Source organism: Hyla sarda, chromosome 1 (genome assembly GCF_029499605.1).
Source record: "Hyla sarda isolate aHylSar1 chromosome 1, aHylSar1.hap1, whole genome shotgun sequence".
Classification (NCBI taxonomy): domain Eukaryota; kingdom Metazoa; phylum Chordata; class Amphibia; order Anura; family Hylidae; genus Hyla; species Hyla sarda.
In genome coordinates this window covers 543,510,983-544,598,851 of record NC_079189.1, presented here as the reverse complement: position 1 = coordinate 544,598,851, position 1,087,869 = coordinate 543,510,983, and the positions used below count along the sequence as shown (strand labels likewise).

The following is a 1,087,869-nucleotide window of genomic DNA, read 5'->3' as shown; positions in this document are numbered from 1 at the left end:
GACAAGCTCGAAACGCATCGGCGTGCTGTTTTTTTTAACGCACTTGTTAGGTTTTTGTTTCTTTTTTCCTTGTTTTAATATGATTTATTAAAAGCTATGTTTTAATTGCTATTCTTCTGTGAGCTGAACCCCCCATTTCTTCCTATTTGCTGTACACCAGAAACGGCTCGCACTGTCCATGCTCCAGCCATCTCTGCAGTGCCGCACCACAGCAGCAGGCCCTTCATTCCATGTCCATACTGGGTGGTGAGCTGAGCTCCATTTTTCTATTTGAGATTTATCAAAACCTGTCCAGAGATAAAGTTGCTGAGTTGCCCATAGCAACCAATCAGATCGCTTCTTTCATTTATGAAAAGGCCTCTGAAAAATGAAAGAAGTGATCTGATTGGTTGCTATGGGCAACTCAGCAACTTTTCCTCTGGACAGGTTTTGATAAATCTCCCCCAATATGCCTGGCAAAGAGCCAGATCCAGGTTTGAAATGCATTGTATATTAAAGGAGACCTGTAGTGCTCTGAACTTCATCCCCTATCTGAAGTATAGGGGATAAGTTCTAGATCATGGGGGGTCCGAGCGCTGGGGCTCCCCGCGATCTCCTGTACGGGGCCGCGGCAATGTACAGGAAAGGGGGCGTTCTGTCCCCACATGACGCGGCAGTCGGCACGCCCCTACATGAATCGCATGACGGCTGCCGCCTCATTTGGGGACGGAACGCCCCCTTTCCTGTATATTTCAGTGGCCCCGTACAGGAGATCGCGAGGGGCCCCAGTGCTCGGATCCCCCGCGATCTAAAACATATTCCCTATCCTCCGGGTAGGGGATAAAGTTCCGAGCACTACAGGTCTCCTTTAAATTGAGAGAAGCGCTGCCAAACACAGATTTTCTGGTTGCTCTACATTCACCCTTTTAGCAGTATTTTCCATATCTGTGGCACCTCCAGCTGCTGCAAAATGACAACTCTCATCAGCTGACTGAAGGCTGTCAGGTCATGATGGGAGTTGTAGTTTTGCAACAGCTGGAGAGCCACAGGTTGTAAATGGCAGAAGAAGAACACCCCCCACTGGACACTGATATCATGTACAAATGCAATCCTTATCATGATAAAACTCTGCAATACATCTTGAACCGGGTCCAGGTTATATTGGGGGGAGCCCCTAAACGGGTAGATTTTCTAGTTGCTATATTCAGACAACTCTTTATTGCAGTGTTTTCCTTACCTGTATCTGTGTATACAACAAGTTGAATATGCCTGATGAAGAACTTGGTCCAAGTACATGATATCCGTGTCCATTGGCGGCGCTTCTTCCAATGGACACTGATATAATGTACAAATGCAATCCTTTCTATTTGGAAATAGCTATTTAACACTTTCAACATGATCTTGGATCGAAACGCGATGCATAGTTATATTGGCCAAACACAGCGATTTTCGGGTTGCTATGTTCAGACAACTCATTACAGCAGCTTTTCCCTTACATGTGACTCTCCACCTGTTGCAAAATTACAACACCCAACAAGGCATCATGGGGGTTTTGTAGTTTTACAACAGCTGTAGAACCATAGATTGTATATGCCGGACGAAGTGCCTGATCTAGGTTTGAGATGTATTGCATAGTTCTATCTTAATAAAAAGGACTGTGTTTGTATATGATGTCAACGTCCATTGGGAGAAGCACCGCCAAACATGTTTATTTTCTGGTTGTAATAGTCTGATGTTGCAGATTCACCGGATCAAGAATAAGATAGGACGAGAAGGCTGCTGACCCACACTAAGTGGGTCTATACGCTCATGGAGGGGTTAGAGAAACATTTTGCAGTGAGTGTTATATATATATTTACCCCCACTGGTACAGTCTACACAAGGGGTGCACCCCTGCTTTTTTTCTCTTATATACTTTTCCATTTACATAGAGTTGGTCCACCCTTTGCAGTTACAACAGTTCCACTCTTCCGGGAAGACTTTTTTTTTTTTACAAGATTTAGCGGTGTCTGTTGTAGTTTTTGCCTATTTATTCAAAAGAGCATTTGTGAGGTCAGATACCAATGTAAAAGAAGAGGGCCCCACTCACAACCTCTATTCTAGTTCGTTCCAAAAGTGTTGGATGGGGTTGGGGTCAAGGCTCTGCAGGACTGGTGCAAGGATTTATGCCACCCTAGGCAAACGCTAATTTTGACGCCTCCTTGACTCCTTCCATTGATACGCCCCTTACTTCTAGGGTGACACACTGCAACAAACCCCCTCCTCATGGTATCTCCTTACTACTGGGGTAACACACTGTAACAAACCCCCTCTTCATGTATTCACTTTACTACTGGGGTGACAGCTTAGCAGCTGTCAGGACCTGGAGAAATAACTTTCTGGCAGAGGGCAGAATGGCACCCCTATCAAGAGGGCGCTCTAGGCAGCTGACAATTTTCCCTATAGGTGGAGCTGGCCCTGGGGCTCTGTGCCATCAGGGGGCTCTGTGCCATCAGTCAAGTTCTTCCACACAAGACTCCCCCACCCATGCCTTTATTAGTCTTACTTAATGCACTGGGTACAGTCGTGCTGGATGAGTAAAGGACCAAACCCAAACTGTTCTCAAAGTTAAAAGCATGCAGTTGTCCAAAAATGTCTCAGTATGGTAAGGCATTAGGATGTCACTTCACTAGGACTAAGGGGCCTAGGTCGACTAAAAAACAACCCCATAGCATTACTCCTCCTCCACCAGACTTCACAGCTGGCACAATGAGTCGGGCAGGTAACATTCTACAGGTATTCGCCAAACCCAGACTCGCCCTTTAGATGGCAGATAAAGAAGCATGAATCATTTCTCTACAGAAAACATTTGCTCCAGAGTCCAGCGGCAGCGTGCTAAACACCACTCCATCCAGGGGTCAAGTCCTGGTACAAAAAGTGTGGGAACTCACCCAAGATTTCCACTCAAGGGCTAGTCCTGCTAATGGGAATGTTGTTTCTGCTGTAGAAAAAGTGCAGGAACTCAGTTCCCACATGTTCTGACTCCATCCGACGCTTGGCATTGTTTTGGTAGTACTGTATAAGGCTTGTATGCAGCTGCTCAGCTATGGAAACTCATGCCATGAAGCTCCTGACGGGACACAGTTCTTGTGTTGATTTTGATTCCAGATGGTTTGGTCTCTACAGTTAGGGCTTGTTCACATATGTCCGGTGTAAAGTTATCATTTCTCTCTGTTGCTTGCTTAAATGGACTGGAGGAAAACTGATGCTAGAACTGATCCTATTCATTTGAATGCTACTGTTCACATTCATCCGAAGTCTCGATTTGGACGCTGGATGGATGAAGACGCCAGACGGCACTGGACTGCTTTGTGTGTTACCCTGTCCAGTGTGCAGAAACAATGGACACCAGATGTTTCACAACTGATGACAACTGATGCATGTTGGCATCAGTTGTGTAGAGATTGAGGCTGAGTTCACCTATGCTGGACATATGTAAACCTAGCCTTATTGCGTCAGCAGAGCGTTGTGCACTAAACGCGTTGGTACTTGACGACCCCGCTCTGTAACTTTATGTGGCTAAGTTGTGGTTCCTAAACACTTCCTCTTTTCAATACAACCTCTCACAGATGATGGTGAAAGATCTAGGAGGCAAGTCATTTTATGAACTGTCTTGTTGCAGCCGTGTATCCTATTACAGTACCATACTAGAACTCAGTGAGCTCTTTAAGAAGACCAATTGTTTCACAAATATTTGTAAAGGCAGACTGCACTGGTAAGGGCTGAATGTTATACACTTGTGGCAATGGGACTGCGCTGAGACCCAATATTTTGCCCACAGTGTATGCTTCCTCCAATCTGTTTTGCAGTAATATACTCATGCTATGTGCCAATAAACTGCTGGCTGGCAGCACATGGAGTGCCTATTGGTCTGTAATATAGAGCCATAGGGATATGCACACAAAAAGTTTAGAACTTTACACAAGAATACATTCCTCGGAGCACTGAGTGAACAGCAGAAGAGTTCAATCACTGGGATCGATCCGTATTTCCCATGATGCACTGACACAGCGTTTCGTCCAGAGTCCTAGATCATACGTTGCCTTGCCAGGAGGCAAACCTGCTCTTCTGAAGAGAACTACATGAAAGAAGGAGAAAACTGATGCAACATGGATAAAGCTGTGCTCCACAATACTGCGCGCCTTTCTCTTTTACGTGTTGTAAAAGGGCCTGGCAATCACTGCATGAGCTGAATAGAAAAGAGCAGATGTTATTGAGCCGCTTTCACATCAGAATGCGGAGCACAGAATAAATGGAAGTGACAACCGTGACACATTCTCTTGGCATTTGCACTTTTACCTAACACACATCTTTAAGGCATATACATAATAACGATGCACACATAGATTAATATTCATGTCAATGATGTTACTATACACATGCATGCAAAACTAAACCCTGGGCATTTAGTAACTTTTTGCAATGATCATGACCCCATTACTTGTCCCATAAGTAATAGTAAAAAAAATATCTAAATATGCCTAGTGTAAACAGATCATTACATGTTGGATGATGAGTATCACATATATCCAAGGGGGAGTAATACATTTTTTTCTTTTTTTACCCAGTCTGACCAGTTTAAAGGGGGTACCGCAATCTTATATATCAATAACGCTATCACCTTGAAAGAGTACTCCGATGGAAAACATTTTTTTTAATCAACTGGTGCCAGAAATGAAACAGATTTGTAAATTACTTTTATTTAAAAATCTTAATCCTTCCAGTATTTATCAGCTGCTGTATGCTACACAGGAAGTTATTTTCTTTTTGAATTTATTTTCTGTCTGACCACAGTGCTCTCTGCTGACACCTCTGTCCATGTCAGGAAATGTCCAGAGCAGGAGCAAATCCTCATAGCAAACCTCTCCTGCTCTGGACAGTTCCTGACATGGACAGAGGTGTCAGCAGAGAGCACTGTGGTCAGACAGAAAAGAAATTCAAAAATACAAGAATTTCCTTTGTATTATACAGCCGCTAATAAGTACTGGAAGGATTAAGATTTTTTAATAGAAGTAATTTACAAATCTGTTTAACTTTCTGGAGCCAGTTGATTTAAAAGAAAAAAGTTTTCAACTGGCGTAGCCCTTTAAGTTCTCACTAGCATCAGCGCTAGCAGTGTAAGTTCTCACTAGCATCGACAGGAAGTTGTGTAGTCCATTTTTTGTCAGTGTGGTGTTGTCTTAACAGCTCCCTGACTCCTCCCTCTCTCCTGTGATGACATATCATCTTCTGCTGTTGCAGGAGACTTGGCTGGTCTTTTCTCTGAGCTCAAATCATCACCTCTCCCAAGCCCACACAACCCTGCCATATGCGCACACACAAACACACACACACATACATATATATCTGTATGTTTTCACTTCAGAATAAAAATAAAATTTACTGGGGCATTTAGGGAAGAATGAGGTGTGTTTACAGTATGCTGCCTTTTGCTGAGAAATGCCACAGATAGAGGAGCTCACAGGAAATGAATACAACAGCTGCTGGCTAACTGGCTGTGTAAGGCTGTCACACTGGTTACAAAATCCTACAAATTTTATTTTATGTGTACATTTCCGCCCATATTTGGATATTTTGTGTGCTGCTGTTTTTGTCAATTACAGACACATGCAAATTCACCTTTAAAGGTATCTTCACATGTGTTGTATACACTGCCGAGTTTATGCTGTGGTATATGCTGTTTTTATCTCTATTTCTATTGATTTATTACAGTCTTGTCTGTATTAGCTTGGTATTGGATATCATTTTTATTCATTAAAATCTCTGCTTGTTCTGGGCCTAGGAGTTCAGTGGGTGGTCCTAATCAGTAATTGCGATATCTGTTGGTCTCTGATTAGGACCACCCACTAGACTCCTAATCCCAGAATGAGCTGAATCCCAGAGATTTCAATGAATAAAATACAAGGTACTGTAATACTGACTCTTTTAATGCAAAACTATATATATCACTCTGCTCAGCTTCTCCAGCTCTACGACATGATGCATGCTACATTTATTACTAGGCCATCTCACTTTACAAGTGTCTGTGCAGAAAACCGAGAATGTGACTTGAACCATTTACTTATCACAGGATCAATGTGCAGATTGTATGCAACCTAGGATAGTAAACTATTTTTTTTAATAACATTTAGTTTATTTTTTTTCTTTTCTATTTTTTTATGTCATTATCTATATTTTAACACTAAAATCCTAAAAATCTTGTTTTCAAACCAAACACTGAGCCTCACAACAGGCTGACCCTTTTATGTTTTGTAGAGATAACTTCTTAGTTATGATCTTATGAACACAGACAGGATAAGGTAACACCTCTATTATAAAGCTGTAGTCATATATCACAGGGTATAACATTGACAGCAGATGGTGCTTATAGATCACATCTTTTTCCTTCCTGCACAATGACCTCTGCACAGGTCACAGAGCATGCCCACAACACTTTCCTATATGATTTAAAGCTAAGTATCGGCATGTATTTGTGGGAGGGGCAACTGTCCCTACTTATCCCCTTAAGGACAATGGACTTAAATGTACGTTTTGATGCAATCAGTAGCCAGAGACCCGCCGGTAATGGCGGACATCAGCGATTGCGCTCATGTCCTCCATTAACCCCTCAGATGCTGTGATCAATACAGATCACAGCATCTGTGGCAGTGCAGGTGTTCTGTTGGATGATCAGATTGCCTGCGTGGCAACACGTTATATATGATAAAATCTTCTTCCTCACCATCCCTGGGAGACGTTCCTTCCTGCAGGTATGGTGAGGATATGAAGTTAGAAAGTGTCCCCCGCCAGCCCTGTAAGTAGTCCCCTGGGCAGGGAGCTATACTCACCTAGTCCCACTGCTCAGGCTTTATTCACGCCCAGGGCCGCCATCAGGGGGGGTACAACCCATACTCCTGTAAGGGGCCCGGAGCTTCAGGAGGCCCGGCCGGCCCTGTCCTTTTTTTTTTTTTTCAAGCTTGTCAGTGAGTAACTGTCACTCACTGACCGCTGGGGGCTCGCCACTGTACATTGCTTGCTGACTGTCACATGCTGGACCGGCCCTACCAGGGAACCTGGTGCAGATATGACGGGGCAACCAGTATTGCCCCATCACTAAACTGCTACTTACATCTGCCTGTGGGGATTTGCTGGCGGAGGTGCGTGTGTGCCATGACATCACTTATAGCGCGCACCTCTACCAGGAAGTCCTTGCAGGCAGATGTAAGTAGCGCAGGCCGTGCGAGAGTATGAGTAAGAGTGTGAGTGAGTCAGTGTGTGTTGGGGGGTGCTACCTAAAGTGGGGAAACTATGCTACGCTACCTATTGTGGGGAATCTATGCTATGCTACCTACAAGCCGTGTAAGGGGCCCCACAATTTCTGATGGCAGCCCTGTTCACGCCACCTCATCGTGAATCTATACATTTTATTTGCTCTGAAAATCCTTTTTTATTTTTCACAGATACAATTTGAGATATATGGGTGTCCATGTGTGACTATATACTTTCTTAGTGAAGTAATTCTAAACACTTCACACTGTAGAGTTTTCATTGGGTTCATGATGATAACATCACTCATTTTCATCAATAAGCTAAACCAAATTCATCTATTTTGTACCATTTATAGTATGGGCCCCATCAGGCACTAGGGTCCAGGTGTCAGTGCTTCCTCTAAACCCCTTATAGTTCAACGTAGTAGAAAAATGTTCTGCCTATTTGCATTTTTCATTACGGATGAGTGAATCGAATCTGACGAATACAAATTCGCTTAGCAACGAATGCGAATATCGCTACATTTCGATTGCACTAATCGCTTCATTAAACTCCATTTAGTGCAGTCCAGGCTCCAGGGCATCTAAGATGGTGGCTTCACACGTCAGTACATGGGGCAAGGAACGCTGGCAAGGCTGGTAGGCGAGATGAACCTGAATCACATGCAGCATGCAGTCTATCAGCAGCCAGCCACCCCTGTGATGTCATAGCCCTATATAATCAGCAGCCAACTTGCAGCCAGTCACATCAGTGTTCTATTGCAGAGAGAGGGACAGAGAGCAGTGTGTGTTGCACAGAAAAGCATTTTTACAGCAGCAATTCCCCTCAAACCCAAATCCAGCCTAGAAGCACTGATAGGTAAGGGAGAGAGATTGAGAGAGTACAATTGTGGGTGTATTACTGCAGCGATTCACCTCAAGCCCAAATCCAGCCTAGAAGCACTGATAGGGAAGGGAGAGAGATTGAGAGAGAAAGTGCAATTTTGGGTGTAGTACGCAGCACTGGTGTGTACAACAACTGAAAAGATAATAGTAGCCAGCTAGTTAGGCTGCTTTCACACTATAAAAATACTTCCGTTATGAACACCCGTTATAAAACGCTTGGAAATCGGCAGTTATACGGCCAGTACAAAATCACTAATGGCCGTTAGAAAATCCCATTATTGTCTATGGGATTTTTCTAATAGCCGTTTTAACCCGATATCATTAACAGATGTTATTTTGTGACGGGCAAATGAACGGAAGAAATAATGCATGCGCTAATTCTCCCGTTACTATCGCCTGTCACAAAATAACGGCTGTTATGAATAACAGGCGATAACGGGTTAAAACGGCTATTAGAAAATCCCATAGACTATAATGGGATTTTCTAATGGCCGTTAGTGATTTTGTATCAGCCGTATAACGGCCGATTTCCAGGCTTTTTATAATGGGCGTTCATAACGGAGTATTTTTATAGTGTGAAAGCAGCGTAAGGGTGAGCAGAGCTCTAAAAGCCACAATCACCTGCTATTAGTGCCTAATGCTGGTTAAGTACTGGAGCGTATTGTCCTCTATTAAGTGTAACCTGTGCGTAATTAGGTGGTGTACCATTTTGTTCCTGTTAAAGTCTTAAGGGCCTAGTTACTGTGAAAAGCCAGCCATAAGTACACACCTGCTGCTGTTATAGACAAATACTGTTTTAAGCATAGTGGAGCGCATTGTAGTCCCCTCATAAATGCATACTACGTACGTACATCTAAGTGGTGTACTATTTTGTTCCTGTTATAGTCCTAAGGGCCAAGTTACTGTGAAAGACCAGCCAAAAGTACACACCTGCTGCTATGAATGCCTAATACTGGTTGAATAGCGGAGTGTATTGTCCTCTATTAAGTGTGACCTGTGCGTACATAGGTGGTGTACCATTTTGTTCCTGGTAAAGTCTTAAGGGACTAGTTACTGTGAAAGGCCAGCCCAAAGTACACACCTGCTGCTGCTATAGACAAATATTGTTTTAACCCCTTAAGGACCAAGCCCATTTTAACCCTAAGGACCAGGCCAATTTCATTTTAGCATTTTCGTTTTTTCCTCCTCGCCTTCTAAAATCCATAACTCCTTTTTATTTCCATCTACAGACCCATATAAGGGCTTGTTTTTTGCATGACAAATTGTACTTTGTAAGAAAACCTAAAATTTTACCATAAAATGTACGGCGAACCCCCCAAAGAAAAATTTAGGGAGGAAATTTCAATGAAAACCACAATTTTGCACATTTTTGAGGGTTTTGTTTTCACACTATACACGTTATGGTAAAAATGACATGTGTTCTTTATTCTGTGAGTCAATACAATTAAAATGATACCCATGGCTAGATACTTTTATATTTTTGTACCGCTTAAAAAAAATCTAAAGCTTTTTGTACAAAATCAGTAATCTAAAATGGCCCATTTTGACCACCTATAACTTTTTCATTTTTCCCTATGTAGGGCGGTATGAGGGCTCATTTTTTGCGCCGTCATCTGTAATTTTTATCGATACCTAATTTGCATATATAAAACTTTTAGATAATTTTTTATTCTTTTTTTTTTAAAATAAAATGTGACAAAAAATCAGCATTTTTGGAATTTTTTTATTTTTTACGTTTACGCCATTCACCGTACGGGATGATTAACATTATATTTTGATAGTACGGACATTTACGCACGTGGCAATACCAAATATGTTTATAGAAAAAATACGCTTTTTGGGGGTAAAATGGGAAAAACTGACAATTTTCATTTTTATTGGGGGAGGGGATTTTTCACTTTTTTTTACTTTTTATTTTTACATTTTTCAACTTTTATTTTGAACTTTTTATGTCCCCATAGGGGACTATCTATAGCAATTCTTTGATTGCTAATACTGTTCAGTGCTATGTATAGGACATAGCATTGATCAGTATTATCGGTGATCTTCTGCTCTGGTCTGCTCGATCTCAGACCAGAGCAGAAGACCCTGAGAGACAGCCGGAGCCAGGTGAGGGGACCTCCGGCCGCCATGCTGGATGATCGGATCGCTGCGGCAGTGCTGCGGGCGATCCGATCATCCATTCAAAGTACCGCACTGCCGCAGATGCTCTGTATTGATCACGGCATCTGTGGGGTTAATGGCAGATATCCCTATATAGGGCGGTATGAGGGCTCATTTTTTGCGCCGTCATCTGTCATTTTTATCGATACCTCATTTGCATATATAAAACTTTTAGATCATTTTTTATTCTTTTTTTTTAAATAAAATGTGACAAAAAAAGCTGCACTTTTAGGATTTATTTTTATTTTTTACGTTTACGCCATTCACCATACGGGATGATTAACATTATATTTTGATAGTACGGACTTTTAAGCACGTGGCAATACCAAATATGTTTATTAAAAAAATACGCTTTTTGGGGGTAAAATGGGAAAAACTGACAATTTTTATTTTTATTGGGGGAGGGGATTTTTCACTTTTTTTTACTTTTTATTTTTACATTTTTCAACTTTTATTTTACACTTTTTATGTCCCCATAGGGGACTATCTATAGCAATCCTTTGACTGTTAATACTGTTCAGTGCTATGTATAGGACATAGCACTGATCAGTATTATCGGTGATCTTCTGCTCTGGTCTGCTCGATCTCAGACCAGAGCAGAAGACCCTGGGAGACAGCCGGAGCCAGGTGAGGGGACCTCCAGACGCCATGCTGGATGATCGGATCGCTGCGGCAGCACTGCCGCAGATGCTCTGTATTGATCACGGCATCTGTGGGGTTAATGGCAGAAATCCGTGTGATCGTGGATGTCGGCTATTACCGGCGGGTCCCCGGAGCCTGCCGTGCATGACGCGAGCACCGTTCCAATGCTCACGGTCATACACAGGACATAAATGTACGTCCTGGTATGGGAAGTGCCGCCAAACCAGGATGTACATTTACATCCGTGGTCGTTAAGTACCGCATTGCTGCAGATGCAGTGATCTGTATTGATCACGCCATCTGAGGGGTTAATGGCAGGCATCCATGCGATCGCGGATGTCGGCTATTACCGGCTATTACCGGCGAGTCCCCGGAGCCTGCTGTGTATGACGCGAGCACCGTTCCGATGCTCGCGGTCATACACAGGACATAAATGTACGTCCTGGTGTGGGAAGTCCCGCCAAACCAAGACGTACATTTATATCCGTGGTCGTTAAGGGGTTAAGCAAAGTGGAGCACATTGTACTCCCCTTATAAATGCACACTACGTCCGTACATCTAAGTGGTGTACCATTTTGTTCCTGTTATAGTCATAAGGGCCTAGTTACTGTGAAAGGCCAGCCAAAAGTACACACCTGCTGCTGTTGTACACAAATACTGTTTTAAGCGTAGTGTAGCGCATTGTACTCCCCTCATAAATGCATACTACATACGTACATATAAGTGGTGTGCCATTTTGTTCCTGTTATAGTCCTAAGGCCCTAGTTACCGTGAAAGGCCAGCCAAAAGTACACACCTGCTGCTGTTGTACACAAATACTGTTTTAAGCGTAGTGTAGCGCATTGTACTCTCCTCATAAGTGCATACCAGGTATGTACATCTAAGTGGTGTACCATTTTGTTCCTGTTAAAGTCTTAAGGGCCTAGTTACTGTGAAAGGCCAGTCAAAAGAACACACCTGCTGCTATTCTAAACAAATACTGTTTTAAGCGTAGTGGAGCGTATTATACTCCCCTCATATACCCACTAAGTATGTCTGGCAGAGAAGTTCCAGGACATGCACAGAGGAGTGTGTCACTTCATCACTTCATCACAAGTGACATCTGACACCCCCAGTCAACAGTCGGTGGGTTCCTCAGACACAACCATCAGTTGGCACTGCCCAGGAGCAGTCCCTGTCCTCCAATAGCCTCTGTCCTATGCTGTTGCCTCTGCTGTTCCCTCCCTCATAGAAGTATCCTATGCTGTGGGTTCAGCTCCACTTTTAAGTGAGGGCGATCTACTAGAGGACAGTCAGCAGCTACTGCCCAGCCAAGAAGCGGAGAAGGTCAATGACGCGTTTCGGATTGGCATCTGAGGAAGGAGGGTTCTATCTCCAAAACGCGTCATTGGTCTTCTAACTTAATAAACATAGTGCCTGTTGGTACTTTAAATGCCACATTCACTTTGGCTATATTTATTCAACATTGGAACCTGGAACAGCGCCTAATGTATGGGTAGTTTTTGCTTCCTTTACTTGCTTCATTGAATAGGATTGGATCTTCCACCCCTGTGACCCATTGAGCTTTGCAGTTCATTCCGACCAAGGATATGCTTGTACCCCTATCTAGGGGTGATAAGTGCTGATTATCTGCCACAAGGTGAGTGGCCAACCAAAAGGCTGGTGCCATTTCACTCTACATTCTACCTTGTGTCTTGGGTAATACACAAAGTGCGGTCCCTCTCTTTTCTCTCTAATCCTAGATAAGAAGTGGAGAAGACAGATATATAAATGCAAAAAAACCAAGGACAGAGCATGTAGGACCCCTTAATAATGATAATGGGGAGGTTGTCACAGGCGATCAAGAGAAGGCGGAGCTACTGAATGGGTTCTTTAGTTCTGTATACACTATGGAAGAAGGAGCTGACATTGGCCAGGTCAGTGCTGGTAACACATCATGTAATGTACTGAACTGGCTTAATGTAGAGATGGTACAAGGTAAGTTAAGTGATATAAATGTAAGCAAATCCCCAGGACCGGATGGACTACACCCAAGAGTTCTTAGAGAGGTAAGTTCAGTAATATCTGTACCCCTGTTCATGATATTTAGAGATTCTCTGGTGTCTGGTATTGTGCCAAGGGACTGGCGCAAGGCGAATGTGGTGCCAATCTTCAAAAAGGGCTCTAGGTCTTCCCCAGGAAACTATAGACCGGTAAGTTTAACGTGCATTGTGGGTAAATTGTTTGAAGGACTTATAAGGGATTACATACAGGAATACATAGGGGATAATTGTATTATAAGTGATAGCCAGCATGGGTTTACTAAGGATAGAAGTTGTCAAACCAATCTAATTTGCTTTTATGAAGAGGTGAGTAGAAGCCTTGACAGAGGAATGGCCGTGGATATAGTGTTTCTGGATTTTGCTAAAGCGTTTGATACTGTCCCTCATAGACGTCTGACAGGTAAGTTAAGGTCTTTGGGTTTGGAAATTTTAGTTTGTAACTGGATTGAACACTGGCTCATGGATCGTACCCAGAGAGTGGTGGTCAATGATTCGTACTCTGATTGGTCCCCGGTTATTAGTGGTGTACCCCAAGGTTCAGTACTGGGACCGCTGTTGTTTAATTTATTTATCAATGATATAGAGGATGGTATTAACAGCTCTGTTTCTATCTTTGCAGATGACACCAAGCTTTGTAGCACAGTACAGTCTATAGAGGATGTGCATAAGTTACAAGATGACTTGGATAGACTAAGTGTCTGGGCATCCACTTGGCAAATGAGGTTCAATGTGGATAAATGTAAAGTTATGCATCTGGGTACTAATAACCTGCATGCATCGTATGTCTTAGGGGGGATTAAACTGGCAGAGTCACTGGTAGAGAAGGATCTGGGTGTACTTGTAGATCACAGACTACAGAATAGCATGCAATGTCAGGCTGCTGCTTCCAAAGCCGGCAGGATATTGTCATGTATCAAAAGAGGCATGGACTCAAGGGACAGGGACATAATACTCCCCCTTTATAAATCATTGGTACGGCCTTACCTGGAATATGCTGTTCAGTTTTGGGCACCTGTCCATAAAAGGGACACTGCGGAGTTGGAAAGGGTGCAGAGACGCGCGACTAAACTAATATGGGGCATGGAACATCTTAGCTATGAGGAGCGATTAAAGGAGTTACAATTGTTTAGTCTTGAGAAGAGACGTTTAAGGGGGGATATGATAAACGTATATAAGTATATTAATGGCCCATACAAAAAATATGGAGAAAAACTTTTCCAGGTTAAACCCCCCCAAAGGACGAGGGGGCACTCCCTCCGTCTGGAGAAGAAAAAGTTTAGTCTCAAGGGGCGACACGCCTTCTTTACCGTGAGGACTGTGAATTTATGGAACGATCTACCTCAGGAACTGGTCACAGCAGGAACAATTAACAGCTTTAAAACAGGATTAGATACATTCCTGGAACAAAATAAGATTAATGCTTATGAAGAAATATAAAATCTCATCCCTTCCCCAATATCGCGCCACACCCCTACCCCTTAATTCCCTGGTTGAACTTGATGGACATATGTCTTTTTTCGACCGTACTAACTATGTAACTATGTAAGACATCCCCCGCTGCCTTCGCTAGGCTGGCAACTAGTGATGAAGAGAGTGGCGTGGCAGGTGCTGTTGGGAGCATTCAGGCTACTGAAGCACACACTGTTGAGGAACCTAAGAAGAACATCAGTGACATGCAGACACAACTTGATGATGGTGAAGCCGATCGCACTTGGCAGCTTGGTGCATAAGGGGCTTCATCATCATCATCATCATCAGGAGAAGAGGGTGGCAGGTTGCCCGTGAGGCAGCAGTTGAGACAGCAAGGTGGTAGCATGGTTGTTATTCAGCGTGGTGGCAGCAGTTGGAAGTCTGGAGCCAAACGTGCCCGGGGTAGACAACCTGCTTCACAGCAGCCTACCTGCCCGGGAAGTAGTGGAACAGGGGTCCCGAGAGTTGGCAGCAGTAGCAGTCAGTCAGTGCGGACTGTTGGGGGTAAAATCAGCTACTCTGCGGTGTGGCAGTTTTTCATCAAGTATCCGGAGGATGTTAACATGGCCACATGTAATTTAAAAAAAATATCTTTAATCTTTTCAATTGTGAGGCCCTTTGGTCTCGTCAGACCGCCGCCACCTCCAGGCTGTGTCATTCTGTCACCATATGGTCTCCTCTTGCTGCTGCCACCTCCAGGCTTGGTCATTCTGCCATATTTTGGTCTCCTAATGCTGGTGCCACCTCGAGGCTGTGTCATTGTGCTGCCATGTGGTCTCTACATGCTGCTGGCACATTACATAAAAATTTTAATGTTAATCTATTTAAAATCTTCAATTTAATGCTGGCACATTGCATAAAAAATGTAAGTTATCATTTGAATTAATTTGAATAAATTAATTGTAATTAATTTTTATAAAAATGCCCCTCCAGCATACCATGTTCTTCACATGGTTTGCCTTGGCGAACGGAGTCACACAGGGGAGGAACTGCCAAAAGTAATTAATCAAGAAATCGAATGATGGCTTACTCCACAAAAACTGGCAATGGGAACCATGGTGACAACGGGAAGAACATCTTGTCTGCGCTGCTTTAAGGAAGCCTGAGCAATGCGCCTTGCATGGCACACTTGTTCAATCTGGTTGTCAAGTGGTTCCTGAAGTGTTCCCCCCATTTGCAAGACATCCTAACAATGGGAAGGAAACTTTGCATGCACTTCAGCCACTCGTACACTGCAAAGCACACCCTCCTTGAGCTGCAGCGTCAGAACGGTATCCCCCAACATAGTCTGATTTGTGATGTTGCCACATTTTGCAATTCCACCCTCCATATGTTGGACCGACTATATGAACAGAGGAAAGCATCACCCCTGTGTAACTTCAATTTCAACCAGTGGCAGCTCATATGCGACACCTGCCGTTTGCTCAGGCCCTTTGAGGAAGCCACATTATTAGTTAGTCGCCAGGATACAGGATGAACAACGTCATTCCACTGCTTCATATCCTACAACACATGTTGGAAACGATGGCTGGTCAGGGCACTGGAGACGTGGCGCCTACATCTCAAGGCCACATGAGCCCTGTGGGGGCTGAACTGGAAGAGGAGGGGAGGGGGACAGTGGAGCACAGGCAATGTTTTGCGAAATGGGTGGTTTTTATAGTCACCTGGAGGAGAGGAAGATCAGGCTGTGGAGATACAGGGTGATGAGGAAGATGAGACAGAGGACCCAGACACACTGTGGCCATGTGGTCTTCTCATGCTGCTGGCACGTTAATTAAACATTTTTATGGTAATCTATTTGAAATCTTCAATAAAAATTTTAAGAAATATCTTTAATCTTTTCGATTATGAGGCTCTATGGTCTTGTCAGACTGTTGCCACCTCCAGGCAGGGTTGTTCTGTCACTATATGGTCTCCTCTTGCTGCCGTCAATTCCAGGCTGTGTCATTCTACCACATTATGATCTCCTCATGCTGCTGCCACCTCCAGACTGTGTCCACACCATATGATCTCCTCATGCTGTTGGCACCTTAAATTAAACTTTAAAAATTTAAATTTATCTAAAATATTCCATTAAAATTTTACAAAATATCTTTAATTTTTTCTATTGTGAGGCCCTATGGTCTCGTCAGGCTGCTGACACCTCTAGGCCCTGTCATTGTGCCGCCATGTGACTCCTTGTTGTGGTCCCACCTGGGATATTAATCTTGTGAATCTAATCAAAATCTTAAATTTAAATTAAAAAAAAATCGATGTCATCTTTTTAAGACTGAGACCGTATGGTTATCAACATCATATATTACCTGTGAAATTACCGCAAGAATCCAATGAAACTGGAGGCCGGGGCTGGAACAGGTGGTAGCTTGCCTCGCGGCGGACCGCCAGATCGATGCTCACCAGAATGGGTCCTCAAAAAAGGATTTTCATTTTTTTAAAATAAATTCTAATTAAATAAAATAAAAATGACATAAAAATATCTCATTAATCTCTTCAATTCTGACGCCATATGGTCTCCCGACCCTGCTGCCACATCCAGACGCTCTGCGTCCGTGATTCTAATAGCGATGCCTGTAATCTGCATGTCATACTGAATAACTGTATTATTTCCCTAACACAGCACACTTCCTATGCGTGTTACGACAAGGCAAAGTGTTATATACCTGTTACGCCGAGCGCTCCGGGTCCCCGCTCCTCCCCGGAGCGCTCGCTTCACTCTCCCCGTGGCAGCGCTCCGGTCACGTCCTCTGACCCGGGGCGCTGCGATTCCGCTGCCAGCCGGGATGCGATTCGCGATGCGGGTAGCGCCCGCTCGCGATGCGCACCCCGGCTCCCCTACCTGACTCGCTCTCCGTCTGTTCTGTCCCGGCGCGCGCGGCCCCGCTCCCTAGGGCGCGCGCGCGCCGGGTCTCTGCGATTTAAAGGGCCACTGCGCCGCTGATTGGCGCAGTGGTCCCAATTAGTGTGTTCACCTGTGCACTTCCCTATATCACCTCACTTCCCCTGCACTCCCTTGCCGGATCTTGTTGCCTTAGTGCCAGTGAAAGCGTTCCTTGTGTGTTCCTTGCCAGTGTTTCCAGACCTTCTGCCGTTGCCCCTGACTACGATCCTTGCTGCCTGCCCCGACCTTCTGCTACGTCCGACCTTGCTTTTGCCTACTCCCTTGTACCGCGCCTATCTTCAGCAGCCAGAGAGGTGAGCCGTTGCTAGTGGATACGACCTGGTCACTACCGCCGCAGCAAGACCATCCCGCTTTGCGGCGGGCTCTGGTGAAAACCAGTAGTGGCTTAGAACCGGTCCACTAGCACGGTCCACGCCAATCCCTCTCTGGCACAGAGGATCCACTACCTGCCAGCCGGCATCGTGACAGTAGATCCGGCCATGGATCCCGCTGAAGTTCCTCTGCCAGTTGTCGCTGACCTCACCACGGTGGTCGCCCAGCAGTCACAACAGATAGCGCAACAAGGCCAACAGCTGTCTCAACTGACCGTTATGCTACAACAGTTACTACCACAGCTTCAGCAGTCATCTCCTCCGCCAGCTCCTGCACCTCCTCCGCAGCGAGTGGCCGCTCCTGGGATACGCTTATCCTTGCCGGATAAATTTGATGGGGACTCTAAGTTTTGCCGTGGCTTTCTTTCCCAATGTTCCCTGCATCTGGAGATGATGTCAGACCTGTTTCCCACTGAAAGGTCTAAGGTGGCTTTCGTAGTCAGCCTTCTGTCCGGAAAAGCCCTGTCATGGGCCACACCGCTCTGGGACCGCAATGACCCCGTCACTGCCTCTGTACACTCCTTCTTCTCGGAAATCCGAAGTGTCTTTGAGGAACCTGCCCGAGCCTCTTCTGCTGAGACTGCCCTGTTGAACCTGGTCCAGGGTAATTCTTCCGTTGGCGAGTATGCCGTACAATTCCGTACTGTTGCTTCAGAATTGTCCTGGAATAATGAGGCCCTCTGCGCGACCTTCAAAAAAGGCCTATCCAGCAACATTAAAGATGTTCTGGCCGCACGAGAAATTCCTGCTAATCTACATGAACTTATTCACCTAGCCACTCGCATTGACATGCGTTTTTCCGAAAGGCGTCAGGAACTCCGCCAAGATATGGACTCTGTTCGCACGAGGCGTTTCTTCTCCTCGGCTCCTCTCTCCTCTGGTCCCCTGCAATCTGTTCCTGTGCCTCCCGCCGTGGAGGCTATGCAGGTCGACCGGTCTCGCCTGACACCTCAAGAGAGGACACGACGCCGTATGGAGAACCTCTGCCTGTACTGTGCTAGTACCGAACACTTCCTGAGAGATTGTCCTATCCGTCCTCCCCGCCTGGAAAGACGTACGCTGACTCCGCACAAAAGTGAGACAGTCCTTGATGTCTACTCTGCTTCTCCACGTCTTACTGTGCCTGTGCGGATGTCTGCCTCTGCCTTCTCCTTCTCTACAGTGGCCTTCTTGGACTCTGGATCTGCAGGAAATTTTATTTTGGCCTCTCTCGTCAACAGGTTCAACATCCCGGTGACCAGTCTCGCCAGACCCCTCTACATCAATTGTGTAAATAATGAAAGATTGGACTGTACCATACGTTTCCGCACGGAGCCCCTTCTTATGAGCATCGGATCTCATCATGAGAGGATTGAACTTTTGGTCCTCCCCAATTGCACCTCGGAAATTCTCCTTGGACTTCCCTGGCTTCAACTTCATTCCCCTACCCTGGATTGGTCCACTGGGGAGATCAAGAGTTGGGGGTCCTCTTGTTCCAAGAACTGTCTAAAACCGGTTCCCAGTAACCCTTGCCGTAACTCTGTGGTTCCTCCAGTAACCGGTCTCCCTAAGGCCTATATGGACTTCGCGGATGTTTTCTGCAAAAAACAAGCTGAGACTCTACCTCCTCACAGGCCTTATGATTGCCCTATCGACCTCCTCCCGGGCACTACTCCACCCCGGGGCAGAATTTATCCTCTCTCTGCCCCAGAGACTCTTGCCATGTCCGAATACGTCCAGGAGAATCTAAAAAAGGGCTTTATCCGTAAATCCTCCTCTCCTGCCGGAGCCGGATTTTTCTTTGTGTCCAAAAAAGATGGCTCCCTACGTCCTTGCATTGACTACCGCGGTCTTAATAAAATCACGGTTAAGAACCGCTACCCCTTACCCCTCATCTCTGAACTCTTTGATCGCCTCCAAGGTGCCCACATCTTCACTAAATTGGACTTAAGAGGCGCCTATAACCTCATCCGCATCAGAGAGGGGGACGAGTGGAAAACGGCATTTAACACCAGAGATGGACACTTTGAGTATCTGGTCATGCCCTTTGGACTGTGCAACGCCCCTGCCGTCTTCCAAGACTTTGTCAATGAAATTTTTCGTGATCTGTTATACTCCTGTGTTGTTGTATATCTGGACGATATCCTAATTTTTTCTGCCAATCTAGAAGAACACCGCCAGCATGTCCGTATGGTTCTTCAGAGACTTCGTGACAACCAACTCTATGCCAAAATTGAGAAATGTCTGTTTGAATGCCAATCTCTTCCTTTTCTAGGATATTTGGTCTCTGGCCAGGGACTACAGATGGATCCAGACAAACTCTCTGCCGTCTTAGATTGGCCACGCCCCTCCGGACTCCGTGCTATCCAACGCTTTTTGGGGTTCGCCAATTATTACAGGCAATTTATTCCACATTTTTCTACCATTGTGGCTCCTATCGTGGCTTTAACCAAAAAAAATGCTGATCCCAAGTCCTGGCCTCCTCAAGCAGAAGACGCCTTTAAACGACTCAAGTCTGCCTTTTCTTCGGCTCCCGTCCTCTCCAGACCTGACCCTTCCAAACCCTTCCTATTGGAGGTTGATGCCTCCTCAGTGGGAGCTGGAGCTGTTCTTCTACAAAAAAATTCTTCCGGGCATGCTGTCACTTGTGGTTTTTTCTCTAGGACCTTCTCTCCAGCGGAGAGGAACTACTCCATCGGGGATCGAGAGCTTCTAGCCATTAAATTAGCACTTGAGGAATGGAGGCATCTATTGGAGGGATCAAGTTCTCCTGTTATTATCTACACCGACCACAAGAACCTCTCCTACCTCCAGTCTGCCCAACGGCTGAATCCTCGCCAGGCCCGGTGGTCTCTGTTCTTTGCCCGATTTAATTTTGAGATTCACTTTCGTCCTGCCGATAAGAACATTAGGGCCGATGCTCTCTCTCGTTCCTCGGATGCCTCTGAAGTTGAACTCTCTCCGCAACACATCATTCCACCTGACTGCCTGATCTCCTCTTCTCCTGCCTCCATCAGGCAGACTCCTCCAGGAAAGACCTTTGTTTCTCCTCGCCAACGCCTCGGAATCCTCAAATGGGGTCACTCCTCCCATCTCGCAGGTCATGCGGGTATCAAGAAATCTGTGCAACTCATCTCCCGCTTCTATTGGTGGCCGACTCTGGAGACGGATGTTGTGGACTTTGTGCGAGCCTGCACTATCTGTGCCCGGGATAAGACTCCTCGCCAGAAGCCCGCTGGTTTTCTTCATCCTCTGCCTGTCCCCGAACAGCCTTGGTCTCTGATTGGTATGGATTTTATTACTGATTTACCCCCTTCCCGTGGCAACACTGTTATTTGGGTGGTCGTTGATCGATTCTCCAAAATGGCACATTTCATCCCTCTTCCTGGTCTTCCTTCTGCGCCTCAGTTGGCTAAACAATTTTTTGTACACATTTTTCGTCTTCACGGGTTGCCTACGCAGATTGTCTCGGATAGAGGCGTCCAATTCGTGTCTAAATTCTGGAGGGCTCTCTGTAAACAACTCAAGATTAAATTAAATTTTTCTTCTGCATATCATCCCCAGTCCAATGGACAAGTAGAAAGGATTAACCAGATCTTGGGTGATTATTTGCGACATTTTGTTTCCTCCCGCCAGGATGACTGGGCAGATCTCCTCCCATGGGCCGAATTCTCGTATAACTTCAGGGTCTCTGAGTCTTCCTCCAAATCCCCATTTTTCGTGGTGTACGGCCGTCACCCTCTTCCCCCCTCCCTACTCCCTTGCCCTCTGGTCTGCCCGCTGTGGATGAAATTTCTCGTGACCTTTCCATCATATGGAGAGAGACCCAAAATTCTCTCTTACAGGCTTCATCACGCATGAAGAAGTTCGCGGATAAGAAAAGAAGAGCTCCCCCCGTTTTTTCCCCTGGAGACAAGGTATGGCTCTCCGCTAAATATGTCCGCTTCCGTGTCCCTAGCTACAAGTTGGGACCACGCTATCTTGGTCCTTTCAAAATTTTGTGTCAAATTAATCCTGTCTCTTATAAACTTCTTCTTCCTCCCTCTCTTCGTATCCCTAATGCCTTTCACGTCTCTCTTCTCAAACCACTCATCCTCAACCGTTTTTCTCCCAAATCTGTTCCTCCCACTCCTGTTTCCGGCTCCTCGGACATCTTCTCGGTCAAAGAAATTTTAGCTGCCAAAAAGGTCAGAGGGAAAAATTTTTTTTTAGTGGACTGGGAGGGTTGTGGTCCTGAAGAGAGATCCTGGGAACCTGAGGACAACATCCTAGACAAAAGTCTGCTCCTCAGGTTCTCAGGCTCTAAGAAGAGGGGGAGACCCAAGGGGGGGGGTACTGTTACGCCGAGCGCTCCGGGTCCCCGCTCCTCCCCGGAGCGCTCGCTTCACTCTCCCCGTGGCAGCGCTCCGGTCACGTCCTCTGACCCGGGGCGCTGCGATTCCGCTGCCAGCCGGGATGCGATTCGCGATGCGGGTAGCGCCCGCTCGCGATGCGCACCCCGGCTCCCCTACCTGACTCGCTCTCCGTCTGTTCTGTCCCGGCGCGCGCGGCCCCGCTCCATAGGGCGCGCGCGCGCCGGGTCTCTGCGATTTAAAGGGCCACTGCGCCGCTGATTGGCGCAGTGGTCCCAATTAGTGTGTTCACCTGTGCACTTCCCTATATCACCTCACTTCCCCTGCACTCCCTTGCCGGATCTTGTTGCCTTAGTGCCAGTGAAAGCGTTCCTTGTGTGTTCCTTGCCAGTGTTTCCAGACCTTCTGCCGTTGCCCCTGACTACGATCCTTGCTGCCTGCCCCGACCTTCTGCTACGTCCGACCTTGCTTTTGCCTACTCCCTTGTACCGCGCCTATCTTCAGCAGCCAGAGAGGTGAGCCGTTGCTAGTGGATACGACCTGGTCACTACCGCCGCAGCAAGACCATCCCGCTTTGCGGCGGGCTCTGGTGAAAACCAGTAGTGGCTTAGAACCGGTCCACTAGCACGGTCCACGCCAATCCCTCTCTGGCACAGAGGATCCACTACCTGCCAGCCGGCATCGTGACAATACCCCTGTCGAGGCTCTCTGTTGGCCAGAAATAGCCGTTTTTAATAGTGATTTGCCGCAAATAAATTGATACCGGAAAAAATTTGGGGGGGAAATTCGGCCAATCGGCTGAATCAAATTTTTCAAAAATTCGCTCATCTCTATTCTTCATCTGTAATATGCCAAGTTTTGTCTGCAAACAACCAAAAATATAAACATATTAACATTTTACCTATCATCGTATCATGATTACAAGGGTGAAAAATGAAGCCCAATAATCCAATCTGATATAATGCAATACTTGTTGCCCGGCTGACTGATCATGCCATTCTCCAACAGGCAGGCTCACCTTTCACATACCATACTTTGTTTCCAGGCAACAATGGACTCCCTGGGGGCTGGCGAGAAAAAGAAAATAAGATTATATACAAATTTGTGTGGCACAGGAAGAAAGGAAGACTAATGAATATTTTAATGAATGTGCTGCCTTCCCTTCTGTTTTTCTTACTTTAAAAGACACAGTTGAAATTATTTCATTAGAAGGTTTCATGATCATTAAAAAGTTATTACATTTCTGTGTTTTATTCCTCACTTCTAATTAAAAAAACATCGGCTGCATAATAAATAAATAGAAAAAGTATTGTTTTCACATTTTGTTCAGTTATGGAAATGTATTTCATAACATGCACATTGTAAATTCTCTATCGTGTTATCTTCTGATCATTATAGATAGAGGAATGCCTGATATAGTCATCATTCAAAAGAGATAGAGCTAGATCATTGATACTATAGGTCAGTGATCTCCAAGTTGTGGCTCTCTAGCGCTTGTAAGACTACAGCATGGTGGAGGTTGTAGTTTTGCAACTGCACTGGAGCCAAAGCTGTCATATATTGCCTTAGGCAAAAGTCATCACGGCAGAGTGGAGCGCGTAGGACTAATACAATAGTAATGGAAGGGCTACACGTCATCTGGTTGCAGATGACTTCACAAGAAATGCAGAGGTTCTCGCCTGTCAGATTTTACACAATGGGCACAAATACTACCACAGACAGTAGTGATACGGAAGGTTATCATAGATTTAATCAGAGACTATCAAATGATAATGGAATATCATCTCTATTTAAACATAGCATTTATTAGGGAAACATTATATTCAAGATCCTCTAGCACATCTATATGCAAACTTAGAAACCAATAAATTAGTACAAGTTAGTAAAAGTACTGAGGTCAGTAGTTAAAACAAAGAAGAAGGTATGTGGAGACAAAAAAATAAGGCCAAAATCACCACAACCATGGCTTGAGTACACTTTAGTAGAAAACTCCTGCTATGAAACACCATTGACAATATATATCTCATACGTCCCAACGCGTTTCCCCGTTGTATGATAGCTCAGAATATACGGGTTCATCAGAGGATCCAGACAGTAAGATTAACTGGCATCGTTAGTAAGGTATGGCTGCATGATATTTTACCATATACCACTTAAACAAGATAAATAGTTAGATCCAAATATGGACCACCCACTCAGATCCTGTGATGGTGAAGCATCGACACACTGAGATGTTGGAGGAATCCCAAGATCAGAAGTCTCCTCTCTTTCTGGCAGCTGCTCTACACCCCTTCTTCATTGTTGTATCTAATGAGCTAGTAACTTTTATTGTTTGTTGGTTTCCAATTTGGCACATAGATGTGCTTGAGGACCTTTATTTTAATACATACTAAATTTTAAATAGTCAATGTTCACAAAGTCACAACCTTGCTAGAGAGAAATTGAGGTTGTGTCATTGTCACTTTATACTACAAGATTCACAATCTAAATGTTATTCCATTGTGTTGCCCATGTCTAGTTACCATACAACATTCACTACCCTGGCCATATGAAGTTCTGTAGTATAAAGACATGAATATTATGGGAAAGACATTGGGTAAAATTTTTCAATGTGTGTTTAGCTCATCTTTAACCAGGATCAAGTTATGAGTACATGCAACTGTGATAAATTTGGCACACGTGCACATGTATGGGATTTCTCCCTCTGTGAAGTTGATGTAAGCAAGTTTTGTAAGTGAAAAGATTGCTAGTATTGGTTTGCAACCTTTGGAGCCCTCTGTCACAAAATTTGCGACATTTGGAGAAAAGTCACAAATTATAAATTCACGACCACTGCAAAGTCTAAGGACAAAATCGTTCAAATAAGCAAATTTGGCAAAAATCACTACTAGATGAAAAGTTACAAAACCAAGGAAGCGCCAAATTTACACCTTTTTTTTTGCTTGAAAAAGTCTCCCATTGTCTTTCATCCATTACGGGAAAAACATTGGCAAGTTCACCAAGTCTTATCATCATTTCTTTAAAGAGAATAGTGTAATATGCTGAGAGTTCCCTTATTATTATTATTATTGCTGTTACTTTTATTATTACTTGTTTTTTTTATTTTCTACCTTGTTTCATGTGTTGTGTATGTTAAGCCACTGTAATGTTAGAAGACTAGTGTACTTGTGCTCTGGTATTTTCAACAACTACCTAGAAACTTCTAGTATTTGTTTTACAGGACACTGCGGTCTAGAGCTCATGTCGCAGGGATTGGTAGCCATGATGCCGGAGGTCTTGGCTGGCTAATGTTTCTACTTGGCCTTGGCTGGGGTTTCTGACTCAGAAGGAGGCTTGGTTAGACTCCTTACCCACGTGCTACACACCTGTTGAATGTCACCTCAAAGTCCCTTGTATTGCAAATTATTGCCAATCGCCAAAATGAAGGGGGAGAAGCGATTGGCTATGTGCTTCTCTCCTCATTTTGCTTGTGATAGCACAGGACAGGATCTAAAGACTTTTTAGAGTCCTGTGCAGCGACAAGCGAGATGGGGATGGAAACGCTTAATGAAGCACTTCTTCTGCCTTGTTCTAGCGACATGTTAAAAGTTTATTTTAAAGTGACAGGGACAGTTTCAGGAGGAAATTTTTTATGCCATATGTTTGAGAAGATCGCATGAATTAAGTCCAACCTGTGTAGACTTCTGTGGCCAGAACTCTCTACGCTGGCATAGAGATATACAAATCTTGAGCACCTTGTAAATGTGTAGTCTATGGTTTATAGCGAGGCTTGGGATGTAGTAGAGGGGACACATTTGCTGTCAACCCCCTTCTATAAACAGATAGAGAGAGATACACTATATATACACATGCCCTCCACATGTGAAAATGATTATTTATGGCAACAATCAGTGCAAGATTAAGTTGTGTTTGGTCTGCACCACGTAATGGGCCAGAATACTAAGCCTGGCTCTATTAGGGTACGTTGGGGTATTTTTATTTTTTTGGCCTTTAATGGCCATTATAGGGATGGGTCCCATTGATTATAATAGGGTCTATTGTTTAAGAGGAGTATAGCAGGAGAAAAAGACGGATGGTGTACTGCCGGGACATAATGGCAGTGTGAAAGTAGCCTTAGTATTACATTGTCCAGCAATGCTTGTAGTATCACTCCCACCTTTGCACTAGTATCATCCTATGTTCCTGTGGTGCACTGCTGCGGTGAATGGCGGGACCATGGGTGTTACGGTGAGAGTGGTGGGATCAGATGTTATTAACCCCGGGGGTCGGATGGTATTAACCCCTATGTGTTCGTGATGCCAGTGTGGTTTTCAGGTTCTGGAACACCACATGCCCGGATTCTCTGCTATCCCATGGGCTAGTAGTGAATAAAGAGTCCACAACCAGTTAGGGGGAAACGGAGGCTTTACTGAGTAGAAGACAGGTGTAATTATCTTCACAGCTAAGGCCAGAATTCCCAGAGAGGTGACCAGTACCCAGAGGACCTCGCAGCTTGCTGGACCAATACTTGTAATAAACTTGACTTTGACTTGTAACTAGACTTGACTTGACATGTGCAGGACTTGACTAGTTGTGGTGACAGCAGACATAGACTTGTAGACTTACTGGAGAGTTTGTGGTACTCCAGATGCTGAACACTTGTCTCTAAGGCCTTGGTGCTTGCTGCCTCAGCAAAGACTTTGATGTTACTCTCAGAAGAGTCTGAGGAAAAAGCTTTAATTAAAGATGGCCACCCCTTCATATAGTGGGGGCTGGACTAAAGCCCATTGGTCAAGCTGTGGGTCATAGGTTAAAGCTGGTGCTGTCTGGGAGTTTATGTTACAACAAATCATATAACTGCATAACATAACATGTGACAGGATTACTCACAGGTTCTTGAGACCTCCAAAGGTCCTTGTTACGCCGAGCGCTCCGGGTCCCTGCTCCTCCCCGGAGCACTCGCGGCGTTATCCTCTATGCAGCGCACCGGTCAGCGGTCAGACCCGCTGACCAGGAGCGCTGCACTGACACTGCCGACGGGGATGCGATTCGCATAGCGGGACGCGCCCGCTCGCGAATCGCATCCCAAGCTACTTGCCTGTCCCGGTCCCCGGCTGTCACATTCTGGCGCACGCGGCTCCGCTCTCTAGGGCGCGCGCGGGCCAGCTCTCTAAGATTTAAAGGGCCAGTGCACCAATGATTGGTGCCTGGCCCAATTAGTCTAATTAGCTTCCACCTGCTCCACGTCCTTATAACCTCACTTCCCCTTCCCTGCTTTGCCGGATCTTGTTGCCTTGTGCCAGAGAAAGCGTTTTGTGTATGTCCCAAGCCTGTGTTCTAGACCTTCTGCTGTTGCCCCTGACTACGACCCTTGCTGCCTGCCCTGACCTTCTGCTACGTCCGACCTTGTTCTTGCCTTGTCCTTCTGTACCGCGCCTGTCTCAGCAGTCAGAGAGGTTGAGCCGTTACCGGTGGATACAACCTGGTTGCTACCGCCGCTGCAAGACCATCCCGCTTTGCGGCGGGCTCTGGTGAATACCAGTAGCAACTTAGAACCGGTCCACCGGTACGGTCCACGCCAATCCCTCTCTGACACAGAGGATCCACCTCCAGCCTGCCGAATCATAACAGTCCTGTATACTATCTAGACATAAGGATCCTGTCTATGCTCTTAAAGGTACATACACTACATTTAATAAACCAACAGGAGAACAAGGGGAGTCCCTGCAGGAGAGCCCCCAGGTCACTGAGGGACTCAACCTGACATGGCCTACAGGTAGTACAGGAACGTGTACCTGTACTGGGACATCACATTCCCAAAAAGCCATAGGAGCAGGCTGACATCCTAAGCCCTCAACCTAGTATGTCCAATATATGTTATAGGGTTTAAATCAGAGTAACATGTTGGCCACACCAAGGGCCTCATGTTTGTTTCCAGGTTTTTATCCACCATATGCCTTGCCTATTAGCATTCCCTGTTCAGACATATAGAAGGACATATATGAATACAACATGATGACTGAATCGGGTAATCAAGGGTAAGCCTGGACTTTACTGTGAAGAGCATATATCCCAAATGTTACAATGCCCAAGCATGTTACTTTGTATGTTGTGTTATTATGGCTTGTGCAACAGGATGCCCGAAATACTTCTTCCTGTGACTGCTACAAGATCCTAACCTGGTCCCCTGCTGAACTATGCAGTTGTCTTATAATGATCTAATCCTTGGTCACTTGCAGAAGTCTTTACTGACCTTTCTTTCCTACTGGACCGATGCCAGAGAGAATACACCAGGCCCTTTTTTCCTGGCCATGAGTACCATCCGCGATGGTCACCATCTCACCGTCAAGGTATGGTAGTTTTATTAGAGGTAATGAAGCAGAAGTGTAACTTAAAGTTCCTGGTTTCTTAAAGGGGTTATCCAGGAAAAAACTTTTTTTTATATATCAACTGGCTCCAGAAAGTTAAACAGATTTGTAAATTACTTCCTTAATCCTTTCAGTACTTATGAGCTGATGAAAAGTTGAGTTGTTCTTTTCTGTCTAAGTGCTCTCTGATGACTCTTGTCTCGGGAACTGCCCAGTTTGGAAGCAAATCCCCATAGCAAACCTCTTCTACTCTGTGCAGTTCCCGAGACAAGCAGAGATGTCAGCAGAGAGCACTGTTGCCAGCCATAAAACAACAACTCAACTTCAGCAGCTGATAATTATTGAAAGGATTAAGATTTTTTAATAGAAGTAATTTTCAAATCTGAAGAAAGCAGGTAGATGCCAGCGATTATGAAACTTCACCTTTATTGGAACCACGTAAAATCATCGATATGGAGAGACTTCAATAAGACAAACATTTAAAATTCCAGGAATCAGCGCCAAGCCTGACGCGTTTCAGGTCATGTGACCTTTCATCAGATGCATCTGATGAAAGGTCACATGACCTGAAACGCGTCATGCTTGGCGCTGATTCCTGGAATTTTAAATGTTTGTCTTATTGAAGTCTCTCCATGTCGATGATTTTACGTGGTTCCAATAAAGGTGAAGTTTCATAATCGCTGGCATCTACCTGCTTTCTTCGTATCCTTGGAGGATTGTATTGCCGTGCGGTGGCCGGGTGAGCTGACTATTTTTCTACTTTGCTCCATAATTTTCAAATCTGTTTAACTTTCTGGAGCCAGTTAATATATATATATATATATATATATATATATATATATATATAAAAGTTTTTTCCTGGAATACCCCTTTAAGTATAGAAGAATTAATGAAAGTTTAAAGAAGATACCCCAAAAATGTGGCATGTGTTTTAATTGTAGCGAAAATGTTACAAAAAATAAATGAAGTATTATAAAAATAGACACAGGAGAGAAAACATTGTAGACATATCTTTGGAACTTAATGCGTAACTCTAGACAGAGATCTCTATCTAATAAAAAAAATCATATGACTACTCCCATAGCATGTCATTGTTTATTCAGGTGCTTTATTTTTGGAGTATTTCAACATTCAGGGCTTGCATACATGATATGGTATCTGACGTGTTTCTATTTTTTATTCATTCAGAAGAGTTAATTAATATTAAAGTAACACAGGAGATAGCAGCAGGATTATTTATCATGGGAGCTGAAAAGCAAAGTGCTAGCACGTTCACACATTTCGGTCAAGCAGGTTTTGGTGCATGAATAAATCTTCTTAAATATATTCAATTATCAGTGGTGCAATTTCCCTTAAAAGGCTTAGTTGTAATTTTAATTTTATTCTTTAGCTTTTTACAATGCTGATGAATGTTTGCAGATCATTAAATGCATATGCATACTTCTGGATGTCATGGGCAGACATATGCAAGTGTATTGAATATGATTGTACATGTTACGGGCCATAGGGGATTTTCAATGTGAACAGAGTTTTACTGACTTTCTAGTATACTTGTCCACAGGGCCGGATCATCATTGGCGCTCATGGAGCACCTGCTCCGGGCCCCGTGTCCGCAGGGGCCCCCCGTCACATTTGGAACATCCCTGTGTCCCGAAAAATCTTTTCAGGACACAAGGATGTTACCTCTCTTTTGGCCCTGCGTTAACTTTAAAAACGCAGGGGCCACCGGGAGGTAGCGCATGCAGGGACGTCACTGACGTCCCTGCGTGCGCCCATAGGAGAAGAGCGGAGCAGTGAGGAGGACGCGCGCGCATGGTAAGTATCCAGCACCAGCACGTCGTCATGTTCCAATCTCCAGTCCCGGGACCTACTGCTATGGCCCATAGGCCATAGCAGTAGTTCGTGACCCTAGAGCAGTCATTGGAACACTGAAGTGGGGCAATAAACAGGCATACAGCCTCCAGCCATACACTGTTTATGGCTGAAGGCTGTATGTCTGTGGGGGAACTGTACTGCACCTAATGTGGGGAACTATACTACACCTAATGTGGGGGAACTATACTGCACCTAACATGGGGAACTATACTGCACCTACTGTGGGGAACTATATTGTACCTAAGGTGGGGAACTATACTGCACCTAATGTGGGGAGCTATACTGCACCTAATGTGGGGGAACTGTACTGCACCTAATGTGGGGGAACTGTACTGCACTTAATGTGGGGGAACTGTACTGGACCTAATGGGGGGGAACTATACTGCACCTAATGTGGGGAACTATACTGCACGTAATGTGAGGGACTATACTGCACCTAATGTGGGGGAACTGTACTGCACCTAATGTGGGTGGAACTATACTGCACCTAATGTTGGGAACTATACTGCACCTAATGTAGGGAACTATACTGCACCTAATGTGGGGAACTATACTGCACCTAATGTGGGGAACTATACTGCACCTAATATGGGGGAACTGTACTGCACCTAATGGGGGAACTATACTGCACCTAATGTCGGGAAACTATACTGTACCCAATGTGGGGGAACTATACTGCACCTAATGTGGGGGAACTGTACTGCACCTAATGTGGGGGGAACTGTACTGCACCTTATGTGGGGGGAACTGTGCTGCACCTAATGTGGGGGAACTGTGCTGCACCTAATGTGGGGGAACTGTACTACACCTAATGTGGGGAACTGTGCTGCTCCTAATGTGGGGGAACTGTGCTGCACCTAATGTGGGGGAACTATGCTGCACCTAATGTGGGGGAACTCTACTGCACCTAATGTGTTGGAACTGTACTGCACCTAATATGGGGGAACTGTACTGCACCTAATGTGGGGGAACTGTACTGCACCTAATGTGGGGGGAACTATACTTCACCTAATGTGGGTAACTATACTGCACCTAATTTGGGGGAACTACAACCTAATGCGGGGTAACTATACTGCCAACCTAATGTGGGAGAACTGTACTGAACCTAACGCATCATAATGAAGTGCTCCGTCTTCCAGGCAGCCTTAATATGGTCCTGCTTGTCCGATTTCGCTGCAGCTCCCTATATTTATTTGGGGCTGCTCTGCCATGGAAACTCAATATATCTCTTAGTTTCATTCTAAAACACAATGGGCCTCATTAACTGTGTTTCCCCTGAAAGTGAAAAATTAAGCCTGATATGCCAAAAACAGGGTGAAATTTTTTTAAATAAATGACTAAGATTGTAAAAATAAATCCCCAACCACATTTTGGAAAGTAAGCAGAAACTGACAGATAGGTCGGAAAAAAAGGTTAAACTGCTTTTTTATCAAAATTTAAAGGCAAAGCCAATAGTACCTGAAGCCTATGCTCTTATGGGTCCTTCATTTCTCACCAGTTACCCCAAGTGGGAGGGGTTGGATTTTTCTAGAGACAACTATGTTGTGGTCCTCCGACTAGTCTTTGTAGATGTTGCAGGTTGAACTACAAGACTTTATGCTGAGCCCTGAAAATGTAATGTCAACCTTCCAAAACTAGAATAGACATGTGGATACATGTGGCATGGGTAACATAGTGTGACAAGTGATAAACGTGTCAGGCTATGTTCACACTGCATTTATTCTATATGTGTTAAGTGTGTTCCCCAATGTATGCTTTCATGTATACCCCAGATTTATGCCACTGTAAAGCCATGGAGTAATAGACATCAGCCATTGGCTGCAATGCAAAAATGTTTCCCATCAGGTACGTCTTCTTGCAGCGGCCTACAAGTTAACAAAATGTTTGCTGCCACATACCACTCTGGCCGGGGTTAAAAAGACACAATTTTGGTCCCTGTCAGGTCAGAGGGGCCTATGGCTACTTTTTCTGTATGCATTTGGGAGCTTTCCCCGCACAATACAGTATGGACATAGGATAAGTCTCACAATTTCAATTACTCTGATCCCACACCTGGTAAAGTAGTATCCTTAGTAGCAGCCTTCCAATAAAAAAAAAAAAAGTGCTAGACCCACAATGCAACACTGCTGCTTTCTTCCTCATGTAATGTGGCAGCATGTCAGTCTTGTTTTGGCAGCACTGGCCAACCAGGCAGGAATATTTTACTTTCCTAATACTTTTCTCTCAGTGAAGATAAACCACTGCCAAAGAAGACTGGCAGCAGCTTACCCCCTTCTGCCCACTGAAAACACATACACATACATGCTTGGTTGAGCGTGCCTGTGTAATGAGGGGACGGGAGAGATAGCTGTCGGCCAAAAGAGTGTTTGGTGTATAGCCAGCTTTAGTGTGCCCGTACAATCAATGAGTGGTGTTATCAGGCCGGGGAACAGCCCTGGTACGTTTATAGCTACCAGGGAGAAGCCGGAACGCAGCACTAAGGACAAACAAAGACACTTTTATTTGCTGAGTTACTCCTTTGTTCATACACACTTAACTAGTTCATTTTGCTCTATATACTTAGATATGAGTCAATAGCACATTTCATTTCTGTTTCAGCAGTAACAATTATCTACTGTACACCTTAGGACTCGATTCACACATAGTATTATAGGCCTTATTTTTGCTGCCAGTGAAACCCGCAGTGGAACCAATGGACATAGAAAAAGATTTGGACCTGCTCCCACTTTTGGTAAAACTACTGATGAATATGAGGCTCAAAATACTGTGTGTGAATGCAGCCTGAAGCTAAACCATTGTATCTGGACTTTCATTTGACTCTTTTAGGACATTCACCATATTATCGTTCATCCCCTCCTGTTTAGTTTTGACCTAGTTTTTTAGATCATTGTCCTAAAGAAAGACCTTTCTTTCATACTTTGGTTCTACAGTTTTAGAGTAGGGTCACACAGAGCGCATCGGCAGCATATATCACAATGTGGAGGCGCTACCGGCAGTCACTGGGGCAGGTTCCCTGCTGCATCTGGGTAGCTCTGTGTGTCCGCTTATAGCGGTGGATTTCCCACTGCGCATCTACTATGAGCAGGCACTGTGTATACAGCAGGACGCTATCTGACATTATGAGCACACACACAGACCTACTGGCTGCAGCAGGGAGTTCGCTCTTGTGACTGCCGTCGGTGCATCCGCAGCGCTCTGTGTGATCCTACCCTTAAGGTGAATTTACACATACAGTATCCTGCGAATATTGGATGCACAGGATTTGAAGCTGCAGATTTCAATGTAAACTAAATGACTGAAAACAGCATCAAATATGCGCAGGATACTGTGCGTGTTAATACACCCTAAAGGCATCACTAAATTGTTACGTCTGGTCAACAATCTAATGTGTATTGCCGTAACCAAACTCTCCCTTCATGGCAGGTTTCCCAGGAAAAGCCCCCTCATGGCATGATGCTGGCACCCACATGTTGGGATGTGAAATGGGCAGCTTTAGGCCTACCACACATCCACACATATAACATGGTAATCACATACAGTGGGAAATGGGACTTGGCCATCACAGGAGGGACAATGCTGCTGGTTTTGCACCCGCAAGCTATAAGCTGTCATTTGCTTATTGTGGTTTCTATAATGTTTTTTTTCCTTTTAAGTATTTATTTAAGTTTTGCAAGTTATTGTAACAAACACCACCAACATGGCGGAAAAAATGTAAGAGGCCCAACACAAACACAGAACCAGACATCCCCGCACGCACACTTCCTGGCACCCCTCCCCCCCCCCAGCCCCAAACATAAAGGCCAAGAACGCCTCAAATCAACCTACTGAGTCATTCTAGTCGGCGAGTCAGCTGAGACATCTAGCAACCCATGGAGTCCATACCTTCTCAAATTTCTTAAGGCATTTACGACTCAGGTAGAGAGCCTGGTATAACGGAACATACTTATTTACCAAAGTTGTCCAACGAGATATCGGGGTGGGGTAGGACGTGTCTTTTCACATCATAACTACCACCTTTATGGGCACAAAACAACAGGAAGCGGATCAGCAAGTGTCTATGTGTACTAGTGATTGTTACGCCGAGCGCTCCGGGTCCCTGCTCCTCCCCGGAGCGCTCACGGCGCCTCTCTCCCTGCAGCGCCCCGGTCAGACCCGCTGACCGGGAGCGCTGCACTGACATTGCCGGCGGGGATGCGATTCGCATAGCGGGACGCGCCCGCTCGCGAATCGCATCCCAAGTCACTTACCCGTCCCGGTCCCCGGCTGTCATGTGCTGGCGTGCGCGGCTCCGCTCTCTAGGGCACGCGCGCGCCAGCTCTCTGAGACTTAAAGGGCCAGTGCACCAATGATTGATGCCTGGCCCAATTAGCTTAATTAGCTTCCACCTGCTCCCTGGCTATATCTACTCACTTCCCCTGCACTCCCTTGCCGGATCTTGTTGCCTAGTGTCAGTGAAAGCGTTTAGTGTTGTCCAAGCCTGTGTTACCTGATCTACTGCTATCCATATTGACTACGAACCTTGCCGCCTGCCCCGACCTTCTGCTACGTCTGACCTTGCCTCTGCCTAGTCCTTCTGTCCCACGCCTTCTCAGCAGTCAGCGAGGTTGAGCCGTTGCTAGTGGATACGACCTGGTTGCTACTGCCGTAGCAAGACCATCCCGCTTTGCGGCGGGCTTTTGTGAACACCAGTAGCCTCTTAGAACCGGTCCACCAGCACGGTCCACGCCAATCCCTCACTGACACAGTGGATCCACAACCTGTAAGCCGAATCGTGACAGTAGATCCGGCCATGGATCTCGCTGAGGTGCCGCTGCCAAGTCTCGCTGACCTTACCACGGTGGTCGCTCAGCAATCGCAGCAAATTGCTCAACAAGGACAGCAGCTGTCGCAATTGACCGCCACGTTACAGCAACTTCTGCCTCTGCTACAGCAGCAACCATCTCCTCCGCCAGCTCCTGCACCTCCTCCGCAGCGAGTGGCCGCTCCTAGCCTCCGCTTGTCCCTGCCGGACAAATTTGATGGGGACTCTAGACTCTGCCGTGGATTTTTGTCTCAATGTTCCCTGCATATGGAGATGTTGTCGGACTTGTTTCCTACAGAACGGTCTAAGGTGGCGTTCGTAGTGAGCCTTCTTTCAGGAAAGGCCTTGTCTTGGGCCACACCGCTCTGGGACCGCAATGATCCTGCCACAGCCACAGTCCAGTCCTTCTTCGCTGAAGTCCGTAGTGTCTTCGAGGAACCAGCCCGAGCTTCTTCTGCCGAGACTGCCCTGCTGAACCTGGTCCAGGGTAATTCTTCAGTAGGCAAGTACGCCATCCAATTTCGTACTCTTGCTTCCGAATTATCTTGGAATAACGAGGCTCTCTGCGCGACCTTTAAAAAAGGCCTATCCAGTAACATTAAGGATGTGCTGGCCGCACGAGAGATTCCTGCCAACCTGCAAGAACTTATCCATTTGGCCACCCGCATTGACATGCGTTTTTCTGAGAGACATCAGGAGCTCCGCCAGGAAAAAGACTTAGATCTCTGGGCACCTCTCCCACAGTATCCTTTGCAATCTACGCCTGGGCCTCCCGCCGAGGAGGCCATGCAAGTGGATCGGTCTCGCCTGACCCAGGAAGAGAGGAATCGCCGTAGGGAAGAAAATCTTTGTCTGTACTGTGCCAGTACCGAGCATTTCTTGGTGGATTGCCCTATTCGTCCTCCACGTCTAGGAAACGCACGCATGCACCCAGCTCACATGGGTGTGGCATCTCTTGGTTCAAAGTCTGCTTCTCCACGTCTCACGGTGCCCGTGCGGATTTCTCCTTCTGCCAACTACTCCCTCTCAGCCGTGGCCTGCTTGGACTCTGGTGCCTCTGGGAATTTTATTTTGGAGTCTTTGGTGAATAAATTCTGCATCCCGGTGACCCGTCTCGTCAAGCCGCTCTACATTTCCGCGGTCAACGAAGTTAGATTGGATTGCACCGTGCGTTACCGCACAAAACCCCTCTTAATGTGCATTGGACCCCATCACGAAATGATTGAATTTTTCGTTCTTCCCAACTGCACCTCTGAGGTCTTCCTCGGTCTGCCATGGCTCCAGCTTCATTCTCCCACCCTTGACTGGACCACCGGGGAGATCAAGAACTGGGACTCTGCTTGCCATAAGAAATGCCTCTCCCCCCCTCCCAGTCCCGTCAGGCAAGCCTCAGTGCCTCCTCCTACACCTGGTCTCCCCAAGGCTTATCAGGACTGTACCTTGCCCCCTCATGGCCCCCGTCCTGGTGACACACTGCCCCGTGCAAAGCTTCACCCTCTGCCCTCCCTCCCCATTCCCACTCCTGCTGTACTGCCTGCCTTTGAGGAAACCCTACAGTCACTCCCGGTGTCCTCGTCCCATGTGAAGCAGCTGCCGGACAAAAAAAGGGGGAGACCTAAGGGGGGGGGGGGGGTACTGTTACGCCGAGCGCTCCGGGTCCCTGCTCCTCCCTGGAGCGCTCACGGCGCCTCTCTCCCTGCAGCGCCCCGGTCAGACCCGCTGACCGGGAGCGCTGCACTGACATTGCCGGCGGGGATGCTATTCGCATAGCGGGACGCGCCCGCTCGCGAATCGCATCCCAAGTCACTTACCCGTCCCGGTCCCCGGCTGTCATGTGCTGGCGCACGCGGCTCCGCTCTCTAGGGCGCGCGCGCCAGCTCTCTGAGACTTAAAGGGCCAGTGCACCAATGATTGGTGCCTGGCCCAATTAGCTTAATTAGCTTCCACCTGCTCCCTGGCTATATCTACTCACTTCCCCTGCACTCCCTTGCCGGATCTTGTTGCCTAGTGCCAGTGAAAGCGTTTAGTGTTGTCCAAGCCTGTGTTACCTGATCTCCTGCTATCCATATTGACTACGAACCTTGCCGCCTGCCCCGACCTTCTGCTACGTCTGACCTTGCCTCTGCCTAGTCCTTCTGTCCCACGCCTTCTCAGCAGTCAGCGAGGTTGAGCCTTTGCTAGTGGATACGACCTGGTTGCTACTGCCGCAGCAAGACCATCCCGCTTTGCGGCGGGCTCTGGTGAACACCAGTAGCCTCTTAGAACCGGTCCACCAGCACGGTCCACGCCAATCCCTCGCTGACACAGTGGATCCACAACCTGTAAGCCGAATCGTGACAGAGATCCACTCATTAATGAGCCCAAACAAGCATACCTCAGGGCTAAGAATAAAAGGGAAGTCCAAATGATCAGCCAAGAACTCCATCACCTCCCTCCAAAAAACAGCGACGAAGGAACACTCCAAGACCGCATGCAGAAAGATACTAACCTCCGAGGAACATCTAAAGCACACGTCACATGGAGAAAGCCCAATACGCTTAAGCTTAGCAGGGGTGTATTACAACCTAGATTGAATCAGCATGTCTCTACTGCTAACCACAGTTGAATAATAAGATCCTTCAACCTCCTTCCACTGACCCTCCGTCAGGTCCAGGTATCCACCACCCATTTAGGAAAGGATAGGGAGGTATGGGAAGGCCCCAGTGACTGGAGAAGGATATAGGACTGATGGTTTCTATAATGTTTGCAAAAATTATTCCAATTCGAAGTCTTTGAGATGTGAAGCAGATGAAGGGACTTTATTTTGCATCTGTTGGGACTTCTGGCATGGAGTGCAGGAAATAACAGTAGCATGGTTTGGCACGCGGTTCACACTCTTCCTCTTACACCACAGAGAGTTCTCCCCTGGAAGTTGCTCCTATAATATATGATAAATGCTGCCAGAGCCTGCATTCCAGCTAAAAAGAAATCCGCAGAATCCCTCTTAGGTTTCCCCTAATAGCTGGCACAATATTATTAACCTTTGAAATTCTATTGGCCTTGGTTGTGCTTGTCGTGTAATTTTTTTTAACCATTAGGTTTATTTAGAAGCCCTGATTTCCAGGTACCATGTATCCTATAAAGGGGATTTTACCAAATTATTTGTTAAATCAAAAATTAAATCATTTGCAGAAACACGGATTCTTTTCTATTATTTTGTAGCTATAACTTATTCATAAATGAAGTTAAAGGAACTATGACAAGATGGTAGTCTGTTATTATGGAGCCGTGCACACACCACATCTGTTTACAAGAAGTTTTTACTCCTCAGTATAGAGCAGTGTTTCCCAACCAGGGTTCCTCCAGCTGTTGCAAAGCTACAACTCCCAGCATGCCCGGACAGCCAGCGGCTGTCCGGGCATGCTGGGAGTTGTAGTTTTGGAACAGCTGGAGGCACCCTGGTTGGGAAACACTGATATAGAGCATGGCCTCCTTGTTCCCCACCTAATGCAAAGTGGTCTTGGAAGTGATGGCGCGCTCAGCCAATCAATGACTGAGGCCGGACACCTCTCAGGCAAGTGATTGAGTGGTCTGTCACTGTGGAGACTAGTACATCTCTGATGGTGGGGACTGGATCGCTCTGCAGGAAAAGACAGGCCCTAGTCTGAAAATAGCAGGGCATCTAGCGGGTGGACCCCCTGCCATCAGACACTTTTTTCCCCTATCGGGTGGGTGGGGGATACCTTTTTAATAACTATGTGGTGGCCCAATTCATGAGTTGTACCCCTGTACCCTTGCTGTCCTGTGTGGCAGACTCTATTGCAATGTCCTCTGTGACCTTCCTTAATCTGTGTATCATAAATAGTTAACAAGTGCCTCATGTTATGTATGAAAATGTCTTTATAATGTTATATACCTTTAAATGTTGTTACCAAGTCTTGTAACCAGGTAAGGTGTCAGTGATCAGATGACTTGTGGGTGACCTATAGGACCCCTCCAAAGTCTCCCACATGTAAACCCTGGGAGGAGCTAGTAAATCAGTCTAATCTCTGCTGAGGAACAGTCAAGAACTGAGAGTGTCTGGTGTCCTGAGGAGACCCAAGCCCTAGTCACGCAGCCACACTTCCATCACCAAGTGCCCCATAGGTGAACGTCAAAGCCTGGTAAGCTACACAAGGGGTGAAGTCTAGTCAGTCAGTAAGAAGATGGGTGGTGCCCGACAAAGGCAACAAGATGACTACAACCGACATGCCACTGCCAAACTCCTCCAGGTGGGCGACAAAGTCCGGTTACAAAAGTTCCCGAGAACAGACAAACGGCCCTACACAGTGACCACTATACTCTATCCTAAGTCTGATGTTTACGAAGTTCAGAAGCCTGGATATGAGCCGCAAGTCGACCACCGAAATCGTATCAAGATCTGCCTAAAAGAATATCTACCAGTAGTCCCATCACCGCCTCCTCCAGATGTCAGAACTGCGAGGGAGTATGTTCCTGGCGAAAGGATCCATCCATGGATTTCCCTATGTTCTCCCCAAGTCAGCCAACATTTATCTGATTGCCTCCAGCACCCGGGCTGGTCCAGCTAACGTTAATCAGCACCCCAGCTCCTGTTCTATCTCAGTTGGCTCCAGTTTATGTACCTGCTCCCTGGGTGTCAACGATAGTTCCAACCTCTCCAGTTCATGTACCAGCAATCCCGATTCCAGCGACTCCTGATGAAGTTCCAGCTCCCATGATGGCAGTCCACACAAGGCCAACTATCTGCGTGTTATAGAGAATAAAGTACCTATGTATATAAAAGTTACCAGTCTTTAGCATATTAATGTCCAGTCATTATAGAATAACTAATTCTAATATAATTTCATGCACAGTGAGTCAGTAATGTACATAGCCTATTTTGTGTGCCTAAAATAGTCACATATTTAGTCAGGACTGTAGCCTTGATAATCAATATATTCAGTCCTCATCAGTCATCAAATGTCTAATGTCTATTGTTTCCTGTCCACTGTGCGCAGGGTTCTCTTGTTGCCAGAGGGTTCTCCTGAAAGGCGTAAGTAGCACGTAAAGTGGCAGAGCTATTGTGTACATATGTGATATTTTCATGTGTTGTGAGAAAAATTTATAGCTGCTAGTCCAATGCTGTGGGGAGAAGTAGCTTAAGCCAATGGGCCCCATTAGCACAGGCATCAGGGTAGAGAGCCTCAGGCAGCTTGATCCAACCCAACTATTGACCACCAAGCAGTTACAAGGTCAAAACCATCACAACAATAACCTTGTTCAATTCATTTTGGTTAAATACCCCAAAATACTGGGCATATGTCACGATTCGGCTGGCTGGAGGTGGATCCTCTGTGCCAGAGAGGGATTGGCGTGGACCGTGCTGGTGGACCGGTTCTAAGTTGCTACTGGTATTCACCAGAGCCCGCCGCAAAGCGGGATGGTCTTGCAGCGGCGGTAGCAACCAGGTCGTATCCACCAGCAACGGCTCAACCTCTCTGACTGCTGAAGATAGGCGCGGTACAAGGGAGTAGACAAGAGCAAGGTCGGACGTAGCAGAAGGTCAGGGCAGGCAGCAAGGATCGTAGTCAGGGGCAACGGCAGGAGGTCTGGAACACAGGCTAGGAACACACAAGGAAACGCTTTCACTGGCACAATGGCAACAAGATCCGGCGAGGGAGTGCAGGGGAAGTGAAGTATAAATAGGGAGTGCACAGGTGAACACACTAATTAAGCCAACTGCGCCAATCAGTGGCGCAGTGGCCCTTTAAATTGCAGAGACCCGTCACGCGCGCGCCCTAAGGAGCGGGGCCGCGCGCGCCGGGACAAGACCGACGGAGAGCGAGTCAGGTACGGGAGCCGGGATGCGCATCGCGAGCGGGCGCCTCCCGCATCGCGAATCGCATCCCGGCTGAGAGAGGTATTGCAGCGCACCCGGTCAGCAGGTGTTGCGAGCGCTCCGGGGAGGAGCGGGGACCCGGAGCGCTCGGCGTAACAGTACCCCCCCCCTTGGGTCTCCCCCTCTTCTTGGAGCCTGAGAACCTGAGGACAAGACTTTTGTCTAGGATGTTGTCCTCAGGTTCCCAGGATCTCTCTTCTGGACCACAGCCTTCCCAATCCACCAAGAAATTTTTTTTCCCTCTGACCGTCTTGGAGGCCAGAATCTCCTTCACGGAGAAGACGTCAGAAGAACCGGAAACAGGAGTGGGAGAAACAAGTTTGGGAGAGAAGCGGTTAATGATGAGTGGTTTAAGGAGAGAGACATGGAAGGCATTGGGAATACGAAGAGAAGGAGGAAGAAGGAGTTTGTAAGAGACAGGGTTAATCTGGCACAAGACTTTGAAAGGACCAAGATAGCGTGGTCCCAGTTTGTAACTGGGGACACGAAAGCGGACATATTTAGCGGAGAGCCATACCTTGTCTCCGGGAGCAAAAATGGGGGGAGTTCTTCTTTTCTTATCGGCAAACCTTTTCATGCGGGATGAAGCCTGTAAAAGAGAATTTTGGGTCTCTTTCCATATGGTGGAAAGATCACGAGTCACTTCATCCACAGCGGGCAAACCAGAGGGCAAGGGAGTAGGGAGGGGGGGAAGAGGGTGACGGCCGTACACCACGAAAAATGGGGACTTAGCAGAAGATTCGGAGACTCTGAAGTTGTATGAGAATTCGGCCCATGGTAGAAGATCTGCCCAGTCATCCTGGCGGGAGGAAACAAAATGCCGTAAATAGTCACCCAGGACCTGGTTAATTCTTTCTACTTGCCCATTGGATTGGGGATGATAAGAAGAAGAGAAGTTTAATTTAATCTTGAGCTGTTTACAGAGGGCCCTCCAGAATTTAGACACGAATTGGAAGCCTCTATCCGAGACGATCTGCGTGGGCAAACCGTGAAGACGAAAAATGTGTACAAAAAATTGTTTTGCCAACTGAGGCGCTGAAGGAAGACCAGGAAGAGGAATAAAATGTGCCATCTTGGAAAATCGATCAACGACCACCCAAACAACAGTGTTGCCACGGGATGGGGGTAAGTCTGTAATAAAGTCCATACCAATCAGTGACCAAGGCTGTTCGGGGACAGGCAGAGGATGAAGGAGACCAGCAGGCTTCTGGCGAGGAGTCTTATCCCGGGCACAGACAGTACAGGCCCGCACAAAATCAACAACATCCGTCTCCAGAGTCGGCCACCAATAGAAACAAGAGATGAGTTGCAAGGATTTTTTGATGCCCGCATGGCCTGCGAGGTGGGAGGAGTGTCCCCATTTGAGAATCCCGAGACGCTGGCGTGGAGAAACGAAGGTCTTCCCTGGAGGAGTTTGCCTGATGGAGGCTGGAGAAGTGGAGATCAGACAGTCAGGAGGAATGATGTGTTGCGGAGAGAGCTCTACTTCCGAGGCATCCGAGGAACGAGAGAGGGCATCGGCCCTAATGTTCTTGTCGGCAGGGCGAAAATGAATTTCAAAGTTAAAACGGGCAAAGAACAACGACCACCTGGCCTGGCGAGGGTTCAGCCGTTGGGCAGACTGGAGATAGGAGAGATTCTTGTGATCAGTGTATATGATAACTGGAAATTTTGATCCCTCCAGCAGATGCCTCCATTCCTCAAGCGCCAATTTAATGGCCAGTAGTTCTCGATCCCCGATGGAGTAGTTTCTCTCCGCCGGAGAGAAGGTCCTAGAAAAAAACCCACAAGTAACAGCATGCCCGGAAGAATTTTTTTTGTAGAAGGACAGCTCCAGCTCCCACTGAGGAGGCATCTACCTCCAATAGGAAGGGTTTAGATGGGTCAGGTCTGGAGAGCACGGGAGCAGAAGAAAAGGCAGACTTGAGATGTTTAAATGCGTCTTCCGCTTGGGGAGACCAGGACTTGGGATTGGCATTTTTCTTGGTTAAAGCCACGATAGGAGCCACAATAGTGGAAAAGTGTGGAATGAATTGTCTGTAATAATTGGCGAACCCCAAAAAACGTTGGATAGCACGGAGTCCGGAGGGGCGTGGCCAATCTAAGACGGCAGCTAGCTTATCTGGGTCCATTTGTAGTCCCTGGCCAGAGACCAAGTATCCTAGGAAAGGAAGAGATTGACATTCAAACAGACATTTCTCCATTTTGGCATAAAGTAGATTGTCTCGAAGTCTCTGAAGAACCATGCGGACATGCTGGCGGTGTTCTTCTAAGTTGGCAGAAAAAATCAGAATATCGTCCAGATAAACCACAACACAGGAATATAAGAGATCACGAAAAATGTAATTAACAAAGTCTTGGAAGACGGCAGGGGCGTTGCACAGGCCAAAGGGCATGACCAGATACTCAAAGTGTCCATCTCTGGTGTTAAATGCAGTCTTCCATTCGTCCCCCTCCCTGATGCGGATGAGATTATAAGCACCTCTTAAGTCCAGTTTGGTAAAGATGTGGGCACCTTGTAGGCGATCAGAGGTAGGGGGTAGCGGTTCTTTACCGTGATTTTATTAAGTCCGCGGTAATCAATGCAAGGACGTAGGGAGCCATCTTTTTTGGACACAAAAAAAAATCCAGCTCCGGCAGGAGAGGAGGATTTGCGGATAAACCCCTTTTTTAAATTTTCCTGGATGTACTCAGACATGGCAAGAGTCTCTGGAGCAGACAGAGGATAAATTCTGCCCCGGGGTGGAGTAGTACCCGGGAGGAGGTCAATAGGACAGTCATAAGGCCTGTGAGGAGGTAAAGTCTCAGCTTGCTTTTTGCAAAACACGTCAGCATAGTCCATATAAGCCTTAGGAAGACCGGTTACAGGGGGAACCACAGGGTCACGGCAGGGAGTACTGGGAACCGGTTTAAGACAGTCCTTGAAACAAGAAGTACCCCAGTTCTTGATTTCTCCTGTGGACCAATCAAGGGTTGGGGAATGGCGTTGAAGCCACGGTAATCCAAGAAGAATTTCGGAAGTGCAATTGGAGAGGACCAAAAATTCAATTTTTTCGTGATGAGGTCCGATGCACATTAGGAGAGGTTCCGTGCGGTAACGCACGGTACAGTCCAATCTTTCATTGTTAACAGAATTGATGTAGAGGGGTCTGGCGAGACTGGTCACCGGGATGTTGAACCTGTTGATGAGAGAGGCCAAAATAAAATTTCCTGCAGATCCGGAATCCAAGAAGGCCATAGTAGAGAAGGAGAAGGTCGAGGAAGATATCCGCACAGGCACAGTAAGGCGTGGAGAAGCAGAGTTGACATCAAGAACTGTCTCACCTTTGTGCGGAGTCAGCGTACGTCTTTCCAGGCGGGGAGGACGGATAGGACAATCCTTCAAGAAGTGTTCGGTACCGGCACAGTACAGGCACAGATTCTCCATGCGGCGTCGTGTCCTCTCTTGAGGTGTCAAGCGAGACCGGTCAACTTGCATAGCCTCCACGGCGGGAGGCACAGGAACGGATTGCAGAGGACCAGAGGAGAGAGGAGCCGGGGAGAAAAAACGCCTCGTGCGAACAAAGTCCATATCCTGGCGGAGCTCCTGACGCCTTTCGGAAAAACGCATGTCAATGCGGGTGGCCAGATGAATAAGTTCATGCAGGTTAGCAGGAATTTCTCGTGCGGCCAGCACATCTTTAATGTTGCTGGATAGGCATTTTTTAAAGGTCGCGCAGAGGGCCTCATTATTCCAGGACAATTCGGAGGCAAGAGTACGGAATTGGATGGCGTACTCGCCAACAGAAGAATTACCCTGGACCAGGTTCAGCAGGGCAGTCTCAGCAGAAGAGGCTCGGGCAGGTTCCTCAAAGACACTTCGAATCTCTGTGAAGAAGGAGTGTACAGAGGCAGTGACGGGGTCATTGCGGTCCCAGAGCGGTGTGGCCCATGACAGAGCTTTCCCAGACAGAAGGCTGACTACGAAAGCCACCTTAGACCTTTCAGTAGGAAACTGGTCCGACATCATCTCCAAGTGCAGGGAACATTGCAAAAGAAAGCCACGGCAAAACTTAGAGTCCCCATCAAATTTATCCGGCAAGGATAATCGTAGGCCGGAAGCGGCCACTCGCTGCGGAGGAGATGCAGGAGCTGGCGGAGGAGATGATTGCTGAAGCTGTGGTAGTAGCTGCTGTAGCATCACGGTCAGTTGAGACAGCTGGTGGCCTTGTTGCGCTATCTGTTGCGACTGCTGGGCGACCACCGTGGTGAGGTCGGCGACAACTGGCAGTGGGACTTCAGCGGGATCCATGGCCGGATCTACTGTCATGATTCGGCTGGCTGGAGGTGGATCCTCTGTGCCAGAGAGGGATTGGCGTGGACCGTGCTGGTGAACCGGTTCTAAGTTGCTACTGGTATTCACCAGAGCCCGCCGCAAAGCGGGATGGTCTTGCAGCGGCGGTAGCAACCAGGTCGTATCCACCAGCAACGGCTCAACCTCTCTGACTGCTGAAGATAGGCGCGGTACAAGGGAGTAGACAAGAGCAAGGTCGGACGTAGCAGAAGGTCAGGGCAGGCAGCAAGGATCGTAGTCAGGGGCAACGGCAGGAGGTCTGGAACACAGGCTAGGAACACACAAGGAAACGCTTTCACTGGCACAATGGCAACAAGATCCGGCGAGGGAGTGCAGGGGAAGTGAAGTATAAATAGGGAGTGCACAGGTGAACACACTAATTAAGCCAGCTGCGCCAATCAGTGGCGCAGTGGCCCTTTAAATTGTAGAGACCCGGCGCGCGAGCGCCCTAAGGAGCGGGGCCACGCGCGCCGGGACAAGACCGACGGAGAGCGAGTCAGGTACGGGAGCCGGGATGCGCATCGCGAGCGGGCGCCTCCCGCATCGCGAATCGCATCCCGGCTGAGAGAGGTATTGCAGCGCACCCGGTCAGCAGGTCTGACCGGGGCGCTGCAAATGCGAGGATGTTGCGAGCGCTCTGGGGAGGAGCGGGGACCCGGAGCGCTCGGCGTAACAGCATATATGGACGTTGTGTAAAATGCCACATGGACTCTTCCTCAGTTCATCTGCCGTGTGAAGGACATTGGTTAAATGTCCCAGGAACTGTTCTGTTGTCATTTCATGGTCCCCAGTGACCACTTAATATCATCCGCCCTCCAGGACGGATGTTGTTAAGAGGGGGAGTTTGTGGTGGCCCAGTACAGGATTTGTACCCCTGTACCCTTGCTGTCCTGTGTGGCGGACTCTATTGCAGTGTCCCCTGAGTCCCCCCCCTTAATCTGTGTATCATAAATGGTTAACAAGTGCCTCATGTTATGTATGAGAATGGATAGGGGATAAGTTATTTTTCACCAGACAACTCCTTCAAGCCTTTAAGGACACAGGGCATACCTGTACGCCCTGAGTCCGCTCCCTTTCTATAATGGTCATAGCGGGTCGGGCCTGGCACCTAGCAACAGCCGGGACCCGTGGCTAATAGCAAGCGGCACTGATAGCGGTGCCTCGCGCTATTAACCCTTTAGAGGCGGCATTCAAAGTTGATCGCCGCGTCTAAATTGAAACTAAACTACTCCCGGCTAGCCCAGTCGGCTGTTCGGGACCGCCGCTGTGAATTTGCGGCATCCCGAACAGCTGTAGGACACGAGGTGTCTCCTGGTGTCCGATCGCCGAATGACTTCTCAGTGCCTGAGATCCAGGCATGAGCAGTTAAGCGGCAGAATCATCGATCAATGTTATCCTGTGGGATAACAAAGATCGATGTAAAAGATCAGTGTGTGCAGTGTTATAGCCACTAGAGGGGGCTATAACACTGCAAAAAAAGTTCATAAAGACCATTTAACCCCTTCCCTAAGAAAAGTTTGAATCACCCTCCTTTTTCCCATAAAAAAAAACGAGAATAAAAAGAAACATATGTGGTATCGCCGCGTAGGAAATGTCCAAATTAAATAAAAAAAAATTGTTAATTAAACCGCACAGTCAATGGCGTACGTGCAAAGAAAATTCCAAAATAGCATATTTTTGGTCACTTTTATGTCATGGAAAAATGAATAAAAAGCAATCAAAAAGACCAATCAATACAAAAATGGTACCGCTAAAAACCTCAGATCACGGTGCAAAAAAATTAGCCCTCATACCACCCTGTATGTGAAAAAATTTGAAAGTTATAGGGGGAAGAAAATGACAATTTTAAACGTATACATTTTACTGCATGTAGTTATGATTTTTTCCAGTACGACAAAATCAAACCTATATAAGTAGGGTATCATTTTAATCGTATGGACCTACAGAATAAAGTTAAGGTGTCATTTTTACCAAAAAATGTACTGCGTAGAAACGAAAGCCCCCAAAAGTTACGAAATGGCGTTTTTTCTTCAATTTTGTCACACAGTGTTTTTTTTTTTTTTTATTTACTGATGTCATTACAAAGTAGAATTGGTGGCGCAAAAAATAAGCCATAATATGGATTTTTAGGTGCAAAATTGAAAGAGTTATGGTTTTAAAAGGTAAGGAGGAAATAACGAAAGTGCAAAAAAAATTGAAAAACACTTGGTCCTTAAGGGTTAAGAGCCACATGAACAATCCAGCAATCGTTAGTGCGGTATGAATGCATGATTTATCAAGCCCTGTAAAGGCTCAGTAAACAAGCACTGATCACAGGGATCAGCGCACTTATCCACCCCCTTCAGCCTGTGTAAAAGGACAATTAGATGTGTTGACAGGGTCATGGTGGTAACTTTGGCCTACATGGATTCTTCTAGAAAAGAGTCTGCCCTTGTCCTGCTCTGTCTAACTGGCTTATCTTTTTTGTAGATATTCTTACACAACTTGAATTATATCGGTATCAGCACAAGAGGCTATATGACCTTCAGCAGAAAGCCTAGATCTTATTACTTTAGCTGTGTGTCTGGAATTATTGTCTTGTTCAATAATGAACAATAAGTTGAAGGACCAGACACCGCAGCCTTATGGTAAGAATTTAGTGTGGAATTCCGCACGCTGAATTGCGTGTCGGAATTGCGCGGTGTGAACTCCTACCATTAGTGTGAATGGGTCATACGCTGAAATTGATCCACACAAAGAAAGAACATGTTAGTGCCTACCTTCCTAGTCAAAGGAAGGATAACATGGTAATTGTTGACCAATGGATGTGGGGGTGCTGGCTAACCCCTGTGGTCCAATACCACGCTACTGTAGCTGAGGCTGCAGAGAGTTAATTCTGGCTGCATATCCACAGGCTCATCATACTGAACCCTGTCAATCACCAAAGGGGCCCACAGTGGCCTAGTCTGATAACCATGTGGATGGTTGAGTGTGTGTTGCTTACCTGAAGAAGAGATGGCAGAAACTAGAAGGCACTATTGTAGGAGGACAAGCTGGCAGAAAAGTCAAAGATAGGGCAAAAGATATCTGATCGCGGGGGTCCCACCACTGGGGACCTACTCAATCTCCCTGCTGCACCTGGCTTCCGTTTGGAGCGTCAGGTGCAGTGCCGGAGGCTCGGGACGTCACCGTCACACCTCGCTCATGACGTCACGGCTATGCCCCCTCAATGCAAGTCTATGGGAGGGGGCGTGACATCACGAGCAGGGCATGACAGTGACGTCACGAGCCTCCACCCCGCATCGCCAGTCATCTGGCGAAGTTCGCTCCGTGCATCGGATGTCTGGGGTGCCGCAGCCAAGATCAGGGGTTCCCCAGCGGCGGGACCCCTGCGATCAGACATCTTATCCCCTATCCTATCCACCCATCCCAAGAACGATAGGAAGGAATAAATGATTGTCCACAACCAGAGATTCAGAAAACTGTAGAAAACTTTACTGCAGATTTTATGCAGAGGTAAAATAGGAACAGGACTTTACATATGTACAGTCTATGAGGATTCTGACAGTTGGTTGGGACCTTGTGAGTATAAGCTCTGGAGATTGATTACGCTGTTCCGCTGGATTTAGGGGATTGGTTTTAGGTCCAGCATTCACGCAAGCTTTAGCAGGGATTTGATTTAGTAACTCACGGTTAGTAAGTTGCGGGATTGTTAGGCTTCAGGCCCGGTTTTGCCTGGTAAGTCGCACGGATCTCCTATTTCTCGGCTAATCTGGAACCCAAGAGATGTTGCTTGTGTTACGCTGAGCGCTCCGGGTCCCCGCTCCTCCTCGGAGCGCTCGCGGCATTCACCGCTGACCGGGAGCGCTTCATTAAAGTCACTGGCGGGGATGCGACCCGCGTAGCGGGACGTGCCCGCTCGCGGTTCGCATCCCAGTCTCCTTACCTGTCCTGTCCTCCGTCGGCTCAGTCCCGGCTCCCTAGGGCGCGCGCGCACGCGCCGGCTCTATGCAATTTACAGGGCCAGTGCGCCTCTGATTGGCGCCTGGCCCAATTAGTGATTACACCTGTGCCCTCTCTATTTAAACTCACTTCCCCTTCCCAGCATTGCCGGATCTTGTTGCCCTTGTGCCAGTGAAAGCGTTCCTTGTATGTCCCAAGCCAGTGTTCCAGACCCTATGCCGTTGCCCCTTCTGCTACGTCCGACCTTGCTCTTGCCTAATCCCTTGTACCGCGCCTATCTCAGCCGTCAGTTGGGGTTGAGTCGCTATCGGGTGGAACGACCTGGGGGTTACCTGCCACTGCAAGTCCATCCCGCTTTGCGGCGGGCTCTGGTGAAAACCAGTAACCCCTTAGACTCCGTTCCCCTGATACGGCCCACGTCATCACCCCACTGACACAGAGGATCCACCACCAGTATCCTCACAGTATCCGGATCCTGACAGTAGATCCGGCCCTGGATCCCGCTGAGGTCCCGCTGCCAGTTGTCGCTGACCTTATCACGGTGGTCGCCCAGCAATCTCAACAGACATCAGCTGTCCCAACTGACTGTCATGCTGCAACAACTTCTGGCCATCAAACTAGCTCTCGAAGAATGGAGGCATCTGCTGGAAGGTTCCAAACACCCCATTGTCATCTACACAGATCACAAGATTCTCTCGTATCTCCAGTATGCCCAATGTCTGAACCCTCGCCAGGCTAGGTGGTCGTTGTTTTTTGCCCGCTTTAACTTCGAGATTCATTTTCGTCCTGCTGACAAAAACGTCAGGGCTGACGCCCTTTCACGTTCCTCTGATGCTACCGAATCTGAAGCCCCTCTACAACACATTGTACTTCCTGAGTGCCTGGTCTCCTCTGCTCCAGTTTCTATTAGACAAACTCCTCCTGGGAAGGCCTTTGTCCCTCCATGCCAGCGCCTCAAGATCCTCAAGTGGGGACACTACTCGCACCTCACTGGCCACGCTGGCGTCAAGAAGTCCATCCAACTCATTTCTCGTTTATATTGGTGGCCTACCCTGGAGGCTGATGTCGCTGATTTCATTCAGGCCTGTACAGTTTGTGCCCGGGACAAGACTCCTCGCCAGAGGCCTGCTGGACTCCTCCATCCTTTACCTGTTCCTGAGCTACCATGGTCTCAAATTGCCATGGATTTTATTACGGATCTGCCTTTATCCCATGGCAACACAGTCATCTGGGTGGTCGTTGATCGTTTCTCCAAGATGGCACATTTCATTCCACTTCCAGGTCTTCCTTCGGCGCCACAGTTGGCGAAGTTATTTTTTAGGCACATTTTTCGCCTTCACGGGCTTCCCACACATATCGTCTCGGATAGAGGCGTTCAATTTGTATCGAAATTTTGGAGAGCTCTCTGTAATCAATTAAAAATCAAATTAAATTTCTTGTCCTCCTATCATCCCCAATCCAATGGGCAAGTAGAGAGAGTTAACCAGATCCTTGGTGACTATTTGCAACATTTTGTTTCCTCTCGCCAAGACGATTGGGTCGACCTTCTACCCTGGGCCGAATTCTCGTACAATTTCAAAAACTCTGAATCCTCCGCCAAATCCCCGTTCTTTGTGGTGTACGGCCGTCACCTTCTGCTCCCCCTCCCCATTCCCACTTCTTCTGGATTGCCTGCCGTTGATGAAGTTACCCAGGACTTCTCTATCATCTGGAAGGAGACTCAAGAGTCGCTCCTACGGGCCTCATCTCGTATGAAGAAGCATGCCGATAAAAAGAGAAGAACTTCTCCTGTCTTCGCTCCTGGGGACAAAGTGTGGCTCTCTGCCAAGTATATCCGCTTCCCTGTCCCCAGCTATAAGCTGGGACCACGTTATCTTGGACCTTTTAAAATCAAGTGTCAAATCAATCCTGTCTCCTATAAACTTCTTCTTTCCCCTTCTCTCCGCATTCCTAACTCTTTTCATGTTTCTCTTCTCAAACCTCTTGTCCTTAACCGCTTCTCTCCCAAGGTTGTTGCTCCAGCTCCTGTCTCTGGCTCCTCCGATGTCTTTGCTGTTAAAGAAATCCTCGCGTCCAAAACAGTCAGGTAAAAAAAAAAAATCTTGTAGATTGGGAGAATTGTGGACCTGAAGAGAGGTCTTGGGAACCCGAGGATAACATCCTCGACAAGGAGCTCATTCACAAGTTTTCGGGTTCCAAAAAGAGGGGGAGACCCAAGAGGGGGGGGGGGGGTACTGTTACGCCGAGCGCTCCGGGTCCCCACTCCTCCCCGGAGCGCTCGCGGCGTTCACATTGTCGCAGCTCCCCAGTCAGACCCGCTCGCGGTTCGCATCCCAATCTCCTTAACCGTCCTGTCCTCCATCAGCTCAGTCCCGGCGCGCGCGGCCCAGCTCCCTAGGGCGCGCGCGCGCCGGCTCTCTGCGATTTAAAGGGCCAGTGCGCCTCTGATTGGCGCCTGGCCCAATTAGTGATTACGCCTGTGCCCTCTCTATTTAAACTCACTTCCCCTTCCCAGCATTGCTGGATCTTGTTGCCCTTGTGCCAGTGAAAGCGTTCCTTGTATGTCCCAAGCCAGTGTTCCAGACCCTATGCCGTTGCCCATGACTACGATCCTTGCTGCCTGTCCTGACCTTCTGCTACGTCCGACCTTGCTCTTGCCTAATCCCTTGTACTGCGCCTATCTCAGCCGTCAGTTGGGGTTGAGTCGCTATCGGGTGGAACGACCTGGGGGTTACCTGCCGCTGCAAGTCCATCCCGCTTTGCGGTGGGCTCTGGTGAAAACCAGTAACCCCTTAGACTCCGTTCCCCTGGTACGGCCCACGTTATCACCCCACTGACACAGAGGATCCACCACCAGTATCCCCACAGTATCCGGATCCTGACAGCTTGCTTTGCAGCTCAGGAGCAAGAGCGCAAGAGAAGAGAGAGAGGATTGGCTGGCAGCTCCCTTATATGGGCAGGGGCTGGCCTTGAGCTGATTGGTTAATCCCAACTGTCAGTCCTTTACACAAAGGATTATGGTAGAACATGTGACTACCCACGTGACCTGGAAGGTCCTTTTGCATACCATAACAGTAGAAACATTAGTCATGTGACCTAAGGTCCTGCAGACACTATATAGATCAATACATTACACTAATTATATACATGTAACACATAAAATTAAAGAACGAAGAGGTGACTAGGGGTTATCTCAGCAAGCAGGCCCCAACGGTACCAAGTAACTCTGACTTTAGGGACCCAGCACACCAGGTACAGTATGAAATACAGTACCGGGACACCACAGCTGATCAATATATCTATGGCTGAATGCACTACATTTGTCATTTACCAGAGAACTTTACAAAAAAGTGTTCTGTTAGTTTCTGTTCCAGATTTGGCATTGTACTCTGGGTTGCTATCTGGCACACAGGAAAGCAGAGGACGGTGTTAATGACATTACTAGTTAATGAAGGAAGAATGCATTGTCTTTGATTGGCCTACTATAATACTAATGAAGGCTCCTAAATAGGAAAGAAGCATCTGTTATGGTCCGGATTTACCATGGTACCAGATGGATCTTTTCTTCGAACAGGATACATAACATCTCAGGGCACAATCTCAGTCCCAGTCTTGTTTTTATCTGATTTTGTAATAGCCTAGATCCAAAAAAGAAACTCTTAGCATAGCAACCCGAGAGACAATAAATAATAGATACAGTGAGAAAGAATAATGAGTATTGTAAATAATAGTCTAAATGATGACATTGTATGGGACTAATATGCACCATGTGGAAAACTAATATCTGCCCCCAAAGAGATATTTTAGAGCTTTACAAATTTTATGAAAATTGAACTTAAAGGGGTACTCTGCTCATAGACATCTTATCCCCTATCCAAAGGTCCCACCACTGGCGACCCTCGAGATCTCCCTGCTGCACTTGGTGTTTATTTAGAACGTCGGGTGCAAGGGCTGTGCCCCGGTTGTGACATCATGGCCATGCAAGTCTATGGGAGGGGGCGTGACAGCCGTCATCACGAGCCTCCGCTCCGCATCACTGGTCATCTGGCACGGAGTGCAGTTTGCTCCATGCACTGGATGTCTGGGGTTCCGCAGCAGAGATCGCGGGGGGTCCTCAGCGGCAGGACCCCCGAGATCAGACATCTTATCCCCTATCCTTTGGATAGGGCATAAGATGTATAGGGGCGAGGTACCCTTTTAAATTTTGAGCAAAAACAAATACGGTAATATTTTTCATTTGTAGTGTGATAGCTACAGATAGCTCATTATTATGTTGGAAAACTTTATAAACATGTGGGGTTGTATGCTAATATAAAACCCCGCCCCTGTTGTGGGGTTTCTGGTTGTTTTGTCAGGACGTTCAGGGATTTCAGGTGCATCATGCTGCCAGTGGCATACTAAGGGGGGGGGGGGGGGGGGGGGGCGGAGGGGCCGGGGGAAGTTGAGGGTGCCGCTCACAAGGGGGGTGCCAGGGGTGGACTGACCCGCCGCCACCACTACTGAGGATCTGGGACTCGTCCCAGATCCCCAGCAGACAGCGGTGCCTTCTCCTGTATGGCGATACACGCACATACAGGAGAAGGCATCCCCTCTGTGTGAGTCGCATCTGAAGCTACACAGAGGAGATGTGACCTCCGCCCCCACGCAGCACGCAGTACAGGCGCCAGTGACATCACTCATCCGCGCCAGTAATGTGGAGGGGAGAAGACGCGGGCCCTGCAGCTGAGGAGATCGCTGCGTGATACATCAGGTGAGCATAATTTATTTTATTTTTTCTCAACTCTGCATACACCTATGGGGAAGGGTAGGGGGGGTTACTCTACATATACCTATGGGGAAGGGGAGGGGGGGTTACTCTACATATACCTATGGGGAAAGGGAGGGGGGGTTATTCTACATATACCTATGGGGAAAGGGAGGGGGGGTTACTCTACATATATATCTATGGGGAAGGGGAGGGGGGGTTTACTCTACATATACCTATGGGGAAGGGGAGGAGTTACTCTACATATACCTATGGGGAAGAGGGGGGTGTAGCTGCATATACCTATGGGAAAGGGGGGGTGTAACTGCATATACCTATGGGAAAGGGGGGGTGTAACTGCATATACCTATGGGAAAGGGGGGTGTAACTGCATATACCTATGGAAAAGGGGGGGTGTAACTGCATATACCTATGGGAAAGGGGGGTGTAACTGCATATACCTATGGGAAAGAGGGGGGGATGTAACTGCATATACCTATGGGAAAGGGGGGTGCAACTGTATATACCTATGGGAAAGGGGGGTTGTAATTGCATATACCTATGGGAAAGAGGGGGGTGTAACTGCATATACCTATGGGAAAGAGAGGGGGGGTGTAACTACATATACCTATGGGAATGAGGGGGGGGGGTGTAACTGCATATACCTATGGGAAAGAGGGGGGGTGTAGCTCTGCTTATACCTATGGGAAAGAGGGGAGGGTAACTCTGCCTATACCAATGGGGAAGAGGGGGGGGGGGGGGAATCTGCCTATACCTATGGGAAAAAAGGGGTTTACCTCTGCCTATACCTATGGGAAATGGGGGGAGGTTTTTTTTTAACTCTGCCTATGCCTAAGGAGAAAGGGGGGTTAACTCTGTTCCTATATCTATTGAGAAGGGGGTTTAACTCTGCTGCCTATACCTACAGGGAAGGGGGGCTACCTAACTTTATACCTGGATGCCTAACTACTTACCTACATACCCAGCTACCTAACTATGTACATACCTGGCCTTCATACATGGCTGCCTAACTACCTAGCTAGCCCCCTACCTACCTAACTTGTCACCTACCTACATATCTGGCTTCCTGATCTACCTACCTAGTTACCTATTTACCTGGCTACCTACCTACCCGCCCGTTTACTGTGCAGGACACCAAGGAGGGCTTTATTACAGTTTGTGGGCCTATAGATGGAAAGATTGTGTAGAGGAGGGGAGGGCACTGGAAAAATGCAGAGTCTGACATGTTTTTCCTGCAGATGTTAAGAGATCCACATGGTGGTCTTATCCGGACGGAGAAGAAAAGGAAAGAGGACGCTACTGATCAGAAAATACGTAATTGTGAGTCCCAAAATGTAACTGTAATCACTCATATGGTATATACATCCTGTGTACAGCTGATATGGTACATAGCCATATGGTATCTGTATATAATCACTTATACAGATCCTTTATAGTATACTGGTCTGTGTATAGTAGTTTTATTCAGTACAGTATGGCGGTATTATCCAGTTATTGTGTGGTGGTATATATTTACTCCTTGTATATCAGTATTATTAGTCATGGAAATTTACCTATGTTAAAGTGTTTCATATATATATAAATTTTAGTTTATTGTGTGTGGGATTTAGGTGGAATAGGGGCATGGCAGAAGATTGACGATCTGCAGAGCCTAGTAGGGGCCCTTGCTTTTTTTTGGTCCGTGGGCCCCGAGTGTTGTCAATCCACTCCTGGGAGGGGGTGTAATTAAGGTGGGGGGGGAGGAGAGGGGTAAATAAAGGGGGGGAAGCGAGGTGAGTGTCATTAAGGGGGGGTGTGGTGGGGGCGGGGGAGGGGGGTTGCCAAACAAAGGGTCCGCTCCGGGTGCCAAATGCTCTAGGTACGCCCCTGCATGCTGCACAATGTTGCATCAAAGTCGTAATAATGTCACACGAAGTGTACGCCCCCCAAAAAAACATAAAAACTGGTCGGATTCAGTTTGGGAGTTCACTTGGCAAATGAGGTTCAATGTGGATAAATGTAAAGTGATGCATAGGGGTGCTAAAAACTGGGAGAGTCAGTGGTAGAGAAGGATCAGGGTGTAGGTCATAGACTGCAGAACAGTATGTAATGTCAGGCAGCTTCTAAGGCCAGCAGGATATTGTCATGTATCAAAAGAGTCATGGACTCTAGGGACAGGGGATTAATATCATCATTTTTATCTAATGAGTATCTAATGAGTATGGCCCAGGGCCCCCAGCAAAGGAAATCAAGACTTATTTGCCAGACAACTTGTGAGGTTTCTTTTTCTGGAAAATGATATTCCCTAATGATATACACCCACCTTGTTTTAACAGCACGCTCATACTAGTAAAGCTTTTACAGTAAATCCCCTTATGATAATTGTAAGTCGTTTTAACACTGTCTTCTCCTACTGAAAGATTACCGATATTCTCGCTGTAAATAGAAACAATGTGACAGCATTCAAATGGGGTAGCAAAAAATTAAATATTTTTATTCCTCCATAGAAAGACAGAAATGTTTCGAATCAGTATTAGAGTCTTTATCATGATTGATAGGACTATGATACTGAGTAGAACTGTTACTGTTTTGCTGTGGAGGAATAAAGATAAGTTTTATTTTCTGCTACCTTAATGCTTTCGATTTAAAGGGCTTTATTTTGAACCAATGCATTTTAATTTGGTATGTGCATTCTATATTAAATACTAGCTGAATACTCGGCATTGGCCGGTTTTACCTTCCTAATCCTTGTTGGGGAAGAAAATCAACAAAGGAGGAAGCTTTTGACTTCATATCCCGTCCTCATATATTGTTCTCATATCCCAACCCCATATCCCGTCCCCATATCTCGACCTCATATCCCTTCTTCCTATCCCGTCCCCATATCTCAACCTCATTTCCCATCCTTATATCCCGTCCTTATATCCCGACCTCATATCCCGTTCATATGCTGTCCTCATATTCCGTCCTTATGTCCCATCCTCATATCCTGTCATTTCCATACATTTCCCATAGATTTGCATGGAACTTAAACAAACACCCCGACCCTCACAAATGGGGGTAGTTAAGGGTTAAATTAACAATCCTATATTTTTAGTGGATTTATAAGTAACATGTGACCAAGTATTATCGAAATATCTCCAGCCGTTTGGAAGTTATGCAGTAACATATTTCCCATAGACTAGTATGGGACTTTAAACAAAAACCACAACCCTGGCTAATGGGGGTGAGTAAGGGTTAAATCCCCTATCCTATGTTTGTTGTTGACATATAAGTAACATGTGTGCCAAGTTTCATGTTAATATCTTTAGCCGTTTGAACGTGATGCTGGAATATACATACACACATATATATATATATATATATATATATATATATATATATATATATATACATACATACACACATTGGGGGACATTTATGAAACATTGCTTTTGTAGTCTATTTTTTTGTACTTTTTTTTCAACTACTGTTTTGCTTACGTGCGACAAATTTATTATTCTGTCGCACGGCCTTAATAAATTTGTCGCATGTAAGCAAAAGCAGGAAAATCCCTCCACGTAAGCAAAAGCTGTGAGGTAAGCGTCGTCGTCCGCCATTGCCACAACACAACCTGTAGGAGACTCTATTCCACCAAACTCCCCCAATAAATGTGGAAAAGATATTTTGAGTTTGAAGTGAATAAAAAAGGTTCTCATATGTGTTTTTATGTCATTATTCTTTTTATTTTTAAAAATAGAAGTTTAAATTACGTTTTGACAAGCAAAGATTGGAATTAGCTTGAGTAGAAGAGATTGATTATGGCAATCAGTGTCAAAAGAAAAAAGCCCCCAAAAAATGTCACAGACATTTTAAGCATTAAAAATTAATAATGTAGTTATAACACACTTTCATAAAAAAAAAAAAAAAATAACATTAATAAAAGAGGACAATTCATTTTAGAGGATGTAAGGCATTTTCGTAAGCCAGGAATGTGCTGGAGTAAATTTAAGCAACGTTTTCCTCTATAGCGACTTTTTAGAGACAGTCGCATTTTATAAATCTCTTACTACTGCAAATCAATTTCTAAAACTTGCTTACATAAGCAAAAATCTATTTTCTTGCTTTTCTCGCTCTTAGGGATGATTGTCGCACAGAAAATTGCGTAGTCGCAGTTGCGACTTTTTTGCATCAATTATATGAAAGAAAAAACAGGTACCGTATTTTTCGCCGCATAAGACGCACTTTTTCTTCCCCAAAACTGGGGGGAGGGGGGGGGGGGGAAGTTGGGGCATCTTATTCGGCGAATACACACCTATTGCGGCGGTCCCTGCGGCAATCAACGGCCAGGACCCGATCGCGGTGATGCCCTGTATTAGCCCTTCAGACACGGCGATCAAAGCTGACCGCCGCGTCTGAAGGGAAAGTGACATTAACCTGGCTACTCAGTGGGGCTGTTCGGGACCGCCGCGGCGTCCCGAACAGCTTACAGGACCTTACCTGCCTCGGTGTCTGCTCCGGGATCCCCTGCTTGGCCGGCGCTCTCCTTCGGCGTCATCACGTCGTCGCGCACGCCGTCCCGTCATCCAATAGGAGTGGCGTGCGTAGCGACGTGATGACGGCGACAGAGAGCGTGGATCCCGGGGAAGAAGACGTCCGGAGAGTCGGGGACACCACGGGGACGCAGCGACAGTGATGGAGCGACATCCAGGGCAGCGGTGACGGGTTTGGAACGGCGGGGACACGTGAGTACTACCTCCTATCCAGTGGTCTTCAACCTGCGGACCTCCAGATGTTGCAAAACTACAACTCCCAGCATGCCGGGAGTTGTAGTTTTGCAACATCTGGAGGTCCGCAGGTTGAAGACCACTGTTGCAGGTTGAAGACCACTGTCAGCAGGTTGGAGGTCCGCAGGTTGAAGACCACTGTTGCAGGTTGAAGACCACTGTCCGCAGGTTGAAGACCACTGTTGGGTTCAGAATCTTTATTTTTTTAGATAAATTGGGTGCATCTTATACGCCGGTGCGCCTTATAGGGCGAAAAATACGGAAAATGCTTTCATAAATGTCCCCCATTGAGTTTTATATATATAGATAAAAAAATATGATAGTGATTCCTGTTGGCGCTCTTTCCTTTCATGTGGTATTCTCCCTTTGTAACTGTGTAAATAAAAGGACCCCGATTAGTATTTAGTTAATAGTTAAAGTTGATTTAGCAAAATTGTACAACTAGATCTAAGATATACAAGAGTCATGTCCCTAGGACTCTGAAGTCCTTCGTGTACTGTCATATGTTGCCCCTTATGGAGGTATTCTTCCCTTTAGAGCAATGTCTCTAGTGCAGAATCATCTCCCCAACATATGGCACCCAATGAAGCACAACATTCTTTTTTTGTCTCAGATTGTGACATATGACATTGAAGGCATACAGATCCACAGTACGCGCCCTTAGGCTTCTATTAGTACCATGGCATGGCTTCATACAGCCTGTGTATAGCTGTCATACCGTTGTATGTAGAAGGTGCAGGCACATGGCTGTGTTATGTCTCTATTTACCGTGTTTCTCTGAAAATAAGACCGGGTCTTATATTAATTTTACATATACACAAAAGTCCCCCATAGGGTACCCAGGGTATTTAATTCATAAATTCCCTTCAGGGTTAACAACCTATCCGGGACTAAGACCCCCAACTAGGGTCACCCTTTTAAAACTTCACTTTTATTTATTATTTGTTAAAATTAAACTGGAGAGACCCAGCTTTATCAAGGCATAGGACACTATGCCTTGATAAAGCTGGATAGTGTCCTATGCCTTGATAAAGCTGGGTCTCTCCAGCGAAACGTCGGGGGGATGCTAGGGAGCAACAAATTTTAATTAGCAATAATAGGAATTGGTAGATAAAATAGAGGAGGTTGTATGTTATGTGGACCATTAAGATTGGAGTCTCAGGACCCAGAATAATGGAATAAAAGAGTCCCTAACATAGAAGCCTTAGTGGAAATAGAATTAGTGGAACCAGTATTGGACCAATCCAATTCCTATATATTGTGTTTTTAAACACCTCCTTTTGTATTATTTTTGCACCACAATTTAATTTTAACAAATAATAAATAAAAGTGAAGTTTTAAAAGGGTGACCCTAGTTGGGGGTCTTAGTCCCGGATGGGTTGTTAACCCTGAAGGGAATTGGAATTTATGAATTATATTAATTTTAGTCACCAAAAACACACTAGGGCTTATTTTCAGGGTAGGGCTTATTTATTTACATGTGATGGGCGCAGCTCTGCCCTCCAACATCCCCCCCCCCCACGGTTTATCAGCCCAGCGCTGCACCCCACATCGGGGGGCTAATCGTACCGTATGTCACCCGCAAGCGCAGCTTCTCTCCCCCCCCTGCCAAATAATTATCAGCCGCTGCACTGTACTTGTAAAGTAGCTTGAGCATGAAGGGCCCACATATACACCTGAATGTTTTTTATGTAGCACACACCTCTATACTTCTGCGCCAAATAGCAGTTACGTTTTCCTGTGCCCAGGCTGCAAATATTAAAAAACAAACTTTAACTTACCTTCGTCCTCCATTCCCGCGTTGCTAAGGAACCGGCCTCATGGTCCCTCCGCTGTTCTTGCTGCGGTCCTGGGGATGGAACGTCACAGAGCCTCCAGCCTATTACCGGTCACAGCGATGCCCCGCCTCAGCCGATGATAGGCTGAGCCAACTGTGATGTAAGAAGCCGGCCGACTCCTTACATGACAATGCGCTCAGCCTATCATCGGCTGAGACGGGACATCGCTGCGGCCGGTGATAGGCTGAAGGCTCTGAGACGTCACAACACCAGGAAGCAGCAAGAGCAGCGGAGAACAGTGAGGCCGGTTCCTTAGCAACGGGGGAACGGAGGACTAAGGTAAGTTAAAGTTTGTTTTTTAATATTTGCAGCCCGGGCATTGTCTAGATCAGTGGTTTTCAACCTGCGGACCTCCAGATGTTGCAAAAGTACAACTCCCAGCATGCCCGGACAGCCAATGGCTGTCCGGGCATGCTGGGAGTTGTAGTTTTGCAACATCTGGAGGTCCGCAGATTGATGACCACTGGCCTAGGTCTTATTTTTGGGGTAGGGCTTATATTGCAGCCCACCCCGATAATCCAGCTAGGGCTTATTTTCGGGGTAGGGTGTATTCGGGGAAACACTGTAGTACTGAAAAATAAGAGGCTGACATAGAAGTGTCTCTTATGTCTATGGATTTCCATATAAAATGAGTAGAAACAAAATGATGGGATGTTGCTGTATATCTGGAGGTATTCCACCCTAGAAGCACTGCTCCATACAACACCAGAGGGCAATATGTCTCTGTACTATGTCTCTGTACTAGCTCTGTATGCATAGCATATATTTCATAAAGTAAATAATAACAGAGCCCAATGTGCCAACTGTCTATGTTAAAATGTTGTTTCCTAATAATCCTAATATGTGTTTGATCATTACGCATGGCACAATAAATACAGCGCATTGTAACATTGAGAATGGTGTCAATTCACATAGGGAGTTTAATAGCCTGCTCTGCTTAGGCTGCTGGCTTAATATGATGATATATTCATGTTGTTTATTTTTATATTGTATATTATTGCTACTCCATGTGATTTTAGTGTCCGGATAGTCAGTTATGACAAACAAAATGGATGGTCTATCTTTAGGCCATTGGGAGGGTTGCCTGTAGAAGTGGAGCTAAGGGGTTGTTGATTTCGTGTTTCTGTCCTCCCTTTCACTGTTGTAGAACCTCTGTGTGTCATTCCTTTTTACTGATGTGGTAACGGGGTGTGATGAGGGCAGATGTTGTTACCCTAAGGGCAGATGGCATTAACCCCTTGTATTCATGATTGTCACGATGCCGGCTGGCAGGTAGTGGATCCTCTGTGCCAGAGAGGGATTGGCGTGGACCGTGCTAGAGGATCGGTTCTAAGTCACTACTGGTTTTCACCAGAGCCCGCCGCAAAGCGGGATGGTCTTGCTGCGGCGGTAGTGACCAGGTCGTATCCCCTAGCAACGGCTCAACCTCTCTGGCTGCTGAAGATAGGCGCGGTACAAGGGAGTAGGCAGAAGCAAGGTCGGACGTAGCAGAAGGTCGGGGGCAGGCGGCAAGGATCGTAGTCAGGGGCAACGGCAGGAGGTCAGGAACACGGACTAGGAACAGACAAGGGAACGCTTTCACTAGGCACAAGTGCAACAAGATCCGGCAAGGGAGTGCAGGGGAAGTGAGGTGATATAGGGAAGTGCACAGGTGGGAGCCAATTAAGCTAATAGGGAAGATTGGGCCAGGCACCATCATTGGTGCACTGGCCCTTTAAATCGCAGAGACCCGGCGCGCGCGCGCCCTAGGGAGCGGGGCCGCGCGCGCCGGGACAGGACCGAGGGAGAGCGAGTCAGGTACGGGGGCCGGGGTGCGCATCGCGAGCGGGCGCTATCCGCATCGCGAATCGCATCCCGGCTGAAGGCGGGACCGCAGCGCACCCGGTCAGTGGATCTGACCGGGGCGCTGCAACAACGAAGATGAGGCGAGCGCTCCGGGGAGGAACGGGGACCCGGAGCGCTCGGCGTAACAGTACCCCCCCCCCCTTGGGTCTCCCCCTCTTCTTGGGGCCAAAGAACCTGAGGAAAAAAAACTCAATTTTTCCGTGATGAGGTCCGATGCAAATTAGGAGGGGTTCTGTGAGGAAACGTACGAGACAGTCCAATCTTTTATTGTAAAAACAATAGATGTAGAGGGGTCTGGCGAGACTGGTCACAGGAACGTAGAACCTGTTGATGAGAGAGGCCAAAAAAAATTTTCCTGCAGATCCGGAATCCAAGAAGAGCATAGTAGAGAAGGAGAAGGTAGAGGCAGATATCCGCACAGGCACAGTAAGGCGTGGAGAAGCAGAGTTGACATCAAGAACTGTGTCACCTTTGTGCGGAGTCAGCGTACGTCTTTCCAGGCGGGGAGGACGGATAGGACAATCCTTCAGGAAGTGTTCGGTACCGGCATAGTACAGGCAAAGATTCTCCATGCGGCGTCGTGTCCTCTCTTGAGGTGTCAAGCAAGACCGGTCAACTTGCATAGCCTCCGCGGCGGGAAGCACAGGAACAGATTGCAGAGGACCAGAGGAGAGAGGAGCCGGAGAGAAAAAACGCTTCGTGCGAACAAAGTCCATATCCAGGCGGAGCTCCAGACGCCATCCGGAAGAACGCATGTCAATGCGAGTGGCTAGATGAATGAGTTCATGTAGGTCAGCAGGAGTCTCTCGTGCGGCCAGAACATCTTTAATGTTGCTGGATAGGCCTTTTTTAAAGGTCGCGCAGAGAACCTCACTATTCCAGGACAACTCGTAAGCAAGAGCACGGAACTGAATGGCGTACTCGCCAACGGAAGAAACACCCTGGGCCAGGTTCAGCAGGGCAATCTCGGCTGAAGAAGCTCGGGCAGGTTCCTCAAAGACACTTCGAATTTCCGAGAAGAAGGAGTGTACAGAGGCAGTGACGGGGTCCTTGCGGTCCCAGAGCGGTGCGGCCCATGACAGGGCTTTTCCAGACAGAAGGCAGAACACGAAAGCCACCTTAGACCTTTCAGTAGGAAACTGGTCCGACATCATCTCCAAGTGCTGGGAACATTGCGAAAGAAAGCCACGGCAATACTTAGAGTCCCCATTAAATTTGTCCGGCAAGGACAGGAGGAGGCTAGGAGTGGCCACTCGCTGCGGAGGAGGTGCAGGAGCTGGCGGAGGAGAAGATTGCTGGAGAAGTTGCGACTGAAGTTGGTGCGAAATGGTGGACATTTCCGACAGCTGACGGGTTAGAAGGGCGATCTGTCGGGCTTGCTGGGCGGCCACCGTGGTGAGGTCAGCGACAACTGGCAGAGGAACTTCAGCGGGATCCATGGCCGGATCTACTGTCACGATGCCGGCTGGCAGGTAGTGGATCCTCTGTGCCAGAGAGGGATTGGCGTGGACCGTGCTAGAGGATCGGTTCTAAGTCACTACTGGTTTTCACCAGAGCCCGCCGCAAAGCGGGATGGTCTTGCTGCGGCGGTAGTGACCAGGTCGTATCCCCTAGCAACGGCTCAACCTCTCTGGCTGCTGAAGATAGGCGCGGTACAAGGGAGTAGGCAGAAGCAAGGTCGGACGTAGCAGAAGGTCGGGGGCAGGCGGCAAGGATCGTAGTCAGGGGCAACGGCAGGAGGTCAGGAACACGGACTAGGAACAGACAAGGGAACGCTTTCACTAGGCACAAGTGCAACAAGATCCGGCAAGGGAGTGCAGGGGAAGTGAGGTGATATAGGGAAGTGCACAGGTGGGAGCCAATTAAGCTAATAGGGAAGATTGGGCCAGGCACCATCATTGGTGCACTGGCCCTTTAAATCGCAGAGACCCGGCGCGCGCGCGCCCTAGGGAGCGGGGCCGCGCGCGCCGGGACAGGACCGAGGGAGAGCGAGTCAGGTACGGGGGCCGGGGTGCGCATCGCGAGCGGGCGCTATCCGCATCGCGAATCGCATCCCGGCTGAAGGCGGGACCGCAGCGCACCCGGTCAGTGGATCTGACCGGGGCGCTGCAACAACGAAGATGAGGCGAGCGCTCCGGGGAGGAACGGGGACCCGGAGCGCTCGGCGTAACAATGATGCCAGGGCGTGGTTTATCCTCAGGACCACCCGAAGGTATACCGCTAGGTCCTGGGCTAGGCACGGGGGCATTAATGACTCTCACGTCAAGTTACGAATAACGGTAGCTTTACTGAGGGTAGACAGATGACAAAGTCTATACAGTTCAGCCAGGGCCCACGGAGGTGACCAGTGACTCAGAGACCTTAAGAACTTGCTGGGACTTGTAGTAGAACTGGACAATGTAATGCAGGCCATGCTGACTTGACAGATGACAGGGACTGACTTGACCTGACTGAAGACTGACAAAGCTATGACTGTAGCTTACTTGCATTTGATGGTGGCTGCAGGACTTGACTTTGAGGCCTACAACACTCTGGACACACACACTAGGCATGACTGACCTCAGCAAAGACTTATCTCCAAAAAGGAAAGAGCAAAAGAGAGAGAGAGAGCTAGCTCCACCCAGGGCTTATATGGGGAGACTAGCAGGGAGCCAATATGTCACTCTTGGGGTCACCTGGTCACTGATACCCTCCTGGGTAACAATCACATGACATAACTCTTAAATATACAACACATTTTATAATACAATACACTGCAGAACACATGTACAAGGGGTAAACAGGTGCAAGGGGACCTGGGGACACTGAAGGAGGCTGCCTGACAGGACAGCAAGGGTATGGGGTAACATCTCCCGTACTGGGCCACCACACTGAGGTCTCCAAATCACTGGCCAGGATGTGGCTTTGTTCCATCAGATGCATAGAGAGAATGAAGGGAGGAAAGGGCATGAACAGAACAAGATGATAGACAATAGGCAATGAAAACAAATGGAGAAATGAATGCAGCGGTGCTGGCTGGAATAGTGCAGGATTTGCTGATACCATTATTTTATGCACAATTCAAGCACAAATGTAAATGCAGGAAATGTAGCACCTAGTAACAGCAAGCAAATGAAATGAAGCAGTTAAATGTTGTATCCTAGCTATATATTGGGTTCACATTAGATATCAGACCTCTGGAGCACTATGTTGTGTGGAGATAAGAGCACAGCAGGTGTACATCTGTATGAGACACATTCATCACAAGTGGCATTCTGTTAGGATTTATACCCATGGAGAGCAACCAAATGATGTCACATGTCTATTGATATCTGGATACATGTCCCTTGACAATGCCCTGAGAATCTGGGTGATGTAACATAACCATTATGTTATATCAGACACTGGAAAGTCACTGTCAAAGTCAGCAATGTATATCCATTATTGTATTAGTCTGCCCGGATGGCTGAGCAATTACTTTTCCAAGAAAGCGATATATTGTAATTTCTCTGGCCTCTATACGACATATCTGACTACTACATGACAAATCTGCCACTGCTGCTTATGGAATACATGAAGGGGAGAGTTACATATCGGGGACATAACCTTTACAAAAGAGTGACATGGTTTGTTTAGTTTGGCTCATTGTCACACATTGTATAATATTAAAGTTAGATATATATGAAATTCCATGGTTCACACGTAGCGCATCCCTAACATACTTCACCCTGCGGTCTGGCAGTGGAAAATACATTGCAGATTTTGCTATGAGCTACCCCACCGCAACCCTGTGTGTGCAGTAAGGTTTGGAGGTGAGTCTGTGTGTTATGTTGCACACACAGGGCTGCGGTGGTGTAGCAGCCCTAAGGGTACATTCGCACATCTTCATCTTCTGCGAGTTTCTCACGGCTTATATATTGTTAAAGGGTATCTGTCAGCTGCAATTCATGCTCCAAACTGCTGTCATTGTTCGATCTGTGTTTCCTTAAAATAGAAAAATCCTTTCATTCTCTGCTGTGAAAATGGTGTTCCCAAATTCCTAAAGTGCTTGTTCCCCCTCTCATCCCCTATTCCTTTGAAGGTTAAAACAAAATTTTGAACTAGCTCAAAGTGTTACTGTCAACAACTTAAATGTGGTGTCCCCAAAGGCTGACCTGTGGCTTCGGACCGCTTCAGGCAGACCTGCAGCACAGGTGCTGAGCCCACTGAGGGACTTATGGCTGTTTATTATGTCCAAGCACTTTGCCAAGATTTAATACATTTTTATAATGATTCCGTTATGTTATTTCTATATGTTTTATTTAAATGTTTTATTGTACCTTTAAGAGAGGAGCAGTGCACCCCATGTGACCCTGCCTGTCAATGGGAACCCCTAAATTCTAGTCCATGTAGTGTAGTGGGGGGAGGAGTTGCCCCAGTTCAGCGCTAGTCACTGTTGTGAGCACAAGTGTGGTAAAGGTGTATGGTGTGTAGAGAAGTTCCAAGGGAAGGCCCGGATCAAATCTATCTTATCCGTTCATTCTGCAAGGATCACCCGCACGGTGGAAGTTCATGCCCTGATGGAGAAAGCAACAAGACCTTGACAGAACCCTAGCTACCAGGATCAATCTTCATGTCTCTCAAGTCAGTATACATTTTTTGGGTGAAAGCACCACAAGTCCCAGCAAGGCAACAGGACTCCCAATGGGTTATGCTGCTTCCTCTCCACTCTGCACCAGACTGTCTGTGTAATACCATCTGCACCCTGCTCAGTATAGACAGTTATCCTTAACCTGACATCAGTGTATTCCTTTACTCCCCGTGTCTGGCCCAGGAGAAGCTGTCTCCAACCTCGGACCGTGTATAGGATAACGGTGCCCTGGCGTCACACAGTGATAAGGTATTTCTATAAACCACCCTTGGCTACCACAAAAACATTTGAAATGACATCAGTTGGTTGTTGAGACCCCCAGTGATCGCTAGAATAAGTGAGAAAAACCATTCTGCTAAATTCTTCTTTCCCATATCTCTCGTCACTGCATAGGACAGGCCCCATAAAATACTATAGAATCTCCTGCAGTGAGAAGAGAGACTGGGAAAGAAGCTGAACACTTCTTCTCACTCATTCTAACATCTCAGAATGCTCAGATGATGTGTGGGGTGTGCGGCACAAAGGATCGCTAGATCCTGAAGTTATCAGCACCATGCAAAATCTGTAAGAGCCTCTCACATCTATCAGATGTCATTTCTAATAGTGGTCTTCCTACATGAGGCAGAGGGACCTTTTGACATAGGTACGTCCTTGGATCTGAACAGGTTATCTAGTCTTCTTTATTGAATTACTATACTGTTTTTAATAAAAAAAATATGTGTGGTTATATTTATTGCTGTAATTTAAAGGTATATGATCCCACATTTTGCTCTGTCATTCAGTCACTTGGTTTTTAAAGCGAATCCATTTACTATGCCTGGCTCATTGAGCTCCTGGGATATTTTGGAGGGTTTTTTTTTTGACATGTAAGAACAGTTGCCATCTGTGTTAAAAGTTGCCAGGAGATGTGTCGAGCAAGGACAAGATGTGATATGAGATCCCTCAAGGGTATTATCTGCTTATACTTTAAAGTGTGACTCATCTGTTAAATGCTTCCTTGTAAGTGCGCTGGACCTCTGCGTATCTCCTGTGTAGTTAAGCTGAGTTCTAAGTTCTGAGTATTGATTTTACTTGTTAGAATGATGTTTCTCAGTTGTAAAGGTAATGCTTATTGGGGATGTAATACAAACCACAGGAAGCGTGTCCTCTATTGCCCATATGATATCGGACAAATGAGTGAATTCATTAGTGAAAAGCCATTAGCTGTTGGCAGCAGTGGGTGACTTCTACAGCCCTTCAGAGACCCCCTTTTGTATCGACAGGGCTGGAAGGAGAATAGAAGAATGATGAGTGATGGGAATGTAATGCATACAACACTACAAGGGGTTAAATGAGAAAGTGGTATTGTAATATATATATATATATATATATATATATATATATATATATATATACATTATGTTCATATTGCCCTGAACCACAAGTCATTGAGATGTTCCCTGGTGGCTTGTTTAAAGGTTGATCTTTTGTTTGATCAATAAAATCATTAATGATAATCATAAGACAGGATAATGATGAATTTAAAGGGCCACATGATGGATTGAGCTGTGAAAAGGCTCTGTAAACAAGCGCTGTTTATCGAGATCAGTCCAGGTTATCTTGCCCATGGGGGTCCATATTAAATGGTCACTGTCAGATACAATAACATTTGATATGTTATAAAGCATACAAAAACAATATGTTTTGCAATTGCTTTCATCAGAAAATTTTCAGAATTTCATACTGAAAAAGCAAGTAAAAAAAAAACTGGCCACAACGGGTCCCCCTGCCTCCTGGGACATATACCAGTCCTGCAGTGTCCAGTGGTCATGGACACGTCATGGACACCATGAGTGATTGACAGGGCTGCAGGCAGGTCCAGAGCTGCTGTGTTTGCTCCCGGCCCTCTGTGAGTCAGAGCAGAGTGAGTGAGGGGGAGGAGTCACCACAATGAGGAGAAGAGAGGAACACGCCCCATGCCTCTGCATGGACACAAACCTCACTGAGCAATAACTGCAAGTAAATAAAGATAATTCTGAAAGAAATATAGGTCGTAGACACATAAAGATTAGATGGACATGATCAGGATGAGGTACTGAGCAACATATAACATTTTTTTTTTTGGCGTGGGGGTACACTGACAGGTACGCTTTAACAGAGACTCTGGCTTTGCAGCGAAACAGCTGCACATGCTAGAGAGGATCAAGGGTATAGATGGGGCACTACCCTGCAAGCGAATGGCCCATTACAATATAAGAAAAGTCTCAGACCCAGGTACTTTTCTGATGTTAGTTACAGGCATGACAACAGCAAGCAGTTTTTCATCTTCCATGCACCTTGGCTGGTACCTGGGTTGTTTTAAACTGTAACCTACTTAGGTTGTTGCAGACCTCTGCTCCCAGTCGGGCACATGTTCTTGTGGCACTGACAACTACACTTGTCACACACGGCTCCCGCCACTTTAGTCTTTCTAGTCACCTTCTCAGGCCCCTCTCATAGGCAGTCAGGGCATCCAGTGCTCCAGTCTCTCTGGGCTCTCCAGGTCTTGTCAACACCAGGACACCTCGGCACCTCAAGTACACACCTGCGGCTAGGAATCCAGACACTCACTCAGGTGCAGCTTGAATACCCTTACTCGTTCAACCCCTGGCAGACAGAGATGGCGCAAAACTGTGACAACTCCCTCATCTATGGGTTCCCCAAACAGCTCCACAAAGGATAATCAGGCAGTCAGTGCAGGAAACCCTGCTTCACAGCCATTCTAACAAAAGTGCAAACAGTAACATATAGGTACAGTGATATTTAAAGTGCCGACTTCTCTTCACAGTCTGCAGGATTAAGTGATATGTCACAATAAATTATGTCTTTAAGGCCCCTTTCACACTACAGGTATCATCCTGCATTTTTACTGCCAATATTTAACAATAATGGATGAAAAAAATGGATGCAATAACTGGTAATAATGGATGATAACTGGTGACCATCCGTTATTTTTAATGTTTTTTTTCTTAAAAAACCTGATGTTGGTCATTCGTTATTATCCGTTATTACCAGTTACATACATTTTTGTTTTTTTTCTTCAGCTTTTGAACTCTTTTTTAACCTCTTCCTACCTGTCACAAACTTGTTTTAGTCCTCCAACTCCGCCTCCCATAACCATCCAAAGGTATAAAAGGCTTCCGTCTCTAAGAACCAGCACCAGTCTGATTGCGAGCAGGAGAAGGAGAGTGCTGTTGGTAATTTTTGCCTTTTATCATTGCGATTTTTAACCATGTTGCCTACCCATGTTCGTTACAGTCTAGCCGTCCTGGTGATGCGTGCCAGAAGAATAAGGAGAAGATGCCAAGTAGAGTAGAGATGCCGCCATCAATTCTGGATCCACCTGATTAGCCTGCATGGCTCGTAGGGTACGTAGTCAACTGTACGTCAAGCTCTGTCAGCATCCTGCGAAGTTTGTCAATTATTTGCGGATGTCGGTGGCCAGTTTTGATGAGCTTCTTCAGCGAGTAGCAGGAAGAATTCAACGCCAGGACACCCATCTCCCTCCGATATAAATGCATTGCAGAAATCCACATAGTTTGCAAAGTGGCGGCACATGGCGGTGGAGACGCATGTGCAAAGTGGCAGTACGCAGCCCAGCATTACCCAAAACACATGCCTGTTACCCTCACCCACATATATAAATGCATTACTAAATGTAGCGATAAACATTCAATAAGCCCACAATCACTACACACATGTTCCCAACCAACATGCAATAAGGTCACAATCCAACTTAAATCACAGCGATCCTTGTACCTATGTTCAATAAAACTGGATGAGATGACCATTTGGTTGGTATCGGCTTTTTTTGCTGGGAGGTGCCCGGCTTGTGTCCTTCTTTCTGCAAAAGAAATGGCAGAAAAGACCTCCCACCCCCCTTTTTCCATGTGACTTCCCGGTTGTAAAGCTGTACTGAGCATGCTCAGTACAAAAAACGAATGATAAAAAAACAGACAATAATGGATGTTTTTTGTGAACATCCGTTTCCCATAAATGTAAAATTTTAATGGCAGTTTTTCCACCGTTATTTTTGACGGACCAAAAATTAGTGCATGCACCGTCTTTTGTGTCGTCAAAAATAACAGACATTAGTAAAAACGGACATAACTGATGCAAAAGGATGGTAAAAAAATTCCATTGACATGAATGGGATTTTTTGACGGCAGTTTTCAGGACTACTTGATGGGAGTAATAACGGAGGTTCTTACAGGATGATACCTGTAGTGTCAAAGGGGCCTAAATCAGATAACTTTTTCCCAGAAAAATGCAGCTGTCGTGAAACACAGCAGTATTCCCCCTACTGTGAACATTTTACACACACATATATATATATATATATATATATATATCTCCTGTTAAGGACGCAGTGTGTACAGGTACGCCCTGAATCCCGAGTCTTTAAGGACGCAGGGTGTACCTGTACGCTCCGATCCTGTTAACGGGGTTTAAACCGTTTTTACCAGCGGAGAACGGGTTAAACCTACTACCTGCTACCGGCAGCCAGGACCCACGGCTAATGCTGGGCACTGCCAATCGAGCCGATGCCCGGCAATAACCCCTTAGACGCCGCAATCAAAGTTGATTGCGGCATCTAAAACAAACTAAAACCGTCCCGGAAGCTCAGCGGAGCTGATCGGGACTATCTCGACAAAATCAGCTTACCGAACGATGAGAGATTCCTTACCTGCCTCTGCATCGTCTGATCGGCGATCTACTGCTCCATGCCTGCTCAGCAGGCAGGAGTAGAGCGCCGAGAACACTGATCAATGCTTTGCTATGGCTTAGCATTGATCAGTATATGCATGCAGTATATGATCACTATGGGGGCTAAAAAAAAAAAAATTTGTACAAAAAATGTTAATAAAAGTTAATTAACCCCTTCCCTATTAAAAGTTTAAATCACACCCCCCCCCCTTTTTATTTTTTTTTTATAAAATAATTTAATAAAGAATAAAAAATAATCATATGTGGTATTATCGCAAGCGTAAATGTCCAAACTATTAAAATATAAGGTTATCTAAGCCGCAATGGTCGATGGCATGAGCTCTCATATAGCCCCACATATGGAAAAATAAAAAAGTTATAGGGGTCAGAAGATGCCAATTCTAAATATACTAATTTTGGTGCATGCAGATTATATATTTTTTTAAGTATTAACATAAAATAAAACCCATATAAATTGGGTATCCTTGTAACCAAAAGATCTACAGAATAAAGAGAATGTGTCATTTTAACCGAAAATTACACGGTGTAGAAACGGGAGCCCCAAAAAGTTAGAAAATGGCGTTTTTATTTTCATTCACTCCACAAAATATTTTTTTTGCCAATTCGCCACAGATTATATTATAAAATAAGTGATGTCATTACAAAGTACAATTGGTGACACAAGCCCTAGGTATAGTAGTAAATTACACAGCAATAAAATATCACATATACCAACATCCTAGCTAAACTCCAGGGCACAGGGGAGCATCCATGGCTGCATGACTTCTCTGAATGTAATGCCTGAAGAGAGAACCTCTCTGTAATATAGTATTTGATAGAACAGGCCACAATTATATTCCTCCCAGAATTATATGGAGGCACACAGAAGCACTGTTTGGAGCCCTAGCACCATAACGCCATATTATGTATCCATAAAACACAAATCCATAATACATGTTTGTACATGTGGTCTTATATGTGAATGTTATCGGCTCTTTTTATAAGCTGTAATTTTTTAGTCAGTATTCTTTAGGTTTAGATTATCTTCATGGTTATGCTTCATATTTTTCTGCTTTTAAGTTGAGCAAGTTGAGGGCAGTGTTTTTTTTGTTGTTGTTTTTTGTTTTGTTGGAGTAATGGATCCATGCCATGTTTCTATTGTGTCTGGATTGAGGTGTTGCCTATCTAAAGGGTACCTTTCATCAAAAAAACTATTGATATATTATAGATTAATGTATGCAAAATAACTTTCCAATAGCATGTTGTTAAAAATATGCTTCTTTCTCTTTAAGTTTCCACTAGGGGTCTCACTTCCAGTCCTGGCCGCAAGGCTTTTTTTTTTTTTTTCTTTTTTTTTTTTTTTTATAGATTTCAGACTCATGCTGGAGTCCTAAATCTCAGACTGCAGGTGGGACACAGACAAGCTCAGCACTGCTCCCTGTCTGTGAATTAGACAGGCAGGTGCAAGCACTGTGCTCATAGCACAGCAGAGCATACTCCTGACTCTGCCTTATTGCATGCCCTCATTCATTTTACTATCTGAGCTCTGATCTTTCTTCTCTCTGCACATGCAGTTGTAAACAGAGAGGAGAAGATTCAGAGCTGCTGGCTCTATGCTGGGCCATGCCCCTTCCTCTCTCACACTAGGATGAGCAGCCAAGAAGACAAGAAATCAAGTAGAAAAAGGGGGTTTTGAATGAAAAGAAACACAGGGATAGAATAGTGTCAGTTAGAGTCAGGGACAGATGGGGGGATTAGGAAAAGTTTAGATCATGATAGGTACTCTTTAACCCCTTAAGGACTCAAACAATTTAATTTTTACGTTTTCAGTTTTTCCTCCTCGCCTTCTAAAAATCATAACTCTTTTATATTTTCATCCACAGACTAGTATGAGGGCTTGTTTTTTGCGCGACCAGTTGTCCTTTGTAATGACATAACTCATTATATCATAAAATGTATGGCGCAACCAAAAAACACTATTTTTGTGGGGAAATTAAAAAGAAAACGCAATTTTGCTAATTTTGGAAGGTTTTGTTTTCACGCCGTACAATTTATGGTAAAAATGACATGTGTTCTTTATTCTGAGGGTCAATACGATTAAAATGATACCCATTATTACATACTTTTCTATTATTGTTGCACTTAAAAAAAATCACAAACTTTTTAACCAAATTAGTACGTTTATAATCCCTTTATTTTGATGACCTCTAACTTTTTTATTTTTCCGTATAAGCGGCGGTATGCGGGCTCATTTTTTGCGCCATGATCTGAACTTTTTTTTGATACCACATTTGCATATACAAAACTTTTAATGCATTTTTTATAATATTTTATTTAATAAAATGTATTAAAAAAGTAGCAATTTTGGACTTTTTTTTTTTCGTTCACGCCGTTCACCGTACAGGATCATTAACATTTTATTTTAATAGTTCGGACATTTACGCACGCGGAGATACCAAATATGTCTATAACATTTATTTTTTACGCTTTTTGGGGGTAAAATAGGAAAAAACGGACGTTTTACTTTTTTATTGGGGGAGGAGATTTTTCACTTTTTTTTTACTTTTACATTTTTTTACATTTTTTTTTACACTTGAATAGTCCCCATAGGGGACTATTCATAGCAATACCATGATTGCTAATACTGATCTGTTCTATAGAACAGATCAGTGTTATCGGCGATTTTCTGTTCTGGTCTGCTCGATCACAGACCAGAGCAGAAGACGCCGGGAGCCGGACGGAGGCATGTGAGGGGACCTCCGTGCGGCGTTCTGAACGATCTGATTCCCGCAGCAGCGCTGCGGGCTATCCGATCATTCATTCAAATCGCGCACTGCCGCAGATGCCGGGATCTGTATTGATCCCGGCACCTGAGGGGTTAATGGCGGACGCCCGCGAGATCGCGGGCGTCAGCCATTGCCGGCGGGTCCCTGGCTGCGATCAGCAGCCGGGATCAGCCGCGCATGACACGGGCATCGCTCCGATGCCCGCGGTTATGCACAGGACGTAAATGTACGTCCTGGTGCGTTAAGTACCACCGCACCAGGACGTACATTTACGTCCTGCGGCCTTAAGGGGTTAAGGAAATATTTACTAGCTTTCAGGTGCTGGTTATTTGTACTGCTGCCGTGTGTGCTGCCATCTGCGTGTCTTTGTCTAGTACACTCTGGGGGAGATTTATCAAAACCTGTGCAGAGGCAAAGTTGCCCAGTTGCCTATAGCAACCAATCAGATCGCTTCTTTCATTTTGCAGAGGCCTTGTTAAAAATGTAAGAAGCGATCTGTCTTCATGTGATCCAGTTTAAAGGGATGTTTTGATGGAAAGTTTTTATAGGTAATTGTGCTCAGACAGCTTTCAAATAAAAGAAAAACATACTGTATACTTACCTTTCTCACTTCCCCAACTTTGCTGTTATTAATAAGCCCAGTCCAGCTGTGCAGCACTTCTGGCAAGGGGGTTGGCACATGGAGCTGCCCACTCAGCCAATCAGTGGTTAAGACAGGACACCACTGTTGCCACTGATTGGCTGGGTAGGAAATTCCACATGTCGGCCTAGTATAAGGGCTGTTCTCTGTACAGCAGTGCCTGGGGAGCAAGGAAAGTAAGTATATATTTTTCTTCTATTCTACAGCACCCCGATGACAATTACCAAAAAGATTTCCCCCTGAACAGACCTTCATGCATTTGGTATTGGAGCGTTTCTGCTAAATTTTTTATGGATTTCTCTGCGCCTCATGTAGTCAGATGGTTTCCTTAGAGACTGTTGTCCTGCTTATGTTTTACTTCACTTTCTGTTTTATAACATTATATGAGACTAGACTACTAGACTAATTTGCTCCTGTCAACAGCCCAGGGCATGTTTTTGCACCAGAACCCTTCGGTTTCCAGTAGAGATGAGCGAATTTACAGTAAATTCGATTCATCACGAACTTCTCGGCTCGGCAGTTGATGACTTATCCTGCATAAATTAGTTCAGATTTCAGGTGCTCCGGTGGGCTGGAAAAGGTGGATACATTCCTAGGAAAGAGTCTCCTAGGACTGTATCCACCTTTTCCAGCCCACGGGAGCACCTGAAATCTGAACTCATTTATGCAGGATAAGTCATCGACTGCCGAGCCGAGAAGTTCGTGACGAATCGAATTTACTGTAAATTCGCTCATCTCTAGTTTCCAGCTATACCCCTTGTGGTATTCATCGGAAATACAGCATATAGTAAAAAAAAGCCTGATGGAAACAGTGTCTAGCACTATCTTATCCGTACAGGAGTATTGGGTAACTATATAATATGTTAAAGCTAAACACAAAGCCTATTATTGTGATGTTAAGAACTCTCTAAAATAAAGTGCTGATAAGGAAGGATAATGCAATCACCGTGTTATTGCCTGGGAAAATACCTGAGAGGTGCGGCCCTGTATTATTAACCCTGTCATCACCTCTCCAGGCTCCATTAGTCAGCGGGTGTTGTTTCTATCTCCCATAAACCACCCCTTCCTATGACTTGCCTATTACTTCATGTCAGTGTTATAAATTACATGTTTTATGTATATGACATACATCTGCATTGACTGCTAAATATATTTTAATGAACGGCACTGACTTCAGTGATCTCATAGTTTATGAGCTAATAAGTTGCACAATAGTGAGATGATCCCATTATTATAGCCGATGACTTACAGGAGGTGATCACCGGTTTGGAATGTATTGATTCTTTTTATAGCAAATAATCTACGTGATCATTATACAATCCACCTATGTGTAAAAGAGTTTTAAAGTGACAGGCAGAGTTTATTTCTTTTGAACCATAATATTCATGTAAAATTTTTTTAGTTTTGCCTGTTCTTATTATTTTTTATAGCACTATTCAACTAAAGATAAGCTAAACTTTTCTGACTACCAAATTTGGATTTTTCGGACACTTTTTTCCTCCTCACCTTTTAAAACCCATAGGCCCAGATTTATCAAACTGTGTGAGAGAAAATATAGAGTGATTTTCCCCCAGCAACCAATCACAGCTCAGGTAACTAGTTGAGGTAAAGTGAAAGCTGAGCTGTGATTGGTTCATGTGGGAAAATCTCTCTATTTTTTCTCTCACACAGCTTGATAAATCTGGGCCAAAATGTTTTTATTTTTTCACTGACAGAGTCATCTGAGGACTTTTACTTTATAGGACAAGTTGTACTTTTTATTGGCTGCTGTCATTTTACCATATAATGTATTATGTAACCAAAAACAATTGTGCAATAGTGCAATCATTTCATTTTTTCTTCACAGTACAATAGAATTGGCATGTTACCTTTATTTAATGGGTCTGTGCGATTACAATATTTGTATACTTTTTGTTTTATTACTTTTACAAAGAATTTCATTTATTTTTATGCCTACAGAGCCGTCTAGTGGCTCGTTTTTTATACAGTGATCAATAGTTTTTTTTTTTTTTTTTTAAATCTGTATTGCTTTGGCTTAGATATGGCTTTTTATGCATTTTCTCTGCTTTGTTATGTGAACACATAACAGCAGCTGAGTTTTTTTTTTCCGCGTACGCAGTTCACTTTGTGGGATCTATGGGGGAAATTCATAAAAACCTTTGCAAAGGAACAATGTAGCATTTGCCCATAGCAACCAATCAGATTGCTTCACTTATTTTTCATAGGACTTTTCAAAAACAAAAACAAAAAAAAAACTCTGATTGGTTGCTATGGGCAACTGGTAAGCTTTTCCATTGCACAGATTTTGATAAATCTTCCTATTTGTTTTAAAAGATAAGATTAAATGCAGCAATTCACAGTATGTCACATTTCTTGGAGTTTTAATCTTTATGTTATTGAATTTCTATTATTTATTTATTATCTTTTTTTTTTTTTGCTCTCGGGAAAATAAGCCGCCAGGAGTTTGTCAATCTTTTATTCCCCCCATTTCCATTCAGAACACATGAACACTCAGCCGAGCCAAGCATTCATGTGTATGAGGGGATCAGAAAAGATAGCTGTCTGCCATACAAGACGAACAGCTTTCCCATGTGTATGGCCACCATTGCACTAACTACATATAACCAGCCCTTGGTTTTTAAACATACTACATTAACATATTAAATCTTCTTCTCTTAAAAAGTTAGTGGTATAAAACTTTATGACTTGAATTAAAAAATACATTTAGCTCAAACATGGATGATACAATTCCCTATCATGGGCCGACTATGTGGCCTCAACAAAGAGTTAAGCACAGCGACAGCAGCCAACATGGCCCAACACTTTGTGTTCTGCTGTATGATGACTCTGTACAGCATCATATTCCAGACGGGAGAATACGTCTGTAATAATAATTCTGATGGAGCTGCATATACGTATATTATATAAATTCATCTATATAAAGATATTTATTTCTGTATAAAATTGGAGGTTTTTGGCACTACAGTATGTCTGCATGTGGGTGTCGTACTGCAATTCTGTTTATTGGGCATATGGAGGAGCATAAACCATGAAGAGCTAAGGGGGGAAAAGTTGAGTAGTTGGACATAGCAACCAATCAAATTGCTTCTTCTATTTTTCAGAGGCCTTTTTTTAAGAATCGATCTGATTGGTTGCTATGGGCAACTGGTCAACTTTTTCTACAACAGCTTTTTGTTGCAGTTGAGGTTATATATTTCAGCCTCTAGGTTGGGTACTTGGCGAGACCAGTTCTACGCTCCAGGTCACTACGACACGGTATGATCTGCACATAGCTATAGAGCAGACAGCGAAGCAGTAAAGATCAATTCATGTTGGAATTTTTGACTAATGAGTCTGTGGGACTGAATTACAATGACATCCGTCTAGAGGCTGACTCCTAAAAATATTCAGAAATGGATAAAGTATTGAAAAATGTTTTTTAGAAAGCTAATGTTCACTTAGCAACCAATCGCGCCGTCATCCTCATAAATATGGAGCTAGCTAAAAAGGTCACCTTCAGACACGAAGCCACGGTCAAGGACAAAGAGTCACTTTGAAACCGAGGTTCAGGTTCTGCTTGAAATATGACAGACACTTGGATTCACTAGAGAAGTTTCTTTTCCGACCATTTCAAGGATGATTCTGCTTTTTTAATTGCCTGTGTTCCTTTTCCCTGAGGTCATGGGCAGAATAATTAAGTCTGGTTCCTATGCAAAGCACAAAGCACATTGAGACTCGTGCAAGAGTAAGCAGCATCACTATCTATACCCAGGCCTGGATTCTTATATAAATTTACTAAAGTTCCTTCATACTATTAGGACATTTACAAATTTGGTGAGACATGTAAACCCTCCCCCCCCCCCCCCCCCCATGTATATTAAAGTGTAGTGATATGTGGCAGATTGCGTCCGAAATTTTACGATGTGTAAACTTAGCCTTTGACTTGGCTTACATACAGTACAGTGACCCCCCCCGACCTACGATGGCCCCGACATACGATCATTTCAACATACGATGGCCTCTGGCCATCTCATGTTGAAAGCAGCATCAACATACGATGCTTTTGTATGTCGGGGCCATCGCATAAACTGCGATCCGGCAGCGCAGACTGGTTCAGCTACCACCAGATAGCCGTTTACAGTGCCCCGTGTGGTCTGCTGACGATCACTTACCTGTCCTCGGGGCTCCGGCGAGTCCTCTTCGGGATCCCCTGCATCGTCGGCGCTCTCCTCCAACATCATCACGTGGCTGCGCACGCCGTCCCATCATCCAATAGGAGCGGCGTGTGTAGCGACGTGATGGCCGCGACGTGAGAGCGAGGATGCCGGGGAAGCAGAGGCCTTGCCGGAGCGTTGGGGACACGGCGACAGCGATGGAAGGCAACATTCAGGGCAGCAGTGACGAGCGGTGACGGTCCTGAGCGGCGGGGCCACGAGAGTATAACCTCCAATACCAGTGGTCTTCAACCTGCAAACCTCCAGATGTTGCAAAAATACAACTCCCAGCATGCCCGGACAGCCGTTGGCTGTCCGGGCATGCTGGGTGTTGTAGTTTTGCAACATCTGGAGGTCCGCAGGTTGTAGACCACTGTCCTATACTTTACATTGCACAGATCCCTCAACATACGATGGTTTCAACAAACGATGGTTCATTCGGAACGGATTACCATCGTATGTTGAGGGACCACTGTATTTCGATCAGTGTTTTAGCCAAAACTAGGGGTGGGTCCAAAAAACTGAAAATGGTGTAAATCTTTCCATTATAGTTTTAGAGTGTATTCTCCACTCCTGGTTTTGCCTAAAAATTAATGACTAAAATACAAACCAAAAGACTGTGTCTGTACCCAAAGTGTGTAGAGTGGCGTTTTTATGTGCAAATTTTTGACCGTAATTGCTTCTGAATTTTTGTGGATAATGGGCAAAAATGCATATGAAAAATAAAATACACCACTAAACATAGCCTTGTGGATCTTCTGAAACTAATCCACAACAGATTTTAAACACATTGGGGGGAATTTATTAAAGTGTGCACCTGGCTCAGATTGGCAAGAAGTGACAAACTTTTGCCAATCTGCGCCGTGCTTGCCAAGTGGGTGGGGCTTGCTGGGGAGGGGCATGGTTTTACGCAATTTATGCCTGCCTCAAATGCGCCTGGATTTTTCAAAAGGCATGCGACTGTAATAAATGTGGAACAAATTTTAATTTATCAGTATGTTTTTTGAGTGTCTAGATTATCCAAAGGAAAATCACACAAACACTGGGAGAACATACAAACTCTTTGCAAATGTTGTCCTTGGCGGGATTTGAATCTAGAACCCCAGCGCTGCAAGGCAAGCACGAACTACTGAACCGCTGTGCTGCAAAAAATTCTGCAGCAAATCTGCTACATGTGAATACTGTATACCATACATGCAGCAGGTTTGTTGCAGAAATTTATGAGACTGAGAATTATCTCCATACATCTGAATGGGATTATTTCCATAAGGCCCATTCAAACTGAATCGACTGCATATATACAGTATATTCCCTTGTAGATAATGTTTTCACATGTGCAATGTCCACATAAAAGTAGTGTCTAGTAGAGATGAGCGAATTTACAGTAAATTCGATTCGTCACGAACTTCTCGGCTCGGCAGTTGATGACTTATCCTGCATAAATGAGCTCAGCTTTCAGGTGCTCCCGTGGGCTGGAAAAGGTGGATACAGTCCTAGGAAAGAGTCTCCTAGGACTGTATCCACCTTTTCCAGCCCACCGGAGCACCTGAAAGCTGAACTAATTTATGCAGGATAAGTCATCAACTGCCGAGCCGAGAAGTTCGTGACGAATCGAATTTACTGTAAATTCGCTCATCTCTAGTGTCTACCATTTCTATTGTCAGGTCATGCCAGGCTTGTAAGAGTAGTCTTACCTAATGAAATAGTAATGTAGGCTGAGATCTCTTCCAGTATCGAACAGGAACCTAATATCCACCTATTGCTGAACAGGATCAACCAAGACATGAAATAAGATACCTGGAAGGAAACTTCTCACTGCGGGAACATCAAATCTGTAGGATCTCAGGAACCTGAAAATGTTTTTGTAACAATCATAGGCTTCATAAGCTTGAAGTTCAACCATTGCCTTAAAAATTTCTATATATAACGGCACAGAATTTGTTTTTTTACATATAACAAGTGGAAAGTGGTTTTCAGTCTAATGAGATTAGGGTAAGTTCACAAACATTTGCACCAGCACATAGGGGTTGTTTCTGGACCAAATACATGGATTTCTGCAAACCCCATTCAGACAAGGTTACAACAATTCTGCTACATATGAATATCTCCTGACACAATGTATTAATGCATTGCCCCAATGAGCCTTCTATCTAATGTGTCAATAAAAGAAGAGTTTACTGCAAATTTTAGGTCAGAGGAACACATGATAATACAGTGGTCACTCAACATACGATGGTAATCCGTTCCAAATGGACCATCGTTTGTTGAAACCATCGTATGTTGAGGGATCCGTGCAATGTAAAGTATAGGACAGTGGTCTACAACCTGCGGACCTCCAGATGTTGCAAAACTACAACACCCAGCATGCCCGGACAGCCAATGGCTGTCCGGGCATGCTGGGAGTTGTAGTTTTGCAACATCTGGAGGTCCGCAGGTTGAAGACCACTGGTATTAAAGGTTGTACTCACGCGTCCCCGCCGCTCCGGACCGTCACCGCTGCCCTGGATGTCGCCGTCCATCGCTGTCGCCACGTCCCCGGGGTGTCCCCGACGCTCCAGCAAGACCTCTGCTTCCCCAGCATCCTCGCTCTCCGTCGCCGCCATCACGTTGCTACGCGCGCCGCTCCTACTGGATGACGGGACGGCGTGATGATGTTGGAGGAGAGCGCCGACGATGCAAGGATCCCGAAGAGGACGCGCCGGAGCCCCGAGGACAGGTAAGTGATCGTCAGCGGACTACACGGGGCACCGTAAACGGCTATCCGGTGGCAGCTGAAGGAGTCTGCACTGCCGGATAGCCGTTATGCGATGGCCCCGACATACAAAAGTATGTTGATGCTGCCATGGCCTCTGAGAGGCCATCGTATCTTGAAATGATCGTTTGTCGGGGCAATCATAGGTCGGGGGGGGAGGGGGGGTCACTGTACAACCTTCTCCCCTTATATTAGGATGTTGGAAAAATAATGGCCACAGCAGCCTCTTCATTCTTTCTTAACATACAAAAGATGTTAGGTTTATTTTTATCAATATGATATCTATGAGCAATACCTAAATTCTAAGACCCCAGTCACACAGACTGGATTCTGAGATGACAAATACTAAATGTCAAAGTAACCATAGATTGCGGAAATGGCTGAAAATGGAGGTGCTCCACACATTAAGGGTAGAGTCACACATAGCGCATATGCAGCGTATTTCACATTGCGACAGCGGTAAATACTCCTGAGGAAGCCGCTGTAGCAGGTGGCGGAAAGCGTGGGGCGAGCTGCCCCCCCTGACTCTTGGTGAAGTTGTCCTTATACTCCTTTATTTAGCTGCAGTATTTAATTTGTGTTTTTTACTCATATTATTTACAGCATGTGTAGTGCGCCACATGGGTACGATGAGAGGTGGATGGGGCAGATGTTGTAGCCAAGGGGCAGATGGTGTTAACCCCTAAATGTTTGTGACGCCAGGGCGTGGATTTAAGCGAGAACCACCCGAACGGTAGCACCGCTAGTCCTAGTTAGGCAGGGCAAATAAGAGTCCAAGGCCAGGTCAGAGTCAACGGTAGCTTTACTGAGGTAGACAGATGGTGCAGTCTTTACAGCTAGTCCAGGATCCCAGAGAGGTGACCAGTAACACAGGGGACCTCGCAGCTTGCTGGGACTTGCAGTGACTTTGAAAGACTTTAGGACAGCCACGCTGACTATAATAGACTTGACTTGACTGAAGACAGTGACAGCAGATAGAGATGACTTGACTTACTGACTTGTGGCTGTAATTTAGGCTTGAGGCCTCCAGATGTGCTGGACACTGTCTCTGAGACGTCTGGACTGGACTTGACCTCAGCAGAAAGTGTGGTGGAAGAGTGTCATTGTAGTACCTCCCCCTCTTATAAAGGGGGGCTGATCAAGGAGCCCATAGGATAGCTGCGGGTCATCTGATCACCTGGTGCTCTCATGGCAACAAAACATGTGACTTTAACATGTGAAAACCATTTTCACGTGACTAACAACCATGTGACCATATCAAAGTTCCTTTACATTCAATGTACAACTAATTACATTATGGGGGTACACTGCAGGTGCGCCCTGGGGACATGCAGGGACTCAAGATGATAGGACTGTGGGATACATATCCTGTACCGGGACATCACACATGTGTATTTGTTACATTATTTGCACAGTTGTCATTGTGGTAGGTATATAGTTTTATCATTAATATTATTGTCATTGTAGTCACATTGGTCATGTACATACATAATTACTTTGGGGAATTCTTTATTATTAATCATAATAAGACACTTTGGGCCTCATTTACTAAGCTGAAACCGACCAGTTTTGTCTGGTTATTTTGTCTGAGACATGTCAGCACCAGTGTGCGCCAGTGTGCCACAGTGTGCGCCTGAAAAATCCAACAAACCCGAAAAAGGAGCGTGGTATGTCGCAAAAGGGGGCGTGGCTGGTCAAAAAGGGGCATGGTTTCACAACCCGACCGATTTACTATGGAATTCACAGAAAATCCTGTGGGTAAATGGCTGGAAATATCGACCTAGAAAAAGCTGGTCAGAAAATTTTCCTGACTTTTCCCAAAAGTAAATAGAGAGGACTCCTGCATGTCTGAAACAACTTTTCCCACTAGTAAAAACCCGAAACTCTTAGTAAATGAGCCCCTTTATATATGCATGGGATTTTAGGGTTACTATTGGTTACTGATACTTATGTAGTTTTTGCACCTTAGGTTTTGGCACTGTTTATATATATATATATATATATATATATATATATATATCTGTCTTCACCTTTGTATGCTATTGAGCATGAGTTAGGGGGTTAAGGTAGGATTACATTTCTATGCTCTGGATACTTACATGTTTTTAAGTATTTTTAACTGTGTGTGTATTCTCCCTTTTTTTGTATTTGTCAAATAAAAGTGCATTTATTACTTTATTTGCATGTGTTGGTGTGCATTATCTTATGTTTGCCAGCTTTTTTCTTTTTGTAATATTAGCGCTAAATACAGTGCACATTTTTCTATGAGCAGACTATCAGGGCTTTCTCGCCACAGCCCTGAGTGTGCAGTATAGTTTGGAGGTGGGGACAGCATGTCATGTGTGTATGCAGGGCTTGCCTCCAAACCTTACTGCACACACAGGGCTGCGGCGAGGAAACCCTGATAGTCTGCTCATAGAAAAATGCACAGCATGTTTCCTGCTGCTGGCGGATTTCTCACAGCACGAAAATCGCTGTGTATATGCAATGTGTCACCCTACCTGAGACGGATAAATAAAGAAATTCCTTTACAATTATTAAAAAGACATTGGACAACCTTTGGCTTTCCGGACATGCTGGGAGTTGTTGTTTTGCAATAGTTGAAGGCATCCTGTTAATACTAAACTAGATCTGTAATCTAGCCTTAGCTGAGGCCATCAAATGTGGCCACTGATCCCATAAATGGCTTACCATCACATTCAGCCTGGGGTGGAACAGTGTGAAAGTATACACACACACAAACACACTTAGCAGTTGTGTATATATAGCCAAACGTATTTCTGTTTCTATTCTCTTTCTTTTCAAAAAAAATAAAAATATAAGGGATTGGATACCAGCAGAGGAAGAACAGGAAATCTTTCCCAAAGTAAGGGTTTTCCTACTTCCTCTGGCAAGAGTTCGTTTTGATTTTGGCAAACAAATCTGTGGTGAAAATATTGAAATGGAGAACAAATACAGTAACATAGTAACATAGTTCATAAGGTTGAAAAAAGACTCCATCAAGTTCAACCAATAATCCTAATGAGTCTCTACTGAATTGATCCAGAGGAAGGCAAAAAACCCTCATACTAGATGTAAAGATTTCTTCCCGACTCCAAATATGGCAGTCAGAATAGATCCCTGGATCAACCTTCTGTCTATATAGATCTAGAATCCATAACCTGTAATGTTGTTATTCTCCAAAAATGCATCCAGACCCCTTTTAAATTCTTTTACCAAGTAAACCATGACCCCCCTCCTCTGGCAGAGAGTTCCATAGTTCTCACTGCTCTTACAGTAAAGAACCCCTGTCTGTGCTGGTGTAGAAACCTTCTTTCCTCTAAAGGTAGAGGATGCCCCCTTGTTATAGATACAGTCCTGGGTATAAATAGATCATGGGAGAGATCTCTGTACTGTCCCCTGATATATTTATACATAGTTATTAGGTCTCCCCTAAGCCTTCTTTTTTCTAAACTAAATAACCTTAATTCTGATAATCTTTCTGGGTACTGTAGTCCTCCCATCCCCCGTATTACTCTGGTTGCCCGTCTTTGAACCCTCTCCAGCTCCACTATATCTTTCTTGTACACTGGTGCCCAGTACTGTACACAGTATTCTATGTGTGGTCTGACTAGTGATTTGTACAGTGGTAGAATTATTTCTTTGCTGTGGGCATCTATTCCCCTATTGATGCACCCCATGATTTTATTTGCCTTGGCAGCAGCTGCAGGACACTGGTCACTACAGCTAAATTTACTGTTAAAGGAGTAGTCCAGTGGTGAACAACTTATCCCCTATCCTAAGGATAGGGGATAAGTTCCACATCGCGGGGGGTCCGACCACTGGGGCCCCCCGCTATCTCCTGGACTACCCCTTTAACTAAGACTCCCAAGTCCTTTTCCACATCAGTCATCCCAAGTGTTCTCCCATTTAGTACATAATCCCAGCCTGGATTTTTCTTCCCCATGTGCATAACCTTACGTTTATCAGTGTTGAACCTCATGTGCCACTTCTCAGCCCAAACCTCCAACCTATCCAGATCCATTTGTAATAGTGCACTGTCCTCTATTGTGTTTACCACTTAACAGAGTTTAGTATCATCTGCAAAGATTGCTATTTTACTCTTCAACCCCTCTACAAAGTCATTAATGAATATATTAAATAAGACAGGACCCAATAGTGACCCCTGTGGTACCCCACTAGTAACAGTCACCCAATCAGAATAAGTACCATTAATAACCACCCTCTTTTTCCTATCACTGAGCCAGTTACTTACCCACTTGCACATATTTTCTCCCAGTCCAATCCTTCTCATTTTATGCACCAACCTTTTATGTGGCACCGTATAAAATGCTTTTTGAAAAATCCAGATATACAACATCCAGCGATTGCCCCTGGTCCAGCCTGGAGCTCACCTCCTCATAAAAGCTGATCAGGTTAGTTTGACAGGACTGATCCGGTTAGTTTGACAGGACTGATCCCTCATAAATCCATGCTGATATGGAATCATACATTTATTTTTATCAAGATACTCCAATATAGCATCTCTTAGAAAACCCTTAAACAGTTTATATACAACAGAGGTTAAACGAACATGTCTATAATTCCTGGGGTCACCTTTTGATCCCTTTTTAAATATTGGCAACACATTTGCCATGCGCCAGTCTTTGTTACTATAGAGTCCCTGAATATTAAAAATAGGGGTCTGTCTAATACACTACTTAATTCTTTTAGAACATGGGGGTGAATGCCATCTTGACCTGGCGATTTGTCTATTTAGATTTTTTTGTAGGCGGCACTGTACTTCTACCTGGGTTAGACAAGTGACCTGTACTTCTTCCTGGGTTAGATAGGTGACTTGTACTGGGGAGTTTACCTTATCTCGCTGTATTTCATCTGGCATTTCATTTTCCTTGGTGAAAACAGTAGAGAAGAATTTGTTTAACCCCCTTAAGGACACAGGATTTTTCACTTTTTGCATTTTCGTTTTTTTCCTCTACACCTTTTAAAAATCATAACCCCTTCAATTTTCCACCTAAAAATCCATATAATGGCTTATTTTTTGCGTCACTAATTCTACTTTGCAGTGACATTAGTCATTTTACCCAAAAATCCACCGCGAAACGGAATAAAAAATAATTGTGCGACAAAATCGAAGAAGAAATTTACCTTTTGGGGGCTTCCGTTTCTACGCAGTACATATTTCGGTAAAAATGACACCTTATCATTATTCTGTAGGTCCATACGGTTAAAATGGTACCCTACTAATATAGGTTTCATTTTGTTGTACTTCTGGAAAAAATAATAACTACATGCAGGAAAATTTATACGTTTCAAAATGTCATCTTCTGACCCCTATAACTTTTTTCTTTTTCTGCATACAGGGCGGTATGAGGGCTCATTTTTTATCGGTACCATATTTGTTTTGATCAGACTTTTTGATCAATTTTTATTCATTTTTTTATAAAAAGTGGCCAAAAATATGCTTTTTTGGATTTTTGAATTTTCTTACGTGTACGCCATTGACCGTGCGGTTTAATTAATTACCGTATATACTCGAGTATAAGCCGACCCGAGTATAAGCCGAGACCCCTAATTTCAACCCAAAATCCCAGGAAAAGTTATTGACTCGAGTATAAGCCTAGGGTGGGAAATACCTCATCCCCCCTGTCATCATCCAGACCCCCGTCATTAACATCCTCATCATCATCCCCTTGTCATCATCCCACACATCCCCCCTTCATCATCCCCTTGTCATCATCCCACACATCCCCCCTTCATCATCCCCTTGTCATCATCCCACACATCCCCTTATTATCCCACACATCCCCCCTTCATCATCCCCTTGTCATCATCCCACACATCCCCTTATCCCACACATCCCCTTATCATCCCACACATCCCCTTATCCCACACATCCCCTTATCCCACACATCCCCTTATCATCCCACACATCCCCTTATCCCACACATCCCCCCTTCATCATCCCCTTGTCATCATCCCACACATCCCCCCTTCATCATCCCCTTGTCATCATCCCACACATCCCCTTATCCCACACATCCCCCCTTCATCATCCCCTTGTAATCATCCCACACACCCCCCTTCATCATCCCCACCCCCCTTCATCATCCCCACACCCCCCCCCCTTCATCATCCTCTTCTCATCATTCGCCCTCAGTGGTCTTCAACCTGCGGACCTCCGGAGGTTTCAAAACTACAACTCCCAGCAAGCCCGGGCAGCCATCGGCTGTCCGGGCTTGCTGGGAGTTGTAGTTTTGAAACCTCCGGAGGTCCGCAGGTTGAAGACCACTGCGGCCTTCAACATGCGGACCTCCAGAGGTTTCAAAACTACAACTCCCAGCAAGCCCGGGCAGCCATCGGCTGTCCGGGCTTGCTGGTAGTTGTAGTTTTGAAACCTCCGGAGGTCCGCAGGTTGAAGACCACTGCGGCCTTCAACATCATCCAGCCCCCTCTCACCCCCTTTAGTTCTGAGTACTCACCTCCGCTCGGCACTGGTCCGGTCCTGCAGGGCTGTCCGGTAAGGAGGTGGTCCGGTGAGGAGGTGGTCCGGGCTGCTATCTTCACCGGGGGCGCCTCTTCTCCGCGCTTCCGGCCCGGAATAGAGCCGTTGCCTTGACAACGACGTATCTGCGTCGTTGTCAAGGCAATGTGACTATTCTGAGGCCGGGCCCGAAGCGCTTAGAAGAGGCCTCCCCGGTGAAGATAGCAGCCCGGACCACCTCCTCACCGGACCACCTCCTTACCGGACAGTCCTGCAGCACCGGACCAGCGCCGAGCGGAGGTGAGTACTCAGAACTAAAGGGGGTGAGAGGGGGCTGGATGATGTTGAAGGCCGCAGTGGTCTTCAACCTGCGGACCTCCGGAGGTTTCAAAACTACAACTCCCAGCAAGCCCGGACAGCCGATGGCTGCCCTGGCTTGCTGGGAGTTGTAGTTTTGAAACCTCTGGAAGTCCGCAGGTTGAAGACCACTGCGGGTGGGGGAGTTCACTCGAGTATAAGCCGAGGGGGGTGTTTTCAGCACGAAAAATCGTGCTGAAAAACTCGGCTTATACTTGAGTATATACGGTATATATTTTTATAGTTCGGACATTTATGCACGCGGCGATACCACATATGTTTATTTTTATTTTTATTTACACTGTTTTATTTTTTTATGGAAAAAGGGGGGGGGGGTGATTTAAACTTTTATTAGGGAAGGGGTTAAATGATCTTTATTAACACTTTTTTAAACTTTTTTTTTTTGCAGTGTTATAGCTCCCATAGGGACCTAGAACACTGCACACACTGATCTTTTACACAGATCTTTTACACAGATCACTGGCGTGTATTAAAACGCCTGTGATCAGTGTTATCGGTGCTTGACTGCTCCTGCCTGGATCTCAGGCACAGAGCAGTCATTCGCCGATCGGACACCGAGGAGGCAGGTAAGGTCCCGGGTAAGCTGTTCCGGTGTCACCGCGGCTGTCCCGAACAGCCCGACTGAGCAGCTGGGATACTTTCACTTTCACTTCAGACGCGGCGGTCAGCTTTGATCGCCGCGTCTGAAGGGTTAATGCAGGGCATCACCGCGATCGGTGATGTCCTGTATTAGCCGTGGGTCCCGGCGTGACCCCGCGCATATCGCGGGAGCCGGGGGAGGACGTAAATATATGTCCTTCGTCGTTAAGGGGTTAACCCCTTAAGGACGCAGGACATAAATGTACGTCCTGGTGCGGTGGTACTTAACGCACCAGGACGTACATTTACGTCCTGTGCATAACCGCGGGCATCGGAGCGATGCCCGTGTCATGCGCGGCTGATCCCGGCTGCTGATCGCAGCCAGGGACCCGCCGGCAATGGCCGACGCCCGCGATCTCGTGGGCGTCCGCCATTAACCCCTCAGGTGCCGGGATCAATACAGATCCCGGCATCTGCGGCAGTGCGCGATTTGAATGAATGATCGGATCGCCCGCAGCGCTGCTGCGGGGATCCGATCATTCAGAACGCCCCACGGAGGTCCCCTCTCCTTCCTCCGTCCGGCTCCTGGTGTCTCCTGCTCTGGTCTGTGATCGAGCAGACCAGAGCAGAAGATCGCCGATAACACTGATCTGTTCTATATCCTATACATAGAACAGATCAGTATTAGCAATCATGGTATTGCTATGAATAGTCCCCTATGGGGACTATTCAAGTGTAAAAAAAAAAAATTTAAAAAATATAAAAGTCAAAAAAAAGTGAAAAATCCCCTCCCCCAATAAAAAAGTAAAACGTGCGTTTTTTCCTATTTTACCCCCAAAAAGCGTAAAAAAATTTTTTTATACACATATTTGGTATCGCCGCATGCGTAAATGTCCGAACTATTAAAATAAAATGTTAATGATCCCGTACGGTGAACGGCGTGAACGGAAAAAAAAAATCCAAAATTCCTACTTTTTTAATACATTTTATTAAAAAAAAATTATAAAAAATGTATTAAAAGTTTTTTATATGCAAATGTGGTATCAAAAAAAAGTACATATCATGGTGCAAAAAATGAGCCCCCATACCGCCGCTTATACAGAAAAATAAAAAAGTTAGAGGTCATCAAAATAAAGGGATTATAAACGTACCTATTTGGTTAAAAAGTTTGTGATTTTTTTTTAAGCGCAACAATAATATAAAAGTACGTAATAATGGGTATCATTTTAATCGTATTGACCCTCAGAATAAAGAACACACGTCATTTTTACCATAAATTGTACGGCGTGAAAACGAAACCTTCCAAAATTGGCAAAATTGCGTTTTTCGTTTTAATTTCCCCACAAAAATAGTGTTTTTTGGTTGCGCCATACATTTTATGATATAATGAGTTATGTCATTACAAAGGACAACTGGTCACGCAAAAAACAAGCCCTCATACTAGTCTGTGGATGAAAATATAAAAGAGTTATGATTTTTAGAAGGCGAGGAGGAAAAAATGAAAACGTAAAAATTTAATTGTTGAAGTCCTTAACCCCTTAAGGACATAGGGCGTATCCGTACGCCCCGTTTCCAAGTCCTTAAGGACCGAGGGCGTATGGATACGCCCTGAGCATTTCCGGCCCCCACCGCTAGCCGGAGGGGAGCCGGAGCCGGATGCCTGCTGAAATCGTTCAGCAGGCATCCCGGCATATCGCCCAGGGGGGTCATTATGTCCAGCGATCTGCGGCGGATTCCGGGTCAATCGGGTCTCCAGTGACCCGATGACCCGGAATTACTGGCTGATCGGGGCCGTCAGAGACGGCCCCGAACAGCCAGAGTCTGCAGGAGTGAGGTGGCACTGGTGCCACCTCACGATCGCCCTGATTCGTCGGCCGGATCACCGGCCGACCAATCAGGGCGCCTGCTGCAGGTGTCACTCCCGCTCCGCCCCTCTTTCAGAGGACGTGAGCGGGTGCGGGAAGACGACCCCCGGTGCTGGGGACCCCGATCCCCGGCGTCATTGTTGGGATCGGGGCCCCAGGAGCGACGGCGGCGGCGAGGGACTGACCTGTGCGGTGGCATCGTGGAGCAGCAGCAGGAGGTGAGTGACAGCCTCCTGCTGTTGCTTAGCAACAGCTCCCAGCATGCAACAAGGGCATGCTGGGAGCTGTAGTTATGCAACAGCAGGAGGCAGACCACCACAACTCCCAGCATGCCCTTATGGGCATGCTGGGACTTGTAGTTTTGCAACAGCTGGAGGCACATTCTTTCTATGGAAAAGTGTACCTTCAGCTGTTGTGTAACTACAACTCCCAGCTTGCACAATCAGCTAAAGTGCATGCTGGGAGTTGTAGTGGTGCATCTGGTGGTTGCATAACTACAACTCCCAGCATGCCCGTTGGCTGTCGGTGACTGCTGAGAGTTGTAGTTTTGCAACAGCTGAAGGCACACTGAGTTAAGTAGTAAACCAGTGTGTCTCCGGCTGTTGCATAACTACAAGACCCAGCATGCCCTTCCGCTGTCCGTACATGCTGGGAGTTGTAGCTTTTGCAACAGCTGAAGGCACACTGGTTGCAAAACACTGAGTTTGTTACCAAACTCGGTGTTTCACAACCTGTGTGTCTCCAGCTGTTGCAAAACTACAACTCCCAGCATGCACTGATAGACCGTACATGCTGGGAGTTGTAGTTTTGCAACAGCTGGATGTTTCCCCCCCCCCCAATGTGAACGTACAGGGTACACTCACATGGGCGGAGGATTACAGTAAGTATCCGGCTGCAAGTTTGAGCTGCGGCAAATTTTCTGTCGCAGCTCAAACTGCCAGCGAGAAACTACTGTGAACCCCCCGCCCGTGCGACTGTACCCGAAAAACACTACACTACACTACCACAAAATAAAATAAAAAGTAAAAAACACTACATATACACATACCCCTACACAGCCCCCCTCCCCTCCCCAATAAAAATGAAAAACGTCTGGTACGTCACTGTTTCCAAAACGGAGCCTCCAGCGGTTGCAAAACTACAACTCCCAGCATGCACTGATAGACCGTACATGCTGGGAGTTGTAGTTTTGCAACAGCTGGATGTCCCCCGTCCCCCCCCAATGTGAACGTACAGGGTACACACACATGGGCGGAGGATTACAGTAAGTATCCGGCTGCAAGTTTGAGCTGCGGCAAATTTTCTGCTGCAGCTCAAACTGCCAGCGAGAAACTACTGTGAACCCCCGCCCGTGTGACTGTACCCTAAAAACACTACACTACCACAAAATAAAATAAAAAGTAAAAAAAACACTACATATACACATACCCCTACACAGCCCCCCTCCCCAATAAAAATGAAAAACGTCTGGTACGCCACTGTTTCCAGAACGGAGCCTCCAGCTGTTGCAAAACAACTACTCCCAGTATTGCCAGATAGCCACTGACTGTCCAGGCATGCTGGGAGTTTTACAACAGCTGGAGGCACCCTGTTTGGGAATCACTGGCGTAGAATTCCCCTATGTCCACCCCTATGCAAGTCCCTAATTTAGGCCTCAAATGCGCATGGCACTCTCACTTTGGAGCCCTGTCGTATTTCAAGGCAACAGTTTAGGGTCACATATGGGGTATCGCCGTACTCGGGAGAAATTGGGCTTCAAATTTTGTGGGGTATTTTCTGCTATTACCCTTTTTAAAAATGTAAAATTTTTGGGAAAACAAGCATTTTAGGTAAAAAAAAAATTTTTTCTTTTACATATACAAAAGTCATGAAACACCTGTAGGGTATTAAGGTTCACATTACCCCTTGTTACGTTCCCCGAGGGGTCTAGTTTCCAAAATGGTATGCCATGTGTTTTTTTTTTTTGCTGTTCTGGCACCATAGGGGCTTCCTAAATGCGGCATGCCCCCAGAGCAAAATTTGCTTTCAAAAAGCCAAATGTGACTCCTTCTCTTCTGAGACCTGTAGTGCGCCAGCAGAGCAATTTTCACCCCCATATGGGGTGTTTTCTGAATCGGGAGAAATAGGGTTTCAAATTTTGGGGGGTATTTTCTGCTATTACACTTTTTAAAAATGTAAAATTTTTGGGAAACCAAGCATTTTAGGTAAAAAAATAATTATTTTTTTTACATATGCAAAAGTCGTGAAACACCTGTGGGGTATTAAGGTTCACTTTACCCCTTGTTACATTCCCTGAGGGGTCTAGTTTCCAAAATGGTATGCCATGTGTGTTTTTTTGCTGTTCTAGCACCATAGGGGCTTCCTAAAGGTGACATTCCCCCCAAAAACCATTTGACGCTCCTTCCCTTCTGAGCCCTCCACTGGGCCCGCCGAACAATTAACATAGACATATGAGGTATGTGCTTACTCGAGAGAAATTGGGTTTCAAATACAAGTAAAAATTTTCTCCTTTTTACCCCTTGCAAAAATTCAAAAATTGGGTCTACAAGAACATGCGAGTGTAAAAAAATTAAGATTTTGAATTTTCTCCTTCACTTTGCTGCTATTCCTGTGAAACACCTAAAGGGTTAATACACTTACTGAATGTCATTTTGAATACTTTGGGGGGTGTAGTTTTTATAATGGAGTCTTTTATGGGGGTATTTCTAATATGAAGACCCTTCAAATCCACTTCAAACCTGAACTGGTCCATGAAAAACAGCAAGTTTGAAAATTTTGTGAAAAATTTCAAAATTGCTGCTGAACTTTGAAGCCCTCTGGTATCTTCCAAAAGTAAAAAAACTTCAATTTTATGATGCAAACATAAAGTAGACATATTGTATATGTGAACCCAAAAAAAATATTTTGAATATCCATTTTCCTTACAAGCAGAGAGCTTCAAAGTTAGAAAAATGCTAAATTTTCATTTTTTTCATCAAATTTGGTGATTTTTCACCAAGAAAGGATGCAAGTTACCATAAAATTTTACCACTAAGTTAAAGTAGAATATGTCACGAAAAAACAATCTTGGAATCAGAATGATAACTAAAAGCATTCCAGAGTTATTAATGTTTAAAGTGACAGTGGTCAGAATTGCAAAAAACGCTCCGGTCCTTAAGGTGAAAAAGGGCTCGTCCTTAAGGGGTTAAGGCCAAAATTGGCTGAGTCCTTAAGGGGTTAATATATTAGCTTTTTCCTGATCCCCAATTATAATTTCTTCTTTATTGTTTTTTAAAGGGCCAACACTTTCATTTTTAACCTTTTTGCTATTTATATAGTTAAAGAACATTTTGGGGTTAGTTCTACTCTCTTTGGCAATAAGTCTTTCTGTCTCTATTTTTGGGGCTTTTATCAGTTTTTTACACATTTTTCATTTTTCTCTATAGCTTTTTAATGCTTCTTCACTGCTGTCCTGTTTTAGTAGTTTAAATGCTTTTTGTCGTTTTTTGCCCCCTTAACATTTTTATTCATCCATATTGGTTTTCTTTTATTTCTGACCCTTTTATTCCTATACATCTTACAGTGAGAATTTAAGATATTTTTAAAAGTCTCGCATTTAGTGTCAGTATTCTTGTTTTAGAGGACATTATCCCATTTTATATTGTTAAGGGCTTCTCTAAGTTGATCAAACTTTGCCTTCCTAAAGTTCATTGTTTTTGTGGCCCCTCAAGAGATTCCCTTACTAAAGAACAAGTTATAATGTATTATATTATGATCAATATTTCCTAGGTGTCCTTCTACTTGCACATTAGTTACTCTGTCAGGTCTGTTGGTTAATATTAAGTCCAGTAGGGTGCCCCCGCTGGTCGGGCCCTGCACCATTTGGGACAGATAATGTCAGGGACCGACCAGGGGACAGGGAGAGTGAGCCCTAAACTGACCCTAAAAAATCTCCCCCTGCTTATTTGCAAATCCATCCTAAACGGTGGATCGACAACTGGGCACCGGTCCCTCAAAACACCAGACAGGAAAAAGGATGAGTCTAAACCAGGGTTCTCAAATTCCCATTTGCGGCCTGCTGCCCCCCGTATTACCATGCCCCACCCATCCCCCCACACACATCATCGAGATTGAATTAGCAACCCCCCCGTCCTTGCCGAGATTCTATCAAAAGTCACCCCGCTAGCAACCACCAACACCGACCGCCCCCCCCCCCCCGGTCATTCCTTCCACCCAGGCCCCATAATCATCTTTCAGTTGCGATCCGGAACAGCAGGGGTTAGCGTGGCGGTGGCGTCAACGTGACGTGCTGTCTGCACTGATCTGGTGCTCCTCAGGAACGTCACAGCAAGATTGCAGCACGTGGCCTGCAGATTACCTAGCCAGCCAGGAACAGAGTTGGGTGCACCTGACTGAGCCTGATAAGCTACAGTACTGCCAGGGAGAAAATGGGGCGTTCGGGGGGGGGGGGGGGGGGTTCTAGGCTTTAGGGGCATGTTACTGATGAATGATTAGGGTGCTACTGCTGTCTGTCCACCAACACCCCCAAATCGCCCCCCAGCAGTAGTACCCCCATAATCTATCAGCTGATGCTATTATCACGGGAGGGGGAATGGGGGGTTGTTGCTGATGGCTGATGGGGGTGCTACTGCTGGCGGGGTGTTGTTGGTGAATGATGAGGGGCGCATGATGGTGGCATTATATATGAGGGGCGCATGATGGGGGCATTATATGTGAGGGGTGCATGCGGCCCTGCCTCGCCCAGCCGCTACCTCCAGTGGCCCCCAGATAATTTGCGTTTGAGACCCCTGGTCTAAACAGACTCCCGGAACAGACAGAAATATACTGGGGAGGTGTTGCTGGTGGATGATGGGGGTGTTACTGCTAGAGGGTTGTTGGTGGTGAATGAAGAGGGGCGCATGATGGTGGCATTATATGTGAGGGGCACATGATGGGGGCATTATATGTAAGGGGCACATGATGGGGGCATTATATGTGAGGGGTGCATGCAGCTCAGCCTCACCCAGCCATTACTTCCAGTGGCCCCTAGATAATTTGATTGGGAAACCCCTGGTCTAAACAGACTCCAGGAACAGACAGAAATATAGCATAATCCCCCAGAACCTCCAGTAGACACAAAGTCCCCATGGACCGGTAACAGGGATCCATCACTAAACAGGAATAATCCCATTCCCTCAGAAAACTTCCAGTAGACACAGAGTCCCCATGGATAGGTAACAGGGATGCCTAGTTACAACTCAAGAAAACAGATACAACAGGATATAATTATAGAACACTGTTCATGGGGGGCATGGCTTGGCGCTGACTGAGAATGGCCGGTCTGCTGGCCATATAACTTGCTATAACTACCTGCGGTGACCCTGCTCCTCCATGGGAAGGAACTCCTGACCGGCTAAGGCTTCCCCTGCACCTAACCGGCTGCCCCCCGCGACTACCGGAGGCATCCTGCGCTTTGTGCAGTTGCCTCTGGCCCTGGCACCTTCCTCTTCCTCCGCCATTAAGGGGCCTGCACAAGGCATGCACTTCCGTTCCAGCAGCCGTGCTGCGCGGCTACAAAGTGATCCTCCTGCTTCCTCCTTACCACCTGCGGGGACTTCGGGGACCCCCTTACCTCGGGTGCTGCCTGTCTCAGCTACCTTTGGGGACCCGGACTGGCCATCCCTACATAGTGCTGTGGCGCAGCCCCTGGGGCCTCTGCCTGCTGCTGCCCTTCGGACCGTGCGCCCTCCTCTCCAGGACCTGGCGGTGAGTGACTGCTGCAACTCTCTGGCTGCCTCTGTTGTGCCCAGCAGCCCTGCACCGTTACTCCCTTCTGTATCTGCCTCCCTCTCCTCAGGGCCTGGGCACTCCATCTTGGACCTCTCTGGTGAGGGGCCTGCCAGCTCCTCCAGTGAGCCCCCTGCTGCCGGCAGCTGGTCCCTACTGCTCGGTTTCCCACTCTCCTGGATCCTTGGCCTGGGGATTTGGGCTTCGCGCCCCGGGACAGCCTCACTGGGACGGGACAGTTTTCCCCTCTCCCTGCACAGCTGGATCCCCTGCCTACCAGCTGTACGTCTTCTAGTTCTCCTAAACCGCAGAGGCTCCGGCAGAGCACCGCCATGTCCTCGGGGGTTCCTCACCTGCCTCCTCAGGGGACGCCCTGTTCCCATCCTGGGCATGCTCCCCAGCTGCGGCTTCGGCCTCCTGGAATGCCCTTTTGGACTCTGATATTGTGGTGACCACGGGTGTTATCCGCGACCGCCACTACGCTGGGGTTAGTTACTTGGTTCTTGGGGGTATAAACTCAGGATCGGATGGTATTAACCCTTAATGTCTCGTGACGCCACTGTTGTCTTGGTAGCTCCCAGGTTACTACAGGTCCGGGGAACTCAGTCTCCCCACAGGCTAGCAAGGAAAGAATGGACTCCACACTAGGTTGCAGTTTAACGGAGGCTTTACTAGCTTGAAGACAGGTGGTACAATCTTCACAGCGCTCAACCAAAGTCTCCCAAAGGATTAACAGACAGTCACTAGAGGACCACACAGCTTGCAGGGCCTGGACTTTATATTGCATATGAGTTTGGCTTCTACGGCCGGACTAGGAATTTTAGGCCTGCGCTATATTAGGCTTGCAAAGTCTTTTGTAGTCTCGAGATTAAAGTCACTTACTGAAGTGTCGGTAGATCGTGGCTTTTCGCCGGAATTCAATGGATTCTCATTTAGAAGTCCTCTGATTAAGGCTGAAGTAAAGACTTGGTGTTATTTGGGGTAACTTCATGCTCTTTCTTATCTCTCCTCGGTGGATACCCTCTGCGGGTTATCCTACTCTGCGGATTCTCTCCATCTCTGCATCTGCACCAACTCTGTATCTACGTCAGAACACTACCACACTCTCTCTCTGCGTCAGAACACTTACTACAGGAAATGCCACCCCTTATAAGGGAAGGCTAAACTACAGCCCATTGGCAAGGCAGCTGTGGATCATTGATTTGTCTGTATCCCCTTTAGGAGTTACAATAAAGTTACATATAAATAACAGCATAACATAACATTCTGCACAAAAGTCTAGTCTAGCTCTCAGTCCTCCACTCTCATATACCCTGACTAGACATGAGGTTAGTAGGAAACATACTTAAAGCTACAGATACCCAATAACGGATTACTAAGTTATAACAGTGCAAAATATACATTAGAAATGGTTGAGTCCCTGCAGGAGAGCCTCCAGGACACTGGAGGTCTCAATCTGACAGGGCCTACAATACCTTGACATAATATACCTGTACTGGGACACCACAATATTCCCTGCTCTGGCCTCTCCCTACTTTCCTCTGCTGTGCCTGACCTAAGTCATTTGCTCTCCCAAATTCCAACTAAGGAGGACTTTAGGTCGCTTATAGCTGAAGTTAAGGATATCTGTCGGGTGGAAATCTCATCCATGCGCCAGGATCTCCAGCATGTCTCTCACCGTGTGGAGGGCTTGGAGAGGGCTCATGATGCTACCAGGGAATATGTTGCTCAGCTTCAATCTACAATTGCCTCTCAAACTGACTCTCTCAGTGATCTCCAGGCTAATGTTGAGGACCTGGATAATAGAGGGAGGCGCAAGAACATCAGGGTGCGAGGACTGCCTCAGGCTACCCGTGATGAGGATCTTTTCGTGACCTTAGAGGCTATCTTCAACCTTATCCTAGGGGAACATGCCTCTCATAAGATTTAGCTGGACAGGGCCCACCAGGCACTCCGCCCCAAATCTAATGTGGGGACTCTGCGGGATGTCATCTGTTGTGTCCATAATTTTGAAGTTAAGGAGGCTATCATGGCCGAAGTTCGATCACTGCGAAACTTTGATTATGGAAGGGCCCCCGTCCAACTCTTCCAGGACTTGTCTTGGCTGACTCTCAGGAAAAGGCGGATGCTTCGGCCCCTTCTGGGGGTCCTCTGTTCCCACAATGTACCCTACCATTGGAACTTCCCATTTGCTCTGCATGCCCGCAGGAATGGACGCTCCGCTGTGCTTCGCTCCTACTCTGATCTCCCGACCTTCTGCGCTACCCTGGAGCTGCCGATGCCGCAGCTGGTGGACTGGAACCTGTCACCCCCTCATCTACCACATGTGTGGCAACCTGTCCGGACCTGCCGGTCTGGCTCCCAGAGGAAATCGCCCCCTCCTGTCCCGGGGGCACCTCCTCAGGCTCCCCCCTGAGTTGGCTACTGGGACTGCCTGACACTCTTCGTTGGGATATCTTCTACCTGATATGGTACTGCCTTTCCATGCTGTTCTCATATTGATTTTGCATATTTTCCGTCCTGTTATGATGTTGCATTTTTTGGTCACCAATGATTTAGTTCTTTTTCAAACATCTGTGTTCTTTTGCTCTGGGTACCTTCCTTTTTAGTGGTTATTCCTTGGTAGTTTACTTCCATCTCCCCTCTCGAGACCGTAGCAATGGACTGCCCATGCTCTGGTCCATGGCTCACTCCAGTGGTCTTGGCTTCTGCATTGGCTCCTTGGTAAATGGTTCTCTCACTTGTTTGTAGTAATTTTTTGTTTGTCTTCTGTTGTCCTGTCCGCTTGTTGTCTGTTTTTCTGTCGTCCTGTGTTCCCCTTGTTCCCCCTCCTTTCTTCTCTTCTTCTGGTTCTAGGTTGCCTCTCCTTGCCTTTCTTCTTCGTGACCCGGGCTCCGCGGATGCCATTTTACCACTTCACTGGAACCCTCCTGGACTTTTCTGTGAGTATGCTCCTCATGGGCTCTTTTGTTTTCTTTACCATCCACCATGGTTAAGTGTGTCTCCCTGAATGTTAAGAGATTGAACTCCCCCTCTAAGAGACGTTTGTTACAAAGAGAGTTGGTTGAGTTGCGTGCAGACATCGTCTTCCTTCAGGAGACACAATTTGACCGCTCTGAATCGTTTCAATTTCTCAACCATCTCTTTCCTCAAACATACTCTGCTGTCTCTGATAGGAAAACGGCCGGGGTGGCTATCTTAGTTTCCAGATCCTGCCCCTTGCAAATCTCTTCCTCCTTTCTAGATCCCCAGGGGTGTTATGTAGTGGTAGAAGGGGTGCTGGGTGGGGTTCCGCTCTTGCTTTGTAATATTTATGCCCCCAACATGTCTCAAATCCCTTTCTTGCGTAGAGTGCTGGCTAGGCTTCACAAATATCCCTCTTCTGCCTGGTTATTAGGGGGGGACTTTAATCGGATCTTTTCTACTTCTCTAGATTACCATTCTCTCTCTACTGCTCCCCCTACCCCCGCCCAATTGCGCTTCGCCTCCATTTTTCGGCGGGTCATACGCGCCTCTTTGTTATACAATCTGTGGCGGATATATCACCTGACGGACCGCTCGTCTAGCTTCTATTCCCACCCTCATAAGCTGCATACACGCATAGATTACTTCTTTGGCAACCTCCCTATTGTCCGCATGTTCTCTGCCTCCTCTCTTGAACCCATCTCTTGGTCTGATCACTGCCCCATTCTCCTCTCTTTCTCTTCCTCCCCCTCCTCTCTTTGGTCCTACCACTGGCGGCTGAATGATTCCCTCCTTAAATCGCTGCCTTCCCGGGAGACGATGCAGAAGTGTCTGACCAAGTACTTTGCCACTTATGAGGGTTCGGTCTCTTCTCAGGCAGTCCTATGGGAAGTCTGTGGTACGTGGACACTATATTGCACAGCGTGACGCTCTGACTCGCTCCCGGGAACTCCGCGTGGAGATTTCTTGCCTTGAAGCTCTGTCAATCTCTGCCCCTTCTCTTCCCCTGCTACGGCACTTGGTGGCCGCTCGGGCGCAGTTGGGTGACCTGGCCTTGCATAGAGTGGAGCGGCAATTGTTTGCTAAACAAAGTTTTTATGAAAAGGGTAATAAAGCACATACTATGTTAGTGTACCAGGTGTACCGGATGCTGGATCTGAGGTGTCTGTGCTTTGCTGTTCCTCAGCAGGAGTGATGGTGTAAGAGCTAAAGACAAAAGAGGCAGATTGCAATGGCTGCCCCTCTTATAAAGGGGGCTGAGCAAGAAGCCCATAGGTCAAGCTGCAGGTCAGGTGGTCAACTGGTGCTCTCTGGGTAACATAACACCAAATGTCCAAATGTCCTTAACATAACATGTGTATCACTGCCTGACACTCTTCGTTGGGATATCTTCTACCTGATATGGTACTGCCTCTCCATGCTGTTCTCATATTGATTTTGCATATTTTCCGTCCTGTTATGATGTTGTTATGATAAAGTTCATTTATACTTTATACACATAGTACACAACATTATACTGACTATACACAGTAACACTAGCATCAATACTGGAGGGAGAAACTGCAGGAGAGCCCCTAGGACAATGAGTGACTCAACCTGACAGGGCCTTAGTACTGTACAGAATTATATCCTGTACTGGGACATTACATACCCAACTTATATATGTTTGATTTTCTTTTACTATGGAAGGGGTTAACCCCTTATGGACCCGGGGTTTTTCCGTTTTTGCATTTTCGTTTTTTCCTCCTTACCTTTAAAAAATCATAACTCTTTCAATTTTCCGCCTAAAAATCCATATGATGGCTTATTTTTTCCGCCACCAATTCTACTTTGTAATGACATAAGTCGTTTTACCCAAAAATCTACAGCAAAACGGAAAAAAAATAATTCTGAGACAAATTTGAAAAAAAGAAAACGCCATTTTGTAACTTTTGGGGGCTTTCGTTTCTACACAGTACATTTTTCGGTAAAAATGACACCTTCTCTTTATTCTGTAGGTCCAGACAATTAAAATGATACCCTACTTATACAGTAACCCCCCCGACCTACGATGGCCCCGACATATGATAAAATCGACATACGATGGCCTCTCAGAGGCCATCGCATGTCGATGTCAGCATCGACATACGATGCTTTTATATGTCGGGGCCATCGCATTAACTGCTATCCGACAGCACAAAATGCTTAAGCTGCTGTCGGATAGCAGTTTAAGCATCCCTGGCAGGTTCGCTTACCTATTCCCGCTGCTCCGGGTCCACTTCGCGATCCTCCGGTGTCTTGCGCATCTTCTCCAGGGTCCGGGCCTTGCTTTCCGGCGTCGTTATTACGTCACTAGGCACGCCGCGCCGGCGCAGCAGCGTAATAACGTCACCAGAAAGCGAGGCCCGGACCCTGCAGAAGATGCGCAAGACACCGGAGGATCGCGAAGAAGACACCGGAGCAGCAGGATAGCATCGGGAGCCCCTGGGACAGCATCGGGAGCGGTGAGGACCTGGTCCGGAGCGACAGGGACAGGTGAGTACAGCTTCCTATACTTTACATTGCACGGATCCCTCAACATACGATGGATTCGACAAATGATGGGTCGTTTGGAACGAATTACCATCGTATGTTGAGGGACCACTGTATAGGTTTGATTTTGTTGTACATCTGGAAAAAAAATCATAACTACATGCAGGAAAATTTTAACGTTTAAAATTGACATATTCTGACCCCTATAACTTTTAAATTTTTCTGCATATGGGGCTTGTATGAGGGCTCATTTTTTGCGCCGTGATCTCAAGTTTTTAGCGGTACAATTTTTGCATTGATAGGACTTATTGATCGCTTTTTATTCAATTTTTCATGATATAAAAAGTGACCAAAAATGCACTATTTTGGACTTTGGAATTTTTTTGCGTGTACGCCATTGACCGTGCGGTTTAATTAATGATATATTTTTATAATTCGGACATTTCCACACGCGGAGATACCACATATGTTTATTTTATTTACACAGTTTTTTTTTTTTATGGGAAAAGGGGGGTGATTCAATCTTTTAATAGGGGAAGTGTTAAATGATCTTTATTCACTTTTTTTCCCCACTTTTTTTTGCAGTGTTATAGATCCCATAGGGACCTATAACACTGCATACACTGATCTTCATCATTGATCACTGGTTTCTCAGAAGAAACCAGTGATCGATGATTCTTCCGCTTGACTGCTCATGTCTAGATCTCAGGCACTGAGCAGTCATTCGGCGATCGGACACCAGGAGGCAGGTAGGGATCTTTTAAGCTCTTCGGGATGCCGCGATTTCACCGCGGCGATCCCGAACAGCTCCCTGAGCTAACCGGCATGGTTTCACTCTCACTTTAGACGTGGCGTTCGACTTTGAACACTGCGTCTAAAGGGTTAATAGAGTGCTATTAGCCACAGGTTCTGGCCGTTGTTAGAGGCCGGGCCCGACCAGCTATGACGTGTGGCCACGCGGACTTATGACGTACGCGGTGGAAAACTTTTTTTTTTTTTTTCTCAATCAACTGGTGCCAGAAAGTTAAACAGATTTGTAAATTACTTCTATTAAAAATCTTAATCCTTCCAGTACTTATTAGCTGCTGAATACTACAGAGGAAATTTGTTTCTTTTGGTAACACAGTGCTCTCTGCTGACATCACTGAGCACAGTGCTCTCTGCTGATATCACTGAGCACAGTGCTCTCTGCTGACATCTCTGTCCATTTTAGGAACTGTCCAGAGCAGCATATGTTTGCTATGGGGATTTTCTCCTACTCTTGACAGTTCTTAAAATGGACAGAGATGTCAGCAGAGAGCACTGTGATCGTGATGTCAGCAGAGAGCTCGGTGTCCCAAAAAAGAAAATAATTTCCTCTGTAGTATTCAGCAGCTAATAAGTACTGGAAGGATTAGGATTTTTTTTATAGAAGTAATTTACAAATCTATAAAAACTAAAAAATAAGGTGCAGCTCACAACAGAAGGACCGAGGCAGTTAAAGCTAAGGCCGGACCCCACCGGCAACAATAATGTAAATTAATAAAAACCTATAGCTTATGCCTCTAGGACCTCACCAATGGTGCATAATGGTGTGGACAAAGATAGATGTAACAGTGTTTATTCAAAATTGCTTTTAATTCAGATATAAAATGTAATATATATATATATAAATAAAATATTAGCAAAATATCACATTACACTGGCATTAATCTAATGAAAATCTCACTGGGCCCTAGTGAGGTATCAAAAAATGTGTGAATTAATATTTGAATAAGTCCATGAATCTGCAGATAAAAAAATGTAAAAAAGAATAAAAATACCAATATAGAAATAAGTCCGTAAGAAACGTATGGATATTGTAACATAAAGTCAATGAAAAAATTAATAAAAAAGTTGATGAATGAATGATACGGAGTATCTCTCACCACTGCTTCTGGCTTGGTCTTTTGTAGTGGATGGGTCGCAGCCTCATAATCCTCATGTGCCCCAATGAGTGGAAGGGGGGCACAGATTGATAGATCTCCCTTAGCAGCCCCGTTGGCAAGGGGGCGCAAATAGATGTTGCGTATCGTGAGCTCCGATGGCAGGGGAGCAAGCGGCAATTGCAGCGCTCGGGACCTCGTTCGCTTACCGGCTTAGCACAGACGGCACAAGTCTGGCACTCCGGCAGGAGTGTCAGTCGGCTCGGGTGCGACAACGGGTCTGCTGGTGATGGTATTCCGGGAGCAATGGAAGGTCTGGGATTGGCGTCCCACGTGGAGGCAGAAGATGAGGCTAAGAGATGCAATGGATGGTAAGGTTACAGCCAGGCAGGGCGGGGTACAACAGGTTTAACTCCTCTGTTGCCGAGGTATTTGCAGATGGACGCTAATGATGACTGTGTGAATAGTGCCAGATTTCTAAACGCGTTTCGGGGTACTGGGAAACAAAGACCTCCGACCCCTTCCTCAGTAGAAATGTGTATATGATCATATACACATTTCTACTGAGGAAGGGGTCGGAGGTCTTTGTTTCCCAGTACCCCGAAACGCGTTTAGAAATCTGGCACTATTCACACAGTCATCATCAGCGTCCATCTGCAAATACCTCGGCAACAGAGGAGTTAAACCTGTTCTACCCCGCCCTGCCTGGCTGTAACCTTACCATCCATTGCATCTCTTAGCCTCATCTTCTGCCTCCACGTGGGACGCCAATCCCAGACCTTCCATTGCTCCCGGAATACCATCACCAGCAGACCCGTTGTCGCACCCGAGCCGACTGACACTCCTGCCGGAGTGCCAGACTTGTGCCGTCTGTGCTAAGCCGGTAAGCGAACGAGGTCCCGAGCGCTGCAATTGCCGCTTGCTCCCCTGCCATCGGAGCTCACAATACGCAACATCTATTTGCGCCCCCTTGCCAACGGGGCTGCTAAGGGAGATCTATCAATCTGTGCCCCCCTTCCACTCATTGGGGCACATGAGGATTATGAGGCTGCGACCCATCCACTACAACAGACCAAGCCAGAAGCAGTGGTGAGAGATACTCCGTATCATTCATTCATCAACTTTTTTATTAATTTTTTCATTGACTTTATGTTACAATATCCATACGTTTCTTATGGACTTATTTCTATATTGGTATTTTTATTCTTTTTTACATTTTTTTATCTGCAGATTCATGGACTTATTCAAATATTAATTCACATATTTTTTGATACCTCACTAGGGCCCAGTGAGATTTTCATTAGATTAATGCCAGTGTAATGTGATATTTTGCTACTATTTTATTTATGTATATATTACATTTTATATCTGAATTAAAAGCAATTTTGAATAAACGCTGTTACATCTATCTTTGTCCACACCATTATGCACCATTGGTGAGGTCCTAGAGGCATACGCTATAGGTTTTTATTAATTTAATTTACAAATCTGTTTAACTTTCTGGCACCAGTTGATTTAAAAAAAAATAATAAAATAAAGTTTTCTACCGGAGTACCCCTTTAATGTGTGTTTAAAAAAAACTTTTATTAATCTTTTATTGGTCCCTTAGGGCAGGGTTACGTGTACCCCTAGGGGTACGCCAAGGGTTATGCAGGGGTACGGCAATTCACTGACAAATACCGGCCATCCATTAGCCAGTATTTGTCAGCGCAGAGCGGGGATTGGACGCTGCAGACCAATCCCCGCTGACTTTACGTGAGCGACAGTGGCTGCTGGGCCTTATGTGTGACGTTCCTGACGTTGCACGGAGGTGCCAGCACAGCGCAGAAGGACGTCACCCATCAGTGCAGCCCTCCAACTCCCGCCAAACAGGATAGACATAGGCCTGGTAAACATGCTAAATTAAGTGTAACACTGCAGTATGGGAGGGTGTTATTGTATGTATCTCATATATTGGCCCAGGGGGATCGGAGGGGGGAATAATGGCACAAGGGGATTAAGATGAAGGGAGAGGGATAATGGCAAAACGGGATTAGGATGGAGAAGGGGATAATGGTGAAAGGGAATTAGAGGGAGGGGAGAATAATGGCACAAGGATATTAATATGGAGGGGGGGGTGATCCTTATCCCCCCTCCATCTTAATCCCCTTGTGCCATTATTCTTCCCTCCCTCTGATTCCCTTTTGCCATTATTCAATTATAATAAACGGGGATCAGAGTGAGGGGCAAAAGGGGATTGAGTATCACATTAGTATTGCATTAGAAAGGTAAGCACACGCCATTATCAAATTAAGTACTTTTATGAGTTATTTTGTTCACGGCTACCCCTCGCACGTAAATTCCGCGCAAACTTACGCGTGAGGGGTACCCGCAGACATACTTTCAACCACTGCCTTAGGGAACATTTAGGAGGAAACGTTAGATACAGATCAATGGAGTTCCAGTTGGGGCCGGCCAGAATGAGCCCGCGCCATACACTGGTTGATGTCTCCTTAGACAGCAACCGGTTAAACGGCTATCCAGCAGCTTCTGAAGCTGGATAGCCGTTTTTACCATGGCCCCGACACACAGAAGCATCGTATGTTGATGCTGCCTTCAACATACGATGGGCTCTGAGAGGCCATCGTATGTTGACAGTATCGTATGTCGGGGGAACACTGTACAATATACCATAACTGATGGATTTGCAGGGCAGTAGCAGGGAATTTGGATTCTTCTCTGTTTTCCTGCTCCGTATCTTTGAAAATATAAGGGATTCAGATAATACAGTAGAAGTTTTCTGCTGTAGATTTAGTTAGGCATCACTAATCTGAGGTCAATTGTAATACCACTGTTGTAATGGGGACTAAAACATATGTACAACTGTGCTTAGTCATAGGTCGAATGAGTTAAATGGCAATGTAATATTACCAGGCAGTATTTACATAGCAGCCTTGTGAAAGCCCAGGGCTTTATTGACAAGACCGGTGGCTATTTAAACATGTCTACAACTTTGTCATTGGTAGGTCTTTCATAGGGCACAGCGCTGGCTGCATATAGAAGACACCAAACAAAACGAATTGAAAGTTAGAAGAATAGCATTCCATCACGAGAACAATATCAGAAATAACTTCTGTGTTTCCTGTTTCCAAAGCAGCAAAAACTCATTGGGGGAGATTTATCAAAACCTGTGTAGTGGTGCAGTTGCCCATAGCAACCAATCAGATTGCTTCTTTCATTTTTAAAGCATCGTGTGAAAAATTAAAGGAGCAATCTGCACCACTCTTCATCTACACAGGTTTTGATAAATCTCCCCATCATCTGGGCATTCATATGTAAGAGTGAGGGTGAAAACTTTGGACAAATGAGCGCTTGCCCAATAGCTATATAATGTGAATAGCCAACTTACCAACGGCCCTGATTTATCAATCAGCCTGAAAACCTAATTGTCTGGTTTTTCCCACAGCGACCAATCACAGCAGTAAAGGGAAAGCTAAGCTGTGATTGGTTGCTTTGGGAAAAACCAGACGATTAGGCTGATTAGGGGACAAATATGGGCCAATTTGTCAGTTTTGCCCAGAGTGTTCTTTTAAGGACTCCCCCAGCCAGCCCTGGTCTTTACTGGTGAGGGGCAAGAACAGGTAGGTCCCTTTTCCTTTTGCAGGGGTCTCTGGCTTGGCTTAACCCCTTAAGGACGCAGCCCTTTTTCACCTTAAAGAGGTAGCCCAGTGGTTGAAAACTTATCCCCTATCCTAAGGATAGGGGATAAGTTTGAGATCGCGGGGGGTCCGACCGCTGGGGCCCCCTGCGATCTCTCTGTATGGGGGCCAGGCTCTCCGGCCAGATAGCGGGTGTCGACCTCCGCACGAAGCGGCGGCTGACACGCCCTCTTAATACATCTCTATGGCAGAGCCGGAGATTGCCGAAGGCAGCGCTGCCATAGAGTTGTATTGAGGGGGCGTGTCGGCCGCCGCTTCATGCGGAGGTCGACACTCCCCCTTCCTGGGGGCTGTCGGGGCTCCGTACCTGAGATCGCAGGGGGCCCCAGCGGTCAGACCCCCGTGATCTCAAACTTATTCCCTATCCTTAGGATAGGAGTATAAGTTGTTCACCACTGGACTACTCCTTTAAGGACTGAGCCCTTTTTCGCAATTCTGACCGTCACTTTACGAATTAATAACTCGAAAACGCTTTTACCGAATATTCTGATTCTGAGATAGTTTTTTCATGACAAATTCTTCTTTATTTTGGAGGTAAATTTTCGGCATCCTTTTTTGGTGAAAAATCCCAAAATTTCATAAAAATTTTGAAAATTTAGCATTTTTCTAACTTTGAAGCTCTCTACTTGTAAGGAAAATGGATATTCCAAATAAATTGTATTTTTATTCACAAATACAATATGTCCACTTTATGTTGGCATCATAAAATGGGCATATTTTTGCCTTTTGAAAAAATTAGAGGGCTTCAAAAGTAGAGCAGCAATTTTAAAAAATTTCATGAAAATTGCTAAATCTGAAGGGACAGATGTTACAGATCTACAACTCCCAGCATGCCTGGGCAGTCGAGGCATGCTGAGAGTTGTAGTTTGGCAACATCTGGAGGGCTACCATTTGGGCACCACTCTAACAGTGGTCTCCAAACTGTGCCCCTCCAGATGTTGCAAAACTACAACTCCCAGCATGCCCAGACAGCCTTTGGCTGTCTGGGCATGCTGGAAGTTGCAGTTTGGCCTTCCTAGTGGTTGCCACAGTAAAGATCACTTTACTTTCACTTTCATTCCCCCCACCGTAGTTTCCCTACCTGAGCCAGGATCCAGCAGTCTCCAGTGACGATCCGGGGTCCCCAGGCATCTTCTCCTCCAGGTACTGGCCTTCATCTTCTCCCCATGTTCCCCTCGACATCCAGGGGTGGGCAGAATGGGGGGTTGCCATGGTAACCCACTGCCCTGCCCTGCCATTGGTCAGAATCAGTTCTGACCAATGGCAGGGGATAGGAGGAGATCGCAGCACTGCGACCTTGCTCCTATCCCTCAGGATGATCAGGGCTGTCTCTGACAGCTCCGATCATCCCTATTTTCTGGGTGATCGGGTCACCAGAGACCCGATCGGCCCGGAATAGCAGAAAATCGCATGTCTGAATTGACATGCGATTTTCTGCGATCGCTGACATGGGGGGCATTCAGCAGGCATTCCGGTCCGGTCCCCAACCGGCTAGCCGTGGGGACCGGAATTCCCGCGGGCGTATGCATATGCCCCACGTCCTTAAAAGGTTAAATCCCTAATCATGTTTCAAGGCTCTATTCTCGGTTGAACATTGACTTACAGGGTAGCTACCTATAGGTGGCTCTAGAGCAGTGGTCTTAAACTGTTTCCCTCCAGATGTTGCAAAACTTCAACTATAAGCATGCCCAGACAGCTCATGGCTGCAGCAGCTGTCCTGGCACGCTGGGAGATGAAGTTTTGCAACATCTGGAGGGCTACAGTTTGAGACCACTGCTCTAGAGATACAATTTTCTTCCTTCTAGAGCAGTCTGGGATTGCTGGGAGTTGTAGATTAGAAACAGCTGGAGGCTCCCTGTTTGGGACACAATGTTCTAAAGGACAGCTTATTTTGATACATTTTCCCAACGCACATTACCTGTAATTTTTTCTTTGCCAGCTGGTGGTTTCCACAACCGGAAATTAAGGCATTTGGGAATAGTCCAGATAACAAAAACTTATCCCATATGCACTGGGACCCACTGGGATCTACTGCCCGGCATGCAGGCCCTCCTCATGCATAAAACAGAGGTAGACACGTATCTCTGGCTCTCACATAAAGATACATGCAGGGAGTGTGTCTACCACTGCTTCGTGCCTTGGTCAGTGGCAGATGCAGGGCGGGGGGGGGTGGTACCTCCTGTACTATAGCATGGTAGAGCGGGAGCTGTCGGCTTCCGCTCCACAATTCCCTCACCTTTCTCACACGCTGCTCCATTCTTGCAGCATGTGAGCCACGGGGACGCCATCTACTGCAGGCTGGCGCAACGTCACGTCATCGCGTCGGTGCCCGGAGATCATGTCCCCGCGGCTCACACTCAGCAAGAATGGAGCAGCGTGTGAAAAGCTGCTCGGGTGCTGTATGGTACAGGGTAATTATTAAAACTAAAAAAAGGGTGCACAGAAAAGGGCCCCTTAAAAGTGATGGGCACATAACAGGGGGGCATTATAAGTCAGAGGCACATGACAGGGGGGCATTATAAGTCAGAGGCACATGACAGGGGGGCATTATATGTGAGGGGCACATGATAGGGGGGCATTATATGTGAGTGGCACATGATAGGGGGCCCAGGATGAGGCATTATTATTATTATTTATGAGGCACAGAGTGTTTTGCATTTCAGTGGTAAAGTGTATATTATAAGGATATATTCAGAGGGTTCAGTGTGTAGTAGTATTATACTCAGAGGGTACGTTATGTGGCGGTTTTATATTAAGAGGGTACAGTGTGTTGTATTATTTTCAGAGTGTGTACAGTGTGTCAGAATTATATTCATAGGGTGTGTGCATGTATTATATTCACAGAATACAGTGTCTGGCAGTAAAATATTTCAAGGATACGGTGTTTGGCAGTATTATATTAATTATTGTTTTAATATAGAGAATCAGAATTGGCTGACATAGTGAGTAGCCATCTCGTCTTCAAGTTCTGCATAGAGAACATTTAGCTGGACCCGGCGGTATGTACATCTAAATTAGATAAGGAAAGACTATATAGAAGATGTCACCTATAGTCACTGATATCATTGTGTATTCTCCTCACTATAGAGATGTCACCTGTAGTCACTGATATCATTGTGTATTCTCCTCACTATAGAGAAGACATCACCTGTAGTCACTGATATCATTGTACATTCTCCTCACTATAGAGAAGATGTCACCTGTAGTCACTGATATCATTGTGTATTCTCCTCACTATAGAGAAGATGTCACCTATAGTCACTGATATAATTGTGTATTATCCTCACCATAGAGAAGACGTCACCTGTAGTCACTGATATCATTGTGTATTCTCCTCACCATAGAGAAGACGTCACCTGTAGTCACTGATAGCATTGTGTCCTCACTATAGAGAAGATGTCACCTGTAGTCACTGATATCATTGTGTATTCTCCTCACTATAGAGAAGACGTCACCTGACATCACCGATGATCGTGTATTCTCACTATAGAGAAGACGTCAGATGTAAACACTGATGATATTGTGTAATCTCCTCACTATAGAGATGTCACCTGTAATCACTGATGATATTGTGTATTCTCCTGACTATAAAGAAGACGTCACCTATAGTCACTGATAACATTGTGTATTCTCCTCACTATAGAGAAGACGTCACCTGTAGTCACTGATATAATTGTGTATTCTCCTCACTATAGAGAAGACGTCCCCTGTAGTCACTGAGATCATTGTGTATTCTCCTCACTATAGAGAAGACATCACCTGTAATCACTGATATCATTGTGTATTCTCCTCACTATAGAGAAGACGTCACCTGTAGTCACTGAGATCATTGTGTATTCTTACTATAGAGAAGACATCACCTGTAGTCACTGATGATATTATGCATTCTCCTCACTATAGAGAAGACGTCACCAGTAATCACTGATGATACTGTGTAATCTCCTCACTATAGAAGACGTCATGTGTAGACACTGATATCATTGTGTATTCTCCTCACTATAGACAAGACATCACCTGTTATCACTGATGATACTGTGTATTCTCCTCACTATAGAGAAGACGTCACCTGTAGTCACTGATATCATTGTGTAGTCTCCTCACTATAGAGAAGATGTCACCTGTAGTCATGGATATCATTGTGTATTCTCCTCACTATAGAGAAGACATCACTTGTAATCACTGATGATATTGTGTATTCTCCTCACTATAGAGAAGATGTCACCTGTAGTCACTGATATCATTGTGTATTCTCCTCACTATAGAGAAGATGTCACCTGTAATCACTGATGATATTGTGTATTCTCCTCACTATAGAGAAGATGTCATCTGTAATCACTGATGATATTGTGTATTCTCCTCACTATAGAGATGTCATCTGTAGTCACTGATATCATTGTGTATTCTCCTCACTATAGAGATGTCACCTGTAATCAATGATGATATTGTGTATTCTCCTCACTATAGCGATGTCACCATTAGTCACTGATATCATTGTGTATTTTCTTCACTATAGAGAAGATGTCACCTGTAGTCACTGATATCATTGTGTATTCTCTTCACTATAGAGAAGACGTCACCTGTAGTCACTATCATACTCTATTCTCACTATAGAGGAGATGTCCCCTCTAGCCACTGATATAATTATGTATTCTTCTCAATATAGAGAAGATGTCACCTGTAGTCACTGATATCATTGTGTATTCTCCTCACTATAGAGAAGATGTCACCTGTAGTCACTGATAATATTGTGTATTCTCTTTCCTATAGAGAAGTCACCTGTTGTCACTGATATGATACTGCATTTTCCTCACTATAGAGAAGATGTACCCTGTAGCCACTGATATCATTGTGTATTCTCTTCACTATAGAGAAGACGTCACCTGTAATCACAGATATCAGTGTATTCTCCTCACTATAGAGAAGATTTCACCTGTAGCCACTGATATCATTGTGTATTCTTCTCACTATAGAGATGTCACCTGTAGTCACTGATATCATTGTGTATTCTTTTCACTATAGAGAAGATGTCAACTGTAGTCACTGATATCATTGTGTATTCTCTTCACTATAGAGAAGACGTCATCTGTAGTCACTATCATATTCTATTCTCACTATAGAGGAGATGTCCCCTGTAGTCACTGATATCATTATGTATTCTCCTCAATATAGAGATGTCACCTGTAGTCACTGATATCATTGTGTATTCTCCTCACTATAGAGATGTCACCTGTAGTCACTGATAATATTGTGTATTCTCTTTACTATAGAGAAGACGTCACCTGTAGTCACTGATATCATACTGTATTTTCCTCACTATAGAGAAGATGTACCCTGTAGCCACTGATATCATTGTGTATTCTCCTCACTATAGAGAAGATGTTGACTTATGTGCCCCTAACTTTTAATGTGCCCTTTTTTAATTTTACGTGGATGCATGAAGGCTCATTTCCCTCTGCACAGGTTTTTATGAATCTCTCCCAATGTCCCTAAGCACACAGCCAAGACAACACAGGAGTGCTTTAGGGACAACTCTGTGAATGGCCTAGATTAGGCATAGGCAACCTTCAGCACTGCAGTGGTTTTGTACTACATCTCCCATGATGCTTTGTCAGCATTTTGGCTGTAAGAGCATGATGGGAGATGTAGTCCAAAACATCTGCAGTGCCGAAGGTTGTCTATGCCTGTCTGAGAGTGTCCCAGCCAGAGCCCTGACTTAAACCCAATGGAACATCTCTGGAAAGACCTGAATGTGGCTTCTACCGTCAGTCCTCAACTTCAGAGGATCTGCAGAGAAGAATGGAAGAAAATCCCAAATCCAGGTGTGTAAACCTTGTGGCCTCATCCCCAAGAAGACTGGAGGCTGTGATCACTTACAAAGGGGCTTCAACTAAGTACTAAGTAAGGGGTCTGAATATATATGAATTTTTCCTTTTCAGTAAATCTATCTTTTCTTACATTCTGTTTTCACTTTGCCATTATAAGCGCAGAATGATGGGGAAAAAATGTGAAAGAACTGAAAGGGTCTGAAGACTTTCTGATTGCATTGTATTTCTTTTCTGTTGATTTCTATAGGTTCTACATTATGGTTCTGTGCAACCGGGAACTAATACAGAACCCACTAAATTTCAAAGTGATGTTTTAAAGCAATTCTTTTTGACAAAAACCCATTATATTAGACATATTTTATGTATTATGTTATACAACATTGTCACACAAAGTGTGGCTGCTTAGACAACATAATGTTCAGAATTTGGTATAACAGAGGCTCCCATGACAACAAGAACTGTTATTGCATGAAGCCATTCTCGGGAAGCTTACTTTATGACTGTATAGAAAATGTCACGGTTCACAGCTGCACACTAAAGGTGAGAAAATCTTTACAGACTGTATCCCATTATGTGGAAAATGTAATATAATTCAGATTTAAAGTGTACCTGTCATTTCAAAAGATTTTAAAAGCCTGCATGGTTTTGTTACATTAACCGTACAGAGTGGCCCTTTTAGTGCTCTTACTGTTGTTTTTAAGCCCCAGCTATTTCTAATTTTTGCTATTTGAGGAAGCATGACTAGAGCTGAGCTGTTTGCCAGTAGTATACACACAGTTACTTCCTTTCTAAATTTCCTATCCAATCACAGCACATCCTCCACTGTGTTTTGACATAGTGCTGGTGAAAGAGCACTGAACATGCTGGGCTGATGGGTTTTGGGCTGATGGGTTACACCAATATCTCCCATCCTTTTTCAGCTCTGAGCACCCTACTGAATAATTTTTGACAAAAAAATAATTGTTGATGTATATATGTTGGCTATGTAGACTACAGTGCTGATATATCGAGAGTTGTTCACTTTCCCTTTTCTTTACCCCTTTGGTCCAGACCATCGTGGTGGTGATTTCCTACAGGCACAACTCAAGAACACATACCACAGCTATATACATACGTAAAACCTGCAATACAAACATATTAGGCTTGGGACTTTTTAAGTATTATCCTCCCATTTTCCTCACAAATGCCTCCGGCCTTCCCCCCACACACACATACAATACTTCCAGCCACTCCCACACACATACATACTATATTTCCTAGCTCCCCCCACCCCTAAATGCCCTCTTCATCCCCCCACCTACAAATGCCTCCACCCTCGCTAAATGTATCCAGCATCCCCTAAATGCCTACTCTGACTTAGACTTAAAGGAAATCTGTCACCAGTGTCACCTGCACTAACCTGTCAGTACCAGTTGACACTGATGACAATGGTACTCACTTTGTCCCGGTCTGTGGCGGGGATCACCTGTAATCTTATCCGGTATCTTTGCGCCGGGCACCAGCTTGGGGCACAGGCGGAGCTTAATGACGTAACCGCTGCTGTTCCCAGGACCCGAGACCATGCAGAAAGAAGCAGTGCCTTAAGTCATTTGCGGAGCTTAGTGACGTCACCGCTGCTGCTTTCTGCTGGGTCCAGGGCTCCGCCTGTGCCCCAAGCCGGGTGCCCCGAGCGAAGATACAGGAGAAGATTACAGGAGATCCCCGCCACGGACCGGGACAAGATGAGTACCGTTGTCATTAGTGTCACCTGTCGGTACCGACAGGTTAGTGCAGGTGAAACTGCTGACAGATTTCCTTTAAATGCCTCCAGACTCCCACTCACTCCAAACCCCTCCGCAAATGGCTCCAGAATCCTTCCACCCCCAAATGCCTCCATCTTCCTCAATCCTTTCAGCCTCCTTTGATCGCCTGTGATGCTCACCCAACCCCCCATAATGCTTCCCTCTACCAATAGTTCCATCCTCCTCCAACAACCCCAATGCCATTATCCTCCTCACCAAAATTCCTCCATCCTCCCCAGGGTCCTCTCTGACTGGAACATGTCAAACATCATGCCTTCCTTGACATGTTTCGCTGCAACAACAGCTGCGCAGCAGCCTCTTGACAACGCTGTAGTTGCAGCGAAAAATGTTGAGGAATGTAACTTTTTAAAGATATTTTGTGTTGTAGTTTCAATCTTGGATTTAATTTACTTTTATGTTGTTATAATAAAAGTTAGATTCTAAGGGGGGGAATCAAATAGGCATTTAGTGACAATGGGCCTCGGCCCAGGAGTTCTGTGTATTTGATGGTATTTGTCCCTTACCCATCCAGTTACGGTGGTTGTGGTATAGGGAAGGGAGACACCTCATGGTCAAGAATGCCTCAATGAAGAGAATCCGGATTAAAACTTTCACCTTAAAGTAAGACCAGAGGAGAGCATAGTTTGTTCCAAGAACCTCACATTCACTGCTTTGTTTTTATCCAAGTGGCGCCCCCTTACAGCGACCATCTTTTTGCCTGTGACATACGAAACTGTACCTCCATTTATTGTTGTAGATTGTTTTGACAAGTTTTGCAAATAAAGAACGGTTTTACTTTTCTCTATTTTTGTGTCTGGCTAAGTGACTGTACATTTACCATCAAGGACACCCCACTTTGAATTTTTTGTAAGGTATACCCAAGAAAGACATTACACCCCCAACACTCACTGTTCACTGTGCCAATCCACAGAGCTTGGGAAAGTTTCACTGAAAGCCGTTGTGCCCACCAACTTCATCTGTGTCTGGCTGTGGCACCACAGCCATCTCACTAGCTCTGTTCTTCTGACACTCCCTCTGGGTCACCACATCTGCCTGCAGTCATGCAAATGAGACTTTAATAGTTTACTTAAAGGGTACAAAATCCACCCTGATTGTGACAGACACATAGATGCTTAACCCCTTAAGGACTTAGCGTTTTTCTGTTTTTGCATTCTCATTTTTTCCTCATCACCTTCTAAAAATCATAACGCTGTCAATTTTGCACCTAAAAATCCATATTATGGCTTATTTTTTGCGCCACCAATTCTACATTGCAGTGACATTAGTCATTTTACCCCCAAAAAAGCCACGGCAAAACAGAAAAAAAAAATCATTGTGCAACAAAATTGAAGAAAAAAATTTCATTTTGTAGATATTGGGGGCTTCCGTTTCTACGCAGTGCATTTTTTGGTCAAAATTACACCTTATCTTTATTCTGTAGGTCCATATGGTTAAAATGGTACCCTAATTATATAGGTTGGTTTATATAGGTCGCACTTCTGAAAAAAATCGAAACTACATGCAGGAAAATTTATATGTTTAAAATTGTCATCTTCTGACCCCTATAACTTTTTTATTTTTCTGCGCTGTGTTCTGAAGTTTTTATCGGCACCATTTTTGTGTTGATGGGATTTTTTGGTCGCTTTTTATAAATTTTTTTAATGATATAAAAAGTGACCAAAAATACGCTATTTTGGACTTTGGAATTTTTTTTGCGTGTACGCCATTGACCGTGCGATTTTTAATTAATGATATAATTTTATAGTTCGGACATTTACGCATGCGGCGATACCACATGTGTTGATTTTTATTTTTATTTACAGTTTTTTTTTTCCACTTTTTTTTTGCAGTGTTATAGCTCCCATAGGGACCTATAGCACTGCACACACTGATCTCCTATGCTGATCCCTGCAAAGCCATAGCTTTGCACGGATCAGTCAGATAGGGGCTTGATTGATCAAGCCTGTAGCTCAGGCTTGGAGCAATCAATCGGCGATCAGACGCCGTGGAGTCCGGTAAGGAGACCTCCGCCTGCGTCTCAGCTGATCGGAACATCGCGATTTTATCGCGATGTCCCGATCAGCCCGACTGAGCTGCCGGGAGCCGGGAAACGTTTACTTTCGTTTTCAGACGCGGGGGTCAACTTTGATCACCGCGTCTGAAGAGTTAACAGCGTGCGGCACAACGATCGATGCTGCGCGCTGTTAGCCCAGAGTCCCGGCTATCGTTAGCAGCCGGGACCAACCCGGTGTGATGCGGGGTCACGGCGTGACCCCGTTTTTCACACCTGGATCGGGCTTAGGGCGTACAGGTACGCCCTAAGTCCTTAAGAGGTTAAAGGGGGACTCCGGTGGAAAACCATTTTTTTTTTTTTTTTTTTAAATCAAATCAACTGGTGCCAGAAAGTTAAACAGATTTGTAAATGACTTCTATTTTAAAATCTTAATCCTTCCAGTACTCATCAGCTTCTGTATGCTCCACAGGAAGATGTATTTCTTTCTGGAGTTCTTTTCAGTGTGACCACAGTGCTCTCTGCTGACACCTCTGTCTGTATAAGGAACTGTCCAGAACAGGTGAGGTTTGCTATGGGGATTTGCTTGTACTCTAGACAGTTCCTGATATGGACAGAGGTGTCAGCATAGAGCACTGTGGTCAGACAGAAAACAACTCCAGAAAGAAACTTCCTCTGTAGTATATCTGTAGTATACAGCAGCTGATAAATAATGGAAGAATTAAGATTTTAAAATAGAAGTCATTTACAAATCTGTTTAACTTTAATGCACCAGTTGAATTTAATAAAATAGTTTTCCACCGGAGTACCCCTTTAATTTAAACTATTGAGGTGCAGTCAAAAAGGAAGCAAGCAAAAAAGAAGCAAACAAGAAATTGAAAACTATTAAAAATGGATACAGACAGTATACTGGAGAATTATGGAACTTTTCAGTAGACATAGCATAACCTTTACTTTCTGCACCTAATTTCCCACCAACAATGTATGTGATGAAGCTATTTCGGGAGCTCTTAGTGGCAATGGCCAATGTCCAGCCTGAGTAGAATCATTCTAAATATGTCGTAATTGCTTGGAGTTGCCATTCTTTGCAGTTTCCTGGAGACCTAAACTTTTAATATTTTTGTTGGACTTTGAATTGAGTATTTTCTAAATGTAAAGCACAGTTTATTACCTCAGGTTAGGCAGCGGCAGCACCTAATAGCAGTTCCATTTTGTGTCTACTTCACACCTTAATTTAATGGCATCTCAATAAAGGAAATGATTACATAAGAACATTTTCCATTTTAACATCGCTGCTATAGAAGGTGCTGTAACACTTTCTTTCATGTACCGTTGAGTAGCCTGGGGGCTGGGTCGTTTTACTACTAAGTCAGTGAATATTTTAATTTCCATTCTAACACAATCTCTGAACTGAACTTATAAATCCTACTATTAAATAATCTTGGGAATAGGATTTATATGCTTGTGTCAATTTATACTTAATTCTTTTTAAAGACAGTTTGGCAATAGTGGTGGTCCTCTGGTCTGTACCATGGCAGTTTTGCCTTTTGTTTCTAATCAATAAACTGATACACATAGTTATAAACAAGCATCAACTCAAGCAAAGATCACAGTATTTTGGGCTAATTTGTAGGGTAGGGTCAGACTATGTGTGGCCCTACCCTACAAAATAGCCCAAAATACTGCAGAGTATTTCACTCTGCAAGTAATCCGCTTTGCAGTAAGAAATAAGCTGCGCAAAAGCAGACAGACATACAGGGCTTCCCCACCGCCGTGTGCACTGTGTGTGCAGCAAGGTGGGTCACAGTCACATGGGCGCGCTCAGCCCATCTCCAAACCTTACTGCACAGAGAGGGCTGTGGCCGGGAAAGCCCTGTGTGTCTGCTCATAGCAAAATGTGCAGCATACTTCCCACTGCACAACGGATTTCTCGCAGAGGGAAATACGCTGCATATGCGCTGTGTGTGACCCTACCCTGAAGCTTTAAAACTGCCGTTTTATGGATAAAAAATCATCCCAAACCAGGCTATTTGTTGATTATTGAGTTCTATTAAACCTCATGGGAAAATGGCTGGTAATGGCCCTAAAGTAATATTTTTTTTTGAATATGTTTCATATGTTTTTTGGGGCTTTTTTTTTTTATCCACAGAATGGCTTGTTTGTGAATTGCACAATAGCATTTGCTATAGCAAAAAGAAAAAACAGACAAGTAACATCCCAAAAGATTTCTAAAATAGCATTTAAAAAAATAAAAAAAAGGGTATTTTTGTTTGAAAATAATTATAAAATAAGTAAATCACCTTACAGATCACCTGCAGATTCTGTTCCAATGCTTCCTGGTTCCCTCTTAATTTGAACATATGACCACTGCAGCCAATCACTGACTCGGCGTGTCTTTTTAAAGAGGGATCAGGAAGAAGAAACCCCTGGGAAAGGAGTGGCAGGAGAGCAGTAATGTATGCTTTGGAAATCCCTTACATTCTGATTCTCAGTTTAATCAAATCTATTGCAACCCAAGGGCTCCGCACCTTCCCAAGTAGACCTTGTGTCTGGCATTATCTAATATTACGATGATCCTGGGTTGGAGGAACATAATGTAGAAAGAGGGGAGGGTATATTTTGCATCACCTATGATAAGTGATATAATATGACAAATGGTTTGAAATTTTACCTCTACTCTTTCCAACCAATATTTTTTGCACATAGTATTCATTCAGAAATCTCCTTCAGTTTTATGTCACAGCTGCCTTATGTGTCACTGAGATTATCAGCATACGACATGGCCATCACTATACTTTTCCTATGCCCTTTTGGACCAATGAAGCCAACAGCAGGCTGTATTTTGTTTTTATTTTAAATAAAAAGTCAATGCTTAATATTGGTGCTTAACTTCTTCTAGGGTGTATGATGTGTATTAGAAGACTTTGCTACTGAGAAAGGGACCTAGGAGGTCCCCTGAAACACATCTAGCCCACCCATAGACTGTCTCTACTTGTTCAGTCCCTAGAAATTTGAAACAAAGCCCACGATCCAAAGTTATCAGCGGTTTGGCTATCAAGAGCTTGAAAAGCACATCCTCAATCAATGCGAGGACGGAGAACAAACAAAAGCCAAGCCCCTCTACCTCCCAAAAGCTCAGCCACATGGATAAGACCCACCATAGTCACAGCATTTCTCCCTCTTGCTTGTACGGTCAGCCTGCAGGTTTACCTTACATACCTTAGGATCATTGCCCATACCTTTCTACAAGACTATTTCTTACAGGAACATTGTTACATTATTGTGTACCATTTCAGAAATATTTCTAATCCCACAGAATTTGGTTCTTATTTGCTTTTTTAGGATATTTTTTGTATACACACTTTTTTTTTACTTTATAGGGAACTTTAAGGTGTATATTTTATCCTATTTTCTTATTGTATGTCATCTATCAACCACAAGGGCCATATGGTATGTTCTGAAACACATACTTTCCTCATACTTCCTCTTCCTATTTTTAATTAAAAAAGAGAACCCCTTTAAAGGGGATATCCTGAGATCAAAAGTTATCACCTATTTAGAGGATAGTTGATAATAGTTGATCATGGAGGTCCCACCAACCATTGGAGGGGAGGTTTCTTATTCTAAGTAAATGAGCAGCTGCCCAGGCTCTACCATGGCTCTACTCATTCCTTTCTTTTTAAGTCCTAAGAGAGTAAACGAAGGCTGAGCATGCACACTGGCGCTCCATGTATCCAAGGGCCCTCTGTTTTGTGATTGATGGCACTCCCAACTTGATCAGATTGTCTCTTTAAAGGACAACCCCACTATTATATTGCCATATATTAGTGCATTTAGGTTGACTTGTGTCATGACACATCACGTTTCACAGACTTTGTACAGCCCCAATGGACTGGTTGACTTTAACAGATTCCCCCTCACAAAAGAAATCTGGGAAAGTTGGTCATACAGAAGACCGGAACAAGATCATTTTCAACAATAAATCTTGGTGTGATCTGAAGTCACTTATACTAATACAGACAGTATGAAAACATGTTCACATTGGTAATCAGAGAAAGATAGAAGGGTTGTCACTTAGTCTGCGTGTGCCCATAAAGCCTGCCAAAAATAGTAAATGAGTCAATAAAACCTCCTGGAAAGAATGTATACACAAAAGCGGCCTTTAGTGCGGAATTCATTTTGAACTTGGAAAAAATGTATATCACATAATGAGCTAGTGGAAAGTGACCGCAACTCTGGATTAGTCGCACATAAAGTTTGGGCTCTGAAACACCTGCAGCTCGTGTTTATGAAATATCTTGACTGGTTACATTTAGCTACAAGTGTATTTTGTGTTTAGAACTCCTACAAAGCAGATCTTACATGGATAGTCAAGATGATGTAGCTATAATAATAATAATAATAATATACCCCTGACAAGCATGGTCTCAGACCCCGCAATTTAATATACACCCTTACCATAAATCATACAAATGTAATATTACTTAAAAGAGGTTATCCAGGAAAAAAAACTTTTGTTTATATATATAGACTGGCTCCAGAAAGTTAAACAGATTTGTAAATTACTTATATTAAAAAAATCTTAATCCTTTCAGTACTTATGACCTGCTGAAGTTGAGTTGTTCTTTTCTGTCTAAGTGCTCTCTGATGACACCTGTCTCGGGAACTGTCTAGAGTAGAAGCAAATCCCCATAGCAAACCTCTTCTACTCTGTGCAGTTCCCGAGACAAGCAGAGATGTCAGCAGAGAGCACTGTTGCCAGACAGAAAAGAACAAATCAATTTCAGCAGCTGATAATTATTATAAGGATTAAGATTTTTTAATAAAAGTAATTTACAAATCTGTTTAACTTTCTGGAGCCAGTTGATATATATGAAAAGAAATGTTTTCCTGGAATCCCCCTTTAATATTTTTTCTACCCTGTCCTCTGTTATTACTCCTGGAAATGGTTAAATAAATTGACAACTGGGTTTTACCATTACCCTTGTCTCTACACACAAAGGGTCCTTTTGCATGGCCTGATCCCGCACTGTAAAGTGGTTGTGGGTCCCATAGATAGAACAGCGCCTATAGAATGTGTTAACCCATTTAGGAATTTAACTGCAATTATTGAATACATAGTCAGGATTGGATTTGAATATAAGAAAAGTCTCAGTCTATCCATTACATGTGTCCTCCATTTATGATCTGTTCCTGGCTTTGTATTCAGTAATTACAATAAAAAACCTGAACATGTGAACATACCCTTACAAGGCTTGAGCGATAAGCGGGGAGGGCTGCACGAACAATCGCTGGCTCTTTGCTGCCATCAGTCATTGGCCGCACAACCTCTATTACATGGGGAAATGTGCGACTGACCCAATGATTTTTTGAAAGGTAAAATGGCATGATCAGCCAATGAATGTTCATTGTTTGGCCAATTATTGCCCCATTTAATAGGGTTCTTAGATACTGTCAGCCTAAACAGTGTCAGATTGTGTTGGGTCACACTGTTGACAAAAATAAATAAATAAAAATATCTTGTTTATGAACGTACTTGATATCCACAGGATAGGGGATAAGTGTCTGATCGTGGGGGTCTCGGCTGTCAGACCACCCTCTCCCCCCAGCCCCCTCAATCTAGCTCTATGGCAGAGCCTGAATGCTGTATCTCTGACTCTCCCATAGAGCTACATGGAGGAGCGTGTCGGCCACCATTTCATACGGTGGTCGACAGTAATCCGCACAAGGAGGGAGATCACTCCTTGCATGGGGAGAGATGGAATGTCTGGCAGGTGATCATGGGGGTCCCAGCATTCGGACCCGTGATAAGACACTTATCCCCTATCTTGTGGATAGGGGATAAGACGTTGTGCAATGAAGTACCCCTTTAACACCGCCATTTGACATCTAATTCATAGAGCCTCCTTTTTCAATGAGTGGTTTGGTTGCTTTAAGATTATTATTATTTCATCCTCTCTGTAATGCAGATCAGTTTTCCATTTCCATAAGATGGCTTCATGGTGAGCTTTTGTGTGTGTGTATGTATATATATATATATATATATATATATATATATATATATATAGCAGCCAACCTGAAAATGCAGATCTGCAGTGTAATAAGGATGTAATTTTGCCTCTGTATTGCAGCCACAAATCTCGGCTTAAATGGTACTCCAGTGGAAAACTATTTTTTTCATATCAACTGGCTCCAGAAAGTTGAACAGATTTGTAGATTACTTCTATTTAAAAATCTTAATCCTTCCAGTACTTAGCTGTTGTATGCTCCACTGGAAGTTGAGTTGTTATTTTTAGTCTGACCACAGTGTTCTCTGCTGACACCTCTGTCCATGTCAGGAACTGTCCAGAGCAGGAGCACATCCCCATAGCAAACCTACGCTGCTCTGGACAATTCCTGACATGGACAGAGGTGTCAGCAGAGAGCACTGTGGTCAGACAGAAAAGAACAACTCAACTTCCTCTGGCACATACAGTAGCTGATAAGTACTGGAAGGATTAGGATTTGGTAATATAAGTAATTTACAAATCTGTTTCTCTCTTTTACTTTCTGGCACCAGTTGATTTGAAAAAAAAATTGTTTTCCACTGGAGTACCCCTTTAACCATGGGTCTGATGAACTGTATTGACAGATTTTAGGTCGGGTCATCACACCCATGGCAAGGACGTAATATGCATGTAAAATGTGTTCACATAACAATGGTGTAAAACACTAGTCTAGATCAGGGTTACCCAACTAGGACGCCTCCAGTTGTGGCAAAACTATAACTCCTATGCTGTGCGGGCATGCTGGGAGTTGTAGTTTTGTAACAGCTGGAGGCATCCTGGTTGGGAAACACTGATGTAAATATTCTGCATCAAGTAATATTGATAACACAGATGAGCTCACAGAAAATAGCACAATTGCCCGATTATTTAAGGACACATCAGTGATGAAATGCCTTGAGATAAGACTATGGAGGTAAATGAGTTTCAGCCACAATGGACTAAAGAAGAAAAGGAGGAAACTTAGTGACAAGTTGTCAGGAGTTCCTAATGTATTCTGTCAGCATCTGCCTTTGGAAATGACACATTAAGAAGCTGTGAAAATATTATCTCTATCCACCGATGTGACATCTAGAACAACTGCCTGCGCTGACAGAGGTCACTATCCTGCAGGAATTTTATATTGAATATTGATGGATTAGTCATCATCCCTTTCCATGTAGAAGACTCAATTTACTAAAGGTGTTTGCCCTGTTTTTGGCACATTTTTACTATTTTGTTTTAGTTTTTTGTTATGATTATTGCATTTTATGAATTTGCTACCTAGTGTTTGACATAGAAATTAAAGGGGTAGTCCAGTGGTGAAAAACTTATCCCCTATCCTAAGGATAGGGGATAAGTTTGAGATTGCGGGGGAGGGGGGGGGGGTCCGACCGCTGGGGCCCCCTGCGATCTCCCTGTACGGGGCCCTGGCTCTCCGGCCAGATAGCGGGTGTCGACCCCCGCACGAAGCGGCGGCCGACACGCCCCCTCAATACATCTCTATGGCAGAGCCGGAGATTGCCGAAGGCAGCGCTTCGGCTCTGCCATAGAGTTGTATTGAGGGGGCGTGTCGGCCGCCGCTTCGTGCGGAGGTCGACACGCCCCCTTCCCGTGGGCTATCGGGGCTCCGTACAGGAGATCGCGGGGGGGCCCCAGCGGTCGGACCCCTGCGATCTCAAACTTATCCTCTATCCTTAGGATAGGGGATAAGTTGTTAACCACTGAGTCACCACTGGACTACTCCTTTAAGGGGAAGATTTATCAAAGCCTGTCAAGAGGAAAAGTTGCTGAGTTGCCCATAGCAACCAATCAGATCGCTCCTTTCATTTTTGAAAAAGCCTCTGAAAAATGAAAGAAGTGATCTGATTGGTTGCTATGGGCAACTCAGCAACTTTTCCTCCTAACAGGCTTTGATAAATCTTCCCCTAAAAATCTAAAACGTAAGAGTTACCTTATGATTGACACATCTGTATATGGTATATATGTCTTGTTGCCAATGCAGTTAGGATTGTTCTGTATAACTTTGTGTTGGATCATCTTCATTGCTGGGGGTCCTGCAATCAGGACCACTTGCGAAATCGCTAGCTAAAAATGGTCACTGCAGGTAAAATGGAATACAACATGGCATCCATTCTAATGAATGGCCATCCATGCAAACCCAAGTTATGGAATCCCACACTGGCAGGACGGGCACCTAACGTTTTTTAAATTCGTACCATATCCACAATTCACAGATATGAATCAGAAATGTTTATTGGGAAAGTGTTCTGGCTTCGTGAAGCATCCCACAAACTCATAAGAAAACAAAGATAAATAAGGGTATATGTTTTCCACATTCAGTAGTGGAAACATTTTTAAAATCTTTCAATATTGAGGAAAAACTATTTATGTAAGATTTCCAGGGGTACTCCACCCCTGGACATCTTATCCCCAATCCCAAAGGATTGGGGGATAAGATGTCTTATCGCAGGGGGTGCGGCCAGTGGGAACCCCCACGATCTCCTGGTGGCACCTCAGCATTCTTAACATGTTTGTTTAGAACACTGGGTTCGGACAGCTGTGGTCATGATGTCATGTCACGCCCCCTCCATTTATGCCTATGGGAGTAGGTGTGACGGCCAGTCGAACCCAGTGTTCTAAACAAAAATGTTCAGAACACTGAGGTGCCGCACAGAGATCGCGGGGGTCCCAGATACTGGACCCCTCTACGATCAGACATCTTATCCCCTTTCCTTTGGGTAGGGGATAAGATGTCCAGGGGTAGGGTACTCCTTTAAGCATCAACATAAAAGCTCAGTTAGAGCGGAGTCTTTTGTTTGTCTTAGCCTGTTTGCTTCTTCTCTGGCTTTTGACAACTGAGATCATTAAAATGTACCTGTCATTTGCAAAAACTTTTTATATAATGCAGATAATAACATTGTATGTATATTTGTAATATACATTCATTAAAAAATGTGTTTATATTTTGAGGTGAAAAAATTCTGGCTGGTCTCTGCAGCTATTGCCTGTGTGTCTCTGTACAAGAATTGTGGGGAGGACACCCAGGGCTCTGTGCACTGTGGCTCTGTGACCCCCCATCCCACCCCCCGGCTCATACATTAGGATGATTGACAAGCCAGGAACCTGCACAGAGCCCTGCTTGTCCTGCCCTCACTTCCTGTATTTTGTGTCTGCTCAGAGACACACAGGCAATAACTGCAGGGACAAGACCACATTTTTTCACCCCAAAATGTACACATTTTAACCAATGTAAATATACACAGTGGAGCAAAAAAGTATTTAGTCAGCCACCAATTGTGCAAGTTCTCCCACTTAAAAAAGACGAGAGGCCTGTAATTTTCATCATAGGTATACCTCAACTATGAGAGACATAATAAGAAAAAAAATCCATTGAATCATAAGTCTGATTTTTAAAGAATACATTTTTCTCATTATGTCTCTCATAGTTGAGGTATACCTATGATGAAAATTACAAACCTCTCTTCTTTTTAAGTGGGAAAACTTGCACAATTGGTGGCTGACTAAATACTTTTTTGCCCCACTGTGTGTGTGTGTGTGAGTATGTATATGTACAGTACAGACCAAAAGTTTGGACACACCTCATTCAAAGAGTTTTCTTTATTTTCATGACTATGAAAATTGGAGACTCACACTGAAGGCATGAAAACTATGAATTAACACATGTAGAATCATAGACATAACAAAAAAGTGTGAAACAACTGAAAATATGTCATATTCTAGGACCTTCAAAGTAGCCACCTTTTGCTTTGATTACTGCTTTGCACACTCTTGGCATTCTCTTCAAGAGGTAGTCACCTGAAATGGTCTTCCAACAGTCTTGAAGGAGTTCCCAGAGATGCTTAGCACTTGTTGGCACTTTTGCCTTCATTGGGTTCAGGTCTGGTGACTGTGGAGGCCAGGTAATCTGGAGCAGGACCCCATCACTCTCCTTCTTGGTCAAATAGCCCTTACACAGCCTGGAGGTGTGTTTGGGGTCATTTTCCTGTTGAAAAATAAATGATGGTCCAACTAAACGCAAACCGTATGGAATAGCATGCCGCTGCAAGATGCTGTGGTAGCCATGCTGGTTCAGTATGCCTTCAATTTTGAATAAATCCCTAACAATGTCACCAGCAAAGCACCCCCACACCATCACACCTCCTCCTCCATGCTTCACAGTGGGAACCAGGCATGTAGAGTCCATCTGTTCACCTTTTCTGCGTCGCACAAAGACACGGTGGTTGGAACCGAAGATCTCAAATTTGGACTCATCAGACCAAAGCACAGATTTCCACTGGTCTAATGTCCATTCCTTGTGTTCTTTAGCCCAAACAAGTCTCTTCTGCTTGTTGCCTGTCCTTAGCAGTGGTTTCCTAGCAGATATTCTACCATGAAGGCCTGATTCACACAGTCTCCTCTTAACTGTTGTTCTAGAGATGTGTCTGCTGCTAGAACTGTGTGGCATTGACCTGGTCTCTAATCTGAGCTGCTGTTCACCTGCGATTTCTGAGACTGGTGACTCCGATGAACTTATCCTCCGCAGCAGAGGTGACTCTTTGTCTTCCTTTCCTGGGGCGGTCCGCATTTGAGCCAGTTTCTTTGTAGCTCTTGATGGTTTTTGTGACTGCACTTGGGGACACTTTCCACCTAGAATATGACATATTTTCAGTTGTTTCAAACTTTTTTGTTATGTCTATAATTCCACGTGTTAATTCATAGTTTTGATGCCTTTAGTGTGAATCTACAATTTTCATAGTCATGAAAATAAAAGAAAACTCTTTGAATGAGAAGGTGTGTCCAAACTTTTGGTCTGTATTGTATGCATATATATATATATATATATATATATATATATATATATATATATATACATACACACTATATACAGGTAAAGGCAATAAAACATTGACACCTGAAGAGTCCTCCTTTCCCCTGTACGTTCAGCAGAAATGAAAGCGGTGGAATTAGGGATGGGACGGGAGACAGCCCCGGCTAGTGGTTCCCTGATGGAGGAAGCCACAAGCTTTTGAAATGCGTTGGACGTACTTATGTTTCTCCTCGTGTTCCGTAAAGACGTCTCTTGAACCAACTAATTGCACTTATACGCTCCAGTGGGAAATGGAATGTTTGAGGTGCCACTGTCTCCAGTCATATACCTTATTCCACCGCTTTCATTTCTGCTGAACGTACAGAGAAAAGGAGGACCATTCAATTAATCGACATTCCGATGTAGCAGTCTCCATATAATTTTTTCCCACCTATATGCATTCACATAATTTACCATCATCATCATGTGACATCTTCACATACCATTCCATTGGCTCATATTCCTTCTATCATCATAGAACATTCCCCCCCACCCACCCCTTTTTTTTTTTTTTTTTATACACAGAAAAATATACCAAAATACTAAATTTTGCAGTGGAAATTAATGAACATGATCATTAAAGGATTAGGCTATGTTCACATCTAAAATTACCCTATACTGGGGATATATGTCAGCATACCAGCAGTTGGCTTCCTTTTTGGGTACAGTAAAATAACAGTATACAGTAGTCTTAGAAATGGGCTGTTTGTAGTCACTAGTAGACTGCTATCAAGACACTGAACTCAATGGACCATGCTCAGGTACACTGCAGTATACATTTCCAAGAATATAAGGTAGATATAAGATGTGTACATAGCCTTAAAGTAGTACACAGGCGAAAATTAAATTAGGTCCTGTGTATAGGGGATAAGTAGCTGATTACGGGGGGTCCGGCCCCTGGCCCTTCCCCTCGCTATCTCCAGGATGGGAATCTGGCACGCACTCCATTAATTTCTATTGAAGTGCCGATGATGCCCGAGTGCTGTGTTCACGAATATCTTAAAAAACAAGGGGGAAGAGCTCCTCATAGGGAAGTACTGTTAGGTACACAGCAAAATAGGTAAACAGCAGAACCCCGCAGGGTTAACACAGTCTGCTCACATGCTCAGGTTGTTTTTGCCGGACACAACCACAGTGACAGCGTAATAGGAGGTGGTGCAGGTATCCCGGAATCGGTTAGGGCCTATGCATCTGATGAAGAGGCTTTAATGCCTCAAAATGCATTATGTTTGGCTAATAAAGTTTGTTACGCTCTCAACCATATTGTTTCTGATTGGTGGATTGAGCTGTGGACCTGGCTTCTTCACACCTTCTTGGGATCTACTGCATACCGCGAGTGCTGTATTCGGGTCTTCTCGGTGCCTCCATAAAAAAGAATCGAGCGCATGCCGACTGCAGCACCCGCTCCTCACTGAGCGCTGGTTCCCATCCCGGTGATTGCAAGGGGTCTCCTTTAAAGCCAAGTCACTTGAATGGTGATATACTGCAATACCAGATTTAGCCTCATTAGAAAAGAGGGATGTTTCTATAAAGTAATGCATGTGGTTTTCTTTAACCCATAGATAACATCCACCGTACATGTCAGCCATGCTAGGGGTTTATAAAGTGAGTTATGGAGCTGAGCTTGCTTCATAGCTGGGTCTCACTGCTTAACCTGATATTGGTGAATATGACAATGCCTGGCACTGACTCTTTAGATTGTGGAGGTTTGGAGTTTATTTTTTATTTTTTTTAAAGCCATATTTCTGTGCAAAATATTTTTTATAATATTGCTTTTTATTGTGTATTATATAATTACACTCTGGAGTGAGTACAGTATTCGTTAATTTAGAAAGATTTTTGAGCCTTTTTTCCCCAATAGGGGATACCTTCCAATAGCGGACACTCCCGACCCCCCCGTTAGTGTCTGTTATTGGGAGATTCTACTTGTATTTAATTCTCTCCTATTGAGAAAAAATTGTGAAAAAAATAATAAAAGTAAATCACCCCCCCCTTTTCCCATTTTTTTTAAAATAAAATAATGTATACAAAGGTAAACATATTTGATATTGCCGTCTGCTTAAATGTCTGAACTATTAAAATGTAAAGTTAATGAAGCAGCCACTTCATATACCAGAAAAATTATCAAAAAGTCCCATCTTAACGAAAATGGTAGTAAAATAAAACAAAACTTATATTAATTGGGTATTGCTGTAATTGTTTTGACCAACAGAGTAAAGATAACATGTCATTTTAACTGTAAAATTGCAGTTATTTTTAATTTCCTTCCTACAAATACCATAATTTTGTTTTAGCTTTGTCATAGATTTTGGGGTAAAATGAGTAATATCATTACAAAGTACAATTGGTTCCACATACATCAAGCTCTCATATGGCCCTGGAGATGGAAAATTTTAAATTATGGATATTAAAAAGGGAGGAAAAAATTTAAATGCAAAAATTAAAAAATTGCTGCGTCCTTAAGTTAAATATTGAAGATTGTCCCTTTCTTTTAAGCTATTGAAATCCTTGTGCCATGTCTACATTTGTTTTAATTCTTATAATACTGAACTGGCTTTCCTAAGAGATTGACAGTTTGTTCCAGTTATCTAATAAGCTTTTGTAAGGTTATTTCATTCATCTGGAAAGAACTGAATTGATCACATTTTATTTGAATTACCTTCATTTCATTTTATTGAGCTTGGCTCTCTGGCTATATAAATCTTCAAGTGCTGGAATAATCACCATTCTAAAAGTATCGCCTGTTGTCATTCTTATAACTGGGGATAAAAGCTTATGTTCTGGTATAACGTCACAGGCAGTGCTGTAATGCTCTGGGCTGGATGTAATAGGTTATTGCACAGAAAAGAAAGACAGGCAATGGCTTCATTTAGTGGGTTCTCATCTTTGTGGCATAAATTGACTCTATTAGATATTCTACACAAATGCTTATAGGCTTTTGTCTGATGTAAAAGTTTTCTTTTTACTTAAAGCATAACTGTACTTTCAGGTGACTTTCCAGCTGTTTGCTAATTTTTAGTTGTCCCTGAGATGGTAGATGGAGAATGGTAGCAATAATGTCTCCAATCCCTCAGAAACAGCAGCAGCATGCATGATAGTATAGAGTATTACTAAGCAGGGTAAGTTTGTCTACATTTGGGTGAGATATAAAACATGTATGTCGGCCTTTTGGCTAAGATCAAGTGTAGTATCTGCTCTTATCAGTGGTTTAGTCTCTGCCATTGATGAAGGATGGATGCTGCATGGAGGAGCAGGTGTATGGGGGCGTTCCGGGGCTGGTGCCACGTAACCAGCTCAACGGCTGCTCTGATGTGACCTGTTTCCTCCGGGTCTCGCCATGAGGTAGAGGGGTGTAGAGCCGAGGTACTTCTTTGCCTCGGGGAGTGGTGACCCTGAGGTGCCGAAACTCACTGGGTGTTAACTCACTGAGTGAACGCACTGCACCATACTCTTCACCTTTGGCACTCACCCTTTGTATCCCGGCCTTCTGGCTAGGATCAGGGATGACCGGGCAGTATATCTGCACTCATCCACTTATTTTTATTATTATTATTTTTTTATGATTGTCTCTGTGCCACGTTTGTGTCTTTATTTGTACACAGGATTGTCATGATGCCGTAGCCCTTCTGGGTGTCCCTCCTGGTGGTCTAGGGGAGGTTTGTGTGGCCATTAGGTTCCTCACCTCCCTGCAACCCCTGGGCATCTTGGCTTTGATCAAGATGCCACCAGTATACGGCTCCTTGGCTGATACCTTGGCTAACGCCTGGGTTGAAGCCAGGAGCATTTTCGGCCGCTTAATAGCTTCGGCGAAAAGGGGCATCGAACCTGGATCCTTGCAGGTGCCTTTTGGCCCAGAGGTGAAGGGTAGGTTTGTTGGGGGGGCCTCTCTCCTGTCGGAGAAGGGCTTAGCGATAGACCGCATCCTTTGTGCACTTTTTTTAGTGTGACACGTTTGCACTTTATCTTGCACTTTGGGTGATAGAGAGCACTTGCCTCGGCTCTTAAAAAAAACAAACAAAAAAAAAAAAACACATATATATATATATATATATACACACACACACACACACACACACACACACACACACACACAGAGTATAATCTCCCAACAGCAGACACTAATGTGGAATAAAAAAGTGTCCATTATTGAGAGATGTCCCTTATTGGGAAAAAAGGCTCAAAAATCTTTCCAAAAGATAATTACCTATAAAACAAGATAAAAATTACAGTAGAATCTCCCAGTGCCGTTTAATCCCCCCTTGTGACCCCCCCCCCCGTATCATTTCTTCCCCCCTTTTTTACCCTGTGCCACCTTATTCCCCCGATGCCTTGTGCCAAATTATCCCCCTTACCCTCTGTGCCACATTATTTTCCCTTGATCCTCCCTGTGCCATTTTATTCCCCCTTTATTACCCTCTGTGTAAATTCATCACCCCCTCTTTATGAAGTGGCAAAGGGCACAGGGGGTGATAAAGAGGGGGTGATGAATTTACACAGAGGGTAATAAAGGGGTAATGAAATAGCACAGGGGGGATTAAAAGGAAATTATGTGGCACAGGGGGTAATAAGGGGGGATGATTTGGCACAGGGGGATAGGGGAGGAAGGGGGGGGGGGGTGAATGATGTGGCCAGAAAACGCACAGAAGCAGGAGACCACTGCTTAAACAGCGATCTTCTGCTTCTGTGCTGAGGCTTCTGCAGGGGCGTGCAGTGGGGGCTTGGGTCCCATGGGACTCTTACTGGGGTATTGGATGTACCCCCCTGATGGTAGCCCTGTGTGCAAGGTAGGGCTGGCACATAAGCCTGGTTGTCCCCTATTGGGAGTGTTTTGTCCTCTTTCGGGTGTGTCCGCATTTGCTATTGGGAGTGTCCCCTATTCTGAGAGTGCAAATACATTAAGTATTATGGGATTCTGCCGGGGAATGTCCACTATTGGGAGGTGTTTGCTAAGGGAGATTCTACTGTATATAAATTATATATATATATATATATATATATATATATATATATATATATATATATGGGAAAGGAGGCTGAAATGTAAAGAAAAAGAAATTTGATGAATGCTCAAAAAATAAAGGGAACACTAAGATAACACATCCTAGATCTGAATCGTATGAAATTCTTTCGTCTTTACATAGTTGAATGTGTTGACAACAAAATCACACAAAAATTATCAATGGAAATCAAATTTATCAACCCATGGAGGTCTGTATATGGAGTCAAACTCAAAATCAATGTGGAAAACCACACTACAGGCTGATCCAACTTTGCTGTAATGTCCGTAAAACAAGTCAAAATGAGGTTCAGTAGTGTGTGTGGCCTCCACGTGCCCATATGACCTCCCTACAATGCCTGAGCATGCTCCTGGACAGTCTGTGGTGTTGGTCCCAGATGTGCTCAATCGGATTCAGGTCTGGGGAATGGTCAGGCCAGTCCATAGCATCAATGCCTTCCTCTTGCAGGAACTGCTGACACACTACAGCCACATGAGGTCTAGCATTGTTTTGCATTAGGAGGAACCCAGGGCCAACCGCATAAGTGTATGGTCAAGGGGTTTGAGGATCTCATCTCCGTACCTCTGGCAAGCACATGGAGGGCTGTGCAGCCCCCAAAGAAATGTCACCCCACATCATTACTGACCCACCGCCAAAACGGTCATGCTGGAGGATGTTGCAGGCAGCAGAAAGTTCTCCATGGCATCTCCAGACTCTGTCACATGTGCTCGGTGCGAACCTGCTTTCGTCTGTGAAGAGCACAGGGCGCCAGTGGTGAATTTGCCAATCTTGGTGTTCTCTGGCAAATGCCAACCTTCCTGCACGGTGTTGGCCTGTAAGCACAACCCCCATCTGTGGATGTCGGGCCCTCATACACCCTCATGGAGTCTGTTTCTGACCGTTTGAGTGGACACATGCACATTTGGGGCCTGCTGGAGGTCATTTTTAAGGGCTCTGGCAGTGCTCCTCCTTGCACAAAGGCAGAGGTAGCGGTCCTGCTGCTGGATTGTTGCCCTCCTACGGCCTCCTTCATGTCTCCTGATGTACTGGCCTGTCTCCTGGTAGTTCTAGTATGCACGATAATAACCGAGTTATCTCAATATGTAAAGCGTATATACAATGCCTATACGACAGAGCTCCAGCCTCTCTGTTCAATAGTTCATGTATAGACACACATGTATAGGGCGCAACTCCAGCTGACACGCCGGCAACAGGAATTTAGGTGAGTATACACATGAATGTTATGACTCACGGTTTAGTAGAAAGTTTCTTTCAGGTTTATTCAAGTGTATTCAGGTATTTCATTGTCTCGCAGGACATCAGGTTAGCAGCATAATATGCAAGCAGCAAAGGTGGATACAAGATCCGTGCTCCCTTCAGTCATGGCCCAACGTTTCAGGGGCAAGCCCCCTTAGTCATGCGCAATGACTGCCCGGAACATGTGCGATTAAATAGAAGTCAAGCAGCTGAAAACATTAACCCTTTATAGAATTCGATATTATGCACATAAATATTTATCATTAGGGTACAGCTGTAAAGCTACTATAAAAATACATTGAAATTGCAACATTCATTCATCCCTCTCGGTGTAAGTGTGTCCAGTTCTGTTATCCAGAACGTTTCTCGCTGTAGCAAACATTTGCGGTTTAGATCTTCGTTGGTCTGAATAGGGACCTGTTCTAACACCTGCCATCTAAGTTCAGAAATTTGGTGTTCTGCCTCTTTAAAATGCCGGGCTACAGTGGTTTCTCCATATTTAGTGAGGTCGCTATCTGCTAGGTCTTGAACGGTTTTCTGTAACGTTTTTCTGATAGCTGACTTATGTTCAGTAATCCTAGTTTTTACATTTCGAGAAGTTTGACCAACATACCCTTTGCCGCACGGGCATTTTAATAAATACACGACATTGTCAGAGTTACAAGTAAAAAAGCCTTTGCTTTTAATTTTATTACCTTTACTTGGATGGGTGACATTGTCCCCTTTAATAATATTATTACAATTAGAGCACGAGAGGCAAGGGTATGTGCCACACTTCTTGGCAGCCAAAAAAGTTTGTTTATCTTTTTTCTTTTTAACGATATCACTTTTAATTAGTTGATCTCCAATAGATTTACCTTTTTTATGTACATACATGGGTGCTGTATTAAACAAATGTCCATATTTTTCATCATTTCTTAATAATCCCCAATATTTTTGAATCGTATTTTTCACTATCTTACTCCTTTTATCATATATGCCTACATATAAAATCTGTTTCTTATCCTTCTCTTTAAAAAAGTCAAACTTCTCGAAATGTAAAAACTAGGATTACTGAACATAAGTCAGCTATCAGAAAAACGTTACAGAAAACCGTTCAAGACCTAGCAGATAGCGACCTCACTAAATATGGAGAAACCACAAGTAGCCCTGCATTTTAAAGAGGCAGAACACCAAATTTTCTGAACTTAGATGGCAGGTGTTAGAACAGGTCCCTATTCAGACTAACGAAGATCTAAACCGCAAACGTTGCTACAGCGAGAAACCGTTTGGATAAACAGAACTGGACACACTTACACCAAGAGGGATGAATTGAATGTTGCAGATTTCAATGTTTTTTTTATAGTAGCTTTACAGCTGTACCCTAATGATAGATATTTATGCGCATAATATCGAATTCTATAAAGGGTTAATGTTTTCAGCTGCTTGACTTCTATTTAATCGCTCATGTTCCGGGCAGTCATTGCGCATGACTAAGGGGGCTTGCCCCTGAAACGTTGGGCCATGACTGAAGGGAGCACGGAGCTTGTATCCACCTTTGCTGCTTGCATATTATGCTGCTAACCTGATGTCCTGCGAGACAAGAAATACCTGAATACACTTGAATAAACCTGAAAGAAACTTTCTACTAAACCGTGAGTCATAACATTCATGTGTATACTCACCTAAATTCCTGTTGCCGGCGTGTCAGCTGGAGTTGCGCCCTATACATGTGTGTCTAATCCTGTCTCCTGGTAGTGCCTCCATGGTCTGGACACTACGCTGACAGACGCAGAAAACCTTCTTGCCACAGCTCGCATTGATGTGCCATCCTGGATGAACTGCACTACCTTAGTCACTTTTGCACAGCCAGCATTCAAAAGTGACCAAAACATCAGCCAGGAAGCATAGAAGAAGTGGTCTGTGGTCCCCACCTGCAGAACCACTCCTTTATTGGTGGTGTCTTGCTAATTGCCTATAATTTCCACCTGTTGTCTGTTCCATTTGCACAACAGCCTGTGAAATTGATTGACAACCAGTGTTGCTTCCGGAGTGGACAGTGTGATTTCATAGAAGTGTGATTGACCTGGAGTTACATTGTGTTGTTTGAGTGTTCCCTTTATTTTCTTGAGCAGAGTATAATATAATTTGTTCGTTGCTGTGACCAGAAGTGCCTGCTACTTTTTCTCGGAGATAAACAAAAAGCAGCCCCATGATCTGCAAGATGATACAATCTAAATAATCTCAACTAGTGACAGAAAAAGCAATACTCAAAAAAGTCCTTTTCAATGCTTTATTCCATATCATACAGCGTGGGTGAACAGGAGTCCTGCATTCCACAGAGACAAATGCACCACTCCTGTTCGCCTACACTGTATTATATGGGATAAAGCATTGAAAAGGACTTGGTAAGGGCAGCTTGCTTAGATTATATATTTTGTGTATATGCTTTTCTATTCAATTGTGCCTTTTGATTTATGCAAAGTAAGTGACATGAATATGACATATTATGGTCATTTAAACCGCACATACATGTCAAAAGTTAAGATCAGTCAGTGTCTTGGTGCTGAAATCTCCTCCAATCATTAGGTATAGGTGAATGAGGCATGTCAGGTAGTGCACGTCACTTTCCAGGTTGGTACTCAATGCCATACCCACATACAATGTCCAATACGCCTAAACATTGTTAACATCATGCAGCTTTTGGACACTGCATGTGAGTGCGGTTTCCCTCAGACAAGCACCCTCTTTGAGATGACCACCAAGACAAGAGTGGCACTTTCTGAACAGAAAAGCAGCCATGTTTTTGTAATCCTTTACAAACGTTAAAGGAGTATTTTGGTGCAGTAAAACGTATCCCCTTTTAAATGGATAGGAGATAATGATCGCAAGGTGGAGGGGGGGGGGGCATCAGACCACTGTGACCAACCCCACCCCCACCATCCCCTGCTTAGCACCCCGGCTCTTCCCAGTAATGGAGAGTGTTGACCCTCGCACAAAGCGCTGGCAAACCCTCCCTCTCCATGCATCTCTATGGGAGAGCCGGAGATACAGCATTAGGGGATCTCTGGCTCTCCCAAAAGAGATACATAGAGGGGACGTGTTGACCTCTACTTCGCACAGGGGTCGACATTCTGCGCCCCTGGGGAGAGCTGGTGTGCTGTGTAGGAGATCACGAGGGTTGTAGGGCACCACAGTACTTCTTTAACCTATTTCTTTGTAAACCCTTGCCAAGCACGGTACAAGCACCTTAAAGTGTCCCGGTGTTTTCTCAGAGCAAAGCCCCTGCATCAGACAACAAAAAAAGAAAAGAAAGAGAACAGTAAACAGGACAGTAAACAGCATCGGAGAGCAGTTTATAGTCATAGTACAACAGAATAAAGTATACAGAACAACAGAATAAAGTACACAGAACAATAAAAGGCAGTATACAGGTTCATTGTGTAAAAACATAAAAATGTACTTGGCTTCTTCCTGGTGTTCCGAGGTTTGGCACATTGTGTTATTTAGTAGGGGCACAACACGGTCACTGCCCCTGCACTTTAATGCTGAAAGAAGACACGACTAAAGTGAGAGGCAGAAGACACGACTAAAGTGAGAGGCAGAAGACACGACTAAAGTGAGAGGCAGAAGACACGACTAAAGTGAGAGGCACCTTGTTCTCAATTATGGACATTTATCAACGGGTTTAGTCAGGTTTTCTTTACTATAATTGTCGCAAAATTGTCGCAACTGCGACTACACGATTTTTCGTGCGACATTTTGACTGGAAAGCGAGAAAAGCAAGTTTTCCTAAAATTTACTATGTAGTAATAATTTTAAAATGGACTACGGGTAGTCAGGTATTTATTAACTGCGACAGTCGCAACTGCGCAAAAAAAAGTCGCAACAGCGTTAAAAATTGACTAAATTTACTCCAGCTCAAACATGGAGCAGAAAAAGCTACTACCAAAGTAAAAAAGGAAAAATTGCTTACGTGAAAGAAAATTATCAACAGGCTGAGACCAGTTGATAAATACGTCGCACATAAGCAAAAAAAAAGTAAGGAAAAAATTACTAAAAAAAAAGAATACATAAGCGAACATTGATAAATGTCCCTCAATATCTTTCTTAAAGAGGTCTATCCAATAACAGAAATCTTGTGAAGGGTCAGTATTAAATTAAGAAAAAAAATCTAATACAAATCAGTCTCTTTATAAACTGGAAAAATAACTGTCAATAACAGTAAGGCAATAGTGGATTCCCTGCTGCTTTATTGCAGGCGGCATCAGTAATTATAGAGCTGTGATGATCCATTATTTTACATCATATTTAGAAAGAATACATAGAATGTGTACCAGTGTAAAATCAGCTAATAAGTGCAAGGCAATATGGCATACAGTATGTATAAAATGTGGTATGACAGAAGTAGTGTAAAAATTACATTTAAGGCATAAAACAAAATGCACAGAAAGTCACACACCTTTAGATCTTTTAGTTAGGAACATCAGTGTTACAGTATAACAAGGGAATTACAGCAATACAAACCCTATAATAAAACCATATTACTACCATGTGACATAGGCCTGAAAAACACAGATAACTAAAAGGTGGCCATTTTGGTGGGGGGTTGGGGGAAGTCAGAAGATCCATACACTTTAGACGGTTAGCACCTTCAGACAATTTTTGACCAAAGTGGTGTTGTCCAATCAAAAAACGGCATGCGCAACATTCATTTGTAAGGGTCCAGCACTCGGGGATCTCTACTTCTCCTATAAAAATTAACGGAGCGCTCGCCGTCTACTAAGCAACTCCCCCTAAGCAAGAATATAACCAAAATAGACCAAGTAGATTATTATAAGTGAAGGACGACAAGTGCGATAAAAATGACTAATGTATGTGGATATTATTTAACTTTTTAATAACACTAACTATATAGTCATAATTCTGTACTATATCTTCATTCCTGTTTCTGATGAGTTATTTCTCAGTTCATTTATTACTCTTTACAGTGTAGAAAAATCTCTTGTTGCTTCCTGCTGCAGACAGACCTTATTATGACTTTATTTTTATTATAATAATGGCTTGCGTGACTATCCGGGGCTGCTCAGGTCACCATTACATGAATATCTGATGCTCATTATCACATCCCTATCCAGACTCCATGATTAACATATGAATGAAGAGATACAGAGGGATTAAAATGGTAATGAACCAATCAGATTCACAGCCTATTCATGGCTCAACACAGTTACTCAATAAAAGTATCAGACCAGTATCTCCCACCCTGACTCCTATTATGTATGGACATCAGGCATGATGGGAGTTGCAGTTTTGCAACAGCTGGAGAGTAACTGTTTTGGAAATGCTATATTAGAGTATGTGCAGAATTTTCTGTATGAAAAATTCCAAATGCAAAAACACCCCTGAAATCATTGATCATACGCAAATAATCGATTATACACAAGAGAAAGGCGTATCTATCATCCAAATTTCCTTTTATTAAACATGTATGCAAAGAAAAATACTTTTAAAATATTCAAAAGCCATAAAAAGTGAAAGTGCTACTACAGAGATCCACCTTTGTGACAGCAGAGATAATATGCACTTTATTATATAACACGTAAATTATTTTCTCTGTTGTCACAAAGTTAAAGATTTTCTCTGTAGTAGCACTTGCAGTTTTTGTGCCTTAATATTTTAAATGTATGTATTTTTCTTTGCATATTCGTTTAATAAAGTAAAATTTGGATCATGCCTATTTCTCGTGTATAATCTCTGTCTAAAAAATTCATTGCAGATACGCAACAGAAATTTTAAGTATACCCTTGGATTTCTGCTGTATATTTTTATGCGGAGGATTTCGCTGCGGTTTTGGATGCACAATAAGCCCCATTCAGTGGAGATTACGTTTTATATTAATAAATAAGAAAACTCTGAGTGTATGATCAACAATGCAGATCTCCCAACGCGATATAGTTTGCGCATGGATTCTGACAAATAATCGACATCGGAATCCACACAGAATCTAATAAATGTGAACAAACCTTTACATTAAAGGGGTACTCCAGTGGAAAACTATTTTTTTCATGTCAACTGACTTCATGAAAGTTATACAGATTTGTAAATTACTTCTATTAAATATTAATCCTTCCAGTACTTATCAGCTGCTGAATACTACATAGGAAGTTGACTAGTTCTTTTCTGTCTGCTGACACCTCTGTCCATGTCAGGAACTGTCCAGAGTAGGTGGATCAGGTGCAAAGCAGCTAATAAGTACTAAAAGGATTAAGATTTTTTTAATAGAAGTAATTTACAAATCTGTTTTACTTTCTGCCACCAGTTGATTTGATTTTTTTTCCCCCCGGAGTGCCCCTTTAACCTAGATGGCATTTTAGTACATCTCAGCTTTCATTGAGAATTGGAGTTGAGATGCACTAACCCACATTGGCCACTACACAATGTACAGCCCTGTCTGTGTACACTGTGTATTGCCGGCTACCACAGCTCTGGCAATCAGCTGATTGGCACCCCACCAATCAGATATTGATGCCTATTCAGATGATGGACTCTCAATGGATACGTCTCAGAAAACCCCTTTATGGACATATTCATGGCTTTTGGTTATATAAAAAAAATGAATGTGTCCTAACAAATCCATTCACAGCAACTTTCTGATGGTCTCCAGTAACAACAAAAGTGGCGTACACTGCACAGACAAGAACATCCTGCAAAATAATTGAAAAAAGAGCAAAAAATAAATAAATAAATAAAAAAAGCAACAAAGAAACATTTGTCAATGTCTGCAACAGAAATTTTTTGTGCAACGCTCTCATATGTTGCACAAATCATAGGAAAAGTTGCCAATATTCTTAGCAAAAAGAGGCTTTGCAACTTTTTTTTTTTATACCAGATGACTGAAATGGAGGCTTTAATTTATTCCCACCTATGCGTATAAGAAATACATCTTATTTTATCCTTAACTATATTTAATCAAGTGAGATCCGGCCTCTCATATAACCTTCCCCAGTTGTTCCTCTGAAGTCTGAGGTGTAACAGATCCCCCTTGGCCAGAGAGAAGAACATAACTCCGAAAAGCCCTGTCTGTCTGCCAGCCGCTCCTCGGGGACTTTAGAATGTGATATTCATACACGACCAAGACAAGACGGTTTTAACTGTGTGAACTCCAACCTAATGAAAGTAACCAAAGGGACGGGGGTCTACCAAACCAGTGATACAATCTTACTAGGTGGAGCTTTGAGAGCTTGGCATCTTAATCCCGTAAAAATTGATTTCTAGGACAAATTCTGATGCTCATGTATTTACATTGGAAAGTGGATTCCTTCCCATACAAAAACATATGGTAACCTATAAATAAAAGGCTTTACAAATGTTTACCAGGACAGTCTATTTAGCAATTGTCCCAAAATGTAATATTACATTTTGCTGTAAATATGGCCCTACACCAGTAGTCTCAAACTGTAGCCCTCCAGGTGCTGCAAAACTTAAACTCCCAGCATGCCCGGACAGCCTTCGGCTGTCCGGGCATGCTGGGAGTTGAAGTTTTGCAACATCTGAAGGGCCACAGTTTGAGACCACTGCCTTACACCTTAGAGAACTGTCATATTAAACACTGGTCTCCAACTACTCAACTTTAACTGAGGAGGAACAGAAAAAAATTCCTAATTATGATTGGAATTGGAGCAGGTGAGTATAATTTTTTTTATTTGTATGGAGGCTTGAGCCTTTACTCAAATATTTGGTGGGGCCACACGGACACCTTAAAAGGGGTACTCCGCCCTAGACATCTTATCCCCTATCCAAAGGATAGGGGATAAGATGTCTGATCGCAGGGGGTCCGGCTGCTGGGAGGGGGCGTGATGGCTGTAAACTAGCCGCCATGCTCCCTCCTATAGACATAAATGAAGGGGGCGTAGAATGACGTCATGAACACAGAAGCCCCAGGCTTCAGTGTTAAGAATGCTGCAGTGCTGGTATGGAAATCGCAGAGAGGTCCATGTGTCCGGACCCCCAGCGATCAGACACCTTATCCCCTTTCCTTTGGATAGGGGATAAGATGTCTTGGGGGGGGGGGGGGGAAGAAAGAGTACCCCTTTAAGGCTGAAGAGAAATGCAACATATCTAAACAGGATTCCAAGGACTGAGAACCTACAGTACCGTAGCAGTGTAACTTACACGCATTACAAGTTAGGTCTCTGAGAAGAGATCTCAGGAATTGTGGTTAATTGTTTAACTATCCATGTACACAGCTCTTGGGATGAGCGCTCTACAAAAGGAATTATGAGACCTGCATCTATGGGCACAAAAGTAGAGCTGCATCATCAGCCATGGTCATTTGGACCAAAAGAGAAACTAGAGTTGCTTACATACAGCACTTAAAGGGGTATTTTAGGATTTTGCACGGTACACGGAGATAATAGAAACATATTACACTGTATTTATAACTTGGCATCATGGGCTCAAAGGTTGAAGAAAAAGATCCAGGAATTGACCCATCTGAAACCACTTCATGAACTGATCAATGCAAGTCCAGTAGATGTAACCCCAGTAAGCCTCTGCCATCACATGAGGAACATGGAGGCGGCAACACATGAAATCATACATGGTAATATGTACATGGGTGCACCAAGTCCACCAGAGTGGGAACGGCTCTTTGCACAGGATCAGCAATCTGGCATGTAAAGAGGGGCCCCTGAGTTGGGATGAACATATAAAAAAAAAAAAAAAATTTGGCTAATCTCACAAACATAACTTTATGAAATTAGCACAAGCTAGGGGACAAGCTACATGTACACTAAACCCTGAACTGACTGTACATATTAAATATTTAACTTTCTGGTTTCTCAGACGTTCATTCTCCGTGATTCTTCACCTTCGGATCATATTACTGTTGGCCTGTTACTCTACAAAAGCGCTTCCACTAAAAAAAGAAATCAATCAGATTCTGATCCACCTCTATTAAGTCTTCTCAGGGGGCATTCCTCAGTCCTAAAATATTGCATTTCAAAGTACAATGTTTGCCTGATACATCTAGTGTTGCTCAGTTACATCTGCTGTAGGCAATTTAGTGTAAAGTAATAGTACAAGCTAAGGAAATAAGAACATCTCCACATCATAAACTGCCTTAAAGGGAGTCTGTTAGCTGTTTATATAGAGGATGGGATGTGCAGTGTAATGTAACTCCGATGAGGCTCATGCATCTTAAAGGGGTTATCCACCATAAGGTGATTTTAGTACGTACCTGGCAGATAGTAATGGACATGCTTAGGAAGGATCTGCGCTTGTCTTGGGGCTAAATGGTTATGTTGTGAGATTACCATAATGCTGTGGCTAGCTTTTTGTGAACTGGTATTCCCTGTTTGAGTTTTCTTCTTTTGCCCTCCCACACATCAGCCATCCCACCCATTGAAACAAATGAGCTGCATCCATTCAAAAGACCTGTGGTTTTCAATCAGGGTGCCTACAGCTGTTAAATTAGTTGCAGCTTGATCTCTCTCCCACCAAGCGATCCCTCCACCCATTGAAGCAGACAGGCTCCCTGTCATCAGATGACTAGTGAGTCAGGTCTCAGCCGCGAAAAATCGGCTGTGAAAAATCTGAGACAACAGTCATTTTGTATGCTATAAAAAATAAATATTGGGGAGAAAATCACAGAAGAATTGTGAGAAAATCGTCACACACAGGTACAGACACTATATTATGAACTACACTAACTTTACAGCCCCTGTAGCATAGTCAAATAAAAAATATTCCCAGAATACCCCTTTAATGTCTCAGGCATCATGATGGCCAGGAGGTGGACCAATTATTCAGGGGTTGTCCAGAGAATTTATCTTAAAGTGCTCAGAAGTTAAAGGGTAAGTAGATGAAAAAAAAAAAAATGTACTCACTTACTGCTAATCCCCTGTTAATGCTGTCTCCACTGTACGGAGCTTACTTCTTTCAATCCCGATACATAGGAAGTGTCAGCTAAGTTATTTACTGGCCACAGAGTTGATTTGCCTCTACCAATGGTCGGCTAATTGGGCACTTTTTATATGTATGAACAGAGAGCAGAAAATTCTGATCAGTAGGAACTGCACTGCTGGGACAGCACCAGCAGGGGATCGGAGGTAGGTGAGCAAGTTTTTTCTATTCACTCCTTGCACCCTTAGCACTCTAACATACCTTTTTAGAGTTTCTTGATACGCCCTACCATTCACGAGATATGTGGGTTCATAGTTTGACAATTCAGGGACTGGTTAGATGGGGGTAAACTTAATTTTAATAATGGGAGTGAATATTATGTGATGGGCGGGATTATATAGTCAGGTGGTGTAAATGCTTTACATTGAGGGGCGTGTATGCTTATGACACCCCCCTGACTAGAAAATAATAATAATTATTTAATTTACTGTATATAGTACCAACATATAACAGCACTTTACAATTTTGAGGGTACAAATAAGGCCAAAATTAGACATTACAATAATACACATTGATTATACAAATAAGTGGAGTGAGGGTTCTGCCCCCGAGAGCTTACAGACTATAAAATCCTGCCTATTCCTTTATATTCACTCCTACTATTAAAATTAAATGGACACTGCCACGTGCAAAAGCATTTTAAATAATGTATATTTGTAATATACAATGCTTAAAAAAATACACATATTTTTAAACGTATGTATATTACAAATATGTATATCATGATATCTACATTGTATAAAACATTTTTGCAAATGAGAGGTATGTTTTTAGTTTCCGCCCACCTAAAAATTCCTTGAATTGTCAGACAAAATATTAACCCCATTACATCTGGGTAAAAAGGAGGGCATATCAAGAAACTGTAGAAAGGTGTGGAATCGGAACACCCTAGGCTGATAGCAATATAATTTTTAGGGATTGCCCCTAAGTCCTCTTTAAGCAGGCTGCTGGGGGGACTTCCTCACTTATCATTGGGGGATTTATATAATAACTGAACATTGTGTTTAAAAACAGCCATATGTTCGTCTTACACAGTCACACATCAGTGTCATACAGTAATGAAAGAAACCTAATAGCGGCTCCAAATATGCAAATTTTTCCAATTAATGCTTTTTTTTAATTTCAGTTCTTATGTACGGGCCATTTATCATAAATTAAAAAAATACCAATTTTCATTCATGAATAAACTTGAAATTAATGAACGCCTGACAGGATTAATAGAAGGACTGATTGTTAAGGCTGTATGGAGGCAGAAACCGCCAGGTTTGGCACAGCCGCCATGAAAAAATAAAATTAATAAAAATTGCTGCACTTACCCTTACACTCCTGCAGTAAGATGGGGAAAGCAGTGAGTAGGACTCAGCCTTCTTCTAGTGATCGGTGGAGGTCTGAACAACCAGACCCCGACCAATCAAAACTTTTCACATGTCCCTATGACAGTGTTTCCCAACCAGGGTGCCTCCTGCTGTTGCAAACTACAACTCCCAGCATGCCCAGACAGCCGAAGGCTGTCTGGGCATGCTGGGAGTTGTAGTTTTGAAACAGCTGGAGGAACCCTGGTTGGGAAACCCTGCCCTATGACATATCAAAAGTTTTGTTAAATGACAGTAAGGTTTTATGGCATTTAACTAACCTTGGGGATCATGAAAGGAAAAGTAAATAGACTACTAAATAGAGTAATACAAATGTGACACCAGAACTGGTCTATATACGTCACTAGATACATTGCTTGGTGATAAGACCTGTTCAATTACTTCCATTAACTAAACCTCAAGCAATTTCCTCATACACCACGAGAACCTACATGCACTTTATATAAGCATGCCACATTTTAATAACAGTCCACAACTGACATTTCCTTTTGGGACCACAAGAGCCCATAGACGAGTGAAATAAGGATCGTCTAAGTCCAGCTGTCAAGTCATCCTTTCCTGCTGGATTGTACGGCACGCAGTGAGGCAGTGATATGTGCGAGCTTAGTTCTGTAGGATCGAAACCTCATTTGTTGTAACGTTCAGAAGTGTCAAACACAAACCATAGAGGATGTAGAAATCGTCCCTTTCATGTGCTTCAAGACACATTTGGCATTACATTGGAACACATTCCGGTGTGATTTGGCACAATGTCAAAATAGGTCATTTCCCCCAAAAATGGTTCCATGTTTTTATTCACTAGCTAAGTCTATTATAAAAACACAAATCAGAGGGTTTTACATCTATTTTATGGGCTTAGCCCTTTACTCAAGAGAAAAGCTTTTTGGTTTGGCTCACGACCCAGGAATTCTCGCAGCAAGTCCATGCCATCTACCGAACCTCCGGGTTTTAGGATAAGGTTTCTGTACTTCAATCCAACCTAGATGAGAGAAAGAAAAACATTTAATTCATTCATAAAAAGGGGTCTGTGGAAGCAGAGGGGAAAGGTGACAAAAGATGAATTGGTCTATAAGAGACTACCCCGACAAAATATGTATTAACTAGCTGAGTACCCTGTTTTTCCTTTCTTAATCTTTGTGGGGGAAGAAAAGCCCCTGACCCCATATCCCCTCCTCATATCCCAACCCCAAATACCCTCCTCATATACCAACCTCATATCCCGTCCTTATATCCCGTTCCCATATCTCGTCCCCATATCCCGACTCCATATCTAATCCTCATATCCCGTCCCCATATCTAATCCTCATATCCTGTCCTCAGGTGGGGCTGCGTTGTGGTAAAGATATTGTAAGCTGAAATTAAAAGGGGTGTGGTTTAAAGGGTGGGCGTGTCTTTGCAGGATGGGGCATGGAATGCGGGGAGGGTGTGGCTTGCCAGCTGGACTGACGCATTCACCAGGAGATGCAGAGCGGAGCTTGTGGCGTAAGGCAACAGAAGTCCTATATACTTGCATGGGACTTGAAACAAAAACACCATCCTTTACATATGGGGTAGGTTAGGGGTTAAATTAACTCTCCTCTATTTTTAATGGACATATAAGTAACATGTGATCTAGTATTATCGAAATATCTCAAGCTGTTTGAAAGTTATGCAGTAACATATATTTCCCATAGACTCGTATGGGACTTTAAATAAAAAACACGACTTTCGCAAATGGGGGGTAGTTAAGGGTTAAATTACCTATCCTATGTTTGTTGTTGACATATAAGTAACATGTGTGCCAAGTTTCATGTTAATATCTTTAGCAGTTTCAAAGTGATGCTGGAACATACACACATACATACATACACACACCTTGAGTTTTATATATACTATATATATATGTACCCGGCGTTGCCCGGTTTTCCTTCCTAATCCTTGTTTGGGAGGAAAATAAACAAAGGAGGAAGCTTTTGACATCATATTCCGTCCTCATATTGTTGTCATATCCCAACCCCACATCCCGACCTCCTATCCCGTCCTCCTATCTCGACCTCCTGTCCCGACCTCCTATCCCGTCCTCCTATGCCGACCTCCTATCTCAACCTCCCATCCTCCTTTCTCGACCTCCTATCTCAACCTCCCATCCCATCCTCCTTTCCCATCCTCATATCTTGACCTCCCATCCCGACCTCCCATCCCGACCCGTCCTCCCATCCCGACCCGTACCTCCTATCCCATCCTCCTATCCCATCCTCCAATCTCAAGCTCCTATCCCGTCCTCCAATCTCAAGCTCCTATCCCATCCTCCTTTCCAGACTTCCTATGCCGACCTCCTATCCCGACCTCCCATCCCGACCTCCCATCCCGACCTCCCATCCCGACCTCCCATCCCGACCTCCCATCCCGACCTCCCATCCCGACCTCCCATCCCGACCTCCCATCCCGACCTCCCATCCCGACCTCCCATCCCGACCTCCCATCCCGACCTCCCATCCCGACCTCCCATCCCGACCTCCCATCCCGACCTCCCATCCCGTCCTCATATCCAGACCCGTAATATGTGTACCAGGTATTGAAATAGCTCCAGCCGTACGGAAGTTATATGGGAACATACATTTCCCATTGATTTGCATGGGGCTTTAAACAAAAACCCCGACCCTCACAAATGGGGGTAGTTAAGGGTTAAATTAACTAACCTATATTTTAAGTGGACATATAAGTAACATGTGACCAAGTATTATCGAAATATCTCCAGCCGTTTGGAAGTTATGCAGTAACATATATTTCCCATTGACTTGCATGGGACTTTAAACATAAGCCCCACCCCTGGCAAATGGGGGTGAGTAAGGGTTAAATCACCTATCCTATGTTTGTTGTTGACATATAAGTAACATGTGTGCCAAGTTTCATGTTAATATCTTTAGCCATTTGAAAGTTTTTGTGGAACATACACACATACATACACACGTTGAGTTTTATATATATATATATATATATATATATATATATATATATATATATATATATATTGTGAGACAGTGACAGGCAGAGTTATTGAGGGAATGTATATTTCTCCTAGGATGCTCTCCTATGCTGCTTTAGGCAGCTTGTGGACAGATACGTGTCACCGAAATGCCTGGGTTTTGGTGAAGGAAAACCGAAGTTATGTGTGTCAGTGATACTAACTTACTGGCACATTCTAGTTGTAGTATAGCGGATCCAACCCGCTTAATCCGGGTCGGTTTTTCCTGGAGTGACCAAGTGCCGGGTGGGAGGTCACTCCCACATACCAGGTGAGGCTGATTGCAGGTTCCATAAACCTGGGTCTGCAGGCCTGTGTGTGGCTGCTGGAATGCTAAGAACCATGATGTAAGTGGCCATGTTCTACTGTTTTGTTTCACGTTCGGGGGCACCTAGTGTGTCTCTAGTATAGTTAGGGTCGTACCTTGTTTAGTCAGAGCTCAGCCGAGCAGGTGTTTATTTTGTATGTTTGGCCTGATGTTAAGGCCGTATTATTGTGTTGACACTTAAAATAAACCCAGGCACAGCCTGGACTTGGACTTTACCTACAGTGTCCCTGTCTCTACTTGTGAAGCCCAGGCTGCCAAGCGACATTTGATGCTGTCCCTCCCACAATATATATATATATATATATAGATATATACATAGCTGAGTACCCGGCGTTGCCCGGTTTTTCCTTCCTAATCCCTGTTGGGCAGGAAAATAAACAAAGGAGGAAGCTTTTGACTTCATATCCAGTCCTCATATATTCTTGTCATATCCCAACCTCTTATCCTGACCTCCTATCTCGACCTCCTTTCCCATCCTTATTTCTCGACCTCCTATCCCGACCTCCCATCCCGTCCTCATATTCCGACCAGTACTATGTGTACCAGGTATTGAAATATCTCCAGCCGTACGGAAGTTATGTGGGAACACACATTTCCCACTGATTTTCATGGGACTTTAAACAAAAATCCTGACACTCACAAATGGGGGTAGTTAAGGGTTAAATTAACTGTCCTATATTTTAATTGGACATATAAGTAACATGTGACCAAGTATTATCGAAATATCTCCAGCCGTTTGGAAGTTATGCAGTAACATATATTTCCATTGACTTGTATGGGACTTTAAACATAAACCCCGCCCCTGGCAAATGGGGGTGAGTAAGGGTTAAATCACCTATCCTATGTTTGTTGTTGACATATAAGTAACATGTGTGCCAAGTTTCATGCTAATATCTTTAGCCGTTTGGAAGTTTTTGTGGAACATTCACACATACATACACACGTTGAGTTTTATATATATATATAGGATATATATAGCAGGTAAGACCGCCCCGGGGACCACCCTACATGCAAGTGCTTGCCCAGGCTGCCAGCCCAGGAAAAATGGACAGCAATTTCAACAAATCACCGCACAAGTAGGTCTTGGATCTAAATAAGCTGGTGGTTTTATTCCCAAATAGAAAGCATTCTATTTGGGAATAAAACCACCATCTTATTTTGACCCAAGACCTACTTGTGCGGTGATTTGTTGAAATTGCTATATATATATATATGAAATTGCTATATATATATATATATATATATATATATATATATATATATATATATATATACACACATACATACACTAGCTGAGTACCCAACGTTGCCCGGTTTTTCCTTCCTAATCCTTGTTGGGGACGAAAATCAACAAAGGAGGAAGCTTTTGACTTGAAACAAAAACCTATCTTTTATATAAGTGTGTAGATAAGGGTTAATTTAACTATCATATTTTTATTTGACATATTTTACTATCATATATTTTTATTTGACATATAAGTAATATGTGTACCGGCCGAGGCGGGACATCGCTGCGGCCGGTGATCGGCTGAAGCTCCGTGTGACGTGCCGGGCTAACAGGAAGTAAGAAGAATACAGCCCGGGGACCGAACGCCTGTACCGGAGTGTACCGTAGCTCCGGGGGCTCGTTGGCAGGTAAGAGAAAGTTTATTTTCTTTTATTTTGCAGCCCGGACGGGATAAAAAAAGAAAAGTGCGCGCCGGACTACTCCTTTAAGGGTTAAATATATTTTAAGTGGACATATAAGTAACATGTGACCAAGTATTATCGGAAGTTATGCAGTAACATACATTTCCCATAGACTTGTATGGAACTTTAAACAAAAACCCTGCCCCTGGCAAATGGGTGTAAGTAGGGGTTAAATCACCTATCCTATGTTTGTTGTTGACATATAAGTAACATGTGTGCCAAGTTTCATGTTAATATCTTTAGCCGTTTGGACGTGATGCTGGAACATACATACATACACACATTGGGGGAGACTGATCAAAACCAGAGGAAAAGTTGCCGAGTTGCCCATAGCAACCAATCACATTGCTTCTTTCATTTTGCAGAGGCCTTGTTAAAAATGAAAGAAGTGATCTGATTGGTTGCTATGGGCAACTCACTAACTTTTCTCTGGACAGGTTTTGATAAATCTCCCCCATTGAGTTTTATAAATATAGATTGTACTATTCAAGACTCCATGTAAGTATTACTAAGACAACTAAGACAAGCTAAAATAGAAAAAGGGTTCTAAAGGGTTCTATAATGCACTTCTATATGCAGGGTCTGGCTATTGCAACCCCCAACAATTGATAAGCTGCAGGCAACCACACAGACTAGTATTACACAGCACTCAAATGGTCATGCCAATACTCACTGGCCAATTTATTCGGTATACCTGTTCAATGGCTTGTTAAAGGGGTACTCAGGTGGAAAACTAATTTTTTTTTAAATCTTTTTTTAGATCAACTGGTACCAGAATGTTAAACAGATTTGTAAATTACTTCTAATTAAAAAATCTTAATCCTTCTAGTACTTATTAGCTGCTAAATACTACAGAGGAAATTAATTTCTTTATGGAACACAGAGCTCTCTGCTTACATCATGAGCACAGTGCTCTCTGCTGACATCTCTGTCCATTTTAGGAACTGTCCAGAGCAGCATATGTTTGCTATGAGGATTTTCTCCTACTCTGGACAGTTCTTAAAATGGACAGAGATGTCAGCAGAGAGCACTGTGCTCGTGATTCAGCAGAGAGCTCTGTGTTCTAAAAAGAAAATAATTTCCTCTGTAGTATTCCGCAGCTAATAAGTACTGGAAGGATTAAGATTTTTTAATAGAAGTAATTTATTAATCTGTTTAACTTTCTGGCAATTACATTAAGGTGATCTAAAGTGATAGGAGGTGCTCCACCCCAAGTGCAGTTGTGCACATACATTGGAGTGGAGGTCCTGCACTTGTGGACCACAAAATGGTTTCACTCCTGTGGTAAATGTAAACAATGACATTAACTAACCCTCAACACTGATGTAAAATTGACACATTAGCCAGTATATCCTTATATGAAGGACATACCTGAGCCCGCACACCACGCCAAGGTTTCTCAAGTGGTGCGGGACCTAACACTAACCTGTCTGGCCAGATAAACAAAGCCAGGAACTGAATTACAGCAGCATTAGGTCCGACTTGCAGTCTGCTCCCGAGTTACCTCCAGTGTGGGCTAAGCACACATACAATGGGAGAGGGGAGACAGGCTACAAGCCCCACCCTGGTTGGTTCATTTATAGCCGGCCTCACAGGTGAAACCCTAATGCTACCCAATGAGATGAAAGGGTGCATTAGTATAAGTCTTAAGCAAAGACATGGCGGCTTAAAAATGCATGAACGTGGTTATAGCAGGAAACTCTCAACTCCAAGTGCAGTTGTGCACATCGCTGGGGTGGAGGTCCTGCACTTTTGATCCGTTGCTTAACTTTCTGGCACCAGTTGATATAAAAAATAAAAAAAACGTTTTCTACTAGAGTACCCCTTTAAACACAAATAGTTAACCAGCCATCCACATGACAGCAATTCAGAGCTCTAGTTGAAGTTCAAACTGAGCATCAGAATGAGGAAGAAAGGGATTAGGTGACTATGAATGTGGCATGGTTGTTGGTGACAGATGGGCTGGTCTGAGGATTTCAGAAACCTGGGCTGGTCTGAGGATTTCAGAAACCTCTGATCTACTGGGATTTCCACGGACAAGCATCTCCAGGGTTTACAGACAATGGTTCAAAGAATAGAAAATATCCGGCAGGCCAGTTGCGTTTACGAAAATGCTTTGTTGATGTCAAACGTCAGAGAATGGGCAGACTGGTTCAAGATGACAAAAAGACAACAGTAACTCAAACAACCACTCGTTACAGCCAAGGTCGGCAGAATATCATCTCTGAACACAAAATAGCAGAATTCCACACTGGGTGTCACTCCTGTCAGCTAAGAACAGGGAGCTGAGGATACAATTATCACAGGCTCACCAAAATTGGTGTTACGCCGAGCGCTCCGGGTCCCTGCTCCTCCCTGGAGCGCTTGCGGCGTTCTCCTCTCTGCAGCACCCCGGTCAGACCCGCTGACCGGGAGCACTGCACTGACACTGCCGGCGGGGATGCGATTCGCATAGCGGGACGCGCCCGCTCGCGGATCGCATCCCAATCTACTTCCCTGTCCCGGTCCCCGGCTGTCACGTCCTGGCGCGCGCGGCTCCGCTCTCTAGGGCGCGCGCGTGCGCCAGCTCTCTAAGATTTAAAGGGCCAGTGCATCGCTAATTGGTGCCTGGCCCAATCAGTGTAATTAGCTCACCTGCTCCAGGCCTATATTACCTCACTTCCCCTTCCCTGCATTGACGGATCTTGTTGCCCTTGTGCCAGTGAAAGCGTTCCTGTGTATGTCCCAAGCCAGTGTTCCAGACCCTCTGCCGTTGCCCCTGACTACGATCCTTGCTGCCTGCCCTGACCTTCTGCTACGTCTGACCTCGCCTTTGTCTAGTCCTCCTGTCCCACGCCCTTCTCAGCAGTCAGCGAGGTTGAGCCGTTACCGGTGGATACGACCTGGTTGCTACCGCCGCAGCAAGACCATCCCGCTTTGCGGCGGGCTCTGGTGAATACCAGTAGCAACTTAGAGCTGGTCCACCGGTATGGTCCACGCCAATCCCTCGCTGACACAGAGGATCCACCTCCAGCCTGCCGAATCATAACAATTGGACGATGGAAGACTGGAAGAACGTTCCCCTGTCTGATCAGTCTCGAATCCAGCTGCGACATTCAGATGGCAGGGTCCAAGTTTTGCTAGTGATGGTGTAAGGGTGTGGGGGACATTTTCTTGGCACACTTTGGGCCAACTGTGCATCATTTAAACGCAACAGCCAACCCGAGTATTGTTGGTGACCATGTTCATCCCTTCATGTCTACAGTGGACACATCTTCTAATGGCTACTTCCAGCAGGATATTGCACCATGTCACAAATCTCATATAGTCCCATACATGACAATGAGGTCACTGGACTCCAATGGCCTTCACAGTCACCAGATCTCAATAAATCTCCTTTGAGATATGGTGGAATGGGAAATTTGCATCGTGGATTTCCAGCCGACAAATCTGCAGGTGTGTAATGTCATCATGTCCATATGGAGAAATGTTTCTAGCACCTTGAAGAAAGTATGCCAAAAACCCGGTACTAGAAAGGTGTACCTAATAAAGGGGCCAGTGAGTAGTTGTCCACTCAGGCTAATTAGATGGGAAACCCTGCAAAACCATACTGCCTTTATTAAGGTAATGGCTTGGAAAGCATGGAACTGGCACATAAAATGTTTAAGCCAAATTGGATGTAAAATGTACAGTATAAGCAAGACCAATAACTGGAGGCATGCCAATGCTTGCATGATCAAAAGACTTTGGGGGAGATTTATTAAAACCTGTCCAGAGGGAAAGTTGCTGAGTTGCCCATAGCAACCAATCAGATCGCTTCTTTCATTTTGCAGAGGCCTTGTCAAAAATGAAAGAAATTAACTGATTGGTTGCTATGGGCAACTCAGCAACTTTTTCTCTGGACAGGTTTTGATAAATCTCCCCTTTTATGACTATTTTATCACAAAACTCTTTAAATTCTGCACAGGAGGCTTAGGGTCTATTCACACGTACAGTATTCTGCGCAGATTTGATGCGCAGGATTTCAAGCTGTGTTCAGTCATTCAGTTTACATTGAAATCTGCGCAGAATACTGTACGTGTGAATAGACCATTAAGATGTATTCACATGAGTAAGTTATGATGTGGAGCTAAATATGGACTCACAAATACAGCTTTGTTGGAAGTCAGATCCATTTAATGTACCTATTATGTTTTATTGTGTTCCTAGGCACCGCATGCCTTGTGCATTTTTCTAATTTGTATCTATCTACACAACATCATTTTCCCTCACACTGTGGACAACTATGGATCACATGCTGCACATACTAAGAATGCAAAATTGGTATTTTGGATTCATATTGTTGATATCTAATCTCTGGCTCTATTGATATCTGTATGGCATATATACGGACATAATATGGCCTCTGACAGAGCCTTTTACAAACCTGAATATAGAAAGATGGCTATGAGAATTGCTCTTTAGATAAACACTGGCGTATCTGTGAACACCGTAGAACTAAACTACATAAGATTGATCACGATTACAGGAGTATGTATGGAGAATAACAAATGTCTCACAAATGGGTTAACTGCAGCTGTTGGTGGCTACAAGAATATGGTTACATGGAAGCCTATAGAGGTTAAAGTCGCAAGGTAATGGGGTAAGAAAATACTGCAGATACATATGCTATTATAAAGTGCCCTAATACTAATACAATAGTACATATAAAAGTAAGTTGCTTGGCGTAAACAGTAAAGACAGCACTAGCATAAAACTGCAATTGTTCCAACAGGGTTTCCCTGCTGGCTCTCTCAATCAGAAACCGCCAAACCTACCTAATGGAAAAATAGCATTTGTACAAGTGTGGCTATACATGGGCCATGTGGGAAAGAGCCAACTACCATCTTAAAGAAAATCGCATGGACTCTAGTTGCATGTAAGGCACTGTCAATGATCACCATGGCCAGGGGTGTACATATCATAATGGCGGACCATGCGGCTGTTATGGGGTCCTTGGAGAGAGAGAGAGAGAGAGGGTCCCTCTCTCCAGGGAGCTGCATTGTGAGAAAATGTGTATGTATATATAGAAATTATTACCACCTGATCTTTCTGTCCTGGGTGACAAAATCAGAGCCCACAATAGGAGGCCCATATTGATATGCGCCCCTCTTTCTTCTGTGTTCACCATTGGCCATGGATCCTATTCCCAATAAGAAACGGATGCACCAATGTACAATCTTGAAACACCACACCCCAATTCCTGCGCAGGGACTCCATGCTGTCCACATGCACACCTGATGCTCTATATACCGACCACTCAACATTCACCATGCCAATATAAACAGATGGTTTTGTGTTGGCATGATGCCCCATGTACATACTGTCACACTCCCATTTCAATTAGATTGTAAGCTGGTATGGGAATGGACCTCTGTTTGTTTTGCTTTTGTAAATGGCTAAAGAACATGTTAGCATTATATAAATGAGGATTTTTATTATATTAAAAACATGGTTCTAGTAGTACCCACCTGACCACAGAACAGCCTGAAATCTTTGTAGATTCCACATATTCAATGTACAGATTATGTAACTAAGATTATGTAACATGTGATCAGCTACATAAACTGCAGGAAAAATGCAGAATTTCATGGGGGCCATACAGTACAGTCAGTGGTGCTGTCTCTTATGATATCCATACAACCTAACAGGGCACAGGGAGAAGGGTTAACTTGTAGGAGCCATGTAATGGCAACTTTTATGCACATAACCATTGTTTTTCATTAGGAATAACTATTCATATACATTTTGATAGATACAAGGTGCAAATTGAACAATTATATGGATTTTTTCTTCTCTCTATATATCAGAGGCTCAATACATTCTGTTTTAGTCACAGACAAGCACTTTGATGTTACTGAAGTCTCAAGTCCAGTGTCTATGAAAGGACAAAGATTCTTTGTCCTTGCTTCAAAGAGGATCTAATGATAGTAACATGATATGACTTACCTCTGGATTCATTATTCCTTTCTGTTTAAAGCAACTATAAAAGATATCCATGGAGAAGACCTCACTCCACAGGTAGCCGTAATACTGGCCATCATATCCGCCAGCCAGGTGACCAAAAGTAGCTGGCATGTTGGTACCTAAGTTACCAAGACACCAAAATAATCACTTTAACAGACATAGTAAATATATATAACAACACTTTCCTAGTCTTTATAGTCTAAGCTGCTATTTTTGCAGGGTATGCAATGGCTGACAGAATTACGTCTATAAAGTATAGGATTCCTCCCCATTATAGAGCCTGTAGCTACATGAATGTGCAGCTGCAGAAGAGGAAAGCCAGGCTTATTCACAGAAAAAGCAGCAATGGTTTATTGCTGTCTCTACAACCCTGGTGGCTGAAAACACGGAGCGCACTGAACACTGGGTAGAAAAATGCAGGAAACGGCAAAGTCTCATTCTGATTCAGTCCCAGAGATCACATGATCACCAGGTAACTGCAGGAGCGGCTGGGTCTTAGCAAACACAGTGCAGCCCTATAGTGTAGGAAGAGAGGTTATATTGCCTCTTGTTATTGGGTCTATAAATCAGTCACAGGTTTAGGAGATTAGCTCCATAGAGTCAGGCAAATACTGGCAAAACAGCAGTCAGACAGTGACAGATGTATAGTTCAAACAGGGCTTTTCCTGTCTTTATTTTTCAGCACAAACAAAAATATAGCCTTTACCTTTAGGCATAAAAAATACAAAATAAATCCTGCTTTTCAAAGCCCTAATTAACACAGTATTCCCCTACTTTACAGATGACTTGCTACCAGTCAATCACATATGACGAAGTGTTCCTTAGAGGCTGCAAACCTCGGGATTTAAACTCCCAGCAGAACTCAAGTTTCTCCTCTAAGTACACCGCTTTGTAAGCCTAGCCAAAAATCGGCCTCAGAGTCTGTGCTGACTTGAGCCAAACTGAAAATCTGGACTAGTCAGGAAGTTAATGAATGGCCCCACTACCAACCTGCCTGTTATTCCATTAAAATCCAGGCCCTTAAACAGACTTTACCTAAAGTCTCTAAGCAGCTATGTAAGTGTTCTCCAACCAGGGTGACTCCAGCTGTTGCATAACTACAACTCCCAGCGTGCCCGGACACACTGTGAGATGTAGTTTTGCAACAGATGGCAACACCCTGGTTGAAAAAACACTGGGCTATGACCTGCTAGGGATTTCATACCATTATTGTTTTCTAACTTTTAATATTTCTTACATGTCACTCAGCTTTCCTTGGATAAGATGTAAACTTTTTTGAGCCTCACCGACATAAGGGAGGAATTTAGCAGGGATATAGCCATTTCTGACCACCGTTCTTGTCTCTGTCTCACACAGGGTAAAAATAAAGTGCAAAATAATAGGGGCTAAATGGGTTTGAAGAAAAAAAAAAAAAGCCAAAATAATGTGGCAGCCATACCCTGAATACCTAAAACTATGCAAAAAATATAATCGTGTCTTTAAAAGGAAAGGGGGACTCACATTAAATATGTATTATAAGTCCAACCATATTAGTACAAAATAGAAAAAAAAATTAGAAAGAGATACTACAAAAAAGGAAAAAAGGAAAAAAACAGCAACATAAAAATTTTATGAAGATAAAATCCCATCATAAATAATGGAAAGAAACATAAATGACTGTATTTGGATGTCCAAACAATTCTGTATAACAATTGAGTTACAATTGCGTTTTACCTAAAACTCTGTGGGGAGAGATTTATCAAAACCTGTCCACAGGAAACGTTGCTGAGTTTCCTATAGCAACCAATCAGATCCCTTCTTTCATTTTTCAGAGGCCTTTTCAAAAATGAAAGAAGTGATCTGATTGGTTGCTATGGGCAACTCAGCAACTTTTCCTCTGGACAGGTTTTGATAAATCTCCCCCTGTGTTCGTATAGGCCGGACTACAAAAGTCATACAATACCTGGTGTAGCCGATATCCCCAGAATCTCCTCAGAATATTTGGCATATTCGCTGGCTGTGATCGCAGATGACTTTGTGTGCAAGGACTGGTCTAGTTTACTGAGGACAATCTGACGAAGAGTCAGAAGACCTGGCAGACACAAAAATGCACGTTAACATGAAACTTTATTAGACTATGTTCACTGGTGAACGACTGTTCTATTTGTGGTTTCATTCAGTGTTTTACTCATCACTTTTTTTTTTTTTATATATATTTTTATTAAATTTTACAACAAACATTACACTATACGATAAACAATACATTTTTAGATTAAACATTAAAGTAAAAGGTGAATAATATATCAAGCTCAAGGAAACTATGAAGTATAATATGTTATACAATAGAATAAAATAAGTAAATCTCATTAATTACTCATCACTTTTGAGGGCATAAATGGCTCAGAATGCCACATTATTAGTCAAAAATGTTGGAAACCTCAACAGAACCCCAATGTAAGTCAAAGGGAGCCATCAGGTTACTCCTATTTTTTCTCTAAATAATATCTTATTTACCACCAACAATATACAGTGATCCCTCAACTTACAATGGCCTCAACATACAATGGTTTCAACATACAATGGTCCAGAAAAGACCATTGTAAGTTGAAACCAGACTCAACATACAATGTACAGACAGTCCGGATCTGTGATACCTGTCAATGGCCGGAAGATCTGACCAATCAGAATGGGCAATTTACTGGTAAAACACCAGTATTACTGAAGCGTATGCACTGACTGATGTCTGGTGGCTCCCCCTACAGTACAGGGAGGTATTACATGTTCTGTACACTTTACCTGTACCAGGGTTAGTTGCTCCTTTGGACACCAGCTAGGGCGACTCCATGTTACTTTTTTTTTTTTTAGGACATTGCGTGTACTGTACAGGACCCCGAAGAAGCTCCTGTCCTCTACATAGACCAGTGTTTCCCAAGCAGGGTGCCCCCAGCTGTTGCAAAACTACAACTCCCAGCATGCCCGGACAGCCTTTGGCTGTCCGGGCCTGCTGGGAGTTGTAGTTTTGCTACAGCTGGAGGCTCCCTGCTTGGGAAACACTGACATAGACAGTGATTTACAGCTCCCAGCAGGTCTTTCTTACTTTTATATGTAAGGATTTGCTTTATCTATATTAGTTATCTACTTATTTTTCTTTAATTCTCACTTTCTCCTATTTTCGGATGACATTTTGGTGGCTTCAGAACCAATTACCAGGTTTCCATAGAGTTATGGTCTCAACATACAATGGTTTCAACATACAATGGTTGTCCCAGAACCAATTAATATTGTAACTTGAGGGACCACTGTATGTTTCATTTTGTTGTAGTGAACAGATCCATATACAGAGATTCTTCTTTGAGAAAGCCATGCAAAATGACACTAAATAGTGGGCTTCTATGTAGGCGGTCTGGGAGTAATAAATGGTGGACTGATAATCTGTCACCTGAAATATGGTCTGGATATGGGTGGTCTTCTCAAAGGGGTGGCTTTTTAGAGAGTTTTGGCTGTATACACACACACGTATGTAGGATATACCTGTGTTGGCCAGTCTGGATTGTATTAATTTGTCCAGCAGCTCATCTGGGATTGGACTTCCATCTGCATAATGTGACGACATTCTCTGTAGGGCCTCTTTCTCCCAAACCCAGTTCTCCAACATCTGTGATGGCACCTCGACAAAATCCGTTTCAACATTTGTCCCGCTAAATCGAGCAAACTTTGTCTGAATGTAAAGAAAAATAAATTTCACATGGTCAAACATACATAAAATAATAACATAGTCCGATGATAATATCCAATGCAGAGTCAATGCATTCCCATCTAAAAAGTGTAAGCCATTTTACTTGGTATCAGAAAAGAAATCATGCTGCAAAATATAAAATGTGTACCTGCATTTTATTGTGTATTAAAGCTGTCTAAAACTGAGAAAGGAGACTGTTTTTGGTCCCTTTATTTAGGACAAATTAAAAACACAATTGTTTTTAAATCACAAAATTAAAATGGCTACTGTTAAAGCAGTAATTTAAATTAAAGGGGTACTCCGGTGATCGTCTTTTATTTAAAATTCCCATGGGAAGGGGTAAGTAAAAAATAAAACGAAGAAAAAAAAAATAAAACTCTTGCTCCAGCAATTCCTGTGCCGATATCTGACTCTTACAGGTTTGGAGACATCACGTGGCCGCTCATCCAATCAGTGACTGCAGGAATCTCCCACAGCAGTTGCTGAGTGGCCGTGTGACATCACCTCACTAAACCCAGAAGTGCCGGGAATACGACTGCCAGTGCTGAAGGAGGGTAAAAGTAGTTTCCTTTTTTTTTTCTTCTTACCCCCTCCCCAATCATATTTTAAAGGGGTGCTCCACCACTAACAACACCAGTTATCAGGCACAGAGCAAATCTCACTCTGTGCACCAGATGACAGGGGTGTTGCAGGAGAGATCGCAGGGGTTCCCAGCGGCGGGACCCCCGCGATCAGACATCTTATCCCCTATCCTGTGGATAGGGGAGAAGATGTCTAGGGGGGAGTAGCCCTTTAAATAGATGACAGTCACCAGAGTACCTCTTTAATGTATACCACCAAATTAAAGAATCTCGCTCTGTGCACCCGATGACAGGGGTGCTGCAGGAGAGATCGCAGGGGTTCCCAGCGGCGGGACCCCCGCGATCAGACATCTTATCCCCTATCCTTTGGATAGGGGATAAGATGTCTCGGGGGGAAGTAGCCCTTTAAATAGACGACCGGAGTACCTCTTTAATGTTTACCACCAAATTAAAGCAAGGAAATAATAATAGGTTATAATTATTTACATAACAGATAGCACAAATGTAAGAATTGCATTGATCCTTAATGTAGTAATATAGCCCGGTCCTTAAAGGGAATTAGTCTTCAGAAAATGAGCTATAGTTTAAATCAAGTTTTTGAGTTAAACATATTTTATGGTTATGTTTTTGTTTTTTTTCTTTATAATTGCCCTTTTTACTATCTACACCATTATAGTGAATTCTTGCTGTTTTCATTCTGACCATTAAGCATAAGACTTCCTGTTCTGTACAGATCACTTTCCAGAAGTGACCTAATTGTACAGACAGTAGTACAGTGAAAGGTGACACTAGAGAATTTACAGAAAAAAAAGTTTTTTTAAATGTAAAATAATTTCAATGCTAGTCAGGCAAACAGTATCTGTGATGGGGGAAGAACATTATCTATGATGGGGAAGAACAATATTTTGATGGGGGAGAACATTAATAGGAATCCAATAGATAAATGTAATGTAAGGCCAATTTAAGAGATTGGGGCAGTTGAAGTCCAACATGCTAGATCATCTCCTGAGAGGCGGGAGGCCTCCATGCACATTAGATGGTCTGCCAGTCCTGTTGAAAATAATATATTTGGCCAACTCTCGAGAAGGAGCCTCTAACCCTCTAAAGAAGGAGCCTTTAATGTGGCCATTAGCATCCTCACCCCTCTTTAACTGGGCCTCCATTCTAGACAAACTATGCAAATGCTAAATCAGAGATTGGGTGTCCCTGGAGAGGGAAGGCCACTTGTCCATATGGGGACTGGAGGTGTCTCTTCTCCTTTAGGACAGGGTTTGCAATAGAGCGCATCCATCTGAGCACTCTGTTCATTCTTCAGCTCATTTTTGTAGCAATTTGGTAAAGAAAGCTCAAATCCTGTTTTTCAATTAAAATGACTAAATGACTAAAATAAAACCCTGTCTCTGATATATGTAGCACTCAGTCACAGCAAGAGAAACCTTCATTTTACCACCCTCAAGTGAGCAGAGACATGCTAAATGGCAACCATGTCTGCAACGTGTGAAATATGATTTAGTCCCAGTGACAAAATGGCACCTTTAAGAATGTGTCAGAAAAATCTGTATTCATCTCTAAATAATTAGGTTATAAGTTTATATTTTGTACACATAAAAAATCAACAACAGCAAGAAGAGCAAGGAACGGACTCTGTATAGTTAGCAGTCTGGGCTTTAACTGCATGAAAGGTGGAACTGGCAGAGTACAAGAGGATCACGTCACATCCACCGAATATTACTAACCAGATGTAATGACAGATATGCTTGGCATGATGCCCTCCATGCATTCTTAAAGGGGTACTCCACTCCTAGGCATCTTATCCCCTATCCACTGGATAGGGGATAAGCGTTTGATCGCGGGGGAGGACGTCCGCTAGGGACCTTCCTGCGATCTCCTGCCAGACACAACGGTAATGTGCATGCATGGAGCAATCTCCGCTTCATACCGCATTACTGGTGACCCCAGCCCGAAGCTGTGGCCGACACACACCCTCCATATATCTCTATGGGAGATACAGAGATAAGCATAGACATGAATTCAGTGACAACCACGGGCGATCCGAAGCCTAGCACAGCCGACGTCCTGAACATAAACGTTCAGAATGCTTCAGGTCGAAGATCACTGGGGTCCCAGAAGTCGCACCCCTGTGATCAGACATCTTATCCCTTATCCTTTGGATAGGGGAGAAGATGCCTAGGACCTGAGTACCCCTTTAAGTAATGGAACAAGTCTGTAGAGTTTATTACTATGCAAATAACCGGTTCTGTACTGATACCCTTAGTCTGACGCTAGTTTTTCCATACAGCCTGTGTGTGTATATGACCAATTTAAGTGTACGGCGCTGTGGATCTGTGTGCTATATGAATAAAGAATATATTATTAATTATTTTTATTAATAAAGGGATTTTCCAGTACCTATGACAAAATTATCAAAGTAGAGGGAAAAAAAACACAAACTGTCACATCTGGGCAGGGAAGTAGTGCACACTATTCTCGCCCACTCCCCAATTCCTGCCTACTTACGTACTTGCTTTAGGCGACGGGTCCATAACCACAGTGACAGTCTCTCCCTAGACAAGTGAGGGACGTAATAGTCAAAATAATAAGATACAATAATACAGACACAGGTCAAGATACAGTAGGGAGCAGACAGACTAACAGAAGCAAAACTAACAAACACACACACAATAAGTCAAAGTTCACTATCCGCGTCAAAACCAGGAGTTGTAAAAGTACAAAAATGCTAATACCAGAAGAAGAGTCAGAGAGCGGAGCCAAAGGGTCAAAATGCCAGATATAAACAGAAACCAGTATAAAGCTAGCTAGGTGTACAAACTGAGCTCTTTAGCAGGCAAAGACTGGGAGTAGACTGCCAGCTTATATGGAACCAGAACAGGTGCTCCAATCAAGGTCACCTGACCAGTCCAGACAGTCGGGTGTAACCCAGCAACAAAAAACAACAAAGAACTTGTCAGAACCTTTTAACTCTATAGGCTCTTATAGGTTCTGACTGAAACAAGCAAAGAAAAACATACCCCTGATTGCTCTTGGTTCAGTGCCACCATTACTCTGCACCAGTGCAAGCTTCCAGTGAGCAGTCCAGAGTGGACCTGGAGCAAGTTTTTTTTTTTTTGGTATGTGTTTTTCTATTTATTTATTCATTTATTTTAATGATGGTCATTTTCTGCACCTGTTTCACACCTATTATACATGACATGTTCAGTATGTACAATGACAACAATAATAAGCTTTTATAAATATAGACCAATGATTTTCTTAAGTTATTTCCCTTTAAAACAATCATTCTGTCCTTGCTATGGAGAAATGTTCCATCTTTAATTCATGTTAACGTCCATCGCTCATCCCAGTGAATGTCATACATTACCATTTTAAATATTCTGCTCGTGTTCTCTTTTCCAATCACCCAGCCAAGTTTACTGATATAGTAACATTGAGATGCGTCCACCGAACGGAAGAGATTTCTATGGTTTATTGATAAAGTAAGAGGAACAAATGCAGCATGGTGCGGTGATACAGAAATGACTCACTGCGCCATAATTGACTTCAGCAAGGTACAACAATTGACTTCTGCATCTCAAGTGTCAGTTTATTAGTACATCCTGTGTCAGAAGAATGAGTGTATCTGTACTCTAGAAAACAGCTTTAGAAGAATGGAGATAGGACTTCCGGATTCTACAGCCCTGTGGCCTTCGTTACATTCATCCCTCAATATAACTCACCCATAAATGAGCTGTATCAAATTGCACAGTAAATGCTGTGGGGGCCATTTACTAACCTTGAATTTTTACCTGATCAGAAGTCAAAATAAATATAAGCTTATTGCATATGTTACACTAGACAGGTTCTCAGAACCACAGTTCTTCATCTAAATAGAAGAGCACAACGTGAAAACTGTCCGGTCGGTCTTTAGTGCTTTTACTATATTTTACCACAGAAGGTGGTTGTTTTATGTATTATTATGTACCTCATCATATTGTTAGTTATAGGGCCACACCCCTGGTACCATTTATCACTAGAACAGGGGTCCTGAGCTCCTTGATCTACCTACCTTACCTACAGTAAGGAAGAGATTGAATTGAGGGGCATCATGCATGCTTTCTACTGCCCCATTTATTTCTATGGGGCCAACAGAAACAGTTGAGTGCTATACTTGGCTGTTTTTTGGTCAGCCCCATAGACACTGAACAGAGTGTCAGGCCTCAGGTCAGACCTTAGTTCTACTGCTCCTTACTGCATGGAGAAAGGAATGGGGCTCATGACCCCTGTTTTAATGATCATGTGGCCCTCCCAGTGAGCTTACATTGATCAACTCTTCTCCAAAATCAGAGCAATCTCTGTCTAGCTTCACTGGATGGCCCTATAGATTTATAATGGGGCCATCTAGTAAAGCTGGACACAGTAAGCTGGGAGCCGGAGAATGAAGCATGCTATTGCACACTTCTAGTTGCTTATTCTCATGATCCACAGGGGTCTCAGACCTTGACTGATCAAAACATTTAACGTGCCTTTCCGACATTAAAAAAGTATCTTTTGTACATAAGAAGTACATTTTAGGACTAGTGGATATGGAGCTCAGTATTAGAAAGGGGGGAGTTCTAACCAATATAATTACTTCTCATGGACTCCAAATCTATTTTATACATTTACAGTATCTATTGCTGCCAACATATTAACATGAAATGGAGTTTCCTAGTACACATCTTTATCAAATTCTATGAGACTCCCTGCTACTTCACGGATACCTCCTTTAAAGGGGTATTCCAGGATTTTTTTTATTTGACTATGCTACAGGGGCTGTAAAGTTAGTGTAGTTCATAATATAGTGTCTGTACCTGTGTGTGACGGTTTTCTCACAATTCTTCTGTGATTTTCACTCCAATATTTATTTTTATAGTGGTTCTCCACTGCCCTGCCTTCGGAGCTCCGATCGCAGCGTCCGGAAGTTTATTACTCCAAACGCTGTGTGCGGGCTTCCGTGTTCGAGGCTGCCCCCTCGTGACGTTGCGCCCCCTTCTCATAGACTTTCATTGAGGGGGCGGCCTTGAGCATGGAAGCCCGCACACAGTTTTGGAGTAATAAACTTCCGGATGCTGCGAGCGGAGCTCCGGAAGGCAGGGCAGTGGAGAACCCCTTTAACAGCATACAAAATCACATTTTGAAAATCAGATTCTGACTCACTAGTCAGCTGATGACAGGGAGCCTGTCTGCTTCAATGGGTGGAGGGATCACTTGGTGGGAGAGAGATCAATCTGCAACAGCTGTAGGCACTCTGATTGAAAACCACACTGATTTGAATGGATGCAGCTCATTTATGTTTCAATTGGTGGGGTGGCTGATGTATGGGAGGTAGGTAGATGGAATTGTGGGATTTGTAGTCAAAAAAAGAAAAGTCAAACAGGAAATACCAGTTCACAAACTGCTAGCCACAGTGTTATGGCAATCTCATAACATAGTCATTTAGCCACAATACAAGCGCAGATCCTTCCTAAGCATGTCCATTACTGTCTGCCAGGTACGTACTAAAATCACCTTATACTGGATAACCCCTTTAAGTGGGTCCCTCCGCTACAGAGTGCTGCAACACACAGAATCTGTAGGGTGAGCGACCCAGCAGCCCACTTGGTATGGGCCACATATTCCCACACAGGTATACCACCAAAGCAACAGAGGCCCCCCCACAGGTGTACCACCAAAGCAACAGAGGCCCCCCACAGGTGTACCACCAAAGCAACAGAGGCCCCCCACAGGTGTACCACCAAAGCAACAGAGGCCCCCCACAGGTGTACCACCAAAGCAACAGAGGCCCCCCACAGGTGTACCACCAAAGCAACAGAGGCCCCCCACAGGTGTACCACCAAAGCAACAGAGGCCCCCCACAGGTGTACCACCAAAGCAACAGAGGCCCCCCACAGGTGTACCACCAAAGCAACAGAGGCCCCCCACAGGTGTACCACCAAAGCAACAGAGGCCCCCCACAGGTGTACCACCAAAGCAACAGAGGCCCCCCACAGGTGTACCACCAAAGCAACAGAGGCCCCCCACAGGTGTACCACCAGAGCAACAGAGGCCCCCCACAGGTGTACCACCAGAGCAACAGAGGCCCCCCACAGGTGTACCACCAGAGCAAGAGGCCCCCCACAGGTATACCACCAGAGCAACAGAGGCCCCCCACAGGTATACCACCAGAGCAACAAAGGCCCCCCACAGGTATACCACCAGAGCAACAGAGGCCCCCCACAGGTATACCACCAAAGCAACAGAGGCCCCCCACAGATGTACCACCAGAGCAACAGAGGCCCCCCACAGGTATACCACCAGAGCAACAGAGGCCCCCCACAGGTATACCACCAGAGCAACAGAGGCCCCCCACAGGTATACCACCAGAGCAACAGAGGCCCCCCACAGGTATACCACCAGAGCAACAGAGGCCCCCCACAGGTGTACCACCAGAGCAACAGAGGCCCCCCACAGGTGTACCACCAGAGCAACAGAGGCCCCCCACAGGTATACCACCAGAGCAACAGAGGCCCCCCACAGGTATACCACCAGAGCAACAGAGGCCCCCCACAGGTATACCACCAGAGCAACAGAGGCCCCCCACAGGTGTACCACCAGAGCAACAGAGGCCCCCCACAGGTGTACCACCAGAGCAACAGAGGCCCCCCACAGGTATACCACCAGAGCAACAGAGGCCCCCCACAGGTATACCAGCAGAATTATATTGCATTTTGTAAGGCAACTCAACAATTGATGAGGGATTTTGAGGGATTTTATTAAGACTGTTGCACAGCTCTCTACCTGTTTCAGTTGATAATTCATAGGCGCTACGTAATAATATTCTAAACACAAACTTTTTTGGATTGATGAAAAAAAAACACTCTGTCCCTTTTAGTCAAGCAAGAATACTCTGGTGTGTTCCCACAGTAATGAGAACCACTCATAGCTCAAATGGTGAAATAATAGTGTTTCAGGAGCAGGAATACGCACGCATGCTCTATAGTACGAAGACAGAACAGAAAAGCTAATATGTCAAATCTGAAAGATGGTATGCAACTTTACCCACAGCGTTTTTTGTCACATATGCCATTATTTTTATTGATACCTGATACCTGTAGATAGACATCCCTTCACAGTAGCTATTTGTACCAGGAACATGACAGTGAGTTGTCCGCAATTCCCTGGCAATCTCAGTCCCCAGATCTTATACCTATATGTCTCTGGGATGAGGTAGATTGGGCTGTTCAGAGAATGGCAGGACCTCCATTCTTATCTGAAGTGATCCTGTTCTCTTGGGTCAATATTCCTGCAGAACAATTCCCACTCCTAGTGAAAACTATGCCATGACAACTTACTCCAGTTCTGGAGGTGAGTAAAATTCCCTTCCATATGATGTTGCGGCATTTGTGGAGGTGCACGGTGGACATTCGGAGAATCTGATTTTGAACCCAGTACACTAAAGTATAATAGAGTAGTTATGACAGATACCATGCAAGCTAAGCAGAAATAAGGAAGACCATAGCTGCCGGCTATCATAAGAAAAAAAAAACTAAGAACAATATTAAACTAAAACAGTGCTTCTCAAATAGTGGGGCGGGCGCAAGGCTCCGTAAAGGGGGGCTCGGACTCCGGTGTCCCACACAGCGTCGGTTGCCTAGCAACTTTACAGCTGGATCTTACTTACAGCCCTGGGTTGTCCGTGTGGCTGCCTGGGAGAGGCGCTTTGAACTCCGGCGTGGCGCGCTGCTACGTTCAGACGTGAGGTCACGTCACCGGGGTGACGTGACATCACGTCTAAGCGCAGCAGCCCACCATGTCAGAGTTCACTGTGCCACCGAACAGTGCGCCCGCCGCCCCTGCTCTCTCTCGTACAGGCCCTGCTTGTCCTCCATGTAAAGAGCCCTGCTTGTTGTCAGTGTACAGAGCCCTGCTTGTCGTCAGTGTACAGAGCCCCGCTTGTCGTCAGTGTACAGAGCCCCGCTTGTCGTTAGTGTACAGAGCCCCGCTTGTCGTCAGTGTACAGAGCCCCGCTTGTCGTCAGTGTACAGAGCCCCGCTTGTCGTCAGTGTACAGAGCCCCGCTTGTTGTCAGTGTACAGAGCCCCGCTTGTTGTCAGTGTACAGAGCCCCGCTTGTTGTCAGTGTACAGAGCCCCGCTTGTTGTCAGTGTACAGAACCCTGATTGTCCTCAGTGTACAAAGCCCTGCTTGTTGTCAGTGTACAGAGCCCTGCTTGTTGTCAGTGTACAGAGCCTCATATACGTTAGTAAGGATACAGTGTTATGCAGAGGTGTACTTATAACAATTTTATAGACAAATGATACTATTTACAGTCGCACGGGGGGCGCAAAATGTTTTCTTATTCCTAGGGGGGGCATGACAGAACATAATTGAGAAGCACTGAGCTAAAACAATCGCCATTTCACACATGGAAAAGGGGTTTTATATTATTTTATATCTTTTTACAGCAGTCTACAGATTGTTTTGGTATTATTAACCAGATGGTTCTACCCAATATGACATATAATATCATTTCTAAAAGATGACCCTCTTAGGTTCCCTTTAAAGATCTAGTACTTGGCCGGCAGAAAACCATGCAACCATTAAAGATACAGCATATAGGCACAGGATTTAGGGCTGAGACTTTCAGATTCGGATGCAAAACTCATACTACAACACTCTCATGGATTCCCTAGATGTGTGCGTTTACAAGAATCGAACTACAAGGTGGTGTCCCGATGGTACAAAACACCGGAATTTCTATACACTCATAAATTGTCGGAGTCCAACATGTGTTGGAGGTGTAAAACTCAAATAGGCACTCATGCCCATATCTGGTGGACTTGCCAGTGCTATTGAAGCGGCTGAACATTTCTTCCTCACTTCCCTCCCACCCCCTACCTACCCACCCACCCACCCCTTCTTTCCCTCTTGGTGCATTTCCTAATGCTGCATCTATATTATTTGGTGTGACTTGGTTTATGTAATGTGCATTGTTTTTCTTTTCATATACTGATGAGGGCAATTGTTTTCTGCCCATTGCTGTACGTTGTTTTTCTGAAAATCTAATAAAAACATATTTGAAAAAAAAAAAAGATACAGCATATAACAACATTTCTATGAAATTCATATTTCCGCTAACTTCCTCCTGACAGCTGTGTGGTAAGTAATAATCTAAATTAATCAAACAATGTTTAATATGACACTAAATGAGAATAAAAGCGACTAATTTTTTTATATTGGAGCTCCAAAATGTTGAAGTCATACATTGGTCCAGGTACAAAATATGGACTTAAATTGTCCACCATAAGGAGACTTTAGTACGTACCTGGCAGACAGTAATGGAAATGCTTAGGAAGGATCTTGGGGCTAAATGATTATGTTGTGAGATTACCATAACACTGTGGCTAGCTTTTTGTGAACTGGTATTTCTTGTTTGACTTTTCTTTTTTTGACTACAAATCATCCTGGATTTGAGTCTACCTTAACGCTGCTGCTCCATTTGTTTTAAATACGTGAGGTCACTTTTCTCCATCCCACACATCAGCCTCACCACCTATTGCAGTACAGCCATAATTCCCTGCAGCCCGGTGGAGAATGAACTCCCCCTGCACCCATCAGTCACTCCACCCATTGAAGCAAAGCAGGCTCCAATCGACTAGTGATGTAATGTCTCAGGCTGCATTACAACCATGGAAAACCTGAGACAACACTCATTTGTATGCTGCTAAAAATAAACATTGGGCAAAGATCGCATAAGAATTGCAAGACCAGCCATCAAACATAGGTACAGACACTATATTATGAACTACACCTACTTTACAGCCCCTGTAGCATATTCAAATAAAAATAAAAATCTAGAATACACCTTTAAGTATCGAGCCCCGCCTCTTATTCACTGAATACAGGTGTTTTATTCAGTCCCATTGCCACAGGTATCTAAAATCCAGCACAGAGCAATGCAGTCTGCCTTTACATACATTTGTTAAAAATTCTTTAACTGTAATAGGAGGACACCGCTGAAAGTTTTCAGTTTGTGGATTTTTTCCCCCCCATAAATATTCCACCACCAGCTGTAAGGAATAGTAAAGAGAATCAGAAGCGTTTAAGAACCACAAAAACTCAGCCACAGAGCTGGGTTGTCAAGTACTGATGCGCATAGTGCAAGCTGTAGAGTTTGGTGGGGGAAAGAAACAGTGGCCACTGTTGATACCAGATAAGAAATGCATTAAAGGGGTACTCCAGTGGAAAACTTATTATTTTATTTTTTTTAAATCAACTGGTGCCAGAAAGTTAATCAGATTTGTAAATTACTTCTATTAAATATTCTTAATCCTTCCAGTACTTATTAACGACTGTATACTACAGAGGAAATTATTTTCTTTTTGGATTTCTTTTCTGTCACGACCACAGTGCTCTCTGCTGACACCTCTGTCCATGTCATGAACTATCCAGAGCAGGAGAAAATCTCCATATGCTGCTCTGGCATTTCCTAAAATGGATAGAGGTGTCAGCAGAGAGCACTGTGGTGGTGACAGAAAAGAAATCCAAAAAGAAAATAATTTCCTCTGTAGTATACAACCACTAATAAGTACTGGAAGGATTAAGAATTTTTAATGGAAGTAATTTACAAATCTGATTAACTTTCTGGCACCAGGTGATTTAAAAAAAGAAAAAGTTTTCCACCGGAGTACCCCTTTAACACCTTAAGGACTGAGTCAATTCTGACCACTGTCACTTTATGCATTAATAACTGTGGGATGCTTTTACCTTTTATTCTGATTCCGATATTGTTTTTTCGTGACATATTCTACTTTAACATAGTGGTAAATTTTCGTCGTTACTTGCATCCTTTCTTAGTGAAAAATTCCAAAATTTCATGAAAATTTAGAAAATGTAGCATTTTTCTAACTTTGAAACTCTCTGCTTGTAAGGAAAATGTACATTCCAAATAAATTATATTTTGATTCACAAATACAATATGTCTACTTTATGTTTGCATCATAAACTTGACAAGTTTTTACTTTAGGAAGACATCAGAGGGCTTCAAAGTTCAGCAGCAATTTTCCACGAAAATTTCAAAATCAGAATTTTTCAGGGACCAGTTCAATTTGAAATGGATTTGAGGGGCTTTCATTATAGAAATACCCCATACATTACCTCAATATAAAAAATGAACCCCTCAAAGTATTCAAAATGACATTCAGAAAGTTTGTTAACCCTTTAGGTGTTTCACAGGAATAGCAGCAAAGTGAAGGAGAAAATTCAAAATCTTCATCTTTTACACTCACATGTTCTTGTAGAGCAATTTTTTGAATTTTTACAAGGGGTCAAATGAGAGAAATCCCCCCAAAATTTGTAACCCCATTTCTCTCAAGTAAGGAAATACCTCATATGTGGATCTAAAGTGCTCCGTGGGTGCACTAGAGATCTCAGAAGGGAAAGAGCGACAATGGGATTTTGGAGAGTGAATTTTGCTGAAATGGTTTTTCGGGGGCATGTCGCGATTAGGAAGCCCCTATGGTGTCAGAAGCCCCTTTGGAAACTACACCCCTCAAGGAACGTAAAAAGGGGTACAGTGAGCCTCAACACCCCACAGGTGTTTGACAACTTTTCGATAAAGTCGGATGTGTAAATACAAAATAAAAAAATTTCACAAAAATGCAGTTTTTCCCCCAAATGTCACATTTTTACAAGGGGTAATAGGAGAAAATGCCCCCGAAATGTATAACCCAATTTCTTCTGAGTATGGAAATACCCCATGTGTGGACGTCAAGTGCTCTGCTGGCACACTACAATGCTCAGAAGAGAAGGAGCCACATTTGGCTTTTGGAAAGCAAATTTAGCTGAAATGGTTTTTTGGGGGGCATGTTGCATTTAGGAAGCCCCTATGGTGCCAGAACAGAAAAAAAAAAAAAACCTTCGAAACTACACCCCTCGAGGAACATAACAAGGGGTACAGTGAGCATTAACACCCCACAGGTGTTTGACAACTTTTTGTTAAAGTCGGATGTGTAAATGAAAAACAAAAATATTTTTCACAAAAATGCAGATTTTCCCCAAAATTTTAAATTTTTACAAGGAGTAATAGGAGAAAACGCCTACCCAAAATTTGTAACCCCATTTTTTCTGAGTATGAAAATCCCCCATGTGTGGACGTCAAGTGCTCTGCTGGCACACTACAATGCTCAGAAGAGAAGGATCGCTATTGGGCTTTTGGAGAGAGAATTTGTTTGGAATGGAAGTCAGGGGCCATGTGTGTTTACAAAGCCCCCCGTGGTGCCAGAACAGTGGACCCCCCCACATCTGACCCCATTTTGGAAACTACACCCCTCCAGCTGTTGCAAAACTACAACTCCCAGCATGCATTGACCGACCATGCATACTGGGAGTTGTACTTTTGCAACAGCCGGAGGCACACTGGTTGGAAAACCTTCAGTTAGGTTCTGTTACCTAACTTTTCCAACCAGTGTGCTTCTAGATGTTGCAAAACTACAACTCCCAGCATGTACTGATCGCCGAAGGGCATGCTGGGAGATGTAGTTATACAACAGCTGTAGGTACGCAACTACAACTCCCAGCATGGCGAGACAGATGTTTACTGTTCATGCATGCTGGGAATTGTAATTTTGCAAGATTTAGAGACCACTGCACAGTGATCTCCAATCTGTAGCCCTCCAGCTGTTGCAAAACTACAAATTCCAGCATGCCCAAACAGCAAACTGCTGTCTGGGCATGCTGGGAGTTGTAGCTTTGCAACATCAGAGGAAAAACTTTCCTGCCATGTAGCAGAGCCGAGTCAGTGTCGGCTCACTGTTATACGGGTTCTGCTGTACACGCTATTCAATGTCGGCTCTGCTATACCGACTCTGTATCACATGTAGTGTCTGTAGTACACGTGCAAGTTTCAACTCTCCTATACATGCTGTATAGCTTCGGCTCTGCTATGCGGAAGGAAGTTGCGTCTGAGGGAGAATCATCTGAGGCAAGATGGCGTTTTGGGCGAGGGTGGATGGAGTTGTGGCTGAAGGATGAAGGCGCTTGGTGTGAGGGAGGAGGCGGGACGCAGTTTCACCTGACGGAGGATGGAGTAGCGGCTGCTGACTAACGGCGATTGGTCCGAGGGAGGAGTCGGGATGCTGTTTCACCTGACGGAGTTACGACTGACGATGTCCTAAAATGGACACCGTACAGATTGTCGTGAACTCTGGCACACATCTGATCTATCCCTGCAATTCAATACAGTAGGTAGCATCAACTGTGAATACATTCTCTATATCCACTAGCTATATTCAGACACTTCTGCAAGTACTTAAAAAGTATTTGTGTAGAGTAGATTTACAAGATGCACTTTAAACAGACTATGATAGGCTAAACAGCAGCCCTTTCTATAGACTTGGTGTGTCTGCCAATTCCTAGCTGGCAGCAGGCGCATATCAAATCAACTTTATTCAGGGCACATGATGGCAATTTTCTGTTTGCATAGAAAACAAACAGAACTGCAGGTTAAATAAAGCCATGAGGATTCAATTCCTGCGCGTTCCTCCTTTGTCACACATCTTTATTCAGCTTTTTCCATACACCATGCAAGGTCTGCCATTCGTTTTTTAGGGCTAATTTTAGACATTCAATCTAAAATAATCCAGGGGAATTAGGTGGAATATTTCCATAGCCACTTTACCAGTTGCAAAACGACATGAAGCATAACATATCCCTGTCTTCTAAAATACACGGGCATGCTTCTATAGTTCATCCAGTCTCTGGGTGACTTTTAGGACCTAAAGGGCAGTCTATCATCTTATTATGTTTTTTAGGAAAATCTTAAATGGTAGTTCAACTACTGACGTGGAATAGTCACATGTCAAAAACGTCTGGGGTTTCGCAACCGATAACTACAATGAAAGTGCAGAAGGCTTCAATACCTGAACCCTACCTATGAAAACCCAATGTCACCATGACATGCCAGTTTATTACATAACAGCCTTACTTTTAAATATACATTTTGGTTGGAATAAGTAAAATTTATGTTCTAGGAGGGGGAAACTTAAATTTTTTTAATTCATTTTAGCACAAGGCCGCAACATCACAAAAAATAAGTGAAAGGATTTGAAGACTTTCCAAATGCACTGTACGCCATTGACCGTGCGGTTAAATTAATTATATATTTTTATAAAACGGACATTTCTGCACGCGGCGATACCACATATGTTTATTTTTATTAACACAGTTTTTTTTATGGGAAAACTTATTAGGGAAGGGTTAAATGATCTTTATTAAAGGGGTATTCCAGGATTTTTTTTATTTGACTATGCTACAGGGGCTGTATAGTTAGTGTAGTTCATAATATAGTGTTTGTACCTGTGTGTGACGGTTTTCTCCCAATTCTTCTGTGATTTTCACTCCAATATTTATTTTTACCAGCATACAAAATGACTGTTGTCTCAGATTTTCCCAGCTTGCAATGAGGCCGAGACCTGACTCACTAGTCAGCTGATGACAGGGAGCCTGTCTGCTTCAATGGGTGGAGGGATCAATCTGCATCTAATGCAACAGCTGTAGGCACCCTGATTGTAAACCACACTGATTCAAATGGATGCAGCTCATTTATGTTTCAATGGGTGGGGTGGCTGATGTGTGGGAGGGAGGAAGATGGAATTGTGGGATTTGTAGTCAAAAAAAGAAAAGTCAAACAGGAAATACTAGTTCAAACAGTGAAGACAGACGCAAATCCTTCCTAAGCATGTCCATTACTGTCTGCCAGGTACGTACTAAAATCACCTTATGCTGGATAACCCCTTTAACTTTTGTTTTTGCAATGTTATAGCTCCCATAGGGGGCTATAACATTGCACACACTGATCTTTTACATTGATCAATTGTTTCTCATAGGAAACCATTGATCGATGATTCTGCTGCTTGACTGCCCATGCCTGGATCTCAGGCACCGAGCAGTCATTCGGTGATCGGACACCAGGAGGCAGATAAGGGGACCCTCCTCGTATCCTACAGCTGTTTGGGATGCTGCAATTTCACCGCGGCGGTCCCAAACAGCCCCCTGAGCTAACCGGCATTAGTTTAGTTTCACTTAAGATGCAGCGATCAACTTTGAATGCCGCATCTAAAGGTTTAATACCGCGCAGCACTCGCTATGATGCTGTGGCCCCGCGTTATAGAATGGGAGCGGACTCAGGACGTACAGGTACGCCCTGAGTCCTTAAGGGGTTAAAAATGCCTCATTATTAAATTCTAAATTACCAGATTACTGGTCAATGCTCAGGATTTATTTTTACATCTCGACAGTTCTTTCTAGTACTGAAATAAAAGACTTTTAGTTTTTTTAGGGCTAATTTTAGACATTCAATCTAAAATAATCCAGGGGAATTAGGTGGAATATTTCCATAGCCACTTTACCAGTTGCAAAACGACATGAAGCATAACATATCCCTGTCCTCTAACCCTTTAGTTCAGGGGGCATTCGCCAGCATAACAAAAGCCCAGCTTAGTCCAGCCCATATCTTCTTTCTTTCTTTCCACCCACAGGACCACCAGTTTGACTGACAGCCACTAGAAAATGGGAACATGGGCTGGACTTACATGAACTCTTGAAGTGCTAGGCAACTTGGCTTGGCTTTCGAGCCTTGTTTACATATAACAAAAAGGTTTGGAAAGGACTATAGAGATTTAAAAAAAAATAAAAAAGGTTTGCCAGCCCTATCTAGTCATGTGCTTATTAACACCTCCTATTTTCCTGATGACAGGTCTGCATTAAGTGCTGGGGTATCGGGCAGATGGGTACTGATTTTATTTTTTATTTTTTTTACCAGCCCAACCAATTTTAAGCTAACTAAATAACTAAAACACCAGTTAATCCCTTTAATGATAAAACCCAGAGAAGGCATATTCATAGTACAATGCAAACATGGAAAGAACTGCCAGTAAGCATTTAATCGTTACCACATTTATTAAACAAATCTATTCCTGTAAAGAGTGTCTGTGCGCCCAGGTTTCTGTCACAACGTGTCTGCTGAAATAATCACTGGGAAGTGCATTAGGAAAAAGATTATAGTTACATGAGCAAAAAATCCTTCAGGATCTGCAACATTATAAAAAATGTTTAAAAAACTTTTACCGGTAAATTCTGGGACCTGTTTGAATGAGCAATAGGTAAACAAATGACAAAAGTGTAAAAGACATGATCGGGCAGGATACTTGGTGTACCTTATTCCAGGCCTACAACATGTATTCAGCCTATTCATCAAAGTGGAGCACAACATGCTTCCGTTCTAGGTTAATGCCTAAAAACTTTTTCAATAAGGAATCTTCCTAAGGCTGGTTTCGTGTGACTATAGTACATGCACATTTTTGCGTCCCTATTATAAAAGCAGCCTGATGCATTAGACCTGCTGTTAGGCTGGAGTAAAATGTGTATGCAATACGCTCCTCTGTGAAGAGCCTAAGAGATAGGAGGGGCATGCCCAACCAAACACTGCTTGTAATTTAAAAAAAACACACTTTATTTATGGAGAATAAAAGTGATGAAGGTATGAGGGGAAAGGCTTTGGTAGAGTTTGCACACTCTCATACAAATCTATCAAATACATAGTAGTAACCAGGTTGGTGTGCCATGTTTGCCAGAGAACAGACGTTCTGCTCAATTATCCTCTCTCTTGCTAACTCAAAGGGATTGGCAAATGGGGTAACCCTATTATATCAATCCCATCAATATGAGTAGAGATCACAAATTCTATATGTTGCTACTTGTGTGAAGCTTTCAACCAATGACGTGCGAAATGCCTAGTGGTCTAAGAGAAAGCGTTTATGGGAAAAAAGTTGGTGGTCTAGGACAAAGAAGGTCACAGTGGGCACAAGCCTGGTGAGCTAGGGTAGTAAATCATGTTAATGGTCAAATAAGCCATAACAGGAGGTGAGCAGCACACTGTCTGCCACTGACTTTTGGTTGTATGATGCATGGATAAAATACAAAATAAAGTGCACCAGTGGCCCAAATGAAGTCCGAGCCCCAAATCTATAATGAGGGAAGTACACACCCTGTGAAAAGATGCTCAGGTTCTCCTATGGAGGGTGCACCCATGGAGTTTCCATAATGGATTTGAAACAAAGCCAACAATATCTGACTTATCTGTAAGTATTAAGGGGTTAATTATAAGTATTTTATTAACCATTTAGGAATTACAGACATTTTTACATAGTCCCTTAACTTTCACAGGTGTGTAAATTATTCGACAAACTAACATAATTACAAAATAGAAGGATCCACAGAATTTGCAGTCAATGTTGGTGGGAAGTCTATAACTCATGGACATAACAAATGCCGGGATTTATTGCGAAGCCTGTACTTCTGTTGCATTCTGATGCTGCTTGTTAGTAAGTCTTTGTCCTTGTTGTTTTATCTTCAGTAAATGAAGAGCATGGTCAGTCAGATTAAGGTATAATTGAAGAATGTTCTATTTCTTCGCTTAAAAAAGTCTTGGGTTGCTTTTGTGGCATGTTTTGGGTCATTGTCCACCTGCACTGTGAAGCACAATCCTATCATTTTATGCAGCATTTGACTGAATCTGAGCAGGAAGTATAGCTGTATAATTCACAGTCAAATTCTCAATAAAAAACAGTGATGCAATTCTACTGGCAGACATATAGGCCCAAGCCATAACTCTTCCTCCATGATGTATGACACATGTAATGGTATAAGTCAGATCATGAGCCCTTCCTCTTCTTCATATTGCTTTCTTCCCATCATTCTAGCACAAGTAATTCTTGGTTTCATCTTTACATCTTGTTCAGAACAGTTTTTTTCTCTGTTTATTAACAATATTTTCTAGCAAAGTAGTCACTGGTGTCTCTGTTCTCAATTCTTCCCAGTCCCCTGCATTTTGAGATCAAACCTCTGTCTCTTGATAGCAGAACTTTGACAATTATATGACGACCTCCTTTAGTGTGTTCTAGATGGCTAGATGTTGTGAAGATGTTAGAATTCTCCAGTCTAGTTGTCTTTTGTGCTCGCTGTCATGGTCCATGTGGGAACCAACGACAGAATATATGGTAGGTGGAGGTCCTTGAAGAATAATTACAAGGAACTAGGTGCCAAGCTGAAGGGAAGGACCTCTAAGGTTGTGTTCTCTTGAATACTATGGAATAATCGCAGGAAAGACAGCGGGAGCTTAGGGAGTTAAATGCACGGCTTCAGTCGTGGTGTAAGGGGGAAGGGTTTGGGTTTTTACAGCACTGGGCTGACTTTTCATTGGGGTACAAACTCTATTCTACGGATAATTTGCACCTGAATGGAAGGGGGTCCGCTGTGCTGGGGGAGAGAATCCTGAAAGGGGTGGCAGAGTATTTAAACTAGGTGAGTGGGGGGAGGATAATAAAGCAAAGAAAGCAGACAGTGGGATGGATAGGTTAGAGAGGGGTCAGGACATAATGGTGGGTGGAGAGGAGTCCTGTGGGGGGAGGTTAAGAGCAGTGGATAAGGAGATCCATGGGTTACAAACCAGCTGTAAAAATAAATGTAGCCCGAAAAAGTGTAACCCCAATAATTCAAAAAAATCCATTAGCCTCAATAACTACAATAAGACCCATTAGCTCAAAAAATACCATTAGCCCCAATAACAAATAATAACGTTAGACCCAATAACTCAAAAAATCCCATTAGCCCCAATAACTTAAATAGTACAATTAGCCCTTATAACTCAAATAATAACATTAACCCCAATAACTCAGAAAATCCCATTAGTGAGACTATATGTGTAAAACTTAATGGAAATGTAAAGTGTATGTTCACAAATGCCAGAAGCCTAGAAAATAAAATTGGGGAGCTTGAGGCCTTGATACTGGAGGAACATATTGATATAGTTGGGGTCACTGAGACATGGCTGGACTCCTCGCATGACTGGGCTGTTAATCTGCAGGGGTTTACATTGTTTCGCAAGGACAGAACGAACAGAAAAGGTGGTGGAGTCTGTCTGTATGTTAGAAGTGGTATGAAAGTCGATGCCATAGTGTGTGATGATTCTGAGGATGTGGAATCACTGTGGGTAGAATTACAAAAGGAGGGAAATACTGAAAAAATAATATTTGGTGTAATCTACAGACCCCCTAATATCACTGAGGAGATAGAAGGTCGGCTGCATAAACAAATAGAGAGGGCCGCCCGGGCAGGTACAGTGGTAATAATGGGAGATTTTAACTATCCAGATATAGATTGGGGCCGGGGGCTGGCTAAAACTACAAAGGGGAGAAAATTTCTAAATTTATTGCAGGATAATTTTATGGGCCAGTTTGTGGAGGACCCAACAAGAAGTGATGCCTTGTTGGATCTGATCATTTCCAACAACGCAGAGCTGGTTGATAATGTAACTGTGCGGGAAAACCTTGGTAATAGCGACCACAATATAGTTACTTTTGACTTAAAATGTAGAAAACAAAGACAGACGGGGAAGGCAAAAACATATAACTTTAAAAAGGCAAACTTCCCTGGGCTGAGAGCTGCACTACAGGACATAGCCTGGGGGAGGTGTTCTCAAATACTGATACAGAAGGTAAATGGGACATCTTTAAATCAACTCTAAATAACTATACAGCTAAATATATACCAAAGGGGAACAAATATAAAAGATTAAAACTAAATCCTACATGGCTGACAAATGATGTTAAAAGAGCAATAAACAACAACAAAAAAATGGATAGAGCATGTAGGACCCCTCAATAATGATAATGGGGAGGTTGTCACGGGCGATCAAGAGAAGGCGGAGCTACTGAATGGGTTCTTTAGTTCTGTATATACTATGGAAGAAGGAGGAGCTGACATTGGACAGGTCAGTGCTGGTAACACATCATGTAATGTACTGAACTGGCTTAATGTAGAAATGGTACAAGGTAAGTTAAGTAATATAAATGTAAGCAAATCTCCAGGACCGGATGGACTACACCCAAGAGATCTTGGAGAACTAAGTTCAGTAATATCTGTACCCTTGTTCATGATATTTAGAGATTCTCTGGTGTCTGGTATTGTGCCAAGGGACTGGCGCAAGGCGAATGTGGTGCCAATCTTCAAAAAGGGCTCTAGGTCTTCGCCAGGCAATTATAGACCGGTAAGTTTAACGTGCATTGTAAGTAAATTGTTTGAAGGACTTATAAGGGATTACATACAGGAATACATAGGGGATAATAGTATTATAAGTGATAGCCAGCATGGGTTTACTAAGGATAGAAGTGGTCAAACCAATCTAATTTGCTTCTATGAAGAGGTGAGTAGAAGCCTTGACAGAGGAATGGCTGTGGATATAGTGTTTCTGGATTTTGCTAAAGAATTTGATACTGTCCCTCATAGTAGTCTGACAGGTAAGTTAAGGTCTTTGGGCTTGGAAACTTTAGTTTGTAACTGGATTGAACACTGGCTCATGGATCGCTCATGGATCGTACCCAGAGAGTGGTGGTCAATGATTCGTACTCTGATTGGTCCCCGGTAATTAGTGGTGTACCCCAAGGTTCTGTACTGGGCCCGCTGTTGTTTAATTTATTTATCAATGATATAGAGGATGGCATTAACAGCTCTGTTTCTATCTTTGCAGATGACACCAAGCTTTGTAGCACGGTACAGTCTATAGAGGATGTGTATAGGTTACAAGATGACTTGGATAGACTAAGTGTCTGGGCATTCACTTGGCAAATGAGGTTCAATGTGGATAAATGTAAAGTTATGCATCTGGGTACTAATAACCTGCATGCGTCGTATGTCTTAGGTGGGATTAAACTGTCAGAGTCACTGGTAGAGAAGGATCTGGGTGTACTTGTGGATCACAGACTACAGAATAGCATGCAATGTCAGGCTGCTGCTTCCAAAGCCGGCAGGATATTGTCATGTATCAAAAGAGGCATGGACTCAAGGGACAGGGACATAATACTCCCCCTTTATAAAGCATTGGTACGGCCTCACCTGGAATATGCTGTTCAGTTTTGGTCGCCTGTCCATAAAAGGGACACTGCGGAGTTGGAAAGGGTGCAGAGACGTGTGACTAAACTAATATGGGGCATGGAACATCTTAGCTATGAGGAGCGATTAAAGGAGTTACAATTGTTTAGTCTTGAGAAGAGACGTTTAAGGGGGATATGATAAACGTATATAAATATATTAATGGCCCATACAAAAAATATGGAGAAAAACTGTTCCAGGTTAAACCCCCCAAAAGGACGAGGGGGCACTCCCTCCGTCTGGAGAAGAAAAGGTTTAGTCTAAAGGGGCGACACGCCTTCTTTACCATAAGAAATGTGAATTTATGGAACAGTTTACCTAAGAAACTGGTCACGGCAGGAACAATTAATAGCTTTAAAACAGGGTTAGATACATTCCTGGAACAAAATAACATTAATGCTTATGCAGAATTATAAAACAACATCCCTTCCCCTTATCCCCTTCCCTTCAATTCCCTGGTTGAACTTGAAGGTCGTATGTCTTTTTTCAACCATACTAAGTATGTAACTGGTGCCAGAAAGTTAAACAGATTTGTAAATCACTTCGATTAAAAAATCTTAATCCTTCCAGTACTTTTTAGGGGCTGTATACTAAAATGAAATCCAAAAAAGAAATGCATTTTCTCTGATGCCATGACCACAGTGCTCTCTGCTGATCTCTGCTGTCCATTTTAGGAACTTTCCAGAGCAGCATATGTTTGCTATGGGGATTTTCTCCTGTTCTGGACAGTTCCTAAAATGGACAGCAGAGAGCACTGTGGTCATGACATCAGAGGAAATGCATTTCTTTTTTGGATTTCTCTTTAGTACACAGCCCCTAAAAAGTACTGGAAGGATTAAGATTTTATAATAGAAGTGATTTACAAATCTGTTTAACTTTCTGGCACCAGTTGATTTAAAAAAAAAAAAAGTTTTCCACGGGAGTACCCCTTTAAGGTATTGCTGAACTGACTAGTACTTTTGTTGATCTGCCCACGCAGTGTCTGCTACCTTTTTTTGTCAACCTTTTGATGGTCTCCTTCACTTACATTGACATCTCTATTGACACCCTCTTAAGAGCCTATAAACAATTTCCAGATAAAAATTCAAAGCGTGGAATCAGCTCATTTTTGATCTTCTTAGGCTTTTTTTACACTATCGTACAGACACGGCAGTATGACGTTCGCCAGGGGAGCCAGGGAGAATAGTGGGAGAAAAAAATACAGCTTGTGCCGTCTTTTTCTCCTGCTATTTCTGTCAAAAACAACGGCACCCGACGGACCCATAATAGTAAATGGGAGCCGTAGGGACCCATTGTGCCCTGTCACGAGAACGGCCGTTAAAAGGTACACACACAAAAAAATAATAATAATACGGCAGTGTGAAAGGGGCCTAAATGTGTCATAAAATAGTAAGGTATCTGTACCATTAGATTAAATGGGGGAGACTTATCAAAACCTGTCATGAGGAACAGTTGCTGAGTTGCCCATAGCAACCAGATTGCTCCTTTCATTTTTCAGAGACCTTTTCAGAAATGAAAGAAGTGATCTGATTGGTTGCTATGGGCACTCCACTCCACTGTCACGCTTTTAGTTATGCTGACTGATAAGAAATAGTAAAAAAAAAAAAATAATAATCTCAGACGTCCCATCTGTAGGACACTTGGAATCACTACTGAGATTTCAACAGATTCTGGCGACATTGGAGCCTCTTAGGGGTGTTTACCAGAACTAACTAGTCGTGATTATAGCAGGACCTGTTTTGACTATTGAGACAAAATGCTTTGCCCAGATGAGTATTCTGGGAAATAATTGTAAAAAAAACAAAGTAAACTCTAAATTGTTTGCACTATTTCTTGTTGTTTTTTGCAACTATGGCCCCTAATTCCTATCCAGTGGATAGGAAATAAGTGTCTGATTGAAAAGGTCCAACAGCTGGGGCTCTCTGTGATCTGGGGAAAAAGGCTTTCAAATTTCTTGTATGAATTAAGTAATCGTGTGTTACTAAACCACTGCTTCATTCGTGGTCTACAGGAATGCCGATAACAGTCAAATGCTTTACTTTGCTATGTTTAGCACTCCCATAGACAATAAATGGAGAAGTGGTCAAGTATGCTCACTTCAGATGGGAGCATCAGTTCCTGTAAAAGTTTGCAGAGGGTCCCAGTATTTTTTATACCAATGAAAAAAATTGAGCTGAAAAAATCTCCAAAAAAAATACCAAACTTTATTGTACATTCTAGAAAGAATTTTAAAACATGAGGTATAACTCACAATGGCACACCAATAAAAACTTTCAGTGGGGTACAGATCATATTAGATGCAAGTGCTGGTATTGTATTATTGCACATGAACCATATAGAATAGGGATCGACCGATTATCAGTATGGCCGATATTATCGGCCGATAATCACGATTTTGGGCATTATCGGTAACGGCAATTACCTTGCCGATAAGCCAATAATGCCCCGCCCCCCGCCCTCCCCCCCGGCCCACCGCACCGCCCCGCCCCTATTGCCTCCCCCATCCCCAGTTTTATAATTACCTGTTCCCGGGGCCCACGCTTCTTCTTGCTCCTGCTGCGTCCTGCGTTACGCTGTGCACAGTGACGTGACGTGCGCGACGTGATGTCACCGTCAGTGCGCACAGTGACAGTTCAGGAGGACGCCACCGGAGCCAGATGAAGAGTGGACCCCGGGAACAGGTAATAATAAAACTGGGGATGGGGGAGGCAATGGGGCCGGGACGGTGCAGCGCGGTCGCGGTGTGGTGGGTCGGTGGCGGTGATAGGTCTCAGGACCCCCGGATAGGCAGAGGGAGAGAAGCGGGTGGCGGCGGCGGTCTATGGCACCGCAAAAGCCACTGCAGTGCATTGATTTAAAGCGCCCGCTTTAAATCAATGATCTGCAGCGGTGTCACGGGGGGATAAATAGCCGATAACTTATACCGGAATATCGGTATAAGTTATCGGCTATCGGCCCTAACCTACACCGATTATTGGAATCGGCCCTAAAAAAACGATATCGGTCGATCCCTAACATAGAATTCTTGTTTTAGTCTGCGGATTACTTAGTATCTCTAGGGGGACTAAACCTCCCGTCTATAATGACCTGTCCGCAGCCAGAACTGCTCTGTGTGCATATATTATGCCCACACTGCCTGATGGTAAACAATCATAGAATCATATGCACTCACCCATGATGTATAAGCGTCTGCACACCACCGGACCCCTACAGTCACTGTTTCGCTCCTTCCTCAGGGGGCTCGTCTACCTTTTGCTCTACGTTCCCCTTTATATCTATTCTATACCTCAAGTTCCGGGACGCCACTTGCGTATCCGGATATCCGGTCTCACATTGCCCGTACTGTGAGCTCTGAGGGCTGCGTTGCCCTTTCATTAAGTCAGCACGCAGAGGGCGTGGTATAGCGCCCTCTGACGTGATGAGTATCAGTACCGGCAGTGTAAATGCATCTCTCATAGCCTGCGCATGTGTGATTGTTATCTATAAATGCCGGTAAGTAGAGCGGATTGTTTAAACAGATACCATGCATAAAAATATTAAAGTAGTAATATATTATATATCCAATACCTAGCAGCATTTATATTTTACAAAAATGTTTTTGTTTTTATCTACAAAAAAATATTTTGGTATCCTATATTCAAAATATGGATTACAAAATATGGAAGTTTTTCAAAAACCCTCACATGAATATAATTTAACCACCACATAAAAACAGTATATTGCATAAACCAATTCAGACATGGAACTTATATCCATGATTTACCATGGACAACAGCGAAGCGGGGCTCGTGCTGTGGACCAGGTGCAGTGCTAGTTTCGTTATATAGATGACATTTTATTTCTGTAGCAGGGGTCGTCGTCCCAGTTGGAAAAATTCATTCTCGGATTGAATGATAATGATATGAATATCCATTTGACTTATAAATATGACAGTCATAAAATTGACTTTTTGGATATACAAATATCAAAAGAATCTAATGGAGTACTATCCACAGATGTATATAGGAAATCAACTTCCACGAATTCCCTACTTCACGCTACATCGGCACATCAACGTTCCACCATAAAAGCTGTCCCAGTGGGAAAATTTTTAAGAATGAGGAGGATATGTTCCTCCAAGGAGCGATTTGAAAATCAAAGCAAAGACCTAACCCAAAGATTCTTGGAAAGAGGATACAGCAGGAGATCATTGAAGCAAGCATACCATAGAGCAAGGTACACTCAGAGGGAAAACTATTAGTACCTAAAGTGAAGGTGGGAGGTGAGAAAAAAAGATTTGAACGTAACAAGGTTCATCACTAATTTTAACTGTCAGTGGGACACGATGAGGGAGGTGTTACAAAAAACACTGGAATGTGTTACAAGTTGACTGTCTAGTAAAAAGTCACTATGTGGCCAAAATAAAGAATCCCTTTGGAATGGGACCACCCCGAGTGGGATTTTTTTCCCTGTGGTAGTTGCAAGGGCTGTGAAAATATGGAGAGGGCCACTACGTTTGAATCTGCAGATGGTAGTCAAACCTATGACAGACAATATATCATGTGTTCCAGCACCCACGTGGTATATTATGCCACATGTGGGTGCAAAAAAGTATATGTTGGTCTCACATCGAGAGAACTTAAGATCTGTACCAGGGAACATGTGAGGGATATTGTGGCAGCTAAAAACGTTGATGAGATGGTTTCATTAAAAATTTTACCTCGCCATTTTAAACAGGTCCATGGATGTGATCCAAAATCATTGCGGATTAAGGGGATAGAAAAAATACAGAGAGGCATCAGAGGGGGTAATACGAAGCAAATTTTGGCAAGAAAAGAGTGCCGTTGGATTGTTACTCTAGGTACAATGGTCCCGGAGGGCCTTAATGAGCAATTAAGTTTTGTTCCATTTTTGTGACATATATCCATCCTGATATTTTACTTGTTTTTTCTTTTGTCTTTATATATATTTTAGATTTTAGTTGCTGTTCCCACTTATAACTCAATAGGATCCAGTCTTGTTAAAATACCAGAAGAAAAATAGTTGATAATATAATAAAATTGGGATATAATCAATATCTGAGAAGATACCAGTGTCAAAAAGAACGAAATATGACCATTTTCTCCTCACTACATGGGTATTGGGTATATTTTTCTTTTTATCACGGGTGTTCATCACATTCACAATTTTTGTTTTATTTTATTTTGTCACTTTCACAGCCCTGTCTTTATTTTATGATGGGGTATATAAATAATTTATATAAATGAATGTATGCACTTTATGATATTATGAAAAAAATTTATATTTATTGTCACAATGGAAAATCATGGATATAAATTCCATGTCTGAATTGGTTTATGCAATATACTGTTTTTATGTGGTGGTTAAATTATATTCATGTGAGGGTTTTTGAAAAACTTCCTTAAGTAATCCATATTTTGAATATAGGATCCCAAAATAATTTTTTGCAGATAAAAACAACATTTTTTGTAGTAAAATATAAATGCCGCTAGGTATTGGATATATAATATATTAATACTTTAATATTTTTATGCATGGTATCTGTTTAAACAATCCCCTCTACTTACCGGCATTTATAGATAACGATCACGCATGCGCAGGCTATGAGAGATGCATTTACGCTGCCGGTTCTGATACTCATCACGTCAGAGGGCGCTATACCGCGCCCTCTGCATGCTGACGTAATGAAAGGGCAACACAGCCCTGAGAGCTCAAAGTACGGGCAATGTGAGACCGGATATCCGGATACGCAAGTGGCGTCGTGGAACTTGAGGTATAGAATAGATATAAAAGGGAACGTAGAGCAAAAGATAGACAAGTCCCCTGAGGAAGGAGCGAAACAGTGACTGTAGGGGTCCGGTGGTGTGCAGACGCTTATACATCATGGGTGAGTGCATATGATTCTATGATTGTTTAACATCAGGCAGTGTGGGCATAATATATGCACACAGAGCAGTTCTGGCTGCGGACAGGTCATTATAGACGGGAGGTTTAGTTCCCCTAGAGATACTAAGTAATCCGCAGACTATAACAAGAATTCTATATGGTTCATGTGCAATAATACAATACTAGCACTTGCATCTAATATGGTCTGTACCCCACTGAAAGTTTTTATTGGTGTGCCATTGTGAGCTATTCCTCATGTTTTAAAATTCTTTCTATAATGTACAATAAAGTTTGGTATTTTTTTGGAGATTGTTTCAGCTCTATTTTTTTCATTGGTATAAAATTTAGATATATAGAGCCCTCCCAGTGATAGGAGGTAATTATTATGCCCAGACTAGCCATGAGGCGAATACACAGCATTATTTGCCCTAAAGGTCTAGTGGGACTATTGTTTATATCAGAGGGTCCCAGTAGTCGAGCACCTCTGCGATTATTATCCCCTAGCCTGTGGACAGAGGATTAGGGTCTATTCACATGGCTGAATTTCCGCCTCAAATTAAAGCCCATAAACTTCTAAGGGATTCCGCAATCCCATCCACGCTTCTGAATTTCCACTTACAGAAATTCAGAAGTGTGAATTCATAGAGGTCTATAGGCTTTATTTGAGGCAGAATTCGGCAAGTGGAAATTCTGCCATGTGAATAGACCCTAAGTGGTAGCAAAACCCCTTCAAGACCTCATGAAGTTAAGTAGTTGGTTCAGACTGAAAAATCCCAAGTGACAGGTTCCCTTTAAACACCTTAAATACACTGCTCAAAAAAACAAAGGGAACACTAAGAGAACACATCCTAGATCAGAATGAACTAAATCGTATGAAATACTTTCGTCTTTACATAGTTGAATGTGCGGACAACAAAATCACACAAAAATTATCAATGGAAATCAAATTTATCAACCCACGGAGGTCTGGATATAGAGTCACACTCAAAATCAAAGTGGAAAACCACACTACAGGCTGATCCAACTTTGATGTAATGTCCTTAAAACAAGTCAAAATGAGGCTCAGTTGTGTGTGTGGCCTCCACGTGCCCGTATGACTTCCCTACATGCTCCTCCTGAGGGATATCCTCCCAGACCTGGACTAAAGCATGCGCAAACTCCTGGACAGTCCATGGTGCAATGTGGCGTTGGTGGATGGAGCGATGTCCCAGATGTGCTCAATCGGATTCAGGTCTGGGGAACAGGCGGGCCAGTCCATAGCATCAATGCCTTCCTCTTGCAGGAACTGCTGACACACTTCAGCCACATGAGGTCTAGCATTGTCTTGCATTAGGAGGAACCCAGGGCCAACCACACCAGCATATGGTCTCACAAGGGGTCTGAGGATCTCATCTTGGTACCTAATGGCAGTCAGGCTACCACTGGCAAGCACATGGAGGGCTGTGCGGCACCCCAAAGAAATGCCACCCCACACCATTACTGATTCACCACCAAACCGGTCATGCTGGAGGATGTTGTAGGCAGCAGAAAGTTCTCCACGACGTCTCCAGACTCTGTCATGTCTGTCACATGCTCAGTGTGAACCTGCTCTCATCCGTGAAGAGAACAGGGCGCGGTGCTCTGGGATCTTTTTATTGGCAGGGGAAGTCTCCCAGACTCGGTCGGGCTCTTCTCCAGGCCCCTAAAAAGGCATGGTGGCCTACGCAGCATGGTGGAATGATCTGGATCTGTCGAATTCGGCAACGGCCCTGGCTGGTGCAATCATGGGATCCTATGAAGCTCTCACGAATACGCTATACAGGTATAAACCTCGTTCTTCTTTTTCTGTTCCTCTACTGACTATTGCTAAAGTGTGGTCTGTGTTATCGAGCAAATTTCCACAACCGCTGGTTTCTCCTAAGGCACCCTTGTGGGGGAATGTACATTTACCTCACCTACGTGGGTTACAGGAGGCCGGTTTTTGGGGATCTCATGGAGTAAAATTTGTGTTTCACCTGTTTGGGGAGAATCACGTTTTCTCATCCTTTTCAGACATGAAGGAACATTATGGCATCCCTGGAAATGCCTTCTTTAGGTATCTCCAGCTCTGGCATGCAGTTCAAGCGCAGTTTGGCTCCCTGGCTTTTTCACCTGTTTTCTGAGGTGGAGCTTCTCCTGGGCACTACGGACCTTTCTAAACCTCTTACTCAGGTCCAGACGCTGGGGCCCAACCCCTTCTTCTTGGCCTTTCTAAAATGGGTGACTGATATACCTGATTTATCTGATAGTCAGTGGAAGGAGGTTGAGGCTTCTTACTATGCTACAGTAGTCAGTAGTCGAGATATGCTGATACAATCAAGGCATGTTCTGAGGTTATATTATACCCTGTTAAGCTTAAACGCATTGGTGTATCTCAGTCTGATTTGTTTTTGTTTCTCCGTGGAAGTTGGTACTTTTCTGCATGCGGTGAGGGAGTGTCCTGTCGTTGCTGTCTACTGGGGGGAGGTGATGACATTTCTTGCTGATAATCTTGACTTTCCTTTCTTGTTTGCTTGCTGGGAGTTATTAATTACGTGGTCTCCGGCTCCGAAAGACGGTTGCTTATTTGTTTTTTTTATTCTGTGCCCCTAAAAAGTGGTTGTGAGGACCTGGAAGGATACTTCTTCTCCCCCGCTGTCTCGTTGGCTGAATAAGGTCAACAAATATGTCCCGTTGTATCAAGCCCTATATATGAGTCGCAAGTGTCCTAAGAAATTTGACAAGGTATGGACCCCCTGGTTTCTGCTGGATGTGTCGGCGGACCCTCCAGTTAGTGTAGCCCAGTAGGATTCATTGGTGTCTTGATGACCTTTGGGGGGGGGGGGGGGGGGGGTTGCCAGGGTGTGTGTTTGTGTCTGTGTGAGTGAGTCTGTCTTTATTGGGCTGTTGAGTGTGTTTATACTTTCACCTTGATGGTGGTGTGTGTACAGTTATTATGCAAAATTTAAATACATACTTAAAAAAAAAAAAGAAGAGCACAGGGGGCGAATTTGCCAATGCTTGTGTTCTCTGGCAAATGCCAAACGTCCTGCACAGTGGGGCTGTAAACACAACCCCCACCTGTGAACTTCGGGCCCTCATACCACCCTCATGGAGTCTGTTTCTTACCGTTTGAGTGGACACATGCACATTTGTGGCCTGCTGGAGGTCATTTTGCAGGGCTCTGGCAGTGTTCCTACTGCTCCTCCTTGCACAAAGGCAGAAATAGCGGTCTTGCTGCTGGGTTGTTGCCCTCCTACGGCCTCCTCCACGTCTCCTGATGTACTGGCCTGTCTCCTGGTAGCGCCTCCATGCTCTGGACACTATGCTGACAGACACAGCAAACCTTCTTGCCACAGCTTGCATTGATGTGCCATCCTGGATGAGCTGCATTACCTAAGCCACTTGTGTGGGTTATAGACTCCATCTTATGCTAGCACTAGAGTGAAAGCACCGCCAGCATTCAAAAGTGACCAAAACATCAGCAAGGAAGCATAGGAACTGAGAAGTGGTCTGTGGTCACCACCTGCAGAACCACTCCTTTATTGGGGGTGTCTTGCTAATTGCCTATAATTTCCACCAGTTGTCTGTTCCATTTGCACAACAGCAACAGTGTTCCCTTTATTATTTTGAACAGTGTAGAATTGAAGAATGTCCTTCGTGATGAAAGCCAAGTGAGAGGAGACCAAAATTATAAAGCAGAACTGGGAAAATGACTAAAATGAAGTCTGTATAGAATGGAACAGATGGAACAACTTGAGTGCTATTTAACAGGTAGATGGTGCAGCTTTTCATCTCTAAGTCTTTGCTGCTATTCTGTGTTATTATCAGACGTTCCATCTGTAATGGCACAAAGACAGAGTGAAAAGGTCTGGCCCTTACATTAACACACAGTGCTCCCTAGTGGTAACCTTCACCATCTACAATGTTTATTTATTCTAATTAAAATTATATGAATACATAAAACAAAAGACAACTATTGCCTTTGATGTAAAGTTAGCATACCAAGTTGCCAAGCGTGACTGAAAGAGTCAACCACAAGTTCTATTTGACTGCATGAAAATTCATTTTATTAAACTTATTCTGCAAGACTATACACTGAATGTATTCTCCATTATCAACACTTATATTAGTACTTAGTCCCTTTATCTGGATAAAGGGATCCTGCCCTGTGCAGGATCCAGCTCTATAAGTGGGAGCAGGGAGCCAACAAGAAGAGAGTCTTTTGCTCTTGAGGACTCTATGTGACCATGTATTCCATTAATCCATTGTGCACTATATTAAACTACAATTCTGCTGTAATGTGTAATTACCCGCAGCTTCCCCTTTAAGATCAGCTGATTTACATAAGTATTTGATGTGCTTAACAAATCTGGAATTACCCACAAAATTACACAATCTACCACTTGTGCAGATTTCCCTCTACTTTTTTCCAGTGTAGCAAGTGTTAACCACCAAAGATTTGTGTAAAAAACAGTCCGAGTTAGTCAAACTTTTTTATGGACACATTTACTGTTCTTGCCTAATCATGTGAGTTGCTGTTATTTTAGGAATAGCTCAAGTCAACCAGAACAAGAACTGCTGTTATTTCATGGCTCTCCGCTCTGGCTCATTGATGGGGTTTCCTGAACTACGGACCTTCTTCTGTAAAGTCCATATGGATGAGAGAACATATGTAAAGGGGGGGGCACTGTCCTTTGGCAGAAAACTCCCTATAATAATTCATATCCTGGTGCATTGGTCAGGACACATATGCAATGACAAACCTTATAACTACAACAAAGTCCAACACAGCCAAAACATTGCACATTGTGAAACAAATAAAAATTCAGCTTTTATTTTGGTGCCGTCACCTTGGGCTAAACTCTGTTTATGACCCAAACAGTTAGTACATGACTGCCTATGGAAAATAGATATGGCACAATGCAAAGGTGTGCTACTTCCCTCAAATAATGCTGTTACAGTACTTACGAGGGCAAGTCAATTGTCCGCAATACCGCTAAAAACTTTTTTTATTTTTTTATGGAAAACGGAACATTTTAACATAGTATGTATGTGAAGCAGTATGCGGACTGGCATACAACTGCAGTTGCATGATGGATAAATATTTACTCACCCATGTATTTGAGGTTCCTAAAGTTTAACTACGATGGGTATGGGCTTTATCTGCTAATAAGCCAAATTTACCGTACCTATAAGCATTACGGTCATTTAAAAAGAAAAAACTTTTGACATGTCCCACAGACATGTCAAACATTTTGAGCCCCCATCTGATCACTAGATATAGTCAGGAAAACGGAGTGCTGTGCACTTTACTCCCCAGCTTGCTACCCCACCCTACTAATTGCAAGAGAAAAGCTCCATTGACTTACAATGGAGTCCATCTCTTGCAATCAGTCGGAGTAAGCAGCGGGCCAAGAAATAAAATGCAGTCACCCACTTCTCCTAGCTACATGTAGTGAATCTCATCACAGATTTCGACCCACTAAAACTTTTGACATGTGTGTTAAACACATCAAAACATTTTTAGTTTTTTTTTTTTAAAAAGGACAGCAATGCTTTAAGGTACATTTTGAATATTAGTAGGTTAGTAGGCCCATGCCCAAAGGGTGCTAATATGCCCATTGTAGGTACAATTTGGGAACCTCAAATAAGTGGGTGAGTAAATATTTACCCACAGTGCAGCTGCATTTGTGTTTCTCTTGTCAGCACTGTTTTCCATGCATTGCAGTGTTGTGTGTGGTGTTAAAAATATTTAAATGACCAACATTTAAAATATTGTATGTTTTAAATTTTTGTAGAAAACATTCTATGAAACATTAGAAAATTAAAAAAGGAAAGGTAGCAACAGGCTTAATTATTTTATTTTTTTTAGCTGAAGGAGATCTTAGCAATTTTAGTTCCTCAAGTCATACACAACTTCCTGATGTTTACTGTTTTCTATAAAAAAAAAATGCTGTTCCTACGTGCACAAGTTTATTTTAGTTCCCATTTCTCTGGCATCTATTTTAGTATACTGGGGTCACCCACTATAATAAACTGAATAGTTTGTATGTAATATTTTATATGAAGTAAAACATTTCTGTATTTCTGAAGGAATGCAAAATGTAATTGTGTGGATGTAATTTTCTGATGGAATGGGTCAGCACATTTTAACCTGAAATTTAAAAAAAAAGAAAGTATTTCTCACAGAAAAGGATTGCAGTAACACATATTTTGCTATATGTTTATTCCCTTTGTGTGTATTGGAACTAAACCAAAACAGGGAGGGAAAAAAAAAGCAAATTGGACATAATGTCACACCAAGCTCCAAAAATGGTCTGGACAAAATTATTGGCACCCTTTCAAAATTGTGGAAAAATAAGATTGTTTCAAGCATGTGGTGCTCCTTTAAACTTACCTGTGGGCAATATAAAAATCACACCTGATTGCAGATAAAAAGGAGAGAAGTTCACTTGGTCTTTGCATTGTGTGTCTGTGTGTGCCACACTAAGCATGGACAACAGTAAGAGGTGAAGAGAACTGTCTGAGGACTTGAGAGGCAAAATTGTGGGAAAATATTGACAAGAGATCTAGATTTGCCTTTATCCACAATGCGCAACATTATCAAGAAGTTTGCAACCCATGGCACTTTAGCTAATCTTCATGGGAGTGGACAGAAGAGAAAAATTGATGAAAGGTGTCAACACAGGATAGTCTGGATGGTGGATAAGCAGCCCCAAACAAGTTCCAAAAGATATTCAAGTTGTCCTGCAAGCTCAGGGAGCATCAGTGTCAGCGGGAACTATCCGTCGACATTTAAATGAAATGAAACGCTATGGCAAGAGGCCCAACGAGGACGCTATCACTGACAAGTAGACACACCAGTGTCTCTTTGCTAATTTTACCAGAAAAATTATAAATCACAGAGCTAAGAACATGCATTTATTAATTTCTTTAAAATTCCCATAGATCAAAAACATCCAAGAAAAAATGTATATGAAAAATACACAAAACATAAATAATTCTCCTATGAGGAACACCTGTATATCCCAACGCATTTCCCCGTGTATCTTATGACATACAGCGGTTCATCAGGGGATGACAACAACAGTAATACAATACAGAAAAAATGCACATGAAAAAGGGGAATGAAATGACTAAATATTATAAGAAATACAGATACTGATATAAACACATATGTAGTGCATGCATGTGACAGTACAGACTTAACATGGCAGAGGTAAGCACATTATATGAAGCCTTCAGTAACATAAAAGCAGATAATTGGCTGGGCAGCTTGTTTGTAGTATGTTTTTAAATTGCAAGTCCTCTAGGTAGTAGAATGCCGAAACAAGATGTCAAGGAAAATGTAAACCCTGATGTAAGGACACCTCAATGGCACCATCTCTCTGTATGGTAGAAAGAACACCAAGAAACTCCCTCAGTACAGGACAATGATCCCAGCAGTAACTATGCATCTATCAGAGCTCCTATTGTAAAAAAGACCTGTATGTCCCACACTGATATTTAGAGGTCCCGCACCTGATCCATGGTGCAACCTAGGTACTTTAAAGCTTTATGATACACAACAGAGCAGCTGCAAGCCGTCCACAGTATACTGTCTCTAGTCAGACACTAATCCCCAATCAGGCATTATACAGAAACGATAATACGTTCCACGGCTGGCGATCCACGCCGCAGAGACCCAGGAGGACCCCACTGCTGACAGAGAGACATAAAAAAGCAAGACTAAATTTTGCCAAAATTAACTTGAGTAAGCCAAAATCCTTCTGGGAAAACATCTTGTGGACAGATGAGACCAAGATAGAGCTTTTTGGTAAAGCACATCATTCTACTGTTTAGTGAAAATGGAATGAGGCCTACAAACAAAAGAACACAAAACCTACAGTGAAATATGGTGGAGGTTCAATGATGTTTTGGGGTTGTTTTGCTGCCTCTGGCACTGGGTGTCATGAAATCTGAGGATTACCAATGGATTTTGGGCCGCACTGTATAGCCCATTGTCAGAAAGATCTGTCCTTCCAGCAGGACAATGACCCCAAACATACGTCAAAAAACACCCAGAAATGGATGGCAACAAAGCGCTGGAGAGTTCTGAAGTGGCCAGCAATGAGTCCAGATCTAAATCCCATTGAACACCTGTGGAGAGTTCTTAAAATTGCTGTTGGGAAAAGGCACCCTTCCAATAAGAGACCTGGAGCAGTTTACAAAGAAAGAGTGGTCCAACATTCCGGCTGAGAGGTGTAAGAAGCTTATTGATGGTTATAGGAAGCAAATGATTTCAGTTATTCTTTCTAAAGGGTGTGCAACCAAATATTAAGCTATGGGTGCCAATACTTTTGTCCAGCCCATTTTTGGAGTTTGGTGTGACACTATGTCCAATTACGGTAGCTTTTTTTCCTCCCCTTTTTGGTTTAGTTCCAATACACACAAAGGGAATAAACATGTGTAAAGCAAAACATGTGTTACTGCAATCCTTTTCTGTGAGAAATACTTAATTTTCTTGAAAAATTTCAGGGGTGTCAACATTTACGGCCATGACTGTATATATGTTTGTGTATACTTGTATGCACAGTATGTCATGTGGGGTCAAAATGTGCTGACCCATTCCATAAGGAAATGACATCCACACAATTACATTTTGCATTCCTTCAGAAATACAATTTTTTTTACTTTATATAAGAAAATCACATAGAAACTATTCAGTTTATTATAGTTAGTGACCCCAGTATACTAAAATAGATTCCAGAGAAATGGGAACTAAAATAAACTTGTACATTTTAGGAACAGCATTTTTTTTTCTATAGAAAACAGTAAACATCAGGAAGTTGTGTATGACTTGAGGAAGTACTACTTGTATAAGAAAATATGTACTAAAATTGCTAAGATCTACTTCAGCTAAAAAAAAAAAATTAATTATTAAGCCTGTTGCTACCTTTCCTTCTTTCATTTTCTAATGTTTCATAGAATGTTTTCTACAAAAAAGTAAAAAACATATAATATTTAAGATGTTGGTTGTTTAAACATTGTATGCGATAACAGTGCTGACAAGAGAAACACAAATGCAGCTGCACTGTGGGTAAATATTTACTCACCCACTTATTTGAGGTTCCCAAATTGTAACTACAATGGGCATGTTACCACCCTTTGGGCATGGCAGTTTGCAAAGGAAGAGTGGGCCAACATTCCGGCTGAGAGGTGTAAGAAGCTTATTGATGGTTATAGGAAGCGACTGATTTCAGTTATTTTTTCCAAAGGGTGTGCAACCAATTATTAAGTTATGGGTGCCAATAATTTTGTCCATCCCAATTTTGGAGTTTGGTGTGACATTATGTCCAATTTGCTTTTTTACTTCCCTTTTTTGGTTTAGTTCCAATACACACAAAGGGAATAAACATGTGTTTAGCAAAACATGTGTTACTGCAATCCTTTTCTGTGAGAAATACTTAATTTTCTTGAAAAATTTCAGGGGTGAGGTTGTCCGAAGAGGATATGGACCCTCTGGGTTAACAACAGATTTGACAATGGGTGAAAACAGGGATTGGAACATGAAAATGAAAATTGTAGTTGGAAAGGCTGAGGGACTGGACAGGCAAAGTTCTTACTAGGCACGAGGTCAAAGCAAGCAGAGTTCTCACAGACCCATTTTCAAATAATATGCTGTGATATTAAGGCAAGGAAAAATAAAGCTAGCTTTCATGAATTTCATCACCATAGCAAACCTCTCCTGTGCCAGACAGTTCCTGACATGGAAAGGTGTGTCAGTAGAGACCACAGTCTGTCCACACCTCTGTCCATGTCAGGAACTGTCCAGAGTAGGAGAGGCTTGTTATCTGAATTTCTCCTACTCTGGACAGTTCCTGACATGGACGGAGGTGTCAGCAGAGAGCACGGTGGTCAGACAGAAAAGAACTTCACAACCTCCTGTGGAGCATACAGCAACTGATAAGTACTGGAAAGGTTAAGATTTTTTTTAACAAAATTGTAAATTGTAATTTACAAATCTGTTTAACTTTCTAGCACCAGTTTATTTGACAAAAAAAAAAGAAATTCCCACTGGAGTATCCCTTTAACATAGGACCCAGACAGGAGAGCAGGCAGTGAGGAGCAGGACACCAGCCACAGAAAGGGCGAGCCAATAGAACATTATAAAAATACACCAACTTTTTTTTTTTTTTTTTTTTTTTAAATACTACAAAACAAATTATTTAAGATAAGGTCAGATGGTCAGGACCCTGTGATCTATGACTATTTATGTAGAGCTTTACTAACCATGATACCAAGGTCCCTGGGGCCTCCAACATCCAGTTGCAGTACTCTCAAGTGAATGCGCCTAAACTGCAGTAGCAGGCACAGCTACACGGTTAAGCGGTCTAGCTTAAAAATTAAGAATTACTGGAGGCCCAATGGCCCCTTGGTATTGTTGACCCAGGGAGGTCCAGAGTTGGGCCCATACCAATCCTTTCATCTTATCCTATAGATCTTTATTGGCCATCATTGCACCTTTGCTCTCCAACTTCCAGAGATGCCAGATTAAAGTAATATTACTAAATAATTTTTATACACTGTCAGCTTTTTCCTTAAAAATAACAAAATAAATAAATTACATCTGTGTTTGCTAGAAACACTTTAAAACAACTTTAAATCAAAGCAACATTCAAATATTGTCAGGCCAACAATAGAGCCTATACTAATCATAAAATATGAAAAGAAATAAGGTTAAATCAACTTGTTCGTGGTAATTAAACATTTGTCATATACGGAATTCAATAATATATCTTCTACCTGCGACACCTTCCTCTGAATCGGATAGGAACGTTAAACAAAAGGATATATGTGGGAAGATTAAATGCTGCATTATTTTAGAGGCTTGTACACTCTCCAGAAGTAAATGTAGGGTTATGAAAAGTGGCATCTAACAGTTAGCAGCTCGCTCTCTCCCACTAGCCCTTAGTACTTGTCTTCTGGCTTCTGGCAATGCTTTCCCATCACAACATGAAGAAAACAAAGACTAAGGAATCACACAGCATTAATTGTTGTTTCATTCTTCCTGCAGATTCACACAAATAACTGTTAGGGCCCATGCACACTAAAGAATTTCTCCAGGCAGAGATATTGGTACAGAAGTGTGGCATGGGGTGTGATGCAGGGCAGATGGAAGTACCCTAGAGGCAGATGGCATTAACCCCTTGCATTTGTTACACCAGGGTGTGGTTTATCCTCAATACCACCTGAAGGTATATTGCTGGATCCTGGGCTAGGCATGGGGGCAACAATAACTCCGACGCCAAGTTACAGACAACAGTAGCTTTACTGAGCTTAGACAGGTGGAAAAGTCTATACAGTTTAGCCAGGCCCACGAAGGGGACCAATGACACAGAGACCTTGATGGGACTTGAAGTAGAGGTGGACAATTTAGTGCAGGCCACGTTGACTAGACAGCTGACTTTGATTTGACTGACAAGACTATGACTGTGGCTAACTTGCAGGTTTGTGGCTTGTGGCTGCAGACTGCACTTGACACCTCCTATGGAAACACACTTAGGCACGATTTGACTCAGTAAAGACTAAGATTGCGCAGAGGCTCCACTGAGGGCTTATATGGGGGAGGCTCTACCGCGGGCTTATATGGGGGAGGCTCTGGTGGAATCCCATTGTTCACCCCTAAGTCACCTGGTCACTGATACCTCCTGAGTATAACACTCAAAGATAGAACATACGGATTATATACATTTACAATAAACAGATGCAAGGGGGGGCAGGGAACACTGCAGGAAGCTGCCTGAGAGGGCAGCAAGGGTACGGGATAACACCTCCTGTACCAGGCCACCACAAACTCCCCCTCTTAAAACACAGCCATCCACGGCGCCCAGTTCTGGAGGGTGGATAACTAACAGTGGCCACTGGGGACCAGTGAGAACAGTTCTTGGGGCATATTGGTGTAATGTCCTTCTCAGGTCGGATTGTGGGAACAAAACATAAACGAGTCCATGTGGCACTTGATGAAAAAGGTCCATACATGCTCTCTGTGGTAAACATGTGGGATTCACTACCCTTGTAACTGCAACTTCAACACAATTACGACACTTGAACACATTTGTGCGGATTGGGCTGCCTGAGGCTCTCTACCCAATGCCTTAGCTGCTGGGGCCCCTCGGTACTAACCACTTCTCCCCAGAACTTGATAGGTAATATTATACTATACAGTGAAGTTACCTTTCCATTGTACTCTGTCACTATTCGTGTCTGACTTATACCTCAGGAGAACCCTCTGACCAGTAGAGTTCCCTGAACACGTGGACAGAATGAAATGGTAGACATATATACATTTGATGATGGTGGACTGGGAGTATATGTTTTGCCACAGTTCTAATCTAGACATTACATATAGCTAGACTAAATTAGTTATACTTAGACTGACTATGTGGTACAACTTTATACAATATACTGTGACTAACTCTTTGTACTGGCGGTGAGGCACGGACGCTGGGAGATCTGCCATGGCCGGAAGCGTCTCACCGGCTAGCTTCCCTGATAATACAGTAATACACCGTGTTTTTTTGGCCCTATGCGCTTGCAGTAGTGACGTCACTAGCAGTTTTTTTGGGTCACGGCATAGTACTATATTATCAGGGAAGCTTGCCGGTGAGATGCTTCCGGCCGGGGCAGATCTCCCGGCGTCCGGCTCCCTGTCATCACTGAACCCTGCATCTGTCACAGGATCTTACCCACCGTAGGAGATACAGAAGTTATTAGAGTCCATCTACAAGATCGCGACCTCGCAGTGAAGCTGCGCTCTATCATTGAAATTTGAATGAACCCTCTTTTCAACTCCAAGTAAGCGCTACACAATTTAAGTTCTTTACCTCCTCTAGCTAGTGATGTCACTAGCAGTTTTTTTGGGTCACGGCATAGTACTGTATTATCAGGGAAGCTAGCCGGTGAGACGCTTTCAGCCGGGGGAGATCTCCCGGCGTCCGGCTCCCTGTCATCACTGGACCCTGCATCTGTCACAGGATCTTACCCACCGTAGGAGATACAGAAGTTATTAGAGTCCATCTACAAGATCGCGACCTCGCAGTGAAGCTGCGCTCTATCATTGATATTTGAATGAACCCTCTCTTCAACTCCAAGTAAGCGCTACACAATTTAAGTTCTTTACCTCCTCTAGCGCCAATACACATTATTATTGTTTAAATAACCCCTTTTATTAGAGTGGAAAAACAGGGATCCACTCTGTTGTATCTAGGCTGCTTAGACAGACATCTAGTGCGTTGGTGTTGTATCTACATATATAACTGACCAATAATGGTTTGAAAACGCCGATTCTCAGTTCAGTGCTGCACAATTCAGCCCAACACCACACAGTGTCTGTATCCAATCCACTTCAGTAGAAATAAAGGCTGCAGGACTCAACACTTCCGAGTATTTCTTAATTTTAAAAGTCAGGTCACAGAATGGTGGCAACAGCTGTTTTGCTTTTTTTTTTTTTTTATCCAGGATTAGAAAAACAGCTGTTTTTTCTTGGAAACAACTCCACTCTTGTCCACTGGTTCTGGGTGGTATTGCAGCTCAATTCTATTGAACTGAATGGAATCAAGTTTTGATACCACACACAACCTGAGGACGCGTGGTAATGGTTTAAGAATAAAGTAGCCATGTTTCTCAATTCCTGGATAACCCCTTCTTCCAGATCTGTGCCAAGTACTTCAGCCTTTATTTCAACTGAAGTGGATTATCTGTGATTAACTATGTAAGTTTAGGCACTAAGAATTCTCAACTAGGGGGGCACTAGAAGTCTCAACTGTACAGCCTTATAAACAAGTTTAGGGGTCTATGTTGCTTCTGGTGTCCAAATAAATTAGACAAATAGGCTCTTCGGACTTGTTGCTTGGAGACTACCCTTCAATCAACAACATGTTTTTTAGTGATCCAGGTTAGATCTGGATGACATATACAGCACACAGACCCCCAAGTATAACAGGGGTGGCCTTAGCCGTGATCAGCCTCTGAATGGCTTAGTGGCCATTACCACATGCTGAACCAAATCCAGAAGCTCTGTACCGCAAGGACCTGTGCTCCGCAATACTGCTGGTGGTGGTGGGAGCAAGGAAGGTAACTATAGGATTTGTTTGAACCATCTGCTGGAGCAACAATTGAAAAAAAAAGGTTGATACCTAGAATACCCGTTTAAGACTAGGAAAATTTGAACAAAACATATATGGGGAAGAGCCGGGAGGGTAGGGAGTTCGAAAAGTAGACGTCATAGTTAAATGCACCAGCATAAAGACCAAAGCAAGAGGCGGGACCAAGTACCCTATCCCATGGTCAAAACCTCCAAGGAAACCCCACCTTAAGGCCAACTTAGACCCTGTTCTATAGAATTTGTCATGATCAACTGCTATGTTTTCACGCTACATCAGGTTGTTAACTTCAGCCATGGGGGCAATAGTGGATTTGCAATGTCAGGCAATAACTGTGCATGCTGCTATAAGAAAATATGTCTGAGGATGCAATTTTTTTATTTGCTTTAACTTTAGCAGCAATGTACTGGAACATCTGAATATTTGTTTCTCACCTTTACAGTGCCCTGAATGCCACTTTTCATCCCATCCTACAAATCCATCATTACAATGCAGACCAACGTTGATGGCCTTTCCCCTATCTTATTTATTGAAACGCAGCCCGAGGACAGCAGGAGAGAGATGAACGTGAGCAAAATGTTATAAGAACAGTTGTAGTCTGCTCACATTCTACCTGCTCATGCATAGATTCACCATTACTGTCCACACCAATACGCATATCTATACTCTGTAATAGTCTACGCTTTAAGAAGGACACCTTTTCTACCTGAAAATACGATCAATTCTGCATTACAGACTGTGATCCAAGACTTTATATAAATGTTAAATCTGTACAGACAAAACTACTCTCACCAAGAAATGGAATCCGACAGATGTCACTGTGCATCACCGTAAAGATGTCATCTTAATCCATGTTACTGGACTAACACTTAAAGCGCAACTGTCATGAAATCTGGGTGCAATAACCTGCACACAGCCTTTGTACTGTGTGCAGGTGGTGGGTATAGCTATGTTTTTACCTAATATTTTCAGGCTTTCATAACCCCAAAAAATGCTGTTGATCAAAGCCACTGATGGTCGGATAGGCATGGCACAAGGTACATGATGCCCTGCCGCCGCCACGCCCACCCCCTGTATGTCAGTGCTGGGACTGCTTCAGCTAATCTAATGTACGCGCCCTGCCTGTGATCCAGCTAGCACTGCGGAGGAAGACGGCGGCGGGGCATCGCGTACCTCGCGCCACGCCTATCCGACCGTCAGTAGTTTTGATCAAAAGCATTTTTGGGGTCATGAAAGCCTGAAAATATTAGGTAAAAACATTGCTATACCCACCACCTGCACACAGTACTGTCACGATGCCGGCTGGCAGGTAGTGGATCCTCTGTGCCAGAGAGGGATTGGCGTGGACCGTGCTAGTGGACCGGTTCTAAGCCACTACTGGTTTTCACCAGAGCCCGCCGCAAAGCGGGATGGTCTTGCTGCGGCGGTAGTGACCAGGTCGTATCCACTAGCAACGGCTCACCTCTCTGGCTGCTGAAGATAGGCGCGGTACAAGGGAGTAGGCAAAAGCAAGGTCGGACGTAGCAGAAGGTCGGGGCAGGCAGCAAGGATCGTAGTCAGGGGCAACGGCAGAAGGTCTGGAAACACAGGCAAGGAACACACAAGGAACGCTTTCACTGGCACTAAGGCAACAAGATCCGGCAAGGGAGTGCAGGGGAAGTGAGGTGATATAGGGAAGTGCACAGGTGAACACACTAATTGGGACCACTGCGCCAATCAGCGGCGCAGTGGCCCTTTAAATCGCAGAGACCCGGCGCGCGCGCGCCCTAGGGAGCGGGGCCGCGCGCGCCGGGACAGAACAGACGGAGAGCGAGTCAGGTAGGGGAGCCGGGGTGCGCATCGCGAGCGGGCGCTACCCGCATCGCGAATCGCATCCCGGCTGGCAGCGGAATCGCAGCGCCCCGGGTCAGAGGACGTGACCGGAGCGCTGCCGCGGGGAGAGTGAAGCGAGCGCTCCGGGGAGGAGCGGGGACCCGGAGCGCTCGGCGTAACAAGTACAAAGGCTGTGTGCAGGTTATTGCACCCAGATTTCATGACAGTTGCTCTTTAAACCTTTTTATACTTTATAAATAAAATATATATATATATATATATATATATATATATATACGCACACACACACTTCTCGAAAAAATAAAGGGAACACTTAAACAACACAATGTAACTCCAAGTCAATCACACTTCTGTGAAATCACACTGTCCACTCAGGAAGCAACACTGATTGACAATCAATTTCACATGCTGATGTGCAGATAGAACAGACAACAGGTGGAAATTATAGGCAATTAGCAAGACACCCCCCAATAAAGGAGTGGTTCTGCAGGTGGTGACCACAGACCACTTATCAGATCCTATGCTTTTCTGGCTGATATTTTGGTCACTTTTGAATGCTGGCGGTGCTTTCACTCTTGTGGTAGCATGAGACAGAGTCTACAACCCACACAAGTGGCTCAGGTAGTGCAGCTCATCTAGGATGGCACATCAATGTGAGCTGTGGCAAGAAGGTTTGCTGTGCTAACATATTCTGCAGTGCTCTACAGACTTATCACTCACACTGAAGGTTTATAATATTAGACCTAAAAAAGGACCTTCTGGAGAAACTCTACTAAAGTGATCAGTCAAAATGAACAAGATAAAGATTATAATAGTAATAAAGTAGTGAGGCAAAATATGTTGTCATATCTATAGTGGTACTAAGATCTGACACCTAAAACACTCGATCTGTTTTGCATATACCCAAATATATCTGCAGCATATAGATAGGTGGTACCATACTTAAAAAGTTGAGATCCACAATCAATATACAGCCATGGCCGTAAATGTTGGCACCCCTGAAATTTTTCAAGAAAATGAAGTATTTCTCACAGAAAAGGGTTGTAGTAACATGTTTTGCTATACACATGTTTATTCCCTTTGAATGTATTGGAAATATTAGTGTATGAAAAGTCTGGCCATACATATACCCAGGTTTAGAACATAATACCTCTCTGCAATAAATCAGGAAGAAATAAATATTGTTGTCCCTACCAGGGACTGAGGTGCCTTCTAAAATGTAACTTTTAATAATGTAGTTTAAAAATAACGATCCACAAACTATAAAAATTATAATAATTCATCAAGGAGTGATATTATCACAATATTGCGACTATTGAGACCAATGACGCGGTAAGTATAGCACCAGGGGTTAGGTACACACCATGCTACAGTTATATAATCCTAGATGCAATGTTGACACTATCATATATAGTAATCAAAAAGTATTCCCTTATCCCAACGCGTTTCCATGGTGGGGTTAGAGTATATAGTTACCCCCCACACTTCTTCAGGGGATTAGGTCTATGGTTAAGGCAAACTCTGGAGTCAAGTATCACACTAATATGTCACTGTATATATCCCTTTAAATGGGCAAATTTTAAACCAATGACACCCAGAGGATAACCACCATGAAGCAACCTGCGTCAGTAGAGCTCCGGCTCTATGATTAGCTATCGCGTCCAGAGACCAGGCAGGGCGTTTCTCACCATCCCGGTTAGTGCTGTCTACTGGATCGCATAAAATGAGAGAGCGCATAAATCGCTGCGGTGGCAGCGAGTACCGGAGCGGTGTCCGGGCTGTTTGCGTGTCAGGTGAACATGCCGGCGTCTTGGAATGTATTGGACCTAAACCAAAAAAAAGGGAAGTAAAAAAGCAAATTGGACATAATGTCACACCAAACTCCAAAAAGGGCTGGACAAAATTATTGCCACCCTTTCAAAATTGTGGAAAAATAAGATTGTTTCAAGCATGTGATGCTCCTTTAAACTCATGTGTTACTGCAATCCTTCTCTGTGAGAAATACTTCCTTTTCTTGAAAAATTTCAGGGTGCCAACATTTACGGCCATGACTGTAAAGCTCAAAAAGAACATTATTCAAGAAATTTAAGAACCTTTAACAAAGAAGAAACCTGTACCCTACTGGCAGCTAGCACTAGTACCAACATGTTCCTGGGTTCGGTGGAGGTCACAGTTACCAGACCCCAACAATCAGTGTCTTATAACATGTTCTACAAAACACTTCTGCGGGAAAACCTTTTCAAAAAGGTTTCTTTTTTTAGCCTTATACAATTGATGACCTATCCTTAGAAGAGGCCCTCAATATCAAAGCAGAGCGGGTTTGACTCCTGGCACCCCCATTGATGAACTGTTTGAAGGGGCTGTGGTGCTCAAGAGAGTGCTGCAGCCTCTTCAATGTTCACCAGTGCACATTTTTTACATTTCTGCACTATTAGTAGCAAAGGTTCAAGGTACTGCAGTGTTGACACATTCAAGTGAACCAGGCAACAATGCAGTACCATACACTACCATTACTAACTGTACAGCAATTGTGGGTATACAGAACTTATAAACAATGAAGAAGGTGTGGCGCTTGCATGATAATTATGGCCCCATCAAACAATTGACTGGCAATCGTGCAGGGTCATGGACCCCTGCCTATCTAATATTAATGGCTCATCATTAGTGATAGGACATCAATTTTTAAGCCTGGATATTCCTTTTAGGTAGTTTATACAGCCAGGTATTTTACAGCATAGAATAGCACAACCAGTGCCCACAATAACATTCAGTAAATAGTTGTACATCCTCTGGCTACCTGTAGAGTAACCGAATAGGGTATTATAGTAATGACTTATCATAAGCACCAAAAGTAAAATTATTAAGATACGGACCTGAGCACAGATCTGGTGCATGACATGACCAAACTCATGGAAGTAAGTCTTCACCTCATCATGTCTGAGCAGTGAGGGCCGAGTACTGGAAGGCTTGCTGAAGTTGGCCACCATTGCTGCTGCAGACATCATCTTGCTTCCATCAGGGAGTAGACAGCCGGGCTGTAGACCAAAACATGCAGCGTGTCCATACTTCCCTTCCCTTCAGTTAAGGAAAGATTGAAAGATATGTTAAAAGAAGACAAAACATCAACCAGATCCACAGAATTTAACCACAGGACTCTTGGCACACAATTAGGTAGTCCTCTAGAAGGGCTGAGGTTAAAATGAAAACAAACCGGTCATAGTGTACATGCAGTCCTCTCTGTGGGCATCCAATCATAGGGCAGACGGAACTGAACAGATTAACATACAAGTTCGGGGGAAACAATTCAATATTACTTTTGCATTACGATTCGAAGAAGTCCGGTGGCTGGTCCTAATGAGTGATTGACAATTACAGTCGTATGCAAAAGTTTAGGCACCCCTGACAACTTAATTTATAAATAATTGGGTGTTTGGATCAGCAATTTCATTTTTAGCTGTCAAATATTTGACATATTTGAGTAATATTTCAGTGGTGAAATTAGGCTTATCGGATGAACAGAAAATGTGCAATCAAAATAAAAGTAGACAGGTGAATAAATTTGGGCCCCTTGTCATTTTGTTGATGTGAATACCTAAATACTACTGAAATATTACTGTGTCTTTCAGATATTTGGTAGATTAAAATGTAATTGCTGATCTCAACACCCAATTATTTATATATTAAAATCATGGAAATTGTTAGGGTGTCTAAACATTTGCATATGACTGTATCTGTGTATGCACAGTCCTATAGGAAAGGCTGTTGATCACTGAATAGGACTGCCTACCAGACTCCTACAAATAGAGATAAAAATGAATAACTTACTAGTTATATTGAATCTTTTTCACACAACTATATATTCATCTGTTTAGCTCTATAACATGCAGCCTGCAAATAAGACACCATGCTCCAAGTAAACCAATGGGCACATGGCATCTGAAGAGGTGGCCATTCATGCATGGTCATTCTCCATTTTATACTTTGCTAAGTAGCTTGGTAATTGTTTTAAGGTTTATCTACAATAAACTTAATAAAGATCAGGTTACTGTAATTTTACAATGCCCGATTATCATTGTGAATCCTCCACATTCACATTGTAGCTCAAAACATTTCTAAGCAGAGTATATGTGAGCATTCATGTGACAAGTAGGTCATGGCAATAACACAATTTCACACATTCCAGTAACTATAATACAGATTTGCTCTACACCTCTATAAGATGCATCACCGAACCTCGACCTTATAACACATCTCCCCGAGCGGTCATCTTGTCACAGAAATAGCCGCGCACAACAAATATATAACATATTTACAAGCGGCCTGTACAGTCGTAAAAGCTGGGAATGTGTCTTCTCCATGGGCAATGGAGCGTGGATAAACTAACAATTGTTCTAATATTGGGACCTACTATTACCCTTTTGTTGGAAATAGAGTAACAACTAGAATGGATGGTTAGAAAGAAATTTCTTACAATACAATCCAAAGGCTAGGTTCACACTACCGAATTTCCAACCGGAATTTCGCTTAGGAATTTCGGTCAGAAATTCTGGTGTAGCAGAATCCCATAGCTGGCAATAGGATTCCGCTGCACCGTGCACACTACAGAATTTCTGCTGCTGAAATCTTGCTGCCAAAAAAAAAAAAAAAAAGAGAACATTATTCAGACGGAAACCGCTCCACAGACATTGCTGTCTATAGGGAAGACAATGTCTGCATGGTCTTAGCGCCGACTGTATCAGACGCTGGCCGCACTCAAAAGCACCGGACAAAATTTTTCTATCCGGTACTTTCTTAGTGTAAACCAAGCCTAAGAGATGGCCTTCTATGGCCCAATAACTGGTACTTCTAAAGGATGCAAGATCTGATCTTACGAGGAGGGGGGTTCACAAGATACCAGAAAAATGTTAAATTATCCTGGGCATCCTTTCCTTTACAAACCCTACTCTTTATAAACCCTGAGATCCTTCCAGCAGCACATAGGGGGGCAGAGGGCAAGCAGATACCTTGCCAACCCTTGGCATGATGGCTAGGAGGAACCAGTTCATGCAGAGAGGAAATGGTTGTGGATGAAGCTGATTAATGAACGAGATTTACTTTTCCCCTCTCAGACTTGGCGGAATTTATTTGTCCTCCTTTTTCTTCTCTTTTTTTTAATTTTTTTATTCTGTTCAGTATACATTCTGAGCTTTCCTATGTCCCCTCTACCTTCTATTAGATATTGGAGGGGCTTACCTGTCTGTAGTTTAATATATATGTCCATCTAAGGCAGTGTTTCCCAACCACGGTGCTTCCAGCCAAAGGCTGTCCAAGCATAATGGGAGTTGTAGTGTTACAGCAGCTGGAGGCACCATGGTTGCGAAGCACTGTTGTACGGTAAAGATTATTTTGGTATTACAGGTCATAAAAAGGTCGTAATTAGAACGTGTACTTTTATATACTAAATTCAGATGGATTTTTACACACTGCTTTGATTCCCATTGCTCCTGGAAATACCAACCTATTTTGTGTTTACTCATATTGGCACCCCTTGCTTTATAACTTTTATTCATTTTAGATTTCAAAAAGTGGAAAAAGAAAACTCATATTCAGATGAGATTGCCGGGGCTCCTGATTGACTGCAGCAGTCACGTGACCTCCACTTGAAAAGGAAGACTGTGATGCCAATGGGAGCCAGAACAGGGGATCAATGTAGAATTGGATTGGCGAGTAACTGGTGGTTTTTTATTTTAAAGCATTTAAAAACATGTATTAAAACAACGCAAGCATAACAGCAGACTAAAAACACAAATTTTCATTTTAGAGTTTCTACTTTGGCTAATTTAAAGAATAATGTGAATGTTAATAAAATTATATTTTCACTTTCTTCATACAAATGGCAATATTGTTAACAAAAGAAAAAAGCTATAGACCAGAATGCATCCAAGGGATAAAGGGAAGCTCAGCCTTTAACTATCATGTTGTGTTTAGGTCCCGATCAATCATCATAGAAATCGAAACCTAATTAGATGTGTGTGTGTGTGTGTGTGTGTGTGTGCGTGTGTGTGTGTGTGTGGGGGGGGGGGGGGGGGGGGGGCTACAAAATTGTATACACAGGTGGATGTTGACTTCAAACCAACATCACTACTAATTTAATACATGTTTTGCCGACATATTTTATGCTACAAGACGACAAGGATCCATAAGCTATAAAGATATAAACCACATTATGATAGGTAACAAACCAGCAGACCACTCCTTAAAGGGGTTATCCACCATAAGGTGATTATAGTATGTACCTGGCAGACAGTAACGGACATGCTTAGGAAGGATCTGCACTTTTCTTGGGCTAAATGGCTATGTTGTGAGATTACCATAACACTGTGGCTAGCTTTTTGTGAACTGCTATTTTCTGTTTCAGTTTTTCTTTTTTTGCATACATAGCCCATAATTCCATTTTCCTGCCTCCCACACATCAGCCACCCCACCCATTGAAACAATAAATGAGCTGCATCCATTCAAAAGACCTGTGGTTTTCAATCAGGGTGCCTACAGCTGTTGTAGATTGATCTCCCACCAAACGATCGCTCCACCCATTGAAGCAGACAGGCTCCCTGTTATCAGCTAACTAGTGAGTCAGGTCTCGACCGCATTGCAAGCTGGGAAAATCTGAGACAACAGTCATTTTGTATGCTGGTAAAAATAAATATTGGGGTGAAAATTTCATAAGAATTGTGAGAAAACCGTCACACACAAGTACAGACACAAAAATTCCTGGAATACACCTTTAAATTTGAGCAATTTACCTAAAGATAAATATAGTTTCTTAAAGTCTACCCATCATTAGCAAAATCTTTTAATATAATGTAGATAATACCATTATATGTATACTTTTAATATACATTGGTTAAAAAATATGTATACATTTTTTTTTTTTTTTAAATGACAGGTACACTTATATGCACAGAAAAAAGTTCCCTACATATGTAGAGGGAACTCAGTAATGGTTCTGATAATTTATAGGGTTTACCTTGGGTACAAGTCCAGATAGAACTGGCCCAGCAGGTCTCCTGTTGCACCGTCATACACAGTGTAGAGACTCACACATTCATGCCATACATCAGGATTCTCCACACGTTCGAATCGAAGACCGAGCAGCTCCTGGTAAATGGCGAGCAGATTTTTTGTGACCGTCTCCATAGGGAAATACTCCTGCAGCTTATCCTGGTCTACAGAGTATTTTGTCTCCACAATGCGGGTGAGGTAGTAGTGCAAGTCCCAAGCATTGATTTTACCATCAAACTCCACAGCTCCTTCTTCACATTCTTCACGTTTCATTTCCAATGCAAGTGACTTTTCTTCTTCACCTAAAGGCTTTACCTTCATCTTCAGATTATCTATGAAGAAACAAACATATTTACATGCATATATGGGTTTACTGTTGTCACAGCATATTGTTTTATAAAGGAAATTCATTTAATGGGATTTTTATGACTGTGATTGATAGCACCCCAGCCAATCAGGCGCAAATATACAGTGGTTGGTGCCAGGGGTGTGGAGGATCTTTCCAGGGGAAACACTAATGCATTAGCCCCAGAATAAGGCATCAATCTTTGATGGGTGATCAAAGGAAAAAGCAGATTAGCAGAATTCACCTTAAATGGGTTCTCCGCTGCTCAGCGTTTGGAACAAACTGTTCCGAACACTGGACCCGGCATCGGGTGCTTGTCACATTATAGCCCCGCCCCCTCATGATGTCACGCCCCACTCCCTCAATTCAAGTCTACAGGAGGGGGCGTGACAGCTGTCACCCCCTCCCATAGACTTGTATTGAGGGGGCGGAGCTATGACGTTACGAGCTCCCGGCGCAGGTTCCAGCGTTCGGAACAGTTTGTGCCAAACGCTGAGTAGCAGAGTACCCCTTTAACTGTTTACTAGACACATATCTTGCATGTATGGGTGGCAACTGATAATACAGTTAAAGTGAATAGGAGATAAAATCAAGATTCCTCAGTCCTCAGTACACCATCTGTATGTAGTACTGATGTATGGTGGATGTTTGGATAATCCCAGTACATCAATATATGGATAAATATTAAATTTATTCATAAGGACAATCGTAATAGATGATATAATATAATATAATTTCACAGACTGCAGGGCCCTACGGCTGTGCAATGAAACAAGATTAAAATATTAGCACCCCTATATTTCTCACATAAGTATAATAGAATTAGAGTGTAGCCTGCTGCTCAAGTTAATACTGTGGTGTCTAGGTGGTGCAGGTAATAGTGTAGGGTATGTTGGCATTTAACCCTTAACTGTCATGACGCCAGGATACGGTTTGCTTAGAGTAATGGTCCTACCGCCAACCGTCCGAGAAATGGTAGGGAGAAATAAAGGAATGTCCACAGCAGATATTTGATGAAAACGAGAATAAACTTTACTGCATATTTTATGCAACTGTAGGTAACAAACAGTCTTTGTATAGAGGACAGTAATTCAGGTTCCTCACAGGTTTGCTGGGACTTCTGAATACAATGAGTTTTGGTTTGCTAGCCACTGTGCTGATTTGAAGATAATTTAGTTGCAGTAGTCACACAGGATTTTAGTAGTTTTGAGCTAGATAGCTCACGGTTTAGGGGCTGCGGAAGATAAGGCTTCAGGCCTAGCTTGAATTGATGATGACATATGAGATGTGCTTTCTCTGATAGTCCGGCAGGAAGAGAGAGAAGTAAGTGGCAGCAGCCTCTTATATATTAAGAGGGTGGGACAAAGCTCATTGGTCAGCAGAACCTGTCAGTTATGAACCCAGTGAACATGACCCAAAGTGTCACATGACCCAAAAGGTCCTTAAACCATGGCATAACATAACTTAAAGGCACGTGACCTCTAAGGTCCTATACAGAGGTATTCCTATCTGAATTAAATATATACATTACACATCAACATATTAAGAGGCGATTAGGAGTTAGCCCTACAGGAGAGACCATTATCATGAGGGGACTTCAGACAAAAGGGACAGGACATGTCCTGTACCAGGACACCACAATACATTAAAGCGTACTCGTCAGATCCAACAAAAAAAACGAATTTTTTAATATATCACTCAGTATCTAATCCTGACCATGTACATCTAATTTTTGTGTCTAGCACCTTTATTAATTTTTTTTATTACACTTTTAATGTAGCTCACTAGTCTGAATTCCTCTCTGTGGGAGGGGGTGTGGCCTCACTGTGCAGGTCTCCACCCCCTCCCTCCATATGCCGTCTGCTCACATTTCCCCTAGCATTAGCAAAACTACAACTCCCAGCGTGTCCTCACTGACAGTAGCGGGACACAAGCTGACAGAGGGAGGATTTTTCCTCCAGCTGTGAGCCCTGCACTCACAGCTGTCAATCAAGGAAGTGTGTCCATGACATAGGTGATGACGCATGGACACAGCAGGACTAGTATGTGTCCAAGCAGGCAGGGGGGTCCGTTGTTTGACTGGCTTTTTCTGTATGAAATACTGAAAATTTTCTAATGAAAGCAATTGCAAAACCTATTGGTTTTGCATGCTTTACAACATTTCAAAAGTGTTTGTGTCTGACAGTGCCCGTTTAAGGAACTGTGTGTTTAAATACATGGTGGTATACCTAAATTAATTTGCATATATTAACTAGACTAATATAAACTGTTTTTTTCAGTGGTTCCTCTAAAGAAAAGATGTACAATGGTTCCTGTTCTGAATTTGATAGCAAATGTCCATACAACCTGTATTAAAAAAAAAAAAAAAAAAGAAAAAAAAAGGGTGCACAGTGTTCACTATTTACGGATGCAAACTATGAAATGTCCACATGTCCTGTAAATAAAGATTGTGTCCGCAGTCCTGTGAAAAAATATAGGCAATGTTCCTTCTATATAATGCTCTGTGAGCAACAGTTGGTTGGAAATTGTGTGTCTTTATCTATATATATTAGGGATGTAAGAAAAAAATCGATTCCCGCGATTTTTCACTTGCCGATACTGAATCGATTCAAAAATATTTTGAATCGATTCAGTATCGGCAAGTGAAAAATCGCTTTAGTGATGTGGAATTTGTATCTCCTGATGCACAGAAAGCATGTCCCGGGCATCAGGAGATACAAGTTCCACATTTTGTCAGCCGGATCTGACGCGGCGGAGCTCTGGATGTATGGAGCGGGCTCCGACTCGTGCCCGCTCCATACTCTGCGGCTCCCGGCTGATTTCAGTATCCGGGGGCCGCTGATGCATCACCGCCGCTAATATCCAGCATGCGGTGCTCTGCAGTGTGTATGGAGCGGGCTCCGGACTCGTGCCCGCTCCATACTCTGCAGCCCCCGGCTGTTCTCAGTAGCCGGGGGCCGCCGCTAATAGCCAGCATGCGGCGATCGCCGCGGCTGGCTATTAACCCTTTAGATCGCCACTGTCAAAGCTGACAGCGGCGTCTAAAGGGAGATGTGTAGGCTCTCCGTGGCTCTGTCATTGATAGAGCCTGGCTGGACCAGGCTCTATCAATGGATCGCAGATAAATGGAGTTCAATAGAACTCTATTCATCTGTCTGAGGAATCTAATGATTCCTAAAAGACTAATAAAGTGTACCAAAAAAATAAAAAATAAAAATAAAGTTTTAATAAAAGCGTAAAAGACATTGTTTTTTAAACAGAATCGGGATATATCGCGATGTATCGTCACCTAGACGGTATCGCGATATATCAAATCGCCACACTGGTATCGCGATTCGAATCGAATCGCCAAATTCTTGGCGATTCACACCCCTAATATATATAAAACTCAATGTGTGTGTATGTGTGTATGTTCCACAAAAACGGCTAAAGATATTAACATGAACATGACATGACACTTGGCACACATGTTACTTATATGTCAACAACAAACATAGGATCGGTAATTTAACCCTTACTCACCCCCATTTGCCAGGGCGGGGTTTATGTTTAAAGTCCCATACAAGTCAATGGGAAATATATGTTACTGCATAACTTCCAAACGGCTGGAGATATTTCAATAATACTTGGTCACATGTTACTTATATGTCCACTTAAAATATAGGATAGTTAATTTAACCCTTAACCACCCCGATTTGTGAGGGTCGGGTTTTTTGTTTAAAGTCCCATGAAAATCAATGGGAAATGTATGCTGTCACATAACTTCTGTACGGCTGGAGATATTTCAATACCTGGTGCACCTATTACGGGTCGGGATAGGAGGACGGGATATGAGGACGGGATAGAAGGTGGAGATAGGAGGTGGTGATAGGAGGTGGAGATAGGAGGTCGGGACATTAGGACAGGATATGGTGTTGGGATATGACAACAATATATGGGGATGGGATATGAAGTCAAAAGCTTCCTTCTCTGTTGATTTTCCTCCCCAACAAGGATGAGGAAGGAAAAACCGGGCAACGCCGGGTACTCAGCTAATATATATATATATCAGAACCGGAGAAGCAGAGTCTCACTGAAGTGGACGGCTGGAAAATGCAAAAAAGAGTTATCGGCACCAAAGTGCCACTCACCCAACCCGACTCAAACCTCAATGAGATCCGGTTGCTGGTGAGGTAATTACCGCATCCCTCTGGCTGGAGGCGGATGTATACGCGTTCAGCACTGAAGCTCGCTCCGGCACACCACTGAAGAAGGGGCACGATATCCCTGTTCTTATATACCCCGAAACGCGTTTGGTTTTAGAAGCTCAGGACAACATCTATCCAGCACCCCATTCACAGTTGGAAAAAAAAAAGTCTACCACTGCTGTGTCTCCTGTTCTGCCTAAATTTGCAGACTTGAACATTGTACATGCCTGAGACTTTACAATTTAAAACCACTACTGGCACCAGCATGCCTAGTGGGAGCTAGGAATCTACCCCAGCCTGCTTAATGAGCTATACTTGCCATCAGCTTGCTAAGAACGGAGCCACTCACGGAGTTTACAAGTTCAGCCCTCCTGACCAGCATACGTCACACACCACTGAGAATCTGCTGGAGCGAGCGGCCGCGCTGAACACACGTACTATAGCCGCCTCCAGCCAGAGGGACACGGTAATTACCACACCAGCAACCGGATCTCATCGAGGTGTCAGTCGGGTCGAGTGAGTGGCCCTTTGGTGCCGCATTTTCCAGCCGTCAACTACAGTGAGACTCCGCTTCTCCCGTTCTGATATATATAATATAATGACACCTAATTGCCAACCACCTGTTGCTCACAGAGCATTATCTAGAAGGATCATTGCCTAGATTTTTTTCACAGGACTGTGGGCACAATCTTTCTTTACAGGACATGTGGACATTTCAGAGTTTGCATCAGTAAATAGTGAACACTGTGCATACTTTCTTTTTTTTTTTACAGGTTGTATGGACATTTGCTATTGTACACGTTTTCTTTACAGGAACCACTGAAAAATCAGTTTATATTAGTCTAGTTAATATATGCACGTTTATTTAGGTATACCACCGTGTATTAAAACACATAGTTCCTTAATGTATTAACTCAAGCAGCAGGCTAGACTCTAATACTATTATACTTGTGAGAAATATAGGGGGGCTAATATTTTAATCTTGTTTCATTGCACAGCTGTAGGATCCTGCGGTCTGTCCATATATTGACATACTATGAATATCGAACATCCACCATACATCAGTACTATGTACAGATTGTGTTCTTAGGACTGAGAAATCTAGATTTCATCTCTTTTTTGCCACTCTTTGGGTTTAAGAGCATCTCAGTTAACCTAGAACATTCTGTTGTGAGCTGCACATAAACTCCATCGATCCACTAAAGTGAATAGGACTTGGGTACAGAAATAGGCTTCATTCTGCAGGGGCCTCGGGGTTAAGCTGCCACTGATCTAACCTTGACAACCATCCATTCTTAAATTGACATTGTCATTTGAACAAACTTTTCATAGATGAATAGTACAAGCAAATATAAGAAAATTTGTAATATATCTTAAAGGCGTAGTCCCACATTTTATTTCTTATTCCGATCCAAAGAATAGGGTATACATGTCTAATCATGGGGGGGTCTGACCGCTCAGACCTCTCAATCTCCAACATGGCACCCCTGGTGTATCTCTAACGTATCTCTGGCTGTCACATAGAGATACATGGAGGGGGCATGTCGACCCCCACTCTGTGCATGAGTAGAGCCAGGGCGCAGTGCAGGAGGTCACAGCGGAAAGACACGTATCTCCTAAGCTTTGGATAGGGGATAGAAACTAAAATGTGGGACTACCCATTTAAATAGACAATAAAGCTTCTTTCTCCTGTTAACACAGTTCTCCATCACGCCCCCTCTCATAGACTTGCATTGAAAGGGTGGGGCCCAACATCACACGAGGGCGGAGTCATGACGTAACGATACTCCGGCCCCTTGGTCGTCATGCTTCACACTCGGAGCCTCGATCGCTGCAGAGAGCTCACAAAGGTGGGTGCGGAATGACAGATTGCGGGGATCCCCAGCGGCGGGACCCCTGTGATCATACATCTTATCCCCTATCCTATGGATAGGGAATAAGATATATTTGTCCTGTGTTTGCAAGACAAGCAATACAAGTATATGGGGATGGGGGGTATACAAGTCTATGGAGATGTATACAGATGGCTGCTTATACTGAAAAGTCACCTGAAATGACAAGTAGACTGTCTAAAAATTACAACTTACCAAGAAAGGTAGATACATTGTCTGTGTTCTTAGCTGTGTTTAATTCAAGTACAAAATCTGCATGTGTCCGGTATCCCAGAAGTTCTGTCAGTTTAGCCCGGAGTGTAATCAATTCTTCAAGTATTTTAGTGTTTTCCTAAAACAAGGAATCAAAATATTCATTAGGTATAAAGACTTCTACGATACATGCTTATAACAAGACATCTGAATACTCAGAGGATAGCACTGTCTAGCGGCAGCTATGGGGTTCAGAGATGGAATCCAACCAGGAATACATCTGCATGGAGTTTGTATGTTCTTCCTCTGTTTAAGTGGGAAGGGGGTTCAACAGCTTGGACACCCCGCAATCTCCTAAAATGGGCCCCGTATGTCCCCACTAAACTCACCAGTCGCATAGTCTCACCTGAGCCCTCCGGCCCCCCAATTACATAGACACTCTGGTGGTGAACAGGATGGGTCCCAGTGCTCAGGGGAGAAGACGCAGCTGTACAAAGTGTAAGTCAAGTGTAAGTAATGAGTAGATTGGAAATACTCACTTCTTTACATCGACTATTGAAAGCCGCTTCCAGCTTCCTCCTGGTTTCTGGTACAGAACATTTTTTAATAACAGGAAAGTAATGTGGATACTGGAGAGTTACTTTATAACTGTTGTCGGTTGTTTTTTCTAGACCGTCAATGAAGTCAGTAGGAAGACCTTCTGTAAAATACACCACAGGAGAGGCCAAGGTTAGTGACATTCACTGATATGCTATAAATTTTAAGTTGTGTTTTTTTTTTGTTTTTTTTTTAACATTTGTTTATTTTTAAAAACAAAGTTGGGACGATAATTATGATATATTTCAGTAGAGGAGCTGTATATTTACTTCCAAGAATAGGATCAGATCTCTTCATAATAAAGCAGGTGAACCTTAACCTGAGGTTTCCTAGAGACATGTCAAAAGTATTGATTGGTCGGTTTGGATGTTAAAACATTGACCAATCGCTATATAGAGCTGGGAAACAAGTACAGCAGACTAAGACAATCCAATAGATTGGCATTGTAAGTCTGTCTCCCGTAGCACGCTCTTTTCCCGGCTCATTCTTGCAATCAGTCGGGGTCCAGGCACTGACCCATCAAACTTTGGACATATCTCAAAAGGTGAAGGTGTTATCCCAGGATTAACAGTTATCCCCAGTCAACAAGATATTTGACCTTGAAAATGGAGGTCAATTGTCCCTTGAACGAGGCAGCAGTGCACGCACTCGACCATTGCTCCATCTATTCTCTATGGGACTTAGGAACACGACCAACTGCTGAACTCCAAATTCTGTGACATATTCTTTAAGGTGGCTGTAAAAAAAACTTCCTGTCATTTAGTTTGCTTCTGAGACTTTTCTGTATTATCATAGTTAAAGGGGTACTCCACTGCTCATCGTTTGGAACAAACTGTTCTGAATGCTGAATGCCGGCGCTGGGAGATCGTAACGTCTTAGCCCCGCCCCCTCAGTGCAGGTCTATGGGAGGGGGCGGGGTAAGACATAATGAGGGGGCGGGACTTTGACATCACAAGCTCCCGGTGCCGGCTGCAGCGTCCGGGACAGTTTGTTCCAAACACTGAGCAGCGGAGTACCCCTTTTAAGCAAATGCCACTATTCAACTTGCAAGCCAGCCATTTTATATGATGAAAACAGCACCAAGCCAATTTGAACATAGATACAGATACAGTAAGGGCCCTATGATTATTGACCAGGCAAATCTATATGGCCCTTTGTAATAGGACTGATGATCAGCCAAACAACAAGCAAATCCTTGTTTCCCAGCTGATAGGTCGTGTTGTCCTGTCAAAAAATGATCAGAAGCATCAGAAGCACATCTCCCCGTGTAATAGAGGATGTAGTCTGACTAAAGCAAAGAGCCACACGGGCCATCCAGTGCCAAAGTCTTACCAAGCTCTGCTTTTGTAAAGGTGAGACAGGTGTTGTCCTCTGTGAGATTTTTGTTGAAATCAATACTAAGCTCGCTGATCTTTTTTTTCATGCCTTTTATTTCCTGGGGAAAATTAAAAGACAACAAGAAGAAAAACTTAACAATAACAAAGACTGATAAAGGACATAAATAAGACAATAGCAATAGTGAGATGGTACTGAACCACCAAGTACAACAACATCCACTGACAAATACCATCCAGTATAAGGCTTTCAAGGCAGTATGGAGGCACAGTGTCACTGTTAGGGTGCATTCACACTATGATTGTTCTATCTGTGGCATGTATACGTTGCCATCCTGTCAAAATGGACCGCCGTATACAAGCACAGATAGACGCAGGCCCCCATAGATTTTATTTTAATGGGCCAAATGTAATCAGCAATTCCATTCATTTTCCAAACACTCAGTATATGTGTTTGCTGCAATTTATTTCAAGTACAAAACACGTATAGGTTCATGAAAGTCCATGGGGCCCATGCCTATCCATACTTGTGGACATATATAAGAGCACAGATAAGCCTGGGTGCCACAATGATGCTGTGAATCTGGCCTTACTCTTTACTGTATGTGTGCCGCCATATGGTTCCTATATAAAAGGTATTTGACAAAACATGATATATGAGAATTCCCTATGGATTGTAAACCGTGTGTAATCATACTATAGGTGCATTTTACCAATTAAAAACAACCAAAATATCCCAAGACAAAAGTCTACTGGGTGGAATGAATAGGCAACTACAACAAAATCCAGTGATATGTAAAGAGGTCAGGAGGCACAGCCCATTTTGGCCTTAAGGACGCAGCCATTTTTATTTTTGCATTTTTGTTTTTTCCTCCTCGCATTCTAAAAATCATAACTTTTATATTTCCATCCACAGACTAGTATGAGGGCTTGTTTTTTTGCGCGACCAGTTGTCCATTGTAATGACATCACTGATTTTACTATAAAATGTATGGCGCAACCAAAAAAATACTATTTGTGTGGGGAAATTGGAAAGAAAACAGCAATTTAGCAAATTGTGGAAGGTTTCGTTTTTGTGCCGTACAATTTACGGTAAAAATGACACATGTTTTTTATTCTGTGGGTCAATTTGATTAAAATGATACCCATGATTATAGACTTTTCTATTATTGTACCGCTTAAAAAAAAAACATGTAAAAACCAAAATTAGTACATTTAAAATCCCTCTAATTTGACAACCTATAACTTTTTCATTTTTCCCAATAGGTGGCATGAGGGTTCATTTTTTGTGCCTTGATCTGTCCTTTTTTTGATATCACGTTTGCATACATTTTTGGAATATGATGTCATAAAAAAGCAGCAATTTTGGCCTTTTTTATTGTATTTTTTTTACACTTTCTGGGGGTAAAATGGGAAAAGGGACAATTTACATTTTTATTGGGGAGGGGGTTTTTCAAATTTTTTTTTTTTACTTTTTACTGCTCAGTGTTATTGTCGTTCTTCTGCTCTGGTCTGCTCAATCTCAGACCAGAGCAGAGCAGAAGACCCCAGGAGACGGACGGAGGCAGGTGAGGGGACCTTCGTCTGCCATTATGATCCCCGCGGCAGATCCGATCATCCATTTTACCGACCGCACTGCCGCAGATGCAGTGATCTCTTGATCACTGCATCTGAGGGGCTAATAGCAGATATCAGCGTGATCGTCTGCCATTACCGACGGGACCCTGGCTGCTGATAGCAGCCGGGACCTTCCTTGCATGACGCGAGCACCACCCTGGTACTCGCGATCCTGTACAGGACGTAAATGTACATCCTGGTGTGTTAAGTACCATCGCACCAGGAAGCACGTTTATGTTCTGTGTCGTTAAGGGGTTAAAGGGAACCAGTCTTCAGATGTTATCATATAAAATGCGTTGTCACATGATATATGGTAAAATCTGATGACAGGTTCCCTTTAGGTCATTGACAAGAAGCACTGATAGCTAGGTTAATTGATATGGTTGGATATATTGCTGGCAGTACAACCTACCTGTCAAATAACTGCAGCCAAACCAACGGATTTCATCATCTGTGCCAACATTCCAGACCGTAAAAAACGATCTATACTTGCAGATGGAATAGAGCACCATGGATGAAATACACGATTCTGGTAATACTTACAGTCTGTACTTCAAGGGGAAGATGGAGTCCGTTGCGTCTTCCAAGCTGAACTGACTTTTCCAAATATCGTCTAACTTCTGGATGAAGCTTTTCCAGGTCCTGTGTTTTCTATAAATAATATATGCAGACTGATTTATTGTAGGAAGCTCACAAACCTAAACCTGAGCTATAACATATATAGTATGTGCCAGATCTCATAGGATTCTACACAATAAATTCAGCGTAGTAGAGATGGAGAAGCTTCCTGATATAGGACGACAGTGTTCTCCAACCTGTGGGTCTCCAGCTGTTGCAAAACTACAACTGCCATAATGCCCGAACACTGGAAGGCCGTCAGAGCATGATGGGAGTTGTACTTTTACACCAGCTAGTAGGAAAAAGGACTGACTGCTTTCTTCATTTGTGTTTGTTCTCCCAATCCTCCGCCATACACAAGTACGCTCAGCTATAGTATATATTCCGGAAATGTACTTACATGTAAATGGAGAATGTGTCTAAATATGTCTTCCCTCATATTCATTTCAACATCAAAATCGGACAGCCTTTTATCAGCTTGTGTGCTGGCAATCCGCACCTCTCTGCTAGGCGATACATGCTGGGGAAAATCCAACATGCTTCGCTCCACTGTTGAAAAACCATAATGAAAGTTTGGGTCAATATGAAGGTTTATACAATAGAACAGTGGTCTTCAACCTGCGGACCTCCAGATGTTGCAAAACTACAACTCCCAGCATGCCCGGACAGCCAACGGCTGTCCGGGCATGCTGGGAGTTGTAGTTTTGCAACATCTGGAGGTCCGCAGGTTGAAGACCACTGGAATAGAACATCCTATTAGACACCTGGTTATTCCTGGTTATTTTTCCTCCTAAAAAAAAAAAAAAAAGTAAGTGAGGAAATACCGATTAGCTTAAAGGGGTACTCCGGTGGAAAATATTGTTTTTTTTAAATCAACTGGTGCCAGAAAGTTAAACAGATTTGTAAATCCCTTCTATTTAAAAATCTTAATCCTTACAGTACTTATCAGCTGCAGTATGCTCCACAGGAAATTCTTTTCTTCTTGAATTTCTTTTCTGTCCGACCACAGTGCTCTCTGCTGACACCTCTATCCATGTCAGGAACTGTCCAGAGCAGGAGAGGTTTGCTATGGGGATTTGTTCCTGCTCTGAACAGTTCCTGACAAGTTCAGAGGTGTCAGAAGAGAGAACTGTGGTAAGACAGAAAAGAAATCCAAAAAGAAAAGAACTTCCTTTGTAGTATACAGAAGCTGATAAGCACAGGAAGGATTAAGATTTTAAATACTAGTAATTTACAAATCTGTTTAACTTTCTGTCAGTTGATTTGAAAATAAATAAATAAAATGCTTTCCACTGGAGTACCCCTTTAAATAGGTCCTAATACTGATCTATGCAATTGTTTTACAACCAACAATTGTGGGTGGCTTCAACTCCAACAAAACTACAACTCCCAGCATGCCCGGATAGATAAGTTTGAGTAAGAGTGCGCACAGCATTCGAAACGTGTCACATCTTCTGTCTACTGTATAATTTATGAGGCTGCAGCGTGGTGGTGCTGGAAGTGGGACACATACACACACCAATATAATACTGATGATCTATGCAGGCATTTTCCAACCAGTGTGGCTCCAGCTGTTGCAAAACTACAACTCCCAGGCATGCTGGGAGTTGTAGGTTAGCAACACCTGGAGGCACCCTGGTTGGGAAATACTGGCCTATTCTGAGGAAAGGTCATCAACTTTTAAAGCCTGGAATGCTCCTTTAGGGTCTATTCACACGTACAGTATGACGTCCTGTACATGCTTTATGGAATAAACAATGACAAAGTTTTTAACTATTACCTGCATATTCTAGTTCAAGGTCAGCTAAAACTTTGACAGTGTTTTCGTAATTGACTTTCTCCACCTCCAGCGCAGCTACTGCATCATATACACTCTTAGTCCTTGTTATGAGTTCTTCTGTCCTGGTGTGAATATCCTCCGGTGACAGGTCCCAGCGCAGAAGATTCTTATTGGCCACCATATTGGAAGCCATTCTCATGGATTTGGGAAGTTCGGAGCCCAACGTCATTTTAAATAGAAATCTCCTGCTCTGTAACCTGCAGTTGAAAAAGAAGCATTATTATACTGAGCAATGCAAATACAGTGATCCTCAACTTACAATGGCCTAGACATACAATGGTCTTTTCTGGACAATTGTAACTTGAAACTCAACATACAATGCTACGGACAGACCAGATCTGTGAATGGGCATTCACTGGTAAAACACCTGTATTACTGAAGTTTATGCATTGAATTCCTGTCTGGTAGCGCCCCCTACAGTACAGGGAGGTATTACATGCTCTGTACTCTTTACCTGTGCCAGGGTTAACTGCTCCTTTGGACACCAGGTAAGGGCGGCTCCATTTTCCTTTTTTAGATCGTTGCATAGACAGTGATTACCGCTCCCAGCAGATCTTTCTTACTTTTATATGTAAGGACTTGCTTTATCTATACAGTGATCCCTCAACTTACAATGGCCTCAACATACAATGGTCTTTTCTGGACCATTGTAACTTGAAACCAGACTCAACATACAATGGTACAGACAGTCCAGATCTGTGAAACGTGTCACAACTGGAGGAACTGACCAATCAGAATGGGCATTTTACTGGTAAATCACCTGTATTATTGAAGTACATGCACTGACTGGCTGTCTGGTAGCGCCCCCTACAGTACAGGGAGGAACTTCAAGTTCTGTACTACTCCTTACCTGTGCCAGGGTTGGCTGCTCCTTTGGACACCAAGTAAGGGCGGCTCCATTTGGGACACTGTGTGTACTGTATGGGACCCTGAAGAAGCTCCTGTTCTCTACATAAACCATTGTTTCCCAACCAGGGTGCCTCCAGCTGTTGCAAAACTACAACTCCCAGCATGCCCGGACAGCCAACGGCTGTCCGGGCATGCTGGGAGTTGTAGTTTTGCAACAACTGGAGGCACCCTGGTTGGGAAACACTGACATAGACAGTGATTTATAGCAGCAGCACTTTCTTACTTTAATATGTAAGGATTTGCTTTATCTATATTAGTTATCTACTTATTTTTCTTTAATCCTCACCTTTTCCTATTTTTGGATGACATTTTAGGGGCTTCAGAACCAATTACCAGGTTTCCATAGAGTTATGGTCTCAACATACAATGGTCGTCCTGGGACCAATTAATATTGTAACTTGAGGGATCACTGTGGTTCAGGACTGGTGGGGAATGGGCCAATTACCCTATAGATGGCCTCCTACATCCACACATAAACATGTACATGCGCCTAAGGGAGACTACTTCCCTAAGGGCCCAGGATAACACACAATTTTATTTATTTTTTTTAATCTTGAAAAAAATAAAAAATAAAAATAATAAAAACACCACGAAAACGGGCCTTCATTTTTTTCACTCCAAGTTTGCAGTTTTTATGGCATTTTCCCCCAAAATGGTGTGTATTAGAAAATGTGTGATTTCTTAGGCATTTTATCCCCGGCATTTTTTTTTACCTTACAAGTCATGTGATTATACACATTGTATTTTTTTCTGGTATTTTTTCCTCTAATAGAAGCTTTGCTTGCTTCACCGACAGATCACCAGGATTCACCTCTAACGCCCGGCATTAACCATTTAGATTCCGTTATCAAAGACGATCCCGGGATCTAAAGTGTAAAATTCTTGTTGCCGGTGGTCCCGATCAGCTGGGATGACAGCCAGAGGTCACTTACTCTCCTCCGTGCTGTCCGATTGTCGCTCCAAGTATAAAGGCAGCCTCCGCCCCCTGTACGAGGGGAGCGCTGATAACACTGATCAATGCTATGCATTCTCCAAGTTCCCATACAGTATGCCGCACTGATACTATAAGCAGCTGACCTTGCCTAGTATCCAAAGGAGCAGCTAGTCCGGGCACAGGTAAAGAACAGTGCAGTACTGCATTATACTGTAGGGAGGCGCTACTACACAGCAAATCAGTACATGCACTTCAATTATACGGGGACTTCACCAGTGAAATGCCCCCTCTGATTGGTCATCTTCCAGCCATACACCATTTACCAATCCAGACCGATTCTAGCATTGCATGTTGAATTAGTTTCAAGTTAGGATACATTTACATCACGATTTTGCTATACGTTTTTTTTATTTGCATAATGTATGCCGTAAAAACTGACAAAAAACTGTATGAAAACATGTGCTATAAATTTGAACTACATAAAGTTTTCAACCGTGTGCGTTTTGAATTTAGATGTCTGGTTGCATCAGTTTTTGCCGTATACGTTTACTTTTTTTTTTTCTTTCTTATTAACACTTTCTTGCACTAAAGTTCAAACTGTTTAATTGAAATTCAAAGAAAAGTAGGTGTGGGTTGCCATGGGCAAGAAAAAAAAACGTATCCCAAAAACCGTACGCCACAGTGAAGGGAAGCGTCATATAATCATATTTATATCAATCTATCTCACATCAACTATGCCCTATATAAGACCTTTGTAGGATAGAAATGTTGTACAAACAGGACATGACTTGGGGCATTTCATAAAACACAATATAAGGGTCATTAGACCAGGGGCATATTTTGGGATATGTTGTAAATCAACCTGGAATGGGCCCACCTAACCTGATTTCATGCAGGTATCATGGTAGCCTTGGGATATCTGGCCAGGTCATAGAGAGGCCAAAGCACAGGTGGCATGGTCAACAAACATTCTCTGGTATGTGCCCACCAAACCTGTGTTGGTGCCTGGGGGATATCTGGCCAGATAGGAGGGTCTTAGGACATTGTACAAAGTTATCTATATATACCAAGCTGGATGAAAGGAAGGGAGGGAGGGTTCCTGAGAGGCAGTCACCAACACGGGGAGCAACTCCATGAGGCGGTGAGGATCCAGGCCCAAGAAAGATAGACTGCTGTCCTGCCTCATCTCCCAACACCTGCTAAGTATAATCCTGGGCACCATCTTTCCTCCTCTACCTTTGCCCCAACTTCTCTCTCTTAGTCCATAGTCTAATCCTTTACCCTCTCATCCCAAGCACTAATTCCTTTCCACTCCTCTCTACAAAGACTCATTAACCCCTTCCATCCCTGTTAAATATACAGTAACCCCCCGACCTACAATGGCCCCGACATATGATAAAATCGACATACGATTGCCTCTCAGAGGCCATCGCATGTTGATGTCAGCATCGACATACGATGCTTTTATATGTCGGGGCCATCGCATTAACTGCTATCCTGTCGGATAGCAGCTTAAGCATCCCGGGCAGGTTCGCTTACCTATCCCCGCTGCTCCGGGTCCACTTCGCGATCCTCCGGCGTCTTCCGCATCTTCTCCAGGGTCCGGGCCTCTCTTTCCGGCGTCGTTATTACGTCACTACGCACGCCGCGCCGGCGCAGCAGTGTAATAACGTCACCAGAAAGCGAGGCCCGGACCCTGCAGAGGATGCGGAAGAAGCCGGAGGATCGCGAAGAAGACACCGGAGCAACGGGACAGCATCGGGAGCGGTGAGGACCTGGTCCGGAGCGGCGGGGACAGGTGAGTACAGCTTCCTATACTTTACGTTGCACAGATCCCTCAACATACAATGGATTCGACAAACGATGGGTCGTTTGGAACGAATTACCATCGTATGTTGAGGGACCACTGTATATCACAAACTCCTATAGCCCTAGGGACAGAAAGCTGTTCTGGATTGAGCGCTTGTGTATTGGTGTGTAATTAGGTGGGCGGGTAAGATATTGTATTGGGTTAAATTGTAATGTAACCAGTATAATGTTAATGTATTGAAGTTACCATTGTTGTATACACTAAGATACATTGATATTATACGGATATGTATATATGTTAGCTAAAGTTATATAGTGCGTTAGTGAATAAACCTTTGTATTATTAACCCTGTGTTGGCAATTACTTAAACCGTACAATCTACAAAGGGAAACTAGAGTAAGTTGTTAACACTTGGAAAAGGAAGGAAGGAGGAATAGTATACAATATTTATATATCCTATATTAGTATTATATACGTTCCTTATATCTCCTTTATCAGCCAGAGTGGACCTATCCGTTTTTCTTTTACTTCAATGTTAAAAAAAAATAAAAAAATAAAAAAAAAGGGTTCATATACATTTTTTAAACAGGACACAAAACGGTAGTAGACTGCGGTAATGGGTAAAGTAAAAAAAATAAAATAAAAAAATACATACAAAGCAGTACACAACCGAATACTTTTAGTTGCATTCGTTTTTGCATGGGAGGTCTATGTAAACGGTTTTCTACCATATACAGTTTTCCTATACAAAACCATATTTGGGAACCGTATAGAAAAATTGTGAATGCACCCTCACAATGGTTCTGGAAAATCATTGTATGCTGAAAATATTGTAAGGCCTCATTTACACTGTTGTTGGACTCCGCTATTCGGAATTCCGTTGGCAATTCAGTCAGCAAAAACTGGAGGTCGACTGTTTGGAAACCACTACTTCAAACCATTGAATGCCCATTTTTACAGAACCATAGGCACAAATGCACAATATGTCAGCAGTCCCATCTAATCGGAGTTTCCCTGCTTCCAGCTGTTGCAAAACTACAACTCCCAGCATGCACAGACAGCCTTTTGGACTGATTCATATTAGGGGGTCTAGTCTAGAGTCTTTTCTGGTCTTTCAGATAAATAATAATACATCTCAAGCAACTGGGTGCTCAGTCCAAATGAACTACAAACTCCAGCATACAAAATCAGTAAATATATAAAGATATCAGTACTGAATGCTCTGCTATAGAGAACCACAAGTCCCAGCACACAATATGATGGATGCCCCGATATATACAACTACAACTCCTAGCATATAATATGATGTCAGCAATGGATGAAAAGATATACAGAACAAGTCGGGGGGTTCAATAATAAGTAGAATAATTTGATTGACAGGCATTTTGTACTACAAGTCCCAGCATACAATAAGCCTGCAACACTGAATGCCCAGATATACAGAACCACTATAAAAAGACATCACCGTTTGCCCAATTATACAGAACTACAACTCCCAGCCTATAAGAAGTCACATCATTGAACGCTCAAGTAGCACTACAAGTTCCAGCAATGATGAAGTCAAATCACAGAATGCTCAAATAAGAGGAACTATAAGTTCCAGTATGTATTCCAGTGTGAAGAACTACAAGTGCCAAAATACAATAACTCGTCATCACCGGAAACCTAATTATACAGAACTACAAGTCCCAGTAGACAATAAGATGACATCACTAGATGACCAGGTCCAATGTACTACTAGTCCCAGCATACAGTAGGCTCTCATTACTACAGGCCAAGAACTACAAGTCCCATCCTAAAAAATGTCAGAACACTGGATGCGCAAGAAGAACTAAAGGTCCCAGAATTAAAATCATGCTCAAGTATAAAGAACTACAGGTGCCAGCATGTATTAATGCCATTAATGAAAGCTGCCATTAATGAAAGCCAAGTACATAGCACTACAAATCCCAGCATACAATAAGTAGTCATCACTGGAACCCCAATTATACAGAACTACAAGTCACAGCATACAATAAGCTGTCACCTCTTGATGCCCAAACATATAGTACTACAAGTCCCAGCATACAATAAGCTGTCACCCCTGGATGCCCAAACATATAGTACTACAAGTCCCAGCATACAATAAGCTGTCACCTCTGGATGCCCAAACATATAGTACTACAAATCCCAGCATACAATAAGCTTTCACCCCTGGATGCCCAAGCATATAGTACTACAAGTCCCAGCATACAATAAGCTGTCTCCTCTGGATGCCCAAACATATAGTACTACAAGTCCCAGCATACAATAAGCTTTCACCCCTGGATGCCCAAGCATATAGTACTACAAGTCCCAGCATACAATAAGCTGTCTCCTCTGGATGCCCAAACATATAGTACTACAAGTCCCAGCATACAATAAGCTGTCTCCACTGGATGCCCAAGCATATAGTACTACAAGTCCCAGCATACAATAAGCTGTCTCCACTGGATGCCCGAGCATATAGTACTACAAGTCCCAGCATACAATAAGCTGTCACCTCTGGATGCCCGAGCATATAGTACTACAAGTCCCAGCATACAATAAGCTGTCTCCTCTGGATGCCCAAGCATTTAGTACTACAAGTCCCAGCATACAGTAAGCTGTCACCTCTGGATGCCCAAGCATATAGTACTACAAGTCCCAGCATACAATAAGCTGTCACCCCTGGATGCCCAAACATATAGTACTACAAGTCCCAGCATACAATAAGATGTCTCCACTGGATGCCCAAGCATATAGTACTACAAGTCCCAGCATACAATAAGCTGTCTCCACTGGATGCCCAAGCATTTAGTACTACAAGTCCCAGCATACAATAAGCTGTCACCTCTGGATGCCCAAGCATATAGTACTACAAGTCCCAGCATACAATAAGCTTTCACCCCTGGATGCCCAAGCATATAGTACTACAAGTCCCAGCATACAATAAGCTGTCTCCTCTGGATGCCCAAACATATAGTACTACAAGTCCCAGCATACAATAAGCTGTCTCCACTGGATGCCCAAGCATATAGTACTACAAGTCCCAGCATACAATAAGCTGTCTCCTCTGGATGCCCAAACATATAGTACTACAAGTCCCAGCATACAATAAGCTTTCACCCCTGGATGCCCAAGCATATAGTACTACAAGTCCCAGCATACAATAAGCTGTCTCCACTGGATGCCCAAGCATATAGTACTACAAGTCCCAGCATACAATAAGCTGTCTCCTCTGGATGCCCAAACATATAGTACTACAAGTCCCAGCATACAATAAGCTGTCACCCCTGGATACCCAAGCATATAGTACTACAAGTCCCAGCATACAATAAGCTGTCACCCCTGGATGCCCAAGCATATAGTACTACAAGTCCCAGCATACAATAAGCTGTCACCCCTGGATGCCCAAGCATATAGTACTACAAGTCCCAGCATACAATAAGCTGTCACCCCTGGATGCCCAAGCATATAGTACTACAAGTCCCAGCATACAATAAGCTTTCACCCCTGGATGCCCAAGCATATAGTACTACAAATCCCAGCATACAATAAGCTGTCTCCACTGGATGGCCAAGCATTTAGTACTACAAGTCCCAGCATACAATAAGCTGTCACCTCTGGATGCCCAAGCATATAGTACTACAAGTCCCAGCATACAGTAAGCTGTCACCTCTGGATGCCCAAGCATATAGTACTACAAGTCCCAGCATACAGTAAGCTGTCACCCCTGGATGCCCAAGCATATAGTACTACAAGTCCCAGCATACAATAAGCTGTCACCTCTGGATGCCCAAGCATATAGTACTACAAGTCCCAGCATACAATAATCTGTAACCTCTGGATGCCCAAGCATATAGTACTACAAGTCCCAGCATACAATAAGATGTCTCCACTGGATGCCCAAGCATATAGTACTACAAGTCCCAGCATACAATAAGCTGTCTCCACTGGATGCCCGAGCATATAGTACTACAAGTCCCAGCATACAATAAGCTGTCTCCACTGGATGCCCAAGCATTTAGTACTACAAGTCCCAGCATACAATAAGCTGTCACCTCTGGATGCCCAAGCATATAGTACTACAAGTCCCAGCATACAATAAGCAGTCTCCTCTGGATGCCCAAGCATATAGTACTACAAGTCCCAGCATACAATAAGCTGTCACCCCTGGATGCCCAAGCATATAGTACTACAAGTCCCAGCATACAATAAGCTGTCACCTCTGTATGCCCAAGCATATAGTACTACAAGTCCCAGCATACAATAAGCTGTCACCTCTGGATGCCCAAGCATATAGTACTACAAGTCCCAGCATACAATAAGCTGTCACCCCTGGATGCCCAAGCATATAGTACTACAAGTCCCAGCATACAATAAGCTGTCACCCCTGGATGCCCAAGCATATAGTACTACAAGTCCCAGCATACAATAAGCTGTCACCCCTGGATGCCCAAACATATAGTACTACAAGTCCCAGCATACAATAAGCTGTCACCTCTGTATGCCCAAGCATATAGTACTACAAGTCCCAGCATACAATAAACTGTCACCTCTGGATGCCCAAGCATATAGTACTACAAGTCCCAGCATACAATAAGCTGTCACCTCTGGATGCCCAAGCATATAGTACTACAAGTCCCAGCATACAATAAGCTTTCACCCCTGGATGCCCAAGCATATAGTACTACAAGTCCCAGCATACAATAAGCTTTCACCTCTGTATGCCCAAGCATATAGTACTACAAGTCCCAGCATACAATAAGCTGTCACCTCTGGATGCCCAAGCATATAGCACTACAAGTCCCAGCATACAATAAGCTGTCACCTCTGTATGCCCAAGCATATAGTACTACAAGTCCCAGCATACAATAAGCTGTCACCTCTGGATGCCCAAGCATATAGTACTACAAGTCCCAGCATACAATAAGCTGTCACCTCTGGATGCCCAAGCATATAGCACTACAAGTCCCAGCATACAATAAGCTGTCACCTCCGGATGCCCGAGCATATAGTACTACAAGTCCCAGCATACAATAAGCTGTCTCCTCCGGATGCCCAAGCATATAGTACTACAAGTCCCAGCATACAATAAGCTGTCACCCCTGGATGCCCAAGCATATAGTACTACAAGTCCCAGCATACAATAAGCTGTCTCCTCCGGATGCCCAAGCATATAGTACTACAAGTCCCAGCATACAATAAGCTGTCACCCCTGGATGCCCGAGCATATAGTACTACAAGTCCCAGCATACAATAAGCTGTCACCCCTGGATGCCCAAGCATATAGTACTACAAGTCCCAGCATACAATAAGCTGTCACCTCTGGATGCCCAAGCATATAGTACTACAAGTCCCAGCATACAATAAGCTGTCACCTCTGGATGCCCGAGCATATAGTACTACAAGTCCCAGCATACAATAAGCTTTCACCCCTGGATGCCCAAGCATATAGTACTACAAGTCCCAGCATACAATAAGCAGTCTCCTCTGGATGCCTAAGCATATAGTACTACAAGTCCCAGCATACAATAAGCTGTCTCCACTGGATGCCCGAGCATATAGTACTACAAGTCCCAGCATACAATAAGCTGTCTCCACTGGATGCCCAAGCATATAGTACTACAAGTCCCAGCATACAATAAGCTTTCACCCCTGGATGCCCAAGCATATAGTACTACAAGTCCCAGCATACAATAAGCTGTCACCTCTGGATGCCCAAGCATATAGTACTACAAGTCCCAGCATACAATAAGCTGTTTCCTCTGGATGCCCAAGCATATAGTACTACAAGTCCCAGCATACAATAAGCTGTCACCTCTGGATGCCCGAGCATATAGTACTACAAGTCCCAGCATACAATAAGCTGTCACCCCTGGATGCCCAAGCATATAGTACTACAAGTCCCAGCATACAATAAGCTGTCACCCCTGGATGCCCAAGCATATAGTACTACAAGTCCCAGCATACAAAATTAGCCTAAGTGCCTGTCTGTCATAAACAACTACAAGTCCCAGCCTCCCCGGCACAGAGCCCAGCTGAGGTACCTGCAGAGGATGGAGACACACAGCCGTGCCGCATACATGACCAGTCACCGTGCACTCCCAGCCATGGCTACCAACCACATGTCAAGGACTGGACGGCAGACATGTTTCTTATGGGCAAGTCTCCCTAGTAACCAGCGCAAACAATATATGCAGCATGAGTGCAGGAGCGAGATCTATACAGCAGCGCCCAACTTTGTTCGCTTCAGCTTTATTATTGAGAAAACAACCTGTAATCCGAGCGGCTAACACTAGGGAGCGCCTCAGGCTCAGCGCTCATTGTTCAACCTTACTGTGCAGGCTTATTGCCCTCAGGTAACATGGCGGCAGAAGAACAGGAGAGGGCAGTGCATATCTGTCAATCCAGTAACCACATCCTGGTATAGCGCCCTATCAAGTGGTAGAGGACAGTATAGCGCTCCATCTAGTGGTAAATGACAGTATAGCGCTCCATCTAGTGGTAGATGACAGTATAGCGCTCCATCTAGTGGTAAATGACAGTATAGCGCTCCATCTAGTGGTAGATGACAGTATAGCGCTCCATCTAGAGGTAGAGGCCAGTAGCACTCCATCTAGTGGTTAAGGTCAGTATAGCGCCCCATCTAATGGAATAGGTCAGTACAGTATAGTGTTCTTTCTAGTGGAAAAGGCAATATAGATCTCCATCTAATTCTAATGGTAGGAGACAGTTTAGCACTCCATCTAGTGGTAGAGGACAGTATAGCGCTCCATCTAGTGGTAGAGGACAGTATAGCGCTCCATCTAGTGGTAGAGAACAGTATAGTGCTCCATCTAGTGGTAGAGGACAGTATAGCGCTCCATCTAGTGGTAGAGAACAGTATAGTGCTCCATCTAGTGGTAGAGGACAGTATAGTGCTTCATCTATTGGTAGAGGACAGTATAGCGCTCCATCTAGTGGTAGAGGACAGTATAGCACTCCATCTAGTGGTAGAGGACAGTATAGCACTCCATCTAGTGGTAGAGGACAGTATAGCACTCCATCTAGTGGTAGAGGACAGTATAGCACTCCATCTAGTGGTATAGAACAGTATAGCACTCCATCTAGTGGTAGAGGACAGTATAGCGCTCCATCTAGTAGTAGAGGACAGTGTAGCGCTCTATCTAGTGGTAGAGGACAGCATAGCGCTCCATCTAGTGGTAGAGGACAGTATAGCGCTCCATCTAGTGGTAGAGGACGTATAATGCTCCATCTAGTGGTAGAGGACAGTATAGCCCTCCATCTAGTAGTAGAGGTCAGTATAAAGTTCTATCTAGTGGTAGAGGACAGTATAGCCCTCCATCTAGTAGTAGAGGTCAGTATAAAGTTCTATCTAGTGGTAGAGGACAGTATAGCACTCCATCTAGTGGTAGAGGACAGTATAGCACTCCATCTAGTGGTATAGGACAGTATAGCGCTCCATCTAGTGGTAGAGGACAGTATAGCGCTCCATCTAGTAGTAGAGGACAGTATAGCGCTCCATCTAGTGGTAGAGGACAGTATAGCGCTCCATCTAGTGGTAGAGGACAGCATAGCGCTCCATCTAGTAGTAGAGGTCAGAATAGTGTTCTATCTAGTGGTAGAGGACAGTATAGCACTCCATCTAGTGGTAGAGGACAGTATAGTGCTCCATCTAGTGGTAGAGGACAGCATAGCGCTCCATCTAGTGGTAGAGGACAGTATATCGCTCCATCAAGTGGTAGAGGACAGTATAATGCTCCATCTAGTGGTAGAGGACAGTATAGCGCTCCATCTAGTAGTAGAGGTCAGAATAGTGTTCTATCTAGTGGAAGAGGACAGTATAGCGCTCCATCTAGTGGTAGAGGACAGTATAGCACTCCATCTAGTGGTAGAGGACAGCATAGCGCTCCATCTAGTGGTATAGGACAGTATAGCGCTCCATCTAGTGGTAGAGGACAGCATAATGCTCCATCTAGTGGTAGAGGACAGTATAGCACTCCATCTAGTAGTAGAGGTCAGTATAGTGTTCTATTTAGTGGTAGAGGACAGTATATCACTCTATCTAGGAAAAGAGGACAGTATAAAGCTCAATCTAGTGGAAAAGGACAGTAAAGTGCTCCATGCAATGGCAGAAGACAGTATCACACTCCATCTAGTGATAGAGGACAGTATAGCGCTCCATCTTGTGGTAGAAAACAGTATTGCCCACCATCTAGTGGTAGAGGACAGCATAGCGTATAATCTATAGGTAGAGGTCAGTCTAGCATTCCATCTAGTGGTAGGACACAGTTTGGCACTCCATCAATTGAGACAGCATAGTATAGTGCTCCATATAAAGGTAGAGGACAGTTTAGCACTCCATCTAGTGGTAGAGGACAGTTTAGCACTCCATCTAGTGGTAGAGAACATAATAGCACTCCATCTAGTGGTAGAGGACAGTATAGTGCTCCATCTAGTGGTAGAGGACAGTAAAGCGCTCCATCTAGTGGTAGAGGACAGTGTAGTGCTCCATCTAGTGGTAGAGGACAGTATAGTGCTCCATCTATTGGTAGAGGACAGTATAGCGCTCCATCTATTGGTAGAGGACAGTATAGCGCTCCATCTAGTGGTAGAGGACAGTATAGCACTCCATCTAGTGGTAGAAGACAGTATAGCACTCCATCTAGTGGTAGAGGACAGTATAGCACTCCATCTAGTGGTAGAGGACAGTATAGCGCTCCATCTAGTGGTAGAGGACAGTATAGCGCTCCATCTAGTGGTAGAGGACAGTATAGCCCTCCATCTAGTAGTAGAGGTCAGTATAGTGTTCTATCTAGTGATAGAGGAAAGTATAGCACTCCATCTAGTGGTAGAGGACAGTATAGCACTCCATCTAGTGGTAGAGGACAGTATAGCACTCCATCTAGTGGTAGAGGACAGTATAGCACTTCTTCTAGTGGTAGAGGACAGTATAGCACTCCATCTAGTGTTAGAGGACAGTATAGCGCTCCATCTAGTGGTAGAGGACAGTATAGCGCTCCATCTAGTGGTAGAGGACAGTATAGCCCTCCATCTAGTAGTAGAGGTCAGTATAGTGTTCTATCTAGTGGTAGAGGACAGTATAGCACTCCATCTAGTGGTAGAGGACAGTATAGCACTCCATCTAGTGGTATGGAACAGTATAGCGCTCCATCTAGTAGTAGAGGACAGTATAGCGCTCCATCTAGTAGTAGAGGACAGTATAGCGCTCCATCTAGTGGTAGAGGACAGCATAGCGCTCCATCTAGTGGTAGAGGACAGTATAGCGCTCCATCTAGTGGTAGAGGACAGTATAATGCTCCATCTAGTGGTAGAGGACAGTATAGTGCTCCATCTAGTAGTAGAGGTCAGAATAGTGTTCTATCTAGTGGTAGAGGACAGTATAATGCTCCATCTAGTGGTAGAGGACAGTATAGCACTCCATCTAGTGGTAGAGGACAGTATAGCACTCCATCTAGTGGTAGAGAACAGTATAGCGCTCCATCTAGTGGTAGAGGACAGTATAGCGCTCCATCTAGTAGTAGAGGACAGTATAGCGCTCCATCTAGTGGTAGAGGACAGCATAGCGCTCCATCTAGTGGTAGAGGACAGTATAGCGCTCCATCTAGTGGTAGAGGACAGTATAATGCTCCATCTAGTGGTAGAGGACAGTATAGCGCTCCATCTAGTAGTAGAGGTCAGAATAGTGTTCTATCTAGTGGTAGAGGACAGTATAGCACTCCATCTAGTGGTAGAGGACAGTATAGCGCTCCATCTAGTGGTAGAGGACAGTATAGCGCTCCATCTAGTGGTAGAGGACAGTATAGCACTCCATCTAGTGGTAGAGGACAGTATATCGCTCCATCAAGTGGTAGAGGACAGTATAATGCTCCATCTAGTGGTAGAGGACAGTATAGCGCTCCATCTAGTAGTAGAGGTCAGAATAGTGTTCTATCTAGTGGAAGAGGACAGTATAGCGCTCCATCTAGTGGTAGAGGACAGTATAGCACTCCATCTAGTGGTAGAGGACAGCATAGCGCTCCATCTAGTGGTATAGGACAGTATAGCGCTCCATCTAGTGGTAGAGGACAGCATAATGCTCCATCTAGTGGTAGAGGACAGTATAGCACTCCATCTAGTAGTAGAGGTCAGTATAGTGTTCTATTTAGTGGTAGAGGACAGTATATCACTCTATCTAGGAAAAGAGGACAGTATAAAGCTCAATCTAGTGGAAAAGGACAGTAAAGTGCTCCATGCAATGGCAGAAGACAGTATCACACTCCATCTAGTGATAGAGGACAGTATAGCGCTCCATCTTGTGGTAGAAAACAGTATTGCCCACCATCTAGTGGTAGAGGACAGCATAGCGTATAATCTATAGGTAGAGGTCAGTCTAGCATTCCATCTAGTGGTAGGACACAGTTTGGCACTCCATCAATTGAGACAGCATAGTATAGTGCTCCATATAAAGGTAGAGGACAGTTTAGCACTCCATCTAGTGGTAGAGGACAGTTTAGCACTCCATCTAGTGGTAGAGAACATAATAGCACTCCATCTAGTGGTAGAGGACAGTATAGTGCTCCATCTAGTGGTAGAGGACAGTAAAGCGCTCCATCTAGTGGTAGAGGACAGTGTAGTGCTCCATCTAGTGGTAGAGGACAGTATAGTGCTCCATCTATTGGTAGAGGACAGTATAGCGCTCCATCTATTGGTAGAGGACAGTATAGCGCTCCATCTAGTGGTAGAGGACAGTATAGCACTCCATCTAGTGGTAGAAGACAGTATAGCACTCCATCTAGTGGTAGAGGACAGTATAGCACTCCATCTAGTGGTAGAGGACAGTATAGCGCTCCATCTAGTGGTAGAGGACAGTATAGCGCTCCATCTAGTGGTAGAGGACAGTATAGCCCTCCATCTAGTAGTAGAGGTCAGTATAGTGTTCTATCTAGTGATAGAGGAAAGTATAGCACTCCATCTAGTGGTAGAGGACAGTATAGCACTCCATCTAGTGGTAGAGGACAGTATAGCACTCCATCTAGTGGTAGAGGACAGTATAGCACTTCTTCTAGTGGTAGAGGACAGTATAGCACTCCATCTAGTGTTAGAGGACAGTATAGCGCTCCATCTAGTGGTAGAGGACAGTATAGCGCTCCATCTAGTGGTAGAGGACAGTATAGCCCTCCATCTAGTAGTAGAGGTCAGTATAGTGTTCTATCTAGTGGTAGAGGACAGTATAGCACTCCATCTAGTGGTAGAGGACAGTATAGCACTCCATCTAGTGGTATGGAACAGTATAGCGCTCCATCTAGTAGTAGAGGACAGTATAGCGCTCCATCTAGTAGTAGAGGACAGTATAGCGCTCCATCTAGTGGTAGAGGACAGCATAGCGCTCCATCTAGTGGTAGAGGACAGTATAGCGCTCCATCTAGTGGTAGAGGACAGTATAATGCTCCATCTAGTGGTAGAGGACAGTATAGTGCTCCATCTAGTAGTAGAGGTCAGAATAGTGTTCTATCTAGTGGTAGAGGACAGTATAATGCTCCATCTAGTGGTAGAGGACAGTATAGCACTCCATCTAGTGGTAGAGGACAGTATAGCACTCCATCTAGTGGTAGAGAACAGTATAGCGCTCCATCTAGTGGTAGAGGACAGTATAGCGCTCCATCTAGTAGTAGAGGACAGTATAGCGCTCCATCTAGTGGTAGAGGACAGCATAGCGCTCCATCTAGTGGTAGAGGACAGTATAGCGCTCCATCTAGTGGTAGAGGACAGTATAATGCTCCATCTAGTGGTAGAGGACAGTATAGCGCTCCATCTAGTAGTAGAGGTCAGAATAGTGTTCTATCTAGTGGTAGAGGACAGTATAGCACTCCATCTAGTGGTAGAGGACAGTATAGCGCTCCATCTAGTGGTAGAGGACAGTATAGCGCTCCATCTAGTGGTAGAGGACAGTATAGCACTCCATCTAGTGGTAGAGGACAGCATAGCGCTCCATCTAGTGGTAAAGGACAGTATAGCGCTCCATCTAGTGGTAGAGGACAGTATAGCGCTCCATCTAGTGGTAGAGGTCAGTATAGTGTTCTATCTAGTGGTAGAGGACAGTATATCACTCTATCTAGGAAAAGAGGACAGTATAAAGCTCAATCTAGTGGAAAAGGACAGTAAAGTGCTCCATGCAATGGTAGAAGACAGTATCACACTCCATCTAGTGATAGAGGACAGTATAGCGCTCCATCTTGTGGTAGAAAACAGTATTGCCCACCATCTAGTGGTAGAGGACAGCATAGCGTATAATCTATAGGTAGAGGTCAGTTTAGCATTCCATTTAGTGGTAGGACACAGTTTGGCACTCCATCAATTGAGACAGCATAGTATAGTGCTCCATATAAAGGTAGAGGACAGTTTAGCAATCCATCTAGTGGTAGAGGACTGAATAGCGCTCCATCTAGTGGTAGAGGACAGTAAAGCGCTCCATCTAGTGGTAGAGGACAGTATAGCGCTCCATCTAGTGGTAGAGGACAGTATAGCCCTCCATCTAGTAGTAGAGGTCAGTATAGTGTTCTATCTAGTGGTAGAGGACAATATAGCACTCCATCTAGTGGTAGAGGACAGTATAGCACTCCATCTGGTGGTAGAGAACAGTATAGCGCTCCATCTAGTGGTAGAGGACAGTATAGCGCTCCATCTAGTGGTAGAGGGCAGCATAGCGCTCCATCTAGTGGTAGAGGACAGTATAGTGCTCCATCTAGTGGTAGAGGACAGTATAATGCTCCATCTAGTGGTAGAGGACAGTTTAGCGCTCCATCTAGTAGCAGAGGTCAGTATAGTGTTCTATCTAGTGGTAGAGGACAGTATAGCACTCTATCTAGTAAAAGAGGACAGTATAGCACTCTATCTAGTAAAAGAGGACAGTATAAAGCTCTATCTAGTGGAAAAGGACAGTGTAGTGGTCCATCTAATGATAGGAGACAGTTTAGTCCTCCATATAGTGGTAGAGGACAGTATAGCGCTACATCTAGTGGTAGAGGACAGTATAATGTTCTATCTAGTAAAAGAGGACAGTATAGCACTCTATCTAGTAAAAGAGGACAGTATAAAGCTCTATCTAGTGGAAAAGGACAGTATAGTGGTCCATCTATTGATAGGAGACAGTTTAGTCCTCCATATAGTGTTGGAGGACAGTATAGCGCTACATCTAGTGGAAATTGTGAACATAGCCTTAGGCATGCCTTTCAGCCTTGTAAGCGAAAATGCTCACATTCACTAACAGCAAACAGATGTCTTGAAACTGATAAAGAATTAGGGGGGAATTTATCATAAGGAATCATTTTTGCACAATGCGAAACCTGCTGTAAAGTTTGTGGTTTCCCCAGTTGCTGTGTAAAATGTATTATGTTAGACACGTCACTTCATAAATTTGTGCAAATGACAGGAAGCCCCTGGATAGTGGGAAAAAAAGGGTCAAAAGCTCACACACATTCCAACGCCAGCGTAAAAATTGGTGCAAAAATTGATAAGCTTACTAACCAGTGCAATGTGCTAACCACACCCCTGGAAGCGCACAACAAGAAAAATGACAAAGCCAGCACAGACAACATAAAATAGCCCAAATTATACTATCATTTCGGCCAAAGTCAATACGCAAGAAAAAACACTCTGAATATAAATTCGGAGTTGGGAAAAAAATTTCCTTTAACAAGTGCATGAAAAAAATAATACAGTAAAATCTGTTGTACGATATAACGTGATCTGCTGGTGGAGACAGGAGAGGCACTAAGGCCCCTTTCACACTACACGTATCATCCTGTAAAAAACCTTCCGGCAAAAAGTCCTGAAAACGGCGTCAAAAAATCCCATTCACGTCAATGTTTTTTTTTTAACATCCTTTTGCATCAGGCATGTCTGTTTTTACTAATGTAAGTAATTTTTTCCTGCACAAAGAATGGTGCATGCACTAATTTTTGGTCCGGCAAAAAAAAAAAAAGTGGTGAAAAACCGGACGTTAAAATTTAACATTTACTTTCTTTCCCTTTCTCTCCTCCTACTTCATCTCTACAGTGTTTCTCCTTTATATATATATATAAAGTTGCAAATTTTGCTTTATATATTGCAATGTACTCATGCTCACTGTACACATGTCGTATTTTTCTTCTGTATTAAAATAAACAGTTATACAAAAAAAATTTAACATTGAAGTCTATGGGAACCAGATGTTTAAAAAAAAAAAAAAAAAACATCAGTTATTGTCAGGTTTTTAACATCCGTTTTTTGTACTGAGCATGCTCAGTACAGCTTTACAAAAAAAGGGTTAAAGGCTCCTTTCACACTACAAAATGAGCCCGTTTTAAAGATCCGTACGAAGTTTTGTCTGAAAATCAGCTAAAAACAGCAGTTACAAAATCCTATACGTCCGTTAGAAAATCCCATTATAGCCTATGGGATTTTTCTAATAGCCGTTTTAACCTGTTATCAATAACGGCCGTTATTTTGTGACCGAAGATAGTAAGGGGAGAAGTAGTGCATGCACTATTTCTCCCGTTTCTATCTTCCATCACAAAATATTAATAACGGGTTTAAAAGGCTATTAGAAAAATCCCATAGACTATAATGTTATTTTCTAACGGATGTATAGGATTTTGTAACTGCCGTTTTTAGCTGATTTTCAGACAGAACTTCGTACGGAGTCATTTTGTAGTGTGAAAGAAGCCTTAAAAACCTGATTTAAAAAAACGGATGTAACTGGTAATAACGGATGATAATGGATGAACAACATCAGGTTTAAAAAAAAATTCTAAAAAAAATATTAAAAATAACAGCTGATAGTCATCAGTTATCATCCGTTAAACCAGTTATTGCATCCGTTTTTTTTTTTTCATCCACTATTGTAAAATAACGGCAGTAAAAAAGCAGGATGATACCTGTAGTGTTAACCTGTGAATCTAGTACGACTAGCTGTATAGTAAGAGGCAGAACTTTGTATATCTCAAGCCACAAAGTGAAGGATAATGGCAAACGAAAGGTTAACAGATGCGACTAATAAGGTAGCGGCAGGGAGGGAGCTCTGCACACTGGACCTATTGTGACTAAGGGGTTGTGATTGTCAGCAAGACGCCTCCCTCTGACACAGTCGGCTCCACACACTCCACAGGCTGCTGCAGGTGTGCACGGTAAGGGATGCCACCGCCGCCAATGGGTGATGGCTACGAGGTGCCCGCTCTACCCTTAGCTCTGCTCTCTGGAAATGATAGAGTTAAAAACTCCAGCTCCTGTAGACGGTGACAGTAGGGTAACATCCTCATGATGTTCTCCTTTTAACTCTTGCCTTTCCAGAGTGCATGCATGCCATCCATGCCTGACACATAGACAGATGAGGAGGGCCCCGGTGTCTGTGTCGTATAGACTCTTCACCTGCAGAATCCAATCTCCTGGTGTACGTGGTGCTGAGGAGAATGTGTGCATGTGATGCTGTGGAGTCGGGTGTATGATGTAATACTGGACAAGATATGGAGATTATGGTCCTGGTGTGCAGGGATGCTGTTTCCTTCAGAAAGTGACTGTGCATTGCATAAGGAAAGCCCTGTCCTACTTGTATGTTGCAAGGTTGCTCTGTATGGAATACCAAGTAGATGAAACACTGGATATTTATGTATATGTATATATATATATATATATATATATATATATATATATATATATAATCCTGTGCACTACCATGTGTTTAAGATGCTATATTATTGGTATAGATAATAGTAATGATATGTTTTGTGGCTGAAGTCAATCTTTGGCCTTGTGCACACGAGGAGGTGCTGGAGAACATGGGCTGCAGTACGGGTTTACAATTCATGGCTGCAGTATGGTCCGTAGGGCGGCATGCAGTGTAAACATGGATATACAGCAAAAGGCCCATAGAATATAGTTAGCTGTGTATTTGGGAACCCCACAACACAGATCCTGAATGCACTTGGGTGCTTGACAACATGTATATTGATCCTATAAAGCAGTGTTTCCCAACCAGGGTGCCTCCAGCTGATGCAAAACTACAACTCCCAGCATGCCCGGAGAGCCAAAGGCTCTCCGGGCATGCCGGGAGTTGTAGTTTTGCAACAGCTAGAGGCACCCTGGTTGGGAAACACTGCTATAAGGCCTGGTTTACACTGTGAGGTTGCAGCCTTTTACTGAAAGGTTTTTCTTAAAGAGTTCTTCCTGTCATATTGTGGTGTCCCAGCATCAATGGCTGTCCTGTGGGCTGCGGATCTCCTCGGGCAAGCCAATTGCATTTGTGTTGAGCCCACTGTGGAAAGGTCTGTTATGTATAATATGTAAATGCACTTAATTCTGTTTTCTATATGCACTGTATAACTGTATAATATGTTGTCTGTGTACTATGCCTTTAAGAGCAAGAGGTATATATAAGGGGGGGGGGGGGGAAATAGGCGCTACCTACCCGTTATCTTAGGTGGAACAGGGGTGTATATAGCAGAATAAATGCTGTTTACCTTGTAGTGTTGGACTAAGAGCTCAACACCTCATTGCACTTTGTGACTGTTTGCCGGGGCTGCCACGACCAAGGTCCGTAGTTGCCAGCGGACCACGAAAGCCAGAAATCTGTCGGATCCTCCAATGGGGGGGGGGGGGGGGGGGGTTGGGGTGGAAACAGGTCTATGGAGCGCACACCATAGGTGAACCGGACAAAACCACGGACACCGATAAAATAAGAAAGTGGTTTATTAATAGACGATGCGTTTCGGGAGCTTGTGCTCCCTTTGTCAAGTCTACTGGTATCTTAAACAATGCTCCTTATATACACTTATATATATATACCAGGTGACCCTGTCTGCCCAATGGGAACCCCTAAATTGTTCAGTTTATAGTGTAGTGGGGTAGGAGTTGCCCAGGCTAAGCCCACTTCAGCCTAGAGCTGAATGCTGAGTACGGTGTGGAAAGGAGGTGAGGTGGTGTGTGGAGAAATCCTGAGGGAAGACTAAGAAACTATCTTCTAAAGTCAGACCCGCCATTCTGCAAGTGTTCCCCCATACAGCAGTGAGTCAAGCCCTGGCAGTGATAGTGATTGGACCTTGTCAGGACCCTAGTCTCCATGGGAAATCTACCATCTCTAATCTCATTATTATCCAAGTGGGTGAAAAGCACCATAAGTCCCAGCAAGGCAATAGGGCTCCCAAAGGGTTACACTGCATCCCTTCTACTCTGCTCCATACCGTGTGTGTGTAATAACATCTGCACCCTGCTCAGTAAAGACAGTTATCCATAACCTGACATCAGTGTGTTTGTTACCCACATGTCTGGCCCAGGAGAAGCTGTCTCCACCTCGGACTGTGTATAGGATAATGGTGCCCTGGCGTCATGAAGTGATAGGAATTCCTAGCACCCCAGTGTCACCAAGATATCACTAAAATATTCCATCACTTTCTGATTACTTTAAATGGGTTCGACTGGTGGGATCCCCATTATTCCTGAGAAGTAAGTGCAATGACTGCCTGTCAGAATAAAGGGGTTGATCCACTTTTAGCACTAATCCACAGGATAGGAAATAAGTTGTCCCTGAGCTAATGAATATCTCCATAGCATGCCCTCTGAAGCAGCAGCATGGAGGATATTATCCAGCAGTACTGAGCAGTGTAAGCTGATTGAGAGGTGTCTAGCTCTGAATTGCTTCCACTGGGTGGCGGGTGTTAATGTATACAGACCTAGGGATCTGCTTATGAGTACAGTGCAAGCTGTATAAATCCACATGGAGATGGAAGTGGTGGGCTTTTCTGAAGGGCCCCTGTATTTTTGTCTGCATTTTTGACTGTGTTTATAGTATCATTTATCTTGTTGAACAGAACACAAGAAGAGCACACTGAATATTTATATAACCACTGTGATTGTGTCGGCCTGCCAAATGGGGTAATTTCGTTAGCCTCTCTCTATTCAGATAAAAAGCCAACATTGATCCTGGCTAAGTCTGGCTGGATACACCATGATATTTTTCTGAGGAAGCTTCTCGGCTGCCTCTATAACAGGATTTACTAATGGAGTCCTTTGGTGAATATTATACAGATGCAGGGTCCTCTTCTCATCACTTAATATCAGTCTCGGACTCAGCTTAATCCTCTCACTTTTGTACCACTCTGGCCATTAGGGAATTATATGTCATTTAGTCCATCAGGAGTATGTGTCCTTACAACATAATGTATTGGAAAAAGGAAGAAAATTAAAAGTGGGAAGAGGAGAACATTAACAGTTGGAAATGGCTTCAACCTACAGGTTAAAAATGACCCTGCAATATACAAATGTATGGGAAAGGCTATATGATTTTTATTTGGCAATGTTTATTATGCACTTAATGACATGTAGCCATTAACAATTACAGTTTTTATATTTTCTGACTTCTTATGATCAACCAGACTACAGACTATCCAAGGCTTCTTACTTTATAGCCTTCATTGAAAATGACTACTATCCCTGCTGTAATATACCCACAATGATGGGTCTTTATTACTACGTAAGCCAAGATAAACAGCACATCAGCTAAAAGCTGGCTGGGGAAATTAGTATTTTCTAGGGATGCCAGGTTATCCATTTTTAGGTGTAAAGGTTATGGACACCTTGGAATGAATTGTTTTATTCTTGTTTTGTACTTATTATGGTACAATCTCTTTATGTGTCTATATTAATAATTTAGAGTAGGAGGCAGCTCAATCGGGCCACCTCAAGCTTTCCCTTAACACCAGTGTTTCACTCCAGAAAACTGACTGGGAATTTTTGCCAAGCCAGAAATTCTTTCTTTCTGAAGATATTTCTGAGTTGGCATACATTCCCAGTCAGCTTCTAAGACTCCTGAGTTGGAGTGAAACACTGATGTTAAAGGGAACCAATGTGATATATAGTTTTTTGGGTAAAGTTCCAGGATAACTTGTCATTTATTCATGTTAATCACTGCTCTTTCTGGATAAAATAGTCATGTGAGTGGGCCTACCCAGTGATTGACAGCTGTATGTGTATATAAGTGTGCATGTACAGAGAGCTGTCAATCCCTGAGTAGGACCACTGACTTTTCCTACTAAATTATATATCAATTTGCTCGACTCCTCCTACTTTATGACACTCTGCCTGCAGACAAATTTTCAATGTGACAGATTACTCTAAGGAAAGGCTATCTGAAAATGTGACATGAGTGAGCAGCTTTGTATATGTTGTCTTCTCCAGAATTCCCAGTGGTGTGCTAAAGGCCTAAAAATCCCCATGCACCATTATGGTGTTCTCCTCAAGGAGAAATCCCTTATCCCTTTAATAATTCAGTTCAGTTTCTCTTCTGCAGTCTGCATCTTTTCCTCATAGTGCAGGCTGCTCTATCCTGTTTACAGTGAAATCTATCAGAGAAGCTTCCTGACAGCTCAGTCTTCAGCCTTTCTCTGTCCTCCCCAGAATGAACTACCAAATCGATTGATGACCAGATTAAGTTAAGAAGAACTCTGGTACAGCAAAACTTATTCCCTTTCCAATGGACAGGAGATAAATGTCAGATCAAGGGGGGTCCGACCATTGAAATCCCCTGCAATCTCCTGTACGGGGACCCGGCTCTCCTCCTGAATGGGGCGTGTCCACCCCTGCCGGCATGCCCCCTTAATGCAGCTCTATGGGAGAGCCAGAGTGCAACACTCGGCAATCTCCAGCACTTACATAGAGCGGCATGGAGGGGGGTGTTGGCTGCCGCTTCATGCAGCGGTTGACACACCCCATTAAGGAGGAGAGCTGGGGCCCTGAACAGAAGATTGCGGAGGGGCCTAGCAGTCAGACCCCTGCAATCTGACACTTATCACCTATACTTAGAATAGGGGATAAGTTTTGCTATCCTGGAATTCTCCTATAAATGGGTATTCTGGGGAAAACTTTTTGTTTAGAATTTTACTCAAGCAAGCAGTAATTCTCATGGAGGCCTGGTCCTGCTGCACAGTACTTCTCTGTTTGGGGATAGGCATGTGGATATGCCCGCTTAGCAAGTTCCTGAGGTGGGGCATCACTGTGGCCACTGATTGTCTGATATCTATATAGGGATCTATGATCCTGTCAGTTCAGGTGATAAGATCCATGGTCAGTCCAGGACTTAAAGCCATAATATGGTTACAGAAACCTTATTACACTTATGTGAAAATGGCCAAACCCCCAACACTTCATAGAGAACAGATCTGTATAACTGGCATGACTTTGCGTCTTTCAGTTATGACATTTCCATAGCTGAACGTCAGAACAGAATTTTTAAAAATATTTCTTTATATATCACTTTCATAATGCCATTGATTTATAGTACACCTTGGTATGTTTTTTTTATTGCATTATAATGTTTGTCACTGAGCTCTTTCTACTATTAAATTATGTGCATGTTATAGTGATTTAGGTATTGCTGGTCAGCTGAACAAATATGTCATCCATCAAGCATCTGGTGTACGCCGTCATCCAGTTCTTAAAAGAACAGAGTCAGCGGGATGTCTACACGTCAGATGAGCAAGAAAGTTTGGAAGGTAAATAATTAACACTGTCAATATTCTGCGCATTCGAAATATCTTAAGGCTGAAGGGCCAAGCTCACTACTTTATGTTAATGGATTCCTGAAAGACTCATACATTAATCAGCACTACTGTAAATTCACAAGTCCTCTGCTGTGTAGTAAGGATTCCATATGTATGGACATCAGACCAGGTTACACTGGGCCCATCAAAAGGGCTACTCCATAGCCATACAGAACAAAGTCATATCCAATTTTAAAACAAAATTGATGGTTTCTCTGGTCTTGATATTGGTCAAGGCTGGACAATCACATTATGGTACTAATAATTTCACCTGTAGCTTAGACTATATATCATCGCTTCTCAGCCTTTTGGCTAAGATCAAGTGTAGTACCTTTCCTGTTAGTTGACAGTAGACCACCAAGGCGAGATGGGCAACCACACAGAGTGGGGCAGGTGTACCAGGGTCAGCTATAAGGCCTGACAGTGGACCCTGAAGTGACCTGTACCCTCTGGATCTCGCCCTAAGGTTCAGGTAGAGTAAAAGCCGAGGTGCAAAAAGTGTCCTGGGAGTGGTGACCCCAGGGTGCCGGAATTAATTTGGGAGTAGCAACCCGACTTGAAAGATGGCACGCAGCATGCACTTTTTCTCTCACTCTTCTGGGCACTCACCCTTTGTATCCCAGCCTTCTGGCTAGGATTGGGGAATTTTTCTAGATCCGGTCAGATGTCCTAGTACTGAAGAAAACGCCTGTATCACATCTGTTCTTTCTCATTCAGTGGCAGTACAGTGTCTGGAGACTGTCTTCAAAATCAGTTGTGAAGATACTCAACTTGCAGCACCTTATACCTTGGAAGAAGTATTCTCCCAAGCACACTTGAAGGTAATTTGCCATGATTGTGTAATAATTCTGTGTTTGTGAATGCAACTAGTATCTTTTATCTCTGTGTCAAGTGTTGGACAGAGTACTAAGGTCTACTTCAGAACAACTTTCTTCCACAGCTTGATCCCAATAAAGGATCTGTAGTATAGAATCCAACCTTGAAAAGTTGCTGCTTTGCTATACTTTTATTAGTTGCTTTCTAACGAATAATAAAATATAAAATATGCCCCTTTTTACATGTTTTCAAATGCAGTCTTAGAGCATCAGTTTGTACTTCAGAGCTGCTCTTCAAACCAATTTGTAGACTTTGGAGAACTGTTTTTGGTCATTCATCTATTAGCATTTAAAGGCTAACTCTTCCTATTTTACAAAATTTATGTTTGCCATCTTGTGTAAATTACTTCAATAAACAACCCACTCTACCTACTTAGTAGTAAAGTGGAATGCAGTCATATACTGGAGGTGTGGTAACCACGTAACCCCAATTCCTGTTTGACTTTGTATGTGTTTCTGGGTCAGAGTCTTGGTCTCACGCTAGTGTAGGTCACTACCTAAAGCAGGGCTTTCCAAACTGGCTGCCGCAACACACTAGTGTGTCGGCGGTGGTCCCAAGGTGTGTTTTGCATGACCGTCCGGTCCCCTAGCACAACTGATCACTGATTTAAAGTGGCTGTTGCGCCAGCTATCTGTTCAAGTTCACCAGCATGGGCAACAGTCACTTTAAATCAGTGAGCAGCAGTGGCTGCCGCGACTGATGAGTGACACCCCTGACGTTGTGTTGAGGAGTGTAGCGGGCCAACGTAACTCTTCAGTCCCACCAATAGGTGAGAAATAAGGATCAGAGGGAGGAGGAGAGATAACGTGGCACAGTGGGTGATAAAGGTGGGAATTGAAATGGCACAGGGGAGGATCAAGGGTAATGATGTGGCACAAGGGGTAGTCAAGAGGGGGGTGACATTGCAAAAGGGAGGATCAAGAGGGAGAAAGATGTGGCACGGGGTGATAAGGGGGAGGGGAAATGGCACAGGGGGTGATGGAGGGGGTAATGAAATGGCACAGGGAAGATCAAGGGGGGGGGGTGAAATGAAACAGAGGGGATTAAGGGGGGGGGAGATGATATGGCACAGGGGGTTAAAGGAGAAAGGAATGAAGTGGCACGGTGGATCAAAGGGGGAATGAAGTGGCACAAGGGGGGATCAAGGGAGGGAATGAAATGGCACAGGGGTTGATAAAGGGGAGGATGAAATGGCACAAGGGGTAATCAAGAGGGAATGAAATAGCACAGGGGCTGATGAAGAGGGATATTGAAATGACACATGGGTGATGAAATGGCACAGGGGGTAGCAGCCTCCTTTATAATGCTGATACTGGATACTAGTATGACGTCGTGTGTTGTAGGATGCACAACGTGATACATGCAATTGGTGGTACAGTGAGGGATATGTCTCTAAAAAGGGTGTCACCAACATAAAAAGTTTGGAAAGCACTGACCTATAGGAGAACAACTACAACATTCAAAGGACCTCAAATCCTAATAATACAATTTTAAAGGGTACCTCTCATCAAAAAAACTTTTGATATATTATAGATTAATGTATGCAGAATAACTTTACAATTGCATGTTATTAAAAAAATATGCTTCTTTCTATTTAATTTTCCACTTTGAAGAAATGACCACTAGGGGTCTCCCTACCAGTCCTGGCAGCAAGCATTTCAGACTCATGCTGGAGTCCTAAACACTACGAGCTGCCAGTCTGCTTTGTTCACAAAGGAGAACACTCAGAGCTGCCAGCCTGCTTTGTTCACAGCCTGTTTTGCTGTGAACAAAGCAGGCTGGCAGCTCTGAGTGTTTAGGACTCCAGCATGATTCAGAAATGCTTGCTGACAGGACTGATCGGGAAAAATACAATAGAAAGAAGCATATTTTTCATTAACATGCTATTGGAAAGTTATTCAACATTCATTAATCTAAAATATATCAAAAGTTTATTTGATGAGAGGTACCCTTTAAAATATAGAAACTTAAAGGTAAAGGGATGCATAGAGTGAGAAAGAGTTAGACAAAGGCAGATAGCTGTACATGGAACTTGCTAGCTAACAAAGTCCTGTGATCACAGCAGCATGGGTGCTAATTCAATTAGTTTCTTTCTCTCTCACTGCATCATGGGGAGAGGAGGGGGTAGTGGAATGTCAGATAGTAGGCTTTTATAAACATTGACACTTCTACTGTGGCAGACAATGAAAAGAACTTTCTGTTAGTGAATTGGTAAAAAAGTTCAGCTAGTTGACTTGTAGATACAGTGAAAGTGACTAGACAGCACATCCAAGGTGTCAGTAATATGGCAGACAATGAAATATACGTTATTTTAGTAAATTGGGAAAAAGGAGAAGTTTACAGCACAAACAGATGTTGTGAAAGGTTTCACAAAGGTGCTGCACACTGAGCATTTACAGTAAGGAAATTGTGAAATTTCCGTCTTTTAGTAGAGATACCCTTTAGTTCTGTACCTTGAGTAACTTATGTGCAAGAAATGCAGAATAAATAACAGGCAATACACTTTATTTATAATGGGCATAAAAAGTGATGGCACATTATTGTGAAGGGGACTGCAGGCCAGCTCCATTCACTTGATCTTGAATGGATTATGCCATCTCTCTAAATAGACTCCTTAATTGATTTCCACGCAGCTTAATTTTCTTTCCATTCACATCCAGAGCTCCAATCAGAATTTTGCTGATTTCTACTTGGAATCCAACAGCCTCAGCTGCAATTTTATAATGCATTCCGCTGTATAACCATAGACTATTGGGCTTGCCAAGGAGAACATAGCCCATATTTTAATGCAAATAAGTACTGCAATACTGTTCTTAATTAAAACTAAAGTTTAATAGACTAAATCAATGTCAATGTGACAATACTTTCACTTCTTTAGTCTTGTGTAATTTGTTTTTATTTTTAAACTTTCAATATTCTAGAAAATCCAATGATCCAGGATTAGTTTTAATTTTTTTAAAAGTCATATTACTTGTCTATTGGTTGAAGCTGAAATTCTTAGTGATCACACATTGTGCTGCGATATAAATTGCACATTGCTTTTTGTAATTACTTTTATGTTATTTGCCTTGCAGGCACCACAGGATAACAGTTGTTGTTGTCAAATTGAATCCATTGTGTTATGTTAATAGATTCTATTTATTATGTCAAGTAATATACTGGCAGATGTTATGTATCAAGTTGAGTGTTTTATTGATGGCATATTTATTATAGTACGTCTTTTGACATCTGTAATGATAGAAGCGTTTACCTGCTGTTACGGTGAGCGCTCCAGTCCGGCGCTCTGACCGTGAGCGCTCACCTCCCCGCTCTCCTGTCCGGGCCGCGATTCGCATTGTGGGCCACGCCCGCATGAGAATCGCGACCTGCTTCTCTCCTGCCTCCGCTCGCCCCTCTGGTTCCTGGCACCCCAGCCTCCTAAGGTGCCCGCGTGCCGGCTGCCTGAAATTTAAAGGGCCAGTGCACTACTGATTGGTGCCTGGTCCCACTGCTATGTTATATAAAGCAGCTCCTCCCTTTCATCCATGCCGAATCTTCAGTGCCCCTAGCTTGAGATTAAGCGTTCCCTATTGTATGTTGCTTTGCCCATGTTTATTGACCCTTCCGTTACGTCTTTTGACTACGCACCTTTGCCGCCTGTCTTGACCTTCTGCTAAGTCCGACTACGCCACTGCCTTACCCTTCTGTACCTCGTCTTTGCCCAGCTACCTTTGTGGTCGAGTCGTATTGGGGTAGCCACCTGGGTGTAACCTGCCGTAGCAAGCCCATCCTGCCTTGTGGCAGGCTCTGGTGAAGACCAGCGGCAGCTTGGACTCCACTCTCTGATACGGCCTTTGTCATCTGCCACACAGGTTAGAGGATCCACATCCAGGACCGTTACACCTGCTTCCACCCCCACTTATCATTACAATAAGTATCGGGGCTCGCAACCATCTTGCCTTTTCTAAAGGAGAAATGTGGTGCAAATTGTTTACGTTTCCCTGTGCCCCGGCTGCAAAAACAAAAAAACTTTAACTCATCTTCCTATGTTCCCCTGTTGCGCTGGTATAGGCATCCTGTTCCTCCAATGCTGCCCCCTTCTTATCCTCTGAACGTCACACTGCGGTCAGCGTATCGCCGGCCGCAGCGATGTCCCGCCTTGGCCGGTGATAGGCTGAGCACACTGTCATGTAAGGAGCCGGCCCGAGCTCCTTGTTCACATGAATGGGCATCTGTGTAATACAGTGATGGACCGAGTCATCCAGACCAGGAGAAATTAAAGAGTACCTTTTATCAGACCACATTTCCTACTTCATCATCTCTCCTGCTGTCAAGCCGGATTATTGATCCAGAACTTCCGTCTGTTACTGTCTGCCTATTCTTGAGTACTGTGCCAACTCTCCTATGTTTGACCTATACTGCTGACGACATCTACTAACCTGACTCCTTGGTGCCATGTACCGGTACTATCTTGTCCACTGGGCCAGACACTACTCACACCAGGATAATGCTTGTGAAGTAAACTGGTACTATCTAGAAGCAAAAGTCCAGCTCCTACATCCTGGAGCACTATAAAGGGTGAAAACCTAGGTGGTACTAAAGCTACACTCTGTGTGGGGCCAAAACAAAACCGGTTTAGTCGTAGAGCAGATGCAAACCCATTGCTTGTTACAGTTGGAGAGTGGAAGACCATACAATACAGTGGTCCCACAACATATGATGGTAATTCGTTCCAAACGAGCCATCGTTTGTCGAAACCATCATATGTTGAGGGATTCGTGCAATGTAAAGTATAGGAAGTTGTACTCACTTATCCTCGCCGCTCGCGATGGTGTCCCCGCCGCTCCCGATGGTGACCCCGGGCCTCCGCTGGGCTCTCCTGGTCTTCTCCGGTCCTCTGCTGTCTTCTCCGGTCCTCTGCTGTTTTCCGCAAGGCCCTACTGGGCCGCGGCGTACGCCATTCCTATTGGATGACGTGCGCAGCAGAGAAATGACGTCATCGGAGAGGGCCGACAAGACACCGGAAGACCAGCGCTGGACCCGGAGGGCACCCCGGAACATCGTGGAGGGGTAAGTAATACTTACCGCACCACACGAGGAACATTAAGCTGCTATCCGCCAGCAGCTTAAGCATTTTGCGCTGCCGGATAGCACTTAATGCGATGGCCCCGACATAAAAAAGCATCGTATGTCGATGCTGACATCAACATGCGATGGCCTCTGAGAGGCCATCGTATGTCGATTTGATCATATGTCGGGGCCATCGTAGGATCGGGGGGTCACTGTACATTAAACTGTTAAACAATGCGCCTCCACACTGCTCTTACACTAGTTTGGACTGTAAATAAGATTGTTATTTAGATGTTATACTTTTTTATAGAGTTGTATTGTCTTGTTTAAAATCTGTATGCTACATGTACTCTACATGTAGGAAGCCTTTTAGGATGAATTTGTGTGAGGGGGCGTGAATTTCCACACCCCCCGCACCTACAGGCGGGGCCATGCAGGGGGCACCACTATTAAACGCCCCCGCAATATACAGGCGGGGCGTACTCGGTTTCCAGGTGGCTCACGTGGTTAAATCAGGAAGACGGCGTGTAGAAGCAGCAGCTCTGATTTGCGGTAGGCCCGGTTTATCCCGGTACACTACCGTGCACTATTATACGGGTCCCGCTGGCTTTTGCAGCCACCACCCGGTCCCCGCAGCAGGTATTGTTTTCATTGGTGTATCAGGGCAGAGTCAGTCACCTGAATGGCTCCCGCTGGCTCCGCTGCTCGAGATGGCCAGGTGACGCGACGAGACTTCGACCGGGTTCCCTGGCCCAGCAGCGGCCCGGCTCTCTTAAATCCACCCCGGTTCCTGGGGACGTGGTCTCCTGGCCTCCCCCGTCTGCGTCCCGTGACTTTCGCAGCGGCCGAGGCGATGCGCACGGGGGCACAGGCTCAGCCGCAGCCCCTTCCCTTCATGCTCCCTCGTTGTATTTGTTTCTGTAGTGCAGGGTACTGCTTACCCCCCATGCTGGGGTCGCCTCCTCCCTGCATTTCCGGGGTCCCGCTCCCTCCCGCCGGCCTCCGCTGCCGCTCCCAAGAGTCCGGTGTCCCTCGGACAATTGGTGGTCCCACCCCTCTCACCTCCCGCTGGGCCTCGTGCCCCCCCCCCCCTCACGAGTACCCGGCGTGTCTCGGACGCAACCCTGTGGCGGGAGGGGGCGGGGCTTCTGAGCTCGGGCGGTCGGAGTGCGCATCACCGGCACCGCTTCGGGGAACAAAAAACAAAAACTTTGCAACTGGCCGGGCACTGTAAGGCTGCTAGTGTGCCAACCTTAAACCCCAGGTTGGTGGGGTTTCGACTGGTGGTCGCCAGGTACATTACCACAGGGGGTAGCTGGCCTCAACTTGGCACGCACCCCCCCCCCCACACCCATGTGCAGTGCACTTCCCTCACTCCTGTCCTGACACACTGCAACAAGCTCCCCAGCTGTGATCAGACCATCAAGGTCCATTCTCTGCCTGCAGCTGTTTCTCACACACTATTCTAGTTAACCCCATACTGCTTGTTGCATTTCCTTGGTGTCATTCAGAACATTCATGTCATGCGCTATTTCATGAGTTAGTCAGTCCGTGCTGTCATCTAGGTGTTCATACCTTGCAGTCACTCAGCATTTACACCGTGCCGTCACTCAGAATTTACACCGTACAGTCACTCAGCATTTGTCACTCAGCATTTGTCACTCATAGCATCATATCGTGCAGTCATCCACAGCTTTCATACCGTACAGTTTATAATAGGATTTCATATCGTGCAGTCACTCATAGCATTATACCGTGCAGTCACTCAAAGCATTTCATACTGTGCAGTCACTCGTATCTCCACTGTGCATTCACACCGTTCAGTTGCTCATAGCATTTATACAGTGCAGCCGCTCATAGCATTTGTACCGTGCAGTCGCTCATAGCATTTGTACCATGCAGTCGCTCATAGCGTTTGTACCGTGCAGTCTCTCGTAGCGTCATACTGTGCAGTCACTCGTAGCATTATACTGTGCAGTCACTCGTAGCATTTATACTGTGCAGTCACTCATAGCATTCATAGTGTGCAGTCACTCGTAGCATTTATACTGTGCAGCCGCTCATAGCATCATACCGTGCAGTCGCTCATAGCATCATACCGCGCAGTCACCCATATCATTCATATCGTGCAGTCGCTCAGCACTCATACCGTGCAGTCACCCATACCATTATACTGTGCAGTCACCCATACCAATCATACTGTGCAGTCTCTCCTAGCGTTCACGCCATGCAGTTACTCTTAGCACTCATACCAGGCAGTCACTCGTAGAAGGTATTCCACATGTAGCTTCATACGATTACATACGCTCATGCCTTTCACGCCGCACGCAACACGTATACGGTACATACACTTTTCTGCTCTTACGTCATGTCAGTACCATACCGCTCACAGCTTTATACTGCATGCACGCTCTAGCATTTACACCGCTTATAAACATTCATAATATTTATCCTGCTTAACAGGCGCTCTTAATAGCTATGCAGGGCATACAGTTACAGTGTTGCGTAGAGCACACACGTGATAGTGTTTTATGCAGTGTGTACAGCACGTCGTTTACAGTACACACATGGTCAGGGTCACATACAGCAAGTACAGTCACGTCATTGTATAGAATACATACGCTCACAGTGTCACATACAGTGGGTACAGCTGTGGTATCGTGTACGGTACATGCGCTCTTGGTGTCACTTACAGTGGGTACAGTTTGTTGCATTCAATACACACGCTCAGTGTTGCACACAGTGGGTTCAGTTATATAGTATCACATACAGTACACACGCTCATACTGTTACGTACAGGGAGTACAGTCACATTGTCGTATACAGCACATACGCTCATAAAGTTATATGCAGCAAGTTCAGCTATAGTATTTTGTACAGTTCATAGGTTAATAGTTTTCATGCAGTGGGTACAGTTCCATTGTTGCACACAGTACATACGTTCATCACGCCACATACAGTGAGTACAGTCATAGTGCCGAATGCTCATACCATTAGCACCGCATTGTGCCCGTCATGGTCACAGCACTCACGTGTGCCGCTGCATCCATACACGTGCGCATACAGCCTGCACTGAACGTACGCTTATTACTGCTGCCATGTCCAGCTCCTCACTGTGTTACCGCACATATGCTCATAGCTAGTACTGTCCATACGCATAACCTCACTCGGCATATACTATACACACGCTCGTAGCTCCATACTGTTTAGATATTCTCAGGCTGTATGGTACAATCACAAACAGTTACTCTGCACACACGCCGGTACTCGATATCGGTCCCCGTAGCTGACATACCACACTCACGTTACCATAGTAACTGCTCAGTCACAGATTAAGCATCCATATCTGTCACACGCACACCAGTCACCTTCTAAGTTGTCCTACAGCATGCTCTAGAATTGTTATCGTTGACACGTTATTCTGCACATTCATACCACGACACAAGTAATGCCGCGTTCTGCAGGAAAACGCGCTACTTATTTGTTGGCTTACCAAAGCCCCACAAGTGGCTTTCCTTTTCAGCTTTCAGCTCAAGGTACAGGAAAAAAAAATTATGGAAAGTATGTACTTCACAACACGTACCCACAGATCCATGTTATTTTCACCACTCTTGTTTGCTTACCACAGTTACTCACTTCACACACTGATGCTGCTACTGACACGTCTTCAGAGCCTCGCGCGTCCTCTCACCCACCAAGTTCCTCAGGTCTGACTCGCTTCAGTCGGGATCCTGGTGAAGTCTGTTGTTCCTGACTCTGCTTCAGTGCAATATGACTCGACACACATAGGCAGTGGATCAACCGTCTGGCTGACACGTCTTCAGTGGGGGCCCCTGCGTATGCTGTTCTGACTCTTCTTCAGCGCAACAGCATACACTTAGTCTCATCTAATTTCTGCATGCATACATCACGTCAGGCACTCAGCTGCCATTCACTCCCGCATTACCAAAAGAAAAAAAAAACTCAGGGGTCGCATACCATCTCCACCTGCCACGTCTGCAGGGAGATTCACGGCTCAGTCAATGTTTCCCTAACACAGGTCATAGAGTTACAATTTCACGACTCATAGGTGGTTATTTCACGCATTAATCTGTCTTGTCCACTCATGTCAGGGTCACGCTAACAGCTATCACTTCCACAGACACAAGGGTTACTCAAAGACCTGTCACGCCTAAAGTTACAAGGTTCGAGTCAGATTGCCATTCCAGGCACAGCAGTTACACAAAGACCTGTCACATCCACAGGCACGAGGGTATGTGAGACCTGTCAGTCTACAGGTACGATAGTCACATAGAGGCTTATCACATCCACAGGCACGAGGGCATGCAAGACCTGCCAAAATCTACTGGTACTATAGTCACGGAGGGGTCGGTCATGTCTGCGGACACAGTGGCTCTGCTGATGCCTGTCTGCAGGCATGATAGTCCTTAGGCTTAATTGTTACTGAGATCTGTCGAGTCTGCAGGCATGATCAGGATGAGGAGGCCCGTCGTTCTCTGCAGGTCATTACTCCCGAGACCATATTCGTGACGGTATGTTGGCAGGTTAGGATATGGCTCATGGTACAGTCCAGTCAACTCTTCATATCACTTAACTAACAATGAACATTTTGCCACTTATCAGCAGGGACAGGAAGACACGTCATGCCCGACAAGCTCTATCGGTTTCCCTTTTCTGCAATTACCACAGTGAGCATGTCAATATGAACCAATCAGCTAGCACGTAGTCAGGTCCTGTTCCAGTGCCGGGCCGGACGCAGTAGGCACCACCATACCTTTTCAGCGTCAGGTACTGCCTCATGTGGTCGCCAGCCAGCAGGCACAACTCTCTTGGTTTTTTTGAGTTTAGCAAGAACAGTTTAGGGGAAGATAGACATGACTAGTTGGGATGTTGGTTATTATGGTCAGGAATGTTGTTATTAATTCTACTTTTTGATTTTCTGCCCTCTATAGGCGTGCCCTCATACGCGGTTATGGGCACAACTCAACTGCTACGTCAGTCATTCTTATTTGTATAGGTACATAGGTTTGTATGTAGGTGCAATCTCAAGTACGGAACAACTCTAACCGCTTGGTAAGTCAATGTATGGTTTGCATATTTGTGTATTCAGCGCTTGCTACCACAAGCTCGAATGTAAGCCCTGAGCACAAGTAGGAAGCCTTTTAGGCTGAATTTGTGCGAGGGGCGTGAATTCCCACGCCCCCCGCACCTACAGGCTGGGCCATGCAGGGGGCACCACTATAAAATGCCCCCGCAACGTACAGGCGGGGCATACGTGGTTTCCAGGTACCCTCCCAACTCTCCCTTATTCTTATCAATTCACCATAGGGTATGCCCTCTATAGGCGTGCCCTCATACGCGGTTATGGGCCCAACTCAACCGCTTTGTTAGTCATTCTTATTTGTATAGGTACATAGGTTTATATGTAGGTGCAATCTCAAGTACGGAACAACTCTAACCGCTTGGTAAGTCAATGGATGGTTTGCATAGTTGTGTATTCAGCTCTTGCTACCACAAGCTCAAAAATGTAAGCCCTGAGCACAAATAAGAAAATGTTAGCATGATGAATACCCAATTAACCTTCCTCAAATCCAAAAAGCCTGTGGTTTTCTTGTTGTCAACCTCTGGGGAAACCCCAAGATGTCAAAGCATGTTTCTGTATTTGAAATGACGAGAGTTTGTACTGCCAGCGCTAGGAGCAAAATCTTTACTACAGACTCTGACCTTATCTGTGCAGTCTAAATTTACAATGACATTTTTTCCTCCATTCTTAGGGAAAAACAGATGACAAGTCCGGGATTTTTCTGTATGGTCCAGCTCCTCTCCTAATCTAACACCCCCTACTAGTTCCCAGTCAGTTAGGATCCAGTGCCTTTATGGATAGGACTTAAGGATCTTAAGCTAAATATTTTGTGTACTCTTCATTGTATAGTGTCACTTGGATGGCCATTTTATGGTCCTAGCATGTTAGGAGACATGTTGCCCTTTGTTTACAAGGGTTGACCAGGCCTCTTTAAGTAGACAATGAGGTCCACAAAGCTAGATTGACATTTTATTGTTTTAGAACTAAACTATGGTCCAAATGTAAAGAAAAAACTGTCTAGATTATTGGAAATATTGGAAGTAATCTCCATTACTCAAGGGTAGTAAATCCTAGCAAACACCACACCATTAGAAACCAAAAGAAGTGAGAACAGGAATGAGAGATGTTACGCCGAGCGCTCCGGGTCCCCGCTCCTCCCCGGAGCGCTCGCTTCACTCTCCCCGCGGCAGCGCTCCGGTCACGTCCTCTGACCCGGGGCGCTGCGATTCCGCTGCCAGCCGGGATGCGATTCGCGATGCGGGTAGCGCCCGCTCGCGATGCGCACCCCGGCTCCCCTACCTGACTCGCTCTCCGTCTGTTCTGTCCCGGCGCGCGCGGCCCCGCTCCCTAGGGCGCGCGCGCGCCGGGTCTCTGCGATTTAAAGGGCCACTGCGCCGCTGATTGGCGCAGTGGTCCCAATTAGTGTGTTCACCTGTGCACTTCCCTATATCACCTCACTTCCCCTGCACTCCCTTGCCGGATCTTGTTGCCTTAGTGCCAGTGAAAGCGTTCCTTGTGTGTTCCTTGCCTGTGTTTCCAGACCTTCTGCCGTTGCCCCTGACTACGATCCTTGCTGCCTGCCCCGACCTTCTGCTACGTCCGACCTTGCTTTTGCCTACTCCCTTGTACCGCGCCTATCTTCAGCAGCCAGAGAGGTGAGCCGTTGCTAGTGGATACGACCTGGTCACTACCGCCGCAGCAAGACCATCCCGCTTTGCGGCGGGCTCTGGTGAAAACCAGTAGTGGCTTAGAACCGGTCCACTAGCACGGTCCACGCCAATCCCTCTCTGGCACAGAGGATCCACTACCTGCCAGCCGGCATCGTGACAGTAGATCCGGCCATGGATCCCGCTGAAGTTCCTCTGCCAGTAGTCGCTGACCTCACCACGGTGGTCGCCCAGCAGTCACAACAGATAGCGCAACAAGGCCAACAGCTGTCTCAACTGACCGTTATGCTACAACAGTTACTACCACAGCTTCAGCAGTCATCTCCTCCGCCAGCTCCTGCACCTCCTCCGCAGCGAGTGGCCGCTCCTGGGATACGCTTATCCTTGCCGGATAAATTTGATGGGGACTCTAAGTTTTGCCGTGGCTTTCTTTCCCAATGTTCCCTGCATCTGGAGATGATGTCGGACCTGTTTCCCACTGAAAGGTCTAAGGTGGCTTTCGTAGTCAGCCTTCTGTCCGGAAAAGCCCTGTCATGGGCCACACCGCTCTGGGACCGCAATGACCCCGTCACTGCCTCTGTACACTCCTTCTTCTCGGAAATCCGAAGTGTCTTTGAGGAACCTGCCCGAGCCTCTTCTGCTGAGACTGCCCTGTTGAACCTGGTCCAGGGTAATTCTTCCGTTGGCGAGTATGCCGTACAATTCCGTACTCTTGCTTCTGAATTGTCCTGGAATAATGAGGCCCTCTGCGCGACCTTCAAAAAAGGCCTATCCAGCAACATTAAAGATGTTCTGGCCGCACGAGAAATTCCTGCTAATCTACATGAACTTATTCACCTAGCCACTCGCATTGACATGCGTTTTTCCGAAAGGCGTCAGGAACTCCGCCAAGATATGGACTCTGTTCGCACGAGGCGTTTCTTCTCCTCGGCTCCTCTCTCCTCTGGTCCCCTGCAATCTGTTCCTGTGCCTCCCGCCGTGGAGGCTTTGCAGGTCGACCGGTCTCGCCTGACACCTCAAGAGAGGACACGACGCCGTATGGAGAACCTCTGCCTGTACTGTGCTAGTACCGAACACTTCCTGAGAGATTGTCCTATCCGTCCTCCTCGCCTGGAAAGACGTACGCTGACTCCGCACAATGGTGAGACAGTCCTTGATGTCTACTCTGCTTCTCCACGTCTTACTGTGCCTGTGCGGATGTCTGCCTCTGCCTTCTCCTTCTCTACAGTGGCCTTCTTGGACTCAGGATCTGCAGGAAATTTTATTTTGGCCTCTCTCGTCAACAGGTTCAACATCCCGGTGACCAGTCTCGCCAGACCCCTCTACATCAATTGTGTAAATAATGAAAGATTGGACTGTACCATACGTTTCCGCACGGAGCCCCTTCTTATGAGCATCGGATCTCATCACGAGAGGATTGAACTTTTGGTCCTCCCCAATTGCACCTCGGAAATTCTCCTTGGACTTCCCTGGCTTCAACTTCATTCCCCTACCCTGGATTGGTCCACTGGGGAGATCAAGAGTTGGGGGTCCTCTTGTTCCAAGAACTGTCTAAAACCGGTTCCCAGTAACCCTTGCCGTAACTCTGTGGTTCCTCCAGTAACCGGTCTCCCTAAGGCCTATATGGACTTCGCGGATGTTTTCTGCAAAAAACAAGCTGAGACTCTACCTCCTCACAGGCCTTATGATTGCCCTATCGACCTCCTCCCGGGCACTACTCCACCCCGGGGCAGAATTTATCCTCTCTCTGCCCCAGAGACTCTTGCCATGTCCGAATACGTCCAGGAGAATCTAAAAAAGGGCTTTATCCGTAAATCCTCCTCTCCTGCCGGAGCCGGATTTTTCTTTGTGTCCAAAAAAGATGGCTCCCTACGTCCTTGCATTGACTACCGCGGTCTTAATAAAATCACGGTTAAGAACCGCTACCCCTTACCCCTCATCTCTGAACTCTTTGATCGCCTCCAAGGTGCCCACATCTTCACTAAATTGGACTTAAGAGGCGCCTATAACCTCATCCGCATCAGAGAGGGGGACGAGTGGAAAACGGCATTTAACACCAGAGATGGACACTTTGAGTATCTGGTCATGCCCTTTGGACTGTGCAACGCCCCTGCCGTCTTCCAAGACTTTGTCAATGAAATTTTTCGTGATTTGTTATACTCCTGTGTTGTTGTATATCTGGACGATATCCTAATTTTTTCTGCCAATCTAGAAGAACACCGCCAGCATGTCCGTATGGTTCTTCAGAGACTTCGTGACAACCAACTCTATGCCAAAATTGAGAAATGTCTGTTTGAATGCCAATCTCTTCCTTTTCTAGGATATTTGGTCTCTGGCCAGGGACTACAGATGGATCCAGACAAACTCTCTGCCGTCTTAGATTGGCCACGCCCCTCCGGACTCCGTGCTATCCAACGCTTTTTGGGGTTCGCCAATTATTACAGGCAATTTATTCCACATTTTTCTACCATTGTGGCTCCTATCGTGGCTTTAACCAAAAAAAATGCTGATCCCAAGTCCTGGCCTCCTCAAGCAGAAGACGCCTTTAAACGACTCAAGTCTGCCTTTTCTTCGGCTCCCGTCCTCTCCAGACCTGACCCTTCCAAACCCTTCCTATTGGAGGTTGATGCCTCCTCAGTGGGAGCTGGAGCTGTTCTTCTACAAAAAAATTCTTCCGGGCATGCTGTCACTTGTGGTTTTTTCTCTAGGACCTTCTCTCCAGCGGAGAGGAACTACTCCATCGGGGATCGAGAGCTTCTAGCCATCAAATTAGCACTTGAGGAATGGAGGCATCTGCTGGAGGGATCAAGTTCTCCTGTTATTATCTACACCGACCACAAGAACCTCTCCTACCTCCAGTCTGCCCAACGGCTGAATCCTCGCCAGGCCCGGTGGTCTCTGTTCTTTGCCCGATTTAATTTTGAGATTCACTTTCGTCCTGCCGATAAGAACATTAGGGCCGATGCTCTCTCTCGTTCCTCGGATGCCTCAGAAGTTGAACTCTCTCCGCAACACATCATTCCACCTGACTGCCTGATCTCCACTTCTCCTGCCTCCATCAGGCAGACTCCTCCAGGAAAGACCTTTGTTTCTCCTCGCCAACGCCTCGGAATCCTCAAATGGGGTCACTCCTCCCATCTCGCAGGTCATGCGGGTATCAAGAAATCTGTGCAACTCATCTCCCGCTTCTATTGGTGGCCGACTCTGGAGACGGATGTTGTGGACTTTGTGCGAGCCTGCACTATCTGTGCCCGGGATAAGACTCCTCGCCAGAAGCCCGCTGGTTTTCTTTATCCTCTGCCTGTCCCCGAACAGCCTTGGTCTCTGATTGGTATGGATTTTATTACTGATTTACCCCCTTCCCGTGGCAACACTGTTATTTGGGTGGTCGTTGATCGATTCTCCAAAATGGCACATTTCATCCCTCTTCTTGGTCTTCCTTCTGCGCCTCAGTTGGCTAAACAATTTTTTGTACACATTTTTCGTCTTCACGGGTTGCCTACGCAGATTGTCTCGGATAGAGGCGTCCAATTCGTGTCTAAATTCTGGAGGGCTCTCTGTAAACAACTCAAGATTAAATTAAATTTTTCTTCTGCATATCATCCCCAGTCCAATGGACAAGTAGAAAGGATTAACCAGATCTTGGGTGATTATTTGCGACATTTTGTTTCCTCCCGCCAGGATGACTGGGCAGATCTCCTCCCATGGGCCGAATTCTCGTATAACTTCAGGGTCTCTGAGTCTTCCTCCAAATCCCCATTTTTCGTGGTGTACGGCCGTCACCCTCTTCCCCCCCTCCCTACTCCCTTGCCCTCTGGTCTGCCCGCTGTGGATGAAATTTCTCGTGACCTTTCCATCATATGGAGAGAGACCCAAAATTCTCTCTTACAGGCTTCATCACGCATGAAGAAGTTCGCGGATAAGAAAAGAAGAGCTCCCCCCGTTTTTTCCCCTGGAGACAAGGTATGGCTCTCCGCTAAATATGTCCGCTTCCGTGTCCCTAGCTACAAGTTGGGACCACGCTATCTTGGTCCTTTCAAAATTTTGTGTCAAATTAATCCTGTCTCTTATAAACTTCTTCTTCCTCCCTCTCTTCGTATCCCTAATGCCTTTCACGTCTCTCTTCTCAAACCACTCATCCTCAACCGTTTTTCTCCCAAATCTGTTCCTCCCACTCCTGTTTCTGGCTCCTCGGACATCTTCTCGGTCAAAGAAATTTTAGCTGCCAAAAAGGTCAGAGGAAAAAATTTTTTTTTAGTGGACTGGGAGGGTTGTGGTCCTGAAGAGAGATCCTGGGAACCTGAGGACAACATCCTAGACAAAAGTCTGCTCCTCAGGTTCTCAGGCTCCAAGAAGAGGGGGAGACCCAAGGGGGGGGGTACTGTTACGCCGAGCGCTCCGGGTCCCCGCTCCTCCCCGGAGCGCTCGCTTCACTCTCCCCGCGGCAGCGCTCCGGTCACGTCCTCTGACCCGGGGCGCTGCGATTCCGCTGCCAGCCGGGATGCGATTCGCGATGCGGGTAGCGCCCGCTCGCGATGCGCACCCCGGCTCCCCTACCTGACTCGCTCTCCGTCTGTTCTGTCCCGGCGCGCGCGGCCCCGCTCCCTAGGGCGCGCGCGCGCCGGGTCTCTGCGATTTAAAGGGCCACTGCGCCGCTGATTGGCGCAGTGGTCCCAATTAGTGTGTTCACCTGTGCACTTCCCTATATCACCTCACTTCCCCTGCACTCCCTTGCCGGATCTTGTTGCCTTAGTGCCAGTGAAAGCGTTCCTTGTGTGTTCCTTGCCTGTGTTTCCAGACCTTCTGCCGTTGCCCCTGACTACGATCCTTGCTGCCTGCCCCGACCTTCTGCTACGTCCGACCTTGCTTTTGCCTACTCCCTTGTACCGCGCCTATCTTCAGCAGCCAGAGAGGTGAGCCGTTGCTAGTGGATACGACCTGGTCACTACCGCCGCAGCAAGACCATCCCGCTTTGCGGCGGGCTCTGGTGAAAACCAGTAGTGGCTTAGAACCGGTCCACTAGCACGGTCCACGCCAATCCCTCTCTGGCACAGAGGATCCACTACCTGCCAGCCGGCATCGTGACAAGAGATATTTGGGATAAACACGCTCATGATCAATGTTGGGTCAAAAGGGTAAGGCCCCATTTTGATATTTGCTATGAGGGCTTTCTCTTCCCTTTGTAGGCCTGTTTTATTGTTTCATATAGGTACTATGTATACGGCTGGATTTACAGTCGGGCAAAAAAGTATTTAGTCAGCCACCAATTGTACAAATTCTCCCACTTAAAAAGATAAGAGAGGCCTGTAATTTTCATCATAGGTATACCTCAAAAGATTGAGGGAAGATTGAGGGAAGAAAATCCATAAAATCACATTGTCTAATTTTTAAAGAATTTATTTGCAAATTATGGTGGAAAATAAGTATTTGGTCACGTACAAACAAGCAAGATTTCTGACTCTCACAGGCCTGTAACTTCTTCTTTAAGAGTCTCCTCTGTCCTCCACTCGTTACCTGTATTAATGGCTCCTGTTTGAGTTTGTTATCAGCATAAAAGACACCTGTCCACAACCTCAAACAGTCACACTCCAAACTCCACTATGGCCAAGACGAAAGAGCTGTCGAAGGACACCAGAAACAAAATTGTTGACCTGCACCAGGCTGGGAATACTAAATCTGCATTAGGCAAGCAGCCTGGTGTGAAGAAATCAACTGTGGGAGCAATTATTAGAAAATGGAAGACCTTAAAGAACACTGATAATCTCCCTTGATATGGAGCTCCACGCAAAATCTCACCCCATGGTGTCAAAATGATCACAAGAACGTGAGCAAAAATCCCAGAACCACACGGGGGGGGGGACCTAGTGAATGACCAGTAACCCACTACGCTGCCAAGGACTCAAATCATGTAGTGCCAGAAGTGTCCCCCTGCTTAAGCCAGTACATGTCCAGGCCCATCTGAAGTTTGCTAGAGGGCATTTGAATGATCCAGAATGTCATATGGTCAGATGAAACCAAAGTAGAACTTTTTGGTAAAAACTCAACTCATTGTGTTTGGGGGAGAAAGAATGCTGAGTTGCATCCAAAGAACACCATACCTACTGTGAAGCATTGGAGTGAAAACATCATGCTTTGGGGCTGTTTTTCTGCAAAGGGACCAGGATGACTGATCCGTGTAATGGAAAGAATGAATGGGGCATGTATCGTGAGATTTTGAGTGAAAACCTCCTACCATCACCAAGGGCATTGAAGATGAAACATGGCTGGCTCTTTTAGCATGACAATGATCCCAAACACACCGCCCGGGCAACAAAGGAGTGGCTTCGTAAGAAGTATTTCAAGGTCCTGGAGTGGCCTAGCCAGTCTCCTGATCTCAACCCCATAGAAAACCTTTGGAGGTAGTTGAAAGTCCGTGTTGCCCAGCGACAGCCCCAAAACATCACTGCTCTAGATGAGATCTGCATGGAGGAATGGGTCAAAATACCAGCATCAGTGTGTTAAAACCTTTTGAAGACTTACAGAAAACATTTGACCTCTGCCATTGCCAACAAAGGGTATATAACAAAGTATTGAGATGAACTTTTGTTATTGACCAAATACTTATTTTCCACCATAATTTGCAAATAAATTCTTAGAATTTGCAAGTAAATCAGACAATGTGATTTTATGGATTTTTTTTCTCATTATGTCTCTCATATTTGAGGTATACCTATGATGAGAATTACAGGCCTCTCATCTTTTGAAGTGGGAGAACTTGCACAATTGGTGGCTGACTAAATACATTTTTGCCACACTGTACATAGCATTCAATGAAAAAAGGGCCATGATACCACGTAAAAACTGCAATCATAACATCTTGTCAAATGTCAAGTGTTTAAATGTCTCATAATTTTCAAAGGAAGAGGTAACAGGCTTCAGGACTTATCTATAAACTGTTAATGTAATACGGTCAAGTTCAGACTATTCATTACTGTCTAGAAGAGGAACAATCACCAATATTTTATCACCGGTCAACTCTATGCCATGGTAGGTACCTCCATATAGCTCAGTGTTTCTAAAGCGCGGTCCTCAAGTACCCCCAACAGGTCATGTTTTCAGGATTTTCTTAGTCTTTCACAGGTGATATAATTATGGTCATTGAATTGGGCATCACCACAGTTACATCACCTGTGAAAGACTAAGGAAATCCTGAAAACATGACCTGTTGGGGGGACTTGAGGGCCGCGCTTTAGAAACACTGGTACAGCTGTAGGCCTCTGTATAGCACAGTGTTAAAAGAAGATATACACTTTGAACCTGTATGGACCCATTACACAGATGTGTGCATAAGGCATAATACTGAAAATGTTTCTTAATATATTACCAGATAACATTCTTTTATTTGTTTTTGGACTATTCATTCACAGTACTATGTTCTGATTTATTACCTTATTATACAAAATGCTCTTTTCTGTACATTACATTGCAGAGACCAGACATATGAATATGTATATGATTTGTTTCTTTCAGAAAGACAACAGTACCCCAGCAGAATCCCCTTCATCAGCATCAGGTACCATAGAAAAAGCTGAACAGTTGAAAGATGAAGGTAAGCATCTTCATTGACTGGAGATTTAGAAGAACTGTCCTTTGCCAGCAGTTTTAATTTATACACAGTCCCTCAAAAGGCATATGGACCCGTATGTTTGGCTTAGCCATATATTGATTTATAAGATGGAAAACATTGCAAGCAAATAGGAGAAGACATGGACAACATAAGGCCGATATGACTGTCTATTAATGTTGGCTCCTTGTTTTTCAACAACTCCAGCACCCCACTATGTCCCTCCACCGGTCATTTGAGTCAAAGACAACAGTAACATGAAAAGTTATCAAAATGGTTTCAGGGTAAACATATTTGCCAGAGCAAAATATAGTAATAATACAAATATATGTGCAGGAAAATAGTTAAAATAAAGCTAAAGTATTTCTAGATTATTTCCCAGATATTAGGTTCTCAAATACAGTTGGTATTAAGAAGAGAACATATTGAATTTTGTGGGTATCTTATACAAAAAAAGGGGGGATGGATGGAAGTGGGTCATTTGGATAATGATAAATGGCTGAAATAATCTTTAGTAAAATTACTAGTTCCATGCTGGAGATGGTTTTGAATGATCATATGTAGGGGTGGGTTTACCCCATTTTGGAGTAACAAGTATTAGTAGAAATAAATAAGCTGTGTCTTTAATGTATTGGTATTGTTTAATTAGGAAATGCTATTTTTTTGTAACTGTAAAACCTATAATAAAGACTAAAATACCAAAAACAAATTATGCAAATACCTTGCAAAGGAAGGAAATGTCATCTCCTGCAATGTCCGCTTGGTTAGCCAGCAGTATGTAAGTGTAAAAAATGTTGCATGCTTGCTTTGCTACACCACAGGCAATACAGTGTTGCCCATAAGTCATAGAAATTTACCCAGCTTGTGTCTTCTTTTCCATAAGAATCACAAAAGATCAAATCTTGGAATAATGCTGCAATTTGTCTAGTCCTCACAGAAACTTGACATGGAAGGCTGACTTTGAAAGTGCAATACTTTCAATTTTCAGCCTAGCTAACCAAAAGAAAACTGTTGTGCAATTATGAAAAAGCAAAGTTTACATGTTATACTAATGGTCCATGTGCTTTTTGTTGTGTCCCATGGTCCATGTGCTTACTGTTGTGTCCCTTGTTGTCCACGTGTCATACTAATAGTCAATGTGCTCATTGTTGTGTCCCTTCTCCACTTGTTATACTAATGGTTGGTGTGCTCATTGTTGTGTCCCTTCTCCACTTGTTATACTAATGGTTGGTGTGCTAATTGTTGTGTCCCTTCTCCACTTGTTATACTAATGGTTGGTGTGCTCATTGTTGTGTCCCTTCTCCACTTGTTATACTAATAGTCAATGTGCTCATTGTTGTGTCCCTTCTCCACTTGTTATACTAATGGTTGGTGTGCTCATTGTTGTGTCCCTTCTCCACTTGTTATACTAATGGTTGGTGTGCTCATTGTTGTGTCCCTTCTCCACTTGTTATACTAATGGTTGGTGTGCTCATTGTTGTGTCCCTTCTCCACTTGTTATACTAATGGTTGGTGTGCTAATTGTTGTGTTCCTTGTTATACTAATGGCCAATGTGCTAATTGGTCTCAGCATTCATATTGCAAATACTCAAATACCATAATTGGAAGGATTGGCAGATATTCAGCAGAATCTTGTCTATTGTACCTTTTTAGTGTATTGTTCAATATGATGTACTGAGGGATTTTCTTTGACTATGTAAAATCATATTTGGATTTGTTAATTGGACATAATTGTTGGGTCTTCCCGCCCTAGATTTACCATTTCACTTCACTTCCTCTACAGTAGTATGTAACTATATATACACAGTTTTATTGAGAATCATTATCTTTTGTTTGTGTCAGGAAATAATTACATGAAAGAACAGAACTATGAGGCTGCATTGGATTGTTACTCGCAGGCTGTAGAGCTGGATCCAAACAACGCAGTATATTACGGTAACAGGTAGTAGTCTTTTATACTGTATTGTTCAAGGTATTTACAAGATTACAATCCATGAACATCCGAACTGATTGGAGCTGACGTGGAATAAATATAACCTATATTCTGAAAGTTTGTATGAACAAAGACAGATGTAAAAGGGAATGATTGCAGGGTCACAATGCATAGGGTTGATTGTAGTTTTTTACCATGAGACATATAGGTGTGCAAAGGAACTGTAATCATTATATTTTTTTAGTATTTAATGCACTGGAATAATAAAAATGGGGTTGCAAAAGTAGACCTGTATGACTTATCTAAAGAGTAAATGGCACTGTTACGTGTTCCCTGCAGTCTGCTATTATATAAGCACTAGGAGGGATTGTTTTTTTTTTTTTTTGCGAGACTGATTGAACTCTCTAATGGCACCTTTCATTTTACAATAAAATGTATGTCTAAAAAAAATTTCTGGGTTAAAATCCATTCAAATAGGTTTTCTGTTATTTTAGTACTTTTGGGAAAAAAACTACAACTTTTTCCTACAAAATAACTATGCTTAAAATTGCCTTATTCCGACCCCTATTACTTTTTATATTTTTCCATTTACAAGGGCTCATTTTTGGTACCGATTTCATTTAGATGGGGGCTTCTTTTGATTGCTTTTAATTATTCTTTATCACCAATTTGCTATTTTTTCCATTTACGCCGTTCATCATCCGGCATCAATAACATTTTATTTTAAAAGTGTCGACAATTCTGCACACATTTTTTTTAAATATTTGGTAAATAGGAGTTAGATTTTTCCTTTTATTTTTTTACACTTTGTTAGTCCCCCTGTGGATGTGTATGATCAATCAAATTCTATAGCACATGCAGATAAATGTAATACTATAGAATTACAGTGATCCATTCTATCAGTGATCTACTGGCTCAGCCTGCCTATGGTAGACTGTATGAGTAGCTCAGTGATGACAGACATAAAGGCCTAGTACAGACCTTGGGCTGACATACCAATGGACCGGCTGCCCGCGATCGCATTTCGGGGAACCAAGCCATCCACTGTATCACCAATGACCGATACCAATCACTGTTTAAATGCTGCAGTCAACGTTGATGGTGGCATTTAAGCAGTTATTAGCTGGCAACGGTGATCGCTCCATTCCGACTATTAACAGCAGCTGTCTGCTGCTCAATATGGTAGATAGATGCTGGGTATGGAGCGGGCTGGAATCCTGTTCATACTTCATACACCCTTCATAGTAAAATAACGTACATGTATGTGATTTTGTGTGAGGGGATTAAAGGGGTTGCCAGAGACATATAAAAGCCAAAGACCACCCCCTTATGTTCTAAAATAACAAAACATAACACACTCATCCATTTTATGCTTTCTCAGTACAGCGACGTGGCTACGCCCCTGACTGCTGACTCTGATTACTGTCCTCTGGCGCCTGAGGCAATATACTCATCTGGCCTCAAGACAGTAACAACCCTGCTGGCACACCCTGAAGTCAATCACAGGCCTCAGCAGAAGTTGGCATTAAACCACTCCAGCCAGGAGAGCAGGGGGGAATGCAGCAATTCAGGGAAGTAAACAGAGGCACCGGTGAAGGCCGGAGTCATGCCACTGGACTCAACAAGCATAAAACAAGTAAGGCTGCATTCACACTAAGTTTTGTCCATATGGGGACCCCAGCCCCAGTTGGCTAATTTTTGCCCCATATCCGGTTTTCTGGCCGGACTGAAAACTGCAGTATACCTCGGTTTTCAGTCTGGCCAAAAACCAGATACGGGGCAAAAATTAGCAGACCTGAGTCACTATCTGATTTCAGTCAGCTCATTCAAATGAATGAGATGGGGGCCGGGGCCGGCAGGGATACGGGAGCGCCCGGTTTTCCCATCCCCCAGACGGATCCGGTCCCCGTATGGACAAACATAGTGTGAATGCAGCCTAAGTATGCTGTATTTTAATATTTTATCACCCTGTGCAGGCTGTTATTTCCTTATAGCTCATGCAACCACTTTAAGGATTCATATTTAGTACAGCTTGTAAATCCCAGCAATGCATTAGCAGGTATATATATATGCATGCTTATTACTGAATCATGCAGGGGTACTCCGCCGAAAAACTATTTATCCCCTATCCAAAGGATAGATGATATGATGTCTAATCGCGGGGTCCCGCAGCTGGGGACCACCGTGATCTCTGCTGCTGCACCCATGTCATCCGATGCACAGAGTGAACTCTGCTCTGTGCCGGATGACTGGCGACTACAGCCGCCACGCCCCCTCCATTCATGTCTAGTTTTGTCCATATTACGACCAGATCCGGCTGGGGGATGGGAAAACCGGGCGCTCCTATATCCCAGCTGGACCCCAGCCACGGTTGGCTCATTTTTGCCCCATATCCGGTTTTCTGGCCAGACTGAACCACCATACTAGCCATCATGCCCCTCCCATAAACCTGAATGGAGGGGGCGCGGCGTGACATCACGAAAACAAAAGCTCCAAACTTCCATGTTCATTACACTGCTGTTGCCGGCCTGGAGATTGAGGGGATCCCCAGCAGCAAGACCTCCGTGATCAGACATTTTATCCCCTATGCTTTGGATAGGGGAGATGATGTTTTCTGATGGAGTACCCCTTTAAAATAAAAAGTTAAGCTACTTATTGGATTGCTACTGTTTTATATATCCATTTATAATGTTGAATTGTGTGCATATTTCATGAGGACAGATACTTTCGTATTACATCTTTTTAGTTTACTGAGATCATCTGAGACCATACTTACCTATTTCATCCAATTTTAGAGCTGCTGCACACAGTCAATTAGGCCGTCACAGCGATGCCATAACAGACTGTGAGAAGGCGATTTCTATTGATGCCAAGTACAGCAAGGCTTATGGGAGAATGGGGTAAGAGATCATTTAACATACTTTGGCAATGTGTTATACACTTAGGTTGAGGAAATAAGAGAGTTCATTTCTAACGATTTGTTTAGTCCTACAGCGCACAAGTGGGATATTCTGCCCCTGTGGAGCTGTTAGGACAAATGGAATTTTTTATAATAGAAAAAATGTAATCGATTAAGGAATCATATAAACAATCATGCACTAAAGGGGTCCCTTCCCAACACAAGGTGTCTAGTTACAAGAAGAAAAAATAATAATAGTAATAAGGGAGGTCATTTTGTGCGCTGCTGGAGGACTAAGAGAAAACAAATTACCGCTTCACTTTTGTCCTACCAGCAGTGGGGATTTAGCAAGAAGTATCCCCTATTGGGAGGGGCCTTTACTGCAAGCAGAATTTAGAATAGACCACTCAAAGGTACTCCAAAGCCTTTCTATCAAGTCTATAGTGACTGATAAACGTGAACAGTGAACTCCACAAGGTGGCGTTACAGATTTGTTCAAGGGGAATGGATCTTCTTTCAGCAAAAGAAATAGATCTTGAGAAACAAAACCCTTTTTTTCTGGAGAAGATCCTTCCTAAACTCTTCAGTACTCTTCAGTACAGTCCAAGTATATTTTCAGGCATCTAGAGATGTCCAGAGTCTGAAGAGATTGATACTACCTGGTTCAAGTTACTGTAGGATGGTACCTTCGGTACGCAGGTAGGCAGAAATTTGAGGAGAACTCTATCTGTGAAAAAATAATGAGGGGTTCGTAGGCTGAGAAAGTCAGCCACTCTCAATTCTGTTGGTTGAAGTGATTGCTAGCAGGAAGATCATCTTCAAAGACAGAATTCCAGACATTCAAAGGGGGGACTAGAGCATCTACGGCCAACAAACTATCCTCCAATTACAGGGAACAGAACTTCACCTTGGCGTTGAATCTGGTGGCCATGAGATCTACCTTTGGTATACCCCACCACTGGAAGATCTGATGAAAAATTTCTGAATGAAGGGACCATTTCCCTGAATACAGACCCCAGTGGATTTGCAATGATGCTGGATGTCTCCTGAATGTGGACTGCAGACAGGAGGGTAAGATTAGATTCTGCCCAATGGGGGATTAAACTCATCTCCTTAAGAAGAGGTTTTGATCTTGTGCCTCGTTGCTTGATGATATAGCTGTAATGTCCGATTGAACCTTCACTCTGCCTGTTTCACAGGCAAAGTGAAGAAGAGTCAGGAGAATAGCTCTGAGCTCTCTCAGACTGAATGAAAATCTCACTCCTAGGATGTCCATGTACCCCACACTGGAAGATCTTCTAGATCGGCTCCACAGCCTAGTAGGGATGCAGCTGTGTTCAACAAGATCCAATGGGGTTGAATCAAAGACCTCCCATCTCTCGGTTGTCTCCACCAACGAAGTGAGTGACACACTCTTAAAGATAGGGAGCCCATTCTGTTCAGCCCAGAAGGGCTATGATTTCACTTGCCTAATATCTCTGCTTGAAGTGGACAAAACTGCCAGAGTACCCAGGAAACCCCCCAAATCAACCCCAAAATCTTCAGCAATGTCCGAAAATACACTTGACATGGAATGGAGAGAAATGTTGCCACCTTAAAGGGGTTAACCACCATAAGGTGATTTTAGAACATACTTACCAGACAGTAGTGGACATGCTTAGGAAGGATCTGTGCTTGTCTTTTGGGCTAAATGGTGCCTACAGCTGTTGCAAAATTATCTCTCTCCCACCCAGCGGTCGCTCCACCCATTGAAGCAGGACAGGCTCCCTTTGCACACCTTACTAGGGATGTCTCAACGCACCTGGGAAAACCCGAGACCTGAGTAATTTTGTATGCTGTCAAAAATAAATATTGGCGCAAAAAATCACAGAGGAATTGCAAGGCCACCGTCACACACAGGTACAGACTCTATATTATGAGCTACACTAACTTTACAGCCCCTGTAGCATAGTCAAATGAAAAAAAAATCCAGGAATATCCCTTTAATTACACGATCCCTTCTGTTTGGAGAAAGATAAATGGTCATTTGTACAGAGTACAGAATAAGCCCCAGAAACCTTCTGTAAGTTAAAGGTTGGATGCTTGATTTTTGCCAGTTTATCAACCAGCCTAGATTTTGGAGATAAGACAGAGCAAGATGAAGATGTTGGAGGAGGACGGCTTCTGAATTTGCCTTTATGAGCCAACTGTCCAGATAAGGAACGATTTCAAGAACTTTCAGTCTTAATGCCGCCTTAACTAAAACCACAACGTTGGGAACATTTTAAGGGGCAGAGCATGTGCCAAAGGGAAGGGCAGCAAATTGAAGATGCACTAGAACTTCTTGGAGGTGGACAGGAATCTTTTGTGAGCACGATGAACAGATGTATGCAGTTAGGCATCCTTCAAATCCAACGTCACTATAAAATCTTTTGGCTTTAGAGTAATTATTGAATGGTCTTCCTTAAAAAGTGATTTAGGTACTGCAGGTCGATGATCATCCTCCAGTCTCCGTAATTTTGATACCAGAAAGACTGGAGAATAGATTCCAAACTCTTGATCTTCAAGGGAACCATCTACTAGGGCTCCCTTGAGGTGGTACTCTTGGAGTGATGCCTCAAAACATTCATGTCTCTCACAAAGCAGAAGCTTGGTTACAGCAAACATCTCTGGAGGAGGTTACTTAACATCCATAGAGTAACCATTGGTCACAATGTTGAGGACCCAAGGGTCCCTGATGGAGGCGGTCAAGGCCTCTTGGAAGAAGCATAATCTTTCTCCCACAGGAAAAAAGGGGACACTGCACTTGAGAGACCAAGGAAGGACTTGGGAGGCTCGAATGTGGACCTAAGACTGCTGACGTCAAAAGTCTGAGGACTTCTTGTCCTTAGAAGGATGGGGAAATCCTTTAGAGCCTCTACACCGATAACCAGATCCTTGTTGAGGTCTGGACTAGAGATAGGAGGACTGATATCCTCTCTCCCAAAAGGCATAGGGTAGGGACTTGCCCTTTTTTTTTATCTGTATGTCTCTTCATAATTCTGTCTAGTTCTGTACCAAACCACTTCCTTGGCTCAAATGATAGATTAAGGCGGTGTTACTTAGAGGCGTTATCTGTCACCCAAGGCTTAAGCTAAAGGGGCTTACAACTAGCAGAAGACAAGGCCATGCCCTTAGCAGCCAACTTGAGCTGTTGATGGGCTGAATCACACAAAAATTCAGACCCAGATGCCAAGGTGATAAATTTAAATCTATGTCAGACTGGACCTGCTGTAGATGCTTCTTTAGAAAGTTTGCCACCTAAGAGAATGCAATTGCCACGGTAGTTGAGGATGCTTAATAATTCCTTCTCAGAGTACATTTGGCCTCTCTGTTCATGAGATCTTTAAGGGAAGAAACCTGGAACAACCCTGCATTTGGGCATTCTGGAAACGACTGTGTCCACCTTTGGGAGAGCCTGCCACTGCTTGATCTGGTCCTCCTTCACCAGGAACATAGATTAAAATTTTCCGGAGAGTATTGGATATTTACATTCCAACTTCATGATCTTCAGTGTTTAATCCACTAAAAAGGCCCTAGCCCCATTTGAGGTGGACTCCGGAGCTTCCCCAATATCCACATCTTGGTCCCCCGATCAGATGGATCTAAGTGATCTCTGGACCGTTTCCAGAGGAAATAAGAATTTCCCAGATTCTTCTACCTTCTACCTCAGAAGAGAAAGAGTGGACTTCATCAACCACATGAAAGCCGTCCTCAGATGTCATGGGTACAAAGAAACCAAGGAAGGGGATGTAGACCTCACAGGACCTCAAAGTCTTTGACACAGACAACGACATCCTGGACTGTGGGTTTCAAATTGAGACTGGGAGGTCTATAAGATGGATAAGAACATTTGTAAGAGTTTAGAAGTGGAGTATCACATTCCATGCAGGAGAGATGTCTCCTCTTGGATCACAAAAACTGCATCAAAAATTGCAGTAGAATTTTTCAAAAAAACTGTGTGTGAGAAACCTCCGGCCTTCTATTTTTCTTCTAGTCAGATTACCCCTATTGGATTGAAATAACTTTTTTGTAGATGGTTGTGCCCATCGCGTACGAGGTGTCGCTACAGCCTAAATGCCGGAACAGAGCCTCAGAGAGGAGGGGATCTCTGGCAGCATACACATCATAGGCAAAGAGCTGATGTGACCTGCGTGGGTACCAGAGGAAGCTGGACGCCAAGAGGGGGAGACAGAGCTGAACTCTTACAGCACCCGGAATTAAACAACTACAATAGAGGTAAAAAAATCTTGGAGAAAGAGCCCCTAACATACAGGAAAGGGGCAGAAACCACCTGTCCTACTCCCCCCAGGAGGGCAGAAAAAAACACTCTGTGTGGTGTGGTTTATTTGATTAAAGGATAGGGGATAAGATGTCTGATCGCGGGGGCCCTCTGCTGGGACCCCCCGCGATCTCCCTGCAGCACCCGCATTCTATGCGGAGCTGCGTCTCTAGTTTCGGAAACCTCCGGTACTGGAGATGTAACGTAAAGCCACGCCCCCTCCATTCATGTCTATGGGAGGGGGCGTGATTGCTGCCACGCCCCCTCCCATAGACATAAATGGAGGGGGCGTGGCATGAAGTTATGTCCCCAGTCCCGGAAACCCGGAGGTTTCCGAAACTAGAGACACAGCCCCGTATAGAATGCAGGTGCTGCAGGGAGATCACGGGGGGTCCCAGCAGTGGGAACCTGGCGATCGGACATCTTATCCTCTATCCTTTGCATAGGGGATAAGATGTTTTTGCCCGGAATACCCCTTTAATTGACTGAATTATTTCTACTATACAAAATTCCATCTGTCCTACCAGCTACACAGGGGCTGAATACCCCACTTGTGCTGCTGACAGAATGTAAGGAAATGTACAATTATGTGTTAAATAGTAAAACACTGGGCAAAATTACTACTGATATTGGTGGATAGTAAACTTGACTTTAGTGACCAGTAGCAGGCAGTGGATGCCAAGGTTAATAATATCATGGGATGCGTCTAAAAAAGGCATAGATGCTTATGATAAAACATAGTATTGCCTCTGTACAAATCACTTGTTAGACCACACATTAAAGGGGTACGCAGCTGAAAAACATTTTTCTTTAAATCAACTAGTGCCAGAAAGTTAAACAGATTTGTAAATTACTTCTATTTAAAAATCTTAATCCTTCAAGTACTTATCAGCTTCTATATGCTCCACAGGAAGTTCTTTTCTTTTTTAATTTCCTTTCTGGCTGACCACAGTGCTCTCTGCTGACACCTCTGTCCATTTTAGGAACTGTTCAGAGTAGGAGAAAAATCCCCATAGCAAACCTATTCTGCTTTGGACAGTTCCTGACATGGACAGAGGTGTCAGACGAGAGCACTGTGGTCAGACAGAAAGGAAATTCAAAAAGAAAAAAAACTTCCTCTGGAGCATACAGCATCTGATAAGTATTGGAAGGATTAAGATTTTTAAATAGAAGTAATTTACAAATCTGTTTAACTTTCTGGCACCAGTTGATTTAAAAAAAAATAGTTTTTCAGTGGAGTGTCCCTTTAAATCTTGTGTGCAGTTTTGAGTCCCTGTATATAAGAAGGACTTGGTTGAACTGGACAGGGTGCAGAGGATGGTGACCAAGGTAATTATGGGTTATTTAGTTTGAAATCTGTTAATGGTGATCTGATCATAAAGTGTAGGAATGGACCTACATATTTTTTACCTACCTAGGCTTCACCATCTTCACAGACAAAAAGATTCTTTACACACTACTGTTACAAGTTGGGAAAGATAGATTATTTTCCCTTATCAACTACAGTGGGGATCAAAATCTTGGGCACCCCAGGTAAAAATTTGTACTAATGTGCATAAAGAAGACAAGGAAAGATGGAAAAATCTCCAAAAGGCATCAAATTACAGATTAGACATTCTTAGAATATGTCAACAAAAGTTAGATTTTATTTCCATCATTTACACTTTCAAAATAACAGAAAACCAAAAAATGGCATCTGCAAAAGTTTGGGCACCCTGCAGAGTTAATATCTTGTACTGCCCCCTTTGGCAAGTATCACAGCTTGTAAATACTTTTTGTAGCCAGCCAAGAGTCTTTCAATTCTTGTTTGAGGTATCTTTGCCCATTCTTCCTTACAAAAGTCTTCCAGTTCTTTGAGATTTCTGGGCTGTTTGTCACGCACTTCTCTTTTAAGGTCTATCCATAGATTTTCAATTATGCTGAGGTCAGGAGATTGTGACGGCCATGGCAAAACCTTCAGTTTACGCCTCTTGATGTAATCCCCCGTGGATTTCGAGGTGTGTTTAGGATCATTATCCATTTGTAGAAGCCATCCTCTCTTTAACTTCAGCTTTTTCACAGATGGCATCAAGTTAGCATCCAAAATTTGATGAAATGTTATTGAATCCATTTTTCCTTCTACTCGTGAGATGTTCCCTGTGCCACTGGCTGCAATACAACCCCAAAGCATGATTGATTCACCCCCATGCTTAACAGTTGGACAGAGGTTCTTTTCATTAAATTCTGTTCCCCTTCTTCTCCAAACGTACCTTTGCTCATTCTGGCCAAAAAGTTAAATTTTAACCTCATCAGTCCACAGAACTTGTTTCCAAAATGCATCAGGCTTGTCTATATGTTCATTTGCAAAGTTCAAACACTGATTTTTGTGGTGAGGACTTGGAAGAGGTTTTTCCATGAAGACCATATTTGTACAAGTATCTCTTTATAGTGGAATAGTGTACCACAACTCCAGTGTCTGCCAGATCTTTCTGAAGGGATTGTGCAGTCAAACTTGGGTTTTGAATTGTTTTTCTCACAATCCTGCGAGCTGTTCTGTCTGATATTTTTCTTGGTCTTCCAGATCTTGCTTTAACTTCTACTGTTCCTGATGACTGCCATTTCTTAATTACATTCCGAACAGAGGATATTGACATCTGAAAACGTTTTGCTATCTTCTTATAGCCTTCTCCAGCTTTGTGAGCATCAACTATTTTCAGTTTCAGATTTCTAGACAACTGCTTAGAAGAACCCATGGTGCTGATTGTTGGGGCAAGGTCAGATGAGTCTGGGCATTTAAAACCTTTGAGATTGACATCACCTGGTCTTCCCATATGATGATTTAGAACAATCCATGACACTGGCAGGTCTCAGCTTTGCAAAGGGGGCAGTGCATGCTATAAATTATGCAGGGTGCCCAAACTTTTGCAGACGCCATTTTTTTGTTTTCTGTTATTTTGAAAGTGTAAATGATGGAAATAAAATCAAACTTTTGTTGACATATTGTAAGAATGTCTAATCTGTAATTTGATGCCTTTTGGAGATGTTTCCATCTTTCCTTGGCTTCTTTATGCACATTAATACAAATTTTTACCTGATCCCCACTGTTACTGTTACTATATAACCCTAAGGGTTGTTTAGCTCCCTGGATCAGAATATCCAGTGTAAGACAGATGACACGTGAGTAAATTTTCCATTCAACACAGTGGATTGGATTCAAAACCTGGGGATTCACAAACCACCAGTTTATTGTAAAAACAAAAATCCAACAACGACATAAAGAATGCAGTTTGTGACAGTTCTGGTCAAAGCTTGATCTACATTTGGCTGTAGCAAAAAAAAAAAAAAAAAAAAAACGCTGTGTGAGAAGCCTCCCTTATTCTATTTTTCTTCTATTCAGATTCCCCTTATTTGTGATAGAGATCTGGCAGACAGGTTATCAGATTGAATTGACTTTACTGAGGTTTGCTGACTGTCTGTGTGGGCCAGACACATCCCCTCTCTCTATCGCCTCTTACCACGATCCAGCTGTGATTTTAAGAACCAGATTGGGGAAATTTGTGTGTGTGTGTATATACATATATATATATATATATATAAATGCAAATCAAAAAATGTTGCAGTATCTTGTAACACCTTTTTTATTGGACTTACAGAATTTTGCAGAGACGAGCTTTCGGGATTCCACCCATTATCAAGTCCAAAGCAAATCTAAGCTCACAAGCAGAAGACACAGGTTACATCTCACAAATATGCAGGGGTTAAGACAATAGATGTGGAGAATTCACACTAAGATGGGTCATAAATTGTCCTTCTATAGGAACATAGACTAAATTGATAAAGATGAGAAAAAGGGAGAAGGAGAGAGAAGGGGAAAGACTGGTAATTATGCAGGACAAAGTGAGATGCATAAGAGAATCCAGTATAGCACAGTATAGACCGATCCAGCTATCTACATGAATCCAGTTTCCATCCTTCACACACAAAGAAAGACATCATATACAGCCAAGCTACCAGGTACCATCGCATCTGCTCCAACCCTGATGACAGAGACATGTATCTACAAACACTGTCTGAGAAATTCAAACAAACCAAGGATAATCAATAGGAAAATACACTCTGCCCTTCAAACACCACAGAACACCGATTACAATACAGAGAGATACAACTATCACCACATGTACCACTGGTAGCCACATACAATCCGGCCCTTGAAGAATTACGCAAAATTATCAAGGACCAGTGCAGCCAATATTGGCGGAAGATGAGATGCTAAAAGAAATCTTCCCTGAACCTCCCGTCTTGGCCTTCAGACAACCACACAATGTAAAACAAAAGCTGGTCAACCGAAAATTGCCTACAGAAATAACAGGCACAGACAATGGGACCAAACCCTGCACCAAACCTCGCTGTAAACTCTGTCAACATATCTGCACCAAGATGGAAGCCACCCACAACAACAAGACATATAACATTAGGGGATTATACTCCTGCACATCCCCAAATGGGGTCTACATGATACAATGCACCAAGTGTGACATGGGATGCAACATTGGTGAAACCGGTCGGAAACTCAACGAAAGGATGAATCTACACAGACATTCCATCAACCCAGAAAAGGACTACTGCACCCCAGTTGGACACCATTTTACCCAATCAGGGCACTCCATACATGACATTACAATCAAGATACTGAGAGGGAATTTCAAAAACACACAAGAGAGAAAGACATTTGAAGCTAAAATGATACTGTTTTTTGATTCCAAAAACAGGGGACTCAATGTGGATTTGAGCTTTTTATCTCATTATCTAAATTTCTTATAACCTGTGCTATACTGGATTCTCTTTTACCTCTCACTTTGTCCTGCTTAATTACCAGTCTCTCCCTTTCTCCCTCTCTCTCCCTTTTTCTCATCCTTATCTATTTAGTCTATGTTCCTATAGTAGGACAATTTATGGCCCATCTTAGTGTGAATTCTCCATCCACATCTATTGTCTTAAAGGGGTACTCCAGCGCTAAGACATCTTATCCCCTATCCAAAGGATAGGGGATTAGATGCCTGATCGCGGGGGTCCCGTCACTATGGACCCCTGTGATCTTGCACACAGCACCCCGTTCCAATCAGTCCCCCGAGCATGTTCGCTCCGGGTCTGATTACTGGCGATCACGGGGCCGGAGCATTGTCATGTCACGGCCCCGTCCCCGTGTGATGTCATGCTCCGCCCCCTCATGCAATGCATAGGCTTGCATTGAGGTAGCGGAGCGTGACGTCACACGGGGGGGGGGGGGGGCGTGACATCACAATGCCTGGCCCCGTGATCGCCAGTAATCATACCCGGAGTGAACATGCTCCGGGGGCTGATTGGAACGGGGTGCTGCGTTCAAGATCACAGGGGTCCCCAGCGGCAGGACCCCCGCGATCAGGCATCTAATCCCTATCCTTTGGATAGGGGATAAGATGTCTTAGCGCTGGAGTACCCCTTTAACCCCTGCATATTTGTGAGATGTAACCTGTGTATTCTGCTTGTGAGCTTAGATTTGCTTTGGACTTGATAAAGGGAGGAATCCCGAAAACTTGTCTCTACAAAATTCTGTAAGTCCAATAAAAAAGGTATTACAAGATACTGCAACGTTTTTTGATTTGCATCTGCATCACTGGACTAATATGGCTAATTAAATTTACTATATATATATGTGTATATATATAAATCTATGTTCTACTGATGTCTTTTTCCCCATAGTCGAGCTCTGGCAGCAATGAATAGGTATAAAGAGGCTATCAGCAGCTACCAGAAGGCCTTGGATCTCGATCCTGAAAATGAGTCCTACAAGTCCTATTTGAAGATAGCAGAGCAAAAAGTCAGACAAGTACCCAGTCCCGTAAGTCAGTCTGGTACATCATTCTCCATCATTTTACTTTTTACTTCTTTAAAACATTTCTCTTCATTTTACATTTACTTCAAATTTTCAAAGAAAGCTGGCGACTCACCAAATCTTCTCAAAATCTTCTTTTATTTGCGCACAATACTCACATAGAGATGACTGTTAGGGGGAGGCACAGTCATCTGTATGTGATGTATTGTGCACAAATAAAAGAAGATTTTGAGAAGATTTGGTGAGTCGCCAGCTCTCTTTGTTTCTTTGAAAATTGTTTGCAACTCGTCTACCACGCTAGAGCACCACCATACCTCACAGTGTGAATAGTACTCCTACTCCTGCAACCAGCCATTCACTTATCACAGAGCAAGCAGTGCCGGTCCCATTTTGCTATCCTATATTACATTTACTTTTGCTTAAATCAAAAAGTTAGACTTAATTTGTTTTATGGATTCTGGATTGGATTGAGCGCCCATACATTTGCTGGGCTATACACTATCTGGGATACTTTCCTTTGATACCTTTAGTAAGGTAAAAATGCTGCATTACGTCAAATCCAGACTGCAGTACTGTAACTCATTTAAGGGTTCTTTTTACGGCTGCAAGACCTGGATCCTAGCATGGTCCAAGAGAACTGATCTTAGATCAGACATAGAGCCATCTATGTTTAGTTTACTGGAACCTCATGCAGTCTGGGTATTGAGGCTGTAATGCTGACCCTAAATTAGGACCTCTTTACAGTAGTCTGAAAGCATCTTGAAAGGGGAAATCAGAACTCATAATTTTTCTACAACAAGCATTTTGGTTTGTGAAATATTTCATGAACTTTTGAATCCAGTGACATTTTTTGTTAAAATTACATTGTAGTTAATGAAGCACTCCCATTTTTATTTTTACCATATCATGCACACTCACCATCACTAGTCCTATAGCATCTGTTTCATTCCAGGTTGTTACTGTAACAGGGTCTTGTGATCACCAGCCAGACCTACTGAAAAGAACAGTGTTTCTTGTGTCAGAGTAAGTTGTGTTTGACTATTTTGACAGTCATTAATGAATGTGTTTTGTATTTGCAGACTAGTGCAGGATTTGATATGGCCAGTCTGATGAATAACCCAGCATTTGTAAGCATGGTGAGACACTCCTTTACTTAAGTCTATATTCTGACCCAATGTAACATAATTACAACAAGTACACTATTAAAGGGGTGCTCTGGGAAAGTTAATAAAAATAAAAATGCCCCAAAGCCACCATAATACCTGTTCTGTGTCCCCCGTAGTTATCCTTGTGATTTTTGCCAGCTACTGTGGCCCCTGTTGTCTCCTGAATATTCTTTTTCCTTGCTTGCAGCCCAGACTACAACTCCTAGCAGTCAGTGCATCTCTGTGTAATGGCTGCCAATTGCTTACTATCTGTGGGCATGCTGTGTTGTTGTAAACACAGTCAGCAGCACACTTTACATGTCTTTTCTTTCAAACTATTCCCCCCACCCCCGCAATAAATCATGCAATGCTCTGAATTGCAGAAGTCAGTGATTAGATCTACAGCAGGCATAGAGCAATGTTATGTACTGAGGAAACACTGGGCTGTTTATCTCCAGGCAAGATCCTCACACAGGGAGGGGAGGTGTGGCCGTGAAGCCAGACCGCTAAACAAGACCGAAATCACGTGGTGTTTGTCTTTCAGGAGGGTGGTGGCTACTCTTAGTGAGGGCTTTCCACAAAGACAAGGTGGATCTGATAATGACATCTTTCTCTCACTCTCTGCATGCAAGTGACAGCTGAAAGAGGGAAACTGCTCTATATAGCTAATGAATGATATTTACACAAATAGGATGGGCTATAGTTTTATTTCCCTCGAGTACACCTATAATGGATTTTAATTTAATAGAGGTTAGTGCCTTATTAGGGACAGTCATCTATTAGCCTGAGTGGCTCTAAAAAGGTATTCACCATGGACTACACTTTACTTCAGTGCATCACAGGGATAGCCCATTACAATCAGTGAGCAGTGTGCAATACTTCATTTCCCCAGCAGAGGAATTAAACACTCTAAGGTTCCACAGACTACAGACTAGTAGTAAGAAAAAATGCTATCAGGCACTGCTATAATACCGCCAGCCAGCAATATGGTCTCCATCACACAGATCAAACTGAAAGGGATGCACTCAAGGGTACAAACCATGTAAAATTTCACGTCCAATAGTGAGGTAAAGGAGTCGCACTCACTCGAGTCTCCTGAAATCCCAGTGTACGGCCCAAGGCCTGATTATTAAAATCCTATATGTGTATTATAACTGTGTGTGATGTATTATCCAAGACATGGGTAAGAGGTCATTCAGACGGTGTATCCTTTTGTGTATTGCATTTTATTGGGGGTCTGGCTGTTTGTTTACATCTCCTTTGAAGTCAAAGGCTCTTTTGAAGCAGCAGGAAGTCATGCACTCTGGTCCCATCATATAATCAAACAGATAAGAGGTCGGGAACAGAGATGCCCCCCTGGTGGGATCAGAGGGGAGGGGGGAAAGGAGTCTCCCTCCTAAGAAAGCAGATATGATATTTAAAACAATGCTAGACTCAAAGTTGGGTGTTCAAGGCTGTGCCAAAGGCTGACAAGAGCTGGACTCTTACTGACAAGGAGGGCTATACCATCATGCTGTAATAACTTCATTTTTTGTTTTCTGAACTTGCCTTGCTAAACTCTTTTATATATTTTTGTAACTGTATGTCATTTGTTTCTGTATTTTTATGCATAGCACTGTGATACCTTTTATCAGATTAAATGTTTAATTAATCAGCTCTGGTCTTTGATCTCTAAATATAGGAGCTTACCTTTCTGAAGGCAGCTCGGGTGGAAACACGTTTATCTAAGGGTTAATTTGGTGACTTGCTGGGACTAGTAGTGGATACCCAGAGGTCTGGCGGCTTTAACCCTTGCACCATCACACTCTCTCTAGCGTCTTGGCTGGACCGATAGGGTGTGATTGTGACACCCAGTGAAACTTTTATTTTAAGAAATGGAGCATCACAGAAACAACAGGTTCCGTAGCGGGGAGCGAGAGCAGCGTCACCTTCAGTGGTGTCTCCGCACGTCTAAGAGCATCTGCTTTCGCTCCCTGCTATGATGCTGCATTTCTTTCAATAAAAGTTTCACTGGGATTTAAAGAGATTCGGGTGAGTGCAACTTCTTTACCTCACTATTGGATGTGAAATTCCGCAGACTACTACTTTTTTTGTGTCCCCCCCCTATTTCCTCATAGATTGTGTACTCCTGTGGGGTCTACCTACTCTTGTTATTGAGTTTGATAGCCTGTGGCTATCAACATTTTAACAGCTCAAAAAAGTCTATTTAAAAGCCAAAGAGGCTGAAATTTTAAGACTTTTTTTTTGTTTTTGAGACTTTTTTTAGGTGTATTTTCAGACATTTTGGGGCTTCAACCAAAACCCATACAAATATTGTTTTCATTTTGGATGTAATATGGGTTGTACTATTGGATAAAACATGCATTAAATATGTCACTGAAAGTGGATTGTGTGAACATGGTATAAACATATTAATGACTATGGCTTTAACAAACTTTTCTTATAACTCCTAGGCAGCCGGCTTAATGCAAGATCCACAAGTTCAACAGCTGTGAGTTGGTACCCATAACTTGATATTATCTTTGACACTCTTAATAGCAGCTCTGTCTGATATTACAGCTCAATATGTGGTTGCAATACCCAGCACAGCTACTAATAAAATTAGACTGCCTAGTAAAGTAAAGGAGACATGGCGTCACTGTCATAGTCCCTTCAAACCTGGTTGGTGGAGGTGCCAAGAGATGTATCCCAACCATTGTGATATTTCTGGCTCATATTAAACACTGCTCAAAACAATAAAGGGAACACTAAGATAACACATCCTAGATCTGAATGAATGAACTAATCATATGAAATACTTTCGTCTTTACATAGTTGAATGTGCTGACAACAAAATCACACATTATCAATGAAAATCAAATTTGTCAACCTATGGAGATCTGGATATGGAGTCACACTCAAAATCAAAGTGGAAACCCACACTACAGGCTGATCCAACTTTGATGTAATGTCCTTAAAACAAGTCAAAATGAGGCTCAGTAGTGTGTGTGGCCTCCACGTGCCTGTATGACCTCCCCACAACGCCTGGGCATGCTCCTGATGAGGTAGCATATGGTCTCCAGAGGGATGTCCTCCCAGACCTGGACTAAAGCATCCGCCAACTCCAGGACACTCTGTGGTGCAACGTGGCTGTTACGCCGAGCGCTCCGGGTCCCCGCTCCTCCCCGGAGCGCTCGCTTCACTCTCCCCGCGGCAGCGCTCCGGTCACGTCCTCTGACCCGGGGCGCTGCGATTCCGCTGCCAGCCGGGATGCGATTCGCGATGCGGGTAGCGCCCGCTCGCGATGCGCACCCCGGCTCCCCTACCTGACTCGCTCTCCGTCTGTTCTGTCCCGGCGCGCGCGGCCCCGCTCCCTAGGGCGCGCGCGCGCCGGGTCTCTGCGATTTAAAGGGCCACTGCGCCGCTGATTGGCGCAGTGGTCCCAATTAGTGTGTTCACCTGTGCACTTCCCTATATCACCTCACTTCCCCTGCACTCCCTTGCCGGATCTTGTTGCCTTAGTGCCAGTGAAAGCGTTCCTTGTGTGTTCCTTGCCTGTGTTTCCAGACCTTCTGCCGTTGCCCCTGACTACGATCCTTGCTGCCTGCCCCGACCTTCTGCTACGTCCGACCTTGCTTTTGCCTACTCCCTTGTACCGCGCCTATCTTCAGCAGCCAGAGAGGTGAGCCGTTGCTAGTGGATACGACCTGGTCACTACCGCCGCAGCAAGACCATCCCGCTTTGCGGCGGGCTCTGGTGAAAACCAGTAGTGGCTTAGAACCGGTCCACTAGCACGGTCCACGCCAATCCCTCTCTGGCACAGAGGATCCACTACCTGCCAGCCGGCATCGTGACAGTAGATCCGGCCATGGATCCCGCTGAAGTTCCTCTGCCAGTTGTCGCTGACCTCACCACGGTGGTCGCCCAGCAGTCACAACAGATAGCGCAACAAGGCCAACAGCTGTCTCAACTGACCGTTATGCTACAACAGTTACTACCACAGCTTCAGCAGTCATCTCCTCCGCCAGCTCCTGCACCTCCTCCGCAGCGAGTGGCCGCTCCTGGGATACGCTTATCCTTGCCGGATAAATTTGATGGGGACTCTAAGTTTTGCCGTGGCTTTCTTTCCCAATGTTCCCTGCATCTGGAGATGATGTCGGACCTGTTTCCCGCTGAAAGGTCTAAGGTGGCTTTCGTAGTCAGCCTTCTGTCCGGAAAAGCCCTGTCATGGGCCACACCGCTCTGGGACCGCAATGACCCCGTCACTGCCTCTGTACACTCCTTCTTCTCGGAAATCCGAAGTGTCTTTGAGGAACCTGCCCGAGCCTCTTCTGCTGAGACTGCCCTGTTGAACCTGGTCCAGGGTAATTCTTCCGTTGGCGAGTATGCCGTACAATTCCGTACTCTTGCTTCAGAATTGTCCTGGAATAATGAGGCCCTCTGCGCGACCTTCAAAAAAGGCCTATCCAGCAACATTAAAGATGTTCTGGCCGCACGAGAAATTCCTGCTAATCTACATGAACTTATTCACCTAGCCACTCGCATTGACATGCGTTTTTCCGAAAGGCGTCAGGAACTCCGCCAAGATATGGACTCTGTTCGCACGAGGCGTTTCTTCTCCTCGGCTCCTCTCTCCTCTGGTCCCCTGCAATCTGTTCCTGTGCCTCCCGCCGTGGAGGCTATGCAGGTCGACCGGTCTCGCCTGACACCTCAAGAGAGGACACGACGCCGTATGGAGAACCTCTGCCTGTACTGTGCTAGTACCGAACACTTCCTGAGAGATTGTCCTATCCGTCCTCCTCGCCTGGAAAGACGTACGCTGACTCCGCACAATGGTGAGACAGTCCTTGATGTCTACTCTGCTTCTCCACGTCTTACTGTGCCTGTGCGGATGTCTGCCTCTGCCTTCTCCTTCTCTACAGTGGCCTTCTTGGACTCAGGATCTGCAGGAAATTTTATTTTGGCCTCTCTCGTCAACAGGTTCAACATCCCGGTGACCAGTCTCGCCAGACCCCTCTACATCAATTGTGTAAATAATGAAAGATTGGACTGTACCATACGTTTCCGCACGGAGCCCCTTCTTATGAGCATCGGATCTCATCATGAGAGGATTGAACTTTTGGTCCTCCCCAATTGCACCTCGGAAATTCTCCTTGGACTTCCCTGGCTTCAACTTCATTCCCCTACCCTGGATTGGTCCACTGGGGAGATCAAGAGTTGGGGGTCCTCTTGTTCCAAGAACTGTCTAAAACCGGTTCCCAGTAACCCTTGCCGTAACTCTGTGGTTCCTCCAGTAACCGGTCTCCCTAAGGCCTATATGGACTTCGCGGATGTTTTCTGCAAAAAACAAGCTGAGACTCTACCTCCTCACAGGCCTTATGATTGCCCTATCGACCTCCTCCCGGGCACTACTCCACCCCGGGGCAGAATTTATCCTCTCTCTGCCCCAGAGACTCTTGCCATGTCCGAATACGTCCAGGAGAATCTAAAAAAGGGCTTTATCCGTAAATCCTCCTCTCCTGCCGGAGCCGGATTTTTCTTTGTGTCCAAAAAAGATGGCTCCCTACGTCCTTGCATTGACTACCGCGGTCTTAATAAAATCACGGTTAAGAACCGCTACCCCTTACCCCTCATCTCTGAACTCTTTGATCGCCTCCAAGGTGCCCACATCTTCACTAAATTGGACTTAAGAGGCGCCTATAACCTCATCCGCATCAGAGAGGGGGACGAGTGGAAAACGGCATTTAACACCAGAGATGGACACTTTGAGTATCTGGTCATGCCCTTTGGACTGTGCAACGCCCCTGCCGTCTTCCAAGACTTTGTCAATGAAATTTTTCGTGATTTGTTATACTCCTGTGTTGTTGTATATCTGGACGATATCCTAATTTTTTCTGCCAATCTAGAAGAACACCGCCAGCATGTCCGTATGGTTCTTCAGAGACTTCGTGACAACCAACTCTATGCCAAAATTGAGAAATGTCTGTTTGAATGCCAATCTCTTCCTTTTCTAGGATATTTGGTCTCTGGCCAGGGACTACAGATGGATCCAGACAAACTCTCTGCCGTCTTAGATTGGCCACGCCCCTCCGGACTCCGTGCTATCCAACGCTTTTTGGGGTTCGCCAATTATTACAGGCAATTTATTCCACATTTTTCTACCATTGTGGCTCCTATCGTGGCTTTAACCAAAAAAAATGCTGATCCCAAGTCCTGGCCTCCTCAAGCAGAAGACGCCTTTAAACGACTCAAGTCTGCCTTTTCTTCGGCTCCCGTCCTCTCCAGACCTGACCCTTCCAAACCCTTCCTATTGGAGGTTGATGCCTCCTCAGTGGGAGCTGGAGCTGTTCTTCTACAAAAAAATTCTTCCGGGCATGCTGTCACTTGTGGTTTTTTCTCTAGGACCTTCTCTCCAGCGGAGAGGAACTACTCCATCGGGGATCGAGAGCTTCTAGCCATCAAATTAGCACTTGAGGAATGGAGGCATCTGCTGGAGGGATCAAGTTCTCCTGTTATTATCTACACCGACCACAAGAACCTCTCCTACCTCCAGTCTGCCCAACGGCTGAATCCTCGCCAGGCCCGGTGGTCTCTGTTCTTTGCCCGATTTAATTTTGAGATTCACTTTCGTCCTGCCGATAAGAACATTAGGGCCGATGCTCTCTCTCGTTCCTCGGATGCCTCAGAAGTTGAACTCTCTCCGCAACACATCATTCCACCTGACTGCCTGATCTCCACTTCTCCTGCCTCCATCAGGCAGACTCCTCCAGGAAAGACCTTTGTTTCTCCTCGCCAACGCCTCGGAATCCTCAAATGGGGTCACTCCTCCCATCTCGCAGGTCATGCGGGTATCAAGAAATCTGTGCAACTCATCTCCCGCTTCTATTGGTGGCCGACTCTGGAGACGGATGTTGTGGACTTTGTGCGAGCCTGCACTATCTGTGCCCGGGATAAGACTCCTCGCCAGAAGCCCGCTGGTTTTCTTCATCCTCTGCCTGTCCCCGAACAGCCTTGGTCTCTGATTGGTATGGATTTTATTACTGATTTACCCCCTTCCCGTGGCAACACTGTTATTTGGGTGGTCGTTGATCGATTCTCCAAAATGGCACATTTCATCCCTCTTCCTGGTCTTCCTTCTGCGCCTCAGTTGGCTAAACAATTTTTTGTACACATTTTTCGTCTTCACGGGTTGCCTACGCAGATTGTCTCGGATAGAGGCGTCCAATTCGTGTCTAAATTCTGGAGGGCTCTCTGTAAACAACTCAAGATTAAATTAAATTTTTCTTCTGCATATCATCCCCAGTCCAATGGACAAGTAGAAAGGATTAACCAGATCTTGGGTGATTATTTGCGACATTTTGTTTCCTCCCGCCAGGATGACTGGGCAGATCTCCTCCCATGGGCCGAATTCTCGTATAACTTCAGGGTCTCTGAGTCTTCCTCCAAATCCCCATTTTTCGTGGTGTACGGCCGTCACCCTCTTCCCCCCCTCCCTACTCCCTTGCCCTCTGGTCTGCCCGCTGTGGATGAAATTTCTCGTGACCTTTCCATCATATGGAGAGAGACCCAAAATTCTCTCTTACAGGCTTCATCACGCATGAAGAAGTTCGCGGATAAGAAAAGAAGAGCTCCCCCCGTTTTTTCCCCTGGAGACAAGGTATGGCTCTCCGCTAAATATGTCCGCTTCCGTGTCCCTAGCTACAAGTTGGGACCACGCTATCTTGGTCCTTTCAAAATTTTGTGTCAAATTAATCCTGTCTCTTATAAACTTCTTCTTCCTCCCTCTCTTCGTATCCCTAATGCCTTTCACGTCTCTCTTCTCAAACCACTCATCCTCAACCGTTTTTCTCCCAAATCTGTTCCTCCCACTCCTGTTTCTGGCTCCTCGGACATCTTCTCGGTCAAAGAAATTTTAGCTGCCAAAAAGGTCAGAGGGAAAAATTTTTTTTTAGTGGACTGGGAGGGTTGTGGTCCTGAAGAGAGATCCTGGGAACCTGAGGACAACATCCTAGACAAAAGTCTGCTCCTCAGGTTCTCAGGCTCCAAGAAGAGGGGGAGACCCAAGGGGGGGGGTACTGTTACGCCGAGCGCTCCGGGTCCCCGCTCCTCCCCGGAGCGCTCGCTTCACTCTCCCCGCGGCAGCGCTCCGGTCACGTCCTCTGACCCGGGGCGCTGCGATTCCGCTGCCAGCCGGGATGCGATTCGCGATGCGGGTAGCGCCCGCTCGCGATGCGCACCCCGGCTCCCCTACCTGACTCGCTCTCCGTCTGTTCTGTCCCGGCGCGCGCGGCCCCGCTCCCTAGGGCGCGCGCGCGCCGGGTCTCTGCGATTTAAAGGGCCACTGCGCCGCTGATTGGCGCAGTGGTCCCAATTAGTGTGTTCACCTGTGCACTTCCCTATATCACCTCACTTCCCCTGCACTCCCTTGCCGGATCTTGTTGCCTTAGTGCCAGTGAAAGCGTTCCTTGTGTGTTCCTTGCCTGTGTTTCCAGACCTTCTGCCGTTGCCCCTGACTACGATCCTTGCTGCCTGCCCCGACCTTCTGCTACGTCCGACCTTGCTTTTGCCTACTCCCTTGTACCGCGCCTATCTTCAGCAGCCAGAGAGGTGAGCCGTTGCTAGTGGATACGACCTGGTCACTACCGCCGCAGCAAGACCATCCCGCTTTGCGGCGGGCTCTGGTGAAAACCAGTAGTGGCTTAGAACCGGTCCACTAGCACGGTCCACGCCAATCCCTCTCTGGCACAGAGGATCCACTACCTGCCAGCCGGCATCGTGACAGTGGCGTTGGTGGATGGAGCGAGACATGATGTCCCAGATGTGCTCAATCGGATTCAGGTCTGTGGAATGGGCAGGCCAGTCCATAGCATCAATGCCTTCCTCTTGCCGGGACTGCTGACATACTCCAGCCACATGAGGTCTAGCATTGTCTTGCATTAGGATGAACCCAGGACCAACCGCACCAGCATATGGTCTCACAAGGAGTCTGAGGATCTCATCTCGGTATCTAATGGCAGTCAGGCTACCTCTGGCAAGCACATGGAGGGCTGTGTGGCCCCCCAAAGAAATGCCACCCCACACCATTACTGACCCAGCGCCAAACCGGTCATGCTGGAGGATGTTGCAGGCAGCAGAACGTTCTCCACGGCGTCCCTAGACTCTGTCACGTCTGTCTCACATATGCTCAGTGTGACCCTGCTTTTATCTGTGAAGAGCACAGGGCACCAGTAAAGAATTTGCCAATCTTGGTGTTCTCTGGCAAATGCCAAACGTCCTGCATGGTGTTGGATTGTAAGCACAACCCCCACCTGTGGACGTCGGGCCCTCATACCACCCTCATGGAGTCTGTTTCTGACCATTTGAGCGGACACATGCACATTTGGGGCCTGCTAAAGGTCATTTTGCAGGGCTCTGGCAGTGCTCCTGTGTGCACAAAGGCAGAGGTAGTGGTCCTGCTGCTGGGTTGTTGCCCTCCTACATGTCTCCTGATGTACTGGCCTGTCTCATGGTATCGCCTCCATGCTCTGGACACTACCCTGACAGACACAGCAAACCTTCTTGCCACAGCTCGCATTGATGTGCCATCCTGGATTAGCTGCACTACCTGAGCCACTTGTGTGGGTTGCAGACTCAGTCTCATGCTACCACTAGAGTGAAAGCACCACCATCATTCAAAAGTGACCAAAACATCAGCCAGGAAGCATAGGAACTGAGAAGTGGTCTGTGGTCACCACCTGCAGAACCACTTCTTTATTGGGGGTTTCTTGCTAATTGCCTATAATTTCCACCTGTTGTCTGTTCCATTTGCACAACAGCATGTGAAATTGATTGTCAATCAGTGTTGCTTCCTGAGTGGACAGTGTGATTTCACAGAAGTGTGATTGACTTGGAGTTACATTGTGTTGTTTAAGTTTTCCATTTATTTTTTTGAGCATTGTAGTTAGGCAATCAGTCTAAAGAGGTACTGTGGTGGAAAACATTTTTTTAATCAACTGGTGCCAGAAAATTAAACCGATTTGTATATTACTTTTATTAAAAAATCGTAATCCTTCCAGTACTTATCAGCTGCTGTATAATACAGAGGAAGTTCATTTCTTTTTTTTTATTTCTTTTTTGTCCGTCCACAGTGCTCTCTGCTGACACCTCTATCGATGTCAGTAACTATCTAGATACAACAAAAAAGAAAAAACATATAGATCAGCTCACCACTTCTTCTAGCTTCCAGCGGACACCAGCACAACCTTCCTCCTGGGTGCAAGTGGACCGACTCTGGATCCGTGTCTCCAGGTGGATCAATCAGCATGGAAAGAAAAAGAATATCCAGCTCCCAGTAGGATAAAATCCAAGTTTTATTAAATCATTTAAAATCCATATGAAACAAACCAAAATAGGAGTAAAATCTAGCAAATAAAACGCACCAACGCGTTTCGACTTCACAAGTCTAAGTCATGGCCATGACTAAGACTTGTGAACAAGTCGAAACCCGTTGGTGCGTTTTATTCGTTTGATTTTACTCCTTCTATTTTTGTTCGTTTCATATGGATTTTAAAGGATTTAATAAATCTTGGATTTTATCCTACTGGGAGCGGATATCCTTCTTCTTTCCATGCTGAGTAACTGTCTAGAGCAGAAACTATTTCCCTTATCAAAACTCTTCTGCTCTAGACAGTTCCTGACATGAACTGAGGTGTCAGCAGAGAGCACTGTGGATCGATAGAAAAAAAAATTCAAAAAGAAAAGAATTTCCTCTGTATTTTACAGCAGCTGATAAGTACTGGAAGGATTAAGAGTTTTTAATAGAAGTAATTTACAAATCTGTTTAAAGGAGTAGTCCAGTGGTGAAAAACTTATCCCCTATCCTAAGGAGGGGGGGGGGCCCTGCGATCTCTCTGTACGGGGGCCAGGCTCTCCGGCCAGATAGCGGGTGTCGACCACCGCACGAAGCAGTGGCCAACACGCCCCCTCAGTACATCGCTATGACAGAGCTGGAGGTCACCGAAGGCAGTTGTATAGAGTTGTATTGAGGGGGCGCATCTGCCGCCGCTTCGTGCGGTGGTCGACACGCCCCCTTCCCGCGGGCTGTTGGGGCCCTGTACAGGAGATCGCGGGGGGCCCCAGCGGTCGGACCCCCCGCGATCTGCAACTTATCCCCTATCCTTAGGATAGGGGAGAAGTTGTTCACCACTGGACTATTCCTTTAACTTTCTGGCACCAGTTGATTTAAAAAAAAAAATACATTTCCACCCGAGTACCCCTTTGTGTATCAACCCTTTGAACACGCTTTACACCAATACTTCACACATACATCATATACATACATACATGACATACATCAGCCAGACTGACAAGGCCACATAGCATCCAGGTCAACGGCCGTGAAGGTTATTGTGTGCATGGTGGTCTAATGCAGTGAGTGGGATTAATGTTGGTCAAATGAAGGATTAAAGTCTATATGTGGTCTAGGGCATTAAAAAAAAGGGTTAATATCAGTCAGTATACCTGGAGGCTTAGGGCAGTCATTCAATAGGAATTTTCATTCTTTATTTCCAGAGGGCAAAAATCTATGCTGGTCATGTGATGGACAAACATTTGCATGACTTGTTAGGGTCTGTTCACAATGAGGAAATTCAGCAAGAAAATGTTATCTGGATTTGGCACTTATTGTTTTCCCATTTCATAAGCAATGTCCTTTGAAAGGCGTCTTTGGTGGATACTGCAACATTGAACATGTTTAATCTTCCACTGGAATCTGGAGTCTGTCCAATTCTTCATCTGAAGTTCTGGTGCACCAGTTCCGAACTGTGAACAGAGCAGCAGAATCTCTGTAGTGTGAACAGTGCTTTACGGTATAGACAGAACTGTGTAACAAGCTAAACACCTGGATGCCCATCACATGACGAACAGATTATTTTTCCGGAACAATTAATTTCTAATGAATGATTTCAAGCAGAGATATTGAAAACCATAAGTAACAGAAACTTTATATAAAAATCGTATAACTTTTTATTATATAAAAAATAACCTTGACTTTCTGAAATAGGAATGCCCCATTAAAGCCACTACTTTCTTTTGCTTTCCCTGGTCCTCTGTCTACCTAAAATCATCACTTTTGTTTTTATTACTTGGGCTCTTACTATTAGAAATTCCTTTATATCATTTATTAGGCATTAGTAGCCCATACTGAAGACGCAATTTGTACCTTTAGCGAATACAACACAGAAACATCTCTTTAGTTTTCTCCAATTAAAACTTTTCGAATCAGAGATTTAGCCTTCATGCGCAGACATTTGTGTTTGTGTGTGCGTGCATAGGCAATATGTATTGCATATCTATAGTGTACTATGAGTAAATGTTCTGAAACACTCCGTATGCACATTACATTTTTGCATCTGTATTACGGCTGTAGGTGCCTGTCTGTGGGTCTGATGACCAAAACGGACAGCTGTCAATGAGGTCATCAGATCTGTAGTCAGGCAAGGACTTGTAGCTGTAATATATCATTGTTAGGGGACCCTTTTATGTGTTTCTTTGAGGATTCTCAGTACTGTATTTGTTCACTACTTTGCAGCATGTCTGGTATGATGGCTAATGCTGGTGGAGGCCCGGCTGCAGGTGTTGGGGGTCTAACAGATCTCTCCAGTCTCATACAAGCGTAAGTAGCAAATTTATTCATTAACCAATACAAAGAATGCCTTGTTAATACATTCATACCTGTAAAGGGAACAAAATAGTTGGTTGCAGGAATAATCATACAAAAAATGTAGTATTGTTTCTTGCTCTAAATCTTTTTCAAGTCACATACCTCTTAAGAAATAGCTTGTTAGTTTGGAAGACTGGTTGGCAACTTTCCTAGCCAAATCAAAGCATTGGACCCTTGACGGTTGTTATAGACATATTTTGGAATTTATTCACTTTAAACTATTTTGCCCATTATGTATAGTTATGTTTGTTATTCATTTACTTGCTGTATGTCTCTGCCGTGGATTGTCCACCTTTTGAGCTTTATATGGTCCCATTACGTTGCATTATAGATAATGGTTGTCTCAAGCCTATTCCGTCATCCTTTGCAGCTCGAGACAACAGCTGATCACAGGGGACTTGGCTGCTTCTTCTCGTCTTCCCAGACAAGCCAGCTCCCGATGATGTGTGCGGTCCATCTGTACATCTCAACGTGATCTTGGCTGTCTGCAGAATGCGAGGACTTAGCGCACGTGGGGACTTACAGATTGACTGCACACGTCATCAAGGGGCTGGCTTGTCAGGGAAGACAAAAAGCAGCCAAGCCCCCTGTGATCAGTTGTTGTCTTGAGCGGCAAATGATTGTGAAATAGGCTTGAAACAACGTCATCTATACCACTATGGAATTCTGAACCTGGGGGACCAAAGGAACATAAAAAAAGTGGGCAGAGGCAGAGTCATAAAGTAAATGGATAACTAACATAACTATACATAATGAGCAGAATAGTTTAAAGTCAATAAATCATGGAATATCACTTTACATTGCATAATTTTTGGGGCTCTGTAGAAAGACCAATATCAAAAATAATCTTTCTTAAAGTAGGGGCTATATTGCAGAATTTGCATTGGCCCAGGAGCCTCAAGCTCCCTCTGAGTGGAGCTGTATAGATAGATAGTGTCAGAGACTTCCAGTCTAAGGGTGCGTTCACATGTGCATATTTTCTGCTGCAGATTTGCTTCAGCAGATTTTGTTGCCAATTGAAGTCAATGAGCAGCAAAATCTGCAGCAAAAATATGCACGTGATCATACCAAAAGAAGATATTGTGCCCTATAGAGCGCCATGGCCTATTAGATTTAAAGGGGAATTCCGATCTTAGACAATCATAGCTTAGATGGAAATACCTGCCATAATGCAAAGACCAGAGGTGGCCAAAAGGAGCCCAGTGGACCATTCTATGTGGTCTTTGTAGCTACCAATAATTATTGTGTGTGTGTTATAGAAATTATGTAGAAAACCTTGCTCAGCTGTTTTCATAATCCCGGCCACCTCTTCCTGCCGTATCTAGATGAGATGGGGTGAAATCTTCATCTATCAGAAATTGATGTCAGCCTGTGGATAAGTGATGAATGTCTAAGATAAGAAAACCCATATTAATAACAATGCAACATGCCAGTTGTTTTTTCCCCTTTTAAGAATTTCTTTGGATATTTCTCCAAATGTCATCTTGCTCGTCCTGTATCGAATATACAGCAGAGATTAAATAAACAATTGATACATTATAGCTCAATATTCACACATCAAGGGAGTAAGGTTCTGCAGCATCTGCGAATTCACTATGCATTACACATATACACAAGTACTGCATAATCTTCCAATAATAACACATTTTTACTATTCATATATGTTTCTCTTGCAGAGGACAACAGTTTGCACAACAGATCCAGCAGCAAAATCCTGAGCTAATCCAACAATTACGAAATCAAGTGAGGAGCAGATCTTTTAGTGGAACCACCGAGGAACATTCATGACACACAGCAGGTATATATTTTGGTTTTACCATATACCATTAATGAAACCAACAAGAATAATATAAATATATAAAGTGAGTTCTTTTGCAGGGTGGCTTGTTTGTATGGTTTCCTTAATAATTTTTAACTTTTTCAGCCGGAAAGTCAAAGAAATGAAGGCTAACCACCCACTGCGCACATGTTAATGGCGGAGGCTGGAGTGTCTGGGCTCCCATTGTCACTCACATGTAACTACGGCAGAGCATGGATACATGCCACATGGTATTATGTGGTTCATGATGTCTAGGACAGAACTCAACCACACTCGCATTGTATCTTCAGTTTTATGTATCTTTTGCTAATGAAGGAGAAATGTACTATGCTACCGATTCTGGAAAAGCTTTAATGCGACCTAGAACTTATTAGTATGTGCAAGAATTGGTAATGATTATTAGCAATGCAGAAAGTCTTTATAGAAAACCCTTATGGTAATGGATTTGCCCATGTTTCATCAGGTCTTGGCACAGAATTCATTACATAATGGAGGGGTGTGCATCTTATCACTATAAGTTATATGTTTAATCCTAGAAGAGTTTACAACGTAACATTCTGTTAATATTTGTTGTATCCTGTAGGCAGATTGATCATATCATAGGATGTTTTGTGAAATGTTTAATTGCATCTACAGCAGCTTAGCTCTCTATGGCTATAATGTATTCATAATCTACACACATCAGCTGGACTATATCTTTTTACTGACCTTGGACTGATAAAGCCGGACTTAGATGGTACATATGTTTTACACATCGCTATTTACTAAATTTGTGGTACTGGATTTGGGCACAGATTATCTGGGGCTTTAGTCTCCTTCCATCTAGTAGGCCAGACCTACAGCCATCAGAAGCCTGTAGGCACAGTTCATCTGGTGCTTTAGACCCCGTCTATTAAATTGACCACACCTAAAGTTCTAAGGAGTTTGTAGGCACAATATCTGGTGCTTTACTCCCTTTCCCATCTAGTAGGCCACATCTTCAGTCTTCAGTATCCTGTAAGCACAGATTATGTGGTGCTTTAGCCTCCATCTATCTAGTAGGCGACACTTCCAGTCCTCAGGTCAAGAGTCTGTAGGCACAAATTCTCTGGTGCTTTAGTCTCCACCTGTTAGGCTGCACCTTCAGTCCTGTAGGCATGATTATATGGTATTTTCACTTTTACCCATCTGAAAGGCCATACTTTGGCTACTTTCACACTATGAGCATTCATCCATTATTAAACATACATTTTCTGTGTAAAAACTGATGTATAATAACGGATGAAATAACGTGTGCTAATGGATGAATAAATATTCTTCCGTTAAGACCCGTTATAACATCCCTCATGTATGGCTGTTTAACACCTCTGCCTACGGACTCCCACAGCCAGAACTACTACTACTCCCATCATGGAACAGACTTGTTTCCATCATGGGAGTAGTAATTCCCTGGCTGTGGGAGTCTGTAGACAGCTGGGGAGGCTACATTAGTGTTTGTACTACTACCCTCATCATGGAACAGAGTCTGTTCTATGATGGGGGGTGTAGTACAGGGGCTGAGGGATTCATCTCACCGGGTCTCACTTCTGAGACCCAATGCGATCAGAAGTTATTAAACAGGGTAGCGGGCGGCATGGTCCACAACTCTGTGATGTATCGTGTGTTAACTTTCATTTTTAAATCCCCCGCGGAGAGCCCTAAATGGCTGGCACCGAGGAGCCATTCAGGGCTCTCAGTGGGAGATTTAAAAATGAACATTGTGAGTGGCAGCGGGGGTCATATGTATATTAAAAGCGATGTGGGGGGCAAGATATATAGCGCTGCAGGGGGAAGACATATAGCCTATATATTTAGCCCCCCCAGCGCATTTAAAATATACCCCCTGCAGGGCATTTATATATACCCCGCCAGCGCATATATATAAATGCGCTGGGATCTCCCGCGATCTTCTGTACGGGGCAGCGGCTCTCCCCGTGCAGGAGGTGTGTCAGCCGCATGACGCCGCGACCGACATGCCCCCTCCATGTATCTCTATGGGAGAGGCGGAGATGCAGCATTCATGCATCCCCGCCTCTCCCATGGAGCTGAATGGAGGGGGCGTCTGTTGACCTTTTAGTGAGGTTGACGACACGAGCATTAGCCGTGCAGAGCCGCGGCAATGTCAGGTCCCCGTACAGGAGATCACTGGGGTCCCAGCAGTCGGAACCCCCACAATCAGACACTTGTCCCCTATCCTGCTGATAGGGGTTAAGTGTTTTATGGCTGCAGTTCTCCTTTAAGTAGGCCAGACCCATAGTGAGGGGGCATTACTAGGTCTCCAAAAGACCTGGGGGGTGACCACTGGGATCTCCCGCTATCTTCTGTACGGGGCAGCGGCTCTCCCTGTGCAGGAGGTGTGTCAGCCGCATGACGGCGCGACCGACAAGCCCCCTCCATGTATCTCTATGGGAGAGGCGGAGATACAGCGTTTGTGCATCCCCGCCTCTCCCATGGAGCTGAATGGAGGGGGTGGGGATTGGGTTAAGTGTTTTATGGCTGCAGTTCTCCTTTAAGTAGGCCAGAACCATAGTGAGGGGGCATTACTAGGTCTCCAAAAGACCTGGGCTAGAGCCCAAATCCCCAGCCACACCCAGCCTCCTTCTTCAATATACATGTGCAACCACACAGTGTAGGTAGGATAGTAGGTCCCTCATTGAGTAGGTGTATTCCCCACAGTAGGCAGGCAGGTCCCCCATTATGAAGGTATGCCCCACAGTAATCACAGAGTCGAAGAGCAGATAATCAGGGCCTCAGAGTTAAAAAAAAAAGGCCTCAGGTCACAGCCTAAACAAAATAAATTAAAAAACATACCAATGATCAGGTCCACCTTGGTATATCCTGGACCCAGAATTAAAACCTAATCTCTAATAAGTAGAAGTACAAATATAACAAAATCAGGATGATTCCTAAATTTGTTGGTGTTCAATAAACACTATTATACTCTGGTGACTTTGCACCTGGACTATATGACATGCTTTTACCCAGAGGGATTTAGGGGGTTATTATTTCTGAGGATTCAAAACCTAGTATCTCTGGTGCTGTATGGTGCTGAAGGTGTTACCGGTGCTATCAATGGTGCTCAAGGGTGGTAAAACTATAATCCTTTAGAGCCCATACACACTACAGAATTTCCACGACTCTGCCAAAAGAAGGAATTGCATTGCTGTCAATGAAGATGTCTGCGCAGTCATAGCGCCTGTTCGTTACGGCAGCGCCCGCTGCACACACTATATTCGCCTTGATTTTCTCCAGGCAGATATTCCGTAGTGTGCAAGGGGCCTTAGAAAACAAATGTAGACTAGAGGTGATCACTTAATATTCTTAAATGCAAAAGGAGAGAAAGGCTATTAAAGAGCTAAATGTAATTTTATAAAATTCAAAAATCCAAAATTCTGTGCTGATAATATAGGTTTATACACAACTCCCTTTAAAGGGGTACTCTGGTGGAAAACTTTTTTTTTTTTTTTAAATCAACTGGTGCCAGAAAGTTAAACAAATTTGCAAATGACTTCTATTAAAAATCTTAATCTTTCCAGTACTTATTAGCTGCTGAATATTACAGAGGAAATTCTTTTCTTTTCGGAACACAGAGCTCTCTGCTGACATCATGACCACAGTGCTCTCTGCTGACATCTCTGTCCATTTTGGGAACTGTCCAGAGTAGGAGAAAATCCCCATAGCAAACATATGCTGCTCTGGACAGTTCCTAAAATGGACAGAGATGTCAGCAGAGAGCACTGTGGTCGTGATGTCAGCAGAGAAGTCTGTGTTCCAAAAAGAAAAGAATTTCCTATGTAGTATTCAGCAGCTAATAACTACTGGAAGGATTAAGATTTTTTAATAGAAGTAATTTACAAATCTATTTAACTTTCTGGCACCAGTTGATTTAAAAAAAAAAAAAAAGTTTTCCACCGGAGTACCCCTTTAAACAGCTATAGAAAATATTGCTAAATTCTAGGTGTCTGGAACATCTACTTAGGCTGCATTCACACCTCATTTTTTACATACGGGTGCCGGATCCGGCTGGGGGAGGGGCAAACCGGGCACTCCCGTACCCCAGCCGGATCAGCCCGTGACTCCATTTACTTTAATGAGCCGACCGGAGTCAAACGGTGACTCCGGTCAGCTCAGTTTTGACCCATATCCGGTTTTGGATCGGACCTAAAACCGTAGTTTACTACTGTTTTATGTCCGGTCAGGAAACCGCATACAGGTCAAAACTGAGCCGACAGGAATCACCGTTTGACTCTGGTCGGCTCATTAAAGTAAATGGAGTGACGGGCTGACCCGGCTGGGGTACGGGAGCGCCAGGTTTGCCCCTCCCCCAGCCGAATCCGGCACCCGTATGTAAAAAACAAGGTGTGAATGCAGCCTAACAGGAGTTTACTGAAGATTGAGGTAAACAGTGCCTATTGAACCCAATGCTAGCTGTCTTAATTCATGACTACCTTCCCCTAGTCAGAAATAATTTTTGTATTTAAAAAGGACCTTTGGCTTATCCTGGACTGTCCGGCTTACCAAAAAATAATAAATAAAAAATCTCCCAGAATTATCAATCTATCTTAAACAAAATCTGTCTATTACAACCAATCACAGCTCAGCTTTCATATCTTAATGAATTCTGGTAAAATTAAAGCTGGGTTGTGAAACCAGACAGTTTTGGATTCTGCCAGAATGATACATTTGTTCTGTTATGTACATCGCGTATGAATGTTAAAGGGGTAACCCAACATTTTAAGTTTATAGTGATGTTTCTCTTTAACAGCTCCCTTTGGTATGCTGTAGGCACAAATCCTAAGTCTTGTAGGTTGAGTCTTTAGTGCTGCACTGTGTATGCTAGTGTTTCCCAACCAGGGTACCTCCAGCTGTTGCAAAACTACAACTCACAGCATGCTCGAACAGCCTTTGGCTGTCCGAGCATGCTGGGAGTCATAGTTTTGCAACAGCTGGAGGCACCCTGGTTGGGAAACACTGGTGTATGCTGTCACATGTATGAGATAATAGGTGGTCAACGTCATTGAAAGGGAATTGCGTGAACACAGTATTCCTCCAGAGGGAATGGAGTTCTTCACTGGTGAAACTCTTAGCAATACTTAAAGGCGAAGCTCACCTAAAAGATGGAATCCAGCAATCTGCATAACAATCAGACTGGGGGAAAAAAAATAAAAATAACTTTAATTAAATTAACATCAATGTGATTTATATATGAGCATCAAACAGTGGCCATGGTAATAAGTTCTGTGTGTTTCTAAATGCAGAGATGGATTTGTTATATTAAACTTTTTTGTTACCTCATGTTGAATAGTCATAAATATATTGATGTAATTTATGGCATTGAAAATTTAACTGTTATTATCCTACAGATTGTTCACAAATACGGCCGTGTTCACATCTGTGTTATTAATGCTTTTGTTTGGCTCCAGTACTCGATAAAATGGGCAGTCGTAGGCAGGATACCAATGACACCCACTGGGGCACATGGATTTTTTTTTTTTAGCATAGTGTTTAGCATATTTATAACAGAACCTGCTACGGAAGCCCCCAACTCAGGTGTGAACCCAACCTTATCTTAGATAAGAAGCCACATGGACCATATATAAATATATATGGGGGAGATTTATCAAAACCTGTCCAGAGGAAAAGTTGCCCAGTTGCTCATAGCAACCAATCAGATCGCTTCTTTCATTTTTAACAAGGCTTCTGCAAAATGAAAGAAGTGTTCTGATTGGTTGCTATGGGAAACTCGGCAACTTTTCCTTTGCACAGGTTTTGATAAATCTCCCCCTATATAATGTTTAAACATGTCGAATCTCTATACCATCTTGTTTAAGTAAAAATGTTATTTTATTTTACTTGTTTCACAATCTGTGCCAAGTTAATTATTATGTAATAAAGTACTGATGTTGTTTGAATCGTATTTTATTCATATTTCTATAGATAAGTATAATGCAATTGTTTTAGGAAGATGATTAGAACATCATATGTATTTTAACCCCTTAAGGACCGGAGGTTTTTCCGTTTTTGCATTTTCGTTTTTTGCTCCTTGCCTTTAAAAAATCATAACTCTTTCAAATTTACACCTAAAAATCCATATGATGGCTTATTTTTTGCGCCACCAATTCTACTTTGTAATGACGTCAGTCATTTTGCCCAAAAATCTATGGTGAAGCGGGAAAAAAAATCATTGTGCGACAAAATTTAAAAAAAAACGCTGTTTTGTAACTTTTGGGGGCTTCCGTTTCTACGTAGTACATTTTTCGGTAAAAATGACACCTGATATGTATTCTGTAGGTCCATACGATTAAAATGATACCCTACTTATATAGGTTTGATTTTGTCGGACTTCTGGAAAAAATCATAACTACATGCAGGAAAATTAATACGTTTAAAATTGTCATCTTCTGACCCCTATAACTTTTTTATTTTTCCGTGTATGGGGCGGTATGAGGGCTCATTTTTTGCGCCGTGATCTGAAGTTTTTAACGGTACCATTTTTGCATTGATAGGACTTATTGATCGCTTTTTATTCATTTTTTCATGATATAAAAAGTGACCAAAAATGCACTATTTTGGACTTTGGAATTTTTTTGCGCGCACGCCATTGACCGTGCGGTTTAATTAACGATATATTTTTATAATTCGGACATTTCCGCACGCGGCGATACCATTTATGTTTATTTTTATTTTTATTTACACTGTGTTTTTTCTTTTATGGGAAAAGGGGGATGATTCAAACTTTTAATAGGGAAGGGGTTAAATGATGTTTATTCACTTTTTTTTTGCACTTTTTTTTTGCAGTGTTATAGGTCCCATAGGGACCTATAACACTGCACACACTGATCTTTTACATTGATCACTGGTTTCTCATAAGAAACCAGTGATCGATGATTCTGCCGCATGACTGCTCATGCCTGGATCTCAGGCACTGAGCAGTCATTCGGCGATCGGACAGCGAGGAGGCAGGTAGGGGCCCTCCCGCTGTCCTGTCAGCTGTTCGGGATGCCGCGATTTCACCGCGGCTATCCCGAACAGCCCACTGAGCTAGCCGGCATGCTTTCGGTTTCACTTTAGACGCGGCGTTCAACTTTGAACGCCGCGTCTAAAGGGTTAATAGCGCGCGGCACAGCGATCAATGCCGCGCGCTATTAGCCACGGGTCCCGGCCGTTGTTAGAGGCCGGGCCCGACCCGCTATGACGCGGGGCCACGCCGTGGCCCCGCGTTATAGATCGGGAGTGGACACATGACGTTCCAGTACGTCATGTGTCCTTAAGGGGTTAACCCATTGTAATTTTTTTCCCTTTTGCTCCATTCTATGAAGCGCACTCAGACAGGAGATTGCTGATGTCCAATATTAACCCTTTAAATGCCACCAAAGTTGATTGTGGCGTCTAAACGTCCTAAATTTTGATTGCTGGTTGCTGATTGGGACAATCGTGGTGAAATCCTGGGGTCTCAAACAATGGTTTCACCATAGATTTTACGGTTATTACTAAGTACAATTGGTGGCGCAAAAAATAAGATCGTATATGGATCTGTAGGTAGAAAATTGAAAGAGTTATGGCTATTAGAAGGTGAGGAGGAAAAAGTGCAAAAATGAAACATCCTATCCCCTATCCCCATCGGTGGACCCCCGCGATTTTGGCTGCGGTACCCCAGACATCTGGTGCACAGAGCAAACTTCGCTCCGTGCCGGATGACTGGCCATGAGAGGTGTAAGCTCGTGATATCACGATCAAACCCCGCTCGTGATTTCACAGCCACTCCCCCTCAATGCAAGTCTATGGGAGGGGCGTGACAGCCTTTACGCCCCCACTCAGACTTGCATTGAGGAGGTGTGGCCGATGCTCCAAACGAATGCAGGGTGATTTTGATTTGTGATTTTGATTTGTGGTTTATGATTTTGATTTATGATTTTGTTTTGTGATTTTGATTTGTGATTTTGATTGGTGATTTGTGATTTTGATTTGTGATTTAGATTTGTGTTTGTGATTTTGATTTGTGATTTTGATTTATGATTTTGATTTGTGATTTTGATTTTTTATTTTGATTTGTGATTTGTGATTTTGATTTATGATTTTCATTTGTGATTTTGATTTGTGATTTTGCTTAGTGATTTTCATTTTTGATTTTGATTTGTGAATTTGATTTTTGATTTGTGATTTTGATTTGTGATTTTGATTTTTATGATTTTGATTTGTGTTTGTGATTTTTATGTGATTTTGATTTGTGATTTTTTTATTTGTCATTTTGATTTATGATTTTCATTTGTGATTTTGATTTTTTATTTTGATTTGTTATTTTGAAATGTGATTTTTTATATTTATGATTTTGATTAATGATTTTGATTTGTGATTTTCATAAGTGATTTGTCATTTTGATTTTGATTTGTGATTTTTATTTTCATTTTGATTTCTGATTGATTTTCATTTAGATTTCTGATTTAGATTTTCATTTTGATTTCTGATTTGTGATTGTGATTTTGATTTGTGCTTTTTATTTTTTATTTTGATTTGTGATTTTGATTTGTGGTTTGTGATTTTGATTTATGATTTTGATTTGTGATTTTGATTTATGATTTTGATTTGTGATTTGTGATTTAGATTTTGATTTGTGATATTGATTTGTGATTTTTATTTTCATTCTGATTTCTGATTTTGATCTTGATTTTCATTTTAATTTGTGATTGTGATTTCATTTTGATTTGTGATTTTGATTTGTGATTTAGATTTTTTATTTTGATTTGTGATTTTGATATGTGATTTTTTATTTGTGATTTTGATTTATGATTTTCATTTGTGATTTTTATTAGAGATTTGTGATTTTGATTTGTGATTTTGATTTGTAATTTTGATTTGTGATTTTGATTTTTGATTTTGATTTGTGATTTTGATTTTCATTTTGATTTGTGCTTTTGATTTTCATTTTGATTTGTGATTTTGATTTGTGATTGTGATTTTCATTTGTGATTTTGATTTGTGATTTTGATTTTCATTTTGATTTCTGATTTTGATTTTCATTTTGATTTCTGATTTTGATTTGTGATTTGTGTTTGTGATTTTGATTTGTGATTTTCATTTGTGATTTTGATTTGTGTTTGTGATTTTGATTTGTGATTTTGATTTGTGTTAGGGATTTGTGATTTAGATTTTTGTGATTTTGTTTGTGTTTGTGATTTTGATTTGTGATTTTGATTTTAATTTGTGATTTTGATTTGTGATTGTGATTTTGATTTTTGATTTTTGATTTTGATTTTGATTTGTGATTGTGAATTTGATTTGTGATTTTCATTTGTGATTTTCAATTGTGATTTTTGATTTTCATTTTCATATGTGATTATCATTTGTGATTTTTATTTGTGATTTTGATTTTTATTTTGATTTATGATTTTGATTTGTGATTTTGATTTGTGATTGTGAGTTTGATTTGTGATTTAGATTTTCATTTGTGATTTTCATTTGTGATTTTGATTTTGATTGGTGATTTGTGATTTTTATTTGTGATTTTTTTATTTGTGATTTTTTTTGTGATTTTGATTTGTGATTTAGATTTTTGATTTACATTTGTGATTTTTATTTGTGATTTAGATTTTTTTTATTTTGATTTGTGATTTTCATTTGTGATTTTCATTTGTGAATTGTGATTTTAATTTTTTATTTTGATTTCTGATTTTGATTTTTGATTTGTGATTTTGATTTGTGATTTTGATTTGTGATTTTTTTATTCATGATTTTGATTTGTGATTTTGATTATTGATTTTGATTTGTGATTTTGATTTGTGATTTTGATTTCATTTTTATTTCTGATTTTGATCTTGATTTTCATTTTGATTTGTGATTTTGATTTGTGATTGTGATTTCATTTTGATTTCTGATTTTGATTTTTTATTTTGATTTGTGATTTTGATATGTGTTTTTTCATTTGTGATTTTGATTTTGTGATTTTCATTAGAGATTTGTGATTTTGATTTGTGATTTTTATTTGTGTTTGTGATTTTGATTTGTGATTTTGATTTGTGATTTTGATTTGCGATTTTGATTTCTGATTTTGATTTGTGATTGTGAGTTTGATTTGTGATTTTGATTTGTGATTTTGATTTTCATTTTCATTTGTGATTTTGATTTTCATTTTTATTGGTGATTTGTGATTTTGATTTGTGATTTTTTTATTTGTGATTTTGATTTGTGATTTTGATTTGTGATTTTGATTTATGATTTTGATTGGTGATTTTGATTTTGATTTGTGAATTTGATTTATGATTTTGATTTGTGATTTAGATTTTTTACTTAGATTTGTGATTTAGATTTGTGATTTACATTTGTGATTTTTATTTGTGATTTAGATTTTTTATTTTGATTTGTGATTTTGATTTGTGATTTTTATTTGTGAATTGTGATTAAAAAATTTTATTTTGATTTTTGTGATTTTGATTTTTGTGATTTTGATTTGTGTTTGTGATTATGATTTATTATTTTGATTTGTGATTTTGATTTAACCACCCACTGCGCACATGTTAATGGCGGAGGCTGGAGTGTCTGTGCTCCCATTGTCACTCACATGTAACTACGGCAGAGCATGGATACATGCCACGTGGTATTATGTGGTTCATGATGTCTAGGACAGTACCACACTTGCATTTGCTAATGAAGGAGAAATGTACTATGCTACTGATTCTGGAAAAGCTTTCATGCGACCTAGAACTTATTAGTCACAGCGTAGAGACAGCACCGGCACAGCTGCGGCAACACCCTATTGTTCTGTGAGCACTAACGCAACCAAATGCTGGGAAAGCAGGGAGTAATGAGGTAATGCCGTCCGTACCGAACCGGATGCTCAATCCTTTGTGAGTATACAAAGTAAAATCCAGGAAGAGCAAAGAAATAAGGAGGCACTCATGGTTTTGTCGGGGTGACAGCAAGCTTCTTTATTTCAGGTACGGCGTGCGATCATCGGCGTGGGATGCCAGACCAGTGCAGACAGGTAGTGACAAATGTTTCACGCCCCTTCTGGGCGTTTATTCAGACTCGCCTTCCTCCTGCTTCACGCACAGGTAAATAGTCCGCCCGGCGTGACGTCAGGGGGAAGGGTTAGTGTCTCAATGTGAAATAAAACCACAATTTAAAAACAAGACAACTGTATGCAAAAATCAAACATGAAAAGCAACATAATGGTATTTATAAAAATACACTAAGATCAAGGCGATCATTCAAGCCCAAATTACCTTGAGCATTGAGTTCGAGGATAAGTCTAGCCTCTCGCTGCAACAGGGTTTTTAGCCGATCCATGCCTTCCTTTTGATTAACCCTTTCTATACCTAAAAAGGTAAGGCAGGAGGCATCGCTGGAATGGCAGGTTACAATATGTTCAATCAACCTGGGGCTACCATGTCCTGTTTTTATGGAATGCACATGTTCCCTAAATCTGATATTTAGAGCTCTTTTAGTGCACCCTATATAAAACCTCTTGCAGGGGCAGAGTATTGCATAAATGACAAAATTAGTCCGACAGCAATTTACATCCTTGAACTTAATATTTTTACCTCCAATATTTATAATTTTCTCTGGATTGATGAAACTACACCAGTTACAAGAATTACAGCGATAGTTTCCTGGGGATAAAGTTCTACTTAACCAGTTCTTGTCATGTTTTTTTTATCTCAAATTTACTTTGAACTAATTCATTTTTCAGATTCCTGGTTTTACGGAACGCTATCAAGGGTTTATTTTTAGTAATGTCCCTTAAAATAGTGTCGTTCTGCACCAAGAACCAGTTATCACAAATGATTTTCTTAATTCTTTCAGCCATCGGGCTGAATTGAAAAGAAAAAGTAAAGGAGGGAGATTTCTCCTTTCTATGATCACTGTGTTTCTTGTTGTAAAACTTTTGTCCTTTCAGAAGGTCGCTTCTTTTTTGTTTCAAAGCTCTTTCTAGAGCCTGATTAAGGATAGATTCTGGGTAACCTCTAATTAATAGGCGTTTTTTCAAGTCAACTGCCTGCAACATAAAATCTTCGTCACTGCTATTCACTCTTTTTAAACGCAAAAACTGTCCATATGGGACAGCTTTTTTTACGTGTGTGGGGTGATAGGACCCATAGTGCAGCAACGAGTTGCAGGCAGTGGGCTTGCGATAGCCCTTCATTTTTAGGCTATTGTTCTCTAAGTTAATCAATACGTCCAAGAATTCTAGTTCTTTGCCACCTACTTTACTAGTAAATTTTAGATTCATGTCATTGGATGCGTTCAGTTCAGACACGAAGTCCGCAAAGGCGGACTCCGTGTCTGTCCATACAATGAACACGTCATCCACGAAACGTCTATAGCATGCTATCGACTTCAAATGTTTATTCTTACCTGAAAAAATATATTTTTTCTCAAATGTAGCTACAAATAGGTTAGCCAGTGTACACACCACTGGCATCCCCATAGCTACACCTCCCGTCTGTGTGAACCATTGTTCACCGAATTTAAAGGAGTTGTTTGATAAAATAAATTCGAGGGATTCACAGATGAAGTCGATGCATGCCTCACTCTTGTCAGACGATGATAACAAATCTCGTACAACCTCTACTGCTAAATCTTGAGGTATACTTGTATAGAGGCTTTCTATGTCCACAGACGTAAGGATGCAGTCTGCTGGCCATGAAAGTCCTTCTAAAGTTAACAAAAACTCATTTGTATCTTTGACTAGGGATGGAATTTCAGATAGAAGTGGATGGAGTAACCAGTCCACAAATTTTGAGATGGGTTCAGTTAGGGTCCCCACACCGGAGACAATTGGTCATCCGCGTGGGGACTCTAAAGTTTTATGTATTTTAGGAAGGAAGTACCACTGGGCAACCCTAGGGGATTTAGGGAGTAATTTTTCTGCCATTTTTTTAGATAGAACCCCCTTTTCTGTGTAGACACGTAGTAAGGACTGTAATTTACTTGTGGTTTTACTTAAAGGGTTGGAAGAGAGTTTTTGATAGAATCTATTATCGTTAAGCTGTCTATTTGCTTCCTGCATGTAATAGCTTTTTTTCATAAGGACTATCTTTCCTCCCTTATCTGATTTTTTGATTACTATGTCATCTCTTTTTTTCAGTTGTTCTAAAGCTAATGATTCTTCCCTACTGATGTTGTCACCATGTACAGGGTATTTGAGTGCTTTAATACTTTCTAGAACAATTTTTTGAAAAAGATCTAAACTGCTCCCAGGTGCCAAAGGGGGGCAGAAAGTAGATCTATTACCTCCAGTGATTCCTGGACCTGAAAAATGGTTTGCGACATGTCAAACTCTGAGGGGCTAGAATCATTTTCATTATTGAACATATTTACAATATGAACATATTGTAACCTGCCATTCCAGCGATGCCTCCTGCCTTACCTTTTTAGGTATAGAAAGGGTTAATCAAAAGGAAGGCATGGATCGGCTAAAAACCCTGTTGCAGCGAGAGGCTAGACTTATCCTCGAACTCAATGCTCAAGGTAATTTGGGCTTGAATGATCGCCTTGATCTTAGTGTATTTTTATAAATACCATTATGTTGCTTTTCTTGTTTGATTTTTGCATACAGTTGTCTTGTTTTTAAATTGTGGTTTTATTTCACATTGAGACACTAACCCTTCCCCCTGACGTCACGCCGGGCGGACTATTTACCTGAGCGTGAAGCAGGAGGAAGGCGAGTCTGAAGAAACGCCCAGAAGGGGCATGAAACATTTGTCACTACCTGTCTGCACTGGTCTGGCGTCCTACACCGATGATCGCACGCCGCACCTGAAATAAAGAAGCTTGCTGTCACCCCGACAAAACCGTGAGTGCCTCCTTATTTCTTTGCTCTTCCTAGAACTTATTAGTATGTGTAAGAATTGGTAATGATTATTAGCAATGCAGAAAGTCTTTATAGAAAACACTTATGGTAATGGTTTTGCCCATGTTTCATCAGGTCTTGGCACAGAATTCATTAGATAATGGAGGGGTGTGCATCTTATCACTATAAGTTATATGTTGAATCCTAGAAGAGTTTACAACATAACATTCTGTTAATATTTGTTGTATCCTGTAGGCAGATTGATCATATCATAGGATGTTTTGTGTCATGTTTAATTGTATCTTCAGTAGCTTAGCTCTCTATGGCTATAATGTATTCGTAATCTACACACATCAACTGGACTATATCTTTTTACTGACCTTGGACTGATAAAGCCGGACTTTGATGGTACATATGTTTTACACATCGCTATTTACTAAATTTGTGGTACTGGATCTGGGCACAGATTATCTGGTGCTTTAGTCTCCTTCCATCTAGTAGACCACACCTACAGCCACCAGAAGCCTGTAGGCACAGTTTAAAGCACAGGGGTGCTTTAGACCCCGTCCATTAAATTGACCACACCTAAAGCTCTAAGGAGTTTGTAGGCACAATATCTGGTGCTTTACTCCCTTTCCCAACTAGTAGGCCACACCTTCAGTCTTCAGTATCCTGTAAGCACAGATTATATGGTGCTTTAGCCTCCACCTATCTAGTAGGCGACACTTCCAGTTCTCAGGTCAAGAGTCTGTAGGCACAAATTCTCTGGTGCTTTAGTCTCCACCTGTTAGGCTGCACCTTCAGTCCTGTAGGCAAGATTATTTGGGGGGGACATTTATGAATGTTTGCTTATGTATTCCTTTTTTTAGTTATTTTTTTCTTACAATTTTTTTGCTTATGTGCGACTTATTTATCAACTGCTTTCAGCCTGTTGATAAATTTCTTTCACTTAAGCACTTTTTCATTTTTTGTGGCTTTTTTTGTGGCTTTTTCTGCTCCATGTCTGAGCTAGAGTAAATTTAGTAGGTTTTTTCATGCAATGCGACTTTTTTGCGACTTTCGCACTTGATAAATCTCTGACCACTGCAAGTCAAAAATCACTTTTTGCTTTCGTAAGCAAGATTTTTATTTTTTGCTTAGGACACTGAACATGCAAAAAGTCGCAGAAAAAAGAGCTTAGTCGCACGTGTGACTTTTTTGCGACAATTTTAAGCAAAAAAAACCTGCTAAATGCTTTGATAAATGTCCCCCATGGTATTTTCATTTTTACCCATCTAAAAGGCCATACTTAGCCTACTTTCACACTATGAGCATTCATCTGTTATTAAACATCTGTTTTCTGTGTAAAAACGGATGTATAATAATGGATGAAATAACAGGTGCTAACAGCTGAAAAAATATTCATCCGTTAAGACCCGTTATAACATCCCTCACGTATGGCTGTTATAACACCTCTGCCTACAGACTCCCACAGCCGGGACTACTACTACTCCCATCATGGAACAGACTTGTTTCCATCATGGGAGTAGTAATTCTCTGGCTGTGGGAGTCTGCAGACAGCTGGGGAGGCTACATTAGTGTTTGTACTACTACCCTCATCATGGAACAGAGTCTGTTCTATAATAGGGGTTGTAGTACAGGGGCTGAGGGATTGATCGCACCGGGTCTCACTTCTGAGACCAAATGCGATCAGAAGTTATTAAACAGTGGAGTGGGCGGCATGGTCCACAACCCCGTGATGTATCGTGTGTTAACTTTCATTTTTAAATCCCCCGTGGGGAGCCCTGAATGGCCGGCACCGAGGAGCCATTTAGGGCTCTCAGCGGGAGATTTAAAAATGACCATTGTGAGTGGCAGCGGGAGTCATATGTATATTAAAAGCGATGTGGGAGGCAAGATATATAGTGCTGCAGGGGGCAGGGAATACATATAGCCTATATATCTAGCCTCCCAGCTCATTTATAATATGCCCCCTGCAGTGCATTAATAAAGATATGACCCCCGCAGCGCATTTATATATATATATCCCCCGCCAGCGCATTAATAAACATGACCCCCGCCAGCGCATATATATATATATATATACTCCCTCGCAGCGCATTTGTCATAATATGCCACTGCAGCGCTATGAATAAAGTATTTTGGCCGTCCGGCTGCCGGCACTATGCGCTGCTGATAGAAATACTTTTCATACATAGCGCTGCGGCGGCATATGTATATAGAAGCGCTGTGGGGGCAGATAACGCTACATGTCTGCCCCCCTAGCGCATCTATATACATATGCCACCGCAGCGCTATGAATGAAAAGTATGTCTATCAGCAGCGCATAGGGTCAGTAGATAGCAGATATATGCGCTGGCGAGGGTCATATTATGAATGCGCTTGGGGGCTAGATATATAGGCTATATGTCTGCACCCCCACAGCGCTTTTAATATACATATGTCCCCCTGCTACTCACAATGTTCATTTTTAAATCTCCCTGAATGGCTCCTCAGTACCGGGCTCCCCGAGGGGGATTTAAAAATTAAAGTTAAAACACACGATACATCGCAGGGTTGCGGACCATGACGCCCGCTCCCCTGCTTAATAACTTCTGATCGTTTTGGGTCTCAGAAGTGAAACCCGGTGCGATCAATCCCTCAACCCCTGTACTACAACTCCCATCATGGAACAGATTGTTCCATGATGGGGGTAGTAGTACAAACACTAATGTAGCCTCCCCAGCTGTCTGATGACTCCCACAGCCAGGGAATAACTACTTCCATCATGGAAACAAGTCTGTTCCATGATGGGAGTAGTTGTAATCCCTCAGCACTGCAGGAGTCTGCTGATGTCACCTCTTCTGAGCATGCTCAGAAGTAATAACGAATATTATAAACCAGGTGCAAACGATGACATAAAGGCTCATCAAAGGCTTTTCTTGTGACGGAAGAAAAATTAGTGCATGTGCCGTTTTTTCTTCCGTCCCACATAACGTCCGTTATTCGTGACGGGCTATAACGGGTAATAAAAAACATCCCATAGACTTGAATGGGATTTGGAACGGACATTTAATATCAGTTATTAAGGCTTTTCTAACGGATGTTTATAAGGGATCTTTTAACGGAACAACTTTATAGTGTGAAAGTAGCCTTACAGTCTTTGGGAACAGATTACCTGGTGCTTTGGACTCTGCCCATTAAAGGAGTACTGCAGCTATAAAACACTTGTCCCTCCCTTTCTGCAGGACAGGGGATAAGTGCCTGATCTTGGGGGAGGGCGACCACTGGGATCTCCAGCGATCTTCTGTACGGGGCAGCAGCTCTCCCCGTGCATGAGGTGTGTCAGCCGCATGACACCGCGACCGACAATTCCCCTCTATGTATCTCTATGGGAGAGGCAGAGGCATTCGTGCATCCTGGCCTCTACCATGGAGCTGAATGGAGGGGGTGTCTGTTGACCTTTTCGTGAGGTTGACGACACAAGCATTAGCCGTGCAGAGCCGCGGCAATGCCAGTTCCTCTTACAGGAGATCACTGGGGTCCCAGCAGTCAGAACCCCCACAATCAGACACTTGTCCCCTATCCTGCTGATAGGGGTTAATTGTTTTATGGCTGCAGTTCTCCTTTAAGTAGGCCAGACCCATGGTGAGGGGGCATTACTAGATCTCCAAAAGACCTGGGCTAGAGCCCAAATCCCCAGCCACACCCAGCCTCCTCCTTCAATATACATGTGCAACCACACAGTGTGGGTAGGATAGTAGGTCCCTCATTTAGTAGGTGTATTCCCCACAGTAGGCAGGCAGGTCCTCCATTATGAAGATATGCCCTACAGTAATCACAGAGTCGAAGAGCAGATAATCAGGGCTACAGAGTTAAAAAAATAAATAAAAATAAAGCTACAGGCCTAAGCATAATTTAAAAAAAAAAAAACATACCAATGATCAGATCAGATATACTAGAGGTCCATCATGGTATATCCTGGCGCCAGAATTAAAACCTAATCTCTAATAAGTAGAAGTACAATTATAACAAATCAGGACGATTCCTAAATTTGTTGGTGTTCAATAAACACTATTATACTCTGCTGAATTTGCACCTGGACTATATGACATGCTTTTACCCAGAGGGACTAAGGGGTTATTATTTCTGGAGGATTCAAAACCTAGTATCTCTGGTGCTGTATGGTGCTGAAGGTGTTACTAGTGCTATCAATGGTGCTCAAGGGTGGTAAAACTATAATCCTTTAGAGCCCATACACGCTACAGAATTTCCACCCTTAAAGGGGTTGTCAGGATCCGGACTAGTATGCAGAGAGGACACTGGAGGTGGATCCTCTGTGTCAGTGAGGTAATGGCGTGGGCCGTACCATGGGAACGAAATCTAAGGGTTTACTGGTTTTCACCAGAGCCCGCCGCAAAGCGGGATGGACTTGCAGCGGCAGGTAACCCCCAGGTCGTTCCACCCGATAGCGTCTCAACCTCACTGACAGCTGAGACAGGCGCGGTACACAAGGACAAGGCAAGAGCAAGGTCGAACGTAGCAGAAGGTCTGGGCAGGCAGCAATGGTTCGCAGTCAGGGGCAACAGCAAGGGTCTGGATACACAGGCTTGGGATACACAAAATGCTTTCTCAGGGCACTAGGGCAACAAGATCCGGCAAGGACAGGAAGGGGAAGTGGGTTTTTATATGTTTTGAACTGATTGGGCCAGGCACCAATTAGTGGTGCACTGGCCCTTTAAATTTCATAGAGCCGGCACGCGCGCACCCTAGAGAGCGGGGCCGTGTGTGCCAGGAGGGCAGTGAAGGAGGACGTGGTGGGTGAGAGACGCGGGGCGCGATTCGAGAGCTGGCACGTCCCGCACCTCGGATCGCGTCCCCTCCGGGAACATGGAAGCAGCGCTCGCGGTTAGCGGTGCCGACCGGAGCGCTGCATACAGAAGCACGCCGCGAGCGCTCCGGGGAAGCAGCGGGACCAGGAGCGCTTGGCGTGACAGTACCCCCCTTGGGTCTCCCCCTCTTTTTGGAGCCCAGGAACCTATGAATGAGTTATTTGTCAAGGATATTGTCCTCGGGCTCCCAAGACCTCTCTTCGGGGCCACAATTCTCCCAGTCAGCAAGAAATTTTTTTTAACCTCTGACGACCTTGGAGGCGAGGATTTCTTTTACCGAGAAGACGTCAGAGGACCCAGTGACAGGAGCAGGAACGGAGACCTTGGGGGAAAAGCGGTTAAGAATGAGAGGTTTGAGAAGGGATACATGAAAGGAGTTAGGAATAGGAAGAGAAGGAGGAAGATGGAGCTTGTAGGAGACAGGGTTAATTTGACTTTTGACTCTGAATGGCCCGAGGTAACGAGGACCCAGCTTGTAGCTAGGGACACGAAACCGAATATAATTGGCTGAGAGCCACACTTTGTCACCAGGGGCAAAGACAAGAGGAGTTCTTCTCTTCTTATCCGCATGTTTCCTCATGCGAGAAGAGGCCAGTGAGAGCGACTTTTGAGTCTCCTTCCAGATAGAGGAGAAGTCCCGGGTCAATTCGTCTACGGCAGGAACTCCAGAAGAAGTGGGTATGGGGAGGGGGGGAAGTGGGTGACGGCCATACACCACAAAGAACGGAGACTTGGCGGATGACTCAGAGTTTTTGAAATTGTACGAGAATTCAGCCCAGGGTTACAGGTCAACCCAATCATCATGGCGGGAGGAGACAAAATGTCGCAGGTAGTCACCAAGGATTTGGTTCACTCTCTCCACTTGTCCATTGGACTGTGGGTTGTAGGAGGACGAGAAATTTTATTTGATCTTTAATTGATTACAGAGAGCTCTCCAAAATTTAGACACAAATTGAATGCCTCTATCCGAGACGATATGCGTGGGAAGCCCGTGAAGACAAAAAATCTGCAGAAAAAATAGCTTCGCCAACTGTGGCGCAGAAGAAAGGCCTGGAAGCGGAATAAAGTGAGCAATTTTGGAAAAACGATCAACGACCACCCAGATGACAGTGTTGCCATGGGATACAGGAAGATCAGTGATGAAGTCCATGGCTATGTGGGACCAAGGCTTTTCAGGCACCGGCAGCGGATGGAGAAGACCTGAAGGTTTCTGACGAGGGGTCTTGTCACGTGCACATATTGTACAGACTCGTACGAAATCGATCACATCCTTTTCCAAGGAGGACCACCAATAGTGTCTGGCAATCAACTGTAAGGTCTTTTTTATTCCAGCGTGACCAGCCAGAAGGGAGGAATGGCCCCATTTGAGGATCCGGAGGCAAAGACAGGGAGGAACATAAGTCTTTCCTGGAGGGACAGGTACCAGAGAAGCAGGAGCAGAAGAAATCAGGCACTCAGGGGGAATGATGTGCTGAGGAAGGGTCTCGGCTTCAGAGGCATCGGTGGTACGAGATAGAGCATCAGCTCTGACATTCTTGTCAGCGGGACGAAAATGGATCTGAAAGTTGAAACGGGCAAAAAACAACGACCACCTATCCTGGCGAGGACTTAGCCACTGGGCGGATTGGAGATAAGACAAATTTTTGTGATCTGTAAAAATGGTGATGGGGTGAAGGGATCCTTCCAAAAGATGTCTCCATTTCTCAAGGGCCAACTTAATCGCCAACAGTTCACGGTCTCCGATGGAATAATTTTTTTCTGGAGGCGAAAAGGTTTTGGAGAAAAATCCGCAAGTGACATTTTTTCCTTTAGCGGATTTTTGTAGGAGAACAGCTCCGGCTCCAACAGAGGAGGCGTCAACCTCGAGGAAGAAGGGCTTCAGAGGATCAGGTCTGGACAAGACTGGAGCAGAGCAGAAGGCGGCTTTGAGGTGGTTAAAGGCTTCCTCCGCCTGTGGTGGCCAGGATTTCGGATTAGCATTTTTCTTAGTCAGTGCTACAATAGGAGCAACAATGGTGGAGAAGTGGGGAATGAATTGGCGGTAGTAATTTGCAAATCCGAGAAATCTTTGGATTGCTCGCAGGCCAGTGGGTTGAGGCCGATCCATTACCGCAGAAAGTTTAACAGGGTCCATTTGAAGGCCTTGTCCGGACACAATGTAACCCAAGAAGGGAAGACTGCTGCGTTCGAAAAGACACTTCTCGATTTTGGCGTAAAGTTGATATTGGCGTAGTCGCTGGAGCACTTGACGAACATGAAGGCAATGTTCCTCTAGGTTGGAGGAAAAAATTAGGATGTCGTCAAGATAGACTACCACACAAGAGTACAGCATATCCCGAAAAATTTAATTAACAAAGTCCTGAAAGACTGCTGGGGCGTTGCATAGACCAAATGGCATAACAAGGTATTCAAAGTGACCATCTCTGGTATTGAAGGCGGTCTTCCATTCATCACCTGCTCGAATACGGATGAGGTTATATGCGCCCCTTAGATCTAGTTTGGTGAAAATCTTAGCACCTCGCAGTCGGTCGAAGAGTTCGGAGATGAGAGGCAGAGGATAGTGATTTTTTTACGGTAATTTTATTGAGACCGTGGTAATCAATTCAAGGGCGGAGAGATCCATCTTTTTTAACAACAAAGAAAAATCCAGCTCCATCCGGGGAAGAAGATTTCCGGATAAAGCCTCTTTTGAGGTTTTCTTGTATGTACTCAGACACAGCTTGGGTTTCCGGGTCAGAAAGTGGGTAAATCCTACTAAGGGGCGGTGTGGTACCAGGGAGCAGGTCGATAGGACAGTCATAGGGTCTATGTGGTGGTAAGACCTTTTACAAAAGACGTCCGAAAAGTCCTGATAGGCCTTAGGAAGAACTGGCAAAGGAGTAGCCATGGAGACTTGGCAGGAAGAAATTGGGTGAAGACATCGCTTGTGGCAAGAAGATCCCCAGCTCTTAATGTCCCCGTTGACCCAGTCGAGGCTAGGCGAATGACGTTGGAGCCAGGGCAAGCCCAGAAGAATTTCAGAAGTGCAGTTGGGTAGCACAAAAAATTCAATATGTTCATGATGGTGAACTTCTACAGTCATGAGTAGCGGTTGAGTGCGGTAACGCATGGTACAGACCAGTCTCTCTCCATTGACGGATGAAATGAAGAGAGGCTTGACAAGACGGGTAACTGGAATGTTGAATCTGTTTACTAGGGAGGCTTCAATGAAACTTCCTGCTGAACTCGAGTCCAAGAAGGCCCCAGCGGAGAAGGAAGTAGTATTAGCGGGTATAGCAATCCGCACAGGTAAAGTCAATCGTGGAGAGGTAGAATTCACTCCTAGCAACGACTCTCCTACGTTGACTAAGTGAGTGGGTGCGTTTCTCAGACGCGGAGGACGAATAGGACAGTCTTTTAGGAAATGTTCGGTGCTTGCACAGTATAGGCACAGGTTTTCATCCCTACGGCGACTCCTCTCTTCTTGGGTCAGGCGAGACCGATCCACTTGCATAGCCTCCTCGGCAGGAGGCGCAGGAACAGATTGCAAAGGACGTTGGAAGAGAGGAGCCTGGGGGGGAAACCGCCTGGTGCGAACAAGATCCTTTTCCTGACAAAGCTCCTGGGGTCTTTCCAAGAAACGCATGTCGATGCGGGTGGCCAAATGGATGAGTTCAGACAGATTAGCAGGAATTTCTCGTACGGCCAAGACATCTTTGATGTGACTGGATAAGCCTTTCTTGAAGGTCGCGCAGAGGGCTTCATTATTCCAGGATAGCTCAGAGGCGAGGGTGCGGAACTGGATGGCGTATTCGCCCACAGAAGAACTCCCTTGGACAAGATTCAGCAAAACAATCTCGGCTGAGGAAGCCCGGGCTGGATTCTCAAATACACTACGTACTTCTGAGAAGAAGGACTGGATTGTAGCAGTGGCAGGATCGTTGTGGTCCTAAAGCGGTGTGGCCCATGACAAGGCCTTTCCAGACAGCAGGCTGACCACGAACGCCACCTTAGACCGTTCTGTAGGGAATTGGTCTGACATCATCTCCAGGTGCAGGGAACACTGGGACAGGAATCCATGGCACTGTTTAGAGTCCCCATCAAACTTGTCTGGTAGAGACAGGACGAAGCTGGAAGCCACCACTCGCTGTGGAGGAGATGCAGGAGCTGGCGGAGGAGATGGTTGCTGTTGTTGCGGCAGAAGCTGTTGCAGCATAGCGGTCAACTGAGTCAACTGTTGTCCCTGTAGTGCGATCTGCTGTGATTGCTGGGCGACCACGGAGGTTAGGTCAGCAAAACTGGGCAGCGGGAACTCAGCGGGATCCATGGCCGGATCTACTGTCAGGATCCGGACTGGTATGCAGAGAGGACACTGGAGGTGGATCCTCTGTGTCAGTGAGGTGATGGCGTGGGCCGTACCAGGGGAATGGAATCCAAGGGGTTACTGTTTTTCACCAGAGCCCGGCGCAAAGCGAGATGGACTTGCAGCGGCAGGTAACCCCCAGGTCGTTCCACCCGATAGCGACTCAACCTCACTGACAGCTGAGACAGGCACGGTACACAAGGACAAGGCAAGAGGAAGGTAGGACGTAGCAGAAGGTCTGGGCAGGCAGCAATGGTAGTCAGGGGCAACGGCAAGGGTCTGGATACACAGGCTTGGGATACACAAAACGCTTTCTCAGGGCACTAGGGCAACAAGATCCGGCAAGGACAGGAAGGGGAAGTGGGTTTTTATATGTTTTGAACTGATTGGGCCAGGCACCAATTAGTGATGCACTGGCCCTTTAAATTTCATAGAGCCGGCGTGCGCGCGCCCTAGAGAGCGGGGCCGGCGCGTGCGTGCCCTAGAGAGCGGGGCTGCGCGCCTTGGGAGGGCAGTGAAGGAGGACGTGGTGGGTGAGAGACGTGGGGCGCGATCCGAGAGCGGGCACGTCCCGCACCTCGGATCGCGTCCCCTCCGGGAACATGGAAGCAGCGCTCGCGGTCAGCGGTGCAGAAGTACGCCGCGAGCGCTCCGGGGAAGCAGCAGGACCCGGAGCGCTCGGTGTGACAGGGGTATTCCAGGCCAACACTTTTTTATATATCAACTGGCTCTGGAAAGTTAAACAGATTTGTAAATTACTTCTATTAAAAAATCTTAATCCTTCCAATAGTTATTAGCTTCTGAAGTTGAGTTGCTGTTTTCTGTCTAACTGCATTCTGATGACTCACGTCCCGGGAGCTGTGCAGCTCCTATGGGGATATTCTCCCATCATGCACAGCTCCCGGGACGTGACATCATCATTGAGCAGTTAGACAGAAAACTTCAGAAGCTAATAACTATTGGAAGGATTAAGATTTTTTTAATAGAAGTAATTTACAAATCTGTTTAACTTTCCGGAGCCAGTTGATATATATAAAAAAAGTTTTTGCCTGGAATACCCCTTTAAAAATTTTGGGCGGAGATTCCGATGTAGTAGACTCCTATTGTCTTTAACACAGCATAGTACACAGCAGAATTTCCACAACTCTGCCAAAAGAAGGAATTGCATTGCTGTCAATGAAGATGTCTGCGCAGTCATAGCGCCTGTTCGTTACGGCAGCGCCAGCTGCACACACTATATTTGCCTGGATTTTCTCCAGGCAGATATTCCTTAGTGTGCAAGGGGCCTTAGAAAACAAATGTAGGCTAGAGGTGAGCACTTAATATTCTTAAATGCAAAAGGAGAGTGAAGGGTTATTAAAGAGCTAAATGTAATTTTATAAAAAGCAAATAAATCCAAAATTCTGTGCTGATAATATAGGTTTATACACAACTCCCTTTAAAGGGGTATTCTGGTGGAAAACTTTTTTTTTTTAATCAACTGGTGCCAGAAAGTTAAACAGTTTTTCAAATGACTTCTATTAAAAAATCTTAATCCTTCCAGTACTTAATAGCTGCTGAATACTACAGAGGAAATTATTTTCTTTTTGGAGCACAGAGCTCTCTGCTGACATCGATGGACAGAGATGTCAGCAGAGAGCACTGTGCTCATGATTCAGCAGAGAGCTCTGTCTTTCAAAAAGAAAATAATTTCCTCTGTAGAATTCAGCAGCTAATAAGTACTGGAAGGATTAAGATTTTTTAATAGTAATTTACAAATCTGTTTAACTTTCTGGCACCAGTTGATTAAACAAAAACAAAAAAAGTTGTCCACCGGAGTACCCCTTTAAACAGCAATAGAATATATTGTTAAATTCTAGGTGTCTGGAACCTCTACTAACAGGAGTTTACTGAAGACTGAGGTAAACAGTTCCTATTGAACCCAATGCTAGCTGTCCTAATTCAGGACTACCTTCCCTCTAGTCAGAAAGAATTGTAGTATTTAAAAAGGACCTTTGGCTCATCCTGGCCTGTCTGGTTTGCCAAAAACTAATAAATAAAAAATCTCCCAGAATTCTCAATCCATCTAAAACCAAATCTGTCCATTACAACCAATCACAGCTCAGCTTTCATATCTTAATGAGTTCTGGTAAAATTAAAGCTGGGTTGTGAAACCAGACAGTTTTGGATTCTGCCAGAATGATACATTTGGGCCGTTATGTAGATCGCGAATGAATGTTAAAGGGGTAACCCAACATTTTAAGTTTATAGTGATGTTTGGTATGCTGTAGGCACAAATCCAAAGTCTTGTAGGTTGAGTCTTTATTGCTGCACTGTGTATGTCAGTGTTTCCCAACCAGGGTGCCTCCAGCTGTTGCAAAACTACAACACCCAGCATGCTCGGACAGCCTTTGGCTGTCCGAGCATGCTGGGAGTTGTAGTTTTGCAACAGCTGGAGGCACCCTGTTTGGGAAACACTGGTGTATGCTGTCACATGTATGAGATAGTAGGTGGTCAAGGTCATTGAAAGGGAATTGCGGGAACACAGTATTCCTCCAGAGGGAATGGAGTTCTTCACTGGTGAAACTCACCTAAAAGATGTGTGGTATGCCTCAGGGGGTGTAGGGTAGTTGGGATGTTGCTGTTGTATAAGAGGGGTTAATTTAACCCTTGTCACTCATGACGCCAGGGTGAGGGTTAACCCCTTAGCGACGCAGGACATATATTTACATCCTGTGACGGCTCCTGGGATATGAAGCGGGGTCGCGCTGCGACCCGGCATCACATCACGTCGGTCCCGGCGCACATCAACGGCCGGGACCCGCGGCTAATACCACACATCGCCGATCGCGGCAATGTGCGGTATTAACCCTTTAGAAGCCGCGGTCAAAGCTGACCGCCGCTTCGGCGTCCCGAACAGCTTACAGGACAACGGGAGGGCCCTTACCTGCCTTCTCGGTGCCCGGTCGACGAATGACTGCTCCATGCCGGAGATCCAGGCAGGAGCAGTCAATCGCCGATAACACTGATCACAGGCGTGTTAATACACGCCAGTGATCTGTGTAAGAGATCAGTGTGTGCAGTGTTATAGGTCCCTATGGGAGCTATAACACTGCCAAAAAAAAGTGAAAAAAAAGTGTTAAGAAAGGTCATTTAACCCCTTCCCTAATAAAAGTTTGAATCACCCCCCTTTTCCCATAAAAAAAATAAAACAGTGTAAATAAAAAAAAAATAAACATATGTGGTATCGCCGCGTGCGTAAATGTCCGAACTATAAAAATATATCATTAATTAAACCGCACGGTCAATGGCGTACATGCAAAAAAAGTCCAAAGTCCAAAAAAGCGTATTTTGGTCACTTTTTATACCATTAAAAAATGAATAAAAAGTAATCAAAAAGTCCGATCAAAACAAAAATCATATTGTTAAAAACTTCAGATTACGGCGCAAAAAATGAGTCCTCATACCGCCCTGTACGTGTAAAACAACTACAAAATCAAACCTATATAAGTAGGGTATCATTTTAACCGTATGGACCTACAGAATAATGATAAGGTATCATTTTTACCGAAATATGCACTGCATAGAAACGGAAGCCCCCAAAAGTTACAAAATGGTGTTTTTTCTTCAATTTTGTCGCAAAATGATTTTTTTCCCCGTTTCACCGTGAATTTTTGGGTAAAATGACTAATGTCACTGGAAAGTAGAATTGGTGTCACAAAAAATAAGCCATAATATGGATTTTTAGGTGGAAAATTGAGAGGGTTATGATTTTTAAAAGGTAAGGAGGAAAAAACGAAAGTGCAAAAACAGAAAAACCCTGAGTCCTTAAGGGGTTAAAACTCTGAGGTGATGCTGGGCCTATAGCCACCCTTCCCAAGAGCGATAGGGGAGTGTAGAATAACGGATTGTCCACAACCGATGCTGAACCGAAAAACTTGTAGAAACTTTACTGAAGATTTTCTGTACATGCAGTAACAGAGTCTATAAACAGCACTGCAATGACTGACAGTTGGCTGGGACCGGTAAGTTCTCTTTAGTTTAGGAGGATTTTGTAGCATAGATCCGCTGGATCTAGGGGTAGATTTTGGTCCGGTGATCTTGCGGAGATAGCGGGGAATGATAAGAACACACAGTCTCTAGCGTAGGCTGAGGCCGCAAGGCATAGGCCTAGTAATTGTCTTTGGAAGTTGCGGAGGTCCTACCTCATCCAGAGTCAGCAATACAAGAGAGAGATTAATGGCTGCAGCTCCCTTATATGGGCAGGGGCTGAACCGTTTTAGATTGGTCAACGTCAGCTGTCACTCACTGTTACATAGGATTGTGGGTGATCACCTGACTAGAACCACCAAAGGTCCTATAGCAAACCATAGAGTTCTGTGAACCAAGTCACATGACCTGCAGGTCCTGCGACGCTAACAAGGTAGGCATCCTGAATATACATATTTACACTTTTATTTACACGAACTTTAGCTAACTGAGGGGTTACGAGGGGTTAACTAAAGAAGAGGACCCCCACTGTTCCTAGGGACTCTGACTTTGGGGACCCCACCACAAGGTACGGTATGAAATACGGTACTGGGACACCACAGATGTAATCCAGCAATCAGCAAACTGGAAAAAAAAACTTTAATTAAATTAACATCAATGTGATTTATATATGAACATCAAACAGTGGCCATGGTAATAAGTTCTGTGTGTTACTGAATGCGGAGATGGATTTGTTATAAAACTTTTTTTGTTACCTCACGTTGAATAGTCATAAATATATTGGTGTAATTTATGGCATTGAAAATGTAACTGTTATTATCCTACAGATTGTTCACAAATACGGCCGTGTTCACATCTGTGTTATTAATGCTATTGTTTGGCTCCAGTAATCGATAAAATGGGCAGTTGTACGCAGGATACCAATGACAACCACCGGGGCACATGGATTAATTTTTTTAGCATGGTGTTTAGCATATTTATAACAGAACCTGCTACAGAAGCCCCAACTCAGGTGTGAACCCAGCCTTATCTTAGACAAGAAGCCACATGGACCATATATAAATATATACGGGGGAAATTTATCAAAACCTGTCCAGAGGAAAATTTGCCCAGTTTCCCATAGCAACCAATCAGCTCGCTTCTTTCATTTTTAACAAGGCCTCTGCAAAATGAAAGAAGTGATCTGATTGGTTGCTATGGGAAACTGGGCAACTTTTCCTTTGCACAGGTTTTAATAAACTTCCCCCTATATAATGTTTAAACATGTCGGATCTCTTTTCACAATCTGTGCCAAGTTAATTATTATATAATAAAGTACTGATGTTGTTTGAATCGTATTTTATTCATATTTCTATAGATAAGTATAATGCAATTGTTTTAGGAAAGGGAAAAGGGGGTGAGGGGATGATTAGAACATTTGTATGTTAACCCACTGTAATTTTTTTTTCTTTTGCTCCATTCTATGAAGCATGCTCAGACAGGAGATCGCTGATGTCCAATATTAACCCTTTAAATGCCACCAAAGTTGATGGTGGCGTCTAAACGTCCTAAATTTTGATTGCTGGTTGCTGATTGGGACCATCATGGTGAAATCCTGGGGTCTCAAACAACTCAAAGGATAGGCGGAGGTCTCTTACCTTTCTTCATTCAGTCCGATTGTAGGTCAAACTGAGCCGACTATTATGTAAGAAGCTGGCCTGCTTCTGACATCACAGTGGGCTCAGCCTATCATCGGCCGAGGCGGGACATCGCTGCGGCCGGTGATAGGATGAAGGCTCTGTGACGTCCCAATACCAGGAAGCAGCAAGAACAACGGAGGGACCATGAGGCCAGTTCCTTAGCAACGGGGGAACGGAGGATGAAGGTAAGTTAAAGTTTGTTTTTTAATATTTGCAGCCCGGGCATTGCCTAGATCAGTGGTCTTCAACCTGTGGACCTCCAGATGTTGCAAACATTTGCAATATCTGGAGGTCCGCAGGTTGGAGACCACTGGTCTAGGTCTTATTTTCGGGGTAGGGCTTATATTGCAGCCCACCCCGATAATCCAGCTAGGGCTTATTTTCGGGGTAGGGTGTATTTTCGGGGAAACACGGTAGCAGCTGTAAATAGTAGTAAATTTGGTGTGTGCGGGGGTTTCCATGCCCCCTTCACACAAGCCCCGTTTTGTATCATTCAAAGAAAAGTTGTCGGGTGTTTTGGCATGTTCTAGAAACCAAGAATACCAAGACAAGTGTCAGATCTGATAAGGATAAAACCCACCAACAAGGGGGATGGTAACTAGTGTTGCTCGCGAATATTTGCAATTCGAATATTATTCGCGAATATCGCATATTCGCGAATTCGCGAATTTCGCGAATATAGCGCTATATATTCGTAATTACGAATATTCGTTTTTTTTTTTTTTTGTTTTTTTTTTCACAGTACACATCACAGTGATCATCCCTCTCTGCTTCCAGCTTGTGTGGTGTAAAGAAGGCTGTAATACTACTGTGTGAGACTGGCGCGCGAAAATTCGCATATGCGAATATTAGCATATGCTAATTTTCGCATATGTGAAAATTCGCGTATGCTAATTTTGTACATGTTAATTTTCACATATGTTAATTTTCGCATACGCGCATTTGCGCATATGCGAAAATAAAGCGAGAATATAACGAATATGCGAATATTCGCGAATATGTGACGAATATTCGTCCATATATTCGCGAATATTCGCAAATTCGAATATGGCCTATGCCGCTCAACACTAATGGTAACACCCAGATGTCTATTCATTTATTTACTTAGTTCTAAAAAGAGATGCTCCAGCATTTTTATGTCCTGGGGAATATTTACTAAACCATACATGTCAGGAGGTAGGACAGGTCCTTTTTCAAATGGTCTTTTCCACTTTATGGGAGAGGTATACAGTAACACAGCCGCCTCTGTGTTTAGTGTTCACCTGTATGCAGCTACAACATCTTGCAGGATGGAAATTGGGAACCATCATTCTCCTTTACAAGTGGGGATCAATAAAAGTGGGACTCCACCTATCAGACATTTATGTCACATGCTGTCGATATAAAATAGAAAACCCAGTAAGTACCCACCCAATGAATACAACGTTAGCATATGCCAGGCAAATAGGGCCCATGGGTACATCTAACGAACACCAGGAGCTTACGTAGTGTGTGAACGTTATGGGAATGTATAACTTACCTATTTGCCTATCAGGTGAATTCATATCCATTTTCAGGCCGGTGTAAACAAAGACTAAATTTAGATACATCCAAACACAATAACTTATTCGACATTCTATTATGTTAATCCTTTATTTACAAATTAAATTACATACTTACATATTCTTAAGTACATTGTGGAAGTATAAGATATTGCCCCAACAGTAATACAATACATGGTCCGCAACAGGCAACATTGCTATTCAAGAATCTAATGTGTGAATTTAAATATGTGAAACTGCAGCTAAAATATTGGAATAACCAATAACTTGGTTATCAAATGGTTAATGTGAGACTGGTATGACAGGTGATGTGACACAACAGCGGCCTGTTTAGGGAAATTTCATGAACAGAGTACACACACAATTTTACAAATTACAGGGGTTCAGGGTTTTTTCTTAATCTTCATGCAGTGTATCATAGCAGACCAGCCTTATTTAATTGAGGAGGAATAAGCTGCATTACCAGACACTTTCCATCCATGGACAAGAGAGGTGCTATATGTAGAAAAGTAAGTCATTTTCACTAATCCTGCGGAATTATATTTTACAAGTCTACAATAAATGTAACTATACAGCATAAAAATATCAAACTGCCCCCCCCCCCAAAAAAAAAACAATAACAAAACAAAGACAAAAAAATCAAAAAATAAATAAAAATAAAAAACACAACAGGAAGAAAACACCTGGTACAGGAAAATGGAATTACACTATTTTATACCAACCAATAAAATGGAACCTGTCAACAGATTTGTGTTGCCTTAAAGGGGTTCTCCTGTGCTTAGACATCTTATCCCCTATCCAAATGATAGTGGATAAGATGCCTGATCGCCGCTGGGGACCCCCGTGATCTTGCACGAAGCACCCCGTTTGTAATCAGTCCCCGGAGCGTGTTCGCTCCGGGTCTGATTACCGGCGACCACAGGGGCGACGGCGTGTGACGTCACACCTCCACCCCCGTGTGACATCACACTCCGCCCCTCAATGCAAGCCTACAGGAGGGGCGTGATAGCTATCATGCCCCCTCCCATAGGCTTGCATTGAGGGGCGGAGCGTGACGTCACACGGGGCGGAGGCGTGACGTCATACGCCGCCGGTCCTGTGGTCGCCAGTAATCAGACCCACAGCGAACACGCTCTGGGGACTGATTACAAACGGGTGCCACGTGCAAGATCACGGGGGTCACCAGCGGCGGGACTCCCGCGATCAGGCATCTTATCCCCTATCCTTTGGATAGGGATAAGATGTCTAAGCACCGGAGTACCCCTGTAAAAAGGGTACTCTGGTAAGAAAAACTTTTTTTTTTTAAATCAACTGGTGACAAAAAGTTAAACAGATTTGTAAATTACTTCTATTAAAAAATCTTAATCCTTATTAGCTGCTGAATTCTTTTCTTTTTGGATTTCTTTTCTGTCTGACCACAGTGCTCTCTGCTGACACCTTCCATTTTAGGAACTGTCCAGAGAAGCCTGTTTGCTATGGGGATTTTCTCCTGCTCTGGACAGTTCCTGACATGGACAGAGATGTCAGCAGAGAGCACTGTGGACAGACAGAAAAGAAATCCAAAAAGAAAAGAATTTCCTCTGTAGTATACAACCTTTAATAAGTACTGGAAGGATTAAGATTTTTTTAATAGATGTAATTTACAAATAACTTTCTGGCACCGGTTGATTTAAAAAAAAAATTATAATAATAATAATAGTTTTCCACCGGAGTACCCCTTTAATCACGGACAGCATGAAATTCCATCAGGCTTCTCAATGCAAAGAACGCCACCACAGTGTAAAAACTGGTTTCAGAAGAGTGTCTGCACTGGGAGAAGTGTCTGCTGGGTGGCTCTACTCTGGCTCCTCCCTGTACAGCTCAGTTTGCCGGCCGTCAGGGAACCCGCGGAGAAAAAATACTGCAAGCGCCATCTTTTTCTCCCACTACTAAATCAAGGCCGCCTTATGGACCCCGTTGACTATAATGGGATCCATCGGGTACCCGTTATTGCCCACCATTGCGCCCTGTCCAGATAATGGCCTTTAAATGCAAAAATAATAATAATAATAATAATAGCTTAACGGTTGTTCTAGACAGGGCATAACAGCAGTGTGAAAGTAGCCTTAGCTTCTTATCTCCCTAACCTGTGGACAGGAGATAACTTTTCAAGTGGGAGATTAACTGTGTGGGCCCACTCCCCTTGGGAATCTGGAGATAATGGTCTAAAAAGTTCCATAAATCTCTTCATGAATCAACTTTCAACCTGGATGGCTGAAGACACTACACAGACCTGCGCGATATCATCATACTCATAGGTCCTCTTCAGAAACGTGTCTGTTAGCCGCAGGCCCGAAACGCTCTGGTGGAATAAAGATACAGAAGATAATGATGGGTATTATTGAACTGGTACTAAGAGTAACGTTGTTAAGCATGGGTTCAGCAATACCATCACTGGCGCTCAACCGTTTTCCTTATTGTACAGGTTTATTACTTTGGGCCAATAAAACTTTGTTGCATCCTCATCTATATAAAGTTGTAAAGCAACCCCCTGCCCCATGCTCACCTGCAGTCCCTGCACCGATGAGAGAAGTGTCAGCGTTAGAAAAAGAGACGAGCTGGGGTGGAGTTTTCCAAGCTCTCTTCCTGAAACTCCGCACCAGTGAATAGAGTTTGTGTTGCACATTTCAAGAATCAGGTCCATAGTCCTTTCACTGCTGGAGAGAATGGAAGAGAATGTATCACTATATTTAGGTTCCCCATTGTGAAGGACACTGAAGTACATTGCTTTAGAACAGTGCTTCCCAACCAGGGTGCCTCCAGCTGCTGCAAAACTACAACTCCCAGCAGCTGAAGTTTTCTGGCAACAGCACTCTCTGCTGACATCTCTGCTTGTCTCGGGAACTGCACAGAGTAGAATTGGTTTGCTATGGGGATTTGCTTCTAAACTGGGCGGTTTCCGAGACACGTGTCATCAGAGAGAACTTATACAGAAAAGAACAACTCAACTTCAGCAGCTCATAAGTACTGAAAGGATTAAGATTTTTTAATAGAAGTAATTTACAAATCTGTTTAACTTTCTGGAGCCAGTTGATATATATAAAAAAAGTTTTTTCCTGGATAACCCCTTTAACTTGGCTATCTCTGGCCAGAGTGATGAAAATAATACGAAAAGTATTAGTGGAAAAGAGATGAGGAAATTACCTGCAGTTAGTGATTTTACATGTGATATCAAAAGGTTCCTCCAGACTGACAGTATCTGGTATGGTCTCCAGTGACAGCCTGACATCACCATATCCCGGAGCCCAAAAAACAACAGGAGCCATTATTTTTCCAAATTTATTGTGCACACATACTAAATGTACAAGAAAGATTCCCAGGGGCACACACTCACAGCAGGGTGAAAATAAGAAGATATGGACATTATTCAAGAATTTATTGTAGTTTTTTTTATTTTCTGGTAGGATATTCAGATTAAGTAGAGGTCAACATCACAACTTTAGTAGAAAGCCTCTTAGCCCAGAGATCAGGCTGCGCTATTCTGTACCATTCTTTGCAGCTGGCTGGTCTGCAGTCTTCCTCTTTCCCCTAGGTTGGTTTTCCATACGATGTCCAGCTTGCCGATCACTGTGACCCCTTTGATGACGCCCGCCTTTTCAGCAAACTCAGGCTTGGGTTTTAAGCAATACAAGTACTGTCGTGTGTCCAGCGGCTGTAAATAAGTCTTTAATCCAAATGTGGACAACCTGCATGACAAAAATTATTTTTATTAGGCAGAGTAACTTTAAAAAAATAATAATGACCCAGCAGATGACCCAGCATGTGCATTACATAGGCAGCTCAATTATTACACTTAAAGGGGTACTCCGCCTCTAGACATGTTATCCCCATCCAAAAGGATAGGGGATAAGATGACTGATCGTGGGGGTCCCGCTGCTGGGGACCCCCGCAATGTTCCTGCTGCTCCCAGCGTTAGTTTAGAATGTCTGGCGCAGCACCGGAGGCTTGTGATGTTGCGGCTGCGCCCCGCTCGTGACATTGCGGCCACGCCCCCTCAATGCAAGTCTATGGAAGGGGGCGTGACAGCAGTGATTACTTGGCTCAATTACTTGGGATAGTCCTTTCACAGGGTGGTTTTAATTTTCCTGTTCCAACAAGATTTTTTCCCTGCTGAAGGCAGGCAGGACCTGGTCATTGACTACCCGTATTCTACAGCATCTTTGCTGTAGACTGGAGGTTGCTGCTGCTTATGCATATATATATATATATATATATATATATATATATATATATATATATATTTATGTGTATATATATATATATTTATGTGACATTTATGGACCTTCAGCAGGATGGGAACAATGTCAGAACTGGCAAATAATACCACCCTGTGAAATAAGGCCCAGCCTGCATAAGTAAGCCTAGCACCTTACTGCTGGCAGCCAAACCAAGTGCTTTTTTAATGGGTTGGACATCGGTTTTACTTGGTAGCTACCAATAGGTGGCACTAAAGAGACAGTTCTCTTCCATCTGGAGGAAAGCAAATTTGCATACGTTTTGTAATGAAGCATTGTCTTTAACCCCTTAAGGACCTAGGGCGTATGGATATGCCCTGGCTTTCTGGTACTTAAGGACCCAGGACGTATCCATGGGAATTTCGGTCCCTGCCGCGCGCCGGGCAGGGACCGGACCGGAATGCCTGCTGATATCGTTCAGCAGGCATCCCGTGCAAATGCCAAGGGGGGTCATCAGACCCCCCCGTGTCGGCGATCACGGCAGATCGTTAGGGAATTCACACTAACGATCTGCCGGGATTCGGGTTATACGGGTCACGTGTGACCCGATGACCCGGAGATACAAGTAGATCGGGGGGTGTACAATACACCCCCCTATCACCCACTGTATCTATGGGGAGGTGGCGATTTCGTCACCCCCCCACAGGAGCCCTGCTATTGGCTGGACGATCATCCAGCCAATAGCAGCCGGCAGGGAAGGGGTTAACTGCATCTTCTTGCAGTTCTGCCCGTTAACTGAGTTCAGTCAGCGGGCAAAGCTGCTCGAAGGTGCCAGGGACCCCCCCTCTGTGCGATCAGAGTCCCCTCAGGGAAGAAGATCTGTAGGGACAGAGCAGGGAAAGAATACACTCCAGGGCAAGGTAGGAGTGAGTGTAAAAAAGTAAAAAAAAAGTTTAAAAAAAAATCCTCCCCCCCCGACCCCCTAATAGGTCCCCAAGGGTCCACCACAAATTTTTCAGGGGTTCAGGGCGCTGCAGTTGCCCCCCCATTTTTTTTTGTCCGCAATTTTTCTTCCACCCTTATATAACGGTGTGTGATTTCTAATCACACACCGTTATATCTAATAGTTACACCAAGCACTCACTACATACATCCCCCCCTGCTACCGACCCCCCCCCCGCCACCGTAGAAAAAGGCAATGGCTCGCCAGGTATTTTCGGCAGCGGAGGCATACGCTTTTCTTGCCTCCGACTCCGAATCTGTCAGTGAGGACGATGAAGATCCCACATTCCTGTGTTGAAAGTGGCCCAGTGGCCGGCACTAGTACGAGCGACAATGCCGCTCGTACTAGGAGTCCGACCCTCCAGGCGATTTTACCGGAGCCCCCTTCCGGTGAACCTGTCTAGAGACCCCCAAAGGGTTATCAGCCACAGGTTCCGGAGTTTGTTGGCGACTCCGGAATCCGGATTGACACGGCTGGGTTCACTGAATTTGACTTTTTCAGTTATATAATGCCATGCGGAAAACACGTGTATGGTACAAGAAAGTTGCGGTCTACTTGGTACAGGTTGCCATGTACAACTCTTTTGTACTGTACCAGAACGCTGGCAGCACAGGGACATTCCTCCAGTTCCAAGAAGAAGTCCTAAAGGCCCTGATCTTTGCTGACCGGGAAAGAGCAGGCCGGAGTTCAGAAGGAACTAAAGTAATAGGTGCCAGGATCGTCCCAGGCCAACACTTTACAAGTGAGATCCCCCACACTGGAAAGAAGGGATGAACCCAGAAAAAATGCAGAGTGTGTCACAGGAGGGGGATACGGAAGGATACCACCCATCAATGTGACACTTGTCCCGATCATCCGGGCCTCTGCATTAAAAACTGCTTCAGGGAGTATCACACTTTCATGCGGTACTAAATTTTCCCTTTTCATTTTAATTTTCCGTAATTTGACTCCAATGTACCAAGTCCAGAGTACATTCCAAATTTTAACCCCATAAAACCACTAAATTGCCCCCAAAAAATTTCTGCATAAAAATAAATAAATAAACCGATAAGACCTCTGGGGGTATTTTTTCACTGAGGTCACTGAGTCACTATCTTCGGGGACTTTTTATGTTGCCTCAAATGCGCAGCGCTCTCTCTCCACCTGAGCGGGGTGCGCATTTGAGGCAACGGGTTAGGGACAGCCACACACATCACATTCCCAGAATGATGATTCAGAGCAAAGGGTTTGGGGTGAGCATATTCTTTAGTTTTGGCTATGCTCTGGGTCATCATTCTGGGAACATAACCTGTTTTATAATTTTATGTCCCACTGTACCCCATTTTAGCAACTTACCCCATGTAACGTTTATTAATTACTCCATGTAATGCCCCTTGCTCTGGCTCCACAGGCAGCGATTTTGAACCTCAAGGCCCCTGACTGCACTCCTGTTCTTCTGTGACTGGTCCAGATATGAGGTATGTCCTTATTCCAAAGAAATGTATTTACAAATTTAAATTTTTTTTGCTGTTCTGGCACTAAATGCGACATGCCCCCCCATTTCAGCAAAATTTGCAAATGTGACTCCTCTTCTGAGCATTGTAGTGCCCCCGCAGTGCACTTGACGTCCACACATGGGGTATTACCATATTCAGAAAAGATGGGGTTACACATTTTGGGGGGCATTTTCTATTACCCCTTCTAAAAATCAAAAATTTGGGGAAAAAACTGCATTTTAGTAAAAAAAAAAAAAAAATAATAATAATTTACACATCCAAAGTAGTCAAACACCTGTGGGGTGGTAAGGCTCACTGGACCCCTTGTTACGTTCCTTGAGGGGTGTAGTTTCCAAAATAGTATGCCATGTGTTTGTTTGTTTTTTTGCTGTTCTGGCACCATAGGGGCTTCCTAAATGCGACATGCCCCCCAAAAACCATTTCTGCAAAATGTGCTTTCCAAAAGCCAAATGTGACTCCTTCTCTTCTGAGCATTGTAGTGCACCCGCAGTGCACTTGACGTCCACACATGGGGTATTACCATACTCAGAAGAGATGCGGTTCCAAATTTTGGGGGGCATTTTCTCCTATTGCTCCTTGTAAAAATTTTAAATTTGGGGGAAAACTAGCATTTTAGTGAAAAAAAAATATTTATTAACACATCCAAATTTGACATAAAGTCGTGAAACACCTGTGGGGTATGAAGGCTCACTGTACCCCTTGTTATGTTCCTTTAGGGGTGTAGTTTCCAAAATAGTATGCCATGTGTTTTTTTTTTTTGCTGTTCTGGCACCATAGGGGCTTCTTAAATGTGACATGCCCCCCAAAAACCATTTCAGAAAAACTCACTCTTCAAAATCCCATTGTCGCTCCTTCCCTTCTGAGCCCTCTACTGCGCCCGCCGAACACTTGACATACACATATGAGGTATTTCCTTACTCAAGAGAAATTGGGTTACACATTTTAGGAAGATTTCTCTCCTTTTACCCCTTGTAAAAATTCAAAAACTGGGTTTCCAAGAACATGCGAATGTAAAAAATGAAGATTTTGAATTTTCTCCTTCACTTTGCTGCTATTCCTGTGAAACACCTAAAGGGTTAACACACTTACTGAATGTCATTTTGGATACTTTGAGGGGTGCAGTTTTTATAATTGGGTCATTTGTGGGGTATTTCTTATATGAAGGCCCTTTAAATCCACTTCAAAACTGAACTGGTACCTGAAAAATTCCGATTTTGAAAATTTTGTGAAAAATTGGTAAATTGCTGCTGAACTTTGAAGCCCTCTGATGTCTTCCAAAAATAAAAACATGTCAACTTTATGATGCTAACATAAAGTAGACATATTGTGTATGTGGATCAATGTATAATTTATTTGGAATGTCTATTTTCCTTATACGCAGAGAGCTTCAAAGTAAAAAAAAATGCAAAATTTTCATTATTTTTTCATCAAATTTTGGAATTTTTCACCAAGAAATGAAAAGTATCGACAAAATTTTACCACTAACATAAAGTAGAATATGTCACGAAAAAACAATCTCGGAATCAGAATGAAAGGTAAAAGCATCCCAAAGTTATTAATGCTTGAAGTGACAGTGGTCAGATGTTCAAAAAATGGCCGGGTCCTTAAGGTATATTTGGGCTGGGTCCTTAAGGGGTTAAAACTCCATACACCAGCTTGGTCTAGGAACCAGTACTAGTGTTTTCCATGGATAATTTCTTATAAAGCCATTCACTATAAAAGGTCCAGTTAAAACAGAGGTATTGTTTTAAGTTTTTTTTTTTTCTCATGATAGGCCCTCAATTTTAAAGCCCAGGTAACCTTATTTTATAAGCCTTGTACAACATAACAAAAAAAAAAAGTCCTTACCCCTCACCATCCTTGACCACGCTGTACATTATTGAGGGCTCCAGAGACACCTTTTCCATGAACATGGGTGATGTGGTGATATTCTGAATCTGAGCTTACAGGAACACTTCATCTGTCTGCAAATCCAAACATATTTAAAACTAGACTTTACCATACTAGGAGCAGAAACCTTGTAACCCTGTCATAATCATCAGTATTATTATGTGATTAGTGTCATGCCTGAAAAATCCAAGTTATCACGATTAAAATGGGTGTTCCAACCCGCATCCCAAACTTAAGAATCAGAAGCAAAGTTATTTATATGGTATATTGGATCAAGCAATGGATGTGGGATAGGATCAGATTTTCTAGAAGTCATGAACAGGCGCTACTCACCAGTCAAAAAACATAATCATATTCTATAAAAATAATTTTATAATTATTAGTCCCTGTTCACTGTGTTTAAGTCTATACTACGGAGGCTTATGGAGGGAATATTCAGGGACACGAATCAGGGCCTAAGGCTAAGTTCAACATATGATTCAGCAGCTTTCCCAGAACATGTGCTGACCAGGTTTGTCCAAACATTGTGTGGTGAATGGCAGGAGAAATTTAACATTTTAAGGGTCAGTTCACACGTGCGTATCTGCTTCACGAGATTTTGCCATCCACTGAAGTCAATGGGCAGCCTTTGACTATTAGGCTAAGTTTCCACTTTTTTCTGGCAGTTTTTGGATATCTGCCACTGCAGTTTTTGAGCCAAAGTCAAAAGTGGATCCATAAGGGAAGAGAAGTATAAGTCCTTCCTTTTTATGTCCTATTCCTTTTTAATACATTTCTGGCTCAAAAACTGCAGTGGCAGCTTTCCAAAAACTGCCAGAAAAAAACCAAGTGGAAACTTAGCCTTACTCCATTTAACCAGGGTGACATGGGGCCCCTGTTCCAATGATCAGTGAGAGTTTCAGAATTCTCACCCACACTGATCAGACATGAATCCACTATCCCTTTTGGGGTTCCTCCACCATGACATATGGACAACCATGAGAGAGAGAATACCCTGTATGGATCAGAAAAATAGGTTGTCTTCAAAAGTCTTTCATGTGGCTAAGATGCAATATCATACACAGTCCACGGACAAGAGTAACCCTTTCCTGGAGGAAAAAGAATGAAGATCCAATATTCTAATCTTTTAAAAGTCATTTACTTGGCCAATTATCTTGCACACCGGAAACATAAAAAAAAAAAAAATAGGTTAACTCTTATTGATAATTTCTGGCTCTGTTCTTTAAAGGGGTACTCCACCCCTAGATATCTTATCCACTATCCTAGGATGTCTAGCCTGGATGTCTGGGGTGCCGCAGCCGAGATTGCGGGGTCCCCAATCTCGGCTGCGGCACCCCAGACATCTAGTGCATGGAGCAAACTTAGCTCCGTGCCAGATGACTGCTGATGCAGGGCGGAGGCTCGTGATGTCACGACCACGCCCCCTCAATGCAAGTCTATAAGAGGGGGTGTGACGGCCTTTACACACCCTCCCATAGATTTGCATTGAGGGGGCATAGCCGTGACGTCACAAGTGGGGCAAGGCCATGATGTCCCAAGCCTCCAGCGCTGTACCATCCTTTGGATAGGGGATAAGATGTCTAGGAGCAGAGTACCCCTTTAATATCAATGGCCAACCCTGCTGTTGTGGCTAAATAGAAGCATATCCAAAATCCAGTGGAAAGCCCTCTCAGTACAGTGTAACAAGAGCAGGCGGATTTTGAACTTTGTTTCCTTCTAAGAAATCAACTGCAGGTTGAAAACTTTCAGAATTATAACTCTGAACATTTAAGATTTTTTCTTTTATATTAGGCTAAAAATGATTTTTTCGAACATACAGTTCTCAGTATAAACTGTTTACTATACCACAATCCATTGCTTTGATAATTGTTGAACCAGATTTTGGGCAATTGGTTAAATATCAATGAAGCAATTCTCAGCGTAAAGTGAAAGGCTTAGTGGAGCTTGAAAAAGTGGAGTTAACAATAAACAACAATATGGAAAAGCAGGTTCACCAACTAAATATTAAACCAATGCTAATGTGTCCTGTTACAGCATCAGGAGTTGAATTATAGGCTCTAGACAGCTTTGAAAAGCTTTTTATTCATTGTATTGAGGTGCAAAAATGTTTTGCTCCTTGGGTGCTCATTAAAAACCTTGCTTACACATCCATAAAATATACTATATATACACTATAAGTTCTATTTTCTCTCTCTAGCAGACTTGTATCTGTTCTCCTCCCCTTCACCTTCACCAGTCTGTGTAAGCAGTCCTCCAAGATTTCTTGTACCCCTGTCTACTAGATGAGCTGGCCTGTAATCTCCCTCTTGCTGTTATTTCTAAGGGTATGTTCACACTGTGGAATATTCCACACGGACATTTCACTGCAGTGGAGTCTCATTGCTGCACTGTTCACATGGTGGAGTTTCTGCTGCAGAAATCCCACTTATGGCATCTGCAAAAAGAACTGACTTGTCTATTCTTTTTGCAGATTTCACTTGGAAATGCATTACTGTCTATTAGAAGGCAATGCATTTCCGAGTGGCCCTAGCGTCAGCTGCATTATTTAAGTGTGCACATTTTCACAATAGAGCAACACAGTAGTACACTCGGCACTGCCCACGACTCCAGGGAGCACACCTTATTAGAAATGCTAGAGTTTGTGGGGCAACTTCAGAGTCAGTCCATCAAACAAAAAATCTTTATAAGATCAGAAGTACAAATGAACTCACCCAAGGAGTCTCTCGTCACTTGCTTTATTTCTACAAACGACTAGCATCAACAAGCAAAACATAAATCTATTCCCCCATGTGCGGCGTGCGGAGCAGTATTAGCAAGGATGTCTCAACAAAATGACCGCAGACGTTTCACACCTGTCGGAGCTTCCTCAGGCCCCTGGTGATGTAATTCCACTACAGGTACATGCATTTAAACAGTGTGAAACCAAACTTTGTTGAATTACATGGTTTCACACTGTTTAAATGCACGTACTTGTAGCGGGATGGCATGACCATGGGCCCAAGGAAGCGCCAACAGGCGTGAAACAGCCGTCGTCTAGGTGAGACGTCCTCACTAATCCTGCTCTGCACACCACACACGGGGCATGCAGATTTATGTTTTTCTTGTTGATGCTTGTCTTTGAAGAATAAAAGAAAGGAAAGAGAGAGACTCCTTGGGTGAATGCATTTGTTTTTCTGATCTTATAAAGGGTTTCTTGAGAACATTTTCAGCTGTGTGAACATGGCCTTACTCTGGCCTACTTGTCTAATCTTTTTCACCAGCTAAATATTAGGGAATTTCTTATATAGACTATATAGAAAGTTGGTAAATTTTGCATTCGGAAAACAAATTAACAATAAAAAAAATTAATGGAAAAGGTGTCCATAGCCTTTAATCTTCATTTTGCAATTCTGAGTGTAAAAATAACTAAATATATAAATATACTGAAGAAAAGGATTACTGACCAAAGAAATCCTCAAAGAATAGTATATTAAGGGCACTTAAGTAAATCTAGAAATATTTATCGAATTTATAAAATTTTTTATTCAGTGAAAAGATATGTCTATAAATTTTAACCAATCTGTTCAACTAAGACCCAGAACTATTGAGGGGCAACTGCACAATATCATTTCTTCATAGAGTTAAAGTGGAATCATATTCTGGTGCTAAATTCCTACTCCTTGATGTGGTAATTCAGTATTAATATTACTCCTACTGTGTTTAATGAGAGAGAAAAAAGCAACAGCTGCATCTCCGGGAACTCAGATATGGGGCTCAGAAATGAATTCCTTCATCTTTACTAGGCAAAACAGAAAGCAAGTTAGGCTAGGTACAAAATGGGTTTAAGGTTAACGTATACGATTTAAACTCTTGAAAGGGACAAAAATGTATATGTGAAAGAAGTTGTCTGGGGAACTACATTCATGAGCTATCCACAGGGGTGGGGTATACAATAATGTAGTTAACTATGTCAAATGAAGTGAACCTGGCTTTATACTGAATCCTTTCCCATAATACTATATGTCAGACTGCTCAGCTCTTCCAGCTCTAAATGATGAAGCCTCCAGTGTAGGTCCCTTTCAATACTGGCTGTTTCCAATGGCACATGAGGCAAGAAACAGTCAAACACCATCTCCCCTTCCTTTAAAGGGGTACTCAGGATAACTAAACGTATAGCCCATCCTTTCCCTCTCACCAACCTATTTGTCTAAATATCATTCATTAGCTATATAGAACAGTTTCCCTCTTTCAGATGTCACTTACATACAGGGAGTGAGAAATTTCTCAGATCCTGCTGGTCTTTGTGTAAACCACTCAGTGAGACTAGCTCCCATCCTCTTGGAAGACAAAACCACGTGATTTCTGGCTTCACAGCCACACCTCCCTCTACCTCTCCCTCCCTGTGTGAGGATCATGCTGGCAGTTAAATCTAGCACATAACGCTTCTCTTTTCCTGCTGTAGATCTTATCACTGACTGCTGCCATTCAGAGCATAGCTTGATTTATTGCTGGGGGGGGGGGGGATAGTTTGTAAGAAAAGACCTGTACAGTGTGTTTATAACAACACGGCATGCACACAGATTGTAATGGCTGACAGCCAATTGCCTTTACTAAGAGCCACACTGACTGATGGGAGTTGTAGTCTTGGCTGCAAGCATGGAAAAATAATATTAAGGAGACAACAGGCAAAATCAAAAGGATAACTACAGGGGACACAGAACAGGTATTGTGTGGCTTTGGGGCATTTTTATTATTCTTAACTTCTCCGAAGCACCCCTTTAAAAAGGAGATATTAATTGCCCTATATGTCTGACTAATGAGATGAGGGTCTATCCACTGGGAGCCTTACTGCCTTCTTAAAAAGACAGAAAAGGGGTGGTGTTGGCGTAAGTAGACTCTTGAGGTGGGATCTCCAACTATCAGATACTTATAGGATCTTAATATAAAAAAAAAAAGTCTAAGGTATAAAACTGTTACTGAACAATTATATTAGTAGTTCACCCACCACCACACAAATACAAAAGCATGTTACTAACAGTTACTTAGTGTTTTAGATACCCTAGCTGTAAAAGAAGAGAATGCTACTTTATTAGTAAAGAGACAAGCATGCATTTGGCTTATTGTGTCATATTATGTACAGTGTGGGTGCCATTCATAAATATATTCCTTAAGTAAAATTTCATCACAGACAACGGTATTCTTGTGGCTTTATACAAATTTACGTTTTGGGCCCAGCACAAATAACAAAGGCTGTATGTTCTTTGCACTTTGTTCATGTACCCGTTTCAGCTGGGTGTAAGAAAAATTTATACAAATGATTACATAAAAAGGGATTTGTTCTATTACAGTCACAGTAACATAGTAGCACAGAGAATTGGAGCCTTGGCCGGTACACGATAATGCTCACAGTGTGATGCTTTATGGCCTGTGACATATGTAGCTAAAAGCTAAATTTGAAGTCATTATTGCATTGCACTTTAATGTCCGAGTAACCTTTACATATTCTATTACAATAAATGGGGGGGGGGGGGGGGGGTATTTCTCAAGCCTATGTGACACTTTTCTGGCTTTAAATAAAATAAAATCAGTGGGGCTGTGGCCTCCTGCAGCCTGAGTGATTATAACCAGAAAGTTGGTTTAAATTAAATCTACTCCAGCTCTTTGTACCAACATCCTGAAGACCAGTGTGTTATATGCTTTATTTAATCTGCCCCAGCATTTATTGACCGTCAGTAGCATTGTAACACAGTGCCCATATACTACTGTAACTCTGCATGCCATCAATTTCATCAAGATGCATACAGATTTTTTTTTTTATGAAGCATAAATTAAAAAAAAGAAAGTGTGGCACATCCATCCGGACTGTGTTAAAGAGCTAATTTCCCCTACAATTACTGATGTGACGGCACAAACTTCGGCAAAGAAAGAAGAAAAAAAAATTAATGAAAATTAGATAATTTTCTATGACGTACTGCTCAGGTATTGTCTGTAATACTATCACAGGTTATTATAATATTGGCTGTATATGTGTTAGACTTAGGCAATTACTCACCTCTGCGTTGTAAAATTTTGTCTTGACATGGAGTGGTTTAAGAACCTGTGTTAGGATAGAAAACATGTTGATATGCTATACATGGATGGAGACACCAGTTGATCCCCTGCTAGAACTTCTTAAAGGGGTATTCCAGGAAAAACATTTATATATATATCAACTGGCTCCAGAAAGTTAAACAGATTTGTACATTACTTCTATTAAAAAATCTTTATCCTTCCAATAATTATCAGCTGCTGAAGTTGAGTTGTTCTTTTCTGTCTGGCAACAGTGCTCTCTGCTGACATCTCTGCTTGTCTCGGGAACTGCACAGAGTAGAAGAGGTTTGCTATGGGGATTTGCTTCTACTCTGGACAGTTCCCAAGACGTGTCATCAGAGAGCACTTAGACAGAAAAGAACAACTAAACTTCAGTAGCTCATAAGTACTGAAAGGATTAAGATTGTTTTATAGAAATAATTTACAAATCTGTTGTACTTTCTGGAGCCAGTTTATATAAAAAAAAATTCCTGGATAACCCCTTTAAGGCTGTACATTGTTCGAGATCAGCCTACTGCCCCATAACATTTTACTTCTAAAAGATATATATTGGTGGTATGCGCTGCTGGAGAGGGTGTGTTGTTAATACAGAGAGAGAAAATGGAAAAGCATACCTGTTTCTGTAGGACAGAAGGACGTTTCAGTACTGACACTTTACTAGGAAATAGGTGTGTAGATTAGTGCTGGAGGTTAGACTGAAGGCTTGATTGAGTGGATTGTTGTTAATGGATGGTCTATAATTCTTACTGTATATACTTATACATGTACTGCTGGTGTGTTGGTCCCGTACCTTACGCAGCTCAGCAGCAATTGTGTGTGTTAGTGCCGTCCGTGTGGCTGGTTGCTATGGGTGATGCCCGTTCAGATAAAAAGATTATTGCCTACTGCGTGTGTGTTACGCTGAGCGCTCCGGGCCTCCTGCTGGCCTCGGAGCGCTCACAGCGTGTGTCCCCAGGCAGCGCTCTGGCGTCTCGACGTGTGCATCCCCACTCTCTAGGGCGCGCGTGCCCCGGGACTCTTAGATCTAAAGGACCAGTGCACAGGTGATTGGTGCCTGGTCCAATGTGGTGTATTAAGGGTTAAGCCTTGTGAGAGGGAGGGCTGTTTGGACTTAATTAGGCCTCACCTGTGCACTGCCTATACCGTCTCCTCCCACAGCCTCCTGCCGGATCTTTGTTGCCTTTGTGCCTGAGAGAAAGCATTCCTTGTTCCTGTGTTACCCTGCCTGTTGCCGTTCCCGTTGCTACTGACTTCCGCCTGTGAACCTGAGCCGCCTGCCCTGACCATTTGCTACGTCTGACTACGTCTTTGCCTGATCCTCTTGTACCGTGTCTTATCTCAGCAGCCAGAGAGGTTGAGTCGCTACTGGGTGGAACGACCTGGGGGTTACTTGCTGCAGCAAGTCCATCCCACTTTGCGGCGGGCTCTGGTGAAAACCAATAACTCCTTAGACTCCGTTCGCATGGTACGGCCCACGTCATCACCTCTCTGGCACAGCGGATCCACCACGAGCCTCCGCTACCAGCCCGGATCCTGACAGTAAGATCCGGCCATGGATCCCGCTGAGGTACCTGATCCTGGGGACTTGGCAGCCTTGCTCACCGAGCAAGCACATCTGCTACACCAGCTTCGAGCCCTGCTCCTGCAACTCCAGTAAGCTCAGCAGCAATCGCCACCACAGACTGCTGTTGCTTCCCGCTCCTGTTTCCGCCTGTCCCTGCCTGACAAGTATGATGGAGACTCCAAGCTCTGCCGTGGGTTCCTGACACAATGCTCCTTGCATCTCGAGTTAATGGCAGACCTGTTCCCCTCAGAACGTGCCAAAGTGGCGTTCATAGTCAGCCTACTCTCCGGGAGGGCTCTGGCCTGGGCTACGCCGCTATGGGACCGCAACGATCCTGCCACTGCCAATGTCCTCTCGTTCCTACGGGAATTCCGGACTGTTTTTGAGGAACCTGCCATGGATCCCGCTGAGGATCTGTCACCTGTTTTTGAGGATCCGGCCATGGATCCCGCTGAGGTACCTGATCCTGGGGACTTGGCAGCCTTGCTCACCGAGCAAGCACATCTGCTACACCAGCTTCGAGCCCTGCTCCTGTTTTTGAGGAACCTGCCATGGATCCCGCTGAGGATCTGTCACCTGTTTTTGAGGATCCGGCCATGGATCCCGCTGAGGTACCTGATCCTGGGGACTTGGCAGCCTTGCTCACCGAGCAAGCACATCTGCTACACCAGCTTCGAGCCCTGCTCCTGCAACTCCAGTAAGCTCAGCAGCAATCGCCACCACAGACTGCTGTTGCTTCCCGCTCCTGTTTCCGCCTGTCCCTGCCTGACAAGTATGATGGAGACTCCAAGCTCTGCCGTGGGTTCCTGACACAATGCTCCTTGCATCTCGAGTTAATGGCAGACCTGTTCCCCTCAGAACGTGCCAAAGTGGCGTTCATAGTCAGCCTACTCTCCGGGAGGGCTCTGGCCTGGGCTACGCCGCTATGGGACCGCAACGATCCTGCCACTGCCAATGTCCTCTCGTTCCTACGGGAATTCCGGACTGTTTTTGAGGAACCTGCCCGGGTTGCCTCTGCAGAGACTGCTTTATTAAACTTGTCCCAAGGAGGTTCTTCTGTGGGCGATTACGCCATACGTTTCCGTACTCTGGCCTCGGAACTTTCTTGGAATAATGAGGCAATCTGTGCTATTTTTATGAAGGGCCTGTCAAGCAACATAAAGGATGTTCTAGCCGCACGTGAGATACCGTCTTCTCTGGGTCACCTCATCCATTTGGCCACCAGGATTGATTTGTGTTTCGCCGAGAGACGAGAGGAACTCCGTCAGGAGAAAAGAAATGTTCATATGAGACGTGATCCTCGTTCGGCTCCTGTCTTCCTGCTTCCATTGCAACCCTCTACTGGGCTTCCTGCCAAGGAAGCCATGCAAGTGGATCGGTCACGCCTGACCCCTCAAGAAAGGAACCGCCGCAGAGACAGGAATCTGTGTCTGTACTGTGCCAGTACACAACATTTCTTAAAAGACTGTCCTCTCCGTCCTCCTCGTCCGGGAAACGCGCACCTAGTTAACGTTGGAGAGGTGTTGCTAGGTGTGAACGCTATCTCTCCACGCCTTACGGTGTCTGTGCAAATCTGTATCCCAGACAAGACATCCTTCGTTGCTATTGCCTTTCTGGATTCCAGCTCCGCCGGTAACTTCGTTGACGCCTCACTTATAAGCAAGTTTAATATTCCAGTGGTCCGTCTTGTCAAGTCCTACTACATTACCACTGTCAATGGTGAGAGACTGGATGCTACCATTCTCTACCGTACTGAGCCCCTCCAGATGTCTGTTGGAGTACTTCATTCTGAGAAATTGGAGTTTCTTGTTCTTCCTCCCTGTACTTCGGAGATTCTGCTAGGTCTGCCCTGGTTCCAGCGTCACAGTCCTGTCCTGGATTGGTCCTCCGGGGAGATCCGAAGTTGGGGGTCCTCTTGTTTTGGCAAATGTCTCCAGACAGTTTCTGCTAAACGTACATCTCATACTCCACCTCCTACAGGCCTTCCGGAACCATATTTGGACTTTGCAGATGTCTTCTGTAGAAAGCAAGCAGAGACTTTGCCCCCGCATAGGCCTTATAATTGTCCTATAGACCTCATGCCTGGCACCACTCCACCTCGAGGAAGAATTTACCCTCTCTCCACCTGAGACTCAAGCCATGTCAGAGTATATTCAAGAGAACCTACAGAGGGGGTTCATCAGGAAGTCTTCCTCACCTGCTGGAGCAGGTTTCTTCTTTGTCACAAAGAAAGACGGCTCTCTGCACCCTGCATCAACTATCGTGGTCTAAACAAACCGATATCCCCTTCCACTCATTTCAGAGCTCTTCGATCGACTTTGAGGTGCCAAGATCTTCACCAAATTGGATCTGAGAGGTGCCTATAATTTGGTCCGAATTCGAGAGGGAGACGAGTGGAAGCCTTTAACACACGGGATAGTCACTTTGAGCATTTAGTTATGCCTTATGGCCTATGTAATGCCCCGGCCGTCTTTCAAGAATTTGTTAATGACATTCTCAGAGACCTTCTCTACACTTGTGTGGTGGTGTATCTGGACGATATCCTCATTTATTCTCCAAACCTTGAGCAACACCGTACTCAGGTTCGTCTGATTCTGTCTCGTGTGGGAAGAAATCACCTTTATGCCAAGTTTGAGAAATGTCTCTTTGAACGATCTAGCCTGCCTTTTCTTGGTTACATCATCTCCGCACAAGGCCTACAGATGGACCCTTCTAAACTCACAGCAGTTCTGGATTGGCCTCGTCCCACAGGTCTACGGGCCATACAGAGGTTCCTGGGTTTTGCCAATTATTACCGGCAATTTATTCCACCTTACTCCACCCTGGTGGCTCCAATCGTGGCCCTGACTAAGAAAGGGGCTAATCCTAAGTCATGGACTCCTCAGGCCGAAGAGGCTTTCCGCACCCTGAATTCCGCCTTTGCTTCTGCACCTGTCGTCACCCGACCAGATTCCTCGAAGCCCTTATTCTTAGAGGTGGATGCCTCCTCTGTTGGAGCTGGAGCCGTACTAACCCAGAAGTCCTTATAGGGGAAATCTGTCACCTGTGTGTTTTTCTCCAAAACCTTGCTGAGAGAAACTACTCAATAGGAGACAGAGAACTTCTTGCCATCAAGTTGGCGCTGGAAGAATGGAGACATCTCCTAGAGGGATCTGGTCCCCCTGTGAACATATTTACGGACCACAAAAAATCTGTTGTCACGATTCGACTGGCTGGAGGTGGATCCTCTGTGCCAGAGAGGATTGGCGTGGACCGTGTCGGTGGACCGGTTCTAAGTTGCTACTGGTATTTACCAGAGCCCGCCGCAAAGCGGGATGGTCTTGCAGCGACGGTAGCAACCAGGTCGTATCCACCGGCAACGGCTCAACCTCTCTGACTGCTGAGATAAGCGCGGTACAAGGGAGTAGAGAAGAGCAAGGTCAGACGTAGCAGAAGGTCAGGGCAGGCAGCAAGGATCATAGTCAGGGGCAACGGCAGGAGGTCTGGAACACAGGCTAGGAACACACAAGGAAACGCTTTCACTGGCACAATGGCAACAAGATCCGGCGAGGGAGTGCAGGGGAAGTGAGGTATAAGTAGGGAAGTGCACAGGTGAAAGTACTGATTAAAACCTCATGCGCCAATCAGTGGCGCACCGGGCCTTTAAATCGCAAGGACCCGGCGCGCGTGCGCCCTAAGGAGCGTGGCCGCGCACGCCGGGTCAGCACAGACGGGGAACGGGTCTGGTAAGCGAGTCGGGATGCGCATCGCGAGCGGGCGCGTCCCGCATCGCGAATCGCATCCCGGCTGGGAGCATTATCGCAGCGCACCCGGTCGGCAGGCCTGACCGGGGCGCTGCGAATAAGAGCACGCTTTGAGCGCTCCGGGGAGGAGCAGGGACCCGGAGCGCTCAGCGTAACAGTACCCCCCCCCCTTGGGTCTCCCCCTCTTTTTGGAACCTGAGAATTTGAGGATAAGATTTTTGTCCAGGATGTTGTCCTCAGGTTCCCATGATCTCTCCTCTGGGCCGCAATTCTCCCAATCCAACCCAAAAATTTTTTTACCTCTGACCGTCTTGGATGCCAGGATTTCTTTCACAGAAAAAACGTCAGAGGACCCGGAAACTGGAGTGGGAGAAACAACTTTGGGAGAGAAACGGTTAAGGATGAGTGGTTTAAGGAGAGAGACATGGAAAGCATTGGGAATACGGAGAGAAGGAGGAAGAAGGAGTTTGTAAGAGACAGGGTTGATCTGGCACTGGATTTTGAAAGGACCAAGATAACGTGGTCCCAGTTTATAACTGGGGACACGAAAGCGGACATACTTGGCGGAGAGCCATACTTTGTCTCCGGGAGAAAAAATGGGGGGAATTCTTCTTTTCTTATCAGCATGTTTTTTCATCCGGGATGAAGCCTGTAAGAGAGAATTTTTAGTCTCTTTCCATATGGTGGAGAGGTCCCGAGTCACCTCATCAACAGCGGGCAGACCAGAGGGCATGGAAGTGGGAAGGGGGGAAGAGGGTGACGGCCGTACACCACGAAGAATGGGGATTTAGCAGAATATTCGTAGACTCTGAAATTGTACGAGAATTCGGCCCATGGTAGAAGATCTGCCCAGTCATCCTGGCGGGAGGAAACAAAATGTCGCAAATAATCACCCAGAACCTGATTAATTCTTTCTACTTGCCCATTGGATTGGGGATGATAAGAAGATGAGAAATTTAACTTGATTTTGAGCTGATTACAGAGGGCCCTCCAGAATTTAGACACAAATTGAACGCCTCTATCCGAGACGATATGCTTGGGCAGCCCGTGAAGGCGAAAAATGTGTATAAAAAATTGTTTCGCCAACTGAGGCGCAGAAGGAAGACCTGGAAGAGGGATAAAATGTGCCATCTTGGAGAATCGATCAACGACCACCCAAATAACTGTGTTGCCATGGGATAAAGGTAAGTCAGTAATAAAGTCCATACCAATCTGAGACCATGGTCGTTCAGGAACAGGCAGAGGATGGAGGAGACCAGCAGGTGTCTGGCGAGGGGTCTTGTCCCGGGCACAGACTGTACAAGCCCGTACGAAATCGACAACATCAGCTTCCAGGGTAGGCCACCAATAAAATCGAGAGATGAGCTGGATGGATTTTTTGATGCCAGCATAGCCTGCGAGGTGTGAGGAGTGTCCCCACTTGAGAATCCTGAGGCGCTGGCGTGGAGAGACGAAGGACTTCCCTGGAGGAGTTTGTCTGATGGAAGCTGGAGAAGTGGAGATCAGACAGTCCGGAGGAATAATGTGTTGGGGGGAAGCTTCCACTTCAGAGGCATCTGATGAACGAGAGAGGGCATCAGCCCTAATGTTCTTGTCAGCACAGCGAAAATGAATTTCAAAGTTAAATCGGGCAAAGAACAACGACCACCTAGCCTGGCGAGGGTTCAGCCGTTGGGCAAACTGAAGATAAGAGAGATTTTTTTGATCAGTGTATATAATAACTGGATATTTGGATCCTTCCAGTAGGTGCCTCCATTCCTCAAGCGACAATTTTATGGCCAGTAGTTCTCGATCACCAATGGAGTAGTTTTTCTCCGCCGGAGAGAAGGTCCTAGAAAAGAAACCACAAGTAACAGCATGCCCGGAAGAATTTTTTTGTAGGAGTACTTGTTACGATTCGGCTTCCAGGTAGTGGATCCTCTGTGTCAGCGAGGGATTGGCGTGGACCGTGCTAGTGGACCGGTTCTAAGAGGCTACTGGTTTTCACCAGAGCCCGCCGCAAAGCGGGATGGTCTTGCTGCGGCAGTAGCAACCAGGTCGTATCCACTAGCAACGGCTCTACCTCGCTGACTGCTGAGAAGGCGTGGGACAGAAGGACTAGGCAGAGGCAAGGTCAGACGTAGCAGAAGGTCGGGGGCAGGCGGCAAGGTTCGTAGTCAGGATGGGTAGCAGAAGTTCAGGTACACAGGCTTTGGACACACTAAACGCTTTCACTGGCACAAGGCAACAAGATCCGGCCAGGGAGTGCAAGGGAGGAGACCAGATATAGCCAGGGAGCAGGTGGAAGCCAATTAAGCTAATTGGGCCAGGCACCAATCATTGGTGCACTGGCCCTTTAAGTCTCAGAGAGCTGGCGCGCGCGCGCCCTAGAGAGCGGAGCCGCGCGCGCCAGCACATGACAGCAGGGGACCGGGACGGGTAAGTGACCTGGGATGCGATTCGCGAGCGGGCGCATCCCGCTGTGCGAATCGCATCCCCAACGGCCATGACAGTGCAGCGCTCCCGGTCAGCGGGACTGACCGGGGCGCTGCAGGGAGAAAGACGCCGTGAGCGCTCCGGGGAGGAGCGGGGACCCGGAGCGCTAGGCGTAACAGTACTGCTCCAGCTTCCACCGAGGAGGCGTCTACCTCCAGCGAGAAGGGCTTAGATGGATCAGGTCTGGAGAGTACGGGAGCAGAAGAAAAGGCAGTCTTGAGATGATTGAATGCGTCTTCCGCTTGAGGAGACCAGGACTTAGGGTTGGCGTTTTTCTTGGTTAGAGCCACGATAGGAGCCACAATAGCGGAAAAGTGCGGAATAAATTGTCTGTAATAATTAGCAAACCCCAAAAACGTTGGATAGCACGGAGTCCGGAGGGGCGTGGCCAATCCAATACGGCTGATAGTTTCTCTGGGTCCATTTGTAGTCCCTGGCCAGAGACTAAGTATCCTAGGAAGGGAAGAGATTGACATTCAAAGAGACATTTTTCCATTTTGGCATATAATTGATTGTCCCGAAGTCTCTGAAGAATCATGCGGACATGCTGGCGGTGTTCTACTAGGTTAGCAGAAAAAATCAGAATATCGTCTAGGTAAACCACAACACAGGTATATAGAAGATCACGAAAAATTTCATTTACAAAGTCTTGGAAGACGGCAGGGGCGTTGCAAAGCCCAAAAGGCATAACCAGATATTCAAAGTGTCCATCTCTGGTGTTAAATGCTGTCTTCCACTCGTCCCCCTCCCTGATGCGGATGAGATTATATGCACCTCTTAAGTCCAGCTTGGTAAAGATGTGGGCGCCTCGTAGGCGGTCAAAGAGTTCCGAGATAAGAGGTAGGGGATAGCGTTTTTTTACAGTGATTTTATTAAGTCCGCGGTAATCAATGCAAGGGCGTAGGGAGCCGTCTTTTTTGGAAACAAAAAAAAATCCAGCTCCGGCAGGGGAGGAAGATTTGCGGATAAACCCCTTTTTTAAATTCTCTTGGATGTACTCTGACATAGCTTGTGTTTCCGGAGCAGACAGAGGATATATTCTGCCCCGGGGTGGAGTAGTACCAGGGAGGAGGTCAATAGGACAGTCATAAGGCCTGTGAGGGGGCAAAGTCTCTGCTTGTTTTTTGCAAAAAACATCAGCATAATCCAGATAGGCCTTGGGGAGACCAGATAACGGAGGAACCACAGGGTCTTGACTGACAGTACTGGGAGCAGGTTTAAAACAGTCCTTGTGACAAGAAGTGCCCCAGTTCTTGATTTCCCCGGTGGTCCAATCGAGGGTTGGGGAATGGCGTTGAAGCCACGGTAATCCAAGAAGAATTTCCGAAGTGCAGTTAGAGAGGACCAGAAATTAAATTTTTTCGTGATGGGGTCTGATGCACATTAAGAGGGGTTCCGTGCGGTAACGCACAGTACAGTCCAATCTTTCATTATTAACAGAGGCGATGTAGAGGGGGCTGGCGAGACTGGTCACCGGGATGTTGAACCCGTTGATGAAAGAGGCCAAAATAAAATTTCCTGCAGATCCGGAATCCAAGAAGGCCATAGCTGAGAAGGAGAAGGTAGAAGAAGAAATCCGCACAGGCACAGTAAGACGTGGAGAAGCAGAGTTCACATCAAGAGCTGTCTCACCTTTGTGCGGAGTCAGCGTGCGTCTTTCCTGGTGTGGAGGTCGGATAGGACAATCATTCAAGAAATGTTCGGTACTGGCACAGTACAGGCAAAGATTCTCAATGCGGCGTCGTGTCCTCTCTTGAGATGTCAAGCGAGACCGGTCAACGTGCATAGCCTCCATGGCGGAAGGCACAGGAACGGATTGCAGTGGACCAGAGGAGAGAGGAGCCGGGGAGAGAAACCGCCTTGTGCGAACAAAGTCCATATCCTGGCGGAGCTCCTGACGCCTTTCGGAAAAACGCATGTCAATGCGGGTGGCAAGATGAATAAGTTCATGTAGGTTAGTAGGGATTTCTCGTGCGGCCAGCACATCTTTGATGTTACAGGATAGGCCTTTTTTAAAGGTCACGCAGAGGGCCTCGTTATTCCAGGACAATTCGGAGGCAAGTGTACGGAATTGGATGGCGTACTCGCCAACAGAAGAATTACCCTGGACCAGGTTAAGCAGGGCAGTCTCGGCAGAAGAATCTCCGTGAAGAAAGAGTGTACAGAGGCAGTGACAGGATCATTGCGGTCCCAGAGCGGTGTGGCCCATGACAGGGTTTTCCCAGACAGAAGGCTGACTACGAAAGCCACTTTTGACCTTTCAGTTGTAAACTGGTCCGAAATCATCTCCAAATGCAGGGAACATTGTGAAAGAAATCCACGGCAAAATTTAGAGTCCCCAAAAATTTGTCCGGCAAAGACAATCGGAGACTGGATGCGGCCACTCGCTGCGGAGGAGGTGCAGGAGCTGGCGGAGGAGATGATTGTTGAAGCTGTGGTAGTAGCTGCTGTAGCATCCCGATCAGTTGAGACAGCTGGTGGCCTTGTTGCGCTATCTGTTGCGACTGCTGCGCGACCACCGTGGTGAGGTCAGCGACAACTGGCAGCGGGACCTCAGCGGGATCCATGGCCGGATCTACTGTCACGATTCGACTGGCTGGAAGTGGATCCTCTGTGCCAGAGAGGGACTGGCGTGGACCGTGTCGGTGGACCGGTTCTAAGTTGCTACTGGTATTTACCAGAGCCCGCCGCAAAGCGGGATGGTCTTGCAGCGGCGGTAGCAACCAGGTCGTATCCAGCGGCAACGGCTCAACCTCTCTGACTGCTGAGATAAGCGCGGTACAAGGGAGTAGACAAGAGCAAGTTCGGACGTAGAAGAAGGTCAGGGCAGGCAGCAAGGATCGTAGTCAGGGGCAACGGCAGGAGGTCTGGAACACAGGCTAGGAACACACAAGGAAACGCTTTCACTGGCACAATGGCAACAAGATCCGGCAAGGGAGTGCAGGGGAAGTGAGGTATAAGTAGGGAAGTGCACAGGTGAAAGTACTGATTAAAACCTCATGCGCCAATCAGTGGCGCACCGGCCCTTTAAATCGCAAGGACCCGGCGCGAGCGCGCCCTAAGGAGCGGGTCCGCGCGCGCCGGGTCAGCACAGATGGGGAACGGTCTGGTAAGCGAGTTGGGATGCGCATCGCGAGCGGGCGCGTCCTGCATCGCGAATCGCATCCCAGCTGGGAGCATTATCGCAGCGCACCCGGTCGGCAGGTCTGACCGGGGCGCTGCGAATAAGAGCACGCTGTGAGCGCTCCGGGGAGGAGCAGGGACCCGGAGCGCTCAGCGTAACATCTGTCCTATCTTCAGTCTGCTCAAAGACTTAATCCCCGCCAACCCTCTGGTCTCTGTGTTTCGCCCGGTTAAATTTTCTTATTCATTTCAGACTGGCTGCCAAAAACATCCGGGCTGACGCTCTCTCTCGCACCTCAGATGGCACTGGAGAAGAACTGTCACCTCAGCATATCATTCCTCCCGAGCGATTGATTGTTTCTGCTCCTGCGGATTCACGTCTTCTTCCACCGGGCAAGACCTTTGTGCCACCTCGTCTTCGTCTTAGGGTACTCAATTGGGGACATTCTTCACTGGTGGCAGGCCATCCAGGTCTTCGGACAACCCTACAACTGATCTCCAGAAGGTACTGGTGGCCATCTTTGGAGAGGGACGTTAAGGATTTCGTAGTAGAGCGCATTGATCAAATTTTGGGTGACTATCTCCGGCACTTTGTCTCCTCTTGTCAGGATGATTGGGTAGACTTGCTCCCGTGGGCTGAGTTCTCCTACAACCACAAAGAGTCCTCCGCTTCTAACAAGTCTCCTTTTTTCGTGGTGTATGGACGTCACCCTTTGCCGCCTCTTCCGTTGCCCACCTCCTCGGAAGTACCCGCTGTCAATAATCTTGTCCGGGATTTTTTATCCATCTGGCGCGAGACGTGCCAATCTCTTCTTGCAGCCATCTCTCGCATGAAAACACAGGCCAATAAGAAACGTCGGGTTCCTCCAATTTTTGTCCCATGGGACAAAGTGTGGCTGTCTTCCAAGTACATCCAATTTAAGGTCCCAAGTTACAAATTAGGTCCCCGATACTTGGGTCCCTACAGAATCAAGAAGAAAATTAATCCCATGGTCTATCAGCTCCATCTCCCTTCCTCCCTCAGAATACCGAATTCTTTTCATGTCTCCCTTCTGAAACCAGCTATCTTCAACCGTTTTTCCCCCAAGGACATTTCTCCCACTCCTGTGTCTGGAATTTCAGATGTGTTCTCCGTCAAAGAGATTTTGGCATCCAAAATGGTTAGAGGGAGAAAATTATTTCTGGTCGACTGGGAGGGCTGCGGTCCTGAAGAGAGATCTTGGGAGCCGGAGGAGAACATCCTAGACTGCAGCCTCATCCTCAAGTTCTTGGGTACCAAAATGAGGGGGAGACCAAAGGGGGGGGGGGTACTGTTACGCTGAGCGCTCCGGGCCCCCTGCTGGCCTCGGAGCGCTCACAGCGTGTGTCCCCAGGCAGCGCTCCAGCGTCTCGGCGTGTGCATCTCCGCTCTCTAGGGCATGCGTGCCCCGGGACTCTTAGATCTAAAGGACCAGTGCACAGGTGATTGGTGCCTGGTCCAATGTGGTGTATTAAGGGTTAAGCCTTGTGAGAGGGAGTGCTGTTTGGACTTAATTAGGCCTCACATGTGCACTGCCTATAAGTACCGTCTCCTCCCACAGCCTCCTGCCTGATCTTTGTTGCCTTTGTGCCTGAGAGAAAGCATTCCTTGTTCCTGTGTTACCCTGTCTGTTGCCATTCCCGTTGCTACTGACTTCCGCCTGTGAACCAGAGCTGCCTGCCCTGACCATTTGCTACTTCTGACTACGCCTTTGCCTGATCCTCTTGTACCATGTTTTATCTCAGCAGCCAGAGAGGTTGAGTCGCTACTGGGTGGAACAACCTGGGGGTTACTTGCTGCAGCAAGTCCATCCCGCTTTGCGGCGCGCTCTGGTGAAAACCAGTAACTCTTTAGACACGATTCCCCTGGTGGGTACGGCCCACGTCATCACCTCTCTGGCACAGCGGATCCACCACCAGCCTCCGCTACCAGCTACCAGCGTGTTTCTAAAAACACAGCTGAGTTAGAGAGCTATAAGCAACAAAGTTGGAAGACCATAAGTGGTTTTTGCAAGTGCGCTTAGCGATCTGTCAGCGATCTCGCACTGACAGTTAGCAGAGCTTTCGTGTCTCAAGTAGAGAAATGATACCTAAGTTCATACTTAGTGTTAATAATCCATAGTTGTAGCAATGAATCAGAATCCCTGAAACTTATTTTGATTTGTGATTTTGATTTGTGATTTTGATTTGTGATTTTGAAGTGTGATTTGTGATTTTGATTTGTGATTTTGATTTATGATTTAGATTTGTGATTTTGATTTGTGATTTTCATTTGTGATTTTCAGTTGGGATTATGATTTGTGATTGTGATTTAGGATTTTGATTTGTGATTGTGATTTGTGATTTTGATTTGTGATTTTCATTTGTGATTATGATTTGTGATTGGGATTTAGGATTTTGATTTGTGATTTTAATTTGTGATTTTGATTTGTGTGATTGTGGTTTTGATTTGTGATTGTGATTTGTGATTTTGATTTGTGATTTTGATTTGTAGAAAACACTTTATAGAAATGTATAGAAATTTAGATTAATAGAAAACATGTATGGTAATGGATTTGCCCATGTTACATCAGGTATTGGCACAGAATTCATTACATAATGGAGGGGTGTACATCTTATCACTATAAGTTATATGTTGAATCCTAGAAGAGTTTACAACATAACATTCTGTTAATATTTTTTGTATTCTGTAGGCAGATTGATCATATCATAGGATGTTTTGTGACATGTTTAATTGTATCTACAGTAGCCTAGCTCTCTATGGCTATAACGTATTCGTAATCTACACACATCAGCTGGACTATATCTTTTTACTGACCTTGGACTAATAAAGCCAAACTTAGATTGTGCATATATTTTACACATCACTATTTACTATATTTGTGGTACTGGATCTAGGCACAGATTATCTGGTGCTTTAGCATCCTTCCATCTAGTAGGCCACACCTACAGCCATCAGAAGCCTGTAGGCACAGCTTATCTGGTGATTTTTTATTTTGATTTATGATTTTGATTTTTTGATTTTGATTTGTAATTTGTTATTTTGATTTTGATTTGTGATTTTTTATTTTGATTTCTTTTTTTTTTTTATTTTTTTTTTATTTGTAATTTGTTTTTTTGATTTTGATTTGTGATTTTTTATTTTGATTTCTTTTTTATTTTATTTTTATTTTTATTTGTAATTTTGATTTGTGATTTTGATTTATGATTTTGATTTGTGATTTTGATTTTGATTTATGATTTTTTTATTTTGATTTTAGATTTTTATTTTGATTTGTGATTTTGATTTGTGTTTGTGATTTTGATTTGTGATTTTGATTTGTGATTTAGATTTTGGTGATTTTGATTTGTGTTTGTGATTTTAATTTGTGATTTTGATTTTCATTTGTGATTTGTATTTGTGATTTTGATTTCTAATTTTGATTTGTGTGATTTTGATTTGTGTTTGTGATTTTGATTTGTGATTTTGATTTGTGTATGTGATTTTGATTTGTGATTTTTATTTGTGTTTGTGATTTTGATTTGTGATTTTGAATTGTGATTTTGATTTGTGATTTAGATTTGTGATTTTGATTTGTGATTATGATTTGTGATTGTGATTTGTGATTATGATTTAGGATTTTGATTTGTGATTGTGATTTGTGATTTTGATTTGTGATTTTCATTTGTGATTATGATTTGTGATTGGGATTTAGGATTTTGATTTGTGATTTTAATTTGTGATTTTGATTTGTGTGATTGTGGTTTTGATTTGTGATTGTGATTTTGATTTTGATTTGTGATTTTGATTTGTAGAAAACACTTTATAGAAATATATAGAAATTTAGATTAATAGAAAACATGTATAGTAATGGATTTGCCCATGTTTCATCAGGTCTTGGCACAGAATTCATTACATAATGGAGGGGTGTACATCTTATCACTATAAGTTATATGTTGAATCCTAGAAGAGTTTACAACATAACATTCTGTTAATATTTTTTGTATTCTGTAGGCAGATTGATCATATCATAGGATGTTTTGTGACATGTTTAATTGTATCTACAGTAGCCTAGCTCTCTATGGCTATAACGTATTCGTAATCTACACACATCAGCTGGACTATATCTTTTTACTGACCTTGGACTAATAAAGCCGGACTTAGATGGTACATATAATTTACACATCCCTATCTACTATATTTGTGGTACTGGATCTAGGCACAGATTATCTGGTGGTTTAGCATCCTTCCATCTAGTAGGCCACACCTAAAGCCATCAGAAGCCTGTAGGCACAGCTTATCTGGTGATTTTTTATTTTGATTTATGATTTTGATTTTTTATTTTGATTTGTAATTTGTTATTTTTATTTTGATTTGTGATTTTTTATTTTGATTTTTTATTTTGATTTGTAATTTTGATTTGTGATTTTTATTTTCATTTATGATTTTTATTTTTATTTTATTTTTGATTTTTATTTTAGATTTTTATTTTGATTTGTGATTTAGATTTTTGTGATTTTGATTTGTGATTGTGATTTAGATTTGTGTTTGTGATTTTCATTTGTGATTTTCATTTTCATTTGTGATTTTCATTTGTGATATGTGTTTGTGATTTTGATTTCTGATTTTGATTTGTGTGATTTTCATTTGTGTTTGTGATTTTGATTTTCATGTGTGATTTTCATTTGTGATTTGTGTTTGTGATTTCTGATTTTGATTTATGTGATTTTTATTTGTGTTTGTGATTTTGATTTGTGATTTTGATTTGTGTACGTGATTTTGATTTGTGATTTTTATTTGTGTTTGTGATTTTGATTTGTGATTTTGATTTTTGTGATTTTGATTTGTGACTTTGATTTTCCTTTTTATTTGTGATTGTGAATTTGATTTGTGATTTTCATTTGTGATTTTCGATTTTCATATGTGATTTTGATTTGTGATTGTGATTTTGATTTGGGATTTTCATTTTTATTTTGATTTCTGATTTTCATTTTCATTTTGATTTGTGATTTTGATTTGTGATTGTGATTTTGATTTGTGATTTTGATTTTAATATGCGATTTTGATTTTGATTTTGATTTCTGATTTTCATTTTGATTTGTGATTTGTGATTTTGATTTATGATTTTGATTTGTGATTTTGATTAATGATTTTTGATTTGTGGTTTGATTTTTATTTTGATTTGTGATTTAGATTTTTTATTTGTGATCTTGAATAATGATTTTGATTTGTGATTTTTGACTTTGATTTGTGATTTGTGATTTTCATTTGTGATTTTCATTTATGATTTTGATTTGTGAGTATGATTTGTGATTTGTGATTGTGATTTGTGATTTTGATTTGCAATTATGATTTGTGTGATTGTGGATTTGATTTGTGATTTTGATTTGTGTGATTGTGATTTTCATTTGTGATTTTGATTTGGAATTTTGATTTGTGATTTGTGTGATTGTGGTTTTGATTTGTGATTTTGATTAGTGATTTTGATTTGTGTGATTGTTGTTTTGATTTGTGATTTTGATTTGTGATTGTGATTTGTGATTTTGATTTGTGATTTTGATTTGTAGAAAACACTATAGAAATTTAGATTAATAGAAAACACTTATGGTAATGGATTTGCCCATGTTACATCAGGTCTTGGCACAGAATTCATTACATAATGGAGGGGTGTACATCTTATCACTATAAGTTATATGTTGAATCCTAGAAGAGTTTACAACATAACATTCTGTTAATATTTTTTGTATTCTGTAGGCAGATTGATCATATCATAGGATGTTTTGTGACATGTTTAATTGTATCTACAGTAGCCTAGCTCTCTATGGCTATAACGTATTCGTAATCTACACACATCAGCTGGACTATATCTTTTTACTGACCTTGGACTAATAAAGCCGGACTTAGATGGTACATATAATTTACACATCCCTATCTACTATATTTGTGGTACTGGATCTAGGCACAGATTATCTGGTGGTTTAGCATCCTTCCATCTAGTAGGCCACACCTAAAGCCATCAGAAGCCTGTAGGCACAGCTTATCTGGTGATTTTTTATTTTGATTTATGATTTTGATTTTTTATTTTGATTTGTAATTTGTTATTTTTATTTTGATTTGTGATTTTTTATTTTGATTTTTTATTTTGATTTGTAATTTTGATTTGTGATTTTTATTTTCATTTATGATTTTTATTTTTATTTTATTTTTTATTTTTATTTTAGATTTTTATTTTGATTTGTGATTTAGATTTTTGTGATTTTGATTTGTGATTGTGATTTAGATTTGTGTTTGTGATTTTCATTTGTGATTTTCATTTTCATTTGTGATTTTCATTTGTGATATGTGTTTGTGATTTTGATTTCTGATTTTGATTTGTGTGATTTTCATTTGTGTTTGTGATTTTGATTTTCATGTGTGATTTTCATTTGTGATTTGTGTTTGTGATTTCTGATTTTGATTTATGTGATTTTTATTTGTGTTTGTGATTTTGATTTGTGATTTTGATTTGTGTACGTGATTTTGATTTGTGATTTTTATTTGTGTTTGTGATTTTGATTTGTGATTTTGATTTTTGTGATTTTGATTTGTGACTTTGATTTTCCTTTTTATTTGTGATTGTGAATTTGATTTGTGATTTTCATTTGTGATTTTCGATTTTCATATGTGATTTTGATTTGTGATTGTGATTTTGATTTGGGATTTTCATTTTTATTTTGATTTCTGATTTTCATTTTCATTTTGATTTGTGATTTTGATTTGTGATTGTGATTTTGATTTGTGATTTTGATTTTAATATGCGATTTTGATTTTGATTTTGATTTCTGATTTTCATTTTGATTTGTGATTTGTGATTTTGATTTATGATTTTGATTTGTGATTTTGATTAATGATTTTTGATTTGTGGTTTGATTTTTATTTTGATTTGTGATTTAGATTTTTTATTTGTGATCTTGAATAATGATTTTGATTTGTGATTTTTGACTTTGATTTGTGATTTGTGATTTTCATTTGTGATTTTCATTTATGATTTTGATTTGATTACAAAATTACAATAATACATTTCAAAAATCACTTTTTACAGTACAAACAATACCACCGGCACCCCTGCCCCCCAATCCACTACCAGCTAGGATGCCTCATCCCATTTCTTCCACTCATTTTCAACTTTTTGACCTATCTTTTTTTCCCCTGATAGTAAATAGCTTCAAATCTTCTCATTTGTTGAACTTCCCTCTGCCACTCAACTCAGCATGGGCCCTGGGGAGCAAACCATCTCCTAAGAAAAATTATTCTCCCAAGATTTGTATTTTTTATTTTGATTTGTGATTTTGATTAGTGATCAGCCTTTGATTATGATTTATGATTTAGATTTATGATTTTGATTTTTGATTTGTGATTTTGATTTGTGAATTTGATTTAGATTCATGATTTTGACATATAATTTTGATTTGTGATTTTGATTTGTGATTTTTGATATGTGATTTTTATTTGTGATTTTGATTTGTGATCAGCCTTTGATTTTGATTTGTGATTTTGATTTGTGATTGTGATTTGTGATTTTGATTTGTGATTTTGAATTTGTGATTTTGATTTGAGATCAGCCTATGATTTTGATTTGTGATTTTTGATTTTTGATTTTGATTTTTGTTAAATGATTTTGTTTTTTGTTTTGTGATTTTGTTTTGTGATTTTGAGTTTTTGATGTGTGATTTGTGATTTTTATTTTGATTTGTGATTTTGAATTTTAATTAGTGATTTAGAGTTTTTGATTTTAATTTGTGATTTAGATTTTTGATTTGTGATTTTGAAGTGTGATTTTGATTTTTGATTTGTGATTTTGATTTGTGATTTTGATTTTTGTTTTATGGTTTTGTTTTTTGATTTGTGATTTTGATATATGATTTTGATTTGATTTGTGATTTTGATTTGTGATTTTGATTTGTGATTTTGATTTTTGATTTTGATTTGTGATTTTGATTTTTGATTTTGATTTGATTTGTGATTTTGATATATGATTTTAATTTGATTTGTGATTTTGATTTGTGATTTAGATTTTTGATTTTGTTTTGTGAGTTTGATTTTTGAATTGTGATTTAGATTTTAGATTTTGAATTTGTGATTTTGATTTGTGATCAGCCTTTGATTTTGATTTGTGATTTTGATTTGTGATTGTGATTTTGATTTGTGATTTTGAATTTGTGATTAAGAATTTGTGATTTTGAATTTGTGATTATTTATTTGTGATTTTGAATTTGTGATTTTGATTTAAGATCAGCCTATGATTTTGATTTGTGATTTAGATTTTTGATTTGTGATTTTGATTTTTGTTTTGTGATTTTGATTTTTAATTTGTGATTTTGATTTGTGATTTTGAGTTTTTGATGTGTGATTTGTGATTTTTGATTTTGATTCGTGATTTTGATTTTTTATTTGTGATTTTGAGATTTTGATTTTGATTTATGATTTTGATTTTTGATTTGTGATTTTGATTTGTGATTTTGATATGTGATTTGTGATTTTGATTTTAGATTTTGAGTTTTTGATTTTAATTTGTGATTTTGATTTGAGATCAGCCTATGATTTTGATTTGTGATTTTTGATTTTTGATTTTGATTTTTGTTAAATGATTTTGTTTTTTGTTTTGTGATTTTTGATATGTGATTTTTATTTGTGATTTTGATTTGTGATCAGCCTTTGATTTTGATTTGTGATTTTGATTTGTGATAGTGATTTGTGATTTTGATTTGTGATTTTGATTTGTGATTTTGAATTTGTGATTTTGATTTGAGATCAGCCTATGATTTAGATTTGTGATTTTTTATTTTGATTTTTGTTAAATGATTTTGTTTTTTGTTTTGTGATTTTGTTTTGTGATTTTGAGTTTTTGATATGTGATTTGTGATTTTTTATTTTGATTCGTGATTTTGAATTTTAATTAGTGATTTAGAGTTTTTGATTTTGATTTGTGATTTTTGATTTGTGATTTTGATATGTGATTTGTGATTTTGATTTTAGATTTTGAGTTTTTGATTTTAATTTGTGATTTTGATTTTTGATTTGTGATTTTGAAGTGTGATTTTGATTTTTGATTTGTGATTTTGATTTGTGATTTTGATTTTTGTTTTATGGTTTTGTTTTTTGATTTGTGATTTTGATATTTGATTTTGATTTGATTTGTGATTTTGATTTGTGATTTTTGATTTTGATTTGTGATTTTGATTTTTGATTTTGATTTGATATGTGATTTTGATATATGATTTTAATTTGATTTGTGATTTTGATTTGTGATTTTGATTTGTGATTTTGATTTTTGATTTTGATTTGATTTGTGATTTTGAGTTTTTTATTTTGATTTGTGATTTTGATATGTAATTTGTGATTTTGATTTTTAAATTGTGATTTAGATTTTTGATTTTGAATTTGTGATTTTGATTTGTGATCAGCCTTTGATTTTGATTTGTGATTTTGATTTGTGATCAGCCTTTGATTTTGATTTGTGATTGTGATTTTGATTTGTGATTTTGAATTTGTGATTAAGAATTTGTGATTTTGAATTTGTGATTATTTATTTGTGATTTTGAATTTGTGATTTTGATTTAAGATCAGCCTATGATTTTGATTTGTGATTTAGATTTTTGATTTGTGATTTTGATTTTTGTTTTGTGATTTTGATTTTTAATTTGTGATTTTGATTTGTGATTTTGAGTTTTTGATGTGTGATTTGTGATTTTTGATTTTGATTCATGATTTTGATTTTTTATTTGTGATTTTGAGATTTTGATTTTGATTTATGATTTTGATTTTTGATTTGTGATTTTGATTTGTGATTTTGATATGTGATTTGTGATTTTGATTTTAGATTTTGAGTTTTTGATTTTAATTTGTGATTTTGATTTGAGATCAGCCTATGATTTTGATTTGTGATTTTTGATTTTTGATTTTGATTTTTGTTAAATGATTTTGTTTTTTGTTTTGTGATTTTGTTTTGTGATTTTGAGTTTTTGATGTGTGATTTGTGATTTTTTATTTTGATTCGTGATTTTGAATTTTAATTAGTGATTTAGAGTTTTTGATTTTGATTTGTGATTTTTGATTTGTGATTTTGATATGTGATTTGTGATTTTGATTTTAGATTTTGAGTTTTTGATTTTAATTTGTGATTTTGATTTTTGATTTGTGATTTTGATTTGTGATTTTGATTTTTGTTTTATGGTTTTGTTTTTTGATTTGTGATTTTGATATATGATTTTGATTTGATTTGTGATTTTGATTTGTGATTTTGATTTGTGATTTTGATTTGTGATTTTGATTTTTGATTTTGATTTGTGATTTTGATTTTTGATTTTGATTTGATATATGATTTTGATATATGATTTTAATTTGATTTGTGATTTTGATTTGTGATTTTGATTTGTGATTTTGATTTTTGATTTTGATTTGATTTGTGATTTTGAGTTTTTTATTTTGATTTGTGATTTTGATATGTAACTTGTGATTTTGATTTTTAAATTGTGATTTAGAATTTTGATTTTGAATTTGTGATTTTGATTTGTGATCAGCCTTTGATTTTGATTTGTGATTTTGATTTTTGATTTTGTTTTGTGAGTTTGATTTTTGAATTGTGATTTAGATTTTAGATTTTGAATTTGTGATTTTGATTTGTGATCAGCCTTTGATTTTGATTTGTGATTTTGATTTGTGATTGTGATTTTGATTTGTGATTTTGAATTTGTGATTTAGAATTTGTGATTTTGAATTTGTGATTTTGATTTGTGATTTTGAATTTGTGATTTTGATTTAAGATCAGCCTATGATTTTGATTTGTGATTTAGATCTTTGAATTGTGATTTTGATTTTTGTTTTGTGATTTTGATTTTTAATTTGTGATTTTGATTTGTGATTTTGAGTTTTTGATATGTGATTTGTGATTTTTGATTTTGATTTGTGATTTTGATTTTTTATTTGTGATTTTGAGATTTTGATTTTGATTTATGATTTTGATTTTTGATTTGTGATTTTGATTTGTGATTTTGATATGTGATTTGTGATTTTGATTTTAGATTTTGATTTTTTTATTTTAATTTGTGATTTTGATTTTTGATTTGTGATTTTGATTTGTGATTTTGATTTTTGTTTTATGATTTTGTTTTTTGATTCGTGATTTTGATATATGATTTTGATTTGATTTGTGATTTTGATATATGATTTTGATTTGATTTGTGATTTTGATTTGTCATTTTGATTTGATTTGTGATTTTGAGTTTTTTATTTTGATTTGTGATTTTGATATGTAATTTGTGATTTTGATTTTTGAATTGTGATTTTGATTTTTGATTTGTGATTTTGTTTTGTGATTTTGATATGTGATTTTTGTTTTATGATTTTGATTTTTGATTTGTGATTTTAATGTGTGATTTGTGATTTTGATTATTGATTTGTGATTTTGTTTTGTGATTTTGATTTGTGATTTTGATTTGTGATTTTGATTTGTGATTTGTGATTTTGATTTTTTGATCTCTGATTTTCCTTTTGATTTGTGATTTTTGATTTGTGATTTTGATATGTGATTTGTGATTTTGCTTTGTGATTTTGATTTGTGATTTAGATTTTTGTTTTGTGATTTTGATTTGTGATTTTGAGGCCCAGGCACGAGCCGCAGAGAGAGATAGGCGGCAGAGCGAGAGGCCCAGCGAAGGCATGAACTGGAGGTTCTGAGGCTGAGAGGGGATGCTTCATCCGCACGGAGTGATGTGCAGGATCAAGGAGACCACAAACCCTGCTTGGAACATTTCCCCATGTTGGAGAAAGATGGTGGTCTGGATATGTTCCTGGGGGGATTTGAAAAGGTTTGCCGGCAGTTCCATCTACCTAAGGAACAGTGGGGACGATATCTAACCCCACGGCTGCGAGGGAAAGCTCTGGATGTGTTTGCTTCGCTTCCCTCTGAGAGTGACTGCCCTGCTAAAAAGTTTTAATCTGACTCCAGAGGCTTATCGGAAAAAGTTTCGGACTTTGCAACAAAGTGCCACAGAAAGCTGCACTCAACATGCAGGTCAGCTAAGGACTGCATTCAGGTAATGGACTGGGGGCCTACAAGTCACTACCTATGAGGCCCTGGAGGACTTGATGGTCCTGGATCATTTTCACCAAACACAGAGTTTTGAAGCCAGAGAGTGGATTTTGGACCGCAAGCCCAAGACAGCCATGGAAGCAGCAGAACTAGGAGATGAATTTGCCAACAACCAGGCACCAGCAGCAAAGCGTGGATCTGCACAAGCTGGAGCAAGTACCTGGAGGGGAGCAACACAACCACAAAGCACCACCAAGTCAGCCGGGAAATTCTTGCCATCATTCCCAAAAGCAACAGGAGCCACATTGGGTCAGGGAGACACCAGCCGATGTTACAGATGCAACAATATTGGGCACCTGATTGCCACTTGCCCCAACAAAAAGAATTCTCCACCAGTAGCTGGAGGACACACAGCCGTTCTTCTGGTGTCCGGAGCCGTGGGAAAAAGAGCGGATAACCTGCAGAGTGTAACTGTGGGTGACCGGGTGACAGTGGGTTTGCGAGATTCTGGAGCCTCATTTACCTTGGTGCTGCCTGAAGTGGTGGATACAGAGGACATCATCCCTGGAAGAACCATTTCTTTAAAAGGAATTGGAGTTGTGCGGCCTGCTGTGCCCATGGCCCCTGTGTACCTGGATTGGGGTACAGGTCAAGGTTTGCGGGAGGTGGGGGTATCTGAGGACATCCCTGTTAATGTTCTGCTGGGAAATGATTTGGGTCAGATGCTCTGTCATTATGCTCCAGAGGACACTACCTGCACACTGGAAGGGCTAAGAGAGAGCCCTGTTCATTCTGAGGTACTGTGCGAGACTTTGGGAGACACTGCGAAATGTGGTAACTGGGAGGGGGTGCAGGGGATTGATAATTGTTTACCTGTGCCTGAACCAGTAATGTTTTCCAAAAGTGGAATGGGGTGTATTGTAAAATGTGGTGACAATGCATTGCCAATGCCAATACCTAGTGGAGATGGGCTAGGGGGAGGGGTTGGTGTGCCCCTGGTGACATGTAAGGATGAGGGACCAGCAGTGAGTGATATATCCCAATCCTGTGAGCCTAAGGAGGAGGAGGGAAGGAGTGATAGCCCTGTGTATTATGCCTGTATTGTTATGTCTGGAACTGAGGGGGAGGAAGGTAAACCCCAGGGAGGCATACCAATGGTGGAAGTGGTAACGAGTCAGCAGCATGCCAGGGCTGCAGCTTTAACAGGAAGGGAGGATGGTGATACAAGGGGCAAGCTGTGTGACTTGCAAGCCACAGCAGAGGAAGGAGGAAATGCTAGTTCACCTAGGGGAAATGTGCTCCCTGATGCCACAAGATGGGGGGAGAGAAATGAGAATTTCCGGGAAGCTCTGCGCAGTGACCCTTCCCTTGAAGGGCTGAGACAACGAGCTGAACATACAGGTGTTGACACAGAGGGGCATCGGGTATATTGGGAAAATGATATCTTGTACTGGGAGTCCCTTTCCAAAGGCATGCTAGGGGCCCAGGAGAAAGGCAGTTAGTGGTTCCTAGGCAGTACAGGAAAGAGCTGCTGAGGTTGGCCCATGAGACCCCCCCCCCCCCCTGGCAGGACATTTGGGAGTGGCCTATGCGGTCATAGAGAAGGAATGTCTAGCTGTGGTCTGGGATTTGCAAAAATTACAGCCATACCTGTATGGTTGGGATTTTACTGTCATAACTGATCACAACCCTCTACATTGGTTGAACAGAGTGTCCGGTCACAATGGCACCTTGAAACAAATGCTAAAAACATTTGTAGAATCAGAGGGCAGAGACTGGGAAAAGTATTTACCCCATCTGTTATTTGCTTACAGGGAGGTACCCCAAGAATCTACAGGTTTCTCGCCCTTTGAATTATTATATGATCACAAAGTGCGGGGACCCCGAGATTTAGTTAGACAAAAATGGGAAGGGGGGCTACCATCCCCTGAGACTTCTGTGGTGGAGTATGTTCTGAGATTCAGGGACAGGTGTCAGGATCCGGATAGGTATGCAGAGAGGACACTGGTGGTGGATCCTCTGTGTCAGTGGGGTGATGACGTGGGCCGTACCAGGGGAGTCTAAGGGGTTACTGGTTTTCACCAGAGCCCGCCGCAGCGGCAGGTAACCTCCAGGTCGTTCCACCCGATAGCGACTCAACCCCAGCTGACAGCTGAGACAGGCGCGCTACAGAAGGACAAGGCAAGAGCAAGGTCGGACATAGCAGAAGGTCAGGGCAGGCAGCAAGGGTCGTAGTCAGGGGCAACAGCAGAAGGTCTGGAACACAGGCTTGGGAACACAGAAAACGCTTTCACTGGGCACTAGGCAACAAGATCCGGCGATGACAGGAAGGGGAAGTGGGTTTTATAAGGAGGGAGCAGGTGCAGGTACTGATTGGGCCTGGCGCACTGGCCCTTTAAATCTCAGAGAGCCGGCACGCGCGCGCCCTAGGGAGCAGGGCCGCAGGGCCCACGGGGCAGGTGAGGAGACTGGGATGCGAGCCGCAGGCGCTACGCGGGTCGCATCCCCGCCGGTGACATTAGTGCAGCGCTCCCGGTCAGCGGATCTGACCGGGGCGCTGCACGGAGGTGAACGCTGCGAGCGCTCCGGGGAGGAGCAGGGACCCGGAGCGCTTGGCATAACAACAGGATGCAGGCACTGACTGGGCTGGTACATGACAACCACACAGCAGCACAGTCCAGGAAGAAGTACTGGTATGATCACAATGCAAGGGACCGGGTCTATGAAGTGGGACAGAAGGGAATGGTTCTGAACCTCATCAGTCAGAATAAGATGCAGGCTGCCTGGGAGGGTCCCTTCCCCATTCTGCAGCGCCTAGAACCCACCACATATGTAGTTGCCCTTGATGAGAAAGGTCAGAGGCAGAGACAGCATTAATATGGCATACTATGACCCTGAGAAGGTGGTACTCAGTGAATGTAGTGCACCAGAGGAAGGGCTGGGTAGTGATACCCTACTATACCTAGTGGAGGAAGCTAAGAGCCAGGGATCCCTTCAGGATGTGGAGATCAATCCACAGCTCTTAGCTGCAAAGAAAAGGCAGCTAAATGAGGAAATAGGCCCCTTCAGTGCCATCTTTGCCAGAGAATGCAGGGCCTGTGGTGTCAAGAAAAGAAATAGACGGTTAATGGAGACAGATCTATCAGCCTGGCAGGCAAGATCTCTCTGTCCCCATCTTAAGGGGGAGGTGTCAGGCCCAAGGCCTGATTATTAAAATCCTATATGTGTATTATAATTATAACTGTGTGTGATGGATCATCCAAGATATGGGTGAGAGGTCATTCAGACTGTGTTTTGTGTATTGCATTTTATTGGGGGTCTGGCTGTGTGTTTACATCTCCTTTGAAGTCAAAGGCTTTTTTGAAGTCATGCACTCTAGTCGCATCCTATAATCAAACAGATAAGGGGCCAGGAAGAGAGGAGACCCCCTGGTGGGATCAGAGGGGAGGGGGGAATAGGGTCTCCCTCCCAAGAAAGCAGATATGATATTTAAAACAATGCTAGACTCAGGTTGTTAAAAGCTGAGCCACAAGCTGACAAGACCATCCTAAGAACAGCTCTCTCATGGACTGCTTTATCATCATGCTGTAAGAACTTCACTTTTGTTTTCTGAACTTGCCTTGCAAAACTCTTCTATATATTTTTGTACCTGTATGTCATTTGTTTCTGTATTTTTATATAGTCAGCACTGTGATACCTTTTATCAGATTAAATGTTTAATTAATCAGCTCTGGTCTTTGATCTCTAAATATATGAGCTCACCTTTCTGAAGGAGGCTCTGGTAAAACATGTTTATCTAAGGGTTAATTTGGTGACTTGCTGGGACTAGTAGTGGATACCCAGAGGTCTGGCGGCTTTAACCCTTGCACCATCACACTCTCTCTAGCGTCTTAGCTGGACCGATAGGGTGTGATCGTGACAATGGTGCTTTAGCCTCCATCTATCTAGTAGGAGACACTTCCCCAGTCCTCAGGTCAAGAGTCTGTAGGCACAAATTCTCTGGTGCTTTAGTCTCCACCTGTTAGGCTGCACCATCAGTCCTGTAGGCAAGATTATATGGTATTTTCACTTTTACCCATCTAAAAGGTCATACTTAGGCTACTTTCACACTATGAGCATTCATCCGTTATTAAACATCCGTTTTCTGTAAAAACGGATGTATAATAATGGAAGAAATAACAGGTGCTAACAGCTGAAAAAATAATCATCCGTTAAGACCCGTTATAACATCCCTTACGTATGGCCATTCTAACACCTCTGCCTACAGACTCCCACAGCCGGGACTACTACTACTCCCACCATGGAACAGACTTGTTTCCATGATGGGAGTAGTAATTCCCTGACTGTGGGAGTCTGCAGACAGCTGGGGAGGCTACATTAGTGTTTGTACTACTACCCTCATCATGGAACAGAGTCTGTTCTATGATGAGGGTTGTAGTACAGGGGCTGAGGGACTTATCGCACCAGGTCTCACTTCTGAGACCAAATGCTATCAGAAGTTATTAAACAGTGGAGCGGGCGGCATGGTCCACAACCCTGTGATGTATCGTGTGTTAACTTTCATTTTTAAATCCCTATGGGGAGCCCTGAATGGCCGGCACCGAGGAGCCATTCAGGGCTCTCAGCGGGAGATTTAAAAATGAACATTGTGAGTGGCAGCGGGGGGTCATATGTATATTAAAAGAGATGTGGGGGGCAAGATATATAGCGCTGCAGGGGGGGGGGAAGACACATAACCTATATTCTAACCTATATTCTAATATGCCCCCTGCAGCGCATTAATAAAGATATGACCCCCCCGCAGCGCATTTATATATATTTTCCCCCCTGCCAGTGCATTAATAAACATGACCCCCGCCAGCGCATATATATATATATATATATATATATATATACTCCCCCGCAGCGCATTTGTCATAATATGCCACTGCAGCGCTATGAATGAAAAGTATTTCGTCCGTCCGGCTGTTGGCACTATGTGCTACTGATAGAAATACTTTTCCTACATAGCGCTGCGGCGACGGCATATGTATATAGAAGCACTGTGGGGGAGGGGGGGGGGGCAGATAACGCTATATGTCTGCCCCCCTAGCGCATCTATAAACATATGCCACCGCAGCACTATGAATGAAAAGTATATCTATCAGCAGCGCATAGGGCCAGTAGACAGCAGATATATGCGCTGGCGGGGGTCATATTATAAATGCGCTTGGGGGCTAGATATATAGGCTATAAGTCTGCCCCCCCCCCCCCCCCCCCACAGCGCTTTTAATATACATATGTCCCCCTGCTACTCACAATGTTCATTTTTAAATCTCCTGCTGGGAGCCCTGAATGGCTCCCCAGTACCGGCCACTCAGGGCTCCCCAAGGAGGATTTAAAAATTAAAGTTAAAACACACGATACATCGCAGGGTTGCGGACCATGACGCCCGCTCTCCTGCTTAATAACTTCTGATCGCTTCGGGTCTCAGAAGTGAAACCCGGTGCGATCAATCCCTCAGCCCCTGTACTACAACCCCCATCATGAAACAGATTGTTCCACGATGGGGGTAGTAGTACAAACACAAATGTAGCCTCCCCAGCTGTCTGATGACTCCCACAGCCAGGGAATTACTACTCCCATCATGGAAACAAGTCTGTTCCATGATGGGAGTAGTAGTAGTCCCTCAGCGCTGAAGGAGTCTGCTGATGTCACCTCTTCTGAGCATGCTCACATGTAATAATTATAAACCAGGTGCAACCACTGGGATCTCCCGCGATCATCTGTACGGGGCAGCAGCTCTCCCCGTGCAGGAGGTGCATCAGCCGCATGACACCGCGACCGACAATTCCCCTCCGTGTATCTCTATGGGAGAGGCGGAGGCGTTCATGCATCCCGGCCTCTGCCATGGAGCTGAATGGAGGGGTGTCTGTTGACCTTTTAGTGAGGTTGACGACACAAGCATTAGCCGTGCAGAGCCAGGGCAATGCCAGTTCCCCGTAAAGGAGATCACTGGGGTCCCAGCAGTCGGAACCCCCACAATCAGACACTTAACCCCTATCAGCAGGATAGGGGACAAGTGTTTTATGGCTGCAGTTCTCCTTTAAGTAGGCCAGACGCATAGTGAGGGGGCATTACTAGATCTCCAAAAGACCTGGGCTAGAGCCCACATCCCCAGCCACACCCAGCCTCATCCTTCAATATACATGTGCAAACACACAGTGTGGGTAGGATAGTAGGACCCTCATTTAGTAGGTGTATTCCCCACAGTAGGCAGGTAGGTCCCCCATTATGAAGATATGCCCCAGAGTAATCACAGAGTGGAAGAGCAGATAATCAGGGCTACAGAGTTTTTAAAAAAAAAATGCTACAGGCCTAAGCAAACATTTTTAAAAAAAACATACCAATGATCAGATCAGATATACTACAGGTCCATCATGGTATATCCTGGACCCAGAATTAAAATCTAATCTCTAATAAGTAGAAGTACAAATATAACAAATCAGGACGATTCCTAAATTTGTTGGTGTTCAATAAACACTATTATACTCTGGTGACTTTGCACCTGGACTATATGACATGCTTTTACCCAGAGGGATTTAGGGGGTTATTATTTCTGAGAAATCAAAACCTAGTATCTCTGGTGCTGTATGGTGCTGAAGGTGTTACTGGTGCTATCAATGGTGCTCAAGGGTGGTAAAACTATAATCCTTTAGAGCCCATACACACTACAGAATTTCCATCCATAAAAATTTTGGGCGGAGATTCCGGTGTAGTAGACTCCCATTGTCTTTAACACAGCATAGTACACAGCAGAATTTCCACGACTCTGCCAAAAGAAGGAATTGCATTGCTGTCAATGAAGATGTCTGCGCAGTCATAACGCCTGTTCGTTACGGCAGAGCCCGCTGCACACACTATATTTGCCTGGATTTTCTCCAGGCAGATATTCCGTAGTGTGCAAGGGGCCTTAGAAAACAAATGTAGACTAGAGGTGAGCACTTAATATTCTTAAATGCAAAAGGAGAGTGAAGGGTTATTAAAGAGCTAAATGTAATTTTATAAAATGCAAATAAGTCCAAAATTCTGTGCTGATAATATAGGTTTATACACAACTCCCTTTAACCCCTTCAGGACCAAGCCCATTTTGGCCTTAAGGACCAGAGCGTTTTTTGCACATCTGACCACTGTCACTTTAAACATTAATAACTCTGGAATGCTTTTAGTTATCATTCTGATTCCGAGATTGTTTTTTCGTGACATATTCTACTTTAACATGGTGGTAAATTTTTGTGGTAACTTGCATCCTTTCCTTGTGAAAAATCCTAAAATTTGATGAAAAATTTGAAAATTTTGGATTTTTCTAACTTTGAAGCTCTCTGCTTGTAAGGAAAATGTATATTACAAATCAAAAAATTTTTTATTCACATATACAATATGTCTACTTTATGTCTGCATCATCATTTGTCATTTTTATTTTTTTTATTTTTTTTCAAATTACAAAATTACAATAATACATTTCAAAAATCACTTTTTACAGTACAAACAATACCACCGGCACCCCTGCCCCCCAATCCACTACCAGCTAGGATGCCTCATCCCATTTCTTCCACTCATTTTCAACTTTTTGACCTATCTTTTTTTCCCCTGATAGTAAATAGCTTCAAATCTTCTCATTTGTTGAACTTCCCTCTGCCACTCAACTCAGCATGGGCCCTGGGGAGCAAACCATCTCCTAAGAAAAATTATTCTCCCAAGATTTGTATTTTTTATTTTGATTTGTGATTTTGATTAGTGATCAGCCTTTGATTATGATTTATGATTTAGATTTATGATTTTGATTTTTGATTTGTGATTTTGATTTGTGAATTTGATTTAGATTCATGATTTTGACATATAATTTTGATTTGTGATTTTGATTTGTGATTTTTGATATGTGATTTTTATTTGTGATTTTGATTTGTGATCAGCCTTTGATTTTGATTTGTGATTTTGATTTGTGATTGTGATTTGTGATTTTGATTTGTGATTTTGAATTTGTGATTTTGATTTGAGATCAGCCTATGATTTTGATTTGTGATTTTTGATTTTTGATTTTGATTTTTGTTAAATGATTTTGTTTTTTGTTTTGTGATTTTGTTTTGTGATTTTGAGTTTTTGATGTGTGATTTGAGATTTTTAATTTGATTTGTGATTTTGAATTTTAATTAGTGATTTAGAGTTTTTGATTTTAATTTGTGATTTAGATTTTTGATTTGTGATTTTGAAGTGTGATTTTGATTTTTGATTTGTGATTTTGATTTGTGATTTTGATTTTTGTTTTATGGTTTTGTTTTTTGATTTGTGATTTTGATATATGATTTTGATTTGATTTGTGATTTTGATTTGTGATTTTGATTTGTGATTTTGATTTTTGATTTTGATTTGTGATTTTGATTTTTGATTTTGATTTGATTTGTGATTTTGATATATGATTTTAATTTGATTTGTGATTTTGATTTGTGATTTTGATTTGTGATTTTGATTTGATTTGTGATTTTGAGTTTTTTATTTTGATTTGTGATTTTGATATGTAATTTGTGATTTTGATTTTTAAATTGTGATTTAGATTTTTGATTTTGAATTTGTGATTTTGATTTGTGATCAGCCTTTGATTTTGATTTGTGATTTTGATTTGTGATTTAGATTTTTGATTTTGTTTTGTGAGTTTGATTTTTGAATTGTGATTTAGATTTTAGATTTTGAATTTGTGATTTTGATTTGTGATCAGCCTTTAATTTTGATTTGTGATTTTGATTTGTGATTGTGATTTTGATTTGTGATTTTGAATTTGTGATTAAGAATTTGTGATTTTGAATTTGTGATTATTTATTTGTGATTTTGAATTTGTGATTTTGATTTAAGATCAGCCTATGATTTTGATTTGTGATTTAGATTTTTGATTTGTGATTTTGATTTTTGTTTTGTGATTTTGATTTTTAATTTGTGATTTTGATTTGTGATTTTGAGTTTTTGATGTGTGATTTGTGATTTTTGATTTTGATTCGTGATTTTGATTTTTTATTTGTGATTTTGAGATTTTGATTTTGATTTATGATTTTGATTTTTGATTTGTGATTTTGATTTGTGATTTTGTTATGTGATTTGTGATTTTGATTTTAGATTTTGAGTTTTTGATTTTAATTTGTGATTTTGATTTGAGATCAGCCTATGATTTTGATTTGTGATTTTTGATTTTTGATTTTGATTTTTGTTAAATGATTTTGTTTTTTGTTTTGTGATTTTTGATATGTGATTTTTATTTGTGATTTTGATTTGTGATCAGCCTTTGATTTTGATTTGTGATTTTGATTTGTGATAGTGATTTGTGATTTTGATTTGTGATTTTGATTTGTGATTTTGAATTTGTGATTTTGATTTGAGATCAGCCTATGATTTAGATTTGTGATTTTTTATTTTGATTTTTGTTAAATGATTTTGTTTTTTGTTTTGTGATTTTGTTTTGTGATTTTGAGTTTTTGATATGTGATTTGTGATTTTTTATTTTGATTCGTGATTTTGAATTTTAATTAGTGATTTAGAGTTTTTGATTTTGATTTGTGATTTTTGATTTGTGATTTTGATATGTGATTTGTGATTTTGATTTTAGATTTTGAGTTTTTGATTTTAATTTGTGATTTTGATTTTTGATTTGTGATTTTGAAGTGTGATTTTGATTTTTGATTTGTGATTTTGATTTGTGATTTTGATTTTTGTTTTATGGTTTTGTTTTTTGATTTGTGATTTTGATTTTTGATTTTGATTTGATATGTGATTTTGATATATGATTTTAATTTGATTTGTGATTTTGATTTGTGATTTTGATTTGTGATTTTGATTTTTGATTTTGATTTGATTTGTGATTTTGAGTTTTTTATTTTGATTTGTGATTTTGATATGTAATTTGTGATTTTGATTTTTAAATTGTGATTTAGATTTTTGATTTTGAATTTGTGATTTTGATTTGTGATCAGCCTTTGATTTTGATTTGTGATTTTGATTTGTGATCAGCCTTTGATTTTGATTTGTGATTGTGATTTTGATTTGTGATTTTGAATTTGTGATTAAGAATTTGTGATTTTGAATTTGTGATTATTTATTTGTGATTTTGAATTTGTGATTTTGATTTAAGATCAGCCTATGATTTTGATTTGTGATTTAGATTTTTGATTTGTGATTTTGATTTTTGTTTTGTGATTTTGATTTTTAATTTGTGATTTTGATTTGTGATTTTGAGTTTTTGATGTGTGATTTGTGATTTTTGATTTTGATTCGTGATTTTGATTTTTTATTTGTGATTTTGAGATTTTGATTTTGATTTATGATTTTGATTTTTGATTTGTGATTTTGATTTGTGATTTTGATATGTGATTTGTGATTTTGATTTTAGATTTTGAGTTTTTGATTTTAATTTGTGATTTTGATTTGAGATCAGCCTATGATTTTGATTTGTGATTTTTGATTTTTGATTTTGATTTTTGTTAAATGATTTTGTTTTTTGTTTTGTGATTTTGTTTTGTGATTTTGAGTTTTTGATGTGTGATTTGTGATTTTTTATTTTGATTCGTGATTTTGAATTTTAATTAGTGATTTAGAGTTTTTGATTTTGATTTGTGATTTTTGATTTGTGATTTTGATATGTGATTTGTGATTTTGATTTTTGATTTTGAGTTTTTGATTTTAATTTGTGATTTTGATTTTTGATTTGTGATTTTGAAGTGTGATTTTGATTTTTGATTTGTGATTTTGATTTGTGATTTTGATTTTTGTTTTATGGTTTTGTTTTTTGATTTGTGATTTTGATATTTGATTTTGATTTGATTTGTGATTTTGATTTGTGATTTTTGATTTTGATTTGTGATTTAGATTTTTGATTTTGATTTGATATGTGATTTTGATATATGATTTTAATTTGATTTGTGATTTTGATTTGTGATTTTGATTTGTGATTTTGATTTTTGATTTTGATTTGATTTGTGATTTTGAGTTTTTTATTTTGATTTGTGATTTTGATATGTAATTTGTGATTTTGATTTTTAAATTGTGATTTAGATTTTTGATTTTGAATTTGTGATTTTGATTTGTGATCAGCCTTTGATTTTGATTTGTGATTTTGATTTGTGATCAGCCTTTGATTTTGATTTGTGATTGTGATTTTGATTTGTGATTTTGAATTTGTGATTAAGAATTTGTGATTTTGAATTTGTGATTATTTATTTGTGATTTTGAATTTGTGATTTTGATTTAAGATCAGCCTATGATTTTGATTTGTGATTTAGATTTTTGATTTGTGATTTTGATTTTTGTTTTGTGATTTTGATTTTTAATTTGTGATTTTGATTTGTGATTTTGAGTTTTTGATGTGTGATTTGTGATTTTTGATTTTGATTCGTGATTTTGATTTTTTATTTGTGATTTTGAGATTTTGATTTTGATTTATGATTTTGATTTTTGATTTGTGATTTTGATTTGTGATTTTGATATGTGATTTGTGATTTTGATTTTAGATTTTGAGTTTTTGATTTTAATTTGTGATTTTGATTTGAGATCAGCCTATGATTTTGATTTGTGATTTTTGATTTTTGATTTTGATTTTTGTTAAATGATTTTGTTTTTTGTTTTGTGATTTTTGATATGTGATTTTTATTTGTGATTTTGATTTGTGATCAGCCTTTGATTTTGATTTGTGATTTTGATTTGTGATAGTGATTTGTGATTTTGATTTGTGATTTTGATTTGATTTGTGATTTTGAGTTTTTTATTTTGATTTGTGATTTTGATATGTAATTTGTGATTTTGATTTTTAAATTGTGATTTAGATTTTTGATTTTGAATTTGTGATTTTGATTTGTGATCAGCCTTTGATTTTGATTTGTGATTTTGATTTGTGATTTAGATTTTTGATTTTGTTTTGTGAGTTTGATTTTTGAATTGTGATTTAGATTTTAGATTTTGAATTTGTGATTTTGATTTGTGATCAGCCTTTAATTTTGATTTGTGATTTTGATTTGTGATTGTGATTTTGATTTGTGATTTTGAATTTGTGATTAAGAATTTGTGATTTTGAATTTGTGATTATTTATTTGTGATTTTGAATTTGTGATTTTGATTTAAGATCAGCCTATGATTTTGATTTGTGATTTAGATTTTTGATTTGTGATTTTGATTTTTGTTTTGTGATTTTGATTTTTAATTTGTGATTTTGATTTGTGATTTTGAGTTTTTGATGTGTGATTTGTGATTTTTGATTTTGATTCGTGATTTTGATTTTTTATTTGTGATTTTGAGATTTTGATTTTGATTTATGATTTTGATTTTTGATTTGTGATTTTGATTTGTGATTTTGTTATGTGATTTGTGATTTTGATTTTAGATTTTGAGTTTTTGATTTTAATTTGTGATTTTGATTTGAGATCAGCCTATGATTTTGATTTGTGATTTTTGATTTTTGATTTTGATTTTTGTTAAATGATTTTGTTTTTTGTTTTGTGATTTTTGATATGTGATTTTTATTTGTGATTTTGATTTGTGATCAGCCTTTGATTTTGATTTGTGATTTTGATTTGTGATAGTGATTTGTGATTTTGATTTGTGATTTTGATTTGTGATTTTGAATTTGTGATTTTGATTTGAGATCAGCCTATGATTTAGATTTGTGATTTTTTATTTTGATTTTTGTTAAATGATTTTGTTTTTTGTTTTGTGATTTTGTTTTGTGATTTTGAGTTTTTGATATGTGATTTGTGATTTTTTATTTTGATTCGTGATTTTGAATTTTAATTAGTGATTTAGAGTTTTTGATTTTGATTTGTGATTTTTGATTTGTGATTTTGATATGTGATTTGTGATTTTGATTTTAGATTTTGAGTTTTTGATTTTAATTTGTGATTTTGATTTTTGATTTGTGATTTTGAAGTGTGATTTTGATTTTTGATTTGTGATTTTGATTTGTGATTTTGATTTTTGTTTTATGGTTTTGTTTTTTGATTTGTGATTTTGATTTTTGATTTTGATTTGATATGTGATTTTGATATATGATTTTAATTTGATTTGTGATTTTGATTTGTGATTTTGATTTGTGATTTTGATTTTTGATTTTGATTTGATTTGTGATTTTGAGTTTTTTATTTTGATTTGTGATTTTGATATGTAATTTGTGATTTTGATTTTTAAATTGTGATTTAGATTTTTGATTTTGAATTTGTGATTTTGATTTGTGATCAGCCTTTGATTTTGATTTGTGATTTTGATTTGTGATCAGCCTTTGATTTTGATTTGTGATTGTGATTTTGATTTGTGATTTTGAATTTGTGATTAAGAATTTGTGATTTTGAATTTGTGATTATTTATTTGTGATTTTGAATTTGTGATTTTGATTTAAGATCAGCCTATGATTTTGATTTGTGATTTAGATTTTTGATTTGTGATTTTGATTTTTGTTTTGTGATTTTGATTTTTAATTTGTGATTTTGATTTGTGATTTTGAGTTTTTGATGTGTGATTTGTGATTTTTGATTTTGATTCGTGATTTTGATTTTTTATTTGTGATTTTGAGATTTTGATTTTGATTTATGATTTTGATTTTTGATTTGTGATTTTGATTTGTGATTTTGATATGTGATTTGTGATTTTGATTTTAGATTTTGAGTTTTTGATTTTAATTTGTGATTTTGATTTGAGATCAGCCTATGATTTTGATTTGTGATTTTTGATTTTTGATTTTGATTTTTGTTAAATGATTTTGTTTTTTGTTTTGTGATTTTGTTTTGTGATTTTGAGTTTTTGATGTGTGATTTGTGATTTTTTATTTTGATTCGTGATTTTGAATTTTAATTAGTGATTTAGAGTTTTTGATTTTGATTTGTGATTTTTGATTTGTGATTTTGATATGTGATTTGTGATTTTGATTTTTGATTTTGAGTTTTTGATTTTAATTTGTGATTTTGATTTTTGATTTGTGATTTTGAAGTGTGATTTTGATTTTTGATTTGTGATTTTGATTTGTGATTTTGATTTTTGTTTTATGGTTTTGTTTTTTGATTTGTGATTTTGATATTTGATTTTGATTTGATTTGTGATTTTGATTTGTGATTTTTGATTTTGATTTGTGATTTAGATTTTTGATTTTGATTTGATATGTGATTTTGATATATGATTTTAATTTGATTTGTGATTTTGATTTGTGATTTTGATTTGTGATTTTGATTTTTGATTTTGATTTGATTTGTGATTTTGAGTTTTTTATTTTGATTTGTGATTTTGATATGTAATTTGTGATTTTGATTTTTAAATTGTGATTTAGATTTTTGATTTTGAATTTGTGATTTTGATTTGTGATCAGCCTTTGATTTTGATTTGTGATTTTGATTTGTGATCAGCCTTTGATTTTGATTTGTGATTGTGATTTTGATTTGTGATTTTGAATTTGTGATTAAGAATTTGTGATTTTGAATTTGTGATTATTTATTTGTGATTTTGAATTTGTGATTTTGATTTAAGATCAGCCTATGATTTTGATTTGTGATTTAGATTTTTGATTTGTGATTTTGATTTTTGTTTTGTGATTTTGATTTTTAATTTGTGATTTTGATTTGTGATTTTGAGTTTTTGATGTGTGATTTGTGATTTTTGATTTTGATTCGTGATTTTGATTTTTTATTTGTGATTTTGAGATTTTGATTTTGATTTATGATTTTGATTTTTGATTTGTGATTTTGATTTGTGATTTTGATATGTGATTTGTGATTTTGATTTTAGATTTTGAGTTTTTGATTTTAATTTGTGATTTTGATTTGAGATCAGCCTATGATTTTGATTTGTGATTTTTGATTTTTGATTTTGATTTTTGTTAAATGATTTTGTTTTTTGTTTTGTGATTTTGTTTTGTGATTTTGAGTTTTTGATGTGTGATTTGTGATTTTTTATTTTGATTCGTGATTTTGAATTTTAATTAGTGATTTAGAGTTTTTGATTTTGATTTGTGATTTTTGATTTGTGATTTTGATATGTGATTTGTGATTTTGATTTTAGATTTTGAGTTTTTGATTTTAATTTGTGATTTTGATTTTTGATTTGTGATTTTGATTTGTGATTTTGATTTTTGTATTATGGTTTTGTTTTTGATTTGTGATTTTGATATATGATTTTGATTTGATTTGTGATTTTGATTTGTGATTTTGATTTGTGATTTTGATTTTTTATTTTGATTTGTGATTTTGATTTTTGATTTTGATTCGTGATTTTGATTTTTTATTTGTGATTTTGAGATTTTGATTTTGATTTATGATTTTGATTTTTGATTTGTGATTTTGATTTGTGATTTTGATTTTTGATTTTGATTTGATTTGTGATTTAGAGTTTTTTATTTTGATTTGTGATTTTGATATGTAATTTGTGATTTTGATTTTTAAATTGTGATTTAGATTTTTGATTTTGAATTTGTGATTTTGATTTGTGATCAGCCTTTGATTTTGATTTGTGATTTTGATTTGTGATCAGCCTTTGATTTTGATTTGTGATTGTGATTTTGATTTGTGATTTTGAATTTGTGATTAAGAATTTGTGATTTTGAATTTGTGATTATTTATTTGTGATTTTGAATTTGTGATTTTGATTTAAGATCAGCCTATGATTTTGATTTGTGATTTAGATTTTTGATTTGTGATTTTGATTTTTGTTTTGTGATTTTGATTTTTAATTTGTGATTTTGATTTGTGATTTTGAGTTTTTGATGTGTGATTTGTGATTTTTGATTTTGATTCGTGATTTTGATTTTTTATTTGTGATTTTGAGATTTTGATTTTGATTTATGATTTTGATTTTTGATTTGTGATTTTGATTTGTGATTTTGATATGTGATTTGTGATTTTGATTTTAGATTTTGAGTTTTTGATTTTAATTTGTGATTTTGATTTGAGATCAGCCTATGATTTTGATTTGTGATTTTTGATTTTTGATTTTGATTTTTGTTAAATGATTTTGTTTTTTGTTTTGTGATTTTGTTTTGTGATTTTGAGTTTTTGATGTGTGATTTGTGATTTTTTATTTTGATTCGTGATTTTGAATTTTAATTAGTGATTTAGAGTTTTTGATTTTGATTTGTGATTTTTGATTTGTGATTTTGATATGTGATTTGTGATTTTGATTTTAGATTTTGAGTTTTTGATTTTAATTTGTGATTTTGATTTTTGATTTGTGATTTTGATTTGTGATTTTGATTTTTGTTTTATGGTTTTGTTTTTTGATTTGTGATTTTGATATATGATTTTGATTTGATTTGTGATTTTGATTTGTGATTTTGATTTGTGATTTTGATTTTTGATTTTGATTTGTGATTTTGATTTTTGATTTTGATTCGTGATTTTGATTTTTTATTTGTGATTTTGAGATTTTGATTTTGATTTATGATTTTGATTTTTGATTTGTGATTTTGATTTGTGATTTTGATATGTGATTTGTGATTTTGATTTTAGATTTTGAGTTTTTGATTTTAATTTGTGATTTTGATTTGAGATCAGCCTATGATTTTGATTTGTGATTTTTGATTTTTGATTTTGATTTTTGTTAAATGATTTTGTTTTTTGTTTTGTGATTTTTGATATGTGATTTTTATTTGTGATTTTGATTTATGATCAGCCTTTGATTTTGATTTGTGATTTTGATTTGTGATAGTGATTTGTGATTTTGATTTGTGATTTTGATTTGTGATTTTGAATTTGTGATTTTGATTTGAGATCAGCCTATGATTTTGATTTGTGATTTTTGATTTTTGATTTTGATTTTTGTTAAATGATTTTGTTTTTTGTTTTGTGATTTTGTTTTGTGATTTTGAGTTTTTGATGTGTGATTTGTGATTTTTTATTTTGATTCGTGATTTTGAATTTTAATTAGTGATTTAGAGTTTTTGATTTTGATTTGTGATTTTTGATTTGTGATTTTGATATGTGATTTGTGATTTTGATTTTAGATTTTGAGTTTTTGATTTTAATTTGTGATTTTGATTTTTGATTTGTGATTTTGATTTGTGATTTTGATTTTTGTTTTATGGTTTTGTTTTTTGATTTGTGATTTTGATATATGATTTTGATTTGATTTGTGATTTTGATTTGTGATTTTGATTTGTGATTTTGATTTGTGATTTTGATTTTTGATTTTGATTTGTGATTTTGATTTTTGATTTTGATTTGATATGTGATTTTGATATGATTTTAATTTGATTTGTGATTTTGATTTGTGATGGCGGGGGTCATATTATAAATGCGCTTGGGGGCTAGATATATAGGCTATAAGTCTGCCCCCCCCCCCCACAGCGCTTTTAATATACATATGTCCCCCTGCTACTCACAATGTTCATTTTTAAATCTCCTGCTGGGAGCCCTGAATGGCTCCCCAGTACCAGCCACTCAGGGCTCCCCAAGGAGGATTTAAAAATTAAAGTTAAAACACACGATACATCGCAGGGTTGGGGACCATGACGCCCGCTCTCCTGCTTAATAACTTCTGATCGCTTCGGGTCTCAGAAGTGAAACCCGGTGCGATCAATCCCTCAGCCCCTGTACTACAACCCCCATCATGAAACAGATTGTTCCACGATGGGGGTAGTAGTACAAACACTAATGTAGCCTCCCCAGCTGTCTGATGACTCCCACAGCCAGGGAATTACTACTCCCATCATGGAAACAAGTCTGTTCCATGATGGGAGTAGTAGTAGTCCCTCAGCACTGAAGGAGTCTGCTGATGTCACCTCTTCTGAGCATGCTCAGATGTAATAATTATAAACCAGGTGCAACCACTGGGATCTCCCGCGATCATCTGTACGGGGCAGCAGCTCTCCCCGTGCAGGAGGTGCATCAGCCGCATGACACCGCAAACGACAATTCCCCTCCGTGTATCTCTATGGGAGAGGCGGAGGCGTTCATGCATCCCGGCCGCTCCCATGGAGCTGAATGGAGGGGTGTCTGTTGACCTTTTAGTGAGGTTGACGACACAAGCATTAGCCGTGCAGAGCCAGGGCAATGCCAGTTCCCCGTAAAGGAGATCACTGGGGTCCCAGCAGTCGGAACCCCCACAATCAGACACTTAACCCCTATCAGCAGGATAGGGGACAAGTGTTTTATGGCTGCAGTTCTCCTTTAAGTAGGCCAGACGCATAGTGAGGGGGCATTACTAGATCTCCAAAAGACCTGGGCTAGAGCCCACATCCCCAGCCACACCCAGCCTCATCCTTCAATATACATGTGCAAACACACAGTGTGGGTAGGATAGTAGGACCCTCATTTAGTAGGTGTATTCCCCACAGTAGGCAGGTAGGTCCCCCATTATGAAGATATGCCCCAGAGTAATCACAGAGTGGAAGAGCAGATAATCAGGGCTACAGAGTTTTAAAAAAAAAATGCTACAGGCCTAAGCAAACATTTTTAAAAAAACATACCAATGATCAGATCAGATATACTACAGGTCCATCATGGTATATCCTGGACCCAGAATTAAAATCTAATCTCTAATAAGTAGAAGTACAAATATAACAAATCAGGACGATTCCTAAATTTGTTTGTGTTCAATAAACACTATTATACTCTGGTGACTTTGCACCTGGACTATATGACATGCTTTTACCCAGAGGGATTTAGGGGGTTATTATTTCTGAGAAATCAAAACCTAGTATCTCTGGTGCTGTATGGTGCTGAAGGTGTTACTGGTGCTATCAATGGTGCTCAAGGGTGGTAAAACTATAATCCTTTAGAGCACATACACACTACAGAATTTCCATCCATAAAAATTTTGGGCGGAGATTCCGGTGTAGTAGACTCCCATTGTCTTTAACACAGCATAGTACACAGCAGAATTTCCACGACTCTGCCAAAAGAAGGAATTGCATTGCTGTCAATGAAGATATCTGCGCAGTCATAACGCCTGTTCGTTACGGCAGAGCCCGCTGCACACACTATATTTGCCTGGATTTTCTCCAGGCAGATATTCCGTAGTGTGCAAGGGGCCTTAGAAAACAAATGTAGACTAGAGGTGAGCACTTAATATTCTTAAATGCAAAAGGAGAGTGAAGGGTTATTAAAGAGCTAAATGTAATTTTATAAAATGCAAATAAGTCCAAAATTCTGTGCTGATAATATAGGTTTATACACAACTCCCTTTAACCCCTTCAGGACCAAGCCCATTTTGGCCTTAAGGACCAGAGCGTTTTTTGCACATCTGACCACTGTCACTTTAAACATTAATAACTCTGGAATGCTTTTAGTTATCATTCTGATTCCGAGATTGTTTTTTCGTGACATATTCTACTTTAACATGGTGGTAAATTTTTGTGGTAACTTGCATCCTTTCCTTGTGAAAAATCCTAAAATTTGATGAAAAATTTGAAAATTTTGCATTTTTCTAACTTTGAAGCTCTCTGCTTGTAAGGAAAATGTATATTACAAATCAAAAAATTTTTTATTCACATATACAATATGTCTACTTTATGTCTGCATCATCATTTGTCATTTTTATTTTTATATTTTTTATTTTTTTTCAAATTACAAAATTACAATAATACATTTCAAAAATCACTTTTTACAGTACAAACAATACCACCGGCACCCCTGCCCCCCAATCCACTACCAGCTAGGATGCCTCATCCCATTTCTTCCACTCATTTTCAATTTTTTGACCTATCTTTTTTCCCCTGATAGTAAATAGCTTCAAATCTTCTCATTTTTTGAACTTCCCTCTGCCACTCAACCCAGCATGGGCCCTGGGGAGCAAACCATCTCCTAAGAATAATTATTCTCCCAAGATTTTTATTTTTTATTTTTTTATTTTGATTTGTGATTTTGATTAGTGATCAGCCTTTGATTATGATTTATGATTTTGATTTGTGATTTTGATTTTTGATTTGTGATTTTGATTTGTGAATTTGATTTAGATTCATGATTTTGATATATGATTTTGATTTGTGATTTTGATTTGTGATTTTTGAAATGTGATTTTTATTTGTGATTTTTATTTGTGATCAGCCTTTGATTTGTGATTTTGATTTGTGATTTTGATTTGTGAGTTTGATTTGTGATTTTGAATTTGTGATTTTGATTTGAGATCAGCCTATGATTTTGTTTTGTGATTTTGTTTTGTGATTTTGAATTTTGATTTGTGATTTTGATTTGTGATTTTGAGCTTTTGATGTGTGATTTGTGAGTTTTTTATTTTGATTCATGATTTTGAATTTTAATTTGTGATTTTGAGTTTTTGATTTTGATTTGTGATTTTTGATTTTGATTTGTGATTTTGATATGTGATTTTGATTTTAGATTTTGAGTTTTTGATTTTTAATTGTGATTTTGATTTTTGATTTGTGATTTTGATGTGTGATTTTGATTTTTGATTTGTGATTTTGATTTTTGTTTTATGGTTTTGTTTTTTGATTTGTGATTTTGATATATGATTTTGATTTGATTTGTGATTTTGTTATATGATTTTGATTTGATTTGTGATTTTGATATATGATTTTGATTTGATTTGTGATTTTGATTTGTGATTTTGATTTGTGAGTTTGATTTGTGATTTAGATTTTTGATTTTGATTTGATTTGTAATTTTGAGTTTTTTATTTTGATTTGTGATTTTGATATGTAATTTGTGATTTTGATTTTTGAATTGTGATTTAGATTTTTGATTTTGAATTTGTGATTTTGATTTGTGATCAGCCTTTGATTTTGATTTGTGATTTTGATTTGTGATTTTGATTTTTGATTTGTGATTTTGTTTTGTGATTTTGAGTTTTTGATGTGTGATTTGTGATTTTTTATTTTGATTCGTGATTTTGAATTTTAATTAGTGATTTAGAGTTTTTTATTTTAATTTGTGATTTTGATTTTTGATTTGTGATTTTGAAGTATGATTTTGATTTTTGATTTGTGATTTTGATTTGTGATTTTGATTTTTGTTTTATGGTTTTGTTTTTTGATTTGTGATTTTGATATATGATTTTGATTTGATTTGTGATTTAGATTTGTGATTTTGATTTGTGATTTTGATTTTTGATTTTGATTTGTGATTTTGATTTTTGATTTTGATTTGATTTGTGATTTTGATATATGATTTTAATTTGATTTGTGATTTTGATTTGTGATTTTGATTTGTGATTTTGATTTGATTTGTGATTTTGAGTTTTTTATTTTGATTTGTGATTTTGATATGTAATTTGTGATTGTGATTTTTAAATTGTGATTTAGATTTTTGATTTTGAATTTGTGATTTTGATTTGTGATCAGCCTTTGATTTTGATTTGTGATTTTGATTTGTGATTTAGATTTTTGATTTTGTTTTGTGAGTTTGATTTTTGAATTGTGATTTAGATTTTAGATTTTGAATTTGTGATTTTGATTTGTGATCAGCCTTTGATTTTGATTTGTGATTTTGATTTGTGATTGTGATTTTGATTTGTGATTTTGAATTTGTGATTAAGAATTTGTGATTTTGAATTTGTGATTATTTATTTGTGATTTTGAATTTGTGATTTTGATTTAAGATCAGCCTATGATTTTGATTTGTGATTTAGATTTTTGATTTGTGATTTTGATTTTTGTTTTGTGATTTTGATTTTTAATTTGTGATTTTGATTTGTGATTTTGAGTTTTTGATGTGTGATTTGTGATTTTTGATTTTGATTCGTGATTTTGATTTTTTATTTGTGATTTTGAGATTTTGATTTAAGATTTTGATTTTTGATTTGTGATTTTGATTTGTGATTTTGATATGTGATTTGTGATTTTGATTTTAGATTTTGAGTTTTTGATTTTAATTTGTGATTTTGATTTGAGATCAGCCTATGATTTTCATTTTTGATTTTTGATTTTTGATTTTGATTTTTGTTAAATGATTTTGTTTTTTGTTTTGTGATTTTTGATATGTGATTTTTATTTGTGATTTTGATTTGTGATCAGCCTTTGATTTTGATATGTGATTTTGATTTGTGATAGTGATTTGTGATTTTGATTTGTGATTTTGATTAGTGATTTTGAATTTGTGATTTTGATTTGAGATCAGCCTATGATTTTGATTTGTGATTTTTGATTTTGATTTTTGTTAAATGATTTTGTTTTTTGTTTTGTGATTTTGTTTTGTGATTTTGAGTTTTTGATGTGTGATTTGTGATTTTTTATTTTGATTCGTGATTTTGAATTTTAATTAGTGATTTAGAGTTTTTGATTTTGATTTGTGATTTTTGATTTGTGATTTTGATATGTGATTTGTGATTTTGATTTTAGATTTTGAGTTTTTGATTTTAATTTGTGATTTTGATTTTTGATTTGTGATTTTGAAGTGTGATTTTGATTTTTGATTTGTGATTTTGATTTGTGATTTTGATTTTTGTTTTATGGTTTTGTTTTTTGATTTGTGATTTTGATATATGATTTTGATTTGATTTGTGATTTTGATTTGTGATTTTGATTTGTGATTTTGATTTTTTATTTTGATTTGTGATTTTGATTTTTTATTTTGATTTGATATGTGATTTTGATATATGATTTTAATTTGATTTGTGATTTTGTTTTGTGATTTTGATTTGTGATTTTTGATTTTGATTTGATTTGTGATTTTGAGTTTTTTATTTTGATTTGTGATTTTGATATGTAATTTGTGATTTTGATTTTTAAATTGTGATTTAGATTTTTGATTTTGAATTTGTGATTTTGATTTGTGATCAGCCTTTGATTTTGATTTGTGATTTTGATTTGTGATTTTGATTTTTGATTTTGTTTTGTGAGTTTGATTTTTGAATTGTGATTTAGATTTTAGATTTTGAATTTGTGATTTTGATTTGTGATCAGCCTTTGATTTTGATTTGTGATTTTGATTTGTGATTGTGATTTTGATTTGTGATTTTGAATTTGTGATTTAGAATTTGTGATTTTGAATTTGTGATTTTGATTTGTGATTTTGAATTTGTGATTTTGATTTAAGATCAGCCTATGATTTTGATTTGTGATTTAGATTTTTGAATTGTGATTTTGATTTTTGTTTTGTGATTTTGATTTTTAATTTGTGATTTTGATTTGTGATTTTGAGTTTTTGATGTGTGATTTGTGATTTTTTATTTTAATTTGTGATTTTGATTTTTATTTGTGATTTTGAGATTTTGATTTTGATTTATGATTTTGATTTTTGATTTGTGATTTTGATTTGTGAATTTGATATGTGATTTGTGATTTTGATTTTAGATTTTGAGTTTTTCATTTTAATTTGTGATTTTGATTTTTGATTTGTGATTTTGATTTGTGATTTTGATTTTTGTTTTATGATTTTGTTTTTTGATTCGTGATTTTGATATATGATTTTGATTTGATTTGTGATTTTGATATATGATTTTGATTTGATTTGTGATTTTGATTTTTGATTTGTGATTTTGATTTGATTTGTGATTTTGAGTTTTTTATTTTGATTTGTGATTTTGATATGTAATTTGTGATTTTGATTTTTGAATTGTGATTTTGATTTTTGATTTGTGATTTTGTTTTGTGATTTTGATTTGTGATTTTTGTTTTATGATTTTGATTTTTGATTTGTGATTTTAATGTGTGATTTGTGATTTTGATTATTGATTTGTGATTTTGTTTTGTGATTTTGATTTGTGATTTTGATTTGTGATTTGTGATTTTGATTTTTTGATCTCTGATTTTCCTTTTGATTTGTGATTTTTGATTTGTGATTTTGATATGTGATTTGTGATTTTGCTTTGTGATTTTGATTTGTGATTTAGATTTTTGTTTTGTGATTTTGATTTGTGATTTTGAGGCCCAGGCACGAGCCGCAGAGAGAGATAGGCGGCAGAGCGAGAGGCCCAGCGAAGGCATGAACTGGAGGTTCTGAGGCTGAGAGGGGATGCTTCATCCGCACGGAGTGATGTGCAGGATCAAGGAGACCACAAACCCTGCTTGGAACATTTCCCCATGTTGGAGAAAGATGGTGGTCTGGATATATTCCTGGGGGGATTTGAAAAGGTTTGCCGGCAGTTCCATCTACCTAAGGAACAGTGGGGACGATATCTAACCCCACGGCTGCGAGGGAAAGCTCTGGATGTGTTTGCTTCGCTTCCCTCTGAGAGTGACTGCCCTGCTAAAAAGTTTTAATCTGACTCCAGAGGCTTATCGGAAAAAGTTTCGGACTTTGCAACAAAGTGCCACAGAAAGCTGCACTCAACATGCAGGTCAGCTAAGGACTGCATTCAGGTAATGGACTGGGGGCCTACAAGTCACTACCTATGAGGCCCTGGAGGACTTGATGGTCCTGGATCATTTTCACCAAACACAGAGTTTTGAAGCCAGAGAGTGGATTTTGGACCGCAAGCCCAAGACAGCCATGGAAGCAGCAGAACTAGGAGATGAATTTGCCAACAACCAGGCACCAGCAGCAAAGCGTGGATCTGCACAAGCTGGAGCAAGTACCTGGAGGGGAGCAACACAACCACAAAGCACCACCAAGTCAGCCGGGAAATTCTTGCCATCATTCCCAAAAGCAACAGGAGCCACATTGGGTCAGGGAGACACCAGCCGATGTTACAGATGCAACAATATTGGGCACCTGATTGCCACTTGCCCCAACAAAAAGAATTCTCCACCAGTAGCTGGAGGACACACAGCCGTTCTTCTGGTGTCCGGAGCCGTGGGAAAAAGAGCGGATAACCTGCAGAGTGTAACTGTGGGTGACCGGGTGACAGTGGGTTTGCGAGATTCTGGAGCCTCATTTACCTTGGTGCTGCCTGAAGTGGTGGATACAGAGGACATCATCCCTGGAAGAACCATTTCTTTAAAAGGAATTGGAGGTGTGCGGCCTGCTGTGCCCATGGCCCCTGTGTACCTGGATTGGGGTACAGGTCAAGGTTTGCGGGAGGTGGGGGTATCTGAGGACATCCCTGTTAATGTTCTGCTGGGAAATGATTTGGGTCAGATGCTCTGTCATTATGCTCCAGAGGACACTACCTGCACACTGGAAGGGCTAAGAGAGAGCCCTGTTCATTCTGAGGTACTGTGCGAGACTTTGGGAGACACTGCGAAATGTGGTAACTGGGAGGGGGTGCAGGGGATTGATAATTGTTTACCTGTGCCTGAACCAGTAATGTTTTCCAAAAGTGGAATGGGGTGTATTGTAAAATGTGGTGACAATGCATTGCCAATGCCAATACCTAGTGGAGATGGGCTAGGGGAGGGGTTGGTGTGCCCCTGGTGACATGTAAGGATGAGGGACCAGCAGTGAGTGATATATCCCAATCCTGTGAGCCTAAGGAGGAGGAGGGAAGGAGTGATAGCCCTGTGTATTATGCCTGTATTGTTATGTCTGGAACTGAGGGGGAGGAAGGTAAACCCCAGGGAGGCATACCAATGGTGGAAGTGGTAACGAGTCAGCAGCATGCCAGGGCTGCAGCTTTAACAGGAAGGGAGGATGGTGATACAAGGGGCAAGCTGTGTGACTTGCAAGCCACAGCAGAGGAAGGAGGAAATGCTAGTTCACCTAGGGGAAATGTGCTCCCTGATGCCACAAGATGGGGGGAGAGAAATGAGAATTTCCGGGAAGCTCTGCGCAGTGACCCTTCCCTTGAAGGGCTGAGACAACGAGCTGAACATACAGGTGTTGACACAGAGGGGCATCGGGTATATTGGGAAAATGATATCTTGTACTGGGAGTCCCTTTCCAAAGGCATGCTAGGGGCCCAGGAGAAAGGCAGTTAGTGGTTCCTAGGCAGTACAGGAAAGAGCTGCTGAGGTTGGCCCATGAGACCCCCCCCCCCCCTGGCAGGACATTTGGGAGTGGCCTATGCGGTCATAGAGAAGGAATGTCTAGCTGTGGTCTGGGATTTGCAAAAATTACAGCTATACCTGTATGGTTGGGATTTTACTGTCATAACTGATCACAACCCTCTACATTGGTTGAACAGAGTGTCCGGTCACAATGGCACCTTGAAACAAATGCTAAAAACATTTGTAGAATCAGAGGGCAGAGACTGGGAAAAGTATTTACCCCATCTGTTATTTGCTTACAGGGAGGTACCCCAAGAATCTACAGGTTTCTCGCCCTTTGAATTATTATATGATCACAAAGTGCGGGGACCCCGAGATTTAGTTAGACAAAAATGGGAAGGGGGGCTACCATCCCCTGAGACTTCTGTGGTGGAGTATGTTCTGAGATTCAGGGACAGGTGTCAGGATCCGGATAGGTATGCAGAGAGGACACTGGTGGTGGATCCTCTGTGTCAGTGGGGTGATGACGTGGGCCGTACCAGGGGAGTCTAAGGGGTTACTGGTTTTCACCAGAGCCCGCCGCAGCGGCAGGTAACCTCCAGGTCGTTCCACCCGATAGCGACTCAACCCCAGCTGACAGCTGAGACAGGCGCGCTACAGAAGGACAAGGCAAGAGCAAGGTCGGACATAGCAGAAGGTCAGGGCAGGCAGCAAGGGTCGTAGTCAGGGGCAACAGCAGAAGGTCTGGAACACAGGCTTGGGAACACAGAAAACGCTTTCACTGGGCACTAGGCAACAAGATCCGGCGATGACAGGAAGGGGAAGTGGGTTTTATAAGGAGGGAGCAGGTGCAGGTACTGATTGGGCCTGGCGCACTGGCCCTTTAAATCTCAGAGAGCCGGCACGCGCGCGCCCTAGGGAGCAGGGCCGCAGGGCCCACGGGGCAGGTGAGGAGACTGGGATGCGAGCCGCAGGCGCTACGCGGGTCGCATCCCCGCCGGTGACATTAGTGCAGCGCTCCCGGTCAGCGGATCTGACCGGGGCGCTGCACGGAGGTGAACGCTGCGAGCGCTCCGGGGAGGAGCAGGGACCCGGAGCGCTTGGCATAACAACAGGATGCAGGCACTGACTGGGCTGGTACATGACAACCACACAGCAGCACAGTCCAGGAAGAAGTACTGGTATGATCACAATGCAAGGGACCGGGTCTATGAAGTGGGACAGAAGGGAATGGTTCTGAACCTCATCAGTCAGAATAAGATGCAGGCTGCCTGGGAGGGTCCCTTCCCCATTCTGCAGCGCCTAGAACCCACCACATATGTAGTTGCCCTTGATGAGAAAGGTCAGAGGCAGAGACAGTACCACATTAATATGGCATACTATGACCCTGAGAAGGTGGTACTCAGTGTATGTAGTGCACCAGAGGAAGGGCTGGGTAGTGATACCCTACTATACCTAGTGGAGGAAGCTAAGAGCCAGGGATCCCTTCAGGATGTGGAGATCAATCCACAGCTCTTAGCTGCAAAGAAAAGGCAGCTAAATGAGGAAATAGGCCCCTTCAGTGCCATCTTTGCCAGAGAATGCAGGGCCTGTGGTGTCAAGAAAAGAAATAGACGGTTAATGGAGACAGATCTATCAGCCTGGCAGGCAAGATCTCTCTGTCCCCATCTTAAGGGGGAGGTGTCAGGCCCAAGGCCTGATTATTAAAATCCTATATGTGTATTATAATTATAACTGTGTGTGATGGATCATCCAAGATATGGGTGAGAGGTCATTCAGACTGTGTTTTGTGTATTGCATTTTATTGGGGGTCTGGCTGTGTGTTTACATCTCCTTTGAAGTCAAAGGCTTTTTTGAAGTCATGCACTCTAGTCCCATCCTATAATCAAACAGATAAGGGGCCAGGAAGAGAGGAGACCCCCTGGTGGGATCAGAGGGAAGGGGGGAATAGGGTCTCCCTCCCAAGAAAGCAGATATGATATTTAAAACAATGCTAGACTCAGGTTGTTAAAAGCTGAGCCACAAGCTGACAAGACCATCCTAAGAACAGCTCTCTCATGGACTGCTTCATCATCATGCTGTAAGAACTTCACTTTTGTTTTCTGAACTTGCCTTGCAAAACTCTTCTATATATTTTTGTACCTGTATGTCATTTGTTTCTGTATTTTTATATAGTCAGCACTGTGATACCTTTTATCAGATTAAATGTTTAATTAATCAGCTCTGGTCTTTGATCTCTAAATATATGAGCTCACCTTTCTGAAGGAGGCTCTGGTAAAACATGTTTATCTAAGGGTTAATTTGGTGACTTGCTGGGACTAGTAGTGGATACCCAGAGGTCTGGCGGCTTTAACCCTTGCACCATCACACTCTCTCTAGCGTCTTAGCTGGACCGATAGGGTGTGATCGTGACAATGGTGCTTTAGCCTCCATCTATCTAGTAGGAGACACTTCCCCAGTCCTCAGGTCAAGAGTCTGTAGGCACAAATTCTCTGGTGCTTTAGTCTCCACCTGTTAGGCTGCACCATCAGTCCTGTAGGCAAGATTATATGGTATTTTCACTTTTACCCATCTAAAAGGTCATACTTAGGCTACTTTCACACTATGAGCATTCATCCGTTATTAAACATCCGTTTTCTGTAAAAACGGATGTATAATAATGGAAGAAATAACAGGTGCTAACAGCTGAAAAAATAATCATCCGTTAAGACCCGTTATAACATCCCTTACGTATGGCCGTTCTAACACCTCTGCCTACAGACTCCCACAGCCGGGACTACTACTACTCCCACCATGGAACAGACTTGTTTCCATGATGGGAGTAGTAATTCCCTGACTGTGGGAGTCTGCAGACAGCTGGGGAGGCTACATTAGTGTTTGTACTACTACCCTCATCATGGAACAGAGTCTGTTCTATGATGAGGGTTGTAGTACAGGGGCTGAGGGACTTATCGCACCAGGTCTCACTTCTGAGACCAAATGCGATCAGAAGTTATTAAACAGTGGAGCGGGCGGCATGGTCCACAACCCTGTGATGTATCGTGTGTTAACTTTCATTTTTAAATCCCTATGGGGAGCCCTGAATGGCCGGCACCTAGGAGCCATTCAGGGCTCTCAGCGGGAGATTTAAAAATGAACATTGTGAGTGGCAGCGGGGGGTCATATGTATATTAAAAGCGATGTGGGGGGCAAGATATATAGCGCTGCAGGGGGGGGGGAAAGACACATAACCTATATTCTAACCTATATTCTAATATGCCCCCTGCAGCGCATTAATAAAGATATGACCCCCCCGCAGCGCATTTATATATATATATACCCCCCCTGCCAGTGCATTAATAAACATGACCCCCGCCAGCGCATATATATATATATATATATATATATATATATATATATACTCCCCCGCAGCGCATTTGTCATAATATGCCACTGCAGCGCTATGAATGAAAAGTATTTCGGCCGTCCGGCTGTTGGCACTATGTGCTACTGATAGAAATACTTTTCCTACATAGCGCTGCGGCGACGGCATATGTATATAGAAGCACTGTGGGGGAGGGGGGGCAGATAACGCTATATGTCTGCCCCCCTAGCGCATCTATAAACATATGCCACCGCAGCGCTATGAATGAAAAGTATATCTATCAGCAGCGCATAGGGCCAGTAGACAGCAGATATATGCACTGGCGGGGGTCATATTATAAATGCGCTTGGGGGCTAGATATATAGGCTATAAGTCTGCCCCCCCCACAGCGCTTTTAATATACATATGTCCCCCTGCTACTCACAATGTTCATTTTTAAATCTCCTGCTGGGAGCCCTGAATGGCTCCCCAGTACCAGCCACTCAGGGCTCCCCAAGGAGGATTTAAAAATTAAAGTTAAAACACACGATACATCGCAGGGTTGCGGACCATGACGCCCGCTCTCCTGCTTAATAACTTCTGATCGCTTCGGGTCTCAGAAGTGAAACCCGGTGCGATCAATCCCTCAGCCCCTGTACTACAACCCCCATCATGAAACAGATTGTTCCACGATGGGGGTAGTAGTACAAACACTAATGTAGCCTCCCCAGCTGTCTGATGACTCCCACAGCCAGGGAATTACTACTCCCATCATGGAAACAAGTCTGTTCCATGATGGGAGTAGTAGTAGTCCCTCAGCACTGAAGGAGTCTGCTGATGTCACCTCTTCTGAGCATGCTCAGATGTAATAATTATAAACCAGGTGCAACCACTGGGATCTCCCGCGATCATCTGTACGGGGCAGCAGCTCTCCCCGTGCAGGAGGTGCATCAGCCGCATGACACCGCAAACGACAATTCCCCTCCGTGTATCTCTATGGGAGAGGCGGAGGCGTTCATGCATCCCGGCCGCTCCCATGGAGCTGAATGGAGGGGTGTCTGTTGACCTTTTAGTGAGGTTGACGACACAAGCATTAGCCGTGCAGAGCCAGGGCAATGCCAGTTCCCCGTAAAGGAGATCACTGGGGTCCCAGCAGTCGGAACCCCCACAATCAGACACTTAACCCCTATCAGCAGGATAGGGGACAAGTGTTTTATGGCTGCAGTTCTCCTTTAAGTAGGCCAGACGCATAGTGAGGGGGCATTACTAGATCTCCAAAAGACCTGGGCTAGAGCCCACATCCACAGCCACACCCAGCCTCATCCTTCAATATACATGTGCAAACACACAGTGTGGGTAGGATAGTAGGACCCTCATTTAGTAGGTGTATTCCCCACAGTAGGCAGGTAGGTCCCCCATTATGAAGATATGCCCCAGAGTAATCACAGAGTGGAAGAGCAGATAATCAGGGCTACAGAGTTTTAAAAAAAAATGCTACAGGCCTAAGCAAACATTTTTAAAAAAACATACCAATGATCAGATCAGATATACTACAGGTCCATCATGGTATATCCTGGACCCAGAATTAAAATCTAATCTCTAATAAGTAGAAGTACAAATATAACAAATCAGGACGATTCCTAAATTTGTTGGTGTTCAATAAACACTATTATACTGTGGTGACTTTGCACCTGGACTATATGACATGCTTTTACCCAGAGGGATTTAGGGGGTTATTATTTCTGAGAAATCAAAACCTAGTATCTCTGGTGCTGTATGGTGCTGAAGGTGTTACTGGTGCTATCAATGGTGCTCAAGGGTGGTAAAACTATAATCCTTTAGAGCACATACACACTACAGAATTTCCATCCATAAAAATTTTGGGCGGAGATTCCGGTGTAGTAGACTCCCATTGTCTTTAACACAGCATAGTACACAGCAGAATTTCCACGACTCTGCCAAAAGAAGGAATTGCATTGCTGTCAATGAAGATATCTGCGCAGTCATAACGCCTGTTCGTTACGGCAGAGCCCGCTGCACACACTATATTTGCCTGGATTTTCTCCAGGCAGATATTCCGTAGTGTGCAAGGGGCCTTAGAAAACAAATGTAGACTAGAGGTGAGCACTTAATATTCTTAAATGCAAAAGGAGAGTGAAGGGTTATTAAAGAGCTAAATGTAATTTTATAAAATGCAAATAAGTCCAAAATTCTGTGCTGATAATATAGGTTTATACACAACTCCCTTTAACCCCTTCAGGACCAAGCCCATTTTGGCCTTAAGGACCAGAGCGTTTTTTGCACATCTGACCACTGTCACTTTAAACATTAATAACTCTGGAATGCTTTTAGTTATCATTCTGATTCCGAGATTGTTTTTTCGTGACATATTCTACTTTAACATGGTGGTAAATTTTTGTGGTAACTTGCATCCTTTCCTTGTGAAAAATCCTAAAATTTGATGAAAAATTTGAAAATTTTGCATTTTTCTAACTTTGAAGCTCTCTGCTTGTAAGGAAAATGTATATTACAAATCAAAAAAATTTTTATTCACATATACAATATGTCTACTTTATGTCTGCATCATCATTTGTCATTTTTATTTTTATATTTTTTATTTTTTTTCAAATTACAAAATTACAATAATACATTTCAAAAATCACTTTTTACAGTACAAACAATACCACCGGCACCCCTGCCCCCCAATCCACTACCAGCTAGGATGCCTCATCCCATTTCTTCCACTCATTTTCAATTTTTTGACCTATCTTTTTTCCCCTGATAGTAAATAGCTTCAAATCTTCTCATTTTTTGAACTTCCTTCTGCCACTCAACCCAGCATGGGCCCTGGGTGTTACGCCGAGCGCTCCGGGTCCCCGCTCCTCCCCGGAGCGCTCGCTTCACTCTCCCCGCGGCAGCGCTCCGGTCACGTCCTCTGACCCGGGGCGCTGCGATTCCGCTGCCAGCCGGGATGCGATTCGCGACGCGGGTAGCGCCCGCTCGCGATGCGCACCCCGGCTCCCCTACCTGACTCGCTCTCCGTCTGTTCTGTCCCGGCGCGCGCGGCCCCGCTCCCTAGGGCGCGCGCGCGCCGGGTCTCTGCGATTTAAAGGGCCACTGCGCCGCTGATTGGCGCAGTGGTCCCAATTAGTGTGTTCACCTGTGCACTTCCCTATATCACCTCACTTCCCCTGCACTCCCTTGCCGGATCTTGTTGCCTTAGTGCCAGTGAAAGCGTTCCTTGTGTGTCCCTTGCCTGTGTTTCCAGACCTTCTGCCGTTGCCCCTGACTACGATCCTTGCTGCCTGCCCCGACCTTCTGCTACGTCCGACCTTGCTTTTGCCTACTCCCTTGTACCGCGCCTATCTTCAGCAGCCAGAGAGGTGAGCCGTTGCTAGTGGATACGACCTGGTCACTACCGCCGCAGCAAGACCATCCCGCTTTGCGGCGGGCTCTGGTGAAAACCAGTAGTGGCTTAGAACCGGTCCACTAGCACGGTCCACGCCAATCCCTCTCTGGCACAGAGGATCCACTACCTGCCAGCCGGCATCGTGACAGTAGATCCGGCCATGGATCCCGCTGAAGTTCCTCTGCCAGTTGTCGCTGACCTCACCACGGTGGTCGCCCAGCAGTCACAACAGATAGCGCAACAAGGCCAACAGCTGTCTCAACTGACCGTTATGCTACAACAGTTACTACCACAGCTTCAGCAGTCATCTCCTCCGCCAGCTCCTGCACCTCCTCCGCAGCGAGTGGCCGCTCCTGGGATACGCTTATCCTTGCCGGATAAATTTGATGGGGACTCTAAGTTTTGCCGTGGCTTTCTTTCCCAATGTTCCCTGCATCTGGAGATGATGTCGGACCTGTTTCCCACTGAAAGGTCTAAGGTGGCTTTCGTAGTCAGCCTTCTGTCCGGAAAAGCCCTGTCATGGGCCACACCGCTCTGGGACCGCAATGACCCCGTCACTGCCTCTGTACACTCCTTCTTCTCGGAAATCCGAAGTGTCTTTGAGGAACCTGCCCGAGCCTCTTCTGCTGAGACTGCCCTGTTGAACCTGGTCCAGGGTAATTCTTCCGTTGGCGAGTATGCCGTACAATTCCGTACTCTTGCTTCAGAATTGTCCTGGAATAATGAGGCCCTCTGCGCGACCTTCAAAAAAGGCCTATCCAGCAACATTAAAGATGTTCTGGCCGCACGAGAAATTCCTGCTAATCTACATGAACTTATTCACCTAGCCACTCGCATTGACATGCGTTTTTCCGAAAGGCGTCAGGAACTCCGCCAAGATATGGACTCTGTTCGCACGAGGCGTTTCTTCTCCTCGGCTCCTCTCTCCTCTGGTCCCCTGCAATCTGTTCCTGTGCCTCCCGCCGTGGAGGCTATGCAGGTCGACCGGTCTCGCCTGACACCTCAAGAGAGGACACGACGCCGTATGGAGAACCTCTGCCTGTACTGTGCTAGTACCGAACACTTCCTGAGAGATTGTCCTATCCGTCCTCCTCGCCTGGAAAGACGTACGCTGACTCCGCACAATGGTGAGACAGTCCTTGATGTCTACTCTGCTTCTCCACGTCTTACTGTGCCTGTGCGGATGTCTGCCTCTGCCTTCTCCTTCTCTACAGTGGCCTTCTTGGACTCAGGATCTGCAGGAAATTTTATTTTGGCCTCTCTCGTCAACAGGTTCAACATCCCGGTGACCAGTCTCGCCAGACCCCTCTACATCAATTGTGTAAATAATGAAAGATTGGACTGTACCATACGTTTCCGCACGGAGCCCCTTCTTATGAGCATCGGATCTCATCATGAGAGGATTGAACTTTTGGTCCTCCCCAATTGCACCTCGGAAATTCTACTTGGACTTCCCTGGCTTCAACTTCATTCCCCTACCCTGGATTGGTCCACTGGGGAGATCAAGAGTTGGGGGTCCTCTTGTTCCAAGAACTGTCTAAAACCGGTTCCCAGTAACCCTTGCCGTAACTCTGTGGTTCCTCCAGTAACCGGTCTCCCTAAGGCCTATATGGACTTCGCGGATGTTTTCTGCAAAAAACAAGCTGAGACTCTACCTCCTCACAGGCCTTATGATTGCCCTATCGACCTCCTCCCGGGCACTACTCCACCCCGGGGCAGAATTTATCCTCTCTCTGCCCCAGAGACTCTTGCCATGTCCGAATACGTCCAGGAGAATCTAAAAAAGGGCTTTATCCGTAAATCCTCCTCTCCTGCCGGAGCCGGATTTTTCTTTGTGTCCAAAAAAGATGGCTCCCTACGTCCTTGCATTGACTACCGCGGTCTTAATAAAATCACGGTTAAGAACCGCTACCCCTTACCCCTCATCTCTGAACTCTTTGATCGCCTCCAAGGTGCCCACATCTTCACTAAATTGGACTTAAGAGGCGCCTATAACCTCATCCGCATCAGAGAGGGGGACGAGTGGAAAACGGCATTTAACACCAGAGATGGACACTTTGAGTATCTGGTCATGCCCTTTGGACTGTGCAACGCCCCTGCCGTCTTCCAAGACTTTGTCAATGAAATTTTTCGTGATTTGTTATACTCCTGTGTTGTTGTATATCTGGACGATATCCTAATTTTTTCTGCCAATCTAGAAGAACACCGCCAGCATGTCCGTATGGTTCTTCAGAGACTTCGTGACAACCAACTCTATGCCAAAATTGAGAAATGTCTGTTTGAATGCCAATCTCTTCCTTTTCTAGGATATTTGGTCTCTGGCCAGGGACTACAGATGGATCCAGACAAACTCTCTGCCGTCTTAGATTGGCCACGCCCCTCCGGACTCCGTGCTATCCAACGCTTTTTGGGGTTCGCCAATTATTACAGGCAATTTATTCCACATTTTTCTACCATTGTGGCTCCTATCGTGGCTTTAACCAAAAAAAATGCTGATCCCAAGTCCTGGCCTCCTCAAGCAGAAGACGCCTTTAAACGACTCAAGTCTGCCTTTTCTTCGGCTCCCGTCCTCTCCAGACCTGACCCTTCCAAACCCTTCCTATTGGAGGTTGATGCCTCCTCAGTGGGAGCTGGAGCTGTTCTTCTACAAAAAAATTCTTCCGGGCATGCTGTCACTTGTGGTTTTTTCTCTAGGACCTTCTCTCCAGCGGAGAGGAACTACTCCATCGGGGATCGAGAGCTTCTAGCCATCAAATTAGCACTTGAGGAATGGAGGCATCTGCTGGAGGGATCAAGTTCTCCTGTTATTATCTACACCGACCACAAGAACCTCTCCTACCTCCAGTCTGCCCAACGGCTGAATCCTCGCCAGGCCCGGTGGTCTCTGTTCTTTGCCCGATTTAATTTTGAGATTCACTTTCGTCCTGCCGATAAGAACATTAGGGCCGATGCTCTCTCTCGTTCCTCGGATGCCTCAGAAGTTGAACTCTCTCCGCAACACATCATTCCACCTGACTGCCTGATCTCCACTTCTCCTGCCTCCATCAGGCAGACTCCTCCAGGAAAGACCTTTGTTTCTCCTCGCCAACGCCTCGGAATCCTCAAATGGGGTCACTCCTCCCATCTCGCAGGTCATGCGGGTATCAAGAAATCTGTGCAACTCATCTCCCGCTTCTATTGGTGGCCGACTCTGGAGACGGATGTTGTGGACTTTGTGCGAGCCTGCACTATCTGTGCCCGGGATAAGACTCCTCGCCAGAAGCCCGCTGGTTTTCTTCATCCTCTGCCTGTCCCCGAACAGCCTTGGTCTCTGATTGGTATGGATTTTATTACTGATTTACCCCCTTCCCGTGGCAACACTGTTATTTGGGTGGTCGTTGATCGATTCTCCAAAATGGCACATTTCATCCCTCTTCCTGGTCTTCCTTCTGCGCCTCAGTTGGCTAAACAATTTTTTGTACACATTTTTCGTCTTCACGGGTTGCCTACGCAGATTGTCTCGGATAGAGGCGTCCAATTCGTGTCTAAATTCTGGAGGGCTCTCTGTAAACAACTCAAGATTAAATTAAATTTTTCTTCTGCATATCATCCCCAGTCCAATGGACAAGTAGAAAGGATTAACCAGATCTTGGGTGATTATTTGCGACATTTTGTTTCCTCCCGCCAGGATGACTGGGCAGATCTCCTCCCATGGGCCGAATTCTCGTATAACTTCAGGGTCTCTGAGTCTTCCTCCAAATCCCCATTTTTCGTGGTGTACGGCCGTCACCCTCTTCCCCCCCTCCCTACTCCCTTGCCCTCTGGTCTGCCCGCTGTGGATGAAATTTCTCGTGACCTTTCCATCATATGGAGAGAGACCCAAAATTCTCTCTTACAGGCTTCATCACGCATGAAGAAGTTCGCGGATAAGAAAAGAAGAGCTCCCCCCGTTTTTTCCCCTGGAGACAAGGTATGGCTCTCCGCTAAATATGTCCGCTTCCGTGTCCCTAGCTACAAGTTGGGACCACGCTATCTTGGTCCTTTCAAAATTTTGTGTCAAATTAATCCTGTCTCTTATAAACTTCTTCTTCCTCCCTCTCTTCGTATCCCTAATGCCTTTCACGTCTCTCTTCTCAAACCACTCATCCTCAACCGTTTTTCTCCCAAATCTGTTCCTCCCACTCCTGTTTCTGGCTCCTCGGACATCTTCTCGGTCAAAGAAATTTTAGCTGCCAAAAAGGTCAGAGGGAAAAAATTTTTTTTAGTGGACTGGGAGGGTTGTGGTCCTGAAGAGAGATCCTGGGAACCTGAGGACAACATCCTAGACAAAAGTCTGCTCCTCAGGTTCTCAGGCTCCAAGAAGAGGGGGAGACCCAAGGGGGGGGGTACTGTTACGCCGAGCGCTCCGGGTCCCCGCTCCTCCCCGGAGCGCTCGCTTCACTCTCCTCGCGGCAGCGCTCCGGTCACGTCCTCTGACCCGGGGCGCTGCGATTCCGCTGCCAGCCGGGATGCGATTCGCGACGCGGGTAGCGCCCGCTCGCGATGCGCACCCCGGCTCCCCTACCTGACTCGCTCTCCGTCTGTTCTGTCCCGGCGCGCGCGGCCCCGCTCCCTAGGGCGCGCGCGCGCCGGGTCTCTGCGATTTAAAGGGCCACTGCGCCGCTGATTGGCGCAGTGGTCCCAATTAGTGTGTTCACCTGTGCACTTCCCTATATCACCTCACTTCCCCTGCACTCCCTTGCCGGATCTTGTTGCCTTAGTGCCAGTGAAAGCGTTCCTTGTGTGTCCCTTGCCTGTGTTTCCAGACCTTCTGCCGTTGCCCCTGACTACGATCCTTGCTGCCTGCCCCGACCTTCTGCTACGTCCGACCTTGCTTTTGCCTACTCCCTTGTACCACGCCTATCTTCAGCAGCCAGAGAGGTGAGCCGTTGCTAGTGGATACGACCTGGTCACTACCGCCGCAGCAAGACCATCCCGCTTTGCGGCGGGCTCTGGTGAAAACCAGTAGTGGCTTAGAACCGGTCCACTAGCACGGTCCACGCCAATCCCTCTCTGGCACAGAGGATCCACTACCTGCCAGCCGGCATCGTGACACTGGGGAGCAAACCATCTCCTAAGAATAATTATTCTCCCAAGATTTTTATTTTTTATTTTTTATTTTGATTTGTGATTTTGATTAGTGATCAGCCTTTGATTATGATTTATGATTTTGATTTGTGATTTTGATTTTTGATTTGTGATTTTGATTTGTGAATTTGATTTAGATTCATGATTTTGACATATGATTTTGATTTGTGATTTTGATTTGTGATTTTTGAAATGTGATTTTTATTTGTGATTTTTATTTGTGATCAGCCTTTGATTTTGATTTGTGATTTTGATTTGTGATTTTGATTTGTGAGTTTGATTTGTGATTTTGAATTTGTGATTTTGATTTGAGATCAGCCTATGATTTTGTTTTGTGATTTTGTTTTGTGATTTTGAATTTTGATTTGTGATTTTGATTTGTGATTTTGAGCTTTTGATGTGTGATTTGTGAGTTTTTTATTTTGATTCATGATTTTGAATTTTAATTTGTGATTTTGAGTTTTTGATTTTGATTTGTGATTTTTGATTTTGATTTGTGATTTTGATATGTGATTTTGATTTTAGATTTTGAGTTTTTGATTTTTAATTGTGATTTTGATTTTTGATTTGTGATTTTGATGTGTGATTTTGATTTTTGATTTGTGATTTTGATTTTTGTTTTATGGTTTTGTTTTTTGATTTGTGATTTTGATATATGATTTTGATTTGATTTGTGATTTTGTTATATGATTTTGATTTGATTTGTGATTTTGATATATGATTTTGATTTGATTTGTGATTTTGATTTGTGATTTTGATTTGTGAGTTTGATTTGTGATTTTGATTTTTGATTTTGATTTGATTTGTAATTTTGAGTTTTTTATTTTGATTTGTGATTTTGATATGTAATTTGTGATTTTGATTTTTGAATTGTGATTTAGATTTTTGATTTTGAATTTGTGATTTTGATTTGTGATCAGCCTTTGATTTTGATTTGTGATTTTGATTTGTGATTTTGATTTTTGATTTGTGATTTTGATTTGTGATTTTGATTTTTGTTTTATGATTTTGATTTTTGTTTTGTGATTTTGTTTTGTGAGTTTGATTTTTGAATTGTGATTTAGATTTTAGATTTTGAATTTGTGATTTTGATTTGTGATCAGCCTTTGATTTTGATTTGTGATTTTGATTTGTGATTTTGTTTTTTTTTAACCCCTTAAGGACAATGGACGTACTCCTACGCCCCCGTTTCCGAGTCCTTAAGGACCGAGGACATAGGAGTACGTCCTGTCCATTCCCAGCCCCCCGCCGCTAGCCGGAGGGGAGCCGATACCCGATGTCTGCTGAAATTGTTCAGCAGGCATCGCGGCATATCGCCCAGGGGGGTCATTATGCCCCCCATGTCGGCGATGGCCGCAGATCGCTGGACAATTCAGTCCAGTGATCTGCGGCGATTCCGGGTCAATCGGGTCTTCAGTGACCCGGTGACCCGGAATTACTGGCTGATCGGGGCCGTCAGAGACGGCCCCAAACAGCCAGAGCCTGCAGGGGTGAGGTGGCACTGGTGCCACCTCACGATCGCCCTGATTCGTCGGCCGGATTCCCGGCCGACCAATCAGGGCGCCTGCTGCGGGTGTCTCTCCCGCACCCGCTCCGCCCCTCTTCCGGAGGACGTGAGCGGGTGCGGGACGTGCACCCCTGGTGCTGGGGACCCCGATCCCCGGCGTTAATGTTGGGATCGGGGCCCCAGGAGCGACGACGGCGGCGGCGGGACTGACCTGTGCGGCGATCAAGCAGCAGGAGGTGAGTGACAGCCTCCTGCTGTTACTTAGCAACAGCTCCCAGCATGCAAAAAGGGCATGCTGGGAGCTGTAGTTATGCAACAGGAGGAGGCAGACCACCACAACTCCCAGCATGCACTTATGGGCATGCTGGGACTTATGGTTTTGCAACAGCTGGAGGCACATTCTTTCTATGGAAAAGTGTACCTTCAGCTGTTGTGTAACTACAACTCCCAGCTTGCACAAACAGCTAAAGTGCATGCTGGGAGTTGTAGTGGTGCATCTGCTGGTTGCATAACTACAACTCCCAGCATGCCCGTTGGCTGTCGGTGACTGCTGAGAGTTGTAGTTTTGCAACAGCTGAAGGCACACTGAGTTAAGTAGCAAACCAGTGTGTCTCCCGCTGTTGCATAACTACAACACCCAGCATGCCCTTCCGCTGTCCGTACATGCTGGGGTTTGTAGCTTTTGCAACAACTGAAGGCACACTGGTTGCAAAACACTGAGTTTGTTGCCAAACTCGGTGTTTCACAACCAGTGTGCCTCCAGCTGTTGCAAAACTACAACTCCCAGCATGCACTGATAGACCGTACATGCTGGGAGTTGTAGTTTTGCAACAGCTGGATGTCCCCCCCCCCCCCAATGTGAATGTACAGGGTACACTCACATGGGCGGAGGATTACAGTAAGTATCCGGCTGCAAGTTTGAGCTGCAGCAAATTTTCTGCTGCAGCTCAAACTGCCAGCGAGAAACTACTGTGAACCCCCCGCCCGTGCGACTGTACACTAAAAACACTACACTAACACAAAATAAAATAAAAAGTAAAAAACACTACATATACACATACCCCTACACAGCCCCCCTCCCCAATAAAATGAAAAACGTCTGGTACGCCACCGTTTCCAAAACGGAGCCTCCAGCTGTTGCAAAACTACAACTCCCAGCATGCACTTATAGACCCTACAAGCTGGGAGTTGTAGTTTTGCAACAGCTGGATGTTCCCCCCCCCCCCCCAATGTTAACGTACAGGGTACACTCACATGGGCGGAGGATTACAGTAAGTATGCGGCTGCAAGTTTGAGCTGCGGCAAATTTTCTGCTGCTGCTCAAACTGCCAGCGAGAAACTACTGTGAACCTCCGCCCGTGCGACTATACCCTAAAAACACTACACTACACTAACATAAAATAAAATGAAAAGTAAAAAACACTACATACACACATTCCCCTACACAGCCCCCCTCCTCTCCCCAATAAAAATGAAAAACGTCTGGTACGCCACTGTTTCCAAAACGGAGCCTCCAGCTGTTGCAAAACAACTACTCCCAGTATTACCAGACAGCCACTGACTGTCCAGGCATGCTGGGACTTTTACAACAGCTGGAGGCACCCTATTTGGGAATCACTGGCGTAGAATACCCCTATGTCCACCCCTATGCAAGTCCCTAATTTAGGCCTCAAATGCGCATGGCGCTCTCACTTTGGAGCCCTGTCGTATTTCAAGGCAACAGTTTAGGGTCACATATGGGGTATCACCGTACTCGGGAGAAATTGTGTTACAAATTATGGGGGTATTTTTTGCTATTACCCTTTTTAAAAATCTAAAATTTTTGGGAAACCAACATTTTAGGGAAATTTTTTTTTTTTTTTTTTTACATATGCAAAAGTTGTGAATCACCTGTGGGGTATAAAGGTTCACTTAACCCCTTGTTACGTTCCCCGAGGGGTCTAATTTTCCAAATGGTATGCCATGTGTTTTTTTTTGCTGTCCTGGCACCATAGGGGCTTCCTAAATGCGGCATGCCCCCAGAGCAAAATTTGCTTTCAAAAAGCCAAATGTGACTCCTTCTCTTCTGAGACCTGTAGTGCGCCAGCAGAGCACTTCTCACCCCCATATGGGGTGTTTTCTGAATCGGGAGAAATTGGGCTTAAAATTTTGGGGGGTATTTTCTGCTATTACCCTTTTTAAAAATGTAAAAATTTGGGGAAACCAAGCATTTTAGGTAAACATTTTTTTTTTTTTACATATGCAAAAGTCGTGAAACACCTGTAGGGTATTAAGGTTCACTTTACCCCTTTTTACGTTCCCCCAGGGGTCTGGTTTCCAAAATGGTATGCCATGTGTTTTTTTTTACGGTTCTGGCACCATAGGGGCTTCCTAAATGCGGCATGCCCCCAGAGCAAAATTTGCTTTCAAAAAGCCAAATGTGACTCCTTCTCTTCTGAGACCTGTAGTGCGCCAGCAGAGCACTTCTCACCCCCATATGGGGTGTTTTCTGAATCGGGAGAAATTGGGCTTCAAATTTTGGGGGGTATTTTCTGCTATTATCCTTTTTAAAAATGTAACATTTTTGGGAAACCAAGCATTTTAGGTAAAACATTTTTTTTTTTTTTTTACATATGCAAAAGTCGTGAATCACCTGTGGGGTATTAAGGTTCACTTTACCCCTTGTTACGTTCCCTGAGGGGTCTAGTTTCCAAAATGGTATGCCATGTGTTTTTTTTGCTGTCCTGGCACCATAGGGGCTTCCTAAAGGTGACATGTCCCCAAAAAACCATTTGACGCTCCTTCCCTTCTGAGCCCTCTACTGCGCCCGCCGAACAATTAACATAGACATATGAGGTATGTGCTTACTCGAGAGAAATTGGGTTTCAAATACAAGTAAAAATTTTCTCCTTTTTACCCCTTGCAAAAATAAAAAAATTGGGTCTACAAGAACATGCGAGTGTAAAAAATGAAGATTGTGAATTTTTTCCTCACTTTTCTGCTATTCCTGTGAAACACCTAAAGGGTTAATACACTAATTGAATGTCATTTTGAATACTTTGGGGGGTGCAGTTTTTATAATGGGGTCTTTTATGGGGTATTTCTAATATGAAGACCCTTCAAATCCACTTCAAACCTGAACTGGTCCATGAAAAATAGCGAGTTTGAAAATTTTGTGAAAAATTTTCAAATTGCTGCTGAACTTTGAAGCCCTCTGGTGTCTTCCAAAAGTAAAAACTCATAAATTTTATGATGCAATTATAAGGTAGACATATTGTATATGTGAACCCAAAAATATTTTATTTTGAATATCCATTTTCCTTACAAGCAGAGAGCTTAAAAGTTAGAAAAATGCTAAATTTTGGGATTTTTCACCAAGAAAGGATGCAAGTTACCATAAAATTTTACCACTAAGTTAAAGTAGAATATGTCACGAAAAAACAATCTCGGAATCAGAATGATAACTAAAAGCATTCCAGCGTTATTAATGTTTAAAGTGACAGTAGTCAGAATTGCAAAAAACGCTCCGGTCCTTAAGGTGTAAAATGGCCTGGTCCTTAAGGGGTTAATGATTTAGATTTTTGTTTTGTGATTTTGTTTTGTGATTTTGATTTTTGATTTGTGATTTTGATTTGTGATTTTGAGTTTTTGATGTGTGATTTGTGATTTTTGATTTTGATTCGTGATTTAGATTTTTTTATTTGTGATTTTGAGTTTTTAATTTTGATTTGTGATTTTGATTTGTGATTTTGATATGTGATTTGTGATTTTGATTTTATATTTTGAGTTTTTGATTTTAATTTGTGATTTTAATCTTTTATTTGTGATTTTGATTTTTGATTTGTGATTTTGATTTGTGATTTTGATTTTTGTTTTATGATTTTGTTTTTTGATTCGTGATTTTGATATATGATTTTGATTTGAATAGTGATTTTGATATATGATTTTGATTTGATTTGTGATTTTGATTTGTGATTTTGATTTTTGATTTGTGATTTTGATTTTTGATTTTGATTTGATTTGTGATTTTGAGTTTTTTATTTTGATTTGTGATTTTGATATGTAATTTGTGATTTTGATTTTTGAATTGTGATTTTGATTTTTTTTTTTTTTTTTGTGATTTTGATTTGTGTTCAGCCTTTGAATTTGATTTATGATTTTGGTTTGTGATTTTGATTTGTGTTCAGCCTTTGATTTTGATTTGTGATTTTGATTTATAATTTTAAATTTTGATTTGTGATTTTGATATATGATTCTGATTTTTGTTTTGTGATTTAGGTTTTTGATTTGTGATTTTGATTTATGATTTTGCTATTTTTTTTATTGGGATTTGTGATTTTGATTTGTGATTTGTAATTTTGATATATGATTTGTGATTTAGATTTTTGATTTATGATTTAGATTTTTGATTTGTGATTTAGATTTGTGATTTTGATTTGTGATTTATTATTTTGATATTTGATTATAGATTTGTGATTTTGATATGTGATTTGTCATTTTTATTTTTTTTATTTTTTTTTCAAATTACAATTACAATAATACATTTCAAAAATCACTTTTTACAGTACAAACAATACCACCGGCACCCCTGCCCCCCAATCCACTACCAGCTAGGATGCCTCATCCCATTTCTTCCACTCATTTTCAACTTCTTGACCTATCTTTTTTCCCCTGATAGTAAATAGCTTCAAATCTTCTCATTTGTTGAACTTCCCTCTGCCACTCAATCCAGCATGGGCCCTGGGGAGCAAACCATCTCCTAAGAAAAATTATTCTCCCAAGATTTGTATTTTATATTTTTTATTTTGATTTGTGATTTTGATTAGTGATCAGCCTTTGATTATGATTTATGATTTAGATTTATGATTTTGATTTTTGATTTTGATTTGTGAATTTGATTTAAATTCATGATTTTGACATATGATTTTGATTTGTGATTTTGATTTGTGATTTTTGATATGTGATTTTTGATATGTGATTTTTATTTGTGATTTTGATTTGTGATCAGCCTTTGATTTTGATTTGTGATTTTGATTTGTGATTGTGATTTGTGATTTTGATTTGTGATTTTGATTTGTGATTTTGAATTTGTGATTTTGATTTGAGATCAGCCTATGATTTTGATTTGTGATTTTTGATTTTGATTTTTGTTAAATGATTTTGTTTTTTGTTTTGTGATTTTGAATTTAGATTTGTGATTTTGATTAGTGATTTTGAGTTTTTGATGTGTGATTTGTGATTTTTTATTTTGATTCGTGATTTTGAATTTTAATTAGTGATTTAGAGTTTTTGACTTAGATTTGTGATTTTTGATTTGTGATTTTGATATGTGATTTGTGATTTTGATTTTAGATTTTGAGTTTTTGATTTTAATTTGTGATTTTGATTTTTGATTTGTGATTTTGAAGTGTGATTTTGATTTTTAATTTGTGATTTTGATTTGTGATTTTGATTTTTGTTTTATGGTTTTGTTTTTTGATTTGTGATTTTGATATATGATTTTGATTTGATTTGTGATTTTGATTTGTGATTTTGATTTTTGATTTTGATTTTTGATTTTGATTTGATTTGTGATTTTGATATATGATTTTAATTTGATTTGTGATTTTGATTTGTGATTTTGATTTGTGATTTTGATTTGATTTGTGATTGAGTTTTTTATTTAGATTTGTGATTTTGATATGTAATTTGTGATTTTGATTTTTAAATTGTGATTTAGATTTTTTATTTTGAATTTGTGATTTTGAATTTGTGATTTTGATTTGTGATTTTGAATTTGTGATTTTGATTTGTGATCAGCCTTTGATTTTGATTTGTGATTTTGATTTGTGATTGTGATTTTGATTTGTGATTTTGATTTGTGATTTTGAATTTGTGATTTTGAATTTGTGATTTTGATTTAAGATCAGCCTATGATTTTGATTTGTGATTTAGATTTTTGATTTGTGATTTTGATTTTTGTTTAATGATTTTGATTTTTGTTTTGTGATTTTGATTTTTAATTTGTGATTTTGATTTGTGATTTTGAGTTTTTGATGTGTGATTTGTGATTTTTTATTTTGATTCGTGATTTTGATCTTTTATTTGTGATTTTGAGATTTTGATTTGTGATTTTGATTTTTGATTTGTGATTTTGATTTGTGATTTAGATATGTGATTTGTGATTTTGATTTTAGATTTTGAGTTTTTGATTTTAATTTGTGATTTTGATTTTTGATTTGTGATTTTAATTTGTGATTTTGATTTTTGTTTTATGATTTTGTTTTTTGATTCGTGATTTTGATATATCATTTTGATTTGATTTGTGATTTTGATACATGATTTTGATTTGATTTGTGATTTTGATTTTTGATTTATGATTTTGATTTTGATTTGATTTGTGATTTTGAGTTTTTTATTTTGATTTGTGATTTTGATATGTAATTTGTGATTTTGATTTTTGAATTGTGATTTTGATTTTTGATTTGTGATTTTGTTTTGTGATTTTGATTTGTGATTTTTGTTTTATGATTTTGATTTTTGATTTGTGATTTTAATGTGTGATTTGTGATTTTGATTATTGATTTATGATTTTGTTTTGTGATTTTTATTTGTGATTTTGATTTTTGATTTTGATTTTTGATTTGTGATTTTGATATGTGATTTGTGATTTTAATTTTTGATTTGTGATTTTGATTAATGATTTTGATTTGTGATCAGCCTTTGATTTTGATTTATAATGTAGATTTGTGATTTTGATTTTTTATTTGTGATTTTGAGTTTTTGATTTTGATTTGTGATTTGTGATATGTGATTTGTGATTTTGATTTTTTGATCTCTGATTTTCCTTTTGATTTGTGATTTTTGATTTGTGATTTTGATATGTGATTTGTGATTTTGCTTTGTGATTTTGATTTATGATTTTGATTTGTGATTTAGATTTTTGTTTTGTGATTTTGATTTGTGATTTTGAGGCCCAGGCACGAGCCGCAGAGAGAGATAGGCGGCAGAGCGAGAGGCCCAGCGAAGGCATGAACTGGAGGTTCTGAGGCTGAGAGGGGATGCTTCATCCGCACGGAGTGATGTGCAGGATCAAGGAGACCACAAACCCTGCTTGGAACATTTCCCCATGTTGGAGAAAGATGGTGGTCTGGATATGTTCCTGGGGGGATTTGAAAAGGTTTGCCGGCAGTTCCATCTACCTAAGGAACAGTGGGGACGATATCTAACCCCACGGCTGCGAGGGAAAGCTCTGGATGTGTTTGCTTCGCTTCCCTCTGAGAGTGACTGCCCTGCTAAAAAGTTTTAATCTGACTCCAGAGGCTTATCGGAAAAAGTTTCGGACTTTGCAACAAAGTGCCACAGAAAGCTGCACTCAACATGCAGGTCAGCTAAGGACTGCATTCAGGTAATGGACTGGGGGCCTACAAGTCACTACCTATGAGGCCCTGGAGGACTTGATGGTCCTGGATCATTTTCACCAAACACAGAGTTTTGAAGCCAGAGAGTGGATTTTGGACCGCAAGCCCAAGACAGCCATGGAAGCAGCAGAACTAGGAGATGAATTTGCCAACAACCAGGCACCAGCAGCAAAGCGTGGATCTGCACAAGCTGGAGCAAGTACCTGGAGGGGAGCAACACAACCACAAAGCACCACCAAGTCAGCCGGGAAATTCTTGCCATCATTCCCAAAAGCAACAGGAGCCACATTGGGTCAGGGAGACACCAGCCGATGTTACAGATGCAACAATATTGGGCACCTGATTGCCACTTGCCCCAACAAAAAGAATTCTCCACCAGTAGCTGGAGGACACACAGCCGTTCTTCTGGTGTCCGGAGCCGTGGGAAAAAGAGCGGATAACCTGCAGAGTGTAACTGTGGGTGACCGGGTGACAGTGGGTTTGCGAGATTCTGGAGCCTCATTTACCTTGGTGCTGCCTGAAGTGGTGGATACAGAGGACATCATCCCTGGAAGAACCATTTCTTTAAAAGGAATTGGAGTTGTGCGGCCTGCTGTGCCCATGGCCCCTGTGTACCTGGATTGGGGTACAGGTCAAGGTTTGCGGGAGGTGGGGGTATCTGAGGACATCCCTGTTAATGTTCTGCTGGGAAATGATTTGGGTCAGATGCTCTGTCATTATGCTCCAGAGGACACTACCTGCACACTGGAAGGGCTAAGAGAGAGCCCTGTTCATTCTGAGGTACTGTGCGAGACTTTGGGAGACACTGCGAAATGTGGTAACTGGGAGGGGGTGCAGGGGATTGATAATTGTTTACCTGTGCCTGAACCAGTAATGTTTTCCAAAAGTGGAATGGGGTGTATTGTAAAATGTGGTGACAATGCATTGCCAATGCCAATACCTAGTGGAGATGGGCTAGGGGGAGGGGTTGGTGTGCCCCTGGTGACATGTAAGGATGAGGGACCAGCAGTGAGTGATATATCCCAATCCTGTGAGCCTAAGGAGGAGGAGGGAAGGAGTGATAGCCCTGTGTATTATGCCTGTATTGTTATGTCTGGAACTGAGGGGGAGGAAGGTAAACCCCAGGGAGGCATACCAATGGTGGAAGTGGTAACGAGTCAGCAGCATGCCAGGGCTGCAGCTTTAACAGGAAGGGAGGATGGTGATACAAGGGGCAAGCTGTGTGACTTGCAAGCCACAGCAGAGGAAGGAGGAAATGCTAGTTCACCTAGGGGAAATGTGCTCCCTGATGCCACAAGATGGGGGGAGAGAAATGAGAATTTCCGGGAAGCTCTGCGCAGTGACCCTTCCCTTGAAGGGCTGAGACAACGAGCTGAACATACAGGTGTTGACACAGAGGGGCATCGGGTATATTGGGAAAATGATATCTTGTACTGGGAGTCCCTTTCCAAAGGCATGCTAGGGGCCCAGGAGAAAGGCAGTTAGTGGTTCCTAGGCAGTACAGGAAAGAGCTGCTGAGGTTGGCCCATGAGACCCCCCCCCCCCCCCTGGCAGGACATTTGGGAGTGGCCTATGCGGTCATAGAGAAGGAATGTCTAGCTGTGGTCTGGGATTTGCAAAAATTACAGCCATACCTGTATGGTTGGGATTTTACTGTCATAACTGATCACAACCCTCTACATTGGTTGAACAGAGTGTCCGGTCACAATGGCACCTTGAAACAAATGCTAAAAACATTTGTAGAATCAGAGGGCAGAGACTGGGAAAAGTATTTACCCCATCTGTTATTTGCTTACAGGGAGGTACCCCAAGAATCTACAGGTTTCTCGCCCTTTGAATTATTATATGATCACAAAGTGCGGGGACCCCGAGATTTAGTTAGACAAAAATGGGAAGGGGGGCTACCATCCCCTGAGACTTCTGTGGTGGAGTATGTTCTGAGATTCAGGGACAGGTGTCAGGATCCGGATAGGTATGCAGAGAGGACACTGGTGGTGGATCCTCTGTGTCAGTGGGGTGATGACGTGGGCCGTACCAGGGGAGTCTAAGGGGTTACTGGTTTTCACCAGAGCCCGCCGCAGCGGCAGGTAACCTCCAGGTCGTTCCACCCGATAGCGACTCAACCCCAGCTGACAGCTGAGACAGGCGCGCTACAGAAGGACAAGGCAAGAGCAAGGTCGGACATAGCAGAAGGTCAGGGCAGGCAGCAAGGGTCGTAGTCAGGGGCAACAGCAGAAGGTCTGGAACACAGGCTTGGGAACACAGAAAACGCTTTCACTGGGCACTAGGCAACAAGATCCGGCGATGACAGGAAGGGGAAGTGGGTTTTATAAGGAGGGAGCAGGTGCAGGTACTGATTGGGCCTGGCGCACTGGCCCTTTAAATCTCAGAGAGCCGGCACGCGCGCGCCCTAGGGAGCAGGGCCGCAGGGCCCACGGGGAAGGTGAGGAGACTGGGATGCGAGCCGCAGGCGCTACGCGGGTCGCATCCCCGCCGGTGACATTAGTGCAGCGCTCCCGGTCAGCGGATCTGACCGGGGCGCTGCACGGAGGTGAACGCTGCGAGCGCTCCGGGGAGGAGCAGGGACCCGGAGCGCTTGGCATAACAACAGGATGCAGGCACTGACTGGGCTGGTACATGACAACCACACAGCAGCACAGTCCAGGAAGAAGTACTGGTATGATCACAATGCAAGGGACCGGGTCTATGAAGTGGGACAGAAGGGAATGATTCTGAACCTCATCAGTCAGAATAAGATGCAGGCTGCCTGGGAGGGTCCCTTCCCCATTCTGCAGCGCCTAGAACCCACCACATATGTAGTTGCCCTTGATGAGAAAGGTCAGAGGCAGAGACAGTACCACATTAATATGGCATACTATGACCCTGAGAAGGTGGTACTCAGTGTATGTAGTGCACCAGAGGAAGGGCTGGGTAGTGATACCCTACTATACCTAGTGGAGGAAGCTAAGAGCCAGGGATCCCTTCAGGATGTGGAGATCAATCCACAGCTCTTAGCTGCAAAGAAAAGGCAGCTAAATGAGGAAATAGGCCCCTTCAGTGCCATCTTTGCCAGAGAATGCAGGGCCTGTGGTGTCAAGAAAAGAAATAGACGGTTAATGGAGACAGATCTATCAGCCTGGCAGGCAAGATCTCTCTGTCCCCATCTTAAGGGGGAGGTGTCAGGCCCAAGGCCTGATTATTAAAATCCTATATGTGTATTATAATTATAACTGTGTGTGATGGATCATCCAAGATATGGGTGAGAGGTCATTCAGACTGTGTTTTGTGTATTGCATTTTATTGGGGGTCTGGCTGTGTGTTTACATCTCCTTTGAAGTCAAAGGCTTTTATGAAGTCATGCACTCTAGTCCCATCCTATAATCAAACAGATAAGGGGCCAGGAAGAGAGGAGACCCCCTGGTGGGATCAGAGGGAAGGGGGGAATAGGGTCTCCCTCCCAAGAAAGCAGATATGATATTTAAAACAATGCTAGACTCAGGTTGTTAAAAGCTGAGCCACAAGCTGACAAGACCATCCTAAGAACAGCTCTCTCATGGACTGCTTCATCATCCTGCTGTAAGAACTTCACTTTTGTTTTCTGAACTTGCCTTGCAAAACTCTTCTATATATTTTTGTACCTGTATGTCATTTGTTTCTGTATTTTTATATAGTCAGCACTGTGATACCTTTTATCAGATTAAATGTTTAATTAATCAGCTCTGGTCTTTGATCTCTAAATATATGAGCTCACCTTTCTGAAGGAGGCTCTGGTAAAACATGTTTATCTAAGGGTTAATTTGGTGACTTGCTGGGACTAGTAGTGGATACCCAGAGGTCTGGCGGCTTTAACCCTTGCACCATCACACTCTCTCTAGCGTCTTAGCTGGACCGATAGGGTGTGATCGTGACAATGGTGCTTTAGCCTCCATCTATCTAGTAGGAGACACTTCCCCAGTCCTCAGGTCAAGAGTCTGTAGGCACAAATTCTCTGGTGCTTTAGTCTCCACCTGTTAGGCTGCACCATCAGTCCTGTAGGCAAGATTATATGGTATTTTCACTTTTACCCATCTAAAAGGTCATACTTAGGCTACTTTCACACTATGAGCATTCATCCGTTATTAAACATCCGTTTTCTGTAAAAACGGATGTATAATAATGGAAGAAATAACAGGTGCTAACAGCTGAAAAAATAATCATCCGTTAAGACCCGTTATAACATCCCTTACGTATGGCCGTTCTAACACCTCTGCCTACAGACTCCCACAGCCGGGACTACTACTACTCCCACCATGGAACAGACTTGTTTCCATGATGGGAGTAGTAATTCCCTGACTGTGGGAGTCTGCAGACAGCTGGGGAGGCTACATTAGTGTTTGTACTACTACCCTCATCATGGAACAGAGTCTGTTCTATGATGAGGGTTGTAGTACAGGGGCTGAGGGACTTATCGCACCAGGTCTCACTTCTGAGACCAAATGCGATCAGAAGTTATTAAACAGTGGAGCGGGCGGCATGGTCCACAACCCTGTGATGTATCGTGTGTTAACTTTCATTTTTAAATCCCTATGGGGAGCCCTGAATGGCCGGCACCGAGGAGCCATTCAGGGCTCTCAGCGGGAGATTTAAAAATGAACATTGTGAGTGGCAGCGGGGGGTCATATGTATATTAAAAGCGATGTGGGGGGCAAGATATATAGCGCTGCAGGGGGGGGGGAAAGACACATAACCTATATTCTAACCTATATTCTAATATGCCCCCTGCAGCGCATTAATAAAGATATGACCCCCCCGCAGCGCATTTATATATATATACCCCCCCCGCCAGTGCATTAATAAACATGACCCCCGCCAGCGCATATATATATATATATATATATATATATATATATACTCCCCCGCAGCGCATTTGTCATAATATGCCACTGCAGCGCTATGAATGAAAAGTATTTCGGCCGTCCGGCTGTTGGCACTATGTGCTACTGATAGAAATACTTTTCCTACATAGCGCTGCGGCGACGGCATATGTATATAGAAGCACTGTGGGGGAGGGGGGGCAGATAACGCTATATGTCTGCCCCCCTAGCGCATCTATAAACATATGCCACCGCAGCGCTATGAATGAAAAGTATATCTATCAGCAGCGCATAGGGCCAGTAGACAGCAGATATATGCACTGGCGGGGGTCATATTATAAATGCGCTTGGGGGCTAGATATATAGGCTATAAGTCTGCCCCCCCCCCACAGCGCTTTTAATATACATATGTCCCCCTGCTACTCACAATGTTCATTTTTAAATCTCCTGCTGGGAGCCCTGAATGGCTCCCCAGTACCAGCCACTCAGGGCTCCCCAAGGAGGATTTAAAAATTAAAGTTAAAACACACGATACATCGCAGGGTTGGGGACCATGACGCCCGCTCTCCTGCTTAATAACTTCTGATCGCTTCGGGTCTCAGAAGTGAAACCCGGTGCGATCAATCCCTCAGCCCCTGTACTACAACCCCCATCATGAAACAGATTGTTCCACGATGGGGGTAGTAGTACAAACACTAATGTAGCCTCCCCAGCTGTCTGATGACTCCCACAGCCAGGGAATTACTACTCCCATCATGGAAACAAGTCTGTTCCATGATGGGAGTAGTAGTAGTCCCTCAGCACTGAAGGAGTCTGCTGATGTCACCTCTTCTGAGCATGCTCAGATGTAATAATTATAAACCAGGTGCAACCACTGGGATCTCCCGCGATCATCTGTACGGGGCAGCAGCTCTCCCCGTGCAGGAGGTGCATCAGCCGCATGACACCGCAAACGACAATTCCCCTCCGTGTATCTCTATGGGAGAGGCGGAGGCGTTCATGCATCCCGGCCGCTCCCATGGAGCTGAATGGAGGGGTGTCTGTTGACCTTTTAGTGAGGTTGACGACACAAGCATTAGCCGTGCAGAGCCAGGGCAATGCCAGTTCCCCGTAAAGGAGATCACTGGGGTCCCAGCAGTCGGAACCCCCACAATCAGACACTTAACCCCTATCAGCAGGATAGGGGACAAGTGTTTTATGGCTGCAGTTCTCCTTTAAGTAGGCCAGACGCATAGTGAGGGGGCATTACTAGATCTCCAAAAGACCTGGGCTAGAGCCCACATCCCCAGCCACACCCAGCCTCATCCTTCAATATACATGTGCAAACACACAGTGTGGGTAGGATAGTAGGACCCTCATTTAGTAGGTGTATTCCCCACAGTAGGCAGGTAGGTCCCCCATTATGAAGATATGCCCCAGAGTAATCACAGAGTGGAAGAGCAGATAATCAGGGCTACAGAGTTTTAAAAAAAAAAATGCTACAGGCCTAAGCAAACATTTTTAAAAAAACATACCAATGATCAGATCAGATATACTACAGGTCCATCATGGTATATCCTGGACCCAGAATTAAAATCTAATCTCTAATAAGTAGAAGTACAAATATAACAAATCAGGACGATTCCTAAATTTGTTGGTGTTCAATAAACACTATTATACTCTGGTGACTTTGCACCTGGACTATATGACATGCTTTTACCCAGAGGGATTTAGGGGGTTATTATTTCTGAGAAATCAAAACCTAGTATCTCTGGTGCTGTATGGTGCTGAAGGTGTTACTGGTGCTATCAATGGTGCTCAAGGGTGGTAAAACTATAATCCTTTAGAGCACATACACACTACAGAATTTCCATCCATAAAAATTTTGGGCGGAGATTCCGGTGTAGTAGACTCCCATTGTCTTTAACACAGCATAGTACACAGCAGAATTTCCACGACTCTGCCAAAAGAAGGAATTGCATTGCTGTCAATGAAGATATCTGCGCAGTCATAACGCCTGTTCGTTACGGCAGAGCCCGCTGCACACACTATATTTGCCTGGATTTTCTCCAGGCAGATATTCCGTAGTGTGCAAGGGGCCTTAGAAAACAAATGTAGACTAGAGGTGAGCACTTAATATTCTTAAATGCAAAAGGAGAGTGAAGGGTTATTAAAGAGCTAAATGTAATTTTATAAAATGCAAATAAGTCCAAAATTCTGTGCTGATAATATAGGTTTATACACAACTCCCTTTAACCCCTTCAGGACCAAGCCCATTTTGGCCTTAAGGACCAGAGCGTTTTTTGCACATCTGACCACTGTCACTTTAAACATTAATAACTCTGGAATGCTTTTAGTTATCATTCTGATTCCGAGATTGTTTTTTCGTGACATATTCTACTTTAACATGGTGGTAAATTTTTGTGGTAACTTGCATCCTTTCCTTGTGAAAAATCCTAAAATTTGATGAAAAATTTGAAAATTTTGCATTTTTCTAACTTTGAAGCTCTCTGCTTGTAAGGAAAATGTATATTACAAATCAAAAAAATTTTTATTCACATATACAATATGTCTACTTTATGTCTGCATCATCATTTGTCATTTTTATTTTTATATTTTTTATTTTTTTTCAAATTACAAAATTACAATAATACATTTCAAAAATCACTTTTTACAGTACAAACAATACCACCGGCACCCCTGCCCCCCAATCCACTACCAGCTAGGATGCCTCATCCCATTTCTTCCACTCATTTTCAATTTTTTGACCTATCTTTTTTCCCCTGATAGTAAATAGCTTCAAATCTTCTCATTTTTTGAACTTCCCTCTGCCACTCAACCCAGCATGGGCCCTGGGGAGCAAACCATCTCCTAAGAATAATTATTCTCCCAAGATTTTTATTTTTTATTTTTTTATTTTGATTTGTGATTTTGATTAGTGATCAGCCTTTGATTATGATTTATGATTTTGATTTGTGATTTTGATTTTTGATTTGTGATTTTGATTTGTGAATTTGATTTAGATTCATGATTTTGATATATGATTTTGATTTGTGATTTTGATTTGTGATTTTTGAAATGTGATTTTTATTTGTGATTTTTATTTGTGATCAGCCTTTGATTTGTGATTTTGATTTGTGATTTTGATTTGTGAGTTTGATTTGTGATTTTGAATTTGTGATTTTGATTTGAGATCAGCCTATGATTTTGTTTTGTGATTTTGTTTTGTGATTTTGAATTTTGATTTGTGATTTTGATTTGTGATTTTGAGCTTTTGATGTGTGATTTGTGAGTTTTTTATTTTGATTCATGATTTTGAATTTTAATTTGTGATTTTGAGTTTTTGATTTTGATTTGTGATTTTTGATTTTGATTTGTGATTTTGATATGTGATTTTGATTTTAGATTTTGAGTTTTTGATTTTTAATTGTGATTTTGATTTTTGATTTGTGATTTTGATGTGTGATTTTGATTTTTGATTTGTGATTTTGATTTTTGTTTTATGGTTTTGTTTTTTGATTTGTGATTTTGATATATGATTTTGATTTGATTTGTGATTTTGTTATATGATTTTGATTTGATTTGTGATTTTGATATATGATTTTGATTTGATTTGTGATTTTGATTTGTGATTTTGATTTGTGAGTTTGATTTGTGATTTTGATTTTTGATTTTGATTTGATTTGTAATTTTGAGTTTTTTATTTTGATTTGTGATTTTGATATGTAATTTGTGATTTTGATTTTTGAATTGTGATTTAGATTTTTGATTTTGAATTTGTGATTTTGATTTGTGATCAGCCTTTGATTTTGATTTGTGATTTTGATTTGTGATTTTGATTTTTGATTTGTGATTTTGTTTTGTGATTTTGAGTTTTTGATGTGTGATTTGTGATTTTTTATTTTGATTCGTGATTTTGAATTTTAATTAGTGATTTAGAGTTTTTTATTTTAATTTGTGATTTTGATTTTTGATTTGTGATTTTGAAGTATGATTTTGATTTTTGATTTGTGATTTTGATTTGTGATTTTGATTTTTGTTTTATGGTTTTGTTTTTTGATTTGTGATTTTGATATATGATTTTGATTTGATTTGTGATTTAGATTTGTGATTTTGATTTGTGATTTTGATTTTTGATTTTGATTTGTGATTTTGATTTTTGATTTAGATTTGATTTGTGATTTTGATATATGATTTTAATTTGATTTGTGATTTTGATTTGTGATTTTGATTTGTGATTTTGATTTGATTTGTGATTTTGAGTTTTTTATTTTGATTTGTGATTTTGATATGTAATTTGTGATTGTGATTTTTAAATTGTGATTTAGATTTTTGATTTTGAATTTGTGATTTTGATTTGTGATCAGCCTTTGATTTTGATTTGTGATTTTGATTTGTGATTTAGATTTTTGATTTTGTTTTGTGAGTTTGATTTTTGAATTGTGATTTAGATTTTAGATTTTGAATTTGTGATTTTGATTTGTGATCAGCCTTTGATTTTGATTTGTGATTTTGATTTGTGATTGTGATTTTGATTTGTGATTTTGAATTTGTGATTAAGAATTTGTGATTTTGAATTTGTGATTATTTATTTGTGATTTTGAATTTGTGATTTTGATTTAAGATCAGCCTATGATTTTGATTTGTGATTTAGATTTTTGATTTGTGATTTTGATTTTTGTTTTGTGATTTTGATTTTTAATTTGTGATTTTGATTTGTGATTTTGAGTTTTTGATGTGTGATTTGTGATTTTTGATTTTGATTCGTGATTTTGATTTTTTATTTGTGATTTTGAGATTTTGATTTAAGATTTTGATTTTTGATTTGTGATTTTGATTTGTGATTTTGATATGTGATTTGTGATTTTGATTTTAGATTTTGAGTTTTTGATTTTAATTTGTGATTTTGATTTGAGATCAGCCTATGATTTTGATTTTTGATTTTTTATTTTTGATTTTGATTTTTGTTAAATGATTTTGTTTTTTGTTTTGTGATTTTTGATATGTGATTTTTATTTGTGATTTTGATTTGTGATCAGCCTTTGATTTTGATATGTGATTTTGATTTGTGATAGTGATTTGTGATTTTGATTTGTGATTTTGATTTGTGATTTTGAATTTGTGATTTTGATTTGAGATCAGCCTATGATTTTGATTTGTGATTTTTGATTTTGATTTTTGTTAAATGATTTTGTTTTTTGTTTTGTGATTTTGTTTTGTGATTTTGAGTTTTTGATGTGTGATTTGTGATTTTTTATTTTGATTCGTGATTTTGAATTTTAATTAGTGATTTAGAGTTTTTGATTTTGATTTGTGATTTTTGATTTGTGATTTTGATATGTGATTTGTGATTTTGATTTTAGATTTTGAGTTTTTGATTTTAATTTGTGATTTTGATTTTTGATTTGTGATTTTGAAGTGTGATTTTGATTTTTGATTTGTGATTTTGATTTGTGATTTTGATTTTTGTTTTATGGTTTTGTTTTTTGATTTGTGATTTTGATATATGATTTTGATTTGATTTGTGATTTTGATTTGTGATTTTGATTTGTGATTTTGATTTTTTATTTTGATTTGTGATTTTGATTTTTTATTTTGATTTGATATGTGATTTTGATATATGATTTTAATTTGATTTGTGATTTTGTTTTGTGATTTTGATTTGTGATTTTGATTTTTGATTTTGATTTGATTTGTGATTTTGAGTTTTTTATTTTGATTTGTGATTTTGATATGTAATTTGTGATTTTGATTTTTAAATTGTGATTTAGATTTTTGATTTTGAATTTGTGATTTTGATTTGTGATCAGCCTTTGATTTTGATTTGTGATTTTGATTTGTGATTTTGATTTTTGATTTTGTTTTGTGAGTTTGATTTTTGAATTGTGATTTAGATTTTAGATTTTGAATTTGTGATTTTGATTTGTGATCAGCCTTTGATTTTGATTTGTGATTTTGATTTGTGATTGTGATTTTGATTTGTGATTTTGAATTTGTGATTTAGAATTTGTGATTTTGAATTTGTGATTTTGAATTTGTGATTTTGATTTAAGATCAGCCTATGATTTTGATTTGTGATTTAGATTTTTGAATTGTGATTTTGATTTTTGTTTTGTGATTTTGATTTTTTATTTGTGATTTTGATTTGTGATTTTGAGTTTTTGATGTGTGATTTGTGATTTTTTATTTTAATTCGTGATTTTGATTTTTATTTGTGATTTTGAGATTTTGATTTTGATTTATGATTTTGATTTTTGATTTGTGATTTTGATTTGTGAATTTGATATGTGATTTGTGATTTTGATTTTAGATTTTGAGTTTTTCATTTTAATTTGTGATTTTGATTTTTGATTTGTGATTTTGATTTGTGATTTTGATTTTTGTTTTATGATTTTGTTTTTTGATTCGTGATTTTGATATATGATTTTGATTTGATTTGTGATTTTGATATATGATTTTGATTTGATTTGTGATTTTGATTTGTGATTTTGATTTGTGAGTTTGATTTGTGATTTTGATTTTTGATTTTGATTTGATTTGTAATTTTGAGTTTTTTATTTTGATTTGTGATTTTGATATGTAATTTGTGATTTTGATTTTTGAATTGTGATTTAGATTTTTGATTTTGAATTTGTGATTTTGATTTGTGATCAGCCTTTGATTTTGATTTGTGATTTTGATTTGTGATTTTGATTTTTGATTTGTGATTTTGTTTTGTGATTTTGAGTTTTTGATGTGTGATTTGTGATTTTTTATTTTGATTCGTGATTTTGAATTTTAATTAGTGATTTAGAGTTTTTTATTTTAATTTGTGATTTTGATTTTTGATTTGTGATTTTGAAGTATGATTTTGATTTTTGATTTGTGATTTTGATTTGTGATTTTGATTTTTGTTTTATGGTTTTGTTTTTTGATTTGTGATTTTGATATATGATTTTGATTTGATTTGTGATTTAGATTTGTGATTTTGATTTGTGATTTTGATTTTTGATTTTGATTTGTGATTTTGATTTTTGATTTTGATTTGATTTGTGATTTTGATATATGATTTTAATTTGATTTGTGATTTTGATTTGTGATTTTGATTTGTGATTTTGATTTGATTTGTGATTTTGAGTTTTTTATTTTGATTTGTGATTTTGATATGTAATTTGTGATTGTGATTTTTAAATTGTGATTTAGATTTTTGATTTTGAATTTGTGATTTTGATTTGTGATCAGCCTTTGATTTTGATTTGTGATTTTGATTTGTGATTTAGATTTTTGATTTTGTTTTGTGAGTTTGATTTTTGAATTGTGATTTAGATTTTAGATTTTGAATTTGTGATTTTGATTTGTGATCAGCCTTTGATTTTGATTTGTGATTTTGATTTGTGATTGTGATTTTGATTTGTGATTTTGAATTTGTGATTAAGAATTTGTGATTTTGAATTTGTGATTATTTATTTGTGATTTTGAATTTGTGATTTTGATTTAAGATCAGCCTATGATTTTGATTTGTGATTTAGATTTTTGATTTGTGATTTTGATTTTTGTTTTGTGATTTTGATTTTTAATTTGTGATTTTGATTTGTGATTTTGAGTTTTTGATGTGTGATTTGTGATTTTTGATTTTGATTCGTGATTTTGATTTTTTATTTGTGATTTTGAGATTTTGATTTAAGATTTTGATTTTTGATTTGTGATTTTGATTTGTGATTTTGATATGTGATTTGTGATTTTGATTTTAGATTTTGAGTTTTTGATTTTAATTTGTGATTTTGATTTGAGATCAGCCTATGATTTTGATTTTTGATTTTTTATTTTTGATTTTGATTTTTGTTAAATGATTTTGTTTTTTGTTTTGTGATTTTTGATATGTGATTTTTATTTGTGATTTTGATTTGTGATCAGCCTTTGATTTTGATATGTGATTTTGATTTGTGATAGTGATTTGTGATTTTGATTTGTGATTTTGATTTGTGATTTTGAATTTGTGATTTTGATTTGAGATCAGCCTATGATTTTGATTTGTGATTTTTGATTTTGATTTTTGTTAAATGATTTTGTTTTTTGTTTTGTGATTTTGTTTTGTGATTTTGAGTTTTTGATGTGTGATTTGTGATTTTTTATTTTGATTCGTGATTTTGAATTTTAATTAGTGATTTAGAGTTTTTGATTTTGATTTGTGATTTTTGATTTGTGATTTTGATATGTGATTTGTGATTTTGATTTTAGATTTTGAGTTTTTGATTTTAATTTGTGATTTTGATTTTTGATTTGTGATTTTGAAGTGTGATTTTGATTTTTGATTTGTGATTTTGATTTGTGATTTTGATTTTTGTTTTATGGTTTTGTTTTTTGATTTGTGATTTTGATATATGATTTTGATTTGATTTGTGATTTTGATTTGTGATTTTGATTTGTGATTTTGATTTTTTATTTTGATTTGTGATTTTGATTTTTTATTTTGATTTGATATGTGATTTTGATATATGATTTTAATTTGATTTGTGATTTTGTTTTGTGATTTTGATTTGTGATTTTGATTTTTGATTTTGATTTGATTTGTGATTTTGAGTTTTTTATTTTGATTTGTGATTTTGATATGTAATTTGTGATTTTGATTTTTAAATTGTGATTTAGATTTTTGATTTTGAATTTGTGATTTTGATTTGTGATCAGCCTTTGATTTTGATTTGTGATTTTGATTTGTGATTTTGATTTTTGATTTTGTTTTGTGAGTTTGATTTTTGAATTGTGATTTAGATTTTAGATTTTGAATTTGTGATTTTGATTTGTGATCAGCCTTTGATTTTGATTTGTGATTTTGATTTGTGATTGTGATTTTGATTTGTGATTTTGAATTTGTGATTTAGAATTTGTGATTTTGAATTTGTGATTTTGAATTTGTGATTTTGATTTAAGATCAGCCTATGATTTTGATTTGTGATTTAGATTTTTGAATTGTGATTTTGATTTTTGTTTTGTGATTTTGATTTTTTATTTGTGATTTTGATTTGTGATTTTGAGTTTTTGATGTGTGATTTGTGATTTTTTATTTTAATTCGTGATTTTGATTTTTATTTGTGATTTTGAGATTTTGATTTTGATTTATGATTTTGATTTTTGATTTGTGATTTTGATTTGTGAATTTGATATGTGATTTGTGATTTTGATTTTAGATTTTGAGTTTTTCATTTTAATTTGTGATTTTGATTTTTGATTTGTGATTTTGATTTGTGATTTTGATTTTTGTTTTATGATTTTGTTTTTTGATTCGTGATTTTGATATATGATTTTGATTTGATTTGTGATTTTGATATATGATTTTGATTTGATTTGTGATTTTGATTTTTGATTTGTGATTTTGATTTGATTTGTGATTTTGAGTTTTTTATTTTGATTTGTGATTTTGATATGTAATTTGTGATTTTGATTTTTGAATTGTGATTTTGATTTTTGATTTGTGATTTTGTTTTGTGATTTTGATTTGTGATTTTTGTTTTATGATTTTGATTTTTGATTTGTGATTTTAATGTGTGATTTGTGATTTTGATTATTGATTTGTGATTTTGTTTTGTGATTTTGATTTGTGATTTTGATTTGTGATTTGTGATTTTGATTTTTTGATCTCTGATTTTCCTTTTGATTTGTGATTTTTGATTTGTGATTTTGATATGTGATTTGTGATTTTGCTTTGTGATTTTGATTTGTGATTTAGATTTTTGTTTTGTGATTTTGATTTGTGATTTTGAGGCCCAGGCACGAGCCGCAGAGAGAGATAGGCGGCAGAGCGAGAGGCCCAGCGAAGGCATGAACTGGAGGTTCTGAGGCTGAGAGGGGATGCTTCATCCGCACGGAGTGATGTGCAGGATCAAGGAGACCACAAACCCTGCTTGGAACATTTCCCCATGTTGGAGAAAGATGGTGGTCTGGATATATTCCTGGGGGGATTTGAAAAGGTTTGCCGGCAGTTCCATCTACCTAAGGAACAGTGGGGACGATATCTAACCCCACGGCTGCGAGGGAAAGCTCTGGATGTGTTTGCTTCGCTTCCCTCTGAGAGTGACTGCCCTGCTAAAAAGTTTTAATCTGACTCCAGAGGCTTATCGGAAAAAGTTTCGGACTTTGCAACAAAGTGCCACAGAAAGCTGCACTCAACATGCAGGTCAGCTAAGGACTGCATTCAGGTAATGGACTGGGGGCCTACAAGTCACTACCTATGAGGCCCTGGAGGACTTGATGGTCCTGGATCATTTTCACCAAACACAGAGTTTTGAAGCCAGAGAGTGGATTTTGGACCGCAAGCCCAAGACAGCCATGGAAGCAGCAGAACTAGGAGATGAATTTGCCAACAACCAGGCACCAGCAGCAAAGCGTGGATCTGCACAAGCTGGAGCAAGTACCTGGAGGGGAGCAACACAACCACAAAGCACCACCAAGTCAGCCGGGAAATTCTTGCCATCATTCCCAAAAGCAACAGGAGCCACATTGGGTCAGGGAGACACCAGCCGATGTTACAGATGCAACAATATTGGGCACCTGATTGCCACTTGCCCCAACAAAAAGAATTCTCCACCAGTAGCTGGAGGACACACAGCCGTTCTTCTGGTGTCCGGAGCCGTGGGAAAAAGAGCGGATAACCTGCAGAGTGTAACTGTGGGTGACCGGGTGACAGTGGGTTTGCGAGATTCTGGAGCCTCATTTACCTTGGTGCTGCCTGAAGTGGTGGATACAGAGGACATCATCCCTGGAAGAACCATTTCTTTAAAAGGAATTGGAGGTGTGCGGCCTGCTGTGCCCATGGCCCCTGTGTACCTGGATTGGGGTACAGGTCAAGGTTTGCGGGAGGTGGGGGTATCTGAGGACATCCCTGTTAATGTTCTGCTGGGAAATGATTTGGGTCAGATGCTCTGTCATTATGCTCCAGAGGACACTACCTGCACACTGGAAGGGCTAAGAGAGAGCCCTGTTCATTCTGAGGTACTGTGCGAGACTTTGGGAGACACTGCGAAATGTGGTAACTGGGAGGGGGTGCAGGGGATTGATAATTGTTTACCTGTGCCTGAACCAGTAATGTTTTCCAAAAGTGGAATGGGGTGTATTGTAAAATGTGGTGACAATGCATTGCCAATGCCAATACCTAGTGGAGATGGGCTAGGGGAGGGGTTGGTGTGCCCCTGGTGACATGTAAGGATGAGGGACCAGCAGTGAGTGATATATCCCAATCCTGTGAGCCTAAGGAGGAGGAGGGAAGGAGTGATAGCCCTGTGTATTATGCCTGTATTGTTATGTCTGGAACTGAGGGGGAGGAAGGTAAACCCCAGGGAGGCATACCAATGGTGGAAGTGGTAACGAGTCAGCAGCATGCCAGGGCTGCAGCTTTAACAGGAAGGGAGGATGGTGATACAAGGGGCAAGCTGTGTGACTTGCAAGCCACAGCAGAGGAAGGAGGAAATGCTAGTTCACCTAGGGGAAATGTGCTCCCTGATGCCACAAGATGGGGGGAGAGAAATGAGAATTTCCGGGAAGCTCTGCGCAGTGACCCTTCCCTTGAAGGGCTGAGACAACGAGCTGAACATACAGGTGTTGACACAGAGGGGCATCGGGTATATTGGGAAAATGATATCTTGTACTGGGAGTCCCTTTCCAAAGGCATGCTAGGGGCCCAGGAGAAAGGCAGTTAGTGGTTCCTAGGCAGTACAGGAAAGAGCTGCTGAGGTTGGCCCATGAGACCCCCCCCCCCCCCCTGGCAGGACATTTGGGAGTGGCCTATGCGGTCATAGAGAAGGAATGTCTAGCTGTGGTCTGGGATTTGCAAAAATTACAGCTATACCTGTATGGTTGGGATTTTACTGTCATAACTGATCACAACCCTCTACATTGGTTGAACAGAGTGTCCGGTCACAATGGCACCTTGAAACAAATGCTAAAAACATTTGTAGAATCAGAGGGCAGAGACTGGGAAAAGTATTTACCCCATCTGTTATTTGCTTACAGGGAGGTACCCCAAGAATCTACAGGTTTCTCGCCCTTTGAATTATTATATGATCACAAAGTGCGGGGACCCCGAGATTTAGTTAGACAAAAATGGGAAGGGGGGCTACCATCCCCTGAGACTTCTGTGGTGGAGTATGTTCTGAGATTCAGGGACAGGTGTCAGGATCCGGATAGGTATGCAGAGAGGACACTGGTGGTGGATCCTCTGTGTCAGTGGGGTGATGACGTGGGCCGTACCAGGGGAGTCTAAGGGGTTACTGGTTTTCACCAGAGCCCGCCGCAGCGGCAGGTAACCTCCAGGTCGTTCCACCCGATAGCGACTCAACCCCAGCTGACAGCTGAGACAGGCGCGCTACAGAAGGACAAGGCAAGAGCAAGGTCGGACATAGCAGAAGGTCAGGGCAGGCAGCAAGGGTCGTAGTCAGGGGCAACAGCAGAAGGTCTGGAACACAGGCTTGGGAACACAGAAAACGCTTTCACTGGGCACTAGGCAACAAGATCCGGCGATGACAGGAAGGGGAAGTGGGTTTTATAAGGAGGGAGCAGGTGCAGGTACTGATTGGGCCTGGCGCACTGGCCCTTTAAATCTCAGAGAGCCGGCACGCGCGCGCCCTAGGGAGCAGGGCCGCAGGGCCCACGGGGAAGGTGAGGAGACTGGGATGCGAGCCGCAGGCGCTACGCGGGTCGCATCCCCGCCGGTGACATTAGTGCAGCGCTCCCGGTCAGCGGATCTGACCGGGGCGCTGCACGGAGGTGAACGCTGCGAGCGCTCCGGGGAGGAGCAGGGACCCGGAGCGCTTGGCATAACAACAGGATGCAGGCACTGACTGGGCTGGTACATGACAACCACACAGCAGCACAGTCCAGGAAGAAGTACTGGTATGATCACAATGCAAGGGACCGGGTCTATGAAGTGGGACAGAAGGGAATGGTTCTGAACCTCATCAGTCAGAATAAGATGCAGGCTGCCTGGGAGGGTCCCTTCCCCATTCTGCAGCGCCTAGAACCCACCACATATGTAGTTGCCCTTGATGAGAAAGGTCAGAGGCAGAGACAGTACCACATTAATATGGCATACTATGACCCTGAGAAGGTGGTACTCAGTGTATGTAGTGCACCAGAGGAAGGGCTGGGTAGTGATACCCTACTATACCTAGTGGAGGAAGCTAAGAGCCAGGGATCCCTTCAGGATGTGGAGATCAATCCACAGCTCTTAGCTGCAAAGAAAAGGCAGCTAAATGAGGAAATAGGCCCCTTCAGTGCCATCTTTGCCAGAGAATGCAGGGCCTGTGGTGTCAAGAAAAGAAATAGACGGTTAATGGAGACAGATCTATCAGCCTGGCAGGCAAGATCTCTCTGTCCCCATCTTAAGGGGGAGGTGTCAGGCCCAAGGCCTGATTATTAAAATCCTATATGTGTATTATAATTATAACTGTGTGTGATGGATCATCCAAGATATGGGTGAGAGGTCATTCAGACTGTGTTTTGTGTATTGCATTTTATTGGGGGTCTGGCTGTGTGTTTACATCTCCTTTGAAGTCAAAGGCTTTTTTGAAGTCATGCACTCTAGTCCCATCCTATAATCAAACAGATAAGGGGCCAGGAAGAGAGGAGACCCCCTGGTGGGATCAGAGGGAAGGGGGGAATAGGGTCTCCCTCCCAAGAAAGCAGATATGATATTTAAAACAATGCTAGACTCAGGTTGTTAAAAGCTGAGCCACAAGCTGACAAGACCATCCTAAGAACAGCTCTCTCATGGACTGCTTCATCATCATGCTGTAAGAACTTCACTTTTGTTTTCTGAACTTGCCTTGCAAAACTCTTCTATATATTTTTGTACCTGTATGTCATTTGTTTCTGTATTTTTATATAGTCAGCACTGTGATACCTTTTATCAGATTAAATGTTTAATTAATCAGCTCTGGTCTTTGATCTCTAAATATATGAGCTCACCTTTCTGAAGGAGGCTCTGGTAAAACATGTTTATCTAAGGGTTAATTTGGTGACTTGCTGGGACTAGTAGTGGATACCCAGAGGTCTGGCGGCTTTAACCCTTGCACCATCACACTCTCTCTAGCGTCTTAGCTGGACCGATAGGGTGTGATCGTGACAATGGTGCTTTAGCCTCCATCTATCTAGTAGGAGACACTTCCCCAGTCCTCAGGTCAAGAGTCTGTAGGCACAAATTCTCTGGTGCTTTAGTCTCCACCTGTTAGGCTGCACCATCAGTCCTGTAGGCAAGATTATATGGTATTTTCACTTTTACCCATCTAAAAGGTCATACTTAGGCTACTTTCACACTATGAGCATTCATCCGTTATTAAACATCCGTTTTCTGTAAAAACGGATGTATAATAATGGAAGAAATAACAGGTGCTAACAGCTGAAAAAATAATCATCCGTTAAGACCCGTTATAACATCCCTTACGTATGGCCGTTCTAACACCTCTGCCTACAGACTCCCACAGCCGGGACTACTACTACTCCCACCATGGAACAGACTTGTTTCCATGATGGGAGTAGTAATTCCCTGACTGTGGGAGTCTGCAGACAGCTGGGGAGGCTACATTAGTGTTTGTACTACTACCCTCATCATGGAACAGAGTCTGTTCTATGATGAGGGTTGTAGTACAGGGGCTGAGGGACTTATCGCACCAGGTCTCACTTCTGAGACCAAATGCGATCAGAAGTTATTAAACAGTGGAGCGGGCGGCATGGTCCACAACCCTGTGATGTATCGTGTGTTAACTTTCATTTTTAAATCCCTATGGGGAGCCCTGAATGGCCGGCACCTAGGAGCCATTCAGGGCTCTCAGCGGGAGATTTAAAAATGAACATTGTGAGTGGCAGCGGGGGGTCATATGTATATTAAAAGCGATGTGGGGGGCAAGATATATAGCGCTGCAGGGGGGGGGGAAAGACACATAACCTATATTCTAACCTATATTCTAATATGCCCCCTGCAGCGCATTAATAAAGATATGACCCCCCCGCAGCGCATTTATATATATATATACCCCCCCTGCCAGTGCATTAATAAACATGACCCCCGCCAGCGCATATATATATATATATATATATATATATATATATATATACTCCCCCGCAGCGCATTTGTCATAATATGCCACTGCAGCGCTATGAATGAAAAGTATTTCGGCCGTCCGGCTGTTGGCACTATGTGCTACTGATAGAAATACTTTTCCTACATAGCGCTGCGGCGACGGCATATGTATATAGAAGCACTGTGGGGGAGGGGGGGCAGATAACGCTATATGTCTGCCCCCCTAGCGCATCTATAAACATATGCCACCGCAGCGCTATGAATGAAAAGTATATCTATCAGCAGCGCATAGGGCCAGTAGACAGCAGATATATGCACTGGCGGGGGTCATATTATAAATGCGCTTGGGGGCTAGATATATAGGCTATAAGTCTGCCCCCCCCACAGCGCTTTTAATATACATATGTCCCCCTGCTACTCACAATGTTCATTTTTAAATCTCCTGCTGGGAGCCCTGAATGGCTCCCCAGTACCAGCCACTCAGGGCTCCCCAAGGAGGATTTAAAAATTAAAGTTAAAACACACGATACATCGCAGGGTTGCGGACCATGACGCCCGCTCTCCTGCTTAATAACTTCTGATCGCTTCGGGTCTCAGAAGTGAAACCCGGTGCGATCAATCCCTCAGCCCCTGTACTACAACCCCCATCATGAAACAGATTGTTCCACGATGGGGGTAGTAGTACAAACACTAATGTAGCCTCCCCAGCTGTCTGATGACTCCCACAGCCAGGGAATTACTACTCCCATCATGGAAACAAGTCTGTTCCATGATGGGAGTAGTAGTAGTCCCTCAGCACTGAAGGAGTCTGCTGATGTCACCTCTTCTGAGCATGCTCAGATGTAATAATTATAAACCAGGTGCAACCACTGGGATCTCCCGCGATCATCTGTACGGGGCAGCAGCTCTCCCCGTGCAGGAGGTGCATCAGCCGCATGACACCGCAAACGACAATTCCCCTCCGTGTATCTCTATGGGAGAGGCGGAGGCGTTCATGCATCCCGGCCGCTCCCATGGAGCTGAATGGAGGGGTGTCTGTTGACCTTTTAGTGAGGTTGACGACACAAGCATTAGCCGTGCAGAGCCAGGGCAATGCCAGTTCCCCGTAAAGGAGATCACTGGGGTCCCAGCAGTCGGAACCCCCACAATCAGACACTTAACCCCTATCAGCAGGATAGGGGACAAGTGTTTTATGGCTGCAGTTCTCCTTTAAGTAGGCCAGACGCATAGTGAGGGGGCATTACTAGATCTCCAAAAGACCTGGGCTAGAGCCCACATCCCCAGCCACACCCAGCCTCATCCTTCAATATACATGTGCAAACACACAGTGTGGGTAGGATAGTAGGACCCTCATTTAGTAGGTGTATTCCCCACAGTAGGCAGGTAGGTCCCCCATTATGAAGATATGCCCCAGAGTAATCACAGAGTGGAAGAGCAGATAATCAGGGCTACAGAGTTTTAAAAAAAAATGCTACAGGCCTAAGCAAACATTTTTAAAAAAACATACCAATGATCAGATCAGATATACTACAGGTCCATCATGGTATATCCTGGACCCAGAATTAAAATCTAATCTCTAATAAGTAGAAGTACAAATATAACAAATCAGGACGATTCCTAAATTTGTTGGTGTTCAATAAACACTATTATACTGTGGTGACTTTGCACCTGGACTATATGACATGCTTTTACCCAGAGGGATTTAGGGGGTTATTATTTCTGAGAAATCAAAACCTAGTATCTCTGGTGCTGTATGGTGCTGAAGGTGTTACTGGTGCTATCAATGGTGCTCAAGGGTGGTAAAACTATAATCCTTTAGAGCACATACACACTACAGAATTTCCATCCATAAAAATTTTGGGCGGAGATTCCGGTGTAGTAGACTCCCATTGTCTTTAACACAGCATAGTACACAGCAGAATTTCCACGACTCTGCCAAAAGAAGGAATTGCATTGCTGTCAATGAAGATATCTGCGCAGTCATAACGCCTGTTCGTTACGGCAGAGCCCGCTGCACACACTATATTTGCCTGGATTTTCTCCAGGCAGATATTCCGTAGTGTGCAAGGGGCCTTAGAAAACAAATGTAGACTAGAGGTGAGCACTTAATATTCTTAAATGCAAAAGGAGAGTGAAGGGTTATTAAAGAGCTAAATGTAATTTTATAAAATGCAAATAAGTCCAAAATTCTGTGCTGATAATATAGGTTTATACACAACTCCCTTTAACCCCTTCAGGACCAAGCCCATTTTGGCCTTAAGGACCAGAGCGTTTTTTGCACATCTGACCACTGTCACTTTAAACATTAATAACTCTGGAATGCTTTTAGTTATCATTCTGATTCCGAGATTGTTTTTTCGTGACATATTCTACTTTAACATGGTGGTAAATTTTTGTGGTAACTTGCATCCTTTCCTTGTGAAAAATCCTAAAATTTGATGAAAAATTTGAAAATTTTGCATTTTTCTAACTTTGAAGCTCTCTGCTTGTAAGGAAAATGTATATTACAAATCAAAAAAATTTTTATTCACATATACAATATGTCTACTTTATGTCTGCATCATCATTTGTCATTTTTATTTTTATATTTTTTATTTTTTTTCAAATTACAAAATTACAATAATACATTTCAAAAATCACTTTTTACAGTACAAACAATACCACCGGCACCCCTGCCCCCCAATCCACTACCAGCTAGGATGCCTCATCCCATTTCTTCCACTCATTTTCAATTTTTTGACCTATCTTTTTTCCCCTGATAGTAAATAGCTTCAAATCTTCTCATTTTTTGAACTTCCTTCTGCCACTCAACCCAGCATGGGCCCTGGGTGTTACGCCGAGCGCTCCGGGTCCCCGCTCCTCCCCGGAGCGCTCGCTTCACTCTCCCCGCGGCAGCGCTCCGGTCACGTCCTCTGACCCGGGGCGCTGCGATTCCGCTGCCAGCCGGGATGCGATTCGCGACGCGGGTAGCGCCCGCTCGCGATGCGCACCCCGGCTCCCCTACCTGACTCGCTCTCCGTCTGTTCTGTCCCGGCGCGCGCGGCCCCGCTCCCTAGGGCGCGCGCGCGCCGGGTCTCTGCGATTTAAAGGGCCACTGCGCCGCTGATTGGCGCAGTGGTCCCAATTAGTGTGTTCACCTGTGCACTTCCCTATATCACCTCACTTCCCCTGCACTCCCTTGCCGGATCTTGTTGCCTTAGTGCCAGTGAAAGCGTTCCTTGTGTGTCCCTTGCCTGTGTTTCCAGACCTTCTGCCGTTGCCCCTGACTACGATCCTTGCTGCCTGCCCCGACCTTCTGCTACGTCCGACCTTGCTTTTGCCTACTCCCTTGTACCGCGCCTATCTTCAGCAGCCAGAGAGGTGAGCCGTTGCTAGTGGATACGACCTGGTCACTACCGCCGCAGCAAGACCATCCCGCTTTGCGGCGGGCTCTGGTGAAAACCAGTAGTGGCTTAGAACCGGTCCACTAGCACGGTCCACGCCAATCCCTCTCTGGCACAGAGGATCCACTACCTGCCAGCCGGCATCGTGACAGTAGATCCGGCCATGGATCCCGCTGAAGTTCCTCTGCCAGTTGTCGCTGACCTCACCACGGTGGTCGCCCAGCAGTCACAACAGATAGCGCAACAAGGCCAACAGCTGTCTCAACTGACCGTTATGCTACAACAGTTACTACCACAGCTTCAGCAGTCATCTCCTCCGCCAGCTCCTGCACCTCCTCCGCAGCGAGTGGCCGCTCCTGGGATACGCTTATCCTTGCCGGATAAATTTGATGGGGACTCTAAGTTTTGCCGTGGCTTTCTTTCCCAATGTTCCCTGCATCTGGAGATGATGTCGGACCTGTTTCCCACTGAAAGGTCTAAGGTGGCTTTCGTAGTCAGCCTTCTGTCCGGAAAAGCCCTGTCATGGGCCACACCGCTCTGGGACCGCAATGACCCCGTCACTGCCTCTGTACACTCCTTCTTCTCGGAAATCCGAAGTGTCTTTGAGGAACCTGCCCGAGCCTCTTCTGCTGAGACTGCCCTGTTGAACCTGGTCCAGGGTAATTCTTCCGTTGGCGAGTATGCCGTACAATTCCGTACTCTTGCTTCAGAATTGTCCTGGAATAATGAGGCCCTCTGCGCGACCTTCAAAAAAGGCCTATCCAGCAACATTAAAGATGTTCTGGCCGCACGAGAAATTCCTGCTAATCTACATGAACTTATTCACCTAGCCACTCGCATTGACATGCGTTTTTCCGAAAGGCGTCAGGAACTCCGCCAAGATATGGACTCTGTTCGCACGAGGCGTTTCTTCTCCTCGGCTCCTCTCTCCTCTGGTCCCCTGCAATCTGTTCCTGTGCCTCCCGCCGTGGAGGCTATGCAGGTCGACCGGTCTCGCCTGACACCTCAAGAGAGGACACGACGCCGTATGGAGAACCTCTGCCTGTACTGTGCTAGTACCGAACACTTCCTGAGAGATTGTCCTATCCGTCCTCCTCGCCTGGAAAGACGTACGCTGACTCCGCACAATGGTGAGACAGTCCTTGATGTCTACTCTGCTTCTCCACGTCTTACTGTGCCTGTGCGGATGTCTGCCTCTGCCTTCTCCTTCTCTACAGTGGCCTTCTTGGACTCAGGATCTGCAGGAAATTTTATTTTGGCCTCTCTCGTCAACAGGTTCAACATCCCGGTGACCAGTCTCGCCAGACCCCTCTACATCAATTGTGTAAATAATGAAAGATTGGACTGTACCATACGTTTCCGCACGGAGCCCCTTCTTATGAGCATCGGATCTCATCATGAGAGGATTGAACTTTTGGTCCTCCCCAATTGCACCTCGGAAATTCTACTTGGACTTCCCTGGCTTCAACTTCATTCCCCTACCCTGGATTGGTCCACTGGGGAGATCAAGAGTTGGGGGTCCTCTTGTTCCAAGAACTGTCTAAAACCGGTTCCCAGTAACCCTTGCCGTAACTCTGTGGTTCCTCCAGTAACCGGTCTCCCTAAGGCCTATATGGACTTCGCGGATGTTTTCTGCAAAAAACAAGCTGAGACTCTACCTCCTCACAGGCCTTATGATTGCCCTATCGACCTCCTCCCGGGCACTACTCCACCCCGGGGCAGAATTTATCCTCTCTCTGCCCCAGAGACTCTTGCCATGTCCGAATACGTCCAGGAGAATCTAAAAAAGGGCTTTATCCGTAAATCCTCCTCTCCTGCCGGAGCCGGATTTTTCTTTGTGTCCAAAAAAGATGGCTCCCTACGTCCTTGCATTGACTACCGCGGTCTTAATAAAATCACGGTTAAGAACCGCTACCCCTTACCCCTCATCTCTGAACTCTTTGATCGCCTCCAAGGTGCCCACATCTTCACTAAATTGGACTTAAGAGGCGCCTATAACCTCATCCGCATCAGAGAGGGGGACGAGTGGAAAACGGCATTTAACACCAGAGATGGACACTTTGAGTATCTGGTCATGCCCTTTGGACTGTGCAACGCCCCTGCCGTCTTCCAAGACTTTGTCAATGAAATTTTTCGTGATTTGTTATACTCCTGTGTTGTTGTATATCTGGACGATATCCTAATTTTTTCTGCCAATCTAGAAGAACACCGCCAGCATGTCCGTATGGTTCTTCAGAGACTTCGTGACAACCAACTCTATGCCAAAATTGAGAAATGTCTGTTTGAATGCCAATCTCTTCCTTTTCTAGGATATTTGGTCTCTGGCCAGGGACTACAGATGGATCCAGACAAACTCTCTGCCGTCTTAGATTGGCCACGCCCCTCCGGACTCCGTGCTATCCAACGCTTTTTGGGGTTCGCCAATTATTACAGGCAATTTATTCCACATTTTTCTACCATTGTGGCTCCTATCGTGGCTTTAACCAAAAAAAATGCTGATCCCAAGTCCTGGCCTCCTCAAGCAGAAGACGCCTTTAAACGACTCAAGTCTGCCTTTTCTTCGGCTCCCGTCCTCTCCAGACCTGACCCTTCCAAACCCTTCCTATTGGAGGTTGATGCCTCCTCAGTGGGAGCTGGAGCTGTTCTTCTACAAAAAAATTCTTCCGGGCATGCTGTCACTTGTGGTTTTTTCTCTAGGACCTTCTCTCCAGCAGAGAGGAACTACTCCATCGGGGATCGAGAGCTTCTAGCCATCAAATTAGCACTTGAGGAATGGAGGCATCTGCTGGAGGGATCAAGTTCTCCTGTTATTATCTACACCGACCACAAGAACCTCTCCTACCTCCAGTCTGCCCAACGGCTGAATCCTCGCCAGGCCCGGTGGTCTCTGTTCTTTGCCCGATTTAATTTTGAGATTCACTTTCGTCCTGCCGATAAGAACATTAGGGCCGATGCTCTCTCTCGTTCCTCGGATGCCTCAGAAGTTGAACTCTCTCCGCAACACATCATTCCACCTGACTGCCTGATCTCCACTTCTCCTGCCTCCATCAGGCAGACTCCTCCAGGAAAGACCTTTGTTTCTCCTCGCCAACGCCTCGGAATCCTCAAATGGGGTCACTCCTCCCATCTCGCAGGTCATGCGGGTATCAAGAAATCTGTGCAACTCATCTCCCGCTTCTATTGGTGGCCGACTCTGGAGACGGATGTTGTGGACTTTGTGCGAGCCTGCACTATCTGTGCCCGGGATAAGACTCCTCGCCAGAAGCCCGCTGGTTTTCTTCATCCTCTGCCTGTCCCCGAACAGCCTTGGTCTCTGATTGGTATGGATTTTATTACTGATTTACCCCCTTCCCGTGGCAACACTGTTATTTGGGTGGTCGTTGATCGATTCTCCAAAATGGCACATTTCATCCCTCTTCCTGGTCTTCCTTCTGCGCCTCAGTTGGCTAAACAATTTTTTGTACACATTTTTCGTCTTCACGGGTTGCCTACGCAGATTGTCTCGGATAGAGGCGTCCAATTCGTGTCTAAATTCTGGAGGGCTCTCTGTAAACAACTCAAGATTAAATTAAATTTTTCTTCTGCATATCATCCCCAGTCCAATGGACAAGTAGAAAGGATTAACCAGATCTTGGGTGATTATTTGCGACATTTTGTTTCCTCCCGCCAGGATGACTGGGCAGATCTCCTCCCATGGGCCGAATTCTCGTATAACTTCAGGGTCTCTGAGTCTTCCTCCAAATCCCCATTTTTCGTGGTGTACGGCCGTCACCCTCTTCCCCCCCTCCCTACTCCCTTGCCCTCTGGTCTGCCCGCTGTGGATGAAATTTCTCGTGACCTTTCCATCATATGGAGAGAGACCCAAAATTCTCTCTTACAGGCTTCATCACGCATGAAGAAGTTCGCGGATAAGAAAAGAAGAGCTCCCCCCGTTTTTTCCCCTGGAGACAAGGTATGGCTCTCCGCTAAATATGTCCGCTTCCGTGTCCCTAGCTACAAGTTGGGACCACGCTATCTTGGTCCTTTCAAAATTTTGTGTCAAATTAATCCTGTCTCTTATAAACTTCTTCTTCCTCCCTCTCTTCGTATCCCTAATGCCTTTCACGTCTCTCTTCTCAAACCACTCATCCTCAACCGTTTTTCTCCCAAATCTGTTCCTCCCACTCCTGTTTCTGGCTCCTCGGACATCTTCTCGGTCAAAGAAATTTTAGCTGCCAAAAAGGTCAGAGGGAAAAAATTTTTTTTAGTGGACTGGGAGGGTTGTGGTCCTGAAGAGAGATCCTGGGAACCTGAGGACAACATCCTAGACAAAAGTCTGCTCCTCAGGTTCTCAGGCTCCAAGAAGAGGGGGAGACCCAAGGGGGGGGGTACTGTTACGCCGAGCGCTCCGGGTCCCCGCTCCTCCCCGGAGCGCTCGCTTCACTCTCCTCGCGGCAGCGCTCCGGTCACGTCCTCTGACCCGGGGCGCTGCGATTCCGCTGCCAGCCGGGATGCGATTCGCGACGCGGGTAGCGCCCGCTCGCGATGCGCACCCCGGCTCCCCTACCTGACTCGCTCTCCGTCTGTTCTGTCCCGGCGCGCGCGGCCCCGCTCCCTAGGGCGCGCGCGCGCCGGGTCTCTGCGATTTAAAGGGCCACTGCGCCGCTGATTGGCGCAGTGGTCCCAATTAGTGTGTTCACCTGTGCACTTCCCTATATCACCTCACTTCCCCTGCACTCCCTTGCCGGATCTTGTTGCCTTAGTGCCAGTGAAAGCGTTCCTTGTGTGTCCCTTGCCTGTGTTTCCAGACCTTCTGCCGTTGCCCCTGACTACGATCCTTGCTGCCTGCCCCGACCTTCTGCTACGTCCGACCTTGCTTTTGCCTACTCCCTTGTACCGCGCCTATCTTCAGCAGCCAGAGAGGTGAGCCGTTGCTAGTGGATACGACCTGGTCACTACCGCCGCAGCAAGACCATCCCGCTTTGCGGCGGGCTCTGGTGAAAACCAGTAGTGGCTTAGAACCGGTCCACTAGCACGGTCCACGCCAATCCCTCTCTGGCACAGAGGATCCACTACCTGCCAGCCGGCATCGTGACACTGGGGAGCAAACCATCTCCTAAGAATAATTATTCTCCCAAGATTTTTATTTTTTATTTTTTATTTTGATTTGTGATTTTGATTAGTGATCAGCCTTTGATTATGATTTATGATTTTGATTTGTGATTTTGATTTTTGATTTGTGATTTTGATTTGTGAATTTGATTTAGATTCATGATTTTGACATATGATTTTGATTTGTGATTTTGATTTGTGATTTTTGAAATGTGATTTTTATTTGTGATTTTTATTTGTGATCAGCCTTTGATTTTGATTTGTGATTTTGATTTGTGATTTTGATTTGTGAGTTTGATTTGTGATTTTGAATTTGTGATTTTGATTTGAGATCAGCCTATGATTTTGTTTTGTGATTTTGTTTTGTGATTTTGAATTTTGATTTGTGATTTTGATTTGTGATTTTGAGCTTTTGATGTGTGATTTGTGAGTTTTTTATTTTGATTCATGATTTTGAATTTTAATTTGTGATTTTGAGTTTTTGATTTTGATTTGTGATTTTTGATTTTGATTTGTGATTTTGATATGTGATTTTGATTTTAGATTTTGAGTTTTTGATTTTTAATTGTGATTTTGATTTTTGATTTGTGATTTTGATGTGTGATTTTGATTTTTGATTTGTGATTTTGATTTTTGTTTTATGGTTTTGTTTTTTGATTTGTGATTTTGATATATGATTTTGATTTGATTTGTGATTTTGTTATATGATTTTGATTTGATTTGTGATTTTGATATATGATTTTGATTTGATTTGTGATTTTGATTTGTGATTTTGATTTGTGAGTTTGATTTGTGATTTTGATTTTTGATTTTGATTTGATTTGTAATTTTGAGTTTTTTATTTTGATTTGTGATTTTGATATGTAATTTGTGATTTTGATTTTTGAATTGTGATTTAGATTTTTGATTTTGAATTTGTGATTTTGATTTGTGATCAGCCTTTGATTTTGATTTGTGATTTTGATTTGTGATTTTGATTTTTGATTTGTGATTTTGATTTGTGATTTTGATTTTTGTTTTATGATTTTGATTTTTGTTTTGTGATTTTGTTTTGTGAGTTTGATTTTTGAATTGTGATTTAGATTTTAGATTTTGAATTTGTGATTTTGATTTGTGATCAGCCTTTGATTTTGATTTGTGATTTTGATTTGTGATTTTGTTTTTTTTTAACCCCTTAAGGACAATGGACGTACTCCTACGCCCCCGTTTCCGAGTCCTTAAGGACCGAGGACATAGGAGTACGTCCTGTCCATTCCCAGCCCCCCGCCGCTAGCCGGAGGGGAGCCGATACCCGATGTCTGCTGAAATTGTTCAGCAGGCATCGCGGCATATCGCCCAGGGGGGTCATTATGCCCCCCATGTCGGCGATGGCCGCAGATCGCTGGACAATTCAGTCCAGCGATCTGCGGCGATTCCGGGTCAATCGGGTCTTCAGTGACCCGGTGACCCGGAATTACTGGCTGATCGGGGCCGTCAGAGACGGCCCCAAACAGCCAGAGCCTGCAGGGGTGAGGTGGCACTGGTGCCACCTCACGATCGCCCTGATTCGTCGGCCGGATTCCCGGCCGACCAATCAGGGCGCCTGCTGCGGGTGTCTCTCCCGCACCCGCTCCGCCCCTCTTCCGGAGGACGTGAGCGGGTGCGGGACGTGCACCCCTGGTGCTGGGGACCCCGATCCCCGGCGTTAATGTTGGGATCGGGGCCCCAGGAGCGACGACGGCGGCGGCGGGACTGACCTGTGCGGCGATCAAGCAGCAGGAGGTGAGTGACAGCCTCCTGCTGTTACTTAGCAACAGCTCCCAGCATGCAAAAAGGGCATGCTGGGAGCTGTAGTTATGCAACAGGAGGAGGCAGACCACCACAACTCCCAGCATGCACTTATGGGCATGCTGGGACTTATGGTTTTGCAACAGCTGGAGGCACATTCTTTCTATGGAAAAGTGTACCTTCAGCTGTTGTGTAACTACAACTCCCAGCTTGCACAAACAGCTAAAGTGCATGCTGGGAGTTGTAGTGGTGCATCTGCTGGTTGCATAACTACAACTCCCAGCATGCCCGTTGGCTGTCGGTGACTGCTGAGAGTTGTAGTTTTGCAACAGCTGAAGGCACACTGAGTTAAGTAGCAAACCAGTGTGTCTCCCGCTGTTGCATAACTACAACACCCAGCATGCCCTTCCGCTGTCCGTACATGCTGGGGTTTGTAGCTTTTGCAACAACTGAAGGCACACTGGTTGCAAAACACTGAGTTTGTTGCCAAACTCGGTGTTTCACAACCAGTGTGCCTCCAGCTGTTGCAAAACTACAACTCCCAGCATGCACTGATAGACCGTACATGCTGGGAGTTGTAGTTTTGCAACAGCTGGATGTCCCCCCCCCCCAATGTGAATGTACAGGGTACACTCACATGGGCGGAGGATTACAGTAAGTATCCGGCTGCAAGTTTGAGCTGCAGCAAATTTTCTGCTGCAGCTCAAACTGCCAGCGAGAAACTACTGTGAACCCCCCGCCCGTGCGACTGTACACTAAAAACACTACACTAACACAAAATAAAATAAAAAGTAAAAAACACTACATATACACATACCCCTACACAGCCCCCCTCCCCAATAAAATGAAAAACGTCTGGTACGCCACCGTTTCCAAAACGGAGCCTCCAGCTGTTGCAAAACTACAACTCCCAGCATGCACTTATAGACCCTACAAGCTGGGAGTTGTAGTTTTGCAACAGCTGGATGTTCCCCCCCCCCCCAATGTTAACGTACAGGGTACACTCACATGGGCGGAGGATTACAGTAAGTATGCGGCTGCAAGTTTGAGCTGCGGCAAATTTTCTGCTGCTGCTCAAACTGCCAGCGAGAAACTACTGTGAACCTCCGCCCGTGCGACTATACCCTAAAAACACTACACTACACTAACATAAAATAAAATGAAAAGTAAAAAACACTACATACACACATTCCCCTACACAGCCCCCCTCCTCTCCCCAATAAAAATGAAAAACGTCTGGTACGCCACTGTTTCCAAAACGGAGCCTCCAGCTGTTGCAAAACAACTACTCCCAGTATTACCAGACAGCCACTGACTGTCCAGGCATGCTGGGACTTTTACAACAGCTGGAGGCACCCTATTTGGGAATCACTGGCGTAGAATACCCCTATGTCCACCCCTATGCAAGTCCCTAATTTAGGCCTCAAATGCGCATGGCGCTCTCACTTTGGAGCCCTGTCGTATTTCAAGGCAACAGTTTAGGGTCACATATGGGGTATCACCGTACTCGGGAGAAATTGTGTTACAAATTATGGGGGTATTTTTTGCTATTACCCTTTTTAAAAATCTAAAATTTTTGGGAAACCAACATTTTAGGGAAATTTTTTTTTTTTTTTTTTTACATATGCAAAAGTTGTGAATCACCTGTGGGGTATAAAGGTTCACTTAACCCCTTGTTACGTTCCCCGAGGGGTCTAATTTTCCAAATGGTATGCCATGTGTTTTTTTTTGCTGTCCTGGCACCATAGGGGCTTCCTAAATGCGGCATGCCCCCAGAGCAAAATTTGCTTTCAAAAAGCCAAATGTGACTCCTTCTCTTCTGAGACCTGTAGTGCGCCAGCAGAGCACTTCTCACCCCCATATGGGGTGTTTTCTGAATCGGGAGAAATTGGGCTTAAAATTTTGGGGGGTATTTTCTGCTATTACCCTTTTTAAAAATGTAAAAATTTGGGGAAACCAAGCATTTTAGGTAAACATTTTTTTTTTTTTACATATGCAAAAGTCGTGAAACACCTGTAGGGTATTAAGGTTCACTTTACCCCTTTTTACGTTCCCCCAGGGGTCTGGTTTCCAAAATGGTATGCCATGTGTTTTTTTTTTACGGTTCTGGCACCATAGGGGCTTCCTAAATGCGGCATGCCCCCAGAGCAAAATTTGCTTTCAAAAAGCCAAATGTGACTCCTTCTCTTCTGAGACCTGTAGTGCGCCAGCAGAGCACTTCTCACCCCCATATGGGGTGTTTTCTGAATCGGGAGAAATTGGGCTTCAAATTTTGGGGGGTATTTTCTGCTATTATCCTTTTTAAAAATGTAACATTTTTGGGAAACCAAGCATTTTAGGTAAAACATTTTTTTTTTTTTTTTACATATGCAAAAGTCGTGAATCACCTGTGGGGTATTAAGGTTCACTTTACCCCTTGTTACGTTCCCTGAGGGGTCTAGTTTCCAAAATGGTATGCCATGTGTTTTTTTTGCTGTCCTGGCACCATAGGGGCTTCCTAAAGGTGACATGTCCCCAAAAAACCATTTGACGCTCCTTCCCTTCTGAGCCCTCTACTGCGCCCGCCGAACAATTAACATAGACATATGAGGTATGTGCTTACTCGAGAGAAATTGGGTTTCAAATACAAGTAAAAATTTTCTCCTTTTTACCCCTTGCAAAAATAAAAAAATTGGGTCTACAAGAACATGCGAGTGTAAAAAATGAAGATTGTGAATTTTTTCCTCACTTTTCTGCTATTCCTGTGAAACACCTAAAGGGTTAATACACTAATTGAATGTCATTTTGAATACTTTGGGGGGTGCAGTTTTTATAATGGGGTCTTTTATGGGGTATTTCTAATATGAAGACCCTTCAAATCCACTTCAAACCTGAACTGGTCCATGAAAAATAGCGAGTTTGAAAATTTTGTGAAAAATTTTCAAATTGCTGCTGAACTTTGAAGCCCTCTGGTGTCTTCCAAAAGTAAAAACTCATAAATTTTATGATGCAATTATAAGGTAGACATATTGTATATGTGAACCCAAAAATATTTTATTTTGAATATCCATTTTCCTTACAAGCAGAGAGCTTAAAAGTTAGAAAAATGCTAAATTTTGGGATTTTTCACCAAGAAAGGATGCAAGTTACCATAAAATTTTACCACTAAGTTAAAGTAGAATATGTCACGAAAAAACAATCTCGGAATCAGAATGATAACTAAAAGCATTCCAGCGTTATTAATGTTTAAAGTGACAGTAGTCAGAATTGCAAAAAACGCTCCGGTCCTTAAGGTGTAAAATGGCCTGGTCCTTAAGGGGTTAATGATTTAGATTTTTGTTTTGTGATTTTGTTTTGTGATTTTGATTTTTGATTTGTGATTTTGATTTGTGATTTTGAGTTTTTGATGTGTGATTTGTGATTTTTGATTTTGATTCGTGATTTAGATTTTTTTATTTGTGATTTTGAGTTTTTAATTTTGATTTGTGATTTTGATTTGTGATTTTGATATGTGATTTGTGATTTTGATTTTATATTTTGAGTTTTTGATTTTAATTTGTGATTTTAATCTTTTATTTGTGATTTTGATTTTTGATTTGTGATTTTGATTTGTGATTTTGATTTTTGTTTTATGATTTTGTTTTTTGATTCGTGATTTTGATATATAATTTTGATTTGAATAGTGATTTTGTTATATGATTTTGATTTGATTTGTGATTTTGATTTGTGATTTTGATTTTTGATTTGTGATTTTGATTTTTGATTTTGATTTGATTTGTGATTTTGAGTTTTTTATTTTGATTTGTGATTTTGATATGTAATTTGTGATTTTGATTTTTGAATTGTGATTTTGATTTTTTTTTTTTTTTTGTGATTTTGATTTGTGTTCAGCCTTTGAATTTGATTTATGATTTTGGTTTGTGATTTTGATTTGTGTTCAGCCTTTGATTTTGATTTGTGATTTTGATTTATAATTTTAAATTTTGATTTGTGATTTTGATATATGATTCTGATTTTTGTTTTGTGATTTAGGTTTTTGATTTGTGATTTTGATTTATGATTTTGCTATTTTTTTTATTGGGATTTGTGATTTTGATTTGTGATTTGTAATTTTGCTATATGATTTGTGATTTAGATTTTTGATTTATGATTTAGATTTTTGATTTGTGATTTAGATTTGTGATTTTGATTTGTGATTTATTATTTTGATATTTGATTATAGATTTGTGATTTTGATATGTGATTTGTCATTTTTATTTTTTTTATTTTTTTTTCAAATTACAATTACAATAATACATTTCAAAAATCACTTTTTACAGTACAAACAATACCACCGGCACCCCTGCCCCCCAATCCACTACCAGCTAGGATGCCTCATCCCATTTCTTCCACTCATTTTCAACTTCTTGACCTATCTTTTTTCCCCTGATAGTAAATAGCTTCAAATCTTCTCATTTGTTGAACTTCCCTCTGCCACTCAATCCAGCATGGGCCCTGGGGAGCAAACCATCTCCTAAGAAAAATTATTCTCCCAAGATTTGTATTTTATATTTTTTATTTTGATTTGTGATTTTGATTAGTGATCAGCCTTTGATTATGATTTATGATTTAGATTTATGATTTTGATTTTTGATTTTGATTTGTGAATTTGATTTAAATTCATGATTTTGACATATGATTTTGATTTGTGATTTTGATTTGTGATTTTTGATATGTGATTTTTGATATGTGATTTTTATTTGTGATTTTGATTTGTGATCAGCCTTTGATTTTGATTTGTGATTTTGATTTGTGATTGTGATTTGTGATTTTGATTTGTGATTTTGATTTGTGATTTTGAATTTGTGATTTTGATTTGAGATCAGCCTATGATTTTGATTTGTGATTTTTGATTTTGATTTTTGTTAAATGATTTTGTTTTTTGTTTTGTGATTTTGAATTTAGATTTGTGATTTTGATTAGTGATTTTGAGTTTTTGATGTGTGATTTGTGATTTTTTATTTTGATTCGTGATTTTGAATTTTAATTAGTGATTTAGAGTTTTTGACTTAGATTTGTGATTTTTGATTTGTGATTTTGATATGTGATTTGTGATTTTGATTTTAGATTTTGAGTTTTTGATTTTAATTTGTGATTTTGATTTTTGATTTGTGATTTTGAAGTGTGATTTTGATTTTTAATTTGTGATTTTGATTTGTGATTTTGATTTTTGTTTTATGGTTTTGTTTTTTGATTTGTGATTTTGATATATGATTTTGATTTGATTTGTGATTTTGATTTGTGATTTTGATTTTTGATTTTGATTTTTGATTTTGATTTGATTTGTGATTTTGATATATGATTTTAATTTGATTTGTGATTTTGATTTGTGATTTTGATTTGTGATTTTGATTTGATTTGTGATTGAGTTTTTTATTTAGATTTGTGATTTTGATATGTAATTTGTGATTTTGATTTTTAAATTGTGATTTAGATTTTTTATTTTGAATTTGTGATTTTGAATTTGTGATTTTGATTTGTGATTTTGAATTTGTGATTTTGATTTGTGATCAGCCTTTGATTTTGATTTGTGATTTTGATTTGTGATTGTGATTTTGATTTGTGATTTTGATTTGTGATTTTGAATTTGTGATTTTGAATTTGTGATTTTGATTTAAGATCAGCCTATGATTTTGATTTGTGATTTAGATTTTTGATTTGTGATTTTGATTTTTGTTTAATGATTTTGATTTTTGTTTTGTGATTTTGATTTTTAATTTGTGATTTTGATTTGTGATTTTGAGTTTTTGATGTGTGATTTGTGATTTTTTATTTTGATTCGTGATTTTGATCTTTTATTTGTGATTTTGAGATTTTGATTTGTGATTTTGATTTTTGATTTGTGATTTTGATTTGTGATTTAGATATGTGATTTGTGATTTTGATTTTAGATTTTGAGTTTTTGATTTTAATTTGTGATTTTGATTTTTGATTTGTGATTTTAATTTGTGATTTTGATTTTTGTTTTATGATTTTGTTTTTTGATTCGTGATTTTGATATATCATTTTGATTTGATTTGTGATTTTGATACATGATTTTGATTTGATTTGTGATTTTGATTTTTGATTTATGATTTTGATTTTGATTTGATTTGTGATTTTGAGTTTTTTATTTTGATTTGTGATTTTGATATGTAATTTGTGATTTTGATTTTTGAATTGTGATTTTGATTTTTGATTTGTGATTTTGTTTTGTGATTTTGATTTGTGATTTTTGTTTTATGATTTTGATTTTTGATTTGTGATTTTAATGTGTGATTTGTGATTTTGATTATTGATTTATGATTTTGTTTTGTGATTTTTATTTGTGATTTTGATTTTTGATTTTGATTTTTGATTTGTGATTTTGATATGTGATTTGTGATTTTAATTTTTGATTTGTGATTTTGATTAATGATTTTGATTTGTGATCAGCCTTTGATTTTGATTTATAATGTAGATTTGTGATTTTGATTTTTTATTTGTGATTTTGAGTTTTTGATTTTGATTTGTGATTTGTGATATGTGATTTGTGATTTTGATTTTTTGATCTCTGATTTTCCTTTTGATTTGTGATTTTTGATTTGTGATTTTGATATGTGATTTGTGATTTTGCTTTGTGATTTTGATTTATGATTTTGATTTGTGATTTAGATTTTTGTTTTGTGATTTTGATTTGTGATTTTGAGGCCCAGGCACGAGCCGCAGAGAGAGATAGGCGGCAGAGCGAGAGGCCCAGCGAAGGCATGAACTGGAGGTTCTGAGGCTGAGAGGGGATGCTTCATCCGCACGGAGTGATGTGCAGGATCAAGGAGACCACAAACCCTGCTTGGAACATTTCCCCATGTTGGAGAAAGATGGTGGTCTGGATATGTTCCTGGGGGGATTTGAAAAGGTTTGCCGGCAGTTCCATCTACCTAAGGAACAGTGGGGACGATATCTAACCCCACGGCTGCGAGGGAAAGCTCTGGATGTGTTTGCTTCGCTTCCCTCTGAGAGTGACTGCCCTGCTAAAAAGTTTTAATCTGACTCCAGAGGCTTATCGGAAAAAGTTTCGGACTTTGCAACAAAGTGCCACAGAAAGCTGCACTCAACATGCAGGTCAGCTAAGGACTGCATTCAGGTAATGGACTGGGGGCCTACAAGTCACTACCTATGAGGCCCTGGAGGACTTGATGGTCCTGGATCATTTTCACCAAACACAGAGTTTTGAAGCCAGAGAGTGGATTTTGGACCGCAAGCCCAAGACAGCCATGGAAGCAGCAGAACTAGGAGATGAATTTGCCAACAACCAGGCACCAGCAGCAAAGCGTGGATCTGCACAAGCTGGAGCAAGTACCTGGAGGGGAGCAACACAACCACAAAGCACCACCAAGTCAGCCGGGAAATTCTTGCCATCATTCCCAAAAGCAACAGGAGCCACATTGGGTCAGGGAGACACCAGCCGATGTTACAGATGCAACAATATTGGGCACCTGATTGCCACTTGCCCCAACAAAAAGAATTCTCCACCAGTAGCTGGAGGACACACAGCCGTTCTTCTGGTGTCCGGAGCCGTGGGAAAAAGAGCGGATAACCTGCAGAGTGTAACTGTGGGTGACCGGGTGACAGTGGGTTTGCGAGATTCTGGAGCCTCATTTACCTTGGTGCTGCCTGAAGTGGTGGATACAGAGGACATCATCCCTGGAAGAACCATTTCTTTAAAAGGAATTGGAGGTGTGCGGCCTGCTGTGCCCATGGCCCCTGTGTACCTGGATTGGGGTACAGGTCAAGGTTTGCGGGAGGTGGGGGTATCTGAGGACATCCCTGTTAATGTTCTGCTGGGAAATGATTTGGGTCAGATGCTCTGTCATTATGCTCCAGAGGACACTACCTGCACACTGGAAGGGCTAAGAGAGAGCCCTGTTCATTCTGAGGTACTGTGCGAGACTTTGGGAGACACTGCGAAATGTGGTAACTGGGAGGGGGTGCAGGGGATTGATAATTGTTTACCTGTGCCTGAACCAGTAATGTTTTCCAAAAGTGGAATGGGGTGTATTGTAAAATGTGGTGACAATGCATTGCCAATGCCAATACCTAGTGGAGATGGGCTAGGGGGAGGGGTTGGTGTGCCCCTGGTGACATGTAAGGATGAGGGACCAGCAGTGAGTGATATATCCCAATCCTGTGAGCCTAAGGAGGAGGAGGGAAGGAGTGATAGCCCTGTGTATTATGCCTGTATTGTTATGTCTGGAACTGAGGGGGAGGAAGGTAAACCCCAGGGAGGCATACCAATGGTGGAAGTGGTAACGAGTCAGCAGCATGCCAGGGCTGCAGCTTTAACAGGAAGGGAGGATGGTGATACAAGGGGCAAGCTGTGTGACTTGCAAGCCACAGCAGAGGAAGGAGGAAATGCTAGTTCACCTAGGGGAAATGTGCTCCCTGATGCCACAAGATGGGGAGAGAGAAATGAGAATTTCCGGGAAGCTCTGCGCAGTGACCCTTCCCTTGAAGGGCTGAGACAACGAGCTGAACATACAGGTGTTGACACAGAGGGGCATCGGGTATATTGGGAAAATGATATCTTGTACCGGGAGTCCCTTTCCAAAGGCATGCTAGGGGCCCAGGAGAAAGGCAGTTAGTGGTTCCTAGGCAGTACAGGAAAGAGCTGCTGAGGTTGGCCCATGAGACCCCCCCCCCCCCCCTGGCAGGACATTTGGGAGTGGCCTATGCGGTCATAGAGAAGGAATGTCTAGCTGTGGTCTAGGATTTGCAAAAATTACAGCCATACCTGTATGGTTGGGATTTTACTGTCATAACTGATCACAACCCTCTACATTGGTTGAACAGAGTGTCCGGTCACAATGGCACCTTGAAACAAATGCTAAAAACATTTGTAGAATCAGAGGGCAGAGACTGGGAAAAGTATTTACCCCATCTGTTATTTGCTTACAGGGAGGTACCCCAAGAATCTACAGGTTTCTCGCCCTTTGAATTATTATATGATCACAAAGTGCGGGGACCCCGAGATTTAGTTAGGCAAAAATGGGAAGGGGGGCTACCATCCCCTGAGACTTCTGTGGTGGAGTATGTTCTGAGATTCAGGGACAGGTGTCAGGATCCGGATAGGTATGCAGAGAGGACACTGGTGGTGGATCCTCTGTGTCAGTGGGGTGATGACGTGGGCCGTACCAGGGGAGTCTAAGGGGTTACTGGTTTTCACCAGAGCCCGCCGCAGCGGCAGGTAACCTCCAGGTCGTTCCACCCGATAGCGACTCAACCCCAGCTGACAGCTGAGACAGGCGCGCTACAGAAGGACAAGGCAAGAGCAAGGTCGGACATAGCAGAAGGTCAGGGCAGGCAGCAAGGGTCGTAGTCAGGGGCAACAGCAGAAGGTCTGGAACACAGGCTTGGGAACACAGAAAACGCTTTCACTGGGCACTAGGCAACAAGATCCGGCGATGACAGGAAGGGGAAGTGGGTTTTATAAGGAGGGAGCAGGTGCAGGTACTGATTGGGCCTGGCGCACTGGCCCTTTAAATCTCAGAGAGCCGGCACGCACGCGCCCTAGGGAGCAGGGCCGCAGGGCCCACGGGGCAGGTGAGGAGACTGGGATGCGAGCCGCGGGCGCGTCCCGCTACGCGGGTCGCATCCCCGCCGGTGACATTAGTGCAGCGCTCCCGGTCAGCGGATCTGACCGGGGCGCTGCACGGAGGTGAACGCTGCGAGCGCTCCGGGGAGGAGCAGGGACCCGGAGCGCTTGGCATAACAACAGGATGCAGGCACTGACTGGGCTGGTACATGACAACCACACAGCAGCACAGTCCAGGAAGAAGTACTGGTATGATCACAATGCAAGGGACCGGGTCTATGAAGTGGGACAGAAGGGAATGGTTCTGAACCTCATCAGTCAGAATAAGATGCAGGCTGCCTGGGAGGGTCCCTTCCCCATTCTGCAGCGCCTAGAACCCACCACATATGTAGTTGCCCTTGATGAGAAAGGTCAGAGGCAGAGACAGCATTAATATGGCATACTATGACCCTGAGAAGGTGGTACTCAGTGAATGTAGTGCACCAGAGGAAGGGCTGGGTAGTGATACCCTACTATACCTAGTGGAGGAAGCTAAGAGCCAGGGATCCCTTCAGGATGTGGAGATCAATCCACAGCTCTTAGCTGCAAAGAAAAGGCAGCTAAATGAGGAAATATGCCCCTTCAGTGCCATCTTTGCCAGAGAATGCAGGGCCTGTGGTGTCAAGAAAAGAAATAGACGGTTAATGGAGACAGATCTATCAGCCTGGCAGGCAAGATCTCTCTGTCCCCATCTTAAGGGGGAGGTGTCAGGCCCAAGGCCTGATTATTAAAATCCTATATGTGTATTATAATTATAACTGTGTGTGATGGATCATCCAAGATATGGGTGAGAGGTCATTCAGACTGTGTTTTGTGTATTGCATTTTATTGGGGGTCTGGCTGTGTGTTTACATCTCCTTTGAAGTCAAAGGCTTTTTTGAAGTCATGCACTCTAGTCGCATCCTATAATCAAACAGATAAGGGGCCAGGAAGAGAGGAGACCCCCTGGTGGGATCAGAGGGGAGGGGGGAATAGGGTCTCCCTCCCAAGAAAGCAGATATGATATTTAAAACAATGCTAGACTCAGGTTGTTAAAAGCTGAGCCACAAGCTGACAAGACCATCCTAAGAACAGCTCTCTCATGGACTGCTTTATCATCATGCTGTAAGAACTTCACTTTTGTTTTCTGAACTTGCCTTGCAAAACTCTTCTATATATTTTTGTACCTGTATGTCATTTGTTTCTGTATTTTTATATAGTCAGCACTGTGATACCTTTTATCAGATTAAATGTTTAATTAATCAGCTCTGGTCTTTGATCTCTAAATATATGAGCTCACCTTTCTGAAGGAGGCTCTGGTAAAACATGTTTATCTAAGGGTTAATTTGGTGACTTGCTGGGACTAGTAGTGGATACCCAGAGGTCTGGCGGCTTTAACCCTTGCACCATCACACTCTCTCTAGCGTCTTAGCTGGACCGATAGGGTGTGATCGTGACAATGGTGCTTTAGCCTCCATCTATCTAGTAGGAGACACTTCCCCAGTCCTCAGGTCAAGAGTCTGTAGGCACAAATTCTCTGGTGCTTTAGTCTCCACCTGTTAGGCTGCACCATCAGTCCTGTAGGCAAGATTATATGGTATTTTCACTTTTACCCATCTAAAAGGTCATACTTAGGCTACTTTCACACTATGAGCATTCATCCGTTATTAAACATCCGTTTTCTGTAAAAACGGATGTATAATAATGGAAGAAATAACAGGTGCTAACAGCTGAAAAAATAATCATCCGTTAAGACCCGTTATAACATTCCTTACGTATGGCCGTTCTAACACCTCTGCCTACAGACTCCCACAGCCGGGACTACTACTACTCCCACCATGGAACAGACTTGTTTCCATGATGGGAGTAGTAATTCCCTGACTGTGGGAGTCTGCAGACAGCTGGGGAGGCTACATTAGTGTTTGTACTACTACCCTCATCATGGAACAGAGTCTGTTCTATGATGAGGGTTGTAGTACAGGGGCTGAGGGACTTATCGCACCAGGTCTCACTTCTGAGACCAAATGCGATCAGAAGTTATTAAACAGTGGAGCGGGCGGCATGGTCCACAACCCTGTGATGTATCGTGTGTTAACTTTCATTTTTAAATCCCTATGGGGAGCCCTGAATGGCCGGCACCGAGGAGCCATTCAGGGCTCTCAGCGGGAGATTTAAAAATGAACATTGTGAGTGGCAGCGGGGGGTCATATGTATATTAAAAGCGATGTGGGGGGCAAGATATATAGCGCTGCAGGGGGGGGGGAAAAGACACATAACCTATATTCTAACCTATATTCTAATATGCCCCCTGCAGCGCATTAATAAAGATATGACCCCCCCGCAGCGCATTTATATATATATACCCCCCCGCCAGCGCATATATATATATATATATATATATATACTCCCCCGCAGCGCATTTGTCATAATATGCCACTGCATCGCTATGAATGAAAAGTATTTCGGCCGTCCGGCTGTTGGCACTATGTGCTACTGATAGAAATATTTTTCCTACATAGCGCTGCGGCGACGGCATATGTATATAGAAGCACTGTGGGGGAGGGGGGGGCAGATAACGCTATATGTCTGCCCCCCTAGCGCATCTATAAACATATGCCACCGCAGCGCTATGAATGAAAAGTATATCTATCAGCAGCGCATAGGGCCAGTAGACAGCAGATATATGCGCTGGCGGGGGTCATATTATAAATGCGCTTGGGGGCTAGATATATAGGCTATAAGTCTGCCCCCCCCCCCACAGCGCTTTTAATATACATATGTCCCCCTGCTACTCACAATGTTCATTTTTAAATCTCCTGCTGGGAGCCCTGAATGGCTCCCCAGTACCGGCCACTCAGGATTTAAAAATTAAAGTTAAAACACACGATACATCGCAGGGTTGCGGACCATGACGCCCGCTCTCCTGCTTAATAACTTCTGATCGCTTCGGGTCTCAGAAGTGAAACCCGGTGCGATCAATCCCTCAGCCCCTGTACTACAACCCCCATCATGAAACAGATTGTTCCACGATGGGGGTAGTAGTACAAACACTAATGTAGCCTCCCCAGCTGTCTGATGACTCCCACAGCCAGGGAATTACTACTCCCATCATGGAAACAAGTCTGTTCCATGATGGGAGTAGTAGTAGTCCCTCAGCACTGAAGGAGTCTGCTGATGTCACCTCTTCTGAGCATGCTCAGATGTAATAATTATAAACCAGGTGCAACCACTGGGATCTCCCGCGATCATCTGTACGGGGCAGCAGCTCTCCCCGTGCAGGAGGTGCATCAGCCGCATGACACCGCAAACGACAATTCCCCTCCGTGTATCTCTATGGGAGAGGCGGAGGCGTTCATGCATCCCGGCCTCTCCCATGGAGCTGAATGGAGGGGTGTCTGTTGACCTTTTAGTGAGGTTGACGACACAAGCATTAGCCGTGCAGAGCCAGGGCAATGCCAGTTCCCCGTAAAGGAGATCACTGGGGTCCCAGCAGTCGGAACCCCCACAATCAGACACTTAACCCCTATCAGCAGGATAGGGGACAAGTGTTTAATGGCTGCAGTTCTCCTTTAAGTAGGCCAGACGCATAGTGAGGGGGCATTACTAGATCTCCAAAAGACCTGGGCTAGAGCCCACATCCCCAGCCACACCCAGCCTCATCCTTCAATATACATGTGCAAACACACAGTGTGGGTAGGATAGTAGGACCCTCATTTAGTAGGTGTATTCCCCACAGTAGGCAGGTAGGTCCCCCATTATGAAGATATGCCCCAGAGTAATCACAGAGTGGAAGAGCAGATAATCAGGGCTACAGAGTTTTAAAAAAAAAAATGCTACAGGCCTAAGCAAACATTTTTAAAAAAACATACCAATGATCAGATCAGATATACTACAGGTCCATCATGGTATATCCTGGACCCAGAATTAAAATCTAATCTCTAATAAGTAGAAGTACAAATATAACAAATCAGGACGATTCCTAAATTTGTTGGTGTTCAATAAACACTATTATACTCTGGTGACTTTGCACCTGGACTATATGACATGCTTTTACCCAGAGGGATTTAGGGGATTATTATTTCTGAGAAATCAAAACCTAGTATCTCTGGTGCTGTATGGTGCTGAAGGTGTTACTGGTGCTATCAATGGTGCTCAAGGGTGGTAAAACTATAATCCTTTAGAGCCCATACACACTACAGAATTTCCATCCATAAAAATTTTGGGCGGAGATTCCGGTGTAGTAGACTCCCATTGTCTTTAACACAGCATAGTACACAGCAGAATTTCCACGACTCTGCCAAAAGAAGGAATTGCATTGCTGTCAATGAAGATGTCTGCGCAGTCATAACGCCTGTTCGTTACGGCAGAGCCCGCTGCACACACTATATTTGCCTGGATTTTCTCCAGGCAGATATTCCGTAGTGTGCAAGGGGCCTTAGAAAACAAATGTAGACTAGAGGTGAGCACTTAATATTCTTAAATGCAAAAGGAGAGTGAAGGGTTATTAAAGAGCTAAATGTAATTTTATAAAATGCAAATAAGTCCAAAATTCTGTGCTGATAATATAGGTTTATACACAACTCCCTTTAACCCCTTCAGGACCAAGCCCATTTTGGCCTTAAGGACCAGAGCGTTTTTTGCACATCTGACCACTGTCACTTTAAACATTAATAACTCTGGAATGCTTTTAGTTATCATTCTGATTCCGAGATTGTTTTTTCGTGACATATTCTACTTTAACATGGTGGTAAATTTTTGTGGTAACTTGCATCCTTTCCTTGTGAAAAATCCTAAAATTTGATGAAAAATTTGAAAATTTTGCATTTTTCTAACTTTGAAGCTCTCTGCTTGTAAGGAAAATGTATATTACAAATCAAAAAAATTTTTATTCACATATACATTATGTCTACTTTATGTCTGCATCATAAAAGTGACGAGTTTTTACTTTTGGAAGACACCAGAGGGCTTCAAAGTTCAGCAGCAATTTTCCAATTTTTCACAAAATTTTCAAACTCACTATTTTTCAGGGACCAGTTCAGGTTTGAAGTGGATTTGAAGGGTCTTCATATTAGAAATACCCCACAAAAGACCCCATTATAAAAACTGCACCCCCCAAAGTATTCAAAATGACATTCAGTCATCATTTTAACTCTTTAGGTGTTTCACAGGAATAGAAGCAAAGTGAAGGAGAAAATTCACAATCTTCATTTTTTACACTCGCATGTTCTTGTAGACCCAATTTTTGAATTTTTACAAGGGGTAAAAGGAGAAAATGTATACTTATATTTGTAGCCCAATTTCTCTCGAGTAAGTACATACCTCATATGTCTATGTAAAGTGTTCGGCGGGCGTAGTAGAGGGCTCAGAAGGGAAAGAGTGATAAGGGAATTTTGGAGAGTACGTTTTTCTGAAATGGTTTTTGGGGGGTATGTTGCATTTAGGAAGCCCCTATGGTGCCAGAACAGCAAAAAACCCTCACATGGCATACCATTTGGAAACTAGACCCCTTGAGGAACATAACAAGGAATAAAGTGAGCCTTAATACCCCACAGGTGTTTCACGACTTTTGCATATGTAAAAAAATAATAATTTTTTTTCACTAAAATGTGTGTTTCCCCCCAAATTTCAAATATTTCCAAGGGTTAATAGCAGGAAATACCCCCCAATATTTGTAACCCCTTCTCTTCTGAGTATGGAGGTATCCCATAAGTTGACCTGAAGTGCACTATGGGCGAACTACAATGCTCAGAAGAGGAGTCATATTTGGCTTTTTGAGAGCAAATTTTGCTCGGGGGGCATATCGCATTTAGGAAGCCCCTCTGGTGCCAGAACAGCAAAAAAAAAAACACATGGCATACCATTTTGGAAACGAGACCCCTTGAGGAACGTAACAAGGGGTACAGTGAGCATTTGCCCCCCACTGGTGTCTGACAGATCTTTGGAACAGTGGGCTGTACAAGTTTTCATTTTCACGGACCACTGTTCCAAAGATCCGTCAGACACCTGTGGGGGGTAAATTCTCACTGCACCCCTCATTACATTCCGTGAGGGGTGTCGTTTCCGAAATGGGGTCACATGTGGGTTTTTTTTTTTTTTTGCGTTTGTCAAAACCGCTGTAGCAAATCACCTCAAATGTACATGGTGCGCTCTCCCTTCTGGGCCTTGTTGTGCGCCCCCAGAGCACTTTGCGCTCACATATGGGGTATCTCTGTAGTTGGGAGAAATTGCGTTATAAATTTTGGGGGGCTTTTTTCCCTTTTACCTCTTGTGAAAATGTAAAGTATAGGGCAACATCAGCATGTTAGTGTAAAAAATTTAATTTTTTTACACTAACATTCTGGTGTAGACCCAACATTTCCTTTTCATGAAGGGTTAAAGAAAAAGCCCCCCAAACCTTGTAACTCAATTTCTCCCGAGTACGGCGATACCCCAGATGTCGCCCTAAACTGTTGCCTTGAAATACGACAGGGCTCCAAAGTGAGAGCGCCATGTGCATTTGAGGCCTAAATTAGGGATTTGCATAGGGGTGGACATAGGGGTATTCTACGCCAGTGATTCCCAAACAGGGTGCCTCCAGCTGTTGCAAAACTCCCAGCATGCGTGGACAGTCAACGGCTGTCCGGCAATACTGGGAGTTGTTGTTTTTCAACAGCTGGAGGCTCTGCTTTGGAAACAGTGGTGTACCGGACGTTCTTATTGGGGGAGGGGGGCTGTGTAGGGGTATGTGTATATGTAGTGTTTTTAACTTTTTATTTTATTTTGTGTTAGTGTAGTGTAGTGTAGTGTTTTTAGGGTACAGTCACATGGGCGGGGGATTACAGCGAGTTTCCCGGCGCCAAATTTGCTGCATCTCAAGATGCGAGAAACCCACTGTAAAAGCCTCGCCCATGTGAATGTACCCTGTACATTCACAGGGGGGGGGGGTTGTGCACCAGCTGTTGCAAAACCACAACTCCCAGCATGCATGGTCTGTTAGTGCATGCTGGGAGTTATACAGCTGGAGGCACACAGGTTAGGAAACACTGAGTTAGAAACAGACAATGTTTCCCAACCAGTGTGTCTCCAGTTGTTGCAAAACTACAACTCCCAGCATGCCCAGACAGCTGAAGGGCATGCTGGGAGTTGTAGTTCGGCAACATCTGAAGGGCCAGATGTTGCTGAACTAAAACTCCCAGCATGCCTGGACAGTCAATGCATACTGGGAGTTGTAGTTTTGCAACAGCTGGAAGAGCACAGATTGGAGACCATTATACAATGGTCTCCAAACTGGGGCCCTCCAGCTGTTGCAAAACTACAACTCCCAGCATGCATGGTCTGTTAGTGCATGCTGGGAGTTATAGTTTTGCAACAGCTGGAGGCACACAGGTTAGGAAACAATGAGTTAGAAACAATGTTTCCCAACCAGTGTGTCTCCAGTTGTTGCAAAACTACAACTCCCAGCATGCCCAGACAGCTGAAGGGCATGCTGGGAGTTGTAGTTCGGCAACATCTAAAGGGCCAGATGTTGCTGAACTAAAACTCCCAGCATGCCTGGACAGTCAGTGCATGCTGGGAGTTGTAGTTTTGCAACAGCTGGAAGAGCACAGATTGGAGACCATTATACAATGGTCTCCAAACGGGGGCCCTCCAGATGTTGCAAAACTACAACTCCCAGCATGCCCAGACAGCCAAAGGCTGTCTAGGCATGCTGGGAGTTGTAGTTTTCAGACTCCTAGAAGCAGCAGTGAAGATCTTCACTGCTGCCTCTGAGGACCATATACTCACCTGCCGGTCCAGTCGCTGCTCGTCCACGTGGCCGGTCCCGCGCTGCTCCTCGGTCCCGCCGCTGGATCTGGTAAGGCTGCCGGTCCCCACGTGTTCCCCCACCTATGCCGCGAGCCCCCGCAGCCATCGTCCCCCGTTCTGCCCGACTTCCAGGGGCGGGCAGTGCGGGGGATCTGAACTTTCACCCCAGATCACTGTGATTGGTCCACAGGGACCAATCACAGTGATCGCTGACCAGGACCATCAATGGATGGTCCTGGGGGTGAAGCAGACGTTGTCCCCTGCTGGAAACAGCGGGACTTCTGCCAGTTAACCCGTGCGATGCTGCGCATCGCCGGGTTAACTGAATTTCATTTATAAACGCCGGGATGCGCGAACGCACTGCACAACCCAGCGTTTATATATGACATTCTGCGGAAAGGGGTTAAAGGGGTATTCTGGTGGAAAACTTTATTTATTTTTTTTTTTTTTTTTTATCAACTGGTGCCAAAAAGTTAAACAGATTTGCAAATGACTTCTATTAAAAAATCTTAATCCTTCCAGTACTTATTAGCTGCTGAATACTACAGAGGAAATTATTTTCTTTTTGGAGCACAGAGCTCTCTGCTGACATCATGACCACAGTGCTCTCTGCGGACATCTCTGTCCATTTTAGGAACTGTCCAGAGAAGGAGAAAATCCCCATAGCAAACATATGCTGCTCTAGACAGTTCCTAAAATGGACAGAGATGTCAGCAGAGAGCACTGTGCTCGTGAATCAGCAGAGAGCTCTGTGTTTCAAAAAGAAAATAATTTCCTCTGTAGTACTCAGCAGCTAATAAGTACTGGAAGGATTAAGATTTTTTAACAGTAATTTACAAATCTGTTTAACTTTCTGGCACCAGTTGATTAAAAAAAAAAGTTTTCCACCGGACTACCCCTTTATATTTAAAGGTTTTTTATTTTTCATAAAACAACCCACAGCATAGTACAATGAACATGTGAGACGTTACAATAGTACATTAGGTAGGAGCCAGTAAAGCAGGAGAATAATAATGTTTCTACCTATCTCTGACCTATTGATGGTACCCTTTAAGTGTCAGATTCTTAAAAAGAACAAAACATGAGGGAATGCAATTCCCAATGCAATAACATCGTGGTATAAAAGAGCAGGTAATTCAACCAAAGTGCGTATGTTGCAATATAGAGAATTACTAATGTAGTAGGCTTAAAAAGAAAAGAAGGGGAGAAGAGAAAAGGGGGGATAGGGGAGAAAGGTAGAGAGAAGACGAGAAACAGAAGGGTGAAGAAAAGCCTTGGGCACTGGGCAGAAAACAAATAAAGAGTACACAAAAAAAAACAAATGGGGGGACGACAAAACCGACAAACGTGCGTAAGACGGACACATAAGGGAAGATTCCAATGGAGTAGGAGGTGTGGGGGGGGGGGGAAGGACTCTAGAAAAAGGGTGAGGAGGAACCTAAGGAACTGGCAAATCTCCAGGGGTAAGCAAACCTCGGAAACTAGGAAAGGATTGAAATGTCAACCAATCAAACCAGGTTTTGGTGTATCGGTCGTGCTCCGCAGGCATCAAAGCAAGCAATTCCTCCATACGTTGTGTAAGAGCTATTTCCTCCAACCACTCACCGACAGAAGGAGGTATCACAGAGCGCCACTTGTGAGGGATGACCATGCGTGCTGCCTGCAACATGTGACTCAAGAGAGACTTGCGATATGAAGTGGAGGACACGGGAATTTGAAACAGGAGGGTCGCCTCTGGGGTGTCAGGGACGGAAATCCCTGTAACCTCACGGATGGTCCGTAGAACAGAGGACCAAAAGGAAGATAGCGAGGGGCAGCTCCACCCAATATGTGACATGGTACCCATCGATCCCCCGCAGCGCCAGCAATATTCCGGGACAGACGGGTACCAGCGATGTAGCTGTACTGGGACGCGATACCACCGGGATAGAATTTTATAATTAGTTTCTTGGGCTTTGGTAGCTATAATTGATATATGTGTGAGCCGGAAGCATTTCGACCATTGGGTGGCAGTGAAAGAATTACCTAGTTCGTGTTCCCATGCAGCACAAAACGGAGGCAGATCGGATGTGTGAGGAGATAGCAGAATGCGATACATGATTCCGATTGAGTGAGGAGGAACAGGGGGCGAGAGACATAACCTCTCGAAGGTGGTCAACTCCCTATGCAAGTGCGAAGTATGCTTAATAGAAGCATAATAATGCTGGAGTTGAAGATATGTATAGGAGTCACCACCTTGAGAAGTCACATTGCCACCTAGTGCTTCAGAAGATTTGAGAGCTGTGGGGGGAGACAACATGAGCAAACCGTAAGGGAGCGTGCCCGAGGCGACCTAAGAAGGTGCCAGAGGTTAGCCCAGGAGGAAATGCAGGGTTTCCAGTTATAGGGACGGAGTAACCCTTTAAACAGCAATAGAATATATTGCTAAATTCTAGGTGTCTGGAACCTCTACTAACAGGAGTTTACTGAAGACTGAGGTAAACAGTTCCTATTGAACCCAATGCTAGCTGTCCTAATTCAGGACTACCTTCCCTCTAGTCAGAAAGAATTGTAGTATTTAAAAAGGACCTTTGGCTCATTCTGGCCTGTCTGGTTTGCCAAAAACTAATAAATAAAAAATCTCCCAGAATTCTCAATCTATCTAAAACCAAATCTGTCCATTACAACCAATCACAGCTCAGCTTTCATATCTTAATGAGTTCTGGTAAAATTAAAGCTGGGTTGTGAAACCAGACAGTTTTGGATTCTGCCAGAATGATACATTTGGGCCGTTATGTAGATCGCGAATGAATGTTAAAGGTGTAACCCAACATTTTAAGTTTATAGTGATGTTTGGTATGCGGTAGGCACAAATCTAAAGTCTTGTAGGTTGAGTCTTTATTGCTGCACTGTGTATGTCAGTGTTTCCCAACCAGGGTGCCTCCAGCTGTTGCAAAACTACAGCTCCCAGCATGCTCGGACAGCCAAAGGTTTATGCTGTCACACGTATGAGATAATAGGTGGTCAACGTCATTGAAAGGGAATTGCGTGAACACAGTATTCCTCCAGAGGGAATGGAGTTCTTCACTGGTGAAACTCTTAGCAATACTTAAAGGCGAAGCTCCCCTAAAAGATGTAATCCAGCAATCTGCATAACAATCGGACTGGGAAAAAAAAAAAAAAAATAAAAAAAAAATTTAAATTAACATCAATGTGATTTATATATGAACATCAAACAGTGGCCATGGTAATAAGTTCTGTGTGTTACTAAATGCGGAGATGGATTTGTTATATTAAACTTTTTCATTACCTCACGTTGAATAGTCTTAAATATATTGGTGTAATTTATGGCATTGAAAATGTAACTGTTATTATCCTACAGATTGTTCACAAATACGGCCGTGTTCACATCTGCGTTATTAATGCTATTGTTTGGCTTCAGTACTCGATAAAATGGGCAGTCGTAGGCAGAATACCAATGACACCCACCAGGGCGCACAGATTTTTTTTTTTTTTTTTTTTTTTAGCATGGTGTTTAGCAACGCAGGTGTGAACCCAGCCTTATCTTAGATAAGAAGCAACATGGACCCTATATAAATTTATACGGGGGAAATTTATCAAAACCTGTCCAGAGGAAAAGTTGCCCAGTTGCTCATAGCAACCAATCAGCTCGCTTCTTTCATTTTTAACAAGGCCTCTGTAAAATGAAAGAAGTGATCTGATTGGTTGCTATGAGCAACTGGGCAACTTTTCTTTTGCACAGGTTTTAATAAATCTCCCCCTATATAATGTTTATGTCGGATCTCTTTACCATCTTGTTTAAGTAAAAATTTTATTTTATTTTACTTTTTTCAATTTGTGCCAAGTTAATTATTATATAATAAAGTACTGATGTTGTTTGAATCGTATTTTATTCATATTTCTATAGATAAGTGTAATGCAATTGTTTTAGTAAAGGGAAAAAAGGGGGGGGATGATTAGAACATTTCTATGTTAACCCATTGTAATTTTTTTTTTCTTTTGCTCCATTCTATGAAGCATGCTCAGACAGGAGATCGCTGATGTCCAATATTAACCTTTTAAATGCCACCAAAGTTGATGGTGGCATCTAAACATCCTAAATTTAGCTTGCTGGTTGCTGATTGGGACCATCATGGTGAAATCCTGGGGTCTCAAAAAAAAAAAAAAAATTTAAAAAATAAAATAAAAGGGAAAAAAGTTTTAATCAACCCCTTTTTCACATTTTCCAAATAATGTAAACCAAAATAAAAAACAACATGTGTCGTAGTGTTCAGAAATGTCCCGAATTGCAAATTTTTGGTCATTTCATATAAGAAAAAGTCCCATCCAAACAAAAAGGGTACGGATATAAACTACAGATCACTACCAAAAAATGCTTGCACTATATGGGGCAGAAGAGGACCATTTTAGGCATACTACGGCAATTTTAGTACAAAAATTTTTTTTAAAGTAGAAAAATAAAACAAAACATTTATACATTTTGTACCACTCTAATCATATGGACCTACAGAATAAAGAGAACATGTCAATTTTACCAAAACGTGCACTGCGTAGAAACAGAAGCCCCCAAAGTTTGCAAAATTGTGTTTTTTTTATTTTTATTTTGACCCACAATTCTTTGTAATAACCGCAAAATCTATGGTTAAATAAAGTACAATTCGTGGCGCAAAAAAATAAGATCTTATATGGATCTGTAGGTAGAAAATTGAAAGCGTTATGGCTATTAGAAGGTGAGGAGGAAAAAGCAAAAGTACAAAAATGAAAAATCCCTGCATCCTTAAAGGGTTACTCCACTCCTAGACATCCTATCCCCAGAGGCAGGACCCCACGATCTCGGATCCGGCACCCCAGACATCGGGTGCACAGAGCAAAACTTTGCTCCGTGCCGGATGACTGGCGATGAGAGGTGGAAGCTCGTGATATCAAGGTCACGCCCCACTCATGATTTCACGGCCACTCCCGCTCAATGCAAGTCTATGGGAGGGGCGTGACGGTAGTTACGCCCGCTCCCAGACTTGCATTGAGGGGGTGTGGCCGTGACGTCACGAGCCTCCGGTGCTGCACCCGATGCTCTAAATGAATGCCGGGTGCAGCAGGGAGATTGCGGTGGTCCAGATGCTGGATAGCGGATAAGATGTCTAGGGGCGGAGTACCCCTTGGGTAAGGTGTTAATATCACAACACTTGAGGTCGTAATAGTGGAAACAGGGGACAAGTCAGAGAAAACCTTATACTTCCTATACTAGCAGCTATAGTGAAATTTTGAAGGACCACTTCACAAAAACCAAGGGATTAAAAAAACCACACGTATGAATATAAGGTTTTGCAATACACTGATGATGCAGCCTTGTACTGGCCAGTGTTAAAAACCATCTAAACTGTTTGACGTATACCTACTTACTGTGTTTGCTCCAGATTTTAATGTGCAGAATCAGCACCAAACTTTCACAGCAAAGAAAGTGCAAAGCAAGCATTTTAAAAAAAACATTGGTCTTAAGTTAACTCCTACCAGTGTACGACCGCACTGGATTTATCATCATGTGGCAATCTCTAACCTACGCTCACATTTTTTTACTATTTTGGCTGCTAGCAGCTGTAAATGGTAGTAAATTTGGTGTGTGCGGGGGTTTCCATGCCCCCTTCACACAAGCCCCGTTTTGTATCATTCAAAGAAAAGTTGTCGGTGTTTTGGTATGTTCTAGAAACCAAGAATACCAAGACAAGTGTCAGATCTGATAAGGATAAAACCCATCAACAAGGGGGATGGTAACACCCAGATGTCTATTCATTTATTTACTTAGTTCTAAAAAGAGATGCTCCAGCATTTTTATGTCCTGGGGAATATTTATTAAACCATACATGTCAGGAGGTAGGATAGGTCCTTTTTCAAATGGTCTTTTCCACTTTATGGGAGAGGTATACAGTAGCACAGCCACCTCTGTGTTTAGTGTTCACCTGTATGCAGCTACAACATCTTGCAGGATGGAAATTGGGAACCATCATTCTCCTTTACAAGTGGGGATCAATAAAAGTGGGACTCCACCTATCAGACATTTATGTCACATGCTATGGATATAAAATAGAAAACCCAGTAAGTCCCCCCCACCCCCAATTAATACAACGTTAGCATATGCCATGGGTACATCACCAGGAGCTTACGTAGTGTGTGAACGTTATGGGAATGTATAACTTACCTATTTGCACCTATATCAGGTGCATTCATATCCATTGTCAGGCCGGTGTAAACAAAGACTAAATTTAGATACACAATAACTTATTCGACATTCTATTATGTTAATCCTTTATTTACAAATAAAATTACATACTTACATATTCTTAAGTACATTGTGGAAGTATAAGATATTGCCCCAACAGTGATACAATACATGGTCCGCAACAGGCAACATTGCTATACAAAAATCAAATGTGTGAATTTAAATATGTGAAACTGCAGCTAAAATATTGCAATAACCAATAACTTACCAAGAAATGGAAACCAAATGGTTAATGTGATACTGGTATGACAGGTGATGTGATACGACAGAGGCCTGTTTAGGGAAATTTCATGAACAGAGTACACACACAATTTTACAAATTACAGGGGTTCGGGGTTTTTCCTTAATCTTCATGCAGTGTATCATAGCAGACCAGCCTTATTTAATTGAGGAGGAATAAGCTGCATTACCAGACACTTTCCATCCATGGACAAGAGAGGTGCTATATGTAGAAAAGTAAGTCGTGTTCACTTATCCTTCACAACCCCTTACTGAAATTTATTAAAAAGAAAAGAAAACCCTACCAGCCTGCTGAATTAAATTTTACAAGTCTACAATAAATGTAACTATACAGCATAAAAATATCAAACTCCCCCCCCCCCCCCCCCCCCACCCAAAAAAAAACAGAAATAAAATACCTGGTACAGGAAAATGGAATTAAACTATTTTATACCAACCAATAAATGGAACCTGTCAACAGATTTGTGTTGCCTTAAAAGGGATACTCAGGTGGATTTTTTTTTCCCAATCAACTGGTGCCAAAAAGTTAAACAGATTTGTAAATTACTTCTATTAAAAAAATCTTAATCCTTATTAGCTGCTGAATTCATTTCTTTTTTTAATTTCTTTTCTGTCTGACCACAGTGCTCTCTGCTGACACCTTCCATTTTAGGAGCTGTCCAGAGAAGCATAAGTTTGCTATGGGGATTTTCTCCTGCTCTGGACAGTTCCTGACATGGACAGAGATGTCAGCAGAGAGCACTGTGGACAGACAGAAAAGAAATCCAAAAAGAAAAGAATTTCCTCTGTAGTATACATCCGCAAATAAGTACTTGAAGGATTAAGATTTTTTTAAATGACGTAATTTACAAATAACTTTCTGGCACCAGTTGATAAAAAAAATATATATATATTATATATATATATTATAATAATAATAATCCTCGTTTCCCACCGGAGTACCCCTTTAATCACGGAAAGCATGAAATTCCATTAGGCTTCTCAATGCAAAGAACGCCACCACTGTGTAAAAACTGGTTTAAAAAGAGTGTCTGCACTGGGAGAAGTGTCTGCTGGGTGTTTCTACTCTGGCTCCTCCCTGTACAGCTCAGTTTGATTGACAGGTCTACCCCTCTATGCAAACAGGAAGAGATCAGTCAATTAAAGGGGAACTCCACTGGCCAGTGTTTGGAACATTTAGTTCTAAACGTGATGTGCTCGCTGCGTGGGTCAACCACGCCCCTTGTGACATCATACCACACCCCTCAATGCAAGTCTATGGGAGTGTTTCATGCTGTCTCTGGGGAAGCATAAATCTTCTGACAGTTTCTCTTCAGTTTTATAATTTTTGTTTTTGGGTAGATCAGTTCTATAAAATAAATAATTGCATATTTACACTTTATTTTTTAGAACATGAGATAAAAATACAGTGTGTGTTAAAACACAATACACCATTTATAAAATAACAATTGCACTGGCTGTGGAAAATGCAAAACCATACAATGTGCTTCGTGTCAGGTCATTTGGAAAGACACAATCTGCTTTAAAGGGGTATTGCTAAATCCAAAAGTTATCCCCAATCCACAGAACATAACTGGCCTCCATTTTTATGACCCGGTTAGGCTACTATCACAAAGCCGTTATGACACGGCAGTGTGACGGCCGCCAGGGAACCCAGGGAGAAAAAATACTGCAAGTGCCGTCTTTTTCTCCCGCTACTAAACAACGGCCACTCGACGGACCCCATTGACTATAATGGGATCCATCGGGTACCCGTTATTGCACACCATTGTGCCCTGTCCAGATAGCTTAACGGTTGTTCTGGACAGGGCGCAACAGCAGTGTGAAAGTAGCCTTAGCTTCTTATCTCCCTATCCTGTGGACAGGAGATAACTTTTCGAGTGGGAGATACCCTTTATATGTGTGGGTCCACTCACTTTGGGAATCTGGAGATAATGGTCTAAAAAGTTCCATAAATCTCTTCATGAATCAACTTTCAACCTGGATGGCTGAAGACACTACACAGACCTGCGCGATATCATCATACTCATAGGTCCTCTTCAGAAACGTGTCTGTTAGCCGCAGGCCCGAAACGCTCTGGTGGAATAAAGATACAGAAGATAATGATGGGTATTATTGAACTGGTACTAAGAGTAACATGTTGTTAAGCATGGGTTCAGCAATACCATCACTGGCGCTCAACAGTTTTCCTTATTGTACAGGTTTATTACTTTGGGCCAATAAAACTTTGTTGCATCCTCATCTATATACAGTTGTAAAGCAACCCCCTGCCCCATGCTCACCTGCAGTCCCTGCACCGATGAGAGAAGTGTCAGCGTTAGAAAAAGAGACGAGCTGGGGTGGAGTTTTCCAAGCTCTCTTCCTGAAACTCCGCACCAGTGAATAGAGTTTGTGTTGCACATTTCAAGAATCAGGTCCATAGTCCTTTCACTGCTGGAGAGAATGGAAGAGAATGTATCACTATCTTTAGGTTCCCCATTGTGAAGGACACTGAAGTACATTGCTTTAGAACAGTGCCAAAGACTGTCCGGGCTTGCTGGGAGTTGTAGTTTTGCAACAGCTGGAGGCACCCTGGTTGGGAAGCACTGCTTTAGAATGTATGTGATGTCTGTGCCATTTAAGTAAAGTGGGCTGAGCCCCAATGCAGGCACAATATAGACACAAAAGTGACTACAAATGCACTGCACAAAAACATACAAACTATTTACTGTTTAGACCTAAATTCTTTGCGCAGACTCTCCACTCCACTACAAGGCACTATATATTGGGAATTCTACTCCACCATTAAATACTATATTTTTTTCACATTCTACATGATACAATTTTTAAACTTCTGACCGAAGTTTGTTTTAGTGGCCAGGATATTGAGGTAGAAGGGCTAAAGCTGTTGGCTGAAAGCTCATCTTCCCTCTATGGCAGTGTTTCCCAACCAGGTTGCCTCCAGCCTTCAGCTGTCCGGGCATGCTGGGGAGTCGTAGTTTTGCAACAGCTGGAGGCACCCTGGTTGTGAAACTCTGCTCTATAGGGAGGGATAAGTCGTAGACAGACAGCTCTGGCACCACCTTATTTCTCCCAGAACACAAGGGTCAGGTAGCAAATATCCAACAAGCCCGACCCTTCTCTCCACCAGCATCTGTCAGAGAAGAGTCAGAAGGATGCCATAAACCTTCCATAGTTAAAGGGGTACTCCCCTGAAGAAAAAAAAAATTTCATATCAACTGGCTCCAGAAAGTTAAACAGATTTGTAAATTACTTCTATTTAAAAAAATCTTAATCCTTACTGTACTTATCAGATGCTGAAGTTGAGTTGTTTGTTGTCAGACAGGAAAGAACAACTCAACTTCAACAGCTGGTAAGTACAGGAAGGATAAGATTTTTTAATAGAAGTCATTTACAAATCTGTTTAACTTTCTGGAGCCAGTTGATATGAAAAAAAAATTTCCACCGGAATATTCCTTTAACTCAGCTATCTCTTGCCAGAGTGATGCAAATAATACGAAAAGTATTAGTGGAAAAGAGATGAGGAAATTACCTGCAGTTAGTGATTTTACATGTGATATCAAAAGGTTCCTCCAGACTGACAGTATCTGGTATGGTCTCCAGTGACAGCCTGACATCACCATATCCCGGAGCCTAAAAAACAACAGGAGCCATTATTTTTCCAAATTTATTGTGCACACATACTAAATGTACAAGGAAGCTTCCCAGGGGCACACACTCACAGCAGGGTGAAATAAGAAGATATGGACATTATTCAAGAATTTATTGTAGTTTTTTTTATTTTCTGGTAGGATATTCAGATTAAGTAGAGGTCAACATCACAACTTTAGTAGAAAGCCTCTTAGCCCAGAGATCAGGCTGCGCTATTCTGTACCATTCTTTGCAGCTGGCTGGTCTGCAGTCTTCCTCTTTCCCCTAGGTTGGTTTTCCATACGATGTCCAGCTTGCCGATCACTGTGACCCCTTTGATGACGCCCGCCTTTTCAGCAAACTCAGGCTTGGGCTTTAAGCAATACAAGTACTGTCGTGTGTCCAGCGGCTGTAAATAAGTCTTTAATCCAAATGTGGACAACCTGCATGACAAAGATTATTTTTATTAGGCAGAGTAACTTAAAGAAGAACAAAAAAAAGCTAAAAATGACTCCCCTCCCCCCTTTCGCTAATGTGAGCAAGGAGAGCCTACATGGATTGTGTCCAGATGACCCAGCATGTGCATTACATAAGCAGCTCAATTATTACACTTAAAGGGGTACTCCGCCCCTAGACATGTTATCCCCATCTAAAAGGATAGGGGATAAGATGACTGATAGTGGGGGTCCCGCTGCTGGGGACCCCCGCAATGTCCCTGCTGCTCCCAGCGTTAGTTTAGAATGTCTGGTGCAGCGCCGGAGGCTCGTGACATTGCGGTCACACCCCCTCAATGCAAGTCTATGGGAGGGGACGTGACAGCAGTCACACCTCCTCCTATAGACTAGCATTGAGGGGGCATGGCCGTGACGTCATGAGCGGGGGGGGGAACCATGAGGTCACAAGCCAGTTTGCTCCATGCACTGGATGTCTGGGGTGCCGCAGCAGAGATCGTGGGGGTCCCCAGCGGCGGATCGGGGATAAGACGTCTAGGGGCGGAGTACCCCTTTAGTTTAATAATGCCTGATCACTATATGGGTATGTCCACACTCTGTGGGTTTGTTGCAGATTTTGACTTCCCTATTGAAGTTAACTGATAAATCTGCAACAAATCCACAGTGTGAGAACTTTAGTATTCTAAGGCTCTTTAAGGAAGCACTCTGTATTTATTTATTTTTGTCTGCCTGGCAGTAAGGGGATAGGCTCAATTACTTGGGATAGTCCTTTCACAGGGTGGTTTTAATTTTCCTGTTCCAACAACATTTCGTCCCTGCTGAAGGCAGGCAGGACATGGTCATTGACTGCCTGTATTCTACAGCATCTTTGCTGTAGACTAGCGGTTGCTGCTGCATATATATGAGATTTATGGACCTTCAGCAGGATGGAAACAATGTCAGAACTGGCAAATAATACCACCCTGTGAAATAAGGCCCAGTCTGCATAAGTAAGCCTAGCACCTTACTGCTGGGCAGCCAAACCAAGTGCTTTTTTAATGGGTTGGACACCGGTTTTACTTGGTAGCTACCAATAGGTGGCACTAAAGAGACAGTTCTCTTCCATCTGGAGGAAAGCAAATTTGCATACGTTTGTAATGAAGCATTGTCTTTAAGACTCAATACACCAGCTTGGTCTAGGAACCAGTACTAGTGTTTTCCATGGATAATTTCTTATAAAGCCATTCACTATAAAAGGTCCAGAGGTATTGTTTTAAGGTTCTCATGATAGGCCCTCAATTTTAAAGCCCAGGTAACCTTATTTTATAAGCCTTGTACAACATAATTAAAAAAAAAAAAATAAATAAATAAATAAAAAAGTCCTTACCCCTCACCATCCTTGACCACGCTGTTCAACTCAGACACATTGTACATTATTGAGGGCTCCAGAGACACCTTTTCCATGAACATGGGTGATGTGGTGATATTCTGAATCTGAGCTTCCAGGAACACTTCATCTGTCTGCAAATCCAAACATATTTAAACTAGACTTTACCATACTAGGAGCAGAAACCTTGTAACCCTGCCATTAGCATAATCATCAGTATTATTATGTGATTAGTGTCATGCCTGAAAAATCAAAGTTACCACGATTAAAATGGGCGTTCCAACCGGCATCCCAAACTTAAGAATCAGAAGCAAAGTTATTTATATGGTATATTGGATCAAGAAATGGATGTGGGATAGGATCAGATTTTCTAGAAGCCATGAACAGGCGCTACTCACCAGTCAAAAAACATAATCATATTCTATAAAAATCCACTTATAATTATTAGTCCCTGTTCACTGTGTTTAGTCTTTACTATGGAGGCTTATGCAGGGAATATTCAGGGACACGAATCAGGGCCTAAGGCTAAGTTCAACATATGAATCAGCAGGTTTCCCAGAACATGTGCTGACCAGGTTTGTCCAAATATTGTGTGGTGGATGGCAGGAGAAATTTAACATTTTAAAGGATCAGTTCACACGGGCGTATATTCTGCTGCAGATCTGCTTCACCAGATTTTTCCGCCCACTGAAGTCAATGGGCAGCAAAATCTGCAGCAGCAAATCCGCAGCAAAAATATGCACGTGTGTACTAACCCTAAGGGAGGGTCATACGTGTCGTATTTTGCTGCTGCATATTTTCCTACTCATTGAAGTCAATGGATGGCAAAAGACGCAAGTTGATTTTGCTACCCATTAACTTCAATGGGTAGGAAAATATACAATAGCAAATACACAGCAACATATGGCACATGTAACACTACCCTTAATGCATCTGCACACTGCTTTTTCCCTCTTGACCTCATCTCCATCTACAGGTGACCACTCACACACACATTCATCATTCCAAATAAAAGTTCTTAGTATGTCCATATAGAGCAGGTGTCAGTAATATCTAATGGCAGTAAAAAAATAAAAAATAAAGTCGTTGAAGTGTACCTGTCGCTAGCAAACACTTATATAATGTAGATCATACCATTATATTTGTTATATACATTGGTTAAGCAGGACAAGCAGGCTCTTTGCAAATATATTCACACTTTTTAACCTTGTTAAAAGGTTGTTTTCTACATTATCTAAAACATTTTTTGCTAAGGACAGGTACCCTTTCATTGGAGTTGCTCTTGCTACACTCGAAGGCCATGAAACATCTTTGTGGTATCTTCTATTGCATGCAGTTTTATAGTGACATTCTATACGAATGTTTTATATGGTGTCCCACAGGAGGTCAACCTGTGTTCCAGCTGTTGCAAAACTACAATTCCCAGCATGCCCAGACAGCCTGTGACTATTAGGCTAAGTTTCCACTTTTTTGTGGCAGTTTTTGGAAAACTGCCACTGCAGATTTTGAGCCAAAGTCAGAAGTGGATCCGTAAGGGAAGAGAAGTATAAGTCCTTCCTTTATCTGTCCTATTCCTTTTGAATACATTTCTTGCTTTGGCTCACAAACTGCAGTGGCAGAATTCCAAAAACGGCCAGAAAAAAAACAAGTGGAAACTTAGCCTTACTCCATTTAACCAGGGTGACATGGGGCCCCTGTTCCAATGATCAGTGAGGGTTTCAGAATTCTCATCCACACTGATCAGACATAAATCCTCTATCCCTTCTGGGGTTCCTCCACCATGGCATATGGACAACCATGAGAGAGAGGTTGCCTGCCAGAACTTGCAGAAAATACCCTGTATGGATCAGAAAAATAGGTTGTCTTCACAAGTCTTTCATGTGGCTAAGATGCAATACCATACACAGTCCACGGACAAGAGTAACCCTTTCCTGGAGGAAAAAAGATGAAGATCAAATATTCTAAACTTTTAAAAAAGTAATTTAGTTGGCCAATTATCACTTGCACACCGGAAAAAAATAAAAAAAAAATAAAGCACCTTTAGGTTAACTCTTATTGATAATTTAGGGCTTTGTTCTTTAAAGGGATACTCCACCCCTAGACATCTTATCCCCTATCCTAGGATGTCTAGCCCGGATGTCTGGGGCGTACTTCGCTCCGTGCCGGATGACTGCTGATGCAGGGCGGAGGCTCGTGATGTCATGCCCTCCCATAGATTTGCATTGAGGGGGCATGGCTGTGATGTCACGAATGGGGCAAGGCCATGATGTCACAAGCCTCCAGCGCTGTACCACCCTTTGGATAGGGGATAAGATGTCTAGGAGCGGAGTACCCCTTTAATATCAATGGCCAACCCTACTGATGTGGCTAAATAAAAGCATATCCAAAATCCAGTGGAAAGCCCTCTCGTACAGTGTAACAAGAGCAGGCGGATTTTGAACTTTGTTTCCTTCTAAGAAATCAACTGCAGGTTGAAAACTTTCAGAATTATAACTCTGAACATTTAAGATTTTTTCTTTTATATTAGGCTAAAAACTAATTTCTCGAACATACAGTTCTCAGTATATACTGTTTACTATCCCACAATCCATTGCTTTGATAATTGTTGAACCAGATTTTGGGCAATTGGTTAAATATCAATGAAGCAATTCTCAGCGTAAAGTGAAAGGCTTAGTGGAGCTTGAAAAAGTGGAGTTAACAATAAGCAACAATATGGAAAAGCAGGTTCACCAACTAAATATTAAACCAATGCTAATGTGTCCTGTTACAGCATCAGGTTTTCAACTGGTAGAATTATAGGCTCTAGACAGCTTTGAAAAGCTTTTTATTCATTGTATTGAGGAGCAAAAATGTTTTGCTCCTTGGGTGCTCATTAAAAACCTTGCTTACACATCCATAAAATATACTATAAGCTCTATTTTCTCTCTATAGCAGACTTATCTGTTCTCCTCTCCTTCACCAGCCTATGTAAGTAGTTCTCCAAGATTTCTTTTACCCCTGTCTACTAGATGAGCTGGCTTGTAATTTTGAGCTGGCCTGTAATTTCCCACTTGCTGCTATCTCTAAGGGTATGTTCACACTGTGGAATATTCCGCACGGACATTTCACTGCAGTGGAGTCCCATTGCTGCACTGTTCACACAGAAATCCCACTTATGGCGTTCGCAAAAAGAATTGTCTATTCTTTTTGCAGATTTCGCTTGGAAATGCATTACTGTCTATGAGAAGGCAATGCATTTCCGAGCGGCCCTAGCGTCCGCTGCATTATTTCAGTGTGCACATTTTCACAATAGAGCAACACAGTAGTACACTCGGCACTGCCCACGACTCCTGGGAGCACACCTTATTAGAAATGCTAGAGTTTGTGGTGCAACTTGAGTGAGTCCATCAAACTAAAAATCTTTATAAGATCAGAAGTACAAATGAACTCAGCAAAGGAGTCTCTCGTCACTTGCTTTATTTCTGTAAATTACTAGCATCAACAAGTAAAACAAAATCTATTCCCCCATGTGCGGCGTGCTGAGCAGTATTAGCAAGGATGTCTCAACTAAACGACCGCGGAAGTTTCATGCATGTCGGAGCTTCCTCAGGCCCCTGGTGATGTCATTCCACTACAGGTACATGCATTTAAACAGTGTGAAACCAAACTTTGTTGAATCCCATGGTTTCACACTGTTTAAATGCACGTACTTGTAGTGGGATGGCATGACCAGGGGCCTGAGGAAGCACTGACAGGCGTGAAACAGCCGTTGTCTAGGTGAGACATCCTCGCTAATCCTGCTCTGCACACCACACACGGGGCATGCAGATTTATGTTTTTCTTGTTGATGCTAGTCGTTTGAAGAATAAAAAAGTAAAGAGACTCCTTGGGTGAGTGCATTTGTTTTTCTGATTTTATAAAAGGGTTTCTTGTGCACATTTTCGGCCATGTGAACATGGCATTACTCTGGCCTACTTGTCTAATCTTTTTCAGCAGCTAAATATTACGGAATTTCTAATATAGACTATATAGAAAGTTGGTTCATTTTGCATTCGGAAAATAAATTAACAATAAAAAAAAAATTTATGGAAAAGGTGTCCATAGCCTTTAATCTTCATTTTGTAAAAATAACTAAATATGTAAATATACTGAAGAAAAGGATTACTGACCAAAGAAATCCTCAAAGAATAGTACATTAAGGGCACTTAAGTAAATCTAGAAATATTTATCGAATTTATAAAAATTAAAATTCTGTGAAAAGATAGGTCTATAAATTTTAACCAACATGTGAGCAACTACTGGCAACTAAGGCAAACATTTGGTTGAGATCTTGCTTTTCCATTGAGCGGCAGTTTCAGGATGAGATTGATTGGTTAAACAGGCGCAAATGTCAGATTTAGGTAGCGCTTCAGAATTAAATAAAATGATGAAAAAAAAAAATTACCACAGAACTGAGGTCACTCTAATGGAGGAAATAAAACAAAAAAAAATTAGAGAAAGAAATGAGGGTTAAATGTTAAAGAACAAGAATGCTGGAACAAAATAAACATTAAAACTATGGCGTTACATAGCATTAGTACAAGCTATACTGTGTCATATCTGTTCAACTAAGACCCAGAACTACTGAGGGGCAACGGCACAATATCATTTCTTCATAGAGTTAAAGTGGAATCATATTCTGGTGCTAAATTCCTACTCTTTGATGTGGTAATTCAGTATTAATATTACTCCTACTGTGTTTAGTGAGAAAAAAGCAATAGCTGCATCTCCGGGAACTCAGATATGGGGCTCAGAAATGAATTCCTTCATCTTTACTAGGCAAAACAGAAAGCAAGTTAGGCTAGGTACAAAATGGGTTTAAGATTAACGTATACGATTTAAACTCTTGAAAGGGACAAAAACGTATGTGTGAAAGAAGTTGTCTGGGGAACTACATTCATGAGCTATCCACAGGGGTTGGGTATACAATAATGTAGTCAACTATGTCAAATGAAGTGAACCTGGCTTTATACTGAATCCTTTCCCATAATACTATATGTCAGACTGCTCAGCTCTTCCAGCTCTAAATGATGAAGCCTCCAGTGTCCCTTTCAATATTGGCTGTTTCCAATGGCACATGTGGCAAGAAACAGTCAAACACCTCCCCCCCGCCACCTTTCTTTAAAGGGGTACTCAGGGTAACTAAACCCATAGCCCATCCTTTCCCTTTCACCAACCTATTTATTTGTCTAAATATCAGTCATTCGCTATATAGAGCAGTTTCCCCTCTTTCAGCTGTCACTTACATACAGGGAGTGAGAAATTTTTTCAGATCCTGCTTGTCTTTGTGTAAACCACTCAGTGAGACTAGCTCCCATCCTCCTGGAAGACGAACACCACGTGATTTCTGGCTTCACAGCAACACCCCCCCCCTCCCTCTCCCTCCCTGTACGAGGATCATGCTGGCAGTGAAATCTAGCAAATAATGCTGCTCTTTTACTGCAGTAGATCTGCTGACATTCAGAGCATAGCTTGATTTATTGCTGGGGTGGGGTGGGGGGGGGGGGGGGGAGTATAGTTTGTAAGAAAAGACATGTACAGTGTGTTTATAACAACATGGCATGCACACAGATTGTAATGGCTGACAGCCAATTGCCTTTACTAAGAGCCACACTGACTGATGGGAGTTGTAGTCTGGGCTGCAAGCATGGAAAAATAATATTAAGGAGACAACAGGGGCCACAGGAGCTGGCAAAATCAAAAGGATAACTACAGGGGACACAGAACAGGTATTGTGTGGCTTTGGGGCATTTTTATTTTTCTTAACTTCCCAGAAGCACCCCTTTAAAAAGGAGATATTAATTGCCATATATGTCAGACTAACGAGATGAGGATCTATCCACTGGGAGCCTTACTGGCTTCTTAAAAAGACAGAAAATAGGTGGTCTTGGCGTAAGTAGACTCTTGAGGTGGGATCCCAAACTATCAGATACTTATAGGATCTTAATATAAAAAAATAAAAAAAAAAGTATAAAGCTGTCACTGAACAATTATATTAGTAGTTCACCCACCACCACACAAATACAAAAGCATGTTACTAACAGTTACTTAGTGTTTTACATACCCCAGCTGCAAAAGAAGAGAATGCTACTCTATTAGTAAAGAGACAAGCATGCATTTGGCTTATTGTGCCATATTATGTACAGTGTGGGTGCCATTCATAAATATATTCCTTATGTAAAATTTCATCACAGACAACGGTATTCTTGTGGCTTTATACAAATTTTCGTTTTGGGCCCAGCACAAATAACAAAGGCTGTATGTTCTTTACACTTTGTTCATGTACCCGTTTCAGCTGGGTGTAAGAAAAATGTATACAAATGTATACATAAAAAGGGATTTGTTCCATTAAAGTCACAGTGACATAGTAGCACAGAGAATTGGAGCCTTGGCCGGTACACGATAATGCTCACAGCGTGATGCTTTATGGCCTGTGACATATGTAGCTAATAGCTAAATTTGGAGTCATTATTGCATTGCACTTTAATGTCAGAGTAACCTTTACATATTCTATTACAATAAAGACAATGGGGAAATAGGGGGGGGGGGGGTATTTCTCAAGCCTATGTGGGGCTGTGGCCTCCTGCAGCCTGAGTGATTATAACCAGAAAGTTGGTTTAAATTATATCTACTCCAGCTCTTTGTACCAACATCCTGAAGACCAGTGTGTTATATGCTTTATTTAATCTGCCCCAGATTTTATTGACCGTCAGTAGCATTGTAACACAGTGCCCATATACTACTGTAACTCTGCATGCCATCAATTTCATCAAGATGCAGATTTTTTAAATTTTTTTTAATGTAGCACCAATAAAAAAAGAAATTGTGGCACATCCATTCGGACTGTGTTAAAGACCTAATTTCCCCTACAATTACTGATATGACGGCACAAACATTGGTAAAGAAATAAGAGAATTTTTTTTTTTTAATGAAAATTAGATACTGCTCAGGTATTGTATGTAATACTGTCACAGGTTATTATAATATTGGCTGTATATGTGTTACACTTGGGCACTTACCTCTGCGTTGTAAAATTTAGTCTTGACATCGAGTGGTTTAAGAACCTGTGTTAGGATAGAAAACATGTTGTTATGTTATACAGGGATGGAGACACCAGTTGATCCCCTGCTAGAACTTCTCAAGTGTGTACATTGTTCGAGATCAGCCTACTGCCCCATAACAACATTTTAATTCTAGTTTATAACATCCTAGGAGACCAAGTGGAGTCATATTCCAGTGCTCATGGATTTCCAGTGTAAAGAGGATCTGTTATCAGACTATGCAGTATCTAAGGGCAGCACATTGTGGGGACAGTTCTGCTATCCTGGTAGCCCAAGCAGCACCAGAATTGTGCTTTTTGACTAAATGAGTTAAAGAATAAGGTGGATTCATAGCTATGAATCTGCTGTATTCAAAAGAAATGCCCCCATTTACTCTCTCCCTAGTGACTGACAGCTAACAGCATGAAGTCATTTTTTTTTTGTTTCGTTTTGTTTTTTTTTGCTGTTAAGGCTCATACAAAAATGGACATATCTGCCATACCATGCTGCACATAGGTTAGCAAAGCCTGATGACAGCTGCTCCTTAAAAGGGAACCTTTCATCAGTCACCCACACTAACCTGTTGTACAGGCTGGTAGTGCGGATAACACTGATGATAGTGATACTTACCTATGCCCAATCACTTCATTTGTCTGTAATCTTACTTATTCCGCGGCAGGTTTGGGGCATGGGTGGCGCTCCAGAAGCATGCTGACGTCACAGTGGTAACGACAGCATGCTCCTGGAGCACTGCCCATGCACCAAATCTGCCGACTGAACGAGGTAGATAACGGACGAATGGAGCAACGGATCAGGGATAGATAAGTATCATTATCATCAGTGTTACTTACACCACCAGCCTGTACCAACAGGTTAGGGTGGTGACACTGATGACAAATTCCCTTTAAAAATCTTCTGTTTTAGACAACCTATATCTGTATACCCTATGGGAGCATATCAATATAATAAAGGGGGTCCCCAACTATTAGCCAGACAGTAAGTAGCTATGAAGAGTGGCAGTGCTCCTTTAGGGTACGTTCACACGTACAAGATCCTGCACAGATTTGATGCGCAGGATTTGTAACTGCAGATTAGAAGCTGTGCTCAGTCATTTGGTTTACATTGAAATCTGCAGCAGAAAATCCTGTGCATCAAATCCTGCGCATTAAATCTGCATACGTGTGAACGTACCCTTAGGAGGGATTATCAGAAAGCCCTGTGTAATGGTTAATTTTCCCTGGAATTTGGAAGGAGGCTCACCAAAGGATAACCTCTGACTTTAAGAACATAATTATGCTAAGGGGTTGTACAAACTGGACTCTCACTTTAATATCATATACTGTATAACCAGCCATGGGCAGAAAATCATTCTATTTGCTTCAGCCTAAAGCTTGTGAGCCATTACTGCATCCAGAAACAATCCCATAATGTGTTTGGACATCTTACCTGGAACTTAAAGAATTTCCGGAAGTACATTTTCTCCCCGGTTTGGGTGGTATAGCTTACAGCACACACTAATCTGAAACAAAAGAGCACAATACAACTTTCCCTAGTTACAAATAAGGAATATATGATCAATAAGATTCCCAGCATTTAATCATATACACAGGACTGACATTTGGAGTAGGAGACATAAGAGATGCTGTTATTCTCCTATACTTACATATGTGTGCCAATTTCTTTAACTTCATGATGAATGACGTCATCTATACAGCTGTCTGGTTTGAGCTCTGAAACTACTGCACTGGATGCGGACAGGTTTAACCTCTGTGAGCTTGTCTGGAGATCTGCCTGTATGTAATACCAATGAAAATGAACCCTAGAGAAGCCTCTATTAATCCAGCAATCATTACACATGATAACACAAGGTACGAGCATAGGGGATAAGATGTCTGATCGGCTGCGGCACCCCAGACAGACATTCGCTTCGCTCCGTGCCGGATGACTGGCGATGCAGGGCAGAGGCTTGTGAGGTCACGGTCATGCCCCACTCGTGACGTCACAGCAATGCCCCCTGTGGCAGCAGTCATGCCCCCTTCCATAGACTTGCTGTCAGGCCCAAGGCCTGATTATTAAAGTCCTATATGTGTATTATAATTATAACTGTGTGATGTATTATCCAAGCCATGGGTGAGAGGTAGAGATGAGCGAACTTACAGTAAATTCGATTCGTCATGAACTTCTCGGCTCGGCAGTTGATGATTTTTCCTGCATAAATTAGGTCAGCTTTCAGGTACTCCGGTGGGCTGGAAAAGGTGGATACAGTCCTAGGAAAGAGTCTCCTAGGACTGTATCCACCTTTTCCAGCCCACGGGAGCACCTGAAAGCTGAACTAATTTATGCGGGAAAATCCATCAACTGCCGAGCCGAGAAGTTTGTGACGAATCGAATTTACTGTAAGTTCGCTCATCACTAGTGAGAGGTCATTCAGACTGTGGGTTTGTGTATTGCATTTTATTGGGGGTCTGGCTGTTTGTTTACATCTCCTTTGAAGTCAAAGGCTTTTTTGAAGTCATGCACTCTGGTCCCATCCTATAATCAAACAGATAAGGGGCCAGGAAGAGAGAAGACCCCCTGGTGGGATCAGAGGGGAGGGGGGAATGGAGTCTCCCTCCCAAGAAAGCAGATATGATATTTAAAACAATGTTAGACTCAGGGTGTTCAAGGCTGTGCCCAAAGCTGACAAGACCATTCTAAGAACAGCTGGACTCTCACTCTCATGGACTGATACCATCATGCTGTAAGAACTTCATCTTTTGTTTTCTGAACTTGTCTTGCTAAACTCTTTTATATATTTTTGTACCTGTATGTCATTTGTTTATTTTTATGCATAGCACTGTGATGCCTTTTATCAGATTAAATGTTTAATTAATCAGATCTGGTCTTTGATCTCTAAATATAGGAGCTCACCTTTCTGAAGGCAGCTCTGGTGGAAACACGTTTATCTAAGGCTTAATTTGGTGACTTGCTGGGACTAGTAGTGGATACCCAGAGGTCTGGCGGCCTTGACCCTTGCACCATCACACTCTCTCTAGCGTCTTGGCTGGACCGATAGGGTGTGATCGTGACACTTGCATTGAGGGAGTATGGCCGTGACTTCACGAGTGGGGCGTAGCCGTGACATTATAAGCCTCCGGCACTGAACCCGACGCTCTGAACGGATGCTGGGTGCAGAAGGAAGATCGTGGGGGTCCTCAACACTGGGACCCCCGCGATTAGACATCTAATCCCCTATCCTTTGGATAGGGGATAAGATGTCTAGAGGAGGAGTACCCCTTTAACATTCAGTACTGGGCACCAGTGTACAAGAAAGACATAGTTGAGCTGGAGAGGGTTCAAAGACGGGCAACCAGAGTAATACGGGGAATGAGAGGACTACAGTACCCAGAAAGATTATCAGAATTAGTTTTATTTAGTTTAGAAAAAAGAAGGCTTAGGGGAGATCTAATAACTATGTATAAATTTATCAGGAGACAGTACAGAGATCTCTCCCATGATCTATTTATACCCAGGACACTATCTATAACAAGGGAGCATCCTCTACGTTTAGAGGAAAGAAGGTTTCTACACCAGCACAGACGGGGGGTTCTTTACTGTAAGAGCAGTGAGACTGTGGAATTCTCTCCTGGAGGAGGTGGTCATGGTGAACTCTGTAATAGAGTTCAAAAAGGTGCTGGATGCATTTATGGAGAGTAATAACATTACTGGTTATGTATACTAGATTTATAGGGACAGAAGGTTGATCCAGGGATTTATTCTGATGCCATATTTGGAGTCAGGAAGGAATTTTTACCTCTAGTATGAGGGTTTTTTGCCTTCCTCTGGATCAACTCAACTCAATAGGGACTTATTAGGGTTAAAGGTTGAACTTGATGGACTGATCTTTTTTCAACCTTATGAACTATGTATTCCTGAGCCTAATGTCCATACATTGTTCATGGAACATGATGTTAACTGTCAATACAGCCACAACACCAAAAAAACTAAGAGCTGCTATCTCCATCTCTCCGCTTGCTGCATAAGACTGTTTGCATAGACTTCTACAGAATCAATATCCTGCAGAGAGGCGAGAGAAGAGTTCAGCTGAGTGCTTCTCTCTACTCGTTTTAGAAATCTGAGCACCAAGACCCCGACAAATAATAAAGAACAATGCAGCACCCATGCAGCTGGTCTTGTAAATTTATTCCAGCAGTATATACAGAAAAAAGCAACGATTCTACCTGTGAAACATGTGGGCGTTTCTCAAGTTTGACAAAGGATCCACAACTGTTTCACGGGGTATATGTTGCTATATCTGTATATGTTGCTGGAATAAATTACCAAACGCGCTGAATGGATGAATAGATGCTGGATTGTTCTTTATTATTCAGCTAAGTCTACTGGAAGCAAGTCTGGCTGGTTTGTAAGTGCATCCTGGCTTGCGGTGCGGTCCAGCTTATAAACTCTATGCACTGATGTCTCTGTGTCAAAAGTTTTTTTCAAGTGATAGTGACACTTTGATACAATCACATGGAGGAGGAGGTTGTAGGAACCTACCTTGACTTGTATGTCTTTAACTGTTTGACTGCTGTCATTGTGTACACTTATGTAGCTTGAAAATGTTTCACCAAGAAAAATATTCCTGTGGTAGAAAAAGTATAACACAATGAGACTTACTAATACCTACATAAAAAGTATAATGTTGTTTTCATTTATTAAAAGGGGTACTCCGATGGGAAAAAAAAATTCAAATCAACTGGTGCCAGAAAGTTAGATTTGTAAATTACCTCTATTAAAAAAATCTTAATCATTCCAGTACTTATCAGCTGCAGTATACTACAGAGAAAGTGGAGCAGGAGCAAATCCCCATAGCAATCCTCTCCTTCTCTGGACAGTTCCTGATGTGGACAGAGGTGGCAGCAGAGAGCATTGTGGTCAAACAGAAAAGAACTATACAACTTCCTCTGTAGTATACAGCAGCTGATAAGTACCGTATTTATCGGGGTATACCACGCACCGGCCTATAACACGCACCCTCATTTTACCAAGGATATTTGGGTAAAAAACGTTTTTTTACCCAAATATCCATGGTAAAATGAGGGTGCGTGTGTGCGCGCGTGTATACCCCGATACATCCCCAGGAAAGGCAGGGGGAGAGAGGCCTTCGCTGCCGCTTCTCTCCCCCTGCCTTTCCTGGGGTCTAGAGCCCTGCTGCCGGCCCTTCTCACCCCCTGGCTATTGGCCGACAGCCAGGGGGAGAGAAGGGGCAGCGGCACCCATTGCCTGCGCCGCTGCCCCGTTGCCTCCCCCCATCCCCGGCGGCATAATTAGCTGAGTCGGGTCTGCGCTGCTCCAGGCCTCCGGCGTGCGTCCCCTGCGTCGTTGCTATGCACGGCACGGCGCACTGACGTCATGCGCCGCGACGTTCAGCGCATAGCAACGACGCCGGGGACGCCCGCTGGAGGCCTGGAGCAGCGCCAACCCAACTCTGGTAATTATGCCACCGGGGATGGGGGGAGGCAACGGGGCAGCGGCGCCGGCAATGGGTGCCGCTGCCCCTTCTCTCCCCCTGGCTGTCGGCGCCGCTTCTCTCCCCCTGGCTATCGGCGCCGGCACCAATAGTCAGGGGGACAGAACGGGCAGCGGCGCCGATAGCCAGGGGGTGAGAAGGGCCGACAGCAGCACTCTAGACCCCAGGAAAGGTAGGGGGAGAGAAGCGGGCAGCGACGGCCTCTCTCCCCCTGCCTTTCCTGGGGGTGTATCGGCGTATAACACGCATACAGACTTTAGGCTAAAAATTTTAGCCTAAAAAGTGCGTGTTATACGCCGATAAATACGGTACTTAAACAGAGGTCATTTACAAATATGTTTAACTTTCTGGCACCAATTGTTTTCCACTGGAGTACCCCTTTAAAAACAGGAAAAAAAAGGAAAGGAAATTGAGAAGGATAGGAAAAAGCAAAATAAATGTATACATAAACTAAATAGGCAAATGACAAATGTTAGTATAAAAATTCTTTAGTGCTACTGGGTTAATGAAGCAGATCATATATTCAGAGAGGATTATAAGGTTTAAGACTGACCTGAAATCATCTGTAGGCTGGGCCCCACTAGTTTTCATTCTGAAAGTATACCTGTAATGTTTTATTTATTTATGAATTTTTTTTTCTAATATTACCTTTACTTTGAATTCCTAAATACTTCAGCAGAGGTGCTGTTGGCCCCGCCACTCCTAATTGTGCATTAGGAGATGGTGCTTCCCGCTCTGCCTCCTGCGCAAGACACAGTGCCATAGAATCACAATCAAGTTGGGTCTCGTGCTGGAGACAGGTGGAAATGGAGCAGGAAACTTTATCTTTTATTGCACAACTACAAGTGGTGGGAATCAGGGACAATGGCATCTCCATTAAAGGGGTACTCCGCTGCTCAGCGTTTAGAACAAACTGTTCCAAACATTGGGGCCGGCACCAAGAGCTTGTGACCTCATAGCCCCGCCCCCTCAAAGCAAGTCTATGGGAGGGGGCGTGACTGCTGTTATGTCCCCTCCCATAGACTTGCATTGAGGGGGCAGGGTGTGACATCATGAGGGGGTGGGGCTAAGAGGTCACGAGCTCCCGGCGCCGGCTCCAGCGTTCGGAACAGTTTGTTCCCAACGGTGAGCAGCGGAGTACCTAATTAAAATGCATTTAGGTACCAAATTCAAAATGAAGGAGATTTAGAAAAATGACAGTGCGGCACGATAGTCATTCATAAAAACATTACAGGTAAACATACAGTATAATAGCTAGCAGCCAAATACACACTCAGTTAGCAGCTATTCCACTCACTTTCCTCACACACACACTTAGCATGTTTTTATTTTCAATGGGGAGAAGAGATTATGCCATTGCCAGATTCTGCTAACAATGGGGACAGCTCCCAGGCAGAACAAAGGATCAGGCTACCTCTACATAGCCCACTAACGTTACATAGCCCACTATTCCCACTGTAATTAACTTGTTCAGGACCAAGTTTTAATTTATTTTTATTTTTTTGAGGTTTCGTTTTTTCCTCCTCGCCTTCTAATAAACATAACTCTTATTTTTCCATTTTAAGACCCATATGCCACCATTTGTATTTTGTAATTACATCACTTATTTTACCTAAAAATGTACAGTGAAACAAACTAAAATTATTTGTGGACAAAATAAAAAGCAAAAAAAAAAAAAAAAAAAAGCCATTTTGCTACTTTTGGGGGCTTCTATTTCTATGTAGTGCACTTAGCTTTATTTTTGTAGGTCCATACAATTAAAATGATACCCAATTTATATAGTTTAGTTTTATTTTACTACTTTGAAAAGAATTTAAACTTTTTGTACAAAAATTTGTGCTTAAAAGTGTCTTCTGACCTCTATAACTTTTTTCATTTTTCTGCATACAGAGATGTATGAGGGCTCATTTTTTGCGCCGTGATCTGTAGCTTTTATCTGGACCATTTAGGTTTTGATGGCACCTTTTGATTGCGTTTTATTTAGTTTTTTCTAGTATATGAAGTGACCAAAAATCTGCATATCTGGACTAAAGTATTTTTTTTTTTTAACCCTTTAGCCTTTCACTATAATTTAAGTAAGGTTATATTTATATAGGAAAAGGGGTGATTCAAACTTATTAAGGAATGCGTTAAATTACATTTATTTAACATACATATATGTGCGTGTATGTGTGTATATATATATATATATATATATATATATATATATATATATATATATATTACACTGCTGAAAAAATTAAAGGGAACACTTAAACAACACAATGTAACTCCAAGTCAGTCACACTTCTGTGAAATCACTGTCCACTCAGTCAGCAACACTGATTGACAATCAATTTCACATGTTGTGCAAATGGAACAGACAACAGGTGGAAATTATAGGCAATTAACAAGACACCCTCATTAAAAGGAGTGGCTCTGCAGGTGGTGACCACAGACCCCTTCTCAGTTCCTATGCTTCCTGGCTGATGTTTGTCACTTTTGAATGCTGGCAGTGCTTTCACTCTAGTGGTAGCATGAGACAGAGTGTACAACCCACACAAGTGGCTCAGGTAGTGCAGCTCATCCAGGATGGCACATCAATGTAAGCTGTGGCAAGAAGGTTTGCTGTGTCTGTCAGCGTAGTGTCCAGAGCATGGAGGCGCTACCAGGAGACAGGCCAGTACATCAGGAGATGTGGAGGAGGCCGTAGGAGGGCAACAACCCAGCAGCAGGACTGCTACCTCTGCCTTTGGCAAGGAGAAGAACTGCCAGAGCCCTGCAAAATGACCTCCAGCAGGCCACAAATGTGCATGTGTCCACTCAAACGGTCAGGAAAAGACTCCATGAGGATGGTATGAGGGCCCGACATCCACAGGTGGGGGCTGTGCTTACAGCCCAACACCGTGCAGGACGTTTGACATTTGCCAGTGAACGCCAAGATTGGCAAATTTGCCACTGGCGCCCTTTGCTCTTCACAGATGAAAGCAGGTTCACACTGAGCACATGTGACAGAGTCTAGATATGCGAGAGCATGATCGGTTTGGCGGTGAGTCAGTAATGGTGTGGGGTGGTATTTCTTTGGGAGGCCGCAAAGCCCTCCATGTGCTTGCCAGAGGTAGCCTGACTACCACTAGGTACCGAGATGAAATCCTCAGACCCCTTGTGAGACCATATGCTGGTGCGGTTGGCCCTGGGTTTCTCCGAATTCAAGACAATGCTAGACCACATGTGGCTGGAGTGTCAGCAGTTCCTGCAAGATGAAGGTATTGATGCTATGGACTGTACGGCCCGTTCCCCAGACCGGAATCCGATTGAGCACATTTGGGACATCATGTCTCGCTCCATCCACCAACGTTGCACCACAGACTGTCCAAGAGTTGGCGGATGCTTTAGTCCAGGTCTGGGAGGACATCCCTCAGGAGACCATCCTCTACCTAATCAGGAGCATGCCCAGGCATTGTAGGGAGGTCATACGGGCACATGGAGGCCACACACACTACTGAGCCTCATTTTGACTTGTTTTAACCCCTTCAGGACCAAGCCCATTTTGGCCTTAAGGACCAGAGCGTTTTTTGCACATCTGACCACTGTCACTTTAAACATTAATAACTCTGGAATGCTTTTAGTTATCATTCTGATTCCGAGATTGTTTTTTCGTGACATATTCTACTTTAACATGGTAGTAAATTTTTGTGGTAACTTGCATCCTTTCCTTGTGAAAAATCCTAAAATTTGATGAAAAATTTGAAAATTTAGCATTTTTCTAACTTTGAAGCTCTCTGCTTGTAAGGAAAATGTATATTACAAATAAAAAAAAAAATTTATTCACATATACAATATGTCTACTTTATGTTTGCCTCATAAAAGTGACGAGTTTTTACTTTTGGAAGACACCAGAGGGCTTCAAAGTTCAGCAGCAATTTTCCAATTTTTCACAAAATTTTCAAACTCACTATTTTTCAGGGACCAGTTCAGGTTTGAAGTGGATTTGAAGGGTCTTCTTATTAGAAATACCCCACAAAAGACCCCATTATAAAAACTGCACCCCCCAAAGTATTCAAAATGACATTCAGTCATCATTTTAACCCTTTAGGTGTTTCACAGGAATAGAAGCAAAGTGAAGGAGAAAATTCACAATCTTCATTTTTTACACTCGCATGTTCTTGTAGACCCAATTTTTAAATTTTTACAAGGGGTAAAAGGAGAAAATGTATACTTATATTTGTAGCCCAATTTCTCTCGAGTAAGCACATACCTCATATGTCTATGTAAAGTGTTCGGCGGGCGCAGTAGAGGGCTCAGAAGGGAAAGAGCGACAAGGGGATTTTGGAGAGTACGTTTTTCTGAAATGGTTTTTGGGGGCATGTTGCATTTAGGAAGCCCTTATGGTGCCAGAACAGCAAAAAACCCTCACATGGCATACCATTTTGGAAACTAGACCCCTTGAGGTACGTAACAAGGAATAAAGTGAGCCTTAATACCCCACAGGTGTTTCACGACTTTTGCATATGTAAAAAAAAATATTTTTTTTTCACTAAAATGTGTGTTTCCCCCCAAATTTCACATTTTTCCAAGGGTTAATAGCAGGAAATACCCCCCAATATTTGTAACCCCTTCTCTTCTGAGTATGGAGGTACCCCATAAGTTGACCTGAAGTGCACTATGGGTGAACTACAATGCTCAGAAGAGAAGGAGTCATATTTGGCTTTTTGAGAGCAAATTTTGCTCGGGGGGCATGTCGCATTTAGGAAGCCCCTATGGTGCCAGAACAGCAAAAAATACCCACATGGCATACCATTTTGGAAACTAGACCCCTTGAGGAATGTAATAAGGAATAAAGTGAGCCTTATTACCCCACAGGTGTTTCATGACTTTTGCATATGTAAAAAAAAAAAATAATAATTTCCACTAAAATGTGTGTTTCCCCCCTAATTTCACCTTTTTGCAAGGGTTAATAGCAGAAAATACTCCCCAAAATTTGTAACCCCATCTCTTCTGAGTATGTAGGTACCCCATAAGTTGACCTGAAGTGCACTATGGGCGAACTACAATGCTCAGAAGAGAAGGAGTCATATTTGGCTTTTTGAGAGCAAATTTTGCTCGGGGAGCATGTCGCATTTAGGAAGCCCCTATGGTGCCAGAACAGCAAAAAAAAAAACACATGGCATACCATTTTGGAAACTAGACCCCTTGAGGAACGTAACAAGGGGTACAGTGAGCATTTACCCCCCACTGGTGTCTGACAGATCTTTGGAACAGTGGGCTGTACAAGTTTTCATTTTATGGACCACTGTTCCAAAGATCCGTCAGACACCTGTGGGGGGTAAATTCTCACTGCACCCCTCATTACATTCCGTGAGAGGTGTCGTTTCCGAAATGGGGTCACATGTGGGGTTTTGTTTTTTTTGCGTTTGTCAAAACCGCTGTAACAATCAGCCACCCCTGTGCAAATCACCTCAAATGTACATGGTGCACTCTCCCTTCTGGGCCGTGTTGTGCGCCCCCAGAGCACTTTGCGCTCACATATGGGGTATCTCTGTAGTCGGGAGAAATTGCGTTACAAATTTTGGGGGGCTTTTTTCCCTTTTACCTCTTGTGAAAATTTAAAGTATAGGGCAACATCAGCATGTTAGTGTAAAAAATAAAAAATGTTTACACTAACATTCTGGTGTAGACCCCAACATTTCCTTTTCATGAAGGGTTAAAGAAGAAAAAGCCCCCCACACCTTGTAACGCAATTTCTCCCGAGTACAGCGATACCCCATATGTCGCCCTAAACTGTTGCCCTGAAATACGACAGGGCTCCAAAGTGAGAGCGCCATGTGCATTTGAGGCCTAAATTAGGGATTTGCATAGGGGTGGACATAGGGGTATTCTACGCCAGTGATTCCCAAACAGGGTGCCTCCAGCTGTTGCAAAACTCCCAGCATGCCTGGACAGTCAACGGCTGTCCGACAATACTGGGAGTTGTTGTTTTTCAACAGCTGGAGGCTCTGCTTTGGAAACAGTGGCGTACCGGACGTTCTTATTGGGGGAGGGGGGCTGTGTAGGGGTATGTGTATATGTAGTGTTTTTAACTTTTTATTTTATTTTGTGTTAGTGTAGTGTAGTGTTTTTAGGGTACAGTCACATGGGCGGGGGATTACAGCGAGTTTCCCAGCGCAAAATTTGCTGCATCTCAAGATGCGAGAAACCCACTGTAAAAGCCTCGCCCATGTGAATGTACCCTGTACATTCACGGGGGTGGCGGGGCGGGGGGGGCTTGCATCAGCTGTTGCAAAACCACAACTCCCAGCATGCATGGTCTGTTAGTGCATGCTGGGAGTCATAGTTTTGCAACAGCTGGAGGCACACAGGTTAGGAAACACTGAGTTAGAAACAGACAATGTTTCCCAACCAGTGTGTCTCCAGTTGTTGCAAAACTACAACTCCCAGCATGCCCAGACAGCTGAAGGGCATGCTGGGAGTTGTAGTACGGCAACATCTGAAGGGCCAGATGTTGCTGAACTAAAACTCCCAGCATGCCTGGACAGTCAGTGCATACTGGGAGTTGTAGTTTTGCAACAGCTGGAAGAGCACAGATTGGAGACCATTATACAATGGTCTCCAAACTGGGGCCCTCCAGATGTTGCAAAACTACAACTCCCAGCATGCATGGTCTTTAGTGCATGCTGGGAGTTATAGTTTTGCAACAGCTGGAGGCACACAGGTTAGGAAACACTGAGTTAGAAACAATGTTTCCCAACCAGTGTGTCTCCAGCTGTTGCAAAACTACAACTCCCAGCATGCCCAGACAGCTGAAGGGCATGCTGGGAGTTGTAGTTCAGCAACATCTGAAGGGCCAGATGTTGCTTAACTAAAACTCCCAGCATGCCTGGACAGTCAGTGCATGCTGGGAGTTGTAGTTTTGCAACAGCTGGAAGAGCACAGATTGGAGACCATTATACAATGGTCTCCAAACTGAGGCCCTCCAGATGTTGCAAAACTACAACTCCCAGCATGCCCAGAAAGCCAAAGGCTGTCTAGGCATGCTGGGAGTTGTAGTTTTCAGACTCCTAGAAGCAGCAGTGAAGATCTTCACTGCTGCTTCTGAGGACCATATACTCACCCGTCGCTGCTCGTCCACGTGGCCGGTCCCGCGCTGCTCCTCGGTCCCGCCGCTGGATCAGGTAAGTCCGCCGGTCCCCTCCTGTTCCCCCCCGTGTGCCGCAGGTCCCCGCGAGCCCCCCGCAGCCTTCGTCCCCCGTTCTGCCCGACTTCCAGGGGCGGGCAGTGCGGGGGATCTGAACTTTCACCCCAGATCACTGTGATTGGTCCACAGGGACCAATCACAGTGATCGCTGACCAGGACCATCAATTGATGGTCCTGGGGGTGAAGCAGAAGTTGTCCCCTGCTGGAAACAGCGGGACTTCTGCCAGTTAACCCGTGCGATGCTGCGCATCGCCGGGTTAACTGCATGTCATTTATAAACGCCGGGATGCGCGAACGCACTGCACAACCCGGCGTTTATATATGACATTCTGCGGGAAGGGGTTAAGGACATTACATCAAAGTTGGATCAGCCTGTAGTGTGGTTTTCCACTTTGATCTTAAGTGTGACTCCATATCCAGACCTCCATGGTTTGATAAATTGGATTTCTATTGATAATTCTTGTGTGATTTTGTTGTCAGCACATTCAACTATGTAAAGACGAAAGTATTTCATACGATTCATTCAGATCTAGGATGTGTTATCTTAGTGTTCCCTTTATTTTTTTTTGAGCAGTGTATATTTTTTTACACTGTTTTTAGTCCCCAAACTTTAGATTGTATACACTGATCAATGCTTCTCCATATGAGAGCACTGATCAATGTTATCGGTGCTCCATTGCTTCAGCCTGGCATGGCTGACTGCAAGTTTGCAGCACCGATCAGACGGTAGGGAGGAAGGTATGAGACCTAACACCATCCTCTCAGCTGATCGTAATGCCCCTGTTTCGCCGCGGCAGTCCCGATCAGCCAGCTGAGCTAGCCGGGAATGGGATGAACTTTGATCGTGCTGTCTAAAGGGTTAATGCTGGACATCAGCCTGATCGTCAACCGGGACCCACCAGGTATAATGCCCGCTCAGCTGCTGAGCACGCGTCATACAATAGGAGCCCGCAGTGGACGTAAATAAGGGGTTTAGGGGGTTAAATGTAATATGTATGGCTACCTTCAGTTTTGTTGAGGCCATTAGTCCATCTGATGGGCTACAGTGTTAAATTCACAAAAGGCAAAAAGCTGATTTTCCAGCAGAATCTAAGCCCATCTTCATGCCATGAAAAGAAAATGAAAAGGTGGCCATGTACTTTTAATGCCTGTCAGTTGAATATTCATTTGGCAGACAGCAATCTATCTGGTCCTCCCCATACACAAGGGCATTCTGCACGGATGAACATTTGCATATCCTCTATAGAGAGAGGAGGAATAAGCTGTAGCCAGAAAGGTCTGGAAGCATGTTCTCTCTATTTGAGAATCAAAAGACAGGCAGTGTTACCCAAAGTTTTGTGGTAATGTCAGCATTTCCCCCAGCATTAGTATTTCAGCTCCTTTCACAGTGGAAGGATCTTCTCTCATGAGATTATTAAAAAGATCACCTATGGGCAGAACATCAGAATAGATTAGTGATCCGTATATGTAACAAAGCAAATGACTCCCACTGTAACGTGTGTTACGAAATCAGATATTCATGCTTATATAAAAATGGGATCGAGCATGTTCTAAAAAAATTTCTTTTCTGGACTAAATTATTACAGGCGACACATTCCAAAGTGTGAACCTTAAAAGGTAACCAGTCACAATGAAAATGCATTCCGATCCAGCAGATTGTGCTGCATTGTATATATTATCTGCTCAGATCCTTCTGCTCTATAACATGATACCTGTAGATTGTACTGTATTGTATAAATCATCTGCTCAGCTCCTCCTGCTCTATAACATTATACCTGCAGATTGTATTGTATTGTATAAATCATCTGCTCAGCTCCTTCGGCTCTAACATGATACCTGCAGATTGTACTGTATTGTATATATATCATCTGCTCAGCTCCTCCTGCTCTATAACAGGACGTCTGCAGATTGTACTGTATTGTATATATTATCTGCTCAGCTCCTCCTGCTCTATAACATGTTACCTGCATATTGTACTGTATTGTATATATATCATCTCCTCAGCTCCTCCTGCTCTTTAACATGATACCTGCAGATTGTACTGTATTGTATATATCATCTGCTCAGCTCCACCTGCTCTATAACATGTTACCTGCATATTGTACTGTATTGTATATATCATCTGCTCAGCTACTCCTGCTCTATAACATGATACCTGAAGATTGTACTGTATTGTATATATCATCTGCTCAGCTCCTCCTGCTCTATAACATGATACCTGCAGATTGTATTGTATATATCATCTGCTCAGCTCCTCCTGCTCTATAACATGATGCCTGCAGATTGTACTGTATTGTATACATCATCTGTTCAGCTCCTCCTGCTCTATAACATGATACCTGCAGATTATACTGTATTGCATATATCATCTGCTCAGCTCCTCCTGCTCTATAACATGATGCCTGCAGATTGGACTGTATTTTAAAGGGGTTCTCCGGTGCTTACACATCTTATCCCCTATCCAAAGGATAGGGGATAAGATGCCTGATCGCGGGAGTCCCGCAGCTGGGGACGCCCCCAATCATGCACGCAGCACCCCATTTGTAATCAGTCCCCGGAGCGTGTTTGCGTGTTCCCGTAGGCTTGCATTGAGGGGCGGAGCGTGACATCACACGGGGGCGGAGGCGTGACGTCACATGCCGCCGGCCCTGTAGTCGCCCGTAATCAGACCCGGAGCGAACACGCTCCGGGGACTGATTACAAACGTGGTACCGCGTGCATGATCACGGGCGTCCCCAGCTGCGGGACTCCCGCAATCAGGCATCTTATCCCCTATCCTTTGGATAGGAAATAAGATGTGTAAGCACCGGAGAATCCCTTTAATGTGACAGGTCCCCTTTAAGGCAGCGTTCCTGAACTTGTGGCTGTCTAGTATAATTACAACTCTCAGACATGCTCGGCCATCTCCCATGCTTGAGGTAGTAGTTTTGAAACAGCTGGAGAGCCATAGGTTGGGGAACACTGCTATAATTTGTTTATTTAATTTATTAGTTATTGGCATATAAAGGGTTCTTCGGGTTTATATTATTAACAGTTAGCAATACTCATGGAAAGGATTAACTACCTGGAAGGTCCCGTTCTTCACATGTCACTGGGATATTTGTAAATAATGTTGGCTTCGTAAGACGCATAACTGCATAGAAAGGAAAGGAAAACATTGTTTTGTTTACTAGGTTTGACACAAGAGACTTTCATTTATTAAAATATAATGTAAAAAAAAATAAATAAACTGGGAGAGATTTTGCCCACAGCTCAGCTTTCACTTTACCAGAGATTGCTAAGACAGGAAAGCTGAGCTGTGATTGGTTGTTGTGGGCAAAATCTCTCAATTTTTCTCCAATCTGTTTGAGAAATCAGGGCCAACATGTATTTTTTTTAAAAATTACATCCGATATAGACCCATTAGCCAATGTTCAGATGGTAAAGAGAACAAAAGAGAAAGTGCATGAATGAGGGGTAAACCAAAGGTTTTTTAAACTTGTTCAAGTCCTGAAATCTTAAGTGCAAATGGGGTTTCATAAAACACTATTCACAACCATTTTACTGTAGGGGTAGGGTCACATCTGCAGTGTATTTCTCGCTGCGGATGTGCGGACGGCAGTCACATATTACCTAAATTGAATTTAGGCAATATGGTAACTTTTGCACTGTCAGTATTCTAAAAAAGCTCACATAAAAAAAAACGTATGTCCTGCCCAAAAACAGCTAAATGCATAATTTCACCAGATCCAACTGGATTTTATACACATACAACAGCATTGGAGTGTTAGACTATGCTCACTCCTATGATGTTGCTTTTATAATTAACATGAAGTTCTGGACGTGTGGTACAAAGTACATCACTGGGGCTTAAAAGGGGTAATTCACTGCCCAGGGTGCAGGCGTCGTGACGTCATGGGCATGCCCACTCTTGACATAACTTCTGCCCCCTCAATGTAAGTCTTTGGGAGGGGGAGGGGCAGCCGTCACGCCCCCTCCCATAGACTTGCATTGAGGGGGCGTGGCCGTGATGTCACGACCCCCCTGCAGCCAGCACCCAATGTTTGGAACAAAATGTTCCCAATGCTGGGGCAGTAGAGTACCCCTTTAAAAGGACCCGTCTAGTTCAGACACATGCAATATTTATTTCTGGATACAACTGCTCCAACACATACATGAACAGTCATTCTTGTTCAGGTAAAGACAACATATGGGGGTGATTAAAACCTGTCCAGAGGAAAAGTTGCTCATAGCAACCAATCAGATCGCTTCTTTCATTTTTGAAATTATCTGATTGGTTGCTATGGGCAACTCGGCAACTTTTCCTCTAGACAGGTTTTGATAAATGTCCCCCATGGTCTTGTCTTAACTGGTATGCAATGTTTACAGAATTTGAGATAATAGACATTGAAGCATTACTGTCATTTAAAAAATAACTTTACATGTCGGGCAGACTAGCTTTGTTAAAATGAAAGCTGAGCTGTGATTGGTTGCCATGGCCAAAACCAGACAGTTTTGGTTTCAGGTAGATTAACAAATCTGGGCCTTAGAGATTCTCATGGTCTTTCATAAGAGTCAATTAGTTTGGCCTGGACTATTCCTATAAAAAGGAGGAGTTTTCCCATTAGAGCAAAACCGACAGGCTGTTCACCTGCACTAAACTCGATCTACTGGGTTATAGTTAGAGATGCTCGAACTTACAGTTAATTGGATTCATCACAAACTTCTCGGCTCGGCAGTTGATGACTTTTCCTGCATAAATTAGTTCAGCCTTCAGGTGCTCCGGTGGGCTGGAAAAGGTGGATACAGTCCTAGGAAAGAGTCTCCTAGGACTGTATCCACCTTTTCCAGCCCACGTGAGCCCCTGAAAGCTGAACTAATTTATGCAGGAAAAGTCATCAACTGCCGAGCCGAGAAGTTCGTGACAAATCGAATTTACTTTAAGTTCGCTCATCTCTAGTTATAGTGTGTGTACACAGCATTACAATGAGGGTTACTTACGTGAATTAAAGGAGAAGTATCGTGGAAAAGAATAAAAAATAAAAAAAACTTCAAAAAAGGGCCTGACAAAGAGCGAGTACCTGAAACTGACCGTCGTCAGCTGTAATGTAAATCCCCCCCCCCCGCGTTTAATCTGTTATGCCTCCACTAATGTCAGCTGTTTGTAAGTAATAAAGAAGTTTGTTCACAGCATCTGAAGAGGCAAGTGCTCTGTTCTTTAATTTCTTGTGAGAAGGAATAGTTTTCCATATTCATCAAGGGGGTGGGCCAGAGGGGGGGGGGGGGATATTGAGGAGGCAGGGGAGTGCGGCGAGGTGGCTCCCTACCTCCATTGTGCAGAGCTCGCAATAGAACTAGAAGAATGAAGACTTATGTGAATAAACAAAGTATTGCAGAAGTTATAAGTGACCCCTTACTGTAATGCTGTTCAACCGCACTATAACCTAGTATATCAGGTTTAGTGTGGGTGAACAGCCTGTTAGTTTTGCTGTAGGATAAATAGGTCTAAACTGATGTATAATGTAAAGTTAAACAAAATGAATATGCCTTTTTATAGATGTACAGGCACAATAAGTGCATGCATTATAACCTTTTGCCCTTAGTTTACTTTATGGAATTCACTAGTGTTCACCCAAGGTCAGTTCAACCAGGATCAGTCCTGGTAGTAATAGTAATTTAGTCTCCACTAGGGCTGCATGATATATTGCAAAAGCAATCGAATCGCGATTTTTGCTTCGTGCAATATAGCGTTAGATCCCCCGATTATCTGCTCGGGCCGGCTCCCATGCCCTGCTGCAGGCGGGGACCGGCCAGAGCAGGTAAAAGTTAATTTAAATACTAAAAGTCAGAGTTTCCCAACCAGGGTGCCTCCAGTTGTTGCAAAACTACAACTGCCAGAATGCCCGGACCGGCAGTAAAAGGGCGCAGGGAGAGAAAAACACAACAAAAAACCTTCTGCTCGCCTACTCCCGGTCCCTGCAGATGCCGTTTCGCTCGGTGCGGTCCAGTGTCTCCTCTCTATCATTCAACTAGTGGGACCTTTCCCTTTTCAGCCAATCACTGGCCGCAGCGGTGTCACGTGACAAGCCAGTGATTGGCTGATGGGGAAAGGTTTATTTGGGCAGCAAACGCACTAGAATCCCGGATCAGGTGGGAGATTTGAAAATAGTCTGGGAAACCCAGTGTATTGCTGCAGTACAAAATGTGACGGGGGGGGGGAAGAGAACGTGACATGGGGAGGGAAGAGATGTGATGGGAGAAGATGTGACCATGAGGGGAGAATGTGACAGGGGGAGATATAAATTAAATGGAGGAGATGTGAAATAGGCAGTGGGCATAGTTGTAAAATAGAGATTGGACATGAAATGGTGGGATTTCACCATTTATTATATCACATCGCATATCAAAATCGCAATATTTAGGCCCATAATCGCAATCGCTCATTTTCCCCATATCATGCAGCCCTAGGCTCCACTGTGTGTACAAGCAAAAAGGGATTGTGGGAAAGCATTGCATGGCCACTGTTTGGAGAAGATTCCACAATGTGATCATATGGGTGGGGGAGAAGAACAGTACAGGGGTGTAAGTAATTTTACATGAAAAAATGTATAAACTGTGCATTTGGACTCCTTTAAATTGTGTACATGGTATATATATATCATTTTACCAACTTAGTGGGAAAACCCCTTTAAACACAAATATTTTAAGCGTACCACCTGCTTTTTAAAAAATAAAAAAACTTTTTATAAAAACTTAGATTAACCCTTTAAAGTGTTGACAATGTGATTTTAGGGCTCTCATTATTGAGAGCCCCCTCCATGGTGCACAAATATTTCTATTTCTTCACTCCATTATAGGGGGTGGGACCTGAGCTGGCCAGTAGTACTCACACAATTATGTCCTCCCTTACTTCTCTGGCAAAATTACAGTACAGCACAACTCACACCTTTTTGTGTACATAAAAGGCTGCCAACAATTTGACATAGCAGGATTTGATAAAGAAGGATAAGCAATAACCCTGTCATATAAAGTGGTATAAATCACCAGACAGATAATCTGTATAAATATTAAGTTATGTCTTGTTGAAGAATGATGTGCTAGTGGGGTTTGTGATGTATTACTGGTAGTTTAATAAATCTACACAAGTTTTTAGATAAAAATACAGAAGATTTTTAAATTTTATTTAGTGAAAAATGTACATCTCAAAATTCAAAGTCATTACTTGATACAATATTACTAAACAAAACAAGACATAAAATGGAAAGAAATACAGATATTATTTAACCCTGTAAACATTTTTCTTAACTGTAACCAGTCATGTAAGACTAGATTAGTCTAATCTTCAGATAGCATGTTACAGAACAGAGCAGATTAGTATAAAAGTTGGTGGAAAAGATTCAGTATAATTTATTCTTTTCTGTCATGCCCCCTCCCATAGGCTTGCACTGAGGGGGCGGAGCGTGATGTCATACGGGGGCGGAGCCGTGATGTCACAATGCTCCGTCCCCGTGATCGCCAGTAATCAGACCCGGAGCAAACACGCTCCGGGGACCGATTCTAATGAGGTGCTGCGTGAAAGATCACGGGGGTCACCAGCGGTGGGACCCCCGCGATCAGGCATCTTATCCCCTATCCGTTGGGGATCACTGGCGCCACGCTCCCCCCCCCCCCCCCCCCCATAGACATGAATGGAGGGGGTGTGGTGTGATGTCATGAGGGGGAGTGGCGTGACTTCACATCTCCAGTCCCGGAGACAAAGAGGTTACCTAGACTGGAGACGCAGCCCCACACAGAATGGGGGTGCTGCAGGGAGATCACGGGGGGTCCCATCGGCGGGCCACCCACGATCAGACATCTTATCCCCTATCCTTTGGATAGGGGATAAGATGCATTTGGCCGGAATAACCCTTAAGATAAGAGCTCTCTTAATGGGGTACTCCGGTGGTAAATGTACTGAGCCCCAGAACTGGTCTTCTTCCTGGTGCTGGGGGCTCAATACATCCCACAGCCCCTCAGTCAATCACTGGCCGAGGCAGGACACTGCTGGAGCCAGCGATTATCTGAGCTGCAGTCTGATGCATTGACCTCCGACACCAGGAAGAGGACTGAGTAGAAAGTTTCAAATATTGCTCTTTCCTGTAAGAAAAAAAAAAAAAAAAAACCTAACTCGATCGGCTTATATAGGTAATTCAATTCTTATTCTGGATAAAAACATAAAACATATAAGTCACATGCTTAGAATAACTCCATGCTTGTGAACGAATAAGCAAATTTTGCCAGACAATTTTAGCTTTGCGATCAATAACTTTCCAATATGCTCACAATAGCGCAGGTCACAGAAGATCCATATCTCACTAATATCTCGTTGCATTGTGGCGTTACAGCTTGGAAGAACATCGTGTCTAGTCAGTCTGGTCAGTTTATCCCAGACTTCTTCTAAACTCAGATCACCACAAACTGATGGCAAGATGGTCCACCTTCCCCTATAGAACAGATTCAGCTGGAGTCTATTCAGGAGGCTTTTCAATTCTGGAGATGGCGGCACAATCACATCTTTTCTTCCAACTCTTTGAGTACACACACTCCATGAACGCACATATGAGCTCTGTTTGCTTAACGTGTCGCTGGCGTTTCGTACGTCACATCCAACACTGTCCTGTTCTGCAGAAGCCACTTGCTGGTCTTCATCCTTGCTGCTATTTGACCTAAACTCCAACAGATTTGGTGTAGGATCATACCATATAAAGGGCTCTGCATTGACTGGATCAAAGGATTTAGAATTAACTTTGGATGACAGATCCATTGGAATAATCGGAGGACATTTTTGAGGTTTAAGGGTGAACATCGGCAAGTGATGTGGAAACCATGGAACAAACCTAGGCAATGGCCGGAGTGGAAAGTCTTCCAACGAGCCGGCTGCCATCTTCTGTATATCATCCGAGCTATTCGGTGCAGGGCGGTAATGCAAAATGACTTCCATTGCACGTGCTCAGCTACATTTACTGCAGATGTTCTTCGTGCCAATGCACAAGCCGAGACATTTGTTCTTGGCGCAGATGTCTTGTCTATTGCCGGAGCACACACAATGCTTGCAACGCTTCGTAGCATCAGTAGAGTTGTGGATTGGACGTCTTAGTGGCCTTGGTGTAGCTGAAGCTCATTGTCTCCCATGTCCTCTTATGTATGAAGTGGACCTGTAGCAGAAGCACGGCACAATGGTTGGGATAATTCATATCTTGGCTTCACTTCATAAATGGGCAGTGCCAATTGACCTTTTAGCACTTCTAGGGCAGGGTATATACCAATTATTACAAATATTTCACTATAAATTATAAGAGAGAAGTGTGTAATCTCCACTTGACAGATGTTCCCTCATATTAGGGTCACCAAATGACCAACATATACTCTATGGGGGAGATTTATCAAAACCTGTCCAGAGGAAAAGTTGCTGAGTTGCCCGTAGCAACCAATCAGATCCCTTCTTTCATTATTCAGAGGCCTTTTCAAAAATAAAAGAAGCAATCTGATTGGTTGCTATGGGCAACTCAGCAACGTTTCCTCTGGACAGGTTTTGATAAATCTCCCCTTATGTGGACGAAATCTAGTGGATGCCCCATCACGCCCCCTCCCATAGACTTGCATTGAGGGGGCAGGGCGTATAATCAAGAGGGGGAGGGACTATGACAACACAAGCCCTCGGCGCTGGCTCCAGCATTTAGAACAGTTAGTTCCAAACGCTGAGCAGCAGAGTATTCCTTTAGGCTGATGGCCAACTACTGCCAAGACAATATATTACACGACGTGATCACGGAATAGTCATATCGGGAGAATTATCAAAACCTGTGCAGAGGAAAGTTGCTCAGTTGCCCACAGCAACCAGATTGCTTCTTTTATTTTGTAGCGGTCATGCTAAAAATGAAAGTTTGGTTACTATGGGCAACTGGGCAAGTTTCCTCTGCACAGGTTTTGATAAATCCCACCATAGAGACTAACAGAGGGTAAGCTGCGATTGATCACTCTAGGAAGTTCCAAGCAAAGAGACCCCTCCACATCTCTCCCCTTATTTATCATTTGAGACAACTCATTGGGAGAGATTTATCAAAACCTGTCCAGAGGAAAAGTTGCCCATAGCAACCAGATTGCTTCTTTCATTTTTAACAAGGCCGCTGCAAAATAAAAGAAGTGATCTGATTGGTTGCTATGGGCAACTTTTCCTCTGGACAGGTTGTCTTGACATTTGACAAACTTTGCAACCAAAATCATCACCAAAAGATGGCTATGATAAATGTAACCAGTGGCCACCACATAAAACACCACCAAAGGAAAAAAAGCCACATGGTAACCGTAGATATAAATACAATAATAATACCTTTATTAAAAGGAGTACTACGGCGCACACTTTTTTCCTGCAAAATAAAAGAAAAACTTTCTGTTACCTGACAACGAGCCCCCGGAGCTCCGGTACAGGTGTTCGGTCCCCGGGCTGTATTCTTCTTACTTCCTGTTAGCCCGGCACGTCACACGGAGCTTCAGCCCATCACCGGCCGCAGCGATGTCCCGCCTCGGCCAGTGATAGGCTGAAGCTCCGTGTGACGTGCCGGGCTAACAGGAAGTAAGAAGAATACAGCCCGGAGACCGAACACCTGTATCGGAGTGTACCGGAGCTCCGGGGGCTCATTGGCAGGTAAGAGAAAGTGTATTTTCTTTTATTTTGCAGCCCGGACGGGATAAAAGGAAAAAAAAATGCGTGCCGGAGTACTCCTTTAATCATCCATAAAAAAATAGAAATACAGGCCCAGATTTATCTAATAATGCCTACGGTAGAGCTATTTACCCACGTTTATTTGGGTGGTGGGTTTGACTAGCCTGTATCTTATTTATCAAGAAGGTGCAGCAGGATGATGAATTTTGCGCAGCTCTGCTGTGGTGGGAAAAGCTCTACCACATACACTTTTTCTAGACACTTGTGAGGGAGGGAAGTGGACACTTTCCCGGGTCCTGAATTTGACAGGTTAGGCGTTTTTATTTCCTCTTACTGAGCTGCCGGGACATCTTTACTAGCATTTAAAGGGGAACTCCGGTGGATTTTTTGACAAATCAACTGGTGACAGAAAGTTACACAGATTTGTAAATTACATCTATTAAAAAATCTTAATCCTTCTAGTACATATTAGCTGCTATATAAAACAGAGAAATTTGTGAATTTCTTTTCTGCCTGATAACAGTGCTTTCTGCTGACACCTCTGTCCGTGTCAGGAACTGCCCAGATTAGAAGCAAATCCCCATAGAAAACCTCCTGTTCTGGACAGTCCTGACACGGACAGAGGTGTCAGCAGAGAGCACTGTTGTCAGGCTGAAAAGAACTTCACAACTTTCTCTGTAGTATATCTGTAGTATACAGCAGCTGATAAGTACTAGAAGGGTTAAGATTTTTAAATAGAAGTAATTTGCAAATCTGTTCAACTTTCTGGCACCAGTTGATTTGTCAAAAAAAAAAATTCCCCTTTAAGACGTTACAATCAATTTGATTGCGGTGTCTAAAGGGTTAAAGCCGGGCATCACCGTGAACGGGGATGTCTGGCATTAGAGATGGGTCCCGGTGGCAGATAGCTATGACCCGCGCTCAGCTCCTGACCACAAGAGGTTCAAGGGTGAATTTTGGAAGGTAGAAGTGATTCTCACGCCTACTGGTAGGTGGTGTAGATTTGCGCATAAAAAAAAAAAAAAAGTACCTTTGCGCACAAAATAGCGACTTTTGACCAAAGTCGCAAATGATAAAATACGTGACAACTGCAAGTTCAAAAAGAAAAAGTTCTACGGGTAGGCAAAAGGAGTGAAACTGTCTATGTCAAAAGACGCATAAAAGTCGCTAAATATGCTGCTTGCGCCTGAACTGCGCCAACACCTAGACAAAAAGAAATGCTCTAAAAGCAATAATAAATCTCCCCCACATAGTTAAAATTAGATACAGGCAATGCAGATATCAGAAAAGAAAAGGGTGAGGAATATGCTAGAATGGACTACATATGTATCAGGGACACACAATATCAATGGGGGAACAAGGTGTATATATATATATATATATATATATATATATATACATACACACACACACACACACATAAATATACACACACACACACACACACACACACACACACACACTGCGTAGAGCAAGCAACAATGAATGTATGAGCGCTAGTGAACCCTAGAACAAAAATCAGTTATAGATAAACCTCACCTCAGCCCCAAACGCACGTTTTCGCCCTTTTTGCTTCATCAGGGGGCGTGTTCTGATATCTGCATTGCCTGTATGTAATTTTAACATTGTATGTCTATTTTTTTATGGATGATTAATAAAGGTATTATTATTGTGTGTTTGTATCTACGGTTACCGCGTGGCCTTTTTTCTTTGGTGGTGAAACTTTGTAGCCACGTTGCAATACCGAGAGATGTTACTTTATACTCCACAGCTACAGTCAGTGTTCTGCTGGTTGTTAATAGAAACAGATGAGTTTGTAGACAGAAGTTTCCCTATTGAGTAACAGGGCACTAATAATGTGTTATCCCCTAAAGCAGTGTTTCCCAACCAGGGTGCCTCCAGCTGTTGCAAAACTACAACTCCCAGCATGCCTGGACAGCCGAAGGCTGTCCAGGCATGCTGGGAGTTGTAGTTTTGCAACAGCTGGAGGCACCCTGGTTGGGAAACACTGCCCTAAAGTGTACAAATTTCTATAGAGAAGCTTGCTGTGTGCAGACACTGAACAAGCAGAGAGATATTACAATAGAGATCGCGTGTGAGAATCCCGATTACCCATTTCTCCAACCCAGCTGAGCTTCTGGAACAAACACATGTAATATGTCCTGGTGACATCAGAATAGAATAGTGTATTTTCCATCAATTCTCTACCGCTCTCTGAGCTGCAGGTTACATTGGCCATAATTCTGCAACGGCATTAAGCTGACATCCATCTCCCCCAGTTCACCTCATTTACATTAACATTCAGCACGGCCGAGCACTCATCTAAATGGAGAGAGGGAGGGTAAGACGCTGCCAGATAGCAGTTTATCAGGCATCTGAAATCCAACATGCTTGACCCTCTGTACTTCATCATTTGTCAAGGAGAATCAAGAGGCCCACCTATACACATTAGACAGTCAGCTGTTCCTTCAGAAATAGACAGATTCAGACAACCTAGCTAATGTTTATATGGGATGGGGCCTTTAGTTTTTGTCCATTGTGCTTGCCCTTCTGACTAGGATGAGCCAAGCACAAAGCCTATGAAAGATTGCCCTTTCTACTGCTACATATTAACAAGTGTCACATTAGTCAGACCCCCAGCAACTTGAGTTACCATCATAAGATGAGGTGCTGTAGCTCAAAAAGAGATGGAAACTAAAAAACAAAGGCTTAAATAACGTCTGCTACTGGTTGTCATTGGTTCTTGGTGTTATAAATCTACTCATTAGATATATTATTAGATAAGGCAGCAGGAAGCCCATTCTTAGTCACAGTAGTTTCCATCACAACAAGCTTCCTGCTGCCTTAATTAATAAGTAATAAATCTAACAAGCAGTAATAGCAGCTCCTCCTTCACATCATATGTGTCGTCCCATGCTGACAGGAGAGGGCGGAGGGGACATTGCAGACTGCTTTGAGAGCCTGTGACGTAACAGCTTACAAGGGAGAGGGCACAGCTCATATGGAGAGATTGCTGTACTATGGTTTAGAACATTATATTAGTAAGCTGCTTTATTATACTTTTTGATCTCATACACAGGTTGTTTCTTGTGCCAGACAACCCCCTTTAACAAAACATATGGTGCTGTAGGACTAGTAATAGCGAGTGTGCATGATATGGGCATAAAAAAAAAAAAAAAAAAATTATAATAATAAGTGGAGTACTGCTTTCATTGCTGCAATGCCCCAAGCCAGTGTTTTCCAAATAGGGAGCCTCCAGCTGTTGCAAAACTACAACTCCCAGCATGCCCAGACAGCCAAAGGCTATCCGGGCACGCTGGAAGCTGGAATTTTGCAACAGCTGGAGGCACCCTGGTGGGGAAACACTGCTTTAAAGGGGTACTCTGGTGGAAAACTTTTATTTTTTAAATAAACTGGTGCCAGAAAGTTAAACAGATTCGTAAATTAATTCTATTAAAAAAAAATCTTAATCCTTCTAGTACTTATTAGCTGCTGAATAATACAGAGGAAATTATTCTCTTTTTGGAACACAGAGCTCTCTCCTGACATCCTGACCAGTGTTCCAAAAAGAAAATAATTTCCTCTGTATTATTCAGCAGCTAATAAGTACTAGAAGGATTAAGAATTTTTAATAGAAGTAATTTACAAATCTGTTTAACTTTCTGGCACCAGTTGAAAAAAAAAAGATAAATAAATAAGGTTTTCCACCGGAGTACCCTTTAAGCTTAAAGGGGTGCTCCAGCATCTACATACGTATTCCATATTCACAGTACGGGAAGGGGTCTGACCTTTGGGACCCTCCTCCCTCTTGAGATCTCCAAAACATAACCCCAAATTTTCCCATGGTGTCAGCACACCCCCCATGCATTCTCTAAAGTAGCAATGGAGACACCGGAATACAGTGCTCCTGTGAGAATGTATGGAGTACCCATTTAAAGGGATTTTTGTTTGATTGGCATACCCCTTATATACAGCCCCTATGCAGATCAGCTGATGTCCCAGTCCTTCTGGCAGGGGGTGGGGTCTGTAGGGGGGGGGGGGTGCAAGAAAATGTACAAAAAACTACTGCAAAAATGTAAGGTGTTGCCAATAGTAACCCATAAAACTCTCGGGATGTCTTGCTGTGATCTCCTCGGATTTGCCTTATGTCAAAACCCAGGTGTCGCCTCCAGAGACATGACAATGACACATCATGACAACTACAGGAAGTAGCCACCAGGATGTATCCTGCGCCCACCCAGCGCTCACACACCACCTCCCCCCGGCTCTGTACCTTTCAGGGCCAGCAGATGCTCCTGTTTGGGCTGGTTGACGTCCATGGTGCCTAGGAAGTCCTACAGCCGCAGCTTCCACACCTAGGACAGATTCTACGGGTCGCCGCACGGAACAAAACTCTTCTGCAGGCGGCGAAAGAAGGCGGATTGGAAGCTTCAGCGTGACGTCACCAACTCACGTGATCCTCCTTATCATGGAGTGTTCATTTGACAGCAGCATCGGTAGCGATAAAGTTACTGATTTCAAAAATAATAATAGTTAATAATAATATACGTATAAGAGAAAAAAATATATAAATGATAGGTAATAATGTTATCCCTTCTTTTGTATAAACTAAAATTGACGTCGGCTGTTGCCCACACTAACAATGGCCTCCGTTAAGTGGCGTCTATTTTATATACTGCCACAACTACTGGCAGAGTTTGGATCGAACCATTAAAGACAGGGAGGGGGAGTAATGTATAATAACTGCTCTTAAAACGATAAAAAAAAGCGTACGAAACGAGTTTAAAATACATTTTAACTAATTTATCGTGTTTTAATAGGAAGTGAGTTATTTTGCTAGATAGCTTTAAACGTGACGTTATATTTAGTCGCTGGCCGGGCACCGTTACCCCTTGCTGCTATTGAACGGCCTTGAGCTGCCAATATGGCCGTGGCTGCAGGCGCAGCTGTAAATAGGCACCGCTCGGCAGGCAGGATGGAGGGCATCAGCAGGCAGAGTCGTGTGGGTGCAGGAGGGGCGGTGAAGGTGAGTGCAACACCTGAGGGCGCCCCCTGTGGATGGAGCTGAGATGGCCTGGCCCGTGGGGATGGAGACAGGAGGGCCTGCGGTCTACACGTCACCACCTACTGCACTGGGGTTGTGGATGCATTGGTGCCTGTGCAGTGATTTGATGTGTGACAGATGGACATGACATCGCTACTGCAGTTGTGTGCACCATTTTATATGTATGTTATAGCTGGGGTGTCTTAAAGCTGTTGACTCCAAATCAGGGGTCTCAAACTCAAATTATCTGGGGGCCACTGGAGGTAGCAGCTGGGTGAGGCTGGGCTGCATGCGCCCCTTACATATAATGCCCCCCATCATGTGCCCCTTACATATAGTTCCCCCATCATGCGCCCCTTACGTATAATTCCCCCATCATGTGCCCCTCATCATCCACAAGCAACCCCCCCCCATTCCCCATACCTTCCCGTGTGGTAATAGCATGAGCTGACGGATGATGGGGGTGCTATTTCTGGGGGTGCCCCACATTAGGTAGGTAGCAAGTTCCCCGCATTAGATAGGTAGCAGGTTCCCCGCATTAGGTAGGTAGGTAGCAGGTTCCCCGCATTAGGTAGGTAGGTAGCAGGTTCCCCGCGTTAGGTAGGTAGGTAGCAGGTTCCCCGCGTTAGGCAGGTAGGTAGCAGGTTCCCCGCGTTAGGCAGGTAGGTAGCAGGTTCCCCGCGTTAGGCAGGTAGGTAGCAGGTTCCCCGCGTTAGGCAGGTAGGTAGCAGGTTCCCCGCGTCAGGCAGGTAGGTAGCAGGTTCCCCGCGTTAGGCAGGTAGGTAGCAGGTTCCCCGCGTTAGGCAGGTAGGTAGCAGGTTCCCCGCGTTAGGTAGGTAGGTAGCAGGTTCCCCGCATTAGGGCCCCCCCCAAACTCTCTCTCTCTCTCACACACACCTGCGTGTACACACACACAAACACACTTACCTGTCCTGCGCTGCGCTTCTTTCCGGCGGCGGCCTGACGTGTGACGTCACTGACGTCCTCCTGTGCGGGTCTGTGGAGGGACGTCACATGCGTTCCGTTCCTCATCAGACTTGGGCCGGCCGGCCAACCGGAGACACGGAGGAGGGCGGGGTAAGTGAAGCCTTCTGGCATTTAGCGCTGCATGCCCGAAGCAGGGCTCAGTGTCTGAAGTAGTTACCTGTTCGGCGCCCGGAACTGCATGTCCCGGGCGTCGGGCAATACAAATTACACATACCTAGTGCGGGCTGGGAGTTTGAGACCCCTGCTCCAAACTGTGGACCTCCAGCTAGCGTAAAACTACAACTCCCAGCATGCTCGGACAGCCAACGGCTGTCTGGGCATGCTGGGAGTTGTAGTTTTGCGCCAGCTGGAGGTCCACAGTTTGAAGACTGCATTGGTGTAATTCTGTTGCCCCTAGCAACCTATCAGAGCTGTGCTGTCATTGGTTGCTATGGACAACAAAGAAGTATTTCTTTTTTGAGGCTATGTGCACACTCAAAAAACATTTTATTTATTTTTGGGGTCCATATTTGTAGCCACAAAAAGGCTAAATAACCTCTGTGGAGCGATGTGTTGACACTGAGGGAAAAACTTAAATACTCTACTTTTTCTGTGCAGAGACCAGCGCACACTTAGGCCATGTTCACACAATTGAATTCTATGAAAATATTCCTCTCAGAAATTCCTCTGCAACAGAGTCCCATTGATTTCAATGAGATTCTGCTGCACTGTGCACATGTTAAGAATTTCCGCCTACAGAAATTATGGACAGGCCGGTGCTAAGACTGTGCGGACGTTGCTGATCCCCATTGCTTTTAATGCTTTCAGGGGTACTCCAGTGGTAAGCAATTTTTTTTAAATCACCTGGGGCCAGAACTATATATACCTATATGTGCAACCGCACACAAAAAAAAAAAAAAAAAAAAAAAAAAAAAAAAAAAAAAAAAAAAAAAAAAAACCTTCCACACAAATTGTACTGAAAATAATTTCGCTAATCTTTATTGGCATATGAAAAAAGGTAAAATTTATACAGGTGAACACACAAAGGGGAGAAAATACATATGAACACAAGGGAATACTGGGGTAAAAATCCTGCCATTGGTAGTAGTGCACTGTATTAGAGATGAGTGAACTTACAGTAAATTCTATTCATCACAAACTTCTCGGCTCGGCAGTTGATGACTTATCCTGCATAAATTACCATATATACTCTAGTATAAGCCGAGTTTTTCAGCACCATGTTTCGTGCCGAAAACGTCCCCCTCGGCTTATACTCGAGCAATGGGGGAAAAAAAAACGTCCGACTTCCAGTGGGGGTGGGGGGGGGGGGGGGGCTGTCCATCTTGACCGAGAGGCCCCCTTCTCCGGGCCGGCCCTGGACTAGTGACGCTGTATTGACGCCGCCGTGCAGGGACGTCTGTGCGCAGCAGACGTCCGTGACATCAGGGGCATCACTACGCGTCGTCGTCAATGCAGCGTCACAGTCCAGGGCTGGTCCGGAGAAGAGGGCCTTTCGGTCAAGATGGATGGCCCGAACCGGCTCATCCTCCCCACTAGAAGTCGGACGGTCCCTGTAGCGACATTGGACGGCTGCTAGGGAAGGACCGACAGAGCTGCAACTGGGGAGGTGAGTAGACAACAAGAGAGGGGGGTCTGGATGATGACAGGGGGGGTATGAGGAGGATTTGGATAATGATATGGGGGTATGAGGGGATCTCTATGATGGGGGGGATGAGGGGGGGTCTGGATGATGATAGGGGGTGATGAGGGGGATCTGGATAACAATATGGGGGCAAGGGGGTCTGTATGATGGGGGGATGAGGGGAGTCTGGATGATGACAGTGGGAGTCGGGATGATGACAGAGGAGGGCGGGATGATGACCGGGGATGATGACGGGGGGGGAGGGATGATGTTTACCCCCCTAGGCTTATACTCGAGTCAATAGGTTTTCCTGGGTTTTTAGGGTGAAATTAGTGGCCTCGGCTTATATTCGGATCGGCTAATACTCGAGTATATACGGTAGTTCAGATTTCAGGTGCTCCCGTGGGCTGGAAAAGATGGATACAGTCCTTGAAGACTCTTTCCTAGGAATGTATCCACCTTTTCCAGCCCACCGGAGCACCGGAAAGCTGAACTAATTTACGCAGGATAAGTCCTCAACTGCCGAGCCGAGAAGTTCGTGACAAATCAAATTTACTGTAAGTTCGCTCATCTCTACACTGGATGTCTGAGAGTAATGCTACAAAGAGATACAAGTGAGAAAAAGATAGATAAAGCATATCATCAGAAATAGAAGGATGAGTGCAGCGCAGACTTCGTGCAAATAATGACTTCTTTATTCAGGTACCAACGACAACAGGATAAAAGTGAGGCGTTTCAGCCAGATAGACTAGCCTTACTCATACTAGTACTCATACATGGATGAGTAAGGCTAGTCTATCTGGCTGAAACGCGTCACTTTTATCCTGTTGTCGTTGGTACCTTAATAAAGAAGTCATTATTTGCACGAAGTCTGCGCTGCACTCATCCTTCTATTTCTGGTCTGTATCGGTGCTGGGTTGCACCTGTCCGGGCGCGGACACTGAGCGTAATTGGGGGGGGTGAGCTGATGAACTTTGTTTCTCTGCTTAAAAAGCATATCATATACACACCCATACTCAAGGAGTGTGCCAAGAAAAGTGCCGAAGTGTCAGAGAGTATATTACTAATGAGGGCTACACAGCTCTAAAGTAATGACGCAAAGATCAACAAAGGTATGAATAACAATGTAAGGTGCTGTAGTGCAGCGAGACAGTGGAATACACAGTAGTTATCCAAAGGCTCTAAACAGAATAAGGTAACTAAAGAGTGTAGCAACATATACCGTACATACAGTGGTCAGGACCTGGTGTGGAGCTGGTGGTGAGTCCTGACCACTGTATGTACGGTATATGTTGCTACACTCTTTAGTTACCTTATTCTGTTTAGAGCCTTTGGATAACTACTGTGTATTCCACTCTCACTGCACTATTGCACCTTACATTGTTATTCATACCTTTTGTTGATCTTTGCGTCATTACTTCGGAGCTGTGTAATAGTAATATGCTCTGACACTTCGGCACTTTTCTTTGCACACTCCTTGGGGGAGATTTATCAAAACCTGTGCAGAGGAAGAGTGGTGTAGTTGCCCATAGCAACCAATCAGATTGCTTCTTTCATTTTCCACAGGCCTCTTTAGAGGCCTGTGGAAAAGGAAAGAAGCAATCTGATTGGTTGCTATGGGCAACTACACCACTCTTCCTCTGCACAGGTTTTGATAAATCTCCCCACTTGAGTATATGTGTATATGATATGCTTTATCTTTTTTTTTTCTTCTCACTTGTATCTCTCTGTAGCATTGCTCTCAGTGCACTACTACCAATGGCAGGATTTTTACCCCAGTATTCCCTTGTGTTTAGATGTATTTTCTCCCCTTTGTGTGTTCAACTGTATACTTTTTAACTTTTTTCATATGCTAATAAAGATTTGCTAAATTTATTTTCAGTACAATTTGTGTGGAAGTTTTTTTTTGTTTATATATATATATATATATATATATATATATATATATATATATATAAATTTTTTTTTTAATTCATGCGGTTGCACATATAGGTATATACTAGAGATGAGCGAACTTACAGTAAATTTGATTCGTCACAAACTTCTCGGCTCGGCAGTTGATGACTTATCCTGCGTAAATGAGTTCAGCTTTCAGGTGCTCCGGTGGGCTGGAAAAGGTGGATACATTCCTAGGAAAGAGTCTCCTAGGAATGTATCCACCTTTTCCAGCCCACCGGAGCACCTGAAAGCTGAACTCATTTATGCAGGATAAATCATCAACTGCCGAGCCGAGAAGTTCGTGACGAATCGAATTTACTGTAAGTTCGCTCATCTCTAGTATATACATTGTAGTGTTCCAAACCTCTCCACTGTCTCGGGAACTGCCCAGTTTAGAAGAGGTTTGCTATGGGGATTTGCTTCTAAACTGGGCAGTTCCCGAGTCATCAGAGAAGACTTAAACAGAAAAGAACAACCTTAACTTTAGAAGCTCATAAGTACTGAAAGGATTAAGATATTTTTAATAAAAGTAATTTACAAATCTGTTTAACTTTCTGGCACCAGAAAAAAAAAGCTTTCCACCGGAGTACCACTTTAAGCTGCAGCTATTGTATCCTGACTATGGAAAACCATTAATTTGCTACACAGCCCCCAAAATAATCATAATAATTAATTAAATTTTTTAAAGTAACAAGATAAAGAATACAGGTAAAGCCAGTACTTGCATAGAAAAGGGAACTAGCTGCCAGAAGCTGTAAATCTCTTTATACACAGAGGCCATCACCTTCTTTTAAGTGGATATAGTGTTCTAGAAAAATACAATAGCCGCCTCACCTGGTGTCCAAAGCAAAGCCAATCCTGGCACAGGTTGAGTCAAGCTGTTTTTGGGCTGAGGAATAAAGAGACTCAAACTATTTATTTGCAACCAATCACAGCTCAGCTTTCATTTTTTCATATTGCTCTGATAAAATAAAAGCTGAGCTGTGATTGGTGGCTATGGGATCGATGGGCTGACTCCCATTGATCAAGAAAACGGAGGATACATCTTCCTGGAATGAACAGTGGGCAACCAATCAAATGGCTTCTTTTATTTTATTTTTTTACAGGCCTTTTTAAAAATGAAAGAAGCAATCTGGTTGCTATGGGCAACTGCAGCACTCTTCCTCTTCACAGGTTTTGATAAATCTCCCCACCATCCTTCTACTTTGGATTGTGAATTGCCTATACAACTATAGCTTTGTCCAAGTGCATTCTGGTCCTCCCAGATGCTTGAGCAAGAAATAGCGGACGTGCATCGTAGTTACCAGACTTTTTGCGGTCAGTGATACAATTGGAACATGGGAAAATAGAGTCCTATCGGATTGAGGCTGCATTATGGCCCTTTGGTGGCCATACTCTTTTCTTAATGAAATATACTCACATAAACATAGCGGAGAGGGACAATTGCGGGGGTACCCCCTACACTTGTCCCTCTCCGCTATGTTTATGTGAGTATATTTTATTTCATTAAGAAAAGAGTATGGCCACCATAGGGCCATAATGCAGCCTCAATCCTATAGGACTCTATTTTCCCACGTTCCAATTGTATCACTGACTGCAATAAATGGTAGCTCTGGTAACTACGATGCACGTCCCACTATTTCTTGCTCAAGCATCTGGGAGGACCAGAAGATCCAGCTAGTGGTTATATAGTAGGAAAAAATAAGTATGGGCCAGCTCACCATTATTTAATAGAAGTACCTATGACCAGTAGATCATGGGCCAATTCTTGTTCGAAGCATGGAAAAATTGAAAAGGTGTCTCCAGCTTCCAAAAAATGTAGAAGTTATAAGAAAAAATATCATCTGCTATGAATAAGAACCGTAACAGTTCAAAACGTGGTGTTTTATTTGCTGTATTACAGATCTATAAAGCACAATTCCGTAAAACCTCCTCCACACCTGATGAGAGCCAAATTCATTGGCTATTTTTGTATATTTTTTCTGTTTGGTTTCATTGCTCCATGTTGTCCAGTCTGGAATGACATTTATGCTGCATTGTTAATACTTAAAGGGGTAGTCCACTGGAAAAGGTGTTTTCATTTTCTTTTTTTTTTTTTAAATTAACTGTTGCCAGAAAGTTTAACAGATTTGTAAATGACTTCTATTAAAAAATCTTAATCTTTCCGGTACTTATCAGCTGCTGTTATGATCTACAGGGACTTCTTTTCTTTCTGAATTTCCTTTCTGTCTGACCACAATGCTCTCTGCTGACACCTCTGTCATTTTAGGAACTGTCCAGCGCAGGAGCAAATCCCCATAGAAAACCTCTTCTGCTCTGGACAGTTCCTAAAATGGACAGAGGTGTCAGCAGAGAGCTTTGTGGTCAGACAGTAAGGAAATCAAAAAAAGAAAAGAACTCCCTGTGGATCATAACAGCAGCTAACTAGAAGGATTGAGATTTTTTAATAGATGTAATTTACAAATTTGTTTAACTTTCTGGCACCAGTTGATTTAGTACCCCTTTAATATGTAACTTCTTTTTCACCTTTCTTAGATGCCTGTTAGTAAACTGTTCTGCATTTCTTAGGTTCTGGAGTGCGGTGTCTGTGAAGATGTCTTTACATTACAAGGGGACAAAGTACCGCGCTTACTGCTTTGTGGCCACACAGTCTGCCATGACTGCCTGACCCGCCTTCCTCTACATGGCAGAGCAATACGTTGTCCATTCGACCGGCAAGTTACTGAACTAGGTAATACGAAAACCTTATAAAATATCTTTAAAAAAAAAAAATAATATATTTTTAGAATCCTTCACAGAATGGCTGCTTTATGATGTTACTTAAAGGGGTTCTCTGGTTAGCATGATTGTCCTGGCCTAGCTCCAGAATAAGCCATCAATTGCGGATCAGCAGGGTATTAACACCCAGCACCCCACAGAACACTTTTTTCAGTCTTTTTTCCGTGCTCGCACTGCACACTGGGGTAAGAAGCCGTTGGCTCTGTTAACTGTATAGTGGCTGGGTCTGGTTACTGCAGCACAGCTCCCGGTCACCTAACATGTCCGAAATCTTGATTTAGTGTAGGTCCAGGTGCTGAAGCCCTCACCGATCGGTAAAGGGAAGGAGCAGGAGTTCTCAACTGAGCACTGTATCCCTTCATTTATCTGCTTGTAAAAGTGGCAGCTATTGGCCATTTTGCCTGCATGGGATAATGAGAATATTGTACCCTTCTTGTTGGAATGTATACCTCTGAGATTAGCACAGGACAGAAGTGAAGTGCCACGAGCGAGATAAGTTAATACCACTTCTGCTCCCTGTTTTGTTAATTAATAAATTTCTAGTAAGGCTCCAAATCCCAGCCCAACAATCAGACAGGGTATGTTCACATGTACAGGATCTGCTGCATATTTTCTGCAGCTGATTTTGCTGCCCATTGAAGTTAATGAGTTGCAAAATCAGCTGCACAAAATATGCAGCATAAATATGTAGCAGATCCTGGACGTGTGAATATACCCATAGAATACATTTTTATGACTAGTGTGAACCCAGGCTCAGTGGTTGAACATAGCCTAAATCTTGGATTGGGGATCTGTAAACTTAAAACCTGGGGGACCTGAAGGAGTTCGGATGATTCTGTCTTGCTCTCTGGATCTCTATAGCACAATGGGGATCTGCATATTTCTTTTTCTATCATTTCATCTAAAGTACCAGAAAGAGGGAGTTGTACAGACATTTTACAGTATTTGCAAGCTTGCTTCAGTAAATAAACAAATATATATAAATTTTTTTTTCTTTTTTTCTTTACAGGAGACTCTGGTGTTTGGGGACTAAAGAAAAATTTTGCTCTACTGGAACTGCTTGAACGTCTGCAGAATGGAGCAAGTGGTCAGAGTGGATCCTCAGAAGAGTCTGTAGGAGGCTATGGAGAGGTATGTCTTCACCTATTATTGTAAAAGCGTGTAGCTTTATATTCTAGGCAGAACCTTTCTTACAATAGGTGGTATACACTGAATGGCCACTGTATTAGAGACGCCTGCTTTTTCACAGTTTGAGACTACCTTATAAAAATTAAAACCTGTGACCCTGTGCAGGATTTCACTTCAAACCACGTGGGGTTTTGTCGTGCAATTGTGTCGAGTATGTATGGAAGATGGTTTGATGGTGGAAGAACATTAGCTTATGGGGATCCCGAAGATGTAAATAAACAATCGAGTAATAGGGTCAGAGAGGACTGAATTCTGCCTGTTCTTCAGAACAATTCTTAACATTCTCAAAGAAACTGCAGCCAAATACAACGTTGGTGCTCCAACTAACATGTCCAGTTATACAACTCATTGTGCATCTGTGAGATAAAGTAAGAAAAAGCTGTTCATACATATCAGGACCTGCATCTAATGTACTTTGGAAGGCCTAAGGAGCTCCAGCATGGGGTTCTCTATTAAAGTGGCCATTCAGTGTAGATGCCCAGTGATTGCATTGGTATCCTGCTCAAGTTTACACAGTGCCAACTGGAGTTTTAAAGTATACCTGTCATTTGTTAAAACTTTTTACAATTTGTTATTTACAGTATATAAAAAGTGCTGTCTTGTCCACTAGAGATGAGCGAAGTAACAGTAATTCAATTTATCGCAAACTTCTCGGCTCGGCGTTTGCTGACTTTAGCCTGCATAAATGAGTTCAGCTTTCAGGTGCTCCGGTGGGCTGGAGAAGGTGGATACAGTCCTAGGGGAGAGTCTCCAGCCCACCGGAGCACCTGAAAGCTGAACTCATTTATGCAGGCTAAAGTCAACAAACGCCGAGCCGCAAGGTTTGTGACGAATCGAATCACTGTAACTTCGCTCATCTCTATTGTCCACATAACCATTGCCTGTGTCTCTTTTGTGCAGAGGCAAAATACAGAAAGTGTGGGCAGACAAGCAGGGCTCTGTGCACTGAGGACAAGCAGTACACCTTACCATAGCCATGTGCATACAGGACCAGGGACTTGCAGCATACAAATTGTAGATGACTTCAGGCTGCTGCCTCCTCCATCAGCTTCTTTAGCTTTTGGAGCTGAGGCAGCATCCTACCTCTTCTCCTGCAGTGTCTACTTTTCCCCAAGAATGGTGGTCTGGGGGTGCTTTACCAGAGACAGGCACAGCACAATTATAGAGCAGCGGAGAGTGTCAGGTGAGCCGGGAGCACCCTCTTCTGGCTAAGAAGCTGTTTACACTACTGCATGCCCCAGATCCTCCCCCTAGAGTAACGGTCCAAGTAGTGGTGCATTTCTTCCGCCCCCTTAAACTGCTGCCCTAGGCCTGAGCCATGTTGGCCTAGTGATAAATACATCACTGCATAATCCACTTAAATTGGGACTAGATGTTTCCAGTTGATAGAGGTAGAGAAGGACACTATAGTGACGTGCAATATCTAATAAAAAGCAGAAGCGCCTAAAATGTGGAAGGGCGCGTGCTAAAAATTAGAATAAAATGTACCTTTACAGATGACGTTGCAGGACAGCAAAATGGACTTGCTTTAACCTTGGCATGAAGATCGGATGGAACCCACGATAAATCGCAATTGAATCACAATTATTTCATATCGCAATACAGTGGGGGGAAAAAGTATTTAGTCAGCCACCAATTGTGCATGTTCTCCCACGTAAAAAAGATGAGAGGCCCTTAATTTTCATCATAGGAATACCTCAAGAGACATAATGAGAAAAAAAAATCCATAAAATCACTGTCTGGTTTTTAAAGAATTTTATTTGCAAATGATGGTGGAAAATAAGTATTTGGCCAATAGCAAAAGTTCATCTCAATACTTTCATATATACCAAATGTTCTCTGTAAGTCTTCACAAAGTTTTCACACACTGTTGCTGGTATTTTGGTCCATTCCTCCCTGCAGATCTCCTCTAAAGCAGTGATGTTTTGGGGCTGTCGCTGGGCAACACAGACTTTCAACTCCCTCTAAAGGTTTTCTATGGGGTTGAGATCTGGAGGCTGGCTAGGCCACTCAAGGACCTTGAAATGCTTCTTACAAAGCCATTCCTTCGTTGCCCAGGTGGTGTGTTTGGGATCATTGTCAAGCTGAAAGACCCAGCCACGATACATTGCCCCATTCATTCTTTTCTTTACACGGATCAGTCATCCTGGTCCCTTGGCAGAAAAACAGCCTCAAAGCATGATGTTTTCACCCCCCCCCATGCTTCACAGTAAGTATGGTGTTCTTTGGATGCAACTCGGCATTCTTTCTCCTCCAAACACAAGTTGAGCTTTTATAAAAATAAGTTCTATTTTTTGGTTTCATCTGATCATATGACATTTCCCCAATCCTCTTCTGGATCATCCAAATGCTCTCTAGCAAACTTCAGACGGGCTGAACATGTACTGGCTTAAGCAGGGAGACACGTCTGGCACTGCATGATTTCAGTCCCTGGCGGCTTAGTGTGTTACTGATGGTAGCCTTTGTTACTTCGGTCCCAGCTCTCTGCAGGTCATTCACTAGGTTTCCATATAGCCTCATATTTCCCTTATTTCATATAATAAAATAAGGGGAATGGATATAAGAAATAGGGGGGGGGGGGGGAATTCATAATTTATTATATCGGAACCGCATATCAAAATCGCAATTTTTGCCTCCAAATGTGCAATTTTCCCCAAATTGTGCAGCCCTAACATGTATATATGTTATAACACAAAAAGAGAAACACAGCCGTACATCCACCATTTGTGATTTGATCTACTTGCTTTTATGCATAATTTCAAAAACTAACAGGTTGTTAGTATACATTTTGATAAAAAAAAAAAGTACAAGCCCACTCGCCACGTCACGGCCACCTTGCTCTGAATTCACATTGTATATATGTTATATTCATTAACAAACATTTTATGAAAAATAAACCTGACACATTTACACTGAATCCTACCAGCCAAAAGTCAATTTGCTGAATTATTTAGGGCCAGTCCTCTGTCTGGCAGACATTGTGGACAAATGATGACTCCATAAACAAGGCAAATAATTCTACAGGGGCATCTTTAAATAAATATTTACAAAGTGACATCAGAAAGGGTATATACTTTGCATTACTCTCTATCACTGTGTTTAAATAAAAATAAAAAAATAAGTCATTCAGAGACTATTAAGTATACCTCTATGATCGACTTAACGTTTTGCTAAGTTGACAGAAGGGGCGACTCATTTGGACTGAGAGAAGTGGATGTCTATTATTAGTAAAATGACAGGATCTGTGAGACGTATCATCTAATCTGATGTTTCTTTTTGTAGAGTATTGTACGCTGTGATGAAGATGAAGCCCATGTGGCATCAGTATACTGCACTGTGTGCGCCACCCATCTGTGTGCCGACTGCTCTTTGCACACCCACTCCACAAAGACACTAGCCAAACACAGACGTGTGCCCTTAGCTGACAAACCTTATGAAAAGACCCTTTGCACCCAACATCAAGTTCACGCCATAGAGTTTGTGTGCTTAGAAGATGACTGCCAGCCTAGCCCATTGATGTGCTGTGTCTGCAAAGAGTATGGAAAACATCAGGGTCACAAGGTAATAAGGGCTAAATATATGCATGTAAAAATATGTACTTGTTGCAGCACATTCACTTAAGGCCAGAACTTGCCAAATACCGACTGCTCATTGTGTTGTAGACTACAAATGAGACGCTGTAGTGATGGGTTTTGCTCCCTTATTGACCTGCTTGATTATTTTTACAATGGTGCCCACCAACACAATCACTTGAACTGTAATAGATATACCGTGAGATCCATGTAATCTGTTTGCTCATTGCAGATACATTGACCTGTAGCCTAATGTTCACAAGAAACATGAAGGATTCTCAATCTTTTTACATCACTTAGTTTACTAGTTATTTCAAAACCTGTCTGGTTTTGTTACATTGTCAGATCAGTGCCTTTGTTTTACACATTCTCTAATGTTTTGTATTTTAATACATGTTTAATAAAGTTAATATTTGACCCTATTGGTTCTTTTGGTTGGTGTATATAGTTTAAGTGAACCATTGTGGCTTTGTTGTTCACTTTTGGTGGTATAATAAATGAGTTCAGCTTTCAGGTGCTCCGGTGGGCTGGAGACTCTCTCATAGGACTGTATCCACCTTTTCCAGCCCACCGGAGCACCTGAAAGCTGAATTAATTTATGCAGGATAAGTCATCAACTGCCGAGCCGCGAGGTTCGTGACTAATCGAATCACTGTAACTTCGCTAATCTCTAATGTTTAGCACTGCCTGCACTAGCTAAGCGCTGTGCCTGTTTCCTTTTATCCATCCTGGTCCTCTGTTACTAGAGACAGAAATTTTTTAGACGCTCAACAGGAGTTTGCTTGGAAGTGAGACACCTTGTGGCCAACACTTTACAAATGTTTTCTGGGGTGGACATTGTAAATTATTAAAAATGTTAGGTATCACATGAAAAGGAAGTTATCTGAAATGGCAGTAACTGTTTAATTAGTGTATTTTTTTTTTTCTTTCTTTTAATTTTTTTTTATATAAAGCATGCTGTTCTGGAAACTGAAGCCAGCCAGATTCGTGCCTCCATATTGGATATGGCGCACTGTATAAGAAGCTTCACAGAAGAGATCTCTGAGTATTCCAGAAAGCTCACCGGCATTGTCCAACAGATTGAAGGTGGAGAGCAGATTGTGGAAGATGGCATTGGGATGGCGCATACTGAACATGTACGATTCCTAGAATATAATTTCAGTATTTCTGGTCTGGACAGTGTTTTACTTTTTATATCATAAGAACACAAAATCCTTGTTGACTAAAATATAGATTTCTGTGGACAGTCGTTATAAACCCATCGTCCACATATTCTCACTGCCCTGGGTTGAACCTGGTGGACATATGTCCAGACATGTAAAAAATTGTTGGTCAATCCTATGTCTCCCTGTAAAGGGGATGTGTGGCCAATGCATGCATGAAGCAAAGGGCTGCAAGAGCTATCCAGTGATTAATTTGTGCAGCCCTCCCTCCACAATATTTAAGCCTTGTAATAAGATCTTTAAATGAGTCCATCTACAAGATCAGCGTGGTTTACATTCAGATTTAGGGCCCTAACTGCCATGACAAATGTTTGGCAAAAAAGATCTCGGTAGCAGTGTATAGTTTCTCTAGGCCGCACCATATACATTCTTAGTATAGAATATGAGAAATCAACACTATAAAATGGATATGCTTTATTACTGTACATAATTCATTTTAGTTAGTGTACTTTTTCTAGTGCTAGTAAAATTATGAGGCTACAAGTAAAACAGTACAAAATGCAGTTTCCTTAAACCCACTGTTTACTTTATCCACAGGACAGGGAATGATCAATGGGGGTCTGAAGACTGGGACCCTCAGCAATCTTGAGGGGTCCTGAGCCTAAATGAAGCTGTTGTCATGTATGTGCATTGGCACTTTATTCTTTGTCTATGAGACTGGTACTCTGCTCTCTTCAGCAGTCCCATAGACATGAAATGTAGCATGCATACTTCAGACCCCTGTGGATCTGAACATAAGCTTTTGGTCAACCCCTTTAAGCTCCCAAATTCCCTTAGTGATTGTCTAACATAATGGCTTTTTGGAACTTTTATATTAGAAACAGACCTAATTACATGAAAATTTATCTTCATTGTTGAAAGGTACATTAATTTAGTGTACCATTTGGCCATATTAATTCTACCTTTTCTTTGTCAGATTCTTTTGTGTTGTACAGTGTTGTACAGTCTTGTAAATTTCCTACATTCGAACATTGACAACCAAAATAAGGTTTAGGGATGAAGGGTCAGACTTTCCCTAAAGCATCTGTTTAGATGCATTAGAATTGTTGCGTGTCTTTTTAGTTATTACTAATACACATTATTTTGGAGAAAGGGTAAATTAATGTGTCTCAGATTTTACCTGGAGATTTCACCAGGTAAAATCCACAGTAGATAACAGATTACAGAGATGTAATTAGTTTTTTCTAAATAGCACCGAGCTTCCATATACTTGGGGCTGCATTGTGCTGGTATGTTAGAAAACTCTAGCTAAGCTGACAATCTGTGCAGTCTTTTCTACTAGAATTTCTAAATTCTCCAGTAATGCAGATTAAGTATCCCTAAACTGGCGGGACCTCATTTTTTTCCTTTTCCCCCACCTCGTAGGTCCCTGGGACAGCAGAGAATGCCCGCTCTTGTGTCAGAGCATATTTTTCAGATCTGCACGAAACACTCTGCCGCCAAGAAGAAATGGCGCTTAGCGTAGTTGATGCTCATGTGAGAGAACAGCTGATCTGGCTTCGACAGCAACAAGAGAACATGACCATCTTGTTATCAGAGGTGTCCACCGCTTGTCTACACTGTGAGAAGGCCTTGCAGCAGGTACTTGGTTTGCAAATAAAAGTAAATGCAGTGGAAAAATGACCACATAGTATTTGCTAACTAGATAACGAATATAGAGTTTTAACAATGTGCATTATTGTTAAAGGGTTTATGCACTTTATTAAATCTTATGCCCTATCCAAAGGATCAGGGATAAGTTACTGATCATGGGGCACTGTGACCTCTGGGACCCCCCCAGCGATCTCCTATACGGGGCCCTGCTCTCACCTCAGCATATGCTAGGTCTGCCGCTTCTCCAAAGTGCGCTCTGGCCCCCACCCTCAGGAACATGCTCTTGCTGCACAGAAGGGACAGTCCCCATTAGCCAATTACCAGCTGAGACTGGTCTCACCTCAGCCGGTGATTGGCTGGGTGGGCCATCATTTCTGTTCAGCTCCAGTGCGTTTCCAAGGGTGGGGGGCAAGGCGCAGCGGACCCTGTATATGCCGAGGTAAGAGCAAGGCCTAGCGGTCGGATAGGGAATACGTTTTCACAAAGTGCATAACCCCTTTAAGTTGTCCCTCCAGTGCTAATGGTAAGATTACATTTTGTTTCACAGGATGACTGCCGAGTGGTTCTGGCCAAGCTAGAGATCACAAGACTACTAGAGACTCTTCAGAAACAGCAGCAACAATTCACAGAGTTGGCTGATCACATCCAGCTAGATGCCAGTATCCCTGTTACATTTACAAAGGTAAGTAGGACATTTTAATAAAGCATGTGTGACCTAGATGATATAGTAATAGGACATGTCAGTATTAAAGCGTTTAACCCATTTGAAGAAGCAATATCCTATTCCATGCCTATCAGGGTATATTAATGGCATAATTGGGGACTAATGCTTGGAAACCCACTTGAAGGCCACACACAACCCTGCAATATTTCCTCAGATATAGCAGCTGATGTCTATGGTGATATCTAAATGGGTGAGGTCTTTTAATTAATAAGTGTAATGATTCATTAGTAAGGGCTAGTGGGTTTGCCTATGGACTTTGTACCATAATGTACTAACAATATTTTGTTTTCCAGGACAATAGAGTTCATATTGGTCCTAAAATGGAAATCCGTGTTGTAACATTAGGTTTGGACGGTGCAGGGAAAACAACAATCCTATTTAAACTGAAACAGGATGAATTCATGCAACCAATCCCTACAATCGGTTAGTAAAACTTTTCTCGTGAAAGTATTAAAATATGTTAGACTACACTACTCAAAAAAATAAAGGGAACATTAAGAAAATACAACCTAGATCGGAATGAATGAACTCATCGTATGAAATACTTTCGCCTTTACATAGTTGATTTAAGGTGCTGACAATAAAATCACACAAAAATGATCAATGGAAATAAAATTGATCAATTGATGGAGGTCTGGATATGGAGTCACACTCAAAATCAAAGTGTAAAACCACACTACAGGCTGATCCAACTTTGATGTAATGTCCTTAAAACAAGTCAAAATGAGGCTCAGTAGTGTGTGTGGCCCCCACATGCCTGTTTGACCTCCCTACAATGCCTGGGCATGCTCCTGATGAGGTGGCGGATGGTCTCCTGAGGGATGTCCTCCCAGACCTGAACTAAAGCATCTGCCAACTCCTGGACAGTCTGGTGCAACGTGGCATTGGTGGATGGAGCGAGACATGATGTCCCAGATGTGCTCAATCGGATTCAGGTCTGGGGAATGGGTGGCCAGGCCATAGCATCAATGCCTTCCTCTTGCAGGAACTGCTGACACACTCCAGCCACATGAGGTCTAGCATTGTCTTGTATTAGGAGGAACCCAGGGCCAACCGCACCAGCATATGGTCTCATAAGGGGTCTGAGGATCTCATCTCAATGCTTAATGGCAGTCAGGCTACCTCTGGCAAGCACATGAAGGGCTGTGCGGGTCCCCAAAGAAATGCCACCCCACACCATTACTGACCCACTGCCAAACCGGTCATGCTGGAGGATGTTGCAGGCAGAATGTTTTCCACGGCGTCTCCAGACCTGCTTTCATGTGTGAAGAGCACAGGGCGCCAGTGGTGAATTTTGCCAATCTTGGTGTTCTATGGCAAATGCCAACCCCCACCTGTGGAAGTCAGGCCCTCATACCACCCTCATGTAGTCTGTTTTTTGACTGTTTGAGTGGCCACATGCACATTTGTGGCCTGCTGGAGGTAATGGCAGTGCTCCTCCTGCTCCTTCTTGCACAAAGGCGGAGGTAGCAGTCCTGCTGCTGGGTTGTTGCCCTCCTACGACCTCCTCCACGTTTCCTGATGTACTGGCCTGTCTCCTGGTAGGGCCTCCATGCTCTGGACACTGCTGACAGACACAGCAAACCTAACCACAGCTCGCATGTGCCATCCTGGATGAGCTGCACTACCTGAGCCACTTGTGTGGGTTGTAGACTCCGTCTCATGCAACCACTAGAGTGAAAGCACTGCCAGCATTCAAAAGTGACCAAAACATCTGCCAAGAAGAATAGAAACTGAGAAGGGGTCTGTGGTCACCACCTACAGAACCACTCCTTTATTGGGGGTGTCTTGCTAATTGCCTATAATTTCCACCTGTTGTCTGTTCCATTTGCACAACAGCATGTGAAATTGATTGTCAATCAGTGTTGGACAGTGTGATTTCACAGAAGTGTCATTGACTTGGAGTTACATTGTTGTTTAAGTGTTCCCTTTATTTTTTTTGAGCGGTGTATATCTGAAGTCAGTACTGAAGGGGTTGCGCCATAATGACTATGGGGGTCTTCCTGTTGGAACCTCCACCAATAATCACAATGGCTGTCCCATGTTACCCTTTTTGAACGGAGCTGCTGTCAAGTATGCACACTGGGACTACCAATAGCAGCATACCACGCTCTGACCCATAGGTCAGACTCCCACCAATCACGGGCTTATCACTAATACTGTGGACAGGTTATAGCTGTCATTATGGCACAACCTCTTCCACACCTTAAGGACATTGGCCGTTAATGTACGTCCTGATGCAATGGTACTTCGTGCACCTGAACGCAGGAGCTGCGCTCTCTTCATGGAAGGAGGGTCCCGGCTACTATCAGTAGCCATGGACCCACCGTTAATGGCGGACATCAGTGATCGCTGTTATAGTGCGGGTGGACAACATTGAAACAAGGGGTTGCTAACAGTATTCTATCCAGTGGATTAAGTTTTCCCTCCCTGAAGCATTGCTATGCACAATGGATTTTGGAAGCTGGCTTGCAGAGCTACTCTGCTTCTCTATACACATCGCTATACCTGATGATAAATATTCAAATTTCTTCACTTTCACATCCTAGTGATGCGGGAGTGAAAAAAATGTGAATATTTATTTTAGGGGCGGCAGGCCAGCTTCCCGCCTCCATTGCGCACAGCAGTATTGCAATGCCGCTCCCCGGAGGGATAACTTTTTTTTAGTCCACTGGATAAAATTCTGTAAGTAACCCTTTGTGTTTAATGCTGCTCACCCGCACTATAACCCAGTGTATTGGCTTATTGCAGGTCAACAGGATGTCAATTTCCCTTTAATTTCTATTGAGATAGATAGATAGATAATATATAATATATATATATTATACATACACACACACTTATATGGATAGAGATATAATAACTGTAAACCATATTTTTGATACTAATGGACATCTGATCGTGATTATTATTTTATTCTTTTTAAAGGTTTTAATGTTGAAACAGTGGAATATAAAAACTTAAAGTTTACAATTTGGGATGTTGGAGGCAAACACAAGCTGAGGCCCCTATGGAAACATTATTACCTTAACACACAAGGTGAGTGTGACTTGTAAATTGCAGTTTTTTTTTCCCCTCATAGCCTTCTAGGATATTCTCCTGTTTTCTCGGTCGCTCTTCATTGGGGGACACCTATACTGATGGGTATATGCTCTTGCCACTAGGCGGCACTGACACTAGGGGAAAAAAAAGTCGGCTCCTCCCTGGCAGGATATACCTGCCCACTGGAAGAGAGGTAATCTGTCAGGGATGTAAGGGATGTTTTTAGTTAGGCTTTTATCTCCTTTTTGTTTTCCCTTTTTCAGGTGGGGGTTCAGAAGCATGGCGCTACCTATTTTCCCTATTCCGAGCTCTCGCCGCTCCAAGGATTGTGCTTATTTTAAGTGTCCCTAAATCAGTGACATGCTGTGGGCGTCCTAGCCCATCTCACTTAGGGGACCACACGGGCAGTATCGGTGCAGGGTGCCTTGCTCCACACGCTTCCTTCCTGCCATTAAAAAAAAAATGGCTCAGACCATTTGGTGGTGTTTGTCGCCCTCTTGAGGCCAATAATTGTATTGTGCCCTTGTTTTCCATTGCTTCTTGTGAGCTCTCCCTTGTGGCAACCAAGCACTATCAGTTTAATATCTGCAGGGTCCCTTTCTAGGGACTGTATTGGGGGCTGCTTTATTTGCTTCTGTCACCCTGTGGGTGACCTACTATTGACAAATTATATTGCCTCAGTTGGGCTATACCTATTCTCTGCAGGGTTCTCACTCGGTCAGGGAGGGTATGCGTACCACTGTGGCGGGTTGTTCAGGGATTTCACGATCCCTTGGTAACTACCAGGGCTATATTCAGTGACTTTTCTCCCCTGCCACTGAGTATCATACAAGTCCGTCGTGTCCACAGCCGACTTCCAGTCCCTCCTTACCGAGGCAAGACACTGGGGGTGCACTTGCAAGAGTTTTTGCATTCCTGACGGACGCTAAGGGCACTCTTGAGGTTCCTCCTCTGTCAAGTCTGCCAGCCACTCATCACGGTCGTGTTCTTGGCATGTCAAACAATATGATTCCCCTCTCCACAGGCTGCCGAATTCACGGCTAGTTCTCTGTATCCCCACATCCAGTGCAAGGTCTCTGTGCAGGGATTGGACCTGATTTCAATATGCCAGACATTAGTCTCACCTGTCACTCATCTCACAGCTGGCATTCCGGTGCCCCTATGTTGTGCAAGGTGTCCGAAGATGTGAGCCGTTGGGGATACAATACAACGGGGATACAATCCACGGCTTCTCAGCCTCCCCTGATCTTCCAGGGTGGCGGGGATACTATCCACGGCTCCTAGGCCTCCCCTCCCTCCCACATGCGACAAAGGGGTACAGTGATCGCCTATCTGACTGTCCCCTTTTCACCACCGCCTGGAGGCATACTTATTCAGCCAGACTGTTGCCTGCATGGTCTCTGCCGATGTAAGTCTCCCCTCTCAGGGCTGCCGTGGGCATGGTCATGTTTCCTGTACCTCACTGCTGGTGTACGGAATCTGTATGAGGGTCCCTGGAGGTCCTAGGGACCGATGCCAGTAAGCCACATTGTCGTCTGCTGGGTCTCCTACACCTCCAGGTCACCCGTTAGTTTGGCTGCATTCAGATACCCCATTTTCTGTGGGTGGGTTTGAAGGTGTGATCTTGAGTGTTCTGGAATCCTAACCCAGTCAGCCAGACGGTTGTCTGTAGGGTTTACTACTACGTCTGGTCAACTGCCATACACTTCCCACACTGTGGATGGAAGTTCAGATAACCCTCTGCCAAGGTGTATTTCCGAGTGATACAATGCACCACATCCTGGTTTGCGGGGTTCCCTCCTTTACCAGTTCCCTCTTTACATGCCTGCTGCTCTCTCGGCTTAAGGCTGGTAACCCACTTTCTGTGTGCGGTTCTGAATGTGGGACTCTGTGGCCATGGTCTCTATGCCAGATAACCAGACTGTCTGCATGATTTTCTAATCCGCCAGGTGACACCCCCATTCTTGTTGCTCCCTTGGCTGCAGTCCAGTGACTCCTTTTCAATGTGAAGTTCCACAGAGTGTTTTGGTGGGTTCATTGGACTTTTTTTTATACCTGTCTATCAGACGGTCTGTATGTTTCCTTTCCCACATCCTTTCTCTCTTGCATCTGTGACGGCAGTCCTGGTGTGTGGCACCATTAAGAGCATCAGCAACAGCAGCACTCTTCCCCTTTCTAAAGGTGCAATGTTGGTCTGCAAGGGGCATGGTTGTGACACAGCATTGGGTGCTGAGCTGTTTTCCATACTGCCGGACTTTTAGATGTCTGCGGTTTCTTTTTTTCGTCTGCAGCCTTGGTACCCCACTACTATCGTGCGGAAACCATGTCTGTGTCTCTACGTATGCTGGGCCACTCTGCATGTGTAGAGCCCACCTTCACTTCCTTTCGGTGAGGTGTGTCTCGGCTTTCCTGTGATCTTGAGCACCTCTGTTCTTGCATGGGGCCTTGGGGGGCGACAGTCAGCTGCTGTGGCATGCTTTCTTTTCTGGATGGGCCCTCCTGGTTCTTTCTGCCTTAGTGATGGTTGAGGTCTTGGGCAGGTTAGCTCTCCCACCCAGCCTTCTCCACAATCTATTTTGTGGGACGGTCTTTCTGTACCGCACTTCTTGTCTTGACACACAATTTTGTCACCCGGAACATTTCGCGGATGTTGGGTTTACTTACTCTACAGGTTTCCGCCTCCCAGGCGACTCTGGAACCTCTGATTCACATGTCAGCTGCTCCGGGATGCTCCTTTTGGCTGTCTATTCTCATGTGTACATCCTACAGGTGACCCAGGAACCTTCAGTTCCCATGTCGGTCGCTCGGGATGCCTCTTTTCTGACGTTCTGCTCCTTTTTTGGCCGTTATTACTTCAGTCTCCTCCTTTTGAGGTCCATGTACTCCTGAGATGGAAGGCGTTCTGGACTCCGGATCACGCTAGTCGAGCTTAATTCACCTCCCAGGTGCTTGTGGCGGGCCCCTGGGCTGGAGGTTTTTGGTCTGTAGCTGTTCAGATGGTCAAATTTTTTTTTTTTTTTTTTTTGCACCGGGACTCTCCCCGCCAGCCCTCTGTCTGTCTGGTTCTGTGTTCCTTGGAGTTGATTTCCTACCTCCTCCCCGGGATTGTCCTGGCCCATCTGGCTTTCTAGTTGACTTATTTTTTTTTTTATTTTTTTTTTCTTGTCTCTCTAAGTGGACCATAGGTTTAGAGTCTCTACATAGGATGGTCTCTTACTTTTGGCATCCTAGTACATTTCCATGGACAGGGGTTTCTTCCGGGAGCTCAGTTTGTGGCTTTCGGTTGTTTCTGCCCAGGATCTCATCCGCAGGCCTTACGGTCGAGTAGGTTCAGTCTCTGGAATGATTCCCTTTCTCTGGTGGTTGTTTTTTTTTCCCACCCTAGGGGACTGCTTTGGTACGTCCCATCAGTGTCCCCCAATGAAGAGATTTATTTTTTATTTTTTTGTACTCGCCGTAAAATCTCTCTCGTAGGTGGACAAAGCACCCACCCATTTATTTCTTTCTTTTTTTTTTTTTTTACATTTTTGGTCCAGATCCTCTTTTCCAGTTCTTGTTTTTTTTTATCCGGGATTCTTTTCTAGGGTCCTTCAGACATATTTCTTTGTTGGCTTCTCCTACTGCTTTGTGACAGAACTGATTACTTCCAGTGGGTGAGTATATCCTGCCAGGGAGGAGCCTCCTAATGGCAAGAGCATATACCCATCAGTATAGGTGTGTGTGTGTGTGTGTCTTCCCCCCCCCCCCCCCAATGAAGGCAACAAGAGAGATTTTAAGGTGAGCACAAAAAAAATCTTTTTACAACTATTTACAGATAAAAATCTGAAAATGAAGTGCATATGTATTCACCCTCTTTACTGTGAAACCCCTAACAAAGATCTGGTGTGACCAATGGTTTTTACAAGTCACATTTGAAAGTAAATGGGGCCCACCAATCTACAATTTATAGCCAGTAAAAATACACCTGGTCTGTGAAGTCCTCTGAGTTTAAACAGCAGCATAAAGACCAAGGAGCTTACAAAAAAGGTCATGTATAAAGTTGTGGAGAAGCAGGGTGAGGTTATAAAAACAATATCCTAAGCTGTGAGCATCTCACAGAGCACTATAAAAATATCAATAATCAGAAAATGGGAGCAAAATGCACAACTGCAAACCTACCAAGACCAGGCAGTCCACCCAAACTGACATGTTGGGCAAGAGCGAATCTAACAAATGTAAATTATTATTATTTTTTCACATTATTGCTTGTGTCATCAAAAAGGTATTTTTCAAAGAACTTTGCATGTTTTGTTGATCAAATGGTAAAAGTCTATTTTAATTTCAGTTTATAACAGTAACAAAATGGGCAAAAAGTTTAAGTGGGTCAAATGCAAGGCACTGTATACATTAACAGATGATAAAACCGCTTTATAGCACAATCTGTTTTTCCTTTTTTACATTATTTAAAAAAATTGTAACTATTACATTTTATTTATTTTTTACAAATACAATAGCACAGATTACTACAATAAAGTATACAGCAAAAAAAAAATTATAATGAAATGGAAACCAGTGAAGCAAAGAAACATTGTCTACATTACATCATAGAAGTCAATTTTACATATATATTTTTATCCTATTTACATACATTAAACATTCACATAAAACGTAAATACAAAACGCAATATGAACCCACCCTTACTGCTTCCCAAAAGTGGCCTTGCTTGCTACTGCTGGGGTCAGCATTTCTCCGTGTAAAACTTGGACTTTTGGTTACAGATTCCTCCTGTTCTATCCATAGCTCATATTTATCTTTTTCATAATTTTTCTAGCTGTAGTATTTGTAATAGATAGCAGTCACCGAGATCGGGTCACTGAGGCGCATAGTGAACTTGCAAAGCTACTCACCGAAAAGGAATTGCGTGATGCCCTGCTCTTAATATTCGCCAATAAACAGGTAAGGCTTCACTCTTGAGTCTCATAGTTTGTTGTGACACCTCTGGGCTTATGTTAACCTAGTGCTTATGTAAGACAGGGTTCATACACAGTATTTTGGGAAGTATTTATAGCCAAAACATAGAATGTCTAAAACATAGAAAAATTTGCAAATCTTTCCTTTATAGTTTTCTGTGTTGCACCCACTAAAAATACTGACCAAAGTACTGTGTGTTACCCAGCCTTAAAGGAGTAGTGTAGTGAAAAATAACTTATCCCCTACCCAAAGGATAGGGGATAAGTTATAGACCCCGGGGGGGGGGAACCCCGAGATCTCCTGAACGGCGCCCTGGCAGTCTGCTGGAGACCCCAGCCGACACGCCCCCTCCATGTATCTCATAGAAATACATGGAGGGGAACGTGTCGGCCTCAGCTTCCTGCGGGGGGGCGGGCGAACGAACGTCCGCTTTCGGCAGACTGCTGGGCCTTGTTCAGAAGATCGTGGTCTAGAACTTATTTTTCACTGCACTACTCCTTTTACACTGGCTTTTTTGGAATTGTCTGCTGTAGACTAGTAGTCCAGTGTTTCCCAAGCAGTGTGCCTCTAGCTGTTGCAGAACTACAACTCCCAACATGCCCGGACAGCCTTTGGCTGTCCGGGCATATCGGGAGTTGTAGTTTTGAAACAGCTGGAGCCACACTGCTTAGGAAACACTGGTGTAGAGGGTAGTAAGACACCTCTGTTGGGAGCTTATTTCCACTGAGAACAAAATAGGCCAGGCATTGTGGTGATCCAGTAAGCCCCTCCTAATGGTTGTCGGGTTTGGCCAAAATTATTCTGTGTGTGGCCAGCTTTAGTATCTGCAGTTTTGCCTGTTGCAAATGGCATTATAAGTATAAAGGTAGGGTCACATGTGCTGTAAAGCTGCATACATTTTTCTACCCATTGAAATCAATGGGTAGCAAAATCAGCTGTGCATTTTGCTACCCATTAATTTCAAGAGATGGGAAAATATGGCACGTGACCCCATTCTAAAGGTTACTATAAGATGTTAACTAACAGTTTCACTGTATTTATGCATACTGTGTTTTCTTGCAGGACGTTTCAGGCGCCCTATCTGTAGAAGAAATGACTGAGCTCTTGAGCCTTCACAAACTGTGCTGTGGCCGCAGCTGGTATATCCAGAGCTGTGATGCCAGGAGTGGCATGGGGCTATACGATGGCCTCGACTGGTTATCCAGGCAGCTGGTAGCCGCGGGTGTACTGGATGTTGCTTAAATTTGAGCAAGCGGTACTTTAATTTAGTGAATATCTGTTATATCAGTAACTCGCTTCGTACAGAATGTAGTGCTGTTTCAGCATACATTATGGCTAATATCATATGGGCTTCTTATGTGTCTGTGTATTTCAAGTAATGTGAAAGTCTACGACTATCCATTAATGCATGTGATTAACTCATAGAAGATCAATGCTCAGCAGGCACACTTGCCTATATATAATAAGGAACATTATGGGGAGTATGTGCCCGGTAGGTCATATTAAGAATGCTGCAGGCAGTGTTCATTGGACAGCACTACAGATGTTACATGTGAAGGAGTCATCCTAATGTTAAAGGGGCTGTCTGGTCTTTGGTTTTTTTTGTTTTGTTTGTTTTTTACTTATTCTTCGTGCATTCTAATGTGTGTTTGTGTGTATGTTAGAGAGATATATCTCTCTATCTGAAAAACACACACGCACATGTAAATGTTGGCACCCCAGAAATATTTTTAGAAAATGAAGTATTTCTCACAGAAAAGGATTGCAGTAACACATGTTTTGCTATAAACGTGTTTATTCCCATGTGTATTGCATGTGATGCTCCTTTTAAACTCAACTGGGGCAAGTAACAGGTCTGGGCAATATAAAAATCACACCTAAAAACAGATAGAAAGGAGAAAAGTTCACTTAGTCTCTGCATTGTGTGTCTGTGTGTGCCACACTAAGCATGGACAACATAAAGGGAAGAAGAGAACAGTCTGAGGACTTGAGAACCAAAATTGTGAAAAAAATATAAACCATCTCAAGTTTACAAGTCCATCTTCAGAGATCTAGATTTGCCTATGTGCACAGTGCCCAACACAAACAAGTTCCAAAGATATTCAAGCTGTCCTGCAGGCTCAGGGAGCATCAGTGTCAGTGCAAACTATCCGTCGACATTTAAATGAAATGTAACGCTATGGCAGGAGACCCAGGAGGACCCCACTGCTGACGGACATAAAAAAGCAAGACTACATTTTGCCAAAATAAACTTGAGTAAGCCAAAATCCTTCTGGGAAAAAGTCTTGTGGACAGATGAGACCAAGACAGAGCTTTTTGGTAAAGCACATCATTCTACTGTATACAAAAAAAAAAAGGAATGAGGCCTACAAAGAAAAGAACACAGTACCTACAGTGAAATATGGTGGAGGTTCAATTATGTTTTTAGGTTGTTTTGCCACATCTGGAACTGGGTGCAAGGCATCATGAAATCTGAGGATTACCAACGGATTTTGGGTTGCACAGTACAGCCCAGTGTCAGAAAGCTGGGTTTGCATCCGAGATCTTGGGTCTTCCAGCAGGACAATGGGTGAGATTCATCAAAGCCAGTGTAGAGGAAGAGTGGTGCAGTTACTCATAGCAACCAAGCAGATTGCTTCTTTCATTTTTCAAAGGCCTTGTTAAAAATGAAAGAAGCAATCTGGTTGCCATGGGCAACTGCACTACTCTTCCTCTACACTGGTTTTGATGAATCTCCCCCAATGTCCCCAAACATATGTCAAAAAGCACCCAGCAATGGATGGCAACAAAGCGCTGGAGAGTTCTGAAGTGGCAGCAATGAGTCCAGATCTAAATCCCATTGAACACCTGTGGCGAGATCTTAAAATTGCTGTTGGGAAAAGGCACCCTTCCAATAAGAGAGACCTGGAGCAGTTTGCAAAGGAAGAGTGGTCCAACATTCCGGCTGAGAGGTGTAAGAAGCTTATTGATGGTTATAGGAAGTGACTGATTTCATTTATTTTTTCCAAAGGGTGTGTAACCAAATATTAACTCCTTAACGACTCAGGACGTATATCTGTCCTGCGCCGGCTCCCGTGATATATAACTCGATGACCCCGCGTCATATCGGGTCGGTCCCGGTGGCCATCAATGGCCGGGACCCGCAGCTAATACCAGAACTCGACGATCGTGGTGATGCCCAGTATTAACCCTTCAGACACGGCGGTCAAATTTGACCGCCGCGTCTGAAGTGAAACCGAAAGCATCCCGGCAGCTCTGTTGGGCTGTTCGTGACCGCCGCGGTGAAATCGTGGCTTCCTCAACAGCTTGCAGGACACTTGGAGGATCCCTACCTGCCTCCTACATGTCCGATCGCCGAATGACTGCTCTGTGCCTGAGATCCAGGCAGGAGCAGTCGAGCGGCGATAACACTGATCAATGCCATGTTAATGCATGGCAGCAATCAGTGTAGGAAATCGGTGTGTGTGTTCAATGTTATAGTCCCCTATGGGGGCTATAACATTGAAAAAAAGTGTTAACAAATATGATTTAACCCCTTCCCTAATAAGTCAGAATCCAACCCCCTTTTCCCGTAATAAAAAAAACTATGTTAATAAAAATAAATATAAACATATGTGGTATCGTCACGTGCGTAAATGTACAAACAAAAATATATAGTTAATCCGCACGGTCAATGGCATACACATAAAAAAAAGTCCAAAATAGCGTAGTTTTGGTTAATTTATTATACCATTAAAAAAAATGAATAAAAAGCGATCAAAGTCAAAACAAAAAATGGTACCAAAAAAAAACTGATCACGGCGCAAAAAGCTCTAATACATCCCCATATGCAGAAAAATAAAAAAGTTGTTAGGGGTCAGAAGAGGACATTTTTAAACTAATACATTTTTCTGCATGTAGTTATAATTTTTTTTAAGAAGTACGACAAAATCAAACCTATATAAGTAGGGTATCATTTTAATCGTATGAACCTACAGAATTAAGAGAAGGTGTGGTTTTACTGAAAAATGTACTGCGTAGAAACGGAAGCCCCCAAAATTACAAAATGGTGTTTTTTTTCTTCAATTTGGCCGCACAATGATTTTTTTTTTTTTCCATTTTGCTGTGGATTTTTGGTTAAAATGTTGTCACTGTAAAGTAGAATTGGTGGAGCATAAAATAAGCCATAATAGGGATTTTAAGGTGGAAAATTGAAAGGGTTATGATTTTTAAAAGGTAAGGAGGAAAAAACGAAAATGCAAAAACTGAAAAACGCTGAGTCCTTAAGGGGTTAAGTTATGGGTGGCAATAATTTTGTCCAGCCCATTTTTGGAGTGACATGAGTTTGGTTCCTCCCTTTTTTTTTTTTTTTTTTTCAACACACACAAAGGGAATAAACCTGTGTATAGCAAAACATGTTACTGCAATCCTTTTCTGTGAGAAATACTTCATTTTCTACAAAAATTTCAGGGGTGCCAATATTTACGGCCGTGTGTGTGTGTGTGTGTGTGTGTGTGTGTGTGTGTGTGTGTGTATATATATATGTATATGTGTATGTATGTATGTATGTATGTATATATGTATGTATATGTATGTATATGTATGTATGTATGTATATATGTATGTATATATATATATGTATGTGTATATATGTATGTGTATGTATGTATGTATGTATGTATGTATGTATGTATGTATATCTTGAATTTGTTAAAAATGCACAAAGAATAAGTCACTGATCTAAGGATAGGTCATCAATATTAAACTCCCGAAATACTCCCAGCTGGTAAGTTCTCGCTAGTGGTGCCTGCAAGCAAACTCTGCCTACGCAGGGTATATGGAGCTTTGTATCACAACAATGAGACTCCCATGCTGTATAGATATGAATAGGATTTAATCGACACTGAATTTTGGTTGACTTTATGTATAAAAACACAACAGAAAAAACAAACAAACAATAAAAATTATGATGTAATCCAGTGGTCTTCAACCTGTGGCTATCCAGCTGTTGCAAAACTACACCTCCCAGCATGCCCTGACAGCCTCAGCCTGCTTATCACTGGTTAAATTATAATAAAAACCAGAAAACCCCTTTAACATCTGCCAGCAAAAAAGGCACCAGGATGATGTTCTCCCGAATACATCACTGTATAACAGTAGGAATAAGCTTTCTCATGTCTTTAACACAGTTTTTGCTTTCATCCAGTGTTTCCCATCCAGTATGCTTCTAGCTGTTGCAAAGCTTAAAGGGGTACTCTGGTGAAGACCTTTTTTTTTTTTTTTTTTTTCTTTTAAATCAACTGGGGACAGAAAGTTAAACATATTTGTAAATTACTTCTATTAAAAAAATCTTAATCCTTCCAGTACTTATTAGCTGCTGAATGCTACAGAGGAAATTCCTTTCTTTTTGGAACACTGACATCACGAGCACAGTGCTCTCTGCTGACATCTCTGTCCATTTTAGCAACCATGCATAGCAGATGTATGCTAAGGGCAGCATGGTGGCTCAGTGGTTAGCACTGCTGCCTTGCCGTGCTGGGGACTTGGGTTCAAATCCCACTAAGGACAACAATAAATAAAGCGTTATTATTATAATAATGTCAGCAGAGAGAACTGTGCTCGTGATGTCAGCAGAGAGCATTCCAAAAAGAAAAGAATTTCCTCTGTAGAATTCAGCAGATTTTTTTTAATAGAAGTAATTTACAAATATGTTTAACTTCCTGCCACCAGTTGATTTAAAAGAAAAAAGGTTTTCACCGGAGTACCCCTTTAAACTCCCAGCATACCCGGACAGTCGTTGGCTGTCCGGACATGCTGGGAGTTGTTGTTTTGCAACAGCTGGAGGCACTCTGGTTTGGGAGACATTGCTTTAACCAATTGTAACGTCAGACTGTGAAGATTAATAATCTGAACCAAACTGCTCGTCCTTTCTATGTAACAGTCTAATGTTTACACTACAGTCACAGTATTAATTTATTGCATTAGCCGCAGTCACCTATGTCCATCCGAGCCCCCATCCAGCCTTAATGGAATACTGTAGCGCAAAATAACTTATCCCCTATCTGACGGATAAGGGATAAGTTCCAGATCGCAGGGGGTCCGACCGATGGGACCTGCCGCGATCTCCTGTCCTCGTGAAGGGAGCGTTCCTTCCCCGCATGACGTGGCGGCTGACATGCCCCCTCCATGTATCTCTATGGGATATGAGGGGGGCGTGTTGGCCTCCATGTCATGCTGGGGACAGACACGCCCCCTTCCTGCCAACTATCGGGGCCCTGTACAGGAGTTTGCAGGGGGTCCTTTTCGGATAGGGGATAAGTTATTTTGCACTACAGTTTTCCTTTAACATGTCATCCATACAGACTGAAGGGATGCCGGGACCTGTTACATTTCACCAGTGACCATTGTAAATTAGTGATCTTCTTTTGTCCCTGGTAAAATGTTCGTTCCCAATATGGCTGCCTTGGCTTATGTAGATGACACATTAATATAAATTAATTTTAATATTAAACTATTTCATACCCGGGGCGCCTGGTGATGCTTTTTGAACAGTACCTAAAATTATGTTGTTGTTTTGACATCTTATTTTTTGTGTAGTTTTGTGATTATGTGTACTGTGCAGAATTGCAATTTTTTTGTTTTAGTAAAAATTTTACATTTTTAAGTCTATGGTTACTTAAGTAGTGGAATATGCCAGCTTATTTAAAGGCACGGGTGCCTTACCGGTTGATCGATGGGCTTTGGCTGCATTGTTCTATTTTTGTCGACACATGTGATGGGCCATGTCACTGTTTTGCTATTGCTTGCTGCAGCCAAAGTTGGATTTACATAGCTTTTTAGATGTAAGTATGTGCAATGGAGACTAACCCGTTGCTCATTAGAACACAGCCTGTCGATACAAGACAGTTGTCACTATCCGGCCAGTGTAGTCAATATCTGGCCACAGAATAACTTGGTAGGTAGTATTTTAGTGAATTTAGGTGGCGCCATCCAGTGGTGTCGGTGGACAACCAGATACTATGTAAAACACTAAAGTGTTACCCTTTAAAAATTTACCTTTTTAACCCATACTAACCAATCACATCTCAATCTGAAATCGGGTGTGAAGAGACACAACTGCATACTGGGTGTTTAGGATGACAGTCCACCTGTCCAACACAGATCCTATGAATTTAAGGGGTACTCCAGTGAAAACCTTTTTTTCTTTTAAATCAACTGGTGGCAGAAAGTTAAACATATTTGTAAATTACTTCTATTAAAAAATCTTAATCCTTCCAGTACTTATTAGCTGCTGAATGCTACAGAGGAAATTCCTTTCTTTTTGAAACACTGACATTACGAGCACAGTGCTCTCTGCTGACATCTCTGTCCATTTTAGCAACCATGCATAGCAGATGTATGCTAAGGGCAGCATGGTGGCTCATGGTTAGCACTGCTGCCTTGCAGTGCTGGGGAATTGGGTTCAAATCCCACAAAGGACAACAATAAATAAAAAAGCATTATTGTTATTATAATAACGTCAGCAGAGAGAACTGTGCTCGTGATGTCATCAGAGAGCATTCCAAAAAGAAAAGAATTTCCGCTGTAGTATTCAGCAGCTAATAAGTACAGGAAGGATTAAGATTTTTTAATAGAAGTAATTTACAAACATGTTTAACTTTCTGCCACCAGTTGATTTAAAAGAAAAAAGGTTTTCACCGGAGTACCCCTTTTTAAAGGGGTTATCCTGAGGCTATGTTCACATGGCAGAAAACTTGCAGTATATCTGCCCGGAAAATACAGGCAGACGTTCCACAACTAGCATGTTTTGTCCAGCGCTAGGACCGCTCAAAAATGCTTCATAGCAGATTCCGCTAAAATAATTAACATGTTCATTCTTTTGGTGGACACCAGAGTAGAGAGAGAATCACATTGAAAAGAATGGAATTTCAGAGCTGATTTTCTGCACAATTTTGCTTGGAAATTCTGTCGTGTGAATGAGGCCTACGACTGAAATTTATCCTTTGTGCACATGTAAGACGATAACCAGCTGATCAGTGACCTTATATTGACCGATTAGAAAAAAAAAAAAAATAATAATAATAATAATAATTGACACAGCCAATAAAGGATCCTGGTGAAGATGTTAACCACCACTTTGCTACTTTGTTCAAAGGGGTACTCCACAAGGGGGGAAAAAAAACATTTTTAAATCAACTGGTGCCAGAAAGTTAAACAAATTTAAAAAAAAGTTTCTCTTTAAATCTTTATCCTTCCAGTACTTAAAAGGGTATTCCAGGAAAAAACTTTTTTTTTTATATCAACTGGCTCCGGAAAGTTAAAACAGATTTGTAAATTACTTCTATTAAAAAAACTTAATCCTTCCAATAATTATCAGCTGCTGAAATTGAGGTGTTCTTTTGTCTGGCAACAGTGCTCTCTGCTGACATCTCTGCTTGTCTCGGGAACTGCACAGAGTAGAAGAGGTTTGCTATGGGGGATTGTCTTCTACTTCGGACAGTTCCCGAGACAGGTGTCATCAGAGAGCACTTAGATAGAAAATAACTCAACTTTATCTGCTTATAAGTACTGAAAGGATTAAGATTTTTCTTTCCCTGGATAACCTTTTTAACTTCTTCTGGAGCATGCAGCAGATACACCACTTACTTGTATCTTAATCTATATGGTGGCTAATCTGAATGATTGCTTCTCGTTGAAAACTTTGATGAATTATGAACAGTCTTAGTGACTGTGATTCACATCTTAGTCTTCGTAAAAAATGTTTATTTTTATGTTTTACTTACATAGCAGATGTCTTAAAGCATGCAACTTCTCTTTAACCATCCAAATGTGCAGTGTGGACGCTACCAATGAAATTGTCTGTTTTTATATATTCTAGTGAAAAGTAGTTGTAACTGTAATACCGTAAACCAAGAGTAGCTGCTATGGTGTCCATTGGCTTCATTACCTGCTCTTTGAGTATTTTATATAGAGTACATCATTAGTTAGGGTTGACACCAATCGACTTATAAAATCTTTAAAAATGCACTTTGTTTCCTTTTTTAATTTGAATATAAATTTAGGATTGAATAGTGACCTTTTTATGCTGAGCTGCATTTACATATGCGTTAAAACTTATCAACTCTACCAGTGTTTCCTAACAAGTGAGCCTCCAGCTGTTGCAAAACTACAACTCCCACCATGCCCGGACAGCCGTTGGCTGTCCGTGCATGGTGGGAGTTGTGGTTTTGCAACAGCTGGAGACACACCGGTTGGGAAACGTTGACCTATCTATGGTATCTGATCAGTGGGGTCCCATGTCCCCCTAAGTTAATAGAGTAGTAGTGTCAATACTGGGCACTAGAGATGAGCGAACTTACAGTAAATTTGATTCGTCACGAACTTCTCGGCTCGGCAGTTGATGACTTTTCCTGCATAAATTAGTTCAGCTTTCAGGTGCTCCGGTGGGCTGGAAAAGGTGGATACATTCCTAGGAGACTCTTTCCTAGGAATGTATCCACCTTTTCCAGCCCACCGGAGCACCTGAAGGCTGAACTAATTTACGCAGGATAAGTCATCAACTGCCGAGCCGAGAAGTTCGTCATGAATCGAATTTACTGTAAGTTCGCTCATCTCTACTGGGCACTACCAAAGAGAGTACAGGTACCACTGATCACTTATCTATCATTTGGATAAGAGATATTATTAATCTTGGGTTAACCCCTTTCAAGCATTAGACATGGAGTTCAGTATATATAGGTGTGTAATTCCATTTCATGAAACCGTATTGGTTCAAATTGAAGCATAAGGCTGGGTTCACACTACGTTTTCTCCCATACAGGAGCGCATACGGCAGGGGGGAGCTAAAACCTCGCGCTCCCGTATGTCATTCATTTCAATGAGCCGGCCGGAGTGAAACGTTCGGTCGGCTCATTTTTGCGCCGTATGCGCTTTTACAACCGGACCTCAAACCGTGGTTGACCACAGTTTTAGGTCCGGTTGTAAAAGCGCATACGGCGCAAAAATGAGCCGACCGGACCGAACGTTTCACTCCGGCCGTCTCATTGAAATGAATGACATACGGGAGCGCATACGAAGGCATACGGGAGCGCGAGGTTTTAGCTCCCCCCCCCCCCCCCCCCCCCTGCCGTATGCGCTCCTGTATGGGAGAAAACGTAGTGTGAACCCATGCTTATAGTGATCACATAAATATAACAGAGCATTTCTAGCACTGGACCTGCTCTCACCAAATTCTAGGGTGGAGCCAGGTATTTGGGGTCAGATGCACGGGAGGCAGCACAGTCTAAAGTTACTGTATCAGTATGCTTTATAGCAAACGAGGTGCAGTGCACTCACCGCTCGGTCCGTGATCAGCTGCTAACAAAGCTGGTCCAGGGTAGCGGGATCACGCAGTGTTTCACGGAGCGCTCTGAGGCGATGCCGACATTTCGCGCATACAAACGCGCTTCGTCTGGCCTCAGTATGCTTTATAATAGCCCAAACTTGTGACATTCCAGCTGTTGCTAAATTACAGCTCTCAACGTGTCCTGACAGCCTTTGCTTACTGCATCCATAAAGGTTCTGCAATCTACAGAGACCACCACAGAAATGATTGGAACTTAAAGGGGTACTCTGGTACTTGGTTAAAAAATAAATAAAATAATAAAAAAATAATATATATATATATATATATATATATATATATATATATATATATGGCTTTATGACAGGTACAATTCAATTATATTCCATAACTACTTCTAACACCACTCCTGCCCTTTAAAAATATTTTCCGAGCTTTAAAAAGCTGTGTATCATACCTTTCCCCTTGCTCACATTGTGTGAGCTCCCGGCATGAGAAAGAGGGCGTTCTCCAGCAGGCGTGACTTCACTGAAGCCTGCGATAGCTGTGCCTCGCCATGCACTTCCTGAGTTTGGTCTCCTGCCAGGCTGGGAGGAGACCAAACTAACTGACTGGTGCTATGGACAGAACAGAGCCACCTAGTGGACGTTTTTTTCAATCACATTAAAAACATGTAAAGGTTGAGAATTTTAACAGCAAGTAAATGGCAAAGTGTCTTATAATTACATAAGGAACAATATATTAAACTATTAGTTTGGTGAAAGGTACCTATCCACAGGATAGGGCAAAAGTGTCTCTCTGTGGGGGGTCTGACTGCTAGGACTCCTCCGCAATCTCCTGCTCAGGGCTCCGGCTCTCCCCATGAACTGAGCAGCCACCACTTAGCTATGTCCACCACCGCACAAAGCAGTGGTCGACATGCCCCCTCCATGCATCTGTATGGGAAAGCTGTAGATACATCGCTATATCGCTCGCTGGCTCTGCTATAGAGGTACATGGAGGGGGCTTGTCAGCCACAGCTTAGTGCACTGAGCAGTGCCCAGGGAGAGTCGAGGCGCTGGCAGGAAATCTGACACCCACCCCTGCTATCAGACACTTAGTTGTTAAAGGGGTACTCCAGAGGAAAACAATTTTAATTTTTTTTAAATCAACTGTTGCCAGAAAGTTAAACAGATTTGTAAATTTAGTCTATTAAAAAAACTTAATCCCTCCAGTACTTATCAGCTAATGTATGCTCCAGAGGAAGTCCTTTTCTTTTGAATTTCTTTTCTGGGCTCTCTGGGGATTTGCTCCTGCCCTGGACAGTTCCTGACATGGATAGAGGTGTCAGCAGAGAGCATTGTGGTCAGACAGACAAGAAATTCAAAAAGAAAAGAACTTCTGTAGTATACAGCAGCTGATAAATACTGGAAGGATTAAGATTTTTTTTTTATAGACTTAATTTACAAATCTGTTTAACTTTCTGTAGCCAGTTGGTTTAAAAAAAAAAAGTTTTCCACCAGAGTACCCCATTTAGTGAGCAGCCAGACACGCTTTTCTGGCTGCAACTAAAGGGACTCAGGCTACAGGGCCTTGCTGCCTGGCAGGGGTCTTTGTGCTGGGATCACAGGAGCTTGCCTGTCGGTATGACAGCTGGGCACCTGCGCTAACTACCATGACCGGCAGTTTAACCCCTTGCATGCTGCAGTAAGATCGTGACCATGGCATGTAAAGAATTTGTGGAGCGCGCTCTCTCCTATAATGTAAAACAATGGTTTTTCGATCTTCGATCTACCCCTGAATTCAGATCAACAAAAAGAGGTTTAAGAACTCTGAATGCAGCTCTTAACTATAGTGGAGCCTGTACCCCAGGATCAGTACAAGATAAGGAATGCAAAGTATAAAAGGTTACATATCCACCTAGCTCCACCCTACAACTTTGGAATGGTCTGTCCATGCTTGTTACAGCTTCTATTCAGTGTTTGAACTGCCACCGTGTATTGGGTACAGACTACATCAAAGGATAGATATAACATCACGCATACACTGTCATAATAAAGTTACAGTAACTTTGTAGTGGTATCTATTATTGTGTGTGGCTGGGGACTTGATATTGTCTTGGTGACGCACTTGACTAGGGGTCATGTTTGCTCTTGTACAGTGTGAATGCCTTACTATAAGGTTGCATGTTTATAAAGCCACGCTGTCCTGGTACCTGTGGGATTTTTTTTTTCAGAGTTTGGGATGGTGTATTGTCCGTTTTGACACTATCTTGTTTTATTTCTGCTTTAACCACTTACTTTGTAAAACAAAAAACTAAACAAAAAAACCTAACCATTTCTTGCGTCTAACTGCAATCTAAAATAAAAAGGATTGTCTCTGCTTTGTGTGCGGTGTATTTCTTTGATCTTGTATTTTCTTAGCTTATAAACCACTAATTGAACACTGATCTCTCTTGTGGGTAATACAAGTAAGGATCACAGCAATGTATCTTACGATAGGTTTGCAGACAACTATCATCACTCATCTGACCCTGCACACTGAGAAGCACAGGACTTGCACTACTGTACCTACAGAACAGGAGGAGATTGGTAAAGCACTGTGAAGGTCTTACAATCCCTTCAGGGGGCTAGACTCAACATCCCAGTATCAATAAACAAAAGAGAATGAAGCGGCACTCCAAAAGGATTCAATCCAACCGGTTTTATTCACCCATCAGTACATAATGCAACATTTCGATCATAATGCTTGAAAAAGGTCCAGATTGTGGATCAAAACGTTGCATTATGTACTGATAGGTGAATAAAAAATAGCTTGGATTGAATCCTTTTGGAGTGCTGCCTCATTCTCTCTTGTTTGACTGTACCTACAGCGTTATCTCTCTATTCTGATACTTGAGGACCAGTCAACAATGTTATCTACTTGGCTTTCATCCTATTGATAAGGGTTAAAAGGCTCACAATCACTACTGGCCTGAGGAAGCAGTGTGAGACCAAATGGCTTGTGGACAAGTTTTCCCACAGATTTTGTGCTGGCAGCTTATGACTGCTGCAACCGCAGGGATCGGAGATAACTCTGATCCTGTTAAACTTGTTTAAATTTAAATTGGAAATTGTGGGCCTCATTTACTAAGAGTGTAGGGTTTTTACTAGTGTGAAATGTTTCAGACTTGTAGGATTCCTCTCTATTTACTATTGGGATCACAGATTTACATGTCGGGAAAATTTTCTGACCAGCTTTTTCTAGGTGGAAATTTCCAGCCATTTATTTACACGATTTTCTGCAAATTCAATAGTAAATCGGTCGGGTTGTGAAGCCACACCCATTTCTTGGGCCAGTCACACCCCCTTCGCGACAGACCACGTCCCCCTTTTCGGCTTTTCACAGTGCAATGCCAGGTTATTTGGATTTTCCTGGTGCACCCTGTCACAGTGTCAGACATGTAGACAGTCTCAGACACTTCACCAAAATAACCTGAAAAACCCAACAAAAACTAGTAGGTTTTTGCTTAGTAAATGAGGGCAGTATGTCATGGCCCATAAGGGCACAGTTCCAATTGTTCTGATTTCTTGTACTGCTATCTTCAGACTGATTAAAAGCTTCATGGTTTGACTATTAAATTGGAAATTGTACATTCACAGATGTGTACAAAGTAAACTATTTTTGCTGTTATACAGAATCAACAAACCACATGACAAAAACCTTAAAGGAGAAGTCCCATGTAGAAAAAGTATTGTTTTAAATGCAGAAGCAAAAGTTCTATCACTTTGTAAATCACTGACTTCACCCATCTTGTAAGTAAAACCTGTTTTTCTAGCTTCTTTGTTCAGAGAGGAAGTTCAGCAGCTCCCTGTTCTGATGACTTGCGACCCCCCCATTGAGCTGCATTATGCTGGGGGCCGTGATGTCACAATTTCCCATAGTTCTGCAGCTTAGCCAGCTCTGTGCACGGCAAGGGAACCTCCCATGTGCAGCTTCAGCCAATCATAGAAGCCCCAGTGAGCTGAGCACTTGTCTTCATCTCCTCGGCAGGGAAGCATCTGACAGCCAGCTCAGTGTTTATAACAGCAAGAACGATGTCCCAATGTCCCGAGAAGAAGCAGAGGGGGAGGGGAGATCCCTGCTTTCCCCTGCACTGATTACAATCTGACAGCAGGTCAGTCTGAAAGAACGATGTCCTGAGAATAGAAGCAGGGGGAGGGGAAACACTGAGCCTGCTGTTAGGAAAGTGATCAGTGTCTAGGTCAGTGTAGCCCAACCAGGGTGCCTCCAGCTGTTGCAAAACTAAAACTCCCAGGCATGCTGGGAGTTGTAGTTTCACAACAGCTGGAGGCACCCTGGTTAGGAAGCACTGGTCTAGGCTGGGCTACTTCTATGATGAACTGAAAGGCATTATGGGAGACAGGAAGTCAGGGACCTCCATGGACCAGGAAGTACCGATCTTTCAGAGGGGATTGCAGGAGAAGGTGAGATACATGAGGAGCAGATTGTCAGAATAATGAGCTGATGCACTTTCACATGATAGAAAAAAAAATTTGTGACTTGGTCCATGATACTTCTTCTTTAAACATACTCCTAAAACAAGGAGAAATGTTATATGAAATGCTGGAGAAACCGTGTACCACCAGTAAGAAGCAGATGGTGTCACCAATTATTGATGGGGTGGGTCATTGAGTCCTGGGTACAAATTAAATCTGCTACGGATCTAATTGGTCAGGCGGTTCACCATTCTCCACACTATCGACTGTACATTCACAACCTCTATTCTTAAACACCATACAGTGGCCCAGTATCAACTCCCACCTGCTGAAGTCTGAGGGTCCATTCACATGGCAGAATTTCCACCTCAAATTAAAGCCCATAGACGTCTATGGGATTCTGCACTCCCATTCGCACTTCTGAAATTCCGCTGAGGTCGAATTCTGCAAGCAGAAATTCCGCTGTGTGAATAGACCCGAAGGTTGTCATATGGCTGAAGAGTTTCTCTCCAAGTCTAAAATCTTTTTATCTGTGCATTGTTAGTCTTACACATAAAATCACATTTTGTTTGTCACACTGCTATCTCTGCAAGGGCTTATACAGACATGGGCAACATTGTTGGTACCCCTCCTTTAACCACTTAAGGACCAAGGGCGTACCTGATATCTATCAGAAGGCATCCCATGCATATGACCGGGGGGGGGGGGGGGGGTACCTGATATCTATCAGAAGGCATCCCATGCATATGACCCCCCCCAGCCAAAGGCTGTCCAGGCATGCTGGGAGTTGTAGTTTTGCAACATCTGGAGGCATCCTGGTTGGGAAACACTGGCGTAGAATACCCCTATGCAATCCCTAATATAGTCCTCAAATGCGCATGGTGCTCTCTCACTTCGGAGCCCTGTCGTATTTCAAGGAAACAGTTTAGGGCCACATAGGGGGTATTTCCGTACTCGGGAGCAATTTCACTACGAATTTTGAGGGTCTTTTTCTCCTTTTACCCCTTATGAAAAGGAAAGGTTGGGGGTCTACACAAGCCTATCGGTGTAAAAAAATGAAAAAAAATTACACCAACATGCTGGTGTTGCCCCATACTTTTTATGTTCACAAGAGGTAAAAGGAAAAAAAAAAGACCCCCAGCAATTGCTCCTGAGTACGGAAACACCCCATATGTGGGCGTAAAATGCTCTGCGGACGCACAACAAGGCTCAGTAGTGAGAGCGCACAATTTACATTTGAGGCATAAATTGGTGATTTGCACAGGGGTGGCTGATTTTACAGCGGTTCTGACATAAAACGCAAAAAAATGAATAACCATGTGTGACCTCATTTTGGAAACTACACCCCTCACGGAATGTAACAAGGGGCCTTAACACCCCACAGGTGTTTGAAGAATTTTCGTAAAGTTGGATGGGAAAATGGAAAAAAAAAAAATAATAATTCACTATAATGCTGGTGTTGCCCTACATTTTTCATTTTCACAACAGGTAATAGGAAAAAAAAGTCCCCCAAAATTTGTAACCCCATTTCTTCTGAGTAGGAACATACCCCATAGGTTGATGTAAAGTGCTCTGCGGGCGAACTACCATGCTCAGAAGAGAAGGAGCGCCATTGGGCTTTTGAAGAGAAAATTTGTCCAGAATTGAAGGCCACGTGTGTTTACAAAGCCCCCATAGTGCCAGAACAATGGACCCCGCTCACATGTGACCCCATTTTGGACACTACACCCCTCACGTAATGTAATAAGGGGTACAGTGAGCATTTACACCCCACAGGTGTCTGACAGATGTTTGAAACAGTGGTCTGTGAAAATGAAAAATGTAATTTTTCATTTGCACAGCCCACTGTTCCAAAGATCTGTCAAACTCCAGTGGGGTGTAAATGCTCACTGCACCCCTTATTAAATACAGTGAGGGGTGTAGTTGCCAAAATGGGGTCACATGTGGGGGGTCCACTGTTCTGGCACCACGGGGGCTTTGTAAACGCACATGGCCCCTGACTTCCATTCCAAACAAATCATCTCTCCTAAAGCTCAATGACACTCCTCCTCTTCTGAGCATTGTAGTTCGCCAGCAGAGCACTTGACGTCCACACATGGGATATTTCCATACTCAGAAGAAATGGGGTTACAAATTTTGGGGGAATTTTCTCCTATTACCTCTTGTAAAAATGTAAAATTTGGGGAAAAAACTGCATTTTAGTGGAAAAAAAAATATTTCATTTACACATCAGAATTTAACAAAAAGTTGTCAAACACCTGTGGGATGTTAAGGCTTACTGTACCACTTGTTACGTTCCTTGAGGGGTGTAGTTTTCAAAATAGTAGGCCATGTCAGTATTTTTTTTGGCACCATAGGGGCTTCCTAAATGCGACATGCCCCCCAAATCCATTTCAGCAAAATTTGCTTTCCAAAAGCCAAATGTGACTCCTTCTCTTCTGAGCATTGTAGTTCGCCTGCAGAGCATTTTACATCCTAACATGGGGCATTTCCATACTCAGAAGAGAAGTGGTTACAAATTTTGGGGGGCATTTTCTACCATTACCATTTGTAAAAATTGTAAATTTGGGGGGGAAAAAAACAGTAGCGAAATTTTTTTTTCTCATTTACACATCCGACTTCAACGAAAAGTCGTCAAACATCTGTGAGGTGTTTAGGCTCACTGGACCCCTTGTTATGTGCCTTGAGGGGTGTAGTTTCCAAAATAGTATGCCATGTGCCATTTTTTTTGTTCTGGCACCATAGGGGCTTCCTAAATTCGACATGCCCCCCAAAAACTCTCCAAAATCCCATTGTTGCTCCTTCTTTTCTGAGCCCTCTACTGCGCTCGCCGAGCACTTCACATACACATGAGGTATTTCGGGGGGCTTTTTCTCCTATTACCCCTTGTAAAAATTCAAAAACTGGGTCTACAAGAACATGCGAGTGTAAAACATTGAGATTTTGAATTTTCTCCTTCACTTTGCTGCTATTCCTGTGAAACACCTAAAGGGTTAAACTTTCAGAATGTCATTTTGAATACTTTGAGGGGTGCAGTTTCTATAATGTGGTCATTTATGGGGTATTTTTTAATATGAATACCCTTCAAATCCACTTCAAAACTGAACTGGTCCCTGAAAATTCAGATTTCGAAAATTTCGTGAAAAATTTGAAAATTGCTGCTGAACTTTGAAGCCCTCTGATGTCTTCCAAAAGTAAAAACATGTCATCTTTAGGATGTCAACATAAAGTAGACAAATTGTATATGTGAATCAATATATAATTTATTTGGAATATCCATTTTCAAAGTAAGAAAAATGCTAAATGTTAAATTTTTTCATCAAATTTTGGAATTTTTCACCAAGAAATGACACAAGTATTGACGGAAATGTACCATTAACATAAAGTAGAATAGGTCAACAAAAAACTCTCTCGGAATCAGAATGAGAAGTAAAATCATCAGTTATTAATGCTTAAAGTGACGGTGGTCAGATGTGCAAAAAACACTCTGGTCCTTAAGGTGAAAATGGGCTTGGTCCTTAAGGGGTTAAAGAGAGAAGAGGCTTACTGAATTAAATTGAAACCGACAAAAGTAGTAATAATAATTTACTGAAAATACTGAAAATAAACTGAAAATCAGACATTGCTTTTAAATGAAATTTTTATGAAACTAGCCTGGACAAAAATAATGGTACGCCTAGAAAAGACAGGAAATATATGTAACAGGGACATGGTAACCTAAGGTGTGTCCTGGAATTAGGGTCACAGGTGTCTCTAAACTTGTAAAACAGTCAGTCACCTATTTAAAGGGTGAAGAGTAGTCACCTTGCTGTTTGATGTTCTGGTGTGTACCACATTGATCATGGACTGCAGAAAGCCAATGAGAGATTAGAATGGACACCTTCTTTAATGCTGTCCACAAAAGATGTCTGGGGTATTCCGCCCCAGACATCTTATTCCCTATCTAAAGGATAGGGGATAAGATGTCTGATCGCTGGGGACCTCCGTGATCTCTCCTGCAGCACTTCACCGTTCATGAGCTGCAGGGAGCAAAGATTGCTCCGTGGCTGATGATGGGTGATACAGTGGCCGGGGTATTGTGACGTCCCGCCCCCTCAGTGCAAGTCTATGGGAGGGGGCGTGATCTTCGCTCCGCGCAGCTCATGAACGGGGGTCCCCAGTGGGGGGACCCCCGCAATCAGACATCTTATCCCCTAACCTTTAGGATGACACGGGCATCATATCCGGTTGCTGTAAGAAACCGGGACCAACGGCTGATGCCGGACATCGCCGATTGGGCTGATGTCCGGCATTAAGCCTTTAGACACAGCGATCAAAGTTGATCGCTGTGTATAAATGAGGTTAAAGGGGTATTCCAGGAAAAAACTTTTTTATACATATCAACTGGCTCCAGAAAGTTAAACAGATTTGTAAGTTACTTCTATTAAAAAATCTTATTCCTTTCAGTACTTATGAGCTTCTGAAGTTAAGGTTGTCCTACAGAATATAAGGTGACAATTTTACCGAAAACTGCACTACGTAGAAACGGAAGCCGCTGAAAATTACCACATTTTTTAAAATTTTCCCCACAAATAATTTTTTTGTGGTTTCGCTGTAGATTTTGTGGTGAAATTAATAGAATTACAAAGTAAAATTGATGGCGCAAAAAACAAGCCCTCATATGGGTCTACAGGGGGGAAAATTAAAAGTGTTATGATTTTTAGAAGGTGAGGAGGAAAAAACTAAAGTGCAAAAATGAAAAATTGTCAAAGAGGGAAGGGGTTAAGAAAAATGAGGTTAGAAAATGACCTATTAATTTCTATGGGTGAATGATTCTCTATAATCTGGGCACAAAGCGGGTAAGCTAAATCCATCACCAGTTGTCAGCAGTGGATCTGCATAAGCATTTCATTGTTATCCTTTCAGTAAAATTACAACACTCACTGCAAGCAAAGTGTTTTCAGAGCATGAAACTAATATAGAAATAGATGACAAGCATATAGAACACGGACGTTAAACTATATACACGTTTTTATTATAATCTGTAGAATGTAAGCTCTATGTACAGATAAAGCAATGACAGCTCCTGCCTCTTATCTACATGGCCAAGGTCAGACTGGCTGATGATTGTATCTGACGTCCACCCAGTTACTGCCTCTGTGCAGATACCAAATAATATATAAAATACAATATCCAATTAACAAGTCATATTAAAAATCACAGTAGGAAAAAATCTCCAAATAATTTAAGAGAAGTGGATTCCATCGGCATTAAACCCATGAAGTAACCTGTGGAAAAATAAATATATATAAATAGGTAATTCAGATAAACTTAATAAATAAATAATTTTCCAGAACTAGAAAAAAAGAAATAAATTATCAACATGAAATCACCTGATAAAGTCATCTATGTCCATAGTACGGGCTCGCTTTTCACAAAATCCGGTGTCTGTCAAGATCTTTTCAATTTTCTCGGCTATGCTGAAGTTTTCAGGGATTGCCTGTGTCAGAAAACAAGAGAGTGTATGTCACATTGCAGTGTAAGGTCCCGTACAGATGTCAGGTCTCCTGTCTACATTACTGTACTGACATTTATATGCAGGATATATATTCCCTGGTTGTAGAAAAAAGCCAAGTGAAGTTTCCTGCATCCCCAAATGTCCCCTCTGGCTGTCCAATCCCAGCATGACAACATGGACTAAAGAGCTGACCATACACATTAGATTGTTGTTGGCGGATTATGACAATGGTGCCAAAATCCAGGGCTGTGGAGTCTGAGTCGAGGAGTCGGACGAAATTTTGGGTACCTGGAGTCAGAGTCGGCAAACAATGCACCGACTCCTACCAAATTTAGATTGGTATAAAAAAAAAAAAAAAAAAGCTTAAAGTTTAAATGTCCCAATTCACAAAAAGTTATAATTAAACACTTCTCTACTTTAAGAATAAAGACCAATGCATGAAGTGCCTCACATAACCGCAAAATTAACATGTTAAGTGACCTTGAAGAAGCATGCTTTTCATGTGCTTCACTATATGGCACGCAACACACAATTAGGAGCGGCAATACTTATACTTTCCATAGTTTTGTCTTCTGCTGTTACAGGGAACCAATGGGTAACCTAGCCTCTCACTGATAAGGGATTAAGTAAATATGTTTTTTGCAGGACTAGAGACACTTGTATAAGTGAAGGGAATGGAGGGTCAATAGTTCAAGACTGAAGCTGTAAACCATTGGAAAAACTGCTGCCATTCAGCTAAGGCTATAAAAACTTGTAAACTCGATTGTTAGGTACTCCGCCCCTAGACATCTTATCCCCTATCCAAAGGATAGGGGATAAGATGTCAGATCACCGGGATCCCGCTGCTGGGGACCCCCGGGATCGCCGCTGCGGCTCCGCGCTATCATTACTGCACAGAGTGAGTTCGCTCTGTGCGTAATGACGGGCAATACAGGGGCCGGAGCATCGTTACGTCACGGCTCCGCCCCTCGTGACGTCATGGCCCGCCCCTCATTACAAGTCTATGGGAGGGGGCGTAACGGTCTTCATGCCCCCTGCCATAGACTTGCATTAAGGGGGCGGGCCATGATGTCACGAGGGGCAGAGCCATGATGTCACGCTGCTCCGTCCCCTGTATTGCCCGTCATTACGCACAGAGCAAACTCGCTCTGTGTAGTAATGATAGCGCAGTGCCGCAGTGGCGATCCCGGGGGTCCCCAGCAGCGGGACCCCGGCAATCTGACATCTTATCCCCTATCCTTTGGATAGGGGATAAAATGTCTAGGGGGCGGAGTACCCCTTTAAACATGACTATGGGATTCTACTAGGGAAATCATGTTTTATGATAAATGCCCCTTCCTGGATCCTCCCACTGCCCTATCTTCAGCAGCAGATCAGCACACAAACTGTTCAATACAGTAGACTGTTGGCTTCCCAGACAGTAGTCCTGTGGTAATGACATGTATGTTGCCTTTCTTTCCTTCAAGGAATGTATAAAATACATTCGCATATTAATACAGAAGAGTCAGAGGTACAAAAAAACCGCCAGAGTCGGAACATTTATCTACAGACTCCACAGCCCTGACAAAATCTAATTCAAACAACAAGGATGTGGAAATCCTATCACCTGACGCCCAGGACATGCAGTTCCGGATACCGGGCAGGTATATTTTTCAAGCCTTTAGCCCTACTTCGGGCAAGACCGGCAAGGGCTCGGACCTGAAAGCCCCAAACAAGCACGGCGGCGCTCAGGGTGTAAGTAGCCATCTCGTGACTCGAGCCTGCTCCATACCCGGTGGCCCCCAGCTGATTTCAGTAGCTGGGGGCTGCCGCTAATAGGCGGCATGTGCAGCAGCCAGCTATTAACCCTTTAGATTGCACTGACAAAGCTGACAGTGACATCTAAAAAGGGACATGTAAATGTTCCCTGGGGATCTAGTGGAGTGGATCATCCCCCGAACTGCAATCGCTTTATCAATGGAGTGCAGAGCACACAGATTAATGGAGTTTAATAGAACTGCATTGATCTGTATGAGAAATCTAATGATTTCTCCTAAAAGTCCCCTTAGGGGACTAAAAGTTCAAACAAAAGTTTAAAACACACACACACACACACGGACCCCTTCCATATTAAAAGTTCAAATCACCCCCTTTTCCTATATAAAAAAAATAACATAATAGGTATCACTGCGTGCATGTCCATACTATTAAAATATAACATTATATATCCCAAGCATTAAATGATGTAAATGTAAAAAAAAAAAAAAAAAAAAAAAAAAAAAAAAAAAAAAAAAGGAAAACATGGCAAAAACTATACAAATTTGGTATTGCTGTAATCAGGCCGACCTAATGTTTCAAAATAATATGTTCGTTTGTCCACAAGGTAAATGGTGTAAAAAAAAGAAAAACAAACAAATTAGCAAAATTTTATTTCCCCTCTCATACACACTATATATATTTTTTTTGTTTCGATGCATATGCTATGGAAAAATAACGTATATACTCGAGTATAAGCCGACCCGAATACAAGCCGAGGCCCCTAATTTTACCCCAAAAACCCAGGAAAAGTTATTGACTCGATTATAAGCCTAGGGTGGGAAATACATCATCCCCCCATGTAATCATCCAGACCCCCGTCATTATCCCCGCCTGTCAATCCCTTCATCAGTGGTCTTCAACCTGCGGACCTCCAGATGTTGCAAAACTACCACTCCCAGCATGCCCGGAGAGCCATCGGCTGTCCAGGCATACTGGGAGTTGTAGTTTTGAAACTTCTGGAGGTCCGCAGGTTGAAGACCAATGCGGCCTTCGTCATCATCCAGCCCCCCCCCCCTTTTTGTTTTGTACTCGCCTCCCCTCGGCGGGAAGTAAGGGTGAGCTGGTCCGGGCCATCTATGCTGCAGGGACCGTACGGTGGGGATGGCTAGTCGTTGCGGGCTGTCCATTTTCACCGGGGGGGGGGCGCCTCTTCTCCACACTTCGGGCCCGGACTAGTGACGTTGCCTTGACGACGACGCACAGGGACGTTGCGCATGAAAGTCCCTGTGCGTCGTCGTCAAAGCAGCGTCACTACTACGAGGCCCCCCAGTGAAAATGGACAGCCCGCAACAACTAACCATCCCCACCGGACGGTCCCTGCAGCATAGATGGCCCGGACCAGCTCCCTCTAACTTCACACTGTAGGGGAGGTGAGTACAAAACAAAAGGGGGGGTGGGGTGTCTGGATGATGACTAAGTCCGCAGTGGTCTTCAACCTGCGGACCTCCAGAGGTTTCAAAACTACAACACCCAGCATGCCTGGACAGCCGATGGCTGTCCGGGCATGCTGGGAGTTGTGGTTTTGAAACATCTGGAGGTCGGCAGGTTGAAGACCACTGATGAAGGGATTGACAGGCGGGGAGTTCACTCGAGTAAGCCGAGGGGGTCGTTTTCAGCACGAAAAATCATTAGAAAGTATAAATCGGTCTCTCACAAACCAACCCCCCCCATGGTTCTTTAGATGAAAAGACATAACTATTATAGAGCGAGAAGGAAAAAAAAAAATAACTAGTGCAAAAAACGAAAATTGGCCCAGACAAGTGGATTGTCATGAGGGACAAGTAGATTGTGCTCCCATTTTAGTCCCTTGGACAAGTAGTTTTTTTAATTTTTTATTTTCACACCCCTGAACGATCTATTGTTTCCTGGGATAGAAGTGTCATTAAAGAGAACATATCATGGCTTTCATGTTGTCTAAACCACAAGTCATTGGGGCAGTCCCCAGAGGCTTCTCTCCTCCCCTTCAGCCTTAATTGATAGATCTCTCCCTATACCCAAATCTTTCAGTGAAGGCCAATAAGATGGGGAGAAGCTCCTGTTTGGCCAATAATCTCAGTGTATTAGGACCCTTAGGCTAGCTATACAAATTGGATAGCTGTCTAGCCATACCCATGCATGCTCAGCTCCAATAAGTGTGCATGTGTTCTAAATTAAGAAAGGGAAATAATCCACTGCCAGACACCTCTACCTTGAGAAGAAAAATAATTGGGCATGCTGCAATCCAACTCACTGACACTTATTCACCAGAACATATGATTTGGAGGAAACCAGGGACACCCCAATACACATTACTAGGTAGGTCATCCGATACTGATGAAATTGGCGGGTTCAGTAGACCTTCTTATGTGCATGGCCAGCTATAAGGGCAGTGTCCATATTATCGTAGTATAGTAAAGAAATGTGAACATAATAAACCAAGGCTAGACACATGTAGTGAGCTCATACTGTGCCACACATATGGAAAATAAACCTAAATGCTCATTACCCAAGTGCATTGATGATCTAAATCCTCAGCTTTCTTATTTTATCTAGACACTTATGCAAAAGGGAAGGAAAGAAGAACTAAGCTCAGAAAAAACATGACATCTTCTATATACTGATGGTTAGTAGAGTCCACACAGCCTATAAGACAATATTGTATCTGTAACTTCTCACTTAATTCCAAAAACTAAATAACAAAATATTAAAAATAAAAAGCGAAAATGTGATGATGTGTAATGGTTATAACAAAGAGGTTGCATTCTGCATGATACCACTTACAATGTTATGGAGGGAGCAGTGTATCCTATAGTTTTTCTCCAATAGCTCCTGGACTGCACTGGACCTGCAAAAAAAATAAAAAAAATAAAAACAAAATAAATATGTCATATACCAAGCACGAATCCACAAATGGGATAGTATACATGTTAATGAGGGAGATGGCAATTATTGTATTATATGGCCAACATAAGGGTACAGCTAGCCACTGACCCTACAGTTTTATCAGAAAAGCCTCCAAACTGTTATTGCAGCAGATCAAGGTGTGGAAAGGGAGCAATCCAATAGGATGGAGTTGCATCAGCAGAACTGCCAGCTATGTGAAGGGCTTGTTTAGACTCTAAGGGTACGTTTACACTGAGTAATTCTAGAGGAATTCAAGCAGAAAAATTTCCGGCCAGGAAAAAATGCTAATGAGCTAATTACATATTTCAGTGGACTGTAATTTCTAGCTTTACCGTGGGGATTCCGCATGAATTCCACGCAAATTCAGTTGCAAAAACGATTTTGAGCAGAAAATTTACCATTGACTTCAATAGACTTCTGCTCGCATATTCCGCAAGAAGAATGAACGTGAAATCCGCGGTGGAATTCCGCCAACGGCATTTACTCAGTGTGAACAGTGCAGAGTAAAATACATTGAAGTCAATGGCAAAAAACAGATGTTCAGCCATTTCTGAGCAAAGAATTCAAGAGGAAATTACTCGAGTAAATTCCTTTTGAATTACTCAGTGTGAACGGACCCTTAAAGGGGTATTCCAGGATTTTTTTTATTTGACTATGCTACGGGGGCTGTAAAGTTAGTGTAGTTCATAATATAGTGTCTGTATCTGTGTGTGACGGTTTTCTCACAATTCTTCTGCGATTTTCACTCCAATATTTATTTTTAACAGCAAACAAAATGACTGTTGTCTCTGATTTTTCCCAGGTTGCAATGCGGCCGAGACCTGACTCACTAGTCAGCTGATGACAGGGAGCCTGTCTGCTTCAATGGGTGAAGCAATCGGTTGGTGGGAGAGAGATCAATCTGCAACTTATGCAACAGCTGTAGGCACCTTGATTGAAAACCACAGGTCTTTTGAATGGAGTCTGCTCATTTATGTTTCAATGGATGGGGTGGCTGATGTGTGGGTGGGAGGAAGATGGAATTATGGGATTTGTAGGCTAAAGAAGAAAACTCAAACAGGAAATACCAGTTCACAAAAAGCTAGCCACAGTGTTATGGTAATCTCACAACATAGCCATTTAGCCCCAAGACAAGCGCAGATCCTTCCTAAGCATGTCCATTACTGTCTGCCAGGTACGTACTAAAATCACCTTATGGTGGATAACCCCTTTTAACAGAAAAATGTTAGGAAATTTTTAATAAAGACTATTTTAAACTTTGCATTTTGTTAACAAATGAGCAATAAGTTTACCAACAAAGTTGTCCAAAGCCTTTAATGTTTATTGAGTTAGAGTAACATTACAAGGTTCAGTGTACAATACTTACTTAAATGATGCTGAAAGGGTTTTGTTTTTCCTTACAAATGCAATTCGCACCAAACCGTCCCATTCCTAGAGAGATAAAGAAAGTAAACAATTATATATTTCAACCAAGGCAATTGATGGAGGAAAAGATCTTGTACAACACACACATGGGGAATAAAGACTACTATTACTCCTACTAAAACAGACAAACTACTCCATGTCTGGGAGGGCTTTTCAAGGGAGCTTATCACTAGTAGAGAATAGCGAAGTTACAATGATTTGATTCGTCAGAAACTTCTCGGCTCGCCGTTTGCTGACTTTAGCCTGCATAAATGAGTTCAGATTTCAGGTGCTCCGGTGGGCTGGAAAAGGTGGACACAGTCCTAGGAGAGAGTCTCCAGCCCACCGGAGCACCTGAAAGCTGAACTAATTTATGCAGGCTAAAGTCAGCAAATGCCAAGCCGAGAAGTTTGTGACGAATTGAATCACTGTAACTTTGCTCAACTCTAATCACTAGTTTAATGCTGCCTGAACCACATGCAGCTGGGAAAGCAGCTCCGAGTCATTAGGGTGGTCCTTGGAGGCTTGATTGATAGATCTCTCTCTATCTGCCTATAACAGTGTTTCCACACCAGGGTGCCTCCAGCTGTTGCAAAACTACAACTCCCAGCATGCCCGGACAGCCAAAGGCTGTCCGGGCATGCTGGGAGTTGTAGTTTTGCAACAGCTGGAGGCACCCTGGTGTGGAAACATTGGCCTATAATGATAGATCTGTCAATCAAGGTGTCAGTACGACCTGATCAATCTAATCCCTGTTACTGGTCAATGTTACAACTATGAAACGGCAAAACTGTTCAGATCACAGATTAGGGAGCCTGTCAATTAGAGATGAGCGAACTTACAGTAAATTCGATTCGTCACGAACTTCTCGGCTCGGCAGTTGATGACTTTTCCTGCATAAATTAGTTCAGCTTGCAGGGGCTCCCGTGGGCTGGAAAAGGTGGATACAGTCCTAGGAGACTCTTTCCTAGGACTGTATCCACCTTCTCCAGCCCACCGGAGCACCGGAAAGCTGAACTAATTTATGCAGGATAAGTCATCAACTGCCGAGCTGAGAAGTTCGTGACGAATCGAATTTACTGTAAGTTCGCTCATCTCTACTGTCAATGTTTCCCTACTGCTCATAGTTCAGGCTGCATTAAACTAATAAGAAGTTCCCTTTCATGAATAAAACCAACGCATACTGAATGTTTCTGTGTATTGGTTTAAAATTGTGAGACATTTACGTCCAGGGCTGCCCCGCCATTTGTCCTCTATTGAGGATTCCTATTTACATTAAAATACATACACGCTGTACACACGCTACAGTTTTAGCTTTACTGCTGTTCGCTTGAGAAGACCCTGGTGTAAGCAAGAAAGCCATATAAAAACAATATTTGACTAATTTGATAGACGACACAGAAATGATTAGACATTTAACACGGCATGGTTTTGTAAGGGGAGAAGTGTGCTCACCTGAAAGTTTATGGGAGGAGGAGGATTTTTAGGCTCAATTCTAACAACGCTGGATTCCACTTTTGGAGGAGGTCGGAAGTTGTTCTTTCCAACCTGCAACAGTGCAAATTAATACAAGATATCAGACAAAATCTTAAGCCTTTATATACAACACAACCTCCATGAAGCACAGGAGATTGCACAGAGGTCTACTCATTCCAAATGCCATTCAGGCACAGATCATGTTCCATGACCCACACAGATCATTAACTTGACAGGGACACGTTAAAGGGGTACTCTGGTGGAAAACATTTTTTTTTTTTTTTTTAATTTTTAAATCAACTTGTGCCAGAAAGTTAACAGATTTGTAAATGACTTCTATTAAAAACTTTATCCTTCCAGCACTTTTTAGCAGCTGTATGCTACAGAGGAAATTATTTTCTTTTCGGATTTATTTTTTGTTTTGTCCACAGTGCTCTCTGCTGACACCTGATGTCCATATCAGGAACTGTCCAGAGCAGGAGAAAATCCCCATTGCAAACCTATGCTGCTCTGGACAGAGGTGTCAGCAGAGAGCACTGTGGACAACACAAAAAAGGAATTCAAAAATAATAGAATATCCTCTGTAGCATACAGCTGCTAAAAAGTACTGGAAGGGTAAAGATTTTTTTTTTATAGAAGTTATTTACAAATCTGTTTCTTTCTGGCACCAGTTGATAAAAAAAAAAAAAAAAAAAAAAAAAAAAAAAAAAGTTTTCCACCAGAGTACCCCTTTAAGCTGAACACTGCACCTGTTTGGTCACTGTCAGAAGCAGAGGACAGAACATGGGTGGCATGTTAGACTATATTCAGCTAACAATGACTGTTTGAAGAGAGGCAGGAAAAGCTCACTGTAAACTAAGATACATAGCTGACAATAACCTTGACCATTACCATTGCCATTCCAATTACCGTATATACTCGAGTATAAGCCGACCTGAGTATAAGCAGAGACCCCTAATTTCAACCCAAAATCCCAGGAAAAGTTATTGACTCGAGTATAAGCCTAGGGTGGGAAATACATCATCCCCCCCCTGTCATCATCCAGACCCGTCATTAACATCCCCATCATCATCACCGCCTGTCATCATCCAGACCCTCATCATCATCACCTGTCATCATCCCCAACCCCCTTCATCATCCCCTTATCATCCCCACCCCCCTTCATCATCCCCTTGTCATCATCCCCACCCCCCTTCATCATCCCCTTGTAATCATCCCACACATCCCCCTTCATCATCCCACACCCCCCTTCATCATCCTCTTGTCATCATCCCACACCCCCCCTTCATCATCCTCTTCTCATCATCCGCCCTCAGTGGTCTTCAACCTGCGGACCTCCAGAGGTTTCAAAACTACAACTCCCAGCAAGCCCGGGCAGCCATCGGCTGTCCGGGCTTGCTGGGAGTTGTAGTTTTGAAACCTCCGGAGGTCCGCAGGTTGAAGACCACTGCGGCCTTCGACATCATCCAGCCCCCTCTCACCCCCTTTAGTTCTGTACAGTACTCACCTCCGCTCGGCGCTGGTCCGGTCCTGCAGGACTGTCCGGAGAGGAGGTGGTCCGGTGGGATAGTGGTTCCGGGCTGCTATCTTAACCGGGAGGCCTCTTCTCCGCGCTTCCGGCCCGGAATAGAGGCGTTGCCTTGACGATGATGCAGAAGTACGTTGGCAATGAACGTACCTCTGCGTCGTTGTCAAGGCAATGTGACTATTCTGGGGCCGGGCCGGAAGCGCTTAGAAGAGGCCTCCCCGGTGAACATAGCAGCCCGCCGGACCACCTCCTCTCCGGACAGTCCTGCAGCACCGGACCAGCGCCGAGCGGAGGTGAGTACTGTACAGAACTAAAGGGGAGTGAGAGGGGGCTGGATGATGTCGAAGGCCGCAGTGGTCTTCAACCTGCGGACCTCCGGAGGTTTCAAAACTACAACTCCCAGCAAGCCCGGACAGCCGATGGCTGCCCGGGCTTGCTGGGAGTTGTAGTTTTCAAACCTCTGGAGGTCCGCAGGTTGAAGACCACTGCGGGTGGAGAGTTCACTCGAGTATAAGCCGAGGGGGGGTGTTTTCAGCACGAAAAATCGTGCTGAAAAACTCGGCTTATACTCGAGTATATACGGTAACCTTGACCATTTTAAAACACAATCTTGATCTCTGTTTACAAGGTATGTGTGCAGAGATCAGTACTGTCCTGTGGCCTTAACCCCTTATGGACCACGGGTTTTTCCGTTTTTTGCACCTTTGTTTTTTCCTCCTCACCTTCTAAAAGTCATAACTCTTTCAATTTTGCACCTACAGACTGATGAGGGCTTATTTTTTGCGCCACCAACTGTACTTTGTAATGGCATCAATCATTTCACCACAAAATTGATGGCAACCCCGAAAAAAAAAAAATTTGTGGGGCAAAAATTGGAAAAAAAAAATGCCATTTTGTAATTTTTGGGGTCTTCCAAATCTATGCAGTGCACTTTTTGGTAAAAATGACATTTTTATTCTGTAGGTCCATACGGTTAATAGGATACCTCATTTATATACGGTAGGTTTTATTTTATTTAACTACTTTAAAAAAATTATAACTACAGGCACCAAAATTAGTATGTGTAAAATTGTCTTCTTCTGACCCCTATAACTTTTTTATTTTTCCATATACCGTATTTTTCGCCATATAAGACGCTCCGGCATATAAGACGCACCCAATTTTAAAGGAGGAAAATCTAGAAAAAAAGATTCTGAACCAAATACTGTAGTAAAATATTTTATATCAGTATAGTTCCCCCACAATAGTTAGCAGTATAGTTCCCCCACAATGGTTGGCAGTATAGTTCCCCCACAATGGTTGGCAGTATAGTTCCCCCACAATGGTTGGCAGTATAGTTCCCCCACAATGGTTGGCAGTATAGTTCCCCCACAATGGTTGGCAGTATAGTTCCCCCACAATGGTAGGCAGCTCCTCCCCCCTCCCCCCACAATGGTTGGCATTATAGTTCCCCTACAATGGTTGGCAGTATAGTTCCCCCACAATGGTTGGCAGTATAGTTCCCCCACAATAGTTGGCAGTATAGTTCCCCCACAATGGTTGGCAGTATAGTTCCCCCACAATGGTTGGCAGTATAGTTCCCCCACAATGGTAGACAGTATAGTTCCCCCACAATGGTAGACAGTATAGTTCCCCCACAATGGTAGGCAGCTCCTCCCCCCACAATGGTTGGCAGTATAGTTCCCCCAAAATAGTTGGCAGTATAGTTCCCCCACAATGGTAGGCAGCTCCCCCCCCCTCCACAATGGTTGGCATTATAGTTCCCCTACAATGGTTGGCAGTATAGTTCCCCCACAATAGTTGGCAGTATAGTTCCCCCACAATGGTTGGCAGTATAGTTCCCCCACAATGGTTGGCAGTATAGTTCCCCCACAATGGTTGGCAGTATAGTTCCCCCACAATGGTTGGCAGTATAGTTCCCCCACAATGGTTGGCAGTATAGTTCCCCCACAATGGTAGACAGTATAGTTCCCCCACAATGGTAGACAGTATAGTTCCCCCACAATGGTAGGCAGCTCCTCCCCCCACAATGGTTGGCAGTATAGTTCCCCCACAATAGTTGGCAGTATAGTTCCCCCACAATGGTAGGCAGCTCCCCCCCCCCTCCACAACGGTTGGCAGTATAGTTCCCCCACAATGGTTGTCAGTATAGTTACCCCACAATGGTTGGCAGTATAGTCCCCCCACAATAGTTGGTTGGCAGTATAGTTCCCCCACAATGGTAGGCACTGGCAGCTCCCCCCCCCCCCCCACAATAGTTGGCAGTATAGTTCCCCCACAATGGTAGGCAGCCCCCCTCCACAATGGTTGTCAGTATAGTTCCCCCACAATGGTTGGCAGTATAGTCCCCCCACAATAGTTGGCAGTATAGTTCCCCCACAATGGTAGGCAGCTCCCCCCCACAGACATACAGCTTCCAGCCATATACAGTGTACGGCTGGAGGCTGTATGTCTGTACTGCTGCCCCCACAGTGTTCCGGTCACCGCTCCTCTGGCCCGGTGTCACAATCTACTGCTATGGCCTATGGACCATAGCAGTAGGTGCCGGGACCGGAGGAGCGGTGACCAGAACGCTGAAGATTACACAACGCCGGTCACTCACCAGGCCCGGCCGCACTCGTCCTCCTCCGGTCTTCCTGCGATCCTCCGGCGCCTCTATGGTTGTACGCACGGGACGTCACTGAGGTCCCGTGCGTACAACCATAGGAGAGGCGGAGGATCGCAGGAAGACCGCAGGAGGACCGGAGGAGGACGCGCATCAGCCGGGGAATGGTGAGTGACCCGCGGACATCCTTATGTCCCGAAAAGATTTTTCGGGACATAGGGATGTCCGGCATAGGAAAACCTATGATTTTATCTGCCCGGGCCGGCTCCCGTGTTTGGCTGCAGGCGGGGGCCGGCCAGAGCAGGTAAAAACTAATACTGTATATTAAAAACCAGGGGGCCTCCAGCTGTTGTGAAACTACAACTACCAGCATGCCCAGACAGCCTTTGCCGGTCCGGGCATGCTGGGAGTTGTAGTTTCAGAACAGCTGGAGGCACCCTGGTTTTTAGTAAACAGTTATTAGTAATTCACTTGCCCGGCGCCCGGAACTGTATGTTCCAGGCATAGGGCAATAAACATAGCCGGTGTGAGGGGAAAAATTCACCGGCGGTCATGAGGCTGCTGCGGGTGGGGAGCGGTTAGTCAGCGCTGTACCGCACCGCCGCAGCCTCTGTACTTACCGCTGACTTCCCGCTCTCGCCCGCAGCAGCCTCGGGCGTATATTCGCCGTATAAGACGCACCAACTTTTCCCACCACGTTTTGGGGAAGAAAAAGTGCGTCTTATACGGCGAAAAATACGGTACAGAGGGTATGAGGGCTCATTTTTTGCGCCGTGTCTGAAGTTTTTTTTTCGGTACCATTTTTGTTTTGATTGGACTTTTTGATAATTTTTATACATTTGTTAGGGTGTACAAAGTGACCAAAAATACGCAATTGTGGACTTTGGAATTTTTTTTTAGTGTACACCATTGACCGTGTGGTTTAACCCCTTAAAGGAGTAGTCCAGTGGTGACTCAGTGGTGAGCAACTTATCCCCTATCCTAAGGATAGGGGATAAGTTGCAGATCGCGGGGGGTCCGACCGCTGGGGCCCCCTGCGATCTCCTGTACGGAGCCCCGACAGCCCGCAGGAAGGGGGCGTGTCGACCTCCGCACGAGGCGGCCGACATGCCCCCTCAATACAACTCTATGGCAGAGCCGAAGTGCTGCCTTCTCTATGGCAGAGCCGGAGATTGCCGAAGGCAGCACTTTGGCTCTGCCATAGAGTTGTATTGAGGGGGCATGTCGGCCTCCGCCTAATGCGAGGGTCGACACCCGCTATCTGGGCCGAGAGCCGGGGCCCCGTACAGAGAGATCGCAGGGGGCCCCAGCGCTCTGACCCCCCGCAATCTCAAACTTATCCCCTATCCTTAGGATAGGGGATAAGTTTTTCACCACTGGACTACCCCTTTAAGGACTGAGGGGTTTTCGGTTTTTGCACTTTTGTTTTTTCCTCCTCACTTCCATATGATGGCTTATTTTTTGCGCCACCAATTCTACTTTGCAGTGTCATCAGTCATTTTACCCAAAAATCTACAGCAAAACGGAAAAAAAATCATTGTGCGACAAAATTGAAGAAAAAACGCCATTTTGTAACTTTTGGGGGCTTCCGTTTCTATGCAGTACATTTTTCAATAAAAATTACACCTCATCTTTATTCTGTAGGTCCATACGATTAAAATGATACCCTACTTGTATAGGTTTGATTTTGTCGTACTTCTGGAAAAAATCATAACTACATGCAGGAAAATTAATACGTTTAAAATTGTCATCTTCTAACCCCTATAACTTTTTTATTTTTCTGCGTATGGGTCGGTATGAGGGCTCATCTTTTGCGCCATGATCTGACGTTTTTAGCGCTACAATTTTTGTAGTGATTGACTTTTGATTGCTTTTTGATCGCTTTTTATTAATTTTTTCATGATCTAAAAAGCGACCAAAAATACGTTATTTTGGACTTTGGAATTTTTTTGCGCGTACGCCATTGACCGTGCGGTTTAATTATAGTTTTTTTTTTTAAATAGTTCGGGCATTTACGCACGAGGCGATACCACATGTTTTTTTTTATTTACACAGGTTTTTTTGGGGGGAAAAGGGGGGTGATTTGAACTTTTATTAGGGAAGGGGTTATATGACCTTTGTTAACTCGTTTTTTGCAGTGCTATAGCTCCCATAGGGACCTATAGCACTGCACACACTGATCTTCTATGCTGATCCCTGCAGAGCCATAGCTCTGCACGGATCAGCGAGATAGGGGCTCGATTGCTCAAGCCTGTAGTTCAGGCTTGGAGCAATCAAACCCCGATCAGACGCCGCGGACACAGGTAAGAAGACCTCCGCCTGCGTCCCAGCTGATCAGAACATAGCGATTTTATCGCGATGTCCCGATCAGCCCGACTGAGCTGCCGGGAAGCATTTACTTTCACACGCAGCGGTCAACTTTGATCGCCGCATCTGAAGGGTTAACAGTGCGCGGCACAACGATCGATGCCGCGCGCTGTTAGCCCAGGATCCCGGCTATGATTAGCAGCCGGGACCGACTCGGTGTGATGCGGGGTCACAGTGTGACTCCGTTTTTAACACCGGGAGCGGGCTTAGGACGTACAGGTATGTCCTAAGTCCTTAAGGGGTTAATTAACATTTTTATAGACATTTACGCACATGGCGATACATGTTTATTTTTATTTACATTTTTTTTTCCATGGGAAAGGGGGGGGGGCATAAATATACGCTCTTGGTTGTTAAGGAGTTAAAACACAACATGCTTCCAATTTACTTGACACAGGATAAAGCTGAACAATGATACATCATAATCCCTCCCCCTCTACATATCTGAATAAGTGAGCAGAGGTGGCAGAGCTGCTTTACCTTCATGAGGTGGTCCACACGAGCCAGTAGTTGAGTGTTAATGGACAGGCGGCAGTACAGCTTGTCTCCTGGTTTGGCCACCAGCCGCATTGCAAACTCTCTCTGAAACATCAGCACTGCACATCTACAATGACAGAAGAAAACAACTAATGATGTGCAGCAGAACACAAAGCTAGGAACAATGAAGTCCTAAAACTATAACCTTTGCCTTGTAGCATCAGCATTATAATGAGCTACAAAGACATTTCCTGAGCATATATAGCAGGTTTTCTCAGACCATGTGCCTCCAGCTGTTTCAAAACTACAACTCCCAGCGTTCAAGGACAGCTAAACACTTGGCAGAAGACACAACTGTTAAATGACTAGGGAATGCAAACCCAACTAGATAGGAGCCATGATGCAGTGCTGCCTGACACCCAACACATACTGTACGATGTCTATACATAAAGTAACTAGAGAACTCACTTGAAGAACGGTCTGTGAAGAAGCAGCTTGAAAACAAAGGGAGAGGAAATCTATAAAAGAAGGAAATGATCAGTCATATGGAGTATGATGAAGACTAACACAATGGAATGTCCTATACGTGTATGGGGAAGGGGACATTGTAATACCTGGTAGGGTAAATTGGCCACACACAAGTCAAAAAACGGGAGATCAGTCTTTAACACATCACCAACCAGGACCTGAAGTTTACTTGCCATAGGCCTGGAAGATAAGAATACGGAAAATACATCACTGCTATTGGTTCTGCATCGACCATTGACATGTATGTATAAAACATGGCTGAAAAAGAGTAAAGATTCTACAGTACAAATGACAAGAACAATGTTTATACAAAACAGAAGAATGAGGTTTGTGGACTGGTAGAAGATGATTATGTCAAGGAATATACCAATAACTTAGAACTTTTACTAACTGGATAGTATTATGGTGGTGGGGCCAATGCTACTTCTTTCTGTTTACTGACTATATAAGCTCCAAGTGCAACTCACCATCTGATCTAACAATTACATCAATATACATTTAACGGACACTCACAGATAAAAAAAAAAAAAAAACTTTTTATATGTTGTACATCTTGGCAAAACAATAACCTTTCTAATATACTTCATAAGAAAATGTTATTTCCTTTTTTATAGAAATCATGGTTTTGTCCAAGCTGATGCACAGGCATGGACAAAGTTCAGTAAGTGAGGGTGGGCTAGCACTCCTCTGTGTTCTGTCTGATAGGACAGGAGCGAGCACAGATGAGTACTGTCAGACAGGAGAGAGCACAGAGGAGTGCTGTCAGACAGGAGAGAGCACAGAGGAGTGCTATCAGACAGGAGAGAGCACAGAGGAGTGCTATCAGACAGGAGAGAGCACAGAGGAGTGCTATCAGACAGGAGAGAGCACAGAGGAGTGCTATCAGACAGGAGAAAGCACAGAGCAGTGCTATCAGACAGGAGAGAGCACAGAGCAGTGCTATCAGACAGGAGAGAGCACAGAGCAGTGCTATCAGACAGGAGAGAGCACAGAGCAGTGCTATCAGACAGGAGAGAGCACAGAGCAGTGCTATCAGACAGGAGAGAGCACAGAGCAGTGCTATCAGACAGGAGAGAGCACAGAGCAGTGCTATCAGACAGGAGAGAGCACAGAGCAGTGCTATCAGACAGAAGAGAGCACAGAGCAGTACTATCAGACAGGAGAGAGCACAGAGCAGTGCTATCAGACAGGAGAGAGCACAGAGGAGTGCTATCAGACAGGAGAGAGCACAGAGGAGTGCTATCAGACAGGAGAGAGCACAGAAGAGTCCTATCAGACAGTGCTAGCCCATCCTCACTTACTGGACTCTGTCCATGCCTGTGCTTCAGCTTGGACAAAGCCATCATTTTTAAAAATAGGAAATAACCTGTTCTTATGAAGCATATTAGTTACATAGTTAGTACGGTTGAAAAAAGACATAAGTCCATCAAGTTCAACCAGGGAATTGAAGGAATTGGTGTGGCGCGATATTGGGGAAGGGATGGGATTTTATATTTCTTCATAAGCATTAATGTTATTTTGTTCCAGGAATGTATCTAACTCTGTTTTAAAGCTGTTAATTTTTCCTGCTGTGACCAGTTCCTGAGGTAGACTGTTCCATAAGTTCACAGTTCTTATGGTAAAGAAGGCGTGTCGCCCCTTGAGACTAAACTTTTTCTTCTCCAGACGGAGGGAGTGTTCCCTCGTCCTTTGGGGGGGAAAGGTTAATGTTAATTTTGCCAAATGTACAATATATAAAAAGTTTTAGAATCTGACAGTGCCTATTTCAGGTATTTTTATTGCAAAAGTAATTGTAAATTCATTTGTAAAGGAAATTGTTATGACAAGCAGAAAGCGCCATCTAGTGGCACAGTTATTAGTTTGCTAATGATAACATATTTCACTTTCTTATCTAATGCACGCAATAATTATTTCCCCTATACATTTAAAAACATTTTTTTTTAAGCAACCATATTTAATCTATTGGCTTTTATCTCTATGATGAAAATGTATCAAATGAATGCAAAGAAAAAGTAGATTAGCAACATCAAGTAACCAATCAGCTTCCATATCTATTTTAAGAGACCTTTATGGTGTCATGGCACTGTACATGAATGATGAACAGCATGGCAGGATGGGGGAGGGAGGAGGCACTGCTACAGCTCAGCACCACCAGACTGATTCACTTTACAGTGATGAGCAAAACTAAAGGAATGATTATTTCTTTCCCCCTAGCAACTGTGTGCTGGCATCTATACTTACGTGCCCTGGACTCTCTTTTGAAGCTCAGCAACAAGTCGTGTATCAAGTTCACAAGCGACAACCTGAAAGAATTTGCATATTTAAGATGAGCAATACAACTGCAACTGGTGAACAGTCTTACTGTGTGATCATTTTAAAAACCCAGGCATCTACTTACTACAATTAATACATACACTGTCTGCTCTTTGACCCATTGGTGGTAGGGAAGAAGAAGTTCATGTCTTAGTCTCCTTTCTACAACATCTAGCAATACTTACTACTTAGGCTCCATTACGTATAGTACCATTAAAGCAAGAGAGCGTGGAGGAGAGCAGCATAAAATGGTTTGCCCTTGGCTATCCAGCACATGTGTATAAGTGGCATTCAGCAGTGCCTAAGCGTGTGCCCCCAAGCCGCTCCAAGAAGAGGAGAATTCATCTTCTGGGAAGTTACCGTATATACTCGAGTATAAGCCAACCCAAATATAAGCCGAGGCCTCTAACTTCACCCCAAAAACCCAGGAAAAGTTATTGACTCGACTATAAGCCAAAAGGTGGGAAATACATCATCCCCCGATGTCATCATCCAGACCCCCATCATCAACCCCCCCCCCCCCCCCCATCATCCCTGTTAATCCCTGCATCAGTGGTCTTCAACCAGCGGACCTCCAGATGTTGCAAAACTACAACTCCCAGCATGCCTGGAAAGCCATCGGCACCATCCAGACCACCCCCCCTTAGTTTTCTACTCACCTCCCCTCGGTGGGAAGGAAGGGTGAGCTGGTCCAGGCCATCTGTGCTGCAGGGACCGTCCAGTGGGGAGGGTTAGTCGTTCCGTGCTGTCCATTTTCACCGGGGGGCCCCTCTTCTCCGTGCTCCGGGCCTACCCCGACGACGCACAGGGACGTTCATGCGCAGGCTGCGAATGAACGTCCCTGTGCGTCGTCATCAACGCAACGTCACTAGGTCCGGGGCAGCCCCGGAGCGTGGAGAACGACTAACCCTCCCCACCGAAGTGAGGTGAGTAGAAAACTAAAGGAGGGATGATGACGAAGGTCGCAGTGACCTCTCCGCCTGTCAATCCCTTCTCAGTGGTCTTCAACTTGCAGACCTCCAGAGGTTTCAAAACTAAAATTCCATGCTGGGAGTTGTAGTTTTGTAACATCTGGAGGTCCGCAGGTTGAAGACCACTGAGAAGGGATTGACAGGCGGAGAGTTCACTCGAGAATAAGCCGAGGGGGGCGTTTTCATCTCAAAAAATTGTGCTGAAAACTCGGCTTATACTCGAGTATATTGTACTAGAAAAGTGACCACTAATATGGATACACTATCTGCTGTCAGTTTTGCAAACACAGTTCTTGCAAATATCTGTGTATGTGAAAAATAAAATATAATAAATATTTTTTTTATATATATATATATATATATATATATATATATATATATATATATATATATATAAAAAATACATTTTTAAGAAGAACATGGAGAGAGACTGTGGAGAGGAGGAAAAAGCTGGTACTTATAGGCCAGGAGTCTGTCATACTGAAGATCTTACCCTTTTTGCTTTCTCTAATAACTTGACAGTCATGTTTCCTGTCCCAGGACCAACCTCCAGCACCACATCGGTGGGTCGTATAGCAGCCTGGAAGACACAAAACAAGGGAGTCATCCACAAGTCACCTGTACTATTAGGAAGTCATTTCAATGGAAAGTATGTGTGTATATAGCTAACCTTCTCAATGATGCTGTTTACAATGAGGGGATTTTTCAGGATGTGCTGGCCGATGCCAGTGTTGAACATAACCCCTGAAAGTGAGAAAATAAAATACAGAAAGTTGTATTAGAATTTTTTGGAGTTCTCGATGTACCATAACGTCTTCCAGTAATAACAGCTGACTGCTACACATGGTATGGGACCAACAAGAAATACTGCTATACTTTTTCAAGATCTCTTCTTGCTGTCCTGATCACAGACCAGTTGGGTGCGGTTCATGTCTCATTTTGGGCCTATATTGAAGGATCTCCTGTTTTATATCCATGATAGAAGACTGCAATTAGAGATGAGCGAACTTACAGTAAATTCGATTCGTCACAGACTTCTCGGCTCGGCAGTTGATGACTTATCCTGCGTAAATTAGTTCAGCCTTCAGGTGCTCCGGTGGGCTGGATACATTCATAGGAAAGAGTCTCCTAGGACTGTATCCACCTTTTCCAGCCCACCGGAGCACCTGAAAGCTGAACTAATTTATGCAGGATAAGTCATCAACTGCCGAGCCGAGAAGTCTGTGACGAATCGAATTTACTGTAAGTTCGCTCATCTCTAACTGCAATGTATGTCACTATACACGAATACTTGAGGACACATAACGCATAGTAAAATACCAAATTATTTTTGCAGTAAAAACAGGTTAATCTGTGCGGAGAACAGTGACAATTCAAACTGAAATCCACACTGTAAAGCCCATTTTCAATAGGACTTTGAATTTCGCCACCTATTTTTGCTGCTAATTCTGTGCGAAATAATCACCGTTTTTGGGCGGTGCAGATCCTCAAGGTATTTCCTCAGTGTAAACATTCCTTAAAAGGAGGTCATACATTTTCAATAACTGTCAGATGGACATTGGGGGAGATTCAACAAAACCTGTCCAGTAGAAAATTTGCTAAGTTGCCCATAGCAACCAATCGGATCGCTTCTTTCATTTTTGAAAAGATTTGATTGGTTGCTATGGGCAACTAAGCTAAATTTTCCTCTGGACAGGTTTTGATCAATCTCCCCCATTAACTCTCCCAACCTCCCCATACAAATGAATGTTTGGCAAGGCTGAACATATATATATTGTTTATGGGGAGTGGAGAGGTGAGCTGCTTCCTGACAGCTATGGCGCTGGGTTATTCCTGCCAGAATAACAGGAGAAGGTGGAATAATCCATTAAAGGGGTATTCCAGGAAAAAAACTTTTTTTTATATATCAACTGGCTCCAGAAAGTTAAACAGATTTGTAAATTACTTCTATTAAAAAATCTTAATCCTTTCAGTACTTATGAGCTTCTGAAGTTAAGGTTGTTCTTTTCTGTCTAAGTAATCTCTGATGACACCTGTCTCGGGAAACGCCCAGTTTAGAAGAGGTTTACTATGGGGATTTGCTTCTAAACTGGGCGTTTCCCAAGACAGGTTTCATCAGAGAGGATTTAGACAGAAAAGAACAACCTTAACTTCAGCAGCTCATAAGTACTGAAAGGATTAAGATTTTTTAATAGAAGTAATTTACAAATCTGTTTAACTTTCTGGAGCCAGTTGATATAAAAAAAAAAAGTTTTTTCCTGGAATACCCCTTTAACCTCTTAAGGACCCATGACGTATGCGTACGTCATGAGTCCCAGTCCTGCGATATAACACGGGGTCACACATATCGCGGCGGGCCCGGCGTCATAGTGAAGCATGGACCCGTTTCTAATAGCGCACGGCACTGATCACTGTGCCGCGTGCTATTAACCCTTTAGCCGCGCGCTCAAAGCTGAGCCGCGCGGCTAAAAATGAAAGTAAAAGTGCCCGGCTAGCTCAGGGAGCTGTTCGGGATCGCCGCAGTATAATCGTGGCATCCCGAGCAGCTGTAGCACAGGAGGAGGTCTTCTTACCTTCTCCTGTGCTGTCCGATCGCCGAATAAATGCTTCAAGCCTGAGATCCAGGCTTGAGCATTCAATCGCCGAAAACACTGATTGATCCATTCCTATGGAGATGGATCAATCAGTGTAAAAGATCAGTTAATGCAATGTTATAGCCCCCTATAGGAACTATAATATTGCATAAGAAAAGTGTAAAAAAATCATTAACCCTTTCAATTATCCCTTCCCCTAATAAAAGTTTGAATCACCCGGCATTTCCAAAAATAAAAAAAACATTATGTAAATAATAATAAAAATAAACATATGTGGTATCGCCGCGTGCGGAAATGTCCGAATTATAAAAATATACCGCTTTTTAAACCGCTCGTTCAATGGCGTACGCGCAAAAAAATTCAAAAGTTCAAAATAGCGCATTTTTGATCACTTTTTATACCACAAAAAAGTGAATAAAAAGTGATCAAAAAGTCTGATCAGAACAAAAATGGTACCGCTAAAAACTTCAGATGACGGCGCAAAAAATGAGTCCTCAAAGTGCCCTGAACACAGAAAAATAAAAAAGTTATAGGGGTCAAAAGATTACCATTTTAAACGTATAAATTTTCCTGCATGTATTCCTGATTTTTTTCGGAAGTGATACAAATTCAAACCTATACAAGTAGGGTATCATTTTAACCGTATGGACCTACAGAATAAAGATAAGGTATCATTTTTGACAAAAAATGTACTGCGTAAAAACAGAAGCCCCCAAAACTTACAAAATAGTGTTTTTTCATCAATTTTGTCGCACATTGATTTTTTTTCCCGTTTCACCGTAGATTTTTGGGTAAAATGACTAATGTCATTACAAAGTAGAATTAGTGACGCAAAAATTAAGCCATTATATATAATTTTAGGTGAAAATTTTTAAGAGTTATGATTTTTTAAAGTTAAGGAGGAAAAATTGAAAATGAAAAAACGGAAAAAGCCCGGGTCCTTAAGGGGTTAAGCCCGATCCTTCCCTCCACTAACATCATTGCTGGGAACTCTGCAATCTCCTGTATGGTGTCCCGGTCTTACCCCTCCTCGGTGCACTCCGGCCCCCACCATCCCGTACGAGAGCGTAGGCTCAGAAAGTCACACTGCAGTCAGCGTATAGCCGGCCGCAGCTATGTCCTGCCTCGGCAGGCATGTAAGGAGCCGGCCTGGCAGGGAGCAAAGCAGCACCGGAGGAATGGGATGCCCAATGGCAGAATGGGGGAACGTAGGAAGTTGAGAATGTTGTTTTTTTTTTTGCAGCCTGGGCACAGGGAAAGTTAGAAGTTTAGCACCGCATTTCTCCTTTAATGCATATATGGGACATACAGCAATAACACTGAGGACCCAGCTGAGACCTTTAGGCTAGGTTCACACAAACCCCTCCGGAGATCCCGAATGTGCCCAGTGCTGTTTGAATAAGTCGGTGCTAGGACCGTGTGGACATTGCTGCCTTATAGATGGCAACGAATTCTATCCTAAAGAATGAGCAATCTCATTCTATTGGCAGCAAATTTCAGTGGTGTGCATTGGAATCCCATTGCCAGCAATAAGATTCTGCTGCACCGTTTCGAGTGAAATTCCACTTTATTCTGTAGTGTGAACCTAGCCTTATTGTTTATGTCCCATTCCAACATCTACATTCACGAAATCATTCAACATTTCTGTTCTATCGTACATACTCCATTGCAAGTGGTTTGTAATAAGGTATTGTAAACATTTCAGTCACAGAAAGTTATCTTAGCTGCTACAAGTTGTGATGCAGTAAGTCAGCGTTATCTAAGGCCGGGTTCACACTACGATTTTGCTATACGGTTCCTGTATCAGGTTTTTGATTAAAAAAAAAACGGATTCCTCAAAACCTGACTAAACTGTATCAACACGTGTATACACATTTTTAGCTGTATACGGTTTGAAAAAGGATGTCCGGTTGCACCCATTTTTTAAGAAAAAAAAAGTATACATTTTGAACTTTTCACTCCATTATGAATAAAGTTTCACTTGTTTGATTGAAATTCCAAGAAAAAAAATGTGGAAAGTCAAAAACCGTATGGTGAAAACCGGATGGAACCGTACGCACATACAGTTCTGTATGGTTCCCATTGACTCCCATGTTAAAAAAAAAACGTATACGGTTTAATACAGGTTTTCACCCGGACCAAAAACCATGGTAAGCCACGGTTTTCTGTCCAGAAAAAAAAAAAGTAAAAAACCGTGTGGTGTTAAAAACGGAGACAAACGTATACATTATGGTGCATACGGTTTTGAATGGGAAGTCTATGGGCACGGTTTTCTGTGCGGTTGCATACTTTTTCTTAATGAAACCATCGTGGTGTGAACCCACCCTAACCAGTGTGCCTCCAGTTGCTGCAAAACTACAACTCCCAGCATGCTAGAATTTGTAGTTTTGAAACGGCTGGAGACACTGTTTGGAAAACACTGCAGTAAGGTGACACTGCTGCCATATTACTACAGAAGTGTCTGGTGCCACCTATACACTACTCACCAAACAGTGGCTCTCTACAGGTGTTGCAAAACTACAACTCCCATCATGCCCAGACAGCCGCAGGCTGTCTGGGCATGATGGGAATTGTAGTTTTACAAAACCTGGAGAGCATTGTACTACTTACTACATGGCACATCTACCATAAGAAGGTTACATGAAGTAGCTAAATGCTCCACATAAACCACAGGTTGCCTACTCCCATAGCGCCCCCAGGTGGTCGGCCCCTCACCCTGGCTCCGGATCTCCTGGTGCTTACGACTCTTCTTCTCAGCTTTGACTTTCGGCATCTTGATCCCACTTTCCCGACTACACAGCCACAACGTGCTACACTTCTGCCCGGCGCGGTGCAATGACGTCACCAGAGCCGGACACTCTAGCCAGAAGCATGCCGGGAAGTGTAGTTCTGATTTCCCGAAGTGACTTTTCCTCGAGAAGAATACTGCAGTGAATGCGGGGCGCCCAAGGCCGCGGTCATAGATGACGGTGTTCTGTACGGTCCTGCTCGGAATAATGGAGGTGTAGAGCCGTGTATTGTATGATACAAGGAGTCAGCTGTTAGGGAAGACCTCACTCTCGCGAGACTCACTGTTCTCGCGGGTCTGGGCTGGCGCACGCCGGGAGCAGTGAGGTGAGTACAGTACTTACTACCTGTGATCAGTTCTGTCCCGTCCTCATCACAGCATCATGTACCGGGGAGTCTACTGTAGTACCGCTCTTATCCGTGCAGGGGACTGGGGCGCTCTGCTGCCGCCATCCCCTGTGTGTGACCCGGTGCTAGCTGTGCGGCACTGCCGGCTCTATGGTTTTAGTTCTTTCAACTTGCCAGGGGTACACGGGCATCTGTGCCCACTGCAGAGTCCTTCACAACTTGTGACATGTATAACGTTTTGCCAAAAACTAAGAGGAAGCACAGGTTCTTCAGGTTCCTCACCAGACCCCCATAACATTGCCTGACCCACTATTACCCCCCATAACATTGCCTGACCCACTATTACCCCCCCATAACAGTGCCAGACCCACTTTTACCCCCCCATAACAGTGCCAGACCCAGTACTACCCCCCATAACAGTGCCAGACCCACTACTACCCCCCATAACAGTGCCAGACCCACTACTACCCCCCATAACAGTGCCAGACCCACTACTACCCCCCATAACAGTGCCAGAGCCACTACTACCCCCCATAACAGTGCCAGAGCCACTACTACCCCCCATAACAGTGCCAGAGCCACTACTCCTTCCCATAACAGTGCCAGAGCCACTACTACTTCCCATAACAGTGCCAGAGCCACTACTACCCACTACCCCCCATATCAATGTCAGACCCACTACTACCCCATAACAGTGCCAGACCCACTACTACCCCCCATATCAGTGTCAGACTCGCTACTACTTAACAGTGCCAGAGCCACTACTACTTCCCATAACAGTGCCAGAGCCACTACTACCCACTACCCCCCATATCAGTGTCAGGCCACTACTACCCCATAACAGTGCCAGACCCACTACTACCCACTACCCCCCATAACAGTGCCAGGCCCACTACTACCCACTACCCCCAATATCAGTGTCAGACCCACTACCCCCATAACAGTGCCAGAGCCACTACTACCCCATATAACAGTGCCAGACCCGATACTACTCCCATAACAGTGCCAGACTCGATACTACTCCCATAACAGTGCCAGAGCCGCCACTATTCCCATACCAGTGCCAAAGCCACTACTACCCCCATAACAGTACCAGTGCCACCACTACCCCCATAACAGTGCCAGATCACCTACTACCCCATAACAGTGCCAGTGCTGCCACTACCCCCATAGCAGTGCCAGACCCACTGCTACCCCCATAACAGTGCCAGACCCACTACTACCTCCCCCATAACAGTGCCAGACCCACAACTACCACCCATAACAGTGCCAGACCTCCTACTACCCCCCATAACTGTGCCAGACCCCCTACTACCCCCCATAACTGTGCCAGACTCCTACTACCCCATAACAGTGCCTGACCCACTATTACCCCCCATAACAGTACCAGACCCACTATTACCCCCCCCATAACAGTGCCAGACCCAGTACTACCCCCAATAACAGTGCCAGACCCACTACTATACCCATATCAGTGTCAGACCCACTACTACTCCTTAACAGTGCCAGAGCCACTACTACTTCCCATAACAGTGCCAGACCCACTACTACCCACTACCCCCCCATATCAGTGTCAGACCCACTACTACCCCATAACAGTGCCAGACCCACTACTACCCCATAACAGTGCCAGACCCACTACTACCCCATAACAGTGCCAGACCCACTACTACCCCCCATATCAGTGTCAGACCCACTACTACTCCTTAACAGTGCCAGAGCCACTACTACTTCCCATAACAGTGCCAGAGCCACTACTACCCACTACCCCCCATATCAGTGTCAGGCCACTACTACCCCATAACAGTGCCAGACCCACTACTACCCACTACCCCCCATAACAGTGCCAGGCCCACTACTACCCACTACCCCCAATATCAGTGTCAGACCCACTACCCCCATAACAGTGCCAGAGCCACTACTACCCCATATAACAGTGCCAAACCCGATACTACTCCCATAACTGCCAGAGCCGCCACTATTCCCATACCAGTGTCAAAGCCACTACTACCCCCATAACAGTACCAGTGCCACCACTACCCCCATAACAGTGCCGGATCACCTACTACCCCATAACAGTGCCAGTGCTGCCTCTACTCACATAACAGTGCCAGACCCACCGCTACCCCCATAACAGTGCCAGGCCCACTACTACCCCCCATAACAGTGCCAGACCCACTACTACCCCCCATAACACTGCCAGCCCCACTACTACCCCCATAACAGTGCCAGCCCCACTACTACCCCCATAACAGTGCCAGACCCACTACTACCTCCCCCATAACAGTGCCAGACTCACTACTACCCCCCATAACAGTGCCAGACCTCCTACTACCCCTCATCACTGTGCCAGACCCCCTACTACCCCCCATAACTGTGCCAGACCCACTACTACCCCCATAACAGTGCCAGGCCCACTATGACCCCCATAACAGTGCCAGAGCCACTACTGCCCCCCCCCCCCCCCGCATAACAGTGCCAGAGCCACTACTACCCCCCCATAACAGTGCCAGAGCCACTACGGTACTACCCCATAAGAGTGCCAGAGCCACTACGGTACTACCCCATAACAGTGCCAAAGCCACTACTACCCCCATAACAGTTCCAGAGCCACTACTACCCCCATAACAGTGCCAAAGCCGCTTCTACCTCCATAACAGTGCCAGAGCCGCCACTATTCCCATACCAGTGCCAGAGCCACTACTACCCCTATAACAGTGTCAGATCCCCTACTACCCCCTTAACAGTGCCAGAGCTACTACTAGCCCCATAACAGTGCCAGACCCACTAGCATCATACTGGTGGCAGACCCACTACCCCCCCCCCCCCCCCATAATAGGGCCAGACCAACTAACCTCACACCAGTGGCAGACTATCCCCCCATAACAGTGCCAGACCACTACCCCCCCCCCCCCCCCATAACAGTGCCAAATGCATTACCTCCATAATAGCACCAATTACAGTGCCTCCATAACAATGCCAGAATGATTACCTTATAATGGTGCCAGAATCTACCTCCATAACAATGCCAGAATCATTACCCTATAATGGTGCCAATAACAGTTCCAGAGATAAGAGACAGGCGCTCCATAGAGTAGTAACAATGAGATCCCGTAGTGAGATAAATATATAAATAAATTGCTCACCCTGGGTGGTTGTGCAACTTCATACATAACAATGATGTAAGCATAGGATAGTAATAGGTCGACTGCTGCCCTCCGGTAGATATATGGCAATATCAAGAAAAGGCTTCAAAGGAACCCGGCTCCATGGCGCTGAACGACCACAACAGGTGAACGGTAAAAGGAGTTTATTTGACCAGAATGCAACGCGCAGCGAAACGCTGCACGTTGCATTCTGGTCAAATAAACTCCTTTTACCATTCACCTGTTGTGGTCGTTCAGCGCCATGGAGCCGGGTTCCTTTGAAGCCTTTTCTTAATAACAACAGTTCCAGACCCAATACCCCCATAACATATCCAATTACATTGCCCCATAACATTGCCAGACTCTACCTTCCTAACAGAGCCAATTACAGCGCCAGGCTCAATAGCTATTCAGTAGTGCTCTGTAGCTGTGCCAGGCGTAACAGTGGCAGATTTAGTAAGCAGTACCGCTATAAGAATGCCACACACGATGGGAAGATTTCTCATTTTGTGGCTGTGTGCAGTCATTCCTCTGGTTTTTTATTTTTGCTGTGTTTTTAGCTTATGTGCGCCAAATTTATCTATAAGGTGCACAGACTTTGATAAATTTTGCACAAATGAAAAATCCCCTCAGAACTTGCTGTAGGATGTCACTTTTCTAAGGCAAAGCAGAAGTGGTACGAATTTGTGTTTTTTTGTTTTTTTTTTGGCCATTTGTGCATTATTTTTGCACCTTTTTAAAAAAAAAGATGCAGTTAATTATTCTCGTCCACTTTGTAGTAAAGAATGAAGCACTGCATTTTGCAGTCACTTTTTGCCAAAGGGGATTATTTGAAAAAGGCACAAATGGTTTGTGCAAAGAGATAATGCGCAATAAAAGGTGCCAAATTACAGCCAAAAATATGGCAGGAATACATTAAAGGACAACTGTAGTGGTACACATTTAGCGTATATATGCCCGTGCCTGGGCCTCAAAAATAAACAAAATAAACTCATACATACCTTCCTACGAGCCCCCGTTGGTCCGGCACAGGCCTCACGGTCCGGCAGTGCTGGCTCCGGAAAGTTAAACAGATCTGTAAATTACTTCTATTAAAAAATCTTAATCCTTCCAATAGTTATTAGCTTCTGAAGTTGAGTTGTTGTTTTCTGTCTAACTGCTCTCTGATGACTCACGTCCCGGGAGCGGTGCAGTTCCTATGGGGATATTCTCCCATCATGCACAGCTCCCGTGACGTGACATCATCATTGAGCAGTTAGACAGAAAACTTCAGAAGCTAATAACTATTGGAAGGATTAAGATATTTTAATAGAAGTAATTTACAAATCTGTTTAACTTTCCGGAGCCAGTTGATATATATAAAAAAAGGTTTTGCCTGGAATACCCCTTTAAGCACGAATTCTGCACAAATTCTGCACAATAAATAAAATGACAGAAGTCAACAATTTCCTGACCAAAATTATTCCTCGTGAATTTCTCAGTGTGAACGCAGCCCAACAGTAACTTATCACTAAGTTGACCCACAGAAATTGACATGGCTTAAAGGGGTCATGTGGCCCTTCAGAAAAAAAATCAGGCTGCCAGAATTGAAACAAGAGAAAGGGATTTGTCCTGGATCAGCTGACTTCCTGTGAACTGCAGGATGTTATCACCACCTATTAGAACCCTCCCACTAGTTCTCTGATCCCTCTTAAAGGGGTATTCCAGGAATAAAAAAACTGACATTTTTTCTTTCAAAGACAGCGCCCCCCTTGTCTCCACTTTGGGTATGGTAATACAACTTGGCTCCATTCACTTCAATGGAACTGAGCTGCATAACCACACCCAACCTGGACACAAACAGCAAGAGTTCTTTGAAAGAAAAAAGGCCTGTTTTTTTATTCCTGGAATACCCCTTTAAAGGGGTACTCAGCCCTAGAATTTTTCCCTTATCCAAAGAATCTGCCTATCTACCTATCTATCCTATATTAAGACAAATACATTCATACAACCGCACTGTCACAGTCACTCCACTTATCTATACATTTGTATATATTTGGTATACACACATAATGGTATGATCACATTGGGCAGAATCGTATGGCTCGTTGGATTATAGAGAACACAGTGTGATGGGTATAATATTTTACTCCCTGGTATATTGTCCATCTGAGCTTCTTGTGGAATGTTATTTTGGGACATTAAATTAAAGGGGTACCCTGCTGCTCAGCTTTTGGAACAAACTGTTCCAAACGCTGGAGTCACTGCCGGGAGCGTGTGACGCCATAGCACCACCCCTCTTGACGTCACACCCCGCCCCCTCAGTTCAAGTCTATTGGAGGGGGCGTGACAGCTGTCATGAGGGGCCGGGGCTATGATGTCACAAGCTCCCGGCTCCAGCGTTGGGAACAGTCTGTTCCAAACGTTGAGCAGCGGAGTACCCCTTTAAAGATGTCGGCTGTCCGGGCATGCTGGGAGTTGTACACTCGTTAGGAAACATTGCCTTACTCTCAGCTTACATCTTTTTATACTTTTTATAGTCAATAAACCATAACTGTGTGCACACCCCAGGGGTTCTGCACCTGCAAAAGATTTCACTGACTTCATCCAGAATAACATCTATTACCGATCTGTAATGGAGAAATTGCAGAAAGGAAAGGCTGGGATTTCTGGGATTTATAGATATCACTTTGTAATAATTGCAGCTTAATGTTGTTATCTGAATTATATGTATCTCCTTGCGCAGGTTCCTCATGGATCTGAACAGTGCCAGCAGCGTCGTGCTTCAGGTGCTGACACAGGCGAGCAGCCAGGATTCATCGGTTCTGAAGCCGGCGGAGGAGCAGCTCAAGCAGTGGGAGACCCAGACTGGCTTCTACACCATCCTCTTGGTAGGTGATGCTAATACATTGCAAATACATTTTATTTTTTGCAGGCTCAGAACTCCTAAGTAACATATAAAGCTTTATTTTGGGGGACAAGTTCTGTATAAGGAACAATGTATCACATAATGTAACCTGTAACCCATGTTGTAAAATATCCATGTATTACCTAATAAATTGTAAAGCTGTGTGATTATCCTATTGTCTGTGTGAATCTATAGTAAGCATTCTCCCAGCTTTAAAAGGGTACTCCGCCCCTACACATCTTATCCCCTATCCAAAGGGGACCCCTGCGATCTTTGTGCAGCACCCGGCGTTCACTTAGAACTATGGGTGCGGGCAGTGAGGGTCCTGAGGTCACGTCACCCCCCCCTCAACGCAAGTCTATGGGAGGGGGTAGAGCACAAAGTTGCTAATTTTTGTACTTGGCTTGCCACTTCCTGTAATAGCAGGCAGCCTTGGCAGCAGGGGGTGTGACCTTCTGCGGCCTGGCTGGATGCTGATGTAAATAATAAGTCTGGCATAGATTTAAGTCTGATGGCACATGCAGAGCCAAAGAGGCATCAAATGTATTAAAGGGGTATTCCAGGATTTTTTTTTATTTATTTGACAGTACAGTACAGTACAGACAGTACTACATGGGCTGTAAAGTTAGTGTAGTTCATAATATAGTGTCTGTACCTGTGTTTCATGGTGGTCTCGCAATTCTTTTGTGATTTTTGCCCCAAAGGTTATTTTTAACAGCATACAAAATGAGTATCGTCTCAGATATTCCCAGGTTACCGTGCGGCCCGAGACATTACATTACTAGTCAGGTGTTCAGAGGGAGCCTGTCCAGCTGGGTGGGAGGGAGATCATTCTACAAGTAATTTTATTTTTGCAACAGCTTAAGTAACCCTGGTTAGAAAACACTGGTCTTTTGCATGAAATGCAGCTCATTTGTGCTTCAATGGGTGGGATGGCTGATGTGTTGGAGGGAGAAAAGTGACATCGCACTTACAAACAAGCAGAAGGAGCTGAGCAGATGAGATATAATACAGTACAATCTGCAGATATCATGTTATAGAGCAGGTGGAGCTGAGCAGATGATATATGCAATACAGTACAATCTCCAGGCATCATGCTATAGAGCAGAAGGAGCTGAGCAGATGATATATATATAATACAGTACAATCTGCAGGTATCATGTTATAGAGCAGGTGGAGCTGAGCAGATGATATATACAATACAGTACAATCTCCAGGCATCATGCTATAGAGCAGAAGGAGCTGAGCAGATGATATATATAATACAGTACAATCTGCAGGTATCATGTTATAGAGCAGGAGGAGCTGAGCAGATGATATATACAATACAGTCCATTCTGCAGGTATTATGTTATAGAGCAGAAGGAGCTGAGCAGATGATATATACAATACAGTACAATCTGCAGATATGTTATAGAGCAGGAGGATCAGAGCAGATGATATATACAATACAGTCCATTCTGCAGGTATTATGTTATAGAGCAGAAGGAGCTGAGCAGATGATATATACAATACAGTACAATCTGCAGATATGTTATAGAGCAGGACGATCAGAGCAGATGATATATACAATACAGTACAATCTGCAGATATCATGTTATAGAGCAGGAAGAGCTGAGCAGATGATATATATACAATACAGTACAATCTGCAGGTATCATGTTATAGAGCAGGAGGAGCTGAGCAGATGATATATACAATACAGTACAATCTGCAGGTATCATGTTATAGAGCAGGAGGAGCTGAGCAGATGATATATACAATACAGTACAATCTGCAGGTATCATGTTATAGAGCGGGAGGAGCTGAGCAGATGATATATACAATACAGTACAATCTGCAGGTTTCTTGTTATAGAGCAGGAGGAGCTGAGCAGATGATATATACAATACAGTACAATATGCAGGTATCATGTTATAGAGCGGGAGGAGCTGAGCAGATGATATATACAATACAGTACAATCTGCAGACATCATGTTATAGAGCAGATTGGGTCTGTATGTGGAAATTTGAAAGCATTATGGCTTTTAGAAGACGAAGGGGAAAAAACAAAAGTGCAAAAAAAAAAAAAAGTCCTTAAGGGGTTAATAAATGTTTGAAAGCTTGTTGGCACAGGGAGTAGTCAGCCATTTAGGATTGAGCTCTTCCAACCAAACTTGTTAAAGCTGGGAGTATTATTTTAATATATAGGATTTTAGATGCAGTTTTTAAAACTAAAGTCAGGAAACTAAAGTCACAAACTGATCATACATGGAGGACATTTAAAGGGAAAAATTAGACTTCTCCTCTATTTAAAGGGGACCGTTCATCACTCTTATGATGCCTGAACCACAAGTCCAGAGTGGGATGGTCCAGAGTTACTTTAACCCTCCCTGCACACCTTTAATTGATAAATCCTTAGGCTCTGTTTACATGTTCAGGTTGTTTATTCACATCCAGAACTGAATTTGAAATCAGGAGAAGCCTCTGTTTTCCTTTTATATTTTTCCCCTATTTTAGATCTGTTCCTGGCTTTGTATGCAATAATTGCAATGAAAAGCTGAATGTGTGAACACACGCTTACTTGTTATCAAGAGAGACAGGAGAGAGCACAGAGGAGTGCTATCAGACAGGAGAGAGCACAGAGGAGTGCTATCAGACAGGAGAGAGCACAGAGGAGTGCTATCAGACAGGAGAGAGCACAGAGGAGTGCTATCAGACAGGAGAGAGCACAGAGGAGTGCTATCAGACAGGAGAGAGCACAGAGGAGTGCTATCAGACAGGAGAGAGCACAGAGGAGTGCTATCAGACAGGAGAGAGCACAGAGGAGTGCTATCAGACAGGAGAGAGCACAGAGGAGTGCTATCAGACAGGAGAGAGCACAGAGGAGTGCTATCAGACAGGAGAGAGCACAGAGGAATGCTATCAGACAGGGGAGAGCACAGAGGAGTGCTATCAGACAGGAGAGAGCACAGAGGAGTGCTATCAGACAGGAGAGAGCACAGAGGAGTGCTATCAGACAGGAGAGAGCACAGAGGAGTCCTATCAGACAGGAGAGAGCACAGAGGAGTCCTATCAGACAGGAGAGAGCATAGAGGTGTCCTATCAGACAGGAGAGAGCATAGAGGAGTACTATCAGACAGGAGAGAGCACAGAGGAGTCCTATCAGACAGGAGAGAGCATAGAGGAGTCCTATCAGACAGGAGAGAGCATAGAGGAGTACTAGCCCACCCTCCCTGGACCTTGTCCATGCCTGTGCTTCAGGTTGGACAAAGCCATGATTTTATAAACCATAATTTCTATAAAAAATGAAATCATATTTTCCTATGAAGTATTTTAGAAAGGTTAGTGTTTTGTCAAGATGTACAACATATAAAAAGGTTTTGTATCTGACAGTGCCCATTTAAAGGGAACCAAGAAGTTGATACCATATATAACTCTTGGCAACGTGTTATATATGGTAAAATCTTTATCTTCACCATCCCCGGGGGACATTTTTGCCCCCAGGGATGGTGAGGATATGAACTTATAAAGTTTCCCTGGCTGCCCTGAAAGTAGTTCTCTGGTTGAGGAGCTATACTTACTAGGTCCCGTCACTCCAGCCGTAGTGACGCCCCCTCGGCTTGATTGACAGTCACAGGCTTTCAATCACGCCCAGGAGGCGTCACTACGACCGGTGTAACGGGCCCTGGTAAATGTAGATTCCTGCCCAGGGAAGTGCTATCTGGGCGGCCAAAAAAACTTCATATCCTCACCATCTGTGGGGGCCAAAACCTCCTCAAGGGATGGTGAAGATAAAGATTTTACCATATATAATGCGTTGCCTAGTGTTATGTATGGTAAAATCTATTGCTTGGTTCCCTTTTAAATCATTTATTTCCTCTGGATTCCAAAATTGTATCTAAAAACTTGAATATAAGAACATACTGTTTAATGCAGCAGCAATTCTGATAACATTTCAGTAACAATTGGCAATAAGACAACTGTGAAATTCTCCACTGTAATATCTATTGGATGGAATAGCTACTAGTTGGAAGCCCCTTCCATAATATGATGCTTGGTACAATGGTACAATAATATGTTCTATCACAAAGAATTGGAGATTTGACATTTGAAAAAAAAAAAGTTTTATAGTATTGCAATCTGACAATCTAATCTCCATTTCCAAGACACATGTGGAGATTTTAGCTTTCTATCCGTCTTTCTAATGGCTGCTCCGCTGTCACAAACTAGAAGGCTTGACGTGACAGGTCTTTTCCTGTTACACTAAATGGGTTAATAAAGTCTCCTGTTTATAGATTTTTGTATCTCCTGTGCATTTCTTTATGTCCGCCTCATCCGCTGAGATTTCCGCCTTTCACTTGACTTTCAGCTAGCCGCGCTTGGTTCATTTATCTTATTTGGAATTGACAGGCCTTTCTTCTGCTGTCAGCGGCATTGTCACACTTTATCTATGTCCAAGTCGCAATTTTTTTTGATGTTTTTACACATTCTGTTTTCCTGCCCACTAGATTGTTCTTTTCTCCATACTTCACCTATATTTAAATGTATTCCTTGTTCGAATTTTGTTTTACATTCTGTCTATGAACCCTTCCTGTTATTGGCCATGGACCACTCACTGGTATAGTCTGCTTTTTAAATTGTACTTTGTTGGAAAAAGTTTTCTTGGCTCTTCAGTTGACAATCTATCATTAAGTTAGGTCATAGATGTGTGATCAGTGAGGGCCTGACTGCTGGGACCCCCACCAATAAGCAGAAGAAATGCGCAGTGGTCTTTTCTACTAGTGTGACTGTTCTGCAGCTCAGATTTACTTACTTGAATGGTTTAAAGGGATACTCCACTAGCCAGCGTTTGGAAGTAATTGTTCAGAATGCTGTTTTCACGCTGCGGGGGATGGCCACGCCCTCATGACATCACGACCACGCCCCCTCAATGCAAGTCTATGGGAGGGGGCGTGACTGCCGTCACGCCCCCTCCCATAGACTTGCATTGAGGGGGCGTGACCGTGATGTCACAAGGGGCATTTAAAGTACCCCTTTAAAGTTCCAGCGATCACACATTAATGGTCAGTCCTTTTACGTACATTTGGGCACATCTTACTCGTAGATGAGTTTAAAGTATAATTAACAAAATTATGTAAGTAATTGGAAGTATAACATTACAAGAAGCAATGGCAAGAAGACAACACTGCGGTTTCCTCTGTGCACCCACTACGGTTCAGCCACGTCCACAATCATCTAGTACAACATGGCCACCTTAGTGTCCCCGTCATTATAAAAAAACCTTTGACACAGAGACACGTCAAAAGTTTTGATCCTCTGGGTTTTCAGTGTTCAGACCCAGATTTGATCTCTAAGCTCATGCAAGTGCTGTCAAACCACAGGTGGTGCTTGCGCAGTCATGTATTCTTCTTTCAACAGAAAGGATTAAAGGGGTTATCCAGGAAAAAACTTTTTTTTATATATCAACTGGCTCCAGAAAGTTAAACAGATTTGTAAATTACTTCTATTAAAAAGTCTTAATCCTTTCAGTACTTATGAGCTTCTGAAGTTAAGGTTGTTCTTTTCTGTCTAAGTGCTCTCTGATGACACGTGTCTCGGGAAACGCCCAGTTGAAAAGCAAATCCCCATAGCAAACCTCTTCTAAACTGGGCGTTTCCCAAGACAGGTGTCATCAGAGAGCACTTAGACAGAAAAGAACAACCTTAAAGGGGTACTCCGCCCCTAGACATCTTATCCCCTATCCAAAGGATAGGGGATAAGATGTCAGATCGCCGGGGTCCCGCTGCTGGGGACCCCGGGGATCGCCGCTGCAGCACCCCGCTATCATTACTGCGCAGAGCGAGATCGCTCTGCACGTAATGACGGGCGATACAGGGGCCGGAGCATCGTTACGTTACGTCACGGCTCCGCCCCCGTCAATACAAGTCTATGGGAGGGGGCATGGCGGTCGTCACGCCCCCTGCCATAGACTTGCATTAAGGGGACGGGCCATGATGTCATGAGGGGCGGAGCCATGACGTCGCGCTGCTCTGGCCCCTGTATCGCCCGTCATTACGCACAGAGCGAACTCGCTCTGTGCAGTAATGATGGCGGGGTGCCAGGGGCGGATAAGATGCCAGGGGCGGAGTACCCCTTTAACTTCAGAAGCTCATAAGTACTGAAAGGATTAAGATTTTTTAATTTTTTAAATAACTTTCTGGAGCCAGTTGATATATATATATATATATATATATATATATATATATATATATATATATATATATATCTCTATCTCTAAGGTTTTTCCTGGAATACCCCTTTAAAGAAGACAGCCTAGATGAACTGAGCTGCAATACTGCACACAAACTGAGGAAAAGGGTGGCACTGTTTCGGCATTTTTTTTCCTTTCTAATCCTGGATAATCCTTGTAGCCATATCAGACATGCAAGTAATTGGAGAACCTACAAACTCCATGCAATCGTCTTTGCCAGATTGAACACACGGCCTCGGTGTCGCAGCTCCGAGCGCCACTCTTCTCATTCCGATCAGGAACCTCTGAATTGGCAATATGCACTTCTCACCAAGTGAAATCATCCTTTGTGGACATTGTAGATGGATGTGTTCACTGGGACATTAAGCACTGAACCTCCGTATCCTGACACTTTGTTAATGACCTCTATAAAATTGTCTTGTGACTGATCTAATAGTGCCGGGATCACGGCCTAGACAAGTTTATTGTGTCTGTGTGCCGCTAATGTGGGGAATAAAAATTCAGACTGGGATTTAATTTTCAGCTTTAAACACAAAAGATAAATGCAATTTCTGTTACCAGACAAGTGTACGCTGGGCGCCGCGCCTCTGTTATTCTCAGGGCTCGTCCAGTAACATTCACTTAAAATGCAAATAGCCGACTGTTATTTTTGATTATAGCACTTGTCTGGCCGTCCTGGAGATTCCGATATGTAATCAGCGCACAGGCAATTTCTAAGATATATGGAATTGTACCTTGTAAATTGAAACTTATTTTGCTGCTCCTTTTTAGTCATTTTGCAGTATGGATGATGTGACGCCTCCTCTTTGTCGTGCCAGATCTTTTAGAAGCCTACTCTTTTTAGGGTAGATGTATGAAGACTGGGACATGATCCTCTAGTCTCAAAGCGGTAGGAAGGAGTAGAAAAGAAACCCTTGAGTACCGGCGCTGCGACTTAAAGCATGAAGACAATAACGTCCAGGGTGAAGTAAAAAGATCCTTAGCAGGACCGTTTTATTAAACAAATCAAAGGCAATGGATTACACGTTTCGGGAGGAGCCCTCCCTTCCTCAGATCAGGGTCTCTCCTGGGTTGATTCCTGCTACCCACTGGCTGAGCAGCGATGCACCATTGTAGGTACCCCTCTAAATAGGGGTTACATGCCTGTTATTTCCACATTGAGGTGAGCGGCCATCTATAAGCACCGTGGGGACATCCCCCATTCCTCACACCTCCCACGTATATACCGGGGTAATACACAAGGCGCTGCTTGTCAGTCCTTTTTTTCGTTTCTTTTTTCTAGTCTCAAAGGGATTGTCCAGTATTAGAAAAATGCTTCTTTTTTTTTTTCAGAAACCGCACCACTCCTGTAGTCAGGGACTTAGTTGCAGTACTACACACAACCCGTAGTCAGGAGTGGTTCTGTTCTCACAAATATAAAGCATAATTTTCCTAATACTGGACAACCCCTTTACAGGAATTCTGTCATCAGTGTCACCTGCAGTAACTTGTCTGTACCAGACAGGTAGTACAGGTGACACTGATGATAACCGTATCTACCTAATCTCGTTCTGTGGTCTGGTTCTCCCGCTATCTTTTTTCCTTTTTTGTTTTTGTTTCGGGGCCAACTTGGAGCATGAGCTGAGCTTCCTGACATCACCACTACTGCTTCTCAGTCGGGTCCCGAAGCTAGCAAACAGCAGCGGTGACGTCAGGAAGCTCTGTCCATGCCCCAAGTCAGCCCCAGGACAGAAGAAAAAGGAGGAATATCGAGGAGAACAGGAGCACGGAACGGAATCAGGTAAGTATGGTTGTCATCAGTGTCGCCAGTATTACCTGTCTGTACCGACAGGTTAGTGCAGGTAACACAGGTGACAGATTTTCTCTAAGCTGAAGCTCATTGGTCAAGCAAGAGGGGCCAAATGTGTCTGATGTGTGCCTCTTAACCCCTTAAAGGGGTACTACCGTGCTGACAACTTATCCCCTATCTAAAGGATAGGTGATAAGTTGCCTGATTGCGCAGGGTCCCACCGCTGGGGACCCCCGCGCACTCGCACGCAGCACCCCGCTCACCCCAGTCTGATTACTGCCGATCACGTGGCCGGAATTTCGTGATGTCACGGCTCTGCCCCTCATGTGACATCACTCTCCGCCCCCTCAATGTAAGTCTATGGCAGGGGGAGAGACAGCCGTCTCTCCCCTGCCATAGACTTGCATTGAGGGGACGGAGTGTGACGTCACACGGGGGCGGAGCTGTGACGTCACGATCACTGGCCCCGTCATCAGACCCGGAGCGGATGTTCGCTCTGGGGCCTGATGAGAGCAGGGTGCTGCATGCGAGATCAGGGGGGTCCCCAACGGCGGGACCCTGCGCGATCAGGCAACTTATCCCCTATCCTTTAGATAGGGGATAAGTTGTCAGCACGGTAGTACCCCTTTAACAACCTTGATTTTTTTTGTTTTTTATCTTTTCCTCCTTGCTCTCCATGAGCCCTAACTTTTTTTTATTTTTCCAATGTATGAGAGAGTGTTGATTGCAGGACCAATTGTAAGTTTTAATAAAATGTAATACAAGACTAAAAACATTATTTTTGTTGTGAAATAAGAAAATAAATTGTGCCACAATTTTTTTCATAGTTAGTCATAGTTTTTTACATATTTATTTTTTATTTATATTCCCTAACTACTCTTAACACCCCTCCTGTCCTTTAAATTTTTTTGCCGAGCTTTAAAAAGCTCTGTATCATACCTTTCCTCTTGCTCACATTGTGTGAGCTCCCGGCAGGAGAAAGTGGGCGTTCCCCAGCATTCGCAACATCACTGAAGCCTGTGAGAGCTGTGCCTCGCCATTTCCCACATTCACTTCCTGCCAGGCCGGGAGGAGACCGAACTAACTATTTGACTTGCGCAGTGAACAGAACAGAGTCACCTAATCACATTAAAAACATTTAAAGGTTTAGAATTTTAACAGCAAGTAAATAACAAAGTGTCTTATAATTGCGTAAGGAACAAAATATTAAACGTTTAGTTTGGCGACAGGTACTCTTTAGTCATTGCAGTGCTAAAAAATGTATATAGTTTTTATGTTTTACTACTTAAAAAAAATAATATTATTTTACATCGTCAAGTTCTGTCGAATTAACTTTTTTTTTTAATTTTTAAAGCTATGCAGTTAGAATTTTATTTCTTTATACAAAGGGTCTTCTAGTTACATGCACGTTTTCATTTTTTGCAATGTTTTATAAATGAAGTTATGCTAAAATGTGACCTTGTATATAAGGAGATGTATGAGATGTCTAGCGACATAGGACCTTGTCATGTGATGCATATCTAATACAAGTTACAATATTAATAGGTTCCAGGACAACCATTGTATGTTGAAATCATTGAATGTTGAGTCCATAACTCTATGGAAACCTGGTAATTGGTTCTGAAGCCTCAAAATGTCATCCAAAAATAGGAAAAAGTTAAAATTAAAGAAAAATAAATAGATAACTAATATAGATGAAGCAAATCCTTACATATAAAAGTAATAAAGATCTGCTGTGAGCTGTAAATCACTGTCTGTTTCAGTGTTTCCCAACCAGGGTGCCTCCAGCTGTTGTAAAACTACAACTCCCAGCATGCCCGGACAGCCGTTGGCTGTCCGGGCATACTGGGAGTTGTAGTTTTGCAACAGCTGGAGGCACCCTGGTTGGGAAACAATGGTTTATGTAGAGGACAGGAGCTTCTTCAGGGTCCTATACAGTACACACAGTGTCCCAAATGGAGCCGCCCTTACTTGGTGTCCAAAAGGAGCAGCTAACCCTGGCACAGGTAAGGAGTAGTACAGAACTTGTAGTTCCTCCCTGTACTGTAGGGGGCGCTACCAGACATCAGTCAGTGCATGCACTTCAGTAATAGAGGTGATTTACCAGTGAATGTCCATTCTGATTGGTCAGTTCCTGCAGTTGTGACACGTTTCACTGATCTGGACTGTCCGTACATTGTATGTTGAGTCTGGTTTCAAGTTACCATGGTCCAGAAAAGACCATTGTATGTTGAAACTATTGTATGTTGAGGCCATTGTAAGTTGAGGGATCGCTGTAGTTTATCTGTGTGTCTCCTTTAGTGTAAGTCTGCACTGTATAACTATTAGACAGTATTAGTAAATCTGTTTTTACTTTTTCTTGCGCTTATAGAATATCATTTTCTCCATGTTTTCGCCTGCAGAATATTTTCACAAATCATTCCCTGGACGTGAATGTGCGGTGGCTGGCTGTGCTCTACTTTAAGAATGGGATTGATCGCTACTGGAGAAGGGTGGCTCCAAAGTAAGTTACCGTACATTGTTCTATACATCTTATGATGATTCTGACAGCCGTCCACGTTCTTTCATCTTCATTAGTCCATAAGAGTCTGATTTGTCCCATGTTGTACCTTTCATGTTGTACCCCTTCAATCATTGTAAGGTTTTTAACTTATACTTACTGGATACAAAACTAATATCAATTATTCATTTGGATCTGTTTTAGTATGTTTTAGTGCAAAGACCAAAGCCTGTCCTCATTCTCACTGCCTCATGCATAATGCAAGCTCTGATTTATTTATCTCCGCCAATTTTGTAGTGGGAAGACAAATTCTTCTATATTTTAAGATGACTGATTTGGAATCGCGCCACAATGTGATGTTATATAAATATGTAACAGACTCAAGAATACAACACATATGAAAATATTGTGGAGTTATGGCACATAATAATAATAGATAATACAACAAAAACTGAAACGCCTATTCACTGACCAGTGTTATCTTAAAGGGGTACGCCGCAGCTCAGCGTTTGGAACAAACCGTTCCGAACACTGGAGCCGGCGATGGGAGCTTGTGACCTCATAGCCCCGCCCCCTCATGACGTCAAGCCCCGCCACCTCAATGCAAGTCTATGGGAAGGGCACGACAGCCGTCACGCCTCCTCCCACAGACTTGCATTGAGAAGGTGGGGCGTGACGCCATGAGGGGGCGGGGCTATGATGTCACAAGCTCCCGGCTCCAGTGTTCGGAACAGTTTGTTCCAAACGCTGAGCTGCGGAGTACCCCTTTAATGTTTATAGTGCTCAGTAATAGCCCATGGACACTACGGAAATTAATTCTGAGCAGAATTATGGACATTAAGCTCTGTCCCGCTGACTGCAGTGCATTTCCAGGCAGATTCCACATGTTTGCTCTTTTGGCAGAATCTGGATCCCCCTCTGAAGTTCCACTTAAGAACTTCTGAAATGTGCACAGAGCAGCAGAATCCCAATGAAAACAATGGGAGGCTGCTGCAAGCAGAATTGGCTGCAGTGTGACTGACAGCTCTGCTCTGGAAGTACATATTGTGTTCTATCTGGGTCTGTGTATGAAGATCTCATTGTTCACAATCAGAACCATTAAAAAAGAAAAATCACAAATGGACACATTTTTGTCTGTGAAAATGATGCTTTACAGTTCTGATGGCAGTGTTCAGCCTGAAATACCCGTGCTTATATTTATTTCTGTATCTGACACACCCTTTTGACAAGGGGAATGGTAACACCCAGTTGTCAATTTATTAATACAACTCAAAGAGTAAGGGTCTATTCACATTCTATTCCGCCTCAAATTAAAGCCCATAGATTTCTGTGTGATTCCGTACTCCCATTCACACTTCTGAATTTCCGCAAGCGGAATCACACAGAAATCTATGGGGCTTTCCTTTGAGGCGGAATTCTGCCATGTGAATAGACCCTAATAGAGGAATCCCACAACACAGAGCTACAAGAAAATATGTTTCAGAGTTGATATTTCTGAAGGTGACAGGTCGTCTTTACTGCACTGCAGCAGTATTGACCCATTAAATCACTTCAAATAAGAATGGTTTAGGACTGCCCCATGCACCAGGTGCATCCAGGCAGAAAGTAAATGGACAGGTGACCCTGCATGAATGAATTGATACTTTTCCATAAATACTGTGAATTGTTGCATTTGGTGTCAGAACAGAACCATTGTAGTAAATATACTGTAGCAGTTTGGTTCTTGAGTGAGACCATTAGGACCTTGCAGTATGAATGTGTTAAAGGGCTTAGTCAACCTTTAAAGGGGTACTCCAGTGCTCCAGTGTTCTGAACATTTTGTTCGGAACGCTCAGGGCCAGAGGCAGTGATCGCGACGTCACGGACACGCTCCCTCGTGGTGTCACGCCACGCCCCACCATTCATATCTATGGAAGGGGCGTGGCGTGACATCACAAAGGTGTGTGGTCGTGATGTCACGATCACTGCCACAGGAACCCAACATTTGTTTAGAACGCCGGGTGCAGCGGGAGATTGCGGGGGACCCCCGCAATCAGACACCTTATGCCCTATCCTTTGGATAGGGAATAGAAGTCTAGCAGCGGAGTACCCCTTTAAAGTTGATGGCCAATCCCTAGGGTAGGTTATTACTTTTGATTGGTAGGGGTTGATCTCCCAGCACCCATACCAATGAGCTGTTTGAAGTTGTTGCGGAGCTCATGGTAGTGCTGCAGCCTCTTCAGTGTTTACATCGGCTGCAGGCTAATTTGTATGTGTATTGATAACAGTGGTGCAAGGTACTGTGACATTGTCTCTTTCAGGTCAGTAAGACAATTCTGTAATACTTAACACTGTGACTACAGTAAGTACACCACCTGCAAATCAGCTTGCAGCCTTTTAGGCGCAGATTCAACAACCTGTTAAAACAGTTGACTGTTTGGGTTGCCAGGAGTCAGACCCCCACCAATCTGATATTGATGGCCTATCCTGAGTATAGCCCCTTTATTACATGCAGTGATCTCACTATGTGCATGAGCATGAAAGCTGAATTGCTGCAGGATTGTTAGTTAATGTGCATGCAAACAACCTGAGTCTACAGCCACCTACAGAGAGAAAGGCTCAAGGAGAGTAGGTCTTAAGACGGCCATATACTTATGATGTTTGTCAGCTAAGTTATGGCTGCCTGGACATGCTGAGTTGTAGTTTTTGCAACAGCTGGAGGCACCCTGCTTGGGAAACAGTGCATGAGATGGTTAAAGGAGTACTCCTCTCCTAGACATCTTATCCCCTATCCAAAGAATAGGGGATAAGATGTCTGATCGCGGGGGTCTCATCGCTGGGGACCCCTGCAATCTCTCCTGCGGCGGGACCCTTCGCAATCAGACATCTTATACCCTATCCTTTGGATAGGCGATAAGATGTCTAGGGGAGGAGTACCCTTTTAACCAGTCCTTCAGAAAGTGGTGGGTTTGGTTATGTTGCCATGCACACAAGATAGCTGTCAGTCTTAAAGGAGAACTGTAGTGCAATATAGCTGGGGCCCCCTTTGATCTCCTGTATGGGGCCGCGGCTGTCTGCAGGAAGCGCCATGTCATCCCCAGCAGGAAGCCGTGGCAGACACGCCCCTCCATGTATCTCTATGCGTCATGCGGGGACGGAACGCCCTCTTCCAGCAGACTGCCGTGGCCCCATACAGAAGATCACAGGGGGGGTCCCAGCAGTCGGACCCCCACCATCTATAACTATTTCTATCTATTTCGGATAGGTGATAAGTTATATTGCACCACAGTTATCCTGATTTTGTGCAGTCAGCAGTTGTATCCTTCCCTAAACATCCTTGACTTAGCGTAGTGCGCATACTTACTGACAGGTAGGAGAAAATAATGTATGGACAGGTACTTTTACATCACCCAAAATCCTAAATCGACCAAAATAAAGGGTAAAATATCACGTGATGAAGAAAAGTGCTGCAATGTTCAGATACACTGCTAAACCAGCTGACATAAAGAGGGATTATATTGGATCTCCTTTCTATGTAGGAGGACACAGACATATTTGGAACCAGTAGATGTTACTATAGATTTGCTATCTTATATCCTGGATACATCAGAGCATTCGATTCTTTTACGCTCTTTCTGAATGACATTGAGACCAGTTGCATTTAAAATCTGTGGTAATTTAGCACCATTACTTAAGTTGCTCCAAGTCCCTGGATGCACCAATCCTTTCCCTTGTACAATAGCAAGTCAGACACTGTGATCAATACTGGAAGTCAGTGAGTGAGAGAAGAGAAGAAGCTTTGCTTTTTTTGCAGGTTAAAAGGGAATGGATTTGGTTAAAAATGCAAGTCTTAAAGGAAGTAAAATGAAAGAGCTCAAACTGGGCTTAAATCCTCAAATAAAGCAATGAATGAAGGATTTCATGCAGATTCTTGTCTGCAATGCAGGAAAATTCATATACCTGTAGAATAAAACTCTAATTCTTGTGGATTCTGCGCTGAAAAGCCATGTATTTGGGGCTAATACTCATGGGGATCCCTTGCACATGTGGGCGACAGTCTTGGAGCTCTGCGGTGCATCCCCTTGTACACACTGGTGTAAGGCCTTGTCCACTCCCTCTTTTTATGACTGCATTCTGTCCGCCTGTAGTATGACCAGAATATGGAACCAACGGAATTCTATGGAGCTTTTCACTCATCCATATTTATACCCTACTGTAGTTGTACATACATTATGTATTTTTCAATACACAGCGTCAATATGGCATCTGTGGTATGAATACTTACTACGCTGCTCAAAAAAATAAAGGGAAAACTAAGATAACACATCCTAGATCTGAATGAATCGTATGAAATACTTTCGTCTTTACATAGTTGAATGTGCTGACAGCAAAATCACCAAAAAACCCGTGGAGGTCTGGATATGGAGTCACACTCAAAATCAAAGTGGAAAACCACACTACAGGCTGATCCAACTTTGATGTAATGTCCTTAAAACAAGTCAAAATGAGGTTCAGTAGTGTGTGTGTGGCCTCCACGTGCCCGTATGACCTCCCTACAACGCCTGGGCATGCTCCTGATGAGGTGGCAGATGGTCTCCTGAGGGATGTTCTCCCAGACCTGGACTGAAGTATCCGCCAACTCCTGGACAGTCTGTGGTGCAACGTGGCATTGGTGGATGGAGCGAGACATGATGTCCCAGATGTGCTCAATCGGATTCAGTACTGGGGAATGGGTGGCCAGGCCATAGCATCAATGCCTTCCTCTTGCAGGACTGACTCACTCCAGCCACATGAGGTCTAGCATTGTCTTGCATTCGAAGGAACCCAGGGCAAACTGTACCAGTATATGGTCTCACAAGGGGTGTGAGGATCTCATCAGGCTACCTCTGGCCCCCCAAAGAAATGCCACCCCACACTATTACTGACCCACCGCCAAACTGGCCATGCTGGAGGATGTTGCAGGCAGCAGAACATTCTCCACGGTGTCTTCAGACTCTGTCACGTCTGTCACATGTACTCAGTGTGAACCTGCTTTCATCTGTGAAGAGCTTAGGGTGCCAGTGGGGAATTTGCCAATCTTGGTGTTCTCTGGCAAATGCCAAATGTCCTGTATGGTGTTGGGCTGTAAGCACAACCCCCACCTGTGGACGTCAAGCCCTCATACCACCCACATGGAGTCTGTTTCTTACCGTTTGAGTGAACACATGCACATTTGTGGCCTGCTGGGGGTCAGTTTGCAGGGCTCTGGCAGTGCTCCTCCTGCTCCTCCTTGCACAAAGGCGGAGGTAGCGGTCCTGCTGCTGGGTTGTTGCCCTCCTACAGCCCAAAAAAGGAGAAAGGAATTTCAAGAGGAATATTAGTAAACAAATGGTATCTTTATTGTAAAAAAACATACATAAATAAATTGTGTAAGACAACACAAGGACATCTAAAAACAATTAAAAAGCTCATAAAGCGAGCAAAGCACAACATGGGAAGGGGCCATGAACCCCCTTTCACCAATCCTGTCCTGCAATATATTATGTATAGTTAGGCTGCTACTCCAAATTGCATACAGTGCATACAATAAGGTAAATAACAATACAATAATGAATACATAAAGTGCACTAAAGAAAAGGTAAACATAAGGCAAATAAGAGGTAGCAATCCACAAACGGAGGAGCAGCTGGATGAGAAGATGCAGGACAGGATGACCAGGAACTCCATGCGTTCTGTCACTCCATGGTGACTTCCTCAGGGATGTTGTGGTCAGGGGTGCCCTCCGACAGCCTTCTCCACATCTCCTGATGTAGTGTCCTGTCTCCTGGTAGGGCCTCCATGCTCTGGACACTATGCTGACCGACGCAGCAAACCTTCTTGCCACATCTTGCATTGATGTGCCATCCTGGATGAGCTGCACTACCTGAGGCACTTGTGCGGGTTGTTGACTCCATCTCATGCTACCAATAGAGTGAAAGCACCGCCAGCATTCTAAAGTGACCAAAACATCAGCCAGAAATCATGGAAACTGAGAAGTGGTCACCACCTGCAGAACCACTCCTTTATTTCAGTGTCTTGCTAACTGCCTTTAATTTCCACCGGTTGTCTTTTCAATTTGCACAACAGCATGTGAAATTGATTGTCAATCAGTGTTGCTTCCTGAGTGGACAGTGTGATTTCACAGAAGTGTGATTGACTTGGAGTTACATTGTGTTGTTTAAATGTTCCCTTTATTTTTTTGAGCAGTGTACATATGTTCTTTATTATTTGACTTTCCAACAACGAATACACATTTTAACTTTATACATATGAACCTTTTATTTTTATCCCTATTCATTCCATTTATACTAAAATATTTTTTATATAATATACAGTCATGGCCGTAAATGTTGGCACGCCTGAAATTTTTCTAGAAAATGAAGCATTTCTCACAGAAAAGGATTGCAGTAACACATATTTTGCTATACAAATGTTTATTCCCTTTGTGTGTAATGGAACTAACCCAAAAGAGGGAGTAAAAAAAGCAAATTGAAAATGTCACACCAAACTACAAAAATGGGCTGGACAAAATTATTGGCACCCTTTCAAAATTGTGGAAAAATAAGATTGTTTCAAGTATGTGATGCTCCTTTAAACTCACCTGGGGCAAGTAACAGGTGTGGGCAATATAAAAATCACACCTGAAAGCAGATAAAAAGGAGAGAAGTTCACTTAGTCTTTGCATTGTGTGTCTGTGTGTGCCACACTAAGCATGGACAAAGAAAAGAGGAGAGGAGAATTGTCTGAGGATTTGAGAACCAAAATTGTGAAACAATCTCAAGGTTACAAGTCCATCTCCAGAGATCTAGATTTGCCTTTGTCCACATTGCGCAACATTATCAAGAAGTTTGCAACCCATAGCACTGTAGCTAATCTCTATAAACGGAAAAGCAAAATCTATGAAAAGTGTCAACGCAGGATAGTCCAGATGGTGTATAAGCAGCCCCAAACAAGTTCCAAAGATATTCAAGCTGTCCTGCAGGCTCAGGGAGCATCAGTGTCAGCGCGAACTTTCTATCAACATTTAAATTAAATGAAACTATGGCAGGAGACCCAGGAGGACCCCACTGCTGACACAGACATATAAAAGCAAGACTACATTTTTCCAAAATGAACTTGAGTAAGCCAAAATCCTTCTGAGAAAACATCTTGTGGATAGATGAGACCAAGATAGAGCTTTTTGGTAAAGCACATAATTCTACTGTTTACCGAAAACGGAATGAGGCCTACAAAGAAAAGAACACAGTACCTACAGTGAAATATGGTGGAGGTCCAATGATGTTTTGGGTTGTTTTGCTGCCTCTGGCACTGGGTGCCTTGAATGTGTGCAAGACTTCATGATATCTGAGGATTACCAATGGATTTTGGGTCGCACTGTACAGCCCAGTGTCAGAAAGCTGGGTTTGTGTCCGAGATCTTTGGTCTTCCAGCAGGACAATGACACCAAACATATCGTCAAAAAGCACCCAGAAATGGATTGCAACAAAGCGCTGGAGTGTTCTGAAGTGGCAGCAATGAGTCCAGATCTAAATTCCATTGAACATCTGTGGAGAGATCTTAAAGGGGTACTCCGGTGGGGAAACCTTTTTTTTTTTTTTAACCAACTGGTGACAGAAAGTTAAACAGACTTGTAAATTATTTCCATAAAAAAATCTTAATCCTTCCAGTATTTATTAGCTGCTGAATACTACTGAGTAAATTATTTTCTTTTTGGAACACATAGCTCTCTGCTGAATCACGAGCACAGTGCTCTCTGCTGACATCTCTGTCCATTTTAGCAACTGTCCAGAGCAGCACATGTTTGCTATGGGGATTTTCTCGAACTCTGGATATTTCTTTAAATGGATAGAGATTTCAGCAGGAAGCACTGTACTTGTGATGCCAGCAGAGAGCTCTGTGTTAAAAATAAAAGAATTTCCTCTGTAGTATTCAGCAGCTAATAAGTACTGGAAGGATTAAGATTTTTTAATAGAAGTAATTTACAAATCTGTTAACTTTCTGGCACCAGTTGATTAACAAGACAAAAACAAAAAAAAAGTTTTCCATTGCTGTTGGGAAAAGGTGCCCTTCCAATAAGAGGACCTGGAGTAGTTTGCATAGGAAGAGTTGTCCAACATTCCGGCTGAGAGGTGTAAGAAGCTTATTGATGGTTATAGGAAGCGACTGATTTCAGGTATTTTTTCCAAAGGGTGTGCAACCAAATATTATATTATAAAGTTATAATATTATATTATAAAGTTATGGGTGGCAATAATTTTGTCCAGCCCATTTTTGGAGTTTGGTGTGACATTATGTCCAATTAGCTTTTTTTTCCCTCCCTTTTTTGGTTTAGTTTTAATACTCACAAAGGGAATAAACATGTGTATAGCAAACCATGTGTTACTGCAATCCTTTTCTGTGAGAAATACTTCATTTTCTAGAAGCATTTCAGGGGTGCCAACATTTACGGCTATGACTGTGTGTGTATAATATATATAATGTAATTTAAGTACTTTGAGAAGGGAAGTACAAATCCATTTGGACTTCCATCTATCAGCAAGCGCAGAGAGTGACCTACAAAAAGGTATTTTCAAAGCTGACAACCAAATTGTAGCCCTCCAGATGTTGCAAAACTTAAACTCCAAGCATGCCGAGACTGTCCAGGCATGCTGAGAGTTGTAGTTCAGCAACATCCGGTCCTTCAGATGTTGCCAAACTTCAATTTCCAGCATACCTGGGCAATCTGGGCATGCTTGGAGTTGAAGCTTTGCAACATCTGGAGGGTTACTGTTTGGAAACCACTACACAGTAGTCTCCAAACTATTCTCCACCAGTTGTTGCATAACTACAACTTCCAACATGTCCTTCGGCTGTCTGGGCATGCTGGGAGTTGTAGTTTTGCATCGACTGGAGGCACACTGGTTGGGAAACATTGTCTGTTTCCTAACTCAGTATTTCCCAATCAGTGTGCCTCCAGCTGTTGCAAAACTTTAACTCCTAGCATGTACTGACAGACCATTCAGCTGGAGGCACACTGGTTGCGAAACATTGAGTTAAGTAACAAACTCTGTATTTTGCAACCAGTGTGTCTCCAACTGTTGCATAACTACAACCCCCAGCATGCATGGACAGCCAAAGGGCATTCACATGGGTACATTCACACGTACGGGGGTTTACAGTGAGTTTCTCGCTGCAAGTTTTAGATGCAGCAAATTTTCCACTACAGCTCAAAACACCTATACTAAAAACACTATACTACACCTGAACAAAATAAAGGGTAAACCACTACATATACCCCTACACAGTTACCCCTCCCCCTAATAAAAATGAAAAACATTTCATACAACAGTGTTTCCAAAACGGAGCCTCCAGCTGTTGCAAAACAACAACTCCCAGTATTGCCGGACAGCCATTGACTGTCCAGGCATGCTGGGAGTTTTGCATCAGCTGGAGGCACCCTGTTAGGGGTGTTCTACTCCAGTGATTCCTAATGTCCACCCCTATGCAAAGTAGCCCTGTCGTATTTCAAGGCACCAGTTTAAGGCCACATATGGGATATTTCCATACTCGTGAGAAATTGCCTAACAAATTTTGGGGGGCTTTTACTTCTTATGAAAAGGTAAAGTTGGGGTCTACTCCAGCATGTTATCATAAAAAAAATATATAATTTATTTTTTTACACTAACTTACTGGTGTTTCCCTATACTTTTCATTTTCACAAGAGGTAGTGCGAAAATACCCCATATGTGGACTTAAAATGCTCTGCGGACACACAACACGGCACAGGAGTGAGAGCGTGCCATGTACATTTCAGGTGTTTTGCACAGGGGTGGCTGATTGTTATAGCATTACTAACACAAACACAAAAAAAAAAACACCCACTTTTGACAGATTTTTGGGACAATGGTCTGTGAAAATGAAAAATTTTATTTTTATATTAAAGTCCGTCAAATGCCAGTGGGGTGTAAATGCTCACTGCACCACTTTTTACATTCCATGAGGGGTTTAGTTTCCAAAATGGGGTCACATGTGGGGGGGGAGTCCACTGTTCTGGTAGCATAGGGGCTTTGTAAACGCACATGGCCCCCGACTTCCATTCCAAACAAATTCTCTTTCCAAAAGCTCAATGGCGCTCCTTCTCTTCTGAGCATTGTAGTGCGCCCGCAGAACACTTTACATCCACACATGGGGTATTTCCATACTCAGAAGAAATGGGTGTTACAAATTATGGGGGGCATTTTCTCCTATAACCTCTTGTACTGCATTTTAGTGGGAAAAAAAATATTTACACTTCCGACTTTAACGAAAAGTCGTCAAACACCTGTGTGGTGTTAAGGCTCACTGGACCCCTTGTTACGTGCCTTGAGGGATGTAGTTTCCAAAATAGTATGCCATGTGGTGTTTTTTTTTTGCCGTTATGGAACCATAGGGGCTTCCTAAATGTGACATGCCCCCTAAAAAACATTCCAGCAAAATTCACTCTCCAAAATCCCATTGTCACTCCTTTGCTTCTGAGCCCTCTAGTGCACCCACAGAGCACTTTACATCCACATATGAGGTATTTTCTTACTTGAGAGAAATTTGGTTACACATTTTGGGGGGGCTTTTTCTCCTTTTACCCCTTGTAAAAATTCAAAAACTGGGTCTACAAACACATGTTAGTGTAAAAATTGAGATTTTCAATTTTCTCCTTCACTTTGCTGCTATTCCTGTGAAACACCTAAAGGGTTAACAAACATTCTGAATATAATTTTGAATACTTTGAGGGGTGCAGTTTCTATAATGGGATCATTTATGGGATATTTCTAATATGAAGGTCCTTCAAATCCCCTTCAAAACTGAACTGGTCCCTGAAAAATTCCGATTTAGAACATTTTGTGAAAAATTTGAAATTTGCTGCAGAATTTTGAAGCCCCCTGATGTCTTCCAAAAGTAAAAACATGTCAACTTTATGATGCCAACATAAAGTAGACATATTGTATATGTGAATCAATATGTAATTTATTTGGTATGTTCGAGCTTCAATGTTAGAAAAATGCAACATTTTCTAACTTTTCATGACATTTTTTGTAATTTTTCACCATAGTCTACTTCACTATGATGAAGTAGAATATGTCACGAAAAAACAATCTCAGAATCAAATTCATAAGTAAAAGCATCCCAGAGTTATTAATGCTTAAAGTCACAGTGGTCAGATGTGCAAAAAATGCCCAGGTCCTTTGGGGCAGCATTGTCTTGGTCAAACTTGCAGATGTTAAATTTATAGAGCCTTTAATAATTTTAAGTATGGAATTAGATTGTCTCTTACAAAGGTATAGCTGCCTGGAAATGTATTCCTTCCTTTCATCCTCACATTTTTTCAAGAGCTGGGAATGATTAGTTTCAAAATGTCTATTTATATTCCACGTTCTGCTTACTACCGTTTCAGTACATAGAACGCAAAATGATCTGCCATTTTGGTCCATGTCTTTTGAAAGGGTCGGCCACTGCTACTACCACTTCCTTTACTTAACCTTAGTTTTGAATTTTTTGGGTTCTCAATCGGGGGGGCAGTGACAGAAGATAGAATTATAGATAGCTTGTTAGCCCTGCAGGCAATTAGGGGTTAACTAGCTTAACTAACCACAAGATGGCGCACGTAACTGTCTTTTAGGAAATGGCAGGGCTGAAAAGCAGAAATATGGGTTAATAAGGATGCACAACAGTAATTGTGGTGAATTGGAGTCTGAACTATGCAGCAAGATGGCGTTCCTTATGTAAATTAAGTTTCTGCCGCTATTTCTATTAGCGGGAAATGGCACCCATAGCACAGGCCCTCACTTCTCCCAGCCTCTTCCTCACTTTTCTCCGTAATGATGGTGAATTCATTACTGAGATAAGAAATCCACGACACCCCAGAACAGTAGATTGGATAATGGTTGCTGATCATGGCGATCACAGGACCCCCAGAGATTCGTCCCCCATGGCATTCTGCTGCTCCCTGCTCTGACGGCTGAAGTGAGGTCAAAGATCCCCTAATGGCTTAACCGGAAGTCCCAGAACTAGACGCTCTGTGATGGGGTTCTGTTTTTTTGTCCTACAGACCTCCGGCACAGAGTGTCTACACTACACTACGGCATGCGGCCGCGTGTCATCAAAAATGGCTTCGCGTGTCATCGGTTCGCCATCACTGATTTAGAGGCTTGCTGTAGGAAAACAGATCTTTAGCACAGATATAATATAAAAATTTTACTTGCAATGGAACAATTTAGGAAATAAATCTAAATGGTGACCAAAGATGGAAGTTGTCTTTGCTTTTGTGGCAAAACTTCTTAAAGTAACTTGACGGTAGTTCCATTGTTTCTTTCTTCTGGCTCTGATTAGTTTTTTTATTGTCTTTCTTTTGCTTTTTCAGCACTTGTAATGTGAAGTGACACAATGGCATTATTTTACATTTCAGCTGTTGAACTTTATACCATCTGAAGCCAGTGTAGCGGTGCAGGCCTGTCATCAAAGACTTTCAATAATCCTTGCTGAGACAGGGCATTAATCATGAGCCGAGTATCCCGCTGACTCAGTCAGAAATGATCCTCACTTCCCTAAATTCCCCACATAGTAATTTCTGTATTAAGGATGTGTCAAGCTGAGCTTTAAAGAGATAACGTTTTGCAGAAGCCACTAAATAGATAATTTATTTCACACGACAGTCGCTGTGTTTGAAAGCACAAAAGTTCTGTCACTTCACGCTGGTTGCCTGTTTACTGAGGACGTTGTGTGCTCATTTTGAGTTGCCTAAGCATTTTGTTTCTTTGCTGTAGAGTTTTTTTTTTTGTTTGTTTAATCATGTTCATTGAGTTTACTGTAATAAATTAGCTGCCAGAAAGCAACAGATGCAAAATTTCACCCAGAACACATAGTCAGTAGAGACTGTGCAGTGTGCTCCTAATACTATATGAGCAGTACCATGAGTCAGTAGAGACTGTGCAGTGTGCTCCTAATACTATGTGAGCAGTACCATGAGTCAGTAGAGACTGTGCAGTGTGCTCCTAATACTATGTCAGCAGTACCATGAGTCAGTAGAGACTGTGCAGTGTGCTCCTAATACTATGTGAGCAGTACCATGAGTCAGTAGAGACTGTGCAGTGTGCTCCTAATACTATATGAGCAGTACCATGAGTCAGTAGAGACTGTGCAGTGTGCTCCTAATATGAGCAGTACCATGAGTCAGTAGAGACTGTGCAGTGTGCTCCTAATACTATGTGAGCAGTACCATGAGTCAGTAGAGACTGTGCAGTGTGCTCCTAATACTATGTCAGCAGTACCATGAGTCAGTAGAGACTGTGCAGTGTGCTCCTAATACTATGTGAGCAGTACCATGAGTCAGTAGAGACTGTGCAGTGTGCTCCTAATACTATATGAGCAGTACCATGAGTCAGTAGAGACTGTGCAGTGTGCTCCTAATATGAGCAGTACCATGAGTCAGTAGAGACTGTGCAGTGTGCTCCTAATACTATGTCAGCAGTACCATGAGTCAGTAGAGACTGTGCAGTGTGCTCCTAATACTATGTCAGCAGTACCATGAGTCAGTAGAGACTGTGCAGTGTGCTCCTAATACTATGTGAGCAGTACCATGAGTCAGTAGAGACTGTGCAGTGTGCTCCTAATACTATGTCAGCAGTACCATGAGTCAGTAGAGACTGTGCATTGTGCTCCTAATATTATATGAGTAGTACCATGAGTCAGTAGAGACTGTGCAGTGTGCTCCTAATACTACATGAGCAGTACCATGAGTCAGTAGAGACTGTGCAGTGTGCTCCTAATACTATATGAGCAGTACCATGAGTCAGTAGAGACTGTGCAGTGTGCTCCTAATATGAGCAGTACCATGAGTCAGTAGAGACTGTGCAGTGTGCTCCTAATACTATATGAGCAGTACCATGAGTCAGTAGAGACTGTGCAGTGTGCTCCTAATACTATGTCAGCAGTACCATGAGTCAGTAGAGACTGTGCAGTGTGCTCCTAATACTATATGAGCAGTACCATGAGTCAGTAGAGACTGTGCAGTGTGCTCCTAATACTATATGAGCAGTACCATGAGTCAGTAGAGACTGTGCAGTGTGCTCCTAATATGAGCAGTACCATGAGTCAGTAGAGACTGTGCAGTGTGCTCCTAATACTATATGAGCAGTACCATGAGTCAGTAGAGACTGTGCAGTGTGCTGCTAATACTATATGAGTAGTACCATGAGTCAGTAGAGACTGTGCAGTATGCTCATATATATGATCAGAACCATGAATCGGTAGAGACTGTGTAGTGGGCAGTGGACTGTGTAGTGGGCACTTAAATTATGAGCACCATAAACAGATTTGTAAATTGCTTCTATTAAAAATTTTTTATCCTTCCAGTACATTTTACGGGCTGTATACTACAGAGGAGATGCTTTTCTTTTTGGATTTCTCTGATGTCACGACCACGGTGCTCTCTGCTGACCTCTGCTGTCCATTTTAGGAACTGTCCGGAGTAGCATATGTTTGCTATGGGGATTTTCTCCTGCTCTGGACAGTTCCCAAAATGGACAGGAGAGGTCAGCAGAGAGCACTGTGGTTGTGACATCAGAGAAATCCAAAAAGAAAAGCATTTCTTCTGTAGTATATAGCCCCTTAAAAGTACTTGAAGAATTAATATTTTTTAATAGAAGTAATTTATAAATCTGTTTAACTTTCTGGGACCAGTTGATTAAAAAAAAAAAAAAAAAAAAAAATTCCACAGGAGTACCTCTTTAATATTATATGATGAGTACCAAGAGTCAGTAGAGACTGTTCAATGATGAGTACCATGAGTCAGTAGAGACTGTGCAGTGAAGCGGACAGCAATGCGATTGGGATCTCATGGGTCACACAGGATCTGATATAAAACGTGCGGGAGCGGGTCGTTCTTTAATCTTGAACCGGCGGAGTGGGCTGTCACAGAACATAAGTACCGTAGGTCCCACAAAAAGTGGATGAAATGGCACAAGGAGTATTGAAATTGTACAGGGGGAAATGCCCCTTTAAAGCTGAAACGCTGCACTTGTGTCAGACATTGATGGCTTTGTATCATGTCCATTGTGGTGGAGTACAGAAGCGACATTGTGGAAAGTTTTTCCTGGACACTATATAGTACGGTAGTTATAGTGTGAATGGATCACCCAGGAGAATACAATCCTGTACAGTTTTCCAACATTTAATAGATTCTCTTACAACGTGTCCAGACGTTAATGCCGGATAAACCAAGTGTAATTTCTCATGTATCGCTTTAACAAAAACTTGTTGGCAGTTCTCCGGCACAGAGAGTGATGGGTTTAGCTGTTAGACTAAAACCTTGCTGAATTTGGGCCTTTTATAGGCAGCAAGCACTCTTGTTGAGATTTGTTGTAGGGACACAAACATCATTTCTTGCATTCCCTATTCGGTCGCAACATAATTTTAGAACCAGTTTGTGGGCTGCTTTGGGTGTCCCGTTTCGTCTATTTTTATTTATTTATTTATCAGCATTGAAGATTTCATACTGGGGCTGCAACAAAAGATTATTTGCTCAAGCGATTCATTGCTGAATCTGGGGGAAAACGGCAAAATGACCAAAAAAACTTTACTTTAAAAAATATGTACAGTAGGCATATAAAAACAAGTGAACAAGGCTTTTATGTTTTCTCCGCCCCCCCCCCCCATTATTACTTGGCACAGCGTTTCCCAATTAGGGTGCCTCCAGCTGTTGCAAAACTACAACTCCCAGCATGCCCGGCCCGGGCATGCTGAGGTTTGTAGTTTTGCAACAGCTGAAGGCACCCTGGTTTGGAAACACTGACTTAGCATTTAAAGCAAAACGGTCACCTCTGTACAAGGTACCATCAGTAATGCATAATGCGATCTGGGGCTGCATTCACACTGCAGTTGGAGCATACGGAAGCCGGCTGGGGGAGGGGAAAACCGTGTGCTCCCGTACCCCTGCTGGACCGACCCCTGCTGGCCTGTATCCGGTTTTGTGACCGGACCTAAAACCGCAGTAAACTACAATTTTAGGTCCGGTCACAAAACCGGATACAGGGCAAAAATGAGCTGACCGGAGTCACTGTTTGACTCATTAAAGTCAATGGAGTTTGGTACTGGTCCGGCTTGGTTATGGGAGCGCATGGTTTTCTCCTCCCCCTGCCGGATTCGGCAGCCGTACGCTCCAGCCGCAGTGTGAATGCAGCCTAAGAGAAGGTCCTTTTCCTTACTTTGCCTGCTGTTTGTGAAGGTATATTCCTGCCGTCTTGAAAAGCTGGTGAACAGTTGGAGGGGCTGGCTGACTCTTGCAGCGGTACCCCTTTTTCCCCACCCTAACATGGAGCCCTGTGTGTCAATCATGCGGGACCAGCAAAGTAAGGAAAAGGACCTTCTCTTAGATCGCACTATGCCCTAACTGATGGTGCCTGCACTTCTGTACCACGTATGGAGGTGAGGGCACTACTGCGCTCCCGCCCCCTTCGCCCCAGTGGCTGGCTCCCAGCAGGGAATATAAGGTTACTGTGTGGTGATTTCATATTCTGTAGCGGGAGCTCTGATTGGTCTGCACCGTTTGACAAATCAGAGCTTCCCAGTGGAAAATATGACATTACAGCACTGTAACTCCATATGCCCGCGGCGGGGGAGCAGACTGAGTGCAGTGCCACCCCCAGGAGTACAGTGCTGACCACAAAATGGGTTACATATGTCTTAACGCCATCGTTAACGCCAACTGACATTTGTAACTCGTATTTTTCTTAACGAATCGGAGCTCAATAAATTGATGAATTGTTGACAACACATCTTGTTTATCGATTTTTATCGGTAATATGGATAAATCATTGCAGCCCCATTTTATACAGCATAATAAGTGCATGGAACTTCAAGGTAATATGTAGCCCCAATCTTGTTGACCCTTATCTACAAGATAATGGAGTTCTCGATCCTCCTTCATGTGCTCAAGAAAGTGCAAAAGAAAAATGATTTAAAGGACATCTGCAATGCTGAGCAAAAAAACTTTTTTTTACCTCATTTAATAGGTCTTTGAAAGACCTTTCCAACGATGTCTCCCCCATCAAAATTGGCCCAGCCGTTCTCCCGTTATCATCACACGAATTATGGAGGAGAAGTGAAAGAAAAACTACATCTCCCATCATGCCTTGTGCTTACTTCCTGTAAGCTGCTGCCCTCCCCCTGTTCTATCCCCCGAGCAAATTGTTATATTGTAATGTCCACATCTCCCTTCCCTATGCATACACCCTCCCCTTCTGCTCATCTCCCCCTCCCCATGCTGCTCCTGTCCAGTGATGAAGCAGCTGCCTCCGTGCTCACTGTAGTGTGGGCTCTGGAGAGGGGATAGTGAAAGGAAAAATGGTAAAAAAAAAAACCATAATTGTTTGTCTATAAAACTGTCCTGATAGGGGTCCCTCCATCTTTTTCACAACTACAACTCCAAGCATGCCCAGTTATTTTATATGCTGTTCGGGCATGCTGGGAATTCCAGTGGTGCCTCCAGCTGTTGCAAGACTACAAATCCCAGCATGCCCTGTCAGCTTTCTGCTGTTTGAGTGTATAAAGGAGTTGTAGTTCACCAACACCTCTACTGTATCAGGAGACTCCTGGGAGTTGTAGTTCACCAACACCTCTTTTGTATCTCTGTAGTCTCCTGGGAGTTGTAGTTCATACACCAGTGTTTCCCAACCAGGGTGCCTCCAGATGTTGCAAAACTACTACTCCCAGCATTCCCTGGTTGGGAAACACTGGCATACACACACACATAGCAGGGACTACAACTCCCAGCATGTGTCATTCAGTAGTCCCCCCCCCCCCTCACACACAGAATCAGTATGATATTTATTCCCTGTAGTCTATACACCACCAGCCCCTGCAGTGTCATATGTCTCCTTCACACACACGTCCTCCCCTCCCCGCTCAGTGGTTTGCTCTGTGTTTTCCCCCATGAAAACTTGAAACCTCCCCGTGATAAGTGAGGTCCTATGTAGACAGAGCAGGGGAGGGGGGAGGAGCTGTGGACGTCCTCATTCTCCCCCTGCTTCAATCTTACAGATAGGGGCGTTTCTGAGGATGAGCCTATGGCTGCCTCACAAAGCACCCGCTCATGCATATGCATAAGGAGGGAGGACCTGACAGAGGCTAGGGGGAGCACAAACACTGCTGGGAGGAAGAGATCTCCGTCCCCAAGATGGCGGCTGCAATGTAATGAATAGGGGACGGACGCAGGACTACTGGGCTATGCTGGCAACTCTAATATCTCAGAAACGGCTGCATATAGGTAAATAGAACTAATTGACTGAATTGTATAACTTTTGTTTGGGGAACATTTGGGCAGGGATTTTTGACCACTACAGTTGTCCTTTAAGAGGGTAACGTAAAGGAGAAACTAGAAGAGGCTTATTTTTTCGGCACAATGTTTTGTGCTGGCTCTCTTGATAGGTACATCAGGGTAGCATTATTTATTAAGCTGGTAGCTTCTTGCAGATTGACAGTGACCCACATTTAACGTCAAGACGTCTATTGAAGAAAGTTAGCAAGTCATTAGATGTTAAGATAAGAAGGGAAGAAAGGAACACTTGCAAAAGCTGAGACGTTAGATATGTCTGGACAGAAGCTCTAAAAGCCATTTGATGTAGTTGTCAATCCTTGTTCTTCTGATACTTCACAAACCAGAGGAAAGTGAACAAGATGCATCTGAACAGACGGGAGATTCTCTTCCCTCCCTGGATTTTTTAGCGTCCCCTGCTTCGCTTCTGATGTAACGTCAGTGGCGGCTTGTTCGTATGCCTACCTTGTCTTGTATTGGCAGTTCAGACAATAGATTTGTTGTGTTGTGTTCCTGTCCCATGTGTTCTCTCGGTGTAAGAACATTCTTTGATCCTTCATCCTTTTTTTGTAGATTTTGACTAATTAAAAAAAGAAGAGCGGAGGATATAATGGAATATATGACTATATATACCGTTATATAGTTCACACATTATACTTGTTTCTATTACTAGGAAAAGTTAACTTTTAACCATGGCATCTTGTTACTGCCACTGAGGGGGTAGAAGACTAGAAAAGAAAGTATAGTGAAAAGTTTATTTTTGCTTTTGTCTCAAAAACTTCTCGACTTCATGTTCTTTATTTCTTGAGAAACATTGACTTCTAAAAGGGCATGCTTATAATGTGTTGTGGCGCTTCAGTCTCAAGATAGGCATAAGGCATACACTAAGCATCTTCATGTCCTTAAAAAGAATATGCAAACCAATTTATAATGTGACAGCAGCAAGCCATATGCAAATACATTTAGCTGCTGTTTGCTTGGAGTGGTAGTCGAGATTACTTTATTGTGTGAATCTACCCCAAGAGCCTTACCTGCGAGTGGTGGTGACATTAAGCAGCCCCCTTTCACTTCATTACATTGTGACCTGATACTATCTGTTAGAATAGACTTTAGACGTGTAATAGATCGGTTGAGGACCGGGATCTAAGACTGCCAACTTATCACTAGAATGATCTGAGACAAGCGTTTGGTAAAGAACTTGTCTCCCTGTCTGTCTCCATAGACTTTCTATAGAACCTGTTCCCTGCAGCGAGGAGAGAGACAGGAAAGGAAGCTCTTAGCTGAGGGCTACTCTCCACTCGTTCCCGCAATCACTGGAGGTCCCAGAACCCTGATCTCCACCGTTTAACATGTCCCTTTTGACATGGCCCTATGACAATTTTTTTTAAGTCACTAATTAAAAGAAAATAATTTCCTCTGTAGTATTCAGCAGCTAAACAGTATTGGAAGGATTAAGATTTTTTTAATAGAAGTAATTTACAAATCTGTTTAACTTTCTGGCACCAGTTGATAAAAAAAAAAAAAAAAAAATACGTTTTCCACCGGAGTACCCCTTTAGGGGTATATTAACACATATCTTCTGCAGATTTGATGCTGTTAAATCAATATAAATAAATCGCCGAGCAGGGCAGCTATTTATTTATAAATAGTACAAGTTTATGTATCCTAAAATTGCAGATTTTAAAAATTGATGGGCTCTCAATGTTTGATCAGTGGAGGTCCGACTTCAGCACCCTTGCTGATCAGCCGTTTGAAGAGTCCGTGGTGATCAAGTGAGCGCTACAGTCTCCTTAATGTTTATCTCTGCTGTAAGTCCGTTCATATTTGCAATTGCTGTAGTGTTTGTAGCATTTCAGCGTTGTCCTGTCCACATAATTGGGACAACGCTACAGTACCTTGCACCGCCGCTATAAATAACACAGTGCTTGCACATATGAAGGGATATACCTGTGGTAAACATAAGAAACTGCAGCACTCACTTTATTTCTGCAGTCTACTTAAAGGGGTACTCCGGTGGTCAATGTGTTTGTCCGTTTTTGACCTATTTGTTTTGCTTAATTTCTATTCTTGTTGTTTAGCCTACTCTATTTCCGTTCTTTGTTGTCTTTTTATCCCCCACTTTGTTTTCCTATCTTTGCTTCTATTTTCTGTTTCTTGCTGTGCTGAAAACTACAAACCCCAGCATGCCACATGCCTTGCTGGTTTGGGGCGGCTCCTTTTTTTGTTTTTGTTTATTTGTTCCGCCCTTTACCCACCTTACTATTTTCCCGGGTCAGCCCCCTTATACACAGCACACTAATATAATCAGCCTTGGTTGGGATACACTGGTATACACACACAAAAGGGACTACAACTCCCAGCATGTGTCATTCAGGAGTCTTCAGTCTGTGGTATAACACCAGCATGCTGCCTCTGTAGTCTCCTGGGGGTTGTAGTTCACCACACCTCTATAGGGCATGCACCAGTGTTTCCCAACCAGGGTGCCTCCAGGTGTTGTAAAACTACAACTACCAGCATTTTGATACAGCTGAAGACACCCTGGTTGGAAAACAATGCACTTTGTTTGTAATATACTGAATAGGCTAGGCCAGTGTTTCCCAATCAGTGTGGCTCCAGCTGTTGCAAGACTACAACTCCCAGCATGCCCAAAGACTGTTAGGGAATGCTGGGAGTTGTAGTTTTACAACAACTGGAGGCACACTGGTTTGGAAGCACTGGTGTAACATGATGTGTATGCTGAATAGGCTAGGAAAGTGTTTCCCAACCAGTGTGCCTCCAGCTGTTGCAAAACTACAACTCCCAACATGCCCAAAGTCTGTCCAGGCATCCTAGGAGTTGTAGTTTTGCAACAGCTGGAGGCAGACTGGTTTGTAAACACTAGCATACACACACATAACAGGGACTACAACTCCCAGAATGTGTCATTCAGGATCCCCCCCCCTCCCCCCTTCACACACAGAAATCATCCCCAGTCTGAGATTTATTCCCCTGCAGTCTATACGGGGGAGATTCATCAAAACCTGTGCAGAGGGAAAGTTGTCCAGTTGCCCATAGCAACCAAACAGATCGCTTGTTTAATTTTTCTCAGGCCTTCCTAAAAATGAAAGAAGCGATCTGATTGGTTGCTATGGGCAACTGGGCAAGTTTTCCTCTGCACAGGTTTTGTTAAATCTCCCCCTACATCCCCAGCCCGTGCACATAGAACTACAGAACTTCCTGTCCCACAAACAGGCAAGAAAAAAAGACACATGCTACACAATTATATAATACATGTCAATTGCAAAAAAACATGACCATTAAAAGAAGATGCAATATAACCAATAATCTTAACCACCGGAGTACCCCTTTAACTCCTTGGGGACGGAGGGCATATGCATACGCCCTCGCATCCCGTCACTTAAGGACGGAGGGCGCATCCATACGCCCTCCGCATTTCCGATCACTGCCGCTCGCCGGGCGGTGATCGGACCGGGATGACTACTGATATCGATCAGCAGGCATCCCATGGCAATGCTTAGGGGGGTCCTGAGACCCCCCCCATGTCAGCGATCGCGGCAAATCGTTGGTCAATTCAGACCAGCAATTTGACCGCGATCCGGGCTAATCGGGTCACTGGTGACCCGATCTCCTGGAAAATAAGCATGATCAGAGCTGTCAGAGACAGCTCCGACCATCTTAAAGCATAGGAGCGAGATGGCAGTTCGCGGTGCGGGGGACGGGGCATTATCGGCTTATCGGCAAGGTAATTGCCGATACCGATATTGCCCAAAATCGTGATTATCAGCCGATATTATCGGCCATACCGATAATCGGTCGATCCTACTACATATACACCCCCTTACACGTCCCCCCCCTCCCCCAATAAAAATGAAAAACATTGCCAGTGTTTCCTAAACAGAGCCTCCAGCTGTTGCAAAACCACAACTCCCAGTATTGCCGAACAGCCATAGACTGTCCTGGCAGGCCGGGAGTCTTGCAACAGCTGGAGGCACCCTGTTTGGGAAACACTGCTGTAGGGTTTTACTGTAGGTAACCGGGTCCGCCCCTATTGCAAATTCCTTATTCAGGCCTCAAATGCGCATGGCGCTCTCTCACTTCAGAGCCCTGTCGTATTTCAAGACAACAGTTTAGGGCCACATATGGGGTATTTCCGTACTTGGGAGAAATTGCACTACAAATTTTGGGGGGCATTTTCTCCCAAAAAACTGCACTTTTGTGAAAAAACTTTTTTTTTCATTTACACATCCGACTTTAACAAAAAGTCGTCAAACACCTGTGGGGTGTTAAGGCTCACTGAACCCCTTGTTACGTGCCTTTAGGGGTCTAGTTTCCAAAATGGTATGCCATGTTGTGGTTTTCTGCTGTTCTGGCACCATAGGGGCTTCCTAAATGTGACATGCCCCCCAAAAACCATTTCAGCAAAATTCACTCTCCAAAATCCGACTGTTGCTCCTTCCCTTCTGTGCCCTCTACTGCGCCCACTGAACACTTGATATACACATATGAGGTATTTCCTTTCTCGAGAGAAATTGGGTTACACATTTTGGGGGGCTTTTTCTCCTATTACCCCTTGTAAAAATTAAAAAACTGGGTCTACAAGAACATGCCAGTGTAAAAAATGAAGATTTTGCTGCTATTCCTGTGAAACACCTAAAGGGTAAACAAACTTTCTAAATGTCATTTTGAATACTTTGAGGGGTGCAGTTTTTATAATGGAGTCATTTATGGGATATTTCTAATATGAAGACCCTTCAAATCCACTTCAAACCTGAACTGGTCCCTGAAAAATTCTGATTTAGAAAATTTTGTGAAAAATCAGAAAATTGCTGCTGAACTTTGAAGCCCTCTGATGTCTTCCGAAAGTAAAAACATGTCAACTTTATGATGACAACATAAAGTAGACATATTGTATATGTTAATCAATATATAATGTATTTGGAATGTCTGTTTTCCTTACAAGCAGAGAGCTTCAAAGTTCGAAAAATGCTAAATTTTCTAATTTTTCACCAAGAAATGATGCAAGTATCGACAACAATTTGCCACTAACCTGAAGTACAATATGTCACGAAAAAACAGTCTCGGAATCAGAATGAAAAGTAAAAGCATCACAGAGTTATTAAAGGGTAGCTCCCACCATCATGTTTTTTTTTTCTGTCCCTGCCTATTGCCCTTCTATCCCTAACACCCTCCCTGGCTTTATTATTTTTTTTAACTATTTTTAAAATGCCATTTAGTCTGCCTGGCAGTGTGCTCACTACCAGTCAGACTTCCCCAGCAGGCACCACGTCTCTGATGCCTGCTGGGGCCGACACTTCCGCCCTTAGTTCTCCTAACAGGGTGCCTCCAGCTGTTTCACCACTACAACTCCCAGCATGCCCTGACATCTATTGGCTGTCAGGGCATGCTGGGAGTTGTAGTGGTAAAACAACTGGAGGCACCCAGGACAGGAGCTTCATGGGGGAAGGAGTGAGCCAGGAGCCGATGCGGGAGGGACAGGTGCGGGGTGAGTAACACCCAAACACCTCTCTGTGCCCCCCGTATCTTGCAGCAGTGCCCCCCATCCCCCCCCCCCCGTACCTTGCAGCAGCGCCCCCCCTCCCCCGCACCTTGCAGCAGCGCCCCCCGTACCTTGCAGCAGCACCCCCCCACGCCCCCTGTACCTTGCAGGAGCAGCCAACCCCCGCACCCCCCGTACCTTGCAGGAGCAGCGCCCCCCGCACCTTGCAGCAGGGCCGTCGGAGAGTGCGGGAAGCCGATGCGCAGCCCTGGCTGTTACTGCGCCTGCGCAAAATTTCGACTGATGCCCTGCCGGAATCAGTCGGAATTTTGCAGTGATGTCACTCCGCACTGCAGTCGGCCACTAGGAGGGCGCCCCCTAGTGGTCGAATTTCAAATTGCTTTTAAAATGTTTTAAAAGCATTTTTTTAAATAAAAGTATATTAGAGATATGTTGTAGTACTTAAGTACTACAACATATCAAAAAAAAAAATCATGACAGTGCCCATTTAAAGTGACAGTGGTCAGAATTGCAAAAAAAATGCTCCTGTCCCTAGGGTTATAATGGGCTCCGTCCTCAAGGAGTTAAAGGGGTACTCCAGTGGGAAACACTTTTTTTTTTTTTTTAATCAGTTGGTACATGAAAGTTAAACAGATTTGTAAATAACTTCTATTCAAAAATCTTAATCCTTCCACAGGAAGTTTTTTTCTTTTTTAGCAGCAGATAACAGCCAGTGGTAAAACAAAGTAGTCTTTATTGGAACCAGGGTAAAGGCTGCTAGCCGCGAGCCTAGTAGCTTTTACCCTTGTTCCAATAAAGACTACTTTGTTTTACCACTGGCTGTTATCTGCTGGTTTGTATCCTGTTTGGAGTCCCAGCTGTGTTGGGGACCCTTGAGAGCGGACCCTCCTGCTGCTACTTCTCTTTTTAAATGTCTTTTCTGTCTGACCACAGTGCTCTCTGCTGACACCTCTGCCTGTGTCAGAAACTGTCCAGAGCAGGAGAGGTCTTCGATGGTAATTTTCTCCTACTCTGGACTGTTTCTGACATGGACAGAGGTGTCAGCAGAGAGCACTGTGGTCAGAGAGAAAAGAAATTTAAAAAGAAAAAACTTCCTGTGGATCATACAGCAGCTGCTAAATACTGGAAGGATTAATATTTTTAAATAGAAGTAATTTACAAATCTGTTTAACTTTCTGCCACCAGTTGATTTAAAAAAAAAAAAATGTTTTCCATCGGAGTACCCCTTTAAAGAGTTACTCCGCTCCCTAGCATCCGGAACATAGAGTTCCTGAACGCTGTGTGCAGGCTTCCGTGTTCACACCCGCCTCCTCGTGACTTCAAGCCCCGTCATGTTACGTCACGTCCCACCCCCTAAATGCAAGTCTATGGGAGGGGGCGTGAGGGCCGTCGCGCCCCCTTCCCATAGACTTTCATTGAGGGGGCAGGCGTGAACACAGAAGCCAGCACACAGCATTCAGGAACTCTATGTTCCAGACACTGGAGAGCGGAGTAACCCTTTAACATTGAAATTCATTTGCAGCCAACTTTATAATTACAGCCATAAAATTCCAGTGTTGGACCTGTACAGATAATATCCATTTTACTGCCATGGTCAAATGCTCTTCATTTTTCATGCTAAAATATTTGAGTAAGAACCTTTTTTTTCCATTCAGTAAAGTTATTTAGCAGAGGATTGGTGTTTTTGTAAACGTTTTTCTTCAGCTTTTTTTTTTTCGCTTCAAGACTTTGTAGCTGAATATATTCATCAGCTCTAACTAGGAGCCGCATTACTCCTTAACAGTGCCACAGACGTGGTGCCATTCCTCATCCATTCTGCTCTCTGGCTTTTACATTGCATTCTCATTAGTTCAGTGCCCCTGGTGCCAGCTCACTTGGTGCTTTTCAGGGTCCTTTTATCCAAAGTACCATACACGTCCATATTCATTCAGCAACTGCCACATCGAGAACATTGGTTAAGGGGGAAAACATTATTATTATTTTTTTAAATCAACTGGTGCCAGAAAGTTAAACAGATTTGTAAAATCTTAACCCTTCCAGTACTTATCAGCTGCTATATGTTCCAGAGGAAGTTCTTTTCTTTTTTAATTTATTTTCTGTCTGACCACAGTGCTCTCTGCTGACACCTCTGTCCATGTCAGGAACTGTCCAGAGTAGGTTAGGTTTTACATTTTTTTTTTCCAGTGGAGAACCCCTTTAACCCCTTAAGGACGCAGGACGTAAATGTACGTCCTGGTGAGGTGGTACTTAACGCACCAGGACGTACATTTACGTCCTAAGCATAACCGCGGGCATCGGAGCGATGCCCGTGTCATGCGCGGCTGATCCCGGCTGCTGATCGCAGCCAGGGACCCGCCGGCAATGGCCGACGCCCGCGATCTCGCGGGCGTCCGCCATTAACCCCTCAGGTGCCGGGATCAATACAGATCCCGGCATCTGCGGCAGTTCGCGATTAAAATGAACGATCGGATCGCCCGCAGCGCTGCTGCGGGGATCCGATCATTCATAACGCCGCACGGAGGTCCCCTCTCCTTCCTCCGTGCGGCTCCCGGCGTCTCCTGCTCTGGTCTGTGATCGAGCAGACCAGAGCAGGAGATGACCGATAATACTGATCTGTTCTATGTCCTATACATAGAACAGATCAGTATTAGCAATCATGGTATTGCTATGAATAGTCCCCTATGGGGACTATTCAAGTGTAAAAAAAAATGTAAAAAAATGTAAAAGTAAAAGTAAAAAAAATGTAAAAAATCCCCTCCCCCAATAAAAAAGTAAAACGTCCGTTTTTTCCTATTTTACCCCCAAAAAGCGTAAAAAACTTTTTTTATAGACATATTTGGTATCGCCGCTTGCGTAAATGTCCGAACTATTAAAATAAAATGTTAATGATCTCGTACGGTGAACGGCGTGAACGAAAAAAAAATTTTAAAAGTCCAAAATTCCTACTTTTTAAATACATTTTATTAAAAAAAAATTTATAAAAAATGTATTAAAAGTTTTTTATATGCAAATGTGGTATAAAAAAAAAGTACAGATCATGGCGCAAAAAATGAGCCCCCATACCGCCGCTTATACGGAAAAATAAAAAAGTTATAGGTCATCAAAATAAAGGGATTATAAACGTACTAATTTGGTTAAAAAGTTTGTGATTTTTTTTTAAGCGCAACAATAATATAAAAGTATATAATAATGGGTATCATTTTAATCGTATTGACCCTCAGAATAAAGAACACATGTCATTTTTACCAGAAATTGTACGGCGTGAAAACAAAACCTTCCAAAATTAGCAAAATTGCGTTTTTCGTTTTAATTTCCCCACAAAAATAGTGTTTTTTGGTTGCGCCATACATTTTATGATATAATGAGTGATGTCATTACAAAGGACAACTGGTCGCGCAAAAAACAAGCCCTCATACTAGTCTGTGGATGGAAATATAAAAGAGTTATGATTTTTAGAAGGCGAGGAGGAAAAAATGAAAACGTAAAAATTAAATTGTCCTTAAGGCCAAAATGGGCTGAGTCCTTAAGGGGTTAATGAGAGTTTACTTAAAATAAAAAAAAATAATAAAAAAAAAAAAAAATATATATATATATATATATATATATATATATAATATATATTTTTCATTTTGCTGCTACCTTCTTAAAGTGGTCTGAAAGGGGTACTTCACTGGCCAGCGTGTAAATGTTCTGAACGCTGTTTTTGTGCCGTGGGGGTCGGCCGTGCCCCCTTGTGACGGCACGGCCACGCCCCCTGAATGCACTTAGTTCCACGCTGGCCAGTGGAGTACCCTTTTAAGGAATAAACATTCTGATAGAATAATAGGCCATCAATGTATGTATCTGGGTTCTGACATGCAGGGCCCAGCTAATAATCAGAATGAAGGGTCTTTGGTGCTGAGTGGGCCTGAAGTAGTGACAGGCACACTATTGCTTCTCCTTTTCATTATCCATTCGGGGGTCAGACCGCCAGCGATCAAACATTGATGGACTAAGTATAGGCAGCAAAGCATTATTCCTATAGCTATACCTATATCCTTTTATCCCCTTGCTTTGCCAATTTCAATAATGCCTCATATTCCATCCTTTACTTTACTTAGCATTTGTCTTTAGTATATCACTACCTTATTTCTGCATGACAGGCCTTTTATCTTAGTCCTTCTTCATTCATTACCGTATGTCTTTTTCATTTCTTTTTTTTTTTACATTTTTGCCTGTGGTGATAGAATCCCAGTCCGTTGAGGATGTTGCTCTAATGTTAATTGCAACTTAAAGGGGATGTCTTGTATGGGCACCACCTCTCCAGTATATACCGGTAATATGCTGATTTTAATATAGGAAAGTGTGGTGTCACTGACTTCTTGGCTGTGTTCCCACTTTTCTTTGTCATTTTATGTTGCAACCCCCCCCCCCCCCCAAAAAAAAAAAAAAAAAAAACACGCCCATTTTCGCCCTCCAATTAATTTTTATTAAAATCTATGGGAAGTGGTCTTAATTCCAACACACTTTAGTTTTGGGGTTTTATTTGTTACGGCCATAGAATTAAGTGCCAGGGACTCCTTTTAGGCTGTTTGCACACCAAAATACATCTGTATTTTAGCATTTACTCATTTTGCTGTACCTTAAAGTCTAAAAATGTCACCAAAATAATTGCAAATAAAAAATAAAAAAACTGTTAAAAAATGTCTTTGAAAATAATGAATGAAATAATGAATATAGCCTTTACAGAATAACTTTCATTCCAGATCCATAGCATCTGCTCTTTTGTTCTACAACTTACTTTTGGGGTTTTCTGTTTCTTTTTGACAGTGCTCTCTCAGAAGCTGAGAAGTCGACATTGCGTGCAGGACTCATTACCAACTTCAATGAGCCTGTAAATCAGGTAAGTGTATGTTTAATGATTAATGATTAATGATGAATAGCTCACACTTTGTGTCAGTATTCCTATGGAACAGGACATGATAACTCCCATGTGTTTTCACTTATGTCTTCATTACTAGGACTTCTTTTGGTGACTGATGATTTTCATAACAGAACTTATTTCTAATCTGAATATCTGAATCAGATATTGTTCATTTAGAGGACTTGTCCACTGACATACGCTGATTAGCCACCTGCCAAATATTCCAAGGCAATTGCTCCACATGACCTTTGAAGGTGCCCTGTGGTATCTGGCTCCAAGATGTTAGCAGCAAATCCTGTAAGCTGTGAGGTGCGACCTTTATGGATCGGGTATTCCAGCACATCCCACAGGTGCTCGGTCAGATTGAGATCTGAGGAATATTAAGGCCAAGTTAACATCTTGATCTCTTCGGAATGTTCCTTTAACCCCTTAACAACGCAGGACGTAAATGTACGTCCTGGTGATGTGGTACTTAACGCACCAGGACGTACATTTACGTTCTGAGCATAACCGCGGGCATCGGAGCGATGCCGGCATCATGCGCGGCATTCCCGGCTGTGGATCGCAGCCAGGGACCCGCCGGTAATGGCGGACACCCGCGATCCCGCGGATGTCCGCCGTTAACCCCTCAGATGCCGTGATCAATACAGATCACGGCATCTGCAGCATCGCGATCACTTAACAGGATGATCGGATCGCCCGCAGTGCTGCCGCGGCGATCCGATCATCCTGCACGGCAGACAGAGGTCCCCTCACCTGGCTCCGCTGCCTTCCGGGAGTCTTCTGCTCTGATCTGCCTTCCCGCAGACCAGAGCAGAAGATGACCGATAACCCTGATCAGTGCTGTGTCCTATACATAGCACTGAACAGGATTACACAAGAAGGTACGGAGACAGCACAGCCAGAGTAATACCACAGCAAGTGGGTGCAAGCAAAACTTTCAACAGTCCCAGTCGCAGACTGTACAGGTAGACATCCAAAGCAGGTATAAGGCAGCACACCGGGTAGTGTTCAAATAAGGTGCAGTTTAATATCCCATATCCAGATACAATGTTTCGGCAGTATCACACTGCCTTTCTCAAACATGCTTGAGAAAGGCAGTGTGATACTGCCGAAACGTTGTATCTGGATATGGGATATTAAACTGCACCTTATTTGAACACTACCCGGTGTCCTGCCTTATACCTGCTTTAGATGTCTAACTGAACAGGATTAGCAATCGAATGGTTGCTATAAATAGTCCCCTATGGGGACTATAAGGGTGTAAAAATAAAAGTAAAAAAAAGTAAAAAAAAAAAAAAGTGAAAAACCCCCTCCCCCAATAAAAACGTAAATTGGCCCATTTTCCCTATTTTACCCCCAAAAAGTGTAAAAAAATTATTTTATATACATATTTGGTATCGCCGTGTGCGTAAATATCCGTACTATTAAAATAAAATGTAAATGATCCCGTACGGTGAATGTAAAAAACAAAAGTCCAAAATAGCTGCTTTTTTATAACCTGTTATTCCCAAAAAATTGGCTGGGAGGTCACTCCTCCCGCACATCGCCGTCGCCGCCGCTGTCCCTGCATGCCCGCTGCCGGACTCTGCAGTAAGTGTAATGAGGGAACGGGGTATGCGGGGTAGGGGGGGGGGGGTTGGTGATGGAGGGAACGGGGTATGGCGCGGGGGGAGGGAGACGGAGGGGACGTGCTAGCGCTGCATGTAACTAACTAATAGTTTATCTACACAGGGTGCCTCCAGCTGTTTCAATACTACAACTCCCAGCATGCCCTGACAGCCAATAGGTGTCAGGGCAAGCTGGGAGTTGTAGTGGTGAAACAGCTGGAGGCACCCTGTATAGATGAACTAAGGGCAGAAGTCCCCCCCAGCAGGCATCAGTGACGTGGTGCCTGCTGGGGAAGTCTGCCTGGTAGTGAGCACACTGCCAGGCAGACAAAAGGCATTTTTAATATAGTAAAAATAAAAATTAAAAGCAGGGAGGGGGTTAGGGATTGGCAATAGGCAGGGACAGAAAAAAAAATAGGATGGTGGAGTTACCCTTTAAGGGGTTAAACCATTCCTGATCAATTTCCTTCTGAAAGAGGACGCTGCGATAAGGGAATACTGTTACCATAAAGGGGTAAACTTGGTCTGCAGAAATGTCCATGAAAGAGCGTGTGTCCTCCTACCGTTAGACGGCACATGCACCATTCTTTTCTATAGGAGCCGATGATGCCCGAGTTCTGTACTCGTGTCCCATAGAAATGAATAGAGCATGTGCCATCTGCAGCATGGACTTCAATTGAACCTACCTACTGTTTAAACGTTGACCCGAATAAAGAGTCCAGAGCTCCCTCTAGTAGTGCCAGCTAGAATAAACAATGTCAATTTTTTTTTTTATTTTTTTTTTTTTTTTTTAGCTTTGACTAATCTAAGGATTTATTATGAAAACATAAATTTATTAAATTATCTATATTAAAAAAACGTAATGGTGTTCCCAGATGGACATTCACTTGGGAGTTTATCAGCTTTGTTCTTCACCTTTAATATAACCTTGAATACAGGAGGAAAACAGTGATGCATGAAATGTTCATGGCCAAAATAAAACTAATTCATAGTCCTCATCTCTGAATGTCTAAACAAATGTAAACTGAAATAAATCTTAGGTTATTTTAGCTTAGATTTGTTAAGACAAGATATATTTAATGATCACAACCTCTCGTTTTTTTGTCTCTTCTACCATCTGCTTGTTTTTTCCATATCTACATTTTTACATATTTGCATTTCAAATAATTCCATCAACTGAAAAACAAACATTACTAAAAATATACAGCTTAATAGTGTATGCAAACGTACAGTATCCTTTGCAGATTTAATGCACAGGATTTTATGCTGCAGATTTCAATGTAAACTAATTTACTTGGAGTACCTGTCGCCAAATTAAACTTTTGATATAGTGTTCCTTGTGTAATTAGCAGACACTTTCACATTCACTTCTTTTAAAATGATGAACATAAAAATGTTTAAAATGTAATAGAAAAAATATACAGAGCTTTTTAATGCTCTGAAATATTTTTAAGGGTGGGAGGAGTATTAGGAGTAGTTAACCCCTTAACGACGCAGGACATAAATGTACGTCCTGGTGACGTGGTGCTTAACGCACCAGGGTGTACATTTACGCCCTGAGCATAACCGCGGGCATCGGAGCGATGCCGGCATCATGCGCGGCAGGTCCCGGCTGTGGATCGCAGGGACCCGCCGGTAATGGCGGACACCCGCGATCCCACGGATGTCCGCCATTAACGCCTCAGATGCATCGCGGTCACTTAACAGGATGATCGGATCGCCCGCAGCGCTGCCGCGGCGATCCGATCATCCTGCACGGCAGACGGAGGTCCCCTCACCTGCCTCCGCTGTCTTCCGGGAGTCTTCTGCTCTGATCTGCTTTCCCGCAGACCAGAGCAGAAGATGATCGATAATGCTGATCAGTGCTGTGTCCTATACATAGCACTGAACAGGATTAGCAATTGAATGGTTGCTATAAATAGTCCCCTATGGGGACTATAAGAGTGTAAAAATAAAAGTAAAAAAAGTTAAAAAAAAAAATGTGAAAAACCCCCTCCCCCAATAAAATTGTCCCATTTTCCCTATTTTACCCCCAAAAAGTGTAAAAAAAAAAATTTTATATACATATTTGGTATCGCCGCGTGCATAAATATCCGAACTATTAAAATAAAATGTAAATGATCCCGTACGGTGAACGGCGTAAACGTAAAAAAAAGAAAAAGTCCAAAATAGCTGCTTTTTTATAACATTTTAGTGAAATTTTTTTAAATAAAAAATGTAATAAAAGTTTTGTATAAGCAAATATGGTATTAATAAAAAGTACAGATCACAGCGCAAAAAATGAGCCCTCATACCGCCGCTTATACAGAAAAATAAAAAAGTTATAGGTCTTCAAAATAGGGGGATTTTAAACATACTAATTTGGTTAAAAAGTTTGCGATTTTTAAGAGCAACAGTAATAGAAAAGTGTATAATCATGGGTATCATTTTAATCGTATTGACCCAGAGAATAAACACGTAATTTTTACCATAAATTGTACGGCGTGAAAACAAAACCTTCCAAAATTTGCAAAATTGCGGTTTTCTTTTTAATTTCCCCACACAAATAGTATTTTTTTGATTGCGCCATACATTTTATGGAAAAGTGAGTGATGGCATTACAACGGACAACTGGTCGTGCAAAAAACAAGCCCTCATACTAGTCTGTGGATGAAAATATAAAAGAGTAATGATTTTTTGAAGGGGAGGAGGAAAAAACTAAAACATTAAAATAAAATTGTCTTAGTCCTTAAGGTCCAAATGGGCTGAGTCTTTAAGGGGTTTAAGAACATAGCCTGAGGTAGTTTAGAAAAGTTTATTTGGTGACAGGTACTTTTTAATGCTGCTTCAAATCCTACGCATCAAATCCTGCTGATACTTTGTGTGAATAATCCCTATAGTAGGATTTGCCATAATTTTTTTATCATCTGTGGGGATAGGCTGACCTCCTGGACCTCCTCTGATCCTGAGAATAAAACCTCATCTCTGATTTATTGTTCTCTCCCTTCTAAGCTTTTACTGCACAGTATCTGTCACTGGTCTGCAAAGATCTGCACTCAGCATACATCTTCTTTATACCCAGGATGGGTGGATGCAACAGATGTTAAGCCACACTGCTCTTTAAGCTATGGTGCATAGCATATCCTAGTATCATGCCATCACTTTATAAAATGGGAATTAGCTGCCCTGTAAATAAGGACCAGCCCATAATTCCCTGCTAGTTGGTTCTCTGCGAGTCTTATTGCTGCAGCAAACTTTCTTATATTCTACTGGGGTTGCAGTAAAAATAAAAAAGTGAATCATGCTTACTTACCCTGATCCACTGTAGCTCCGGTGACCTCCCCCACTGATGTGTCTAAGCAGGGCCTACCCTCTCAGAATATCACTGTCCGCAGCTGTGTCACACTTCATAAAGTTTGACTAAATTGGCAGGTCCTGCTGAGACTACTCTTTTTGGAAGAACCAATGAGTGGTGACCTGCAGAGGACTAGATGTCGCTGGAAAAACTAGCTCTAGAATTACCGCTTTAAGGGTACAGATACATGCATAAATGCTGCACATATATGCAGCAAAATACACAGAAGAAAATACACACAGGGGGGAGATTTATCATTAGATGTATATTGTAGACCCAGATCTACCCCTTTACACTGTTTGTCTAATTTACACTCTTGCTCAAGATTTACTAAAGTTGTGCACTCCTTTGATAAATTTTGTGCAAATATAGAAACGCCCCCCCCCCCCCCTCGCTCTACCGTGCGCTCCTTCTATACCTCACACTTCACAGAGCTGTGGCATTTTCCAGCGGTACACTGCTTACATAGCTAGAAGTGCCGGAGCAGCAGTGAGCACCGAACAAAACTCTGCACAATAGAGAAGGAAATTCCCAAAGAATTTTGCACCCCAAAAATTTTTAACATTTTGGAGCGAAAAGTATCGACCACATTTTCAAAGAGCTTTGTGCCGCGGTTTACACTGTTCACGTCAGTTTTGTAAAAGTGGGTGTGTCCACGTATATTGTCTGCTTTACATGACATTTTCAAAGGGGTGAGAGTCCAGTATACATCAAAAATTTCACACCAGCTTTTTGAAATCGCAGAAATGGTTGTAGTTTTATTGTTTTTGTTTTCTTCTCATTTTAGATACATGAATGCGGAGGACTACGTCAGATTCGGCGGATTGCGATGATGAACAGTGTTATTTTAAATGTCAATAAAAGGGTTAACGAGGGCTGTGGGGGAGTGTTTTTTTAAAAAAATAAAACATTTTTTTCAATGTGTTGTGTTTTTTATAATTGAATTTTCAGGCTTAGTAGTAGAAGCCTTCTTTTAGACAGAATCCTTTACTAAGCCGGGGCTTAACGTTAGCCCCAAAATCAGCTAAAGATAACCCCCAATTATTGCTCCCCAGTCCCCACCGCGACAGGGGTGCCGGGAAGAGTGGGTACCAAAAGGACCGGAGCATCAAAAATGGCGCTCCTGGGCCCAGTCGGTAACAGGCAGGTGTTATTTAGGCTGAGAAGGGCCAGTAACAATGGTCCTCACCCACCCTGGTAATGGTAGGCTATTGCTGCTCGGTTGGTATCTGGCTGATAATGAAAAAATGGGGGAACCACACACGTTTTTTTTTATTCATAAAAAAAAAAAAAAGGATAGGGTTCCCCCGATTTTCAGTATCAACCAGATACCAACCAAGCAGCAACAGCCTGACTTTACAAGGGTGGGCGAGGACCATTGTTACTGGCCCTCCCCAGCCTAAATAACGCCAGCCTGTTACCGCCTAGGCCCAGGAGCGCCATTTTTAACGCTCCGGGCCTGTTGGTACCTGCTCTTCCCGGAACCCGTGTGGCGGTGGGTACCGGGGTAATAATTGGAGGTTAGCGTAAGCTGATTTTGGGGCTAACGCTAAGCCCTGGCATAGTAATGGATTTCGTCTATAAAACGGCTTCCACTACTAAGCCTGAACATTCAATTATAAAAACATAACACATTGAAAAAAAGAATTATTTAAAAAAAACACTTCCCACAGCCTTCATTAACCCTTTTCGTTGGTCATCGTTGCAATCCACCAAATCTGACGTAGTCCTCTGCATTCACGTATCTGAAATGAGAATAAAATAAAATAAAGGTTAGTACATTTTTGTCGCTCTCCCTTGCGGAGAGCGCACATAATGCTGTGTGTTCCTAAACAGGGAGCCTCCAATTATTGCTAAACTAAAACTCCTATCATGGGGGGCTGTAGTTAAACAGCTGGAGTCTCCCTGTTTGGGAACACACTGGCAGAAAGGCTCTGTTCCCATTATGCAAAACGCATAGTGAGAACATAGTCTGGTCTGGACTGTGTAGCTCCGCCCCCTAATGATGTCATCACTAGGGGTGGAGCAGTAAAGGTCGCAGGAGTGAGCCCCCCTTTTCGATCTGCCCCTCAACCCCTTGACTGTAACTCCCATCATGGACAGAGTCTGCCCCATGATGGGAATAGTAGTCCAAGTGCTGAGGGACAGATTGAAAGGGGGTCTTACTCCCTGCAACCTTTGCTGTTCAGCCTCCTAGTGATGATGTCATCAGGGGGCAGAGCTACACAGTCCAGGCCTGACTCTTTTCTCATTATGCGTTTTGCATAATGGATCACAGCAGGTTTTCACGGGAAAATTTGAGGAAAAAAAATGAATGTAAAATAAATTACTTGGAAGCTCTAAACTATATGCCTCATCATCTCCCCAACTTTGATTCCCCCATATCCTCAGTTTGCCCCTCCCCCCTCTTCCCCGTGCCACATCATTCCTCCCCTTTTATCAGCCACTGTGGCACATTTGCCCCCCCCCCCTGAACCCCTATGTGCCTCCTTTTCCCCTGTGATTTCCCTTGCTCATCATTCGCCCCCCCAGCGCATCATTCCCCCCCCTCGCCCATCATTCACACCCCTCTGACTCATCGTTCCCCCTTGCTTATAATCCCCCCCTGCTCATCATTCCCCCCCTCTGCCTCATCATCCTCCCCCTACTCATTATTTCCCCCCTAGCTCATCTTCCCCCCCTTGCTCATTGTTTCCCCCCCCCCTCCTTATTCTATTTATCATATTTCCTTACCTGGCCACACACCAGCAGGCTCAGGTATAGGCTGGTGTTATTTAGGCTGGAAAGGGCCAGTAACAATGGTCCTCACCCACCCTGGTAACGGTAGGCTGTTGCTGCTTGGTTGGTATCTGGCTGATAATGAAAAAATGGGGGAACCACACACGTTTTTTTTATTCATGAAAAAAAAAAAAAAAAAGCATAGGGTTCCCCCTATTTTCAGTATCAACCAGATACCAACCAAGCAGCAACAGCCTGACTTTACAAGGGTGGGCGAGGACCATTGTTACTGGCCCTCCCCAGCCTAAATAACGCCAGCCTGTTACCACCTATGCCCAGGAGCGCCAATTTTGACGCTCCGGGCCTGTTGGTACCTGCTCTTCCCGGAACCCGTGTGGCGGTGGGTACCGGGGTAATAATTGGAGGTTAGCGTAAGCTGATTTTGGGGCTAACGCTAAGCCCTGGCATAGTAATGGATTTCTTCTATAAAACGGCTTCCACTACTAAGCCTGAACATTCAATTATAAAAACATAACGCATTGAAAAAAATAATTATTTAAAAAAAAAACACTTCCCACAGCCTTCATTAACCCTTTTCGTTAGTCATCGTTGCAATCCACCAAATCTGACGTAGTCCTCTGCATTCACGTATCTGAAATGAGAAGAAAATAAAATAAAGGTTAGTACATTTTTGTCGCTCTCCCTTGCGGAGAGCGCACATAATGCTGTGTGTTCCTAAACAGGGAGCCTCCAATTATTGCTAAACTAAAACTCCCATCATGGGGGGCTGTAGTTAAACAGCTGGAGTCTCCCTGTTTGGGAACACACTGGCAGAAAGGCTCTGTTCCCATTATGCAAAACGCATAGTGAGAACATAGCCTGGTCTGGACTGTGTAGCTCCGCCCCCTAATGATGTCATCACTAGGGGTGGAGCAGTAAAGGTCGCAGGAGTGAGCCCCCCTTTTCGACCTGCCCCTTAACCCCTTGACTGTAACTCCCATCATGGACAGAGTCTGCCCCATGATGGGAATAGTAGTCCAAGTGCTGAGGGACAGATTGAAAGGGGGTCTTACTCCCTGCGACCTTTGCTGTTCAGCCTCCTAGTGATGATGTCATCAGGGGGCAGAGCTACACAGTCCAGGCCTGACTCTGTTCTCATTATGCGTTTTGCATAATGGATCACAGCAGCTTTTCACGGGAAAATTTGAGGGGAAAAAATGAATGTAAAATAAATTACTTGGAAGCTCTAAACTATATGCCTCATCATCTCCCCAACTTTGATTGCCCCTGATCCTCAGTTTGCCCCTCCCCCCTCTTCCCCGTGCCACATCATTCCTCCCCTTTTATCAGCCCCTGTGGCACATTTGCCCCCCCCCCCCCCCCGAACCCCTATGTGCCTCCTTTCCCCTGTTATTTCCCTTGCTCATCATTCGCCCCCCCAGCGCATCATTCCCCCCCCTCGCCCATCATTCACACCCCTCTGACTCATCGTTCCCCCTTGCTTATAATCCCCCCCCTGCCCATCATTCCCCCCCTCTGCCTCATCATCCTCCCCCTACTCATTATTTCCCCCCTAGCTCATCTTTCCCCCCTTGCTCATTGTCCCCCCCCCCCCCCCTCCTTATTCTATTTATCATATTTCCTTACCTGGCCGCACACCGGCAGGCTCAGGTATAGTGCTGGGCGGTATACCGGTTCATACCGAATACCGAATTTTTTTCCTGCACGATATGAATCCCCCCCCCCCCCCTCGAATGAATTAAAGGAGTAGTCCGGCATGCACTTTTTTCATTTTATCCCGTCCGGGCTGCAAAATAAAAGAAAACACACTTTCTCTTACCTGCCAACGAGCCCCCGGAGCTCCGGTACACTCCGGTACAGGTGTTCGGTCCCCGGCCTGTATTCTTCTTACTTCCTGTTAGCCCGGCATGTCACACGGAGCTTCAGCCTATCACCGGCTGCATCGATGTCCTGCCTCGGCCAGTGATAGGCTGAAGCTCCGTGTGATGTGACGGGCTAACAGGAAGTAAGAAGAATACAGCCCGGGGACCGAACACCTGTACCGGAGCTCCGGGGGCTTGTTGGCAGGTAAGAGAAAGTGTGTTTTCTTTTAATTTGCAGCCCGGACAGGATAAAATGAAAAAAGTGCGCGCCGGACTACTCCTTTAATTATCAGCCACAGCAGCTGTTCCCACATCGGGGAACTAATCATATGTGACCAGCGGGCGCTGTTCTGCTTCTACCGCCCCCCCCCCCCCCCAGCCCAGTGCTGCGCTGCGCTGTCCCCCACATTGGGGAACTAATCATATGTCGCCTGCGAGCGCTGCTTCTCTCCCTCCAAAAATAATTGTCAGCCGCTGCGCTATACTGTACTATCCTGTGCCCGGGCTGCAAAAATAAACAAAATAAACTTTAACTCACCTTCCGACGTTCCCCGGGTCCACGGGTCACATGATTGCGGAGGGGTTGAAAATACTGTTAAATACCGTGGAACCACCATAAATTACAAAAATACCGTGATACACATTTTTGGTCATACAGCCCAGCTCTACTAGTGCCGGCTCCTCTGCGCGGCTTCAGGGACGTCACTCCTCATTCTCTGCAGCCGCAACTGGTCAGAGTGGCCGCACCCAGTCACCAATCAAAGCTCCCATCTCCTGGCTTCACTGTGCTGCCGCCGACTCCTGTATACAGCTGTCACATTTCATAATCGCCGCCAGGAAACAGGAGCTCTGATTGGTGAATTGGTGAATCGGAGCTCCCGTCTACTGGGATGTGATACAGTATACAGGAGGCAGCGCAGTGGAGCCACATGTGCCGCCGGCTTTTACAGTTAATAAATGCGGAACGCAGCGGGTCTCTGGAGAATGACCCGGTGCGATCTGCACCTCAGCCCCTGGACTACTACTCCCATCATGGTCAGAGTCTGTCCATAATGGGAGTAGTAGTGCTAACTGTTAAAAAATAGATAATACAATTCTCAAATGCTTTAGAACACTTTGGTACTTGTCCTCTGAGGTGGTGTATATATGCGCAAGAAAAGTACATTTGCAAATTTTTTTTGTGTTTAAAAAAAAAAACACGCAGTTAATAAATTCGATTCTACAGTAGTAAGTGCTTTATGGTAAACTTAATCGTAGACATGGCTATGAAGAATTCTATCAGATTTTGCGCAAAAAAAAAAGACACAAAAAAAACTCTTGCGCAAATTTTTCCATTAAAAAATAGACAAAAAAAAGCTCTATATACAATGATAAATTCCCCCCAAAATCTGGACGGATTATGTAAATGGAATTTAAAGAGAAAGAAATGGAGCAGATTCACCTTGAGTGATTTTGTTTTGCAAGAAGCTGTTTTTAATTGTATTTGATAAAACAATCTTTCGAGTCTCTTATAAATGTGAGGCTTTTCAATGTCTGTCTTGCTGTGCCTCACTGCGCCAATATGCAGTTAGAAGGAAAAATTGAATAGTCCTAGTTTGTACCAAGTATGGAAAGAAGACATGCGAAAAGGTGCACAACCTTGATCAATAATGTCTGCTGAATTGACATTTGCATTGCTGGTGGTGGTATGCAAAAAATAAAATAATATTGTTATACTTGCCTACCCTGTTCCAGTTACTTTCTGCATGTGAATGAAGTTTTTAAACTCACATATATATCTCTGCTTCTGTAAGGCTGCATTCACACCTCGTTTTCAGCCTACGATTGTCGCATCCGGCTGGGGGAGGGGAATACCGGGTGTTCCCTACCCCAGCTGGACCGGCACTGAAATCCATTTACTTTAATGAGTCGACCGAAGTCAAACTGTGACTCCTGTATACTACGGTTTTAGGTCCGGTCACAAAACCGGATACGGGTCAGAAATGAGCTGACCGGAGTTACAGTTTGACACTGGTCGCCTCATTAAAGTAAATGGATTTCAACGCCGGTCCGGCAGGGGTACGGGTGCGCCCGGTTTTCCCCTCCCCCAGCTTGATCCGGCAACCGCAGACTGAAAACGAGGTGTGAATGCAGCCTAAATCCTGTAGATTTTCAGCACGAAAATTTTGTACAGAGAATCAACAGCAAATATGTCACAATGTTTTAGACTGAAAATGGTATGCTACTTAGTATACATTTCATACTTCTAAAAGCAAAATAAAGCACAACGCTAGCAAAGCATATAAAGGTGCCCACACATCTTAGACAAAAATCATCCGAACCCTTCATGACCGGCAGATTTGGCCGACTGCCTCAAGGGTATGGCAATCTTCTGATTCTTTACTGACTATTCACTATTTTGGTGGAGAAGAGAGTTGAGAATATTTTATTTTACCTATCCAACCCCATTGTTGTGGGAAAGCTTAGTTGCTGCTACCGCTGTCAGCCATGCTGAACATTCATGTGTCTGGGGAAGTTGGGAGGGGTAGCTATCGGCCAATTGATTGTTTGGCCAAAAGCTATTGAAAGTGTATGGCCACCTTAACGTAACATCAGTACACCAGTCTTGTGGTTTTGGTCTCCACATTTGTTTTATGAGTTTTGAGCCATTAAAGGAGAAGTATCATGAAAGAAAACATAAGTTTTAGATTGTAGGGCTGGTGGTCCAAATAGCTCTATGGGACAGCCGTTCGGCGATCTTCGGCTGTCCCATAAAACTATATAGAAGGGGTTTGGCAGCCCCTGCTTCGGGTGGGGGTTCTGACGCGCCGCTTTGAAGGAGAGCCGTGGCTCCAAACAGGAGATTGCGGGAGGCAGCACTCGGACCCCCACACGATCTAAAACTTAGAAGGTTTTTTTTCCATGATACGTCTTATTTAAATCTGTTATTTCTTGACCTATTGCTTCTATTTTGCATTGACCACCATTGAATTTCTGTCTTCTAGATCGCTACCCAGATTTCTGTTCTGATTGCTAAAGTTGCACGACTCGACTGCCCCAAGCAATGGCCTGAGCTGATCCCTACACTGGTTGAATCAGTAAAGGTTCAAGATGATCTGAGACAACATCGAGCACTGCTCACCTTCTATCATGTGACCAAAACCTTATCTTCTAAAAGGCTTGCTGCAGACAGAAAGCTTTTCCAAAATGTAAGTGTATTCATTGTGATCAATGTCTTCTATTTCAGCAGGTAATAGTCTTACTTGTTAAGGCAGTGGTCTAAAACTGTGGTCCTCCAGATTTTGCAAAACTTCAACTCCCAGCGTGCCCGGGCAGCCGTTGGCTGCCCGAGCATGCTGGGAGTTGAAGTTTTGCAACATCTGGAGGGCTACAGTTTGGAATCAGCCTCTCATCTGTTCTTGCTCTCTTCAGTTTTAGTGATGCAGGAACTGAGATAAGACATAGACAGCCTAAAAAATGATTTATTTAAGACAGATCTCATGGGCGGTTTTATGAGAAGTAGAGATGAGTGAACTTACAGTAAATTCGATTCGTCACGAACTTCTCGGCTCGGCAGTTGATGACTTATCCTGCGTAAATGAGTTCAGTCTTCAGGTGCTCCGGTGGGCTGGAAAAGGTGGATACAGTCCTAGAAAAGAGTCTCCTAGGACTGTATCCACTTTTTCCATCCCACAGGAGCACCTGAAGGCTGAACTAATTTATGCAGGAAAATCCATCAACTGCCGAGCCGAGAAGTTCGTGACGAATCGAATTTACTGTTAGTTCGCTCATCTCTAATGAGAAGTAAAAAAAAAAAAAAAATTCTGTCCTGTCCTTACACCTTAAAGGAACACATGTTATGTCTAGTGCAAAGCCTTAAAGGAGTACTCAAGTGCAGAGTATTCCTGCCCTGGCTGCAAAATAAATGAAAATAAACCATCACTCACCTCCCTGGGTTCCCGCGGAGCGCCACTACAGCTGATCGGTCCTCCGGTCCATCTCCTTCATACTTCCGGGTGTAACGAAGCGTCACATGGCACTCAGCCTATCGCCGGCCGCCGCGATGTTCTGCCTCGGCCCATAGTAGGCTGAGCGCCATGTGACGCTTCGTTACACCCGGAAGTATGAAGGAGATGGACCGGAGGACCGATCAGCTGTAGTGGTGCTCCGTGGGAACCCAGGGAGGTGAGTGATGGTTTATTTTCATTTATTTTGCAGCCCGGGCAGGATGGAGCAGGAATACTCTGCACTAGAGTACTCCTTTAATGGGACAGTGCATAGGAAAGGTGCTGCAGAAAAAAATTAGCATTTCATATAAGCTATTAAAATTAATGACTTTCGATACATAGACAGATTTGCCACAACTGGAGACACTCTTAGGGCCCATGCACACAGAAATAACTCTGAGTAGAATTCGCTTGCATCAGAATCTCATTGATCTCAGTGGGATTCCGCTGCCCAGTGCACATTAGGAAAGTTCTGCAGCAGAACTTCCAACATGGATAGATCCAGATGTTTATTCTTTTGACATTGGGGCTTTGAATTGCATGGGTTCATTTCTTCAGCAATTACTGTTCAAAATGAACCCCAATTCCAAGCGGTGCTGATCCCCTGACCGAATTCATTGAGAAAATGTCATGTTCATGGGCCCTTACAGTCTAACTCTCTGTTCTGGTTCAAAGAAAGATATAAGAAGCAGAGGACCTCACTCTGTCATCCATATACACTAATATATACAACTGTTTGTTATCTTTGGAAGTGTCAGAGAGTGACTGAAGTGGTAGTCAAACATACAATGCTACTGTTCTATTCACTTGTGGTACAAGGAAGCTTCATTCTTGTGGTTGGTGGGGTCCCCCCTAATGATCAAATACTCATCAACTATCCTGTGGATAGGTAATTGGTTTAAATCTTGGGATAACCCCTTTAAAGCCCAAATGAAGTGAGAGATACAATATCTGTACTATGTTACAGATAGAAGATGGCATGTAACATGATTGCAATCATTCCCCTTTGTGATGCCCCCTTCTGTCTTAAATGATAAACATTTCCTATTCTGCCATACTGAGGACATCACTTTTAGTTTTAGGGTGATCACAGGGTATATTCTTTTGGTGATAGGCAAAAATTCACATAGAAATTTGGGAAAGAAAAAGACGAAGAAGACATCAAGAAGAAGACTCCTAGGTTTGGGCTTTAGTTAAAGGGGTACTCTGGTGGAAAACAATGTTTTTAAAATCAACTGATACCAGAAAGTTAAACAGATTTGTAAATTATGGAAGAAATAATAAATGGGGCTCAAGGGTCAAAGATATCTAGTTTAATTAATAAGTATTTATTAATATAAAATGTAAAAAAAGAACCAAATAGGGATGTACAGGGCCCTTGTACCTCCCTAATTAATTACATAACAATAAAATATAATAATCCCAATATAAAAACTAATAACAACTATAAAATTGATATGCAATTTGAGCCTGTAATATCAGTATAAAGATATAAAGATCTCCTGATCTTGAGGAACAGCACAGTATAAATGTTCATTCAAAAAACACTTGTTTCCGGAGATCTTCAATATAGAAAATATAGTAAAATGTATCCGCTTGCAAGTAATCAATTGATGCGGTAGTGCTGTATCCGTCCAAATCTTGGCAACTAATTACACCAACACAGTGATACAATGTGGCACTTTGTGAACAGTGGACAGTCATTCAAAATCACTCTTTAAGCATTTCTGCGTATGACATACATCAAAGAAGCCAGTTGGTAGTACATTGCATATAATGCTCACCACTCCGAAATGTCACGGATCTCCCTTCAGTATGGTCCTGGGGGCCGGCTGTCAAGCGTCGTATGGCCGGTGCCTTGCCTCTATCAGGGATCGTGCTGCTGGAGTCTCGGCCAACTCCTAAGATCGCAGCACTCGGTGGTGGGCACCGTTTGGGGGACTGCAGCGCTGTCAAGCGGAGTCCCTTGGTCTGGCCAACTTGAAATGATGGTGGTCTATAGACCTCAAGTCCTTATTGCAGATGGTCCAATTGGCTTCTCACTGGTAATTTTTATATGCGATAAGCAGAGTGAATAACCCGGCGGCGTTCCTCGTGCAAAGTTCGCGCGCTCGGGAGATGGTTCACTGTGATGAATGCCTTGGATCTGGCGAATGATTGCTTATTCTCTCAGAAGAGTGTTCTTTAATAACAGGCTCAATATCGCAATGTCTGAATTGCTGGACGCGTTTCAAAACCTTCCTCGGTTTTTTCTTCAGCAGCGGAACGTGTAAATTACAACAAACTAATGGTTTATATATCATAAATCACGCCCCTTCCTAATGACCTAACTGATGACCTCACATCCTGAACAAAAAATCTATTAATTACCATTGTGGACACTATCCAAATATAAAAAGAAGAAGTAAATAGATAAACACTATTTTAAGCTCATCTGTGAACATATCAACATTTTTATACAAACTATATAACATCATAATTTATATATACTACATATATAATTAAAAGACATAAAGGAAAAAAAGGAAAAAAGCTGTTAATACTATTCAATACCAGTAAGACACTGGAACTGACACTGAAATAACATAATATCTAATTGTGAAAAGGGAATAATATATATGTAAACGAATATGTATAAAAAATATATATAGAATAAAAATAAAAATAGAATATACAATAATAAAAAATAATGAAAATGTGTAAAACATATATGTATATCCATATATATACACAGAAAAAATAATAAAAATATATTAAAAAAAAAAATAATAAAAATAAAATAAAATAAAATAAAATAAAATGATACAAGTAAAAATAACGATAAATAAAAATAATAAAAATAAAAATAAAATTAGAAATATGAATATAGAAAATAAATTTCACGGACTAACGGGCATCCCTAAATAGTATTATGTAAATATGGTAGCAAAATGGGACATCTACAGACTCAAAAGTATATGTTAATAGTACATGCAGATTTAGAACTCCCAGCTTTCTCTGTGGTAGGGTTGGGAAGGGCCCGACGAAGGGTCTGTCGGAGTACTGGGAAACAGTCAAACGCCGACAGACCGTCCAAAGGGCCCATCCCCACTTTCAATCCAAAAAACCAAATATTTCTAGATCACTGTTCAGACCTCTAGGAGCCAAGGTGCCGAATTCGAAGATTTTCCTCGATTCGGCTCTTGACATTTTATTAATAAAATTACCCCCCCTCCAATCATGTTGAATTTGTTGTATGGCCATATATTTAAGATTATTTGGATTCCCCTGATGGTACTGTTTGAAATGTGCAGAAAGGGGGTGTTTCTCGTTTTGTTTCTTAATGTTATAACGATGTTCCAATATTCGGGTTTTGAGTGCCCGTGATGTGCGTCCCACGTATTGTTTCTTGCACGGACACTCAATTATATAGATAACCCCCTTACTTGCACAATTCAAAAATTCGTTAATCTTGAAAACAAAATCATTTGAAAAAGATTTGACTGATAAAGTACGTTTATCAAATTTAGTTGCTTTACAACTGGGGCATTGGCCACATCTGAAAAAACCTTTGAGGTCTATAATTGTGGAAGATGCTTTTGTGTGCGAAATTTCTGCTCGAACAGTAGGTGCAACTTTAATGTTCAAATTAGCTGCTTTTGTGTAAATGATTGGAGGTTTGGGTGGAAGGATATCCCCCAACACTTTATCTTGTTGTAATATTGGCCAATATTTAGTAATGATGCTTTCAATTTTTTTGTATTTGGTATTGAAGGGTATGATCAATTTGGATTGTTCTAACTCATTACTGGATCTTAGAATAGAATTTTTGGGAATAAAAAATGTAGATCTATCCACCTTACGTACTTTCTCTAACGATTGCTGGATATTAGTCAAGGGGTAATTTTTTTCTAAAAATTGGTTGGTGAGAGTGATGGCTTCTGCTTCAAATTGTTCGTTATGTGTACAATTACGTTTTAATCTACGAAACTGGCTTGTTGGCACATTGATTAGCCACTGAGGTAGATGACAACTGGTGTGTAATATGAATCCATTTTTAGCTACTGGTTTATGGTAAGTGCTACAAATCAAGCTAGTGTTACTAGTAGTGATAAGTAAATCTAAAAATTCAACAGAAGTAGAACTAATATTAGGAGTGAATTGTAAATTAAGGTTATTTGAATTAAGTGATGCTATAAATGAATCCAATTCGATACTAGAGCCACGCCAAATGAAAAAAATATCGTCAATATAACGATGCCAGGACACCAGATTTTCCCCCAGCTGGGGATTGATGGTGGTACATTCCCAATTGGCCATAAAAAGATTGGCATAGCTGGGGGCAAATCTGGTGCCCATGGCTGTGCCATTAATCTGTAAAAAATAATCTGAACCAAATAGAAAATAATTATGTGTAAGAATGAATGATATACTCTCTGTGATAAAGTTAATTTGTTCTGGTAATAATTCTGCATATTTATGTAACATAAACGAAACGGCCTCAATACCTTGCTGGTGATTAATGACAGTATATAATGAACTGACATCCAAAGTACCTAAGAGCCAAGTAGGGTCCCACTTTACTGTCTCCACTATCTTTATTATTTGTGTAGTGTCCCTCAAATACGAATCTGTTAGTTTAACCAAGGGTTGCAAAAACTGATCTATATATTGGGAGAGATTTGAAGTAATTGATCCAATATCCGACACGATTGGTCGGCCTGGTGGATGACTGGCATTCTTGTGGATTTTGGGTATCGTATAAAATACAGGTATACGTTTGGGTGTCCCTGTAATAAAATCATATTCGTGTTTGGATAATATACCCTTTTCTTTAGCTCTATCACATAATGTCGTCAACTCCTCATAGAACTGTGTAGTGGGATCTCCCTGGAGTTTTTTATATGTGTTACAATCATTTAGCTGAGATAGACATTCTTGAGAATATGAGGAGGTGTCCATCACCACTATGCCACCTCCCTTATCTGCAGGCCTGATGGTGATGGACAGATCCTGTTGTAATTCCTTAATGGCTACTATTTCTGCTGGGGTAAGGTTAACCCATGGATTTCTAGCAGTTCTAATTTTTCTAAGGTCACTTTCTACTGCCTTCTTAAAAGCCGTCATATCTGAGCTAATTTCATGTCTCGGAAAAAAATTGGATCTATTTTTCAAGGTTGTGTGTTCATAAGTGGATGTGGAATTGATAGGAGCTATTGGGTTTTTCAGAAAATATTTTTTGAGACTTAATTTACGTATATATTTTTCTATCCCAATATATATACCGAATTTGTCCAACTGTTGACTTGGTGCAAATTTGAGTCCTTTATTTAATAGGCCAATTTGGTTGGGTTTTAATGTGACTGAACTAAGATTGAATATTACATTTTCTATCTCTAAATTTTGCTTGATTTTGTTTTGGGTTGATCTACCTCCTCTATTATATCCTCTACGTACTCTCTTTTTCTGTTGGTGTTCTGGCTGGTTGCACTGATGAGTGGGGTTGGATGGACCTGTGCTATGGTCTCTATTGTTTGTATTACTTTCCTGGGTTCCATAGTGTGTTTGGATAGTGGTTGAAGGTTGGGATTGTGAAATTGGGAGTTCGTGGGGTAATATGGGGTCTGGTGGTATGTATATTGTGATTTCTTGAATTGTGGATTGTGCATTGTATGGGGTTTGGAGTGACGCCAGTGGTGATGTGGAGAATGTGGTGGCCGGGGACTGTATGTGTTGGGATAACCCCGAGCATATTGGGGTTTGTAACCATAATGAGGTCTGTGATAGTTCCTTTGAGGTGAATGTGGACGGTGTCTTGGTGGAGGAGTGTTGTCTAAAAAATGGTTATCTGGGGCTAATGCAGAAAACCTATTTTGTGTGGGTACATTATAAGTGTGTGATATGGTTTGTTCGGGTGTCTGTGTTTGTTTCTTTCTATTCCACAGGTGTTTCTTTGTTTTTTTACTAATTATCTCATTTTCTACCGTGTCAAGTTTTTTACACAGGCATTCTTGATATTTTAAAAATTCTGCTGTTTTTTCAAATGATTCTATAGTAGTGCGTAAGGATGCTATTTTAGAGTCAATTTCCACTAATAATTCATGCCTTCTTTCCACCACCAATTTGGTTGCTTCAATAGATACTTGTTTAAAAAATGTATTCCATTTAACATTAAATGTATCTCCATCTAAATCCCCTGCTGGAGTTTTATGTACCGTTAGTCCCTTGGGAATATTACCCGTATTAATCATATAGCTAAGTGTTTTAATTTCCCATTTTTGTCTCAAATTTTTTATTAAATAGTGTTCTAATTCTCTAAAAGTATCGGACACAATTTTTTGCGGATGTGAGGTATCTGATTTCATATTGGGATCATCTGAAAATTCAAAAACATCAACATTTTGTTGTTTTTTGGCTAGATGCGACCAAATATCCATGACTGTCAGACCTACAGAGCTCAATCTCCCAGGTATAAAAGAAATAAAGTATTATAAACAAAATGGAGAGGCTCCTGTCTATCTGACAATCACCGAGGACCCGAGCAACCCAACATACACCTATACCCACGGTGTATAAAAATAGGATCAATATGGAAGAAATAATAAATGGGGCTCAAGGGTCAAAGATATCTAGTTTAATTAATAAGTATTTATTAATATAAAATGTAAAAAAAGAACCAAATAGGGATGTACAGGGCCCTTGTACCTCCCTAATTAATTACATAACAATAAAATATAATAATCCCAATATAAAAACTAATAACAACTATAAAATTGATATGCAATTTGAGCCTGTAATATCAGTATAAAGATATAAAGATCTCCTGATCTTGAGGAACAGCACAGTATAAATGTTCATTCAAAAAACACTTGTTTCCGGAGATCTTCAATATAGAAAATATAGTAAAATGTATCCGCTTGCAAGTAATCAATTGATGCGGTAGTGCTGTATCCGTCCAAATCTTGGCAACTAATTACACCAACACAGTGATACAATGTGGCACTTTGTGAACAGTGGACAGTCATTCAAAATCACTCTTTAAGCATTTCTGCGTATGACATACATCAAAGAAGCCAGTTGGTAGTACATTGCATATAATGCTCACCACTCCGAAATGTCACGGATCTCCCTTCAGTATGGTCCTGGGGGCCGGCTGTCAAGCGTCGTATGGCCGGTGCCTTGCCTCTATCAGGGATCGTGCTGCTGGAGTCTCGGCCAACTCCTAAGATCGCAGCACTCGGTGGTGGGCACCGTTTGGGGGACTGCAGCGCTGTCAAGCGGAGTCCCTTGGTCTGGCCAACTTGAAATGATGGTGGTCTATAGACCTCAAGTCCTTATTGCAGATGGTCCAATTGGCTTCTCACTGGTAATTTTTATATGCGATAAGCAGAGTGAATAACCCGGCGGCGTTCCTCGTGCAAAGTTCGCGCGCTCGGGAGATGGTTCACTGTGATGAATGCCTTGGATCTGGCGAATGATTGCTTATTCTCTCAGAAGAGTGTTCTTTAATAACAGGCTCAATATCGCAATGTCTGAATTGCTGGACGCGTTTCAAAACCTTCCTCGGTTTTTTCTTCAGCAGCGGAACGTGTAAATTACAACAAACTAATGGTTTATATATCATAAATCACGCCCCTTCCTAATGACCTAACTGATGACCTCACATCCTGAACAAAAAATCTATTAATTACCATTGTGGACACTATCCAAATATAAAAAGAAGAAGTAAATAGATAAACACTATTTTAAGCTCATCTGTGAACATATCAACATTTTTATACAAACTATATAACATCATAATTTATATATACTACATATATAATTAAAAGACATAAAGGAAAAAAAGGAAAAAAGCTGTTAATACTATTCAATACCAGTAAGACACTGGAACTGACACTGAAATAACATAATATCTAATTGTGAAAAGGGAATAATATATATGTAAACGAATATGTATAAAAAATATATATAGAATAAAAATAAAAATAGAATATACAATAATAAAAAATAATGAAAATGTGTAAAACATATATGTATATCCATATATATACACAGAAAAAATAATAAAAATATATTAAAAAAATAATAAAAATAAAATAAAATAAAATGATACAAGTAAAAATAACGATAAATAAAAATAATAAAAATAAAAATAAAATTAGAAATATGAATATAGAAAATAAATTTCACGGACTAACGGGCATCCCTAAATAGTATTATGTAAATATGGTAGCAAAATGGGACATCTACAGACTCAAAAGTATATGTTAATAGTACATGCAGATTTAGAACTCCCAGCTTTCTCTGTGGTAGGGTTGGGAAGGGCCCGACGAAGGGTCTGTCGGAGTACTGGGAAACAGTCAAACGCCGACAGACCGTCCAAAGGGCCCATCCCCACTTTCAATCCAAAAAACCAAATATTTCTAGATCACTGTTCAGACCTCTAGGAGCCAAGTGTTATATAGATGTATAAAAATGTTGATATGTTCACAGATGAGCTTAAAATAGTGTTTATCTATTTACTTCTTCTTTTTATATTTGGATAGTGTCCACAATGGTAATTAATAGATTTTTTGTTCAGGATGTGAGGTCATCAGTTAGGTCATTAGGAAGGGGCGTGATTTATGATATATAAACCATTAGTTTGTTGTAATTTACACGTTCCGCTGCTGAAGAAAAAACCGAGGAAGGTTTTGAAACGCGTCCAGCAATTCAGACATTGCGATATTGAGCCTGTTATTAAAGAACACTCTTCTGAGAGAATAAGCAATCATTCGCCAGATCCAAGGCATTCATCACAGTGAACCATCTCCCGAGCGCGCGAACTTTGCACGAGGAACGCCGCCGGGTTATTCACTCTGCTTATCGCATATAAAAATTACCAGTGAGAAGCCAATTGGACCATCTGCAATAAGGACTTGAGGTCTATAGACCACCATCATTTCAAGTTGGCCAGACCAAGGGACTCCGCTTGACAGCGCTGCAGTCCCCCAAACGGTGCCCACCACCGAGTGCTGCGATCTTAGGAGTTGGCCGAGACTCCAGCAGCACGATCCCTGATAGAGGCAAGGCACCGGCCATACGACGCTTGACAGCCGGCCCCCAGGACCATACTGAAGGGAGATCCGTGACATTTCGGAGTGGTGAGCATTATATGCAATGTACTACCAACTGGCTTCTTTGATGTATGTCATACGCAGAAATGCTTAAAGAGTGATTTTGAATGACTGTCCACTGTTCACAAAGTGCCACATTGTATCACTGTGTTGGTGTAATTAGTTGCCAAGATTTGGACGGATACAGCACTACCGCATCAATTGATTACTTGCAAGCGGATACATTTTACTATATTTTCTATATTGAAGATCTCCGGAAACAAGTGTTTTTTGAATGAACATTTATACTGTGCTGTTCCTCAAGATCAGGAGATCTTTATATCTTTATACTGATATTACAGGCTCAAATTGCATATCAATTTTATAGTTGTTATTAGTTTTTATATTGGGATTATTATATTTTATTGTTATGTAATTAATTAGGGAGGTACAAGGGCCCTGTACATCCCTATTTGGTTCTTTTTTTACATTTTATATTAATAAATACTTATTAATTAAACTAGATATCTTTGACCCTTGAGCCCCATTTATTATTTCTTCCATATTGATCCTATTTTTATACACCGTGGGTATAGGTGTATGTTGGGTTGCTCGGGTCCTCGGTGATTGTCAGATAGACAGGAGCCTCTCCATTTTGTTTATAATACTTTATTTCTTTTATACCTGGGAGATTGAGCTCTGTAGGTCTGACAGTCATGGATATTTGGTCGCATCTAGCCAAAAAACAACAAAATGTTGATGTTTTTGAATTTTCAGATGATCCCAATATGAAATCAGATACCTCACATCCGCAAAAAATTGTGTCCGATACTTTTAGAGAATTAGAACACTATTTAATAAAAAATTTGAGACAAAAATGGGAAATTAAAACACTTAGCTATATGATTAATACGGGTAATATTCCCAAGGGACTAACGGTACATAAAACTCCAGCAGGGGATTTAGATGGAGATACATTTAATGTTAAATGGAATACATTTTTTAAACAAGTATCTATTGAAGCAACCAAATTGGTGGTGGAAAGAAGGCATGAATTATTAGTGGAAATTGACTCTAAAATAGCATCCTTACGCACTACTATAGAATCATTTGAAAAAACAGCAGAATTTTTAAAATATCAAGAATGCCTGTGTAAAAAACTTGACACGGTAGAAAATGAGATAATTAGTAAAAAAACAAAGAAACACCTGTGGAATAGAAAGAAACAAACACAGACACCCGAACAAACCATATCACACACTTATAATGTACCCACACAAAATAGGTTTTCTGCATTAGCCCCAGATAACCATTTTTTAGACAACACTCCTCCACCAAGACACCGTCCACATTCACCTCAAAGGAACTATCACAGACCTCATTATGGTTACAAACCCCAATATGCTCGGGGTTATCCCAACACATACAGTCCCCGGCCACCACATTCTCCACATCACCACTGGCGTCACTCCAAACCCCATACAATGCACAATCCACAATTCAAGAAATCACAATATACATACCACCAGACCCCATATTACCCCACGAACTCCCAATTTCACAATCCCAACCTTCAACCACTATCCAAACACACTATGGAACCCAGGAAAGTAATACAAACAATAGAGACCATAGCACAGGTCCATCCAACCCCACTCATCAGTGCAACCAGCCAGAACACCAACAGAAAAAGAGAGTACGTAGAGGATATAATAGAGGAGGTAGATCAACCCAAAACAAAATCAAGCAAAATTTAGAGATAGAAAATGTAATATTCAATCTTAGTTCAGTCACATTAAAACCCAACCAAATTGGCCTATTAAATAAAGGACTCAAATTTGCACCAAGTCAACAGTTGGACAAATTCGGTATATATATTGGGATAGAAAAATATATACGTAAATTAAGTCTCAAAAAATATTTTCTGAAAAACCCAATAGCTCCTATCAATTCCACATCCACTTATGAACACACAACCTTGAAAAATAGATCCAATTTTTTTCCGAGACATGAAATTAGCTCAGATATGACGGCTTTTAAGAAGGCAGTAGAAAGTGACCTTAGAAAAATTAGAACTGCTAGAAATCCATGGGTTAACCTTACCCCAGCAGAAATAGTAGCCATTAAGGAATTACAACAGGATCTGTCCATCACCATCAGGCCTGCAGATAAGGGAGGTGGCATAGTGGTGATGGACACCTCCTCATATTCTCAAGAATGTCTATCTCAGCTAAATGATTGTAACACATATAAAAAACTCCAGGGAGATCCCACTACACAGTTCTATGAGGAGTTGACGACATTATGTGATAGAGCTAAAGAAAAGGGTATATTATCCAAACACGAATATGATTTTATTACAGGGACACCCAAACGTATACCTGTATTTTATACGATACCCAAAATCCACAAGAATGCCAGTCATCCACCAGGCCGACCAATCGTGTCGGGTATTGGATCAATTACTTCAAATCTCTCCCAATATATAGATCAGTTTTTGCAACCCTTGGTTAAACTAACAGATTCGTATTTGAGGGACACTACACAAATAATAAAGATAGTGGAGACAGTAAAGTGGGACCCTACTTGGCTCTTAGGTACTTTGGATGTCAGTTCATTATATACTGTCATTAATCACCAGCAAGGTATTGAGGCCGTTTCGTTTATGTTACATAAATATGCAGAATTATTACCAGAACAAATTAACTTTATCACAGAGAGTATATCATTCATTCTTACACATAATTATTTTCTATTTGGTTCAGATTATTTTTTACAGATTAATGGCACAGCCATGGGCACCAGATTTGCCCCCAGCTATGCCAATCTTTTTATGGCCAATTGGGAATGTACCACCATCAATCCCCAGCTGGGGGAAAATCTGGTGTCCTGGCATCGTTATATTGACGATATTTTTTTCATTTGGCGTGGCTCTAGTATCGAATTGGATTCATTTATAGCATCACTTAATTCAAATAACCTTAATTTACAATTCACTCCTAATATTAGTTCTACTTCTGTTGAATTTTTAGATTTACTTATCACTACTAGTAACACTAGCTTGATTTGTAGCACTTACCATAAACCAGTAGCTAAAAATGGATTCATATTACACACCAGTTGTCATCTACCTCAGTGGCTAATCAATGTGCCAACAAGCCAGTTTCGTAGATTAAAACGTAATTGTACACATAACGAACAATTTGAAGCAGAAGCCATCACTCTCACCAACCAATTTTTAGAAAAAAATTACCCCTTGACTAATATCCAGCAATCGTTAGAGAAAGTACGTAAGGTGGATAGATCTACATTTTTTATTCCCAAAAATTCTATTCTAAGATCCAGTAATGAGTTAGAACAATCCAAATTGATCATACCCTTCAATACCAAATACAAAAAAATTGAAAGCATCATTACTAAATATTGGCCAATATTACAACAAGATAAAGTGTTGGGGGATATCCTTCCACCCAAACCTCCAATCATTTACACAAAAGCAGCTAATTTGAACATTAAAGTTGCACCTACTGTTCGAGCAGAAATTTCGCACACAAAAGCATCTTCCACAATTATAGACCTCAAAGGTTTTTTCAGATGTGGCCAATGCCCCAGTTGTAAAGCAACTAAATTTGATAAACGTACTTTATCAGTCAAATCTTTTTCAAATGATTTTGTTTTCAAGATTAACGAATTTTTGAATTGTGCAAGTAAGGGGGTTATCTATATAATTGAGTGTCCGTGCAAGAAACAATACGTGGGACGCACATCACGGGCACTCAAAACCCGAATATTGGAACATCGTTATAACATTAAGAAACAAAACGAGAAACACCCCCTTTCTGCACATTTCAAACAGTACCATCAGGGGAATCCAAATAATCTTAAATATATGGCCATACAACAAATTCAACATGATTGGAGGGGGGGTAATTTTATTAATAAAATGTCAAGAGCCGAATCGAGGAAAATCTTCGAATTCGGCACCTTGGCTCCTAGAGGTCTGAACAGTGATCTAGAAATATTTGGTTTTTTGGATTGAAAGTGGGGATGGGCCCTTTGGACGGTCTGTCGGCGTTTGACTGTTTCCCAGTACTCCGACAGACCCTTCGTCGGGCCCTTCCCAACCCTACCACAGAGAAAGCTGGGAGTTCTAAATCTGCATGTACTATTAACATATACTTTTGAGTCTGTAGATGTCCCATTTTGCTACCATATTTACATAATACTATTTAGGGATGCCCGTTAGTCCGTGAAATTTATTTTCTATATTCATATTTCTAATTTTATTTTTATTTTTATTATTTTTATTTATCGTTATTTTTACTTGTATCATTTTATTTTATTTTATTTTATTTTATTTTTATTATTTTTTTTTTTAATATATTTTTATTATTTTTTCTGTGTATATATATGGATATACATATATGTTTTACACATTTTCATTATTTTTTATTATTGTATATTCTATTTTTATTTTTATTCTATATATATTTTTTATACATATTCGTTTACATATATATTATTCCCTTTTCACAATTAGATATTATGTTATTTCAGTGTCAGTTCCAGTGTCTTACTGGTATTGAATAGTATTAACAGCTTTTTTCCTTTTTTTCCTTTATGTCTTTTAATTATATATGTAGTATATATAAATTATGATGTTATATAGTTTGTATAAAAATGTTGATATGTTCACAGATGAGCTTAAAATAGTGTTTATCTATTTACTTCTTCTTTTTATATTTGGATAGTGTCCACAATGGTAATTAATAGATTTTTTGTTCAGGATGTGAGGTCATCAGTTAGGTCATTAGGAAGGGGCGTGATTTATGATATATAAACCATTAGTTTGTTGTAATTTACACGTTCCGCTGCTGAAGAAAAAACCGAGGAAGGTTTTGAAACGCGTCCAGCAATTCAGACATTGCGATATTGAGCCTGTTATTAAAGAACACTCTTCTGAGAGAATAAGCAATCATTCGCCAGATCCAAGGCATTCATCACAGTGAACCATCTCCCGAGCGCGCGAACTTTGCACGAGGAACGCCGCCGGGTTATTCACTCTGCTTATCGCATATAAAAATTACCAGTGAGAAGCCAATTGGACCATCTGCAATAAGGACTTGAGGTCTATAGACCACCATCATTTCAAGTTGGCCAGACCAAGGGACTCCGCTTGACAGCGCTGCAGTCCCCCAAACGGTGCCCACCACCGAGTGCTGCGATCTTAGGAGTTGGCCGAGACTCCAGCAGCACGATCCCTGATAGAGGCAAGGCACCGGCCATACGACGCTTGACAGCCGGCCCCCAGGACCATACTGAAGGGAGATCCGTGACATTTCGGAGTGGTGAGCATTATATGCAATGTACTACCAACTGGCTTCTTTGATGTATGTCATACGCAGAAATGCTTAAAGAGTGATTTTGAATGACTGTCCACTGTTCACAAAGTGCCACATTGTATCACTGTGTTGGTGTAATTAGTTGCCAAGATTTGGACGGATACAGCACTACCGCATCAATTGATTACTTGCAAGCGGATACATTTTACTATATTTTCTATATTGAAGATCTCCGGAAACAAGTGTTTTTTGAATGAACATTTATACTGTGCTGTTCCTCAAGATCAGGAGATCTTTATATCTTTATACTGATATTACAGGCTCAAATTGCATATCAATTTTATAGTTGTTATTAGTTTTTATATTGGGATTATTATATTTTATTGTTATGTAATTAATTAGGGAGGTACAAGGGCCCTGTACATCCCTATTTGGTTCTTCTTTTTTTACATTTTATATTAATAAATACTTATTAATTAAACTAGATATCTTTGACCCTTGAGCCCCATTTATTATTTCTTCCATATTGATCCTATTTTTATACACCGTGGGTATAGGTGTATGTTGGGTTGCTCGGGTCCTCGGTGATTGTCAGATAGACAGGAGCCTCTCCATTTTGTTTATAAGATTTGTAAATTACTTCTATTTAAGATTTTTTATCCTTTCAGTACTTATCAGCTGCTGTATGCTCCACAGGAAGTTCTTTTATTTTTTAATTTCTTTTCTGTCTGACCACAGTGCTCTCTGCTGACACCTCTGTCCATGTCAGGAACTGTCCAGAGTAGGAGCAAATTCCCATAGCAAACCTCTCCTATACTGGACATTTCCTGACATAAATAGAGGTGTCAGCAGAGAGCACTGTGGTCAGACAGAAATAAATTCAAAAATAAAATAACTTCCTGTGGAGCATACAGCAGCTGATAAGTACTGGAAGGATTAAAGGAAAACTGTCAGCCAGTTCACTCACACTAACCCAATACACTGGGTTGTAGTGTTGGTGAACAGGAGTCCATACATGGGTCACTTACTTTTTTAGGTTTTCCGCTGAGTTGTCGTCCGCTAAAGTTCCGTAATTTTGGCCTTCATTTGCGCTTCGAAGGCAGTTCTCCCGCCAGCAGCCTTGATTTGGGTTCCGGAGAAAGGGGTCTTATCCCGCCCCCTTGTTTGCATATTCATTTCCCCCTGAGCGCAGCGTCCTGTCTGTCAGCTCTTGTGTCCTGAAGACATGAGAGCTGTGCATCGGGAGAGCGCTCTGTACCTCTTTCTGAAGTCTTGCTACTCCCGACTTCAGGGTGTAGCGAGGGACCGGCGCATGTGCAGGCTAAAAACTTTAAAAAATAAGTGACCCGTATATGGACTCCGGTGCACCCACACTATAACTGAGTGTATTGGGTTTAGTATGGGGGAACTGGCTGACAGTTTTCCTTTAAGATTTTTAAATAGAAGTAATTTACAAATCTGTTTAACTTTCTGCCACCAGTTGATTTAAAAAATGTTTTTCTTCGAGTGGAGTACCCCTTTAAATATGTGTGCTGGAACTAGGAGAGGATTTAAAAGGAAAGAGAAACTTTAGGGTATGAAAGACATAGAACTAGAAGATCTGACAGATCCGGTAACATATTAAAGAATTGTTGGGATTCCATAATTGAAGAGAAACTCCAATAAGTTTCAAGAACAAGTATGGGCAGTCTTTTTTTATTTTATTTATCAGAATCAATGTGTTTTGATATGACTGAGGATAATGGCCCAGAGTTATCAAAATGTGTGGGAGAAAAAATAAAGTGTGCGCTGAGGGGGACTCACAGATGAATGGAAGTAGTGAGCTAACAGTTTGTGAATATTATGCGTACCTGGAATAGATCGGTGTTCAAAGGTAGATAGCTGGAGAAGCAGAAGAACTAATGGCTGTTCTCTGTGCTTTAATACAGTGGGTTATGATCAACCAAAAAGTGCTGAAAAAGGAGGAGCAAGAGAAATAAGTGATTGGTATACTAAAAATACATTGCGGTAGTATACAGATGATAGTATGTACCTATAGGCATGAGAAGGCTGTACAGAGATAACTAGAGATGAGCGAACTTACAGTAAATTCGATTCGTCACGAACTTCTCGGCTCGGCAGTTGATGACTTTTCCTGCATAAATTAGTTCAGCTTTCAGATGTTCCGGTGGGCTGGAAAAGGTGGATACAGTTCTAGGAGACTCTTTCCTAGGAATGTATCCACCTTTTCCAGCCCACCGGAGCACCTGAAGGCTGAACTAATTTATGCAGGAAAAGTCATCAACTGCCGAGCCGAGAAGTTCGTGACGAATCGAATTTACTGTAAATTCGCTCATCTCTAGAGATAACGACAATGCTTCTGACAGTATATAGCGCAGAGCCACGGCTCTGCGCTATATACTGTCAGAAGCATTGTCGTTATCTCTGTACAGCCTTCTCATGCATATAGGTACATACTAACATCTGTATACTACCGCAATGTATTTTTAGTATACCAATCACTTATTTCTCTTGCTCCTCCTTTTTCAGCACTTTTTGGTTGATCATAACCCACTGTATTAAAGCACAGAGAACAGCCATTAGTTCTTCTGCTTCTCCAGCTATCTACCTTTGAACACCAATCTATTCCAGGTACGCATAATATTCACAAACTCTTAGCTCACTACTTCCATTCATCTGTGAGTCCCCCTCAGCACACACTATATTAATTTTATACTTTTTGATTGTATATTTTTTTAATACCTACCCATAGGGAAAGGTATTTATAGTGGTGCAGCAGAGTGGGCATTTTCATAAGTCCTGGTGCAGCGCAAGTGCCAATTATTTATATAGAAAAAATAAAGTGATTTTCCTTCAGCAACCAATCACAGCTCAGCTAATGAGCTCCTGTAAAGTGAAACCTCAGCTGTGATTGGTTGCTGTGGGAAAATCACTCAATTTTTTTCCTCTCACACAGTTTGATAAATCTGGGCCAATGTGTCTCATCCAAAGGTCGTTTTTCTGTCCTAGTATCCTAATGGATTTATGTGAAGTTTTACTTCATAAGGACTGACATTATCATAACGCTTTATGAAATTTGACGTGGTTCTTTTACACAATTTGCAGAACTCCAAGGTGACTTTAAAGGGGATTATGTCAAGATTTTAAAATATCTTCTGACATAGAACATAAAATTCTCTGCTAAGTGAATAGAGTGGCAGTGCACATATTCAGCCACTGTTCTATCACTCTCTGTGTGACATTCAAATACAGTGCGCGAGACTTCCTAGTACAGTGCATGGTAACATCTTGAAGTCTCAGAAAGAATTAAAGGGTAGCTCCCACCATCCTATTTTTAAATTTTTTTTGCTAGCCCTTCCCTTCCCCCCCCCCCCCCCCCCGCTACGGCACTAGCCCGTTCCCTCCTCCCCCCCCCCCCCGCCCCGCATACCTCGTTCCCGGCAGCGGGCGTGCAGGGACAGCGGCGGCAACGAGGCGGTGGCGGCGATGTGCGGGAAGAGTGGCCTCCCAGCCAGTGGCCGGGGAGCCAATGCGTTCTCTCCCGCCTGTCTGATTGACAGGCAGGGAGCGAGTGCAGCCGAACTGAAAAAGGACTGATTGCCACTCCAAAATCAGTCCTTTTTCAGTGGCTGGTTTTTAAATGTAAATTAAACCTTTTTAATGAAAAAAATAAAATAAAAGTATATTAGAGATACGTTGTAGTACATAAGTACTACAACATATCAAAAAATAAAGTTGGTGACAGTGCCCATTTAATAGAACTGAGGGCTAGCGTGCATCCTACTGTTCTCCATTCACATCAAGGGACAACTGACCTCTGTTCTCGTGATCACTGATGGTGGTTGTGGGCTTTTGGTGGGATGCGGGTTCAAGCCCATGAACCTTTACAGATCAGTTACTGTATTCCAGCAGCTACACTTTAATAAAAGCTTTAAACTGAAGTAATGGAACAGGTGTCATAGGTACATTACAGTATAGGAAATGATGACACATCCTCTGTACTCACATGTAGTACTGGATTCCATAAAGTTCTAAGGTATTTAAGCAGTCAAACATACCATAAACCTCAACCAAGATAACCCATTAAAATTATTGGGATTCATAATGGAACCATCAGGCAGGGGATCCATCATGGCTTCTTTTTGAAGTGAGTCCCATAAAATGCTAATGGCACTCCCTGGTGTAGTAGACCCAAAAATCATCAACCAGAAGAAATGATGGGTTAAACTGGCTCTGAAGGTCCAGCAGATTATATAGGAATAGAAAAAAAAGACATTCACTAAAATAGAACTCATCTGCAGTATCAAGCGCAACCAATGGAAAATGTGGTGCAGTTTCTGGAAGAAATTGGGCATATGTTTCTACTTTGTACAACACTGATCGATTACTGCTAAGGTACAATTCGTATTGCTTTTATTCACTAATACCATATTTGATTTATGGCTGATATGACCTGTATATGTTATTTGCAGCACCCTCTCTGTGAGTACGTATGATGTTTTACCCACAGAATCATTTCTTTAGATTAGCACCGTTCTACAACTTGTGGTTCATGGAAATAGGTGCTAAATTTAGGTCTATTTTCACCTGGATGAATTGCGCAATGAACTCTGAGGCTTGCATCTCAATGAGATTTCTCACCACGATAGTGGTCACGGCTGCATTACCACCTCCTCCATGTCTCCCAGGAAATATGATGTAAAAAGCAGATATGAAGGTTTTAGTGGGTGCTGCAAAACAGAGACCAAATCAATACAACGGCTTACTATCACAATGTAGAACACATTTTGCAGGTGATCTATGATACTTTTTTGGGAAGATTTATCAATACATGTGCAGAGGAAAAAAATTACCAGTTGCCCATAGCAACCAATCAGATTGATTCTTTTATTTTTCATAGAAAATAAAAAATTAAAGGGGTTCTCCGCTGCCCTGCCTTCCGGAGCTCCGCTCGCAGCGTCCGAAAGTTTATTACTTTATTACTGTGTGCGGGCTTCCGTGCTCGAGGCTGCCCCCTCGTGACATTATGCCCGCCTCCTCATGAAGTCATGCTCGCCCCCTCAACGAAAGTCTATGGGAAGTGGGCGTGACCGCTGTCATGCCCCCTTCCCATAGACTTTCGTTGAGGGGGGGCGGGCGTGGCAACACGAGGGGGCAGCCTCGAACACGGAAGCCTGCACACAGCGTCTGGAGTAATAAACTTCCGGACGCTGCGAGCAGAGCTCCGGAAGGCAGGGCAGTGGAGAACCTCTTTAAAGAAGCGATCTGATTGGTTGCTATGGGCACCTGGTCAGCTTTTCCTCAGGTTTTCTTAAATGTCCCAAAAGAAAGAGTTGGAGCAACTCCAAAATGTATTGTATATTGCCTCTATACATTCAAAGCATCTTTTTTGTGGTCAGCAGGACATAATGGATCACTAGTAAAACCCAAGGAACGTGTATATTTGATGTACTATTATTTTAGAATATTAAAATAATGAATGAGTATTCAATATATTAATAATACATTTCTGCATTAATAATTAATACAAAATATTAATATGTTATTATTATTATCTTAAATAATAATACAAATAATAATAATAATATTATTATTATACAAAAAAACTATAGTATAATAATAATAATTATTAGTATTGTTAATAATTATTATTAGTATAATACTAATACTAAATAATAATTATTATTATTATACTAATACTAAATAATAATTATTATTTTTATTTAGTATTAGTATAATTATTATTATTTTAGAATATTTTCTAAATAACAGCTATAAACTATAATGGCCTTATCTACATCAGTGTTCTCCAAACTGTAGCCCACCAGATGTTGCAAAACTACAACTCCCAGCATGCCCGGACAGCCAAAGGCTGTCCGGGCATGCTGAGAGTTGTAGTTTTGCAACATCTGGAGGGCCGCAGTTTGGAGCCTACTGATCTACACTGTTGGTCAATGAGCCTCTTTAGTTGATTTGTGACCCACTTTCAATATGTAACCATTAAAACTGGTAACACCGTAGGGATTGCTTACCTTTCTGGTAACCTGACCAATAAGCTGTATTTCATCTACAGATGTATATTTACTGTAGCTGTCAAGGGGGCAGCATATAAATTGGTGTTGGCCGTCATTTGTTCAGCGTATTCCTTGTAGTCCGGTCACCACCACCAGCAGCAAAATAGCATTTTGCACATTTTACCTTTAATTTACTTAAAACTATTTACAGTTTATCACATAAAAATGACTGTGAACGGACTGCCGCCTCCTCTCGTAGCTTTGAGCTCTATTTGAAGAGGTCCTCAAGGATGAGGAATGGTTTCAGATTTATTTGTGGAAAAAAGCTCAGTTGAGTGGGGATTTCACAGGTCAGCGTTCTCAACATGTGTGGGAGTGCGATAAAGTAATAAACATGTTCTCGAGAGTCTCCGGGCGGAAATCTCTTCACGGAAGACAGATATGATGCCCCCTCTTTCTGGAGTAGAATATTGGTTTCATAAATGGACCTTTGTACATTGTGTTCTGTAATAATTTTTTGTTGATGTCCTTGACTATAAGGATGTTTTTAAAGATGACGCTGTCTGTAGAGCAGGTGAAGCGACTCCTATAATGTCCAATGAGTTGCATGATCCGCACTTGAGAGCTTAACGTTTGTTACATATGTCCATGCAACCGAAGCCACCCGGGACGTAAATTCTAGATGCACCAAACTGCATGTGTCTCTACCAGTGTTTTATAGGCTGAAATGGGGCACGGCGCTGGACATATACAAAAACACTACATTCAATATTTTTTTCTCTAGTGCAAACATAAGAAGGGGAAACTTTTTGGACTAAGGTTAAAGGAAAACAGTCACCCATTCACCCATACTAAACCCAATACACCAGGTTATAGTAAGAGTGACCAGGAGACCGATGCGGGGTCCTCTGACTTATATACATATTTTCTGTTTGGCGCCTGGTCCCTCTGAAGATCCTCTTCTTTCTGCACTGAATCGTGCACTGGAGGCAGGCCCGCCAGAGGAATTTGAATATTCATGGTCGTTGGTCATGTGAACGCTCAGTAGGTACAAGCGCTCACATGACCAGCGACCATGAATATTCAAATCCAGTCGTGGGCCCGCCTCCAGCATGCAATTCAGCACAGAAAGAAGAGGATCTTCAGGGGGACCAGGCGCCGAACAGAAAATATGTATGTAAGTCAGAGACCCCGCATCGGTCTCCTCTTTACCCGTATTATAACCTGGTGTATCGGGTTTAGTATGGGTGAAAGGGATGACCGTTTTCATTTAAGACCCAGCACAAGAAATTTTTAAGAAAGCACCAAATCTGTCTGATCTTGAAAGGTCAGACAGGTTGGATGTTTTTCTGCACAGATATAATTTATATACTTTATTAGATCTTTCTTTGGTACATTGGAATGGTCCTTGTAACGGCATTTTAGGCACTTTTAGAAGTCTGGTAGTGTCATTATCTGGATAAAAGCAGAGATATACTTCCCACTATTTATTTACCAGTTTATCTAGCTCCACATGCATGGACATTGCCAGCTTTAGGTGACAGGGTATCACCTAAAGGTATCGTGTCTTATACCCAGCCAAGAACTAAACCTCCTTGGTCATAAACTCCATCACACCGGGCAAGAACACCAGAGCATTGTTACTAAGGCGTATGCCATAATTCTCTTTCCTTTGAAAGCTTGTATATGGTCAACTGGAAACTTCTGCCAGGCCCTGGATTTGGTGCCAACCTTGGCATTGGCTTTGTTCTTCCCTCTGTTGTTTTTTTGTTACATTTTCATAAGGAAAAGAGAGACTACTTAACAAGCAATAGCCCAAAATTAGAAGAAAACCCATCTTATCTTGCTCTGATTTTAATTTTATTTAATAAAGAAGTCACTTTTTTGCTAAAGAAAATGAGAAAACACTATATCTAATGGTCTGAATACTTTTTACTTCCTTTTTTTATGTTTTATCCTCCAATGTGTCTTATAGTCTAAAAATATGATAACATTTTTTTCTATTATCTTCTTCTACTGAGTAGCACACTGCACACTTGGGATCAGTGAAAACGTAAAAAGAAACCTCTTTAAAGTCCCATTTTTTAATCTCACATATGGTTTAATCCTTTTCAGGAATGATACAGAAATACACGGCTCGTTCCCGTTTTAATTGGCTTCATTTACATGTCATTAAGGAGCTGGGTAAACACTGTGGGCTACCGAGCATCCCGCTGCACGTGACGTCATGCTATCTGTATATTCCACTCTATGAGTATACAAGCTTCGGGCATACTCCTGTTTACTTATATTGTGCACACTTCTGCTGAAGACATTGCTCCCAAGGTTCCCATAGGCAGAAACATTGTTTTCTTGCTTTGCCACCCACTTGTTTTGGCATCTGCTGTCTTTTTCCCTGCCTTAAGAAAGTTTGCAGTGTTTGCTCCGTGCAGTTTTACCATGAATTTCAGTATCTAACAAAGAAAGCAATACATAGAATTATGCTTCACAATGTACAAAACCATTAGCCAAACAGAAAGCTAAAAATAAAGAACTACTGAGGGATTATAAAATGAAATGAAATTGCAAATGCATTGTCACATTGACAACACATTGGCCCTGATTTACTAAGAGTGTTGTGTAGGTTTCTTTGTCGGTTTTAATTCCTTACAATTTTATTTCCACAGTAGTTACTAATGTTTCCTACATTTTGCACTTTTCCCTGCACTTTGCTTATTTTTTTACAACTGATCTGTAGGGTTTTCCTCAGCTAAAATCCACCACATTTTCTGTAGAAACCTTAGTAAATATGACGGGTATTTGTAAAAAATGTCAGGAACACGCCCCTTTTCAGTGACCATGCTCTTTTTTGGTAGCCACACCCCTTTCTCCGACAACCACACCCCTTTTCGGGTTTTCTCAGTAAAATGGAGAGTTAGTGAGGTTTTTTCAATTCTGGCGCAAATTCTGATGCACATTCTCGCGCAGTCAGAGTTTCTAGCGCACAACCCAACAATACATGTTGGGTTTGCAATAGTAAATGAGGGCCATTATGTTCTAAAACAACAGTAGAACCCAATCTAGGTAAAAAAAATCAACATGCTTCCTATCAAAATAATACGGTATTATAATCTGCCCAGTTGTCAGAACTGTAGTAGTTCATACAGGTGTTCCAGCGCTAATTTTTATTTTTTTAACACATGCTTTTATAGTGCCATTAAATCTGTGCACAATACAAAGGTAAGGGAGGATGCTCAAGAATTATGAGCCATCAGGTAAGTGATATCGTGGGAAGTGAAAGATCATTCTATCTATACATTGCTATTTCAGCCATAGACATTAATATAATGTCATTGGGGCCTGGGGCAAAATGACATTTTAAATAGTCTTCTTGATTTAATGGTTAATTATGAAGAGGTCGTTGGGGATTACTACTTCCCCTGTTATATCAGTGGAATGGGCCCACTAATATAATTGAATAAATAGGGTCCAATTAGGGCTTCTGTAAGGTAATGATGGAGAAAAATATTCCTTTCTTAACTAGGCTCCTTCCCTCCTTCCTCCCTTTTTAACTGATTATTTGTGGCAAAAACCCATCTTGGCTCACTGAGGAATCAGTTACATGCTGCCTTTATAGGTTTATAGAGGGGGGGGGGAAGGAAAGTGGTTTTAAAGAGAGAAACAAAGACCAGACTGAAAGCTGTAGTTAGTGTTATATCTTGCCATAGTGCTGGATTCTGAATGCATGCAGTGTATGGGAGACATCATAGAGACTCCTCTCCACCCAAAACTTCAGGAACAACTGTAAATTAGATTTAGAAAATTATTCAACTCCCGCTGCGAAATTTACAACTTTATCAACAACTTTATCTGTCTATTGCTTACATCCATGACGGCAATGGGCTCTCCTCTAATACAGTCTGTCCAAGGCAATGCTATAGCATAGCATTTAAAAGTGTAAGCAATTTAATGAGTTCTTATAATATTCCACTTTTAGGACTAACAAGGAAAGACAGAAATGCAAAAAAATTGCCTGTTTCCACTAGGCCAATACCTTCTATTTCCTTAGAAGAAGTAATAGTAGTAGACCGGTCAGTATGTTTCTAGGGTATAAATTAAGGACACAGCTGTATAGGACTTTTGACCCAATATCCATGCATACTGACCCCTCCAGAGCTGAGATATCATAAACATATGTGCAAATTAGATTTTGGAGCCCACTTGTCCTTCCTTTTACCTGCTAGAACCCAGAACAGTCCAGCCCCTTAACTAATTTACTAACTAATGAGGGATATGTACAGATTCAGGCTAAAAAGCCCTAAAAAGCTGTCTCCCAAATGTGTCCTTACTTTGTATACACCTAAAACCTGCTGTCAGGTCTGCTTTAAATGGACCCTGTCATCAATTATATGCTACTGTAGGCATCTTAGAATTGGTGCTGGCAGTGTGATGCTGGGACACTATGAATTACTAGTAATCATAGTTTAAAGGTAATCTGACAGCAGCATCACCCGCACTAACCTGAATATAAAGGTTAATAGTGCGGGTGATGCTGATTCAAACGCAGTTTACCTTATAAAAATCCATGCAGCCGTTCTGTTGTAATCCTTAGAAAAGGAAAAGAGGCAAATTAGCCCTTCTGAGCAATGGAGGCGTTCTTTATGCTAGACTCACATTGCTTTTCATGCCAGTTCTGGAACATAAATCCGCCCCCTTCTTAATCAATATTCTCTCCCTTTCCTCCTATAAAGTGGGTGGGATTGTAGACTGAAAGTGGCTTCTTCCAGCCCCCTGATAACGTGTGTGGTTATTTGTATGAGCCGCCATGTCAGCGTTCAATGCTCCTTTCGCGGTCACTTTGATCTTAGCAGTCTGCAAATAGCGGGGGACACAATAAACACCGGCGCGGCGGTAAGTACAGCTGCACCGCACACCTCATCAGGAGGCTGGCTTGTCAAACACCCTTTGATCACCTGTCGTCTTGAGACAAACAAGATCCCGTGAAAGCCTTGAGACAACAGTTATCCAGAGTCCAAAGGAATATTGAACCTGGGTGGGGCCATAAAAGGACAAAAAAGGGGGTCGATCCACCCCCCACAGTTTACGCAAATTAATGTACTTAAGACATAACTTTGCATCAGGGGCTCAATTGTGAAAAGTAAAAATAAAAAAATAGTAGAATATCTCTAATTAGATGACCAGCTGCAGTAATCAAACACCATACTCAAAGCCATAGGAAGCATTAGGTCTGCTAAAAGAGGTAAGCACACGATACGGTACTCTGAATTATTCTCTAAAAATAGCCTATGCTTTATATAAGCATAAAAAATGAAAATCCCTCAGTTTTTCTTTCTTTTTAGCTTTCTGTCTGGGCTGATGGTTTAGTACATTGTGAAGCATAGGTTGGCTGAGAATAGATGCCTGTGATTCCCAGTGACTAGTGCGAGAGCCCACAAGATGGCTTCCCTCCCCCGCAGTATGCGAGCGACGATTGGACCCGGTTTCTCCAGTTGAAGGATTTTTTTGTATCATTTCTTTTTTTTCTCACGACTGCCTATTTGCCTTGTGTTTAGTGTAATACATTACTTGTCAGGTAAAAGCATTCATTATATAGGGAAAAAATGTAATATGCAGCCTGACAAAGTGGAAAGTGGCGTCATTCATTAATATGTCACTCGCTTAAATAATTGAAACAGAGCGCGGGCGCAGGATAAACTTTTTACCGCGTATTAAATATTCCATTCAGCTGCTTTAAATGAGTTCTGAAATTGTTTTCCGTGACCTGGCGGCGAATTGAAGAGTTGCGTAAATCCAAGCCATATACCTGTTGAAAAGTAAAAAAAAAAAAAAAAGCGAAACTCTGCCCCAGCTGCACCCCCAGTTTTCCTAATATATTTACTATTAAGTAATTGGCTTTCACCTTTTTTTTTCTTTTTTTTTCCCGCTATGAAGTTATTTTCGAGTCCTGCGGTGACAATCCAAAGCTAGTTTAGAGTGCGGAATCAATTTCACATGTAATGAATGTATTTCTTCCCTATGGAACCCGTTGCTATGGCGAATCAAATGCGGTATGTTCTTAAAGTGTTACCTGCCGTACGCTGGGTCCTGACAATTTGCAATATATCCATCCGTAAGACTTGGGTAATTGGAGTTTGGGCTAGAGAGTGGCATGAATCAGGAGCAGTGGTTAGAACAAGGGGCCTGTGGCGGCTCCGACTCATGGAACTCGATTTTTTTAAGTGGCAAAATGACTTTTTATGTTGCTTATTAAAGAATCAACATGGAGCTCTGTTGTTCCCCTAGTGGCGGATGTTGGAAACAGGACAGGGACTAAAAATGTGATTTATGTCTCAGACAGTGGTCTCCAAACTGTGGACCTCCAGATGTTGCAAAACTACAACTCTCAGCATGCCCGGACGGGCATGCTGAGAGTTGAAGTTTTGCAACATCTGGAGGTCCACAGTTTGAAGACCACTGTCTTAGGCTATTAAAAGTTTTATAAATATTTTTTTTGCTATCTTTTCAAGTGACAGCACTGAAGAAATGACACTCAGCTACAATGTAAAGTAGTGAGTGCACAGACTGTACAACAGTGTTTAATGTTGTGTCTTCTCAAAATGATTTAACACACAGACATTAAAGGGAAACTCTGGTGGAATTTTTTTCTTTTTAATCAACTGGTGCCAGCAAGATGTACACATTTGTAAATTACTTCTATTTAAAAGTCTTAATCCTTGCAGAACTTATCAGCTGCTGTATGCTCCACAAGTTGTGTAGTTCTGACCACCGTGCTCTCTGCTGACACCTCTGTCCATGTCAGGAACTGTCCAGGGCAGGAGCAAATCCCCATAGCAATCCCAGCCTGCTCCGGGGAGTTTCTGATATGGACAGATGTGTCAGCAGAGAACACTGTGGTCAGACTGGAAAGAACAACTCAACTTCCTCTGGAGCATACAGCAGCTGATTAAGGTAGGATTAAGATTTTTATATAGAAGTAAGTTACAAATATGTATAACTTTCTGGCACCAGTTGATTAGAAAAAAATATTTTCCACCGAAGTACCCCTTTATTGTCTGAACCTTGGCAACAAAAGTGAGTGAGTACACCCCTAAGTGGAAATGTCCAAATTAGCCTTTTTCCCTCCCCGGTGTCATGTGACTCGTTAACCCCCCTTAAAGGAGTACTCCGATGCAAATCTTTTCTAGGGCAAAAGAAGCATCAAGCAAAGTTATAGAACATTCTAATATACTTGCGCTTTCCATATGGCCCTTTTCCCGGTCTTCTCCTGCATTTTTCCGCCGACCGGAAGCTGGGTCCTTTACCTTCATTTGATGACGCTCGACCGCTTATTCCGAGCGCTCCGCCAGCAACTTAGCCCGGTGACTCATACCTCCCATGAGTCATTGCGGGCTCTGCCGGCCTCCCAGCCCGGAGTCGGCTACTCCCCCCTCACTAAAACCGGGAGCTAAAACCTCGCGCTCCCGTATGTCACCGTATGCGCTCCCGTATGTCATTCATTTCAATGAGCCGGCCGGAGTGAAACGTTCGGTCCGGTCGGCTCATTTTTGCGCCGTATGCGCTTTTACAACCGGACCTAAAACCTAAAACTGCCGTATGCGCTCCCGTATGGGAGAAAACATAGTGTGAACCCACCCTAAGTTAGTTTTTTCATGACATATTATACTTTATCATAGTGGTAAATTTTCATCGATACTTTCATGAAAAATCATGAAATTTCATGAAAAATCTAAATTTAGCATTTTTCTAGCTTTGAAGCTCTCTGCTTGTGAGGAAAATAGACATTCCAAATAAATTATATATTGATTTACATATACAATATGACTACTTTATGTTTCCATCATAAAGTTGACATGTTTTTACTTTTGGAAGACACCAGAGGGCTTCATAGTTCAGCAGCAATTTTCCAATTTTTCACAACATTTTCAAAATCTGAATTTTTCAGGGACCAGTTCAGTTTTGAAGTGGATTTGAGGGGTCTTCATATTAGAAATACCCCATTATAAAAACTGCACCCCTCAAAGTATACAAAATTATATTCAGAATGTTTGTTAACCCTGTAGGTGTTTCACAGGAATAGCAGCAAAGTGAAGGAGAAAATTCAAAATCTCCATTTTTTTTTTACACTAACATGTTCTTGTAGACCAAGTTTTTGATTTTTTAAAAGGGGTAAAAGGAGAAAAGGCCCCCCCAAAATGTGTAACCCAATTTCTCTTGGGTAAGGAAATACCTCATATATGAATTTAAAGTTCTCTATGGGTGCACTAGAGGGCTCAGAAGGGAAGGAGCAACAATGGGATTTTGGAGAGGGAATTTTGCTGAAATGTTTTTTTGGGGGGGGGCATGTCGCATTTAGGAAGCCCCTATGGTTCCATAACAGAAAAAAAACACATGGAAACTACACCCCTCAAGGCACATAACAAGGGGTACAGTGAGCCTTAACACCCCACAGGTGTTTGGCGACTTTTCGTTAAATTCGGATGTGTAAATGATATTTTTTTTTTCTTTCACTAAAATGCATTTTTTTCCTAAAATTTACAATTTTTATAAGAGGTAATATGAGAAAATGCCCCCCAAAATTTGTAACCCCTTTTCTTCTGAGTATGGAAATACCCCATGTGTGGATGTAAAGTGCTCTGCGGGCAAACTACAATGCTCAGAAGAGAAGGAGCTTTTGAGCCTTTGGAGAGAGAACCAAAAGCTCAAACCACAACTCCCAGCATGCATGGTCTGTCAGTGCATTCTGGGAGTTATAGTTTTGCAACAGCTGGAAGCACACGGGTTGGGAAACACTGAGTTAGGAAACAGACATTGTTTCCCAACCAGTGTGCCTCCAGTTGTTGCAAAACTACAACTCCCAGCATGCCCAGACAGCCGAAGGGCATGCTGGGAGTTGTAGTTTTGCAACAACTGGAGGAGAACAGTTTGGAGACCACTGTGTAGTGGTATCCAAACTGTAGCCATCCAAATGTTGCAAAACTTCAACTCCAAGCATGCCCAGACAGCCCAGACATGCTGGGAGTTGTAGTTCGGCAACATCTGAAGGACCAGATGCTACAGAACTACAACTCCCAGCATTCCTGGACTGTCTGGGCATGCCGAGAGTTGTAGCTTTGCAACATCTAGAAGAGCACAGATTGGAGACCACTGCACAGTGGTCTCCAAACTGTGACCCTCCAGATGTTGCAAAACTACAACTCCCAGCATGCCCGGACAGCCAAAGGCTGTCTGGGCATGCTGGGTGGTGTAGTTTTGAAACTCCTAGAAGCAGCAGTGAGGATCACTTTACAGCGATCTTCACTGCTGCCTCCTCCACTTGCCTGCCGCCGCTGCCTCCTCCACTTGCCTGCCGCCACTGCCTCCTCCAGTTGCCTGCCGCCGCTGCCTCCTCCAGTTGCCTGCCGCCGCTGCCTCCTCCAGTTGCCTGCCGCCGCTGCCTCCTCCAGTTGCCTGCCGCCGCTGCCTCCTCCAGTTGCCTGCCGCCGCTGCCTCCTCCACTTGCCTGCCGCCGCTGCCTCCTCCACTTGCCTGCCGCCGCTGCCTCCTCCACTTGCCTGCCGCCGCTGCCTCCTCCACTTGCCTGCCGCCGCTGCCTCCTCCACTTGCCTGCCGCCGCTGCCTCCTCCACTTGCCTGCCGCCGCTGCCTCCTCCACTTGCCTGCCGCCGCTGCCTCCTCCACTTGCCTGCCGCCGCTGCCTCCTCCACTTGCCTGCCTCCTCCACTTGCCTGCCGCCGCTGCCTCCTCCACTTGCCTGCCGCCGCTGCCTCCTCCACTTGCCTGCCGCCGCTGCCTCCTCCACTTGCCTGCCGCCGCTGCCTCCTCCACTTGCCTGCCGCCGCTGCCTCCTCCACTTGCCTGCCGCCGCTGCCTCCTCCACTTGCCTGCCGCCGCTGCCTCCTCCACTTGCCTGCCGCCGCTGCCTCCTCCACTTGCCTGCCGCCGCTGCCTCTTCCACTTGCCTGCCGCCGCTGCCTCCTCCACTTGCCTCCGCCGATCCCAGGTCCCTGCTGCCTGCTCTGGTATGTCCCCACCGCAGCTCTCATCTTCTCCTGCTCTCCCTAGACTTCTAGGGGTGGGCAAAGCGGGGGGAAACTAACCCCCCCAGTCAGCTGAGACACTGTGATTGGTCCACAGGGACCAATCACAGTGATCGCTGACCAGGACCATCCACAGATGGTCTTGGGGGGGGGGGGCCTGCAGAAGTTGTCTCCTGCTGGTAACAGCGGGACTTCCGCCAGTTAACTTGTGCCGCACAACTAAGTGACATATGTAAACATCATGATGCGCGAACTACCAGCATAACATGATGTTTATGTAAGTCATTCTATGGGAAGGGGTTAATTTTACAAAGTCAGAGGTGTGAATGGGGAGCAGGTGTCTTAAATTGTTGTTGCTCTCACAGTTTCTTATACTGGTCACTGAAAGTTTAACATGTCACCTCATGACAAACAACTCTCTGAGGTTCTGAAAAAAAAGAATTGTTGCTCTACATAAAGATGGCCTAGGATATATGAAGTTTGTCAAGACCCTGAACCTTATCTGCAGCACGGTGGACAACACCATACATCGGCTTCACTGGACAGGTTCCGCTTAGAACAGGCCTCACCATGGTTAACCAAAGAAGTTGAGTGCATGTGTCCAGCATCATATCCAGAGGTTGTCTTTGGAGAATAGATGCATGAGTGCTGCCAGCAGTGCTGCAGAGGTTAAAGGGATGGGCCAGCCTGTCAGTGCTCAGACCTTACACCACACACTGCATCAAATTGGTTGGCATGGCTGTTGTCCCAAATGGAAGCCTCTTCTAAAGATGAAGCACAAGAAAGCCCACAGTCAGTCTACTGAAGACAAGCAGACTAAAGACAAGGATTACTGGAACCATGTTCTGTGGTCTGATAAGACCAAGATTAATTTTTTTGGTTCAGATGGTGTCAAGTGTGTGTGGAGGCAACAAGGTGAGGAGTACAAAGACAAGTGTGTCTTGCCTACAGTCAAGCATGGTGGTGGGAATGTCATGGTCTGGGGCTGTATGGCACTGAGAAGATATAGTTTATTGAAGGAACCATGAATGTCAACATGTCCTGTGACATACAGAAGCAGAGCATGATCCTCTACCTTCAGAGATCGGGCCGCAGGGCAGTATTCCATCATGATAATGACCCCAAACATCTCCAAGACCACCACTGCCTTCCTAAAGAAGCTGAGGTAAATGTGATGGACTGTTCAAGCATGTCTCCAGACCTAAACCCTATTGAGCATCTTTGGGGCATCCTCAAATGGAAAGTGGGGGAGCACAAGGTCTCTAACATCCACCAGCTCTGTGATGTCATCATGGAGGAGAGGATGAGGACTCCAGTGACAACCTGTGAAGCTCTGGTGAACTCCATATCCAAGGCAATGTTAAAAAATAATGGTGGCCACACAAAATATTGACACTTTGGGCCCAGTTTGGACATTTTCACTTTGGGGTGCACTCACTTTTGTTGCCGAGGCTTAGATATTAATGGCTGTGTGTTAAGTTATTTTGAGGGATCACAATTTTGAGCGCTGTTATACAGGCTGTATACTCACTACTTTACATTATAGCAGACTGTCATTTCTACTGTGTTGTCACATGAAGAGATAGAAGAAAATATTTACAGAATGTGAGGGGTGGACTCACTTATGTGAGATACTGTATATAAACCTAATAAAACCTTGCAGCAAGTATTCTACTTTTTTTTTTTTCCAATTAGAGCTGTAATACTCAGGGTTCCCCTGTTGGTGGAGCTGTGTAACAAGTTTCGGATAAAGAAACAATCAAAAAAAAAATAAAGTACACACCACTTTGAAGTTCCTCTAATACAAAAAAGAATATGTAAGTAATAGTATGGGTAAAAATAGCCCAAAAAAGGATTATTACAGTTTGCTGACTATTAGTGACATTTACATAACTTTAAGAAAAAGAGGGGAAGAATGGATTAAGCAGAATGATGTAACCAGTCATATACAGTATTATACATAGGGATTCTGTAGCTGTTCTAACCTTGTGTATATTGGAGGGAATGATATGTTCTTATATATATAAAAGATTTTAGTGTTTCTAGGTATCCCATGTAGCTGCTTTGTAAATGTTACAGTGGTTGTATAGAAGACATATAGGTGATGCAGTTTTGGAGCGATAAGTGTAACAGAAATAAACCAATATGTGAAGTGCATACAGGCTTCATTAGGAATACATATAGGAACGTGTGCACTGGCAGAAGCTATACTTAGTATTGTTTGTTACTGTGGATAGTACGTGTCCCGCTCATTGTTGGCTTTTAAAGGCTTTCTCGCTATGATCGATGTGGGAAGTATGAAGCTGTCAGTCATGGCTAGTGGGAAGTTTCTGACTCATGAATGACTCGTTTTTTTGGACTTGTAACACCCACAGTAGCATTAAGAACACACGTTTTTCTTCCATGTCAACTTAAAGAAGCACTCTTGTTTTTTGTTTTACCATCTGTTTTATACCAGCACAGCTGCATCTAAATGTTTTATTACTCTAACTTGGTCATGTGATCGCCAGTCTGACTCAAAAAAAAGTTGCTTAATGTGATTGACAAGATGTCAGATCTGGGTTCTGACTTCCTGTAAACTTAAGGATGACATCAGCTCCTTCCAGATCCCCTCTTTCTAGTTTCCAGACCCATACCCTCCCTGATCTGTATAATCCTGCTGCTGCTATTTCTGTGGAATCAGAATATATATATAAATATATATATACAGTGATCCCTCAACTTACAATGGCCTCAACATACAATAGTTTCAACATACAATGGTCTTTTCTGAACCATTGTAACTTGAAACCAGACTCAACATACAAAGCTATGGAATCTGCGAAACGTGTCAATGACTGGAAGAACCGACCAATCAGAATGGATATTTCACTGGTAAAACCGGTGTAATCCTAAAGTGCATGCACTGACTGGTGTCTGGTAGCGCCCCCTACAGTACAGGGAGGTATTACATGTTCTGTACTCTTTACCTCTGCCAGGGTTACCTGCTCCTTTGGACACCAGGTGAGGACGGCTCCATTTTCCTTTTTTTAGGACACTGTGTGTTCTGTACAGGACCCTGAAGAAGCTTCTGTCCTCTACATAGACCAGTGTTTCCCAAAGAGGGTGCCTCCAGCTGTTGCAAAACTACAACTCCCAGCATGCCCGGACAGCCTTCGGCTGTCCGGGCATGCTGGGAGTTGTAGTTTTGCAACATCTGGAGGCACTCTGGTTGGGAAACAATGACATAGACAGTGATTTACAGCTCCCAGCAGATCTTTCTTACTTTTATATGTAAGGATTTGCTTTATCTATATTACGTATCTACTTATTTTTCTTAATCTTCACTTTTTCCTATTTTCAGATGACATTTTGGTGGCTTCAGAACCAATTACCAGGTTTCCATAGAGTTATGGTCTCAACATACAATGGTCATCCTGGAACCAATTAATATTGTAACGTGAGGGACTACTGTGTGTTTATATATATATATATATATATATATATATATATATATATATATATATATATATAGTAGGAATATACACTTCACCTGATTTTTCTGTTTTTGCTTGGATTTTCCCAACATCATGGCAAAAATCAGAAGCAGTGGTTAGACCAAGGTACCTGTAGCAGATCCTGTATGAACTCGATTTTTAAAGGGGTATTCCGGTGAAAAACATTATTTTTTTCTTATCAACTGACTCAAGAATGTTAACTAGATTTGTAAATTACTTCTATTAAAAAAATCTTAATCCTACCAGTACTTATCAGCTGCTGAAGTTGAGTTGTTCTTTTCTGTTTGGCAACAGTGCTCTCTGCTCACACCTCTGTCTGTCTCAGGAACTGTCTAGAGTAGGATCAAATCCCCATAGCAAACCTCTCCTGCTCTGGTAAGTTCCTGAGAAACACAGCGGCATCAGCAGAGAGCACTGTTGTCAGACAGAAAAGAACAACTCAACTTCAGCTGCTAAGTACTGAAAGGATTGAGATTTTTTAATAGAAGTCATTTAAAAATCTGTTAAACATTCTGGAGTCAGTTGATATGAAAAACATTTCACTGGAATACACCTTTAAGTGGCAAAATGACTTTTTATGTTGCTTATTAAAGAATCAACATGAAGCTCTGTTATTCCCCTAATGGCGGATGTATTGCGTTGGAAACTGGACAGGGACTAAAAATGTGATTTATGTCTTAGGCCAGTGGTCTCCAAACTGTGGACCTCCAGATGTTTAAAAACTACAACTCTCAGCATGCCTGGTCAGCTGTTTGCTGTCCGGGCATGCTGAGAGTTGTAGTTTTGCAACATCTGGAGGTCCACAGTTTGGAGACCACTGTCTTAGGCTATTGAAACTTTTTTGTATGTATTTTTTTTTCCAAGTTTTCTACAGTGGACTCTCTAATGCTAGATATTGTATTGGAAAAAATATATACACTTCACCTGATTTTTCTGTTTTTGCTGTGATTTTCCCAACATCATGGCAGTAATGATAATATTTTACAGCAATTCTGCAAATCATGAAAAAACCATCACATTTTTACCACGGTTTTGGAAAATCTCAGCAGAAAAATGTGTGAACATAGCCTGAAGACTTGTTATTATAGGTCAAATCTCTTTTTCTTTATGGCAAAAAAAAAGCGCACTTTGAATTAAAAAACATATGCATCAACACATAATTTCAAGTGACTCCAACTTATGAATCTAATGAGTTCACCTGAGTGAACTCCAGCACCAGCAGTCTGACCAGATGACCAAGTGCAGTGATCAAACACCACACCCAAAGCCAGAGGATTCATGGGAAATGTAGGCAGCATTACAGAACCATTTCAGTGTTTAATTGTAAGCCAACATGAAGCATTTTTCATGCCTGCTACATCAGCTAAAACACGTAAGCAGAATGCACACAAAAGAACCTCTACAATATACTCTAATGTACTCCTAGCGGTCTAGTACTTATGTCAGTGGAGCACAACCATTTCTAGTCTGAGAGTCTTATTGTCAGATTGAGCCAATTGTAACAACTCAATAACCTCAAAGTGTTAGTCATTTAAGAAAAAACAAAAAAACTACTTTTGACATTTCACACAGACATGTCAAAAGTTTTGATCGGTCAGGGCCTTAATGCTCAGATCTTTACCAATTTGTATATAGTCAGGAGGAGCATGCGGCTGTCTGCTTTGCTCACCACGTAGTACAACTCGCTGCAGAAGATGGGGTCCATAGACTTATAATAGAGCTTGTCTTCTGCAATAATCTGGATCAGGCAGCCAGCCTTGGAGAAAGGCACACAGCTGCCGGAGCCTCCTGGCTATATGAAGGAATCGGTGAGCCTCTACATTAATGTTTGATTGACTTGATAAAAGTTTCTTGAATGACAGTAATGCTTTAAAGGAGTACTACCATATGAGACATTGATGTCTGATCGGTGCTGGTTACAATTTCTGGAGCTTCCACCTGTTAGGAGAATGGGGGGTCCCCTTCTCTGCACGCATGCGCCTATTTCTCTCTCTATTGTAGTTTATATAGGTTGCTGTAACAGCTGATACGGCACTCATGCATGCCCACCTCTCCACCTGATCTACTCCTTTCTTGAGGGCTGTGAAGGGGTACAAAAACCTGTATTCTGCCAATGTATAGGCGTCCCAGAATTGCCCGAACAATGCACCATTAGCAATTGTACCTGTTTCCATCATATGCCTTAGGCTGGGTTCACACCACGTTTTTGTAATACAGTTCCCGTATCAGGTTTTTGATGAAAAACGGATTCCTCAAAACCGGACTAAACTGTATCAAAACGGGTGTACAAATTTTAACCCGTATACGGTTTGAAAAAATGATGTCCGGTTGCATCTGTTTTTAAGGGAAAAAAAAATACATTTTTAACTTTTCACTCCATTATGAATAAAGTTTCACTTGTTTGATTGAAATTCCAAGTAAAAAAAAATTTGTGTGAAAAAATGGATGGTGCAAACCGGATGGAACTGTACGCAGATACTGTTCTGTACGGTTCCCATTGACTCCCATGTTAAAAAACAAAACAAAAGTATAAGGTTTCCATACGGTTTTTCACCCGGACTAAAAACCGTGGTAGGCCACGGTTTTGGGGACGGGAAAAAAAAAAAAAAACGTACAATATGCAAAACAGACACAACCGGTCAATGCATCCGGTTTTCAATACGGTTCCGTATGGTTTTTACATTAAAAAACGTATACGGGAACTGTATTGCAAAAACTTGGTGTGAACCCAGCCTTACTCGTCTCTGATACGCAAAATATACATGACAGCTATCCGAAAAAGACAAGCATGTCTGTGACTAGATGGCTTGGACCACACAGAATGGAATCATGGATCGCATGTGGCCCCTGGGGTTGTGCAGCACACCCCTAATATGCACTATAAGGACAAGCACATTGTTTTTGCTACTGTTTTCTGCCAAGCTTAGGTAGTTATTGACTGGGTGCCCAATTACAAAATAACAAGCCTTTTGGTGTGGTTTGTATTTTTTTTATTTTTTTATTTTTCAAATTAAATGTTTATTTAATTATGTAGAAACACAACAAGTACAAATAAAGGTAACAATCACCATCGGGCTATATACAGACAAAAGGGTCAGCAGCTCAGGTATATTGACTTTTCAAATGGTATGATATAATGTGTCCAGTAACACGTGGGGAGACTGGACTTCGCCTTCAGCAATAGCAACGGAAGGATGAGCAATCAAACCCAGAATAGGTCGAGAACAAGTCACATATCTCAGTGTAGTCTCTAGCAACCTTCGAGTGAATCGAGGCAAATGGAGCGAATGCAAGTCCGTGGGTGTTCAAAGTACAAAATAACAAGATTGAGAGGTCGACAATGTAATGAGCGGTAACATAGGCACTAGTTGTCGCAAGAAAGGTGCGTTCTCCAGTAACTGGCAACAAGAAACATAAGAAGACAACATCTAAGATAAGTGAAAGGGCAATCAGGGAAGGTATTTTTTTTATCAAGCGGTTAATACTGGGTCCATTTGTAATGAATGGATACATATACTCATGGGGGGAGATTTATCAAAACCTGTTCAGAGGAAAAGTGTCTGAGTTGCCCATAACAACCAATCAAATCGCTTCTTTCATTTTTAAAAAGGCCTCTGAAAAATGAAAGAAGCAATCTGATTGGTTGCTACGGGCAACTGAGCAACTTTACTCTGGAAAGGTTTTGATAAATCTCCCCCATGGACATTATGTTCTGGGTGTATGCAGGTTGGCCCTGTGGGCAACCCAGGCCTCTGAAGTAAAACTATGGTGGCCGATTAGTTTAAAAAGCCCATGGTGTGCAAGTTCTCAGAATTGGTGACTAAGAGGTGTCTGAACTCACTTAGGATGGAAAAAACTAAAGTTAGTTGGGTCCTTAAGGTGTTAAAAGATACATATTTAAAGGGGTACTCTGCCCCTAGACACCTTATCCCCTAACCAAAGGATCTCCCTGCTGCACCCGGCATTTGTTTAGAGCGTTGGGTTCAGCGCTGGAGACTCGTGACATTACGGCTATGCCCCCACAATGCAAGTCTATGGGAGGGGGCATGATGGCTGTCACGCCCCCTCCCATAGACTTGCATGGAGGGGGCATGGCTGTGACGTCACGAGCAGACCGTGACGTCACGAGCCTCCACCCCGCATCACCAGTCATCTGGCCTGGCTCCGTGCACCTGATGTCTGGGGTGCTGAAGCAGAGATTGCGGGGGTCCCCAGCAGCGGGAACCGACATCTTATCCCCTATTCTTTGGATAGGGGATAAGATGTCTAGGGTCAGAGTACCCCTTTAAGGTAGAGGTGGCTGCTCGTGCGCATTGATCTCTCTACTCCGGTCTATGCTAGTTAGTGAAACAGCCAGACAAACAGAAGGGAGACCTCCACCTGAGGATATATTATACATTTCTAAGATTGGAAACCCTTTTAGAATGTTACAAAACTGGGCTCAGTCTTAGCCATCATCAGGGTAAAATATACTATATATTTTTGTAGTAAGGGAGCCTGTTTGTGTTTCCTGATGCCTGTACTTCGGGCAGCATAAAAAAGATGCCTAGTTCTTTTTAACATACAAACTGAAAAGTCACTATACTATGGAAGACAACCAGAATATTCTTACTGGTATTAATACAAGAGAAAGACAAACTAGAGTAGACTTTGCAAACTGTTTTGACTTTTTAGGTGTTCCAGAATAAGCCTTAATACAAAAACTAAAGAATAGTGGCACATTTCTAGGTGCATTAGTTATGTGGCCCCTGGGATTTGTCCAGAGATACAATGTCAGTAAGAGGCAGCCAAATCAATTTTGGGAAATGACACAAACCTGACATGCCGAAGCCCTCCACATATTGCATGTGGAATGACTCTCTGTATATTCCTAGACTGTGTAAATATTATATTCGAATTAGATATGGATTAGTTGTCCACTTGCTGTCAAAGAAGTCTCATATTTTATTCTTTCCTTGAGGCAATGAGCAGGTTATGAGCCGGTATCCCCAGCGCACATGTATGGGTGCTTAACTTGCTTCCTTTTTCTTGTGCAGCGCAGGAATAATAAACCCAGAGCAGATGCTGTGCTACCTGCTTACATTTCTTTTAAGTGGCCCATTAGCCCAATCAGGTTTTCATGCAGTTTGCTACCACGCGGTGATAATTGATGTCTATTGATGAACACTCTTTGACGGTAAAAAAATAAAATAAAAAGACGATTTTTGACAAGTGGCTGCGCTACATCCTTATTGATATTTTGCGGCCTTACTTTTCTAGATAAAGTAGAAAGTATAATCATACATCTCTTCTTGAGCATACAGAGATAATTATTTTACTTCAGTAATTGAAATCCTCATCAATGAAACATTTCACTTTGAGCCTTACACCTGCTGCAGTTTTAGAATTTGCTAAATGCATTTGTGAAAGCGAAGCAAATTTTCGGAGAAAGTCACAAATGAGACCAGTTTTAAAGGAAACCACCTGCGTAGGCCACATAGGAATTCAATTCTTAGAAATGTTTTTGTATTTTTCTTTTAATAACATAACCTAGACTGCCATCTGAAGAGCCCAGTAAATAGTATCTATACTGTACAATTTACCCAAAATGACTTGTACAATAATAGTCCATAAGAAGAAAGGACAATATCGGCACTCACCAATTCGGCTTGTAAGTCTTCTTTATTGACACATACTCACATTCGGGGTACAGAAGAGAGGGGTGGTGGGGGACAGTGGATGACGACCGAGCTCCTGTTTCGCACATACGAAACAGGAGCTCGGTCGCCATCCACTGTCCCCCCACCACCCCTCTCTTCTGTACCCCGTATGTGAGTATGTCTCAATAAAGAAGACTTACAAGCCGCATTGGTGAGTGCCGATATTTTCCTTTCTTCTTATGGACTATACTTGAACACTGCTTTATATAGCTGAGCACCACCTACGGCAACACGGCAACACCAGTATCCATCTGCCGGCATAATCCCAGGACACAGTGCCGCACTATCCTTTTTGTGAATGACTTGTACAATAAATTGTTATTCTTTCTAATCATGTTCCTATCTGTTGGCACTAGGTCCTTTGTGACTCTGTGTCCTAAAAAGCCTGAACTTTCCCTGCATAGTATAAAAAGTAGAGCTACATAATCAAATGTAAAACGAATGTGTTTTGTGCTGTGGGACAGATTGCGTTTTAGTTCCTTGTTCTTTTAGCATTAAAATCCACAAAAATGTTATATATATTTTTATGTCTAGTTCTTGTTTATTTGAGCCATTGGCATTGTCTATGTAAAATAAGGTCAAGGATTACCCTGGAGTTAGCAGTCAAGGGTTGAGCTCTTCTCCTGAATTCCACTCACATTGTGGTTTCTTTCTTTTCCATCTCACGTGTTTGAAGTGCTAAGAGTTTATTGCAGAAATCCAACCTGTCCTACAAGTGCTCGAGGAGTGTTTATCCTTTCTACTGCTCAGAGTCTAGAGCTGGGAATAAAAAGGAGACACCCACGCAGTTTGTGTTACGGTGAGAAATGTCCCCTCTGAGATGCATCTCCGGTTCATGAGGAATGCTAGTGTTCCTCTAGTACGCTCTCAGTAATAGTCAGAAATGGGATTGGCTGTAGGAATTGTGAACAGGTGAAATGTGTCTTACAGATACATTGGAGAAAACTGAGCCTGCTACATTTGTCCCCATGAGGCCTCGGTTTTTAGTTCAATAATAAAGTGTTCTCATATTATGCAATGGATGTTCACTATTCACTTGCTTTTCACTGTAGGTATGTGTGGTTATTTGTCTTTATTTGTCTTTTCTATTGTCTAAAATTATTTACTATCTAATGTCAGTGGAAACTGGGAATACACTGGATTTTGGTGTCACAGCTCGAACATTTGTAGCCCTGAGGGCTGACATTGCATGTAAAATGTATTCAGATTTGATTTGCAGAAAGAGTCTTGTTGCAAGTGAAAGTCAATAAGTTGTATGAGGTTATAAAAAAAAATAAATGTTATCCTTCCCACATCACCTTAGTCCATGGGCTGTGTCTGATATTAAAGGGGTTCTCCGGTGCTTAAACATCTTATCCCCTTTCCAAAGGATAGGGGATAAGATGCCTGATCGCGGGGGTCCCGCCGCTGGGGACCCCCGGGATCATAAACGCGGCACCCCGTTTGTAATCAGTCCCCGGAGCGTGTTCGCTCCGGGTCTGATTACGGGCGACTACAGGGTGGGCGGCGTGTGACGTCACGCCTGCGCCGACGTGTGACGTCATGCTCTGCCCCGCAATGCAAGCCTACGGGAGGGGGCGTTTGGGCATTTGGTGGCTGACTTTTTTTCCCCAGTGTATGTAAGAATATTTCCATTTTATGGTATGCGATAGAGCGTGTTTTGTTGTTAGCTAGATGATCCACATGCTGCTTTATGAAATTAGCAGCAGACAAATGAGCAGTAGGGCCCTGTAGACTTCTATTAGGGCTCCATATGGCACATGTACATGCACATGTGCATCCATAAGGGCAAAGTTGCAGTAGCATATTATGTCTTAAAGGGTATGCACAACTTTGTCCTTGTTTATAGATTTGTTTTGTTAATGAAAAATAGTCTACATTAAAAATTTTCTACCATTCTATTGCTGTAAGGCTTGAGAAACTTTATTGTATAGTTACCTATCCTGCGGAATGTGCCATATATCTGAGAGCACATTGCTTCATGCTCCTTCAGCTCTCCCTGCTCTTTTCCTCCTTTTTCATAGTGAAAAGGCCTCTATACACATTAATGAAAAGTTAGCTGAACTTGCTTTTTCATCGGCATCGGCTAATTGTCTGTGTGGAGGTCAGGCATGTGGGATTAGGTGTCATTTGAATTTTGTGTCCCTACCCCTATGTTTGCATCTACGTTTTGAGCCTTGGTGATATTGGCCTTGGTTAAAAAGGGGCCCCAACCCCCTGACAAATATTTAATCAGCATCAGCATGTACCTCTCCTCTACTTATCAGCTTACTTGTAGGCGGCAGGGCTTAAGGTGCCTGTGCCTACAAGATAAAGGGACAGAACAGGGAGCCTTTAGTTCTCTGCTCTGCTACTGGAAAGCGGCACTTGCTTCAGGATCCGGAGCATATAGCCCTGGATTCCCAGATCGCCGCTTGCATCAGAATATGGGCAGTTTAGACAGTCGCTCAAACTGCCAATATTATAATGCACCCCTGAGCCCAAAACTTAAAGGGGTATTCCACTGGCCAGCATTTGGAACATTTAGTTCCGAACGCTGTTTGCACGCGCTGCAGGGGTTGGTCACATCCCCTTGTGACGTCACATCACGCCCCATTAATGCAAGTCTATGTGAGGGGGCCTCACACCCGCCCCCATAGACTTGCATTGAGGAGGCATGACCAACCCCCGCAGCGCGCAAACAGCGTTTGGCACTAAATGTTCTGAATGCTGGCTGGTGGAGTACTCCTTTAACTTTTTAACTCAAGTTAACCACTAATATGTAGAAATTATTTTTTTTCCAGATCAAAGGTGTCCATGGCTTTTAAGCCCCTTTTTTGGCCTATATTCCTCCTAAACACCTACAAGAGGATCGGTGACAGAAATTTTACCTTGTATGATTTATATCTTATTGATTCTTAGTCACAGCCTGTTTCATAGTCCAGAGCTCCATTCACAATGCTGTGTTGGTTGTTATTCTCTTCAGTTCCCTTTTTTTACTTGAGGGGTGACTGGTATAAAAACTGATGGTGATTTTCTGGAATGTAAATCACTAGGATATTTGTATTGACATTAAAAGGGTACTCCACTGGAAAACTTTTATTTTTTTAAATCAACTGGTGTCAGAAAGTTAAACAGATTTGTAAATTACTTCTATTTAAAAATCCCAATCCTTCCAGTTCTTATCAGCTGCTGTATACTACAGAGGAAGTTCTTTTCTTTTTGAATTTCCTTTCTGCCTGACCACAAGTGCTCTCTGCTGACACATCTGTCCATGTCAGGAACTGTCCAGAGCAGCATATGTTTTCTATGGGGATTTTCTTCTGCTCTGGACAGTTCCTGACATGGGTGTAGTGAGGAAAAAGTGACCTTAGTGCAGGCGCTCGGAAGTCTAGAGAAATTTCACAGCGAAGTCATGGAAGTGAATTGAGTTCAGGCTTTATTAGATCTGTCAATCTGAAGAAGGGGTATGTTACACCCCAAAACGCGTTATTGATGCTATGAACTAATAAAGCCTGAACTCAATTCACTTCCATGACTTGGCTGTGAAATCTCTCTGGACTTCCGAGCGCCTACACTAAGGTCACTTTTTTCCTCACTACACCCAGTCTACCTCCAGGATCTTCCTCTGGATCCATCCTAAGACCTGTGGGCTTGCACAGAATCCTCTTCCTACCTCAGACAGAGGTTACATGCGTATATAATATACGCTCCAGGTGAGCGGCCATCCATTAGACCCCTTATCCACCCCACTTTTTTGTGGGGAACCCTTCATCTCCCATGCCTAGGCGCCTTTTTGGGCCACTCCCCCTTTTTTCTCTTTTCTACACAGTTCCTGACATGGACAGAGGTGTCAGCAGAGAGCACTGTGAACAGACAGAAAATAAATTCCTCTGTAGTATACAGCTGCTAATAAGTATAGGAAGGATTAAGACTTTTAATAGAAGTATATTCTATATCTGTTTAACTTTCTGGCATCAAGGAAAACCAGGAAATTTCAGCCCATAATCATGCAGAATTGTGAATTCAGTTCCGGACTATAATACGGACTGTAACTCGGGGTTAGAATAAGGTAAGTAACATGATGAATTTTCTTTTGATAGATTAGTTCTGTATTTAAACTTGTGCTCAGAAGGTGACGCACTTGGAGCCTTCTAGGGATGTATGGATCTTGGACGTTCAGTAATTTCCTTAAATCAGTTGTGTTGGCTGTAACATGTATTACATTACACTGCATTGTGGTTTTTTTTACTCTAAAGTCATAGGAGATTCTACTGACTCTGCTGGACTTTATAGACAGAGTAATTTTTCAAGTTAATTCTTTGAACTGCATAGAATACATCATTGTCAGTCACTTAAAGAACCGACTGACTGGAGTTTCCTGTAGATTAATCTTTCAGCAAATGTAAGGTGACTGGATGCTGAATGCCAATTTAGCTTTGATTTAGTAAAGTCCTGAGAAGCACTTAGCTCTGTTGGCATTTTTCTTTACACTTAACTTGTGTTTCTGGATCCACACGCAGATTGATCATTTCCAGCTCTGATCTTACTTTGTGTTTGCTTTCCAGCTGGCCGCCGAGATCTACAGCTTTGCATGCTGCCTTTGGAATCATCACGCTGACACCTTCCTGCAACAGATCTGCTCTGAAGGGGATACAGCAGCTGTTAGCTCCTTAGAAAGAGCCTCACTGTCATTAAAAGGTGCGCACTAAAGTTTATTCATGCAAATCAGAAGGGGTTAACTATGCATTAGTCCTACTGGGACTTGCTGAGCTGAAATGAAGTCCCTCATTCCAAATGGACCTTGCTCTGGAGCAGTGGTCTCCAACCTGCAGTTCTCCAGCTGTGTTCACAACTCCAATCATTTTTGACAATTGCAGGTTTTTCTGACATGCTGGAAATGACAGCTTTAGGAGATGTTCACACAGGTGGGTAGGCTGCAGATTTTTACACTGTGGGATGCTTCAACCACTTTGCCTCATCTTGCCTACTCCTCTCTCTGGTGGCTGTCTGGCAGCTGTATATATGTATATTGACTCTGCCCTAAGGGGTAGTTGGAGCTCTTCCCTCATCAGTACAGGAGACTATAATTGTTTAGCTTAAAGAAGCAATCCAGGTTTGAATTTATGCCTATATCATGCACATCACCATCACTAGTCCTACAGCACTATTTGTTTTATTCCAGATTAACTGCATCTATGTGTTTTATTACTCAAATCTGGTCATGTGATCTCCAGCCTGACTCTCCAAATCTACACGTGCCTAATGGTTACAACATTGTATGTCAAACTCTTTTGTCTGATGTCAAACTACCAGATCATCACCTACCAGATCCCCTACTTCTCGCCCCCAGACCTCGTTTAAAGGGGTACATCGGTGGAAAACTTTTTTTAAATCAACTGGTTCTAGAAAGTTTAACAGATTTGTAAATTACTTCAATTTAAAAATCTTAATCCTTACAGTACTTATCAGCTGCTGTATGCTCCACAGGAAGTTATTTTCTTTTAAAATGTATTTTCTGTCTGGCCACAGTGCTCTCTGCTGACACCTCTGTCCATGTCAGGAACTGTCCACAGCAGGATAGGTTTGCTGTGGGGGTTTTCTCCTGCTCTGGACAGTTCCTGACTAGTGATGAGCAGCATTGCCCATATTCGAATTTGTGATATTTCGCGAATATATAGACGAATATTCATCCTATATTCGCGAATTTCGCATATTCGTTGTATTCGCATATGTGAATATTCGCATAATCGCGTATTTGAGGAAGACACCAGTGAGGGGGTGGGCAACTTTACTATTGGTTGCTAGGGATGTTGTTGATAACCTCTGACAAGTGTATTTGCATCATTCTAATTGGCCCACAAGTGAAAAGAAGGAATATGGGCATATGCAAATATGGGCATATGCGGGAAAAAGCAAATATTTGCAATTTCGAATATATAGCGAATATATTCGCAATATTTGCGAATTAGCGATATTCGTGCTTAAAATAAAAAATCCAAATATTCGTGCCCAACACTATTCCTGACACGGACAAAGGTGTCAGCAGAGAGCACTGTAGTGAGACTGAAAAGAAAATAACTTCCTCTGTAGCATACAGCAGCTGATAAATAATGGAAGGATTAAGATTTTTATATAAAAGTAATTTACAAATCTGTTTAACTTTCTGGCACCAGTTGATTTAAAAAAAAAAAGAAAAATTGTTCCTTTGGAGTACCCCTTTAACCCCTTCAAGCTCCATCTGCTCTCTCTATGGAATGATGTTATATAGAAGTAATATACCTCACCTGAGGTTGTGTTCACACTGTTTTTTTTCCAGTATTTGCTGCAATTTTCCACAAAAATGGCGACTGTACTGTAATTGTGTAAAATATGATAAAAACTTTAAATTTTTACCACGGTTTTGTAAACTGCCTGAAAAAACAGGTAAAATGTAGTAACAACGTGTGAAAAAATGCAGTGAAAATTCTACATGTAAACACTGCATAAAGACGTCATATATTCATTAAACATGTCGACTGTGATCATAGGTCAAATGGCTTTCTTCTTATGGCAATATTTCCTTTCTGGAGTTCAAAACTTGACCAGTTGCCTATAACAACCAGTCAGATTACTTCTTTTAGTTTTCAGAGGCCTTATAGAAAACTAAAAATGCCATCAACTGGTCAACCTTCCCTCTGCACAGGTTTTGATAAATCCCTCCCATTGAGTATGAAAAGGCGTCAGAACTGCACAAGGTCCTCAGTGACCTCAACAATCCAGCACTAGCAGCCTAATTAGATAACCAGACTCAATAATCAAATGCCCAGCCAGTGCCAGAGGATTCATGGGAAATGTAGGCTGCCTTACAAAACCAAAATGGAGCCTATTGAATGCATGTCATATCGGCAAAAAGAGGTAAGCAAAATGCAGACACAAAAAACCCCACAACATTATTCTTTAATAGTAGCCTATGCTGCAGTAGGCAGTATAGAGGCAAAAAAAGTGCTTCTTCAACATTGCCCACTACACAACCTCTACCCTCCATCAGCTTGTTCCTGTGGGACTGTGTAAAAAGTCACTGAGCCAGTCGTTCATTTGCACTAAGGTGCACTATATCGCCATCTTTCAGATCCTCCATGTGTCGCACTTTAAAAAAGATTTGAAGACAGATGTGGAGATATGGTCATACATGAGTGCAGCTTTCCTTATTATAGTTCAGGGGTGACCAAACTTGCCCTATTAAATAGCATTCAGAATTTGAGGGCCACAAGCCATGCACATACATAAAAATTCACATATGCATGTAGGTAGTATTCATTCATAGGTATTATGCAACTACATATTAACAAATAATATAAATGCTATTAATTGTTAATCACAAAGTAAAAATATACATACATACAGCCCTCTGTATTTTGGGGCAGCCCCCTGTATGTTGTAGTCAGTAGTAGCCCCCTGTATACCCTTGTGAGGTGAAAAATTCAAACCCGTGAAAAAATCGGACCGCCCCAAGGGGCGGTCCGATTTTTTCACGGGTTTGAATTTTTCACCACACACCTGTGAGCAAACTTCGGAGAGCGAAGGGGAGGGGCGGTCCGATTTTTTCACGGGTTTGAATTTTTCACCTCACACCCTCACAGAAGTTACCTAGTGGCTGTTAAGTCCCTGCTGCTCTTCCTTACTGTAGTGTGAATAACAGAGATGGGGACCCCCATGCTCTTAAAAGGTAGGAGTCCTGGTAGTGTAACCAGAATCAGTCCTTTATGGCAGATGGTTTTCGTTTCAGTATTCCCCTTGGGACTGGTTCTGTTTGACTGTGTTGTGTTTAGACCAGAAAGGTTGTGCACTTCTTCCAGAGTGATTGACCCACAGCTATTCACTGACTTTAAATGTCATGTTATTCTTGTGCAAAGTTACATTCTGCTACAGTAATGGTTGTATATCAGTCATGATCTGTGGAAAGCTAGGTTACCAACCCCGGGGGCACTGCAATAGCTTCAGTCACTGGCTGCTACTTCTGAACTTATGTAGAAAGCCTTGACAACCCAGATAAGAGAACAACTCAATAAAAACTGCTTTTGGGAAGAATTGTAATAGTCATTCTATAGTGTGACCTTCTTTAAAGGAGATGTCCGGTGCTCACTTTTCTTATTTTATCCGTTCCGGGCTGAAAAATAAAAGAAAACACATTTTCTCTTACCTGCCTAGGCTCCCCCGGTGCTTCAGTACAGGTGTTCGGCTGTATTCTTCTTACTTCTTGTTAGCCTTGCACGTCACATGGAGCTTCAACCTATCACCGGCCGCAGCGATGTCCCGCCTCGGCCAGTGATAGGCTGAAGCTCCGTGTGACGTGTCGGGCTAACAGGAAGTAAGAAGAATACAGCCCGGGGACCGAACGCCTGTACCGGAGCACCGGGGGAGCGTATGCAGATAAGAGAGAGCTTATTTTCTTTTTTTTTGCAGCCCGGAACGGATACAATAAGAAAAGTGAGCACGGGACATGTCATTTAAAGAGATAAAATTCACTGTCTCTCCGGACATGTCTATTTAAAGGGGTACTCCCCTGGAAAAAAAATTTTTTTAATCAACTGGTGCCAGAAAGTTAAACAGATTTGTAAATTAGAAAGAAAACTAATGTGTGCAGCTCACAACCAAAGTCTGAGGTATATGTGGTTAAAATGATCAGTCCCCACTAATCGACAATAGTGAAAAGTCTCAATAGTAATATATTAACCACACCTCAAGAATGATACACAATGAACAAAAATTATAGACAGTTAGATTGATAGAAATGCAAAACAATTTATTATACAATGTTTGTCACAATATAAAATCAATTAAAAAATGTATTTGATAAAACATAAATAAAAATAAGACTGATAAAGCAATGGTGTATATAATGTTTTACCATTGGGCCCTAATGGTATATGAAATTGAATATAGCACTGCTGTTTGGGTGGTTGTTAGGTTATCGGCCGATTGTCCGGCATAAACTGTTAGTCCGGCAAATATGTGGCTATAGTGTGAAACAGTCTTTGGTTGACAGACTAGGTTGTTCAGATTAATAGGAATTGGTTGTCTCTCACCCTGTCCGCTGGTCTCCGTACTGCGACGGGCCAATGATGGTAAAATTGCTGTGTTGTAGGAGATGGTTAGAATCCGTCTAGCGGCGGGGGCTCTGGCAAGAGACTCCCATGTCGGAGGTCCGTAGCGTCGGCGTGTGGCTGTGTTGGTATCGGACCTCTACTTAGCAAGCCAAATCGGGATAGTTGTACATACAACAGCGTTTGAAGCAAGTCTGTGCGGCAGGTAGGTGAGGCTCCCAGCTGGTGTGATAAAAAGATGAATGGTTTGTTTCAGTGTGCCAGCTACTGGAGGAGCAGTGCATATTTCTAATGCTCTATTCAGACTGTATCCAGACCTAGACGCGTTTCAGGGCACTTAAATAGACCCCTTCTTCAGTAGGCAAAGAATATAAGTGACAGCAGCAAAGATTCTTTTTATATGTCAGTCCACATATGTTTTTCATTAGTGAGATAAGTTAAATCTGTGGAAGGGACTTGGAACACACAGAAAACAATGTTGGATTCATGGATCTTAAATGGGAACAGGATTCAATAATATAAATACTTCTATATACTTTATTTTAAAATAGATTTATAATAACAGACCGATATTGTGTTTATCAGGATTTGTGACCTTTTTACATAAGGAAGAAAAATAGAGAATTAGTCATATGCCCCCTCCCATATACTTGCATTGAGGGGGTGTGGTTGTGACACCAGCCATTTGGAAGTCTGGTGGTGTCGCAGCCGAGATTGCCGAGTATTATTTTTTTGTGCTTTTCAAAGCAGCACAAAAGACCTTTGAAAATGTGAGGAGGAAAAAAAAAGGTGTAAATAATATCGCTGGAACAGAAATTACAGTTGTTTTTTAGAATCTCCCCCATAGTATCAGTATTAGGAAGATGGAAAAGGAAAGTGATCTGTTCTTGAAATCTGTCGCAGTGCGCTTACGGAGTTATTAGCTCCATGTGTTATAGTAATGCCTCATGCCACTTTTTGAAGGATTTGTGAAGTTCGAAGCAAAAAAAAAAAAAAAAAAGCAGGTCATAATAAATGTTAACCTCTGAATGAAAATGGTGAAACACAGAAGAAAGAATGACAAATTACATCCTCGCTGAAAACAAGTGTGGATGAATGGACGAAATGCAAATTCCGACTACAAAGTGGATACAATCCAGATTTTGTGATCCATCAGTGTGTTGTGTCTCTGGAGGCCAGTGACTCCGGGAACCTTTCCAGTCATCTTGTCTTCATTTCTGTCATCTTCTTTCCGCCCTTTTTATTTTTCTTATTATTAGTTTGCAGAAATTGCCTATAATTGCTCACTATCTTCTTGTTTTGTATTTCTTTTTTTCAGTTCTGCGTAAACTGACTGTCCACGGGTTTGCCGATCCTCTCCAGAATGCAGACGCCATGGTAAGAGCACACATTGTCAATGTAAAGCCCCTGAATATTAAAAAGGTTCAGAACAGGAATAATGCGTTGTCAGGGCTTGTTCACATTAACATCAGTCCCCATTAGTTCATGCCGGTTTTCAAATCCGTTCTTGCCTTCTACAAACGCTGTAAATAGATCCCATTGATGTCAGTGGGATTTTTTTACAGTCCTTCGTCACCCGTTTGCACTCGTTTTGTTCCTATTCTGTTATTTTTAGCAAGGAAAAGATGTTGCACGTTTTTGAACCGTTATTACTTCTGAGCATGCTCAGAAGAGGCGAAAGGAGCAGACTCCTGCAGTGCTGAGGGACTACTACTACTCCCATCATTAAAGGAAATAGAAGCACAGAAAATGTGGGGATTCTGTCTCCAAGTGCAACTGTGTAAATAAGTCAGGATGCCAAATGGATACACAGGATACTTTTTTATTTTATTCGTACGTAAAGGGTACAACTGGACAACGCGTTTCGGCGTGTTCTCACTCCTTCCTCAGGTCCACAACAATAATTTTGCGGTGTCCTGCTGGTGTGTTCCTGTGTGTAGGTGGCCGCCCACACACAGGAACAAACCAGCAGGATGCCGCAAAATTATTGTTGTGGACCTGAGAATGTCGCTCCACTTATTTGCCATGATGAAGACACCAGCCCTAAAGCGTGGTTGTTACTTTTATAGTCCTCCATCTGAGGTAGGCAGCAGAAATGTGGCTTGAGAGTCTGTATTTAAGGGTCAGCCATGTGCTGTCCACTATAGAAACATAGAAGCAAGGGGAGAGATTTATCAAAACCTGTCCAGAGGAAAAGTTGCCCAGTTGCCCATAGCAACCAATCAGATCCCGTCTTTCATTTTTGAAAAAAACTCTGAAAAATGAAAGAAGTGATCTGATTGGTTGGTATGGGCAACTCAGCAACTTTTCCTCTTCACAGGTTTTGATAAATGTCCCCCATAGAGAAGAGTAAATATAAGGTAATGTATAAGGATTGCCAAACATTCAGACCATTAGTTGCAGGGTATAGTATGACATAGTGATAAGTAAGTGTCATTGGCAGTGCTCTGCCCGTGAATCCAATAGGCTTTCACTATAGAACATATATACTATACTATATATGTACTATATACAGTAGTACAGAAAAGGTGGCACTCACCACTTCCTTGCTGATCAGCTTTATTCATTAGAAGACTTTTGCAGAGGTACATGCACGTGCATCCAAAGAGCGAGCGACAATTGTTTAGCGCTTTGCACGATTCCTATTTAGCTGTTCCGATTATTGTGATCTAGGGAGTTGGAGCAGATACTATGTTATGGTTCTCTTAGGCTGCGTTCACCCAGCCGTCTTGAACCGTCCCATTCTTCTCCCGTCCCAAAAAAAAAAAAACGGACAAAAAAAAAATTTGGACCTGCTACTGTTCAGTTATTGAACCAAAAAAACAAACATTTTTTTGTTCTGAGCATGCTCAGAAGTAAAAACGGATGAAAAAATGGATTAAAAAAACGGATCCAAACGGATGACATTAAAGGTTCATCTGTTTTTCATAGACTTCAATGTTAAATTTACTGTATCTGTTTTTTCTGTGTTTTTTTGACGGAAGAAAAAATACTGCATGTGCCGTTTTCTCTGCCGTCAAAAAAAACGGAAATGAGTGCAGTCGGATACAAACGGATGTAAACAGATTGTAAAACAAATCCCATTTACATGAATGGGATTTTTTAAAAACAGTTTTTAATCAGACGGCCGTGTGAATGCACCCTTAAGCAGTCATAGTGCACAGAATGCTGTCAGTCATCACCGGGTTGTTGGTCTGGAGCAGTAGTTCATGAATATGGTGGACTACAGAGCTCGTGAATATGGTGGACTACAGAGTTCATGAATATGGTGGACTACAGAGCTTGTGAATATGGTGGACTACAGAGCTCGTGAATATGGTGGACTCCAGAGCTCATGAATATGGTGGACTACAGAGCTCGTGAATATGGTGGACTACAGAGCTTGTGAATATGGTGGACTACAGAGCTCGTGAATATGGTGGACTACAGAGCTCGTGAATATGGTGGACTATAGAGCTCATGAATATGGTGGACTACAGAGCTCGTGAATATGGTGGACTACAGAGCTCTTGAATATGGTGGACTACAGAGCTCGTGAATATGGTGGACTGCAGAGCTCGTGAATATGGTGGACTGCAGAGCTCGTGAATATGATGGATTGCAGAGCTCGTGAATATGGTGGACTACAGAGCTCGTGAATATGGTGGACTGCAGAGCTCATGAATATGGTGGACTACAGAGCTGGTGAATATGATGGATTGCAGAGCTCATGAATATGGTGGACTGCAGAGCTCGTGAATATGGTGGATTGCAGAGCTCGTGAATATGATGGATTGCAGAGCTCGTGAATATGATGGATTGCAGAGCTCGTGAATATGGTGGACTGCAGAGCTCGTGAATATGGTGGACTGCAGAGCTCGTGAATATGGTGGACTGCAGAGCTCGTGAATATGGTGGACTGCAGAGCTCGTGAATATGGTGGACTGCAGAGCTCGTGAATATGGTGGACTACAGAGCTCGTGAATATGGTGGACTACAGAGCTCGTGAATATGGTGGACTACAGAGCTCGTGAATATGGTGGACTACAGAGCTCGTGAATATGGTGGACTGCAGAGCTCGTGAATATGGTGGACTGCAGAGCTCGTGAATATGGTGGACTGCAGAGCTCCTGAATATGGTGGACTGCAGAGCTCCTGAATATGGTGGACTGCAGAGCTCCTGAATATGATGGATTGCAGAGCTCGTGAATATGGTGGACTGCAGAGCTCGTGAATATGGTGGACTGCAGAGCTCGTGAATATGGTGGACTGCAGAGCTCGTGAATATGGTGGACTGCAGAGCTCGTGAATATGGTGGACTGCAGAGCTCGTGAATATGGTGGACTACAGAGCTCGTGAATATGGTGGACTCCAGAGCTCGTGAATATGGTGGACTATAGAGCTCATGAATATGGTGGACTACAGAGCTCGTGAATATGGTGGACTACAGAGCTCTTGAATATGGTGGACTACAGAGCTCGTGAATATGGTGGACTGCAGAGCTCCTGAATATGGTGGACTGCAGAGCTCGTGAATATGGTGGACTGCAGAGCTCGTGAATATGGTGGACTACAGAGCTCGTGAATATGGTGGACTGCAGAGCTCGTGAATATGGTGGACTGCAGAGCTCGTGAATATGATGGATTGCAGAGCTCGTGAATATGGTGGACTACAGAGCTCGTGAATATGGTGGACTGCAGAGCTCATGAATATGGTGGACTACAGAGCTGGTGAATATGATGGATTGCAGAGCTCATGAATATGGTGGACTGCAGAGCTCGTGAATATGGTGGATTGCAGAGCTCGTGAATATGATGGATTGCAGAGCTCGTGAATATGATGGATTGCAGAGCTCGTGAATATGGTGGACTGCAGAGCTCGTGAATATGGTGGACTGCAGAGCTCGTGAATATGGTGGACTGCAGAGCTCGTGAATATGGTGGACTGCAGAGCTCGTGAATATGGTGGACTGCAGAGCTCGTGAATATGGTGGACTACAGAGCTCGTGAATATGGTGGACTACAGAGCTCGTGAATATGGTGGACTACAGAGCTCGTGAATATGGTGGACTACAGAGCTCGTGAATATGGTGGACTGCAGAGCTCGTGAATATGGTGGACTGCAGAGCTCGTGAATATGGTGGACTGCAGAGCTCCTGAATATGGTGGACTGCAGAGCTCCTGAATATGGTGGACTGCAGAGCTCCTGAATATGGTGGACTGCAGAGCTCCTGAATATGGTGGATTGCAGAGCTCGTGAATATGGTGGACTGCAGAGCTCGTGAATATGGTGGACTGCAGAGCTCGTGAATATGGTGGACTGCAGAGCTCGTGAATATGGTGGACTGCAGAGCTCGTGAATATGGTGGACTGCAGAGCTCGTGAATATGGTGGACTACAGAGCTCGTGAATATGGTGGACTACAGAGCTCGTGAATATGGTGGACTACAGAGCTCGTGAATATGGTGGACTGCAGAGCTCGTGAATATGGTGGACTGCAGAGCTCGTGAATATGGTGGACTGCAGAGCTCGTGAATATGGTGGACTGCAGAGCTCGTGAATATGGTGGACTGCAGAGCTCCTGAATATGGTGGACTGCAGAGCTCCTGAATATGGTGGACTGCAGAGCTCCTGAATATGGTGGACTGCAGAGCTGGTGAATATGGTGGACTACAGAGCTCGTGAGTATGGTGGACTGCAGAGCTGGTGAATATGGTGGACTACAGAGCTCATGAATATGGTGGACTACAGAGCTCATGAAATCTGTTTAACTTTCTGGAGCCAGTTGATATAGAAAAAAAATATTTTTTTTCCTGGATAACCTATTTAAATGTAACATTGAATCAGGGTCTCCTGGTTTATGTTTGGATAGGGTAGCATAAGTCTGTCAAAAAAAGTTATGCCCCTAGACCACCCCCATGCTGTCATACAGGATAATCAAACTCTTCTCCGCCTAGTAATAACAAATTTACAGTAGTAAAACGGTAACATAAGTTTTTTTTTATCACCTATGAAAGTATGTTCATTTACAAAATGTATCCTATAATATTTTAGGGAATGAAGTAGCAGCAATTGCACAAGTACTGCCCTGGGTTCAAACAGCTGTGGCGGTGATGTCTGCCGATCTAATATTGATGGCCCCTCCTGTGGATGGGTCATCCATTTGTAAAGTCTGGACAATCCCTTTAATGATAATATACTATTTTTTGTTTTGATATTGGAGTTGGTACAGTTCTACTGACTCAATGACTGATAAAGATGCCCCTTTATAATCTGCCCAAATGCTGCATAATCTTAAAAAACAAATTATATTGTTTACTCCACACTATTCATCTGGGTGTCATGCTAAAGACTGATGTGTCCAGTCCCTTAACATGCCCTTCCTGGCGTGATTGATATCCCATAGGTTGAGTCATTAGAAGCGAACATGATGAAAATTGTGATGCTGACATTGTTTATCAGGTTGTCAGTGACAGTACTGGAGTTTCTCCCTAGGTCAGTGTTTCCCAACCAGGGTGCCTCCAGCTGTTGCAAAACTACAACTCCCAGCATGCCCGGACAGCCTTCGGCTGTCTGGCATGCTGGGAGTTGTAGTTTTGCAACAGCTGGAGGCACCCTGGTTGGGAAACACTGACCTAGGTCTAGACTAGGCACAGACATTTTGTTGCGTGACTAAAATTGTACTGCCACACGGGACAGATGCTGTTTGTGGATTCTGCATCTGGATTTGTGGACACAAAACCATAGACTTTCTGGAGGTATATCTGCAGAGACAGATCCACTGCATATCACATGACTTTAGTGTTGCAAATTTAAGTGCTTAGGCTGCATTCACATCACGTTTTTGCAATACAGTTCCCGTATCAGGTTTTAGATGAAAAATAGATTCCTCAAAACCGGACTAAACTCTATCAAAACATGTATACAAGTTTTAACCCGTATGCGATTTGAAAAATGATGTCCGGTTGCATCAGTTTTTTAAGAAAAAAAATGTATATGTTTTTAACTTTTCACACCATTATGAATAAAGATTCACTTTGATTGAAATTCCAAGAAAAAAAACCTGTGCAAAGTAAAAAAAAAAACGTATGGTGAAAACCAGATGGAACCGTATGCACATACGGTTCTATTATGGTTCCATTGACTCCCATATTAAAAAAAAGAAAAAAAAAACTGTATACGGTTTAAAGTTTTTCACCCAGACCAAAAACCACGGCAGGCTACGGTTTTTGGTTACGGGAAAAAAATGGACAAAACCGTACAAGACGCAAAATGAATACAACCGGATGCATTGTTTTGGCATACGGTTTTCAATGCCTACGGTTTTCAATACGGTTCCGTATGGTTTTCAAATTGAAAACGTATACGGGAACTGTGTTACAAAAACGTGGTGTGAATGCACCCTTACTCTGACCATGTACAATATATTTTCTTATGTATTTTTGTGGATTTTTACATCCCCATTGAAGGATGACATCCACAACAAAGCTGCAGCCTATCCACAAGTCGACATGCTATTACTTTAAAATCTGCTCCACTGGTCAATTTCTAAGCAGATTTTATATGTTTTTTTATGCAGTGCTTGATCTTATCTACTATACGCTACAGATTTTTTCCCACAATTTTGCTTAGCATATCTGCCCTGTGAACATAACCCAAATATAAAAAAACATTGGCACTTGAAAATCGACTTGACTAGGTGACCTACCTACATCTTTTTCCCTGTTCACTGCTTTTTTACTAAATCGAAATTTGTCTTTTAAAATATGAATTACCAATTGCATCACTTTGCTTTTTAAGACTGTTCTTCCTGGCAGTCTTTTAAATTGCTGGCCCGGTCTTTTATCCATCTATTATCCGTCCGTTTGTCTATCACTGTCCCTTTTTCTAGCTTGCATTCATTCCTTTTCGTTCAATCTAGTGAATCTCTTCATTGAGTTCCCGGTGGATTTCGTCTTTGAAGTCGATACAGTGTTAGATTAACTATCTGACCCCTGGAAAGCAGATGTCAGTGTTTGACTATCTCCAGCTATAAAGGCAGTGTCTCATAGCAACCATTCACAAGTACAATTCATATCTGCTGTATTATTTATTACTTGTGTCTCTGATATTTCGTCCACAGTCTTCTCAGACATCCTTGTGTTATGGAACGCGATGCCGCGCTCCTGATGGGAAACGGAATGTGATTACTTTTGTCAATCAGTTTAGAGCTGAGTGACAGTGCGCTAATTGTCTGTTAGAGCTTTACCTACATGATCAAAATGTTATTATGGATGATTAGCTCCTGTTAACACGCTCTCTGAATGCAAAATCTCTCATACAGAGCCGCAAGTATCACTGACAGCCTGCTAACAGTATATCCTGAAATAAAGACAAAGGTAGAGATTTCTATGGCGTAGTATAGTTTGCGCAGGAGATTGTAACGCGTTTAGAAAAGAGTTAATAGTACAGGTTTGCTCACCTGGTGGAGTTGTGTGAGACACAACTGCTATATGCGCATGAATAGAAAAGTGGTGCTGCTTCCCGGAGTCGGCATCAGGGCATCCCCAGCTGATCTGTAGATAGCGAATAAATCTTGGAAAAGCCAGGTTGTTGCGCAAACCACAAGGACATCTGCTTGTTAGATGCAAAGGTTACTTTATTTAAGTCAAACAATGCGTTTCGAGGCAGCAGTGCCTCTTCCTCAGGTAAGAGGCATGTGACACTCTAATTATATTCAGATTTTCAGTACATTCCATTAAGCTTACAGGACAAAATACACACAAATGCTAATGGATATCCTATATTTAATAAACCAAACTATAATATCTTACCTGCATTACCTTACTACCACCTTCTTGGCCCGTAACTCTACCAAAAAAAAAAAAAAAAAAGTACAAAAAGAGAAAGAAAAAGAGAGAGAGAAAAATAAAAAAGGGATAGACTTCCCCTCACTCCTCCCCTCCGATTCCCATCCCCCTATGGACCCCTTAAAACGCTCATGAATCCCGGTGATTCCACAAACATTATCCATTCTTCCCATATTTTCCCAAATCCTTCATAGTTACCTTGCACTTCTGCCAATTGTTCCTCTGCCCACCTAATAAACTGCACTTCCTCGAACCATTCCACTAATGATGGTACTACTGATGACTTCCAATGTCTAGGAATTACTCTTCTTGCCGCCGCTATTAAATCATTCAGCATTTCCTTCTTATGTACTATCTGATGGCCCAGATATAGGGTCAAGAGAGCGATCATTGCTGTGTTTTCAGTTATTCGCCCTGAAACCTGCCTATAAATATTAACATTTTTATCCCAAAACCTTTTGATTTCAGAACACCCCCACCACACATGTAGTAATGTCCCCTCCTCCTCCAAACACCTCCAATATCTATCTGTTTTATCCATGTACATTCTATGCACAGCAGCTGGACTGAGATACCAACGTGAAACAATTTTATAGTTTTTTTCTTTTATAAGGGAGGAGGATAACATACCATAAGATAGGCTACAAATTTGCTGAATCTCCCTATCAGAGAATATCATCCCTAGCTCTTGCTCCCAGGCATTAAAAACTGTACCCTGCCATTATTGCTCAAATCCAACAGAAGCTTATATATTACTGACAGGGCCCCCATTCCTGCCACCCCTGAGATTGTCAGGTTATCAAATTTCGTTAACTCCCTTACTCCACTAGTACCCCCCCAAAGGTCCACCCAGAAATGCATTGCAGTCTATGGGGGCAGCAATGCAGTCTGCTCGGTCCTAGCGCCGCCGGCTCAATCTCCGGCAGAAATTCTGCAGTGTGAACCTAGCCTTAACGTCACCCTTTGTCCATTAAATCTTACCACTAATTGAAAGGGAAAGCCCCAATAATATACCAGTTCTCGCTCCCTTAATACATCCAGTAGTGGCCTAAGTGCCCTTCTTTGAGTATGTGTAATCTTTGATAGGTCCTGTAGAAACATTAATTGTGCCCCCTCAAAAACAATATTCTCCATAGCACGTGATTTGCGCTTTAATTCTTCCTGGACTTTATAATGATGTAACCTACACATCACATCTCTTGGCTGAATTGTGGTATTTGATCAATCTCCATCTCACTGGACTCTGGCCGTTCTAAAATTTTGCAAAAAATCCTCTGCAGGGTTGTAGTCAACTCTGGCTCTTTAACCCTCTCAGGTAAGCCAGGTATGCAAATATTGTTTCTGCGTTCACGATTTTCTATATCTTCTTGCATTTCATATAATTGTTGTATATGGAGATCCTGCCCTTTCACTTGATCAGACAGCTTATCCACCTGGGACCCCGAAGCAGAGTGTTTTCTGTTAACCCCTCCACCTTGTTTTCCACCTCTTTTAACAGTACTTTAACTGTATTCAGTTCCTGTTTATAAGAGAACAGAATGTAAGTAGACTCCGCATTCCATGTGATTTTTATTTAAGCAATCCACATGCATATATTTTGACATTTCGGTTCTATCGGACCTTCATCAGAAATTTATGTTCATACTGTAACAACGATTGAGATCCTACTTGAGCACCACAAACCTCAGAGAGTGCCATATTTTCTGCTTACACGTTGCACAATAGAGAGGACATTCTGATCGGAATCTGCTCACTACAGCCTCCAATTGTCTTTAATTGGATTCTGTTGCACGGTACACACTGCTAAATTTCTGCGACTTAGGCTGCATTCACACCATGTTTTGTACATACGGGTGCCATATCCAGCGGGGGGAGGGGCAAACCGGGCGCTCCCGTACCCCAGCCGGATCAGCCCGTGACTCCATTTACTTTAATGAGCCGACCGGAGTCAAATTGATCCGACTGATCCGGCTGGGGTACGGGAGCGCCCAGTTTGCCCCTCCCCCTGCCGGATCCTGCACCCGTATGTACAAAACGTGGTGTGAATGCAGCCTGATACAGATTCTGCCAAAAGAATGAACATGTTGATTCTTTCAGTGGAATCTGCCAGAAAAAGCCCATTACTAAATGAGAGTTTGAATTTCATGGGTTCGTTTCAGTGGATAATTCCATGTAAAAAATGTACCCCAATTCTAGACAGTGCAGATCCACAGATTCCTCACTTAATTTCCTCAGTGTGCATGGGCTCTATAGAGTCTACTTTGATTGATGCTAAATTTCGCACCAGTTAGAAGACATGTTTCACTTGCGGAAGAAAACATTTTTACTAAGATTTCAGAAAATATCTAAAACAGTCTGTGATCTGCATTGTTTAGTAGATCTGTTGTAGATGTCGTCAGCCAACCATTCATCGTCTGTTCCAAGTTCATAGACATATTCCAAGGCTAGGACTCTGGGAAGAAAATGATGCTTTAATGAAAGATGATAGATACAGCAAGTCACAGATGAATCAACGTCACCCCGTGTCTCTTGTAACCTGGATACAGTATTTCTTGATCAAAAGTGTATTGCAATGTAATTGACTTTTTGTTATTTATTTATTTTCCAGGGATTTCTTCATGCTGTTTTTGACCGAATAAGGCAGTTTTTAGAATGCAGTAAGTATGTGGTTTAGTTAGAGTCATAGGTAATATAAGTAAGTGGGTTATTTTTTGGCATTGTTCATTTGGGTGTCTTTTGTATGTACACATTCAAATGTGGTATGTATCTTTTATATCAAATAGGGTATGTATCTTTTATTTTTTGTGTCATTTTCCAAATTTTGTGAAAAAAAATGGGACTTTATTGAGAAAAGTCATAAACTTTTACAGTCTCCTGAACGTTATGAAGTACCATTCCCCATAGACCAGGAAATGACAATGAAGCTCGATAAAGACCTTCTCTGTGTGTAAAATGTAAAGGTGCCTCCTGACTAGAGAAAGCTGTCAGAGAAGAAAAGGATTGGCTACATTAGTGTTTCCAACCAGTGTGCCTCTAGCTGTTGCAAAACTACAACTGCCAGCATGCCCCAAGAGCCATTGGCTGTCCAGGCATGCTGGGAGTTGTAGTTTTGCAAGAGCTGGAGTCTCCCTAGTTGGGAAACACTGGGCTAGATGAATCTCAACATGCTCGATCATTTTGTTCTAAAAGGAGATACACCACTGCCAGAGGAGTCTTTCATCATCTTATTCCTCTCTACCTATTCAGAATCACATGCATGTCCGACGGGAGGACTAATCTGGCAAATGACTATTAGCCAAACTTTTTTTCCTTTCTGTCATTTTGTGTGTGTTTTTTGGGACATTGGTGTTTTTGTAGGTAGTGGAGATATCCATGTATCTTTTTTGTTTGGAGGAAGAAAAAAAAATGAATAAAGATTATCACATGGAAATTCCACACGGAAATGCCATCATGTGAACAAATCCTTAAAGGGGTATTCCGGTGGAAACCTTTATTTATTTATTTTATTTTTTTATCAATAGGTGCCAGAAAGTTAAACAGATTTGTAAATTACTTCTATAAAAAAAAAAATCAGTACTGATTAGCTGCTGAATACTACAGAGGAAATTTATTTTCTTTTTGGAACACAGAGCTCTCTGCTGACATCATGACCACAGGGCTCTCTGCTGACACCTCTGTCCATTTTAAGAACTGTCCAGCTTAGGAGAAAATCCCCATAGAAAACATATGCTGCTCTGGACAGTTCCTAAAATGGACAGAGATGTCAGCAGAGAGCACTGCGGTCATGATGTCAGCAGAGAGCACTGTGTTCCAAAAAGAAAAGACTTTCCTCTGTAGTATTCAGCAGCTAATAAGTACTGAAAGTATTAAGATTTTTTAATAGTCATTTACAAATCTGTTTAACTTTCTGGCACCAGTTGATGTAAAAAAAAAAAAAAAGTTTTCCACCGGAGTACCCCTTTAACACTGCCAAAGTTGTTAAAAAAAATAAAAATAAAATTTTATATATATATATATATATATATATATATATATATATATATATATATATATATAAATCGTAATATATAAGGAAAAAAAAAGTGATTTCTGTTGTTGAAAATCTGCCAATATTGTAAGCAAAGGACCATACTCATAAATAAGGACTAGAATCTATGAGCAACAACAATGGGGGAGATTTATCAAAACCTGTGCAGAGGAAGAGTGGTGCAGTTGCCCATAGCAACCAATCAGATTGCTTCTTTCATTTTCCACAGGCCTCTAAAGAGGCCTGTGGAAAATGAAAGAAGCAATCTGATTGGTTGCTATGGGCAACTGCACCACTCTTCCTCTGCACAGGTTTTGATAAATCTCCCCCAATATTTCTGCATTCTCTACAGAACCCATTCTTTCTGGAACCCAGCTGAGGTCTGAGATCTTTCCACATGTATCCATGACATATCAGAAGATCATTTTAATAATTGTTTCTTGTGTAAAGGAATGCTATTAATCACTCATTGAGGGTGGGTTATGGGGCTTGCTGAACACTGGGGGGAAAGGGCAAAACTCCTTCAAATCTTAGCATTAATGGACATATTGTCAGACGTATTTCTGCAATTCATTGTACTGTCATGTGGTGCAACAGCCAGACTACAAAATAGTGCTACATGTTTAAGTAAATTGACTCCTAGAGGAAGATTTATCAAAACCTGTGTAGAGGAAGAGCGGTGCAGTTGCCCATAGCAACCTATCAGATCGCTACTTTTATTTTAAAAAATGAAAGAAGCAATCTTATCAAAACTTTGGAGAAGAAAAGTGGAGCAGTTGCCCAGAGCAACCATTCAGATTCCAGCTTTCATATTTAAGAGGCCTTCTTATAAAATGTAAGCTGGAATCTGATTGGTTGCTATGGACAACAGCTCCATTGTTCCTCTGCACAGGTTTTGATAAATCTCCCCCCTTCAGATCTACATATACAGGGATGACATGTCCACCCAGCTTTCCTTGGATCATTGAAGCATCTCTTCAGGAACAAATTTGCTATTTGAGGAAAACATATGTAATTTCACTAAAGCACCTTGGGTGTTCTAAGTAGCTCTGAAATGCTGGGACTCATATGATTATTATAAATCCTTTGTGACACTGCTATAATGTATTGTGCTATAAAGTATCAGTTTCAGCAAATACTGTTCTAAAATAACATTACTGGAGCATCTTTTCTTAGATCTTGGTGTTGCACAGTTCTTTTGTCATTTCTTCTGGAAATGTATGACTTAATTGACAACTGGGTGTGACCATTCCCCTTGTTAACGGGGGGGGGGGGGGGGGGGGCGGGGGGACTTCCCTATAGAGTCTGGTGCTGTCCAGTCAGTATAGTGTAAAAGGACACATCCAAGGGTGAATGGTAACACCCGCTTGTCGATTTATTCATAGGAATAGTGCACTGGGGAGCAATAAGAAAAGAGGCCTCACAATTACATTTCACATTACATACTCTGACTAAAGGCCGAATCTGCTGATTTATGTTGGGCTGGTCTTCTGACTAATGTGTAAGGGGGCATCCCAGTAAGGGAGGGGGATCAGTATTGGGAAAGATAGCTGGTAGAGATATCCCATGTATATGGGCACGTTAAAGGGAATCTATCAGAAACATCACCGGCACTAAGCTGCTGTACTGCCTGTTAGTGCATGTGATGCTTATCTAAATGGTGGTTATATGAAAATACAGATATTTAAATTAGGCTCGAGGTGCACTGGGGGTGCTCCCTAGGCTCGAGGTGCACTGGTTCTTCTCAGCTGGTCCCTTACTCCTGAATATTCATACATTCCCTCTTCTGCTGTAGCTACTAAGATCCTGCATGTGCTCCATTATTGTCAGGGCCAGCTGTTCTAGTCAGGGATGGAGATCAGCTATGTGCTAAGAAGCAACACCGGAATATTCCTTAGGGGTCGTTAGTAAGGGACCCGCTGAGAAGTAGAACCAATGCATCTCAGGGCTAGTGCACACTCGCAGTGCACCAAAAGCCTCATTTACATATTTAGATTTTCTACGATTTGTCAGGAATGACGGCACCTAAGAAGATAAGTTAACCACCATTTTGATCAGCTTCACCCACAAACAGGCACTGCCAGCAGGTTAGTGCGCATGATGCTGCTGACAGATTCCCTTTTAGGGTGTATTCACATGTACAGTATTCTGGGCATATTTGATGCACAGGATTTGAAGCTGCAGACTTCAATATAAACTAAATGACTAAACTCATCTTTAAATCTTCAGCTTCAAGTCCCTTCTGAGTGTGTGGGTTCTCCTCAATAATTTGAGTTTTATAGCTTTGTAGTACCCTCTGACTGTTTTAATGAGGCTGTCAGATGGGCAGGACTTTATTTTCATGTGGGCTGTGTTCGGCTGAGTTCTGTGCAGGGACTGTATGGGGGCGTGCACGCAGCCCATATAAAAATAAAAATCCTGCCCATCTAACAGACTCACTGAATCAGTCACACTCTTTTAGCCTCTGTCAGGTAATGGGGTCTATGGACTCATTTACCTCATATGCCAGGAGAAATACAGCGTGAAAAAAGACCTAACAAACCATCATTATATCATAAATCATATAAATATATACGCCTCAGAGAAAAGTATTGCTTTATCATTTCTTATTTCATTTTCCAGGCCGAGGTGTCAGAGCGGAACATCCATGCAGGGAGAGGCTGGAAAAGGTTATCATATTGTTCACTAAAGTGGTAAGACGTCAGTATGTGCTGCCAGGGAAACTTTGGTCTTCACGTCGAGGGTATTGCTTGATCTGTATCCAAGTCATGATTGATCTGTATGTGTTTAAAGTGCCGTGTCTTGTCACCGCGCTAATTCCTTTTTCCGATCGTCACTTAGTCCACTTTCGCTGAAGTGCGGAGTAAAGCTTTTACAGCTGGCACCTGCGCTTGCCTTTAGAAATATATTTTTAACATTCAATTTGAAATAAAATGGCCCACGGCTTGAAGTGGATGTGGGAGGCGCGTGCACTGCGAGAAATACCTTTCCCTTTGATATTCCACTGTTCATGGCCTGCGCTTCAGCTCAATTACATTGCACATATAATAGGCTGCAGTATGGAGTGGGAGAACGACAATTGTCACTAGAAATTCCCTTTTTTTCCTGTTGTCACATAATTCATACTTCAGCTCTCTCCCATCCTCGCTGCTCGTGTAATGCTTCCCTCTTGTAAATTTTCTTTTGTCTGTAGTTCTGTAGGATTCATGTAAATATGCAGTTAACTATACAAGGTTTTATACCCTTAATTTTAACTTCTTTTCAAGACACAGATATGACACATGACTACAGTAGCTGCTGTATATCGCAATTCATCATTACAACAAATACAATACAACATATATCACACATATATATCACACATATATTCACTGTCAGTGTGCCCAGTGGAAATATCAGATTAAGGGCAGGGTCACACATGCCATATTTTGCTACATATTTGCTGCTGCCTACTTTCCTACCCATTGTCAATGGTATCAAGTACACAGCTAGATATAAAGATATAAACTAATGAGCCATAACAATAAAACTACCTGCCTAATATTGTATTGTTTTACCTTGTACTGCCAGCACCGCCCTGAAGGAGCTTTACATTGCCTCCACCAGCAATCCATACGATCTAAAAGAAAATGTCATTCATCAGACCAGGTCATTTCCTTCCATTTCTCTGTGATCCAGTTTTGATATTCATGTGCCCATTCTTAAAGCCTTTGTGGTGGACAGGGGTCATTATGAACACTGTGACTATTCTGCAGCTGCACAGCCTAATATGCAGAATGTGTGATGCTCTGTGTGACTTTGTATCATAAGCAGCATTAACTTTTCAATTAGACCAGTCAGATTAGCTATAGCTTCCCTTATGCATCTCTGAGCATTGGGCACCCATGATCCTGCTAGTTTACCAGTTGCCCCTTTCTGGACCTCTTTTGGTAGACCACGACATATAGGGAATACCCCACAAGATGTGTTATTGTGGAGATGCTCTGAGCAGGTTGTCCACCCTTCACAATTTAGCAATTGTTAAAGAGTACCTATCATAAAGTAATCTGTCCCCAAATCACTCCAAAATCCGTCCATAACTCATGTGGACCCTTTTTTTTTTTTTTTGCTTAAAAATACCCCTTTTGACCTTAATTCAGACCTGTCAGCCTGCTAAGTCTATAAGGGAGGAAGGGGGTGTGACCCAGCAGGTCCGATGTCAACTGAAGCCTGTCAGGGCTTACTTCCGCCCATCTATGTTGTGCTCCCTCTCGGGAATGCCCATAAATGAGTCAGCCCCCAGCACGGCATAAGTAATGCATTTTTGGAATACTTACAACACTCAGATGAAATTCTATACCAGTCCTGCGCTATGCTGCGATGCCTCCTCTCTCTATCCCTGCGTGCTGAGGGCTTAGTGTGTCAGGAGGCAGAGGGCAGGGATATGCAAATTGGACCCATGCCACATGCGGCCGTGCACAGAGCTTGCTCTATGCCTGTTTCATATACAGGCAGAAAGCAAGCTATTGGGAGAGTTGGTCCAGACTGCATTTCCTGAGTTTGGACTTCTGCCTGGCCAGCACAAGTCTAAACTCAGTGCACAAGAGGGGATCAAAATGCAGTCTGGACCAGTAGGGAGACCCCTAGTGGCCAGCTTTTCAAAGTAAAAAAAACACTTTTAAAAAAACATATTTTTTAAATCAAATATATTAGGAACATTTTTATTTACACAGAAGGAGTTTCATATTAAAAGTTAATTTTAATGACAGTGCCTATTTAAAGTCCAACAGATACTTATTCTTGTCCATTTTTCCTGCTTCCAACTTATAAAACTTATGATTGACGGTTTATTTGCCGCCTAATATATCCCACAATTTATACTTTTGTATTTATATCATTTTTGTTTTCCATTTCACATGTCAGTTGTTTTAATGCTGTGGCTGATTTCTGTATATCTATTACAGTGTATTTTTGTAAGATAAGCCACATGTCTAGTTACAGTGGGGCATAAAAGTTTTCAGTCAGCCACCAATTGTGCAAGTTCTCCCACTTAAAAAGATGAGAGAGGTCTGTCATTTTCTTCATAGGTATACCTCAACTATGAGAGACATAATGAGAAAAAAAAATCCATAATATCGCATTGTCTGATTTTTTAAATAATTTATTTGCAAATTATGGTGGAAAATAAGTATTTGGTCAATAACAAAAGTTCCTCTCAATATTTTGTTATATACCCTTTGTTGGCAATGACAGAGGTCAAACGTTTTCTGTAAGTCTTCACAAGTTTTTCACACACTGTTTCTGGTATTTTGGCCCATTCCTCCATGCAGATCTTCTCTAGAGCAGTGATGTTTTGGGGCTGTCGCTGGGCAACACAGACTTTCAACTCCCTCTAAAGATTTTCTATGGGGTTGAGATCTGGAGTCTGACTAGGTCAGTCTAGGACCTTGAAATGCTTCTTACGAAGCCACTCCTTCGTTGCCCAGGTGGTGTGTTTGGGATCATTGTCATGCTGAAAGACCCAGCCATGTTTCATCCTTAATGCCTTGCTGATGGAAGGAGGTTTTCACTCAAAATCTCACAATACATGGTCCCATTCATTCTTTCCTTTACACAAATCAGTCGTCGTGGTCCCTTTGCTGAAAAACAGCCCCAAAACATGATGCTTTTACCCCCATGCTTCACAGTAAGTATGGTGTTCTTACCAAAAAGTTCTACTTTGGTTACATCTGACCATATGACATTCTCCCAATACTCTTCTGGGTCATCTAAATGCTCTCTTGCAAACTTCAGATGGTCCTGGACATGTACTGGCTTAAGCAGGGGGACACGTCTGGCACTGCATAATTTGAGTCCCTAGTGGCGTAGTGTGTTACTGATGGTAGCCTTTGTTACTTTGGTTCCAGCTCTCTGCAGGTCATTCACTAGGTCCCCCCTGTGTGGTTCTGGGATTTTGGCTCACCGTTTTTGTGATCATTTTGACACCACGAGGTGAGATCTTGCGTGGAGCCCCTGATTGATGGAGATTATCAGTGGTCTTGTATGTTTTCAATTTTCTAATAATTGCTTCCACAGTTGATTTCTTCATACCAAGCTGCTTGCCTATTGCAGATTCAGTCTTCCCAGCCTGGTGTAGGTCTACAATTTTGTTTCTGATGTCCTTCGTCAGCTCTTTGGTCTTGGCCATAGTGGAGTTTGGAGTGTGACTGTTTGAGGTTGTGGGCAGGTGTCTTTTATACTGATAACAAGTTCAAGCAGGTGCCATTAATACAGGTAACGAGTGGAGGGCAGAGGAGACTCTAAAAGAAGTTGTTACAGGTCTGTGAGAGGCAGAAATCTTGCTTGTTTGTAGGTGACCAAATACTTATTTTCCACCATAATTTGCAAATAAAGTCTTTAAAAATCAGACAGTGTGATTTATGGATTTTTTTCTCATTATGTCTCTCATAGTTGAGGTATACCTATGATGGAAATTACAGGCCTCTCTCATCTTTTTAAGTGGGAGAACTTGCACAATTGGTGGCTGACTAAATACTTTTTTTGCCCGACTGTATGTTCTCTAAGTCCAGGAGAACCTCTTCAAATACATCCTGGCTTTCCCTCTGCATTACTGTGAAAAAAGATCTTCTTCAAAACCACTGGTGCAGCTTTTAAGCAGTGAAGTTAATGGAGGGCCGTCTCTTTATAAAACCTAATAGGAGGGCAGTTCCATAGAGGAAATCCTGAGGGTTCGGTCACCCTGTGTGACTTCAGCCATAATTACAGCAGCTTATCTGAATACAACCATTCATCTCCTGCAGATCTGAACTACGGGGAAGACAAAACAGAAATTGTTATCGGGAGTCACAAGTGTCTGCTACAGCATAATGTGGACACCATTAACAAGGGCCAAGCTAATGGCTTATATTTTCAGTAGTTTGTGTGCTATTTTGACTTTCTCTCCTATACGGTTTACATTCCAGCTACATAGGAAATCAATAAATAGAGGAGACATTAAAGTGTTAACTTTGATTCAGTAATATTGTCCACATAGAGGTAGATTTCAGATACTAAGCTTAAAGAGGACTCTTAAAAAATAACAATTCTGCAGCAGCTATTTTTAGAATGTTGCGCTTTATCTCTGTTCTTCCTGCAGATGCATGCCTACATTGATAACAAGCCATTACCTTTCCTCTAACAATAAAAATCATCACATGTAGCGTGCAATTCCATTTTTAGTCCGTTTGACCACCCGTTTATTTAGCACACACCACTTCGCTACAGTCTTTTGAATCAGAAATAGTACAGCGACCACCCCCCCCCGACCTACGATGGCCCCGACATACGATCATTTCAACATACGATGGCCTCTCAGAGTTCATCGCGTGTTGAAGGCAGCATCAACATACGATGCTTTTGTATGTCAGGGCCATCGCATAAACGGCTATCCGGCATCACAGACTGGTTCAGCTACCACCGGATAGCCGTTTACAGTGCCCCGTGTGGTCCGCTGACGATCACTTACCTGTCCTCAGGGCTCCGGCGCGTCCTCTTCAGGATCCCCTGCATCGTCGTCATCACGTCGCTGCGCATGCCGTCCCATCATCCAATAGGAATTGGCGTGCGTAGCGATGTGAAGGCGGCGACGGAGAGCGAGGATGCTGGGGAAGCAGAGGCCTTGCCGGAGCGTCGTGGACACCCCGGGGACGCGGTGACAGCAATGGAAGGCGACATCCAGGACAGCGGTGACGGTCCGGAGCGGCGGGGACAGGTGAGTATAACCTCCAATACCAGTGGTCTTCAACCTGCGGACCTCCAGATGTTGCAAAACTACGACTCCCAGCATGCCCGGACAGCCGTTGGCTGTCCGGGCATGCTGGGTGTTGTAGTTTTGCAATATCTGGAGGTCCGCAGATTGTAGACCACTGTCTTATACTTTACATTGCACAGATCCCTCAACATACTATTGTTTCCACAAACGATGGTTCATTTGGAACAGATTACCATCGTATGTTGAGGGACCACTGTATATCAGAGGACGCCAGAATGATGAAATAACACATATCAGACCTCCTTATTGAAGATATAAGGAGAGATTTATCAAAACCTGTGCAGAGGAAAAAATGACTTTTACTTTTCAGAGGCCTTTATAAAACTTAAAGAAGCAAACTGATTGGTTGCTATGGGCAACTGGTAAGCTTTTCCTCTGCACAGGTTAATAAATCTCCCCTATAGATTAGAGATGAGCGAATTTACAGTAAATTCGATTCGTCACGATCTTCTCGGCTCGGCAGTTGATGACTTATCCTGCGTAAATTAGTTCAGCCTTCAGGTGCTCCGGTGGGCTGGAAAAGGTGGATACAGTCCTAGGAGACTCTTTCCTAGGAATGTATCCACCTTTTCCAGCCCACGGGAGCACCTGAAAGCTGAACTAATTTATGCAGGATAAGCCATCAACTGCCAAGCCGAGAAGTTCATGACGAATCAAATTTACTGTAAATTCGCTCATCTCTACTATAGATCCCAGATGAGACGCCCTTTTATACTGACCCCAGCCTGGCCCTGTAAACAGCAATTTTGAGGTGGTCTGATCTAGGGGGCTCTACACACACATGTATATGTGTGTGTGTATATATATATATATATATATATATATATATATACACACACACACACATACGTAAGGGTAATGATTAGTTGTAGCAGGGCATGAAGAGACAGTGATAGCAGGCAGGACAGGCACAGTGTAGGACAGTGGTCTTCAAAATTTGGACCTCCAGATGTTGCAAGACTACAACTCCCAGCATGCCCAGACAGCCAACGGCTGTCTTGGCATGCTGGGACTTGTAGTTTTGCAACATATGGAGGTCCGCATTTTGAAGACCACTGGTGTAGGAGATCAGGCTTCCTGAGCTTGGTGGGCATAAATGTGTCACTTTGAAGCCCACCAGTTTGCTTTAACTGTAATGTTCGTTTTGTTTTTGTGGATGTATGTTTTTTTTTACACTAAGGATCATCATTTCTACCTACACTTTTTCCAGATTTTTGGGACAGTTTTCTCTTAAAACCTTTCTAGTTGTAGGCAAGCAAGCCATAAATCAGGCAGTGATATATTGTTTTCCCTCATTTACAGAAGAGCTAGACAGGAGTAAACAGGAATGAAATTGTGCCTGTTATGTTCCTCGCTGTAGCTTTCTGTCAGTGGGTGTCTCTATTGTCTGACAATAATGATATTTGAACCATTTTGTTAATGACCTTTATTTCTATTCTAACTTATACATTGGCCCTTATTTACTAGGAGTGGAGTGTAGGTTTCTTTGTGGGTTTTAATTCCCTACAATTTATTTTTCACGGTATTTACTAAGGTTTCCCTACATTTTCCTTTTTTTACACATGCTCTGATCTGTAGGGTTTTTCTCAGCTCAAATCCACCACATTTTATGTGGAAACCTTAGTTTTTGGGCTGTTTTTTGTGAGAATGTCGGGAACACGGCCCTTTTTGGTGACCACGCCCCCTTTCCACAATGGTCACACCCCCTTTTTTTTTTCTTCTATGTATAATGGAGAGTTAGTCGTTTTTTTTCAATTCTGGCGCAAATTCTGGCGCAATGTGCCAGAATCTGGCGCACAACCCAACAAAACATGTCAGGTTTGCAATAGTAAATGAGGGCCACTGTGTATCGGATTTCAAGTTACCATGTTAAGAGAAAACAGAATTGCTTTTTAACCCCTTAAGGACCAGGCCATTTTACACCTTAGGACCAGAGCGTTTTTTGCACATCTGACCACTGTCACTTTAAAGATTAATAACTCTGGAATGCTTTTAGTTATCATTCTGATTCCGAGATTGTTTTTTCGTGACATATTCTACTTTATCATAGTGGTAAAATTTTGTGGTAACTTGCATCCTTTCTTGGTGAAAAATCCCAAAATTTGATGAAAAATGTGAAAATTTTGCATTTTTCTAACTTTGAAGCTTTCTGCTTGTAAGGAAAATGGATATTCCAAATAATTTTTTTTTTATTCACATTTCCAATATGTCTACTTTATGTTTGCATCATAAAATTGACAAGTTTTTACTTTTGGAAGACACCAGAGGACTTCAAAGTTCAGCAAAATTTTGAAACTCGCTTTTTTTCAGGGACCAGTTCAGGTTTGAAGTGGATTTGAAGGGTCTTCATATTAGAAATACCCCACAAATGACCCCATTATAAAAACTACACCCCCCAAAGTATTCAAAATGACAATCAGTAAGTGTTTTAACCCTTTAGGTGTTTCACAGGAATAGCAGCAAAGTGAAGGAGAAAATTCACAATCTTCATTTTTTACACTCGCATTTTCTTGTAAACCCAATTTTTGAATTTTTATAAGGGGTAAAAGGAGAAAATGTATACTTGTATTTGTAGCCCAATTTCTCTTGAGTAAGGACATACCTCATATGTCTATGTAAATTGTTCGGAGGGCGCAGTAGAGGGCTCAGAAGCAAAGGAGCGACAAGGGGAGAAATGTTTTTGGGGGTCATGTTGCATTTAGGAAGCCCCTATGGTGCCAGAACAGCAAAAAAAAAACACATGGCATACCATTTTGGAAACTAGACCCCTTGGGGAACGCAACAAGGAATAAAGTGAGCCTTAATACCCCACAGGTGTTTCACGACTTTTGCATATGTAAAAAAAATATATATTTTTTTTTTCACTAAAATGTGTGTTTCCCCCCAAATTTCACATTTTTGCAAGGGTTAATAGCAGAAAATTTGTAACCCCATCTCTTCGGAGTATGGAGGTACCCCATAAGTTGACCTGAAATGCACTACGGGCGAACTACAATGCTCAGAAGAGGAGGAGCACCATTGAGCTTTTGGAAAGAAAATTGGAATGGTAGTCAGGGGCCATGTGCATTTACAAAGCCCCCCGTGGTGCCAGAACAGTGGACTCACCACATGTGACCCTATTTTGGAAACTACACCCCTCACAGAATTTAATTAGTGGTGCAGTGAGCATTTACACCCCTCTGGCGTTTCACAGATCTTTGGAACAGTGGGCTGTGCAAATGGAAAATTAAATTTTTCATTTTCACGGATCACTGTTCCAAAAATCTGTCAGACACCTGTGGGGCGTAAATGCTCACTGTACCCCTTATTACATTACATGAGGGGTGTAGTTTCCAAAATGGAGTCACATATGGGGGGGTCCATTGTTCTGGTACCATGGGGCCTTTGTAAACACAAGTGACCTTCAATTCCGGACATATTTTCTCTTCAAAATCCCAATGGCGCTCCTTCTCTACTGAGCATTGTAGTGCACCCATAGAGCACTTTACATCCACATATGGGGTATGTTCTAACTCAGAAGAAATGGGGTTACACATTTTAGAGGGCTTTTTCTTTATTTTCCCTTGTGAAAATGAAAAATTTAGGGTGACATCAGCATTTTAGTGAAAAATTTGTTTTTTTTTTCATTTTCCCATCCAACTTTAATGAAAATGTGTGGGGTATTCAGGCTCACTATACCCCTTGTTACTTTCCGTGAGGGATGTTGTTTCCAAAATGGGGTCACATGTGGGTATTTATTTTTTTGGGTTTATGTCAGAACCGCTGTAAAATCAGCCACCCCTGTGCAAATCACCAATTTAGGCCTCAAATGTACATGGTGCGCTCTCACTCCTGAGCCTTGTTGTGTGCCCGCAGAGCATTTTACGCCCACATATGGGGTATTTCCGTACTCAGGAGAAATTGCGTTACAAATTTTGGGGGTCTTTTTTTTCCTTTTACCTCCCGTGAAAATAAAAAGTAAAAGACAACACCAGCATGTTAGTGTAAAAAACATTTTTTTTTTACACTAACAGGCTGGTGTAGACCCCAACTTTTCTTTTTCATAAGGGGTAAAAGGGAAAAAAAGCCCCCAAAATTAGTAGTGCAATTTCTCCCGAGTACGAAGATACCCCATATGTGGCCCTAAACTGTTTCCTTGAAATACGACAGGGCTCTGAAGTGAGAGAGCGCCATGCGCATTTGAGGACTAAATTAGGGATTGCACAGGGGTGGACATAGGGGTATTCTACGCCAGTGAGTCCCAAACACGGTGCCTCCAGCTGTTGCTAAACTCCCAGCATGCCTGGACAGTCAGTGGTTGTCCGGAAATGCTGTGAGTTGTTGTTTTGCAACAGCTGGAGGCTCTGTTTTGGAAACACTGCCGTACGATACGTTTTTTATTTTTATTGGGGGGACAGTGTAAAGGGGTGTATATGTAGTGTTTTACCCTTTATTATGTGTTAGTGTAGTGTAGTGTTTTTAGGGTACTTTCACACTGGCAGAGGTTTACAGTGAATTTACCGCTAGGAGTTTGCGCTGCTGCGATAAATTCGCCGCAGATCATTCTTGAAGCAGAAAACTTACTGTAAACCCGCCAGTGTGAATGTACCCTGTACGTTCACATGGGGGGGGGGGGGGCAAACCTCCAGCTGTTTCAAAACTACAACTCCCAGCATGTACTGACAGACCGTGCATGCTGGGAGTTGTAGTTTTGCAACAGCTGGAGGCACACTGGTTGGAAAACCTTCAGTTAGGTTCTGTTACCTAACTCAGTATTTTCCAACCAATGTGCCTCCAGCTGTTGCAAAACTTCAACTCCCAGCATGTACTGATCGCCGAAAGGAGATGTAGTTATGCAACAGCTGGAGGTACACAACTATAACTCCCAGCATGCAGAGACAGCTGTTTGCTGTTTAGGCATGCTGGGAGTTGCAGTTTTGCAACATCTGGAGAGCTATAGTTTAGAGACCACTGCACAGTGGTCTCCAAACTGTGGACCTCCAGATGTTGCAAAACTATAACTCCCAGCATGCCCAGACAGAAAACTGCTGTGTGGGCATGCTGGGAGTTGTAGTTTTGCAAGATCTGGAGGTGCACAGTATAGAGATCACTGTGCAGTGGTCTCAAACTGTAGACCTCCAGCTGTTGCAAAACTGCAACTCCCTGCATGCCTAAACAGCTCTCTGGGCATGTTGGGAGTTGTAGTTTTGCAACATCTGGAGGGCTACAGTTTAGAGACCACTATAGTGGTCTCAGACTGTAGCCCTCCAGATGTTGCTAAGTAACTCACCGGCTTCCGTCGGATCCAGGGAGCTGCGTCGCGGTCCTCTTCCGCTGATCGTCGCCCGCTGCCGCCGCTGATCGTCGCCCACTGACGTCACCGATGGGTAAGTGGATCTTCGGCGCCGGTCCCTGTCGGTTTCCCCATCCTGCCCCGCCTATTGTGGGTGGACAGAACGGGGAAACCGAAAGTAAACCCCTCCGCCCCCGATCTGCTATTGGTGGTCGCGTCTAGACCACCAATAGCAGAGATAGGAGGGGTGGCACCTCTGCCACCTCGCTCCTATCGCTACAGGGGGATCGTGGGTGTCTAGGACATCCGTGATCCCCTTTATCTTCCGGGTCACTATAGACCCGTATGACCCGGAATAGCCGCAAATCGCAAGTGTGAATTCACTTGCGATTTGCGGCGATCGCCGATATGGGGGGGTCTGATGACCCCCCTGGGCATTTGCGCGGGGACCGAAATTCCCACGGGCGTACAGGTACGCCCTTGGTCCTTAAGTTCCAGGGAGCAAAGGCGAACCTGTACGCCCTTGGTCCTTAAGAGGTTAAAGATCCAGAATGAAACAGCAGTGCGTAAAAAATGAACTGTGCCAGTATGTGGGCATGCTCTGCATTCCTGTATTGTAGTCTGTGTTGTAAGCGCTATGTAAATTATAGATACATAAATTATTACCATTCAATTATTATGAAAAGGATTACCGTATGTATTTCAAAGCATGTGTATGGATACAACTCTTCATTGTTGTTGTGCTCTGGTATCTGATGGTTCTGAGGTATCTCTTTGCTATGACATTCCTCCTTCGACTACCGTATTTTAGCACTATTTAGGAAATGTGGTTAAATTAAAAATAAGTAATTATACCAATGGTTGCCAGTACCTTTGGTAAAGGCACATAGTTCATCTTAAATAAGACCCAACAATCTAACTATATAACTGAACTACTTCACGAGAAATGGTTTGTCAGCACAAAGAATGGTAAAGATTGACATACCTTCTTAAATCATAACTTAATATCTGGGGAACCTATGCTTCTAAATTAGTTTAGAATTTGTCTTCCTTATATACTTCGATTACCCAGGTCCCTTTGTTCATTTACTTAAAGCCATGTAAACAATAAAGGCCACACAGATGCCATAGATTTAGACCCCACGGAAAAAGAACAAAAGATATATCGAAATAAGGGGTTCTGATTTAAAACTTATAATTTATTAAATTATAAGTTTTAAATTATACGTTTTAAATTGGCACCCCATATATATATATATATATATATATATGTATATATAGATATATATATATATATATTTATATATATATTTATATATATATATATATTTATATATATATATATATATAATATATATATATTGGTTTTTGCCCTTTGTTCTCTTGTCAGGACTAATTAGACTCTTGTGGAGAGTAGGTGGGAAGGAACCCTATGACCCCTCTGACTCTTGGCTGCTCGCCTCTCGGAGAGTGCAGATACAACTACCATGTCTGCCCCCAGCTCTCTCTAATCTCATAATACTAGTACCTTTTAAAAGCATTCAATGATTTAGATAATAAACTGTAAGTGAATTCTGATTTAACAGATGGGGATCCCCATTCATTACCCCCTTTATCAGCAATAGCGGAGAACAGCTGGGTCCTCTTTATAAAGGACACAGCACATCCATGCATTACCTAGCCCTTTGATTTCATCAGCACTTACAAGGCAATGCTTTAGCCTGTTTAGGAAGTCAAGAAGGGCACCCCCTGTAAACAGTGCCTGGTGTATTGTGCTGATGGCCACACACAGCAAACATCATGGATTGTGAGTTCCCAGCTGCTGTCCTTCACTTTTAGGCTATGTTCACAGTGTATTTTGGCAGTATTTGTGGCTATAAAAATATGAAGTTGTGGAAATTTTTCTTGAGTTACAGTTAGATCTTGTTATCCCTGCCATTTTTATTTACATCCTCAGAACATGCTCATTGTTTTACCGGCCATTCCAAATTGTAGTTGTTCTTCAAACAGTTTACGGACTGACAACACATTTCCATGAACTTTAATACAACACATTATTTTGCCAAAATACTGAAGTTTTGGAGAAAAAAAATACAGATTCAGTGTGTGGACATAGCCCAAATGTGAGTCCAGTATAGGAAAAATGAAAAGTGGCACTCCAAGGCTTTAGTGAATAAATAATCCGGTTTATTCACCCATCAAGTGAGATACAGTGACTTTTCAATCCCTCAGTTGGGATCTTTCTCTAGCCTGAATATGAGTGATTTAGGTAATAGAGGTGTCATAGGGGATTACTGATTGCAGCGCTTTAATATTATGGCTTCAATGATATAGATGAATTTTGAAGAGTATTTCCACCTAGACTATTTTTATTCAGTATACTGCTTTATGTGACTAGTGGAGTTATGAGCCACATAAGCACCATTGGTACCATTTCTTTAAATGTCCAGTCTTAAAACCACAATGGTTTAGATCAAGAACTTTTATTTTTTTACACTATAGTTACATGATTTATTTGGTTAAAAAAATATACGTCACAAGAGCACACCAGGCTAAACCATAGCAGTATTAATTCATGGATGATGCAGAGGAAAGCATAAAAAAAGAATAGTTCCCTGCATCCTCAATGTGGAATAACTAATTTCCTTAATTCTGTATCCTTTTAATTTTTAATTTTTTTTTTATTTTTTTTATTTATATATATATTTTTTATCTCCAGTGAAAGAGGAGATTCCATTCCAGTGAACAGCTGTCCTCATGGGCCGTTAAAAGATTTTTAAGAGTTAATTATGCTTTCCTTCTCTTTAGGGAAGGGTCACACACAGCACATCCACAGCATATTTGATGGTGTGTATACACTACCGACAGTCACAAAGCGATGGCAGAGTGATCCCCCTGCTCCCTGTTGCTCTGTGTGTCTGCTTATGGCGGCGTGTTTCCCACCGACAGTCACAAGCTGACACACAGCTACTCGGCTGCAGCAGGGAGCTCGCTCTGCAGTGTCTCTGTGTCAAATATGCAGCGTATGCACTGTATGTGACCCTACACTTATCACAAGATTAAAGATTATTTGTTATACACAGAATAGGAAACTAGTATCGGATTAATAGGTTCTAACCAGTGAGACCTGCACCAATCATGAGAACTGGGGTTTCCTGGCCCCAGACTAAATTAAGCTGTTGTGCACATGTATTACCACTCTATTTACTGTCTATATGACTTTCTAAGATAGCAAAGTACAGTGTTTAGCTATCTTCAGAAGTCCCATAGAGAGTGAATTTTTTTGGGGGGCTGAGCATGCGCACTGCAGCTCCGTTTAATCATGATCAAGGGGTTACCAGCAGTCAGACCCCAATTAATCAGTCACTTATCCGCTGCCCACATGATAGGGGATAAGTGTCTGATCCATCGGGGTCTGACTACCGGTGACTATCAATCTTGGTATAATACCTCTAAATGGTTCCTTAAAGCTGTGTAAATGTAACTTTCTTATTCTTTCCTCATCACTCAGGGCCTCCATGAACCTTTTATCCTTTCTATGCAGTCTCAGTGAACTGATCATATATGATGTTTACCTATTGTACAAACAACTAAACTCACTAAAATATAGTGTTTTCCCTACTATCATTCTTTGTTTATTTTCCTGGATTGTGCAGGGTTAAATTTAGAAATTCCATTGTATGTTTCTTTTTTTCCAAGCTTTTAGATTTTCTGGACCAGCATCCATTTGCATTCATTCCATTAATCCAGAGAGTGTTGGAGTTTGCAGTCAGCTATGTGTTCACAGAGGCTGGGGATGGAATAGTGTATGAACGTTTCATAGTTCAGTGCATGAGTCTGATCAAGATGATTGTAAAGAATGATTCCTTCAAGCCATCCAAAAACTTTGAAGGTAGGCATTTCTTTTCTTCGCTATAACAAATAAACTCCCTGGTTATTGCCTTTTTTCCGCTTTTCCAGTTTTTTTCTTAAAGACTTTCTACGCTTTTAACAATTTTTTTTTATTGCTCCACTACGCCCAAAATAAACTAATTGAGCAATGTTGCAAATGGCTTTGATAAAAAAAAAAAACTCCCATGTAGAATTGTCTTTTTTATGCCATATTGTTACGCCAAGCACTCCGGGTCCCGGCTCCTCCCCGGAGCGCTCACGGCGTTCTGCTGTTCGCAGCGCCCCGGTCAGACCCGCTGACCGGGTGCGCTGCGATAATCTCCCCAGCCGGGATGCGATTCGCGATGCGGGACGTGCCCGCTCGCGGTGTGCATCCCGACCCGCTTACCAGACTCGTTCCCCGTCTGTGCTGTCCCGGCGCGCGCGGCCCCGCTCCCTAGGGCGCGCGCGCGCGCCTAGTCTTTGCAATTTAAAGGGTTGGCGCGCCACTGATTGGCGCATGGGTTTTAATTAGTGTCTTCACCTGTGCACTTCCCTATAATACCTCACTTCCCCTGCACTTCCTTGCCGGATCTTGTTGCCATTGTGCCAGTGAAAGCGTTCCTTGTGTGTTCCTAGCCTGTGTTCCAGACCTCTTGCCGTTGCCCCTGACTGCGATCCTTGCTGCCTGCCCCGACCTTCTGCTACGTCCGACCTTGCTCTTGTCTAATCCCTTGTACCGTGCCTATCTCAGCAGTCAGAGAGGTTGAGCCGTTGCCGGTGGATACGACCTGGTTGCTACCGCCGCTGCAAGTCCATCCCGCTTTGCGGCGGGCTCTGGTGAAAACCAGTAGCAACTTAGAACCGGTCCACCGACACGGTCCACGCCAATCCCTCTCTGACACAGAGGATCCACCTCCAGCCTGCCGAATCCTGACACATATTTTATGTAAAACAGGCCTAGCTTTGTTAGCTTTGTTTTGCAGATCATGAATACAGTGATACCAAAGTAGTTTTTGCTACTGAAAAAATAAAAGTAAAAATATCTTTGTATCCCCATATTCTGACTGCTTTAACTTTATGTTTTTATCTTCGTCGCTGTCTTAGCCGGGTTCACACTACGGAATTTCCGAGTAAAATTCCACTTTGAAATTCTGCTTGCAAAGTCCGGTGCAGCAGAGTCATATTGTTGTCAAAATGATACGACTGTACAGTGCACACTATGGAATTTCAGCTGAGCTTTCCACCGCTGAAATGCATTTGTCGAAAGAATGACCCTATTTATTCTTTTGGCCGAATATGGAGACATTCATTTTTTTTTTATTTAAAAATGGGTGGGGGTCATTTTAATTATAGGGTGTTTTTATAATTAAAAAAAATAATTTACCTATTGTTTTATATACTTTTTTTTACTTCCCTTTGTGTACTTGACTATATAATCGCTTGTACACTACATTGCAAAGCTAATCCAATAGTAGCACCACCAGGGATACACTCTGCAAACTGCAAGCTAGCATAGTTTTCTGCTATATTTTACTGGAATAAATTATAGTTAATCTGCCAGGCCGCCTCTTTGAAAAACTCTGCCTTCTTTTTTCTTAGTAAATTCCCTTCTATCAGTCTTCTGTGTGCAATATCACTTACAATGCTTATAAAAAGTCTGACATAAGAATAGTTTTTTTTTTTTTTTTTTTTCCAGACAGCAAACCAGAAACCATCAATGCTCACCAAATAAAAATGTCCTTCTTCACATACCCAACACTGATGGAAATATGTCGCCGTTTGGTTACACATTACTTCCTCCTCAATGAAGAAGAACGAGCCATGTGGGAGGAGGACCCAGAGGGCTTTGGTAAGAATGGACAGAAAAGATCTATGTGCTTTATAAATCAACTATTTTGTCGCTTACCACTTAAAATAGTCTATATGTAAGGCACCCACAATTATCTTTATGCCAGCAAAGTGCCACATTTAGAGGAACCCTCACTTTAGTTCACTATCCGGTCAAGGGGTGGGATATATTAGGCAGAAGTTGATGTTTTGGAAGCAGAAAATATAATAGGCTGGGCTCTGAGATTCGGCGCTTGTGAAGATCCTGTCTTATCTAAATCCTGGTGTCACCTTTCATTGTAATTTTGCACAGATCAATTTCCTGAAGCCTATTCTTAACATCACAGTCAGAAAAAGCAAATATGTTTATCATAACAATTTAAGTAGTCAATATTCTTATTACATATTCCCTTAAAATGTTTTATTTCCTTACTTTGTTTTGTTATTGTTTCGTACTTTAACCTCTTGGGGTCGCAGGGCGTACAGGTACGCGCTGCATCCCCGTCCTTAAGGACCCAGGGCGTACCTGTATGCCTGTGGGAATTCCGGTCTTCGCCGAGCAGGGATCGGACCGGGGATGCCTGCTGAAATCATTCAGCAGGCATCCTGGCACATTGCTGAGGGAAGTCCTTAGAACCCCCCATATCGGTGATCGCTGCAGATTGCCAGTCAATTCAGACCGGCGATCTGCGGCAATACTGGGTTATTTGGGTTACATATGACCCAGAAAAGGAGGCTGATCAGTGGTGTAATATACACCACCAATCATCATCTGTACTGTCCTTGGAGGTGGCAGTATTTCCACCCCTCCAGTACAGCTGTGTTTGGCCGGTCGTAGTGACCGCACCAATCACAGTAGTATGAGAGGGGGGAGGAGCTCGTTGCTCCTCTCTGCTCACCACCATTTTGTGTCTGGTGGTGTGCAGGACGGAGCCCCTTGCCCCCACTCACAGTGATAAAAGTGCCCCCTGGCACCCTTTCTGTACCCCTTGGCACATTAGATTACAGGGACAGCTTTAGTTAGGCAGGGATAGTTTCTTAGGAGTAAAAAAATAAATTTTTTAATTTCTTTTCTGCGGTGTACCATCTGTAGGTTTCCGCAGGTCCGCAGCACCTTTAGCTTCGTGACTCGGGCCCGCAGACCTTTTTTTTTTTTTTTGCAAACGGTGTGGCCAACCCTCTTCCGTATAAAAGATTGGTCGCCCACTGTTAGCTAAAGCCCATCCACTGCTGATCAGTCCTGTAGTACTGATCAGCATTTTTTTGTAGTTCAGGCACTTTTTCTGGGATAATAAGTGTTTTTTTTTATTTTAAACTTTTTTTTTTTGCACGGTCCGTGCTACCAGTAGGGCCTGTGTTGTGTGGACGGGACCGTACCTGTGTGTACGACCTGCCCCACTGCTGTCAGTGATTTTTTTGGGTTCAGGCTGGTGCTTTTTCCGGGTTTTAGCGTTTTTTTTTTAAATATTATTTTACAGTTTTTTTGTGTGGTGAGACCCCCCACTGACTTCTGCGCCCCTTGCTGCCACCAAGCGCTAATCAGTGCGCACACCACTGATTAGGTAAGCGTTTTTTTATGTAATTTTTTTTTGGAGCAGGCCTTTTTGCACTAGAAGTCTTTTTTTTTTTTTTTTTAAGCGTTCTTATTCTTTTTTTTTGTTTAGTTTTATTTTATATTTTTATGTTTTTGTTCAGTTAGGTGGTGGATTAGGGCGGGTTAGGGTAGGGCAGGTAGTCAGTACCCCCCCCCCCAATCAACCACACCTCCCAGCCCCCATTACAGTAGGGAAATGGGCCGCAGGGTGTTTTCAGTGGAGGAGGCATATGTCTTACTTGCCTCCGACACTGAAAGCGCCAGTGAGGACGAGGAAGACCCCATCTTCCTGATTTCTTCCGCATCCTCCTCATCATCTTCTGATGATGAGCCACCAAGGCTGCAAACCTCCTCTGCTCCTTACCCTGTGCCCCATGCTAGTATAAGTCCCCCTGGCGCTCATACTAGTCAAAGCCCCCAGTCAAGTCTACTGGTGCCTGGTACCGGTGAACTTGTCTGGACCAAGCCAGCGGACCACGAGCCCGTGATTCCTGAGTTTATTGGTGACTCGGGGATCAAGATTGACATCGTTGGGTTCACTGAAATGGACCTTTTTTTTTTTTTCAGTGACTACTTTGACACGAATCTGTACGCCCAACATTTCATCGACACAAACGCGGGCTCCTTTTTAGCTAGACCTAATGGCTGGTTCCCAGTTGATGCACCCGAAATGAGGGCCTTTAGGAGCCTCGTGCAGCATATGGTCCTAGTTAAAAAAAAAACAAAGGTCAGACAATACTGGAGTAGGGACGTCCTCTACCAGACCCCGCTCTACAGTATGGCTATGACCCGTCCCCGGTTCAAGGCCATTCGGAAATATTTGCATTATAATGAAATGCTGATAATTAGGGATCGACCGATTATTGGGATGGCCGATATTATCGGCTGATATTCACAATTTTCTAAGTTATCGGTATCGGCAGTTACCTTGCTGATAATGCCAATAATGCAGTGCTTTAAATCAATGAACTGCAGCGGCTTTTGCAGGGCCAGAGACCACCGCCGCTGCCCACTTCTTTCCCCCTGCCTGTCCTGAGTCCAACCACCGCCGCCGCCCGATTGCCTCCCCCTTCCTATCCTCTGGCCAGAGATGACTGCCACCGCCGCTACCCCATTGCCTCCCCCATCCCCGGTTTTATAATTACCTGTTCCCGGGGTCTGCGCTACTTCTGGCTCCTGCGGTGTCCTGCTCTGTTGCTGTGCACTGCGCACTGACGAGTGACATTCTCAACACGACGTCACAGTCAGTGGCCCGGCGCACAGTGACAGCTCAGGACGCCGCCGGAGCCAGAAGTAGTGCAGACCCCGGGAACAGGTAATTATAAAACCGAGGATGGGGGAGGCAATGGGGCATCGGCGGCGGTCTCTGGCCAGAGGATAGGCAGGGGGAGGCAATCGGCGGCGGTGGTTGGACTCAGGACAGGCAGAGGGAGAGATACGGGCGGCAGTCTCTGGCCCCGCAAAAGCCGCTACAGTTCATTGATTTAAAGCGCCCGCTTTAAATCATTGATCTGCAGCGGCTTCTGCGGGGCCAGAAACAGTTTATCAGGGTATACCCGCACACACACACACACGCACCCTCATTTTACCAAGGATATTTGGGAGGGAATTAAAATGTACGAAATATCGGTATAAGTTATTGGCTATTGGCCTGAAAGTTCACAGGTTATCGGTTCTAAAAAATCAATATCGGTCGATCCCTACTGATAGGCTGGTCAACAATCACTTCGGGGACAAATTTTGGGAGAAAAAAGTTGCAGTCTACATATTACAGGTTGCCATGTAAAACTCTTTTGTACTGTCCCAGCACGCTGGCCACACAGGGACATTCCTGCAGTTCCAAGAGGAAATTCTAAAGACTAATCTTTGATGACCACCAAGGAGTGGGTCAGAGCACCTCTGGAACTCTAGGCCGCTGGAAAAAATGCAGTGTGTGTCACAGGAGGGGAATCCGGAAGGACACCACCACTCAATGTGACACTTACCCTGATCATCCGGGCCTTTGCATTAAAAATTGCTTAATGGAGTATCACACTTTCATGGAGTACTACATTTTTACTATACTCAAAATAAATTTAGGGAACACCTGTCTGTTCCAAATCTCCACTTCACCCCTATACACCTTCCCCAGGGGGTGTACTGTTTGTAATAGGCTCACATGTGGGTGTTCCGTTCTTGTATCTGCCTCTGAATGTATGTAACTGTTAGGTCCGTAAGAAACATCGGCCTCAAATGCGAAGAGTTCTCGCTCATGAGCTCTGACCTATTTCCAGGCGACAATTCGAAGTCCATTCCTGGAAAATAAATTTAGGAAACACCCGTGCAGTCAAAATGTCCTCTTTAGCCGTATACCCATTCCTCAGGGTGGGTACTTTCTGTAGTGGTGTCACATGTGGGTGCAAACAGACCTGTATGACTTCTGAGCCTTGTTGTGCGCCCGCCCAGCATGTTACCCCATATGTGGATGTATTTCCATAGTCAGGAGAAAAAGCCCTCCAAAATTTGTAACCCAATTTCTCCCTTTACCCCTTGTTAAAATGTAAAAAATTGGGTAGCCCCAGCATTTGAGTATTAAAAAAATCTAATTTTTCAATTTACGGCCCACTGTTCAAAAAACCTGTACTCACTGTACCCCTTGTTACCCTCCTTGAGGGGTGTAGTTTCAAACTTGTGGTCTATAGCCAGGGTTTTTATTTTTTTAGATTTTATGTCAGAACCTTAACCATTGCAGTGCAAGGCACCACTTTAGGCCTCAAATCTCATCGGTGCTGTCTAACTCCTAAGCCCTGTTTTGCACCTGCATAGTGCTTTACCACCATATATGGGGTATTTCCTTATTCTGGAGAAATTGGGCTGTGGAGCTTTTTTTTCCTCTTACTAGTGAAAATTTTGGGGTTAATACTAGAAATTCAGTGTTAAAAATTAAATTTTTGAACTTTTACGGCCCACTGTTCAAAAAACCTGTGAGGTGTAAGTACTCACTATAACCCTTGTTACATTCCTGTAGGGGGTTTCCAAAAGGGTGTTACATGTGGGGGGTTTCTGCTGTTCTGCCACCATGGGAGGTTTGTAAATGCACATAGCCCCCGACTTCAATTTCAGTAAAATTCTCTCTCCAAAAGTCCAATGGCACTCCTTCTGTTCTGAGACCTGTAGTGCGCCAGCAGAGCACTCTATGTTGACATGGGGCGTTTTCTTTATCGGGAGAAATTGGGCTTCAAATTTTGTTATCCATTTTCTCCTATTACACTGTGTGAAAATGAAATATTTGGAGTAGCACCATCATTTTAGTGTTAAAAATCTAATTTTAAATTTTCTCGTCCAAGTTTAACGCAAACCTGTCGTACACCTGTGAGGCGTTAAGACTCACTGTACCCCTTGTTATGTTCCTTGAGGGGTGTAGTTTCCCAAATAGTGTGCTATATGTTGTTTTTTTTTTGTTGTTTTTCTGTTCTGGCACCCTGGGGTTTTCCTAAATGCAACATGGCCCCCAAAAACCATAACAGCAAAATTTACTCTCCAAAATCCGTCTGTTCAGTGAGCAGACCGATGACACTGCCTGTCAATCAAGCCGAGGGGGCGTTGCTGCCAGCCGAAGTAACAGGAGTAGGTAAGAAGAGCTCTCCGCCCAGGGGACTACTTGCGGGGCCGGCAGGGACTAGTTTATAACTTCATATATTCACCATCCCTGGGGACAGAAGCGTCCCCCGGGGATGGTGAGGATAAAGCTTTTACCCTATATAATGCTTTGCCAAGCATTGTATAAGGTAAAATCTGATGATTGGTTCCCTTTAAATCAGATAAAAATGTTATAACAGTTTGTATAAAGTATCAGAAATTATCCTTTAGTTTTACGATTATAGATAATGAATTTTTTTATTATCTTAGTGTTTTCTTTATCAGTGGCATTGTTTTGAGCCTCGTTATTTTACACTGTATCCACTTGACCATGACATTAATCAGAAGATATGCTGCTGGAGCCATCTGTGCCCAAGCTAGATTTCTAGTAGTTGTACCAAGTATAGGAGGGCACAGGTTCTTGGGATGAGCAGAGGTAATTTCGGCTGAGTGATTTCCCAATTCATTAATCACAGCCTCGCCACCCAGTTACAAGGTATGATCAGTGAACACGCACCCGCTCCGCTCGGCCGAGAGGCTCCTATTGGATTTCCAAGTTGGAGTCTATGTTCTCTGGAGGAATGAGTTTCTACATTTTCACTATCATGTTTCCTGCCCAGCAGTTAATTGCTTTCAGTGTGTGATAAATTGTTTATGACTATTTCTCTGGGGCCTTCCTTCATGTGGGCAGCGCTGCTCGCTGGCTCTTTGTGATCGAAGCTGCCGAATTCTATCCCTCTGCTTAGTGCAATTTGTAATAGATTGTGCTTTATAGACTACGTTGTAACCCTTTCCTGTGAAATATTATGTGAACCATTGCTTGGATAATATTGTGGTACTCAGAATAGCATGCAAGATGGATTAAACGTGAATGGCAAATGTGACTTCTATTATTCCCTGGAGGAGAAAAGGTGCATGTGACCAGGAAAACCACACGTATTGGAGTATTCTGTCGCAAGTGAATCACTTGCGATTGTTTGCCCCATAGGTAGTAATCGCAGTCATATTCAACATGCATTTTAGGATCAAACAGGAGTCTTTATTGAACAATAACAAAGAAAAAGACAACAAAAGCAATACAAATTATATAGTAATACAAGACCTAAAATAGGCAAGCTCAGGTAAGAGCATAGACAGAGGTATTGTAACCGTTGGTATAAAGTGCATCTATCATGTCTCCTAAGTGATTATATCGGAGGGGGGGAGATGAACTGAGAGATGTGTACGTTTCTATGATTTCATTCAATATTTTCATGCAGAAAGCTGTTTAAAACAACTGCTGCCAGGAGTCATAGAGAGAGCCTGTGAGTCCTGCTTCCCCCTCCCCCCATAAAGTCAATTAAATATTCAATTGTATGCATACTGAAAGTATCTTCACACAGGACGGATAAAACACTGCGGATTGGTAGGGATCCAACACCCAGCACCCCCTCCCATCAGCCATTCAACACAACTCCGACACCCACAGTACACTGTGAATGGAAGCTGACAGCTCTGTACATTAATACTGACCATGCTCTGCTTCAATTGACCTTAGTGAGAGCTGAGCTGCAGTAACTCAGTACGGCCACTACGCAATGTACAGAGCCATATGCTTCCTGCTCCGTTTACAATATATTACAGACACCGCGGCTGTGGGGAATCAGCTCATCACCATTGGTGTCGGAAGTGTTCTGTGGATGTACAAGTCCTGTAAAAAACACTTTTATGTTCTGCTGATAAATGTTTGTGTAATTTGTGAAATTAAAGATTGAAACTAATTTTATCAGATTATTAATAATAGTTCTTCTTACTTTCATTGTAGCCATAGAGGAAAGCGGTGGAGACTCGTGGAAGTACAGTCTGAGGGTACGTTTTCTAAATTATTCCCGCCTTGCCCTTTCTTACAGTGCATGAAATAGGCATGATCTCTGCTTATGCACCTAAACAGGGAAATGTTACTGTTCTCCAGTAAAATTACCTTGTCAGGTTACTCTCTACAATTTTATATATTGATTTTCATCATAAATTTTTGCTATTAATTACTACAGTGTTCCCTTTGCATGTAAATTTAGAAGCAGAATGATACATCTGAGTATAAACCTATGTGAACATATGTTTGTAAAAAGAGGATGTGTGAAAGATGTCGATGATACTTGTTACCTGGTGAAGAACCAAAATTCCTTTTTCAGCATTTGTTAATATCACAGAACTACAACGTAATATGAAATATCCCTGTTTTAAAAAATATATATAAAATTTTGTCTTGACTTTACAAGACAGACTAGCAACACTGAGGAATCAGATTACATACTGCTTATTCAAGTCTATAGACAAGGAGGGTACAAGAAGGGAGGATGGAGGGAGAGTAATTGAAGAGAGCCAGTAACAAACAGAGACTGCAGAAAGAGTACACAAGTTTATTGTGAGTATTAGCTCTCACTCCAGGGCATAATTTACAGCTTACACTATTTAGTACTGCTGATGTGTGTGATGCATAGGAAACATCATAGATGCTAGGCTATACCTACTGTCTTGGGGACAACTGAAAGCATGGAGCCTGCAGAGCAGAAACGTGGTGAAAAATGACATATACATGTGATATAATGGCCAGAAATAGTGCTTCTCCTCATGTACACACTGACAGGTTTTCCTGAAAAGTTATGTGAAACTAAAGATACACTTTAAAGTGAGTAATACTATTCATCTTCTGAATTTTCTTTGTCTGCTAGAGGTTTTGGGAGAATTTATGCACACTTTTAAGGCTGTATTCACATCTTTTACTAGAAGTATAGTGAGTGGCTTCAAATGTATGCATATATGACATATCTATACACTGCCATCCACTATACATATGCCAAAGAAGTGCCCTTTTGGCGTATGCACTGGCTTATTTTTTTTTTTTTACACTGAACAGGAAAGTATAGTCTTCTACACTTTCCTATGAAAAGGGACACAATGAAAAGTAAATTGCATGGTGTATGTATTTTTTTTCTTTCAGAGATATACATTAGGAGATCCAAAATTAGGTTGAAATGAGATTTAGGGCAGTGGTTCTCAACCTTTTTGGCGACTGTACCCCCAAAGGCTGAAAGTATGTCCGTGGGTACCCCCTCGTGCGGAACTTGCGCGCGAGGGGTACATGCGGACAAAAGGTGTGTTCTTACCTTTATACTTAAGGTACGTTCACACATACGTAGATTTGATGTGCAGGATTTTCTGCTGCAGATTTCATTGTAAACTAAATGACTGAGCACAGCTTCTAATTGGCAGTTACAAATCCTGCGCATCAAATCTGCACAGGATCCTGTAAATGTGAATGTACCCTTACACATACCCTTATTCGTAAGTTGAGAGAACATACCTTCACAAATGGTCCTTGGGGATTGTCCATGCCCTCCCTGCACAATTACATTTAATAGGATTTGTAAATTAACACAAGTCTAAGAGATCAGTGCTTGTTTACAAAGCTTCTCGAGTTATTTGATTGGGCACCTATACACACACACAGACGTTCAGGACCAAAGCATAAATCTTGGGGGCTCTGTGGTGGTGGTCAGAAGAGGAAAGCATTGGCTGTATTGTAGAGAGGGCCAGGAACATGATGTACACAAGTTGGTAGATGCTTTGTTGGATTTAAGGGTATATAAATTGGAAGAAACACTCTGGCATGAACTCTTTGAGAATCACACAATCAAGGGACACAGAAGGTAACAGGGACTTGCTGAGTGTGAAAGTGGTACAACATGTGACTGGGGCTCTGAGGAAAGGGAAGAAGGGTAGAGAAGGCGAGTAAGCATTCTGTGGTTGAAGGTGACTGGGGCTCTGTGAGAAGGCGTGGGTATATAAAGTGACGGCAAGACCCAGCTCCTTAGGCTGTGCTATGGCTTGACTGGCACCGTTGTACTTAGTTGGTGAAGACATTGGCAGAAGTCCAGGACTCCCTTCACTGTGATCTAACATCGAGAGATACAGACAGGTGTCGTGTAACTGGAGGACAAGAGGGGACAGGAGCAGCCCTGTGATATTATGGGCAGCAAAGAGGTCAGGTTGGTCTAAAATCATGATGTCATGCCTCCTTTTGTAAGGTTTCCGAGTAATTGCTGTGTGAAAGTTTTATTTTTTTTTTTTTTTTGCCTCTTCAATTTTTTGTAGTATACAGTTCCTATGCAAACTTATGGTAACAAACTATGAAAACCCCACTGAATTCAGAGTCTACAGTCCCTCTCTTTCCCATCTGTTTCTTAGTTCTTACTAACCTACCAAATGTATGTTACTAAGATGACGGGGACAGATGGAAGAGAGTATGACTGTGTGTTTTCAGCTGCTTGTTTTGGAGGCTTCCTTTTTAGTTTCTTATTTAGTGCACAAAACAAGTCACACAATTTGTTTGACATTTATATTTGTCATTGTAGTACATGGAGCTGACATGACTTGTCTTTGTTTTCTTTATTTAAAAAAAATTTGTCTGTTGTATGTAAAACAGATTAATTCTTTTTGTATGAAACCTTAATCCTTAGTTGAGAACAGCGGGACCTGTCAAATAATGTGTGAAGGAGCACATTCTTATATTTTTCAAGCACTAGACAGTTTAGTTGCCTTTGGTTCTAAAAAAAATAATGGTTTATTGACCATGCAATTACTGATTGTGGGGGTCTGACTGTTGGAACCCCCAGTAATCAATCAAAGTAAAGGTCCAGACTACCAGTTCTGGTGCCGCCATATAGAGCAGCAGGAGAGAAGTCCATCCCACTTTGCAGCGGGCTCTGGTGTAAACCAGCGGCACCTTAGACTCCGCTCCCTGGTACGGACCACGCCATCTTCCTCACAGGTTAGTGGATCCACCTACCACAGCCATTACAGTTGATCTAACTCCTTGATCATGAGGGGTCCAGATATAGTGTACACAATGTGTATGCCCAAAATAGGGACAATAAAGCCCTAAATTTTTTGCCCCAATGAAACAATGGTTTCTATTAGATACAGTGTCTTTAAAGGTAGCAGGAGGCAACTTTAACACTGTATGCTTTGTAGCTGATGCCAGACAGCGATGCTGTCTTACCAATGGAACAAGCCAAAGACAGGATATTGCATCCATTTATGGATGTGGTACGCCTTTATGATACCTGGCTTTTTGAACACCTAGATAGTAGAAATGTTACTTATTTCTTACATGTGTACCAGTCATGTTCGCTAATAGACTTTCTTACGACCAAGGGTCCAATTTACGGTAGTTATGGATCTTGACATTTCTGATCTCCTGTCCTCCTAGATTTACATGACCCCTTTCCTTATGGCACAGAATATGTTTGGCATTTCCCTTTTCACTTCACGAGGGTTTTCTATAGTGTCTCAAAGGGTGAATCGGATAGGCATCCCTATTGGGAGACTGCTAAAGCTGTGCTCAGGGGAAGATTAATTGCCTATGTTTTAGGAATGCAGAAAAGTTTGAGAGTTCCTTTAGGGAACCAGTGCAAAATTGACTTTGGCTTACTGTGTATGAACTTTTTTAATAACCTGACAGACATTACCACAGATAGTCGAATCATTTCGAAGTTTGGGCAGCCGTAAACGTTCTTGCCAATGGCAAAGCTCCAGCACCTGACAATAAATTTTACAAGGCCCTCTCCCTTCAGATTGTCCCAACACTAGTTCTTACATTAAGTCAAATTTATAGAACAGGGGATGTACATCCACCCTTCAATATATATCTTGTATTAAATCACTCTTGAAACCAAATAAAGACCCAATTGACCCAGATTTGTACAGGGCAATTTCACTCATTAATCAGGATCTAAAACGCCTTGCTAAGTTGCCGTCCCTATTGGGCAAGTCGGTTTCATTAAGGGTCGAGCAATGATAGCGAATATCAGGAAGGTATTGACGGATCTGGATTGGTCTGGGCACCATGTCTAGTTGAGGTCTTCACTGATCTTACTAGCGCTTGATACTGAAAAGGCATTTCATAATGTGTGTTGGGACTGGCTAGACAGGTTTGGAATAGGAGGTAATTTCAAACCTTTTTATCAGGGTTTTATGCTAACTCAGCAGCTTGAATTCACAATTCCATATAAAATTCTCAGCACTAATTAGGTACACGGTATTGATGTAGAAAGAGCTTGGCAAGCTCTACAGGCTTCTATTTCTAAATGAATGCCCCTTTAGGACCACCCTAGTTTCCATAGGGTTATAGACATTCGCAACTTTTGGTTCTGATGGGACAAGGACATATGGGTTGCTGGGGACCTTATACATCCTACTGATGGACACTGGTTGGCTGACTCTGAAATAAAGCTTACTTAAATGTCCTTACAGGTACCCTTTTAATTTTTGTCCCCCTTCAATGTCATGGGACAGGAGGATTACCCCAATCCCATGTTAAGTTTCAGCTTTTAAAAGGTTTCAGGCTTTTATGTTTCAAATTTTCTTTTTATTCCTACAAAAATTTTACCATTTAAGATTTGGTAATGATATATATATTAATTTTTAAGGAAATAAATAAAATAAAATCATTTAAATAAAAAAAAGAGAAACAGATTTTAAAAAAGTATGTGTTTCAATATCAGCCTCTAAATATTACATTTGCTAACAAAAGACTAACAAGATATTTTACCCACTGGTAAAATGTAACAACAGTTATTTTAAAAAGTCCTATAGCATTAACCATGGTTGTCCTTCTTGTTTGGTTTCTTATGACAGGATTGAAATTCTCAGCACCTGTGGTTATATAATGATTGTTGGATCTTATGGAAATAGGCTGATAATTTACAGTACATGAAGTCGGAAATATTATCAGAATGACTTTCTGTGGCAATATTCTGAATTTGTGTATACATTATACATCTTTGGGTTAGCTTTATGCGCAAAGATCTTATGTAAATATTATGTAAATTGAAAGCTACAAGACTTTTTACTTTGCTCTCATAGAAACAATCCTGTCTATCAAAGCATATTTTTGTGAACCTCAAGGAGACATGAACACACCAATGTGAATATATAAAATTTTACAACGGAAAAGCATAAAATACTAGACGTGACAGATGGTGTTTAATACTATTTTTATAATATAAAACAGTAATAAGATACATACTGTAGGTTTTCTTTTTTAAATATGGAGTAACTAGTAAATTTAAAGTTTTAAAATTTGGCGACTCCAAGAGAGCCAGTGGGATGGCTGCGCACAGCAGTTCTACAGACAGTCATGGTGGAAGTTGTTGACACGGGGGCTTCCACAGGATTCTCCCTTGCTTTGTAGGATGGTACATTGACGTGTGGTGCACAATAGGTTTGGATGGTGTGAATTCCCCCGGGGCACACATTGTCTGGTTTCAGGATAGTAGGGTGTCTTGGATGGCAAATGTGAAGTTAAAACAGCAGACAGTAGATAGAGGGAGAAGTAACTCCTTTCTTTACTTACACGGTGCAGCTCTTTTTCCACTGTGTGAACATAGCCTTACAGAAACTGAGACAAAAACACTGTTAACTCAGCTTAAGTGGGGAAACATGAATGGAACCTGTATCACAGATGTTAACACACTCTTACATAAATATTAATAAGAAATGTAAAAACCTCTTATTTTATTTTTTTAATATGGATTCACCATTACCTGAGATGGATTCACCTCAGACACTACGATTGCATCTGGTGTTATGGTGGCTGTGCTTGTAAATGGGGTCACATATTGGTTGCTCGAGGCAGTAGCCCACCTAGGTTCATCCTCCAGTGGAAAATATGTCTCAAGAAGTCTTAAAGGAGTGCTTTGTAGGAAAAATGTTTTAACCCCCTCACGCAAAATGACGGGTATACCCGTTAGCTGATGCAGCGCATAGCGACGGGTATACCCATCATTCACATACTCGCCACTGCTGCTGCATCCCGCGCCTTGAACTTTTCACCTCCGGTTGTCTCCGGCAGGTGAGAAGTTCTGCCTAATGACCAGGGACCAATCAGAGGTGGTCCTGGTCCAGGATCATTGTGATTGGTCCGGGAAGGGACCAATCACAATGTATCCAAGATCTGACATAGTAACTCCCGCTCCGATGCTTTCACTTCTGTGACAGTAGCGATCGGAGCAGGAGTTACTGTTACTACTAGAGCGATCTAACAGCCTTACTGTGCCCGTTCTGTGCCCCTCTGTCCTCAACTTTTGTGCCCCTCTGTCCGCCACTTCTGTGCCCCTCTGTCCTCCCGGCGGGATCAGCCTCTGTAGCTGCCGGCGATCAGCTGCTGCTGCTGCCGCCGGCAGAAATAAATCTGTGCCAGTCACTGATAATAACAGTGACTGGTGAAGAAAAATTGTCCCTCTGTCCTCCACTTTTGTGCCCCTCTGTCTGCCACTTTTGTGCCCCTCTGTCTGCCACTTTTGTGCCCCTCTGTCCGCCACTTCTGTGCCCCTCTGTCCTCCCGGCGGGATCAGCCTCTGTAGCCGCCGGCAGAAATAAATCTGTGCCAGTCACTGATAATAACAGTGACTGGTGAAGAAAGAGTGTAAAAAAAAAAAAAAAAAAAAGTTGTGCCAAGTAGTCCCATCAATAGGCACCCTCTGTTCTGTCCCTGCTGCTGCTGCTGCCTTCTGTTCTGTCCCTGTGCTGCGATCCAGCAGCCATAAAGAATAAATCAGTGCAAGTCACTCAGAAGTCAAAAAGAAGAAATCACATAATTTCAGTGGTGCTTGCAATAAAATAAAATAATTTTGTGCGCAGCAGTACCCCTTACCCTTTGTAGGCATCCATCCCTGCTCTTTCATAATCTGCTTGCTGGCAGTGAATAAATCAGTGCAAGTCACTGAATATGACAGTGGCTGAAGCTAGAAAAAGCAGGTGCCTGAAAAAATAATTGTTTTACTGTGCCCAGCAGTGCCCTGTCACTGATAACAGTTACACTAAAGTTCCTTCATATACCACTTGTCGCACACCATCTCAAATACCGCCGTTCCACCGTTTTCCCCTGAATTGAGTGGCAGTTTTCCACCGTTAGTTCCCAGTGGTAAAGTTTGTCATTTAATTTTTTTTTTCTATAAAAAAAAAAAACAAAAACCCCAAAAAACATAATTTTTTTTTTTCTAACGATTTGTTAATTGCCAGTGTTTGTTCCCAGTGGTACAGTTAGTAAATTTTAGTTTCTTTTTTCCATTAAAAAAATCTATATAAAAAAAAACATTTTCTAAAACCGTTACCGTTATTTGAGTGACAGTTTGCCACTGTTCGTACCCAGTGGTGGTACGGTTTGTAATTTTAGTATTTTTTTTCACAAAAAATAAATAAATAAAAACAATAAAATGTCAAGCCATCAGACTTTCAGCGTTGAGAAGGCATATGCCTTCCTGGCATCAGATTCATCTGAACTATTACATTTGCCCTCTTCGTCTGCCTCCTCCACTGAGTCTGATGGGGAACCGCCTCGCAGGCGTCCTAGATATAGTGCGGAGCCAGGTCCTAGTGTCACCACGGAACTAGGTACTAGTACCAACTCAGAGTGGGCTCCGGCTTCTAATTTTTCACCCCAGGTGCCTGACTTTGTGGCCACTCCAGCCATTCACATAAATAAAGCAGGGTTCAATGAAGCAGACTTTTTCCAAATTTTCTTTACAGAAGAATTGGTTGAGATGATAGTGGAGGAGACTAATCGCTATGGGGATCAATTTATAGCAGCCCACCCACAGGCATTCCACGCCAGGCCTTATCATTGGACGCCCACTAATTCACAAGAAATTAACATTTTTTTTGCCCTCGGTCTAAACATGGGCCTCATTAAAAAAAACGACAATACGGTCATATTGGAGTAAGGACATGCTCTACCATACTCCATTATACCATACAATCATGAAGAGGCTTCGGTTTGAAGCCATCCTAAAATGTTTACATTATGCAAATAATGCAAATTGCCCCCCTCCCAGTGATCCCAATTTCGACCGTTTATATAAAATTCGTCTTCTTATCAGCCATCTAAATAGAAGGTTTTCAGAGGTATACACCCCCCAAAAACAGAGAGCTGTGGACGAGTCCCTTGTTCATTTCAAGGGCAGACTGCAATTTCGGCAATACCTGCCCAACAAACGAGCCAGGTATGGCATAAAATTATATAAGTTATGCGAGAGCGCCACGGGCTATACCCACAGTTTTAGGGTATACCAAGGAAAAGACTACAAACTTGAACCCCCCGAGTGTCCCCCCTGTGCTCAAAACAGCAGGTAAAATAGTTTGGGACCTAGTCCACCCCCTACTAAATAAAGGGTACAATATATACCTGGACAATTTCTATACAAGCGTCCCTTTACTAGAATGCCTCTTTTCTAAGGGTACTGTGGGCTGTAGAACTATTAGGAGAAATCAGAGGGATCTCCCAAAAATGTTCGTACGGCAAAAACAAAAGAAGGGGGAGAGCCGAGCTGTTTGTAAGGACAGCATGCTGCTTGTAAAGTACAAGGACAAGCGTGACGTCCTTGTACTAAGCAGCATTCACTCGGACAGATCCACTCCTGTCCCAGTCCGTGGTACCACAGAGCGAGCCCCTAAGCCTGTGTGTATCCAGGACTAGTCTGATCAAGTTTTGCAGCCGTACACTGGCCTTCGAAAAACTAGGGCGTGGTATAAAAAATTGGCGCTGCACCTCCTACAAATCACCATGTATAATGCCTTCCTTCTTTACAGGCATACAGGCAATGGTGGGACATTCCTGCAATTCCAGGAAAAAGTAATAAAGAACTTTCTGTTCGGGGATCAAGAAGGGGAGGGGAGCAGTGCCACAGGAGCAGAGAGTAGGATTGTACCAGGGCAGCATTTTCCCGGAATTGTTCCCCATACAGAGTCTGGAAGTAGGCCCCCAAAAAGGTGTAGAGTGTGCTACAAGCGCGGTATCAGAAAAGAAATCGTATACCTCTGTGAAACATTCCCCCATAAACCTGGTCTATGCATGCAAGAATGCTTCAAAATCTACCATACATCTCTTGATGTTTGAAATTGTCCCCTTGAATTATTTGTACTTTTGACACCCCCAAACCCCCCTTGTAATTACATTTCAATGAATTAGAGAGCATCTACCCATCAAATTATTCCCAAAATTCTAATTGGCAAATCCCAAACAAAACAAAAAAATCTCATTATACCCCTAGATGAATACCATGGCAGGTTATGTTTTAGATTTTTACCATCTATCTAAAGAAAAAATCTCATTATACCCCTAGATGAATACCTTGGCAGGTTACGTTTTCTATTTTTGCCATCTATCTGCATGACAATTCTCATTATACCCCTGGTTGAATACCTTGGCAAGTGCAGTCTAAGACCTGTAGTGCGCCAGCAGAGCACTTTTCGCCCCCATATGGGGTGTTTTCTGAATCGTGAGAAATTGGGCTTCAAATTTTGGGGGGTATTTTCTGCTTTAACCCTTTGTAAAAATGTAACATTTTTGGGAAACCAAGCATTTTAGGTAAAATATTTTTTTTTTTTACATATGCAAAAGTCGTGAAACCCCTATGGGGTATTAAGGTTCACTTTACCCCTTGTTATGTTCCCCAAGGGGTCTAGTTTCCAAAGTGTGATGCCATGTGTTTTTTTTTTTTTGCTGTCCTGGCACCATAGGGGCTTCCTAAATGCATCATGCCCCCAGAGCAAAATTTGCTTCCAAAAAGCCAAAATGTGATTCGTTCTCTTCTGAGACCTGAAGTGCGCCAGCAGAGCACTTTTCGCCCCCATATGGTTTTTTTTCTGAATCGGGAGAATTTGGGCTTCAAATTTTGGGGGTGATATTTTCTGCTTCAACCCTTTGTAAAAATGTTAAATTTTTGGGAAAACAAGCATTTTAGGTAAAAAATTTTTTTTTACATTTGCAAAAGTCATGAAACACCTGTGAGGTATTAAGGCTCACTTTATCCCATGTTACATTCTCCGAGGGGTCTAGTTTCCAAAATGGTATGCCATGTGTTTTTTTTCCCGCGGTTTTGACACCCTAGGGGCTTCCTAATGGTGACATGCCCCCCAAAAACCATTTCAGAAAAATGTTCTCTCCAAAATCCCCTTGTCGCTCCTTCCCTTCTGACCCCTTTACTGCGCCTGCCGAACACTTTACATAGACATATGAGGTTTGTGCTTACTCGAGAGCAATTGGGCTACAAATATAAGTAAAAATGTTCTCCTTTTACCACTTGCAAAAATTCTAAAATTGGGTCTACAAGAACATGCGAGTGTAAAAAATGAAGATTGTTAATTTTCTCCTTCACTTTGCTGCTATTCCTGTGAAACACCTAAAGGGTTAAAACACTGACTGAATGTAATTTTGAATACTTTGGGGGGTGCAGTTTTGATAATGGGGTCATTTATCGGGTATTTCTAATATGAAGACCCTTCAAAACTGAACTTGAGTTTGAAAATTTTGTGAAAAATTGGAAAATTGCTGCTGAACTTTGAAGCCCTCTGGTGTCTTCCAAAAGTAAAAACTCATAAATTTTATGATGCAAACATAAAGTAGACATATTGTATATGTGAACCAAAAAAAAAAAATAACAATTTGAATATCCATTTTCCTTACAAGCAGAGAGCTTCAAAGTTAGAAAAATTAAAAATTTTCTTTTTTTCATCAAATTTTGGGATTTTTCACCAAGAAAGGATGCAAGTTACCACAAAATGTTACCACTATGTTAAAGTAGAATATGTCACGAAAAAACAATCAGAATCAGAATGATAAGTAAAAGCATTCCAGAGTTATTAAAGGAGATGTCCAGTGCTCACTTTTCTTATTGTATCCGTTCCGGCTGAAAAATAAAAGAAAACAAATTTTCTCTTACCTGCCTAGGCTCCCACGGTGCTCCAGTACAGGCGTTCGGTCCCCTGGCTGTATTCTTCTTACTTCCTGTTAGCCCGGCACGTCACACGGAGCTTCAACCTATCACCGGCCGCAGCGATGTCCCGCCTCGGCCAGTGATAGGCTGAAGCTCCGTGTGACTAACAGGAAGTAAGAAGAATACAGCCCGGTGACCGAACGCCTGTACTGGAGCACCGGGGGAGCCTAGGCAGGCAAGAGAAAGCTTATTTTCTTTTTTTTTTTGCAGCCCGGAACGGATACAATAAGAAAAGTGAGCACCGGACATGTCCTTTAATGTTTAAAGTGACAGTGGTCAGATTTGCAAAAAAGGGCTGCGTCCTTAAGGTGAAAATTAGCTGTGTCCTTAAGCGGTTAAAATCAACTGGTGCCAAAAAATTATACAGATTTGTAAATTACTTCTTTTAAAAAAATCCAGTACTGTTCAGCTTCTGTATACTACAGAGGAAGTTGTGTAGTTCCTTTCTGTCTGACCTCAGTGCTCTCTGCTGACACCTCTGTTCATGTCAGGAACTGGCCAGAGCAGGAGAGCTTTGCTATGGGGATTTGCTCCTGCTCTGGACAGTTCCTGACATGAACAGAGGTGTCAGCAGAGAGCACTGTGATCAGACTGGAAAGAACTACACAACTTCCTGTGGAGCATACAGCAGCTGATAAGTACTGGAAGGCTTAAGATTTTTTTTATAAAGCTCCAAAGTCATCATGTCAAGAACATGCCTGGTTCTTGTAGTGTTACTTTTGATTTATAGATTATATGTATTTTTATTTCTTATGTAATTTTTTCTGTCTCATCAGCCTTGTTCAGAAGTGCTGTTCATTGACATTTTCCATGAATACAGCCAGACACTCACACCTGTGCTCTTAGACATGGTTCATACTCTTCAAGGTAAGTGTCTTCTCTTGACGTGAAATGTAAGGTTATGCGGTTATTGTAACTCAGTGATAATGACAGTGTCAGACATCTTGTACAAATCCCAGAAATGAGGGGAAATTACTATGGTTTTTTTATGTCACTTTTTATTATAACAGCAGTGAGTTCCTCTAAGTTGTTACTGTAGTAAAGTGTGTCTTATCTTACTAATTTTACCACCTCCACAAAAAGGCTGACGTAACCAGTCACTACTACTTCTCCTCAATCATATAGATTGCCTAGCTATATAGTCAATCTATATTTCAGACATCGTAGAGATGACTGCTTTATACTGTAGAACATTTTTGTGCACATTTAATGATTAAAATTCAGAAATGCCAAGTTGTCCCGGTATTTCATTTCGGGCCCCAGGATGGGTCTATTTTTGCCCCCTGCATATTATTCGGCATGTTGGATTTCATTGGATTGCCAATGGGTAGGACAGCAAGTTTACTTCTTCCTATCTCTCCATTAAAAATAATAAGCCTGTTCATCTGAATGGCATGTGCATGTTTTTGACCCCTAATTTTAGGGCAACTTAGTCTCTGGGTGGTATCTTTCTGCAGCAGAATCTTACACCGTTCTGTTACCAGCTGAACATGGAGAAATCCCCAAGAGTAGAACATTCTGTTTTCTAATTATTGCTTTCTTGCACAATTTTTCCCAGGCTTTTTATCTGTCATGTCTCTTTAACATTAGGTCATTTTTACATTGGGCAGCTTGTTGACAATAATTAATTTTTTTTCCAGGTCCCACTCCTTTAGAAGACTTAAATGTGATACTTATTAAAGAAACGGGTAGGTAACATGTATTATAGGAATGTAGTAAGGAAAAATTCCTATCTTGAATTTGCCATAAATTCTATAAAATTAGTTTTATTGGTTGATCTAGTAGTGCATGTGTATGTCCTTCCTAGATATAAATGATAGTTATCAGTAGGGTTTATTAAATTTACCAGTCGTTGTTTTTAAAGGGGTACTCCGCCTCCAGACATCTTATCCCCTATCCAAAGGATAGGAGATAAGATGTCAGATCGCCGTGGTCCTGCTTCTGGGGATCCCCGCTGGGGCACCGCGCTATCATTACTGCATAGAGCAAGTTCACTCTGCACGTAATGATGGGCAATACAGGGGCCGGAGCATCGTTACGTCACGGCTCCGCCCCTCGTGATGTCACGGTACGCCCCCCCTCAATACATGTCTATTGGAGGGGGCATGGCGGTCGTCACGCCCCCTGCCATAGACTTGCATTAAGGGGACGGGCCGTGATGTCACGAGGGGCGGAGCCATGACGTCACACTGCTCCGTCCCCTGTATTGCCCGTCATTACGCACAGAGCGAACTTGCTCTGTACAGTAATGATAGCGCGGTGTCGCAGCGGAAATCCTGGGACTCCCCAGCAGCGGGACTGCGGCGATCTGACATCTTATTCCCTATCCTTTGGATAGGGGATAAGATGTCTGGGGGGCGGAGTACCCCTTTAAGGTGTCTGTGAATTTTTCTTCATTGCTAAAATCTGTGCTGGTTTTAAAGCGGAATCTCCACCTCAAAATCAGCACAGTTTTACTGTCTCTTATTAATTTCAAAGGGCAATTTCACACCATGCTGAAAAATCTTAATGTTTTTAGTATGGGGAAAAAAAGTACATTCCAACTTTCTGTGTACTTCTGCATATATTTTCCCATTGAAAGTAAAGGGAGGCTTCAAAATATGCATACAAATCTATACAGATTTTGAGGTAGAATAATTAGTGCAGATTTTATCTGTGTCAACATGTCCTTACTTTAAGGGTGCATTCCCACAGGGCGTATACGCAGCGTATAGGACGCTGCTCAAAATTTATGGCAGCAGTGGGAAATACGCTGCGTATTCCTCGCTCTGTATACACACAGGGCTTTCCGGCGGCAGCCCTATGTGTGTAGTGAGTTTTGGAGGCAGGGCCATGTGCCGGCATGTCTGTGACCGCGGCTTCGCCTCCAAAACTCACTACATACATAGGGCTGCCGCCGGAAAGCCCTGTGTGTATAGTGAGCAAGGAATACGCAGCGTATTTCCCGCTGCTGCCATAAATTTTGCGCAGCATCAAATACGCTGCGTATACGCCCTGTGGGAATGCACCCTAAGAGGAGTTTTCCATTTAAACACGTTTATCCCATGTCATTAACCACTTGGTACATCCTGACATAAATGTACAGAATGGAATGCCTTGCTTTAAAGGAGTATTCCTTGTGAAAAACATTTTTTTTTCCATATCAACTGGCTCAAGAAAGTTTGACAGATTTGTAAATTACGTCTATTAAAAAATCTTAATCCTTCCAGTACTTATCAGCTGCTGAAATTGAGTTGTTCTTTTCTGTCTGACAACATGCTCTCTGCTGACACCGCTGTCTGTCTTAGTAAATGTCCAGAGAAGGAGAAAATCCCCATAGCACTACTCCGGACAGTTCCTGAGACAGACAGAGGTGTCAGCAGAGAGCACTATGGTCAGACAAAAAAGATTGAACTCCACTTCAGGAGCTGATAAGTACTGGAAGGATTAAGATTTTTTAATAGAAGTCATTTACAAATCTGTTTAACTTTCTGGCACCAGTTGATTTAAAGTTGATTTAATTGGGGCTAGAGTTCTCCTTTAAATGACAGCCAGGATCAGAAAAAAACTATTATCCTAAATATTTAACATGAAATAGGGCGTCTAAGGAGCTTGGCAGAAAAAGGGGGCTCCCTACCTTGTCCTCTCTGCACCGCATGATGCGTTCATGGGTTTGTTGATTGGTTTCCACAACAACTATTTTATTTTGGCCTGTATTTTTGTCTGGTACTTATATTGGGCTGTAAAAGAACCAAAATACAAAGTGGTGGGAAAAAATTTTTTTTTTTTTTGTAAACAGTCACAAAAAGATATATGCCATTGAAAATGTATGCAAGTTTTAACAAATGGCTGTTTTACTGTTCTGTTCAATAGAACTCAGTAGTTAGTGTATGTGTCATTAAAAATAAAACATATAGTAGTGCTTTTCCCTCCCCAGCTCATAGTGAACTGTCAAAAATTATTATTATTTATTTATTTTTTTTAAATGTCAAGTGTACTTTAAAAAAAAACGGTTTGTTTTTAAGCCATAAATTGGTTGTTTTACAGGCAGGAAAAGCAGGTAAGAAGTAATTTGACTTAAAAAAAATAAAATAAACAATAATTTCAAAAAGACAGTACAAGAAGCGATCATGTGACATGAAAACCTATTGTTTGTATATTGAATAGGAAAAACAATTGTGTGTTAAGTGTAGTATCTTTGTTAGTTTATCCTATTTTATCCTTCTTTTTCTTTCATTAAGTACTATATTTGCCCTTTTCTTCCTCTTTCCTCAGTTTACAATGCTGTAGGACTGGCTGCATATGAATTATTTGATAGCGTGGACTTCGATGAATGGTTCAAAAGTCAGCTGCTAGGAGAACTGCAAATTACTCACGATAGGTAAGAACATTTCATCCATCTCCAATGTTGAAATCACTTTTATTATTTTGTATGCTGGCTATATTTCTCTTGTGATGTATGATTTATGTTACGCAGGTAACTCCCTTTATGACACTGCTGCGGCAGTAAAAGGAAATGCTGCACGGCTCTCGTGAACTCTGATGTATATTTAACACACTATGGTCACAAAGTTCCGAGGTTGCCGTTTCATCTCCTTCATATTAGGGACGTTTCTGTATCCGTATTACCAGGAACATTTTTCTTTTCACAGTTTGTGAGGAGGTCTAATATTATTTTTGTAGTGGGAATAAAAGTTATCTTTGTAGTTTCGGACAAAAATATTGCTCAATATATTGTACAGGCTTTCAAATTGATTTTGAGACTTGTTATGCTTTCTAATGCAAGTTTTTGCCTACGAGCCATTTTGGAACCATTAATGCGTTTCTCTCTATTTACATAATTAGGGCTCATTCACACTACAGAATCTCTGCCTGATATTCCTGTTGGAGATGCCAACTGAAGCGGATGCATCGGCACTGGGACCGCTCGAAAATGTGCCACCTCTGTAGACCACAATGCTTTACCGAATGGTCTCCGCTGAAAGAATAAACATGTTCATTCTTTCGGCCGAATGGTGCTGCAGAATCCCATTAAAAGCAATGGGAGGCTGCTGCACTGTATTTTCTGCAGTAGAGCTCCAGAGCGGAATTCTACTTGGAAAATATGAGATGTGAATGGGCGCTTAAGGTTGCAGATGTTATAGAGGGGTGACCCTGCTTAACCCCTTAAGGACGCAGGACGTAAATGTACGTCCTGGTGAGGTGGTACTTAACGCACCAGGACGTACATTTACGTCCTGTGCATAACCGCGGGCATCGGAGCGATGCCCGTGTCATGCGCGGCTGATCCCGGCTGCCGATCGCAGCCAGGGACCCGCCAGCAATGACCGCCATTAACCCCTCAGGTGCCGGGATCAATACAGATCCCCGCATCTGCGGCAGTTCGCGATTTAAATGAACGATCGGATCGCCCGCAGCGCTGCTGTGGGGATCCGATCATTCAGAACGCTGGACGGAGGTCCCCTCTCCTTCCTCCGTCCGGCTCCCGGCGTCTCCTGCTCTGGTCTGTGATCGAGCAGACCAGAGCAGGAGATGACCGATAATACTGATCTGTTCTATGTCCTATACATAGAACAGATCAGTATTAGCAATCATGGTATTGCTATGAATAGTCCCCTATGGGGACTATTCAAGTGTAAAAAAAAATGTAAAAAAATGTAAAAGTAAAAGTAAAAAAAAAGTGAAAAATCCCCTCCCCAATAAAAAAGTAAAAGTCCGTTTTTTCCTATTTTACCCCCAAAAAGCGTAAAAAACATTTTTTATAGACATATTTGGTATCGCCGCGTGCGTAAATGTCCGAACTATTAAAATAAAATGTTAATGATCCCGTACGGTGAACGGCGTGAACGAAAAAAAAAAAAAAGTACAAAATTCCTACTTTTTTAATACATTTTATTAAAAAAAAAATTATAAAAAATGTATTAAAAGTTTTTTATATGCAAATGTGGTATCAAAAAAAAGTACAGATCATGGCGCAAAAAATGAGCCCCCATACCGCCACTTATACGGAAAAATAAAAAAGTTAGAGGTCATCAAAATAAAGGGATTATAAACGTACTAATTTGGTTAAAAAGTTTGTGATTTCTTTTTAAGCGCAACAATAATATAAAAATATATAATAATGAGTATCATTTTAATCGTATTGACCCTCAGAATAAAGAACACACGTCATTTTTACCATAAATTGTACGGCGTGAAAACAAAACCTTCCAAAATTAGCAAAATTGCGTTTTTCGTTTTAATTTCCCCACAAAAATAGTGTTTTTTGGTTGCGCCATACATTTTATGATATAATGAGTTATGTCATTACAAAGGACAACTGGTCACGCAAAAAACAAGCCCTCATACTAGTCTGTGGATGAAAATATAAAAGAGTTATGATTTTTAGAAGGCGAGGAGGAAAACATGAAAATGTAAAAATTAAATTGTCTGAGTCCTTAAGGGGTTAAAGGGGTACTCCGGTTGAAATCAATATCAACTGGACCCAGAAAGTAAAAAAAAAAATTGTAAATTTCTTATATTAAAAATCTTAATCCTTCAAGTACTTATCAGCTGCTGTATGCTCCATAGGAAGTTGTATAGTTCTTTTCTGTCTGACCACAGTTCTCTCTGCTGACACCTCTGTCCATGTCAGAAACTTTCCGGAGTAGGAGAGTTTTGCTATGGGGATTTGCTCCTACTCTGGACAGTTCCTGACATGGACAGAGGTGTCAGCAGAGAGCACTGTGGTCAGACAGAAAAGAACAACTCAACTTCCTGCTGATAAGTACTGGAAGGGTAATATTTTTTAATAGAAGTAATTTACAAATCTGTTTATCTAGAGCCTGTTGATATGAAACAAATTGTTTTCCACCCGAGTACCTCTTTAAGACCTTCTTCTCTATGAGACTGCACTTGGAGAACTGCACTTTAAGAGCAGCTTCCTGTGAACTGTGAAGTATAGCAATTTCCACACTAGCCAATAGATCACATAAAATACGGTGACACTTCCTTCCATGTAACTTATTTACTATTCTGTACCATTTTTTCCCCCCTAAAGGTATAAGTTGTTGCGGCGGAGAGTAATCTGGTTAATCGGACAATGGATTTCTGTAAAATTTAAAGCCGATTTGAGACCTTCACTGTATCAAGCCATTGTCAGCTTGCTACAAGACCAGGATTTGGTTGTAAGTAAATCTAATTTATTTCATTATGGTCTGCACATTGCTAATAAAAAATTCTGAAAAACTTTCTGAATTGCAAAATGTGTATGCAAAAAGTAGCAGATTTACGCATCACTTAGCAATGACTGACCCTTGTATAGGCTTTGTTCAGCATTGTACTTTCAAGAAAGTTGTTTTCTAAGTGTATACAATTAAGAATATTGATGCTCGAGTTATGCGGCCTATTACTGTGAGTGGCAGTCCTGAATCCTTTGCTGAAAATAGATATCGGATGTCAAAAGTGTCTTCAGTGAAGTAATTGGTGGAAAACTGGGAGGAACCAGAAGCTGTAATGAAACCAGATATGTCTTTAATGAGCACCAGGACTCTTCATTACTCGCCCGGATTTGAGGTCTCATTCATGCTTGTCGTGAGGGCCCTTCTGGTTTCTAATCACTGTCTACCCACTCCATTACAATGACATTGAAAAAAAAAAAAAAACTGTGCACCTGTCCCTTATGTAGCTTGTCATCACCAGCAGAAGCAGTTCCCTGCTTAGAGGATGTCTGCTTTTGTAATGGAACCCCTTCTTTGCTGTAATACACTCTCCCCCCCTCCCTTTAGTTCAGTAATCTCAAACTGTGTTCCTTCAGATGTTGCAAAACTTCAACTCCCAGCATTCCCGGACAGCCATCGGCTGTCCGGGCATGCTGGGAGTTGGAGTTTTGCAACATCTGGAGGGCCACAGTTTGAAACCACTGCTTTAGTTTGTCATGATCATTATCGGACGCCTCGGTACTGCTTAGAGCTGGGCTGCTGTTGTTAACTGACCCCTTCCTTACTATTATGCTGTTGCTTACATAGCACCTTGAAATAACCCCTGATCATCTGACAGTACTGTAAATCATCCCCTGGAACAGTGTCAACCTGTTCAGTCCTTTGCACTTCCTCTGACACTTTATCCTAACATAGCAGAGTGGCGTAATTGCAGTCCTCTGATAGGCCAGAGAAGTAAAGGAAAAGAAGTCCCCTTGTGTGTATTACTGGAAAACAGCTTTGGGCCCACCCCATGAAATCGGGAAAATGAGACAAAGATGTAACCGTGGCGAGGGCTCTCAGGGGCTCAGTAACAATATTAAGAGGCTAAAATCACTATGTTATCACTCTGGGGGCTCACGGTAACAAAACTATGTAGGCTTAAAAAATTTTTTAGGTCCTGTTAAACTTCAGTTCCAGTCTAAATGATTACATTGAGTTGTCAAAAATATGGTGAACTATCATTAATGCTACAAAAAGCCTGATAGCCCTCAGCCTTAAAGGGGTACTCCGGCGCTTAGACATCTTATCCCCTATCTAAAGGATAGGGGTAAAGATGCCTGATCACGGGGGTCCCGCTGCTGAGGACCCCCCTGATCTTGCAAAGCTGTCACGCCCCCTCCCATAGGCTTGCATTGAGGGGCGGAGCGTGACATCACAAGGGGGCGGAGGCGTAACGTCACACGCCGCGTGCCCCATGGTCGCCGGTAATCGGACCCGGAGCGGACATGCTCCGGGGACTGATTTTAACTGGGGTGCTGTGTGCAAGATCACGGGGGTCCCCAGCCTCGGGACCCCCGCGATCAGGCATCTTATTCCCTATCCTTTGGATAGGGGATAAGATGTCTAAGCGCCGGGGTACCCCTTTAATGTAATATTTCAGCTCTATTTGCTGCTAAGTGCTGCACACACTGTTGCATAGCTGTCTGAGTATAGAAACAAACTGTACCTTTCCTGGAGCCTATTTGTTAGCCAAGTGTCAAGGAGGCGGGGCCAAGCTGCTCAGGTGCTGTTAAGGTTCCACTGCCTGTAAGTCAATTAAAAAGAGGCTTGGAAGTGAAGGTGACTAAAGATGTATGCCAGGCTGTGACGTTTGAAATCTGTCATCCGTTCACTTGCAGTAACCCGTTGATACAGACCGGTGCAGGTGACACTGATGACAACCATACTTACCTGGTCCCGTGCTCTTGTTCACCTGCAATCCTCCTCTGCATCTTCCTTCCCAGGCTGACATAGAGCATGGGCGGAGCTTCGTGACATCAGCGCTGCTGTTTGCTAGCAGCGGGACCCAGCAGAGAAGCATCAGCTCAGCCATTGCTCTAAGTCGGCCCCGGGACGGAAGATACAGTGGAAGATTGCAGGAGAACCAGATCACAGAGTGGGACTGGAGCAGAAGATTGTGGGAGAACCAGAGCAGGGAACAAGACCGGGAGCTACAGGAGCGGGATTGTGACATCATCCTACTCCGTACTGCGCGGCCCTCGGCTGGAATCAATAGCCACAGCTAATAGCCTCCAGCGGTGGTCACCAATACGAGGCTATTAGCCCTTTAGATCCTGTGATCAAAGCTGATTGCGGAACCTATTGCCAGCAACAGTTAATTGCTATGGGTGATTGGGACCACTGCCGGGCAATTGCGCGGTCCTGATCACCTTAACTGACGGCCGGAGGGTCCCTACCTTCCTCCTTGTTGTCGGATCTTCGGTCTGTGGCTCCAGCCTACTTTGGCATGCTAGAGCAACAGACCGCAGAGAACAGTGATCAATGCTGTGTGATAACACAAAAAATGAGCCCTCATGCAGCCCTGTATGTACAAAAATAAAAATGTTATAGGGGTCAGAATTGGACAATTTTAAGCCTACAAATTTTCTTACACAAAGTTATTTTAGTTCACCAGAAAAATAAAACAAAACCTATATATATTGGGTGTTGTTAGAATCGTATGGACCTGCAAAGTAAAGATAATGTGTATTTTTTACCGAAAAGTACACTGCGTAAAAACGCAACCCTTCACCATACATTTTGTGGTAAAATTATTGCTGTGATTACAAAGTACAATAAGTCCTACAAACAACAAGCCCTATAGATGAAAAATTGGAAGAGTTATGGATATTAAAAGAGGAGGAAAAAATGAAAACGCAAAAAATTGCTGCATGATTATGGGGTTAAAGGGGTTAACGCAAGATATATATAAGTATTTGATCAGTGGCAGTCTATAGAACTCTCTATGGAACATTTAAATATTGAAGAGCGCTGTACTCTTAGGCTGCTTTCACACTATAAAATTTCATCCGTAAAGAACATCCGTCATAAAAATCTTGAAAATCGGCGGATAAATGGCCGTTAGAAAATCCCATTATAGTCTAATGAGATTTTTCTAATAGCCGTTCTAATCCGTTATTTTGTGACTGGCGATAGTAACGGGAGAAATAGTGCATGCACTATTACTTCCGTTCATTCACCTGTCACAAAATAACATGCCATTATTAATAACGGGCAATAACGGGTTAAACGGCTATTAGAAAAATTCATTACGGATGAATTTTTATAGTGTGAAAGCAGCCTTACTGATATCTTCGCAAGTCCCATAGAGAATGAATGGAGTGAAGGCCAAACAAAAGTGAGTCCCTGTTCTTTGAATCGGTGTAGGCCCCAGCAGTCAGACCCCCATGATCAGATAGTAATCACCGATGCTGTAAATTACTAAAAAGTTTAAAGGAAATCTGTCAACTTGAGATCATGCTCTCAGCTCAAGTGTTACAGAGGCTGTGTGAACCACAGCATATGCATCTCCTATGGTTCGCACAGCATTTTTTGACACTTGCGCATGATCTAGAGCTGATATTCCCTTGAAATCTTGGGATAATCTACCTATCTACCTACCTACTGGGGTCTACCTAATGGGGGGAAAATGTCTACCTACTTGGAGTCATCTACCTAAGAGGAGGTAATTACCTGCCCATCACCTCCGAATCCCCTCCACCCCGCCACACATCCTTCCCCCTGCTACACCTCTACAGCTTGTCAGTGTGGGTCTCATGTTTGAGTTTTGCCTAAGACCTGACAAAATATCTAGTAACGCCTCTGCTTGTCATTACTATAATTTTTTTTATAGTTTTCAATGTATGTATGGCTAAAACGAGCGGCTTCAAAGTGGCTGAGACGTAGCTGAGAACTGTGCTGAAATGCATTTTTTAAATCAATTATTAAAGAAGAAGTATCATGTAAAAAAAATTATCAGTTATAGATAGTTTTAGATCGCAGGGGGTCCAAGTGTTGGGGCCCCACCACGATCTCCTGTTTGGAGCCCCGGCTCTCCTTCACAGCAGCGCTTCATGACTCCCGCATTAAGTGGAGGCCGCCATGCCCCCTCTATACAGCTCTATGGGAGAGCCGAAGATTGCCTCCCATAGAGCTATATAGAGGTGGCGTGGTGCCCCCTGCTTTGGGCTGGGGTTGTGACGCGCCACTGTGAAGGAAAGCTGGGGCTCCAAACAGGAGATCATGGGGGGCCCGCAGCGCTTGGACCCCCCTCAATCTAAAACTTATCCCCTACCCTTTAGATAGGGGATACACATATTGTCTGTCTTTTTTTTACTTTTACCATAATTATTCACACCTGGTTTTAGCTTCAAAGCTGCACCACAACTTGATAAAACATTTAAGATCACCAAAAACTGCTGTTTTCCTGGTAAAACAAAAGTCCAGGGTCTGTTCTTTATTGGGCATATGAGTGAATTAAGCAGATTTACCCTCAAAACTACTTGGATATTAGCGATCAGTAGAACATTCTGCCGAACAGCACACTGGCATGTCTTGGCTGCCTGGAAGCGTCTCCATGTGGCTCTATCCTAAATGATCTTGAAGTCCAATTCAAGTGTGATTTAACAGAGCCTTAACAAAGGACAAGTATCTCATTGTTAATATGTATCAGGCGATATTCCTCTCTCCTTCAGTCGCCAAGGCTCAGAGAAGTAGGTGACAAAAATCACATTAGTAATTTGTTTAATTGGCTAAATGTTGTATCATTTTGTCAGCATTGTTCCTGACAGGCAGTATAATGAATACATTTCACGGCACTGAGCCGTTCCTCATTACAGAACTGTCAAGCGTTTCCTTACGGTTTGCAGCAGACCTTTTTTTTTTCTTTCGCTCTATGCAGTACTAATTTTATTATTCATAATGACCTAATTGAAGTAATAGGTTCTAAATGTTAATTGCTGTTTATGAAAGATAATATTCATAAGTAGATTGCCTTCATATGGTGTTGATGTTACAAACTTGTCACCTTTCTCGTTATGTAGAGCCCTTTCTGTATTTGCAAAAAAAAAATTTAAAATTCAACCTATGTACAGTACATTATGTGTATTTTCATTTATATAACTGGGTGCAAAGGGCAACAGGTAAAGGCGCACTGTGGCACCTAACTGGTTTGACTTTGGAACTCTCCTAAGGGCATTGCCTAAGTAGCCCCCTGAGTTTCACCCTTTCCTGTGAAGATCAGGTCATTGCTTTTTGCAAGATTTTTTTTCCTTATGCCTTGAGCCCATGATGCCAAGTTCTAATACTATACAATATGCATTTATAACCTCTATGCGCAGCTTTGTCCCATTTACATGCCCGGGTCCCACACCCAGAAGTGCTGTATTGCAAGTCTTTTCAATTTTACAAACCTATCTGACCTGTCCCACCATTCTATGCGGACAGTGACAAAATATCATTAGTCTCATGGTCTCGAGGGGTGGGGCTATGCTGCAGTGGGTGGGGGGATAGGATTACTTTAGTAAATTCCTTCCACCCTGCTATCCACACATCCACTGCGGCATAGCCACAGCCCCTGTGGGGACCATGTGACTTATAACATTGTCTCAGGCCATATGGAATGCTGAGAAAAGTCTGAGACAACCAAAAGCACTTCCTGAGTGTGGGTCTGTGCATGAAAACTGGTCAAAGTGGCGCACAGACAGAAAAGAAACCTGTGACACAGCATCATGAGCTTAAAGGCTGAAGAGAAAAAAATATTCCAGAATACTCCATTTAAGGACTACCTGGTCACTACCACTGGGAGTGGTAGTGGTATAGGTGGAGACTAGCCCAGTAGGTAAGAGACACCTATCTGGGGGAACAGGTAGACACAAGTCCTGCTGCTGGCCAAGGTCTTGGGCTGGCAGCATATGTGTGAGACCAAGTGTTTTGTAGTCAAGAAACTGATGTCAGACAGTACGTAGGAAAAGAAAACATGGCAGAAATGATTCACTAGGAAGCTTTTTCTGAGACATACTGGAGCAGTAGTGGCTGGATGATTAACCAGGTGATAGATAGAGGAAGGATTTATGTACAGAGCCTGAAATGACATCAGGAGCAGCAACAGCATGGGAGGAACCTGGTGGGTGGGAGGAGCAGTATGTCACTGGCATTATACTGGGATTCTCTAGGAACTTGCAGGGTTGTCCCATTACAAAATATTATTTATAGTCAAATTCGGACCCAAATTTTGAGCAGATTTTGTATTCACAATATAAAATTTAAAAATTGCTCATCTCAAGAGGTACTCAATGAATATTGTTAGTATCGCACCACTTGCTATTTCTTTTCTATAGTGTTACTTTGTCCACCCCAGTAAGTGTGCCGAGGTGGACACACATGCTTTGTCTTGCTTCTCTCTCTCTTCTCCACCAAGCATGTAGAGAGATCCCTGGTGTGGGGAGCCATATTCTTCTGAAGCTGCGGCATCTTCTCTGCTTGGCAGAAGAGGAGATTGCAAATATGCTTTTTAAGCATCTCCTTTGCATTTATTAAGGTGGACACAGTAAACCTATAGACAAAACAGCATATGGGGCCATACTATTATTCGTGTAATATCTTGTAAGATGAGCTTCCTTTTTGTAATAATTGTGAATATAAAGCATGTTGTGAACATGTGTCTGGATTTCACTTTTAACAGTATTCTCATTAACTCCATTAGAGGGATCTGTCAGTTCTATACCATGCTCAGAGCTCAAGTGTCCAAAAGAACCTCCCTACTCCCTCTCCTACTCCTCCCTGTCTAGACTGATTGACTTACAGGGCTTTTCTTCCAGCACTGAGCTTTGCACATTAATTATTCAAGGCAGGGAGGGGTGGGGGAGGAAGAAGGCATGCATGTTGCAGCTGAGCACCACCTCCTTGACACGTGAGCTCTGGGCATATTCTAGAGTTGACAGATTCATTTTAAATAAGACCTGTCAGCTGTTCTGACATGTCTGTTTTAATATACTTTGATGTCCCATGAAATAATTCCAGAGCATCCTTTTTCTGCATTTTATATTTACTCTGTTATTTTTGCCGGAATCGTAAATGGATTGATAACTGGATGTAACCATTCCCCATACTCAGTGCTGAGTGTGTAGAGGCTCACCTCATTGAAAATGATAAAAATGCATTAGGATGCAGAAAAGTCAATATATGCAGCTCATTAACCTATGTATATGGCTCAGACCACATTGTGCTACATGTGATTAGAATTTATGTTTCTGCAGTAGCCTGTTGTTGGAACGGTAATCATATACAGATATGTGTCAAGGCAACAAAGCCATTATGTAAATGATTCTTGTAATCTCCTGTATTCAGCAGCTTGCTTTTGTATTATTAGAACAACATAGTCATATATCATACCAGGGTATAGTAGATATTTACTGTGTATTGCTTGTATTCGTGCAAAAGTATCAGATTGTACCAGATGTTGTGTGTTTATCTTATAGGTGTATATTGCAATGATCATGAGAACAAAAGGACTTAGGTTCCATTGGCTTACTACTTGTTCATCGTCATTCACATTACAGCTCGGTGCTGCAGCAATAATGTACCTGTTTACCTATGGAATCACTGGCCTTATCATTCTCATGCTGTAAAACACTGAGGCCAGTGATTGTTGTTTTTATCAGTTCTATCTGTTATACAGATTTAGTGGCCTATTACATGGAGCAAATGTTCATTCGTTGGCTGATTGGATCGTTTTGACCTGACAAAACATCCTCATCCATTACCTGATAAGAATTTGGGGCACATGAACAATCACACAATACTCGAGCCCTTAAAATAGTCTCTATGAACACCAGTCAATTAGATCGGCACTCATTTAGAGACGTGACTGGGTAGTTTAATATGGCCTTAAATCTCCTTATTACCATGGCTTGTTTAAAACTCCTCCCTTCTAGGTACATTGCTATACAATAGACTTCCTCTCCAATCTGCACAGGTTTGGTTTACATCTCTCATACTGGCCTTAGAACACAGCAAAAGAAGTCTTTATCTTTCAGTATAACGACATGCTAGAAAAGTGTGCAGAAGCGTTGTAAACGGAGGGATGCTTGGGAGAGACATTGCATAGGAAAAGAAGATAGACTTTAAATTATGGCTTAGTGCTCAGGAGCAGTACCGAGACAAATCTTTCACGTTTCAGAGATCAATAAGACTATACAAAACATTTCTTCAAAGACAGTTCATACACTACATGGATTAGGGAACCCGTCTTATGGAAAAAGTTGCCAGTTCTCTTATTAATTTTTCCTTGTCTTTCATCTTCACATATTTCAGCCTTGCCAGAATTAGAGCTAAAACTTTGTGTTGGAGAAATAGAATGAAAACTTACTAGGGCTTAGGACAGGTGATGGATAAGAGCAAGTTAATGTGTTTTTTTTTGCTTTTAATAAAATATAGTGTGACTGCAGAAACTGATAAAGCGTCTCCAATATAAGCAGTTTACTTTGAATCCGGCAACAACAGAACCTTCTCAATGGTCTCCAGATGTACAGCGACAATGTGTATGTGTATACCGCCATCCTATTATTGTCCCACTGTTCAGCGACTGACACTTTGTCTTTATTTTGCCTTTATTCTAGCCTCACAGTTTGTATTGTCGTCTATCTTTGTTCTCTTCTAAAGCATTCTGTCTTTATTGCTGCTAACAATGTATTTTGCTTATCACAATACTGTATAGAAAGTGCCACAAATAGCGTCCCCAAGGGTGCTGTAATGTTTTTGTTGACTTAGTAATTGGAAAATAAATTGCAATATGCGCTAGGAAATTGGAATTAAATAGTTATCTGCTTCAGAGCGGGAAAACTCTTCATGTCCTGGCTGGCATCTTTGTGTTCACACCGCCTTTTAAAAAGCACATGATGATAATGTCTAACATATGTTCCTTTGAAGAGACGTCTATCCTGTGCTTGCAGCATGTATTTGTAAATTTGTCAGAATCAACTTACCCAAAAACTCTATAGTTTATTACATACTTATGTGTTAACAATGCAAACCTACCACCAAAATGGATTCAACAGTGAGGCAAAAAAGTATTTAGTCAGCCACCAATTGTGCAAGTTCTCCCACTTAAAAAGATGAGTGAGGCCTGTAATTTCCATCATAGGTATACCTCAACTATGAGAAACATAATGAGAAAAAAATATCCATAAAATCACATTGTCTGAGTTTTTAATAATTTATTTGCAAATTATGATGGAAAATAAGAGATCAAACGTTTTCTGTAAGTCTTCACAAGGTTTTCACAAAATGTTGCTGATATTTTGGCTCATTACTCCATGCAGATCTTCTCTAGAGCAGTGATGTTTTGGGGCTGTCGCTGGGCAACACAGACTTTTAACTCTCTCTAAAGGTTTTCTATGAGGTATAGATCTGGAGACTGGCTAGGCCACTCCAGGACCTTGAAATGCTTCTTACGAAACCACTCCTTCGTTGCCCAGGCGTTTTTTTTGGGATCATTGTCATGCTGAAAGACCCAGCCATGTTTCATTTTCAATGCCCTTGATGATGGAAGATGGTTTTCACTCAAAATCTCACAATACATGGCCCCATTCATTATTTCCTTTACACGGATCAGTCGTCCTGGTACCTTAGCAGAAAAACAGCCCCAAAGCATGATGTTTCCACCCCCATGCTTCACAGTAGGTATGGTGTTCTTTGGATGAAACTCAGCATTTGTTCTCCAAACACGACAAGTTGAGTTTTTACCAAAAAGTTCTACTTTGGTTTCATCTGACCATATGACATTTTCCCAATACTCTTCTGGATCTGCTCTCTAGCAAACTTCAGACAGGCCCAGACATGTACTGGCTTAAGCAGGGGGACATGTCTGGCACTGCATGATTTGAGTCCCTGGCGACGTAGTGTGTTACTGATGGTAGCCTTTGTTACTTTGGTTCCAGCTCTCTGCAGGTCATTCACTAGGTCCCCCCGTGTGGTTCTGGGATTTTTGCTCACCTTTCTTATGATCATTTTGACCCCACTGGGTGAGATCTTGTGTGGAGCCCCAGATCGAGGGAGATTATCAGTGGTCTTCCATTTTCTAATAAATGCTCCCACAGTTGATTTCTTCACACCAAGCTGCTGGCCTATTGCGGAATCACTCTTCTCAGCCTGGTGCAGGTCTACAATATTTTTTTCTGGTGTTCTTTGATAGCTCTTTTGTCTTGGCCATAGTGGAGTTTGGAGTGTGACTGTTTGAGGTTGTGGACAGGTGTCTTTTATACTGATAACAAGTTCAAACAGGTGTAATTAATACAGGTAATGAGTGGAGAACAGAGGAGACTCTTAAAGGGGTACTCCGCCCCTAGACATCTTATCCCCTATCCAAAGGATAGGGGATAAGATGTCTGATCGTGGGGATCTCGGCTGCAGCACCCCGCTGTCATTACTTCACAGAGCTAACTCGCTCTGTGCGTAATGACCGGCAATACAGGGGCCGGAGCATTGTGATGTCTCGGTTCCGCCCCCTCGTGACGTCACAGCCCACCCCCTTAATGCAAGTCTATGGGAGGGGGTGTGGTGACCGCTACGCCCCCTCCCATAGACTTGTATTGAGGGGGCGGGCCGTGACGTCATTACGCACGGAGCGAGTTAGCTCTGTGCAGTAATGACAGTGGGGTTCTGCAGCCGAGAGGATGGAGGATAAGATGTCTAGGGGCGGAGTACCCCTTTAAAGAAGAAGTTACAGGTCTGTGAGAGCCAGAAATCTTGCTTGTTTGTAGGTGACCAAATACTTACTTCCACCATAATTTGGAAATAAATTCTTTAAAAATCGGACAATGTGATTTTATGGATTTTTTTCTCATTATGTCTCTCATAGTTGAGGTATACCTATGATAAAAATTACAGGCCTCTCTCATCTTTTTTAGTGGGAGAACTTGCACAATTGGTGACTGACTAAATACTTTTTTACCCCACTGTATAAGGCCAAGTCATTTGACAGTGGTCTGATCAGAAAGTATATTTCTACTAGAATCCCCCAATCCAAAATTAATAATTGAAAAAAGTAATACTTAACTCCCCCTGTCCCGCTGCAGCTCCGGTTCGGCCCTATCCTGTCCCCCAATCTCCTGTCTACTTCTTGCTTCCGAGATGAGAGCTCAGTGTGGACCTGCCCACTTAGCCAATCACTAGCTTAGGCGGCATACCACTGATGCCAGTCATTTGTTGGTTGAGTTGGCAGGTCTTGCTACAAACTCTCGTCTCAACAGCTGGAAGAATTGGGGGATGCGGAAGGACCAGGGATAGATAAGCATTAACTTTTTATTTTTTATACAGTCTCAGCTGCATCTGATTTATTCTTTTTCTAATGGAGAAATACCAGCCTCACCACAGAAAAAGTAAGTATAACACAACACCCATTCAAAAAGCAGTTGACTGCTTGTGTAATGCAGGACAGGTGCTCCACAGGGAATGACTCTCCATAGCTACTCTCCATTCAGGCCAAGATATGAAGATTGTACATAGAGCGCCCCCCTTCCTCACATTCATTATCTTACATGGTATATGGGAATGGGCTTCCAAACTAATCCATTACTTTAATAGCGGTCAACTGGGTTCTAGTGTTTTTTCCAGCTATAATAGTGCCAGAAAAAGCAACCGTAACTCCAAAATTGAGTGTAGAAAGAACCTTAGATCTAATTACATAAAAAATCAGTAAATGTTATCCCACTGAGTACTGTGGCTACAGGGTGGCATTGCTTTCATAGGCATAGGTATCCACGGTATATTCACACTTTAGAATTGTAGTTCCTAAAGATTGTCAATTATGTTAAGAGCCGATATGAGTTATGGACATAATAGGGCTGACACAACTAATCTACCTTTTGATTAGAAAAATAGTCGTCAACCATTTTCCTAATCGATTAGTTGGTCAGCCTGTCTAGTGAAGAGGAGGCCCAGTGTACACGATCTTAAGCTTCCTGCATCTTTTCTCTGCAATTATCATGATTCCCAGGATATCAGGTTCCATGCGACAGGCTGGACTCGCAGTAAATGCAGGAGGAGACTCAGAAGGTAGAAGATTATGTGTGCGTGGTTACGCCTTCCCTAAAAAAGTTGCTTGGGGAACCTAGGACGCCACTGGACAATTAATTGCTGCCCTAGAACATAGAGCACTTCTGGTTTTGCACTATAATTAAAAGGGTTCAGAACTTGGTAATGTGGGTTAGACGGTTCAGTTTACATAGGACTGTTCTGTAGCCTTTGCTGATGCCCCTGCAGTTTGTAGCTGCTCACTGTCTCACTCTTAACGTAAACTAAACTTAAACACCTCAAAGTATAAATACTTTTGAAAACCAAATAATGTGGTTCCTGTGTTCCTAAGCCAACTCTTGACTTGTTTTCGCATGGTTTAGCCTCGTCCTAGGGACTTAAATTCACCAAAACCTGGGGCAAAAAAAGCCCAGGGCACAAAGTCCCCAATATAGAAAACTCTCCCTAAAACGTAACTTTTACTGAGGTACTGGTAAAAACTTATAAGTGATATTGGTGACACTAAACTAACGTTAAAATCTAGTGTTTAGTTTTAGGGTCTATTCACCCATACAGTATTCTGCGCAGATTTGATGCGCAGGATTTCAAGCTGTGTTCAGTCATTCAGTTTACATTGAAATCTGCAGCAGAAAATCCTGTGCATCAAATCTGCGCAGAATACTGTACGTGTGACTAGACCATTAAAGGGGTACTCCGCCCCTAGACATCTTATCCCCTATCCAAAGGATAGGGGATAAGATGTCAGATCATCGCGGTCCCGCTGCTGGGGATCCCCGGGATCCCCACTGCGGCACTGCGCTATCATTACAGCACAGAGCGAGTTCGCTCTGCACGTAATGACGGGCAATACAGGGGCCGGAGCATCATTACTCCCCCTCGCATAGACTTGCATTAAGGGGACGGGTTGTGATGTCACAAGGGGTGGAGCCATGACGTCACACCTTCTCCGTCCCCTGTATCGCCCGTCATTACGCACAGAGCGAACTCGCTCTGTGCTGTAATGATAGCGGGGTGCCACAGCGGGGATCCTGGGGCTCCCCAGCAGCGGGACCGCGACGATCTGACATCTTATCCCCTATCCTTTGGATAGGGGATAAGAAGTCTAGAAGCGGAGTACCCCTTTAAGAAGAGTTTTCTATATTGGGGTCTTTGTGCCCTGTTCTTTTATGCCCCAGATTTTAAGGAATGTTTGTAATTGGGATCCCTGGCTAACTCCCTTGGGGAATTTTTGTGATCCTGGGGCATTGGTCTGTGTCACCCCTTACACCAATGTGAACCCTGAGACAATAAAATAAGTTGCATTAAAGTCTATAATGTCCCAGGGTGCATCCTCTTTGAATCGTGATAAAAGAACAATCCAAACATGTTTACTATCTGACTCCGGTCGGCTCATTCAAATTAATAAGATGTGGGCCAGGTCCAGCTGGGATAGGGGAGCGCCCGGTTCTGACATTTCCCAGCCGGATCCGGTGATCGTAAGAACAAAACGTGGTGTGAATGCACCCTAAGAGGTAGTAGATCATGCATTGTAAGCATAAACACTATACAGTTCTTGTTTTCCTCCCCGTATATGTGTTCAGTGATTTGTGAATAAGGATTCACAATGAGAGTTTCCTGACCCAGAACCATAGTGCTCTGTCACGCAGTCCTTTTTAATTGTTTGCTTTATATGGAATTTAGTTGTTTAAAATCCCTAAGGAACCTGTTAATATTTTGCTATCTTTTACATTGATGCCTTAGTGCACATTTTAAACAGACACATCCTACGTATAGAGAAATATTCATAATTGTTCATCTTAATGGAAGGATGATTTGTGCGTTCTTACTAAATCGGGATTATAGGAGTGAAGCTGAAAGCAAGATTTCATGATAAACTTGTCTGGGTTTGCTCTACGGAGCTCAGCTGTTTGTCTGCTTTTCGCTAATCCAGGCTTTCTGTGGAATATGTCTATAGGGAAATATGTATATTGAATTATTTAGGGTAGAGGTGTCCACTCTCGGGACCAGGGTGAGCTCGGTATGCTAGTACTGTATCCCACTACCAAGGGCAAGGAAAATATCCCGTACATTTGTGAAGCAACACCAACACTGAATTTTGGTTGCAAGTTTTTATAAAATAAAAATGATACCCATATAGAGTAATAGCATAGTGTAGTGTTTTCCAAACAGTGTGTCTCCAGCTGTTGCAAAGCTACAACTCCCAGCATGCTAGGAGTTGTAGTCTTGCAACAGCTGGAGACACACTGTTTAAAAATCATTGGCGTAGTGACATTTCAGGTCTGCCGTCTTCCAACCGACTCTCTGTAGAGTATCTGTATGGACCATATGTTCCGGAATTACAGCTGTGTGCCGTCTGTATGCAATTATATGTATACGGAAATGCATCAAGAACCCCCAACGACCCCCCCTCCCCCCAAAGTCAATTCCATAATGGTATTCCTTATGAAAAGTATTAAAAGAATAAGTAGACAACTTTCTGGCGGCATTTTCACTAAGGTTGAGCAATTGTTGCACAGAGCTATTTGCCAATGAGAATATGCTGTAATAATATAGGTATACTGATATGGTGGGGCAGCTGGTGTTGTGATGCCAAGCGTGCAAGGTATTTCAGTGGCCATGCTACAGAGATTTAGCAACAAAAAAAAACCCAGTAAGTTTCCCGTAATGTCAGATGACACTGCTGGCCATTGCATATAGAGTTTGATCTCTCCGTCCATGTAACTGGCTATGGATCACTGAAAAGTAAGTGGGTTTATTCTTTCAGGGTTAGTGCCCTACTGTTCAATCTGGATGGTGATGTATGGACTGTTTATACTAAGCACTACCTTGTATAAGAGTTGCGATCCATGGGAACTGTTTCTTAAAAGATATAAAAGAGTTGACTAGGATTAGAAATAAGGGTTTGCTTTTATTTTCAGAAACAGCGCCACTTTTGCCCTCAGGCTGTTTCGGGTATTGTAGCTTAGTCCTATTAATGTAAATAGCTTAGTGCTACAACACCAAACACATCCAATGGACAAAAATAGCACTGTTTTTTTAAGAGTAAAAGCAGACTCTTAGAACACCTTTAAGGGTCTATTAACACGTACAGTAGTCTGCGCAGATTTAATGCGCAGGATTTCAAACTGTGTTCAGTCATTCAGTTTACATTGAAATCTGCCCATCAAATAGGCGCAGAATACTGTATGTGGGAATATACCCTAAAGGGGTACTCCGTCGGAGAAAAAAATTATTTCAAGTCAACCGGTTTCAGAAAATTAAACAGATTTGTAATCTACTTCAATTTAAAAATCTTAATCCTTCCAGTACTTATCAGATGCTGTATGTTCCAGAGAAAGTTCTGTAGTTCTTTCTAGTCAAACCACAGTGCTCTCTGCTGACACCTCTGTCTCTGTCAGGAACTGTCCAGAGCAGGAGCAAATCCCCATAGAAAACCTCTCCTGCTCTTGACAGTTCCTGACATGGACAGAGGTGTCAGCAGAGAGCACTGTGGTCAGACGGGAAACAACTAGACAACTTCCTGCATACATTCTAGAACATACAGCAGCTGATAAGTACTGGAAGAGTTAAATATTTTAAATAGAAGTAATTTACAAATCTCACATACGAAGAAGTCAGAAGTAAAGTCACCCTCACCAGCAAAGTGGTAGCTTTTATTGCATATATTCGGAAGTGAACAAACAAAAGTTCATGGCGGGGAGTGAGAGTCAGCCGACCCTCTTGACACGGGACACACCTGTGGGAGCGACTAGTTTCGTGTCACGTGATGGACGCTTCTTCCGGCTCAGGTACGTCCCTCACAGGTAATGACCCTCTTCTTATCCTAACAGGTGTATGTAGTCTCTCGCTCCCCGTAGGCTGACAGGTGTAGGCTGACTCTCGCTCCCCGCCATGAACTTTTGTTTGTTCACTCCCGAATATATGCAATAAAAGCTACCACTTTGCTGAGGACTCGGGTGAGTGCGACTTCTTCATATGTGATATTATATATACGAAAACCAATTGAGAAGACAGAAACAAATGGCACTGCTAGCAACCACAGGGTCTAATTATAAAGGATACACATCAGAGGTTTACAACAGATAGGTACTTGTACAAGGGGTCCCATCGGTGGTGCTAGGTGAAACAGATAGTAGTCAATTAAAGAACAAACAAAGAACAAAATCACACCTGCACTCACCGCAAGGGTACCGCAACTCCGGCCTCACTCGAACGGTGCCTCCAATCAACGATCGGGCATATCAGATGTGGAGCGCTCAGAAAAGGCGACTGCTGGCGGTTTCACGCAATCACTATGCGCTTCATCCGGCCTCGCATAGTGATTGCGTGAAACCGGCAGTTGCCTTTTCTGAGCGCTCCACATCTGATATGCCCGATCGTTGATTGGAGGCACCGTTCGAGCGAGGCCGGAGTTGTGGTACCCTTGCGGTGAGTGCAGGTGTGATTTTGTTCTTTGTTTGTGATATTATATATACCACTTGGACATTCATAAGTCAGCACCCCCATATACAGCACCTTATCGGAGATAGACTTGAGTTTGCCACACGGTGTGAATTGCATCTAGAGACTTTGATCATTGTCTGATGCTTTTATGCCCATAGTGCAGTGCCTGGATTTTCTACTTCACTATTGTCTATAATTTACAAATCTGTTTAACTTTCTGGCACCAGTTTATTTGAAAACATTTTTTTTCTTCCAAAGTACCCCTTCAAGGGGGTTATCCAGCATGTAACAATCAATGGTTTATCCTCTGCATAGGTCATCAATATTAGACCAGTGGGGATCCAATTTTCAGCTGTTTTAAAGGGCCTTGATCCTCGTATAAGCGTTGTAGCCTTTTCAGTGTTTACTGCAGTCTGTACATGCATTGCCGTAATATTTTAGCGGCAGTGCAAGGCACTGCAGGGTTGTCTCACTCAACTGGGGCAATGCTGCAATTCCTTGTACCGCCACTACAAATAGTATAGTGATACGAGGACGAGCAGCGGTAGACACTAAAAAGGCGACGGCACATGCACAAGTTCTGAAGCTCCTTTAAACAGCTAATCAGCGGGGGTACCCGGAATCACACCCCTGCCAATCTAATTTTGATTTCCTCTCTGAAGGATAGGCTATCAGTCTATACAAAACATTCGAGGGAGATTGATCAAAACCTGTACAGAGAAAAAATTGCTTACAGTCAGATCACTTCTTTTATTTTTGAAAAGGCTTGTGAAAAATTAAAGTGATCTGATTGTTTTCCTGCTTTCTAGATAAGTGTTTCCCAACCAGGGTGCGCTCAGCTGTTGCAAAACTACAACTCAGAGCATGCCTGGACAGCCAAAGGCTGTCCAGGCATGCTCTGAGTTGTAGTTTTTCAAAAGCTGGGGGCACCCTGGTTGGAAAACACTGTTCTAGAATGACAGGATTTCTGGAGCACCGGTTAGCAAATTTTTGAAATTTTACTATTTTTAGTTTATTTTTTTTTTTACATAGGTTTCTTGTAGATTATGACAGACGTTGTTCCTTCTGCATGTAGTTTTTAGAGTAAAAAAATACTGTTCTAACACTTCCAACCACGGTACGCAGGGACCTGATAGAATATGTTTCAATAAGCCTGTCGCAGATAGTCAAGTTTTAGGCATTATATGTCATTACTGATCATTTGCATACTTTACAATGTCCCATCTGTTTCTCCTCTTAATCAGAATATTTTGTAAATACTCTTTACAGCCTGGGATATGTAAATTTTTTGTTGTCTGAAACACCGGGTCCCTTCTATGCTAATATAAAACAGAAAAATATCCTTGTGCCACTAAAATGTCATTGCATCTGTGTAGCTAATTCAGAATGGGAAGGCAGGGGGATTTAGCTGTATGGAGACGTGCAGATAGCTAAGGACGGACTGTGTGCTGGTAAAGACAATTACTTGTGCCATTAATTCTAGGGTTTAAGATAAGCGTCACGTGGAGGCTGATAAGCACTGAGCTATATTTCATCAATACCCTTATGGACAGCACAGCGTTCAGCATAGACGTGGCCAATATGCAAGCAAGTTTTGTTTCTTCTTCTCAATGGGCTAATTATCAGCAGTCTCTTTAGCTAAGGCTAAGTTCACATTGCTGTTGTGCTCTGTCCTGTTCGGCCCTTTTTTTTTGTGCCAAACAGCTCCAAAAACGGGTTGGAGCACAACAAACTCCACCGGTCTGGTTGGATTCCATTGACTTGAATGGGATCCGTTGGAAATCTAGTGCATGCCTAGTAAATATATAACAGGTAGAGGCCTAATATCTACCTGTTATATATTCGTCAACCAGATTAACAGTGTTGAATGTACAGAATACTTCTATATCCTCTGTACAAGCTGTACTACAAAACACAATGATTTCCTGTATTGAAAACTTGATAAAGATCCCATCACATGCAGTGCAGTCTGATCCTTGGACAACAGGTTATAGAACAGGAGGATCTAAACAGATTGATGTGTATTTGTCTGAAAGGATTGAGAATAAATAGTAATATAATCTATTAAATCAGTGCTCATTCTGGATTTAGGAGTCCAGTGGATGGTCCTGATCAGTGATTGACATCCTTCCCTGTATGTTGTGCATACCAAGATAACTCTCGATTACTTAGTTGGACCGCCCACCTTTCTCCTAAGCCCCAGAATGAGCAGAACTTTAAAGCATACCTGTTGTTTCAGGTGACTTTTCAGGATAAGCTACCGTGCCTTTGGCTGTCCGGGCATGCTGGGAGTTGAAGTTTTGCTACAACTGGAGGCACCCTGGTCGGGAAACACTGGTCTAAACAGAAACAGCCCCACAAAAAAGCATCATATAGAAGCAATGAGCAGACAGGATTGTGTATAAATTCCCTAGGTACACAGATGTCTCTACTGTTTTTCTCTGCAAGTTGTGTGTTTTTCCAGACACTTCCCTTCCCATATCCCTAAACCCTCTCCATAGACTTGTATTGCTTGTAATTTGATCCCTGAGTGGGCTACAAGACAAACTAAGCAGACACAGGACAATCAGCAGAAAGAATGAAGGTCACACTCACATGGGTCAGATACAAAAGCTTGATGCTGCGTTTATTTCGGCAGTGCAGTAAAAGCAAACAGCAGGTCAGGACGTGACTTGTGGATCAGTCCATACTGCGAATTACAGCAGGTTGCGCGTGCGTAAGCATGCTTCATCAGACCCTCCCCTCTCTCAGGTAAGCCACCAATATATAGCTCTCACATGGTGACGTAGCCGAGGGAGGGGAATTCAGGTTTACAAACATTTTATTACCACCATCAATAGCACTGTGTTCACACCAGAGCGAATAGATACAAACACACTAATGCAATGTACAAAATTACAAAAAACTTAGTTTCTAAAAACATTTGCAAAGCAACAAGTTATTTGTGAATGAACACATACAGAAATTTTTACTACAAGAAAACACTGAAATCAAGCCTATCATTAAGGCCCAGATTTCCATGTGTATTTGTTCTAAGAATCCATCTGGCTTCGGCTTGAAGTAAATTTTTCCTCAAGTCAGAGCCTTCTTTCTTTTGGATTTGTTGAACACCCTGGAAAGTTAACCCACTACAGTCCCCCTTATGTACATCATTCATATGCGCAATGAACCGCGGTGAACCCTTACCTGAGCGCACTGAATAGACGTGCTCCCTAAAATGGGAATGAACAGGCCTCTTCGTGCTGCCCAGGTAAAAGCGACCACAGCTACAGGTAATCACGTACACCACCCAAGGGGTTCTGCATGTGATTAGATTTCTGACTATTGTTTCTACGCCCCCTATTCTTACCATTTTACCTGGTTTAAAGAATGGGCACCAGGTGCAAGAACCGCACCTATGGTTCCCCTTTGGGCCGGCGTCACTAATCCAATTGCTATCTACCTGCAGACTTGTACTCGAATTAAATGTCGTCTTCATTACCTGATCTTTTAAGTTCTTACAACTCCGGAACGTTACCATGGGGCGATTAGGGACCACCTTACTGAGCTCTGGGTCATTTTTAATCAAATGCCTGTTGTTCAACACAACTTTTTTGATTTGATCAGCCATCAGGCCATATTTGAATGAAAAGGAAAAATGCGCTGTGGGAGGTTGTGTCCCAATTCTTGACCTTCTATTCTCTCCATTCAATAGATCCCTCCTGCTCTGCACCAAGGCCCTATTAAAAGCTCGGTCCAGAACATAGGAAGGGTAGCCCCTTGCCTGCAATCTCTCAGTTCACCAGCCTTTACCCTAAAATCTTGTATTGTACCGCATAGGCGTAAAAACTGCCCATACGGTACCACACGTTTAACATGTGGAGGGTGGTAGCTGGTGAAGTGGAGGAGAGAATTGCACGGCGTTGGCTTTCTGAAGCCAGTGGTAGTGATGGTACCATTATCGTTTCTCACTAATACATCCAGAAATTCTAGCAGTTTTTTGTCAACCTTGAACGCAAAATGAAGATTCATGTTGTTTTTACTGTTCAAGTGGCTAACAAAATCCTCAAAGTCCGCCTCGGTGCCATCCCAGACCATGAACACATTGTCTACAAATCTGAGATAGCACCGGACGGACCCGAGGAACGGGTTACTGTCAGTGAACACAAATCTCTTTTCAAAAATGGCAACATACAGATTTGCGAAAGTACACGCAACCGGGGTGCCCATGGCCACGCCCCCGGTCTGCGTGTACCATCGCCCATCAAATTGAAAAGAATTGTTATTCAAAACAAACAATAGGGAATTGCAAATGAATTGGATAGTGTCAGGTTGTCTGTCGGTGTGCTCTAGGAGTTCTCTTATGCACTCTACTGCAAATTCCTGAGGTATACTCGTATAAACCTGGAATTTAAAGTTTCTTCCTTGGCTGAGAAGGAGACACGCCTATTTTGGACTCTGAGTTCGCTCAAGTCATATCTAGAGTGTGAACGGGTCCCAAGGGGACTACGAAACTTCAAAGAATGTCCCAATTTACTGAGGACCCAGCTTTCCTATAAACCTGGAAGGACATTCACCAAGAGTACTCACTTAATATGTTACGGGCTATCATAAAGCGGAATGAACAAGTGTACAACACAGTGACAGAGGAACTGTTAAGGACCAAGCTGGTCCTGCGGACGAGGATGTCTGCTCAACAGTTCGGTTTGTTTGACTCAAAATTGGAGAAAAAAATCGGAGCAACCCAGTGATTAAAGACCACAAAAAGGACAGATTCATACGTGATAAGTTAGACTACGACATGGACCGCGTGTTTTCATTTGGAGGCAATAAGAGGCAACAGCGCCGACGTCGCTATAAAGGAAAGAAGAAGGCGTCCGATTATTGGAAGTCCAACTCCGATTCGAGCGGCACAGAAGATGCGGCAGCAAACGCAAAGAAAACCATGACAAACAAACCCTCTAAGGTTGGTGATGTTCTTGTTGATTGTTCTATGGCTGAAGCAGGTAATTTAAAAACTGTCCCTTAAGGAAACGGACACGCAGAGGGGCAAGAAAGAGTAAAAAGAGAGCCCTTCACAAACAAAGAGCAGGTGACGATAAAGAAGGTGACATGGCGGGAGTGACGGATGACATTGCTATTTTAAATCTTGCAGGGATACTGTTAAGTGGTGCTGCCACCGCTGGTCTAAAAAAGGGACTAAACTACTGCCTGACAGAGGACTTTGATATGGTGGACTTTGAGGTGGACATATTTAAATCTATACGAAAATTGAATTTAAAAAAGTTATTTGCGAATAATAAAAATGTTGTTAATATATTAAAGGAAGGTGATTTACCCGTGTGTATAGGTCCCCTTGGGTTCAGTGTTCTGGATCAAACCTCAATGAAAGATAAGAATTGTCCTGACGATCTGGTCGGCTTGCTGGAGGAGGGGGGCAGTAGTTGTCTCCCCCTCTCCCCCAGTGACCCGGCCAGTGGTCGGGTCATAGAAGTGAAGGAGTTTACAGGGGGGGGTTAAGTCAACATTTTGTCCACAGGACATTTTGTCCGCCAGGTAGTGCGTTGGATCAGTTCCAGAACAGGGTGGTTGACCAGGTAAGGCCCTTGATCTTCCCCCACAGCACCTCGCAATCTTTCTGTAGAACAACATGCTTTAGATGAGTTAAAGAATAGAAATGATATTGTAATCAAAAAATTGGAAACATCGTCATAATTATTTAGAGGAAGCGTCTAGGCAGTTAAATGACGAAAGAAACTACAGAAGGTTGCGGGGAAATCCTGTGGAGAAGATCAAGGTGGGCTTGCAGACATTACTGGGGAAGTCAGTGGAGAGAGGTATTATTTCAAAGAATAGGGCAGTGAAGCTAATTCCCCCATTCCCTACTTTTCCACGCTGGTACTTTCTGCCGAAGGTTCATAAGACATTGACCTCACCCCCAGGGAGACCTATTGTCTCGGGGGTGGGGTCTGTCACAGAGCCCTTGTCCAAGTATTTGGACTGGGTTCTGTGACCCCTTCTGCGGGAGGTACCAGCGTTGGTAAAAGGCACTAATCAGTTCCTCACTTGTCTGCAAGATATCCCCTGGTCTGAAAACTGCATCTTAGCCTCGATTGATATCGAGTCTCTGTATACGAGTATACCTCAGGAATTTGGAGTAGAGTGCATAAGAGAACTCCCAGAGCACACCGACAGACAACCTGACACTATCCAATTCATTTGCGATTCCCTATTGTTTGTTTTGAATAACAATTCTTTTCAATTTGATGGGCGATGGTACACGCAGACCGGGGGCATGGCGATGGGCCCCCCCTGTTGTGTGTACTTTCGCAAATCTGTATGTCGCTATTTTTTAAAAGAGATTTGTGTCCACTGACAGTAACCCGTTCCTCGGGTCCGTCCGGTGCTACCTCAGATTTGTGGACGATGTGTTCATGATCTGGGATGGCACCGAGGCGGACTTTGAGGATTTCGTTAGCCACTTGAACAGTAAAAACAACATGAATCTTCATTTTGCGTTCAAGGTTGACAAAAAACTGCTAGAATTTCTGGATGTATTAGTGAGAAACGATAATGGTACTATCACTACCACTGGCTTCAGAAAGCCAATGGCGTGCAATTCTCTCCTCTACTTTACCAACTACCACCCTCTACATGTTAAACGTGCGGTACCGTATGGGCAGTTTTTACGCCTACGCCGCATTAATAGTACAATACAAGATTTTAGGGTAAAGGCTGGTGAACTGAGAGAGAGATTGCAGGCAAGCGGCTACCCTCCCTCTGTTCTGGACCGGGCTTTTAATAGGGCCTTGGTGCAGAGCAGGAGGGATCTATTGAATGGAGAGAATAGAAGGTCAAGAAGTGGGACACAACCTCCCACAGAGCATTTTTCCATTTCATTCAAATATGGCCCGATGGCTCGAGTACAAGTCTGCAGGTAGATAGCAATTGGCTTAGTGACACCGGCCAAAAGGGGAACCATAGGTGCTGTTCTTGCACCTGGTGCCCATTCTTTAAATCAGGTAAAATGGTAAGAATAGGGGGCGTAGAAACAATAGTCAGAAATCTAATCACATGCAGAACCCCTTGGGTGGTGTACGTGATTAACTGTAGCTGTCGTCGCTTTTACCTGGGCATACCCGAGGCCTGTTCATACCCGTTTTAGGGAGCACGTCTATTCGGTGCGCTCAGGTAAGGGTTCACCTCGCTTCATTGCGCATATCAATGATGTACATAAGGGGGACTGTAGTGTGTTAACTTTCCAGGGTGTTCAACAAATCCAAAAGAAAGAAGGCTCCGACTTGAGGAAAAATTTACTTCAAGCCGAAGCCAGATGGATTCTCAGAACAAATAAACATGGAAATCTGGGCCTTAATGAGAGGCTTGATTTCAGTGTTTTCTTGCAGTAAAAATTTCTGTATGTGTTTGTTTCACAAATAACTTGTTGCTTTGCAAATGTTTTTAGAAACTAATTTTTTTGTAATTTTGTACATTGTATCTGTGTGTTTGGATCTATTCGCTCTGGTGTGAACACAGTGCTATTGATGGTTGTAATAAAATGTTTGTAAACCTGAATTCCCCTCCCTCGGCTACGTCACCAGGTGAGAGCTATATATTGGTGGCTTACCAGAGAGAGGGGAGGATCTGATGAAGCGTGCTTGCGCACGCGCAACAGCTGTAACCCGCAGTATGGACTGATCCACAAGTCGCGTCCTGACCTGCTGTTTGCTTTTACTGCACTGCCGAAATAAACGCAGCATCAAGCTTTTGTACCTGATCCATGTGAGTGCGACCTTCATTCTTTCTGCTGGATGAACACATGAACTTTGTTCTTTGGGGAACGCACCGCTGCTGAGGTACTGTTTAACACGCTTACACTTCTCGAGGCTGTATGGAGTTGCTGGCAGACTGATTGTCCACATTACAGCCAGAGAAAAAGAAGGGGGAAGGTGCTGACCTTTTTTCTTAACTTCTGCATTGCTAGACACAGGACAATGCTGAGCTGATTTTCATCGGTGGAAGACTGTCTTGCAGGAGAGGGGAGGGAGGAAGCATTTTGGCCTAATAAGATATATTCTAAAGTTTGTTATATTAACCTCTACTATTAATCTGTGCAAAGTTTATTGAAATGAGTGTCCGTTTAAATGAATACATTACTAGTTATTTACCACAAATGGTGTATATAAATCTACATACCGGTACCTCATTTTGCTCTGAAACATGGCGCCATCTGATTGGACTTTTTCAATGTGGCCGGGTTACTTTACAGGGACCTCCAAGAGCATTGATGCTGAATGAGTGATTATTGATGTTATTGCTTTTAGTGAGGCCTAAAGACTTCCTATTTTAGTACCAGTACTTGAATACTGTCACTAAAAAAATAAGGTATCCTAAACGTAGTCAGGAATAATATCATTACAGGAGAGGAAGAATGTAACCTTTCTAGTGTAAGGACATATAAGCTAGAATTCATGACCAAAGAGGCAAACACAGAAACAAACAATTGCCATAATTTACTAAAACTGTCTAATTTAGTGTAAATGTCTAAGTCTAAAACAGTCTAAGAACATGCTAGGTTTATTACATTGTCAAAGGCTGTTTGATAAATCTGCCACATCTAATGTAAACCAACTCTTAGTTTGCTTAAAGGGTAGCTCCCACCATCCTTTTTTTTTCTTCTTTCTGTTCCTGCCTATTCCCCATCTTTCCCTAACTCCTCCCTGCTTTAAATTAAATTTTTTACTATATAAAAAATGCCTTTTTGTCTGCCTGGCAGTGTGCTCACTACAGGCAGACTTCCCCAGCAGGCAGACATCACTGATGCCTGCTGAGGGGGCCGACTTCCGCCCTTAGTTCATCTACACAGGGTGCCTCCAGCTGTTTCACCACTAACACTCCCAGCATGCCCTGACATCTATTGGCTGGAGGAACCCTGTGTCCCCCCAGAACAATAAATTTGTTATGGCCGTGGTGCTAATCATACACCAGTTGATTTAAATAAAAAGATTTTCCACCGGAGTACCCATTTAAACTACACCAGAATTTTGACACACTTTTGGCATGCTGTCAACCCACACCACCTGTGCCCCGCCCCCTTTTTCCGAAACTGTTGAGAAATGTCTAAAAGGTGTCTGAAACTTTTTATAAATGTGTTGAAAATCATATAAGCCAGTTTTTTTTTTGTTATCTCCAATGTGTACATTCACTAGGGAAGTGTAAGTGTAATGTGGAGTAAATAAGTATCAAACACAAGAGGGTGATATGGGTAGATGTACCCTGGTAATGTATGGGCAATATGGTAAACAGCAGAATAGAAAGGATGTGTGGCCTAGGAGTGGTCCCCAAAATATAATTCCAAGTGGAAATATGTCAAACATGCTGCAATGGAAGGAACAATCTTATCTGTGCTCACACTATACAGGTTACATTTTAAAATTTGCTATTAATGGCTAGTTATTATTTACAATACTTTGGATGGATGATAACGGAATTGCGGACTTTGATATATTATTATGTGGACATGGTTGTATGTACTGTATTCTGTATCTTTAATCCTGATGAATGATTGTTAACCCAAAAGGTTTCTGTACTGTATGTGGAACAAATAAAATACCTATCTACAGTATTCTGGTAGACAGTGAATGAAGGTGTGGTGCGCATGCACGACTTCCACCTCATTCCAGATGGTAGGGGGTCCCAGCAGTCAGAGCCCCCACAATCAGAAGTGCATCCCCTATCCTGTGAATAGGGGATAAATGTTCTTTTCTTATTCCTGGTCATGAAGAAACAACATAATTCAGGCTTGTAATATTACAGTTATCAGAGCTGGCTTTTCTCATGAACCATTCACGCTAGTGAGCAGCACATGACCAGGAAAGAATTATAACCTGTGGGTGTTCCCATTGAGCGACACCAAATTAATGCATAGATTTTAATGGAAGGTTGCAATGTGGAGCTTAATCTGCTTAAACCAGAATAGCCCTGTTCTATCACCTTGTGTTTACATAATGCTTTAGAAATAGCACATGACCAATATCTTTAATGACTGTTGTTTTTAATTTCTTTCTCTTGTGATCTTGTCTTTCAGGTGCGCATTGAGACAGCTACAACCTTGAAGTTGGATATCCTTTGGCTATTGTTTGCATATGAAGATTCATTACTCTATTCATAAATGCCATTCTAATTTAATTCATTCTGCCCCTGCTGAGCACCACACTACTACTTTGCCCTTAAAACTGTGTTAAGCTGCTGAAAATAGAAATAATTGATTACCAAATAAATGGTGACAATTACAACACAACATTGGTTAATAGCATGTGGTCGCATTTTCCATGGGTCTCATTATGAAGAATGACAAGGATCAGTCCTGTAGGAAAATGAGAATTATTGTTTTATATATAAATAAATATATATATATATATATATATATATACAGTGGTCCTTCAAGTTACAATATTAATTGGTTCCAGGGTGACGATTCTATGTTAAAAACATTGTATCTTGAGGCCAAAACTCTATGGAAATCCAGTAATTGGTTCTGAATCCCCCTAAAATAGAAAAAAATGAAAATTGTCAAAAAATAAGCATTTAACTAATACACAAATAAAGTCCTTGCTTATAAAATGTATAAATAGCTGCTGGAAGCTGTAAATCACAGTCTATGCAGAGGACATGTGCTTTCTCTGTACAGTATATAGAGAATGCCAGAAAAATAGAATGGAGCCATCCTCACATGGTATCCAAAGAAGCAAAGGTAAAGAGCAGTGCAGGACATGAAGTACCATATTTTACTGCAGGGGGTGCTACCAAAAAGAACAATCAGTGCACGTACTTCAGTAATACAGGTGTTTTACCAGTAAAATGCCCATTCTGGTTGGTCCGAACTTAAAGCAATTCACATGTTTCACAGATTCAGTAAAGACCATTGAAAATATTATAACTTGAGGCCATTGTAACTTGAGAGACCACTGTTGAGAAGATTGACAGTAGAACAAAATCAACCTGGTTAATCTTGTTATCCCTTTAATTTTTGAGTAGTGTCTTTATAGCCCAGGGATGCTTAAATTAACTTACTGTGGATTTACTAGCCACTTCTGCTGAAAGTTTTATTCCAAACATCTACTACTCTTGCTCAGAGAGAAAGAAAAAAAAAATCTATCAAACATTTTCTGCTCTCTCAGTGTTGGAGATAGCAGCAGGGAGGGGGGGATGTACACATAAAGGACAGTACAAATGAAGGACAGCTCACACAGGCTGTAGATGAGGAGGAAGGGAGATACAAGGCAGAATCACACGGGCTGTGTACAAGTGTAGAGAAAATTTGAAATATGCAGACATCAAGAATATAGGTGCAACCCAAAATGGGGAAGAACATAATAAAGAAAGAAGAAAAAAATCCTCTAAAAAGAAATAAACACCTATTAATGAAAAAATGCTACTAAACTCCCATAGTCAATTGAAAAACCACAAGAAAAATTGAGCCGTTCAAAGAACTAGGACTACAAAAGCTACACAAGAAAAGTTATAACAGACACATACTTATGCACTGCTCCACGAGGGCCTGGGAGGACACCACCCCAAAGCTGCGTTTCGGGACCGAAGCCTTTCCCCTTGAGAAAGGCTTCGGTCCCGAAACGCAGCGTTGGGGTGGTGTCCTCCCAGGCCCTCGTGGAGCAGTGCATAAGTATGTGTCTGTTATAACTTTTCTTGTGTAGCGTTTGTAGTCCTAGTGGGACACTATTGTACTTAATCTATATGTATATTCCAATGTATTCTGCTACCATAGCTATACATGTCCTGTCTCATTAGCTCCCTTTTGGGTTCTGGGGGGTCACCCTTGCTGTTTTTTTGTCCCCCATCTGTGGTGTGAGTCCTCATTTTTATGATTCAGTGTATTTCCTTTATAAAATATTTTTGTATTATTATTCTTTGAACGGCTCAATTTTTCTTGTGGTTTTTCAAGTGTAGAGAAAGCAGCTTTTATGGACAGCACCACCCCAACTGCCATTTATAACACTGATAGGGTAAGAAGTATTTGACAGAGTTTTTGGACTATATCGCATTTTAGATGCAATGAACATCCAAATCTAGTGCAAATGTAGCCATAGTTTTTAAGTCTGTGGTAAGTTAAGATTACTATCACTTAAATCACCTTTTGACATGTCACACAGACATGGTCTCATTGCTGAGACCCCTTTTTAATTGTTAGTTTTAGGCAGGTGGACAACATACAGGTGCACTTCACTCCCTGCCTCTGCATGCAATCTGACTGGTTACAGGTGATAGACTCCATTAAAGTCTTAGGAGCTTGTTGCCTGCAACGAGTGCAGTGCTGGAGAGTGAAGTGCGCTACTGTTAGTTTTTTTATATAATTTTGCAGTATTTGGTGACCTGATTCCAATGCAGATTTTATTTTTTTGTTATGCTCTCTCATTCTTCAACCATTCCCAAGATTTTTCCTTAATCTTTCAGTTTACCAGTTGATGATTTTGAGTTCAGAACAGAGCAGTTTTTGCCGGTAGGTGCAGTTATTACGACATCTAAAAATGTCAATCCGCCATAACATTATTTGTCTTACAGTGGCACCTGTCAAATGTGTGATATTTCTTAGGGATTGTCCGCTGAAAATTTTTATTTAACCTATAATAAAAGCTTCTATTTACCTCCCTTTAGTCTCTGGTATCGGCACCTGTTTTAGCTGCAACTTCACATAGTTGCAGACACATTGCCGTTCAGCCAATCACTGACTGGGGCGGGGCATTGCTGTTGCCAGTGGTTAACTGTGTGGCATGTGACATGGTGCTGAAAAAGTCAATGCTGGGCAGCAGGGCATCTCAACTTGCTGTGTATGGGGCTTTGTAGTCACAGACCAGTTACAGAGCTTATGCTGACTCCTGTCTTCTGAATGCTCCTACAGTAGGCATGGGAGCTCCAGAACTGGACCCCATGGAGCAAAGGAAGAAGGTAGCTTGGTCTAATGAATTACGTTTTCCTTGCATCACTTGAGGAAGAGATGACACCAGGCAGTGCAATGCTCTGAGCAATGTTCTGTTGTAAACCTTGGGTCCTGATAATCATGTAAATGGAACCGCAGGTGCTAGTAGGTCAATTATTGTAGCCCCTTGGAGCTGTAATGCATTGGTCTACTACATGTCAGAAGGCTATTACTGTAGACCCCCAATGTCAGCAGACTGTTGTGCTTCTCAGCAGGTCTATGTTCTGAAGCACCACATGTTATTAGACTATCGTATTTTTCATGAGTTAAACGACATAAATACTTTCTCGCCATGCTATTATTTCTTTTACTACCTTTTCTATTTTGTTATAGTAAATAATATATTCTGCTATATTTTTTATATGTACCTTATATTTTATTACTATACAGGCCCTGGCCACTTTACCTTTTGGTCAGAGCTGGGACCTGTTTTTGTGTTTATATTGTTGTGCTATTTTTAATTTGCCCACGTTTTATGGTAAATTGTTATTGTTTTCAATTGTTCTTGATAGGGCCATTTATACTAAAGCACAAGTGTCAACGTACCATTATACTCAAATCTCAGTTGTCAACACGCCATCACTTTATGATCAGCATGCCCGTATAGTACTCTAACTCCCAGTGAGCATCTTGTATTTTTCTCTCTTAGCTAGCTGTCACAATGTGTGTTAGATCAACAATTAGATTTAGAGTAAAGTCCTTTGTGTATACCCAGTCCTACATTTTTAAAAAGTGACCCGATGAAGGACCCTTTGTACTATTTTCCATTATTGATGTGAACAGACTCTGTGACATTCATTCTAGTGTTTAAAGGAGATTGGATTTATATGAACATAGGGCACATGTATTTTATCTTTGTAACCTCAAATTTATAAGATTGATAATTTATTTAATTCAATTTATGATGTTAAAAGTAGCAATTAAATATATTTTCTGAAGCACAATGACAGCCAAGCCTTGCTGAACAATAGCTACAGTCCTGGAGATACTTTTGCATGATGGAAATATTGACCATTTATTTTATATATAATGTCTTTACAAATAATATCACCAATCGTCATCTGCAGACAGTCCTGGAAAACAATACCTCTGCTTATAGACATAACATCGTTGTTAAATGATGATGTGGATTTCCAGCACCCCCATTATCATACTTGTTGGGCTTGTCATTGGAACTACATTTTTAAATGTGTCCTCATTCCCAAAAGTCGTTTTAAAGGTGATGGTGAAGAGGCAGCCAGTAGAACAGGAAGTCCAGTTTCGTCAGCACCTGTAAACTACCAGATGCCTCTTCTGGCAGGAGATGTGGATACAAACATAATGTAGGTGCACTTTAAAGTGAACCTGTCAGAAGGCATAAGAATGGCAGCAGGGTGCGAGGTGGTCCCCCTCCTGGCTTGATTGGTGGCCATCAGGCCTAGACATGACATTACAAGCCAGCCCCAGTGGCATCTGGCGTGTGCACAGTTAAGCGAGACATACTGGCTTTGGGTTCATCTTGCACTTGATCCTTGTTTCCCAGAAGGATAAGAAGCTTACAGGCATGTTTGGTGAAACCTTAAAGTGAACCTGTCATCACTTTTAAGCTGCTCAGTCACTGGGGCTGTCCCCAGGGTCTTCCTTTTTAGCCAATCAGTCTTAATTGATAGATCTCTCCCCATATCCAAATAGGCAAAAGCCACAGGGAACTGCCTAGATGAGTTGATGGTTAGGCAGCATGAAAGTGATGACAAGTTCCTTTTTAGGTCCCCATAGAAAATAGAGTTGTCCACACTCTCCGGGGTTAGCCCTAGTGTGAATGGTAGTCACCATTTTTTGAATCCTGGACAACCCATTGAAGTTCCCTTTCTACCTATTGAAATATACATACATGCTCAGACTGACACAGACTTAATCCATGTTAATGATTATAATATATAATACATTATACTAGGGATCGACCGATATCGTTTTTTTTAGGGCCGATACCGATAACGGTAATCGGTGGAGGTTAGGGCCGATAGCCGATAACTTATACCGATATTCCGGTATAAGTTATCGGCTATTTATCCCCCCGCGACACCGCTGCAGATCATTGATTTAAAGCGTGAGCTTTAAATCAATCCACTGCAGTGGCTTTTGCGGCGCCATAGGCCGCCGCCGCCACCCGCTTCTCTCCCCCTACCTGTCAGGGTGGTCCGGGCCATCCATCCTTCCTGTAGTGTCCGGCGGCATTCCTGGTGGAGGGTGAACCGATCCGGGCTGTCCTTCTTCTCCTGGGGTGCTCTTCTCCACTCCTGGCAGGCTCCGGCCTAGTAACGCAGCATAGACGCCGCTGCGCAGTGACGCCCGTGCCCAGCGACGCACCTGACATCATGGCGTAGCGGCGTCTATCCAGCGTACTAGGCCGGAGCCTGCCCGGAGTGGAGAAGATGACCCCCGGAGAAGGACAGCCCGGACCGGTTCACCCTCCACCCGGAATGCCTCCGGACACTACAGGAAGGATGGATGGCCCGGACCACCCCCATTACCGGTAAGTTACATTTTTTTTTATTGACTCAGAGGGTGGGGGAGGGGCCCGACCAGTATAGCGGTATGGGAAAAAATCTATACCGTGGGATAAAAAAAACGGTATCCGGTTTATAACGGTATACCGCCCAGCACTATGGTGGGGGGTGCGATGCGGTGGGTCGGTCGCGGTGCGGCGGGTCGGGGGGGGGGGGCGGTCATGGTGCGCGGGGGGCGGGGCATTATCGGCTTATCGGCAAGGTAATTGCCGATACCGATAATGCCCAAAATCGTGATTATCGGCCGATAATATCGGCCATACCGATAATCGGTCGATCCCTACATTATACTTATTGTAAAATTAGTTTCTGTCTCTGTGAATAGAATAGGCCTACTATGTTTTATGTTAAATTATGCAAAATTAAAGGGTTACTTTATTTTCTTAAACTTCAAATGGATATTACTATTCAATGTAACCTTTAAAGGATTTTTTTAATTTTTAGTATCTGGAGACCACCTTCAGTCTGCTTTTCCAGCTGCTTCAGCAGGTTACAGAATGTGACTCAAAGATGCAGATCCTCCATGTTCTCTCATGTGTTATCGAAAGGGTAAACATGCAGGTAACTATACTTAATCCCCATAGTGTGATCTAATGTGACTTCATATTCAATTGAAGAATTGAGAATTGGGGGGAAAACACCAGAAAAAAATGCTGACGTCCATGCACACATGGTGTTTTCTTGTGGCCTTTTTTCCACCTATAGAACTCTATGGGAGGGAAAATGCACAATTTGCTTCATTAAGACTGTCGCTGCTTTTCAGACACCATTGTAAGAGTATAATTCTAAGCAGTGTAAATGATATACACAACATATCACTTGATGTTCTCACATTGATTTTATGTATACGTATGTCTTGTGAGGTTTTCTTTTCATCTTCATGGTTATACTGACATGCTGTGATTTGCTTATTCTCCATAGATTCGGCCTTTTGTTGGCTGTCTTGTACAGTATTTACCACTGTTGTGGAAGCAAAGTGAAGAACACAATATGTTACGATGCGCTATCCTGACAACATTAATCCATCTGGTTAAGGTGAATATCAAGGAATTGCCCATTTTGAACAGCTATAGACTCTACTTACTTTGACCTAATAGCTCCAATTATTAGCCTTGACATTCCTTATAATGGATCCACCCCATCCTGTTAACTTTTTTTTGTGGGGTTTCCAGCTTTCCATTTTTGGCTTCCAGTTTTGGACTGTATATTTTAGTTTGACATGCTAAGTTTTATTATAATTTTTTATTTTTTTTTAGTTCTAAGACTTCTAAGGGAAAGGACCCAAAAAGTACTGTACATGAAGATCTTAGAGCAAAAAAAAAAAAAAAAAGAATTCAGCAGCAGAGCCTTGAAATATGAAGGAGCTGCAAAAATGATAGCAAAAAGTCAGAGAAGCTAGTGCTCCTGGTTCTTTTAACCCTGTTTACATTTTCCCCAAAAAATCCTTTCATATGCAAAGAGTGCTGCAAAGCTACAACTAGGTATTACTGAGTCTTATGCAAGTTATAAATAAACAGTTCTGGTTTATGGTGTTCGTGCTGTCGTAAATAAAAGATGCCATGCTGTACCCATATGCACAAAGTAAACTTAAGAATTGTGGAGTCATTTTCTGGATGAGTTTCTAGAAGTCACGTTTATTCACATCTGTTCAGTGATGCTTGTCAGACTGTGCAGCATTTTGTGTTGGATTTTTTGCTTTCCATGTTCTTTAAATTGTTAAAGCGAAATGCGGCCACTTCCGCAGAAGCTGTATCATATTTATGAATAGTTTAAAGTCTGTTCATGAATTATATACACTTGGATCAATTGCAAATGGTAACATCTGTATTTGCCGTAGAAGTAAAGGTCAAAAATCAATTCTATGTGTATTATAATTATAATATATTAACATAGTTGATAAGCCTAAAAACAATAGTCCTTCCACTATTAATTCAGGAGAAGATAAGGGACCTTGGTGAGGCAGATTAGGGTCATATTAGGGGGGGGGGGGATTTCTTCCTCAAACAAAATATGGTAGTAAGAAAAAAATTACTCTCCTCCAGCAATATTGTACATATTAATAGGTAGTTCTCCATTATATTCGTGGCAACAGTAGGTAGGACCCCTTTGTGACGATTTAAAAATAAATCATTCTCACTGTCTCCCGACTCCTGTACCTGTGCAGTCACCTTCTGTTGCCAATTTCTAGGCTGCAGATTGACATTGTTCTGCAGTGCCTGGTCACACTGCGCAGCACAAGGTATTACCTACTCAATCACTGGCCACAGTGGTAACCTGCCTCAGCAGTTATTGACTGAGCGGGTCATTTCCTTTGCCAATTTCTTCTGCCGACACCAAAGTGCTGAACAGCCGGACTTAGAACAGCAATGGCGGGGGAGCAGAGAAGGTAAGTATGGGTTTCTTTTTCTTTTTTACATCAGTGTGAGCATAACTTTTTATAAAACAATACCCACTTAATATATTTGTACATAGGTTTGCTAATATTTCTCAGTACTGCAGTCCATCTATTTCTTTGTTTATACTCCTTTGCACCCCCTCCACTTCAGCCAAACGTCCTTATGAACAAATGCCTAAAATTGTAGACAATGGCCCTGATTTACTAAGAGTGGTGTAGTTTTCTTTGTGGGTTTTAATTCCCTACAAGTATTTTCCCGTGGTATTTACAAATGTTTCCCTACATTTTGCACTTTTCCCTATATTTAGATTTTTTTTACACATGCTCTGATTTGACGGGTTTTCCTCAGCTCAAATCCACCACATTTTCTGTGAAACCCTTAGTAAATATGTTGGGCTTTTGTGAAAATTTGGGGGAAATTCCCCTTTTCGGTGACCACATCCACTTTCCCCAACTGGCCGTTGGGGAAAGTGGGTGTGATCGCCGAAAAGGGGGCGTTTCCCTGACATTTTTTGGTTTTCTCAAAACATGTCGGGTTTACTATAGTAAATCATGTCGGGTTTACCAACAAAACATGTTGGGTTTACTATAGTAAATCAGGGCCAATATTTTGTGTGTGATCTGACTAGTGATTTATATAGAGGCAAAACTTTGTTGCTGTCATGAGCGTGCCTCTTGTAATGCATCTTATAATTTTACTTGCCTTGACAATAGCTGCCTAACATTGGTTACTAAAGTTAAAGGGGTACTCCTGTGGAAAACTATTTTTTTTAAATCAACTGGTGCCAGAAATTTAAACAGATTTGTAAATCACTTCTATTAAAAAATCTTAATCCTTCCAGTACTTTTTAGGGGCTGTATACTAAAGAGAAATCCAAAAAAGAAATGCATTTCCTCTGATGTCTTGACCACAGTGTTCTCTGCTGACATCTCTGTACATTTTAGGAACTGTCCAGAGCAGCATATGTTTGCTATGGGGATTTTCCTCTGCTCTGGACAGTTCCTAAAATGGACAGCAGATGTCAGCAGATAGTACTGTGGTCATGACATCAGAGGAAATGCATTTCTTTTTTGTATTTCTCTTTAGTATACAGCTTCTATAAAGTACTGGAAGGATTAAGATTTTTTAATAGAAGTGATTTTCAAATCCGTTTAACTTTCTGGCACCAGTTGATTAAAAAAAAAAAAAATTCCACGGGAGTACCCCTTTAAGTTCACCGTCCACCAATACCCTCAAATCATTTTCAGTGCTGATTTTAGCTAGTGTTTTACTATTAAATATATATCAAAGAATTGAAAAATATTTTTTCTCACCCCACGTAACCTTACATTTATCTACGCTTCACTTGCCACTTAGAGTGAGTGGAACGGATGCTTAAATGTAAAGTTTATGTAATATAAATGTTCAAAACTGGAAGGAAACATTTCGAGGAGGAATCTGCGATTCTTATTGCGAAAATAATGCGTAAAGGTTTTCTAGTTTTATGTGATATGAATTGTAAATAGGCCACACTAATATTTCTTTTATTTGATTTTGAATATAGGGCTTAGGTGGAGACAGCCAGAATTTATATCCATTCCTTCTTCCTGTAATTCAGCTGAGCACAGACGTTTCACAACCACCGCACATATACCTCCTGGAAGATGGCCTAGAATTATGGTAAAGTTGTTTAAATATAGATATTATTCTCCTGTTTTTAAAATAGGTTACCATGAATTTCTGGTATTGCTTTTGTTTTACCTTGTAACGATTTATTGTGTATTGTGGTCTTGATCATGTCAGACTAGAGACCTAAAAAAACGAAATAACTATTTTGCTTTCGATACTGCATAATAGTCGTCCTGTTTGGATCAGTACAAGTCCCTGTTATTAGAAGCATTCCTCCATGATAAGCTGTGTCCACCTGTTCTAAGCCATGATCTGCAGCGTAATACGGCAATTGTTTTCCTCCCAGCAGTTACATTAGTAGATTGGACGTGTTATGCACAGATATGTTGGATCCTCCTGGGCAGACACTCTTTGTAGCCACTCTCCATTCCAGCTAACAGATGAGAATCCAGAATCAGAGCATATTTAGTATGTATTGGCAGCTTTAGTGGGTTAATTAAAAATATAGGTGGTTTAGTGCAAAATTACAAATGTATTAAAATCATATTCTGTTTAAAAGGTGCTTGATTGTCACAAGGGTGTGGAAATAAAAAAAATAAATAAAAAAACTACTTGTCCATGGGACTAAAGCGGAACACAATCTACCTGTCCCTCAAGAAAATCCACTTGTCCTGGAAGAAATGCAAATTTGGGGTTTTTCTTTTTTTTTTCTCCATTCACCTTGTGGTCAAACTTACATATTATTTTGATACTTTAGGTCGGCCTGATTACACCAATACCAAATTTGTTTAGTTTCTGTCATGTTTTCATAATTCATTTTTTTTAAACTTTTTAATTAAAAAAATAAATAAATCCCTGACCCCTATAATATTTATATTATTCCGTATACTGGGCTGTATGAGGGCTCATTTTTTGGGCCGTAATATGCTGTTTGTATCGGTACCATTTTGGTATTGATCAGACTTTTTGAACACTTTTTTACTTCATTTTTTCTGGGATATGATGTTATAAACATAAAAAAACGCAATTCTGTGATTTTTTTTTTGTTACGTTAATGCCATTTACCGTACAGGACATAACATTTTATTTTTTAATAGTTTGGACAATTACACATGCGCCAATACCAAATATGTTTATTTTTATTATCAAATCCACAATAAGCAAAGAAGAAATGGAGCACTCACCAGGTCTTGAGAGACAGTTCAAGCTTCTTTATTTCCTCTTGCTTGGCAACATATAAACACGAAAGGGAGAGCGGACAATACAAATGGGTGGGGTAGAGGCTTAGCCCTAAGACTCTCCCCCACCTGTTTGTACTGTCCGCTCTCCCTTTCGTGTTTATATGTTGCCAAGCAAGATGAAATAAAGAAGCTTGAATTGTCCTTCAAGACCTGGTGAGTGCTCCATTTCTTCTTTTGCTTATTGTGTATTAGCCATTACACTTACCTGATGTGAGCATCAGGTGATTGCGCCAAAATGAGTGTTAGTTAAGTGACAACATATTTTGGATGTGCTGCTTTGGAATCTTTCTTGTGCATGTATCATTGTGATGAAGAAGAAACAAATGGAACTCCATCATAGCAAATATAGTAAGAGAGCAGTGCTGCCCGTATAATCTTTCTGTCTAATGCAGAGATTCCCAATCCAGTCTTCAGGGCTCCACCAACAGTCCAGGATTTGACATTTTTCTTATCTATTCCAATTGAGTAACTGAAGAAACCCTGGAATTGTTGGTGGGTCTTGAGGACTGGGTTGAGGACCACTGATGTAATGGAATATATGGTGTCTCCTGACTCCTCCTCAGCCCCAATATAGAAAAAGAAAAAGTCAGACAGCACTTCCCAGCAATAAATGTACATCACGTCCCTTCCCCTTCATCACAACCAACCCCTTCCCTTCAATCCCTTGGTTGGACTTGATGGACGTATATCTTTTTTTCAACTATACTAACTATGTAGCTGGAGGGACAAATACATATAAATGTGTAGAACACCATTTTGGTTAGGGAGCTATATTATAGCTTTCAATTAAACTCAATCCCAAATCTCTTGAAATTAACTAACTCCACAGGATCAGGAATATGAGATCACAAATAGAAAAATAAAAAAAAAGTTACCATGTCACTTTAAAATAGTGTGCAACCTTTCTTGTGTTTTGCAGAAAACTATTATACAGTTCTGTAATTGATGGTATGGCATATAGCTAGTGTATAAAATCACTTTATGATTGATGAGCATCAGACCTCTGGGACCCCCACCAATCCTGAGAAAGAAAGGGGCTGCAGCACATTTTCTAGTAATATGCCATTATATTATACTTTGTATCGAAAGCATCTGAAGCATTCCAAGTGAGCTTTATCTATTTAATGCCTATGATAATCTAAAATATCTCATTATCTGTCTTCATTGATGCTGAAATTACAGACATTTTACTGTAGAAATAGACATATTTTGTAAAAGTCCTGTATATCAGTGTTATTAAGCAGCACACTGATAGCTATCGACATGCCATTTTCTATCAGTGAGTTATATGCTCATCTTCCACGATTAGTTTTGCTCCGTATGGCTGATGGATCAGTTATCGCGTGATAGATGTTAGTACAGGAAATCCATTTTAATCTTAATATTTTTCTTTATAGAATAGCTTTTACTTTGTAAGAGAATGACCAATGAGCTGTATTCTTCTAGCAATGCCACCATTTGTAACTATACCAGTGGCTGCATTTCCAATATTTGTCATGATAAAAGCCCATTATGTTAGTCGTTTTACTCAATAAGCCTTTTTTTTATTTTGAGAGGAATCACTCTTTAAAGATTAATATATGGTAATATACTTCAGTAGTCTAAGCAAAGTTGACTTGTGGCACTGGCATGATGTGGGTATGTGCATTATACAGGGCACACAATAGATGTATTGATCGTTCATCCACATCAAGATCCCCTTGTCATATAAGCAATTGTTTGAAATGAAGCCCCTCTGTCAAGTGAATGTGTGGTCTGCCCTTGGCCTGTTTCATTCATTCCATGCATCTTCATATAACACTGACAGTGTGTCATTTCAATGACTCGAAAAGGTCCGGGTCATCATATGGGGTAGTAAATATGACATATAAGCAATATAAATACAGAACTATGCTGAAATAACCTTTCAACACCTTTCTCATCTTGACAAGAGACAGATGCTGGCATACCATATTAATCTATAGAGTCTATGCTGTCCAAGGTAAAATACCTTGCCAAAGCTGTCCATACATATAAAATAGCTAATTCCCAGGCTTCCCGTAAACATGCACACTTGGCTCAAAGAATGTTTGGTCATGGCAAAATCCAAATCCAATCCAAAACATGTCCTCAATCCTTTATTTTTTTATTTTATTTAGTTTCTTAATACAAGTAACAGGGTCAGTACAAACATTAATATAATAAATAACCTACCCGCCCCCTCCCGTTTTCTTACCCATCAGGGGGGGAAAATTATCTAATTTCCATATTCTTAAATAGACCATAATGCCCATGAATTATTACATTTTTTTTCGTTTTTTCTTAGATTCTTTACTTCTGCTCCTCTCTGTTGATCTTATTTTATTACCCATATTAAGCCAAGCCGCAAAATCCGGTGGCTGGGGGTTGTATTATTTCCTCAAAATCATTAAACATGCCAAAATTAGAAGATTAAGGATCAATAGGATCAATATGTTATGCCTTTAACTGATATTAAAATCTCCAAGTATAATATATTGTGGGGAGTGATCTAGTTTGACATTGAGTTTATCTTCAATACATCTGATTACCTTCACCCAGTACTCATAGACCCCAGTGCATTCCCATATTAGATGCAAACGACCAACTCCTTCTTCTTCAGACCTCGTACACTGATGTCTACCTTTATATCCCATTAAGTTGAATTGTCTTGGGGAATAGTATATTCTAAAAATTAATCTTAATTGGGTAAATTGATATTGTTTGAGGTACAATATTTTACATTCTTAAAGATGCGCACCCAGGAATTTTCATCAACATTACCTATTTCTACATTCCATTTCTTTTTTATCTTATCTATAAATCCTAAAGTGGTTTCTTGAATCAAAAATTTATATAAAGTGCCTACCATACCTTTCTTCACCTCTGCGTGCAACATGTATTCAACTAAGGGTTGTGAAGTGATAGACAAAAATGTTGTGTTATTTGTACCTCTTACTTCTTCAGTGAGATGAAGGTACCAAAATTTCGACTTATCAGGAATATCAAAATCCATTTTCATTTCTGCAAAAAGACTTAAAGTGATTGTCAACTACAATTTGGTGAACATATTCTATACCTCTATATCTCCAAAAATCCTGCCCCATATCACTATTGAGGTGCTTCAAATTTTCCCATATTCTTGTACATTTAAGACTCCCCTCGATTTTACATCTAGATTTAACCTCAACCCAAACCTTTTTAAGTGTTCCTATTATAGAAATTCCTATGTACCTATTTTGTGTTGGAAACCCCATTTCCGTCCATTTAATATGTGTACTACTACCTGACTGTGACAACCACAGTTCCCTCACTACCCCGTTTTTACCATCAAATTTGAAATGTTTCAGTGCCAAAAAGTATAACTTAAAATCCGGAAATAAATTACTTCTCTTAAAAAATATTTATCCTTCCAGTACTTTTTAGTAGCTGTATGCTACAGTGTAAATTATTTTCTTTTTTAATTTCTTTTTTGTTTTGTCCACAGTGCTCTCTGCTTACACCTTATGCCCGTATCAGGAACTGTCCAGAGCAGGAGAAAATCCTCATAGCAAACCTATGCTGCTCTGGACAGTTCCTGACACGGACAGAGGTGTCAGCAGAGAGCACTGTGGACAAGACAAAAAAGAAATTATAAAAGCAAAGAATTTCCTCTGTAGAATACAGCTGCTAAGAAGTACTGGAAGGATAAAGATTATTTAATAGAAGTCATTTACAAATCTGTTTAACTTTCTGGCGCCAGTTCATTTAAAAAAAAAAAAAAAGTTTTCCACTGGAGTACCCCTTTAACATGGCTTCTATCCCCTTGAACCATTTGTCCGGGATCCAAACTGGAGAGGCTGCTAGCACAAACAACAATTGGGGCATTATTATCATCTTAAAGGGGTATTCCAGGCCAAAACTTTTTTTTATATATCAACTGGCTCCGGAAAGTTAAACAGATTTGTAAATTACTTCTATTTAAAAAAATCTTAATCCTTCCAATAGTTATTAGCTTCTGAAGTTTTCAGTCTAACTGCTCAATGATGATGTCACATCCCGGGAGCTGTGCATGATGGGAGAATATCCCCACAGGAACTGCACAGCTCTCGGGACGTGAGTCATCAGAGAGCAGTTAGACAGAAAACAACAACTCAACTTCAGAAGCTAATAACTATTGTAAGGATTAAGATTTTTTAATAGAAGTAATTTACAAATCTGTTTAACTTTCCGGAGCCAGTTGATATATAAAAAAAAGTTTGGGCCTGGAATACCCCTTTAAGCTTCCAGCCACAATGTTTTGCTTTTGGACATTTTATCAGCCATTTTTTGAACAGTTTTTTTGAAAGATGTTTTTGGTTTGGTACAACACATGTATCAATACTATTATTTTGCATACCAGCTGTTTCTTGGGATGAAAATGGCCCAAAGATTTACAGACTTTTTTGAGCCTTAAATACCTAAAAATAGTACTGTGCTTTTAAGGGGTTATTTCAGCCCCTAAATAGTAGTAGTGGATAAATGTCTGATGTTGGATACCAGAGCTGTATTCAGATACCTCTGGTGCTCCCATAGACGATGCAGAGAGCGTGTGCAAACCCACTGCTTCATGCAGGGTGGAGAGTCGGGGCCCCTTTCTGGAGATCACAGGGGTCCCAGAGGTCAAACTCCTATTGACATAAGTTCTTAGGAGCTGGAATACCTCTAATTTTACAGCTGTTAAATTTTACTGACTGTAAGTAAGCTCTGTCAATTAAACAAACTTTTTATAGACAAATTATAAAGCAAATATAAGAAGATTTGTAATTTTTAGACAAAAATGCTAAATTGTCCTGTTATCAGACTCCTCCCTCCCCTACTTCACCTCTTGCTGCTCAGATGTTCATTTAAAAATCAGCTCAACTTTGTCCTGTGTCTGCAAGACAAGCAATACAAATCTATGGAGGAGGGAGCTCTGCCCACTAGCTCCGGGAGAACTGCAAATTTATATATTGAGCATGCAGAGCAGAAATCTTCTGAAAAATACCATATATATATATATATATATATATATATATATATATATATATATGTTATCTAATGACCAGAAATACTGCTGCTCTTCAGTTACACACACAGGGCAGCTTATCCTGAAATCACATGGATGCTTTGACTTCCATAGAAGTACATAATGAGAAATATTCCCAAAATACTGTGTGTGAATACACCACATACCCACTGGTGTTGTCCAAAGTGCAAGATGCCCCTTGCAAGTCAGTACAACCTAATGGACTAAATAGGGGTTTGTGAAAATGGGATTAAGTGCAGATAATGTAGTTTATTCTTAGATAATATTGGTTGCTTTGTAGACTTGTGTAACACCTAACACCACACATTGTACAAGGTCTCTGAGTTTACATGATAACAGGTAATCTTTGATTTCAGGCCTAACAAATAGTATAAATCTCAGAGCAGTTCGACCAAACAGGATTGCGTGGCCTGACTACCTATAAACCACAAGTGATGAAAATATAGCTTTTAAAATTGTCAATGTAGTGAGAACATGACGACCGCTGCTATATTAATTTATTTCTCTAGATCTCAATTCTCACAGTGAAAAAGTCCTTCCACTCAGACTGAAGATATTTTGTGAATCTCATGTTTTTTGTCTAGCTTTTATCTATTGTGTTTACTGTATTTGTTTGTTTTGTATTTTTTCTTTTGAAAATGTTGTTGTTTTGCAAAGCAATAGTGGCATAGAGCTGAGGAGGGCAGCACAAGCATACGTATTGTGCCAATAGCTGGCGTTGACGTTTGGATTGCTGGATCTCAGTCTGGATAGAAATTCTGTGTGCCTTAGATAGCATATTAATATAAACAATATATGCACATGATTTCATCTCAGTAGTACAGAGACTACCAATCAGACAGTCTAGAAAACATGTTTTCTCTTCATTAGCTTTATTTTTAGTATGTTTTATTCAGATGTACTGAGGGATATAACCATATATTATGATTACAGCTAATGACACTAGTTGAGGCTATAGGTATTCTGAATTTAATGTATAGTTGTTCATTCTTAAAGGGCAACTGTGGAGAAAATATATTTTTTCATATCAACTATTGACAGTACGTTTTACAGATTTACAAATTAAGATTTGCACTTAACTTTTATTTGAAATTCTCAACCCTTCCAGTACTTAACCCTGTTCGAAGTCTTGTAATTCTTTCTAGTCACGCACAGTGCTCTCTGCTGCCACCTCTGTCCATGTCGTGAACTGTCCAGAGAAGGAGCAAATTCCTACAGCAAACCTCTCCTGCTCTGGACAGTTCCTAATATGGACAGAAGTGACTGCAGAGAGCACCGTGATTGACTGGAAAGACTACACAACTTCCTTGGAGCATACAGCTCCACATACAACATACAACTTCCTTGGAGCATACAGCTGATACATACTGGAAGACTTGAGTGGTTTAAAAAGAAGTAATGTGCACATCTGTATGAATTTATGGAACCCCTTTAAGCCACCTTATGTTTGGAAAAATATATATTTCCTTGTTTGATGTCTCTGCAAGGATTTGACATTGATAGCTTAGAGATGACCTCTTGCACAGTCCATTTCTTCATTTACTTTATGAGCAAGGTTTACTGACATCCAGAAGACAGAACAAAGGTCATGTTAGACTGATATCTTCTCCATTACAGATGGTTAGAGGGAAACCTGTGCAATGAGGAGATATTGCCCATTTAAAGATTTGACAATAAGAGCTCACAGAGTGACATGTACAATGTATAGTTGTTGACATGCCCTACAATGTTTTTGTCCAGGCAAATATACTAGAACATATCAAGAACAGTTGATCATGGTGATAAATCAGATTACGTCTTCAATTTTTTTTTATTGAAACATTAAAAAACAGTATAAATAAAAAATAATCTGCATAATCAAATGTAATTTTTCCAAAATGAATTATCTTATGGGGCTGCAGGCTCACTTTACAAACATATACGATTACATAACAATTCCCTGGGCTCTTCTCCTCATTTTATTGTATCCTCGTCATTCAGATTGAGAGACCTTCAATTGTCGGACCTCGTTTTCTTCCTATTCACTGCTGTGAGTTCCATGCAGAGAGATAAGTGGAGCTCATCATGTGCAGATTCGCCATGCCCACACACAAGGGACAAAAACATAAGTTAGGCATAGGATTTTTTCAATACCTTCATTACACTTTTTAAGGGAACCATGTACCCTGAGTTTTTCTGTTCGAGGTATTTTCACTTTAGTATTATCTGGTATATCTTCATTTTTGCATTTTAGAAGGAAAAGTACCAGTATGTCATTATGTGAAGTATTGTCTAAATGTAGCAATCATTTGATAAATTATATGACTGTAAACAATGCTTACAGTGGGGATCAAAAGTTTGGGCACCCCAGGTAAAAATTTGTATTAATGTGCATAAAGAAGCCAAGGAAAGATGAAAAAAGTTTGGGCACCCTGCAGAGTTAATATCTTGTACTGCCCCCTTTGGCAAGTATCACGCTTTTTGTAGCCAGCCAAGAGTCTTTCAATTCTTGTTTGAGGCATCTTGCCCAATGTTCCTTACAAAAGTCTTCCAGTTCTTTGAGATTTCTGGGCTGTCTGTCATGCACTGCTCTTTTAAGGTCTATCCATAGATTTTCAATTATTTTGAGGTCAGGAGATTGTGAAGGCCATGGCAAAACCTTCAGTTTACACCTCTTGATGTAATCCCCCGTGGATTTTGAGATGTATTTAGGATCATTATCCATTTGTAGAAGCCATCCTCTCTTTAACTTCAGCTTTTTCACAGATGGCATCAAGTTAGCATCCAAAATTTGCTGAAATTTTATTGAATCCATTTTTCCTTCTACTTGCGAGATGTTCCCTGTTCCATTGGCTGCAATAGAACCCCAAAGCATGATTGATCCACCCCCATGCTTAACAGTTGGACAGAGGTTCTTTTCATTAAATTCTGTTCCCCTTCTTCTCCAAACGTATCTTTGCTCATTCCGGCCAAAAAGTTCAATTTTAACCTAATCGGTCCACAGAACTTGTTTTCAAAATGCATCAGGCATGTCTATATGTTCATTTGCAAAGTTCAAACGCTGATTTTTCTGGTGAGGACGTAGAAGAGGTTTTCTTTTGATGACTCTTCCATGAAGACCATATTTGTACCTCTTTATAATGGAATAGTGTACCACAACTCCAGTGTCTGCCAGATCTTTCTGGAGGGATTGTGCAGTCAGTCGTGGGTTTTGAATTGTTTTTCTCACAATCCTGTGAGCTGTTCTATCTGGTATTTTTCTTGATCTTCCAGATCTTGCTTTAACTTCCACTGTTCCTGATGACTGCCATTTCTTAATTACATTCCGAACAGAGGATATTGACATCTGAAAACGTTTTGCTATCTTCTTCTAGCCTTCTCCAGCTTTGTGAGTGTCAACTATTTTCAGTTTCAGATTTCTAGACAACTGCTTAGAAGAACCCATGGTGCTGATTGTTGGGGCAAGGTCATCTGAGTATGGGCATTTAAAACCTTTGAGATTGACATCACCCGATCTTCCCAGATGATGATTGAGAACAATCCATGACACTGGCAGGTCTCAGCTTTGCAAAGGGGGCAGTGCATGCTATAAATTCAGCAGAATGCCCAAACTTTTGCAGACACCATTTTTTTCTGTTATTTTGAAAGTGTAAATTATGGAAATAAAATCTAACTTTTGTTGACGTATTATAAGAATGTCTAATCTGTAATTTCATGCCTTTAGGAGATTTTTCCATCTTTCCTTGGCTTCTTTATGTACAGTAATACAAATTTTTACCTGGGGTGCCTAAACTTTTGATCCCCACTGTAACTATGCTATTTGTCATAAATCCATCAAGATCTGTATGACTGGGGGAACATAACTTAAAGGGGTACTCCGGCGCTTAGACATCTTATCCCCTATCCAAAGGATAGGGGATAAGATGCCTGATCGCGGGGGTCTCGCTGCTGGGGACCCCTGTGATCTTGCACGCATCACCCCATTTAAAATCAGTCCCCCGGAGCGAACATGTTCCATGGACTGATTTTAACTGGGGTGCCGTGTGCAAGATCACGGGGTTCCCTAGTGGTGGGACCCCTGCGATCAGGCATCTTATCCCCTATCCTTATCCCCTATCCGCCGGAGTACCCCTTTAACAGGACCCTGGTGGCTCTTTGAATTCTGCATTTAAAGCCTCTTTAAAAAGAAACTGCCATCCTGTTCACCCACACTAAACACAATATACTGGGTTACTTCCATTAATAGGTGTTGTACTTGTAGAGTTATGTCCATTTATTTATTCCTATTGCGATGCTGTGCACCAACGAGGCGTGGAGCCAGGTTGCCGAGCTTCCCTGCCTTCTCAATATTCACCACCCTGCGATGAATATGCAAATATCTTGAATATCAAAAAAGAAAGAAAAGCTAGCCACCATAAATAGATGCACACCACATTAATAATATGAAAAATGTATGAATCTTTATTAAATCACACAACAAAAGCACAGACATTTTAAAACCACTTAAAAACACAAAGATCATGGTGGAGGGTTATAACCCAAATAACCACCTACCCCCCCTAGGGATTCACAGTAAGCATCTGATAGGGGCCCCTGGAATAAAAACCAAAGTGGAGGAAACCCACCTGCATCAATGAGGCTGATGTGAATGTGAGGTAATGCCATAACTCAAACCAAAATCCCAAATATGGCTATCACCACCAGCTAATACTGTACCGCCTAACAGCAGCATGCATGTATACCAGGGGCTACCTCACCAACAGGGGGGGGGGGGGGTAGAGCAGCTCCACGCATTCTGCTCTCCTGCAAGACAGCTTCCTCCTGATTTGCCTATTCATTACAAGGTGGGCCAGGCGGTAGAGGCAGAGGAGCTTGGCAAGGCTTGGCTTTTCAATTTTACTTTGAAGGAATTCTCTACTTGGGACAAACACTACTTTTTAAAAGGGGGTCTCTTAAACAAGAGATTGCTCAATAAAAAAACTAACCAATCTGGTCGCTCCCTGTCTAGTTCTGCTGAGTCCATGTTAAATGTGTAACAAGTGATTGGCAGCAGCATCCCATGTACGGTGACATTACAGAGCACCAGAGACTGGTAATGACCAAAGTGAAGTATGTTTGTTTTGATTTCTGTTTTCCCTCCCAATCTTTTCTCTTCGGCAATTTTTAGAACCCTGAAAGCCCCTTTATTACGTAGCTGCTGCAGTAAAAATGTGGACTGCTTGGGTGGTGATATCACCATGACTAAAGGAAAACAGGCAAACAACCCTTCTGTGAGCTGTAATGCCAACAATATTGGTTGTCATTTAGTGTTCTCCAGATGACAAGCCTAAACTGTCTCTCTCACCTATTGTTTCCCTCCCCTGGAACCAAGGACGCTTTACAAATAATAAATAATGATAATAACCCAATGACCTGTACAAAATACAAAATATTGTGGACCTTTCTGATACATTTTTCCGGTTGCTTATATCAATGTGTCTGCTGTGACTGCAGAGTATGTAGGTTAGGCTGATGTATGCAGGAGATGAAATCAGCCCTGTCTGTAATTATGCATATGTGAGAAGACGGAATGATCTTACACTTATTATCGTTTCTAGGTTAGTGACATTGGAAAATAGTCCATCCATTTCCCCCGAGCTGCTGAGGGTTTTTCAGAACATGTCAGCTCTGCTAGGTGAGTTATTTATCCTTTTTTTCCTAGTCATCTCTTCAATATATGTGTTGCGATCCTGAAGCGGTGTTATCCTGCAGCTTCATGATGACTCTAAAAAGTATCTAGTCTGCTCAAAAATGTCACAGCTAAGTAAAATATAAAGCCAAAGATATGAAAATATATACACTTGGTTGCTAGAAAAGTACAGATAGTTTTCCTAGTCTATTCTGATTTCATCCAAAGCTTATTTTTTGTCACAACTTTAAATTATTCTGTACAAAACTAAAGGTAAAAAAATATATCCTGCAAATCCTATTACTTTTCTTTCCTATATTGCAATCTATTTTAAACTTCTACTCCAGTGCATATCTATGGGAACAGGAAATCATGGAAAGCCATAGGACTTATGTTTTTTTGTCATTGTTTGTGGAGCAGATTGTTGCATCTGAAGGCTACACTATTTGCAACTGAGGCCAGGTGACCGAAGTTTAAAAGGGTATTCTCCTCTGAAGATTTTATCCCATAGGATAAAATATAGAAAGCTGCTTTATGTGGTTCTGACTGCTTGAGCCCTCACCAATCCCCAGAAAATGGACAAAATTCTCATGGGATTGAATAGGGCACTTTATAGAGAAGGAATAGAGTGCTGGCTGTGATATGCATTTTGGAGACCATTTTGTCCCTGTTTTCAGGATCGGTGGGGGACCCAGAGGTTAAACCACCTTCGATCAGCATGTTATCCACTATCCTAGCTGGAATACACCTTTCAGAAATAGAGAAATGAAGGAGAAGGACTCCTGGCTTCTGTGAGCTGTGAGCGCCTGGTTTGTGTAAAGCTTTGCAGCTAGTTTTGTTGTTCTTTTTGTCCCTTTAATTTATTTTAGGATTTTTCCTACTCCTAACATTTGTCACCTGCTCACATGATAATAGTCTCATGCACCACTTGAAAGGTTCTGCTCTTTCCTCGGAGAGACCTTCCACCGGGTTACTAGTTGAAATGATAAATAAAGAATCCATGTCAGGGACTGTCCAGAGCAGGAGAAAATCTCCATAGCAAACCTCTCCTGCTCTGGACAGTTCATGACATGGACAGAGATGTCAAGAGAGAGCACTGTGATCAGAGTGAAAAGAAATTAAAGGGGTTATCCAGGATTAAAAAAGCACAGCAAATTTCTTTCAAAAACAGCTCCCCGTGTCTCTCCAGGTTGTGTGTGGTTTTACAACTTGGCTCCATTCACTTCAATGAAACTGAGCTGCAGAACCACACCCAACCTGGAGACAGATGGGAAGCGATTTTTGAAAGAAAGTAGGTGTGTTTTTCTATTTTTGCGTTTTGGTTTTTGGAGATTTAATTTTTTTTACGTTTACACCATTCTTTATACAGGATCATTAACATTATATTTTGATAGTTCCGACATTTACGCACGCGGCAATACCAAATATGTTTACAAAAAAAATTATGCTTTTTGGGGGGAAAAGGGGCAATTTTCGTTTTTATTGGGGGAGGTGATTTTTCCCTTTTTTTTTCTTTTTTTTTTACTTGTTATTTTTACATTTTTCAACTATTTTTTATTTTTTTTTTACACATTTTATGTCCTATCAATAGCAATCAGTTGATTGCTCATACTGTTCAGTACTATGCATGGGGCATAGCACTGATCATTTTTATTGGTGATCTTCTGCTCTGGTCTGCTCGATCTCAGACCAGAGCAGAAGACCACTGAAGACGGCTGGAGGAAGGTGAGGGGACCTCCGGCCGCCATTATAGATGATAGAGGATCCCGGCGCCAGCGTTGCGGACGATCTGATCATCTATTTTAACATGTGCATTGCTGTAGATTCCCGTCATGTGTATTGATCACAGCATCTGAGGGGTTAATGGCGGACATCAGCACGATCGCGGATGTCGGCCATTACCGGCGGGTCCCCAGCTGCTGATAGTAGCCGGGACCTGCAGTGTATGCCGCGAGCACCGCTCCTATTCTCGCGGTCATACAAAGGACTGGTGCGCTAAGTACCGCTGCACCAGGACGTACATTTATGTCCGTGGTCGTTAAGGGGTTAAAAAAGAAAAGAACTTCCTCTATAGTATACAGAAGCTGATAAGTATTGGAAGGATTAAGATTTTTAAATAGAATTAATTTACACATCTGTTTAACTTTCTGGCATCAGTTGATTTAAAACTATTTTTTTCCACTTCAACCGGGTTACCCCTTAAAGCTTCAGGTTAAATAGATTTTCTGGGAAAACACATTGGTCTATCTTCAAGTGTGGCATCAATGTGTTATTAGTGGGTGTTTAATGAATTAAAGGGAATTCATCACCCACATTTATTTTTATTTTTACTGATTAGAGACAGATTAAAAAACATGTTATTTTCTTTCTTACCTGTTTCTATTTTTTTACTCCATTTTTTTTAAATTTAATCTTTTGTACATTATTATGGGGACTGCTCCCTTGCCTGATGTTTTTTTTTTTTTAGCAGCATTTACAGCTTTACAGTGGTCATGGACAATAAACCGGACCTCTACCATTTGCATGAATTGGAGATGCTATAAATCATCCTGTGTCATTCTACAGGGAAGGAGTATTCTGAGCTCTTCTGTGAACAGTGGTGGGTCCAGTGTTATCTATCTTACTGGTGTCACCTTTTGCTGTACTCATGTCTGTTCTGAGAAGAAAGACATTGCTGGGACATAATTTTTACAGAACAAGAAGTCTCTGATTGGTTTATGACCTGGTGGTCAGAATGGAAACTGCATGATTTGCAGATTATTATAAATTATAGATAGTAACATGGAAAATTAGAGAGAACATCAACAAAAATTCATAAAAAATATGGTTAACATAAAAAAAAACCTGATTTAAGCAGCAGGTCATTTTCTGTTGACAGATTCCTTTTAAATGCAGCTGAGCCGCCATTTAAGGCGCAGCTGCACATATGATCTAGCTACTGTGACTGGAAAAACCATAAAGGGGTCATGGCACTCTTCCATTATTACTGCTGATCATCAGGGGTTGGACACCTATCGATCACACATTTATGGCCTTTCCAATTTCCTTTTATAATCCAGGAATGTGCACATATTATATGTTTATGAGGCAGCTTGAATTAGTCTGTTAATGTGTTTTTAGTAATCAGGCGGACTTCTCCTTACATCACCTATTTTCTGACTTTAAAAGTGCAATTTATATTAATTGATATTGCTTCGGATCCTATTAGTTACTGGCACATCTCAAATGAATTATTAGTTCATTACGTTTCTGTCAGCCTCAATCATTCATAGCTAATTTTCCTGTCAGCTGTCGTAAGAATTCATGGCTTCGGAAGCACCTTTATGAATCGTCTTACTATTCTACCATTAATCTTTAATGTGTTGATTCCCAGTGAAATAGATTTTTTTTGTTTTCATTTGAATTGAAAAGTCAAATGAAATGTTGGAAGCTTAAAATATGTTGTTTATGTTTAAATATGTTAGTGCTCTGTATCTTTATGCATTTTTTTGCCTCATTGACCTCCTGATGATTGTGTATATGTACCGGTATGTGTTTATAATTTATAATTAACATTATTTGAAGTTAAAAAGAGAAGGGGCACAAAAAGAAAAAAGGGACAGCAAAGGAGATGAAAAGTAGGGGTATAACATGAGGCATGTAAAATATTAGGTAGCATACCCCAAGCTGCACAAGCACAATAACTGTAGGGTCACACTCGGTGCACCCACAGTATATTTGATGCTGTGGATGCACTGCCAGCAGTCACAGAGTGATAGCAGAGTGAGCTCCCTGTAGCTCTGTATGTCCGATCGTAGCAGAGGATTTCCTGTCAGCAGTCACAAGCTGACACACAGAGCAACCTGGCTGCAGCAGGGAGCTCAGTCTGCTGTCACTCTGTGACTGCCGGCAGCGCATCCGCAGCGTCAAACTCGCTGTGGGTGCGCTGTGGGTAACCCTACCCTAAAAGTACAGGATCATCTATATTATAATTGGGGAGAAACGGTGAAGAAGGATTCATAGTTCGTCAACAGCCATATGTATGTGTTTTAAACCAGTGTCACTGTAGCACATAGTGGTTTGGAGTACTGCACACTCCAAATTAGCATTCTCATTATAAAGATGGAATGTCATCTACCCTAAAGAATTCCTGTGGTGCAGGAACACTCAGTCCCTATACAAAAGATAGGGAATACATGTCTTATCATGGGGGTCCCACCGCTCGGACCTCCACTAATACAAAGGATAGGGGATGTGTTCTGCACCACAGTATTCCTTTAAATACAGGTTGACTACATTGTAGTGCAGTGACACCTAGGTTTTACTATCTTTAGTCCAAATTCAAATTAGTTGAAATGAGTAAAGTTATGTTTTAGAGGAGTTATCGTGAGGGGATCTTTATACCCCAGGTTTTTGTGGTTTTACATATTTTGTCCTTTTACATATTTTGTCCTAGGTCTTTATGCCCCAGGATTTTGTGGTTTTACATATTTTTATCCTCCCATCTCTTGTGCTGCATCGGTTACCAGGATTGTCCTCTCAGACAATAATATTAATTCCTTACATGAAGAGTGTTAAAGCATACCTGTTAGGTCCCAGGGGGCCCTAAATGCTGGTCCTGGGACCTAATAGGTAGGGAGCTGAAAAGTATCACCTGCCATAACTAGTTTCCAGTCATAGGGGAGAGGATTTGGCAGCTTTTACTCATGCTTGCCCTTTCTCCTACCACCCACACTGGCAGGATTTAAAGCTTGAGTTCAGTCAATGAGTGCTTTTTACTTTCCTTACACTCCTTGCACCCTAAGGCACTACATACTGTTACATAGTTTATAAGGTTGAAATAAAGACAGGAGTCCAATTAACAAACTTAAACTCTAATGTGTTGATCCAGAGTTGGCTAAAAACCCATTATGACAGTGTTTCCCAACCAAGGTGCTTCCAGCTGTAGCAAAACTACAACTTCCAGCATCCCTGGACAGCCACTGTCTGTCTGGGCTTGCTGGAAGTTGTAGTATTACAACAGCTGGAGGCACCCTGGTTGGAAAACACTGCTCTGTGAGACTGATGCCAATTACCCCAAAAATACACATATGCCGGCTAGTGATTGGCTCATGCAGCTTTATGTATTCTGCCCTATCTATATATATATATATATATATATATATATATATATATATATATATACATACATACATACATACATACATATATATAGATGCAAATCATAAAATGTTGCAGTATCTTGTAATTCCTTTTTTATTGGATTAACAGCATTTTGTAGAGACAAGCTTTCGGGATTCCTCCCTTTATCAAGTCCAAAGAAAATCTAAGCTCACAAGCAGAAGACACAGGTTACATCTCACAAGTATGCAGGGGTTAAGACAACAGATGTGGAGAATTCACACTAAGATGGGCCAGGTTATAAGAAATTTTGATAATGAGATAAGAAGCTCAAATCCACATTAAGTCCCCTGTTTTTCGAGTCAAAAAACAGTATCATTTTGGCTTCAAATGTCTTTCTCTCTTGTGTGTTTTTGAAATTTCCTCTCAGAGAGAAAGACATTTGAAGCCAAAATGATACTGGTTTTTGACTCGAAAAACAGGGGACTCAATGTGGATTTGAGCTTCTTTTCTCATTATTAAAATTTCTTATAACTATTGTCCTGCTTAATTATCAGTCTCTCCCCTGCCCCCCCTCCCTCACCCTTTTTCTCATCCTTATCTATTTAGTTTATGTTCCTATAACAGGACAATTTATGGCCCATCTTAGTGTGAATTCCCCACATCTATTGTCTTAACCCCTGCATATTTGTGAGATGTAACCTTTGCTTTGGACTTGATAAAGGGAGGAATCCCGAAAGCTTGTCTCTACAAAATGCTGTTAGTCCAATAAAAAAGGTATTACAAGATACTGCAACATTTTATGATTTGCATCTGCATCACTGGACTAATACGGCTACTCAAATTTACTATATATATATATATATATATATATATATATATATATATATATATATATATATATATATCTCAATGGTCCTTATTTACTAAGAGTGGAGTTTAGGGTTCTTTGTTGGTCTTAACTCCCTACAATTTTTTTCCATGGTATTTACTAAGGTTTCCCTACATTTTCCACTTTCCCTAGCTTTTTCTTTTTTTTTTTATACACATGCTCTGATCTGTAGGGTTTTCCTCAGCTCAAATACACTACATTTTCTGGGGAAACCTTAGTAAATATGTTGTATTTTTGTGAAATTGTCGGGAACACACCCCTTTTTGGTGACCACACCCCATTTTCCTGTTGGCCACACCCCTTTTAAGGTTTTCTTAGTAAAATGGAGTCAGTCAGGTTTTTTCAATTCTGGCGCAGACAGAATTTGGAGCACAACCTGACAAAACATGTCGGGTTTGCAATAGTAAATGAGGGCCAATGTGTGTATGTGTGTGTATGTTCTATTATCACTTCCAAATGTGAAAACATGAAACTTGGCACACATGTTACTAATATGTCAACAACAAACATAGGATAGGTAATTTAACTTTTACCTACCCCCATTTGCAAGAGTCAGGATTTTTGTTTAAAGTCCCATACAAGTCTATGAGAAATATATGTCATTGCATCTAAACTTCTAAACAGCTGGAGCTAGTTTGATAATACTCACATGTTACTTATATGTCCACTAAAAATATAGGATAGTTAATTTAACCCTAACCTACCCTCATTTGCTAGTCGGGGTTTTTGTTTAACCCCTTAAGGACCAATACAAATAAACCTGTACGCCCCTGAAAGATCAGGCCTGTTTTTTTCAAATCGGAGATGTCTGTCTTTATTAGAGAATAACTCTGGTAATGTTTTGCCAATCACAATAATTCTGACATTGTTTTTTTGTCGCAAGTTGTCCTTCATGTACATAGTAAAAGTAAGCCGATATCATTTGTAGTTTTTTTTTTACAATGCAAAAAATCATGACATTTTTACAAAAAATTACGATTTTTGTTCGGAGTGGGGAGAGAGGCTGGTATTATGAAGGTCCAACACCTATTGAGCCAGACGGAAAATAGATACTTATCCTTTGAGGAATTGTCCTCAGCCTACTCTCTTGGCCCCGAACACTTTCTTCCATACCTACAATTAAAAGCCTTCCTGGAACCTAGATTGAGGGACCTTGCTAGAGAGAGTGTACCCAACTCATTTGACCTCTTTATAACATCAGACACAGGTTTCCACTACCTGGCGGGACTATATAGACATTTACACAGAAGGGGGGAGGATACAACGTTTCAGTCCATGTTTCGTTATTGGGAGAAGTTAGACAGGCGGGACCTAGCACTTCCCATAGTAGAGGGTTGGATGAAGGTTTGCAAGGCTGCCATAAATGAAGTTTGGAGGGAAACACAGTTCAAGCTCATGCACCACGCCACGTATGGGTTCACTTTCCCTAGGGCCCCCGATCGTCCAGACCGTATTGAAAATTGCCCGAAGTGTCATACCTACAGGTCTGACTTAATGCATAGCCTGGTGGGATGTTCTGCTGTTAAATCCTTGTGGGTATCGCTCTTTGAGATTCTGCGAGGTAAATTACGGATCTCTGTGCCGATAGATCCGGCGCTGGTGATTCTTCATGTGTCCCGGAAGCATAGTGACCTGACCCTTCTGATTCACTTGTTCATTTTAGTAACTAAACGATGTCTACTTTCTCATTGACTGAAACCCTCATTGCCTTCTACTGGGGGGATTTTTCTACAAATGAAGAAATACCTATTTTTTTATGTCACTGATCTCCGACGCTCTAAAGAAAAATCGGTGAAGGCCTTTTTTAAGAAATGGAAGTCTTTTCTGACTTTCTTCTGTACAGATGACGAAATTAGGAGGGTGAGTGAACAGTTTAGAGATACATCATGGTATCTCACACGCTCTATTTCAGGGACTTTGGGAAGGTTAGAATTATAGACTGTTTGTTGGAGGGTCATTCTTCTGATCCAGGGCTGTCAGGTGCTGGTGAACCCAGACTGCGCTTATCTTTTGATATCTGATACTGTTATATCATAGGCTTATGCTTTCTTTTCCTTTACTGGATGTCTCACGTATTGGACCGAATAATTACCATTGGGGGGATTGGGTTGCTTTGGGGTTTTCTTGGGGCAAGGGAGGGGGGTTGTTTGGAGTCTTTTCGAATCTTGTTATAATGTTGTGTAGATTTTGCATCAGATATCTACTTTTGTAATTCTCCCAGGGGATTGTCCTGGTAAATATTCCTTTATACTTGTGAAAATCAATAAAAATATGTTTAAAAAAAAAAAATTATGATTTTTTGCTATTTTAACACTAATAGGTTGCATATATTTATACTTTCTGACCAAATAGTTTATGAAACTTAAACTTTCAGATGTCTACTTTATTCTGACATCATTTTTTGTTTTTAATTTAACATTTTAAATTAGTTAGAAGCCTAACAATTTAACTTGAAATTTAGAAAATTTGAAAAGTACATCTTTTTTATGTGCAATGCAAGGTTTGCAGAAATTAAAAGGTAGTAGAACATATGAACCCCCCCCCCCCCAAATTACCCCATTTTAAAAACTAGACCCTTCAAGGTATTCGCTAGGGGCTACAGTGAGTATGTTAACATCATAGTTTTTTGGCAGGAATTATTACCAAGTCAGTGTTAAAAATTCGAAATTTGCAATTTTTCACAAATGCATCATTTGGGGGGCATATTTTTTGTACGTCACTTCTGATATTGAAAGAAATGCACCCTATATTTTATTTAGCTGCTTGTCCCATGTTCGGAAATACCCTCGCTTAAGCCATATATGGTTTCTTAGCCGCGTGGTAGGACCCAGAAGGAGAGGAGCGCCATTTGGCTTTCAGGGCAGAACAGTACCCCCACAAGTGACCCCATTTATATACCGCACCCCTACAAGTTATTGGCTGGACCAGGGACCTCTCTGATTTGTCCTTGGTCGGCTAGCAGTATAACACGTCTGTCTGTGACAGTTAAGGCTCCTGATGGATATATCCGCCATGTTGTGGGAATAAGCACCCGCTCATGGTGAATATATCCATCACTGCTGCGGCTGGATAGCTCAGTGTGTCCGCTCATGACTGCCGACGGGAAATCCGCCGCTATGAGTGGACACACAAAGCTACCCAGCCGCAGCAGGGAGCTCATTACCGTGACTGCTGCATAATGTGTAGGATCACATGGTGGACATACGCAGCATATTACATGCTGTGGATGTCCGCCAATGCGATCCTACACAATATGCATTTTTTTAATTAGATTCATTCAATACATTTTTTTTTTTTTTTTACACTTTTATAAATTTATTTTTTATTTTTACACTTCTATTTTATTTATTTTTACACTTTTTAATGCTTTGGAATACTTACTTCTGACCGCGGCTGTAAGGGTTAAACTGTCGGGAGTGAAGTTCACTTCACTCCCGGCAGTGCAGCAGGCCCCGGCCAGCTGCGGCCACACACAGCACCCCTCGATCGCGATGCGGGGTGCTGCAGAGGAGACAGAGGGAGCCCCCTCCCTCTGTCATAACACTTACAGCCCGCGGTCACTTCCGACCGCGGCTGTAAGGGTTAAAACTGCCGGGACCGACGTTTACTTCGGTCCTGGCAGTTCAGCAGGGTCCCGGCTGTGTGATACAGCTGAGTCCCTGCCACGATCTTGTGGGTGCACTGGGCAGCACCCACGAGAATAATGGACGAATATAGACGTCCAGGTGCTGGAACGCCCGCCAACCTGGACGTCTATACTCGTCCATGGTCGATATCGGGTTAAAGTTCAATGCAAATCTATGGGAAATATATGTTACTGCATAATGTCCGTACGTCTGGAGATATTTCGCTAATACTTGGTCACATTACTTATGTGTCAAATAAAAATATATATTAGCTAAATTAACCCCTAACCTACCCCCATATGGGAAGGATGGGGTTTTTGTTTCAAGTCCCATGCAAGCATATAGGACTTCTGGTTCCTTACACCACAAGCTCTGCTCTGCATCTCCTGGTGAATACGTCAGTCCGGCTGGCAAGCCACAACCTCCCCACATTCCATGCCCCATCTTGCGAAGACATGCCCACCCTTTAAGCCACACCCCTTTATTTTTTTTTAGGTTATAGTATCTTTACTACAATGCAGTCCCACTGGAGGATGGGATATGAGGATTAGAAATGAGAATTAGATATGGGGATATGAGGATGGCATATGAGGACGGGATATGATGTCAGAATATGAGGATTAGATATAAGGACGAGATATGGGGACAGGAAAAGGGGACGGGATATGAGGAGGGGATTTGGGGTCGGGATATGGTGTCAGAATTTAAGGACAGGATATGAGGATAAAAGCTTCCTCTTTTTTTTGCTTTTCCTCCCCCACAAGGATAAGGTAGGAAAAACCGTGCAGCTGGACCATTGTATAGAACCCACAATTTTTTTTTATAATTTTCCTCATAAAATGTAAGCTCTGGTGGACAGGATCCTCACTCCTCTTGTTTAAATTGAAGAAAAGTTTACTATGTAATGTCTGATTTCCTTTTTACATACGCCCTATGCAGAGTAAAGTGCTGGCAAGTATGTTGGTACAATATAAATAGGTCTTATTATCACTCTAAATGGTACGGATTTAGTCTTTAAAAATGTCTACGTTTTTGAGAGCCAGTGGCCATACAGTTTGTAATATTTTAAAAGTCTTCTTTTTGTATTCACATATTTTGTGATCTAAATATATTTAATAAAGCAAAGCGTGCCTGCAGCCACCCTAACCTGATGTGCTAAGGAGCAGCAGTGTTTTACTGGTGACATATCAGCGCTGAATTTTTATCAAACTGTATATAGTATAGATTAGGTTAAAGGACAACTGTAGTGGAACACTTTCATATATGCCTGTTCCCGGGCCTCAAAAATAAACAAAATAAACTCATACATACCTTCCTACGAGCCCGCGTTGGTACGGCACAGGCCTCACGGTCGGGCAGTGCTTACGTCATTCCACTTCCTGGGGACGCCGCAGAGCCGTCTGCATTTCACCGGCCGTAGCGATGTCCCGCCCCGGCTGGTGATAGGCTGAGCCCACCGTCATGTAAGGAGCTCTGGCCGGCTTCTTACATGACAGTGGGCTCAGCCTATCACCGGCCGGGGCAGGACATTGCTACGGCCGGTGATACGCCGAAGGCTCTGCGGCGTCCCCAGGAAGTGGAATGACGTTAGCACTGCCGGACCATGAGGCCTGTGCCGGATCAACGGGGGCTCGTAGGAAGGTATGTATGAGTTTTTTTTGTTTATTTTTGAGGCACGGGCATATATAAAAGTGTTCCACTACAGTTGTCCTTTAATGTTACTTCAACTTATAATTATCAAGGAAAGTTTTATTCTAACCTTCTTGTACCACACTAAAAATATATCAATTACTTATGTTATTACTTTGTATGTAAATAGTTTGAGGGTTTTCTAAGGGATACTATTTTGGAGTATTTTCATAAAAATAAATTTATGACACCATAACAGCATTGGTTAATGAGGGATCGGTTCTGTCAAACTAACCTGATCAGCTTTTATGAGGAGGTGAGCTCCCGACTGGACCAGGGGGGAATCACTGGATGTTGTATATCTGGATTTTTCCAAGGCATTTGATACGGTGCCGCATAAAAGATTGGTGTATAAAATGAGAAGCATTGGGCTGGTGGGAATGTGTGTAAGTGGGTAAGTATCTGGCTTAGTCATAGGAAACAGAGGATGCTTATTAATGGTACTCATTCTGATTGGGTGACTGTTAATAGTGGGGTACCTCAGGGGTCCGTCTTGGATCCTGTTCTATTTAATATATTAATTAATTACCTTGTAGAAGGGTTGAATAGTAAAGTAGCAATCTTTGCAGATGATACTAAACTCTGTAGAGTGGTCAACACAATAGAAGACAGTGCACTGTTACAAATGGATCTGGATAGGTTGGAGGTTTTGGTTGGGAAATGGCAGATGAGGTTGAACACTGATAAATTTATTTCTGATAGAAGACAAATGACACGGCACCCTGGAAACTTTGTGCAATCTGCAGCTTTTCCTGCTAGGATCGGAGTAGAGAATGATTCACAACCAACAAACAGCGCAGTTCTTTTGCGTCATTATGACACTTTATCAAGGTGAGCTGGGAAGGAGGGCGGTGCCATCCATTAACCCTTCGTGCAAACAAACAGACTAATGTAACAGTGCTATGTACAGAATGATGAAAACATACATATAAAGCATATAAAGTAATTTGCAAAAAATTTCAACATGACACATATATCCGGCATATGATCACTTCTACAGAAAGGCTGACAGATCATTTCTGTCATTGAGTCCCAGACTACCGGTAGCTCCAGTCCGGATTATCCATCTGGCTTCTGCCTGAAGCAACCTAGTGTGTCTGTCCGAGCTGCTCTCAGAATTATGAATATGCTGCAATCCTACAAACCGGACTCCCGCTGTGCCCCCATCATGACTGTCAATCATGTGTGTAAACGTGGACTCCTTTACCTGTACGAATAGAATAAAAATGTCCACGTATCCTGTGAAATAATGGGCGGATAGTCTTACCAATGTAAAATAACAAGCAGGGACAAATAATAGCTTAAACTATAAAATCAGATCTACAAATTATGAAATCTTTCACCAAATGATTAACAGGGCCCAGGCGGACACAGCACAGATGCTGACAAAAGGAGCATTGTTTGCAGTGAAAGTTGCCCTGGGGCAAGCCCCACTGCAACCAATTCACATTGATAGAGGAGATGCGTTTTTTTACAAGTGTGTCCCGTAAATTTTGTGTCCTACGGAACGAAATCAAGGGACGTTGATTAGTCAGGTCTAACAGATCCTTGTCTGTTTGAAGGAGATGCCAGTTCTTATTGATGCTCTGTTTTATTACATCAGCCACGAGGTTAAATTCAAATGAAAAAACAGCTCGTTTGACTGGAGTTTTCTTGTTGCGTTTCCTAGCCCCAAAGATCAGATCTCGCCGTTCCTGAATTCTAGCCCTGTGAAAAGCCTGTTGGATTTAAGAGTCCGGATACCCCCTCTTTCTCAATTTGTCCATCAGGGCACAGGACTGTTCAATGAAAGTGGCATAATCAGAGTTGTTCCAGCGTAACCTTAAGAACTGACTGTATGGCAAGGTTTTAGTCACATGTGAAGGGTGGTAGCTAGTATATGCCAATAAGGAGTTTGTCGCGGTGGGTTTCTGATCACCACTCACGTCTATTGCACCATGATGTAGGAATAGTTCCAAATCAAGAAATTGGACCCTATCACCCCCAAACTTAGCCATAAACTCCATATTGACATCATTAACATTGATGTATTCTGAAAAAGCAAAAAAATGTGATTCATTACCTGTCCATACTATCAGCACATCATCTATGTACCGGGTCCAGTGCCGTATATATTTGGCATACTGGTTACCCGGTCCATAGATGGCGCTTTCCTCCCACATGGCCAAAAAAATGATAGATAGTGTAGGTGCCATGGGCGTGCCCATGGCCATGCCAAGGCACAGGGCATACCATTGTCAGCCTTTCTGTAGAAGTGATCATATGCCGGATAAACGTGTCATGTTGCCATTTTTTGCAAATTACTTTATATGTTTTATATGTATGTTTTCATCATTCTGTACATAGCACTGTTACATTTGTCTGTCTGTTTTCACGAAGGGATAATGGATGGTACTGCCCTCCTTCCCAGCTCACCTTGATAAAGCGTCATAATGACGTGAAACAACTGCGCAGTTTGTTGGTTGTGCATCATTCTGTACCCCGCTCCTAGCAATAAAGCTGCAGATTGCACGAAGTTTCCAGGGTGCCGTGTCATTAGTCTTCTATCGGAATTGCATTGCCTTGCTGTTTGTACACGAGCACCAGATAGTCTGCTGTGTGCCCGCTGATCGTCGGACAGGATCCAGCCCTGCAGTGACGTAGGCCCAGAGGTGGAGTAGTGCTGACAATTCTTTTACCTGTGACTGATAAATGTATGGTTATGCACATGGGGAGGTAAAATCAGGGCTGGGATTATGCATTAAATGGGAGAAAACTTGGGACGACTGACATGGAAAAGGACTTAGTTGTCTTAGTTAATAGTAAATTTAGCTGTAGTGACCAGTGTCAGGCAGATTAAAACATGGGGTGCATCAATAGGGGCCATGACAAGGAAATAATTCTACCACTGTACAAATCACAGACAAAGTACAGACCAAACATGGAATACTGTGTACAGTACTGGGCACCAGTGTACAAGAAAGATATAGTGGGTCTGGAGAGGGTTCAAAGAGGGGCAACCAGAGTAATACAGGGAATGGGAGGACTACAGTACCCAGAAATATTATCAGTATTAGGGTTATTTAGTTTAGAAAACAAAAGGCTTAGGGGCGACCTAATAACTATGTATAAATATATCAGGGGACAGTACAGAGATCTCTCCCATGATCTATTTATACCCAGGACTGTATCTATAACAAGGGGGCATCCTCTACGTCTAGAGGAAAGAAGGTTTCTACACGAGCAGAGATAGGGGTTCTTTACTATAAGAGCAATGAGACCGTGAAATTCTCTGCCAGAGGAGGTGGTCATGGTGAACTCAGTAAGAGTTCAAAAGGGGCCTGAATGCATTTCTAGAGAGTAATAACATTACAGGTTATGGATATTAGATTTATAGGGACAGAAGGTTGATCCAGGGATTTATTCTGATTGCCATATTTGGAGTCGGGAAGGAATTTTTACCTCTAAGATGAGGTTTTTTTTGCCTTCCTCTGGATCAACTCAGTAGGGACTGATTAGGGATATTGTTTGAACTTGATGGACTCTGGTCTTTTTTTCTACCTTATGAACTATGTTACTACCTTACTATTAACATAGCAATACTATTATATAACAGTAGCAGCATCTTTACAAAAAGTGCATTTCATGGTTATTTTTTTTTATTGTAGGGAGTTCTGATATGGCATGTGGACTTTAAAAGGGAAGGGGTGTTCCAGCTTTTTTTTTTTTTTTTAAAGTAATATTGGGTTGGGGGAAAATATAAAAAAAATAACATGCTTACCTAGCCCTGATCACCCACAACTCCTGTTCACATCTGTCCAGTTCCCCGGTCTTCTTTCTTCTTCCTGCTTCCAAGACGAGCACTGGGTGCAGGACCTGTTGACTCTGCCAATCACTGGCTGGGATGGGACACCCCTGGGGTCAGCAATTGGCTGAGCTGGCAGGCCCTGCTCTATGTGCTTGTTTTTGAAAGAAGAGAGAAGATTTGGGGACAGGATTTAGGCAAATGAGAACTGCAGAGGAAGGAAGCATGAGTTAATTTTAATTTTTTTAGCTTTTTTTTTTTCAATTTTTCTCAGCACCATATAATAAAAAATAATAAAAAAATGTTTGTTGTATCAAGTCTAAAATAATCATTATACATCATTGTATGCATGCAGATACTTCCATATCTACCTGAGGAGAGATAGTAACAGGAGTGGATTTACAGAACACATTGAATTCTGTTGAATCCAAGAAGTATCGGAGTTCCACGTGAGATGTCAGATGATGGCTGTACGTGTAATTTATATATCTCTTAACTGGCTGTAGTATTTTATGGAAAACATGACCCTTCATTCACTTATATGAGCCTACTGACATCATGTCTCCCCAAGCCATGTAATATAGATGAGGAATGTCAGAATAATATGCAAGAGATAAATAACTAGTTGGAGGGGGACTTATGGTGAAAAGAGAAGGGATCACTGACATTTATATTGTATGACATTATGACTTGGGTTTATTCTCATGAAATTGTTGTATTCACTTGTTTTATTTGGCTTTTTAGTTAAAGATTTTTTAGTTTGCCTGTTGTTTCAGGAGGCATTTTAGACAAGTTGCCATACTTGTACACTATAAATAATAACGTGTGTACGAATTAATATATATTCTGCATTTTCAGCAGTTTTTTTTCTCCCTCCCTCTTTAAGCTCCTTTACTAATCGTCTGATTTTCTTGAACTCTGCTTTAAAATTAACAGAGACTCCCTTTACATAAATTTGGGGTCCGGCGCTGATCCCATTGATTTGAATGGGACCGTTCACATTCATTTAGCATCTCATGGGCACCGGAAAGGGGAATGCATCTTGTTGTTCTCCCCTGTCCAGCATGCACAATAAGAAATGCTGGATCCTAAACAACTGATGCCACCTGATTTACTGTTATCAGTTTTGGCATCAGTTCTGGTGAGTTTAGGCTGAGCTGGACATATGTGAACCCGGCCTCTCTGTTATGATGTCTTCCATGCACAAGCAGAGCAGGATCTCTACTTTGTTTCCCTCTCAAATGTAAGAGTAACCTGAAGAGCACTCAAATGAAGTGAGATAAAGACAGATAGACACAGAGATGCTTCTGGTGCTCTTTATAAGTCATCTACCTAATCCTACCACCCTTAAAGGGTTAGATTACTTAAAAGGAGTAACAGCATCATCTGTGTCCGTCTTTAGCTCATTTTATTTGTCCAGTCCTCCCCCTTCCTCTCTCCATAGACTTCCATGGGCAGCAGCTGTAATCTGATCCCTCCGTGATCTTCTAATCCACCCTCATGCCTGAAGATACATTTGTACCAGTAAAGTTTTTGCAATAACAACTACCTTTACTAACTGCTTTTACTACCATAGAGTAAATTAAGATAGTTAACAATTATAAATTTCTTTAAAGGAGATATCCAGCTAAATGTGGGGAAAATTTTTAATTAAATAAGTTGTATTCTCACCATGTATCCACAAGGCAGCACAGCTGATTTGTTTCAAAATTGGACTCCCCATAGCACCCATAAACAGCCTTTTAAAATCCGGTTGAGTGAGGCAATAAGTCTGTTTATAAGATGGGGGAAAATGTGCTCTTGAGCTTTTTTAAGCACAAAAAAGTGTTAGCTATATAACAAAGCTGCCACATATGGAATGGAATTGGTTCCAGAGCCCATGCCATATTGTCTCCATACAGATTTGCTGTCCGATTGCTGTCTCAGTAACAGCCCCGTCTCTTCTGCAGAATCTCCTGACATCACTAGAAAGGTTTGCATTCTAAGTGAGTTACCTTCTGTGTGTACCTTTCTTTCAATTTATTAATTTCTTGTGTCCTAATTTTTTCAACAACTTCACCTAACTTAATCGCATGCCAGGCTTTGACTGGCACAACACATCTGCAATACAAATGTGCCAAGACGGCATTTCAAGTAAAAAAAAATGAATTGCCAGCCTTGCTGAGAAGAGCTAATGCCTTATTTTTCTCTTCCAGTTATTAATGAATGTTTTCTTGTAAAACAGCTATAAGAGAACAACACAGCTTGCCAAGGCAGCTGCAAAAAAAATCCTGTAGAATTAGCCAAATCAGTCAAGCCATTAATTTTCTAATATATCAGTTGTCAGTAATCATAACATTTGTTCCACGGCATCCAAGTCATAAGGAGTGTTTTTGTAAGATTGCGTGTCCTGAACAATGACGGGATTGCAGCGTTAGTAAAGTGGGCCAATATTTGCATTTTTTAAATTTGTTTTTGTCATCTTTTTACTTTGTTACTTTTGATGTGAAATATGTTCCACTTAAAAACGGAATGGCTAATTCATGGACAGGCGAAATACATGGGCAGGCAAAGGACTGGAGCTGTTCTTACTTAGCGGGTCTGGAGGAAGACCCCCACTTTATAACCGCTGTATTCCCTAACAGGGATCCCCTCCCCCATTTCATGATGTATATATTCTAATTTGTCATAGTAAAAGGGGATATCATAGTGGACAAACACCTTTTAAATGTTTAGAAATATGCACACACTAAACATACTGGGGGCTTTTATCAATGTTGGTTTGGCTGAAGTGATTTTTTTTTGGGGGGGGGGGAGAATTGTGTGTACTTTTTCAAAGTCGACCCAATGATGGTGTAGATTAGCGCCTAATAATACTGATTTGTGCCTTTTTGTGCAAAAATTCATAACTACTGAGAAAAAGTAACAATGTGCTCTTCTGCAGATGAGTTTTCAAAAACTAAAAGAAAAAAAAGGCGCAAACACTGAACTGCGCCAAAATATGCACCCAACATACACAACAAACCCAGTGTATGTACAATGATAAATCCTCACCCCCACTTATGTGTGACCTAGGATACATTGAGGCATTGTTCACGCTGTTCAGTGTGAATAAAAATAAAATAATGTGTATGCCTGGTTTTTGTTTTTGCATACCCCTCCTGGAGGTATTCGTTTTAAAACTGACACCTCTGTTAGCTTTCACAGCAATTTTATGCCAGTTCCTTTACTTACTAAATGTCACAATGTGTTTTTGTTGTCATTGTTTTTGCTCCGTTTGTTTTTCTCATTCTTCTAGAAGTAAAGTTATTTTAGTTTTTCCTTCCATGGTTTGATCGGCATTTGGATGCAGACACCAGAGCTTTGCTGTATGGGACACATGAGCAAGTAATGTAATATTTATTCAGCACTGTTCTTTACACGGTTCAGTGTTTTACTCACCATATCTTTATGGTATCTGGTCTGCAACCTGCCTCTAGCACTCGAGTGCTTAGTCATTGAAGTAGCATTGATGAGCCCTTAAGGGAGTAGCAAGCATCTACAGAAGTTTCCTTCAGTATGCTATTTCCATTTTTAGGTTCAAGCTGCACATATTGTATAATACATGCTGAAGTCCCTTGGAAAAATCCGCAAAATGAAAAAAATAAAAAAAAGTCATTAATGTGGAAGTAATGTTAAACTAAAACCAAGAATATAAATTATGAAAATCACCATACTGAGTTCTTTATGACTAAGAGGTAGCATTACTTATACGAGAAAGTGGGGAGAGCACACAAGGGGCTATATCACCTATAAATATGCGCAGCAAGGTTCTTGGTGACCTCCGGTCAAAGTCTCCTGCAGGGTGCACGTACACAGATATGAAGAATCAAAGTGGGACAAACAAGAAACACGTAGGTGCACTCACCACAAGGCAGAGACGGTCAGGTCCAGGAGTCCGGTGACGGGTAGCCGGGCCACGGCATAGGCGCTGGTAAAGTGTGGCGCTCGGAGGCTACGCCGGCAGTTTCGCACATAAGTGCGTGCTTCCTCCGGCCTGTGACCCGGCTACCCGTCACCGGACTCCTTGACCTGACCGTCTCTGCCTTGCGGTGAGTGCACCTACGTGTTTCTTGTTTGTAGCATTACTTATGTTTAGAAATAGAGATCAATTTCTAGATACAGTAAATGTATACACACCCCTGTTAAAATTCCGGGTTCTTGTTACAGAATGAGACAAATCGTATCAGAATGTTTCCCACCCCTAATGTGACCGATATCATTAATAATTCAATTGCAAAACTAATTGACATCTTTGAGGTGGGAAAACATTTGTAAATAAATAACACATTTTAACATGGTTGCATAAGGCTGGAATTCCACTGAGGATTTTTTTTTGCAAAAACGCAGTAAAAAATGGCAATTTTCCTGCACGGCGTTTTTTCAGTGAAAAAACGCTGCATGCAGATGTTAGCTGCAAGGCAATAGTAAACTGCTAAATGCCAGATCAACTTGCCGTTTTTTTTTTTTTTTTTATCCTTTTGGCGTTTTTTCAGCAATTTGGGGCTCAAAGGCTGGTTTTTCAAAACGCCCAACAAAACCTAGTTTGGCGTTTTTCGCACAGAACTCGTGGCATTTTCCTCCCATAGAAGTCTATGGGAGAGCAAAAATGCCATGTTGGTTTTAGCGTTTTTGCCATTGGTTTTTATTCTTTTTTGGTCTTTAGCGATCCAAAAAAGTGATGGAGATACTTTTATTATTAAAATTTCGTAGGGTACCATTAAAAAATAAATTATAATTTTTTTTTTTACGAAATGTATCTTTTTTATAACAAAATTTTTATTAATTTTTAAACCGGGATCAATGTGGGCCGGCCGACAATAATAAAAATGTAGTGTGTGTGTGTGTGTTTTTCACTTTTTTCCCCAACATTTTTTAGGTGGTACTACTACTCCCAGCATGGAACACACTGTTCCATGATGGGAGTAGTAGTACCTGTACTAATTGACAGATCACCCCAGGTCCATTGCGATCCTTCTGTATAATTTATAGATGCGGACGGACGCTCTTCTATTGTCCCCTGCATTGACGTATATATACACCTATTCATATTTCCCGTCTGTGATTGGCCAGATGGTTCCAGCCAATCACAACTCTCTGTGGGAAATATGAATAGTTGTAAATATACAGCAGTGCAGGGGACCAGAGAAGAGCAGCTGCCGCATCTATACATTATGCAGGAGGATCACAGTGGGTGTCAGTAGTGATACCCGTTGTGATCTGTCCTTAACTGCGAGTACTACTACTCCCAACACGGAGCACACTCTGCTCAATGCTAGGAGTTGTAGTACCTGCATTAATAGACAGATCGCAACAGGTGTCAGAAGTTACACTCGCTGCGATCTGTCTATTAATGCAGGTACTACAGCTACCAGGATGGAGCAGAGTGTGCTCCATGTTGGGAGTAGTAGTACTTGCAGTTAAGGACTCTATTCTATGTTCTATTCAGTGCAGAGATGCGAGCGCTGTATAGAGCCGCTCCGCATCTCTGCCATATTATGGACGATCGCAGCGGGTGTCAGTAGTCACACCAGGGGCTATCTTTCTATTAGTACAGGTACTTCTACTCCCATCATGGAACTGCCGCAGAGCCGTCGGCGTATCACCGGCCGTATCGATGTCCCGCCTCGGCTGGTGATAGGCTGATCCCACTGTCATGTAAGAAGCCAGCCAGAGCTCCTTACATGACAGTGGGCTCAGCCTATCACCAGCCGGGGCGGGACATCACTACGGCCGGTGATACGCCGACTGCTCTGCGGCGTCCCCGTCCCCAGGAAGTGGAATGACGTCAGCGCTGCTGGACCGAGAGGCCTGTGCCGGACCAACGGGGGCTCATAGGAAGGTATGTATAAGTTTATTTTGTTTATTTTTGAGGCCTGGGCACAGGCATATATAAAAGTGTACCACTACAGTAGTCCTTTAACAGAGGTGCGTTGAATCCATAGTGGCTTGGCCTTTAAAAATTAACAGAACTGATTTTACTTTTAGTATGATATTTTTAAATGTATCATTTGCAAATAATTTAAAATCAACAGATTTTTAAGAGTACATTGATTATTGAGAATATTGAGTTGGTTTTTAACTCTACTTCCAATGGGAGGGTGGCATTCAGGTTTTACGTGGCCCTGTGCAGATGGTAGTTTGGCCCTCAAATTTTTTTTCGTTTTATGGGTCCAAGGAACCTCATGCACACACTGGGTTAAATACCACAGTTTAACTCAGTGCTGTGGAGTCGAGGAATCGGAGTTGGACGAAATTTTGGTTACCTGGAGTCGGAGTCGGCAAACAATGCACAGACTCCGACTCCTACTTAATTTAGATTAGAATGGAAAAAAAAGCAAGTTTAAATGTCCCAATTCACAAAAAGTTATAATTAATGACTTCTCTACTGTGAGAATAAAGACCAATGCATGCAGTGCCTCACGTAACCGCAAAATGAACACGTTAAGTGACCGTGAAGAAGCATGCTTTCCATGTGCTTCACTATATGGCACTCAACACACAAATAGGAGCGGCAGTACTTATACTTTCCATAGTGTTGCGTTCTGCTGTTACAGGGAACCCATGGGTAACCTAGCCTCTCACTGATAAGGGATTAAGTAAATATGTTTTTTGCAGGACTAGAGACACTTGTATAAGTGAAGAGAATGGAGGGTCAATAGTTCAAGACTGAAGCTGTAAACATTGGAAAAACTGCTGCCATTCAGCTATGGCTATAAAAACTTGTAAACACCGATTGTTAGCTTAAACTTTAAAACATTTGCATATTAATACAAAGGAGACGGGGAGTCGGAGTCGAAAGTACAAAAAATGTCGGAGTCGGAACATTTATCTACCGACTCCACAGCCCTGGTTTAACTACCAAGATGTTCCTTTGCTTGACATTGCAAGTTGTTTACTTTAGTAAAATGTCCTATTAAACTGCCACAGAATAGAAGACCAATGTCATCTAAGTTTGATTACTTCCAATCTCCGTTGTTACATAGGAAACACCGTCTGTATTGTTTTAGCTGTTATCACCATTGTTAATTACATGGTTTTTACCGCTATCTTGTTTAGATTATGTCAGTAATGATGGAGGGTATTCATGAAAGACCAAGCTGGAAAGAAATAATTATAGGCAAGCTTTCTGTAAAATTGGCTTCATATTACCTGCACCATGTGATTGACAGCTTCTAAGGTAAAACTCATTTTAAAAGTAAAGAATCCTTTTTCCCGATAGCATCAATTTCCTTTGTATAACGTAAAGCAGCAGTAATAGCTGGGGAACCTTGCAGTAATATGGAGATTATCTTGGAAGCTGACACCATTTCAAATGAGTAATTATCTCTCAATTAAAATTCTGTGTTGTGCAAATTATTCATTTTTTTTCCCCTCCTTTTTCTTTGCTTGAAATATGACTTTGCTATTACTGCCTTACTGATGAAGGGTGCAGGATGTAAAAGCCTGCTTGAGATAGTCTAGAACAATTTGTGGTTCAACGCTGTAGAGATCCAAAGGCTGAATTACCGCTTTACATAGCGTTTCCCCTTAAAATAAGAAGAAAAAAATAACTTTTGTCCTTGAGTTGACATCCTTTAAACAGTTGCAGGAAAAACTTTTAGACTCTTGTGAATTGGTTGTGCAAATCTTTCAGCTACAGGTAACGTTTAGTAGGGGTGATTTCTGCTTAAGGGGGATTTACATGTTTTCAAGTGCAAGAGTTAACTTACCTCTTCTCCCTGATCTGTGGATGTTTGCTCAAACTGTTGTATTATTAGTTCATTTAGATTGTGTTGGTCTATAATTTGGACTTCGGCAACATTCCACATTTTAATAATAGTCATTACAAGCCAGATAATTCAGAAACTTCTATCTGTTTCAGTGGCCCATGCTGGAGCCCATCACAGAGGAGGCCTTTCTGCTTAAAGCAATTATTTTATTTAAAAAACTTTTGACATGTAAACATTTTTTAATTCAGTCCTCAGACCTGCTCCAATTGCGAGTTATAAGACTGTGAAGTGCATGGCAGTGCTCTTGACCCACCGGTGGCCACTCCATCAGACTCAAGCACTATCTAGACTAAAGCAGTGAATGAGTTGGGTTTGATTGACAGCCACAATCATTAACAGGAAACAAATTATGACTTACGGAACAGATATGTGCTTTCCGAAAAAGGTACTGAGAATATTTTTAAAGAGGTCATATTTTACCCATGGAAGATGCCATACTTCCTCCTTGTACAGATCATTATCTCTGACATCATCTACATGGAGGGGAAGGAGGAGTGCAGTGCATATGCACTGCACTCCTCCTTCCCCTCCATGTAGATGATGTCAGAGATAAGGATCTGTACAAAGTAGAGGAAATCGCTGCCCATGCTTGCTCAGCCCATTAAAGAGGACCCTGCCCCCACCATCCCGATGAGTTAATATTTTGGTGGAAATTTATCATGCCCTGCACCAGCAGAGAGCTGCAAAATTGTGGAAAATTTTAGCGTAAGCCCTTTGTTTGTGCAAAATGATGTGCAAATTCCCACTTTACAAAAACAAATGTATGCGCAAAGATTTTACACAATGTTGCTACTCTTTGCTGGTGTACAAGTGGGTCAGCCATACCCAGTGCTTTTCTAGGGCTGACTTCATAATAACTGGTTAAAATATAGTTTCATACAGTGGTTTCTGGATGTTGAACTATAGCTTTCCACTGTCGGGTATAGATTAAAGATATTTATCGTATTTGTTAAAGCCGTACAATGCACTGGTGGCGCTTTCTCTATTCCATGGAACCTTTTAATCATTAGTGTATCCACTTGCAGCCCTGTCATTCATTGTATAATCAAAGCATGGAAAATATATTGTTTATGGCAATCAGTAATATAGCATACAATAAAGTGTTACTAGAACGATTGAATTCTTCTGAGCCCTACAGCAGCAAGGCATGATGAAAAGGCAATGTCCATTGATTCTTGATATTTGCTGTTGATTCTGTTAGCTGACACAGGGATACCCCAAACAGGCTTTTTCTATATTTAGTAAGAGAGTTTGATTAATGTGGACACCAATATAGGGGCATATGAATACGTAATATAGATCTTAAGTGTTAGAGAATGAAAAGCTTGACTCTAGAAGTAGCAGCTAGTCCCCCATTAGTGGAGAGGGTGAGTCAGCCCGGCTGTATTATTTTTTTGTGTTTTATGTTCTTTATCTGTATAGTTTTGCCTTTTCTATAGCCTTTTAGTATTGCCAGCTATTGCTCTGTTGAATTATAAATGTAATTCATTTCAGGTGTACATCTTTTGTTTCCTAGGACTTGCTTATATTGAAAAGTCTTTCTAATGCAGCTATTAAAACATCTGTCTTGACTTCTTACCAATCAATTCAATCTTGTCACTTACCTGTTCACTATCCCAATTTTAAAGCATTGATTGTTTGACCCTTTAAAGGGGTACTCCAATGGAAAACATTTTTTTTAATCAACTGGTGCCAGAAAGTTAAACAGATTTGTAAATTACTTCTATTTAAAAATGTTAATCCTTCCATTACTTATCAGAAGTTCATTTCTTCTTGAATTTCTTTTCTGTCTGATCACAGTGCTCTCTGCTGGCACCTCTGTCCATGTCAGGAACTGTCCAGAGCAGGAACAATTCCCCATAGCAAACCTCTCCCACTCTGGACAGTTCCTGACATAAACAGAGGTTTCAGCAGAGAGCACCTTGTTCAGACAGAAAATAAATTCTAAAAGGGAAGAACTTTATCTGTATTATACAGCAGCTGATAAGTACTGAAAGGATTATGATTTTTTTATAGAAGTAATTTACAAATATTTTTTAACTTTCTGGTACCAGTTGATTTAAAAAAATGTTTTCCAAAGGAGTACCCCTTTAATATCTCATGTGCACATCACAGACACATGTACACAGGTATACGGTTCCGTTCAGTGTTGCAAATCCTTGTGCTTCTATCTGATGCCACTGTATAGCAGCATATCACATATTCTCCCGAAGTAGTGCTTCTGTTAAACAGTTCATTTGTAATATGTCATTCAATATTGGTTGCTTCTGTTGGATTCTGTTTTATAATAATAAAAAAAAAAAAAATGAAATGTACACCTCAAGATAAACCTTTCATACAATGCAGAGGTCTTCCCGAGTTGTAATACTCATATACTAGAGCCTAGCTGTAAGCCTATGGAATCATATTGGACAAGTATTAGAAACGTTGATCATTATGGTCGTCAAACATCTACAAAATGTATCAGACTTGTGTGATGGTGGAAGATATTGCCTTGCTTAGTCCAAGTGTATTAAGCCAGATCAGATTTTCATTGTTAGTAAGTGCAGAGATGCCAAGAGTGTAATCAAAATGGAGAGAATTGTAAACTCCATCAATATCTGTGTTCTAGTGTAATCTGAAATTTAAAGCAATCTGTTACCTGCTAAATTTGTGTTAAACTTCCGGTACTGTAATATACATTCCAATAAGAGGATACAGAAGATACATGTGTAACATGTCTTTTTTTTAAATTCCTTTTCAAGTGTCAGAGAGGCATGACCTAGGGTCTCCAGTGCCCCAGGACTACAACACTTCTGTGCTGTGATCCCTGCCCTCCCGTTTATTGATATACAAGCAGGGGTTAATTTACAGCTCTAATCCCTGTAGAAATCCTGCACATGCTCCGTAGTGTCTCAAAGCAGCACAGGCACTGTGAGCAATTGAAGGTAGCTTGTCAGACTTACTGCGCCAGTGCCATCAGAGATACAGGCAGGCACTGTATCTCTATCTCCAGTAAATGGAGTCCTGCTTGCTTTGCATATAAATAAGTGGGAGGGCAGGGATTACCAGGTTTTTTGGGCATAAAGACACACAGACAGATTTCATGTGTATCTTCCATATCTTTTATAGGAATGCATATAGCACTATGCATGGTTGCTTACTTTACATTCGCTGGGCCGATTTCTCTTGTACCCAGCCTATGCTGTACAGTTGATTGGCAGTGCATACAGTCTATACATCTCTGATCATTTCTGTACAGGAGCAGGGAGCATGTCAACAGACAGGAGTCCCTGTTGGTGTACATACTTCTATGGCATGTTGGGCCATAGTGTAGTGTGCCACAGAAGGATCTGTTATGGGCTTTAAATGCAAGAAAATGTACCCAGCTTTTTGCTCATGCGCCCTACAGAGATGCCTCTTTTTTTCACATGAGGGGTTATCCACACCCCTATACCCCAAAATGTAATAAGGCCAAGTTTTTTTGTTTTTGTTTTTTACATGGATTTTTTTATTTTATTTTAGAACGTGGTAGTTTTATATTATTTTTTACGTAGATAGTTTATTTATTCTATTTCATGCGACTGCATTTCTTGTAATATAATATGTTCTTCTTGTAGAGTTAAGTTCAGAAAACCTCCGCATTTGCTTCAAGATCATCAATGCCTACGTTTACTTTATTTCCTCTGAATTTCTGCAGGTATGTTTCTATCTCAAATGCCCTGTAACCTGGTGTGTTTGCCTATTCTGTGCACAATCTATATTGCTGATCAGTAAGGGTAACATTTTTCATGAACCTTCATACTGTTGTTGAGAGACAAGTTGAAAACCTATAAAAATGACACGGGAATCTTGGAGAATAAAATAGAGGCCACAGGTGAACGCTGTAAACATGGTTTCCTTATAATTTTTAAATTACTTACCAACAACATTACACTTCTTGCTGTTTTACAATGATTGATTGGCGTTTACGTTTTGTCATTTGACATTTATGCAACAATGTCTGTGCCAGAAGGGGCACCGAATACTGGAGAATTATTATGTCAGATATTGCTCATGAATTCGAAGGGTTTCTTAAGTATCCATTTCTCCTCCTGCCGCACCAGACCCACTATGTGAAACTGTGTTTAATGCTGTCATTAGTTTTTGTGCTACTTTGCACTTTGCTTTGTAGTCTTAAGAAATAGAAGCCATTACAGAAAATACATACTGAAGTATAAAATCTATGACAAGTAATAAATGAGATTCATTTGACATCTGAGCGGGGAATGCATTACAATGAATCTGAGCTACACACTGTTATCTGGAAGCATTGTCTGGCCCCAGCCTTGTTCGTAATGTGTGTTTCTGTTATCTTTTCACTGTCTGCATTGTGTTAGAATGTGTTCCCAAAAAAGCAACACATCAAGACATCATATTCTTATACTGGGGAAAGTCCACAAGTAAACTGTTAATTAATGGATGAATAACAGAGGTAGCACAACATAATCTTTCATTTTACGGTATGTTTACTCATGCAAATTTTGCTGCAGATTTTCTGCAGCGGATTTTTCTGCCCATTGAAGTCAATGGGTAGCAAAATCGTCTGCAGACAATATGCAGTAAAATGCTCATTTGTGAACGTATCCTGGATCTTTTCACACTTATAGTATCCTGTGCATATTTGATGCACAGGTTTTAAAGCTGCAGATTTGAAGCTGTGTTCAGTCATTTAGTTTACTTTAAAATCTGCCGCTTCAAATCATGCGCATCAAATATGCACAGGATACAGTACATGTGAATAGACCCTAAAGAAGTTTTCCATTTTAAGACATGTGCCGCAAGAAAATGACTTCTTGTTTAAATAAAGTTTCTTTTAAGAATTTTTCGTAGGTTGTTGTTTTAGTTAGCTGTATTCTCTCTAAACACTAAGCCTAATAATGGGTTGACACACTGTTCTGTAGAGATCACATTTTAGCATTATCCTCTATATTATCACAAGCAGAGTTTGGTGAAAGGTGACCACAGTATATAGATAACACAGGATCCAACATTTAAAATAGGTGATGGTCACAACTTCCCTCCTCCCCCTCTCTGCACAGGTCACAGATGCCTAGAAAACTCTCCCATAGAAGTCAATGAGTCATCTTCAGACTACAAGTTCATGTGGTTGTAAAATAAATCTCTAAATTAGTGTTTTTCAAATAGTATGTCTCCAGCTGTTGCAAAGCTACAACTCCGGGCATACCCGGACAGCCTTCGGTTGTCGGCGCATGTCAGGAGTTGTAGTTTTGCAACAGCTGGAGGCATCCTGTTTCGAAAACACTGCTATCGGCAGCTCTGTTGACGATTTCCTCCCGAACTCCATTCACTAACCTTTCTCACACGCTGTGAGTACACAGTGTGTGAGCCGTGGAGACACCGTCACGCCCCCTCCCATAGACATGAATGGAGGGGGTGTGGCATGATGTCACGTCCCCAGTCCCGGAAACACGGAGGTTTCCGAGACTGGAGATTCAGCACCCGCATAGAATGCGGGTACTGCCGGGAGATCGCGGGCAGACGAAGACACTTAAGCTTCATGGTACAAAACCACAAGGGACTCTAAGGTGGAGATGTATCAAAACCTGCCCGGAGGAAAAGTTGCTGAGTTGCCCATAGCAACCAATCAGATCGCTTCTTTCATTTTTCAGAGGCCCTTTTTAAAATGAAAGCAGCAATCTGATTGGTTGCTATGGGCAACAGGTCAACTTGGGCTCTGGACAGGTTTTGATAAATCTTCCCCTATACTGTAGCTGTAGCTTTAAATTGGTAAATCATACTACTAAATGTCTGCACCAAGCCCCAGTCTACGCTTGTTTTTAATCACTTAAATCTGCATTTTATTGGATGAGTTTTGTCCTGGGATCGTACTTTGCTATCAAAATTTCAGTAAATTGAATTATACATAATTGTTGTATCTCTCCTGAATAAATAACAATCTGCAGACTCGTTGAACTGTTCACTAATGTGTTTACTCCATATCCTATTTCTTAATTCTATTACCGTCCCGGTCGCCTTTATGTACAGTAGTCACTATGGAGGCTTGTCACTTCCCATCCCCTACATAGGAATTGACTGCGTTTTCACACTTATTTGATGTAAACAACTACTTATATAGAGATGCTTTATGTAGTGTTAGGACTGTGTTTACTGTGGGAACCCAATAATTAACAGAGTAAATGGTTTTGCGCTGCCACATTGTTACTCCCTTAATGGCTCTTTTTACTCAAAAAGTCTATTAAAATATAATTGCAGTTTAATTAAATTGCTTAATTTTCACTCATTATGTTTATTGCTCCTTATGTGCTCTGAAAACAGAAATAAATGAGACAACTGATTAGGAAATAAAAGCAAAATAAAACTAATGTATATGTGAACAGTTTCACTACCTAGTCCAGTGTTTCCCAACCGGTGTGTTCCTCCAGCTGTTGCAAAACTACAACTCCCAGCATGCCCGGACAGCCAACGGCTGTCCGGGCATGCTGGGAGTTGCAGTTTCACAACAGCTGGAGGCACACTGGTTAAGAAACACTGTACTAGGCAGTGATTTTCTAAAGTTATTCATTATTGTAACCTCATCTGTCATCTGGGCTGTATCACAGGAATGCATCATGTTCTTAACTATGTTACATCATAACAGTAAGCTCTTCTTTACTGGCAGATATATGGAGCTGGTCTCTGCCAGTCTTTCCTGGAAGTCCTAAAAGATATAACCGTAGAAGGTCAAGTTCAAGTACTGAAGGTAATGTCATGTTTTTGACAAATGCCGTGTGATTCTTACCTGTATCACCTGTATCATTGTGCACTTTTATTAATGGAGATAAAGTCAGAGAGGTACTCTGTGAATAAAGGATTTTTTTTTTAAAATGGGTCCTGTGGTGCGACCTCTTCGAGAAATATCAGCAGGAGGTTCAATTGTCTCTAAAACACTTTGAGTTTATTCAGAAAGCCTTAAAACAGACGCATTTTGGGACATAAGCCCCTTTCTCAATGTGAACAAGGCAAGCATACATGGTGTGGTGTGATCACTCTATTTATAGGGGGACTGGTCCCTTCTATTATGACGAGATCCAGTTTGGGCCATTAAAATTAAGTCACATATTCAACAGATTTAGTAGATAAAATAGTGTTATAATGCATTATTCATATATGGAAATGTTATGGGTACAATAGATGTTACTTTCCAGATTAATAAAACAGTGAATGGAATAAGTAAGTGGCTGGCGTGTGCGGTATGCAGTGATGCAGACGCGCTGACAGGCTGCTGGTCTGCATGTGAATCGCGATGTCAGCATGTGAATCATTGTTTGCTGGTCCTGTGATTTGGGAGTGCTTTGTATGCATATGGAATCATGAGTTTATGTATAGAGATGCAGATACTATTGCATTATCAGTATATCAGTTAGAAGATCGCTCCGCTCTGTTTGGAGTTTGCGCATGCGTGAGCAAAGAATAGAGGGTAAACTGTGGACATGCCGGTGTTCGCTCTGAAGGAAGAGCATAACTCGGCAAGTGTATCGAGCAATGCCGAGAGAGGACCAGCATGAGTGTGGACTGTTCAGATCCACTAACATGAGCTGTAATATAGCTCACATAATGTGTATAAATGAATCTTGGTGGACGGAGTAAAATGCTAATTCTAATTATACTGTATGTAAATTTGAATGGTTTTTATTATTATAATGATAATTCTGAGAGACCAGTGAGGGAATGGAAAGTAATGATGGGCATGAGAATGGAAGAAAACAAATGATAGACATGACTGTCCATATGTGATTTGGATGTTGGAAAGATGTTGGTAACAGTTGGGGATAAATGAGATTGAATGATAATGCCGGGTGAAGGAGAAAGAAAGGGTAAAAACAAAGATAAAAACAGGAATTTGTGATGGAGATGAAATTTGATTGTGAATAGTACAGGTATGTGTTGATTTGCGGAAGGGCGTTGAAGATGTATTAGTAGATATTTTCAATACCCTCATTCAGGCCATGTGGAACTAGAGATTTCATTTTGAAAATCCAAAAGGACTCATTCTATTCCTGCGTGTTTGGGATTTGCGTCCGATATATTGTAGTCTACACTTGCATTCAATAAGGTAAATGATGAGTGTTGAACTGCAGTTTTTGGCTTTTTATTTGAAACCTTCTCCTGTTTGGTTGCTTTTGAATTGTGTAGCTCCGTTATTTAAATTGGAGTAAAGTTTGTATGCTCATATGTCAGAAATGAAACATCCTGGTGTCTTTGAGTTTGTATTTCCACTGGATTCAATCCTTCAAAGGCGGCTGGGAGCTACCATATTTTTTATAGCTGTTGCTCTCCTATATGTAAAACCCTTGTTTTTTGATAAGATTTCCTTCAGAAGAGGGAGTTTCCAGTGTTTGTTGACTATGTTTTCGATTTTTTGAAATCATTGACTATATTTTAGATTTTGATAAACACAAAAACCCAGCTACAATGCCAGATAACCATAAAGAACGAACAACCAGAAACACCCTTTCACAGAGAGAATCTATGACAAACACCCCCATATTACAGGAGTACCCATGTTTGTGTAAAAAATGACAGGATCTCACAAATCTCTGAATATCCCCCCAAAGGAAGACCGACCACCGGTCAACATCAACCTCAAACTACTTCTGCAAGAACTCTATCATCACTAGAATTACCACCTACAGTGTTTGGTGACTCTAGAACTGGGACTGGAACAGGGATTGATAACACACATACCATCCAGCAACAATAAAGTTATCCCCTTTCATTTATCACCCTCTGACATCCTGAATATCTCCCTCCTCACATCACACAATACACCTGTCAAAAATAATGATGGAGATAAACAACCCACTTTGGATCAACAGACAACAGCACTCACTACACCAGAAAGTATCACCAGGAGTTCACCGGCTTTTTTAGAGCTTCCCTCCCAACTCACCCCTGTTTCACCAGAACACAACCGAACAGAATCATTCAACACACTAATAACCCAATACTACAGCCCGGCGATAATAAAGAGGAAAGCCCCAGAAGAAGAACCAAAAGAGGTTTTTGAGGGAAAAGGAAAAAAAAGAACAGAGAACAACAATCCCAATCCCAAAAAAAAGAACAAAAATCTACACTGAAGATCTTCAATCTATCCGCCCACGTCTTATCCGAGCAAGACAGAGAGGTTCTAAACAAGGGCCTCTCATTTTGCCCAATGGACAAGATTACAAATTCAATTTATTTGTGGACCTCAACACCTACATAAAATTAACACTTGCACCCCATTTTTGCATCATGGGAAAAAAACAATAAAGACAAACCAGAACAAATACAAATTGCGGACCTGGAACCTATCCTAAATCCTCAACCAAGCACTCTATGGTTCTAGGTCCTAAGTAAACCTTCTACCCCATGTTCCACAGGGGACAATTTATAGATACCTTTTTCTCCATAGTGACAGAAGAATTCCGGAATATTAACACAAACAACACATACAAACATAACAAACAAAAAATTGCAATCAGAAAATAAGGAAATAATAATTTGCAACGCCGACAAGGGGGGCGGCATAGTTATACAAGATCGATCCACCTACATTTGTGAAGCCTATCCAATCATATCAGACCACAACTACTATGCCCCCCTTTCAGAAGACCCCACAAAAAAGTTTTAAGAAACATGTAAAGACCTAGTGGATCAAGCTTTCAGAAAAAGTGTCATTACAAAAAAGAAAAAGACTTCATCACGATAAAAGAACCGAAGATAGCTATTTTTTATCACCATCCCAAAGTCCACATGGACCCAATAAACTCATCCAGACAACCGATAATTTCAGGCATAAACTCTATCACCAGCAATTTATCTCACTACATTGATGTCATCTTATAGGAATATGTTACCAAACGGAGGTCCTAACTAAAAGACACTCCATCCCTGATTGAGATAATGAAGAACGAAAACTGTGACCACAACTATAAATGGCCCAGTTTAGATGTAAAATCACTTTACTCCAATATCCCACATAGTAAAGGTCTGGAAGTTTTTTATTCCTATGCACGGAGTACCTCTCTGACGGCTGCAACTTTGGCTGGGTATCATCCCTTGTCCGAGCACCGGGTGGCTGCACCGTATAATGCAGCACAGGCCAAAAAGTTGTTGTGTCTATTACACAACAGCTAAAGGTGAGTGAAATACCTCACCATCCGGTGCACACCTTCAAACTTTTGATATACTACCCCATGAGAAACTCTGCTTTTCTCTTGTTTGTATAGAATTTCATTAATGGAGATATGTCAGAGAGATATATGAAGGGAGTGTTTTGGCTGCCGCTTCGTGCTGGGGTTGACATGCTTTGTTGCAAAGGAGAGCCCGGGCTACGTACAGGACATCGCAGGGGATCCTAGCAGCCGGACCCCCACAATCTGAAACTTATCCCTTACCCTGCGGATAGGGGATACGTTTTTCTGCATGATACTTTTCCTTTAAGGCCAGGTGTGAATTGTAATGTTACTATAATGTAAAGGAAATTTCCACTATGGACAAACTAAACTTTGCTTCCCACTGAACTGATCAAATCCCCAAAAAACAGTAATCACCTGTGGTACAACATAGAAAAATTTTACCCAACCTCTCCACTGCAGGGAAAATTAAATGAATAAAAACCTAATAGCTTTCCCATGTAGGGCTCTACCATAATAGGTGCTCTGTGCACAATATTATCTTTACTGAAGGGGTTATCCGGTGGAATTTTTTATTCTCGTACTGCCCCCAGGCTGTCTAATAAAAACATTAAATCACCAATCTCTTGTAGCCTCAAGGTAGTTATCAAGTTGCCCTGTCTCTGGCCGGCCTCTGTTGACAGTCGGCTTCCCTGGAGACCTTAGCCAGTGATTGGTGAGCCACACTGTCAATTTCCTCAGCTGTAGGCCCTACGCTCTGCTGCTCTGGGCAAAGCAGAGTCACCGGCCACAGATCTCTGGTACTGGAGCTACGAGGAAGCGGAGGCAGGTAAGTTAAGTTTTTAATATTTTATTAGGCATGTTGAGGAGAGAACTAAAATAAAAAATTCCACTGGACACCTACAACACGTATTTCATCTCCCAGATTCTGAACTAGCGACATATGACAAAATTAATCTACATCTTAAAAAATTGAAGTATAAATATCTGCTTTATCAGATTTAATATTCACGACAACACCTAGACAAAAACCTGGTCTAGGCATGCTCTACCCCGTTTTTTGATTACGATACACACATTAGAAAAATGAAATACATGTTGAAATGGGAAGATGAGCTGGGTAAACAATTCCCACCCTCGACATGGCAAAATGCCCTTCACATCGGAAAACATTTCTCAAAATGTTCCAATCATGGGGAACAGCTGGAAAAAATATGGTACAGACGGTATTACACTCCTAAACGACTGGCTAATATGTATGATAATCAAGACTCTACTTGTTGGATAAATTGTGGCATGACTGGTTCTTTCTCTCCCATATTTTTTGGAAATGGCCAAAATTCACCAAACCTAGGCACGATTTATTAATCCTTATACAGTCCCTCACACCTTCACTCCAGGACATTCCAATCAAATTGACCCTTTTAATGATAGGCATTAAGGATTTTCCTGTCGCAGTTCACACTCCTATTTGTCATGTCCTACATAACTATAGATTACTAATTGCTAGAAAATGGAAGTCCCATGATCTATGTCCGAAATTATTTAAATGGTTAACTATTACTTAATTTTCGAAAAAGTTATTGCCAGACAAGAGCACAGATGTGACAAATTTCTTAAATTATGGGAAATATGCGTAACTTGTTCCTTCCTTGTCCTATGGATTAAACCCGATTTTACCTGCATTGAGCTGGATCCGATCTCTTTCATTTTCATTTTCCTATAAGGAGGTACGTACTAGTTCATGTACCAATTATTAACAGTATCTTTTTTCTTATCATCTCTACTTGAGATATATTTTCATTTTGTTCTGGTGTGCTCCAGTTTAGAACTTCAATTCACCACACAGTCTTACAATGACATTGCTTATTTATGTTAATTTTGTTTGTTTCATTCTCATACACACATCCCATCTCTACTAAAACCCTTCTTGTCTTGTTTAACTTTCTCCAATATGTAGAGCGAGGCCAGCTCTAAGCTCTATACACACCTCTGTGGTCTTGAGATAACATTTTGTAGCACTGACCTTATTCCATATTTACGAGCAACACAAGAAGTATATTTCTCTTTCAAATGCATCCACAAAGTTTTGTCGAGTTTTTGAAAACACCCATACTTTCCATGTTTTTTCTTTTATCTATGATCAAAATGTTATCTTAAAATGTTCATTGACATGTTTTTACTTGTTAAAGTGGTACTCCGGCGCTAAGATATCTTATCCCCTATCCAAAGGATAGGGGATAAGATGCGTGATCGCGGGAGTCACGCCGCTGTGGACCCCGTGATCTTGCTCACAGCACCCCGTTACATTCAGTCCCCGGAGCATGTTTGCTCCGGGTCTGATTACTGGCGATCATTAGGTAGCGCAGCACAGTTTCCCCACATTAGGTAGTGCAGCACAGTTTCCCCACATTAGGTAGCGCAGCCCAGTTTCCCCACATTAGGTAGCACAGCACAGTTTCCCCACATTAGGTAGCACAGCACAGTTTCCCCACATTAGGTAGCGCAGCACAGTTTCCCCACATTAGGTAGCGCAGCACAGTTTCCCCACATTAGGTAGCGCAGCACAGTTTCCCCACATTAGGTAGCGCAGCACAGTTTATATGTGCACCAGGTCCCATGTAGCAGTGTTTGCCGAAGTGTGTGAAGTCTTCCGGCATTTAGCCCTGCTTGCCCGAAGCAGGGCTAAATGCCTGAAGAAATCACCTTCCTGGTGCCCGGGACATGACATCGGGTGATACAAATTCCAGATCCCTGGTGAGGAACGCAAAATTTTGTTCCACAGGCCACAAATGGCCTGCAGGCCGGGAGTTTGAGACCCCTGCATTAAACAAAGCTTCATGTGTGATACACTTCAGATATGTGGTATCTCGGCCTGATATTATATATCACATCTTAAAGCTGCTGAAGAAAAGTCCTATGGAGGACTTGAAACGCATCCAGGTCTGCTACTGACGCCGCATATATCCATCCTCTATATTGGAATACAGCTATTGCGCTTATACGGCATCCGCTAAGCCCCAGGTACTTATGCGCATTGCAACGGCCACGAGGACGCCACATACCCTCTGACCGCATTGCAGATTACCTGTACAGCCAGCTTCTGAGACGGCTGAGTCTCTATCAGCATGTGCCACACATAAGAGGACCGTGAATTTGAACATTCTCTCCGCGCATTGTACATGATTTGGAAAAATTCACAGCTCATTGAAGCGCTGCAGTCCCCATCATTGAAGCCCACTATCACCACTATCCATATGAAACGGCCGAGTCTCTAAGCGGCGATCTATCCTCCAGCTCTTCAGTACTGCAAGTATACTTAACATTGCTACTGTTTGCTCATAAACACTGCTAGTATACCAGACATTGCTACATTGTTACCATGCAATAATTGTTACCTTGTTGCCAACGGATACCACTCATTCTACAAACAGCGCATTGAACTGTACAATTTTTGCACTTTACATATTAGTTTCTATTCAAAAGACACGTGCACCACTATTTTATTCTTACAGGCTGGAATATCCACAGACGTGTGGCTTTTATATTGATTGCTTTTTATTACATATTTTTATATTATAATGTATTCTATGCTATATATGTAACTTTATAATTTATTAAATTGTATTTTGTGTCCCCGCTGACCCACAAGGGCCCTGTGCGTCACAGAGCACATTACATATTTGAAACAATTAATTAATAAATGTCTATCCAGTATTCAAGATCCTGAGCCCTGTGCGTCACAGAGCACATTACATATTTGAAACAATTAATTAATAAATGTCTATCCAGTATTCAAGATCCGGAGCCCTGTGCGTCACAGAGCACATTACATATTTGAAACAATTAATTAATAGATGTCTATCCAGTATTCAAGATCCTGAGCCTCAATTTTCCTTTTAATCAGATTTGTAAATTACTTCTATAAAAAAATCTTAATCCTTCCAGTACTTATTAGCTTCTAAATACTACAGAGGAAATTCTTTTCTTTTTGGAACACAGTGCTCTCTGCTGACATCTTTGTCCATTTTAGGAACTGACCAGAGCAGCATATGTTTGCTATGGAGATTTTCTCCTACTCTGGACAGTTCTTAAAATGGACAGAGATGTCAGCAGAGAGCACTGTGGTCATGATGTCAGCAGAGAGCTCTGTGTTCCAAAAAGAAAACCATTTCCTCATTAGTATTCGCGCAAAGATAATCAACAAAAATTATTTGTTGTGCTGATCGCAGGGGAACTGCATAAAAATTTATTTTTAATAACTTTTAATCCGGCAAATGGTTCTCAGTGCGGCGCTCCTACCCGCAGTGGCGGGGAGCAGTCTAGTACTAGCCGCTGCTGGGCATGGTGCGCCCAGCAGCCGCTAGTACTAGACGGCTCCCCACCACTGCGGGTAGGAGCGCTGCACTGAGAACCATTTCTTGGAAGCAAGTACATCCTAACAGTACCTATGGACTCCTCAGGGCTATGTGAGTGATTATAACAAGTGGAATCTATTAGTACTTTTGAGGAATGTCTATTGAAACCATCCATTCTGTGTACGTTTTCCTTTCAGATCCACTGATGACAATCAACCCTGTTGCCTAGGAGTCTGTGTCCTGAAATTATGTATGGGGCACACTATGTATCGGGTGTACCCCTTCTATGAGTAATCATGGTTCTCAGTTCTTTAATATTTTTCTAATTGTATTATTTCTAGTGCTTGATGGGCTTAGAACAAACAGCCTTCATACCAGGATCTTTTGTAGTCCCCTGATGACACCACACTACTGTGGTAGAAACGCGTTGGGCTTATACTATTAGCATTAGATGTGAATAATTCTTGATAAATCCACATTGACGTGTGGTAATCTTTTTGATATATTATTTGGTGTTGGATATAGTTTTGAGCACTCATTCTGATTACTCTGGTGGCTTTTAACTATGAATATTAAAAGTTAATTTTTATGGAGTTCCCCTCCGATCAGCACAAAAAATATTTTTTTGTTGATTATCTTTGCTTTAATTATCCGGGAATGATCTGGTCATATGCAGGCCGTTTAATTATTATAGGCATATTTCTCTAACCTCTTTAGTATTCAGCAGCTAATAAGTACTGGAAGGATTAAGATTTTTTAATAGAAGTAATTTACAAATCTGTTTAACTTTCTGGCACCAGTTGATTAAAAATAAATAAAAGTTTTTCACCGGATTACCCCTTTAATCCATGTACCAGGCATTTGTAAAGATTGATGAGAAATCTGTTATACTTATCCCAAATATGAAAAGATTCCTGATATAAAGTCTGAAGAGAGAACTAAAGCAATCTACATTATGTCCATGAGCAGACCTAGACCTCTCCATTAAATGCTGTTCTGAAGAAACTGTGAAGATCCAGTACACATTGTATTAGGACTGTCATTATTTGATTGTCGCTAAACGTTATTTACTAGATCCTGGATAACCCTTTGAAGTTGCAGCTTTCAGCCACATTGATGAATGAGAAGTTAAAGTGAATTACAATAAAGGAACGCTGGGAATCTGAGATGTGCCGTCTGCTTCTTAGAGTATAATTTTGAAGGCAGGAGCATTTGTTGAGAACAGCGGGACTCTTATTCTGGTACATTATACAACTCCACCTTATAGTTTTAATCGGATAGGTTTTTCTCTTCTGTAAGGCTTTGATCTCTACTTGGAGGAAAGGTTCTACACTTACTTTCATCTTTTCTTCAAGCAAAAAATAAAATAAGTAGATAAGCAAACAAATGTGTTTCAGCAAGCGTCTTCAAGCCCTTAAGAAGTTCTCATTTTTGTTTTATTTGTGTCTAATCTCAAGATTTGTATAAGTTCAGTGTTGATCCTGTAGTTTTGTGTCCGATGGAAGGAGTGATATTGTACAACACAAAGTATTTATGAAAACCTTGACTAGATTTGTAAGGATATTTAAGACCTAATGTAGTTGTACTGGCATATGTGGCTATCCATCTATAGAGGCAAAGTTCCTTCACATGAGCCTTGTTTTTAATCATTAAAGGGGTTGTCTACCCTACAACATAATACTGATGGCACCTCCATTATCCCTCACACTGCTACAGGAGTATGAAGCTTTATCTGATGCTTATTTAAATTGATGTAATAGACGGATAGGATGATGGGGAGGGGGATGAGGGAGAGACTTTGCAGCTCCCTTGCTTTTATAGGGTTGTCCTGAGTTGGGGCATAAGGGGGACAATCCCTTTTAATCGCCACGTTTGATCCCACCCCACTATAGATCATCTTTGTACTGCCATAATGATGCAGAAAATATTGCAGGGTTATAACAAAATAAGACAAGAAGTCTAGTGGAGGTGTGCAGTAGGTAGACACCCATATGTGTTAGCACATCTAATCCACCTAAACTGCATTAATGGAATCTAAGATGAGTGACCCACAATGCTTCTTTACTCGAAATGATATTGTAGTCTAACCATATGGCAAAAACATTGACCTGAATATTGCCACAGTTGTCTGCTCTATGCCCTATACACATCATGTTGGAAGTGTACATTGGGATACCATGAAAATACTTTCTGTCAATCCATACACTGCACGCATCGCTCAATGAGTGTTGAGGATCATAGGTGAACAGAAACTGTGCTTATCGAGGACACCGCTTCCTATTAGTTTTTTAGGGTTCGGTGGGCATCCCGGCATCTGGACCCCCACTGATCAAAACATTTGACACAAAAGGTTCACTCATTTCTTTTGCTGTAAGCAACTATGGACTAAGTTAGTTTTTTTTTTCTGTGATAATAATCCTTGGGGAACTCCGATGTGGGTTGGGTTTACTCCTTGAGATTTTATGCATTGTGGTCTGCCACTAGAGAGTTTGGAGCTATTCTCTTAAACTTTTCAGAAAAGGTTTTAAAAAATGTAATGCCGGTTCATTTATTATCAGCTATAGACGCCTGATTATTTCATGGTAGTCTGTAGTTATAAGCCCATTACCAGATTACCATTTGTAGATATAGGGTCTGGATTCAATCTTCTACGTGGTGCTCGCAGACATAGTTCAACAATATCCTGAAATCCCGGCACTCACTATTTGCTGAAGAAATTCTTACAGGTTTTTTCTAACCTGGCAAATATAGGCCACTGAATGCTTTTCGTTCTTTAGCAGTTCTAAACTGTTGTAAAATTTGAGCTCAGGGATTTATTTCTATACATTACCAGACTACATGATGTCATCTATTTTGTAGGTCCCCATAGTTTCCAAAATAACGATTCTGTAGTTTTTAAGTCTCAAATCAGTATAGTTTGCCTTTGAACCCTCTCCAGCTCTGCTATATTTTTGCTATTGTGCGATGCCCAAAATGAAACACAGAATTTAAGAAAATTTTTTGTATCCTTATTAATGTATGTAACTGAGCTTAATGGGTCCCATAATTCTTCCATAGAAGTACTTAATCCACCGTACTTTGAAAGTTCACAAACTGTATAAGAAAGTTAGTTACTTCCTTTATAAACGGCTAAATCCTACAAAGTGCATTGTCATATTACAGTATCTTCTATTTTTTCTTAAATTTTGTTCTTTAAGATCGTATTTGCTATTCTTTTGATGTATTTAAGTAGCTCTAAGATCAAAGGCATTCCCAATACTTCAAAGGTTGGGGCCGATATCGTACAACCAATGTGCCTGACTGACTGTACTCAAAATATGTGCGCAATTTCATGAACACAACCTTTAATCGCCTATTAAAGGTTTTTTTGCTTACTATAACCTAGTTTGCCCTTGAAACTTCTCATAAATGACACCTGGGCATGTTCCCATCAGAACATCCCCTTCTCACTGTCACACAGGATGAGTGCGCTCGGCAATGTCAGCAGTACAGATGGCCTATTACGTGGTTTTCGGCAACGAGTCAATGTGCGTAGTTACATTCTCCTGTGGTTACAGTAAAAATGTCATGTACAGTCTTCTTTTTCACATCCTGGACAAGTTCTGTCATATTATCTATGTATTTTACTATTTTGAACAAAATATGCCTTAAGTGAACTTAAGTATCAAAAAGAATAATTTAAAGGGGTACTCTGGTGGAAAATATATATTTTTTAATCAACTGGTGCCAGAAAGATTTGTAAATTACTTCTACTAAAAAATCTTTACCCTTCCAGTACTGTTTAGCAACTGTATGCTACAGAGGAAATTCTTTTCTTTTTTAAATTGTCCACAGTGCTCTCTGCTGACACCTCTGTCCGTGTCAGGAACTGTCCAGAGAAGCATTGGTTTGCAATGGGGATTTTCTCCTGCTCTGTGCAGTTCCTGATACGGTATCAAGTGTCAGCAGAGAGCACTATGGACAAGACAAAAAAGAAATTAAAAAAGAAAACAATTTCCTCTGTAGCATACAGCCGCTAAAAAGTTCTGGAAGGGTAAAGATTTTTTAATAGAAGTAATTTACAAATCTGTTTAACTTTCTGGCACCAGTTGATTTAAAAAAAAAAAAAATTATTTCCACCGTAGTACTCCTTTAGGTTTGCCTATCATCATTTCAGAATTTTCTCAGTTTGCCATTCTTCAATAAAGCTTCTGTGCTAATTATATCAATGTTTTACCTGTCTTTTCTAAAGTACCCCCCCCCCCTTCATAGTCTGGAGGCCACTCATCAGTCTACTGATAGCTAATAAGCTCATGGAGGTGGTCCTATGATTGCCACATCTGTCTATGTTTGCACTGTAGGGGGATTCTTGCCCCTCATCAGTACAGAGCAGAATGCTGACTGGCACGAAAAAGTTGCCTATGTGGTTTGGCAAATAATATCCAATCATGTTATAAGGGTCAAACATTGACTCGTAGGGGTTCTTCCTTATGGAAGAGAACCACATTGCATACTTTATTTCACATGAAGCATTGATGGTTTTTTCTGACTCCGTATGCCAGTTTGGTGGGCTCCCCAAGGAGACCCACCATCCTCTTTTTCCAAGAAGTGAAACGAAGGAGAGAGGACTGTACCACCTATCATAAGGGCTACAGGAACCTTAAACCAGTGTGATCAGAGTCTAGGAAGCATTTTGGATGGGGTTTTCCCAACTCAACTTTTTGTCCTAGAAACGTTATCAGCTTGATTAATATAATGGACTCTAAAGTTCAGTACAGTTTATGCACTTTAATGTTGCAGGCACTCCACTGCTTTCTTTGCCGACTGTTTGGTTTTCCTAGTTGACAGATCACCCAATTAACCACTAATCAAAGAACTGTCAGCAGCTTTTCAGTTCCCCTCTAGTGCATGCACAGGAGAAATGTAGCCTTACGTTTGTTACGTTTATTTCATTCAGTGAAATAAATTGTCTGTCCCTGTAATGTCTGGATGTCCTGGATCCTCCTCTGGATTAAGGTCTTAACAAAATGTCTCAAAGGGAATTTTACAAATTTTACTTATTTTGCTGTCTATGTGAGATACATATGATCAGCAAATATGTTGTCTGTGGGTTTAAAAATGACACCTAAGGTCTTGTCTATAAAGCTCCTATAATCCTGTTGGTTTTTAGCATTCATGTCACTAGGCTGCCCAGCAGTAACACACACTTGTGTCTTCTACAGGATATGAATAAAATACCTTCAGGTTATTTGTTTCTGACCAAACTAAGATATATCAGCAATTCCCTGATGTTTCATTCTCTTCTGGTCTTTTTTTTCTCTTTTTTTAACACTGACTCGTGGAGTTCTACTTTGCTATTAATAAGTATAATTTACATCTTGCTTTTATCCCAAACAGCTCTGTTAACATGCAGCCTTGAGGTTAATGTTGTCTTTGGTGCGCAGCTTTTCCTATATTCTTTAGACACGTGTAGCAAAGCTTAATAAGTGATTAAACTCTTTGTGACTGCTTCATTTGTTCAGATAATAATAACATGGGATCGTGTATGCCTAAATTTGCATACATTTTTCAGGGAAATTACTTTGAGGGCAAAAGATCCAATAGTGCTGGAATCTAGATAGCAATATTAAATTACTGTAAATTTTGCTATTTCATCATGATTTTATATTGACTCGCTAACCCCTGAGCGACTTTTTTGTGTATTAGTTTTTTTCTTCTTTTTTCACACTTTGGGTTAAAACTTAGAGGTTATCTTTATTTTTGTAGCTTCAGTACAATAAAAAAAATAGCCATTTGATATAGTATTTGTTTTATTACTTTACGTAAAAAAGAAAAAAAAAACTTTCTGGAGCTATGTGAGGGCTTATATAGGTACCATTTTGCAGTGGGTGATACTTTTTCTTAAGTGCTAGAGTTGCTTTTTTGTCACATTTCGGGCGTTCACTGTGTGGGATAAACTATTTGAATATTTATATGATTTTTTTTCCGCACATTTAGTTGCCAAATATTTTTTTTTTCTTTTTAGGCTTTTTTCATTTCTTTAAAAAATGAAAGAAGCAATCTGGTTACTATGGGCAACTTAGCAGCAGGTTTTGATAAATCGCCCCCAACACAAGCCCCCCCCCCACAAGTGTGGTTCCAACCTTACGGTGGTCTAAAATACAGCAGCAGGAAAAGAACAGTCAATGAAGTTGCTCTCTTGATGTGATTCCTTGGCACCACTCGACTAAGATACCACCACCCGATATTGTGGAGTATAACAGGAGAGTTGTCCCCTTTGGCCATCCGTGCCATAGATTTACCTGCACTCATATGAAATACCATAGACTACAAATTTGGAATTGAGTAGTGCACAATGTTATACTCTGCTACATCTGAATATATATGTATATATATATATATATATATTTTTTTTTTATTTTTATTTTTTTTTTACTGGGAGTTTTTGCCATTCTCTAGCAGAATGTGATATAAATATGGAACACGCGGCTCATGACACAATGATGTTACTGCCAGTACCGGGCTCATTGTTCTCCTTCTATTATACGTGTGATATATTTTGTTTTTGAATGGAGCTTTAGCCCTTCAAAGATATCTTGATCAAAGCTTGCATTGTGGCAGATATCACTAGGTCACTGTCATCACACACAGAGGTATGAGACATTGAGGGAATAGTTTTCTTTTTTACACAAAAATGTATAAATCTCATGTTTATCAAGAATGGATTTTTGTTATATTTTGAAAGTAGTATGTCTATTGCAGACAGGTTCATGCCTGGAATGAAAATCTCAACATAAGATGAAAAAGACTAATGCAGAGGATTGAAGTGTAGCCTCTGCTGCTTTGGATTTAGGTAGTATCAGTTAAAACTTATTTCCTTTATTTACTCAGAATTTCATGTAGAGACGTGTCTTCAGGTGCACTGTTTTAATACAATTTTATCATGCTTTATAATTCTGCCCCCATCCCATAAATAATTTTTTATATATATATATATATATATATATATATATATATATAAAGAATATATAGGTAGATAGTGTGGGGGATGCTGATTCAAAGACTTCTTATCGGCTGTAAATCTGTGCTGCCATTTTGGAGATATCCATCTTGTTGCTAATAAGGTTTTTACTTCTTATGTACACTGGGAATGGCGGCTGCTGCTGTATGTGCAATGCTTTTTCTGCCCACTCCATCCTTTATCCTCGCCCCTTCATCTGAATACTCGGCCTCTTCACGTCCATGCTGAGGAAGAGGGGATGCATATTTATGAAGGGGGAGGAGTTATCAGCCGTAGTGGGCAGGGGAAAGCTGCACCGATTTTTACCCGGTAGAAAGCGTATAGTGCTGAAGATTCTGATGTCAGTTTTGCTTTAAACTTTGATTTCTTATAGTTTGTTGGAATTGCAATCCCTGCACCGGAAAAGAGAAACTGAACGAATTCCTTTCAAAAAGAGCTCCACGTCTGTCCCCAGGTTGGGTGTAGTATAACAACTTGGCTCCATTCACTTCAATGGAACTGAGCTGCAGAACCACACCCAACCTGGAGACAGACAGGGAATAGTTTTTGAAAGAAATTAGCTTGTTTTTTATTTATTTATTCTTGGATAACCCCTTTAAAACAGGTGACAGGTTCCCTTTAAATTGAACATTATTTAATTCAGACATTTATAGTTTAAATCACCAACAAACATATTAGAAAAAATCCTAACTGTATCATTTCTTAATACAATACCAGGCCTTTTTTTGCCCACATGAAACCAGAGGCACTGTTACCACTGTAATTACCTTACTCAGTGCACTTATATACTCGGTCGGCATGCTTAACATTTTAGGGCATTTTAGGATTTTTTTTTTTTTAGTAGGCATTGCGTTATTTTATAGCCGCTCTAGGCCGTGGCAGTATCTATTAGATCATGGGGAGAGGACTTCATATCCATAATTTCTTGTCTGTGTATTTTTTCAGTGATGCTCTCAGATCTGTATTTTTCCTCTGGCTTCCTCTTCATGTGCTCAGTTCTGCTGCTTTGTGTGAAGTGCTGCAAAAGCGGCCGCCCGGAGACCCAGAAAGATTCTCAAAAATGTTTTCTCTTTGTAAAAGCTACCTTTGATTCATTAAAGTGATAATCTCTCTGTAGCAAAGCAAACTATTGGCAATAAACCTAAATACGGTAGGTCAAAATACTTCAATTATGTATTTATTCAAAAGGGACCTTTTCCTCTAGGAATTCATTTGTCCTGTTTTGCACTCCCTAGTTGGAGAACTCGCTGTTGTTCTTTCTTCCTTTTTGTTGCATATATGAAAGACTACTTTAGCATTTATCTGTTACAGGTAAGATGCGCAAAGCTGTATTATTATTATTTATATTATGGCATCCATAAAGGTTCATAGGGCCCATACTGGACCTCTGCATGCCTCTGATGATATATTGCTATATACTGGCTCCTTTCTTTTCGGTGACAACCCTTTCGATGTGTGATATTGTCTGTATACTGTTCATGAGGATAACTTGAAGGGGATATAACCCTTTGTAAAATTCACTGTATGGGAATTCAACTATTGCTGCAGGATTTATCCATAGATCACTGGAATGTCCAAGCAGCCCACAACACAACAACAAAATAACCCCTGAATCACATGTGCTACAAATACGCTAAAACTTAACTTTTAATGTACTCATTAGTGTTGCTCGCGAATATTCGCAATGCAAATTTTATTCGCAAATATGAGATATTCGCGAATAAAATTTGCATTGCGAATATTTGCGAATATAGCACTATATATTCGCAATTACAAATATTCTTTTTTTTTTTTCCACACATTACACATCACAGTGATCATCCCTCTCTGCTTCCAGCTTGTGTGGTGTAAAGAAGGCTCTAATACTACTGTGTGAGACTGGCGTGCAAATTTTCGCAAATGCAAGTTTTTGTATATGCTAATTTTTGCATATGCAAAATTTTGCATGTGCGAAAATAAAACACGAATATTACGAATATGCAAACTTAGTGAATATATGACGAATATTCGTCCATATATTCGCGAAATATCGCAAATTCGAATATGGCCTATGCCGCTCAACATATAAATTAAACAGAAAAGGTGAGATCCACACGTTTAAAATTACAGACCACTAATTTCATTTAGATATCTAGGAATCAGTGCTTTGGGTCATAGCCGATATGGCCACCGTGAGTATGCAACAGTGAATAGGATTATCAATCTAAGTAATCTGAGTAATCGAGTGCCACACTAAACGGCCCTATGTTTCTTGCCGTCTTACTGAATCAGGGGATATATCTCCCTCTTTGGTAGGCTAAGTAGTGTGGACACTATGTTTAATAATTGTATATCGAGGTAGGTGGAGCCACCCTCAAGATAGTAGTGCCACTGTAAACATGGTTCTCACATGAGGGTGTTCAGGCCACTTATATATGTGGCTATCAGGTGACAATGACTGTTTTGGTTACTCTTGGTGGCTATGCGGCACTCACTCCCCGTAGCCTGCTGTGCACCGCAGGTACGGTTATAAAAGGCTCTCTGGCCAAATCTGACCCATACCTAGTTTTATAGAGTATTCTAATTTGATTTGTTTTGTTTAAGACATAGTGGGCTGCAGTTAAAACCATGTGCTGTCACCACCCGACATGTTTTGCCACTAGTGTGGCTTTATCAAGGAGATGGACTGACAGGATTGAATGTCAATGATGAATGAGCCCTTTTATATGGTATCTAATGTACTCATTAGGTTGTCAACCACTCAGAAGATCGGTCTCAATCAACCAATAATTGGGATTGTTTCATATGTAACTGACCAATCACTTACCTGTCTTCTGGGCTCGTCCGGATACGGATGAATTGCTCGATGAGGTATGAAATTACATCACACGGTAGTTAAGAACTCACGAATCACGGGTGTAACTGGTCTCCTCCAATCGATGTCCGCATCTGTGTAAACAAACACTCACGTCATACTTCTGCGCTGTGTCCAATGCGATATACGCATCTCGCTGCTGTCTAAGTCATCTGACCTGTTTGGATCACATGATCAGCTAGATCACTTGCGCGATCCCGTGTTGTTTCTCTTCTACACAGTTATGCACCTCTGTATATGTCTATACAGGCTCTACTGTGCACGCGCAACTCTACGGACATCGCTGCTCCACTGATATTTAACTATTAACCTGCCAGAGGCTAATCTCCTCCATCCCCACCAGGGATAACCTAGGCTGCTGTGACAATAGGGTAAACTCTATCTCTATATACGAGGCTGTCACGCCCCCTCCCATAGGCTTGCATTGAGGGGCAGAGCGTGATGTCACATGGGGGCGGAGGTGTGACATCACACGCTGTCGGCCCTGTGGTCGCCGGTAATCAGACCCGGAGCGAACACGTTCCAAGGACTTATTATAAACGGGGTGCCGCGTGCAAGATCACGGGGGTCCCCAGCGGCGGGACTCCCGCGATCAGGCATCAAAGTATAGGGGATAAGATGTCTTAGCACCAGAGAACCCCTTTAAGCAAAATACATCCCCAATTAGCCATCATATTGTTGATGTATAAGTATATAAGTTAGTCACTGTGGTGTGCTGATAACCAGTGAATAGAAAGACACAACACACATAGTGAATGGCTGTGCTGAGTTATTGCAGCTCAGTGTCCATTATTATTAATGATAGGGGAGCTGAATTTACCCAGGACTGCCACTACACAATGTATAACTAAAAAGAAATGAGAGAGCCCTCCATAGCGTAAAACCACCAATGTAAGGTCCAGGGATAGAATGGAAATGACCCTTACCGGAGGCGGTGGTGTGAGCTCATACACAACAATGGTCAGCGTGAGTGAGTAATAGGCCCGGTCTGCAGCCTCCCCGCGTGAGTGAGTACAGCTTCCCCAACCAAATGAACAATACCAAGTGAAGACTTTCAGGGAACGGTGGGTTTCAGCGGCGCTGACCAGGAGCGGAAACTTCAGGTGAGTAGAATGATGACTTTATTAAAACAATGCTGTTTTAATAAAGTCCTCATTCTACTCACCTGACGTTTCTGCTCCTGGTCAGCGCCGCTGAAACCCACCGTTCCCTGGAAGGCTTCACTTGGTATTACTGCACAATGTATGGCGCTGTATGCTTTCAGCTCCATTCACCATGTGCTGTGGGCAAACAGCTGTTCATCTGAGTGCCGGGTGTTGAAAAACAGCAGACCAGAAGTGTGCCAGGTGTTTGCCCCCCATGGACGAATATTGTTGCTCTTGGGGAAAATACATCAATATAAAATGTCCTGAAAAGGCCCTGTAATCTCCAAGATATATAACTGGATGTAGCAAAATATCTATAGTTCTAAACCTCAAAATATGTAACTTTTAAAAGTTTTCCTTCCGCTGTACAATATTCAGTGTATAATCATTTTCCCTCATCTTGTGCTGTAATATGGGATTTTCCTACCATGCAGCACTGTAGAATGCTTATTGGAAAGGGACATCTGTTCCTAGTCGCAGTTTGCTAATCATATAGTTTTCTTCTGAAGCTGCCATCATTGAAGATCCAGCCTTGGGAACAAAGCACAGATGTTTTGTGGGCTTTGAGTTAGGAGATTATATGAATTGTACAATCACACATTAAATATAAACTCTCATGGATTACTAATGCTCATTGTATTTTTGCATCACTTGTTACCAATCTTTTGTTTTAATGATAATTGCTGATTCCTGAATATTATGTCTGTTGCAAGTTTCTGTAGTATTCTAGGTCATTTGCCCCATAGCCCTTGACAAAGCCACTTGTTGGTGGCAAAAGGTCCGGGGGGGGGGGGGGGGGGTGGATGTGTATATTGTTTAAAAATCAACAGTCAGGTCTCTGCAATATCCAAAATTATTAGTTGCGGACTGCAGCCGCAACAATAGTACACGGTGATGCTTTGTTATTAGCATGTAGCGACATTCTTTAGGGAATTACTCTGATATTATACAAAGAGACCTACTGTTGGCTGATTTTAATATTAGGCACAACGACCTAAACATAAAATATTAAACTCACGCTTTTTAACATAAAACTGTAAATGTTGTTACTACTGTCATTGTTTTGATGCTAGCTTATTTTTTACCACAAAATAAATGCTGTAAAAATGTGCCCCTCCCCCAAAAAAGACAAAATTTGTATAGTTTTTTTTTTTCATCCCACCCCAAAAATAAGTTTTCTTGTTTTCCTATACCTTATATGGTGAAAAAATAAAAATTAAAAAAAGGAGCAATTAAAAAGTACAACTTGTCCTTTAGAAAATAAACCTGCACGCATCTTTGTCAATGGAAAAATAACAAAGAGGATATGTAAAAATAAAGACGAAAAAACTTAAATTGGCTGCAGGGGTTAAAGGGTTTGATGGCATGTCTGTGTGTATGTTGTATATGTTATATCATGCTTTACTTTAATGCCTTTAAAAAATAATTGCCTGTGCTCACTTTTTATTTTTTCTTATAAAGAAAAAAAATGACTTCCTGACAGGCATTTACTACTTATGGGAACAAAACACCATTCTATGAAAACTGAGTTATTTAGTCGCTATTGTTTTCAGACATGAATGCACTCCGTTTTTAAATGTATAAGCGGCTGGATGAACTCAAATTGAATTTTTTCGACCAAAGGAATTTCTATTAATCTAGGATATAAATGCTTGCCTGGGTCCCATAAGTTAAACCTGCTTATGTATGAATTTAAACAGGTTTTTCCGGAGTAAACCCTGTCCCAAGGTGGAAGGTCTATTGTTATTTATTTAGTATGTTCTGAAGGTGGTTTATTATAAATGTTCCTTCCTGTTGCTTATACTATTCACTGACAAGAAAATTGAAACTTTTGTTTACTTCTTTCTCACTTTGTAAGGGTTTGTTCAGTATGGATTATCACTTTTTTTTTTGTTTATATTGTGTCCGTGGCTTAAGGTCAAGACCACCATGACCATCAGTAATGAAAGAGAACTCCACTATTTATATATCCATTTAACCTTCATCTCCACCATATGGAATTACGCAGCATGAGGCAATGAAAATTGGGTTGTCCATCATTCAGAAGAATGTATTAGAGCTTAAGCACAGTAGGGCACTTTGTTAGTACAATCACGGTCTGATCAGTGCATATCTTGAGACTGACTGCAGAGATACCCCCTAGAATGAAGTCACTTGTCATTTGTTTTATTATTTTTTTCTTCTCACCACACCACCTCCAACCAGGTCCTCTTCAGAGAAATGCAACACAGCTCTGTTAAAGCAGATAAGGCTCAATTGCAGTTTTCTTGACTAGTTGGCTGTAGTAAATGTTGACCGGAAAAAGGAAAATAGATTATTTTGTTAATTTACAGAACAATGTGTTTTAAGATAATATAGGTACTTCTGATAGTTTATTTCATTTTCAATTATTTTTTACATTTGCTTTGTTTTTGCTTCTTTTTTCAGGTTGTGGAAAACATCCTAATGGTGAATCCAGATGTTGGTCCGCAAATATTCGTTGCCCTGTTGCCACCAGTCTTCAGAGGAATTATTGATGGGGAGGTAATTTATTTTTTGCTGTCCCAAATTCTACACTATACAGAGGCCATGTAATTGCTTCACTGACCAATACTAATATATTGTGACTGAATAATACCCGCATACAGTAATCCATTAAAATTTACAGTACAGCCCCACTTTCTGACAACTTATATACCCATTTATATTTTAGGTGCAAGAGTAGGTCATCACTTTTTTTCTGCCTAAATCACAGCAGAGTTAACCCCGAACAGTTTACTTTATTGCTGTAATGTATCATACTGTCTTAAAAGCTGCAGTGTTTCAGTATAGTTATAACTCTGGCCGAGAATGGGGCCCCAAGTCACTGGGGCAGTGTCTGGTGGCTTCTACCTGTGTCACCAACCTTGATTGATACGTCTTCTTATATACGCAAGTCCCAAGTTGAAAGAGATTTATTAGCCAAGACCAGTATGGTTGGAGAAAAGCCCCAGAGACTAAGAGCCCCAGCTGTTTTATAACCATGATTCCTCTGAATTGCTGCAGCATTTTGGAGGGAATGATAACATCATTGTAATAAAGGAGCCTGTCTGTTTCATGCTGCCCATGGTCTGAGTAGCATGCAAATGATGACAGGTTTCTGAAAATGTCAACATCATTGCCCCACAGTTTCTGCATAACAATGACTGCAACAGAGCCTTCCATACCAGTGCCTGACACCCCATTGCTTCCATTAATATTAAGTTTAGGGCTGGGTTACACATACATTCTGGGTATTCTGCATGGCGTCAACTACATTGAAACCTTTTCTTAGCCTATTTGTAGACTACTTTTTCTTAATTTTATTGTTTTTGGAGATCTATTAAACCATTACTCTGGACTGCATATGTATGTTTGTGTTGTTATTACACATTACAATACTAAATTTTAAATTTTGGTGAACTCGTAGAGATATCCAGTGGTCATGTCCACGTACCTTGGCATCCTTGGACGTGTTCTTCTGCAAAACCTAGCCTGCTTCTCTTCACTATTAAATCAGATGGCACAGGAATGCAGCCAAGAGGTTAGTATTGGATATACCAGAAATCATCTGATGGGATTGTCATGGATATATAGATAATTATTGGACCCAATCATGTTACTGGGGCTTGATAAAAAAAGGCTTCTATTTCAAGATGACCACCAAATAAAACACTATTCATTTATTTATTAGAGTGTGCCACATAAATAGTCATGTATTATTCTCTGAGGACTGTATCCAATCTATTTCAAGCTCTTTATTGCCAAAACTCCCTACTCTTTAGGGTCCCATTACACAGAGCAATAATGGACTATACAGGCAGATACTGCCTTATGTAATAGGGCCAGTGATCAGCCAACAAATGTGATTTGCTGTCAGCGAACGATGGAAGCAGAGAGCCACGGGAATAATACAGTGATTGTTCTTGTGGCCCTTTTTGCATATTAGTCGAGCCTTGTAATAAGCTCACTAAATTAGCATTGGCGCCTTAACCCTTCTTATCCTAATCTAAGTTACAATTACAGCATATTTAGTGTATAGCAAATATATATAGGCCATTGCAGTGTAAATGTCTTTTTAGTAGAAGCGTATTATTATTGCAGTACACTTCTGCTGAGACATGCAAGTAATAAAGTTACATTTTCTAGTTTACATGACAAACTATTAGGTTTGGGTTCCATTTTTGCCTTAAAAGTAGTCCTGTAAGTGCAATGTAACATTCAGGGAAATGAGTTCTGTTTGCATTCCGTTAAGGTAAAGGAATTGCTAAGAGAAAGCCCCCTAGGCTGTGATAGAACACACTTGTACCTATTTTACCAGGAATTACTGCCAGTGTAATTACACTATCACAGCCTTCCATGTAACAATGGCCAATCCCGGTAGCGCAATTTGTTCTTCCTTTTTATTAAGCTATACCAGTCAGGACTTAGGTTGTATATTCTCTTTAATGCGTGCATCAGCTCAGCTTGTTCTCTTTGCAGGCTGACCAGATTCTCGGAAATGTCATTGAAATGTGGGTGGATAGAATGGACAATATTACTCAGCCGGAAAGGAGGAAGCTCTCTGCACTTGCATTAGTTTCTTTGCTGCCCACAGGCAACAGGTACAGAAAGTTTGTTGTGTATTTTTTATGCTGCTTCGGGTTACTACTGCATTACTGGGATCTCAGGCACCTTAGGAATATATGACAAAGGGTATGATGAATATTAAAGAGCTGAGAATACAGTGTGGAGCTGCCATGGTATCTTTGGCCTGAGCCCTATGTATTAATCTAGCAACACTGGGCATTCCTTCAAAGATCACATTCACTCCACACCTCTGGGCATTCCTTCAAAGATCACATTCACTCCACACCTCTGGGCATTCCTTCAAAGATCACATTCACTCCACACCTCTGGGCATTCCTTCAAAGATCACATTCACTCCACACCTCTGGGCATTCCTTCAAAGATCACATTCACTCCACACCTCTGTCATAGCAGCATGAATTTTTTATTTAAATGTCACTCTTTGGACTGTAGGAGAAGATTCACTATGAAGCTCATAAATTACTTTTGCTGTACTTATTTATGAGCAGTATCCAAAATACTAGAGAAGGCAACCAGCAATTGACACCTCAGAAGCTCCACGTTTTACACTTTACAAAAGTTACATTTAATAAACCTATGCTAAATAACAACTATTAGAGACAACTGATATGAGCTTGCCTGTATGGAAAATAAATGTGACTTCGGAGTGTAGTAAAACAGTTAGGCTGGTGGAGGTGGGGTAATAGGGTGTGGAATATGTTCTTGGGTGTGGGTTGTGTCCTTGTATACCTGTGGATAAATGGCTTGGGTGTACCTATCTAAGCATTCAAGTTGACTAGGTTCATCCATTCATGGCAGCTGTTGTGCCAATGAAAGAAGGATACTTTCAGCAGAACTATGCACCATCCCACAAAGCTCATGTTTCAGTTTCAGCATCATGACAGCGGTTATGCTTGCTTCCGGGTATTTCCAGTCCTTAGATCTTATACCTGGTCCAATAGAAGACCTATAGGAATAACAGGCTGTTCAGAAAATGTCATCTCCATCTTCTAATCTGCTAAATCTACAAGAAGCTATCCTATTCACATGGGCCAATAATTTAAACATCTAGTGAACTCTATGCCACAATGAACTGCAGCAAATCTGTAGGTCAAATAAGGCCCTGCATTACCAGATAGATGTGTCTAATAAAGGGACCGTTTAGTATGTCTGTGTCACCAGATAATCCTTTTCTACCTGCAGGCATTAAGGTTCCAATGGTGGATTGTTGGACACGGCTTTGTACACACTTCTTTTAGGCTGTACTGAATGCTCCCAAGTATACATTTTACATGCTATAACAGAGTTCCTTTGGTCAGAAGTATGCTAAAAGACTGTCATTTTGGCATTTGTCTTATTTGCAACTGTATTAAATAGTGTACTGAACCTTTCAATGTAACTGTATCCTACAAATCAATCTATATAATAAAAGGCTATTCCATTATTAAATAGGTACTCCCTGGAAAAAAAAAATAAAATCAACTGGTGCCAGAAAGTTAAACAGATTTGTAAATGACTTCTATTAAAAAATCTTAATCCTTCCAGTACTTACCACAGAAAGTTATTTTCTTTTTCAATTTCCTTTCAGTCTGACCACAGTGCTCTCTGCTCACACCTCTGTCCATTTTAGCAACTGTCCAGAGTATGAACAATTCCCCATAGAAAACCTATCCTTCTCTGGACAGTTCCCAAAATGGACAGAGGTGTCAGCAGAGAGCACTGTGGTCAAGCAAAAAGGAAATTCAAAAAGAAAAGAACTTCCTATGGATCATAACAGCAGCTGATAAGTACTGGAAGGATTAAGAATTTTTAATAGACTTAATTTACAAATCTGTTTAACTTTTTGGCACAAGTTGATTTAAAAAAAAAAATGTTTTCCAGTGGAGTACCCCTTTAACGTTTTCAAACATGACACATAAATATATCTGATACTTTCAGTACTGGTGGTGTTTGAGCTCAGGCTCCCTACCCATATTCAATAAATAAGGTCCCCTGACTCAAAAATCTATATCCATCGACCTCCCTTATTATAATGTCCTGGCGAAACTGATGTGCAACTTTGGAAATTTCTTAAGGGGATTGTCCGGTTAAAATCATCTTATACAGTATCCACTGGTTAGGAGATAAGGATCAGATCACAGGGGGCCATTAATATTAGATTGTGGGAGTCTCAGCACCCCTGCTGATCTAAGTGGCCACAGCACTTGAGTTCTAAGGTTTCTTCTAACAGTTGGTCAGCAGAGGAGCCTTGAGTGTTTCCCACAACAGATCAATGGCAGATTGATGTCCAGATTGATGGCCTATTCAATTTAATAAACTTGAATAATCCCTTCTGATAACATAAATCATAATATGTTACTCCTGTGCTGTTATATAAGCTGTGCAGCCTTATGGCAATAAAGTTTGATCATTGTATGAAAAGATATGCAACTTTCTAAAACACTTTTGAAAATCCCTAGCTATTCTTACTTTTCTTACTGTAAGTGTCTGGTTAGATTTCTATGACTGAAATCCCTTCTGTCCAATCTACTTTGGTTTTGTGACTGCATGTTCACATATAAAGTTTAACCTAATCCTTTGTTACAGTGACCTGTCTGCCAATGTCCATGGATATCTTGAGACATATAGTAACAGGCTCTTGGCTGATACATTTCTTCACAATTGCCGATGCATGCCTGTGGCCCTGATCTGTGAACGTGTCCCTCATGGCACTTCCTATAATAAGGCAGAGAGAGTCATAAGTGCTTGTATTAGAAACATTAGAGTCAGGTACATAGGTTGAGACAGTTTCTTGGTTCATAGCTTGCCAATGACCCTAATTTTGGTAGCAGTGGGGTTGATCAGTATTGAGTGACTCTACAGTAGAAAAGGATCTGGGTGTTATTGTTAGTAATAAACTTAAAGGAGTACTGCAACCATAGAACACTTATCCCCTATCCGAATGCTGGGACCCTCCCTACGATCTCCTGTTTCGTCTACCTCACTAAGAGATCGACAGACACGCCCCCTAAATTCTCCTGTGGATAGGGGATTAGTGTTTCATGGCTACAGTACTCCTTTAAAGCTAACCAGGTATTGTCTTGTACGAGAAAAGAGAGGGGAAACAATATTTTACTTCTTTGTAAAGCAAGTCCATTGAAAAAGATATGAGGTGGTAGAGTGTTCCGAGAATGGCAACCCAATTAATATAACTTCAACAATTTAAAGAAAATGGGCTATGTTCACACTACATTTTAGCCTTTTGCAGGAGATGTAGCAAATATTAACATGACATTATACGTATTACGGACCACGATGCGGTAAAATTTAACTGGACATTTTCAGTAGTTGTTGTGTTAATTGTTTATATAAAGTTAACGGTATTATGATTTGTAATATGTTAAAGGGGTATTCCGGGCAAAAACATCTTATCCCCTATCCAATGGATAGGGGAAAAGATGTCTGATCGTGGGGGGCCCACTGCTGGGACCCCCGTGATCTCCCTGCAGCACCCGCATTCTATGCGGGGCTGCATCTCCAGTTTTGGAAACCTCCGGGACTGGGGAAGTGACGTCACGCCACGCCCCCTCCATTCTTGTCTATGGGAGGGGGCTTGACGACCATCACGCCGCCTCCCATAGACATGAATGGAGTGGGCGTGGCGTGATGTCACATCCCCAGCATAGAATGCTGGTGCTGCAGGGAGATCGCGGGGGGGTCCCAGCAGCGGGCCCCCCGCGATCAGACATCTTATCCCCTATCCTTTGAATAGGGGATAAGATTTTTTAAGATAAGATATCTGTATACATTGGGAGGACTCCCAATAGAGGACACAACATGCCCTGGCACCCACTGAACCTCCCTGCAGCAGCCCCAGCACAGCTGTTTAATCGGCGGTCTCCTGCTTCTGTATGTCCACAGACCACATCATTTGCCCCCCCCCCCCCCCCGCTGATCCCCCCCATGACTCTTTTTTTTCCCCTGTGCCAAATCATCCCCCCTTGATTATCCCTTCGCCACATCATTTCCCTTTGATCCCCCTTGTGCCATTTAATTCTCCCTTTATTACCCTCTGTATGAATTCATCACCCTGCTTTATCGCTGCCTGTGCCATTTCTTCCCCCCTTAATCCCCCCTGTGCCACTTTGTTCCCCAGTGTCAAATCATTCCCCCCTTACCCCATGTTCCACATCACTTTTCCTCTTCCGTCCTCCACAGTTGTTCTTTTTAGACTCAGGTACAGGGGCTCTCAGCAGATTTGACATTCTCCTGATATCCTCTGCACTGCACTCACTGAGAGGCTGCCAGCAGTGAGGAGTGACGCTCCTGATCGAGAGCAGAGGTTGCTGCAGGCACTGACAAGGAGCGTCACTCGTCACTGCTGGAAGCTGCTGCTACTCACAGCCTCTCAGTGAGTGCAGCACAGAGGACATCAGGAGAATGTCAAATCCGCTGAGAGCCCCTGCACCTGAGCCTGCTGGCCAGGTAAGAAGAACAATAGGGGATGGGGGGGGGGGGGAGACAGAGAGAAAAAATTATATGGCACAAAGGGTAAGGGGGTGGATGATTTGGCACTGGGAAAAAGGGGGATGAAATGGCACAGGGGGTGGTAAAGAGGGGATAGGTCATGGCAAGCAGTACAGATTTATAATCAACAATCCTTATCAGGCACAGGAGAGTAATTACATTACACAGGGGACAGTCAGAAACAGAGTCAGGAGAGGCAGACACAGGTCATACTTGGAAATCAGGAATACAGAGCATTTTTCTTTGAACACTAGGAAACCACACTTATATTTAGAAATCAGAGAGCGCCAGGATTGGAGGAGGACAGGTTTTGGGTGTGCATTGGAGGAGGACAGGCTGTGTGCACACTCTACAGATGGAATTGCAGCAGGGCCAAAAAGCAGAAGTATGGCGGTGGCTGGAGGAGTATGTTGCATGGCACAGAAGCCTGTAGTGGCTGTGTCAGTGTCATTTGGAAGTGTATAGGTGCTGCCATTTTGCCCTGCCCTGTATATGAAGCCTTATTTTATAATCTCAAAACACTGTGCATGCCTTTCTATCATTTACTGCAATCCCGCTGTCTTGGAAGAATTCTCAGCATGGATTCCATTATTTAGCTCATTGCGCAGCATTGCATTTTAGCAGTGATTGTCCTAATCATTTCAAGCCGTAGTTCATTTCCCTCCTAGGTGCTTACCATCATGTGTAAAGTTTACTTCTGCCGTTTATTACCTTTTCAGAATACATTATGCTATTTTCGCCTCTATTCGACTCCCTTTAGTCTATGAATGGGGAAAAAGAAGTAGATCTTAGCTATGTCTCTCGTAAATTTCTTGTTACATCCAACACTTGCTGGTGGAACAGCATTAATGCTGTATATTTTTGGAGGTCTTCCTAGGTTAACATGACACATAGGAACAACTTACAAAGCTCTATAGGTTCTGTTCAAGGGTATGTTCACATGGTGTAGAATTCCGCGCTGTGAACATTATCATCAGTGTGAATTGGTCTTCTGTGAGACCCATTCACACTGCTGAATTTCAGCCGCGGACAGTTGTTCCGTGCAAAGAAAGAACAGGTTCATTCTTTGGCAGAATTCCGCGAGTACTGCATAGCCGTCACTGGTGACAGCGCAGTGCCCAGTGGTTCTACTGCCGAAGTATCTTCGGCGGCGGCTGCCTGACGGAGTCTCTGCTCGTGGAGATTCCGAAGTGTGAACATACCCTAAATGTGTTAATGTAGAGCTAAATCAAGGCTTTTCTGCCATTTTCTACTGGAGCCTCACCAGCCAGAACATTTTGATTCCTGGGCCTTACTATTAGTCCAAATAAAGTTTGTCTCCTAAAGTAGAATGGTAAAATAAATGTGATTGGTATTGTAGCTTCACCAAAGATTGGTGCAACTGAAAAAAAGTTCTGTATTGCATATATTCACTTCTATTCATACTACTTTCTTAGCTGTGCCTTACCAACAATTTGGAGCACCTGCCTCATTCTCCAGAACACTCAGACCCCGCTGATAGTGCCCACATGATAGTTCCCATTTAGAGAGTCAAAAATATGCGGCTAACACTGCTCACCAATATCACATCCCCCTATCTACAGAATATTTCTGAGCCAGAAATATCTTAAACGCAAAGTTGTTACTCTTTTGTCAGAATGAAGTGGGTCTGCTAGAGATAGGTGAAGGATGGTGGGGGGAAGAAGCTGTTGGACACCATTAAAGTAATAATGGGGTCCCTTTTAAATTATATGCCTCAATATAGAGGAAAGGGGCCACCAATATGAGCCAAAGCAATGAGCCACTAAGTAAAAGCATCTCTCGCTTTGACAATACTTCACTTGCAGTGACTGCTGGGGGAACAGTTCCGTTTTGGACCAGCTTCTTTGTTACAGAAGAGATTTAGTGTCTACATGAAACAACTAGTTTAACATCAGTGACACAGGACATATTGCTAATTTTAAAGTTTAAAGACTGCAATACTCAAATATAACAATTACTAAGAGGCTTTATTTTAGACCACCACATTGTTATGGTGATTGTGCCTGAACAGAATACTGATCATTATATACACAATGCTATGTATACAGTTGGAAGAAGCCACAATTGCTTTCTTGTAGCTGTTAGTGATAAGAGAGAGCGGGTCTCATAGTTCTGTATGTTACAGATGTCAAGCGAAGGGCTGTTTGTGATTATAGAATAGAAAAGGAAAAACAATAAATACATAAAAATACAAGCCCTATAACAAAAATATGTCCTAAGTGGTAGCCCTTACCTATCAGACATTGATGCCATATTATCCTGTTATACCACCAGAGCCGAGTCTTTCTTGAAAATACCATTTTTTGCTCTCTAGATAAGTCATTTTCACTTTTCTTTTCTTTTTTAACATTAAGATGTTTTTTTTTTTTTTTTTTTTCACTTCAAATATTGGAGCTGGTTTTAACTTTGCAGTTGCCATGCATATTGAGCTTGCAAGAAGAATGTTCTGTTCTATGGCATAAGTAGTGTACCCCCCATCTCCTTTCTACTTCAAAGTACAGTGGTCCTACAGATATTTGAACTAAGCACCAGTTTGCCAATCCCTTTTTTGTTACTAATAGCATTGCAAACAGTGGGAAGCCAAGTTATTCGGCACCTTTGAGTGACTTGACTGTCAATTTTTCAGGAGCAAAACAGTTTTAAATTAAAATTTTATGTCTTATATACGGTTTTCTGACCGGACCAAAAACCGTAGTATACCATGGTCTTAAGTCCGGTCAGAAAACCGTAAATGGGGCAAAAAAGAGACAACCTGAGTCAGCGTTGGACTCCGGTCGGTTCATTGAAATGAATGGGGTTCGGGCTGGATCCGGCTGGGATATGGGAGCAGACGGTTTTCGCTCCTCCCAACCGGATCCAGCACCCATACACTACAAACATAGTGTGAACCCACCCTTACTATGTAAGTTGCAAGGAGAAGGGTTTGGTATTGGCTATAGAAAGAAGGTATAGCTCGGCCATGTTTCCAGGACATTAGTGTCACCAAATATAGATATGATTTTACTCACTTTTTTAGTGACCTATCTAGCAGTTGCTGCAGTTTAATAGGATAGAATGACCTGACCAACTCTCTTTAAACATGAAAATGATGTTACATGTGTATTAACCTGACATGCTGTAAATCATGTTACCTTTAAAGTTCACAGATAGAAATGAGTGTGTCTTCATAGATGAAAATCAGTGTATCTCTTTCAAGTCCAGGTATTTTTAAGACTTGTTGCTGAAGGTCACATGCTTTATTCAGGATGAAAAAGTCATATTTTAATTGCACAAGATATATGCAAGGTGGTAGCCATTGAATGCCTCATCTTTCACTTGCCAAAAATGCTGAAAATTAACATTTTCCCTGCACGCATCGTTCCATTCCAAAGAGCTTATCTCTGACCCTGAAATAAGTGCACAAGCGTCATTTCACTATTTGGTACAACATGTATTTCCAGTGTGGTACTAACTGTCTGGAATTAATTCCTGCTCTTAAAACATTTATTTGTATAACTTTTATATATCTTTTTACAATTTGTCTGTTTACCACTTTATTATAGCTGTTTTATGGCTTGAGGGTCATTACATTGGACCATATTAAAAGCTATAGAAAGGGGAGGGTGCAGTCTTAGTTCCCAAGGTGAACATAGTAAATGCATTTCTTGCTGTAGTTGGGCCCTCCTTCAGTTTAATAATCTAAATAGGCACAGAGCCATCACTTACTGTATACAATGCACAAACCGAGGACAAATACAGAAGTAAAGGCAAAAATAGACTTTGTAAGTTTGCATGTACACAAGCCAACCAATACCGTTTCTCCATAACCCCAAAATAACTGTCAATAGCAGCTCTGGAGCACATACTGCGGTACACACAGGTGAAAAAAATAGTATTTAAAAAATTACATTTAGCTTGTGTTTCATATTGCTAAGAAAAATGTGAGCATATCCCATCAAGGAAAGCAGGACAAGCTTTTAAAAAAAATGAATGCAGCATAAGAGTAAAGAAACATTAAAGAGGATAGTCTGTTAATATTAGATCAGCAGGGGTGCAACTCCTTGTACCTCCTTCAATCAGTTGATTGAAGGGGCCATACTGTTCCTGTGAGTGTCAGAGCCTCCTTTAGGGTAGGGTCACACGGGAACGCATCTGCAGCATAATTGACGCTGCGGATGCGCAGCCGACAATCACAGAGGAACAGCAGAGCGAGCTCCCGGCTGCTGTAGCTCTGTGTGTCTGCTTGTAGCTGCAGATTTCCCGCTGGCAGTCAGAGCTACGGCAGCAGCAGAAAGCTCACTCTGCTGTTATTTTGACTGCCTGCAGCCCATCTGCAGCATCAAATACACTGTGGATGCACTCCCGTATGACTTTTCCTTAAAGGAGCGCTCAAGGTAATTTTTTTTTTCTTCTGCCCATATCTTGCACACTCACGATCACTAGTCGTACAGCACCATCTGTTTTAATTCCTGCATAGCTGCCTCTGTCACCTACCAGATTCCCTCCTACTTTTTCCCAGACCCCTCCCAACCCAACCCAAATCTGCTATCTCTATAGGATTAAGATATACAGTATCTTACATAAGTTAGATATTTTATTATATGTTTTCATGTGACAACACTTATGAAATGACACTCTACTACAATGTAAAGCAGTGAGTAGTTATGCAGCTTGTGTAAGTGTTTATTTTATGTCCTCTCAAAATAACTCAACACACATCCATTGTTCAAATTGGGCCCAAAGTGGCAATATTTTATTTGGCCGCCATTATTTCCAGCATTGTCTTAAGACTCTTGGGCATGGAGTTCACCAGAGCTTGACAGGTTGTCACTGGAATCCTCTTCCTCTCCTCCATGACAACATCACAGAGCTGGTGGAAATTAGAGACCTTGTGCTCCCCCCCACCTCCCATTTGAGGATGCCCCACAGATGCTCAATAGGGTTTAGGTCTGGAGATGCTTGGCCAATCGATCACCTTTACCCTCAGCTTCTTTTGCAAGGCAGTGGTAGTCTTGATGATGTGTTTTTCGGGTCCTTTTCATGTTTGAATACTGCCCTGTGGCCCAGTCTTCGAAGGTAGGGGATCATGCTCTGTTTCAGTAAGTCACAGTACTTATTGGCATTCATGTTTCCCTCAATGAAACTTAGTTCCTCAGTTCCAGCAGCACTGATGCAGCCCCAGACCATCACACTCAGTCCACCTTTCTTGACTGTAGGCAAGACACCCTTGTCTTTGTACTCCTCACCTGGTTGTCGTCACACAGGCTTGGCACCAGCTGAACCACATAAGTTTATCTTGTATTTATCGGACCACAGGACATGGTTCCAGTAATCTATGTCCTTAGTCTGCTTGTCTTTAGCGAATTGTTTGGGGGCTTTCTTGTGCTTTAACTTTCATAGAGAGTTCCTTCTGGCATGACAGCCATGCAGATCAGTTTGATGCAGTGTCTGATCACTGACAGTCAGACCCCCGACCCTTAAACCTCTGCAGCAAAAATAGCTAAAATGTAGTAAAAATATCCCTAATTTATGTGTAATGGACCCCATGTATGCAGACCAAGTCTGACCACATAGTAAAATGTTTATATACCACGCAATACTTCTTATCATCATTATCACTGAAGCATCTGCATATAATTCATGAAAGGCTGCCTGACATTTTGATAAATAAGTCCTAGCCACTTCAAATACACCGTAATGCAAACAGGGTTAAAACATGAACATTACACACACCATGATAAACCCCCAAGCCCCCCCACCCCTCCCCCCAAAGCTTCTAAAGGAGAATGTATTTTGCATAGAGGTACCATATGCCAGCCTATATTTCTACTAAATAAAACTGTAGGGCCTACATGCACCGCCATGTAGGTTCTGTGCACAGTTTCTCCAAGGTCTCATTTTTATTATTTAGGTGCACATGCAGGAACAAGTAATAAATGGCTCCTTCATCTAAAAAAAAAAAACTGTATTGATCAAAAAAGTTCAAAAGAATATTGTGTCAATAGGAGTCATTTATTTTCCATTGTGTCTAATTTCAGGCAATTTTCCATAATTGCAGGCTTTGTGCGTTGCATTGCCACTTAAAAACACTGCTGAATATATTTAATCTTTGTGTTTCCAGAACAATTCTGAATCTGATCAATTTATTTATTGTCATGAACTTGGGGCATATTTTCTGCACTGCATAAATCACGCCGGATGGCTACTCTTCACTTGTTAATATTCATAGTGGGGATTATATTAGCTTTAATCTAATAGAAGCTGGCGGGTACAGACAAGATACAGGTGGCTTGGAAAAATGAATATTGATGCAGCAATTGAAGCCCCATAAGTGCACCTGTACCAGGCCAATATGTTTACCGGAGTTTGTAGGATGATTAATGGTTTTAGAACACTCTAGAAAATATTGACACTTTGTGTGATAGGCTATCCCTTTCACTTCCGGAACCAGATAGAGGTCTTTAAAGTTTAGTTAACATGATATAGATAGATGAGAATGGAGCAGTTGTGACCACCCTGCTTACAATCTAGGCCCTCAGTAGCATACCGGAATCCGACACTAACAGCACTGATAGCAAGTAAATGGTGACCTGTATTTAATTTTAGTGATAAAATACATAGAGTAAACCAGTAGCTTACATAGAAGTAAGGGAGCCCCATAGCAAAGATCAAAATGGGGCCCCATTATTGTTTTTCCCCTTCTAGGATGGCAAGTTCTGGTTTTTATTTTTCTTGCTTTCAATGACACTTAGATCAATACCTCTGTTCTGAATTAATTCATTGTTCTTGTAACTATCTCACTCCCGGCCAAATCCATATACAGAATGTATATACCGTAGCATAGAGAAATAAATCGGACAGAGCCATTGTGCTTTAGCGTTCCCTGTGTGCTGTCCACTGGCTTTATTTCAAATCGTTCAAGCTTATATCACCTTTGTCATTAACATAAGTTCCCACCCCCTGCTAGAGGATGTACTAGCATTTAGGGAGTGTGCAAATATCATGAGGAATGTGCCTTGTCCTCATGGCACTCCACTTCCTGTAACTTTCCCGGGCTTTCTTTGTTTGAAATCTTCACACGATGCGAGGGGTGATATGAGAGAGAGCAGATGGGGGGAGAACAAATAGGGGAGGAGTGGACAAGTAACAGAAATGTGGAGTCTTCATCCTAAATGGGTATTTTACATATACAGTATATAAAATGTATGTATACACACATATAAATATCTATCACAACTCCACCATGCTAGCAATGCAGAAACCTTGGAAAAGGTGTCCTCTGTGATTTATTACCAGTAGCAAAAGGAATAGAATTAACTAGGATGGGGCCCCCTTTCCTCAAAGGCCCTATAGCAGCTGCATCGGTTGTACACCCTTAAAATGAACTTAAAAACATGGCCAAGACAACAGACCCTGAAGTGTTTACTCAATGTTTGCTATGTAGACCTGTGTGCAGAGTTTTCTAGTCCATTGATTGTAGTTATTCGTTTTTTTTGCATTAACCCATAAACACAAGACTAAATAGAGCTGCTGATTCTAAAATGTAATTTGCATTATTTTCTATCCTCCCTCGGCTGTCTTTACTGTAGCGAGACAAATATTTGATGAGCTCTTGTTGCAGAGGGCTCTCTGCTCATTGTTGAGTTTGGCAAGAATGTATTCTTAAATTCTAGCATAATGTTCACATGAAGAAATTCATTTACTTAGCTTGCATCTTGCACTGTAATTTACTGATTGATTCTCTGTGGGGCACAGTCAATAAATACTTACAGCGTTCTTCACAATGTGTTTCATATAACAATATCTTGAAGCAAATCAGCTCAACGCTATCTTCATTAAACAAGCGCAAAAAGGAAACCAAAGCAAATGAATATTTAACAGAGCCTTAAAGGAGAAAAGCGTCATAAAGCTGGATGCGATGGAGCAGGAAGTCAATAAGAGAGATGTCAGTAATAACATTATATTACTGATTCTTTATTCCAACAATTCACAAATATTCTCAGTAAAGTAGCTCCAAACCAGAGGTGCTCTTTATAATTTGTGATCTGGGCTAAATGTAAAGCTGCCTCTAATGCAAGAGATTGCTCATATTTCATCTGAGACTCTGAGTGTCTCTACTCTATTGCTCTAAAAAAGTCATTTTTGTTTTTTAAATAATGTTTTAGTGAAAAATAAATCAAATAACATGTATACAATAGTTGGCAAGATACTTGGACATGTATGAAACAACTAGAATGCTCATATTGAAGAGCAGTATAATATCACAGTGAAACAATAAATCTTAAAGCTATAGCTAATCCCAATATCAAGTAGCTGTACCTACGAAGTAGTGTCCGAAGAGATAAAGAGGAAACCCTCAGTCTGTCGCTGGCCTATTACAGTATGAGGGAAGTATTGTGGAGATAGTACCACCGTATTGGACCCACCAATAAGTATAAGTATGGAAGGACTATTTTATATAAAGTGTAAAAATACACCAGCAATGTCAGATTAGGGTCTCTAAGGCCCGCCACTGGAAATTATTCCTAGGGCCCATCCTCCACCAATACAAAACATGTGCATGTCTACTTTTTATTGCTATGCAAACTTTGTTATTATTGTACACACAGGACCGATCGTCAGTAATAGGGTATTTGTAAATGTATCTATTAAGAAATAGAACCTAGGGGAAAGGGAAAAACTTAAAATAGAGATTTCCTCTGCTTGCTCTTTGGGCTCAGTTGTTGTTTAAGAATCTGTATCCAATGGAAAATCATGTGAGGCCAGTGCAACCCTGAACATATCAATAGTAAAAACAATGTTCGGAAAGGCCACACTCCCATAAAAAGTGGTTTATGTCCAGGGTGTTTGTTGACATACCGGCAGAAAGGTATTCCGACATATACCACAGTAAACCCATGCCAGGACTATTTAAGAGTCAAACATGATAAGATTAACCCTATCTATTACACTTGTGTAATCTAAAGCTGACTGGTTCCATTGTGAGGCTATATAAATGCGAGCTGCCATTAAGATAAATTGTGTAAAACAGAAGGTTTTGTATGGCATCCTACACAGCTTAGAGCCAAGTAGACAGAAGGCTGGAGTGCGTGGGACATGAGACTTAATGAGAGCAGCCAGTAAGTCTAGAATACGTGTCCAGAAACCAACCACTGTCGGGCAGCTCCACTAAACATGATACATGGTTCCCCGTTGACCACAACCACAGAAACATAGAGGAGAAACCTCTGGGTATTTAGAGTGAAGCCGAGAGGGGACCATGTATGTATGGTGTAGTACCCTCAATGCTGTCACCATGAGTGATACTTGCCAACTTCCCTTACCCAGTGCCACACATCCGTCTCTCCATTGAGATAAAGAAAAGGAGGTATGCAAATCTGCCTCTCAATCTTCCACCACGTTAAAATCAGTTCTGACAGCCCGATATATTGCCGTGTAATTAACCCCATAGAGGGACTGAAGAGAAGGGGCCAACTTGACCACCTTATACACAGAAGAGCCAATCGTCACACTAATTATATGAGGGTGGTCCCTGAAACTGCGCCAAAGGCTCCATCACTAAGGCAAAAAGGGCAAGCGACAAGGGACACCCCTGTCGCATTCCACGCCTCACCAAAATGGGGTGTGGAGACGTGGAAGGCAACTTCAAATATGCAGTCGGGGTCGAGTACAAATGAGATAAGATTTGAATTAAAAAAAAAATGAATAACCAAATTTGGACAAAGTTGCCAAATGGTAAGGCCAAGAAACACAATCAAATGCCTTTTCTATGTCCACGGCCAGAACCACCTGTGGGGTAGATGTTGACCCAGCCCAGTGTATCTTCCGAATGTTATCCGGGTCCTAGCGGCCAGGAACAAATCCCACCTGGTCCTGGACCACATGACCCGGGAGACATGGATTAAGGCAAGAAACTGATTGATGCTAGAAGTTTAGCAGATAAAATAACTCGGCACTCAAGCAGAAGTGAGTATTGTTTGTATTTTATTTTGCAATCAGTAAGAATCTGGCGTTTCGGTCCAATCCCTGGACCTTCCTCAGAGTTCTAAAATTAATATATACAGAAAAATAATATAAATATGACAAAAATAATAATATAGGATTCAACTGTGCTAATATGGACACAGCTACCAATAAATAAATTATGTAAAAAAAGGAAAATAATGCAAGTTAATGAAACTAATGATTGAGAATAATCATGAGAAAGTATAGGTTACATCCATTGCCAATATTACCAGGGACATAGCTTGGTCATATTACAGAAAGAAAAGGAGAAAATCTCTCAAGGGTCACATAATAAAACTCGGACCGGGCAAATTAAGTTATATATAATGGTTCACAAATTCATCCTGGAGTAATTGGCAGAGTATTAGAGAAAAAAATCACATTATATCTCATGGGAGTTCCGCATAGGGGCAAGGAGAGCACAGCCACTGGATAATATATCTAATAGATATCCATGTGAGGAAAATGGAGCACTGAATCTTAGTACTGAAAAAACGTCATGGGACAATGCAGTATACATGCTGTTAAAAAGATACTTACAGATTGCTGCGGAGGTGTGAGGAATATGCAGTACGGCTTCAAGCCGGGAATAAGGTATATGGAACTCAGCCTAAAGCTGCTAACAGGTGACTGAAGAGCTAGCGTGCTTCCGTCTTTAACAGACTCCCGGCCGGAAGTGCGGGATTCCCACTTCCGGTATGCCTTGGCATTCGGCAGGGGACATACTAGATAGAATTAGAGTGAAAATAGTAGCGTAGAGGACCAGAATGAAGAGTAGATAAGTAGGAATAGAAATGCTAGAGATATAATGCGGTATATGTGAGAGAGAGTATACTGATGATGTACTTCCTGTATTGGAATGAGGTGTGGAACGCAGTATGCGTTCCACCTGATGTTAAGAGAGATGGCAACAGGAAGTAATGGTGTGATATGGGTCCCGATGGAGGCGGGGAACGCACAATGCGTTCTACTTCATCAGAACAGTGTAAGGAGGAACCCTGAATCACAAAGTAGTTCTATAGCGATCCTGCAATGTAATGGTGATTAGTAAATGGGATTTCAGGATCGACTAATCTGGGATATGGAGAAAATATGTATATATGGAAAAAATAGAATAATAGAAAAAATAGAGAAAGTAGAAAAAAGTTGAAAAAAATTGTAGAAAAAAAGAAAAATGAAAAAATATGAAAAAATATTAAAATTGTATAAAAAAGTAGGAGAAACAGGAAGTAGAAACCGGAAAAAGAGAAATGTAGAAAAGAAAAAGTTCAGAGATAGCAGGGATGTCAGGGAGAAATACTAAAGAAAGGATACATGTGCCAGTATAACCTCCACAGCAAATCCGGATGATTAGGATGCCTAAAGAAGTAAAAAGGGGAAATATAATTAGATTAAAACAGCATGAAAGATTACATAAGAGATAATTTGTTATAACTGCATGATGTCGTATTCACGATTCAGGCCCCGTGGTTCCAAGGTTTGCAGAATATGGATCCAGAATGCCTCACGTGTTTTTAAGATTCTAATTCTGTCTCCCCCTCGTCTTGATCTGGGTACGTGTTCGAGAACCTGGAATCTCAACTGTGCTATCGTATGGTTAGCATTGATGAAATGATGTGGGATGGGTAGTAGGTCATTTTTTCTGCGGATGGTAGATTTATGTTGTGAGATGCGGTCACGTACATGTTGTGTAGTTTCCCCAACATATGCGAGACCGCATGGGCATTTGATCAGATACACCACATAAGAGGGATTGCATGTATGGTATCCTTTAATAGGATATGGTTTCCCAGTTAGAAGCTTAGCATCCACGTCGAGAAGCAAAATCGGGCAATAATTGGCTGTATGTAATAGATCTCCGTTGGTCTTGGGGAGAACTGTCACCAGTGCATCCAGGAATTCCGGAGGGAGACTAATATCAGGGCGTAGGTTATTATAAAAAGCTACAAGGTAAGGGGCTAGTAATGGACCGCAATTTTTATAGTAAGCCGCCGTCAGGCCATCCGGCCCAGGGGACTTTCCCGACTTTAGGCGGGCAATTGTTTCCAATACCTCTTCAAGGGACAAAGGGGCCTTTAGGGACTCTCTGGCATCAGAAGATAAAGTTGGTAAGAGGGACAGAGGAAAGAAAGGCGGAGAAGGATTAAGAATATGAAGCTAAGGGGGTAGGTGCAGTATAAAGTTGTGAATAGTAGGAGTGAAAAGCAGAATAGATCCTATCGAGGTCGGAAGAGCAGAGATCGGGACACAACTGCAGACTATGTACCCTATTAAACGACTTTGTTTTTTTAAGAATGGCTGCTAAGAGGCAGTCAGGCTTATTTGCTAATTTGTAATAGGTTGCTTTCATCCAAGGCGCCGCCTTTTCTATTGTAGTGGACATAAGTGCATTCAGTTGCGTCTGGGTCTTCTCAACTCCTACAGGACCCATGACGTACCGGTACGTCATGAGTATGCTTCCTTTTCTATAAAGCGGGGCCATAGCGTGGTCGGACCTGGCCTCTAACAATGGCCGGGACCCGTGGCTAATAGTGTGTGGCACTGATCGCGGTGATGCACGCTAATAACCCTTTAGATGCAGTGTTCAAAGTTGAATGCCACTTCTAAAGTGAATGTAAATCATTGCCGGTTAGCTCATGGGGCTGTTCGGGATGTCCACGAAATCGCGGCATCCCGAACAGCTGAGACACAGCAGGAGGGTCCCTTACCTTGCCTCCTGGTGTCCGATCGCCGAATGACTGCTCAGTGCCTGAGATCCAGGCATTAGCAGTCAAGCGGCAGAATCACTGATCAATGGTTTCCTATGAGAAACCATTGATCATTGTAAAAGATCAGTGTGTGCAGTGTTATAGCCTCCTATGGGAGCTAGAACATTGCAAAAAAAAAAAAAAGTGAATAAAGATCATTTAAAGGAGTACTCTGGTGCAGACTCCTCCTGCTCCATCCTGCCCGGGCTGCAAAAAAAATTAAAATAAACCATCACTCACATTCCTGGGTTCCCGCAGAGCGCCACTACAGCTGATCGGTCCTCCGGTCCATCTTCATACTTCCGTGTGAACGAAGCATCACATGGCGCTCAGCCTATCGCCGGCCGCCGCAATGTTCTGCCTCGGCCCATAATTGGCTGAGCGCCATGTGACGCTTCGTTAACACGGAAGTATGAAGAAGATGGACCGGAGGACCAATCAGCTGTAGTGGTGCTCCGCGGGAACCGAGGAAGGTGAGGGATGGTTTATTTTCATTTATTTTGCAGCCCGGGCAGAACGGAGCAGGAGTAGTCTGCACCAGAGTACTCCTTTAAAGGGGTTCTCCGTTGCTTACACATCTTATCCCCTATCCAAAGGATAGGGGATAAGATGCCTGATCGCGGGAGTCCCGCAGCTGGGGACGCCCACGATCATGCACACAGCACCCCGTTTGTAATCAGTCCCCGGAGCGGTTCACAAATCTTATATTCATGGCCGTATCATATCCTCAGTCACAGGCATCAAACGAGACCGAACGAAAATGCAAGCGGCTTTAGAATCTAAATTGCAGAGACTTACCGATGCTCATCAGCAAGAACCCTCCCTTTATCTTAAGGACCTGGGGTTTTTCCGTTTTAGCATTTTTGCGTGTGACATCACGCCTCCGCCCCCATGTGGCGTCACGCTTCGCCCCTCAATGCAAGCCTACCTATCACGCCCCCTCCCGTAGGCTTGCATTGAGGGGCGGAGCGTGATGTCACACGGGGGCGTAGGAGTGATGTCACACGCCACTGGCCCTGTAGTCGCCCGTAATCAGACTGATTACAAACTGTGTGCCGCGTGCATGATCCCGGGGGTCTCTCGCTGCGGGACTCCCGCGATCAGGCATCTTATCCCCTATCCTTTGGATAGGGGATAAGATGTGTAAGCATCGGAGAACCCCTTTAACCCCTTCCCTAATAAAAGATTGAATCACCCCCCCTTTTCCCATTTAAAAAAACCAAAACAGTAAAAATAAACATATGTGGTATTGCCGCCTGCGGAAATGTCCGAATTATAAGAAAATATTGTTAATTAAACCGCACGATCAATGGCGTACGCGCAAAAAAAATTGCAAAGTCCAAAATAGTGTATTTTGTCCTATGAATACAAACATGGTACCGCTAAAAACTACAGAGCAAAAAAAATAAGCCCTCATACCGCCCCTTATGCGGAAAAATAAAGAAATTATAGGGGTCAGAAGATGACTATTTTAAACGTATACATTTTCCTGTTGTAGTTATGATTTTTTCCAGAAGTATGACAAAATCAAACCTATATAAGTAGGGTATAATTTTAATTGTATGGACCTACAAAATAAAGAGAAGGTGTCATTTTTACCGAAAAATGTACTGTGTAGAAACGGAAGCTCCCAAAATTTATAAAATGGCATTTTTTTTTTCAATTTTGTCTCACAATTCATTTATTTTTTCCTTTTTGCCGTAGATTTTTGGGTAAAATGACTGATGTCATTACAAAGTAGAATTGGTGGCGCAAAAAATAAGCCATCATATGGATTTTAAGGTGCAAAATTGAAAGAAAAAATATTTTTTAAAGGTAAAGAGGAAAAACAAAAATGCTAAAATGGAAAAACCCCAGGTCCTTAAAGAGTACCTGTCATCATCTAAACTTTCCCTGATCCCCCTTCCCATCTGTCCCCTTCTCTAACTATGCCCGTCCCTGTGTTTATTGAGGTTTAAAACGCTGTGGAAATACCTTTTTTTATCTCTCTTCATTAGCTCAGGAGCACTGTCTTTCTGAGGGGTGGAAGGAGGCGGGTCCCGGCAGGCAGGATGTCATATGAAGCTTGGCTGGGACTCTGCTTCTGCCAGTCTTCCTGTATGCTGCTCTCCCTCTGCAGCAGTGTTTCCCAACCAGGGCACCTCCAGCTGTTGCAAAACTACAACTCCCAGCATGCCCAGACAGCCAACAGCTGTCCAGACATGCTGGGAGTTGTAGTTTTGCAACAGCTGGAGGCACCCTGGTTGGGAAACACTGCTCTGCAGTGTGCATACAGACTAAGTACAGGTGAGGGACGGCAGCCTGTCTCTCTCTCTCCTGTGTCTCTCTGCACTAAAAAGTCAATGCTGAGAACCAGGGGCTGAGGGAGCAATTACAGAGGCAGTGATTAAGATGAATGTCAGGGGGGGGGGGGGGCACAGAGCAGGGAGTGCAGTGAGATAATACAATGTATAAGATAACGTGTGGTGAGGGGCAGGGAGAACACATAGCAGGATGGAGGGGGAGGTGACTGGCTGTTATATGAGAGGCATGTGCAGGCTTGTAGCTCACAGGCTGGGAGCGAGTCCTGAGCTGAGAATACTGAACTTCCGGTGGAAGGACCAGAGCCCTTCAGCATTAGTCCTAAAAGCTGTATACTTACTATGAAAAGCATAGGATGCTGCTTGCAGACCAGGCATAGAAGAGTGACCCCTAGTGGCCAAAAGTATAAAATATAAAAACTGGTATAAATATTAATATTTTTTAATGAAGATATATTACAATATCTCTTCATTAATGATTATGAACAACATATTAAAAGTTTTTGTTGATGACAGGTACTCTTTAAGATAAAGGGAGGGGTCTTGCTGATGAGCATCGGTAAGTCTCTGCAATTTAGATTCTAATGCCGCTTGCATTTTCGTTCGGTCTCGTTTGATGCCTGTGGCTGAGGATATGATACGGCCATGAATATAAGATTTGTGAGTCAACCATACCCATTCAGGTGCACTAGTAGAGTCAACATTGAGGGTAAATTAGGACGTAAGGTCAGAGTCCTATTGCTGCTGGACCCTAGGCATGGTCAGCAGGGACTCGTTTAAGTGCCATCTAAATGGGTAAGTAAAAGAGGACATAAAATTAATGTGTATGCGGTCAAAACACAGAAGTTCCTGCTCCAGTTCTGGAAATAGCTCATAGAACAGTGTAGAGATGGTCTTAGAAACTTCAGTCACCTCCTCCGGTAGGCCACGGCTCTGTAGATTTGCCGTCTAGAGCGGTTTTCTAGGTCCTCGAGTTTCAGCTCGAGGGCCTGCAGCTTTGCTGAATGATCCTCTGACAGCCTTAGAAAGTTTAGTTTCCAACAATTGCTTTATGTTCCGAAACATGGAGGTAGGAGTGAGGTCGGCAGGCTCTGGAAGCTCCTCCACTGAGCGTGCAGCTGGAGAGCTTGAGCGGGACGCCACCATCCCTGAGCGTGACCCTGTCCGGAATAAGTCAGGTATTGACTGGGATAAACGCTGCTCTTTTCTCTTCTGTTGTGAGCGGGACATATTCCCCCAGGGGCCGGGGAGGTCCCCGGTGCAAAGGAGCCAATAATTGGCACTTAGAGAGGCTAAAAGGCCACGTCCAGCATGGAGCTCACATCAAAGGCGTCCTCCTGCGTGAAATGGCACCAATGTTGGACCTGGCTTGTAGTCAGCATTTATTTTCATCCCATTACTGAGTTGACATCAGACATTTGTACACTACGTTCAATTTCTTTAATGGAAACCTTTCCATAAGAGACTTCATTGTGGCGTGTTTGATATTATGTATGTTGATGTTTGATGTTTAAATAACAGAACTTCCAAAAAGTTGTCAAAATGATTTTGGTCCTCAGAGTCAGGAGTATCTGGGCCCATATACTGTAGACAAATAATTATGACCCCCCCAGGATTTAACCCTCATTAACCTCATTGCTTTTGGTAGACACTTGTGGAGTTTACATAATTCTTTTTCAGCGTTAGTATACTATTATCTGCTTTCCCACATATAGGGGTCCATGAATCTGTAGGTCCCATTCCACATATTTGGATTGTCCCTATATTATGGGGACACAGATAACTCTAACTTACAGAAAATAGGTGGGATCCATCTTAAAAATCATTATTAATAAGACAAATGTGATGACTTCTGGTTCTGGTGGCAGCCCTGATCTGATCTGGTAGCAACCCTGTCATTTGCTTGTATTACATGTCTTTAATTAAAACAATGTTTTTAGTTAACCATAGCTTTTTGGTTAACCTTTTTACCTATATTTTTCATATGCACCTCTTATACTTGACAAGCATATACTCATAGTCTGACCATACACTATGTTTGATGAGGATATTTGACTGACACGTTAAATATATATATTACTCTTATATTAGATTTGAGTTGCAGCTTTTTTTTTTTTTTTTTTTTTTTTTTTCCGCTGGGACAATAGTTCACTTGCAAAGATGGAATGACTTCCTGCCTATGATTTCCTGTATCCATAGCAACCTATTGCATCCTGTCCGGGCTCTGTGAACCAATAGGGAGGAAAACATTTCCTGTTCAGTCTTAAAAAATTACAAGTAACACACTTTTGCTCCGATTGTCATCTGTCTAGTAATATGCATAAAGCAATGAAACTGCAAGATTATTTCTAAAATGAACAACATTCTTGGGGTAAGCAAATTTATTGTGTTTCAGCTTTATATGTTTTTAGTATGAGGGGGAATCTGCAGATTTAATCTTGACTTTGTAGTAGGTTTTCTTGAGTTATGGTGTACGGCTTGGGAGAATTAATCCTCTGAACTTAGACCACTGTTCACTAAACGTCTTGCATATAGTATATTGTGTGTGTGTGTATTGTGTGTGTGTATATATATATATATATATATATATATATATATATTCTTAATAGGCATGTATACTATATTAAAAGACAGTTAAGAGCAAAATATATTTACAAAATGAAATCAGGCAGATGGCAGACAACACCTATCTACACTATATGGACAAAAATATTGGGACACCCAATTTTTGCCCATTTATCCAAAAGGGTATTTGGGAGGTCAGACACTGATGTTGTACCTGGCTCATAATACCTGTTTAGTTCCTTCCAAAGGTGTTGGATTGGGATGAGGCTTCTGTTCGGGGACTAGTCAAGTCGTTCCACATTAAACTTACCCAACTCGAGTTTTTGTGGTTCCTAAATGCTTCCACTTTTAATTATATACCTTACGGTTAATTGTAGAAGATCTAGAAGAGAAGAAATTTCAGGATCTGACTTGTTTGAGCGGTGGCTCCTATTACATGACCATACTGAAGTTTATTTAGTTGTTTAAAATGACACATTCTTTACTAATGTGTGTAAAGACAGACTGCAATTGTAGGGGCTGGATATTATACACCTGCAACAATGGGTCTGAATGAAATACCTGAATGTAGTGCATCCCAATACTTTTACTCATATAGAGGGGCATTTACTAAGGGGTTTAGTCAGGTTTTTCTGACTATTTTTGGCGCAAAATTGTCACAATTGCGCCTACCCTATTTTTCGTGCGACTTTCTCTAGCAAGAGCTAGAAAGTCAAAAAAAATTTCCCGCTTGATTTACGCAAGTTTTCATTTTTGACTTGCAGTGGTCAGGTATTTATTAACTGAGACAGTCGCAGTTGCGCAATAAACTGTCGCAACGGCCGTAAAAATTGACAAAATTTACTCCAGCTCCAACATGGAGCAGGAAAAGCTACTGCCGCCCGGGCTCTGACATACTTTCTCCCCGCTACCCTCACTGCGCTACCGGGACATTGCAGTGATTTACATCCCCCCCTCTCACCTGCCAGCGCCACACAACTCCCATCTGTCTGCTAACTGTTGCAAGACTACAAGTCCCAGCATGCCCTTACAGTGAGGACACGCTGGGAGTTGTAGTCTTGTAGCAGCGGGAGCTGAGCGGCGCGGGCGGGAGACAAGGGGGGGGGTTATCAGTGTCCCCATAAGTGAGGGTAGCGGGGAGACCGTATGAGGAGCCCGGGCTCCTGCCCTCAGAGCCAAAGCCTTCGGCTGTCAGGGCATGCTGGGTGTTGTAGTTTTGCAACAGCTGGAGGGCCACAGTTTGCAGACCACTGGTTTGTGGTCTGTAAACTGTAGTCCTCCAGCTGTTGCAAAACTAAACAGCTGAAAGGGACCGGCGAAGACATTCACTTACCCTTCCGAGGCTCCAGCAACGATCGGTGACGGAGATCGTCGGGCGGCACTGTCGCGCGGCAGTGTCTTTCGGCAATGTCGTGCGGCGCTGGATCCTACGGAAGCCGGTAAGTTGCCCAAGCCCTAAAACAGTGTTTCCCAACCAGGGTGCCTCCAGATGTTGCAAGGCTACAACTCCCAGCATGCCTGGACAGCCTTTGGCTGTCCAGGCATGCTGGGAGTTGTAGTTTTGCAACATCTGGAGGCACCCTGGTTGGGAAACACTGGCCTAAAACAGTGTTTCCCAACCAGGGTGCCTCCAGATGTTGCAAAACTACAACTCCCAGGTTGGGAAACACTGTGCCCGGCCTCCGCCCCACCTTACTGTAAGGGCATGCTTGGAGTTGTAGTCCTGCAGCTGGGGGCAGGGGACAAGCTTGTCACTTGCCCACACATTTCCTGCACCACACAACTACAACTCCCAGCATGTCCTTACTGTAAGGGCATGCTGGCAGTTGTAGTCGTGCGGGGCGGGAGATGTGTGAGCAGGTGATAATAAATATACTAACCCATTTTTTTTTCTTCTCATTTCAGATCTGTGTATCCTGTGGACTACTTCGATGACCAGCGTTTTTCTTTGTTTGATTTTAATAAAATGGTTAACGAGGGCTTGTGGTGGAGTGTTTTTTGTAATAAAAAATTTTCAAAACCTGTTGTGTTTTTTCCTTACTTTATTAGACAGGCTTAGTAGTGGAAGCTGTCTTATAGATGGAGTCCATTACTAAGCTGAGCTTAGCGTTAGCCACAAAAACAGCTAGCGCTAACCCCCAATTATTACCCCGGTACCCAACGCCACAGGGGTGCTGGGAAGAGCCGGTACTAACAGGCTTTGAGTGTCAAAAATGGTGCTCCTGGGCCTAGGCGGTAACAGGCTGGCGTTATTTAGGCTGGGGAGAGCCAGTAACAATGGTCCTCGCCCACCCTGGTAACGTCAGGCTGTTACTGTTTGGTTGGTATTTGGCTGAGAATGAAAATAGGGGGGGACCCTATGCATTTTTTTTATTTTTTATAAATAATTAAATATTAAAAAAAAAACACATAGGGTCCCCCCCCCCCTATTTTTATTCTCAGCCAAATACCAACCAAACAGTAACAGCCTGACATTACCAGGGTGGGTGAGGACTATTGTTACTGGCCCTCCCCAGCCTAAATAACGCCAGCCTGTTACCGCCTAGGCCCAGGAGCGCAATTTTTGACACTCCGGGCCTGTTGGTACCGGCTCTTCCCGGCACCCCTGTGGCGTTGGGTACCGGGGTAATAATTGGGGGTTAGCGCTAGCTGTTTTTGTGGCTAATGCTAAGCCCTGCTTAGTAATGGACTCCGTCTGTAAGACAGCTTCCACTACTAAGCCTGTCTAGTAAAGTAAAAAAAATAAAACACAACAGGTTTGAAAAAAAAAATTATTACAAAAAAAACACTCCCCCACAAGCCCTCGTTAACCATTTTATTAACATCAAGCAAAGAAAACGCTGGTCGTCGAAGTAGTCCACCGAATCCGAAGGAGTCCACAGGATACACGGATCGGTACATTTAGGGAGAAAAAACAGTGTTAAAAAAATGTAATAAACACACACTAAACGCCGTTTACCACTATTCTAAGCCATGACTACAATTTAGTTATTGAATTATTTAGATGTGGTGAAAAAGCTAAAAAAAAAAACCTCAAAAACAAAAGATCCAGAAGGAAACCTAGCAGCCAAACCTATTTAGACAGCAGGAAAAAGGAACAGACTATTTTTTCTACTACATGAAGTAAATTTCCCACTTTTGCGTATGTGTGCCAAATTTATTAACGCCGTGCAACAATTTAGTAAATTTGTCGCACATAGTCAAAAATGAAGTAGAAAAAAACAGGGTAAAAACCAGACTACATAGTAAAAGATTAGTAAATGCCCCTCATAGTATCTGTCTCTCTGTTTGTCTATCTAAGATAGAAGATAGAAAATATTCTAATAGATAATGGGGAAGATTTACTAACTGTGACATTTTTGTGCGCCACATGTTAGTAATTCTCCACCTGTTTACTTTCCACTGGATTTTCTAATAGGCATATAGCTTTTAGATAATCCTGCAGTGTCATAGCTAGCCATTGGGATCATAGCTGCTGTTTATTTCTGCAACTTTTGAGGTCGCAACTCGGCCCTAAAGTTGGTGAAAGTCGTGTAAATGCCATAAAGTCTCATAATTTTGCACAAAAATGGGGGATTTACACTGCCATGTGCCAAGGAGGCAGATTGATAAATGCCCTCCTAGATATAAGTAAATTAAAGAGACAAATGGAAATATGTGTGCAGCTCACAACCTTGTATCCGAGGTTAAATTGTGGTTGACAAATCGGTCCCCACCGACTGAGCAAAACAAATTTTGAAACAAAATTTCAACCACCCCTCAAGGATACCACCCTACTGGGTGCACAGTGGAAAAATGGTTTGAAGACAGTTTGTTTGAACAATGCAAAAAATATTTATTAAAATACAATTAAAATTATTCAATTAAAAAACATTTGAACAGAGCAATATTGAATATATTGGATTACCATAAGGCCCTAATGGTATATATTCATAGTAATATATGAGGCACTGCAGTTGTAAATAATGGCCGACTGTCCGGATTGTACTGTTAAACGGGTAATTTGTATATCTGGTCGTAAAGTCCTTTGTGTGGATTGGACTAAAAATGCCTTTAGTCTCTATGGAGATGAATAATGCTCACCGTGTCCGCTGGTCCCGTACTGCGACAGGCCGAAATTGATGAGAGTAGCAGTTCTACTTCTCAAGCAGAGCGTTGATTTCGGCTTGGTTTGGGAGCGGTGATATAGCAGATGGCTCCCACGCCGGAGGTCCGTAGCTGCGGCGTGCGGCTGTTGTAATATCGGACCCTCGCTGGCTTACTCCGGTGGAAATGCTCGCGGTGATGGCAGCATGTCAGGCATGTAAGGTAGAATCAGAAGCAAGTGAGTGCGTCAGATGGATAGAAATCCCGGCTGGAGCAGTGGGTCTATAAGCGGCTGGTTTAGGTTAAGTCGGCTTCTGAATGGTAGTGCTCTGTTCAGACAAAGTCTTAAGACTAGATGCATTTCAAGGTACTGCAACTAGACCCCTTCCTCAGTAGGCAAATTTTGTAGCCTACTGTAAAATTTGTCTACTGAGGAAGGGGGTCTAGTTGCAGTACCCTGAAACGCGTCTAGGCTTAAGACTTTGTCTGAACAGAGCACTACACAGACGCACTGCCCATTCAGAAGCCAACTTAACCTAAACCAGCCGCTTATAGACCCGCATTTTTGGCCCGTCGCAGTACGGGACCAGCGGACACGGTGAGCATTATTCATCTCCATAGAGACTACAGGCATTTTTAGTCCAATCCACACACAGGACTTAACGACCAGATATACAAATTGCCGGTTTAACAGTACAATCTGGACAGTCGGCCATTATTTACAACTGCAGTGCCTCATATATTACTATGAATATATACCATTAGGGCCCTATGGTAATCCAATATATTCAATAATGCTCTGTTCAAATGTTTTTTAATTGAATAATTTTAATTGTATTTTAATAAATATTTTTTGCATTGTTCAAACAAACTGTCTTCAAACCATTTTTTCACTGTGCACCCAGTAGGGTGGTCTCCTTTAGGGGTGGTTGAAATTTTGTTTCTAAATTAAAGAGACAGTCTGGCAGAATAAATCTGCAAGACAATCTCCCAAATCCTTCTCAGAAACTCACCCACTGAGTTCTTGAGAAGAGTCCAGAAAATGAAGATTAGTGGGGACCAGCTGAGCACTGGGTCGGTAAAGTCAAATTAGGCTTATTTATGCTATTTATTGATTTATTTATATATATATATATATATATATATATATATATATATATATATATATTTTTTTTTTTATATATATATATTTTTTTTTTTACTTAAATGGGCACTGTGAGATTCAAACACTTTTTATATGTTGTACATCTTGGCAAAACATTAACCTTTATCATATACTTCATTAAAAAAAAAAAAGATTTCCTTTTTATAGAAATCATGGCTTATAAAATAGAAAATCATGGCTTATAAATCATGGCTTTGTCCAAGCTGAAGCACAGGCATGGACAAAGTCCAGTAAGTGAGGATATGCTAGCACTCCTCGGTGTTCTCCCCTGTCTATCAGACAGGAGAGAGCACAGAGGAGTACTATCAGACAGGAGAGAGCACAGAGAAGTCCTATCAGACAGGAGAGAGCACAGAGGAGTCCTATCAGTCAGGAGAGAGCACACAGGAGTACTATCAGACAGGAGTGAGAGCACAGAGGAGTCCTATCAGACAGGAGAGAGCACAGAGGAGTCCTATGAGACAGGAGAGAGCACAGAGGAATGCTATCAGACAGGAGAGAGCCCAGATGAGTCCTATCAGACAGGAGAGAGCACAGAGGAGTCCTATCAGACAGGAGAGAGCACAGAGGAGTCCTATCAGACAGGAGAGAGCACAGAGGAGTGCTAACCCACCCCACTTACTAGACCATGCCTGTGCTTCAGCTTGGACAAAGCCATGATTTTATAAGCCATGATTTCTATAAAAAGGAAATTACATTTTCTTATGAAGTATTGTTATTAGAAAGGTTAATGTTTTGCCAAGATGTACAACATGATGTGCCTATTTAACCCCTTAAGGACAAATGACGTACCGGTACGTCATTGGTCCTGCTCTTCTGATATAACGCGGGGTTACACAGTAACCCCGCGTCATATCATGGCGGGCCCGGCGTCATAGTGAAGCCGGGACCCGCCTCTAATAGCGCGCAGCGCCGATCGCGGCGCCGCGCGCTATTAACCCTTTAGCCGCGCGCTCAAAGCTGAGCCGCGCGGCTAAAAGTGAAAGTGAAAGTTCCCGGCTAGCTCAGTCGGGCTGTTCGGGATAGCCGCGGCTAATCGCGGCATCCCGAACAGCTGACAGGACAGCGGGAGGGCCCCTTCCTGCCTCCTCGCTGTCCGATCGCCGAATGACTGCTCAGTGCCTGAGATCCAGGCATGAGCAGTCATGCGGCAGAATCGTTGATCACTGGATTATTATGAGAAACCAGTGATCAACATAGAAGATCAGTGTGTGCAGTGTTATAGGTCCCTATGGGACCTATAACACTGCAAAAAAAAAGTGAAAAAAAAAAGTGAATAAAGATCATTTAACTCCTCCCCTATTAAGAGTTTGAATCACCCCCCTTTTCCAATAAAAAAAAAAACACAGTGTAAATAAAAATAAAAATAAACATATGTGGTATCACCGCGTGCGGAAATGTCCGAATTATAAAAATATATCATTAATTAAACCGCTCGGTCAATGGCGTGCGCGCAAAAAAATTCCAAAGTCCAAAATAGTGCATTTTTGGTCACTTTTTATATCATTTAAAAATGAATAAAAAGTGATCAATAAGTCCTATCAATGCAAAAATGGTACCGTTAAAAACTTCAGATCACGGCGCAAAAAATGAGCCCTCATACCGCCCCATACACGGAAAAATAAAAAAGTTATAGGGGTCAGAAGATGACAATTTTAAACATATTAATTTTCCTGCATGTAGTTATGATTTTTTCCAAAAGTCCGACAAAATCAAACCTATATAAGTAGGGTATCATTTTAATCGTATGGACCTACAGAATACATATCAGGTGTCATTTTTACCGAAAAATGTACTACGTAGAAACGGAAGCCCCCAAAAGTTACAAAACAGCGTTTTTTTTTCAATTTTGTCGCACAATGATTTTTTTTCCCGCTTCACCATAGATTTTTGGGCAAAATGACTGACGTCATTACAAAGTAGAATTGGTGGCGCAAAAAATAAGCCATCATATGGATTTTTAGGTGTAAATTTGAAAGAGTTATGATTTTTTAAAGGCAAGGAGCAAAAAACGAAAATGCAAAAACGGAAAAACCTCCGGTCCTTAAGGGGTTAAGCCCATTCCTTTAAAAAGTATCATGTAAAAAAAATGTATAAAAAAAAAGGTGGCCGTACACATGAGATGTGTTTTAGCCAAGTCTGCCAATTCCAGTGTGATTGGCAGACCATCTAAGGCTATATTCAGACCACTATTTATCCCTCTGTGGCACAGATACATCGGGTAACTGTCAAAATGACATGCCGGCGTATTTGTGCTCATACAGACACAGGCCCCATTCATTTCAATCTCCTGAGCATACTCGGCTAGTGACTACGTTCAGGTAATTTTTCCAACATATGCGAGTTTTGTCTTCGACTGAAAAGTGCTGCAAGCCATGTTTTACAGTCCAAGGCAAACCTTGTATACGCTCGGGAAATGACCTGAACATAGTCACTAGCTATATAGATAGGACAAATATATATATATATATATATATATATACTGTATATTTTTTTTTACTACTGTCTGTATATTAATTTACCATTACGGTACTGCTACTTTCCTCACATCACCTATTTACATGGGAATATGCTGTAAATGTTTGTGTCCCTTTCAGAATGTTGGCATTCTGTAGCTTACTTAGCGTGTTATTTCTATTACTACACCTGCTTATCCATTATATGTCCTATGCTAATATTTTATTAAACCCTAGAGTCAATTAACAAGGAGTGTAACGTATCAAACAGAAGCAGAATATTCATTTTCTAAAGCAGTCGAGCATGAAAGTTTGTTTTGTTTTAGTAAATTATGTACCTTGTTCAGCAAAATGTGTTCTTAATTCCTGACTGTTTGTTTTCATTTTGCTAGCCAGAACAATTATGAGCAGCAAACAAAGGGACGTGCATAGATGTGAGAGCTTTCTCATTCCACTCCGCTTGTGTCTGTGTGGCTACGTCTTTATGTTGCTTCTTCAAGAAAGGGTCCTTTGCTGCCCAGCTACTTGCCACATCTGTTTAGAAAAACAGGTCAATTGCAAAAGTGTGGGTCTAACCACTATACCAAGGAACTTTCCTAATACAACCACTCTCATATATCTGAGTGGCAATAATATAACCAATATAAGCCCGAATGAGCTGTCAGACCTTAAGGATCTTGCTTTACTTTATTTGGACAATTCAAATATTTCCTACATACATCCCAAAGCATTTTCCTCCTTGAAGAAACTGTACTTACTGCACCTAAACCATAATGACATCCAGCGCTTAGACATATCGGTATTTGATGGACTTGTCAACCTTCATTATTTGTACCTTCAACAAAATCAGATTCATCTCCTTCCCCAAGGGTTGTTTGGCCACCTGAAATCTGTCCGACGTTTAGACCTTCAAAAGAATAAAATTGATGTTCTCAGCAGCGATACATTTTTTGGCATGTTTAACCTTCATACTCTAAATTTAGCCAACAACAATATATCACAGATATATGACTCTGCATGGCGTCATCTAGAAAACCTTGAAAACCTAAACCTCGAAGGTAACCGTTTAATGCAAGTCCCGTCCAATGCTCTGGGATTACTAAAAGGTCTCAAAAGACTTTTCTTGTCAAATAACCAGATTGGATCAATACAGAATTTTGCTTTCCCAGGACTTAACTCATTGCAGTATCTGTATTTAGAAAATGCAAATATTCAGGCAATCGGTAACAAGTCTTTTAATGGGCTGAGCAATCTCAAACATTTGATCCTGAGTCAGAATGAGCTACGTACCCTTGATTCGAATACTTTTACCTCCCTGAATCAGTTAGCATATCTGCAGTTGGACAGAAATGGTATAGCGACCATATCGGACAACGCCTTTGAAGAAATGGGACCATCACTTAAAGTTCTCAACCTTGCATTTAATAACCTGACGTCTCTGCAGCCTCGAGTACTTCAATCCCTTGTCTCCTTAAGTCATTTCCAGGCTAGTTATAATCCCTGGCATTGTGGGTGCAATTTGTTGGAACTTAGAAGCTTCCTCCTCGCTTCATCTTCTAAATTCAGTTTGCATTGTCATAGTCCACCACAGCTCAAGAACAGGCTTCTGCGTAATGTGAAATTGACTGAATTTAGGAATTGTATGGGTAATACAACAAATACGTCACCCAGGTTGTTTCACATGTTTCCAACAAGGGCTGAAGTAATGCATGGGCACATGAAAAGTGTCACATACAAACCTCTTTTGAGCTCTTCGATTACCCATAAAATGCTACCTGCTCAGTCAACATCTACGGAGTCCATTAACATTGTAAGGAGTCATTCAGGACAGAATACTAGTGGGTTGTTGTATGAGAAGATAGCATTCAATTTTCCACCTGTGAATTTAACCACCAATGCTGTGAGCCAGACACCCCTAGACATTATTACAGTTTCTCTTAAACCAGTTGTCATATGTCAGTCGACGGCAGAAGACCTACACCAGTCTTTCTACACTTTGCTCTCATTTTTTATGCTGTCTTGTATTGTAATTTGTTTTTTAGTATATAAAATTATTTATCTGAAAAAGAAACTTAGGATTCCAGAACACCAAGGTGATAGTGTGCTTGAGTATTACAGCTGCTATCAGACTGGCAGGTACCAGACAACAGATCCCGTACACATCCTACCACCCTTGCCAAGTCCTGATATTGACTTAATAAGACCTTTAAAACGCACTCCGTCAGATTCTCAGACACAGGTGATCCTGTTTGAGCATTCTGCTCTCTGAATTCACTTCAAAACAATTCAAGAATGTTGTGAAATGATTTAGTTACCCAATGGGGTCTGCCATTTACATGACACCTAAGGGTATGTTCACACAAAGCGGATACATTGTGGAATTTTTACATCAGAAAATGTTCAGTCCCTCCAGTTTATGATGAACCTCATTTCTTATCAGTATTTTATTCTGTTTTACCATATTTGACATTTCAGATTAAAAGGGTTAGGGGTGTAATCACATGGGCTAACTAAAGCTGACTATATTTGGAGAAGTCCTTCATCCAATTAAACAAAGAGGAGATACTATCTGTAATGAACATTTTGCCTTGAAGTTTAAATTATTAAATACATTTTACCATGTCTCCGTTCACTCATTTTGAGTAGTTAGTTGATACTTTGAAGTCTTAGACTATCTTTGAAAAAAACTTTTGACATGTCATAGAAGGTCTGAGAGCTGAGACCCCCACAGATCACTACATGCCAAGTCTGTTTGCTGCAGGATATGGATTGTATGGTAAGTATATAGATCTTAGCATTTCTCCCGACTCGTCCTTACGTTTGGTGGGGCCATTAGCACCCAGACCCTGACCCGTTAAAACTCTTCACACGTCTCTGATATGTCAAAAGTTTGTCTTTTAAAGTGATATCAACAGGGGATAAACTTACTTAGCAGCCAAGCATCAGTTTTACTTGCCCAAAAAAATAAAAACATGCTCTGTGTTTATCCACTTGATTGCTGCACCAATGTTGCACTGTGGCTGCTATGTCTGCCATCACTGTTTAGGAAAAGCTCTTGTTTGTATTATTAAGTAGCATATTTATTGTGTAGAGCATAAAAATGAAGTGATGTAAAAAAAAAAAAAAAAATATGTGAAAAGTATTTTTATGCCAGAAACACTGCAAAATACTTTCACATATTACAACTTTTGGCAAATACATGATTTATGGGATAAACCCTTTAATCTTTAGCCAAATAAACATAAAGTTCTTCTTTGAGGGGTTTAACATTACAATATATCTTCAGTAAAGACATGTCATATTGTGCCACTACTGCAAATCTTTTATTTTAGTAAAGTCCTAATATTAAAAACTTTAAACGGGTTATCCTCCATAAGGTGATTTTAGTACTTACCTGCCAGACAGTATTCCATTTTACAGAATTACAGTTATGCCAACATTGTGGCACCCTTGATTTGTTTACTATAAAAAAAAAGCTAACTTTGTATTCTTAGAATATGCACGCTCTATTATAAGTGTACCGAGCCCATCCAGTGCAACAAGATGGAGATCATGGCCAGCTGGAGAATGAAACGCAATACCACTCTCTTCTTCCAGTGATATCGAGAGATTGGTCAGGTTCTGAACATTCAGAACCCGAGTGATCAAAACTGCTGCTATCAGCTCAGTAAGGCTGATCGGGACCACCATGGCAAAATCAAGTGTTCCCATTCAGCTGTAAGAACAGGCGGAGGTCTCTTGTAGTTTGTTATTATGGTGTCATGTGCTTATTTGCTTATATCAGAGTGTGTATATATATATATATATATATATATATATATATATATATATACACACACACACACAATGGCCATGTTAGATGGCCGAAACGTTGCTCTTACCGCTAGATAAATAGCCATGCATTGATTCATCATACTGCAGAGTCCTGCTGGCTCTTTTTTCTTTTAATGATAACAGAACCCGTCACCCAGGCTCTATCAGCTTGTACCTATAATCATTCATTGGATTTTGCTGCTCTTTTCAAATATATATATATATATGTATATATACACACCGTATTTATCGGGGTATACCAAGCACCGGCCTATAACACGCACCCTCATATTTCCAAGGATATCTGGGTAACTGCAGCGGCTTCTGAGGGGCCAGAGTACCGCTGCTGCCGCCCGATTCCCTCCGCATGGCTGACTTATATATATAAAGGGGCACGCTCCTACAGACTCCGGCGGCATCCTGGTTGTTCTGGAGCCTGCAGGAGTTCCCCAGTAAAGGTAAATATGAAAGCCAGGGATGGGGAGGGAATCGGGCAGCGGCGGCGGGACTCTGGCTCTACAGAAGCCGCTGCAAACTTGCTGCTTTATTGCCACTGGCAGGGCATACAATGAGGATGCACTATATATATATATATATATATATATATATATATATATATATATATATATATATAGTCAAGCTTGTGTAGCTGTCACCCATCAGTGTACAAAGATAAAGGCCATGTTTTGAACCAACAAACCTAAAAAAAAAATCTTGCCAAAAAAAAAACAATAAAGAACAAATTGTAGGTATGTTTTGCCTTTATTTTTGTACACTGACTGGTGAATAAACTATACAACCTTTTACCACTTCTCTTCTCTGTTTGATTTCTGGATACATCAAGGTCTTAGTCAGATCTAATGGAGCTGAGCACCCACCAAGGTTTAGAAGTCCCAGCACAGTGCCGATTCCAGTCTTCTATATATACAGTTTCACTTTATTTCCAGAGATATTTTTCATGTTGTTCTTAGTGTACCCGTCACTTGTAAAGTGTACCTGTCTCCTTGCGACATGTCAAAAGTTTTGATTGGTGGGAATCTGATTGTTTAGACCCACACCAATCAGGAGAACAAGACGGAAGAAGTCTTCACGGGTGTGTGCTCCTCTCCCATCTGTGTGTGTCATGTGATCAACACATGCTCCATAGTCTTACTAAGAACAAGTCTAGCTCAAATGACAGAGTCGGGAGAAAACAATGATTGTGGAGCTCTCCGGGGCCGTTCTCCTCATCAGTGGAGGTCTGAACACAATGATCAAAACTTTTGACATGTTGCTAGGACACGTGAAAAGTTTTTAGTTTTTACAAGTGACAGTGCCCATTTAATAATGTTTTACTACAATTGTTTTCCCCTCTAGAAGCAATGGTCCATTCAATGCCTATGGGTTTATCAGATACTCTGTGCTACCATAAAAGCTTTATGTGAGTGTGGTCCCAATTATCTTGCTGACAGATTGGCAGGAAACTGCTATATTTTTAGTTGCACTATTAGCACTAATAGCATATCACGGCATTGCTGATATCCAGTTCTATAACCTTATGTACGTGTTAACAATTGGAACTTGAGATTAGTATGTTCCCTTTAAATGCATCATAAACATTCAGAATGCTCCATTTGAGCTCTACTTGCTTGGCATCAGCCTGACTGGCATGCCTTTCCAGGAAGAAATTTTTCACGTGAAATTCTAATAGAATTTGAGATGTGTACAAGTGGCAGCTGTCACAAGATTGACGTTTATCTTATAAGGGAACCTGAGAAAGCCAGAGACCTGCTTAGTACTGCTTGAAAGGTTTACGGGGTTCTTTAGACGCAAGTACAAAGATGCTTCATCTGTAGTTGAGGCTGTGCTCAGTCAGTGCAAGCGCGTAACCGTGTTATTATAAAGCACTATTAGTGGATGCACGCTGTGAGGATCCTGACGTTTCTAGACTTTTACAATGTATTCTTAACTTTGCTTTCAAAGTAGTAGCCATATTAAAATTGTAAAATCTATCTATAGAAAATTGCCTTTGTATATAACTTAAGAAAATGTGGTTTTGATGCTTAAATTGAGTATTTGTCCTTACATTAGAGGGTGAATATTTGCACATTTAAAGGGGTACTCCACTGGCCCAGCATTCGGAAAATTTAGTGCCGAATGCTGTGCGCGCCCTGTGGGGGCTGGTCACGCCCCCTCATGACTGTTACCCACCCTCAATGCAAGTCTATGGGAGATGCCCCCTCGTGATGTCAAGCTTCGCCCCTCCCATAGACCTGCACTGAGGGGACGGGGCGTGATGTCACGAGGGGGCTGTTATGAACTAAATGTTCCAACGGTGACCAGTGGAGTACCCCTTTAAAGTGTTTGACCATGGGTATCTGTGCAGGTACGCAACCGCTACAGAGAAACAGAGACTAACACTAGTCCCTGCTGCCATCATTGAACCACCAATGGTATCATGAAGGCCACAAATAAAAGAAGCCTCACAAAGATGCTCACTGTAAGGGTACGGCCACATGTGGGAGAATTGCTGCAGATTTTGCTCAGCAGAAAATCAACAGTTAACACAGCGCAATCCGTAACCTAGTGTATTTATTATGGATTTTACTTCCCCATTGAGGTCAGTTGGAACAATCCACATAAAATCTGCATCATATCTCCAACATACATAACATACAATTCTGCAAATTTCAAATTCTCATTTCTTAGCAATTTTCGGATGAATTTTGTGCAGATCCACAAATGCACATTTTATAACTTCAGTTCTGCAGTGGATCCAGTGTGTGTTAATGCTTCCTAATGCTACCATTCACATGTACTGTACATAATCCCCTGCAGAAATTTTGCATCAGATTATGTACGTGTAAACATACCCTAAGGGTACGTTCACACATACAGGATCTGCTGCATATTTTTGCTGCATATTTTCTGCAGCTGATTTTGTTACTCATTGAAGTTAATGGGTAGCAAAATCAGCTGCACGAAATATGTAGAAAAAATATGCAGCAGATCCTCTATGTGCTTCTACTCTCGACAGTTCCTAAAATAGACAGAGGTGTCAGCAAAGAGCACTGTGGTCAAATTTTTTAATAGAAGTAATTTACAAATCTGTTGAACTTTCTGGCACCAGTTGATTAAACCTCTTCAGGACATAGGGCGTATGGATACGCCCTGAATCCCGAGTCCTTAAGGACCGAGGGCGTATCCATACGCCCGTGGGAATTCCGGCCCCCACCGCTAGCCGGTTGGGGACCGGAGCCGGATGCCTGCAGGCAATCGTTCAGCAGGCATCCCGGCATATCGCCCAGGGGGGTCATTATGCCCCCCCATGTCGGCGATCGCCGCAGATCGCTGGACAATTCAGTCCAGCGATCTGCGGCGATTCCGGGTCAATCGGGTCTCCGGTGACCCGGAATTACTGGCTGTTCGGGGCCGTCTCTGACGGCCCCGAACAGCCAGAGCCTGCAGGGGTGAGGTGGCACTGGTGCCACCTCACGATCGCCCTGATTCGTCGGCCGGATTACCGGCCGACCAATCAGGGCGCCTGCTGCGGGTGTCACTCCCGCACCCGCTCCGCCCCTCTTCCGGAGGGCGTGAGCGGGTGCGGGAAGACGACCCCCGGTGCTGGGGACCCCGATCCCCGGCGCCCCTGTTGGGATCGGGGCCCCAGGAGCAGCTGCGGCGGCGAGGGACAGTCCAGCGATGAAGCAACAGCAGGAGGTGAGTTACAGCCTCCTGCTGTTGCTTAGCAACAGCTCCCAGCATGCAAAAAGGGCATGCTGGGAGCTGTAGTTATGCAACAGCAGGAGGCAGACCACCACAACTCCCAGCATTCCCTTATGGGCATGCTGGGACTTATGGTTTTGCAACAGCTGGAGGCACATTCTTTCTATGGAAAAGTGTACCTTCAGCTGTTGTCTAACTACAACTCCCAGCTTGCACAAACAGCTAAAGTGCATGCTGGGAGTTGTAGTGGTGCATCTGCTGGTTGCATAACTACAACTCCCAGCATGCCCGTTGGCTGTCGGTGACTGCTGAGAGTTGTAGTTTTGCAACAGCTGAAGGCACACTGGTTGTGAAACTCAGAGTTTTTTTTTACCTAACTCAGTGTTTCACGACCGGTGTGCCTCCAGCTGTTGCAAACTACAACTCTCAGCAGTCACCGTACACCATGCACCGTACATGCTGGGAGTTGTAGTTTTGCAACAGCTGGAGGCACACTGGTTGTGAAACACTGAGTTAGGTCACAAACTCAGTGATACATAACCAGTGTGCCTACAGTTGTTGCAAAACTGCAACTCTCAGCAGTCACCGACAGCCAACGGGCATGCTGGGAGTTGTAGTTATGCAACAGCTGGACGTACAGGGTACACTCACATGGGCGGAGGATTACAGTAAGTATCTGGCTGCAAATTTGAGCTGCCGCAAACTTTCTGCTGCAGCTCAAATTGCCAGCGAGAAACTACTGTGAACCCCCGCCCGTGTGACTGTACCCTAAAAACACTACACTAACACAAAAAATAAAATAAAAAGTAAAAAACACTACATATACACATTCCCCTACACAGCCCCCCTCCCCTCCCCAATAAAAATGAAAAACGTCTGGTACGCCACTGTTTCCAGAACGGAGCCTCCAGCTGTTGCAAAACAACTCCCAGTATTGTCGGACAGCCGTTGACTGTCCAGGCATGCTGGGAGTTTTGCAACAGCTGGAGGCACCCTGTTTGGGAATCACTGGCGTAGAATACCCCTATGTCCACCCCTATGCAATCCCTAATTTAGGCCTCAAATGCGCATGGCGCTCTCACTTTGGAGCCCTGTCGTATTTCAAGGCAACAGTTTAGGGTCACATATGGGGTATCGCCGTACTCGGGAGAAATTGTGTTACAAATTTTGGGGGGTATTTTCTGCTTTTACCCTTTTTAAAAATGTAAAATTTTGGGGAAAACAAGCATTTTAGGTAAAAAAAAAAAAAATTTTTTACATATGCAAAAGTCGTGAAACACCTGTGGGGTATAAAGGTTCACTTAACCCCTTGTTACGTTCCCCGAGGGGTCTAGTTTCCAAAATGGTATGCCATGTGGGTTTTTTTTGCTATCCTGGCACCATAGGGGCTTCCTAAATGCGGCATGCCCCCAGAGCAAAATTCGCTTTCAAAAAGCCAAATGTGACTCCTTCTCTTCTGAGACCTGTAGTGCGCCAGCAGAGCACTTTTCACCCCCATATGGGGTGTTTTCTGAATTGGGAGAAATTGGGCTTCAAATTTTTAGGGGTATTTTCTGCTATTACCCTTTTTAAAAATAAAAATTTTTTGGGAAAACAAGCATTTTAGGTAAAATTTTTTTTTTTTTTTACATTTGCAAAAGTCGTGAAACACCTGTGGGGTATTAAGGTTCACTTTATCCCATGTTACATTCCCCGAGGGGTCTAGTTTCCAAAATGGTATGCCATGTGTTTTTTTTTTGCTGTTCTGGCACCATAAGGGCTTCCTAAAGGTAACATGCCCCCCAAAAACCATTTCAGAAAAACGTACTCTCCAAAATCCCCTTGTCGCTCCTTCCCTTCTGAGCCCTCTACTGCGCCCGCCAAACATTTTACATAGACATATGAGGTATGTGCTTACTCGAGAGAAATTGGGCTACAAATACAAGTAAAAATTTTGTCCTTTTACCCCTTGTAAAAATTCAAAAATTGGGTCTACAAGAACATGTGAGTGTAAAAAATGAAGATTGTGAATTTTCTCCTTCACTTTGCTGCTATTCGTGTGAAACACCTAAAGGGTTAAAACACTTACTGAATGTCATTTTGAATACTTTGGGGGGTGTAGTTTTTATAATGGGGTCATTTATGGGGTATTTCTAATATGAAGACCCTTCAAATCCACTTCAAACCTGAACTGGTCCCTGAAAAATACTGAGTTTGAAAATTTTGTGAAAAATCGGAAAATTGCTGCTGACCGTTGAAGCCCTCTGGTGCCTTCCAAAAGTAAAAACACGTCAATTTTATGATGCAAACATAAAGTAGACATATTGTATATGTGAACCAAAAAAAAAATGTATTCGTAATATCCATTTTCCTTACAAGCAGAAAGCTTCAAAGTTAGAAAAATGCTAAATTTTCAAATTTTTCATCAAATTTACGGATTTTTCACCAAGAAAGGATGCAAGTATCGACAAAAATTTACCACTATGTTAAAGTAGAATATGTCACGAAAAAACAATCTCGGAATCAGAATGATAACTAAAAGCATTCCAGAGTTATTAATGATTAAAGTGACAGTGGTCAGATGTGCAAAAAACGCTCCGGTCCTTAAGGCCAAAATGGGCTCCGTCCTGAAGGGGTTAAAGGGAACCAGTCACCACATTTGTGCTCCTGTAACCATTAAAAACACCTAGAGCAGTGGTCTCCAACCTGCGGACCTCCAGATGTTGCAAAACTACAACTCCTAGCATGCCCGGACAGCCGTTGGCTGTCCTGGCATGCTGGGAGTTGTAGTTTTGCAACATCTGGAGGTGCGCAGGTTGGGGACCACTGTCCTAGAGCATTAAACAAACGTTCCTACCATGGTTTTTTAGTTGTTTCTGGTGACTGTAATCTTCAAAAAATGAGGTTAAAAAATGTCCCGCGCTGTATGCAAATACACCTACATGGGCATGATTAACAGCCTGGACATGGAGAATCATAACAAGCTCTGCATAGGAAGCCCTCCTGTCTGCAGACTGCTGCACTGCCTCTGGGTCCCAGCGCCACCAGATTCTTTCCCTCCTCTACTCCCCAACAGTAAATGTAGCCTCGGACTGATCAGCAGGGACTGACAGTGCTGAACAGCTTTTCTTTTCACTTTAGGTACATTGTTTAATAAAATGTTAGCTAGGGGTTCCTTCCAACTACCTTCTTCATCCCATATCCCATGTCAGTGTTTCCCATACAGTGTGCCTCCAGCTGTTGTAAAATTACAACTCCCAGTATTGGCATGCTGAGAGTTGTAGTTTTGCAACAGCTGGAGGCACTCTGTATGGGAAACACTGGCTTATCCTATTACCCAGTGTCTGGGTAACTATGGAATCATTGTTGCAAAACTACAACTCCCAGCATGCTTGGACAGCCTTTGGCTATGCAGAAATGCTGGGAGTTGTAGTTTTGCATTCCCTTCAATCTTGTATATTTCTAGTAATCTGCTGCAAGGCAAATCTCATACACTGATACTATGAATTCTTTCTGCTTCTCCAGAGTCATTCAGAGGATACTCCAATTTCTATAGTTATGTGGCCGCGTGTGTCAGATTTGCTGCATATTTTTATGGGAAAATTTGCTGAATTTAAGTAGTAGCAGCCTCAAATTTTTGAAAAGGTCTATGCAAGATATGTGCTGAATTTTTCTGCCGTGTGTTTTTGGGATATGCAACACATCAAATTATGTTGTAAATATGCTTATTATTTTCTAATTGAAGTTGAGATCTGCAGCATTAAAATTTAATTTCAGACTTGGTGCAGATTTGGTGCAATTGACGTCTATTGTGAAAGTCTGAAACAAATGATGAATAAATGGGAGGTTTTTCTAGACAAATATGATTTGAGGAAGGGGGAACCTTCACTGATCAGCAGAACAAAAAAAAGTCTTATTGCTTTGACACAGCCATATTTATATTGTTTACTGGACTGAGCTGCAGTACCAGACACAGCCACACATATGTATATGTTGCACTACTCTGCTCTTTCTTTCATTATTCTTAAAGGGGTATTCCAGGAAATAACTTTTTTTTTTTATATCAACTGGCTCCAGAAAGTTAAACAGATTTGTAAATTACTTCTATAAAAAAATGTTAATCCTTTCAATAATTATCAGCTGCTGAAGTTGAGTTGTTGTTTTCTGTCTGGCAACCGTGCTCTCTGCTGACATCACTGCTTGCCTCGGGAACAGCATAGAGTAGAACAGGTTTGCTATGGGGATTTGCTTCTAAACTGGGCGGTTCCCGAGACACATGTCATCAGAGAGCACTTAGACAGAAAAGAACAACTCCACTTCAGAAGCTCATTAGTACTGAAAGGATGATTATTTTTTTATAGAAGAAATTTACAAATCTGTTTAACTTTCTGGTGCCAGTTTTATATATAAAAAAAACATTTTTTTCCTGGATAACCCCTTTAATGGTCAGATTCAACCAAATATGTATTGATGGCCTATCTTAAAGGGTTATTCCAAGTTAAAACATATCCCCTATCCACAGGAGTCTCAGCAGTCAGACCCTCCACGATCCCAAGAATGGCACACCGAGTCATTGTTTTGAATGACGTCAATCATGCGCAACTTGCATTTCTATTCAAAACAAAGACTCAGGACCCTGTACTTGACGTCGCAAGGAGGACTCCCCCTGATCTGACACCTGTCTCCTATCCTATGGCTAGGGCAGTGTTTCCAAACCAGTGTGCCGCCAGCTGCATCTCCTCGCATGCCTGGAAAGCTAAAGGTGGTCTGGGCATGCTCAGAGTTGTAGTTTTGCAACAGCTACAGGCTGCCTGGCTGAGAAACACTGGGGTTGAGGTTCAGTGTTTAATCTCTAAATGCCCCTTTAAGACACCATTAATTAAACATTAAACATTAAAGTAGTAGAAAGCAAAAGGACCCTTGTTTACCAGGCACTGTTGTGTCCCATTTTAGTCAAAACACAAGACATGGATAGTTATAAATCGATTTGAGTTTTTTTCATTAGGTACAAAATATTAAAAGATAACAATTACACATTTTGGGGGTAATCTCAGATTTGCAACTAATAAATCTTATCCTGGATTTATTATTATTCAAAACTTTTTGACCAAAACAGGATAAAGCAGTTCCTGGTAAACACTTGGTAAACAAGGGTCGTTTTCCTTCTACTACTTCACGTCACTACACACTAAGTTGCCCCTGTTCCTACGACCTCTTGGCTTAGCCACGATTTCTCCATTTGATACCACTTTGGTGTAGGGGCGCATTTATTATCTGTACCAAGTGAGCAGCCATCATGAAGAGGGGATTTTTGCAATTAGGGGCCCTATTAAAGGCCCTTGTACGCCTGGGTAATACACAAGGCTCCGTTTACAATATCTTGTCATGTTACAATAAGCAGCATTCATAAAGTCAGGGGACTAAAAACACAACTGGTTCATTAAATGGACCCTTATTATAACCTGTTGAGACATCATGTTTTTGTGCACGATTATTTTAGTTTACAGAAGTTCAAAATCCAAAGTGAGGGTAATAGAATATCATGCTAAAATCAGTTTTTTCCACTGTAGACTTTGACCTCTTCTGTTTATGCACTACTACTATACAGCAGCATCCCTTATGTATTATTGACATAAACCTATACAAATGAGTTCAACTTTTTAGTGTTTTTTATGACATTATTGTTTTCTTCATTGTATTACATTTCTTTCTTCTTTTGTCTTTATTTGCTTGATACTGCAGCTTTTTATCAACATAATTTCATGATTTGCCCCCTGTTGTTCCGAATAGAAGTCTGTCTTTGTAGTTTTTGCTCAAATAAACTTTTTTTTTCTTCTCAAGAACGGGAAACAAAAACAAACTGGGTTTAAAACTTAGACTTAGATTTAAATGAATGAGTGAATGAATTCTGGAAAATATGACATACAACAGCTTTCTCTTTAGAACCAGGGCTTAGATTTGAATACATTGGGGTATATTTACTTTGGTAAATGTAATTTGTGCCAAAAACTGTCCTGCATGACTTGTACCATGTTTTTTTTATATGTTCTAGATATTTTTATGCTTTTTGGCACATCTTGAAAGGAGCATGGCTTCGCTGGGACATGCAACTTCATACACAAGAAAATTGCCATAATTGTGGAACATGATTATGCTGTAAAGTAGGCCAACTTATGGTTGGTTTAAAGGTTAAATAGACAGTCTACAGACATTTCAGATATATGAAACACATTGATAAATTTGGTGCATTTGAAGACTGTCTATTTCAGTTTGTACTATCTAAGAATAAGAGTAACACAAATGTAGAAAAATAAGACATGGCCGCACGTCCACATGTTGTACACTGATCTGTTGCTTCTCAGCTCAATTACAAAAACTAACATCAGGTTGTTAGTATACATATTAATCGGTCTGTACAAGCCCACTTACCACTTCATGGCCACCTTTTTCAAGTGGGTCCCTAATTTGAAATGACGTGGCACCAGGCGGCCACAGCAACACCAATGCCCTCAGGAGGAAAGACCCAGCAGTCTGCCAGTCCCACAACTGGATGATTAGACAGTTTTAGTACATTTCTCTTATAGGATTCATTTAACAGTTTAACGTACCCAAAAATAGAATGTGATTTGTGATGTAACAGAATCGGTCTAAAGTAGAGGAATAGGACCATATAAATAAAGTTTACAACTAGACAGTTCCCTAGAGGCTCTGTCTGGATCACATCAGTGGGTGCTGTTACTCATCGGTGAGTGCTGTTGAATTAAAGAAGTTTTCCAGGAAACCCCAATAATTAACCTGATGTCTTCTCATGCAGTAAAACAACAAAAGCCTGCATACTTACTTCACCTACTCCCCCAGCATTTCAGCTGTCATATCTTCTGGGAGAAGACCATTCAGCAGGAGTGGCGCGGAGGTAAGTATGCAGGTTTTTGTTGTTTTAACCCCTTCACGACCCATGATGGTTTTAAATCGTCATGGTGCCGCTAATGGTGTATGGAGTCTGCTCCATACCCGGCGACCCCAAGCTGATTTTAGTGACTGGGAATGGCAGCTAATAGCACCAATCACCACAGCCAGCTATGAGCACTTTAAAATGCATGTTAGAGATATTGGTTGAAACTCCTGGCTGTGGCTAATGTAAACCTACAAATATAAATTAACCCCTTTAAATAAAATTTTAAATCACCCCCTTTCCCCACCTTTCAAATAAAAAAAAAAGGGTAAACACTCAAAAAAAATAAAAAAAAATAAACTCACGGACAGAAATGTCCAAAGTATTAGAATATAACTTTGAAAAAACACATGATGATTGGAGTAAACGTTAAAAAAAAAAACAGAATTGCATTTTTTTTTATCATATCACATTCCAGAAAAAATGGCAAATGGCAATAAAAAGCAATCAAAAAGTCTGATCGACGCCAAAATGATACCGATACAAAATAAATATCATGATGCAAAAAAATTAGCTTTTAAACAGCCTGATATACAGAAAAATGTATACGTTATAGGGGTCGGAATATGGCAATTAAAAATAATTATTTTCTTAAAAGATTTTTTTAATAGCAGTAAAACATGACAAAAACTATAATTGGATATTGTTGTAATCATACCGACCTAAAAAGTCAAGATAACATGTCAGTTTGACCTCTTTGTAAATGACGTAAAAAAGGGCTTCCCCCCCCCCTTAAATGTGCAAAATTACTTCACTATTTGTTTCAGTATAGGTATATGGAAGTATAGGTTATAAAAATAAAGGAAGTAATTACAAAGTACAATTAGTCCCACAAAAAAAGTTTCCACATTAACATTGTCTTCCATCCTGTTTATGGTCTGTTCGGCTTCTTTTTTTTTCTTGAGCCGAACGGACCCTGAAACGGGTAGGAACACAATGGACACTGCCGGGTCCCGACAGACCCCATTCACTTCAATAGGGTCCATTGGAGATCCGGTAGTTTAGAAGGGAGAAAAAAAACTCCGGTCATTGAGACGCAATTGCCGAAAGAATTCCAAATAATGGAGTCCAACTGCAATGTAACTTAATATGGTAGTGTTAATGAAAACAATAAATTAAAGGATAACAGATATTAAAAAGCAAGGAGGAAAAAATTTTAGTGCAAAAACAAAAATTTGCCCGGTCCTGAAGGGGTTAATGCTCGGTTAGGCATAGCGTTAACTATTATGTTTTCCTGGAAATGCAGTCTGTGTAAATTAATGTACTTCTTGACTCTCCCACCAGGTCTTTGGGGTCCTGTTGTGCAGGTGTAATAGTTGCTCCTTTTTGTAAGGACACAGTGAAAATAACTCTTAAACTAGATTTCTTACAACAATCTAAATAGAAAATAATAAAATTTTGGTATTCACCACCATTACTTTAATGTAGGGGAATTATGGATCTACTTTTACAAAACCTCAGCGTTTTTTATTTTTAGTAGTCTTGCAATAATTGCTGTAAAGCCAGAACTGCAGTTTGTGAATATACCCTTGGGGTCTATTTACGTCATATTTGGATATATAGGTGGCAATATAGTCAGTGGAAGAGTGCAAGAATATTTCCGGTCGCTGAACATTTCTAATAATACAATTGTCATTAAGACTTGAAAAGAGAATTTAGCAAAGATGTACAACTGAGTGACCAAGCGAGCCCTATTAGACAATAATAGCATATGGATCCCCTATGGTTCCATATGCCTCCAAATGAAAGTGTCCATACAGCACCATGATACGACACCTGGTGGAGCATTGCATAATTTGTTTTTCTGTCGTATTATGAAGTCAGAGTCATATGAAGGTTGCATATTACGGCTCCAATCCGTAAGAAAAGCAGTAGTGTAAAACATAAAGTCCTAGAGAGGTGAGGTCAAAGATTAGCAGTTCAGCAGTTGTTAATCCTGAATAAAGTTGTTCATTCATTTTTCTCTGAATGCTTGACAGAATATGAACAGTTTTTAAATAAAGAATGGGGCACATAAAGTGTCCACCTGTAAAAGGCATATAGAGATTGATCCAGACAGTATCAAGAGTGAAAGGCGCTTTTACAAAGTAATGGTTTCTAGTGGCTGTGTTATATATTTAGAAGGGGGTTTGTGTTTGCTTTAATTTAGAACATATCTTTCATTTCACATAACTTTTCAAGATAAGCTAACCTCTGTGTGTACATGAGAATCGCCACATTTTTCTGCCCTTTATATTGTATTGTTCAGCAGATTTCTGCTTTGCAGGCTTTATCTATAATTTGCAGTTCTTAGAGCTGATGAGTAGGGATGAGCGAATGGAATCTGATGAATCTGAATTAATTACGAATTTCAGGAAAAATTAGATTCATAAAAAGCATTTTTCCAGCAGCGATTCACCTCCTAGTCACATCAGCGTTCTATTGCAGAGAGAGAGGGACAGAGAGCAGTGTGGGTTGCACAGAAAAGCATTTTTACAGCAGTGATTCACCTCCCAGTCACATTAGTGTTATATTGCAGAAAGGGACAGAGAGCAGTGTGTTGCACAGAAAAGCTTTTTTTACAGCAGCGATTTGCCTCAAGCCCAAATCCAGCCTAAAAGCACTGATAGGGAAGGGAGTGAGATCAAGAGAGAGAGTGCAATTTTGGGTGTAGTACAGTGACTGTGTGCTGCAGCTATGGAGTGTACATCAACTGTATTTAACGGTATTCCCCCTCCCCCCCACCCATCATGTGACCCGTGGGCACTGCTTCTCTCTCCCCTCCCGTTTGTCAGCAAAGCACTTCGCTGTCATATGTGACGTTTGCGAGCGCTCTTTTTTTTCCCGCCCAAATAATTATCAGCTGCTGCGCTGTACTGTACTATCCTGTGCCCGGGTTGCAAAAATAAACAAAATAAACTTTATCTCATCTTCCTACGTTCCCCCATTGCTCTGGAACCAGCCTCACGGGATAGTACAGTACAGCACAGCGGCTGATAATTATTTGGGGGGGGGGGGGGGGAGAAGCAGCGTGGGTCACATATGATTAGTTCCCCGATGTGGTGAAAAGTGCAGTGCTGGGCTGATAATTCATTCGGGGGGGGGGGGGGGGGTGGGGGCCCAACCGATATTGCAGTATGGGAAAAATTCATATTGTGCAGGAAAAAAAATTTGGTATGAACCGATATACCGCCCAGCACTACTGTGAAAGGCCAGGCAAAAGTACACACCTGCTGGTGTTGTAGACAAATACTGTTTTAAGCATACTGGAGCGCATTGTCCTCCCCTCCTAAGTGCGTGCCACATAAGTACATCTAAGTGGTGTACCATTTTGGTCCTGTTAAAGTCTTAAGGGCCTAGATACTGTGAAAAGCCAGCCAAAAGTACACATCTGCTGGTGTTGTAGACAAATACTGTTTTAATCATACTGGAGCACATTGTCCTCCCCTCATATACGCACTAAGTATGTCAGGCAGAGAAGTGCCAGGACGTGCACAGAGGAGTGGCAGAGGCCTATATTCTTCAGGCAGAGGTCGCAGCAGACTAGGGGCGAGTGGCAGCAGGCAGGGGCGTAGGAAGCCTAAAAAATCTGGGGGGGGATAGCATTGAGACGTTGAAAAAAGGCGGAGCCATAAAAGGGGAGGGACTAAATGAAGCGGGTGAATACAGGCTCCTCATCACAGGTACCTTCAGGAAGCAGTGAATTCAAGGGATAGGGATTTGTCAGGACTGTGGGAGGTAGGCTGTGTGTGAGGTCAGGATGAGGGGTTAGTGGAGGCACTATTGACATCATTTTCATATACCCGGCATATTGTTATATAATTGCACAAATCTAACAGCAGCCATAGGAAAACAAAGCTTTCCTAGGCTTCATAACAGCCAAGTTTGCCTACATATGCGGTAACACCAAAAATATAATTGCACAAATCTAACAGCAACCATAGGAAAGCTGAGTGAAAAATACTATTGCAGCCATATTTTTTCCACCCAGCTTTCCTAGGCTTCAAAACAGCCAAGTTTGTCTATATATGCGGTAACACCTAAAATATAATTGCACAAATCTAACAGCAGCCATAGGAAAGCTGAGTGAAAAATACTATTGCAGCCATATTTTTTCCACCCAGCTTTCCTAGGCTTCAAAACAGCCACGTTTGCCTACATATGCGGTAACACCTAAAATATAATTGCACAAATCTAACAGCAGCCATAGGAAAGCTGAGTGAAAAATATTACTGCAGCCATATTTTTTCCACCCAGCTTTCCTAGGCTTCAAAACAGCCAAGTTTGCCTACATATGGGGTAACACCTAAAATATAATTGCACAAATCTAACAGCAGCCATAGGAAAGCTAAGTGAAAAATATTATTGCAGCCATATTTTTTCCACCCAGCTTTCCTAGGCTTCAAAACAACCAAGTTTGCCTACATATGCCGTAACACCTAAAATATAATTGCACAAATCTAACAGGAGCAATAGGAAATATTATTGCAGCCATATTTTTTTCACCCAGCTTTCCTAGACTTGGCTGCAATTATATGGCTGCAATTATATTTCTCACAGGAATCCAACTAGGAAAGCTGAGTGATTCCTGTGAGAAATATAATTGCAGCCATATTTTTTCCACCCAGCTTTCCTAGACTTCAATACAGCAAACATTGCCTAAATATATATTACCACATATTTAGGCAAACTTTGCTGTTCCGAAGACAGTCTAGGAAAGCTGGGTGAATAAAATATGGCTGCAATTATATTTCTCACAGGAATCACTCAGCTTTCCTAGTAGGATTCCTGTGAGAAATATAATTGCAGCCATATTTTTTCCACCCAGCTTTCCTAGACTTCAATACAGCAAACATTGCCTAAATACATATTACCACATATTTAGGCAAACTTTGCTGTTCCGAAGACAGTCTAGGAAAGCTGGGTGAAAAAAATATAGCTGCAATTATATTTCTCATAGGAATCATCATTCACTCAGCTTTCCTGGTAGAAAGCTGAATGATGATGATTCATGTGAGAAATATCATTGCAGGCGGGCGGGTGGCCATAGATTAAGCTGGAGCAGCAGGAGCTACCTTGCAGGCGACCGTCTTGGTGAAGGGCTCTTTTCCAACTGCAACACAGCTCTTCTTTGGCGGGCAAATAGAGCTACGCTGCAGTACGTAACTGCGCACAGGCACGTCGCCTCACTCATCCCCCAGAATTCATTACTTTCTTAAAGGGAAAGTAATTAATTAATACGTGCAGGCCGCAGGCATCAGCGGGGCCTGCCGAAGAATACAGGTAGTAGTATTTATAATTTTCTTACCGGACTGACACAAACACAGTAGTAGTAGCGGCAGCGAGCGGGGGGGGGGGGGGGGGGGATGAAGCCATTATCGGTCCCCCAGCCTTAATTCTTGGGGGGATCCATCCCCCCCGGTTCCTACGCCCCTGGCAGCAGGAGGCGCAGCGAAAGGCCTGAGCTCCCGGTATCAGCTAGCGGTTGTGCCTCGACCAGCAACCCATCTGCCGTCATCGATTGGTTAACACGCTCATCCACTTCATCACAAGTGACATCTGACACCCCCAGTCAACAGTCGGTCGGTTCCCCAGACACAACCCTCAGTTGGCATGGCCCTGTTCTCCCATTGCCTCTGTCCTATGCTGTTCCCTCCCCCGCAGAAGTATATTTGGTTCAGCTTCACTATTTAGTGAGGACGATCTACTAGAGGACAGTCAGCAGCTACTGCCCAGCCAAGAAGTGGAGGAGACATCCGCCGCTTCCTCCTCTAGGTGGGCAAGTAGTGATGAGGATAGTAGTGTGGGAGGTCTTGTTGCCAGCGTTCAGGTTCCTGAAGCAGACTCTGTTGAGGAACCTGAGGAGGACCTCAGTGACGTGCAGACACAACTTGATTATGATGAAGCCAATCGCGCTTGGGAGCCGGGTGCAGAATGGGCTTCATCATCATCAGGAAAAGAGGGTTGCAGGTTGCCCGTGAGGCAGCAGGTGAGCCAGCAAGGTGGTAGCATGGTTGGGAATCAGCATGATGGCAGAAGTGGAAAGTCTGGAGCCATACGTGCCCAGGGTAGACCACCAATTCGCGGCAGCCTACCTTCCCGGGAGGTAGTGGAACAGGGGTTCCTGGAGTCGGCGGCGGTAGCAGTCAATCAGTGCGGACTGTTGGTGGGAAAATCAGCTACTCTGCGGTGTGGCAGTTTTTCATCAAGCCTCACCAAGAGGTTAACATGAGCACATTCACCCGTCCACTGGTTCAGCTAATTTGGTCTCATACTCCTGATCCGGGATTATGTGCAGAGGCATTAAAATTTTGTCTAGTGCACATTCACCCCTCCAGTCACCCTCTAGTCGTGTTCAGATTTTCATGTCACCACAAATCCAGTAGATGTCACCTAGGGAGTAAACCTGATTTTGTATCTGTTTTCCACTTAGTTTGCTGTATTCTGAGCAATACCCTTTGGGAAATGTTCCCATGTATCTACCTTTTCCAGGTGTAATTTCCCTTGTAAATGGTAATACCCTCACTTGGCTTGGTTGTCTCGGTTATTAAAGGGTACTCTTTTTTTCCATTGTTCACATTTGGTATAGTCAGTGGTCACATTGGTAAAAAGACTATTAAAACACTCCTGACTCTCTTCTGGAATATTTAAGGGAATTGTCCCAAGGTGAGGTCTGGCTGTAGCACATACGTAACAGTCTGATTTATTATGTTTTTATACAGTATATTTTAGCCATAGGTTAGTGTCCGATAACCTGGCTTCAGTTATTATGCTATTCTCAATTGTGGGGTCTACTGTATTTACCAATATATCTTTAATAGTCTGAACAAGTTGTAGTATGGGCTCTATTTTTAGCTGATCTTTGAAACCCTTTGAAGTGGCCATGTCCATTAGCCTGAATTTTCCCCAATTTCCCCTTGGGTGTCCCTTCATGTACAACCCTAGAATATAGTCTTGTGGGCCGCGGTTTTCTATGTTAATAGTAAGAGGCATATTAAAACCAGGTAGCCAGTTATCGCAGTCGCCTGATTTTGTAAGTGTCATTCTCTGGAACAGAGACTTGCCGGTAATGTCTTTTCTTTCCTTGGCACTGTCTGGTTAATAGCCCCAGTCAGCTCCTGTGTTCCATCCCACTGCTCCCCAATAGGCACAAGTGTCTCCCCAGTAGTCATCAACCACACATATGTATACTGAGTTGTCACCCCCATACAAATGGCATTGTTCTGTTACACTGGGACAAGTCACTATGTCACAGTAGTCAAATTTAACCCCTTAAGGACCCAGCCCAAATATACTTTAAGGACCCGGCCATTTTTTGAACATCTGATCACTGTCACTTCAAGCATTAATAACTCTGGGATGCTTTTAACTTTCATTCTGATTCCGAGATTGTTTTTTCGCGACATATTCTACTTTATTTTAGTGGTAAAATTTTGTCGATACTTGTATCATTTCTTGCTGAAAAATTCCAAAATTTTATGAAAAAATTGAAAATTTTGCATTTTTTTTTACTTTGAAACTCTCTGCTTATAAGGAAAATGGACATCCCAAATAAATAATATATTGATTCACATATACAATATATCTACTTTATATTTGCATCATAAAGTTGACATGTTTTTACTTCTGGAAGACATCAGAGTGCTTCAAATTCAGCAGCAATTTTCCAACTTTTCACAAAATTTTCAAAATCGGAATTTTTCAGGGACCAGTTCAGGTTTGAAGTGGATTTGAAGGGCCTTCATATAAGAAATACCCCACAAATTACCCAATTATAAAAACTGCACCACTCAAAGTATCCAAAATGACATTTAGTAAGTGTGTTAACCCTTTAGGTGTTTCACAGGAATAGCAGCAAAGTGAAGGAGAAAATTCAAAATCTTTGCATGTTCTTGTAGACCCAGTTTTTGAATTTTAACAAGTGATAATAGGAGAAAAATCCCCCCAAAATTTGTAACCCAATTTCTCTTGAGTAAGGAAATACCTCATATGTGTATGTCAAGTGTTCTGCGGGCGCAGTAGAGGGCTCAGAATGGAAGGAGCGACAATGGGATTTTGGAGAGTGAGTTTTTCTGAAATTGTTTTTGGGGGGCATGTCTCATTTAGGAAGCCCCTATGGTGCCAGAACAGCAGGAAACCCCACCATTTTGGAAACTGCACCCCTCAAGGCATGTAACAAGGGGTCCAGTTAGCCTTAACACCCCACAGGTGTTTGACAACTTTTTGTTAAAATCGGATGTGTAAATGAAAAAAAAAATTTTTCACTAAAGTGCAGTTTTTTCCCAAAATTTAAATTTTTACAAAGGGTAATGGGAGAAAATGCCCCCAAAAATTTGTGACCCCATCTCTTCTGAGTATGGAAATACCCCATGTTAGGACGTAAAATGCTCTGCTGGCGAACTACAATGCTCAGTAGAAAAGGAGTCACATTTGGCTTTTTGAAAGCAAATTTTGCTGAAATGGTTTTTTGGGGGCATGTCGCATTTAGGAAGCCCCTGTGGTGCCAGAACAGCAAAAGATACCCACATGGCATACTATTTTGGAAACTACACCCCTTAAGTAACGTAACAAGGGGTACATTGAGCCTTAAGTACCCACAGGTGTTTGACGACTTCTTGTTAAAGTTGGATGTGTAAATGGAAAAAAAAGTTTTTTTTAACTAAAATACAGTTTTTTCCCTAAATTTTACATTTTTACAAGGGGTAATAGGAGAAAATTACCCCCAAAATTTGTAACCCCATTTCTTCTGAGTATGGAAATACCCCATGTGTGGACATCAAGTGCTCTGCTGGCGAACTATAATGCTCAGAAGAGGAGGAGCGCCATTGAGCTTTTGGAAAGAGAATTAGTTTGGAATGGAAGTTGGGGGTCATGTGCATTTACAAAGCCCCTCGTGGTGCCAGAACAGTGGACCCCCCCACATGTGACCCTATTTTGGAAACTACACCCCTCACAGAATTTAATAAGGGATGCAGTGAGCATTTATACCCCACTGGCATTTGACAGATCTTTGGAACAGTGGGCTGTGCAAATGGAAAATTAAATTTTCCATTTTCACGGATCACTGTTCCAAAAATCTGTCAGACACCTGTGGGGCGTAAATGCTTACTGTACCCCTTATTACATTATATGAGGGGTGTAGTTTCCAAAATGGGGTCACATTTTGGGGGGGTCCATTGTTCTTTCACCATGGGGGCTTTGTAAACACAAGTGGCCTTCAATTCCGGACAAATTTTCTCTTCAAAATCCCAATGGCGCTCCTTCTCTTCTGAGCATTGTAGTGCAGCAGCAGAGCACTTTACGTTTACATATGGGGTATGTTCTTACTCAGAAGAAATGGGGTTACAAATTTTGGGGGGCTTTTTTCCTTTTTTCCCTTGTGAAAATGAAAAATGTAAGGTAACACCAGCATTTCAGTGAAAAAAAAATGTTTTCCCTCATTTTCCCATCCAACTTTAATGAAAATTTGTCAAACACCTGTGAGGAGTTAAGGCTCACTATACCCCTTGTCATGTTCTGTGAGGGGTGTAGTTTCCAAAATGAGGTCACATGTGGGTATTTATTTTTTTGCGTTTATGTCAGAACCGCTGTAAAATCAGCCACCCCTGTGCATATCACCTATTTAGACCTCAAATGTACATAGTGCGCTCTCACTCCTGAGCCTTGTTCACTCCTGCGCCTGCAGATCACTTTACGCCCACATGTGGGGTATTTCCGTTGTGTTAAAAATGTGGAGGTCTTTTTTTGCTTTTACCGCTTGTGAAAATAAAAAGTATGGGGCAACACCACCATGTTAGTGTAAAAAAATTAAAAAAAAATTGTAGTGTTTTACCCTTTATTATGTGTTAGTGTAGTGTAGTGTTTTTAGGGTACATTCACACTTGCGGGCGTTTACAGTGAGTTTACCGCTAGGAGTTTGTGCTGTGGCGAAAAATTTGCCGCAGTCCAAACTTGAAGCAGAAAACTAACTGTAAAACTGCCTGTGTGAATGTACCCTGTACATTCACATGGGGGGGGACCTCCAGCTGTTTCAAAACTACAACTCCCAGCATGCACTGACAGACCGTGCATACTGGGAGTTGTACTTTTACAACAGCTGGAGTCACACTGGTTGGAAAACCTTCAGTTACCTAACTCAGTATTTTCCAACCAGTGTTTCCTCCAGCTGTTGCATAACTTCAACTCCCAGCATGTATTGATCGCCGAAAGGCATGCTGGGAGATGTAGTTATGCAACAGCTGGAGGTACGCAACTACAACTCCCAGCATGCAGAGCTGTTTGCTGTTTGGGAATGCTGGGATTTGCAGTTTTGCAACATCTGTAGAGCTATAGTTTAGAGACCACTGCACAGTGATCTCCAAACTGTGGACCTCCAGATGTTGCAAAACTACAAATCCCAGCATGCCCAGACAGCAAACTGCTGTGTGGGCATGCTAGCAGTTGTCGTTTTGCAAGATCTGGAGGTCCACAGTATAGAGATCACTGTGCAGTGGTCTCAAACTGTAGACCTCCAGATGTTACAAAGCTAAAAATCCCAGCATGCCTAAACAGCTCTCTGGGCATGCTGGGAGTTGAAGTTTTGCAACATCTGGAGGGCTACAGTTTAGAGACCACTATACTTTGGGCAGAACGGGGAAACCGAAAGTTAACCCCCCCGCCCCCGATCTGCTATTGGTGGTCGTGTCTAGACCACCAATAGCAGGGATAGGAGGGGTGGCACCCCTGCCACCTCACACCTATCACTACAGGGGGATCGTGGGTGTCATGGACAACCGCAATCCCCCTTCTATTCCGGTCACCATAGACCCGTATGACCTGGAATCGGCGCAAATCGAAAGTGTAAATTCACTTGCGATTTGCGCCGATCGCTGACATGTGGGGGACCCGGGACCCCCCTCGGTATTTGCACGGCATGCCTGCTCAGCAGGCATGCCGTTCCGATCTCCCCCCGTGAGCGGCAGAGACCGGAATGACTCGGGATGTATGCATACGTCCTGGGTCTTTAAGTACCAGGGTCCCGAGACGTATGCATACGTCTTGGGTCCTGAACAGGTTAAAGGTAGCCACTTGGTCACTGGAAGAGTTATACCAAAACATGGGATTCGACTTTTGAATCACTTCCCAGTCAGACCAGTATTTTTGTAGAGTCAAATTGGGTTGTTGGGTTTGCACCCCATTTATACAAAAAAAGATCTGTATCAGGAGCATGATGTAGGAACCACCCTCTTGCAGTGCGAGGCGTGTATCCATGTTGATTTTCCTTCCAGTTTCACTGAGGTCGGAGTTGTCAGTAGAACCTAGTAAGGGCATTCGAATCTAGGTTCCAGCAGCCCTCTCACGTGTCTTTTTCACAAGGACAAACTCTCCTGGCTGCAGATTGTGACTTCCTTGCTCAGTGTCTGGATCTGGAATGGAAGAATAAACTGCAGTATGTGTTACTTTCAGTTCATTACACAGTGTAATAACAAACTTTACCAGACTATCATTCCCTGCACTAAGCCGCTGAGGGTAGTAACATCCTAGCTTAGGTACCCCCCCCCCCCAAAAAAAAAAAAGTGTCTCATATGGGGTTAGACCTTTTGGCTGTCGGGGTGTGTTTCTAACAGAGTACAGGGGGCTATGGGCAGCACTTCTGGCCATTGAAGGGACAGTTCTCTGCTGACTTTTAGGATTTAGTTTTTTAGGGTGACAATCAGTCTTTCAACTTTTCCACTGCTCTGAGGATGATATGGAGTATGGAGTCCAAGGTCTGCTCCCACCATTTTCCAAAGTTCTCTTGTAATATCTGCTATGAAAGCCGGTCCTTGGTCGCTTTCAATTACTTCAGGGACTCCAAATCTGCATACCAGTTCCGTTAGTAGTTTCTTTACAGTAGTCTTTGCTGTAATATTAGTGACCGGGTAGGCTTCTGGCCATCCTGAGAACATGTCCACTGCTACTAGCACATACTCAAACTTTCCACTTTTGGGCAATTGCATGTGGTCAATCTGGATCCTCTGAAATGGATAGCAAGGTTTGGCTAAGTGTTTCTTAGGAGTAACTTCTGTTCTTCCAGGGTTGCTAGTGTTGCAAATTTCATATCCCTTGACATATTGTTCAACTGGTGTTGTTATTTCTGGTGCAAGGTAGATTTTGTTGATAGAAGTGATCATTTGTTTTTTTTCCTCTGTGGGTGACTCCATGAACCCATTGAGTCACCCCCAGGTAAAGGGCTTGAGGAAGGCAAATTATGTTTGCTTTTTTCCATAGGCTGTCCGATTCATTTAGTTAAGCTCCCATTTTCTCCCACATATTCTTTTCCTTGTCCAAGGCTTGAGTCTTGAACTGTTTCAGTGTCTTGAGTCAGGGGTTTTCCTTTTCCTCTTCTGGTTCTTCTGATTCTTCCTTCTGTCTTTCTTCTTATCACCACGTATACCCCTGCTTCCTCTCGAGTGAGGGGCTGTATTGCAGCAGCTTTAGCTGCCTGGTCTGCCAAGAAATTTCCTTTGGCTTCTTCAGAGTCCAATCTTCCGTGTGCTTTGATTTTGATAATCACCACTTGTTTAGGCAGTTTAAATGCTTCAATCAGGGCCCTGACAGCTTCAAAGTTCTTAATAGGGGTTCCATTTGCAATCATGTACCCCCTTAGGGCCCATTTCAATCCGAAGTCCAGCGCCACTCAATGCCCATAGGCGGAGTCTGTGTAGATGTTGGCGGTTTGTCCTTCCAAGATGCGGCAGGCTTCAGCTAGGCCAATAAGTTCCGCCTCTTGTGCTGAAACACATGGAGGGCATGGTCTTGCCACCAGAACTTCGAACGGGCTAACTACTGAGTATCCCGTATGGAAATTGCCACTTTCATCAGCATATCTGGACCTGTCTGTGTAGAGCTTAAAGGTTGCATTGTCCATTGGTGTTTCTTGGACCGTTGGTTAATGTGATGTCTCCATTTCCATAACCTCTAAGCAATTGTGCTCAGGATCACCAAGGTCTCCATCATTTTGTTTAATTTGTTTTTCTTCCTCATCCCCCCTCAAGAGAGGAAGCAGTGTAGCTGGATTGAGGATTGTGCATCTCTGAAGGGTGACATTATCCTGGAGTAAGAGAGAGCATTGAAGTCTCAGTTGTCTTTGTAGAGAAAGTGGATTTCTTTGGCATTGAGTTAGAATAGCTTTCAGATCATGGGGAGGCAGGATAACAATGGAATGTCCAAGAATGATGTCTGAGGTCTTGTCCAAGAGATCCTTAGCTGCTAACACAGCTCAAAGGCAGGTGGGTGCAGTTTGTGCAACAGGATCTAGTCTGTATGAGTAGTATCCCAAAGGTCTCAATTTGTCTCCATGTTTTTGTGCAAGGACTCCAGAGGTATGGACCTTTGTTTCAGAGACAAACAGATAAAATGGCAGTTCATAATTTGGGATACCATGTGCTGGAGCAGACAAGATAAGGTCTTTTAGGCAGTTCAAGCACTGTATGACTTCCCATGATAGTGGCTGCTTCTGAGCCATAGCTGGAAAGGCATCATACAGAGGTTGAATCAGTGCTGAGGGATCAGGAATCCATTGTCGGCAGTAAGTTCTCATACCAAGAAAGGCTTGTAGTTGCTTGACAGTTGTAGGTACAGGAATTTCTTGTATGGCTTGCTTCCTGTCTTCCGTGAGGTGTTTAGCACCTTGAGAGATACAATGTCCTAGGAAGACAACTTTTGTTGTGCCCACTGAACTTTCTCAAGGGACACTTTGCAGTTGGTTGAAGAAAGGAAAGATAGATCAACTGAAGTGGTGGCACACTCTTCTTGCGATGTGGCACAGAGTTGAAGGTCATTCATTTATTGAAGTAAAGTCACATTAGGATTGGCACATAACCATGGATGCAGACAGGTGGATAAGGCTTGAGAAAAGTGATTGGGGGAGTTTTGAGCTCCCTGTGGCAAGCGTGTCCATGTGTATTGTCCTCCTTGGTGAGTAAAGGCAAAGAGGTATTGGCAGTCTGGATGCAATGGAACACTGAAGAAAGCATTGGCTAAGTCCAGAACAGTAAAAAACTTGGCATCTGGTGGTATCGAGCTGAGCAGAGTATGTGGTTTGGGAACAATGGGAGTATCCAGAATTGTGGCCGCATTAATGGCACAAAGGTCATGTACCATGCGGAACTTCTCAGGTTGTCTCTTTATTGTCTTCTTCTTCACTGGAAACAAAGAAGTGTCTGCTGGAGAAACCTTTCTTGAGAAGAGTTGCGATTTGTTCAGAAAGAGAAGTTTCTTGGTTTGCTTTGAGCGGATACTGAAGTACTCTAGGTATCTTGGCTCCGGGTTTTAAGAAGACCTTAACAGGCGGAACAGGTAAGAGTCCAATATCATCTGGGCCTTTTGACCAGACATGGTCAGGAATTTGTTGTAGATAGACATCGAGCATAGTCTTTGTTTCGTTATTCATGACCATCAGTAGAGAGGCTTGCAAAATACAAACTTCTTCAAGTGTGATTGGTTGAGATAATTCAAGGTGCATGCCATCATCATATTTTATGGTTACTTTGAGCTTCAGGAGTAAATCCGTACCTAACAGGTTGAGTGGGCACGTATCTGATATAAGCAGCCGGGAAAGGATATCTTCATGTTCTCCAATAGGTATAGGGTGGGTGAGGTTCGAAGTAACAGGTGTGCCATCTACTCCCACACAAGAAAGACGATCAGAGGAGATAAGAGAAGTGCATGGTAGGTCTTTAGAGCGTATTACAGATCTGCCTGCACCTGTGTCCACTAGGAAAGGAAGAGTTTTGCGCTGACTGTAAGATTTACAAAAGAGTTTGGTCCTGATTTAGTAAAGTCGGTATGAGTGGATACTTGAGAAATCAAGGTGGGCACAGGCTTGCCAATGTCCTATCAAGGGCCATAAGGAAGTTGTTGAAAATCTGAATAGTAGGAGGAGCGAGGATTAGCCTCAACAGTGCATCCTGTTGAGTCATTCTTTTGTCGGGTGTCCATTGTTGATTCATCCTGAAGTGTGGTGGGTATCCAGGGAGAGGTCCCGATTTTTGTTGATCCATATTATAGTGGTCTTGTGACATCATTGGCCTTACAGTGGCTGAATCCATTCGGTTGTCGGAAGGAAGAGGTTTGTATCTGCAGTGTCGCTGGACATGTCCGGTTTTACCACTTCTGTAGCAGGTGATGGTTCTGACGGATGGTCTTCGTTGTGCATAATTCTGAACACGGTACTGAGGAGAAACGGTTTGATCCTGAGGGACATAATTCTGAACCCGGTATTGAGTAGTATGTGGTTGGGTTGCTCCACTATACATTGTAAGTCCATCTTGACAGATTGCCACTTCGGAGAATTTTTTAGAAGGCGCAGCTTCACTTTGTTTTCAATAGCTTTCACAATGAGTAAGTAAGATTTGTTTTGGTTCAAGTTCTACATATTCAGGCCTAGTATCCATAAGTCTCTTCTTTGTAGTATCAGTCAGGCCACTAACAAAGGTATTGATGAAGGCTGACTTATGGAATTTGGTTTCCAGGTCATAGCCTTGATCCCGGAACAGTCTAAGCAGTCTGGAGAATAATTTTTCAGCAGTCTCCATAGGGTCTTGAGAGGCATCAGATATATTGATGGAGCTGGAGGCTAGGCGGTCTCTGGCCCAGGCATGTAATTGTCGGCAGAATTCGGTTCCAGAAGAGTATGTCTCTTGGTCCACAATACCAGTGCTATCAAGACTGGTGGAGATGATAGGCCAGAAAGCGTCTCCAGCCCTAATAGAGACCAGAAGATATAAATCCTTCCATACTGATGAGTAGTTTTGTTGGATTTGCTTGACTCTTCTATAGAAAAGTATTGGCTGTTTCACTGGGTCAGGGAGTTGGCTGATAAAATTATTTATTTCCACCTGGGTGAAAGGGACATATTCATGATGGGTATTTAATGGTGCTGTTCCAGGTGCATTTGTTTCCCCACTAGGGGTGGATGTAATTGACATCGTTTCTGGTGATCTAGGTCTTGTTTCTTGAGGTCTTGAGAAGCCAGGCAATAGATCATTGGAGTTATTAGGCTGTATAGGCAACACTGTTGATTAATGGGTGGAATAGCCAAAGTGCAAATTTTTCTTTCTGCAGCAAAATCAGGAATGCGGTGTATTGTGGACTGGAGCACCAATGAAGGCTTCTTCCGGGGTGTCATCACACCCCGGAAGAAGCCTTCATTGATGAAACATTGGGTGGTGGGCGGCAGGCACTCTATTTCCTCTCCACTTGGTTAGTATATTTTGCTTTGTACATGTCTCAGCATTGTTTTAGGTTTTTACATAAGCCATATTTTTCACTTACTGCCTCTTATTACTTACTTTTTGTGTGCCTTGTTTACATACTTGGCCTTAGTATGGGAATTTTCCCTACTATTTAATATATAGGCATCACATTTATTCATTAGTATAGTGAATTGACATTATTGTATTTTCTATACCTTTGATATCTCAGTGCTTTGACACTTCAGTGCTCTGCCCTCTGGTTCTCTCAGCAATTGTTGGACCTTTCTGACATGCTATATTTGTGTCTTTTAAATGTTTTTAAATGTTTGTGAATTTATGCCTTTATGTCAATAAAGTACTTTTTCATAATTTACTGTCCTCAGTACGCTATTGTCTTTGGTGTAATCTATATTTGTATGCGTAGGACGTACATTGTAGGATTTTTTGTGTATCTTACTTTGACAAATGGAACAATAATTAATAAACAGGGATTACTTTTAACATCTATAAGTAATCAAACCCTGGATTCTCATAGACATAGAGTCTCCAATTAAACATTAAATAAGAGTTTGATGTAGGTCTCTTTCACACATGTGAATCTCCCTGTTTGTCCAGTCTTGGTAATTGATTGTTCTCTAGAGAGTGTAACCAGACCCCTTATCAGTCTCTTATCCAAACACCATAAATAAGCTAAGTAGACATCTAAGTATTATACTCCCAGACTGGCATTTGAATAGGAGAACTTAGAATTATTGTGGTCTTATTTAGAACATACACAAAATGGCTGACATCTTGCTATTATGCTATGAAACATGTTAAAACATAGTGATTCATTTTCTGGGGTGTAATTAGCACGACAGTGAAGTGCCCCTACATTAGGAAGGCTGCTAGAGGAAGTTCCGGTTGGAGGCCTTCTGGCATTAGGCAAGGCCTGTTTGGGTGTATTGAGTGTATGCTCAGTACAAGGAGTAGGTAGTTTGGGTGAACCAAGATGGCTGACCGAAGAGGAAGTAGGTAAGACTGAACTTCCAGGTACACTGGGTGTAATGGGTGTTTCAAGATGGCTGCCAGTACAGGAAGCAGCAGGATCCATATTTCCAGGTGTTTAAAGATGGCTGCCAGTACAGGAAGTAGGTGAGGCATTACTTCCGGGTATAGCAAGATGGCTGCTTGCTTTGCCAGGGGGTACCAACATGGCCGCCACCGGAAGGAGGTAACATGGGATATAGAGGGACGGGGACATTTTGGGTGGGGACCATTTTGAGGGTACAGGGCGGGTTTACAAGGAGGTAGGAGTACAAGGAGGAGCATTTACAGGCCGGGCTTGGCTACAAGAAACCCAGTTTTCAGCTAAGGGCAGGTTTTGCTGGCAACAATGGGGACACACCCAACAGTTAGAATCACTGCCTTTATATGGTGGTGGCAGGTCTATATCTTTGTAATTGTATACAGTTAAATTTTTCCTTTCATCTCTGCATTTCACTTCTACATATTTTTCTTTTGTTATAGAACATGAAGTCCGGTACCAAGATTTGGCAACAGCCAACAAATCATTATCTCTAATATCCCCTTATGCTGCTTAATGGCTTCAGACCATACGTCTGGGTCTAGTCTACCCTTCTCATGAATGCCACAAAGAGACATACATTTCTTCATTTTTTCAGGATGTTTCTTTCCCTCACAGTGCATGACTATTGCACGTGCCTCTTGTTATCCAGGGAAAGAAACAGTCTGACACTTAAACAAAGACAGCAAAGTGTTCATCGTTATCTTTAAAAGTCAATAAATGCAAGAATTGAACAATTTTAAAGCTTTTAATGTCTCAGGGAAAGTGAGGATCGTGCAATTACCCTATTAACAAAAACTGTCAGTGGATTGGCTAAGCAAAAAAAAAATTGATACTAAACACCAAACAAAAGGTGCGTACAGTGACAAACGAAGGTTATCACTGATCCTACTATTATGTTCTCATCTAAATCTTTTACTGATACACCACAAAAGATACGAGAGTAAATTTTTTGCTCAAGTACAACACAAAGATCTCAGTAAGCCGTCCTCTGATACAGAAAAATATACTGATCTGATACAAATCAAAAACTATCAGATTAAAATCTGATACAATAAAAGATATCTGCAGCACAATCAACCAAAAGTTATCAGGGAATTCAAACACAAAAATCTACGGCACTCCCAATCCCTTTGACCGAATCCACTAGATAGATCAAAAAGTCAAAAATCTAAATTAAATACAAGCAAGCAGAAAAAAACTAGATTTTTAAAGACTCAAAAATAAAAAATTCAGTATCTCATAGTTAAATTCTTGCCATGACAATTGTTGTCATTAAGAAACAAATTTGACCTTGCTTTGGTACGCTGTGTTAAGCGTTGTTGATAAGGCATTGACAGTGAGCTGAGAAAAAAAAATGTTTTTATAAGGCTGCAGGATTGTGACAGGCAAAAAAAATCTCCCTTGCTTTTATGCCTTCTGAGCTTATTAAAAGCAGCAGTCAATCACTGGCGACCAAAAACTCACTAAGCGTTAAATCCTAGAGGGTCGACATAGGCCGTCCAAACTCCCACAAAACTGCCAAAAGACACAAATAAGACTACAGATTCATAAAAATCAGCAGACTTACCGTGTTCTCGTGGGGTTGATCAAGCCCCTAATTTTGGGCAATAATGGGTAGCCTCAGACAGCTCAAAGTGTCGCTCCACCGGATCTGTATCTTCCCTCGAGTAAGGTCCAGGGATTCGAATCCTACTTCTGACACCAACTGTCAAGGATGCCTTGCAGTGAGGCCTTAAACTGTGAGTGACTACCGCTGTGCTATTGCTGAGTGTCGACATAAGCAAATTCACACCAGACAGTAAAATCCCCTTCTCAGCACTCCCAAGGCGCTCTGCTGGGTCTTTATTAGAAAATCACATTAGTTTTTTCAGTTGACAATAAGTGGAGGGTAAAAACTATTGCATCAATCATCGTTTTATATGCAGATTGGTCATTTTAGCATGGCGTAGCATGTCTCTATCTTGAGATTTTTCCATCATTCCACAAAAGTCCAATGTTTAGACTTCAACTGCTAACTTCTTGTATCTTCAGACTCCATCCCAAGGTTCTAGTCTTAATTACAGGCAAAGAGCAAGCTGAAATGTTATGAATTAAGGAAAACAAAGTTCTTCTGTGATATCTAGCAATAGCATTTAGCAAAGGCATATGAGTATAGATAAAGCAATCAATATATCAGAATATTATAGACCCAACACTCCTACTTCGAGTCAGTCATTCCGCCAACAATCCATCGGCGAAGCCATGTCCAAGAGACAACAGTATGCGCCTACTAATCCAACGGCCTTTCAGAGAACTGATGGCTTTTGCCAAGCCGAGGTGGAGAATCCCAAGCCATCATTTCTTTGCGAAAAAGGCAGTACCAGCCCTGCACAATTTTTGTGGAACAGAAGGTGGGCCAGTCCTTGAGCCTGTCGGTGTGTACCAAAGTGCACTGCAGCGCCGATGTGTGGAGCTGTAACTACAGTCAGGGACAATGTCATACATGCCCTTTACTGCCCACTGGGTGAATGTGGTTCCTGCACAGTCACAACAGCAACTTGGACAGGTCACGCCGCTTCAGCCTCCACGCTCTCAGGCCGTTGGTCCTGTGACAGTGTGCGAGTCTGCCTCCTCATCCTCCACCGTGTCCTCAGCCTCCACTGCATGGAAAAGTCTCAGTGCCCCTCCAGCATACCATGTGTGCAGGGCACGGCGGTGTCAAGCTGTTATTCACATGGTTTGCCTGGGCGAACGGAGTCACACAGGGGGAGGAACTGCTAAAAGTAATTCATCAAGAAATGAAATCATGGCTTGCTCCACGAAAACTGAAAATGGGAACCATGGTGACTGACAACGGGAAGAACATCTTGTCTACGCTGCGGCAAGGAAGCCTGAGACATGCGCCCTGCAGGGCACACGTCTTCAATCTGGTTGTCAAGCGGTTCCTGAAGTGTTCCCCCCATCTGCAAGAGATCCTAACAATGGGAAGGAAACTTTGCATGCACTTCAGCCACTCGTACTCCGCAAAGCACACCCTCCTTGAGCTGCAGTACTAGAACGTTATCCCCCAACATAGTCTGATTTGTGACGTTTCCACATGTTGGAATACCACTCTCCATATTTTGGACCGAACAGAGAAAAGCCATCATGGATTTCTTGATGATCCAAGCGGATAGGGGGATTCCCAGTTTGTAATTTCAATGTCAACCAGTGGCAGCTCATACGTGACACCTGCCGTTTGCTCAGGCCCTTTGAGGAAGCCACCTTATTAGTCAATCGCCAGGATTACAGGATGAACAACATCATTCCACTGCTTCATTTACTACAACACGTATTGGAAACAATGGCTGGTCAGGGCACTGGAGATGTGATGCCTACATCTCAAGGTCACATGAGCCCTGTGGGGGCTGAACAGGAAGGGGAGGGGCACAGTGGAGTACAGTTTAGGTTTTGTGAGATGGGCAGTTTTTCTAGTCATCTGGCAGGAGAGGAGGAGCAGGAGCAGCTTGAGGGTTATGAGGAAGGGAAGACAGAGGACCCAGACACACCGTGGCAGTATGCAGTGGAAATGGAGTCCCTCCGAGTCACTTGCACAAATGGCACGATGCATGCTTGCTTGCGTAGTGACCGCTGAATTGTCACCATTCGGCAGCGGGGTGACTTCTGGCTCTCCAACTTATTGGACCCGCGCTACCGGCACAAAATGAGAGAGAGGACAAGCTGGCATACTACAGAGACATCCTACGTAGTCAGTTTGCCGATGCCTATCTGCGTCATTGTCCATCCTCTCGCAGGTCTGACTCGGGGGGCCCTCTGCGCTCAACTTCCACTGCCATGGCTGTTGGGGAGGGGTGGGGTGGCAGGAGCAGTACCAGCTCCATCAGCAGCAGTGTGAGTCTACAGTCGCTGATGAGTAGCTTTCTTCACCCGCATATTGCAGCAACTCATCAGGAGCAGGTAGACATGGAGCAGGACCTGAACCAGCAGGTGGTGGCATATCTTGGCATGCCCATGCCAACACAAGTTTGCCCTGTAAAAGCTGTCCTGTCCGGCCAATAGTGTGCCATCAGAGCGGGTGTTTAGTGTGGCAGGGGCCATAGTAACCCTGAGGAGAACTCGTCTGTCCCAAAAAATGTGGAGAGACTGACCTTTGTGAAGATCAATCAGGCATGGATCAGCCAGGATTTCCACCCACCAATGCCTGATGCATTAGAATAGATTGACCATGGTGCCACACCAACCCTTCACAAATATGGATAGTACAAAACATTGTAAAAGTGCTGCTCCCTGGTTACAGACATTCCTCGGCATCAGACCACAAGTAAGTATTGAGGATATGAATTAATTAAAACGTAACTTTTCTTTTCTATAAAAGGATAAAATATATGTACCCAAAAGTTTTTTTGAAATTAAACAATAGGAAAGGTGTGCAAAAAACACCAAGTGCCACCTACACCACCAAGTATTGATGTGATGCAAAGACCTCTAGAAGGTGGAAGGGAACAACGTATGGTCTATTGTTACTGGTGGGGGTAAAAACTTGCCCTGTAAGGCCCTACTCTCGCATTATTAATTCCTTTCCTGGCAAGTGTTACTCGCCCTAAAAAGGGTGGCCCCACACAGGATCCTCTCCCTAATTCCCACTACAAACACTGCCATTTCCCAGGGTTTTTAGGTGGAAATAGGGAGAGTTTCCTGTATGGGCCGCCCTTTTTAGGGTGAGTAACACTTGCCAAGAAGGGAATTTAATAGGGCGAGAGTATGGTTTTACAGGGGAATTTTTTTACCCCCACCTGCTACAATGGACAATACGTTGTTCCCTTCCACCTTTTCGAGGAAAGTGTTACTCGTCTTAAAAAGGGCGGCCCCACACAGGAACCTCTACCTTTTTTCACCTAAGAACCCTGGGAAATGGCAGTATTTGCAGGTTGGAATAGGGAGAGGTTCCCTGTGTGGGGCTGTCCTTTTTAGGGCGAGTAACACTTGCCAAGAAGGCAATTAATAATGTAAGAGTAGGGCCCTACAGGGGAAGTTCTTACCCCCACCATTTACAATGAACCATACGTTGTTCCCTTCTACCTTTTAGAGGTCTTTACATCACATCAATACTTTGTGGTGTAGGTGGCACATGGTGTTTTTTTCACACCTTTCCTTTTGTTTGAGTTCAAAAATTTTTGGGGTACATATATTTTATCCTAAGCATATTATTAAAAGTTACGTTTTACTAGTGCATATCCTCAATACTTACTTGTGCACACCAACACTTTTACAAAAGAGACTGTTTTCTTCTGCCTACCTGCCTCAGCTACTATTCTGATCCTATCACCCGTCTGAGGCCACAAATCAGATGCCAAGTTCTCCTTTTTTCACCCACCTTCATCACCTGGTACTGGTATTGCCACCCACTGCCACGCCACCGGGTCACTCTCAAGACTCCTGATGCTGCTGATGCCACCTCCAGGCTGTCTCATTCTGCCACCATATGTTCTCCTCATGCTGCTGCCACCTCCAGGCTGTCTCATTCTGCAACTATATGGACTCCTCATGCTTCCGCCACCTCCAGGCTGTGTTATTCAGCCACTATATGGTCTCCTCATGCTGCCGCCAACTCTAGGCTGTGTCATTCAGCCACTATATGGTCTCCTCATGCTGCCGCCAACTCCAGGCTGTCATTCAGCCACTGTATGGTCTGCTCTTGCTGCCGCCAACTCCAGGCTGTGTCATTCAGCCACTATATGTTTTCCTCATGCTGCCGCAAACTACAGGCTGTGTCATTCAGCCACTATATGGTCTCCTTATGCTGCCGCCACCTCCACGCTGTGTCATTCAGCCACTATGTGGTCTCCTCATACTGATGCCACCTCCAGGCTCTGTCATTGTGCAGCTCTGCGACAGTGATTCTAATAGCGACACCTCTAATCTGCATGTCATACTGAATAACAGTATTGTTTCACTAACCCAGCACACACCCTATGCGTGTTACAGCAAGGCAAAGTGTTCTACACCCCCTATTGAGGCTCTCTGTAGGCCAGAAATATCCATTTTAATATAGATTTGCCGTGAATAAATTCGGACCAAACCACATTTTTTCGGAAATTTCTACGAATTGGCTGAATCAAGTTTATTAAAAAATCACTCATCTCTACTGGTGAGTGGAGCTCCCTCCTCCCCCTCCATAGACTTGTAAGATATATTAAAAAGTTTCTGTTGGTCATTGTAACTAAAAAAAAGCCTTACTAAGCCCACTGTAATTCAATATTTTACAGAGTAAACATATATATGTAATTCTGGGACTAAATGGGCCACCAACTTTTGGCATAGGGAATCTTGTAGGCCATTAAGTGCTCTCTGAGGGAAAAGAAAGCATGGTAGATCTCCTCCAGAAGGAAATGAGCTGGCTTTTTGGTGACACGTTTTGCACGTAGCTTTCCTGTAAGTAAATGCTTCACCCCTTTTCAGAGCCTTGAGACCTGACTAGGGTTATCAGCCATGGCAGAATCTCCTCCAAAAGAAATTCACCATCTGTAGACAGCTCTGAAGCGTTGTTGGTTTTTGGGCTCTGTGTTGTTGCATTAGCCTGTTTTTCTCTGGTAACTGTGTGACTTATTTGACAACTGGTTGTGTAGTGAAATGCTCTGCTGTGTCTATTTGGTAATTCATTTCCAGAAGGCATAATGACCAAATGGCAAAATGCAGAATTCTTTTGCGCAGCTGGTTGTAAAAGTTTCTAAGCACCATCAATTTACAACACTTGTTGCTAGTTTGAACTTATCTCATACAGCTACTTTAAAGAGGTAAGGTTTCTCCTTGAGAAGTACACTATAATGGTGTGTGGAAATCCATAGGCCATTAGCACTCCACTAGGAATTTTGGGATGAAAGAATATGCAAAGCAGCCCAATAACGCTAACCTTTCAGGTAGCTTTTACTTATTGTCAATTTTTCCCTCTCACTCCGAAATTTCAAAAAATGTATGCCATGCCAGCTATCCTGGAGAGATTTCTGGATTGGCATAAATTCTGGAAAACTTTTTTTTTATATCAACTGGTGCCAGAAAGTTAAACAGATTTGTAAATTACTTCTATTTAAAAAAAAAATCTTAATCCTTCTAGTACTTAGCAGCTTCTAGTTGCGCCACAGGAAGTTATTTCCTTTTTGAATTTCCTTTTCAGTCTGACCACAGTGCTCTCTGCTGGCACCTCTGTCCATTTTAGGGACTGTCTGGAGCAGGAGAGGTTTGCTATGGTGATTTGCTCCAACTCTGGACAATTCCTTAAATGAACAGAAATGTCAGCAGAGAGCACTGTGGTCAGACAGAAAGGAAATTCAAAAAGAAAAGAACTTAATGGGGAGCAAATAGAAGCTGATAAGTACTAGAAGAAGATTTTTAAATAGAAGTAATTTACAAATCTGTTTAACTTTCTGGCACCAGTTGATTTAAAAAAAATGTTTTCCAGGAGAGTACCCCTTTAAGCTGCTTTGCATATCCTTTTTTTTTTATGAGATAAGATAAAAAGACCTGCTTTCTTTTCCATCAATGGCGGCACTTTTGTCCATAGGTTACGTCTGTTAATGTTATTCTAGCTAATGTATCTGAGCTGTATTATCAGATACAACTCATGCTGGTTCTGGGAAAAACTTTCATTAGCCACGATTGACATCAATTTGCCCCCCTCACCTATACAGTGTTTTATCTTTTTACTTCTCATTATTATTTGTCATTTACTATACTGCATATTACTGTAACATTTTTCTTTTATGTTCAGACACTAATATCTAACATTGTTAATTTCTATTACTTGTCAAACGTTTGAAAAAGAATATCTGTAAATAATGGCATGTGGAGTGTAATGAGGCCTGGAGGTGGTGAACTGTGCCCTCTGTACTTGCTTATTCATGTGCTTTTGGTTATAACCTGCTGAGTCACTGGCCATATTTTCATGGCGCCTAAGGAAAGGAGCAGTAGGGGAGAAATGTTATTCTATACAGTAATTGTGAAAGAATAACATTTATTGTCAGGCGTTAAGTGTTTGGAAGTTAACTAGCTCAGGGATAGCATCCCTAGCAAGATGGAGATCTCCAGCTGTAACATTGGTGGGTCTTGAGGAAATTATTTATATATATATATATATATATATATATATATATATATATATATATACATACATACATACTGTGTGTGTATAATCTGTTATGAAAGCCAGAACATACTCAGTATTTATTCAGTTGTGCAATACATTCTATGGAATAAGGTGATGGTCACTGATACAATGGGCATTTGCAAACCATTTTTTTTATCCATTAGGATGTGCTTCCCATCCAGCAGGCAAAAGGCTCACTAGAGCCACAGTTGCTGAGCTCCAGTGTATGACAGGATACTTCTATTCTATCCTGCTGAATAAGGACACAGAGGAGAGGCAGGAAGCTGTGTCTTACATGTACTTTACCTTCCTGCATTAACCCTTATAATAATAGGCCAGAACAGGCTTTCCTGAGCTCTCCCTCAATGACAGGCAAAGAGTCTCCAACCCACTTAAGTGCCTCCTCCTTTCCTCACATTGCCTTATGCCCCTCTCCAGCCTAATGAGTAGCCTCCGAGATGTCTGTCCTCCAGAGAACGGGTGATATCTCTCCATCTCAAAACATCTTCATTCTTTAGTGTGCTACTTCTGTCGGCCATGTCACCGTCTTCCCCAGGCTGTGTAGGCTGAGATCTCGGTCTGTGGCACTAAGGAGGAGTATCACACCCGTCTACTCAGGACTGCAACATCAACTTTATTCTTCAGTCCTGGCGGAACTTGATCCCACAACCTACTCACCACCTCCCAGTGATCAACCTGCAACCCCAGGAGTAGATATAGGTGGGAGGAAGAGGTTCATAAACCATTTCATTGTTATCCTTACTCTGTTCATGCAAAACAAAAAATTAATGAAATTAAAAAAAAAGTATAAAGGTCATGATTCTTTTTTCAGATGCTTTCAAAAACCCAATATCAGTTACCCTATCCTAAGGGATAACAGGATTCTAACAGGCAATGTGTAATTTTTTATTACTGCAGGGAAATTGAACACAAAGTATACAAGGTATCCCAGAAGGGCACCCTTCTATCTAAAAGTAATTGCCTGAATAAGCCTTTAATGGATATTGGTTTTAAGTTGCAGGAGGCTCCATTAAAGGGGCATTCCAGGAAAAAACTTTTTTCTTTATATCAACAGGCTCCAGAAAGTTAAACAGATTTGTAAATTACTTCTATTAAAAAATCTTGATCCTTTCAATAATTATCAGCTGCTGAAGTTGAGTTGTTGTTTTCTGTCTGGCAACAGTGCTCTCTGCTGACATCTCTGCTTGTCTCAGGAACTGCCCAGTTTAGAAGAGGTTTGCTATGGGAATTTGCTTCTAAACTGCGTGGTTCCCGAGACACGTGTCATTAGAGAGGACTTAGACAGAAAAAAACAACTCAACTTCAGCAGCTCATAAATACTGAAAGGATTAAGATTTTTTAATAGAAGTAATTTACAAATCTGTTTAACTTTCTGGAGCCAGTTGATATATAAAAAAAAGTTTTTTCCTGGATAACCCCTTAAGGACGCAGGACGTAAATGTACGTCCTGGTGCGGTGGTACTTAACGCACCAGGACGTACATTTACGTCCTGTGCATAGCTGCGGGCATCAGAGCGATGCCCGTGTCATGCGCGGCGGATCCCGGCTGCTGATCGCAGCCAGGGACCCGCCGGCAATGGCCGACGCCCGCGATCTCGCGGGTGTCCGCCATTAACCCCTGAGGTGCCGGGATCAATACAGATCCCGGCATCTGCAGCAGTGCGCGATTTGAATGAATGATCGGATCGCCCGCAGCGCTGCTGCGGGGATCCGATCATTCAGAACGCCGCACGGAGGTCCCCTCACCTTCCTCCTTCCGGCTCCCGGCGTCTCCTGCTCTGGTCTGAGATCGAGCAGACCAGAGCAGAAGATCGCCGATAACACTGATCTGTTCTATGTCCTATACATAGAACAGATCAATATTAGCAATCATGGTATTGCTATGAATAGTCCCCTATGGGGACTATTCAAGTGTAAAAAAAAATGTAAAAGTAAAAGTAAAAAAAAGTGAAAAATCCCCTCCCCCAATAAAAAAGTAAAACGTCCGTTTTTCCTATTTTACCCCCAAAAAGCGTAAAAAATAAATTTTATAGACATATTTGGTATCGCCGCGTGCGTAAATGTCCGAACTATTGAAATAAAATGTTAATGATCCCGTACGGTGAACGGCGTGAACGGAAAAAAAAAAGTCCAAAATTGCTACTTTTTTAATACATTTTATTAAAAAGAAAATTATAAAAAATTTATTAAAAGTTTTTTTATATGCAAATGTGGTATCAAAAAAAAGTACAGATCATGGCGCAAAAAATGAGCCCCCATACCGCCGCTTATACGGAAAAATAAAAAAGTTAGAGGTCATGAAAATAAAGGGATTATAAACGTACTTGTCACGATTCGGCTTCCAGGTAGTGGATCCTCTGTGTCAGCGAGGGATTGGCGTGGACCGTGCTAGTGGACCGGTTCTAAGAGGCTACTGGTGTTCACCAGAGCCCGCCGCAAAGCGGGATGGTCTTGCTGCGGCAGTAGCAACCAGGTCGTATCCACTAGCAACGGCTCAACCTCGCTGACTGCTGAGAAGGCGTGGGACAGAAGGACTAGGCAGAGGCAAGGTCAGACGTAGCAGAAGGTCGGGGCAGGCGGCAAGGTTCGTAGTCAAGATGGATAGCAGAAGTTCAGGTAACACAGGCTTTGGACACACTAAACGCTTTCACTGGCACAAGGCAACAAGATCCGGCAAGGGAGTGCAGGGGCAGTGAGCAGATATAGTCTGGGAGCAGGTGGAAGCCAATTAAGCAAATTGGGCCAGGCACCAATCATTGGTGCACTGGCCCTTTAAGTCTATGAGAGCTGGCGCGCGCGCGCCCTAGAGAGCGGAGCCGCGCGCGCCAGCACATGACAGCAGGGGACCGGGACGGGTAAGTGACCTGGGATGCGATTCGCGAGCGGGCGCGTCCCGCTGTGCGAATCGCATCCCCGACGGCCATGACAGTGCAGCGCTTCCGGTCAGCGGGACTGACCGGGGCGCTGCGGGGAGAGAGACGCCGTGAGCGCTCCGGGGAGGAGCGGGGACCCGGAGCGCTAGGCGTAACAGTACCCCCCCCTTAGGTCTCCCCTTTTCTTTGTCCGGTAACTGCCTCCCCTGGGATGAGGACACCGGGAAAGAATGGAGGGTTTCCTCAACGGCAGGCAGTACAGCAGGAGTGGGAATGGGGAGGGAGGGCAGAGGGCGAAGCCTGGCACGGAGCAGTGTGACACCAGGACGGGGGCCATGAGGAGGCACTGAGGCTTGCCAGACGGGACTGGGAGGGGGGGAGAGGCACTTCCTATGGCAGGCAGAGTCCCAGTTCTTGATCTCCCCGGTGGTCCAATCAAGGGTGGGAGAATGAAGCCGGAGCCATGGCAGACCGAGGAGGACCTCAGAGGTACAGTTGGGAAGGACGAATAACTCAATCCTTTCGTGGTGGGGTCCAATACACATCAGGAGGGGTTCTGTGCGGTAACGCACGGTGCAATCCAATCTGACTCCGTTGACCGCGGAAATGTAGAGCGGCTTGACGAGACGGGTCACCGGGATGCGGAATTTATTCACAAACGACTCCAAAATAAAATTCCCAGAGGCACCAGAGTCCAAGCAGGCCACGGCTGAGAGGGAGGAGTTGGCTGAAGGAGAAATCCGCACGGGCACCGTGAGACGTGGAGAAGCAGACTTAGAACCAAGAGACGCCACACCCACGTGAGCTGGGTGCGTGCGTGCGTTTCCCAGACGTGGAGGACGGATAGGGCAATCCACCAAGAAATGCTCGGTACTGGCACAGTACAGACAGAGATTTTCTTCCCTACGGCGATTCCTCTCTTCCTGGGTCAGGCGAGACCGATCCTCTTGCATGGCCTCCTCGGCGGGAGGCCCAGGCGTAGACTGCAAAGGATGCTGTGGGAGAGGTGCCCAGAGATCTAAGTATTTTTCCTGGCGTAGCTCCTGATGTCTCTCAGAAAAACGCATGTCAATGCGGGTGGCCAAATGGATAAGTTCTTGCAGGTTGGCAGGAATCTCTCGTGCGGCCAGCACATCCTTGATGCGACTGGATAGGCCTTTTTTAAAGGTCGCGCAGAGAGCCTCATTATTCCATGATAATTCAGAAGCAAGAGTACGAAATTGGATGGCGTACTCGCCCACTGAAGAATTACCCTGGACCAGGTTCAGCAGGGCAGTCTCGGCAGAAGAAGCTCGGGCTGGTTCCTCGAAGACACTCCGGACTTCAGCGAAGAAGGACTGTGGCTGTGGCAGGATCATTGCGGTCCCAGAGCGGTGTGGCCCAAGACAAGGCCTTTCCTGAAAGAAGGCTCACTACGAACGCCACCTTAGACCGTTCTGTAGGAAACAAGTCCGACAACATCTCCATATGCAGGGAACACTGAGACAAAAATCCACGGCAGAGTCTGGAGTCCCCATCAAATTTGTCCGGCAGGGACAAGCGGAGGCTAGGAGCAGCCACTCGCTGCGGAGGAGGTGCAGGAGCTGGCGGAGGAGATGGTTGCTGCTGTAGCAGAGGCAGAAGTTGCTGTAACGTGGCGGTCAACTGCGACAGCTGCTGTCCTTGTTGGGCAATTTGCTGCGATTGCTGAGCGACCACCGTGGTAAGGTCAGCGAGACTTGGCAGCGGCACCTCAGCGGGATCCATGGCCGGATCTACTGTCACGATTCGGCTTCCAGGTAGTGGATCCTCTGTGTCAGCGAGGGATTGGCGTGGACCGTGCTAGTGGACCGGTTCTAAGAGGCTACTGGTGTTCACCAGAGCCCGCCGCAAAGCGGGATGGTCTTGCTGCGGCAGTAGCAACCAGGTCGTATCCACTAGCAACGGCTCAACCTCGCTGACTGCTGAGAAGGCGTGGGACAGAAGGACTAGGCAGAGGCAAGGTCAGACGTAGCAGAAGGTCGGGGCAGGCGGCAAGGTTCGTAGTCAAGATGGATAGCAGAAGTTCAGGTAACACAGGCTTTGGACACACTAAACGCTTTCACTGGCACAAGGCAACAAGAACAGGCAAGGGAGTGCAGGGGCAGTGAGCAGATATAGTCTGGGAGCAGGTGGAAGCCAATTAAGCAAATTGGGCCAGGCACCAATCATTGGTGCACTGGCCCTTTAAGTCTCAGAGAGCTGGCGCGCGCGCGCCCTAGAGAGCGGAGCCGCGCGCGCCAGCACATGACAGCAGGGGACCGGGACGGGTAAGTGACCTGGGATGCGATTCGCGAGCGGGCGCGTCCCGCTGTGCGAATCGCATCCCCGACGGCCATGACAGTGCAGCGCTTCCGGTCAGCGGGACTGATCGGGGCGCTGCGGGGAGAGAGACGCCGTGAGCGCTCCGGGGAGGAGCGGGGACCCGGAGCGCTAGGCGTAACAGTACTAATTTGGTTAAAAAGTTAATGATTTTTTTTAAGCACAACAATAATAGAAAAGTATATAATAATGGGTATCATTTTAATTGTATTGACCCTCAGAATAAAGAACACACGTCATTTTTACCATAAATTGTACGGCGTGAAAACGAAACCTTCCAAAATTAGCAAAATTGTGTTTTCCTTTTTAATTTCCCCACAAAAATAGTGTTTTTTGGTTGCGCCATACATTTTATGATATAATGAGTTATGTCATTACAAAGGACAACTGGTCGCGCAAAAAACAAGCCCTCATACTAGTCTGTGGATGAAAATATAAAAGAGTTATGATTTGTAGAAGGCGAGGAGGAAAAAATGAAAACGTAAAAATTTTATTGTCTGAGTCCTTAAGGCCAAAATGGGCTGAGTCCTTAAGGGGTTAACTTGCTATTGGACTGATGAAGGTCTTTGGTGGCCGAACACATTCAATTTCCACACCATTTACATGGGAGACAAGGGACCTTAATTCTTGTGAACTCCCATTGTGGTAGCTCTGCCAGATCAGGGGTTAACCTTATAGGAGTGAGATGCATGGACAACCCTTAGGGCCCTCATTCCCCCTCTTTGCCTTTCCCTCCTTGAGGTAGCTTAGTATAAGTATGTATATTTTTTAGTGTTTTAAATAAAGGTAATGTTTTATCCCTATTGCACATTCATCATCTGTCTTTTTTTTCTGTGTGCTTCTTGCCTATGTGAACAGGACAACATATGATATATGGCTTTAATTTGCCATATATCCTCAATGTAGCCCCTTCTACCTGTGCTACTACAATCCCATTTATTGTGTCCTTCACAGTATATTGTTCTCTGTCTTTAACAGACATTTGTTCCTCATGAACCTCATATGTCTACATTCAGTACTACATATGGCCCAGGGCAATTTGTTGTCCTCTTTTACTCCTGATCCTAGCAGAAACCTTTAGATCTGATTGACAGATAATGCTATGGAGTAATCTCTATAATTTATTGTACAGTCTCTGATCATCTCCTTTTCCATATCTATAAATAAATAGGACCCATCGCCCTTGTTTATTCTTAGTTGTGTGTGCTATGTTCTTCCAGTTTCCCTATGTCAGAAAGAAGTATAATTTATATAATAAAATATTTCTGTAATAAAACATTCTTTATTTTCTTGGTACCCTGCGGATGCCCGGTAATTTATGCTGTGTTTGTTTTCCTTATAGTGTTATTCAAGATAAATTCTGTGGAATCATTAATATCTGTGTGGAAAGTCTTCACGATGTAATGACTGAAGATCCTGAAACAAATTCTTCTAAGGAGTAAGTGTTACAACTCACTGAAAATGTTATTGATGTTTTGGAATGATTCTTGGCACTCTTAAAGGGGTTATCCAGAGATATTTTTGATTTCTGCCTGGCTGCCGCAATAAAAATAATGAACTTTTTAACTTACCTTTCGGCGCTAGAATCAGTCTCCCATCCTCCGGCCTTGGACTTCCTCTTGCTAAGCCTATCAGTGGCTGAGGCAGGACATCAATGCGGCTGGCGATTTTAGGCTGCGTGCCCCAGAAGCTGAAAGGCGACCGGGGCCTGAGGATGAGACACTGATTCCAGTGGCACCAGAGGAATGGCGGAAGGTAAGTTTAAAGTTTACTACTTATACCGGGCAGCCACGGCAGGAAAAAAAAATGCCGGATAACCCCTTTAAGATGGAGTATTTTGAGAAGGTCTATGCCATCTACCATAATCACATTAAAATGACAACTCGGCACACACAACACATATTATTGTTTGGCATGGATCTTTATCAGACAGAGTTTAGGTGCCCAGAACTGGACACAATATTTGTTGTCCGATCCGACACATGATTTCTATAAAAGTATCACTATGTCTTCAACATGTGTATCTAGGATATTTTGGGTATTTGCATTTCAGAATGTTATCCTCTATCTACGGGATAGAAGATAACTTGTGAATTGTTGGGGGTTTAACCGATAGGACCGCCAATCCCAAGAACGTAGGACAACTGTCCTCCTCAATTAATGGAGGGGCATAGTGCAAGTGCAGACAGTACGTCATGAATTTTCTATGGGACCTCCAAACATTGCCCAGCTCAGTTCTCCCAGTAATGTGTAGATACCCCATAAAGAATGAATGGAGCACTGGGTGTTCACACATGATGCTCGGTGTTCATTTGGGAACACAGTTTTCCTGTGTTCTTTGAATCTTGGGGGTCCCGGCAGTCTGACTCACACCTATCCGCTTGTTGAAACTTTAGCAGCAGCTACCTGGCACTGGTTTCTTTATTAAATTTACTTTGCCATTTGTATCATGAAATGAAATTGCAAGAAAATAGATTAATTATAGGAGTAAGTAGTGGAAAACTAACAAAAAATACAGGAATTATTTTTGCATGAAATTGTAAAAGTGCAACATTGCAGTGAACATTCTGAATCATGCCCAGATATTTAATACATTTTCCGTGACTCAGTCACCCATGTACATTTAATACAGGGATCTGTGAACCATGTAATCAGAGGCTTATATGTCTTCTCTTTTATCTGACAATGTTACCTATCTAACTTAACAAGTAGTGATTATGCCTTAAAAGATAATGCTGGTTTACCTTTTATTTGAAATATACTTAACTTTCTGTCTATGTGATGGTACGGTACCTTTATTGTGCAGGAATAATTCTGCACTTCTAACCAATAATAGCTCGGTTTTCTTATCTAAACAATCGCTAAGCTGTGTTTGGTTGTTATGGGCAATACCAGACAAGTTTACTTTCCGGCAGAATGATAAATGTGTGCCATTGTGTTTGCAGTATGGATTTATTTATAATGAAAACCTCCTAGAAAAATAATTTTCCCAACTAGAGGCTTTGCCTTACATGGTACATGTTGCCCAATGACGCAAGAACTTCCGTCTCACAGAATGTGTGTATAGAGCCCAGGTCCCACAGGATACAATGATCCAAAGATCCAGTAAATCCTAATTCTTTCAATTATTGCTGTTGCCTTTCACAGTAAATACAGTCTCCAGCTGCTGCAGGCCTTTGATGACTTTGGCCAGTGTAGCCCTATATCTATAGAACGCTAGCCACATTGCCAGCTGGCAGTACTGTATATCCAGAGCTGCTTAAAACAATATACATGATCATAATAAAGCATATAATGCATTTACATACAACAGTTTTCCTGTGTAATCTTGAGTATACTATGTAGCCAACCGGAATGGCTAGGGTCCGGGCTGTACACAAAAGAACTTGAATAGCATTTGTGAAGTGATTAGGAAAGGATCACATCAGGATAAGTTACATAAACCTTTCATATACTGTATACAATGGTGTATTTCTACGGACTGCCTAATTCTATAATGGTTAGCATAGTCTTTCATTTAAGCCAGTGTCTCCCGACCAGTGTGCCTCCAGTTGTTATATGCTTAGATTAAATAGGTGATTTTTAGTGCATTACTAATGTCATATGTGGTAGACCATCACAGATTGGAACATAGTTATACTCCTTAGCTTAGCTACAGATGTGTATCTGTTAGCAGTATCATTTTCTAGCAGGTAGTAGCAACACAATTTCTATTCAATGGGTATTCCCATCTCAGACATTTATGGCACATTCATAGTATGTGCCATAAGTGCCTGATAGATGCGGGTCAAATCTCTATGTGTAGAACTCTTGCCCCCGTCTCTATCCAACCAGGTTGTGGTTGCCAGAATTCTGAAAACAGGTTATTAATATTACTCACAAACTGTAGAAGTAAATGGGACTTGCATAAACAGCTTGAGCTGTATGATGTCTCAGATGGGATACCCCTTTAAAGGATAACTCCAGGATTTAGCAATTTATCCCCCCCCCCCGGATCTCAGTACAGTAGATCATGGGGGGCCCCCAGCGGTCGGACTCCCTGCAATCTGACACTTATCCCAATCCTTAGGATAGGGGATAAGTTGCTAATTTCTGTAGATCTCAGTTAAATTCCCTGCTGTTAGTGGTGAACTTTAAAGCACTCAAACCACAATTCCAAATGTATAACAAAGTTATAAATTATAGCTAAATTATTGTGTGTGTAAGGCTATGTTTATTGCATATTTATTATGTTTTCTCAAGGTATACACCAGGAAAGCTTTGTAAGTACACGCTAATCAACATCAAAGCTTATGGGTGATGGATGATACTGTGTACTAACCATCATAGACTTTCATTGGAGCGATACTTGAGGACCTCGGGAACTTTTCCTCGGGACATTGGGTTATATATGGGACATGGGCACTGCTAATATTAACTTTCCGAGATGCATAAAATGACAGAAAGCGGTACAGTTATCCAACAAGGAAAAGCTGACAAATATAACATAATGCACAACCAAAATATATAAAATGCAAAAGATAATGAACTTTATTGATAAACTACACATTGTCCCCCCAAAATTTTAAACAAATAATATTTTGAATAGCTGGGAATATATCTATATACAGTAAATTGGAGGACAGTAATATGATTTGAACAAAGCCTAATAAAAAGGGTCCTCATATGGCATAGAAGGGCCTTTTGAGCTCCCCAAGACTACTGGGACAAGCTACTGCTGCTGCTTTTTAAATGTGTGAGCAGAATAAAGGTACCATAGAGCATTTGCATAATTTTTTTTTTTCACCTTGTCATTTTTAGTTTAAAGAAGAACTCCGGGATATGAAACTTATCCCCAATCCTAAGGATAGGGGATATGTTTCAGATCATGGGGGGTCCGACCGCTGGGGCCCTCGGCTCTTTGCCGAAATAGCGCGTGTCGACCAACGCATGACGCGACGGCTGACACGCCCCCTTAATACATTTCTATGGCAGAAGCGGAGACTGCTGAATACAGCGCTCCAGCTCTCCCATAGAGATGTATTGAGGGGTTGTGTCGGATGCAGTGGTCAGACACACCCCTGGCCGATGACTGCTGGAGACTCATATGGGAGATTGCGGGGGGCCCTGGTGGTCGGAGCCCCGCGATCTGAAACTAATCCCCTATCCTTAGGATAGGGGATAAGTTTTCTTATCCCGGAGCACCCGGATTTTTTAGACACATGTAGTATTAAACTGACTGAAAATTTTATGTTTCACCTAGATGTTTTTACTGATTAGAGCCATGTACCAAATTTTTCTATTTTCTGTTTGTAATTTTATTTTATTTCAGTTTTGTACATTATTATGGGGGCAGCCATCTCCCCATAGCTATTTTTTAAAGGGAACCAATCAGTAGATTTTAGTATATATAACTCTTGACTATGCGTTATATATGCTAAAATCATTATCGTCACCATCCCTGGGGGACGTTTGTGTCCCCAGGGATGGTGAAGATATTAAGTTATAAAGTCCCCCCGGGCCGCCCGGCAAGTAGTCCCCCAGGCGAGGTCTTACTCTTCTTACCAGGTCCGTTAGCTGTGGCCGTCATTCAAGCCGCAAGCTGTCATTCAAGCAGTCGGGGCAGAGCCACGGCCGCATCGAATGGAGCTGGTAAGTCTCCACCCAGGGGACTACTTCCCGGGGGACTTTATTACTTAATATCTTCACCATCCCTGGGGGCACAAAGGTCCCCCGGGAATGGTGAGGATAATGATTTTAGCATATATAACGCGTTGCCAACCGTTATATATGCTAAAATATGCTGATTGGTTCCCTTTAACAGCATTTAGAGAGATGCTTTATAGCAAGCCCCATAGAGATAGGCAACAATAGAAATGAGCTGTCCCATTGACATGAATAAGAAATGTTTCAGGGCATGCTCTATGACCTTTGCAAAGGTCACTCCACAGGGAGGGGGAGACTGAGGTGTGAACATCATCTACTGTATTCTGTGGCATCATCTTTCATCATAATGCTGTACAGATCACTTTCCAGCAGCTTCCACCTTATCATCATAGACAAAACCGTAAGTCTTAGCTTAGGTTTAGGCTTAGGGGCAAGATTAAAAACTGCAAGATTTCAGCATTATTTAAAAATGTAAATAGTAAAATGAAAAATTAGAAAAAAAAAAACTTCTACAAAAAATTCCTAAAGAATATGTTTAACATAAAAACTTGATTTAAGCAATAGGTCATTTTCTAAAAGAACATTCCCCTGTGCTAAAATCCATACAACAAAAAAAGTTCTTTAAAGGAATTTGCTAATTCATCATACATTGCAAGACAATATGATAAATTTAGTTCAAATGAAACTGGCATAATGGAGAAAAGTACAAAGTGAAAAAGTCACAAATAATACATTCCTTTTAAAGTCTTGCTAAATTCCTACAAGAAAAGAATCATGATCATAGATACATAATCAATAATATTTTGAATAGTAGAGATCTTTAAAACTGTGATGAATCAATGCGGAAAGTGTAACTTTTCAGTATGTTAAGAATAACCAAAATACTCCGTTCTAACATTTTATTTTACACAACCTCCACGCTGCCGACAGAATGCCAGCCGGCTACTGATGTGTGCAGCAACGTGAAATAAACATTTTGGTGACTATTTTTTGTGGTCGATGATGTGTAAGATGATAGAATAGAATCCTATATAAGAATGTAGTTCATGTATAAAACATGTGCACTAGGCTGTAAAGCTGAACTCTTGATCTTTTGAGGTTTAACTGGGAAGAAGTAGATTAGACTAATAGAGACTGATGGTAGAAAATTTGAGATATAGTTTAAAGGAAAACTGTCATCCTGTTAACCCTAACTAAACTTAATACACCGGGTTATAGTGCGGGTGAACAGGGGACCGATGCAGAGTCTTTGACTAATATACATACCTGCAGTCCAGCACCCGGTCCCACTGAAGATCCTCTTCTATCTTCTGTGAATCACGCGCTGGAGGCATGCCCGCCGGCTGAATTTAAATATTCATGGTCGCTGATCACGTGAGCACTTGTACCTACTGAGCGCTCACATGACCAGTGACCATGAATATTCAAATTCAGCCGTCTGGCCCACCTCCAGCGCGCAATTCAGCGAAGATAGACGAGGATCTTCTGAGGGACTGGGCTCCAGACAGAAGGTATGTATATTAGTCAGAGTCTCCTGTTCACCCGCACTATAACACAGTGTATTGGGTTTAGTGTGGGTGAACACGATGACCGTTTCTTTAACAAATGAACTTTGGAGTGAATTAATAATATTTGTACAGGGTGATTCAGAAAGGGTGGTGCAAAAATATAGCCCTGGTATTCATAACCAACAAAACATAACTCAAATGTTCATATGAAAATACACACAAACTACAATTGTTCAAAGTGATTTCCATTGTTGACAAGGCAGATGTGATGCGTTGTCTCAGGCCGTTAAAATTCTTGGGCTAGAGGGGCAGATACGGGAAGATACACTGAGGGGGAGAATTATTAAAAACTGTGCAACCAGTCACATTGCCTCTTTATTTTTTTTATAGGCCTTTTGTAAAATGAAAGACGCAGTATGATTAGTTGCTATGGGCAACTTGTCAACCTTTTTTCTTTTTTTTCGGTTTTGATAAATCTCCCCCTGTCTCTACAGTCTACATCGTGGGCAGAGAAGCCTCAGCTTCTATTCAGCAGATCAGTCTCTACATCGTGGGCAGAGAGAGCCTCAGCTTCTATTCAGCAGATCAATATCCAGGATATTAGGTCTGACAAACGTGTGGCCAATCCAACATTCTGATAGTCTCGCTTAGGTTTTTGCGACCATTAAAATAGAAATGTGGAGGTGCACCATCCTGCTGATAGACTACATTTGGCAGATCTTCCTCGATCTATGGCACAAGCAGTTCTTTTAACATCTCCAGGTAAGAGTGGCCAGTTACAGTACTTATTGCTTAAGGGTACTTTCACACGTACAGGATCCTGCGCAGATTTGATGCGCAGGATTTGTAACTGCTGATTAGAAGCCATCCTCAGTCATTTAGTTTATATTGAAATCTGCATCAGAAAATCTTGTACATCAAATCCCGCACTTCAAATGTGCGTACTTGTGAAAGCAGGATGGATTTGCAGCGGCTGGTAACCCCCAGGTCGTTTCCCCTGGTAATGACTCAACCTCCCTGACAGCTGAGGCAGGCACGGTACAAAGGGATGAGACAGAGGCGAGGTCGGACGTAGCAGAAGGTCAGGGCAGGCGGCAGAGGTTCATTGTCAATTGAAAAAGCAAGGTCAAGTACACAGGACTGGGAAACACAGGGAAGCTTTCTCAAGTGCAAAAACAATAAGATCCGGCAGGGAACAGAAGGGGAAGCAGACTTTTATGCACATGGAACAGATGGAAGCTGATTAGACTGATTGGGCCAGGCACCAATTAGCGGTGTGCTGGCCCTTTAAATCTGAGAGCCCCGGCACGCGCGTGCCCTAGAGAGTGGGGCCGTGCGCACCGGGACCCAGCAGGAGATCGGGACAGGTGAGTAGGACGGGATGCGATCCGCGGACGGGCATGTCCCGCCAGGCAGATCGCATCCCAGCCGGGCACAACAGAGCAGCGTCTCCGGTCAGCGCTGCTGACCGGAGCACTGCAGGGCAGAAGATGCCGCGAGCGCTCCGGAGGAGGAGGGGGACCCGGAGCATTCGGCGTAACAACCAGCCTGGCAGCGAATTTGTCCTCTTCCAACCTTGCAAGTCCCACTGACATTAATGGGAAAAGTTTCTGACAATGCTCTGGGACCTTTGCTGAGGCCAATGGGAGGGGGGGGGGCTGAGAGGTGAACATAATCTATTGTATTCTTTTGTTACTGGTGTCACCTTTAACTGTATGCTATACAGTTCACTTTCAAGCAGCCTCCACCTGATCATCACTTACAAAACCCGAAGTCTCAGCTTAGTTCTAGGTCGAGTGGTGGAGAATGAAAGCTGCAAAATAAATTTCAAATCAACTGGTGCCAGAAAGTTAAACATATTTGTAAATTAATTCTATGTAAAAATATTAATCCTTCCAGTACTTATCAGCTGCTGTATGCTCCAAAGGAAGTTATGAAGTTCTTTCCAGTCTGACCATAGTGCTCTCTGCTGACACCTCTGTCCATGTCAGGAGCTATCCAGACCAGGAGAAGTTTGCTATTGGGATTTGCTCCTACTCTGGACAGTTCCTTACATGGACAGAGATGTCAGCAGAGTGCACTGTGGTCAAACAGAAAAGAACAACTCAACTTCCTCTGTAGTATACAGTAGCTGATAAGTACTGGAAGGATTAAGATTTTTTTTAATAGACGTCATTTACAAATCTGTTTAACTTTCTGGAGCCAGTTGATAAGAAAAAAAAAAGCGGGTACTCCACCCTAAACATCTTATCAGATGTCTGATCGCAGAGGATCTGGCAGCTGGGACCCCCCAGGATCTCCGGGCTGGTACCATGGCCTTCTATACATGAATTGAGGGTTGTGACGGCTATAGTTGCCCATCAGCTGGCATGGAGCGGAGTTTGTTCCCTGCACCAGATGACTGGGGTTCTGTGCTGGAGATCGTGGGGGGTCCCAGCAGCTGGCTCCCCATGTTCAGACATCTTATCCCCTCTCCTTTGGATAGGGGATAAGATGTTTAGGGGAAGAGTACCCCTTTAAAATATAGATATAGTAAAATGGCAAATTAGAAAAAATATCACCAAAAATTCTTTAAAAAAATATGTTTAAGGCTGGGTTCACCTATATGTTGTTGAGCTCCGTTAGGACAGAGGGTGATATAACTGATATCAACACAACCCAGTAGGTCCCATTCACTTTAAATGGAGACCATCTGGGTTTCCATTAGATATCCATTATTTTACAAGTTTTAACGGAGTCAGGGAACGGATGTAAACATTGCCTAATTGCCTAACAATAGGTAATTTTCTGATTGCACATTCCCCTTAAAAAAGTAGCTAAATGTACTCCACTCAATAGGGTTTGTAATAATCCACACAATAAAAAAAAATGCATTTTAAAAACTTTCATCATCATACAGTTTTGTGCAATTGAAACCGGCATATGGGTAAAGGTGTAAAATGAAAAAGTCATAAATAAGAAATACCCCCCCCCCCCCAGTCTTGCTTTATTCCTACAAGAAAAGCAAGAAATCCTAGTAATTGCTAGTTATGTACAGTGGTCCCTCAAGTTACAATATTAATTGGTTCCAGGACGACCATTGTATATTGAGATCATAACTCTTATGAAAACCTGGTAATTGGTTCTGAAGCCCCCAAAATGTCATCCAAAAATAGGAAAAAGTGAGGATTAAAGAAAAATAAGTAGATAACTAATATAGATAAAGCAAGTCCTTACATATAAAAGTAATAAAGATCTGCTGGGAGCTGTAAATCACTGTCTATGTAGAGGACAGAAGCTTCTTCAGGATCCTGTACAGTACAAACAATGTCCTAAAAAAGTTAAATGGAGCCGCACTTGGTGTCCAAAAGAGCAGCTAACTGTGGCATAAGTTAATAGTACAAAACATGTAATACCTCCCTGTACTGGAGGGGGCGCTACCAGACAGGAATTCAGTGCATACTCTTCAGTAATACAGGTGTTTTACCAGTGAATGCCCATTCTAATTGGTCGGTTCTTACAGCCATTGACAAGTTTCACATATCTGGACTGTCTGTAGCATTGTATGTTGCGTCTGGTTTCAAGTTACAGTGGTCCAGAAAAGACCATTGTATGTTGAAACTATTGTATGTTAAGGCCATTGTAAGTTGAGGGATCACTGTATTTTCCTACCAGGTCATGTGATGGACTTACAGGTGTATGGTTCATTACATGATCCGATTATCAGGGTCGTTTCTTCTATATGCATCCATCACATGGTTTGTATCTCCATTAAATAATCAGTAACAATTCCCATTGAATGAACAGCTAGTGGACATCTTTAAAACTGCAAGGAATCAATGCAGAAAGTGTAACTTTTCAGTATGTAAAGAATAACCTTTACTTGCTGAAACCAAAATACTCCATTTTAACATTTCATATTATACAACCCTCCGATCATTTAGCACTGATGATACTTTACCTGCAGGCCTTTTCTTATGCACCATACTGTAAAATCCTCCTGTATTATAAGAAAAAATGATCAAGAACAGTTGGTGATTAGATACCTACAGATCAAAAATAGCAAATATGACAGAAAATAAAACAGATGGTAAAGATACATTTTCTTTTCTATGAAAATATTGTAGTAATGTAAAAAAAAACAAAAAAAAGGAATAAAAAAAATAAAAAATATAGTTTTTTTTTACGTGTTATTGTTTTTTTCATTATGCACGTGTCTGTCACATACAGTCCCGATCCCACACAATCATTGCTATTTATTTCCAAGATGTCTTGTCTTATGTAGCTTTAAAGTGAATGCCTGCAGTATTGAAGTATGTAGTTGGTTCTATGCCTCCTTTGTTGGCGGTTGCAGACAGCCAGTGTTATGCTACCTGTATCAGCAGTGTCTCCTCTATTTCCCTTAGCCCATTTTATACAAGTTAAATTAATTGAAGGGTCCTATTCCGGCCAAATACATCTTATCCCCTATCCAAAGATAGGGTATATGATGTCTGATTGCGGGGGGGCCGCCGCTGGGACCCCCCGTGATCTCCGTGCAGCACCCGCATTCCATGCGGGGCTGTGTCTCCAGTGTTGGAAACCTCCAGACATGAATGGAGGGAGCGTAGCGTTACCTCACGTCTCCATTCCTGGAAACAAACAGATTTCCGAGACTGGAGATGCAGCCTCACATAGAATGCAGAGATCACGGCGGGCCCCCCCGCGATCAGACATCTTATCTCTTATCCTTTGGATAGGGGATAAGATGTATTTGGCCGGAATTCCCCTTTAACCTTGACCCCCCTCCCCTTAAGGACGTATTGACTTAACAGGATTTTCCAGGCACGACATATTGATGGATTATTCTCTTGATTGATCATTAATATCAGGTCAGTGATAGTCTGACACCCAGCAGATAGTATGTTTGCCTGATCCACGGCTCTGGCATATACACAATAAACAGTCGGAAGCAGGTTGCTCTGTATATTCTGTAGTGGCCATGGGGAGTTACTCCAGCTCAGCTCCCAATGAAGTGTTATCAATATTATGGTTCTGGAAAACCCCTTTAAGTTAAGAAAAACCCCAGATCACTATCTGAATTAGGCTAGTATTCCACTGAGGTTTTTGCATTGTTTTAGGCTGGCACAGCTGGCACAGTTTTTCCCTGCATTTTTGCATTTTTTTCTGGTGTTTTTACCTTTGTGTGAAATTTGCCTTTTTTGGTCAATTTGGCGTTTTTGCATCCAATAAAAATAAAAGGATGCAGTAGGGATGAGAACATTTTATTTAACAAAATGTTTATATTTTTTAACGAAATTTAAAATAATTTTTAATAAAGTGTGTGTATGTTTCACTTTTTTTTCTCTCTTTTTTTAAAAGCATTTTTTAGGTAGTACTACTACTCCCAGCATTGAACAGACTGTTCCATGATGGGAGTAGTAGTACCTGTACTAATAGACATATCGCCCCTGGTGTCACTACTGTCACCCGCTGTGATCATCCTATCTATTGCAGAGATGCGGAGAGGCTCTATACAGCGCTCACATCCCTGCACTATACTCCGGCCAGTCATGTGAATACAACATCACTCATTCATATTTTCCGCCCAGAGTGGGGATTGGCCGGATGGTTGCAGCCAATCACAGCTCTCAGCAGGAAATATGAATGAGCGATGTTCAATTCACATCACTGGCCAGAGTATAGTGCAGGGATGTGAGTGCTGTATAGAGCCTCTCCGCATCTCTGCAATAGATAGGACGATCGCAGCGGGTGTCAGTAGTGACTTCCGCTGTGATCTGTCCTTAACTGCAAGTACTACTCCCAACATGGAGCACACTCTGCTCCATGCTGGGAGCTGTAGTACCTACATAAATAGACAGATCGCAGCAAGTGTAACTTCTGATACCTATTGCGATCTGTCTATTAATGCAGGTACTACAGCTTCCAGCATGGAGCAGAGTGTGCTCCATGTTGGGAGTAGTAGTACTTGCAGTTAAGGACAGATCATAGCGTATGTCACACCCGCTGTGATCCTCCTGTATAATGTATAGAGGCGGCCGGACGCTCTTCTATGGTCCCCTGCACTAATGTATATATACACCTATTCATATTTCTCACAGAGTTGTGATTGGCTGGAACCATCTGGCCAATCACAGCTCTGCGGGAAATATGAATAGGTGTATATATACAGCAGTGCAGGGACCATAGAAGAGCGGCCCGCCGCATCTATACATTATATAGAAGGATCGCAACAGACCTGGGGTGATCTGTCAATTAGTACAGGTACTACTACTTCCATCATGGAACAGTGTGTTCCATGCTGGGAGTGATGTCCTACCTAAAAAATGTGGAGGAGAAAGTGAAAAACACCCACACACACTACATTTTTATTATTTCCGCTACATTTTTATTGCCCTGCCCGCCCACATAAATTGATCCCTGTTTAAAAATTACAAAAAATGTTGTTATAAAAAAAAAGATAGATTTCATTAAATACAATTTTTTTTCACTACTGTATCTTTTTGAAATTTTTTTTTTTAATGGTACCCTACAAAATTTTAATAAAAAAAAAGGTATCTCCATCACTTCTTTGGATCGCTAAAGTCCGAAAAAGAATAAAAACCGCCGGCAAAAATGCCAAAGCTAAAACTAGCATTGCGTTTTTCTTGGTGTTTTTGCTCTCCCATAGACATCTATGGGAAGAAACGCCAAAATTTCTGTACAAAAAACGGCAAACTAGGTTTTGTTAGGCATTTTGAAAAACCAGCATCTGAGCCCAAAATTGCTAAAAACCGCTAAAAGTATTAAAAAAAAAGCCAAACTGAAAACCGCCAAGTGGATCTGGCATTTTGCAGTTTACTATTGACTTGAAGCTAAAATCTGGACGCTGCGTTTTTTCGCTGAAAAAACACAATGTGGGAAAATTGGCTTTTTTTTTTTTTTTTTTTTTTGCGGCGTCTTTGCAAAAAAAAATCCTCAGTGGAATTCCAGCCTTAGCAGAACTTGAAAGCAGAGACACTCAGTATGGGTCTGCAAATAGCAGGTGTTATCAAAGTCCAGTAAAAGCAGTTACAGCAAAAAGTCACAGCAAGCCAGGGGTAAAGGAGACAATTGTTGTACGTCTTTCCATCTGTCTGTATGTCTAGGTATCAGAAAAAAGATAAACATATGACATCACTAGAGGTAGTTTCAGGTCGTAATGCCCAAAGTCAAATTTCACCTATTGAGTCTCAGCAGTTTGCAGCTAGAAAATAGCTGATTTTAAATGGGTATTCCAGACCAAAAGTTGTGGTGCAAGAAAGTTATACAGATTTGTTAATCTATTCTATTTAAAAATCTTAATACTTTCAGTACTTATTAGCTGCTGTATGCACCAGAGGAAGTCATGTAGTCTTTTCAGTCAGACCACAGTGCTCTCTGCTGACACCTGAGCAGGAGCAACTCCCCATAGGAAACCTCTCTTGCTCTGGACAGTTCCTGACACAAACAGAGTTGGCAGCAAAGAGTACTGTGTCTGAGTGGAAAATCTACACAACTTGCCACACGGCATGCAGCAACTGAAAATTACTGGATAATTTTTAAATTGAAGTAATTAGCAAATCTGTATTTATTGGAAAAATAAATTCCCTGGAAAACCCTATTAAGGAGTGCATTACGACCATCTTGTAACTAACTCTTAACAAATTTCTTCAAAGAAACAGATAAGGGTGAAAAAGTGTAATGACTGCTGCGTGGCAATAAAGGTGACATGACCCCCCGTCTTATTCTATGTCCCACTCACTTGCCTTTATTGCTTCTTCAGGGCACTAAAAAAAAATGACATGAGCTGATAGATCACTGTGTCACAAAACATTAGCGCATTCGTCTTTTGCAACTCTTAATTTGGAACAGTTTTTATGCCATCAGGCTGTAGCTAAAGAAATGCTGGTCTATAGCAAACCTGCCTATTACTAGAGGGATGTAAATTTTTTTAACCAGATATGTAGACAGACATTGTACTATGTAGTTTCCCCCCTGGTCAATTATATTTGGGTTTATGACCTCCCCACATAATGGACTTTCATTCAGAGGATCTGGCTATCCATATTAACATATTTGGAAATTGTTTGAGCCTCCATTGCGCCCATAACTTCAGCACGTCGTAATATAAAATGAACCTGTTTGGCCACAATAAGAAGATGGACATGCTTCTGCCTTTCTTAATATTAGGAGTAGCTTATTGCCATATTTTCTGCACAATGGACCATTGTTCTTGTTTCGGATGCAGATAATGTCTCTCTTATTTGAAAAATGTCCAGAAACATTACCATCTGTAACTATGAAACATGACGCAAGGCAGTTTGATGTGAGACTACGTGGTCATGTCAGGAATATTGCTGTGGTTTTAGCAATGCAGACCCTCGCACATTCAATGGACAGGAATATCAATCTATGTTTCCAAGGGTATAAAAATAGCCATCACTTCATCATGAAGAATTTCCTGTGAGGAGCTGTAATGGCTTTAAGGAATGTTCCTGGAGTAAAGTGAGAGATTTGACAAACACTGGATCATATTTATAATAAAAAATGAACATGAAAACACACAATTACAGTATCACAAATACGCCAGTCCTGCGTTAAATCATTAATGTCACAACATGCCTTACATGGCTTCAGAATCATTATGTCAAGAGCTGCTGCTGCTCAGCTTGATATGTCCCATAGTGTTCAGTCAGCAGCAATGAATAGAAGAAAATTTCAGTAGTGTTAGTGTTATTTGTATTATTTTTACTTGCATTTCCCTAACTGTGTTTCCCATTGAACAAATAATATAGCATTTGTTATACTTTAAGCTCATTTTGATGATGTGGCTCTAAACAGGAAAATAGTAACTTAAAGCACCCATAGCTTACAGCTGCTGATGCAGTATTATATATATTAAAGGACAAGTCTAGTTTACTAAATTGTAACCCCTATCCAAAGGTTTGGGGATAAGTGTCAGATCATGGGGGTTTGACAGCTAGGACCCCCCGCAATATTCTGCTCGGTGCTCCAGATCTACCCATGCACGGAGCTGTGTTGACCTTGGCACAAAGTGGTGGTTGACAGATCCCTTACATGCATCTCTATATGGGAGAGCTGTAGATACACGAGTACAGCGCTTCGGCTCTCCCATAGAGTTGAATGGAGGCGGGTGCCTGCTGACCCCCGCTCCCTGCACGAGGAGAGCTGGAGTGCCATGCAGGAGATCGCAGAGGGTCCCAGCGATCAGGCCCCCGCAATCTGACAATTATTTCCTGTCCTTTGGATAGGGGATACATTTTACTAAACTGGATAACCCCTTTAATTTTTTCCATTTATTCTTGCTACAATATAACACTGAGAAAAACAAGGTTTATTGTTAAAAATAACAGAACCAAGTCTGTGTTCATACAGTTGATAGTATTACCTTCAGCAGTTTGTGCAGCACAGTTGTTTTCTTGCTGCCAGAGCTTGCTGGGGGCAGAATTACCAATGTAAAGGACAATAGTTCCTATGATTCCTCTCCCCTCTTAAACACAATGGGGGAGATTTATCAAAACCTGTCCTGAGAAAAAGTTGTTGAGTTGCCCATAGCAACCAATCAGATTGCTTCTTTCGTTTTTCAGAGGCCTTTTCAAAGGGCAACTCAGCAACTTTTCCTCTGGACAGGTTTTGATAAATCTCCCCCATTGATCTTTGAGAGGACAGAAAAATCTCATGGACTGCTGTCCCTTACATTGTAATCCCGCCTGCAGCAAGTCTTGGCAGCATTAAAACAACTGAGCTTCGCAAAGTTGCTGAAGATAATGGGGGAGATTTATCAAATCCTGTGCATAGAAAAAAATTGACCCATTTCTGGACTAACTATCATCTAGTCAGCATTCACATATAGAGACTTTCCTGCATTTGCCATAAGCTTGGAAAATCCATTTAAAGCTGCATTTATGATGTTGCTGTGTAATGAATGATAGATGCCCTAATACTGTAACATGTTCCTTTTATTACATTCTGCTGAGCATTCTATACCCCTTCTCTAAACACAATATACATTGTTGCTGAGAGTTGCACATTTTTTCTAGAACTTTGGTACCACTTATGTCTCATACTGAAGCACCGTGGAATATTACAGCTTTTGTATATCTCAACAGAAATGAATACTTAAGAAATTGAAAATTGAGAAATCCAAATCCACTGAAGGCAAGGAATTAGGATTATAAGATTTTGAAGGCTACAAACGAAATCATGCACAAATAGAAAGGAAAAAAAAAAAAAATAAGTTTAATTATTGTTTAATAATTCAGTACAGTAGTTCCTCAGATGGAGTAAGAATACAATTGGTGGACTGACTGATAAACAATGTAAGTATTCAAGTGAAGGGTCATCTTTAAACATCTTATGACATGTCTTTGGGACATGTCAAAAGATTTCTTGGCTCACAGCCCGTCATAAGGAAAGGGCCGCAGCACTCTGTTGAGCTCCATGACCCTTTGGCATAAGGCAGAGAGTTCTGTAACTGTAAGTCATGATGACAGTCATGAAGTCCATAGGATTGAAAGTCACCCTCCATGGCAGCAAGGACCTGTAAATGAATATTTACAATAGAAAAAAATGCTAAATCATAGAACATTTCAGGATTTTGTAATACCTTTTTTATTGGACAAACAGTGTTTTATAGCGACAAGCTTTAGGGGGTCCTCCTTTTATCAAGTCAAAAGCATATTTGAGGCTGAAAACACACTGGTTACATCTCACAAATATGCATGGGTTAAAACAATAAACGTGGACCATTCATACTAAGTTGGGTAATAAATTGTCCAGCTTGAGGACCATAGACTACATAGATAAAATTGAGATAAGGGGGAGCAAGGGTGAGAATTATTTAATAAACATTAGTTATATTTATAGTATAGATATTTTTAATTGTAATACATACTTTGTTATTAAGTGCTGATTTTGGATAGGAAGATCCTTCCTCCAAGGTTTCCTTTAACTTGCTTTTTGCAAGAAAATATATAAAAATGCATGCAAAACGAACCAACTAAATTCAAATTAAGCAAATTTCTAAATAGTCTTCATTAAAAATGTCCTGCTATTTAGCTGCTACTGAAACGTAGGATATGTCAATCAGACAAACTTTGTGCTCTCTTAGTGTTAGATATACATTAGTGTGTGGGGGGGGGTGAGTTACACACAGCTCAAAGAGTTGATGGGGGAAGAGAAACCTTGGAAGGCAGCTCACACAAGCTGAAGAGAGTAATAGGAGAGAAGATACAAGGCAGTCTGCTGGGGTGAACCATATAGGTTGTGTACACGTATAAAGGAAAAGTAGCGCTCATATGGCAAGCTGCAGAGACTGTAGAAGTAAAAGTAAGCAAAATATGTAATAAAGACTTATAGAGACCTATTTCTTGCAGCATAATAAAGTGTCCATAGACCGTGTTGTCCGTTTTTATTGACAATCTCTTTTTGTTAGACAGTTCTCTTGAAAAATATGCGGCTTAGTCAATGTCCCATTGCTGGTATCATAACAGTCACCTGGGTTCAGTTCACTTACAGTTACATCAAAGGGCAAGTGAAACATTACATGTTGCCCATTAAAGTTAGTCCTCCAAAGAAGAGAAGCTCTTTCTAAGGCTGGGTCCACACTACGTTTTGTCCCATACGGGAGCGCATACGGCAGGGGGGAGCTAAAAGCTCGCGCTCCCGTATGTGACCGTATGCGCTCCCGTATGCCATTCATTTCAATGAGCCGACCGGAGTGAAACGTTCGGTCCGGTCGGCTCATTTTTGCGCCGTATGCGCTTTTACAACCGGACCTAAAACTGTGGTCAACCACGGTTTTAGGTCCGGTTGTAAAAGCGCATACGGCGCAAAAATTAGCCGACCGGACCGAACGTTTCACTCCGGTCGGCTCATTGAAATGAATGGCATACGGGAGCGCATACGGTCACATACGGGAGTGCAAGCTTTTAGCTCCCCCCTGCCGTATGCGCTCCCGTATGGGACAAAACGTAGTGTGGACCCAGCCTAACAAGTCACCACTTGTGCTAATACAGTCAATAAATCCTGTTAAATTCATAGGTTGGCTGTGTTCTATAGAATAATAGTTTGTGTGGCAAAATAGATGGCTGCCTCTGTTTTATCTGGGTGATGGGTACAACTTTTAATGAGCCTTCCTGCCATATGTTCCTCTTCAGGCACCTTGATCGTCGCTGTCATTTTAACGTTACCTCGCTGTTGTGTTTTACTGGCAATTGACGAACAATGTGCGACAAGGAATATGCACGTTTGTGCATTACCATATGTAACCTAATGATAACGTCTAAAAGGTGCAGTTCAGGGAAATAGCAATGTTATTTTTAAGCTTGGTGTAAGTCTTCTATCATATGTCACACAGCTGTTTGGCTGCAGGCAGTTTTCTGCTTAATGCATACAAATTCGGGTGCATTGTGGGTATAGGTTTAAGCTTTCTATGAAAATTAAATGGATTTTTTTTCAAACTTCTGCCTTCGTAGTTTTGCTCTGAAATTAAACCAAGGACTGTGAAAGGCGGAAAGATGGTTTGTTTATCCGCAATAGCAAAATAAACTAAAGCTGATTAGGTTGTGCGAAACAAAGAAAATACAGAGAAACTAGAGTATAGTACAGCAGGATAGAATCGTAGTTCCTATATCCTAGGTTGATGCACAAGTGCACAAGTATGATAGAAAATATAATAGAAAAGCAGAATGAAAGTCTTTTTTTTTTTTATTAGAAAAGAAAAGTTTAGCTCTTTTGCCAGAAATGGCGCCACTCCTCTCCATGGCTTTGTCTAGCCTTGCCACTCCATGCCAATCACTGCCAATGGACAGAAGTGCTGCAGCTTTTTTTTTTTTTTTTTAGGAAAAAAGTAGCCACTTCTTTATTTATTTATTTTTTATAATGGCTTTACCAGTAAAAAAAATTATTTAAAAAAAATCTTCAGTAAATAAAATAGATTTTGCCTTGCATGTGACCCAATGCCAGTGTTCAAAGGCAGTCTTTTCATATGTAAGTGTTTTATCATTTGGTTTACTAATTGTAGACATGGGAAATGACCTGGAAATGAAAGCCAAGAAATAAAATGTATTTTACTCTTCTTGTGTTATGTGCTTGATCACATTACACATCTATACAAGGGTTGTCTGGAGCAGTCATAAGGCAACCATAGAAGTGTATGGCACCTTACTATACCTTCATATGTCTCCAACTAGGAGAGCACCCAGTGTTGCCCGGTCTTTTTACTTAAACCTTGTGGGAGAGGAAAAGCAACAATGACGCACTTGTCCTCCTAGCCCGTCCTTCTCATCCCAACCTCCTATCCTGTCCTCATATCTCACCCCACCACTGTTCTTTGCACCTACCTGCCATACTCCCACCCTTGCAAATGGGGATGGGTTAGACTTAATATAACTCTGCTATATTTTTTAGTTGGCATGTAAGTAAAGCTACATTGACATCTCGATTTTGCAATACTTTTTTTATGATATTTTTTTTTTCGAAACCGTTTTTTCCAAACCCGTATGAATTGTATGCTCAATGTGGTTTGCATTGACAAAAATGTTATAAAAAACGTATATGGGTGATATACAGTTTGTATGAACCATTGTAGACACAAAAACATGACAGAACAAAATGGTGTACAGGAGTACCAAAACTTACATAAAGAGATACATGTGAATGCACCCTAACGTGTGTATATATATTTATTTATTTCATGTAGAGGTTTTCTATCGGATTCTATAGTATGTGCCAAAGTAGGTATCTATTCTTCCCCTGACGAATTGCTTCTAGCAGAAAACATTGTACTACAAACCTGTACAGAGCACCATAAGGCGGCACATAGATTGCCTGCAGCTTTATAGTATGCAGCAGCAGGGACAGCCTATTCCTATATACATGCTGTGCCATGTGTATGAGGCATATGTCCTTTACTGTAGACAGAAATTCACTTATCTAATATATGTTACACACTGTAGTTTGCTTTCATAAAGCATAATATAGTGAGCACATATGAATGGTAGAAATAAACACAGGTTCTGAGATTTTATGTACATAAGTAGTGAAGATATTCTATTATATTCAATACCATTTCATGTTGTATTGTCTTTCATTCTGAGATGCTGAAGGAAGGCATGTAGATAGCAATCTCCGTAAAACAAGCAATTTCACAAAGTCTGCAAGGTGAAGGGAACATATGGAGCGCTGCAAATGCTGCTGTATACTGGATAATTACAGGGAACATCCATCAGCTTCAGATCCCGTTTCCAAGGACATCTGTATTTCTATCACACAACATGCATTTCTGAATTTATTTAGAAAGAAACCTGTTATGCAAAATGTCTATTAACTTGTTTTTGTTTAATATTCAGAGATTTATACTTATCTCCAATTTGGAATGTAGAGGCCCATGGCAATCAATCAGATAACTTCTTTAAATTTTAACCGAGCGTTTTTTAGTTTTTGCACTTTTGTTTTTTCCTCCTTACATTTTACACAACAAGGAAAAACATTCAACAAAATTGAAGAAAAAACACCATTTTGTTACTTTTGGGGGCTTCCGTTTCTACACAGTACATTTTTCGGTAAAAATGACACCTTCTCTTTATTCTGTAGGTCTATACAATTAAAATGATACCCTACTTATGTAGGTTTGATTTTGTCGTACTTCTGAAAAAAATCCTAACTACATGCAGGAAAATGTATACATTTAAAATTGTCATCTTCTGACCCCTATAACTTTATTCTTTTGCTGCATACAGGGCGGTATGAGGGCTCATTTTTTGTACCATTTTTGTTTTGATCTGACTTTTTTATCGCTTTTTATTCATTTTTTAATGGTATAGTAAGTGATCAAAAGTACGCTATTTTGGACTTTTGAATTTTTTTACGCCATTGACCGTGTGGTTTAACTAACGATATATTTTTATAGTTCGGACATTTCCGCACGCGGCGATACCACATTTTTATTTGCACAGTTAAATTTTTTTTTAAATGGGAAAAGGGGGGTGATTTGGACTTTTATTAGGGGAAGGGTTAATTTATCTTTATTAACTTTTTTATTTTACTTTTTTTTATGCAGTGTTATAGCCCCCTCTAGGGGCTATAACAGTGCACACACTGATCTCTTACACTGATAACATCAATGATTCTGCTGCTTGACTGCTCCTGCCTGGATCTCAGACACGGAGCAGTCATTCGGCAATCGGACGCACAGGAGGCAGGTAAGGGACCCTCCTGATGCGTCTTACCTGATCGGGACATTGAGGTTTCACCACGATAGTCCCGATCAGCCCGACTGAGCTGCCGGGAGTGCATTTTTTACAACTTTAGACGCGGCAATCAACTTTGAATGCTACGTATAAAGGCTCCGCGATTGTTGACGCGCTTATAGCCACAGGTGACCCCACATTATAGAAAGGGGCGGACTCAGGGCATACATGTACGCCCTTGGTCCTTAACCCCTTAAGGACTCAGGGCGTATGGATACATCCTGCGTTCTTCCGGCCCCTGCCGCTCACCGGGCAGGGACTGGGATGCCTGCTTATATCGTTCAGCAGGCATCCCGGGATATCGGCCAGGGAGGTCCTGAGGTTCCCCCATATCGGCGATCGCCGCAAGTCGTGCGTCAATTCAGACGTGCGACTTGCGGTTATTCCGGGTCAATCGGGTCTCTGGTGACCCAGAAAAAATAGGGTGAATGGGGCTGTCCGATACAGCCCTTAACCTGCAGGAGTGAGGTGGCACAGGTGCCGCCTCACGATCACGTGATTGATCGGTCGGAACGACCGATCAGTCACGGACCTGCTGGGGACGGCAGGGGTCCTCTCTGGTGCGGTGGCGGCGACAGGAGCAGAAGAATTGGCTGCTACTTTGCCCTGGTCCGGCGGGGGTGACAGGAGCAGCAGGATCGGCGGCAGCAGGACACGGGCGGGTTAATAGCAAGTTCTGCTGCAAGTTTGAGATGCGGCAAATTTTCCGCCGCAGCTCAAACTCCCAGCAAAGAAACTCACTGTAAACCTCCGCCCGTGTGAATGTACCCTAAAAACACTACACAAAAGAAAAAGTAAAACACTACATACCCCTACACAGTCTCCCCCCCCCCCCCCCCCAGTAAAAAAAAAAAAAAAATCTTGTACGACACTGTTAAAACTGAGCCTCCATCTGTTGAAAAACAACAACTCACAGTATTGCCGGACAGCCACTGACTGTGAAGGCATGCTGGGAGTTTTGCAACAGCTGGAGACACCCTGTTTGGGAAACACTGCCGTAGGGTATTTTTGCGGCGGATTGAAATCCCCAATATAGTCCTCAAATGCGAATGGCGCTCTCTCACTTCTGAGCCCTGTAGTATTTCTAGGAAAGAGTTTAGGGCCACATATGGGGTATCTCCGTACTCGGGAGAAATTGCATTACAAATTTTGGGGGGCTTATACTCTTTTTACCCCTTATGAAAAGGACATGCTGGTGTTGACCCATACTTTTAATTTTCACAAGCGGTAAAAGGGAAAAAACTTAACAAAATTTGTAACAAAATTTCTCCTGAGTTCGGAAATACCCCATATGTGGGCATAAAGTGCTCTGCGAGCGCACAACAAGGCTCAGAAGTGAGAGCGCACTATGTACATTTGAGGTGTAAATTGGGGATTTGCACAGGGGTGGCTGATTTTACAGCGGTTCTGACATAAACGCAAAACAATAAATACCCACATGTGACCCCATTTTTGAAACTACACCCCTCACGGAATGTAACAAGGGGTATAGTGAGCCTTAACACCCCACAGATGTTTGACAAATTTTCGTTAAAGTTGGATGTGAGAAAAAAAATAATAATTCATTTACACATCCGACTTTAACGAAATGTTGTCAAACACCTGTGGGGTGTTAAGGCTCAACGGACCCCTTGTTATGTTCCTTGGAGGGTGTAGTTTCCAAAATAGTATGCCATGGGGGGGGGGGGGTTTCTGCAGTTCTGGCACCATAGGGGCTTCCTAAATGTGATATGCCCCCCCCCCCCCAAAAAAAACCATTTCAGAAAAACTCCCTCTCCAAAATCCCATTGTCGCTCCTTCCCTTCTAAGCCCTCTACTGTGCCCGCCGAACACTTTACATACACATATGAGGTATTTTGTTACTCGAGAGGAATTGGGTTGCAAATTTTCGGGGGCTTTTTCTCCTTTTACCCCTTGTAAAATTTCAAAAACTGGGTCTACAAGAATTTTCTCTTTTACCTTGCTGCTATTCCTGTGAAACACCTAAAGGGTTAACACACTTTCTGAATGTCATTTTGAATACTTTGGGGGGGGTGCAATTTTTATAATGGGGTCATTTATGGGGTATTTCTAATAAGACGACCCCTCAAATCCACTTCAAAACTGAACTGGTCCCTGAAAAATTCTGATTTTGAAAATTTTGTGGAAAATTGGAAAATTGCTGCTGAACTTTGGAGCCGTCTAATGTCTTCCAAAAGTAAAAACATGTCAACTTTATGACGCAAATATAAAGTAGACATATTGTATATGTGAATGAGTATATAATTTATTTGCAATATCCATTTTCCTTACAAGCAGAGAGTTTCAAAGTTAGAAAAATACAAAATTTTCAAAATTTTCATGAAATTTTAGGATTTTTCACCAAGAAAGGATGCAAGTAACGATGAAAAGTTACCACTATCATAAAGTAGAATATGTCACGAAAAAACAATCTCTGAATCAGAATAAAAGGAAAAAGCATCCCAGAGTTATTAATGCATAAAGTGACAGTGGTCAGAATTGCAAAAAAGGGCTGAGGTGAAAAAAGGGCTCAGTCCTTAAGGGGTTAAGGGGTTAACAAGGCCTCTGCAAAATGAAAGAAGCGATATGATTGATTGCTATGGGCAACTGGGCACCTTTTCCTTTGCACAGTTTTTTTTATAAATCTTCTCCAATATTCATATGCTGTACATAAATTCACCTATGGACCAAAAAGATATATACAAAAACATGTAGTGCGAACAAATTCTTGTTTGACTTTCATCTAGAATATAAACGGACGTTGTTCAGTTTAGTCTGACCAAATTAGTTCTGTTTTCAAAGTGCTCTGATTGCCCAAAAAAAAAAAGCTCAATACAATCCTAGGAGACCTTAGACTGTCCTCCTGAACTTTTCCAGAAACCCAGAGCACTTTGAAAACTGAACTGATATGGCCGGACTAAACTAATCCATGACCGATTTGATATATTTGGTCTTGCTCAAGGTTACTACAGTTTTGCTCACCTCATCTCCCTCTTGGCTTTGCTGAGCATGCTTGTGTTTTGAATGGGGAGAGGGGAGGTAAAGGTGGCCATACACTTTCAATTGCTGTTGTTTGTTTGGCCAACAGCCATCAATCCTCTGTTCTCAGTGGAGAGAGGGGTATGCCACTGCCAGACTCCTCCAATAGGGTTGGGCAGTTAAAATCCAACATACTTGACCCTTCTCTTCTCTAACGTCTTCTGTCTGGGAAGAGTCAGAAAGTCATACACATTAGTCAGTTGGCTCGTCTTCTTGGTGGGCTGTGGCTTATCTCCCTGAGATAATGGATTGGGAATTGAAATTCAACATGACCAATCCTTCTCCTGTCCAACATCTGTTGTCGGAGGAGTGTTGGGAGACAACCCTACACATTAGATAATCATAGCTAATATATATGGCCAGCTTTAGATTTTAAAGAAAGAGATATTGTTAGGTTTGTTTTGTCTGGAGCTGCAGGCAGAAACCAGCAACCAGAAATAAAGTAATATAAAACTAAAAAGCAAAAAAACAAACACCCTTTGTGAAGGCCTATCCTTGCTGACTTACAAGCCAAAACATGAATATAGCCTGGAAACAAGTTTTAATAGCAGCTGTCCATAACACTGCGGGTGGCATTTATCAATACCTTGCCAATGTGAGAAATGCCCTCCCAGCACACAGGCTTGCTGGAATTATGTAAAGACAGAATTTCAATTGAGTCTGTGCGCCCATGCTCTGAGCTAGCAGAGATTTCAACAGCAGATCACACTGCCAGTGTAAACTGGCATAAATCTGGCAAACGGGCAGCCACGCCTCTTCTCTTGAAATCATGCCCCTTTTCGCTTAGTTAGGCTGTCTCAGCAAGCACTAAGCAAAATGGCAAAAATTTGCCTGACATCTGCGTTTCTTGATAGTTAAAAAAAAAAGTAAAAAACTATGAAGTGAGTGCAAGATCGCTGATTTGAATATTGCATGTAAAAGTTCCCTATGGGGAATTAAAGGGGTACTCCGCCCCTGGCATCTTATCCCCTATCCAAAGGGGATAAGATGTTAGACCTCCACGCCCCCTCCCATAGACTTGTATTGACGGGGCGGGCTGTGACGTCACGAGGGGCAGGGCCGTGACGTAACGATGCTCCGGCCCCTGTATTGCCGGTCATTACGTGCAGAGCGATGTCGCTCTGCGCAGTAATGATAGCGGGGTGCTGCAGCAGCGATCCCCGGGGTCCCCAGCAGCAGGACCCTGGCGATCTGACATCTTATCCCCTATCCTTTGGATAGGGGATAAGATGTCTAGGGGCGGAGTACCCCTTTAAAGGGGAACTCCAGTGGAAAAAAAAAAATTATAAACTGGTGCAAGAAAGTTAAACAGATTTGTAAATCACTTCTATTTAAAAATAATAACCCTTCTAGTACTTATCAGCTGCTGCATACTACAGATAAATTACAGAGAATGTTGTGAAGTTCTTTCCAGCCTCACACTAGTGCTCTCTACTGACACCTCTGTCCATGTCAGGAACTGTCCAGAGCAGGAGAGGTTTGCTATGGGGGATATTATTCTAAACTGGACAGTTCCTGACACGGACAGAAGTCTCAGCAGAGAGCACTGTCAGACAGAAAAGAAATTCACAAATTTTTCTGTTTTATACAGCAGCTAAGTTCTGGAAGGATCAAGATTTTTTAATAAAAGTAATTTACAAATCTGTTTAACTTTCAGGCACCAGTTGATTTGAAAACATTTGTTTTCTACTTGTTTCCACCGGAGTTCCCCTTTAAAAAGTGTAAATAAAAGTGTAAAAAAAAAAGTTTGGAAAAAACAAATAAGCCACTCCCCTAAAAATACAGGGAAGTGCCATCTGGCCATAGACAGTAAATAGCACTTGCTCTCTGCCTGTGTATGAAACAGCGAGTACTATTCACTGCCAGACTGCACTTCCTGAGTTTGGTCTCCTGTCCATCCAGCAGGAAACCAAAGTCTGTGCTTTTGAACAGACGGAATGCAGTCTGGACCAGAAGGGAGACCCCTAGTGGCCAGATTTATAAGGCCATGAAAGTGACATATAAAAGAAAATAATTTTTTTTACATGGAGTAAATTACAAATCTTATTTATTTTTCCTGCTGTATCGTGTGTAAAAAAATAATTTTTATGACAGTGGCCATTTAAATGGTAAAAGATTTTGTAAAACTTGCACATAAAATAACTGACCATTTACATCCGTTATTATCTGTTAAAACATCTGTTTATGTCCGTTATTTTTTAACCAGTTATGTTTTTTCTTTCTGATATGCTAGTAGAAATGACGGATAAAAATAACGGAGTGTAACAGAGTTACTTGCATCACCATAGACACCATGTTTAATTACTACATCCCCTATTAAATTTGTTATTTATGACAGAAAATAAAATCCTGCATGCCTGCAAATGACAATAACAGAGTACAACGGAGATTTTAAAAAGCCTATTGACTTGAATGGCATCCATTACCTGCTTTTTCTATCTCTGTTGCTCATTTCTATAATGGAGAAGAGCAACAGGGATGATAAACACTGATGTGAACCCAGCCTTACTCATAAGAATTATGGAGATCTGTACTTTCCCTACAAGGAAGCATTTATATATTTTTTGTGGTCTGGCTGCTCATCAGCTTTAGTAGTGTCCATGCAAGGCTACTCTGGTCTGATAAAGTAGAATTGGTGCCCCCCGACCATCGCTCTATAAATACTGTGATCCAAAGTGTCAAAGGGGTTGTCTAGGAATAGAAAAACAGAGCTAATTTCTTTCAAAAACCACTCCCTCACTGTCTCCAGGTTGGGTGTGGTTATGCAGCTCAGTTCCATTGAAGTGAAGCTGTTTTTGAAAGAAATTAGCTGTGGTTTTCTATTCCTGGATAGCCCTTTTAAGTGCAGTATGGAAGCGCCTTCCTCTATGGCCCTGCCAGTATATTAGGAGACGTTTCAATGCAGATGGATTTTGCTCAATGTTTTCATTTATCCCTGAAGACTTCATTATAGCGTCCAGAATGGATGTCATGTCTGCTGTATATTTATAGAGGCTGCTTTACATTATTTTTCTTTACTAGCCAATTATAAATAAAGCTGATTAGGGAGATGGTATTCAGTTCAGCAAACTGACAATGAATGTAATACTATGTGCCAGTCCTGAATAGTCATCTTCCTTTTTCTTTATATTTGTTAGTCCAATATTGTAATATTTGACTTTTGAAGATTTTTTATGGAATTTACCTCCAGATTCATTTATTGGTACGCTATTCTCAGATTAGATGCCTAGAAATCTGTCTAATGTGCGTCACATTTCTGTCCAATTTAAAACATTTTCATCATGGTCTACTTTGGAATTAATATTCAAGACAACGTTGAACTATCACTGTTTTAAATACACCCCCTTTATGGGCAGAAATTGAATATTGATTAGAGTGTTGCAAGACAGCATTGGCATAATTCACACCGAAAACATGTCATTAACTGACACATTTTTTGCCTTTGGAGAACATACCTGAAACAATTGAGAATTGAATGATTTTAATTAATAGTATGTGTTTTTTTAGATTAAGTAGAGAACAAATATAATGGACTTTGAATGAATAGAAAGCAGGGATGGCACTCACCGCATGCTTCAATTTCCTTCCTTTATTCCAAAAAAGTGCAGGTTATAAAAACAGCATGGTTCACCTGGCAAGGTGCAGACGCCAGCTTGTGTGCTCACAGGTTACAATTGTTTCGCTCAACTGAGCTTCAACAGATCCTCCAGGAGGGTGCCCCCCCGACCATCGCTCTATAAATACTGTGATCCAAAGTGTCAAAGGGGGAGGGTCTGTTGAAGCTCAGTTTAGCGAAACAATTGTAACCTGTGAGCACACAAGCTGGCGTCTGCACCTTGCCAGGTGAACCATGCCGTTTTTATAACCTGCACTTTTTTAGAATAAAGGAAGGAAATTGAAGCATGCGGTGAGTGCCATCCCTGCTTTCTATTCATTCAAAGTTTACTACGTGTCCTAATTTTCATAGGAATAGAGCACCACTATCTTCTATAAGGAGGACTCTGTTTGCAGCTTCCGTATTGGATGTATGCAGTGCCGACCAGCTGTATTCTCTTTTACATTTGTGTACAAATATAATGGAGTCGCTCAATTTGGGGATCCCATAATTTTACATGGTAAAAATGGATCAGAGCCAGTGGCTCCTAGAGTGACCACATGTATACATAGTAACTGCTGTATCTGTCATTGGTGAGAGGGGCAAGAGGTGGGGGCAGTGGGGGGAGGCCGATCATTGAAGTAAATGTTTTTATAAATGGGTAAGATTTTAAGAATTTTAGGCCTTGTTGATCAGCATTGGATCGGCTGAAATAGTTGAACTTGAGTGAAGAAAAAAAATACTGCAGATCATTTTTTTTTCTCTGCTCAAATCTCACATAATGAAGGACACGGATGGAAAAACCAGTCAGACCCCACACTGAAACATGCTTGAGATGAGTTTGGTTCTAGTTTGTGCATCCCTACACTTTCATCATTGACGCCCCCACATCTCCTGTTTACACAAAGCAATGTGAAGCCAACCAAGGGTATGTTTACACGTTGATAACTCACAGCGGGTTTCCCGCACTTGAGAATTTTGTGCAAACCCATTGAAGTAAATGGTAGCAAAATTGAATGTACCCGTATTTGGCCTTATATTGACCTGTGTGAACAGGATGTCTGGCCAACAATGATAAAAGTAGATCAGCCCTGGTTTCTGGCATTTGTGGGCCCATATAATGAACCCTCAAAGGGGTACTCCGCCCCTAGACATCTTATCCACTATCCAAAGGATTGGGGATTAGATGTCTAATTGCAGGGGTCATGCGGCTGGGGACACCCGCGATCTCCCTGCTGCACCCGGCATTCGTTTAGAGCGTTGGGTGCAGCACCAGAGGCTCGTTATGTCATGGCAACGCCTCCTCAATGCAAGTCTATGCAAGGGGGCGTGGCGGCTGTCACGCCCTCTCGGATAGACTTGCATTGAGGGGGTGTGCCCATGATGTCACAAGCGGGGGCGTGACCGGTGACCGTGACATCACAAGCCTCTGCCCCCCATCGCCAGTCATCCAGCACAGAGCGAAGTTCGCTCCGTGCACCAGATGTCTGGGGTACCGCAGCCGAGATCACGGGGGTCCGCAGCGGCAGGACCCCTCAATCAGACATCTTATCCCCTATCCCTTGGATAGGGGATAAGAGGTCTGGTGGCAGAGTACCCCTTTAAGCTGTATTAACCAAAAAGACAAAAGCATTTTTGTGCCATTTGGGTTAATGGTGCATTGGTCAGGGCTGCATAGTATAACAGCAGTTCTGCATTTAGATGATTCTTTTTCTGCTTGGACAATGCAGTTATTTCTACATCAATGTCTCCAATTGGTTGCTTAGGAAGGAAATTGAAAAAGAATCAACCAAAAATTACAATTAGACCTTGCCCAACTGAAGCAGTATAAAGGGAGACAATGAATGGTTCAAGTAATGGTGACCTAGAAGTGTTATTAATACTGTTTACTTTACTATAAAGCAGAAATTTTATTAGTAATATATTTTATATGTTATTATTGTTAGGGAACTGTACTAATTATCTAATCTTTGTTTTTTCAGTTGCCTGTTATTGTCTTATAATGAACCCCAAGACATTCAGGTGAATGAAGACGATGAGCCTCCAACTGAACAGGATAAGAGGAAAAGAATGGTATGCAATATATTCCTATATGATCCAAAAATAAATTGAAGGCTACAGTATGTTCACACTACATGTAGCACTGTATATTTACTATATCTGTCAACCAACACATTAAGACTCAGATTTATGAATCTGTCTGAGACAGAAACTGGACTCAGTTGCCCATTGTAACCAATCGCAGCTCAGCTTTCATTTTACCAGAGCTCATTAAGATATGAAAGCTGAGCTGTGATTGGTTACTGGGGGCAAAGCATTTTAGATGAAATTGATCAATCTGGGCCTAAATGTATCTGTAGTCCACTTCAACCCAGCAAAGGCCAAAATAATCTTTATCTCCAGAACCTCCCACAGACAGGGAACGGCGCAGAGGTGCGCACGTGCAACTGCCTTGCAGTTCTTTCACGATTATTGAGACGTTGTTCTAAAGATCATAGAGGTCCCAGCAGTCAGACCCTTCACCATCATACACGTACCCCCCATCCTGTGCATAGGGGATATGGGTTATTGGCTAGAATACCCCTTTAAAGTTCACATGAATATAATAAAAAGTAAGCTTGACTGTTTGATTGATATGTTTGCAATGTTATTGTATCCTTACCAGGGTCAGACCAGGGCCTACCATAGGATATAGTCAAGCAGAAGACAAATTTAGCATTTAATACTGAGCTTAAATCGAATATCTTGCCCCATGGATCTATTTTGTATGGTTTAATTCACAAATAACCTATTTATGTGTCCTGTGGGTACAACAATAACAAAGAACAATGCAATTAAATTGGGCGCTCAAAAGTTCTGCATAAATGGAGGTGGGCCTTCAGAAACTCCACTATGGAATTCCAGTCTGGCGCTGGTAACCAAGTATGTGAGTACAAATTGAATGTTAATAAACCAGTGCATTCATCCAGTATGTATGCAATAGATTAGACTAAAATAATGTTCTGTCTGCGCAATAATTCCTTGGTAATATGTTGCCTGTAGTGCACTCAGGCATACTTATTTGGGTGCCTCCAAATGAAGAGAAATTGAAGTCTGGCACCGCTAATGCTGCAGATACAGAATGTCGTCCCTTTATATATATCAGGTTTACAGCAAGTGTATCTGTTCATATATTCAGTCAATCAAAGCTATGGTGGTGCTCTCATCCCACAGAAGAATAAATATTGTGGCAAATAAGAAATGGAAGGGTAACACACTCACTGCTGGCTCTGTAGAAAGCTTCAATCAGTGCAGTGCGTGAAACATGTTGCTGCCCCCATGAACGACCCCAGCCTCACCTGTTCCACCTTCGACTCCCTGTGTAGCTGTCTTGTTGAATCTTTCTACATTTAATAAATATTGAAGCTTTCTACAGAGCCAGCGGTGAGCGCGTTATCCTTCCATTTCTTATTTGCCACAATACTTATTTGGGTGTATAAATGCTCTTCAGTACTAATGACAACCTGTTGTGTTGCTGTAGTAATGGCACATTTTTACAAATATAAAAGAATTTCTTCTGTTTTACACCTAGAAATGCATCCAGGCTTGTTATTGACAATAAAACTGTAAGGAAGATTTCCTCTACCGTATTACACCTTTAGAGACATGTTGCAACTTTGTTCTTTTTTGAATGTTAATAGACCTGTCTGTTTGCAGTAGAGCAAACTGATATAATGTTCTGTTTGTAGACAAATAATTCATGGAAAATAACTTGCCTTTAATATTCCAAGGCATGCTTGTTTGGGTACAGTAACACTCTTCAATTGTACTGACAAATCTGTTGGTGTTACCTTAGTAATGACAAATTTGTTACAAATATAATAGGGAAATGTGTTTTATTGTTAACCAAAAAATACTTCCAGGAACATTCTGACGATAACACTACAGTCATTACGTAATGCAACTTGAAACTTTCGTTTATTTTTATTTTTTGTTTTTCTTTTAAATTAATAGTTTGCATAATAACAGTGCAATTTTACCTTGTTGTTGAGTGGACCTAATATTCACTGAGGATGACCATAAAAGTAGTGGTTCTCCATAATGTAATGGCTTCCGTTCTAATATTTACAATCTGTAATGACATTCTTCATTTATGTTATGGTATCCGTGTACCTTGATGCTGGTCTTCCTTTTTCTCCTTCAACTATTCCAGCTCTTGGGTCGTTTAGGACCCATTATGACCTACAATGCAGTATTTTAAGTGAGCACTGTCTTTTTAAATGTTCAGACTCCAACGTGCTTAGCACCTTCTCTCCCGGTTCTAGTTCATGTGACTGAGACGGTCATATAATGTAAGTCTATAGGAGCTTCTCGGTCACATAGACATAGAGCAGAGAGAGAAGTGGGTCTCAGCATGCTTCTCCTCCTGCTTCCTCTAGTAATCGGTCGGGGTCTGAATACTCAGACACCGATAGATCAAAACATGCGACATGTGACATTTTTTTTTTTATAAGGACAAATACACTAAGAAAAACATTTAAAACTGTCTTCGTGGGCAAGTCTATCTATAAAAGTATGGTAATACCCTCATATCAGTTTATTCATATATTTCCAGGAGGAATTAAAAGGAACAGTATAATGTGGAGTTTCAAGTACTTACCAAACAGACAGATGGGGGGAAAGGTCCTTTTTAAGTTAGAGTTAGGATCTATTCACAGAATTTCCGCCTCAAATTAACCCCTTAACGACGCAGGACGTAAATGTACGTCCTGGTATGGTGGTACTTAAATGGGTATTCCAGGAAAAAAAATATTTTTATCTATCATCTGGCTCCAGAAAATTAAACAGATTTATAAATTATGTCTATTAAAAAAATCTTAATCCTTCTAATAGTTATCAACTGCTGAAGTTGAATTGTTCTTTTCTGTCTGACAACAGTGCTCTCTGCTGACATCTCTGTCTGTTTGGGGAACTGCACAGAGCAGAATAGGTTTGCTATGGGGATTTGCTTCTACTCTGGACAGTTCCCGAGACACGTGTCATCAGACAGCACTTAGACAGAAAAGAACAACTCAACTTCAGCAGCTCATAAGTACTGAAAGGATTCATATTTTTTTAAATAGAAATAATTTACAAATCCGTTTAACTCTCTGGAGCCAGTTGATATATAAAAAAGTTTTTTTCCTGGATAACCCCTTTAACGGACCAGGATGTACATTTACGTCCAGTACATGACCACGAGCATCGGAGCGATCACGTGGATGTCTGCAATTAACCCCACAGATGCCCTGATCAATACAGACCACGACATCTGTGGGAATGCGGTCCGAAAAATGCATGATCGGATTGCCTGCACTGCCACGGTGATCCGATCATATGTAATGGCGGACGGAGGCCCCCTTACCTGTCTCCGTCCATCTCCCGGCATCTTCTGCTCTGGTCTGAGATCGAGCAGACCAGAGCAGAAGATAGCCAATAACACTGATCAGTGCTATGCCCTATGCAAAGCACTGAACAGTATTAGCAATCAAATGATTGCTATAAATAGTCCCCTATGGGGACTATTAAAGTGTAAAATAAAAGTAAAACATTTTTTAAAAATCTCCTCCCCCAATAAAAATGTCAATTGTCTTGTTTTCCCAATTTTACCCCTAAAAAGTGTAAAAAAAATAAAATATATATATATTTAATAAAAGTATTTGGTATCACCGCGTGCGTAAATATACCAACTATTAAAATATAATGCTAACTATCCCGTACGGTGAACAGCGTGAACGTAAAAAATTAAAAATCAAAAATTGCTGCTTTTTTGTAACATTTTATTCCAAAAAAAATTGATAAAAAATGTATTAAAAGTTTTATATATGCAAATGTGGTATTAAAAAAAAAAGTACAGATCACGGCGCAAAAAATGAGCCCTCATACCGCCGCTTATACGGAAAAATGAAAAAGTTATAGGTCAGCAAACTAGAGGGATTTTAAATGCACTAATTTGGTTAAAAAGTTTGCGATACAATAATAGAAAAGTATGTAATCATGGGAATCATTTTAATCATATTGACCCGCACAATAAAGAAAACATGTCTATTTTACCGTAAAGTGCACTTCATGAAAACTAAACCTTACAAAATTTGCACAATTGCGGTTTTCTTATCAATTTCCCAACACAAATATTATTTTTTGTTGCACCATGCATTTTATTTTAAAATGAGTGATGTCATTAAAAAGGACAACTGGTTGCGCAAAAAACAAGCCCTCATACTAGTCTGTAGATGAAAATATAAAAGAGTTATGATTTTTTGAAAACAAGCAGGAAAAAACAAAAACGGATAAATAAAATTGTCCTTAAGGCCCAAATGGGTTGAGTCCTTAAGGGGTTAAAGCCCATAGACCTCTATGGTATTCCGCACTCCTATTCACACTTCTGAATTTCCGCAAGCGGAAATTCAGAAGTGTGAATGGGAGTGCGGAATACCATACAAGTCTATGGGCTTTAATTTGAGGTGAAATTCTGCAAGCGGAAATTCTGCCATGTGAATAGACCCTAAGCAATCTTGGTAGCGCTGTTTTAAATGCATGGCATCAGTTTTTCTATAACAGCCCTTACTGTTCAGAACCTATAACAGGCCTTACTGTTCAGAACCTATAACAGGCCTTACTGTTCAGAACCTATAACAGGCCTTACTGTTCAGAACCTATAACAGGCCTTACTGTTCAGAACCTATAACAGGCCTTACTGTTCAGAACCTATAACAGGCCTTACTGTTCAGAACCTATAACAGGCCTTACTGTTCAGAACCTATAACAGGCCTTACTGTTCAGAACCTATAACAGGCCTTACTGTTCAGAACCTATAACAGGCCTTACTGTTCAGAACCTATAACAGGCCTTACTGTTCAGAACCTATAACAGGCCTTACTGTTCAGAACCTATAACAGCCCTTACTGTTCAGAACCTATAACAGCCCTTACCGTTCAGAACCTATAACAGCCCTTACCGTTCAGAACCTATAACAGCCCTTACTGTTCGGAACCTATAACAGCCCTTACTGTTCAGAACCTATAACAGCCCTTACTGTTCAGAACCTATAACAGCCCTTACTGTTCGGAACCTATAACAGCCCTTACTGTTCAGAACCTATAACAGCCCTTACTGTTCAGAACCTATAACAGCCCTTACTGTTCAGAACCTATAACAGCCCTTACTGTTCAGAACCTATAACAGCCCTTACTGTTCGGAACCTATAACAGCTTACTGTTCAGAACCTATAACAGCCCTTACTGTTCGGAACCTATAACAGCCCTTACTGTTCGGAACCTTTTAACAGCCCTTACTGTTCGCAACCTATAACAGCCCTTACTGTTCAGAACCTATAGCAGCCCTTACTGTTCGGATCCTATAACAGCCCTTACTGTTCAGATCCTATAGCAGCCCTTACTGTTCGGAACCTATAACAGCCCTTACTGTTCAGAACCTATAACAGCCCTTACTGTTCAGAACCTATAACAGCCCTTACTGTTCAGAACCTATAACAGGCCTTACTGTTCGGAACCTATAACAGCCCTTACTGTTCGGAACCTATAACAGCCCTTACTGTTCGGAACCTATAACAGCCCTTACTGTTCAGAACCTATAACAGGCCTTACTGTTCAGAACCTATAACAGCCCTTACTGTTCGGAACCTATAATAGCCCTTACTGTTCGGAACCTATAACAGCCCTTACTGTTCGGAACCTATAACAGCCCTTACTGTTCAGAACCTATAACAGCCCTTACTGTTCAGAACCTATAACAGCCCTTACTGTTCAGAACCTATAACAGCCCTTACTGTTCGGAACCTATAATAGCCCTTACTGTTCGGAACCTATAACAGCCCTTACTGTTCAGGCAACTGTAGGCTTTTGCATTTGTCAGACCGGAATAAACAATAGTAGCCTGGCAGCATCTAGGTTTTAAATCTGTGCGTACAGATGTGTTGGCAAAGATTACATGGGTAATCCATGCCAGCCAGGGTATTGCTTCATCCTAAGTGATATTATTTATCAATTGATGACTCTCTGGAAAACATATCACCTGTCATAGGGAGATTCAGGAGGAGGCTGTGGGTGTTTGAAAGAATTTCCAAGTTAAAGGGGTACTACACTGGAAAACATTTTTTTTAAATAAACTGGTGCCACAAAGTTAAACAGATATGCAAATGACTTCTATAAAAAAAAAAATCTTAATCCTTCCAGTACTTATCAGCTGCTGAATGGTCCACAGGAAGTTCATTTCTTTTTGAATTTCCTTTCTGTCTGACCACAGTGCTCTTCTGAAACCTTTGTCTGTCTCAGGAACTGTCCGAAGCAGGATAGGTTTGCTATGGGGATTTGCTCCTGCTCTGGACAGTTCCTAAAATGGACTTGTCAGCAGAGAGCACTGTGGTCAGATAGAAAGGAAATGCAAAAAGAAAAGAACTTCCTCTGGAGCATACAGCAGCTGATAAGTACTGGAAGGATTAAGATTTTTTAAATAGAAGTAAAAACAGCAAACAGCAAAATGTTTTCCACTGGAGTACCCCTTTAAGTACTCTTTTAAAGACAGCTGACTGTATATTTTATAATATAATCTACCTTCTAATGTTTTGTAACCCCTGGCTTCCTTCCTTTCTGGTTGATCACCACAGGCTTCAGAAGACGTGTCAGTAGATTGCTATCATTGACCTAGAAGTGATAAAACCTACAGCTTCAGTGTTCAGATGTAGAACATTTAACCTACTAAACATTTCTTCACTCCTCCAAAGGAGCCGCAGGAATCCCCTAGAGCAAGTCATTTTCTCCTCTCTTCTGTGCCCTAATAGCGTCTTTAACCTGTGTACTAATTTTCTATTGTCAATCATTTTTTTCAGTCGAATAACAGCACACAGGTTTTACAATATTGGCGCTGTAGACTGCGGCTGTATATCGAACACCACTGCAATTACACTCCCGAGCTGGTGTTTACTAATCACTACTTTCTGACTCCATCTTCTCTATGGTAATTAGAATGATTTCCAAGAAAACCAACTGGGGGCTTTTAAGTAACTTACTGCTGAGAGGCTTGTTCTGTACACAGCAGCCGCACCATTCTTGCACTCTGTTTGCAGGAGGCACCCCTTCCATTCTGAGGGGTGTTTGTGTAGGCAGACATCAAGGCTATTAGCAAACTGTTTAATTAGGGCAAATGTGAAAATGAATGGTTTTTAATGAGTTTAATATTGGAAAAGCATTGATAGATAAGAGCAGTGTAACTTGTAGCTCTGAGCTGTTTTCTTAAGCTACCAAGGCTATAATTGTATCTGGCATAAGCGTAGCTGCAAACCATATATTGTTACTAATGCCAGAGTCCGCTAAGTAAGATGTGACAGTCAGCTGCTGTTGGGAAATACACCATCCTGTGGCTTAACTTGCATAAGTACCTTGAACACTCTGAATTGGATTGATTTCTTGCTGATCGTGGCATTTGTCAATCTACATTAGAAATTTCATGGAGTTATTTACTGATGCAATCTGTTTTATACCATCCCATCCTTCACAGCTATTGCTTCCACCTTTACTGGTCTGTAATGTGGTACTTACACAAGACAGGACTCACATCACATTGACAGCCTTATGTTGGAGGTCTACGCCAGGAGTACCTCTCAACATACGGTATATATTGCATCAAAACCCTGTGATGCGTGCTGTTGTATATTCACTGTGCTGGCATGATGTGAGACCTAAAGCAGTCCTCAACTTAGAGCCTAAAGACTACCTTGCCTCTCCCATAGACTTGCATTGAGGGGGTATGGCCATGACGTCACGAACGGGGAATGATCGTGACATGAGCCTCCGCCCCGCATCAACAGTCATCTGGCGGCATCGGATTTCTGAGGGGGCTGCAGCCGAGATCATGGGGGTCCTCAGCGGCGGGACCCCTGCGATCACACAACTTATCCCCTATCCTTTGGACAGGGAATAAGATGTCTAGGGGTGGAGTATCCTTTTAAGAGAACAACAACTGCCTGCAATAGACAAGCCATAGTCCTGGCTGTAAATTTTACCTGTTGAAAGGTATCATTGCTGCTAAGATATCATCTGTATCTTGTATGACTTGAAAGATCCATTTTTTAGAACCTTCAGAAGCAGCTGCAGAAACTGAGCGCTAAACTAAGGCAACAACATTAGGGTCTTCAAGATTGGACCTGCCCCATAATAAATAGAATAAAAGTACTACCCATGGTGTGGAATGTACTTACTTAGTCCCTTTGGCTTCTTTCTGCTCTCCATCTTAGCACTTCGTGCACTGTTCTGCTCAGATGATCTTTTTTCCGTGCATCATTTCCAGACTACATTTCCCAACAGTCCTCGCTTCATCTTTGAGTCTGCTGAAAACCCTTCCACCCTCTGTTATCCCAGCCCACTGTAGTGAGCCCAGTCTTGTTTATGAAGTGATCAGTCAGTCCCAAAGTGCAGGGGGCCTGTGACATAGGAAAGAGGCACGGCAGGCAAGGAGACAAAACTGTGTAAGCCAGGTCTCCTAGCCAGAAGGCAAACTATGTGACGTGCATCTCGGGCATGTGGGTCCGAGGGGAGGCAGGAGACCAAGAGAACAGAGCACAGGAGCTTTAGGATCACTTCCTGCCTGATGCTGCATATAAATTCTTGGACAGGTAATATTCTATATTATAAAGTGTCTTTTCTGCCCATGGGCAGAAATACCCCTTCAAGTAAATTCAGGTTTTTATATCCTTATGGGATAGACTGCTCTCTTCTTCATTCTTATCTTAATGCTCAAAAGAGGAGGAAACCAGAAAACCTTTATTTCCCACCTGGAATTCTCCATTAGACTGATATACCAACTGGTGTTGTTGCCCATGCCATTGCTTAGACTTTCCTAAAAAGAGATGGAATCTTTCTTGGACATAGGGGGAGATTTATCATTGCCTTCCTGACATTTTATTGGCAGAGCTTTGGCACAATTTTTGTGCAATTAGTTGTGGCGCAAAAATTTTGGACATTTTCAAAATAGACATATTTGGCAAAAGTGACGGTGATATACAAAGTTTCATTCTGACTATGCAGTGAACGAGATTTATTAACTGCGTCTTTTCTAAAATGGCGCAAAATTGATGCGCAAACGTTAAAACATTTCCTTTAGAAAAATGACATCCTCAGGCAAGTTCTGAGGTCATTTTTATCAAAGTCTCTGCACCGTTTTGATAAATTTGGCACACACAAGCCAAAAACACAGAGAAAAATGTCTGTGAAGTGGCTGCACACAAACAGATATTGATAAATCTCCCTCACAGTCCTTAAAGGAAAACGGTCACCTATTCACCTGCACTATAACCCGATACACCTGGTTATAGTGCGGGTGAACAGGAGACCGATGCAGGGTCTCGGATTGCTATACCTACCTGCAGTCCGGAACCCCGATCCCCCGTAAGTCCCCCTCTTTCAGCACTGGCTTTGAGGCGGGCCCAAGGGATAGATTTAAAATATTCATAAGCGCTGGTCATTTGAGTACTCTTGCCTACTGAGCACTCACGTGACTGGCGTATATGAATATTTAAATCCAGCCGGCGGGCTTGCCTCAAAGCATAAGTTAGCGCAAGTCTGAGACCCTGCATCGGTCTCCTGTTCACCCGCACCAGCCTGGTTATAGTGCTGGTGAACGGATGGCCGTTTTCCTTTAACTCATGTCAGCCCATCTTGTAGAGATGGTTACATCAGAAAGGTCAAAGACAACAATCTTTGCCCTATTCAGGAACATTTACAATTCTTTCAGCTAGCTTTTGGAGTTTGCTTCTCTGCCACCAGCAAACTTGTTCCCAGCAAAAAGGCATTTCTAAGATTAAGGATACAGTTATATAAACTAAAGAGACTTCCTTTTCTTGCAAAAATGGCACAAACTAAGGCCCCTAAACACTAACACATGGAACATCCACATGGACACTTACTCGGATAGCCTAGAGAAAAATAATAAATTAGTGTTTTGATACAATAAGAAGCTGAAATACATAATAACTGACTGGAAAGCAGCAATTTTACAGATTGAAGGTTGAAACAACACTCTCTAAAGCCTCCCAGTTTAATTTAGGAAGTCCAGAAAATAAAGATAAAAGAAACATAACAATGACCAAACAAGCTAAGCAAACCATCTGTCCTAGTCCACACAGCACAATAAAAAAACACCAAGAGGAGGGGCTAATGTCCTTTTATAGGGTCAGGGGGCTCTAGATAATTAGTGTTTAATTGAATTAATTAAGAATTCCATCTGCCATCTAGTACACAGGGACAGGAATTCTCCATTATTGTGTTGCTGTAGGACACAAGGGTCTCAGATTTAATTCCTTGCCCCATATGGGCTGCAGTAAATGTGTTCAGTACTAATCCGCTGTTTTTCTTGAGGTGGCCAGTTGTCTTATTATAGGGATTTCAGGCAGTTTTTCTGTCATATATAGCAAATGGGCAAGTGCGACATTACATCTGTACATCTGATTCACATTACCATTTTATATTGCCATTTTTTAAAATGTATTCAGTTCACCTGAATGGCAGTACCAGTGCATGGGCCAAGCTGAAGATCAATCTTTAAAGGGGTTATCCAGGAATTGAAAAACAGACCTATTTTCTTTCAAAGACAACTTTGCTCCATTCACTTCAATGGCACTGAGCTGGAGAATCATACCCAACCTGGAGACAGACAGGGAGAAGTCTTTGGAAGAAATTATCTCTGTTTTTCAACCTTTAACCATAAAGGAGGAAACCGAGGAAGGTCCAGCGCAAAAATGCTAATAAAATCTGTGTTTTATTAAAGAATCACAATAAGAACCATCTCAATGCGACACGTTTCAGGTTTATGTCAACCTTAAGTCATGTATGGGTTGAAACGCATCAGCTTTTGTTCCTGTGATTTTTGCACTGGACATTCCTCTGTTTCCTCATATGTTAGACATTTTATACCATTACTTATTGATTTTTTATGGCTGTTTGATAGTCCAGAGTATCTGGTCCCATTAGTAGCATAAGCTTATAAGTTGTCAAAAGAAGATAATTCCTCTCATAAAATAATTTTATGGAAAATTAAAGAAAACTGCCATTGTTCGGAAAGACTAGATGGTAAATCAAAATAGCCATGCAGAGGCATGCATCAGTGTCACAGTCGATAGTCCCATAAGGCATGATCATGACTTTCTCGTTGGTAGAGACTGCGTCGTGCATGGCAGACAGTTCATATGCTTGCAGAATAACTCTTAAACTGCTCAAAAAAATAAAGGGAACACTTAAACAACACAATATAACTCCAAGTCAATCACACTTCTGTGAAATTAAACTGTCCACTCAGGAAGCAACACTGGTTGTCAATCAATTTCACAGGCTGTTGTGCAAATGGAACAGACAACAGGTGGAAATTATAGGCAATTAGCAAGACAGCCCCAATAAAGGAGTGGTTCTGCAGGTAGTGAACACAGACCACTTATCAGTTCCTATGCTTCCTAGCTGATGTTTTGGTCACTTTTGAATGCTGGCAATGCTTTCACGCTAGTGGTAGCATGAGACGGAGTCTACAACCCACACAAGTGGCTCAGGTAGTGCAGCTCTTCCAGGATGGCACATCTATGCTAGCTGTGGCAAGAAAGTTTTCTGTGTCTGTCAGCGTAGTGTCCAGAGCATGGAGGTACTACCAGGAGACAGGCCAGTACATCAGGAGATGTGGAGGAGGCTGTAGGAGGGCAACAACCCAGCAGCTGTACCGTTACCTCCGCCTTTGTCCAAGGAGGAGCAGGAGGAACACTGCCCTGCTAGAGCCCTGAAAAATGACCTCCAGCAGGCCACAAATGTGCATGTGTTCACTCAAACGGTCAGAAACAGACTCCATGAGGATGGTATGAGGGCCAAACGTCCACAGGTGGGGGTTGTGCTTAAAGCCCAACACTGTGCAGGACAATTAGGCATTTGCCAGAGAACACCAAGATTTGCAGATTCGCCACTGGCGCCCTGTGCTTTTCACAGATGAAAGCAGGTTCACACTGAGCACATGTGACAGATGTGAAAGTCTGGAGATGCTCTGGAGAACGTTCTGCTGCCTGCAACATCCTCCAGCATGACTAGTTTTGCAGTGGGTTAGTAATGGTGTGGGGTGGCATTTCTTTGGGGGGTCGCTCAGCCCTCCATGTGCTTGCCAGAGGTAGCCTGACTGCCATTAGGTACCGAGATGAGATCCTCAAACCCCTTGTGAGACCATATGCTGGTGCAGTTGACCCATGTTTCCTCCTAATGCAAGACAGTGCTAGATCTTGTTTGGCTGGAGTGTGTCAGCAGTTCCTGCAAGAATTGATGCTATGGACTGGCTCGCCCGTTCACCAGACCTGAATCCGATTGAGCACATCTGGGACATCATGTCTTGCTCCATCCACCAATGCCACATTGCACCACAGACTGTTCAGGAGTTGGCAGATGCTTTAGTCCAGGTCTGGGAGGTCATCCCTCAGGAGACCATCCGCCTCCTCATCAGGAGCATGTAAAGACGAAAGTATTTCATACAATTAGTTCATTCATTTAGATCTAGGATGTGTTCTCTTAATGTTCCCTTTATATTTTTTGAGCAGTGTATATATTTATCTCATCACACTTTGCTTTACGTTTTTGTCTGTATCTGCGACTCCCTAGTGTTCTGAATTGAGTTATATTATGTATAATTATATAGATCATTATTGCATAAATGTAGCTGGTAATCTAACAAATGCACTAAAGACAGCGTACTGTAGAAACAAAGCTATGGTCAAATTCCATAATAAAAGTGAATCTGTATGCAGGTGTGAAATTTGGAACTAGGGCTCAGCTTTCAGCTCACTGTCAATCAAGCATGGGAATTGAAGGGGGACTTACAGGGCTGGTTCTGCCTTTAGGCAAAATAGGCAGCCACCTAGCGCACCCTGAAGTAGCCAGCCAGCATCCAAAGCACCCGCTGCTCATCCGAAGCACCCATCCAGCAAGCAGCCCCCCCACCCCCGGTACCATCATTTTCTGTATTCTTTTCTTCAGTCTGCTGGAGGAGCGCAGTGCCAACTCCGAGGCCAGACAGGCAGGTCCTGACATTGTGCGGGTCTCCATACATCCGACCCATGAGGAGGAGATTTGCTACAGTGTGTCACCCCAGTAGTAAGGTGGGCGTATCAAAGGGAAGAGCCAATGGGCAAGGTCAAGGGGCAGCAAAATTAGCTTTTGCCTAGGGTGGCAACAATTCTTGCACTTCAATACCTCAAAAGTTTGGGAATGCCTTTGACAGATTCCCTTTAATTTATACTTTCCACAACATGCACGCACCTGTTGTCACAGATGTACTCCTCACAGGGAGTAAACACAGGATATTTCTTCTAGACAGCTCCATAATGCCTCCACATTCTTCATGAAGGGCCTAGTGCTGTGTTTTCCAACCATGCATGCTGGGATTTCTAGTTTTGCAACAGCTGAAGGCAAATTGGCCAAGTAGATAAAAGATCAGTGTTGGCTATAAAAAGAATCTGGCAGCAACCTAATTCCTATTCAGCTGAGCACAAATCTTAAAAGAGAAGTATCATGCAGAAAAAAGTTTTAGATCACGGGACCCCTACGATCTCCTGCGTCTGTCAACATGTCTGTTCCCGGTGAGAGCCGGGATCCCATGAATGATATCACGGGGATCCCAGCAGTCAGACCCCCGCTATATAAAGCTTATCCCCTATTTTTTGCATGGGGGATAATTTTTCTGCATAATTATTTTCCTTTAAGGAGTTGGGTGCAACAGATGTGGATTGAATCAGTTATTACATGGATTTAATTAAATTACGTTAACTTGGATTGACAAGCCAACAAGGCTCCAGATAGTGAACTCCGGTCTCGGTGATCGGTGTTCGTTCGTTAAGCATTCACAAAGCTTAATGAATCCTATGGGTGGGCCATAGAAAGATCGCTGGATCCTTCGTGCGGTCAATGACAATTTTGTTAGTCCCACAAAATATGAACGCAGGTTCTTTTACACAGTTCAATTATTGGGAATGAGACTTCCTAGAAACACTCATTAAGTCTATAACTGACCCACGTTAAATGGCCTTAATGTGTATTGGGGGGTCCAGGCAATAAAAGGATTGAAGAAGGTTAAGACACTGGAAGAGCAGTCTGGCAGCAGCTTATTTCACCCTCCCTGTTCAGAAGACTTGCATGTTTGGCCACACTTATATTCATTTGGGGGATCAGGAGGAATTGCTGTCAGCCAAACAAGGATGAATTCAGTTAACATATAGGTTGTATGACCACTTTAGGGAAGCTGTTTCTTATATCACCAATCATAAGGAGGAATTGCTGTTGGACAAACATGGTTCAGTTGAAAGCCATCTTAGGTGATAAATCTATATATCTTCTACCTAAACAAAAAATACAGCACCATATTGAAAACTCTAATAACAATGACCAATGAATTTGCAAAAGCATAAAGACCAGTGGCAGGCAATGTCCTATCCATCTTGTATTTGTTAAAAAGTTATATTACTCAATACCTAATCCTGATCTTGTACAAATAATTTTGAGTTTTGCTCCTTTATTTCTCTCACAAATACATTCTTTCTGTTGCTCACTTGTTTTGTCATTCTGTGCTTTGGAGGGGTGTGTCCTCACTTCACATGACTCATCTTCCTCCCCGAGTCTTCTATGCTGGGTCTTCTCATCCAATCACTGCGGGCTGCTAGGAAGTATATTAGAAAGAATAATGATTTGCCAAGATATAAAACATATAAAAAGTTTTTGAATCTGACAGTGCCCATTTAAAACCTTACAAATCTTAACAGAAGTTTTCCCAACGGGACTTGTTTTTTAGTGTTGTGCTGTGGCATTTCATGTGCAGTTATGTGCCACTACACAAGACAAATTAGAACTTTGCTGAAATGTGTCATCGAGCGCTACGTGTTCAGCAGAGACATGTTGTTTGCTTTTCCATTTGCCTTACATTACACATATCGAAGCTGATGAGTTCGTGGTGGGTTAATCTTTATTTGCAGTTTGCCAGTAACAGCTATTGGCATTAATATTAACAGTAATTTTACTCTTGTCTAGGCTTTGTAATGCAATCCTTGCTGTTTTGTGTTTCTTACATATAGGCAGGTAATTAAATAAATTCGTCATAAAGAGTTTAACTTGTAATTAAATCCATTACGGCGCTCACATCGAGAGACTTTGAAGGGTTTTGTGTCTTCCCTGCTGAGGTGGTTCTTTAATTAAAGTAAATTGCAATTAAATCATAAGTTAGACCTGATCATTGTAAAATATGTCAACCAGCGTTTCTTCCTAATAATGGTTCTTGTCAATCCCTGAGTGACGTTTTGACTTGTGAAGTTTAATGAGAACCTTGCAGTAGGCTTTCTCAATGATTGTTTGATATGGGATCTGCATTTATTTCCCCCTGTATTTTGATTTCCGCTATTGCCGAGCATCAGTGGAATGGTACAAAGAAAAGATCAAAATGTGCCTTACTCTTATGCAGACCTCTGGTGTTATTCAGTGGTCCCTGGGCGCTAAACCAGTTTTATTGTTCATATTTATTAGGTTTATTTAAAAACAGCAAACAAAAAAATGCTGCATATATTTTTTTTATAACTAATATAAGTGTAATGTATGGAACACAAAAAGCTTCATCACTGGCATTTTGGTATATGTTTTTTTTAAATCTGGTCTAGGAAGTGATCTGTCCCATAGACAAAGCTTTAAGTGTCCTTTTCATTTAATCTCAGTCATGTCAAAAATATTGACCTATCGAGGTGTGTGTTTAGACCCCTACCAATCTCTAGAGGGTCTAAGAAAAGTACAGGAGACAAATTCTATATTGTCTATGGAGCCTATCTCCTGTAGCAAGAAGCACTCAGAAATGCGCTTCTTCGGACTTGTAGCAATCAGTTGGGGTCTGAATACTTGGAAGCCAACCGTTCAAAACTTTTAAAGGTTTTTCCATATGACAGGGACACTTAAGGCATTGGGGGCCTGTCAAGGACAACCTTACTCATTACATTTGACAGCTGATCCATCTTTAAAGAATGTCTAACATTTTTAAACATTTGTTAACATGTCATACTGACAAGTCAGGAGTATTAATCAGTGGGGTCCACTGATCACTAAAATGAAGGGGCATAGATGTTCATCTAAGTTCTTTTCTATCAGAGCCAAGCACTTTCTGTACAAATAAACAGTCTGATACGTGATATCATTACATGCATTGTTCAAGTGATGCACTAATTCTGCCCATTATATATGTCATTTTACATCAGATTTTCCAACTTCATATGCCATCACTTATTTTCAATTGCCCCCAAGCTGTGAGATGGAGACTAAATGTGATGATGCTTCTGTACAGTGCCCATGCAGTAGAGGAGATCATGCTTCCATATACCTTTGTAGTACACCCTCAGAAGCTGCAGCAGCGGGGAGGACATTATAGAGTAGTACTGAGCAGTTTAGGCTGTGAATCAAGCCCTGGATGAGATATAACACCTATTAGAACTTTAAGTAACTTCACTGTGTTTCTCTGCCTCTGTCTCACGCTGTAGCTAAATTCTCCTCCCATCTATGGGCATCATGTAATGTGATTTTTCATTGAGCTGAGTCTGTGTTCCAGTTTTTCAGGGTGAATGATGAGTTAAGGAAGAGGACTGGAGGCTGATAGTGGAGAAAATAGCATTTTTCCCAAGAAGCACATCAAATAATTTCTTATATTCAGATGCACTTATTGATTTATAAGTGATTGGGAAGTTTAGTGGTTATGTAATGATAACTGTGTCTCCAGTTGGCTTCCCCTTTCAGCAGCTACAGCTAGTCAAAGTGTTGTCATTAAACTCTATGGAGTGCTGCATCGTTAAAGCAGAGATTCATGCGCTATGTATTATGACATCAGTGAGAATGTATTTATAGAAACATCCAATGTGCGGGCAGATAGGAACCATTTGGGTCATCTAGTGTGCCCAATATTCTGAATACTATCAATAGTCCCTGGCCCTATCTTACATTTGCATGAAAAACTTTGGAATTATATGGATTTCTGTACAAATTGATCATAAAATGTGATCTGATCTTCATCTAAGTCACAACAATAGGCAATCACAGTCTGCTTAAAATAATAACACACAAATAATTAAATGTTACCATGTTTTTATTGAACACACCCTATAAACATTCACAGTGCAGGTGGAAAAAGTATGTGAACCCTTGGATTTAATAACTGGTTGAACCTCCTTTGGCAGCAATAACTTCAACCAAATTTTTCCTGTAGTTGCAGACGTGCACAACGGTCAGGAGTAATTTTTGACCATTCCTCTTTACAGAACAGTTTCAGTTGAGCATTATTCTTGGGATGTCTGGTGTGAATCGCTTTCTTGAGGTCATGCCACAGCATCTCAATCGGGTTGTTATTATTTTAAGCAGGCTGTGATTGTCTATTGTTGTGACTTAGATGAAGATCACATTTTATGACCAATTTGTGCAGAAATCCATATAATTCCAAAGGGTTCACCTACTTTTTCTTGCAACTGTTTATGAAGGATAGCCTTAAAGCGGTACTCCGGTGTAAAACTTTTTATTTATTATTATTTTTTTTTTTTAATCAACTGGTGCCAAAAAGTTAAACAGATTTGTAAATTACTTCTATTAAAAAATCTTAATCCTTCCAATACTTATTTGCTGCTGAATACTACGAGCACAGTGCTCTCTGCCGACATCTCTGTCCATTTTAAGAACAGTCCAGAGTAGGAAAAAATTCCCATAGCAAACATCTACTCATAATACCTCTCCCTATACACCCAAGCATCCTGTAACATTGCCTGCTCCTCTATTGTATTGTCTGCCTACCTTTAAAGGGGTATTCCAGAATTTTTTTTTATTTGACTATGCTACTGGGGCTGTAAAGTTAGTGTAGTTCATAATATAGTGTTTGTACCGGTGTGTGACAGTTTTCTCACAATTCTTCTGTGATTTTCACCCCAATATTTATTTTTAACAGCATACAAAATAACTGTTGTCTTAGATTTTTCCCAGGTTGCAATGCGGCCGAGACATGACTCACTAGTCAGCTGAGGACAGGGAGCCTGTCTGCTTCAATGGGTGGAGGGATCGCTTGGTGGGTGAGAGATCAATCTGCAACTAATGCAACAGCTGTAGGCACCCTGATTGAAAACCACAGGTCTTTTGATGGATGCAGCTCATTTATGTTTCAATGGGTGGGATGGCTCATGTGTGGGAGGGAGGAAAATGGAATTGTGGGATTTGTAGTCAAAAAAAGAAAAGTCAAACAGGAAATACAAGTTCACAAAAAGCTAGCCACAGTATTATGGTAATCTCACAACATAGTCATTTAGCCCCAAGACAAGCGAAGATCCTTCCTAAGCATGTCCATTACTGTCTACCACGTACGTACTAAAATCACCTTATGCTGGATAACCCCTTTAATCTTCTGAAATAATTTGGTATATATTTAACGTACTGTTATAAAACGTATCTTTTTATAAATATCTTCAAGCACCCCTCTCATTGAATGGACATTAAATGTTGAAGCATGAAGCTATATTTTGCTTAAGTCAAGTGTTTTTCATCCCTGTTAATATTTATGATCCACTAATGCTGGTTATTTACATGGTAATACATTTTGGGACATTAGCATCATCCAGGATCTGCCATATTTTCTGTGGGTCAGACATGCTAAGGCTGGGTTCACACTACATTTTAAGCAATGCGGGACTCTATACGGCTGGTGGGAGTGAAAACCGGGCGCTCCTGTATCCCAGTCATATCTGGCCCGTTTGTAATGCATTTCATTGAGCGGATCGGAGTCGGCTCATTTTTGCCCCATATATGATTTTCCCACCGGACCTAAAACCGCAGTCTTCCATGGTTTTAGATCCAGTTAGAGAACCATATACGGGGCAAAAATGAGCCTACCGAAGTCAGCGTTTGACTCCGGTCGGCTCATTGAAATGCATTACATACTTACTATGGTTGTTGGGGTCCCTATATCAGGAAACTCTGCAGCATCACTCCTCTGCCCATGCACACATCCTTAGCCCTACTACCAATCCATTTTAATGTCCTAAAAGGACATTATTCCAGCACTCTATTTTCTCAAATTATTGTGACATTGACTAAATACAACATATCTTATTCTGTTTACATGGCGATTATCACATCTTTCCTTTCATCCACTATTTACAAATTATTTAATCTGCAAACATTTCAAACTTTATTACTGTTAACAAAGCATGAAATATACAATTCTGTCTGAAGTAGAGTGCACATATAATGCACAACTAATGTGTAATTTTCAGGCTGTAAGTCTAAGTGGATAATAAGAAGCAGCTCCTGTCACCCTTGGTTTTTGTCACTGTCTTGGTTACTATTACAGTCACACAGCACAACATTATGGTTGTTACAGCTGCCACTTGTGCCAGAGTTTAGCATCTTACTAGTATACATGGAACTCAATGCAGTAAGCTCATTAGCTCCTCAAGTGGACACTGCATAAAACTACACACTTGTCCTGTTAGGATCTTTTCTTGTGATTCTTCTAATTCCAAGAAAGTGAATCCTCAAGCGTTCTCCTGGCTAAACCTATATGCGTCAGTCATGGATGTATTTATTATAGTTATGCTCATGTATACACACATATCATAAGTACAATCCTCCTCTTTAATGGGCTGGCATAGTATATATTGGGTTGTGGGTTTATACTTTTCTGATTAGATACTTCTGTGTACATAACCAGTATTCACCCTGCCCTCCAAATGTACTGAACTACAGTAATAGTGATGTGCTATGTGGCTTCGATAGGTTATACATAGGTAACACTGTACCTCATAGCCTGGTATATCGAATTACATCATATAGCAATTAAGCCTTTACACCCTTATATTGTGGATAGTAATGTTGTGCATTGAAAGATACAGTGATTAAGGGATTCGTACCATGGATGCTCAATGATACTTACATGTCCCCGCCACTCCGGCCCGTCAGGTCGCTGCTCCTCTGCCCAGCACCGTCACTGCCGCTGCCCAGCGCCGTCACTCTCCGTCACCATCATCACGTCGCCGCTCACGCCACCCCTATTTGACAGGGGCAACGTGATGACGGCGAGCGACAGCGCAGGGCATCAGCAGCATAAGAGCGGTGGGGACATGTAAGTATCATTGAGCGTGGCACATTAAACGGCTATCAGGCGGCAGAAGAAGCAGTCAGCGCTGCTAGATAGCAATTTTTGCAATGGCCCCGACACACAGAAGCATCATATGTTGATGCTTCCTTCACATACTATGACCTCTGAGAGGCCATCGTATGTTGAAATGATCGTATGTCGGTGCCATTGTATGTCGGGGCACCACTGTATATTAACTCATCAGATTTAAAGGGGTACTCCACTGCTTCAGCGTTCAAAACATTTTGTTCCGAATCCGGAGTGCAGGCGCCGAGGCTCGTGACGTCACAACCACGCCCCCTCTTGGCGCCACATCCGCCCCCCTCAATGCAAGTCTATGGGAGGGGGCGTGGAAGCCTGCTGAGGCAGTGGAGTACCCCTTTAATAATAGGGCAGAGCTCCTCTGTAGGTAAGGAGTGAAATGCATGAAGATAGCCATATATTATAGGGAACAGCCCAGAAGATCTTTCAATGGCACCAACAGGTCATCCAAGATAGTGTCCCCCAATGTATGTATGAACTATTATCTACAGGTCCAGGTAAAATGTGGCAAATATGTGGATACGGAGAACATTGGTGAAAAAAAAAAAACATTGTGATTTAGATCCACTATATCTCATTGTCATGTTTACAATCAGAATTTAAGACTCAAAGGTAGGGGTAAATCTATAGTCAAAAACAGGAATACAAAGCATATTGAGGTAGCAGAGGTAGTAAGAGCCATAAGACCAATATGGACCATGTTTTTTTTTTTTTTATAAAAATACAGTATTTTCTTACTATAGCTGGGCAGCATAGTCAGCTCATGTTCCAGTGCAATGTGGTGGTCACCTTGGTAGTAGGGCAGTTCCTCTCTCTGCTCACATAGTTGCACATCTATCATTGTCTTTACAGCTGTTTTTGTGTGTAGATTTGTAGATTTGTCTCACATTTGGCTGCACCTCAGGCTATTTTTTGCGCCTTTTTGGTTTAAACTTTTTTTTTTTAATGTGTGTATAGACCAGCTGTTAAGTTTAGTCTTATGCAGTGGTAATGAATTTATCAACTGCAACTTTTTCAGTCGCAAAAAACACCACTTAGCTTTTTGGTGTATGTGAAGAGAGAAATTTCAGAAAATGTGACCTCCACAAAATTTGTCAAAATGCTCTGTGACCATTTAATAAATGTGGTGCTCCTTCACATTACCAGCACACACAAAAAGGTGCAGAAAAATTCTTCACTTACACCTGCAATGATAAATGCCCCCCATAATGATGTAGGTGCACATATCACTGCCTCTAAGCTTTTATCATTTTGGTGTAAGTGAAGCATTTTTCTACACCTTTTTTGTGTGCTGATAATGTGTAGGAGCACCATTTATTAAATGGTCACAAGGCATTTGATACATTTTGTGGAGGTACACACAAAATTAATCTGCCACGGTCACAGTCTATTCTACATAGTGACCCCTCGACCTACGATTGCCCCGACATACGATAATTTCAACATGCGATGGCCTCTCAGAGGCCATCGCATGTTGAAGGCAGCATCAACATACAATGCTTTTGTATGTCGGGGCCATCGCATAAACGGCTATCCGGCAGCGCTGTCTGCTTCAGCTGCCGCCGGATAGCCGTTTACGGTGCCCCGTGTGGTCCACTGATGATCACTTACTGTCCTCGGGGCTCCGGCACGCCCTCTTCAGGATCCCCTCCATCGCCGGCGCTCTCCGTCGACTTCATCACGTCGCTGCGCACGCCGTCCCGTCATCCAATAGGAGCGGCGTGCGTAGCGACGTGTGGCGGCAACGGAAAGCGAGGATGCCGGGGAAGCAGAGGCCTTACCGGAGCGTCGGGTACACCTCGGGGAAGCGGCGACAGCGATGGACGGCGACATCCCGGGCAGCGGTGACGGTCCGGAGCGGCGGGGACAGGTGAGTACAACTTTCTCTAATAGTGGTCTTCAACCTGCGGACCTCCAGATGTTGCAAAATTACAACTCCCAGCATGCCCGGACAGCCGTTGGCTGTCCGGGCATGCTGGGTGTTGTAGTTTTGCAATATCTGGAGGTCTGCAGGTTGTAGACCACTGTCCTATACTTTACATTGCACGGATCCCTCAACATGCGATGGATTCAACAAACGATGGTTTCAACAAGCGATGGTTTCAACAAACGATGGTTTCAACAAGCGATGGTCCGTTTGGAACGGATTACCATCGTATGTTGAGGGACCACTGTGTGTATATATATATATATATTTCTTTTTTTTTCTTTTTTTGCTGCTGCATATTTTCCTACCTATTGAACTCAATGGGTAGTAAAATTAGCTGCGCATTTTACCTTCAGTGAGCAGCAAAATACAGCACTTATGACCCTACCCTTTCAGTGCATTGTGAAAATTGATAAAGTGAGCTCTGCTATGTTCTGTATGTACATAAAATCTGGATCAGTTGCAAAAATGCAGTGGTGGAATTACCCATTTTAAGGCTTTGTGCCCCTGAGCACCGTTGACATTGTATTTTATAGAAAGTCTTTCTGCGCTGAGTAGTAAGAGCAACGACACAATTTTAGAGTTACTTAGGCACAACAGTCGTCCGCGTTTTTAATTCTCTTCTAAACGCAGCAGAAGCTGGAAGGTGTAAACTCTGCTCGCAGCTCTATACACCCTCCTCCTAAATCAACTCTCTTCTCGGCAGTCTATGACCCATAGAAAAATTGTGCTCCATTCTGTGCCCAGACTGACATCTTCTTCAACGCCATCTAGCAGAGGCACAATAGCGTAAATATTTTTGACTGCTGTGTAAGACGCAAGTCATGCAAAATACAGGCTTGTAACTTTCCATTTTCACAGCTCCTTTTTCTCCCAGGCTTTTGCCAACTCAATAAGAATTGTTCATCAGACACTTTTTTTTTTCCTGTAATTAAATTTTGTAAGTAGCGTCCCTTGCAGCACAGGACCGCACAAGCCCCCTGTTTTGGATGTAAACTGGGATTCTGTAAGCTGTCAAATCCGATGTTTTTCGTCTGAAACTTTATAGATTGCATTTTGTTGCACTTGCAGAGGGATTTTGAACGCTACGAGTGATATCAACAGACTTACTTTGCAAGTGTGCCATTCATTACATAAGCTAACATTAGAAGCACCCTCCAGATGAGCCACTGGGCAGGGAGTTATTAAAGAAATTCCTAACTGAACAAAACAGTAGGTCCTGGGGACTTGTGCTCCCTGCGAACCATGCTTTGCATTTTGTCGGGGAATATCTTCAATGCTAGGGCCTAATATGTAGGAGAAATCATCTCCCTGAGGTCTCCATTTTGTCAGAAGATATAATAATAATATCAGAACTCAGATTATGAATTATTATTTATGGTCAACTACAATATTAACCCCTTAACGACGCCGGACATAAATGTACGTCCTGGTGCACTGGTACTTAACGCACCAGGACGTACATTTAAGTCCTATACATAACCGCGAGCATCGGAACGATGCTCGGGTCATGCGTGGCAGGTCCCGGTTGCTGATAGCAGCCAGGGACCCGCCGGTAATGGTGGACATCCGCGATCGCGCGGATGTCCTCCATTAACTCCTCAGGTGCCGTGATCAATACAGATCACGACATTTGCAGCATTGCGGTCACTAAAATGGATGATCGGATCGGCCGCTGCGCTGCCGCGGCGATCCGATAATCGAGAATGGCAGCCGGAGGTCTCCTCACCTTCCTCCGCTGCCTTCCACTGGTCTTCTGCTCTGGTCTGGGATTGAGCAGACCAGAGCAGAAGATGACAGATAATACTGATCAGTGCTATGTCCTATGCATAGCACTGAACAGTATTAGCAATCGAAGGATTGCTATAAATAGTCCGCTATGGGGACTATTAAAGTGTAAAAATAAAAGTAAAAAAAAAGTTTTAAAAAAATAAAGTAAAAAAAATTTGAAAAACCCCCTCCCCAATAAAAACGTAAATTGTCCCATTTTCCCTATTTCACCCCCAAAAGGTGTGAAAAAAATATTTTATAAAAATATTTGGTATTGCGTAAATATCCGAAATATTAAAATAAAATGTTAATGATACCGTACGGTGAACATTAAAAAAATCCAAAATAGCTGCTTTTTTATAACATTTAATTCCAAATTATTTTTTATAAAAAATGTTTAAAAATTTTATATGAGCAAATATGGTATCAATAAAAAATGTGCGCAAAAAATGAGCCCTCATACCGCCGCTTATACGGAAAAATTTAAAAGTTATAGGTCTTCAAAATAGGGGGATTTTAACCCCTTAACGACCATGGACGTGTATACACGTCCAATAGCCATTACCGAGGTATGACGCGGGCTCCCGACTCGAGCCCGCGTCATACCGGCCGGCCCCCAGCTGATTCTTGCAGCTGGGGGCCGGCGTTAATAGCCGACATGCGGCGATCGCCGCGGCCGGCTATTAACCCTTTAGATCGCCGCTGTCAAAGCTGACAGCGGCGTCTAAAGGTGACTGTATCCAGTCCCTGGTGGTCCAGTGGGGTGGATCGCTCTCCCGCAGCGCGATCGCGGGGGAGCGATCCACTACTGAGGTAGCCTGAGGGCTTACCTCTCCTCCTGTGTCGGCTCCGGCTCTCTGAATGATACAGCCTGGCAGGACCAGGCTTTATCAATCGAGCTGAGAGCACACAGATGAATGGGATTGTATGTAATCCCATTCATCTGTATGAGGAATCAAATGATTCCTCCTAAAAGTCCCCTAAGGGGACTAAAAGTGTAAAAGAAAAAAAGGTAAAAAATAGTTTAACACACACATTAACCCCTTCCTTATTAAAAGTTTAAATCACCCCCCTTTTCCCAAATTCCATATAAATAATATATAAACATAATAAAAATAGACATATGTGGTATCGCCGCGTGCGTAAATGTCCGAACTATAAAAATATATAATTAATTAAACAGGACGGTTAATGGCGTACGCGCAAAAAAAAAAATCCAAAGTCCAAAATAGTGATCAAAAAGTCCGATCAATACAATAATGGTACCGATAAAAACTTCAGATCACGTCGCAAAAAATTAGCCCTCATACCGCCCCATATGCAGAAAAATAAAAAAGTTATAGGGGTCATAAAATGACCATTTTAAACGTATACATTTTCCTGCATGTAGTTATGATAATAAGTCAAAATCAAACCTATATAAGTAGGGTATCATTTTAACTGTATGGACCTACAGAATAAAGAGAAGGTGTAATTTTTACCGAAAAATGTACTGTGTAGAAACGGAAGCCCCCAAAAGCTACAAAATGGAATTTTTTCTTCAATTTTGTCGCACAATGATTTTTTTTTTCCGTTTTGCCGTAGATTTTTGGGTAAAATCACTGATCTCACTGCAAAATAGTATTGGTGGCGCAAAAAATAAGCCCTCATATGGATTTTTAGGTGCAAAATTGAAAGGGTTATGATTTTTAAAAGGTGAGGAGGAAAAAATGAAAGTGCAAAAATGGAAAAACCCGTGGTCCTTAAGGGGTTAAACGTACTAATTTGGTTAAAAAGTTTGCAATTTTTTTTTTTTTAAGTGCAACAGTAATAGAAAAGTATGTTATCATGGGTATCATTTTAATGGTTTTGACCCAAAGAATAAAGAACACATGTCATTTTTACCGTAAATTGTACGGCGTGAAAACGAAACCTTTCAAAATTTGCAAAATTGCGGTTTTCTTTTTAATTTCCCCACACAAATAGTATTTTTTGGTTGCACCATAAATTTTATGGTAAAGTGAGTGATGGCATTACAACTGGTCACGCAAAAAACAAGCCCTCATACTAGTCTGTGGATGAAAATATAAAAGAGTTATGATTTCTTGAAGGCGAGGAGGAAAAAGCAAAAACGTAAAAATAAAATTGTCCTTAAGGCCCAAATGGGCTGAGTCCTTAACCCCTTAAGGACCTGGGGGTTTTCCATTTTTGCATTTTCGTTTTTTGCTCCTTGCCTTAAAAAAATCATAACTCTTTCAATTTTGCACCTAAAAATCCATATTATGGCTTATTTTTTGCGCCACCAATTCTACTTTGTAATGACGTCAGTCATTTTGCCCAAAAATCTACGGTGAAACGGAAAAAAAAATCATTGTGAGACAAAATTGAAAAAAAACACGCCATTTTGTAACTTTTGGGGGCTTCCGTTTCTACGTAGTACATTTTTCGGTAAAAGTGACACCTGATATTTATTCTGTAGGTCCATACGATTAAAATGATACCCTACTTATATAGGTTTGATTTTGTCGTACTTCTGGAAAAAATCATAACTTCATGCAGGAAAATTTATAAGTTTAAAATTGTCATCTTCTGACCCCTATAACTTTTTTATTTTTCCGTGTATGGGGCGGTATGAGGGCTCATTTTTTGCGCCGTGATCTAAAGTTTTTAACGGTACTATTTTTGCATTGATAGGACTTATTAATCGCTTTTTATTCATTTTTTCATGATATAAAAAGTGACCAAAAATGCACTATTTTGGACTTTGGAATTTTTTTGCGCGCACGCCATTGACCGTGCGGTTTAATTAACGATATATTTTTATAATTCGGACATTTCCGCACGCGGCAATACCATATATGTTTATTTTTATTTTTATTTACACTGTGTTTTTTTTTTTTTATGGGAAAAGGGGGGTGATTCAAACTTTTAATAGGGGAGGTGTTAAATGATATTTATTAACTTTTTTTTTTCACTTTTTTTTTTGCAATGTTATAGCTCCCATAGGGACCTATAACACTGCACACACTGATCTTTAACATTGATCACTGGTTTCTCATAGGAAACCAGTGATCAATGATTCTGCCGCATGACTGCTCATGCCTGGATCTCAGGCACTGAGCAGTCATTCGGCGATCGGACAGTGAGGAGGCAGGTAGGGGCCCTCCCGCTGTCCTGTAAGCTGTTCGGGATGCCGCGATTTCGCCGGGGCTATCCTGAACAGCCCACTGAGCTAGCCGGCATGCTTTCGGTTTTGCTTTAGACGCGGTGTTCATCTTTGAACGCTGCGTCTAAAGGGTTAATAGCGCGCGGCACAGCGATCAATGCCGCGCGCTATTAGCCACGGGTCCCGGCCGTTGTTAGAGGCCGGGCCCGACCCGCTATGACGCGGGGCCACGCCGTGGCCCCGCGTTATAGATCGGGAGTGGACACATGACGTTCCAGTACGTCATGTGTCCTTAAGGGGTTAAGGGGTTAAAAATATTATGTCCATTATGAATTGCCAAAAATATACAAACAATCCAATTCACCATATCTGGGCCCAGCTATTTTGCCAGATATGAGTTCTAGGAAGTAACTTTTGCAATATAATAAAATAATAACAATTATTCTAAAAATGATGTACAGGTTTATTGGTTATAATAGATTAACATATAAGAGTAAAATAAACACCATGCTATATAGGAATATATAAAAATTAATTATACATTAATAGGTTTGGTTAGTAACATCAAACTTAGTCACAGAAGTTGGTCAGTTCAGATATCATATCGGTATTACTCTGCAAAGAGAACCTCACATCACATGATATTGAATGGGCATCTAATCCCTAGATATATAAAATGGTAGTAAACCCGCCCACTTGTAACCACAACTATCTGGTAGTAAGATACAGATCTAATATAATAATTAGGAAAACTTAAACGAAGTTTCCTCATGGGAATTGTCATATCATGTGGGGGAGCAGGGAAAGATCCATAGACTATGCATTATGCAATATGTGATTGCATTGATCCCCATAAGACACGCCCTGTTCATCTGCAGTAAAAGGGGGTGTGGCTTATAAACTACTATTACCATCTCAGTATGGAGATTAAAGCTAGTTCTGCTCGTCTTCATGATATTATTCCATCCGTATTAAAAATTAGGTAACTTAATTAAATAAGAAACCTGTGTATCTTGCCGAGAGCATGCATAGTTCTGGATAAAGGAAAGATGGCTGTCTGGGGTCCATGGAAATGCCTGTAGTCATAACCAGTCATCAGAGAAGAGAGGACTATGGGTAAATATTCTCCCCCTGACTCTTTATGGCTTTGCCACTTCAGGTAGCTTCTAGTAACTTATGATGCTTCTGTGATGGCTCCTTTGATAGGGATCCCTTAAGTCTCACTTACACATGTTTTTAGCTTATCCCTTATCTTAAGCATCCACCCAAACAAAAATAATTTCATCCAATGATGACTGGGTGTGTGTGTGTGGAGATCAGGGTCTATTTACATGACATCACAGCTAATCATTTGTTCACTATAATTGGGTTATAGATGTAAAGGTCATGTGGCTATATTATATTATTAGACTACACATCCTGTACTATCATTAAACCTATTTGTAATACAATGCCATGGATTACTTCTAAGGTATCTCAAATATATGGCTAGAGATATAGACAAATAGAACACAAATACAACTCACACCTGTATCCAGGTGTACAGAGCAGACCACTCAGTGTGTACAGAACAGACTCCCCCATTGTAGTCATAAAATCATAGACAGTGAGTTTCAGTCTCAAAGACTTTTGCTTGTGACTTGTCAAACATCATAGGTAATGTCTTGTGTAATCCACTTTCTGTTTACTTCATAGCCATGTTTTGCCGTTTTCTATGACCTGGTAAAATTAAAGGGGAAATGCGGCGCAAAACTTTTAACTCCTGCTTTGCCCAGGCTGCAAAAACTAAAAGAAAAAAAATGTAACTCACCTTCCTACGTTCCCCCATTGCGCCGATATCGGCGATGTTGTGTCTCGGCCAATTATAGGCTGAGCGTGCTGTGACATTCTGAGCCTAAGAAGCAGGGAGCCGAGCAGCGCTGGAAGAAATGGGATGCCGATATCGGCGCAACCAGGGAACGTAGGAAGGTGAGTTAAAGTATTTTTAGTTTTTGCAGCCCAGGCACAGGAGGAGTTATAAGTTTTGTGCTGCATTTCTCCTTTAAGGAAAAGTCTATTATAATACTATCCAAAGTACAAGGGGGATAGCCCAAGAAATAATACAATCTAATAATAAACCCAAAATATTATTACACCAAACTGTAGTCATTTAAAATATATATATATATTTATTGAATAAACATTAACATTAATGGCATGATTAAAAAACATAGTACATAAATGTGGCAACAAGGTATACAAATGACAAAATCAAATCTGAGATGATCAGTATAGTGAGCATGCTTAAAGTATGTAGGAGTGAACTAGGACAGACTTACAGACAGGGTCAGGCAGGTAAAAGAGAAGAGGGGCAGGGAATGGTATACACTAGCCCCAATGTAACCACAGGAAAATAAGTAATAGTTTGTAACAAAAAAGCATGAAAGATCCATATAACATAAACAGCAGAAGTAAAGGCACACCATACATACCACTTCACAGACTCCTGACACGTGTTCCGCTGACTGTTTTATCCTTGGAGTGGATCACAGTCGATTTTGTCATTTGTATACCTTGTTGCCACATTCATGGCAATGAATGAGTGTTGTGTTTTTTAATCATTCCTTTAATTTTAATGTTTTTTCAATAAATATATATTTTAAATAACTACAGTTTTGGTGTAATAATATTTTAGGTTTATTTCTCCTTTAAGGTTGAATCATTCTGATTAAAGATGAATGCTTTACCACTTTGTTTCTCTCATATCACAAAATATGATTTTGTCGGTACAAAATAGCCTGACAATCTAGTGTAGAACACACAGAAGTGGGTGCTGTCACTGACACCGATGTAAATATATTGAGAGATGGGCACCACTCAAATTAGAAATAGTAGAGGTGCACCCAGTTGCTGAAAACAACAACATCAAATGAGAGAAAGGCAGCAACTATATAAGCATGCACACCCACAACGATAAATTCAAGTGTAAAGTCAATACATTTTATTAGACACAGACAAAGCATAAAACTATTAAAAACGTTTAAAATATACACACCAAAATGGAGGAATGTAATCCTACTTAAACCATGGGTTCTCAACCTTTTTTGCCTGAGTACCCCTTGGCAGCCCATTCTCAAAAAATTGTACCACTATGTTAGAGAAATTTTGTAATGATTATAGTATAATTCATATGCTTTACTTTCCTCTATAACAGGCCCCCTGTTCCTCTCCCTATGTCCCCAGTCCCCCGATTTACAGATGATGTCTTCTCTAGCGGAGTTGTTTGCTTTTCTTTTCTTCACTATCTGGCCTAGACCGCCATTAAGATTTCTCCCATACAAGACTTCTCCACAGAACCAGTCAAACAAACATTTTAGGCGCCATTCTGTACAATACCCACCTATTTACAAACTCCCCATCTTTATTGTAACACACAGTAAAAGTACCCACTTTGCATCCCCATAAAGTTGTTAGGCCCCCTCTGTGCCCCTAAATATAGCTGTAGGCCCCCAAGCTGCCCTCATATATAGTTGTAGGCCACTATACTTCCCACTTTGGGGCTCCACCACTCTTCTGGTCCTGGGACCTATTGCTATGGCTTATAGCAGTAGGTCCCTGGTCTGCAGGGACAGTGCAGAAACAACGTTAATGGTAGTTACTGCCCACAGCAGCCCAGTGCCCGCGCTTCGCCTTTGCTGTCCTCCTGCTCTGCTCCTCGGTGCAGTGACGTCAGCCTACCATTTCTTTCAAAGGGGTCCAGACCAGTAACCAGTGGCTGTAGCTGCCATTACTGATTTTTTTTTTTCCAGTAACCCTAGAGAAGTGCTAAGTACCCCTGGGAGTACTTGTACCCCAGGTTGAGAACCACTGGACTAAACCCTATGCAGGGTTTAATGACCCTTAAAGGGGGGAGGAGAAAGACCCCCAGTCCTATGTAAATCAAATAATCAGCTGCACTTGCAGCAAAAAAAAAAACAACATTAAAGTGTATGTTATCCACAATAATCCTCTAAGTGTATGCAATAAAAACCCAATCACATAATATGAGTCTGTACAGATCTGATAATAAATAAAGTGCTGAAATGTGCACAAAGTGCCAAATGTAAAAAATGCTTTAGTGACTACAATAACCAATGGTCATATGGTTACCAGGACTCCATACCCCCAACACAAGGAAAGCAAGCTCCACGCGTTCCGCTGCACGCTACCGCAGCTTCCTCAGGAGTCCACTTTGGTGTGTATATTTTAAATGTTTTTAATTGTTTTGTGCTTTGTTTGTGTCTAATAAAATTCATTGACTTTACATTAAAATTTATTGTTGTGGGTGTGCATCCTTATATAGTTGCTGCCTTTCTCTCTTGTTTATTGACACCGATGTGTCAATAAACAAGAGAGAAAGGCAGGGGAAGTAGAAGGACCTATGGTGACTAAAGTGGAATTAAGTGTTGCATTTAGGGGAAAGTGTGTGTATGGAGAAGGGCACTGCTAAGACTACTAGGAACTGCATTTCGAGGTCACCGCCTGTTTCTGGACTTTTTTTTTTTTAAACTGTCATTTTTATTAAAGAATTTTCATAGGTACAATCCAAACAGAAAAAAAAAACATAGCAGAAGTAGTATAAGGGCCAAGGCCCATAAACAATCGGTACAAGATAAACCAGAAAGTTTACTAATGACAGGGCCAGGATAGGCTCACACAGCAACAGAAATCGCTTCGCCAGCCCCCGGTACCAACTTGAAGGCCCATGACTAACATCAATGGGCATATAGATATAATAAGAACCAACAAGCAAACAAGTGCCAGTAAGCCAGCAAATTGAGCAAAAGACTAGGTGTCACTCAGGTAGCCATTGAATGTCTATACAAGAAATTCCTGCTAACACAGTATATTGCTAAGTGTACTTTAAAGCTTAGTCACAATGTAAAACCGCATCATACATTAGATCATCGGTATGAAACATAAGACACTATACATTACTGCAAAGTAACAAGACAGGCACCGGAGCGACACCACCCCAACGCTGGCGTTTCGGCAAATGCCTTTGTCAAGGGGGTCCACCCCTCGACAAAGGCATTTGCCGAAACGCCAGCATTGGGGTGGTGTCGCTCCGGTGCCTGTCTTGTTACTTTGCAGTAATGTATAGTGTCTTATGTTTCATACCGATGATCTAATGTATGATGCGGTTTTACATTGTGACTAAGCTTTAAAGTACACTTAGCGATATACTGTGTTAGCAGGAATTTCTTGTATAGACATTCAAAGGCTACCTGAAAGACACCTAGTGTCTTTTCCCCCCCGGGTGTAATCCTTCCTATTTTTAACTTATGTGTCTAAATAAAGATTATTATATGAAATTATATCCTTTGTAAATGACTCCAGTTTTTTTCTTAAGTATTTATGTAATTTGGGAGATCATATAGCATTTTAACAATTGGGGGCTAAGTAGTGTACTGGTACTTGATTTTTGTGATATATAGATATATATATATATATATATATATATATATACCCCAATTCATCTGAAATATATTTGGTGTAGATAGTTTAACTAGACTTCTCAGCCTCCTGGAGAAGCTTTTCCACTGGTAAAAAAATGTTTATTTACCTCTCCTGCGCTCGCTAATCTGCTTCCTGACAGCTTAATGGAATTTTATTTAACTATGGCTTCTTCAGAGCTCAACTAATCTAGCCCTTCCACTCAAAGCTGTTTATATTTGTTGTGCTTTGATTCTTAAACAAAATGCGCTATTCTTTGTCATATCCAAGGTCAACCTTGTTTGTAGCCTCAGACCAACATAGCAGGTAAGTTCGAAACAAGAAATGTATCCTGTAAAAGTTTTGCAAGCCAATTAACCAGAGAAATACAAGCTAGAAGGACATTTCCAGTAGTCATAAATCCGATTCTTCATTTAGCGGCCCTTTAGTAAAATTCGGAGTGGGCTAATTATACCTTTTCTTTCCCGCTTTCGAGGTCATGAAGGAACAGGGGAAATAAATAATCAGAAGAACCTGCATCAGGTTCATGTTGAATTAAAGTACTTAGCGAGTAGCAAAGAAATTGCTTTATTCCCCAAGGGCTTTGGTCTACTCTTTAGAAAACAGACAGGCTTCTTTACTTGCTCTCAAAGGTCAAGTCTTTGTGATATATATTTTGTGGACAATGTGAAATGCAAGCATGATGACAGTTCCTGATGGTGATTACTGTGACCTTATCTTACTGCACTGTACCACATAAAAGAATGCCTGACGGCAGAGGAATACTAAAATAAAACCAAATCAATGAGAGTAATGATGGAAGGTGCAAGTCCAATGATCAAAACAAAAAAAAGGTGTATGCCACCTAGGCTACAAAGGAAACTTACTTAGTTGCTAAATTTTTTTAATTATTTTTTTTATTCCCTTTTCCTGCACCAATGATGACCTTACTGAACTACAACATTGCCCAGCAAACTTAAGGCTGGGTTCACAGTATGGAATTACTGCATAGAAATTCCTCTTACAAATTATATTGCAGCCTCATTGCTATCAATAGGATTATTCTGTACAATGTAAAGAAAAACATTTTTACTTATGTCCTACAGCTGTTCGGGATGCCACGATTTCACCGCGGTGATCCTGAACAGCCCTCTGAGCTAACCAGCAATGTTTTACTTTCACTTTAGACGCGGCATTCAACTTTGAACGCCACATCTAAAGGGTTAATAGTGCCACACGCTATTAGCCACGGGTCCCGGCCCGCTATGGCCCCGCGTTATAGAATGGGAGCTGACTCAGGATGTAAAGGTACACCCTGAGTCCTTAAGGTGTTAAACAGTGGGGTGTCAACTCCTGGCATCCCCCAACGATCAACAGTTCAGCAGATTCTATGTCCCTGGATGTACACAGTGAATGGAGCCAGAACCGGTTTGTACTTTGTGTAGTGGCCTTGCCTTGATACAGCAGATGAGCTCCCATTAAAGTAAATGGGAACTGAGATGAAGTAACCGAGCATGGTCACTAGACAATGGGGGAGATTTATCAGAGGATTTAGACTGTTTTTTTCCATCTAAATTTGTCACACAGAAAGTCGCAGTCTAAATATGTGAAACTTTTTTGCAACTTTTGCTTTAGAGGATTTATAGAACATGATGCATTCTAGTCTATTTTAGACGGAAAAATGCATTGGTGCTGAATTTATCAAAAGCGACTTTTCAGCGACAAGACGCATCGGCTGAAAGTATGCTGAAATGTCAGACCATGCTAGAGCAGGTTTAAATCATAGATCATAAACAGTCTAAAGCACAGATCCCGAAGTCCGTGCGCAGAATTTATCAAGAGCCGTGCAACTTTTAATAAATTAGGAGCACAATAGACCGGCCTAACCTTCTGTATGGCACCAAAGCTTCTGGCTATGTTCACATTGTAAATTCAGGTGCAGTGGTTCTGGGTGTTAGCATTTCACTGATCAGGTGTCACTAAGTCCACTTTAATTGTGTGGGACTGCAAAACCAGTCTTTAACCCCTTAAGGACCAGGCCATTTTACACCTTAGGACCAGAGCGTTTTTTGCACATCTCACCACTGTCACTTTAAACATTAATAACTCTGGAATGCTTTTAGTTAACATTCTGATTCCGAGATAGTTTTTTCGTGACATATTCTATTTTAACATAGTGGTAAAATGTTGTGGTAACTTGCATCCTTTCTTGGTGAAAAATCCCAAAATTTGATGAAAAATTTGAAAATTTAGCATTTTTCTAACTTTGAAGCTCTCTGCTTGTAAGGAAAATGGATATTCCAAATATTTTTTTTTTATTCACATATAAAATATGTCTACTTTATGTTTGCATCATAAAATTGACGTGTTTTTACTTTTGGAAGACACCAGAGGGCTTTAAAGTTCAGCAGCAATTTTCCAATTTTTCACAAAATTTTGAACCTCGCTTTTTTTCAGGGACCAGTTCAGGTTTGAAGTGGATTTGAAGGGTCTTCATATTAGAAATACCCCACAAATGACCTCATTATAAAAACTACACCCCCCAAAGTATTCAAAATGACATTCAGTAAGTGTTTTAACCCTTAAGGTGTTTCACAGGAATAGCAGCAAAGTGAGGGAGAAAATTCACAATCTTCATTTTTTACACTCGCATGTTCTTGTAAACCCAATTATTGAATTTTTACAAGGGGTAAAAGGAGAAAATGTATACTTATATTTGTAGCCCAATTTCTCTCGAGTAAGGACATACCTCATATGTCTCTGTAAATTGTTCGGCGGGTGCAGTAGAGGGCTCAGAAGCGAAGGAGCGACAAGGGGATTTTGGAGAGTACGTTTTTCAGAAATGGTTTTTGGGGGGCATGTTGCATTTAGGAAGCCCCTATGGTGCCAGAACAGCAACAAAAAAAACACATGGCATACTATTTTGGAAACTAGACCCCTTGGGGAATGTAACAAAGAATAAAGTGAGCCTTAATACCCCACAGGTATTTCACGACTTTTGCATATGTAAAAAAAAAAAAAAAATTTTCACTAAAATGTGTGTTTCCCCCCAAATTTCTCATTTTTGCATGGGTTAATAGCAGAAAATACCCCCAAAATGTGTAACCCCATCTCTTCTGAGTATGGAGGCACCCCATAAGTTGGCCTGAAGTGCACTACGGGCGAACTACAATGCTCAGAAGAGAAGGAGTGATATTTGGCTTTTTGAGAGCAAATTTTGCTCGGGGGGCATGTTGCATTTAGGAAGCCCCTATGGTGCCAGAACAGCAAAAAAAAAAACACATGGCATACCATTTTGGAAACTAGAGCCCTTGAGGAAGGTAACAAGGAATAAAGTGAGCCTTAATACCCCACACGGGTTTCACGACTTTTGCATATGTAAAAAAAATATATTTTTTTTTCACTAAAATGTGTGTTTCCCCCCAAATTTCACATTTTTGCAAGGGTTAATAGCAGAAAATACCCCCCAAAATTTGTAACCCCATCTCTTCTGAGTATGGAGGTACCCCATAAGTGGACCTGAAGTGCACTACGGGCGAACTACAATGCTCAGAAGAGGAGGAGCACCATTGAGCTTTTGGAAAGAGAATTTGTTTGGAATGGTCGTCAGGGGCCATGTGCATTTACAAAGCCCCCCGTGGTGCCAGAACAGTGGACCCCCCCCCCCCCCACGTGACCCTATTTTGGAAACTACACCCCTCACAGAATTTAATAAGTGGTGCAGTGAGCATTTACACCCCACTGGCGTTTGACAGATCTTTGGAACAGTGGGCTGTGCAAATGGAAAATTAAATTTTTCATTTTCACGGATCACTGTTCCAAAAATCTGTCAGACACCTGTGGGGCGTAAATGCTCACTGTACCCCTTATTACATTACATGAGGGATGTAGTTACCAAAATGGGGTCACATATGGGGGGGTCCATTGTTCTGGTACCATGGGGGCTTTGTAAACACAAGTGGCCTTCAATTCCGGACAAATTTTCTCTTCAAAATCCCAATGGCGCTCCTTCTCTTCTGAGCATTGTAGTGCACCCATAGAGCACTTTACATCCACATATGGGGTATGCTCTTACTCAGAAGAAATTGGGTTACAAATTTTGGGGGGCTTTTTTTTATTTTCCCTTGTGAAAATGAAAAATTTAGGGTGACACCAGCATTTTAGTGAAAATTTGTCAAACACCTGTGGGGTGTTCAGGCTCACTATACCCCTTGTTACGTTCCGTGAGGGGTGTCGTTTCCAAAATGGGGTCACATGTGGGTATTTATTTTTTGGGGTTTATGTCAGAACGGCTGTAAAATCAGCCACCCCTGTGCAAATCACCAATTTAGGCCTCAAATGTACATGGTGCGCTCTCACTCCTGAGCCTTGTTGTGCGTCCGCAGAGCATTTTACGCCCACATATGGGGTATTTCCGTACTCAGGAGAAATTGCATTACAAATTTTGGGGGTCTTTTTTTCCTTTCACCTCCCGTGAAAATAAAAATAAAGGACAACACCAGCATGTTAGTGTAAAAAAAAATTTTTTTTACACTAACAGGCTGGTGTAGACCCCAACTTTTCTTTTTCATAAGGGGTAAAAGGAAAAAAGCCCCCAAAATTAGTAGTGCAATTTCTCCCGAGTACGGAGATACCCCATATGTGGCACTAAACAGTTTCCTTGAAATACGACAGGGTTCTGAAGTGAGAGAGCGCCATGCGCATTTGAGGACTAAATTAGGGATTGCATAGGGGTGGACATAGGGGTATTCGGGTATTCTACGCCAGTGATTCCCAAACAGGGTGCCTCCAGCTGTTGCTAAACTCCCAGCAGCATGGACAGTCAGTGGCTGTCCGGAAATGCTGTGAGTTGTTGTTTTGTAACAGCTGGAGGCTCTGTTTTGGAAACCATGCCGTACAATACGTTTTTAATTTTTATTGGGGGGACAGTGTAAGGGGGTGTAAATGTAGTGTTTTACCCTTTATTATGTGTTAGTGTAGTGAAGTGTAGTGTTTTTAGGGTACGTTCACACTGGCGGAGGTTTACAGTGAATTTACCGCTAGGAGTTTGCGCTGCGGCGAAAAATTTGCCGCAGCTCATACTTGAAGCAGAAAACTTTTTGTAAACCCGCCAGTGTGAATGTACCCTGTACGTTCACATGGGGGGGGGGGGGCAAACCTCCAGCTGTTTCAAAACTACAACTCCCAGCATGTACTGACAGACCGTGCATGCTGGGAATTGTACTTTTGCAACAGCTGGAGGCACACTGGTTGGAAAACCTTCAGTTAGGTTCTGTTACCTAACTCAGTATTTTCCAACCAGTGTGCCTCCAGCTGTTGCAAAACTTCAACTCCCAGCATGTACTGATCGCCGAAAGGCATGCTGGGAGATGTAGTTATGCAACAGCTGGAGGGATCGCAACTACAACTCCCAGCATGCAGAGACAGCTGTTTGCTGTTTAGGCATGCTGAGAGTTGCAGTTTTGCAACATCTGGAGAGCTGCACAGTAGTCTCCAAACTGTGGACCTCCAGATGTTGCAAAACTTCAACTCCCAGCATGCCCAGACAGCAAACTGCTGTGTGGGCATGCTGGGAGTTGTAGTTTTGCAAGATCTGGAAGTGCACAGTATAGAGATCACTTTGCAGTGGTCTCAGACTGTAGACCTCCAGCTGTTGCAAAACTGCAACTCCCAGCAAGCCTAAACAGCTCTCTGGGCATGCTGGGAGTTGTAGTTTTGCAACATCTGGAGGGTTACAGTTTAGAGACCACTATAGTGGTCTCAGACTGTAGCCCTCCAGATGTTGCTAAGTAACTCACCGGCTTCCGTCGGATCCAGGAAGCTGCGTCGCCATCCTCTTCTTCCGCCGATCGTCGCCCGCTGCTGTCGCCGATGGGTAAGTGGATCTTCGGCGCCGGTCCCTGTCGGTTTCCCCATCCTGCCCCGCCTATTGTGGGTGGGCAGAACGGGGAAACCGAAAGTAAACCGCTCCTCCCCCGATCTGCTATTGGTGGTCGCGTCTAGACACCTCACTCTGCCACCTCACTCCTTCTTTTCCGAGTCACCATAGACCCGTAATGACCCGGAATCGGCGCAAATTGCAAGTGTGAATTCACTTGCGATTTGCGCCGATTGCCGACATGGGGGGGGGGTCTAATGACCCCCCTAGGCATTTGCGCGGGGTGCCTGCTTATAGATATCAGCAGTCACCCTGGCCCACTCCCCGTCCGGCTCGCGGCGGGGACCGAAATTCCCACGGGCGTACAGGTACGCCCTTGGTCCTTAAGTACCAGGGAGCAAAGATATATTTCGAAAGAATGCTTGAGCTACAATACCTGACACAGCCCATGTGCTGAAATAGCACTATTTCCGGGCAGAAAAAAAATATTTCTCCTAATCTCTTCTGTACATTCCAACAGAACATACTCATTAGAGATTAGCAAAGTTTTTACGCCTGATTTGCCAACCTCTGGGACACAATGACGCATCAGTTCACCAGTCTTAAGATTCTCTTGTTGCATATTTATGAAAATAATAGGCAAATCAATCCTTCCGTTGTATTCTATGAAGGAAGCGGGCAATCGATTTACTGATCTCGAGTACCCATTCTTATATAAAATGAATGCATAATCTAAGTAATGAATGCAACTCATAGCAGTGCACTAGATATTTGCATTGAAGCAGTGTCTTCACCAACCTTGCTCAGCGCTCATATTCAGATAGCTGTGTCCGACAGTTATGGATACGTCTTCTATTAGTGTCTCCAGCTTCTAGCGCACAGCCTCTCCAAGATGATCCAAGCTTCATCCCCTGAAAATAAACTAAGAAATTATGTTGATAGAAAAAAGCAGTTAAACACTTAATGTCCAAGTCACACCAACAGCATGCTAAGATGAATGGTTCAGAGGCTCCCGCTGCCATGGCTGATGGCGCTGACATTTTTTTTCAGTCATTTCATAGAGGCACATGTTTTGGCTTACTGGAAGCTTACACAGTAATCAATCTTGTTACATTCTCTGCTGAAGATAGATACAAGATATGAACAACAAGAAAAAACGTGGTTTCAAATGGCAGGAAATGCTCAACCCCAAATGCAGTTGTGCATTTATGCTGGGGGAGCAGATCCTGCGCTTGTGGTCCGTTGCTAAGAGCAAGCCCCACCCAAGTTGGCTGATTTGTTGCCTATAAAAGTGATTAAGGCGCATTCGATTTGGAGTTTATACACCCCCAAGTACAAGATAAAAAGATGGATACAAGTAAGTGTTCCATTAACATAAATATGCAGAAAAAAATGGAAAAGAATCTCAGTAGAGAATAAAATCAGATTTAGTGTTGAATCCTGTTGAGATGCTTTTTTTTTTTTTTTGCCATGAGCGTGAGTAATACCAGTGGTATTACTGGCAAGCAGAACATTATCCTTCTTAGCCATTAATGTCAATATATTAATCATGCCCCGGGCCACCTTTAGGATGGATTGCAACAATTTAGTCTGTTTTCCCTCATGCAGCAGAACATTGTCCCTTCGCATGTGGTAAACACTTCCTATAGGCATTTCTGGGCGTATAATATTCATCTAATCTTTCTCTTATTCTCTCATGGTGGCATTCAATTCCAAGCCAGATTGAACATTGAAATAGAATGTCATTAGGTCAAGGTTTATAAAAGGTTATGGGTGCTCATATTAACATAATCTAGTCATAAGTTTAGTGTGTTTAATGTAAGTCCTGAGGGGGTGGGACTTAACGCACCAGGATGTACATTTACGATACCGGTGCTCGCATCATGCATGGCAGGTCCCAGCTGCTATCAGCAGCCAGAGACCTGCTGGTAATGGCGGACATCAGTGAAACCACGTATCCCAAATGCAGTACAAAAATTATAAGTATATGTAAGAGACTGTCACATGAGTTCCCTCTGTGTAACAGATCACTGGGGTGGCGGGCCGAAGATCGCAGGGGTCCCAGCAGCCAGACCCCCGCAATCAGACATCTTATACCCTATCCTTTGGATAGGGGATAAGATGTCAAGGAGCGTAGTACCCCTTTAACACTCTTAAAATAGGGTGGAGTACCCCTTTAACGCTCTTAATCATCAAGACCTAGGGGTATAGTGTTCAGTCCCAAGTGATCAATTAATGCATTGGACAAACATGAGAGAGACAGTTCTTTGTTGAATGAAGTGGTGCTAAAACTTCTGCTAGACAACATTTAAGACAAATACCAAGCAATGCACCCTCGAAGTCAAAAGAGAAAGCACTCTTTCTGCACCTGCACTTCATAAGGTCTTTGGGGTATCTTTTCTGTAGCATAGGACTAACAGGGCATTTTATTAGGATTAGTTATCTTTAATTTACAAGGCACAGAGAATAACAGCAGGCAGTAAACCTCGTACACACTGTCCTTTATCAGAACTGCGGTGTTTGGCCAGTAGTTTCTGGAAGCTAGTAGTTGTCTGGCATCCATGCAGCCTCACCTTGCCAGTCACATATGTGACTTTTCTGAGGACCATAAGGCACTAGTGTTGAGATAATTTGCGGTGACAGTAGGACTTATGGCAGAGAGTTGATATGACTTAACGTAGGACCTGTACACGACCTGAACTTTTATTGATTTCTGAGATTGATGAACTCCTAAGAATATATCAGAGAAAATTGTTGTAGTTCTTCTAAACATGAATCCTGCAGAAACCATTACCTGCTCAGTTGATGCCTTGTGCCTTCTTATGAATCTACTTCAGATGTTGATGTTCAGCTTCCTTTTACACAATGTTTTGCCTCGGTATTACTTATTTGAATTTCTCTTTTTTTTCTGTTTTCACCCATAAGGCAGTGTACAGCAGGTCTCATAGGAACAAGACATAAAGCATTTCATCATATTCCCAGCCAATATTCAGTAACAAGTCCTCATTCCTTTAGGAGTTTTTGGTTTTATCTCTTACTCACGGCTCCCTGGCTGTTATAACCACAATGCTTCTTAATGATGTCATGAATAATTGTCATGCCGCCCAAACATCTGATACCTTCACACATGATTTAGGTGTCAGTTTGTATGAGATCAATAACCCCCAAAGCATTTCTGCCCAGAGGGCACCTAGCGTGTAAAACTTTCAGCACAGGAATCGGAGATTGCACTAACACTTTCCATTAGTCTTAGTATATTATCATAAAATTACATTGTCTTTCTGTTCCATCTTATAAACCTGTTCTTAAAAGTTTTCTTGGAAGATCTGATATATGTAAATTTGGTGTCCTGGACACATGGATGAATGTTCTTTGGTTTATTAAGAAGTTTCTTTCACTCTGCTTTTCTTCCAGTTGATTTTATTTGCTTCATTCTTTTCTTTTTAGAAATATTTGATCCGAATATCTGTAGAATTGGAATATGAGTGCATTGTCATAAAAAGAAGTAAAAATAAAAAATAAAATTTGGTAACATCCAATACAAAGTTTTGTGGGCTATCCATACCCATTCTGAGCACAAGAATGAGCGGTTTAGGTTAGGGGCTCACCTAATACTAATATACAGTGGTCCTTCAACTTACAATGGCCTCAACATACAATATTTCCAACATACAATGGTCTTTTCTGGACATACTTAACATACAATGCTACCGACAGTCCATATCTGTGAAATGTGTCAAGGGCTGGAAGAAATGACCAGTCAGAATAGGCATTTTTTGCTGGTAAAATACCTGTATTACTGGCTATCTGATAGCGCCCCATACAGTATAGGGAGGTACTACATGTTCTGTACTACTATTTACCTATGCCAACCTTAGCTTTTATTTTGGACACCAGGTGTGGGCGGCAACATTTTCATTTTTCGAAACACTGTGTGTACTAAAAGGACAGTGAATAAGCTTCTGTCCTCTACATAGACAGTGATTTACAGCGTCCTGAGTTATGGTTATGGTCTCAACATAAAATGGTTTCAACATACAATGGTCATCCTTGAACCAAGTAATATTGTAACTTGAGGGACCACTGTACAACAGTACTGGATACCAACTAAATGTTAATGGAACTAGAACAGACCACACCAAATATCATGATAGATTAATGTGTGGTGAGCTGGGGTGTTATAATGGTGTAGCAGGGTCTGGTGGTATTAACCCTGTGGGGTAAGGTGTTATTTAACCCCTGGTTTGTCGTAACGCCAAGATGTGGTTGTTTTCTGTAAAAGGCCCTGCCGACAACCAACCCAAAAACGGCAGGCAATAAAGGAATGTCCACAGCAGGAATTATGAAATAACTGGAACTTTTACTTAAACTTCTTATGAAACAGTCCTTACAATTATGCAGTTTCTCTAGAGGCCACCGGGATGCAGGATACCTCACAGGCTTGCTTGGAAATGTCGTATTGAGATTTATGCAGGCCACTGTGCTACTAATTGTATACTTGAGTTGAGTAGTAGTCACTAGAATTGTAGATAGAGCTTGATAACTCACGTTTGGAAATGGCTATAGGTTCCTTAGGCTTTGGCCTAGAGGAGATTAATTGAGTAGTATATGATGTAGTGTACAGGATGAGAAGCAGTAACCAGGAGAGATTATGCTTGCTTGAGTGCCAGGCACTAAGAGAGGGAATTTAGAGACTACAGCCCCTTATATACTAAGGGGGCTGGATTAAAGCCCATTGGTTGCAAAGCCTGTAGGTCCTGTACCCAGGGAGGCCGGATGAAGTGGGTTAATCCCGCGAAACTACTGGTGTAGCCTCCGAGCGCTCCTAGAACACGCCGAGTCTCCCCATGTCCCCAGACTCCATGGATTAACGACCGAAGCCTAGCGGTGAGTGCATATTACTCTTTTCTATACACGACCTGTACCCAGGGAACTCTGGGTACATCACATGACTGTATCACATAACCCAGGAAGGTCCTATACATTCTATACATGTGTACAGCCTTTATACATAATGAACAATATGCACAATACATTTACAATGCATTTTTATAAGGTGTAACTGATAATCAAGGGGAGAAGCCCTGCAGGAGAGCCCTATGGACTGCAGGGACTCTTCCTGAGGGAACTTAGAAAGGGTACAGGACCATGTCCTGTAGCGGGACACCACAAACCCCCTTATTTAAGAAAAGTCATCCCCAACGTATGTCCCTTTACAGAGAGGAACAGAATGGCCAGAGGGCCGTATGTAGTCCTGAAGCATTAACCCCTTAAGGACCGGGGCTTTTTCTGTTTTTACATTTTCAATTTTTCCTCCTTAACTTTAAAAAATCATAACTCTTTAAAATTTTCACCTAAAATTCTATATGATTACTTATTTTTTGCGTCACTAATTCTACTTTGTAATCATATTAGTCATTTTACCCAAAAATCTACGGTGAAACGGGAAAAAAAATCAATGTGCGACAAAATTGATGAAAAAACACTATTTTGTAAGTTTTGGAGGCTTCTGTTTTTACGCAGTACTTTTTCGGCAAAAATGACACCTTATCTTTATTCTGTAGGTCCATACGGTTAAAATTCTACCCTACTTGTATAGGTTTAATTTTGTGTCACTTCAGAAAAAAATCATGAATACATGCAGGAAAATTGATACGTTTAAAATTGTCATCTTCTGACCCCTATAACTTTTTTATTTTTCTGTGTTCAGGGCGCTATGAGGACTCCTTTTTTGCGCCGTGATCTGATGTTTTTAGTGGTACCATTTTTGTACTGATCAGACTTTTTGATCACATTTTATTTTGGACTTTGGAATTTTTTTGCGCGTACGCCATTGAACGTGAGGTTTAAAAAGTGATATATTTTTATAATTTGGACATTTCCGCATGCGGTGATACCACATATGTGTATTTTTATTTTATTTACACTGTTTTATTTTGTTACTAGGAAATGCTGGGTGATTCAAACTTTTAATTCAGAAGGGAATACCTAAAAGCGTTAACTTTTTTTACACTTTTTTTTTTGCAAGCTGATAGGTGCCATAGAGACCTATCAGCTTGCAATGGCTGATTTCATTCACAGACTGCTGCCTTGCCATTGCAAGGCAACAATCAGTGAAATCGGTGATTGATTGCTCAAGCCTGGATCTCAGGCTTGAAGCATTCAATCAGTGATCGGACTGCAAGAAGAAGGTAAGAGATCTTCCTCCTGTAGTACAGCTGTTCGGGATGCTGCGATTATACCGTGGCGATCCCGAACAGCTCCCTGAGCTAGCCGTGCACTTTCACTTTCGTTTTTAGCCGCGCAGCTCAGTTTTGAGCGTGCGGCTAAAGGGTTAATAGCGCGCAGCACCGCGATCAGTGCCGCGCACTATTAGCGGCGGGTCCCGGCTTCACTATGACGCCAGGCCCGCCGCGATATGATGTGGGGTTACCGCGTAACCCCGCGTTATATCGCAGGACCGGGACACATGATGTAGCGGTACGTCATGTGTCCTTAAGGAGTTAATCCAAATATCCCAGTTCAGGCTGATGATAACAAAAATGATGAAAAATATATATAGAGTCTCTGTGCATTTAAATAATGTCCATACATGCTCTGGAACTTATTCACGAACAGGATGAACAGGATGGGATAAGTACATTTTTTTTCTTTTTAGAACTTACTAAAGTATATTGGCAATAACACCAATACCATGACAATAGTGTTATATTACATTTTCATACCTTTGGTATCTTTATTTTACCTTAGTTTATAAGATTATGCATCTCTAATGACTATGCATGAAATTTAATTAGTTATATCATAGCTATAACATCCATCTATAGCTGAAAACTTTATCGACACATGACATTTGATATATGTTTGACATTTGATTGACGTAGATATTTGACTATGAAATCTCTGACTGATATTTGACATCAAGTATGTATAATGACAATGCTTCTACATACTGAAATTAATCTCACTGTTACCTTTTATTGACATATATTTGATATAATACCACATTTTATGTCTCTTGTTATACACTGGTTGCGGATTGGGTTGCCTGAGGCTTTCTGCCCAATGCCTTAGCTACTAGGGTCAATCGGTACTACACACTTACCACTAGAACTCTGGATCTAGATAACAATTAAAGGGGTAATCCAGGATTTTTTTTTATTTGACTATGGTACAGGGGCTGTAAAGTTAGTGTAGTTCATAATATAGTGTCTGTGTGTGACGGTTTTCTCACAATTCTTCTGTGATTTTCACCCCACTATTTATTTTTACCAGCATACAAAATGACTGTTGTCTCAGATTTTTCCCAGCTTGCAATGCGGCCGAGACCTGACTCACTAGTCAGCTGATGACAGGGAGCCTGTCTGCTTCAATGGGTGGAGGGATCAATCTGCAACTAATGCAACAGCTGTACGTGCCCTGATTGAAAACCACAGGTCTTTTGTTTCAATGGGTGGGGTGGCTGATGTGTGAAAGGGAGGAAAATGGCATTGTGGGATTTGTAGTAAAAAAAAACATACGTCAAACAGGTAATACAGGTTCACAAAAAGCTAGCCACAGTGTTATGGTAATCTCATGACATAGTCATTTAGCCCCAAGACAAGCGCAGATCCTTCCTAAGCATGTCCATTACTGTCTGCCAGGTACGTACTAAAATCATCTTATGGTGGATAACCACTTTAAGCATACTGTTACCTTTTTGGATACGTGTATTTTTGAGTTAGCTACAGGAATACCTTCTGGCCAGTAAAAGCATCCTGAACACATAAAGACAAAAGAACATAGTACATGACATTTTGTGCTTAACAGTGGTATGGACTGATATGGAACATGTTACAGTCCCTAAGACTCATTTTTTTGTTTGTGAGATATATTCATATACCTATCTTTTCTTTTGAGTATATGTTATAAGTTATGTGTACTGGACTTTGAATGTACACTACTGAAGTTTATGTACTCAATTATGTGTACACTGGATTTGATGAATGTGAAGTCAGTCTTGGTATCTGATGGGTATCTGTCTGATTAGGCGCTAGTGAAGGGTGGCGTTTATTGTTACTCCCAGAGGAGCTGGGAGAGCACCTTTAAGAAAACACTATAACACCTATAACAAATATATATATATTGTAAAGGGTTTCACTCTGGGATCGTCCTTTGCCGTAGCCAAAGGACACGTTTTTCCACAATAAACCGGCAAACAGCGAGTCCTTTCTGCAATTCTGGCTCCTCGCCAGGTTTATTAAACGGGGTGCAGGATAAACAAAACATAAAAATAGCTCCTAGGCCGTCTAGCCACTCACTACACATGTAGCATGCCCTGACTAATAACTGATGGGCTTTTCCCTGCCAGTTTAAACACAATAAGTCCTGCAGCCTTATAAGACACAGTTCACATTTGAACATAAAGTCCCATTCGTACAGCCACCTGCTATATGTTACAGGAGCCGCGTCTCTCACTCCGGGAGTCCACGCTTGTGTCCTCAGCAGCCCTTGCTGTGCCCGCCTGGCACTGGACACGGTGTCTCCCCCCTCTAACAGCCACTTCTGTCTAGGGGAGAGCCCAGATTATTCTGTTTCTCTTGCTTTTTAGGACCCTTCCCCTTTCTGATGCCTCATTGATTAGTCCACAGGTGGAGATTTCTGCAGGATCAGTGTGGGAAATGCATCCTTTCCTTGCCACACTGTCACATTTTTTTTCTTTACTTCCGTACAGGAATTACGTACTTCTGTACAGGGATTTTGTACTTATGTACAGGAATTTTATACTTGTACAGTAAAACCATTTACATTTTTTACATTTTATGTAACCAGACATTTTATTTGCTTGGAATACAAAGGTTACATTCTAGCAGCACAACACTTGAGATATTCAGGTTACATTTACCTGCTGTTGGAGTGCAAAATTTTGTGCACAAAAATATATTACAATTATAACATTTACATTAATGGTCATGTAAGGCTCTACAGTCCACCTACATTATGGAGTCCTGAATGAAAACACGGCTATGCCGGGCACAAACTTACTAGAATCTCCTCAGGCAAGGAGTCTCTCGGCCAGGGGCCGGGAACAAACTTATGAAGGTGGTTATGTTGCAAACAGGAGAATTTCTTGGCATAGTCCTGCCAGGCACTTTATCTGAAACTTGTTGCAGAACCAAAGAAAACCTGTAATAACAAGAGGGTACTAGAGTACCACACAGTTAGTGAATGAAAAACAATTTCAAAAGTTTGATTTTCTTGCCTCCCAACCTCGCCTATCAGCGTGCTCCCTACTTTGCGACATGTAGCGAGGAGCACGAGGTTGGGCTTCCCTCATGGGGTTTACAATAGTGTCCCAAGAAACATTTGTGAGCCGGGACTGTGCCACTGATGGGTTCACGCTCACAACAACATTAATGGCAGTGGCTGAGGCCACTGGTACAACAGTTGGTGCCGGTTGGTTCGGCCTCACCTTCTTAGGTGGAGTAGGCCGTGGCACATCAGTTGGTGCCTGCTGTTTAGGTCACACCTGCAGGACCAGAGTAGGCCTAGGCACATATGTTGGTGGCCATTGGTCAGGCCTCACTTCCCCAGGGGGGTTAGGCCTGTGCATGTTCTCTGCCTGGACTTCATAAGGGAGGCGTTTCGGCCCATATCTCTTTCTATACTGGGCCCTTAATTTTTTCAATGATCCCTGTAGTTTCAGCCTCCCTGAGGGCCCTTTCTGCCTCAGCTGTGGGACTGGTGGATGGGACTTCCCTGGCTGGTCCCACATGTACTGTATGAGCGCAGGCTCGTCGCCGAACACCCACTGTGGAAGGGGGGGGGGTGGCTGTGGGCGTGCGCTTACAGGTGCAGACTTCTGTACTAGGAGTTCCCTGTCAGAGCTGGAGGAGGATGAAGGAGTAGAAAAAGTGGCTTCGACCAGCGTACTTACATCCGTCTCCTCGGTTGCGATCTCCGCCCAGGATCTGTGGTGAGGGGACAGTCTACCGGCGATGCAGGTCCTGAGGTCTGCGGTGATTCCCCTCTCGGGGGGAGGCTAGCCACTCGTTGTCCTCTGGAAGCGGGGGCAGATTGCAGGCCTCCTCGGCCCCAAGGGACAATTGCTGCAAGCGGTTAGCAAGTTCTTGGAAATGTTGCGCTGCGGCCGCAGCAACTGTCCGCTGCTCCGGCGCCATCTTGCTGCTTTCCTCACATGTTGCGGTGGGCTCCGCCATCTCCGTACACCTTGCTGCCATCTCCGGTCGCGTGGCTTCTTTTATATGAGGCTTCAACAAAATGGCCGCCAGCTGAAAGGATGTCATCGGTGCAGCTCTGACTTCCTGTCCCCCGGCAAACACAAGCAGAAGATAACAGTTCCACTTCGGCATAGGAACAGCTACACAATGTCCAAGCCCAGGGGCGGGATGCAGACCAGCGCGGGACATTTTGGTGCGCTTCTCGGGTTCTGCCTTAACCCTTTCAGGTACGAAGCCATGCAGCAGAACACATAGCATGGCTTCGTTCCTGATTTTACACATGGCCACAATACAGTATTCTTCACCTCTCCCCTTACTTTTTCTTGCGCCCCAAGCAAAGCACAATTTCAGCAACGATGTCCTGTACACTTTTGGCCGCAATTTCAATTGCTATTTGCGAAAATTCTAAATAGTATTCTATACACATTCTTGCATAGGGGAAGGACTATGGCACTTGAAATAACGATGTACACCCGTTTTTTCAGTGCGGGTGGTCAGGGTAGCTGGGATATTAAAGGCACACACCCGTATCCTGTTCGTAGGACGCCAAAAGCTATGTGGTAAGCTGGGGTGTTGCAATGTTGTAGCAGGGTCTGGTGGTATTAACCCTGTGGGGTAAGGTGTTATTAACCCCTGGTTTTTCGTGATGCCAGGATGTGGTTGTTTTCTGTAGAAGGCCCTGCCGACAACCAATCCAAAAATGGCAGGCAATAAAGGAATGTCCACAGCAGGAATTATGAAATAACTGGAACTTTTACTTAAACTTCTTATGAAAGAGTCCTTACAATTATGCAGTTTCTCTAGAGGCAACCGGGATGCAGGATACCTCACAGGCTTGCTGGGACATGTAGTATTGAGATTTATGCAGGCCTCTGTGCTACTAATTGTATACTTGAGTTGAGTAGTAGTCACTAGAATTGTAGAAAGAGCTTGATAACTCACGTTTGGAAGTGGCTACAGGTTCCTTAGGCTTTGGCCTAAAGGAGATGAATTGAGTAGTATATGCTGTAGTGTACAGGATGAGAAGCAGGAACCAAGAGAGATTATGCTTGCTTGAGTGCCAGGAACTAAGAGAGTGAATTTAGAGACTACAGACCCTTATATACTAATGGAGCGGGACTAAACCCAATTGGTTGCAAAGCCTGTAGGTCCTGTACCCAGGGAACTCTGGGTACATCACATGACAGTATCACATGACCCAGGAAGGTCCTATAAATTTTATACATATGTACAACCTTTATACATAATGAACAATATGCACAATACATTTACAATGCATTTTTATAAGGTGTAACTGATAATCAAGGGGAGAAACCCTGCAGGAGAGCCCTATGGACTGCAGGGACCATGTCCTGTACCGGGATACCACAGATGGCTATGTTTGGAAATTCCATGAAGAGTACATGGATAGGTTGCCAAACATAGGCACTGCCGCTCTATTTACTTAGGGGATATTTGTCCTTCATTCTTGTGATTGGTGGTTGAACTCTTAACGATCATAACATGGCTAATTTTAGGCAAAAAAAACTGTGCCACAGCTGTCCACAGGTGGTGTGTGATATTAAGGCTCAGCCCCATTCACTTTATCTGCTGATTTAAATCCTGCAAGGAGGCTGAATATACAGGGTCTATATTCAAGCCATCCTCAACTACCTGAAGGCCTTGGCTGCTCAGCATTTAGCGAAGACAGAGTCTTCCTGCCTGTATGGGAGCATTAGAGACAGAGGACTTCTCATGCAAGTGTTCAGTGGGGTGTCCAACATGGCCCTGTAAAGAAGCATATTGGATTAAGTTGTAACTGTGTAAAAGAGCCAGCAGGGTTCATTCCGTAGTGCTGATAGATCATATATGCTCTGAAGACAACCTTTTTGACCATATTTGGTTTAGTTTAGTTGATTTTAGTGTTGTGTGTGTTCGGCAAAGCAATCTAAAAAAATTTAAGTTATTAAACTAGTACTTTTATTTTATTAAAAACATTATATATATATATATATATATATATATATATATATATATATGACTTGTTTATGTAGAACTTCTCTTAAAGACTTGGACACATTTTTGCTTGGACTTTTAATAACATGCTTTGGTCCTCCTACGTGTACCAATCCAGTGACAGCCGTCTCCTCGTATGCCGGTGAACTGAGTAATAACATTAATTACCTGAAGTAACGTCTAAGCGTTTTTTCCGCCTGTAGTCCTTCCTTCATGTAATGCTATGAAAATGTTATGTTAATTAGTCTCCATAATGATACAGGCCCGATGTCTTGCAGGTGATGCGTGTTACTTTCTTTGATTGCAATTATAAGAAAATCACCGTTACTGGGCTGAATGTTTTGCAGGTCCGTAGGAAAACGCAGATAGGTGATTTGGTTACATTCTGGAACTTCATTAAATAATTGCATTTGGGAAATTTAAAAAATACATGTTTCCTGTTTTTGGAAATGGATAATTTTACAAGAATGTGAACTTAACTTTCAAGGAGAGAGTCTGAAGCTTTTTTCTAGGCTGATTTAGTTTCTTTTCAAATACATTGTTGTTGTTTTTTTTTATTATTTCATCCAAGTCCTCATGCACATGACAATAGGAGCAATACATGCTCCAGGTTGTTCATAACCATACTACACCTCCCAAATTAGGTCCAACACTCCGGCACCGCTAATCCATCTTTCACATTGAACACACAATCACAAACTTCCTGGTAGTCTGAATCGGGTTGCTTTACACTATAGCAGCCAGTCATGTGCAATATTCTCCAAATAAGAAAGAAAGTGGAGCATGCACATGAACAATCTTCAGAATTCTGGCTTTATTTCTTCACAAACAGTATAAAACTTAACAGGGAGATGTGCAGGGGAGCGGTGATACAAGCGAGGCGGGGAGGAACAAGGGCGGGCTACAGTTGTTTCACACCGGACTGGCACTTTCTCAAGCCCATAACTAATTGTTAAGTAGACACTAATCTTTCAACAAATTTTGCATGACATATTAGTAAAAGCAAATATACAGAACTTTGTGATATGTCTTAATAGAAATGAATACCTCATTTTCCATCTATCAGGTTCATTTAACACCCCCTACCATCTCATGTGTTCCTAAGAACTGCTAAAAATGTGTTTGTGTTTTGATGAGCTCCCCAAAGTATTTGGGTTCATGCTGCACGTTTGGGGAGCATGAACAGTACTCACAAAAGACAGAGGCAGAAAAGGACACAAAGACACTGAGAAAAGCTCCAGCAAGCCTTCTATCGCACCACATTTTTTGATTCAAAGCTTACACTGGTCAGTATTGCTCTATAATGTCCAACATGCTGCTGATGCTTGTGTGGGTATGTCATAGAGATATACAGGTACAGGATTCCTTATTTTGTATTTGTGCAGTGTATAGAGGATTTTATAGCAACATACACCCACTAGTTCAGGATTAACCAAAAATTAGAAGATGGAGCCTACAGAGGGAAAAACTGGTAAAAGAATTGCCATAAACAGTATGGTATTCAATGAAAGTTTTTTTTAATTCTTACAGCATAAATACATGCCTAAAGTGTGCATACTTTTTTGGTGTGCATTGTGTTGCTAGTATGAAGTTTAGAAAAGTCACCCTGCTAGAATTATACATTCATATGTAAATGCATTAGAGGAGTGTGCAAACATTATTCACTCTTCAGTTGTACTACAAGTTGAAGGCTGGAGCCTCCTTCACTACCCTTGGCCATACACATGTCCTTCATTCTGTTCCTCAAGAAGCATTCTGTGTTGTTCTGCTGATTCCATTAACAAATAGGAGGGAACAAGTTGTCCTGACATCAGAGTGAAGAGCGAGAGGGAAGCTGGAGAGGAATCTTCTGTAATTTTACTAGACATGGGTTTTCTATGCTTTGCATTTTGTTCTGCTTTTCCGCCACACCAGCTGAAATTGTGCTAATGGAGAGCTAAGAGCGTACACCATTAACCTCATAATGACTACTGCATTTTGTGTTTTGGTGACCAATATTGAGCAATATTTCCTATTTAGGTTACAGAATAACAGCATATTTACCAATTTATATCTATTATTTTAGTGTGAACTGGATATATGGAAAAGAGTAGAGTAAAATTGTATTCTAATGTGAATAGGCAAACAGCAGAGGGACGGGGGTGCATTGGATGGAAAATAAGATGTGCCTGGCTGCTGCATTCAGGGTGGATTAAAATTAGAAGAGTTTGCCGAGAAAGAGAGAGGAATGAGTTACAATAATTGAGACAAAAAATAATCAGAGCTTGGCCAATTTCACTTCAAGAAAAGGGCAGAATCTAGAGACATTTTTGGAGTACAGATGACATAAGCATGCAAATGATTTAATATAAGTAAAGGAAAGATCTGAGTGCAACAGAACCTCAAGACAGGTTAGTATCACATGAATTAGTATTAGGACATGATGTTAGAGCTAGCTGACAGAGAGTCACTGGTGTTTTGTAGTTGTGCTGCAGTAATGTCACAAATGAGGTGTATAACTAGGTGGTCTTAGGCAGTTAAAATATTCTTGTGCGATCCCTGGTTGTCTAGGGCAGTGATATGTTAACTGTGAGAATCCCCGGTGGAAGGTAGTAGATAGCTAGTGCTGAATATATTGGGTCCAGTGGTTACATACCTTACTAGGTACTGGCTATAACCTTTTTTCTCCTGTGTGCCCTGATTATTTAGAGAATTGTGCAGGGAGGGAATATAGAGGACTGTGCAACAGCACAGCACAGTCATGTAGTTCTGTCCATTATTATGCAGAACAATTCAGGAGCTCTCTGCCTGCTCATTCAAGGAGAGTGTGACCCTTATGGCTATGTCACTGCCTGAGCTGCATTCACAATTATGCAGGCTTCAGAGCTAAAATATATAAGACTTCCCTTCTTGTTCAATGTCTGCTCATCTTTACACCAAACACTGTTAGTGATGTCTCTGATGTTTAACTTGTTTGCTCTTTCCAGTAACAACCTACTAAATCATTATATCAATTGGAAGCTGTTGCGCAAAAATGGTCATACACTTTAATGAACCTTTGATAGTATTAGTTATAGCCACTCATTTTTTTAATGTGCCATGATGTTTAGTTATTCCAGGGCGACACCTTAGCTCATTCAGTCTCTAGAAATATAATGAGCAGGATTTATAGCCCTGTCTGGTATCTTGTTATGCAATTGCTAAGCTTGGCACAGCATTATCGCTCATATCCCGAAGGTACAGCACATTATAAGTCCTGCAATTTAACATAAATGATCATTATGTTTTTTGTGCAATGGGCTATTTTCCTAAATGCTTCTTGTTTTTAAATTGATACTGCTAGAATGGTATATACATCTCTGCTGAAAGAGACTCTGTGGAATGGATAAGGACCCATTGTACAATTAGTCAATGTAGAGGTCTCCCTGGTTTCCTGGGCACCATTTGGGTAAATTATTTTGGTTTTTTAAGGGACGTTCACACAATGTATCCTTTATTAATGGCTCTGTTGAGGGGAGTAGAGAACTATGTGCATTTGTATGAAAAGAATAGTGGCACTACCTATAAAGCTATTTTATATGTATGTTTATTATTATTTGGCAGAAATATGGTTTTCTGCTATGAGATGTTTGACCTATTTGCCGACAAATTGGTGCATAGTCATCCACCATTATTTTAGAGGGGGAATTATATCTGTTTTAAACAAGCTTTAAAGCATCTGCAGTAGCACAAAAACTGTGTTGAAGATTTCCCTTGATGGAAACTTTAAACTAGTTCTTATAGGGTCATCACTTCTCATGCCAAAAGGTATGAGATCTAACCTCTCTCTCTCCCCATTCCCACAAGTCTACTACAATGTATCCCCTTTGTATTTCCCGTTTATCAAACCACATATCCAGGCCCGTACCACCACCTCATGCCGTCTCCACTTTAAAAACTTTTCTCGAAATAGCTCTCTTATGAACTACTGATCTCCCGTTTGGACTGATATCTCACCACAATATTATCACACCGCAATAATACATCAGACACAAGATTACAAATAATTGTATAGTTCTTATAATTCACTAATGGATCTGATCCTTCTGACAAAGCAATTTTGAGAAACGTACGTTGAGGTTGTAATGGCTTGGTGATTATTTGGTGTATTTTACCTAATCTGCTGCATGTGGACTCTATTTTAGCCTTTCTTATGTGCTGTCTCTCATGTTGATTCATTAGCCTTTGCTTCATCAATCCTGTAAATGTGGCTTCCGCATTTATATCTTCAGTTCAGCATTATTGTTGTAAGACGTAATTTTTTGTTATCTGTCTATTTGACTTCATAGTACAGACTAGGTGTGGGTTTAATTTGTGTCAGTATTCTAGATCAGCATCTCTTGCGGCTGCATATTTATATGCATTGTGTTACAATAGACGCATATCATTTCCTTTTAAGTTTATGTATAAGAACTGAGGGGTGTACATTTACTCTACCAAATCCTCACATTGGGGGAGATTTATCAAAACCTGTCCAAAGGAAAAGTTGCCCAGTTGCCCATAGCAACCAATCAGATCGCTTCTTTCATTTTTAACAAGGCCTCTGCAAAAGGAAAGAAGCAATCTGATTGGTTGCTATGGGAAACTGGGAAACTTTTCCTTTGCACAGGATTTGATAAATCTCCCCCATTGTTTTTATTCTCTTTTTGTAGTGTTTTTATATTAAACTTTTATAAAAGTGGCTGCAAAGTCAGAGATATGATTTTTTTTTTGTTATATATGCTTTTTGACATACGACTAATGCAATATGCTCTTGGCAGGAAACAAATATGGTGCAGTGTTGTTCTCCCGTATTTTCCCTCTTCTGATCATAGATTTAATAAAACAACAGAAGAGTTCATCTTTTTCATTCTTAACCCCAATGTCATTAACATATTCTGAGCTATGAATTTTTCTGGCTTTATATACAAATTCTCAGGTGTTACTAATGCTTAGTCCTTTGAGAAGTCGGATTCTCTGTCAGACAGCATATTGTTACTGCTGAGATGCTGCGTGCTTGTATTTCTAGGTCATTTAAGACTTCCGTCTCTCACCAGAGAGATGCATCCACAGTAAAATATAAACCTTTATTCCAAGGTCTATGTGATTTAATATATCTTTTTGTGTTCCCCAGTTACTCTTCAGAGAAAGTCTCTTCTTAGTTTCGGGATAATCACAGATTTCTCTAGTGGTGTAGTTCCACGCTGCAGCCAGTGGGTAGCATTCAATGCACAAGATACAGCCTAAAGCGTGCTTGTCATGTCTTATCATTTACCTAAGAAGCATCCCCTCATTTACTGTGCACTACCTACTAACTTTGGGCTTTTATTCTATTACTCGTCTCATGTATTCCGTGTCTGTTTCTATGGTGTGATTCACAATGCATATGTGACATACATTAATTGTTTACTTATTGCATTGTATCCCACCCAGGATTCCCCTGATATTGTTAATCCAAAAACGAATATGACTAATCTGTGTGTGCTGTAGTTTTCTTGTTATTATGCAAATTAGACTTAAGAGCCCAGGGGGTGTTTCCCAGCATTGCAAGAGCCCAGGCAATTCCAGCTCACATCCTTTTTTATTGCTGCCTACTGGCCTGCCTAGCCTGTTTGACTGGCAGCCAATAGATAGGACACAGGCTAGACTTACCTGGCCATTAGTTGAGCTGATGAATGTGCCCCAAGGCTTTTGGGCCTCATTTGCACAATGACAAGAAGGATTAAATCTGGGCACTGGAAAGAACTATAGAGATAAAAGCCATATCTAGCCCTATGCTTATTTACACCCCTATTCCTCCTAATAGGACCACTTTATATTAGTCAGTCTGCATTTTTTTTTTAAACTGTCAGTGTGAAATATTATAATAGATAAATATGAGTTTTAAAGGGGTACATTTTGTTCCAAAGGCTAGGTGCGGGCTGCGGGGGTCATGACATCATGGCCATGCCCTTGTGACGTCATACCAAGCCCGCTCAATGCAAGTCTATGGGAGGGAGTGTGGTGGCTATGGGAGGGGACATCACCACGCCCCCTGCGGGCCGCACTCAGCGCTGGGAAGAAAAATGTTCAAACTCTGGGGCAGAAGAGTGCCCCTTTAAACCAGCCATGAATATGCTAAGAGACTAGACATACAAAAAATAGCTATGCTATCAGAAGTAGGGATCGACCGATTATCGGTTTGGCCTATATTATCGTCCGATATTCATGATTTTGGACGTTATCGATATTGGCAATTAATTTGCCCCCCACTGCTCACGGTGGCGGTGATAGGACTCAGGGCCCCAGGACAGGCAGGGAGAGAGAAGCAGGTGGCGGCGGTTGTCTCTGGCCCCGCAAAAGCCGCTGCAGTTCATTGATTTAAAGTGGCCGCTTTAAATCAATGATCTGCAGCTGTGTCTCTGGGGGAGGGGATAAATAGCCGTTAACTTATACCGGAATATCGGTATAAGTTATCGGCCTTAACCTCCACAAAGTATTGGTATCGGCCCTAAAAAAACGATATCGGTCGATCCCTAATCAGAAGTCAAACCATCAGCGATGATCTGGCTTAAAATTGTTCACTGAATTGTTGCCCTACACCTCCTGTGTAGTAATAAGTCTCAACAAGACTGATGGAAATGAGATTCAATCTCTACAGAAATAATCCACCTGGAATTCAGCACATCTCTAAGTTCATTGCATTACCTCAAACAGCTCCTGTCAAGCTGAGTTGGACAGATTTCTCCTTCTCTTTATAATCTAGAAGATGATGTTATTATTCTAGGCCCACCTACATAATAGCAGTCAGGGTTCCTATCATTATACAACCTTGCTACACCAAGAAACCCCAGGTAAACCAAGGATTCTAGAGGATATACTTAAATGGGCACTGTCAGATACAAAAACGTTTGATATGTTGTAAAGCATGCAATTGCTTTTATTAGAAATTTTTCACAAATTCATGGGGAAAAAGCCAGTAAAAAAACTGGCCACTAGGGGTCCCCCTGCCTGCTTGGACACATACCAGTCTGGCCGTGTCCAATGGTCATCACCTACGTCATGGATCCATCTGGTGATTGACAGCAGGTCCAGCGCTGCTGTGCTCGGGTAAGTAAATAGCTGCACTGCCTGTGTGGTGAAAACTCCTGCTTATCTGCAGATTCTGTCAGCTGTGAGGGACGCAGGAGTTTTTACCACAGCTGAGCTCCACAACAGCCGACAACAGAGCGATTCTAGCATCACTGATCCTGTGAGTGCTAGGAGCGCACAGGGGAAAACAGCTGATGCCGGCTGGTGCAGCTTCTGGGATCGTGTTGCATCAGCCCTCTCTCCGCCATTCATATAGCCGCCGGCCACCGCTCACATCTCTCCCTCCCATAGCTGTCTGCCCCTTTCCGCTTACATCTCTGCCCACCCGCTGCTCACAGTGTGGACATGCTGGAAATTGTAGTTTTGCTAATGCTAGGGGAGATGTAACCATCTTCCTGCTCACATCTCCTCTAGCCTTAGCTAAACTACAACTCCCAGCATGCCCCGACATTGAGGACATGCTGGGAATTGTAGTTTTGCTAATGCTAGGGGAGATGTCAGCAGACAGCATACTGAGGGAGGGTGCGGAGACCTGCACAGTGAGGCCACGCCCTCTCCCTTTGCAAGGAATTAAAACTAGTGAGCTAGAATAAAAGTGTAATAAAAAAAAAATAAAGGTGTTAGACACATAAAAATTTTATGTAAATGGTCAGGATTAGGGATTCCTGCTGGGGGACCTATAATGAAATTATCCCCCCCCACTGAGATGCCATTACCACAGGCGCAGCTGCAGGCACTATAAAGTGGCGGCAGACATGCTCCCCTCTTCCCGTCCTCTACGAAAATCTCCGATCTCCCTCCTCCTATTGAGCGCTCTTCTCCATGAAAAACATGTTTGGCATGCCGGTGCCCCATCTGCTTAAGTCCCATCACTAAGAGCAGTGTTTCCCAATCTGGGCGCCTCCAGCTGTTGTAAACCTATAACTCCCAGCATGCCCGGACAGCCAGACCCTTTTCAGGCATGCTGGGAGTTGTAGTTTTGCAACAGCTGGAGACACTCTGTTTGGCAAACACTGCCTTAGTTAGCGTTGCCCAACCTGGGTGGCTCCAGCTGTTGCAAAACTGCAATTCCCAGCATGCCCCGACAGCCAAAGCTTTTCAGGAGATGCTGGGAGTTGTAGTGTTGCAACAGCTGGAGAGACACTACTTGGAAAATACTGGAATAAGGGCCTACCAACCAAATGAATTACCTGCCTACCTACCTAGTAAACGTATTACCTGCCTGCCTACCTAGCAAATGTGTTACCTGTCTGCCTAAGTATTATCTGCCTGCCTACGTAGCAAACGTATTACCTGCCTACCTACCTAGCAAACGCGTTACCTGCCTACCTACCTAGGAAACATGTTACCTACCTACCTAGCAAACGCGTTACCTGTCTGCCTAAGTATTATCTGCCTGCCTACCTAGCAAACGTATTACCTGCCTACCTACCTAGCAAACGCGTTACCTGCCTGCCTACCTAGCAAACGCGTTACCTGTCTGCCTACCTAGCAAACGTATTACCTGTCTGTCTGCCTACCTACCTAGCAAACGTATTACCTGTCTGCCTACCTAGCAAACGCATTACCTGTCTGCCTACCTAGCAAACGCATTACCTGTCTGCCTACCTAGCAAACTCATTACCTGCCTATCTATCAAACAAACCTATAACCTGCTCTTAGCCCCTACTCCAAACCATTCCAATACCACCATTCACCTCCCCCTGCACGTCCTCGGCCTCCTCGCCTGAGGTGTCACTGGGCCAGCACCGAATGACCATTTCATTGTGGGTGAGTCCGTGCGGCCTAGCTGTGAGCAACAGAGCCTCTGACGCTGTTTCACCAGGACCTCAATGCCCCTCTCCACGCATGACCGACGCAGGTGAGGAGGCAGCGGATTCGCGAGGGGAGGTTGGAATGGTTGGGAGGACTGATGTGTGTATGTATTGTATGATGTGGGGGAGGGGTGTATGTATGATATGTGTATGCATGATGTGTGTATGAATGATGTGTGCATGTATGTATGCTGTCTGTTTGTATGATGTGTGTATGTATAATAGATGTGTGTATGTATGATGTGTGAATTTGCTACCACTATACAGTGAGAAATAAAAAGTTTACACAGCACCTCTGCCAAAATCACCTGTTTAGTCCTGGAGAAGCTCCGCACAAAAGTCGGTTTTTGGGTCTGTCCCTCTGCACGGACACCCGCAACCCACTATCAGCCAATTAGCTGTGTGGGCATGCACTCTCTAGCAACGCTACTGGTAATAAAGGGTAGATAAAGAACTTAAGCTATTAACATAAGGGAAAACTTTTCTGCTTCAGAAAATGCTTTTGTAAGCGGGTTTCCCGGGTTTTGCTTACGTGTGATTTATTTATCAAGGTCGTGCGACTATTTGATAAATAGGTCGTACGTAAGCAAAAGTAAGATTAACAAAAATTGTCATATAAAAGCCATACATGTGAAAAGAATGAGAAATCTCCTTCATAAAGTTACACTGAGATGTTTAAAATGTTTTGTACATATGGGAGTTTCCAACACCTTCATTTGTCTTCTGTATATGTTTTTCCTCATAATTAGACCTATTTCATGGTTAGTGTACTTCACAGATGTTCTCCAGTGAACACCTGTCTTCCAAAATGATGAGTAGAATTACTTTGTGATGTGATATCGTTCGTATGAGTTTATTTTTTCCCTTTATAAAAAATAAATCATGAAATGTGTAATTTGTAGTGTTATAATACACCAAAACACAAGATGTGTAGCAATATGTGTGGTAGGCTTTTTAGGAGCAGACACCCTTTGATCAAAATGACTATGTAGTCTAGTTGTTCATTAGGAACTAATGGAATTACTAAAGATAACCTGTCTACTAGTTTTAGGATGCAGTGACGGAAGACTTGGATGTGAATATGGGTTAAAAAAAAAGTCAATGGGGGATATTTATCATAACCTGTGGAGAGGCAAAGTTGTCCAGTTGCCCTTAGCAACCAATTAGCTTGTTTCTTTCATTTTTCATAGGCCTTGTTAAGAATGTAAAAAGCGATCTAATTGGTTTCTATGGGCAACTTTGCCTCTCCACAGGTTTTGATAAATCTCCCCCAATTTGTATTACAATGCAGGCGTGGTATCTACCAGGTGTTTAGTGTCCCATAACAGGTTCTCTATAAGGAATGACTGTCTTGTAGAGAACTGAAATAAATAAGGGGATTCTTTTTTTTTTTTTTTTTTTTTTTTTTTTTTAAAACAATGTTTTATTAGAGTTATAAAAGATAAAACATACATGGAACATGAGCATATCTCACACAATATACAACTGACATCAATGTCAATAAACAGAAGGAAATCTCTCAATACAGAGCATATACGTCTGTTAAGATTAGTTATCTGATAATAAGCCATATCAAATAAATGTGGGCAGCCCCTCATAAAGGCCTCATATGACCAGTGTATAGCAAGGTAGCTCTTAGCGGATGGAACTAAAGTCCCTATAGGAACTTCTACACTGGCCTCGAATAATGGTAAGAACAGGGGCGCCGGGTGAGTACTCTCAGACAATTAGGTGAGAGAGACCATTCAAATGACGACGGACTAGCAGAGAAAGCAAAAAGAGATATGCAGCATGGAACATAAGCAAGATCCAATAACCCTGTTAACTATCCCCCATCAACAAACCTGGTAATTCTGTCCCACCCACCTCCCCTACAAACCATCAACTACTACAAAATACTGCAGAGAAAGTCCCCTCAGCTAGGGAATACCCTATCTCCGGGACATCGACAGAAACACACAAAACACAGACGCAGGACTAAGGGACATAGAGAGAAAACAAAAAGAGACAGCAAATAGTAAAAGAGAAAAGAAAAAGGAAAGAAAAAGAAATAGTAAGTAAGAACAAGATAAAGTCAAGATAGAGGTTCCTCGCCACACCAGCACCCCCCTCCCCCCCCCCCCCACTCACTCAATTCTAAGACCACCCAGTGAGCCACTCAGGCTCGCTCTACAGTACCAGGATGAGTCACAAAACTCCTTCATTAAATCAGGTAGCTCACTGGGTGTGTACGCATCCTCCATGAACGCCTACCAAGTGTGAAAGAATCTTTTGGCTCTTTTCTCCGTATCTCGCAGAGTATCCAACCTATCAATAAAAAGTAGGCCCTTCATAATGGCTATTACTTGCTGAAATGTAGGGGGATCCCTCTGCAACCACCGCCTGAGCAGACCTTTAACTGTGGAAAGCAATATTAAGTGAACCCCTCTAACAGCCACCACCGAACTTCCCCCTCCATCCAGATCCACCCTCGGTATGTAGTGAAAAAGTATGGCTAAGGGGGTAAGCGGAACATCTACCTTCCACACCTTTTTAATGTATGCCGGCACCGATGTCCAAAACGGGTGCAGCAGTGGGCATTCCCACAAAGCATGGAAAAGAGAGGCCTTAGCAAGATCGCATTTGGGGCAATTACGCAAATAATGAGCAGGTGCATCCCGAAATGATAGATTAAATGCGTAAGTGGCCCTATGCAATATACGGAAATGTGTCTCCCTCCAGGATTCATTCACTATAGCCTTCCTAACCTGTTGCAGGCCTATCAACAGCTTAGACTGCAGGTCTTGAACAAACAAGGAATCCCCCAGAGACTGAAGTGTGGCCCTCTTTAGGTTTCGATAAATATCAGACAATGATAGTCGTCCATCAGTAGGGCCGAGAAAGGTTTTGAACGCCGCTTCCCTGGAGAGATATTGGTTACTCCTCAGGAGCGTGGAGGTATAAGCTGTAAGCTGCATATAATGCAGATAATGACCCGCAGAGAGACCAAACTTCCGACCCAAGCAGTCCCAGTCAAGAACCTTGCCAGTCTCCTTAGAAAATGCTTGATCAACATACCGGAACCCCTTGTTGTTCCATTCTCAAAAACACCACCCCCCGCTCCCGGAGAAAACTAGACATAATGTAAGGCAACCCATAGATTTTTCGGACCGCCTTCCATGCTCCAATTGTGTCCTTCAACAACAGGCTAGTTTTAAACCCAGGCGGGAGACTCGCATAGGGTACATGTAAAATAGATTTGAGGTCCCAGGGCTCTGCCAATGATTGTTCCAGAGAGGTGTTGGAAAACCAGGAGGTGTCTAAAATCCAATCCCTGGCGTGACACAGCAAAGCGGCCAAATTATATAGGCGTAAGTCAGGCAACTGGATGCCCCCCTCCTGAACAGACAGACATAGCTTTCTAAAAGCAATACGGGGCCTTTTGCCCTTCCATAAGAAGGTTGTAAAAGCCGATTGCAGCTTAGCCACATCTGTATGTCGAAGCAGGAGAGGCACCATCTGTAAAGGGTATAGTTGTCTCCCAAAACTCACCATCTTTTATAAATGGGCCCTACCAAATAGCGACAACGGGAGGGACTGCCACCGTGTCAATTCATTTTCTATACGTTTAAATAATGGAGTATAATTCAGATTATAAAGAGACCCAGGGCTACTACCCAGCTTAATCCCCAGGTAAGTCAAATACTTGGAAGCTACCTCTATTCCTAGGTCTGACGAAGTCCTATGATTACCCGTCCCCAGGTATAATAATTGGCACTTGGACATGTTCACTTTTTAACCTGAATAGTTGCCAAATTCCCTTAGGATATTTAGGACCCCCGGTAATTGCGAGTTCCGAGAACCCATAAACAGAAGCATGTCGTCTGCGAAACATGCCAGCTTCAACTCTTGATTCCCAACCTGAATGCCCTTGAACGCTGTGGACTTTTTCAAAAAAATCGCCAACGGTTCCAATGCGAAGTCAAAAAGTAGGGGTGAAAGTGGACACCCCTGCCTAGTGCCTTTCTGGAGGTGTATGGTATCCGATAAAAACCGGGAGTATAAATCCTAGCCTTCGGCTCCTTATATAAAGATGACAAAAATATTCTAAAAGGTTCCCGTAACCCAAATTTTTCTAGGACACCATCCAGCCACGCCCAGCTGACGTTGTCGAACGCCTTTTCCGCGTCAATGGCCAACAGGCCGGGCGGGTCTGGACAATATCCCCTCTTACCTACTGCCTCCATTGCCACCAGGACCGACCTAATATTTGCAACACCAGACCTGCCTTTAACAAAACCGGTCTGGTGAGGACCCAAGAGGGAAGGCAAGAACAGAGCTAATCTTCGCCATTAGCTTTAGGTCCTGGTTGATCAGCGATATGGGCCTATATGAACCCGGATTCTCCGGAGGCTTGCGGGGTTTGTAGAGGACTTTAATATTGGCCATGTTACTTGACGGGAGTATGGGCTCGCCCCTTAAAAAACTATTGAACACCTCTACCAGTGGCCCTGCCACCTCCCCCACTAGTGACTTGTAAAATTCGCTTACGAACCCGTCCGGGCCGGGAGCTTTGCCTTTTTTTAGGACCTTAATACAGTCAAGGTCTTCCTCACGCGTTATGGGGGAGTTTAAACGGTCATTATCTTCCGCCGACAGCTTCGGAAGGTTCAATCTCCTCAGGAACTGGCGGCCACCCTCATCATCAGTATCATCCCTGGCGTATAAGTCTGAGTAAAAATGGTGCAGTACAGTGTTAATGTTCTTAAGGTTTTTATGCAACGTGCCATCCCTGCCCTTCAGAGATCTAATATACTCTCCCTGCCTGCGTGGACGGGCCAGTTTAGCCAGTAACTTGCCCGCTTTGTTCCCGAATTTGAAGAAATCCACAGCCCTCTGATCTCGGTGCATATGGTCCCAAGCTTCCATACACGCCTCGAATGATTGTTTCGCCTCCACCCAGTTGTCTTTATTAGCCTGAGAAGGAGAGTTGGTGAACTCTGTGTAAGCTGCTCTCAAATTGTCAGAATGTAAGGAATAGCTAGCTCGGCATATCTTTTTCTTAGCAGCGACGTATCCTATGATCCTACCTCTTATAACTCCCTTCACTGCATCCCAGTAAAGGGACGGCTTAGATAGGGCCTCAGCATTAGTCGTCGCATACTCCATCCACCAACCCTTCAGGTTACCTTTAAAATCTGCATCCGTGGCCAAGTACCCAGGTAACCGCCATAATATGTCGGTGCCCTTAGGCACAACGTCAAGGAGCATCAGACACACTGGAGCATGGTCAGATACTACTAGGTCACCAAGCTCTACTTCGTCAACCCTCAGCAGAAGACCCTGGGACACCAAAATATAGTCAATGCGAGACCAAGCGTGTTGTGTGTGCGAGTAGTGTGTATATTCTCTCCCCATGGGATTAAAATACCTCCATACATCTGTCAAGGACGTGGACTTGAGCAAGTTCTGTAACACATGTTCCTCTCTGGAATTACCCGGGTGCAGACTCTGTGTCCTCCTCCTATCTTCCACTGTGTTCACCACTGTGTTCAGATCCCCACCTACAATAACGTTTGGCGAATCATCCTGCAGCAATGCGGCCTCAAGAGAAGAGAAAAAAGTTTGGTTAGAGTAATTAGGGCCATAAATGTTATAAATCGTCAGAGTACCAGCAGGAGTTTCTATAATCAATTAAAAATAGCGGCCCTGTTAATCGCTTTCTTGGGAAACCACTCTGTATTGAAAGCACCTATGCAAAAGTACCAGAACCCCTGCCTTTCCTTCCACCGCCAGCGAACCAAACACCTCCCCAACCCACATCTGTCTCATACGGGGGAAGTCCTGCTCAGGCAAGTGAGTTTCCTGCAATAGAGCCACATCCACATCCAGCTTTTTTAGATGCTTTAGGATCATGCGACGCTTAGCCGCGGACTTCAATTCCTTAACATTCCATGATACTAATTTCATAGGATAATATCACTAAGGAGGTTTCGGATAAGCAAGAGACCAGTCAGAATGTAACAATCCTACGAGCTCACCTGAGTTAGAGAACCGCTGGCTGGAAGTAGGAGTGGAGCCCAGTGGCAAGGACCGCAGGCAGGTAGTAAGTGCAGGAAGTCTGGCAGAGGCGTAGTCAGTAGGCAGGCGGTGGGTCAGGGCAGGCAGCAATAAGTGTGGTCAGACAATCCAGATGGCAACGGTGGTAGCAGTTCAGTAAGTAGGGACAAAGCAGAAGAGTAGTCGGTAGGCAATTCCTGGTCAGCAGTGGACTTCAGTAGTAGCAAGAGCAGCAGATGAGGAGAAGCTTGATCAAGGCTCAGGAGCTCAATAATCAGCAAGCTAGAGTGCAAGGGGCTGGACTTATATAGGGAAGTACCAGGTGTGGGGAATCAAGGGTGATGAGCAAGACTTGGCAAGACTAAGGTTACATAATAGGTTTCAGGAAGGAATGTCCAGAGAAGACGGTAGCCTAGTAAGCAGGGCTACTGCCTGGGATGCGGGTCACGGGTTCGAATCCTGACAGTACTCCCCCCCTTCCAAGGTGACCTCTGGGCACCGCAGGGGCAGGCTTACCGGGGTGCCGTTGGTGGAACTCTTTTACCAGTCTGGGGGCGTGGATATTTTCTTCTGGCTCCCAGGAGTTATCCTCGGGAGGGTAACCCTCCCACCCAATTAGGTATTGTAGTCTTCCCCTGTGGATCCTGGAGTCGAGGATCTTTGTGACCACGTATTCTTCTTCACCCTGTACCCTCACGGGTGGTGGAGGGGGCGAGTGGCGGCCTGTGAAGGTGTTCTCCACGTATGGCTTGAGGAGTGAGCAATGGAAGACAGGGTGCACCCTAATGGAGTCCGGAAGGTCAATCCGGAACGTGACCTCGTTGATTTGTGCGGTGATCCGCAACGGACCCATGTATCTTTGGGCCAACTTTTTGGAGGGGACCTTCAATCTGAGGTTCCTGGTGGACAGCCACACCTTGTCTCCCACATGGAAGCCCGGGGTGGGTTTGCGACGTCTGTCTGCTCCCTGTTCAAAACGCCTCTGGGCGAGCTGGAGGTTGTCTATAATGTTCTTTTGTGCCTCCTGTAGGGTTGTTACGCGTTCGGCCACTGCTGGGAGGGTGGAGGCGACGGGCAGGTGGGGAATGAATACCGGGTGCGAGCCTGTGTTAGCAAAGAAGGGGCTGTGCTTGGTTGAGCTGTGCTCAGCATTGTTGTAGGCGAACTCGGCCGTGGGGAGATGGTCAAGCCAGTCATCCTGCAGGTGGGAGCTGAAACAGCGTAGGTACTGCTCTAGGGTCTGATTAGTTCTCTCAGTCTGCCCGTTTGACTGAGGGTGGAAAGCGGAGGACAGGTTTACTTTAACCCTGAGCGCCAGGCAGAAGTTCTTCCAGAACTTTGAGGCAAATTGTACGCCTCGGTCAGAGACCACTTCGTCCGGGATCCCATGCAGCCTGAACACCTCTCTGAGAATTAGATCGGCCGTCTGTTTGGCGGTGGGTATGCCTTTGTAGGGGATGAAATGGGCCATCTTGGTGAGACGGTCGACCACAACCAGGATGGTGTTCATCCCTTTTGAAGGAGGAAGGTCTACCACAAAGTCCATGGAGATCGAGCCCCAGGAGCGGGAGGGGTTGTAACAGACCCACGGAGGGGTTGTAAAAGACCCACGGGAGAGGAACGAGGAGTCTTATTGCGGGCACAGACCGCGCATGAGGAGATGTACCTCTTGATGTCCTCCTTGTATGTTGGCCACCAGAAGGAGCGGGAGAGAAGCTCCTGGGTCTTTCTTGTGCCAAAATGGCCGGCCAGCTTGGAGTCATGGTTGAGTTTGAGCACTTCGAGCCGTGCGATTTCTGGTACATATAGTTGTAGGTCCTGATGAAACCAATGGCCGTTCTTAAACGTAAGGCTGATATTCCCTGTGGGGTGGGCGAGGAAGGGATCATTTTCATATCCTTCTTTGATTGTGCCCAGGAGTTCTTTAGAATAGGTGGCCCCTACGACCCTTCTCTCGGGTAAGATGTTATCTTGGCCCTTGTTACTCTGTGAGGGCTCGGAAAACATTCTGGAGAGGGCGTCAGCCTTGCCGTTTTTTGATCCGGGATAATAGGTGATGAGAAAGTTGAAGCGGGAAAAGAATAGGCTCCATCTGGCCTGTCTGGCCGAGAGTCTCTTAGCGCTGCGGATGAACTCGAGGTTCTTGTGGTCAGTTAGTACGATTATGGGGTTGGTGGCTCCCTCCAGGAGGTGTCTCCACTCGGAGAAGGCATCCTTGATCGCCAATAGTTCTTTGTTCCCAATGTCATAGTTCTTCTCGGAGGGGGACATCTGGCGGGAGAAAAATGTACACGGGTGTAATAGCATTCTCTCCCCTGTCCGTTGTGACAAAACTGCCCCCACCGCAGAGTCTGATGCATCCACTTCGACTGTAAATGGGAGCTCGGGGTTCGGGTGGATTAAGATTGGGGCAGAAGTGAAGAGGAGTTTCAGCTTGGTGAAGGCCTCCTGGGCCTCGGGTGTCCAGGAGAAGGGGACTGCCTTCTTGGTGAGTTGGGTGATTGGTGCTATGACCTTGGAGAATTTCCGGATAAACTTCCGATAGAAGTTGGCGAAGCCAATGAATCTTTGTATCTCCTTCTCGTTTTTCGGAACGGGCCAGTTCATTACAGCTTGGACCTTCCCAGGGTCCATACTCATGCCCTCTGGCGAGATGATGTATCCGAAGAACTGAGTGGTGGTTCGCTCAAACTCGCATTTCTCTAGCTTGATGTAGAGAGAGTTCTGTCGGAGTCTCTGCAGTACCCTGCAGACGTGTTCGCGGTGCTGCTCGAGGTCTTCAGAGAAGATCAAGATGTCGTCCAGGTAAACGACTACAAACAGATCCAGCATGTCCCTGAGGACGTCGTTAATGAAGTGCTGGAATGTGGCGGGAGCATTGCAGAGTCCGAAAGGCATGACCAGGTACTTGAAATGACCATAGCGTGTCCGGAAAGCTGTCTTCCATTCGTCCCCAGGGCGGATTCGGACGAGGTTGTAGGCCCCTCGAAGGTCGAGTTTAGTGAAGATCTTCGCTGCCGGAGTCTCTCAAGGAGTTCTGAAATCAGTGGGAGCGGGTACCGATTTTTTACGGTTATGTCGTTAAGCTTTCTGTAGTCTATGCAGGGACGCAGGGAGGAGTCTTTTTTCTCTACGAAGAAAAAGGGGGCTCCCGCAGGGGAGGTGGAGGGCCGGATGAACCCCTTCCTCAGGTCCTCGTCCAGGTACTCTTTCAGAGCCTTGAGTTCAGGCTCTGAGAGGGAGTAGATACTGCAAAAGGGTATTTCGGCCCCGGGCAACAGTTCTATAGGGCAGTCGTAGGGTCGGTGTGGTGGCAGCTTTTCTGCGTTTTTCTTTTCGCAGACATCCTGGAACTCGCGGTATTGAGGGGGTAGCAGATCCTTGACCGATAGTTTTGAGATTTTGGTGTCTTCGGGTGGAAGGACGGGTTTGTGGGAGCAATTTAGCGAGCAGAACTCGGACGGGAATCGTATGCAGCGGGTTTCCCAGTCCACCGAGGGGTTGTGGGTGGCCAACCATGGGATGCCCAAGATCACTGGGAACTTCGGGGAGGCGATCAGAGAGAACTGGATCTTTTCACAGTGATCTGGTTCTATGAGGAGTTGTAGTTCAGTGGTCTCGTGAGTGGCCGGCCCCGAGGAGAGTGGGGATCCGTCAACGGTTTCCAGGTCAACGGGGGCTGCCTTGATTGTCAGTGGAATGTTCCTTTCGCGGGCGAAGGTTAAATCCATGAAGTTGCCTCCCGCCCCGGAGTCTAACATCGCTGAACAGGAAAGTTGTCGCCCCTCAATGTCGATGAGGATGGGGACGATGAAGTGGGATCCATGAGCCGCCGTGTTGTTATTTTCGGGGGCTGCAGGCGGAGTTGGAGTCTGTAATCGCTCCTTTAGCTCCGTGACGGCAATAGTCTTTCGGATCTTATGAGGACATTTGATGGCAAAATGACCTGGCTCCCCACAGTAGAGGCAGAGGTTTTCGGCCAGCCTTCTCTCCTTCTCAGCTGTGGATAGAGACCTACGTAGAGCGTCGACCTGCATAGGTTCAGTTACTGACTGGGGGTCGCGCTGGGTGGTGGAAGAGAAGGAGTAAGTGGGTCTGTGGTCCGAGGACCAGAGTCTTTCCTTTTTCCTCTCGGAGAGTCTTTGATCTATCCGGATGCATAACTGAATGAGGTTATCCAGATCGTCCGGGGCCTCAACTCTGGCGAGTTCGTCCTTTATTAATTCGGACAGGCCTCGCCGGAATTGGCTTCTCTGTGCTGCTGGGTTCCAGGTGGTGTCCGTGACCCAACGGCGAAACTCGGCGGTGTATTCGGCGACGGAGCGTCTCCCTTGCCGCAGACCATGTAGTCGCGCCTCGGCTGTCGCACAGCGGTTGGGGTAATCGAAGACTTGACTCATGGCGGTGATGAAGTTGTTAAGGTTGTCCAGGAGGTGACTGTTAGTCTCTACGTATGGTGATGCCCATGCTAATGCTTCATCCGTCAGGAGATTGACCACAAATAGCACCTTCTTTTTCTCGGTGGTGAAGGGGGCCGGGTGCATTTGAAAATAGATGCGGCATTGGTTTAGAAACCCCCGATACTGGCATCTGTCGCCGCTGAATATTGATGGGAGTGGCATGCGGGTGTCTGCGGACGCGCCGCGGACGTCCAGGAGTTGCCTCTGTAGTTCAATAATCTCCCTCTGTTGGCTTTGGACTACGCCTTGGAACTGGGCAAATTTCTCCTGAAATGTAGTGCCAAATTCTTGAAGTTCGGAGACCTGCTTACGCAGAGTGGCCATTGCGGACTCCATAGTGTGGCTGATTATTCTGTAACAATCCTACGGGCTCACCTGAGTTAGAGGACCGTTGGCTGGAAGTAGGAGTGGAGCCCAGTGGCAAGGACCGCAGGCAGGTAGTAATTGCAGGAAGTCTGGCAGAGGCGTAGTCAGTAGGCAGGCGGTGGGTCAGGGCAGGCAGCAATAAGCGTGGTCAGACAATCCAGATGGCAACGGTGGTAGCAGTTCAGTAAGTAGGGACAAAGCAGAAGAGTAGTCGGTAGGCAATTCCTGGTCAGCAGTGGACTTCAGTAGTAGCAAGAGCAGCAGATGAGGAGAAGCTTGATCAAGGCTCAGGAGCTCAATAATCAGCAAGCTAGAGTGCAAGGGGCTGGACTTATATAGGGAAGTACCAGGTGTGGGGAATCAAGGGTGATGAGCAAGACTTGGCAAGACTAAGGTTACATAATAGGTTTCAGGAAGGAATGTCCAGAGAAGACGGTAGCCTAGTAAGCAGGGCTACTGCCTGGGATGTGGCTGGTCACGGGTTCGAATCCTGACACAGAAGGAAGAACGGCACCCATGAAGCGAGGAAGAGAGCAAAGAAAAGAAGAGAGAACAGTGTGAAGAAGAAGAGGAAAAACGAGTATGACAAGAAGACACACACAGACAGAAACAGACCCACACAAAGCTGTATCCATCAGGACACCGCAAATCACAAAACCTCGACTACTTCACCACCGTAGTGCTAACTCTCCAACCGGACTTCACTTCTTCCGCGTATGCAAGGAGGCACACTACTACCTCCCTCTCCTAAGACCCACTAAACCGTATAGGAAAGAAAAGAATCCCCACCCTCCCCCACCGTTGTCACCGAAGAGATAGAAAAACAGACCCTCCCCGCACCCCCCTACCTTCAAGAACCCCGTAAAGAACCAGATCTAAAACTAAAAGCCTGTTACCTCCCTTCCACACCCCTCTCCAGTCAATAGAACAGCAACCCTTTTCTAGCGCCGTGGAAGGGTGAGCAACTCCTAACTAAAGAAATGTAGAACAGGTTCCCCGTTGGACCATAATGAGTATGGCTAGCTTTGGCAGCAGGATGTGGAGCTGAGGTATAACTCCCAACAGGCAGAGGCATGAGCAAAATATGATATACTAGTTACCCCAGCAGTGAAAAAGGCACTAGTACCATTCATAAGTAGGATAACAAAGCAGAAGCAATAGGAGAAAATATCAATGGGAAGAACAATATACTGAGGTTGCGACTGCAATGGTACTCAAAATGATAGAATGCATGAAACGACAATAATACCAGTAAAAAGAATAATAGGGAAATAAAAGAAAAATAAAATAAAATGGAAAGCAATAGATAAAATAAAATGATATAAAATAAAAGGAAATAGATAAAAAATGAGAAGAGCACAATGAAATAAAAGGTGAATAAATGAGTAAAAGGAAAATAAAAGAGCAATAATAATAATAATAATAAAAATAACAATAATAACAATAATAATAATAGTAATAGTAGCAAGTAAGTATAAGATGAGAAAACGATACTACACCACTCTGCCTTGCTAACCAGTCCGCCTGGATGCGAGATCTTAACAGTCTGAACAGTCAAAATAGAGTCAGAACATTGTGCGTCCATAAGACAAAAAAAATATCCTCTCCACACTCCTCTCCAAACGAGACCCATAAGGCTACAGAGAAGTAAAGAGGAATGAACAATGGACAAAACTGTACTCCATGGAGTAGGCATCAATCAGGAATCAAGTTGGCAGAGCAGGGACCGCCGAGTCCTTTTCCATGCGTCGTCTCTTCTGATTCAGGCGCGAGCCGGCATCGTGGATCTGCAGGGTAGCCATTTTAGCCGCTGCCGCCTCCAGAGATGTGAAAGTCTCAGAATTTCCATTAGGGAAGAAAATCTTCAGCTTTGCAGGGTATTGAAGGATGAAACGAATCTGTGCTTGCACCAGGGATGAACATATAGTCGAGAAAGCCTTGTGCCGCTTCGCAACGTAGATAGAGTAGTCGCCAAAGAGGAGTACCTTCAGGCCCCTGAGCAACAGTGGAGATTGAGCTTTCTTAAAGGTACGCAATATGAGTTCCTTGTCAGCATAATTAAGAAATTTTACTATAACCTGGCAGGGTCTAGTCTCGTCCGCGGGCGATTGAGCAGTTAGATGCAAAGGCGGGCCAATCCTCTGAGCCCTCTCGACCATGCAGGGTCCAGTCAGTCCCAGAGCTTCTGGTAGCTCCCTGGCACAGAGTTGAGCTAGTAGATTCGGCATAATGGACTCTGGCAGTCCTACAATCCTTAAATTGGTCCTTCTAGAACGATTTTCAAGATCCTCAACCTTTTCTTTGAGGAAAGCATTTGATCTAGTGAGAGTATGTACAGCAGCATTACTGGCACCCACTTCATCCTCCAGACAGCTGACCCTCTGCTCAAGCTCTGTTAGCTGAGAGGTAAGTGAAGAGACTTCTTTCTGAAGCAGCTGTATGGTGCTCGATATCGCCGCCTCAACAGAGGCCCTGATCTCCTGCAGTAAAATGCGGCCCACTACCGCTGCCATGTCCGTATAAGGGACTCCCCTGCCTCACCGGTAGTTGCTGTGGACAGCTGTTACTCCATCTCCTCTTGTCCCTCTCGCTGCCGCGGGCATCTGCGTTCTGGCGGGAGCGAGACTCTTGTGGGATGCTGCTTCCCGGGTAGTACAGGACGCGGGTGGATCCGCTCCTAGGTCTCCGCCGCGGCGGATAAACTTCTCCGTCCGGTGCCGGAATAGTCTCGCACGGACAGGCTAACACTGCCCACCGTGCGGTCTGAAATATATGCGGTATGGAAGCTGTAACAGCGGGGGTGAGCGCGGAGCTCCTCTAGATGCGACCGCTCATACGCGCGCCGGAACCGGAAGTCAAGGGGATTCTTATACGTAATGTCTAGGCGTTTTCATTTTTTAATTTTTTTATTTATTTTTAAATTAGAGACACGTGACTCTATGCCAACTAGCTCCAGAATTGGATCGTTTCCAGTAATTAAAGGAAAACCGAATCCTCTTGGTATGTAGCCTACAATGTGCTTACGGTAGAATAAACACTTCCTTTACATATACATAAACCTGATGAAGGTATACTTCCTGGCCAAACAAATCTGCCTATGTTTTACACACACATTTGGACACTTTGAATTATATAAACCTTAAGGACTCAGCCCATTTGGACCTTAAAGGGGTTCTCCGGTGCTTAAACATCTTATCCCCTATCCAAAGGATAGGGGATAAGATGCCTGATCGCGGGGGTCCCGCCGCTGGGGTCCCCCGGGATCATGCACGCGGCACCCCGTTTGTAATCAGTCCCCGGAGCGTGTTCGGTCCGGGACTGATTACCGGCGACTACAGGGCGGGCGGCGTGTGACGTAGGCTTGCATTGCGGGGCGGAGTGTGACGTCACACGCCGCCCTGTAGTTGCCGGTAATTAGTCCCGGAGCGAACACGCTCCGGGGACTGATTACAGACGGGGTGCCGCGTGCATGATCCCGGGGGTCCCCAGTGGTGGGACTCCCGCGATCAGGCATCTTATCCCCTATCCTTTGGATAGGGGATAAGATGTTTAAGCACCGGAGAACTCCTTTAAGGACTCAGACTATTTTATTTTTACGTTTTTGTTTTTTCCTCATAACTCTTTTATCCACAGAATCTTATTTTCATCCACAGACTAGTATGAGGGCTTGTTTTTTGCGCGACTAGTTGTCAATTGTAATGCCGTCGCTCACCATAAAATGTATTGCGCGGCTGATTATTGGGATGGAGTCATAGACACCATATTTCACATCACCTCCGTCAGACTCCCGCTCTCCCCAGAAGTTGTACTCCTCTCAATACCCCCAAATGTAGCAAAATCCTTGTCCCGCTTAATCTCCTTTCTGCTTCTGACAGCTAGGACGATAATTCCCAGACTTTGGAAGTCCACATCTCCCCCTACCCTTTCGTCCTGGTTCCAAGAATTGACGCAAATACACAGGCTGGGGGAACTAAGAGCAGACTCACCTGCTCGCTTGACCAAATACTCTCAGGTCTGGCTCCCATGGAGTTCATTTGTTAACTCTAGGGAGTTTGCAACTATACACCCAGCATCATGTTCCGCACCTTGACTACCTCGGCCCCCTCTAGCACTTAATATTCCCATGTGCCCCATGGTTAGGACATTACCTCTCACAGTCTCACGATGGCCTCGGGTGGCGCGGTGGTTTGGACACTCATCGATAGACTTGGTAAGTCTTCAGACATATCTAGTACCTCTTTGCTGCCTTATCTTTCTCCCTAACCTCCTCTCTTTTCGCTTCTTCTACCCTATTCTACTATCATTTCTCCCTCTGTCTTCCACTCATTTCTCTACTCATCGCCTCGTTCCATCCCTTTTGCCACCAACCTTGGCGGGTCTAGGAAATAGCATGACCTAGAGTTCTTCTTCCCATGCATATAGTAATTGATAGGTTTTGTTACCACGTATCTTTGCTTCCAAGGATATGTTCCACTCCCTATGTTGGATTATTGCAATTGGTCATTGATAGGGTGCGTATACGTATCCGGTTAATACATAGGACGAAGTAAAGAGATGTGATAGTTTTTATGTACTTTTTGTGTTCTAGTTTATTGTAATCCAGATCCTGCTTTACTTTGATTAGTCATGTCATATACCTACCAATATGCATGCTATTCTGACACACTGTTAGGGTCATATTTTCATGAGTTGTTTATATGACAGTTCCACTTCTCTGGCCTGTGTTCCTATACAATACCATTTACCACTGTTATGGAATTGTCGGTGATGACCTGTTTGACATCTGCTGTTGCCTACTGTTTGAAACGTAATAAAAATTTTACATTGAAAAAAAAAATAAAAAATGTATGGCGCAACCAAAAAAATACTATTTGTGTGGGGAAATTAAAAAGAAAACCGCAATTTTGCTAATTTTGGAAGGTTTTGTTTTCACGCCATACAATTTACGGTAAAAATGACATGTGTTCTTTATTCTTTGGGTCAATACGATTAAACTGATACCCATGATAACATACTTTTCTATTACTGTTGCGCTTAAAATAAATCGCAAACTTTTTAACCAAATTAGTACGTTTAAAATCCCCCTATTTTGAAGACCTATAACTTTTTCATTTTGCTGTATAAGCGGTGGTATGAGGGCTCATTTTTTGCGCCGTGATCTCTACTTTTTATTGATACCATATTTGCTTATATAAAACATTTAATCCATTTTTTATTAATTTTTTTTAATAAAATATTATAAAAAAGCAGCTATTTTGGATTATTTTTTTTTTTTTTACGTTCACACCATTCACCGTACAGTATCATTAACATTTTATTTTAACAGTTCAGATATTTACGCACGCGGCGATACCAAATATGTATATAAAATATTTTTTTAACACTTTTTGGGGGTGAAATAGGGAAAATGGGACAATTTACATTTTTATTGGGAGAGGGGGTTTTTCAAATAAATTTTTTCACTTTTATTTTTATACTTTAATAGTCCCCATAGGGGACTATTTATAGCAATCATGCGATTGCTAATGCTGTTCAGTGCTATGTATAGGACATAGCACTGATCAGCGTTATCGGTCATCTTCTGCTCTGGTCTGCGGGAAGGCAGATCAGAGCAGAAGACGCCGGGGAGGCAGGTGAGGGGACCTCCGGCTGCCATCCTGAATTATCGGATCGCCGTGACCGCGATGCTGCAGATGCCGTGATCTGTATTGATCATGGCATCTTAGGGCTTAATGGCCGACATCCGTGGAATCGTGGATGTCCGCCATTACGGGCGGGTCCCTGGCAATCAGCAGCCAGGACCTGCCGCGCATGATCCGGGCATCGCTCCGATGTTCGGGGTTATGCTTAGGACGTAAATGTACATCCTGGTGCGTTAAATACCAGCTCACCAGGAAGTACATTTACGTCCTGCGTCCTTAAGGGGTTAAGGGTACGTTCACACATACAGGATCCTGCGCAGATTTGATGCGCAGGATTTGTAACTGCAGATTAGAAGCTGTGTTCAGTCAAATAGTTTACATTGAAATCTGCAGCAGAAAATCCTGCGCATCAAATCTACGTACGTGTGAACGTACCCGAAGGGTGTATTCACACCTACAATATCCTGCCCATATTTAAAGCTGCAGATTTTATGCTGCGTAGTTCAGTGTAAACTAAATGACTGAACACAACTTCAGATCTCCTGCTTCAAATCCTGCGCATCAAGAATGGGCAGGATACTGTGCATGTAAATAGACCCTAATATGTTTTTTTTTCCTAATCAGTATTCTGTTTAATTATTGGCTACTGGTATTTACGTTAGCTATTATGTCATGTTGCTAGGCAACCAGATGCTCTGCCGCACACTGTCTAATTCTACCTGAAGCTCAGCTGATCTGGTTACGGCTCCCCACTGCAAGAGTGTGTGGTTCCATGGCAAGGGGCAATCCTCTCTGACATCACTCAGGCAGTCTGTTTCAGGACAGCCTTGCCATCACTTATTTCTTTAATTAATTAATCAATCAATCAAGCTACATCCTTGCCTGTATATGTTTCCTGTTATATATTGACTCTTCTCCTAACTCTGATTCTGAAATCGACCTTGTTCCCAGGTTATGCACTTGACCCATAGCGTTGGTTCAACATAGATGTTGCAGTCACAATTGACTACAATCTGTAAGGGCCCATAGACACCAGAGAAGTTCTGAGCTGAGAAACTCTGCTAGTAAATTCCGGTGCAGCAGCCTTCTATTGTCATTCTTTCGATGGAATCCACTGGGGAATGTATTGCTATCAATGGAGACAGCACATGTCCGGGTGGTCCTAGCACCAACTAATTTAGTGTCCACCTGGAATTTTTCAGGATGGATATTCCCTAGTGTGCATGGGCCACAGTGGTTAGACAGTAGAGCGGGATCTTTCTTTCACCCGATAGGCTGCAACACAAACAGGACTTGCTGTTGGATTGTCATAGCAGTCAGAGGCCTAATAAAGGCCCCTGGGTCTACCATCTTACTACTTCTATCAGGACCTGAGAGTGTGATCAGATGGAATACACTGTGATATAATACATAAATATTTAATGAATGTAATAACAACAGTGCTAGAATATTGTTGTTGTTTTTTTTTTTTTTTTTTTTTTTACTGCCCACATAAAAATGTTAAAAAAGTCACCAAAAGGTGAAGCAAAAACCATAGCTCACCATGCGAAAAAAACAAGATAACATACCCCAATACAGCTCCAGGGCCAGCAAAATTAAAAAGTTAGCAGCGAAAGTTGTAAAATATAATATTGTATATAAATTTGGTATCACTTGGATCATACTAGCAAGCAGTAAAAAATTGGTGTCATTTTTACTGCACAGTAAATTCTGTAAAAATAAAATCCAAAAATCAATGGCAGCATTGTGGCTTTGTTCAATACATTTTGTTACACATTGAAAAAATACAACGTATTCCCGAACCAAAAAGCCCTCATACAGTTGTTGTTGGAAAATATAAAAGGTTAGGATGAAAAATCTAAAACTTTACCACCAAAAATGCCTTAATAAATCAGTGGGAGTCTTAGATCACAGAAGCACAGCGCTTTTATTACCTAAAATGTCAGGGTGACATATCAAAAGATGTTCTTAGAGGAATGTGTCGCCTAGATGTTTGTTTTGTTTTTAGTTTTTACTGATTACAGAAACTAAAACGTCCTTTTTTTCCAAATATGTTTCTATCTTCTGATTGTAATTTAGTGTTTTATTTTTAGTACATTATTATGTAGTGATATGGTTTACAGCAAGCCGCATGGACATAGACACAATGAACAACTCCAGACCCTACTGTTTCTAGGGCAGGCTTGTAAGCATGCTCTGTGACCTGTGCAGGTCATTCTGTAGGGGAGGGGAGGCTAAGCTGCTGTTGTCTTCTGTTCTCTATCTACTGACGTATCATTGTAATTCTGTACTGATCACTTTCCAGCAGCCTCCTCCTTATCATCACACATAACAGGAAGTCTCTGCTTAGTTTTAGGTCTGGTGGTTAGACTGAAAATTGCAAGATGTTAGGATCAGATTATAATATAAGGAAGTCAAATGGAAAATTAGAAAAAAAAATAACAAAAATTCTTTAAAAATATGTTTAAAACAAAAACTTAAAACTTAAATGTAAGCAATAGGTAATTTTCTGATGACACATTCCTTTTAAAGGGGTACTCCGGTGGAAAACAGTTTTACAGTTGTTTTTTTTTTGTTGTTGTTGTTTTTTTTTTTTTTTTTTATAAATCAACTGGTGCCAGAAAGTTAGACAGATTTGTAAATTACTTCTGTTTAAAAATCTTAATTCTTCCAGTACTTATCAGCTGCTATATGCTCCAGAGGAAGTTCTTTATTTTTAAATTTCTTTTCTGTCTGACCACAGTGCTCTCTGCTGACTCCTCTGTTTATGTCAGGAACTGTCCAGAGCAGGAGAAAATCCCCATAACAAACCTATTCTGCTCTGGACAGTTCCTAACATGGACAGGGGTGTCAGCAGAGAGCACTGTGGTCAGACAGAAATGAAATTCAAAAAGAAAAGAACAAAAAAAAAAGCAGAACAGAAGAATAGAATGTCCCGGATGTGTCACTGCTCTCTGGGGTCTTACAATACAGTGGTCCCTCAACATACGATGGTAATTCGTTCCAAACGACCCATCGTTTGTTGAATCCATCGAATGTTGAGGGATCCATGCAATGTAAAGTATAGGCATCTGTACTCACCTGTCTCCATCGCTCCGGACCAGGTCCTCACCGCTCCCGCTGCTGTTCCAGGGGCTCCCAATGCTGTCCCGCTGCTCCGGTGTCTTCTTCGCGATCCTCCGGTGTCTTGCGCATCTTCTGCAAGGTCCGGGCCTTGCTTTCCGGTGACGTTATTACGCTGCTGCGCCGGCGCGGCGTGCGTAGTGACGTAATAACGACGCCGGAAAGCAAGGCCCGGACCCTGGAGAAGATGCGCAAGACGCCGGAGGATCGCGAAGTGGACCCGGAGCAGCGGGGATAGGTAAGTGAACCTGCTGGGGCACATTACACTGCTATCCGACAGCAGCTTAAGCATTTTGCGCTGTCGGATAGCAGTCAATGCGATGGCCCCGACATATAAAAGCATCGTATGTCGATGCTGACATCGACATGCGATGGCCTCTGAGAGGCCATCGTATGTCGATTTTATCATATGTCAGGCCATTGTAGGTCGGGGGGTTACTGTACTCTGTCCCACTCTGTAACACAACGATTAACATCACTGGCTTTGACTTTTCGATCTCTGAAGATCTTTTTTCTAGTTGCCATGTTATATTTCAATAGTCTTTTCTCATAATTATTTTCTGTTGCCAAGTAATTATGGGCTTTATAATCCTCTAGCAAAAATGACAAGTCTGGTTATATTGAGAGGATATTACTCATTGTATGAAAAGAATAAAAGTTCTCCAATAACATAAGGTGCAGCAGTTTATTTTACGCCGCTCTCTGCTCACTTTTTTTCGCCTGTTGCCTTTTATTCTCTCCGGTTGACATTTCTCACTGCTATTACTTTGTGCTCCCTCCATGAAAGCAAAATAACATGTAACCTTTTCTACGTGTGTTAGGGATATTATCATTTTGATTTGGTTATGGGTTTCCATAGAAATCAATAGCTGACTTTGTATAACTCCTCTAACATGCCATGTAAATAGAACACAAATAATGCTCAGGGAGGATTGTATACAGAACCACTTAAACCATAATGAAGCACAGTTACAAGTGCATTACTGTACTCCGCTCTTATCCGCTACACAAGCCGGTACAGAATAATGGTAACAGTTTTATGTTGTTTAAACATACTAATAGAAAACTGAACTGAGATCTGCCTTTACTTTCAAAGCAATTTAGGGTCAAGTTCCAGCTGTAGAACATTTTATCTGATATGTTCCAGTCTCACGGAATTGCAATTCAAGCAATTACTTGGTATCCCAGGTTATCTGTTGTGAGAATTTCCACCTCCATCCTCCGTATACAAAGGCTGGCATCTTGTATGTAGAGCTGAAATGGGCACTGTCGGATTCAAAATCTTTTTATATGTTGTACATTAACCTTTCTAATATACAACATGTTATTTCCTTTTTCTAGAAATTTCCTTTTTCTAGAAATCATGGATTAAGAAATCATGTCTTTGTCCAAGCTGAAGCTCAGGAATAGACCCTCATCCAGTAACTGAGGATGGGCTAGCACTCCTTTTGTGCTCCCTCCTGTCTGATAGGAGATAGCACAGAGGAGTCCTATCAGACAGGAGAGAGCACAGAGGAGTCCTATCAGACAGGAGAGAGCACAGAGGAGTCCTATCAGACAGGAGAGAGCACAGAGGAGTCCTATCAGACAGGAGAGAGCACAGAGGAGTCCTATCAGACAGGAGAGAGCACAGAGGAGTCCTATCAGACAGGAGAGAGCACAGAGGAGTGCTATCAGACAGGAGAGAGCACAGAGGAGTGCTATCTGACAGGAGAGGGCACAGAGGGGTCCTATCAGACAGGAGAGAGCACAGAGGAGTGCTAGCGCACCCTCACTTACTGGACTTTGTCCATGCCTGTGCTTCAGCTTGGACAAAGCCATTATTTCATAAGCCATGATTTCTGTAAAAAGGAAATACAGTGGTCCCTCAACATACCATGGTAATTCGTTCCAAACGACCCATTGTTTGTCGAATCCATCGTATGTTGAGGGATTCGTGCAATGTAAAAAGTGCATGTAATACTCACCTGTCCACGCCACTCCGGACTGCGTCCTCACCGCTCCCGATGCTGTCCCAGGGGCTCCCGATGCTGTCCCGCTGCTCCGGCATCTTCTTCGGGATCCTCGGGCTTCTTCCGCATCTTCTCCGGGGTCCGGGCCTCGCTTTCTGGTGACGTTATTACGCACGGTGCGCGCAGCGACGTAATAATGACGCTGGAAAGCGAGGCCCAGACCCCAGAGAAGATGCAGAAGACACCGGAGGATCGCGAAGTGGACCCGGAGCAGCGGGGATAGGTAAGTGAACCTGTCTGGGATGCTTAAACTGCTATCTGACAGCAGCTTAAGCGTTTTGTGCTGTTGGATAGCAGTTAATGCGATGGCCCCGACATATAAAAGCATCGTATGTCGATGCTGACATCTACATGCGATGGCCTCTGAGAGGCCATCGTATGTCGATTTGATCATATGTCGGGGCCATCGCATGTCGGGGGGTTACTGTACACATTTTTTATGAAGTATATTAGAAAGGTTAAAGGGAACCAATCATCAGATTTTACCCTATATAACGCTAGGCAAAGCATTATATAGGGTAAAATTTTTATTTGCACCATTCCCGGGGGATGCTCCTGCTCCCAGGGATGGTGAAGATATGAAGTTACAAACTAGTCACCGCCGCTGTAAGTAGTCCCCTGGGCGGGGAGCTCCTCTCCCCTATTCCCGTTCTTCGGCCGGCAGCGACGGCCCCTCCGCTTGATTGATGGGCAGCGTCATCGCTCTGCTTTGTCTATTCAGTGAGCGGAACAATGACGCAGCCCATCAATCAAGCGGAGGGGGCGTCGCTGCCGGCCGAAGAACGGGAATAGATGAGTGGAGCTCCCGCCCAGGGGACTACTTACGGCCATGGCGGTAACTAGTTTATAATTTCATACCTTCACCATCCCTGGGGCAGGAGCATCCCCCGGGGATGGTGAGGACAACAATTTTACCCTATATAGCGCTTTACCAAGCATTATATAGGGTAAAATCTGATGATTGGTTCCCTTTAATATTTTGGCAAGATGTACACCATATCATTATTTAAATATATATATGTATGCATCTGACAGTGCCCACTTAAGTCAAACAATGCGAGAGTGTGATGCACCTAATATAGTAAGTGGCTGAAACAACTTAATACATTTGGAGCATCTTTGAGTTCCTATGCATCGTCAGACTAGCTGGCACAGCTTTCTGCTATTATTTACGCCAATAATTAGTATGAATCATAGTAAAATCTCCTTTGCTAAGGTCCACCTACTTTTTCAATAAAGTGGTCTAAAACTAGCGAAAATCCCAAGTGTGAGGCTTGTAAAAAAAAAAGATTTACCACTTTTGTGCACCACAAAAGGTGTAAAAGCCGTGATAAATTCTTGCCACAATTGTTAGGGTACGTGTATTCTGTTTAACCCCTTAACGACCTGTGCCGTATATATACGATGTGGCTAAGTGGCAGGTCTATGAAGAGAGCTCAGGAGCTGAGCTCGCTTAATAGCCATTTGGTCCTGGCTGCTATCAGCAGCCAGGACCTGCAGCTAATGCCGGACAACGGCAATTGGGCCGATGCCTGGCATTAATCCTTTAGATTTTTACTGAAAAATGCTCTGAATTTAATCGGAAGCCCCCAAAAGTTAAAAAATTTATTTTTTGGGTGAAAATGGTGAACATTTGAATGGAGAAGGCATGCGTGATGTCACTAGCAGGCGTGGCCATGATGTCACGTCCCTGTCTAGGAGGCAGCGCCTGGCACAAAATGCCGGGGGCTGCACAGAAACTGTGGAGGTCCCGAGAGGCGGGACCCCTGCCATCATACATCTTATCCCCAATCCAAAGGTATAAAGCCGGAATATCCCTTTAAGGGGTTAAAGAAAGAATATAGTGGCTGAGAAGTTTAACTATTATAACTTCTCTACAGCTCCTCTGAGCTTCTTATACTGTATGCGTTTAAAAAAAAAACATGTATAAACAATAGAAGTAGGTGATTTCATCAATGTCCTTTATTATACATGTGATTCGTTATGCCATTATATAAAACTCTTCCTGCTCGACAAGTGGCCATAACGTCATCTGCATACTGCTCACAGGAACCAGTAGAGGAGGCTGAGGGATGTTGCACTCCTCCATATGCAACCCTGTTATGAATGGGACTACCGTCTGGGCAGGACAAAGGACATGTGATTGTGCAGGCAGAGCTTGATATATTTGCATAACGGGGGCACATATATCTAAAAGGACACTGAGGTAGTGACCTATTACTATCATTTATACATGTTTTGTTATAACACACAAGAACTTACTAACCCTTTTAATAAACCATTTTTCAGTTTGTGAATTTCGTTGGAATTCAACATTTTGAATTTACAATGGTGTGTGCAGGACAGTTGTTGGAATCTATTTCTTCCCCTGATCAGTCAGCTCCTGTCCTCTTGATGAGAAGGCAGATTTATTACAGTTGTATCGATAAAGATTGGAGATGTTACAGCCAAGCAGTTCAGCAGGATAATCCCACCCAAAGTCAGGCGTTTGTCTTTTTTATAGTAACATTTTGACTGTGAGCTGATTGACTAAAGGCACACTGGTGGCTCATGATGCATAGGTAGCTTTATTTCCAATCACAGTGCCACTTTGACAGTTATCTCTTAATATAACAGACCTTATTATTTTCCTATTCCTATTATACTTTTAAGCATCACTGGGCGCTGGCTGAAACTAAAATAAGCATCAACGAAAACAAGATAAATAAGCCCACGCCATCTTAGCTAAGCATCGCATATAAAAAATACAGTGAACATAGATATCAAAATATAATTTTCCCAACATATTCCCTCCTCTTATATCCATGTTCACTCCCTAAGTTTATTTTTCAGTATTGGTCCTTTTCCTCTTGGGCTTTCGAACCTTACGCCATAGAGAGGGGTATTATAGTTTGGTACATAGTCCTTGTCATAACAGTCTCAATCAATTTTTTAGATATTGTTCCACAATAGAGTAACAGAAAAGGATATCCGGCACTGTTATGATTCCTAAAGTGTGAGCATATGCTGCTGATTTAATGCTATGAGTTCAAAGATCAATGTAGGTGGTGCTTCACGCTGAGATAAGACAAGTGAATAACTGAACACATAAGAAAAAGAATTACGAAGCAGCTCACCAGTTCCAGGAGATCAGACATGTAACATCGCGGTCAGGCGGTGGGAGGACGGGGAGGCTGAGATGTTACGGGGGGAATGACCTGACGTCTGATTCCCCCCGTAACATCTCAGCCTCCCGGTCCTCCCACGGCATGACCGCGATGTTACATGTCTGATCTCCTGGAACTGGTGAACTGCTCCGTAATTCTTTTTCTTATGTGTTCAATTTTTTAGATAGTCTATAGATGCAGGGAAGGCAACAACACCCACAGGTCACCAAGATGGCCAACTCAATCGCAATGGAGATGAGGGCCAACGTCACCAATCCAGTCCATCTTCCAAACCATCCCTCAGGCCAGTCAGTGAATGGGTCATTTATTCCTGAGTTTATGGCCAGCTCATTTGATAATGCAGTCATACCTTGCTCTGGTCACGATTCCTCCTGCAGCTGTACTGCTTGGAATAAAGGCACAACACATATTGCCAAACATCTTGCAGACCCCTGCCATACTGCCAAACATCTTGCAGACCCCTCCTCCTTCTGCTAGTATCATATTTAGTGCCCTCCTATTTTGCCAGTCCATCAATGAGGTGGGGGCCAATTGTTCTGCTAAGCCTTTGACTGCATCCTTTGCATAATTTACAGACCTTTGTTGGTTATAGTAGATGTAATTTATCCAGTCAACATTTTGGTTTACTGTACTCCACCAAAAGAACAGAGACTCAAACCCTGCTGTCACTTGCTTTCTGGCTTTAAACTCATTAGGCACTCCACGTGGAACCACAATTTCGTCAATGTACACCTGAGAAGCAAAAGAAGCTTTAGGAGAGGTGTCTCTTCGGCTACATGGGTGGCCTCCTTTTCAGGGTGACTCTGATAGGATATGGAGGGGCATAGCCAGTTGGACCAAAGTACAATCCCCTCTGGCATTGGCTGGGATCCTAGCTCTTAGCCATTTATCTCCGCACAACCACCAGACATCAGCCCTTTGGATATCATGCTCAACCTAGCCACCATCTTTCCCTATTTTGTTAATCCTTTCCATACAGAAGTCATCAGGCAACGATCCCAGGTTTGTACCGCTCTCTAGAGATGAGCAAATTGAATCTGACGAAGTCGAATTCCTTCCGAATTTCATGAAAAATTTGATTCGGACTGAATCCGAACTTCGACTCAATTCTAAATAACACCCCTGCGATCGTCCTGTATAATGTATAGATGCGAGCGGCTTTCTCCTGCGCTCGCATCTCTGCAATGGATAGGACAATCGCAGTGGGTGTCAGGAGTGACACTTGCTGTGATCTGTCCTCAACTGCAAGTATTACTGCTCCCAACATGGAGCACACTCTACTCCATGCTGTGAGCTGTAGTACCTGCATTAATAGACAGATTGCAGCACTTCTGACACCCGATGCGACCATCCTGTATAATGTATAGATGCGGGCAGCCGGCCGCTCTTCTCTAGTCCCACTGTAGTATGAATATATGCCGTATATATACCTATTATTCATAGCTGTGAGTGGCTGGAACCATCTGACCAATCACAACTCTCTGCGGGAAATATGAATAGTTTTTTATATACGGCAGTGCAGGGAACCATAGAAGAGCGGCCGGCTGCATCTATACATTATACAGGAGGATCGCAACGAGTGTCAGAAGTGACACGGGCAATCTGTCAGTTAGTACAGGTACTACTACTCCCATCATGGAACAGTGTGTTCCATGCTGGAAGTAGTAGTACTACCTAAAAAAGAAAAAAAAGTGAAAAACTACTGTTAGCGTGTACCAGTTGGACTCTACGCCCTTTGTACTTTTGGTCTCCTTAGACCAATGGGCTCCAAAGTAGTTAATATGATTTCATGTACTCCTGTTATTTCTTTGTTAATAAAATTTCTTTTGAATGTGAAAAAAAAAGTGAAAAACACACGCACACTCCTTTTTTATTATTGGGGGCTACATTTTTAGTGCCCTTCCTGCCCACATAAATTCATCGCTGCTTAAAACTGAATTAAAATGTCATTATAGTAAAGATAAATTTCGTTAAATACAATTCTTTCCATCACAACTGTATCTTTTGTTTTTTTTTAATGGTACCCTACCAAATTTTATTTAAAGATGTATCTCCATCACTTTTTGGATCGCCAAAGTTCATAATTTCTCCGTTATTGCCTCCCAAACATACCATCCTAATAATGGATGCAAACTGATGCAAAGGGATGCCAATTAGTGGCATCCATTTGCATCAGTTTTTGATCCATTGGTATCAGCCGTCGGCAGACTCCCGCAGCTTGGACTACTACTACTCCCATCATGGAGCAGACTTGTTTCCATGATGGGAGTAGTAGTTCCCTCGCTGTGGGAGTCTACCAGCGGCTGGGGAGGCTACATTAGTGTTTTTACTAATACCCCCATCATGGAACAGAGACTGTTCCATGATGGGGGTTGTAGTACAGGGGCTGAGGAATTGATCGCACCGGGTCTCCTTACAGTGTGCCCAATTACTGTTTAATTACATTCCCCCTGACCTAAGTATATTCATTTTATTCCCCCCATGTGTATATGTATGATTCCCCCCCTGCCTGCTGCCCGGTCATCTTCTAGCGCTGTCACAGCGCACAGCAGGGACATGCCATTCCATTCCCTGCTTCTCATCTCCGTATCTGACAGAGAAAGCAGGTCCCTCCATTCTCCGCTGCTCCTCTCTGTCAAGTACGGAGACGAGCAGCTGGGAATGGAATGGCAATTTAAAAATTAAAGTAAAAATACATTGTACATCGCAGGGGAGTGGAACTTCTGATCGCATCGGGTCTCAGAAGTGAAACCCAGCGCGATCAATCCTCAGCCACTGTACTACAACTCCCATCACAGAGTCTGTTCTATGATGGGGGCAGTAGTACAAATACTAATGTAACCTCCCCAGCCACCGGCAGACTCCCGCAGCTGGTGAACTACTACTCCCATCATGTAAACAAGTATGTTTCATGATGGGAGTAGCAGTACTGTAGAGTTTGTAGACAAAGGTGTTAAAACGGACATAAAATAACGGTACATGACGGATGTTATAACGGGTCTCAACGGATAAATATACACGTTATTTTGACAGACATTATTTAGCCGTAAGCACCCGTTATTTTACATCCGTTTTTTAATTAAACAATACAGAAAACGTATGTTTAATAACGGATGAATAATCTATAGTGTGAAAGAAGCGTAATAAAAATGTAGTGTGTGTTTTTCACTTTTTTATTTTTTAGGTAGTAGTACCTGTACTAATTGACAGATCGCCTGTGTCACTTCTGACATGCTTTGCGATCCTCCTGTATAATGTATAGATGTGGCTGGTCGCTCTTCTGTGGTCCCCTGCACTGCTGTATATATACACCTATTCATATTTCCCGCAGATGGTTCCAGCCAATCACAACTCTCTGCGGAAAATATGAATAGGTGTAAATACGTCAGTGCAGGGGACCATAGAAGAGAGGCCGGCCACATCTATACATTATACAGGAGAATCACAGCGGGTGTCAGGAGTTACACTCGCTGTAATCTGTCTATTAATGCAGGTACTACAGCTCCCAGCATGAAGCAGAGTGTGCTCCATGTTGGGAGCGGTAGTACCTGCAGTTAAGGACAGATCACAGCGGGTGTCGCTCCTGACACCCGCTGCGATCATCCTTCATCCCTGGTTACGGAGCAGCTTTCTCCTGCGCTCGCATCTCTGCTCTGTACTCCGGCCGGCCACTCACTCATTCATATTTCTCGCTGAGAGTGGGGATTGGCTGCCAGCATCCAGCCAATCCCCACTCTTGGCAGAAAATATGAATGAGTGATGTGAATTTCTATTCACATCATTGGTTGTCCCGGAGTATAGTGCAGAGATGCGAGCGCTGTATAGAGCAGCTCCGCATCTCTGCTATATTATGGACGATCGCATCAGATGTCAGGAGTGACACCTGGGACGATCTGTCTATTAGTACAGGAACTACTACTCCCATCACGGAACAGTCTGTTCCATGCTGAGAGTAGTAGTACTACTTAAAAATATAAAAAATATATAAAGATTTAAAAAAGTGAAAAACACACACACACTGCATTTTTATTATTGTCGGCTACATTTTTAGGTCCCTGCCCGCCCACACATTTTTATCTTTCAATTTTCGGGAGAGGGTAGAAGCCAGAAAATTCAGCGCTCAATATTAAAAATTAATGAGGAGTTCATTTCCTAATGTTTTTTTTTCTAGTTTTCATTCTAAATAATATTTTTTTTTATTTTCACTTTACTTTTTTAGCCCCATTTTTAATATTGAGCGCAGATTTTTCTGGTTCCTGCCCGCTCCCGAAAATTGAAAGATAAAACCATTTTTTCCTGTATAACCCCTTTAATGCAGGTACTACAGCTCCCAGCATGGAGCAGAGTGTGCTCCATGTTGGGAGTAGTAGTACCTGCAGTTAAGGACAGATCATATTGGATGTCACTCCTGACACCCAATGTAATCTAGGTTTGACTTCTAAGAAAAACCCTCCTATAGGATCTGTTCCTGATACCTATTCTCCTACAGGGAAATATCTCTGGTCTGTTTTTTTAGGCATCCTTTAGAGTGATTAATTATAATAGATTACAGTTCCCAATCTCAGTACATTGGGGTTTACTGGCTCTTACTATAGATAACCTTTGTTTGAGGCTAGTTAACCCTTGAATGTCATATCCCTATCTGGGTTCACTGTCATCCACAATGCTTGATGCCATAGGTTACATTCTTTGCCAAATAGAGCATAACATATGCATGCATTACTGTTTCTTTTCGCTTTTGTCTGTCTTAAATCCCCACAGTCAATCAACTGGCACAGATCTACCAGTATTGTACTGCTGGTTCCCTCCAGGAATGTCAAGTTGAGAGGTCTACCTACAGCCACCCAGTCTGTTAGTTGTGTCCGATCATGGTGTCTATAGTAAAGGTTTGAGAATGTCCCTTCAAGGATTCCTAGAATTTTCACCAGACCCACCACAAGTATTATCCCTATCATCCTATCCAGCTGAGGAGCTTCAAGGGGTCGGGTATTGGAGGCTTCACCGGTTTGAGACAGTTTCTGCCTTATGCAGAATCTCCCTTTGTAGCTGGACTTATTGGAGTCCCCTCAGCCTTCTCACCCTGCTCTGCCTGCAGAACCTTTTTACAGTTAGACTGATGAATACAGCTTTTCCTCTCCTTATTGCTGTAGGGGTAGTTAGTAGGACTTGGTAGTGTCCCTTCTACTTAGGTGAATATCAGTGTTTCTTCGTGGTCACTTTTATGAGGACCCAGTCTACAATTTGGACTTTTTCTTCTTCCATGGGTCCCCCTTCTGGAATGGAACAAACTTTGTTAATTTGTTTTTGTTTCAACAGTCAGGACATACAGTCTCGGACGTAAATGTTGGCACCCCTTAAATTTTTCAAGGAAATTAAGTATTTCACACAGAAAAGGATTGCAGTAACACATTTTGCTATACACATGTTTATTCCCTTTGTGGGTATTGGAACAAAACCAAAAAAGGGAGGAAAAAAAAAGCAAATTGGACATAATGCCACACCAAACTCCAAAAATGGGCTGGACAAAATTATTGGCACCCTTAACTTAATGTTTGGTTGCACACCCTTTGGAAAAACATAACTGAAATCAGTCACTTCCTATAACCATCAATAAGCTTCTTACACCTCTCAACCAGAATGTTGGACCACTCCTCCTTTGCAAACTGCTCTCTCTTATTGGAAGGGCTTCTTTTCCCAACAACAATTTTAACCCTTTAACGACCACGTATCCGGCTCCCGGTATGTGAAGCGCGCTCAGGAGCTTTATTGCCAATCACAGTGCCCCTTTTACTGTTATCTCCTAATATAACAGAGCTTATTAGTCTCCTACTCAAGGTCAGTTGGATAGTTTTAAAGGGGTATTCCAGGCTTTTTTTTATTTGACTATGCTACAGGGGCTGTAAAGTTAGTGTAGTTCATAATATAGTGTCTGTACCTGTGTGTGACTGTTTTCTCACAATTCTTCTGTGATTTTCACCCCAATATTTATTTTTAACAGCATACAAAATGACTGTTGTCTCAGATTTTTCCCAGGTTGCAATGCGGCCAAGACCTGACTGACTAGTCAGCTGATGACAGGGAGCCTGTCTGCTTCAATGGGTGGAGGGATCACTTGGTGGGAGAGAGATCAATCTGCAACAGCTGTAGGCTCCCTGATTGAAAACCACACTGATTTGAATGGATGCAGCTCATTTATGTTTCAATGGATGGGGTGGCTGATGTGTGGGAGGGAGGAAAATGGAATTGTGGGATTTGTAGTCAAAAAAAGAAAAGTCAAACAGGAAATACCAGTTCACAAAAAGCTAGCCACAGTATGATGGTAATCTCACAACATTTAGCCCCAAGACAAGCGCTGATCCTTCCTAAGCATGTCCATTACTGTCTGCCAGGTATGTACTAAAATCACTTTATGGTGGATAACCCCTTTAAGCATCACTGGGCGCTGGCCAAAACTAAGATAAGCGTTAACTAAAACAAGAGAAATAAGCCCAAGCCATCTTAGCTAAGCATCACATATAAAAAATACAGTGAACATATATATCAAGATATAATTTTCCCAACAACAGTGTTAAAAGGAGGCTGTACACAGGAGGGTGATAAGAAGATCTAGTAAGTAGAAATCATTTATCCTTTGTAATTCATTGAGTTCTTGGTCACCTCTCTCTAATAGCATTGAATTTAAACACTACTGTGTATCGATAATAATAAAAGCTCTATGATGGACATTTCCAAACACTCGTTTGTACTGTATGACCCTAATCCAGGTTTCTCATCTAAATGATATACAGGCATGTATGATAAGTCTGTCTGCATTCTGCAGAGTGCAATTGAGATTTTTTTTTTTCTTAGAACCAGACTTCTCTTTATTACAGAGTAATTCATGATAGCTCTGCAAATACGTATAGGCTAAAATCTACCTTGCAATCAGATAATCAATTTCCATCGCCAATATAGCTTCCAGTACTGAATATTGATTTGGACATGTAGGGCCCAAAAGGTTATATGCTTCTGTTATGTAGCTACGGTGTATTATTCCCCAGGGGAACCATCATTCTGCAAAGCAATTGTTTTATCCCCAAAGGGAGAATATGTAGGTATTTATTTATTAATTCCTTATGACCTTCTATGAAAACTAAAAAAAAACTTGTTTAAAAATAAAAATAATATATTCATATAAAAAATGTTTAGGGCAAAATAAAAATAAATAAATAAATCTCTGTTTTTGGATGGAAGAAAGGCAAACACCCCAGCCGCACACTTTAAATTTGGTTTCATACCAAGAGGATCTGTAGTATGCTGTGTATGCTATGGTTAGGTATTGATGACTTTCTGCTCTCTCTTTGTTTCTTTTTACTTTGCTTCTAAGTCTGTCTGCTGTATACAAACTTCCCCATTCCTGTTAGAGGAAAACTCTTAAACTCCTGCACACTTTGTTTTCCAAATTTATTAAACAGCTGAAACTAAAATTTTGTATCGACATACGTATTTAGACCCTTTACTGTGACACTTGAAATTTAGTTGTGGGGTATTACACAAAGCTAATGGTATTACACATACTACACAAATTTTGTCAAATGTGATTAACTTATCTGGCGCATCGCAGACCAACTTGAACCAAGTGTTGAGAGCCACAGAGAATGTCTACAGACATCACTTGTGGTCACTGGCAGGAATAGCAGCTGAGGTTTTAATACCATATAGTAGGAGCATGGAGATCAAAAGAGCAACAAATACTCTTAGAAGCCTAATCCTTTCATGTGTTTTGGCTTACAGAGTTAAACATGTAATAGCTGAACTGTTTTCTTTATAAGGAAAATAAAGTAATGACTTTCGTTCTCATATTGGAGAGTGAGTTCTATAATGCTGAGCATGTGTGAAAAATCAACAAATCTAAAGCTTTTTGGCCATGGTGGTATTATTATGTTGTGTGCTATGAATCAGTCATATGGCACACGTAGAACTACATGGGCCCATAACTATTGTTTCTTATAAACCCACCCAAATTTTTGATATATGTCATATTTAAGAGGACCTGTGATACCTTCTAAAATCTCTAGCTCTCAGTATCAATGTATAGCCGCTGCTCTACTGATTCTTTCCATTTTGTTTTTCTAGCATCATTCTCCAGCGATTGGTGCTGTTAGATTTAGCACCCGATATGCTAATAAGGTAATAAACTGTTAAGGGGGCAGTTCTGCTTCATGCAAAGAAATGTGAAAAAGTTAAAGGGTCTGAAAACTCTCTCAATGTAGAATAATGTAGTCTGGAGATAACCCTCTTATGACTTCTATAGGTTAATGTTGCTCTTTTACCGTGGTTAGTGTTTAGTGAAGGGCAGGAGGTGATCTGTGGCCATCGGTCTTTGTGATCCTGTGATAGAAGTGTTACCAGTCATTGTAATTCTCCTGTGATATTCAGAAGAGGAAAAGTCAGCTTATTATGAGGGATAGTGGTCAATGTGAACACTACAATGCCCAGCATTCTTCACTGTAGGGAAGGTATTGGGCAGCTGTTGAACAGTGCCTTATTTGTTTCAGACATGAGGCTCAGAACTGAGGCCAAAGACCTACTAGGCCAGCAAATCTTGGTTTTCATAGTCTGGGAGTCCTTTAGGTGCTCTTTTGCAAACTTCAGACCGGCTATAAAGTTTATTTTACTAAGGAGAGGCTTCTTTCTGGCCACTGTGTTATAAAGCCCAGATTGGTAGAGTGCTGGAGTAATGGGTGACCTTCTGGAAGTTTCTCCCATTCGCACACAGGATCTTTGAATCTCATTTTTTGGTTACCTCTTACCAAGACCTTTTTCCCCAGTTACTTAGTTTGGCTGTGCAGTCAACTCTTGGAACAGTGTTGGTTGTTCCAAACTTCTTCCATTTACTAGTTATTTAGGTCACTCTTGGAAACATTCAGTGCAGCAGAACATTTGTTTGTGTACCCTCAGGGGTGTGGAAATTTTATAAAAAAAACTACTTGTCCACGGGACTAAAATAGAGCAAAATCTACTTGTCCCTCATGTCGATCCACTTGTCCGGGCCAATTTCCGCTTTTACGCTCTAATTTTTTCCTCCTCGCCCTATAATAGCCATAACTACCTACTATAATGATACCTTTTAATTGTTCCATAACATATTCTCTGAACCAAAATATATATATTAGGTGAAATTGAAATAGTAAAAGATAATTTTGCAGGCTTGGTGGTTTTTCTTTACTACGCCATTTACCTTGTGGTTGAGATAACATGTTAGTTTCATACTTTAGGCCACCTGATTACAGCGATACCAGATTTTATATAATTTATGTCATGTTTTACAAATTTTTACAAAATTCAGAACTTTTTTAATTGCCATTTTTGACCCCTGTAACTATTTTCTTTTTCGCATACTAGGCTGTATGAGGGCTAATTTTTTGCGCCGTAATCTGTTTTTTGTATCGGTACCATTTTGGTATTGATCTGACTTTTTAATCGCTTTTTAACTTTTTTTCTGGGGATATTATAAAAATTGCAATTCTGTGGTTTGGTATGTTTTTTTTTTACATTTACCGTACAGATTACATAATGTTATATTTTAATAGGTCGTACAATTATGAAGCGATACCAAATATGTTTATTTTTATTATGTTTGCATGTTTTTATATAGCAAAACGGGGTCATTTGAACTTTTAACATGAAAGGGGTTAATGTGTGTTTTTTTTAAAACTTTTATTAAAACTTTTTTTTTATACACTTTATTAGACTTATAGCAGGAATCATTAGATTCCTCATACAGATGAATTGAGTTCTATTGAACTTATTGATCTGTGAGCTCTGTGATCCATTGATAGAGCCTGGTCCAGCCAGGATCTATCAATGACAGAGCCGGACAGCAGGAAGCAGAGGTAAGCCCTCCGGCTACTTCCATAGTGGATCGCGCCCTCGCGATCGCGCTACGGGGGGCAATCTAGCCCACCGGGGAGCATACACATGTCCCTTTAGACGCCGCTGTCAGCTTTGACATCGGCGATCTAAAGGGTTAATAGCCAGCCGCGGCGATCGCCGCATGCTGGCTATTAGCGGGGGCCCCCAGCTACTGAGAACAGCCGGGGGCTGCAGAGTATGGAGCGGGCAGGAGTCCGGAGCCCGCTCCATACACCCCTCTGAGCACCGCATGCTGCCGATTAGCGGCGGTGTGAAACTTGAGCCCCGTGCAGACGTGCGACCGCTCCTCCCCTCAGCTCTGCGAACGTTTCTTAAGCTAGAGCTGGGGGGAGCGAAGGCTGAGGATGCAGGTCTGTACGGGGAGCAAGAAGCCACGCCTCCTCATCTCCCCCCGCAGGCCTGCATTGCAGAAAGAAGGCAGAGCAGGGGGAGTGAGGACGTACACAGCTTCTCCCCTCCCCCTGCTCTGCCTTCAGAGGACGCCAGTTTCCACAGCCGGGGGCTGCAGAGTACGGAGCGGGCACGAGTCAGGAGCCCGCTCCATACAGACTGCAGAGCGCCGCAGCGCTTGTCAAGTCCGGCCCTGCTTGCCTGAAGCCGGGCTAAGGGCCGGAAAAATTAACCTGCCCGGCGCCCGAAACTGCTTGTCCCGGGCATTGGGCGATAGGAATTCCACATCCCTGACCCTTCTCCAGATCCGTAGCTCTACATGCAGTTCTTTCTTCCTCATGGCTTGGATTTTGATCTGAAATGCATTGGCAGCTGTGAGACCTTATGTAGACAGAGATGTGTCTTTCCAAATCCTGTCCAATCAGCCTAATTTACCACAGGTGACTCCAATCAAGGTGTAGAAACATCTCAGAGATGGTCAAGAGAAATAGGAGGTGCCAGAGCTTAAAGTGTACCTGTCATAGTGCAAAAAAAAGAAAAAAGTGATATGTTACTCAGGACCCAATCCTGATCATGTGCATATAAATTGTACGTGTCTCGGACCTCCATATCCAGAGATATAAGCATTTATATGCTGGTGAGTTACTTTTTCATTGTGCAAGCTGGAGGGGGCGTGTCAGTCTGTCTCCCTCACAGGAGCAAGCCTGTGCAGTCAGCCAATCAGTACTCTCTACTCTGTAACCCTTTCCTCTCTGGTTTTATGTTGTGTCATGTTACACAGATAAAGATACTTGGAGCTTGCCTGCAGTAATCAGAAGACATTATGGTGAATTCATAACAGGATAAAATTTATAAATATAAGAATTGATCTTTACAAAAATTAGTGCAAGGATTTTTTAGATAAAAGTACAGTGTTTTTATGAATACATGTTTGTCTGTTTTATCTTCTCCTAGCAAAGCTGGATGCTAATCAGCATAGCTGTCACTATGTGTGTCCTTCATCTTTCACAGACTCCTGAATGTCTGATCAACTTCTTTGTCATTCAGGAGTCCGAGAAAGCTTTGACTATTTCAGCATGCTGGGAGTTGTACTTTAGTAACAACTGAAGCTGCAATGTTTGTAAATAACTGTGTTAGAGCAGTGTTGCCTCCAGCTGTTGTAAAACTACAGCCCCCAGCATGTCCACACATCCTTTATCTGTAGTTTTGCATACACTCAATAGAAATCTCCTATACTGGATACCGGTATGCTTTTACGGCCGGTATCCAGTATGCTGTAAAATCTAGACTAGGCTATTTTGAGCTTGAATTTCAGGTGAAAAAAAAAAAATAAAAAAATTTTAACAGGTGAATATTGTGAAATGTCAGATTATAATGAGTCCTGCAATATATGAAAAGTTTTTAACAATGACAGTGCCTCTTTAAAGGTGTACTCCACTGGAAAACATTTTCTTTAATCAACTGTTGCCAGAAAGTTAAACAGATTTGTAAATTAGGTAAAAAACTGGGGATGTGCAGCTCACAATTAACTAGCCGAGGTAAGAGGGCTGTACACCTACACCTGGTGTTGTAATAAGGGAAACAAAAACTAAAAAAGTAGCCAACCCCTCTAGGCTAGCATCAGTTGCCTGATACAGTGATGTAATGGTAAAAATGATGACTGGATCGTGCTTCAATTATAATATGAAAGTGCAAATTTATTACACAATATAAATTACATATAAAATATAAACAATAACTCCTCGAAACACAAGGGCCCTTGTGCCGAGGAAAATTACAATATAAAACTTATAAAACTTATACACACACCAATAGCTAGCATTGAGAATTTTTTTGAGAATTTTTTTAACAATGCAATAGTACTTTAAATCCGGCCTCCGATATTTCAAATGGGTTAAATGTCCCTTAAAAGGTATGGATTCCAATTATACGTAAGGTAAAGTCCCATATAGGATAGATTCCAAACTTTAAACGTAGAATAGATAAATTATAGTTACCAGTCTGCAATACATCCCGATAGAAAGTCACCTTGAGTTGAAAATGTGGAGTCCGCACGGTTAGGTAGGTCCAGACGCTGGCATGCGTCCTCGCGGCGGTCTGCCTGCCACAGACCAGCTGTAATAATAACCGCTTGCTGATGTTTCGCTACAGATAGTAACCACACGATGAAGCAGGTGCGGACTTCTAGGTAACTCGATGGTGGGTGACGTCACAGGCGCTTGGGCAATGCTGCCTGGAAGATGTTTCCGGGAATGGTGTACTGCTTAGCAGAACTGGATCGGAGTTCGCCTTTGAATAGTCAGGTAGCGGTGATGTATAATATTCTTATAAGAATATTAAGCAGTACACCATTCCCGGAATCATCTTCCAGGCAGCATTGCCCAAGCGCCTGTGATGTCACCCACCATCGAGTTACCTAGAAGTCCGCACCTGCTTCATCGTGTGGTTACCATCTGTAGCGAAACATCAGCAAGCGGTTATTATTACAGCTGGTCTGTGGCAGGCAGACCGCCGCGAGGACGCATGCCAGCGTCTGGTACCACCTAACCGAGCGGACTCCACATTTTCAACTCAAGGTGACTTTCTATCGGGATGTATTGCAGACTGGTAACTATAATTTACCTATTCTACGTTTAAAATTTGGAATCTATCCTATATGGGACTTTACCTTACGTATAATTGGAATCCATACCTTTTAAGGGACATTTAACCCATTTGAAATATCGGAGGCCGGATTTAAAGTACTATTGCATTGTTAAAAAAATTCTCAAAAAATTCTCAATGCTAGCTATTGGTGTGTGTATAAGTTTTATATGTTTTATATTGTAATTTTCCTCGGCACAAGGGCCCTTGTGTTTCGTGGAGTTATTGTTTATATTTTATATGTAATTTATATTGTGTAATAAATTTGCACTTTCATATTATAATTGAAGCACGATCCAGTCATCGTTTTAACCATTACACCACTGTATCAGGCAACTGATGCTAGCCTAGAGGGGTTGGATACTTTTTTAGATTTGTAAATTACTTCCATTAAAAAATCTTAATCCTTCCAGTACTTATCAGCTGCTGTATTCTCAACAGGAAGTTATTTTCTTTTTGAATTTCCTTTCTGTCTGACTACAGTGCTCTCTGCTGACACCTCTGTCCATTTTAGGAACTGTCCAGAGTAGGAGCAAATCCCCATAGCAAACCTATCCTGCTCTAGACAGTTCCTAAAATGGACAGCAGAGAGCACTGTGGTCAGACAGAAAGGAAATTCAAAAAGAAAATAACTTCCTGTGGAGCATACAGCATCTGATAAGTACTGTAAGGATTAAGATTTTTTTAATAGAAGTAATTTACAAATCTGTTTAACTTTCTGGCACAGTTGATTTTAAAAAAAGAAAATGTTTTCCAGTGGAGTATCCCGTTAATTTCAAGTGTCAGAGCAAAGGGTCTGATTACTTGTGACAATGTGAAATTTCAGTTTCTAATATGCTTGCAAAAAATTCTAAAATCCTGTTTTCAGATTCTCTTTATAGGATGTTGAGTCCAGAATTATGGGGTATAATGTATTTATTTTTTTTTATTTCACAACATAACAAAATGTGAAAAAAGTGAAAGAATTTTGAAACTTTCCTAAAGCACAGTATGTCTGTGAAGCTGCAAACCTCTAAACTGCTATAAAACAGCTAAGATCTGTAGAGTATTGAAGATAAACCTCCTCCTGAACTGAGTAATTATCGTTAATATAATATTATACATGTGAAATTAAACCCTTTTGAATACTACACAATGATATTTTTTCTATTTCTGTTGATTTGTTTCTTCTTCAGTTTTACTTGCCGTATGTTGTTACTGTATATTGGTGCTTGAGATGCAGGTGTCAGCTCGAGAGTTTATTACTTTGATATGAAAACCAGGAAATGAATACTGTTTAACCATCTCACAATATTTACAGCTCCCGTCTTCTCTTTTAAATTTCCTTCTAGATTAACAAGTGGATGATTCTCGTAAACAACCTGATTATTAAAGTTTAACTTTTTTTGTAACTTTGGAAGTTCACACAATGAACACCATCCATAAGCTTTAGATACTGGAATTTGTAGTCAGAGATGGCTGCATGGCGGTCTGTTATACGTACAGAGCTCCTGTCCAGCCTTTTTGACTGCATACAGTATACACAGTACATTTTGCGGTAAAAATGACACCTTATGTTTATTCTGTTGGTCCATAGGATTAAAATGATACCCTACTTATATAGGTTTGATTTTGTCGTACTTCTGGAAAAAATCATAACTACATGCACAAAAATTAATATATTTAAAATTGTCATCTCCTGACCCCTATAACTTTTAAATTTTTCTGTGTAGGGGGCGGTATTAGGGCCCTATTTTTGCAGTACCATTTTTGTAATGATCAGACTTATTGATCGCTTTTTATTCATTTTTCCATTATATAAAAAGTGACCAAAATTTCGCTATTTTGGACTTTGGAATTTTTTTGCGCGTACACCATTGACCGTGCAGTTTCATTAAAGATATATTTTTATAATTCTGACATTTCCTTACATGGCGATACCACATTTGTTTATTTTTAGTTTTTATTTAGACAGTTTTTTTGGTTTTTTTAATGGGAAAAGGTGGGTGATTCAAACTTTTATTAGGGAAGGGGTTTAATGATCTCTATGACCTTTTTTTTCCTCACTTTTTTTTGTTTTTGCAATGTTATGGCCCCAATAGGGGGCTATAACACTGCACACATTGATCTTTTACATTGATCATTGTTATCCCATAGGATAACATTGATCAATGATTGTGCCACTTGACTGCCCATGCCTGGATCTCAGGCACTGAGCAGTCATTCGGTGATCGGACACGCAGGAGGAAGGAAGGAGCCCTCCATGTGTGTTCCAGCTGTTCAGAGCACTGCAATTTTGCCGTGGCGGTACCGAACAGCTGACTGAGATGGCCGGGAGTAGTTTACTTTCACTTTAGACGCGGCAATCAACTTTGAATGCTGCATCTAAAGGGTTAATAATGCCCCATCAGTGCCGCGCGCTATTAGTCACGGTCCCGGGCGTTGTTAGAGGCCCGGGCCCGACCCGCTATGACGTGGGGGCCGCACTGTGGCCCCGCGTTATATTAAGGGAGCAGACTCAGGGCGTACAGGTACGCCCTGAGTCCTTAAGTGGTTAAATACACAGGTTTGGTCACCTCAACTAATTTTATTGTTCCTTGGAATACAAAATATTCCCCCAGCATATCGTGAATTGTTTTGTATCATCTGCATCATTGCAAAAAATATACTAACAAGCAATTGGAAAACGGCGGAAAATTAGTCTATAGATTTAATAATTTCAAACCTTAATACTCCTAAATATAGAAACAGGTTTGCTTGGCACTAGCCTCCCACCCCATTCTCAGTTGCGACGATCTTTATTTTGTAGAAAAGGTGAATTAAGTAGGCATACTATGACTGTTCACTACAAGATACTTGAGCAGATAAACACTTATGTTTTAAACTCACTCGTGCATACTGTTCTGTTCTTCTCCCTTCATAGGTATGCTTTTCCGGTTTATGTTGTCCTTGTTCCTAAAAGACAATGATTTACTCTTATAGCTGACAGCTGCGTCTGTCTCCTGTTTATAATTTTTATTTGAGTTATCTGTATTTCTCATTTCATTGAAAATTATTTAAAAAAAACATTGAAAGTAAAAATATAGCACAGTTTAGGGATGTGCCAATACCGATAATCCCTGCAGCATGAAAGTAACCCAATCAGGAGATCTACTGGAAGTCTTATGTAAGTTTATGTGACTTCTGGGTACATTTCCTGATCAGGTTACCCTCTGGCTACGGAGATTGCCTGGGAGTTTTTAAACATCCTGCTGCCGGATCAAATTCATGGTAAAGTATGATTTACCTGTCTGGCAAGCTGGTGCAAAGAATAGTTGGCGCAGGGGCAGGTAGAGGGGATGGGGCAGGTGGTGGACAGAAGATTAATTGCTGAGATAAGAATGGGGAGGAGGGTGAAGACATCAGTGCGGGGACAGGGAGAGGGCATGGCAGCTCTGATGTTGGAAGAACAAGCAGCCTATCTCTGCTGGGGCTTGCCACAAACTTTCCCAGTCTCCTGAAGAGCTCCAATATGGTGCTTTACTAGATAAATATTCTCTTCAGGAGATTGAGAAAATGGGATGGTGGGCAGTACACAATGCAGAGCTCACAATACTCCCCCAGCTTTCTCAGGCTCCTTAAGAGCTTATCTGTCTGGTGAAGCAGCCCTATTGAAGACATAAAGAGAAATGTCACTTAGTGGCTGTATTTCCTGAGATTGCATTCATTAAATTATTAATTAGTTAATTATTGATTTATTATTTTAGAGTGTGAAAATGCCTGCAAACCAAACATAAAGCTATAGACCAAAGTGCAATCAAAGGCAATAAAAATCAAAGGACTGCGTTGCTTTTCTTCTTCCACAAGGCTTAGCTAGGAAGACCGGGTAACGCCAGGTACTAAGGTAGCCTAAAAATATCTTTCTGAAATACCGTTTTAATAGTACAGATCTTCTGTCTGTGCAATATTGTCATACTGTTACATTCTTGGTCTTACAAGAGGTTAATAATTTTTCTTTGTCCTCATATGGCTTTCAGTACAAAGCTTTTACCCTATGCATACTAGAGTCTGACCTGTTGTTGAATAATGTGGCTACTCATTTTTGCAGTAATGTGTTTTGGGTAGGAAGACGAGTAACTGATGTTTAGGACTTGCTAAGTCTGTGACCCTGTCAGGCTTTTGTAATGAAGATGAAATGAAGGAGCAAGTCTCATGTAAAAGTAGAACCAGTTTTTTTTTTTTGATAGATCAGGTGCTGGATTAAATTGGATGTAGAAAGTGACCTAAAGTATTTAGAAACTAACAGTCCATGAAATAAACTGGACATGAACATGCTCTGTGTATTGTATATACTTATTCGCTTACGCAGCATAAAACATAGCAGAGAGGGGGACCCTGTAGCAAATATTTAAACAGGCTCCTCACAATTATGCAATCTAGCATGGAAAATCCTAATGTCCCATCCAGGTTCTTATAATGTCCATTAGGTCTATTCATTCACCTCTTATTTGCCAGTAAAGCAGTTCTTTGAGGAGGGGAGTCCTGTACATGTTAATTGTTTACCCAATAAGCAAAGAAACAACCAGGGGCGGCCACTCTGTAGGCCTTTGGCTTTGTAGCAGGACACTTTAAGCGGTACTATTGTGAAGATGTTTTATTTTAAATATGCACAACCTGCCTGCATTAAAAAAACTAAACTTAACTTACCTCGTGGTTCCTCCGGTATCACTGCTCAGGTCCCTGGTATGTACCTGGTGCAGGGGGTCGTTGCATCACCGTGCAGCTCAGCAGTGTTTCACCTCAGACAGTGATTGGCTGAGCGGCAATATTGAGTATTGAGCTCTGGCCCTGGTCTTTTTCCTGTTGCTGAGTTTTGATACTTCACATTGATGCTTAGCCAATCACTGTCTGAGGCGGAACAGCTCTGCAGACAGCCATTAGCTGAGCTGCACTGTGACGGATCGAACTCTGGTACCAAGAAAAGCCTTGCGTTGCGGACTGGAGCAGCGATACTGCACAGGATCCACACCCCATCTGTTTAGCTTTTATGGAACAATACAGCTGAAGTTTGTTTGATCCGATATTTGGTAACTGGTAACTACTATGTCTTTCCTTCTTTACTTTACGTTTTTTGTTAAGAACTGCGAAATATGTTGATGATGCCGTATAGGTAAATATAAATAAATCAAATTATTACTAAAAAAAAAACTTTTGTCACTCATTCTCAGGGAAAGGGTAAAAAAAAAAAAAAAAAAAAGACAACCTTTACTTACCTCTCACACACCCTCACTGCAAAATATTATAGGGGAAAACATTAATAAATGAAGTGAAATACATTTCCCCATAGTTCTCTTTTAACCTAAATTTACACTGAATACCAATAGTACTCGAAGCTGTGTTTGGGTGAAAATGTTTTTTTTTTAAGTGTGGCTTTTTTTTTTTTGTTTTTTTTGTTTACGTGGATTGTATGGAAGCCTGTAAGGCTAGATGAAAAAAAAGAGAATTCCATTTGCAGAAATAAGAGCATTGGATAATTGTTGATATTTACAGTGATAAAGCTGAAGGGCGTCGGTGGCTTAGATTGGAGTCTTAAATAAAAAGCTGATGGTAAGGCCACTTTAATCTCAAGAAAATTGGGATCAATGTTATAGATTGACGAAATGAGTATTACTGTGTTGGAAGAAGAAGCAGTGTGTGAAGAGGAAAACCAATTACAGTGGGAGAGGCTCAGGTATGATCTGAACGGCTTGGAGTGTTGGGCTCATATTTGTTCTTTTGCCAAGTGAAAATTTCAATTATACCGGGAGGTTTATTGGCTTTGTCTTTGTATAAGAGTGAGAATTTGAAATGAACAACAAACATGCAGGGCTGTCCTATTCCAGACCAGTGGCCACCGCAAAAAATGTCCTATATATAACCATCTAGCTCCTTTTATATAATGGTTGTAATTCTGGAAATTATGTTTTATTGTGCCTTATTTACAAGTATTTTCCTTTGTAGCTCTACAACTACGCTATACATTCTGACAATCCTTAGGTTCTTACATAATAACATTTTTATATTTTGAAAAAAATATATGTATTCACCATGTCCGTAAGATGTGGAACAGCAGAGCAACTTACCTGCAGTCCATATGGGAAGGAAAGTTGGTTGAATCAGTGGCCACATGTAGTCATGATGATAATTGGCAGTAATGCCAGTCACCTATTGTGACTGATGGATTCTCTATATATAGGTCTTAACTTTCATTGTTATCCTGCCTGTAATGATAAAGAGGAGAATGCTGAAATGTTTTTTCTACATAACAGGAAGTGTCAGCTTATTTTTAGGTTTTCTAGTTAGAATAAAAACTGCTGCTTGTCAACACTATTGTAAAATATACTGTGATCCCTCAACTTACAATGGCCTCAACATACAATATTTTCTACATACAACGGTCTTTTCTGGACCATTGTAACTTGAAACCAGACTCAACATACAATGCTACCATGCTACCAACAGTCCAGATCTGTGAAAAGTGTCAAAGGCAGGAAGAACCGACCAATCAGAATGGGCAGTCACTGGTAAAACCCCTGTATTACTGAAGTGCATGCACTGACTGGCTGTCTGGTAGTGCCTCCTACAGTACAGGGTGGTACTTCATGTTCTGTACTACTCATTACCTGTGGCAGGGTTAGCTGCTCCTTTGGGCTCCAGGTGGAGGGAGCTCCATTTAACTTTTTTGGGACATTGCAAGCACTGTTCAGGACCCTGAAGAAGCTCCTGTCCTCTACATAGACAGTGATTTACAGCTTCCAGCAGATCTTTTTTACTTTTATATGTAAGGACTTGCTTTATCTTTGTATTGTATTATATACTTATTTTTCTTTAATCCTCACTTTTTCCTATTTTTGGATGACATTTTGGTGGCTTCAGAACTAATTACCAGGTTTCCATTCCAGAGTTATGGTCTCAACATACAATGGTCGTCCTGGAACCAATTAATATTGTAACTTGAAGGACCACTGTAGATATTAAAATGGAAAATGCAGCACTGTTTTTACAAAATGTTTAACTAAAACTTTACCAAAAGTTATATTTTGATGACACAATCCCTTTAACCCGATAACGACCACGGACGAGTATAGACGTCCAGGTTGGCGGGCGTTCCGGCACCTGGACGTCTATACTCGTCCATTCTTCTCGTGGGTGCTGCCCAGTGCACCCACGAGATCGCGGCAGGGACTCGGCTGTATCACACAGCCGGGACCCTGCTGCACTGCCAGGACCGAAGTAAACTTCGGTCCCGGCAGTTTTAACCCTTACAGCCGCGGTCGGAAGTGACCGCGGGCTGTAAGTGTTATGACAGAGGGAGGGAGCTCCCTCTGTCTCCTCTGCAGCACCCTGCATCGCGATCGCTGGGTGCTGTGTGTGTCCGCGGCTGGCCGGGGCCTGCCGCACTGCCAAGAGTGAAGTTCACTTCACTCCCGTCAGTTTAACCCTTACAGCCGCGGTCAGAAGTGACCGCGCGCTGTAAGGAGTTCTGACAGAGGGAGGGGGCTCCCTCTGTCTCTCCTGCAGCACCCCGGAGCATCGCGGGGTGCTGCTGCATACCTGGGCAGCCGGGGGTCCTACAAAGACCCCCAGGTCTGCCCTGGGTATTGCCTGCTAGTGAAATATGCTGCCTGCTAGTGAAAACTGGCAGGCAGCATTTAACTGCAATGCTTTGGAATACTAAGTATTCCAAAGCATTAAAAAGTGTAAAAAAAATAAAATAAATAAAATAAAAGTGTAAAATAAATAAAAATGTAATAAAAGTGTAAAAAAATATATATATATATTAAAAATACATTTATTAAATGAATCTAATAAAAAAAAAGCATAATGTGTAGGATCGCATTGGCGGACATCCGCAGCATGTAATATGCTGCGGATGTCCGCCCTGTGATCCTACACATTATGCAGCAGTCACGGTAATGAGCTCGCTGCTGCGGCTGGGTAGCTTTGTGGGTCCACTCATAGCGGCGGATTTTCCGCCAGCAGTCATGAGCGGACACACTGAGCTACCCAGCCGCAGCAGTAATGGATATATTCGCCATGAGCGGGTGCTTATTCCCACAACATGGCGGATATATCCATCAGGAGCCTTAACTGTCACAGACAGAAGCGTTATACTGCCAGCTGACCAGCCAATAACTTGTAGGGGTGCGGTATATAAATGGGGTCACTTGTGGGGGTGGGGGTACTGTTCTGTCCTGAAAGCCAAACGGCGCTCCTCTCCTTCTGGGTCCTACCACGCGGCTAAGGAACCATATATGGCCTAAGCAGGGGTATTTCCGAACATGGGACAAGCAGCTAAATAAAATATAGGGTGCATTTCTTTCAATATCAGAAGTGATGTACAAAAAATATGCCCCCCAAATTATGCATTTGTGAAAAATTGCAATTTTCGAATTTTTAACACTGACTTTGTAATAATTCCTGCCAAAAAACTATGGTGTTAAAATACTCACTGTACCCCCTAGCGAATACCTTGAGGGGTCTAGTTTTTAAAATGGGGTCATTTGGGGGGGTGTTCCTATGTTCTACTACCTTTTAATTTCTGCAAACCTTGCATAGCACACAAAAAAAGATGTACCGTATTTATCGGGGTATACCACGCACCGGCCTATAACACGCACCCTCATTTTACCAAGGATATTTGGGTAAAAAAAGTTTTTTACCCAAATATCCATGATAAAATGAGGGTGCGTGTGTGCGCGTGTATACCCCGATATACCCCCAGGAAAGGCAGGGGGAGAGAGGCCGTCGCTGCCCGCTTCTCTCCCCCTGCCTTTCCTGGGGTCTAGAGCGCTGCTGTCGGCCCTTTTCACCCCCTGGTTATCGGCGCCGCTGCCCGTTCTGTCCCCCTGACTATCGGTGCCGGCGCCGATAGCCAGGGGGAAAGAAGCAGCGCCGACAGCCAGGGGGAGAGAAGGGGCAGCGGCACCCATTGCCGGCGCCGCTGCCCCGTTGCCTCCCCCCATCCCCGGTGGCATAATTACCTGAGTCGGGTCCGCGCTGCTCCAGGCCTCCGTCGTGCGTCCCCAGCGTCGTTGCTATGCGCGGCGCTCTGACATCATGCGCCGCGCCGTTCAGCGCATAGCAATGACGCCGGGGACGCACGACGGAGGCCTGGAGCAGCGTGGACCGGACTCAGGTAATTATGCCACCGGGGATGGGGGGAGGCAACGGGGCAGCGGCGCCGGCAATGGGTGCCGCTGCCCCTTCTCTCCCCCTGGCTGTCGGCGCCGCTTCTCTCTCCCTGGCTATCGGCGCCGGCACCGATAGTCAGGGGGACAGAACTGGCAGCGGCGCGGATAACCAGGGGGTGAAAAGGGCCGACAGCAGCGCTCTAGACCCCAGGAAAGGCAGGGGGAGAGAAGCGGGCAGCGACGGCCTCTCTCCCCCTGCCTTTCCTGGGGGTGTATCGGCGTATAACACGCACACAGACTTTAGGCAAAAAATTTTAGCCTAAAAAGTGCGTGTTATACGCCGATAAATACGGTACTTTTCAAATGTTAAAAATTTTTAACATTTCAAGTTAAATTGTTAGGGTTCTAACTAATTTAAAATGTTAATTAAAAACAAAAAAATTATGTCAAAATAAAGTAGACATCTGAAAGTATAAGTTTCATAAACTATTTGGTCAGTAAGTATAAATATATGCAACCAATTAGTGTTAAAATAGCAAAAAATCGTAATTTTTTGTAAAAATTTCATGATTTTTTGCATTGTAAAAAAAAACTACAAATTATATCGGCTTACTTTTACTATGTACATGAAGGACAACTTGTGACAAAAAAACAATGTCAGAATTATCGTGATTGGCAAAACGTTACCAGAGTTATTCTCTAATAAAGACAGACATCCCCGATTTGAAAAAACAGGCCTGGTCTTTCAGGGGCATACAGATTTATTTGCATTGGTCCTTAAGGGGTTAATCAGTTAAGGAGGTACTCTTGGGAACTGAGATGTTTGCATAGGGGATAAGTGTCTAATTGCAGGGAGTATGACCGCTGGGACCCTTCGTCTCAGGCACTGTTTAACTGAGCAAGCCGTTACTTTATCTTGTCTCCAAGGGTAGGGGTGAAAGGGTGAGATTGCCAGGGGTCTCATAGACCCCAGCGATCAGACGCTTATCCTGTGGGTAGGGCATAAGTTTCAGTTCCCCATACCTATTTAACGTAATGCAGTGGGATGCATTGGAAACATTTTAGGCCCATATTGTGAATTAGTCAAGGGAGACCTTTGGGTTCCTGCATCCCATATTTTTTGTCCCTCATATTGTACCACATTGTGAACATTTGTTGAGCAGCTTGGAGAGTGTGAGTTCCTGTGGCATAAAGATAGGCCATTCTCTACTTTACGGAATGCAAAAAAAACAATTTATAGCATTCCGCATACATTCCATCCATATTAATATAGCTGCCTGTTTCATTGTATTTAAACATGTATTTTTTCTGTATTAAGAATAACCAGACCTATACTAGCTGGGGCCTTTTAACCATTTGATATCATCGCGGCATGTGGGAATAATGGAAAATTATGCATATTGTAAGTGCACACACGTTTTGTGTAAACACCACAAGCAATATTGTTGCTAACATTATACGAAAATCGGAGACCTACATGAAGAACACTGCACAGAATTTATATATATATATATATATATATATATATATATATATATACATATATATATATATATACATATATATATATATATATATATATTCATAGTATTAAAAAAAGGATGTTTGATTTCTTACTTCTTTGCTAAAATTGCTAGAGGTTACAGACCCTGAGGCTGCCGAATTGAGAAACCACAGTGACACTAAGACCTCTCTGAATTTTAAGCCTTATGCATTAAATTTCACATAAACATAGACCTACGGTAGCTGCCTCTTTGTAGCCTCTTCTTCTGCTAGGTCCTTTAATGCTGCAGCCTAATAAAGCCTTTTTAATAAGAGCCACTGTAAAAACGTTGTTACCAATGGGTTAATGCCCAAATTTTATTCCAAATCTTACGACAGCTAGGAGCATTTTCACATACTGTATTTTATGCACATTTATTTAATGGGTCTCGGAGCAGTATCATTATTATGTAGTAATGTTGTAGTATCTTCGCTATGGCCATCATTCAACTAGCCTGCTATTTTGTAAATATGTATCTTAGTTTTATGTGTTTTGTTTTTCTTTTTGCAATAAAGCAAATTGGTACTAAACTGAGGGAGGATACCAGGACTATGTCAGACATGTTTTTCTGGAACTATAATGCCTTTGGCTAACCTATGGCCATTGTCCATGCCAAACCTTAAAGAACTAGGGGGACACCTCACAATAGAGAGGTACTGGTGTACACAGTGCTTCTATGGAAAATAGAGGCAAAAAAGGAAAAGAGACCTCCCTTGTAATATGAAGAGGAGGGAAAATGCTGCTAATAATCACGAAGAACAGGAGGCTGGGAATATCCATGCAGCATATCCTTTGGATAAATTGGTAGTACATTAGAGTACATTAAACTTATGATAACTACCAAAAAAATCTATCTAAATTTATACAGTAAATACTACATAGGAGGAGGAGGGGGGGGGGTGCAGCTGCAGGAGAATTGCTCCTTCAGTGAGTATGTAAGACTTATGCTGTTGGGGGGGAGGGGCAGGGTCATCTGATTGGGTCAGAGCACACAATACGCCAGAAAAAACAGCCCACATGACAACCACAACAAGATAAAATGGTAAGAAAAAAACACCAAAATGGGCAGGTTTAATGCAACAATTCAGCCTGTACTACATTCAACACATCTTGGGAAAAGTTTGTATTTTATACTTGTTGTGAAAATGCCAGATTTGTAAATTTCTTCTATTAAAAAATCTTAATCCTTCCAGTACTTATCAGATGCTGTATGCTCCACAGGAAGCTATATTTCTTTCTGGAATTCTTTTCAGTCTGACCACAGTGCTCTTCTGTAACCTCTGTCCATGTCAGGAACTGTCTAGAGTAGGAGCAAATCCCCATAGCAAACCTCTCCTGCTCTGGACAGTTCCTGACACAGACAGAGGTGTCAGCAGAGAGCACTGTGGTCAGACTGGAAAGAAATTAAAAAGATTAATACTGGAAGGATTAACATTTTTAAATAGAAGTAATTTACAGATCTATTCAAAGCAAACAAAGAAAAAGTCCACTCACCTCCTCCCACAGGCAAAACCACGATTCCCCGCTGGTCCAGGTGCTGTCAGGGCATTGCTGCCGCAAACAAGGTAGACAGAGAAACTTCACTGACTCAGGAGCATGGAATCCTCAGCACTTCTGGACACCAAGTATATAAAATACAAAAGCTTTATTCCCTTCTTGATTGTAAAAACATCATGGGGGTACAAAATGTTATAAAAACAGACCAACGCGTTTTGACAAACAAAAGTCTTTATCGAGGTCTCGAGGACCTTGTACCCCCATGATGTTTTTACAATCAAGAAAGGAATAAAGCTTTTGTATTTTATATACTTGGAGTCCAGAAGTGCTGAGGATTCCATGCTCCTGAGTCAGTGAACTTTCTCTCAATTTACAGATCTGTTTGACTTTCTGGCACCAGTTGATTTAAAAAAAAATGTTTTCCACCGGAGTACCCCTTTAATAGAACCTGTCATCAGTTTCATGCTGCCCGAACCACAAGTGGCATGACGGGAATAGGCTTCCTTATTACAGCCATCAGTATTTCACTCTGAAACACACAGCATTTTAGGGAATCATACTTTCCCTAGTAAAGCTGAAGCTTAGCATGACTAGTTCAATTTGTTTTCTTGCATCACTCTTCCATCATCAGCTTTATGGTAACAATTTGCTTTATAGCTTCATTTTTCTGAAAACCTTCTCAAATGTCACTTTACATTTCTTGTCTTTTTATTGTATTGTTCTCTTCTAAGCCATTGACAGTTTCTGTAACTTTGTTCCATTCCCTTTTCCTTCAACTCCTGTCTCTTAATTCTCAGGTTTTCTTCCTTCCATTCTATCCTCGTACTCTTCAGCACCATCCATTCATCTGTCTGTAATCCAATTTTCACGTTGTTCTCATCTTAATTACTTCATGTTTCTTTGGTCGGCTCTTACGTGACATTTTTTTACATTAATTACAAAACCAAATCTCCGAGCTCTTGAGAACCTTATACCATTGTCTAGTTATGACATTATTTCATAAATGGAAAAATGCTTTGAGCTGCTGGAATCCTAGAAAATGAATAAATAAGGAATATATACTAAAAAGTGTACAGCTTTTTAATGGTGTGACAAACTTCTATCCAATGTCCAACTTTTTCTTTTCAGGTCAGCCAAACAGGCATGGTATTTCAATGGAGACAATTGGAGATATGCATTAAGTAGTCATACTTACAGCATGTCTACAGAGAGGAAAAATAATTAATTAAATATTTATAATAATTTTCATGTCCAGAACAGGCCTCTACCAGATATAGCCACTGTGGCAAAAACAAATTTCTAGTTTGCGCAGTGTTTGGTTAGCTTCACATTGCGGCCAGCACTAGGACTGCACAGACGTTGCCGTTCACATAAACAGCAATGTATTTCACTGAAAGAATGATCAATGAATTCCGTCATGGGTATTGTGCAGCGGAATACTATTGACAACAATTTTTTAAGTCTTAAACTTATTGGACAATTTTTTTTACAGTGTCCTGTAAAAAAACTGTCCCCAATCAGGACTGTTGACAAACTTTTTAGTTCTGAGGATGAGATTTTCTTTGTACTTTAATCCAAGAGAAGAATACTAGCTTTATGTCCACCATAGTTTTCCCTTTTTAAGCTTTACCAAGACACAGTACTATAAAGCTGAATGAAGAAGCCACCAAGACAGCCAAAGTAGGTGGATTCTGCATTCTAGTGTGTTTCCATAGTTTAAAATAAACATTTCATCATCCTTACAAGGCATACTATTTTCCCCATAACATACCTCTGAGATGTGGTCTGTATAAAACAACTGTGATCCCTTTCCAAAGGCTCAAAGCACACTTTAGTTACTCACTACAGATTGGCTTCAAAGATTGACATTCAAAGTATAAGCACGGACAAGACAAAATCCGGCATGTTACGGTTTGGTCTATACATTGAAAGCAAACCGCCAATTATTCTCCAGTGTTTTGTTTTACGCAACACAATTAATTCATAGTAGAAAGGGAATGAGGCTTCTTGTCAGTGACTCGTACAACACAGATAACATGAGCAAAAAGACCTGAAAGAATAAGTTGGCTACCAGCAATAAATACTATGTACCATCTTCAGCTTCTACCTTAATATTTATCTATATAGCACCGCCATAATCCGCAACACTTTACATTTTATTAAGAGAATAAGACATCACCTTGTAATGGAGAAAGAAGTGATACAGGAGGAGTGAGCGTCCTGCTTACAAGGGTTTACAAACTATAAAGGAATAGGAATGACACAAGACGAGTGAGGGCTCTGCTTACAAAAGCTTACAATGATGTAAATAAGGCCCACATGGGTGCACATGAGGTAAAACTACTTGTTTTGTACAACAGTTTACCATAAAGTTACACAGATATGATACAGTGTAGTGGTTATTGTTAAATAATGGAGCCAGGTTCTGAGGAATGAAGTAAAGGCGGGGGGGGGGGGGGGGGCACACTTCGCCTCATGTTCTGACTGTTCTAAACTTTTAAGCTACCATACCTGTTTGAAGCAGGGAGCCTGTTAGGATTTTATGCTGTCCATCATTTGGACAGCATTAAGCTCCTAACATACAGTATCCCTTTAAGAAATGTAAAAGGTCAGCCTTAAAGGTTACACTTAAAACTGTGGATGCAGGGACGCTATCATCTCACTGTAAGTCAAATTAGCACTCAATTGGTCATTTCAAGGGGAATCTGTTTGATTTTCTGCAATACAACTTCTAGTAACACATCTAGATTAGGAGACAGGAATGAGGGTGATATTATGCAGAATTTTGGTGTTAGCTTGCAAAAGGCAGAACCACGGCAGGTTTTCAGACAGAGGTGAAGGATATATAGGGAGATGCAGCATTCTGGAGAGCTTTGTGGGTGAGAGTGATCAGTTAAAATTGAATTCTATAGTGACCGGTACAAGGACTGGTCCAGGGTAGGGGCATCATTGTAATGGCTGGACAGAAAGATGGCTTCTGCATTGAGGAAAGATTGGAGAGGAGAGAGTTTAGTGAGGAAAAAACCAATAGCCAATACTGCAACCTTATTATTAAAACATTACACAGGTAAACAGAGACATATTAGTAAAGCTTGTATGACTTTTTATTTCAATTCAATCAAGAACTGAAGGTCATTCATAGCCTGAGGATAGTGTATCTCATGAGGAAGCCCTATGGGCCTATATTTGGTGGGCACCGAATACAGATGCCTCTTTGCACTTTCGAGGGGATAATCTGCATGTCACATGCGATGTCATCTCGCTCCTGCCATTCTTTTGAGGAATTATTTAGTTGACAAAAAACAATTGATTAAACGGTGCTTAATTATTTTAATTAAATTCAATCCTCTCATGATAATGTGAGTGGAGTGTTTTATTAATTCCAATTACAGAGGCTTATAAATGGCTTTCCTTGTGTGAAGAGAGAGGAGGAAATGATCCATATAAATTAGGATGTGAGAAGTTTTTCATTTATTAATTTATTTTTACCACAGTCACATCTAGTTAGCGGTTGTCAACAGGAACCTAATAAAGGAACCAGTGCTGGAGAGAAGCATGTTTTCTTACTAACTATAAAAGATGTTTAATTGGCCAAAGTGAATCCCAGTCTTGAGAGAGAAGCATTTTTCTTTTACCTCTTTTCCTAAAAATGAGGGGAAATAATCCCTGACTCTTACCTCTCCTTGTCTGCATATATTGTGGTTCCTGTTGGAAGTGATGATTTAAGTGCAGGGTCTCCACCTCTTGTCAATACTTGAGCTGGAGCCACGTTTCCCCATGGGCCCTATAGCAGACCCATGACCATCTTGTATGGTGTGTATTTTGTCCCTGATTTTTACTTCATTTTTAGTAATTGATTAGAATATAGTAATCCATATGCAAAAGCAATATGTTTAAAGGGGTACTCCGTTGGAAAACAATTTTTTTCAAATTAACTAATGCTAGAAAGTTAAACAGATTTGTAAATTACTTATATTAAAAAATATTTATCCTTCCAGTACTTATCAGCTGCTGTATGCTCCACAGGAAGTTGAGTAGTTATTTTAAGTCTAACCACAGTGCTCTCTGCTGACACCTGTCTCCATGTCAGGAACTGTCCAGACCAGGAGAGGTTTGCTGTGGAGATTTGCTCCTACTCTGGACAGTTCCTCACATGGACAGAAGTGTCAGCAGAGAGCACTGTGGTCAGAAAGAAAATAACTACTTAACTTCCCGTGGAGTATACAGCAGCTGATAAGTACTGGAAGGATTAGGCTTTTTTAATAGAAGTAATTTACAAATCTCTTTAACTGCATGTCACCAGTTGATTTGGAATATATTGTTTTCCACTGGAGTACCCTTTTAAATTTGAGCTACTGAGGTCAAATGCCTCATTGACCAGAATTTATGTTGGCCCTTTATGGTGCTTTGACCTATAAGGTTTGGTTCACATTTTTCATTATTTGGATTAAAATCCGGGTCCAGTTGATCTCACATCCTAGCTGCTTCTATATCCAACTATAGAATAGTGGTATATACTTTACTATCCACTTCTGAGGATACATTCCCTTTGGCTATATGTACCCATGGGAGGTAATTTCAGGGATGTGGCATGAAATCCAGTTCTAATGTGGATCACGGGTTTTTATCCTTTGCATTGCAATAGATTACATCTACAGCAAACCTGGGCTAAATTTGCAGCAGAATAGTGCCCTTTAAAAAACATTTTTATATATTTATTATTGTATAATTTATTGTAGATTTTTGGAGCCAAATCCACACCAAAAATCTGCCACACATTTCTCACAAGTCTTTTTTTCTAGACCTGAGACACTTCAGATTGCAGGAGAATCAGTGGCACAAGTGAACTTATATTGAGGAAAAAAATTGAAACCTAGCCAGTATTTAAACTAAATAAAAATAGTGAAAACATGTATTAACAGTATAAAATAGTGAAAACATGTATTAACAGTATAAAATAGTGAATAGATAGAAAATAAATTCACCACACAAAAAAAATGAAAACTAAGACGACTAATTTAGAGATTATTATAGGTGTACGCACCCTTTCATGGGACATGTCAACATAAACAGAGCACGCTGTTATGTTCTACTCTACATTATTGATGAACTATATGTTATTTTGATTGTTGAAGGTTGAGCAGCAATTCCACCTACAAGTAGGGGACAAATGGAGTGGAAAATCAAAGGTCCCCATTGCCATCAATCATAGTCCCAGAGCGTCAGCACTTGCACATATGAATGTATAGATGTTGTATTTCATCTGGAGGTTCCTGATATTTGTTTTCATGACTATACAACTTATCAACAAACATTTGTAATGCAGGTCAGATTGTCTGACCTTACTTTGTGTTATGGCATGGCGGCCTACATGTGTATATGACATATAGTTCAGAGGGTACACAATGGTTTTATTTAGAGACACGTTTCCTTAATTGTAGATTACACAGGATATTAGTGACCTGTATTTCCTAAGGGAATACAGCCATACGATGTGCCTAGTACTAAAGATGTTTGACATGACCCTGCATTAAATAGTGAGCGGAGGTGTTGATCTGTCATGTGTAGATTGAAGCAGTGAGCCTTCAGTAGACTGCCAGTGATCAATACCATTGATTGGACTAATTGCCATGAGACAATGACTTAAATTAACGAGAAAGCTGCATGACTGCCGAGCTAATATGCCATTGTAAATCTGCTAACCTTAGCTAAGGTCAGGATTGAAAACCCAGTCATTATATGATTAAACACAACATTTTTATTATACTCATAAGCTAATGCAAGGATATACAGGATCTCATATTTACAGCTAAAATTACATCTTGGATGATCCAGGCTTTGTACTGGAAGAGGTACATTTGGTTCTAGAATCTTATTGGTGACACGTGTATTTTAGATTTTTACAAAATAAGTGACAAAACCTTGGAGAGGGGCACCAGGCATGTGGCATCTGCTAACTCACACTGTATAAATCAAAATGGAATAAGGTCTTGATGCAATATCAAATATAAAGCAATATAAAATATAAAGCAATATAAAGTAAGGACAAAAATAGGTTGCTTTCATTATGGAATAGGTTGAAAAAGTATTATTTCTATGTTGGTCCAGTTCAAATGGTATGCCCTTGTCACCCTGGTATATACAAAGTTTACTAAATATTTTTATTGACTAACAGTAAATATGTCCCTATGCATATTAAGGGCAGCGATTGAAATAGCTACTGTCTTTTTTATTTTCATGCAGCCATTGAACCAGAATTTATTCCCTGCCTATGTCCAAACCTTAAAGGAGTAGTCCAGTGGTGACTCAGTGGTGAGCAACTTATCCCCTATCCTAAGGATAGGGGATAAGTGGCAGATCGCGGGGGGTCCGACCGCTGGGGCCCCCTGCGATCTCCTGTACGGAGCCCCGACAGCCTGTGGTAAGGGGGCGTGTTGACCTCCGCACGAGCCGGCGGCCGACACGCCCCCTCAATACAACTCTATGGCAGAGCCGAAGCGCTGCCTTCGGCAATCTCCGGCTCTGCTATTGAGATGTATTGAGGGGGCGTGTCGGCCGCCGCTTCGTGCGGGGGTCGACACCCGCTATCTGGGCCGAGAGCCGGGGCCCCGTACAGAGAGATCGCAGGGGGCCCCAGTGGTCGGACCCGCCGCAATCTCAAACTTATCCCCTATCCTTAGGATAGGGGATAAGTTTTTCACCACTGGACTACCCCTTTAAGAATAGAAAAACATGACGGACAAAGAGACCCTCAGTTTAGGGAATGAATTGTGATCCATAATTTAAGGTGTACAAATTTCAATGGAAAATCTGTAACACAGCCCATGAACTGTGACATACAAGTTTTAGAGTTGTGCTCTTATGTGGCAGAGGAGCCAGTAGCACCCAAAGGAATTGGATGCAACTGCACGTTTTCTACCTCCCCCAGTATATATATAATGTTGTGTCTTGAGCATGTCCTGCTACATAACTCAAATTATATAGTCCTAAATAAATCTTCTCGCTACCAGCAGGTTTTAGATGGGACTGACACAAAAATGCAAGATCAGACTACACACAGGGTTTGTTTGTAGTCTGTAACCATGGAGACACGCAATTCATGCACAGGAGTTGTATACACAAAACAGTAGGATTTTATCAACAAAGTTGTTTGTAATGTAGCTTAATAATATATTTTAGATGCTTTGAAACTAAAAATGGCTACAAAAGCTTGTACAATGATGTAGGAATGCAATGTGGATGATTTATCTGAACTAATGCAAATTCAAAGTTTAGATATTGCCTATAGATTTCGACCACAGGCGCAATCTGGTCAAAATTTTCCAATTTTTCTTTTCACAATTTAAGATGTTTTATTCATGCTTGATTCCTTTCATTCTTTGTTTATGACCCATTGTGCCACATTTCCAGCCAACAATCATCCAAAAAAGGTGAAATTGGAAAACTGTTTACTTATTTTTATTGTAGCTTTATACACCATGCTGCATTTGGATAGTCTGTGCCTGTCAAAAGTGGAACTCCAAATAAAGAAGGCAGGGTTTTCACCAAGCATATTATCTTGGCTTATTTGTATCCCCCTTTTCTTCTGGATTTATTAATACTACCATATGGTACCCATCACCTGATGAATATGTGAAGCATGTGCTTTGTGTTTTTTCTTGAATTTATGTCTAATTGGAAATGATTCGGTGGTTTAATAATCTTGTAAACACTTAAACGGCTGACAATGCTGGAGTTATTAAAATGCATTATTAATTAAAAAGTAAAATATGGGTCATGAAGCAAATTCCCAGGCTTAAATACAAATTTCATGATTGTTATTCATGCTGTATAAACATAACATATCGCTGCCTCTTTCATACATTTTTTACTACAGTTTTTTTTTTTGCGTTCTTACATTGCTGAATTTTTTTTTTATTATGCTTGACATTTTGTTCATAATTATTATTATATAATAATTACTTATTGCCTTTGGGAATCGTCTTTCTAATTGATCTTTATGTAAAGATTCTTGTTCATTTAAAGTGTACCTTTTATAAACTTTTTATATCATGCAGATAATTTCATTATACTTAAATTTGTAATATACATTGGTTAAAAAATGTGTATATTTTTGTCTCTGCAGCTATTGCATGTGTGTCTCTGTGAGAAGACCAAATACAGGAAGTGTGGGTGGACAAGCAGGGCTCTGTGCAGTGAGGACAAGCAGGGCTCTGTGCAGTGAGGACAAGCAGGGCTCTGTGCAGTGAGGACAAGCAGGGCTCTGTGCACTGAGGACAAGCAGGATTCTGTACACTGAGAACAAGCAGGGCTCTGTCCACTGAGGACAAGCAGGGCTCTGTGCAGTGAGGACAAGCAGGGTTCTGTGCACTGAGGACAAGCAGGGCTCTGTGCACTGAGGACAAGCAGGGCTCTGTGCACTGAGGATAAGCAGGGTTCTGTGCACTGAGGATAAGCAGGGTTCTGTGCACTGAGGACAAGCAGGGCTCTGTGCACTTAGGCCAAGCAGGGCTTTGTGAATTTAGGAGAAACAGGGCTCTGTCCACTGAGGACAAGCAGGGCTCTGCTCTGTGCAGTGAGGACAAGCAGGGCTCTGTTCACTGAGGACAAGCAGGGCTCTGTACACTGAGGACAAGCAGGGCTCTGTGCACTGAGGACAAGCAGGGCTCTGTCCACTGAGGACAAGCAGGGCTCTGTGCAGTGAGGACAAGCAGGGTTCTGTGCACTGAGGACAAGCAGGGCTCTGTGCACTGAGGACAAGCAGGGCTCTGTGCAGTGAGGATAAGCAGGGCTCTGTGCACTGAGGATAAGCAGGGTTATGTGCACTGAGGACAAGCAGGGCTCTGTACAGTGAGGATAAGAATGGCTCTGTGCACTGAGGACAAGCAGGGTTCTGTGCACTTAGGCCAAGCAGGGATTTGTGAATTTAGGAGAAACAGGGCTCTGTCCACTGAGGACAAGCAGGGCTCTGTGCACTGAGGACAAGCAGGGCTCTGTGCAGTGAGGACAAGCAGGGCTCTGTGCACTGAGGACCGCTCTGTGCACTGAGGACAAGCAGTGCTCTGTGCACTGAGGACAAGCAGGGCTCTGTGCACTGAGGCTCTGTGACACGTTCCTGGCTCACACATAAGGCTGATTGACAAGCCAAGAACCTGCATGTCCTGCCCTCACTCCATTTGGTGGTCTCATAGATACACACAGGCAATAGCTGCAGGGAAAGCATTTTTTTACCAACAAATATACACATTTTTTTTTATCAAAGTATATTACAAATATTCATATTATGGTATTATCTACCTTATATCAAAAGTTTTTGTTGAAGATGGGTACACTTTAACCCCTTAAAGACTGAGCCCTTTTTCACCTTAAGGACTAAGCCCTTTTTCGCAATTATGACCACCGTCACTTTACGAATTAATAACGCGAAAACGCTTTTACCGAATATTTTGATTCTGAGATAGTTTTTTCGTGACATATTCTACTTTATTTTGGTGGTAAATTTTCGGCATTAATTGCATCCTTTTTTGGTGAAAAATCCCAAAATTTCATGAAAATTTTGAAAATGTAGCATTTTTCTAACTTTGAAGCTCTCTAATTGTAAGGAAAATGGATATTCCAAATAAATTTAATTTTTCTTCACAAATACAATATGTCCACTTTATGTTGGCATCATAAAATGGACATACTTTTGCTTTTTGAAAAAATTAGAGGGCTTCAAAGTAGAGCAGCAATTTTCAAAAATGTCATGAAAATTGCTAAATCTGAAGGGACAGATGTTACAGAACTACAACTCCCAGCATGCCTGGGCAGTCGAGGCATGCTGAGAGTTGTAGTTTGGCAACATCTGGAGGGCTACTGTTTGGGCACCACTGTAACAGTGGTCTCCAAACTGTGACCCTCCAGATGTTGGAAAACTACAACTCCCAGCATGCCCAGACAGAGCTCCTCGACATCCAGGGGCGGGCAGAACGGGGGGTTGCCATGGCAACCCCCTGTCCTGCGCTGCCATTGGTCAGAACTCCGTTCTGACTAATGCCAGGGGATAGGAGGAGATCGCAGCACTGCGACCTCACTCCTATCCTTTAGGCTGATCGGGGCTGTTGCTGACAGCTCCGATCAGCCCTATTTTCCGGGTGATCGGGTCACCAAAGACCCGATCAGCCCGGAATTGGAGAAAATCGCATGTCTTAATTGACATGCGATTTTCTCCGATCGCCGACATGGGGGGGTCTCAGGACCCCCTTGGGCGATGTGCCAGGGTGCCTGCTGAATGATTTCAGCAGGCATCCGGCTCCGGTCCCCAACCGGCTAGCGGTGGGGACCGGATTTCCCACGGGCTTATGGATACACCCTCGGTCCTTAAGGACTCGGAGTGCAGGGCGTATCCATACGCCCTGTGTCCTGAAGAGGTTAAAGAAGCATACTGATATAGCGTAACTAGGAGATACAGTCAGGGGCACATGTTTCTACAATAATAGCAGGAATCCGCTCACATAATTATAACAACTTTTTACTGTTTTTGTTACTAGTTATTTAAAATAGAACAACAATCTGAAAACATGGATTACCAGTAGCTTTGGTGATGGATAAATGTATGTAGGTGTAGGAGATTGCCACAACTTATTATCTAATGGTTTAGATCAGGGTGCACATAAAAAAGCCATCAGTTTTGTTTATTAAGACAACTTCTTTCCATTATTTGCGTATATTCACACAAGCAAGGTTTCCCATTTGGGACCTAGTTATCCAGAATGGCGAGCTGCTTGGACCAGCAGGTGGATCTGGACCATCTATGTGTTTCATGGATGTCCTTTTGTATCCTCCCTTTACTATTTCTGTTATTGGTAATTAAACCACGCAGTAGTTATGTGGACTGGTGTAGGGCACAGCAGGAGGACAAAGACACAATCTAAATAGTCATAGATGTAGAAAAACAAGCAAGTCGGTACATCCACATGCTTGTTAATTGTCACATGTGTTGCATATAACTATGGGCTACACGGCAATGTGGGCCCTCCTGGCACACTTAAAGCTGCTGTATTTGATTCTTCTGTGGAGATGTCTTTATTTTTTTGTCCTATCTAAGATTTTACAGCAAGGTGATAACGGGCTATGATTGATGTGTAATCTGGAGAAGGATTGGGCAAGTTGGGTTGCAATTAACCAACCCTTTTGTTCTCCGAGAGATAAACTGCCGCTAGAGAAGTCTGTCAAGCTGACCCATACATATAATTGTTTGGCCAAGTCAGACTTTCTTGTGTATGTGGGAAAGGGAAGCAGTAGCTATCGAAAGTGTATGGGTACCTTTATAACTTAGCAAAAGTATATGGGTCCCTTTATAACTTATCGAAAGTGTATGGGTCCCTTTATAACTTAGCAAAAGTATACGGGTCCCTTAATAACGTATCAAAAGTGTATGGGTACCTTTATAACTTATCGAAAGTGTATGGGTACCTTTACATTTACAAGTGGATGTGCTATTCCTGTGCTACAGTATGCCTCAATTTGATGTTAGTAGTAGGATTTAAGAACATTTTGTTACTAGGAATTAAAAAAATAGTTGCAGCTCATTAGAATCTATGACCCACTTACCAAGGTTGTATACCCCGTCTTCTAAACAAGACCAACAGTGTAAAACACCAGTATTAGTTTCAATGAGATTTACTAGCACTGAATATTAATTCATAACCGTAAGGAATTCAAATACACATAATAGGATGTCTTTGCTTCTGTGCTTATTTTTATCTTGTTTCTGTGACCGTTATGGACAGTGAAATGCTATATATGTTGTTCTTTACATGGGCTGGGCTACACCATATGACTTCAAAGCAGTAAAGCATCATTGTCACATCCAAGTGCTCTTCAAGGGCCGAGGGACCCTATTCATCTTTTTCTTTTCAGTGACAGATAAAAGCAGAGCGGGAGAAAGCGGATTTATGTGTAGCAAAAATTAGCCTTTGTCAGTATCAGATTGTAGAGAGAAACCTACCATAGTATCTAGTTGAAGGGCCAGGCATTCTAGTTGCTTTAGTTCTTGCACTTTATATTGGCTCGATAACAGGAAAATATGGTTGTTTTTCCTACGGTTTGTAAGGAATGTAGCAGTGGTCACACTTGCACAGTACCACTCCATTCTATATCTATGAGACTGACATGACTGAGCATGGCATTTGGCTTTATCTGTCAGGCCTGTAGATATTAAATGATGTGGCAGGGCACACAATTTGGGTCCTCTCTTCTTATGATCACTGGGGATCCAACTTCTGTGGGGGTTTTGTATGGCTCAACTCCTTTAGGTAGTTATCAATTTAAACCCAGAATTGCAAAATAACAGTTTTTTGCTGTCGACTTTACTCTCTCAGGGACAAAAGAAGGTCAGGGCAAAGTGTTACTGTAGAAGTCTGTCCTGTTGTGAAACACAGAGTTCTTAGTGATGACATGTCAGGTTGTAGCATTGGAATTTTTATTGATATCATGATACATAACATCATGTTATAGTGCACGATGTACAACATGGATGGATACAATGGTGGCTGGGGCGAGGGCAAAGTCATTAAAAAGTTTTATTTAAATTTTGATGGGTCGGTGTATCAATGCTTAGATCCCCACCAATCATTCGAACAAGTAGGGAGAAGCACACCTTGCTATAAGTTTATGGGACAGTCTTGTGAGTCTGCACTGGGAGCCAGTATTCTCTGTACTTGTTCTTATGTTTGGTGGGGGTCCCAACTCTGTTTTTATAAATGACAGGTAACCTTTAAGCTGAATACTTTTCAAACATTATTTTAAGTACAATTAGTTTTTTTACCCCTGTTTGTCAGTACATATTATTAAAGGCCATATGTTTGTTTTTCATAAGGTGAAAATGTTCTATACCAACTCGATCTGTTTCTTGATTTTCCCATTTATTTTTGTATCTTCATATGGCTCAGCTCTGTCTTCAGCAGCATTGACACACAATTTTCTAGCATTTATGACTGAGAAGGAAATAAAAATGTGTAAATGTTTTGCCATCATTGTACAATAATGTAATTTTCTCTCTTTTGTCCATTCCTAGATTGCTTTGAGAGACCCAGTACATACAGTGTCTCTTCAGCAGATTGTCTATGAGAAACTGAAGGCACAGCAGGAATTACTGGGAGCTGAAGGATTCCGGTCACTGATGGAAACTGTAGATACTGAAATAGTGAAGCAGCTGCAGGAGTTTTTACAGGGATTCTAAAAATATACCAGAATTGTAACAGAATTCATTATGAAATCCTACGACAGCGGTCAGTTTAATAAAGACAACATTTTGCAAAGTTGGTTTTGTTTCATTGGTTAGGTGGAAAACATTAAAGAGAACCTGTTATTAGTGATGGTTCCCTCCTCTCCCCACCTTTTATTTATTTATTTATTTTTTGTTAGATTACATTTTTTCACCTTGTTTTTGCTCACTGTCTTCAGCTCACTCAGAATGAGCATTGGTGTTCTGGAGGGGTAGTTCCCGGGCAGGCGCAAAATGAAGCCCTGCCGGGGAGAACTTCTGCCCTCTCTCTTCTATGCTGCACTCGGCAGCGCAGCATAGAAGAGGCAGCCAATCTTGGCAGACTGCTTCTCAATCCTCTCCTCTCTTTACATGTAAGACTGAGAACTGAGTCTGAGTAACAGGACAGAGAGCAAGTGCTGTGCTGAGATCAGTTCCCGCCTGCATATCCTGATTTTGGTCTCCTCCAGGCCTGAGCGAGACCAAACCTGCAGCGTCTGTGAAACAGGACTCCAGGCTGCACCTGAAAGGTAGACCCCTAGTGGCCAAAACTTTTAACTATTAAAGAAAAAAAAAAAGGGGTTATTTTTTTCTAATAAAATAAATTACTAAATAATTTTATCTAACAAGAACTAAAACATATGAAAAGTGTTTCACAATGACAGTGCCCATTTAAAAACAGAGACATTTAAAGGTATTGTTCACTGTAATTAGGCCTCCAAATTAACATGACCACTAGCATTTCCAACAGCTTCATTCAAATGTATGGAACAAATGCTGAGAATGGAGTCTAAGGACCCTTTATTTCCAGAGGTTGTACATCCACCATTTTTTTTACTTTTTAATTTGTCTGATTGACTGGTTATGAAAGGTTATAGACGTAAAAAACGGGTGTCGAGAGAAATCCTTTAGGAACATAAGTTATGTCGGTCTAAGAACAATATGATCAAAACGTTTACAAAGAACTTGTGATCTCAAGCTGTTATATGACTTTGTGGTTTTACCTCTTGGCCTTGTATCATTGCTGTTTTTATAGATTAGGGAGGAAACTTACTGATACAATGGTGACATATAAATGTTTAGGGCCATTTATAGGGATACACCTTAATAAAATGGTAATGGTTGGTGATATTAACTTCCTGTTTGTGGCACATTAGTATATGTGAGGGGGGAAACTTTTCAAGATGGGTGGTGACCATGGCGGCCATTTTGAAGTCGGACATTTTGAATTCAACTTTAGTTTTTTCAATAGGAAGAGGGTCATGTGACACATCAAACTTATTGGGAATTTCACAAGAAAAACAATGCTTGGTTTTAACGTAACTTTATTCTTTCATGAGTTATTTACAAGTTTCTAACCACTTATAAAATGTGTTCAATGTGCTGCCCATTGTGTTAAATTGTCAATGCAACCCTCTTCTCTCACTCTCCACACACTGATAGCAACACCGCAGGAGAAATGCTAGCACAGGCTTCCAGTATCCGTAGTTTCAGGTGCGAAGATACGAGATGTGAAGATACGAGATGTGCAGCACCTGAAACTACGGATACTGGAAGCCTCTGCTAGCATTTCTCCTGCAGTGTTGCTATCAATGTGTGAAGAGTGGGAGAAGATGATCACCACCCATCTTGAAAAGTTTCCCCCCTCACATATACTAATGTGCCACAAACAGGAAGTTAATATCACCAACCATTCCCATTTTATTAAGGTGTATCCATATAAATGGGCCACCCTGAATAATCAACTATTAAGTACTAGTTGTTTATTTACAACTGGCACTACTATGATGGTCTTGACTTTAATGCCCCAATAGGTGTGGACCCCCTGTGCCACCTACTGGTTTGACCCCCTGTGCCACCAAACTTGGGAGCGGATCTAAGTATTCCATGCTTTTCACTCTTTATCCCTTTATCTCCAGGATGCAAAAGCTTGAGTTCTGCTTCAGGGGAAATACCCGGTCAATGGCTCAATAGTGGACCCATTTAGGTGGCAGCTTGCAAGGCAAGAGGGATGAGCTAATGCTGTAATGCGGTAATAGCACAGCAAAGTTCAGAGTGGCAGAGATGAAATGGTGGTATAGCAGAGCTGAGTCTGTAGCACATAGAGCTAAGAAGCTCAGATGCAGCCAGGTGGTGCAAGCATGATGGACGGTCTGGATTATACACTGGAAAATCATCTTTGCTAGTAGTAAACTATACAATTGCTCAGACAACAGAAGATGGGTGAAGCAACCTTATATATGTGGTGCCTGACAGGAATTGGTGAGGGAAACTAAAGAAGCATGCATTGAACCTAAAGGGCAGAGCAGAAACTGCATTAGTAGTAGAAGCATGTCACACAGACAGGTCAAAAGTTTTAAAAGGCCGGGATTTCAGTCCTGAGACCCCCTTGATCATTAGAACGAGTGGAAGAAGCGCATGGTTATGCGCTTCACTCCTCTGCTCGCAGGGATTTCTGACCAGTTGCAGTTGGCAAGCTCCATAGACTTATAATGGGGCTCGTCTATTGCATTTGGTTTGAGATCGCCGCAAGTTGGGGAGTGAAGGATATAACCAGGCGCTAATCCCAACATGATCTATTGATTTGTGGGGGTCTTTGCATTGACATTTGATATGTCACACGTTTTTAAATGACAAACACTTTATTATGCACTGAATAAAGTTTCCTGTAAACCAAATGGTGAGGTCTATGACTATTGTTTGCTATGATATCACCAAAAAGTTGTTTACAAGGTGTGAGTATTTTAGGGTTGCAGTATATAAACACACTTGTCATGGAATCTAGTGTTATCAAGCTCCTTGTGCCTTGATGCACTTTTTTTTTTTGGACCGTGTTCGTCATTAAAGGGGTACTCCGGTGGAAAACATTTTTTTATTTTAGTTCTTTTTAAGTCAACTGGCTCCAGAAAGTTAAACAGATGTGTAAATTACTTAATTTTTTTAAAATCCTTTCAGTACTTATTAGCAGCTGTATACTACAGAGGAAATTATTTTCTTTTTGGATTTATTTTCTGTCTGACCATAGTGCTCTCTGCTGACACCTCTGTTCATGTCCTGTCATGTCCCCCCCCCCCCCCCATTGATAGTGATCCAGTGGCCGACATTAGTACGAGCGTCCATGCAGCTCGTAATAGGAGTCCGACCCCCCAGACAAGTGTACCGGAGCTTACTTCCGGTGAACCTGTCTGAAGCCCCCAGAGGGATATCAGCCACAGATTCCTGAGTTCCTCAGGAATCCAGATTGACATACCGTATATACTCGAGTATAAGCCGACCCGAGTATAAGCCGAGACCCCTAATTTCAACCCAAAATCCCAGGAAAAGTTATTGACTCGAGTATAAGCCTAGGGTGGGAAATACCTCATCCCCCCCTGTCATCATCCAGACCCGTCATTAACATCCTCATCATCCCCTTGTCATCATCCCACACATCCCCCCTTCATCATCCCCTTGTCATCATCCCACACATCCCCTTATCATCCCACACATCCCCCCTTCATCATCCCCTTGTCATCATCCCACACATCCCCTTATCCCACACATCCCCCCTTCATCATCCCCTTGTCATCATCCCACACATCCCCCCTTCATCATCCCCTTGTCATCATCCCACACATCCCCTTATCATCCCACACATCCCCCCTTCATCATCCCCTTGTCATCATCCCACACATCCCCTTATCATCCCACACATCCCCCCTTCATCATCCCCTTGTCATCATCCCACACATCCCCTTATCATCCCACACATCCCCCCTTCATCATCCCCTTGTAATCATCCCACACACCCCCCCCCCCTTCATCATCCCCACCCCCCTTCATCATCCCCACACCCCCCCCCCCCCCTTCATCATCCTCTTCTCATCATTCGCCCTCAGTGGTCTTCAACCTGCGGACCTCCAGAGGTTTCAAAACTACAACTCCCAGCAAGCCCGGGCAGCCATCGGCTGTCCGGGCTTGCTGGGAGTTGTAGTTTTGAAACCTCCGGAGGTCCGCAGGTTGAAGACCACTGCGGCCTTCAACATGCGGACCTCCAGAGGTTTCAAAACTACAACTCCCAGCAAGCCCGGGCAGCCATCGGCTGTCCGGGCTTGCTGGGAGTTGTAGTTTTGAAACCTCCGGAGGTCCGCAGGTTGAAGACCACTGCGGCCTTCAACATCATCCAGCCCCCTCTCACCCCCTTTAGTTCTGAGTACTCACCTCCGCTCGGCGCTGGTCCGGTCCTGCAGGGCTGTCCGGTAAGGAGGTGGTCCGGTGAGGAGGTGGTCCGGGCTGCTATCTTCACCGGGGGCGCCTCTTCTCCGCGCTTCCGGCCCGGAATAGAGCCGTTGCCTAGACAACGACGCATCTGCGTCGTTGTCAAGGCAACGTGACTATTCTGAGGCCGGGCCCGAAGCGCTTAGAAGAGGCCTCCCCGGTGAAGATAGCAGCCCGGACCACCTCCTCACCGGACCACCTCCTTACCGGACAGCCCTGCAGGACCGGACCAGCGCCGAGCGGAGGTGAGTACTCAGAACTAAAGGGGGTGAGAGGGGGCTGGATGATGTTGAAGGCCGCAGTGGTCTTCAACCTGCGGACCTCCGGAGGTTTCAAAACTACAACTCCCAGCAAGCCCGGACAGCCGATGGCTGCCCTGGCTTGCTGGGAGTTGTAGTTTTGAAACCTCTGGAAGTCCGCAGGTTGAAGACCACTGCGGGTGGGGGAGTTCACTCGAGTATAAGCCGAGGGGGGTGTTTTCAGCACGAAAAATCGTGCTGAAAAACTCGGCTTATACTCGAGTATATACGGTAGTTGGCTACACTGAAATGAACTTTTGTTTTAATTTCAGTGACAACTTTGTCAATCTAATGGTGGAGCAAACAAACTTGTACGCCCAACAGTTCATCGCCCACCACCCTGATTCGTTTTCGGCTAGGTCCAATGAATGGTACGCCGTCAATGCAGCCGAAATGAGGACATTTTGGGGCCTCGTGCTGCATATGGGCCTAGTCAAAAAACCAAGTGTCAGACAGTACTGGAGAGGGGACATCCTATACCAGACCCCGCTTTACAGTATGGCCATGACACGGAAGCGGTTCAAGGCCATTCAGAATTGCCTGCATTACACTGATAATGCGGCATGTCCCCTCCCCCCTGAAGTGATCCCACCTATGACCGGCTTTACAAAGTGAGGCCGGTCATAGATCACTTTGGGGCAAAATTTTTGGAGGCCTACATACCGCTCAGGGAGCTTTTGGTAGATGAGCCTCTTATCAATTTTAAGGGGAGACTCATCTTACGCCAGTATATTCCCTCAAAGTGGGCACGGTATGGCGTGAAACTCTTCAAACTTTGTGAGAGTATCTCTGGGTACCCTTACGAGGGACAAGGTTCCCGTATTGAACCCCCAGAATGTCCCCCCACTCTGGGTGTTAGCGGGAAAATCGTTTGGGACCTTGTGCACCCATTGCTGGATAAGAGTTACCACCTTTACGTGGACAACTTTTATACCAGCATCCCTCTGTTCACATCCTTTGCCGCCAGATCCACATGCTTGTGGGACCGTGCGCTAGAACCAGAGAGGCCTCCCTCTAAATTTGATCCAGAAACCTATGCCCAAGGGTGAGTCCCGTGCCCTTACCCATGAAAACCTGTTGCTGGTCATATAAGGATAAGAGGGATGTCATTATGCTGACCACAATTCATGGTAACTGCAGCTCACCTGTCCCTGTGCGAGGTACCACAACAATGGTCCTCAAGCCTGATTGTATTCTGGGCTACAATCAGTATATGGGGGGAGTTGAGATCTCTCTGATCAAGTCCTCAAGCCATACAACGCCATGCAGAAAACAGGGGTATGGTACAAAAAAGTTGCGGTCTACTTGGTACAGGTTGCCATATACAACTCTTTTGTACTGTCCCAGTTTTCTTTGCTGGTCTGGCACCATAGGGACTTCCTAAATGCGACGTGCCCCCCAAAAACCATTTCAGCAAAATTGCTTTCCAAAAGCCAAATGTGACTCATTTGCTTCTGAGCATTGTAGTGCGCCCGCAGTGCACTTGACCTACACACATGGGGTATTTCCATGCTCAAAAGAGATAGAGTTACAAATTTGAGGGGGCATTTTCTCCTATTACCCCTTATAAAAATGTAAAATTTTGGGGAAAACCAGCATTTTTGTGAAAAAAGAAATAATTTACACATCCAACTTTAGCGAAAAGTCATCAAACACCTGTGGGGTGTTAAGGCTCACTGTACCCCTTGTTAAGTTCATTGAGGGGTGTAGTTACCAAAATAGTATGCCATGTGTTTTTTGTTTTTTTTTGCTGTTCTGGCACCATATGGGCTTTCTAAATGTGACATGCCCCCTAAAAACCATTTTGGAAAAACTCACTCTCCAAAATCCCATTGTCGCTCGTTTCCTTCTGAGCCCTCTACTGCGTCCGCCGAACACTTGACATACACATATGAGGTATTTCCTTACTCGAGAGAAACTGGGTTACAAATTTTGAGGGGATTTATCTCCTTTTACCCATTGTAAAAATTCAAAAACTGTCTACAAGAACATGCAAGTGTAAAAAATTAAGATTTTTAATTTTCTCCTTCACTTTGCTGTGAAATGCCTAAAGGGTCAACACACTTACTGAATATCATTTTGCATACTTTGAGGGGTGCAGTTTTTATAATGGGGTCATTTATGTGGTATTTCTAATATGAAGGCCCTTCAAATCCACTTCAAAACTGAACTGGTCCCTGACAAAATTCCGATTTTGAAAATTTTGTGGAAAATTGCTGCTGAACTTTGAAGCCCTCTGATGTCTTCCAAAAGTAAAAATATGTCAACTTTTATGATGCAATTATAAAGTACACATATTGTATATGTGAATCAATGTATAATTTATTTTTCAGAAATGATGCAAGTATCGACAGAAATTTACCAATAACACAAAGTAGAATATGTCATGAAAAAACAATCTCGGAATCAGAATGAAAACTAAAAGCATCACAGAGTTATTAATGCTTAACCCCTTAACGACCACAGATGTAAATGTACGTCCTATTTACTTAGTTCACCAGGACATACGTTTATGTCGTGTGTATGACCGCGAGCATCGGAGTGGTGCTCGCGTCATACACAGCAGGTTCCAGCTGCTAGCGGATGTCCGCCATTAACCCCTCAGATGCCGTGATCAGTACAGATCACGGCATCTGCGGGGATCCGATTATCTGTAATGGCGGACGGAGGTCCCCTCACCTGCCTCCGTCCGTCTCCCGGTGTCGCCTGCTCTGGTCTGAAATCGAGCAGACCAGAGCAGAAGATCACCGATAATACTGATCAGTGCTATGCCCTATACATAGCACTGAACAGTATTAGCAATCAAATGATTGCTATAGGTAGTCCACTATGGGGACATAAAAAGTGTAAAAAAAAAATCCTCTCCCCAATAAAAATGAAAATTGTCCGTTTTCCCATTTTATCCCCAAAAAGCATTTTTTTATAAACATATTTGGTATCGTCGCATGCGTAAATATCCGAACTATCAAAATATTATGTTAATGATCCTGTACGGTGAACGGCGTAAACGTAAAAAATTCTGCTAGTCACATTTTGTTCCCCAAAAAATTAATTAAAAATGATCTAAAAATGTTATATATGCAAATGTGGTATCGATAAAAAGTACAGATGACGGTGCAAAAAATTAGCCCTATATAGGGAAAAATGAAAAAGTTATAGGTGGTCAAAATATGGCGATTTTAGATTACTGATTTTGTACAAAAAGTTTTAGATGTTTTTTTAAGCGGTACAAAAATATAAAAGTATCTAGCCATGGGTATCATTTTAATCATATTGACCCACAGAATAAAGACCACGTCATTTTTACCGTCAAGTGTATAGCGTGAAAATGAAGCCCTCCAAAATGTGCAAAATTGTGGTTTTCATTTAAATTTCCTCCCTAAAAAAAAAAATTTGGGGTCGCCGTACATTTTATGGTAAAATTTGAGGTTTCATTGCAAAGTACAATTGGTCACGCAAAAAACAAGCCCTTATATGGGTCTTTAGATGGAAATATAAAAGTTATGGATTTTAGAAGGCGAGAAGGAAAAAACAAAAACGCAAAACTAAAATCGGTCTGGTCTTTAAGGTTAAAATGGGCTTGGTCCTTAATGGGTTAACCCCTTAAGGACAGAGGGTTTTTCAGTTTTTGCATTTTCGTTTTTTCCTCCTTACCTTTTAAAAATCATAACCCTTTCAATTTTCCACCTAAAAATCCAAATGATGGCTTATTTTTTGCGTCACCAATTCTACTTTGTAATGACATTAGTCATTTTACCCAAAAATCCACGGTGAAACGGGAAAAAAATCATTGTGCGACAAAATCGAAGAAAAAACACCATTTTGTAACTTTTGGGGGCTTCCATTTCTACACAGTGCATATTTCGGTAAAAATGACACCTTATCAGTATTCTGTAGGTCCATACGGTTAAAATGATACCCTACTTATATAGGTCTATTTTATTGTACTTCTGGAAAAAATCATAACTACATGCAGGAAAATGTATACGTTTAAAAATGTCCTCTTCTGACTCCTATAACTTTTTTATTTTTTCACATACAGGGCGGTATGAGGGCTCATTTTTTTTGGTACCATTTTTGTTTTGATCACTTTTTATTCATTTTTTAATGGTATAATAAGTGACCAAAAATACGCTTTTTTGCGGCGATACCACATATTTTTATTTTTATTTACACTGTTTTATTTTTTTTTTATGGGAAAAGGGGGGTGATTCAAACTTTTATTAGGGAAGGGGTTAAATTATCTTTATTAACACTTTTTTTTTGTACTTTTTTTTTTTTGCAGTGTTATTGCTCCCATAGGGACCTATAACACTGCACACACTGATCTTTTACACAGATCACTGGCGTGTATTAACACGCCTGTGATCAGTGTTATCGGCGCTTGACTGCTCTTGCCTGGATCTCAGGCACGGAGCTGTCATTCGCCGATCGGACACCGAGGAGGCGATTTCACCGCGGCGGTCCCGAACAGCCTGACTGAGCAGCCGGGATACTTTTACTTTTGCTTCAGACGCGGCGGTCAGCTTTGATCGCTGCGTCTGAAGGGTTAATACAGGGCATCACCGCGATCGGTGATGTTCTGTATTAGCCGCGGGTCCCGGCCGTTGATGGTCACCGGGACCGACCCGATATGCTTGGACCCCGCGTGACCGCGGCATATCGTGGGAGCCAGCGGAGGACGTAAATATACGTCCTTCGTCGTTAAGGAGTTAAAGTGACAGTGGTCAGAAGTGCAAAAAATGCCCGGGTCCTTAACCCCTTAAGGACCAGGCCATTTTATACCTTAAGGACCGGAGCGTTTTTTGCAATTCTGACCACTGTCACTTTAAACATTAATAACTCTGGAATGCTTTTAGTTATCATTCTGATTCCGAGATTGTTTTTTCGTGACATATTCTACTTTAACTTAGTGGTAAAATTTTATGGTAACTTGCATCCTTTCTTGGTGAAAAATCCCCAAATTTGATGAAAAAAAAGAAAATTTTGCATTTTTCTAACTTTGAAGCTCTCTGCTTGTAAGGAAAATGGATATTCAAAATATATTTTTTTGGGGTTCACATATACAATATGTCTACTTTATGTTTGCATCATAAAATTTATGAGTTTTTACTTTTGGAAGACACCAGAGGGCTTCAAAGTTCAGCAGCAATTTAGAAATTTTTCACAAAATTTTCAAACTCACTATTTTTCAGGGACCAGTTCAGTTTTGAAGTGGATTTGAAGGGTCTTCATATTAGAAATACCCCATAAAAGACCCCATTATAAAAACTACACCCCCTAAAGTATTCAAAAAAACATTCAGTAAGTGTATTAACCCTTTAGGTGTTTCACAGGAATAGCAGCAAAGTGAAGGAGAAAATTCAAAATCTTAATTTTTTACACTCGCATGTTCTTGTAGACCCAATTTTTGAATTTTTGCAAGGGGTAAAAAGGAGAAAATTTTTACTTGTATTTGAAACCCAATTTCTCTCGAGTAAGCACATACCTCATATGTCTATGTTAATTGTTCGGCGGGCGCAGTAGAGGGCTCAGAAGGGAAGGAGCGACAAATGGTTTTTGGGGGGCATGCCGCATTTAGGAAGCCCCTATGGTGCCAGGACAGCAAAAAAAAAACACATGGCATACCATTTTGGAAACTAGACCCCTCAGGGAACGTAACAAGGGGTAAAGTGAACCTTAATACCCTACAGGTGATTCACGACTTTTGCATATGTAAAAAAAATATATATATTTTTTACCTAAAATGCTTGGTTTCCCAAAAATTTAACATTTTTAAAAAGGGTAATAGCAGAAAATACCCCCCAAAATTTGAAGCCCAATTTCTCCCGATACAGAAAACACCTCGCATGGGGGTGAAAAGTTATCTGCTGGCGCACTACAGGTCTCAGAAGAGAAGGAGTCACATTTGGCTTTTTGAAAGCAAATTTTGCTCTGGGGGCATGCCGCATTTAGGAAGCCCCTATGGTGCCAGAACAGCAAAAAAAAAAACCCACATGGCATACCATTTTGGAAACTAGACCCCTCGGGGAACGTAACAAGGGGTAACGTGAACCTTAATGCCCTACAGGTGTTTCACGACTTTTGCATATGTAAAAAAAAAATTTTTTTTTACCTAAAATGCTTGTTTTCCCAAAATGTTTACATTTTTAAAAAGGGTAATAGCGGAAAATACCCCCCAAAATTTGAAGCCCAATTTCTCCCGATTCAGAAAACACCCCATATGGGGGTGAAAAGTGCTCTGCTGGCGCACTACAGGTCTCAGAAGAGAAGGAGTAACATTTGGCTTTTTGAAAGCAAATTTTGCTCTGGGGGCATGCCGCATTTAGGAAGCCCCTATGGTGCCAGAACAGCAAAAAAAAAAACACATGGCATACCATTTTGGAAACTAGACCCCTCGGGGAACGTAACAAGGGGTAATGTGAACCTTAATACCCTACAGGTGTTTCACGACTTTTGCATATGTAAAAAAATATATTTTGTTTTTACCTAAAATGCTTGGTTTCCCAAAATTTTTACAATTTTAAAAAGGGTAATAGCAGAAAATACCCCCCAAAATTTGAAGCCCAATTTCTCCCGATTCAGAAAACACCCCATATGGGGGTGAAAAGTGCTCTGCTGGCGCACTACAGGTCTCAGAAGAGAAGGAGTCACATTTGGCTTTTTGAAAGCGAATTTTGCTCTGGGGGCATGCCGCATTTAGGAAGCCCCTATGGTGCCAGAACAGCAAAAAAAAAAAAAACATGGCATACCATTTTGGAAACTAGACCCCTCGGGGAACGTAACAAGGAGTAATTTGAACCTTAATACCCTTCAGGTGTTTCACGACTTTTGCATATGTAAAAAAATATATATATTTTTTACCTAAAATGCTTGTTTTCCCAAAAATTTTACATTTTTTAAAAGGGTAATAGCAGAAAATACCCCCCAAAATTTGTTAGGCAATTTCTCCCGAGTACGGCGATACCCCATATGTGGCCCTAAACTGTTGCCTTGAAATACGACAGGGCTCCAAAGTGAGAGCGCCATGCGCATTTGAGGCCTAAATTAGGGACTTGCATAGGGGTGGACATAGGGGTATTCTACGCCAGTGATTCCCAAACAGGGTGCCTCCAGCTGTTGTAAAACTCCCAGCATGCCTGGACAGTCAACGGCTATCTGGCAATACTGGGAGTAGTTGTTTTGCAACAGCTGGAGGCTCCGTTTTGGAAACAGTGGCGTACCAGACGTTTTTCATTTTTATTGGGGAGGGGGGTTGTATAGGGGTATGTGTATATGTAGTGTTTTTTACTTTTTATTTTATTTTGTGTTAGTGTAGTGTAGTGTTTTTAGGGTACAGTCACACGGGCGGGGGTTCACAGTAGTTTCTCGCTGGCAGTTTGAGCTGCGGCAGAAAATTTGACGCAGCTCAAACTTGCAGCCGGATACTTACTGTAATCCTCCGCCCATGTGAGTGTACCCTGTACGTTCACATTGGGGGGGGGGGGGAATCCAGCTGTTGCAAAACTACAACTCCCAGCATGTACGGTCTATCAGTGCATGCTGGGAGTTGTAGTTTTGCAACCGCTGGAGGCTCCGTTTTGGAAACAGTGGCGTAACAGACGTTTTTCATTTTTATTGGGGAGGGTGGTTGTATAGGGGTATGTGTATATGTAGTGTTTTTTACTTTTTATTTTATTTTGTGTTAGTGTAGTGTAGTGTTTTTAGGGTACAGTCACACGGGCGGGGGTTCACAGTAGTTTCTCGCTGGCAGTTTGAGCTGCGGCAGAAAATTTGACGCAGCTCAAACTTGCAGCCGGATACTTACTGTAATCCTCCGCCCATGTGAGTGTACCCTGTACGTTCACATTGGGGGGGGGGGGAATCCAGCTGTTGCAAAACTACAACTCCCAGCATGTACGGTCTATCAGTGCATGCTGGGAGTTGCAGTTTTGCAACAGCTGGAGGCACACTGGTTGTGAAACACCAAGTTTGGTAACAAACTCAGTGTTTTGCAACCAGTGTGCCTTCAGCTGTTGCAAAAGCTACAACCCCCAGCATGTACGCATAGCGGAAGGGCATGCTGGTTGTTGTAGTTATGCAACAGCTGGAGGCATACTACTTTGGCTGGGGATGCTGGGGATTGTAGTTATGCAACAGCTGGAGACACACTGGTTTGCTACTTAACTCAGTGTGCCTTCAGCTGTTGCAAAACTACAACTCTCAGCAGTCACCGACAGCCAACGGGCATGCTGGGAGTTGTAGTTATGCAACCACCAGATGCACCACTACAACTCCCAGCATGCACTTTAGCTGATTGTGCAAGCTGGGAGTTGTAGTTACACAACAGCTGAAGGTACACTTTTCCATAGAAAGAATGTGCCTCCAGCTGTTGCAAAACTACAAGTCCAAGCATGCCCATAAGGGAATGCTGGGAGTTGTGGTGGTCTGCCTCCTGCTGTTGCATAACTACAGCTCCCAGCATGCCCTTTTTGCATGCTGGGAGCTGTTGCTAAGCAACAGCAGGAGGCTGTCACTCACTTCCAACGATCCTCGCTGCACCAGGTCAGTCCCTCGTCGTCGCCGCCGCCGCTGCTCCTGGGGCCCCAATCCTAACAGGGGCGCCGGGGATCGGGGTCCCCAGCACCCGGGGTGCACGTCCCGCTCACGTCCTCCAGAAGAGGGGCGGAGCGGGTTGCGGGAGTGACACCCGCAGCAGGCGCCCTGATTGGTCGGCCGGTAATCCGGCCGACGAATCAGGGCGATCGTGAGGTGGCACCAGTGCCACCTCACCTCTGCTGGCTCTGGCTGTTCGGCCAATAATTCCGGGTCACCGAGTCACTGGAGACCCGATTGACCCGGAATCCGCCGCAGATCGCTGGACTGAATTGTCCAGCGATCTGCGGCCATCGCCGACATGGGGGGTCATAATGACCCCCCTGGGCGATATGCCCCGATGCCTGCTGAACGATTTCAGCAGGCATCGGGCACCGGCTCCGCTCCAGATGGTTGCGGGGGGCCGGTAAAACACATGACGTTCTCATACGTCATGTGTCCTTAAGGACTCGGAAATGGAGACGTATGAGAACGTCATGTGTCCTTAAGGGGTTAAGGTGAAAATGGACTGGGTCCTTAAGCGGTTAATATACCTTTGACCATTCGCTGACATGGGGTGGCACCTGACGCCAAGGTTCTTTGTGAATACCGGCAGGCATTGAGCTCCACTATTTAAGCCTCTATATTGAGCCTGTACAGTCCTCCTAGTGTGTTATATATTATTCTAGTGCACCTCTACGTCCTATTATTTCTGTACTACAATTTGTAATGCCTATTCATTTTACACATAACAAGTTATTCATTCTTCTTATCTCCCTCTCGTCACAGCCTTGTGTCCCATTGGTTGACGTTATAGGTATAGGTAAGGAAAGTAAAAGATATAAAGCTCCAAGGGTCAGGCTATTTATATGTCTTCTTAGGGGCTGTATACCCAAAACAGCAAGAGATATTAAAGGGGTACTCCACCCCTAGACATCTCATCCCTCTATCGAAAGGATAGGGGATAAGATGTCTGATTGCAGGGGTCCCGCCGCTGGGGACCCCCGCGATCTCGGCTGCAGCACCCAAGACATCCAGTGCACGGTGCGAAGTTCGCCCCGCACCGGATGACTGGCGCTGCGGGGCAGTAGCTAGGGATGCCATGCCCCGATCACGACATCACGGCCGTGCCCCCTCAATGCAAGTCTATGGGAGGGGGCGTGGCTGCCGTCACAACCCCTACCATAGACTTGTATTGAGGGGGCATGGCCATGATGTCACAAGCCTCTGGCACGGCATCCGACGCTCTAAATTAATGTAGGGTGTATCAGGGAGATCGCGAGGGTCCCCAGCGTCAGGACCCCCGCGATCAGACATCTTATTCCTTATCCTTTGCATAGGGGATAAGATTTCTAGGGGCAGAGTACCCCTTTTATTTTTATGTATTAAAACAATAAAACTACATACAAACATAGAAGCAAAGAATGTGTCGGCAGATAAGAACCATTTGGCCCATCTAGTCTGCCCAGTAATTTGAATCCTATCAGTAGTCCCTGGACCGATCTTATATGACGTATAGCTTTATGCCTATCCCTATCTTATATGAAGGATAGCCTTATGCTTATCCCATGCATGTTTAAACTCCTTCACTGTATTTGCAGTGACCACTTCTGCAGGAAGGCTATTCCATGCATCCACTACTCTCTCAGTAAAGTAATACTTCCTGATATTACTGCAGAAACCCTCTGTTGTCTGTCACTCAGCCACTTCCTAATCGACTTAACATACAATCCATACAAAGTGTTACATCCTTTTTTTTAAATTGTGTCCTTGTTACCTACAATGTAATTTTTTCTAAAATGTCAAGCAGTGGATATTACTTGTGTTGCTTGTAATATATATTCATAAGAATCTACTAGATACATTTCTAGCAAACTAACATGACTTATGTAATACTTTACAGGCTTATGCACTTCTCCCATTAATATTATTGCATACATCAGTAACTTGCAAACCACACTAGACCGAAGAGTTTAATACAGTGAAGCTCAATGCTACTGATTTGTTTCATGTCGGCTGGCGAAAACCACTTACCAGCAGCTTCATTTATCTATCGCAGATATATCTTTACATGTCATTTACATCAGCAGAGATCTATTACTTAATAACCAAAGAAAATGACTAACATTCATAGAAGCGTTCAATTTGGGATCATGTATGAAGAACTTCATAGCATGGCCCTGACACGAGGCTTACCTGGACACCCTAAATTGCCACAAATTTGGCTTGGGGCTAATCTGGTCTTTACTTCTGGTAATCCCCAGATTACTATTGTCACAGTATTCTCAGGAGTAGATGGTGATTAGAAAATCCATAGATAGGTACAAGAGCAGGTGTGAGGTTTAGTCAGTACCATCAAGGAATTTTGCCTAAATATGTCTCTGTTAAAAGATCTATTTAATTTTGAGCTCTCAAATATCTGAAAGACACAGCAATATTTCAGTAGTGAAATGAGGTCAATATTTAGTTGAGCCCCTTTTAGCAAAAATAATGTCCTCTAAAGGGCTTCCTGTAGCCTTTAATAGGGGTCTGGATACTGGATGAAGGTAGGTTTGATGGTTGCCGAGCATGGACAGGCCGCTTCACATCATACCACAGATTTTTCAATGATATTCAGGTCTGGGGACTGGGATGGCTATTCCATAACATTGTACTTGTTCCTCTGCAGAAATGCCAGAGCAAATTTTGAGTAGTGTTTTGGGTCATTGTCTTATATCCATCTCAAGTATCTGCTGATATTGAGTTAAATCTATTTGGCCCTCAACTTTAACAAGACTTAAAGTACCGGTACTGGCCACACAGCCCCACAGCATGATGGAACCTCCACAAAATGTTATTGTGGGTAGAAAGTGTTTGTCTTGGAACGATGTGTTCTTATGACACCATGCATAACACCCCTTGTTATGACCAAATAACTACAACTTTGTTTTAGCAGTCCACAGAACCTTCTTCCAAATGAAACTGGCTTGTCTAAATGTGCGTTTTCATACCTGCTGATCCAAATTGCTGATTCAAAATCATGGAAATTGTCAGGGGTGCCTAAACTTTTGCATACAATTTTATGGGTGACCATTCAGTTGTCATTATGAATAATGCAATAAATTACAATCATACATAGCATGACAGTACAATATACAGCACAGGTTCCCTACGCTATACACTGATACCACATGCTGCACTAACATTCAACTCCATCACTCATTATCAAAGAAACAAAGTCGAAAAAACAACACATTACAGTCTGTGATCGGGGAGGGGTGTGGGATCTATGGGGGTAGGGAGGGGTGGATCACAGGGCCAAACCACACAGCAAACACGTGGGGAGGTGGGGAATTAGAGGGGCATTAGGGCACTAAGTAGGCTGTGGATCAGCCTGCGGCTGTCCCGGACAGACATGTCCTCCCTGTTGAAGATGAGGCAGTCCTTGGCCAGCCATATTGGGCCCATAAAACAGTTCATAAGGCAACAGGTCTCCTGGATGGCCTCCACATTATGAACTCCAGGAAAAAGTCCATAAAGACCGAAAGGAATATGGAAAACGGCTCAATTATATCTTCACAGGCATGGCATTCCATAAACATCAACTTTTAGCTCCAGTTACAGAGTCTCAGAAACTAATTGGGATGTAATGCCAAGCCAGACTCCTCCCCAGAAGGGAGGAGGACCCATCTGCAGACAGCACTCTTTTGGGGCGTCTCAGAGTTGCTGAGATAACTTTCATTTTCTAATGTGGATTTGAAATTAATCCAAAGAAAACTTGATTTTTTGATGCTCAGATCTGATTTACAATACAGGGAATTTCCAGTCACTAAAAGGCTGGTGTCATAAACTGGCCATTCAGTGTAGGCAGTGCAGTTCAGAACTGACAATTTAGAAAACTTTTTAGCAAAGGTTTTATATAAATCTGCCATGACACCTGATATCTGCATATTCTGAGCATAGATCAATGTCATGCCAAAGGTCTACTTTTCAAAGAAATGGGACTCTTTTGTATTCCTTCACTTGGATTTCTTGGATGTGTAAGATGTGATGGTAAATTACATTATAAAAGAGATTTTGACATGGGTATAAATTAAATGGAAATGATTTTTTCGGATGCCAAGCTTTTATCCTGTGGCGAGTGTTGGGTTGGATTGTCTACGCTGTCTTAGAAGAAAGCCATGTCACAGCACTTCCGCTGTCTTCCCGCTGATTCTGGTCTGTTTTGATGCTGATCAAACCCTTTTATTCTCCTCTACAGTACAGATTCCTTCTTTTTAATTATC

At 42.4% G+C, this 1,087,869-nt stretch overlaps 8 protein-coding genes, 3 long non-coding RNA genes and 1 pseudogene across 30 annotated transcripts; 4 read left to right on the top strand and 8 right to left on the bottom strand.

Moving 5' to 3' along the window:
- Window positions 1–16,332: 16,332 nt before the first annotated feature.
- On the bottom strand, window positions 16,333–23,138 carry LOC130292355 (uncharacterized). Its single transcript, XR_008848151.1, has 3 exons — window positions 23,087–23,138; window positions 16,771–16,875; window positions 16,333–16,507 (listed from the first exon to the last, which is right to left on the bottom strand). It is a non-coding gene; the product is annotated as an uncharacterized LOC130292355 (long non-coding RNA).
- Window positions 23,139–147,228: 124,090 nt separating this feature from the next.
- On the bottom strand, window positions 147,229–298,827 carry NLN (neurolysin). 4 transcript variants are annotated; one of them, XM_056541460.1, is made up of 14 exons: window positions 298,808–298,827; window positions 284,627–284,702; window positions 224,162–224,418; window positions 222,782–222,930; window positions 222,307–222,414; window positions 220,145–220,247; window positions 218,755–218,915; window positions 218,219–218,354; window positions 211,564–211,930; window positions 207,431–207,632; window positions 160,911–161,097; window positions 159,343–159,471; window positions 157,383–157,519; window positions 147,229–147,373 (listed from the first exon to the last, which is right to left on the bottom strand). In XM_056541460.1, exons 3-14 carry the CDS (start codon window positions 224,388–224,390, stop codon window positions 147,242–147,244), a joined length of 2,040 nt encoding a protein of 679 aa, XP_056397435.1. In that variant the 5' UTR covers window positions 224,391–224,418; window positions 284,627–284,702; window positions 298,808–298,827; the 3' UTR covers window positions 147,229–147,241. The 4 variants fall into 4 exon arrangements, with proteins under 4 accessions (XP_056397435.1, XP_056397413.1, XP_056397428.1 ...); XM_056541438.1 differs by lacking the exons at window positions 284,627–284,702; window positions 298,808–298,827 and adding an exon at window positions 234,152–234,285; XM_056541453.1 differs by lacking the exons at window positions 284,627–284,702; window positions 298,808–298,827 and adding an exon at window positions 234,215–234,281.
- Window positions 234,098–302,840, top strand: SGTB (small glutamine rich tetratricopeptide repeat co-chaperone beta). 4 transcript variants are annotated; one of them, XM_056541539.1, is made up of 12 exons: window positions 234,098–234,236; window positions 248,268–248,399; window positions 249,165–249,268; window positions 268,632–268,710; window positions 270,568–270,667; window positions 273,454–273,558; window positions 283,576–283,714; window positions 284,788–284,844; window positions 287,307–287,344; window positions 297,401–297,484; window positions 299,209–299,330; window positions 299,457–302,840. In XM_056541539.1, the coding sequence occupies exons 2-11, from the start codon at window positions 248,300–248,302 to the stop codon at window positions 299,318–299,320; spliced, it is 918 nt and encodes a 305-aa protein (XP_056397514.1). In that variant the 5' UTR covers window positions 234,098–234,236; window positions 248,268–248,299; the 3' UTR covers window positions 299,321–299,330; window positions 299,457–302,840. The 4 variants fall into 4 exon arrangements, with proteins under 4 accessions (XP_056397514.1, XP_056397515.1, XP_056397513.1 ...); XM_056541540.1 differs by lacking the exon at window positions 234,098–234,236 and adding an exon at window positions 243,012–243,044; XM_056541538.1 differs by lacking the exon at window positions 234,098–234,236 and adding an exon at window positions 243,078–243,163.
- A 28,808-nt stretch (window positions 302,841–331,648) lies between these two features.
- LOC130274213 (trafficking protein particle complex subunit 13-like) lies at window positions 331,649–344,260 on the bottom strand (annotated as a pseudogene).
- A 123,799-nt stretch (window positions 344,261–468,059) lies between these two features.
- Window positions 468,060–508,081, bottom strand: TRAPPC13 (trafficking protein particle complex subunit 13). 10 transcript variants are annotated; one of them, XM_056541487.1, is made up of 15 exons: window positions 507,844–508,081; window positions 501,745–502,062; window positions 495,954–496,022; window positions 494,217–494,316; window positions 486,269–486,319; window positions 484,743–484,827; window positions 481,870–481,997; window positions 481,653–481,725; window positions 480,186–480,230; window positions 477,572–477,589; window positions 473,149–473,282; window positions 471,575–471,773; window positions 471,233–471,333; window positions 469,983–470,130; window positions 468,060–469,776 (listed from the first exon to the last, which is right to left on the bottom strand). In XM_056541487.1, exons 2-15 carry the CDS (start codon window positions 501,974–501,976, stop codon window positions 469,669–469,671), a joined length of 1,491 nt encoding a protein of 496 aa, XP_056397462.1. In that variant the 5' UTR covers window positions 501,977–502,062; window positions 507,844–508,081; the 3' UTR covers window positions 468,060–469,668. The 10 variants fall into 10 exon arrangements, with proteins under 10 accessions (XP_056397462.1, XP_056397454.1, XP_056397470.1 ...); XM_056541479.1 differs by having other exon boundaries at window positions 469,983–470,133; window positions 507,844–508,080; XM_056541495.1 differs by having other exon boundaries at window positions 469,983–470,133; window positions 486,269–486,307; window positions 507,844–508,080.
- Window positions 500,547–501,738, bottom strand: SHLD3 (shieldin complex subunit 3). The gene has a single exon (XM_056541542.1). The coding sequence runs from the start codon at window positions 501,711–501,713 to the stop codon at window positions 501,096–501,098; it is 618 nt and encodes a 205-aa protein (XP_056397517.1). The 5' UTR covers window positions 501,714–501,738; the 3' UTR covers window positions 500,547–501,095.
- A 405-nt stretch (window positions 508,082–508,486) lies between the features above and the next one.
- TRIM23 (tripartite motif containing 23) lies at window positions 508,487–536,582 on the top strand. The gene is made up of 11 exons (XM_056541467.1): window positions 508,487–508,596; window positions 515,729–515,891; window positions 516,948–517,069; window positions 520,409–520,687; window positions 521,652–521,834; window positions 523,287–523,502; window positions 524,062–524,196; window positions 524,532–524,661; window positions 527,167–527,277; window positions 532,092–532,216; window positions 533,294–536,582. Exons 1-11 carry the CDS (start codon window positions 508,495–508,497, stop codon window positions 533,471–533,473), a joined length of 1,746 nt encoding a protein of 581 aa, XP_056397442.1. The 5' UTR covers window positions 508,487–508,494; the 3' UTR covers window positions 533,474–536,582.
- Window positions 536,583–550,213: 13,631 nt separating this feature from the next.
- DIMT1 (DIM1 rRNA methyltransferase and ribosome maturation factor) lies at window positions 550,214–576,297 on the bottom strand. 4 transcript variants are annotated; one of them, XM_056541389.1, is made up of 13 exons: window positions 572,347–572,406; window positions 572,286–572,312; window positions 571,526–571,599; window positions 571,349–571,435; window positions 569,813–569,874; window positions 567,658–567,751; window positions 567,512–567,561; window positions 567,047–567,170; window positions 560,046–560,138; window positions 558,553–558,617; window positions 557,064–557,127; window positions 552,382–552,488; window positions 550,214–552,276 (listed from the first exon to the last, which is right to left on the bottom strand). In XM_056541389.1, the coding sequence occupies exons 1-13, from the start codon at window positions 572,366–572,368 to the stop codon at window positions 552,234–552,236; spliced, it is 912 nt and encodes a 303-aa protein (XP_056397364.1). In that variant the 5' UTR covers window positions 572,369–572,406; the 3' UTR covers window positions 550,214–552,233. The 4 variants fall into 4 exon arrangements, with proteins under 4 accessions (XP_056397364.1, XP_056397379.1, XP_056397371.1 ...); XM_056541404.1 differs by lacking the exon at window positions 572,286–572,312 and having other exon boundaries at window positions 550,215–552,276; window positions 572,389–572,434; XM_056541396.1 differs by lacking the exon at window positions 572,286–572,312 and having other exon boundaries at window positions 550,216–552,276; window positions 572,321–572,453.
- Window positions 576,298–576,425: 128 nt separating this feature from the next.
- Window positions 576,426–1,070,524, top strand: IPO11 (importin 11). The gene is made up of 30 exons (XM_056541414.1): window positions 576,426–576,563; window positions 582,456–582,600; window positions 593,041–593,141; window positions 621,785–621,857; window positions 634,408–634,611; window positions 679,619–679,751; window positions 685,455–685,513; window positions 695,572–695,620; window positions 699,613–699,683; window positions 713,751–713,943; window positions 715,621–715,773; window positions 722,768–722,811; window positions 734,555–734,645; window positions 735,419–735,466; window positions 738,033–738,138; window positions 740,797–740,923; window positions 767,520–767,548; window positions 769,904–769,949; window positions 773,417–773,533; window positions 773,894–774,007; window positions 776,912–777,027; window positions 788,838–788,914; window positions 815,389–815,468; window positions 818,451–818,531; window positions 839,734–839,829; window positions 840,734–840,847; window positions 841,786–841,907; window positions 918,112–918,207; window positions 947,791–947,881; window positions 1,070,286–1,070,524. The coding sequence occupies exons 2-30, from the start codon at window positions 582,463–582,465 to the stop codon at window positions 1,070,448–1,070,450; spliced, it is 2,934 nt and encodes a 977-aa protein (XP_056397389.1). The 5' UTR covers window positions 576,426–576,563; window positions 582,456–582,462; the 3' UTR covers window positions 1,070,451–1,070,524.
- LRRC70 (leucine rich repeat containing 70) lies at window positions 863,612–874,318 on the top strand. 2 transcript variants are annotated; one of them, XM_056541372.1, is made up of 2 exons: window positions 863,612–863,801; window positions 872,099–874,318. In XM_056541372.1, exon 2 carries the CDS (start codon window positions 872,106–872,108, stop codon window positions 873,969–873,971), a length of 1,866 nt encoding a protein of 621 aa, XP_056397347.1. In that variant the 5' UTR covers window positions 863,612–863,801; window positions 872,099–872,105; the 3' UTR covers window positions 873,972–874,318. The 2 variants fall into 2 exon arrangements, with proteins under 2 accessions (XP_056397347.1, XP_056397340.1); XM_056541365.1 differs by having other exon boundaries at window positions 863,613–863,801; window positions 872,095–874,318.
- LOC130291989 (uncharacterized) lies at window positions 864,229–905,084 on the bottom strand. Its single transcript, XR_008848061.1, has 4 exons — window positions 904,984–905,084; window positions 872,461–872,609; window positions 872,041–872,236; window positions 864,229–864,377 (listed from the first exon to the last, which is right to left on the bottom strand). It is a non-coding gene; the product is annotated as an uncharacterized LOC130291989 (long non-coding RNA).
- LOC130291997 (uncharacterized) lies at window positions 1,042,401–1,051,233 on the bottom strand. The gene is made up of 3 exons (XR_008848062.1): window positions 1,051,138–1,051,233; window positions 1,047,926–1,047,991; window positions 1,042,401–1,042,929 (listed from the first exon to the last, which is right to left on the bottom strand). It is a non-coding gene; the product is annotated as an uncharacterized LOC130291997 (long non-coding RNA).
- Window positions 1,070,525–1,087,869: the final 17,345 nt, after the last annotated feature.

What these genes read in the sequence shown, in the direction of transcription:
- NLN (XM_056541438.1), bottom strand. Translation starts at nt 234,201, where the DNA reads ATGAGCGCTGAGCCTGAGGCGCTCCCTAGTGTTAGCCGCTCGGATTAC. An exon ending in GTTAGCCGCTCGGATTACAG is followed by an intron (nt 224,419 to 234,151) that starts GTTGTTTTCTCA and finishes TTTCAACTGCAG; the next exon opens with GTTACAGAGCAGGAGATTTC. An exon ending in AAGGAATAATGAATCCAGAG is followed by an intron (nt 147,374 to 157,382) that starts GTAAGTCATATC and finishes TCTCTCATCTAG; the next exon opens with GTTGGATTGAAGTACAGAAA.
- SGTB (XM_056541539.1), top strand. Translation starts at nt 248,300, where the DNA reads ATGTCATCCATCAAGCATCTGGTGTACGCCGTCATCCAGTTCTTAAAA. An exon ending in GATCCACAAGTTCAACAGCT is followed by an intron (nt 287,345 to 297,400) that starts GTGAGTTGGTAC and finishes ACTACTTTGCAG; the next exon opens with CATGTCTGGTATGATGGCTA. An exon ending in CTCTCCAGTCTCATACAAGC is followed by an intron (nt 297,485 to 299,208) that starts GTAAGTAGCAAA and finishes TTTCTCTTGCAG; the next exon opens with AGGACAACAGTTTGCACAAC.
- SHLD3 (XM_056541542.1), bottom strand. Translation starts at nt 501,713, where the DNA reads ATGTTCACCCTTAAACCTCAAAAATGTCCTCCGATTATTCCAATGGAT.
- TRAPPC13 (XM_056541479.1), bottom strand. Translation starts at nt 501,976, where the DNA reads ATGCTACGAAGCGTTGCAAGCATTGTGTGTGCTCCGGCAATAGACAAG. An exon ending in CAGCCTACAGATGATTTCAG is followed by an intron (nt 484,828 to 486,268) that starts GTCAGTCTTAAA and finishes TTTCTACCACAG; the next exon opens with GAATATTTTTCTTGGTGAAA. An exon ending in CATCGGTGCAGGGACTGCAG is followed by an intron (nt 469,777 to 469,982) that starts GTGAGCATGGGG and finishes TTATTCCACCAG; the next exon opens with AGCGTTTCGGGCCTGCGGCT.
- TRIM23 (XM_056541467.1), top strand. Translation starts at nt 508,495, where the DNA reads ATGGCCGTGGCTGCAGGCGCAGCTGTAAATAGGCACCGCTCGGCAGGC. An exon ending in GAAAACATCAGGGTCACAAG is followed by an intron (nt 520,688 to 521,651) that starts GTAATAAGGGCT and finishes TTTTATATAAAG; the next exon opens with CATGCTGTTCTGGAAACTGA. An exon ending in GCAACCAATCCCTACAATCG is followed by an intron (nt 524,662 to 527,166) that starts GTTAGTAAAACT and finishes TTCTTTTTAAAG; the next exon opens with GTTTTAATGTTGAAACAGTG.
- DIMT1 (XM_056541381.1), bottom strand. Translation starts at nt 576,222, where the DNA reads ATGCCGAAAGTCAAAGCTGAGAAGAAGAGTCGTAAGCACCAGGAGATC. An exon ending in TAAACAGCATCATTGAGAAG is followed by an intron (nt 571,436 to 571,525) that starts GTTAGCTATATA and finishes TGTGTCTTCCAG; the next exon opens with GCTGCTATACGACCCACCGA. An exon ending in CAAAAGAGAGTCCAGGGCAC is followed by an intron (nt 567,752 to 569,812) that starts GTAAGTATAGAT and finishes CTTATCTTCCAG; the next exon opens with GCCTATGGCAAGTAAACTTC.
- IPO11 (XM_056541414.1), top strand. Translation starts at nt 582,463, where the DNA reads ATGGATCTGAACAGTGCCAGCAGCGTCGTGCTTCAGGTGCTGACACAG. An exon ending in AAGGCAGTTTTTAGAATGCA is followed by an intron (nt 695,621 to 699,612) that starts GTAAGTATGTGG and finishes TTCATTTTCCAG; the next exon opens with GCCGAGGTGTCAGAGCGGAA. An exon ending in GATACTTATTAAAGAAACGG is followed by an intron (nt 735,467 to 738,032) that starts GTAGGTAACATG and finishes CTCTTTCCTCAG; the next exon opens with TTTACAATGCTGTAGGACTG.
- LRRC70 (XM_056541372.1), top strand. Translation starts at nt 872,106, where the DNA reads ATGAGCAGCAAACAAAGGGACGTGCATAGATGTGAGAGCTTTCTCATT.